Genomic DNA, 1,110,997 nt, shown 5'->3' on the forward strand with positions numbered 1-1,110,997 from the left:
ATGACCGAATTTCTTTTCACGCATTTTATTGTTCGCTTTATTGTTCGGATATTACAGGACAGACATGCATGATCACCTGTTCACACTAATAACCTTGGACTTCAGCGTTTTAGTTAAACAACGATACATTTCAAGAAAGCTCATCTCACCAGATGTTACCTTATCCAATACACTATTGCAACGGATGCACGTTCTATGGAACTAATCGTTTACACAGCTCATAGGTTGTTTCTATTTCACATTTAGCATTTTGATTTTATGGTTGTTATAAATGAAACTGACAATAGCTCATCCTGTACCAATGATTGAAATGTTTTTTTTTAATGCTTTTAGAATTTAAATTCCCTGATGAAGGGCAAGCCCGAAATGCATTGGGCAGAAATGTTTGAATACAAATGAGAAGATGCAAGATGTGCATACTATGAATGCAAAAGTATGGGATTGAAAACAAAATAAACAAAACGCAGTTACATGAAACTACCACAAAAAGTATTTTGTGAATTTTATTGAAAGTCATTGAAAAGGAGTGCCCATTGGTGACGTTACTCTCACGGGGGCCAACGCTTGCCCTTTAAGTTTATTCACCCTCACGCACAGGAGGGTTCACCATTGAGGCACCCATAAACTATTTACTTTTGATTACATTAATTGACCAAGGAGTGCGAACATCCATGTTCCAATTGGATTTCACTATAAAATACAAAACACATTTATAGTGAGAAGTGTCAAATATGCAATGTATGTATAATAAGATGTCATGCCATATCTGCACCACGGAATATTGCTGTACTGTACCAATGAATGTGACTTACAAAAATGCTAATAAAAATGTTTTTAAAAAAAATATATGTGACAAGATATATATCGACATATGCGATCAAGCTGAGGATGAGTACAGAACTATGCAATCAGGTGAGAAATAAGAATGAACACACTATCAGGAGAACGGGGTCTCCTAAGTAATTGGAGTGCATAAAAATAAAATATAGAAGACAAGTATCAATTTAATGTGGTCACCCAGATGAAACAAGGAAGGTGATTTTGTATGTAGCAGAATACACTAAAAGGCAGAAGTATAATTGTGTATCTTGTTGATTTCCCAATGAAGTGGGAAATGTGAAGAAATAGTATGTGAATGTAGAAAGCTGGCTTAGTATGTGGTGCTCACTTATGTAAGTGTAACACCCTGCACTAATCCCGGCAACCCTTATGGTGATTTTAGTGGTGTTAGACAACCTTAGAAAGCTCTCTAAGTGGTAGCTGTGGAGAGCAGCATTCAGGTTTAGTCCAGAATGAGTGTAAAGCAGCTTGTTTTAACAGTACGTAATCTTACGGTATAGGTTAAGTGAAGAAGAACCACATAGTGTAGTTATAAAAAATGTGTATTTATTACTAACACTCACTAACACATTGCAATATCTCCTACCCGGAGATATAACCACAATACACACAATACTTTGAAACACGTAAGTAGCACAAATACACAGTGGTCTTCAGGGGGAGACCAAACCATATTCTAAAATCACGTAATGCAAACCACGCCTTAAGTCAAGACTGAACCCAGAAGAAATAGAAGAGTCGGGGATCCAAGGAACCACGGTGAGTATTTCAGAGCCCCATAGAGGCTGTGTGAAGTGTGGGAGCACGATAGTGTACTCAATGCAAGTCAATGGGTAAGTCGTGGTTGCAATTTTAAAGAAGAACGACCCTTCCCAGCGGACCCTGAAGAAACCCGGTGGAATATGGAAGTTTGGAGAGTCACCCCACCTGTGGATACCCCAGGAACCAGGATACCTACACCAGGGAAGCCGAGTGCATAAGTGCAAAGTGATGTCGGAAACCACCGTAGAACACAATTAAGGACTTTAGAAAAGATGCCGCTGGCGAAGAAGGTGAAAGTGTAAGGTGGGACCCAAAGGTGGATTCAAGATGAAAGTTACCTGCAAGCAGAGGGGACAGAGTCTATGCCGCTCAGTGGTGACCAGGAGGCACGGAAGACCAATGCCCACTGATGTCGGAGATGCAGGAGAGTTGACAGTGCCCTTGAAGTTGCAGCTGTACGGACCAGACGATGCTGAGGAAGACCAGGAGAAATTTGCGAACTGTGTCGGGACCAGCAAGGTTCAAGTGACTCACCACAAGCAGGTAAGTCAAAGCGGGCCCGAGTAAGCAGGGGAGTCTTCTGGAGCCAGAAGACCCTTCAGAGGATCCACAGGCCGGAGGCACAGGACTTGCAAGAGGACCTCGAGCAGATCACCAAAGGATGAAGGCCCACGATGCACAGGATGCGGTGCAGGCGAAGATCTTCACTGCAGGAGATGCTTGAGGCGGGAGCTTCTTGGAACAGGAAGATCTCTGGAGGAGAGGGTCAACAAGCCTTGGCAACGGCAAGTCAAAGCAGTGCACAGGGGTACTGCTCCAGCGTTTCCGACAACAAATAGTGACTTCAAAATTGCGGTTAAGACAGGGCAGGCCTTGAGGGAGTTGCAGAACCACCACATATGTTTCTGAACTTTTTGGAATCTGTAGGAGCTCAGGAACAGCAGACTGGTCAGCTTTGCTGCGGTGCCTGCAGGTGCAGGAGAGTGACTCCTTCCCTCCAAGGAAGATTCCTCTTGGGTGTCTTGGATGTCCACAAGCCCTGTGAAGAACCTGTATGGAGCACAGGTACAGACGTTGCAGAAGACTTGCAGGACGACGAGACCAGGAGCAGCAGTCTTCCCAGTTGCAGTCTTGGTTCCCAAAGCGAAGTCCCGCGTGTCCAGACAGTTGAAGTAGCAGTGGTTTCGGATCTGTTTCTTGTCCCACGACGAATCTAGGGACCCACCCACAGTTAAGCCCTTAAGTACCCTAAGGAAAGGGTTGGGATGATTCAGGGATCCCCCCCCAAAGGAGGGGCTGGACAGTGGGGAGGATACTCCCATGGCCTTTGTCCAGTTTCGTACCTCAGTGGGAGTCAATTGCTCCCTGAACTGGTTTCAACTTAAGTATGCAAGGAAGGCACCAAGTGTGCCGTTCAAAGCAGTCTAGTGGCTATGGCAGGTGCCCCCACCCTGTCCCAATACACTAAATCCTGTCGGGAGGTGGTCACACCTCCCTTTGACAGGAAACCTGCCTTTCCCTGCTCGAGCTTGGCTCAGCAGCAGGAGGGCAGAATCGTATCTCTGGTTGGCAGCAGCCATAGTTTGCTCTCCGGGTCTAGAAGACTTTACAGCTTTACAGTTTAGGGAATCATACCTCCCACACCATTTACGGTTTGGGGGTTCAATTCCAACATGTTTGATGCCAAACATGACAGGGTTCGTTACAGCCAGTTTAGAGATAGCCATTGCGTAATGTAGCATGGCTACTCTATGGATAGTAATGGCTGATGCACTTACAACCCGGGGGAATGGACTCCGAGGGTTGTAGGGGTGTCCTGCTCATGCAAGGGCATCCTCCCACTTAGAACCGAGCACTCAGCCTTCAGGATTGAAAGGCCACCTTAGGGGTGACTTATAGGTTTTAAGTGCAGTGACCTCAGATATACCGAACCTTATATCTGTTGTAAGTGGTGCTAGCGCCGGCTTCACCAGGCTGCAATGGCAGGCCTGTAGTCACACTCTGAGTGGTCCCTCATGGGTGGCAAAATACATTCTTGAGCCCATGGTGGACCCCTGATGTACCTAAACCCTGGGTACCTTACTGCCATAAACTTGGGACTTACAAGGGTACACCAGTAGACAATCTGGAGTGTACCTAAGTACTCACCATGTCCAATTTAGGGATGAAGCACAGAGACCGGGGTCCTGATTAGCAGGATCCCAGTCAGACTAGTCAGTAAAACATAATGACACCAGAAAAAAATGGGGGTGACCATGAAAGCAGATCCTACTTCCCTACGGTGACTGACAGGTGGTATCCAGTAATAATAGTACCAGTGGATAATCCGTCTTCATAGATGGCGCACCATGATGACAGGATGTGATAAAGTGGTGCTGGGCTAGTAGGGTGGGGGAAGGTATAATGTGCCCAGTGTCCCTCACCTTAGAAGCCAGGAAAATCAATTGTTCCTGTCAGATTGATGTTCCAAGGACTCTCAAGAGGTTGGTACGTCTCCAATCGTAATGTGGTCAAATATTCCACAATCTGTGTTAGGAAGAGCATATAGGCTTCTATCAATGCGAGCACACGAACAATTAAAGCAAGAATGTGGGATACAATGAAAACCAAATGCTTATCGATAAACATGTGTACTAAGTGATAACACGATGCAGCAACAATCTTACAGCTTGGTGGCCAAATGTGGCGAAAGATTTTGGATAGCCCACAGCTGTGTGGACTTTGGAAGAAGTCTGAATATCAAGTCAGGTAAAGTCGGTCATCTGAGACGGGAGAATGTAGACACTAAGGGGAAGATTTACAAAAACTGGCGCATCCCTGCATATCGGCAGAGATGCGCCAGTTATTGTGCGCCATGCCTCCGCCACCATGGATGCGCCGCATTTACAATGCGGCGCATGATGGGGCAAAAACGGCACAGATGGGTGACGCATCTGTGCCTTAAAGGCGGTGCATTGCTGGAGTTGCGTTGCAAGCACGACGCAGCTCCAGCAATGCTCTGGGGGACCCTATTCTTACAATGCTGCGTCAATCAGGGTTTGATGCAACATGGGCCCAAAAGTGACTGAGTGAAATCTTGTAGATTTCACTCAGCCACTTTTAGGAGGTGTTTCTGCACCGGAATGCCCCCCCCCACGCAGGAACGCCTCCTTCTGGCGCAGGGCTTTACAATGTGACGCATCTCCCAGATGCGTCACGTTGTAGATACCCCGCAGCATGGCGCATCTTTTGCGCCGCCGCTGCGTCACAAAAGTGACGCAACGGCGGCATAAAAGAGGCGCAAGGGGCTTGTAAATCTGCCCCTAATAGTGTAAACACGTCTCTTACCTCCACCGCCAGAAGGTGCTCCGAGGGATTGCGTCTATCCCTAACAAACGTGTCCGCTGTGCGTGTTGTCTGCCTCGAGTCTGAGCGGCCATGGCCGCTGCAGAACGGGCTATATTCAAAATGCTCCGTCGAGCATGCAGGCCTTGATAAGCCTGGCAAGTAAGATCGACTGTGAGCATCGGCGGACGAGCATATAAAAAGGTGAGCTGCAATACTGATATGCTCTTACCCGGGGCCACAAAGCCATGCAGAAGCATTGCCACCTCAGCAGCACCTCCATATCCAATGATATTAGTCTTTAGGACTGCCTCAAAACATGAAATCACCTAATACTACCATTCACACAACATGGCACCGAGCAATGCACATGATTAAGCACCGCCACCTAAACTGCAGATCCATTCATATTTTTATTTAGGGCTCCACCTACAGTAAACATTAAATAACCTAGCACCCTCGTGCACACAGCATTACTCTAAGCCGCACAAGAAGTAGTTAAGTCACTGTTTTGGCTGAGTTCATTTCCAATTCCATTTTACTGTCCTCTAGAGACCTAGAAATCTCATCCATGTACTGAACATAATAAAGGGATGAAAATAGGAGGCTCAGGGACAAGTTAAAACAAACATTTCATAACCAATTTCCTGAAGGTGAGATCATTGCTTTCCCAGTCACTTCAGGCATCTATCCCAGATTTTCACACCATAATGGAGGAAATGTCATCACCTGCCCTGACATAGTTAGTCCCTGGGGTTTTCAGAAGATACTTGTCTTGTGTTCTCCTGGATCTGGGTAGCAGCAGTAGTAGGTAGTTGGCTTTCTTAATTACTTGCTTAGTGACAGAAGACCCTAGTGGTTCTGACCACTATCGAGGTGACTGGCTCATAGAGAATGGTGTCTTTAGTTTGGGTTTTTGAAGTGATGTATGTGGAAACAGGATACTCCTGGAAATATTGGGAATAAGAATACCAACCGATGGTGTTCCGAAGTCTGCTGGTGTGGGTAAAGGCAATGCTGAGTAAAGCGAGCAGGACAATGTGACGGAGAATGGGCAAGAAGAAAAGCAACCTTGTACTATAAATTATCATACCTTGGCAAAACATAACAGTTCACTTAATTGCTGTAAAGAAATACACATGGAAGTAGAATGCAACCAATATATTATTCTGCCTAGTAGAAATTAAAAGTGAGTATTGCATTAGTCATTGTAGAATAGTCTCAATAATCCCACTCACACAGCACACCAAGAAAATCACCAAAAAGCTGAGGACTATTGGTTGAAGTGATGTTGATAGGTGTTAAGAGACAACTGCTTTAAAAAAATGTATTTATTTATTTTTGTCCTCATTTCATCTCTAAGAGCACTTTCTTGAGATCGTGACTGTCCCAGGTGCTCTGTCCCAGGCTTCGAGACAGTCAGTAATATGGCTTATGGCTCCAAACGATTCCTCCCGCCATTCCTGACACAGGAGGTCTAATCATGGGCCCCATCCTCCGATATTAACAGGTCTCAGCTCGTTCCCAAAAGAAATATGCACCCCTAATTTTTTTGTCCAATTTATAAAAGCATTTAATAGAGTTTCACCACTCAGGCCAGGCGGGCGGGTAAGGTTGACACAATTTCTTACCAATTTATTTCCTTACCAGGAGATATATTGTCATTCTTTCCACCTCTCTATCTTTACATGGTACACCAAATATACATGTAGTGTGACTTACCTCTACTAGTACTCCTGAGAGGTATGATAGTGTCTCAGCCAAAAATCTTCCGTAACCGGGCAGCTGGCAAACGTGTATATCATCTGTACCTTGACCTTCGCACCCATTGCACTTGGTGCTGTTGCTCCTCCTAGCTTTAGCCAGCTTTAGTCAAGACCAAAAGGCTCTGTGTAGAGTGAACAAGTGGTTCCTTTTTAAAGGCACAGATTTCACTAATCAGTAAAGTAAATTAATCAATACTTGCCATAAATTCTCCAAATCTGCACCCAGTAAGCATCCATCCCAGACATGGAGTGCTGATTTCAAGGTACCCTCTGCTGCGTCTAATAGGTGGCCACCTCCTTTCTCCTTGTACAAGGATCATGCAGTTCCTCCTCCATACTGTGGGTCTCCGAGTGGATCCACAACAGGTCTTCCAGTCAGGTGGTCAACTGATAGTATGTGAACTTTGAAAGGGTCCCCTTAGTAATCCTCCTCTCCCAGGTGTCCCACGGTAATGTCTTCTTAACTTCCCCCACTTGGTTATCTCACACTCTCGAAGTGGTCTTGTTGAACAATCTTTCAATCCCTCGGGTGTTCGTGGAGAATCCCATATTGGTTATAGATTGCTATATTCTGGGATTCCTAAGAAAGATTTTATCTTAAACAATAGACTAGCAGCTGAGCTGAAGCATTTCTGCCATACTTTTTTGAAGAGCGTTGGTGCACCATACTTGACAGGAACCCCTTTCTTGGTAGACCTACTAGCATTGCTGTATGTGTAATCCTCAGGGTCGAGGAAAAGCATCCTGCAATTGTTTAATTGGAATCTCCAACAATAGAGCTGTATCTCAGGTAGTGCTAGGCCCCCTTTTCCCAGCCTCCTCCTGAGCTTTTTCCATGACAGCCATATGGCTTTGCCTGCCCAGATGAACGAGACGATCTTCCCTTAGATCTTTCCCAGCTCTTTTCTGTTGAATCTCAGCGAGATGTTATAAACAAGCATCGGCATAGCCAATAGGTCTCACCTTTGGGATCTTATAAGTGTTTAGCCATGCAGCACACAAGTGCGAGGGCCTCAAGGCGCTGGGGTGGGGAATGCTTCTACTGCTCGAAAAGACAGGTCTTGAGGAGTTTTCTGAAGGTCATCAGGTCTTGGATCTGCCGTAGGTGGATGGGAAGGGTGTTCCAGGTCTTGGCGGCGAGGTGGAAGAACGACCTGCCGCCGGAGGTCGCTCTTCGGAAGCGGGGGACTGTGGCAAGGGCGAGGTCGGCGGAGCAGAGCGGAGCTGGCGGGTGGGGGTGTGGAAGCTGAGTCATCTGTTGAGGTACGTTGGTCCGGTGTTGTGGAGTGCCTTGTGTGCGTGGGTGAGGAGCTTGAAGGTTATCCTCTTGTTGACTGGGAGCCAGTGCAGTCTCTCAGATGGGTTGTGATGTGGCTGCGACGAGTGTTGTCGAGGATCAGGCATGCAGAGGCGTTCTGGATGCGTTGGAGCCGTCTCAGGAGTTTGAACGAGGCTCCTGCGTAGAGGGCGTTTCCTTAGTCCAACCTGCTGTTGACGAGGGCCTGGGTGACCGTTCTTCTCTTTTCAGTAGGGATCCATTTGTAGATCCTGCGGAGCATGCGGAGGGTGTTGAAGCAGGAGGAGGAGACGGCGTTGACCTGTTTAGTCATGGAGAGGGTGGAGTCGAGGATGACCCCTAGGTTGCATGCGTGGTCGGTGGGTGATGGAGTGGGACCCAGTGCGGTCGGCCACCAGGAGTCGTCCCAGGCTGAAGGGGTGGATCCAAGGATGAGGACCGCTGTCTTGTCCGAGTTCAGCTTCAGTTGGCTGTTCCTCATCCATTCAGCGACGGCCTTCATTAGTTTGTGAAGGTTGGTTTTGGCGGTGTGGGGGTCCTTTGTGAGGGAGAGGATCAGCTGGGTGTCATTGGCGTAGGAGATGATGTTGAGGTCGTGCCGACGGGCGACGTGGGCGAGCGGTGCCATGTAGATGTTAAATAGAGTCGGGCTGAGGGATGAGCCCTGGGGTACGCCGCAGATGATCTCGGTGGCTTCGGAGCGGAAGGGAGGAGGCGAACGCTCTGTGTTCTGCCGGAGAGGAAGGAGGTGGGCCAGTCCAGGGCCTTCTCTTGGATCCCGGCGTTGTTGTTCTCCTCGAGGTAGAGGGTCAGTTGTTCGTTGACGGTCTTTTCGATGACCTTTGCCGGGAACGAGAGCAGGGAGATGGGCCGGAAGTTCTTGAGGTCTTTGGGATCCACCTTGGGTTTCTTGAGTAAGGCGTTGATGTTGGCGTGCTTCCAGATCTCCGGGAAGGTTGTTGTCTTGAAGGAGGTGTTGATGACTGGGGTGCAATGGATGTGATGGCTTTGTTGAAGATGTGGTGTGGGCACGGGTCTGACGGAGATCCGGAGTGGATGGTGTTCATGATCTTGATGGTGTCGTCGTCGTTGATGTTGGTCCAGGAGAGCAGGCGGTTGGTGCGGATGGTGGTCATGGGGGCGGAGGTCTTAATGGTTGTCGGGGCGGTCGTGGCATTGAAGCTGTCGTGGATGTCTGCGATCTTGTGAGTCACGTTAGAAATACTTTGTGTTTTTAAAAAACGATCGAACCAGAATCTCGAGTGAATGCGTGTGTGTTGAGATCACAAACCTCACCGTTCCACTTTGCCAGCCTCCTGCCCACAGCCTCGCAGCGGATCTTAGCGCTGTCGAGGACACTTAAGCAAATCTAATTTTGCCGCCAATTCCCGCCGCACCCTAAGGCCACACCCCCTCTCACAGGGCCACGCCCCCGGGCTATATAAGACACGAAATCCCAGCGTTCGAGCAGAAGAACAATTCTCCTAAGGCGGAAGCCGGGAGCAACTAGCTACGAGCACCAATCTATTTTTAAAATTGTGAGTCACGTTAGAAATACTTTGTGTTTTTAAAAAACGATCGAACCAGAATATCGAGTGAATGCGTGTGTGTTGAGATCACAAACCTCACCGTTCCACTTTGCCAGCCTCCTGCCCACAGCCTCGCAGCGGATCTGAGCGCTGCCGAGGACACTTAAGCAAATCTAATTTTGTCGCCAATTCCCGCCGCACCCTAAGGCCACGCCCCTCTCACGGGGCCACGCCCTTCCCCCACGACTCCTTCCCACTATAAATTATGTGTATCTTTCGGACTGGCAGCGGGCGAGTGCAGCGGGCGCGACGTTTGCTCGCCGAAGGCGCGCCTAAGGCGAGCCCGTCTGCGCCCGTCCGCGCCAGCTCCGTGCCTAGGGCCAGCCATGCTGTCAGTTCTCCACCTGCCCAGTTACTAACATGGACCAGAACACAGCTCCTAGACCTAGGTAAGACATCCTGCTCGTCTACTCCGTCTTGCAACTTTCCCCTACCCAGCCCTTTCCTTCACAAATGCCCTAACTGCTCTTTCTCTCTATGCCCCGCCTGGACTCGTCCACGCAAATCCGCTGACATTAAACCCCCTCCCACCAAAAATTACTCCATGGGATTAGTGAACTGCCGCTCTCTACCCGGCCACGCCAATGACATCTGGCTTTTACTGTCCTCCACATCCTGGGACACATTATTTTTAACTGAGACCTGGATCAAAGACTCCTCCAACCCTGACATCGCCCTCGCCATTCCTACTGGTTACAGCTTTACCGGTCTTAACCGCGAAGGCTCCAAACCAGGTGGAGGAATCGCTGTGATCCTAAAGAATCACCTGAAAATTACCTCCAGGAAAATTGCAAACATCAAACCTATAGAAGCCCTATACTTCTCAGTCACAGACTCCACTACTGCCATCTCCTCTGGGATCTTGGCCTACATCCCCCCTAAGACCCCCCAACCTGCCATCCTAGAGCTACTGGCAGTCACGGCAGATCTCTCCCTTAAACACCCTCATTTCATGGTACTGGGAGACTTCAACCATCATGTAGATGTTAGCAACTGCAACCGCGCCGCTCAACTCCTGGAATCTATGCAAAACCTAAATCTATCACAAAGGGTAAAAGGCCCCACTCATACCGCCGGGCACACCCTTGACCTTATTTTCTCAAACCACGAGAAACTTAAAATCCTTCCCCCTTTACCTCTGACATGGTCTGACCATTACTTAATACCTTTTGAGGTTCCCCTAGCCCAAATTATCAAACAGGAGTCCGCCATTAGAACACAAGGCAGAAAATGGCACAAGCTCTCTTTAACTGCCCTAGAGCAAAAATACCTCAATAGTCTTAACCCGCTGCCGGACGATCTGGACGCAGCGGTGCGTACACTAAACAATGACCTCACAACTGCAATAGAGAAAATTGCCCCATTACACACCCTTACTTCCCGCAGACAAAAACCTTCTGCACCATGGTTCACACAAGAACTCAGGGCACACAGAAGCAAGTGCAAAAAATTGGAACGTTTGTGGAGACAGAACTATGACCCGGTAGCCAAGGCACTCTATAGACAAGGCCTTAAAGAGTTTCGCAAACTCAAACACCACTCCATGAGCACTTACTTTTCTGACACCATTGCCAAAGCAAAGAACTCGACCAAGACTCTTTTCAATATAGTGAAAGACTTCACTCAGCCCAACGCACTAACTGCTCCAGTACCCATGTCCCAAGCACTGAGTGAAAATCTATCAAACTTCTTTAAAGAGAAAATAGTTAACATCGCAGCTACTATCCTTCAGAACGGCCCCAACAGTACTGAAGACCTTGACACGAACTACAAATATGCTTTCACAGCATTCCAACCACTTACTAAGGAACATGCCATGAAATTATTTTTGGAATGCAAATCAGGCTCTCCTTTGGATCCTGCCCCAGCCCTAATCTTGAATGAAATTGCCCCCTTAATCATTAACCCCCTACTCGAAATCTGGAACTCCTCCTTAACTACTAGTGTTGTCCCCTCTGCCTGGAAACACGCATTGCTAATCCCAATAAACAAAACAAGCATTTGCAATGCAATAGGTCTCGCAGCATTAAAGTTTGAGTTATTGGCATTGTGTATGACAATGCGTTGCATAAATTTTTTAGCATACTTTGAATTGGTGAGCAGTTTGAGTGTGTGCAAGAGTGCTGTTGCTCACAGCTGTTATTATTCACGCAGCTCTAATGATGACACAGAGTGTATTTTCTTCAAACAATATTATCAGTTTTTAATCACTGAATAAGTTTTACTTAAGAGGGTCGGATATCCCTTTCACGACGGGAGGGGAGATTAGGAGACTGCAGCACTTAGTGAGTAGATGTGGTACGGGCAAGGAAGCAGATATGGTCTAGTGGGGTTGGGTGGAGCAGTGATAACTCTTAGAGCTCACACAGCTTGGGGTACAGACATGGTGAGGTGGGGCTGTTTAAAGCAGTGATAGTTGGAGGTCACATCGCATAGGGAGCAGTGTCTACTGGAGGTGCGTTGGCTCAGTCAGACCTGCATTCAAGCTTGACTTCCGAAAGTCAATGACTACAGAGAACCGCTTAAAAGTTAAGGACTCGGTGCTGAGAGCTACGGTCTTCCTGCATATCGCAGGTCTGGAGTCTCTCCAGACTGACTCAGCCTTCACTCCTCTGAAGTGAGGCCTTTCCTCTGGTCCTGGGGCAGCCTGTGCAGTATTCGTGGTGGGAACTCTCGCACTGTTCTAGGAAACTATTGCACGCCTTCCGCATTTTGCTAAAGAATTTTTGCTACACTTGCAACGGGAAAAAATATGCAACAAGAAACCACAAGTTCATAAAGGGACAGAAGAATATATTTACTGTTCATACATCAGTGGCGTGCCTGCTGTAGAGAGGGTTCTCACCGCACCCTTGAATACAGCGCCTAGAGCCCTAGACAGATGTGCGGTCTGCCACGCACAGTCTACAACACACAAAACAGAAGGCGAGGATCTGTGCGAGCGCAGAGATGTAACATGTTGTTCACCTTTTGGTATTACTGCTTGGGGTACAACTTGGCGAATACCGTCTCGAATCCGTGTTCACACCTATTCTCAAAACACACACTTAAGCTTAACTGACAACACCATTTATTATTTTACGTGAAATGCACAAATATTTCTTTCACCGAGCATGCATTTGGTTATCACCCCTGCCTGACGTGCCGCTGCCTCAGAGCGCCCGCCGCGCCTCCTCCAAACCCGACAATGTGTGCTAAACCCCAGGATCCCCGCCAGTCGCCTCACCCCGCCCCGCCACCTCCGAGGAGTCAGAAAGCGCTGGTTACCTTAGAGGCGCCTTCTTGGCCTTGCGTCGAGGAGCCTTGAACCACACCATGGAGAGGAGCATCGCTCGGTGCGGTCGCGGCGGGATCAGCGCTGCTGGCTGCCGGCTCCGGAGGCGGCCCCTGGATACTCATGGGAGGCGGAGGCCTCCGGGCGGCGCTGCCTATGATTGAAAGCAGGAAGTAATAGGCGGAGTCCCCGCTGCACGCTGGTCGATGGGATCGCTGGAGGTCCTCCCTCGGGCCGCGCGCGGTGCAGGCTGGGATCGCGGGGGCGGCTGCGGGCCCCGGGAGATAGTAGGTGGAAAGGACTGCGGAGGACCCGGCGGTAGCCCGCAAGGAGCGGCTCACACCGGGGAGGGGGGCACCCGGCACCCGGCACCAGCGAGCGACCCCGCCCCCCCCCCCGGATGGGAGACAGCCGGGGTGAGCTGCGGCAGCGGGCGGGGCCATAATTTAAGGTATTTATTTTATGACTGTGTAAAGCAGGAACCATGCCAGGCGTCAGAGCACTTTTCATATTTATTCCAGCGTGGGGAGCTATGTGACCCCCTCAGGGGAAGGGGGGAATGCCTGTATGTGTGCGTGTGTGTATGCGACGGCGGAGGGGTGGGGGGGGGACGTCTCCCCGTGCGTGTATGTGCGCTTGTGTATGTGTGTGGTGCTGTGTGCGCATGCGTGCAGGGGGAGGTGTGCCTGTATATGTTGGCGCTTCCCAGGAGACAGCCGCGCGCGTGGCCTGCGCCGATCGCCTTTTGAGAGAAGCGCGCGGCTGGCACTGTCTCCTGGAAAGCAGAGTCAGTAACATTAGATCTCGGCGAGTACAGTGCTTACGCACTGTATCGCTACGAGACCTAAAAAGCAGGCATAGACCCTCATTGTCTAAGCAACTACCGACCGATCTCACTTCTGCCCAAACCCGCCAAAGTACTCGAGAAAGCTGTTCAATTACAACTATCGAGCTACCTTGAATCAAACTCCTTGTTTCACGACACCCAATCAGGCTTCAGACCGGACTATAGTACCGAGTCAGCGCTACTTGAAGTATCCGAGTAAATCCGTGAATGCACGGATAGGGGAGAGGAGACCATGCTGGTCCTCCTCGACCTATCCGCTGCATTCGATACCATCTCGCATGACAAACTACTGACTCGCCTGCTAGAGATAGGTATCGGTGGGCCTCCCCTCTTATGGGTAAAATCATTTCTCACAAACAGAACCCAACAAGTGATGCTGGGATCTTTTCTCTCTGCCAAAAAAACGCTGATTTTGGGAGTTCCACAGGGCTCCTCCCTTAGCCCGCTCCTCTTCAATGTGTACCTCAAGCCATTGGCAAAAGTTGTCGAATCCTGTGGCGTCAAAGTTACCTTCTACGCCGACGACACCCAACTGGTGTTCTCCTTCAAAAACCACACTGAAAAATCTTTCGACAACTTTCGCCATTGCATGCTGAAGATCGCCTCATGGATGTCTGAGAACAACTTAAAGCTCAATACTGATAAGACTGAAGTATTATTTTTTTAATCAGAAATCACCCTTACCTCTCAATATCTGGTGGCCGACCGAACTCAACTCTCCCCCAGTACCAGTCCTAGCCGCCCGAAACCTAGGCTTTCAATTCAACACCTCTCTCTCCTGTAAAACCCAAATCAGCAAAGTTACCTCTGCCTGCTTCGGGAAGCTACGAATGTTAAAAAAAAGCATCCCCTACTTACCACTAGACTCTCGAAAAACAGTAGTCCATGCCCTGATTACTTCCCACCTAGACTACGCTAATAGCCTGTATGTAGGTGCTCCATCCTACCTCATTAACCAACTACAGAGAGTCCAGAACGCAGCAGCCAGGCTGATTTATAACATTCCTTATCGTCACTCCATTTCACCCCACCTAATCAAACTCCACTGGCTCCCAATAAGACTGCGCATCCAATTCAAAGCCTTAACTCTGGCTTTCAGAGCCCTCAATGACCGAGGCCCTACATATCTACGGCGCAGAATGAAGTTTTCACAGGCACCACGTAACCTCAGATCCAACCATCTCCGCCTCATGATATGCCCCCGTTTTCGTCTTGCTCGCACGGGAGGAAGGGCCCTTGCAGTTGTCCCTTCCAAACTCTGGAATCAGCTGCCCACAGAATTAAGATTCCTGACATCAGAACCCCTGTTCCGAAGAAAACTAAAGACCTGGTTCTTTTCCCAGATCTAAACCCACCTCACTCTTCACTCTCCCCCGACCCTCCTGAGATAATGTCTTCAGCGCCGGGAAACCTCCGTCGGAGGTAGCTGCGAGCTCTACTAAATACTAAAATAAATAAATAAATCTTGCTGTGGAAGAAGGTGGCCAGCGAGTCGCACATGTCTTGCGAGGGTGGGACGTTGTTGGAGCTCGGGTTGGAAAGTTCCTTCACGATGTTGAAGAGCTCTTTGCTGTTGTGTGCGTTGTTGTCTAGGCGGTTTTTGAAGGAAGCCCTTTTGGTGGATCTGATGAGGTGATGGTGTCTGGGGGTGGTGTTCTTGTGGGCTGCGTGGCTGTCCGGTGTTCGTTCACGGAGCCAGATCTTCTCCAATTTTCAGCAGGTTTGCTTGGAGGCCCGGAGGTCTTTAGTAAATGTAAAGGGATAACTGGGGGATCAGGAAGAGGCTGCAAACGCCGTTTAGGTAACGCTGGCTTTATTTTCGTGTACAACTTTTTATGACGAAACGTCAGTCTTTCTTTAGCAAATTCTGAGGGGTCTGTGATGACTCCGCTGGTGTTCCTCTTTTAGTGGTTGGGTGGTTTAGTTTTCTGTACGGGCCTTCTGGTGTTTTAGGTGGTGGCCGCCTCCCTCTCTCGTGATAACCTTAAGGAAACAGAAAACAACAGGACCGTTTTAGGTTAACGTCCTCTTACTGTTAATATCCCGTAGGGAACCAGGGTAGTGATGGGACACTGCTGACTCATGCTTGGCTAGCGTTTTTGTGAGGGAATCGTGGGGAGAAATGGGTAAGGAGGGTCGGGAAAGACAAATGGAAACGGGTAACGGGGAAGATGTCAGGAGTGTTCCCTGCTCTATCGCGGCACCGCACTCCTCCTCCCCACCCAGCTTGAAAGCTTCTCCCGTACCTGTCTCAGCCACACTCCTCCCTCGGGAGTGTGGCAGGGCGCAGCACGGGATCGTTGGCCTCCTGGCTCGTCTGCTTCTTCGCCTAGCTCGTCGGCTTCTCCTCCTAGATAACGCCGTCCTCCTCTCGCGTCCTCTCTCGGGCTCCGTGTCTCTTCTCCTTTGGTGATGTCACACCCTGACTGTGGAGGTTCCGTGTTTTTCACCAATCCGGTGAAGCAGACGTCACGGTGGGTTGGGTCTCCCTCGGAGTCCTGTGTCCAGTTAAAGGCGCCGCTTGCGTTCTCTTCCGACAAGCTCTGCCAAGGATCCTGTTCGTCCTGAAGGGAAGGAGGTGAGGAAACGGAATCAGTGAGTCGCCACCATTCCACCTCTTGTTTGTCCCCTTGGACGAGGTGCTCCGTGTGACACTCCTCCCCCCCTGGTGTCTCCCGATCGGGGAGAAAAGGTATCCGTGACAAGAAGTCTGCATTAGTGTTGTCTTTGCCTTTTCGATGCTTCACTATGAATGAAAATGGTTGGAGAAATAAGAACCATCGAAGCACCCTGGTATTTTGTAACCTGTTTCTTTGCATCCATTGTAGAGGAGCGTGATCCGTGAACAAAATAAAGGTTCGCCCCTCCAGATAGTATTTTAACTTTTCAATGGCCCACCGAATGGCCAAGCATTCTCTCTCAATGGTTGGGTAATTCCGTTCACGAGGATGCAGCTTCCGGCTAAGAAACAATATGGGATGTTCATGTCCATCTTCCCCTTCTTGAGACAACACTGCACCCAGTCCTGTATTTGATGCATCCGTAGCTACCGAGAAGGGTTTACTGAAATCAGGGGGTATTAGGACGGGGCTAGAAGTTATAGCCCGTTTGAGGGCTTCAAACGCCTCCTTGGCCTCGCTAGACGGCTGTGTCAGTTGGGACGGTTTTGTGGTTTTCTTCAACAGGTTGGTTAGCGGACTGGCAGCTACTGCAAAGTTCTCGATAAACCGTCTATAGTATCCTATAAGGCCTAGGAACGCTCTCAGGTCTCTTTTTGAAGGCGGAAATGGGGTTTGTACGATAGCCTTCACTTTTTCTGCTTGGGGGGCTATCACACCCTCACCTAGCAGAAACCCAAGATACTTTACCCTGGGATAGGCCGCTCGCGATTTCTTTGCGTTGATGTGTAGGCCTGCCTCCTTGAGTGCCCACAAAACATTCTGCAGGTGGACTAGATGTTGTTCCCACATTTTACTAAATATAACAATGTCGTCCAGGTACACTGAACAATAGGCAGTATGGTTGGTTAGGACATTGTTCATTAGCCTTTGAAACGTGGCTGGGGCCCCGTATAGTCCAAATGGAAGTACGTTAAATTCATATAGACCTTCCTCAGTGGCAAAGGCGTTTTTTTTCTGTCCTCTTCTCTCAGGGGTACCTGCCAGTATCCTTTTGTTAGATCTAACATGGTTATATACTTGGCCTCCCCTATTCTCTCCACTAACTCATCTACCCTTGGTATGGGGTATGCATCAAAGGCTGATATGGCGTTTAGGGCTCTAAAGTCCATGCAAAATCTAGTGGACCCATCAGGTTTCGGAACCATCACTATAGGAGAGGACCATTTGCTGCGTGAAGGTCTTATTACGCCTAGCTTGAGCATGTCTTGTACTTCTTTCTTAACGCCGGTTCTCCTGGCGGCAGGGATTCGGTAAGGCCTTTGTTTGATTATTTTACCGTCCTCTCTTTCTATTCTGTGTTCTGTCAGATGAGTTAACCCTGGGGTGTCAGAGAATATAGCAGAAAAAGGACGTAGAGCGTTACTGAGGTCTTCTTTCTCGTTTATGGATAAGTCTGGGTTGATGGGTAACTGCTCTAAGGTGGTCTGGTTCCCGCTCACTGGCAGTCCAAAGTGGGCTGATTGTGGTGGAGGCCCTATCCATTTCTTTAACAGGTTTATATGGAACGCCTGTTGTCTCGTTGGGGATAGTTTTATTCTGTACGTTGTTTTACCTATTGTCTCTATGATGGGATCCGGGCCTAGCCACTCACTTTAGAATTTTTGGGTTGAGGAAGGAAGTAACACCAACACCCAGTCTCCCTTCTCTAACTTTCGCCATTTTTTTCCTTTATCATAATGGAACTTCTGTTTTCCTTGGCTCTGTTCCAAATGTGAATAAGCCAAATCTCTCAGTTTCCCTAGCTTGGACCTCAGTTGTTGGGTATAGTCTAATAGAGAACGTTGTTCCTCAGTGTACTCCTGCTCCCAGGCTTCCTTGGTTATCTCTAGCAGGGAGCGGGGTTGTCGGACATACAGTAACTCAAAAGGGGAACAACCGATACTACTTTGTACCTGTGCCCGAAGTACGTAGAGGGCCAGGGGTAGTACTTTGTCTCAGTCTTTATTTTCTACCGTCAGCATTTTTTTAAGGGTGGTCTTTAGTGTACGGTTACATCTCTCAACGAGACCGTCCGTTTGTGGATGGTATGCTGACGTCTTTATTTGGTGTAGACCCAACATCTTACACACTTCTTTCATCATTTTCGATACGAAAGGTGTTCCCTGGTCCGTGAGGATCTCCTTGGGGAACCCCACCCTGGAAAATAATTCCAACATTTTATCGGCTACATTTTTAGTGGTAGGGGCCCTCAAGGCAAAGGCCTCGGGGAACCTTGTGTGGTAGTCCACTATAACTAAGGCGTATGTGTGTCCCCTTGAGGTACGGGGTAGGGGGCCTATGAGGTCCATTCCAACCCGTTCAAAAGGTTTGCCTAAGAGAGGCATGGGCTGTAGGGGTACTGCTTGAGGTCTGGTCATATTTTTCTTTTGACACACCTCACATCTTTTACAATACATTTCGGCCTCCTTGTAGATGCCAGGCCAAAAAAAATGCAGCGTTACAGTTTGTGTGGTTTTCTCCGCCCCGGAGTGTCCCGCTGTGAGATGCGAGTGGGCATAATATAAGATCTGTTCCCTAAAATCTTTAGGCACTACTAATTGGGGAGAATCACCGACTTTTCCTTCCCTATATAAAAAGTCGTTCTTTATGAAAAATCGTGGATAGCATACGGTGTTGTTGGACTGCTTGTCCTGTGCTGCTTTTCAGGCATTACATAGAGTAGCGTCGTTTGATTGCGCGAACCTAAAGCTCCTATCCAGGACCCAAGGTTCTGTGGCCAATAGGGTCGGAAGAGGCTTTGTGGACCTTTGAAATTTGGCGCCGAACAGAGACATGAAGTCAGGATTGTCTACCCCTAGTATGAGGTCTTCGGGTAGGGTGTCTATTACACCTACTTTAACCATAACTGGGGTCCTGTTGTTGGGTTCTATAGCGATCTGGGCTACCGGATATGGTTTCACATCACCATGTACACACCTGATGTGAACCTTCTCACTGGGAAGAATCTGGGAGGGCAACACTAGTTTTTCCTGCACTACAGACTGACGGCACCCCGAGTCTAACAACCCCATGATATGTTTCCCATTGATCAATATACGTACATAGAACGAAGGGCCCATCTCTGCTGTATACATGACAGCCCTTGGGATGTATCCGACCTCCATTGGTTCTTCCTGTGGTTTCCGACGTGGACACATCCTGGCTATGTGGCCCCATTCGCCACAGTCGAAACATTGTGGTCCTTTAAGCGGAGTCACGTCCATCCTGGGTGGTCGGGGATTCAAGGGTGGCAAGGGTTCTTGTTTCTTCTTGTCTAGTTTTGGAGCTATATTTGCTTTTGAGTTTTTGTCTGAGTTCCATGCAAATGTTCTGGGTTGGGCTCGAGAATAGTTGGTGGCCATTTCTATGACTTGGGCCACTCTTAATCCAGAATGTTGTGGCAACCATCTTTGCGTTCCGTATGGCAACGCTTCCATGAACTGTTCTAGTATGATGCTATTCATGATGTCCTCTTTGCTTCTCTGCTCTGGTTTTAACCATTTTTCTGCTGCCATTTTCAACCTTAGATATAGGGTTTTAGGGTTTTCACCCGAGACTCCTTTTTCTTTACGGAACCGAACCCGATAGGCTTCGGGGTCTAGTCCCAGGTGGTCAAGGATAACCTCTTTGATCTCGGCATAAGGTGTGTTTGCAGCGTGATTGGCTACTTGATAGGCCGCTTGTGCCTCCCCGGATAGCAGCGGGGCTAGGAAAAACGGCAATTTCTCAGGGGGCCACCCACAAGCTTGGGCTGCTCTTTCGAAATTTGACAGGAAGGCGTCGGGGGTCTTCCCCTTGTACATATTTCTGGAGGGAGACTCCCGAAGGGTGAGGCACAGCTGCTCTACGCTCCACCCTTGGGCCGGGTGTCTGTACGAATTTCTGGAAGTTCTCGAGTTGGGCACTGATGGTGTTCTTGAATAGTTCTCTATCGGCTTCTGCCGCGGTAATCTGCGTTTTTATGGCCCATTCAAGTTTATCCTGTCCCTCAATGAGGTGTTGTATTACTTGATCCATCGGTGGTTGCTGGTGGGGGTCGGGCGATCCCACTTCTGACAACAGTTGTAAAGGGATAACTGGGGGATCAGGAAGAGGCTGCAAACGCCGTTTAGGTAACGCTGGCTTTATTTTCATGTACAACTTTTTATGACGAAACGTCAGTCTTTCTTTAGCAAATTCTGCAGGATCCGTGATGACTCCGCTGGTGTTCCTCTTTTAGTGGCTGGGTGGTTTAGTTTTCTGTACGGGCCTTCTGGTGTTTTAGGTGGTGGCAGCCTCCCTTTCTCGTGGTAACCGTAAGGAAACAGAAAACAACAGGACCGGTTTAGGTTAACGTCCTCTTACTGTTAATATCCCGTGGGGAACCAGGGTAGTGATGGGACACCGCTGACTCGTGCTTGGCTAGCGTTTTTGTGAGGGAATCGTGGGGAGAAATGTGTAAGGAGGGTCGGGAAAGACAAATGGAAACGGGTAACGGGGAAGATGTCAGTAGTGTTCCCTGCTCTATCTTGGCACCGCACTCCTCCTCCCCACCCAAGCTTCACCCGTACCGGTCTCAGCCACACTCCTCCCTCGGGAGTGTGGCAGGGCGCAGCACGGGATCGTTGGCCTCCTGGCTCGTCTGCTTCTTCGCCTAGCTCGTCTGCTTCTACTCCTAGATAACGCCGTCCTCCTCTCGCGTCCTCTCCCGGGCTCCGTGTCTCTTCTCCTTTGGTGACGTCACACCCTGACTGTGGAGATTCCATGTTTTTCACCAATCCGGTGAAACCGACATCACGGTGGGTTGGGTCTCCCTCGGAGTCCTGCGTCCAGTTAAAGTCGCCGCTTGCGTTCTCTTCCGACAAGCTCTGCCAAGGGTCCTGTTGGTCCTGAAGGGAAGGAGGTGAGGAAACGGAATCAGTGAGTCGCCACCATTCCACCTCTTGTTTGTCCCCTTGGATGAGGTGCTCCATGTTACAGTAAACCAGCTGGCTTTCTTGTTGGTGTGACTGTTGGAGGGTTTCTTTATCGGGTGAGGGTGTTGGCGCAGTCGTTGATCCATTGTCTGAAGTTGCGGGCGGCAGTGTCGGGGTCGGTGGGGTCGGCGGGTGGGCTCTGGGCGAGGGTGGTGGTTAGCTGGTCTTCGGTGACTTTGCTGCAGCAGCGGCGAAGCATCTGTTGGGTGCGGTGGTGCGTGGTGGGTTTCTTGAAGGTAAAGTGGATGCAGCATGGTCGGTCCAGTGGAGTTCGGTGGTGTGGTTGAAGGAGACGTGGGGGCTTGCGGAGAAGATGGGGTCAAGCGTGTGACCGGCGGAGTGGGCGGGTGGTGTGACGAGTTGTCTGAGTCCGAGGTTGGCTAGATTGTCGATCAGGGTGGTGGAGTTGGTGTCGTTGTTGTTCTCGAGGTGGAAGTTCAGGTCCCCGAGGAGGATGTAGTCCGTGGAGGCGAGGGCGTGTGTGCTGACGAAGTCGGCGATGGAGTCACTGAACTGTGGTCGGGGTCCGGGGGGTCCGTAGATGAGGGTTCCTCTGAGGGTGGTGTTGGGGTTGGTGTGGATCTGGAAGTGCAGGTGTTCGGCGGTGCTGAGGGTGTCGTCGGTGTTGGTCGAGACTCTGAGAGGGTTCCTGTGGACCATTGCGATTCCTCCTCCAGCTCTGTTGGTGCGGTCCCTGCGGGTGATCTTGTAGCCTTCCGGGACGGCTATGGCTATGTCGGGTACTGAGTCGGGGTTCAGCAAGGTCTCCGTCAGGAAGGCAACGTCTGGGGAGGTTGAGTCAAGTAGGTCCCAAAGATCAACGGCGTGTTTGCGGGCAGAGCGGGTGTTGAGAAGGATGCATCTGAGGTGGTTGGGTTCTTTCCTGGTCGGCAGCATGGTGGGGCGGATGCGTGTGAAGCTGCAGTTCCGGCAGGTGAAAGCTCCGTGGGTGCGCTTCAGGGCAGCCAGGAAGCAGGCGTGTGATCGTCCGGTGTTGAGTGCGTGGAGGGTTCTGGCATCGTAGTGGTGTTGGGCGTCGTGGCGTTCGCAGGGTCCAGGGGTCCTGGCGCTGGGCGCGGCCAAGGCGCGGACGGGCGCAGATGGGCTTGCCTTAGGCGCGCTGCGCTGCCTGCATATGATGGGATGTGGGAGGGAGGAGCAGCTGGGAGGCAGGATCGGGGAGGCGAATAGGATTGCAGGAGGGCGGGGCCGCAGAGACGCAGCGGCGGGAAAAACAGGTGGGGGCCGCGGGAGAACTGGGCACAGGAAGGAAAAACAAGTTTAGGCAAGAAAACTAGTACAGGCACAGAGGAATAAAAACAAGTCTGGGCAAGAAAGCAAGTACAGGCACAGGGGAATAAAAACAAGTCTGGGCAAGAAAGCAAGTATAGGCACAGGGGAATAAAAACAAGTCTGGGCAAGAAAGCAAGTACAGGCACAGGGGAATACAAGCATTTGCAATCCAATAGGTCTAGCATTAGGAAAGTTTGAGCTATTGGTATTGTAAATGACAAATTTTATATGTATGTGTTGGTTTTGAAAATAGCTAAATTAATAGCTGTCATTTACAATGCCAATAGTTTTAACTTTTGCAAATGTGACACCTATAGCATTTGTAATGCAATATGTGTTGTATTTACGTGACTTAGATGTATTGATATTACTAATAACAATGGCTTTTAATTTTTTTAATAATGAATACTTAAATAAAAGTTATTGTAATTTATAATGGCAATAGCCTAAACTTTTGTAAATTACTTTTGTGAAGATTATGTTCAGTGTATTTTATTGTGATGAAAATCCAAGAACAGAAGTGAAATATTAGCATCTTTGTATGACATTTGTAATAAAGCTTGAAACATTGAGAGAACATATTTGAACCAGTTATTGTTGAATGGTTGCACAGATTGATGCAGTGGTGGTGCAGAGTGATGCTGTGGCGTTCAGTGATGCTGTGGTAGCGCATAGTGATGTTGTGATATCCCTGAGTGATGCTGCGGTGGTGCTAAATGATGCTGTGGTGATGCGATAGATAGATAGAGTGAGTGCGATAGATAGAGTGAGGGCGATAGATAGAGGGAGGGCGATAGATAGAGGGAGGGTGATAGATAGAGGGAGGGCGATAGATAGATAGAAGAAGGGCGATAGATAGATAGATAGACAGAGTGAGGGCGATATATAGACAGAGTGAGGGCGATAGATCGACAGATAGAGTGAGGGCGATAGACAGAGTGAGTGCGATAGACAGAGTGAGGGCGATAGATAGATAGACAGATAGATAGAGTGTGGGCGATAGATAGATAGATAGATAGAGTGAGGGCGATAGATAGAGTGAGGGAGATAGATAGGTAGAGTGAGGGCGATAGATAGAGTGAGGGCGATAGATAGAGTGAGGCGATAGATAGAGTGAGGCGACAGATAGAGTGAGGGCGATAGATAGAGTGAGGGCGATAGAGTGAGGGCGGTAGATAGAGTGAGGGCGATAGATAGAGTGAGGGCGATAGATAGAGTGAGGGCGATAGATAGAGTGAGGGCGATAGAGTGAGGGCGGTAGATAGAGTGAGGGCGATAGATAGAGTGAGGGCGATAGATAGAGTGAGGGCGATAGACAGAGTGAGGGCGATAGATAGAGTGAGGGCGATAGATAGAGTGAGGGCGATAGATAGAGTGAGGGCGATAGATAGAGTGAGGGCGATAGATAGAGTGAGGGCGACAGATAGAGTGAGGCGACAGATAGAGTGAGGGCGATAGATAGATAGAGTGAGAGCGATAGATAAGAGTGAGGGCAATAGATAGAGTGAGGGCGATAGAGGGAGTGAGGGCGATAGAGTGAGGCCGATAGATAGATAGATAGAGTGAGGGCGATAGATAGAGTGAGGGCGATAGATAGAGTGAGGGCGATAGATAGAGTGAGGGCGATAGATAGAGTGAGGGCGATAAAAAGAGTGAGGGCGATAGATAGAGGGCGACAGATAGATAGATAGATAGGTAGATAGAGAGAGAGAGTGATGGCGATAGACAGATAGAGTGAGGGTGTAATTATGTGGCGTGTAATTATGTGGCACTGAGTGGTATTTGGAGTGAATGTTGCATTGAGTGCAGTGTAATTATGTGGCGTGTAATTATGTGGCACTGAGTGGTATTTGGAGTGTATGTTGCATTGAGTGCAATGTAATAATGTGGCATGTAATTATGTGGCACTGAGTGGTATTTGGAGTGTATGTTGCGTTGAGCGCAGTGTAAGTATGTAGCATATAATTATGTGGCAGTGATTGGTATTGTCTGGAGTGTATGTTGTATTCAGTAGAGTGTAAATATGTGGCATGTAATTATGTGGTACTGAGTGGTATTGTTTGGAGTGTATGTTGCATTGAGTGCAGTGTAATTATGTAGCATAATTATGTGGCAATGAGTGGTATTGTGTGGATTGTGTTGCATTCAGTAGAGTGTAATTATGTGGTGGCGTGTAATTATGTGGCACTGGGTGGTATTTGGAGTGTATGTTGCATTGAGTGCAGTGTAATTATGTGGCGTGTAATTATGTGGCACTGAGTGGTATTTGGAGTGTATGTTGCATTGAGTGCAGTGTAATTATGTGGCGTGCAATTATGTGGAACTGAGTGGTATTTGGAGTGTGTGTTGCGTAGAGTGCAGTGTAATTATTTAGCATATAATTATGTGACTCTGAGTGGTATTGTCTGGAGTGTATGTTGTATTCAGTAGAGTCTAAATATGTGGCATGTAATTATGTGGCACTGAGTGGTATTGTTTGGAGTGTATGTTGCATTGAGTGCAGTGTAGTTATGAAGCATAATTATGTGGCACTGAGTGGTATTGTGTGGAGGGTGTTGCATTCAGTAGAGTGTAATTATGTGGCATGTAATTATGTGGCACTGAGTGGTATTTGGAGTGTATTTTGCATTGAGTGCAATGTAATTATGTGGCGTGTAATTATGTGGCACTGAGTGGTATTTAGAGTGTATGTTGCATTGAGTGCAGTGTAATTATGTGGCGTGTAATTATGTGGCACTGAGTGGTATTTGGAGTGTATGTTGCATTGAGTGCAGTGTAATTATGTGGCATGTAATTATGTGACACAGTGTCAGTCAGTCAGTCAGTCAGTCAATCACTTTTATTCGATTTTTTAAAAATCACAAAAAGACACAGGATATAGATCATGAAAAAGACAATGAAGTACGACAATAATAACATATGTACAAGATATATCATATATCAGATCAGCATATTTCATAAGTTCAAAAAAGATGATATATGAACACAAGTAATACATCAATATAAATTAACCAAAGAAAATAATTATTCCATCTAATCTTAAAAATTTTAAAAATTTAAAACACCAGAGTTTGCTAAAATATTTCATTTAAAATTTGTCCTTGTCTTCCTTTGTTACGCCTTTTGTTTATACGTACTCCTGCTACTAAAAAGTTTGCTACATGAAAAGTTATTCGTGCATTATGCACAGTGGTATTTGGAGTGTATGTTGCATTGAGTGCAGTGTAATTATGTGGCATGTAATTATGTGGCACTGAGTGGTATTTGGAGTATATGTTGCGTTGAGCGCAGTGTAATTATGTAGCATATAATTATGTGGAGTGTATGTTGTATTCAGTAGAGTGTAATTGTGTGGCGTGCAATTATGTGGCACTGAGTGGTATTGTTTGGAGTGTATGTTGCATTGAGTGCAGTGTAATTATGTAGCATATAATTATGTGGAGTGTATGTTGTATTCAGTAGAGTGTAATTGTGTGGCGTGTCATTATGTGTTGGTCTGACTTGTTACAACCATGGCAAAGCCAACCAGTCTTGTCTTTGGGAACTATTAGTTTTGCTACTGGGTTTTAGCCAAGCTGCACAGTATGCATGGTGCTGTGTAGCATGGCTAAAGAATTTATTAAATAAATATGATACGCATGGCAGTGTCATTTTAAAGGCACGCACACGTGCCTACAAAATTATGCCAGTGGTTTTTTTTTTTTTAGTTACTAAAAAGGAAAAAAGTAAACCAAGGAGAAGAGCGGAAGCAAAATGGGAGGCTGGGTCAGGTGAGGAAGCAATAGGGGGGATGGTGATGAGAGCTGAAGCCACATGGGGGTCGAAAACGACATGGAACAGAGAAGTGCAAGGCAAGACAAATGAACATGGAAGGAACACAGCTGCAAGATAGAGCAACACAGAGGCAGGGGACGCAACACAAGGGACAGAAACAACATGGGACACAGAGAAGCACACAGTGAGACAGAGCAACATAAGACTGGAGGGGTGGTGTGCATAGAAGCACACAGCGAGACAGGGCAGCATGGAGACGGGGTAAGAAGCACACAGCAAAACAGAGAATTACGGAGACAAAGGGGCAGATAAGCACATGAGGGAGACAGCCGGAGAACACGCGCATTCTCGAAGAGCGCAAGGACCTCGTACTCGAAGAAAGCATTGATGACCCAGAAATTGTCCACATCAGAGGAACAAGTGAAGCCCAAGGAGCCACATGGGTCTAAGTCAAGGTACACCGATGGACCAACCTGTGACTCATGTTGCCCCCTCCTCCAACCCCCCCTAAACCCTGTTACCATTAGCTCAAAGAGTCAAAGCATGTGGTAAATGGTAGCAGAGATGTCCCTGAAATCAGGTGTAAGCCCGTGGCAAGGGAACCGACAACAGGTGGACATGGTTATTACCAATCTGGAGACTGAAACCCCTCATTTCACGGTACAGCTGTGCAATTACAATCGGCAATCTTTGCATATTTGCCCTGTCAACTCATACGTAGGCCTTTAGTTGTTCATATGCGTGATATAGATATAGATCACTCATTAGTTACTCTGACACCAAGCCTGTTGATCATTTGAATATACTATAATAAAAAAAAGAGAAGGGTTTGTCCATGTGTAATGTAACTGGTGCCCATGTAAAGCGCTGCTATCACTTCAGGTCGTGGTTGCGCTACACAAAAGTGCAAACGCACCCCAAAAAAGACTTCGGTAGTAAAATGAAACATTGTAGAGGCTGGAGTCGCCCGTGTGAGAGCAGCTCACCGAGGCACTCTGTGAAAGGAGCTGGACGCATATTGCGTTCACGGGCAGTTAACATCTTTGGAGCTACTCACATGATGTAGGCGCAGGTGGAACATCCTCATGTGTCAAATATGATCCCCACATTAACATCAGTTTACCATCTTAGAGTGTCTTGGCACTTCTACGCTCTGTGCCCCATCAGCATCACTCCATATTTCAGAGATTTCCAGGTCAGATAATGCCCTTTTCAATTGTGCGCAGATATTTGCACTATTCTAACGAAACGCAGGACCTTGTTAGACTGTTGGATTAATGGTTTCAGCTTTGTGGTCGCTGGCCAGAAGGAGCGTGGTATGCAAGGCAAATGGGCACTGTTCTGCCTGCTAAGCACGGGAGGTGTGAATGATGATAGCAGCCCCTTTGAAGCTTGTTTACTGAGAGGTAATAAATGAAGATGCGCAGGAGCCAGGAGGGAGGAGTAGAGAGGCGAGCCAGATGGTCGCTGCAGGGAAGAATGCCGGCTTTGATAAGCGGGCGCTGAATGATGTCAGTGTTTGTCCAGAATCTTATTAAATCAAAGGTTTGCTTATATTGGCTCCATGAAATGTTCACGGCCGTGAGGGATGTTAAATAGGGGGGAGGAGAAGTAAGTGAGGCCGAGCCCGCTGGGGGAAGCAACAGATGGCTTTGGTGTGGACGCGCTTCGCGCGCTGGATGGAAAGCACGTGCAGCATGGGGCGGAGCGGATCCCTTTGAAGTGACGGTTAGAGTTGAATCAGGAAAGCTAAACCAGCAGGCGGATGCGCGTTCACGATCACATGCACTTGTGGAAATCCACCGGCTGGTTTAGCTTTCCTGATGCAACCCTATAATTCTCGCTATTCATTCCTTGCGGAATGGAATAGCGAGACCTAAAAAACAAGTCTGGGCAAGAAAGCAAGTTGGGCACAGGGGGAAAAAACAAGTCTGGGCAAGAAAGCAAGTACAGGCACAGGGGAAAAACAAGTCTGGGCAAGAAAGCAAGTTAGGCACAGGGGGAAAAAACAAGTCTGGGCAAGAAAGCAAGTACAGGCACAGGGGAAAAAACAAGTCTGGGCAAGAAAGAAAGTTAGGCCCAGGGGAAAAATACAAGATTAGGTCAAAACAATGCAGGCAGAGCAGTGCAGCAGCGTGGGTAGTGACCTGCCTGCGAGCAGGTTCAGTAAGTACATTCAGCAACCGTTCACATTTCATGTGAGTTGCTTTTTTAGGCATTCAAAACATTCCTTGGTTTACTAACAGTGCCCAATTGTTACTGGTGACAGGGAGGTAGGTACAGGCAGACTGTTGTTAAAGTGCCCTAACAGTGACTTCAAAATAAACCCCATATCTGAACCACATAAAGGTAGTTGAAAAGGGCGACACTCCTCTGCAAACAGCCTTAAGTGTGTTGATGACTTGGGTTTTAGAGGGGGTCAGTATGCATACCTTACAGGCACGTCTGAATTTAAGGACAGCCACTCTGATTTGGATATAAAGTGGCAACACTGCATTACCTGAGCTCAGTGCTTAAGGGGAGTATCCCAAAAATCCTCTGCAGGGGTCAAGCCTGCTATCTGTCAATCAAAGGTCTGGGAACTGATATAATGTGCAATACACACCCCTTTTACAACTCTCTAGTAACACTATGAGCGACACGTGTGGGACAAAACAAAACAATAAATCATTCTGATATTTAGTAGTAATTCACAAAAGTGAGGACCATTGCTCCAAAATACTGATCCAGATACCTAGTGCTAGACGGTGAACAGCCTTTACGACGCGGCTGTTACACCGCCGTGCCGTTACAACGCGGTCTTTTCAACGCAAGTCGTTACCACGACTTGCGCTGGAGGGCGCTGCAGGACAAGGAATTTTTTAATTTACTATCCAACACCTTCCCTACTGTACGTAGGCTGGTGTTGGAATAGTAAATTAAAAAATTCCTAAGTCCGCACCCCCTCCAACGCAAGTCGTGGTAACGACTTGCGTTGAAAAAACCGCGTTGTAACGGCACGCGTTGTAAAAGTACGCGTCGTAATGCCGTACATCCGTGCTAGACAGCACAAGCATTTGCAAGGCCACTAGGTCTCGGCAGTCAGAGAGCTATTGGCCTTGTCAATGTCAATGTCTTTTAGCTATGCTGAATAGCAAGCAACAGGGCTTCTGTTCAGCATGGCTGAAAGTCAATATGTATATACAACTAACATTTCATCTGTGGACACATTGTATGAAAACACCAGCCGCATTAGAACGCTCACGCGATATGATGCCAAATTATAACATGAAAAGCTACGGGAAACAAACCCAACCCAACCACCAATCATATGAGATGGGCATACCGCAACATTAGCTTTGTCTGCTCCATCAATTTTATTCCCCAATCTCAACATGGCATCTATGGGGAGGGGAATTTTTTATTTAGTCCAAACAAAGATAGCGGCTACTGCTCATGTGTAATGCAGCTGTAATAGACCCACCCTGCGCCCCGACTGAACCACCAGAGGGGCAAATTCTGCGCATTGCAAACATGGAGTGTGACGGCGCGTCCTTATAGTGTATGAACCTAACTGTAACTCTCAACGACTCACTTACTCAGCAGGTAGCGAAAAATGGCATACTCTCCATGTGAATTAAAAACAGTTTGAGGAGTCTCTTGTCGTGGCATGCATCGTGCCTCCCATAATGCAGCTTATCGCTGTAAACATGTCAAAGTGAGGAGCAAGGATCGTCTGATGGAAAACACGAGAAATCAAAAAGGTAGCATTTCTGTGGTTGCATCTGCTTTCATTGCCCTCAATGTACCCGTTTTTTATGTCCAACTTCAGAAGTCTGCCCGAACTTCATAGCTCCATCTGCCGATGTTAATGCTAATTAAAACAATAGCGCTTCTAATGTGTGGCAGAATGGGCATTCAGCGAAGACCTGCTTGGCCTACTAATGTGGGAGAGGGGAAAAACACACACGCGCAATGAAACATACTCAACCAGAGGTGTGTGCTTCATGCGCAACATGTGTCCCCTTTCAGGTATAAACAGTGACGACGCACACAACTAGAGGCATGCACTGCTGATACGAGCATCGGCTAGCAAGCTTGAAAATAGCAACACACCACGAAGCGCAAACAGGAACACACACAACCAGAGCAGGGCAATGCAGCTGCAAAGTTTGTCCATTTGCATGTTGAGAACTGTAATTCATACTTACACACATGCACAGATGTGGGCACTACAATACAAATGTGTTTGTAGGATACACTGAAGCACACAAACAGCTGCACAGAAAACAAAAGGTGGTAAAGGCGGTAACTGCAGATCAGCTTGTCTTTCCACAGACTTAAAATCATCAACACACAAATGCCCAATAATAGCAAGTTTCCATAAATACATTGCGCCGCGAGTCCTGTGTCCACAGAAAGTGCTGCCAGCTAAATGCATGGTCACCTTTAAAACAAGGGAGGGCGAAGGTGAGAGTAGAGGAATGTCAACAAGCGCGCGCGGCCACGGTAATTGAAAACAGATGGTGTGAGGTCCTTGAATCCTCAGAGTCGTACGATGCTTAAATGGGTTCCTCCTCCCGACAGCCCCAAGGTCTGAGTGAAACAACAGACACGTTGGAGTGATCAGGCGATGGAAGGGAAGGATGGGAACAGCAGGGAGGGAGACCTGTAACGAGAGCAAGGCCATGAGACAAAAACGTACACACCAAAGTATATGTGTAAAGCTCTTTTGAAATGGATAAAGTTCATTCACTAATAACACAAGGCTTAAATACCTGTAAAGGAAAATAACGCAGAGATACTTTGTAACAAGAATTTCCACAGCAGAGCAGCCACTAGCAACCTATGGGTGGAATAAGATATGTCAGCCTGTCACTCAATTGTATCCTTAGTATATTACTGTAGTCCTGAAGCATAGCCAAACATACCATTTAAGTTAACCTTGGCTTTTAACAGGGGGGGGGGGGGGGTAATTGGAGTTGGTTTCAAGTCAAGCTCCACAAGCCCCTGTAGCGTAAAGATAAATAAACAAACAATGTTATAATCCCACCTTATGAGCTGGAATACGACCCATCTTCCTTAGGGTTAATCACACCACAGAGAGAAACGATTGGAAAAGTGCAACAAGAGATGGTCCAGAGCCGGATACCGCAAATACCAATAGGTACCGGTTAATTTAACAAAGTGCTAAACTTTTGGTAATCATCCCTTCATTACCACACTGATCTGTGCCCCTTGGAAGGGTTGCTAAAAGAGGAACGCTTGTACAGTCCCACAAGAACCTTTAAGAAGGTTCGTCCAACGGGACTAAACAGCGCAAATCAAAAGGGCAGTAGTCCTAAATTAAATGTATATAGAATATTCCATCCGGGACAAGAAGTCGGAATGCAAACTATAATGGCAGCCCCTCAGAGATCGCTCGAGCAGTCCTGCATGAACCAGAAATGGTGGTTCGTCCAAAGGGACTGCGCATCGACGAAATGACCCGAGAAGGCAGCCAACAATACCCAGACAGCAATCCGATAAGAACAAAGGAAAGATTGGTGCATATGCACCCCTACCAGTCCTCCTTGATACTCGGCAGATCTCAGAATCAACAGCACCCGACCGGGGCCCTGGAAACAGTCATATGCCGGCAACACGATGACGTCAGGCGCACACCTGGCCCGGCGCCTCATGGGAAATGAAGTTCCTTTCCCAATTACCGCTGATACGGCAACCCCTATGGCTCATGGCAGTGTTCTCAGGCGGCCCCCACCATGCACTACAACAGATGGCCACTGCGCGCCGCTGCTCGCTCCCGCAAGGTGGATGTCAGCATAAGCACGAGTGCTTGAAAAGAGCTGACCGATTTCTAAAGGTCACTCCTAAAGCAGCGCTGCACGCTGACCTAGGCTCGACCTAATAAGAAAGGTGAAACTAGGCAGAATGGACATTTTATCTAGATTTACCCTTCCATATATAGTGAGTGACAGATTCCTCCAGTTTTTCAGTAGCCTGTCTACCTCATTACTAAATCTTTTCAGGTTGACCCTCTGGATGCCCTCATGATTCTGCACAATCTTGATTCCCAAATACCCTATTTCTTCTTTATGCTCCACTCACTTCCACACAGAGTTCCAGGTCATTATTTATGATTTTGTTTCATTTACTTTATACCTGAGAATTTACCAAACTGCCTAATTTCCCATGTTACTTGGGATACCGCACTCTCTACCTCTGACATGTACACAGTAAGATTGTTGGTGTATGGTGTTATCTTTTTGAAGAATTTACCAACAGTGATGGGCTTAATCTCCATGTTTGCTCTCACACTTTGGGCCAAGGGTTCTATATAGAGATCAAAAACTCCCCTGCCCAGCACCCCTCTATATTTTAACTGGAGTGGACAAGCTATTGTTCACTAACACCTGGGCCCTCAGAGAGCTACAAAATTATCGAGTCACCTTCAGGAACAAGTGCCCACCCCAATAAGTTTCAGAACTGTCATTATGTAATCCCGATTCAAATGCCTTGGCCGCGTCAAGGGTCATAATCACCAGTGAAGATTTTGCTGCCGCTACTAAATCTATGGACCCTATCAGGGAGTGAGTTCATTCCTTAAAATGTCTCCCAGGGCAAAATCCCTTCTGGTTCTGATGTATAACTTCCCCCACCATGCTGCTTAGTCATGCTGCTAAAATGCTAGCAAAGAGTTTTAATCACAGTTCAGCAGTGAGATAGAACGATACGACTGGCATTCTGTTGGAATTTTGTCCGGCTTCAGAATCAGGGAAATTGTTGCTGCATTCCAGGACTCATGTATGGGTAAACTACACAAAAGAATGCTGTTATACAATTAACCCATACTGGAACCACCTTTTTTTTTTTACCAGAGCACTATACAATTCATTGGGAATACCATTGGGCCCTGCAGCTTTACCTCTCTTTTATTTCATAATGGCACTCAATATCTCTTCTCCCGTAATCTCATGATTTAAGAACTGCTACTGTACTAAGGTTAACTTGGGCATTTGTTTATTTTCAAGCCTCCCTTCTAACTTCTAACTTCTTAGGATAATAGGATTGGTCCAACCCATATAGTCTTGAAGAAAACTGCGAAACTGCTGCTCAATCTCTTCACTATCTACTATAGCGGCTCCCATTATAAAATAGTATACCTCCTTAATATGGTTTCCGCTTCTTTCTGTTCTTGCTTTCCTAGCCAGCAATTTCCCACATTTTCCCCAATATTCATAATTTCTAGTCCTGCTAGCCGCCCACTGCTGCCTCACTCTCTCCTCTATCATTAACCTGAATTTCAACTGGAGGTAGGTCAATTATTTCCTTAATGCTTCTGTTGAATTCCCTTATAGGGTGCAATCTTTTTAGGCAGCTTACACTTTGGAAACCTCCCCCTCTAGGTTCACCATCTTCAACCTTTCCCTTTTGTTCCAAGCAGCAGATATAAAGAGTAGGGTCCCTCAACCAGGCTCTGTATGCATCGCAGGTAACATTATTTGGAGCAGAGGCCAAGTTCCAACAAAGAAATTCTTCTGTCCCCTTCTGTAATTTTTCCACTATCTCAGTCTGGAGGAGAAGCTTCCTATCTAGTGTCCATCGCACTTATCCTTTCTGGATTCTTGATTTTTAGTAATAAGGCTGTGTGGTTCAAAAGGTGTAGTGGGATGTGTTCTGTTGTCGAGATCCTATAAACAAATACTCTGACTATATCGTTTACTATGAAATGTTTAATCTCTGCGTTTACCATTAATTCTTTACCAGGCGTTACATAAATTGAGGGTCTCTGTTGCAACCAGCACTGTCTGGTTGGCTGAAGGGATGCCCCCAGTCAGGCAGAACCTACGTTCCCATCAAAGTCGGGTGAGTACACTCTCTCCATAGCTTGTGTTCACCCTTAGGTAGTTTTGCACTCAGTAGTCAGGCTTATCTCAGATGCAATGTGTAAAGCAAAGGCACAGCTTCGCTCGCAGTAAATACACCAAGCATCACAAAAGAGACTTCACACAGGATGTATGTAAATAATGTTTATATTCAACACAAATATGCAATAATTATAATGTGAACATCATATACTTTTTGCCATAAAAACACATTTGGAAATATTACTAGCAGTACTAGGCCCTCTTGTATTGTTATGATAACAATAATATGCACATTGTGGACAATTTCTAATCTAACCCTCCTCCCCCACAGAGAGAGAACAACCTTAAGCGGTGCAACACACGGTCCACCCCAGGCCCACCCTATCAATTCTGATTATACAATTCTACACCATTACATGTTACACCCTGGGTCACAACAATGTCAAAGATATGTGCATACATAAAACTAGAACACTTTTTAGCAGAACTGCGGGCCGGAGGCATGCGGGTAAACCCAATGTCAAATGTATTGTATAAAGCGGCACCACCGGCCAGTGCCGTGAATCACAAGTGGTCCTCAGATGATCACTCCCACACACACTTAGCACTGCTACATGGTACGTCAGGTATCAGCCCAGTCCGTACGGAACACTCACACACGGATGAAAGATAACCGTCCCTCCTCTTGGACACCAGGCTGCATGCGGCCAAAGTACACTTAGTCTGGGTCCACGGGAAGCAGGTGCGGATATGTAGCAAGTTTTAACTAAAAGGTAGACATAAACAAAGGCAGTTTAGCAGTCACTCTGGAATTTACCCACAGGTCTCAAAACACAAGGGAGTCACGCAGTCTCTTGATCCACTTCTGAACTGTCTCGGAAATATTCCTTCAACCTAGTTAATTTCTCTCACTACTACCTGGTGCCAAGATGTCTTCGGGAGGGGCCAGGCATGGAGAGGGCAGCTGGCCCCACATAAGCATCAAAAGGGGAACAATCGATGAATGGGGAGTAACACAGGGGAGCCTCTCGGTAGGAGGAGGCACTCCAACAGGTATACTTTGATCAGGGTCATGCCCAGGCAAACTGGAACCAGCGTCTGGTGCGCGTTGGTATGGGTCACATCAGACTCTTCAGGTCTCAAACATGAAGAGTTGCAAATTCCGTACCCCTTGGAAATGAGGCACAATGGCCGGTGTACTTTGAGAAGTGGTACACCAGCAAATTCCAGTCACACACAATGAAGAATTGCAAATTTAGTACCTTCCTGGAAATGAGGCACAACGTCCGGTGCACGATGTTACAGGTTGCACCAGACCAGTCCGGTCACACACACAGGCGCAAGTTCAGCAGAGCCATATTAGGTAGAATGAGCCACCACTACAGGCACACCCCCACCTCCGAGGGTCGCACCCTGTGAATCAGGCACACCATGCAAATCAGACTCCACATGCAATGAGCATGCAGTCGGCGTGCCACACGAGAGAGATACGGACGATCAACGGAATGGGTTATGCGGGGTCCGGAAACCGGTGAATCTGCTCACAACCAACAAGATGCTTATAGGACCAAAACGCCTTAGATGCGGGCAAGATTTCCCTGGACTCCGCACTAGACAATCCATTCTCCAGGCACAAGTCTTATTTCTAGGCTCCCACCGCTCTACCAGTTGGGAACCAGTAGCTGATTTGGGCACTTGAGAGGACACCGCTGTCCAGATATCACAGGTAGATGTGTAGGTCCCTCGCGGGAGATCTTTGATGCCCCTGAGATCTCCAGAAGAACAGGAGGCCCGCCGACAAGCCCTTGGAGAGCATACTTCAGGGCACCACACTTCAGCAGGCCTTTGGCGTAGGCCAGCCACTATTCAGAGAAGGCATGTGGTACCCTTCTAGTGCTGTAATTCTCAATGTGCACAACAAAGTCCTCTGGCAATGTGCCCCATGCAGTCCGGGTTCTCCAGTCCCACGTCCCCACAAGCGTATCTCACCCTTTGCTGAAGGTTGGCATCAGTAGTTATACTGTTGTGTGTCTTTAAATTTAGGGTGGTTTAAAGCGTTTCCCTTTGAACCACAGATGTACCACTGGAAAGGGTTTGGCAGGGTGAATCCACTGAGAGGAAACATCATGAAGCTGCTCCACTGCAACCCACATACTGCAGCCCGAAGTAATGTCAACTACTTCCCCATGTTAACCTACGGGAAGAGTTAGCCTCATAGGAAGTGAAAACACACAGGTATTCCTCACTACCTTGGCGCACGTGCGATAGTGCACACACAGACCTGAAAATGGCAGGCTGGACACGAAGTCCCCTGCACCAGGAGTTCAAGTGTGTCTGCCCGAGCCTGCAACAGCAGACTGGGCTCGGGTTAAACTAAACGGGTGTCAGTGCTCACGCACCAGCCTGCAATGGCAGGAGCCACAAACAATCACGGGCATCATTGGTGTGCACATACTGCGGCCTGCTATAGCAGACTGCTTATGAGTTTAATCATGATAGATGCCAGTGCGCACACACCAGTTTGCAGTAACAGGTCCGGCACATGGGCTTACTCAGGACCTAGCACCTTAGGTGCGAGTGCGCGCAAACCACCCAGCTTGGACCCGCCGGATATGGTTACGATTGCACACACCTGGCCTGCGGCGACAGACCAGGCACCTTGCCACTAGCACCATAGGTGCCATCGCGCATCCTCAAGACTGCAACGGCAGGCGGGACTCATATTTGAAACAGCATGAGGACCAATGAGCACACCCACAGGTGTAAGTGCGCACTTCCCAGTTCAAAGACCGGCCCATGTATCAGACCACCGGGTCACTTACTCTTCCTGGCCTGTGTAGGAGGGCACACACACTTCCACACTGCCTTGACAATTAGGGCGTGCTCAGTGACATGAGGCCATAGAAGGGATTCAGCAAGTATCCAGTGGGAAGAGCCTAACTCCAAGGCAGGGGAAAACCCACATGGAGGGGTCCCTCGCTACCAGGGCAGGGAATATCCATATGTACCCGCCCAGGCTTCAGCCTACCACCCCTTCTGTGTCCTTCAGGGCTTCCCTTGGGGGTGTCCTCATGGTATGGAACGACCCACTCAGGGTCGGCTGAGACTTAAGTGATGCCAACCTAAGCAGGGGCGCCAAGGCGGAAGGGTCCCTATTTGGACAGTGGCAGCCTGCAGTTACAGGTCCGATACATATCCATATGTACCCGCCCAGGCTTCAGCCTACCACCCCTTCTGTGTCCTTCAGGGCTTCCCTTGGGGGTGTCCTCATGGTATGGAACGACCCACTCAGGGTCGACTGAGACTTAAGTGATGCCAACCTAAGCAGGGGCGCAAAGGCGGAAGGGTCCCTATTTGGACAGTGGCAGCCTGCAGTTACAGGTCCGATACATGTTTGACAGGCTATCTGGTGGGTGGCACACTCAGTGCTACATCCCACTACCAGCCAGTGTAGCACCCGCCCCTGGTTTGTGGTGTACCTGTTTACGGGGCGCACTGAGGTACATCACGTACGCACTCGCTGTCCAAAGTGGGCGAGGCCGGCGCGTGCACCTTTCCTCTGCTGTACAGTGAGAAGGTGCCCAGAGTCCTAAGGTCATGCGTAGAGAGTCGACAAAACCTAGGAGGAAAATGCAAAAGGTTTTGGGGTAGATTCCCCTAAGAAGGGCCATGTCCAAAAGTCTCTAGTTTAAAACAAAGATAAGCCCTCATCTTCGAAGTACTTATTGAAGATGTGGTGTTGACCTGTCTAGGGAATTATCAAGCAGTATATTAATGTCACCTCAAAGTATTAAATATTCCTTAAATACCAGGAGTGTAGCTAGAAGCTGAGTCAATGTCATCGACATTTGGGCCATAGTAGCTGGCTAGCTTAATTTCTACAACCAATCACCTCCCCCCTTCATCTGATTTGTACTTTACAAGTTCAACCCCTGAGTTTGATATAATTAAAATAGCTACTTGTGCAGTGTTGTTGACTGATAGCTATTATCTCCTCCACCGAACTGTTCCTTGACATAAGATCTCTACACTCACGCCTTACGAAGTGAGTTTCCTGTAACATTGTAGTATGTGCTTTTCACTCCCTTAAGTATTGCAATATTGACCTCTGTCCCTTTGCCACTCGTAACTCTTTAACGTTCTAACATAAGATGGAGCGAGGCTGAGTCTCCTGCTGATCACCCCTTCCTTCTTCCATGACCCTGGGTTTCTATCTTTCAATACTGACACGACTGGACAGTAACCTGTAAATCCTAGAGGTCAATAATTTTATAATTTTCCCCCACATGTGCCCCTCCACATGTGGAAATCCTCTCATTTCTTTGTTTTGGCATCTCAAGGAATTTTGGGTCTACTCCTCTGGGAGACCAACTACTTCCCCATGTTTCTTCCCTCGTCCTCTCCCTTCATACGTGCAATGAATTTGTTCACTGTTTCTACCTCAAAAAAGTAATGCATCTTGTACCCCCCTCCCCCCCATTACTTTTAGAAACACTGGAAATCTTAATTGAACACTTGCCCCAACTTTCCTTAACTCCTCCATACATTTGCCTAATTCCCACTATCTATCTTATGCAGCTGGTGAGATATAAGACCTGATGAGGAAAGAGAGGCACTGGGCCTGCGAGGACTTCTCTTTAAGGCCCAAATTCAGAATTTCTTCTTTGACAGAGTACGACAGAAAATTAACTAAGATTTTACGGGGGTTCTTCTGGCCTGGTTTCAGATTAAATGGGTCTCCGAGCGCCCTCTGAATTTCATGCATTAAGTAAATAGAGGGAGAGATCTGGTCTAAGGCCTCTTTCGGTAATTTGGCCACAAAAAAGCTTCATATCACTTCCCTCCGATCCCTCAGCCAGTTGCAGAATTCTGAGGTTATTCCGCCTGGCGTTGTTTTCCATTCCCTCCATTTTCTCAGCTAACACCCTTCCTTACTGTTTTAGCCAAGAAACCTCCGGTGTGTTCGTAGTCACCTCTGAACTCAACTCTTTTACTTTACTTTCCATCACCTCAGTGCGCTGCACCAAGCCCACTATTTTTCCTCCAGATGTAGGTAAGTCTCCTGGATCTCTTTCTGGTTCGATTCTTGAGATAGAGAACCTACCCTTTACTTCTTTCATTAGAGCCCCAATCATCTCCTGAACCTTCTGCCGCCCCTGCAGGTCTTGACTTTCCTGGGATTGGGTCATGTGAAGGATTTCTCTTCAGCCCCATTGCCTGGGCAACCTCAGAATGGACAGTGTAAGCTGTCTCCCTTTTTCCTTTGGAGTTCGCTCAGGTGATATCTTCAGGAGCCACCTCTGCGAGTGAGGTAACCCTATTTCTCACTCGTACGTCCACGAAAATACTATACATTTCTCCTGAATCAGAACTCCATTTATCCTCTAGTGATACTGCACCCTTGCTTTGAGACCCTAGCTGCAGAGGCTACATCTACTGTTCCACTAGTCTCCTCCAGGCTTCCACTGCTTATGGGGACTCCTAAATCAATTTTTGCCTTTAAGGCTCGTAAGGAGGGGTCATTTTAGGTCTTGTGGCACCTGAGCTTATTGAGCCTCCAGCTGTAGATGTACCTGCAGATACAATGCCTTTGGGAAATGAGGATTTCAAATGGGCTCTCCCCAAAAGTGTAGAAGCTTTTTTAGGTCGAGGGACCGTAGCTCTCACTGCGAAGCAGTGAGGGGCGGAGTCCCGAACAATTAATGTTTTGGAGTTAGGGGCTTTGAACCCGCCTCTCTCCTCCATTCTCCTCCATTGGCTGGCTTCCTAAACGGAGGCCAGCCATTGGAGGAGAAGGGAGTCACTCCAATAAAGCCCCGTCTCTTTCGGATTCGGGGCGTGTTTTTTTGCGTTCTTTCGCCTGTGACGTTATCCGTCACTCAAAACGCCAAAAACACGCCCCCGAATCCGAAATTTTCAGATGCTTGCGGCCGCAATTGTTGCCTGACCGCGTCTGGCCCTTGCATCCCCGCCGCCACCTTCAAGAAGACTGCAGTGTGCTCTGTCTGCCGATTTTATTTATTTATTTAATTCACCGGGAGCCTACCCCGGATTGCCGCCGCAAGTCGTTCTAGAGCCCCCCCCCCGGGTCGCCGCTCTGCCTGCGACGACCCGGAAGTGCTTCTGTACAAAACCGGAAGCGGACGGGAGCCTCCTCTTCTGCTGCCCGCAGATGGTACAGTCCTGCTGCGTGCTCTGAAGCCCGGTGGATGTTGCTAGAATGTGAAAGCATCCTCTGGGCACATACCGCAGCAGCACAGGCTGAGCACCCCGGCCCGCACTCGGCACAGGGCGCCCCTTCGACGGCGTCAGTGGACCCCCGGTACAGCAAAGGAGAGCACCTCCGGTGGGGAGAGGTGCCGAGAACCAGGATGACGCAGGGCAAGGTAAGGATGCTGCCCCTGTAAGTGGATGGACCTCATTCATAGAAGGCATGGCTGAGCCCTTCAGAAGCCCGAATCTAAGTATTAGCGCCCCTCAAGATGAGAACAGGACGGGGTTCTGTCTTGCTGTTAATCCGGATCCAGACCCTATAGAACCAATGGCGTAATCTCCGGCCTGCCCCAACCGCAACAAGAGCCCACCTCAACTCCGTCAAGAAAGGTCAGGCAGGAAGTATTGTACCCCCACCCTACCGCTCTCCTCTCCAAGAAAAAGGACAACTCGAGATATTTATGTCCAGCCTAACCATAGCCCCTTCCCATTATTAGAAGACGAGAACAAAGCCTGCCTAAAAGTCCTCCCCTTGCTTCCCCAGATTCAAGGAGCGACCCTGTTTTAGTGTTGAACCACAGGCAGGGGCCAATTTGGACGTTTCCGGAGCAAGAGTGTTGCATCCGAGGCGGCTTTTGTTTGCCCTCCTATCTACCCCCGCGCCCCCCCTTCTCCGCCTATCCCACTCTCCATGTCCGATCTCCCGCCCCCGTGAAACGGATACAATTCTCTCTCAACTTGCAGCCACTGCACACTGCCCCGCTCACTGCCTCCTCTCTGACGTTCCTCTGAGTCCGCATTCTTCATTGCTGCCACTTGTTTCGTATTATAACAGGAGCCGTGTCTCGGGGTTTTAATTCTCTGTCTGCCTTCTGGCTCCCTACCACGAACGCATCGGTCCCTTTTTCAACTTGAGGTGCCAACACCAGTCCCTCTGTCACCAAGGGCGAGCCCCTCTCACCTCTGGCATCTCAGCCTCCCCATCACTACCACCAGGAAATGGACGCATCTGACATGCTACAACCGCATCACCTGGCCCTCTACTCTTTGAGCTGGGGATCTTTGCTTTTTGCTACCCTTAGTTGAAAACGTATGACCCTATGCCACTCTCTAGGGTTTGTAGCTGTCCTTTGGCCAATCTGAAGTAATAACAGACACATTTCTGAGAAATAGGGACCTGCTCCACTCCCTTCCTCGGTGGGTGAGCTAACCCTCTGGCATCTTAAGATAGTGACATTTGGCCCTTTGTCATCCAGAATGGGTGGCACTCACCTACTGTCCTGCTGCTTTGGTGCCACTTGCCACACTGGAATCTGGAGCTTGCCTTGTTCTATTCCAGCTCAGCAAAGCACTGTTTACCCGAATTCCCTGCTAAGGTATATACGTTTTTTTAAAGAGAAGTTATTATCCAGAGCACACTAAAAAGTTGAGAGACTAATCTACATGTTATTGTGTGTCTGCGGCTGCTGCACCCACGGTGCACACCATGCCGACTGCTTGCAAAGTAGTCAGCTTCCGGTGTTTCAGGGTCTTCGTTGACTCGTGTTATCTCTGGTTTGTGTGAAAATAAAAGTGTTTTAGGAGTGTGTGCAGCTGTGCGTGCACGTCTTTGCTTCTATCCCAATGACAAACTAACAAGCGAGTGTGTGTTGACTTGATGTATGTCTGTGTGTGTTTCTGTAATATAATGTGCGTTTGTGCATTTGATGTTGTTTGTGTGCATTGAATGGAGGGTGATTGCGAAATTGTGTCTTTAACGGTGGCTGCATGAATGTGTATGTTCGCATTTGGTGATTCTTTGAGTGCATGTTATGGTGTGTTTGCATCCATTCATTCGTGTATGTTGCATTCGGGGATGTGTATATGTATATGCCCGCAGTGTGTGGGCATTTGGTGGTGTGTGGTGTGTGGTGTTTCCAGGTATGCTTGGGGTAATCGAGGTTCGGCCTTAATCTCTATGTGGAGGTTCGATATTTGTGCCTTTTTACCGATTAGTTGGTGTTAATGTGTGCATTAGGAGAGAGTGTATGTGTGTGTGTGTTATTTTGCCTCTTTTGCTCACATTTATCACCGCTTTCCTGCCTTTATTGTTGCTTTTGCTCCATTTCGTTCTACTTTACTCCCATCTCCTTTACTCCCCCCTATAGTTTTTCCCTCATTATATGTGTGAGTGAGGGCCATTTCATGGCTTACGGGGAAAATTCCTAGCTGAAGGGGCACTTTCTTACTCACAGTGGTTGTGACAATTCCGTGGGTAATGGTGTCATTGTATGAGCTTTGTGGAGGAATTTTGTGTACATATACGTAGACCTTCATGGCTCACACAAACTTCCGTGGCTATTTCATGTTTTATTGACGAAGTCAGGCCTGTGTCTTTGTTGATTTTTTTTTTAACTTTCCACTGAAGTAATTACACATCTCCCAGCCATGTCTGTGTCTTAGGGGCACATGCATCAAGCGATTTTGGAGTCGCAAACGGTGCGAATCGGAAAATTCGGCCGTTTGCGATTGCAAAATCACTTTTTGGGATGCATTAAACAAATTTACAAAAATCGCAATTTTTTGCGATTTCTAAAAATGCGATTGCATTTAAAGAATTGCATTTTTGCGATTCCTTAAATGCAATGCATGAATGTTTAAAAAAATGCGAATTCGCAAATAGGAGGAGCAAATTAACACGAGGTTGACCCTCGTGTTAATTTGCGAAATCTTTCAAAAATGTTCAAAAAAGCATTTTTGAAAGTATCATGTTACGCACACACACATGTCCTTTGGACATGTGTGTGTGTGAAACTTGCACTTAAAAAAACATTTCAAGGGTGCAGGGGGGGTCCTTTGGACCCCCCTAGCACCCTTGAAATGCATTAACAAATTGCGATTCGCAAAATGAAAATCGCAAAAAGTTAATGCCTTCCCATTGATTCCTATGGGCCTCTAGGCCCATAGAAATCAATGTAATGCCATTCCTTTATTGCGATTCGCAATTAAGGATTCGCAAATACAGAAAATTAGGAAGTCGCGAAAACTTTTGAGATTTCTTGATGCATAGGATTTTGCAATTCCTAAATTGCGATTCCTTAATTTTCGCAATTTAGGAATCGCAAAATCCTACAATGATGCATGTGGCTGTAATGCTATACTTGTAACACTCTAAAACGCTGGTGGCCTTCGAGGTGCTTATGACTTCATCAAATGTAAAGGGGGCCTGGGGCATAAATGACTTTGGCCCCGACTACATAGCGCTGTTCCATGGGCTGTATGCTCACATGGCGCTTTGTGGCTTTAATGAGTTATTGCAATAAGGAGTCAGAAAAAGCGGTTTAGCGTTTCTTTTTCTTACTCAAACATGGGTGTTCTGGGCGCCAATGCCCTTGTGCAGCCAGAGTCTCGCAGAGTGTTTGTTCCTACTTTTATGTTTTTCTCGTTTTGTGTTTGTTGTTAAGGATTTGTCCAGCCACCGTCGTCTTCCACACCACGACGCTGCCCCCTGCACATCGGCATCGTGTTCCTAGGACAAGGGACTTTAGGAAAACGTGTACTTTAGGGGGCGGGGGCATTCTTCCTAAGAAAGAAAACTGTTCTATGCTTTCGGAGGCTGCCAGGGGGGAACAGCAGCGGAGCACACCCTGTCAGGCGCCTCTTTTCTGATTTAAGTAACAACACAGACGCAGCTGTACCTGTTCGCAATACACACCCAGGGAAGTGCTGGGGGAAAGAAATGGCACATTCCACACGGTGACCTCCTTGGGTTTGAGGAAGGTAGGGTATAATTTCCATTTTCAGTTTAATTCCTCATTATAACGATGCATGTAGTTGGCAATGTCGGACTTAAAAATGGGAAAGCTTTCTGAAACACACAAGTAGGCATGCCACAAAGCGCTATGTAAATGTTGTAATACAATTGGAAGCGCCAATGGGTGTGAGTTTAGTGTGGTAACATATGTAAACACTGCCCCTCACAAACGCAGTTTACATGTGTTATATGCACAAAATTGGTTTACAGTTTTAAAGCTAGTCCCGTGGGCTCTGCCAATGCTGGCAAGAAAGGAGGGAAGGAAAAAAATGTTTTCTGTATAGAATGTACACAGGGGATAGATAACTGAATGTGATAGTGATGGTGTTTTTCGTGCTTTCTGCCCCCTGATTGTGCCGCTTTTCGTGCCTTCTGCCCCCTAATTGTGCCGCTTTTCGTGCTTTCTGCCCCCTGATTGTGCCGCTTTTTGTCCTTTCTGCCCCATGATTATTCCGTTTTTCTTGCCTTCTGCCCCCTGATAGGGCCACTTATAGTGCCTTCTGCCCCCTGATTGTGCCGCTTTTCGTGCCTTCTGCCCCCTGATTATGCCGTTTTTCTTGCTGTGTGTGTGTGGCTCTGTCTGTGTGTGTGTGGCTCTGTCTGTGTTTGTGTGGCTCTGTCTGTGTGTGTGTGTGGCTCTGTGTCTGTGTGTGTGGCTCTGTGTCTGTGTGTGTGGCTCTGTGTCTGTGTGTGTGGCTCTGTGTCTGTGTGTGTGTGTGGCTCTGTGTCTGTGTGTATTGGCTCTGTGTGTGTTGGGCTCTGTCTGTGTGTTGGGCTCTGTCTGTGTGTTGAGCTCTGTCTGTGTGTTAGGCTCTGTCTGTGTGTTGGGCTCTGTCTGTGTGTGTCTGTGGCTCTGTCTGTGTAGTTTTTTTTATAGGTGGCTCTATGTGTGGAGGCTCTGTGTGTGTGTAGGTTGCTGTGTATGTGTGTGTGTGCGCGTGGCTCTGTCTGTGTGGGCGCGCGGCTCTGTCTGTGTGTGCACGCGGCTCTGTCTGTGTGTGTGTGTGTGTGTGTGCGCGGCTCTGTGTGTGTGTGTGTGTGCGCGGCTCTGTGTGTGTGTGTGTGTGCGCGGCTCTGTATGTGTGTGTGCGCGGCTCTGTGTGTGTGTGTGTGCGCGCGCGCGGCTCTGTGTGTGTGTATGCGCGCGGCTCTGTGTGTGTGTATGCGCGCGGCTCTGTGTGTGTGTGTGCGCGGCTCTGTGTGTGTGTGTGCGCGGCTCTGTGTGTGTGTGTGCGCGGCTCTGTGTGTGTGTGTGCGCGGCTCTGTGTGTGTGTGTGTGTGTGTGTGCGCGGCTCTGTGTCTGTGTGTGTGCACGGCTCTGTCTGTTTCCGCGAATACTCTCTACTACTCTCTAATGCTCACCTATTGCCATTGTAAATGACAATACCATTTATTTATGTTTTAAAAAAAAAAATTTTAAATGTCATAAGCAATGCCAATAGCTCTACCTTTAATAATGCCGAGACCATTGCATTGTAAATGCTTGTTTGTATTTGTTTTAACTTTCTGTTGGCTTCCGTTATTTACAGCCAGTAAAACCGGTGGAGGCTTCTGAAAGAGTACTTACTCCTCATTAAAACCCCCTCCCTCTTATCCTCGTTTTGGACTCGACTTTTTAAGGGTTTGAAGCTTAGTACAGTAGCCTTACCCTCTCTCACAGTTAAGGTCTCTCTTCTGGCGTCCGCCATTAACCAGTCCAGACACGTTCAATGCCCCAGCCTTCCACAAGATGCTCAGGGCTTCCTGCAATTATCTGGTGCTTCTCCTGCATAGCTCCAAGACTCGGCGATGCACCTAGCAGTGCACCCGGTATATCCTCCGCTTCTGAGCTCCTAGGCTGCCAGAAACCACCTCAGTGCGGGTCACTGCAACAAGAGCGGGGGCTTCTGAGGCAGCAAGGAGATCAAGTTAGGGATTTTTGCATCGCCTCATTATCAGCATGCAGAAGGGAGAGGGAGGGATTATTCCGAATAATTCAGTGTTTTAATTATTTAGATTCACCCTCCTGTTGAAATCTTCTCCAGCGTTTGTCAGTGAATGAAACTGCTGGTAGAATTAGCAAACTACCTTGAGTTCCAAATAGGATGATGGAATCTACCAATACCCAAATAACAACATTGTTGTTTCTCTGTGGAGACTATCCACCAAAACAAGCATCCTCCCAGCGAAGAGTCCAACCGGATGGTGGATTCCTCACTATTTGTTGCCATTCACTGTTATCTTGGTCAAAAAATGTAATACTTGGAAACTAACAGCACTACACGTAGCTGTCCTCTTCCTTTTTACTGTCCTGAAGAAGACCCGCCATGAAGTTGGTTCAATTGTGCACACCCCTGGGTCGAAACATCGACGCTCTACATCAAATTTATGTCCTACAGTTTCCTCACCCCAAAGTTGAAATAGGAACTGTATTAGGGTGTTTGAGAATACATGAAACACAAAAATGGATTCTCATTGATTTTCGTATTGACATTGTTGTAATCTTCCCTTGCTGCTTATATATTCCCCGAACGACATTACCTTGTCACTTTTTTCACTTCCGAAAAGTCACCTACTTGTTTTGTTTACTTGTTAATAAGAAATGCTCATGTGACAGCCATATACAAAAAGAATAATATATTACAATTTGAACTACAGAATAATTTTCTCTGTGTGTTTCTTGTTACATATTAAATTATGGTATGCTAGGAAATTGCTTTATAGGACAGAACCATCTGTTGATTATAATCATGTGTGGCTTTCTTATTCCAGCGCTCACCCTCTACACCTGAAAGGGAAACACAATCAAAACAAGCACTGGCGTTGCCAATAGGTCTCGCAGTAGGAAAGTTTGAGCTATTGGTTTTCTAAAAGACATTTTATTTTTTTGTTTTGTGATTTACAATGCCCATACTTTTAACTTTTCGCATTAGGAAAGTTTGAGCGAATGGCTTTGACCTGAGCTCAAGAGGTTACATCCCTGCAGCAAGTTTACATCTTAACAAGCAACAACAAGATGCGCGGCCGCCATTATTTAATGTTAAAAAAAAGACAAGTAGGAAGTAGTGCTTGTGAGAGCACAGCGCTCCAAAAAAAACAAGCGATGCGCGCTCTGTGCTGGGCTGGCATGTGCAGCTGACCTCTCGGAACCAAGGCCCGGAGTCAAAGCTTCAGGTAAAAGGCGAGACCCGCGGCTGGACTATGTGTCTCAGTGTAACATTGAAAGGGGATATGACGCTGGAGTCAGCCTCTGAGGGAACATCCGATCACCAGGAAGCTTGGGTGAAAGTAAGATGGCGTCGCACACACTTACTGCAGCTTGGCTCCTCAGTACTAGCTGCAGCGGCGAGCGGGGTTGTTCCGAATGGCGGAGGTGTAAGATGTCTTTCGGGACTTCAGCGTCACTCAGTCTCTGGAGGTGTCATTACTGAAACATGCGCCTCTTATGAAGCCTATGAAATGGATAGAAGCGTTTAACGTGCGTGACTTTTGGCTGAGCGCTGTTTCATAGTATAAATACTCTGTGCCCGAAGTTTTACAGTGTGCTTTTGTTTTATTAAATGTCACACTCTGCAGACTGCTAACGGCCCAATAACATTGCCCACTGCAATGGGAAAAAAACTCACACACATTTACCTTCAGCAAGTTTACATCTTAACAAGCAACAACAAGATGCGCGGCCGCCATTATTTAATGTTAAAAAAAAGACAAGTAGGAAGTAGTGCTTGTGAGAGCACAGCGCTCTAAAAAAAACAAGCGATGCGCGCTCTGTGCTGGGGGAGGGGGAGGGCCATTAGCCTGTAAGAACTCGCGGCAAGATCAAAGGAAGGGTGGGAGGGACATTGGGGAACAGATGGCCATGAAAGTTTATGGGCCAAAAGCGCGTGCCTGTGGCCACGTGAACTCGAAGAAAACCGCACGAAAAAAGCGGTGGTTTCACGAGGATTTTGAGCACTTGAATTCTCGCCATTTCCCATTCCTTCGGAATGGAAAAGGCGAGACCTAAACAACAACCCAATGCCCTCCCCCTCCACACACCACCTCCATACTTCGAAACCTAAAAGAACTAGCACAGTCACAAGGCAGTTATTGGGGCCTATGTATTGAGGCCTATGCCTGAGTGCATTACGACACTGAAAACGAGGGTGGGATCCTCCCCGTGCACCCTGAAGCCCCGGGCGAGGGGCAGAGAAACCGCTGCGAAAAGCAAAGGCAGCTGAGAGTCATCCGTTGCATTCCCGCGGACCCAGCATGGTGTGCATATGTCACTGCGGCCCCGCAGCAGTGTTTCCCTCCAACTCAGGCACCGAAGCGCTGCCTCCAACTGCGATCGCACCCCCGTGAAGTTGGACTGCTGAGCCGCTGGCGAGGAGAGGAAACAGCAGGCCACCCGAAGGAACACACAAGTGAGGCCCTGCCCGATACCAGAAGAAGGCCGCAGTGAGTAACGGCTCAAACAGCAGGCCCGCCCGCCACTTAGCAATGTGTGCTCCTGAATCCAAACCATGGGCATGAAGGCCTGCCCGACACCTGTTGCCGGAGCCTTGATTACAGTCCTGAGCATGTGGAAACTCCGCAAACAAGCACTGTCCCAAGCAAGAATAGAAAAAAGGGGAAGAAAAATAAAAGAAAAAGCATATAATATTAAAAGTGCAGAAACAAACAAACCACAGAGGCACCAGAAGCACACGCCATATCGACACCCAGCATGGCAGACAGAGCACATGACGCTCAGCCCTCAAGGCAAGCCACCATGCAGCAGGCACTCTCACAGGGGTGCTACGACCCTTAAGTGAGCTTGCATACCCCACAAGTGAATCCCCCAGGTGGAAGACGTGGACAGGGCGACTAGACAACTATTTTGTCGCCACCCGAGAAACCAAAGACGCCCTCAAACGATCCCTATACCTCCACTATGCTAGAGAGGAAATCAATAAATTGTTCAAACACTTACCTGACACAGGTCCAGCCACCGACTACGACACTGTGGTCTGAGCACTCAACTCTCACTTCGACCCACAATTGAACCCGGACTTGAAAGGTTCAAGCTGCACCAAGCCCGCCAGCGGGAGGTATAATCCATTTATGCGTTTTATGCGCGGCTGTGCAAACTGTAGAGTACTTGCACAGCAGGTGACCAACTCAAGGAAATCCCAGCTCAATAAATTCAAGCTGTCGCAACAAGACTCTGCACAGTCGGACAAATGGCAAGGAGAACATCCCCAAGGGAGGCAAACTCCCGCCCGCGAGATCAAGAGGCAGATTCTGCGGCCGGGAAGTACACCCCGTCAGCGAGTGCCCAATCCAAGAAGAACCATTAAAAATTATCACGGACCACCAACCTCTTGTCCTGCTGTTCTGGGGGACAGCTCATCATCCACCCCGAGGATTGAGCAGTGGGCCATTCAATTGCCACACTACCAACTAGAGGTGGTTTACCAACCAGAGTCTAAAAACCCTGCCAATTTCCTCTCTTGTCACCCTGTGCCTCAGGGTCCCCAAGCCGACAGCCGCAACTCCGAAGCAGTGGAGGACTACTTCAACATGATCTCAAATACCGCCTGCCCCTGGGCTCTGAGCCTGTAGGACATCAAAGAAGCAGCTGAAACAGACCCTGTGCTATAACACCCTGTTCTTACTAGAGTTTGTGCTGTCCTCCAGAACGGTATGAGGCAGAACTTTCTGTGAGACGCTGGCGACTGGCCCACAGCGGACCGTGAGAGTTTGACAAAGATGTGGATAGTGCGAGATTAGTTCAGCATGACCCAAGACGGAGTCCTTCTGCAGGGATCATGCTTTGTTATTCCAACTGCCCTATGACACCCTGTGACCCTTGGAGCGGGGTCGCCACGCCGCCACCCCGCTCCAAGACCACCAAAGCTATAAGAAACTGCCCTCTGGATTCGGACATATTTTGTCTCTTGTGGGCGGTTCTTCAGCAGTCCCACTGTGGTGCCTATGAAAAAGACACAGCAAAGGGAGCGTCTAAAGCAGTTTCTGCAGGCATGAAGCAGGGCATGGACTGTTAAGTCCATGACCTGCAGGAGCTGGGGGTGCATGCATACAGGGGGGCACACCATGAGCCCCCCTCCCCGCATCCCCTGGCAAAGAGGCAACAGGGGGATCCCTATTGTAATAGAGTGGTGGGACCACATAATAGGTCCAAGAGTCCTAAACTAGTTCCACTCCTATTCAGAATGCTTTGTGTTACAAAGCCAGTGTTGCCAGCTGAGCCCTAACAGACATCAAACCAAGAAAGCCAAGTTTAAAATGAGATATGAATGAAATCCCAGTTCCTACTCATACAATAAAGCAGGTCATAAAGCAGACATATAGGCATTTATTTGTGAAGAGCACGTCATCCCTTCTCATTCAATTAAAGCTCTACTTTTGATAGATTATAAAAGGTCCTAGTGCTTCACTTAGCTTTAGGCAAACTGAACTGCCATTTTGTTTGTGGGTAGTCCCAGGAATTCTGTAACCAGTACCCTCTGTGAGAATACAGAAAAGGGAAGGCTGGTGGATGTGAATATAATCAGCATTGACATAAATAATATAGAACTTCAGTAGTCTTACTCTCTTTATGGGCAATCATTGGCTTCTTGGCCGTCCAACCAGTTTAGCATCAAGTTACAGGGATGTACCCCAGGAGAATGCTGGGCATCACTAATCTCCTAGAACCTTCTTTGAAAAGGCATTTTAGCAAGCATGGGGTAAAGTAGTATCGGTCATAGCCAAAATATTACTTGCAGAGGACCTGACTTGGCAGTTCAAGCTGGACAGTTTCTATTGGAGCTGGACCAGGGTCTAATCTGAGGTGGCATAGTGGGCAAAAAAAATGATGCATGTGAATGCTACCCCAAGCGATTACCAATGGTTAGACTTTTTGCAAGCATTCCTCCCATCACTTTGCTGCCAATAATTGTTAACAAGCAGTGGCAATGCCAATACTTCTGCCATTATAAGAATGTTGTTTTGTAATGTGAAGCATTGCAGTGAATAGCATAGGAATGGATATGTATTTGTGTGGAAGCAAAGAACTATAGAATAATACTGGTTTAGATTAAAAGGGGAGTGACAGTCGCACAATCAAGTCATACCAAAACATCCATGTGGGTTAATGACTACCCTCCTCCCATCTGTGCTGCTGCCAGAGAAGAACACCGTAAATTATTTAGTTATCTAAGACGGTTTAATAGCATTAGAAGGTCATGTGTGTGCCCCTGAAAGTTGAAGCTCGGGCAGCTGGATAAATAAACAAAATGATCACAGCTGTGTGGAAGGTAACCACTTTTCTTGTGGAAGCACACAACTTCTGCCCAATCTAAACATGTCCTCCTGGCTTCCAACATATGAGAGGAGCCATAGCCCCACTCCTGGTGACTCTCTCATAATTGTCTGCTAACAGATCCGCTTTCAAGCCCGGGCATAAAAAGCAATAGGCAACTTGAGATTCCAGGGGGGGGGGGGGGTTAGGCAAAACTTAATTGGAACAGATGTTAGTCACAGGAACAGTACTCTAGCAGCGAAAATGAACATCTAGTGACCCTCTCGGGTTACCCCATTGAATGCCTTACAATAGCAGAGCTGTAGTGATTGACCGAAATCTGGTGCTCCGTGGCCAACTATAACATCTACAGACAGATGAACTGATTCCGAGTGGAGAGTATATTGTTGCAGGGTTTATGTTATCAACATAAATAGCTTTTGCTCTCATGTGGCTGATGGGATGCTCTGGTAACAGCCTGAAAGCTGATACAACATCCGCTTTCGCCATGAGGGCTCCTTCCCCGCCTGCCTGACTAACTCGATGGCTTCATCAAATGTAGCATAGGAGACTGTACAAATATCCTGGCTTAGCCAGTCATTTACTGAGTTGCCTTTGGGATAAGAGAGGTGGTGGATCATTTGGTATTTGCAAACCTGTTGAACCCCTTTGCACCCACAGAGAACTCCATCACGCAATGTGAACTATCTGTCCTCATAATGTGCAGCATCAATGTGAAGTGGGGAGAGGATGTGGCCTATCGGCTAGGGCTGTCGACCTCCAATCTGGGGAACCGGGCTCGAGTCTCTGCAAGAAAGCTCAACATTCTGTGATTCTGGGCAAATTGCTTAATCTCCCCATGCCTAACAAAAAGGAATGTGTCCGTCTGTACCACAACTGGTGCTCATGTAAAGCGCTCCCATACCTTCGGGTCAAGTTTGCGCAACAAAAAACTCTGAGAAAAGTAAAAAAAAAATTGTTGTGAGGTGCGCATCCAGAGAACATGGACAGGTGTAATTGAGCATACTCAAGCACGCACACACATGATAGTAACTTGGTAATGGTGCGTGAAAAAGTTCTTAAACCTGAGTTTAAACTTTTTTAATACTATGTGCTAGTGTGTGCCTTCAGTAGGTGTCTGGCTGCCACAAATGTGAGCCCTCTGTGAAAGGAAGTGTCTGCTGTGAGAATCTGCCTACTGTGATATGGTTGCCACTTTTTCAGAGAAAAATACCGGCCAACTATTCACATTTTAATATTATGCAAAGTCCCATGATTCTTAAGTATAACTTTACATGAAGTTGTCTTTATTCTGGGAGTGAAAAGTCCCTGGAGGCAGCAAGAGCATGGATGGGTGGCACTGGTGGAGGTACTGAAACAGCCGAGGGACAACACCGACATCCCCCTTGGAGTGGACCCAGCTGTGGGGAATTGAGCACTTGATATCCTGGCTGGCCCCGATAGCTACCCGGGTGATCACGGTATGGGATGAGCTTCCCGGTGGGAGAGGGCCACGCCTGGGGAACGACACCATCTGGAATAATACACCTGATGCCTTGCAGAACTGATTAGCGTCAATAAAGCCGGAAACCAAATGTATAAGCGACATGCCTGGGGGGTGTTCACCTGGTTGGAGGTGGGGGCGCGGGGAGTTGTTTCACTGTTGATTGCTTTGGTCTGATTGTAGAGCTGAATATAGTGTTGATGTATGTCTCGAGATGACAGAACTGGAACCAGCAAACCCGAAGGCCTATAATTGTATTAGATATCCCATCCTTGCCTTGATGCAAGGCCAATTTCTCTTGGCGGGAAGACAGCCTGCAATTAATATGTATGACTGTAAAATCGAACGCTTGATCCGAACTGCAATTATAGCATTCTTGTCATGATGTCACTAATCACCTTATAATCATTTAATAAAAAAATCTTTTTAAGTTGTCTTTATTAATTCTTAACATGATCTTTCAATCTTTGTTTACTTCACTTATCAGTCAGAGGTCATTAGAGCAGCTGTAGAGCACATTTTACAGTGATTTCCTCTAACCGTTGCTGTTTAAAATATGTTACTGATCAGGCAAATAAATTCCGTATTTAGGTAATTTTTTTCAATTTTTGTACCGGCACGACATTAAAATATTGGTCATGCCTGTATAAAACCGGCAAGGTGGCAACCTTAGAGTTTGTGCCTCCTGTGAAACAGTGAACCTTCGGTAAGGGTGGGTGTGTGTGTGTGTGTGTGTGTGTGTGTGTGTCTGTGTGTTAGTGTATGTGTTGTGCCCCATCCCCTGCTCTGTATGTGTTTCTCTTACCCACTTCCTGTACCAGGAACACATTCAAATCTACTTGTCATGCTTACTAAAGGCACGAGCATATCTCCTATTCATTTCTTCCTGCGCCACTTCCTGTTCTAAGACAGCTAGTAGGGAGGAAGGGGCGAGCGTATACACAAAAAGATAGTTTATTCAACCAAATCTGCAGAAACAATGACTCAAGTTATAGGTTACTTGACATATTTTTCTATTTAAAGCTGTTTTGCTCAGCTTCATATTTTAGGCCTAAAAGATTCCATACTAAAGCATTATGAAAAATATTTTCGGTAACATTTGCCTCAGGAATATGAAAGTGAAGGGGGTCTGTATTGTATTATAGCCGGCTTTGTCCATTGGCTTTATTGGGCATGAGCAGTTAGATTATTGCTGCGTTTGTAAGTCATTATCCATTATCAGTTAATTGGAAAACGTAAGTATTTAGGTTAGGGTTTCACTGTCCCATGCGGATAATGTTTTCTCTTAGTTGACAGGAGAGGATTGGTTAGGATTGGGCTGCAATGTGGGCTTGGTTTGTGGGACATGCTACCTCAGATGATGGGAAGGTCTTTAATGGTTAGGGCATGGTGTGATTGCAGTATATCTCATATGTATGCTGCTTTGCTCACCAATTTGATTCCATAATGTTTTTAGGTCTCGGCCTGCAAAAGACTGCGCACATGCGCAGTCGAGCTGGCGAGATTTAATGATGTAGGGAAAGTTTCACTAGCGAGGTTAAGCCCCGCCCCTCTTTTCCATTGGCTGGCGTCACCATTCATGCAAAACGGTGGCTAGCCATTGGAGAAGAGGTCCTAGTGACGTTCTTCTTTCTCTTTTCTCCCCGTCCTTTTCAGATTGGGTTCCTTGACTTCCTGCTGGCATAAAAGCTTTCTTATCTTCTTTATGGGGCCATCTGTTTCGCCCCATAAAGAAGATAAGGCACCTTTTACCGCAGCAGTAAGTCATGCCGAGCCCGTCTGAAAAGGACGGGGCTAAAAGAGAAATTTCTTTTATTTTAGTGTAATCGCGGCACCCGCACCTATTGCTATTATACAAATGTCTATTAATATTGTTGTTATTATTATTTTTCTGTGTACATTCCCATATATTATTTTCTTATTTCAGGGCTGTTGGTGGGTAGGATCTCAGCTACAATATGAAAAGCAGATCTCTAAGCGCTTGTAATCATGTATTACAAGTGAGTTGTGACGTCACAACGCACCCGACTGGTGTAACGGTGCAGGAAGCGGCCTGCCCACTGCTTGTGAACCCGAGAGGGGGTGGGTTGTGTGTTTCGTCTGAATCTGACGTCATGAAGCCTCCCGCCAGCCCCCAGAGTAGAGGGGTCCCGCCGAGAGCCGTGTGAACCTCCCGCAAGGACAGCGGCCTCAGTGATAGGTAACCGCAGCGATGGGGCCTTGGGCAGAGTGGCGGCTTCCTGGCCTGTCGCGGCCATCTGAGCCCTGTCTGCCACTTCCAAGCAGCCCCGGACAATTAGCCAAACGAGGGTCAGCTGGTTCGAATGACACCCCCTCCACCGGTCGGTGCGGCCTGAGAGGGTCCGCCAGGGCCATTGATAAGCGTCTCTTCCCTCGAGGAGGAAATCGCGGCTTCCGCAATCGACATCAATAACCTCCGATGTTTTGCAAATCTCTCGCTGCCATCAAAGCAAGCCACAGCCTCTGAGTTTCCGAAGTTAAGATTAGGTTTGAGTATGCGTTCCTTTTCTATGAATAAATGAGTAAATCACATATGGGGTTAAATCCTTCTGAGTTTCCGAAGTGCTTGTGGCTGGAGGGGCCGAGGTTTGGCAAAGGGTCTGGGCCAGAGCAGCCCCACCTTCTGGGTCAAGAGCCCCTGTCCTGCAGTCTGTGGAGTGTGTGACGTGCCCCCCGGACAGGCAGCCCCGCATGGCACCAGGAGTAGTACTGGCAGGCTGTATCTGTGTGTATCTGAGTCTTTCAGAGGCACAGGCCCAACACACAGGTGGCTGTCTCTCCCGAACACATTCAGCTCTTCAGAAACACAGCCTGGTCTGTAACTGGCTCTACCAACCTTCAACAATTCTGCATTTTACCAAGATGCCAACCTGTAGCTGAAAATGTCATTTTGTTTTTATATAATGTAGAGCTTGACATAGGCTGCGGGGCACTTGTTCCCAACATTTACAGTGTTCATAATTTGGGAACAAGGTACTTAGGACAGCAATGTAAGTCCAAGATCACCCACTGCATATAGTCGGTATGCATGCAGTTACAAAATTAGCAAATTACAACTTCAAATTGTTACAGTAGTGCAAAGCGAGGAAAGATAAAAAAAAAACACATAGATGGCCAGATTCTGCGTTTTTTGCACCCATTGATTCTGCAGTGAGGCACCATGAGAGGAGGCTGGAGAGATGGTGCTGATGGGCTCTCAAAACTTTTCCCCTGCACGTCTCCTGCTCCACCCACATTTCCACACATCCTCACCTACAGTTTTAGGCCCCATTCACCCTAGCGAGGTTCCTTTTCCATGGACGCCCTCCGGCTATGCAATGTTCCCACGACTTCAGACTCCATAAACCACTCAACCATCATTCCAATTGTAGAAGTGTAACTGGCACAGGATGTCCCGCCCTTCGTGGGTGGGACTTTCTGCAGATGGCAAAACTGCTTATTTGTCCAGGTCACCCGATGGGGAAGCGTTCCATTGGTGAGATTGTAAGGAATCCGAAAACTCAGTCCAGCTACTGTCCAGTCACCGTCAAAGAAAGACGGTGGCTTGGTGTTGTGTGTGTGTGTCTGGCTCTGTGTGTGTGTGGCTCTGTGTGTGTGTGTGTGGCTCTCTGTGTGTGTGGCTCTGTGTGTGTGTTTGTATGTGTGGCTCTGTGTGTGGCTAATAGTGTGTGTGGGGCTCTGTGTGTGGGGCTGTGTGTGTGTGGCTGTGTGTGTGTGTGTGTGTGTGGCTGTGTGTGTGTTTTTGAAACATAAATAAAACGCATTATTTACAATGTCAATAGCTCAAACTTGCGTAATACCCAACCTATTGCATTGCAAATGCAATAGGTCTCACATTTGCGAGAGATTAAGCTATTGGCATTGTAAATGACAATGCCATTTATTTATCTGTTTTCAAAACCAACACATAACTAAAGATTTTGTCATTTACAATGCCAATAGCTCTAACTTTCGCAAAGGCAAGACCGTTGCATTGTAAATGCTTGTTATTGTATTGTGTTGCAATTGCATTTATATAGGGCTTACTACCCCTGACGAGGCGTCAAAGCACTTTTCCAGGGAGTAGCATGCTACTCCATAACCCATAAAGGATTCGTGTTGAATTAGTATAGTGAAATATGAAAGTAATTTGAGTGGTGGATATTAGTCAGTTATTTGGATTGAGAAGGTTAGCGGAGGGATAAAAAAGGGTTGAAGGTTTGCATTTATATAGCGCTTGCTACCCAGCGCCAAGACGCCCACGGGCATTCGTTGCGCTCTATAAATTGTAAAAATAAATAAATAAATAAATTGAAGCGCTTTTTTGGCGAGTAGCACGCTACTTCGGAACCCATAAAGGATTAGTGTTGAATTAGTATAGTGAAATATGAAAGTAATTTGAGTGGTGGATATTAGTCAGTTATTTGGATTGAGAAGGATAGCGGAGAGATAGGAGAGGGTTGAAGATTTGCATTTATATAGCGCTTGTTACCCCTAATGGGCTGTTGAATCGCTTTTTTGGCGAGTAGCACGCTACTCCGGAACCCATAAAGGATTAGTGTTGAATTAGTATAGTGAAAAACGAAAGTAATTTGAGTGGTGGATATTAGTCAAGCAGATATAATCCAATCCTCTAACACCCCTCACATGCAATCCCCTGTAGATGTAGAAAGGAGCAGTATTGTTCCCTGCACTCCAGTTACTGTTTCCTCTGACCCTCCAGACCCAGTATTCTCATGCACGACTCAGTTACACCTTCATTCGGGTGAGACACATCAGCAACCCAAGGGGGAGGGGTCTTCAGGTGTGTTCGTAATAATATCGATATATCCCCCTATTGGTAAGTCCTCTCTTTTTTCACCCGTTACTAGGATTGAAGTGTCTAAGTGACAGATGGTAGGATATTTTGTTTGTTTCTAAATCTCATTGTTGGTGACTCATCTTGTTCTCTGTCAGACTGTAGTTTGTTATGATATCATGTCTGGTGGAGTGACTGCTGTGTTGTAAAGCTGTTGATGTCATGTGTTTGCAAGCCTGTATATGGCTCTGATGTGTGTTTTATGAAAGAAAGGACGTGTGTGGTGTCCTTATTGGTCCCTGGGTTGTCTAATGGCTCGCCTGTTCTGGCTTTGCAGTTACATTACGACCTGTATTCTATTTCCTGGAACGTGGCGGGAGTTTGAGCCAAGTATTGGCAGTTGGGAACAAACTGTGTCTGATGTCGAATAATGATACCTACCGTCCTGACTTACCTGCATGTGGCAATCTTTTCCTTGGCGACACTGGTTGGGATTTGAGGTCAACCCCCTCAACATGGAACTGACAGCTGTGGCTTGCCCTGTTGTGGGGTTGTCACCGATGTTCTGCGGCAAGACATTGTCTTCTGGAGTCCTTGTGTGCTTCAGTCAAGTTTCTATGTCTTCTTCGTGAGGTCTGTGGTCTGCTTACGCAGGTCTGTTGTATCGCATAAGCTGGGACTCTGTGTGGACCAACCGCCCTCCTCTTGGGTGCCTCAACTGCTGAATTGTCTTGCTCTAGCACAGTGTTCATGTGATCCTGTAAGAGACAGTTGTGGCGACATCATAGCTCTGTGGTGGAGCACTCCCTTACTAATGTTGCTAGAATGCTGTTGATTTGAATCCAGAGGTCAGAGCGCATAGCGGGGCAGCAAGGCCCACTTGCACAAACATGGCCTATGTCCTGTGAAGACAACTGATGCTGTGCTCGCATATCAGCATCTTCACCAACCTGGTTTTCTGAATACTCTGTGGAGGAGCTGGAAGTGCTGTGCTGTTCAATGAGTGTTTTCAGTCAACAGCATTCTGTTTACCACGCAAGAGCCCTGTTGCACTGGTTACTTTGGAATCTCAGTGGCTGTTAGAGCTGGTGTGGGCCTTCCAGGCTGCAGATTAATAAGGCATCCTGCAAGGTCTTCCTTTCTATTGGTGCTCTGGATACAGCATGGTGTGTAGTCAAAGGGGTGTTGGCACAGGGGTATTGCTCAAAGGATGTAGAGCCGTGGTAGGTCTTGGGGTGGACGGCGTTCTGTGTCCATTACGTTAATTAGCGTTTTCTCTGCCTTCACTTTCCAGGGCATTACCGTTACCCTAATTGGGATGTTTTTTTTACCGAGTTAGAGGTACTAGATTTACCACAATTTGGTTGAGTGATTGGTACTGTCCTCTTGAGACTGCTCACCCAGAGCTTCCGGTCACTGTGTAGATTAAGGTAGTCTTAGGTCCTCAAGAATTTTCACATGATAATTTTCTACAACAGGCGAGAAACATGTTGGCCCATTAAGACCCACTGAGGTATCTAGGACCATTATATCCTTCAATAGTTATCACCATTTTAACTAGACAAGTGAACTCATTCATTAAAAATGTATTTCTTGTCTCTGAGGATCACTGAGTGTATTTTAATACACTTTTTTCCTTTCACAGCTATTTTACCAATCTACACTACCAGCCCACACACCCTCATTTCATCAACCAGCAGTTCTACAAACAGATCTCCAGCAAAGTGCCCCCTTGTGGGTGCCCATTGGGCATTGCAGCGCCGGCACGACGAGGAGTTAGCCCAATGGTGAAGCATGCTACCCATCCGGGTGAGCAAGGGCTCTTGCTCCTGTTGGAGCATGTTCCCCCTCTAATAAACTGTACTTATACACACTCTCCCCACCGTCTTCAAAAGAACATTGCATACTCTTGTTGGATCATTAGGCACAGTGGTAAAACCACGAATGAATGAGATCGTGACTGTGTACATAGTGGTTTACCCTGAGTGTGGACAACTCCAACAGAACCGCCAGGATATTTTGGTGGGAGCATGAGGGCACAGTGAGACCCCCTTTAACCTGGTACTGTGACTAAAATCAAAGAGGTTATCCTAGGGTGATGTCAACTCTGGAATGGTGTTGAAAACGCCATCAGCGTCCCATGTGAAATTTTGCTAGTTTGTTTGGTGTTTGGAATATCAAGTCACCAAAGGGTTGGGTCTTGCTCAGTGTTGAAAGTGGGGTGAAGTTTTATACAGGCAGCTTTTTAGGGGAAAGATGCAGCTACCTTGTAGACTGTCACTCGGTCCCCATTTTTAGGTCGAGGCTATCCCATTCCGCAGGAATGGATAGGGGAGAATTTTAGTGGCCAAAATAGGTTCTCAAACCATCAGCGGATTTAAGACAGTTCACGTGGACACAAGCACGCGTATTTCCCCACATTAAAGCCATTAGCCTCCCTCCCACAGGCTTCCCCAGCGTACACAGTGCGCGCTGGCCTCACTTCTCCGCCCCCCTAATTGCTATTTTTCACGGCCGCCAGGCCGTGAGCTACATCAAAGGGTTCAGCTCCCCGCCCCCTGCTTCACTGACGCTTCTCAGGCCACCAGCCTGCCCAATACTTGTTTTTTTTTGCCGCGCGGCGCCAATGCTTGTTTTTTTTGTGCCGCGCGGCGCCAATGCTTGTTTACAGTGCGACGGTTTTCTTGAGTCATGCATTCAACTCTTGGCTTCTCCACTAATCCATGGTGTGATCTGGATAAAGTAGCTTTGTCCCTGCCATGCTCCAGCTGCTAAACGCGGAGCTTGTAAAACACTCCTTAAGTCCTCTGCAATGCAAGTGGAGTTAGTGAGGGAAGGGGGCGTGCAGGGGTGAGGGGAGCAAGCCTTTCCTAGCGACCACATGGTACAACACAAACACGAACCAGAACTCATTACAGAGGGCGGTGTTATGATCCAGGGGTGGAGAAACGCACAAAGTGATGGGGGCGAAGTGGGAGGAATATGAATGAAAACAAAAACAAGGCGCTGGGAGAACACCGCTCTTTCTGGCATTAAAGGCTGAGCGGAGCGTCCCAGACACCATCTACCTCCCCTCAGGAGCGACAGGAAAGTTAGGATCCAAACAGGAGTCTTTTCTGGCCATAAAAACACCACCTGCTGCAGCAGGAGGGCTGCCAAGAAGAAACGGTACTTTTTTCTAGCGGTTTCCTTCAAAGTTTGTGGGCCACTCAGTAAAAGAAGGTATCGTGTATTTTTGGGGGGTGGGGCAGTGTGATTACAACTTTTTTTTCCTGATAACTGTATTTTATTATTCGTACTATATCCGGGTTTAGCATCCTGTCTGGTTGAATTTGAAAGGTGATGTATTTGCACTCAGCACTGCAAGAGCGGTAATTGATATGACCCCCTGGCATGAACATATTGTTCCGACATAAAGTTTTAATTCAAAAGGTATTGGGCAAAATAAAATTGTGTGTTGTGGTGAAAAACAATGTTAACAGAACGAGCAGAGTTTAGCAGTGTTGTTTTCGTATATAGCGCTGAGCAACTTGAGTGGTTTCAGAACACTGTAGAAGATAGGTCACGCAGAGTCAGGGTCGTGCTTGCCCTCCAATGTGGTATTTTTTGTCTAGACTAGAGGCAGATATGTTTTATGTGGCGATCACCACAGGCGTTCACAGTTATAATGAGGGTACTCTGAGGGCAATGTAGGCTTCGGTCTTGATCTTGCTAGTATTACCTTTCTACTTAACTCCCCTTGCCCCGCCGGGAAGCACGTTTAGCCTAACATTACTTAAATTTGACTGAAGTCTATCAATCTGATGTCAAACAATCATGACAAAGTAAAGAGCAGCAACTGAATAAACGAGCTTTACACGGTTGCACAAATACAAACAAAAACATATTTAGTTACTCCCAATTTTGGCAAGTAATGGGGTGTGGTACTAAGAGTTAAAGTTAGTTGCTCACTAGGGTATGCTGGCTTTTAAAATTCTGGTCTTCTGGCTTCGAAGTGGACATGTTAGAGACTTTAGTGAGGCTGGCTGGCTTTATTCTACAATTAACCCCTGGAGTTATTGGTGGTGTTTGCAGTCGGGTATCACAGAACAGCTTTTTAAACTTTAATTAACCTATGCTCACTATTGGCCTAGTTTCTAAAACGAATAATGGAGGAGGCTGATGGCTGCAGAATTTGCTGGTGGGATGGCAATGGGAAACTTTAATACACGCCATGAAACAACGCCACCAAGAGACAGATGTATTTAGTTGAATTCACAAAGTCTCATAGGTGGCCTTATATGCTCACAGTCATGCCATGTGTACAACAGCTCTACTCACTTCTCTAAGTGATAAAAGCCCCAATACAAAATGTATTTATGCAACGCAGAGGAAACCAAGACAGATTTGGTTATTGTGCCAATCTAATGCTTCAAGGTAAATGACAGCAGAATTGCATTCAGCTTTCAATTGTGTCTCCCCCGTTTGCCCTTTCCTCTCATCTCCTTTGTCTCTGTGCATCTCTCTTCTGTCTCTGTTCCCCTGCAGACGTTTCTTCCGCCCCCTTAGCTCACTCTCTCCCGCTCACCCTCACTTACCCTCTCACCCTCACACACACCCTCACACTCACTTACCCTCTCATCCTCACACACCCTCACACACCCTCACCCACCCTCACTTACCCTCTCACCCTCACACACCCTCTCACCCTCACACACCCTCACCCTCCCCCATCCCCTCACCCTCCCTTACACCCCCTCACCCCCTCACCCTCACACCATTTCACCCTCTCACCCTCACCCACCCTCTCACCCTTACCCACCCTCTCACCCTCACACACCCTCTTACCCTCACACACCCTCTCTCACACCCCCTCATCCTCACACCCCCTCATCTTCACACCCCCTCATCCTCACCCTCACACCCCCTCATCCTCGCCCTCACCCTCACACACCCTCATCCTCACCCTCACATACCCTCATCCTCACCCTCACACACCCTCACCCTCACCCTCACATCCACTCACCCTCCCTCACCCTCACACCCCCTCACCCTCACACCCCCTCACCCCCACTCACCCTCACCCCCACTCACCCTCACACCCACTCACCCTCACACACCCTTTCACCCTCACACACCCTTTCACCCTCTCACTGTCACATCCCCCTCACCCTCACACCCCCCACCCTCACTCACACCCTCACCCTCACACCCCCTCACCCTCACACCCCCTCACCCTTACACCCTCTCACCCTCACCCACCCTTTCACCCTCACTCACCCTTTCACCCTCACTCACCCTTTGACCCTCACACACCCTCACCCACCCTCACACACCCTCTCACCCTCATACACCCCCTCACCCCCACATTCCCTCATATCCCCTCACCCTCCCTCCCCCTCACACACCCCCCTCACCCTCACACACCCCCTCACCATCACCCACACACCCCCTCGCCCTCACACCCCCTCACCCTCACACACCCTCTCACCCTCACACACCCCCTCACCCCCACATCCCCTCACCCTCCCTCACACCCCCTCACCCTCTTACACCCCCTCACCCTCACACACCCCCTCACCCTCACACACTCCCTCACCATCACCCACACACCCTCACTCACCCTCACACCCCCTCTCACCCTCACACACCCTCACACACCCCCTCACCCCCACATTCCCTCACATCCCCTCACCCTCCCTCACACCCCCTCACCCTCTTACACACCCTCACCCTCTCACACACCCTCACCCTCTCACACACCCTCACCCTCTCACACATCCTCACCCTCTCACACACCCTCACCACTCTACCGCCCTCACTCTACCGCCCTCACTCTACCGCCCTCACGCCCTCACTCTACCGCCCTCACTCTACCGCCCTCACTCTACCACTCTACCGCCCTCACTCGACCGCCTTTACTCTACCGCCCTCTCTCACTATACCACCCTCACTCACTCTATCGCCCTCACTCACTCTGTCACCCTCCCTCACTCTATCTATCTATCTATCGGCCTCCCTCTATATATCCCCCTCCCTCTATCTATCGCCCTCCCTCTATCTATCTATCGCCCTCCCTGTATCTATCTATCGCCCTCCCTCTATCTATCTATCGCCCTCCCTCTATCTATCTATCGCCCTCCCTCTATCTATTGTCCTCCCTCTATCTATCGCCCTCCCTCTCTTCCAACCAACTCCTTCTCTAACTCCCTGTTCTCTTCTCCTGTGCTGATCTGCTGTTCTCTTCCACCCGCCTCCTTCTTTAACTCCCTGTTCTCTTCTCCTGTGCTAATCTGCTGCTCTCTTCCACCTCACCTCCTTCTCTAACCCCCTGTTCTCTTCTCTTCTCCTGTACTGATCTGTTGCTCTCTTCCACCCGCCTCCTTCTTTAACTCCCTGTTAACTTCTGCTGATCTGCTGCTCTCTTTCACCTCACCTCCTTCTCTAACTCCCTGTTCTATTCTCTTCTCCTGTGCTGATCTGCTGCTCTCTTCCACCCGCCTCCTTCTTTAACTCCCTGTTCTTTTCTCCCGTACTGATCTGCTGCTCTCTTCCACCCGCTTCCTTCTTTAACTCCCTGTTCTCTTCTCCTGTGCTGATCTGCTGCTCTCTTCCACCCCACCACCTTCTTTAACTCCCTGTTCTCTGCTCTTCTCCTGTGCTGATCTGCTGCTCTCTTCCACCCGCCTCCTTCTTTAACTCCCTGTTCTGTTCTCCCATGCTGATCTGCTGCTCTCTCCCACCCGCCCCCTTCTCCAGCTCCCTGTTCTCTTCTCCTGTGCTGATCTGCTGCTCTCTTCCACCCGCCTCCTTCTTTAACTCCCTGTTCTCTTCTGCTGTGCTGATCTGCTGCTCTCTTCCACGTACATCCTTCTGTAACCGCACAAACACATACATACAACCACGCACACACACACTCAACCACACACATACAACCACAAACACACAACCACACACACAACCACAATCTCACACACAACCACACACAAACAACCACAAACAACCACACACACAACCACAACAATACACCCAACCACACATACCCACAACCACACCCAACACACACAACCACAACCACACACAGACAGCCACACATACAACCTCACACGACCACACCCAACCACACACCCAACCACACACAACCACACACAACCACACACATCTATCTCCCTCAGTCTATCTATCGCCTTCACTCTATCTATCGCCTTCACTCTATCTATCTATCGCCCTCACTCTATCAATCTATCGCCCTCACTCTATCAATCTATCGCCCTCACTCTATCAATCTATCGCCCTCACTCTATCAATCTATCGCTCTCACTCTATCAATCTATCGCCCTCACTCTATCAATCTATCGCCCTCACTCACTCTATCTCTCGCCCTCACTCTATCTCTCGCCCTCACTCTATCTCTCGCCCTCACTCTATCTCTCGCCCTCACTCTATCTCTCGCCCTCACTCTATCTCTCGCCCTCACTCTTTCTCTCGCCCTCACTCTTTCTCTCGCCCTCACTCTATCTCTCGCCCTCATTCTATCTCTAGCCCTCATTCTATCTATCTATCGCCCTCACTCTATCTATCTATCGCCCTTCCTCTAGCTATCCATCGCCCTCACTCTATCTATGGCACCACCACAGCATCACTTAGGGGCACCACAGCATCACTCAGGGGCACCACAGCATCACTCAGGGGCACAACAGCATCACTCAGGGGCACCACAACATCACTATGCGCTACCACAGCATCACTGATCGCCACAGCATCACTCGTCGCCACAACATCACTCAGCGCCACCACGGTATCAATCTGTGCAACCATTCAACAACAACTGGTTCAAATATGTTCTCTCAATGTTTCAAGCTTTATTACAAATGTCACAAAAAGATGTTAATATTTCACTTCTGTTCTTGGATTTTCGTCACAATAAAATACACTGAACATAATCTTCACAAAAGTTATTTACAAAAGTTTAAGCTATTGCCATTATAAATTACAATAACTTTTATTTAAGTATTATTATTTAAAAAAAATTAGCCATTGTTATTTGTAATATCAATACATCTAAGTCACGTAAATACAAAAAATGTTGCATTACAAATGCTATAGGTGTCACATTTGCAAAAGATAAAAGTATTGGCATTGTAAATGACAAAGCTATTAATTTTACTATTTTAAAAACCAACACATAAATAAAAAATGTGTCATTTACAAGACCAATAGCTCTAACTTTCCTAATGCGAGACCTATTGCATTGCAAATGCTTGTTCTTGTTGCACCCCGGTGAGCCTTCCATCAAATGACCCAAATCAAAGAAAGGTTTTATGAACTATGCTAGAGAGTCTAAGTGCTGAGAGAAATCTAGCTTTAATCTTGAGTTCAATGGAGGTTGAAGGGCAGGAAGTACTGAAGATCCTGCCAGATTTGCCCTGGACCGATGAACAAGGCTTAAATTAGTCTGAGGTAGCCTTTAAAAAAACTTTTCCTGCACTATTTGACTAGGGCTAGCACCATCCTGGAGAGATATTGCTTTGTCTGAAGGGCCGGGTTGGATAATGAATCTGTGAAAGAATCTGTCATGTTGTTGAGGAAATTGGCTGATTCATGCAAGTTTGGATCTTTGATGAAAGAATCATAAAGGGCCCAGTTCTTGTTGAATTGTAAAAGCATAAAGCTCCGGGAAGAACTGTGGCTGAAAGATGAGACTCCCTCAGTAGCAATTCTCACAACTGCTAAGAAAGTTGACCATATTATCCTATGTGTACAAGAGCTTAAGAGGAATTGTCAAGTGAAGAGTGACTCAACTGATGCAGTAAGTACTCTGGCTATCAAATCTGGTCTCAAGTCGGGGACACTTTTCAAAGGACATTGACACAGGTGTAGTCAAACTGGACATATAGTCAATTTCCAAGAGTGTCTGGCGACAAAGGCAAGGTGTAAAAACTGTGGGCATAAGGGACACTTCCAGAAATGTTGCAGGAGTACAGAAAGGACTGCTAAATGTGTGGCTGTAAAGGAGGTATGGGAGCAAGTGGTGCTGCAAACATAGAAGGGTATACTGGGCACTGCTGCTGATACCATTCTGGTGAATGACATGTTTGAGCCATGTCTGATTCATGCTCTAGGTTCAGCATAATCTCTGAAGAAGAGCTCAAGGCTCATTTTCACCAAAAAGTCGAATTTCAGTCCATGGACATCTGAGCTGGGGGGGGGGGCTATGGTGGGCAGAATATTAAAATGTATGTTTATTTTGTGGGGGACGACTGAGTACTGAAGCAGGATAATTCCAATAAAGGTTTATGTAGATATTATAGGTGACTGCATTGTGGGCTGGTCATATAAAGAAGAGTTGTGAGTGTCTCTGGATCCAATGCACCACCACAGGTGTATAGGCCAGATATTGGAGGGCTCTGCAGACTTGGATAACAGATTCATGCAAGTGTTGCCAGAGACTGAGTTGTTTGAATAGGTATGTTCATCATATAAAGCTCAGATCAGGAGCACACCTAGTGGTTGCAAGAGCTTGAAGTTGCCTTTGGGTGTGCAGGATGCAGTTCATGAAGACTTGATGAGAGTGGAGGCTACTGCGATGATTATTCCTGTGGAAGCTAGAGAGGGTGGCCCATGTGTTCATAGCCAAGAAGGCGAGTGGAGCTATATGCCACTGCATCAACCTGCAACCGCACATGGAAGTCATTGTGGAAAAATACCATTTACCAAACATCATGGAGATGTTTTCAAGTCTGGTGGGCGCAAGGTACTTCACCACATTGGATCTTGCACCGGCTCACCACCAAATCTAGCTGCATTCTCAAACAGAAAGTTCACCTCCTTGATCACTCACATGCATGCTTTTTAATTTCTTTGGATGCTGTTTGGCCTAGTCTCGGCCGCTTCAGTGTTTCAGAAAGTCATGGGTGCTGTGCTGGATGAAATGGATGAGGCTTGATGTTTCCAGGATGACGTTCTGGTCTTCAGTTCTACGTAGGAAGAGCACAATAAGAGGATGGAAAGAGTACTGGATAAATTCAGGACTGTTGGTAAGACCCTGAATGTCGGGAAATGTTTGTTAAAGAAGAGATGTCATACTCGGGGCACGGTGTAACGAGGCATGGCGTCAAGCACAAGAAACATTTAGTGAATTCCATATGTGATTTGAGTGCCCCAAGTAACTGAGAGGAGGTAGTTACTTGTGTTGGGATGTTGGAATTCTATAGCCAGTCCCTACCCAATTTGTCAGACAAGGCCAAAGAAATTATTTTTTGTGCAAGAATGAAGTACCGTTCAAGTGTAGTCAAGGATATATGGACGACTTTGAAAAAGGGAAGGCTGAATTGAGTGGTGCACCTAATTTGCAGGTTTTTGTGCCAAGCAACAACATGAGATTCATGACTGATGCCAGTTGCAATGATGTGGAATTGATGCTAGTGTAAGTGCATGATGGAGACGAGGGGACTATTGGGTTTGCCTCTAGGGCTGTCAAATGTGCTGAGTTGGAGGCTTCAATAATTGAGAAGGAAGCCATGGTGGTTAGGTGCATGGTAAAACATCACAGTTATTTTCTCTGGGGATATAAGTTTTCAGCATGAAAAAATAATAAGCTTTTGAACAAGATTTTAAACAGGAAAGAGTTGGACAGATTTCTGTCTGGATATGGAAATGGGTGGTAGTTGCAAGACTTCACATCTGCAGTTGAGTACGTCCTGGGTGTTAGCAACAACGCTGCTGATTGCCTTTCTAAATTGGCGAGTGAGCAGAAAGGAGATGATGGGTGCCTCAAAGATGATGTCTGGTTGGAGGAATAAGTGTGTGTGATTACAGATTGCGCCATCACAGAAGAGGTTTTGAGAAGTAAGTTTGTTGGGACAAAGAGATTAATTCTAGCTATGGATATATCTAAGAGAGTTGACCGGATAAGAATGGGTTTGAAGGAGGGTGTAGGATATTCTGGGTGGTCAGAGATGAGCTTTCTGTCCATGGCGGTTTAATCTTTCAGGGAATAAACTGGTTATGTTTATTAGTGCAAGAGGGTTGTAGACTTGGCTCACAAGGGCACCTGGGGATGGATAAGGTCAAGGCTAGGATTTTCCATGATGTCTGGTTGGCAGGGTAGGATCTGCAGATTGAGGGGAACATTAGGGATTGTCATGTGCGTAGGGAGAGTATCAAGATGCACTAGGTTTCGACAGCTCCTATGGTGTGCAGCAAAATGCCTGAGGAGCCTTGGCAACAGACTGTTATGAACATCCTTGGACCGCTAAGGGGTGAGAGCTCATGTCCTCCCTGTTTGTGGTGGTAGGTTTGATTTCCACTTGGCAGGAGGTTGCTTGTGTGGGTGACATCTCATCTCTGACTGTGATCTGTTTTTTGAAGCAGTATTCAGATGGGATGGTGTTCCTAAATGTTTGTTACTGGACAATGGTGCACACTTCTCTTCTCTCTACTTGAAAGGTGGAGTTTGTTTGGTGTTGTGCATAAGGAATAACTCTCTATCGTCTTGAAACCAATAGGATGGAGGAAAGAATAAATAAAACAATCAATGTTTGCGTGAGAACATCCTTTCAGTCCCTTTACCATGAAAGCATTTAACTGAGTGTAATAAAGACTGCTCATGGACCTGTTGTTTTATTGTGGTATGAAAAGAGGTTAGGAAACGTACATGATTTTGTCAGGATTTGGCTGAAATCATTCAGTTAAAACTAAATCTTCCAGATCCCAAGAATCATGAACTCTATACATCAATATAGCATAACACATCAGAGTCTGCCTTATATAGGGCACACTGTCCTTTGAGTCACAACGCACCTTTAAGCAAGTGCACCATGAGCAAACTGTGCCATGCGCCCCAATACAATGAATGTTCTGGCACAAGGGCAGACAAGAATTCACCCGACCCAGGGGGCAGCACATTCAGTGAAATACGAAGTGGCTGCTTCAGATCTGCCCTGAGTTTCTCTGTGCAGGCTTCAGCTGCCTGCACTTTAAAGAGGGGTTAGAGATACCCCTGCAGGTGGGTGCAGTGAGTGACAGGTTTTCATGCTGCAGAGACTAATAGGCTTGGTGCTCTAGCAAGTTTACAACAGAAATAACATGATGATGACATCCTTAGTATTAAATATTTTTTATTGAGCAGCAAGGAAAAACATAGCGTCTCATACAGCCACCCGCACCTGCCTGAGCACATGGCGGTCAAGAACAGTTCAATAGCGTACACACGGCTAATAGAGGCTCCTACTGCAAGCGTTAACACAGCAAGCCGCCTACAACCCATCTGGGCCGGCCGCGTCATAAGGGCTGAAATGCAGGTGCAGTTGGCACTGATAATGAAACATGAATAAACAGAGAAAACAGAAGAAAGGAAAAACAAACCCCCACCCCACCCTCCTCCCACAACCACCCCTCTCCTTGTCCACAGAGTCAAGACAGAGACCATAGGGGATCGCCTCCCTAGTGGGTGCCATCGGGTGCAGAACTCTCGGGTGTTTTGCGCTTGCGTGGCTGCGCCTTGGGTTCTGGAAGCGGGGTGTCTGCAAGGCGTAGCAGTCGCAGGTAGCGGGGGCAGCTCAGCTCTCGGGATTCTCCTGTCAACAGGGTCAGAAACGGTCGCCAAAGTGCTGCAAATTCTGCCCCCTTCCCTGCCTTAGCCAAGGATAACTTCTCCATTCCCAGGATCGCCCACAGCCTATGTAGCCAGCCCATTTGCAGTGGAGGTTGGACGGCTCTCCAATGCGCTACAACATTTTGTACAGCTGCCCCTAGTGCGATCGCAATAAGCCTCCCTCTCCGGGATTTTAAGGGGTACATCAAAGCGTTAGGAAGGCCCAGTAGGACATACGCAGGGAACCTGGGTAGTTGAGTATCTAGGTGAGAGTCTATCAAATCTAGGATCGAGTTCCAATAAGGCTGAAGGTGGTCACAGCTCCAAAGCAGGTGCTCCAATGTTCCACGTTCCCCGCACCCTCTCCAGCAGCGGTCGCTAACCCGGGGGTCCCATTGATGGAGTCGTTCGAGTGTATGGTACCAGTAGGTGGCAACTTTGGTCATAGTTTCTGTAAGTCCTGTATGATATGCAGAATGCCTGGCTCTGTAGTAAACCCCCTCCCATTCTTTGCGTGTGAGTTGTCTCCCCAAGTCCCTCTCCCATCTGACCCTCCCCGCGTTGTAGGTGTATATGTTGGTGAGGAGTAAGTGCTGGTACAGATCTGAGATCAGTTTTTTGTCGGATGTGTGTGTCAACAGCCACTTCTCGTATGGGGTGAGGTGGCGCTGTGCACCGGGTTGGATCGACGGCTGTAGAACCCAATGCCGGACCTGCAGGTAGGGCAAGCGATCTGTTTCCGGTTTGCCATAGTCCTCCCTCACTTTCTGGAAAGGAAGAATGCCCTTAAGATCGAACACATGTCCCACGTTCCTGCAAGGTGCCGTCCTCCATGTCGCATAAGCACGAGGGTCAAGGCCGGGCGAGAAGTCAGGGTTGTCGAAGATCGGCGTAGTTGGTGAGGGGAAGGAAGTGAGCTCTCGCTTAACTGCCACTTTGTCCCATATGTCCAGGACCGTGTTGGTGATCCGTGAGGCGTAGAGGTCGGGAGGTCTATGGCAGCGCGGCAAGAACGGGACGCCCTGGAGAGGACGACCAGCCACCGCCTGGTCCTGAAAGAGCCAATGTTTGCCAGATTCCAGTTGGTGCCACTCCACCAAAGTGCGTAGCTGAGTCGCCTGAAAGTATAGAGTGAGGTCGGGCACGCCTACACCGCCATGTTCGGGGGGGAGTGTGGCGATCGTATGTTTAAACCGCGGGCGGCGGCCGTTCCAGATAAAGCGCGCCAGATCCAATTGTGCCTTCTGAAGCCATCCCGCCGGTGGGCGTAAAGGGAGGGTCTGGAATACGTGAAGAATCTGGGGCAGCAAGGTCATCTTGGTGGCAGCGATACGACCCAGCCAGGACAGGGTGAGGTGTTTCCACCTTCTGAGATTGTCACGAAGTCGGGAACTGAGTCTAGCATAGTTGGCCTCCGCGGTGGCCTGCACCGTTGGGGCCAACAAGACCCCTAAGTAAGGGATGGTGGACGCTGACCACTGTAGGTCAAACTCAGCCTTGGCATCCTCTAGTACCTCTGGTGACAGTGATATATTCAGGGCCTCCGATTTCGCCACGTTAATCTTAAAGCCCGATGCCAGCGCAAAGGTGTGAAGCTCAATAAAGAGCGCTCTGAGGGATTGCATCGGATTGGTCAGGGATAGTAAAATGTCGTCAGCGTACAAACTGATCGTGTGCGTGTCCCCGCCAAACGGGATGCCCGTAATGAGGTTGTGTTGCCTCACCCGTTGCGCCAATGGCTCCATATAGAGTGCGAACAGGAGGGGAGAGAGTGGGCACCCCTGTCTAGTTCCTCTGCCAATTGCAAACCGTGGGGAGGTGTGGCCGTTAACCCGGACTGCAGCGTTTGGTTGGCGGTAACAGTTAAATATACGGTTGCGAAGGGTTTCTCCCACCCCGAACCGTTGTAGCACCAGGTCTAGATAGGGCCAATGCACCCTATCGAATGCCTTCTCTGCATCGATCGTGAGGAGCATGCAGTCCGGTCTCGTCCGCGACCCCGCCTCGATGAGGTGGAGGACTCGCCTGGTGTTGTCGCTTGTCTGCCGCTGTGGGATGAAGCCCGCCTGATCGGGCTCCACCAGTTGCTGCATATAGGGTGCTAGGCGACCTGCAAGGATGCCGGTGTAAAGCTTCAGATCGATATTCAACAGGGAGATCGGCCGGTATGAGCCACATCGGGTGGGGTCCCGCCCAGGCTTGGGAATTACCGAGATGGCCGCCTCCAGCAGGTCCGGGGGGATGGCACCAGGCTGATCGAAGGTGTTGAAGAGGTCTCTCAGCAGCGGGGCCACTTGTGGGCAAAAGGTCTTATAGAAGGCCGCGGTGTAGCCATCCGGGCCTGGGAATTTCCCCTGTTTGAGGCGGGAAATCGCCGATATGACCTCCTCCAGGCCTATGGGCCGATCGAGGAATGCTGTCTGTGCTTCATTTAGGGATAGGAGACCTGCACCCCGCAGGTAATCATGGCCATTTTGCAGGTCGAGGCGGTCCGCTGTATAAAGATCAGCGTAGTAGTCGCCAAAGGCTGCGGCGATAGCCGAGTCGTCTGTGATGGGGGCACCGTGGCTAGGCTGGAGGGTTCGGATATGTTGCCTCTGGCGCTGCTCCCGCAATCTGCTCGCCAGCAATTTCCCGCAGCGGTCCCCTCCGGTATAGTACACGTGTCTGAGGCGCATGGCGGCTTATTCCGCCACGTCCTGGTCTAGGGCCGCCAGCATTTTCCGTTTCATGCATAGCTGACGCCACGCCCGCGCTGCCCCCATGCGCTGATGCATCTGCTTCAGTTCCGCCACTCGCTGAGTGAGTTCGGCTCTTTTCTGCGCGCGTTCCCTATTGTTAGCCGTAGCTATAGAGATAAATTCACCGCGGAGGACCGCCTTAAGAGCCGCCTATTGTGTGGCTTTAGAGGTATCCTCGTTGGCATTGTGAGTGAGGAACTGAGCAAGCGCCGTCTTAATCCGCTCCAACGTGGTCGGAGTCTGCAGGAGGCCATCTCGCAGCCGCCAGTGCCGCTGAGGGCTGGGTGCGGCTGAGACAAGAAAGGACGCCACTACCGGTGAGTGATCGGACAGAGAGGCCGGGAGGATCTCCACGTCCTTCGCTTGAAGTACCAGCTGGGAGGAGCATAAAAAGTGATCAAGTCGTGCATATGTTTTGTGGGCCGCGGAGTAATAAGTGTATGCTGTCGCCCGTGGGTGTGCGTGTCTCCAAAGATCAACGAGATCCAGCTCCGAAATGTGGGTGTGCCCCGCAGCTGACAGTGCCCCCACTTGACCGGACCGCTGGCCGGAGCGGTCCGCCGTGTTGTGAAACACAAGATTAAGATCACCCCCGAGCAGTAAGTGTGGATGCGTGGTGGCTGTGGCCGCCTCCAGGGCAGTATGCAGAAATTTCTCCTGGCCTTCGTTGGGTGCATATATGGTACCCACTAACAATGTCTGACCGGCCACTTGGAAGCGATGGACTAACAACCTACCCCTGATCTCAGCTTCCTTCTGCAGAACCCTCCCCCCAAAGGATTTGGCCACTAATATCGCTACCCCGGCTACCTTTTTGTTAGCAGACAAGAAAAACTGCCAGGGAAAAGAGCGGGACTTGAGTCTGTGTTGGTCCTTGGGCATCAGATGGGTTTCCTGCAGGAGGCAGATGTCCGCCTTCGAGTGTTCCAGGAGAGATAGGACCGCTTTGCGCTTAATAGGGTTATTGAGCCCTCGCACGTTAAGCGAGAGAACTGTCAGGGGGTGCGTCATTCTAAGCAGTTAGCTGGGCTAGCTACGCGCGGCGCCAGGCCTGCAACAGTCTGTGGCGGAGCTGCTCCGCATTCTGCGTGTGATGGCCTAGGAAACCCCAGGATAACCTCCAAAGGTCGTGGACAAGGAGAACCCCCCCATCCCCCCTCAATACCAACAACTCCCCAACTCCCACTGTCCCCCCCCTGACCCCCCCCTTTGCCCCAACTGTGAGTGACCCATTAGTGAACATTGTCCCAGATCCAGCCATCAGTCCGGCAAGATCCGTGGTAAAGTGTAACGTTGACGGGGGAATAGTGGCGACGGCGACCCATCGGCTCCCCGCACCGACCCTCTCACCGCTTGGCGGCAGTGTACATCAGTAGTCCCCGAAGCTATGTCTCATGGCGCGCTAGCTGTGTCTTTTGTCACTTCTTGGATAGCGGCTGCGTGTTCCTGCGCCACTGTCTCTGGGTCCGGTTTGCTGACCTTTTTTCCTAGGTCGCCTGTGTCTCACTTTCTGCCAGCCATCCCTAATTCCCGGCGGGGGCGCCGAATGAGAGGGGGGAGCACCCGTCTCGTCTCCAGAGCCCTCCTCGTCATGGGGAATGCCCAGCAGGTCGCAGGTGTCTCTTAGGGATCTGAGCTGGTGTAGAGTCCCGTTCCACTTGAAGATGATGCGGAATGGATGCCCCCAGGAGTATGGGACCCCCTTCTCTCTTAGGAAAGCAGTGACCATCTTGAACGCCCCGCCGTTTCTGTAAGGTGATTGTGGACAAATTTTGAAAGAGTTCCACCGTTTGACCTTGGTAGACGAGGGGTTGTTTCTGCCGAGCCATTTTCAAGATGCGCTCCTTATGGGGAAAGTCAGGGAGGAAGGCTAGAATGTCCGGTGGGGGGGTAGCTGCACGGCGCGGAAGGCCCACTCTGTGTGCCCTGTCAATTCTGATCTCGAAGTCTTCAGGCTCCCCCAGGATGTCTCGGAACAGGCCCTGTAGATAAGCTGCTACATCCCCCCCTTCTGCCTTAGAGGGCACATTCCGGACGCGGATGTTATTGCGTCGTGAGCGGTTCTCCAGGTCTTCCGAGTGCGCTTGTAGATCCATCTGTTGCTCCTGAAGTCTGAGTATTTCTTGTTGAAGTGTGCGCACTTCCTCGCTTCTGGCCATGTCCGCGTTCTCCACCTCCGCCACCCTTTCCCCAATTTCGTCCATATCTCGACGTAGTTCTTTGTATCCTCCAGCCATCTCCTCTTTGAGGGTCTGAATGTCCTCTTTGAGGGAGGTAAACAGCGCTTCCATAAAGGACTTTGTGGCCGGCGCTTCCCCGTCAGCTCGGTCTCCGCCTCCGGGTTGAGGCATCGGCGCCTGCTTGTCGGGGCTTTTCTCACCTTTGGCTGCCCCCTTTACTAGCATGTCTGTGATAGTGCGCCCCGTTCTGCGGTTGGAGGAGGACATGGCTGAGGCGCATTTCGTGCTGTCGGTTCCCCTGATTCCCAGAACGCCCCTCACTCCTGCGACGGCAGCGGGCCCCGGTGGCGTAGGCCCGCGGCCTGCGTTGCGGGGGGGGATGGCAGCTGTGGAAGGGGAGTGTTGAGATGCGTCGGTAATGGCCGGCGGTCGTGTGCACTAACCTCTGCTCCTGATGGTCGAGGGTCGGGCCCTCAGCGTGGTCTCGGGCGTGTCGCCTGTTTCTGCGGTGTCCCGGGGCCCGGCTGCGTCGAAAGCGGACGCTCTGGAGAGCGGGTAGGGCACTGGGTATGTAGTCTCCTCGTCTGCTAGTAGCGGGTAGGACCAGCTCGCTCCTCGGGGCACCCAGGCAGCCGCAGCCGGCGGAGCCAGGGCCCGGGCCCCCGGGCAGGCGGACCCGGGCTCCAAGGAGGCACCCGTGTGTGTCTCTCGTGTTCCTGTGGTGACCATGGGAGTGGCGGCTGTTCAGGAGCCGGTGCGTCGAACACGGGCCGTCGGTAGAGGCCAGTCTAGGGGCAGCGGGCTCCCGGCAAGCACGTAAGGGCCGGAATCGTAGCTAGGGTCTCTTTGGCTAGGGCCCCTATGCGGGTTGCGAGGCCTTCCTGCCTCCCCTTTCGCGCCAATCCGCGCTCTGGTCTGCTAGGCCTTACGCCGGGGGCCCGAGCGTGCCCCCGAGTCTCCCTCTCGCACCCCTCCTAGTGACTCCTCACCTCCGGCCCTCTGGCCACATCCGCTCCAGGCCCGAAGCGGGTGCCGCCGTCTCCCGCTTGGCCGCACCCCCGGTCGTCTTGCCGCTCAACACCAGGCGCGGCTCCACCGGTCTCGCACCTCCACCTGGCCCGTCTCAGCGACAGTCTGGGCAGTCGCTCGCTTCTGCGGCTCTCCGGTCACACGCTCCTTGGCCCGTGGGGCGCCGGGTCCTACAGCACAGGCGCCCACCCAGATCACGGCGTCCTCCGCGGGGGTCCGTAGGGCAGAAGCCCCGGAAGGCCTGGAAGCCGGGACCTCGAGTTTCGCGACCTCCGGCCCGTTCTCCCTCACTTCACCGGCCGGGTCGCAGCAGAGGCAGCCGGAGCTTCTATTCACTCCCGGCCAGGAGTCACGGGCTGCTGGACCTCGTCGCGGACTCCGCAGGGAGCGGAACGATCTTCGCTCCTCCCAGGCAGCAACCACTGGTCGACGCGGGGCCGGCGATCACTCCGGGGCGGCCGCCATTTCAGGGGTCGCGGTCGCGGGTTTTCACCTCCGTCGGGTCTCCCACTCGGTAAAACAGGTCCGGTAGCAGCGCCGGTAGTGCAGTCCACTGCAGCGGTCAGTTGGGGACCAGCAATGCGGTGGTTGGGGAAGGTTTGGCTGTGTCGGGTGCTTCAAACGAGGATCGGAGCAGGGAGCCACAGAGACCTGCGTCCGATCAGGTCGCCATCTTGGCCACGCCCCCCATGACATCTTTACCTCTCAAAACAATACTCCAATAGTATTACACCCGGACCGGATGTCCGGTGGCGTGTAATCTGCAATGTTGAGGAAGACTTTACCATGAGTTGTAGTAAAGATTATACAATTAACTACTCAAGGCAGGAGGGCCATGCTAATCAAGTCCGTGTGTCAGGAGGAAAAAACACTATTTCTTTTTAATTACCCTCACACACCCTAGTGGTGTCATGCTTCTTCATCGGGTCACCCCGACCCCTAAAAGTCGGGGTGGGCTCAACCACAGTGTTGGGTAGCTCTTTGAATAGATGAAGGAAGGGGGTTTAAAGATTAAAAGACCAGTCAGACCCCTGGTTTCCCTTTATTCTTGGGTCTGGCTGGGTCAACAAAATTCTAAAAAACGGGTCTTTGTTGGATTTTTATGATCCTAAGACCCTGGTGCCGACATGTCTCAGTCCGAAAGGGCCGTAAAGGTCCAGGACTTTCTTCAGGACTGGATATGGACCCCCTTCTATGTTTAGGAAGATAAAGGATAAGAAGTCCCTATCCTATCAATGTATCGAGGGAAGAGTAGCTTCTCCTCGTGTGTGTAAAATGTCTCTGTTTTGCCAGACATCCTTACCTCACCATCCTGTAGATCATGTGTATCAGAGACACCCTGCGAGGTCAAGTGTGGTTATAATGTATTTCTCTATCTGAGGGTCTGTATTATAGCATAGAAAGTCTTCATTCTGGATCACCCAAATCACCTCAAAATAGGTCCTTTTTTGTTAGACACCAGTTAGTCATGTGACAGAACGTTTTCAGAAGCCACAGGGCAGCTGGCCCTCAGTTGCATCAACTTGAGTTATTTTCCCCTGCTGTTTTGGGGACCTAACCCACTAATCGACTTCTAACCGAAAGTGAAGGGTAGCAAAGCAGAGAGACTCATGGATCACTCGGGAGAGGAAGGATGCAGTTAGAGATTCAGAGCTCAGCACATGTAAATATTATGAAATAATTTAATGTCCAACTTGGGCTTTAATTAAAATTAAAAATAAAAATATGTTAATCACAACAAAATTCTACACAAACAATGAACCAGTTCCAAGTTTCCACACAAGTTACTGTAAGCAGTTGGAAATCTATGGTTAATAATAGTTTGTCAGTCCCCATTGGTTACAGAAACACACCTGCTTTTGGCCAAACAGGTCACACCTCACAAAGTCACTTTGTACTTTTTCTCAGGAACTGCTCAGCCACAAAATGTTGGCTCTAGGGCCCGACAGAAAGAAAAGCAGAAAATGTGGAGCCCAGGTTTAGAGATAAAGCACAAAGGCACAAAAGAAGAGGTCCTTCTTTCCATCAGCAGACCTCCCACTGCTGTAATTTCGGAAAAGAACCACCCTCGATATGGTGAGGGAGACCTTGAGGTGTGTATCTGGGACTAAGTGATACTTTTTGAGAAAAAGGGAACCCTGACAGAGGTTGCTGAAGTAGCACTGCGTGGTTGTGCTGGTGAAATCAGGGAAATATCTTTAAGTTCCAGGCCGGCATGGTCAAAGCAAGCTTCACTGCGTGCACTTGACATTAATCTAGGCTCTGGCAAAAAATAAGGTTATACCTCATCTGGAGACTTCTGTGGTGTTTGGTAAATGTGAAGGTAATAGAATCAGGAGATGTGATAAGTTCTTGAAAAATATTTCAGAAGCGAATACGTCCTGTTAAAGAACTGCTAGATTGGTGAGGGGAGGAGATCAATGGAGAACCCCAGGAGGGCTTGGAGGTTAAAAGGTGGTGTAAATCTTCCCTAAAAGACAAACTCTTGGCTAGATCCTTTTAGATCCTTTCTTTAGATCATAGGGAAACAGGTTGTGTGCCAAGCCACAGACTGTCTTGAAGCGTCATAGGCGAAGTCCATTGTTTTTGGACTCTTCAGTGCTGTATGGCTACCGCAGATGAATTTTCTCCTCCATCTATTCCCCTAACAGAAACCCCATTAGTGGATATTGCAATATACTTTTCTTTTGCGGGCACTTGACCTAAAGTTGTGTCTCATCTATTGACCATTCAGGAGCGCGTGGTTCCAGTGGAATGTATGCTTCGCACTTCAAATCATTATCAGATGGTTGGAGATGGGACCATAATAGAAACATGGAGAGTAAACTGGACTCACAGGAGAGGCACATGCCCTTCAAATAGATTCATCTGAAATATCAGGAGCTCAGTAGAGCAGTTGGCAAGTTCTCTGTGAAAAGATCTGATAAATAAGTTTGAACATTATGAAAACGATATGGATGCAACGTGTGTGACCTTGGATTAAAAAATAGATGATCTAGCTCAGAGAACTAGGGGCTAGATGTAGGTAATCCAATTTTACCGATTCTAAAATACCGAATTTTACTGAATCGGTATTTTAGAATCGGTAAATGGTATGTAGAAAAAAAAATCGGTAAAAAATACCGATTCGGTAAAATTTGGAATCTGTCAATCGGAAATTACCGAATCGGTATTTACCGATTCTGTATTTACCGAATCGGTATTCCCCATCCATTCCTATGGGCCAAAAGGCCCATAGGAATGAATAGGAAATACCGAATCGGTAAATACAGAATCGGTAAATACCGATTCGGTAAATGCCGAATCGAAAAAAAACAAAAGTGAAACTCAAGTAGGCAGCCAATCAGGTGCTACCACCCGCCCCCTCCCTACCAGGAAGTGGCTACACAGGCAGCTGCAACTAATTAGAAGCTTCTGGAAAGGCAGTTGGAGCTGAGCTGAGTCCCTGAGCAGCAGAAAGGGTTTTTTGCACTTTTAAAACAGCAAAATGGCAAGCAGCAAAGAAAAAGAGCAGCATGAGAGGAGGAGAAAACTCAAATTCAGCAGCATGGAACTGCAGGTCCTTGTTGAGGAGGTGGTGAAGGTGCACCACAAACTGGCAAGCAGTCCGTCACTGTGGCAGAATCTGCCAAAAGGAAACTCTGGCTGGACATACTGGACAAAGTTAATGCAGTTGGGGTGACAACCAGAGACACAGAGGACCTGAAAAAGCGATTTTACGACCTCAGGAGCCAAACAAAAAAGAAATTGGCTGAACACCACAAGCAGGCATCACAGACTGGCGGAGGCAAGAACCCAGCACCCCCCCTTACTGACCTGGAGGAGATGGTGGCCTCAACCATTGCACCAAACAGCGTCTGCGGACTGGGAGAAGTAGACAGCTCAGCCAGAGCTGCAAGCAAAATGGTAAGACAAATGCACAGCATTCCCCCCCATACCATCATCCTTACCTGTACCCTTTGTGGGCAGGTGAACCCCAGTCCAGTACTGCTAGCACTACACAGGGGCAATGCATCATGGTATATGTAGTGTGGAAATGTCGGAACATGTCATACAGCACACCAACCACCTAGTTAGGGAAATGAATGCATAGAGAATGAAGCTAATGTGAGAAATATTTAATTGCAGTGACTGTTAAACCGTAGCACTTAGCTAATGTACGCTCAGGTGAAACGTCTCGAAGGCGTTCGCAGGAGACTGAAGGCACACCACAGGAGAGGGAGGAGAGTCAGGAGCCAGGTCCAACTACCCACAACGTACAACAGGACACAGGTACCTCAAGTAGACAGCCACCTGCACAAGACTCTGAAATGGCTCCAGAGTTGCAGGCATCGCCTCGCAGATCTCAATCCCCTCTCTTGCTGTCATCCCCAGAAATGCCAGCATCACAGCATGACATAACACCTGCATCACAAACAAGCAGGAGGCATGTTGTGGCCCCACTCCTGGAAATGGAGTCAGCAGCAGCTGACATGGAGGGGGACGACACACACAACTTGCCTGTAGATGTTAGCCCTGGTACAAGGCACTCCAGTGCAGGGGTGGGCCATAGTGGTGCAAGACGCCGCAGAGTCCAAGAAAGGCCAGCAGATGCATCTGTTGGGGGTCCAAGTGTGTTCCGTGGTCTGGAGGGGAGCATGGTGAGAATACAGAGGATGTAGGGAAGAGCCATCCAGGCATGCCAACGCCAAGTGAGGTCCCTGAACAATCACATAGGAGACATTGGAAAGGGCATCAGTGAGCTGGTACAAGTGAACAAAGAGATGGCAGCAGAGATGCGCGGAATTAGCCACTCGGTGCAGTTGCTATGCACCAAACTAGACACTGAATCTGATGCAAGGGGCAAGGAAAGGCAGCGCGCTCATGGTCAAAATAAAGCAATCAACCGCCTGGCCACCGCCACATCCCTGCTATGCAGGAGAAGCAGTAACATGCAGGAGGCTATAACCCAAAACACCAATGAGGTCACTAGGGGCATGGGCAGGATGATCAGTGCTCTTGAGGCACTATTAAATGCCCAAACTGCACATAAAGCTGCTCTGGATGTGCCTGTAAGTGAGGAGAGCACAAGCAGGAGCAGCATTGCAACCTCCCATGTCCCAGAGACGCGGAGGAGCAGACGCCACGCTGAGGCCACAGGCCAGCAGGACAGTGAGCAAGGTGAGCAACATACAAAGAAGCGAGGACGGAAATGACTTTTACATTTCATGGTGAAGTGAACCAGGACTGACATCATTGAAGTTGAATATTTGTTGTTGCACATTTGTGCTTTAAAAACCTACATCATTACACAATTAAACTACATTGTATGCATACTCCACCTGTCTGTGTCTCTTTATTTACTTAAAAGTAGTTGCGTGTGATCTCTTCCCGTCTGTGTCTGCCATCAGTTGGTGTTGCAACTCCAGATGTGTGTGGTTCAGGCACTGCTTCCTCGTCGTCATGGTCCTCATAATCAGAGATTTCCACTTCTGTGCCCTTCTTGACCACAAGGTTGTGCAGCATTGCACAGGCTGCAATCATCTTGCAGCAGGTGATTGGTGTGTACTGGCGGGCCCCTCCACTCTTATGGAGGCAGCAAAACCTGCTCTTCCATATGCCAAAGGTGCGCTCCACAATGTTTCGGGTTGTTTTGTGTGACCTGTTGTATCTTCTCTGACTTGGTGTAGTAGGGTTGAGGTAGAGAGTGAGGATGAAGGACCGGAGGGCATATACACTGTCCCCTAATAGTAAGTAGAAAGAAACATTACTCACATGCACACACACACATCCACCTGCAATACGTATCATGGGAGTTTCACACAGTGTGTTACCTAGCAAGTATCCTTCACCGAATTCCCCCGCTGTCAGGCGTGCGTAGATCCCACTATTTTGGAAGATGTAGGAGTCGTGGGTACTCCCGGGGAATTTGGCTACTATGTCAGTGATCATGTACTTGGAATCACAGATCACCTGTACATTTATGGTGTGGGTGGACTTCCGGTTCCGATAAATGTACTCTTTGGCAGCAGGTGGGCAAATTGATATGTGGGTACCATCAATACAGCCAATTATGTTTGGGAAATGCGCCATCTGATAAAAGTCTGACTTTGTCCTTAGCAGTTCTGCATGCGTTGCAGGGAAGCTGATGTAGTGATGCATTCTCTGCAGCATAGCATCAAGGAATTTTGTAAAGAAACGGGACAGACAGCTCTGGGACACCCCACCTACCGCAGCAACCACACTCTGGTAACTCCCAGATGCAAGCAGGTGTAGGCTGCACAGCACCTGCACATGGGGTGGGATGGCGTGTGCCCTAGTGGTTGGATGGTCCAATAGTGGGTGGAGGTCCCTGATTAGGTCCAGGATAGTTTGGGGTGCCAGCCTGTACCTTTGTAGGATCTCTGGCTCAGTTAGCTGGAATATAGTGATCCTCTGCCTGTACACCTGCTCCTCCCTCCTCCAGACCCTCTCTCCTTCTGCCTGTAGCCGTAGCCACCTCGCAATGACATAGAATGCCGCCATTCTGGTGAAAATGTTGCATTTTGGGGCCTTTTTTATAGCCTGCACCTGGTTACCACCTGGTTTCAATCCATGGTCAATACCGACTCTTAAATACCGAATTTCATGCAGATTCGGTATTTAAGAGGTTACCTACATCTCAGAAATAATTTTAACCATTTCTTATTTTCTGATTCGGTAACTTTACCGATTCGGTATTTTTACAGATTCTGTATATTTACCGATTCGGTAAGGTTTCCGAATCGGTAACTTTACAGATTCGGTAAATTTACCGATTCCGATGTTTTTGGGTCCCCTACATCCCAAATTCCCAATACCGGTCGGTAACGGCCGAAAATCGGTAAAATCAGCCGTTACCGACCGGTATTGGGCAACCTACATCTGGCCCTAGGGCTGTAGGAGACCAATGCTAAGAGCGCAAAGGCTAAATTACAGCTGCAGGTCAATGATAAAGCTGTGCCCTAAAGAGTGGAGATGACTGAGATTCAGACCAGTGAAATAACAGGTGAAATATATGCATCTTAATGTTCCAGGAGCTGCAGAGGGCAGTAACGTGATGAACTTCATGAGCCGTTTGCTGCAGCACAGTGTGTCAAACAGTCATTCTATTAACCTTGATCAATAAATATAAGGAGTTAATAGCAATAGGTTTAGGTTTAAGTCTAATAAGACAAACTCACGGACAAAGCCAATAAGTTATCAACAGTACTCTGTGAAAGAATAAATTATATCCACAACTTTAAATGCTATAATCTTACAAGCTTAGGGTTCCTTTTTTTTCTTATACGTTCTGGCATTTGTAGAGACACTGAGAACAGAGAATTGGATTTGGGGGGAAGAATCAACAAGTTCAAGAATCTGGGGCTGTCAAAGAGATGATAGTCTCCTGCCATATTCAGAATTATGGTGCAACAGAATGCTCAATGTGAAACAAATTGATGAGATTGATGAATGAATAAATGAAATTGCATTTGTAGAGTGCGTGGTAACCCAAGAGCATCCCAGCGCTATCATTGGCACCCGTAAGCTATAAGCAGATCAAGGGAAAAGAAAAGTTTGAAGTTGTTTTTTAAAGTTCAGATAATTTAATTTGAGCCGTATGTGGTCCGGCAGGTGGTTCCAGAGCTTAGACGTGTTATATGAAAACAGACGGCCTCCAGTTCGTGATTACCTGATCTTCAGGACTAAGATTAGGCCTTTTTTGTCAGATCTCAGTGCCCTACGTAGTCGGTAGGGCTGGATCATAGAATGGATCATTGACAAGCCCTTGCCAGAGAGTGCTTTGTGTGCAATGCACAACGACTTAAATTGAATTCTTTCTTGGATTGGTAGCCAGTGTAGAGAGGCAAGAGCAGGTTTCGCTGAGAGGCATCTAGGGATGTTCAACAGAAGGCGAGCTGCACAATTCTGTGCAGTTTGAAGTCTTTTAGTTGAGACCAGAGGGGCTCCTAAATAGCGGGCATTGGCATGGTCAAGCCATGATAGAATTAAAGCTTGAACCAGTAGCCGTCTAGCCACAAAAGGGAGTAGGGGAAGGATCCCTCTGATCATTCTTAGGAGGCCATAGCAACCAGCTGCGACTTTTTGAGCTTGTTCCTTAAAGTTGAGATTACAGTCGAGCCAGACACCCAGGCTCTTGATCTGTTTTTTCCGAGCAGGCAGTGAGCCCAGACAGCTGGGCCACAAGAGGTCTATATTTGATGGGGCAGAGTGACCTAAGAGCATAAGCTCAGTCTTTGCTCCATTAAGTTTTAAGAATGAGTTATCAATCGATCTGGATACCTTCGAGACATGAAGGTAAGCCAGGACAAGAATTGTCCTGCTGATTAAGGGAGACAACTAGCTGGGTGTCATCGGCATACGTGACCATCTGTACCCCATCTGAACATACGATTCCTGCCAGAGAGCTCATATAGATATTGAACATAGTTGGACGAAGGGGGGGGGGGGACTCCACATTTCAGGAGCATTTGCTTCAAGGTGAATTCCTCTTCGAAGACTGTGTAAACTCGATTTTTCAGGAAGGATTGTAGCCATTTCAATGCTATTCCGATTACTCCAACCTCCCTAAGTCTTTGGATCATCAGTTGGTGATTTACTGTATCGAAGGCTGCACTGAGGTCTAATAAAATCAGGGCAGCGCAGCCTCCGTCATCGAGAATTTTCCTCGCTCGGAGAACGGTCTCCGTGCCCTGTTGGGATCTGAATCCTGTCTGCGTGGGATGAAGTCGATTATTTTCTTCCAGCAATCTAGAAAGGGCAGAATTCACATGTTTTTCTGCTAATTTACTGATTCCAGGTAGCAGAGAGATGGGTCGATAATTTGCCCGCTTTTCGGGGTCCAGGTTCGTTTTTTTCAGGAGTGCTTTAACTGTGGCTTGTTTCCATAAGGGGGTACAATTCCCATACGAAGTGAGGTGTTTATCACTTCAAATATAATGTAAATAACAAGGACCCCCTGTGTAGAAAATCAATTCAGAGTACAGGGAACTAGACAGTGTAAAAAACTTTTTGGCATATTATCAACACAATGGGAGGGAGAAGTGGCAGGAAAACAATAATAAGACACAATGATTGTAAAAACCCATATCATTTAATAGGTATCATGATGATCACTTTAAAAACACTTTAAAAAAACCACATAAGTATAAATCAATAATATTCAAAAAGTCAAAAACATTCATATGCAACATACAACAGATAAGTTAAAAATATATCATCACAGTGGCAATGTGTATTATTCTACGCGCGTTTTGGCGTTTATGAGGAACGCCTTCTTCAGGAGCCACAAATATTATCAAAATAATTGATCGTCTAATCGCCTCACAGTGCACCTTTGAAAATAGAACGCTAGTATATGCGTTCAACCAAGTTGCTCGACATTCTTAAGGGTTGTGTTTCAAACTACCAGATCTGTAAACAGGAACAGAAAAAGATAACTGTTGCTGTATTAGAGGGCGAGTTTGGAGATTGCCATCGTAGTCAAGCTCTACAAGATATGTCCCCACGTCAGTTATATTTCGAGAGCGGAGTAGCTGTCGATAGGAAACATTCTTATGGTGACACGGGAGAGATTGAAGTTGGCCGTTACAATGGACGCATGAAAGGATATGTTCACACGCCACGTCAGTACGCCGGGAAGATATTCCGGTCCGTGTATAAAGTCCTGGGGAGCCGCGGAATGTTTCTCTGCTGGCGTCCCGCAGCCGTTATAAAAATCAACTTCAAATATGACTGGCGATACGATCTCGATGATTTGATTTAAAATGGTGGGGGGAACGGGGTCAACAGGGGAACACGATTTAAGCTGTCTCAGAGAGCTTTGGAGGGAAATTAGGTCCAAAGACGGGAATTCCTCCAGCAAGGCTAGTGCTTTTGGGGTTGAAATGTCTGTTAGTGGGACTGTTTGTTAGTCTGTGGCCCGAGGAAATGCCTTATAGATATTTAAAATGTTGGCAGAAAAGAATTCTGCAATCTCATTACACTGTTGTTGAAGGTTGTCGGAGGTAGTGGGGCGGCTGAGAAGAGATTTGGCAATGTTAAAAATTTCACGGGGAGTTTGCCGCCGAAGTAATTTTTTCTTAGTAATAAAAGGCTTGAGCAGCTTTTATTCCAGCTTTGTAAAGTTTGAACGCCTCTTTGTATTTGATTTTATTGGTAGCGGAGAAATCCTTCCTCCAACTTCTTTCCTGTCTTTTGCATGTTTGTTTTAACACCCGTAGTTTGGAAGTATACCAGGCGTTTTTTGGCTCCTACTTTTTTTTGGGTCACTTTCCTAGGAAGGACCGTGTTAAGTGAAGACTCGAGCCAGTTGTTGTAATTATCATTAGCAGTAATGGGGTTTGAATGAGGGATTGGAGTGGTGTTCTTTAAAAATGATGAACTGATCATAGAAACTATCAGGGTGAAGAAATATGGCGCTGCTGAATAGTAAGGGGTATTGGAATGGGGCTAAAAGGCTTATATCAGCACATACATGTGGTGGGTATTCTTGGGGTAGTGAAGGGGAGCTGCATAGGGTGTGGGTGCAAGTGAGGTAAATAAAAAGCCAGAAACATATCCTCAGGTGATCTATCAATATTCTGTTGGAATCAATACAAATTTGATCTTCCTGCCAAGGGACGCGAATATCTTAGGAGAGATGGTCAATTGAGTGCCCCTTGTGCAGTATTGATGGGTTGCTAAAGCGGTCACAAAGAGTGGGAGCTCTTGAATATCTGCAAAAGGTTGATATTGTGAAGCATTTCTTGGAGGCTGAAATGAAGATATATTTCTAAGGCAGTGTGGTGATCTAGTTGTATTACAACATCACCCATGTCATGTGAATCTAGAATGTATTATGTAATGCCTGTCTGAGACATCCTATGTGACACAGTTACTTGGGATCTGCAACAGCTGTGATCAATAAATCTACATCTTGAAGTGATCAGTAATTGAAAAGGAACTTTTGAGATGCTGCTGGGCGGTTGAAAGGTTTAAATGTTTCATTTGGGGGAGAAAGTTTGTACTAAAAACTGACCATAAACCCTTAGTCAGTATTTTGAGTGGTATCATTATAAAAGATCACACACCAAGGATTGCACGATTGAGTTCAAAATTGTTGCAATATAATTTCACTATTGAGTATATACCTGGTGTAAGAAATATAAGGGCAGAATATTTATCACGTTCACCCTTAAGCTTTGCAGATTTCAAAGAAAATGGTGATGAATACGATGAAGATTGTTTGATTGCGAGTGTTGACATTTGTCATGACACTACTTTCAGCGAAAAGGAGTGGTTTTCTGAATCACTGAAAGATATTGAATTGGAAAGTGTAAGAGAGTATGTCATGTCGGGTTGGCCAAAAGAAAGAACACTCCCACAAAATTTACAACCTTATTTCAAGATAGCTGATGATTTGTCTATTGAAGGTAAAGGGATGTTAGTACGTGGAGACAAGTTCATTCCACCAGTTTCATTAAGAGAGAGAATTATTACGTATGGGCATGAGGGACATTTGGGTCAAACCATAACTAAGAGGAAAACCAGGGATAGTTATTGGTGGCCCAAAATGGACTCTGAAATTGTTGCTAGTGTCCGCAGTTGTGTCGTTTGTGCAACAAGTGACAAGAGTTTAAAAACTGAAGCAGTACCGTTACAGCCTGTTGAACTGCCAAGTACAGTTTGGCCAAAATTGGCAATAGATTTCATTGGTCCATTTGGTACACTTCCAAGGAAAATGAAATTCGCCATCGTGGTGGTTGATTATTACAGTAAATGGTGGGAGGTAAAGTTTGTAGAGGATCCCAATACACTCAGTGTCATTACATTTTTAAAGAATTTATTCATAAGAGAAGGTTTTCCCAAAGAAATTGTCTCGGACAATGGTGTCCAATTTATTTCTAAAGAGATGAGAAGTTTTCTTAACGACAATGCGATCAAGAATAGGTGTGTGGCTTCATATCACCCTCAGGCCAATGGCCTAGTGGAAAAAAGGAATCACACATTAGTAGAATGTATTCAATGGGGAATCCAGAACAAGTTTGATATTCCTAAGGCTGTTGAGGAAATGCTGTGGTCCCAAAGATGCTGTCCTAATGTGGTTGCTGGTATTTCTCCATTCAAGGTTTTATGAGGACGACCACCTGCCTCAAGGCTGTGTCCTGCCTGGTTGAGAGAATTTCAAAAAAAAAATGATTATATGACAAACATGGACAAAGTTGTAAGACCCAAAGTGGAGGAATATCAAAACAAAATGAAAAGTCATTATGATGCTGTTCACAGGGTAAAACCTGTTGAGGACAAACTTAAAGTAGGTGACTGGGTCCGTATTAAGGATCCCAATTATGTTCCTAAAGGGTTGTCTAAATTCAAACCTCCTGTAAAGATTGAGGTGGAGACAAGAAATACAGTGAGAACTAGTAGAAACGAATGGTGGAATAGGGGGAGAGTAGTCAAGGTGCATGTACATGATGTTCATGATGTTTCTTCTAACGATTTAAATGTTTTATCCAAGACATCTTTCCACAATGTTCCTCCTACAGTTTCCTCTCCTGAATTCCAAGTTACCGAACCAATGTCTAATTCCTATCCTTTATCTGTACGCAGGATCGGGAGGAGAAATATAGTCAAAACTTCAAGGTTTCGTGATTATTATCTTATTTTAACCACTTGTCTGTAACCATAATTTATTTACATTGGTTTTAGGAGTTTAATCTATCACGTTTTCCATAGTTATTATATTAATTATTTTTATTATTGTTTTGCTTGTAGTCATTTTCTTGTGTAAAGAAGGGAGATGTTGTGGTGATCTGGTTGCATTACATCATCACCTATGTCATGTGAATCTAGAATGTATTATGTAATGCCCGTCTGAGACATTCTATGTGACACAGTTACTTGGGATCTGCAACAGCTGGGATCAATAAATCTACATCTTGAAGTGATCCTGTTTCCTGGTATATTACTTCATTACAGGCAGACGAATCAAGCCCTTTATACGCTCCACATAATCTTAAAACACAAAGGATGAAGTGATTTCAGTAGTGGTGTCATACGAAGCAGAGGTGCTACAGGCTACAACTGATCATTTGGGGAAAATCTATAGGAACATTTTTAGAGTTGCTTCATTTTATAGTATTTCTGTTGATGAACATGCTATGTTTCAGGTTTCTTCACAAATTCGTGAGGTTTTTAGCCCTCATGTGCTCACAGGATAGTTTATTATCATCAAATAAATGTTGGATTACTCTACTTCTACTCTAGCTAACTGAAGTGCTACATGACAGATTTTACAGCATAATATGGTCCAAAAGCAGGCAAATGTAAATGTCTGGAGATCCAAAAATGGACAGAAAAGGGCATGTTTCCTCCATTCCAAACATCGAATCAAATCAAATCAATGGCACTTGTAAAGCGCATGGCTACATAAGGAGTGTCCTGGTGCTGCAGGTGCTACAACCACTGATCACTACAAAGGGACCAAATTAGAAGGCGCTTGAAGGAACCCACATCCTTAGTGGCCCTAGGATATTAGGGAATAGAATTCCAACCTGCAGCAGCCAAAGCAGAGAAGGAAGAGCCTCCTTATCTCTTCCAATTTGTCTTAGGCACCACTGCTAGCAATGCACCAGCAGAGCGTAAAGTTCTAGCTGGACGATAGTGAGAGAGTCTCTTAGTGAGTCAGCTGGGACTATTCATAGTTCATTTACTTCCTAATTCTGGGTTCTCTGGATGGAGTTTCCAGTGAAATAGCCCAGCTTTCCATTAACCTTTCATATCATAGAGAGTGGGTTTAAGTGACCCTGACTGCCTCAATGGGCTTCCCCATCACAGAGTAGCTGGATCAAGATAAGAAGCCATTTTCAGGTATTCAGCAAGGCAGTTGTGTGCAATGCTTCTCCAAGATCCTGACACCCATACAGCAATGAAGAACTAAAGACATACCCTGTGTGTAATAAGACCATCATATCCCATCTCCGAACAAGTGCTCAGCTATTTGTAGTTCTTAATTTCTAATGCGAAAATAAAAACAAATATTAGAATAAAAGGAAATATGAATCAGGTCAGCCCCTCATACCTGGCATGGAGCCAGTTGTGTCGGGCATACTATACATGTAAACAATTAGCAGGATCTGCTATTTATTGAAAGTACATTTGTTTCCCAGTGGAAATAAATGTGTCTAAGCCATAAAGAACCAGTAGGCTGGGGCCTGACAGTTAACAGCTTCAGAGATCTGGCGAGTAGAATATGGAATAATATCCTAAAAAGATTCCAATGTAAACATAATATTCCTCACTCAAAAAGAGGCTGAATGAACACCTGCTCCTAATGCAGGAGAGGAAAAAAGAGAGGGAGAGAGAGAGAATGTGTGCGTGCGTATGTGTATGTATGTATGTATGTATATATATATATATATATATATATATATATATATATATATATATATATATATATATATTTCCACTGTCACAGGGCTCTTCCAAAGAAAAGTGAACCTTTCAAGTCGCCAACTTACTTTTCTTGAAAATAAAACCCTGTGCTTAGGCCTTTCCTTTTGTCCAACTGAAGCATTTGACTATACTGAGACCCGCATTGATGTATTCAAATTTGTGAGGAAACTCAAATTAACTAAATGGCATACACTTAAAAACAGCCATACTGGAGAGGGTCAAGGAGATCTAGGGACAAATAGTCAACCCAACCTAACTATCGGGGTTGCTAACACCCTACAGACTATGCAAGACCTTTTTCTGAATATTGACCATGAAAATGAAAATATAATAGGCGGTGCCCCAAGCCTTTGGGATATAACTGCAGATAAAGCAGCTGGTACTAAGTTTATGTTATGTTATGTTATGTTAATGGTATTTGTAATGCGCTCAGCTGCTCCAGCGAAGGAGCGTCCCGGCGCCCGACAAGGTAGCCACACAACATAACCAAGGTGCAGATTTATTTAAAAATTCAAGTTTTAACAGAGCTAAGGAAACAGGAGAGTCTTAATGGCCTTGCGAAAAGAAAGCAGGTCGGCAAGGGTCCGAATTTCGCGAGGCAATGCGTTCCACAAAGCTACTGCCCGCACCTTGAAGGAACGTCCCCCAGCTCGACTACGATTGAAGCGTGGAGCTGCTGCCAATTCGTGATCCGAGGAGCGAAGGGAACGGCCTGGGATATATGGGCGCAGAAGATTCTGCAATATGGGAGCAGACGGGCCTTTTAGGATTTTAAAAGCCAAACCAAGCACCTTAAAATGAATCCGCTGCCTGATCGGCAGCCAGTGGAGAGCACGCAGGGTGCGAGAGACCGAGCAGAACCTAGGGAGGCCTACAACTGCTCTGGCTGCTGCGTTTTGCACTCGCTGGAGACGAGTCACCTCGGCCTGATTTAGCCCTATAAAGAGGGAGCTGGCATAGTCTAGCCGAGCCAGTATCGTCGCCTGAACCACAAGTTGGCGGGTTGCGGCATCAAAATATTTGAGTGCAGGTCTCAGATTACGCAGAATGCCAAAGCAGGAGGCTGCCGTCCTTTTGGTATGACCAACAAAGCTGAGTGAGGGGTCCAACCACACCCCCAGATTTTTGATCTCCGAAACCGGAGTGGGGGTGGGACCCAACTCAGAAGGCCACCAGGTATCTCCCCAGAGATCCGTCCGCTTGCCGAAGACCATCACCTCTGTTTTATTGGCGTTCAGTTGGAGACAGTTGGACGTCATCCAACTGGCCACTGCCCGAAGTCCGTCCCTGAATCGGGGGGCCTCCACCTCGGGGTCCCCGCTGATCGTGACCGCTAGCTGGGTGTCATCTGCGTATGACACCATAGTCAAACCGCAGAGCTTCATAACCTCAGCCAGCGGCCTCACGTAGAGATTGAACAACGTGGGACTCAGCGAGGAACCCTGCGGGACCCCAAACGACAGGGGATGGAATTTGGACTGGTAGGGCGGGGCAGCCACACAGAAGGACCGATCCGCTAGGAACGAACGGAACCACTGAAGTGCAGTACCAGTCACACCTGCCTCCTCAAGGCGCTGCAGGAGGATGTCATGCGAGACAGTGTCAAAGGCGGCGCTCAGATCTAACAAAACAAGCGCCGCCGTTTGACCTGCATCAAGCACTGCCCTCAAATGCTCGACCATAAACAGGAGAGCTGACTCCGTACTGTGGCCAGCTCGGAAACCGTTCTGCGTATCATCCAGAACGTTGGTGCGCGACAGATGGTCAGTGAGGGCGATGTTAACATGCCTCTCCGCGAGTTTGGCTGGCCACGGGAGAAGTGAGATGGGACGATAGTTCTCCGATTTACTGGGGTCGAGAGATGGCTTCTTTAAAATGGGCATTACTACTGCCTGCTTCCACTTCAAAGGCACCCGGCCAGATGTAAGCGAGATATTAATCAAATCGCGGACCGGGTGAGAGAGTGTCGAGTCTCTAAACATTACTGGCTTGAGTGGGTCTGCCGGCGACCCAGATTTGACTCGAAGAGCCAAAATCTTGAAAGTCTCCGGAGTAAGACAGGGGAAAGAATCTAGCACCACCTGTCCAGGCACAGTATGCGGCCCGACACCGACCTGCCCCGCGACAGGGAAGGCTCTGTAGATGGAATGAACCTTCTCCAGAAAAAAGGCCGCCAGCATTTCACAATGGGCATTAGAGCTGATGGTAACAGCAGCGAGCTTTTTTGCCACAAGGTCCTTAAGAGCCTTAAAGATGGTTTTGACCGGATTCGAGCTGTTGCGAAATTCCAGAGCATAAAAAGCGGCCCGGGCTCTGCAGACAGCTCGATGATACACCTTGACAGTGGCCATATAGAAAGTTTTTTTGCTCTGATCGTACGCTCTTCGCCAGTCTCTCTCGGCACGTCTGCAGGAGCTTTTCAGTGCGCGCAGAGTACCGTTATACCAGGGGCTGGGATCACGAGGACCGCACTTACTCGTTATCATCGGGATGAGGGAGTCAAGGGCCCTGGTTACCCATTCGCAGAAATGGTCATAACCAGATTCCACATCCTCCACTAAGCCCAATGGATCTTCCGTAAGGAGGCGGTAAAAGTCTTCCAACTTTAATTTGCTCCAACGTCGCCTGGGCAAAGCTCGCGACAAGGACTTAAAAGGAGCCTCTGACAGTGGGCAGTGAATCGTCACCAGCGAGTGATCTGTCCAGGGCAAGGGAAGGGAAGGGGCCACCTTTACCCCCACTAAGTTTGAAAAGAAGGGGTCCAGAGTATGTCCCCCGACATGGGTGGAATCCAGGACCAGTTGGGCCAATTGAAAGGCCTCAAGATCAGCCCCCATCCTGCTCACTGAGGGTAGGGCCAAGGCGTCAAAATGGAGGTTCAAATCTCCGATGATGGAAAAGTTGGCGCACCCTACTGCCAGTGAACTGACTGCCTCAGGAAGAGCCTCTCGAAATGCCACATCGCTGCCCGGCGGGCGCTAGATAAGCAACCCTGTGAAAGTAAAATGAGGCGTAACAGACACCTTAAACAAGGCGCTTTCACAGCCCGCGATGTTTTGAACTCTCCAGGTGCAGGGGTAGCAAGATTTTACAGCAAGCTCTACTCCTCCGCCCCTGGAAGAGCGATTTAGACCTAAATCAGTTTTTTATCCAACTCTCCCACATGACAATATTGACACTTTCCTGGAGGTGGTTAGCCAAGCACTCCTGGAATGCAAACATCACCAACCCAAGGGCAGGAGCGAGGAGTTCAATCTCACAGTAAAACAAAAGAAGATAATCACATCTCTCGCCAAAGAGACCAATCTTGTTATCCGCCCTGCCGATAATGAGGGAAATATTGTACTTATGAACAGGGATACCTATATGCATGAGGCATACAGACAACTTAATAATGAGACCTTTTACTGTCAAAGCAACACCAGAATGTACAATGAAAGTATAGTAAAAACCTGGGGGAGACTGGCAGATTGGCAACAGAATGGCATAATATAATGGGAAGAATTTTTATTTCTTAAACAGGACTACCCCAAACTACCAATAATTTATTTCCTGCAAAAATACACAAAGACCCAGTCACACCCCCCGGCAGGTCGATTGTTTCATCAATAGGAAGTGTCTTCGAAAATACGTTGACCACTTCCTTCAGAATATGTGCTCAGTCTCCCGTCCCATGTGAAGGACACTAAAGACTTTCTATGTAAAGTTGAAAAAATTGCATGGAAATAAAATTATATGTTTCTCACATTAGATGTATGTTCACTATATACCATCATAGAACACAAACAGGGTATTGAGGAATGCACTAAATACTTGGAAAGGAGAAATATAGTGTATCTAGAACACACAAACATGCTTATAGAGATGATGGGAATATGTTTCCAGAACAACAGTTTTATGTTTAATGGGGAGCTCTTTAAACAAAACACTGGTACTTCCATGGGTACAAGCTTCGCGCCGAGTTTCGCGAATCTGTTCCTGGGCAAGTGGGAGGAAGAAATACAAGAAGACAGGAGATATAGCAGCTACATGCAAAAGGTCGTTAGCTGGTTGCGCCATATAGACAACCTATTCCTGATTTGGAGTGGGTGTGAAGCTGAAGCATTGGAATTCATTAAGCGCCTCAATCAGAATCAGTACAATATAGTATTAACCCACAACATCAGCAAGGAGGAGATAGAATCTTAGATGTCAAGGTGGTATCTTCTGAAACCACCCTTATGACCAAGCTTTACAGGAAAGATACAGCTGGTAACAGTCTTCTTCACGCTCGCAGCAGCCACCCTGAGACTTTGAAATGGAGTATCCCTTATGGGGAGCTGCTGAGAGTGAGAAGGAACTGGTACCTAGAAGAAGAAAAAATCATGCTACAGAGATTCAGGGAGAGAGGGTACCCGGACTGGGTCCTTAACAGAGCTGTATCCAAAATGAAAGAAATGACACATGAGAATACTCTTGAAACCAAAAACGCAACAGTAGAAGAGAATACCACCAGAGTAATTTTGACTTTCAATAGGGACTCACAAAGAGTACAGAAAATACTAAGTGACAATTGGAAAATACTTAAAAGTGATCCAATTATAAGCAACAAATTGAGTGAGAGACCTAAAGTCACTTATCGTAAAAGCAAGAGTTTGAAGGAAATATTGGTACATGGCGATATATCAACCCGTACAGATCAGAACCGTCACAACTTGAAAGGGTTCTATCCATGTGGCCACTGTAAAGCCTGTAAGTACAGTGTGATGATAAAGGAATTTAGCATTCCTCACAGGAAAAAAAAATACAAAATAACTCAATTCCTTACCTGCAGCACAACGTATGTCATTTACGTGTTGGAGTGTCCCTGCCATCTGAGATATGTGGGTAGAACCACATTACAAGAAAAGAAGAGGGTACTTGAACATCTCAGGGCAATACCAATAAGGACCCTCAATACCCTGTGGTGAGACATTTTGCAGAGTTCCATCTTTCTGACAGCAGCCTCTTGAAATATTTTGCTACAGAACAGGTACATATGGGCAATCGAGGTGGCAACAGGGAACTTAGTCTCAGGAAGAAGGAATCCAAATGGATCCTCCAGCTCGAGACTAAACAGCCTCGGGGGCACAACCAGGATGAAGAAATGGCAACACATCTAGTGGAAGAGTAGTGTGCTACATACCAGTATGTTTTAATTTTATTCTATATAATTCTGATTACATGACTGCACTGTTTTTCTATATTTCATAGTATAGAATAATTTGTGTTTTTAATCTTGAAAAAGGTACATTTGCACTGATCATATGTTTGTTTTATTTTTCTTATAGGAGATATGGGAGAGTCCTGTAGAGTTCTAACTAAATGTCACGTGCCACCCAAATTTCTCCTCACCATCACTAAGGACATCACCTAGATATGGATATAGTTTTCACTTTTATAGAGCACTTTTTTCACTTTAAATGTATTGATAAAGATATTGTGTGCATGGTATGGGAGGGGGGGCATATAGGCATAATTCTGTAGCATTGTACCCAGTCCACGAGCTCCCAGCTGAGCTCAAATCTGCCACTTGGCGCCAGCAATGTAATTTTGAGCCATGGAGTACCCAACTTATCTAGTAAAGCCACTTGGCGCTAGTATTGTATTTCTGTTCCCACTACGAGGGGTAACATGCCATTTTGAGGTTAGGTCTCCATTTACGAAACAAGACTAAAACCTTGCCATGCAGTTAACTCATGTGGCAACTAATGGTGTGGTTATGGACGCCACGATCTCAATGTGAGGGGTCCGAGCTAATTATTAGCAACACGGAAGCTGAAGTGACATTACGCAATACGCAGTCGATAATGTGAATTGTAATTCATGTGGCAATTACTATTGTGGTTGTAGACGCCGCGGTCTCACTGTGATGGGGCCGTGCTAATCTAGTAACATGAAAGCTGTAGTGCCATTACGCAATATGCGTTCGACAATGTGAATTGTAATTTTAATTTTGGCCAAAAGATTATAATGTGTAACATCAATGTGTTGGTTTAATAGTAATATAGCATATATGGATATAGATACAAACATAAAGACATTCTTTATAATGGCCGCCACTGGGATCACCCTTATGCTATGTCATGACAACGTGCACAGTCCTCTGTTTATGAACATGCTCAATATCTATGTATAGCACCTTGTTCCTATGATTCCAATGTGTGATCAAGAGACAAGTTCTTGAAACGCGTAACATTGGTGGAATAAATCTTTGTTTCCTCGCACTGAGAGCGCGCTTTATTTGGATCGTGTGTGGAATATATATATGTTGGGAATAAAGATTTTTCCCCATGGTGTTCCCCAATGAGGCCCCTGCCTTTACCTTGAGGAGGTTGTAAGCGATGTTACGCACTCCAGCCAGAGACGTGCTACAAAGGCCCCCGCATGATAAGCTGGCCTGGTCGTTACTGGCTTTGCTATGGCGAACTTTGTTTGGCTCCAAGGTATTGGAAGGACCAGTGCCCCCGCTGCATCCGGGAGGAGAGGAGGTGGTGTTGGGGTCACACGAGTCCACCCTGGGCGAGAAGCATTGTCTACTTGCTCCCGCTAAGAGGACACCTGGATGTGACGGTCATGCGGTCAGGGGACCCAAGGAGGTTTCAACATTCTCCCCGCAACACAGGATATTGTTTTATTGCACCACGATGCCCTGCAGCCCATACTAACATTTGGTTCCCCTTGCATCACTTACCTGGTCTTAACCACTGCATTCTGGGACTGGCAGTTCTTTCTTAACATTTGAAGACTGCTTCAGGTGAGCGCTTTAAGACTCTGGGGCGGAGCGGGCTACAATCCAATCCGGTGGTGGCAGGTTATTTAAAGTTGTGCTGGCGTCTAAACCTCCTGTTTATTCCTGGCACTGATGAAGGCTACACACACAGCCGAAATGCATTCGCCACAATGTTGCAATTGGGAATAAAGATTTTTCCCCATGGTGTCCCCCAATGTGGCCTCTGCCTTTTCTTTGAGGAGGTTGTAAGCTATATATATATATATATATATATATATATATATATATATATATATATTACCTACTGGCGGTCGCCAGTAGGTATATATAGTTAGGATTTTTTCCCTATGGGATTTTTGAAAATTCTATGTCTAATAACTTTGGCGTTTGTGGACGGAATTGGCTGAAATTTTCAGGAAAATGGAACATTTTGTTTCTGAGCAGCCCCTGAAAATTTTGGGGGGGTTCGTCCAGGGGGGGCCGAGAAAAAAGGGGGGTCCCAAAACGTGTTTTTAACATTGAGTTTTCCATAGGGCGGTTAGCCTCACTTTTAGCCCGAACGGCTGAATGGATTTGCACGAAACTTGGCAAAATTGTAGGGACTGGTAGCCCGATGTGCCTTTTGTAGGTCTCAATATATGTGCTCCAGTGGATTTTGAGAAATTAACGTTTAAAAAAAGATATATATCTGTAAGCGCGCTCTGGGCAGCGCTCCGGTCCGCGGACCTTAAGCGTACCGGAACTTCGCGTAGCTAAGCTGATTGGCTCTCCGGTGTCTGTCAACATTCTAAACAGTCCGGAGCGGCCGCCATCTTGTCTCTCGGTAGGATTGAGAGACAAGAGGAGGCCAAAACAAAGGGGGAAATAACCATAAGGGGGCATACTAGCTCCTCCCTGACCCCCTAGGTTTGATGTGGAGGCTTTAAAGGGGCCCCGCTAAGCAAAAAAAAAAAATTTTTTTTTTATTTTTTTTCGTGGTTAGCGCCCGGTACGCGAACCGGGAAGCGTTCTGGGGAGCGTATCACAATGAAAAATGAATGATAGACTTTTCAAATGCTGTATGTTAATTGATTGTTGGTTTTGTTGATTATTTTTTTTTTTTTTTAAGTTTTTTTTATTGTGTTTCATAATTTATTAAACTTTCTAACATTTCATTGTCAGAAATTTCATAATCATGGAATATAGATTGTAGTCTCTGAGGTTGTAAAATGTCCTCATTTGCAAGGAGGTTATCTACTGCTTGTACACATTGCAGTAGTTCTTGGTCCCAAGATTCATCCATAAATTCAATCTCATTTGGATCAATGATTTCTGTGTTGGACTCTGGAAGGACAATTTCAAATGAAATGTTTTGTTCACTTTCCATTTTTCCTGAAATTTGCATAAAAAAAATATATATTAGTAGAGGTAGGGCACAGTTGGGATTAATTTTAGATAGGCAGTTTTTAACAGAGAATTTATCTTTGGGCAGTGTATAGTATCAGAGTGGAAGTAGGAATATAAAAAAGTGTATCTAAATTTATAAGTACTACAGAGGGATAGTATATAACTAACAGAAAAAGTTTGCCATATTAACTTAAAGTGCTCAATATACTTCAGTTTTAAAAATAACAACTTACCTTTAAAAAGAAGTTGAAGTTATTAATGAAAATTCTAATAGAAATGTACACCAGGAAGTAGTAGTCAAAATGGCTGTGTTTCCTTCTCTTCCTTTATATATATTCGGGTACATAACCAATTAAATGTCAGGTAAAAAAAGTAGAAAATGAAAGTAACATTTTAATTGGTTGTCAATTCCAACACTTCAGATGTGTTTTGTGAAGTAATTTACCTCACGGTATTTAGTGAGTTCTATAGGCTAAATGGCTAAATGGAATTCCAATCAAATTTGTGAAAATGGTAGGGATTGGTATGTAGTATGAGCTAATCTATATTTGGTGAAATTGTCTCAAGTGGCTTTTGTGTGAACTACTTTCCCACCTTTTTTGATGGTGCGCTTCCCAGGAAGCGACCCGGTACGCGAACCGGTGAGCGCCCTGGTACGCGAACCTTAAGCGTAACGGGAGTCCACCATTTTGTGTTTCGGTCGAATTATGATACAAGATGGAGGGCAAATAATGTTCAGAATAGGTAGAAGGGGGCATGGTAGACTTATCTTGACCCCCTAGGTTTTGTGAGGGTGGCTGAGGAGGCCCATATGTGCGAAAAAAAAACATTTTTTTTTTAAATTTCGCGAGGTTAGCTCCCGGTACGCGTACCGGGTAGCGCCCCAGGGAGCGTACTTTGTTGAAAATTAGTAAAAAAAGTTAGAGTAAAATAATAATTGTGAGTGATTAGATGTAGGGTAGCTCTGAGAAGAGCTTTTGGGTTTATGGTACATTTTGGTACTTATAAGTAGGTACCAATGCACATTTTTAAATTCAGAGTGAAAACTCTGTTGCCCTCATCTGAGAAGTGAACTCCATCTCCTCTGTAGATATCTTGCATGTAGTAACGCAAGTTATTGTTGTACAGGGAGCCCATTCCATGGTCTCTCATGTAAGCTGAAACAGATTTGTTTACATGCTTCCTCGACTTCTCAATTTGTGGACAAAATTGGTTTGACCACCTCCATTTCTGTCTTTGGCATATATTTGAATATACCAAGGCAGTCTGAGGAAAAAGTGCCATTAATTGCTCAAAGGTGTCCTTTAAAAGCATTTCCAGACCTACACCAGTCAAAGTGCCCAAGTCATTACCTCCACAGTGCACAATTAACAGGTCAGGTTTGGGCAAATGCATAAAGGTTTTCACCAATGGTATCAATTGGTGACATTTTAATCCTCTGTGGCCAAACCACTTAATTTCCACATCTTGTAAATTGAGGTTAGGTAAATTCCTGCTTTCAACGTACCTTTGAGCCCAGTGAATATAACTATGACCAACAATCCAGACAGAAAACATGGTGAGAGAAGGTTCTCCTGCAGTCAGATGAAGTGTGGCAATGAAATGGCAGTTGAAAAAATGTGAGTTTGAAATGAAAAAAACTGTGGAGTTTCTGTGTTCATGAAGTAGTAACAGTGATTGGTGGATTTTGATTGATGAAAACAGAAAGTTAGGGTGTAGAGATGTGTTCTTTGAAAGATGTATTTTGAGTGGTCAATAAAAAATCATTAAATGAAAGAAAGCACTGGATATGCAGGTGCACTGAGAGTTCAGAGTTCAATTGCAACATTGTTGTGTGAATTTGCAAACACCAAAGTTTCTCCAAGAGGTGGTTGCTATGGAAAATAGGCAGAAAGGGCAGAGGGGGAAGGGTTTTCATTTGAAAAAAAGTGAGGGAAGAGTTTTGATTGGGTGACATGAGAAATATGTGTGAAGAATTACACCATTTCTGTGCTTTTCATAGCTGCAGACTCTGGAGTGCATACCTTTTGCTCTGCTGAAGACAAATTGGTGTGTTTCTGAGACTGTTTTCAAACTCAAAGTATTTGCTAAGGTGAGAAAATATTTCTTTACTTTAGATAGAGAATAGTGTGCTTTAAGGAGAAAATTATGATTTATGTGGCGCAAATTGCTTGTAAATATGCTCTCACATGTGCATGGAAAATTTAGATTTTGAATGTTTGTGTTAAATAGCTATGTTAAAAGTGACCAAACCATGCTGGGAAGGCAATCAAAAAACGCTTTCATGTGTTTTAATGACATTTTAAGTCATTTTCTGATGTGCAGTGTTTAGAAATTATGATTTTAAAATCGTTTTTGGGGAAAAGGAATTGTTTATAAAATCATGACAAGGACATAATGGTGTATGGTTCTTTATAAGGCAATTGACTGTTCCTGATGTTATTTTTCTCATTTTAGTGTAAGACCTTTCTCTGTGGCGCAAATTGCTTGTAAATATGCTCTTACATGTGCATGAAAATTTTAATTATCAATGTTTGTGTTACATAGCCATGATAAAAATGAATCAACAATGCAGGAAAACCAATCAAAAAATGCTTTAATGTGTTTCAATGACATTTTAAGTCATTTTCTCATGTGCAGTTTTTTGAAATTATGATTTGAAAATCGTTTTTGGGAAAAAGGAATTGTTTTTAAATGCATGAGAAGGACATAATGGTGTATGGTTTTTTATAAGGCAATTGACTGTCCCTGATGTTATTTTTGCCATTTTAATGTCAGACCTTTCTTTGTGGCGCAAATTGCTTGTAAATATGCTCCCACCTGTACATGGAAAATTTTGATTTTGAATGTTTATGTTACATAGCCATGTTAAAAGTGACCCTACCATGCAGGAAAGCCAATCAAAAAACGCTTTTATGTGTCTTAAGGACAATTTAAGTAAGGTTATGGATACATTTATGATGACTGGTGCAATGAAGTAGAAATCACTTACTTCATTGGTAGGCATTTACAATAAAATGTTCTCCTCTGTTTTGTTCATCAAGCGTAACTTTAATCTGCAATCCTGAGTAGGCCTCACCTTAAACAAACCTCTGGATAGGCCACATATTATTGTCATCCTGATTTAATCATTTATAATGCTAGGGATAGATTTATGATAGGTGTATACCTCTTTTGTGCCACTTAGAAAACATTCTCCATGGGGAAATGACTTAAAATGTCATTAAGACACATGAATGTTTTTTTTTTTTAAACGTTTGCAAATTTTTTGGGTCACTTTCAACATGGCTATGTGTCTGCAACAGTCAAAATCTAAATTTGCAATGTACAGGTGGGAGCATATTTACAAGGAATGTGCTTCATGGGGAAACGTTTGCAATTTTTTTGGGTCACTTTCAACATGGCTATGTGTCTGAAACAGTGAAAATCTAAATTTGCAATGCACAGGTGGGAGCATATTTACAAGGAATGTGCTTCATGGGGAAAGGTCTTATAATGTAATATGGGAAAAATGACATTAGAGATACTGAAATGCTTTATAGAGAAGCATACACCATTATGTAATTGTCATAATTTTGCAAACCATTACTTTTCCCCAAAAACGATTTTCAAATTATATTTTGAAAACACTGCACATGTGGAAATTACTTAAAATGTCATGTACATATGGTGGTTCATCTGTAACAAGATAAGAAGCTTAGGGATACATTTATGATGACTGGTGCAATAAAGTGGACATTACTTACTTCATTGGTAGGCCTTTACATGTATTATCTCCTCTGTATTCTTCATCAAGCGTAACTTTGATCTGCAACCCTGAGTAGGCCTCACCTTAAACAAAGCTCTGCATAGGCCACACCTTATCGTCATCCTGAATTAATCATTTAAAATGCTAGGGACAGATTTATGATAGGTGTATGCATCTTTTGCGCCACTGTGCGTCACTTTTGTGACGCAGTGGCGGTGCAAAAGATTTGCTATGAGGCGAGAAAATTACAAATTGATGCATTTAGGCAGATGTGTCATGGTGTAAAAAAAACGTGCCACATGAAACCGATGCAGCAGTGGATGTGCCAGTCATTTTGCGCCGCTGTTCCGCCACCCATGGTGTGCTGTATTTACAATGCGGCGCAGCATGGGGCAAAAATGGCACAGATGCGTGACGTATCTGTGCTGTAAAGGTGGCGCATTGCTGGAGTTGTATCGTAAGTGCGATGCAGCTCCAGCAAGGCTCAGGGGTGCCCCATCTATACAATGCTGCGTCAAGACCTATGCAAGCTTCAAGCAGGCGCAGGGTTTTGAAGCAGCTTTCTCCTATCTGATTGTAAATGCGGCACACCATGGGTGGTAAAACAGTGGTGCACATTAACTGGTGCATGCCTGGGGATCTGCCATTTAATATAAATCTGCACTTTAACATTTGAGTATGTGCAGGGGACACAGAGTCGTTGAGGCTTATCCAAGGTTAAGAACAGATGAGTCCTGTTCAGTGAAAAATTAGACATAGGCTTCACCTGCTCAGCATCGCTGGACATGGTTAAATAATAGCTGCAAAATGTTACTCTTGTTAAATAATTTTACTATTATAATCTGTGAGATTTGTCTCTTACTCTGCAACATCTCATTGTTGTTATCTTTCTTTAAAGATAAAGACAACCTCAACATGAGCGACAATCTGCAATCAGTTGATTTTGACCTCATCATTGAACTTGTAATTGAAACATCAGTGGATGTTGATCCATTGGATGATTTAAATCCTGAGGATGAAGAAGAGCGTGATGAGGATGCAGATTTGTCTGAATTATATGATATCGGATGGGAAGCTGACTTGCTTCAGCCTTTGGAATTATAAACATTTATTTTTAAAATTTATAATCAATAAAAAGTAAAAAGGTAAACCGTTTAATTTAAAAATAAAAACACCTTCAAAAACAGGTTATGTGTAGTGTTTTCAATAAAATATTAAAATATGCTCATAAAATTAGATCAGATTCACATATAAAATAGCATAGGTAACATAAATATAAATGTCATTTCTTTTCTGGTATTTCTGTATTGTAAAAATGGCAATGACTAAAAAATCTTCAAAATAAAATGTCAAGTAGTGTGTTATATTTTTGATCACTATTAATGATTTACTGTTTGATAATAATGTTTAATAACATTTTTTATTATCTTTTTCCTCAGATTCAACTGCAGATCATTTCAAGATGCCTACAAAAATAAGAGAGATGAAGGCTGCAAAACGTCAAAGACAGCAGGAGAAAAAAAAATGCAGCAGTCCTCTAACAAAAAGATTTCTCAAGCCATGAAGAAAGCACCGGGTAAGAGCTCTAAATATTTCATAAGAAATATTTGTAATAAAAAAAATATTAGTACAGAAAATGTTTCAATCCATAAAATGACAAGTAAATCAAATGGAAAGAAAAGGACAAATGAAAATGTTACTGCTAGAGCAAGAGATAAATCTGTGCATGATAGTAGAAGGAAACAACAGTTTACGGAGATTCGTAAACGAATGTTCCGTAACAGGATAATTGGCAATTTGTTAAAAAATATTAAGAAAGGTCAACAGAAATTAGTTTTTTATAGGAGAAAAAAAAAGTTGAGAAAGTTATTGATCAGGCTTTTGAAATTAAACGTAAGTTATTTATTTTGATAATCAATAGAATTAGGAAGCTAAACAAGGCAATTTTTGATTTCAAAAGAAATAGTAGATGGAAGAGAATAGTTAATCGTAGTAATTTTTGTGAAGTTTTTTCTGGAGAATGGATACATAGTTCAAGCTGTGAGGCATTTTTTAATGAAGAGAGTTATTTCCAGGATAATGATTTGGTGCATGCAGTTGACATCAGTGGTCGTGCTTATGAAGTGAAAGATGGTTGTCCAGTTGAAAAAGAAAAACTTGTGACAACAGAGGCAGAAGAGTTGTTAGGTAATGAGGTTTTAGGAAGACGTGCTAAGGGTCCTGTGTACACCTGGAAGTGTAGTAGTATTTGCAGTGTGCGACAGGATTCCATCAATTTGCTTTGTGATTTTGTACGGACATTTAACAAGAAAAGTTTGAAGCAGAAAATAAGGTTGTTGCAAGAATTAGATCCTTGCAGAGTGAGAGAAGTGACAGGTTTGCATGGTCATTCACTGGCTTGTCTTTCCAGGAGAGTATGCCAGAGTGTTTTTCATCATTTCAGGATGCTAGCAGTGCATCATAACAAAGTGAGGAAGTTAGTTAGACTGTTGTATTATGCTAAGAGTCCAGCAATTATGCTGAAACAATTATGCGCTGCTCTTTTGCATGGTTCTGAAATAGATGTGAAGAATATATGTGAAGAAATTGAGTTTTGTTACTTTGGAAGTAAAGAGGAGAATGTTGAAATTGAGCAAGAAGTAGAGGGTCATTTGGAAGATAGTGTACAGGTTTCCAGTACAGATAATTTCCAGAGGGAAATTGCGACGTTTGACATGAAATCAAGTGAGAGGCCTAATTTCACTTGTGTGTGTTGTAGACGCACTTATTATAAGAATCAGACTAAGTTAGTGGATTTATATGCAAAAAGTGAAAGGGAAAATAATAGTGAATGGAAGGATTTTGCAACATACTTGATGGTAGAAAATTGTTTTGATTTGGGATTGGATCAACGTGTGTGTACTTATTGTTGTAACAAATTAAAACAAAACCAGATGCCTGCTAGAGCAGTTCATAATAATCTGGAATTGGTTGAGATTCCTTCTGAATTGAAGGATTTAAATACTTATGAATCTATTTTGATTCAAAGTATCCATCCCTTTCAGGCTATTGTAAGAATGGAGCCAAAGACAGGGAAATTGCCTCCATCAGATTTACAGAGAGGATTAAAGGGAAGAGTTGTTTATTTGCCTCTAGATTTGAAGAAAAACATTAACACAATTGGAGTAGAAAAAGTGGAAGAGGAACCTCTGGTTATCTTAGTTAATGGGGTTCCGACAAAGAATAAGAAAATATGGCAAGATTTAGTAGATGTTAGGAAAGTTAAAAAGGCAACATTGTATTTGAAAAAAAATAATAAATACTATAAGAATGTATATGTTGCAGAAGAGGAAGTAAGTGAGGAAGAGGATAGCGATTTGTGTGCTGGTCAAATTGAGAAAGTAGAACCCTCTACTAGTGAGGAAATATATGAACATTATAGTGTTCATCCTTTGCATTCAAAGGAAGTCATGGGGAATGCTATTGAGCTGTTTCAAATGAAACAAGCCAAAGGGAGTCCCATTAGTGTTTGGGAGGAAAGTTTGGAAGCTCGGTGTTTCCCACAGCTTTTTCCAACAGGTCAGGGAGGAAGATATGATGAGCGACCTCATCAAATTCCTGCTTCTGAATACCGGACTTTGCGATTGTATGCAGGAGATGCTAGGTTTCGACAATGCATTCCTTATTTGTTTCATCTCCTGTTTGAAAGTGATCTGTCTGGACTGTCATATGCAGTGAACCACATCTTGAAAAGTGGTATACACATGCAAAACATCTCAGCAAGTGATTTTATGGATAAAGTAAATGTCCAAGATAGTATTTTGGAATCTCACCTGATTAATCTCATGGCGTGTCAGCGTGGTACTAATGAGTACTGGTACCGTCGTCATGGTGATTTAAAATGTATGCTGAGGAACTTAGGTACTCCCACATGGTTCCTCACTCTGAGTTGTGCCGAGTATGGCTGGGAAGACTTACTTCAATTTCTACGAGAGGCAAATGCTAACGTAGAAAACATCGAATTCAAGACACCCGGAGAACTGTGCTCTTTGGATCCAGTCAATGTATGTAGGTACTTCAATCATAGATTTGAAGCTATGATGTCTTTCATCATGAATAAGAAGAATCCACCTCTTGGAGAGGTGTTGGATTTCTTCTGGAGAAAGGAGTACCAAGCAAGAGGAGCTCCTCATATACATATGTTGCTGTGGATCAAGGATGCACCTAAATTTGGAACGGATCCAGAAGACTCAGTGATGAGTTTCATCCAACAGTATTCTACGTGTGCTGTTCCAAACGCAAAGGAGAAGAAAAGCCTAAGAGAAAAAGTTCTGCGTTTCCAAAGCCATCGATGTGGAAAGTACTGCCGTCGTAAATTCCGAAACAAAGACAAGTTCTACACCAAATGTCGTTTCGGCTTCCCACGACCGGTGATTTCTAAAGGAAGAGTAAACAGTTTGATGTCTTCGCTGCGACATAATGTGATGAAGAAATCACCTAAAAACACTTACAATTTGAAGAGGAACGAAGAGTCCAAGTATATCAACGACTACAACCCGGTGATTTTGTCCATGTGGAATGCTAACATGGATATACAGTTTGTGGCTGATAACTGTATGGCTGTGGCTCGGTATGTGACGTCGTATATCACCAAAAAAGAGAAGACAGAATTGAAGGATATGTGGGAGGACATTTCCCATGAAAAGAGCCTCAGCAAGAAGTTGTACAGTTTCAGTCTGAAGATGTTGTCGCATCGAGAAATCGGAGCGTACGAATGTTCTGACCGGTTGTCTTCAGCAAGTCTCTATGCCAAGTCCAGGAGTATCGTTTGGGCGAGTCTTGGTCTTGCTGCAACGCGTAATCGAGTTCTCAAACCTGTGCGGGAAATTGAGTATTTGGCGGAAAAGGAGCCAAACAGTACCGACATTTTGAAGACAAACATGTTGGATACATATTATCCAAATCGAAGCAGTCACCTAGAGAATGTTTGTCTGTATGAGGTTCTGCAAAATTACATGTTCAAGAGGAACATCAAAGAAGATACTGAGAAAGGAGTGTATGCTGTAATAGGAAGTGAGGGATGTCTGGTCAAGCAAAGAAAATGCCACTTGATAAACCATCGAAAATTGAGTGGCGAATCTCCTGAAAAAAAGGAGTTTTTCTATTTAGCACTTTTGCAACTTTTCAAGCCTTGGCGTGCAGAAGAGGAACTGCTTGGAGATTTCCTCTGTTACGAAGACTCTTTCAATGCCGCCAAGGAGACCATAGAATGTCCTGCTTTTCCCAAATATGTAGAAATGTTGAATGCGGAAATTGAGCAGGAAGCAACGATTGCAGCCGAGATTGCCAGAGACAGTTCTCAGGACAGTCAGAGTTCTGCTTCATTGAGTCAGGATCCACTAGGAGGACCTCTTATTGAAAATGAAGCTGCCACTGCTATGAATGAGGTGGAAAGAGCCATGGCACATGCTCAAGAGGATGCGGTTAACTTAGAAGAGTTGGAAAGGCAACTCAACGTTGAGCAGAGGAAAATATATGACGAAGTTACCATGCAAATTGATCATGGATTAAGTCATGATAAGAAAGAGTGCTCATGTACGTTGTTGAAGCCTGTCCGACTGTACGTTAGTGGAGAAGCGGGAACTGGAAAAAGTTTCCTCATTAAAGCAATTTCATGCTATTTGCAGGAAAGGACAGAGTCATCACTGTCTTGTGTTGTCACTGCTCCAACTGGACTGGCAGCACATAATATTAAAGGGATTACTTTACATCGTTTACTGATGCTGCCAGTGGAGCATGACAACAAATTAGAATATCACAAGCTATCTGGAGATGCTTGTTTTGAAGTTTCAAGAATCTTGAGGAAAATGAAACTTCTTATCATTGACGAAGTAAGCATGGTTTCCAATGTCATGCTTGCCTTTGTGCATTTGAGGATGCAAGAAGTTCTCAAAACAGAGTATGATGTGTTATTCGGTGGCAAACACATCATTGTTTTTGGAGATCTTCTGCAGCTGACACCAGTGAAAGGGCAACCTGTGTTCAAAATGCTCACGCATGAAGATACCAGGAAGTGCCTAGGCAGCATTGGCAACGTCAATATATGGTTAAACTTCAATTATGCTGAACTGCATGAAAATATGCGTCAGGCAAAGGATGAAGTTTACAAGACTATTCTACAAGATGTTAGAATTGGAAAAGTGACCGAGCATGGGAAAGAAGCTTTACATGCACGATTACTGACAAATTTATATCCAGAACAAGATGTTGTGCCTGAGAATATTTTTCAGAAAATTACTGATAAGAAATCTGGAATATGTTTGATGCCAACTCTTGCAGAATGTGCAAAATTTAACAACAAAATGTTGCATTTAGAAAAGCAAGAGATTGTGAAAGTGGAAGCTATTGATAGAGTAGAGCATATGGGATCAACAATTATTTTGTCTGAGAATCTGAAAACAAAATTGGATTCATTAGAGAAGAGTATATCTAAAACTGCAGGTTTTGAAAAGACTCTGAATGTGTGCTTGAACTGCCGTATAATTTTAAGAAGGAATTTACATGTTGAAAGAGGTCTGGTAAATGGATCAATGGGTAATGTTGTTGATTTTGTGAAATACAGAAATAGAGATGGAATTGAATTTTTAAAAATTAAATTTGATGGCATTGAGGAAGTACAGCTAATTGCTCGTTGTTCTGCTAGATTTTTGCTTGTAAAAGACTTATATGTTCGCCGTAAGCAGTTCCCTGTTTGCTTGGCATATGCGGTGACAATTCATAAATCGCAAGGTTTAAGTGTAGACACTGCATTGGTGAATATTGGCAGTTCTGTGTTCAAGGAGGGTATGGCATATGTGGCATTGTCACGAGTTAGAACTTTATCGGGATTGTACTTGATTGACTGTGATGTCAGAAACATTTGTGCAGATCTAGATTGTGTTAAGGAATACAATAGGTTAAGAAGAGAGTATGCGCCACATTTGCCTCAGTTTCCTTTGTTTGAGAAACGTCTGGTAGGCCGGAAACGAAGAAATGAGAACAATACTGGAGAGGTTGTAGCAAAAAGACAAAAAGTGAATGAACCTAAAATTACAAGCAGAAACAAAGAGGATTCTGTTGAAGATGTTGTTGGTTTTCAGTTTGAAAACAGTTCTGGTGTCAACTGCTATGCTAATGTAGTAATTAATGTTTTGTTTTCTCTAAAAAATGTAAAAGAAGAGATTGTGGTCAATTCTGATCAAAGATTTTGCAGTTTGTTAAATTCTGTGTTAGAGAAATGTACCACTGATAGAAGAAACATAGAAAGTGTGTCTGAAATTAGAAATCTGTTAGATAGATGTTCAGGCCAAACACAATTCTCTCAAAATATTCAGCAAGATTGTCAGGAGTTTTTAATGTATATGCTTCATGTATTACATGCTGAAGGTGTAGATGTAGATCAGCTGTTTGGGCTTTCTTATCAATGGCAGCATGACTGCGAGAACTGTATGGTATCAAGTACTACTAGTGTAGACTCAGAAAGATTTGTATATTTAACTTTGCCAGACAGTAAATCAGTCTCCTTTAATAAGCTAGTAAAAGGAGCTAATCACAACATGGAGTGTAGCCAATGTAAATCTGAAATGATGTCCACATTATTTATACGAACATATGGCCAGTACATCATTTTAATGTTCCAACGATGTAGGCCTGATGGAACAAAATTGACAACTTTAATAAAAAATTTTGTAGCTTCGCAGTTGTCAATATCAGGAAGGACTTTTGTAACTACAGCAATTATATATCATGACGGCCCTTCAATATCATCAGGACATTACACAGCTTATTTAAAGTCTAGAAATGGCTGGTCATTCTGTAATGATTCTGTTGTAATTTTCAAAAAAAAATTGCCGTATGACCTTAAAAACTCTTACCTGGTGTTTTTAAAACCAAAATTTTAGGAAAATATTCTCGGGATATGATCTGTGGAATTTCAAGAAGTTCTAATGGCTCCTACACAATTTGGCCTTGAGGATAAGTGTAGTTCAGAGACATAACTTCTAATCATAGGATTGGACATCATGGACATGTATGTGCAGTTTAAATGAGTTCAGAAAAACTGTTTCTTTTCATAAGCTAATTAAAGCAGCCAATCAAAACATGGAGTAGAGGGAATGTAAGTCTGCAATGCTGTATACTGTTTTACATTACTTTGTGATTAAAAGTGATGTAGAGAATTAAATAATTGTAGTACTCATAGAGGTAGTGTAAGTCTGCTTCATATTAAGCAGTATCAGTGTCATATGAAATGTAGAACATGACTGAGCAAGAAGGGGAAGATATTACTATTCCAGGATTGTGAAAATGATCTTCAACATTTTAATTCTGAAAGTTGCGGGAATACCAAATGATGGGATTGGCTAACAAGAAATCCAAGAGTTATACATGGCTCTGACAAAATTTGGCCTTGTGGAATCTTGTGGTAGAGAGCAAGAAGTCATTTATTGTATGTAACATGTTTTTAAAAACGATGGAGATTTTCTTTCAGAAACTGGTGGGCTGAAAGTAATAACAGCACAAAAGAGTATAAGCTATTCATAGGACATCCTTGGACGTCATGGAAAGTAAGTTAACTTTAAGGAGTTCTGATTTTTGATTTCTGATCTTGTATGGGTTTTTTAAACACAATCATTTTGATTGTGTTTTTTTTCCCCCGCTGTTACATGATGAATACCTTCAAGTCACTGTTTTTAGTGAATTTTGATACATTCTGAGAACAGCAAAAATAAACCATTTAACATGTATAATTAATTCTGTAATGTTTCCATTTATGATGTATATGTAGAACTGTGTAGAAGGCATGGAGAAGGTGAGGCTTCTGTAAGTGTCAAAGTTGTTGCATGCAGTGCTGCACTTCTGCGTATTCTTTGATATGCTGGACTACATCTGCACAATGAGATACCTAAGCAAAGGAAACAGAAGTGATGTGATTGTGAAATGAGCAAAATAAATTGCATGTATTTCAATTACATCACCTGTGTTTCCTATCATTACGAATCACATTGTGCAGATCAAGTTTAGGTCTGTCCAGGGAAACATAGGAGGTTTGGACTTTGTTGAACATTGCAGTGGACATGACTCACTTCATTGGTAGACCTTCACATGTATTATGTCTTCTATTCTCTTCAACAACTCGAAATTTCATCTGCAACCCTGAGTAGGCCTCACCTGAAACAAAACTCTGGATAGTAGACATCTTATTGGCATCCTGAAGCAATTATTTTAAATTTTAGTGTCTTGCGACACTTTTCTGAGACAACAGCAATGCAAAAGATGCACCATGTTTTAAGATAGGTCTCACTTCATCTCCATCAAGATAGTGTTACTTTAAAATGTATATCTTTAGGACTGTGTAGCTTCTGTAAGTGTCAAAGTTATTGAAAAACTGTTTGTCCTTCAATCTTTGCCCTTGTCTTTTGTAATTTTTCAATACATGTTTTTATATTTTTCAAATGTTTGTTCTCTCTTTCACAGATTGAAAGTATAAAAATAAAAAGTGAGGAATTTAACGACAATTATAAGGTAAGTATTTTGTACTCTTTTCGTTACATTTCTATCACATTGAACTACTATTAGTTCCACTGCTTCATTTCTTTAATCCTCAGTTTCCTGCCTTTGCTACTTCCCTCATTCCTTTCTCTATTACCTACTTACTCAACTCCTTCCACTTTTTTTCTCAGTCCCTCTCTTCTCATAGTTCCTCACTCTTGTTCACTCACTCCGTCTCTATTACTCTTAGTGTCTTAGACTGATCACTGTATCACTATTTGTTCATAATGCTTTCTCTGTGTAGTTGAAGCACACTAAGGGGCATATTATGAATGCAGCCAATAAAATTATTGCTCTTTTTATTGGCAGAAAACTGGTGCAAAAGCGGCTTTAGCGGCAGTTTTCTGCCGCAAAAGCAGCTTTAGCGACACATTTCTGCCTATAAAAGCTGCAAAACTTTTATTGCCTATGTTGATAATATGCCCCTATGTTATTTACATTAGGGCTATATTGTCCAGTATAACAATCAAAATTGCTCTCCAAAGACACCAGGCAAAGCAGACGCTCCCTCAAACAGATCACCAAGCGCAATTTACCCTACTTACAATCTAGCCTGTTCTCTGTCGAGACTTTAGCAATCTTTAGAGCACAAGATAAGATTTTTTTACATGGAAGAGCCATACGTATTGCAATTCTACTTAAGAAACAAGCATTGGCATAGACAATAGGTCTTGCCTTTGGGACCTTATACGTGTTTAGCCATGCAACAGTTGATGTTGCTGCACCAAGGATATTATGCTGCATAACTAAAGACTTAGAAGGTCCAAAAGTCGATACCTATTGGCTATGCCAATGCTTGTTTTTCTTTCAATTCGTTATCTATTTTGTTTTTCACAATTATACCATCTTCTGTCTGTTCTTTGGTAAATAGATCTATTAAATAGTATCTCTTCTTTACTCCCTATAGCTGTCTTTCTTGAAACATCACTCTCTGTTTACTTTCCTTATACTTACTCTTTTTTTTAAAAAAGTTTTTTTTTTGGTTAGCTCCCGGTACGCGTACCGGGAAGCTAAACCGGAAGCGAACCAAAAGAAATAGAGCTTGCCAGAGTGCTAAACATTCTAGCAATTTTTTTGGAAAGGGAAGGTAGTTCTGAAAAGAACTTTTTTTTTTATATTTTTGTTGTTTTATATTTTTTTTGTATTTTTTGAACATTTTTTGTTTTTTTTTGTATTTTTTGAACGATTTTATATTTTTTTTGGGGTTTTTTGGGGGGGGGGAACAACAAAAAACAGGCGTTGAAAAGGGCTCAACAGGAGCAAAAAAAAATTACTGGGGGCGGTTAGGGCAATTATGATTGTCATAAGCCAGGTTGATGGCATTAATACTCATGTTACCACATGATATCAACGCACCACAGTGCATACAAGTATGTTTCATGTGCCCAAAATTCTCTTGGATGTTTGGCACAGTTTCCCGTGCCTCTGCTGGTGTCAATGATATTGACGATGTTGACCTGGCCACAGGAGTTGCTGTTGGGTTTTGTTCCATATCCCGTATTTCCGCCCGGCTGTAATTAAGTGGATGCTTCCTGGTCATGTGCCGATGCATGGTATAGTTCCCATAGCTATACTTTTTATCAGTCCCTCTTGATAATTTCTCTTTGCAGATGAGGCAGGTCACATACCTCGCATTCACTTTCTTTTGCCCTGGAGGGATTGAATAAAACTGCCAGATGAAACTGGCTTTCCTATGGGAAACCCGGGGCACCTCTTCCAAGAACTGTGGTTCTTCTCTCTCCTCTTCCTCTAGGTCTTCCTCTTCCTCCTCTGTGTTGGTGATCACCTGGGGAGGTGGTCCTCTCTTCCCATGAGGAGGTGGAGGTGGTGGTGGGGGTGCACCAGCTGAAGCAAGTACTGAAGTCATTTCTCAAGTATTAATAAAGGTCTTCCTCTCACAATGATGAAAGTCAGAGTGAGGAAAGAAGGAGGGGTTTTCATCATTTGGAAAAAACAATACTTCTCAACCAATGAAAAGTGTTATTTTTAGGTCACCTGACCTAGCCTTCCATAATTATGAAACTAAAAGTGAAATGAACCAATGAAAAGCTTTATTAACAAGTCACATGACTCTAACTTTCATGTTACGCGCTGCGGAACGCTCCCCGGTTAGCTTCCGGTTCGCTGCGCTTCGCGCCTCGGTCCGCGCCCGGGGACACTTCCGGGTGCGCTAACGCAGTACGTCACAAGACGCATTTCGCGGCAACGCGATACGTCGCGCTTTCGCGCCGCGGATCGCTTCCGGGGAGTTGCGTTTCGCGCCTCGGTCCGCGCCCCGGGGCACTTCCGGGTGCGCTAACGCCGTACGTCATAAGACGCATTACGCGGCAACGCGATACCGTAACTATGTTGATTTGTTACCGGTTCGCGGACCGGATCGCGGAATCGAATTGAGCTAACGGGAAGCTTCCCGGTTCGCGGACCGGGAGCGAAACAAAAAAAATATTTAAAAAAAATTATTAATAAACATATAAAATATATTTTTGGATTTAAAGAAGAATACATTTTACAGCTATAGATATTAGCTTTTAAAAAACCAATGAAATTCACTGAAAAAACCATAGGTTATAGACCATATATAGTTAGGAATTAGCATTTACAAAACCTTGAAAATTCACTGAAAAAACCATAGGTTATAGACCATATATAGTTAGGAATTAGCATTTAAAAAACCTTATTTTACTCACACAAAACCATTGAAATTCCATATATAGTTAGTTGCACTAACTATATATCGCGCACCTGCAATCCACTGCTGATGATGTCACATATTACATCATTCATGACATGGTCAGTGACATCACTGATGACATCACTGATGACATCTCAAATGACATCACTGATGACATCACTGATGACATCTCAAATGACATCACTGATAACATCTCAAATGACATCACAGATGACATCACTGATGACATCTCAAATGACATCACTGATGACATCTCATTTGACATCAATGGTCACATCACTGATGATATCATTCATGTGACAATACAATGCATCTCCTCACACTTTAATATAACCTCTGTTACACCCAGTGTTAAATACAGAATATAATTTTTTAAACCATTGACACACCAATACTAGTTACTACATACGCACTCACTGATTCCTATGTCTACACACACATTCACTCATTCACCCATACAATCATTTATACATACAATCACTCATCTTTAGAACACTATCATATGCACTCATACACCTATACAGACACTCACACTCTGCCACTCATCCATGGAGTTACTCACACACCTAGTCAGTCCTGTAAAGAATCAATCACACTTCCATTTTCTAATCTATACAGTTAAACATAGAGTACCTTACATTTTCAAACATATACTAACACATACTTACTCTCTTATACAATCATTGATACAAGTACACATTGATCTGCACAGAGTCACACATCTCCCAGCCAGCCACACACACACTCAGTCTCCCATACAAATACTTGGACAATCAATCAATAACCCATATAGTTACTCATATAGCTACTGATCAACACATGCAGCAGTTTACAGAACCACAGACGTAATGATGCACAAATTAAGACAGTTTAGTCACTAACCCATGCACTCAGTGAGACACATTTAATCACTCACTCATACAGTCAGTCACGCACCTACTAAATCCTTCATCCAGACACTTATACATCTACTCATTCTTCAATATGTAAAACATATTTAAACTTTACAGAAACACACAGTCAATGGATGATGTCATCAGTGATGTCATCAGTGATGTCATTTGAGATGTCATCAGTGATGTCATCAGTGATGTCACTGACCATGTCATGAATGATGTAATATGTGACATCATCAGCAGTGGATTGCAGGTGCGCGATATATAGTTAGTGCAACTAACTATATATGGAATTTCAATGGTTTTGTGTGAGTAAAATAAGGTTTTTTAAATGCTAATTCCTAACTATATATGGTCTATAACCTATGGTTTTTTCAGTGAATATATATATATATATATATATATATATATATATATATATATATATATATCCAAACAAATCCTTGCATACAGTTAATCTCCAAACTGCAACAGAGGAACGGACCACTTGTCGATTCAAGATTCAAAGGGCTTTATTTAGGTTTCATTGAATTCCAAAATTATATCAGGCTGCTGTCTAACATCCAAGATGCGTTTCAACCGTTTGACCACGGTCTTCATCACATGACAGCCCTGCGTCCCAATGTGCTTTTTAAAAAAATATAAATCTTTTTATTAAACATACATCGGTTTAGGAAAACATTACAGAGGAATCAAAACATCCAGGCACTGCAATGACATAGAAGGGATTATGGTACACCATTACATGGAAAGGGAATGCCATGAGGAAAGTAAATCATTGTGATCAATACAACGAGGTGGCGAACATATTTCTCCCCGGTAGGTATTCCAAGGGCCCCAAACATGGTTCCACTTTTTGGGGCAGCCCCTGGCCAAGTACACCGTCTTTTCTCTGTACATACACCAATCGAGATCGGTTTCCCAGGCTTCTATTGGTGGTTGAGCTGCACCCCATAGCTGTGCAATATTCATTTTCGCGAGAATGAACCCTAATGTGGCCCATTGTGTCTGGCAAGTGTTCAGGTCAGTTGGTTCCCAAACGTTTAGTAAGCATCTTCGCGCCTCCGGGTGGAGACCAACAGAGAGCACCGTGTTGATGATATCGTGCACCCTGCTACAGAAGGAGCTTATGGAAGCACACTCCCAGATTATGTGCATGAATGTCCCCATGTGTTCACAACGCCTCCTACATTCCCCATCGTCCGCTCTCCCCATATGTATCAGACGAGGACCTGTAATATACACCTGGTGAAGAATTTTTAGCTGCACTAATCTAGGTTCTGCTGGGATGGCAACCACTCTAGGGGAGGACACTGCTTCTCGCCAGTCCTCGTCATCCAGCTCAATCCTGTCCCCTATCCATTTCTCTCGCAATGATTGGAGGGGGTCCTCCATGTTGTTTATTAGTTTCTTGTATATTAAGGAAATAGTATTTTCAGATAGGTGACTGTCCAATATTCTGTCTTCCAGCGGGGAGGAGTCGGGAGGAGCAGTACCCTGTGGTAGATGAGAATGAAGTGCGTTTAGAACCTATGCATATCGGAAATATTCAGTGTCTGCCAACTCTTATTCCTTCTGCAGCTCACAAAGGGCCTGACCTCACCCTTCCCCCAAATGTCTTTGATACGTGAAATTCCGATTAGGTCCCACCTATCAAACCCCTTTGACCTCCATAAACTGCAGAGCCTCTCAGAATCCCAAAGTGGAGTTGCTAATGTCAACCTGTTACCCCACCCGAGAGAATTAGTGGCGTTGTGCCAAATTTTGACGGAGTGTTTGGTGGGGCCTTTTAGTGTGTATCGGTTAGGCCGTGAATATAATGCGCTGCCATAGTTACCTCCGGGGAAGAGCCATCTATCAATGCCATAGCCCGGGTCATCAGGGCGACTGTAGTTGCCATGATTAACGGCTGCCAGGTGAGCCACCCAGTCATATTTTTTAATATTGGGAAGACTGATGCCCCCATCGTACCAGTTTAGCGTCAGCTTATTGAGGGCTATACGAGGACTCCCTTCTCATAGCAGGTCTCTCTGGAGGCCCTCTACTTACTTAAAGTGTTGCGCAGGGATGGGGTCTAAGGTGTTCTGTAAGGCGTAAAGGGTTATGGGTAATGCCATAATTTTAAACAGGGCTGCCCTTCCCAATAGAGAGAGGGGGAGTGGTTTCCAAGTGGCGATGTCTCTTCTGAGCCTATGCAAGGGTGGGAGGAGATTTTGGGCATTTTAGAGCGAGGGGTCAAGGGAGATAAAGATTCCTAAATACTTGAAACCAGCAGTGGTAAACTTTATTGGACAGTTCCTCGGCGGGATGGGCGGATCCCCTTTGAGGACATATAAAAGAGATTTACTCCAGTTGACAGTAAAGCCAGAGAATCTGCCAAATGTAGCCAGGATGTCTAGAACCACTATCAGGGATTTCCTAGGGGAGGCCAGGTAGAGCAAAATATCATCCGCATAGAGTGAGATGCGGTCTTCCCAATCAGGGGACCATCTCAACCCTTGTATCATTGGGTCTCTGCGGATCCAGGCTGCTAGTGGTTCTAGGGAGAGGGCAAAGAGGAGTGGCGAAAGCAGGAATCCCTGGCGGGTTCCCCCATTGAGTTGAAATGTGGCTGACAGTTTATTGTTGACCACTACCTGAGCCAAGGGCTCACTGTACAAAAGGCAAATCCATTGGATATATTTTGGGCCGAAGCCCATCTTAGTCAACACTGCCCAAAGATAGGGCCATTCAATGGTGTCGTACTCAATGGTTGCGTCTAACGACACAATCACAGCTGGCTCTTGGATGGTATGCGCTCTACTCACCACTCCATGTACTCTGCGCAAGTTCAGGACCGTGTTTCTGTGAGGCATAAAGCCGGAATGATCCGGGTGAACAAAAGTATTGACTACTTTAACCAGGTGGGCAGCTAAAAGTTAGGCCAACATTTTGGGCATGGCATTTAGGAGGGAAATGGGCCTGTACGAGGCACAGTCAATCAATCAATCAATCAATCAATCAGCAGATTTGTAAAGCGCGCTACTCACCCGCTAGGGTCTCAAGGCGCTGGGGGGAGGGGGAGTCGCTACTTCTCGAACAGCCAGGTCTTGAGTTGTTTCCTGAAGGAGAGATGATCCTGGGTCAGCCGTAGGTGGGTGGGGAGGGAGTTCCATGTCTTGGCCGCCAGGTAGGAGAAGGATCTTCCTCCGGCGGTGGATCTGCGAATTCGTGGGACGGTGGCGAGGGCGAGGCTGGCGGATCGGAGCTGGCGGGTGGGTGTGTAGAATGCGAGGCGGCTGTTGAGGTATTTGGGGCCCATGTCGTGGAGAGCCTTGTGTGCGTGGGTGAGGAGTCTGAACTTGATCCTCTTGCTGACGGGGAGCCAGTGCAGGTCTCTCTGGTGGTCAGAGATATGGCCGTGACGGGGGATGTCCAGGATGAGTCGTGCAGATGCGTTCTGTATGCGCTGGAGTCTTTTCTGGAGTGTGGCTGTGGTTCCAGCCTAGAGGGTGTTCCCGTAGTCCAGTCGGCTGGTGACGAGGGCCTGGGTGACCGTCTTCCTGGTTTCGGTGGGGATCCACCGGAAGATCTTTCGGAGCATTCGCAGGGTGTTGAAGCAGGATGACGAGACGGCGTTGACTTGCTTGGAAATCGTGAGGGAGAAGTCCAGGATGAAGCCCAGGTTGCTTGCATGGTCCGTTGGCTTGGGGGCGGTGCCCAGGGCAGGGGGCCACCAGGAGTCGTCCCAGGCAGAGGGGGGTGGTCCCAGGATGAGGACTTCCGTCTTGTCTGAGTTCAGTTTCAGACGGCTGAGCTTCAGCCATTCCGTGACGTCTTTCATTCCTTCCTGGAGGCTGGCTCTGGCGGTGGCTGGGTCGTTGGAGAGGGAGAGGATCAGCTGGGTGTCGTCGGCGTAGGAGATGATGTTTAGGTTGTGTTGGCGTGCGATGGCTGCAAGGGGGCTAATGTAGACATTGAAGAGGGTGGGGCTGAGCGAGGATCCTTGCGGAACGCCGCAGATGACTTCGTGGCCTTGGATCGGAACGAGGGGAGGCGGACTCTCTGGGTTCTTCCGGCGAGGAACGAGATGATCCACTCCAAGGCCGTTCCTTGGATTCCGGTGTTGCTGAGGCGTTGTATCAGGGTGCGGTGACATACGGTGTCGAAGGCTGCTGAGAGGTCCAGGAGGATGAGTGCCGCTGTTTCCCCGTTGTCGAGCAGGGACCTGATGTCGTCGGTAGCTGCGATGAGGCCGGTCTCAGTGCTGTGGTTTAGTCGGAAACCGGACTGCGAGGGGTCGAGGGATCCGTTTGTCTCGAGGAAGGCGGAGAGTTGTTTGTTGACGATCTCCTCGATGACTTTGGCAGGAAAGGGGAGGAGCGAGATGGGGCGGAAGTTCTTGAGGTACATGGGGTCCATGGTGGGTTTCTTCAGGAGGGCGCTGAGCTCGGCATGTTTCCAGCTCTCCGGGAAGGTGGCGGATGCGAAGGAGTTGTTAATGATGTCCCGGAGTTGGGGTGCGATGATGGAGTCGGCTTTGTTGAAGATGTGGTGTGGACAGGGGTCGGTTGGGGAGCCGGAGTGGATGGTGTTCATCGTGCGGGTGGTGTCTTCGGTGCTGACCGGGGTCCAGTTGCAGAGGGTGGTGGTGGGGGGTGCTGGTTTGGTGGTTGGGTGAGTGGTCTGTTCGCCAAAGCTGTTGTGTATGTCGGCGATCTTGCGGTGAAAGAACGAGGCGAGTGAATCGCAGAGGTCTTGCGAGGGTGTGATGTCGTTGTTGCAGGCGCTGGGGTTGGAGAGCTCTTTAACAATGCTGAAGAGTTCCTTGCTGTTGTGGGTGTTGTTGTCCAGACGTTCTTTGAATGTTGTCCTTTTGGTGGTGCGGATCAGCTGGTGGTGTTTGCGGGTGGCGTTCTTGAGGGCTGTCATGTTCTCTGTTGTCTGGTCGTGGCGCCAGGCTTTCTCGAGGGTGCGGAAGGTTTTCTTGGAGTTTTTGAGGTCCTTGGTGATCCACAAAGCTTTCTTGCTGCCGGGTCTGCTGGGAGGGTTCTTCAGTGGCACGAGGTCATCGGCGTAGTTGGTGAGCCACTGTGTGAGGTTTCGGGCTGCTTCACAGGGGTCCCTCGTGTTGGTGGGAGGGTTCTGGCTGAGGGAGGTGGCGAGTTGGTCGGCGGTGATCTTTCTCCAGATTCTGCGGGGAACCTGTTGCGGGTGGTGGTGGTTCGTGGTTCTCCTGAAGTTGAAGTGGACGCAGCTGTGATCTGTCCAGTGTAGTCCGGTGGAGTGGCTGAAGGAGATGTGCTTGCTGGAGGAGAAGATGGGGTCAAGCGTGTGACCGGCGTAGTGGGTGGGGGTGTTCACGAGTTGCTTGAGTCCGAGGTTGGCGAGGTTGTCCAGGAGGGCGGTGGTGTTGCTGTCATTGTTGTTCTCCAGGTGGAAGTTGAGGTCCCCTAGTAGGATGTAGTCTGAGGAGGTAAGGGCGTGCTGGCTGATGAAGTCTGCGATGGTTTAGCTGAATTGTGTGCGTGGTCCCGGGGGTCTGTAGATGAGAGTGCCTCTGAGGGTGGACTTGGGGTCGGTGTGTATCTGAAAGTGGAGGTGCTCAGCGGCGGTGATGGTGTCGTCGGAGTTGGTCGTGATTCGGATGGTGTTTCTGTGGACGATGGCGATGCCTCCTCCGGTTTGGTTGACGCGGTCCTTCCGGGTGATCTTGTAGCCCTCCGGGATGGCTATGGCGATGTCGGGGGCTGAGGAGGCGTTCATCCAGGTTTCTGTGAGGAAGGCGACGTCTGGTGATGTTGTGTCGAAGAGGTTCCAGAGTTCAAAGGCGTATCTGTGGACGGAGCGGGTGTTGAGCAGGATGCACTTGAGGTGAGTGTTGCTGGTGTCTGGCTTGGCGGGAGCGGTGCAGGTTCTGAGGCAGGTGAATTTGCAGGCTTGGCAGGTGAAGGGTCCGTGGGTGCGTTTCGGGGTGGCTCGGTAGCAGGCGGGGTTCCAGCCGGCGCTGAGTGCGTGGAGAGTGGCGGCGTCGTAAGTCCGTCGTGTGGGCTGGCAACATCGGGGGCCAGGGGTCCTGGCGCTGGGCGCTGTCCAGGTGCGGACGGGCGCAGACGGGCTTGCCCAAAGGCGCGCCCACTGCGCGGCCTCCATATGAGGGCGGAGGGAGGGAGGAGCAGCTGGGAGGTGGGAGTGGGGCGGCCAATGGGAGAGAAGGGTGCGGGGCCGCAGGGGCTCAGTGGCGGGGGAGAGCCCGGGGAAGAATTCGGGGAAAAATAAAACGGCGGGAAAAGGACAACGGGAGAGGGACAACAGGGCACAGGGATACAGAAGCAAAACACAGGGGCACAGAATGAAAAGGAAAAATAAAAACAAAGTGGCACAGAGGCCAGGCGCAGGGGTACAGAAAAAAGAAAGGGGGCGAGCAGTCAGGCGGAAAGAGCGTCAACGGAGGTTCAATCCACAGGGGGCTGCGTGGCGGATAGGGAGAGCGACCTGCCTTGTGACAGGGTCAGAGGTCGCTCTCTACCACCGCTTCGCGGCCTCCATATGAGGGCAGATGGAGGGAGGAGTAGCTGGGAGGTGGGAGCGGGCGGCCAATGGGAGAAAAGGGGGCGGGCCACAGGGGCTCAGCGGCGGGGGAGAGCCCGGGGAAGAACTCGGGGGGGGGGGCAGGAACGGCGGGAAAAGGACGGCGGGAGAGGGACAACAGGGCACAGGGATACAGAAGCAAAACACAGGGGCACAGAATGAAAATAAAAAATAAAAACAAAGTGGCACAGAGGCCAGGCGCAGGGGTACAGAAAAAAGAAAGGGGGCGAGCAGTCAGGCGGCAAGAGCGTCAACGGAGGTTCAATCCACAGGGGGTTGCGTGGCGGATGGGGGGAGCGACCTGACTGGTGACAGGGTCAGTCTTGGGTTTACCTTCCTTATGTATTGTGACTATGGTGGCAATCCTCTGTTCCCTGGGCAGTGCCCGTTCTCCCTGAATTCCTCACACATAGAGTTCAAATATGGTGCCAATTTATACGGTCGAAGTTTGTACAGCTCAAAGGAAAGTCCATTGGGGCCAAGGGACTTTCCAGAGTTTAATATTCGGATTGCTAGCGCTATCTCATCCGTTGTCAAGTCACTATCCATATATGTACGGTCTGCTGATGTAAGTAGGGGGGAGCCTAATGTCTCGTAGCAAGTCCTGGGAGTCCACTTTGGTGTGCGAGGAGACAGTTGTATAAACAGTACAAAAATGGTTGGCAAATCTATCTACTATTTCCTGCGGCTCTGTGAGTGAGATGCCCCATCAACTTTATGTTCCAGAACCAGCCTGCTCGCCCATTCCTTTTTATCAAGCCACGCTATATGTTTCCCTGCCTTGTCTCCCAGGTCATAGATCCTACCCATTCGCTCGCTACTCAGAGCCTTGGCCCTATCCGTCACTAAGGCCTTGTAGTCATGTTGTTTCAGGTTCAGCAAATGGAGCTTCTCTGGCGTCACTCACGACTCCAGATCACCCTCTAATCTGTGAATTTCAGCCTCACTGTCTAAGATTTCTTTGTGTTTCTCTTTCTTCGTTCCAGCAATCAAAGACGAGGCCTGGCCACAAATTACAGTCTTAAACGCTTCCCATAACGACTGGGACGATTACACAGACCCCTCATTGTCCAAAAAATAGTTATCTATGGTTTTGATGAGGTCTTTGCTGATTTTCGGACCTCGGAGATACCATAGGTTAATGGGAGCTAGACTCCCCACTGCATTCTGGTTGAGGACTATGTGTATACATACCAACTAATGGTCAGATATGCCCCTGGCTAAGTGCCTAATTTTGTGTATGTAGGAGACTTGTGCTGCAGGGACTAGGCAGTAATCTAAGCTGGAGAGACTTTGGTGAGCCCCAGAGTGAAACGTGAATTGTGCTTGATCTGCTTGATACTTTCTCCACCCATCTCCTAACCCCTTGGCATCGAAAAAGTCAGGTAGCCAGTGTGAAGAAGGCCCCACCTCCTGCGGAGGATATCGGCCCAGTGAGCCTGAAACCACAGCATTAAAGTCACCCCAAGGATTAATAGGCCGTCTGGAATGGTGAGTAGGACAGAGCCCAGGTCTGCAAAGGTGGTATTCTGCAGTCCTGGTGGTACGTATATAGACATAAGTGTGATGAGGCGTCCTTCCCATATGCCCGATGCCCCAATGTACCTGCCTCGATCATCCGTCCAAGTGGCGCTCACAGCAAGGGGAAATGAATTCTTGATCATGATACCTACGCCCCGCGAGCCGGAAGAGAATCCGGCATGTGCCCCATCTTATACCCCCATCTGTGCCTCACACTACATGAATTTCTGATTAAGTGTGTCTCTTGTAATACGACAATATCTGGGGCTTGCCGTTTAATGTATGGGACCACCACACTGTGTTTAATTTTGTTCCCAAGACCATTAACGTTCCAATTCAATATCTTAAGAGTTTTGTCTCCCTGTGTACCCATTGGTTAGCGCAAAGATATCAACATCCTCTGACATATAATCAACTGCAAGAACCGATGTGAAAACCTTGGCAACGTATGAACATGAACCCCCAACCCAACAACCCCCCAACATGCAGCCCTGACCTCTGGGCATAGAACTGCCCATGTAAAACTCTGCCGAGTGCCTGTCGCCCTGTATTTGAACTAAAAGTAGAAAGTGTAAGGACGTGACGTGCCACCTCCCTGTCCCCCCGCATACTAACTATAAAGTTCCCTGGTAGAGTCTTGCAACACAGTTCTGGCTGTCGGCCATTGGAAGGGAATAACCCCGTAGAAGATTACCCACCGTACTCCCCGTTACCTGTCCCGGTCTACCACAGGAAAGCGTCCTCTCAGTAGAACCACTGCGTGTACCCTAGTCTTGTCAGTCATGGGGCCGGGAGGCAGTGTCCTCTGCAGCAGAATGATCACGCGTGGCAATGTCTGTGCGGGATTCAAGCCAGTCTGCTGCTTCCTCCAGGTGTTCGAAGAACCAGGTTCTTCCCTCCACTTCCACACGAAGGCGTGCTAGGAATAACATGGAGTATTTAGGCCTCTTGTCTCTGAGCTTCTGTTTAACAGCGATGAAGGATCTTCTCTGTTTTTGTACTTGTTGTGTAAAGTCCAGAAAGAAAGAGATGTCTGCATTCTCATAGCGGAGGGCGGCCCACATCCAGGCATTTTGAAGAATTACATCCCTATCCCTGAAGTTTAGAACTCTTGCAAGTATCGGGCACGGGGGAGCCCCCGGCTTGGGTCGATCTCCGGGTATCCTGTGCGCCCTCTCAATAACAAAGAATTTGCTGAGGCCCTTGGGCCACAGGTGCTGCAGAATGAGGTCTTACACAAAGAGGTCAGGAGACTGCCCCTCAGCCTTTTCCGGTACCCCTAATATACGTAGATTATTACGACGTAGACGTCCTTCATAATCATCCAGTTTGAGTTCAGTAAATGTACGAAAAGAGCGTATGTCCTGAATTTCCCCTTGGAGCTGGGCAACGTCTCCCACCAGGCTAGAGGTAGTAAGTGCCACCTGTTTGACTTTTTCTTTAAGTGTGGTGAGGTCAGCTCAGATCAGGTTGACGCCAATAGCAATGGTGTCCATTTTATGTTCCAGGGAAGTCTTAAAGCTGGAGATTGTGTCCATAACATCTTTAAGCGACAGCTCTTGATCTTCTCCTCCCAGATCACTAGTAGGGCTACCCCTTGATTGACGGCTCTGCAGCAGGTCTTTAGGGAAGGTATAGCGGTCAAGTTTATTTGATTGCACCGTCTTGGGCCCTTTTGCACCCGCTGGATTGCCCCTCTTCATTGCTGTTGCAAGTGGACTTCGGGCCCCTTGATTCGTTTGCCCCCGACTCAAGTCCCAAACACAATTCACTCCAGGACAGTGTCATATCCCAGGTCACAGCTCTCAGACAACACCAGAACCAATCTATGGAAGTGAGGAGGGGCGGCACTACCACAGTGCGGGAAACCGGCGTCAAATCTGTGTCGTAATAGCAATTCAGGCAATTGGACCCGGCCAAGTATATTCCGGCAGGAACCGGGCTCACCACCCTCCAAGGTGCGATTATTGTTGAGGATGTACAGGCCTTTATTTAGCCGCCCACTGAGCCCCAGGCTACACAGGAGCAGATCACAAGAGTCAGGCACTGCGTGCATCAGCCATGTCTGTGTCCTCGGGAAGATGGGGGAGGGGTGGGCCCAGTGTCTCCGATCGGTCACCCACACGGCGGGCAGGCCAATATGAGCGTAATGGGCACCGAGGGGGGGAGGGCCGCGCAACTCCGCTCACTGCCTTGGGGGCCTCCCGCCATTTCACCTCGCTCCAGGTGCACTGTAGTCATCCAAGAGAGGCCGAGGCCGATCGCACTTCCTTGTCAGGCCCTCGACCTGTGCAGGCTGTACCGGGCCTCCAGCGTCGTCCTCGGTGAGTCACCAGGTACCGCAAATCTGCAGGAGCTCTTCGCAGGCCCGGTCTGTGATTTGGGAAGTCCCGGTGGGCGCTCAGCTCCCAGTGCGCCTGTGGGGCCAAGGCCGGCTCCACAGGGGCCGGAAGGATAAATTGAGTCTCCAGCTTCGCCTTCGCAGTAGGCCGACACTTTGTGGGACTCGCGATTGCTCGTTCAGGCAGGCTTTGGAGACGAGAGGTGGCATAAGTCATCCTGTTTGCCGTTCCACTTGTTTCCCAACCTCAGGGAACTGGATACATGTGGTGAATCGACGTGGGGAGGACAGATACTACGGAGCTAGAGCTAGAGGTTTAAGCAGCCGCACCGGGTCTTGGCCACGCCCCCCAATGTGCTTTTTTTACCAATCAACTGTGTCCAAGTGTGAGCTTAATACATTACAATAGAAACAAGCATTTGCAATGCAATAGGTCACGCATTAGGAAAGTTTGAGCTATTGGTATTGTAAATGACACATTTTTATTTTTGTGTTGGTTTTGAAAATAGCGAAATTAATAGCTTTGTCATTTACAATGCCAAAAGTTATCATTTTTGCAAATGTGACACCTATAGCATTTGTAATGCAATATGTGTTGTATTTACGTGACTTAGATGTATTGATATTAGAAATAACAATGGCTTTTAATTTTTTTAAATAATACTTCAAAGTTATTGTAATTTATAATGGCAATAGCTTAAACATTTGTAAATAACTTTTGAGAAGATTATGTTCAGTGTATTTTATTGTGACGAAAACCCAAGAACAGAAGTGAAATATTAACATCTTTTTGTGACATTTGTAATAAAGCTTGAAACATTGATAGAACATATTTGAACCAGTTGTTGAATGGTTGCACAGATTGATGCTGTGGTGGCGCTGAGTGATGTTGTGGTGGCGACGAGTGATGCTGTGGCGTTCAGTGATGCTGTGGTAGCACATAGTGATGTTGTGGTGCCCCTGAGTGATGCTGTGGTGGTGCTGAGTGATGCTGTGGTGATGCGATAGATAGATAGAGTGAGCGCGATAGATAGATAGAGGGAGAGAGCGCGATAGATAGAGGGAGGGCGATAGATAGAGGGAGGGCGATAGATAGAGGGAGGGCGATAGATAGATAGAGTGAGGGCAATCGATAGACAGATAGAGTGAGGGCGATAGATAGATAGACAGATAGAGTGAGGGCGATAGATAGAGTGAGGGCGATAGATAGACAGATAGAGTGAGGGCGATAGATAGATAGAGTGAGGGCGATAGATAGATAGAGTGAGGGCGATAGATAGAGTAATTATGTGGCGTGTAATTATGTGAGGGTGTGCAGAGTGTGTGAGGGTGCAGAGTGTGTGAGGGTGCAGAGTGTGTGAGGGTGCAGAGTTTGTGAGGGTGCAGAGTGTGTGAGGGGGCAGAGTGTGTGAGGAGGGGAGAAGGGGGGGTCTTATGTGCTTATCGGTGTCCCGTGGGCTCATTCACAAGGACGCGCATAGCAGATAGAAGCGCTGTATGGAGGCCTCACACCGCCCAAGAGTGCGTGGAAGGCGTGGCATCAAGCTTGCAGTCTTGACTAGGCTGTCCCCTCTGACTGACCTATCCGCTTTGCTTGCATGAAGCATGACTGGAATCTCAATCTTCGGCACGCGCCATGAGCCTCTCATCATAAAAGCAATTCTGGCACAGGCCGCAGCGTTTTCTATTGGGTCAAAGTATGTTGTTAAATGTGACATGTGTATGACTTCATGTTCCACGCAGCTTTACCACACTTGCCTTTTGTTCTGTTTGTTGAACAGCCACGGCTTCGTTTTTACCTCACGCACTCTAAAACAAAAGTGAGGGAAAGTCATCCCTTTAAAGTCAAAATGTCTCCAGTTATTGACCAAAATGTCCTTCGTTCTAAAGCAAACTGTTATCAGCGGAAAGAACCATGATGAGACTAAAATCATGTAGGAATCATCACGCATGCACACAGATGTATCTTGGCAATAAGGCACCCCATAATGATGATGTATGTCCATGCATGCATCCCCACGTTAATTTTTCTATTCTTTAATCCAAGATGGCATTCGCCACTCTTGGAGCTGTACATACATTTAAAAAAAATATATAAGTGTAAATCCACATTTGAAAAAATAAGTGTCCTGGAAGCAAAAGACAGCTGCTAGGCCGTAAAAAAAAGTCAAACTATTTTATTTTTAAAGAAAGGGCGCTACAGGAGGGTCTGGAGGGGGAGCAATGGCGGAGCGCTTGGGGAAAAAGTAAATGCCTGGTAGGTCTTGGAAGGACCCACGAGGAGAGGTCCAGGTGGGCCACATCTGTTGGCCATTGGTAAACAAGCTCTGGCATTGCGCGGAGGGGGGCGGGGGAGCGGCTTCCTTTGAAGTCTGATGGCGGGGGAGCGGATTCCTTTGAAGTCTGATGCCGAGGCATGGTGTGGGATGTGGCTGGCGATGTGCACGCGCCTGGCTCACATGAACTGTACCCGATCCACAGTTTGGGTAGACTTTTAAAAAGCCTTACTATAATCTCGCCCACCATCCCAGATGAGACCTAAAAAGACTATCCCACCGTGTTCTGGATTATAAAAAACACATTTCATCAACAGCATAAAAATTCAAATGAACAATTTAAATAGATTCATTTTCTTGTTTGTACAATCCGAATATAAGCATAAATGTACACCCTCTAATTAGTTAGGCAACTGTCATTCCTATATATGAGTAGAATGCTACTCATTGAAATAGATGATCATGGCTCTACTCTTAATACCATCATGAAGTTGAACACAATATTAGGTTTTAATCAACACAGTGCCCACCATACAGGTCAAAAAGGGTATATAATTAACTTACTTGAACTTATAGTTTTTTAAGCTATGCCCTTTCTATGCTTTATCGCTCACTATTACTGTCATCATAATCCATTTGAGCTTTTTTCACATCTCATTAAGTGCTGATGTGCTAATATTGCACGTTCCCTATAAAGTGCAAACGTGATATAAAGTGCTCAGTGCTATTTAAAGTGCAACTAAATGTTTCATTACTAAACACATATTTACATGAAGCCTTATATTGATGACAATTCAAAATGCACACGATGGATCGTGTCACATCCAACACTTATCAAGAAATTTCAATTCGATATCCTTCTGTACAAATCCATATTTAGTTTCTCATCTTGCAATAACTTGCGATCACCAAACTAAAGTGCCTAAGAGCCTGTGCAAAATGCAAAGAGTAATTATCAAGCTATCCAGGGTACCCGGGAGTCATGCTAAATAGTAATAATACATAAAAGCTATTGATCTCATTTTCCTTTTGATAAATGAATTGGATTCATTATTGGTACTTATGGCAAATAGCTACCTTCTTCTATGGAACTAACAGAAGAGAACCCAATAAACTACAGAAAATTGTAAAGGTCTTCACTCATGTTAAACCCGTTAGGCATTTTGGTATCTAATTTGATGATAAATTCAGATTCTAACTGCCTCAGTAGTTTTTTCCCTATTGCCGCCTCTTCTTAGTATGTGAACAGCTCCAATATTTAAGGTCCCGTAAATTGTTGTGATGTACAAGTTAAAAAAATGCCTTGCCACTGGGTAGCTGGGGCCTGAATTTACAATAGCCCGGATATGTTGCAGGATTCTGTTATATAATTGTAGTTTAGTACTTCCCACATGCTTCAGTCCGCAGGAACATTCAAGTACATCTTTACTGGTTTGGCACGGAATGCAGTCATATAACTTTGCATATTGACTCCAATTTTACAGGCTATGCAAGTATTGCATTTGAAAAACCATTTTTGGTTGATAACTAATTTTGAGCGGAGCGAATTTCTGGGCTTTTGCTTACTAATGAATCCCTCATTGAGGGTGCACGTCTAAATGTCAAAGAAGGTTTATCGGGGAGAATTTGACCTAGGGTGATGTTTATTAATACTATAGGCCACTGTAAGTTAACGAGTATTTGCCTTTCTTGTTTTCTGTCGGTTGTGATTAATCTAATCTCTTGTGATTTCTCAGCTATTCTGACTTGTGAAGTGCTATCTGGTTCCCCTTCATTGTTATCTCTAAACAATACTCTGAGTTGAACGTTGGTTCTACATCTGGCTTTGTGTAGATGTTTGATGTTCTATCCTTGTTCAATGAATCTGTTGCCTCTTTTTGACAACGTTCCAGAACAGTATCCGAACCACAAATTTTACTGATTCTTAAATATTCCCCATAGGGGATACTTTGAATTAAGAGTCTTAGATGTGCGCTTTTGGCATGGAGGATTGAATTACCTGCGGTTGTTTTTCTGTGTAGTTTAGTTTCTACTTTGTCTTGATCTATATACACTTACACATCCAAGAATTCAATCGATTGGTTACTGATCTGGGCTGTGTTAAGTTCAAATCATTTTCATTAATTCTTTGCACAAAAGCCTTAGCACTCTCTTTTGTTCCCCTCAGACAATAAAAACGTTGTTGATAAATCAAAACTATTTCTTCACATGTGTTTCCCGCAGTTGGCTCAATTGTGTCTTGAGGACCTGCTCCTCCCACCAGCCCTTGTGAAGACAAGCGTAGCTCAGAGAGAAGCAGGCCCCCATAGCACTCCCCTCATCTGTTGAAAGACCTTGTTGTTAAACAAAAAATAATTATTGGTCAAACATAAATTGATCATGTCAACCAACATTTTGTTGTGCTCATACAGGCATATCGGTCTTTTGCTTAAACAATATTCCACCGCTTGCAAACCACCTTTATGGTTGATGCTGGTGTATCACGACGTAATATCCATAGTTATGAATAATAGTTCATTGTCCCAGCTCATATTGTGTACTGTTCTAAGAAAATCACCTGTGTCCTTAATGTATGGTGGCAACTCGAACACACAGTCTTGAAAAAACAATCCACATTTTAGCAAAATCAAAAGGTTGGTGTGTCCAAAAGGGTGCCCAAGTAGGCGCGACTTCATGGAGCTTCACCACACAAATTTGTCTGCAGGTGGCTTGAGCTGTGCCCTCCACAGAACATGACTTGGAGCGAAGTGTGGACATCCGGACGCATGCACAGGGGCTGGAATCGCTGCCTATCTGGGAACTGATGAGGAACAATGGCTGGGACCCCCCACCACCAAGAAGCCTTGAGGAGGCCAGAAAGGCATTATCCCCAATGACCACCAGCAAGTCCCCCGGGCAGCTGGGGTGAGAGCTGTGACAGCGAGGCTGGGCCTAGTTGGTGGTTTGTTAGCAGAGGACCGCACCATAGACAGGAACCAATTGCGAATAGCAGCCCGACCGGGGGAGTGCCACAGCGGACCAGCTTGCACTCCTGCCTGCCCTTAAGGGTAAGTGCAGCTCACCCTTATACTCCGTAGTTCTCTCACTGAAGCTCAATTGGAACCAGAGAGCTAACCAGCCTGCAGCACCCGGCCCACGAGGGAGTCACACGTGAAACCCTGCACTCCCCGATTGAGGCGCTTTTCTCTCTGGAGCAGGCATAGCGACGCCATGGCTACTCATCGCGCCAAAAAGGATACCACACTTAAAGAAATGGTACCCATCTAATGCTCTAGGCACTCGTCAAGACATACTGACCTGTGTACACCAATACCGTCAAAAGTAAGCCATAATGTCGGCAATGAGGGACCGTGGCTTGATCACCTTTAAGGGGACAAAGGGTTGGCTCTACCAGAACCTATACGCCATCACCCTACAGTGTCGTAGAGCACTGAAACCAGCTATTGCACTCCTCTAAGAGATAAGGATTGAGATTTATTTCAACATCTTTTTTATTAAGTCCCATTCAGAGACACACAGAAAAAGGGGTCACATTGACACAGCGATAAGCCTACAACCCTCATGGGGCCGGCCGCGTCATATAACTTGTTGCGCAGATTCTGCGTGTGCTGTTATGTTCAGTTATTTTCGACGTCGTGCACATCAAGGTCAGTCCAGAACCCAAGCAAGTCGCTCAATGGGGAGATCAGTAGGTGCAGTCCACCACGCCCCAGCGATACCCCGCCTTATACACCACCCCGAGAGGTGAGCAGTTACAAATAATTCAAACAAAAACAAACAACGGACCGTAGTGGCCCAACACTCAACCAGAAGCCTATAAGAAGGCAGCAAAAAGAGTAGAGACAGAAACTAGAGGGAGCAGAGAGGAAGAGAAGAGGGGACTAGGGGGGACAGTCAGGGCAGCGAAGACGAAAGAGCCCGGGGGGGGGGGGGAGCAGCCAGCGAAGCACCCTTCAGAAGGTCCACTCCAGTGTCACAGGTCGCGAGGGGTAAAGGGGATCACCGCATCATCCACTAAATGCAACGCTCGCAGTGCCGGGGGCATATTCCTAGCATATTCGCTCTTGCAAAGATAAGTCACTAGAGGCCACCAAACCTTCTCAAAGCGAGTCGTGCGGGACTGCAGCCTAGCCGAGAGCAGCTCCATAGTGATGACCTGCCACAATCTGCCAAACCATATAGCTAGGGGGGGAGCCTCCACCTTCTTCCAATACAGGGCAATAAGTTGTCTGGCGGCACCCAACATTTGCAGCGCTATAGTCCAGTCACTACGGGTCAGGGCAAGCAAATCGGCAGGTTTAATTCCCAGCAACATTATACTAGCAGCATCAGGCAGAGGAAATCCCAGCATCCCCCGTATGTGGCTCAACACCTCTTTCCAGAAGATAGCGATCACGGGGCAAGTCCACCAGATGTGTAGGAAGTCTCCAGGCACATGATGGCACCTCCAGCAACCGGGCGGCACAGAGGGGAACATCCTGTGCAGACGCTGTGGCGTGTAATACCATTGTGTCATTACCTTATACGCGTTCTCTTGTTGTGGCATGCTGCGGTATATCTTAGGGACATCCCTCCAGAGGCGAGCCCATTGTGTCTGATCGATATCAATGCCCAGCATCTCTTGCCATTTTCGCTGATACGGGTGAGCAGGGGGAGTGTTTGGATGTTGTAAAATTCGATAGATCTTAGAGACGAGGCCCGTCGTGCCCACGCCGGAACGGGCCAGCCGCTCAAACGGGGTGAAGGCCCGGGTGGCCCCCGGATACACCGCATCCGATAAGGCCAATGACGCAGTTGGAGAAATTGCAGCTCGGCCTCCGGGGGAAGACGGAACTCGTCCCGACAATGGGCAAAAGACTTGAAGGAGCCTCCGTCAAAGAGATCTGTAAGGACTTTACAGTCCTCCCGCGTCCACCTGCGAAAGGCAGCAGTGCGGTTGGCCGGTGGAAACCATGGGTTGTCCTCAATGGGGGTGTGTGGCGAGGGGAAAGTCGTCAGGCCTCTCCGTACCGCCATCTTGTCCCATATGTTCAGAACCGTCTTCGTAGGAGCCGCCAAATAAGCACTAGGGGACCGTACCGCCCTGTGGATCCAAGCCAAGTTCCAGATGGTGCGGCCTGTGACCGCCCGATCCAGATGAAGCCACCCCTTCTCACTCCGCCTAATGCCCCACTCAATCACAAACCGCAAGTGGGCGGCCCAGTAATAGTCCACCAGATTAGGGCATCCCAGTCCTCCGCGATCTCTCGGTGCCATAAGGAGTGCCTGAGAGAAGCGGGGTCTCTTGCCCCCCCAGATGAATTTAGTACAGTCCTTTTGCAAGGCTCTAATCTTCGGTAGGGGGATAGGCGTAGGAAGGCATTGAAATAGGTAGAGTATTTTAGGCAATATAGACATTTTGATTGCATTCAATCTACCCAGCCAAGAGGGGATAAGAGGCTTCCACCGTTGCAGATCATTGAGGACGGATTTGCGACATTCCGCCCAGTTGAGTGCCGACCAACCCTCTAAGGAGGGAGTCAGGGAGAGACCGAGGTACCGGATATGTTGATCCGTCCATCGATAGGGGCACAACCGCTCTAGTAAAGGAATATCGGCCTGAGGGATCGTAAGGTTGAGCACCCACGACTTTTCGTGATTAATTTTCAAGCCGGAGGCGCCTTCGAAGGAGCAGAGCACTGTATGGAGCGCCGGTAAGGATTGTCGGGGCTCCGTGAGAGTGAGGATGAGGTCGTCCGCGTATAATGCCACCTTATGGACTTGTCCACCCATCTTAATGCCGTGAATGTCTGGATTTCGCCTGATCAAGTCTGCCAGAGGCTCAACCGCCAGGGCGAACAGCAGGGGCGAGAGAGGGCAGCCCTGCCTCGTCCCTCTTCCAATGGCAAACGGTTCCGTCAATCTCCCGTTCACCCTGACCCGCGCCCGCGGCGCAACATAAGGTGCCATGATCCTGGCAATCATCTTTGGACCGAGCCCCATCTTACAAAGGACCGCTTGGAGGAACACCCAGTCCACGCGATCAAACGCTTTCTCAGCGTCCAACGACAGGAGGCACGCCGGAATGCGCCAGTGGTGCACTTTCCCCACCAAGTGTGCTATTCTCCGCACATTATCGGCCCCTTGGCGGCCCCGGATGAAGCCCACCTGATCAGGGTCAACAAGGTCCGGCATGTGGGGATCAAGTCTTTTAGCCAGCACCTTCGTGTATATTTTAAAATCGGTATTGAGCAGCGCAATCGGGCGATACGACGAGCAGAGCGCTGGATCCTTCCCAGGCTTAGGAATTAGAGCTATTTCGGCCATCCCCATGTCCGGGGAAGGACCCTGGCCATTATCGAAGGAGGCAAAGAGTCGGAGAAGATAAGGACTCAGTTGACCCTGGAATAGGCGATAAAAGGAGAGCGGCAAGCCGTCGGGCCCGGCGTTTTCCCCAAGTTCAGATCTTTGATGGCCTCGGTCACCTCCTCGAGCGAGATTGGCTCCTCCAACCGCTCCGCCGCGTTGGGATGCAAATGCGTCCCGCCATAGTGCTCCAGAACCTCCTCCGACTGGGCAGGGGCCAGTGGTGCCGCCGCGTACAAGGAGGCGTAATAGTCCCGAAACGCCTCCATTTTAGCCTCCGCCGCCGTCGCCCGAGACCCGTCCGGAAGCATCACGTTCGCTATGTGGGATCTGGCCGCCTTGACCCTCAGTCGTCTCGCCAAGAGTTTCCCCACTTTATCCCCTCCATCAAAGTGCAAGCGCTTCAGAGCCAAGAGAGAGCTCTCCGCCCTGTTCGCTCGTAGCATGCGCAACTGACCTCGTAGATTGGCCAGGCGTCTTCGCGTCTTTAGCGTGGACTTCTCTTGATTCTGCGTCTCCGCCGCCCGCAGGTCCGTTACCAAGCTTTCCTCTACCGCCCTCTTCTCCCGTGCCCTCGCAATCTCAAGGGATGTGATACGGCCCCGTATCGTAGCCTTAAAGGCGTCCCACGCCACTGGGAACGGCGTCTCCGGCAGATCGTTGAACTCAAAGTAGGAGGTAATGGCCATGCGGATGTCGTCAACCGACGTTGCATCCCTGAGGAGGTGCGGGGGTAGGCGCCATTTCCGTTCCCTAGGAGGGCCGCTCCGCGGATCCCTAGGAAGCAGCTCCACATGCGCATGGTCCGACATGGATATGTCTGACATCTCAGCATCCACCACATCGCGAAGCAGATCGTGAGATATGAACACACGATCAATGCGAGAATAAGAGCGATGAGCACTAGAATAAAAAGAATATTCCCTCTTTTCCGGGGAGAAGTAGCGCCATGCGTCAAAGAGACCCAAGTCTCCTATCTGTTTGCGAAGTGCCAAAGACATCGCCCCCGCTCCATGAAAGGAGCCCGCACTCCGGTCCATCGTAGGGCACCACACCAGGTTAAAGTCGCCCCCGAGAACAATAGAGGACCCACCCCGGAGGACTTGGTCGCGCAGAAGATCTCGAAGGAAGCGATCCTGTGCCAGGTTGGGCGCATACACATTGCACAGCGTAAGACGGCGAGAACCCACCTCGACCGAAACCCTGAGGAAACGGCCATCACCACCCCGGAAGAGCTTGTCAGTACCTCGCCTGATGCCAGCTTTGCACAAAATTGCCACCCCTGCCGTTTTCGTGTCCGCTGCCGCCCAGTATTGGAGGGGGTATCTAGGATGCGCCATGCGCCCAGTATCAGCCTGGAGAAGGTGGGTCTCCTGCATGAAGATGATGTCCGGGTCATGCCGCAGGAAATAGTGCCAGATCTGCTGGCGCTTATTAGGTGAGTTAAGGCACTTAACATTGAGTGATAAAATCTTAAGGGGTCTGGTCACATCACTCGCCATTGTAGGGATCCCTGGGATAGGTAAGCAAAGCTACGCGCATCAGATCATCCACCGGCCAAATGCCCCACTCAGATGACCCACCTCCCCCAACTCCGCCCACCCCCATCCCCCCATAGTAGACAGAAGAAGGAAGAAAAGAGAGAAAGAAGAGGAGAAAGAAAGCCAAGTGAAGAAACCAAACTTTCAGCAGCCTGTAGGGCTGACGCCATAAATCGTAAAGGTGTGGCCAACAGGGCCAAAGTATACTGTCCCCAGAATAGGGCATCCTACACCCACGGGTTTGAATGTCCATCGGGATGTCACTCCCCAGGAGACAGTTCTGGTGGGACATGACTGGCCGGAAACACTAGGAGGTATGGAGCCCCCACCCTCCCAGGCCCAGCACAAGGGGATCAGGAGTCCAATCAACCCACCCCACCACTCGTCCATCCCCCGCCCGCTGGAGGAGTGCGAGGGAACAGTACCTCAAGTAGAATGCCGCATGTGCGATGTCCTCCTCACGGTGTAGAGGGCCGCTCCGCAGGGGAGCGCTCCGCATGATCGATCTCCGCCTCCTCTAGAGCTCTAATGTGGGCGATGACGTCCTGCCTGGCTTGGCTGGTTGTTGGTGCGTCAGCAGGAGACACGCGCTGTCTCCTCGGCACCGTGGTCCAGTCCGGGGCAAGCGGTGTTCTCTTGCGTGAAGGGTGCCTAGAGGGACTCCCCGGGGGAGAGCCCGCAATGTTGAGGAGCCGCGCCGCCTCGTTGTAGGACCGCAAGGATTTACGCTTACCCTCCCACTGAAAGATAAGCGCAAAGGGATGGCCCCATTGGTATGAGATGTTCATGTTCCGCAACTACTCCGTTACTGGGCGAAAAGCGCGTCGTCGCTTCAGAGTATTGGGCGCTAGATCTTGGAAGAGTTGAATCTTATGGCCCTTGTATTGTAGATCCGGCTTGTCTCGTGCACGCCTCCAGATCTCCTCCTTCTCCACAAAGAAATGCACCCGCGTGAGGATGTCCGGGAGAAGACCCGATCTCCCCGCGGGGGCCGCCACCCGGTGAGCCCGGTCCAGTGTGGGAGGCGACACATCCTCATCGCCTCGCACCTCGTGGAGGAGTTGTGCCACAAAGTCCATCACGTCCTCCCCTTCTTCACCGAGTGGCACGCCGCGAATGCGGAGGTTGTTTCGTCGAGCCCGATTCTCCAAGTCCTCCTGCTTGATTTGGAGTTCAATATTTTGTTCCTCTAGGGCCGTTAAGCGCTGCCACAGGTGTTCCTGGTCCTCGGTGCGCGTGTCCGCGGTCCTCTCCAGACTGTCCACGCGGTCCCCCAGTTCCGTGACCTCCCTCCTGAGCTCTGTAACGCATGAGTGGACCTCTGTCCTCAGGGATCCGATCTCGGCCTTAAGGTCAGTCATGAAGGCGGCCATGAATGCCTGTGTGACCGGAGGTGAATCCACCAGTTCCGCGGGTGGGCCCCCACTGGCCGCCGGCGCTCCCACTTTGCCCCACATGGCCGTCACCGGGTTTCCCTTGGGGGTCGGCGCTGGATCCGCCCTGCTGCTCCTGTTCGTGCGTGTCATCTTCCGTGCGGCATAAAGAATGCCGCCCAGGCCGTGTCGGGGCCCCTGCCCGAGGTAGGTCGTGCGAACAAGGCCAGAAGCGGGGGAAGGGACACTGGTGTGAAATCCTAATGCATCCGAGGGCTCCGGGCTCTGCACCGTCACCCCCCGCAGTAGCAAGCTCCCAGCACTCCCCCCACAGCAGAGCAGGTAGACCAGGGTCCACTAGACAACAGTACCTCACATTCGAAAGCAGCGACGCGGAGCAGTCCTTCCGCTGTGGCCCTCCAGTCCAGGGGTATGCCTCAGGAACAAGAGGCCTAGCAGGCCAGGAAATAGACCTTGCACATCAGTGGGATCCCACGCACTGCTTGCAGTCAGCTCCTGCTGGTAACGTTCAAGGGAGTCTGCAGTTTCTCGGGGGGGGCCCGGCACAGGACAGCGCCACCCGCAGCAGCCCCGGGTCTCCGCTTCCCCACAGAGAGAGGCCGCTGTACTGCCGCACCTTCACGGGGCCTCCATGCTGGCCTGCATCATGGCGGGCGCCGTCCGCTTTCAGAAGTGCCCCGGGGGCACCGCCCGCGTCGGAGCTCCGCGCAGGTCCTCTCAGCCGCTCCCCGCCGCAGCTCCGCTCTCCCACCACAGCACGCGGGGGAGCGAGGTCAGGAGTACCCCCGACCAACGTCAAGCCTGGGCAGCAGGCCCCGTTGCCTCACAGCTCCGCCCTGGAACGCGGGGCACCGAGCGCGCCGGTCGCGGAGAACACCCGGGGGGGTCAGCCAGTTCCTTCCTCCTTACCGGAGCGGCCACAGGTAAGTGATCGGTAGTCTCCCCTCAATGGATGGGCGGGGAGAGCGCCAGCAAGCATCCGCCGGCGCTCGCAGTGTCCGCTGGACCCCACCGCAGGCCGCCTCTCCAGGGTCGCAAGATGGCGGGTGGACAAGCAGGTCCCGCCTGGACCGAGCTGTCTGCTCGTTTCTGCCTCCCACCAAGCGTATCTCGGAGGCGCCACACGTGGAGTTATTGCCCAGCTTGTCGGGGGCTCCGGGGAGGTGTGGAGTGGGTCCGGGCACCCCAAAATCCGCTTTGATTGCCAATTAAAGGCCCAACGGCGGCGGGAGCTCCGCAGCAGCGCGTCAGCTCACATCGCCGGTCAAGCCACGCCCCCATTAAGGATTGAGATTTAAAAGGGGCCAAGTTTCAGACTGATCTTCGTCTGGAATAATGAGAAGCGCATGGTCCACGACCTAGAGGAGGCTCGTTTGATCCTGGAGTTGGAGATAACATGAGAGGAGTCTGCCCAACCTGCGCTGTCACCGGGCCTGCCTCAAGTGCTGGGTGCTGATGGGCGTACGACCCACACATTGAAAAGGAGAAATGGCAAACCCTCGACTCCTGAGAGCCACAGAGAAGATTGGCCCTGATACAACAATTCAACCGACAAAGGCCTCCCTCAGAACACGACTTCACCTAGAGCAACGAAGCAAAGACTGGGGCCAAGTTAATGGGAGACTGCAGTAGAAGCCACCCACTGTTATCATCGCCCAGACCCTTGTAAGATCGGGCAGGGCAAGGCCATGTCCGCCACTCTACTTTGCAATCATCAGCCCCAGATGCTGTGGAGCTCCACCACTCAGTTGTATATCTGACCACATTCACTTGCCTGAGACATTGACCATGAATTCACAAATTTTTCCAAGATGTTGCTTCCAAGACGGGAGAGATTGATGTCCCCAGTTCTGTTTTTCACCCTCCCATCTTGTGCTCAAGGCTCATGCTAATCAGCCGCTACTTCCACACTGTGAAAGACTGTCCGACATGCCGAAGGGAGACCACAGCCGCCTGCCGCCTGCTCCCCTCTGTTGATGGCACTATACATAACATATGCCTCTGGCCAAAATCCTAAGTCTAAATGTCCATGGGCTTAATGCACCAGCGAAGCAGCTAGCATTGCTCACCATACTAAAAGACTAACTGCGACATCGCCTTTTGAATGAGAACCACCTTCTCAAGAGAGACTGGGGGCGCATGAGATCCCGATGGTTCGATAGACAGTATTTTTCCTCAGGACCAGGTAAAGAAGCAGGAGCAGCAATCTTAATTGCAGTGCAATTTCAGAGTCAGGTCCTCCAAACGCAATCAGAACTGATGGGTAGAATCCTTTTCCTAAGACTCTCAATGCACACTCACACTTTCACTGTAGCCAACATCCATGCTCCTATTGAACATCAATAAGATTTTATACTACAAGCAGTTGGGCGGGCACTGACCACTGCAAATGCAGAGGTGCTTATAGGAGGCGACGTCAACTTGGTCCACAGAACAGGACAAACAGGGGCCTACACAGCAGCAGGCCATCAATGGTTGAAGGTGGTGAGATCGGCAGATGTATGGCAAATCTGAAATCCTACCACTAAAGATTTTTTAGCAGTCTATCAAACCTATCCCAGAATAGATTACTTTCTGGCAACTTCCCACTTTGTTATGGTGACCACCCACATAGAAACTGGCACAGCCACACTCTCAGACAATTCCCCAATTTCGATTACTCTGCACACCCGAGGCCCATGACCACCTCAACACATGTGGCGCCTCAACCTCAAACTATTAACATACAAGCCCACCCTTATAGAAATTAGGGACAACATACACACTTATCTCAACACAAATGACACCCCATGGTGCTATTTTGTGACACCCTCAAAACTGTACTAAGAGACACCTTCATAGCCATCTCCACTTAAAGTTAGGAGGGACAAGCGCGCCAAACTGGAGGGCCAAGTGAAAGAGCTAGAAAACCTTCACAAATGGTAGGGTTCTCCTAGGGTGTGAAGACAATTAACGTTAGCCAGGAAGCAACTTAAAGCGATTAACATGGACATGGACAAAGCAGAGCACAGCCTCCTTCAAACTAAACAAAAGTACAATACAGGAGGCAATAAGGCAGGGCAATTGCACACCCATCAGTTGAGGGCACAAACACATCAGCATTAGGGGCTCATGTTCACTTTTTGCAAAGTATATGCTACACAATTGGCACCTACCCTCACTCAATTCTACAACACTTTTAGTGGCCAAGGAACCCTCACAGATTTAATGAAAGCAACTACTATCACCGTGAAGCTCACCTGATTTCTGCCAACGGGCAGTGCCGTGAGGGAAACGGCCGAGGAAACAACACGCCGGGAGGCTGCAGGAGGCGGTCGCACTACCGGACCACACTCCCCAGCAACCTCTTGGGCGGCGGCGCGCCAGTGACGCGTGTGGAGCGCCCGGAGGCGGCAGTAAAAGCCTGACCCCCCGGGAGCCCAGTGGGGGAACACCGTGAAGCTCACCTGATTTCTGCCAACGGGCAGTGACGTGAGGGAAACGGCCGAGGAAACAACACGCCGGGAGGCTGCAGGAGGCGGTCGCACTACCGGACCACACTCCCCAGCAACCTCTTGGGCGGCGGCGCGCCAGTGACGCCTGTGGAGCGCCCGGAGGCGCCAGTAAAAGCCTGACCCCCCGGGAGCCCAGTGGGGGAACACCGTGAAGCTCACCTGATTTCTGCCAACGGGCAGTGCCGTGAGGGAAACGGCCGAGGAAACTACACGCCGGGAGGCTGCAGGAGGCGGTCGCACTACCGGACCACACTCCCCAGCAACCTCTTGGGCGGTGGCGCGCCAGTGACGCGTGTGGAGCGCCCGGAGGCGCCAGTAAAAGCCTGACCCCCCGGGAGCCCAGTGGGGGAACACCGTGAAGCTCACCTGATTTCTGCCAACGGGCAGTGCCGTGAGGGAAACGGCCGAGGAAACAACACGCCGGGAGGCTGCAGGAGGCGGTCGCACTACCGGACCACACTCCCCAGCAACCTCTTGGGCGGCGGCGCGCCAGTGACGCGTGTGGAGCGCCCGGAGGCGCCAGTAAAAGCCTGACCCCCCGGGAGCCCAGTGGGGGAACACCGTGAAGCTCACCTGATTTCTGCCAACGGGCAGTGCCGTGAGGGAAACGGCCGAGGAAACAACACGCCGGGAGGCTGCAGGAGGCGGTCGCACTACCGGACCACACTCCCCAGCAACCTCTTGGGCGGCGGCGCGCCAGTGACGCGTGTGGAGCGCCCGGAGGCGCCAGTAAAAGCCTGACACCCCCTCTCGCCCCGCAAGTCGCGCGCGGGAGCGCCCGGGGCGAAGCCCGGGCAAAGGGCGGGCCCTCTGAGGCCCTCAGAGGTCGAAGTGGTCGGGCGGGCCACCCCACTAACTCTTCCCCCGTAAGGTCAGTTTCCTTTCCGGTTAATACAATGTGTGACCACAATGATATTAGTACAACTGCTGATGTACTTACTCAGGATTTAGAGACCTCGGTATCATTAATATCATCCTTTGAGACATTGATAGATACCGCGTTTAACGAGATTGTCGAAACTGAAAGGAGGTTCTCTATGGGTCCAATGAATATCAACAAACAAAATGCTACGAATAGTTTAAACGCCAATACTCATGTCATTCCGGAAGTTATTGTGATTAAACCATCACATCCCGTTGTTACTGTGCCCATTGTTCTGGATGATGAAAATACTGTTACATACATTGCCTCAGATGTAGCCCCTGACCCTATCCTGTTAGTAACATCCACAGAGGCTACCATTAAGGCGACTGAGAACGTCGTAGCGAAGAGAAAGAGGGGCCCTGTAAAACTGTCACATAACAAAAGGAAGCAGCCATTAAGGAGCGTAAACCAACCAACACCACAAAGTATGTGGAATAGGGGGAAGAAACATAAGTTGACTCAACATAATGTATCTGTGCAGTCACAATCTCTTCTGGGTGATGTCGTAGTTATAAATAACGAGGATGTGAATTCTATGTCAATTTTCACCCAGAATGATCTCCCCAACATCAACAGTCACTATTCTAAATCAGAGGGGAATCTCATTGAGACCATCGCAGATACTATTTTTAAACAGCTTGAAGGTCAAATGAACAAACAATTTAATAATATTTTTAGAAGACTTGACAAACTGGAAAACTTAATTAAAAATGATGATGCCAAGAGAAAAGGTATTGTGAGCTTGGACAAAATAAGAGTAGAACGTCTGCTAAAGGATTTGGAATCTACCACTCGAGTTCTTACTGGCGGAGACCATGGCAATAATATGGTTAAGGAACCACAGGCTGCTACTATTCTAATACCGTCTACTACACCTGCGGTCAATAAAAGCAAAAGCATAAGAGGTAGTAACCCGCCTGACTCGTCAACCAAACCCCTTTTGCTCTCAAGTAACGTTATCAGTGTTTCTGATTCCTCGATTAAATCTTCTGCTCTATCTACCGCTGCTAATGGAACATTATCGAAAAACAATAAGAGTAATTTAGCAACATCCACTGGTACAGTGCAGAAGGCCCCCTTGAATTCTAGCCAGCGCTATAATAAGATCTCACATGAGGACACTAGGCCTGTTAAACATCAAGGCCCTGCCTTACATCTTTTACCTGAGGCTTGTCCTTATGTTCTAGTTCTGGCGGTATTCCACCCCTTAGGGAAGGACAAGGAGAATCGTGGGTCCAACTGCACAACAAGTGTATAGACTGGTTAACAAAGCATAAAGGTGTGGGTTATGATATATCTAACGAAATCTTATCCACAAGGCGAGTAACCTGGGTCGGTCCTCTTTTCAAAAACATTAATGGGGACTGTATTGTAATTAACTTTAGAAACCCAGGCACTGCAAAATTTTTGTTGAATAAAAACTTTGCTCGACATGGTATATCCACAGAGGTGACCCCCTTACCGCTAAATTACTTCTATCGTCCTCCACACAAAATGATGCAGCCCCCACCAGTTTTTCCGTTACATAATAGGTTTGCAATATTCAACGACCTGGAAACATTGGATTGACTGCCCTTTATCACCACTGAACCGGTTTCTGTGTGTTCTGCTATCGGCCAGTCAGTGGAAATACTTCCTGAGACATTTCCGTTAACACCAAAGACTTTTTTACTTGGTACACCATGTGAACAACAGGGGCATAATATAGTAAATTCTGTTTCAGGATCTGATCAGGGCCCATGTCCGAGTCTAGATAACATTTTAAAAATTCTCAGCTGGAATATTGCCGGTTTGAAGGCCAAGATGAATATCACTTCTTGGAAGGACTGGGTTAACTGTCATGATGTACTAATGTTCCAGGAAACCTGGTGTACCGATGATTTGCTATTTGAGGGGTATAGCTGACATAATAGGACTGTTTTAGCCCCCCCATTTGGTCGTCCAAGCGGTGGATTATCTATTTGGATAAAAATTACTGCGGAAGTTAAAGTTGATACACTTCTAACCAATAGTCCCAGCTTCATGGCATTATCTTACACCCAGAGGACAAGGTTATGTCTGATCAATTTCTATAACAATGACTTTTTGTCCCAACCTAATCATAATTTTATTCTTTTATTTGATTTTATCGACGAAATTGCAGATGGACAGAAATACGGGAAATTTGATGGTATCTGTCTAGGAGGGGACTTTAATGCTCATATACATTTAAGAAATCCCCCATGTAAAAGAGGTACAGAACTGTCAAATCTTCTCGCAACTAGAGACCTTGTAAATTGTATGGAATATGTAGGTATGGAAAACACTGCCGCCCCATTTCCCACTTTCATTGGTCATGGGGGCGGGACTACAATCGATTATGTTTTCGTTTCACCTCTAGTCGCTAATGCTTTAACAAAGGCTGAAGTGGTATGTAAAATTTATAGCGACCATTACCCAATTGTCATTCACCTATCACTTGTGAGGGGCAAGTGTCTACGAAATGAAATAGGTGCTAAAAACATGAAGGTATCAACTGACAAATTGAGGGTAATCTGGAAGGGCGCAGACAATAGGGGAATCCTAGCTGAAACTATTAAAAAACATCCAGTTCTGATCGAAAACTGTCTGAGTTCTGATGACTATGGGGCTAAAATAATTACATCATTCTCAGAACTCTGCTCTGTAATAAAAGGTGAAATTTCCAGACCAGCCTCTAGTAAAGCTGAGGAAACACCTAGATGGTTAATGCCCTTTGTTCAAAAGTAAACAGGAAGTTGAGAGCTGCCCTAAAAGCCGAACCTAGGGATATACCACAAATAAGACTGCTCAGAGCAGAGTACAAACATACCCTACGTACTAGATCTAATGAACTGCTTAAAACTCACTGGGGTTCCTTGGCACGCTCAGCCGAATTGAAAGATACTGCTGGGTTTTGGAAGGAAGTAAAGGAGATAAGATCTATAGGCTCTAATTTAACGGTAATTAATTGTAACATCACCGGTCCTATCTGGGTTGAACATTTTGCTAAAATCTATGCAACACCAGATAACCCTCCTTTGACTTTACCCCCCCTAAACCCACTTAATATCTCTGTATCTGAGGTTGAGGATGCCATATTAGAAAGTGCTGGAAATAAAGCGCCCGGTCCTGACGGGCTCTCGATTGACCAGTTGAAGTGTGAGCCCGACTTTTGGGCGCCACTATTATGCAATGTTTTTAATAATTTAACAAACGGGCAAATTCCAGAAACATGGTCTTGCAGCACAATCGTTCCCATTTTTAAGAAGGGTGACAGGCTGGATCCGGGGTGTTACCGCCCCATTTCATTAATTGATAACACCTTGAAAGTTTTGGGGCGGGTTATATTTAAAAGGATCAGAACTTGGGCAGATGAGAATAAGATCTTACATCCCAGCCAGCTTGGTTTCCGTAGTAGCGTTGGAACGGTGGAACAATGCTTAAACCTGAGCCTAATTATGGCAAAATATAACACTGCTAAGAAATCCCCTTTATATTTTGGCTTTATGGATTTGAGTTCCGCTTTTGATTTTGTTAATCGTTCCCGCTTATGGTCCACCCTCCTTGAGTATGGTTTAGACGATCATTTGGTCCACTTTTTAGCTTTTTTACATCGTGATTTAAAAGCATGTGTGCGTATAAATCAATCTGGTGAAGTTTCTGATGACATCAGCATTGGCAGGGGGGTCAGACAAGGGTGTGTGCTGGCCCCCCTCCTGTTTATTCTGTATATTAATAATTTAAGCAGCTCTCTGGGTATTTTAACAAAAGATGTACCCCACGTGAATGGAGTCCCTATACCTACCCTTCTCTACGCTGATGATGCGGTCCTGATGGGCCGCACCCCCAAGGCACTTCGGACTCTAATTTCAGGATTTGTTCTTTTTATGGCCGATTTAGGCCTGACAACTAATTTTAAAAAATCCCTAATCATGAGCTGTGGCCCTAAAAATTATAAAATCGCCGAGATTAAATCAGGGTCAAATGTTTTGAAAAGTACCAGTACTTTCCCCTACTTGGGGTTGTTATTTTCAAACACTGGTTCGTGGCATGCACATGTATCTTATGCTAGGAATAAGTTGGGCAAAGCCATAAATTGTGTTATTTCTTTGAGGCAACCCAACCATGCAGACGTAATTACACCACTAGTTAAGATCTATCAAACCCAATGCATGCCAACTGGCACCTATGGCGCGGAGGTCTGGGGTTATACAAACTGCTCCCATATCCAAACGGAAGAAAATAGGTTCTGCCGGAAGGTGCTGGGGGGGGTCATTTGTTCCCCTAACTATGTGTGTCATAACGAATTAAACATCCCATACATAGAGGACTTTGTAAGATCCAGACCAGCACTCTTTTGGCTAAGGATATGGAATAACCCGGCTGCCATTCTGACCCGTGAAATAATTTTAGATTGCCTAAAATGCGACAGGGCATCCTGTATACCATGGTTAAAAGCGGTAAAAGATTGCCTTGAAAGTGTAGGGCAGGGTTCTCTGTTCACTACACCAAGTTTAATAAATCGTTCCCATAAGACCATTATTTTTAGGGCACTATATGATCTGTATAGAGAGGAGCGGGAAAGGAAGAACTTGACTAAATGCACTGTTACAAAATATATGGGCTATTCTGAACCCCACATTAAACATCCTGGCCCACCATATAGGTATTTACGTCTGCACCTTGGTAGGTGGAATAGGGGTTTACTGTTTCGTTTCCGAGATGGGAGTATAGTGAATTTACTAAATTTCCCTTTGGGTTACAATAAAAACCTAGAAACTCTAAATTGTCCATGTAACCCTAATATGAAACAGAGCCTTATGCATTTCTCGTTCTTTTGTGGTTTTTATAAAAAACTTTCCGCCCATTATTTAATGCCTTATTGCAGAAAACATGAATTGACTAATTTTAAATTAGCCCTGAGGTCTTTTTTATTATTGGGATCAGATGAAGTTATATTCAGGGTGAGCTGCTTTCTTAAAGCTGCTGTCAGATCACGAGTCACTTTAAATATTGAGGCAGAATAATTGCACACTGCATCTCTTTTATGCGTTTTAGAGAATTTTTTGGTTGCATATTTTTAACTTGTGTATAACGCTGTTTTTAATATAATATGAAGGGACAAAATTTGTGTGTAGATATGAAATTGAAATTTGATCTTGCTTGACCGTTCTTAGACTTGTTTTCCAGATGTCATTATTGTATTTAATTGTTTTTGTTGTATTTTGTATGTACTTTTATGGATGTTTTTATTCCGAATAAAGATCATTTGACTTTGACTTGAACTACTATCACTGTAATCCCCAAACCCAGGAAAGATCCCACCTTATGCTCACTCTACAGATTCATTTCCCTCCTTAATGCAGATGCTAAAATCTTTAAAAGTGTACTGGCCACCTGGTTGGGCCCCTACATGCAGGGCCTGGTAGACCCAGACCAAGCGGGGTTTATACCAGAGAGAAGCTGCAACAATACAAAACGGTTTCTATACCTTATAGATAAGATGAACTGCTCTTGAGTCCCAGCCCTACTGATGTCAATAATGCAAAAAACTCATTGATCGTGTGCATTGGCATCGGTGCCCACCTTCGAAAATAGATATGATTCAGAAAAACAGGCCCCACAGCCTCAGTGTGGGTCAATAAATTGATGTCCAGACCTTTTAGTATAGTTAGAGGAATGGGACAAGGATTCCCTTTGTCCCCACTTCTATTTGCTTTATATATGGAGCCCCTGGCGGAAAGGATCCACGTGACTCCCTGATCAAAGAGCTACTATGGGCCGCCAGGAACATAAAATTACGCTATATGTGGATGACTTCATGATGGCAACTACACAAACCTCGCTCCTCTCTGCCTCAGCTTCTCTAGAGTTGGAAGGCATTGGCAAGGTCTCCAGATTCAAAGTTAAGATACAGAAATCCCAGGCCCTCAACCTCACTATAGCCCAGAGCGATAGAACCCAGTTGGAGAGCCTCTTCCCATCCCCATGGGTGACTCAAGAGGTATAATGTTTAGGCCTTCAGATTCAATCTACATTAGAAAAAGCAGTGGAACGTAACTATGCAGGCTTGTTAGCGACCGTCTGTTCTGACATACAATCCTGGAGGGGTGATGCCATATCTTGGCTGGGTTGGATAGCAGCAACCAAAATGACCCTTCTTCTGTAGATCCTCTATATAATGCAAACCCTTTCTCTGCAGCTGCCCCATACACACTTGAGAAACTACAGCAACTGATTGAAAACTATATATGGGATTATATATGGGATGGCAAGAGGGCACGCATAGTCAAAAAATGCGCATACTTAACCGAGGCGAAGGGAGGCCTGGGTATTCCTCATCTAATATGCTACTATGAAGCGGCACAGTTGAGGTATACTGTGGAGGGGAACAGGCCGAGCACGGAAAAGCATTGGTGGTTTATAGACAAAGCAGTTGCCGGGACACACATATGGAAAATGCCATGGCTGTTCAAAAAACACCACCTGCTGGGGGTGTATATCTCCCCAGTCGTGAGGGCTACTATCAGGACTTGGGACAGGGTTAAAGTGGCCAAGAAGCTCTCCACCCATATCTCACCACAAACGCCTTTTATATGGAACCCCAATTCCCCCCAGCTATGCATGATACGACATTCCTTTCATAGTAAGATGCCAACTGTAAAAGGATAGGAGATCTTTTTGAACAACACAGTCTATTAGACTTTTCCCAAATGAAATCTAACTACAGAATACCAGAGACCGAATACTGGCAAACACTGGGTGACACGCCCTCTAGAGCGTCCTTATGCTAGTATTGTATTGTATTGTAATTGCGTTTATATAGCGCTTACTACTCCTGAGGAGGTGTCAAATCGCTTTTTCGGCAGGTAGCACGCTACTCCAGGACCCATAGCGGATTAGTATTGAATTAGTATAGTGAAACTTGCAAGTATATTTTAAGTGGTGCATAGGTTAGTCAGTTATTTGGAATGATAGCAGAAGGATAGAGGAGGAAAAAAGGTTTGTATTTACATAGCACTTGTTACCCCTGATGGGATAGGAATCCCATGAAGGATTAGTGGTGAATTAATATGGTGAACTATGAAAGTAATTTCAGTGGTGGATATGTTAGTTATTTGGATTGAGAAGGGTTGAAGATGGGTAGAAAACAGGGAAGAGTTTAGAAAGGTTTGTTTTGGGGGATCGGTATAGTAAAAGAGGAGTCAGATGATGCAAGGAGGAGTAGAGTTGGGGAGAGTCTAGAAAGGGTTATTTTGGGTAACCCTGGGCGTAGTTCGCGGAGCCGCACTCCGCGGAACTACGCGAAGATGCACTTGCACTCCGCGACCTACGCGTAGCTCTGCGGACATGCGTAGTTGCTTGCTAGACCCGTTCGCGCGCCGTTTTTCGTCTTCGGGAGCGCGGTGCGCGTGTTCGGGGCGCTGCCTGCATGCTCGGGATGGCTAGCGCGCTAAGTTACCCAAGAGGTTTGTCCCGCCCGCGTGCGTTCCCTTATTTCCTGTTCCGGGTCACAAGTAACGTGTTCGGGTTGTGCAAGACATGTTCGGGAACTCATCTTCTCGTTCGCACTACAAAAGTGCGTGATCGCGCTAAATATCGCGCGAACCTACATGGTGGCACACGCGACCGGGAAAAAGCAAACGCAGAACCAAGGTAAGCCATTGCCGCGCACGCGATAATGTTATTCAGCGCGCGAGAACTACACTACGCACCGGATCGCGGAGTAATCGACAGCTACGCGTTCTCCGCGGAACGCGGAGTTGCCGAAACTCCGCAAGCTCCGCGAACGGAGCGTAGTTCTTTGCCCAGGGTTAATTTTGGGGATCATAGTAGTGGTATGGGTGACCACTTCAGCCAATGGGAACCCTAGCCCTAACACTATCCAATCACAACACTAGCCCTAAAAATCTAGAACCAATAGGAGACCAGGACCTTACAGCCAATCTTCGCCCTAGACCCAACACCCAAACAGTTCCAAAACCTTGATCTCCATGTCCAATAGAGGCCCTAGCCCTACCACCCCAAGTCCAAGCAACCAATGGCACAGGAAGCCCTAGTCCCTACTTCCAATAGAACGCCTAACCCTACTCTTAGTCCCACAACCAGTCCAGCAACCAATCACACCAGAAGCCCTAATCGCTACTTCCAATTAAAGGTCTAACCCTAGCCCTAGTCCCACCCTAGTCCCAACAACCAATAACACAGGAAACCCTAGTCCCCACTTCCAATAGAAATCCTTAACCCTAGCCCTAGTCCCAAGCCTACATTGATTGAATCACAAACCCAGAAACCAATCAGAATACTCAAATACCCAACCAATGAGGACACCATGATGATAAGGGCTTCCTCTCTGGTTTTTGCACCTTTCTCAACACACCCACAACCCCTAACAAATCCCCAGTCCAACGGAAGTTGGAACTAGAATGCAAGCACCCTTTCACCCCCAGGAAATGGTCTGACATTTGGTACGGATCCATCACCTCGGCACGTAGTGTGTCTGGGAAACTAACCCTACTTAAAATAGCACAATATTAGTATTACACATCATCCAGGAAGGCTAAATGGAAATGAGACGTCAATTATGAATGCTGGTGCAATTGTGGACAGTCAGGCACACTGACTAATCTACTTTGGCATTGCCCCTAAACTACACCGCTACTGGACTGCTATATTAGCGGACGTTAATAACAATCAATAACATCTTTATTTTGGCCTAAAAGGCCATATAATGCAAGATAAATACATAAAGCAGATTATATAAAAGCAAATAAAATACAAGCATATAAAAGAGATCCAAGTAGATATATTGCAGTAAAAGCAGGATATAATATTTTAAAATGTGTAATAAACAGCAGCATTAGAGGGGTGCTTTTTTCTGTCTTAACCTCCACATAAACATCAGATACCTTGAGACTGCGAAGACAATGGGCTGACTTGTGTTACTTATAAGTATTCTAAGGACGATGCTGTAATTCCTCTTGTCCTTGGATCATGACAGGATGGACTAAATAGAATTATGTGTTCAACCACTTCGATCACCCCAGGCAGGGCAGAAAGAGCATGATTTGTCAGACTCCGTGTTCCCAGACCTCCATGCAGTGGTAAAGGCTCAAATTGTGAGGATCCCTAGACGAAACTGTAAGTACAGGATTATGGCATAGGGGGGTTACACCTCATCCAAATATGGTTCAAAGCAGTAGTCAATGTTTAACTCCAAGAAAGAGGCAGTGAGGGAGCCTAGAAGAACTTGCAGTGTTTTGGTCCACATATTGCCAATAGGCTCTTTTCAATGCCTGTTTGGAGACCATTGCAATATCAATTGGTGTGCACCAAAAATTGCCAAAGTTAATCTGCCTCAACCGATCCCTGACCAGCCTAAGCCAGGAAATCTTACTGGACCCCAACTGCCTCATTACTTTTTCCAAGGCTCCTCGGTTTGGGGATGACCAAAGTCTTTGCCAATGCGTTAAAGGTTTCAGTCCCACTACTTCATTAACCCTCTTTAATCCATGAGCTAGTCATAGAGGGTGTAGAGGGGTGCTTGCTGGGAGTTTGTTCAAGCACCTCAAAAAACCAAATTCTGCTGTTTCAAGGGGCTTAGCATCATAAACACCCCCATAATTCTGTGCCATACAGTGCAGCTCTCAGTGATTGATAACTATGGATCTCTAAGGCTGGGGTGATTGGTCGGTATGCACATATGCACTAAGCACTCAAAACACCCCTACAGTACTGCTAAAGCTTAAAGCTTCATTTTACGCTTCTAAAAATACAATGATGAGTCTAAGTGATTTGATAAGGTCTCCCCAAATAATCAAACACGCTCCAAACTTTCGCATTCAAAAGTGGGATTTGAGCGGGTTGTGGGGCAGGGATTAAAGACAATATTATTAGTCTTGCTAAGGTTGATCTCCATGCCCTGCTGTCCACAGAAGACCCCAAAGCCCTACATGAACTTTGGAATGCCCATAGGAGATTTGGATAGCAAAAAGGTGTCCTTCGCAAACAGCAGTGCCGGGACGTTCACCCAACAAGAGATGGAGCATTACCTTCACACTTCTCCATATGTGAGACTAAGCTATTAATAAAAAGGAGGAAGAGGGTTGAGCCAGAAAGCACACCTGCCTTACCCCTCCACGATCTACAGGTGTAGAATCAGTCAACTCACCCTTAGGTCCACAGCTGACCTGTGCAAAATTATTGGTATGTAGCTTGATGATAACTTTAAAAAAGATAGGCAGGCATCCCCATCTCTGCCAAAGCTCTCCATAGTGACTCTCTTGGGACTAGATCAAAGGCAGATCAGAGATCTACAAAAATTATGTACAGTCGACCTCCCCTCAAAGTCACATACTTCCAATACAATAGCTGTAGTCAAAAGACCTGCTCTATAGTGCTAATACCTTCTCTGAATCCAGCCTGCAGTGGAGTCAAGACTTCTGCTTCTCACTCAGTCTACCCAGGATGATACCAGAAAGTTTTTTTGGGTACTAGTGTTAAGGCTTATAGTTCTATAATTGTCAGGGGATGATCTGAAACCTTTTTAAAAATTGGGACAATCTCTGCCCCAGTCCATGTTGGGGGTATGGGAGCATCGGACAGCAGGGCATTAAAAAAGAGGACAAAATATGGAAACCATATATCTTTAAACATCTTAAACAGGTCACCATGCACTTTGTCCAAGCCTGGCGCCTTGTTGGGTGCAATCAAGTACAAGCCATTGGAAACCTCTACCTCTGTCATGTGGGGATATCAAAGTGTGGTGGATCGATAACAAGGCCAGTGGCGGCAGCACCGAGGTTACCAGTGTTCCTCTTAACCTTCACAATATCAGCTTTAGCCTGAGATTCTACAACTCCTGGGGTTGGGTTCTGGAGGCTACCTGACAGATTGAGTGGAGGCTCCCTGAATTTCTACTCGAGCATACACATTAGAAAAAAACTCGACCAAAACACTTGCCACAACATTGTTGTCAAGAGGGGCCTGTATGCCTGGGTCACTCCTTGCTACTAAAACGCCAAAAGGCACAGAGATCTTTTCTTTTAATGGAATCTAACATCATTGACCATTTGTCACACTCCCACTCTCTTATAGCTTTTAGTAAGGTGGCTTTATAATGTAACCTGGCTGCCCATATGGCATCTCTATGCCCTGCTCTTATGGACCCTAGAAAGGCACACCCGGCTTCCCAGCAAGGCTTAGTATCCCATGAGGCCTCCTTTTTCCTGTTCCTTGCCCCCGGTGTCCTTTGTAATAATGCCCTGACTGAGACGAACATAGAATTATGCAATCGCCTGTAAATTCTGCAAAGGGTCTAGGTTATTACTGTCTGCAATCATACCTGCCACTGACTCCAGCCCTACAGTTATAACCTCTAGCACCGTCTTGAGAGTTTCTTCTGACTCAGCCACCACACTCCACTTGAGACTCCTCTGATTATTGGTGGGCACTAATCTTCTATCTAGGGCCTTGTTTGGTGCTGTCAGGGAGATAGTCAGCCAGGGCTACCAGTGATAGGCTCAGAGAATTATGATCACCATCTTTCCTTTGAAGTATCACCATATCTCCCAAGGCTGGCCACAGTCTTATATCCAAGAGAATGTAATCGATAAGGCCGGAGTGGTGTAGACGATTATACGTATCTGTCCCAGCCCTGTCTGACTTGGATCTTCTTTTGCATGCCCAAAGGCCATTTCTGAGAGTAAATGCATTCAATTGCAATACTGCAGGAGACCACCGCTTTACAGGAGGGAGTGTAATTTACGGAATACCCCAAACTTGGTCCTTTTCGTTACTACGGTCTTCTTGAGATACTGCCAAATGTTCATATCTACAATTAAGGTCCCCCACAGCTATTTTAATATAATTTGTCTGCAGGTCAGTCAGATGGCATGCCATGAGATCAATTACGTGGGACTCAGCTCCACTACTGCTGGTCCTACAATACACATTATATAAATAGTACACACTAGCAGAGAGGAACGATAAAACAAACCATTGGGCAGCTACACTGTTCTAAGGGACAACCTTAGACTTACAACATATAGAAGTCCTAACCCATACTGAGAGCCCCCCCAATGGTCTACCCTTCCCTGAGGTGGTAGCAAGGACAAAAAAATTCACATACCCTGCACTGTATCACAGGGCCAGTGCCCATGTTTCTTGGAAAGCACAAATATCAAATGTGTCCATAAAAGCTCCCCATATGGGACAAGAGAGCTTTGAGAGTAAGTCAGCAACATTCCAGGAGACTAATAGGATACTGCTGCAATTTGGGAGAAAAGAAACATTTGGTTCAACATAGCCCGATGTATTCAATGAGGTTGTATGAAAGACCTCATAACTAGACAGCAATGGGCACAAGCCAGAAGGGGCATGCACAGAGCCGAGAAGAGGGTGAGCAGTCAAAATATCGATGTTTTTTTTTTATATTGACCTACACTAATATCAGGTTTTTAATATCGTAGGGACAGAATATCGATGTCAAGAATATCGTTCCCCCCGGGGAGGAGCCAAGATGGCGATCGGAACAGTCGCATGAACGCTTCGCTCTGAGGTCCCTTCCTCCCCGCCCGCCTATCCTGTTAATAATCCTGAGCGAGGCTTTTGATCTACGTTGTTCGAGACAAACGCTCACTTACCATCAAGTTTTGGGGCTCCACCGTGCAGTGAATCCGGAGAACCGCCCTCGTTTGTTTGCCGGCCTTCGTGGCGCTGACGCCGGGGCCCCGAGTGCAGAGGTTGCCCGACGGTGTTCGTAGTGTCGGCGGCCCTGGTCTGGAGAGAAACCGGTCAGTGGGAGCCTGAGAGCCACGAGCCGGGAGAGGTGGTGCTGACCCGCTCCTAATAGCGGGTCGCGCCGTATGCCCGAGCTGTCGACGAGCCAGAGAGCAGCAGTGTCGCCTGGTTCCCCTTGGGTGTGACGCCCGCCCATGTTAATAGTCCCATCCGGGAACCGGCGGCTGGCCCCCGGAGGGTTGCGGGGAGCGCGCCCGGTCTTTCGGTGACTCTCCTTTCCGCACCAGACGTCAGCTGCCGCTGATCAGCCGTGAGACCTGTTGCCTCTGGTGGTCGGGCTGGACTCGGGGGTGGAGAAGAAGTGGCGGAGAACAAAGTGGTTAAGATGGCGGATTGCGCCCTGGAGTGTACCCCTCCCGGGGATGGAGACACCACTGATTTTGAGACACCTGAACTCTGGCGGCATGGAGAGACGCTTACGTACAGTCACGTGCTGGTGGCACTGGTTGCCCTGCGGATTGCTCTGCTCCGGAACTCCCGGGACTTGGAGGTACGGATCGCTGCCATTGCGGATCCGCCATTTTGTGGTGTGGCGGCTTCCCCCCGAGTCTGTGTTGCTGAATCTCCTTCGGTCGCTGCGCTAGATTCCCCGGATGAATCGACAGTTTTGAGGGTGCGAATGGATCTGGCTCCTGTGCTGCGGTGCTTCCCGCATCCTGTACTTTCCTTTCCGTGCTTGGCAGCCCTGTATTTGGACTTGGACTTGTTGGTGGTCGGTGTATTGTTGCATCCTGGATGCCGCCGTGCATCGTTGGTTGTTACGTGGTGGCTGGGACGATGTGGTGCGGCAGCGCTGCCTGCTCCGCCTGGAAGGATTGAACTTTTAGTATCGACCTGTCTCCTGACTGCAGGACTGTTTAGAAGTTCTACTATTCACAGAAGTGGCCAGGGGTGACCTCGCTTGGATCTTGGAGGGACGTCTTGCTGGTTACTGGTGATTCAAGGACACGTTTTGTGGGGCTGTTATTGATTCCGTTTGGTGCTCTCGCTGCTCTTTGTACTTTATATGGCCTCTGTTTCTATGATATTGGTTGCGGGAGTGGGGGGGACTGAGTGTCTGAACCGCCGGCTCCTCTCCTCGCTCTTTTTCTCTCTTGTCTTCTTCTTTCTTTCCTTATTTCCTCTTTAGGGTTACTCTGGGGCGATAGGCACGCTGTTAGTGGGGTAGGCCATAGCCATTACGGTGATGTAGGGTGGCGGGTGTTGGAGGGGTTTTGTTATTTTAGTTTGTTTTGTTCTATGGTCCCTTTTTTCTCTTTTCCCAAGGGGGTCGGCTATATCTTCTTCTTACTCCTTCTTCTGTTCGGCATCTGCACTTGTCTCTTCTCTCTGTCTGTACGGGTGGGTTTTCTGCACGATGTTCTTGCTAAATTGCTTGCCATTGTTTGCCCTTTACTCCTGGCCTGCTTTCGGCGGGCGTAGGGTGTTTTTTGGCCTTATTGCTTACCATTAATTTTTGATTGCCTGGGGGGGTGCTCCCCTCCTGTCTCTTTTTGTCTATTGTGTAGTGTGATGCCTCTGTTGATATAGCTGCTGCCTCCTTCTTCGTATTATAAAAATGAAACCTCTCTTATCCTGGTGTTTCGCTGTGCTACGACCATGTACTATGACTATAGCGTGCTTCCTCCTTTTATCGTACACATTTGCACTGCTCCTGTCTAGCTCCTGATTTTGCGGCCGGCCCCTGTGGTTGTAGGCCAGCGCCTGTATTGCTCTGTTGACCTAACAAAGGTTTTAATAAAAATAAAAAAAATAAAAGAATATCGTTAACCAGAATATCAACCTTAAGGTAATAATAATAGTAATAGTAAAGTAATATCGTGTTTTTTTATATCGAAGTAAGTAATATCAAAGTAATAATATTGTTAGCAAAAATATCGTTGTTAATAATATCAATATTTATATTAGTATTTAGTATGTATTTTATATGTATGTTTAAAAAATTTTGTAATGTATGTTTATTCTTTTTAAATATATGTATTAAATGTTTAGAAATTAGTAATATTTGTAAGTACATTTTCCGTTTTAGTATCAGAGCGGGTTGTGGGATTACAAGGGAATAGGGTGGGAAGTAATTTAATTAAAATTAAGGCTCCCTGTTTTCCGTTTTTACTGATTTTTACAGATTAATACAGACAGAACAACCATTTATTTTCTTGTCTGTATTTATTTCTAAATGTGGATAAAAACGGATATTGGGTGCTTTTTGAGTAAGTCTAAATCCACTTTGCTATGACTGCCAGGCCAATAGCAGTGTGATTTGATAGGTAAGGGGGTTAAAAAAGAAAGGAATTTTAGTAAAGATACTTAAACAGCAGTATATATGCACAAGGCTGATGCTGAAATGTGCATATTTACATATAAGTGCATTGATTTATCTTCTGCAGGTGTTCATATTACTGAAACCGGGTAAACATTCAAGCATGACTGCATACTTATTAGTTAAATAAATATGGAAATATACCAGTTTCAGCTTAACTTTTTTCATAAAACCCGTAATTAATATGAATAAATACAGATAAAGATGACAACAAATAAATATGGATAAATACAAATAGAAATGACAAAAAAATAAATACCATAAAACCTGGAGCCCTAATTATAATTAATTAATATGTTTGTTTTTATTGTTATTGATAATTATTAATTGGTAATTCATTTGTATTAATTGATTACTTTAGAATTATATTAATTATAATTAATTTATTATTTTTTTATGTATTTGTTATTGTTAATTAATGTATTGTTAATGTATTAATTGGTAATTCATTTTTATTAATTGATTAATTGACAAATAAATTATTTGTGTTTTTTTATGTATAGTGGGCTGTGTGTTTATGGGGGAATAGGGTGGGAAGTAATTGAACGTTATTTAAGTAAATATTCATGTAATGTTATTGGTATTTATTATACATTTTTTAGTTAATCAATCTTTAATATCTTATTTAAAAAAATGAATTGATAAGTATGTTAATTTAACCCCTATGCTATCCTATATTTTCCACACTGTTACATTCACTGGAGTTGGAATATTAATTTTAACCCCTACGCTATCCAAAACTTTCCCTACTTTTGCACTCACTGGAGTGGTAATAATAATTTTTACCCCTAAGCTATCCAACACTTCCCCTACTGTTGCACTCACTGTAGTGGGAATAGTAATTTTTACCTATACTCTATCCAACACTTGCCCTACTGTTGCACTCCCTGGAGTGGGAATAGTAATTTTAACCCCTACACTATCCAACACTTTTCCTACTGTTGCACTCACTGGAGTGGGAATAGTAATTTTTACCCCTACGCTATCCAAACCTTTCCCTACTGTTGCACTCTCTGGATTGGGAATAGTAATTTTAACCCCTACGGTATCCAACACTTTCCCTACTGTTGCACTCACTGGAGTGGGAATATTAATTTTTACCCCTACGCTATCCAACACTTCCTTTACTGTTGCACTCACTGGGGTGCGAATAGTCATTTTTACCACTACCCTATCCAACATTTTCCCTACTGTTGCACTGTTTGGAGTTGGAATAGTAATTTTATAACCTCCGCTATCTAATATGTTTTGTATTATTTTAGTTAATGTAGTATATAATTAATATTAAAAAGATGAAAAATGATTTTAATTTTTTTAATTTGTTATATATATTTATTTAAATTATTGTTTTATGTGTATAGATGTATTTATAATTTATATGATATTTTTTTTAAAATTCCAATTTTTTTTTTTTTTTGATAATCAACTTTATTGGCATTTTTAAAACAACAAGAAGAATTCATTGGCGGCAGCACGGCAATTAGATACAGCAATGGAAAAACAGCAGCATATAAGAAAGAACAATAGGAAATCCAGCTCGACAACGCATACAGTCAGAATGAGCAAATCCCCGAGCAAATATCAGTGTTCACTGTGGGAGCAAGTTGAACTATTTCCCCCAAATTTTCGTGAATTGTTCTGGCGAACCTCGGGATTCACAAAGGGCCTCCTCCTGGGCCCCGCACCAGTCCACCCCTCTCCTCCAACCCTTCACCGTAGGAGCTGAGTCACGCATCCAGTTGCGCGCAATGTCCCTCTTGGCCACAGCCAATGCCGTCCCCAGCAGGCGTTTGTCCGATCTATTACCATCAAGGCCAGCAAAGATCCCCAGGAGCAGTCGGAGCGGGTCATGAGGGACCTCCCAACCCAAGGCCTGCGTTAACTCCCTTTCCACCCCCCTCCAGAACCTCTCCAAGCCCGGGCATACCCACACCATGTGGAAGAAATCGGCCGGGGAGTATCCACATCTAGGGCAGTCTGGGGAAGCCCGCAAGTGGGTTCGGAAGAGCCTCTCTGGGGTGAGGTAAGGCGTGTGCAAGTAGTATATCTGTACCAGACGCAACTTGGAGGACATCGTCAGGGTACGCGGGGCCATCAAGGCATCCCTCCAGTCGGCTTCATCCAGAGATCCCACCCACCCCTCCCAGCGGGCACGCAAGTGGTCAAGGGAGGCAGGACTATTATTGACCAGGGCGCGGTAAATTCGGGACACTCCTCCCCTCCCCAGGTCTCCCATCATCACCTGTGCTTCCAATGGGCTAAATTCTGGGAGGGTAGTTGGTACGGGGAGGTGCGCATGGAGGGCGTGACGCTGCTGGAGGTAGCAGAAGTGTTGTGCGTGGGGGAGGGCGTGATGCTGCTGGAGGTCCGCAAAGGCTTGAACATGATCTCCCACCCATACGTCCCCGAGCACCGATACCCCGATAAGATCCCAACGTCGGAACCCATCCAGGGATGATACCTCTTGGAGCCAGTTCCCGTACCAGAGTGGTGTCTGACAGGTAAGTGTGCGGTCCCATCCCGTATGGCGCAGAGAAGCTCGCCAGGCCAGCAAGACCGTTCTGGTAATGGGGGCCAAGGTTTGCGGAATCGGGCAGCCGTAAAGGAAGGCCTGGATCCGGGGGAAGTCAGTCTCTGCCAATTCCAATCAATACGCCGGATCGGACCAGCCTCCCGCATACCAGTCATGGATAACTATCAGTTTGGTGGCGAGATAATAGAGGTAAAGATGAGTCACTCCTAAGCCTCCGTCATAGGGTGGGATGCGGCTGTGTGCAAGAGAAATTCGCGGCCGCCCGCCGCCCCAGAGGAACCTGGACAGGGATCCATCCAGCTCCCGAAACCAGGCACGGGGAAGAGGAATGGAGATGTCCTGTAGGGTATAAAGGAAACGGGGAAGAATCATCATCTTGAACAATGCACTCCGCCCGAGGGGATTAAGGGGAAGGGGGTGCCATTTCTTCAAATCCGATCGCATTCGGGTTACCAGGGGCGCTATGTTCAGCGCCCATTCCAGTTCCAGCAGGAGAGTAACCCATATCCCCAGATATTTGACCGAGTTGTGACGAAGAGGAATAGACGACTGCCAATCGAAACAGTCTCGGGAGGGGTGTAGGGGGACCAGAGTGGACTTGGCCGCATTAAGCCGAAGGCCGGAGACACGCTCAAAGTCCCGGATGAGGTGCAGACACCTGGGACCCGAATTCGCCGGGTCTGCCAAGTACAGGAGCAAATCGTCTGCGTATAGGGCGATCTTATCGATATGACTCCCGTTCCAGGCCCATCCCTGGATGAGGCGATCCTGCCAGACGAGTGTCGCCAGGGGCTCCATCGCTAATGCGAATAGGAGTGGAGATAGGGGGCACCCCTGGCGCGTCCCTCTACGAATCGGGAAGGCCTGCGACAAGGATCCATTGACCAGTACCCAGGCCCTGGGATTCACATAGAGGACCCCGATGTAGCTGCGGAACCGTGGGCCGAAACCCATTTCACGCAGTACGTCCTGTAGATACTCCCACCCCACCGTATCGAAAGCTTTCTCGAAATCGAGAAAGAGGAGGGCTAAATAGGGAGTGAGACTGGATCGATGGGCTAAGGCCAGGTGAAGACGGCGGATGCAGTGACGGGTTCCTCTGGCCGGCATAAAGCCACATTGGTCCGGGAGGACCAGATCCTGCAAGAAGGGCTTGAGTCTCTGGGCCAGTATTGTGGCAAAGAGTTTGATTTCGGTATTGATGAGTGAGATAGGGAGGAAGTCCGCACATTCCACTGAGGGCGAGTGGGACTTAGGAATGACCACAATCGTGGCCAAATCCGACTCAGGGGGGAAGGCTCCCTTCTCTATTGCATGGTGGAAGAGGCGGAGCAGCTGGGGGGCCAGAGTATCTCTAAAGGCCGCGTAAAACTCCTGAGGGAATCTGTCCGGGCCCCGTGTTTTCCCCCGGTTCAAAAGGGGATAGCCTCCAAGACCTCCTCATGCGTGAAGTGCCGCTCCAAGGAAGCTGCATCTTCCGGAGTAAGGGAGGGTAGGCGTACACCAGCATTGCTCAGAAGGGTGGTTAAAGACTCCTCCGGGGGGCGCGCCGCGTAGAGGTGGGTATAGAAATCAGCGAAGGTTCCCGCAATGGCCCCAGAAGTCCTCCGGACGGAGCCGTCCGGTGCACGGACCTCCGGTATGATACGGTGGATCTTAGGGTAGGAAACCAGGTTGTGTAGAAGCTTACCGTTTTTTATCACCCCAACCATATATCCGTGCTACCGACGAACGCCACAGCTGCTGGGCCGAGTCGAGCGAGACCTGACGAATCTCTTCCCAGAGCAATGCCAACTGTCGGGTGGGATCCTCTCGACCGCTCGCAGTCAGCTCAGCTTCAAGCCGGGCTGCTTGGGACTCAAGGTCTGCCAACCGGGTCAGCCGATCCGCACGCTTGGCATGGACCAGTCCCCTCGCCACTCTACGGATCACGGCCTTGCCGGCCTCCCATAGAGTCCCCGGCGACGGGACGGACCCCTCGTTGGTGGTGAAGTATTGGGCAAGTTCTTGCTCCAATGTCTCTACTAGGGTCCGATCTTGTAAGAACCAAGCATTGAGGCGCCACATCGTCCGCGGTCCCTCCGGGAAAGACCCCACACGAAGGGAGACCGGGGAGTGATCCGACAATCCCCTAGGCAGGATAGTCACGTTGGAGATCAGGTGACAGTCCGTGGCCGGAAGCAGGAGAAGGTCTATGCGGGAGTGGGTATGGTGGGAGGCCGAGGTATGGGTGTATTGTGTCTGACGTGGGTTCCATACCCGCCAGGCATCGCAGAGCCCCAGGGAAGACGCCCAACTCGAGAGGGCCGCTGCAGCTGCGGAGCGGGTCACCGAGGGGGGACCAGACGTGTCCCGTCCCGGGTGCATCACAGCGTTGAATTCGTCGCCTATCAGCGTGAGGCCAGGAGGGAGATCGGAGAGGATATGCGTGAGGGAACGCAGCGTCAGGGGTAGAAGGGCCGGCGGGACATACACATTCAGGACGTTCAGGGGGCAGCCTTCCATCACACCCGAGATTGCTACATATCGCCCCTGTGGATCGGTATAAGCCTTAATCAGGGTGAAGGGATAGCCCTTCCACAACAGAATTGCCGCTCCTCGGGACCAGCGCTGGAAGCCAGAATGCCAGACCATCGCAAATCCGTACCGGGCTAGGAAGTGACATTGGGTGCCCAGGAGGTGGGTTTCCTGGAGAAGGAGTAAGTCAGCCGAGAGGCGATGCGCCGCTCGGAGGACCGCCGTACGCTTGATGCAATCAAGGAGACCGTTAACGTTGCAGGAGAGAACGTGAAGGGGTCTGTTCAGAGAGTATGTCATTTGGGAAGGTAGGTAAGCGGGATGGCGTAGGGGCAGCGGGGGAGCGCGCCGCAGGGGTAGGCCTCATCCCTTCGCTCTAGGGCTAGAGAGCGGGGCGTGCCGCGCGGGTCCATAGAGCCCAAGTGTCTGCAGCCCCGGTATGGCAGGAGGAAGGGGAAGGCAGCAGTCCGATGACTGCTCCAATGACGGCCCAAGGGGGACCCAGGGTGAGCAAAGCATCGGTGAGTCGCATGTGCGTGTCGGACAAAGCGTGTCCATCTGAGAACACTGGAAGGAAGAGCTGCTGCCGGCCGTCCATGAGTGGCCATAACGTTAGCTAAGGAGCGGGTGTGCAATGTCATTCTAAAGAACAGCCCGTAGGTGTCGAAAAACATGAACCATAAGGGAGACAACGGCCCCCCTCCCCAACCCTCTCAACACCCCCCACCCTACACTTCAGAACAGGAAGCATCTGTCACCCGTAAATACAACCCCCAAAAGAAGAAACAAAACAAACCCCTCAGTAGAGGACAGGAACTCAGCTGAAACGAAATTCCAAGTTATTAAAATAATTATTAGTAAGTATATATATATTATATGTATATGTTTAATCTATTTTTACATTACATATATATTACTCAGCAAAGAAATAACACCTACTCATGGCCAGCAACTATCAACCTCAACCTCGTTCCCCACCCTGTTGGGCTCAACAGCTAAAAGGCTGCTGTCACTATTAGCTGGTCCTAAGAGTCAATCTTGTTCATCCAAATTAGTGAGGGGGACAAATCAGTTGGAGGTCGGGACCATGAGTGTTTTTCCTCTGTTGACTATTAGGGACAGGCGCCTGAATTTCTCCACTGCTCCAACGGGGGAGGCCGATTAAAAAAAAAAAACAAGGGGGGGCAATTTAATACATTCTTTCTTCAAGTGGGTCTCCCATGAACAGGGAACCGCTGTTGTGCTAAGTCAGGGCTCCTAAAATTAACGATGACTCAGTCCCCAACAATAATATTTGCCCGTAGGTGGATCCAACCCACCTTCCTGACTAGCAAAATGTCATCGTATTCCATTAGGCTAAAGTTGGTATTACAATTCAGCCAATGACAGACTTCATTTTTAGGGCTCGCCCCTTTCCTATTCCGCAGGAATAGGAAAAGAGCCCTTATGCAGTCAAACCAAACTTCAGGCCAAGGGCTCTCCTCCAGAGGATTTTGGACAGTTCACGTGAATCACAATCACGTGACCTGCTCTCATGCACAAGCCTTCCCCCTGGCAGCAGCATTTCTTCACGGCCGCCAGGCCACTTCAAAGGGTTCCGCTGCCCCGCCCCCTGCTTCACGGCCATCTGTTCCCCAGCACCTCCCCTCTCTCTCCCCTAATTATTCACTGCATGGCCCTCCCACCTTCAGCCTCTTCCTCTGCAGTGCACTCTCTCCCCCCTCCCTCCTCCTCACCCCAACATTTGTCTCTCACACCACAGGCTGCATTCCGGCAATGAAAACATCTAGCTCGGTAGCCATCTGATAATTAAAAGTTAAACTGGGAAAGAACAACGCAGGTCTCGTGTCACGAGATAAGCCCCTTATGCACAACAGTATTATATGCCTTCCAGCGCCAACAGAGGACAATTCTGGACAATATCCCGTTACCTTCCTAGACTCTGGCCGCCGGTGATTAACGCTTCCGTTTCCTGTCGCGGTATCCTTCAAACCTGGACAGATGAGTGTAGCAGGCGCTAAGTAAACTATCTGGACAAGTTTACCGCTTTTTGAAACGCCGGATTGCGTTTCTTGACAAACATTAGTTTAAAAAATATTTTGCCGATGTTAGGTTCCAGTTAATGTGCACCGTCACCCCTCCCCCCATGGACTGTCTCCGCGTGCACTCTGGTGGCATCTTCTGCTGCCAAGTGGTGTCAACTGTTTGTTTGTGCTCCCTTTATTTCCCAAAAAAATGCTGGGAGCTGCTGCTTTGAAATGACCCTGTTTGGTGCTTGTCTCTTCTTACCATGCTCAAGGGGTCACTCACCTAGCCCTGTGGCCCCCCTTTCGAGTTGCATGAGCCTTCTTGAGCTCTTGACTAAGTTCTAATGGTTCACAACGTGCTGGGTTGTAAATGTTCCAAAATCCTTTCACTTTTATTCGCTGCTTGTCGAAGACAAGCCTGGTACCAAGGGGTCCCTGTTCCCCACTGTAGCTGCCTGCCACCCTCTTTACACGTATTTCTTGATACTTGAGGAGCGCCCGTTACCAGCGCAGTGCACATTCACTGATTCTGGCTCTGACGCTTATTGCTCAATATCTGCAGCATTAAACAAACTGGAGGGCTTCTCGCCTCTTTCGAAAGTGTGCCTGCCATTTTAACCCTTGCTTTTTCTTCCCCGGGGCCTGGCCTTTGATCCGTCTCCTTGTGCTCCAAGGCCGGAGCTCAGCGACTCTCGCAATTCAACAAAAACAGAAGGGCTTGTCATCTCCTCTGCAGGCCCTCTCTGCCTGTGACGTTCCATCTTTGCTTTTGTTCCCCAGGACCTGGCCTCAGCTCCGTCTCCACATGCTCCAAGGGTGAGTCTCAGTGACACTGAGCCACCGCTCATGCTTGCTCCACACTGGTCTTCTCTCATTGCAGCTGGAGCTGTTGGGCTGGTTCGTCTCCTGATCCCGGTGTCTAGGTGGTGCGGTGATCTCTGTTCACGCTGCTGTGGTGGTGATCCTGCTTCCAGTGGTGGTGCTTTTTCTGGGGCTCGCGGCACCACCCAGATTATCTCAGGTCCTGGTGCTATGGTGGAGACTTTTCCAAAAGCGTCACCCTTTTCCCTTAATAAATGACAGTAGAATCGAATCGCAGCTGCTATATCAATCGTGTCAACTCCTTAAGCCTACAGTGGCACAGACCTTGTTTGAAGGTACTCGGGAAATACAAGACATTAATAACAATGAAGGAACACACACTCTGTGAGCAAAATCACTACTAGTAATCCATTGCAGCGTTGCTGGGCTATGTGCAAAGTATGTTGTTTTGTTTTTGGTTTTTTTTTAGTCTAAAAATATATTGTGTAAACTGAAATATTAATAACTTGTTGTTGGCATACAGCACTTGCTCCTGTAGATTTTCTTATTACTAGTTCTACAAAAAAGAATGATATATTTATTCCAAGGTCCTTATCTAATACATTCAGGAATCACTTTAGATGGATGAAAGGGTGAGTCAGTCCTACGGTGTTCCAGTTTGTGAGTCGCAAATATACGTACAAAGCAGGCGCTAAATAAACTATCTGGACAAGTTTACCGCTTTCTGAAACGCCGGTTTGCGTTTCTTGGCAAACATTAGTTTAAAAAATATTGTGCCGATGTTCGGTTCCAGTTAATGTGCACTGTCTCGCTACCTGCGAAGTCAAGGCGCTCGCATCCACCGGCTTCTCTGTTTAATTATATAAGAAGTGGGAGCCGTCGGATTTTCCTGGCCATTTAACATTTTTTATAGCATCTCTTATTTCCTACCCCAGCTAAGGCGCTACCTGACACTTCACCCCGTGCCTCTGTAAAACCCTGCACGAGGAATTTCGTGCAAAACGTTCTCGCGCGCAGTAGTGTTTCCGCCACATGCCTCTGAAAGTGGCTGTAAAAAACAGATACTGAATCAGACGGAAAGTCTGAGGGAAAAAAAAAATCCCCAAACATTGCATGATAGTCTCTAAGCAGTTCCATCTGTCAAGCAGAAATTTTAGGCTAATAGCCTGTGGCCATCTCTATCTGCAGTCCACTACCTGCCTTTGTCCTATTAAATCTCTTCGTTCCTCTACCAAAAAAAGCCATCAGTGCACACTTTCGCCAGGCACACAACACCAACCGTCAGTGCACGCTTTCACCAGGCATACACCCCACCAGCCATCAGTGCACGATTCCAACAGGCACACACACATCACCAGCCATCAGTGCACGTTTCCACCAGGCACACACACATCACCAGCCATCAGTGCACGTTTCCACCAGGCACACACACCACTAGCCATTAGTGCATGCTTCCTCTAGACACACACACCACCAGCCATCATCACCAGTCAGTGCATGCTTCCATCATGCACACACACACTCTTAGCTGTCTGTGCACGATTCCATCAGATACACACCACCAACCGTCAGTGCACACTGTCTTCAGGCAGACACACACCGCCAGCTGACAGTGCACGTTTTAACAGGCATACATAACACCAGCTATATTTACATGCTTCCACCAGGCACACACACCACTGTTTGTCAGTGCATCCACAAACATCAGACATCCACAAACGTCAAGCATCCAGAAGCATCAGACATCCACAAGCATCAGACATCCACAAGCGTCAGACATCCACAAGCGTCAGACATCCACAAGCGTCAGACATCCACAAGCGTCAGACATCCACAAGCGTCAGGTATGCACAAGCGTCAGGTATGCACAAGCGTCAGGCATGCACAAGCGTCAGGCATTCACAAGCGTCAGGCATTCACAAGCTTCAAGCATTCACAAGCATCAGACATCCACAAGCGTCAGACATCCACAAGCGTCAGACATCCACAAGCGTCAGACATCCACAAGCGTCAGACATCCACAAGCGTCAGACATCCACAAGCGTCAGACATCCACAAGCGTCAGGCATCCACAAGCATCAGACATCCACAAGCATCAGACATCCACAAGCATCAGACATCCACAAGCATCAGACATCCACAAGCATCAGACATCCACAAGCATCAGACATCCACAAGCGTCAGGCATCCACAAGCGTCAGGCATCCAAAAGCGTCAGGCATCCAAAAGCATCAAGCATCCACAAGCATCAGACACCCAGAAGCATCAGACATCCAGAAGCATCAGACATCCAGAAGCATCAGACATTCAGAAGCATCAGGCATCCACAAGCATCAGGCATCCACAAGCATCAGGCATCCACAAGCATCAGGCATCCACAAGCATCAGGCATCCACAAGCATAATGCATCAGACATCTCAAGCATCAGGCATCCACAAGCATCACCCATCAGACATCCACAAGCGCCGGGCATCCAAAAAGGGTCTGGCATGCACAAGCATCAGGCATGCACAAGCATCAGGCATTCACAAGCTTCTGGCATTCACAAGCTTCAGGCATTCACAAGCTTCAGGCATTCACAAGCTTCAGGCATCCAAAAGCATCAAGCATCCACAAGCATCAAACATCCACAAGCAACAGACATCCACAAGCAACAGACATCCACAAGCAACAGACATCCACAAGCATCAGACATCCACAAGCATCAGGCATCCACAAGCGTCAGGCACCCACAAGCGTCAGGCATCCACAAGCGTCAGCCATCCACAAGCGTCAGCCATCCACAAGCGTCAGCCATCCACAAGCGTCAGCCATCCACAGGCGTCAGGCATCGACAAACATCAGGCATAACAGCTCTTCTGCCGGGCCTTCCTTCCCTGTCCATTCTCGTCTCTGAGCACACAGCAGAAGGCGTGCAGTGTGTTTTATTTATTTTACTGTCCATTTCAAACTGACTTTGTTGGTCAAAAAAGAATTAATGTCTAACTCGCCCTGACTGGAATCAGACCCCAGATACTTCTTGTTGCACGCAGAAATATGTGGTGTAGTTAACTTGCTGAGGTGCCTTCACTTCATGGCTGGATAGAAAAAAAACTGTAAGGAGGCAGTCAAAACAATGCGCACACTGGTAGTCCGGCTTCTCAGCACTCACTGTGCCCGCCCGCTCAGAAAGCACAAAACTGTCAGATAAGACGCTTTGCCTATGTGCAGGAACTAAGATCTGAACTCAGGTTTTGTGCCTTTGGAGCCAGAGGCCACATGTCCGCCTCCTTTTGTTTGGTTACAGTGATTAACATCTGCGAATTCATTTATATTAGTAGCATAACACAGGTGCTCGAGGGGACGCATTGAAACGTTGAATCAAAATTAAAATTGCACACGGTAAATTCCTCGAATACGGGATGTTTACTGTCGCTATCTATCTATCTATCTATCTATCTATCTATCTATCTATCTATCTATCTATCTCACTCTATCTATCTATCTATCTCCCTCACTCTATCTATCCATCTATCGCCCTCACTCTATCTATCGCCCTCACTCTCTCTATCGCCCTCACTCTATCTTTCGCCCTCACTCTATCGCCCTCACTCTATCTATCTATCGACCTCACTCTATCTATCTATCGCCCTCACTCTATCTATCTGTCTATCTATCGCCCTCACTCTATCGGTCTCTCGCACTCACTCTAGCTATCTATCTATCACCCTCACTCTATCCATCTGTCTATCTATCGATCGCCCTCACTCTGTCTATCTATCGCCCTCACTCTATCTATCTATCTATCTGTCTATCTATCTATCTATCGCCCTCACTCTATCTATCGCCCTCACTCTATCGTCCTCACTCTATCTATCGCACTCATTCTATCTATCTATCGCCCTCCCTCTATCTATCTATCTATCGCACTCACTCTGTCAATCTATCGCATCACCACAGCATCACTCAGCCCCACCACAGCATCACTATGCGCTACCACAGCATCACTGAACGCCACAGTATCACTCGTCGCCACCACATCACTCAGCGCCACCACAACATCAATCTGTGCAACCATTCAACAACAACTGGTTCAAATATGTCCTCTCAATGTTTCAAGCTTTATTACAAATGTCACAAAAAGATGTTAATATTTCACTTCTGTTCTTTGATTTTCGTCACAATAAAATACACTGAACATAATCTTTACAAAAGTTATTTACAAAAGTTTAAGCTATTGCCATTATAAATTACTAAACTTATTTAGTATTAATTATTTTAAAAAAATGTAAAGCCATTGTTATTTGTAATATCAATACATCTAAGTCACGTAAATATAACACATATTGTCACATTTGCAAAAGTTAAAACTATTGGCATTGTAAATGACAAAGCTATTAATTTCGCTATTTTCAAAACCAACACATAAATAAAAAATGTGAAATTTACAATACTAATAGCTCAAACTTTCCTAATGCGAGACCTATTGCATTGCAAATGCTTGTTAAGGTCAACCTACTGTTCTTTGCTAGAGTCCCCGGTGGGGGTACTCCAGTAAGGATGGCTACATATGGGCAACATTCATGGGGAAGGTCTAGCCTGGCGGGTGACATTTTTAGATAGGGAGGTGGCTCCTTGTCGAAGATCGCTAACAGCTCTGATAGTAGAACTATTTTTGGAACCATTACTCATAGCCTGACCCCCTTGCCAATAATTACTTGGTTGACACTGACAAACATAATAATAATAATAATCAACATTTGTAAAGCGCGAACAATCATCCGTAAGGGTCTCTAGGCGCTGGGGGCCGTCGGGAAGATTAAGCAAGCTATTGCCCAGAGTCACACGGTGCTGGGCTAATCTGCCGCCGGCGCTGGGGATCGAACCGTGATCCCCAGATTCCAGCGCCAGTCGCCCTGGCCGCGGCGCCACACCCCAGCGTCACTTCCCCAGCTATATCTTGCTAGGACTCCCGAATGCCTCGACCTCCCCACTACGCTCCGCCAGGGGGAAAGCAATTACCCTAACCCTAGGTGCATCCAAACAAGTCTTCCTGTCCAAATGGGCCACAGCGATGGTGCCAATCCATGCAAACTGGTTATATTAACTCTGGAAACTTCTTGGTATGGAAAAGCTGATCCCTCTCACTGGAGGTGCCCGATTTGCATTGGAGGGGGCCACCTCCATCGACAACAAGGCCAAATGCCTCTGGAAACTTGACCTGTTTCCCAAAACAATACTGTCCTGAAAGCAGGGCTATCTTTGAATGGAACTGAGGCCCATTGCTTCCTGAAACTTGGCCTGCTGTCCTCCAGTGATACAAGGAAATGGAAACAGGATGTGGCCGCGTGGGCCACTGTAAGTTTATGTGGCTCAAGAAAAGACAGTGGATATGTGATTTGTTAAGAGTTCTCAGATTTTATTGGTATTATCAGGCTATTTATAGCAATTGAGTTGCTCTGAGTGATTAGGTTTCTCTCTCTTTGTTATCAGAAAGACATTTAAAAAAAACCACAGGCAGGCGTCTTCTCTGGGGCTCTCTTTTTTGAGTCTTCTCTGGCTTTCCAAATGTCTGCTTTTCCCTCAGGCCGTTGGGTAAGGAAGGGAGAAAAACAAAGAAGGTCGGGTAAATGTAATGATAGGGCTTGGGTTTTGTGCTACCGTCACCAATTGCTGCTCTATGTGTAGGAAAAAGGAGTTTAGGGACTTTTATAGAACACCCAAGTGCCCTACCTCCCCAAACCTCTCCACCACCCCCACCAAAATGCCCCCCCAAACGGTACTCGCCCCAGGCCACGACCCGTCTTCAGGGCTGCGGCGTTGGGACCCGGGGCGTCTTCTCCCTTCTCTTGCCCGCCGGGTATGGTCTCAGTATACAGTGCTTCTCCGCCGTGTATGCTGCCTTCCTCCGTCTCTCTCTGCTCCTCCTTCGTCCCGCACGCCTCCTGGACTCCTCGGCTCCTCCTCCGTCTCCCGCACGCCTCCTGGACTCCTCCGCTCTTCCTCCGTCTCCCACACACCTCCTAGACTCCTCTGCTCCTTCTCCGTCTTCTGTACGCCTCCTGAGCCACTCCGATGATTGCTGCTGCTCTCTGCTCCGTCGTCCTTCTTCTCTTATTGATGTTCACCCTTGGAGGACGTCGGGGTCGTCGTCACGTGACGCTCCTCTTCCGGCTCCGCCACTAGACTGCTACCAGATTCTGTCGGCTCCACCTTCCGGTCCGCCCCGCACTTCCAGTCCGCCCCGCACGAGTCCTCCTCACATACCTCCCCCCTTAGGAAGGGACGATGGGGCCATTCAGAAAAGGGGTTTCTTGACAAGTAGTCAGCACAGATTTGTCTGGATCCTGGTACATGCAGGGTCTGGAATGAGAAGGGTTGCAATGCCAAGAACCATCTTAAGATACGTGGGTTAGAATCTTTGTTTCGTACTAGCCAGGTGAGTGGTGCGTGATCCATGAGCACTGTGAACTGTCTTTCCAGTAAATAATACTGAAGAGCCGCTATTGACCATTTAATGGCTAAGCACTCCTTCTTGATGGTTGAATACGACCTTTCCCGAGGAAAGAGTTTCCTGCTTACGTAAAGAAGTGGTTTGAGATCACCTTTTGAATCAGGCTGGCACAGCACGGCCCCTAGACCCAGACCTGAGGCATCGGTTTGTAGAAGAAATGGCTTCTGGAAGTTAGGGCAATGTAAAACCGGGGCGGTGCAGATGGCGTGTTTTAGGTTCTGAAAGCTTTTTCATGGGTGGCGTCTCAGGTGGTTACACGGGTGGAACAGGCTTTGGTCAGGAGGTTAGTCAGAGGACTGGCCAATGTGGAAAACTTGGGGATAAAACGTCGGTAATACCCTATGAAGCCTAGGAAGGAGCGTATGTCACGTTTGGTCTTTGGGGCGAGTATCGTTTTGATAGCTTCAATTTTGCTTATTTGGGGTTTGATAAGGCCTTTTTGGATCGTGTACCCAAGTTACTGAATAGAATCAGTGACCAAGAGAGATTCTTTTTGGGTTTATCTTGAGTCCAGCTTCTTTAATAGCTGAAAATACAGCGGCTAGGTATTGTAGGTGCTCTGTCCAGCTTGAACTAAAAATGACTATGTCGTCTAAGTAGGCGGCAGCATAGGCAGTGTGTGGTTTCAACAAGCGGTCCATTAATCGTTGGAATGTCGCCGGTGCCCAATGAAGGCCGAAAGGGAGTACCTTAAACTGGTACAGGCCAGAAGGACTGGCGAAAGCGGTTTTTCTCTGGCCTGTGGGGTTAGAGGTACCTGCCAGTATCCCTTGGTGAGATCTAGCGTAGACATATACTTAGCATTCCCCAGGCGTTCTATTAATTCATCAATGCGTGGCATTGGGTAGGAATCAAATTTTGTAAGGCGGTTTACCTGGCGGAAGCCTATACAAAAACGGAGACTCCCGTCGGGTTTTGGGACTATCACAATTGGGGAGCACCAGTTGCTTGTGGATGGCTCTATGATATGGGAGTTCAACATATTAGTTACTTCCTTTTCTACAGCTTCCCTACAGGCGGCAGGGATGCGATAGGGTTTCTGTTTTACGATGGCGGGATTCAAGGGAATGATATCATGTTGTACCAACGTAGTTAACCCTGGGCTGGAAGAAAAAAGACCTGGAAACTGCTCTAACATAGCCTGTAATTGGTATTGTTGTTCGGGGTTTAAAATATCCCCTGTGGGGGGTTTTTCTGTTGGGTTGTCCTGAGTGTCCACAGTGGGGATGTCTAAGGGTCTGTCTGTGCTAACTGTTAGGACGGGGCCTCCAGCTTCATTGAGCTCTGGGGTGTCTTCCTATTTTTTTAACAGATTTATATGATAAATCTGCTTCCCTCCGGGTCGATGGGGCAGTAAGACACTGTAAGTGACGGGGGACATTTGTTTTTCAATGACATAGGGGCCTTGCCATTTTGTTAACAGTTTGGTATCCGAGGACGGGAGTAAAAGGAGTACCTTTTCTCCCGGTTTAAATCCCGTCAGCTGGCTGTTCCTATCGTAGTAGTGTTTCTGAGAAGCCTGCGCTTTTTCCATGTTTTCATGGACTAATCCCCAAATGCTCGTGACTGCGGACTTCAAGTTGGCAGCGTACTTAGTTAGGGGTTGACCCTCCTCATCCTCTCCTTCCCACTGTTCAGGTGCCATGTCTAGCAGCGTTCGCGGTTTTCTCCCGAATAATATTTCGAAGGGGGAATAGCCTGTTGATCTCTGCTCATGTGTTCTCATGGCAAAGAGAATCAGTGGTAATTTATGATCCCAATCCCTGCCTGTATCTGAAATGACTTTGCGCAACATGGTCTTTATGGTTTTATTGTAACGCTCAACAAGACCATCAGTTTGTGGTTGGTATACAGAGGTGCGGCGTTGTTGAACACCCAGGATAGTACAGACCTGTGCCATGACGCGGGACATAAAGGGGGTTCCCTGGTCAGTCAGGATCTCTGACGGGAAACCCACTCGGGAGAAGAACGATACCATTGCCCTGGCAATAGCCGGTGTGGTCATGGTAGACAAGGGGAATGCTTCCGGGTATCTACTCTCGTATACAAAGGAGGGGTTTGGCTTGTTCACAGTAAGGCCAAGCCTATAATAACAAAAACAACTATATTTGCCAGTACTGAAACGTATTTGTTGTATGTGGTACTCAGAAGAACTGAAATAAAACACGTTCTTCGCTTTGATTGATTCTTGATTTAATCTATTTATTTTTGCTGCAAGCTTATTTTCAATTATTTGAGCTGCAATTTTTATTATTTGAACATTCAAAATTGAATATACAGGAGAAAGAAGGGAAAAAATCCTTTTAGTGTTATTTACATACATTTAGGGTGCAACATAGGAAGTGGATTCATAACATTCAGTCATACTCAGGCATACTTTGTGAAGACAATGTGGTAGGAACAAGTGGGGGGGGAAAAAGGAAAAAATAAATTGAATTGGTGATATAATGAAAGATTCCGGTTAAAGTAAATCAATGGTTGTTAGCATTTAAATATATTTACAAATAGAACATTGACTACTTTAAACAGGCCATCTGAACTGTATACTAGTTGTACACTCTATTCTCATTTTTTATACAGATTGGCCTAATGAAATATGGTCGACGCGTTTCGAGTTCCTTGGGGGGGAACTCTCCTCAGGACCTCTATTTCGGTTCTGTAAGACATAATGAGGGAATTTGGCTTAGTGTTGTCTTAATGGACTGGTGTCCATAGGATCAACAGAACAGGGGCGGTGCGCTCTTACCTAGAATGGTCACTTCCTTTGATGTGAATTGTCACCAAACATGCTGTGAAAGAAATAGCACAGGATGGAATGAATAACTCTGGACAGGTGTAATTTAGATGTGTGTGCAGGTTTAGATTTCGACTTAATTCTTACTTGGATTTTCCAGTTTCCAACCTCGAAGAGATATGCTGTTTTATGATGCTTGGCTTATTCGCTAGGGGGATCTGCGCGTCTGAAATGCAAAGGTGTGCAATTCATTGTTTGCTGATGTCTGTTTGCGGAGTTTAAACAGTTCTACTTGGTCGATGTGCCAAACAGTCTTACCTTCCTTTACTAGAAGAAGCTGTCTTCCTGGTTAATCAGGGCGTGAGGCGGCTGCGAGTGATCTGTAATACACAAACATAGCGTGCATTGGTTTTCGGGCGGTAGCTTTGGAACCGTTTGTTCTTTTGTGTTGAACACGGTGTCCTGGCCGATGTTGACGGGAAGGGGTAACTCTGTGTGGATGGCTGTTGTTCTAACGGGTTACACTAATCTCGTTTGCCTTTTAAAATGCTCGTTAGCACCTTTGTTAAGTTTGGATTACCTTGTGTTCTGACTCTGCCGGTCCTTCGATCCGCTTTCTCCCAGGACTTCCGCATTGAATGGCGTTCCGACCTTTGCTGTTGGTCGCGTGATATTTGGGTGTGTGGGGATTCTGGGAATTGTAGTTTGGCGTTTTTTTGGGTCGGATTGTTGATCAGCTGCTGGGCTGTGGACAGGATCGTCCCTGCAGGCTGGATCTGTTTGGTTCTCTGATGGGTCTGTTAGGCAAAAAGACTGCCGGTTTTTTAAAGATGGAAAATTTCTGAGAGTTCATTCAATCCGTCTAAAGCCGAGTTGAATTTGATGATTAACATCGCTTCTCGTTTGGATAATTTCGCTTCTAGATCTCCTCCCCTCGCATCCTGATCGACCTTTGAGATAATGGTCCATTTTAATTCTTGTTCTGAATGTGTGTGAGCGTGTCAGTGGTTCACGAGAGGAGCTGATTGCACATTTTTTCTAATCCTAGATTTGTGCTGGGATATTCGATGTCTTGCTTCCTGACTTGTTTTTCCAATGTAGATTTGTCGGCAGGGGCACCAAATTGCGTAAATTACATTCTTGGATTTACAATTGGTAAAGCTTTCGTGCTTCCAAAAGATACCTTTGTGGGAGAATACATCCCCTTCTACAGTAGAATTGCACCATAGTGCCGCACTTGTGATGGCCTTTCAGTGGAGGCAAGTTCACATAGTCTCGTAATGTTATATTTCGCTCTTTTGGTAGAGCTGCCCGTACCACTTGATTTGCGATACTTTTGTCTCTTTTGAAAGTAAAGAGAGGAATTTCCTTCAATTTTGTGTCCAGATCTTGCACTAGATGCCAGCTGTTCTTTATTTGTTTTTTTAGCCAATTTGACGAAGGACAGTATGTGGAAACACAGACTATTCGGTCTACAGATTCCTTTTGTTTGGGTTGCAAAAGTACCTCTCGAGGGGTCCACCATGCTCTTTTGATTGCTCTTTTTAGCATCTTTTTGGGGTACCCTCTTTCTATCAAATTGTCCTGTAATTTACTGGCGTGGAAGAAAAATTCATCTTTGAACGAGCAGTTGCGTCTAATTCTTAGAAATTGCCCTATTGGTAGGTTGTCCTTTAAGCTGCGAGGATGATTGCTAGTGTAGTGGAGTGATTTATTTTTGTCTGTTTTTTTCTTGTACAATGTTGTACTTAAACTTCCTTCTGAGGGGTATATTTCCACATCCAGAAATGGTAATTTTGTATTAGAGACACAGATGCTGAACTTTATGTCTTCTGTTCTGTTGTTCAACCATTCGTGGAATCTATCTAGTTGATCTTTCGTGCCTTTCCAAATCAGGAAGACGTCGTCAATATATCGGAACCAGCATCCGATAAATTGGAAAAAGGGGTTGTTGTGGTATACGAATTTCTCTTCGTATTGAGACATATATAGCACAGCTAATTCTGGGGCAAAGGGGCAACCCATGGCTACGCCCTTTATCTGATAGTAGAAATCTTCTTTAAATTTGAAGTAGTTTCTTTTTAAAGCCATGCCGGCTAATTCTAGAATGAAACTCGTAGGTATTTTCATCGGTCTGGGTCGTTTGTCAAGGTATAATTCTAGTACTGCTAGTCCTTCATTTTGGGGGATTTGGGTGTACAGTGACGTAACATCCATGCTGACCATCAGGTCAGTCTCTTCATTAAATTCCAGTACTGATATTTTGTTAATGAAGTTGGTTGTATCTTTTATATAGGATTTGACGTCAGACATCCATGGTTTTAGAAAAAAATCTACAAATTTCGATACAGGCTCGAATAGAGATTCGCATCCCATGTGAGTGTATGTGGCTCAAGAAAAGACAGTGGATATGTGATTTGTTAAGAGTTCTCAGATTTTATTGGTATTATCAGGCTATTTATAGCAATTGAGTTGCTCTGAGTGATTAGTTTCGCTCTCTTTGTTATCAGAAAGACATAAAAAAAAAACCCACAGGCAGGCGTCTTCTTTGGGGTTCTCCTTTTCGGGTCTTCTCTGGCTTCCCAAATGTCTGCTTTTCCCTCAGGCCGTTGGGTAAGGACGGGAGAAAAACAAAGAAGGTCGGTTAAAATGTAATGATAGGGCTTGGGTTTTGTGCTACCGTCACCAATTGCTGCTCTATGTGTAGGAAAAAGGAGTGTAGGGACTTTTTATAGAACACCCAAGTGCCCTACCTCCCCAAACCTCCCCACCACCCCCACCAAAATGCCCCCCCAAATGGTACTCGCCTCAGGCCATGACCCGTCTCCAGGGCCGCGGAGTTGGGACCCGGGGAGTCTTCTCCCTTCTCTTGCCCGCCGGGTATGGTCGCAGTATACAGTGCTTCTACGCCGTGTATGCTGTCTTCCTCCGTCTCTCTCTGCTCCTTCTTTGTCTCCCGCACGCCTCCTGGACTCCTCTGCTCCTCCTCCGTCTCCGGCACGCCTCCTGGACTCCTCCGCTCCTCCTCCGTCTCCCGCACGCCTCCTGGACTCCTCCGCTCCTCCTCCGTCTCCCGCACACCTCCTGGACTCCTCCGCTCTTCCTCCGTCTCCCACACGCCTCCTAGACTCCTCTGCTCCTTCTCCGTCTTCTGTACGCCTCCTGAGCCGCTCCAATGATCGCTGCTGCTCTCTGCTCCGTCGTCCTTGTTTTCTTTTTTATGTTCACCCTCGGAGGACGTCGGCGTCGGCGTCACGTGACGCTCCTCTTCCGGCTCCGCCACTAGACTGCTACCAGCTTCTGATGGCTCCACCTTCCGGTCCGCCCCGCACTTCCGGTCCGCCCCGCACGAGTCCTCCTCACACAGGAATAACACTAATCCAAATGGTGCTTAGTAACAGATACTGTTCCCCTCTGATACAGGGACAAGGAAAAAGGACAAACAGTAGCTCGAAAATGGAATAGAAGCTGAAACTGATCTGCCATTTTTGCTTCTGTTTTCCACCACCTCCGGAAACTCATCCTCTACTGAATGGGTACTTACAAACATTTTCCCCGGGGCAATAAAGTTTGGTCTTTGGTGTGACCGAGGGCCGCACTAATGCCAGGGGGAGGTGAAATATAAAATAGGTGTAGGGGAAGCAAAGCATGTATATCTAGTGGCTGAACTCAACTGGCAATGTGAAACCAGAAAGCATGGGATGAATCCCAGCTTCTCCACTTGACTAAATAGACTGACCCTTTTCAATTGTTTAATTTCAATTTCTCTCTTTTTCCTTCAGTATAACTTATATGACGGCATCGAAATACATGACTTCAGGATGCATGCTGTACAAAACCACCTCCTGTGTTATGGATATAATCACTAATGGCATTGTTGTCAGGGTGCGGAGGGGTGGGGGGGCAAGGAAGGTTTCTAAATTAATGTTTAAAAACCATCAATTTGAAATATTACTCTGAATGCACTGCTATAATTTGATGTACTAAGGTGAAATTGTTCTACAGTCACTGAAATGCACTTTTGAATTTTGAAAAGACCACCTATTTTTACATGTTCGCTGTCTTTAAAAATGAAGGTGTTCCTAAAGTTAAAGGCCTAGTTACTTCCCTTTGTTTAACTGCAATTAACCCTGAATTAAGTGATTGCTGTATATTTAATTTATTTTTAGGTCGAGGACTCAGTCGCTCTGCTGTAAGCAGTGTGGGCGGAGCCTGAAGATTTAATGTTTCTTAGAGGGGGCTTGGAACCCGCCCCATTTCTCCATTGGCTGGCCTAGTAAATGCTGGGCAGCCATTGGAGGAGAGGGGCGTCATTCGGTCCAAGCCCCGTCTTTTTCGGATTCGGGGGCGTTTTTTTAAGCTTCTTTCTTGTTTTCTTTCTCTCCTCTTCCCATTGGCTGGAATTTTACCTTCCAGCCAATGGGAAGAGGAGAGAACGAAAACCACGCCCCCGAATCTGAAAAAGACGCTGGTTTCTCCGAGGCATTCCTGCCTCGCCTCGGAGAAACATGATTGTGTCTCTGCTCACCCTGCTGGAGACAAGCTTATTTTACTTCTGGTATGTATTCCCCTGTGCTGGCCCAATCCCTTCTCCATGTGTACGTCACATTTCCCACGTTGCTCTGCTGCGCCTTCTCCCTTTAACCTGCGAGGCAGGATTTCTTGCAATTGTGCTGCGGGGATAAAATGTTCCACAGAAGCCGGTCTGCACACGCCAGGTGTAGGGGCGTGCTGCCACCTACCTCCTCCTGAGCTACAGGGGATCTAGCTGACAGCAGGCAGCGTGCGGCCGATTACTCGGGGCAGGACGTGGCCGGAAGCTCCAGAGGGAGCGAAGCTCTGGGAATTACTGCCCATACGGTACATGGCCCCTGCTCCGCCCCCACCCTTGCATCTAGGAGTGAAATTCATCGTGAAACAAGACCTGCAGTAAGTCAGCCCTGTCCTCCTGCTGTGCTGAGGCAAGCGCCCTGGTCGCCCCTCCTCACATTCTTCTGCCCCCGGATTCTTGAGAAGGGAAGCTGCATGTCGCCCCTCAGCCCGCGAGGGTGTCCAGCCAGCCCTCTGCGGGGGTCTCACTCACCCATACGCTGCCCCGTCGCTGCTTTATGAGGCGGCAGGGTGATGGACCAGCGTTTCCAAAGAATGTTCCCTCTCGGGTAGTTTGCTCAACAGCCCAGAATGCTGCGAGCGCACTCACACATACCAGAATCAGCGGGGACCCCGGCCACCCCAGCGAGTGAAGTCACTGATTAAAAATCCCTCCGGAGCGGCCACGGGCACAGGCGGTTTTCATTCCACTGGTGCCAGTTGGGTCTGAAAAGGTCACCCTCCCCCCCCCTGGAATAACAGGGCTTTGAATTTGCACTTAATTAATTTTGTTTTTAGTTAGCAGCCAGGTTTCAGAACACGCACAGCCCGCAATATCACGTGAGGAGATTTATCTGCACCAGCCGGGTCGACTTCATTTTAATCAAACACGGGAGTGATAAAGGGAGCGAGTGCATATGCGAGTAGGGGAGTGAGTGGATAGATGTGGGAATGAGTGCATAAAAGATCAAGTCAGTGAGTGAAGGAGAAAGCAAGTCCGTGAGTGAGCGATTGTATGGGGGTGAATGAGGTACCAAGAGGTCTGCGTGACGAGTGAGTCAGTGTATAGGTGAGTGAGTGAAAAGTGAATGGACGAGTGATTACCAATACAGGAGAGTTATTGCTCGAATAAATGTGTTTCAGTGAATGTTTGAGTAAATGTCAGGTGAATGGGTGGGTGCGCGGATGACAACAGGATTTGAACCGGCTGGTGGTAGCCACGGTGCTTCAAGGCAGGTCATAGCCTGCTCCGCTATCTTTATTTACAGGAGGACACGCAAGTGATTGTCAAGCGCTACCGGAAGTGAGGCACCCCTGGAACAGGTTAGACACTGGCGCAATACACGGAGATTTCCAAGTTTCTACCAGAGTAGAAGTGTCCAACAGCCGTTAAAGTAAATTAAATAATGCACCACCTCCTCTGGCTGCAAAAGTAGATGTGGTCACTTGTGTGCAGTGGAGTACCGCACGTGGGGGCGCAGCCGGTGTGTCACTTTTAATATGGGAATAGTGACGTACAGGCAGCTAAGGGGCTTGTAAATAAGCCCCGGTGTATTCTCTATTTCTTCTTCACATATAAACTGCTAAGTGTGGAAGTTTACCGCCTCTTTCAGGATGTGCTGCGCCTAGAGAACCACCCAGGTGAGTCCTCTCTCCCCAAGCAAAGTGCTCAGGCCCACTGTGACTGCCTTCAGCGCCTCACAAGACAGCTCCTGCCCCAGTCAAAGTAACACGGAGAGGACCCCTATCACGCTCGCGCCCCTCAGCAAAAGTGTTTAGGTTCATTATCAGTTTGTTTAGGTTCTAATTTCTGCAGCTGCGTTGGAGGCTTGGAAGGGCGGCGCCTTCACAAAACATGTATGAAATCATATATATCCAAATGGCTTAGTTGTACAGCCAGGGCAATATATCTTAGATTGGTTAATGAATCGGGAGAGAGAGTACCATCAACCTAGCGCAAGGAAAAAGGTGGCTCAGCGAGCTGAATGCTTGCCACTTACAAAGTGCGGTGTTGTGAAGGTCACAAATTGAAATATTGGCAGGATAGACCACATACCAGCCTTTAAATCAGTAATTTCGAAGATGAAGTTGATATAAGTAAAGTGTCATTTGCAATAGTTAGAGACGACAGAAATGTGGATGTAGCACTATTAAACAGATGTGTTGTTACTATTACAGGGTGGCGCCGTTCAAAAGCAGATGGCTCCAAGCATCCCTGTTCTCTCCAACAATTACACCGTGAAAATGCTCAAATGCGCGGGCTTTCAATCGCCAAAGAACTGTGAGTGGCTGGCATGGTTTTCCTGTAGAAAAAACAGTCATAGCCTGAGAAGAGTGGAAACCTGCAATAACGCAAGCGCTTTAATGCCTCGCCAGGGGTTGTAAGTGCTATATAAACGCAACTGCAATGCAATGCAACCTACTTCAGCATGGGCAGCAGTGCTACTTCGAATTACCCAGACACGTGAGGTGGGGTGTGTGCGCTTTGCCTTCGCTAGTTAAAAACTACCCACGTTCAATATTGCCGCGATTTGCAAATGTGGGCCACTTTTGTAAGCAATCCGATTTGCTAATCTGTGTGTGTGTGGCTCTGTGTGTGTGGCTCTGTGTGTGGCTCTGTGTGTGTGTGTGTGTGTGTGTGTCTCTGTGTGTGTGTGTGTCTGTGTGTGTGTGTCTGTGTGTGGCTCTGTGTGTGTGTGTGGCTCTGTGTGTGTGTGGAAAGCTTTTTTTGTAGGTGTCTCTATGTGTGGGTGGCTCTGTCTGTGTGAGGGTGGCTCTGTGTGTGTGGGTGGCTCTATGTGAATGACTCTGTGTGGGTGGCTCTGTGTGGGTGTAAATGCAATAGGTCATGCATTTGCGAGCGATTAAGCTATTGGCATTGTAAATGACAATGCCATTTAACGATTAAGCTATTGGCAATGTAAATGACAATGCCATTTATTTATGATTTAAAAAAAAAAAAAATGTCATGAGCAATGCCAATAGCTCTACCTTTAATAATGCCGAGACCGGAGGAGGAGCTACGCTAGCAAACAAGATGGCCGCTTAGGCTCCTGGCTCCCCGACCTCCGTCTCCAGCCGGATGATCCTGTCATATATCCTGAGTTTACGCCCGACCTCCGTGTGGATGAACCGGTGCAGAGTCTGATGGTGCAATCCCGTGAATTTTACCGGCTTGATTGACGGAGATACGTCGTGTTTTAATTCGCGGCCTAGCCCAGCTTGTGAGCCGGGGCCTCGAGTACTGGCCCAGCCGGGTTACAGTTGAACAACATCGGCCGTGGGACTCAGGCAGGGCCGGTCTATCGCTGTGGAGATTGTCTTTGCCCGATTCTGATGGCGGTCATTTGGTCTGATTAACATCGAAGGAGTGGTGACAAGGCACGACTGCGGCTGTGGGCGGAGGTCCCTGTCCCGGAGACCCGGTTCGCCACCGCCGATGTTCGATGGGTCGGGGTCCTCGCTCGCGGTAGCGGAGAACAGATCGCTGCCGTGGTAATTGATACGTCGGCCTCCGTGGCCGTCCGTTCCGCTCCTGCCTGTCCCCCCAGAGAGACCCGGCTCTCTAGGGAAAGTGACCATGTTCGACATCGAGTGAGAGGAGATGGGTCGGACGGATTGTGAACCGTCGCTGAAGACCGTATTGGCCGCCATCGGGGCACTTCACTCGCATGTGGAAGCCATTGTCCACAAAATTATTGCAGCTACATTTGACACAGGGCGTGTGAGACCGGACTCTGCTCCATTGCAAGATCTAAAGCGAGCTAAGATTCCCACGAGGAACATCTTAACGGAGGATGAGGGCCCCGTGCAGCAAGTAGTATTGAAGCCCTTGGTCAGTGTGATGATAAATAATTGCGAGCCTGGGGCTTCGAAAGGATCGATACGCCTAATATTGCTGCCGACTGAGGGAGGACCAATCAGTTCTCCATTCCCAGAGGCTTCTGTTGGTGACTGTTCTCGGATCGAATCAACATCTTTTCCCTCCCTGGCAGTTTTATTACAGTCGCAGAGGAAACAACATTGGGATTTATCGTCGGTGAGGGAGATCTTCTGTGTGGATGGGGTTATCAAAGACTTAACATTTTTGACTCGTCCCAGACTGAACTTTTTTGAACTCTTTTCGCACTTTGGTTCTCCTGTGGATGCGGTGGTTCGACCGGAAGGGGTCCGCATGAAAGATGGTAAGGGCCAAGGATGAGATTAACTAACTGGGCTTGATACCATGGCCTCAATGGATGTGGGATTTGCTACCGTTATGCTTACGAGAGGTTGAGCGGTGTTTACAACTTCCCCTGTTTCGTTCTGCTTGTTTTTCCTGATAACTTTTTGGTCATATTGCAGGGGTTGCTTGTTCCTGGCGGTGGGGAGGGGAGACCGAGAGCCTGTACGAAGATGCCCTCCTCCACTTTTCTACTTTTAGTATTTAGTTAGATGGGGCGACAGGCACACTGCTAGTTGGAGTTAGGCGAACGCCACATGCAGGGGTGCAGGGAGGGGGGATGGGGTTCTTTGTATTGTCTATGTTTTTTGTTTCTATGTTTAATATCCTATTAATATCCTGCTATTAGGTGCCTTCTAGATGGGTAATCCTGTTTGGTGGGTAGACGGGTCCTGGGGGTGATATTGTTCACACTGACCGCTTCAATGTGTTGCGTTTTATTATTGCGTGCTAGTTGCGATCGTTGTTCAGTTCACTGTTTTACTGTATTACGCTCTCCTGCCTCTCGAATTTGCCCTGCTCACTACAATCCTGTTCGTATGGGTGGGGGGGGGGGTTGGTGATTGGTGCTGGTTGAACTGACCTTCATATCTCCTGCATATCATACGACCGCACGGCAGTTACGATCCATGGTTCAGCTTTTGCCTCCGGAGTATTCGTCTATTCTGTTTTATGGTTGTATAATTGTTGTTTGTTCCGTGATGTAAGGCACCTGCCGTTGGTTTTTCTTGTTTTCTATTAATAAAAAGATTTTTTTTTTAAATAATGCCGAGACAATTGCATTGTAAATGCTTGTTTAATGTTAGGCCTGAGTCGAGTATACAGCAGCCCAGTGTTGCTGCTGCTTAGGGGTCCGCATGTAAAAGTCAGGAGGGCCGCAAGCGCCCCCGGTGAGGTACTTTGAGTATCTTGGCTCTACAGGGTGTATAAACTGTCAATTAACTTCCTTCATATAGCAATTAAGGCCACAACCACGAGAAACTAGACCTACTCACCAGCAAAAAGAACAGTTCCTCTGCACATCTCCAAATATTCAAAGGGACACCTAATAAGTGATGAACTCCTCCCCTGACTTCCAACCTCCAAGAGGAACTCCTTGCTCTACATCTGCATATAATGACATCATTCTACTCCACCACTGGCAATCAACAGCAGATACCCGACAATCGATATCAATAGCATACCTCATTCCTCTGCAACCGTGTACATCAATTAGACAATTTTCATGAAGGTGCAACTCCATTACACCATTCGTGCTACCCGACATTCGCTCATCAGTTACCTGACCTTTGTACCAAAAAACTAAAACCTACATTCAAATATTCCTTCCTTCAGATAGTCTGTCCTTCCTACCTTCCTCTAACATCCCATCGTTAATATTCTTTCAGCTGAACCAGCTGAGTGGAATGCCCCTCCCCAAGGAGTCCTAAGTTCTTTGAGTTTATCTACCAATTCCTTCCTTCCATCAAGTCTCCTCCCCCAGAACTGTGAAGATGACCTACTCTGGTCTCATGTCTGCCTCCTTCAAATCCAGGGTCGACACTCTTGAGGTCACATATCCTTTGACTCATAAAATATTCAATGAACTACTTTAAACACAAGATCCTGAGAGAATTCCCAGAAACTCTATTTGCAAACCAATTCAAATGCATTCAGAAGAGGACCCTAAAAATGGATCTCCTCTTTACACACAATACTGACCTTTGGTCGAGCTCTATAGAAAAGAACTCTGAGTATCTTCTAAGTGACAAACATTCCCCATAGGCATAAGCATAATGAGTACCCCCTCCCCACCTCAATAGGAACCTTCTGATCTCCATCTTTAATAATGGCAAATCATGTTCGAAGCCAATGACATTCTCCTGGCCCTGATAGACCAACTTTTTCTGACTCTAAGCCTTTTCTTTTTCGACTCACTACCCCCACCCACTGGACATCATCGCATTATCCCTGCTCATAAACTCTACATTCCCACTGTCCAGCAAACTATGCATCAAATATCCTCCCCTCCGACTTCCCCAGTGCCCAACCACCGCCTCATTATCATCAGAACTCTTCCATCCTCGATCATTCATCTCAATTCTTCCATCTCACTCCCTTTCAACTAACCCTGATCCAAACCCCAACAACCTGTTACCCATGCCTATTCCCTGCCACTAGCTATCCCCTCTCTTCAGCTTATCTACTACCTCCCACCCCCAACCCCAATCCAACCTTCCTCCTGGGATCTCATCATCCCCTTCACATGGACACTTTTCACTAAAACTCCCCCCACCCCAGCACCTTATCCCCATGTTACGGCACCTTATCCCTCCCACACATTTCTCCCCCACGACCAGGCTTCATTCATCCAGCCTCCATTTTCCAGCACCTGCTCAACCTTCTCTCCCGCCTTTTACTCTCATCCAACTACTCTCCCTGCCTTTTAAACAATGCATTTCTATAATATCTTCTGTTCTCCCCGTACACCACTATTTTACCTTTTCCACTTCCCCAAATGCCCAGCCTTTTAAACCACAGATCTAACTCAAGACATTCACCAGACATACAACTCAAGGTTCGGCAAACACATGAGTCTTACATGGCCTCCGACTTCTGTCCTTCTCACTGTACTATCCAAGCTAACTGAGAAAACTGATAACATAAACCAAGCATTTTCTCAGTTCACCCATTTGATTTTAAACCACAGATGTTGCCTACAACAGGTCAACATTCTGCTTTGAAAAGCTACCTCGTTGAAGCCACTAGCCCCAGAGACTACCATACCCATAGATATAATTTTTTTTTTTTTAATTTCCATAAGCACAAAAAAACAAATGAAAAATGACATTCCATCTTAACACCATATACAAAATGCGATTGCATAAAACAATAATCAAAATGAGGAAAAGAGTGAAGGATGAGCGAGGTCAAGCATATTTCTGCCACGTCCCAACCATTTGTCTTGGACACCAAATTTAAACTCGGGCCTGCAACCTTTCAGCCAATAATAACAACTTTAAGAACTATTGCCCCACACAATGAAATTGTAGGTTGATGACAGTCTCAAAGATATAAAATAACCAAAAAAAACAGGAAAACAATCAAACTACAAAGGAAAGTACATAAGCAACAATAGGCAGTTCTCAAAAATCACCACAACGTTGTTTCCACTACCGGCTACCCCTCCAACAACCCAATTTTGTGCAATACATCTCTCCTCGATCTCTATGTAGCTGTGTAGGCCCCCCTACCCCAGCAGTGATATATGGAGGCCATTACACCGTTCTACTTAGCAAATACACTCTCAGCGGTTCCCAGATGTCTTGCGGCTGTGATGTGACTGGCAGCTCCTCCGCATAAGTATTAAGAGTGTCCCTACAATAAACCAAGTTTAACAGCCAAGCCTTCAGTGTAGGTCTGGATCTACCACCCCACGTGATGGCCACTCTACGAGCCACCAGCAGTAGTGCCAATCTCACAAAGGTGCCAACCACTCCTCGAACATGTGGCACACAGCAGAGCAGACACACCACCGGAGTACACTGCACATCCACCGCCACCATCTCCTGTATGCTATCTATTACAGCGCTCCAGAATTCACTCACCTTCTGACAGCCCCAGGCCAAATGGAGAAAATCTGCCCCATCCTGCCCGCATTTATCGCAACACGTAGTCCCACGCAACCCAAACCTGTGTAACCTCGCTGGAGTGTGAAATACTTGATGTATATATTTAAAATGAATGATCCGAAGGTTACCATTCATAGTGAGTTTCCCTGTCAGACCACAAATATGCATCCAATTATCCTCAGTGATGGGGGCAGGCAAACAGTCATTCCACCGTTCCCAACTTTTATCAGGCACCTCAACAGTTTCATCCTTAATCATCCTGTACAGTCGAGACACCAGTTTTTTATTTATAGGAGTAGATATCACAAACTGAAGTGACAGTAGCTCGGGGGGTTCCTGCGGGTATGTGAGATAATGCGAGCGGGCCGCGTGACGCAATCTATGTACCGCAAAGCGAAATAGAAAAGATTGGTTACTGACATATTGCAGTGCCTCAGGCTCTATGATCGACCCCTGCGGATAGATGTCACCCATATTCATAATTCCGGCTTCGCGCAGCAATCTCAAAGAGGGGCTCTCGTGCGTGACCGACAGGGCAGCGTGGTATTCTAGCTTCATAAGCGAGGCATAAAGCGGCAACTTTCGCGCTAAGCGTCCTATATTACTCCAGGCCGCAGTCGTGGTGTCTACCGCATTTATCTCCGACTTGGGAGTACCACGTGTGGCATGTGTAATTATGCTATGGAGCAGGATTGGAGCAGCATCTCCCTCCTCGACCGCAACATGCGGGGTAAAGGAATGGGGTTTGTACCAATAATAAGCATACTGAGCCTGCGCACTCAAATAGTACGCATAGAAATCTGGGGCCGCAAAGCCGCCTTTCTCGTATCCCCTAGTGAGAGTCGACCACTGCACTCTCGCTGCCCTTCCCCCCACACCAGTCGGATCAACTGACTGCGAAGGTTCTTGAAAAAAGCTTTTGTGAGCACCACCGGGATATTCACAAACAAATAAAGGAATTGCGGCAATACTACCATCTTGACCAGCGCTATTCGGTCCGCTAACGAGAGTGGCAGTGTGATCCAAATATCGACACAATACTCCAATTTTGAGCATGCCCTGCCATAATTCTCACGGACTACAACTACCGGATCACGATGGACCCAGATTCCCAAGTACTTTACTGGGTCTGTCGCCCAGAGTGGCGGAAACTCCATACTGGGCTCAGTAGTGCACTCCGTAAGCGGAATGATGTACGACTTACCCCAATTGATATGAAGTCCCGATATATAACCAAACCGGACATATTCCCGAAGTAGCTGTGTTAAATATTTAGCCGGTTCCCGCACAAAGAGAACCATGTCATCAGCATATAGAGAGATCGTCACCGGACTATGAATAAAATTAAGTGCTGTTTCCCTATGTCTCTGGCGTATCACACAAGGAAGCGGTTCCAGGACTATCGCGAACAGCAATGGCGACAGTGGGCAGCCTTGCCGAGTGCCTCTCTCAATGCAAAACGGCTCAGACGTCAGCCCACCCACCCGCACCCTCGCAGTCGGTGTCGCATACAGCACTTTGATCCACTGAACAAAGAGCGGGGGGAAGCCCATACGCCGTAGTACTTGATACATATAGGACCACTCCACTGAACCAAACGCCTTGGCCGCATCCAGCAGCACCGCCGCTGCCTCAAGACTGGGGTCCAAGACGTGAAACATAGAGAAAATCGTGCGGAGATTGTGTGAAGTAGACCTTTCAGGAATGAAGCCTGCCTGATCAGGTAACACCAGTCCTTTCAGCAACGGCTGTAGCTTTGTTGCCAACATTTTTGCCAGGATCTTGGCATCGATGTTAATAAGTGACAACAGGCGATAGGACTCGCAATTCTCCGGCGGCTTATCCTTTTTGAGAACCGTGATGACCAAGGCCTCTCTCAGGGAAGGAGGCAATACCCCGCTATCATACACCTCAGCATACATCTCTAACAGATACGGGGCAAGCAAGTCGGCATACTTCTTATAAAATTAAACTGTGAGCCCATCTGGGCCGGGCGCTTTTCTGTTGGACAAGGCCGCTATTGCCATCTTTATATCTTGCTCATCTACAGGTAGGCATAAATATTTCCTCTGCACATCAGAGAGCCAAGCACATGCTATATCATCTAGGTACGCCTCAAATTCCTGTTCTGTGGCAGCGCTGCGAGACCTGTAAAGCTCCTCATAGAAGCTACGAAATTGCTCCAAAATATCCTCCGGCCTGTAATGCTCACCCCCCCGATCATCAACTGTCCTGTCCACTCGAGGCCGGTCCCGTCGTTCCTTTATTTAAAACGCTAGCGTGCGGCCTGGTCTTCCCGCCTCCCCATAACATCTTGCTGTGTGTCTCCTAGACATATACTTTATCTCAGTGTCAGCCAGGTCTTCATAATCCCTAATTAATTCCTGTATGCGGGCCAATGTTTCCGCCTCAGGGGCGACCGAATATTCTCTCTCCAACTTGCGCAGTCTACTTTCAGTATTCTGAATCTGGGTGCATATGTCTTTTAAAATGCCTGCTGCCGTTCACATGCAAACACCCCTAATGGTAACCTTAAAGGCCTCCCACAGTGTAGAAGCCGACTCCACTGTCCCTTTATTTAATGCAAAATACTGTACTATATCCTCCCTCACAGTTGACTCATAAATCGGATCAAGTAATGCCATCCGATCGCAGCCTCCAAGCAAAGGGTCGCCTCACAGCCCCCGGGACCACCACCTCCAGCATCACCGGACTATGGTCCGCTAACGTCCGAACCATAGGAGTCACCTCCAGAACCCAATCCATCACCTCCGCTCCAATCAGCCAGTAGTCCAACCGCGACCAACTTCCATACACAGGTGTCGCATGTGTGCCCTCTCTCACCTGAGGGTGTCTTTCTCTCCAAATATCATACAGCCCAAATTCCGCCATAGCTCTCACTACACTCGTAGCCACTTTAGGAGTCTGATTCGATATTGGGCTAGATTTGTCCAGGGCTACATTCACGTACGTATTCAGACCCCCCCCCCAAACCACAGGAGAGGCCGGCCATCCGCGCAATTGTCCACATATGCGGTCTACACATGTCGGATCATCCAATATCGGGCCATATATATTAACAATAGATATCAGTACACCATGCAGCCTACCACATACCATCGCACACCTCCCCTCATCATCCGTGTAAGTGTGCAGTGGCGTGAAGTCCACCCCTTTTTTGACCAAGATCAGCACCCCTCTTGCATACCATGAGTATGATGCGGCCAGTCGGAAACCCGCCCAGCGTCTCGCTACCTCCCGCTCCGTGTGTCGGGTCAGGTGCGTTTCTTGCAACAAAGCGATGTGTATTAGGTGTCTGTTTAAGTATGCCATCACCTGCCTTACTTTTTTGGGAGAGTTGAGGCCACGCACATTCCAAGTTAACAGCCTACATCTACCTGCCATTAAAAAGTGCAGTGCACATAATCCACCTGGATGGATCCATAATTAGAGGGGGGCCAGTCGTAGTGAGACTTGTCGACAGCGCCTCAGCGCAAAAGCAAATAACCACCAAAGATTGCCTACAGAAAAAAAAAAACACTCAATCCCATTCTTCCCCCCACCATCCCCCGTCAACCCCCACCCACTCCAACCTCCCAAACAGCTCGAGAACATACACCTCCCCCATCACCAAACCCTCGCCCCTAGTTACCCCAGGCATCATAAGGGGAAACACCCACTGCAGGGCGAGGCTCGGTACGTGAATCCGCACCGAAATGCGGTTGCCAGAATCAGTATTCGCCCCCCTACCTGCCTCCTGTCAAATGTTAACAACATTCATATAGCATTCCACCCAGCAAGCAGTACAGCCGTGTTAAAGATAATGGACCCCCGGCCCCCCTGCCACCACCCCACCCATATGAAAGTCCACCAATATCTATGTTCATCTTTAAGCCGATGTACCCAATCAGCTCCACCGGTCATCGGTGCGGTCCCCACAGTCTCACTCCGTATCATCCAGTCCTGATTCCAACATGGACATCTCAACTGTCTGTTGCTTGGCGCCCCACTCACCTCCGACTTCCAGGCCCACCTCCGTCGGCTCGCTGCTCTGCCACCAGCCGGAGCTCGTCTCAGCTCGCTTTCTCCGCCCCGCCGAGGACAATCTCCTTCATCCGCGAGGGCCGCACCGCACTTCCCAGCGCAGGCCCCCTCCTGGCTCACGATATTGGGATCTCGCCTGCCCAGGTACACCTTTACCGCCCTGCTCACTGGCTCGCAGGTACTCCCTCCGCACTTCCGCAGCTTTTCTCAGCCTCCGGGCACCTTTACTTGCCTGCTGCTGCACCCTCTTCCATACAGCTCGCGGGGCAGCTAGCGAGCCGCCGCCATTTTACGTTCACAGCCGCCGTTCAGATCGCGGAGATTTCCAGGGCAGCCGCAGGGCCAAAAACCGCCAAACTTCGCAACTTTATTCCCCTAAGCAGCCTGCATGCCCTGGGGGAATCACACCGCAGGCTGGGGGGAGTGAAGGATGGTATTTGCCCGGTATATATTCTGGCGCACCCCACCCATAGATATAATTGCGTGAACCCCCCCCCCCGTGATGTTGATGACCTCTGTAACCTCATCAAAAGCTACGGAAATAATAAATCCACCCATGAGAAGTTACACAACCAGAATCACGACAACCTAACCTCCTACTTCAAAGGCACAACCGGGTATAAGTACTGGACCTCTGGCACCACCAACTCAGTAACCTTCTTGACCTGTAGATACTCTGCCATGAAGAAGGAGTGGTACTGCTGTGCTGCTGAAAGGATTGCCACTCTGCTGGACTGCTAGTATGCTGGACTCCAGCTCTGCTGTGCTGACCTGATGCCTGCTGCCCTTCTTGCCTGGGAGTGAGAAGGACAGGACCTACATCTCTCCAACCCAGAACCAAAGTGACTCCAAGGGCTTGCCTCAGGAACATCAGAGACTTCCAACTCACCCTGCTACAGCACCTGGACTCTGCCATTTGTGAGTCTTTCCCTGCCAAGTTGTGTCAACCAAGGCCTGGACCTTGGAAGTCGGTATAAAGTGCTGCTCCCGCAGAAATCCAACACTGTTGCACCACCAGTAACTGGTGCATCTCCATCAACGACGCATCGCTGCTGCTGTGATGATCAAGGACATTGCATCACTGAGTGTGCGACACATAGCCTCCATTTCTGACGCATCTTCAACTTCGTGCAGCTTGGAGTTGATGCATTCTGTGGTTAGATGACGATGTATTACCTCTTTGCTTCCAGCATCTCTGCTCCATCTACGATGCACCTAAGGTACTTTGCAATGGGCCAAGTCTGGTCCTTGTATCCGATCTGCACTCCATTGTGGTCGGCCTTAACTTTTGGATTTAAACTGGTCTACCTCGACCAGATAGCCCCAGTTGGTGATTTTTTGCTTTAAACATTACATTTCAGTTTATAATTTTAAAATTCATGACTCCGGTTCTATTTATTAGATTTTTGTAATTGTGGTCTTGTTTTGTTCAGTAAATTAAGCTCTGTTTTCCTAACCAGGGGTGGTATCTTTTAGTGTAGTGTTTTCACAGTTTTACTCTTTGAAGTGTTGCACAAATAATTTACACATTGCCTCTTACCCTTTCCGTGCCATGGACATAATGGTTACATCTATGGCTGAAGCGCTGGTGTGCCATGGAAGTAACGGTTATGCAGAGGGTTTTCCTTTATTATTTTGTTGCCTCTGGAGGTGGGGAACAGCATGGTGCGCTGACGTCATTACATATGAAATTGAAACTGAAATGAGTCGATCGGCTCATTTCAGTGCTTCGGTGTTCGTGGGTCTATTTCAGCCCCTCAAGCACCAAATCACACAGGAGAGGTACCTTTGGAAAGGGGACAATCACCCCTTTCCAATGGTACCCCTCCCTAGTGGATCACTGCTTAGGGATCTACCCACTAGACTCCAGGGAGGTGGGAGCAGCCCCTTGGGCTAGGTATTTTGCTCCCCCATACTAATTTGGGCAAAGTCAGTCTTTCTGCCGCCACAGGAGGCAGATGGGGACAGTAACCCTCAATCGGGGGGCAGTAAGCACACTAGACACTAGGGATTTCTTTCTTTAATGCTTAGGCAATAGCCCCCAGTCTGCCCCCCAGTGGAGCAGAAAGCCCACTAAGCACCAGGGACATGTTTATGGGCATTTCAAGGGAGCAACCCTTAGCCAAGGGTTGCTCCCCTATTTTGTGAACACATTTTGGCTGCTTCTGCCCCCCTGGGGCAGATCAGTGATATGTTTAGACACACCATCTCCCAAGAGGGGCAGAAAACCACTAGACAATAGCAAAAGTATCTGTGTGTGCCGGCGGAGATCACTGCGCCGGCATAAATTTCCCACAACCCAGATTTTCCCTCTGTCTCTTAAAAAAATTATACCTCTCTTGTGTGGGTGCCCAAAGCAGAAAACCTAAAAACCTATAAAATGAAAAACTGAGGGGGAACCAAAGTGGGTCCAGAAGGGCAGTTTTTCCCCTATATGTTTTTAGGCTGACATTGCTTTGGGCATGCACACGACTGAGGTATCATTTTTATCGAAAGACTGAGGAGAACACTGGTGGTGGGAAATTTGTGCCAGCACAATGATCTCACCACCTTCCCACAAAGAAATGTGAAGAAAATTAGAGGTTTTAGCTAAATGTGAGGTTTGCAGGGGATTCTGGGTAAGAAAAGAAAACGTTGGGGGATCCACAAAGGTCACATATTCCTGGACTCCCCTGTATGTCTAGTTTTCAGAACTATCTGGGTTTGTAGATTTCCTTAGGGATAGCCCAGGGCCAAAACCATAGGTGCCCCTCTTGCACAACCAGGTCGGTTTTGATACATCATTTTGATGTCTCCACAATATGTTTGGGCCCTTCCCGGTCACTGGTACTTGGCCCACCCACACAAGTGAGGTACCATTTTTATCGGGAGACCTGGAGGAATGCTGGTTGGTAGGAAATTTGCGTTGGCCTGGTGATCCCACAACTGTACCACACAGAAATGTGAGGAAAATGTGATTTTTTAAAGCTAATTTTGAGGGTTTGCAGGGGAATCAGGGTAAGAAAACATTGGAGGCTCCATGCAAGCTACATCTCCCTGGACTCCACAGGTTGTCTAGTTTTCAGAAATGTCTGGGTTTGGTAGGTTTCCCTAGATGGCCATCGAGCCCAGGACCAAAAACGCGGATGACTCCCTTGCAAAACCAGGTTGTCTTGTGATGAATAATTTTGATGTCTCTACAATAGGTTTTGGGCTCTTTCCTGTTGCAGGCACTAGGCCTACCAACACAAGTGAGGTACTATTTTTATCAGCAGACTTGGAGAAATGCTGGGTTGGTGGAAGTTTGTGGCTCCACGCAGATCCCTAACTTTCCATTACAGAAATGTGTGTTTTTTTTTTTACAAAGTTTGAGGTCTGCAAGGGATTCTGGGTAACAGAAACTGGGGAGAGCCACACAACTGCCCTCATTGTGGATTCCCCTGGGTGTCTAGTTTTATTTTAATGTACATGTTTGCTAGTTTTCCCTGGGTGCTGGCTGAGCTAGGACTGTAAATCCACAGTTAAATTGCGAAAAAAGGGTAATTTTTCATTAGAAAAATGTGATGTGTCGACGTTGCGTTATGGGCAGTTTCCTGTCGCAGACACTAGGCCTTCCCACATAAGGGAGGTATCATTTTTATAAGGAGACTTAGGGAACACACAGAATAGTAGAACAAGTGTTATTACTATTTGTCGTTCTATGCATTTCTGAAATCTAAATGTAAGACAGAGTATAAAAAAGAAGTCATTTTGAACAATACCATCTAATTCACATGCTAATACGGGTACCCACAAATTCAGAGATGCGCAAATAACCACTGCTTCTAAACTCATATCTTGTTTCAATTTCAGAAATACATAGGTTTCCTTGATACCGATTATCACTCTTTATATTCTACCAAATGAATTACTGTATACCCAGTACACAATGAAAAACATTTCAAGGTGCAACTCAGTTATTGGCTCCGAGTACCTTGGGTTTTAGGTGAACCTACAAGCCTCAAATAACCCCGCAACCATAAGGGTCCCGCAGACATAAAGGTAATATGGCTTTTAAAAACCTACCCTAGTTAGAAGAAGTAACATGTGAAAATGTAGGCACACATGGCTATTTTTTTCAACCAAATTTCAATATTCTTTTATTTCAACTGTTCCTTCCTATAGGAAAACCTTGAAGGATTTACACAAATGACACCTTGCTGAATTCAAAATGTTGTCTTCTTTTCAGAAATGTATAGCTTTCTGGGACCCATTATTGGTTTCACACCCATTTCTGCCACTAACTGAAGGAGGTTGAAAGCACAAAAAATTGGAAAAACAGGTTATGTCCCAGTAAAATGCCAAGACTGTGTAGAAAATGTTGGTTTTCTGGCAAACGTTTGCCTGTTCCTGAAAGGTGGGAAGGTGGAAATTTTAGCACTACAACCCCTTCATTGATGTCATTTGCAGGGAAGAAACCAGACACGTCTTCTGCAGCATTTTATCCCATTTCCCCCCCAAAAATACAAACCTAGTTGTATTTTGCCTAATTTCTCAGTCCCCTCCAGGGGAATCCACAAACCCCTGGTACCTTTAGACTCTACAGGATGTTGGAAGAAAAAGACACAAATTTGGCCTGGATACCTTATGTTGGCAAAATATTATGGGGTGTAAGCGTGAACTACCCCAAATAGTCACAAAAGGGCGTAGCACAAGGGAAGGCCTGGCAGAGAAGGGGTTAAGTTAAGCCTGACTGCTCTGTGTCCAGGCTACCAGAGGGTGAGCACAGGTTAATGTAGGGTGTTTATCTGACTTACCATGACTAGGATTGTGATTCTTTCTTGGACAAGGTGCATACCTCTGTCAAACAGAAATGCAGTTTCTAGCAGTGTCCCTATGGCGCGACAGAGTAAAGGCCATCGGAGATTTGGTGATTCAACCCGCCTCCTACACAAATTAAAGCAGACTTTCGAATGGCCAGTTGTCACTGTCCATCACCGATGTGTGAAACTTAGTGGTAAGGGACGGTGAAAATGTATAAATGATCCCCTACCACCATTGTACACAACTTCGATAGTGTGGGTGGTCATTAGTTTTGGATTTTTCAAAAACAAACTCCCGCTTTGGGAGTTTGTTTTTGAAAAATTAAAAATATGTTAACAAGAACCACCAAAAGTGCAGTTCCTGCCAAGGACTGGAGATGCCAATGGGGCCAGTTGACTTCTCTAAATGCGGAGGATGGGTCCTCTGTCAAGGAGATGGAGTATTTTACTCAGTAGCGCTGACAAAGTACAGACCATATGCCATGTTCTAAAACAGGCCCCATATCTTCAGAGCCGAGTCAACTCACATCAAATCCTCCTTGATGGTTCCAAGAACAGACCAAAACTTATTTTCAAAGTGGTTAAGTAGTCAAGCAACCCTTCATCCAAGATCAGACTTAGATCTCCTGAAATCCCTGAAACCTTGTGCAATGTCTTTGCATAGTTCTTTGGCATGAACGTGAAGGGAATTGAACAACTTCTGCCGTCAAACGCCGATAATACAGTCAAGGATGATCTGACTTGCAAAGTGCAGTGGGCTTGGTCACACTTTAACTCAGCTTCTGAATCAGAACTACTGATGACCATAACAAACGTTAAACTGTCAAGCGGCCTTTCTGATGCTATCGCTAGTCCTATCTGCAAAGATCTTGCTAAACAGCTAGGTCCATCTCAGTTAATTTTTCTCTCATGCAAGAGATTTTTCCAGACTGTCTAGAAATTGGTGAATTATAAGCTCTACTAAAAAAAGAAACCTTTGCATCCAAATAGTCTGATCAATTTGCATAAGTTTCTTCCCTTCTCTTCTTATGGAGGGTGATAGGAAGCTGTGTAGCTTCCCAACTTTCCTCTCAGATCCATGCAAATAAACTCCTAGATACCTTTCAATCACGCTTCAGAGAGGGTTACACTCGACTTGTTCTCCTCAATATGTTAACTGCCTTTAATACAGTGAACTATCAAGCCTTGATCAGCATCCTGAGAGCTTGTATGAGCATTGAGGAGGTAGTACTTGACTGGTTCACATCCTACCAATCAAACCGTTCAGAAGTTCTGAAAATTTGGAGCTAAATCTCCAACCAACTCATCCTTCAACAAGGAGTTCCTTGCTCGACCGTCTCTCAAACACTGTTTAACCTTATCTCGATCCACTATGTGAGATCCTTCTTTTCTTTGGATTGCAATCCCACCATTGTAAAGAATGCCAAGTCTCTTGTCTTTATCATTGATAATTGGTTTAATCTCCAGAGGCAAACCTCTGCTACAGCCAAGAGTGCTCCACTCCAACTAAAGCGTTTCTTGGGGGCATCGGTGAGTTCATCCCAGAATAAGACTTTCTTTTCTTTTTTTTAAATTGTTTTAATGCATTTCGAGTATCATAACATAGGTATACACTTAGATTTTCGCATTGTCCTGGTACAGTAAATAGCCACATTGATGACAGCCATCACACAGAGTGCCAGTGATCAAGCTATTATCCTCAATAAGAGCCATCAGGGAAAAAATGAGTATGTTTATGCTCAGTGTTTCCCAAAATATAGCTGGTTAACTAGTGTCTGTTGCCCTCCCGTTGGTTTGCCTGTGTACCTCCCCCTACAGGCCGTCTATACACCTGAGAGCCTACTTCATTCCTATGCCCTCTGGTTCCCCTGTCTCCTTCCCCACTAGGTACTGCTGAAATAATCCCCAAAAGCCTTTGGGTCAGCTCCGTGGTCGAAGTAACTCGCTATATGTGTCTGTTTGTGTGTTGTAGTAAAGCATATCTTTAGTCCACTCATCAACAGTATTTACTGGTCCTTTCGACAAAAGCATCACTACCAGACGCGGGAAACATCCATTAAAACACAGTCATTACAACAACATACCTTTACAATGCAACTGTTACAACGCAACTGCCTTTACATCGCATGCCATTACAACACATGTCACTACAACGCATGCCACTACAACGCATGCCACTACAACGCATGCCACTACAACGCATGCCACTACAACGCATGCCATACAACACATTATAAGGTAAGTAATGGAGATTTTTTTGTATTAGGGTGGGTATGGGTTTTGGGGTACATGGGAATAGTAATTTGTACCCCTACACTATCCAACACTTAGTAACTTCTACCGCTACACTATCCAACACTTACCCTACTGTTGCACTCACTGGAGTGGGAATAGCAATTTTTACCCCTACACTATGCAACACTTACCCTACTGTTCCCCTAAAAGTATTATGCACTGTAATGGTATACGTTGTAATGGTAGTTTAAAAAAATGCATTGTAATGGCATGTGTTGTAAAATCATGCAATGTAATAGTAGTTGCGATGTAAAGACTGTGTTGTAAGAGCATACATTGTAATTGCATGCGTTGTAACGTCATATATTCCCAGATACTTACCTAGCAGCATGCCCATGGCTATTAATCATCTCATATTTTTATCAATGCTTTAATCATTCCCCAATAGGACAAGATAGGGATCTGGAGAGAGAGAGACCTGTAATCTCATTTAAAGTGGAAAATATCTTCTTCTAAAAATCAAAGATTTTGGGGCAACACCAGGCAACATGCAAGACCCCAGCCTTGTGCTCGGCACAGCGGTGACAAGCTGCCGAGTCACGCAGCCTACATCTGCACAGCCGCCCAGGAGTGTAATACATTCTGTTGATATATTTAAAGTGGATTAGCTGGTGTCCGCCATTAAGAGAAATACGTCTTGCCCTTTCGCAGCAATACCGCAAGCTACTGTCGTTAATTTCTATATCTAAGTCTCTCTGCCAGTCCTGGTGAGCTTTCGATAAGTGCGGGCTCCTAGCTGCTTGTGAGAGGCTATATTCTAGTTATCAGCTTAATGGGTGAGGTAGTGCGTATCACTTAAGTAAGAATTGGTAACTACACAGGTTCCTCAAGGTCTTCACCCAGTAGGTCACGAAGCACATGGCGGACTCAGGAATTTAAAATGGCTTAAGCTCGAGGGTTTGTGTCCGTCTACTAGTATGTCTTGTCATTTGTGTACCACCCCGTCTTGGAAAAAATCACCCTTTTTTGGCGATGCCAATTTTTTGTAACAATTGTGAGACCTCCCTTTTTCTACCTGTTGGAAACCAGACGCATTCTAGGTGAACCAGTAGAAAGTACATAAATGTGCCAGCCTGTCTATCCACTAGGTGCCGCCAAGCATGCACTGTTGAATTTAGACAGTCAAATGTGCTGTGTCTCCTAAACTGGGTACTAAAAAGAACCTGAGCGAAAGTATTGGGGTCAGCTGCATCTCTCTCTATGTGTAAATGAGGTAGATTCTGTGGCCCGTGATTCCAGGAGTGTGCGTGAGAGCTTTGAGCTGTTCTGTGGTATAATTCAAGATCTGGGGCATTGAGAACTCCCATTGAGTATGCAAGGGTGAGAGTTGCCCATTTCACCCTTGGCTGCTTACCGGCTGTTAAAACGAAGAATGATGCGCAGTCATGTCTTGTAGTTACAAGTAGTAGTTTTATTCTTCTGGTTACTTCACAGGTTCTTAGTTAAAGGAAGATGTTCTGTTCCATAGAAGTGCCCCTCCAGGAGCAGGCTCCTCGCTGCTCAGCCCATCCACACCAACTGATTCTCCCTTCCAATACAAACACACTCAACATTCTATCTGACCTCATCACAGGCTGAGCAGCAAGAGAGAGAACCTCTGTAGGGAGAGTGCATTGAGTATAAGGTACATTACAACACATCTCCCCCTTTATAGTGATGGAAAACATTCAACATGTGTGAGGTTGATAAAACACACGTTTCAGCAAAGGAGAATGCAATAACAACAAAATTATACATCACCCCCTTGCTATAGTGATCATAACAATCAAATGCATGAACGTTGCAAAACAAACAAATGCATGAAAGTTGCAAAACATACAAATGAGGGTAAAGGAGGATGCATGAAATAACTAAGATTACCACACACATCTTCCCTTCATATGATCACAAACAACAAGAATGCAAGATAAATAAATCCATTCTTAAAAACCAGTGGGTGCTATCCACATAACACACGCCCCAAACTGCGGGTACAATAATGTCACACTTCACATAGTAGCCACTGTGCCACAAACTAAGGCACAAAACGGTGGCAGAACAGGGATCTACAACCCTCAACTGCACAAATCCAAGTCACCAGACTTAGCACCCGTTGCGCCACAACTAAGGCACAAGACTGCAGCAAAACAGGGATCTACAACCCTCAATTGCGCAAACCAATGATAAGGCAGGTTTACCTCAAAGAAGAGGAATCAGACTACACCCATACCAAGACAGAGCACTAAATGCTAACACTCCAGAAACTGACATGAGTATTTATAAACCCAAAGTAAGTCTAGGGTATCCTTTCACCCAAAACACACCCAAAAATAATCTATGGGTAACTATAAACTCAAAACAATCAGATTATGAGTATCCAAAACCTAAAGCAGACATATTTTGGGTATCTTTAAACCCAAAGTAAACTTTTTATGGGTTTATTTAACCCAAAGTAAACATATTTTGGGTATCTCTAAACCTAAGGCAAAACATAAGATGGGTTTTATTAAACCCAAGGCAAACATATCATGGGTTTTAACCCATGACAATCTAGGGTAACCTTAAACCCCAAAACACTCTCGCACATACTATGGATATTTTTAAACCCACGACAATCTAGGGTATCTTTGAACCCACAACAAACTGGTAAAATAATGGAAAACAGAAAATTTAGCGTACAATCATGACACTCAGACAGCAAAGAACACAACTCCTAATGTGCACTCACCAGCCCATACCCTACGCCCAGAAAAGACACAAATGAAAGATACTGCAAACACTCAAATACAAAAACACAAACCAGAAAGAAACATCGCAATAATAAAATGAAGAAAAGAAAGTCTCTTACTCCGGTGAGCGATCACTCACCCGAGGCCCTCTCCACGATGAGTTTTTGTTATCGGTTGTAAATTGCTGTAGCTGCCCCAAGCGCTGGTGCACGAAGTTCAATGTTGAGGATTACGCCAAAGAGACACAATGCAGGCCGATATGTCCATCCGAATGACGGGAACTAAGAATACTTGAGGTGATCAGAATTCCTTCAGAATGCCCAGACGACGAATGCACAAATAGTCCCACCACGTTGACCTGAAACTCGATGGAGCTCTCGTTGAAGGGAAACATCATTTACCACGAAGGCATTACCACTAATAACGTTTACCACGTGACACTTACCACGCAAACGTCTTTACAACGAGGGTGCCTTCCACGACGTCTTTACCACGGGCTGGGGGGAGACGTGGTATTCCTTCAAGTCGTTCTGCGTGGGCTTGGGGGGGCAGGGGGTGGGGGGCAGGGGGGGGCATGGGCTTGGGGGGCAGGGGGGGTGCTCGGAGGGGGGCTGGGGGGGTCTCCCCCCCAAAAAACAAACAAAGGAGCGGATTACTTAAATTAAAAAAACGAACTTCAGTACCACCGAAGAAAAAGGAAAGTGCCTCCCCCAAAGACGTGCCGTGTACGTGAAAATAGCAGTCCTTTTTTAGTTTTGGTAGATGTGTTTTGACGCTTGTTTCGATGGTGAATTGAAGTACGGGCTGCTGGTGAAAGACAGGAAGGTGTCAGGTAAGAAATTAATCTTTATCGTTTGTGCTTAAAGGACGTTAAAATGCGTGGTATAATCCTTCGTTGCAAATTCCAGCGTGGTAAAGCCACTTGCCAACTAAAATTCGCGTGGTAATGCCATGCGTGGAACTTGCAATCGTGGTAATATCATATATTCCTCGTTGAAACTGTATAAGGAAACCCTCGTAGACCACTGACCATGTTGAAACTTTATTGTTCCTCACTCGAAGTGACGTGATTGGCAAATTTCAAATGGAAATGGACAGTGCAGTGCATAACTTCATACATAGAGTGGCTGGAGGCTCCAGCCACAAGATGACATCACGCACAGGAGACACACGCCGGGTGGCTCACGTCACGCCCCTGCTTCAAAACGTCTTCATGAAGAACTAATCACCCTGACGTCATGAAAGCTTCTGAAACGGCTCCGCGCTACACGATGAAAAAGGTAAGATGCGCGAGCCATTTTTTGTATTTTTAAAAGTGCAACTGTTTTCCCTTACCGTAGAGAGATGGAAATACATGTCAAAACCACATTTTAGACTGTAAATTTCCCATCACGACGGCACTCTTTACATTACCACCGCAGCAAAAAGGAACAGTCATATGAAAATGGTGCTCTCTATGTAAAAGACACAAAATTATAGGCACCTTCACAAAGCAAAAATAAAGGTCCTGAGATGCTCAGTAAAAGTGCTTCCACAGCAATTTCGATCTAGTAAAGTCAGTTCCACACAGACACTAAACACTTCTTTAGATTTGGTCCCATTCCATTTGCCACTGTTATAGAAAACACAGCTTGAAGATTGTAGTGGCAATCCTATGACCATGAAAATCTGTTTGTGTGCTTCACTTGTCTTCACTTTTCCAGGAACTATCACTGATGGGATTAGGAAGTCAATGTGGTATTGCCAGTGCAACTTAAAACAAACCTTCACTACAAAAAACGCTGCACCGATTGTGTGATTGATTAATGCCTGTATTGAAACTGACCAAAGGAAACTGGTACTTACGTGGTAGGGCGACCGTTGATATGGTCACTGGTGGGGCCTTGGGAGTACCAGTTTTCAACAAATCCATAAGTTGTAGTTGCCAGGTTACTTCAAATCCAGATTCACTTGAGATGCCTTAAGTTTTGAAAGTCCATATCCATAGAAATAGCACACAGGTTCTTTTGGACTGCCAGCCTGCTTCTTTTAAATGCGCTTCTTCAGTTTCTTAAGTACAAGTCCATCCAAGGTAGCTCACGCAGGTTCTTTCTATCGTCGCCAGTGTTAAAACGAAGAATGATGCGCAGTCATGTCTTGTAGTTACAAGTAGTAGTTTTATTCTTCTGGTTACTTCACAGGTTCTTAGTTAAAGGAAGATGTTCTGTTCCATAGAAGTGTCCCACCAGGAGCAGGCTCCTCGCTGCTCAGCCCATCCACACCAACTGATTCTCCCTTCCAATACAAACACACTCAACATTCTATCTGACCTCATCACAGGCTGAGCAGCAAGAGAGAGAACCTCTGTAGGGAGAGTGCATTGAGTAAAAGGTATATTACAACACCGGCCCATGCCAATTTAGTCAATAGTGCGCAAAGCACGTCAAATAAATTTGCCTGGAGTAGCATCTGGATAATCTGAGAGAGGAACAAAAATCTGGAGAGGACTGCCATTTTCATAAGTGAGGCCCGCCCCATCAGCGAGAGAGGCAGCCTGATCCACTGAGTGATGTCCCCCCTCTAATTTATGAATTGCGCTCCTGTAGTTTTCAGTCAGTATTATCCCTGGGTTGGTATGGATTTGTATGCCTATTTAGCGTACCGGATCTGAGGTCCATTGCAGTGGGAAGTCCAAATTCACTGGCATCGTGATTGGTGTAAGGGGAAAATGATTTGGCCCAATTTCCCTTTAGCCCGGATAGTTGCCAGAAAAGGACAACCTCTGATAAGACTGGAGTAAGTTGCCTCTCAGGGTCCCGTACACAGAGAAGCATATCCTCAGCATAAGCCAAGACTCAGCGGTAACCAGGGAAGCGTATTCTCCTATGACCATGGTACTCCCAAAGTGCACAGATCAGAGTTCAGCAACCAAGGCGTACAGTAAGGGAGACAGCGGGCAACCCTGCTGAATACCTCTTGAAATGGCTATGTGTGAAGTGACTATGTTGCCCATTTTAATCCTGACAACAGGGGCCCTATATAAAACTGCTACCAGCTAGAGAAATATCTACCCATCTCCCATGCAATGAAACACAGCTTCCATAAAGGACCACTCTACCGAATCAAACACCTTTTTGGCATCTAAACAGACTGTTACGGCTTTGACTTCTGGGTTGATATTTTTGAATGGTACCAAATACAGTGTTGAGATTGTATGCTAAGCTATGTCCCGGATTCAAGCCGGCCTGCTCCAGAACGACCAGCAATGGGACCAGAGGTGCTAACCGGTTGGCTAATATCTTGACAAAAATCTAGGTATCTACGTTTAGCAAGGACAGGGGCCCATAGGAGGAGCACTCACTTGGGGGTATCCCTGGCTTTAGGAGAATGACAATGAGTGTTTCCCTTATAGAAAGAGGCAGCACTTTAGCCTTGGCCATTTCTTAATACAGAGGGACTAAATGAGGTTTGAGCATATCCTGGTAGGCTTTGTAAAAGGCTACCGTCAGTACATCTGTACCAGGAGCACTCCCAGACCGCATTGCCTGAAGTGCGGCACGACTTTCGCTCGGGTCGAGAGGTGCCATAAGATGCTCTCTGTTCTTGTTGGAAAGCCATGCTGTTTGTAGATGTTCCAAATACTATTTTGTTGCTACATTATCTGGTGTTATCCGCAAGCTATATAGCTCAGCGTAGTAACTGCTGAATCTCTCAACGATGAGATGTCTGGTGGAGCGGGCAACCATCCTTGTGTTTTATTTCAGCAATAGTGCTTGATTCCTTTTTAGAGCACTGCAGTGCCGCCAGCGTGGACCCGGGATGCTCCTCCTTGCCGTATGTCCTAGCGATGGCATATTTTCTGAGGTGTTTCACCTCGCTGTCGTGTGCCGTGAAACTCCTCTATAGCCTTAGCGATATCTTTTAGGAGGTTTATATCGCCTGTACGCAGGTGCGTATATTTCCAGTGTGCTAACTCATTTTTTAGTCTAGTCAACCTGTCTCATATAGAGCGGAGCACGCCCGCATGTTTTGAGATTGCTGCGCCTCTGATATACACCTTAAACGCTTCCCAAACCATTGAAAATGTAGGTACTGAGCCAATATTGACTTCAAAGAACCCCCAAATAGAAAGGGCTATATCAGCCTTGAAGACTGGGTCCATCAGGGAATATGGGAGAACCTCCAGGTGATTGGTGCTAATTTCTTGGTGGGCAATTCAATATCTAAAAGGATCGGGGAATGATCCGAATAAGTGGGTGGAAGAGGTTCACAGGTGAGAACCCTTGAGAAAAGACTCTGGGATATTAGCCAATAGTCAATCCTAGTGTGTATATCAAGAGGAGCGGAGTAATGTGTAAAACCCGGGCAGTCATGTGGAAGATTCCACCATACATCCAGCAGACTTATCTGATCTATGGTGTCTGCAATTGCGGTCGCAGCAGCAGAAGGAAGCCGGGGGGGGGGGGGCCTTCAAGAGGTCACAGCCTGAATCTAATACGAAATTGAAGTCTCCCCCCAAACTTGCGGAAGATCTGAAGATTGGGGCAGGCAGTACCCCGGTGGGTAATAAAACTGTGGATCGTCATGGTTGGGACCATATAAATTCACTAACTGCACTCTAAACTCCTCTTTGCAACATCTAGTGATTACAAATTTGCCATTTGGGTCAACTTAGGCATCTTGTAATGTGAAGCCTGAGTTTGAGTTAACCCAAGTAAGGACACCCCTGGCATGCAAAGTGAACCCAGAAGCATAGTAATGTCCCAGCAGTCTCCTTGAAGTGAGCATACCACTGGTAGGGGTCAAATGTGTCTCCTGTATAAGGACTCTGCAATTCCCACCAGTCGTACATTACTTTGCCTGGAGCGCGCCTCAAAATCTTCTGCTTTCACTTGGATGCTGTGTAACAATTTGTCAAATTTCGTGATTGAAAGCGAGCTGGAGTTTAGGGTATCCTCTGTATCCGAAACTCTTGTCCCCACTGTGTCCAGTCATTCCGTATGCTTATCCAGCCTCTCTAACATCCAATCCATATGGAAAGACAGCGCATCGATTTTGGCTAAACTGCGCTGTTTGGCTGCTAGGATTTGCTTCAGATTGGTGTCTGTGGGAGGGTTGCACATCTCTGAACTGGACTCAGGGGCATTTGTGTCCATGTCCTGCTGAATAGAAGTCTTGTGCGGCTCAAAATTAAGCTAGGACTGTGTTTTCTCTGTTCTTTCCATTCTGGAACTATGCGTAAATATCAGTCTTTGTGAGGTCCGCCAGAGGGGAGAAGAGGGGAGGCCCTGTCTTTGAAATGTCTCTGATATCGCTTAGCTGTCTTACAGGGAGGCAAAGGAGCGAGCAGCTCAAGGAAGTGTACTCCCTCCAGCCTGTGGTTAGCGACTCCGGGTAAGATCAGTCCCCTCAGCCTGCGCGCAGAGGTCTAGGAGCGGACAATGACCACCTGACTGTCCCTGGAGGGGGTTCCACCGCCCCCGACCTGCCCCGCACACTAAGGTTGATTGCGCTATCTCCAGTAAGGGGGGCCTCCACCTGGTTACACATACATTGAGATTAATGAAGGTCTGTGCTCCTCATTGCCCCTCTCGCAGCTCGCTGCCCCAGGAGACCGAGTGTGAGAAGTTGGCCTGATATATGATGTTTCCAATTCTGGAACCACCTTGTATCAGTCCAAACAACCCTTATGGTGTCTGGTTGTAAGTCAACCTTATTAGACAAGCTATCCTAGGGGTAGCATGGACTAAGCAGCCTTAAAGGCTTAACTTAAGAGGTCGTGTTAAGCGAGCTGTTTTACCACATACAATCCTGTAATATCAAATGAAAGGACACCACACAAGTATATATTATAAAAATATATGTATTTATTACTAAAAACAATCCCCAGTATTCTTTATGAATACAGGGGCACAAGCGTTAAATCAAAAGCACAGTATAACATACAAAGTTGCACAATTTTGGATGAGGCCAAGGGGCCACTCAAACCACATACTAAAAAAATGGTATACGAGAGACCATTCGATCAGTGGTTAGGCCTAGGGCCTAGGGAATCGCTGGGAGCAGTCGGGACAAGCAATGCTGAAGTCGGGAAAAGCCCGCGGGATTCGGGTGCAGTGCAGAAAGTGCACGCATGCATCAATGTTAACCAATGGTGCGTAAAAGTTACAAAGTTAGAGTTTAAGGACACTTCCGCTGAACCTAGAGGAACAAAACTTAAGACACAGACCCTAGAGGTGTGTACCAGTGTGGGAACACCGGCGTTGCAATGTTACCTCACCCACAGGAAGCGGGTGCACAGGGTCGAAGTTGAGTCGGGTTTCGTCACGCAGGTTCTTGGTGCTTGGAGCTGAAAGGGCTGCAGGCGAGGTGAAGGAGAAGTGTCCGGTGGAGTCCAAGGGTGGACTCGAGTCGAAAAGTACCTGAAAGCAGAGGGGACAGAGTCTGGGTCACTCAGCAGTGACCAGGGTGGAACCAGGACGGAACCAGGCAATGTCGGGCGCAATCAGGTGGTTGTCGAGGAGCTTACTCTCCGCTGTCACGTAGGCTCTGGGGCATCTACGAAGTCCAGGAGCAGGTCACGATCTGTCCCACGCAGGCTCTTGCCGTCGGCGCTGTCGGCTTCAAGATTGGAGCAAACAACACTTGGCAAAAGCAATCCACGCGGAACTGGAAGATTGCTTCTCACTCGGACCAGGAGGGTCAGAGTGGGGGCTCCTTTTCAGGGGAGCTGGTGCAAATCTGGAGCAACCAGAATCACAAGTCGTATTTCAAGTTTCGTCGGCACAGGGGCCCCAAGCCAGCTGGCAAGGGACTGGCCAACGCGGTGAGCCAAAAGAAGCAGAAGGGCCCCACGCAGCACTCGTCGAGTGTAGGGGGCTGAACTTCGGTGCAAGAGTGGCTCAGGGTTGGGGCTTCTCAAACCCCGTTGTACAACTTCGAGGGTCACTCGTGGGCTGCACGGTCAGCGTCTCGTGGTCTTTCCAAGATGGCGTGCCCCACGCTTCCGGTCGCCTCCACGGGTCTCAGCTCTGCAGGGACTGTGGATCGGGCTGTTAGAAGGCAGGCAAGCTTGATCTCGTCGATCTCTGTCGCTCGAGTTCTGGCAAGAACTGCAACAAAGTAGACGTCGAGGGCTGGATGGTGCCTGTTTGCACAGGGTGGTCACTCCTTGACCACAAGGGAGATTCTTCAGTCTTCTACGTTGAGTAGGATGTCGAAGGGTCCAGAGTTTCGTTTCTTATGTTTCATCAGGATAATCTGAAGTGCATTGGCACTGCTCCCACTCTTATTCGAATCTGGGGGGCTGGATTACCTGCTAGGTCCCCTCCTATGGGTGGGACCCAGGAAGTGGGTGGATACACCCCCTTCCTTTGATCCTGGCCGCGCTGGGACGGGGGCTGGAGTGCCCCAGAACCGGTTTGGCCGGATTATGCAAGGGGCAGCCTTGTGCTCCCCAGGCAGTGTCTGGTTTCTTTCAAACCTCCCTGCTACAATCCACTATCTCCTGTCTGGGGGGTTGTAACACCGCCCTGCGACAGGAAACCCTTTGTCCAGGCCCCTTGGGCTGAGTTTCGGTCAGCTTCAGGGGGTCAGACTCGTGTCTGTGGCAGAAGCATCCATTTTGTGGATCTGAGGCCCTTTTAGAAATTAACCGCATTTAAGTAAAGTAACATGTCTTACCCCTCTAGAGGGGTGGAATGCTATCCCCGTCGCCAGAACTGGCGAGGGGATAGTATTCCAAATCGTATGACACCTTACACGACATGTTTTGATAAAGCCAAACCAGAGTTGCTATATAACCGCGAGGATTATAATGCACTTAAGAGTATATGGTATGGCATTATCCTGAAACAGCTTAGGGATTTGTTCCCGACGGCTGCAGACAGGCTCAGCTCATGCTAGAGCTCCATCTCACATTAAACCACGCACTCTGCCTCCAGGATTGCTAAGGCCTGCCATAGGAGTGGCTCATAGGTTTATATGTGTCCAGATATAGGTTTAGATATAGGTATACTATATCTAAGCAAGGGGTGATTACACCACCTTGCCCCAGCTGAGTGGTCAGCCAGTTGTGTCAATTTAAGAACCAGCCAAGGGTGGCAAAAGATATGCTGCAGCCCTTGGTAGGCCTTGGTGGCACCTATGCCCTGGGCACCTATAGTGCATGGTACAGGGGCTGACAAGGAGTCCATTTCCAATTGTGGTATGTACCTATAGCACATGTATCAATAATTTAGAGAGAGAACAGGCTGGGGGTCTGATTAGCAGGCCCACAGCCTCAGTAGTCTAAAACCAGTGAAGCAAAAAGCAAACATTTGGGGTGACCATAGGATAGCAGACCCTACTCTCCTACACCGAGGATAGTTTTCTCATTCACCTCAACTGCCTCAGGCGATCACTCCGCCTCGGGCCACTTTGCTTTCTTTACGCTTCACTTACCGGTGGGGCCTCTGTGTCAAGCATTGGGACTTGAGCTATGAAGGATCCTAGTGCTGCTCAGGGTCTCTTTGTGGGGTAGGCACTCAACCCGTCAGCTGCCTCGGTGTCCCGGGGGGTATAGCATGCAGGGCCAGGGGCAGATCCAGATGATGCGGCACTAACACCCCTCCGGGTACTGCCTCCAGCTGGGGTGCTGCTCTGACCGCCGTAATCACAACCAGTCCCGGGCTAGGCCTCTCCTTCCACTCCCACCATGAGGTGCCCCGGTGCCCATAGGGGTGGACGAGCAACAGCCGCCGCAGCTACTGTGGGCCGCCTCCTACTCCGCCCAGCCCACCATAGACAGGATCACTGTGCCAAAGCGGGTGGAGGTCCCCACAAGATCAGGACCGGAGCCTTCCCCGTTGCCGTCCAAATACTCGTCGAGGGCTCTCCGGGTCAGTAGAATGCCATCCTCTGTGGTCTGGCTCCACGGGGTCCCAGTCTCGAAATAGACACAACCAGGGAAACCCGCTACATGTTATTAGGCTGCATTCACAAATTCCACCACAGGGGAGGGCCCAAGTCCTGGTCACGTTAACGCATGGGCTGAGGTCCGGAACCAGCGCTAGGCGCTCTTCCTGTGGCACGGCGTCACAAGCCGCCCCAGGAATCGATCGCAACGCCTCCTGACGATCTCCAAAGCTGTGGGGACTGGAGTCTAGGGGGTATCTAATGGCAGAGAAACAGGATATTGCAGGATATTGAGCTGGGCTTGCGGAGCACCATTAAAGCGTGGCCATCTTAGTGGCAGGCAAGCGCCGCTCACCCTTCCCAGAATAGGACTTAAAATCAGTTGCCGTTTGTCTCCAGACTTGACTACAGCAAACTGCCTCCTCTATGGCATCATCAAAGGCCATTTAGCTCTGCTCAATGCAATTCTACCAAAGGTAGCTCGTATTTTTCAGGACACAAGAAATGATAATGCATCAGGCCCCTCCTGCCTACACTCAGACTACCCACAGAGAACAAAACTCAATTTAATATCGCTTTTGCCACAAAAAAAGCCCTATGCTCCTCTCCTCCAGTTTCCTAACAAGCAACCTAAAAATCTCAGACACACAAAGGAGCTCAATAGACTTAGAATCTGGAACCCCCTTCCTCTAACCCAGTCATGAGATGTATCAGAAGGAACTCAAGATCCTTCTTTTCTAAAGACACTTAAGCTCATTTCTAAAGACTCCTGGTTTGATTGTTTCTAGTTTTTTCTCTTTCTGTGTTCTAACTCAATATTTGATTATAATGATTGCAGATTGCCTGAATCTTGTCTTTTAGTACAGCGCACTCATTCCTTTCAACTATGTTCGGTGGCAAAAAAAAAAAAGAAGGGTTGAAAATATTGAAACACTAACTGGTACTATAGAAAGATTTAGATAACCTCCTCAAACAGCAGCAGGAAGAAATTAAGCCTAATGGCTTAAGGGCTGACAACTTTAAAACTAAAGAAGCAGTTTGAGTCCCTGTGTCGTCGGCTCAACATCCTATAATCAGGGCAACTGGAATTATACGGCAGGGTAGAACAAATTATGTGTCAGGGTTGACTAAATTGTGCTGCAACAAAAGGCAAATTATGAGGCATTTTGCAGCACATTTTGTGATAGTACTAATTCATTATTTAGTGATTTTTACACCTGGGAAAAGAGTTCTCCTTATTAGTAACAATCTAATACTCAAATACAGCAATACGGAAATGAAAGATGACAAGTTGGATTTTGATAAAAGTGTTCCGGTGAGGAAGGACCCGTCATATTTTTTGTAACCTTTGATCCATTAGATCCAGAAAAAAAATTCCCCTTAAAAAATCTGCTGTTTATGCAGCAGATGATAGATAATGTAGCAACTGCGGCCAAGCCATAATTATGTTAAAATCACTGAGACCACAGAATTGCAAAATTCCAGTGGCCCTGCATATAATAGTAATTGTAATTGAATTTATATAGACCTTACTACCCTTGATGAGGTGTCAGTGCGCTTTTTCGGCGAGTAGCACGCTACTCCGGAACTCAAAAATGATTAGTGATGAATTAGTATAGGGAAATATGAAATTAATTTGAGCGGTGGACATGTTAGAAAATTCAGCTTAAGAACTGTTTAGCATAATAACAAAATTATCAAAAATGATCACAAAAACTGATGGCACAGCAAGTAACATTTTCTGTGATATCTTCGCAAGTTTCTTTCAAAGTAAAGTCACTGAGGTCTTCGATTCCTTCACAATTAATCAAAGCGAAGAATCTATGACCCCAATGGACAATGCCCCAACAATCTTGGATTGCTTCTTAACAAAGAGCAGGTTCTGAAACTTAAAATGTCATGCAAATCAGGGTCCCCATTAGACCCTTGCCTCCCAAGAATTGTACACCTAGCCCCCTAGGTTTTTGAAGAACTCACAAAAATCCTGAATAAAGTGATCAGTGCAGGACATAATCCCTCCAAATGGAAGGCGGCATCTATCGTGCCCCTACTGAAAAAAGCAATCTTGAATCCCAGAAACTGAGTAGTTATAGGCCCATCTCTAGACTTCCTTTTCCAGACAAACTACTGGAAAAAGCACTAAATAATGAACTGATGGCTTGTATTGACAGTAACAATTTGCTGGACCCCTCCCAATATGGTTTTAGAAAGGCTCACAGCACAGAAAAAGGCTTGCTTACCGCCTCAGAAGAACTGCCTAACTTTAGGAAGCTAATAAAAACTTGGATGTTCACACACTAGTAACCAGCAGCAACCAATCTCCCTTTAGCATCACACAAAACAGCAGCAGCGCCAAGACGCCTTCTGGCATTCGAGTGCTATACAAAACCAAAAATTAAATCAAACCAAATGTACTCTGTTGTTTGGATTGAAAGGGATATTGGAGGGATAGAAGAGGGATGAGTTTGCATTTATATAGCACTTGCTACCTCTGATGAGGTGTTGAAACGCTTTTCAGCGTGTATCGCGTTACTGCGGAACCTAAGCAGGTTTCGTGGGGAAATTAGAAGCCGCGGCCGGTAGTGGGAGTACCGGCCGGGTGGTGACGTGGGGAGGGGGAGGGGCAGGGTGGGGGTAGTAATGTATGGAATCCGGACCTTAACAGGTAAGTAAACATAAAAATAAATAAAACGAATTTCGTTGCGCACACTGCATCGCATTTGGTGATGCAGTACATGTAATTCAGAGGCCTGTAGAGACTGGACTGGGCAACGGACTTTGGCCGTAAAGTAAAGTAGTAATTTCTCCTACATTTTGTGGTATATGTGTTAACGCTCCTAGGATATAAGATCTTTGCAAGTTCTGTTTTGCAGTCCATTAGCAAGTATTACCTGGTTGAGTTTTGGGAATATTTTATTTAGGCAGTCAGTTGCAAGTGTGCTTTGTTATCGCTAGGTTTTAAGTTGTTATTTCTTTAGCAACCATGTCAAATATTAAGATCATTCCTGCAGTACAAGGTGCCAACACTTTGGACAACTACCTTGTAAAAAAGGTCTCCAAAATTAATAGTGACCGGAGAGCCTCATTTGGGAAATCTAGCTCTTCAGGGGTTCCTTCCATTAACACTCCCCCCGACTCAATTTCGCCCACTCCTAATGTTAACACCAGTTTGGGAAGCAGGGAGTTGGTTATGGTTGAGGCTCAGGTTCACCTATCCCCACCAGTTTTGAATACTAATATAGTGGTTAGTGCTGATGATTCCATTGGTAACTGAAAGCCCCAAAGCAAGGAGAGCAGTTAGGGCCTGCAGGAAACAACCCTCCAAACGTGGTGGTGGTAGGCCTAGAATGGTAATAGAGAATAAGCAAACACCACGCAAACAAAGAGGCAAGTCTGGGGGACCGGATCAGATAGAACCTGTAGTAAGTTGTAGTTCAAGCATGGCTCACTTTGAGCTACTTTTGGTTGCTTTTGAGGCAAAGCTAGAGGCAAAAATTGTAGACATTGTTACACCACTGCTATTAAAATTAGACGCACTTGCTACTGAGGTCGACAGGCTGAGTGACATAGTTAAAAAACAGCCTAGCCCAGGTGTTACTGGTAGGATTACTAGCAAACCTGTTGATAGGGGGCAGCACCATGAGGCAATCAGTCCTGTTTTAACCCAGCACCAAACACAAATCCCTCCTGTAGCCGGGCCTATGCCAAACCTGATCAGCTCAAATGTCCAACGATCTCCTGGGCATAAAAAAATCTGACCCTATTGTTAAGGTGCCAAAAGGTAGCCAAAATCCTAGAATTGATCTCCCCCCCTGAGGCTGCACCATTTGTGTGTGTTCTCTCTGGGGTTCCAGAGCGCAAGCAGGGGAAATCAGAAAGCTTTCATGAGCTAAAAAATAAGGTGGCTTATTGGCTCTCTAAAAACAGGCCTCTTCCTCCCTCAATTGACGGTCGAATTTTAAACGTTCGTAGGGTGGGGTGGCTTGGCCATATGACTAAGGACATTGAAGGCGATCTGGTAATTGTCAATTTTAGGAGCACCTATGTGGTCCCTTTTCTTAGAGGTTGGCAACCCCAAGGGGGTGATGGTTCTGTTGTGACGTGGGAGCTTTCAGACTTCTACCCCAAAACACGCCCTACTACTAACGTGGCACCAAAGCTGATGGCACGGTCTAATACCATCCGTTCTCAGGCAGGGCCGGACTGGGAACCGAAACCGGCCCTGGCAAAGTGCTTGGCCGCCCCCCTCCTCCCCCCGGGGGGTTGAGGGGGTGCGACCGCGCTCTTTGCTAGGGCCGGTTTTCGGCCGATTTTGTTACAGTGCCGTTGTGTAACAAAACCGCCCCCCTGGGGCCCAAAACCGGCCCCCACCCTCGCGGCCGACCGGGGGATTGCCCAGTGCCTGCAAAGGCCAGTCCAGGCCTGTTCTCAGGGTTCCACTAATGGGTCTGGCATTGAGTCTTTGATCACCGCGGGTAGGTTTGCTCCTTTGTCACACCTTGACGAGAATGATTGACACACTCTAGGGCAGGTTACAAACTCCATTGGGGTAGAGAAGGGATATGTTATAACAGCTAAAAGTTTGGAGGTTACCTCCCCTGAACTGTACTTAGAAACCGGGCATGGTGCTATCTCAATAGCGCCTCATGATGTCACTATGACCACTGCTCCAGTCAGTGAGCCTGCTAGGTCTGGGGTTATAATACCAACCGCGATGGACTCTGACTACACCAAGATTGCAGGTTGGAATATAGCGGGGCTTGAATCCCATGTGTGTAACCCGCATTGGGTTGATTACATAGATCAGGGGGATGTTTGGGCTTTCCAAGAAACTTGGGCACTTTCCCCAGTGTTTCGTGTTGGGTTTTTAAATTTTAGCAAGCAAGCCACAAAGGGACCTAGAGGACGTCCTGTAGGTGGGGTGACTACCTGGGTAAGACAGGGAGATGGTGTCTGGGCTGAGGAAGTAGCTATAGACAGTCCAGACATATTGATTATTAGGCTTAAATCAAAAAAAGGCCTAAACATCCTTTTAGTTAATGTTTATATCAGGGGCCTGCAGGGGGGTAGGGTTTCCCCCACACTTCTGCTTTTGGACGACTTCCTCTCTAGTGTATCGGAGGATGGGTATAGGATATTGCTGGGGGATTTCAACACGTGATTTGAGCCCCTGGGATTAGTAGATGGTTCTCTTACAGAGGAGGAAGACCTGTCATGGGGTATCCCACAGCTGGAGTTGCCACCGATTAGGAAATGGACCTGCTCTGCTACATTTATTAAAGGGCTTTGTCTCGATCTGGGGCTGCGAGCCGCAAATGGTAGGGTAAGATCTGACATGCAGGGTAGGCACACCTTCAACAATGGTAGAAACAGTAGTCGTATCGACTATATCTTAGTCGATGTGAAACTGTGGGCTGCAGTTGTTGACATGGAGGTCAAGGAACGCCCAGAAAGTGACCATGACCCGCTAATGCTGGTCTTAAGGGACTATAGCTTTCGAGGATCAGCAAGTGGTATTGCTGAGGTTAGCCATGTTGAGGCCATACTTAGCAATGATATGAGAAGGGTGCGGTGGCCTAAAATTGCCGTGGATGAAGAGGCACAAACAGTGATTAGAACCTTAGTGTCCAATTCCTTAGAAGCACTGAACAATTGTGGGTCCCAGGTAGAGATTATAGAAAACATTACAGGCATACATACTGAGCTGTTTCTGGGATTAAAAAAATTGTTTGTCAAGCCCAACATGATACAGGCTAAGAGGAAGCAGCCTAGGATAATTACCTGGTTCGAAGACGAGTGTCGGCGAACGCAAGGGGCTCTGTTCTTGGCAATAAAGTCTAAAAATCATGTATGTATTAGGTCATGTAGGGAAGCATATAAGGTTGCAAAGGACAAGGCAAAAATTAATTGGGATGAGGATCGGTGGGTACCCCTTACTGAAGCTTGCAGTCATCGGAATATGCAGCAGTTCTGGCACCTCCTCAAATGGGGGAAATGTCAGGACAACCACCCAAGTCCCGCATCCGTTGGCCAACAGCAGTGGGTTTCCTTTTTTCAAGATCAATTTAGGAATAATAGTGTTGCCCCGGTTGTTCTTCCTTGTCCCGATTATGAGAATCCGTTAATTTTCACCATCCCTGAGGTTACTCATGTCTTACAAAGTATCCCAAGGGGTAAAGCACCGGGTCCCGACTGCATCCCTGCAGACTTATTTTTACACAACCAGGAACTTTGGGTTCCTTATATCACTAAGCTGGCTAATGCACTAGCATCTGGAGCAAAGGTCCCTGATTCTTGGTATGGGGCTGAAATTTTACCAGTATATAAAAAGGGCGATCGTTCAGTTCCCTCCAATTATCAACCGATCAGCCTCATAGATGCGGTACAAAAAATAGTAGCTCGACTTGTGTTAGGACGTATTCAGGAATGGATCAGTGATTTCGATATCCTTACTCCATTACAGGCAGGTTTTCGGCCACATGTGAGTACGCTAGATCAAGTACTCAGGTTTATGCTTTTATATTGGAAGACAGTTGTCCTTGGTAAAGGTAAGCTGTATGCAGCCTTTGTGGATTTAAGGTCCGCATTTTTTTTTTCCAAGACCTTTAATGTATATTTCAAAGTGACACAGTATAGAGCCTACAACCCCGAGGGCCGGCTGCGGTACATATGGGCACATAGCGAGAGTCTCAGAACAACACAGCCATTCAGCCGACATCCCGGGGGCTCGGCGGCACGTTAGCAAGGTGTGCACAAAACAGCCAGAGTTGCGTATCGGATAATCTATAGGTCTATGGTATTTTCATTGTAAACAAACATAACTAAGTAAAGCAGAGGAAACATCTATGTGAACAATTGCAGTAAGCATTCTTTGCCACAGAGCACGCATGGCATGACAGTAATCGTATCCACACTCACCGAGTGATGACCTGCCTGGTCATAGCCATATCCGCCGTCGGGGAAGTACATAATTCGCCCCTATATGCATTCCATCGACCCCACTTCTTATCCCAGACCCCTGGGCAGCCCCTGGTTTTGTAAACTGATTTTTCCGACAGCATGCACACATCCATTGCAGCTACCCACCTAATCAGGAGCGGTTTATGTGGCGAACCCCAATGCATAGCTATCTCACGCTTTATGAGGAGGAAGCTCAGGTCCGCCCAGCGCTGTTCTATCACTGTGAGGTCTGTGGGGTCCCATATATTAAGAAGCGCGCATTTGGGAGTCAGAGGGACCGGTTTTCCTAGGGCATTAGTCATTTTCAGGACAGCTCGGTGCCAGAGGTCGTGGACTACAGGGCATTCCCATAGGATATGAAAGAAAGTGCCCGTTGAGCCACAGTGACGGAGGCAAAGGTCAGATGGGCGACGGCCGATTTTAGCTAAGAGGGGGCCTGACATGTAAGTCCTGTGTAGTATTTTTAACTGTATCAACCGATATCTATGATTGATGGCTGATTCGCGCGGGGACATCAGTGCCGACTGCCACTCTGCATCTTCCAGATTGCCAACGTCAGTCTGCCATTTATCCCGCAGGAGATGGAAAGAATTTGGCATGTTGTTGCACAATTTGCGGTATGTGTAAGAGATCGCTTTAGCTTCAAGGGGCTCGGACAGGAGTCTGTCCTCAAGGGACGAGGACTGTGGGAGGGAGGCGAGATCTGGGATATTGGTGAGGATGGCGTGTTTAATTTGAAGGTATCGGAAGGCCTCAGAGTTCGCCAGATTGTACGTGTTTTGAAGTTCTTGGAATGTTAGTAGCCTGCCTTTGTGAAGTAAGTCGCCAATAGTGGATATGCCTATTGTGTCCCATTTATCGAAGCCACTACAATGACAGAGGGTGCCCAGCCTGTACGAGGTCCAAAGTGGGGTGGACAATGTGAGGGTGTTGGCCCATCCGAGTCTCTTGTTTGCGCGGCGCCATATTGACAGTGTGTAGAACATTGGGCCAATATAACGAGTACGGGAGTGTTTGCCGTAGAGAGCTTCGAGGTATCCGCCACAGCCCGTCTGGTATTTCTCCAAATGGAAGGCAGGGTTTGTGGGCGTGCCGTAGATCCACGAATTGGCGGCGACCAGTTGGGTTGCCCAATAATAGAGACGGACATTCGGGAGCGCGATGCCCCCGTCATACCATCCCTGCGTGAGAGAGATGAGGGCAATGCGGGGGGAGCCGCCGTCCCATAGAAGGAGGCGGAGGTCTCCTTCGATTATGTTAAAGTAGGAGTCTGATATGGGGAACGGACAGTTTTGTAGGGCATAGAGGAACCGGGGGAGTGCAAGCATTTTAAATAGGGCAGCACTGCCAGGTAGAGAAAGGGGGAGCGATCTCCAGTGTGAGACGTCTGTATGGAGTTTCTGCAGTGGGCCTTTGAGGTTACGAACATGGAACAGGTGGGGGTCCGGGGTAACAAAAATCCCCAAATACTTAAAGCCGTCAAGGGCAATTTCGATTGAGTAGCCTCGCGGGAGAGGTGGAGGTGGGCCATGAAGAACATATAGCACTGATTTCGACCAATTAATGGAGAAGCCCGAGTATTTGCCAAAGTTGGTTATCACGTGTAGCAGGCTGTTAAGGGAGGATTTGGGGGAGGAAAGATACACTAGGATGTCGTCTGCGTATAGTGAAATCTTATCGACTGTGTCAGCATTCCATCGGAGGCCGCAAATGGATTTATCGGTTCTAATCCAGTGGGCCAGGGGTCCAGAGTGAGGGTGAATAACAGGGGGGACAGCGGACACCCCTGTCTTGTACCTCTATGAAGGGGAAAACGCCTGGACGTATGTCCGTTAACATAGACCTGTCCCCAGAGATCGGTGTAGAGTAACCGAACCCACCGTATGAATCTGGGGCCAAAGCCGAAACGAAGGAGAACTTCGAAGAGGTAGGACCACTCGATAGAATCGAAGGCAAGTGTTGCGTCGAGGGAAAGGATAGCTGCGTCTTCACGGAGGTACGGCATCCTGCTCATGACATTATGGACACGGCGGAGATTGAGCGCAGTGTTGCGACCCGGCAGGAAGCCCGACTGGTCTTCGTGTATCAAGGCGGGGAGAACCGTCATGAGTCTAGTGGCAAGGAGCTTGGCAAGGACTTTTACTTCAGCGTTAATGAGCGAGATAGGTCGATAAGAGCTGCATTCTGCAGCCGGTTTATTGGGCTTGCGGATAACCACGATCAAAGCCAATCGTTGGTCTTGTGGCAAGCGGCCTACTTCGCAGCTGTCCTCGAACATAGCTTTGAGATATGGAAGGATCTCACCTGCCATACCTTTCAGGAACTCGATAGGGACACCATTGGGGCCCATTGCCTTGCCGGATTGAATAGAGAATAAGGCGTTACGAACTTCCTCCGTTGTAAGGTCGGCCTCGAGCTCCTGCATCTCGGTCTCAGAAATAGCGGGGAGCCCCATTTCGGCTAAGAGTAATTTGGATTCATCCGCGTTATAGTGGGCTCTGGCGGTATAGACCCCTTCGAAGTGGGTGGCAAAGGCCTCCGCTATATCGCCCGGGTCCGTGAAAGTAGATTGGTCAGGGAGGGTCAATTCTGGGATCCAACGGGAACCCTGCTCTCGTTTCTCGAGCCATGCGAGCATCTTACCTGCTCTGTCTCCCAGCTCGTAAACACGGTGGCGGGTTTTCAGGAGTTTGGCTTGCGCCTTTTCGAGAGCTAGCGCCCTGTATTCCATTTGTTTCGCTTGCAGGCGGGCCGATAGCTCATCTGTGGGGCGTGTGTTATGTAGGGATTCGAGGTTAGACAGGTCTGTTTCGATTTGTAACAGTTGTTCACTCTGTTTGCGGCGATAACCGTTTTTGAGGGCTAGCGCTGTACCCTTAATCACTGCTTTGTACGCTTCCCATATCGTTGTGGCCGAAGGCACTGACCCCACATTGTCGGCGAAGTAGTATTCAGTGTGTTCAAGCAAGCTATCGTGTATGTCAGGAATTTTTAAAAGCCAGGGCGCGATTACTATGGGACCGCGTGCCTGCTGACGGTGGTGTGTGAATTGCACCGTGAGGGGGGAGTGGTCGGAGATCCCTCTGGGGAGCCCCTCCGGATGGCGGAAGAACTGAAGATCGGCTGTGGGTGAGAATAAATAGTCTATACGAGAGCTGCTATTGTGAGCGTTAGAATAGTGTGTATAGTAGGACGTGCGAGGATAGGACAAGCGCCAGAGGTCCTCGAGCCCCATTCTGTGAGCAAATGTAGACAAGTCTGAACTGGATTTGTGTGAGGGACGGTGGGGGTGTCTGTCGTCTGTATCGTTCATTGTCATATTGAAGTCACCCCCGATAAGCAGAGGACCCTGTGGTAGATCGAGCATTAGGTGTTGTAGGGTCTGGAGCGCGGCCGTACCTAAGGCTGGAGGGATGTAGACTGAAATAACATTTAGTGGCTTGCCTTCCCAGGTGGCCTCCACTACAGCATATCGACCTAGGGGATCAGCTCGTGTTTTCGTGCATGTCAGGGCCACACTCCTACGTACCAGAATACCGGTGCCCCTAGATCCGGAAGTGAAACCGGCATGCACAAGCAATCTATAACCTCCCCGGTTCAATGCCTGGCACGCATTACCCATGAGGTGCGTCTCTTGAAGGAGAACTAGGTCCGGAGAGCGGCGTTTAAGGTATTGCATAACCACCCCCCTTTTAACCTTATTGCCAAGACCATTAACGTTCCACGTCATTATGGTCAGGGACGTTGTTGATGGGGGCGCCATGGTGGTCTAAATAAGTGAGATTGTGCACGGATTAATGACGTGTGGTGCATAGGACATTGACCATAAACAGAGGTTCTGGGGGAGTAGGGCACTGTAGAGTCTGTATGGGGCCCGATAGGGTCAAAGCCTGAGCTATAGGCATATCGCAATGATTGAAGACGGCATATAGGTGGGTCTAACGGCGAGAATTCACTAGAGGTAGCATGTGAGGTCGCGGCGCGCTGCGTGTCGCGCTCCACGATCCAGAATCTGCTGCAATGAATAAACAAGAACAAGAACAGAGACCATAGAAGTCTCGACTGCAATTCCCCAACATTACCCGCCCCTCCCAAACCCTCCCATCTTACTGTTCCCTTCCCAACAACCCCCCACCCTGCGTCCCTGCCCGCGGACTTAGAACTATCCACTCCCCAACTAGGCAGAGTGCCTGCCGCCCCCCCGAACATTAAAGAGGAGTGTGGAGAGCCGAGGGTGCCCTCATTGGTCAGTAGTAGGATGAAGGTATCTAGTGTAGTAAAACAACTAATAGCATCAAAAGCATTCACATGGTAGGAGTTATTGATGTCATTAAGTCGGAAGCAGAACCCGTGCCCGGGGTCACACAGTGAGTAGTGCGAGCGGGGGGACCCTATCAAAGGGCATCGCCCAGCCTAACTTATAACCTTCGATAGTCCACCTGATTAGGGGGAGCAGTGTCTATAGCTAGTTCCGGTAACTACAGGCTAATCAACTATTACTCCACATTGACGGTGGAGCGATACCGGGGGTTGAGTACCTTCCCCCATTGTGAGCAGCGAGAGAGTGCCGCCCCTCCCCAGCAGGATGAGTTCAGCAGTGATATGGAAAGGTCGAGTAACAACGGGTATGGTGGCCCACACTGGAAGAAAAATTGTAAAGGATAGATAGGACTCAGCACGTGGACGTGGTAGGAGGTGGACTGTGCTTCAAGCCAGTGAGTTCCTGAGGAGGATGGGCCGATATACATCCACTGTCCGATAGCAAAGTCGGACTGTCACTGCGGAGAGCGTACCAACGTGGTGAGGAGCGGCCGAACCGTTCAATCCAACTTGGGTCGCCCGGCGTTATTCTTCCTGCACAGTGTCTGTGAATAGGTCTTGACTTTCCGGCGGCACCACCTCGTTGGAGCGATCTGAAGACGTCCTGCGCCGGTTATGGGTGGAGTTCACTTGTCGCCACCCCTCGAGCCAGTCCCAAACATCAGCAGGAGATTCAAAAAACCAAGTCTTACCCTCCGCCTCAATGCGTAGTTTCGCGGGGAATAACATAGAGTACTTGATGGATTGCGCCCGGAGTGCCTTCTTCACTTCTAGGAAGCTGCGTCGACGGGCCTGCACTTTCACAGTGAAGTCCGGGAAGATCATAATTTGTGCATTGTCTATTCGCAATGGTGGACCCGCACGCGCCGTTTGGAGGATGACATCACGGTCGCGGAAGTTGAAGACTCGGGCCACGATGGGGCGAGGGGGAGCGCCCGTTTTTGGGCGGCCCCCTGGAACTCTGTGGGCCCGTTCTATGGAGAAGTAGTTGGAAAGGTTCTTTGGTTGAAGATGTTGGAGGACCAATTTCTCCACAAAGAGGTCAGCTGCCGGCTCTTCGAGTCGCTCGGGAACACCAAGGATGCGGAGGTTATTGCGCCGGGCGCGTCCTTCGTAGTCATCCAGGAGCACCTCCATCTGGTGTTGCTGCTTCTGTAGTTGGGTCACTTGCTGCTGCAGTGTGGAGGTGTCATCAACGAGAGCCAGAGTCTTAACCTCGATGTCCTTCACCCTGGAGTCCATTTTCCGGAGGTCGGCTCGGAGCAGCGTTACCTCCACGTTCACTGAGTCAATACGGGTTTCGAGTGAAGAGCGAACCCCCGCAATTGCCTCCATGACGTCGTCCAGGGTAGGGGGAGGCTTCCCCTGCGGAGGGGGGGTCATCGCCTTGATGGTGGCGTCCGGGGCAACATCCTTGGGGTCCCCCCGGGAGCCCCATGACAGTTTATTAATTTGCCTCTGGTTGGGGGGTCTGTTTCCTTTGTTGGAGGCCATCTCCGAGACGGTCTACGCCTGAGGTTGTGGTGACGGAGGCACTGAGACAGTCCCGGTGGAGTAGAGCAGAGGGGGGGGGGGAGAGGAGCTCCCCACTGACAACCCTGGGATAGGTGAGGGGAGCACTCAAGGTCCGAGTGGCAGTGGCCCCGTGGAGCAAGATGTCGATGAGAAATGGGGAGCCAGGAGGACTCCCCACCGCGGAGTGTGAGCCAGCAGCAGGCGTCCGGGTGGGTTGATCTGTGGGACTCCAAGGGGACCAAGGCTCACACAGTTTCGGAGTCTCTAGTGGCCCGCCGAAGCCGTGATGTGTAGCAGCCAAAAAAGGAGGGGGGGGGGGGGAAGCAGCAAAGCGTCGTACTGGGCCTCGGGAACCCAACTCTCAGCTGGTCCCTCCGATGCAGCAGTCTGCCTTCGTCGTGGACTTGTAGATCCGGGCCAGAGATAGGCCGTCAGGCACAAGACAAGGTCAGATGTCCCGGCGTGGGCGAGTCCAGAAAGATCCCAGCCAGCAAGTTGTAGTTTACCGGCGCTAGGCCCAAGCCGGGGGCTCGCCTAGATGTTGGTGCCGGGCGGGTGGGGTAGGTCGGCAAGGGTCTTCCTGCGCCTCACCTGTGGGAGCCAGCGGCTCGATATTGGGCTGGATCCGTGGGGAAATGCCCCCCCAACACTCGACCGGCAAAATTTAGGGCATCGGAGGTTAGGTGCAGGCCGTAGCTGCCTCGTAGAGGACACTCGGGAGTTGTTTATGTGGCGGCCGCCATCTTGGGCCGAGGGGTCCCGTCCGCCGGGAGTTGCTCGTGGCGGTATCTGAAGGCCAGGAGGCGCTAGCGGTCAGCCGGGGGGCTCATAGGGGGCACAGATAGGTGATCAGTAAACCCCGGGCCCGGCAACAGCACTAGCGGAGGTGTGGAGGTCGTTTGGCCGTACGGGCTGAGGAGCCGCCTTAGAGCACGACCATTCTCCTCGGCAGTCAGCCACGCCCCCTTAAGGTCCGCATTTGACCTTGTTCCCAGGGTCAAGTTGTGGGATTGCTTGTTGAAACTAGGCTTGCCAGCTGTTATAGTTCATCTTCTAGTGAACCTACATGCCCACACCTTTGCACAAGTTTTCTGTAGACAAAGGCGTAAGGCAAGGGTGTGTTTTGGCTCCCACATTGTTTTCCCTATTTATTAATGGGGTAACTAACTACTTTACATCTCATCCTACTGATGCTCCCACCCTGGCGGGGATGAAAATCCCTTTGCTCATGTTCGCGGATGACACTCAGTTAATTTCTAAGACGAGGCAGGGACTCCAGCAGGCCCTGTCTCGTTTTGAGTTGTTCTGCCGCGAGCATGAGCTAGAGGTGAATGTGTCCAAAACCAAATTTATGGTATTAAGAGGATTGACACCTGTTGCTGCCAAGGTCACTCTAGGTGGTACCACCCTTGAGCAGGCTAAGTTATTTACCTACCTGGGAGTCACATTGAGTGAAAATCTCAGTTGGACACCGCAGGTTGAGTTACTGGCTCTTAAACATGCCCAACTAGGAGGAGCCCTCCTCAAGGAGCATAAAAGTTCCCACACTCGCCCCATATCGCCTCTTATTAAAATCTATGGCACAAAAGTTCTGCCCTCAGTATTATATGGGGCTGAGCTTTGGGGCTATTCTAATCTTGATCCGCTTAAAGTGGCTCAAAATAAATTTCTTAGGGTAGCCACAGGTCTGCCACAATCATCTCCGCGCATTCCACTTCTATATGACCTAGGGTGCCAACCAGTGGAGGACCTAGCAAGATATCGCCTCCTAGCGTTTTGGAGGCGTCTCTGGACAACGCCTGAGCTTCTGCTTTATGCTAAAGCTTGCTCTGAAGTTAGGGACTTTTTGGGCTCTGGTAAAATAGGGTGGTTTAAAGAAATAAGATTTACCCTTAGTGCAATGGGGCTCGACGAACTATGGCTTAACCCAGTTTCAGCTGTCTTTCCTTCTAAAAAGGAGTTGAAGGATCGATATTGGGATTGGGTCATAGGTAGAAGGCATTCTCAAATAGCGTCCTGCTCTCTCACATCGGCATTCGTTCTGCTGAAGGATGATTCGTCCCTAGAAATGTATTGGGACATTATTTCTAAACCACTGGATCAAAAATTATTCCACCAACTGAGAACTGGGACACTACCATTGAGGGCCTTCACTAAAACTTGGGGCAAGGGTGGATTAGATCAATGCCCATTGTGCACGGGGTCGGGCGAAAGTGTTAGTCACTTCCTCTTTGTATGCCCCCTATATGATGCTCCTAGATCTAAGTGGTTACGCCCGGTCTGTAGAAATCTGGGCACCCTCTCAGCATCAGAAGCTAGTAGAATTTTAAGATCAGATACGTCTACTGTGATTGTTGTTGGGGTTGCTAAATTTCTTGGTTGGGCGTGGACCTTACGGTCTCGGCTAAATAATCTGTCACAAGCGCTTTGATGTGGTGTACTCTCAGGATGTTTTTGATCTATGACTCCCAAAAGAAAACACACTCGCACAGATGGGGTGTGTATATGGATTGCTGTTTTAAACTTTTTAACCCTTTTTTATTCCTAGAAATGAAGTCAAATATAAGTGATTTAATTCTGTGTTAATTGTGTTTTTAACTTTTAACTTTTCACTAAATTATTTTCTTAACATATTGCTAACTTTGTATAAATTGTGTTATATTATTGCATGTTAGCATGTCTTTTATGATGAATAATCGAATAAAGACTTCCTGAAATTGAAAAAAATGTGAAACATAATATATTAATGTATTAAATAATAATGTAATCTCCCAGTGCCTATCACAACAAAAATCTGATTTTACGCAATATAATCTGATGTTCATGTAAAATGCGCAGTCTTCGGACCAAATTCACGCCATATAAAACTTCAAATAGCAAACATATAATTGTATTTGTTCCCAATGCACTATCCTTCCCCTCTATGCCTTCTTTCTCACTCTATCTCACACTAAGTGCAGGCACCTACTTTTGTTTTTAACACCATTTGCAGAGACACAAGTAGCCACGCCCCGTCGTGAAAACAAAGTGAGCTGCGTAGTGTCAGGCACTTTTATTTGCCACTGACAGTAAAAAAGTACAAGGACTGCGTTTACTTCACGTTTTTGTTTTGTCCGCTTTTGATGTCCATGCCCAGTTTCGTTTCGTAATGGAGTTAGTTACCTGGAGCCTCGCGCAGTTTGATGATGTCATTCGAGGAGGTGTGGCCTTCTGAGTCAGTGGGAGGTGGAGGAGGAGGAAGACTAGAGAAGGAACGAGCAAGGCAGGGGCCAAGTCAACGCTTTGGCCGGAAGCGGAGAGACGAAAGGGGAGCGGCCCTGACACGCAGGGCAGATACGGGTTGATGTTCTGCCGCGGCCAAAACCTCGAGACACCTCCAAATGAGACGTCGCCCCCAGAATTGAGACAACTGGAAGGAATCTCTAGATAGAAATTCCCCCAAGAGGAGCCAGCTGAGTGTTTTATCTTCTTCATCCTCCCCAGAGGAAGAACCCCCCGACACAGGAACTCAGCACATTTAACTGCCCTAGCTAGCACTATAAGGGACGTTTATACGCATTGCTCGCCTCCCTAGTGGGGTATATCTTTTATAGGTAATCTCCTACTCAATAGCACACAGGAAGGAATAAACTACACTTTATACTAAGCAGTTACCTCTCCCGAAATAGGTACATTATCTAATTAAAGAGGCACCCCTCCCTAGAAACAAAAACCCAATATTAGACTATGTAACTGCCAACTTCCAAACATTTTAAAGGACTTATGTAGAAACCCCTACCCATTGCATGTGAACCTACATTACAAACACATCCAGTGCGTTCTGTATTTGAGCTTTAAGCAGAGGGCTACCACTAAGGCAAATGGTAGGGGATATAAGCATCATTATAACCCAGAAAAAAAGGGAATATTATACCTTAAACCCCCCCCCCCCCCTGTAAAAGGCTCTTTCCTCTAGAAAGAAAACCCTAACACAGTCTTCTACATAAAAGCGCACCAAGAAAATCTTTTCCATACACGGCTGTCTCTACAGAAAAGCCTACAATAATGAAAATACTCCCACACATCACTTAGACACCTGAAGATAAACGAGGCGCCCCTTAATTGTGCTTTAGCTGGTGTCTTTCACAGTTTTAGGTCACGTGGACCTGAAGATTCCTCTACCAAGGGGCAAGGACTTGCGGTTTCAGTTACATTATTTTAGGGGTGGTGGGCCATAGACAGTGTTGTGCTTTGAAGTAAGATGGAGGTGAGTGCAGGTGGCCCAGTGCCCAGGATAACACGAACCCTTTCAAGCCTGGCATGACATTAGCTGTGAGAGAGAGGCTGTGACCCCGGGAGCAGAACACGCACAGACGTACTAAAGACATGGTGAGTTTCCTTTTCTCTTATTAAAAAAAAAAAAGACGGCATCTCTTTTGGTGCCAGTGGCATTGACATACCATAGAGCATTGCAAGAGTTGCCAGTTGCTAGGAGTGCTAACTTTTGCAGCAGTATCACTAGGTCACCGGTTGAATAGGACATAGGCCTACCTTGGCCAGAAAAGACCTGCTGACCGTTCTGTGGAAAGTTTGCTTTTCTACATTCCTATTGGATATGTTGTCGACAGCCTTTGCACCACGTGCAATGTTCATTTATTCTGTGCTCCTTACCCGAGAACTTGTAAGGGACCACAAGTTCCATCCAGGGTGCCCTTTTCCCCGCCTAAGATACTTGCAAATTCTTTAAGTGATGTCTCCTTTTATGCTTGCTTGTTCACTGCTGAGGCTTTTATGCTTGCTTGTTCACTGCTGATGCGCCCATGTACCATCTTCACTTTTCTGCACCAACCTGAATTTGAGGGAAATACTCAGGATTCAACTGTTCAGCTCAACCTAGAGACCCTAAGTCTCCAGAATACTCTTCGGGCACCCACAGCATCCCCGTTCCCTTCTCACACCGATCCCCATATATCCTAGAGCTCAGAAGTGACCCTTTTGCAACATGATCACTTTACAAATGCTCATAATCATAATAAAAACTACTCAGTATGCTGAGGCTTGGCTGAGTTGTCGATTCATTACTTTCGTTAGCTCTAAAATCGTTCTCGAGGGCCAGTCTAAAAAATAAGGATTATCTAAACGAGCAAATACTCCCAAATTACAGGGGTGTGGACTTTAATAACATATCTGCTTGTCCATGGGGCAGGTTGCTTCTTAAATGTACTTGTCCTATAAAAAAATCCACTTGTCCCTTTTGTGCCAATGTAATGCAGCGACAAATTATGGCATCAATCGCATTGTATAAGAAGTCGGATATAGCCTTTCTGATTATGCGTGATCCAATACCATAGTAGAGTTTAAATACTAGCCATTACTTTATTTTGCCACATTTCCGCACATCCACGTACTGGGGCTGAAGGTAGTGGCAAGCTATTGCTCCAGGGTTGGAATGCCCTTTTGAGTCTGTGCAACCCTACTAATTTGCATGTTTTAAGGATTTTCACCAACATTTCTCCCATACTGAGAAAGGTTGGAACTTAAGTCCTTGACAATGGCAGATGTGAAACTTCTTCCAGGGTTGGGGAAAAAAGTGGTTGGAGGGAAAGTGAACTTGCAAACACTCCGATTTTTGCATGAGCAAATCTACCCATGCATTTTTGCTCATGCTGAAATGAAGTTAGCAAATATTTTCTAGGAGTACTATTTCTTGGCCTACTTCTGTAAATTCTTGTGAGTTTATGAAACTTGTATAGCTGCACTTAATGAAAGGACATATACCATGGGTGCACTTTTGAGATTTACTTTAATAATTGGCCCCCTAATTAGGTCTGCGTTAACCATGACCTTTCGTGTTTATTAATATTATGTCTCTCTCTCTGTCTATTGGCTGTCTTCACTGTGAGTGACAACATTCTGCTCCTTCCTTGTTCAGTGCCAGGAACTACTGTGGCAATGTAGGCTTCTTGAGACCAAAACATTTTTTGCTTATGCCAGTGTTTGTTATAGGGCTCAGCAGCTCCCACACCAATAAGGTTTTTAAAAAAACCATGCCAAACCAAGTCACTCATTGGCAAACTCAAAAAAGAACTGCTGGCTTCGACAATGCTTGCTTATCTTTGTTTCCCATAATCTTATTGAAACTGGTTACACTGATTTTCCATTATGAATATCTTTGGGAAATACTACACATTTTACTAAATGATGCTGGAAATGGCACCTACCATTTTACAGTATTTTAGCGATTTTTTTTTTTTCCCTAAAATTTTTATGTGACCATTTTCTTTTGAAAGCAAAGACTCCTCAATCTTGCTTTCAAGCTTTTGCAAATATTTGCATCTAATCAGAGAGCATTCTGGGAGCATTACACATAGCCTCCTATTGCTAAACTTTGAAAACGTGTGTGCACATTTTTATACTGAAACCACTGCCAATAGTGCAGTCCGAGCTTACATTTACTTGGAGTGCTCACCCTAATAATAAAGGCTTTGCATTAATGGAACATAAATACAAGCTTGAACAGCATTAACACTTAGACACAAATATTACCGTAACTGCATACAATGCCCTTCCCTGATCCATAATGTTACTGTAACTGGCAGCCAAAGGGTTTGTGCTGTAGGGGGTTGGGCCTACATCTCCCAAGGACAAAATACAATTTTTTTTAAATGTATTTTATTTTGAAGGATTTATATAGCACTAGCTCCACCCTGGGGTATCAGAGCGCTTTACATAAGCAATGGGAGTATATAATACAATCAATCATGGCAGTTGAACAAACCGGGTTATGCAGGTGCTCAAACCAATAAAACAGTACAGAGAGTAATATAAGGAACATAGTGATTTAGAGGTCAAGGGCAACACATAAAAACGTGTTGCCCTTGACCTCAAACAATATGTCCCGGGCGTCCAGTTATAGGACTTCTACATCCCTGAAATGAGGAACCCTGATGTATAAGTACTTGGGGTTGTTATCCTCGTTGCATAGTATTACTGTGACTAAATGGGCTTTGGCATTTGGGATCATTTACAATACCTTTTGCAAAATTGTGTTGTTTCTATTACACAGGCCAACTTCTGTGTTAATGTTTGTAATAATGTACCCAGCTTTTCTCCTTGTTTCCTAGGTAACACACATTATGAAATGCTGGTGCAACAGGAACTTCCTATTAGAAACCATTTACGTACATTCCTGTTTATGAGAATTACAACATTTGATTAGTAATTGTTGTACCTAAAATGAGGGTTAAATCCGATGCCATGGCTTCCAAATGTGGGACATCAATGTCCTCATCCTTTCTGAACAGAAGCAAAACTAGATTAATAACAGTGCAGAGGTCACATCTGAGCAGTTTGTCAGTTGATTCCATAGTGTCGAGAGAAAAACGAAAATGAGCATGTCCAATTGTAGTCTGGCTTTTGGGCACAATTGACATTCATCATTGGGTGGGACTGTGCTGATTTCAAAATTGTAATGATTTGTATTTTCTAAGTGATTTTACCATGCCAAAATGATCACTGTATTTAATGTAGGTCTTTCTGTCTCGTGATGTTTTCTATCAAATTATGGAAAGTTGTCAATAAGGTTTGAGTATGAGCTCTTGAACCTCCCCACTCCCTCTCACTTACCGACCCTCATCAAAGGTGAGGACACACAATGGAGGATGCAGGAAAAAGACTATTGTCACCCACCCCCTAATCTCATCCATTGTAGGCAAATCATTACGCCTATTGACTGTATAGTTCAAGTCCTTGAATCTAGAATGCATGCAAATAGCAGTCAGTGCTGGCCTATAGCAAGCATTCTGATTGTCTAAGCATATATTAGCAGGGAATATAGAGTGGTAAATAAGAGCAGGCTACACTTTGTCAGTGATGTTGAGACTAGGCATGTTGATATTTGTGGACTGTAATGTGAAAACAATCTTACTCTCTAAGGTGTTCCCTTAATTATCAGGTACTCTCGAGACTTTAATGCATATGTTTATGGGTCACAAAACAAGTTTTTACTGTTTTTTCCTGCCTTATCCTCAGAAAACGACGATCTTTATAGTACATATATTTCAAACTCTAATATTAATTCAGTGTAGCCCTTTTCGATCCCTTTGTGTCTTTCATGGAATGTTAAAACATAAAAGGGTAATCTTCATATCCAATTACATTTGTCCATGTGGTTTGTTTACGTAAGAATCGAAAAACGGGCAGTGATCAACAGAAAAAAGTGGAGTCTGAGTTAAATCAGATTTTTGTAACCTTTGTGAACGCCACCCATGTTTCAGGGACTCCGCTTCTTCTGTCTAGAAAACTGATCCAGTGTCTGTGGTTCGATATTTTCTCTTAAAAAGGCTTAATAAAAAAATATAAAACTTTTTATCAAGTTTTTTTTTTAATGGATTTCTGGGCATGAACTGACCTAAAAGCACATTTGTAGTATTTTGCAAGTATATTCAATAATGTCATCCTTATCATGTGATAGAAAGTACAATTCTAATGCCTCGTCCTTTACCAACTGCTTTAAGCAGTCAATTAACATGTTGACTAGCAAGGCTGCTTCCGGTTCCTATGCCTTTTCACACCCACTCTCACTATCTTACTTCCTGCCTCGTTCTGTGAAATAGTATGACACAGGGATGTTGCAGTCTGCGTTCTTCATAAAACTAGTTGACTGGCAGGAAAGGCTAATTTGCGGAATTCACCTAATACATGGGTTCAGAATATAATGTTTTACAACGTACCTGTTTTTGCATTGTGATCCACAGTTAGTGGATGCCCCATGTGAGATGAAAGCTGGGGAGTTGATTGGGGTGAAAGCAAGGTCCTTGATTGAGTCTGACATAGTTTATTTCATCCATTTGGTAATTGGTTAAGTCTACTTTATAAAATTTGTTTATTTTTCGTACCATTTCAATACAGCACAATTGGCAAACAGTTACAACCTGTGCGGTTCTCTTTGCTCAGAGGCACCGGAGCTTGGAGTCTGACCTACTTTCTTACATCCCTGAGAATGATGCATCCTGCTGTTGATGTATCAAGCATACTCAAACACTCGTCACTAGCTCTAAAATTACATGGGTACCTTAAAATATTTCAAATATTGTTGGATCTCATTGGAAACCTCTCTACAATACTACACCAATGGATGTCCTAGATAAGAATGTCTTAGGAGTTAAGTGAGATGAAGGGCATGGTGATGATTGTTTGTGGTTAGAGGGTGAAATGAAGAGCTTCGCTGCTGTTGTGTTGATTGTGAAAACTGAGAGCCTAAGTAGTGATTATACGGAACAGTGTTTGATAAAGAGCTCTGTGATGATGGTTTTGATGTTTGATTGAGGTGGAGAAGTTAGTCAGCGGTTGAGGTGAAGGCATGCCTGATGATTCTGTTTGAAATTATCAAAGCTCAGTTCAAAGCCTGTATAACAACATTGGTTACAATGTGGATTTAGATATGATTTACCTTGTCATACACATGAAGGTCTAGATGCTAATTTCAGCTCAGATGTTGTGAATAACAACCAAATCAAAATGCTGTTTGAGTGCTAGACCACACTGATGGCCCGGATGATCGTGTTACACTGATACAAATACCTATCATCACATTGAGTTCCATGTGTGAATAGTATTTTTCTCAGAATTAATGAGTGGAAGGCTTGCAAAACAGTCAGGTCAGAATAGTTATGAATATTTAGTGAACACAATACAAAGAGGAGAGAGAACATTACAAAGAATATCCCAAGGGAAACTCATCAGCTTTATTTTTTTTCCTTTATGCGAAGATATCTGTGTAGTCTAAGTTTTGAATTAGTGAAATACTATCAACGCCTATGCTGAAATAGTTTGGGCTGTTACTATTTCAGGCAAAATATTACATCCTTTGGGTTGGTACAATACTATTCAAATCTACCTGTCCCATGTTACAAACAACTCCAGATACATACCATACTTTCATTAGCTTAAAGTAAGGTGCTGGAATGGTCAAAACTCGATGTAAGTAGTATGCTGTTAATGCTAGATAGAGGCTTTTGTACTGACAAAAATATCATTGTGTGTTGAAATTGTTCCCACTTAGTAGGAATATCTGACATCTTTTTCCTTGTGTAGCAACATTTATTCAGCACTCTGTTCTCAAGTGGTTGGTTACAAATGCTTAAGATTGTGTGAAAGTGTGTGATACTTGTGAGAAGTTGGCCTGATATGTGATGTCCACTATTCTAGTGGGCACCCTGTATCAGTCCAAACAACCCTTATGGTGATGGTTGTAAGGTCAACCTTATAGACCAGCTATCCTAGTGGTAGCATGGACAAAGCAGTCTTAGGCTAAAACTTCAGACAGCATGTGAAGCCAGCTGTTTTACCATATGTAACCCCCTGAATACTAAATAAAAGGACACCACACAGGTTATATATAAAATATATATGTATTTATTATAAACACAACCCCTCTGAACTCTTTGAGGTCAGAGGCTAAAGCACATAACATGAAACTTAATTATCATACAGTAAGTTGCACAATCTACAGTAGGGCCCTAGGAGCACGTAAAACCATATACTAAAATAGTGATATAAGAACCACGTCACGAACAAAGGATAGGCCTAGAGAATCGCTGGGGCTACGCTGTACTAACGAGAGTTAGGAAGCAGGAGGCCCACGGAATGCGTGTGCAGTGTCTTTACACACACGCGAGTTACCATAAGAGTTAGAATGGGAACGAAAGAATTACAAACTAGTTCCTTTAGGTCACTTCCGGATGGACTAGGAGAAAGCTACTGAAAACTAGGACACTAGGATAGTTAATACCCACAGGAGCACCGGAGTACTCTCGTTACCTCACCCACAGGAAGCGGGTGCTTGGTGTCAAAGTGTGTCGGGTTTTGTCGCTGAATCCTATGGAGCCTTGAAGAAAGATGCTGCAGGCGACCAGGAGAGAAGTGTCGGGTTGGATCCAAGGGCGGGTCGAGGATGAAGAGTACCTGAAAGCAAAGGGGACAGTCTGGGCCACTAGCCAGTGACCAGGAAGGAACCAGGCGATGTCGCGAAGCAATCGGGTGATATCGTGAAGCTTGACTCTGCAGCCACGCGGACCAGGAGGCTTCGACGACGACCAGGAGCTGGATACGGACTGTCCCACGAAGGATCTTGCTGTTGGCGGTGTCGGCTTCTGGATTGGAGTCAACAGGCCTTGGCAAATGCAACCCACGCAGGAATCGAATATTCGCTTAGGTTTAGACCAGCAAAGTCTATGGGGCTTCTCCTTTGCAGGGAAGCAGGGGCCCAGCTGGAGCAACCAGGCAGGCGGTGTAGATACAAAGGATCGTCGTCACAGAGGCCACTAGCAAGCGACCGGACAGACGCATCGAGCAGGAAAATGCAGAAGGGCCCCACGCAGAACTCGTGGAGTGTGGAGGGCTGATCTTCGGTGCAGTTAATGCTCTGGGCTGGGGCTTCTCAATCCCCAATCACAACTTCAAGGGTGCCTCAGAAGCTGCACAAGTAGCAAGGAGCAGGCTTTTCAAGATGGCCGGTCCCACGTCTCTCGTCGCCTCCACGGGTCTCAGCTTTGCAGGGACTGTGGATCGGGGTCAGTGAAGTCTGGAAGTCTGGCTCTCGTCGGACTCTGTGCTCGGGCTCTGGCAGGAGCGTCAACAAAGTAAACAGATGATCGCTGGATTTTTGCCTGTTTGCACAGGGTGGTCACTCCTTGACCACAAGGGAGATTCTTCAGTCGTCTTCTGTGAAGGAGATTGTAGAAGGTCCAGAGTTTCGTTTCAAGTTTCAGTTCAGGATAAATCTAAAGTCTCTAGACTCGGCTCCTACCTATATACTAATCTGGTGGGCTGGATTACCTGCTAGGTCCCTCCTATGGGTGGGTCCAGGGAAGGGGGTGGTTACACCCCTTTCCTTTTGTCCAGTTTCGCGCCGGGGCTGGAGTGCCCCAGCAACTGGTTTGAACTGGGCTATGCATGGGACACCTTGTGTGCCCCAGGCAGTGTCTCATTTCATTCAGCCCTCCCTGCCCCAATACACTATGGCCTGTCTGGGGTGGTGCTAGCACCTCACAAGACAGGAAACCTATTGTCCAAGCCTCCCTCGCTGGAAGGACTCCCAGCAGCAGGAGGTCAGACTTGTGTCTGTGGCAGCAGCATCCATTTTGTGATGTTGAGGCTCTGGTTAACTTTAACCGGGATTAGTGGGAACAACATGTCTTCCTCCTCTAGAATGGGTGGAATGCTACCCCCGTCGCCAGAACTGGCGAGGGGGTAGTATTCCAAAGCGTATGAAACCTTACACGACATGTTTTGATAAAGCCAAACCAAGGTTAGAAATAACCGCGAGGATTATAATGCACGTAAGATGTATACGGTATGGCTATATCATAGAACAGCTATAAGGACATGGTTCCGAAAGCTGCAGACAGGCTCAGCTCATGCTAGAGCACCATCTCACATAAAACCAAGCACTCTGCCTTCAGGATTGTTAAGGCCTGCCATAGGACTGACTTATAGGTGCATATGTGTCTATATATAATGGTAGGTATAGGAATACTATACCTAAGCAAGGGGTGATTGCACAACCTTGCCCCAGCTGAGTGATCAGCCAGTTGTGTCAGTTTGGATGGCCAGCCAGGGGTGGCAAAATATATGCTGCAGCCCCTGGTAGGCCTTGGGTGCACCTATGCCCTGGGTACCTATGGTACATTATACAGGGGCTCACAAGCTGACCCAACATCCAATTGGAGATGTACATAAAGTACATGGAGTCCATTTTACAGTGAGAGCAGATAGCCTGGCGCCCTGATTAGCAGGATCCCAGGCCAACTAAGTCGAAAACCAGCTAAACACTAGGCAAAAAATCTGGGGTAACCATAGTCGGGTATCCACCTTCCTACAATACTATCTGAGAAAGATGATGGCTAGGGCCATAATTGTGCTTGTCGATATGAAATAGAAAGACCTTGCTGGCAGTTTTGCAAGGATGAAAGCTATAAACCGAAGATAAAGTCCAAAGTGGTGGTCGGGGATGATTTAATGATCTGTACATACTATCGAAGTGAAAACATGTTAACGATATCTCTAAAATCAGATGATGGTCCAGGCAATGTCCTTTTGGATGGGCAGTGGGCAAGATGAAAAGCTTGCTCGTCTTTAGGGTGGTGATGGTGCATGCAGTGAAGTCAAGGCTGACCATGAGGCTGTGCGATAGGTTGGGGACTGAAAAATGATGCTGGTGCGTTGCTGCTGTGGGCGAGGCTAGGGGTCTGAACAATGATACTTACGTTTTTGCAGAGCATAATGGCAAGGCCTAAAAGAACATGCTGGCATTGTGACAGAGGGTGAGGCCAGGGCCATGAAAATGAAGGAATTTCTACAGCAGAAGGGGAGATGAATTGTTACTGAATGATTCTGTTGTCCCTCAGGTGGGCAAATGCCTGCTCTTTTTGCTTATTTTTGGTTTAAAGGGTTACTAAAATGCCTTAGACAATGGTTGAATTTTGATAACTATGCTTATGACTGTGGTTCTTAACCTGCTGTCTGGGGACAACGGGGGTCAGCAAAGCCTACTCGGGAGGGGGGGGGGGGGGTGTCTGCGACTGCTTAGAAAATTAAATAACAGGTTAATAAAGTGTATATAAATAAAGAACAATAGCAATTAAAATGTTCCGTAAAGGAATTTGAAATTGGAGGCTAAAAATTAAGGTAGCATTCTCAGACTGATTCGTCGGAGCAACGCAAGTGCATCATACAAACTATATCATGGGTAGCCTCAATTACATTTTGAAAAGCTCCAACCTTCCTATTAAAATTTTAATAAAAAAAATATTTTTGTTGAATACAATATTTCATCATTTGTGTGTTTTGTTTGACGAATGTTTGTTTCTGTATGTTTTGGGTATTGTTTTGCAGTTCAAATCATCGAAAATACTTAGGCCTGGGTCCTCTGCTTCCTGTAATGATTAAAGGGGAGGTCTATAGAAGTCAAAAGGATAAGACCACCTGGTTTATGGCACGAATGTGACAGAATCGGTCAGTGTCTGAGTTGAAGATCACAGAATTTGTAGTGGCCAGATTAGTCATATGCATGTTGAGGACATAAATACATTGGTATCCGTCAAATAGCTGTTGGTGTTGGTTACGTGATTCAATAAAGGCATGGTGTGGTTGTGTTAAGTTAGAAGGTCGAAGAATTGTAAATAAAAAAAGAAAGAAAATAGATGGTACAGCATGACATGAAGACAGTTGGGTGGGTTGGATCTCAGCAGGACAATTGTGAAGGCTGTTGAGCGTCAGAAAGAAAGATCAAAATAATACTGGTAAAATAATTAAAATCACACCTCAAAATTAATCGTTTAGAAAACTGACAATTTTCTGAAGTGCTAGCCCAACCTGGCAAACCTTGTTTTGCATACGTTCTCTTTGCAGAACAGCAAACTATATGCTTTTCCTTAATATTTCTGCAATCTAAGTGACCTTTTCTTACCCTCCTCTATGTGCGTTTATCCTCCAAGTCCCTATGCCATCAGATAGTTTAATTGTACCCCCTTGCAACATTAGTATTTTCAGGAGTTAGACATTTTGAGTACACTCTGCCTGCAGTCTAGAGCATGATATATTTCTTACGAAAGTCCACTCCAGGCTTCCCTTCATAGACAGATATGTAGAAGACCTAAGCGGCACATTCTTATTCTGTAAGCTTTGCACTACTTGTAAGGCAGTTAAAGGTTGAACAGGTGATTATCGAGGCACGTTTTATAATGTGACTGTGATGTACGTAAGCTCATATGGCTAATTCATTTCCACATACAAAGTCCCCAATTGTGTTTTTTCTCAACATTTGTTACCTAGTAGTGGTGTTTGTATGAAGGAAGTTATCCTAACCAGCCCAGAAGTGATGAGTAAAAGCTGACTTGGTACCAGCGGACAAAAATGATATAATTGTAGCAGTTTAAAAGCGTAGTTAAATAAATTACATTCACATCGCTAGTTCAGAGAGCTCGCCTTCTTTTGATGTGGGAGCTTTGACCAGCTTTGGCCTGCTGGAAGCATGGACCAGGATGATGAGGGTGCTCCAAGACTGCACATAGTGGCCACCCTGGGGCAACTTCTAAAGGAAGATGCATACTACTTTCAGCTGACTCTGCCACTTGTTGAGGATGTGAGATAGTGATAATGGATCAGGTGTCTTCTAGCAGTAGTGGGCAGTTTATGGTGATGAATGAGACGAGAACTCATTTGCTGCAGCCACTAAATCTGTATTAACAAGTGGCGTTCATTTTTAGGTTGAAGCCTACCAGACAGCATAGCTGTCTTGTTTGCTAATGGCATCTTGGGGACATTCCGTCCATTGCTTACAATTGGCTTTTTGGTTTGTAACTCACATTTTCTTGCTTTCTTTTTCCTGGCTTTATTTGTTTTAGGCTGTCCAGCTGGAGTTTGTCTCCTCCCTTGTCCAAACCATATTTACAGTATACTTCAGAGTGCTCCTTTTCTTTAAACTGACCGTTCAATCTTCTTATCTTGTAATATTTGCTGTACATTCGAAGACATAGGTCATATGTCAGGCACCATCTTCTGAGAGAGCTTGGTGTTTACTTTTCTTTCTCTGACTTCAAAGTGAGAGGAAGTATGTGACGATCATGCTGGCTACTGGAGGACATTCTTAAGTATGGTGAAAACAAATCCGAACTTTAGCGGATGACTTTTCCACTCACTATCGTTTGTGTGCTTTATACTTTTACCAGTAAACCTGTATGTCTGTGCAAATGTAATCATTTCAATTGAAGATGTGCTGTCTGTAATAGCAGTGTGCTACCACACCATGTGTACTCCAATTCACCCACCTCTACTCTTCACCAATCAATGCCACTACACTCTGCGCCACTCCACTCTGTCACTTCACTCTATTCTGCCCCATTCAACTCTACACCACTACAGTCTACGCCACTCTTTGCGAAACCACTCCACACCAACCACTGCGCTCTGCTCTAACGCAAATTCTCTCTACAATACTTAACTCAAAACCAATACACTCTTCGCCACTGCATTGTACTCCCCTATACACTACTTTGTGCCACTACACCGATTTACTCAAGTCCAGTATCCTCTATGCCACTGCTCTGTACTCCAATATACACTACTCTGCGCCACTCTATTCTAGTCTGCACCACTGTACTCAAAGCTACTGCTATCTACTCAACTTTACTCTGTGCCATTCCACTCTACCCCACTGCCCTCCACACCTCTGTACTCTACTTTGCACCACTTTACTTTTAGCCAATGCACTCTACTTTACAATGCACCATTGCACTCTTCACCACTCCAGTCTAGGCCACTCCACTCTACCCTGCACCTCTCCACTCCACAGCACTCCACTCGGAAACAGTCTACTCAGCACCACTGCACTCTATGCCACTGTACTCTATGCTGCACCACTCAACTTTAAATCACTGCACTCTACCCAATATACTCTACACCACTTTACTTAAAACCAGTGCATGTTATGCCTCTGTACTCTATTCTTTACGCCACTCTACACCATTGCGTTCTACATCACTGCACTCTATGCCACTCTGTTCTGCACCACTATACTGAATAACACAGCTCTCTACAGCACCCTACTTTGGAACACTACTCTACGCCATTGCACTCTATGCCAAAACACTGTGCACCGCTTCACTCTAAGGCACTACTCTGCAAGACCACACTCAGTCACTGAACTCTACGCTACTCTGTGCACCACTGCTCTTTCTGCCACTGCACTCTACTCTGCACCACTCGTTTCTACGCCAATGCACTCTGCCATTACACACCACTCTAATCTACGCAGCACCACAGCACTCCACGCAATTCTATTCAAATCTTCACTCTATTCTTCACCACTCCACTTTACCCTGCACCACGTCACTCTACTCTGAACATTCTACTCTATTCTGCTATGACACTCTTCGCCACCCCACGCCTCTCGGCGCCATTACACTCTACTATGCTGCATTCTACTCCACTCCGCGCCACTCTCCTCTAAATCAAGGCACTCTAGCCCACTGCACTCTATCCCAATCTACTCTGCACCACTGTACTTTACGCCACTTCACTCTAGGCCACTTTACTGACACTCTACTCTATGCCACTCCACTCTATGATTCTCTACGCAACTCCCTCTACGCCACTCCATGCCACTTGATTCCAATCTAGTCTACAACACACTACTCCACCCTAAGCCACTTCTTCCTGCCCAGTTTAAGGATTAATTTATGTGAACAGAAGTCCTCGATTATTCCTTCACGGTCTCCTGTATTATCACCTCACATAGGATTCTGTACCTTACTCCTGCATCCTTATTCATCCCTATTCCTCAGTGTTTGGCCCACATTACAGTCCCATAGTCCGCTTTTAGGTGCACTTTTTCAGAGCTGCAACCTCCTCTGCATTATCCTCAAAGTCAAAAGTATATTTTCCATTGCCTCTTGGAGTCTTCCTGTCTCTGTGACCTTTAACTGAGTCATGTTTTAAAAAAAGTTATTCAGCATTTTCCTATTGATTTTCTACTGCATTTTTTGCCCACTAAATGCCCGGAGGGCTCTTGTTTGGCCTTTTTCAGTTCAAGAAACTGGGTTCTTGTCTCAGTAGTCTCTAGTGACTGCTGAAAACGTGTCTTAAACCTTGCAGTTTTGAAATCACAGCTTTAAGTGCAGCTGCGGTGCTCCCAATATTTGTAAATTACCTGTGTTCCTTAGATTTGCCTGTTCTATGTGCAGGCTGAATAATTCCTCACTGTCAACTTCCTTCCTCCTCTCAATCATCATCATTCTGTAACACACTAGTCTAGGTAAGTCCCCACAATATTGGTGCCTTCTCCGAACCTTTCCGTGTTCTTCCAGGCCTAATTACGTGCTGGTAGGTTGGATGCTTCTTTTCACGGTATTTTGCTTCTCAGAAGTTTCCAGGAGCTAATCATCACAGAGCCTTCAATAATAACTGACTGTTAATAGGGGCGATATCATTTTGTTTATTCTGCTTTTATAGCGTGAAACTCCGTGTGCCTAGCGTATGCTTTCTTCCAGCTTTACCTAATGGACTCTATTCTTCCTAATCAACAGGGGGCCACCTTGAACAACCACTCCTTTTACCTACAGCAAAAGCTGCTCCCAGAAGTCACAAGTAACTTTACTGGGTGCTGCACCTGTCCCCTATGCTTCTGCAGACCTCCGTGACGTGACTCCATACTGAAGGAGTTTATCTAGTATTGAGAGACTTGGTGAAAAGCAGCCACGTTTGGAAAGTAGTCTTGCCCGATTGTTTTAGTATTTTCTTGAGAATAATATGTTTCCTTTAATTCGTGATTCACTGATCTGAAAATGATGCACGTTGTTGCTATTTCTGTAGAAGACACGTTAATTTAAGAATGTGTGTATCACTTGATGTGTAGCATTTTGTTCTCTTGAAATACCTATTCTACCATTGCCCCAAGCTGACAATATTGCCAGGGCCTTTCCCACCTAAACTTCATAGAGGAGCTCGCTCCTGGGTTGGCACCAGAGGTCTGGACTCCCTCCTTTGTTCAGTGGACTTGGGCGGTCCCATTTCTGGAACAGTGTAACAGTTAATTGACGAATGTAGGTTTTTCTCCCAACCCATTCCTCCTCTGGTGCATAGTGAAGCAGCACTGTTAATTGCTCTATTTGTGTGGGGAGACCTTTGTTCCTGCTGCTGCACAAAAGAGTGACAAAAGGCCTGCGCTCTATTCTTGAGCTGAGCAAGAGAAATAAGACAATTCTGGATGACCACTAGGATGTACAGATACCTTCTTGGAACTTGCAGCTTTGATCCTGGTGCACATTTCACCCCATGTTAAGTCACTCGACTTTGCAGAACAACTGGAAACAAATCTGCACGCTAAGGCAAATTTCCCCCAATGTCTATAATAAAGTGTCACAGCCGACAAGACCGTATTCCACATTGGCTTACCCTACAAGTTTCCACTAATATTATAAGGCATACCAGAGGTCAATATCTAACAGTGCAGCGTCTCCTCTGCTGCAGGCTACCTGTGTGAAGCTACCCGGAGGTCAGACAATGAGCAATTTTGTACTTGGGGCCCTGTGAGGGTGCGTTTGAGGACATCCTGCCCAGAGCTAGGGTTACCTGACCCATCTCATAGCTCTGAAACCAGTATGGACCTGCAGAAAACTGAAATGATGGGGCTGAGAAACGATTTACAAAATCTCTCAACCATTTCGACAGAAGCAAAAACAAGAACAAGCAAAGTAGACGCCAAAACATGTGGCCTGAAAAAATGTAAAGACCTGGTTGTTTAAATAAGCCTTTGAGGTTTAACTGGAATATAAAATAAACCCCATAATCAGTGTTTTTACCATAACGCCAAGAGATCTTTGGTGAATGTGCGCTTTAGAAATTGTTTTTAATGTAACCGTGGAAAGGATAGACTTTATTTCCAAGAAAATCTATTGACCTCCTTGAAAGAGAAATAACAGTGATGAAAGATAGAAACAGAAGTGAGAACCTAAGGCTATTTTGTCTCCTGGAGAATATGGAGAAAGAGGCAAATACCACATAACTCATTTTCGAAACTTGGATTCCACCAACTCTGGGTATCTCTTTTGACAAGACTTTGGAATATAAAGAACGCATTTAATACCCATCACACCTATCCAACACTCAAAGTCCAGAACAAATTATCTTTAAGGCAATGTGATACCCAAATACTGAAAGGATAGTAAAACACATGAGGAAAGTCAAAGTAATCAAATGGAATAGCATGAAAAAAGGCATCTCACGATCTATGCGAAAGATAATGTTAGCCAAAGGAAATGATTCTTGCCCCTAAAAGAAAAACTGATATAGCTAAATATTCATTTCTCCTTTGTAGGTACATCCAAAATGAGAATCATTCATATGCCTAAGACAGCTATCTTTAACAGCGTGCAAATCTAGAAACTTTTATAGACCTGCTTGGACAATCGGAGGTAGACCACTGAAGTACTTGAGCACTGCACTTCAAATCCTGGCAGTCTCCCACATGTTTGATCTTGCAGGGAGTAGCATATACTACCAAAACATAGCGAAGTCTTCACTTATTTGCTTACACTATGTTCTTGACTCTTTGAAGAATGTGCAGATGGCCAATATGATCTACCAGCACTACTTGTTAGCATTCACAACCCTATACTACATGACACATTTGGTCAGTAGCGTCTCTTAGCAGTGTTCCTAAACATGCACACCTTTCTACTACTTGGAACCTCTTCCTGCATACAAGACATGCTTGTACAATGTTAGCATCCAAACCGCTTATAAAAGCGTAATACCCATATTACGTATTCAAAACCATATAATTTCACCAGCCAAACTGACAACTGAATAAACAGTTCCCCAAAAAAACACCCCATCCCATACATTTATACAGATATATGCTAACATGTTGCTGCCGGGCTTGAGAGGGTTGCTAACCACCCTACACAGTCAAGATTTTTGAAGGAAAGTCGTGCACCTGATAATATAATAATAATTGGACACTTTTTAGAAGAAAGCAAAATGACTGATCTTTCCCACAATGGCCATGCCACTGGAAGCAGAGAAGGCCTTAGGCAAGGTATTGTGTACTGTCATGTGTTAAGTGCTGTGCATAGTTGATCTGGATCCTTACTTTGAACTATTGGCTTTTCCCTTTAGGGCCCCCCAACAGCCTGCATCAAGCCAACTGAGCCTTAAATGGAAAGTTCAGTCTCTCCAATGCACCAGAGTAGGAATGCCCACAATCGACATCGTTATTATCAGTTAACGAACCCAGACTAGCTGCTATCTATATCAACCCAAATATCAAGGGGATCTGGTTTTCCTCTGGTAATGAAAAGGTAGCTCACTAAGCGGATGTCATCCTAATCTTCTCTGAAGAAGTAGATTAAACTATTCCAGAAATTCTTTTTTAGCACATTACCTTAAATCTAGGCGTGTGGTTTAGAAACTACATAATGAACTCGGAAGAGCATACTGAGAAGAAATTACACACCAAAATTAAGAACCTAGTAAGACCCGGTCCCCTAAATATATCTGTGGTAGTAGATTTGAATGCACTAAATGCCGATAGCACTCCAAGTCAACTTCATCACAAGTATGATCCACATACAAAATTGTACTAACCTCCATATAGTCTGGAAAAGGTTGTCTATGACTCTATGTAGAAAAATAATAAAGCTAGAATTTAACTTAACAGAATTAGAATGAATAGAGCACAAGCTTTTAATTGGCCAAACATTGGCTGACGTATGGAAATTATCTGCACAAGCCTAAATATAACTCCAGCTAGTCCAGTGTATAGAGCCCTCTGGGCGAAGAATAAACTGTTTAAAAGATTTTTCCTAAAATCAGCCACAGGCTGGAATTGCCTTAAAAAAATGAACTCCTGTTTCATAACTGCACATACAACCTTTCTTGGAGGAAGTTGGAACAAGTAATTAATATAGTCTTTCAAACAAACACATCTTTCAACTTTGTCACTATAGCCTTAGGCCCTTGTCTCTTAACCCTACACCAAACATCAGAGAACGGGCTCTTGTACTTGACTTGCTTCCAAATCTTGGTGTCAAAACTATTTTAAGAGCGCTGAAAAATATCTCACGTTATACCTGGCTGTATAATTTTTAAGACACATGAATAATACCATTTATAACATTACTTTGGAACTCCACTCCCCACTAAGCCTCTAGTCTAAATTGGATATATGCTTACAAAAATTCAAACTGCCTTGAATCTACTGATATCAACCACCTAAACTTATCTTTATGTACAAAACTGAAGCAATTAAATACTTCTAGTCCCGACAACGCTCTCACATACACCTCTGTACTTTAAAACTGATTGGCCTGACTAGGTTTCCTCTCAAGCTATCCCTTCCTGACCTAGCCTGTCCTCTTAGCTTCACCTGTTTTTTCCTCCCCTTTCTACTTTGTTTATTCTCCCTACTCTTCCTTAAGCAGTACAGAGTTATGTAACATGCAGCCACTAACTGAGAACGAGCCACTCCACCTTTGTATAACAAAAGAAATGCTAATGTCCTCATGTAGATGAGGCCATATGCTAAGCCAAAAGGGTCGCTTTTGGAATATCTGACAACTTAATTTTTTTTAATTTGTTTTATTTTCAGATTATTACAAATCTAAATTTAGAATATTTTGCTTGAATATTCTTCAAGTTCTAAAACATTGAATCTAGCACCTCTGATCAATGAGTTCTGGTTTGATTCACTTTGCAAGCCATGTAAAACCTGCTAACTTCAATACAATACTTTGCTAGTTCAAGTTGGATAAACAGACAAATACTACGCAAGTCTCTGAAAAAAATCAAAGTTCCTAATTCATGATTGCCACAAAGCATCATGAAAATATAAGAATGATGTAGAGATGGACATTAATTATGGCTGGCGTAGAACATTTTCATATTGTATGTACATACGAGTTTACTCTATATGTATTTTTTGTAAAAGCCTATAAATGTGAAAGTAAAAACAAATCTGCAATGTCAGATTTCCTTGGTTACAATTTACTTGCAGATTCTGCTCAAGTTTAGAAGAAACTACTGTGAGTACATGTTTTTTCTTCTATATCCTCAGCACAATCAAACCAAAATAGACCATGTTAACGTGGGTTTGGTCCAAGTTCGCAATGACCCATGCCTTAAACCAAAATGGTTTGTTTGTCCTCATTCGAAGAGGACTTTATCTCTAGTCAACAGGAAGATATTCTCACATTCAGAATATTTGTCAGCTTTAACTTTTTTTAAAAATATATAAAGCTATTGTATTTTCCAATCATTGCAGGTAGAAAGATAGCATTTTGGTTTGAACGTCTATTCTTGAGAAACAGTCCATTTATCTAGGGCATCTCATTTATGAGCTATGATTTGATTCACGTGCATAAAGGTACCTGCTAACTTAGTATGCAAAGCTTTGTCAGCACAGCCAGTCCCAGTTCGAAAAGCAATTACTACTCAAGTCTCTGAAAAGTTCAATGTTCCTATCAAGTAAACATAACAATGATGTACCGCTGGTAGAGGTTTCTTTAAATCAACATTGTCCTTCTAGAGTGAGCAGATAATTGTTTCATTTCCGTTTGAAATCGAAACTTTAGTTCTCTTGACTGCGTTATTGGTGCCTCATTTATGTTGGATAGGTATTCCATTGGCTGCCTATATCCTGTCCAGAGATGGAAGTGGTAATTGTTTAAGATTTGGATTTTTTTTATACCTTTACCTACCTGTTATTTGTTTATTTTTGATACACTAGGGTCTGTAGATATATTTCAATGTGTTCCTTTTACTCTTCTTGGATTACAATGCACTGATTAGGGTAAATGCCATCACCCAATTGTTCTTCGAGACACTGCCTTGTCTCGGTGATAACATCAGGCAGGCTTGTACTGTTACTTCCTTTGCTTTAAGCTAGAAGACTCGAACATAACCTGTGTATTGCACATGTCGTTCTTGTAACGTGTTGGTATGATGAGACTGTAACATATTTAAAACAAACACGCACAAAAAGGGTCTAATGTGCTCTCCAGTGAAGGTCCTCAGTGAGAAAATCAAAGCATCACCTGCAGGGATGCCCACATCTGTCGGTTTGGTTTCCTCCATGGAGTATTTCTCAGAGATGTGGGCATCCCTTGACAAGGCACTGGACCCTTTCAAACCGCCCTAGATAAAAAGAGTAAGGTAGAGAAAATGCAAAGCAGTTTGTCGCACGCCGATCACCAACAAACGGCCAACACCTATATGTTACATGTTTTATGTTTTATGTTATATGTGTAGGAACAAACCCAGCGCCACCAGAGCCACACCAGGAGTATGGCTACAATGTTAACCAGGACAATGGACTTGAACCATACACCAAACAGACCTTGGGGTAACCCTGTATAATAGCAATATAACCCACTGTCGCAGTGCCCTGTAAATGCTTTATATGCTCATACTCCTGTGTTTACCGTGTCTATGTAAAATCAATAAAAATATTTTTCAAAAAAAAAATGCATCACCTGCAGAACATTGCCAAGAACATAGGAATTCATTGGGATGCCACACACGATAGTGCTACTGGTTTCACAAGCAGACCCTTGTAACCTCTGGCTAGAATATTCAGTGCCCTGTCCTTTTTCCGTAGTGTTAAAAAATCACGGTAATTTTGTATTCAAGACCTCCCACTCTGCACCATTTGTAATGTATATTTTGATAAAATTTTTACTGTTGATAAAACTGAGTATAAGACAGCTCGGATGTATGTGTTTGTTTCCAGCACAAGAAACAGTGGAGATTTACTTCTGTAGCTGACAAGCAGGAAGACACGTAGCTTTTAATAACATTGCAAAAAAACATTTTAAAAAAGTGGTTTGAGACTTCACCTATTTTCTGGAGGGTACGTGCATGTGCCCCTCTTCTCTCCTAGGGCAGGATGGGATAGGGAGCCAGGGGTGGAGGTCTGGCGAAGCCTTGGACCCTTTGCCTCATGAAGGATGGTACGTGCATGTGCCCCTCTTCTCTCCTAGGGCAGGATGGGATAGGGAGCAGGGGTGGAGGTCTGGCGAAGCCTTGGACCCTTTGCCTCATGAAGGATGGGCGCTTCCAGCCTTACCAGTCCCAGTGCCCATTACCGAGTGATACATGGCCATCATTATAGCAGCTGAACAATGCCTAAGGATTTAAAAAGCAATCAATAACAGTATATGTTAAACTGCATCGAGATGGGGGCGTTTCAGATACCGCTTCTTGTTCTTAAAGCTTTATGGTCATGAGCTCCCCGTTACTTGAAGTTTTACAGCTGATACATAATGGAGAGGCCGTAGAACTGTAAGCGGATTGTATGACCCCTCTGCAGGTCGGTTTAATCTATTGTGAGGGTTTGTGTAACGACGGCTACTTGCCACTTTCCTCAGACTTCAGTTCAGGGGCTTTCAGTCTGAGCTGAGGACAGACCCTTCAATCATGTATACCTAACATCAATGCTATTAAAAGATCGTACATTCTCTGCCTCTTTCATAATGTGCACTGCTGCGCCTTTGAGTGCCAGTACTCTTGCTTGTCTTCAAAAGTGGCCTCTCCCAAGTTGGCACTACAAAAAATATAATAAAAAAATGTCTCTTTAAAGTCCTTTTCCGGGCACGTTAAAAAAAAAATGCAGCATTTTGACATTTTATGAAAGCATATGTTGTTTGATTGTGAACCACCTCATTCAGCTCAGAGGGTGCCTCAAAGCGCTGGGACTCGCGCTAGGTGGAAAGGCAGGCCTAGGTGATAGTGAAGAAATAGACAGGGGAGATGGAATGATAAAGGAAGTAATCTTCAACAAAACAATATGAAGTCACTAGATGCAGCCATGCTAGAGAACTGTAGATTGGATAAGAACTTAGAAGAGACCGCAAGTTGGAATTTTGAGTTTAGTAGCTCCAGGGTTTTATATGCTGGCTCTGCTTGCATACAATGTGTGATGTGCATGCACTACATTCCTGTCCATCAAACCCAAAAGCTAGGTGACAGAACATGCCCTGACTAGCAGCCTATGTTGTTTGAAGATTATTGCAACTGACAATCTGGTCGTTGCATGGCTCTAGTACCATTGATGCTGTTACTGTCTAAAATTAAGATATCTACAGCTTGAAGCGATGGCAGAAGGGTCTGGTCTCCTGACTGCAGTGCAGGACAGTGTGCATTAAGATTTTTCAGAAGTTTTGTCATGGAGACCGCTCAGTGCCTTGACCCTGAATGTGGAGTATTTTTTCTGTGTGCCACTAGCCTGGGGAGAAGGGTGGTGGGCAAGGCTCTTGTTGTTGTCTGCCATGTGGCAGTTCCCACAGGAACTGGGTGATGGATTCTTTTTTTTTTTATATTTCTTTCTATTAGCATTAAACAATAAAACAAACCTAACAATTGCATTGGGAATACATCAACATTATCACTGGATTGCTCAGAGCAGAGGACGTCTCGCCACAGGATACAAAACAGAATAGTAAAAGTTTAGAATCAAGGGGAATCCAGAGCGTCTAAAGCAGTTCGCCCGGCTGGGGGAACACAAATATCTCCTCGGTACACATTCCACGGCCCCCAAATCTTTATCCACTTTTCATGGCAGCCCCTCGCAACATATACAGCATGCTCTCGGAACATACACCAGTCCAAGTCTTGGGCCCACTTGGCGCTACGGCGACTGAGTAGCTCCCCATAATTGTGCGATATTGCGCTTGGCAATCATACAGGCCAACGTAACCCATTGCTTTAGATATTGATTAAGATCTGTGGGTTCCCAAACATTCAAGAGACATCTGCGCGCCTCCAATCTCACCTTACAGCCCAGGACATCTCGCAGTCTCTCGTATGGCGCGCCAATAAGTCTGAACTCTATCGTAATGCCAAAGTATGTGTAGAAACGTCGCAATCTCTCCACAGCCTCTCTTGCATTCTCCATTTGTACTCCATCCCATCCTCACCAGACCCGGACCAGTAACATAAGACCTATGGAGAATTTTTAATTGCACCAGACGCAACCTCATCTGGATCGCCACAACCCTGGGGGAGGACACAGCCTCAACCCAGTCCTCATCATCCAACTCTAAGCCATCCGCTACCCAAGCCTCCCTAATAGATCTCAGCGGGTCTCCCATGTGATTGATCAACTTTCTGTAAATCAATGAGATGGCCTTCTCCGGTAGATGCCCATCCAATACACGATCTTCAAGGGGGGAGGCCTCAGGGAGGGTGTCACCCGGTGACACATGAGAGAGGAGGGCATGCCTGACCTGCTGATAGCGAATACGCTCATTATCATGAAGGTGGTGAGTCTGCTGAAGCGCCTCGAAGGTCAGTACTTCCCCTCTCCCCCAGACATCTTTAATCTGGCTGATTCAAATCAGCTCCCACTTGTCAAAGCCCTTGGTGGTCCACAGATTACCCAATTTGGCGGAACCAAAGAGAGGGGTCGCAAGAGTCTATCTCCCTTCCCATCCTAAACTCCTATTAGCCGCATGCCAAACCCTTACGACATGTGAGGTGGGACCCACCAGAGGAAACCGCCCCGGCCGATTATACAGGGCCCGAAGGAAATCTCCCCCGGGGGACTGACTACGATCCATAGCATATCCAGGGTCTCCCGGTAGACCGTAAACTATCTGATTAACAGCTGCCAGCTGGGAGGCCCAATAATATTTCCTCAGATCGGGAAGCCCAATACCCCCATCATACCAGGCCAAGATGAGTTTAGTGTAGGCAATACGGGGTCTACCATCCCATAGAAGCAGCCTCTGAGGCGCCTCAATCTCCTTGAAATATTTGGCAGGTACAGGGTCCATAGCATTTTGGAGAAAGTATAAGAATCGCGGAAGAGCCAACATTTTAAAGAGTACCGCTCTACCCAGAAGTGACAAAGGCAACCCCTTCCAACGCTCCACATCAGCACGCAATCTAACCAATGATGGCAACAAGTTCTCAACATATCTTGTCTTGGCGTCTAAAGCAATGTAGATTCGCAAATACACAAAAGCTTGAGTAGCAATTTGGAGAGGGCAGTTCTACGGGACCACTGGCGGATCCCCCGACAGTACCAATAATACAGATTTAGCCCAATTAATAGCAAAGCCGGAGAACTCACCAAACACTCTGAGTATGTCGAGAAAAACATCCAGCGAGGACCTAGGCGAGGTGAGATAGAGAAGCACATCATCAGCATAGAGAAAGAGATCTTATCCTCCCAATCAGGGGACCACCGCAGCCCACGCACTGTCCTATCACATCTAATCCAAGCCGCTAAAGGCTCCAGCGCTAAGCAAACAGAAGAGGCGACAGTGGACATCCCTGTCGCGTCCCTCTCTCCAATTCAAAATCACCTGATTGACAATTATTCACGACTACGTGAGCCAAAGGGGCAGTATAAAGCAAACGCACCCATCCAATAAACTCGGGCCCAAAGCCCAGCTTCTCCAACACAGCGAATAGATACAGCCATTCAATCCGGTCAAAGGCCATGGTGGCATCGAGAGACACCAACACGGCGGGTTGTAGCAAATCACGGGCCCTACCTAAAACGCTATGCAGATGCCGAAGATTAAGTGCAGTGTTACGGCGCGGCATAAAGCCTGATTGATCCGGGTGCACCAACGCGGAAATCACCTTGACCAACCTGATCGCCAGTAATTTGGCCAAAATCTTGGGTTCCGCATTGAGCAAAGAGATAGGTCTATAGGAAGAGGGGGAGGTTCGGGGCTTTCCTGGCTTGTGAATCACAACAATATTAGCAATACGCTGATCATAGGCGAGGATGCCAAGCTCTTTACTTTTAACAAACATGGCTCTAAGGTGCGGCGCGATTTTATGAGCATTCAATTTATAGAGCTCAATAGGAATACCATTGGGGCCCGTAGCCTTCCCTGAGTTGATGCTCCTAATAGCTCCCCCGATTTCGTCATCCGTAATAACAGAATCCATATACTTCCGATCATCATCGGACAACTTAGGCATAATCATATCTCTAATCATCTCAGCATGTTCAGAGCTGTTATGTGTATCCAATGAAGCATAGACATCCTTATAATAACCACCGAAGGAGTCCGCAATCAACTGAGGGTCTGTCAAAGTCTCAGGACCACCACTGTCGAGCTCAGGGACTAACCGAGAAGCGCGGTCTCCTCGCTCCAGCCACGCTATAAGCTTAGCAGCCCTATCACCATGTTCATAAATCCTACTCTGGACCTCATTATGTTGCGTCACAGCCGACTCCCTAGACAGCCCATGATATTCATCTTGTTTGAGGCGTAGCTGATGCTGATTCTCAGCAGTCACATGACCGGCGACCCGTTCCTCCAGGCGGACAATTTCAGCCTCAGCCGCATTGATTTCCGCCAAGCGTCTCTTTTTCTTACCCGCGATGAGAGACGGTGCCTTCCCCCGCAAGACCACTTTATAGGCCTCCCATAACATCTGGGCCGAATCCACAGTACCCTGATTATGCTGAAAATAGCGTTCGGAAGCCCCACACAACTCTTTCCTAATAACGGGGTCTCTAAGATGCCAGGCGTTGATGGGTGCAATTCTACCCACCATAGGCTGTCCCATCTCCACTCGAGCCCAAACTGGGGAGTGATCGGAAACACCCCTACCCAAATGACGCGCCTCCCTGATAGTGTCAGCCATAGCCGCGGGCAACAGGATGTAATCGAGCAGGGACATGGAGCCATGTGCCGCTGAAAGGTGTGTAAAACTCCTCAGTCCAGGATTCAAAAGGCGCCAAACATCGACCAGACCCAAAGGGGTGATGGATTCTTGTATTGGGTTACTGCCTAACTTGTAGTATTTCGGGGCCCTTTTAAATGTGTGCATGCATATTCAATATCCACCTAAGCATTTGAGTTAATTTATGTAAGAAAGTGTCCTAGAAAAGACACAATTTACCCTTTTGTATTTTTTTAATAACCCCATTGAATGTCACTTGGTGCCAGATTCAGCATTTCTGCCATACCACTTTCAAACTTTACCAGCCGCCACAAAGCACTACTACCTTGACAGCCAGATTTGGTGGGAAGGATATTTCTCCTGTTCTAACCTACTCCACAGAACCTCCACAGTGGAGAAGTACTGCTTTGGTTCCTATGGTGAGGAATCTAAGGTTAGAAGTATCCAGTTGGAAACGCTCTTTCTGAAGGAATCTCTTGTCTTCATTATTGCAGAATCCTCATTGCCTCCTACCCCCCCTTCTATGTAGTGGTCTCTTTTTAACATCTAAAAAGGTTCCAAGTTAGTATTTCAGCACACTGTTCACAACAGTCGTTTGCGGTCCGCGTCTAAGTGCGTGGAAACAGAAAAGCCAAGAGACTGATGTTAGCGCAGGGTTGTGCTTATACGTGGCTTTGCTCAATCAATTTCCGGGGCGGTATGGAGCCAATGCACAACTATACAATGCTATCTAGCAGCATGTTGGAGCACTGCTAAGAAAATCTCTGTATCCAGCCTAGTGCCATAGTGATAGTCTAAGGTGAGGAATACGTGGTTAGAGTGTCCGTGAGAAAGAGCATTACCCAAGGTAATTGCCTTGGGCTCCAGCCAGTCCTTTCTGCTTGAGAAACCGATACACTGTCTGTATTTCACTGGTCAATGACAAAAGGAAAATGGGGCAATAAATCTTGACTGTTCAATGCTCACTGCATAGCTTTGTGGGTTGTTGAGTCCTGATTGGACATTCTGACAATACATCTTTCTGAAGGTTTTAAAATAGGCCCCTCTAGTTAGTTAATTGTAGCACCTTTTGTCTACATGTTTGTTACCACAAGACTGCATCAATAAGCATTATACACAAACATTTAACTCTCGTCAGTCATGCTATACAATATAAATTCTCGTTAGCCCTTGGTAGATCACATATTTATTTAATTTTTACGTAAGGCGCAGCTTGATATGAAGGTTACTTTTATCGCTGCTCTCGTTGAGTCATTCGAAACTAGTATCCTGCCTCCTTAAGTAAAACTGTGACGAATGGGTTAAGTAGGCTTGACATTTCCTGGATTGTCTGTTATTTTTTTGTAAGGCACCTGCTTGTTACTGAGAGCACTTTCATTGCTGCCGGCATAGAGAGACATTTAAGACTAAAATCACTCTGCCTTTCTTAGTAAAAATCAGCATACATGGGTGAGGTAGTCTGAAGTCCCCCTGCATGATTGAATTGAACCTGTCTTCGTCATTACTCATTCCGGATTTCATGATGACTTTGCTTTATTATTGAGGTGGGTGGTAGTCCTGATTGTTTCACCTATGGACGGGAAGACCTTTTGGTATTTATTGCTCTTCATTGTAGGCAACCTTCACTCACTCTATGCTCTTTTCAGTGCTAACTCAGATTTGGCTTTGCTTGACTTTTTCTGTTGCTGCATTATAAGATCATTTGTATGTGTAGCCCTATGCAGGATTAACTGATGAAGCACTTGCGTTTACTGTGCTGCTACTGTCCTGTCACTGATGAAGCACAGAGTGCTGATTCAAGCTCCCAGGGAGACCTGCAGTGAATAGTTTGATGGGTAACTAGTGATGAGCTACAGAAGGTTGTTATAGCTTGTTTGAACCTGGCGCTTGTCAAATGTGCTGGACTCATTGTGCACAAGGAGCTGAGGAATTCTGTTCATATTACGAGAGAACGCAGCATAAGCATGAGCTCTTTCAAACTCTGAGAGAGCCTCACATTTTGTTTGAGGGTGTGCTATTTGTGGCCAAGTACTATTGCTTCTTTGGACTCAATCGGGGCAACCAATTGTTGTCCAAGTACTCCTGTAGTTGGCCTTTATAGTTACCTTCTACTGTCTCTGGGCACCCCATTGTTCTGCTGCATATAGTAGGGTTTTTGACCATGGCACCTCTTCTTTACGATGTTTTCTATACCTCCTCACCAGAAGTGTCTCCTTGAAGTTGGCGAGCCTTTGGCTATTATTGAATTTTAAAAGGTCATGTTTGCTCTCGCCACAGCTGAAAACATTTTAAAAGATGGACAATCCCATTTTTTTGCTGTGTTTGAGAAAGAAATGTCTGTTATTTTTATGGCGAGTATCTCATAGATAATGGTGCTGAAAAGACTAATCGTATTTCCGTAAATGTAAGTGTATCTCATTTCTGATAAGGTCTGGTTCAGCGCGCAAATACCCGTGGGTGTCTCGGCACTACGGACAGCGAGCATGAACCAAGATCTATAGACTATGGCTGAAGAGCCATGTTTTTATCATTTTCCTCAAGGCAAGTAGGGTCAGGCTGGTCTTGATGTGGATGGGGAGAGAATTCCACAATTTGGCTGTGGTGACGATAAACTGTCTGTCACCCCATTAAGCTTTCTTGGTGTGTGGGACCCTCAGCTGATTCGCAGTGGATGATAGTAAGGATCTGTTGGGAGTGTAAGCACCAAGGGCTTCCTTCAGGAACATAGGTCCAGTGTTGCGCGTGGCTTTATAAGTGATACAGAGGACCTTAAATTTGATTTGGCTTCTTGTAGGAAGCCAATGATACTGTCGCACCACTTTTGAGATGGATTTGTATTTAGGGGTACCTGATAGAATTCTGGCAGTAGAGTTCTGGATCAGCTGTAACTTGTTGATAATTTTGCTCTGTGCATTCATCATGAGACTCTTGCAATAGTAAATTTTAGACATTACTAAGGTACTTACCAGGGTCTTTCCAGCACTGAGTGGGAGGAATGGTAAGAGTTTTTTTTACCATTCTCATCATGTAGAATGATGATGAAACAACAGTGATGATATTAGGTGCGAAAGAAAGCTTGTCGTCCAATATGACACCCAAGTTTCTGACCTTGGGTACAGGGAGTGGAGGAGGTCCCAGTTTGGTAGGCCATTGTTGAGCAGATCTTAACTGCAGGTGGGGACTGTGCAAAAGCCACTGTCCTAGTTCAATTCAAGTTCAACAGAGTAAAGCCTTATTTGCACCCTACCTAGTAGAATGGCTCTGTGGTCTGAGCGCCTGCATGTATTCCTCGAGGTTGCAGATTTGTAGCTTGTCAAGGTTTACTTGATCTTCAGTCCGTCTGAGGTCGATAAATTGAGTTCATTTGAGTTGGGTAGTTAAACATGTATATTTTAGTGCCGTGTCCCAATTCATTTTATTGTGTGCACACTATATAAACGGTGATCATGTTATTATCATTGTATGTATGATAATCATATATTGTTCCAAGGTATTTACAACTATTCAAACCGAAAATCCGGGTGGCCTCTGAAGTAACTACAGCACAACTTTCGGACTTTGAGGTCAAGCCTTCACCTTTAAAAGGTGATCGGAAATGTAAGAAAAATATACACAATGCACAGCACTTTGAGAGAACAAATGCTTTTAGAAGGATTTTAAAAAGAGAATTTCCCAACCAAGGTTGGTTGGAAATCATCGCTATTAACAGCAAACTACCTGTTGGGTGATATGGTCAAAGGCCCTGCAGTAAATATTTGTTCTATAGTCTCATTAAGTATATGACAGTAAAAATAGTAAAGAATCAGTCAGGGTTGCTATGTAGGATTTCATTAGGACTGAACTCCGAGCCTAGTCTTGATTGACAACAACCTGACTGATATATATATATATATATATATAAGATCGAGATGCTGACCAATTTTCTTCACAAGTGTATATTTTTATCAAGGTTGTGTATTATTGAAATAAATGACAACATCTTGGGGCAGAGTGCGAGAACTGTGGTTCTCGAAACGTGTTTGCACAATAAATCATGGCTAGTTTATTACAATTAGTTATTAGCACGGTGCGATCCAACCCGTTACCCATGCAGTGTTTCCAAGGTACATTTCGTTTGGTCAGACCTGCCAAAATAAAACTTGTGAGTGGGGACTGCCTTGAAAACATTGGGGCATACAGACTAGCCTCACAGATTCTGGTGCTAAAGCACCAACATCTGTGTATTATGCTGCATTTTAGAGAAAAACTCAGATTAGGTGCTAATTATCGCATCCTATAAATTGTGAAACTTGGTGTATCAGATTTTACCGGATACAATAAATATTGCATTCCCCTTACAGCCACTTGTAATCAGTGCCTCTGTTAGTCTTTTATAGAAGCTTGCAATCAAGCCTCCTAATGACAAAAAATGTCTTCTCTCGCACCCTTCTCGGCTAGAGAATCTGGGGACCCAAAGAAATGAGTCGCTTTTCTCTTAATGCTACTTCTTGGCGACTCCAGTGGCTCAACCTCCAGTTGCACAGCAGAAATGTGGCCATGTCTTCTAGTCGTCACTGATTGTTGTCAGGCTATACAATCACTCTTAGCAAGCTGTATTCCAAAGAGCATGATCCTGCAGAAATGTTAGTACTCATTCAGATGATGCATTTTATTTGAAGCTCTGGGTTTCTGATTGGTGTGAATTTCAGGCCACTCTAACATCGGACCAGAAATTCAATTACATGGACCAAACTAAATTTGGAACAGCGGAACTATTATTTGCAGAGAAGCTAAGGTTCTGTGGTCATGCTGATTCCTGTTTTCTCCACTGTGTAAGCAAAAAGGTCCTCCTCTTTATTAATGGAACAAGTGTTCTCCTAAGGAGATTAAGGGATCAGTTGATCTGAACCCCGAAAGGAGCGTAGAGGGCCGAACACTACCTAAATTCAGTGTTTTTAGGAACAACAGTCATTGAATAAATTACCTGATTAAAATAGATAAATACCCCCCAGTGTAAATGTGAAGATACTCTTCTTGCTAAAATGAACTTGCCTACATGCTGAAATTAATGCAGTTCAGCTGGCTGGTTGAAAAGATGCATAACCGTGTTACATTTAGCGTTTCATTAAGATGAACCTAAACCTATCAAATCAAGTTTGAGTCCAAGTTTAACTTGCAGTGTTAATCTATAGGTGACCTCACATTTTAACTTCTACTTTTACGCTCAAATCTGCATATTTCACCAGGCTTTGGGCCAGATGAGCACGATCTAATGAGTAGATGCAGTTAGTTTGCGCTGGGAGGACAATAAGAGAGATACAGAGATAGATATCGAAAGACAGATATAGAGAGATGTGCGTTGGCATAACTGAAGTGAACAGGGCTCCCACGGGTCAAACTTAATGAAGTAGATTTTGCTATCTTCAGCCTTACGTACCGAATCAACTGACCTATCTAACACAAGTTGCATCATTTTTCATCCTCTTTTGTGGAAATTACACAACTGTTACTTTAAGGATTGAACTATTCAGGGGGAGGGGGTGGCGTTTTAGTAGCAGCTCTTTTCAAATCCCAACTTCTCTGATGGTAACATAGCTAGACGCTGAAGAAGAACAAAGCCACTCTTTGTGGGTCAGACTGACCTGATGGACTTGAGCACTGCATGTTCCCGAAGAGAGCATTATTTACAAGGCAGATGCATGCTTAAGGTTTAGTCCTCTTTTTTTTCTTAGTTGCTTATTGTTTGTAGTATGCAGTGTAGATCTGGACTAAAACATCTTGGTGCAGTGAAATCTACCACGTCCCCAGAAATAAACTTCTTCTTACAATAGATGATGTATAAATTGTATTGTACGTTTCTTTCACTCCTCACGTTTGCCTCACAGTTTACGTTCTGACAGAGCAGTTTGATAAAGCGGAACTATCCTATTGTTGCAAGTAAAATTGGTTTATTGATTAATAATGATTGATTTCGTTTTACCCTGGTAGCTGTAAGAAGTACCATGCAGTGTGTTTGAAAACCTTCATAGCATGGGAAACTGTATGTTCCGCATTGGCGCCATCTTGAACACCTACCTGGTGTGAGCTGGGCCTTCTCTATTCACCAGGGACTTGCAGATAACCTTCACTGACTTCTTTGAGGTCCATCGCATTTTAGTATTTTATTGTGCTGTAATAATTAAATAGTGCTTTCTACTCCTATCTGCGGCGCTGAAGTGCTTGCCTATATGGGTAGCAGGCTGCACCGTTTTCAGTGTTTGGTTGAAAGTGTGTTCTCTTATGGGAGTCCCGGGATTCCCCAGGAAAGCCCTGAGCAGGAGGGGTGCTGGGTGAGACAGCCTAAATAAAAGTGGTGTACAGAGCATACCTCAGGAGGTGAGACCTGGCAAGCATAGGACTGAGGCAGGCAGAAGACTAATCCCCGCGCTGGCATCCTGGCGGCCCACTGGGGGAGTAACTAAATTAGACCTAAGTGGCCGTTCGAACCAAGGCAGAAGAGACCAGTTGGACCGCACGAACAGTACACTGGTGAACTAATCCCCAAGATATAAGTAGACCAAGGGACACCCAATATGGAGGGGACTGGATCTACGTACTGATTTATCAGCCTACAGGTAAGAGGACATAGGGGAGGAGCACTGAAGAGAAGGTTTCTACGGGTTACGGGTGAGCAGACATGGCAAAAATATCAGAAGATGTGGCTAATGGTGGCATCCATGGTAGCCAAGAGGAACATTGCTAGGGCCTGGGCAGCACGGCTCCCACCAAAGTTACGGCAATGGAAATCTGACCTCGACTGGTGCAGTGCAGCGGAAAAGGTAGTGTACAAGAGCAGAGGTTGCTTCCAGAAATGTGAGAAAATATGGAGCCAAAGGGTGGAATATAGGGAATGTAAAGGGTTGGGGTTTGGCGAGGAACAAGGGATACAATTTGTTGGTTATCAGAAGAGAATATGTGGTTAATTGTTCATAAATGAATGATTAAGATACCACCCAGATGTTAGGTGGCAATGACGAAATGTAACCTGGACATGTAACTATTTTGAGTATTTATAATGCACCCTGTTCAGGTGATGTTTTCTACTGCAACTGACAATTGTTTGATTAAAAGAATAAAAAAGAAATGAAAAAAAGGAAGTATGTCTTTGTTTTTATCCTTTGAGGGAAGTGTTTTGTTGTGTGTGAGTACCACCGTTGTTTGGTTATTGTGTTATGGGACACAGAGTGCTTAGCAGTATGATAGATGAAGAAGTATGAGAGATAGGCACGCAATTTATGGTTTTAAGTAAGCTGGCAGCTGTGAGCAGCTCTGCAAGTCGCTTTCATAGTTCACGTAACTGGTTACTGCACTGGGTTGTCCATTCTGAGCAATTTAGTTTGAAATTAATAGTCCTGAACAAGCATTGGTTAAAGGGAGAAACTTAGAGAGATCTTCTGGGATAGAATCTGTCAATATCATCCCATATCTCATGGTCATTGTGTTAAAGAATCAGTCCTAGTATGTAGCTAGTTGAGTCCTGCAGGTGTGGACTAAATTAATAACCTCCGTTGGCCAGCAGCATGTTGCGATCTCTTTAGTTATTTCATGCCTGTTTAGTTGGTGATGGGTGGTTTATTTGCAGTGGGCTGGTCCAGTACTGGGTGATGAACATGCTTCTCAGCAGTTTTGCCTTCTGCAAATATAGGAGTGTCCAGCAGTAAAAGGGAATTATTACGCAGCCTGTGTTAACAACAATATCTGCCCAACTGCTGAGTGTTATGTCATTACTGTTAATATGCAGAGAAAGCAGCATCTTTCCCTAATTCTGTTATATCATTTGTTAGGGGGCTCCATGTTTGCTACATGCATTGCTTCAGTGTATGTAGCTATATATTTATGAAAAGGTCCAAGGTGCGCACATTGGGTAAGTTGTTTTAATACACCTAGCTGGGATAGCCTGGGCATTATTACTGCAACCTTCCTTGCTGCCAACAGCAGAGTATTTCTACGACCAGGAGAAAAATCTATGGCAAGGATAGAAAGGTCAACCTTTATTACCAAGTGGTGATTTTACTATAGTTACGTGCCCACTATAAACGTCTCAATAGTAAAACCTAATCAAGCATTGGCAAAGCTTATCGGCGTAATCTTGGCAAGCATGCTTTTTTGTGCAGGCACGCAATTGAAAACTTAAAAACAAAGTAAAATGATGCACTCTATAGGTAGTGGGCATATGCATTCAGAGACAAAAACATTTTTTTTTAAAGTAAACCATTGTAGCTCTTTACCTTCAAGCTTAGCCTTCAGCAGTGGCAATGGAACACATTTTTTAGTAGATTGAAGTATGCGTATGAAAAATAACGCCCCCACTTAAATAGCAATCCTATTAATGGCTGAAGTGGGTTGGCCCATTCGTTCTTCCTGTATATTTTCATGTTAGGAAACAAAAGGTATATGACACTTGAACAACCTCTCTGTATTCATGTGTGTACGTTTTATTTAGAATTTTATTTTATTACCTTATGCTAGAAAAAAAAGCAAAATCTGTTTAGGCCAGACACAATCCGTTGTAGAAATTAAAAGAACGAACCAGAATGTACCAACAAATTAATATACAGGGAAAGAACATTTGCAATGGGTGTGTGGTAAATGTAAAATTTAGGCCACTACTGTATTTTCACGTATCTTGAATGTGCATGCTAGGTCTGGGGCTGAGGATAGAAGAGATAAAGCAATTTGAGGTTTCTGCTATTGCCAATGAGGTGAGTAAAGATGTTGATGCATCAGATTAACAGAAAGGTGCGCACACCGGGGTAATGATTGCTATTATTGCAGTAATATTAGTGGTTGTGCCCTTCATGTTTTTTAATTCATGGCAATTATAGCTTTTCTTTACCCTTACTCCAAACAGAGGCCAGAACAGTGGAAATCCATGATGAGGCCTGTCCCTAATCCGAATATCTCAATGTACAGTATCATTCTGGAGAAGGTGTTGGTTGAGGCAAGGGGGTTTGGTAAAGTTTGAGTCAAAGAATATCCTTCTGGCTGCCAGTTAAGAACCAGTGATGTATTAGGTTACATGTGTGTGGATATTTATTTCAAGGACAGACTATTTAAGAAAAGGTTTATGTGGCTTGGTCTGGTCCACCAATCCTGTGTTGGATCTTTCATTACGAACTAAACATGCCAATTAATACTAGCACCATACACCAGGTTATGGTTGTTAAACACCACTAATATGGATGAGCTAGCCAGGGCGGTCAGTCAAGTTTTCTTGAAGAAAGTAGGTTGTTAAAGGTTTATGCAAAAATAACAATTGATGGACAGAATGCAGAACAATGTCATACATTCACTCCAGTACTGAGATCTGGCCCTACATCCATTGTTGTTTTGCTCCCCATGGCATTCCAGTTTGAGCCCAGCCATATGCTAATCAGTCTTGAACCTGTGCCCAATGGGAACAGTGAAGGCTGAACTGCCAGGTCCTCCCTGGACTGGAAACTAGCATCCTAGGAACGGTTTCGGGTTTTCAACCCTCATCAGCCAGGATAACTTGACTTCCAGTGGCATGGAGAGCACGAGACCCACGATGGGCATACCTGTCCCACTCGAGGTGACAAATGCAAAAAGAACAATTGATGAACAGAATGCAGAACAATGTCATACATTCACCCCAGTACAGAGATCTCGGCCAAATCCATTGTTTTGTGCTCCCCATGCCATTCCAGTTTGAACCCAGCCATGTACAAATCAGTCTTGACCCTGTGCCCAATCAGTAGAGTCCAGCCCGACCTGCCAGGCCAGGTCCTCCCTGGACTGTTCACATGAGGCACAGGGTCAAGACTGATATGCATATGGCTGGGCCTAAAATGGGGTGGCATGGTGAGCAAAAGAACAATGGATTTAACCCAGATCTCTTGACTGGGGGTGAATGTATGATTTATTTAGCATTCCATCCATCATTTGTTTGCGTAGCACTTTTCACCCTAAGTGGGATGGGTATGCCCAGACGTGGGTCCCTTGCTCACTGTGCCACTGGATTCAAGCTAGCCTGGCTGATGAAGGGTAATACCCAGAAACAGGTCCCATGATGCTTGTTTCAGGTCCAGGGAGGACCTGGCTTGGCAGTTCGGTCTGGACTGTTCCTATGAGGCACAGGGTCAAGACTGATTTGTATATGGCTGGGTCTAAACTTGGGTAGCATGGTGAGCAAAAGAACAATGGATTTAATCCAGCTCTCTTGGTTGGGGGGTGAATGTATGATTTATTCTGCCTTCCGTTCATCATTTGTTTTGGTAGCATGTTGAAGGGTTATGTGCATATAATTATTTTAAAGGAAGTCGTAGTACCAAGAAGGCATGGAGCGAGAATAATACCAATAGTTGCGAGGGAGCAAGTGAAGGTAATTTTGGATTACGTGGTTGAAGGAGTTGTGGATCCTGTTGAAGCTGTGGAATGGGTTTTGGTTGTTGTCCTTACCAAGAAAGCTGATAGAATTATGAGATTTTGGGTAGATCTACAGAGTCTCAATCACTGCATATTCATTGACAGTTTTCCTTTACTCAATATCACATAAACTGTATTGATACTCAGTGGAGGGAGGTACTTCTCAAAACTTGGTGTGAGTGGTTTCCATCAGATAGGGCTTGCATAATGACTTTAAAACTCTGACTGCCTTTGCCACCCTATGTGTAAAATGACAAATACCTTTTGGACTCGCTCACTTCCACGGCAACCGCTTTTCTATTTTTATGTAAAACTTTTTTTATTGGCATTTGTAAGAATGACATAAACAACACAACTATGCATCACAAAAGATCACAAACAGTTGATTACATTCCATCACACAACGTCTTCATGTATCTCCCTCCTCCCCCTCCCTTGTCTAAGGGCCATCATCTGTGTTGACATTGCCAATCCTTGTTCTTGTACGGACGGGGAGGTGCAGATATTGCCTCAATGTAAGTTCCATTTCCCCCATATCTTGTCCCATTTCTTAGGGCATCCCCTATTTGTATAGACTGCTCGTTCAGCCAGCATGCACCAGTCTACGTCTCGTTCCCACTCAGTTGTCGTTGGCAGCTCAGAGACCCCCTATTTGCGGGCGATGTTACGCTTGGCCAGCATAAAGCTGGTGGCTGCTCAGAGTTGTTCCATGCGGCTGAGATCCGTGGCATCCCATATATTCAGTAGGCATGTTTTGGGAGATAGTGCTATGGCAGTCACCCCAACTTCTGCATCTGCCCCATTAACTGCTGCCCAATACGTCTGGATCAAAGGACACTCCCAAACTGTGTGATAAAACTTGCCTGTCCCCCACATTACCGTCGACAGTCCACAGAGCAACCATGGCACATCTTAGCCAACATGGTGCATGTAATAGAGGATTGATGCAGAACTTTCAGTTGGACCAAACGTAATCATGAAGGAATGGCCACCTCCTGCGGCGTGGCCAAGGCATCATGCCAATCCTCGTCCTCTTAGTTGCTGACATCCGCCTGCCAGCGCGTGAGTCGTTGCTTTATTGGGTCTGGTGAATTGTTAATTAGTTTTCGGTACGTGAGTGAAATTGATTTACTGTCCATGGGATCTGCTAGTAATCTATCCTCGAGTGGGTTAGCCTCTGGGATCTCATCTATACCTTTGGTTGCCTCCAATAAGGCATGTTGTATCTGTAGGTATCGAAAGGTCTCGCCGATTGCAAGCTTATATTCTTTTTGTAATTCAGTAAATGTCAGTATTTTGCTTTTCTTTTCTAAATCTCTGACCTGGGATATACCAATGGTGTCCCATTTGTCGAAACTTCTACAATTGCTTAAGTTGCCTAGCTTTTTTGCATGCCATAGGGGTGTCATACGCATCTGTTTATTACCCCTTCCGAGTTTTATAGTGGCGGCGTGCCATATAGCAATCGTTAGCGCAGTGGGGCCAGTGAGCTGCTTGGTGTAAAGGGCTTCTCTATAGCCTCCCCGGCCCATCAGCAACTTATCAATCCGATATGCTGGGTCCTGCTGTTCACCATATACCCATTTGTTTATGATTGAGAGGTGGGCTGCCCAGTAGTAGCTACGGATGTCTGGTAGGGCAATTCCACCATCGTACCACCCACACACCAACTTGGACCCCGGGATGCGTGGCTGCTTCCCGTCTCACCGCAGCAACCGTTTTTCAAAGAATTATGAATTTATTCAAAGAGCAAAGCCATTTTCTGTTTTTCAGTACAGCATACTTGTGTCTGGGAAAACAAAAAGAGGAACACAATTTGGTGTTAAGAAAACATTTTGAACAAATTGGGACGGATTTGATTAACACTTAGAAAAGATAAGTGCAGATTCTTGAAGAGATCTAGTATTTGGGTTACACCATTTCAGCTCAAGGGGTGGATTTGAATGCAGTATTATTGAGGGCAGTAAGAGGCACGAGCCTCAATAAATAAGGATTAGGATTGATCCATTATGGATTTATTAGACTACTGTGCTAAGTTCATACAGTATTTCGCAGAAAAAACGGAACCACTGAGAATGCTTTCACATTAGGGAAAACATCTTGGGAACAAGATATCTAAAGAGTATGTTCTTACCCCGTTTCATCTGAAGAGAAAAACACACCTCAAGGTTGATGCTATTGTAGATGGTATTCGAGTTGTTGTGTCACTGCTTTATAAGGGGCGTGAGAAAATGGTGGCTCTTCCTTTAAGATCACTGACTGTCCCTGAGAGAAATTATTCAGTCAAAGAGGGGGTACACTGGCTGTAGCTTAAGCATTGGAATTTTGTACATACAATCTGATAGAGACTGTTAGTTGTAGATGCCTTACCATCGAATTTCCCCAAGGCATCAGCCTGGATCCAGTACCTCTGCGCATCAGTATGTGGTGTCGGTAAACTCTGGGTCCGTCGTTTGCATCGTGGATGCTGGAATGATGTCGCAGAGCCTACTTTGATGTCGCGCCTGTGCACGGACGTCAGTTCTTTAATTTCCTCGCCAGCCTATCCTAGCGCCAGCCTAGCGCAGATCTGGAGAGAGCCATTTCTTGGCTAGCCTTTTGCAACTTTTGTCAACATCTTTTTTGAGTCTTGGACTCCTGGTGTGCGAGGGATGTTCCAACTTTGGACCGGCTTCAAGCCCTGTGGTTCCTGTAGCAAGATATCTGTGACTGATCTGCACCTCGTCTGCTTGTGGTGTCTGGAGCGTGACCACTACCTGAAATTGTGCTCCGACTGCCGTGCCATACACCCGAAGACTTTGCAGGAGCGGTCCTGAAAGTTGTTGGAGGCCTGGCGGTCGGCTCTCCAGGTCTCATTCGGGAGGAAGGTCACGAGACAGTTTGCGGAGCCCCCACTCCTTGTCGCACTCCAAGCCATCAAAGTGTTCGGGTAAGCCGAAGCACAAGAACAAGGTGAAGAAGCACAAGGGCTCTTCATCGTCTCCCTATCTGTCGGCTAATGCGATACGGGACTCGGAGCGTCGTCGCTCGAAGGCTCTGTCACCGGTGTCTGCTTCATGGATGACTCTGGCTCCTCCCACCCTTTCCGGGAGCCGGAGCGTCCCCTGCCAAATATAGGCAATTTTACGAGTACTTACACTTTGTCTTTAGGTTGCTCGACTCCACCAGCGTGCCTTTGGGCCCCACGGAGAGGGGTGGGGGTCCTGGGCCTTCGATGCTGGCCACTTCCGCCCCGACGCTGGAGGGCCCCTGGTGATCCAGACCTGCATCCGGATTGACACTGGTCGATCTCACTCGACCTTCCCCGGCGCGAATCTCGATGACGACGGCCCCGGCCGTCGCCTTCCCCATCCTCATCCCCGAGTTGGACACTTAGCCGGACCGATGTCGGCTAACGTCTGAACAGACGCCGGGGAGGAACTTAGTTCCCCTGTTCATCCCTGGTGTTATCGACCAGAGGGTGGTGATGAGGATTGGAAGGGGTCGCTGGACACTTTAACTGACCAGCTGGATGACCTGGACTGGCAAGAGGACCTGGGTGATGCCAGTGGTCAGGACACCTCTCCAGACATTGGTTTGCTTTCTCCCACTACCGTCGCTACAGAGAAGGGAGCTTCCTTTGCTGTGGTGGTTAGAAGGGTGACTGAAGTCCTGGGCCTTGATCTCTCTTCAGTGGAAGTCAGGACTAACCTCCTGACAGAGGTACTTCAGCCTGCAGCTTCCTCCTCTGAACTCCTACTACCAATCAAACAAGCCCTTACTGATGTTCTCCTGGGCACTTGGTCCCAGCCGCTCCTGTGGAGAGGACATTTGCCCGCCGCCACCTCTTGGCCCTGGGCGACCAAACACCCTTCCTCTGAAAGCTTGGTGGTTCAAGCCTCTTCTTCTACTGGCGCGTTCCCTCTGCTCCTCCAGGTAGAGAATCCAAGAAGCTGGACCATCTTGAGAAGCGGATGTTCTCTTCCTCCATCTTGGCACTGCGGTCAAGCAGGTGCAGCCGCAGTGCCTGGAGGAGGCCCGGGCCGTTCTCTTCCAAACAGTTGCAGATGGGAGAGACGCGGCCAAATTCACCATCCGGTGTGGACTGGATACTACCGGCTCATTGGGCCTTTCGTGGTTACCTTAGGGCGCCCAACCACGTCTGGTCTGGTCCACTCTAGCCACTGGTTCATGCAAGCTGCTTATCCTCTGCATGGCTGTGGACTTGGGACTCAGCGCCCTCGTGGGTCTGGGAGCCAGCGGACGGGCCAGTCCACTGCCCACCAAAACCTCTTCCAAAACCTCCCAGTCCGATGTTCCAGGCCAATCTTCAGCCAGTTGGAGGCAGGATTCACCATCTCCTCCTCCACTGGCAATCCATCACGTCGGACAGGTGGGTCCGGCAAATCAAAATCGTCCAAAGAGGCTACTCCCTCCCCTTCGAGACTACCCCTCCTTTTATGCAACCATTTAACAATCATATGTTAGAGGATCATTTGGCACTTCTCTGCCAGGAAGACTCCGCTCTTTTGGCCAAGGGAGCTTTAGAGAGGATCCCTGTTCCAGAAGTTGGTTGTGGTTGTTATTCTCGCTACTTTCTTGTGCTTAAGACAAAGGCCTGCATCCTATTCTAGACCTACGGGCCCTCAAATGATTCCTCCGGAAGGAGAAGTACAAGATGCTCACATTGGCTTGAGTTCTGTCTGCTCCTTACCCCGGAGACTGGATGGTGGCTTGGGACTTGCAGGACCCTTATTTCCAAATTCCTCTCCTGCCAGCTCACAAACGCTATCTATGGTTTACAATGGGCCACTTGCACTTTCAGTTCACCATGCTCCCCCCTGGCCTTCCCAGTGGCCTTCGGGTGTTCCCAAAGGTGATGGCATTGGTCGCAGCTCATCTGCGCAGATCTAGACGACTGGCTGTTGAAGGGGGGCTCGCCCAAGGTTGTCATCTCCCACCTCCAGACTACGGCGGACCTCCTGCATTCACTGGGGTTCATCATAAACGTGCCGAAGTAACACCTGACTCCCTCTCAGACGCTCCCATTCATCTGAGCTGTTCTGGACATATTGCAGTTTCAGGCCAATTCTCAGCGAGCCCGGACTATTTGGGCTATGATACCAATGTTTAAGCCTCTATCCCGGATTTCAGTGAGAATGACTCTGAGGCTGCTTGGCCTGATGGCCTTCTACATCCTGCTGGTGGATCATGCCCGGTCGGGAAACAGCGGTTTCAACACGGGTAATACTACGCGGGTAGGTTACAATGCGGACATTACATCATCCGCGTTACCACGCATGGCATAACATTGCAAGTTGTTTCAACGACTTGTGGTAGATGGCGTGCAACACCAGGGAATGTGTTGGATTTTAAATCCAACACATTTCCTGCTGTTGCACTAACTGGAGTAGGAATAGTAATTTATACTATTCCTAAGTCCAGCGCGCCATCTAGTGCAAGTCGTAGAAACAACTTGCGATGCAAAGCAATGTATGGTAACAACGCGGACGATGTAACGTCCACATTGTAACCTACCGAGTGGTATTTGCTTGCGGTGTAAAGAGACCTATTTGCCAGGTGGCATATGCAGGCTCTGTAGTGGGACCTGAAGTTCCAGTGGGCGCAGCATCGGGGGTATCTTTCCTACTATGTCTAGATCTCAAAGGGGACTGTGACACATCTGCAGTGGTGGTTAAAGAACCAAGATTGGGTCAGAGGCAGATCCTTCTCCCTTGTCCAACCATATCGGACGGTAATGACAGATGCGTAACTCCTGGGATGGAGCGGTCATCTGGGGGAGATGAAGAGCAGAGGCATCTGGTCTCCGGCAGAGTCTGGGCTCCATATCAACCTGCTGGAGCTCCGGGCAATCAGACTGGCCCTGAAGGCATTCCTTCCCTCTCTTAAAAGGAAAGTGGTGTAGGTGTTCACAAACACCTCCGCCATGTGGTACTGCAACAAACAGGGTGGGTGGGGTCATGGACCCTTTGTCCAGAGGCTCTCCACCTCTAGACATGGCTGGAACATTGAAGCATAACCCTAGTGATTCAACACCTGGCGGGTTCTCTGCATGCCAGGGAGGACTAACTCCGCCGTCCGTGCTTGGTCGATCACAAATGGCGTCTTCTTTCGGAGGTGGTGCAAGGTCTCTTTCAGCGGTAGGGAGAGCCTTGGTTCGATCTATTTGGCACCGAAGAGAACACAATGTCAATTGTATTGCACGTTGGAGTTTCCAAGGCTGCACTCCAACGGCGCTTTTCGTTGCAAGTGGAACTGCAACCTTCTGTACGCCTTTCTGCCTGTACCACTTCTGCCCGATTGCTCAAGAAGATCAAGCGCGACTGGCCCCAAGTTATCCTTGTGGATCCGGACTGGGCACGAAGAGTCTGGCACCCTGAGATTCTGAACATGCCCATCAATCCTCCGATCCGACTGCCCCTTTGGGAAGATCTTCTGTCTCAGCAGCAGGGGATGGTTCTTTACCTGAACCTGTCCAGTCTCCCCCTCCTTGCGTGGAGATTGAGCGGTGACAGTTGCTAGCTTTCGACCTTCTGCCCGAAGTCTGTGATGCCATCTTGGCAGCCAGGCATCCGTCCACTAAATCGGTATACGCCTGTAGTTGGAACAAGTTTGTGGCACGGTGCACAGCAAAGGCTGTGAATCTCCTGTCTGCACCCCGTTCAGAGGTGCTTTTATATATTCTTTCTTTGGCCCCGCAGGGCTCTGCTATGGGCACTCTCAAAGGTTATCCTGCAGCTATCTCTGCTTTCCTCTGCCAGATCAGCCATCCTTGTTCAAGTCTTCTATTGTTAACAGATTCTTTAAGGGCATTACATATTTGTTTCGTTCATCTCCCCTCATAATGCGCCAGTGGGACTTGAACCTGGTTCTCACATTTCTTATGTGTGCTCCCTTCGAGACTCTTCATAACTGTCCTCCCAGGCTCCTCACTCTCAAGACTGCCTTTCTTGTTGCCATCACCTCTGATTGCATGGTGAGTGAGCTTCAGGCTTTGTCTTCCAAGCCTCCTTTCTTCTCTGTACATTGCTACAAAGTGGTGCTTAGAATGAGGCCTTCGTTCCTTCCTAAAGTGGTAACCCCATTTAATTTAGGACAATCTATCACCTTGCTCACCTTTTTCCCACCTGCGTACCCTTCTAGGGAGGAGGAGAGACTCCACCGTCTGGGCCCTAAACGTTATCTGTCATTCTTTCTTGACCACACCAAAGAGTTCCGAGTGGATGATCAACTCTTTATTGGCTATGTGGGTGCCAAGAAAGGGAGTGCTGTTCAAAAACCTACTATCTCTCGATAGGTTGTCCTTTGCATTAAGATGTGCTATGCTTTATCGAAGAAGGTTCCACCAGTGGGGTTGCGTGCTCACTCCTCTAGGGCTACGGCAGCAACCACTGCATTGGCACGTGGAGTCCCACTCCTTGATATCTGCCAGGCACCAACATGGGCATCTATGCACACCTTTACCAGACACTATTGCCTGGCCAGTTAAGTCTGGAGGGATGGCTATTTTGCACGTTCGGTCCTCTAGGACTTTCTTGTGTGAACTTGGTTCACAGACCCTCCTACCGGGATGGTATTGCTGGGGGTTCTTTTCTAAGGTAGGGAATCTACAACTAACAGTCTCTATCAGATGAGCAAGTTACTTACCTTCGGTAACTATGTATCTTGTAGAGACCTATGTTAGTTGTAGATTTCTTAACGCCCCACCCATCCTTCCCGCTCTGCGAACTGGTTTCTAGGGATAGGGACTCCTTACAGGCCCCTAGTTGTGGCGTACCAATGGTCTGTGTCTGTCGTGGCTCTGCGCTTCTGGCGTGAAAGTAGTGTCGGAACTGATGTCAGCGCGCCTGGTCGGGGTCGGAGTAGGCACCGTGACGTCATCCCATCGACCACGACGCCAATGACGGACGCAGAGTCAACCGATGCCACCTACCAACCCACAGGGGCACTACTGAAGAAAAACATGTCCAGAACCAGACTGACGCCTGGGGGAAATTCTAAGGTAAGGAATCTACCAGATACATTGTTACCAAAAGTAAGTAACTTGTTCTTTGGGCACAGAATATTTTGTTGAGACATGATCCTAGTCTCTTGTTAACAGCGTTACAGCTACGGGAGGAACAATGAAAGTGTCACCTAGGCTTGCCAGATTGACGACATTAGTACAATATTATAATTGTACTGTTGAATGCGTACCGGGTTTAAAGGACAAGCAGATAGATTGTGTCTCGAGACTGTCTATAGAAGGTTTGAGAAGAGGTTTATCTCACGAATTGTGAAGAAGGGGTGGCTCCCATCCAGAACAAAATGATTAAGTGTCAAGGTGCTATCACCAAAGAGTAGTGAATGTCTGTTGAGGGTGATAAAATCTTGGAGTCAGTCAGAAAATTGATGAACTCTTCAGATAGTTGTTGGAGGCGAGTCCATGTAGGATCAGCAAATAACTTATGATTGGGGATTAACGTGTAGTGATGATAGGTGAGAGTTTGGTTCCTCCTTTGTGCCTAAGGCAGAGAGGATAATTGAGTTGGCACACAAGGGACACTGAAATCAGTCGGAGAAGAGTGAAAGATTTTTTGGTGGCCAAATAATGTATGAGGAAATTGTACAAAGGGTTAACAGTCAATGTGTGTTTAGAGGAAGTAAAAAGAGGTTGAAAGTAGGAGGAGCACAGTACAACATTTGGAAGAGCTGGGACATCCCGGTTCACTGTAGCGTTTGAGTTAATGCGACCCATGTGTAGGTCTGCCTTAGTGTAACCATTTTATATGGAGGTTGAAGTGGAATTCTTGAGAGAGATGACTTTAAACACTATCAGATCTTGAGAATCTTTGCTAGAGAGGGTAAATCCCGAAACTTGATTACAGATAATGGCACACAATTGTGTTCTTTGGAGTTGACAGACTATTTGGAGGCACATGTAAAAGAAAATACCTCGGCACCTCGTGTGCAATCCATAATTGAATGGTATGGTAAAGAGAGGGAATAAAAAGGTCAAGGGTAATTTGGAAATGGCAGTCATTCATTTGAGTTCTTTATTCGATGATTAAAAATCACCATAAAAGCACACATATATATATATATATACAATTATTAAAATCTCATTAAATCATTATCAGAACCCAACTTGTTATACAATCTGATTTCAAAAGGAGGGAAAAAAACAACACAATTCATTATACATCTTATCAGTCAGTCCCCCCCTCTGGTTACCCTCAATCTAACCGCCACAAAAATTCACAATACAGCATCATGTTAATGGGTCAGTCGCTTGTTGTAAATAAGTTATAGCAGCTCTAGCCGATTTCAAATTAGCTTGTTTTAAGATGTCTACCAGGAATCTACGCCTAGGCATTGAATAAAAAGAACACAATAATACAAAATGAAGGGAATCCTGCAGAGACCTATTATCGCAGCCGCAGGATCCCTTCTGCTCAATTGTGGTTAAAATTGCAAAAAACACAGTTGATGGACAGAATGTAGAACAATGTCATACATTCACCCCAGTACAAGGATCTGGGCCTAAATCCATCGTTTTTTTGCACTCCACACCACCCTGGGTTAGACACTGGCTATATGCAAATCAGCTCTTACCCTGTGCCTCATGGGAACAGTCCAGTCCGAACTACCAACCCATGTCTTTCCCAGACCTGAATCAAGCATCCAAGGACCGGTTTCTGGCTATCAGCCTTCATCAGCCTGGATAGCTTGACTCCAGTGGTGTGGAGAGCCTGGGACTCACGTCTGAGCATACCCAGCCCACTCGGGGTGAAAATTGCAAAAAACACAGTTGATGGACAGAATGTAGAACAATGTCATACATTCACCCCAGTACAAGGATCTGGGCCCAAATCCATCGTTTTTCCACTCCACACCACCCTGGGTTAGACACTGGCTATATGCAAATCAGCTCTGACCCTGTGCCTCATGGGAACAGTCCAGTCCGAACTACCAAGCCATGTCTTTCCCAGACCGTAATCAAGCATCCAAGGACCGGTTTCTGGCTATCAGCCTTCATCAGCCTGGATAGCTTGACTCCAGTGGTGTGGAGAGCCTGGGATTCACGTCTGAGCATACCCAGCCCACTCGGGGTGAAAATTGCAAAAAACACAGTTGATGGACAGAATGTAGAACAATGTCATACATTCACCCCAGTACAAGGATCTGGGCCTAAATCCATCGTTTTTTTGCACTCCACACCACCCTGGGTTAGACACTGGCTATATGCAAATCAGCTCTGACCCTGTGCCTCATGGGAACAGTCCAGTCCGAACTACCAAGCCATGTCTTTCCCAGACCGGAATCAAGCATCCAAGGACCGGTTTCTGGCTATCAGCCTTCATCAGCCTGGATAGCTTGACTCCAGTGGTGTGGAGAGCCTGGGATTCACGTCTGAGCATACCCAGCCCACTCGGGGTGAAAATTGCAAAAAACACAGTTGATGGACAGAATGTAGAACAATGTCATACATTCACCCCAGTACAAGGATCTGGGCCTAAATCCATCGTTTTTTTGCACTCCACACCACCTTGGGTTAGACACTGGCTATATGCAAATCAGCTCTGACCCTGTGCCTCATGGGAACAGTCCAGTCCGAACTACCAAGCCATGTCTTTCCCAGACCGGAATCAAGCATCCAAGGACCGGTTTCTGGCTATCAGCCTTCATCAGCCTGGATAGCTTGACTCCAGTGGTGTGGAGAGCCTGGGACTCACGTCTGAGCATACCCAGCCCACTCGGGGTGAAAATTGCAAAAAACACAGTTGATGGACAGAATGTAGAACAATGTCATACATTCACCCCAGTACAAGGATCTGGGCCTAAATCCATCGTTTTTTTGCACTCCACACCACCCTGGGTTAGACACTGGCTATATGCAAATCAGCTCTGACCCTGTGCCTGATGAAGGCTGATAGCCAGAAACCGGTCCTTGGATGCTTGATTCCGGTCTGGGAAAGACATGGCTTGGTAGTTCGGACTGGACTGTTCCCATGAGGCACAGGGTCAGAGCTGATTTGCATATAGCCAGTGTCTAACCCAGGGTGGTGTGGAGTGCAAAAAAACGATGGATTTAGGCCCAGATCCTTGTACTGGGGTGAATGTATGACATTGTTCTACATTCTGTCCATCAACTGTGTTTTTTGCAATTGTGGTTAAAATCCCAGACGGGGATGCTAATAAATAAGGTAATAAATTGAGCCTAAAACGACACATTAAAAACCTATCCTGGGCATTGTGCATAAGGTATAAGTATGGCTCCATTCCCTCAGTGCTATTGACCAGACTATGGGCACTCACAGTTTTTAGACCCTTCAGCATCTGCTCTTTGTTTTATTTTCTGGGCTAAAAAGGCTCTCTTTACGATCACTGTATCCTGATGTAAAATTGTAGCTGGATCGACAGAGATTCTTATGGCCTAGATTTTCTAGGGCGGCCTTTACATAATTAAACCATGGAATGCTCATACATTTATCTCTTCCTAGGCAGTCCCTTAAAATTTCCCTGCTTAGGGACGCCTCCGGATTTGTCCAAATCTTTAGCCAAGCCAAGATGGGTCTGAGCTTCACCAGATCTTCATGGTATGGCCTCCCTAATTCCCTGTGTGCGATAAGAGCGGAAGTACTTTGCGGGATTTTTAAAATAGATCGTAAATATTTATTTTCTTTTCGCTGAAGTTGCGTGATCTTAGCAAAGCCCCATACCTCTTCCCCATAGATAACTCTGGAGCAGCACATAGAGCCATAAAGGTTCATCACATGTTCTGGGCACCATCTGCCTACCCTCCGCCCATAGCTTGCAATGGTGCCATTAGTGGCAATCATTTTGCAGCAACGCTCCTCCACCAGGGAATTAAATTGTAAAGACCCATCAAATAGTAAGCCTAGGTAAGAGAATGTTTTAACCTTTTCAATTTTGTGGCTTCCTATCATGAAGGAGGATTTGGTGCAAGGTTTATTGCCTGCCAGGAGCACGTAAGACTTACCTAGGTTGACGGACAGTTCTAAAGATTCCATAAATTTAACAAATCCGTCAATTAAAATTTGTAAACTCTTTGGCGTGCGCGCGAGCAGGACCGCGTTATCCGCGTAAAGTAACACAGGGATGTAACGGGACCCTACTCTTGGACAATCTGTCTTCAGATTTAACAGGAACTGCTCTAGGCCATTTATGTAAAGGGAAAATAAACAAGCATTTACAATGCAATGGTTTTGCCTTTGTTAAAGTTAGAGCTATTGGCATTGCTCTTGACATTATTTTTATTTATGTTTTGTTTTTAAATAAATAAATGGCATTGTCATTTACAATGCCACTAGCTTTATCTCTCGCAAATGACACACACAAACACACACAGAGCCCCCCCCCACACACACACAGCCACACAGAGCCCCCCACACACACAGCCACACAGAGCCCCACACACAGCCACACAGAGCCCCCCACACACACAGCCACACAGAGCCCCCCACACACACAGCCACACAAAGCCCCCCACACACACAGCCACACAAAGCTCTGCACACACACACCCACACAGAGCCTTCCACAGACACCCACACAGCACAAGCAGGCAACAGGGGCACACGGAGGCACAAGCAGGCAACAGGGGCACACGGAGGCACAAGCAGGCAACAGGGGCACACGGAAGCACAAGCAGGCAACAGGGGCACACGGACGCACAAGCAGGCAACAGGGGCACACGGAAGCACAAGCAGGCAACAGGGGCACGAAAACAGAGGCACAAGCAGGCAACAGGGGCACACGGAGGCACAAGCAGGCAACAGGGGCACACGGAGGCACAAGCAGGCAACAGGGGCACACGGAGGCACAAGTCTGTCAGACCGGAAATGCAGGAGGCTCCCGTGGACATCCGAGGGCCGATGCAGCTACCCAATGTTGCATCCACAGAAGTTTTTTAAAAGAAAGTGTGCGGACTGCTTTGTATGTGCATGTATGCTCGGGCTTGTGTGTGTGCGCGCACATGAGAATATGAGTATTGACGAGCCCAAGGCATAAGGTTTTTGGCGCATGCGCACTACGTGCGCATCGCCAGTCAAAACCTAAAAACTAGATATTGTATTAACATAATTTTCGTGTGGGGTTCTGCATACATTGCACATTACATCGCGTGGAATATGAATCGTTTGAACCAGGGAACGCAAAAGGGCTGTACGTTAGAATCATATATTCATTTAGTTAAAGCCCACCGGCCCATTTTCTTTACATTAGTACATTTAGTTGTGTTTATATGTAACCTCTTTTGGAATGTGGGTTCGTTCCACCTGGGCTGTTTGACAAGTTTTCTAGAAAAAGAACGTGCCCAATGCACTTCACGGTCATCAGTGTACACATTTTATTTGAACATTATCCAAATACCCTTATTCCGGGGCAGTCCGGAAGCAGCCGTTCATTGAGACTTGTTGATGCAGCTGGTGATAGGCGGGGAACGGAGGCGACGCCATTTTGTTCCAGGGTGTCACATCCCGCAGAACCTTAACCTCTCACATGAGAAGTGAAACATCTTATTTGGAAAGTGCCTGCGATCTTTTATTTATTTTATTTCTGAAGACACTACATTGAAGACGTGGAATCCATCCAGCTCATCCATGTTTATATATCCAGCCAAAAACATCAGCACCTGTTGGAGCTGCCAGAGGGGCTGCCTAAAACACATTCAAATTATTGATTATTTGTAACTGCGAGTAATTTAAGTTTTAACTAACCAATGCATGTGATTCGATATGATTATGTCCATTATTTCACATGGAACATGTGGTCGCACGAAAAAAATGAATGTTTTTAGATCCTGAGTGAAGTGTGACACAATGACTTCAAGGGCGCGTCTTAAACGAGGTCGGCGTGCAGGAGGCGCCAAAAGGACGTCAGCCTCTGATTTCATCCAGAAAATCTTTTTTCCGGTTATTTGTCAGTGTACTAAGCATGTTTTGGCCACCATAACCCACGGTTGAAAACTGATCCTATGATTGTATTTGGAACTTGCTCCTAGAGGCGGTTGAATTGGACCTTGTGTTCTAACTAGGGGCCTTATGAGGATCTTAACTGCGCACTTGACTTGGTGGGACACACGCGTGTCCAAAATGCCCGCCTCTGCCCTCAGCTCCCACAGACAGGTAGCTCTGCTGTCCGGTGCCCATGCGCCATAGGAGGGATTGGAATTATTTGTTTTGTGCCAATAGGGGCTGCTGGTCTGACCGGCTGCCGTTATATTCACATTCCTGCTCCGGCCCCTCTTCCTCTGCTGTCATCGGCGGGCACACCCGCAGGTCCCAGTCATGCCCTTTTATTATCTATTACAACTAATTCTAACTCCTCGTGCCCTTTTCAGCAGCAGATGCGGCTCCTTACCCAAAGCCCCCACCCTTCACCCCACACTCATCCGGCAGAGCCCTTTTTTCCCAAACGGAGGGGGGGGGGGCGTACTGTCAGCAGGAAATGTTCGCTTCACATTATCTTGGCTGGTGTACATTTTCGCCTCTCCCCCTCCCCCCAGGCCGGGGGCTCGCCTGTCTCAGCCCTTCTGACAGCCAGAGAGGTTCGGCCATCTCGATAATATCATCCCGGGGAGCGAAAGTCAATACAGTGACAGCAGATATGACTGCCGACATTCCAATTACAGCACCTCTCTCGCCTACATACAGAGAGGGGCGCTCCGACCTGCCCCCCAATTCACCCCTGGAATTGATTGCTATGAACGGATTTATAACGGGGAGTCGGTGAGTATTCCCGAACCTCTGATCTGGGCTAGCAGCTCGAAGCTGCATGCAGCCACATGCAGCACTGTAGCATCAAGAAAACTTGTGCATGTTATACTTGGTTTCCTTCAGAAATCTTCGAGTATTAGTGCACATTTGTAGGGTTGCCTGCCAATATAAGTGGGGTTGCCGAAGATCGTTTTGCTGCCATGGGACGGAACAAATAAAAGGCTCTATAGCTCAGTGGGTTGAGCGTTTCCTGATCAGATGGTTATGTAATCTTTAAAGTAGCGCGTGAAAGATGATGTCAAGCCTTGGCTGCAAGGCGTCAAAAATGATGTCTTTTTACTTTATATAACAATTACTTATTCGCAAATAGTCAAATTGCAGTGTTTTTGGCGCTATATCATCAGTCAGTGCAATACCGCCCCCCTCCCCTCTCCACCCAAGGGGGTATGCTTTTCTTTCTTTTTATCTATTTAACTGCTCATTGGTGAGCATGTTCTCTTTTTGAAGATTCTATTGTAGCGCCTAAGAGCCTATCCGCTCCACGGCAAAAACGAGGCCGAAGGAGTGGTTAAAAAAAAAATCAAAGTTTGTAATGGAGTGTGAGCGTGGCTGATGCCTGACGACTAAATGACGCGTTTTGCTGCTGGTCCTCGGATCGCGGGTGATAAGACGCACTCTCTCCCTTGACTGCACTCTCGTTTTAATGTCAAAAGCGGTAAAGCGTCTATCCTGAAATGTTGAAATATTAATCCCGCCGAACCGAGGCCGCTGCACTGGGGAGGCGGAGAGAGGCTCGGACTCGAGGGGTGGGTAACACGGCTATGGTGGAGGGGGCGATAGGCTGCTGGCGAACGAGGCCCTGCCCCTCCATGGGTGTTCAGACACCATCACTGACACTAATGACACCGAGGGACACCCCCAGCGCAGAGGCCTACAAGGCGCCCGCCTGGCTCCTTTATACCCAATTACACTGCGGTCTCCAAGGTTCCGTACGTAGAGTAGCGGCTTGAATACCGTCCAACACTGTAAGAACCTTGTATTGCCTGAATAACGTCCTGCATCGTAAGAACCTTTGGGGCGGCATCTCGAATGCGGAGTAAAAAGGTTCGAAAAGCGCACGTGCGTGTTTGTATAAAATGTGCAAAGGACAATGAGGCGTGGGCACGGAGGGCTGCGAGCAGAGCGAGGAATGAGGGAGCAGCGTCTGGCAGGCAGGGTGACCATGCCGGACCAGATTCGGGGGCGTTCCCGGCTTTTGGCTGACGTCGCGTGACGTAGCCAAAAGCCAAAAATTCTCGGGAACGCCCCCGAATCTGGTCCGAGATTGACGGACGCCCCCTCCTCCCAATGGCTAGTCTCCATTTATGGAGCTAGCCAATGAGAGGAGGGGGCGTAGACCCGACTCCAAACACAGCTCATAAGATTTTTTCCTAGCGCATGCGTACTTCGTACGCATGCATCACTAGTCAAAACCTAAAAAGGGGCAAGAATGCAGCCTTGCCGTACCCCGCTCCTACATGGAAAGGATTCTGTCAAACCACCCTCCTTGTTGTACCATACTCTTGCGGAGGTGTCACTGTGAAGATCCCTTAAGATGTTAATCAGGCCAACATCAATCCCCATAAGAGTCATCATGGCCCAGAGCTTGTCCCTCTTCACATGGTCGAATGCAGCTGCCAAATCCATGAACCCCATATAGATTACTTCATTGCTGGCCTTGGTATATTTGGCAATCAGCATATAGAGGTTCAGGCATTGGTCACTCGTAAACCTCCCTATCCTAAAGCCGGACTGGGTGTCCGAGATGTTATTTTCCTCGGTACACTCAGCTAGGCGGTTAAGGATTTCTCGACCCAGCAATTTCGCAGACACATCAATCAGTGAAATCTGGCGATAACACTGAGGATTGTCCCTATTGCCCTTTTTAAAAATAGGGACAATTATGGCCGTTGACCATGAAGACGGCAAACCACATTTAATGACCGCTCAGAAACAAATCGGGCGGGATCCCATCTGGGCTTTGTTTTTAGACAGACCCTCAATTCCGGCAATAATTTCCTTAATAGAAAAAACTATAGGCTGACCCTGCTGTCCCAGCTGCACCATCCCTTCCTTCTCTTCAATCCTTCCTTTTTCATGATTGTACAACCCCTTAAAATGTGTGACCCACTGTTCCGGTAAAATATTTGTCCCTATTTCGGGGGCATTGTCATCCTGGAAGCTTGGTCTATTAATAATTCTCCAGAATTCCGACAAATCCCTTTTTTCTCCTGCCTCTCTTAAATCAGCCCATACTTCCCCCTGTAGGGCTAGTTTCCTCCTCTTGATCTCGCGATTGTATTTTAATCTGCACAATGCTACTTGTTGGGTGTTCCTGGGCCTAATTTTAAGGCTACTTTTAAGTTCCCTTAGCGCGTGGGAACAATCACTGTCAAACCATCTTGGTTGACGGTTGTTCTTCATCGGCGCCCTTGTTTTTAACAACCCGTCTACCAAGCTAACGATCTTACCAAATGCTGAGAGTAACGCCAACCCTTCTACTGACATATCCAAACAATCCTCAACGGCTGATTTCCCAGAATCCATCCGGGATCTGTAGAAGGTTTCCCCATCCACCTTAGACCATCTCAGCCGTCTGCCCTGGTCCGTTACCTTCTCAATGATCGTACCCGACTGTCTACACCTGGGCCGAGCCAAGTGGGATAGCTCCAATACCAAAGGATTATGATCACTAAAAGGGCTCCATTTTATCGCTACATTTAAAATTCTGTTAATTAAGGCTCTAGAAGCTAGGATGTAGTCAATATAAGAGGAACACCCTCTACCCTTAAATGTCGGGGCTAGGCTACCATCACTCTCAACAGCCATCATATTAATGGTGTGCTCTATATCATGGTTATGTAGGAGTCTACTAAAGGCGAGACCTTCTGGTGTATGGTCAAAATGCGTCCCGTCCTCCACTGGGCAATGTGACCATTCCGCGTCTATAGGGACTAAAGCAGTCAAAAGCAGAATGGATGTGGTGGATGCTGTAGAAGATTTGCTGTGGTCGTAAAACACTTGCATTAATAGTTTTAGTAGTTAAATCACCATTGTCTGTTATGTAGTGCAGGGTTTCAGAAATTAACTTTACTTCTTGCTGGTTGATAAGTTTGATTAACGAAAGAGTATTGCGATCAGTTCTACATACGACCCCCTTTACGCCAGATATGCCCGTTTGGACACTTTGCCCATTCTCGCTCATAACGCATACAATGTAGGTATGTAGACGGCAGGAGGGAGGCTGTACTACCTTGCTTGACCTATACCCCGACGACCGCTTTATTGCCATGGTTGACGACATAGAAACATCTTGCCTTGGACCAGGTCAGTTACTCCAATAAGCGAAAATAGCGCCGATAACCAATGGAATTTTGCCCACGTTCCCGAGGCCTGTGCACAGTCACAGACTCTTGCAGCTCTGCTTAATTTAGCGCGGGCAGACAACTAGTTTCCCATATCTATAGGGCAGTGACAGAAGACTTGCCACTGGCAGATCACCACATAGATAATAAATGGCATGATGCACTGGGGAACCCCTGACTGTACAGAAAGGGGAGGAAATTCATGAGGGTGAAGACCACCTCGTGGAACGAGAGATTTAAATTAGTTCATTTCAGTATAATTCACCAAGTCTACCTCACTCCTGCCACACTGAATGCAATGTGCCTTGCACGCCCATCTTATTGTCCCCGGTGTGCTGGGCTACATGCAGAATTTCTGTATATGCTGTGGGGCGTCCCAACCCTGGACCGATTTTGGGAGACTGTGCTTGAGCCCCTGAGCAGGACCACAGGTTGGTCCACACCCACAGAAGATTGAACAGTGCTATTTAGGGCAGATCCCTACGAAAAAGAAATTGAGCAGGAACTGTATTGTATTGGGACTCACACTGACCAAGCATATAATCGCCATTAGATGCTTATCCCTGGTAGCCCCTACGTTGGAGGAATGAATGCGAGAAATGGCTGAATGGGCGAATGCAGAGGAATGCCACATGCTCCAGACACGTAGGGACAATAAACTAGCAGATGATTTTCAGGCATGGACGGCGATGCTGTCCTGAACTACTCGACCCCCCCCCTAATGCAAGATCCCCCTGAAGTGTTCTGCACAAATGGACTGATTAAATACCGGAGGGGCATACACTCGCATTGAATCCTATGATCACAATGTGCATGGGATCCTTAAGCCACCCCAGCATTGAATGTAAAGCATTATCTGCAGTTGAGTGCTATCATACGAGAGAGCATGTGTAATTGGGGGATGGGGTGGGGGGACGAAAGAAGTTTTTGTGATCCGGCAAATCATGTGCAGTGAAAAGTATACCATTATTGTTTGATGTATTGTGCAAATGCTAATAAAATCCTATACTAAACAAGCATTTGCAATGCAATAGGTCTCGCATTAGGAACGTTTGAGCTATTGGTATTGTAAATGGCAAAGTTTTTATTTATGTTTCTTTTTTTTTAAATAGCTAAATTAATAGCTTCGTCATTTACAATGCCAATAGTTATAACTTTCGCAAATGTGATACCTATAGCATTTGTAATGCAATATGTTTTGTATTTACAAACCGCGAGAGGACAAAAAAAAGCTCCGGACCACCACCGCCTCCTCCCAGGCCTTCAAAAGGGACCTCAAAGTTCTCCTCCTCCAGAGACACCTCCAAAAGTAATTCACGTCCTGTTGCTATTTGTGAGGAAGACTTCCCACTACTGATAATTTCTACTTTCCATGACCATGGAAGTGCCTTCCCAGTGTATGCCTGTGATTGGAGGGTCTGCCTTTTTGCAGTATTTTCCATGTACTGGTGTTCGGTGCCCTTTTGTAACATGCACACCCCACTCTGCCCTTGCAACACACGGCTGCTACCTCTCACATGTCTTTGCCTTTGATACTTGCACAAGTGCCACCTTGCCCATGTAACGCTTGTTCCTGAGCCTGAGTGTCTAGCACTTATTGCAGGACTATACCTCTAATTATACTCTGTTTTCTCTTATAACTGCACACTTGTCACTTTCATTTTCTCTTGTGCACTTTTGACTACCTCATGTATTTTGGTTGCTCACAATTTTTAAGTATTTTGTTTGCTCACGATTGTCACTATTACCTTTACTACCTCATGTATTTTTGGTTGCTCATAGTTTTTACTACCTCATGTATTTTGTTTGCTCACAATTGTCACTATTACCTTATGTAAGTAACGTATGTTTTTGCAACCTGTTCTTTTGTAATGTTTCTCATTATGTTTCATTTCTGTTCCTAATGTGAAGCGCTCTGACGCCTTCGGGTAAAGTCCGCGCTATATAAAAATGCATAAATACATAAATAAATAAATACCGCCTTCGGGTAAAGTCCGCGCTATATAAAAATGCATAAATACATAAATAAATAAATACCGCCTTCGGGTAAAGTCCGCGCTATATAAAAATGCATAAATAAATAAATAAATAAATACCGCAAATCAAACATCCTCGTCACTCTGCCGGCCTGCGACCAGGAAGTCAGGCAGGCCGGCGCGACAACCGGAAACAGGAAGTAGGAGGGCGGGAGCCTACCCCGCCTCCCACGGAAGAGCCGCGATTGTTTGGAGCACCGGAGCAGGCAGGAGCCTACCCTGCGCCCCGGTGCCGAAGGAGGGAAGAAGATTCCTGCTGCCGGGCCCTGCAGCTGAGGAGAGCCGCCGCACGAAGGAAGCCGGTGAGTGGGTTGCTGAGCTGCGGGGGGGGGGGGGGGAAGCATGTGTGTGTGTGTGTGTGCGCACGCGTGCGGGGGGGGGGCGGGCTGGCTGTGTATGTGTGTGTGCGTGTGTGTATATGTGTCTTGGAGTGCGCGTGTGTCTGTTTAAGGGAGGGTGCGTGTGTGTATGCAGTGTGTGTATGTGCGCATGCGTGAGTGTAGAGTGTTTGCGCAAGGGAATGAGGCAGGAGAGGGGCACGGCGCCGTGCGCGCTCACGAGGTCAAAACCGAGCAGATCTGCGCTCGTGCACCCCCTCCTGTCCACATTCCCAAAAACGGGTAGCAATAGTTGTCGAAGCACACTGCAATCAATGCTTACGCATTGAATGCAGGTCGTGCTTCGACCTAAAAACAAAACTGACATAGTAAATGTTCAATTAAAAAAAAAGTTTGATTACTGGAAAAATGGACAGACACATTGAAAGTAACCAAAGGGAAAACAAGCATTGGAAATGCAATAGGTCTCGCAATAACGCAAGTCTGAACTATTAGCATTGTAAATGATAATGCCCTTTATTTTTGCGTTCTGGTTTTTGGAACATAAATAAAAGGCTTTGTCATTTACAAGGCCTATAGCTTAAATTTGCGTTAAAACGAGACCTATTGCATTGCAATGGTGGTGGTGCTGCTGAGTTTTCTCTGAATCTGCACTCTGAATCTGCACTCTGAATCTGCACTCTGAATCTGCACTCTGAATCTGCACTCTGAATCTGCACCCACAATCTGCACCCACAATCTGCACCCACAATCTGCACCCACAATCTGCACCCTGAATCTGCACCCTGAATCTGCACCCTGAATCTGCACCCTGAATCTGCACCCTGAATCTGCACTCTGAATCTGCACCCACAATCTGCACCCGCAATCTGCACCCTGAATCTGCACCCACAATGTGTGAGTGGCGTTGCGTGGGTGAGTGGCGTTGCGTGGGTGAGTGGCGTTGCGTGGGTGAGTGGCGTTGCGTGGGTGAGTGGCGTTGCGTGGGTGAGTGGCGTTGCGTGGGTGAGTGGCGTTGCGTGGGTGAGTGGCGTTGCGTGGGTGAGTGGGGTTGCGTGGGTGAGTGGGGTTGCGTGGATGAGTGGGGTTGCGTGGATGAGTGGGGTTGCGTGGATGAGTGGGGTTGCGTGGATGAGTTGGGTTGCGTGGATGAGTTGGGTTGCGTGGATGAGTGGCGTTGCTTGGGTGAGTGGCGTTGCTTGGGTGAGTGGCGTTGCTTGGGTGAGTGGCGTTGCTTGGGTGAGTGGCGTTGCGTGGGTGAGTGTGGTGTTGCGTGGGTGAGTGTGGTGTTGCGTGGATGATAGTGGGCTTGCGTGGGTTTGAGTGCCGTTGCGTGTCTGTAAGTGTTGCTGTGTGGGTGAAAGTGGCACAGAGCCTTTGATGTGGCCTGGCGCAGGAGAAATGCTGCTGCTGCTAATTAAATACAAGAGCGGCCGGGAAGCGGCCGGGAAACACAAGTACGGCCGGCCACATAATTAGGGGAGGAGAAGCCGCAGAGCACACGCTGGGAGAAGCCCTTTGATGTGCTGTGCGGCCGCGATGCGCACTCTGTGCTGGGGGAGGGCCATTAGCCTGAACTCGCGGCAAGATCAAACGAAGGGTGGGAGGGACATTGAGGAACAGATGGCCATGAAAGTGTATGGGCCAAAAGCGCGTGCCTGTGGCCACGTGCACTCGAAGAAAACGCCACGAAAAAAAGCGGTGGTTTGACAATCAGTTCGAGCACTTGAATTCTCGCCATTTCCCATTCCTTCGGAATGGTAAAGGACGAGACCTAAAAAGGTGTAGAAATGTCGGTAGACATGGGAGATTCAAAGTCACGCCTGGAAGATTAGGACCGGATCTTTCCAAGTTAAAGTGTTCCTATGAAGTGGTAAAAGGTGAAAATATAAGAAGGGTTGCCCTTTGTCAGAGAAAAATTAATGAAAATGGGAGGAGAGTATAAAGATTTGCTGTAGTGGGGTGGTGATGATGATGGACAGTGAGCTTAGACGAGGGGTAAAAGCGGACTTGACTTTGACTGGGGAGAGTGGACAAGCAGATGGAGTGAAGGTGAAAAGGGAAGTGAGATCTTGCTCACAGTGTAGCAGAGCACCAGTCTATTTTATTTGTAAGAAGATGGTTTATTCTGCAATTTTACTGTAAGGGTATTGCCTGCTTCATGTTCTTTTTCGCATTTTTATTATTTAATTTTTGTGTTTCACTGTTTAAGATATAAAGGAAAGAGATTTATTGTCATTTGCTAGCTGTGGAATGTTCTTGTGGTACATTCTATGTCATCTGGAATGTTGTATTGACTCAAAGTTGAGTCCTGTCCTATGAAGTCCGTGTTGAAGTGTTAAGTGGCCCTGTGCAGTGCATAATTTGGTCTTATTTGCAAATCATTGTATCGAGAGGATTGTTCCAGTTCACCTGTGTGGCTCCCTGTTGAATGTGTCAGGAAGTTCTCAATCGGTACAGAGTAAAGCTTCACAGCGTATGGGCTAAACATTTGTTTAAGTTTGCTATTTGCAGGCTAGGATGATGGTTGAGGTACGCGGTTAATTGAGGGCAGAACGTTTTGTGTGCCTTATTGGACCATGCTTGCAAATATTTTGTTGAAGAAATAGCTGTTAAAAAGAGCCAGAGCAAAGCATTCTTAAGAATATTATACTAGTAATGTTGGATCACAGGCTTCATAAGGAAGTCTGATTCACAAGGGCAGCCTGTTGAGACCACAGGATTTTAAAACGTGAGAACTAATTATAAACCACAGCAATCAAGCCATATAAACATGCTTAGCCTGGAGGACGTTCTGCTAGATTGCTGCTCTTGACACACCTCGGTGGTTAAGTCATTTCAGTTTAAGGAAGTGATTTTTTTTGTTTTACTTGTGGTTACCTTACAGCCATACCTGTTTATAATTTATATAGCGAGATGATAGAAATAAGCAGCATGGATAGTGAGCACAGTGATAAGATCATAGTTATCACTTTCGGGTATTGTGATTTCCTTTACTACCTGACTAAAGGGCGCTTCATAAACTTTGCATTTGTCATTCAGAACATATCAATGAAAGCAATCACAAAGCAAGTGTAAGGTTGGAGAATGTGTAAAGTTGGACCCTGCACTATAGAAAAATGCAACTCGAAAGACTTGGAGGTTGATTTTGATCATCATTTCCTTGGGAGATCCAGTGTCCTGGGAGCCAGTTGAGAAAAGCAGTCATTTGAGATTTGCATGTTTTAGAGCTCAAGTTTGGTCTTCTAAACTGGGTGACCACATACTTTAATTGAGCTTTCTTTCCAAGAAGGTAACTTATCCATAGTGAACAAATGTACAAAATGCCCTGTCATTGTAAGTTAAATGTTAAAATGTGTATCCTTCAAACTTACGCACTTTGACTAGATCACAAAATGTAGGACTTTATTTGCTTTCACCACTTTGTCTTACCAGAGCTAGTCCATGTCCATGGTTCGCGTCTTTAAAGTCTATGTGTTAGGTTTGATGCTTCTAGGTGAACTGTTGCATCTGTAATGTGAGCCTATGACACTTATGCCGTTTGTCACCCTTCCATCTCCCTCAAAACCTTTGTAGTCGACCATCTAAAATAATCGATCATCTTTTAGCGACTTCAAATTAAATAGACTTTTACATTCAAGTAAGTCGGCTAAACTTAGGAGCAGCACAAAACGGAGGTCCCTGCACCTCCAACGGCAGAGAGACAACCTTATAATTCTAGTGATTATACAGTAAGAACTCCTGGTCAGCGCTCCTAGGATCATTTGCTACCAAATGTAATCATGCATGTTTTTGAAGTCTTTACTTCAAAAAAATGGAGAGGTGTTGGGAGGGAAGTAGGTATTGTGGTAACCATGAAATCTCTTTATGAAATAGTAGTCAGTACAATTTTTCGGCTCACTGCGCAGAGTGAGCATCAATTTTCACTGTTCTCCTGGCCGTTGGATATAAATCCATTTGTGAAATATGGCACACCCTTACATACAATATTTTGGTGATAGGTTTTGGATTTCTAGGTCTGGCCTAGAGCCACACTTAGATAATTTGAAAGCCACATGTAGAAAATATATCATACTAAATACATATGTACATACATAGATGGTCTTTGGGGTCAGATCCCTTCAGCCGATCAGCTTTACTGAAGTTCACATTCGATTTCTGTCCATTACTGCATATAGCACGTGGCTATGGGCAGGCCACTTCATCCATTTGCTCTCTTGCACTGTGAGTGATGCATTTTGCATGACACATGCACATTGGCCTAAAAAGAAAGTGCACTTCAGTGCCAGGGATGGTGAGCCAATACCTGTCTGTGCCAGTGCTTTTTTTCTTTCCCTTATTTATTCTTTTTACTTTAGCTGTCTTTGTGCATTTAAACTATGTCTTTAATTTACAATTATTGAAAGGCAATAGTATTTTCTTCTGATAGAAATCACTCTTACTATTGTACTGAAGTTTGTTTTAAAACCAACAATTAGTCCTTGCCCAGGATTGCACTGCAATTGCACTGCAAGCTGGACTGAAATGGAAATTTGTATTGTGCATAATTTTCCTTGGGGATTACCTAGGATCGTGGCACTATATGACCAATGGGTTTGTCTCCTTAACAGTAAAGCAAACCATGAAGGAGATCAGTCCCATCCAATATGGGTTTTCAGAGGATCGCTTGCTAGTAATCTTACCTTAACTATGCAGGCATGTGCTACCACAGAAGCAGGGCAGCACAATACCTGATCACCGTCTAAAAGCTTTTTTTAAGTTGTAGTTGGCTTGAGGTGGGTCCTTAGCTGAGTCGTTTTTTTACCTACGTTCTCTTTCTACCAGTTCTGTTCTATTTTTTTTAGCACATTTCTTCATTGAGTTTTTACAAAACGTCATAAAACATAACATCGCGAAACTAAACAGGCACATCATTTAACTGTTTTCCCAGATGTACTACAGTTTCTATTCCCTTATTACGATTAGATTTGATTGTGAAAAGGATATATCCACTATATATACCTGCGTAGCGATCCATGTGAGTGTGTGAATATGAAGGGGTGTATCTGTGTAAATGTAGTCCTCTTCCTATTGACTCCAACTTTCTTGTGCTTTAGCGCCTAGTCTCGTATTGCAGAATTACAAGGATACAATCTGTTGCATTTCCACACCGTGACAGTTTGGGGTATGTTTCCTCCAGTTTTGGGCAAGGTCCCCTTTTCCCAGCTTCAGACTTAGTCACAGGAATGTCTTCTCAACACCTGTGAAGCCCTCCTCCTCGAAGACATTCAGCACGGCCAATTTTGGGCTTTGCTCTATTGGTCTTTTTATTATAGTTTGAAGCAGGTGGAAAATCCCTGACCTGAAGAGCTCTAAAGCTGGGCTAGCTCAAACAGAATGTATATAATCTACTGCAGCCTAACATGTTAGGCATTCTGGTCCCGGTCCCTTATAAAAATGCCAAAGCCATTCAGGAGTCTGGTATATTCTATGGAGGTATTTAACCTGAATGAGGTGAAGTCTATTTGAGATTGACGCCTTGCACAGAGCCATAAACGCAAGCATTAATTTGTTGTCTTCTAGAGAACCTACATATGCTTCCCTGAGTTTGTTAAACTTGGCATGGGAATTAATCACAGTGGTCTTATATATGTGGGACACTTTGTCCATCAAAGAGAGAGGAGACATCACCAATTTCACCTTCCTGTAACTAATCTCTGTGTTGTTGGATATGTAGGGCATTAGTCCTTGTCTTGAATGGAGGTACTTATAGTAGGAGGTTTGGAATAACCCATGTTCACTCTGATTTCTGCAAATGACTTCAACTTGCTACATCACCCAGATTAGATATTCAAGGCGATCCAAGCTCTGAAAGCCTTACAGGTCACCCACCACTAGAAAGGTGGTACCTACCCATTATTGGCTCTGGTCTGTGAGCCTGTCTGCTCCATCAGTATATTTGTTTGTGGCTTTCCAAATCATGCAGACCACCCTTGCTCCTTGTGGAACTCCCACAGGGATTTTAACCTCCATATTGGAAGTGAATTGGATGCTTCTGCCCCAAGACTCCTAGCTCCTCAGCATACTTGGGATTTACAGTTGATTCTACAAATGCAGAGTGAATCTAGTTGTTTGCCACCAGCAGGTGAGCAGTCTAGTATCTAGACATGGGATTGATCATCGCTAAGCCTCCATCCAATGTCATATTGCATATTTATAATTTATAACTTATATTAATAACTCTTCGGTATTGGTCTTAGGGGACCTCAACTTTTGGCCCAACGACCCTGCCGAAAGCCCACAATCCAAGGAATTTACCAATCTCATGAATAGTCTAAACTTTAGGTCACTGATCACCAGCCCTACTCACACTCACGGTCACACACTCGACCAAATCTGGTCACTTAACGTTCCGTCCACATCCCCCATTATATCTCCCTGCTCGTGGTCGGACCACTCCATTATCACGCTCTCCCTTGCCCTGGCGCCCATGGTCAAGCCCCCGCTCCCCAAAAACATCTGGGTCCGGAAATGGGGCAAAACAGACATGCCTTCTCTCTGTTCAGCCCTTGTTAAAACCCACCCTGATTTATCGGGTCTCCCAGCTACTTCTCAGTTGGCTGCTATTAAAAACTGGCTTACCACGGCGTGCGACGAATTCGCTCCCTTAAGGCGGCTCACAGTTAAACGGGCCCACGCAGCAAACCGCTGGTTCTCACCGGACCTTAAGGAATTGAAACTAGCTGCAAGAAGGGCCGAGCGGGCTTGGAGAAACACCTACAATCCTGCGCAAAAGGCAATTTATCTCTCCACCCTACAAACCTACAAAAAAGGCATTCTGGAAGCAAAAACTGCATACTACACCAATAGGATAATTACAGCAGAATCTCAAACTAAGGAAATTTTCTCCACCGTCCACGAACTCGCATCATCCAACAGAACCACGGCCACCACCCCCCCCTCCCAGTTCCTCTGTGACTCACTCAATGAGTTCTTCATAGATAAAGTGATTAAAATCAAACTCAATATTCCCCTGCCCTCCCCCACTTTTGTTACCCCGTCCCCACCTATCACCCCTGTTAAGTTAACTACTTTTCCACTGTTGACCAATGACACTCTCCTTCCCCTTCTTCACCGGGTCAAATCCGGTTCCCCCCTGGACTTTGCTCCTGCCCACATTCTTAAAGAAATGTATTCAGTCTGTCCTACACCTCCTCTCACTCTCCTTAACGACTCACTCACATACGGCTCCGTTCCCAGTTCACATAAATCGGCGATTGTCATACCACTCTTAAAAAAACCAGACGCCGATTCATCGGCTCCTGCCAGTTATCGTCCCATCTCACTCCTGCCCTACCTTGCAAAAGTCCTAGAAACCCACATCACCACTACCTTAACTACACATATTGAGACAAATCATTGTCTCTCCCCCTGTCAAGCTGGTTTCCGCCCCATGCACTCTACTGAGAAGGTGGTCGTCTCAGTAATGGACAAACTGCGTGGAGGTATTGACACCAACCTTCCGCAAGCCCTGATACTCCTAGACCTGTCCGCCGCTTTTGACACGGTGGACCATTCCATCCTTCTCCATCGTGTCAGGGCGGCGGGCATAGAAGGCCTGGCCTTTTCATGGCTTGAGTCCTTTCTTGCGGGGAGAAGCCAAGCGGTACGCTTGGCCGGCTATGCTGCGGCCTCACGCAAAGTAGAGTGCGGGGTTCCCCAGGGCTCATCACTTTCCCCCCTCTTGTTCAACCTTTATATCTTTCCCCTCATTTTTATGTTACAGCAGCTGGAGGTCACTGTGTTCAACTACGCGGATGACCTCCAGCTAATCTTCAACCTATCTCACTCACCTTCATCTGCTTTGAACGTCCAGACAGTAATGACTTTCATTCACGATTGGATGAACTGCAACCACCTCAAGCTTAACCCAGACAAGACCGAGCTGGTCTTGACTGGAGGTGGTTGCAGTCCATGGTCCCCCTCCTTCTGGCCCCCTTCCCTTGGTGCTCCCCCACTCCCTGTGCCCAAGGTGAAAACCCTGGGCATCTACCTTAACTCCCAACTCACTGTCCATTCACAGGTTAGTTCCGTAGTTTCCTCTTGTTTTTTTCCCCTTAGAACTATTAGGAAAGTTTCCCGTTTCTTTTCTACCCCTGCTCTAAAAATCATCGTGCTGGCCATGGTTCTGTCCCGTATAGACTATGGTAACATAGTCTATAATGGGGCCCCGGCTTATGCAATCCACCGCCTGCAACTGGTACAGAACCAGACGGCCCGCCTGATCTATGGCCAGCCTAAATACCATCGGGCTACCCCACTGCTCAAAACCCTGCACTGGCTTCCAATAAAAGAACGCGCCCTTTTCAAGCTCGGCTGCCTCACCTATCAAGCCAGATCAGGCACTGCCCCTGAGTTCATCTGCTCGGCCATTAAGCCCTACCTTCCCGGCAGAGAACTCCGCTCCACTTATTCAGCTCTTCTTGCTATTCCCCGCTTTAAAAAACAGAAAGCGGGTGGATCCAGTTTTGCTGTCTTGGCTCCTACCTTCTGGAACTCCCTCCCTGTCACCCTGCGCACTTCTCCTTCCTACCTCCTGTTCCGGAAGAACCTTAAAACCTTCCTCTTGACGCAAGCCCATCTGACATAGACCCCTCTTGTCACCGCCGCCCACCGTCCGCCATTAGCGCCATGAAACCGCCTGGTAAACGAGCGCTGTACAAATGTTTTTAAATTCAAATTTAGTAAGTGAAATTCAAGGATGGCCTAGGTTCCATAGGAAGGTACTCATGGTTGATATTCGGGCCTGGAGATAGCCTAGAGGTCAAGGAATGGGTTACTTTTATAGGGTGTTCAAGAGTTTGAGAAGAACAGTCATTTTTAGTAGTGATTATCCCCATCATCAATAGGGGGGGTGGTGTAACCGCATCAAGGTCTGTCTCTGCAGTTAGCATCAAAGACGGTGATTATGTTTTCGGCCCGTTCTCCTCCACCCCCATGAGATGAATCCCGAGATATCTAATACTTTGGGTATTAGCCATATCCCTATTTCTTTCCTCCATGACCCATAGCCCTCCTCTTGAGATATTGGCTATATGTTTGTTTTAGTCTACCTAGCCCTAATCCCAGAGTATTGGCCAAAGTCTTCCAACAGCTGTATCGCAACTGGACCAGAGGTCTTTGGATTGCTTAGATATTTGAGAAGATCATCAGCATAGAGCGACAGTTTGTCATCCAACAAACTGCTGCAGAGGTTTAATTGTGATGGTTAACAGTAGAGGGGAAAAGGGCATCCCTGCCTCACTCCACCCAACCATATTTGACTCCCTGACCCGGTACCCTGAACCCGTATATAGTGATCTGATATAGGCAATGAAGCGTGCACCCAGTCCCACATGTTTCAGTAACCCAAATAGGTAGTTTCACGTTACTTAATTGAAATCCTTCTCTAGATCTATGATTGAGGCTTTGGCCCTGCCTAATCGGCTACTTATAGCCATTGCATTTACTGCTTTTCAGAGATTATGCCCAGTTGCTCTGATCCACTTTGATCCAGGTGGATGAAGTTGGTTATTGTTGTAGCTAATCTTGGTGCCAGTATTTTGGCTTTCATATCAAAAAAAGATATTGGATATTGGCCCAATTCATCTGGAGGTTGGTTTGGCTTGAGGATACTCACAATGTGCGCATCTTGAAGTTCCAGTGGAAGGCTCCCCTGCTCTCTAGTCCTCTCGAACATGTCTAAGAGTGGCTGCAACATCGGAGTTGTGAGGCATTTAAAGAATCCTGCTTTGAAATTGAGTCCTGGGGATTTCCTATTCAATAACTGTATGATTGCTTCCGAGGTTTCATTTGCTTGTATAGTTTTGTCTAGTTGTCAAATGTATGTGCCGTAGAGTCTGTTCCTGGCTACAGACGGTAAGTACTCACTGAGATAGTACGTTGAGTTCCAAAGTGGTGTGCTGTATAGCGACTATAATACTGTGCACAAATGGTGACTATTTCATCGGGACGGGCATGAAGGGTCCCCTTTCCATCTCCAAACTAGTGTTTATATCTAGACCCATCTTCCCTGCATGCAAGCTAGTGCATTAGTTTGCCTGTTTTGCCTCCTTGATCATATAATCTGCCAAACGTGTTATAGGCCACTTTCTGTGTGACCTGTTTCGTGATGTAGTTTTGCTTGCGTATATTTTTTAAAAAATTGTCTGCTGTTCGATCTGTTTTCCCTTTCTACCTGGATAATGTTCTCCTCCAACTTAGGTGAACATTATTTTTCTTTCTTTACATGTAAAATAGAGATAATGGACTTCCATCTGATTACCAACTTATAGGCTTCCCATAACATTACAGGTGAATCCTCTGTACCCTGATTAATTTCAAAGTATTGTTGTCCCTTACAGCAGTGAATCCATGACCTCTTGGTTTTCTGTGCCACCAGGGTCTTACCCTCCACCTGTATGGGGCATTCAGAGATATACCATAGATCTGATGCTCTATGGGTGCACAGTCAGGGAGATCTCTGGTATATTCAGAAATGGACTTAACACAGTCCATGCTGGAAATCTACATTGGGGTATGATCTATCCTGGAGAAGGCCCTGTGCACCCCAGGAAAGATTGTGAATCTCCCCACCCAAGGATAGTGCTGACCCCACACATTACATAGTGCCATAGGTCTAGTGAAGTCCACCAGGGAGTTGGTTCGACTGATTTCATGTACAGTCCATCAACACATTGAAGTTGCCACCTACTATTGTTAGGCCAAGCAGTGCCTCAAATAGAACACATCCAATTTTTGTCAAAAGCTCCTTGGACACAGGTGGCAGTGCATAAACTGAGCATATCGTGCTAGGCTAGTCATATAGCGTGCCTGTCACCACGACGTAAGCCCCCTCCCACATCTTTCAGTTTGCGTGTTATAACTACTGGCAGATGCTTATGTATGAATCTATTGCTAAACCATGTGATCTCCCAAATCCAGAGTATGCTGTTGGATTGAAGCCATATCTGTTAAGGCAAGGTTAAAGATCACCCATCAAATAAGTCTCTTGTAACAATTCATTCTAAATTTTGGAAGCAATATTTGCGTCCTTGGCTGTAGGGCCACCAATATAGTAATCACAACATTAATGCTACCAAAGAACGTCACCTGGGGCCATACGTAAATAGGTGTCTAGCTCATTGTCGCCAGAAGCAGAGGGATATCAAATGACAACCTTAATAAGATCATAAGAAGATAATGGTTCCCCTTCCTGTAGCTTGACCCCTTTGCTTTTGGGCCTTTAGGAACTTTGCCCACAGTGTGCGGTCTTTCGCTTCATACACTTCGCAAATTGCAATACGTTTCACAACATTTATCCATATTTAATTTTTGGCCATTTTATTGGTATTTATGCATATCTATTTTATGTTTTGATAATAAATTTAGTTGGAAACTGGTGTTCGAGGCATATGAGCTGCAGAATTCATACTTGTGCATAGATCGCCATCTGGGGTTGGGCTCGGATGCTTGCACCTTGTTGTCTTGGAAAAAGTCTTTGTAGTCACGAGATAGGTGACTCCTCCCTTAGACGATAGTGCACATGGGCATCGACTCCACCCTTATATTGTTTTTTTCCACCATCGGGTTCGGATGTGACTTGCTTTGCTCCCGGTCGGTGTCGTTATCAAACAAACTTTTGATGCGCAATCACAGCTAACCAACGGTATTGTCTCGATCGTGTATTCTTCCAACGCACACCCTTGACGACCGCTTCGAAAAACTTCGACGCCTGTGTACTTCGGTGCGGGCCGTTGGTCCTACCTTTGCTGGTAAAGACGGCAGTCGATGGAATGGAATCCCTTTAAGAATTGTCCTCCGTGAGGTGCTAAATTTCCACACTCAGACCTCCATCCTGTTTGTAACCTGTGCCTCTCTCCAGAACACCGAAGGACGACTGTGAAGCTTGTTTATCCTTCAAGTCCAAGAAAACCATCCGGGATCGTCGAGCTCGACGCCACGAGATGTCGCGAGGCACAGGCTCCATTCCAGACATCTTCCATGCAGGTCCCGAAAGCCTTCCAGAACCGGATGAACAGGTCCCAGACTCCGAAGTAGACGTCTCCGACACCGAAGATGACATCACCCCGGCTCAAAGGGACATGAGTACTGAGACCCCTGCCCTACCCAAGCCCATAACAAAGGCTCCGGTGACACCTTCGCCTTCTGGCTCAGGTCCACACCATCCAAAACCTTTGAGTGCCCTGCCTTCCGGCCCGGCGCCAAAGACAAACAAAAGCCTTCTGCCTCGAGCCAACCATCCATTCCCAAAAAGCCATCTTCTGCACCGAAGCAGCCAGAGAAGACATCGGCACCAAAGCAGCCACAAAAGCTCTCGGCACCGAAGCAGCCGGACAGGATCTCGGCACCGAAACAGCCAGATAAGCCCTCCGCCCCAAAACAGCCTGATAAAACTTCGGAGCCGAAATCACTAAAGGACAAGCTTTCCATAACTAAGCCTCCTTAATAAACACCTTCGAAGCCTAAACTACCCCCACCAAAAGTTTTGAAGCGAGGGAAAGCTTCCATACCGGACAAGCCCAAAACTATTTCTAAGGAGGCATCTTCCACGCCAAAGAAAAGGTCGAAACCGAAAAACTTTTTCTCCCTTATACAAGGCAAACCACCATCTTAATCCATCCAAGGACTGGTCACATATTTACCAAACCACCTACAAGGAGGAAACCAGAAACTTTACCACAGGCACCAGTTCCTTCAAAGAAATTACATATGGCTACTAATACTTCACCACCACCTTCACCGCCTCTACCAATTAACCCTAATTTGCTCATTTCACCACCACATTCTCCACAACCACTGGATAGTGATGATGCACATGGGAATGGGCAAGAAGATGAGGATATAGTGCCATTGGACACTGATCCTGATTATCCACCACAAGAATCAGACCCATGACATGACTATAATACGGAGCCTGATCTCAATAATGATCCGGACTTCTATCCCTCAAAACCATCTCCACCAGATAACAATGTGGGTTTTGCCCAATTAATCAATAGGGCTACAACATACCATAAAGTCAAACTACACTCAGACCCTACTACTTTCTTCTGGAAACTTTTGACCAGCCACAAAAACCTACTCCCATCTTGCCAATGCTTAAAGGGCTTCTAAAACACGCCCCTGAGGTGTTTAAAGACCCAGTTAAACCACCCAGTTAGAGCTAGGGTTCTTAACCCCAGGATAGATCAAAAATACAAGGCAGCTCCCACTGACCCTATATACATCAAAGGTCAGATTCCGTTAGATTCCTTAGTTGTAGCTAATGCACGTAAATGAGCAAACTCTCAGGGATCAGGTGACACACCACCTCCTGATAAAGAATCTAAATTACTAGACGCGTCAGGCAAACGTATGGCATCTCAAGCTGCAAACACATTGAAAATAGCTAACACACAAGCCCTTCTGGCAAGGTACGACAGGGCTCACTATGATGAGCTAGAAACCCTCACCCAACCCTCATCCAACACATACCACAAGAATATTAGGACAAAGCCAATGACATTATACAAGAAGGCAAACTTATTACCAATACATCAATTAAATGCGCTCTCGACGTAGCAGACACCGCGTCCTGCTCATTAAATACCAGTGTCTTGCTACGCAGACATGCCTGGCTCAGGGTATCTGGTTTTAAACAAGAGGTAGAAAATACCACCCTTAATCAACCTTTTGACCCGGAGCACCTCTTTGGCCCTGCAGTGGATACATCTTCAGAAAAGATTTAAAAAAAGGACACTTTAGAAAAGATAAAAAAGGACACAGAGACTGCCAAGTCTATGGGAGCTTTACAGTTACCTTCTAACAGAGGCTCCTTTCAACGTTCCTTCTATAGGGCAGGCTCCAAAACAAATACAACAACACACCCTTCTACATCCTACAAAAGTCCAAACCATGGCTCCTTTTCCAGAGGATACAATAGAAGAGCTTATAGGGGGAACAACAACAGAGGCAGGGGTAATAATACCTGCAGCTCCCCTAATACCAAACAGTGACTTCCCCACGTTTCCCCCGATCATTCCACTCCTGTCGGGGGACTCCTCTCACAGTTCCTACCTGTCTGGGATTCCATCACAACAGACAAGTGGGTAAGACAAATTATACAGGTTGGTTACTGCATGGAACTTACTGCAACTCCATCCAACATACCGCCCAAACAACGTCCAATGTCCACAGAACATCTAACGCTTCTCAAGCAGGAGGTTCTCTCACTGCTTCAACAGCATGCAATAGAACAAGATCCCCGCAGAGTTTTATATAGCGCGAACTAGACCCGAACCGAATCAGGTATCAGAGCGCTTTACATAGCACCAGTTACGTTACATGAGGACACACTTTCATTTTAGGCACGGGGAGATTAAGTGATTTGCCCAGAATCACAGGAGTTTTCTTTCCAAGCACATCTCCTTCACAAAAAACGTCCTGGTCCGCACTGACAATATGACAGCAATGTATTACATACAAAAACAAGGTGGAACACATTCTCTGCAGCTGTCTCAACTAGCACAAAGCATATGGAGATGGGCCATTCCCCAAAATATATATCTTCTGGCAGAACATCTTCCAGGAGTGAACAATCGGATCGCAGATCTGTTGGGTCGTCTGACTCAGCAGATACATGAATGGGAACTTAATACCCAGTTCTTCAACCCATTTTCCACATGTGGTTCCCCCCAGACATAGATCTGTTCGCCACACACGCAAACACAAAAAGCCCAACCTTCGCCACCAGGTTCTCACACCGGTTGTCCAAGGGCAATGCGATATGGATGAACTGGACAGGCAGATTTGCGTACACTTTTCCGCCACTCCCACTCATCCCGCAAGTAGTACGCAAGTTCAAACAGCAGTCTCTCAAAATGATCCTAGTTGCTCCCACATGGGCATGGCAACCAATCGTTCACAACACTCCTAGAACTCTCAGTAGTCCATACCAAAAACTACAACTCTGCCCAAACCCGCTGACGCAGAACCATGGAGACATAAGGCACCCAGATCCTGCACAACTTAATCTAGTGATCTGGCTCCTGAAATCCTAGAGTTAGGTTACCTCAACCTCCCACCCGATGAACATTATTAAAGAAGCCAGACGCCCCACTACTAGAGCTTGCTATGCAGCTAAATTTAAAAGATTCGTCATTTACTGCAATAACAACAAAATTGATGCGCTAGATGCTTCAATTCAAAACATCATTTGCTATTTGATGCAACCTGGCATACTTCTCTATAAGACTACATCTGGCTACACTTGCCGCCTACCTTCAAAATAGACAACATTTGTCATTATTTAGAGTACCCGCTATCAAAGCCTTCATGGAAGGCCTTAAAAGGATAATTCAATCCACACTGCCACCCTCTCCTGTGTGGAATCTAAACATTGTTCTTACTAGACTCATGGGTCCCCCATTTGGGCCTTTACACAAATGCGAATTACAATTCCTTACATGGAAAGTAGCTTTCCTTGTCGCAATCACCTCTCTCAGAAGAGTAAGTGAGATCCAGGCTTGAACTATACAAGAACCATTCTTACAAATACATCCTAACAAAGTGGTTCTCAGAACAAATCCAAAATTCCGTCCCAAAGTAATTTCTACTTTTCATCTTAATCAATCGGTAGAATTACCAGTATTTATCCAAAACTCTGATTCCGTAGCGGCAAAAGCTCTTCACATGCTTGACGTCAAAAGAGCTCTGCTTTATTATATCGACAGGACTAAAGCCTTTAGAAAAACAAAACAATTGTTCTTAGCTTTCTCTCCACCTCATAAAGGCAATCCCATCTCCAAAGCTGCAATTGCCAGGTGGATAGTCAAATGCATTCAAATATGCTATCACAAAGCAAAACACACATTAACAATTCCCCCTAGAGCACATTCAACACGCAAACTAGGGGCTTACATGGCATTCTTAGGGAACATTCCCCTAGAAGATATATGTAAGGCAACCACATGGTCTACTGCACACACACCTTCACTAAACACTATTGTGTAGCTGAGCATGCAAAGCAACAAGCTTCTGTAGGCCAGGCTGTTCTTAAAACACTTTTTCAAACCACTGCAATCGATACAGGTGACCATCGCTAGGGGAGAAACTGCTGAACAGTCTATGCACAAGTATGAATTCTGCAGCTCATATGGCTTGGAACGGAAAATGCTTCTTACCAGTATGCATCTGTTCTTGGCATGTAGAGAGCTGCAGAAATTCATACGCCCACCCACCTCCCCGGAACCTGTATCTGTTCCAGTGTTATCTTACTTAGATACATTCACATGTATCCAAACTCCATCAATTCTCATCATGGCGAAAAACAATCTAAGGATGGAGTCGATGCCCATGCGCACTATCGTCCAAGGGAGGAGTCTCCTATTTCGTGACTACAAAGACTTCTTCCAAGACAACAACAAGGTGCAAGCATCCGAGCCCAACACCAGATGGTGATCTATGCACAAGTATGAATCTCTGCAGCTCTACATGCCAAGAACAGATGCACACTGGTAAGAAGCATTTTCCTTCCACCCTTATTTGACTGATCAACATGAACTCCTACTTTAATGCCTGTCACATTTAGCAAATTAAGTAGAGAAATATAACAAAACACTACACAGACTGGTAAATATTAGCATTATACACAAATATGTTAACATAAGTCTGTTTTTAAGGGAATTATATCCTGTCTTTAAATCCCTATGGTGTCTGTCTGCTTAGCATTTGGCCTGGAATTCATGAAGGACAACAATTAGTGTCACGCACAACTAGCACAATTTTCTGTACTTTTCCACTTTTAAAAATAGACAGAAATAGATTGCTTTCGCTCTGTATTTATCTGTAAAAATCAGCAAAAACAGAGAACTGGAAGCCTTAATTATAAACAATATGTAACTGCTTCTTCTGGGTGTGCCTTTGATCATTTGGCCCTTCTTATGTAGACCCTAGGGCAGCACGCATGCGCTGCTCTAGGAAAACTACCTCTTGGAATCACTCTGGACTTTGCACACACTTGTGTTGGTTTTTTTTGGAACATTTTTTCTAATGGGCCTTGCGTGCGTCGTCTTAAAAAGACAGCACGCAATTGGGCAAAGGCGGGTGCATGTCCCACCTTTCCCAGGAAATTATCTGCCCACGGCCTACGGTTACAAGCAACTGCGCGCAGTGTGCCATCTGTTATGTGTCAGATTTCACACAAGCACGCTCACACCACTCGCGGGACACTGCCGCTGCATTCCTCGCACCCCATTGTGTTTTACCTTCTGAAGCGAGCAGCTGCAGTGTCTTTTGAAGGTGCTTTAGAGATTTTGACGTAGTTTTGCAACGTTAAAGTCCTCCCTATTTGTAGACTAGTTAGAAGTCAGCTGCATCCCTGACCTAATTAGGGTTGGGACTGCAGAGACACCCCCCCCCTTTAATCAAAGTTCAGTAGATACCGCATAACTTTTATTAATAGTGACAACCGTGCTCAAATATATTCCTTTCATCCACATCGAAGTGGCGAGAGACTGCGCCAGGCCTGGCTGTTTCCACGTCACCTTATGTTACAAACACACACCTCTTGCACTGAAGCCGAGCCGACTGAGCTACCTTACAGATACACACCTGAGACGCCATTTCCGGGAGCTGGGCGGGCCCTATCTTTGTCTTCATCTCTGTACATCCTGCTGTGGGTGTGAGAATACAGAACAGATAGTGCTCCGTGAGCTGCTGGAACTTGCGCTCGTTCTTCCCGAGCAGGCTGTGCCCGCAGCTCTTCCTGGCGCTGCCGCATGCGGGACAGCAACCGTTGGACTTCGCCCAACCCTTTCACAAGGCCGGAGTCCACTGCCAGCAGGCTCCTTGCATCAGGAACTCTATGGAGGAAACACCTGCAAAGGCAAGAGGGCGCGGACCGCCGTGTGACTAACGAGAAGCGAAGGGACGCTCAGTGGCTCCTCGTGGAGGGAAGCAGGGCTGGGGCACAGTGAACCTGACTAACTCCCTCCCTCCAGGGGCCTTTTCAAGGCAACAGTATCTCACTTCTTCCATGATTTCCGTTAGGGCACTCTGCTCTTGGTCAGACCTTCTCTGCAAATTCAAAGTACAAAATGTCAATTTAGAGGCCTCCATTCCGAAAAAATGTTTAAAGCATGCAAAGATGTTTTTGCCTAAACATTCTTTTACTGTTTTTAGTTCACAAATGATCACAGACGTACAGTTAGAAAGGTGCGCTAGAAGCAAGGTTCCAGGCGTCACTGGGAATATATCACGCAACATCTCCTCGGGTCCCTGTTCTTTCTGTGTGGAAATCTACATAGCGTAAATATAAGCATGGGCAGAATAGAACCCGTTCTGCAAATGCAGTTTTCTTTTTTTTTTCCATACAAGCAGAAAAATGTTTTTCTACACTTTCACCATTGTGGCCGGAGCAAAATTTCAGAACTTTTCAAGGTAGGACATGGTCGTGGTCGATCAGCGTTTGATGCCTACCAATGTTCAGGTCTAGGGTATCATAAAACGTACAAAGCTAACCAAGCCTTGCAACATCAACTTCCCAGGCCTTGGGTGGTATTTATTTCCACATAAGTCTGCAGTAGTAAATCCATGTAGACCTGGCAGGAATGGGAGGCGTACGTTAGATGTACTTTCAGCATTAAATGTATTCTCTTTAAGTGAATTTCGGCTAAATTAGTTCCGCAAACACAAATCCTGTCCGCAATAAAGTAAGCAATAACCAAATAAGCACTCAGCATAACTTAACTGTATGCTGTCTACATCCCGTCACTCTCCTTCCCGCACATGCCGTTTTTAGGTCGAGTCTAGCAGAGGGAAAAAGCATACTTCTCTGCGCTCTTCGGAGGTATGTGGCACTATATTATTTAAGGCTCGCAGTGTGAGGGCATGCCAGTGGGGAGTAATGTACTGCATTGCTAAACACTTATAAGGTCCCAAAGGTGAGACCTATTGGCTATGCCAATGCTTGTTTAGAATTAAATAGATATACATTTTTAAGTACATAGAGTCTGATGCCTTGCTTTGAACTGAAAGATTTCTTATTTACTTTCTCTGAGGTGTCTGCTGCTTGGTATGGATTTCTGAGGGGTCTCTTACACTACCAGTTCAAAAATTGAGAATAAGTAGTAGGACCTGTCACAAGCTTGTCTATCTTGAGTGAGTTTAGTGTCATTTGAGATAATGTTTGGTATTGCATCCTAATATACTGTATCATTAGTACTATACATGTTGCTTAAATAGAAGCCGAAATATAGCCTTGTGGGAAACTTTGAAAGCTACCGGAACGGGTAAAAAACAGAAGCGGTATAGCATAAACTCCCACGTTCTATCTTGTGTGATCTTGTTAAAAATGATAAGTCTACTACTTCTCTATACACAGAACTGGCTTATAATTCACTTTGTAACCAAACACACATTTACGATTACATCTGAAACACAGCTAATTTCTCCTCAACCCTCTTTTTTTTTTTTTTTTTTTTAATCTTTTTATTGACATTTATATTTTTTACAGTACAACATTAGTCAAATGACCACAAATGCCAGATATGGATACATCAGTAAAACATATGGCGCGGGTATTAACAGCGAAGGTGGGAGTGTACTGTGTCGGATATGGTGTAGTAAGGTTATCAACAACATCAGAACACTTGAGAGGAAGTGCAAGCAAATGTATTGCCAACGCGCTGCATGTTGTGATGTAATACTATGCGTTATGTAGAGTAGTATTGAACGGTGGGTGGAGGGTACAGCATAATGAGGACAAAATAACTTGACTAAGGGAAAAAGGTAACCGCCTGTGACCCAAAGCCCGAAAGTGTGGCAGCTTGTGGAGCGCATGAAGGTACTGTGACTCACCGGGGCGTGTGAGGACTGTATAAGGCAGCCCCCATTAAGGCATCTCAGCTGGAGTGGAGTGCCATCTTGGAGCTGATGCCACCTCCGCCTCTTCCTGTGTGTCTGCTGTGGGTGTAGGTGACTCCTGCAATTCAATCACCATAACCCCCCAATCTGTAGCAAGAGCGAACTTGCGAAGTCCCAGTAATTCCTCCCTCTTCAGAGCCATGCCCTCTGCCTTGACCCAATTGAGCATAGAGCGCCCGCCAGGCCAGTGCATGAGGCGCTGCCAGAACTTTCCATCTTTTGGTGATCAGGCGCTGCGCCGTGATTAACAACCACTTCCATGCTAATGAAAAGGGTAACTCGTCATGGAGTGCCCATTCATTTCAATGGAAATATACAGTAAATTGCTCCACATACCCTAGCATCCAAGTGGTTGCCCGGGTCTAAGAATAGTGTGGTAGCTTTGTGTTACTTGCTCCCCTTGAAGAGATGCAATATATATATGCCTCTCAGTGGAAGGGAACTACATGCCTGGTGCAGCGGGACAAGGTGGCTGTCGCATCTAACCAGTATTCCCCTATTACATCACATACCCTTTAGACCAATTAATTAATTACAGGAAATTACATTGCATGGCATGGGACGCAAATCAGAGAGAGCCTCTCAGATGGCCTCATGACAACTCAATAGCATTGCATAAATGAGAGGCCTTTGTTTATTTGGTTAGTTTAAACCTTACGACCTTGATCCGCAGAGATGCCAGATCAGGGAGTACCCATGGTAGCAACTTCGAGGCATGCAATTCAAACATTAATTAAGAGGCTTCTTGTTAATTAGCTGCCTACTCTTGTGAGCTGAGTTTCACATTTCACATGTTCAATTCGCAGAGTGCCCAAAAGCATCAAGACCCTGGCATCTCTAGAGTGGGGCTAGATTGGGTCATTGCCCCACCCTGATTTGTCTAGGCCTCTCCGTGGGCCCCCGCCACAACTGGTGAATGCTCCTGGAGGTGGCACAGAAAAACAAGCATTTGCAATGCAGTAGGTCTCACATTCACGCGAGTGTAAGCTATTAGCTTGGTAAATGACAATGCCTTTTATTTAGTGAGCTAAAGAACGATGATGGATTCAACCGAGATCTGTGACTGGGGGTGAGTGTCTGAAAAGTTTCAGTGCTCTGTCCAGTATCTCCTTGTGTTTGCTTTGTTTGCCCTAAGGTGGCAGTGTATGCCCAGACGTGGGTCCCTTGCTCACATTGCCTCTGGATTCAAGCTAGCCTGGCTGATGAGGGCTGTTCGCATGAAACCAGTCCCAGGGTGCTTGTTTCCGGTCCAGGAAAGACCTGGCTTGGCAGTTCGGGCTGGACTGATTCCATGAGGCACAGGGTCAAGACTGATTTGCATTTAACTGTGTCTGAACTGGGGTGTGAAGTGAGCTAAAGAACGATCATGGATTCAACTCAGATCTGTGACTGGTGGTGAGTGTCTGAAAAGTTTCAGTGCTCTGTCCAGCATCTCCTTGTGTTTACTTTGTTCGCCCTAAGTTGGCAGGGTGTGCCCAGACGTGGGTCCCTTGCTCACTTTGCCACTGGATTCAAGCTAGCCTGGCTGATGAGGGCTGTTAGCCCGAAACCGGTCCCAGGATGCTTTTTTCCGTTCCAGGGAAGACATGGCTTGGCAGTTCGGGCTGGACTGTTCCCATGAGGCACAGGGCCAAGACTGATTTGCATTTAGCTGTGTCTCTGAGAAAACTTCAATTATTAATTTATTTTGATATGGAACTCCAACGGAGGTCCACAAAAGTAAATAAATAGATAAAAAAAGAGATACTTTATATACAATACAAAGTTCTTCCATATTCAAATATCAAATATTACAATATACAAAAATAGCATTAAAAGTTATCTAATAAATATCCAGAAAAGTTTTTAAAAATTGATAAATACTAGAACACACTATTTCATTTGGGGGGGACAAGACAAATGAGCGGGCCTCCTGGGCGGAGTGAATTTTATATTTGATGAATACAGGTCTTAAAAACATATACCTGGCCCTTTGTAACTCCGTACAAACAAATAACACATGGTTAAAATCTTGAATTTGCGAATGACGCATTTCACAGATTCTCTCCTCCCATGGAATTTTGTCCCTTATACCAGTTATCTCTCTTCCGAGCAACAAATGTATTCTTAATAAAAAAGTTAGCCTTCTAATACTGTGAGGAAGGTTCCAGGTTAAATAAAGCTGGGGTCTATTCTCCACAGCGCTTCCACAGACTACCACATTGAGAGACCTGGTCTGACTAAAACCGGTGTCTCTAGCCAAGCCTATAGGGGAAGCAAACTTCTTTATTAACAGCTTTAATTCCGTTTTTGGCATGGGGGCATCAGTATTCAACGTAAGCCCAAATGAGTCTCTTCATGTGTAAAGGACTTAAAACATGTTGAATGTTCTTTCAATTTCCCAAAAATTTCTATTCTCAAAGCAGCCCTAAGGGTGCCCTTATCCCCCCAACCCAGAGAATTACCCCACCTTAAAACTGCAGCCAAGGATAAAACACATGAAGAAACTAAACCAAATTCCAGACTTAAAATATGTACAGTCGCCTGAGAATTTAGATTGCAAATTTGACGAAGAATTCGGCGTTCGGCTTTATCAGAAGAAATCCAGTATTTCATATCCAGTATATTAATGAGGGTGGAATTTTTACCTTAAAACTGACAAAACATGACTGAAGTGGCATTTCTCACAAATATGTAAAATATGTTTAAAGCTTCAGCCTGAGAGACTGCCTTGCTAATACAGAGATTAATGTGCTGTAGATCTCGCCCTGTTTTTGAAAAAACCTTCCCCAGATATTGATAGGAATCAACCAGTTCTTCAGACCCCAGAGGCCACTTAAAACATCTCTTTATTCTGTGACCTCTTTTGCGGAAGACTAGAATTTTGCTTTTAGCAATATTGATTTTCAAAAAGTGGGCTTCTGCGTATTTAATTAGAACATAGAGGCAACATTGCAGACCAATGGACGTTAAATCAAAAACTGCGACGTCATCCGCATATAACAAAGATGCAATGGACATTATGCCAATCTTAGGGGCATCCCCCGTACTAAATTCAAAGCAGTTGGGAGATCAGATATATACAAAGAGAACAATAGAGGGGCCTACAAGCAGGCCTGCTTTAGTCCATTGTGCGTTATAATCTTACGTGATAGCCCCAGCGCACCTCCAATCAGGACTTGACACTAGGTATCTGTGTGCAATTCTATAATGAGACTCAAGGTGCTTTAGTATACCGAGTTGGACGAGCTTTCTCCACAGCGTTTGGCGATCGACTTTGTCAAACTCTGTGGAGAAATCAATAAATGCCGTATAAACTGCCATTCTTCGCAAGAACACATATTTCTCACCAATGGTCTGGACAACCGCAAAGTTGTCCAAGGTACCATTATTCCTTCTAAAGCCAGCTTGCTCTGGAGGTAAAATGTTCTGATCATAGACCCATTGCTGTAGATGACAAAGAATACTTTTTGCGAATACCTTGCCCGAGGCATCCAGCAGAGCAATCTGTCTAAAACTAGCTGGTTTCGTTTTCTGACCCTTTTTATACAAAGGGACAACAGTACTCCCCTTCCAAGAGGGTGGGATGTTACACGTTTGAAAACAATGTTTGAACAGTGGGGCTAAAAGAGTTCCCCATGCAGCTGACTCCTTTTTGATTAGCCCAATCGGGATTCCATCCGGTCCTTGCGCGCCGGAGGTTCTGGCGTTCTTTATAAAAACCTACTACCTCATCCCCTGACGGAGGACCATATTCAAGGAGGGAAGACTCATCCATACATATCATTGTTAAAACTAGTAACTGTTGTTTTTATATAATGAAGAAATATAATCCACCCACTCCTTTTCTGGAATCGGTAGAGTATAAGCCCTCTGCCTTGAGTCTCAATATTCCGCAATCAAATGCCAGTACTTTCTTGAGTCTTTGGCCCTTGCAGCTTTCCTCAACCCAATCCACTTAGCGATGAACTCCCTTCTCTTTTTGCTTAGCTTACGGCGGCTTATTATTTGCTTAAGACGATTGATTTCCTGCTGTTGGCCTATTGAAAGTGTGATGTATTGATTACAAACTAGTCTATTAATTTCCTGGTTTAACAATTTCAACGAGGACATACCCTGTTTAGACAAACGCGCCCAGCAAATCTAGAACTTATGTTCTGTATCTCTTCCATTTGGGCCTCGAAGTGCTGTATGTGTGCATAACCCCCCAGTTCTACATGAGCCTTCTTCACTATTAAACTCACTTCAATGATGATCATCTCCTTGTGCTTGCTTTGACAGCAATCAGAGCTGTCTGCTTGTGTGATCTCATGCAAGTTAAAGTGATTGAGTAATATGCACAATTTCCATGGCAGTGTAATTACAGCAGGCTTGTTCTGTAACCCAGTACAAGGTTAAATAATCAAGATCTGTAGCCTAATACAGGCTAAATTAATCATATTCATCCTTTTTAGGAGACCAGTGAAAACCTAGATTGGAAAAAATGAATACCATTGGAGCATATCATAGGAACATAAAGCCAACTGAGACCTTATGGTAGTTGTATTTGCCATACTTGTTTTCTGCGTGCAAGGCATATTTTTGCTTCTTTGTGTTCATTTGTTTTGCACGGCTACTGCCCATTCGTTGTACCTGTCCTGTATGAGGAAGTATTCCAGTGCTAATGCCTGCTTTGCCAGTTTAGTGCTTTCAGTGCCTGTTAACTGTTGCTTCTTTGCCACCCATGCAGAATTGAGAAATGGGCCAATTTCCTATGGAATCATCGGGATGTACTGACCAGCAGCCAAGCAGGGCATTGCTCACACCTGCTTACTTAACCAAACACACAACCCTAGTCAACCCAAGGTTAAATCCCTAAAGAAGAATAAAAGCAATCATCATACACCACAACTCCATCCTCCCACAATCCCCTCCCCTCCACCTTCCCATGGGTACTTGTGATAGCTCCTGGCTGATTATTTGTGTAGTCCTGCCTGCTTTTTGTGGCTGGAATATAATTTGTAGAGGTTTAGAAATGTTGTGGCATTTTCACACACCTTTTGTAGTTTCATGTGCACCCAGTCACTTGTTTTGTATACAACACACAAACATGTCTATAATTTCTGCTTTGTTTCGATCCTGTTCCTTCTTATTTATTCATCAGCCAGAAATCTTGTAAACTTCAAATCAGGGCATACTCATGTACAGTGTTTGCATTAACTGTTTCAAATTACATTGTCATTCCTGTAGATTCCTTTAATGTTTGAATAAAATGTATTGAGTGTTATAACAACACTATCCACACGATGGCCTCCACTTTGTCTAACTTCTTTGGCACTTAATGCCTTTAGTTGCACCGTCACAGCCCCTCTTTAAACCTTTGGGCCTTCCTTCGCCTGCCCCCTATCGATACAGTATTACTCTTTTTTTTAAAACTCCTTTTGGCAGAACCCCTTTAAACACCATAGATTGCCTCTGAAAACTACTGGGATCAGTACGATGTTTCTTGCTTGCTCCCTGGTAACTTGTTTTATCTGTTTTTAGGTCGAGCCCGGGCAGCACTTGTGCTGCTCTGCGAGCCATGGTGTATTGGAGTATATACTTGAAGCTCCGTCCACTCTCCGTCCATATTTGTCTTTGGTTTGTGTCATTGTCCTTTCTAAATGCTGGCTTCTTATTCGTTATTAGGCTGGTTAGTCCCTCCGTCGTAACGCCTTGTCTTTATTTGTAACCTCCCATGAGGACTGGCCCTTTTACTTCGGTTGTTACACAGTATGTCTTCCTTAGTCTGTAAGTACTATTTTCTTTTATGAGTTTCTCGTACTGCAGGAGGGTCTGTCATGCGCAGTTGTGACCACCGGCTTGTTTAACTCTTAGCAAACGGGGAGCTCTTCGGTGGCCATGGGAGACAGAACGGGCAACTCTGCAATGCCTTTAGGGAGGTCAAAGGTGTGTGATGTCATTTCTGCTAGATCCGGAGTGTATATTTTCTGAACGAACATCTGTTAAGCAGGAATATGCTTTGGATTTGCTCTACTACTCACTTGCTAAAGACCATGGCTTCAACAAAGGGCTCTTACCCTCTTTTCTCGTTAATTTTCCCTCTGTTAAATGGTTCCAAAAATGAAAAACTCTTTGGCTGCAAATGCCTATTTGGAAACACTCTCCCGCAAGCGCAAACCCGACCTGAAGATATTGGAGCGCTTTACTAAGCAGTTCTCCAGTTCCAAAGTGGCAGCTCGCTGCGCTTTGCTGCTCAGCCTGATTAACTGTAAAGGGTGTGCTTTCACCCCCAGCTTAACGTTGCTCTTGCTCATTTGTTCCCCCCCCGCCCTCCACATTGCTCTATCGTTTGCTTACCTATGCCCTCTCTGCCCTCTCTCCCACTGCGCCATCATTTTTGCTTCCCCACACCTGTACCCTCATTTTTTCTTCCCCTCACCCTCTGTGTTCCTTCTGCTATCTTCTGTTTGCAACCCCCCACACACTTTTATTGTCATTATAAATGACAATGCATTTATTTATCTTTCACTAACCAAACCAAAACATAAATAAAAAGTATTGTCATTTACAATGCCAATAACTTAAACTCTTGTAAATGCGAGACCTATTGCCTTGCAGATGCTTGTTTTTTCTGCTTTGGGATCTAGCTTCAGATTTAGTTTGGTTTGCAGCAGTTAACTAGCAGATGTGTTATGGATACATGCGCCTTATCTCTCTTGCAACTACTCTTAAACTTCACCCCTTTCTTGCAGTAACCCTAAACTTTAATTATTTTGTGCCATACCCTCCTGGCCTTTTCGGCTGCCCAGTTGGCAGTTTGCCTCCCAAACAGCTCTTCTGTGGAGCTACTCGTTTAGCAGTGTTGAATGCCCTCTCCCGAATCAAATGTAGCTCTCACTTGACATCGTCAACATATATTACCCCATACCGGAGCTGTTTGAGATCGACTCCAACTAAGGGTGACCAACCGTCCGTAAATTTGACGGGCCGTCCGTAATTTGGACCTCACGTCCGTTGTCCGTGGGGATCCTTTTTTACGGGAGCCTTTTGTCCGTAATTTTGGGCCTTGCAGGGAACAGAGCTGTTTCCCTGCGAGAGGCTTCAGCTCCCTGATGAGGCCGCATCACACTCATCATGGGAGCACAATGGCAGCCCCACCCCGCCCATTGTCATTCTATTTGCGGCTGATTGCCACATACCGGTTGACAATGGGCCCGTTTCGCTCTTACAGCAATCAATCAATCAATCAAAGACATTTATAAAGCGCACTACTCACCCGGAGGGGTCTCAAGGCGCTTGGGGAGAGGGGGTCCGCTACTGCTCGAACAGCCAGGTCATGAGCTTCTTCCTGAAGGAGAGGTGGTCTTGGGTCAGGCGCAGGGCGGTCGGGAGGGAGTTCCAGGTCTTGGCGGCCAGGTAGGAGAAGGACCTTCCTCCTGTTGTCGCTCTTCGGATGCGGGGGACGGCGGCGAGGGCGTGACTGGTAGATCGGAGATGGCGTTTGGGAGCGTAGAAGTTGAGGCGGTTGTTGAGGTAACTCGGGCCTTGGGCGTGTAGGGCTTTGTGCGCGTGGGTGAGGAGACGGAAGGTGATTCTCTTGTTGACGGGGAGCCAGTGCAGGTCTCTAAGGTGTCCGGAGATGTGGCTGCGTCGGGGGATGTCGAGGACGAGTCTGGCTGAGGCGTTCTGGATCCGCTGGAGTCTCTTCTGGAGCTTGGCGATGGTTCCGGCGTAGAGGGCGTTGCCGTAGTCCAGTCGGCTGGTGACGAGGGCCTGGGTGACCGTCTTCCTGGTCTCGATGGGGATCCACCGGAAGATCTTCCGTAGCATGCGCAGGATGTTGAAGCACGACGAGGAGACGGCGTTGACTTGTCTGGTATTGGAGAGGGAGGAGTCCAGGATGAAGCCCAGGTTGCGTGCGTGGTCTGTGGGTTTGGGTGCGGTGCCCAGGGCGGGGGGCCACCAGGAGTCGTCCCAGGCGGAGGGCGAGGAGCCCAGGATGAGGACTTCCGTCTTGTCTGAGTTCCGTTTCAGGCGGCTGGTCGTCATCCACTCGGCTACGTCTTTCATCCCTTCGTGTAGGTTGGTTCTGGCGGCGTCGGGGTCGTTGGTCCGGGAGAGGATCAGCTGGGTGTCGTCGGCGTAGGAGATGATGTTGAGGTTGTGTTGGCGTGCGATGGCCGCAAGGGGGCTCATGTAGACGTTGAAGAGGGTGGGGCTGAGCGAGGACCCTTGAGGGACGCCGCAGATGACTTTGGTGGCCTCTGACTTGTACGGTGGTAGGCGGACTCTGTGTCCTTCCGTCGAGGAAGGAGATGATCCATTCCAGTGCCTTCTCCTGGATTCCGACGTTGCTGAGGCGCTGCACTAGGGTGCGGTGACAGACTGTGTCGAATGCTGCGGAGAGGTCTAGGAGGATGAGGGCCGCTGTTTCTCCGTTGTCCAGCAGGGTTCGGATGTCATCGGTGGCGGCGATGAGGGCGGTCTCGGTGCTTTGGTTGGCTCGGAAGCCAGACTGAGAGGGGTCGAGGGATCCATTCGTCTCGAGGAAGGCGGCCAGCTGCTTGTTGACGGTCTTCTCGATGACTTTGGCTGGAAACGGGAGGAGCGAGATGGGGCGGTAGTTCTTGAGTTCGGTGGGGTCCGCTGTTGGTTTCTTTAGTAGAGCGCTGAGCATGTGGTGGTCTTCCTCCAGCCTCCGTCTAGGGCAGGACATTCTGTTAGGGTTAAAACGTACAAAACAAACGTACAAAGTTAAAAAGAAGAGGTTATAGTTCTTACACAGTCTCATCATTTCAGAGCTGAAGCATTTTTATTATTATATAAAACGAAGACATAGTTGCTGCTTTTTTTAAATTTATTTTATGCAACTAACATCCATTGATAAAGCCAATAGTCCAGGCTTATTGTAAGCCTAATGTTACTGGATGCAATGATAGAAACAGCAAACTACCAGTCGGGCTGCACATTATGCTCCGCATATGTTTTAAGGTGAAGTGTTTTAAGCAATCCCCTTAATTATATCAGACATGCACCTTGAAGAGAGACCCAGTTTTTTCATCCCACTTAAAGCCCTGGAAACAACATCATGTCACAGTCACCTTGCGTCCTGGCACTGTGCATCATACATGAATCATGACTTCCAAGTTTTCAGTTTGCCTATGTGCAGGGGCATAGTGAACCCTCCCCCACCCCGACCCTTGCTTTAGGAACTACACTGTGGGTGAAGTTCTTAATGGGCCTCTTCTGTCTGCAGCTGGATGGGTGGGTGGATGGGTGGCTGGCTAAGTGAAAGGGGAATGGAGAGTAAAAGGGAGGATGAATGGATGAATAATAGCATGAATGACAGAATGGATGGGTGAATGGGTGCATGGATGAGTGAAAGAATGGATACATGAGTGAAAAGGAGGGTGGAGAGCTGGGAGAAAGGATGGATAAGTGAAAGGGTGGACGGATGAGTGACTGGGTGATGGATTGAAAGGATGGCTGGATGGATTGAAAGGGTAGATGGATGGATGAGTGAATCGATGGATGGATGGGTGGAAGAGTGGATGGATTGGGTGAAAGGATGGATTGGGTGAAATAATGGATGGAAGGATAAATGATGGATAGGTGTGCAAATGGTTGAAAAGGTTTGGTTATGGATGGGCAAACAGATGGGAGGACAGAATGAATGGTGAAAGACTAAATGATGGATGAAAGAATTAATAGATTACATTTTCAGTGACACCCAACTGCTACTTGAATGTTACACTAGTAATTGTAAATGTTTGCATGTATTGTTTTAAGTGTAAGATTTTAGGGAGAGCCTCATAGTGCCATGAGTTGTGCTTGAGATGTATACTGTGTTTGTAGCAATAGGCTGGGCATCAGAAATAAACGATGTAATAGTGTACTGACAGTGCATTCTTTAAGAAAGCTGCAGGGAAAATAACTTTTTTGCAACTCTCTGCAAAGCCCCCATAAGTAAAATCAGAGTCCATATTTTAAGTTCCACTTGCTGAAACACCCATCATGTGTTCTCTATAGTGGGTTCATCACAGCAATCCTCCCTTTAGTTCATCTATGCTTGCCGCTTTACATCTCACAGTGGCATTCAGATATGAGATGCTAGTAACAAAGTCTAACCGAGCAGATCTTCCTGACCACTTCTCTCACCAAACCTACCTGATCAGGGCCATGAGTTGTAAACAAAATATCAGACAGGGCAACCCAATGTAGTAACCATAAAAATAATCATATGAAATACCACAAAAAGACCTGCACAGTTGCATCAAAGCTGCACGCATAACGAAAAACCGCGAAGTGCACGATTGTCTCGACCTAATATAAAACTTATTTTGACTTGTACTTAATTGGTTGTCTATTTACGTACTTTTATACTATCGGGCAACTTCCTCTGATGTGTCTGTAAAACTTACCTTTTGTCCCGAAATTTTGTCCTGAATTTTGACCTTCTGTCCTGAAAATTTTTCCCTGAATTACGACCCTCTGTCATGAATTTTTACACTTGTCGTCCTGAAATGGCACCCATGCCAGTTTGTCACCCTACTCCCAACTGCACATAGCCGGTCTTCCACGTCGGCAGTCCGTGTCATTTCACGTCACTAACTTACCTCCTTCCATCAGGCTCTCATTAACTTTGTGGAAACCACATCTTTCCGAATGTCCCCTCCGACCACAGTTTCTAGTTTGCTACAGAGGCGTTGCAGGGATCTGCATCTATCTATAGCATGCCTACGAACTCTGACCTTCCCCCTCCTGTTTAACGTTTGTCTTGCCACAGTGTGCGTGTATTTTGCTTCATTTCTCCATTCTTGGTTGTGTTAATCCTTATCGCTCGCGCATTGATATCTTAAATGACCTGACAATTTTCAAAATCTCCTTTAGCAACACTACCGCTCCCTCCGACCATATCTCCTCCCTGACTCTCCTTAATATGCACCTCAAAACTTGACCAAGAGTGTTAGAGAGCTGTTATTATGTGAACCTGCGTGAGATCGAATGAGTGGGTGCCATCCCTTTCATACCACTGTATATCACTTCGGGTGGTCTTCTAGGCGCCCTGGTCCTGCGTCAGACGTCTGTGGAGTTAGCTCGAGCGGTTTGCATTTTAACAAACGATCATGTGCCGTCCACTTCGTAATCTTTATCTGCAGAAGAGCCTTGAATCATCGAAGAATGATCTAGATTGAGGTAGCCTGGCAGACTTTCCATGCCTGCTTTAAGTGCGTCACAGCATTCTGCTCTCGCCTGGTCATGCTGATTTCTCTGAAATGACTGTTTTGCTAAGCAGATCCCTCTGTCATTGTTCCAGCATGCTGCTTTACGAACTACATTACGGAATGCAGCACTGTCTTAATTATTTGCATTTTGGCACGCGACCTTATAAATCTGCATCCCGTCAGGCAGTTCCATTTTCGGTGCGGTCTATAAGGCGCACCTTTTCCTGGAGTCTCCTGCGTGCATTGAAATGTACTTTATCCGTATTCTCTGAAGTTAGCCAAGTTCTGGCATGCGTCGTGCGTCCTGTCAGTGGTTCGTGTGGCGCCCGTTGCTCCTGAAAGCGAGGCTGGGCAGCGAAGGAGCTCTATCGACAGGGTCAAGAGGAGACCAGAAGCTTCTTTGTCTCCTGCGTTCTTTGCATTCCGGACCGGGCTTGTCTCAATTTTTTACTTCGTAGCAGGCAGTGTGCAATCCGTTTTTCTGTTGCTTTGAATAGTGAAGTTCTCTTGGCATGTGATCCAGCTCTTGCCTTCGTTTTTCACGGCCCAGATTTATAGTGCTTTTCCATGCCAGCCCTCACTGACGTCATGGTTCATACCGTCCTTCATTTGTGTATTAGTAGTCGCTTTCTGTTATTTTATGCTGGCTTATATAGCGCATGGCTACCCCAGCAACGGGGCGTCCCAGCGCTTGCAGAGTGCAAGGCGACCTAGCCCATAGAAGTGACGTGAGGCGCAGTTTTAGGTACCCTAGATGGCGGGAAACAACCAGGTTTTGATTTGTTTCCTAAAAGACAGGTAGTTCTTTGTGGCACGCAATTCAAAGGGGATCGAATTCCACAGTTTCGGGGCTAAATACCTGAAGGAGCGACCGCCAGCTCTACTCTTCCGGATTTTAATCGTACAGGCAAGGTGAAGGTCTGCCAGATCTCGTAAGATTTGGGGACCAGAGCAATGAAGGATTTTATGCATTAGCGAGAGGGTTTTGAAATGGATGCGTTGTTTCACCGGAAGCCAGTGTAAACGCGGCAGAATTTGGGACGTATGACAGTGCTTTGGTAGAGCAAACAAAGTATGAGCGGCAGCATTTTGGGCTCTTTGGAGTCTGTTAATGGCTGTCAGATTGGAACCAAGCATTAAGCCATTACAGTAGTCTGTGTGCGATAAGACCAGGGCTTGGATAATTGTCTGGCGTACAGATGGGTCAAAAAAGCCCAATATCGGTTTGAGAGACCGAAGGCGACCATAGCACGTGCCAGCCACTCTTTTTGCGTGGGACTCTAGAGCAAGTGAGTTGTCCACAATCACGCCCAAGTTTTTTACTTCCTTCTTAGGGACGGGAGGTGGGCCTAACGTGGGGGGCCACCAATGGTCATCCCATTTGTGAGTGTCTTTGCGAATCAGAAGTACCTCAGTTTTTGATGAGTTTAACTGCAGGCAATTCATGGACATCCAGCTTGAGATGGCCAGAATATCTTCTTGGAATTTGGCTCAGTCAACCACTGTGTTATTATTATTATTAACATTTTTTATAAAGCGCGTAGTCACCCGTAGGTATCCCAGCGCTCAGATCCATGCACCTGCGGGTCAGAGGGGGCAAGGGGGGGGGGGGAGGTCAGAATTAAGGGAAGAGATGGGTTTTCAACCGCTTCCTGAATCGTAAATAATTTGATTCTGTTCTCAGGTCGCGGGGAAGTGCGTTCCAGAGGCGTGCGGTGTGGACCGAGAAGCGCCTTCCACCCGAACGTGCCTTCTTGACTCTGGGGATAATAATAAGACACTCCTGATCAGATCGGAGAGATCTTGGGGCTTTATATGGTCTGATGAATTTTCTTAAAATAGGGGGGGCCCTGTTTTGAAGCAGTTTATGGGCCAGGCACAGGGCTTTGAACTTCACTCGCTCTCTCACAGGGAGCCAATGGAGAAGCTTCAAGGCTGGTATGGCCGAAGCTCTGGCAGGAGTATTGGTGAGGATTCGGGCAGCGGCGTTTTGGATCCTTTGCAGTTTGTTCAAAGTTGCCTCAGGAGCGCCTAAGTAGATGGAGTTACTGTAATCTAGCCTAGATAGTATTAGGCCTTGGATTACCAGTTTTTGAGAAGTGGGAGGAAGTAGGGGCAAAATCTTTCTCATTGATTTGAGAAGCCCAAAGCATGTCCCGGCTACTTTTTTTGCTTGTGTGGTGAATGACAGATCGGTTTCGAGCCACACACCCAGGCTTTTTACCTCGGGTTTCGGGTCTGGGGGGGGCCCAGGCAGGGTGGCCAGATGCTCTGTGGGAGGGAGAGCCCTCTCTGACCCAGGAGGAGAATGTCAGTCTTTGCGCCGTTCAGTTTTAAAGCTGAGCTATTCATCCAACCTTGTATCTGCGTCAGACAGTTGTGTAAGTCCGCAGGTTGTTGACTTGGGTGAGATAGGGACACCACTAATTGGGTGTCATCGGCATAGCTGACGATACTCACTCCGAACGGGTTGACAACCTCCTCCAATGGGGACATGTAGATATTGAATAATGTAGGGCTCAGAGAGGAGCCCTGAGGCACGCCACATTGGAGGGGTGTTTCGGAGGAGCGGGTGTTATTCTCCCAGATCTGAAAGGAGCGTTGGCCCAGAAAAGACGAGAGCCAAGACATTGCGGTACCTTCCACACCGACCCTCCTAAGCCGATGGATAAGGAGCTGGTGGTTGACGGTGTCGAAGGCCGCACTAAGGTCGAGGAGGATCACTGCCACTGATCCTCCCGCGTCTAAAAGTGCTCTGGCCCCCTCCACCGCTGCAAGGAGGGCGATGTCCGTGCCCTGCCCTGGGCGGAAACCTGTCTGCGAGCTTTTTATTGGTTTCCAGAAATTGTGATAGTTTCCTATTCACAAGTTTTTCGGCAATCTTGCTAGTCCCAGGGAGAAGAGAAATTGGCCTGTAGTTGGCCAGGTCCACGGGGTCCAAAGATGGTTTCTTTAATAGCGCCTTAACGACTGCCGCCTTCCAACTAGAGGGAACGACTCCCTGTTGCAATGAAGCGTTGATAAGATGGGTAAGGGGGGGAACGATAATGGGTGCTACTTTCTTGAGGATACGTAGCGGGGCGGGGTCTCTGGGAGATCCGCTTTTGATGATATTTAGCGTGCTTTCAACCTCTTCGTTGGTCACTTGTCCCCAAGAAGATAAACAGGGAGAGGTGGGAGTATTGAGGATCTCTTTTTCCTCGGTCGAATTTGTGATTGGAATCGAGTCGAGGATTTTCTGGATCTTCTCTTTGAAAAAGCTAGCTAACTGATGGCATTTTTCCTCATCTGCCTCGGGGTCTGGTGGGTTTCTCGGTCCGGGGTCTGGAACCTTAAGGAGTTCTTTTAAGATAATAAAAGATTCTTTGCTGGAGGAAGCAGAATTTTCTATTCTTTCTTGAAAGAATATACTTTTTGTCTTGCGTAGGGCAGTCTTATAAGTTTGTAAAGAGGTGAGGTAGGCGTCCTTCTTTACATTAGACTTAGACTTATCCCTCCTCCAGGAACGTTCTGTTCTCTTACATTCTTGTCGCAGAGACTTAAGCTCTGGGGTATACCAAGGAGCGGGGGTCACTCGTTTGGTATGTTTGAGAGTGGCGGTTTTAGGGAAGAGTTTGTCTAAAGAAGATGTGACCCAAGAGTTGAACTGTTCATCGGCAGTGACAGGGTCGGTGGAGAGGGCAGGGATAGAGTCCGAAAGAATGGTGGCCCATTCAGCTGGTACAAGCTTGTGCCAACGTCTGTCGGTAACCTTAATTTTGGCGGTTTGAGGGGGTACAATTGGTAGATCCCAGGAGATAGGGATTAGAAAGTGATCTGTCCATGGAAGAGGAAGGGGGGGACAGGTGGTAATACCCGCGATGTTAGTAAGGACGGGGTCCAGGAGGTGTCCCTTGTCGTGGGTGGGTTCGTTATTGACCAGCCGGATGTTAAATGACATAAGGTCCAGAAGAAGGTCGGATACGGTCATATCTGTGGGGTCTGTGAAGTGAAGATTGAGATCGCCCACGATGAGGAAATTAGGGGCGGAGGAAGCTGATTGTGACACCATGTCAGGGAAAGCATTAAGGAATTTCCCTGGTGTACCCGGAGGACGGTAAATCAACAATCCCGAAAGGGAATGTACCGGGGAGGTTTGAATGGCAAAATGGCAGCTTTCGCAATCTTCAATGTTGGCGTTGCTGATTCTACAGACAAGGTGTTCTCTGTAGATTATTGCCAACCCCCCTCCTCTCCCTCTGGGTCTGTGCAGAGCTTGAATAAGGTAGCCTGGGGGTAGGGCGATGACAATGTCAGAATCTGAGCTAGCAGAGAGCCAGGTTTCTAAGAGGAACAGTACGTCCAGACCGTGATCCTGTATCAGCAGGTTGATTTCATGCGCATGTCTGGGGAGAGAGCGGCAGTTAAGAAGGCCTATCTGTAGTCCAGGCTTACCCTGGGTCTGACTAACTGGGTTACAGCGTGTACAGTTGAGAAAGGGTTTACCTTCACCGTGGATATAGCGACACTCCTGATTTTTTTTCCAGGTGAAGAGCCCGGAGCATGTCACTCGTGTACACCAAACGGTTGTGAGATGAATCCAGCAGCGTCCCTGGGCCTGGGTCCGGACGGGCCCAGACGGGCTTGCCTTAGGCGCGCAAACGGCGCGCCCGCTGCGCCCGTCCGCTGCGCGTACGGTGTAGGCACATACTTTTATGAGAGGTGGGGGGGGCGTGGCCTCCAGGGGGGCGTGGTCTATCGCACGCCGGCAATGGCGCTGTGGTTTCTGGGCGTTAGCTGACAGCACGAGGGCAGCTGTGCTAGGAGTTTTGGACTGGGTCCAGTGAAAATAATGTGAGTAGTGCTCTTAAAATCAGCGAACTATACACAAATAATACAAACAGTTTTTAAAAAATACAATGTTGTCCCGCTCCCGGCTTTCCGCCTCAGGAGTGCAAAGGTTCTGGTAGGCAGCGCTTCAGAACAGCGGTTAAGTACCTGTTCTGAGGGGGGGGGCGTGGCCTCCAGGGGGGCGTGGCCTATCGGCACGCCGGCAATGGCGCTGTGGTTTCTGGGCGTTAGCTGACAGCGCGAGGGCAGCTGTGCTAGGAGTTTTGGACCGGGTCCAGTGAAAATAATGTGAGTAGTGCTCTTAAAATCAGCGAACTATACACAAATAATACAAACAGTTTTTAAAAAATACAATGTTGTCCCGCTCCCGGCTTTCCGCCTCAGGAGTGCAAAGGTTCTGGTAGGCAGCGCTTCAGAACAGCGGTTAAGTACCTGTTCTGAGGGGGGGGGCGTGGCCTCCAGGGGGGCATGGCCTATCGGCACGCCGGCAATGGCGCTGTGGTTTCTGGGCGTTAGCTGACAGCGCGAGGGCAGCTGTGCTAGGAGTTTTGGACCGGGTCCAGTGAAAATAATGTGAGTAGTGCTCTTAAAATCAGCGAACTATACACAAATAAAACAAACAGTTTTTAAAAAATACAATGTTGTCCCGCTCCCGGCTTTCCGCCTCAGGAGTGCAAAGGTTCTGCGTTCTGTGTTATTGGAGAAGGAGAAAATAAGTTGCGTGTCATCCGCGTATGAAATTAATTTGATCTCACGTTCTTTAGCCATTACGGCCAGAGGGCGGACATACACGTTAAACAACGTGGGGCTGAGTGCCGACCCCTGCGGGACACCACAGCACAGCGGGAGTCTGCTGGATGAGTACGGTGGAGCATGGACCTGGAAGGAACGGTCCGATAAAAAGGACACGAACCAATCCAGGGCTACATCCCTGACTCTGATCTCCCAGAGTCTTCTCAATAGGATCTCATGGGAGACCGTGTCGAACGCCGTACTCAAATCCAGTAAGACTAAAACCGATCCGCACTCATGCATTTTCTACGTTTTTTGGTACTGTTCTGTTCTGTAGTATTTGTCCGTTCTCTGCTCCAATTTAATTATTTTCTACCTCTCACTCCCCTGATATCTTTTGTTCTGGCTAAGAGGCAAGAAAGCCTTCCTCGTTTTCCTTGATTCTGTGTCAGGATTGGAGTCTCCGATTATGCTTTGGCGAGCCAATCTAAACACAGTAAACACAAAACGACTTTTCCCATAGGTACCTTAGCCAATCAGGGGCTACCAACCCCTATTTCATGGACAACCCACGAGGACTCCCTCTTTCTATGCTGCTGCAGCCAACAGGAAGGAGTTTCTTTCCAGGCGCAAGAAAAAAATGTCAATGTATTTTGTACCCTGGTTTTCCTAATGTTCTATAGTTATGTGTTGTTAAATGCCTTAAGGCTTATGAGCTGGTAAGCAATTCAATGAGACGTGACCCTGCCTGTGGGGCAATTATTGATTGCTTTATAAGAGGCACTTTGGGCCGGTGACCTTTGCCACGTTGGCATGTTTGACCTAATGGTTGCTGGCGGAGGCTGGGGTGGAGCACAGTGGTCTGTGTTAGGTGCGCACAGGTTCTGGCATCTAAATCCTTTGTGTTGGGGTCTTGTTGGGAGGACATTATGAGAGCGGCTGATTTGTCCTCCGACTCTACTTTTAAACGTTATTTTAAACCTATTGTAAAAGTGGCATCTGTGGTGGTAGATTAGCTTTAAACCGGCATAATTGGAGCCACAAGCATTCTTGTCAATTTTCAATTCTGTTGAGGACACGAAGGCAAGGATTATCCCACCCGTCGAAGTTATTATATTATTATATAAGCATATAACGTTGTTGGTCCACCTGCCCTGTGTAATTTGATGGTGGTGTACGTGGAGATTACTCCTTTCTTTTCATTGACTGCTTCAGATCAGAAGCAGAGTTGAGCGTTTTCGGAGCTGAAGATCCGAGGTCTTGTTCCTGTTGGCTCCGCTCTTGTCTATGCTCAAGGTTTTCTGCAATGGCTGATTTGTACCAGGCATTTGTACTTTCAAAGGACTGATGGAGTCTTTGGTAGTTGGACTCTGGATGTTTTGGATTTCTGTTAATCCTTTTGGACTAGTTCTGCAAAGAAAGAGGAGGAGCCCTCATGGGTTGGCCATGAGATGGGGGTTAGTGGCCCCTGATTGGCTGATGGATTTATGGGAAATGTAGTTTGTTTACTGTGTTTTTACTGCCTGCTGAAAGTTTTGCAGTAAAGATAGATATAATGCTCTCCTCCCTGAGCTCAATAGAATTGAAAAATGTATTTATATTGTGCAGCAGGAATACAAATTATGGCGCATATTCAGTGGCAGTTTTAATTTATCCATTATAGCTAGAAGCAACTTTTTGTTAAATCACCAAATTTTGCCAAATTGTTAGTAATTTATATGCCAAAGTCAATAAATCCATAACGATAGTTGAACGCTGAAGCCTTAAAATCGTATAATTCCACAGACCATCACTATTGTTTTATCAACAGTTCATTTATGAAAGTAAACAATCCATAAGCATTCCAATTCATCCTGGTGCCTATAGTTGGCATAGAGAACTGCTTCTTGAAAGTAGCGGCCCAGATAAAAGTACTGTTACGAAAAACCATGTATTGGTACTGTTGTCCAATATTGGCATCTCAGGCTTCTGGTGACATTTACTTTCGGCCTCAGATTTTATGATCTCACCAGAACCCCGAGATGGCAGTATTGTACCATATTACATAGTTACCTACTATGTATCTTTTGTACATGCATAAAGAGGCCGTTTCAGTCACCCCACTTAATCTATTAGTCTTAGTCGTGTTTTTTACATTTTGCTTCTACCCAAGACCGCATATAGTAAGGGGCAATGTGTCAGCTCACTTTAGCCATTGTCTGTCTCGTGCATGCGTGCTTGTGTGCGCGTGCGCGCGCAAACAGCCTAAAAAGCATGACGTTCTTGTTTGTATTTTATTTTTATTTTCAACTTGTAATGTGAATTACATGTGTTTTCTGAAAGAAAATAAATAGCGGGTTTGGTGCTGCCAGATCTACTGGCTTTGTAAGAGTGTGTACCTACACAAAGTAACTAACAGGATCGAGAACTATATAAAATGACTGAATCAGATAACAAGCATTTGCAATGCAATAGGTCTCGCATTTACAAGAGTTTGAGCTATCGGCAGTGTAAATAACAAAGCCTTTTATTTATGTGTTATTTTTAAAACAGATAAAAGGCATTCTCATTTACAATGCCAATAGCTCAAACTCTCGCAAATTCAAGACCTTTAGCATTGCAAATGCGTTCGGCGCCCGTGCTATAAAGATTTTTTTAAGCGGTAGGAGAGATATGACAGAGTGTGGACAAAGCAATTTAAGAAAATAGTGCTTGGAGGCTATAATTAAAGCCTACCATGTAACAACAAATGTAACAGGGGTGTCCTTATGGGAGGTTACAAAATAAGACAAAGCGGTACTAAGGAGGGACTACTAAGCCTATTGACCAATGAAAAGCCACAGTTCACAGTGGACAATGACACAAGCCAATGACAAATATGGACGGAGAGTGGGCGGAGCTTCAGGTCCATACTTGAAAACAGCATGCCTCCCAGATCAGCGCATGTACTGCCCAGGCTCGACCTAAAAAGAGGGGCTGCCTCGGCGAATTTCACTAGGGCCTTGATATTATTGAACATTCATATCAGTTATCACAGGATGAATTGTCTCAGAAAACGTTTGATGAAAAACACTATTACCGAATGAATGGTACACAATGTCTCGACAGCTGAAAGATGAAAGGCTGTCCAGCTTGAACTGCAACTTGTGACACACAGATACAACAGCTCACTAATCATCACATTAAAACTGGGGGGAAGCTCCCTTGGATGTTACGAACCAGGATGGGGGTGGGGAGACCAGCCCTTCAAAAAACCAAGCTGGACTCGCGTCACCACCTCTCATCTTACCAAGCCAGTAAAAAGGGTACCTGTGTCGATAGGTAATAACGAATGGTACTATTCAAAGTTCTTTGAAGTCCACGCCACGGTATTAAGTGCTATAAAATGATACGCAATAAATGACTAATCAGATACTTGGATTGGAGTGAGTGACTTGCAGATAATATACAAATTACAGCAGGAAGTGCATGACCTCTCAACCCCCCCTTCCCCCTTCCAAACTAAAGTTAGAACCGGATGTCGGTCAGCAAAATAAGGATGCACAGGGTGGCAGGCTGCCCAGGTTAAGCCAGGACGAATAAATGATGTTGTGACTTTACTTTGAGTCATAAATCATTTCACCCCTTCTGTTCTCCCTCCCTGGTGCTGCGAACGGCCAACGGCTGTCGCAGCCCCGCCCACTCATTAGAACGCCCGCACCACGGGGGAATTACCGCTGCGGTTAAGGCGTTAATTAAAAATGTGAGAGCTGTAACAATTGGAAAAGTACTTTGGATGTGGGATTGATGCACAGCTTGAAATTCTCAGACGTGTTCTGTTAACGGTTAATTCAATTCAAGGTGCTGCTGATGGGTGACGCTTTCCGTCCGTAGCGTCCTATGTCAGTATGAAAATGTGTTTCCAATGAGTCATTGGTTACATCCCCTTCAGGCACTCTTGTAGTGGTTCCTATTCAATAAGGACTCCAATGCCATTCATTCGCTAGTTTTATCCGTTTTAATTTGTTTGTTTTTTACTTCTTTGCAATTACTTCATTGCTGTTGTCCTTCCTGTATTCATTTTTATATCAATTAAACATAATCTTTTTACACATGTTTTCTTTGTGAGCTCCAATGCATTTCGGGCAATCAATGCCCTTCCTCAGGGAGCAAAGACTGTTGAAAATACAAATATAACCATAATCACAGACCACAATATTCATATACATTATATAATATGCAATTTCATCAATTTTGGGTGTTCAGACCATGCGAGGATTTTTGGTGATGTGCCCGTGCTCATGAGTGGGGGTAATAAACACAATCGCTTATGTGAAGTTTCATGCCCGTGATCGCTATCAGTGTGTGGCGCGGTATAAGTAATAAACGTGAAACCAAACTCCCGTATAAGCCGTAATATTCACGAACTTCGAATGCTGCACGAAAAATACATGTGTAAATAAATCGTTCTGGCATGAGGTTTACCATGAATTGAAATGTCTGGCTTTAATACTAACCGTATCTGCCACAAAGTATCTGCCAAAAAGTGTAATTTCGACTCTCCTTGGGACGGTCCTTCCCGTCTCCTTGCATTTAAAACGCGAGTGTTGCCGGCAACCATAACATTACTTCCGTGCCACTTGGAAACCGGAATAGAAACTGAAGGCATACTACCTGCGCGGCTGAGGCCGAGAAGACAGACTTGTGCATCAAAGCTCGAAGAGCGGTTGATGACAATAGATATGAATGAAAACGTGAATATAAACCATCGACATGTATTTAAGGGATGGTTCTGAAAATTACAACGTCAAAAAATAAAGAATAAGTGAGAATTAAAAATAAGGGAGAATGGGTAATGATGAAGCTGATGCGCTAAGATGAATCAAGCATACATGCGGAATGTATAACAAAGTATGAGTGTGCCCATGTATTGAATGCGTGGCCTATGTGTTGTCCCCAATGGTAATGTAAACAGTTCAGTTGCTTAACACAACCATGCACCATTATGAACCAAGGTTATGGGTGCTTCCACCCTATTTGAAGCGTAAAGATGCTAAATTAGCTGTTGTATATGTGATTTACAAGTAAAATAGCAAATCAGCGGTTGCATGTCACTTTATCGAAGCCCACCATAATATTTCACAGTTGAAGTTTATTGTACTTGAAACTATAGAAAAGAAAGAAGGAAGAGATAACAACCAGTTTTTACTACAGAGAGAAAACCACTGGATACAAAGATTGGGGTCCATCAAACCAAATGGACTCAATGAGCGTATTGAACTCTCTTGTTACTTGTAAATCACATATACAACATCTAATTTAGCATCTTTACGCTTCAAATAAGGTGGAAGCAACCATAACCTTGGTGCATGGTTGTGTTAAGCAACTGAACTGTTTACATTTTATATTACCATTGGGGACAACACATAGGCCACGCATTCAATACATGGGCACACTCATACTTTGTTATACATTCCGCATGTATGCTTGATTCATCTTAGCGCATCAGCTTCATCATTACCCATTCTCCCTTATTTTTAATTCTCACTTATTCTTTATTTTTTGATGTTGTAATTTTCAGAACCATCCCTTAAATACATGTCGATGGTTTATATTCACGTTTTCATTCATATCTATTGTCATCAACCGCTCTTCGAGCTTTGATGCACAAGTCTGTCTTCTCGGCCTCAGCCGCGCAGGTATTATGCCTTCAGTTTCTATTCCGGTGTCCACGTGACACGGAAGTAATGTTATGGTTGCCGGCAACACTTGCGTTTTAAATGCAAGGAGACGGGAAGGACCGTCCCAAGGAGAGTCGAAATTACACTTTTTGGCAGATACTTTGTGGCAGATACGGTTAGTATTAAAGCCAGACATTTCAATTCATGGTAAACCTCATGCCAGAACGATATGTTTACACATGTATTTTTCGTGCAGCATTCGAAGTTCGTGAATATTACGGCTTATACGTGAGTTTGGTTTCACGTTTATTACTTATACAGCGCCACACACTGATAGCGATCACTGGCATGACACTTCACATTAGCGATTGTGTTTATTACCCCCACTCATGAGCACGGGCACATCACCAAAAATCCTCGCATGGTCTGAACCCCCAAAATTGATGAAATTGCATATTATATAATGTCTATGAATATTGTGGTTTGTGATTTTGGTTAAATTTGTATTTTCAACAGTCTTTTCTCCCTGAGGAAGGGCATTGGTTGCCCGAAATGCATTGGAGCTCACAAAGAAAACATGCGTAAAAAGATTGTTTAATTGATATAGAAATGAATACAGGAAGGAAAACAGCAATGAAGTAATTGCAAAGAAGTAAAAAACAAACAAATTAAAACGGATAAAACTAGAGAATGAATGGCATTGGAGTCCTTATTGAATAGGAACCACTACAAGAGTGCCTGAAGGGGATGTAACCAATGACTCATTGGAAACACATTTTCAAGCTGTAACAATTGAGCACCAAAGCTTTAATAACGCGCTGGTAGTCTAAGAATCTTCGCTTTCACAGAGCATGAAAGCAAAAGAAGAGATCTGTGCTCAGATACATGGACAAGAGGTAGCCTGAAACGGCCGGGCCCACACAGACTGCACACATTCCTGGGAGCTGTGACCCAGCGCCAACCTGCTCTGATTCCAGCCCCGTCTTTGCACTCTGGCAAAGATCCTAAGCGGTGCAAATGCTTAATGTTTACTTTCTGGGGTACGGTGGTCTAAAACAACTTGGGGACCAATTTACAAAGGCATTTTCGTTGGTAAGCATACTTGTACAGCCCACAATTACTGTGTTTTTGGCATTCAGTTTTCAACAATAGACTACGTAGCAGGCATAAATGCTTTTACTACTGCGTAATTGTGTGCCACAATAGCTAACGAATTACGCAGTCGCAAACACCTTCAAATGGGCATAATAAAGCGTGCCGCTTACCAAGTGCAGGCGGTACATTTATTGCATGGTGGAGTGGGGAGACACCCGGGAGCGAGGGAGGAGGTTGGGCAGAGCAGCAAATGCTACAGAAGATGGCACTGTTGTGTGTTAAGAGAACAAAAGCAAAGTAAATACCGCCTTGTATAGGGACCTTGTTTCCATTCGAAGAGCGCGGTTCGCACTTTGTTACCACCCATGGTGGGCACCGTTACACCACGGGATGAAGCCGTCCAAAGAATGGGGTTCATGTTCCACCCTGGTCCTGCGGAAGGACCTGGGAAGTTCTAGTGCTGATGCAGGTCACTACATGTATGCAGTGGTCGAAGTGGGGGGAAAAAGAAGGGGCACTGTCTGCGGAGACTCCGAGGGTGGGGATAACCCAAGGATTGGATCAGTGGGCGGAGTCAGGGGTGTGGTTTGGCATTTCACCGACCAGTTACAGCTTATTGTGTTATTTAATTCAACCAATGGATACACTTGATTATTTAAGGTTTAATAGGAGTTATTGGCATTTAAATACATTCACAAAGTGGGATATATTTCCAATCACACAATGTCCCAAATACGCTTAAAAGTGGAATCACAAGCCATTTGTCTCCAAGCCATGCTGTTTCACTCATTAGCACTTCTCCTCCCTTCTTCCACAAGAGCAGTTCAAACATTAATGGCAAAATATCCTAGTTTGCAAATGTTTTCTATATAATTATGGCTCTGCCATATTTGCCACATAATAAATCATCCACTGCATAATCTTACAGTTTTAACTAATCATTTTTATAGCTCAAATGGATAAAAAGTTACTAAAAAAACGTGACTTGAGTTGCTGCAAAGTGGACGGCCCTTTGCAAATGGTGACTGATCACCTTTCTCACTGCTGCATTTGTATGTTATACTGATGAGGCAGACTCTTTGCAGAGACTTAACATGTGTAAAAATGTCTAGATAATAAAGTATAGGAAAATATATTGCATTACGCCGCATCCTTTTTTTTGTTGCATAATTTAGTCAACATAGCGGCATCATTTTGTCCCCCATTGCTGCATAATTCCAGTGGCTCCAGAGCAGGTAGCAAATGTTGAAAGTGATTGTGCATGAAGCAGAGAGACTGTGAAGTTTGCAAGTTTAGTTTGGTGTGTGTGGTGAGTTGTAGCTACTACTGCTGAAACAAGGCCAATGGAGGTACCAATGGGTGAGGCGGACTGGCTTAGATAGCCGGGCCGGCTTTAGTGCTGATTGTGCCATGTGCAACAATGTTTGTTGGTGCCCCCAATGATCACCTACACCTCGGACTCCCTCACTACCACCCTTTAACAGTCCCCCCTCAAGTCTCCATAACCACACTCTCTCAGATGCATTTAATTTGATTTACAGCGCCACTCATACAAGTGTTCGGTGACGGCGCACTTTACATCACACACATTACACAGAGACAATCCTTTATATGTGTGTAGATCACTGTATAGAAAATGTTACATAAGACAAAGGACTACAAAGTGTAGAAGCCACATGACAACCATACTAGTAGGCAGTATAGTTTAATAGCTCACTGTTCTATGCTAGGATTGTAACTTCTAGACTGCAAGTAACACAATGATCTCTCTGACAAAAGCAGTAACCTACTAACCTAGTTACCATGATGTGCACTTTGTGATTTGCATGGTACATGTTCTTTGCAGCAGGCACATTAACCCTCTGTGCTACCTTTCCAGGAGTCAACCCTTCCACTAGACAAAACTCTGATCTCTCCCTAGGAAGAACATTATTCACCGAAGTTATCATGAAATTTTTATTGTTGCTGAAAATTGCTGGAGGCCAGGAAGGAAGCAGCAAGTTTTTTTTAAGCCATAATGTACTTGCAAACACTACGCACCCACCCGAAATAGGTACCCAGTGCAGTCACACCGTTCGCACCGCCCTAACCTCCTCAAGGTTCATGTGACCTCAGTCACAGAATCTCAGTGACTGGATCACTGTTGCTCTAGGGATTGCTTCTACGTAGGCCTGCCCGTAAGACTGGAAATTAACTTCAGTATGGATTGTGGTGGACAGTCCTTCAAGGTTAACCCACAATTGACACCACTAGGGTACACCCTCTTGTGCTAAGACATCAGACCTTCTAAGGTCTTTTGGGGCCTTCAAAGGTCAAGCATGGGAAAATGCTCCCTCAGTAGAGTGGTCTGGTGGACTGGTCATGAAGGATGAACCCGGTTCCCCAGTTCCAAATTCAACAGCTCTGGCCATAGTGCCATATCCTCTCCCCCACTGAACACCATACTGCCCCACTGAGAGAAACTTGCACTGCCTTCAGCAACAACCAAATTGTGCCCGCTATAAACACTTGGATGTGGCTCAATTCAAATTATGCACTTAATAAGAGTAATATCCTGCCTAAAAAAAAAAAAGTAAAAGCAAACGCTCATAGGGAGTGCAAGATTAAGTAAAGCATGTGAAATGTAAGCAGAAACAACATAGTTACCTTAACGATCTCTCACTGACTATTCAGAAATCAGCGAGTGGTTTTACCTGAAAAGTTAAGGACATAACTGCAGGGCCCGGAAGGGAACCGTTTCAATGTCCATTGCTTATATCCTTACAAAACGTAAGCAGTATGGTTTAAAAAGACCACATCCATAAACACAGAGCCATGGTACACATTTTGTTTTCCAATCCACCCATCAACCAGTTATTGCAATACATCCAGGAATGGTACACTTCTCCCCCCGGGGACAAAAATGCTGTTCAAAGAAAGACAAGAAAACAAAAGTAGCGCTTCACTGCAAAGTCTGTAGAGTGAGGCTGGCCACTTTGCAAACACCCTGTCTTGCTTTATTTAGTTATGTATTTATTTTTCATATTTAAAACCTTTTATTTCTCCATTCTGAGGCTGCACTTTGGAATAGAAACATTTCTGAAAAAGGGCATTTCTCGCAAGTGTTTTTCTTTTTTGCATCCATTTCACAGGGAAGCAACTAAATGAAAGAGAGGTTGTGAACCGTTTCTTCAAGTCACGATTTTCAGTAAGCAACAAGCGCGGGTCTGCCTTGTAGTGTGTGCTCGTGGTGGGAGCGTGTGAGGCAGAGGAGACGCCATGCACGTGCACCTCGCCTATCCGTGCTCGTACATGGTTTGTCTCCCTTCGTGCACCAAAGTCACAACAATAGAGGCTTGGCAAGCGATGTAGCGCATGCGCTGCGTTTGGTAGGTGAGTCCTAAAAATACAGTGGACACGTCTAAAACTAGCAGTTTAAAAGATTTGCTTTCATTGTCTTCTGCAAAAATTCTTTACACATGTCTGTGATCTACGGCACCAACAATTGCATGTTGGGGACAGTGCAATGCTGGGCCAATATTTTGTTTTAGTGACTAGTAAAAAAAAAAAAGTCTGTTGGTCGGGTGAATCGAAAGAGTTTTCTAAGAAAATCACAATCGGTGAAACAAGCCCATAGGTATCACTGGGAGGTCAGGTTATGGACTGACAAAATATTAACTGCCTTTTCATCATCTTAAGTATGAATAATACATTTTCTTCATTTAGCGCTTTTTACCACATTTGTGGCATCTCTAAGCTCTATATATGACAGCAATTTAATGTTCCTCCTTTAACCAACCTCGTAATAATGGAATGTTGAGTTCACCTTGACAAAATGTAAACTATCTCTAGGTGCATTAAAGATCCCGGTAAGGGTCTCAAAGCAGACTTTGGCAGACCGTTTATTTAGGTCGAGCCTACAAAACAGTGAAAGCTCTCTAGTTGCAAAAGATCGATTGTGGGCTTTCCAAGAATTTACAGGGGCTTAGAGACTTCCCATTGCCATCTGTTTACCATTCATTGGCTTTGTCTCTCTCATTTGCTTGCCTCTTATTCTATGGCTTTCTTGGTCCAACCATGTCCGTCTTGTTTGTGTCCATCGCCTGGAGCATTCCTTCTTTACCCTCTCTTTGTTCAGGTGGCTTCTATCTTTCCACTGCTCACTTTTGGGGAAACTACTATTTTCCATGAGGGTGCATGTGTTTTCCAGCTGTCTCCCTCCTGTGCTTCTCTTGCCAAATGTCCATTCCTTGGTGCTGTCTCCCTTGTGTTGCAAGCTCTCCTGTGTGCGTCTCCCCGCCAAACACACTGCCTTCCCCACAGTCTGTGTTTCTTTCTCACTCGTGTGCTTTTCCATGCACCCATGTAGCTCTCCCCTGGCCCACTCCTTAGTTTCCCCCACCGTTCCCCTGTTGATCACATGCCAGTAGTCTTTGTTTTTTAGGGTGTTCTTGAAGAAGGTAAATTGCTGCTGGCCCCTCCACTTAAAAAAACAAATAAAAATAGAACGTAAAAAACTGGCTTTTGCACAACTATTTTTTATTTTTATAGTTACTGATCCATCTCCATGCTTTCATCATTTTGTAAGTGTGCATGCCTCCATCATCACAACTATGCACACACCTACAAAATGAGGCGGCGAGTGCGGCCACATCATTGTGCCCCCTTTTAAAAAAAAAAAAATGTTTTTCAATACTGCACAGCATCGACAAGACAGTTGCAAGATTATGTTCTAAAGGCGAGGTTTCGCCAGCGCTGATTTCCAGTCGACATGCTCCAGTCTAGAAAGAACTGAAGAGACATTCACTCATCAGAAAGCCCAGCTCAAGTTTTTCACAGTAAATACAGTTGACACACTCTTGTTGGAGTCCAGTTAGAAGTAAGTGCAAGAGTGTACCCCAACAGGCTAAATAGATTGTGTTCCATCTCATACTACTATTTTGGGTTTTGTCCTGCTCACATCACTGTTACTGGTGTTCCATCATGGACTTTAACCCCTTACTTGAACCTCTTTTACGGTTCCCTGTTTCATTGCATTTGCAGCATGAAGCTCTTGATCTTTTTTCGTCTGGCATGCACACCCATCTCAAGTTCAGGTGTCATAATTTTGCATTACTTCATTCAGTTTCTTCTCAAGCACCTTTGTTTCACTATGTGCTTTATTCTTCAGTATCTTCATTCTTTTGACATTTCTTTCTGGCTTGATTTTCGGTTGTGCCGTGCATCAATTTTAAAGTTCACATTCATTATTGAAGTGGCTCCTTGCAGTTCCTCTTTATCGGAGTTCCTCCTTTAAACACATCCATAGTTTGGTGTCAATAAGTCACAAGTTAGCCATCTCGGCCTGTTTCCTTTTTTCAGATTTGCATTTTGGTAGGCTTGGAGGTCGGTTATAGCTCTATGAAGAGTGGCGCTCTGTTCATTGTACTCTGTCTTTAAAACACTTAAGGCACGATTCGGGTGTGGATCGGGAGGTGAAGGGTTGGGCGGCCAGCAGGAGCCACCCTAGAAATACAGAAGGCGAGGTCTAGGAGGGAAAGGCCCATCTATTCCACGCATTACCATTGTGTTTCTGCAGACCTTAGTGTCAGAAACTCAGCTACATTAGTTATTGTAGAGACTTACGTCGACAGTACGAATACCAGTGATCATGAAGCAAAGGAAGGGCACACCATGGATCCAGTTATATCCCTTTCGATTCCTTGTGGGAGCTGATGTGAATGCAAGGTGGCTAGGTGAGGGTTTGACTGTGAGAAGGGAGTCAGCAGTGTCTAAAAGGATTATGACCGCTTAAGTGAGGTCAGAAGAAAGGAGAAGATGAGATATTTGAGGTCGAGAGGGAGCCATGAGAGAGCTAGGAAGTGTAGGAGAGCACAATTCGGTGGATGACAAGAAGGGGTTGTGACAATGACCTAGGTATGTGGGTAAGTATGGGATGAAGGTGCAGGAGGAATAGACGAGAGCAAAGCTGGGCAGTTATCTTGTGTGAAAACTTTTTTAGGTCAGTCTACCAAACAGCTCAAGCTGTCAAGTTGCAGAAGATACATGGTCATTTTACCGAGAACGTCGTACAGTGGCATTAAAGCCCACCCCTTGTTTACCATTGGTTTGCTTTGTCAATCTCACTTGCTTATTATTCAATGGTTTGCCTTGACCGTTTCGTGTTTATCGCTCCCCTGGAGCATAGCCTCTTTACTTGTGTCCTTCTACTGCTCACCTTAAGGGAACTACTTTTTTATTTTGGTTAAGCATTCCATGAGTGTACGTGTTTTCCATCTGTCTCCCTTGTGTGCTTCCCCCATCCTTCCTGTGGCTCTCTATCTGTGCTTCTCTCCCCACGTTCCATGTTGCTATCTCTTACCTTTATGCGTCTCTCCTCCTTGTGCTCAATGTTGCTGTTGCCCGTGTGCTTTTCCCTTTTCCCCATGATTCCCTTGCGTGAGCTTCTCCCGCACACCTTGTATCTCTCACCCTCATGTGCTTCTTTTCCCTTAATCCTCCTGTAAGAAGCTGGACCTTCATGAGATCTATCATTACGCTGATATACCATGTAAAGAGTCCAAGGGTTCCCTTATGAGTGGACCGGGCTTGCTATGCATTTCCAAAGTGCTCTGTTATGGGGGTAGTGTGGTCGGGCAGCCTTAGGCTTAAAGAGTACGAGACATTTGCAAATCCACACAATGATCAATAAATGATAATACGACTCAAGAAGGAGATCAACAACAATTTTTAAAAACTGCAAGTATCTTTACATGTTTAGGCATCTTAGAAACATCGTTCATGTAAGTGCATTTTTAAATATACATTTTTGCAGTTCAAAAAGTGGACACTGCAATTTTTGAGTTCTGCAATGTTATCCTATGGAAGGAAGAACAAGTTCTGCAAACAGGTACAGTGACTTACATAACCACTCTCCAGGAGTTAAGGTGAGTGGTGGGCAAGGTCCAAGGCAGCACCAGCAGTACACCACCAGTGGCATGAGGGCGACCGGGTGCACTGTGCAAAACCGCATCGGGAGCCCTAATAGGTTTTTAATGGGGATTAGTCTCTGTAAAAAAGGCTGCAGGTTCTGGCTATGAAGCCAGTCTGGCTGAACCAACAGGCGGGTTCAAGGCTTGCTGTGCTCGTGGACATAGGGGCACCTAGGGCCCTCTTCTCCACAGCCCAGGGATCACGGATGTAAAGCTGTCTTTAAGCGTCTCGTTTCTCTTACTGGGAGCAGTTGCGATCGAGAGGGCCTGCGTGCAGATTCTGCATGTGACATCTGGAAGTCCTCCAGGGGTGAGACCACATTGGACTCGAGCACTGAAGTGATGGGGAACCTTGTTGGCACCGGTGGCCCATTTCAACCCATGCCGGAGGCGACTGGTGCAGTGGTGGCTTCGGGTGTCTGGTTTTGGCAGTTCCGGAGGCCTCAGATTTCTATTTTGGTGTTCTGCAAGATGTATCGAACAGTTCATCTGTCTCTTCAGGAGGTCTTGGTCTTTACTGAAGGCAGACAGTCCTCCCAGGTTTTGGAGGCACTCTGTTGCAGGACAATAGTCTTTGGCACAGGGCCGACAGAGAATGGCATACAAGACAGCAGGGCTGGGTTCAAGTCAGGTGCTCTCTTCAGTCTTCTTCTTTTGCAGCTCTTTATGTTCTTCTTCATAGGCCATCATGATGTGCTTCTCGGGTGTCAAGGGCTTCCCTAAATGCTACATTTAGGGCATTGGTGTGAGTGTAGGGTAGTAGCCATTGGGCTACTGACCCTTGGGGTCTCTATGTCCCCTATATGACTACTTCCTGTGGGAAGTGGTCATAACCCTGTCCCAGAATTCTTAAGTATGCCATCACAAAGATGGCTACTTGGAAACATTTGTGTCCACCTCACAGTATCCAACCTTGAGGGTAGTACTAGTCTGGAGGTGGCACGCCTACCTGACTAGCTAATTTTCCCGCTTGTCCAGGTGCCAGGGGGGCCCTGGACAAAGGGGTCGGCATCCTCTCCTGTGAGGAGTAGCCAGATTCGCATTTCAAATTAGGCAGCCCTATGAGGCTTGCTGCCCAAGGGAGGCTAATCAGCAGATCATCCTTTGGGAGGGGGTGTTAGACTCCCTTCCCAGACAGTCTTTTGTTCTGGGTCTCCTGAAAGCAGAGGCTCTCACCCTAAGAGGTCAGAACAGTGTCTCGGGTGGCAGACTGGCGGAAACCAGTCAGCAAGGAAACCAGAGGCTGGTAGGTTTTCAGGGGGAACCTCTAAGGTGCCCTCTGGGTGTATGTATTGGTAAATCAACCAGCATGCAAGTATGCTCATGCAGGTATGCCCTCACTTGTTGTACTAAGCACTCTTCCTTAGGGCTGTCTGGCCTGCTGTAGGGGGTGACTTACAAGTATCACATGCAGTGATAGAAGACATGTCACACAGTGATGTGTGATATGTTGTGTTTTCACTTTTGTCTGCATCAAGACACTCAGCCTGCAGTGGCAGTTTACTTGTGCTTGGTGAGGTGTCCTTTAGGGTGGCACAATTTGTGCTGCAGCCCTTAAGGGTCTACTTTAGTACCTCACGGCCTAGGTACAGGTGTGCCATTTACTAGAGACTTAACAGAGGGTGCCAAAGGTTTTGCCAATTGGGGGAACAATTGTACAGTTTTGGGAAAGAGCTCTGGCACTGGGGACCTGGTTAGCAGGAACCCAGTGCACTCTCAGTCGAAATCATATAATTTACCAGGCAAAAAGTGGAGGTGACCATTTCAAAAAGAGGCACTTCCTACACCTCCCCACCCACTACCCAGACTAGCTCCTTTGTTGCCAACCTATCCGCACAGTCCTTGATCCATACATTATATTTTATTTTCCTTTTTCTTCTTTCTTGTGTTTTTTTGGACTGGCAGGTACCAAGTTTCTGCCAGCACTTCTGCCATAGAAATAAGTGTCTTTTCATTTTCATATTTTTATTTAACAATCCATCATGGATTGGTAAATAAATAGGAATAGCACCTATGTCACCCACATGCTTCTTTAGGACTGTACGTGTCTGCAAAATGACGTAGTGGCCACGGTTGGGCCATGGAGCTTTTTTATTTTGTAGTCTTCATAAGGTACAGTATCTGCAATGCTGATGTACTGCATGGACAAAAAAGCATTGGTAGAACCACTAGGTCTCAAAGGTGAGACCTATTGGCTTTGTCAATGCTGTTTTCTTTATAAACAAGATGCATTGCACCAGAGGCCGCTTTAGCAAGCTAGCGCTGGGTGTAGTCTTCTGGCAGCAACAGACTAAAGCCAAAAAATCAGTTTTGTTTTACTGTGAATCTTTCTGAATCAGATTTTTTAAAATCTTTTTAGAAACTCCTGTATTCATATATAATGGTAAAAGGAAGGGCCTTTCCCCGGGTTTACTGATTGATGGTTGATATTTTTGTCATCGACTAGCTGTTTTAGTTTGGCACGCAGCCAGTAAGTACAATGTGCGTTAGATCTAAGTGATTTCCCTGACTGATGACCTTATTTACTTGTGGTCTAAATTCTGTGGCTCCTAGCCTCAATAACCACATTGGATGATGCACTGGACCTTGAATCAAGCATGCTGTCCTCTTTAAAAGTATTGTAAAGTCTTAAGATCTGCAAATGACACCAGCCCCTGTTACCAACAGGTTAGCCTGGATTTGCAATCATGTTAGTAACTCATGAAACCGTGCAGCCACGAATAATCTGTAATTGATGTCTTTTTTTTTAGGTCATGCCTATCAGGCAGCTAAGCTGTCTGTTTGCAAAAAGACCTATTCTCAGCTTACAGTGGGCTCATTGCCTTATGATTTCTTACCATTGGTCTGCTTTACTGTCACTCATTTGGTTGCTTTTTTATTTCCTTGCTTGTGTGGACTTTCCTTCCTCATCTTGTTTGTCCTCCCCCCCCTCTCCCTCCCCCCAGCATAGCTTCATTACTTGTGTCCTGCCACTGCCTATTTTTCAGGTAATACCTTTTTAGGGCTCGCACTGCGACGCAATCGCAAAGCGATTGTCGCAGTGGAGCCCTATTGTAATCAGTTTTGCTTTCAAGGACTAACAAGACTTGGGACAAGAGACTGGCACACGCAGGCAGCCTGCCGGAATCGGATCAGGTGGCGCGCTCCGATTCCGGCAGGCTCTTCAGTCACCATGGATCACGCACGCACACAGAGACACACACGAGCGCACACATACAGACACACACCACACCACACCCCACCTCCCCAGCCCCCCCCTGTCCCGCCGGCGCCCACACGCACACAGACAATTCCCCGCCGCCCCCGCCCACACACACGCGCACATACAGAGACGCCTCCCCTTCCCCCCCCTCCCCCCCCCTCCCCCTTTTAGACGAGCCCTGTCTAAAGAAATTTAGAAATTAAAATGAAAGCGCAGTTTGGGACACTTATTTGTATTATTTTTTGTAGAAACGCCCCATGCCCGTCTTTCACTTAAGTGGCGACCACCTCCCGTTCCTTAGCATTGGCTCGTTTAAGGAAAGGGGCCCTGCGCAGACATTAAAGCGCGAGTGCCCCACGGGGCATTTAAAAAAAAGAAATTGTTTAAAAAAAACATGTGGCTCCGTTTGATGTTTCAAGTAAAGCAGAGGCACAGCTGCCACTATCAGCATGGCGTGCTATGTAAAAAAACATCATAAAGCTGTTGCAAGAGTGCCTGTCCTGCTTGCAACAGCAGGCATGCGAAAACCGTTAAACTAAATAATGCTCGGAGCCTGTAATAAAAGCCTACCAAGATACAACGCTTATAAATGGAGGAGTCCTCATGGAAGGTTACAAATGAAGACAATGCAGTACTAAGGAGGGACTAACAAGCCTATTCACAAGTCAGAAGCCAGCATTTACAAAGGACAATGACACAAGTCAATGACAAATATGGGCGAAGAGCTGGCGGGGTTTCAAGTGCATACTCCATTGAAGCATGACTCTCAGAGCAGGGCATGAGCTGCCTAGGCTTGACCCAAAAACGAAACTACCTGGGACACGTCAGTGAGATCCATACATTGTCATCGTTTTAAAGTAACACTTCTAGCTTGAAATATTTTTGCGAATTTTAAGTATTATTTACAAAAGTAAAGGTGACCCTACAAGTACCGCAGTGTCATGGTGTCAGTATTTGTATTTGTGATGTGCATTGCTGCTGCAGCCCTATAGCTCTGTGTGCCTGTCTGATTCTTGCAGTCTGGGTTGCATGTGGACTAGGTAGAATTGTTACTAAATGCAGGGTTTGATTGGGGCCACAATTAGGCCCGGGCAACCCAAGAAAATGAGAGCATATTTGCATATCATCAACTCTCGCAATACACTGCTTAGGTAGGATCATGGAACTAAATGATGGCAAACATTTGCGGTAATAAAAGTATTTTAGATATTAAGGGCCAGTAGTTGAATAGGAAATTAACATTCCAATGGAAAAAGTATACTTTAGAAGAACAGAATTATCAAAAATATTAGGAACTCTCTTCTTGCTTTTTAGGTCGCTGCTCTGCGAGACTTGTTGAAATTTCAGAAATTAGGGACCCTACAAATACAATATACTTGCTAGTCTTTTGGGGAAAAAACCAGTACATAAGCAAGTGAATAACTCTCAATAAAGTTTTCTAAGCAACAAAATAATGCAATTATTAATCAGTCATGTACATAGATTCAAAATAGCAGCAGAGAACATAAATACCATTATTGATGTATTTATTATTTTTTAGTTTGGTTTTTAATTATTATAATAATTTTCCGTAGCTATTCTGTTACATTTTCTATACTACTGCTGAATTTGACTTGTATAAACAACACTGCTTGCTTTGCGCCACTGTTTTCTGGGATTCACCACAGTAATTTATTCTGGTACAAAAGTGAAGATTAAGTCATTTGCTGACTATTAACCCGTACAACTAAAGAGCATTTTTGCCTCTGCTATTCTGTTACTTTCTCAATAGTGCAGCTTATTTTGAGCTGGTATTTTGCTGAACCCACCAGGGCGAAACTGTAGTTAAACATGTTCTTAGCCTCACATAACCGCATTGCCTAATTTGCGCTGTTTAATTTGAGCCATAGTTTAACATGTTCCTAGCCTTGCAAATCCACATATCTTTAATTTGCGTCTCTTCTGGTACAAAAGTGAAGATTAAGTAGTTTGCCCAGGATCACAGGAATGTTTGTGCCATGCCAAATGTATGTAAATTTAAATGTATGTGTCTTGTAAAGCGCACTGCTGCCCTGAGGCGTCGTGGCGCTGTAGACCGCTGGGGAACTCGTCCTGGCTATCCCTGTGAGATGGTCCCTACTGGGTATCTCCAAGGTGAAACCAGGCATCCCCGGTGAATGTGGGGGGCCGTTGTAGAGATGAGGCAAGCTAATGCCCAGAGTTGCCGAGTGTGATCCCTGGTTAGAGTAGGCACCGAGGCGAGAATTATCGAGTCCGCTGACCCTGGTCCACGACCCTGCCGCGTTGGGAATTGAACCCTGGTCCCGGGCCGTTCTCTGCTTCCGTGTCTGCCGCCTTTAACCAGTGAGCCACACCACTCCACCAAGACTTGAACTTTATTGTTAACTTCAAAATAAACATTTTTGAAATTATAGATTTTCACCAATATTATTTGACGCTGCTACTCTGTTACATTCTCTATGGTACTGCTTAATTTGACCCGGTATTTTGCTACACTCACCACAGCAAAAGTTTGGTTTCACATGCTCGTTGAGTTGTACAAAAAGCACTGCTTACTTCGCTCCACTGTGTTCAAGGATTCCCCACGGCAATTTATTCTGGTACAAAAGTGAAGATTAAGTAATTTGCCCAGTATTAACCTGTACAACTAAAACACATTTGTGCCTCTGCTATTCTGTTACATTCTCTATAGTACTACTTAATTTGAACCAGTATTTTTGTTGAACTCACCACGGCAAAAGCTTACCTTAACATGCTCTTTGCTACAGCTTTTCTCCAATGGCTTTACCATCGCTATTCTGTTACATTCTCTATAGTACTGCTTAATTTGAACGGGAATTTTGCAGAACTCACCATGGCAAAAAGCTTTCTTGAACATGCTCCTTGCCTTGTTTAAACCACATTGGGTAAATTGCGCTCCTTCTGGTACAAAAGTGAAGATTAAGTAATTATCCAGGATCACAGGATGTTGGTGCCACGCCAAAACTTGAACTTGGTTCCCCAAATTTAAAGCCGCCATCTTGCCTTCTTACACTAGACCTTTTCCCCAATGGCATTTGCCTCTAATATTCTGTTACCATCTCTATAGTACTGCTTAATTTGAGACAGTATTTTGCTGAACCCACCATAGAAAAAAACATACTTGAACATGCTCTTTGCCTTGTTTAAACCACATTTCGTAATTTGAGCTGCATTTGGTACGAAAGTGAAGATTAAGTAATTAGTCCAGAATCACTGGATGTTGGTGCCATCCGCATGTTCTCCCCTTCACACACCTTCGTTTTCACTTATGATCTACAGAGTCTGTATCATTGAAGGTCAAGTTGAGCAGTCACAAAGTTAGAATGTTGGAAATTTGACTTTACTCGCTAGCTCCCTCCCTGTCACCCAGTGTTTAATTTTTATGATTAATTATGCTTCACTCGCTCGGATCTTGTCTTTATCTGGTCACAAATGTGACAGTTGTGTCTCTGTTTCCAGTTGTAATTCCTTTATCTTAGTCCTCTACGCAGTGCTGCAGCTATTTCTCTGTTTCCAGTAATAATACCTCATTCCTAGTCCTCCAACCAGTGCTGCTAGCTGCTTCTCGGATCCCAGTGGTGATTCCTCATTCTAAGTCCTCTAGACAGTGCTTCTAGCTGCTTCTCGGGTCCCAGTGGCAATTCCTCATTCTTAGTCCTCTAGACAATGCTGCAGCTGCTTCTCTTGTCGCATCGGTAATTCCTCATTCTAAATCCTCTACACAGTGCTACCACCGCATCTTTGGTCCAGTTGGTAATTCCTCATTTTAATTCCTCTACACAGTGTTACCACCGCATCTATGGTCCTGGTGGTAATTTCTCATTCCAAGTCCTCTACACAGTGCTGCAGCTGCTTCTCTGGTCTCATCGGTAATTCCTAATTTTAATTCATCTAGACTGTGCTGCAGCTGCTTCTCTGGTCTCAATAGTAATTCCTCATTCAAATCCTATAAACAGCGCTGCAGCAGTGTCTCTGTTCATACATCCACTACACTCCAAACCATAACACATAGATAAAAGACATTGTCATTTACAGTGCCGATAGCTCTAACTCTGACAAATGCGAGTCCTACTGCATTGCAAATGCTTGTATCTTTTGTTATAAGCACTCCAAGTGAGTGCATGTGTTTTGCCACCTCTCCCTCGTGTAATATTCTTCTCCTTCACAGCTGTTGCTCTCTGTCCCCATGTGCTTCTCCCCCCCCCAGTCTCTTTCACTTGCCCTCATGTGCTTCTCTCCCAAAAGCTGCTTTCTCGCCTATGTGCATCGCGGCCACTGGCTCTTGATTGCTTGCTTGGCCATGTGGTTATCGCTACCTTCTCTTGTTGCTTCCCGTGCCGTTTTTTTACTAATACATTTTGGTCGCAAAATAAAGAAAAAAAAGCATTTATCATTTGGTAGGCGTGCGAATAAGTGTTCAATTTAATAACAGTGACGTGGCTACTGCACGTTTTTGTTTTACTTCACAATAATGCGTAGCGTCGGTTATGTTGTACAGCATTGCTAAATGTAATTGGCAAAGCAAATGTGTCCCAACGGAGTAGGGCTATTGGCTTTGTAAAAGCTTGATGGATCCAGTTTTGACTGTCTAACGAAAGATCGCATCTAACCAGTGATTTCTTTACACAGCTTCTGACCTGGCACTGCATTTTTTAATCAAGTCCTCTGCCCCTTCCGAGTAAGGAGGGTTCCAGTCAGCGTTGCACCGTATGATGGATCCATTGTTATGTGGTGTACTCCTGCCAACCCCTACCCACCACCACACCCTCAAGCGCCACTCACTCCTCCCCCCTCCCCGCCCTTGAATAGTCATGCTACCCAAGCAGGCAGGACCCCTGCACTTATCTCAATACAGGTTGTTTTTCGACCCCAACTGGGATGAACGTTAATTGGTGTTTGTCCATCAAGTGTTTTCCTATTGCTTAACAGTGGCTTGCACAGTGAGACGGATACAGTACAGGGCATGGACTTGCGGGTAGTGGGGGATTTGGGTGATAGTGTTGCTAGGAGCTGGAAGTTAGAGCTGATTGAATAGTGAGAGTAGTGGGCAATATCAGGACAGTGAGCTGGGGGTAGGGGGAGATTGGGATGCGAGGGTAAGGATGCATGTGATGTAGGGAGGAAGGATGAACATATGATTATAAATATTAGCAGGATATACACTGTAGCCTGTTTCATAAGGTTATGATACAAGAAAGCTCCTGCCTGCAGAATACTGGTGCTCTGAAGCAAAATCTTTTTTGGTCTGGGTAAGGGCAAGGTTAGTGGTCAGTATAGGTTAATTTCTCATCGAATGTCAAAGTTAGGACCGAAGATAAGGGGCAAGAGGGACTCTGAACAATGAATGGAAAGGGCACTTGGGATGGACTTTCTGCAGTTCCGTTACTTTGCTTCACTGTTTAATGTATGCTTCCTGTGTAAAGGTTTGCGCTGTGCCTCAAGAGGATCTCATTGTGCAACAAGGGCGCTGTCAATGTGGCACTCTCTGTTCTTTTTCTGGGAACATAGGTTTGGCCTGAGGCATCCGAGGATGGGGCTCGGAACCCTCCCGGCTGGTCTTATGCGAGGCAGATAGTACCGCTTTGGCTACAGTGAATTGACTGTGGCCAGAAATTCATTTATTGCACAAAACACTTCTTACTATATGCAAACCCGGTGCTTTCTGTTCTGGTGTTTTTGTGTTAATAGGTTTGCCTTTGCTTACTTGGTCTCCTGGCACGTGGAGCAGTTGTGTGCAGGCAGAGACAAGCCAACATTCTTGGTCCTCATTACATTGATCTGGAACAGGCAGTGAGAGACTCTCCAACCTCCTGGAGGGAGAAAAGGCGGAGGGGAAGAGGGATCTTTTAAGTGCCGAATTTAATAAGAGAAAATGGAATGTACCATGCATGACATGATGAGAAAATGTTAATACTGAAGTACTTCGTGTTAGATTGCTAAATGTTTGTATACAAATGAAATCATGTGTTGCCCTCTTGTTTTCCAGGCTTCAGAGGAGGCATCCCTTCGGGCCTTGGAGAGCCTCATGACAGAGTTTTTCCACAACGGCACTTCCAATGAACGGAAACGGGAGATTGGTAAGTTTTTGCAGCAAGGTCTTTATAATGCCTGTAGAAGATTAGTGCATGCGTTGGGCATAGCAGTTCTAAGGCCATGTCAGTCCGTTACTTAATCCACGCCATCAGCCCTCCTCAGTCTGGCAATTGCCCTTACACCCAACCTGTACTTAATCCCCAAACATTCATTTCAAACTGAGCTCCATAACAACAGTTCCTCCTCGCCAGGAGTTGCTGGGCAGAGGTAGGTTGAGTCCGTACTGTTGTAATCTTTATATGTATTAAACCGCTCTTCTAAAGTGTTTGATAGCATGTTCATCATCTGTATCAGGCGATGTACATGGACTCCCAAAATAAAGTACAGTTGCCCCGAGTATGGTTTCTCGTAGCCCGTGGTAGCCCCTGTTAGATTTTCTGCTTAAATGGACAGTGTGAGGTATTTCAGGTTGAGCATCTCTTCCCACCTAGCATGTGTAATAATCAAATCTTGTTCTTCTATTTGTTTTGTTTTTTCATTGGTGTGTTTTATTTTTCTGCAGAGGAGCTGCTGAATAACTTCGCCCAACAAATTGGTGCCTGGAGGTTCTGTTTTTATTTCCTGTCCAGCACCCGGAATGACTATGTCATGATGTACAGTTTGACGGTATTTGAGGTGAGTGCAAGTATCCAAGAGAATCAGTTACAGCATGGGCTCAGAAGGGTTACTTTTCTGTTCTGTCTGTTTTGCCAAAGTGATCTGCATGCACGATGGGTTGCTTTACTATTGCCTGCATCAGAGAGCATTATATTTTAAGAATTGATAGTCAAAGAGGGAACCACATTGAGAACTGGTTTTTAGGACCTTGTCCTTTGAAGTGTTCATGTACCTTGTGTTTCGTTTCCAGCTTCGTTATGATTACTATGGTCCAAGAGAAGGCTATCCTTGATCATTAATATTTTTCACTTGCTCATGTACTCGTATGTCTTGAATCTATCCTGATGATTGTAAGGAATATGTGTTACCTGGCTGTAGATGGGTGAAGTCTGGGTTGATGAGAGATTGCAGTAACTAATTTACAACACAAATTAAAACCTTTCAGTATCTGTATCATTTGTTTGTATATAGCCTTATTAAACCTCTTGTATCTAGTTTCTAAATCAGGAAAGATTAAATGATTCAGAAAGGTAAACCTATTCATGAGTTTACAGAAATTAAAGTGCCTTAATAAAAATGCGTTCTGTCTGAGAGAATAAACTGAGATTCCCTAAACTGAAGTATGTTTACAGTGCATATGAGGTTGTGCTGAGCACAATTAGGCAATACTGTTGCTAATTAGTGGCCTGTTAAAAATGGGAGATAGTGCTGATTATATTACTGATAAGCTTAAGGGACGTATTGTAGAGTGGTAAAAATAAGTCTTATCCGAGTGGCTGATGCTTTGCATTTCATGCTATAACTGGTGAGCAATTAGGTGGGATGTGATGAAACGGGAGAGGAATTATAAGCGCGTACGAAGAAATACTTCCCCTTTTTCTTGTGAATGGCATGAAGTAGTTCAGACCTGTAGTATGTTCTTTGTGAAATTTATAGTTCATTAGATTGCATGAAACATACAGTGCATGTGTTTTTCAGTAGCACAGGTATTGGGCTTCTGCATTAACTGCACATTGACATTTACATGTACAAAATAGTTGATGTAGGGTTTGATACAGATTTTCTGCCTTCTAAGATCCAAATGTGTTTTGTTGTCCTCTTCCTTCAGTTATGCCAACCCAGGCCTGCATTTTCAAAGAGCCCGCTCAATTGGCATATAAACTTTAGATTGTTAATATCACATTATTTAAAAGTGGGAACTGTAGTGTATCCCTTAGACAGTGTCTTCAAGAACCCTACTCTGCTCTTGTACCTGACTCAGATGGTCGTTGGCACTGACACACAGTCTCTTGTGCTTTTATCCTTCTCTCACCGGACATATGGCTCAGGGTTGACTGTGCTGATTTGTGAGCCCTTTAGTCGTATGGAGCCGAGTTTTGATAAGTTCTACCAGCTAAGCCTGTATTCAGTTTACCTAGGGCCAATTCCTCACACGTACAGATCCTAGTGGGCACCTCTTCTAAATAAATCTAAACTGCCTTTGGAGGTATTCTAAGCATAGGGTCCCTGCATCTGCAGACCCTTCTTTCCTTTCCTGACTTATTTGCTCCCCTGTTCTTTTTATTGTTTCCCCTCACCAGCTATCTAGCAGGATTCGGAAATTGCAACTAAGGATTGCACTCTGGCCTTTTCTTTATGCATACTCTGTAATTTATTTTTGAATAGGTAGCCTGTTAGTCATATCTACACACTCCTTCATGGTTTGTGATAGCGCACCACTTGCCTTACATTCCTGCCAATGCACTGCTTAAACCAACCCTACCCTACTCAACTTTGCCATGTTAGTCCCATAGCCAACCCACTCACTGCCACAGTACCCTGGACTGATGTCCCCTACCCTTGTGCTCATCACCACACCCTACACTCAAATTCACCCCCACTCCCTGTACTCCCATTCTCCCCCCACACCGCAAAAATCCTACCAGTCACCCCACTTTCCCACGCACCCCCCCCCCCGGCATCTTCCTAACAATAAACTTCTCCCCCTCCACCAATCTCACAAAGTATCCTACATATCTAACCTATGAAACCCCTCATTCGGTTCGACCCACTCATTCACCACTCCTTCCAAATCACCCACCCTCGTATCCGTGCATTTTAATGTTTACAGATTCAGACTGAGGATTCGACAATCAATTGTATTTACTGACCTTTTTATGTTTCTGTTCTCATCAAATGCATTCCCTAGCTTGATCGCTCCCTTTATGATTATTGCAATTTTATTGTTAGACTTCAGGCCCACAGCCTAACATTTCAATTCAGTAAATTTAGGGATAGGTGTTTCTAGATTATCAATTGTTGCAAGCCCTTTTCTCATGAGTAGTAGAAATAAGGTATTTGAAAATGATTTGCTTGTGAGCACAGACCGTTGGAAAACAAGCAATTTTGTTTCTTTCAGCAGAATACTGTTTTTCATTTCCACTGCTCCTATTTTGTATGTTTGTCCTAAACTCGCTGCTATAGTCAGTGTCGCCAGGATGGAGTACTACAATCAAGATGAACTCTGTACAATTTAGCACAGTACCACGGATTGAGATGCAGACGAAGGCTGGGCAGAGTATCTAAGCCCTGCATTCAAAATGAAACCTTATACAAAAATCTAGTACTCATTCAACACTGCATAGATTACGCGGGCATCGCTGTGTTCACAAAATCATTCCATAACAAAAATAAACTCTCAGCACAATACATTTGACAGCAGTGCGCTCACGTATCCACCACATATCACATTTCATGCAATTGAGTGACAGCAAATCTACATCAGCACTTGTGATAAAAATAACATACACAACTGTGCACACTTCTTGAAGCTTTGCTTGCGAGTGCAGAGTTATGCGAATGTGGCTGGTACATAGAAGTGGTTGTGTTTTAACAATATATTCTGTTAGGTGACAGCATCCAGCTGAACTCATTAGACAGAACATGCAGGACACACAACAGGGCTCAAATACTGAATATAGACTAGTATCACCAATGTCACATCAGTACCAACATCTGTTTAAAAACAAAAGCTAACTTCCAAGCACATTTGACTGAACAATGCACACACATTCTGCACAATTCATAGGACCATATAGTTGGATCACACCGAAGTCAAAGTTGCAGTCTACATTTAATAAAATGATACCTCTCCATAGGAAATAATACAGTAAACCAACACCTCATGTTAATCTGATTTGAAGGTATACCATAGACACTACCAAGACATTGTTATTTGACGAACATACCTGAGCCAGGAGATGCACAACCCATTCCTTCAGGTGGCATGTACTGAATTGGTAAAGTTCTTGAACTAGTCTGACCAAACAACATCATCTATTATGACATGCCTCCAGTCAATTTTTAATCAAAATAGTAACCGCACCAACACAACTCGTGATCCTATTCAAAGAGAAAAGATTCTCTGGTCTGTATTAGAATCCTCAAGTCCCGCTGTGAAGGTATCCGAACCATATAGTCCTGTGAGTTCGCAATAGTGGCGGTGTAAGGCTCTACAAATTTTCTGTTAAAAGTTGTATCTACTAGATTCTTAAAAACCCATCTAGATTTGGTATCCAGAACTGGACACAGTAAGCCAGGTGTCTTCAACATTCTCTCTAAACTCGCCAGAGGTGGCCCCAGAACTAAATACAACATTTCAGAGGTGACATCAGTAGCTGAACACATTACCCCATACTTGGCCTGTAGAACTGAACACAGTTAATATATGTTCTCCAAATCTTAAAACAACATATTAAAATTGTCCTCTCAGTTTCGACACAAAGATGGTTTGGAATAGTATCACTATTTGAGGTGAGTCCCTGAGAACTGAACACAATACCTCACATGCACCTTCATGCAGTTGGTACAATACCCTCGGTGAACCCTTCAAACTGTTCATAACACTTAGGAAGAGGGTTTCAGAAAAGGACACAAGATGTGACCTCAAGATGTAGGAGCACTAACCTAGGCAAGGACTGGTTATTGCTTCTCTGTCTGCAGCCCAACATTAATTTTGTTTTCCCAGGAGCCTTTGTGCATTGTTTACTAATTTTGAAGTAATCCAGTTTTGGAACTGATATGTTTATGGGCAAGAGAAGCTTGCACTTCGTCTGCAATGTACCTTTGTACACTTGTAACGCTTGGTGAAAAAAGAATTCTCTATGAAAGGCAGACCAAATAGCTCTGTTAATGATTATTTCTTATTTCAACATGCCTTCAATCTACCTACCCTACTTGGGGAGCAAATCTCGACCACAGCCTTACCACATTCATCAATCTTACTTGGGTATCTCCTTATGTGCTGTGAGCTGCCTGCTACCATCCATTGTCTCTTCTGGCACCCTTTCAATCCTATGTTTGTACAGTGATTTGGAAGTGGCTGCATGGGCCAAGCATGTAATCCATTTGCAAATAATTGGCTACCAAATACTTAAAGGTTGCTACTTCAGTCATATTGTGTTCGAAGTGTTTGGAGTAAAGCGAACACACACATTAGTAACCATATACTAAGTAAACTTATGTGCATTCATTGTTTTCCCGGTTTAAGTATTGTATGCGCCACTATGATTTCATCTGTATATGTCAAATACTGCGTAATCTAGTTTTTCAGCGTGAATGTTTTCTGGTTTCACATACTGTACATTATTCTGCCATTAAATGGTTGGGTCTGGAATTCTCCAGTGTACTAGTGGTTCTTCTTTTTTGTTGTTGGGCATCCACTATCCCACCATTTGGTGTTTATTCCAGCCTCTCCTGATGTCAAACGCCCTCCCCGGAAGCTTCCATGCGTTGGCTCCATATTCAGATTCTTTTTTTTTTTCTTGAAGCTTATTTTAAGGCTCTCCAATCTACGAAAAGAAGAGTGGACAATGTTCTGTAGAGGAAACACCAAGGAAAACCACAGAAAAGAGATACTGAATAACAATTTTTCAAACTTAAACGTCGAGGGCGAATCAGAGATTATCCGGACAGGGGGGCTCCTATCCCGCATGATATGGAGAAGACACCATTCCATATCTGTCCGAAGTGCCACCATCAATTCGCCCAGAAAGACAGCCATTAGGTGTGTAACCTTTGTATTCTGCTCGAGCTCAAGAGTGACGACTGCGAAGGCCTACACGGACTTCAAGTCGAAGACTCTAAATGCAAGGGACAAACGGGGGCAGAAGGAGACTAGTGCCAAGAGACCTGGGTTTGTTGAGCGATGACTAGGATAACATCTCAAAAGGAGAAGTCTTAGACTGCGAAATAAGAATCCTCCACGTCGAGAAGGACCAGTGCAAGCACAAATAGAAATGACCCTAAATAACATCAAAGCAGCATAGAGAGGGAGAGTCTTGAACATCAGACTCTAATTCTCAGAAGGCTGCCTCGGCATTGAAAATCTTACCAACCGAAGGCAAGCAGAGACTGAAAGAAGCCCTCCAGTCCCACAGCAAGGACACCGCAGGAGGCCGAACACCCGAAAAGATGATGCAGTCGAAAAATGATCGAAGTGTAGAAGTATCTGCATCAAAAGACGATTGAGGCTGTGAGGTGCTGAAAAAAAGGCATGAGTGATAGAAGACTTAAGACAAGCGAAAGAAGACTTAATGTCAAAGAGAAAATTTAAGCTGCAAACCAATCTCCAAAAATCGAAAGGAATAAAAGGCATCTTGAGGTTGAAATGACTGCGATTTTGCAGAAGAAATGGAATTTCGAATCCCTTCAAAGACTTTTCAAGACAATAGACTCCATTGAGAAAGACGCCGAAGAATAAAACCCCCTATGACACCAGAGCCACAAGAGGAGGAGGAAAACAGGAATCTTCTTCGAAGATGATACAATAGGCATGGATAGGTTTCAGGGGATGGAAGGGTCAGAGTATATGGAGACTCAGTGGCAAGAAATCCAAACTGATTCCCCTGGGCAGGGGATTGACACACATCACCGAGGCCTTCAACTCCGGGTGATATTGCAGTGTGTGGACTATGGGGTGCAACTAGAGGAAGAGAGAATACAATCATGCCTTCTCCTACAGACGTTGCTGTTTTCTCAAACTAGGGAATAGTTCCCACCAGTGCTACTGAGCATTCTGGATCAAGTAAGAGAAGCCTTTAAGGAACCTGTAACTTGCAGGACAGTAACACAGAGGGCGGAGAAAAAGTACAAATACTCACCAAAAACCCTCTTCATATAAGAGGAACAGTCCTAGGTGACTCTACCATTGCTGCTACAGCCAGGAAAAGGGCAAACATGCCAACAACATCCCGACCAGCACCGGATAAACAAAGTAAAAAGATGGATATGGTGGGGAGAAAATTTCAGAGCTACTCATGGGTGAATAGCCGGCTCAAACGCTCTGCTAAACAAATATGCATACCAACACTGGGATTAGATGGCGGAGCTGATGAAGCACCTACCAGAACAATATCGCAAGAGGGCAACTTCCCTGGCAGAAGAGGGTGCGAACATTTCAAATACTTTCTTGAAATTGGCACTAGATGCAGCTGACACTGCAAGTAGACAAATGATGACCGGAACAGCGCTAAGATGTCATGCCTGGCAACAGGTGTCTGGTTTCAAGCCAGAGGTACAGGTAAATATAATCAACACGCCTTTCAATGGTGAATAATTGCTTGGAAATCTTGTGTGTTTTGCTGTTTTCCCTATGTGGGAAGAGTATGCCCAGACGTGGGTCCCGTGCTCACTACGCCACTGGAGTCTAGCTATCCTGGCTGATGACGGGTGATAGCCAGAAACCGGTCGTATGATGCTTGATTCCGGTCCAGGGAAAACATGGCTTGGCAGTTCGGGCTGGACTGTTCCCATGAGGCACAGGGTCAAGACTGATTTGCATATGGCCATGTCTGAACTGGGGTGGCGTGGTGAGCGAAATAACGATGGATTTAACAAGTGGTTCCCAAACTTGTTTGACCCGTGGCTCCCTTGACCTAATTGGCAGTTGGCCGTGGCTCCCCACCATTTTTTACCCGCACACCGGGGTGTCGCGGTGCACCCTTTGGAAACCACTGGTCTACCTGAAGAATCAAGCCTAGATGTGATGAAGGATTCAGAGAGTAGCCATCACTATCCTAAAACTTTATTTGCAATCACAAAGATCTTATAAAGTACATCTCAATGCATATACCAACATAGAGTAGTATAAAGCACTCCCACTAAAAGTAACCAGGCTAGAGAAAGGCTCAAGGAGCTCTGTGGCGTTACAAGAAGTTTACGTGGGGTGGGCTCTGATCATGGGCGTCCGCAGAAATGTTTCCGGGAGGGGGGGGACATTTTTAACTTCATCACCATCCCCCTTGCACTCTTCTCCCCTCTGCCTTACACCTTACTCCCCCTCTGCACCCTTCTCCCCCTCCCCCTTTGCACCCTTCTCCCCCTCCCCCTTTGCACCCTTCTCCCCCTCCCCCTTGCACTCTTCTCCCCCTCCCCCTTGCACCCTTCTCCCCCTCCCCCTTGCACCCTTCTCCCCCTCCCCCTTGCACCCTTCTCCCCCTCGCACCCTTCTCCCCTCCCACTGGCACCCTTCTCCCCCTCCCCCTTGCACCCTTCTCCCCCTCCCCCTTGCACCCTTCTCCCCCTCCCCCTTGCACCCTTCTCCCCCTCCCCCTTGCACCCTTCTCCCCTCCCCCTTGTATCCTACTCCACCTCCGCCTTGCACCCTTTTCTACCTTGCACCATTCGCCCCTCTGCCTTGCACCATTCTCCCTTCTTCCTTGCACCATTCTCCCCTCTGCTTGGCACCCTTCTCCCCTCTGCCTTGCACCCTTCTCCCCTCTGCCTTGCACCCTTCTCGCCTTGCACCCTTCTCCCCTCTGCCTTGCACCCTTCTCCCCTCTGCCTTGCACCCTTCTCCCCTCTGCCTTGCACCCTTCTCCCCTCTGCCTTGCACCCTTCTCCCCTCTGCCTTGCACCCTTCTCCCCTCTGCCTTGCACCCTTCTCCCCTCTGCCTTGCACCCTTCTCCCCTCTGCCTTGCACCTTTCTCCCCTCTGCCTTGCACCCTTCTCCCCTCTGACTTGCACCATTCTCCCTTCTGACTTGCACCATTCTCCCCTCTGCCTTGCACCCTTCTCCCCTCTGCCTTGCACCCTTCTCCCCTCTGCCTTGCACCCTTCTCCCCTCTGCCTTGCGCCCTTCTCCCCTCTGCCTTGCGCCCTTCTCCCCTCTGCCTTGCGCCCTTCTCCCCTCTGCCTTGCGCCCTTCTCCCCTCTGCCTTGCGCCCTTCTCCCCTCTGCCTTGCGCCCTTCTCCCCACCGCCTTGCACCCTTCTCCCCACCGCCTTGCACCCTTCTCCCCACCGCCTTGCACCCTTCTCCCCACCGCCTTGCACCCTTCTCCCCACCGCCTTGCACCCTTCTCCCCACCGCCTTGCACCCTTCTCCCCACCGCCTTGCACCCTTCTCCCCACCGCCTTGCACCCTTCTCCCCACCGCCTTGCACCCTTCTCCCCACCGCCTTGCACCCTTCTCCCCACCGCCTTGCACCCTTCTCCCCACCGCCTTGCACCCTTCTCCCCACCGCCTTGCACCCTTCTCCCCACCGCCTTGCACCCTTCTCCCCACCGCCTTGCACCCTTCTCCCCACCGCCTTGCACCCTTCTCCCCACCGCCTTGCACCCTTCTCCCCACCGCCTTGCACCCTTCTCCCCACCGCCTTGCACCCTTCTCCCCACCGCCTTGCACCCTTCTCCCCACCGCCTTGCACCCTTCTCCCCACCGCCTTGCACCCTTCTCCCCACCGCCTTGCACCCTTCTCCCCACCCCCTTGCACCCTTCTCCCCACCCCCTTGCACCCTTCTCCCCACCCCCTTGCACCCTTCTCCCCACCCCCTTGCACCCTTCTCCCCACCCCCTTGCACCCTTCTCCCCTCCGCCTTGCACCCTTCTCCCCTCCGCCTTGCACCCTTCTCCCCTCCGCCTTGCACCCTTCTCCCCTCCGCCTTGCACCCTTCTCCCCTCCGCCTTGCACCCTTCTCCCCTCCGCCTTGCACCCTTCTCCCCTCCGCCTTGCACCCTTCTCCCCTCCGCCTTGCACCCTTCTCCCCTCCGCCTTGCACCCTTCTCCCCTCTGCCTTGCACCCTACTCCCCTCTGCCTTGCACTCTTCTCCCCTCTGCCTTGCACTCTTCTCCCCTCTGCCTTGCACCCTTCGCCCCCCTCTGCCTTGCACCCTTCGCCCCCCTCTGCCTTGCACCCTTCGCCCCCCTCTGCCTTGCACCCTTCGCCCCCCTCTGCCTTGCACCCTTCGCCCCCCTCTGCCTTGCACCCTTCGCCCCCCTCTGCCTTGCACCCTTCGCCCCCCTCTGCCTTGCACCCTTCGCCCCCCTCTGCCTTGCACCCTTCGCCCCCCTCTGCCTTGCACCCTTCGCCCCCCTCTGCCTTGCACCCTTCGCCCCCCTCTGCCTTGCACCCTTCGCCCCCCTCTGCCTTGCACCCTTCGCCCCCCTCTGCCTTGCACCCTTCGCCCCCCTCTGCCTTGCACCCTTCGCCCCCCTCTGCCTTGCACCCTTCGCCCCCCTCTGCCTTGCACCCTTCGCCCCCCTCTGCCTTGCACCCTTCGCCCCCCTCTGCCTTGCACCCTTCTCGGCCACCCCCTTGCACCCTTCCCACCCAATGGAGGGGGCTGCCACCTGGAACAATGGCACCATTTCAAAAGCATGATGGACTCCCCGTGCCTAAAAATTAATGTGTCCGTCTGTAACGCAACTGGTGCTAATGTAAAGCGCTCTGATGCCTTTGGGTGGAGTTCGCGCTATATAAAACTGCAAAAAAAATACTTGGTAGGGGGCCTTGTGCTGCTTTTAGGGAGCATTGAATCAGATGACATAGTAAAATTACATAGAGCACGGCGCAAGAGGCTTTTCACAGCACCATAAATTCATAAACAGCCTCTGAAGACGTATAACCAGTAGGCGCTTTATACAGCGTTATATATGAAGCTGTGTGTGGTCCGCAGTGTGCCTACATGAAACAGTGGAGACTGGGAGGGATTTATGAGGCCAGGATTGAGGCCCTCGCCCAGGACCATATATGTAGGACGACGAGGCCGCACAAGGGCATCACAGGAGGATGTCCTCAAGGGAATAGAGCAGGAACACGAAACAGAAAGACAACACACCACACTCTCCAACATGCAGCAGTCACGAGTGACGACCCCTCAATGAGGAGTGAGGCAAAGACAGAAGCTGGCAGAGTGCGGCTGCATCAGGGCATAAGGCGCCCACCCAACGCTCTCCACCAGGCCCCTGACCCCACACCCACCCACCCACCCACCCAACGCTCTCCACTAGGCCTCTGACCCTGTACCCACCCAACGCTCTCCACCAGGCCTCTGACCCTGCACCCACCTACCCAACGCTCTCCACCACGTCCCTGACCCTGCACCCACCCACCCACCCAATGCTCTCCACCAGGACCTGACCCTGCACCCACCCACCCAATGCTCTCCACCAGGACCTGACCCTGCACCCACCCACCCAACGCTCTCCACCAGGCCTCTCACCCTGCACCCACCCACCCAACGCTCTCCATCAGGCCTCTGACCCTGCACCCACCCACCCAATGCTCTCCACCAGGACCTGACCCTGTACCTACCCAACGCTCTCCACCAGGCACTTCACCCTTCACCCACCCACCCAATGCTCTCCACCAGGCCCCTGAACCTGCACCCACCCACCCAATGCTCTCCACCAGGACCTGACCCTGCCTACCCAACGCTCTCCACTAGGCCCCTGACCATGCACCCATCCAACGCTCTCCACCAGGCCCCTCACCTTGCACCACCCACCCACCGCTCTCCACCAGGCCCCTGACCATGCACCCACCCAACGCTCTCCACCAGGCCTCTCACCCTGCACCCACCCACCCAATGCTCTTCACCAGGACCTGACCCTGTACCCACCCAAAGCTCTCCACCAGGCCTCTCACCCTGCACCCACCCACCCAATGCTCTCCACCAGGCCCCTGAACCTGCACCCACCCACCCAATGCTCTCCACCAGGACCTGACCCTGCCTACCCAACGCTCTCCACTAGGCCCCTGACCATGCACCCATCCAACGCTCTCCACCAGGCCCCTCACCTTGCACCCACCCACCCACCGCTCTCCACCAGGCCCCTGACCATGCACCCACCCAACGCTCTCCACCAGGCCTCTCACCCTGCACCCACCCACCCAATGCTCTTCACCAGGACCTGACCCTGTACCCACCCAACGCTCTCCACCAGGCCTCTCACCCTGCACCCACCCAATGCTCTCCACCAGGCCCCTGAACCTGCACCCACCCACCCAATGCTCTCCACCAGGCCTCTGACCCTGTACCCACCCAACGCTCTCCACCAGGCCTCTCGCCCTGCACCCACCCACCCAATGCTCTCCACCAGGCCCCTGAACCTGCACCCACCCACCCAATGCTCTCCATCAGGACCTGACCCTGCATACCCAACGCTCTCCACTAGGCCCCTGACCATGCACCCATCCAACGCTCTCCACCAGGCCCCTCACCTTGCACCCACCCACCCAACGCTCTCCACCAGGCCCCTGACCATGCACCCACCCAACGCTCTCCACCAGGCCCCTCACCCTGCACCCACCCACCCAACGCTCTCCACCAGGCCCCTGAACCTGCACCCACCCACCCAACGCTCTCCACCAGGCCCCTGAACCTGCACCCACCCACCCAACGCTCTCCACCAGGCCTCTCACCCTGCACCCACCCACCCAACGCTCTCCACCAGGACCTGACCCTGTACCCACCCAACACTCTTCACCAGGCCCCTCACCCTGCACCCACCCACCCAATGCTCTCCACCAGGCCCCTGAACCTGCACCCACCCACCCAATGCTCTCCATCAGGACCTGACCCTGCATACCCAACGCTCTCCACTAGGCCCCTGACCATGCACCCATCCAACGCTCTCCACCAGGCCCCTCACCTTGCACCCACCCACCCAACGCTCTCCACCAGGCCCCTGACCATGCACCCACCCAACGCTCTCCACCAGGCCCCTCACCCTGCACCCACCCACCCAACGCTCTCCACCAGGCCCCTGACCCCGCACCCTGTCCCTGGGGAAAGAATCTTCCACAATCCACATTCAAAACGCTCACAGCAATTACAGTGACAAGGCTTTCAAGGCTGACTGCTACAGCTAAGAAAAGACTTGCTTGACAGAGACCTTGTTCGAACATGCCGTCAGGCTGCCATCGCGAGCCTGAACCCAGAGAATACCATTTAAATGTTAAGAGTCATATTTCTTTAGGCAGCTGCTACAAAACTGGGGTTCATAACACCATAGGCGGCTCAAAGCCCAGACCCAAAAAAACACATTGCTCTGCACAGCTGCTATTAAATAACTGAAGTGTTCTTGCAATATTCCACGGTTGTCTCTGTATTTTGCACAAGCTGTAACCACCAGTCTGAATTCTGTGCATTAAAGGGGCTTTTAATTATTATTAAAGGGGCTTTTAAAGCGCCTGGTGACGCCTCCCGGCGTGTCCCCGCGCTGTGGAGAGAGAATCTTAACCAACCCGGGAAGGTGGCGGTTTAGAGGGTGAACAGATGTGTCTTCAGCAGTTTCCTGAAAGAGGCCTCATTATTTTCTAGCCTAATGGGAGTAGGGAGGGTGTTCCATTTCCTGGCCGCAAGGGTACGGAAGGACTTTCCACCCATCCTAGCTTTTTTCACGAGCGATGTTTTGAGCAGCCCCATTCCCTTGGAGCGAAGGGACCTATTCGGCTCGTATGGTAGGGCTAAGTCGGACATATAGGAGGGGGCTTTATGATGGATAATCCTATGGCACAATAAGAGAGCTTTAAATAGTATCCTCTGCCCAATAGGCAGCCAGTGAAGGGAGGCCAGGGAGGGTTTAGAAGGAGCCCTACGAGGAAGTCTTAGCACAAGGCGTGCAGCTGAATTTTGCAGGACTTGTAACTTCCTGATGTTTTTGTCCGATGTTCCCAACAACAGCACATTGCCATAGTCAATTCGGGAGGTGATAAGTGCCTGAGTCATGGTACGCCTGGAATTCAGCGGGAGCAGGTCCAGGGTGCGGTTGAGAGTTTTCATGACTCCAAAGCACTTACCTACCGTTTTTTTGACATGGCTGTCATAAGAGAGCTTGTTGTCTATCCAGACACCCAAGTTCTTAGCTTCCTGACTAGGAGTAGGTAGAGGTCCTAAGCAGGTGGGCCACCAGTCTTTTGTCCACATTGTCTCTTTTCCTCCTATTACCAGTACCTCCGTTTTTGTACCCTTTAATTTGAGGCAATTTCCGTTCATCCATGTTGCAAGTTAACTCATGCAGGATTTGAAGTTATCGGCCTCAGCGGAGGGAGCTTGAGATAGGGAGATCAACAGTTGAGTATCGTCGGCGTAAGAGACTAGCTCTACGCCGAACGATTGAACAACCTCTGCCAGAGGAGCCATGTACAGGTTGAACAGGGTAGGACTCAGGGCAGAGCCCTGAGGTACCCCCTGTCCCAGTGTCATACTATCTGAGAGGCAGATCCCCCTTTGGACCTGGAAGCTTCTGTTGGTGAGAAAAACTTTCAGCCATCCCAGAGCCTCTTTGGTGACACCCGCCCGGTTTAGACACTGTAGCATGGTGGAATGAGCTACAGTGTCAAACGCGGCGCTGAGGTCTAGCATGATAAGGGCCATAGTCTTGCCCTCATCGGCTCCCTCTCGCAGGGTTTCGGTAGCTCTCAGGAGAGCTGTTTCAGTGGAGAATCTAGATCTGAAGCCGGACTGCGATGTGTGAAAAGCGTTTTGAGCTTCAAGATGGGCCATAAGTTGGGCATTGGCGATTTTCTCTGCTAGTTTAGCCACATAAGGTAGCAGGGAGATGGGACGTAGATTCTCCAATAGATCCTGACTTATGTTGGGCTTCTTTTTGATGGGGAGCACTATAGCTTTCTTCCATTCTGCAGGTAGGCAGGCATTGGAAAAGGATAGTTGCAGTATGTGTCTGAGGTGGGGCTCTAGAACCGACAGACTGGCTGCTAGGATTTTAGGAGGCGCAGGATCACTTGGGGAGCCGGATTTAATACTCTTACAAGTAGACACTAGTATATTGGCAGAGGGAACAGAAAAAGCGTCTAGATGGAATTGGGTGCTTATGTGATCATTACTCTCTACAAAATCAATACCAGGCATTTTGTTACCAGGAAAACTTGCATATATATTCGCGATTTTGCCAGAAAAATAATTCGCGATTTTATTGCAGGTTTCCACAGAATCGTTATGGGAGGTAGGGCTCGAGTCAATGATTGATATTTCCTTAAATATCTGAAAAAGCTCTTTCGAGGAGTTTTCAGCTTCCTGAATCCGGTCATTGTAGTGAGAGGCTTTGGATACTCGTATCTTTTTATTATATTCTTTTTGTGCTGCTTTGTACCGGGCTTTAATTTCAGGACAGAAATTTTGACGCCATTCTCTTTCAAGCTTTTTACAAGCAGTTTTGGCGCCTTGAAGCTCCTGACTAAACCAAGGGGCCGATTTATTTTTCCTCGTGGCATAAGTCACAGTGCGTTTGGGGGCAGTGATGTCCAAGGCTTTTATGATACATGCTTGCAGGTGATCATATGCTGTCTCACAATCCAGTCCTTTCGGGGGCCCAGTCTCTTGGAGGATTTTTATGAAGGAGTCTATGGAAAAGTTTTTCCATTTCCTGCGTGTGTATTGCTGTGAGCTTTGTTTGTGATGCACATTGCCATCCATTTGGAGTAGTATAGGGATGACAAAGTGATCAGACCAGGGTATTGGCTGGTGAGGCCGGATTTGGACTCCCTTCCAGTTCCCAAATACTGGGTCTAAAAGATGTCCTTGTTGGTGAGAGGGTTCGGAGTTTTTTAGCTCTAGTTGTATGGAGAGTAGCTCAGCTATGATATCTGCCGCCTCTTTATCTGATGAGTCCTCAAAATGAACATTGAGATCACCTAGTACTAATAAGCGATTTTTCCTAAGAGCAAGGTGGGTTAGGGACTCCATAAGAGTGGGAATGAAATCATAGAGCCTGCCAGGAGGACGGTATATAAGAATACTAGAAAAAGAGTGGTTAGGTCCTGTGGTTATGGTGAAGGAGCCAGCTTCACTATGGTCGACAGAAATAGGAGAGAGGGTGCATTCCATAGGCGCTTTAGTAGCGATAGCAATGCCACCTCCTCTGCCAGCCTTTCTGTCCAGTCGCGAGAGGGAATAGCCAGGTGGTAGGGCCTGAATAATGTCAGGATCTGAATATTCATCCAGCCACGTTTCCGTGAGAAACAGAATCTTAATATCATCATCTTCAAGTAAATGAGATATTTCTATACGGTGTTTCCGCATAGATCTACAGTTAAGTAAGGCTGCTTTTACTGTATTTGTCGTATTGTTAAATATCACATTATTAAGTGGCGTAAATGTACATGCGCTACAGTTCTTCATTGCTAGTGCGCTCATGGCGTGGTTGCAGCATAAGGGAGTGTGGGGCTGCAGGTCTAACAGTTCCTGTCTGCCATACCTTATGGTGGCGGGTGTAGAAGAGCCAGGGGTTACGGCCCCGCGCCCCGTCCGGCCGCGGACGGGCGCAGACGGGCTGGACTTTGGCTCGACTTCGGCGCGCTTCCGGCGCGCCCGCTGCACGCGTCCGCTGCACGCGTCCGCTGCGCGGACGCTGTCCCACACACATATATAGGGGGAGCGGGGGTCGCTAGAGCGCTGAGCTGTGAGCCCTGAACCCGGAAGTGCTGGGCTCCTCCTCACCCTCCGCTCAAACGCCCATGATTGGACGCGGCGGAACGGGGCGTGAGTGGGCGGACTACGTGGATTCCCCAAGCTCTAACTCAGCCTGGAGATGATGTGAAGTACAGGTAAAGTGAAGTGCATACCACACTAAGCACTACGGGGTAGATTTACAAGCCCATTTCGCCACAATGCGTCACTTTTCCCATGTTAAAAGTGACACAAAAGTGGCGCAAGGGGCTTGTAAATCTGCCCCTACATGTTAACATCATCGTTGGCCTGAATAGGCCCTCAAAATCGCTCATGTCACCGTTCAGCTGCCGCCAAACAATTGAAGTACCTTTGGGATATTTCGTGGCTGCCCCAGCACCTTGCACTTCCCATTTGCTAGGGCTCAAAAAACGAATGATATGCGGAGCGGCTAGCAATCATTTGAAGTACTTTTGGCACCGGGGTGCCGCGGCGCACACTTTGGGAACCACTGGATTAAACCCAGATCTGTGACTGGGGGGATGGATGTTTTGCCAATGTGCAACATTCCGTCCATCATCTTGTGTGTTTTGCTGTTTGCCCTATGTGGGAAGAGTATGCCCAGACGTGGGTCCCGTGCTCACTACGCCACTGGAGTCTAGCTATCCTGGCTGATGACGGCTGATAGCCAGAAACCGGTACTAGGATCCTTGATTCCGGTCCAGGGAAGACATGGCTTGGCAGTTCGGGCTGGACTGTTCCCATGAGGCACAGGGTCAAGACTGATTTGCATATGGCCATGTCTGAGCTGGGGTGGCGTGGTGAGCAAAATAATGATGGATTAAACCCTGATCTGTGACTGGGGGTGAATGTTTTGCCAATGTGCAACATTCCGTCCATCATCTTGTGTATTTTACAGTGGATGACACCCTTCCACAACTGAAGAAGGATAATCAAACTGTAAAGTCAATGGGAGCCCTGCAATTCAGGGGGACCCATTTAGAGGGGACAACACTGATCCAAAGATCGGTAGACAGAGGATGTTTCTCAAGTACAACTTCACATAAGGTGTTTCGCGTTGGTACTTTTAGTTTGTGACTGAACCATTATGTTCTCAAATTTGTCACATTGATATGCCTGAGCTTGGAAGCTTTATGTGACCTTCCTTTTGTTTGATTTCCTGCTGCATTGTTTTTATCTCGCTTCAATAAATATAAATGTGTATTCCATTTGAGTATCATACGTAGATTTAATTGTATATTTATGTATAACTGATGTGTGAAATTTCTTGCTTAAGGAACTGCTGTTCCTTTAGAAACACGTATATCCGTGGTCCCTTTATACCCTTAGGTCTCCCTTGTCCCTTAAAAATATAAGATTGTGGTTCTTCACAAATTCCCTATATTAGTAAAAACGAAATTTCATGCCCTTATACTGAATTTCCTTGTTAGGCAAGAAACTTGAACCAGTCTTCTCATACTTTTCATTAAATAGAAAGCACTAAAAATGTATATTTATGTGCTCTGTCTAATCCCTAGTGTTTGAAACAAGATATAATACCGTCACAGAAACCGTGATGATCTGGTGGTCTTCTTTGAAAAGAAGATTAGCATGATCTTAGAGGATATTGGAGTTGCTCTAAAGGCAGATCAGCCAACTCACAACTGAAGCATTCCTATGACTTGGAAACGATTATTCCCAGGAATGGGACTAAACAGGACTTTCCTGTCCCCAGGTCTAATATACAAGACTTGGAGACTTTTACCTCTAAATATGGCGACAGACTGGACTCTTCTACGAATAGTTACCATCAATTTGACTGTTTTGATCCAATTTCTGAGGAAAGCTTCTGCAATATTGCTATGATGTCTGCATCTCTTTTAGACCCTCTCACACCCAGAGAACAGAAAAAGTGGGCGTACAAGCTAATGCCACTGTTACAACTTTGTAACCAGTCCCTGTAATCCAGGCTGGTACTTCGAAGGTGGAAAAAGGCCATAGTTAGGCCCCTGCTGAAAAAATCATCTGCAGACCCAGCGGTTCTAGGCAATTATAGGCCTCTTTCTCTCCTACCTTTTCCCGCAAAAATACTGGAACGTCAAGTCAGCAGGATTTTATCTGCATAGTTAGTCACACTCCTTGTTAGAGGAGGATAAATGTGGATTTAGACTTGGCCACGGCACAGACACAGCCCTATTGAGCGCCATGGACGAGATCCATATGAGGGTAGATAGTGGCCAATATACAATATTAATTTTGCTTGACCTGTCTGCAGCCTTAGATACGGTTAATCACCACACCCTGCTAGCAAGACTAGCTTTCCTGTGTGTTGCTGATACTATATTAGAGTGGATGAAATCCCAGTTGCAGGATCACTACCAGGCAGTGGCCTACTACCCCCCTACTGTTCAGGCTTCAGATGCGTCCAACAAGGTTCCTCCCTTTCCCCTCTTCTCTTTAATCTCTATATCTACCCTCTTATCTTCTCTCTCCGTGAGCTGGGGGTCTCCGTGTATAACTACGCTGACGACCTCCAGCTCATCTTTGATCTTTCTACTCCTGACTCCTCTTCCTTTTTTAGTTCTACTTTAGTCTTTATTTCGGACTGGATGATCACGAACCACCTTAAGTTAAATCCCGACAAGACGGAGCTTGTCCTCACTGGTGGTCCCTCTAATCCCTGGTCCCCAACTTACTGGCCCCTTTCTCTTGGTACCCCCCCTCTCCCAGTCCCTTCTGTTCGCACTCTAGGCATCAAGGTCAGCAATGACCTCTCATGCATTCCCAAGTTAGCTCCGTAATTTCATCTTGTTTTTTATCCCTCCGTCTCATCCGTAAAATCTCCCGTTTCTTTTCCACTGACGCCCTCAAATCCATCATCACGGCCCTCATCACCTCCCGCCTTGATTACGGGAACGGCCTCTATTCCGGTATCCCTGCCTTTGAAATGCGCCGGCTTCAGGCCATCCAAAATCAGGCCGCCCGGCTCATTTTTCATCTTCCCAAATTCTCTCACATCACGCCTGTCCTCAAGTCCCTTCACTGGCTTCCTGTACGCTTTCGCTCTTCTTTCAAATTAGCATGCTTAGCCTTCTTAGCCTACACTCATTCAGCCCCTCTTTTTATTGTTTCTCTGATCACCCCCTACATTCCTGCTCGCACTCTTCGCTCATCTTCTCAACTCCTTCAAGTCCCCCGCTATTGTAAAGCCCGAATCGGCGGCACTCGTTTCTCGGTTTTGGCCCCCCAGTTTTGGAATAGTCTTCCATTATCCATCCGATCGATCCCTACTTACTCTTCCTTCCGTAAAGCATTAAAAACTTTTCTTTTTCTCCAGGCTTTCCCCGGTTAGTTCCTCTGGTTGCAGTGTAGAATCCGATTTCCCCCCCCCCCCCCCCCCCCAGCGCCAGGAAGCCGCTTGGCCACAGAGCGCTTAATCAAGTTTCTTTTCATTTCATTTAATTTCATTTCATTTCAACATAAAGTGCCACAAGAGTCGGCACTTAGCTCCGTGCTGTTCAATATCTATATGAAGTCACTAATCTCCCTAATACAATTGCACAACATTACTTTGATTAACTACGAAAATTATGCACAGCTGATCATGTCACTCAACAACAATCAACAGGATACTGTAAAGATCTTTCAGAATTGTTTAGTAGACATTGTAAAATGGATGAACGCAAACTCCCTTAAAATAAATGAGGATAAAACAAAATTTCGCTGCTGCTCAGCGAATAATATTCCCATGACTTTATCCCCAAACTTTGGCCACTACTTACAGAGATGGAGCTGCACTCATCAGAAGCTCTACGTAACCTCGGAGTTACCTTTGATTAACATCTTTCCCTTAAGAAGCATGTCACTAAAGTGGCTGGAGTTTGCTTTGAATTACTCCTTGGTCTCCGAAAGCTATTTCCAGTGCTACGTGCACATGCCAAGTCCTTAATTATACAGAGCGTTGTACTTCGTAACCTAGAGTACTGCAATGCTAGTCTCCTTGGTGCCCTTGACTATCTGATTAAGAGATTGCAAAGAGTCCAGATAGCTGCGGGTAAACTGGTACTAAATAGACCTTGAAGATCCTCTGCATCCAATGCCCTTGGGGAACTTCATTGACTCCCTGTGGAGCAGAGGATTATTTTCAAATCCATGTGTATTGTGTTTAAAACCCTTCAGAAAAAGGGTCCTGTATCGCTGCAACGCAGATTGAATGACGTGCTCAGAGGAGACCGCTACAATCTGCCTCGGCTAATCTTATTCAGCTGCACAGGTTCCGAAAGGTTGGGCAAGGTGGACAAGCCTTCTCAGTGAAAGCTGCTCAGTCATGGAATAGGCTTCCACCTACTCTGAGAACGCATACAGACTTGATGAAATTTAGGAAAGCCCTAAACACCTGGTTATTTCCAAAACACTATATGCCTGTGATGGACATACTATCTCTCTGCTAGCTCTCCTTGAGTAATCTGTGCTCAGGGCCAGGATACCAGCCTGGTCACCATGTTTTTAGGTCGAGGGACCATTAAGCTGCGAAGCAGCTTCCGGTCCGGAGAATTAATGTCTCTCAGTAGCTCAGTAGATCCCGCCTCCTTGCCCCGTCTCTTCTCCATTGGCTGGCTTCCTAAACGGAGGCCAGCCATTGGAGGAGAGATCCGTCACTCCGATGTAGCCCCGTCCTTTTCGGATTTGGGGGCGTAATTTTTGCTGTTCTTTAGACAGTGACGTCGTCCGTCACTCAGCACAGCAAAACACGCCCCCAAATCCAAAAAATGCCGTAAGCTTTGTGGCCGCCATTGTTGCCCAGCCGGCGCCGAGTAAGGAGGCCTCCGTTGGAGGCCCTTAAGTATACTTTGTTTTTTCTTCTTTGCAGGTTTTTCCATTTGCGAGAGAAAATCGAATCGGCAGTCGTTCCAGCAGCGTATTGGACGCCCACGCATCCTTTTGTCCCATATTTCTACCGGTGACTGCAGATTCCATTCTAGGCGTAGGGGATGGTTTCCACCAGCGATGCGCTTCTACGCGGGGATCGGCTCTGGAACATGGTTACGACCGGCGAGTCACGAGCATTCGAGCACCGTCGAAGGCTCACACCGATTTCAGCTAAGTGTGGGGGCAGAGTGAATTTTGGCTGGGGAAGTGCGCATTTTACAACTGAGTGCGGTTGTGTCGCCCGTTTTTATTGATCGTTCGGAGCTCGCAGGGTTCGAGTTCCTGGGAATTGCCATTGACAGCATTTGGCCCGCATTTTATATATGCGCAAGGTTTGGCGTGTTGTGGCCATTGAGTGCGAATGTTATCTTAAGCAGCCACTTCAGCAAGCTACAGTTTGGCTTTGAAACGTGTAGCACATTTTTAGCCGTGGGCATCGCCGGCAGTGTGTCTCTGTGTGGACACTGTCCCATCTCTTCGGAGGGCATTAATGGGAGCATATGTGTGTGTGTGTAACTCTCCAGTCGGTACTTCTATAGGGGTGGAGTAGTGTAAGAACACCTCGTCAGGGGGCGCGAGCGAGGGCTGTGAAAGCACCCCTTTAGTCGGTACTAGTGCAGGTGGCGGAAGAAGAGGGCGAGAGTAGCCGAGGGTTGTGGGGGTTATTCATTGGGCTCTTACGGCTGGCACAAGGTTTTGTAATGTTTTCGCGGCAAAGAGTACATTAGCTGCACAAGACTTAACGAGCGAGTCTCAAGACATGTAGTGATCACGCCGAACTAGAGTGAGTGAGTTGCAGCAGCTCTGGGCACACCCAGGAAGGGACGAGTGTACCACTTCACTTCGAACCCTTGAAGGTGCGGGCAGTAACTTGCTGGAGGACACTTGTGGGGTTTATGAGAGCACATCTCCAAAATGCATTAGTGGTTTTGCCCAGGACTCTTTTAGAATCCCTTCTGTAGTGTGTATTAAAACAATGCATAGTATGAAGGTGAAAGTGTGCCGAAGCGCCTTCAGAAGCTTCATAGAGTGTGGGGTGGTCTCATCTTTTCTCAGGTATATTATGTACCTGGTCGGAGGGCACTCACGAGAGCATTCCCCCTTTTCTCTGAGAATGTCACAGTTATCATTAGGGACTTAGGGGATCAGCCGCGCTAACCCCCAATCATTAGGGGGAACAGGTCAGAACAGTGCCAAGGAAAAGGGTGGCAGTAAAAAGATCAATTATCGATCAGTGAAGAACGGCGGTGTAATAAAGGCCTCTGTAGTCCCAGCGGTGCAGCCCCCCCCCCCTTTCAGGGGACTCCCATTCAATTAAAAGCATACGAAGAGTGGTGACGTGGGAGTCTCTGGAGCCACTCGTCACGTTCTGCCGGGAGCCCCATCATTTTGTGGTATGCCACTAGAGAGGAAAGTCAGTTTGGTTCAGGACAGCTCTTAGAACTCCCATGTTGTTAAGAGTAAGTAAAAGCATAGGGTGATGTGAACTGTGTCAACTACAGAATAAAGATCAAATAGCTGTAACGACACAACTTACTTTGAGTCAACAGTAGTTAATATTATTCTGTGTGACTCAATGCTTTTTCACTGCTGGGCCAGGACACAATCCACTTTGGTAATCTATAAAAAGGTTATTTTTTCTTTGAAAGCTGGTATTTCTCTGCAGGTAGATCTTTTAATAAGTATGCCTAATACATGATATTGGAAATTAGCTTCAGTTTTGTGGGTCTGCATGGTCAGGATCTCTCAGTTCTTTCTGACCCTCAAATCTTAGGAGGGAATTATTAACGAGCAGTTAAATAACTTTGAAAGGCTCCTTAAGAAGATCCAAATGGACCACAGGCAACAATTCCTAATTCAATTGAGACACTGCTGAAAGGATTACGCTGACTGCTCAGGTTGCAGGGCTGGGCAGCGCTGACTAGGCCTGGTGAAACTTTTAAAACTCTTCCTCTGGGTACCAGCGGGGGAAGCGTTATGAAAGGCTGAAGGCACAAATTAAACTCTGGCAGCCGTGTTCAGCCCGGACTCACGTGGTGTGACCTATCCTGCAGCAGGCACCACCAAGCTGAGACTGTCCCGCAGCTGCATTGTGTTATATTCAAATTGATGGCATCGTCCCTTCATTGCTGCACTCTCTGCTCAGCCCCGCCCCCATCCAGGCTGCAGCCCTCACTCCTCCACTGCACCATCACTCACTGCTGCACTCTCTCCTCAGCCTCTTACGGTACCGTCCTTCACTGATGCACTCTCCTCAGCCTCTCGCTGCACCATCCCTTCACTCTCTCCTCAGCTCCACTATACCGTCCCTTCGAACTCTCTCTCACTACCTCACTCTCTCTGACTACCTCACTCTCTTTCACTAACTCACTATCTCTCTCACTACCTCACACACTACTACACTATCTCTCATTCACTCTCTCTCTACCTCAACCTCTACCTCACTACTCAACTCTCTCTTTCTCACAGCATCACAATATCACTACCACAGTAACTATCTCTCTAACACACTACTTCACAACTTCACTCTCTCTATCTCACTACCTCACTCTCTCTACATCACTACCTCACTCTATCTATTACTATCTCACTCTCACTGCCTCACTATATCACGACACTCTCTCTCAAAAATTCACTACAACACTCTCTCACTACCGCACAACTTCACTCTCTCTCTCTCTCTCTCTAACTCACTGCTTCACTCTCTATCTCACTACCTCACACTCTCTATATACTACCTCACTCCATTTCTATCTCACTATCTCTCTCACTATATCACGACACACACTCTCTAAAGTTCACTACATCACTCTCTCACTACCCCACAACTTCACTCTCTCTCTAACTCACTACTTCACTCTCTCTCTATCTCACTACCACACTCTCTCTCTCTCTCTCTCTCTCTCTCTCTCTCTCTCTCTCTCTCTCAAATACACTTACTCACTTTCACTCTCTCATACACTACCTCACTCTCTCTAGCTCACTACTTCACAACATCGCTCTGTTTCTATCTCAATACAGCACAACAACTCTCACCCTCACTACCTCATTCTTTCACTACCTCACTCTCTCTATCTCTCACTACCTCACTCTATATCTACTTCACTCTCCCACAAAACAAAAATAACTACATCACTACTCAAATTATATCTATAAAACTATCTCACTCTCTCTCTCACTAACTCTCTCCATAACATCACTCTATTTCGATATCACTCTCACTACCTAACTATAACACAAGTCACTCAAAAAATAACTACAACACTCTCTCGCTGACTCACTCTCTATCTCACTAGCTCACAAGTTCACTCTCTCTCCAACTCACTACGTCACTCTCTATCTCACTAACTCTCTCTTTCTATCTCACTAAGTCACTTTCACTCTCTTACACTACCTCAATCCTTCTCTATCTCACTACGTCACAACATCTCTTTCTATCTCACTAAGTCACTTTCACTCTCTCTTACACTACCTCAATCCTTCTCTATCTCACTAAGTCACAACATCACTCATTGTTTCTATCTCACAACCACCAAAAATCACTCTCCATCACTAACTCACTCTTTCACTACCTCACTCTCTCTGTCTCACTACCTCACTCTATCTACCTCACTCTCTCTCACTACCTCACTCTCTCTCTATCTCACTACCTCACAAACTCACTCACTGTTTCTATCTCACTACCTCAGAACATCCCTCTACCTCACTTTCACTACCTCACTCTCTCTGTCTCTCACTACCTCACTCTCTATCTACCTATCTCTCACTACATAACTCTCTACTCCACTCTATCTCACTACCTCACTATCTCACAACTTCTCTCTCAAAACACCACTACCTCACTCTCTCACTACCTCACTCTCTCACTACCTCACTCTAGCTCACAACCTCACAACGTCACTCTTTCTCTAACTCACTACCTCAATGACTCTCTATCTCGCTACCTCACTCTTTCTATCTCACTAACTCACTTTCACTCTTTCACTATCTTTCTCTATCTCACTACATCACAACATCACTCTATGCTTATATCTCACTACCTCACAACATCCCTCTCCCTCACTACCTCACTCTTTACTACCTCACTCTCTATCTCACTACCTCACTCTCTATCTACCTCACTCTCTATTTCAATACATCACTCTCTCTCTATTTCAATACCTCACTCGCTCTCTATTTCAATACCTCACTCGCTCTCTCTCTCTCTCACTACCTCACTCTCTCTGCTAATGCAATAGGTATCACATATGCAAAAAACAAAGCTAATGCCAATACAAATGGCAATGCCATTTATTTAGGGATACAAAAAAGATAAAAAAATGAGCAATTCCAATAGCTCTACCTATAATATTGCCGAGACCATTGCATTGTAAATGCTTGTTTATATATACTACAAATAAATATAAATAATCTGTATTTCTTATTTTCTAATGTGTTAGTTTGTTTGCTAGTGGATATAAAGGCTCATGTTTGCTGGTGGATATAAAGGCATGTGAATTAGGCAGATACCTTTGAGTTGATTGTTGTCTTCAGTTTTCATTCATAAAAATGCCATAGTCCACTGATGGTTTGTTGATTGGATTGTACTTTAGCTACAGGTTTACAAGACCTTAAATGAAATACATTTTTGGAGGAAATAATTTACTATAATTTATAATTGGTTTTCTGAATGCTGTAGTCTGCATTTGTATTTATAGATGAAATGGTGTTGGTGCTGTTTTGGTTTTGAGCTGTAATACTTCTGTTCTCTAGATAATAGCTTGCATTTCTGCCCACCTTTTCATCAACCCTCTCCAGCTAATCGAACTACTCTGTCCATGGCAATGTTTGTAAACCTGGGTTCTCTGGCATCTAAACCAGTTAGCAGCTGAGGGTTTTTCCGCCATACTGGTGATCACGGTTTTCTGAGGTTAAGTGACTTCACGATTAAGCCTTTATAGTTCTTTTTTAACTCCACAAAATGCATACAAAGCCTGCATCCCTTTTTCCACTACACCTCTTGGACATTCTAAGGTACCCAGGGTTTCTGAATTCCCCTGGAGGAACCCAAGAATATAGGCAAAGTATAGCAAAATCTGGGGTTTATTTCCTTAGAAAATGGTCAAAAGTGCTGTACATTCAGCAGTGTTTTTCTTCTAAAGAAATGGCTTCAACAAAAGGGTTATTGTTCTAAGAGCATCATCTCTCAGCAGTATGGAATAAGCAGAACTATCAATGAAAAATGACCACAGTGTTTGGGTTTTTTGAAGTGCTAGTCCATTTTACCTACTTTTTGTGGCTTAAATCTATTGCAGTTTGTGGTAGAAACTGTGACATGAAACTGGAAAGCTATACATCTCTGAAAACTAGACACAATTCCGAATTCAGCAAGGGGTCATTTGTGTATTTGGCTCATGGGTTTCCCTCTGAAACTAATGGTAGAAATCAAAAGTAGCTGAATCAGTCATTCTGGATTTACACCAAGAGTTGAGCTAGGGTTTGGAACCTGGGAACTATGCGTCATTAGAAATTATTCCCAAACTCCATCAGAAATCTGGTCATGGAGGGCACTAATGTGTGAGGCGCAGAGGCTGACTGGTAGGGAAGCTGATGTATGTTCCTGAGCACACTAGTCATTACAGGATGTCAGGGACAGAGCCCCAGGATAGTAGAATAAAGGTTGGCACGTTAATAGAAAGCAATACTGACAACTACTTGAAAGGAAGATACTCCTTTGTGCTGAAACGTGTGTCCTCATTTGAATACCTTTCATCCTGCACAGTTTTCTACTTACACAACTAACATGTAGAATGCTACTCAAATAGCACTCTGTACCAACATTTGGGACATATCTGGGGGTGTAGACAGCCTCCCATTCAGGGTTACAAGAAACATCTGCTTCCCTCCATGTAGCTTCACCTGCTGGCGTGGTGTACATTGTGTGCACCTGGAGCCCAGCAAAACCTAGAGCTCTTCTGTCAGAAAAGTTAAGGAGCAACTCCACCACTGTTAGTTTCATTGATGGAAAAACACAAAATATGACAATGTCTAATTAATAGGACACAGGTAGCACAATAACCATGTTACATAAGCATTTACATTTCTGTAGTTTGTGGACTGCTGGACCATGCATGTCTTTAATGTACCAACCTGTTGGCCATCTTTGGACCATGAAGTTCTGCCTCTGATTCAGCCGGCCTGGGTTCTCCATCTGGGTCTACTTCCCTAGGGCTGCCTCCCTGAGTTCCCGCTCTGGGTATGCCTCTCTGGGTTCAGCCTCTTGGTCTGTTTCTCATGGATGAGCCCAGTCTTATGCCTGAGAGTCTGCTTCTCGGGCATCAGAATTATTTGCTTCTTGAGCGACAGCGTCTTATAGACAGGCCTCAGTCTTGCTTGCCGAAGTCATCTAGTCTCAGTAACAATTTTGGAAATCAATTTTATTCATCACTGTTTTTAAAGCCGAACCTTGAGAATGTTCTGACAAAAGAATCCAAATCTGACAAAGAAAATACGTATGGTTTGTCATGTGATAATACAAAATTACCAAAAATGCGACAACCTACACACCCTTTATATCTGCTTTGTCCCTTAATCAAAATTATTCACTAAATTGTATGTAGGTGCTTTCAAATCCTGGTCGACCCCTCCCAGGTTCAGAATATGTCAACAAAAAAAGACAGGACACCCGTCGTTGAGACGCACTATTCACTGGTCCAAAATGGAGCCTAACTAATTATCTACAAATACTTTTCAATACAATTTGATATCTCTTTACAACAATCGTGCTTGCATGTGTACAAACTATACATTTACAAATTATACGAAAATATTGACATGCATAAACATTAGACCACACTGAGACTTCGTTGTTTCCCTTTAATTCTTATGCTTCATCGTGAGTTCACTGAAGTTCAATAAGTCTTGCAATTCAGTTCATCATGTCCCATGCATGAATTCACGGTTTGAACAATACCCAATGCATTTCGGTTTCAAAAACCTTCATCAGGGGAATTAACTGCAAATAACAGAAAACAAGAAACACTCCTCTGTAATTCCAACTCAGAGTGCTTGATGCATGTAAAAGAAATAGGGATAGATAACGCCAATCTCGGCATGCATATAATCAAAATAGTTTATCATACTCATGTTAAATGTAAATTGTAAGTGCAGACATGCTTGCTGCTGTGGACCCCTGTGTATACAATGTGCACTCGTAGTCTAAAGACAGTGTAGAAAAAGTGTAGAGAAAAGTGTAAAGGGTATCACCTCCGTGGCTGCCAAATATACCACATACCTGTTGCCAGATAACGTAACCTCACTCTACGAGTATGTAAAAAGACCTGATATGCTCAAAATGGGCGGAACTGTAAGGAAACACAAATAAAACCACTCATGACTAAATACGCCACTATGGTCATTTGCTAACTCATGGTTACCTCTGTACCTCAAACCAAACGTACCTGTTTGTGTCCAAATCGTATCCTGAGGTTCGCTAAGTACTGCCAAGGTCGACAGAAACGCCCTGGTTATCGTTTTGATCTTTCCATATTATAGAGGAGAGATTTTTGACACACAGCGTTACCAGAGCGTTTCTGTCGACATTGGCGGTACTTAGCGAACCTCAGGATACGATTTGGACACAAACAGGTACGTTTGGTTTGAGGTACAGAGGTAACCATGAGTTAGCAAATGATCATAGTGGCGTATTTAGTCATGAATGGTTTTATTTGTGTTTCCATAAAGTTCCGCCCATTTTGGGCATATCAGGTGTTTTTACATACTCGTAGAGTGAGGTTACGTTATCTGGCAACAGGTATGTGGTATATTTGGCAGCCACGGAGGTGATACCCTTTACACTTTTCTCTACACTTTTTCTACACTGTCTTTAGACTACGAGTGCACATTGTATACACAGGGATCCACAGCAGCAAGCATGTCTGCACTTACAATTTACATTTAACATGAGCATGATAAACTATTTTGATTATATGCATGCCGGGATTGGCGTTATCTATCCCTATTTCTTTTACATGCATCAAGCACTTTGAGTTGGAATTACAGAGGAGTGTTTCTTGTTTTCTGTTATTTGCAGTAAATTCCCCTGATGAAGGTTTTTGAAACCGAAATGCATTGGGTATTGTTCAAACCATGAATTCATGCATGGGACATGATGAACTGAATTGCAAGACTTATTGAACTTCAGTGAACTCACGATGAAGCATAAGAATTAAAGGGAAACAACGAAGTCTCAGTGTGGTCTAATGTTTATGCATGTCAATATTTTCGTACAATTTGTAAATGTATAGTTTGTACACATGCAAGCACGATTGTTGTAAAGAGATATCAAATTGATTTGAAAAGTATTTGTAGATAATTAGTTAGGCTCCATTTTGGACCAGTGAATAGTGCGTCTCAACAACGGGTTTCCTGTCTTTTTTGTTGTCATGTGATAAGCCAGCAGATTTAGTGTGTGTTACCTGATTAGCATATTTCTTTTGCAATTAAGCAAAAACATTCCATAGGCCCATTAAGGAGCACAACACGTTCCCTTAAGTTGTAAAATTGTAAATCATTAATATTTTATACACTTTATTTCAGTGTAGTTTATCTGTGATCTTTTTAATAAAACATAAACAAACTGCAAATAATGTGTCATGCATTTGCTGCTGGGCATACCTTGTCAACTCTTCCTTTGTTTTGTCTTTTGAAGAACCTGATCAATAAGATGTGGTTGGGGGTACCCTCTCCAGATAAGATGGAAATTAGGAACTGCCTGCCCAAACTCCTCTTGGCCCACCACAAGTCTTTGCCCTACTTCATCCGCAACAAACTCTGCAAGGTCATCGTGGATATTGGTAGACAGGATTGGCCCATGTTTTACCATGACTTCTTCACCAACATCCTGCAGGTAAGGAGGAGCTGGGAACAGTGTATGGGGAAACTGTCCTTGAGGCCTACATGCCATCTCTTCACCAAGTTCCAATCTCCTGTCTGTCCATTATTCAAGTAGAAATTAAAAGAATGCTTGTTCATGGTTACTCCTGCTGTCCTCTTTGTATACATCTTGAGATTGGTTGTCTTGTATTTGAAAATAGTCTTCTGTACATTGGGCTTATGTACTCTACTACCCTACCTGCCTCTTCCCCTGCCATCCTGCCTGCTGCGTCCCCTGCTTAATGATCACTAGCACTTGGCTGTCTAGAGGAAGTCCGACAAATTACTGTAGAAGAGACATTGTTTATATCAAGGTTTAACTGTTGGCCTTTCCTAGAGTAAGTCTATTTTTAGTCTATCATTCAAAGTGCCATTTAAGTCTGTTTCGCCTTCGAAGAAAATTATATATTCATTTGGGCTACTTTTTGGTTTATTTATGATGAGCGCCCATTCTAGTGCTTCCAGGGGGTGTAGAAACATTGATGTGGCACAAAATATCTCAACACGTTTACTTTGAGAAAGGTGCTTAGTCTTTACATAAAAAACACATTTAACAAAAATAAAGTATGCAGATTTAACTTTTTAAATGTATTGTGTGCAACTACTTTTGAGATAGTATGATAGCTTGCCAGATTGGTTATTTACAACAGTAGTTCTATTTTGTTATTGATCAGTAGGTTATAGGGTATAGTGTTATCGGTCTATCAGAAGAGCAACTCTGAACTCCCTGGCCCACTCCAATTTTGCCCTAGGTCCTGAATAGTGATACTATAGACATGCACTGCAGCATTAGTGGACAAGTAGTCAAAAATTCGAAGCCTGGATCCTTCTTCATTGATTAATGCTCCGGTTACCTACTGAGTTGACAGTTGTTTGGGGTAGGTAGAAGACATCTGATCGACCAATTCTATTGCTCACAAATGCCCAATGCAAGTGTGTACAACTGATGCTATACACCCAAACAGTTAAGGTTCGTGCAAATCTTAGCCTTTGTTGTGCATATGAGGCTAGATATGGTAAGTATTAAGTAGTATGGAGTTAAGTATAATGAGTTCTAACAATGTGCAGCTTCGTGAATGGATGCAATTGACTCCCCTGCACCAAAGTAAAAGAAGTGGTTTACCCATGTCCAATTCTGTTATAATTGTTTGTTTGAAACTTAGTTGGAGATGCGGTGCAGCAGAATAGTTAACTCTGTGTGGCAAGATTAGTCAATAAAATTGCTTGATTTGTAACATTTACTGGCAAAACAGTAATTGTGTACGCTCATGACCAGTCTCCTACTGACTCTCCCATCCAGTTAATTCAATCTCCTTCTACAATGCCGCTGGGCCTAATCATGTTAAAGACAACATCAGAGGAGCTTGCATGCCCACGTGAAGACTTGAGCGTGGCACGAAAGGAGGAGCTGCGCAAACTGCTGCTGGGTCAAGTGCCAACCGTACTGGGACTTCTCACAGGTAAACATCAAAATAAAAATTCTAATGAAAACAAGCTGAATCTTCTGCACTGATCCTGCTGTAATGTGTAGTCTCCAGAAAAGTAAATGTGTCCTACAAATCACTAAAGTGCTCTACTGAAATGTTGATAAAGTTACATGAATTGCACAAAGCTGTGGCTGCTCTTTAGAGTTTTGTGTACCTACCTTGGTAGTAAAATAGCAAAGGCTTAGATGTACTGCAAACCCATCGGACCCATTATTGCTGAAACCTGAACTTCCAATTTATAAAAAGATTTCTAGTTTACTTTGAGCTCAACTAAACACTTATTTAAATATCTTGCAATGGTGCAGTTGTTCAAGTATTTTTGTTGCCAACATTAGTAACTGAATGCATCTCAAAGAAAGGAAAGCTTTTAGCGAGGAATTTATGGCCAATTTATTTGCTTCACACATGGTTGTGCTCTGTCTGCCTCCACCGGACCAAGCGTTGACCACTATAGAATGTGACTTTTAATGAGTCGGAGGAGAGCAGGATGACATGGAGCATGGAATACCTAGCATTATCATAATTTCACTACCCTTCATCCGCTCTCTCATCCTTACTGCACTCACAAAGCATTTATCTTGGTAATGTATAGCATGCCTCCACCTTACATAACTAAAAACAAATGTGAGCACTGGGTGATGGACAGATAGAGAGGAACACTCATGGATAGGCAACCACACCTTATATGCCATAAAGTGATGGCATTCTTTTTGAGAACCTTCATGGTCCAGTCTACAGCATTAACAATCTGCAATTATGCCAGTGTATTTTATTCTATCAAAGCGGACCTTCTTCAGTGCTGTAAATCGTGTGTATAGCATGTACCAATATACATTTAAAATAAAAAGATAAAAAACATAGATCACAGTACTTCACCAATAGTACTTAAAAAAAATATATCTTCTGTATACATTTAGACATACGTTTTAATTCCATATATGTATCAACGGTGTAGCTTTCTCCTTTCTTTTCTACAAAAAATTTGATTCACAAGGTTTAACAGATATGTACATGAACACCTAGGGTCAATAAATGTCCAACTATTTTTAAGATAATTCAGGAACCAAATACAATGCCAGCGTGGATTTCTTTAAATGTAATACAACGGCATTGTATTAGGAGTGGAGAATTGTTACCCTGAAAAGTTTATAAAAATCAAGTCAAGGTTCACAAACTTTTTTCTAATGATGTGAAACCCCATCTGTATATATAAAATCCTTCAAATATAGAATAATAATAAATAATAATCCACATTTGTAAAGCGCACAATCACCCGTAAGGGTCTCTAGGCGCTGGGGACCGTCGGGAAGATTAAGCAAGCTATTGCCCAGAGTCACATGGTGCTGGGCTAACCTGCCGCCGGAGCTGGGGATCGAACCCTGATCCCCAGATTCCAGCGTCAGTCGCCCTGGCCGCGGTAGAAATGTATATCACTTAAATTAAAATGCTCTTTTTTTAGGTAACAATATGTTTGAGGCATGTGTTGCTGTAGATACACATGCTTTGCATACTCCAGCCATCTAGTGGTCTGGATGTGTGCAAGTTGTTTTTCTTCGAAGGTCTTTTGAGTCACGAGGTAAGGTGACTCCTCCTCTTGGTAATAGTGCAAATGGGCATCAACTCCATTGTTAGATTGTTTTCTTTCCACCATCTGGTTCGGACGTGTATTGCCGTGCTGTGGTTCAAGACTGTTTTCGGGATCCTTTCGGTGGGTAATCCACTCTTCCTTCATTGGTATTGTTTCAATTGCATTTTCCTTCCTCCCGTATCAAAGTTTGGAAGACTGTCATTCATCCGGGTGGCACGTTTTGATAGCGGCCTTTGGGCCTTGCCCATTTGGGCTATCTTTTACTCTCATTCGACTCCATCCATAGTACTCTGCTGATGGAACTAACTTTGTTTCGATTCTGTCCCCAGTACCAGTCTAAGTACCCGCAGACCAACCTTCACGAGGTCTGTAATCTGTGCTTATCCCACGAGCACAGAAGAAAATTGTGAGGGCTGTTGATCATTTTCAATCAAAATAGACCCTGTGGGACCGTCTGGCACAGAGAAATGCAGAGACCTGAAATCGAACACACGCCGATATCTGCGGACAGGAAGATGTCGAACAAGAAGAGGAAGGTCTCGAGGCCTCTGGGACCTTAAAAGAGGGAACCTTTTCAGGAAATTCTGACTCCGACTTGGAGATCAATTTGGAGTCGCACGATCTGTGGCCGGGTTAAGGTGCTGTGAGTACTCAAACCCCTCACCTGCCCACACTAAAACTCTTGGTTTCCAAACAAAAAAGGCCTCTGGGTCTCCGCTGCCATCTGGCCATGGTCGGTACCGAGATTCAGCTTCAGCTGCCCCACCTTTTGGCTTTGCACCGAAAGCACAGTTAAAGCCCCACCGAGCTGAGATTCCACCTCTTCGGCTCCAACCACTCTGGTTCAGAAAATGAAAACTGGTTCGGTACCAAAACCAAACTCTGCTCAATCTACTCTCCCAGAGCCTATTTGGGAACAATGAGGAGAGACTTAATCTGAAAGGAAAACGGATCCACATCCATCCGGGTATTCGCTGCCTTATTGCAAAGACTGCATCAGTGCCTTCTTCCAAGTGGCAAGCCAATTTTCAAGAAGACATGAACGGATTATATTATTTACCCTGTAAGCATCTGTTCTTGGCATGTAGTGCTGTAGATTCCCATGCGCCCACCCTCCTCCTCGGACACCTTTGGCCGTTGCCACTCTTATCTATACTTTCTTATGCATGGACATCTCTTTACTAATACTTATACTCCATTCTCACCATCCTGTGGGAAAACAACCTTAACGGTGGATTGCTGCCCATGCTATTATTATCAAGAGAAGGAGTAACCTTACCTCGTGACTCGAAAGACCTTCTTCAAAGAAAAACTACTTGCACTCATCTGGACCCAACCCTGGATGTCAGGAGTATATAAAGCATGAGAATCTAAAGCACTACATGCTAAGAGCAGATGCTTACAGGATAAAATGATCCTTATACTTGATAGACTGGGTTAAGTCGCATTGTAAGCGTTCTCTATATGCAGTAGTTCAGTTACACGACTTCAAAAGTCACAAAAATCTTTGATTCACCCTAGATAGTTAAATGTTTAGAGAATGTTCTTACCAGAATCCATAATATATTGCATATACAGTAGAAGCATTCCATTATATCGTGGACTGGAAATTGCTAGGGGTAAGCTTGTACATAAATATATATACAGCTATAATCAGTCAACAAAATTCTATCCAATACATAGACGATTAATAATTATCAGTGTTCACATATCACTGAAATTCATAGCATTTGTTATTTATTATAATTGTGTAGGTAAAGTTTTATAGAAACGATCTCCAACTCAAAACAAGTCCAATAATTATATAAGCTTATTTTTTGATCTGCTACATATTGAAATATACTTCTATTTTAACGGTGCACAATTTTGGTATTTCTAGTATATCTTCTCCACATATTGAGTTTAAGCCATATGTATAACCTAATGTGTTTTATATTATCCATCTATATAGGACACGCACTCAATGCATACGCGTAATACTTTCTTGAATTTCTGATATGTTACATTCACTGTACAGATACATGTGGATGTAAAAGTCAAGACATAAGAATCATGAATAAAAGATATTTAGTTGATTAGAAACCATTAAAATCTAACTAAATTACATAAAATAGGATGTTCATGATGTATCGTTTTATTTGTACAAATAGTGGGGTAACATTTGAAGCTACATTCTAGTAAACGTATATGAAATGTGGCGTTCTGAACAGACACCATCAATGTATCACTATTTATCTCTGAAATGATGATCTGCATTAATGTAAAATGCATTCAAAAAGCAAGAACCATAAGTGTTGCCGTGAAACTTATTTCAGTGATCGTCGGGCAGCAATGTGTTTCGCATTTTTACATACCCAAAAATTACTGGCAGTGGTGTTCTGATCGGATGCACATAGTAAGTGATGTTCTGACCTGAAGCAATTTGAATACCCCTGTGCATTTAAGTCTGTACCGTTTGATAAGAAAATGTAGAGCACGAGTCAATCGATTGCTGCCATTTTGGAGCATATTATTGCAATTCCTTAGTTTCTCATGTGTAGCATTTTGTGTAATCCTTTAAGAGCTACACAGCAAAGAAGAGAAGTATTTACAATGTTTTCATATTTAAAGGAGCCTTTTAGATAAACACTTTTGGAAAAGGGCCTCTTTTTGCATGGCTGCCCCCACTTTTTGTCAAACTGTTGATGTACTTTGACTGAGTGTGCCCTGGGTTCCTGCCGACCAGGTACCCAAGCCCTATGTTCTTTCTCTAAACTGTAGTGATGCAGCACCCATTTGGCACATCTCTGGCCACATGTAAGCCCCTTGTAAAAGGTACCATAGTTACTAAGTGCACTGTGACCAAGGCAGGCCTCTAAGGGTGCTGCACTTATTGTGTCACCCTTAGAGGCCCTGTACCTTTACACACACAAACCGCCATTGCAGGCTGTGTGTTTTGGTGCACAACAAAGTGAAGAGTCGACATGGCACACATCCCTGTTTGCCATGCATACAATCCACTGCCCTGGCATAGGTTAGCCACCCCTCTAGTTTATTTATTTATTTATAGTGTTTTATATAGCGCGGACAAGACCCGTGGGTATCAGAGCGCTTTACATATGAGATTACAGATTGTCATTATATAAGCAATTATAACAGCAAACATATATGGAGGTAGAAGGCGATATACTATCTAGGATGGTTACAAACTGACATAGAAGGTTAATAAATTGACATTATAGTAGCAATTAAAACAGCAAAACAAATATGGAAGGTAGGAGGCAATATGCTATCTAGGGTGATTAAATAAATATATTCCTAACGCCTGATCACTTAGCGATAAGTGGTGCATATGGTTTAGGTTGTGTCATAGTCGTACAGACAAGTTCGATGAGGTAGGATTGTAAATTATTATCAGAGCAATGTCAGAGTAATTACCAAAGGGTAGAATGGGTATGACTAGTTGTAACGATCATAAATATTCACATGACAAGGTAGGGGTAGTATCTTTGGTGTGAGACATAGTGCAGATAACACCTAAATATGAGGTAGCGATAGGGTGTACAGCCGAGGCTTGAGTGGATAGTCATAGCTAGAGTGGTTAGACATTTGTCTTATTGGTCTTCCAATTGTTTATGATGGCTCCCGTCCTCTTTGGCGTAAAAAGTTTGTGCCACTGGTCTGTGGTCATCTCTATGTAGGGTATTTACTCATCATATGGCTTTTCAGTTCCCTTTTAAATGCTGCAATATTTTGAATCTTCCTGATATAGGGTGGGAGTGAATTCCAGACTCTGGGGGCGGCTCCTGAAAAAGCTCGGTCATAGGTCTTTTTTTTCCGGAAGAAGGCCGGCCGTAGTAGCAACTCTTTAGCGCTTCTCGTTGATCTGTTACCTCCCGATAGCTTGATTTTCTTGGCTAGATATCTCGGCGTGTTGTAGTGGACCGCTTTGTGTGTGATACAGGCCATCTTCATTTTAATTCTAGCATCGTAGGGTAACCAGTTTAGTGCCTTCAGGTGGGGAGATATGTGATCGAATTTCCTCGTTCCCGTGATAAGTCTTGCCGCTGCGTTGAGACAGGCTTTTAGCGGAGCAGTGGATGTTTTTGGTAGGCCAGCTAACGTAGTGCAGCCATATTCGATCCTTGAGATAACTAGCGATTGGATAGCAAGTTTTAGATCTGCTTCTGAGATAAAGGGTTTCAGTTTCCTTAGATAGTTCAAATGGAAACGGGCGCTCTTAGCCATTGCATTGATGTGTTCTTTCATGTCTAGGTTCTCGTCTAGTGTAATTCCTAGAGATTTGGCTGAATTAACAAGTGTCGGAGTGCAGTTAAGCGCAGTCACCATTTTAGCCCATTCCTTTACCTCTGGTTGACTCCTTGTCGGTGAGATTAACAGGAATTCTGTTTTGTTGGCATTAAGTTTCAAATGGTTGGCTGTTAGCCAATGCAACGCTTTCTTTAGAGTTTCATTCATAAGGTCAATGTCATCACTGCAGGCAATCTTCATATATATTTGTGTGTCGTCTGCGTACATGTGGTAGGAGATCTGTGAATTCCGAAGAATCTCTGTGAGAGGTTCTACATATAGGTTGAAGAGATCTGGGAATAGCGTTGAACCTTGAGGGACCCCTATTGTGTTAGGCATGGGGAGGAGATTGCTTGGTTGACCAGGAATAGCTGAGTCCTGTTCTGCAGGAAGGAGTTAAACCACTTCAGAACATTTCCAGATAAACCCATCCTGTCATGTAGTCTGGTCATCAGTATCTCATGATTTAGTTGGGTGCACTGTACCAGTGGTGAGGGTACAGGTGCATGAGGCCTGTACCCCTACAGTGTCTAAGTCACTTCTTAGACATTAAGTGCACTAATGCTGGGAGTTTGTCATTACGAACTCCAGAGCACCATAATGGCGTTACTGAAAACTGGAAGTTTGGTAGCCAACGTTGCAGCAGGAGCATTTTCAGTTTGCTTTGTCCGTTTCTGCCTTACTAGTACCCCATGGTTGTTCATGACATTGTTGGCGGTGGTCACCGCCAAGCTTCATAGGTTGGGGATACCAGTATTCCCCTACCCTGATGACTGGCTGTGAAGGTTGCCTCGCCACAATCTGTTGTGGAGCACCTCCTGATGATTGCAAATCTCCTTGGCATTGTTGAGGTTCAGGATCAGGCCAAAGTAGCACTTTTGTTGGGGCTATCCTTGATACTGTTAAGTTCAGTGCTTTTCCTTCTTTGCAACGAGTCCAGGACATTCAGGCTATGATCCTGATGTTTCCTGCTTGCTCCTGGACCTCTGTAAGAGCTGTTCTGAGGCTTCTCTGCCTTTTAGCTTCCTACATCCTCTTTGACTGCTACGCCAAGTGGCATATGTGGGCTCTGAAATGGTATCTGAAATTTCAATGAGCCCAGCACTAAGGCTATCTGTCAAACGCCATTTAGATTTTGGAGGAAACTGCACAGATTCAGCAGTAGTGGCTTCTTGATTGCATTTTGACTGGTGGCAGAGCCCTTGCCCTTCCCCAGAGCGAGTTGATGGTGCTGACTGAGTCACTGCTGGGTTGGGGAGGTCTTATCAAAGTGGTGGAGATGAGTACTTTGGTCTTTGGTGGAAACATGGCTCCATGTCAGTTTGCTGGAGTGTGGACCTTTCTGCCATTGATCAGTATGATGCTGGTGCTAGTTTTCATGGACACTACCACCACCACCAAATGTGATACTGCAACAAGCATGGCGAAGTGGGTCTTGGGTCCTGTGCCATGAGGCTCTACGACTCTAACCTTGGCTGAAGCTTTGTCACGAATAGTGCCTACACCCCTAGGTGGCACACTACATCTTCTTGCAGAGGTGAGAACCAGCGTTTGTTCTTTTTGCAACTGTTGAACGGACAGTGTGAAAGGTTTTGTGCATTGGAGGTGCCATAATAACACTTGCTAAGAGGCATTCTGGCTGGAATAGGACACAGGACTGCTATACCCCTTCCTGCCACTGCCTTAAGTTTAAAAAAAGATCAAGAATGACCAGGTCTAATTCATCCTAGTGGCTCCTTTGAGCAACTGGGTCCTTGTTGAAGTACCCCACCCCGCATCTTTTGTCTGGTTTGTGATGCAACTTTGAAGTGTACTGGGTTCTTGCTAACCAAGTACCCAGTACCAGTGTTCTTTCCCTAAAACTGTACCACAGTTGGCACAACTACAACAATCCCTATCCGTCCCTAGTAAATGATACCCCTGATACATAGGGCATTGAGACTGAAGAGGGTTAACTGGGGCTGCAGCACAAATTGTGCCACCCCAGAGACCCCTCACCAAGACAATGCAAACTGTCATTGCAGGCTGCGTGTCTTGATGCAGAGAAAACTGAAGATTAGTCATGCACACATCCCTGTGTGCCATGCCCCCATACACTGCATGAGGTATAGGTAAGACACTCCTACTGCAGGCTGTGTGGCCCTAAGGCAGGGTGCACTATATCCCATGTGTGGAGATCTCTGCATGAGCAGATATGACCCTTCTATATCTGAGCCATTCTTGGATATTGTAAGTGCACAGGGAAGCCATAGAGAGTATGTGGACTGGATTATTGTCATTATGGGTTTCCTAGCTCCATAATGGCTTCACTGTACACTAAAGTGTTTGGTACCAAACATCTCGTTTTAAATCCTCACTGAGGCCAGTGTTGGATTTATTAATACATGTACACTGGAGACCCTTTATAGGTTCCCCATAAAACCTACCAAGCACTGGTGTGGACTCTGACTAGTGTTAGCCAGCCTGCCACCACCAGACATGTTTTTGACCTCATGGGGTGATGGCCAGCGCAACAAAGCCTGCTCTGGGCGGAGGTGCTTCACACCTCCCTCAGGACAGGATGGCCTTCCGAGGCGGGAAGCTTCAAAGGTGAAGCCACCTTTGAAATGCAACCCAGGCATCTCCAGATAATGGATTATGCCAATCCTCCTTTCCTGCTCCACTTTTTGGCGGGAGGAAAGGCAGTAAAATTAGTTAGATGAGGAGGTGTGCCCACTTTCAGCCAGCACCTCCCCAAAGGTGTGGCACGCGATGTGGACCCCAGGTTTGCAATTCTACATCTTGAGATGGTAGGAAAACAAACTGTCAGGGATAGGGTAGTGTCCCTTCCCACAGTAAGTGGTCACTTAGAGGGTGTAGACACCCTAAAAGTAGGTAGCCCTTTGGCTACTACTTTTCTCTCCCTTTAACACCCCTAAATTTAGTATTTAGGTGTGTTAGAAATGGGATTTCTGGTTGGATAGGGTATGCACCTAAGCCAGGCAGAACCTACCACTCTAGTCAAGGCAAGGGAGCTAAACACTAAAGGTAACCCCTGCTCACCTCCTTGGTAGCTATGCAGAGCAGTCAGGCTTATCCCAGAGTCAATGTGTGAAGCGTTTGCGCAACACACTCACTCAACAGTAACACCCTATTCACACCACAAGAAAGACTCCACACACGGTTATATAAAAATTTCCTTTGTATTCATAAGAACACATTAGACCACAATCGCATATATCACGGTGCAACTAGGCACTTGTCATGACATCACAGGGATTACACAAACCACTTTGCCAATCGGGCAATTGTCATAAGCATTCTATTCGATGACGCTCTGTCCATGCAGGATCAAAGACGTACGCTATGCTATGCGGAAAAAGCTTCACCACACTGAAACTTTTCCGAAGACTCTTTCCTTGGATTTCTCTGAATTGCCGGAAGACTGTCACCCAGGCTGTCTCTCTAAGTCGACTGGACTACCGAAACATACTTTGTCTGACTACCTTTTTTGGTGTAGACCAATCTTACCAAGTTTACAAGAGAGAGCACATGCACTTTAGCATTGATCAGCAGTGATAAAGAGTCATAAAACCACTAGCAACAACAGGTCAGAAAAAATACAGGAGGAAGGCAAACAGTTCTGCAAAAAGGGCCAAGTCCAACAAGGTTGCATCCCTGGACCTTGCAACTTAGATTCGAAGGATACAGAGAAGAAAAGGACAGAGATGAGCTGCTGACCCGGGGACTGAAGCACTGCTGCTGAAAATTGGTGCCAAACCCTGCCTGCTGGCTTAAGGACTCTACATTTGTGGTGTGCGGTCTCATCCTGCAACTGTGAGGCCTCCAAGAACCCCAGAGCCCCCACAGCCTATAGCAAAAAGCCAAAAAACCTCCCTAGGAGTAAAGTCTCCGCTCCCCTGCGACAGCAGGCAACGAACCGAAGAGACTGTTTTACCGACTTGCTACTCCCCGGCGACTCAAAACTCAGCACCTGGACCAAAAGTGGGATACCTGCTCTGAACGGTCGGATCTGTCCCCCCCCTTCAAGTTTGGGGACACCTGGACGGGACACTCTGCAGCATTCACCAAGATAAAGAGTTCACTCTGGACTCCAATTGCCCAGAAATCAAGCAGTCGCAGAGACCCCCGAGACCCACTTTGTGAGTGGCCCAGCTGTCCCGAAATCACCTCTCCAAGCTTCCTGCTCTGTCCGTGAGGACATCTTAATGCGCGCCGCCCGGCTGACCTATCCACTCTGCATTTAGGCCATCTGGCCTGGGTACCTGGAGAACCAGCTGTGCTCCCTTGGTCCTGAGGCCCTTGCCACCTGCTCCCTCGAGTTGAACCTCTCAGAATTACTTTTCAGTTCCTTGGTGCAGTTTTTCAGGTGGTCCCCTTCTTCGTACCGCACCAGCTACCAACAACCTCAGCACCTTGCTCCTGGCTGAATCCGGGAAGATGCACAGAATTCACTGGTGAAACATTGGACCTCGCCTTGCTAACTACCGAAATCCAAGAGGTGAACCTTGAAAGTAGTCTGTACAATTTGACATCCTTTGTCTTTTTCCCTATTGACGTTAATGATGCGTAATTACGCACAAAAGTGATTTATTTTGCAAACTATAAAATTTCATAAACCTAAAAGTACTTGCTGTAGAACAAAGTTCTTGGTGTGTAAAAATATATATAAATAGATATTTTTGCAAATTGGTCTTGGATTTATGCACTGCCCCCTGATGAGCCTAACTGCTCACCCACACTTAGACAAATAGAGTGTTACTATTATCTACTTTTGCCTCTGTTTACCAATCTGGGTCCCCCTGGACTTTCTGCATTGTGTACTTCATTTTAGTGCACTAGATAGTCCGCTTCCCATATCTCCCGTTTGGGTCTGTAAGTGGTTCCTAGAACTTCTGGACATGAGCAAGTTAGCCTCTGATCAGGCTCCTACGTCAAGAGGATCATCTGTCACAACAACATTGTAGCGTCCGTCACTTGAGCCTTCCTGTCTACACCTCCATCCGTGAAGATTGAGAGGCTGCAGCTCACTGCATTTGATCTGCCACCTGAAGTGGTGGATGTTATCCTTATAGTGAGGCGTTCTTCGACAAAGTCCTTTTACGCTAGGTGTTGGGAGAGATTTGTGGAGTTGTTTGGACTCTGTAAAACTGACCGCTTACAAGCTAAGTTGTTGAATGTCTGTTTTGTTTTGGCGTTGACTCAATAAGGCATTACTGTTGTCATGAAGTAAGATTACTTGTCAGCCTTTTCGGTCTTTTGTTTTTACCAGACGAAACGTCCTTGTTTAAATCACCTGTTGTCAAGCAGTTTCTTAAAGGTGTGCCCACTTGTTGCCTCCCAAATTACTTGTGATGCAGCAGTGAGACCTTAACTCGGACTTCTTGTTTCTCATGTGTATGCTCTTCGAAACGATGCCCAGCTGCTCATATCTTTTTCCAACCTTGAAGACGGACTTCCTCATTGCAATCACTTCAACTCATTGCGTGAGTGAACTTTAGGCACTGCCAGTATAAAAGCCCTACATTTTATTTTCAACACATACTAGTGCTGAAGACGCGGGCGACCTTCTTGCCTAAATCCGCCTCTCTTAAGCTTTGGGTGTTCCATCACTCTCCCTTTATTTGCCCTTCCTCACCCTTCGAAAGTGGAGGAGATGATCCATCGATTTGACTCAAAAAGAGCTGGAAGCTTTTGCATTGATGGAATCAAGGACCAACTGGTTGGACGATCTGCTTTTTGCAGGGTCCTCTGAGACAAAGAAAAGTATAACTGTGAAGAAAAGGACTCTGTCAAGATGTTTAGTCCATTCCATTAAGGTCTGTACTTGCCAAAAAAGCCAATTTTGATCAGGCGCCGTCTTTGATACCTCTATGTATAAATCTCTTACACCAATATGTTAAGATAGAAGGTGCAGACTGCTGAGCTGGAGCCTGTTTTGAGCCACAAGGGCGAAGCTGATAACACTGCGTTGGCACAGAGTGCCTTCCCTTGACGTTTGCCAGGCTATGACGTGAGTGTCAGTGCATATGTTCACTAAGCAGCACTGCCTTGACAGCCAGGTACTATGGGATGGGAATTTTGCCCTTTCAATCCTGCAGAACTTTTTAGTTTGAGTCCACTACACAGATTCTGCACTTCTGTGAGCTAATGCTTAGGCATATATCCTAATGTGAGGACTCTGCAGTTAGAAGTATCCACTGATAGAGCCTCACCAAAGGTATGTAAATTGTTCTTTCTGGTATATGCTCTATCTAACCGCAGATTCCCCACCACTCTCCCATCTCCCTCTTTTGTGGAGTGGCTGCTTTTTAACATCTAAAAAGTCAAAAGTTATGAATTTGAACACTGGTTCCGAGGATTGTGTCACGGTCAGACGCGACTAACATCTGTGTGCAAGGATTGCGCTTATATGAGGCTTAAGTTCGTCATATTCAGGGTGGTATGGCGCCTCATAATGGCATAGAGCATTGCAGAAAAGTTTCCTGATGCAGTTTAATGCCTGGAGAATGTTCTAAAGGCAAGGAATTTGTGGTTAAATAGATTATCCACCAGAAAGAGCTTTACCGTGTGTCTTTGTTTCATAAAAAATTTAATTCTGACCAGGCACACAGAGAGAATAGCATTACAACTGTGCGTCATAACATAAAAGAAAAATAAGTTTTAACTAATGTTAATACGACACCTCAAAATCTTATTGTCAAATTCCTTCACTTGTGCTGATAATCTGACAACTATACCTCCACCAATTTAGGAAAATCAAACATCTTCCCTCCTCCAACAAGCTGAGATTAACAGCCCACGCCATGGTCATCTCAAGAATTGACACAGTTAATGCTATCCCGGCAGGATTTTCCATATCAACAGTGGCTCTACCAAAAGCCATCTTCCATTCCACTTCCGGAATCTTCTTGGAGAAAAAAAGATGTAACATATATTTCCAGCTCATAGAGACCTCAATTGGCTACCACTCACAGCACAGACGAAGTTCAAGTTAGGCTGCATCACCTTCAAAGCCTCTCATAATAACCTATCTACCTACTTAACCAACCTTCCCACACTATCTGGACGAATAAGACTATCATCAAGACCTCCCTAATTTTAGGGACATCTATCTAAGATTGCTTTAGCACTCATCTTCTTGAGCAGATTTCTCTGCTTCTTTCCCTAAGATGCAATCCCAACATCCTATCTTTTAGGAAAGGCCTCAAGACCTACCTCTTCAAATCTTACCTCTGTGGTAAATGTTCATACTTTTCGTGGCCCTCACCATGCTCCACCTTTAACAACTCCCTCACTTATTATTGTCATATCTGAATAGACTACAGGACATATAGTCAGCTGTTTTATTGTGATCTCCCATTGTTCCATCCTTCTGTTCCCTTCCCATCCGTCTCTCTCCCCATATTCCATTTTTGATGTTCCTCAACATACTAATGTAATCTGTTTAGTACTCTGTAAGTGCCTTAATATCTGTATGGTGAGAAAGCGCTTTACAAAACCTTTAATTAATTAAGTATACATTAAAAGGGCATTTAAAAACATAAATAATTTGACATCCCAGAATTGTTGCAAGCATTGATTATTACAACAAGATGATGGAATGCTTGAATTGATCAACCACTCTGACCGCATCTCAGTCCATTGTTATTTTGCACACCATGTCACCTCAACTTGGATCCAGTCATGTGCAAAACAGCTTTGACTGCTCCAATAGGAGCAGTTCAACCCAAACTCCAGGCTAGGTCCTCCCTGACCAGGAACACAACAACCCAGTACTGGTTTAGTTATGATTATTGCTCACAGGCCAATTTTAGCATGCTTCCAGTGGCACAAGAAGCTTGTGATACATGTATGGACATACCTGCACTTAGGATGTCAAATGCACCCAACAACAAGGTGACTGATGGAATGCTTGAATTAATCTCTGCCATTGGCATGGCTTGGGGGGGGGGGGGGGGGGGGGTGGTCACATCCCAATCTATCATTTTCCGCCACCCGAGCTACCTCAGTTTGGACCCAGCCATATGGAAATCAGCCTTGACCTTGCTCCAGTGCGAGCACTCCAGCCCGAAATGCCAGGCCAGACCACATTTCAGAACAGCTTATTTTAACGTCTTGAGTTATTTTGTATTATGCGGAGATCATTTTTGCATGATGACCAGGTGCATATAGCTCCGTGTTATAAACAGAGTATCAAAACACAAACATTCATATACAAAAAGCCCTATATTGAAATGTAGTTCCAAGTACTATCAGTTTCTCTTAATACATAAAAGTACCATATATATGGGCCCTGGTAAGCAAAATCCCCAATTACTTTCTTTAAAAAATCAAGTTTTTCAATGCGAATATTGAAATTCAATACTCCAAATGTAATATTGAATGGATCTTGCCACCATATTGTGAGTTAAATGGATATCAGCTGTTGGTTGATTGTAAGTTTATATTACTCCTGGTGTTGTTACACAGGCCTGTCTCACTTCATCACTGTTTCTTGTTAGGTATTCTGGAGACCATTTGGGATAAAAACAGTGTGACTGCTGCTACTCCACCTCCTTCTCCTACCTCTGGAGACAATGGTATGTAAGCATTAATGTCCTCTTTTGTATGAGCTAGATGTTTTCATGTGTTTTACATGTTGTTGCATAATGTGAGGCCAAAGCTTCACAAATGTGTCAGTAGAGCTCTTTGTAAAAGAACTCTTGAGGTTTTGTAATTATACTGTATACCATGGCAAATCAAACAGGCACATCTTTCCGAAGTATAGACTGCAGTTTGTGCCTTGCTGTGTATTTAGGTATATGGTAGGTGAATCATACAGTACTTGAGGTAATTGTAAGAAAGTGCCCCTTTTTGACATGGTCACCCACCCCGCATTTTGCCTGGTATCTGATGCAATTTTGACAAGCGCACTGGGATCCTGCTATCCAGGTCCCTGGTGCCAGATCTCTTTACCTAAAACTATACAATTGTTCTCCCTAATTGGCAATACCTTTAGCACCTGTAAATCCCTAGTAAAGGTTTCCCTGGTACTTGGGGCAAGGAGGCTAAAGAGGGTCCCTAAGGGCTGCAGCATATTTTGTGCTACCCTAAGGGACCCCTCAGCACCAACATGCAAACTGCCATTGCAGGCTGTGTGTCATGGTGCAGGGAACAGTCAAGACCCAACATGGCTCACTTCCTGTCTGCCATGCCTACAGACATTGCATGCAGTATAGGTAAGTCACCCCATGTCAGACCTTACAGTCCTAAGGCAGGATGTACAGTTCCCAATTCTGATTATTGTGTTGATCTTGATTACAGTATTCCCCTGATGAAGGTATTGTTATACCGAAATGCATTGGGAGTAACTGAGAAAGTTGATGGGATGTACATGAAGTAATGTACCACAAGACAGAAGAACAAAGCAAAAGAAAAAAGAAAACTATCATTAAAATACGATGTTTTTCATTTAATTAGTCTGTATTTTTTGATGCACAGAAATATGCATATTGTTTTGGTTGAATGAATTTGCACAACCGTTTTTTTCAAACATTGTGACATTATGTACTACTGTGGTATATAGGGCACCCCGAGGGGGCTTGTGAATAGTGCGTCGCTTTCAAACAGTATCTGTTTGTGTTTTCACTTCCTGTCTGCCATGCCTACAGACATTGCATGCAGTATAGGTAAGTCACCCCATGTCAGACCTTACAGTCCTAAGGCAGGATGTACAGGATGTATGTATATGTGGGGGCATATCTGCATGATCATATATTCCCCTCTGATGTCTAAGTCGATTCTTGGATATTACAAGAGAACAAGGAAACCATTTTGAGAACAAGTGCTGGACACTGTTGTTTACAAGTTCCCCAGCTACATGATGGCTTCACTGAAACTAGAGATGTTTGATATCAAACATCTCATAGTAATAAACCCACACTGATTCCAGTGTTGGATTTATTAACACATGCACCCAGAAGACACCTTAGAGGTACCCCTGAAAAGCTAACGCTAGTGTGCTGGCTGATTGGTGTAGACCAGTCTGCCACCACACACAGGTTTCTGACCACCCGCAGATGAGAGCCCACGCTCTCGGAGGGCAGAAATAGTGCCTGTTTCTACCGAAGGTGGTGTCACATTCTCCAAGCAGGATGGCTAAGTGATAAGCATATCAAGGCAGGAGGCTTCAAAGGCATCTGCCCCCTTTGATATGCGACCCAAGGCTTCCCCAGACACGGGAAATGCCACCCACTGTCCTGGGCCCATTTGGCACAGCGACTGGTGGAAAAAATAACTAGTCAAGAGGCGTGTTCTCCTCTCAGACTAGTACCACCCCTTAGGTGGGCTACCTGATGTGAACACGAATTTTAGCATCCCGCCATCTCAGTGCAGTCGGAATTTAGGTTCTCTGGTTCAGGGTTATGCCCACTTCCCACCCGCAGGAAGTGGTCATATAGAGGGGGAAGACACCGTAAAGGCAAGTAGCCCATTGGCTACTACCTGTCACTCCCCTTAACACCCATAAATTAAGTGATTAGGTGGCATACCGGACATCAGGAAATCTTATTCGATGAATCCAGAAGAAGAGGACAAGTAAAAGCCGCAAGAAATGTGAGAACTGAAGGCTTGCGGTGGACTTTTGGCAACAAACCCTGCCTGTCGTCATCAGTCTCCACAGTCCTAACCTGCTACTCGTCCTGCAGCTGAACAGCTTCCAAGAACCCCTGGAGATATCCAGCCCTTCGCAAATTGCCAGCAGTGTCCCTTGGAGTAGAGGAACTACTCTCCTGCAAGTTAGGTTTACTGAGTTGCCACTCCCTGGCCAGCCCAAAGCAGCATCCTCCCAGGAAGAGGACCCTGTGCTCCTGAAGGTCCGATCTGTCAACCCACCACGTAAGAGGACACCAGGGCCAACCGGGGCCACACAGGACATATAACCTGTATACTGGCCCTCTTACAGCAAACTGAGCCAGTGAGAGTCCAATCCAGACACCCTCTGTACCAAGACTGAGCAGCTGTTGAGGGACGTCAGCCCTGCACAGGCCTACTTTGAGTGGCCCAGCAGTCCTGATTTGCACCCTCAACTGGTGAGACACACAACCGCACAGAGCTCAGCCAACTTTTATACTCTTCTTCCTAGCACCCCAGCCTTTATACTAATGAACTGGCTGTGCCTCCTTGTTCCCCGGACCCTTGTGGCCCAAGTCGCCTTCTTGGGAGCACCCGTACTTGTCCCCAAGTCCCTCTTTGCAGCCTGTTTTGAGGTGCCCTTCTTCCTTCCACCAGCATAGTACACACCGCTACCAAACCGACCAGCACCTCTGCACCCGGACGCCCCCAGCAGGTAACTAATAACTGTTAGTGGTTCTTTGGACCTTGGCTCCTCCTTATGATCCCAAGTCCTGAATGAGACCTGCAGAAACCAATCATAAATATCAGTATGCAACATATGCCTTTTCTTCATTAGGGAAGCATTGCTACGTAAAGGTGCATTTAAGTGAACTGTTAACTTACCTGTGAAAATTCATATTTAAAGAAAGTACTTGCCTGATAAAGTTCTTGATATCAAAATTTATATAAAAACACAAGTTATTTTTTTCAATTGGTCTTGGATTTGTTCTTTTTTTTTCCTGCAGAGTTTTATATAGCGCGAACTTGACCGGCAACCAAATCAGGTATCAGAGCGCTTTACATAGCACCAGTTACGTTACATGAGGACACACATTCATTTTTGTTAGGCACGGGGAGATTAAGTGATTTGCCCAGAATCACAGGATGTTCAGTGTCGTTACCGAGACTCGAACCCAGTTCCCCAGGTCCGAGTGTTAGTCTCATTTATTGCCTCAGTACAACAAATGCTTAGCATTGCCCTTTGGTAAGCCTAACCTGCACGCCCACACTACCACAAAAGAGACCATTTAGTGTTATACATTTTAACTTTGTAAACCAATAAGGGTTTCCTGGACTCTACACAGTATACCTCGTTTTGGTTTACTATATAAAGAGCCAGATACTACACTAATGAAGTGTAACTGATTAACCTTTCTGTGTGTTTGTAGTTAAAAAGTACTATTTAACATTTGCTATCATCATGAACATGTTTCCTGTCTGGTTCAGGGAGTTTGATGTGTTACCAATCTTTGTTGTCATTCATTTCTGATAATGTAACAGGTAGATGATACAATCATAGTTTGCCAGTTTGCTGTGTTTGAGAGCCATGTATTATATGAAGATGAGTTGGTTGACTTCCAATGTCTTAGGATTTCACTCTTGGTCATCATTATGGTGGCAACTAGGCATCAGTGGCAGCGTTCTTTTGACTTCACCTGTTCCTGCGAAGTTATCCATAAATGCCATTTTCTAAAGAGTGGCTAGTATTTTTTTTAAGAAAGTACAGGCTAATCTTGTTTCAAATCTGGACCTTGCCGTATCTGAATGGGGGAGGGGGGAGCAGAAGCTCATCTTGTGAACCAATCTCATTCTGAGGCACGTCAGCAGATCGACGTAGCAATAAAACCTGCTCTCATAAGCCTGTATGGAGTTTATTACAGTGGTTTAGGGTCCGAGCATTGGCCTTCTTTTTCTGTTCGCCATACCTCAAAATGCTGAATCGCGTCATTTCACAAAAGCATTTAATATACAGTAACCTTGGTTTGAATGCTTGACATTTTTTTTCTCATCTCGGTGTACACTTTGTCGACCAATTTTAGAACTTTTAACTTATCACTGTTATTCACAACACTTGATGTAAACATTCTTTGTTACCAAGTAAACCAATGAACAAGTTGGGTGTAGATTGGTCATGGTTCAAGGAGCCAATGCTGTAAGCCAAAATGGTGCTCTTATTACTGCTATGAGTCCTGACTCCAAATGTGGAAGTTGCTTCTGGTGATTCCCTAACCGAAGAGGCAACAGAGAAGAATAAAGGCGCAACAAAGAAGGGCACTGCAGAAGAGGCCTCAGAAAACCAGTTCTGGACCATTTGAACCTGTCCGTATGGAAATCCAAAGTTAATTTCCTGAACTCATTACGAGTTCTATTTTTTTTACAAAAAAAAGTGGTCTACTCTGAAGTACAAATTCTAAAATATATTTAAATGCAAGCTGCTAAATAAGTAATCACAATCTGACCCTATCATTTTTTTCATTGAATGTCCAAATGGCAGTCATTTTAGCTACTTAAATTTATTTGAGCCATATTGGAAGTAATGGAGGAAAATTACACGTGAAAATGTCTTCGGAATAAAAAATGTCCTAGGCTTCACCAAGCATTCCTGTATAAGCCTAAATAGGTAACAAATTGCGTTCAGAGCTGTATAACTCCGAACCCATTTTAAGCTGTGAGTATCCCCATGCTCTACTAGAACCTGGTGTTTCCACGTCAAAGTGCACACATCCGGCGACGTGTGCAAACTACCCTCAAGTACACAGTCTATGTAGCCTTGTCCCCTAAAATATATTATTTCATGATTCTCCATCGACATTTCAGTCCAAGTGTTTCGTGTTTGCTGTGTTGAAATGCAGACCTGACAATGTGTGCATCTGATGAGTTCACTTTCTCCTAAACGTTTACTGGGAAGTTGTACAAATCCATCCTGATATGCCCTTCTGGTTTAGAACTTCCCCATTTTGTATTGTTTACTTGGTGAGTTTGTTTCGTCATACATTTACCCAATACTGGTGACATTTTTATAGTTTGGTGACATGTTTATAGTTTGCTGTGATAATGCATGTACTGACAAACAAATGCTTTCCTTCTAATTTCCTTGTGTGGCACTTCCACAAGATGCTTTCTCTTGGGCTTGCTGGACTTGTCAAATAGTCAATCCTAGCCTATATGTTAGGTCATTAGCCTTGTCTCAGAATTTGGAAGTGTACTGTAATCTTTGTATTTTGCACGCAACACATTTGTCACACTTTTCACAGTAGATTGTTTGTCTCTCTCTTTAGCCTAGTTAACTGCAGCTTTCTTACTGTGCTTCCAAAGGCCAGTTTTGCTTTGTGTGGTGACTTCCTTTATGATTTCCACAAGCTGTTTTAATCAAACTAGATTGAATTCTGTGCTCATCACGTGATTGTACACTGAAGCACTGTGTACCATTGTTTTCTAGATGCTTCCGTGATACGATATAAAATGCAATGTTCTCTCACAGCAGTATACCAAACATTTGTGTTTTGAGTGAGTCCCAACCAATTGCAGATATTGTCACTCGAGCAGCATATTCATATATTCTATCATAAATAATGTACATACAGGGGTTACTAGTACAGGGGCTTGAATAGAACCTGCCCGGAAAGTGTTTGACCACAGCTTTATTTAGTGATTTCATTTTTCAAAGAGCAAAGTTATTTTTATTCTGAATCTTGGAGTTTTTTCATAGTCTTGAACTTTTAGTTTTTCTAAGAGCTTTTTAAGTTGTCATATTGGTCCTAGTAGATGTCTGTTCTCCCAGTTAAATAATAAAGGTTTTGCCATGAAGAGAATAGTATCTCTTAAGAGAGCTCTGGGGTGTAGAATTCTTATAGCCTGATGCCCAATACGTTTTCATGTTTATTTTGTACATTTGACACGTAGGCCCAATCCCCTGCAGCACAAACCTTTTTGCTGCTAGTTAACATTACCGCATTATGGATTAGGGAAGGGTAGTTTCTGCAGTTAAGGTAATATGTGGGTCCATATGTTAATGCTGTTTAGTCATGTATTTATGGTTCATTAATGCAAAACCTTTATTATTAAGGTGTGCTGTAAAGAAATGTAAGCTCTTACTGCACGACTGCCGCGGATTAGAGTATAAAAATGTGTACACACGTTTGAAAAGTTCAATATTAGACTATGTATAATGCTCCCAAAATGCTTTCTGATTAGATGCATATTTTTACAGCAGCTTGAAAACAAGATAAATTTTTTGCTTTCAAAATAAAATGTTCACCAAAAAATACAGCTATGCTATACTTCTGTGAAATTGTTGGGAGCATTTCTTTGAAACATAATTTAGTAGAAATGTGTTGATGCATGCTAGTATTTCCCAAAAAATATTCATAATGGAAAATCAGTGTAACCAGTTTAAAAGAGATTATGGGAAACATCTAGATGAACAAGCATTGGCAAAACCAACAGGTCTGACATTGTTACTCGCCATTTGGCTTTGTCAATGCGTGTCTTTTTTATGTCTGTATTATATGGTTTTTGTATAACCTAATTTTTGTGGGAGCTGCGATTATAACAAACATTGTCAAAATATTTTTGATCTAAAAAAGCACACAATGACACAGTAGTTCCTGAAACTAAACACAACTACTTTGTCTGCCAATATGCTCCTTGTGAAAGAGAAGAATGCTGGCACTCACAGTGAAGCCAGCCGATAGATAGAGCAATAGAATTTTTATAAAAGCAAAAGGTCTTGGTTAACACCAGTCACAGTCAGAACGTTTATTACCAACTTTGGTTCGCTGAGATGTTTCCGGACTTCGGTTATTGAAGGTTCTGCTCTGTCCGAGGTAAGGGCAACCTTTTCCGGTAGCCACAGTGCTGCTGCGACAATGTAAGGCCAGAGCAGACTGTGCCGTCCAGAAGGAGTCCTAAAGGGGCAGAAATCCAGAAGGGAAATAAACTCTTACTGCAGGCAGATACTCCAGAAATTAAAAGGAGGTGAACAAGGATAAGGCAAAGGGAAAGGCCAGAAAACCCCAGCAAGAAAAAGAACACCAGAAACTCTAGGCAAAAGTTGAAGCTCCAAGGAGTCCAACAGGCACAGGAATCGCCAACTGGAAGCAAAAATACACCAGACCGCAATAAAGAACACCAACAGGAGCGAGGACACACCAGCAGGAGATGGGAGTGTTGCAACGCAAGGAGATGAAGGATTTGGCCTCTTATATACCCATACACAGGATGTTATGTCATAGGAAGTAAGCGCTCACCAACTTGGAAAGGGTGAGGAGAAAGATAGGGAAAATCGCAGTCTTAAAATACTGTAATAAAAATCCTCCCACAGCCTTCTGGGAGCAAGACTGTGGAACCATGGGAAGAAGGAAAATAAAGAAGATAACCCCAATGCAAGAGAATGGCTACTTATGGCGTTGCTGGGCGTGCCTGCAAAGTTTTAATAATAATGGGCCGGCTGCGATGTGCCTGAGCAGGTGAGATGCTGCGGGCTGTCATGTGGCCAGCAGTGGTTAGGCAGAAGACACTGCGAGCTGTTGTGCAGCACGTGGCAGTGCTGCTCTGCGTTGTGTGGCAGTGTTGCAGAGGACACTGCGGCCTGTTCTGCCCGCCGTGGTGTGGCATTGACCCGCGGGGTAACAAACACCAGACCTAATCATGGGCCAAAGTCAGAAAAGTGCACCCATGATATAAGTCTATGCATTATTGCAGATTTACAGCTTTTATGACTTCACGAAAATTTGCAGAAGCAGGCTAGGAAATTGTACTCCTAGAAAATATTTGTGAACCGCATTTTAGCATGAGCAAATATACATATGTAGATTGCGGATCAGAAAATCTGTTGAGCATTAACAAGTTCACTTTCACTTCAACCACTTTTGTACCACCCTTGGAAAAAGTTTTACTCCTGCTCTTGTCAAGAGTACATTTTCAATATTTGCCAGTATTGAAAAAGATTGGAGAAGAGTTGGTGAAAACCCCTAAAATATGCAAGTAGGTTTGCATAGACTCGAAAGGGCACGCGAACTGTGGAAATATTGCTTACCACTACCGCCAGCCCTAGTATGTAGATCTACGGAAAGGTGGCAAAAATAAGGGAATTGCTAGTACACAAACCCTACTATAGTGCGAGCACTTGCATAATAGGAGAGGCTTCTGTCAGAGTTTGTCATTAATGAGATTGCTGCCGTAATTTGTTGCCATATCACGTGGCACCTAAGGGACACAGTGCTGAATTACATGACACTTCATTGTGAATTTAAGCCCCCTTACTTTGCTGCTGCGTTTGTTTGGAGCTTTAGTGCGAGCATCAATGTAATCATTTACCCCAGAACTAAGATGGCAGGACATAGTGCATAGTCACATTGTACAATTTGAAGATGTGATAAACATAAATGGCTAACAATGGTTTGAATGATTACTATGGTTTATAGGAATTATACCCACCAAATCTTACTATAACAACCTTCTAGCCCTCATCCAACATGGTTAAATAGTGGTTATTGGATTTAATCATATGCCTCCTTCATTTCCAACTCTTGTTTGAGCTCTGCTTCTGTAAAGCAAGAAAGCAAGAGATCGGGGGGGCGTGGCCGAGCGCGAGCAGGAATGGCCGCGTAAAATGTGAGCTCCGCCGCCCGTAAGCCCCAACGACTATCCTGATTGCTCATCCGTCAGTCCAACGCACATTTCCTTGCATCAAAACGAACGCAGAACCCAGCTTGCCTGCTCCGGTGTTGATGGCGACTTACATCGGGGAGTTACAGCCATCGGCAGGTGCAGGCCTAGACGGGGCATCAGGGCCGGTGCTCACAGTGATCGCGCAGGCCCGGCGCCCACAGTGATCGCGCAGGCCCGGCTGGGACAACTTCCGGCCCGCCGAGGTAACGGAACTACGGCCGACAGGTAGCCCGGATCGGGGCTGTGTGCTGAGGCGGGGGGGACGGATGGTGGAAAGGCGCTGGGGTGGCGGCGAAAAAATCACAGAGGCGGCAGCCGCCATCACAGCTGCGATTTCCTGAGCATGGGCCGGGACCCCGGGAAGGGCAGGCAAGTGCAACCTGGGGACTCCCCCCGCCAAATCTCCCCCCCCCCCCCCCCCCCCCAATACCCCCGGTATCGGCACAGATCCATTGGAACAACAAGAAACTTCAACTCAAATTTACGACCTGAGGCTGATGAAACCGTGCAGCATGACAGAGAAGTGAGAGGGTGAGACTTCCCTTCTCCGTTGGTGTCTTTTCGGGCACTTTAAAGGGGGCGGAGTGGTGGACCTCAAAATGGTGGCAACGTTGGCTTGATTAAGCTGTCGGACGGGATCCCGCCCCCCTCCTCCCCTCCCTTGTCTTTGATTGTCTGCGCTGCCTGGGATGGTTGTTTTAGCCTTGGACTCGCGGGTAACTACCTGGCTGGGAGCTGTGGCATGTAACGATCTGGGGACGGTGAACTGGATGTGAGCCCCGAGACGACCAGCTTACTACTAGTGGGGACTGAACCCACTGGCACTGCGTTGAGGGAGGTCCTTGCTGGATGGGGGAACAATAAGGAGCACTGTAGAGGTGATGTCTCACGCCGGTGTGGCACATTGAATACGGACTCATTGACACTAGCCCTCTGAAAACCTCCGAGGTGCCTGACCGGGTTGTTTGCCCACTACTTGGCGTGATGCACACGTGGAGACTACTAGGCCGACCCTGACTATTTGCCCTTAGCTTAAGCCTGCTGTGGATGGTAGAATGGATCGCGCAAAAGGCCCTTGTGCCAAGAACTCAAAGGCGGTCCAAGCCAATAAGCTTGGTCGGTATACGGTTGCTAAAGAAACGCAGCGGGGAAGATTATCTGAGGAGACGGTGAAGGGGAACCCGAGTGAGGAGGAGCCAGACCTTTCCCTGAAAGATATCATGGAAGTTATCACAGGGGTAAAAACCTCGCTGGAACATAACATGGATTCCATGGTCATAGACATTAATCTTATTAGGGCCGATATGGGGAAACTTAATGAGAAAGTGAAGCAAGTGGAACTAACTGCTACCAGCTTGGTTGAGGACGTCTCGCAGCTGCAAAAATAAGTCTGTGAGTTGCAGACCTCCCGTAACTCAGTTGACCTTAAACTGGATGATTACGAGGGCCGCCTCCGCCGTAACAACCTCCGCATCCTGGGTGTGCAGGAAAAGCCAGAGGGGCAGGCCCCTGACCTATTTGTAGAACACCTCATCCTCAAGCACCTCAAACCGAAGGGCCTCGGTAAGTTTTTCGTGATAGAATAGGCTCACAGGGTCCCGGGCGGCCGTCCCAGATCGGGCGCTCCCCGTGGCCTATGCTGGCCCCGAGTCCTCAACTACCGCGACAGAGATGTGATCCTCCAGAGCTCGAGAGCCAACACCCAGCTCAGGTATGAGAATGCTACTATCTCCCTGTTCCCAGACTTCACACAAAGAGTACAAAAGCAGAGGAGATCCTTTATGGCGGTGAAGCGAGACTTAAGGGAAAGGGGCCTGAAATACTCGATGTTGTTCCTGGCTCGTCTCAGAGTCGAAGTAGAAGGCCGAGCATGGTTCTTTGATCAACCGGAGGCGGTGATGGAGTGGCTCGAATATCAAGGAGCTTGGGCCCCAACGAACCGAGGTGATGATGACAGTGCGGACAGTCAGCCTCCCTGAAGCTGAGGCCTGATGAACACTAAACCAGCCTACAATGGGGACTTTGGTTGGTGGGGGGACTGGGATGATGAGACTCTGGGGCTAGGGTGATAGGGGTGCAAGGTGTTTGATAGTTTGCTAATTCCATATTCATAAGGACCAACAATTGCATGGGTTGTGGGCACGGGCAGGGGCTCATGACCTGTTACCCCCTAAGTTTTATTCTTTCTTTGATTTTTTGGGGTGACAGGCACTCAGCAACTTTCAGTGGGCAGTTTGGAGCCCAGTGGGCAGGTCAGCGGGGTGGGGGGATTTTGAGGGGGAATGTTTGTTTCACTTGTTGGGAGGTTTGTTGGTTGCATCAGCACAGTACTTTGGTTACAATAGACGAAAAGGAGGGGTTTGCCGGCTGTACCAGGTAGACGGTGGGGGGTAGGGAAGTAAAGGTATTGAGTTGGAACGTTAATGGGCTGGGGGACAAAATTAAACGGCGTGTGGTCCTTCAGTCTCTCAAAAGGCAGGCGTCAGACGTGGTCCTGCTTCAGGAGAAGCATCTCGTTGGAAACCCATGCAAAGCACTACACAGAATGGGGTACAAATTGGTCGCACACTCAGGGTTCACGTCGGGTTCCAGAGGTGTGGGTATTTTGATTCGCAAGGCATTTCCGCTGGCAGTGACTTCCACATGGGAGGATGGGAGTGGCAGATATATTGGAGTTACGGGCACGTGGGAGGGTCAGCACATAACCTTCCTATGCATCTATGTTCCTCTGGGGCTACAGGGCACAACATTTGCAGATTTTAGGACGGTCCTACTTTCACTCCCTGAAGGACTTTTACTTTTAGGGGGCGACTTTAACGCAGTCTTTTCTGGTATGGTGGACAGGCATTCCCCACGGGAAATGGGGCGGGCGCTACGGTGGCTGCCAGACTTTATAGACTCAATGGGCCTGGTTGACGGTTGGAGATTACTCCACCCAGATCAAAAGCAATATACTTTCCACTCTGGGGCACACGATAGTCTCTCGCGACTGGACTGCTGTCTGGTCCCTGCCGCACAAGTATCCTACATAACAGAGGTTAAACACTTAGCTAGAGGCATCTCAGACCATTCTCCACTGAGGATCCACATAGTCTTAACTCGGGGCACAGCGGAAAGGGTGGCCCCAATCAATCCGTGGTACCTGCGCAATCCCAAAATTCGCAAAGACCTCATTGCAACGCTAGATGAATACTTTACTAATAATGTGGGATCTGTGTCCTCTTCCGGGTCCTTATCGGAGGCCTTTAAAACTGTCATCAGGGGTCAAGCCCTGTCTTTGATAGCGGGCTCTAAAAAGGAGAAGCAGAGGGAGGTGGTGGAGTTGGAGACTGAAATTAGTAGGCTTGAGGGAGAATTGGAGCTGGGAGTAACGTGGGCTAAACTTCATCAGTTGAGCCTGAATCAGCACGACTGTAAGGCATTGGTCACTGATAGGGCTAAGGCTCTTGGTAGGGAACAGCAGGGCAGGCTCTAGGACCTGGGGGACAAGGCAGGGAAGCCTATCGCATGGCTGGATAAGAGAGATTGGGCCTGCCGTCTAGTCCCAGAGCTCCTAACGGAGGAGGGGGTACCACTCACCGAACCACAGGATATAGTGGATAAATTCGCTGACTACTTCCAGGCGGTTTATACCTCGGTCTCCCCTCGCTCGGAAGCTAACTCCCAACTGCTACTCAGTGACATACAGCTCCCGTGTCTTTTCCCTGCGGATCGAAAGTTTATGGATAGCGTGCTGACAGAGGACGAGATCGCCCAGGCCATCCGTTCATTAAACTCTAGTAAGGCACTAGGCCCCAACGGGCTGCCTATCGAACTCTATAAACTCAAACCGGATAAACTGGCACCTTACTTGAAAGAAATGTTTGTGGACTCCAGAGACGAAGGTGTTCTCCCTAGGGATCAGAGAGTTGCTACGATAGTAGTGATTCATAAGGAGGGCAAGATCAAAACGAATTGTGCCTCGTACATGCCTGTCTCTCTTTTAAATGCCGAGCCAAAGATTCTGGCCAAGCTCCTGGCAAATAGTCTGGTAAAAATCATCGGCGATCTGGTCCACCCCGACCAATCGGGCTTTATGCCCCATAGGAACATGGCCCTAAACCTGTGTAGATTGCATGGGGTTATAGCCAGAGTTCATACTCTGCGGGAGCCAGCTATATTCGCGTCACTTGATGCAACAATGGCTTTTGACACGATTGAATGGCCTTATGTTCGAGGCATGTGGGCTGCTGAATTCATATCTATAGCATAGATCGCCGCGGCTCCTCCCCTGGACTACAGTGCGCATGGGCATCGACTCCATCCCCAGATTGTTTTTTTCCGCCATTGGGTTCGGATGTACTTTCGTTCTCTCAGTTCGGAATCGACAATATTCTCGAGGCCAAAAGGCCTTTTTGTCTCTTATCGTCGGTATTGTTTGCGTTCGGTGCCCGGTTCTGTTCGGACTCGCCTTTCGAGTTCAACATCCAGGGAGTCGCGTGACTCTTTGGAGCTCGAGGCCCAGTCGACGCAGCAAGACCCTCGACGACGCGACATGTTCAAGAAGTGTCCCGTGTGCGGATCGAAGTACCCACACATCGACGTCCACCCGGTGTGCAACAAGTGCCTATCGCCGGACCACGATGAAGCCAACTGTATGGCTTGTTCCAGGTTTCGTTCGAAGAAAACGATTCGGCTTCGGCGCGTGGAGCGCATGGAAGCCCGGCAGTCGGCCCCGGCACCGGTGGACATCTTCGACAGCGAGGAAGCAGACGAACACGACGTTCAGCTGCAGATTTCACCTCCAGCGGAAGAAGTAGACTACGACTATCAAGTAGATGTCGAAGGCCTACCCGTACAAAAAGTCGTCGACGAGGTAGGAGACGACTATGAGGCCTATGGGGCCATGGAAGATAGCTCAGAGGACGAGCTATGCCCCGTTCGAACACTTACAAAGGCTCAGGTCGAGGGATCGCTGTGAGAAGTTGGCCTGATGTGCAGTGCTCACTATTCTAGTGATCACTATATATCAGTCCAAACAACCCTTATTGATGATTGGTTGTAAGTCAACCTTATAGACCAGCTATCCTAGTAGCATGGATACGAGCAGTCTAAGGCTAAGACTCTAGAGGGCGTGTTAAGCCAGCTGTTTTACCATCACATTACCCCTTGAACACCCAGTGAAAGGACACCACACAAGTGTTATGAAAATAAACAGTGTATTTATTAGAATCACAACAGCCCTGTACTCTTTATGAGGACAGGGTGCTAGGCACACAACAAAACTCTTACGAAAATACTTAAGTTAGCACAGTATATACAAATGCCCGAGGGGCACGAAAAACCATATACTCTAAAAGTGGAATGCGAAATTACTAGCAGGTAAGTACAGTACTAATAGGCTTTGGAATCGCTAGGACTTGACTATGGAATCGTTAGATTACTTCTAGGAGGCCCAGGGGACTCGGGTGCAGAGTGTGCACTCTCACGCGGGATGCGGGACAAAGTCTATGGAAGCTAGTAAAGTTAAAGTTAGTGTTTACGGGTGAACCCGACCTGGTAGGAGAAAAACGACAGTGGATCCTGACCCTTGGATAGTGAGGCTATGCTGGGGCACCGAAATGCCGAAGTTACCTAGCCCAGGGGCTGCAGCTGCATAGGTCTCAAAAGACGTCGGGAATCCTCGTTGCCGGACCAGGAGCCTGGAAGAAAGATGCTGGCAGGCGACCAGTGAAGAGTGTTCGAGTTGATCCAAGCCTGGATCTTGAAGATGGATGACACCTGAAAGCAGAGGGGACCAAGTTCGTGACTACTAGCCAGTAGTCAGTGGGCACCAGGAGGGCACCGGATGGTAGTCACCTCGACTAGGTGAGTGGGCGACGCTGTACTCTGCAGATCTCACGGACCAGGATGCGTTGTCGGCGACCAGGATGGAGAGGCGAGCTGTCCCACGATGGATGAAGCTGTCGGCGTCGAAGAACCCAGGATTGGGCAACAAAGCCTTGGCTAATTCAAGCCCACGTGGTGGACTCAAAATGGCGTCTTGAGTGGACCAGGAGGGTCCGGGGTGCTCCTCTTCTGGAAGGGAGCAAGAGCCAGTCTGGAGCAACCAGACCAGCAGCAGTGATGTCGTCGGGCGTCGTTCAGAAGGCCACAAGCCAGCGGGCTAGTAGCCAAACAACGCGGTGAGCAGCAAAAAGCAGAAGGGCCCCACGCCGATCGTGGAGATGCTGGGGGGCTGCTCTTCGGTGCTGGAGCTGCTCAGGGTTGGGGCTTCTCGGACCCCAAAGCACTCGCCAGGAGATTACTCGGCGGGCTTGCTGTGCAGAAGTCGTGCAGTCTTGGCAATAGTCGGTCCCTTGAGGTCTCGTCGCACTCACGGTTCTCAGCTTGGCTGTAGAGGTGAGTAGAGGTCGGAGGTGCCAGGGAAGCCGGGTCTTGTCGAGCTGGGCAGTCTGATTCCGGAGGAAAGACTTACAGCAGACCGCAGTGTTCTTGCGTTGGTGCCTGCGGATGCAGGGTGACTACTCCTTAGTCACAAGGGAGAATCTTGAAGAAGGAAATCTTGAAGTCCTTTCGCAGAAAGTCGTGTCTTGATTCCAAAGATGATCTAATTTGGAAGGGGGCCTGCTCCTACCTTTATCTGGGAAAAGGGGGCTGGCACGCGACTAAGTCCTGCCCTATGGGTGGGACCAGGAGGGGGGTGGTTACACCCACTTCCTTGGCGGGCTTTTCCCCAGCTCAGGGTCTGGAGTGTCCCTGGAACTGGTTCAAGCCGGCCTATGCATAGTGAGCACCGGGGTGCCACTTGCAGTCACCTTCCTCTGAAGCCCTGCCTACCTAGGATACACAAAACCCTGTCTGGGACGGTGCTGGCACCGCCCCTGGCAGGAAACCCTTTGTCCTTGCCTCCTTCTCTGGGAGGACTCCCAGCAGCAGGAGGGCAGACTTGTGTCTCGGTGGCAGCATCCATTTTGTGGATGCTAAGGCTCTGTCTGACTTTAACCGGGGTTACAGGTTACATACATGTCGTGTCCCTCTAGAAGGGTGGAATGCTAACCCCGTCGCCACAATTGGCGAGGGGTTAGTATTTCAATTCGTATGACACCTTACTCGACATGTTTTGATAAAGCGATACCAGAGTTGGCATATAACCGCGAGGATTATAATGCACTTAAGAGTATATGGTATGCGATATCATGGAAACGGCTAAGGGATGGATCCCGAAAGCCGCAGACAGGCTCAGCTCATGCCAGAGCACCATCTCACACGATTCCAAGCACTCTGCCTTCAGGATTGTTAAGGCCTGCCATAGGAGTGACTGATAGGAGATCTGTGTGTCCATTTTAGGGTTAGATATAGGTATACTATATCTAAAGCAAAGGGTGATTACACCACCTTGCCCCAGCTGTCAAGCAGCCAGTTGTGTCAGATTTGGATGGCCAGCCAGGGGTGGCATAATACATGCTGCAGCCCCTGGTAGGCCCTGGGTACACCTATGCCCTGGGTACCTAAGGTACACTGTACAGGGACTGATAAGGTGACTCAGTATCCAATTTAGATATGTACCTAAGGTACATGGAATCCATTTTACAGAGAGAGCAGTAGGCCTGGGGTCCTGAATAGCAGGGCCCCAGGTCAACTAAGTCAGAAAACCAGCAAAACACCAGGCAAAAAGTTGGGGGCAACCATAGTCAGGGATCTACCTTCCTACAATCGCCTATCGGCCTTACCCAAGACCTTCTACCAAAATCCACGGCCCCGCCTCCCGGCCCGGCTACGGACACTTCGACGGAGCCGCCATTACAGAAAACGAAACCGAAAGTGAAACCTTTGGTGTCCGCGCTACCTAAAGTGGTTCAGGCGCATTCGAAACCGAAACCTTCTGCTCCACCGTCGACACCCTCGTCTTCCGAGGTGTCTGGACAGCCCAAGCCGAAGAAGCCTGTCGACCCGGCAAAGTCGGTGAAATCCGTCCAGCCGAAGCAGACTAAAGGCGTCGAGCAGAAGACCAAGAAGGCCGTCCAGACTCTGTCAAGCAAGGGCGTCGAGCCGAAGTCCGGGTCGGGCGTCGAACCGGAGACAAGCAAGGGCGCGGAGCCGAGGGCCGCAAAGGGCGTCGAGCCGAAGACCGGCAAGGGCATCGAGCCAAAGGTTGGTGCCCCTAAAGCGGTTGCCCAGGACACCAACACGGTCAAGCCTCGGACCGACCAGCCCAAGTCATCGACGCTCGAGTCTTCCCACGTTGCTGGACCGAGGTAGTCTGTCGTATCGGTGAAGCCGTCCGCTTCCTTCACAAAGCAGGTCTCGGACTCCCTCAAGCGTATCAGGGACAAGGCCTCAGCAGAAGACCCCAAAACGCCTTCCGCACCGAAGCAGTCGGTCACCACCTCCAAGTCATCGACGCCACTCCTCTTCACATTGCCGCCGAAGGTGGCACCGAAGGCCTTCGCACCACGGACGGCGCCCGACGCGAAAACGCACAGTGCTGTGGGGTCGCCGCCTACTCTCCCGGCTGGGGGCTTAACGCATCGACCACCATTACTGGAGGAACAGTCGGAACGTTTCATCGATGCCGACACTGGGAAGCTTACGCTTTACAAGCGGAAAATCACGGCGACTACGCCTTTGTAGTCGTATACCATTCCTTTGAAGCGCAAAAGGCCTGCTTCTGATTCACCGGTCTTGGTCGAACCACTGACTCCTCGGACTCAAAGAGTTGCCAAGCCCTCGCCAACTTATTCCGATGCCGAGGATGCTGGGGATCAAGATGAGGAATACAGCTTCCCGGCCCACACAGATCCTGATGCACAACAGGACGCATGGGTGGACACAGGTGACCAGGGGGATCAGCAACCCGCCCTCGACCCTCAGATATACAATATCAAAACGTCTCCCACTGAGGATTCTGCGGCATTCAATGCCTTGATTGAAAGGGCGGCTAAGAACCACGACGTTGAACTCCATGCTGACCCTGTGGAGGTGGACTTCCTCTTTGACACTTTTTCAACAGCTGAAAAGACTGTGAAAACCCTCCCAATGCTGAAAGGGGTCCTCAAACATGCTGCGGACATTTTCAAAGAGCCCACACGGGCAAGGGTGGTCAACCCTAGAATTGAAAAGAAATACCGCCCGGCACCTGGCGATCCCACCTACATCAAGGGCCAGTTGCCATTGGACTCCCTGGTCGTTTCTAGTGCCCGCAAGAGGGCGAATTCGCAAACCACTGGTGAAGCTCCTCCCCCGGACAAGGAGTCCAAAGTGCTAAAAGCATCGGGAAAGAGAGTAGCAGCTCAGGCGGCCAATATCTGGCGTATCTCTAACACGCAGGAGCTCTTGGCACGCTACGACAGGGCACACTATGACACACTAGAGACCCTGTTGCAACATCTCCCAGACCAATATAAGGAGGCTGCGGAGATGCTTATCCAGGAAGGGAAGCTCATCTCCAACGCTTCAATTAAGTGTGCACTGGACGTTGCCGATACTGCAGCCAGGGCAATTAACACCAGTGTGATGTTAAGACGACAAGCATGGCTCAGAATCTCTGGATTTAAGCCTGAGATCCAAACTACCATCCTCAACCAGCCAGTTAACCCTGACAGATTATTTGGTCCTGAGGTGGATACCACCTTGGAAAAAATAAAAAAGGATACCGAGACTGCCAAGTCCATGGGAGCTGTCCAATCCCAACAGTTTCGGGGGAGCACTTTTCGTCGCTCAGGCTATAGGGGTATTTCCAGAGGCCAAATGTCCCAGCAAACACAATTCAATAAAGGTGGGGCGCAATCCTCTTACCCCAAACAAAATAGAGGAGGTTATCGGGGCAACAACGCCAAGGGCAGAGGCAAGGGCAACAACAACTCCCGTTCCTCCGCCTCCAACAAACAGTGACGCCCTGTCACTGCCCCCCGACCATTCCACACCTGTCGGGGGGGAGACTCCAGCAGTTCCTGCCAGTCTGGAAATCCATCACCACAGACAGGTGGGTCAGGAAACTTATCCAGTACGGTTATTGTTTGGCGCTCACATCCACTCCACCCAACATACCACCAAAACACCGTCCTATGTCCACAGAGCATTTGCACTTATTGCAGCAGGAGGTTCTCGTCATGCTGCAAAAGGGCGCTAAAGGGCTCGTGCCAGTGGAAGAGGAAGGCACAGGGGTGTACTCCCTGTACTTCTTGATCCCAAAGAAGGACGGGTCCCTCAGGCCTATTCTGGACCTCAGGCCCCTAAACCAGTACATTCTCTCAGAACACTTCACATGCTAACGCGGCAGCAGGTTCTTCCGCTCCTCAATCAGGGAGACTTCCTCGCAACCTTGGACCTCAAGGATGCTTACTTCCACATTCCACTCCATCCATCACACAAAAAATACCTCAGATTCACCATTCAAAATCGGCATTATCAATTCAAGCTCCTTCCTTTCGGAGTGACCACAGCCCCCAGAGTGTTCACCAAATGTCTAGCGACAGTGGCTGCGCACCTCAGGAGACAACACATCCATGTCTACCCTTATCTGGACGACTGGCTGGTTCAGGCAAAGTCGGCCCAGCAGTGCGCCGCCGACATGTCCCACACCATTCACCTTCACAGTCTGGGGTTCTCCCTGAACTATCCAAAGTCGCACCTTCAGCCAGCCCATGTGCGGCAATATCTAGGTGCAACAATCAATACTCTGGCAGCCACGGCTCAGCCAACTTCAGCGCGGATCAACAACATCCAGTCGCTAATCCAACAGTTCCAACCGCAACACTCGCTTCCTGCGAGACTGTTCATGCAGTTGATAGGCATGATGGCCTCCTGCATTTTCATAGTCCCGCACGCGAGGTTACATATGCGTCCGCTCCAGGAATGCTTAGCGCATCAGTGGAATCAGGCTCGGGGACAGTTGAAAGACCTAGTGTTGGTCACCAGTCGGGCATACAACTCTCTGCATTGGTGGAATCCACACAACCTTTGCAAGGGCCGACCGTTCCAAGAGCCTGTCCCACAGATCACCCTGACGGCGGACGCGTCTCACCAGGGATGGGGAGCTCATGTACTCCACTACACAGTGCAGGGACTATGGACAATACAGCAAAAGAAGATGCACATCAACTACCTAGAACTGATGGCAATCTTCATGGCACTAAAAGCATTCGAAGTACATCTGTGCAACAAGGTCGTGTTGATCCGGACGGACAACATGACGGCCATGTACTACATCCAGAAGCAGGGAGGTACGCACTCTCCACAGTTGTCTCATCTGGCTCTGAGCATGTGGAAGTGGGCCATTCAGAGGAACATCTTCCTCATAGCGGAACACCTCAGCAGGTACAGCCACCAGATGCACGAGTGGGAGATACATCCATCAGTACTCCGCCCGTACTTCCAGAAGTGGGGTCATCCACAGATAGACCTGTTCGCCACAAGGGAAAACGCAAAATGCCAAAGCTTTGCCGCCAGGTTCCCTCACCCACAGTCGCACGGCAATGCGATATGGATGAACTGGTCAGGCAGATTTGCGTACGCTTTTCCCCCAGCACCTCTCATACCGCTGGTGGCAAGAAAGCTAAATCAACACTCGATGACTCTCATCCTGGTTGCTCCAACGTGGGCACGCCAGCCATGGTACACCACGTTTCTAGAACTCTCCGTGGTACCGCATCAAAGGCTACACCTCACGCCCAAGCTTTTGACGCAGAGCCATGGCGACATTCAGCATCCAGATCCGCAACAGCTCAACCTGGCGATCTGGCTCCTGAAGTCTTAGAGTTTGGCTACCTTGACTTGCCTCCTGAATGCATGGATATCATACGGGAGGCAAGAAGGCCCGCCACCAGAGCCTGCTATGCAGCAAAATGGAAGCGGTTTGTCATTTACTGTGCTACACACAACCTCAACCCGCTAGTTGCATCCACTCCCAACATCATCTGCTATTTGTTACATCTTTACAAATGCAATCTAGCATACGCTTCCATCAGGATACACTTATCCGCCATAGCGGCTTATCTCCAGAACAGGCAGCATCTCTCCGTCTTCATAGCGGCTTATCTCCAGAACAGGCAGCATCTCTCCGTCTTCAGAGTGCCTGCCATTAAAGCCTTCCTAGAAGGCCTGAAGCGGGTCATCCCTCCCAGGACCCCGCCAGCTCCTGTATGGAACCTCAATGTGGTCCTCACCAGGTTGATGGGCCCACCTTTTGAGCCTCTACATTCATGTGAGATTCAGTTCTTGACATGAAAAGTGGCTTTTCTCATTGCCATTACATCTCTGCGACGTGTTAGTGAGCTACAGGCGCTCACTGTACAAGAGCCATTCATTCTAATTCACTCCAACAGGGTGGTGCTGCGCACTAACCCTACATTTCTTCCTAAAGTGGTTTCGCAGTTCCATGTCAATCAGACCATTGAACTGCCCGCATTCTTTCAAAACCCACAAACAGTTGCCGAAAGAATGCTCCACACTCTTGATGTCAAACGAGCCATGATGTACTACATCGATAGGACCAAAGACTTTAGGAAAACACAACAACTCTTTGTTGCCTTCTCAGCCCAGCACAAAGGCAACCCCATTTCCAAAGCAGGTATATCCAGGTGGATCGTTAAGTGCATTCAGATTTGCTATCACAAGGCTAAGCGCACTTTAACGGTCCCTCCAAGAGCCCACTCCACCCGAAAGTTGGGGGCCTCTATGGCTTTCCTTGGTAATATCCCTTTGGAAGATATTTGTAGAGCAGCCACATGGTCTACACCACACACATTTACTAAACATTACTGTGTAGATGTGCACTCCAAGCAGCAGGCAGCTGTAGGGCAGGCTGTTCTTAAAACACTTTTTCAGACTTCTGCAGCTGGCACAGGCGGCCGCCGTTAATGGAGGCACTTCTATGTACTCTATGCTATAGATATGAATTCAGCAACCCACATGCCTCGAACTGAATATGCTACTTACCAGTATGCATCTGTTCTTGGCATGTAGGGCTGCTGACATTCATATCGCCCGCCCTCCTCCCCGGCGCCTGTAGCGGCTGCAGACTTTTTTAACACTTACTCTTAGCATGGCCATCGCTTACACTATTACACTCCATCTTTGCCACAATGGCTAAAAACAATCTGGGGATGGAGTCTATGCCCAAGCGCACTGTAGTCCAGGGGAGGAGCCACGGCGATCGATGCTATAGATATGAATGTCAGCAGCCCTACATGCCAAGAACAGATGCATACTGGTAAGTAGCATATTCATTGTGGGCAGTCTTGCCAAGTTTGGGTTGGGTCCACGGTTCATCAGATGGGTACGTCTGCTATACACGGAACCACTCGCCCAAGTAGTGGTAAACAGCAGAGCTTCGGCTCCATTCTTGCTGGGTCTGGGCACCCGTCAGGGCTGCCCGTTGTCCCCCCCTTCTTTTCTCACTGCCTTGGAGCCTCTTGCCGCCTGGATACGTTGGGAACCTTCGATTAGAGGCATGCGGTGGTCCCCCGAATGGGAGGACCGCATATCTTTGTATGCAGATGATATCCTGCTTTACTTGACCTCTCCTCGTAAGTCCCTTATTGTGATCTTTGATGTCCTGGCCTCCTTCGGGAGAAATTCAGGACTTTCAATCAACTGGGAGAAATCCTTGTTTTTTGTATTGAAGGGAGACCCCCTGTCCCTCCGTGAAACTGTCCTATACAGATCAACTCAGAAGGGTTGAAGTATTTGGGAGTCTTTGTCTCTTTGGATCCCTCGGTTAGGTATGCCCGAATTCTCCTTCCCCCTCTGCAGAGGCTTAAGAGTGATATTTCCAACTGGAGGAAGCTTCCTCTTTCATTGTTGGGTAGGGCAGCCCTCTTTAAAATGATGGCTCTCCCTCGTTTTCTCTACGCCCTGCAAAATACCTTGGATATGATGCCACCAGGTTACTTCTGTGAGATCGAGAGCCTGCAGCGGAGTCTATTGTGGTAGGGCAAGCCCGGTATCGCTTTACACAAACTAACACTTTCTTGGTATGACGGAGGCGTCTCCCTCCCAGATATCAAAAGATACTACTGGGCCTCCCAACTGGCAGCGATTAACCACGGCACATATGGCCGGGTTGATGACCCTGGATATGCTATGGATAAATGGTTTCTTCCCGGGGGTAGGTATAACAGAGCCTCGGCTGAAGAGACTGGCATTAACTGGACCAACTAAACACTCGGTTCAGATCTGGCATGATGCCAAAGGTTCACTGGGTTGGAAAAACAAACTGACCATGGCCACCCGCTGTGGGACTCCGAAAGACTTGGCAAACTCTGGAAAACAAAAGGTTTCGATAAGTGGGATCTTATAGGAATCTCCACGATCAAAGATATCTGGGGGAAGGGGAGAATTAAATCGTTTGAGGAAATGAAGGTTGTGTATGAACTAACAAATGCCGAATACTTCCGCCATGAGCAGGTTCATCGCTCCCTTCTCTCAGCACTACCCGGGGAGACGGAGCCCCCAGAGGCCTCCCCTCTGGAAGATCGGATACTGGACTGACACCTTCCTGATAAAACGATCTCCTTGATATATAAAAAACTGATCAACCACAGATCTGACCCCCTTGAGGCGCTAAGGGACAAATGGATGCCGGATGGGATAGAGCTAGATGAAGAGGATTGGCAGACAGCAGTGTCCTCCCCAAGAGAAGTTGCAATCCCAGCTCGCCTGAGACTGGTTCAACTTAAAATTCTGCATAGGGTCTACCTCACGGGACCCCGATTAGTACATATGCGACTCTCAGATATGGAGAAATTCAAACGACAATGTGGTCTCATTGGTACCTTTATGCATATCATCTGGGAGTGTGAACTCATCACCACATATTGGCGCAACATACATGACACTATACATAAAGTCCTGGGGGTCTCCCTGTCACCGGAGGCGAGGAAGTGCCTACTTAACATCTTGGAGCCTACTGACTTAAATACCTCACAGACGCAATGGGCTACTCTGGTTTTCATGATAGCCAAACGAAATATAGCCCAATTGTGGGAAGCAGAGCAACCTCCCACTCTGGAAGTGTGGGAAAACAATTTAGATTGGTGTATGTTTGTGGAGAAAACTACATATCTAGCGAGGGGACACCCTCGAAAGTGGTCGCTGGTTTGGGGGCCCTGGAATAGTTACAGAGGAGAAATTTGTACACCACCCCTGAATGCTGCTCTTGACGACCCCCTCTCCCCTTGAAGTTCCTTTACAGTTGTATGTATTGGTTCGAGGCATGTGGGCTGCTAAATTCATATCTATATTATTTACAACAAGGGGTGGTGATGGACAGAGTCTCTGAATTAAGCAGAGTACTCTCACCCAGTCAAGAGATCAGGGCTAGATCCAACACCGTTTTTTAGCTCATTGCACCATCCCAGTTTCAGAACCTGGCTGTATGCAAATTAGTCTGTCCCTGGCCCAGTGCATCATGGGAACAGGGCAGACCAGACTACAAAAGCCAATTCTTACACTGGGAAGGAAACAAGCTTCCGGGGACCGGTTTCTGCCATTTCAGGCGTCTTCGGCCCGGCTTGCTTGAATCCTGATGGTGCAATGAGCAAGGGACTCACATCTGAGTATACCCTTCCACGCTTAGGGTGGACAAAATTATTTACAACAAGGGGTGGTGATGGACAGAGTCTCTGAATTAAGCAGAGTACTCTCACCCAGTCAAGAGATCAGGGCTAGATCCAACACCGTTTTTTAGCTCATTGCACCATCCCAGTTTCAGAACCTGGCTGTATGCAAATTAGTCTGTCCCTGGCCCAGTGCATCATGGGAACAGGGCAGACCAGACTACAAAAGCCAATTCTTACACTGGGAAGGAAACAAGCTTCCGGGGACCGGTTTCTGCCATTTCAGGCGTCTTCGGCCCGGCTTGCTTGAATCCTGATGGTGCAATGAGCAAGGGACTCACATCTGAGTATACCCTTCCACGCTTAGGGTGGACAAAATTATTTACAAAAAGGGGTGGTGATGGACAGAGTCTCTGAATTAAGCAGAGTACTCTCACCCAGTCAAGAGATCAGGGCTAGATCCAACACCGTTTTTTAGCTCATTGCACCATCCCAGTTTCAGAACCTGGCTGTATGCAAATTAGTCTGTCCCTGGCCCAGTGCATCATGGGAACAGGGCAGACCAGACTACAAAAGCCAATTCTTACACTGGGAAGGAAACAAGCTTCCGGGGACCGGTTTCTGCCATTTCAGGCGTCTTCGGCCCGGCTTGCTTGAATCCTGATGGTGCAATGAGCAAGGGACTCACATCTGAGTATACCCTTCCACGCTTAGGGTGGACAAAATTATTTACAACAAGGGGTGGTGATGGACAGAGTCTCTGAATTAAGCAGAGTACTCTCACCCAGTCAAGAGATCAGGGCTAGATCCAACACCGTTTTTTAGCTCATTGCACCATCCCAGTTTCAGAACCTGGCTGTATGCAAATTAGTCTGTCCCTGGCTCAGTGCATCATGGGAACAGGGCAGACCAGACTACAAAAGCCAATTCTTACACTGGGAAGGAAACAAGCTTCCGGGGACCGGTTTCTGCCATTTCAGGCGTCTTCGGCCCGGCTTGCTTGAATCCTGATGGTGCATCTTTGGACTGGGTAAGAGTGGTCTGCTTAATTCAGACACTCTGTTCATCACCACCCCCTTTTCTGTATCGTTTTTGGCCACTATAGGTGTGGCAGGGTATACTCAGACATGAGTCCCTTTCTCACTGCTCCATCAGGATTCAAGCAAGCCGGGCCGAAGAGGCTGAAATGCCAGAAACCGGTCCCCGGTAGCTTGTCTCCTTTCTGGTGAAGAATTGGCTTGGTAGTTTGGTCTGCCCTGTTCCCATGATGCACTGGGCCAGGGACAGACTAATTTGCATATAGCCAGGTTCTGAGCTGGGATGGGGCAGTGAGATAAATAACGGTGATGGATCAAGCCCTGATCTTTGGACTGGGTAAGAGTGGTCTGCTTAATTCAGACACTCTGTTCATCACCACCCCCTTTTCTGTATCGTTTTTGGCCACTATAGGTGTGGCAGGGTATACTCCGACATGAGTCCCTTTCTCACTGCTCCATCAGGATTCAAGCAAGCCGGGCCGAAGAGGCTGAAATGCCAGAAACCGGTCCCCGGTAGCTTGTCTCCTTTCTGGTGAAGAATTGGCTTGGTAGTTTGGTCTGCCCTGTTCCCATGATGCACTGGGCCAGGGACAGACTAATTTGCATATAGCCAGGTTCTGAGCTGGGATGGGGCAGTGAGATAAATAACGGTGATGGATCAAGCCCTGATCTTTGGACTGGGTAAGAGTGGTCTGCTTAATTCAGACACTCTGTTCATCACCACCCCCTTTTCTGTATCGTTTTTGGCCACTATAGGTGTGGCAGGGTATACTCAGACATGAGTCCCTTTCTCACTGCTCCATCAGGATTCAAGCAAGCCGGGCCGAAGAGGCTGAAATGCCAGAAACCGGTCCCCGGTAGCTTGTCTCCTTTCTGGTGAAGAATTGGCTTGGTAGTTTGGTCTGCCCTGTTCCCATGATGCACTGGGCCAGGGACAGACTAATTTGCATATAGCCAGGTTCTGAGCTGGGATGGGGCAGTGAGATAAATAACGGTGATGGATCAAGCCCTGATCTTTGAACTGGGTAAGAGTGGTCTGCTTAATTCAGACACTCTGTTCATCACCACCCCCTTTTCTGTATCGTTTTTGGCCACTATAGGTGTGGCAGGGTATACTCAGACATGAGTCCCTTTCTCACTGCTCCATCAGGATTCAAGCAAGCCGGGCCGAAGAGGCTGAAATGCCAGAAACCGGTCCCCGGTAGCTTGTCTCCTTTCTGGTGAAGAATTGGCTTGGTAGTTTGGTCTGCCCTGTTCCCATGATGCACTGGGCCAGGGACAGACTAATTTGCATATAGCCAGGTTCTGAGCTGGGATGGGGCAGTGAGATAAATAACGGTGATGGATCAAGCCCTGATCTTTGGACTGGGTAAGAGTGGTCTGCTTAATTCAGACACTCTGTTCATCACCACCCCCTTTTCTGTATCGTTTTTGGCCACTATAGGTGTGGCAGGGTATACTCAGACATGAGTCCCTTTCTCACTGCTCCATCAGGATTCAAGCAAGCCGGGCCGAAGAGGCTGAAATGCCAGAAACCGGTCCCCGGTAGCTTGTCTCCTTTCTGGTGAAGAATTGGCTTGGTAGTTTGGTCTGCCCTGTTCCCATGATGCACTGGGCCAGGGACAGACTAATTTGCATATAGCCAGGTTCTGAGCTGGGATGGGGCAGTGAGATAAATAACGGTGATGGATCAAGCCCTGATCTTTGGACTGGGTAAGAGTGGTCTGCTTAATTCAGACACTCTGTTCATCACCACCCCCTTTTCTGTATCAAATTCATATCTATAGCATAGATCGCCGCCTAGTGTTGGGTCCGGATGATTGCACATTGTTGTCCTGGAAGAGTCTTCAAAGTATCACGAGATAGGTGGCTCCTCCCCTGGACTACAGTGCGCATGGGCATCGACTCCATCCCCAGATTGTTTTTTTCCGCCATTGGGTTCGGATGTGATTTCGACGTCTCCTGTTCGGAATCGTGATAGAACTTTTTCAAGGCCAAAAGGCCTTCTTTGCACCGTCGGTATTGTTCGCGTTCGGTCCCGTATATCTTCCAGCTCGTGGAGTCGGATATCCGGGGGGTCGTGTGACTCTTCGGTGATCGGGGCCTGGTCGACGCAGCAAGACTTCGACGGCATGGAACGGAGTCCATTCAAGAAATGTCCTGTGTGTGGATCCAAGTACCCACACATTGACGTCCATCCTGTGTGCAACAAGTGCCTGTCGCCGGACCACGACGAGGCCAACTGTATGGCCTGTTCCAGATTTCGATCAAAGAAGACAATCAAGCTTCGGCGCGTGGCGCGCCTTGAGGCCCAGCGATCGGCTCCGGCACCGGTGGACATCTTTGACGACCAAGAAGCAGACGAGCAAGTGCGTTACCTGCAGATTTCCCCTACCCCGGTGGAGGTCGAGTCCGACGACGGAGCGGACATCCACAGTCAAGACATTGAGGAACTCGTCGAGAAGGTAGGGGACGACGACGACGAAGCATATGGGGCCATGGAAGATAGCTCGGAGGAAGAGCTATGCCCCGTTCGTACTCTTACAAAGGCTCAGGTCACGGGATCGCCCCGCGGCCTTACCCAAGACCTTACACCTCGATCCACGGCCCCGCCTTCCGGCCCGGCTACGGACACCTCCGCGGAGCCGCCATTACTAAAATCGAAACCGAAACTGAAACCCTCGGTATCGATGAAAACAAAGATGGCCGACACGCCATCGAAACCGAAGACGTCTGCTCCACCACCGACGCCGTCGTCTTCGGGGGCCGCAAAACCGATGCAAGCTGTCGACCAGGCAAAGGTGCCGAAGGTGGTCAAGGAGCCAAGCTCGAAGAAGGCCGTCGAGCCGGTGTCAAACAAGGTGGACAAGCCGACATCCAAGAAGGCTGTCGAGCCTACATCGGGACAGTCTGTCGCGCCGAAGACCAAGGGGCCCGTTGACGCGAAGTCAGTGAAGGGCGCAGAGCCATGGTCTGGGGTCGTTACTCCTAAAGGGAAACCCGTCGATCCGAAGCCGTCGGCATCGACGTCTGCAGCCGTGGACGGTGATCGAAGCGCACCAGTCAAGGGTGCTCCTGCGCCTCCACCAGACAAACACAAGTCATCCACGCTCGGGTCTTCCCCTGGGGGCGGACCAAGGACATCGGTCGGATCGACGAAACCGTCCGCTTCCTTTACGAAGCAGGTCTCGAACTCCCTGAAGCGCCTTAAGGACAAGGCTTTGGCGTCGGAACCGAAGACTCCTTCCGCACCGAAGCCGGCAGACCCACCGAAGACCATGTCGGCGCCGCTCCTCTACACGTTGCTGCCTAAGGTGGCGCCAAAGGCCTTTGCACCGCGGTCGGTGCCCAAGGACACTGTATCGAAGTCAACTCACCCGGCTGGGACTTTGGGTCATTGACACCCTTTGGTTGAAGAACGGTCGGAGCATTTCATCGATGCCGACACCGGGAAACTCACACTATACAAGAGGAAGATTACTTCACAGCCTTTGCAGTTGTTTACCATTCCTCTAAAACGGAAGAAGCCTGCACCAGAAACACCCGTTCTGGTTGAGCAGATTCTTCCTCAGCCTGGGAGAAGTGCAACACCTTCACCCACATACTCTGAGGGGGATGAAGGGGAGCAAGATGAGGAGTACAATTTTCCTGCTCATACGGAGCCTGATGAGCAACAAGACTCATGGATGGACACAGGTGATCCAGGGGACCAGCAGACGGTCCAGGATCCTCAGGTTTATACCGTCAAGCCGTCTCCCACTGAGGACTCTGCGGCATTTAATGCCTTAATTGAAAGGGCAGCTACAAACCATAAAGTGAAAATGCATGCTGACCCCGTGGAGGTGGACTTCCTTTTTGACACTTTCTCTACTGCTGAGAAAACTGTCAAGACTCTCCCAATGTTGAAAGGGGTCCTTAAGCATGCGGCAGACATTTTCAAGGAACCCACAAGATCACGGGTTGTCAACCCACGCATTGAGAAGAAATACAGACCGGCACCTGGCGACCCGACCTACATAAGGGGCCAGTTGCCTTTGGACTCTTTAGTGGTCTCTAATGCCCGCAAGAGGGCAAACTCCCAAACCACGGGTGAAGCTCCTCCCCCAGACAAAGAGTCAAAAGTGCTGGAGGCATCTGGGAAGAGGGTAGCAGCTCAGGCGGCCAACATATGGCGCATCTCAAACACGCAGGCTCTGTTGGCCAGATACGATAGGGCACACTACGACACCCTAGAGCAGCTGTTACAACACCTCCCAGACCAGTTTAAGGAGGGAGCTGAAATGCTTATCCAGGAGGGGAAGCTCATCTCCAACGCTGCTATAAAGTGTGCGCTAGATGTTGCGGACACAGCAGCGAGAGCGATCAACACTAGTGTGATGTTGAGGCGTCAGGCATGGCTCCGCATCTCTGGATTCAAGCCAGAGATACAGACTACTATCCTCAACCCGCCCGTTAATCCAGACAGGTTATTTGGCCCAGAGGTGGACACCACCCTGGAGAAGATCAAAAAAGATACCGAGACTGCCAAGTCCATGGGAGCTCTCCAGTCACAACAATTTAGAGGAAACACTTTTCGTCGCTCAGGCAATCGAGGTGTTAACAGAGGGCACATGTCGCAGCAGACGCCATTCAATAAAAGTGGTGCGCAATCCTCCTACAGCAAGCAGGGCAGAGGTGGATACAGAGGAAACAGTGCCAAGGGTAGAGGCAGAGGCAACAACAGTTCCCGTTCCTCTGCCGCCAACAAACAGTGACTCCCTGTCACTGCCCCCCGACCATCCAACACCTGTCGGGGGGAGACTCCAACAGTTCCTGCCAGCCTGGAAGTCCATCACCACAGACAGGTGGGTCAGGAAACTTATCCAGTTCGGCTATTGTTTGGAGCTGACATCCACCCCACCACCCATGCCCCCAAAACACCGTCCTATGTCAGCAGAGCACTTGCACTTATTGCAGCAGGAGGTTCTGGTGATGCTGCAAAAAGGCGCAATAGAGCTCGTACCTGTGGAGGAAGAAGGCACAGGGGTTTATTCCCTGTACTTCTTAATCCCAAAAAAGGACGGCTCACTCAGACCGATTCTAGACCTACGCCCCTTAAACCAGTACATTCTTTCAGAACACTTCCACATGTTGACACTGCAGCAGGTTCTTCCCTTGTTACAACAGGGGGACTTCCTCGCAACCTTGGACCTCAAGGATGCTTACTTTCACATACCACTCCACCCATCCCACAGAAAGTACCTCCGGTTCACCATCCAAAACAGGCATTACCAGTTCAAGGTACTCCCCTTCGGAGTGACCACTGCTCCCAGAGTGTTCACAAAATGTCTGGCGACAGTAGCGGCCCACCTCCAGAGACGGAGTATACATGTCTACCCTTATCTGGACGACTGGCTCGTTCAGGCAAAGTCAGCGCAGCAGTGCGCCGCAGATATGTCCCACACCATTCACGTCCTTCACAGTCTAGGATTTACACTGAACTACCCGAAGTCGCACCTTCAGCCAGCCCATGTGCGGCAGTATTTGGGCGCGACGATCAATTTTCTGGCTGCCACAGCTCAGCCAAACCCAGCGAGGATCGACAACATCCAGGCGCTGATCCAAAAGTTCAGACCGCAACACTCACTCCCAGCGAGAGTGTTCATGCAGTTGATAGGCATGATGGCCTCCTGCATCTTCATAGTCCCGCACGCGAGGCTCCATATGCGTCCGCTCCAAGAATGCTTAGCGCATCAATGGACTCAGGCTCAAGGACAGTTAAACGACCTAGTGTTGGTGACGGGTCGGGCATACAGCTCTCTGCATTGGTGGAATCCACACAACCTTTGCAAGGGCCGACCGTTCCAAGAGCCTGTGCCACAGATTACACTAACGACGGACGCATCTCTCCAGGGATGGGGGGCTCATGTGCTCCACTACACGGTGCAGGGACTATGGACAACGCAACAAAGGAAGATGCACATCAACTACTTAGAGCTGATGGCAATCTTCATAGCTCTCAAGTCCTTCAAAGTACATCTGTGCAACAAAGTCGTGTTGATCCGGACGGACAACATGACAGCCATGTACTACATTCTAAAGCAGGGAGGTACGCACTCTCCACAGTTGTCTCATCTGGCTCAGAGCATCTGGAAGTGGGCCATTCAGAGGAATATCTTCCTCATGGCGGAACACCTCCCGGGCACGGACAATCAGATGGCGGATCTGCTCAGCAGGTACAGCCACCAGATGCACGAGTGGGAGTTACATCCATCAGTACTCCGCCCGTACTTCCAGCAGTGGGGTCATCCAGAGATAGACCTGTTTGCCACGGAGGAAAACGCAAAATGCCAAAGCTTTGCCGCCAGGTTCCCTCACCCACTATCGCAGGGCAATGCGATATGGATGAACTAGTCAGGCAGATTTGCGTACGCTTTTCCCCCAGCGCCTCTCATTCCGCTGGTGGCAAGAAAGCTAAAGCAACACTCGCTGACGCTCCTCCTAGTTGCTCCAACGTGGGCGCGACAGCCGTGGTACACCACGTTCCTCGAACTCTCCGTGGTACCGCATCAAAGACTGCACCTCACACCCCGGCTCTTAACGCAGAACCGTGGCGACATTCAGCATCCAGATCCGCAGCAGCTCAATCTGGCGATCTGGCTCCTGAGGTCTTAGAGTTTGGCTACCTTGATTTGCCCCCTGAATGCATGGACATCATCCGGGAGGCAAGGAAGCCCACTACCAGAGCTTGCTATGCAGCGAAATGGAAGCGGTTTGTCATCTACTGTACAGAGCACGCTATCAACCCGCTCGATGCATCCATTCCTAATATCATCTGCTATCTGTTGCATCTTTACAAATGCAATCTAGCATACGCTTCCATTCGGATACACTTATCCGCCATAGCGGCCTATCTCCAAAACAGGCAGCATCTCTCTGTCTTCAGGGTGCCTGCCATTAAAGCATTCCTGGAGGGGCTGAAGCGGGTCATCCCTCCCAGGACCCCGCCAGCTCCTGTGTGGAACCTCAATGTGGTGCTCACCAGATTGATGGGTCCCCCATTTGAACCTCTGCATTCATGTGAGCTTCAGTTCCTCACATGGAAAGTGGCTTTTCTCATTGCCATAACGTCTCTAAGACGTGTCAGTGAGCTACAGGCGCTCACAATCCAAGAGCCATTTATACAAATTCATTCAAACAGGGTGGTGCTGCGCACTAACCCCAAATTTCTCCCGAAGGTGGTGTCTCAGTTTCATGTCAATCAACCCATCGAACTGCCCGCATTCTTTCCAAATCCAGAAACAGTAGCAGAAAGGATGCTCCATACGCTTGATGTCAAAAGAGCGCTTATGTACTATATTGACAGAACACAACCTTTTAGAAAGACACAGCAACTCTTTGTTGCCTTCGCAGCCCAGCATAAAGGCAACCCCATTTCCAAAGCAGGAATAGCCAGGTGGATCGTTAAGTGTATTCAGATTTGCTATCAGAAGGCTAAGCGCACTTTAACGGTCCCCCCCCAAGGCGCACTCCACACGCAAATTGGGGGCCTCCATGGCATTCCTAGGTAACATTCCTTTGGAAGACATTTGTAGGGCAGCCACATGGTCTACACCACATACGTTTACTAAACATTACTGTGTAGATGTGCATTCAAAACAGCAGGCAGCTGTAGGACAGGCAGTTCTTAAAACGCTTTTTCAGACTTCTGCAGCTGGCACGGGCGGCCGCCGTTAATGGAGGGACTGCTATGTATTCTATGCTATAGATATGAATTTAGCGGCCCACATGCCTCGAACTGAATATGCTACTTACCAGTATGCATCTGTTCTTGGCATGTAGGGCTGCTAACATTCATATCGCCCGCCCTCCTCCCCGGCGCCCGTAGCGGCTGCAGACTTTTCTTGCATTTAATCTCTAGCATGGCCATCGCTTACACGGTTAAACTCCATCTTTGCCACAATGGCTAAAAACAATCTGGGGATGGAGTCGATGCCCATGCGCACTGTAGTCCAGGGGAGGAGCCACCTATCTCGTGATACTTCGAAGACTCTTCCAGGACAACAATGTGCAATCATCCGGACCCAACACTAGGCGGCGATCTATGCTATAGATATGAATGTTAGCAGCCCTACATGCCAAGAACAGATGCATACTGGTAAGTAGCATATTAATTTATCCTGTGACCCCCTGATGTATGCTCAGCAGCTCTGACTGACCCTCTGCAATGTGATTTTTGCTGATGTTTTCTTTAATAAAAAGAACTGTTAAAAAAAAAAAAAGAAAGTAAGAGATCTATCGGTTTCCATCTTTAAGTGCCAATGTGTCAAGTCGTTTCCATGCAGGGGGTGTGGTGGCCCCACCCCTTGTGACATTAGTGATGTGTTCCTGGTGGTCACGGCAGGAAGGAAGTTGTACTTTCTTGATGTAACTCAGCGAGCAAGTACCGTGGTTTGTGACTCATTAAAAACTCATGAGAACCTGAACAAAAGCCAAGAACATGAAGTTTGTGATTTTTTTGTCTTTTTTTTTTTGGTCAGCACTTGCAGTCTGGTTGATAGTTACGTTCATTGTCTGCTGTGTGGCAGTCGTGCCTTCACTTGCATTTGTTTATTATTAGTCATAAAATCATTCTTTTTCAAAAAGACTGACGAGAATACTGGACAAAGGCAATGGTTTAGGCTTTTAAAGCTGTTTTTTGAAGCTTGTGTTAGTAACACTAGTCTTTTATGGATAGCATTTTGAGGTCTGCTAGCAGATGTATCTCTTTAAAAAAAATCACTACATGCAAGATGTGTGTGAAGGCTGATTTGAACTGGGATTCTAAATTGTATTTAGAGACGACCTGACTTTTCTGCACTAATCTGCTTGTGCAACATTTTTTAAAGCTATTGCTTTCAGACGAGATGCTAGACCGTTCAGTTTCCCCCTACGAAAAATTGTAGCTAAAACAACATTTTACGAGTTGTAAATGCCCTTACAATCTGAGTCCCAGACTTGCAGTTTTATTCTGCTTACATACCTAGCCTGACATATAGTCTGCAGAGAGAGCCACCTGATTCCCAACCTAATTTCCGTCTCTGACTTTTCAGATGCTTGAAACGGGCTCACCAACTGCAATTGGGTACGTTTTTGGCCCAACTAAGAGTATGAATGCTTTTCCAGTATTCTTTTTAACACCTGTACGTGGACTTCCTTGGGTATCACATTCATATATCTTGCCACAACCAGCAGGCACATTTTATTGGCTTTATCCCATTCTACATAGGACTCAGTTTAATTTCTTCTCTCTCCTAACTCCAGAGTTCTTTGAAGTGGCTGTGAAGTACCAGAGTTTGTCCAAAACATTTAAATGCATTTTCTGTGTTTCTCTTCAAATGCCCATAGTAGCCCTTTATTGATTCTGTCGTACTTTCAAAGAATGGAAGCCCGAGTGCATATGACTGCTCTCTCTGTGATTCCCCTGATTGCATTTTAAAGATAAACTAAATTCTTGTAGCTGGCAAATGAACTGCTCTGTCCTAGAAACTGCACGATCAGTCGCCCGTTTGTTTCATAACCTTTACCTTTGTGTGTGACAAGCACCTTTTAAAAAAATCTTATTAGGGCATTTTTAGTGAAGAAAGTAGCACATACAAAGACCAAGCAATCGCCGTTTTCAAACTTTCTACTTTTAATACAAAGAATATAATCCACCAGCATTAACTGTGAACTCTCTCCCCTTCTCCATGGCAACATGGGAACAGGGAGAAATAGAAGTACGAGCGAGGGTTCTGCCTACAACCATTGTGAATACTCTGAGATTACTAAATTTAGCACTCTTTTATTTATTCACAATGAAAGGGTATGCCTTTCGTAACATCCTCTGCAAGAATGCTTACTCATTTTAATCTTTACTTGCTCCATGTAATTCTGCTCTGCTTCTGGCTGGGTGGCTATTCTAGCAGCCCCATTTGAAACTACCCATAACTTCACTTGGTGCCAAGGTGAGGTTCTGTCCCCATCACTATGAATTCCTTTGCAGTCGATCACCGTTCGTGTTTCTGAGCTATCCAGCATGGGTCTAAAAAGCAACCTGGATTCTGTTGCCCCTTAATGTCAAAACTTGTTTCCTAGCTGCAACCTTGTTCAGCTCCTACCTCTGTTTTGCGCGTCCGCTCTATGACTGTGCCCATGTCACTTTTCACCCTAGCATGCAAGGATGGATTCTGATTACTCTGCTGGTATTCACTGGTATGGGGTCAAACTAAAAACCTGAATTAAGGAATCCCTAAGAGAGCTAATGTTCTCGCTCTCATGGATCCAGGGAACTGGCGGGACTTTCCCCAATGAGTTTTTTCGCAGCATTTTCAAGGTCTGATTTTGTGCTCAAGGTTTACCACAGACTCAATGATGCTGTGCTGGAAAGATTAATCTGCTGAAGTTCAACCTCGTGCTTTGGGATCCCTGTGTCCCAGATTTCACCGTCATCCAGATCTTGAACTTTGCCCTACAAACCCTACGTTTTTTTTGCAGTTTGCAGAACTGCTATCTCCACTGCTGTAACTTCCTCAAAGTCTCTTGAACCATTTATTGCTCCTGCAAGATCTCCTGTGGAACCGACTCACCTGGAGTCAAGTTAGCATGGCAATGGAAATCTGCACCATTCCTTTGCCAATGTCTGCACCTGATGAAGAGTGACTCGGTGTAAAAGAAAATACGCGTATTTGTTTCTATCCTGTTTGTTTTGATTCTCCTTAGGGAGTTTTATGACTTTTGGTCCATGACCCAAATGCTAGCCGTCTCCTGGGCCACTGGTTTCGTGGATAAAACGAGTCTCTAATTATACACTGATATATCACTGATGTCTGGTCATAGTCAGAAGGCTAGATAACTTTCCCCTGCACTTGCCAACCCCATACGTGTCTGTAGTTCTCCCCCACTCTTTTACTGTCAGCCACACCTGACAAGTAAGTCACCTCTGCTTCGGGGTCTGGCAGCTCTGTGGTATTCTGGATCAAGGCACTCAATATATTCCCAACAATAACCCAGTAACATTGCACACACGCTTTCCCAGTCCCACTCTGATTCTGCTGCAGCATCAGCATCCCCATCTTTGAGGATCAGTATGGCATGTTGACTTGGGGCCCACCTCTTTGACTCTGGGCTTGCTGCAACTCTCGAGACCTTCACTCTTGGGAGTCACTGGTGTTCCACCCCCTTCTGCTCCTTATTTGACTTTGTAGCAGGTTGATTTCTAAACCTGACTTTGAACAGGTAGCCATGTTGGAGCTCTGTAAGAAAGCGGCAATCACTGAGCACAGCAAGGTCCGCTCCCATCCACATTTTTAAAAATGTTTCGCTGTTTATATATATTTTGATACATTTCCTGCTTCAAAGGAACAATAACATAAGTCCTAAATGAACAATGAAAAATATTGTAGGTCACAATGTATTATAATAATTTTAGAAGGATATTTATAGTCGAGTAGAAGCTGCTAATGATGGAGAACATGGTTGTAGTATTAGTATACCCAGCCTACCAGACACCATTGAAAAGATTTAACAAAGTTAATAGGCTCTTGAATGGGATGGATTTTAGGAAAGAAATTGAAATGTTTACGATGCCATTATGATTAACGTTGATGATGCCATAAGGAACAACGTGTTCAGCTCTTGTGAGTATAAAAGACAAAAACTAGCAAGTAAGGATATTTTATGCCAGATAACCAGAGTCTAGCTATTATCTAAATTCACTGTAGACATGCTGGATTGTAGTACAAATATAGAATGTAATAAAAATTGCTGTATTATCCAACTGGATTTAAAATCCGCAGATACTGTGCAACTAAGAGATCATTCATCACTTAAGAATGGGGAACCCTCTCTATTTTAAGATTGAATAATGTCACTTGTATGCTGTTTTCTTTTAAATTGCTCATTTTCTTTAGAGTGCTCACTTTCTCTATCCAAAGTAGATGATTTAAGATAGTGAAATGAGTACTGTAAATATACACCAAGAACATAGTAGATGGGCTGCAGAGTTTTGATAGTGTATCTAAAAAATATATACAATCCTGCTTCCTTGCGCACTTGTTTTTTACTCTTTAAAAAAAGTAAAAACTGCACCCATTTACTGATTCTAAATCCCACTGTTAGTGCTTTCAGATTGGAAACTAAAATAACCCTATTGGGGCCACAGTCCTGTGCAAAGTAAATGTTGTGATGTACATGTAGAGTTATGGCATACATGTATTAAGCCTCATGTGGGGTGGTATGCACACCAACTTTTCTCTGCGTGTAATCCTTATTTCAGACCTTTAACATTTAATGCGTGCGAAACTGGGCTGTGCCATGCCCTCATGCACCATATAAATATGATACTCTGGGGAGCGCGTTTAAACGCTCCACACCCAGACGCACAGCGTATATGGATACTAGATCCTACAATTAGTTAAACGTTTCACCTTGTTCCTCATTTCTCCCATGTAATCCATAGTCTTTGCCAAAAGATTTCATTATCATCATTTTTCTTTCCTCATGTATGCCTTTAATGCATGTTGAATGCTTCCCATATCAACGCGTGCCCATCCGGACCTCTTCGAAAATACGATCAAGATGCAAAAAGTTGTTTCAAGCAGCATTTCTTTATTAAAAAAAACCAATGTATTTCGGGCTTATTCCCAGCCCTTTGTTGATGGTAGCTGTAAATTTAACAATTAAAAAAAAGTACACATTTACTCAATTGTCCTCTCAAAAACGTTATCAATAATTATCACATGAATATATATTTCATTTTGCGTATAAATATCCCCGTATTCAATTTTACTAAAAAAATGTTTTTAATCAGCTACATTTAGGAATTGATTTAACCTAATTTGCTCCCTTTATCCACCCAATTTAATCATATTGTGAAAAACAACCCGACAATCATCCCTCATTACCCACTAGTGCTACATTACTCACTTTATACGTTTCCTATAACCCCCTCTTTCCTCATCTATCCGGTCGCATTGTCCCCAATGTGCCCACCTTTCCCAACCCCACCCCTCAGGTGGGGGAGGCGAGGTGAAGCACAACTCTGTCCCCACCATCTTGCAGATGGGGGAACCCAGCCAACCATAGAGAGGCAAATGCACCTCCCACTGGAGTGTGGCATTTTAGGGGTTTTACCCACCCAAGGAAGGGACTGATTGGTCCCAACCTTTACTTACCTGTAACACCCCTAACTCTAGTAAAGCGAATAAAGGTGCGCCAGGTAATGAAGTCCAGTCAGTCTTGTTTCAAAACCTTTATTTGTACTTATTTTTTTTCTCCAATGAACAAATATCCTTAATAACACATACTGCTCAGCCTTCACCACAAAGTCAATATTTTCAACCCAGCTTAATGTGCTGGATGGTTCGGGAATTCACAGGGCATCATCATGCCTGTTTCAAAATACCTTGCTAAGTACCCTCCTCGATCGGCGCCCTAAATCTAGTGTTTAGGGGCAACCCCGAACCTTGCCTCCTCAGACAAGAACCTACCAGAAAAAGAAGAACCGAAGAAGCTGTGCTGAACTAAGAAGAGATGGTGCCCACTGACTTGGCCCCAAACCTACCGGCCTGTCCCCACCTCTAACCTGCTCCAGCGAAATCCCTGTGTGTCCGGCAGCCAGCAGCCCTCAAGAACCCGAAAGACCTGCCCTGACTTCCAAAACCAACACTTTGTCTCCCTTGAGCACCGGATTTGCTCACCCGCAGATTCTAGCTCTGGCCAAATCCGCAAATCTGCACCCGACTGCCTTGGCCGAGTTGGAGTGGCCCAACACCACGAGGATCTTGTGATCTCTGACCCTCCTCGAATCTTAATCGATGCCTGCAGCCCCTTTCTGGAGGATCCCCACGACTGGAGTTGGTAAGAAAACACGACGTCTAAAGTCCCCTGCACCTGACATCTCACGGCCTTGGGTGGCCCAATTGACTTGGTCACAGCATTCCCAGGCATCCCAACTTAGCTCTCCTACCAGTGGTCACCTCCCGTAGATATTCTTCCTTGAGCCTGCAGTGTTTGTTGTAACCGGAGAATCCCATTGAAAAGAGTGCACCCAACACCAGACCAGCACACTGCACCCGGCCTCCCCTGTGCTGCTGCTTGTGCACTTTGACTGCTAAACCTGAACCCCCACCCCCTTTGCCCTGAGCCTAACACCAGGAGTTTTGCTCCCACAACCTAGAGGCCTGCTCATGAGAAGCCCCCAACCGGAGGCCCCCTACCCCCTTTGGATAACATTGGGCATCGGCATTTAAAACCCGACTGCCCTAGTGCCGCTGAGGGTGCTTGAAGAGTGCATTCTTGACCCTGGGGGAACCCTGGTGCTAACCCCAGAATACCAACTCCCACAACAAAGTACTTACCTGTAAACCAGTAACTTCATTTCCTTCCCTAGGATTGCATTGACTTCTTTTCTTTGAAACCTCTTCTAAGTGTGGAGTTTGTTTGTATGAAAACTTGAAAAACTGCAAATATCCAAAAACTGTATTACTTACCTTTTGTCTAGGAGATGTCCCAGTGTGATATATAAGCATATCACACTGGTTAGCAAAAGTAATTTAAAGTAATCCAATAAGTAACAATTGTTCCAGAATCTGTAAAGTAACTAAAAGTAATTTTGAACTGTTGACTTTCCTGTGACTCAACCAACTGCATTTGAACCTGCATTCAACTGTGATTTACTGCATAAAAAATTGCAAAGTATAATTTCACTTACCTATACCAGGCCTGGCTTGGTTCTAGAAATAAAATAACTAAAAAATATTTGTATACAAACAAATTGGTCTGAGTACAGTCTTTTTTTTATTTTTTATTTAAACATTTTATTTAGCTTTTCTTCAATTTACACATCACCAATTACATTGAATTATAGTTGATCAGGTATACATTTGCGCGGTCACTAACTTCTCATTGCTGAGTACAGTCTTTGAGTGTGACAACAAAAGCCTAACACTACCCTCTGATAAAGCCTTACTGCTCGCCCACACTACCACAAATAGAGAGTAAGGTGCTATCTACTTTTACAGCTGCCTGCCTTTGGGGTTCCACTGGGCTCTGTCCACACTATACCTCGTTTTGATATAGTATATACATAGCCAGCTTCCTACAGATGCCAGTAAGGATTCCAACTATTGGTGTGTGAGATCATGTTTATGTAGGAGAGGATATGGGTGACTATCTACTTATGCTCATAAGATAGGTTGTGTAATAGCCAACATAAATATTTATGGCTACTAGTGAGTAAGTGTTGAGGCACTAAGATTTTGTGTGGAAAGGATATACTTCCTTTACTTACTGTTGATTAGAGTGGGTATGTAGTTAGAGATTGCACCCCAGAGGCACAGGAAGTGTTTGATAAACACATGTTGTGATGAAGGGATGAATAGGGTAAGGGCAAAAAAGGACACCAAGAGACATAGATGAGCTATAGTCAGCCTAGCCCTTCTATAGAACTAGTTAGTGTGTCGGTAAAAACAAGCCGGAGATAACGAAACTGTGAGGAACGGTTACAATGGTCAGAATGGAGAACAGGAGTCTGTGTTAAATGGATTGATATGCAAGGAAAAGTACTGCTTATGTTAAACCTACGTTCAGGCTGTTGGAGAGGAGAGATCTGGAACCTGTAATTAATTGACAAGGTAATGCGACCACTGGTGTAGGCTGAAAACAGATGCTGATTTGAGAGGACAGACTCCTAATAGTTTTTAAGTTTCTAGTTGCAATCTTTTACTACCTTGATTAGAGACCGCATTGTAGTTTGGGCACTAGAGTGCCCAATAATAAAATCTAAAATTGACTCAAGTGGACGAATTTATTCAAGTGATCATTATTCACAAATCTGAAGTGTACTTTCTAAAGTTATGGTTGGTGCATTTTTTTTAGGTTCTAACACATTGGCGAATTTAAATCTCACTTTAATGAATGTCCACAAAGTATATGCCTTTTTAAGTAACACTAGGGAGTACTACTCCTTTGGTAAGCATCTGGCTAATTATGAAAAAAACAGTCCTAGAATGAATTCTTTGAGCAGTAATAAATTTAATAAAGTACTAACATTTTCTGGTATTTCCAAAGCCAGAGGAGTGATCTTCTTTGTATAATTTAGAAAATGGCAGTTAATAGCACTCAAGAGTCCCTTATTTACTTTTTGTTTGTATGCCATCCTAAATAATCATGTGCAACTAATTACAACAGTAAAATGATTCCTTGATTGGAGTAATCTCGAAACATATTGACTTTCATACAATACAAGTTCTGCAATTGTTTGAGAAGCCTCACTTTTGAAGGATTTATACAGGTCACTTGGGTTGAACTGTGGGTGCCAGAACCATCTGCTGTGGGGATGAGTTACGCCAAGATCCACTAGAGACAGGGTCAACCTAGTTCTAATCGAGATGGGGGGGCTCAAGGTTTCGTTTGGTGCAGACCAATCCAGCCTGTGTTTCTGATGATGCAAAATAAGTGGGCAGCTGGTGGCGCATATGCATTCAGGTATGTATTACTTACTTTCCACAAAGCTGCATTGTTTTCCATTAAAAGCAGAGTATCAATTGTGAAGACAAACATCTAGTGGTACAGAAAGCAAAATAGACCATTGATGGCTGTAGATAATAAAATTCACAGGTATCAGGCTGTTGGGAAAATACTCTGTTGGTGGTTTCAGAATAACCTAGCCTTTTTACATAGATTCTTTGCTGAGTTTGGTCTTTGTCTTTGTAGGAGATCTTTTGAATAGTCTGCTGCAGACGCCCAGCGTAGCCAAATTATTGAATCAGCCAATCCCCATCTTGGATGCTGAGAGTGAGTTTGTCTGCTCACTTGTTCTCGAGTGCCTGGCTCACCTCTTCAGCTGGATCCCACTTTCAGCCAGCATCACCCCTTCCCTGCTCACCACCATTTTCCATTTCGCTCGTTTTGGCTGTGACACCCGTGCCCGCAAGATGGCTTCAGCTGTCAACGGAAGTAGCCAGCCATGCCCATGGCAACAGGAGCGTGGCAAACTTGGTGTACTGGCAATGTCCTGCATAAATGAACTTATGTCCAAGAACTGTGTGCCCCTTGAATTTGAGGAGTACCTTCTGCGCATGTTTCAGCAGACGTTTTATTTGCTACAGAAGATTACACGGGAAACAAATGCCAACACTGCCAAAAGCAGGATGGAGGACCTGGATGAGAGGTAAGGTCACAACGGGGTCAACATCCAAGTGATGACACATCTCCAATTTCTACTTTTTTCTGTGCCGTTAATACCTTTGGTTTCAGAGGTGTAAATAAAATAAACGCCAGCAAGCAGGTAGGTGGTACTGGTAAGTGTGAGTCGGTGAGTCCATTCAATTGTGAGTTACAGGTAGTAATGGTATGCAATGTAAAGCAGTATTGTAGGTTTCTATCTCCACCACCCTTCTCTGCCTTCCCTTGTCCCACCAGCCCTCGCTGTTTGACTACAGGTCTAAGGTGGTGGAGCTGTTGAATAAGGTACTTCCCTCAGCCATGGCAGAGACCTTCCAGAAGAGGCAACACGAGGTAAAGGAATTGAAACATTCCCTATTCCTATTTGTCTTTATAATTTCTATAGTATTTGATTCAGTGGGGAAATTGTCACAGTGCTGATAGGGATATGTTCAGAGGAGGATATTCAGCCTGCAGTTTGACACAGAGTGTCTTTTGTCTGCCAAGTATGTCCTGTGAGGCTGATAATTTGTGCTGCAAAGCAGACTTAAGATATTAATTTAATGTACTGGCACTCCAGCCTTGAAGATCTGGGTGCCACTTCAGAGGAACCGGACGTGTGAGGACTACAACGGGCTGAGGCCAGTTCCTGGCGAGACTATCCATGTTGCAAAACTATCATGTGATTGCCAGCTCTGCTCAGGCTGGTCCTGGGACTGGAATGGCTGGGTGTATTACAGGTAAGGATTGAGGTGCATTGAAAGAGCCGCATGGATGATCCAAAGCATGGAAAAGCAGAGCGTTGTGCAAGCTGTGTGGACACTGTGCAGGGATTAAAGAGGATGGTGCAGGTTGGATTTGATATATGTTGGGATCAAGCAATACAAACAGGTGTTGCATTTGTGGATGTGGGAACTTTAAAACAGGTAAGAAAAAACCTCCAGTCAGGGACATCCTTTTAGGTGTTGCTTTAGTCCAAGTGTGAGGTCCTATTCTTAAGTTAGCATTGGGTACCATTGACTAGAATTGAGTTGCTTCTACTGAGCAGGTAAAAACATCCTGTACATAGGGGAGGAATGTAGATTAACAGAGTTTCTGCTACTCGTGCAGTAATTGGTTTTAAAGATCAGTATTCCTGCATTTTATCAAAACTTTGCACAACCTCAGAACTGCAAAGTGACGGTCTGCTGTAGGTTAGGATTGTGGAGACTTGGCCACAGTATTTGAGGTGCACGATGAGACACCAAAAGAATGAAGCAATAAGGTGAAATATCAGACAAACAAGGATATAGAAGATGGGGACAGGGTCTTGGATTATTCCCACAAAGCTGATATGGGCTGTTTGTGTGTGGCCTTGATGCCCTGTCTGAATTGCGGCACACGTGCATCTTTATCCTTGGTATGATTGACTGCATTTCTCCTTGTTTTCTTTTTTTTCTTTAGGTCTTTGTTAAACATGGCCTTTAGTATTCTAATACTTGGGAATTGAATGTGTTACTATAAGCCGTTGGACCATTCCCTGAGTAAAGCTGTTATAAAATAAACTTTTCGAAGAATCTGTTATTTTTCCATCGCTGATGCATGTAAAGAAATCTCAGCGAAGAAATAATCCATTAGACTTTGGTATAGGAGTCTGTTTAATCTGGTTCCAGCACAAGTCTGGCATACTTCACTTGTGCCCCAACTGACGCGCAGTTTAATTTATTGAATATTTTTTTGAAATCTCGCACCTTCATACTACTGTATCCATGATTTACTCCATTGTCATTAGTCTTAGTTATGGCTATAGCCTCTGAAACGGCCACCCACAGCATTCCTCCTCTCTACTTCTTAATATCGTCACTTTCACTACAGAGCGCACTTTATTCTCCCTGATCCCAATTCGCTATTGCCAGCAAGCCACCTGGGTCGTTTCAAACACATAGCACTGTTTAAAATGTTTCCCTGGTCTTCGAAGTTGTGCACAGCACCCCAACTATCTGCTACTCTAAACATTTATACATATGTGTCTTAAAATCTCTTTGGCCCCAGACTTCTGATAGACACTTTCAGATTCATCTGCTTCATAACCCTACCTCATTCATATCAATAACCTTAACAGCTAACTCCCTTCTCCTTTCCTCAGCCAGTTTTATTTATTATATTGTACACAAGTTATCTTTAAAAATTGTCTGCTATTTCTGTCGCTCTCCTTGCTATCAGTTACCCCTCCACTCATGCCATCACAAAGACTACCATTCTGTTTCAACTTTGTGTGCTTATCTTCAAGTATCACCACGTGCTTGTCTGTGGCATTTTGAAAAAGTTTTAATCCAACTAAATGCAAATATTGTCCCAGGTTTCCTTGCCCGTTTTCATTGTCATCCACTTCTTCAGAACTAATGATTTGGTTGTAGAGAATGTATCCTATATTCAGGAACTCTAGCTCTGTTACTTCAGAGTTAATGTTGGCTGTTAACAGTAACATAAACAGTGGGTCCTTTCCATCACTGTCTGTCCTGTTGTGAGCTTTTTGAGGACCACAGCATCTTCAAGCTGGTGAGAATGTAGGATCTTAGCCAAGCAGGGCTTCACAGCTACCCTTCACACACTGCCATCCTAGCTGGTTAAGCAGGTGACATATTGACCCTCCAAGTAACAATGTAGTGCTGGGCGCTGCCATTATAGAAGCTTTTGTTAACTCTGTTTTGTTCCATATTTGCAAAGATGGAAGGTTTTAGAGGGCTCCCACCCTGGTAGCATTTTCCCATTCTGATGTTGGGACGTTCTACTTTTTGTTTTTTCCTCAGGGTGTAATTTAATTCCATTTGCCTTTTGAACAGTGCAAGTTGCTTTTGACTAGTCTGTCTTTTCTGCTATGTTTCAGGTGTTAATGGAAGGAAGGTTTTCCCGTCCTGTAGGTAATTGTTGCAGGGGTTTATATTTTTTTACTGAAATTGCCTGTGTCCATTTTTCCTTTAATTGCAAAAGCATCTCTTGAGTGAGTGAAATTTACTATTTTCTCTGCCGTTGTCATTTTCTTACACCGTTCTTTTATTTGCTCTCTAGCTACGTCGAGAAGTTTACGGACTTCCTACGCCTCTTCATCAGTGTACATTTACGGAGGATAGAGTCCAACTCACAATTTCCTGTGGTTGAATTTTTGGCACTTCTGTTTAAATACACATTTCATCAGGTACGTTCTCCAAATGCAGCAGTATATTGAGAATCGTGTAAATCTTATCAAAATAAATGTTTTACAGGAAACTGAAAGCATTTCTTATCCTCTTAGATAATGAAAACAAGTGGCCCGATAATTGACAATGAAAACACAATGTATAGCTTGTGTCCTATAACAAGAGTTTTGTTTTTTGTTCTAGAGTTTTCTGTAGGTGCTATCTTCACATACATATTTGGTTGCAAGACCAGCAAATGAAGGACGACTTTATTTTGTAATGCTCAGTGTTTTGTTTGCTCTCCTGGGATTTTATTTTTCCCTGGTGGCAGGACAGCAACAGTAGTATAAAAGTGAAGAAAATCAATTGCCATACAAATCTGTGACCAAGACCCCTAAAATTCACATGGATTCACTGCCTGTCTCTTTCTGTCTGCATACATGGATGGACAAATATTGTCTGTTCTCCTTGAGAACAGATTTTTTTTTAAGGAAACCTTACACTGTGACATGGTTCTAATAGTTTTTATGTGCAACTGCAGAGAACACTAAGTGACAGTTTAAGTCAGATAAACAGAAACATGTCTACTGTGCCCCTTACTTAGCCAGTGAAGGAAAAGGCTATATACTTCTCCCACTTGTTCCAATCAGAATGTACAGTGTGGCTGTGATCACAAGGACACCTGCTGGATGCTATTCAGAGCATATTGATTTGCACGTGGTCTTTATTTCAAACTCCCCGTCATGCTAGATATTTTTTTGCATGCGACGTGTAAAGTACTTTTTTCAACGCCTTTTTATCATAGCTGGATGGTTCTGCAGTTCACTAATGCATGGTGATTAATCTTCGTAGAATCATTAAAGAAGAAAGTGGAAAGATCATCATGAATGTGTACCTTAGGTGCATTCAGATGTGTAAAACTATGTTTGAGGCAGGTGAGCTGTAGATCACATGCTGTGCATAGCCCGCCATCTGGTGTGGGGTCCGGATGTTTGCACTTTATTTTTGTTCGAAGAAGTCTTTTCCAGTCACAAGGTAGGTGACTCCTCCTTTTGTTGATAGTGTGCATGGGCATTGACTCCATTGTTAGATTGTTTTTTTCTACCATCTGGTTCGGATGTGTATTGCTGTGCTCCTGTGACTGTATTATTGATCGCAGCTTCCCAATTGAAGCTTATCATCTCAACTTTAAAACAACTTTGATCGGAAAGCTCTTAGCGGGCCGCCTGGCTTACCCGCGCCGACAAGTTGATGGAGCGTACTCCTTTCAAGTTGTGCTCAGGGTGTCATGCAAAGTTTCCATGCACCGACTTGCACGAATTGTGCAACCTCTGCCTGTCCCTAGAAAATGAGAAAGACTGGGACTCGTGGCGAACGTTTCGATCGAAGAAGACGCTTCATGACCGTTGGGCCTGACGTCACAAGATGCAATACCAGAGCGGCCCCGCACCGGACATCTTCGGCGAAGATTCTGACACAGAACATCACGCTCAAGGAGCTGAGGAAGAAGAACAAGATGTCTCTGTGTCCGAAGCCGACTCTGACATGGAAGAGGAGGAGCAGGTTACTCCGGGTCAGCGTACCATGAGTAAAGATACCCTCTTGTATGCCCCCTCTTGAGTTTCTATTGCAGTACCCCCCCACTTTTTGCCTGATATCTGATGCACTTTTTCCTTGGTGTGCCCTGGGTCCCTGCCAATCAGGTACCCAGGGCCTGTGTTCCATCCTCAAAAACTGTACTAAAGCCTAAACCCAATTGACATCTCTGGCCACATGTCAGCCCCTAGTAAATGGTACTCTAGGTACCCAGGGCATTGTGACCGGAGAAGACCCCTAAGGGCTGCAGCACTTATTGTGCCACCCTTAGGGGCCCTGTACCCAGACACACACACACTGCCTTTGCAGGCGGAGTGTCCTGGTGCAGAACTAAACAAAGAGTCCACATGGCACACATCCCTGTGCGCCATGCCCACAGACCCACTGCCCTGGCATACATCAGCTACCCCTCTAGCTGGGTGCCCTATTCCAGTGGTGTGGGCACAGGTGCATGAGCCCTGTGCCACTATAGTACCCAGGGCCATTCCTTGGCACTGTAAGTGCAGTGATACCATTAAGAGTATATGGTGCTGGGAGGTTGTCATTACGAACTCCACAGCACCATAATCAATCAATCAATCGGTTAATTTGTAAAGGGCGCTACTTACCCGCAAGGGTTTCATGGTGCTTGGGGGGAGGGGGGGGAGGGGGGGAAGAGGGAGAGGGTGATGCTGCTACTAGTCGAAAGCCAGGTCTTGAGTTGTCTCCTGAAGGTCAGTAGGTCTTCGGTTTGTCGTAGGTAGAGGGGGAGGGTGTTCCATGTCTTGGCGGTGCGGTGGGAGAAGGATCTGCCTCCGGAGGTGGTTCTACGGATGCTCGGGACCGTTGCCAGGGCGTGGTCAGCGGAGTATCCTGTTGGGTACGTAGAAGGAGAGTCGGCTGTCGAGGTAGGCTGGGCCGGTTTTGTGGAGTGCCTTGTGTGCGTGGATAAGGAGATCCTTCTGTCGACGGGGAGCCAGTGTAGGTTCCTCAGGTGGGGGGTGATGTGGTCGCGGCGCAGGACGTCGAGGATCAGGCGCGCAGAGGCGTTCTGGTTTCTTTGTAGTCTGTTGATGAGCTTGGACGAGGCTCCGGGGTAGAGGGCGTTTCCGTAGTCGAGTCTGCTACTGACTAGGGCCTGGGTGACTGTTTTCCTCGTGTTTGTCGGGATCCATCTGTAGATCTTGCGGAGCATGCGGAGGCTGTTGAAGCAGGTGGAGGAGACTGCGTTGACTTGTTTGGTCATGGTGAGTTTCGAGTCGAGGATGACTCCCAGGTTTTGTGCGTGGTTGGTAGGGGCCGGGGGGTCCCCAGTGATGCTGGCCACCAGGAGTCGTCCCATGCTGAGGGGTTGGGCCCGAGTATGAGGATCTCCGTCTTGTCTGAGTTCAGCTTAAGTCGGCTTTCCTTCATCCAGTCGGCGACGGCCTTCATTCCCTGGTGGAGGTGGGATTTGGCGGTGAGAGGGTCCTTGGTGAGGGAGAGGATCAACTGCGTGTCGTTGGCGTAGGAGAACATGTTGAGGTTGTGCTGTCGGGCGATGCGTGCTAGTGGTGCCATGTAAACGTTGAACAGCGTGGGGCTGAGGTAGGATCCCTGTGGGACGCCGCAGATGATCTCGGAGGCCTACACTGAAGGCTGACAAGTTTGAGATCAAACTTCTCAGCACATTAAACCCACACTGATGCCAGTGCGGGATTTAATGTAAAAAGCACTACAGAGGCCTCTTAGAGATGCCCCCTGAAGCCTAACCTACAATCCACGTCCTGTCTGAGCAGCTGCCTAGGCTGCCACACAGCAGACATGTTTCTGGACCCCTGGGTGGAGAGCTTCCGCTCTCCTGGGCCTGCAACAATGCACATCGTGGGACGAGGTGCCAAGCCTCCCCCCCCCCCCCCCCCCAACCCCTCAGGATGGGCAGGGGAAGCTTCAAAGGCATTCCGCCTTTGTGAGCTTCCCCAGACCACTTGCTGTACTCAGCAACTGGCCCCCACCAGTTCTGACCCCCACTCTGGCGGGAAGACTGGCGGGAAACCCTACGTCAGACAGGGGGGTGTGCCAGCCTGTGTCTACTCTACCCCTCAGGTGGAAGAGGCGAGGTGAAGCACGACCCCCGGCTCCGGCCATCTTGAAGATGGGGAGCCCTGCCGAATCACAGATAGGCTCCTGCCCCCTCCCACAGGAGAGGAGCAGGCTAGGGGGTGTACCCACCCCAGGAAAGGGACCCATTGGTCCCTGCCCTTGCCCTACCTCTACCTGAAACGCCCCTAAATCTAGTATTTAGGGGCACCCTGAAACTAATTCCACAGATCCAGATTCCGAAACAAGAAAGAAAAAGAAGGAACAAGAAGACCTGCTGTGCAGCTGCTAAAAAGAGGACAACACCAACTAACTTGGCCCCAGCCCTACAGGCCTGTCGACCCTCGAACCTGCTCCTGCTAAACCCCAGAGTCTCCAGTGATCAGCAACCTCGAAAACCCCGGAGGACCTGATTGCCTTGTGACTCTGACTACCTGGGTCTCCCACGAGCAGTGGTACTGCACAAAGCAAGTAAAAAGCCCTGGCATCAGCACGGAACTGCGAACCCGGCAAACTCTGTAGCTGCCATGCCTGGCCTATGCTGGAGTGAATCAAGACCCCGAGGACGTCCCCCCGGCGATTCTCACCTGGAATCCAGTGCCCAAGGACCCTCCTCGACGACCCCGACGACAACTGCAGCCTCAGTACAAAGGACCCCTCCGACCACAACCAAGTCTATGCCCGGAACCTTAACTTCACCAGTCGAGTACTCACCTGAAAACCGATGACTCACTTTCCTGCCATAGGATAACATTGACTGGTTTGACTCAAAAAATCTTTTAAGTGTCAAGTTTTGAAATGTTAAAATATTCATCTAAAATCAGCCGAATTACGAATTTTGAATTTCTCACCTGTGATCAGGAGATAAGCCAGTACTGTACCTTGTAGCCCAGTACTGAACCGCAAAAGTATTCACAACCCGGTTTGCTAGTAATCTAAATTTCTTCCATAGGAAACCATTGACTGTTTTTCTGTGAAATTTCTTGTCTACTTTTGAAAATTACAAATATTCCTTAAAAATCGTACCAACTACTAAAACGTAATTACTTACCTGTCTTAGGTAGAGACCCCAGTGCTGAACCTAGGAGTCCAGTACTGGATTACAAAAGTAACGAGAACCTACTTTACCTGTCCTTTGAATTTCCTTCCATTGGATAACATTGCTTTTCACTGAAAAATGTCCAAGTGTCAACTTTTAAAATACCTTTATATTCTTTAAAAATCTATGCAATAACTAAAACGTTTTTGCTAAACTGTTTTCAGCTTAGACCCCAGGACTGATTCTAGGATCCAGTCCTGAAGTTACAAAAGTAATCTATAAAGTAATCAGCCGCATTTATGTAGAAAAACCCATTGAGCTCAATGTTAAATTGTGTTTAGAATTTTGTTGCCTACTGCAACCATTGTACCTATTGTATTTACAAAGTTTATTGCCTCTATGCAAAGTAATGTCCTGAGAGTACTCATATTGAGAAAAGTATATTTTGATACCTGTTGGTTCTAACTCTTTTGATATAAAAACAATTGGGTTGGAGTTCAGTCCTTGAGTGGGTGAAACCTTTTGCTGACTTAGTGTTTACAACACTGTCCTCTGGTACTGCCTTACTGCTCGACCAAGCTACCACTTTTGAGAGTAAGGTCAGCCCTGACCTTAACCTCTGTTATACCTCTGGGGATTGTGGACTCTATACACACTGTACCTTACTTTGGTCCAGCCTCCAACCCCCCCAGACCAAGAAAAAGGCTCCGGTCCCTTCTCTGCCTCCGGGCCAAGGTTGGCACCGACAAAGAGTTTCCGACGCCCCGCCCTCGGCCTGGCTCCGAAACACAAAGACAAGTCTTCGGCCTCTGGCTCGAGCCGCCCTCGTATCAGTGCTAAACCGACACCTTCGGCACCAAAATCGAAACATCTCCTGGTAACAATTCCACCTTTGCCAAAGAATGCACCTTCCGCACCGAAAGCCTCGGAGCCGAAACCTTCGACACCGAAACCGGTGAGTAAGGAAAAAGACACTCCTTCTAAAGAGCCTTGTCCCGAAGTTCAGCCTTTGGATCAGAAGCAGATAAAATTGGTTATACACCTGGAAACAGTACATATCCATGCCACTCTTCCAAAGAGTTGCAAAAACTCATGCAATTTTTGCCTGATTGCCTGGTGCCCTAGGTGCAGCAGACACCGCAGCCTGTGCTGTAAATACTAGCGTACTACTACGCAGGCATGCTTGGTTGAAAATCTCAGGATTCAAGCCTGAGGTGCAAACATCTATTCCCAACCAACCATTTGATAAGGAACATCTCTTTGGCCCAGCGGTTGATATCTCACTGGAGAAAATGAAGAAAGACACGGTGGTCGCAAAATCAATGGAGGCTTTGCAGTTACCTACTGATAGGGGTTCCTTTCCCTGCTCCTTTTACAGGGGTGGTTCCAAAAATGTATCCACCGAAAATCCCTCCTCCTCTTACAAGAGCAATAACCAATCCCCCATCATCAAGAGGTTATTTCAGAGAAGGTTTTAGAGGAAACAACGGTAAGGTAAGAGGCAGAGACCACTGCACCCGCACTTCCCCCGCAAACAAACAATGACTTCCTTCCGTTACCCCCGATCACCCTACTCCTGTCGGGGGATGTCTCTCCCAATTCTTACCTGTCTTGAATTCAATCACCTCAGACAAGTGGGTACTGCAAATTATCCAGTATAGTTACTCCCTGGAGTTTAGAGACACTCCTCCAAATATTCCTCCAAGATCACATGCAATGTCACAAGAGCATCTGACCCTTCTAAGGCAAGAGGTTCTCTCTCTGTTGGAAAAACATGCTACACAACCAAGGGACCGGAGTATACTCCCTGTACTTCTTAATTTCCAAAAAGGACGACTCTCTAAGGCCTATATTAGACTTCAGAGAACTAAATCTATACATTCAGTCAGACCATTTTCACATGGCCACACTCCAACAAGTACTTCCACTCCTTCAGCAAGGCGACTTTCTCTCCACTCTGGACTTAAAGGACACCTATTTCTACATTCCCATTCACCCCTCTCACCACAAATACCTCAGGTTTGTGGTAGATGGCCAACATTATCAATTCAAAGTCCTCCCATTCGTAGTAACGACTGCTCCAGGGGTTTCACAAAATGCTTAGCAGTAGTCGCAGCTCATCTAAGAAGACAGCACATCCATGTCTTCCCTTATCTAGATGACTTGCTCATAAAAGCCAGCTCGCAGCAAAGCTGCCTATGCCACGCTCGAAAAACAGTGCAACTACTTCACGATCTTGGGTTCACTGTAAACCTTACCAAGTCTCATCTCCAGCCCTCCAACATACAAATGTATTTAGGAGCCACAATAGACACTCACAAAGCTCTAGTGTGTCCCAACCCAGTCAGAATCCGCAACCTGCAGACTCTAATCTCTGTTTCAGCCCCAACACTCATCAGCTCGAGTGTTTACGCAATTGCTAGCAATGATGACATCTTTTATATTAATCGTTCCTTATGCAAGACTGCAAATGCGCCCCTTTCAAGAGTGCTTAGCACGTCAGTGGAACCAGGATCCGGGTCGGTTATCGGATCTAGTGTTGGTGGATGGCCGCACCCATCGCCCTCTGCAGTGGTGGAATACACAAAACCTTTCAAAAGGGCGGCCCTTCATCGAATCGGTTCCACAGATAGTGCTAACCGCGGACGCATCGCTCACTGGTTAGGGAGCTCATCTCCAAACACATACAATTCAGGGCATGTAGAGGCTGCAGCAAAAATAGCTTCACATAAACCTTCTAGAGCTGCTAGCCGTTTTTCTAGCACTCAAAGCGTTTCAAGTTCATCTAGCAGACAAAGCTGTACTGATCCGTACAGACAACATGACAGCAATGTACTACATACAAAAACAAGGGGGAACACATTCTCTCCAGCTGTCACAACTAGCACAGACAATCTGGAAATTGGTCATCCATCACAGATGGTTTCTCCTGGCAGAACACCTCCCAGGAGTAAACAATCAGATTGTGGATCGGCTCAGTCGTCAAAGACAAGAGATCCACGAATGGAAACTCCACTCTCAAGTTCTCCTCCCATTCTTTCAAATGTGTGGCTCTCCAGACATAGATCTGTTTGCCATAAACCTAAACTTTGCCTCCAGACATCCACACCCATTGTCCAAGGGCAATGCACTATGGATGAATTGGTCAGGCATATTTACCTACACTTTTCCGCCTCTCCTACTCATTCCATTAGAGGTTCGGAAACTCAGACAGACGTCCCTGACATTAACCCTAGTTGCTCCAACATGGGCTTGACAACCCTGGTTCACAATCCTGTTGGAGCTCTCAGTAGTTCCTCACCAAAAACTACACCTCACTCCCAATATGCTCACTCAGAGCCATGGAGAAATAAAACATCCAGATCCCAGTCATCTCAACCTTGCGATCTGGCACCTGAAATCTTAGAGCTTGGCTACCTTAATCTTCCGCCAGACTGTATAAATATTATCAAAAAGGCTAGACCTCCTACCACAAGAGCATACTATGCAGCAAAGTGGAAGCAATTTATTATACACTGCAATGACAATCAAATTGATCCTCTGGACGCAGTTCAAAACATCATTTGCTATTTACTACATCTGCAGTGTTCCAATTTAGTGTACTCTTCTATACGCTTACATCTTGCTGTAATAGCTGCATACCTACAGAACAGACACCATCTGTATCTTTTTAGAGTGCCTGTCATCAAAGCATTTATGGAGGGACTTAAAAGAATCATTCCTCCAAGACTTCCACCGGCTCCAGTCTGGAATCTTAACATTGTCCTCACCAGGCTAATGGGTCCAAACTTTGAACCATGGCATAAATGTGAAATGCAATTTCTTACTTGGAAGGTAGCTTTCCTGGATGTATGTTCCTACATCGCGAACGATTTCAACGCGTGCATTTACCACGCGTGTAAAACATCGCAATGACCATTACATCAGCATTTCTAACAACGCACGGCGTTTCAACGCCAATGCGCTGTTTCCTATTGCAAGTATAGTACCTCGCACACTGCCAAAGCGCACGCAATTACAACGCAGTCCTTCTGCCGAAAATCATCAAACGTCCTTAATTGTGAACCCACCAAACGCGTCCCGCTGCCGTTTTTTCATGTAATTGGTAAGTAATGTAGCACTATTAATCATTAGCTATTATCTGCAAAATGTATTCTGACCCCCTTCACTCCGAATTTCTGTTTTCCTTTGACACTCTGATGATACCGTCGAATGGTGTAAAAGAAATTAAAAATGATATTCCCTTTCGATGTTACTTTTTTCTTCCTTTAACTGTTTAAGTTAGTTGGTATGATACACGTTATGAAAATTATTTTACCAGTACCACATAGTCCTCATTTAGAAATCTTATTCCCTGTTAGCTTACATTTGGAAGGTCGCAGAGTAGCAATTAGTTGTTAAAGACAGTGGCTTTAGCAGCTGCGTGGGATGAGAAACTGATGAATTGAATACTCCTTTGTGAGATACACTCGGCAACTCTGTTGGGCGGGTGTGGTGCCAGTGGACTGGCACTGAGTGGATGTAACCACCCCCCATTTAAACCACATCTTTGCTGGTGTCAATGTAGGAGATGTATGCCAAGGAGCCTCTGACAGCTTGGCGTGGTGTCTGGGGACCCCATTTACCCACCTTTCATGGGGTAGGACACCACAAGGCCACCTTCCCCCAGCAGAAGCATTTATGCCGGATGCCCCTATTATGCACAAGGCGGAAACGGCTGGAAATTGGGCAATTCGCTATATTTACTGCCCACTGAGAACGAAACAAATTACTTTGTGTACCCGCTTTCTGCTCAGTATTTTCATTGGCAGGAAACAAATCCCACCCAAGGGGTTATCTTTTTGTCCGTAATGCATTTTACCTCAATCACGCTTGGCAGTGTTAGGTGCCTGGGTTGGTAACGTTTTGCCCAGGCTACAGCCCTTTCTCCTTCCTCTCGGATATATGAGGTTGCTTAACTGCCAGAATTTGAAGCGAGGTGTGAGGGAGTTTCAAAATCTGATGTATGTGCCACCTGTAAAAGGTTATTCAATACGGTAAAAAGTGACTCTTATTGGTCAATTCTCCATTCCACGGCGTTTTACTCATACTTTGAAGGTTCTGGGGTGATCTTACTGCACGGAAAAGGTAAAAAAGCGTTGTGATTTTACCATGATGTAAAATTGCACCAGTACCGCGCAACTCGTAATTAGGACCAAAATGTGCAAACAAACATTTTTAGCATTACAAGTCCACATGAAAACTCGTCCTCGCTAAGGATTTAAACTTCTCTCATTACGTTTTTTTTTTTTTGGGGGGGGACTACATTTCGAATGAAGCTTTTTCTCTAAATAAGCCCACCACCCCCATACTTTCTATCCCACCCTTCTTTGGTTGATAAGTCTATTGCTAATTGCATAAGCTTTGTTTTGTCACTCAATGCTTCTAGTTCACTGCATTTTAAGAATTACATCTTTCAGACAACAACATGGCCATACAATATCCTGTTTTTTATTTTGAGCAAGTTGCATATCGTGCTGTGCGCTTTTAATAATCCGTCAACCGTGGCGCTTTCATTTTGAGCAAGTTGCATATCATGCTGTCATCTTCCGTGGCGCTTTTATTTTGAGCAAGTTGCTGTCATCTTCCGTGTTCGTGCTGTCATATTCATTGCATAATCCGTCACCAGTGGCGTTGTCATGGCTAGCGATGTTATTGTCAAGTCAAATAGCAAGTTGCATATCGTGCTGTGCGCTTTTATTTTGAGCAAGCTGCATATCGTGCTGTGAGCAAGTTGCATATGCATATGATGTCTTGTTTCAGCCTTGATACCAAAAACGTTTTTCTTTTAAGCAAGTGCATGTCCTCTGTAGTGTCATTTTCTTTCCCTAATGTAACCATATGTCATTGCATATGATGGCTTATCTTTCCGTTTGCGTATGATGTCTGCCCCTTGGTATGACGTCATAATCCGTGGTATGACGTCACCATGCCGTAATCCTTCACGTGCCCCGTGCTGTCATGCACAGTTATTCACCATTTCAATGGGATTCACTTGTAATTGCACGAATTGCATGCAGAGATTTTGGCCTTTACTGGTAATATCATGCTGGGACAGCCCTCGTGGCGCTTTCATTTTGAGCTCGTTGCATATCGTGCTTTCATGTTCATCGCATAATCCGTCACCTGTGGCAAGTATTGCATATCGTGCTGTGAGCAAGTTGCATATCGTGGTCTCCATCGCATAATCCGTCACCCGTGGCGTTGTCATAGCTAGCGTTGTCATAGCTAGCGATGTTATTGTCAATGCGCATAAGTAGCATGCGTTTTAAAAGCATGCGATGTAAAGCCTCCTGCGATGTGAAAGTCGCGTTGCGATTGCAGCGCGTGAAAACACCCTCGTTGTAATGGGTGTTTCCCAGCTTTCCTCATAGCTATGACATCTCTGAGGAGAGTGGGTGGGCTTCAGGCACTAACCATACAAGAACCATTCTTGCAAATACATCAAAACAAAGTGGTTCAACGGACCAACCCTAAATTTCTACCAAAAATTAATATCTGAAAGAGACACGTTAGTGATAGATTCCTTACCTTAGAATATCCCCAGGTGTAGGAAGGTGGATATCTGACTATGGTTACCCCCAACTTTTTGCCTAGTGTTTTGCTGGTTTTTGACTTAGTTGACCTGGGATCCTGCTATTCAGGACCCCAGGCTTCCTGCTCTCTCTGTTAAAATGGACTCCATGTACCTTAGGTACATATCTAATTGGATACTGGGTCACCTTATCAGTCCCTGTACAGTGTACCTTAGGTTCCCAGGGCATAGGTGTACCCAGGGCCTACCAGGGGCTGCAGCATGTATTATGCCACCCCTGGCTGGCCATCCAAACTGACACAACTGGCTCCTATGGCAGGCCTTATCAATCCTGAAGGCAGAGTGCTTGGAATTATGTGAGCTGGTGCTCTGGCATGAGCTGAGCCCGTCTGCAGCTTGCGGAACCAAGTCCTAATAGCTGTTCCATGATAACGCTATACCATATACTCTTAAGTGCATTATCAACCTCGCGGTTAAATGCTAACTCTGGTATAACATTATCAAAACATGTCGAGTAAGGTGTCATACGAATTGGAATACTACCCCCTCGCCAATTCTGGCGACGGGGGTAGCATTCCACCCTTCTAGAGGGACACGACATGTATGTAATTGAGAACCCCGGTTAAAGTTAACTCGAGCCTTGGCATCACAAAATGGATGCTGCCACCACAGACACAAGTCTGACCTCCTGCTGCTGGGAGTCCTTCCAGCGAGGGAGGCTTGGACAAAGGGTTTCCTGCCTTGGGAGGTGCTAGCACCACCCCAGACAGGATTTTGTGTATTGGGTAGGACAGGCCTGAAAGGAATGAGACATGCCCGGGGCACACAAGGTGTCCTGTGCATACACCGGTTCAAACCAGTTGCTGGGGCATCCCTGCCCCAGCTCTGGCGCGAAACCGGACAAAGGATAGGGGGTGTAGCCACCCCCCTTCCTGGTCCCACCCAGGGGAGGGACCTAGTCAGTAGTGCAGCCCCCTTTAGGAGAATAAAGGTAGGAGCTGGTCCCATTCGAAATTTAATTATCCTGAACAATTCAACAAGAAGAAACTCTGGACTTCGACGTTCTGCTCCACAGAAGACTGAAGAATCTCCCTTGTGGGCAAGGAGTGTCCACCCTGCACAAGCAGGCACCATCAAGCGTCCAGCGGCTTCACTTTGTCGTCTTCCCTCGAGCATCCAGACTTCAGAGCCCGACGAGACCCGGATTCCCAGACCTCTCCGACCTCAACCTACATCTGCAGCACAGCTGAGATCCGTGGGTGCGACGAGACACGTGGGACCGGCCATCTTGGAAGAACCTGCACTTCGCTTTCAGCACGACTCCCGAGGTAAACTCGACCAAGTGCTTTGGGGACTGAGAAGCCCCAGCCCGAGCAGCTCCTGCACCGAAGACCAGCCCTCCAGCATCCACGAGATCTGCGTGGGGCCCTTCTGCTTGTTTGCTGCTTGACGCGTTGTCTGGTCACTTGCCGGCTGGCTAGTGGCCTCCTAGACGACGAACTTTGAAACTTTCACTGCTGGTCTGGTTGCTCCAGACTGGCCCTTGCTCCCTTCCAAAAGAGGAGCATCCCGGACCCTCCTGGTCCACTCCAGACGCCGTTTCCACTCACCGCGTGACGCAGAATCCGGATCCAACACCGCCGACAGCGAGAGCCTACGTGGGACAGCTCGTGCCTCCATCCTGGTCGTCGAAGACACCTCCTGGTCCACGTGGCTGCAGAGACAAGAGTCCACTCTTCACCTGATTGCGACAACGACATCTGGTTCCACTCCAGTCACTGGCTAGTGACTTTGAACATTGTCCCCTCTGCTTTCAGGTCTTCTTCTTCATCGATCCACCCTTGGATCGCACCGGACATCTTCCTCCTGGTCGCCTGCAGCATCTTTTCTTTCAGGCTCCATAGACTTCAACGCGAGAACCCGACACACTTTGGCACCTATGCACCCGCAGCCCGTGGGTGAGGTAACAAGAGCATTTCGGTGCTCAAGGGTAGTTTAACTGTCCTAGTGTCCAGTTCCACAGTCGTTTTAGTCCTAACTAAGTCAGGATTGTCCGTACTCACCTTTAACTTGAACTGTACTGTCCATAGACGTTGTTACGCATCTCGCGTGTGAGTTCTCACTCTGCACACGCGTTCCGTGGGCCTCCTATTACTTACCTAGAGTTAGTGTAGCGTGGTCCCAACGATCCTACAGCCTCTGGACAGCTCCATTCTTCCTATCGACTTTCACATTCCACTTACTTAGTATATGGTTTGTCGTGCCCCTAGGGCACCTTTGTAATTTTGTGCAACTTGTCGTATTTTTCCTAAGAGATTGTCATGTGCTTAGCCCTCTGACCTCATAAAGAGCTCAGAGGTGTTTGTTATTAATAAATATACTGTTTATTTTCATAACAACCTGTGTGGTGTCCTTTCATCTGGTATTCAAGCGGTTATATTGTGGTAAAACAGCTGGCTTCACATGCCATAGCGAGTTTAGCCTAAGACTGCTTTGTCCATGCTACCACTAGGATAGCTGGTCTATAAGGTTGACTTCCAACCAATCACCATAAGGGTTGTTTGGACTGATACAAGGTGATCACTAGAACTAGTGAGCATCATATATCAGGCCAACTTCTCACACCAGGCGTCAGACTGGATCCAGAAATTTTTTGCGTAGCAATACCCCTGCGCGCCGGCAGGCGTCGTCCGCGGCTCCGCGTCCATCGTCGGCGTCGTTAGCGCCGGAATGACGTCGTCGGAGTACTTAGACGCCGCCCATGCGCGCTGACGTCAGTTCTTCTTTTTTCCGCGCCAGCTAGCGCAAATCCGGAGAAGCTCTACCCCTTAGTCATTTTTTGACTAAACTTTTTTGATCTTTTCTATACTGGAGTCTTAACGACTCCGACGGTGCTGGTAGGGATGCCCGGGTTTAAGCCCTGCTCCAAGTGCGACCGACTGATGTCGGTTACCGACCCCCATCGCCGGTGCCTCAAGTGTTTAGGCCTCGATCACGACGACCGCACCTGCTCCGACTGCCGGGCCCTGACGTCTAAAGCTAGGCGGGAGCGGTCCCGCAAGCGACTCGAGCTCCGGTAGTCGGCCCCGCGCCGCTTCAGGTCCCGGTCCCACAGGAGGTCGAGGGACCGGTCGCGGGGTCTGAGTCCTCGCAGCTCCTGGAGTGGACATTAGTCGTCAGGATCCAAGTCCTCAGGTAAGAGGCAAGAGAGGTCGGAGAGACGTCATTGTTCCTCCGACCCACCCCGACGCTTGGACGATGCGGGTGACACCACCCACGCGGCTCCGACGGAGTCGCAGGCGTCGCCGCCTGCCCCACACCTTCGGGTCCCTAGGCATGACGCGACGCCAGAGGAGGTCGAGCGGTACCTCATGGCCATGAGGTCCCTCCCTTCTCAGCCGGGTCCCGTGGCGCCTCCGGGCCTAACGGCCCCGGCTGGAGGGCCTAGCGGGTCGGGTGCTTAGGCTCCGCCGTCGGGTGCTTCGGCCCTGGCGCCGCCGGCGACTTCATTCCCGGCGCCGCAGGCCCTCACTGGATCCGCTTCCGGATCCGGGTCGTCGACCTCACAGGCGCCGGCCCTGCGGGTGTTGGCCCCGGCACCCACTATGGACGCCGTCCCCAATCCTCCCTTCGGTCCGGATCTGGCGCCGGAGCTTTGGAAATTTCTATTTCCCCGAAACGGCCCCGTCTGATGAGTGACGAGGGTGATTGGGAGGGGTCTGTGGACCCTCTGGCACAAGACTGCCAGTCTCAACAGGACTGGACATATGAGCTTAGGGAGGCCAGTGGAATTGACACTTCGCCAGACACTGGATTTGTCTCCCCTCCCACAGTGGCTACGGAGGAGGGGGCTGCTTACAGTGTAGTGTTGACGAGGGTGGCCAAGGCCTTAAACCTTGAGCTCCCCGTCGCGGCCGTGAGGACTAACCTCCTCACTGAGGTCCTTAAACCGCAGGCAAGCTCCAATGAGCCTCTGCTGCCGTTTAATGAGGCCTTGTGTGACGTTCTTGTGGGCACTTGGTCCAAGCCCGCCACATGTCCGCCTGTGGATAGGAACGTGGCCGGACGCTACCGCCCGGCCCCGGGCGACCCTTGCTTTTTGTCCACCCACCCCACCCCCGAGAGCCAGGTCATCCAGGCCTCCACTTCCCAGACCGCATTCCCGACGGCTCCGCCCGGGAATCCAAGAGGTATGAACAATTCGGGAAGAAAGCGTTCTCGTCCCTGAGTTTGGGAATGCGATCTGTCAATACCGCATGCCTCTTGGGCCGCTACACCCACACCCTGTGGGACACGGTCGCGGACGTGCTGCCACAATGTCCGGAGGAGGTCCGGGCTAAACTCGCCCAAACCCTTGTGGAGGGCCGAGATTCGGCACGATATTCCATCCGGTGTGGGCTGGATACCACGGACTCACTGGGCAGGGCTATGGCAACGACGGTGGCGGTTTGACGCCACACCTGGTTGAGGTCCGTCAACTTTTCGGCCGATGTCCAGGCCACTCTTCTGGACATGCCGTTCGATGGCCGTCGCCTCTTTGGCGACAAGGCAGACCATGCGCTTGAGCGTTTTAAGGACTCCAGGGCTACGGCCAAGTCCTTGGGCCTCTCGGCCACACGCCAGCAATCGGGTGCCTTTCGCTCCTTTCGTGGCCACGGAAGGGGCGCCCCCACACGTGCTGCCAGCCACGTACCGCAGAATGTTCAACAGCGCGGTGGCGGCCATGGAAACCGCCGTGGCGGCGGTCGGGGACAACGGCGAGGCCAGCCCACACCTCCCTCCGCAGCTCCTGCCTCAAAACCTTCCTAGTCCGTGTTTTCAGGCCCATGTGACGCCAGTGGGGGCAGGGTTCGCCATCACCTCTTCCACTGGCGCACTGTCACGTCGGAAAGGTGGGTGCTGCAAATTGTCCGAAGGGGCTACTCCCTCCCCTTCGAGGTGACCCCTCCAGCCATGCCACCGTGTTAGAGGGGCGATCCCAGGGAAGGGCAGATTCGACACCTGACCACCCTGTGACCCACCTCTCCTAGGAACACAGCCGAGCACTGGCGGGAGACCCCTCCGGGAGAGGACCTCCGATCTAGGATCGTACACGCTGCGCTAGCACCACTCGACAAAGGGACACCACACATGAGGATTTAAGAGAACGTATTCTTTATCTTCAAGAAAGCAATGGATCTTTATGATCCGCAGATTTTTATGTACAAGCGAGCAAGGGCTCATAAATGTCTTGGTAGAGGTAGGGTAGCGGGACAGTCTCAAAGTTCAAGGTTACTTGCGGATGCGTATCCTGCGCACAGCTCTCAATCCTCGAGCCGGGGGATACGGGGTGATCTGGGGTCCAGCCGGACCAGGGTAGTCTCTGAGCCGCGATCGAATCAGCAGAGCTCGAGAAAGGAAGTTTCAGTTCTTACGGTCTGGGGGAGCCGCGATCGAATCAGCAGGGCTCAGGAGTCTTAAGGGAGCCGCGACAGCGTCAGCAGGGCTCAGGTGGTTCTTCTGGTTGCAAGAGAGCCGCGACAGCGTCAGCAGGGCTCAGGTGGTTCTTCAGGTTGCAAGAGAGCTGCGACAGCGTCAGCAGGGCTCAGGTGGTTCTTCAGGTTGCAAGAGAGCCGCGACAGCGTCAGCAGGGCTCAGGTGATCTCGGGCAGAAGTCCTTCTCCGCTCAGTAGGAGCCGCGACAGCGTCAGCAGGGCTCAAGCAGTCTTCAGGTTGCAGGGGAGCCGCGACGAGGTCAGCAGGGCTCACGTAGTCCAGGATACAACTGGGGAACATCCCTAGAGTCACTCTTGATATAGGACTGCTCCCCTTTGATGTCCGGAGTCCTCGCCCGCGGAGGTCTTTTCACCTGGAGGCCGGTTGTTGGGGGGGTTCCGCCTCGGCGGCTCCTTTCATCCTTTCAAGTTGGGTCTGGAGGGATCCCAGACACTCAGCGGGCCTGGAGCCAGCCCTCAGGGAAGCCGGATGGGTGATCGAAACTCCTCTCTCGAGGGGAGGTGGGAAGGTGTGATCGAGCTACTCCTCCCTCTCTCACTCACAGGGAGCACTCTACCCCCTGGCCGGGTATGGCGCCGAAGGCCGAGGTCGGGCTGGGGCCGGGGCGGCCATCTTAGGTGCAGGGACATGGGCCTCGGCCTCGGGGACCAGGGAAATGGAGGGCGAGGACGGGGAAGCCCAGTGTCGGGGATGTGGGTCGTGGAGGGAATGGTCGGGTGAATCAGGGTCATGGGGAGCTGCACGGGTCAGGAAGGACCACGCCACGAGGCCGGGTCCAACACGCGTCCCCCCCAGCTGAAGATCGGGGAGAACTACCCATCCTCTTGGGGGTTCTCTTCGCTGAGGTGGAAGAACCTGGAGAGGCTGTCAGCGTTGGCGTGGTCGGTACTGGGGCGGTGCTCTACTGTGAAGTCCATCCCCTGGAGGGAGATTGACCATCGCAGCAGTTTGGGGTTCTCTCCTCTCATCTGCATGAGCCACCGTAAGGGTCGATGATCTGTCTGCACTCGGAAGTGGGTTCCGAACAGGTAGGGTCGGAGTTTCTTGAGGGCCCAGACTACTGCGAACGCTTCTCGTTCGATGGTGCTCCATCTCTGTTCTCGGGGCAGTAACCTTCTGCTGATGAAGGCCATGGGCTGATCTCTGCCCTCCTCGTTGAGCTGGGACAGTACGGCCCCGATGCCATGCTCGGAGGCGTCTGTCTGGACCACAAACTCTTTGGAGTGGTCCGGGGCTTGAAGCACGGGGGCAGTACACATGGCGCTCTTTAAGGCGTCGAACGCCTCTTGGCAGGCGGGGGTCCAGTGCACGCGCTTGGGCTGCTTTTTGGACGTCAACTCTGTGAGGGGACCCACTATGCTGCCATAATTCTTTATGAACCTCCGGGCTCACCGGTGAGGCCCAGGAAGGCTCGGACCTCGGTTTGGGTGGTGGGCGGTTCCCAGGCCAGGATGGCATCGATCTTTGGCTGGAGCGGGGCGACCTGCCCGCTTCCAACCTGATGGCCTAGGTAGGTCACTGACCCCTGCCCAATCTGGCACTTGCTGGCTTTCACCGTCAAACCTGCCTGGCGCAGGGCTAGCAACACCCTCCGGAGGTGCTCGTCCCATTGTGCACTGAACACCGCAATATCACCAGATATGCGGCGCTGAACTCTTCCAGCCCGGCCAGGACTCGATTTACTAATCTTTGAAAGGTGGCCGGGCGTTTTTCATCCCTAACGGCATCACTCGAAAGCGATAGTGCCCGTCCGGGGTGGAGAAGGCGGACCGCTCCTTGGCTCCCTCTGTGAGCGCAATTTGCCAGTAGCCGCAGGTCAGGTCGAAGGTACTCCGGTAGCGAGCAGACCCCAGTCGGTCGATGAGCTCATCGGCGCGGGGAATGGGGTGGGCGTCTGCTCGGGTGACGGCGTTGAGCCCCCGGTAGTCCACGCAAAACCGAAGTTCGGGGACAGCACCAGGGGCCGCGGCTTTCGGGACCAGCACCACGGGGCTGGCCCAGGGACTGTCGGAAGGCTCTACCACTCCTAGGGTGAGCATTTTTGAGACTTCGGCCTGGATGCAGGTCCGGACTCGGTCAGGCACTCCGTAGGCTCGGTGCCGCACCGACGGGCTGTCTCCGGTGTCCACGTCGTGGACACACCAGTCTGTGACTTTGGGAACCAAGGAGAACAAATCTGGGAACTGCCCCAAGAGCTGGCGGCAGTCTTCACGCTGCTGAGGAGAGAGCGAGGGAGAGAGGCTCACTCCATCTACGGAGCCATCTTTCTCTTTGGCACACAGGAGGTCAGGGAGAGGCTCCGTTATCTCTTCCGCTCCGTCGTTGGTGGCCAAGAGCAAGCTCAACTTCGTCCGCACAAAGTGAGGCTTGAGGCGGTTCACGTGGAGGACCCGAAGGGGGTTCCGAGGGGACTGGACGTCCACCAAGTAGGTCACTTGGCTTTTCCTCTCCACGACCTTAAAGGGGCCGGTCCATTTGTCTTGGAGGGCGCAGGGTTTCACCAGGGACATCACCCAGACCAGCTGGCCCGGTTGAAACTCGACCAGAGTGGCATTCTGATCATACCAGCGCTTCATCTTCTCCTGACTTGCTTCGAGGTTGGCTTCTGCCAGCGCTCGGAATTTCCGGGTCTGATTTCGGAGGGTGAGAATGTAGCGGAACACATCTGGGGGAGGTTCTCGGGGGGCCGTCTCCCATCCCTCCTTGACCAAGCTGAGGCGCCCTCGGGCTGGATGCCCGTACAGCAGCTCAAATGGGCTGAACCCCAGGGACTTCTGGGGGACCTCCTGGTAGGCGAACAAGAGGCAGGGGAGGAGGACGTCCCACTTGCGCCGGAGGGGCTCTTCTAGGCCCATGATCATCCCCTTCAATGTTCGGTTAAACCGTTCCACTAGGCCATTTCCTTGGGGATGATACGGGGTGGTGAATTTGTAGGACACTCCACATTGTTGCCACAGGGACATCATGTATTTCGAGATGAAGTTTGTGCCGCGGTCACTCACGACCTCGCGGGGAAAACCCACTCGGGAGAAGATCCCCATTAGCGCCCGGCCCACCACGGGGGCCGTTATCGTGCAAAGGGGGATGGCCTCTGGGTATCGGGTGGCGTGATCCACCAGGACTAGGATGAATCGGTGACCATGGGAGGTTCTAGGGTCCAGGGGCCCTACTATGTCGATCCCGACCCGCTCATAGGGGGTACTGACGACGGGGAAGGGTTGGAGGGGAGCCTTGCGCGTTCCTCCACTTTTTCCACTAGCCTGGCACGTGAGGCAGGACTTGCAGTGGGCTTCTACATTCGCCCACATCTTGGCCCAATAAAAGTGCGTAACTAGGCGGTCTTAGGTCTTGTCCTGGCCCAAGTGTCCCGCCAGGGGTACATCGTGGGCCAGGCCCAGGAGGAAGCCCCGGAAGCGTAGGGGTACCACCAGCACTCAGGCTGACCCTAGCTCGGCAGACTTCTGCTCACTGTATAGGAGATCATTCTCCCAGTATACGGAATGGGTTCCAGTCTGGTCTCCTGCAGCTTGGGCCGCGGCCTGTCGCCGGGGTCCGACCAGGGAAGGGCAAATGGCTTGCTCCTGGCAGAACTCCTCTCGGGAGGGGCCCCCTTCGTGACGCCACTGCGCCAATTCGGGTAGGTCATCTAGCTCAGGGACCTGGGCGGGCTCGGGATGTAAGGTTTTGTTGTCTTAGACGGGCTCTCCTCCTGGGGAGAGGCCGGGGGGCTCAGTTTGGTCGTCTTTATCTTCTCCTACAGGGCGTGGGCTGGGAGGCTCGACGTCGACAGCCCCGAGGGGGGGGGGGGCAGTCAGGCGGACATGGATCGGGTCGTGGCGCACACCCACTCGGGTAGGCCCATCATGCCCAGGTGGGTCTTGCGTTCCACCTGTGTCCACTGGGAACTTTCTAGGTCGTTGCCCAGGAGACAGTCTACAGGTTGGGCGGCTCGGACAGCGACTCGTAATTTTCCTATCACTACCCCCCCCCCCCCCTCCATTCGAACGGTACTAGGGCCATTTTACAGAGACTCTCTGTGTTGTCAGCGGACAGTACGGGGCACAGGACATTTGGAATGATCTGGTCCTCTCTGACTAGGTGACTGAGGACACCGGTGATACTCGCCCCGGTGTCGCGAAGGGCCTCCACCCGGTGGCCGTTCACCGTCACCAGTTGCCGGTATTTCTTGGTATTATCGGGTAAGGGGGCCCCGGGAATCATCTCTCGGTCTCCTAGGGATACTAGGGCCATGGCAGCGGGTTCCCACTCTTCGGTGTCCTCCATCTCCTCCCCTAGGGCTACGTTGTCTACCTGTCTGGCTGGGGGAGCTGTCGTGGAGGGTCGCGGGGCCATGGGACACTGGGGGTCACTGGCGTAATGCCCTGGCTGTTGGCAGCGGTAACAGGAAATAGTGACCCGTGCCCACGGTTGCCCGGGGGGGCAGGATTGGCTGGTGGGGGTGCTGGTACGGTCTGGGAATTGCCTCTGGGGGGACTACGCTGGGGACCTGACTGGGAATCCCTCTGTCTTCCTTGCTTTCCCCCTCCCCTCTGGCGGGGTGATCCCTGATTGCTTTGGGGATAGTCTCCTACGGGCCCCCGGGGGACTTGGGTGTTCACCCAGCGATCGGCCTCTACGGCCAGCTTCCTGGGGTCTGCAAGTTTGCTGTCCAGCAAATGCTGGCGTAGTTCCACAAAACAGTTCTCGGACAAATGTTCCCATGCGATAAGGTCGGTAAGTTCTTCGAAGGTGGTAACTTTGTTATGTTATGTTATAAAGTCTCTTCTATAGCGCACGGCTACTCCACGCAGTGTCCCGGCGCTTTGGCAAAGAGAACTGAAAGAAGAGTACACGACATACCGCCCAACCGCAGGCCAAAGAGGTATTACTGGGAGAAAAACCAGGTCTTCAGTTCCTTTCTGAAAGAGAACAGACTGTTGGCTTTCCTTAATGAAACAGGAAGCTCATTCCAGCAGCGCGGTGCCAAGTGTCGGAAGGAGCGACCGCCGATGCGAGCACGTCTGACAGTAGGAACGTCGGCCTTGGCCAGCAAAGCCGATCTAAGAGTCCTCCTAGGGGTATAGAAAGCCAGACGCTTCCCAATATACTTTGGGCCAATCGAGTGGAGGGCCTTAAAAGCAAGGGTCAAAACCTTGAAAGTAATTCTCTTAGAGACTGGGAGCCAATGCAGTCTCCTGAGCAACTCAGTGGCCTTGGCCATAAGCTGTAGGCCAAAAATGGCTCTGGCAGCAGAATTCTGCACGATCTGCAGACGTGCCAGCAGATATTTGGGAAGGCCAAGGTAAAGGGCATTCGCGTAATCAAGACGCGAGCCTATCAAAGCCGGAACAATAATTTTTTTATGTTGCAGAGACAGTAATGGAAGAAATTTCCGCAACATTTTCAGGATGCCGAAACATTTCCCTATCAGCCCTATAATCTGGGGTCTGAAGGAAAGCTCAGCATCGCACAGGACACCGAGATTTTTGGCTTTTGACGAGGCAGTGTCAGGCGGAAACATATCCCGTGGCCACCATGTCTTCCAACTGGAATCAGGCGGACATCCGAAAAAAGCAGCTCCGATTTATCTGAGTTGCATTTCAGACTGTACCTCTGAAACCAGTCAAAGACAGCGCCCAGGCATTCCCTGATCCGGCCGCCATCGACACCCTCACCCTTGTTGCACGTAAAAAGGAGCTGGGTGTCATCAGCATAGGATATGATCCGGGCACCAAAAGATTCCGCCACCGCCGCCAGAGGGGCCATATAGATGTTAAAAAGGGTGGGGCTCAGGATTGACCCTTGAGGAACCCCAACCTCCAGCGGCGGCATTGCGGCGGAAAACGGAGGTGCCTAGACCATTTGACGGCGGTCGGTCAAGAATGACTTAAACCAATTCCACACCGTCCCACGAAAACCGATCTCCCAGAGTCTTAAAAGGAGACCGTCGTGGGGAACGGTGTCGAAAGCCGCCGACAAATCCAACATGACCAAGATGGCTTTTCCCCCTGAGTCCAGAATCTCTCTTATGGCATCGGTGACCACCAGAAGAGCAGTCTCCGTGCTGAAATTCGCACGAAAACCCGATTGAGAGTCATGCAAGATATTATTACTCTCGATGAAACTAGAAATAGAGAGATGCACATGCTTCTCAATCACCTTAGCCAGAGAAGGGAGGAGGGAGATTGGTCTGTAATTAGCGTGAACAAGGGGATCTAACGAAGGTTTCTTAAGCAGCGGCAGAATCAAGGCATGCTTCCATGCCAGAGGTACCTCTCCCGAAGTCAGGGAAGAGTTCAGCAGCGGATTGAGCAAGGTATTGACTGCAGGCGCTACTCTCCCCAGGCATTTCGCTGGGCAAGGGTCAAGTGGTGAGCCCGACTGGAGTCGCGACAGGAGGTCAAGGGAGCTAGCAAGAGAGATAGGAGGGAAAACAGAAAGGAGAGGACCATTCTTTTCCAATGAAGATGGTAAGGTGGTCAAATGGCTGGCAGCTGGAATAAGGCCAGCGTCAGGGAAAGAGTCTTGAATGGATTTAATTTTATTAATAAATAAATCACTAAGCTGGCTAATCCAAGCTTCGGTATGGGAATGGATAGGCATGCTCGAGCATCCTTCCAAGGCTCGACTGTGAAAGTTCACGTACTCCACCCACGTGGTGCCAGGGATCTTCTTACAGTCCCGGAACCGCTGGCGATACATCTCGGGGGTGAGCCCGTATCTCGTGAGGAGGGCTTCTTTCATGTGGCTGTAGGAGGTCTGTACGGAGGACGACAGATCGAGCAGGGTGTCTCTCCCCTCGCTCAGGAATCGGCCCCACAACCCAGCTCCCCAATCCTTCTGCGGAACTCGGTGGGAGGTCATGGCGACTTCGTGGGCCTTGAACTATTGCTGGATATTGTCGTTCTCATAGTATTCCCTCACCACATCCTTGGGGATGTGGACTTTTGGCTCTACCGGGGGGACAGTTTCTCTGTTCCCCGGGGTTCGGTTTTCTTCGCTCCGGGCCTTTAGCTCGATCTCCTTCAGGCCGCGCTCGTGCTCCAGCTGGAGTCTCTTGCCTTCGTGTTCCCTTTGGAGTTTCTTCTCTTCCAACTCTCCTTGTACTCGCAACTGCTCTACTGCTAGCTTCTTTTCTGCTAGCTTTAATTCGCACTCAATTTTGAGTTTTGCCAATTTGAGTTCATGATTGCGGTTTCTTTACCTGTCTGCTAGTTCTTCCGGGGAGAGGCCCCCTTCTGGTGCGCTGCTCCGTACCGGAGTGTTGCTGCCCACTCTTGGGTTGCGTTCGGGTTCGGTCGGCTGCTCTTCTCCTCCTCCTGTCGGTGGCGGATTTTCCTCGGACTCTTCCCAAGCTTGTAGGGCTTTCTGCATATCCTCCTTTGTATTTAGGCCTGTGGTAGCGATTCCTCGTGTTTAGCAAAATTCTTTCAGTTCTCTGTGTGTGTACTCTTCCAGCCGTTCCGCACGGAACGTGGTACTCTCGTCGGCTTCAGTGGAACTCTTGGTGTTTGTTTCTGTCATCTTTGTTTGGTAGTGCGTCAGCCGCTTACTGTACGATCTCTAGATTATGGGCTTGGATCCCGTCGCTTGCTACCAATTTTAGAGGGGCGATCCCAGGGAAGGGCAGATTCGGCACCTGACCACCCTGTGACCCACCTCTCCTAGGAACACAGCCGAGCACTGGCGGGAGACCCCTCCGGGAGAGGACCTCCGATCTAGGATCGTACACGCTGCACTAGCACCACTCGACAAAGGGACACCACACCGGAGGATTTAAGAGAATGTATTCTTTATCTTCAAGAAAGCAATGGATCTGTATGATCCGCAGATTTTTATGTACAGGCGAGCAAGGGCTCATAAATGTCTCGGTAGGGGTAGGGTAGCGGGACAGTCTCAAAGTTCAAGGTTACTTGCGGGTGCGTATCCTGCGCACAGCTCTCAATCCTCGAGCCGGGGGATACGGGGTGATCTGGGGTCCAGCCGGACCAGGGTAGTCTCTGAGCCACGATCGAATCAGCAGGGCTCGAGCAAGGAAGTTTCAGTTCTTACGGTCTGGGGGAGCCGCGATCGAATCAGCAGGGCTCCGGAGTCTTAAGGTTGCAAGGGAGCCGCGACAGCGTCAGCAGGGCTCAGGTGGTTCTTCAGGTTGCAAGAGAGCCGCGACAGCGTCAGCAGGGCTCAGGTGGTTCTTCAGGTTGCAAGAGAGCCGCGACCGCGTCAGCAGGGCTCAGGTGGTTCTTCAGGTTGCAAGAGAGCCGCGACAGCGTCAGCAGGGCTCACCTGGTCTCGGGCAGAAGTCCTTCTCCGCTCGGTAGGAGCCGCGACAGCGTCAGCAGGGCTCAAGCAGTCTTCAGGTTGCAGGGGAGCCGCGACGAGGTCAGCAGGGCTCACGTAGCCCAGGATACAACTGGGGAACATGCCTAGAGTCACTCTTGATATAGGACTGCTCCCCTTTGATGTCCGGAGTCCTCACTGGCGGAGGTCTTAGCACCTGGGGGCCGGTTGTTGGGGGTTCCGCCTCGGCGGCTCCTTTCATCCTTTCAAGTTGGGTCTGGAGGGATCCCAGACACTCAGTGGGCCTGGAGCCAGCCCTCAGGGAAGCCGGATGGGTGATCGAAACTCATCTCTCGAGGGGAGGTGGGAAGGTGTGATCGACCTACTCCTCCCTCTCTCACTCACAGGGAGCACTCTACCCCCTGGCCGGGTATGGCGCCGAAGGCCGAGGTTGGGCTGGGGCCGGGGCAGCCATCTTAGGTGCAGGGACATGGGCTTCGGCCTCGGGGACCAGGGAAATGGAGGGCGAGGACGGGGAAGCCCAGTGTCGGGGATGTGGGTCGGGGAGGGAATGGTCGGGTGAATCAGGGTCATGGGGAGCTGCATGGGTCAGGAAGGACCACGCCACGAGGCCGGATCCAACACACCGCAATTCCACCGCGTGTCGGGGGATCACTTGCAACTTCTGCAAGAGGAAGTCATGGCCCTCTTGGCCAAGGGGGCCATCAAGCGCGTTCCGGGGCCAGAAGTAGGGTGTGGTTGTTACTCCCACTACTTTCTGGTACCCAAGAAGGGCAAAGGGGGCCTACGCCCTATCTTGGACCTACGGAACGTCAATGGCTTCCTCCGGAAGGAGAAGTTCAAGATGCTGACTTTGGCTCAGGTCTTAGCTGCCCTGGACCCTGGAGACTGGATGGTAGTGTTGGACTTGCAGGACGCTTATTTTGCACATCCCGCCCTGCCGGCCCACCGGCGTTACCACGGTTCACGGTAGGCCACGAGCACTTTCAGTTTACCGTGCTGCCCTTCGGCCTTACCAGCGCCCCACAGGTGTTCACGAAGGTGATGGCGGTGGTCGCAGCTCATCTGTGCAGGTTAGGGGTGTCAGTCTTCCCATACCTCGACGACTGGTTGTTGAAGGCGGGCTTGCCCCAGACAGTCGTCACCCACCTCCAGACTACGGCCGACCTCCTGCACTTGCTGGGGTTCTCCATCAACGTGCCGAAGTCGCACCTGTGTCCCTCTCAGAAGCTCCTCTTCATCGGAGCGGTTCTAGACTCGGCGCAGTTTCGGGTTTATCCTCCTGAACAGTGGGTTTGGGATATTCAGGCTCTGATTCCGATCTTTCAGCCCTTATCCCGAGTCTAGGTCAGGTTGACGCTGCGGCTTCTGGGGCTGATGGCCTTGTGCATCCTTCTGGTGCATCACGCCCGATGGTGGATGCGGGCTCTGCAGTGGGACCTGAAGTTTCAGTGGGCCCAGCATCAGGGAAACTTGTCCGATCATGTCTTGATCTCGGAGGGCACTGCAAGACAGTTGCAGTGGTGGCTCACGGACCGCGATTGGGTCAGTGGCAGATCCCTCTCCCTACCCCACCCGAAGCAGGTGGTTGTGACGGACGTGTCCCTCCAGGGCTGTGGAGGCCACATGGGAGAGGAGGAGATCAGAGGCCTCTGGTCTCCGGCGGAGTCCCGGCTCCATATCAACCTTCTGGAGCTGCGGGCGATCCGACTTGCACTGAAGGCATTCCTCCCCTCTGTCCGGGGTAGTGTAGTGCAGGTGTTCACGGACAACACCACCGCCATGTGGTACTGCAACAAACCGGGCGGGGTGGGGTCGTGGGCCCTATGCCAGGAGGCTCTGCGCCTCTGGCAGTGGCTGGAACATCAGGGCGTGACCCTGGTGGTTCAACACCTGGCAGGTTCTCTGAATGCCAGGGCGGACGAACTCAGCCGCCGGTGCATGATGGATCACGAATGGCGTCTGCACTCGGACGTGGCGCAAGGTCTCTTTCAGCAGTGGGGAGAGCCTTGGTTAGATCTATTCGCCACAGAAGAGAACGCGCAATGTCATCAGTTCTGCGCGTTGGAGTTTCCAAGGCGGCACTCGCTCGGAGATGCTTTTCGTCGCGAGTGGAGTTGCGGTCTATTGTACGCCTTTCCGCCTATACCACTTCTGCCCAGAGTGTTGAAGAAGATCAGGCGCGACCGGGCCCAGGTTATCCTTGTGGCTCCGGACTGAGCACGAAGATACTGGTATCCCGAGGTACTCAGCATGTCAGTCGATCACCCGATTCGTCTGCCTCTTCGGGAGGACCCTCTGTCCCAGCAGCAGGGGACAGTCCTCCACCCGAACCTGTCCAGTCTCCACCTACAAGCTTGGAGATTGAGCGGCGACAGTTGAAGCCATTTGACTTGCCTCCCGAAGTCTGTAATGTCATTCTGGCAGCCAGGTGTCCCTCCACAAAGTCGGTATACGCCTGCAGGTGGAACAGATTTGTGGCATGGTGCACAGCAAAGGCTGTGGACCCACTCTCTGCACCTCTTTCTGAGGTTCTCCTCTTTCTTCTTTCTCTTGCCCAGCAGGGCTCTGCTCTGGGCACTATCAAGGGGTACCTTTCTGCCCTTTCCGCCTTCTTAAGGCTACCTGATCAGCCTTCCTTGTTCAAGTCCCCAATTGTAAATAGGTTTTTGAAGGGCATCACACACATATTCCCTCCTGTTCCTTTCGTGATGCCCCAGTGGGACTTGAATCTTGTACTTACTTACCTAATGTGTGCTCCCTTTGAGCCGCTCCATAACTGTCCTTTCCGTCTTCTTACTTTGAAGACTGCTTTCCTGGTTGCCATCACCTCTGCCAGGAGAGTGAGTGAGCTCCAGGCTCTTTCTTCTACACCTCCTTTCCTCTCTGTCCATCCGGACAAGGTTGTGTTGCGGACGAGACCCTCTTTCCTGCCCAAGGTTGTCACGGCCTTCCACATCGGGCAGTCCATTACCTTTCCCACCTTCTTTCCGCCTCCGCATCCCTCGAAAGAGGAAGAGATGCTCCACTGTCTGGACCCAAAACGCGGCTCTCTTACTATCTAGATCGCACACGCCAGTTCGGCGTGAATGATCAACTCTTTGTTGGTTACGTGGGCGCTAAGAAGGGAAAGGCGGTGCACAAGCGGACCATCTCGCGGTGGATCATCTTGTGTATCCAGGCGTGTTACTCCTTGGCTAAGAAGGAGCCCCCTGTTGGACTAAGGGCTCATTCCACACGAGCCACGGTGACTACCACTGCCCTGGGCCGAGGAGTGCCCTTGCAGGACATTTGCCAGGCAGCTACGTGGGCCTCGCTGCACACGTTTGCAAGGCACTATTGCCTGGACAGCCAAGTCCGGAGGGATGGCTTCTTTGGCCGTTCCGTCCTCCAGGACTTTCTGGTGTGATTATTGGTTCGCAGACCCACCACCGGGGTTGGTATTGCTGGGGTATCTATTCTAAGGTAAGGAATCTATCACTAACGTGTCTCTTTCAGATGCACAAGTTACTACTTGTGTAACGATATATCTGTAAGAGACATTAGTTAGTGATAGATTCCTTACCGACTCACCCATCCTCCCCGTTCTGCGAACCGATATCTAGGGTTAAGGTCATCCCCTTTCAGGGCCCTAGTTTCATGGCACCAGTGTTGGTTCTATCATGGCTCTGCGTATCTGGCGCAGAAAAGCTGTGTATCAGAACTGACGTCTGCGCGCATGGGCGGCGTCTAAGTACTCCAACGACGTCATTCCGGTGCTAACGACACCGACGACGGACGCGGAGTCACGGACAACGCCTGCCGGCGCGCAGGGATATTGCTACGCAAACATTTTCCGGATCCAGTCTGACGCCTGGGGATATTCTAAGGTAAGGAATCTATCACTAACTAATGTCTCTTACAGATATATCGTTACACAAGTAGTAACTTGTGCTTCTGCCTTTCATATCAACCAATCTGTTGAGTTGCCTGGGTTCTTCCCTCAACCAGATACAGTGGCAGAACATGCTTTACACTCTTTGGATGTAAAAAGAGCTATTCTTTACTATATTGAAAGGACAATACCTTCTGCAAAACAAAAAAACTATTTGTCGCCTTTGCTCTACCACATAAAGGCAATCCAATATCATTGTCAGGCATAGCACGGTGGATAGTCTAATGCATTCAGATATGCTATGCAAAAACAAAAAGAACTTTAACAATTCCCCCTAGAACACTCCATCGCAAACTAGGGGATTCTATGGCCTTTCTAGGAAATATACCCATAGGTGATATCTGCAAAGCTGCAACATGGTGTACACCTCACACGTTCACAAAACACTATTCTGTAGATGTGTTAGCAAGACAGCAAGATAGTGTGTGCAAAGCAGTTTTACTTACACTATTTCAAACCACTGCAACAGCTATAGGTTAGCCACCGCTTTGGGAAGTAACTGCTTAGTGGTCTATGCACAGCATGTGATCTACAGCTCATATGCCTCGAATGGAAAATCCTACTCACCCAGTATGCATCTGTTTTTGGCATGTAAAGTTGTAGAGTCGCTTGCGCCCACCCTCCTCCCCGGGTACCTATACCTGTTGCAGTCACATCTTACTTCGATACATACATACATGGACATCTCTTACTACTCTTACTAACTCCATCATCACCCTCTGCGGCAAACAATCTAACAACGAAGTCGATGCCCATGCACACTATCACCGAAAGGAGGAGTCGCCTACCTCGTGGCTGGAAAAGACTTCTTTGAACAAAAACAAAGTGCAAACATCCGGACCAAACACTAAATGGCGGGCTATGCGCAGCATGTGACTCTACAGCTCTACATGCCAAGAACAGATGCATACTGGGTCAGTAGCATTTTCCTTTCTGTGCATTGGTACATGTTTGCTTGTAACCCAGATGTTGTCTTGCTAGAGTTTACACTGACCTTCTACAGGTAATTACGTTGGCAGAAGTGATCTATCAGCTGCTGCTTTACTGCTGCTGTAGTCTCACAATAACTGAAATGTGTAGTTTATGGAGGTTCTGATGGGGAAATATCCCATCTAGACATGTGGTCAACTCTTACAGAGAAGTCTTATTTGACAAAACCTTTGAGTTCTGTTTGAGTTCGTGCATACATATAATCTGGAGCTTCTGAAATGGACGTTGACATTTTTTTTGCTGTTAATTCTGTATTTATTGTTTAGTATTTTTAGAGACACATGTATATTGAAACAGTAGTTAGCATTTCACATTGAACAGTCTATTGCTCATGAGATTTTCATGGAGAATCTGTTTGCATCCATGAGTAGTTATTACATTCCCTTGTTACTAAGAAATTGGCAGAGAGTGAAGAAAATAGTACCTGATCTACATAAAAAATATATTTGCTTTTGATTGGTATGACAATTGGCAGCATTCATCCAAAGAATAAATTGTATGCTATGTAATAGTTTAACCCCTTCACAGCGGCGGCTATTCCGCCGCAGTGCTAAGGGGGCGGGGTGGCCGCGCGGCGGCCGCATGCTGGTGACGAAACCGCTCCGTCACCAGCCGCGGTTGCGCTGTGCTCATGACGGAGCGGTTCCGTCACGGCCCCGCCTGCTCAATGGAACGCTTAGCGCAGGCGCGGAATCCGCGCCGCGCAGGCGTGAAGAGCGGGCCGTGACGGAACCGCTCCGTCATCAGCACAGCGCGACCGCAGCTGATGACTGAGTGGTTCCGTCACCAGCAGGGGAGGGGTTAAAGAGAAGGCTAAGAGTGTAATGTCAGAAAGCTACAGTAGTATCCCATGGTTTCATCCACTCCTCAGATTTTTCAGGAGGGTCTGAGCTCAGAGCTCAGCAATAGTTAACAGACCAATAACATCAATGCCCAATTGAGAGCTTACCTTTGCAAGGAAGGAAGTGCTTTGAAAAAGCAATGGTACTCCGTATTAGGCAGTATAATAAACAAAAAAGTCAGTGGTCTCTGTTGTCTATATTGACATGTCCTACACTCACTTTGCTCCCTCTGTCCCTGCAGTCCTGCAGAGTCTCTCTTCTCCCCCCCCCCCCCCCCCCCATTCTGGGTTCCTGCTTCACTTTCTTAGAGGTGCCGTTCAATCACCATGCACTCCACTGTGCAGCAGAGCACTGTCAAGGTGTTAGAGTGCCTTCGACCATAGGGCAAGGGCATGTTTGACAACACACCTGCTCAGCTTCTCCCTCACGGGTGCTTGGAATTGGGAGTTCTGAGATGTCACAGTCCTTGGATTTGGCAGTTATAGCTTACACCAGGACCGAATGGGCCACAGGAGTAGCCCCCAAGAAGAGCCTTTAACATTGGAACAGTTGCAGCTCTGCACCAACTGGTCCTTGATTCAGCAGGTGAAGTTCCAAGTGGGCCACTCTGGCATTCAACATGTGCAGCCCTGCACAGGCCAAGCTGCTCAAGTGTTTTTCAAACGGGCCGATCAGCAATTACGTCACTGCAGTCCTTCACGGTCTGATCACAAGATTCAGCTGATGCAGCCCCATACTGGTCGATCTGAATGTTGGCAGATGCAGGCAGGCATCAGGCTGGTTAGGAATACTCAAACACAGCCCCTACTGGGCCTTGGCAATCATGTTGTTGCAGAGTCGCTGTTGCTGCCTGGAACCATTTTGAATGTGTAAGGAGGGCCATCTGACATGCACATCCTCCTGGATTGCTCTCCAGTAGTCTTCGTGTTGGTTCTCCACAGCTGTTGGGATCATGGTGAACCTTGCTTCTTCTGAGACAATGTCTTTTTCTGTAGTGGCAGACTCGTTTTCTCTCTCGGTATGCAAGCAGGCTTCAAGGTACTTCAGAACAGGTACACTGCTTTTCTGTCAAAGAGAGAAAGAGATCCAGACATCAGGTGAGTTCCCTCTCACCTCTGGGAGGCTGGTTTTCAGGCAGAACCAGCCTTGGTTGTAAAGCAGCTGTTCTAGTACTATGGAGCACTTCCTTCATTGGCAATAGATGACTTGGAACTGGAGGCATACGTGTATAAGTGGGCCCAACTTGTATACCCCACTGGCAAACTGGAGAAGTGGATCCACTGTCTCAGACTTTAGTGACAGTTTAGAATGGTTCTTCTTCCAAGTGTCCTGTAGGACTTAGCCCTTTTTGGCTAAAGTCCCTAAACTTTTTGCTTTCCCCCTAGACTATGGGTACTCACAAACTTTTTCTCGGGGGCCAAAAGTACAGTCTGGTTTGTGGCTGAGGGCCGCACCGATGACCCTGCGGATGGGGACAGGAGGGGTGGGGGCGATGGGAGCGTGGCTACTAAAGTAAACCAAATCTTCAGTGTACAGGGCAGGAATGCAAGGCCCCTGACTACGGTGCATGAAGCGGGTATGGTCACAGAGCTATGGTGTATGGGGCAGGGATGTCAATGCCCTGTGCTTTAAGGTCGCTGAGATGTAAGAGGCGGGGGTGCAGGCGCAGTGTGTTGTATGAGGCACTGATGTATCCCAGAGCTGTAGTGTACAAGCAGGGGTGCGAGGGCACTATACCGTGCATGGGATACAGTACAGATGAGTCCAGGGGCTGCACATTTAACTAGGTATAGATCGGAAGCAACACTGCATGTGGCAGGGATATTAAAGCCCTGGATCTGCACCTTTGAGAAAAACAATGAAAACTTATTTCTTCAAGCAAGATTAATCTAGGTCGGTTATTCTGACATGTAAGAGTCCACTCTTGCTAGTTTGGGGATGGCCTTTGAGTTACTGGTAGAGTTGTATAAATATAGGTCCACTCATTTCATTAATTAATTCATGGTTGCCCCCAATCTACAGCTGGGACGGGAATCAATTATTAGTTAACTCTGCCCACACTTGTGCACAAGTCACTGGGTCACACTTGAACGCATTCCTACTCATTGTGTAAAGAGGGAACTCAGTGACGCTACAGGCACATTGCATATATTCACACTGAATGTCACTGAGCACCTGGGATCCCTCTGTGAGCACCATGCTCCGCACCTCATCTCTGAGAGACCAGTTTGATGAACAAGGCAGAATCACAGCGTGCTTCATACAGTAACTAGGAATGTTTACAGAGGCCCGTCCGCTCTAACGAGGGGAACCAGTTTGGTACCAGGGAGGCTCGTAGCTTAAACTTCTATTGTCTTGTTCAGAAGGCATTTTCCTTACATGTGCCAATTGGGAGGTGAAGGAGGGAGAACTCTTGGACAGGCATAGCGTGGTAACGTGGATAAAAAGCAAGCCTTTACCTTGGGAGTCTTAAAAACTTACACAGATTGGTGCTGCTGAAAAGGCACGGATATGACTGACTGATGTTGCTGACGGACCACCCTCTTGGCTGTGACTACAGCTGTTTGGTTACTGAGGTTGAAGATATGCACCACAGCAGTAGTTTCACCCCTGCAGTGGCTGGTGCCATGTCTATGCTGGACTGGAAAGAAAAGCCAGCTACCTGCATGCTAGGCGCGCAACGCCCATATGTCTCAAAGGGCTTCAGCCCACCCCCCTCCCCCCACCCCCTTGTGTGTGTGTCAGCACGGGCTGAGGCAGCTTCCCGGGCAAACACACAGGCAGTTTTTGAGCTGCCAGCCGCAGCCAAGTACTTCACAGGTCGTTGAAAGACCATTCACTTGTTAACAAGGCTTTATTGTATTTCCACCCCTTCTTAGAACCCCTGCATCTCACGTCACCGAGCAAGAAGGGGAGGGGGCACATGTGAGGAGGCGAATCTCTAATTTCTTAAGCATGCTCCTTTGATGGCCTTTTGTCTTTTTACTATGAATGCGGTCCCGCGGAATGAATAATAGGCAGAACAATAGCTGCTTACTGCATATGCTGTTGTTTTTCACACATGGGCCGCAACTAAAGGTCTGCCGGGCCGCAAGTGGCCCGGGGGCCGTACTTTGAGTACCTAGGCCCTAGACCTTTTTTCAGACATGGTGTTGCCAACTTAGATGGTTTGGACACTTTGCCACTGCTAAACAGTGTCACAGTGCAAGTGCTCCCTGTATAAAGTGTAATGGTAATTGGTTGTCAATGATTGGTATATTTGCCTTACTAAGTAAAATCCCTAGCAAATGTGTGCCAGGGCTGGTAATGCAACTCCTACTAGGAGCTAAAATAATGTGTTTTTTAATTATGTATCCCTTTTATTCTTTTATCTGTTTGTATTGGTAATTCTAGATGACCCTCAGCTGTAATTTAATCCTATTTTAACCTTGTAAATATATTGTACTTTTATGATGTTTTTTCTAATAATCGAATAAAGAATTACTGAACTGAACTACTAGTGGGGCCTGCAGCACTATTTGTGCCACCCACACAAGTAGCCGTAAAAAGGGAACTCGGGCCTGCCATTGCAAGGCATGCGCGCAGTTTGTTAAACTGCCATGTTGTTCTGTCAAGTGCACTCACTTGCCAGACCTTACCCTTCTCTTTCTATGCACATCAGACACCCCTATGGTAGGTCTAGGGTACCCCATGGACAGGGTGCAGTGCATGTGAAATTTGAGACATGTACTTTGGTGTGTGTCATGTCCTGACAGTGAAATAATCTCCATGTTCGAGGCATGTGGGCTGCTGAATTCATATCTGTGCATAGATCGCCGCCTAGTGTTGGGACCGGATGATTGCACAATGTTGTCCTGGAAGAGTCTTCGAAGTATCACGAGATAGGTGGCTCCTCCCCTGGACTACAGTGCGCATGGGCATCCTCTCCATCCTTAGATTGTTTTTTTCCGCCATTGGGTTCGGATGGGATTTCCAACTCTGAGTTCGGAATCGATAAAAAAACTTTTTCTAAAAGGCCAAAAGGCCTTCGGGGTCGTCGGTATTGTTATTCGATCGGTGACGACAACTTTATTTCTGTTGGTTTATACTCAGATCGTCGAATCGGGCCGCGTGGCCTTTTCGACACCAAGGGCCAATCGTCGATGGAACGAAGTCCATTCAAAAGATGCCCCAATTGTAACTCAAAATTCCCACACATAGATAAACACCCTGTGTGTAACAAGTGTTTATCTCCTGAACACAATGAAGCCGACTGCTTAGCTTGTGCGCAGTTTCGTTCAAAGAAAACACTTCGGATTCGAAGAGCAGCGAGGCAGACGATGCAGAAGCCAGCGCCTGACCCGGAGAACATCTTTGAAGACGACGACGAGGTCGTCGAAGCTGAGGACTCAGACCAGCAGTCGGAGCAGGGGTCGGACCATGACTCCAACTACTACATCGACGAAGACGAAGACATCGTCGAGGTAGGGGACGACGATCCAGGCATCGTAGCCGTCGAGGACGACTCCGGCGAGGACACGGGGCCAACCGTGAGTACGGAGCCCAGTACATTTACTGATACGCTTCCAAAGGCTCAGGTCGAGGCATCGCCGGAAGGCCTTAGCCAAGATCAAAACATCGATTCTATAGCCCCGCAATTCAGCCCGGCTAAGAACATAAGGCAAGAGCCATCGGTGCGACATTACCATTCCCTGGTAATATCGAAACCGAAAGTTAAAGAAGCAAGACAGAAACCGAAACTGATAGAGTTCCCACTCTTCGGACCGAAAGGTGCGGATCCATCGGCGCCGACCAAACACAAAATGGCCGTCGACATGGCTGGGTCGCATATGAGGGCTGTCGAGCCGAGAGCCAGTATGCCCAGGGACATGCCTAAGCTAAAAGCCGTCGAACCGACGAGATCGACTTCGATGCCAGGCAACACAAACAAAGGACTCCAGCAGAAGATGGTTGTCGAACCGAAACAAAAAGTCGACAAGCCAAAGACGGTGCAAACAAAAACACTCGAGCCTAAGGCAAGGATCGAGGCCAAGGGGTCGGTCGAGCCGAGGCAAAACATCGCTCCGAAGCAGCAAGCTCTGAAGACGACACAAGACCAAAAAGTGGTTATCGAACAAACAAGAACAATCGGGTCGATAACAATCACGGTACCGATGAAGGTCATACAGCCTAAAAAGACTGTTGAAGCACAAAAGTCCCTCGGACCGATAAAATTCGGACTTCCGACGCACATACGGCAAAAATCGGTCGAACCGACAACGGAAATCGAACCGACACAAACAAGAAAGGCGATAACGCGGAAAAGAGCTCCAGCACATGAAGAGCAAGAGCCCTCGACAGAAGAGCAGTCCAAACTGTATGTGGACCCAGATACTGGCAGACTTACCATATTAAAAAGGAAAATCAGACCAGACACTTATGCTGAAACCTACCAAATACCACTAAAAAAGAAGAGACTCTTCTACACCTCCAACTCTCTTTGAGCCTATCAGGACACATGTGCAAGAATCTTATACATATTCTCCCACACGCACAGATAAGGATGTGGAATATGAGGATAATGAACAGTATAATTATCCTGTGGACAATGACCAGGACAACCAAAATCAACCATGGTCTGATCCTGTAGATCCTGTAGACTCCCAGCCCATGCAAGATAATACTGCATACCCTGTAAAAACGTCGCCTACAGAGGACACAGCTGCTTTCAATGCATTAATCGAAAGAGCAGCATACAACCACCACGTGGAAATGCATGCAGACCCCATTGAGGAAGACTTCCTCTTTGACACTTTCAACACTTCTGAAAGATCAGTGAAGATATTGCCAATGCTAAAGGGGGTGCTTAAACACGCAGGGGACATATTTAAGGAAACAACCAGGGCAAGAGTCATTAACCCCAGGATTGAAAAGAAATATAGGCCAGCACCAGTGGACCCTACATACATTAAGGGACAGCTGCCCTTAGACTCTTTGGTAGTATCCAATGCACGCAAACGTGCTAATTCTCAAACTACGGGCGAGGCTCCACCTCCAGACAAAGAGTCTAAAATTTTGGAGGCTTCAGGCAAAAGGGTAGCGGCTCAAGCAGCTAACATATGGAGAATTTCAAAAACACAAGCCCTGTTAGCCAGGTATGACAGGGCGCACTACGACACACTTGAGCACCTTCTCCAGCATCTACCTGACCTTTATAAGGAACAGGCAGAGTTCCTAATACAGGAGGGAAAGTTAATATCTAACGCCTCCATCAAGTGTGCGCTAGACTCAGCAGACACAGCGGCCAGGGCTATCAATACCAGTGTCATGCTCAGAAGACATGCGTGGCTCCGCATCTCTGGGTTTAAAAATGAGGTTCAGAGCACTTTACTTAATTAGCCAGTGAACCCTGATTATTTGTTTGGCCCTAATGTGGACACAATATTAGACAAAATGAATAAGGATACCGAGACAGCCAAGTCTATGGGAGCCTTGCAGTCACAACAATACAGAGGCGGCTCCTTTCGTCGCTCCGGCAATAGAGGAGCTGCAAGAGGAGGCTCAGCGCAACAAACCTCATACAACAAGGGAAACACGCAAAACACCTACAACAAAAACAGTAGAGGTGGATACCGTGGCAATAACAGCAAAGGTAGAGGACGAGGGAATAACACCACCAGATCCTCTACCAATACCAAACAGTGACTTCTTGTCACTGCCCCCAGACCATGTAACACCGGTCGGGCGAAGATTACAGCAGTTCCTACAAATCTGGGAAAACATAACTACAGACAGGTGGGTGAGGCAAATTATCCAGCATGGCTATTGCCTAGAATTAATCTCCACACCACCCAACATACTCCCAAAACACCGTCCTATGTCCGCAGAACACCTACACTTATTGCAGCAAGAAGTCATCAGCATGCTACAAAAGGGGGCCATAGAACTAGTACCCTTAGAACACCAGGGTACAGGGGTGTACTCACTATACTTCGTAATCCCCAAAAAGGACGGGTCTCTCAGGCCAATCTTGGACCTCAGGCCCCTAAACCAATACATTTTATCAGAGCATTTCCACATGCTCACTCTACAGCAGGTATTACCATTGTTGCGGCAAGGAAACTTCCTCGCAACACTAGACCTCAAGGACGCATATTTCCATATACCGGTACACCCAGCACACAGGAAGTATCTCAGGTTTACAATACAAAATCAGCACTATCAATTCAAAGTCCTTCCTTTCGGGGTGACAACAGCCCAGAGAGTATTTACCAAGTGCCTAGCCACAGTAGCTGCACGTCTCAGAAGACAGCATATTCATGTCTATCCATATCTGGACGACTGGCTAATACAAGCACAGTAAGCCCAGCAATGTGCCAGCAACATGTCACGCACAATTCACCTCCTGCTCGGTTTAGGTTTCTCGTTAAACTACCCAAAGTCCCATCTCCAGCCTGTCCACGTACAACAATACCTGGGAGCGACAATACACTCTGGCAGGGAAAGCACAGCCGAATTCTGTCAGAATAAACAGCATTCAGACGCTAATCCAAAGGTTCACGCCCCAACACTCTCTCCCAGCCCGAGTGTTTATGCAACGAATAGGTATGATGGCCTCCTGCATTTTCATAGTCCCTCACGCAAGACTACACATGCATCCGCTGCAGGAGTGCCTAGCATGCCAGTGGAACCAGGCTCAAGGACAATTAAACGACCTAGTGTTGGTGACCAGTCGTGCATACAACTCTCTGCATTGGTGGAATCCACAAAACCTTTGCAAAGGACGACTGTTCCAAGAGCCTGTACCACAAATAGTCTTGACAACGGACGCATCCCTGATAGGGTGGGGAGCCCATGTCCTCCACCACACAGTACAGGGCTTATGGACCATGCAGCAGAAAAAAATGCACATCAACCTACTGGAGCTGATGGCAATTTTTATGGCAATGAAAGCTTTCAAAGTACATCTGTGCAACAAGACCGTGTTGATCCGGACGGACAACATGACTGCAATGTACTACATACAGAAGCAGGGAGGAACACACTCTCCACAGCTGTCGCATTTGGCTCAAAGCATGTGGAAGTGGGCCATTCAAAGAAACATTTTTCTCATGGCCGAACACCTCCCAGGAAAGGACAATCAGATAGCGGATCTGCTCAGCAGACACAGCCAACAGATGCACGAGTGGGAGATTCATCCCACAGTGCTTCAACCATACTTCCAACAGTGGGGACAACCAGAGATAGACCTGTTCGCCACAAAACAAAACGCAAAATGCCGGTACTTCGCCGTGAGGTTCCCACACCCGCAGTCTCAAGGCAATGCGATATGGATGAACTGGTCAGGCAAATTTGCCTACGCTTTTCCACCAGCACCGTTGATACCGCTAGTGACACGCAAACTGCGCCAGCACTCCATGACGCTAATCCTAGTTGCTCCAACATGGGCGAGGCAGCCGTGGTACACCACGTTCCTAGAACTTTCCGTGGTGCCTCATCAAACACTAAAACTAACACCCAGTCTCTTAACGCAGAGCCATGGAGACATTCAGCACCCAGATTCACAGCAACTGAACCTTGCAATCTGGCTCCTGAAGTCATAGAGTTTGGCTACCTAAACTTACCTCCTGACTGCATGAACATTATCAAAGAGGCAAGAAGACCTACCACAAGAGCATGCTATGCGGCAAAGTCGAAACGTTTTGTCCTTTACTGTAACAACAATGACATAAACCCACTAGACGCATCAACTCAAAATATCATATGCTATCTTTTGCACCTACACCGCTGCAATCTAGCCTATACATCTATAAGGATACACTTAGCTGCCATAGCAGCTTACCTTCAAAACAGGCAACACCTTTCCCTATTCAGAGTGCCTGCAATTAAAGCATTCATGGAGGGACTCAAACGAGTGATCCCCCCAACACATCCACATCCACCTTCACCTGTCTGAACCTAAACATCGTTTTAACCAGACTAATGGGACCACCTTTTGAACCTCTACACTCGTGTGAAATACAATTTTTAACATGGAAGGTGGCATTTCTCGTGGCCATTACTTCACTTAAAAGAGTTAGCGAGCTGCAAGCCCTAACTATTCAAGAGCCATTCTTCCAAATGCACGCTAATAGTGTTGTGCCGAGGACAGACCCTAAATTCATGCCAAAATTGGTGTCTCACTTCCACATCAATCAAACAATAGAACTGCCAGTGTTCTTCCCAAATCCACAGTCAGTACCTGAAAGGGCCCTACACACACTAGATGTTAAAAGGGCTCTCCTATATTACATAGACAGGACAAAAGATTTCAGGAAGACAAAACAGTTGTTTGTTGCTTTTTCACCACAACACAAAGGCAACCCCATTTCTAAATCTGGGTTAGCCATATGGATTGTTAAGTGCATTCAAATATGTTATCTTAAGGCAAAACTCACTTTAACAGTTCCTCCAAGAGCGCATTCAACACGCAAAATGGGGGCATCCATGGCTTTCCTAGGAAACATTCCTCTGGAGGAAATATGTAAAGCAGCCAAATGGACTACCATACATACTTTCACAAAACACTATTGTGTAGATGTACATTCCAAACAGCAAGCTGCTGTAGGACAGGCTGTTCTAAAAACTCTGTTGCAGACTGCTGCAGCTGGCACAGGTAGCCACCGCTAAGGGAGAGACTGCTATACATTCTATGCACAGATATGAATTCAGCAGCCCACATGCCTCGAACGGAATATGCTACTTACCAGTATGCATCTGTTCTTGGCATGTAGGGCTGCTGACATTCATATCGCTCACCCTCCTCCCCGGTGCCTGTCGCAGCTGTAGCATTCATTCTAACTCTCACTTTCTTGCATGGACATCTATTACTGTACAACACTCCACCTCTGCCACAATGGCGAAAAACAATCTAAGGATGGAGAGGATGCCCATGCGCACTGTAGTCCAGGGGAGGAGCCAACTATCTCGTGATACTTCGAAGACTCTTCCAGGACAACAATGTGCAATCATCCGGACCCAACACTAGGCGGCGATCTATGCACAGATATGAATGTCAGCAGCCCTACATGCCAAGAACAGATGCATACTGGTAAGTAGCATATTCCTTCGATTTTCACTGTGGAAAGGCCATCTTGAACCTTGGGACTGAATGGGAAGGCAGTGTAATATGTTTTCCAGCCTATCTTCCTAAAAGCTTAAGATGGAAAGGTGAAGTTTAGTATGCCTGAACTCACAATGTAATAACACATCTTTTTATGTAGGTGGTTTTTGCATTGTGTGTTCAGAAGCCACTCTTTTAGAAGTGGCTGAGTTGTTGTGCTTTAACATTTCTGTGCTTCTCTGCCTGGGTGTGGATTGACTGTCTGGATTTGAAAGCTCTAGGATCTGGGGAATGTCTTGACCCAGGGGAGGAGATGAGACCGCAACAGGCTGACCTGCATCTGGAGTGTAGGGGGGGAGAAGCCCCTAGAGGTGAAGAGGCCTCCGTTGCTGCTATAAAACAATTGGCTCATCTCCTGCTGAGTGATTGAGAATCCAGACCCCCATTAATCAAAGGAAGAAAGGCGTCACTGGCAGGGAGGCACCCAGAACTGGTTTGAACAGGGGTCAGTGCCCCCTGAAACACAAAGACTTCAAAGCCATAGAGGGGTATAACTATTAGAGCTGAAGCCCCTGAACTTTGTAGAATGGCATGATCAAGTGTGAACAAGACTGGAGCTACTTTGTGGTCAAGAGGACCTTTGCCAAGGAAGAAACAACTGAAGAGACTGAAGTATAGGACTGACCCTTGCTGTGTGTTTTGGGGCTGGCCTTCAGTTTGCGCCTTTAACCAAGGAAAGGCTTAAGGGACTTTGCTGTGTCCTGAAGTAACTTATCCCCAAGGGCCTGAGGTGAGCTGACTCCCTGTTCGGAAACACAGGAACACAAAAGTTTCCAGGAGAGTATCAGCGGCACTGTGTAAGTGTGCCTGTTGCAGTCTGAGACCCTCGTAAGAACTGCCCTGTGATCGTGGACGCCTGGAGTCAAAGCGAGTCTCATCGACGTTGTGTGTGTGTGCTTTGTGCAGCTGAGACCTTCATGAAGATCGGCCCATGATCGTGGGCACCTGGAATCCAAGCAAGGATCCGCGACGCTATGAGCGTGTGCTTTGTGCATCCTGAATCCTGTTGTGAGGATTGTCCAGTGATTGTGTGCACCGGAATCCAAGTGAGTCTCATCGCCGCTGTGTGCGGGTGTGTTGTGCACTGTGAGACCTTCATGATGATTTGCCTTGTTATCGTGTGACCCGGAATCCAAGTGAGTCTCATTGCCGCTGTGTGCGGGTGCGTAGTGCACCGCTAGACTTTCGTGAGGATTTGCTGTGTTATCATGTGCACCGTAGTAAAGTAAGTCTCTGCAACGCTGTGCGCGTGATCTTTGTGCAGCCTGAGACCTGTGTGTGGAGTGCCCAGTGAACGTGCACCCCGAGTGAAGGACGACTCAGCGACGCTGTGTGCCTGTGCTTTGTGGCGGCCTGAGATCTTTGTAAGTGAAGCGACCCGGACCGGCAGTCCCGGAGGAGCTGAGTTGCTGGCCCGAGCTGCCGTTGCTATTTCACAAAGCTGCATTGGAAGCCTAGCCGCTGGATGAGGAGAGGAGAGTGGGTTCACTCCCCCCAGGTAACCTTTCGACTTCTGGGGCTCGGAGGGAGACACTCCCTGCCTCTCTCTCGTGTTGGCAACACGAGCCTCTGCTTCGGCTCATATTGCGGACCGTATTGTGAAGGGAGTGGCAGTACAGGGGCCGGAGTGCAAAGCTGCACTTTAGGATTACATCGTGCTGTGTTGGGGCAACTGTGAGAGGTTGACTGAAGGTCAAAAGGAGAGGCGGAGAGACCGCCTAAGGCCTGGTGATCGGGCCTGAGTGTTCTATTTAGTATTCCATTTATGCAGAATGGAGTACCTGACTGACTTATTACACATTGCATAATTTCTGTATAACAAACTATCTGATTGTCTTATGACGCATTGCCTTGTTTCTGCATAACGAACTACCTGATTAGCATATTGCGCATTGCATTATTCCTGCATAACGAATTACCCGATTAGTGTATACGCATTGCCTTATTTTCGCAGAACAACATTTCTAGTGGTTGTATTACGCATTGCATTATTTTACCTTGCAAAGTGCCTGATTGTTGCGTTACGCATTGCATTCTTTTCATTGCAGAGTGTCTGATTGCTAAGATACGCATTGCAGTATTTTTACATTGCAAAAGTGCCTGATTCTAGCATTACAAACTGTATGATATGATATTAGGAGTACAGGAGAATGTTTAGAAGTGCTCATTGACATTGCCAGAACTTACAAGGGCTGGCTGGCCTAACAACCGGCCAGGAGAAATATTACCCTACCTCATATGTTGGTTTTATATTGTGTGATCTTATCGTATATCTTTTTACATAAAGTTTATACTTGTTTTATAAAACTCGTGTGGAGTCTATTTGTGGTGCCATCATTGGGTTATGGTGGCCATGGTTGTGAATACTTTACGCATTTCCCTTGAAGATAAGCCTGGCTGCTCGTGCCAAGCTACCGAGGGGGGTGAGCGGGGTTATCTAAGGTGACCTTCCTTTCCCTGGTGTTGGAACGAGGGTCCCTACTTGTCCTAAGGTACCTACCTCAGCCAACCAGGGATCCCAGGTCTAACATGTCCTTTCCAGGATATTGTCAATATACAGCCTGTGAGAAAGTGCCTCTTTTGCATAGTTAGCCCCCACTTTTTGCCTAGTTTTGATATGGTTTCAATTGTAGTGCACAGGGTCCCTGCCAACCAGGTCCCCAGTGCCAGTGCTCCTTCCATAAAACAAACTCCAGATTTGTAATTCTGCCCAATGTAAGTCCGTAGTAAATGGTACCCTGAGTACCCAGGGCCTGGTAGTTAAAGAGGGTCCCTAGGGAACCCCCCTCCCTGGGACAATGCCACTGCCCTTGCTGCCTGCATGCCCCTGTTAGGGATAAAACAAAGTCGACATGTCACCCTGCCTGGGTGCCATGCCAGCTAACACTGCCTGACAGCATAGGTAAGTCACCCCTCTAGCAGGCCTCACAGCCCTTAGGCAGGGTGCGCCATACTACAGGTGAGGACATATCTTAAGGAGCAGATTGGCCCCTACAATATTGGGATCCATTTCCCAATATTGTAAGTGCCAGGAAGCCATAGAGAGTACATGGGCTGGGAACTCAGCAACTCAAGTTCCACAGCGCAATGATGACTTCACTGAATACAGGAGTGTTTGATACCAAACTAATCCTTTTAATAAATCCACACTGATGCCATTGTGTAATTTATTGTACCGTTTGCACAAAGGGCACCTCGGAGGTGCACCTTGAATCTCTACTAACCCTTGTGTGGTCGCTGACGGGATGTAGGCAGCCAGCCACCACCAGACATGGTTCTGGAGTCCTGGGTAGAGACCCCTTGCTCTCCGTGACCGGAAACAATGTACATCCTCGGCAGAGGTGTCATGCCTCCTCCACCAGGATGGGCCTGTGCTTGAAAAGGTAAGCTTCAAAGGCTTGCCACCTTTGTAATGGGACCCCCAAGCCTCTGTTGCTAGCAGCAGATTGCGGCCCCCGGTTTGCAACCCTACTCTGGGCGGGAAAACCAGCGGGAACATTTCTAAAGAATAAGAGGTGTGCCCACCTCTTCCAACTCCACCCCCAAGGTGGGAGAAGCGAGGTGAAGTACAACGTTCAATTCCCGCCATCTTGAAGGTGGTGGAGGGACCCCTCCAATCAGGGTTAGGTCTATGCCCCCCTCGCACAGGAGGGTGGCATAATAGAGGGTATAGTGACCCCAGGTAAGGTGTCTATTGGCCCTACCTGCTACTCCCCTAAACCGCCTCCTAAATTTGGTATTTATGGGGATTCCCCAGACCTGGCACTCAGATCTGCGACAACCTAAGAAAGAAAACACCCTACAGCAGAAGACAACTGCCTTGGTCCCAGCCGGTCTTCAGCTTTGACGACCCTGCGACCTGTCTTGCATCAGCGACCTCTGAAACCCCTGGTAGAACTGTTGCCTTTAACACCTGTGCAGTGAAGTCTTCCCGACGATCCTGACCTCATGTCCAGCGTTGGCTGACCACTCCTGCCCTCCACGATGGTGCCTGCAGTGCGAATCCAGAGGATCCCCCTGACCGCAACCGGCTCTGGTAAGAAGATTCCGACATCGAAAGGCACCCCTGTACTCGAAGCCCCTGGGTATGGGTGAGCTGAACCGACGGTGCCTTTATGACCCCCTACATTCCAAATGACCTCAGCTGTCATTGGTCTTCCTCGTGCAACCACTGGTGCCATTCCTGCAGCCTCTTTTCCGTCAGAAGAATCCTCATTGAAAAGCATTGGGCACCCAACGCCGAATTTGCACCCTTCACCTGCTCGCCCCTGTGCCGCTGTTGGTGTATGTTTGGTACTGCTTTGTGGCCCTGTAGGAAAGTGCCTCTTTTTGCATGGTTGCCCCTCACTTTTTCCCTAATATTGATGTACTTTAACTGAGTGTGCCCAGGTTCCTGCCAACTAGGTACCCATGGCCTATGTTCTTTCCCTAAACTGTACTGCCAATTGGCAACTCTCTGACCACATGTAAGTCCCTTGTAAAGAGTACCATAGGTACCAATGGCACTGTGACCAGAGAAGGCCCGTAAGGGCTGCAGCACTTATTGTGCCGCCTTTAGAGGCCCTGTACCTTTACACCCACGCACTGCCTTTGCAAGCTGCGTGTTTTGGTGCAGAACAAAGTGAGGAGTCGACATGGCACACATCCCTTTGTGCCATGCCTGGAAACCCACTGCCCAGGCATAGGTAAGCCACCCCTATCTGGGTGCACTATACCAGTGGTGAGGGTACAGGCGCATGTGCCCTGTACCCCTACAGTGTCTATGTCAATTCTTAGACATTGTAAGTGCTGTAATGCCATAAAAAGTATATGGCGCTGGGAGTTTGTCATTACGAACTTCACAGCACCATAATGGCTTTACTGAAATCTGGAAGTTTGCTATCCAACTTATCAGCACATTAAACCCACACTGATGCCAGTGTGGGATTTAATAAAACATTTACTCAGAGAGCATCTTAGAGATGCCCCTTAAAAACGACCTAACTCTAGTGTCCTGGCTGAGTGGCTGCATGCCAGCTGCCACCACCAGACATGTTTCTGGACCCCTGGGTCGAGAGCCTGCCGCTCTCGGGTTCCTGAAACAAAGCACATCCTGGGACGAGGTGCCAAGCCTCCTCCCCCAGGATGGGCAAGGTCCACGAAGGGGCCGCTTCCCCAGCCATTTGCTTCTCCCAGCAATTGGCCCCCACTGGTTCTAACCCCCCCCCTTTGGGTGAGAGAATCAGCTGTAAAACCAAGTTAGGATGAGAGGTGTGCCCACCTTTGCCAACCCCACCCCTCAGGTGGGGGAGGCGAGGTGAAGCATAACTCTGTCCCCGCCATCTTGAAGATGACATATGCCCCCCTCCTCACCTGTATCCACCTGTAACGCCCATAAATTTAGTATTTAGGGGCAACCCTGAACGTTGCCTCCTGAGACGAGGAGAAACCAGAAGAAGGACTGAAGAGCCGTGCTGAAGAAAAGGAGGAGGACACCAACTGACTTGTCCCCAGCCCTACATGCCTGTCCTGACCTCAACCGACTACAGTGAAATCCCGGTATGTCCTGTAGCCAGCAGCCCCCAAGAACCTGGAGGACCTGCCCTGCCTTCCCTAACCAGGCTCTGTCTCCTGTGAGCACTGGATTTGCTCACCCACAGACTCTGGCTCCTGCCAAATCCATGAGACTGCCAACTCTGCACCCCATGGCCTGAGTTTGAGTGGCCCAACACCATGAGGAGGTCTCCCCGGCGATCCTGACCTGGGATCTGGAGATCCCTGACCTGCCTCGGAAGTCTCCAACCGATGCCTGCAGCCCCTTTCTGGAGGATCCCCCAACCGCGACCGGAGTCGTTAAGAGAAACCTGATGCCAAAAGACACCCCTGCACCTGATGTCCCATGGCCTTGGGTGGCCCAACCGACTGTGTCTCAGCATCCCAAGGCATCCCAACTTACCTATCTACCAGTGGTCGCCTTCGGAAGATCTTCGTCCCTGAGCTGCAGTGTTTGTTGCAACTGGAGAAGCCCCGTTGAAATCAACAGGGCACTGGTGCCAAAACAACATCCTGCACCCGGCTGCCGCTGAGAGTGCTCCTTGTGTGCTAAATCGGACCCCCTGTTGCCCGGAGCCTAACACCAGGAGCTTTGCTCCCGCAACCTTGTGGCCTGCTCGTGAGCAGCCACCAACCTGAGTTTGCCTATGCCCCATTGGATAACATTGGGCCTCAGTACTCTGCACCTTGCCGCCCTAGTGCCGCTGAGGGTGCTTTGAGAGTGCATCCTTTACCCTGGGGGAACCTTGGTTCTAACCCCAGGATTCCAAACCCAAAACCTAAGTACGTACCGTGAAAATGATAACACTGTTTTCTCTCATAGGACTGCATTGACTGCTTTTCTGTGGCGGTATTTTTTTGTGTCCAAAATGAACGACCATTAGCTTTTATTAAAAACCACCGAGACCAGGCACCAGTTCCCTTGATTCAGTGCAGGTAAATTGAAGGGCAAAGTCAAGCTTATTACACTGTGATCACTCCATACTGACTGGGAAACCTCTAAATTTTCGCAGGCCCCAAACATTTGATAGGAAGGAACTACATAGTCCAGTAGTCTTCGTGTGCGATGAGATTGAAAAGCAAAGTTTGCTGTTTTATCGACTGGCATCCTCCCGTTTAGAATGAATAAGTCTGCACTTCTAATGCTATCGAGCAGGAGGAATCCCCGTTTATCCGTTTTATTTTATCCGGTAAAGAGGGTTCAGGAATATGCCAGATTTCCTCTTTATCTGCATAAATTTCCTACGCGGAATTGGAAATTTTTGCATTTAGGTCTCCCACTAATACCACTAAGTGGCATTCTTCTGTGGTAGCTATCTCATTAATATATAGAAAGAGTGGGCTCAACAGACGGTAGACATTTTCCCAGGGGGGATATAGAGATTAGCTACCAGGAAGAAGGTGGGCCTGCCCGACTCTCCCAAACTTGCCAGCTTCAGGCAAATACAGAGATTTGATGGATGGTAAAAAAACTTTCTGATTCCAATTAATAGAATTCTTAAGCAGAATGGAGACCCCCCTACTAGCATGTCCCCTTTCGGAAGGCTTAGCATAACAAGAGAAAGTAAAAAAAAATCACAATCGTAATCCTTGCACGCCCAAGTCTCTTGTAGGCATATAATCAGAGGATTTAAAGATTTTAAGAAGTTCAATTTTTCCTCCTCGTCATGACCCAAGCCAGCCATATTCCAGGACAGAAGTAACCCCGCCTGGCTACCTCAAAGGTCGCTTCATCCTACCTCTGGACAGTTGGTATTCAGGGTTTTTGCTACCCAACTCCACTGGGCTAAATTATCTTCTATGTTAGGGGTCTGACGCATGACTACAAAATCAGAGACCAAATTTATTGAGCGGCCCTTTTCGTTTAGAGAGACCATGATATTTTTGGTGTTATCCAAAGGGAACTCCGAGTCGGGCCCATAGCGTCCAACACCACAGAATTGCCGGGTCTCAGAGCTTGTGAGCGCAAAGTTGTACCACACAAGGTAGAATGTTGCTCAGAATTTGATACAGATATTATAGCTAGCCCTCGTTTTAAAAAGTGCTCACAGTTCTGTATAGCCAAATTGGCCACTAACAAGGAGCAGAAGGTAACTCTGGAGGATGAAACATTCTCATGCTGAATAATATTCACATTTACAATATCTCTGCTTTCTAACAACTTCAGTGCCTCTATTTCAGGAAAAAGTTTGAGAATGAGTCCTCTATTTATCGGATCGGATTCTGTCTTAAATAACCAAATGAGATCCACTATGGGCGAAAAAGCGGTCTGCACCACATTATCTTTCTTTACGGCATCTCTTTGGGAATCCATAGAGGTACCCTATGGATTCCTCTGCATTGGACTTAATCTGCGTTTGAGACCCCACCTCTAGGTTGCCATCTTGTCTACCCCCCCGCGCACTGCACCATGTTTGAAATGTAGGGACTCCACCACCCAGTATTGTTCCCCTTTCCAAAGGATCACCCCCCTCACTAAGCTGAAGAGTAAGAGGTACTAGCGCAGACTGCAGCGGAAGACTTGATGGAGCTGCTGCTATTCCAGTAGCCCCCACCCTCACAATAGGAGACAGATGTACTGTAACTGGGTTCCTGGATGCACCTTCCCCAATTAGCAATTTAGGACCACCCTCCTCTATTGTAGTCTGTACAACACTCTGGCTACCTGGGATCTGTGGAAAATGTAACTTTGACACTTTTCGTTTAGGGAATCGTCTTGCCCTTTTTTGTTTCTTTTTCCTATTTTCTCCCTTGTGGTTTGTTGCAGAACCTCCCCTCTTCCCTGATTTTGATCCTATTTTCACTGAAGAATTGTGAGGTTGGGCCTGCAAGGCGGATGGGGTTGGGGCCTCCCCCTCTGTCTCTCCCCCCCCCGCCTTTTTACCCAACGTAACCCTCGATTTTCTCTGCTTCCTCAATGGCTCCACCTGCCCCTTTATTTCCCTTGATGAACAAAGGATAAGGTTTTAGTGTGACATTTCCTGAAGGGGGACGCACTGCAGCCTCCTCAAAGAGTGAGTTTAGACAGAGCTCTTCATTTTCAAGATTACAGAAAGTTTCAATCGGGGACAATGAGAAGAGGGGTGTTCCTGCTTGTACAGATGCATCTCTCAGCTCTCCCCGAGGAGCGAGTAAAGGGGGCCAAACATCTGTCTGTTCTCCGATCGCACCGGCATATTTGAGGGGGAATAATGGTGTTCAATTTTTTTACTTTTTGCACTTCAAACAACATTACGGAGATCATTTCCAGCATATGATCTGAGCTTAAGACAGATTTCTCCAGTAAAGACAGAATGGAACTTAATAGTCTTTCAATACAAACAAAAAATTCCGAAGGCACGCCATCCCTCTAATTAACCAGCTTTGGTTGTGAACAAGGCAAAAATACATTGTGAATATCATGAGCATCATAGACAGACTCCAGAGAATTACCGTTCAAGAGGCTTGTACTACAATACGAAAGAGGCAAAGAGACGCCTAGGGGAGGCGCTTACAATAGGAGGGTTCTTCTCCTTCGGACTGCTCATTAGATACTAATCCTTCACAGGATGAGCGCTAGGGGCTCCCCAGCCCCTTGTTTGAATTTCAATGTCAATGTCTGGGAGTGTAAAATCTTCCCTTGGATTAAATTTTCCACAGACTGAAGCCTTATCCACCATTGCAGGGACATCCCTCCAGGCATCCTCCCGAGATCCTCTAGCGCACCCAAGCATACCCTCTTCACTAGAACCCTTGCCGGTGTTCCCCTCCATAAGGACAACAAATGCAGCCGCAGTCTTACTGTTTGGTTTTTTCCTATTCAGGGAGATGGTTTGCTGAATCTGTTGGTTAAGAAGATGATCTAAGTTCATGTTTGCGTGCAAAGCAACGCCCGATGCAACGGATGTACCGACAGCAGAGTGCTCCATTTTTGATCGGTTCAAAGGGATGTGTTGGCTCAGTTAAGAATGTTGGAGCCGTTGGAATGAATGGTTACCACATAAACCAGGACCCAGATTTGCACGTGAAGAGGTGTCGGGTGAGAAACTACTTGAGCCCAATTCTGTGCCTGATCTTGTCTGGCCCCTTCCCCTTCACAGGACATTATCAGACTCCCCGCAGAACCATAAGGGCTTTCCCGAGCTTCCCCTGAAGACGGGAGGGGTGGCGTTACTGCGGCAAACTTGGAAAACAAACTTTCTTGCCCCAATGTTGCCTCCACAGGAGTAGTCCGGGGAACTTTCCAAAAGAAGCCCGTGATGGTTGGGTGGGATTTATAGCAAAGGTGCTGTAGATTTCTGGTTCCGCTATATGATCGCCTCAATTTCCTTGTACAGCTAGGAGACGAGGTAAGTACGCGACCAGAGCTTAATTTTCTAGAAGTCATCTCATGCACAAGATAGAAACTTTCGCCTCTCACCCACCACCACCACCACCACCTCCGCTCGAGTGCTCGTAAAATGACCCCTTGCAGCACCAAACACCTGATGCTGCTGTAACTGTGGCTGTCACCCAGCAGACAATCAAAGATAATCAGCTGATCCTGCTGTTCCTTGGGGCTCCTGCCGCTGCGGGGAGTCTCTACGCGGCTCCTGCCGCTGTCGGGCTAATCCCGCTATTCAGGCAGCTCTTGCTACTGCTGGATTGGCTATCGCTGGCTGTCGTTGCCCTCTCGCTGCCCCAGCAGAGAGGCCCTCACAACTGCAGCAAGTTCTAGTGGCCCGCGTTCCACACAGCACCCGGTAATATGGCAATTCAGCAACCGGGGGGCTCCGCAACCCACAGCTCGGAACAGAGTCGGCGAACTTGTGAAGGACGCTTGCACTCAATCGAGAAATGCGCAGCGCGGACAAAGCCAGGGACAGGCACTTCCCTAAATCCCACCAGACGGAATGGAACAAGGCTAGAAGACAGTGCACAGCGTGGCTGACTGCGTTGTAAACGGCTACAGATGCCTGGGCCACACTTCGACCACTCCACGCTTTAAGGTTTTCTGCTTCAACTCTAATCATCTCTAGTCAGGCTTATCAGACTGCCACTGCTCCAGGCCCCAAGGCTCACCTCTCAGTGTTTGCTCCGGTGAACGGCATGCTGTATCTGCTACTGCCTGGCTACATTGTGCAGCCCTTCAGCCTTTTCCCATCTGCTGCATAGCGTTTCGTGACCGCTCCACTTTTGAGTGCTGTTTTCAGCACCCACCGGGGACACTCACTCCTTTCACACAACTCGCCGGTGAAATCCGCAGTCAGCGATAGTCGTTCAGAAGCTGCAACGCATCTGAATCATGAGGATGGCTGGCTGACTGGCAATGGCTCGCTGCTTGCGGTACGTAGCAAGGGCAGCGAGATTTGACATTTCTTTTGAATGTGCACATTGGAGAATTAATATGTGAACAATAACAGGAGATATAATGTACACTGAGAAACGCAAGCAGTTAGACAATATATAGCTGCAGTGATTATTGATGATTCTCAAACTAATTGTGCGATTTTTAACTGAAAACAGTTTTTAAGCCCTGAAATCATTCATTGTGTTATGTAAAAAGTTTTATTTCGTAAGGACCCACTCTCCAGTGAATACTTAATATAGGAGGACTATTAATATAAACTGAAGCTTGTTCTGAAGTAGTTAGTAAAAAAGAAAATACCCTAATGAGGTGATCCATGCTTACCAAAAGATGTGTTACCTGCTTGTTGAAGGAGTATTTGCTGGAGATTTACCAGGGCATACCAAAGGAATGGTTTGGTTTGATGTTGGACAAAGGGCTTGATAACCTATCAACTGGGTCACTTGATCATTGCAGTTCAGATCGAGAGAGGCGGTGTGAGATAAGTGACCACTATGTTCCTTAGTAATGGTGGACACCCTACATTTGCACTGGAATTATTCTTTGTGAAACTACTTTTCCTGCATCCTGACATTTTCTTATCTATTGTCTTCTCTTTCCAGCCCACGCATGAAGGTTACTTCTCCTGTCTGGACATATGGTCCCAGTTTCTGGATTATCTTACCAATAAAATAAAGAGTCGTCTTGCCGAAAAAGATTCTGTGCTCACCAGGTAAACCACAAAGTGCTTCTGACATGTGTAAGATTCCTCGGTCCATTTTAATGTCTGCTTGGAAGTTGTACTTTTTCACATACTGTTGTGCTGAAAAAGATGCTTATCATGTTTGAAGCATTTAGCATGAATACCAGTTTGAAAATCTGTTATTTGCTGCGATTACTACACCGCAGTAAAAAAAAGTCTTGAGAGACTCTGCTAAAGGAGTGTAATGACGGATGATGATTAATTTAATTAATGTATAAAGGTTCTTTCATGTGCACAGCACTTGTTACACCACAGTGCAATGCAGAAGCAAGTGCCCAGCACAAAATAATATTCCAATAATTTAAATACATATTGCAAATACAAGATGTTGGATTGAAGATAAATATTAACATTTAGACCGGTACTATACATTCAAGATTGATAATAAGTCTAGAATTACAAAGTGTAATTTCAAACTGCCTCTCTCATTTTCTACCTGAAATTCTCATAGGTGTGCTTCATAGCTATCCCTCCACCAACATAGGACCGATAGGGGTGCATTGCCATTCCAGACCCAAGCAATCCATTTTCTTCCCACAATGACGCAATGCAAAATTAAAACCTACAGGTTTGGTCCCAAAATATGTAGGCCGATTATGGTTTGTTTACTGTATTCATCATTTTATTTATACCCTGATAATATCTTGCCAAAATTGTACCAAGCCTGACCATGTAGCAAACATATAAATGCTGTTGGCCTGCGGAGGTGCACATTGAAGCAGTCCGTTATTGCGTTGTGGTATTAGAGTAATGTTTGGACTGCATGGAGAGGAAATTACCAAGTGTTTTTATGGTGGCAGGATAAATATTTTGAATAGGAGGGAGAGGGTGATAGAACACCAAGTATTATTGCTTTATTTGCTGAGAGTGGCATGATATGTTATTTATAACATTGAAGTTTACAGAATTGCTAGAAGTGCTAGGAAGAGGACCGTTGAACCCACTACAGCCGACATCGTGTCCGTGACCCTGGCCCAGAAGGGAACTATCTCAGGGCACTCCCATAATATGTGGTAGAAGGTGCCTTCCCCGTGACAACCCCGTGCACAAAGGGCAGACTGACTCCTTCCCCAGGCATATAGGTGTGTATGAGGGTAGTAAATGCGATGTAGAATTTTGAGATGCACCAACCTGAACCTACAACTAATTGCTATTTCACGTGGGCTCTGCAAGGCATCCTGCCAGTCGTCGTCTTCCAGGGCACCGATGTCCCTGACCCACTCCTCACGAAGCGCCACCAAGGGGTCCGCCATATTTTTCATTAATTTGCGGTATATGGTGAATGTGGGCTTTTCTAGTATAGGATCCAGGAGCAATCTATTCTCCATGGGAGAATACTCCGGTATTGACGTGTCACTTCTTATGTGTGAGCGCAAGGCGTGAATGAGGCGTATGTAGTGATAGTGTTGTGAGTCGTGAAGGTCATATTCCTTTTTGAGGGGCGTTCCCTTTCCAGACGTCCCCCAAATACACCATGTCAATGATTTTCCATCCCCTGAAACCGGTCAGTCGAGTCACCTCTGTCAACTGATCCCCAAGCCATAAAGGGGTTCTACCCGTCAGGGAACCCATCCACCCCAGGAACTTGTTTGCCTCCCTCCAGCATTGAACAACCACTCCTGTGTGTGTAGGCCATTCCTTCCGCAGCTTTTGGGCATAGAGCAGTGGCTCACAGTTTCCCCCCGGCATGACCATCCGGTCGACTCTATAGGCCGGTTCTGACCCATCTGCATATACTCAGTCATTAACTACCTGTAGCTGCGAGGCCCAATAATACAATTTGACATCAGGAAGCGCCAGCCCCCCATTGTATACCCCTCTTGTCAGCTTGTGGAGTGCTATCCTTGGGTTACCACCTTCCCAAAGCAGTGTCCGTAGCGCCTGCGATATTAGTGTAAATACCCCCGGTGGAAAATGATACGGTGTGTTTTGTAGAATGTAGAGGAGCCTCAGTAGTGCTAGCATCTTAAACATTGCAGCCCGGCCCATGAGGGAGAGAGGCAGCGATCTCCAATGGCTCACGTCTGACACGAGGCGTGTTAGTTGGGGCTCCAGGTTCCTAGCAATGAACTCCCCCCTGTCCCTGTAACATATATCCCCAAATATTTGAACCCGTCTGTGGCTACTAAGGCGGGACACCTAGTCGGAATCGCGGGGGGACCCGAAAGCGGAAAGATCACTGAGGTCACCCAATTAATTGTATAGCCAGAGTAACTGCCGAATAATTCAAAAAGGTGTAACGCCTGCACTATCAAGTGGTATGGTCTACCCATATATAACACAATATCGTTGGCGTATAAAGAGATACGCTCTTCCCCCTCATCAGTCAGCGCCAAGCCCCAAAATGACCATTCTGTCCTGATCCAATGAGCCAACGGCTCCAGGGCCAAGGCAAGCAGGAGGCGGGACAGGGCCACCCCTGTCTGGTACCCCTCCGCAAAGGGAAGACTCTGGACACGGTTCCATTAACTCTCACCCTCGCCATAGGCTGCTTGTAAAGGAGATGCACCCAACTTCAGAAAGTCGGGCCGAAGCACGGTTTCTGGAGCACCATAAACAGGTATGGCCATTCAATACTATCGAATGCTATTGAGACGTCCAGCACCATCAATGCCGTCTGAGTGTTCCTCACATTCTCTGTCATATAAAGTACACCATAAGGACGACGTAAGTTGTGACGGGTGCTCCTGCGTGGCATAAACCCTGATTGGCCAACATGCGCTAGGTCTGGTAAAACCGATACCAGTCTTATCGGCCAAGGCCTTGGCCAGGACCTTGGCCTCTACATTGATATTCGAAATTGGGCGGTAAGAACAACATGGGTCTGCCGGCTTCCCTGCTTTATGAATAACGACAATCAGTGCCTTCCGCTGATCGGATGGGAGCCTACCCAGCTCCCGCTCCTTCCAGTACATCTGAAGGAGGGGGTTAATAATGACGTTTGCCTACCATTTATATAGCTCTACTGGCAGCCCGTTTGGTCCTGGCACCTTCCCGGACTGAAGGGAGTTTAGGGCGTTCCCCATTTCTTCCCTGGTTAATGCTGTCTTGAGGCGGTCTCTTTGGTCATGTGAAGTCCTGTAAGAACTCCACGCAATCTTGTTCAGTCCTGGTGCAGACCGGAGAGTACACCCCTTCGAAGTATGACGCCAACGCTTCTGCTATGTCTGTTCTAGTGGAGACTAGGGAGCCCGCCGCGCACCTCAGCGACCCATGAGCGCTCCCTATCTCGCCGCTCGAGCCACGCTAGTAGCTTCAGGGCCTGGTCTCCCACGTCATAACTTCGATGTTGCATGACGGGAGAGTAGGCACGCGCCTCTCCGTCCGCCAGGACCCGGAGTTCCCTCTGTTTGTCAGTCAAAGTGTGACAGAGGTCAACAGAAGAAGTGATGTTAACATCCTGTTCGAGCCTCTCCATTTCGCTTCCTAGTTGGCTGATCTGCAGGGATTCTTCTTTCTTTTGGGCACCAATCGGAGCCTGGGCCTGCCCTCTCAGAACAGTCTTATAAGCTTCCCATAGCGTGATATGGGACTCACCGAGCCCTGGTTTTCTTAAAGTAAAGCTGAGAACCCTCTCGGAGTTTACCTCCTATGGTCTCATCACGGATGCGCCACTGATCTATCCTCTGGAAGGACACACTATTGATCACCGGACCCCTAAGAATGACGCTGACCGGGGAGTGATCAGAAATTCCCCAGGCGAGAATGTGAGGTTCAGCAAAGTCTCCCAGCTGATCAGTGCATGTGAAAAAGTGGTCAAGTCGGGAAAAGGACCCATGTCGGGCAGAATAGAACGTGTATTGTCGGTGTGAGGGATCAGGAGTGCACCACAGGTCTCTAAGCCCCATGGTGATAGTAAAACCATTCAGCTCCCACTCCCCCCTAGAGCCCCGCCCATCGCCAGAACGGTCCAAGTCAGCGTCTATAACTGCACTGGTGTCACCACCCATCAGGAGGACTCCGTGGTGGAGGTTCGCCAGAAAGGAGCCCAGTCGTGTGAAAATCGAAGAATGTACACCTGCTGGAATGTAGCAGGAGCAAAGAACTATGGTACGCCCCTCCCATCTCCTCAACGGTATTGTTATTGTATGCATTTTCCTCTCCGCGTATCCATAAGATCGTAAAAGTCTCATCTTTGGTCGAAAACATTGTGGGCGGCCTTCGGGTCTAGCCGCGTTGGTCCAGTCTTCTGCCGATGGAGCAGACTCTGTTTCAGTTCTGTCCTCGGTGCCACTCCCAAGTATCCTTGCACCGATCTACACCAATTCGTCAACTTTTTTATCTCTCCGGAGCACAAGGAAGAAAATTGTGAAGCCTGTCGGTCGTTCCGATACAAAAAGACTCTTCGAGATCATCTGGCTCGTCGACGAGAAATGCAGCATCAAAGCACTCCACCTACTCCGGATATCTTCGGAACAGAATCCAAAAAGAAGCGACAGCTGTGGAAGAAGAGGATGCCTTTTCGGTCGCAGAATCATATTCCGACCTAGAGATCAAATTCGAGTCCAAAGACATTCCAGCGGAACCGGTGGTCGTGAGTACTAAAACCCCTGTACCCCATAAACTATTTTCCACTTAACATAAGACTCACTCGGCCAAGGGCACCGAAAAAAGTGATCAGGACTTCCTGCTCGGAAACGACCCGAGACCGATCGTCTTCGGACCTGAAACATATCGCTCCGAAAGACTAATCAGGTTCGGAGCCAAAATCCTCCGTTTAGAAACAAAAGTCCGCTTCGGCGCTGAAACCTTCCGTTTCCAAGGACTAGGACAAGTCTGGTTCGGCACCGAAACTTTTTTCTCCTACATCGAAAGAAGCTATTTCAGATCCCCTGGAACCTGTCTTGGGCTGATTTTATGGGCCTGTTCTAGGGTGCGCAATTCTCCTTCCAGCATCAGTCTTTCCTTGGTCCTCTGTTTGACTGCCAAGATTAACGCCACGCATTGGTTTCTTTGCACCACCTTAATGTGTCCCAGTAATTGGTAGGGGATTTGTCTTGGTTATTCAGCTAAAAAATTCTCTAATGGTCTTTGGTAGATCGTCCTGTAACTGTCTATCTCGAATAAAGACCTGAGGGAAGAACCAGCAATTCTATTTAGGTGGGGGGTAGTTCCACTCCAGGGAGGTGACTTCTGACGCATGGTCAGAGATTGTTATTGAGTGAATCATCGTTTCTCGAACTTCTTGGGCGAGGGCCCGGCTACGGAACACGTAGTCTAGTCTGAAGTAAGTGTGGTGGATGTGAGAGAAAAAGGTATAATCTCTGTCCTCACGGTGTTGCTCCCTCCATGCATCAAGTAAGAGAGGAGTTGGCAAGAGGAGTAAGCCTAACGGCTAGTGCGGTCGACCGCGAATCTGGGGAACTGGGTTTGAGTCTCTGCAACGACGCTGAACATCCTGTGATTCTGGGCAAATCACTTAATCTCCCCGTGCCTAACAAAAAATGAATGTGTCTTCATGTATTGCAACTGGTGCTATGTAAAGCCCTCTGATACCTTCGGGTCAAGTTCGTGCTATATAAAACTCGGTAAGAAATAGAAAAAAAAGTAATACCAGATCGCCCATCTCCTGTTTCAAGCTTTTTGTGAAGCTACCAGTGTGGGCCCTGTGGGGCGGGGTACTATCCGTGCCAGAGTGCCATGTAAGGTTAAAGTCCCCCATGAGAATTAAACCCCCCTCCGTGAAGCCCCCTAGTAGTGTTAATAGAGTTGTTACATATGCCACCAGATTGGTGTTTGGTGCGTAGACTGCTGCAGTAGTACACATTTTTCCTCCAATACGCCCTTTCACCAGGACCACCCTGCCCTCTTTATTTGTTGTATAGACCTCTGTTTGGAGTTTTAGTGAGGAGTGAAATAGTAGCACCACACCATTATTTTGTGGAAGCGGAGGATTTGTATATCAAGAGGTACATCTTATGTTTTAGCATATGGTCATCCAACCTTTTGAGATGGGTCTTCTGAAGTGCCACAATATCATAATGCTGGTCTAGTAAATATTTCCATACCTTATGACATTTGGCCGGAGCATTTACACCCCAGATGTTCCATGTAAGAAGAGTGACTCCCATAGTGATGATTGTGACTCTCCTCTCTTGCCTCTGAGTCTTCCCCTCCCGGAGCATATCCTCTACTTCACTTCCCCAACCCCCTTCCCTCCTCTCATCCCAGGGATCCCTCCGCATCGCATATTACCATTCTGAGCATTTTGTTGCTGTTGTCCCAAGTCACTGAGTAACCCCTACAAAAAGAAAAAAGACAAACAACAAAGCTATTAGGAACAACGGGTTCCAAATCTATTCCACTGATGTGGTAAGTGAGGATCATAGGAGGCGATTTGAACCGAGATCGCAACCATGGCTATAGTGCAGCAAACTGCATGCAAGAGTGCACATCGGCTACAATAATGTTCTATGCAACGTTTATTCGTCGATTAATGATTGCAACAGTTTTGAGTAAAGCGTAGACAGTAAAGGGGAAGCATTCGGCCATGGCAAATATAGGTAATATTCAGTGTAGAGTGGAACATGTCTAATCTTTTCTTCTCATAGTGTTCATTTCAACTTGATACCGGCAATGTGTCTCAAAGTAGGCGAGTTTGGTGACGTAAAGATCTTACTCGTTAGGCGGTTTTTCTGTTCTTTAGGGGGCCGTTGGGTGAGCCTGAGGCCCACTCTCTGGGCCCCTGTGGTATCCGCTCCAGACTAATTGGGTTTAACAGTTGTGTGTCTGCCTTCAGGCACAGCAATTCCCAAGATCATCAAGCCCTCCTCCATTTCTGTGATGTGATAAGCTCTGTTACGGATTTCAAAGGCCAGACCAAAGGGGTAGGTCCATCTATATTTAATATTTTCTTGCCTATATTTGTCCGTGACAGGTCAGGACTGTTGGCGATGGGCCAGGGTCACTTGTGTTATATCCTGATACAATGCACAGGTGGCTCCTTGGAGCGACACAATGCCAATCTTCCTGGATGCTGGCAGAACAGCTTAATTTGCTTTAAAAGAATGTAGTTTGGCCAGGACATCTCTCGGGCATTGCTTGTCGCCCATCTGCGACTCTCTATTTTAATCTGCACTGTGGCTGTACACAGAACCTCGGCAAAGAGCCCCACCATGAAGGCTCCAAGTCTGGTCCCTGTGCCACCTCCTCCAGATTCTAATGTCTTGCCAGGATCTCTTTTCCAGGTCCTAACTTTTTAGTAGGACCACTTGTAGTTGCGCTTGGATGGTGTGTAATGTCATTTATCCGGTCTGTGCGTTGTTCAAGCTCTAGTGTTTTAGTTTCCATATCCACCACTCTACACACCACCAAGTCCATATCTAGGTGTAGTGTGGTCAGTCTATCATTAAGATCAGTCTTGTGTATCTTTAGGGAGGTAGCCATGTCCGCTTTGAGTTCCTCCTGCAGCTCCTTTTTTAAAACGCTCACTGAGGCAAGAAGTTCTTCCTTTGTGAAAGCTATCTTGTCCTCCCCCCTCAAGCGTGTCTGCTGCTACCGAAGTCGCAGGAGCAGTGTAGCTGGACACTCTTTTACTTAGTTGTTTTTTCAGCGGCGTAAAGAGTCTTTGTGCTGTCCGGCATGGGTGGGGAAGGCAGACAAGGAGTACAGGCACTCTTGAAGAGGCAGGTCCTGACCCAGAGCAAGTATCGGGGGATGCGAGACTGGGATGGGTTATGCAGAGGACAGTGCCTCCCCTGGCGTAGTTGTAGGTTCAATATCTTCAGTTATAGTATCTGTGGGGCCCCAGACTGCCTGGTCCTATGTGTCGCCGTTCACTCTCCAGCTTATGGTGAAGCGTCACAGCCCTCTCCGGCGGTTCCCGGGTAGTCGCTACAGGTGGAGGGGTTAGTTCCTTCCTGGAAGGAGAGCCACAGAGGTCCGCCCCCTGTTTTCTTACATCTGCTCTACATTCGGTTCCATCTCTTTGCACTGAGAAACGATTCCCTCAATGCACAAACTGTCTGCAGTGTAGTGTTTTCACCGGCCTGCCATGTCAAGGTCAGGCAAAGTGATTGGAGTTACCACTAGCACTGCTTGTAGGTATAGAGGGGCAATCCTCAGCCCAAGGTCCATCATTCTCATCAGGCATATATCTCCCAGGCCCACAAATAGCCCCTAATCATGTTGTTCCGCTGCTCCTCTTTCAACACCAAGTCGGGCCACCGAGCCGTCATCTTGGAGTCAAGACAGGCTGTGGCTCCCAACTCAGCTGTCCTCCAGCCACAGTGCTGGTGCTGCCTCCGGTAGAACGTCAGGCCAGGACTCGGTTCAGGTGCTCTCACAGGGCAGCGGGTGTTCCCCCATGGTCCGATACAACACGGTGGATGATGGGAGGGGGAGGGGGCGGGGGGGGGGGGTGGTTGCCCGCATGCCAGTTCCCTCCATGCGTCACTCTCATGCTCACCAGTGCGGTCCGAGACCTGTAGGCCCTCTACGCTTCCTTCGAAGAATGCCGCAATGTCAAACTAGCTTCGCTGTAGTGCCAGCATCCTTCCGCAACGCAACCAGGTGACGGACATCTTGGCGATGTTCGTGGTGCATCCGCCCATCAACACCGTGCTCGTCCGGGCCCATGGACATCCTCCATCATCCAGTGTCAATCGTCCGATGCCTGAAGTTTTGTTACCAAACAAAAAAATAGCTCACCTGATTAATGTAGCATGATTAGTTAGGAAAACAATGCCACTCATTTCTGATCAAGTCGTGTGCATCCTTTCTAACGAAGACTAGCTGGTATTTTAAAGGTTTTTGCCCTTAGCCTATAGAGAAGTATAGATAGCTAACGGTGAATAATGGGGATGTTTTTAACTGATTGGGAAACAAATAGACAACAAGCACTTTACTCACAGGATCCGATCTGTGTGACATCAAATAGACAAGAGTGAAGCTCGAGATGTCTGTGATTTCACTCCCAACTCTAAGGTAAAAAAACTCCCCTTTATTTACTTTGTAAAACCTACCAGGTAGTGCAGTTGTCTGGTTGCTAAAGACTTGGTGATATTTTGAAAGCGGAGCTAAGAATGTACTCCACCTATTGGTTACCCTAGGCTTTGTGGTTTGTAATTCACATTACTTGCTTTCGATTTGCTGGCTTTTTGTTTTAGGCTGCCCAGTAGGCCTTTGTCCCTCACCATCGCTACTTGTGTTCTTTCACTAGTGCTTGCTTTCTGTAAACATGCCTTTACATTTTATTCCTATCTTGTCACATTTGCTGTGCTTTCAAAAGCTGAGGTCAAATGTTCGGTTCTGTCTTCCGAGGTTTGAAAGAAAAGGCTTTTTGTCTAGCACACAACATGTAAATGTCTGTAAATTAACTTGCAAATTTTTCAGAATAAATCAGAATTAGGAAAGAACAAACGAGGCACATTTTTTTTGCAACTGTGAAGTGTGCTAGAAACAAATATTTTAATATGATCAAAGAAGTCAATAAAGTGGGTGATGCCATTTCTACACTATATCATTTGTGTGCTTTGTTTTACCAGTAAAACTGTATGTCTGTGCAAATGTAATGGTCATTTCAATTGAAAATGTGTGTCTGTAATGTCAGTGCAGGAGATGGGGGGGAATCTTATTTTATTTATTTGAAAGGTTTTATATAGCGCTGGCTAGACCCGGAGGTATCAGAGTGCTTTACATGAGTAAAAGATACATCGATTACAAAGGTTACACAGTCATTGGAGCATAGCTACATAGCTACATAGTTACATGTTAGGTTGAGACAAACAATAAGGAAATATGCATAAGGGAAAAAGCAGGAAAGGGGAGAGATTCAAGGGAGAGAGGGTAGGAGCAGGAAAGTAGACCGCGAAAGAAAGAGGGAAAGAGGAGGTGGAGGGTGAGAAACACAGCATGAAAGTAGAGGGGAAGGGTGACGGGGTCACAAACAGGTAGACGAGTAATAGTTACGGCCAAAGTCCAGTAAGCTGTGATCCAGGGGAAGTGGTATCATTCCCCCAATTCCGTTGCGAGAGGCTCCCTTAATGCAGTGAACACTCTCAGAGGGGTCTCTGAGACTCCAAGGCCTACCTGCAGGATCCTACCCCAAAAAGGGGAGAGGGAGTGCTTTGGCAAGGGACGCCATACCATACCTCAACTGTGAGTGCCTCCCTTTACACAGTGAACTCTCTCAGAGGAATCACTGAGACTCCAGAGTATAAGTAATTGGATCTTTCCCCAACAATGGGAGAAGGAGTGCTTAGTTAAAGGGCACAAGGGACAAGGGCTAGGAGAGATTATGGGGAGAGGGGATAGGAGCAGAGGAAGTAGACAAAGAATGAAAGAGGGAAAGCGGTAGGGAAAGGTGTTAGAGAGCATGAAAGGGGGGGTGAAGGGGGCACAAGCCGGTAAACAGGTAGATCTCAGCAACAATGTTGCGAGAATTCGTAAGAGGGAGGGGAGGTAGGAGCCATAGCAGGGAGACGAGGAAGAACTGTGCACAATGTCCGGCTGGGTAGGTGACGGTCAAGGGGAAACCAAGGCCAATCTCCTCTATAGCCGCCAAGCAGCTCCACCGGGAATCAGCCATGTTGCTCCGGTCTCAGAGTTCAAGAAAAACAGTTTTGAACAGATACATAGGCTACAATTGCATGGTGCAGAACGGAAGAACTTGTCCCCACTAGAGGACAGAGGAAAAAGAGGGGAGGGGAGATATAAAACAATCTAGATAAGGAGGAGGAGGCTGCCATTTAGGCTGCAGAGGAAACAAAAGCTGAGGCAGACGCCATTTTAAGGTCAGACACGTCAAGTCCAGGCCTCTGTAGGTCCCTGTGTAGGCGTTGAGGCGGTAGTTGGTCTCAGCCATGATGAAGCCCAGTTCAGAGGAGGAAGCAACCAGCTCTAACCACCTGGACGCCATTTAGAAGCCACCTCCCTCATTCATATCTGCAGCGACCGACCGCACAAGTTTGCCTCAGGGTGCCTCCAGTGTCCGCCTATAGCCCCTCTCCGCACCCGGCCAATTTAACCAACCTCTGGGATAGTCGCCGGGCTCTGGTCTCCAGTGTGACCACAATTGCCCCTCGAGGATCAATTAGGCTCTACTGGTAAAAATTCCTCCAAACCTCCATCATAGGGGTCTTATCTGATGTCCGCCATCTTCTTAAGGTCAGGCAAAGTTAAAAAATTGCTCCTGCGGTCACTTAGAAAGATCTTGCCCCCAAACCGGCCCCTTCTTACTCCCAATATCTCCTGCCGTATCGGGAGACTAAACTGACTTTTATTGTGGCCTTTTCACCGTCTCAGGTGATCGATGCCCAGTGGGCACCATGCTGAGGTCAGGCACAGACCACGCTAGCTTTTCAACTCTAACTCTGTGCCTTCAGTTTGCCAAGGGGTCATCCCTGGTCCCCCGGCCCTCTGTGCAGTCTGCCGGGTGTTCGGACGGCCCTTGAACTCACCGCCTCTGATCAGGACAACCCCAGAGCACCAGGCAGGCAGCTGATGTTTCCCTCGCCGCCTCAGGTAACTCCTCCAAAGTCCCGTGGTGGGCGCTAACCATTGCTCGCTTTGGCTCTTCCCAGCTCTGGCCAATGACACAGTTCGCCCCCAATCACTGCAGGTTCCCATGTGGGCTCTACTAGAGGCGAGCCGCGGAAACAAGCCAAGTCGTGCCTCCGCAGTCTCGCGTTCGGGCATCCACCACGCACTGTAGTGTAGCACTTACCCGCCCACAAGAGGCACAAAATCCGCGATCCACACGTTTTCTCCACAGTTGAGAGCTTTACTGCAGTAGGTGCACACAAAAGATGTAGGGCTCTCCTTTTGCACCACAACAGTCAATTCACTTTAGACCTCCTTTCCTTGTAATTTATGTTCGAGGCATGTGGGCTGCTGAATTCCTATCTGTGCATAGATCGCCGCCTAGTGTTGGGTCCGGATGATTGCACTTTGTTGTCTTGGAAGAGTCTTCGAAGTATCACGAGATAGGTGACTCCTCCCCTGGACTACAGTGCGCATGGGCATCTTCCCCATCCTCAGATTGTTTTTTTCCGCCATTGGGTTCGAATGCTAACTCCTATACTCCAACTTCGGAATCGAAAACAAAACTTTTCTAAAGAACAAAAGGCCTTCGACTTCGACGGTATTGTTCCCGTTCGGTACCTCTCTACTTGATCCACCTTTCCATCTCGACTCGGTCGTCGACGCGGGCCGTTGGGCCTTTTCGACACCACGTGAGCCTACCGTCGATGGAAAGAAGCCTGTTTAAAAGGTGCCCACAATGCCACTCCAAGTTCCCACATACTGACAAACACTCAGTATGCAACAAGTGCCTTTTCCCAGACCATAGGGAAGAAACCTGCCCAGCCTGCGCCCAGTTTCGGTCGAAGAAAACTATACGGATCCGACGGGCCAGGCAAGAAATGCAGCGACAGGCACCGGAACGGGAACCGGACCCGGACAACATCTTCGATGATGACCAGGAATTACCGGAAGCTCCAGACTCGGTCCTAGAGATCGTCACCGGCGAAGACTACTCGGACTCCGATGATGAGATCCCACCGGGGCAAATCGTGAGTACACTGCCCCCGACACCAATTACGCTGTTACTAAAGGCTCCGGTCGAGGCATCCCCAAAAGGCCTTAGCCAAGATCCGAAAAAAGTTTGGCCAGCCCCGTGATCCAGCTCGGCTCGGAAACCGAAACCTTCAGAGTCCCCCGGGCCCAGTATCATCACCCCGAAAAAGGTTCCAGAGCCAAAAAAGGTCGTCGACCCGAAGGGCGTCGAACCAAAAAAGGCCGTACAGCCCAAAAGCGTCGAGCCAAAGAAGACTGCCGACCACAAGAAGGCCGCTCAGCCAAAAACTGTCGACCCCAACAAGGTAGTCTAACCTAACAAGGGCACGCAGCCAAAGGGCGCCGAACCGAAGGTCGCAGACCCGAACAAGCCTACTGCTCCAAAAACAGTCTACCCGCCAAAGGTCGCCGACAAAAAGGGTGTCGTACCAAAGTCCGTAGCACGGCCGGAAAAACCTGCCGACCCAAAGGCAAGTGCTCTGAAGACACCAGTCGATCCGAAAAAGAACATCGACTCGGAAAAGGACACTCACCCCAAAAAATCTGCGGAGCACAAAAAACGTGTCGATCTGAAAGTTCCGGTCGACCCCAAATCACTCGTCAACCCGAAAAAAGGGACCGAGCCGAAGAAAACACCAAAAGTCGTCGACAAACAAGGTGTTACCGACCCCAAAAAGTCTAACACTCACCCTAGGACTGTAGAGGAAGAACTCTTCCACCCAGATCCATAAGACGACCAGGCAAAAATATTTATAAAACCAGACACTGGTAAAGTTACCATCCTGCACAGGAAAAAGAGACCATTGGACACCTGATCTCATTCCCCTATTCCATTAAAGACAAGCATTAGAAATGCAATTGGGCTCGGATTTATTTGAGTTTGAGATAATGGCATTGTAAATGCCAATGTCTTTTTGCCATGTGTTATGGAGTGTGTGCATGTGGTGTGTAGTGGAAGTATGTTGGTTGAATTGTAATTTTACCAATGGTGGCATGCTGTGCTTTATATGAATATGTTTAAAAGTAAAGTGTACCATACTGCGATTGCTTGGTGGAAAAGTGCACTGCCGGCTGGAGGTGTGTGTGCCTGGTGGAAGGGTGCACTGACGGCTGGTGGGTGTGTGCTTGGTAAAAGCGTGCACAGATGGATGATGGCTGTTGGTGTTTGTGCATGGTGAAAGCATTCATTGACGGCTGGGGGTGTGTTGTTGTGTGTGTTGTTTTCTGTGTGCTGGTGAGTGTGTGCTGGTGAGTCTGTGGGGGTGAGCCTGGGGAGTGAGTGTGGTGGTGAGTGTGTTGTGTTGAGTGGTGACAAGTGTGTGGTGTTGAGAGACTGAGGTGTGTGGTTTGTGTGTGCGTTATGTGTGTGTGGTGTATGTGTGTGTGGTGTTTTCTGCACACTCACACACTGCCCCGTAACATTCACACACTGCTCACCCGCACACTCCCAATGTCACCCTGCATAGTCACACACTGTCACATAGTCACACACTCAGCAGCACACAGCACTCAACAACACTCTGCCCTCAACAGTACACAGCACTCTGCCCTCAACAGCACACAGCACTCTGCCCTCAACAGCACACAGCACTCTGCCCTCAACAGCACACAGCACTCGGCCCTCAACAGCACACAGCACTCTGCCCTCAACAGCACACAGCACTCGGCCCTCAACAGCACACAGCACTCAACAGCACACAGCACTTTGCCCTCAACAGCACACAGCACTCTGCCCTCAACAGCACACCGCACTCTGCCCTCAACAGCACACATCACTCTGCCCTCAACAGCACACAACAACACACAGCACTGCACTCAACAGCACTCTGTCCGCAACAGCACTCTGTCCGCAACAGCACTCTGTCCGCAACAGCACTCTGTCCGCAACAGCACTCTGTCCGCAACAGCACTCTGTCCGCAACAGCACTCTGCCCTCAACAGCCCTCTGCCCTCAACAGCACTCTGCCCTCAACAGCCCTTAACAGCACTCTGCCCTCAACAGCACTTAACAGCACTCTGCACTCAACAGCATTCTGCACTCTGCACTCAACAGGATTCTGCACTCTGCACTCAGCAGGATTCTGCACTCTGCACTCAGCAGCATTCTGCACTCTGCACTCAGCAGCATTCTGCACTCAGCACTCAACAGCACTCAACTGCCCTATGCCCTCAACTGCCCTATGCCCTCAACTGCCCTATGCCCTCAACTGCCCTATGCCCTCAACAGCACTCTGCCCTCAACAGCACTCTGCCCTCAACAGCACACAGCACTCAACAGCACACAGCACTCAACAGCACACAGCACTCAACAGCACACAGCACTCAACAGCACACAGCACTCAACAGCACACAGCACTCAACAGCACACAGCACTCTGCACTCAACAGCACTCAACAGCACTCTGGCCTCAACAGCACTCTGGCCTCAACAGCACTCTGGCCTCAACAGCACTCTGGCCTCAACAGCACTCTGGCCTCAACAGCACTCTGGCCTCAACAGCACTCTGGCCTCAACAGCACTCTGGCCTCAACAGCACTCTGGCCTCAACAGCACTCTGGCCTCAACAGCACTCTGGCCTCAACAGCACTCTGCCCTCAACAGCACTCTGCCCTCAACAGCACTCTGCCCTCAACAGCACTCTGCCCTCAACAGCACTCTGCCCTCAACAGCACTCTGCCCTCAACAGCACTCTGCCCTCAACAGCACACAGCACTCTGCCCTCAACAGCACACAGCACTCTGCCCTCAACAGCACACAGCACTCATCAGCACCCAGCACTCAACAGCACACAGCACTCAACAGCACACAGCACTCAACAGCACACAGCACTCAACAGCACACAGCACTCAACAGCACTCAACAGCACACAGCACTCAACAGCACACAGCACTCAACAGCACTCTGCCCTCAACAGCACACAGCACTCTGCCCTCAACAGCACACAGCACTCTGCCCTCAACAGCACACAGCACTCATCAGCACCCAGCACTCATCAGCACCCAGCACTCATCAGCACCCAGCACTCATCAGCACACAGCACTCAACAGCACACAGCACTCAACAGCACTCTGCCCTCAACAGCACTCTGCCCTCAATAGCACACAGCACTCTGCCCTCAACAGCACACAGCACTCATCAGCACCCAGCACTCAACAGCACACAGCACTCAACAGCACACAGCACTCAACAGCACACAGCACTCAACAGCACACAGCACTCAACAGCACACAGCACTCAACAGCACACAGCACTCTGCCCTCAACAGCACACAGCACTCATCAGCACCCAGCACTCATCAGCACCCAGCACTCATCAGCACCCAGCACTCATCAGCACCCAGCACTCATCAGCACCCAGCACTCAACAGCACTCTGCACTCAACAGCACTCTGCACTCAACAGCACTCTGCACTCAACAGCACTCTGCCCTCAACAGCACTCTGCCCTCAACAGCACTCTGCCCTCAACAGCACTCTGCCCTCAACAGCACTCTGCCCTCAACAGCACTCTGCCCTCAACAGCACTCTGCCCTCAACAGCACTCTGCCCTCAACAGCACTCTGCCCTCAACAGCACTCTGCCCTCAACAGCACTCTGGCCTCAACAGCACTCTGGCCTCAACAGCACTCTGGCCTCAACAGCACTCTGGCCTCAACAGCACTCTGGCCTCAACAGCACTCTGGCCTCAACAGCACTCTGGCCTCAACAGCACTCTGGCCTCAACAGCACTCTGGCCTCAACAGCACTCTGGCCTCAACAGCACTCTGCCCACAACAGCACACAGCACTCAACTGCACACAGCACTCAACTGCACACAGCACTCAACAGCACACAGCACTCAACAGCACTCTGCCCTCAACAGCACTCTGCCCTCAACAGCACTCTGCCCTCAACAGCACTCTGCCCTCAACAGCACTCTGCCCTCAACAGCACTCTGCCCTCAACAGCACTCTGCCCACAACAGCACTCTGCCCACAACAGCACTCTGCCCACAACAGCACTCTGCCCACAACAGCACTCTGCCCACAACAGCACACAGCACTCAACAGCACACAGCACTCAACAGCACACAGCACTCAACAGCACACAGCACTCAACAGCACACAGCACTCAACAGCACACAGCACTCAACAGCACACAGCACTCAACAGCACACAGCACTCAACAGCACACAGCACTCAACAGCACACAGCACTCAACAGCACACAGCACTCAACAGCACACAGCACTCAACAGCACACAGCACTCAACAGCACACAGCACTCAACAGCACACAGCACTCTGCCCTCAACAGCACTCTGCCCTCAACAGCACTCTGCCCTCAACAGCACTCTGCCCTCAACAGCACTCTGCCCTCAACAGCACTCTGCCCTCAACAGCACTCTGCCCTCAACAGCACTCTGCCCTCAACAGCACTCTGCCCTCAACAGCACTCTGCCCTCAACAGCACTCTGCCCTCAACAGCACTCTGCCCTCAACAGCACTCTGCCCTCAATAGCACTCTGCCCTCAATAGCACTCTGCCCTCAATAGCACTCTGCCCTCAATAGCACTCTGCCCTCAATAGCACTCTGCCCTCAACAGCACTCTGCCCTCAACAGCACTCTGCCCTCAACAGCACTCTGCCCTCAACAGCACTCTGCCCTCAACAGCACTCTGCACTCAACAGCACACAGCACTCAACAGCACACAGCACTCAACAGCACACAGCACTCAACAGCACACAGCACTCAACAGCACACAGCACTCAACAGCACACAGCACTCAACAGCACACAGCACTCAACAGCACACAGCACTCAACAGCACACAGCACTCAACAGCACACAGCACTCAGCAGCACACAGCACTCAACAGCACACAGCACTCAGCAGCACACAGCACTCAACAGCACACAGCACTCAACAGCACACAGCACTCAACAGCACACAGCACTCACAGCACACAGCACTGCACTCTGCACCCAACAGCACACACCACTCTGCACTCAACAGCACACAGCACTCTGCACTCAACAGCACACAGCACTCTGCACTCAACAGCACTCTGCCCCCAACAGCACCGTAGCGCTGCTCTTTAACGTAAACGACAGACGGGTGCCGTGCACAGTATGTTCGCTTGGGAGCCTTGAGATTACCGGCTCAGGATTATCCCTCCTGGTAGGTTTTGCATATGCACCCTTTAAACACAGTGTTTAAAATATTGGGGGTTAAGAAGGGTCCTTCATTTCTCTCCGTTGGTTTGCGGTAGCCTCATTTACGTTCTGTTTACAGAGGTGGGGCTCCTCCTCCACATTGGATGTGGCTGCCTCATCCAGCACGTAATGTTTACAGAGGTGCCCCCTCCCGCGTTGCCTGTTGTCTGAGCCTTGATTTACACAGCACAGATGGCAGACACCATCGGAAGCAGTAGATCAGTGGAGGCTTGCGCGCGCACTCCCCTCTCGGAAACGCAAGTTACATGCATAATTAAATATCGTGTTAGCCTCGTTTTGCACAAGGTGCTTGTGAGGATGGGTCTTAACAGTTCGCATCTGTGTTGAGCTCTTCTATTTTGACTTCCCGAGTCACCTATACCAGGATTATACTTTGTGTTTCATATATTGTTTGTTTACGAATGCGCTGATTATCGTGGGCTAGACTTGTTTCCTGCAGATCATAATGTGTTCTGCTGTCATTTGTTTGGCCGCAATGTCAGTATAAACCTGGCTTGGAAACAGCACGCATATAGGCAATTCTGGCTGGTGAAAGGTAGCTGTCTAGTCATACCAGGCTTTTAGAAGAGATGGTTGGTTTATCATGCTCAAATTGTTTTCAGTGAGTGTTATCTTGCAACACATTATTTGGTACAATATGTATGCATTTGCAGAATGCATGAGGGTAGCTAAAGGGTTGCTGTGTGTTGCGAAGTGAAACCGATCCATACGTAATATTAATTTTACATTTCACCGGGGAAAGCACTATCATGGCACGCATTATTTGGAGAAGAAACAAATAAAATAATACTGTGAATACAATTAACAAAGGCACACTGTTGCCTGAAGTCGTACTTAAACGAAAGTGCACTGTGAAATTTTTTCAAGCTGCTTAACTAAAACGACTACGAAATCAAACAAAGGGAGCTGCGCGCTGAGCGCTGCTGAATGGTGAACGCGCCCGGACATCTGGATTCACTTACGGAGGCACCCTGACAGCTCCTAATTATAATTAATGTACTTCTTTGCGCGAGCACGAACGAAATATGCCCAAAATGGCGGAACAAAACTACATTTACCCTATCACTTCAAGCCTATTAAAACGAAAACACAAGGAAGACGAATCACTGGCCAGATGACAGAAAACGCTAAGGAATGTGTGGAATTCCTCTCGCCAAGGCCCTAAGGATACTTCTTCTTTTTTTTCTTATAAGATTAGGATCTCGAAACTCCTCCCCCACTTACAGTGGGGAGGAGTCCGAGCCCTAAAAAAGGACTATGGGACTTCTCCCTCTAGACCCTTCATCCCTTTTCAGCCTATCATGCCTACCACACCTTTTGCTCCTTACTCTCCTTCTCACCACGGGGACAATGAGGGTAACATGGAGGATGAGCCACAGCCTCAATATGATTTCCCACAAGATCCTCAACCACAAGAGGAACCATGGGAGGAGCCAACAGACCCTTATAACACCCATCCCATACCCTCTTATCCAACTAAGCCGTCCCCTACTGATGACACCATAGTCTTCAATCAACTTATAGACAGGGATGCACAATACCACAACGTAGACATGCATAATGACCCTGTGGAAGAAGACTTCTTATTTGACACCTTCCCTACTTCAGAAAAAAGTGTCAGAACACTTCCCATGATAAAGGGAGTTCTAAAACATGCACCTGACATATTTAAGGATACAGCCAGGGCACGGGTAATCAATCCCAGAATAGAAAAAAAGTATAGGGCAGCTCCTACAGACCCTACTTACATCAGAGGGCAGTTATCACTAGACTCACTAGTGGTGGCTAATGCACGTAAAAGGGCCAACTCCCAAACAACAGGGGAGGCACCTCCCCCTGATACAGAATCAAAAATACTAGAGGCATCAGGCAAAAGAGTAGCAGCACAAGCCTCCAACTCATGGAGGATTGCTAATACACAGGCCCTACTGGCTCGTTACAACAGGGCGCATTATGATCAGCTCGAAAGCCTAATGCAGCACCTACCTGAGCCTTTTAAAGCACAAGCTGAGGACCTCATACAAGAGGGAAAATTCATAACAAACGCCTCCATTAAATGCGCTCTTGACGCAGCAGACACCGCAGCTAGGTCAATCAACACTAGCATCTGAAAGAGACACGTTAGTGATAGATTCCTTACCTTAGAATATCCCCAGGCGTCAGACTGGATCCGGAAAATTTTGCGTAGCAATACCCCTGCGCGCTGGCAGGCGTCGTCCGCGGCCGTCGTCGGCGTCGTTAGCGCCGAATGACGTCGTCGGAGTACTTAGACGCCGCCCATGCGCGCTGACGTCAGTTCTTCTTTTTTCCGCGCCAGCTAGCGCAGATCTGGAGAAGCTCTACCCCTTAGTCTTTTTTGACTAAACTTTTTGATCTTTTTGATCATTTCTCTACTCGAGTCTTTGACTCCAACGGTGCCGGTAGGGATGCCCGGGTTTAAACCCTGTTCCAAGTGTGACCGACTGATGTCGGTTACTGACCCCCATCGCCGGTGTCTCAAGTGTTTAGGCCACGACCACGACGACCGTACCTGCTCCGACTGCCGGGCCCTGACGTCTAAAGCTAGGCGGGAGCGGTCCCGCAAGCGACTTGAGCTCTGGCAGTCGGCCCCGCGCCGCTCCAGGTCCCGGTCCCACAAGAGGTCGAGGGACCGGTCGCGGGGTCGGAGCCCTCGCAGCTCCCGGAGTGGACATCGGTCGTCAGGATCCAAATCCTCAGGTAAGAGGCATGAGAGGTCGGAGAGACATCATCGTTCTTCCGACCCACCCCGACGCTCGCGCGATGTGGCCGGGGGTTCAGGTGACACCACCCACGCGGCTCCGGAGTCGCGGACGTTGCCGCCTGCCCCACACCTTCGGGTCCCTGGGCATGACGCGACGCCTGAGGAGATCGAGCGGTACCTCATGGCCATGAGTTCCCTCCCTCCTCAGCCGGGTTCCGTGGCACCTTCGGGCCCAACGGCCCCGGCTGGAGGGCCTAGCGGGTCGGGTGCTTCGGCTCCGACGCCGCCTGGTGCTTCGGTCCCGGCGCCGCAGGCCCTCCCTGGATCCGCTTCCGGATCCGGGTCGTCGCCGGTCGACCTCACCGGCGCCGGCCCTGCGGATGGCGCCCCTGGGCGCCTGCTATGGACGCCGTCCCCGATCCTACCCTCGGTCCGGTTCCGGCGCCAGAGCGGCGCCGCTGGGCGCCGCTCTCAACGTCGTTTGGAGATTTCTATTTCCATGAACCGGCCCCATCTGTTGACCCTGAACTACAGGAGATGGGTGACAAGGGTGATTGGGAGGGGTCTGTGGACCCTCTGGCACAGGAGTGCCAGTCTCAACAGGACTGGACATATGAGCTTGGGGAGGCCAGTGGACTTGACACTTCGCCAGACACTGGATTTGTCTCCCCTCCCACCTTGGCTACGGAGGAGGGGGCTGCTTACAGTGTAGTGTTGACGCTGGCGGCCAAGGCCTTAAACCTTGAGCTCCCCGTCGCGGCCGCGAGGACTAACCTCCTCAATGAGGTCCTTAAACCGCAGGCAAGCTCCAATGAGCCTCTGCTGCCGTTTAATGAGGCCTTGTGTGACGTTCTTGTGGGCACTTGCTCCAAGCCCCCCACAGGTCCGCCTGTGGATAGGAACGTGGCCAGACGCTACCGCCCGGCCCCGGGCGACCCTTGCTTTTTGTCCACCCATCCCACCCCCGAGAGCCTGGTCATCCAGGCCTCCACTTCCCAGGCCGCATTCCTGGCGGCTCCGCCCGATCGGGAATCCAAGAGGTATGAACAATTCGTGAAGGTGTTCTCGTCCCCGAGTTTGGGACTGCGGTCAGTCAATACTGCATGCCTCTTGGGCCGCTACACCCACACCCTGTGGGACACGGTCGCGGACGTGCTGCCACAATGTCCCGAGGAGGCCCGGGCAAAACTCATCCAAGCCCTTGCGGAGGGTCGAGATGCAGCGCGGTATTCCATCCGTTGTGGGCTGGATACCACGGACTCACTGGGCAGGGCAATGGCAACGACGGTGGCTGTTCGACGCCACGCCTGGTTGAGGTCCGCCAACTTTTCGGCCGATGTCCAGGCCACTCTTCTGGACATGCCGTTCGATGGCCGTCGCCTCTTTGGCGACAAGGCAGACCATGCGCTTGAGCGTTTTAAGGACTCCAGGGCTACGGCCAAGTCCTTGGGCCTCTCGGCCCCACGCCAGCAAACGGGTGCCTTTCGCGGCCACGGAAGGGGCGCCCCCACACGTGCTGCCAGCAATGCGCCGCAGAATGTTCAACAGCGCGGTGGCGGCCGTGGAATCCGCCGTAGCGGCGGTCGGGGACAACGGCGAGGCCAGTACACACCTTCCCCCGCAGCACCTGCCTCTAAACCCTCCTAGTCCGTGCTTTCAGGGCCATGTGACGCCAGTGGGGGCAGGGTTCGCCATCACCTCTTCCACTGGCGCATTGTCACGTCGGACAGGTGGGTGCTGCAAATCGTCCGAAGGGGCTACTCCCTCCCCTTCGAGGCGATCCCTCCAACCATTGCACCGCAATTCCACTGCGTGTCGGGGGATCACTTGCAACTTCTGCAAGAGGAAGTCACGGCCCTCTTGGCCAAGGGGGCCATCAAGCGCGTTCCTGGGCCGGAAGTAGGGTGTGGTTGTTACTCCCACTTCTTTCTGGTACCCAAGAAGGGCAAAGGGGGCCTACGCCCTATCTCGGACCTACGGAACGTCAACGGCTTCCCCCGAAAGGAGAAGTTCAAGATGCTGACTCTGGCTCAGGTCTTAGCTGCCCTGGACCCCGGAGACTGGATGGTAGCGTTGGACTTGCAGGGCGCTTATTTTCACATCCCCGTCCTGCCGGCTCACCGGCGTTACCTGCGGTTCACGGTAGGCCACAAGCACTTTCAGTTTACCGTGCTCCCCTTCAGCCTTACCAGCGCCCCACGGGTGTTCACGAAAGTGATGGCGGTGGTCGCAGCCCATCTGCGCAGGTTAGGGGTGTCAGTCTTCCCCCTACCTCTACGACTGGTTGTTGAAGGCGGGCTCGCCCCAGACAGTCGTCAGCCACCTCCAGACTACGGCCGATCTCCTGCACCTTCTGGGGTTCTCCATCAACGTGCCGAAGTCACACCTGTGTCCCTCTCAGAAGCTCCTCTTCATCGGAGCGGTCCTGGACTCGGCACAGTTTCGGGTTTATCCTCCCGAACAGCGGGTTCGGGATTTTCAGGCTCCGATTCCGATCTTTCAGCCTTTATCCCGAGTCTCGATCAGGTTGACGCTGCGGCTTCTGGGGCTGATGGCCTCCTGCATCCTTCTGGTGCATCACGCCCGGTGGCGGATGCGGGCTCTGCAGTGGGATCTGAAGTTTCAGTGGGCCCAGCATCAGGGCAACTTGTCCGACCATGTCTTGATCTCGTAGGGCACTGCAAGACAGTTGCAGTGGTGGCTCACGGACCGCGATTGGGTCAGTGGCAGATCCCTCTCCCTACCCCAACCGGAGCACGTAGTTGTGACGGACGCGTCCCTCCTGGGCTGGGGAGGCCACATGGGAGAGGCGGAGATCAGAGGCCTCTGGTCTCCGGCGGAGTCCCAGCTCCACATCAACCTTCTGGAGCTGTGGGCGATCCGACTTGCACTGAAGGCATTCCTCCCATCTGTCCCGGGGAGTGTAGTGCAGGTGTTCACGGACAACACCACCGCCATGTGGTACTGCAACAAACAGGGCGGGGTGGGGTCGTGGACCCTAAGCCAGGAGGCTCTGCGCCTCTGGCAGTGGCTGGAACATCAGGGCGTGACCCTGGTGGTTCAACACCTGGCAGGTTCTCTGAACGCCAGGGCGGACAAACTCAGCCGTCGGTGCATGATGGGTCACGAATGGCGTCTGAACTCGGACGTGGCGCAAGGTCTCTTTCAGCAGTGGGGAGAGCCTTGGTTAGATCTATTCACCACAGAAGAGAACGCGCAATGTCATCAGTTCTGCGCGTTGGAATTTCCAAGGCGGCACTCGCTCGGAGACGCTTTTCGTCGCGAGTGGAGTTGCGGTCTATTGTACGCCTTTCTGCCTATACCACTTCTGCCCAGTGTGCTGAAGAAGATCAGGCGCGACCGGGCCCAGGTTATCCTTGTGGCTCCGGACTGGGCACGAAGATACTGGTATCCCAAGGTACTCAGCATGTCAGTCGATCCCCCGATTCGTCTGCCTCTTCGGGAGGACCTTCTGTCGCAGCAGCAGGGGACGGTCCTCCACCCGAACCTGTCCAGTCTCCACCTACAAGCTTGGAGATTGAGCGGCGACAGTTGAGGCAATTCGACTTGCCTCCCGAAGTCTGTAATGTCATTCTGGCAGCCAGGCGTCCCTCCACAAAGTCGGTATACGCCTGTAGGTGGAACAGATTTGTGGCATGGTGCACAGCAAAGGCTGTGGATCCATCTGTGCATGCTTTTCTGAGGTTCTCCTCTTCCTTCTTTCTCTTGCCCAGCAAGGCTCTGCTCTGGGCACTATCAAGGGGTACCTTTCTGCCCTTTCCGCCTTCTTAAGGCTACCTGATCAGCCTTCCTTGTTCAAGTCCCCAATTGTAAATAGGTTTTTGAAGGGCATCACACACATGTTTCCTCCTGTTCCTTTCGTCATGCCCCAGTGGGACTTGAATCTTGTTCTTACTTATCTAATGTGTGCTCCCTTTGAGCCGCTCCATAACTGTCCTCTCCGTCTTCTTACTTTGAAGACTGCTTTCCTGGTTGCCATCAGCTCTGCCAGGAGAGTGAGTGAACTCCAGGCTCTTTCTTCTACACCTCCTTTCCTCTCTGTCCATCCGGACAAGGGTGTGTTGAGGACGAGACCCTCTTTCCTGCCCAAGGTTGTCACGGCCTTCCACATCGGGCAGCCAATTACCTTGCCAACCTTCTTTCCGCCTCCGCATCCCTCGAAAGAGGAAGAGAGGCTCCACCGTCTGGACCCAAAACGTGCGCTCTCTTACTATCTGGATCGCACACGCCAGTTTCAGGTGGATGACCAACTCTTTGTTGGTTACGTGGGCGCTAAGAAGGGAAAGGCTGTGCACAAGCAGACCATCTCGCGGTGGATCATCTTGTGTATCCAGGCGTGTTACTCCTTGGCTAAGAAGGAGCCCCCTCTTGGACTAAGGTCTCATTCCACTCGGGCCACGGCGACTACCACTGCCCTGGGCCGAGGAGTGCCCTTGCAGGACATTTGCCAGGCAGCTACGTGGGCCTCGGTGCACACGTTTGCAAGACACTATTGCCTGGACAGCCACGTCCGGAGGGATGGCTTTTTTGCTCGTTCCGTCCTCCAGGTCTTTCTGGTGTGATTATTGGTTCGCAGACCCACCACCGGTATTGCTGGGGTATCTATTCTAAGGTAAGGAATCTATCACGAACGTGTCTCTTTCAGATGCACAAGTTACTACTTGTGTAACGATATATCTGTAAGAGACATTAGTTAGTGATAGATTCCTTACCGACCCACCCACCCATCCTCCCCGTTCTGCGACCGATATCTAGGGTTAAGGTCATCCCTTTTCAGGGCCCTAGTTTCATGGCACCAGTGTTGGTTCTATCATGGCTCTGCGTATCTGGCGCGGAAAAGCTGTGTATCAGAACAGACGTCAGCGCTCATGGGCGGCTTCTAGGTACTCCGATGACGTCATTCCGTCGCTAACGACGACGGACGCGGAGCCGCGGACGACGCCTGCCGACGCGCAGGGGTATTGCTACGCAAAATTTTCCGGATCCAGTCTGACGCCTGGGGATATTCTAAGGTAAGGAATGTATCACTAACTAATGTCTCTTACAGATATATCGTTACACAAGTAGTAACTTGTGCGTCTTACTACGCAGACATGCATGGCTGCGTATTTCCGGTTTTAAGAATGAGGTGCAGTCCACCATTCTTAACCAACCAGTCAATCAGGACTTTCTATTTGGGCCTGCTGTCGACACCATTTTGGATAAAATGAAAAAAGACACAGAAACCGCAAAATCAATGGGGGCATTGCAATTTCAGCAACATAGAGGCTCCTTTCGACGCTCCTCATACAGAGCAACTACACGAGGAAATACCTCGCAAACATCTGCCTCTTACAAAAGTAACACACAAGGTTCCTTCAACAAGAACACAAACAGAGGAGGTTATAGGGGCAACAATAATAAGGGAAGGGGACGTGGAGGCAATAACACCAGAGCCTCCAATGCCACAAAACAGTGACTTCATCAAGCTACCTCCAGACCACCGAACACCGGTCGGAGGCAGACTCCAACAGTTCCTACCTATCTGGCACGCAATTACCACAGACAGGTGGGTGAGACAAATTATCCAGTTTGGTTATTGCCTAGAGCTGACTTCTACACCACCAAACATACCACCCAGACATCGCCTATGTCCACGGAACACATCACCCTGCTCCAACAAGAGGTGAAATGCATGCTGGAAAAGGGGGCCATAGAGCTAGTCCCTTTCCACCAGCAAGAGACAGGAGTATACTCCCTATACTTCCTTATTCCCAAAAAGGACGGTTCCCTCAGACCAATATTGGACCTCAGACACCTAAATCAATATATACTATCGGAGCACTTCCATATGATCACACTACAGCAAGTGCTCCCGTTGCTGCAACAAGGAGATTTCCTAGCAACACTAGACCTTAAAGATGCGTACTTTCATATACCCATCCATCCAGCCCACAGAAAATATCTCAGGTTCACAATAGAAGGTCAACACTACCAATTCAAGGTTTGGCCCTTCGGGGTTACCACGGCTCCAAGAGTGTTTACAAAATGCTTAGCGACAGTACCAGCACATCTCAGAAGGCAACACATCCATGTGTACCCTTATCTGGACGATTGGCTAATACAAGCAAAATCGTACCAACAATATGCAACACACACGTCTCAAACACTTCAGTTGCTACACAGCCTAGGGTTTTCAATCAACTACCCAAAATCGCATCTGCAACCATCCCACACACAGCAATACCTGGGAGCCACTATAAATACCTCAGTGGCAAAGGCATATCCAAACTCAGCAAGGATAGCTAGCATGCAGATACTCATTCGGAAATTCCTGCCACAACACTCTCTGCCAGCTCGAATCTTTATGCAGCTAATAGGCATGATGGCCTCCTGCATATTCATTGTCCCCCATGCCAGACTTCAAATGTGCCCATTACAAGAATGCCTAGCACGGCAATGGAATCAGGCTCGAGGACAACTAAAAGACCTAGTGCTGGTAGACAGTCGCGCTCACAACTCTCTGCAGTGGTGGAACCCATAAAACCTTTCCAAGGGGCGACTGTTCCAAGAGCCGGTTCCACAACTAGTACTAACAGCGGACGCATCACTGACAGGCTGGGGAGCCCATCTCCTTCAATACACAGTACAAGGGCTCTGGACAAAGAAACAGAAAAAGCTGCATATCAACCAACTAGAGTTGCTAGCAATATTCCTAGCCCTAAAAGCATTTCAGAAATACTTGTACAGCAAGACGGTGTTGATCCGGACAGACAACATGACCGCAATGTACTATATCCAGAAACAGGGAGGAACGCACTCTCCACAGCTGTCCCATCTGGCACAAAGCATATGGAAGTGGGCGATTCCCAAAAACATTTTTCTCCTAGCAGAACATCTTCCAGGGAAGGACAATCAGATTGCCGACCTGCTAAACAGGCACAGCCAACAACTACACGAATGGGAGATTCACCCTAAGTTCTCCAGCCATTCTTCGAAAAGTGGGGTCACCCAGAGGTAGACCTGTTTGCCACAAAAGAAAACTCCAAATGCCAGTACTTTGCCGCCAGGTTCCCACATCCGTTGTCACAGGGCAATGCGATATGGATGAACTGGTCAGGCAGATTTGCGTACGCTTTTCCCCCAGCACCGCTGATCCCGCTGGTGGCACGCAAACTGCGGCAACACTCACTCACGCTAATCCTGGTTGCTCCCACATGGGCGAGACAGCTGTGGTACACAACGTTCCTAGAACTTTCAGTAGTTCCTCATCAAATAATGTGCCTTGCTCCCCATCTCCTAACTCAGAACCATGGAGAAATCAGACACCCAGATCCCAATCAGATGAACCTAGCTATCTGGCTCCTGAGGTCTTAGAGTTCGGATACCTTAACTTGCCCCCAGACTGCATGAACATCATTAAGGAGGCAAGGCGACCAACCACACGAGCGTGCTATGCAGCTAAATGGAAGAGATTTGTTATTTACTGCAACAATAACCAAATCAACCCATTAGACGCTTCCATACAAAACATTATATGTTACCTGCTGCATTTACAAAGATGTAACTTAGCATACTCTTCTATACGACTACACCTCGCCGCTATAGCAGCATACCTTCAAAACAGGCAACACCTTTCACTGTTTAGAGTACCAGCAATCAAAGCCTTCATGGAGGGTTTGAAAAGGGTGATCCCTCCAAGACAGTCTGGAATCTAAATATAGTGCTTACCAGACTTATGGGACCTCCTTTCGAACCTCTACACTCATGCGAACTACAATTATTAACGTGGAAAGTTGCATTCTTAGTTGCCATTACCTCACTCAGAAGAGTGAGCGAATTACAAGCACTAACAATTCAAGAACATTTCATGCAAGTACATGCCAACAGGGTGGTTCTTAAAACCAACCCTAAATTCATGCCTAAGGTTGTATCCAATTTCCATATCAATCAATCAATAGAACTGCTAGTATTCTTTCAAAATCCACAGTCAGTAGCTGAGAGAGCCCTACACACACTAGATGTAAAAAGAGCTCTACTTTATTATGTGGACAGAACTAAATCATTTAGAAAGACAAAGCAACTATTTGTTGCTTTTGCACCACAACACAAAGGAAATCCTATTTCAAAGTCAGGAATAGCCAGATGGATAGTTAAATGCATTCAAATATGTTATCAAAAGGCAAAACGCACTTTAACAGTCCCCCCAAGAGCACACTCTACAAGGAAAATGGGGGCATCCATGGCTTTCCTAGTAAATATTCCTCTTGATGACATCTGTAAGGCTGCCACATGGACCACCATACACACTTTCACAAAACACTACTGTGTAGACGTGCAAGCAAAACAGCAAGCTGCTGTAGGCCAGGCTATCCTCAAAACTCTTTTTCAAACTGCTGCAGCTGGCACAGGTAACCACCGCTAGAGGAGATACTGCTATACAGTCTATGCACAGATATGAATTCAGCAGCCCACATGCCTCGAACGGAATATGCTACTTAGCCGTATGCATCTGATCTTGGCATGTAGAGCTGCTGACATTCATATCGCCCGCCCTCCTCCCCGGTGCCTGTCGCAGCTGCAGCATTATCTCTGGCATGGCCATCTCTTACTTTACTATCTCCATCTCTGCCACAATGGCGAAAAACAATCTGAGGATGGAGAAGATGCCCATGCGCACTGTAGTCCAGGGGAGGAGTCACCTATCTCGTGATACTTTGAAGACTCTTCCAAGACAACAAAGTGCAATCATCCGGACCCAACACTAGGTGGCGATCTATGCACAGATATGAATGTCAGCAGTCCTACATGCCAAGAACAGATGCATACTGGTAAGTAGCATATTCCATTCTCGTCGTCAACCCGATTAGCACGTACGAGCTGGCAACACCATCGTAGGATCAGGCAATCGTCAAGTATGGGCCAGCACAGGGACACCATGGGGTCGACAACAGTGCATCAATAGTTGAGTACCAATTGAGGTCTAGAGAAGCCAGTACCAGATGTACTGATGAATCACTATGCCCGGATTGGCATTTCTTCATCTTAATAATCAAAACGCGTACGAACCGCCATTTTAAGTCAGGCAGCATTTGATTACAAAAGCTCCGCTGTAGTAGAGGAATCCCTTTTAAAGCATAGATACCTGGTTATGTGCAGAAACAAGGTCAGAGCAGACATAGGCGGCGCTATCCGAGTTCCTCCCTATTTTGCTGGCGCGCTCCAAGGTCCGATGTAGTAACGGTGATGATCCGCCATTTTATAAATTCATGGACACTCTGGAGTAGACGTTGCTTCAAGGAATGCGATCCAACTCGCATACAAAATATACCATTATGTGCACTCGCAGGAACAGTAGTGCATCAGCAGCCGAATTCTTGCACTCCGGCTCGATCACAAGCTCCATGACACTGGAATTACCCCATTCAGGCTCCGTTCAAGGCAGAGAGTGCTTGGTGATCTGCAGCGCGGGGGCTCCCAGCCTTTGAGAGCGCTCCCGCTGACTGCCGTGATGTTCCGGTGTCCGCTCCTGTCAGTCAGGGCTCTCAGCTCCAGCCAGCTCCCATCTGGTCTGGGACGGAAGAGCAGAATTCGTTGAGGGTAGGACTACAGGAATTGAAATTCAGGTGTGCCAATTTAAAAAAAAGATTTGATGAACAAGTATAATATTATGTTTGCTAGTTACTCAGAATGATTACCTTTCATCAAAAGCAGCTCTCATGGAAGAGGCTGGAGACCTTTGGTTATTTCTTGTCACTCAAAATCCTTCATGGAAAAACATTGCTGTTGTTATCAGTTACCTATCTTGAATACTATATATTCTAATGGGAATTGTTCAACATGATTATTCTCCAATGTAGGGGCTCAAATTAAAAGGCAAAGACAGTAATTCAAGAAAAATTGTTGAATACTTTCATTTCTTACAATTTTGAATGTGTCCTCCAAGAAAAGGTCCATCTAGTATATTGACTTGTAGAACAGTCTATTAGACCGCACTGACCTGCAGTTTTCCAGTTACGGTGGATGGGTATTACAGCACCACCTTAATATAGTCATAATTTATTGGTCCACAATTTTCAGGTTCTCGGATTCTTATTCCTCCTCTGGGTAAACATGGGTGATGCTTTTACTGCCAGCATGGTTGGACTTTGGGTTCAACGAACCCCCTGTGTTTTCCAGTGTGCGTCCTGCAAGAAAACTGTTGTCCATTTTTGCATGTTCAGTACTCCTAGATTCTCAACATCTCTGGAGTCACAAATGTTTATTTTATAGAAGAAAATAAATATGTTTTACTTTCAAAAATACCCGTTGCATTTTTTCTATTCATATTGAATGATATCATGCATACATAAAACAGCTTCAAAGAAAATGCAAAGGGACTATTTTCATAGGCCCAGTAATGATTCATAGTATCTCGGAGCATGTCTGTATTTTGCATCATGACCCACTTTACTTGTGCCACCTTTCAATCTTTTAGGGAACAAGTATGCAACACCCCCCTGATATTTTCTGCACACTACCAATCTAAATTTCCTTAGGTTAACAGAGAGTACAATATGTTCCAGATACTGCAAAGAGGTGCAACGAAGGTTTAGGTGGGCCCGATTTGTGTTCCATTATCAGAAAAAGCTCTATCTGGGTGAAATATTTCTATTTAAATCCATTGCATGTAACTGGCTTTTGTGGATATCCTGAAAATTTGACGTAGACAAAGGTCTTCTTTGCACTCCTCATTGTGTTGAAATAACTTTCCAATTAGTCTATATGAGCTTCTTAATCTTAAATATTTTAAAGGTAAAATTTGAATACTCCGAACAAATCTTCCTTTGTGTCCCTTGGTATGGCTGTTAATAATAATTCAGGGCAAATTGTCATTCTAGGTTTATACTGTGAAGCGAATGTCTAACAAATGATCTTGTTCTGTGAGCCTAGTTTTTTCAAAAGTACTTTTTTGTAGTTTGGATATCTCTTATGACGAGCCCAAATATGTGAAAAGTATTTGCTAACAGAATGTTATGATCATTCCACATTAAACTAATATTAGTCTTGAATGTGCATTCTGGAGAAAGTTGAGAGTTCTAGTTAGAATGTAAATATTGAGGTTGACTAAAATGAAGGCAGTTAAAAATATTTCTTGTAGAGTATAGCCCAAGATTATATTTGTTGTATGAGCACTATCATAAACTGATTATCAGACAACAATTACTTACATTCTCAGCAAAAATCGTCCCTCTATAGGTTTCCTTAGTTAGTAGTCCTGGTGGAACTTATGGCTATTGTAAAACACTTGTTTGTAGAACTGTTACTGTAACCCAAAGGTGCTATAATTCAAGACTAAACTCTGGTGTCATGGTAAACTAAAACTGTACTTCTGTTAATTTTTGTCCTAATACTCATTCCCTAACAATGCATGTATGTTAATACTGTAAAATATTGGTGTACAACTTTGGCATCAAGTGCCACAAAAGTTATATCATCAGGAATTGATGAACCTTTCATCTTCATAATGAAGTGAGGTGTAGCTTTGAAACAATTGTTGCAAAATTCTATATAATCATAAATGTGTCACTATTGTGGGACTGCCTGTGAACGTACATTTGTATCATGTATTTATTAGTAACGTAGAACACTTGTTCTCCTGGGTGTGGCAATGTAAGGGATTTCGAAAAAAACAATGGGAGGGAGGTAGAGTACAGGGGTAGGATTCTTACTCCACGGGCACTGTTACATAAACAAAAGGAATCCTACTCACAGTGGCAAGAGAAAGGTGTCTACCACAGGTGAGGGGACACACAGTGTTTTGTAAAATACCCCTCACACACCAACAGGCCCCTTGGTGTCATGTTTCATCATCGGGGTCTTCGCACCCCTCTAACGGGATGCGGTGTGCTGCAACCTACGACTACGCGGGAGCACTGAAGGTTGGACTATGTGTGGTGCGTGTGATGCAAGTGGTAGGGGTATTGAAAATGTGAGTGGTGGGATATAGTGAAGGTTAAAAAGTACCTGGCTCGTGGGTGTATAGGAAAAAACTTTATTTACAACCCCAGACTGGTACTGTTAAAAGAAGTGCAGTGAGGTAGTTAACTGTCGTGACTATGGACAGTACCTCTGGTGTGGGTCGACATGTTTCGGAGCATGTGCTCCTTCTTCAGGACGGGGGCACAACTTCCCCACCTTACTCACGTATTTCTATAATTGGTGTCAATAACTAAAAGTGCAGGACTATATACAGTGAATTAATACTAAATAAAGGCTATAATGTGCCTACAGCGGTTTTGTGACCATGCATTTGCATGACTCATTGAAAAAAGATGTCTTGCTTCATGAGCATTCAAGTACGTCTGGGGTTGATTGCTAATTTTGCAATATACTCGGGACGAGTTTGTCTCCGTGCTACCCCTCACGCTGCTCCGCTGGTATCAGCGTGAGGGGTAGCACGGAGACAAACTAGTGGGTGGGGAAGTTGTGCCCCCGTCCTGAAGAAGGAGCACATGCTCCGAAACATGTCGACCCACACCAGAGGTACTGTCCATAGTCACGACAGTTAACTACCTCACTCTGCACTTCTTTTAACAGTACCAGTCCGGGGTTGTGAATAAAGTTTTTTCCTATACACCCACGAGCCAGGTACTTTTTAACCTTCACTATATCCCACCACTCACATTTTCAATACCCCTACCACTTGCATCACACGCACCACACATAGTCCAACCTTCAGTGCTCCCGTGTAGTCGTAGGTTGCAGCACGCCGCATCCCGTTAGAGGGGTGCGAAGACCCCGATGATGAAGCATGACACCAAGGGGCCTGTTGGTGTGTGAGGGGTATTTTACAAAACACTGTGTGTCCCCACACCTGTGGTAGACACCTTTCCCTTGCCACTGTGAGTAGGATTCCTTTTGTTTATGTAATGTAAGGGATTTGGCAGCAATGCTAATCTAACCTACGTGTAAGGATATGCCTGGAAGACCAAGAAGGAGTTTGTGTAATGGGGTTCATTCAGAGATACTCTTACCCAGGCTCTACTTTGATCTAACCACCTATGGTATGTAAGGGCACTTCTGAATGAACTGGGGCTCTAGAGGCCAAACCTATAGCTTATAAAAATGGATATCCGATAGCTCTTACTATGACGACTGGTTTGGTTGATGGACAAGATGACTGACATTTTAACTGTCAATATGTCTCTTAACAATAAGAGCGAAAATTATTCTTCAGATGTTTTCAGATTAACAACAACCTCCTGAAAATAGGAGTGTGACCACCACTAGGGGATGAAGACAATTGTCTCTAGGTTACTCTAGAGCGACAGAGGAGGTAGGCAAAGGTCCCACAGCTTGAGCTTGTCTGAGTTGGTTCATGCTTACATATTTCGATTTGTGAAGATCATAACGCATCTCCTTGACCTGGATGTCTGTCTTTTTTTTCCCTGTTCTACAGTGACCTTTTGTTTGTTGGGCAGTGTTGGTTCCTTGCCCTATCTTCATAATTTTCCTTCCTGAAAAGTAGACCTTGTGCTCTCTTCCCATAGATCAGGTCACTGCACATCGCAGGCCCAGTTAAGCTCCTAGTGTGACAGTTGGGTCTTCATTCTTCCCAAAGGGCAAGCTTAAAGGCATCTCCATGGGCTTCCCAGGCTAATGACCCATCTGAAGGGATAATGGCAACGATGCTGTTCCACTCCCGCCCCTTGTTTGCACCTGTACTGATGCACAGGCCTCTGTTATGTTAAGCCCCTCTGTTGAATATAGTACTGGCTGAGAGAAACAGTAGTTATTCTTCTCATGTGGCCACAATTGCACTGCCAAAGTCCGAAAGAGTCGCTGACTGTTCAAAAGTCGCAAATCTCCTCCAGTGCTGGGGGAACCTCTTTTCTGGTCCTCTCAGACAATTAGGTGGGCGACTTGCCTTGCTGTCCTCATTAAGACCAGCTTGAGCTCTCAAAGTGTGATGTTTATTAGCCATGTCTGGAGGACTGTTGCCAGGAATAATTGTCTCAATGCATGAAAAGTGGTGGATGAGTGTTTCACTCTGCAGGATCCACCCATCACCTGAACTCCTATGATGCAGGCTTCTTCGAGTTCGAAGTAAAACCTGGCATCCTTCCCATGATAAGGAATCCAAGATGCTAGCAGCAATGGGAAAGAAAGTATTTTCTGTAGGGAGTCTGGAGCGTTGGTCTATGAACGGTACCTGCTTACTGGTAAATACACCACTGCACCATTGGAGAATGCAGGCATGGTAGTACTGAACCTTCTGGATCTCTTGAAGTATAATTTTGCACAGTTGGTCTTGAATAACAACACTCTTCTGGGAAGACACTGAGCAGGTTTGAACATTGTGGATTTGGGGGCCAAGGCCATGGACTCTTCTGTGCCATAGAGGAGGCATGCCTGGCTCCATTGTGCAGGCTTCTCTCGGAATGTCCAGGCAATTTTGATAGACATTCCCTTCGATGGGTTTTGCCTCTTCGGCAATGATGCTGACTATGCCATCTAAAGAATTAAGGCTGGATCAGACGCGGTTTGTCTATAGGTCTCCAGCCTTAGACTACCACAGATACTACAGTAACTTTCATGGCTACTCCAAGAGCTACCATTTTGCCAACCTATTAAGATGCCAAATCAGTTTCTAGGGCTGCTCACAAACCATGGCAAGTCGGCCCAGCACCCTCATCCTCTCTGACACCACCTGAAAAGAGCATCTGTTTTCCCTTAGCGAAGCTCATACGACATGTGAGTGGAAGTGTGTTGTCCCATCTAAAAGTCTGAAAGGTCATTACGATAGACTGGTGGTCTTTGATAATTGTAGAAAGGGACTATGCAATTTCCCTACTTCAGTTCCTGCTCAGACTAGACTACCCCCACTGAGTTGGAGGGGTTGGTTCCCAAACTTTGAAGAGCCTACTTCTTCACACCTGGAGACTGATGAGGGGCAGCAGTTATCTGCCACCAGAGGTGCTTGATGTCATCCTTTCAGTCCCTCTCTCCTCCATAATGTTTGCACCGGACGATGGCCTTGTTGTGCCTGGTGTGCAAAGGAGAATACTGACCCTTTCAAGGCACATGTTTCAGATGTGTTGTGATTTGTGCTTTTGTTGCAGCTAGGTTGTGCAATGGCCACAGCTAAAAGCTATGGTGCAACCTTATTATCTTATTTTTTTTGCCAGCCCTTCCTGTTCAAATCCCAAATAGTTTTGAGTTTTTCAGAGGGCATTGTACATATTTCCTCTTTCCCCTTTAGTTATTCTCCAATGCGACCCTAATTTGGTTGTAACATTCTTGAAGGGGTTCACATTTGAACCATTTCACAGCAATTACAGCTTCTGACAACAGTGTTTTTGGTGGTCATTATTTCAACTTGGTGCATAAGTGAATTGCAAGCACTGTGGTCCAAGCTACCTTTTGTTTGTTTCTACCCAGACAAGTTGGTTTTCGGTTTTTAAAAAAAGCTTTCCTCTCTAAGGTGGTTAGTTCATTTAATATGGGGCAGTCCATTACGCTTCCCTCATATTTTGCTCTGTCTCATCACACCAAGCCGGATGAGAGGCTATATAGACTGTACCCTTGTGCGGGGGTTAGCTACTACAATGACAGAAGTAAGCATTTCAGATCTGACAACCAATTATATCAGATATCAACAAGAAAATACAAGAAGGCATCTGAGGTCGCTCTACTAGAGTAAGGTATATGCCTGTGTTGTAGAAAAGGGAGTGACCATAGTGGAATTATGCCATGAGGCAACATGAGCTTCTTTTCCTATGTTGGACAAGTGCTATCGCTTGAATTCAGAGTGAGAAGGTATACTCTATTAGTTATTCCATAATCCAAGACTTTGTGGTTTGACCATTCCTCAGACCCATCACTTGTGAAGGGGTTTGTGAGAAGTTAGCCTGGCATATGTTGTCCACTATTCTAGTGGGCACCTTGCACCAGTCTAAACGACCCTTATGTAAAGTCAACCTTATAGACCTGCTATCCTAGTGGTAGCATGGACAAGCAGTCTTAGGCTAAACCTTCAGAGAGCATGTGAAGCCAGCTGTTTTACCATATATAATCCCTTGAATACCAAATGAAAGGACACCACATAAAGTATATATCAAATATATATGTATTTATTACTAACACAACCCCTCTGCACTCTTTATGAGGTCAGAGTTCGAGATACGTTACAAGTTACTCATTAAGCATACTATAATTTGCACAAATACAATTCTGCCCTAGGGGCCTCACGAACCATGTACTAAGTAAGTGGTATAAAAGCCACTTCAGGAAAGGTGAATAGGCCTAGGGCCCAGGGAATCTCTGGGGCTACACTACAGGACCAAAGGTTTGGAAGTAGGAGACCCACGGGAGACGCGTACAGTGTGGTAACACAGACGCAAGCTAACATTAACTTACAATGGAGAACGAAGAAGTCACAAAGTTACTGATTAGGGCAGTGTTCTTCAATCTGTGGGGCGCGCCCCCCTGGGGGGGCGCGACACCTTCCCGGGGGGGGGGCGCCACTCCACTTCAATCTGACCTTTGTGCCCTGTAATCGTCCGTCTGCCCGTGCAAGTCTTCTTGAAGCACTCCGGTATGTGGAAGGGGGAGGGAGGGAAGATCCATGGGGCAGGAGGTGCCCGTTCTTTTGTTATGTTAACTCTCCCAGGAGGGGGTTAATCACAGAGCTGACCGCTTCAGCTGCAGTGGGACACGCTTTTGGTTTTAGCAGAGGAGACCCCCTCGCCTCCCACTGCACCTGAAGCATGTCAGCTCTGTGAATTAACCCCCTCCTGGGAGAGTTAGCTCTTCCCAGAACGGAGACAAAGTTTCCAGGGACATAATGCTCCGTTTGCTACCTCTTGTATTTGTTTGCTCATGATTGGCACTTTTGCCTCATGTAATTTAGCGTTTGCTTTTGTAATTTGTTCACTTGTAATGTTCTCATGTATCAGTTCTGTTCCTATTGTGAAGCGCTCTGACCCCTTCGGCTAAAGTCTGCGCTATATAAAAACGCATAAATAAATAAATAAAGGGGTTGGGTGGGGGGGGGGGTCTGAAAGAGGCAGCTCTATTCTACAGAGTCTTGCCCTCATGACCTTGAATCCTTTTTAAACACAATGTTGTAAATATCGTTTTTCAATCATTAATTTTTAATGTGTTAAAGTCTATTACAAACATTTTGCAGACAAAATGTGTTTATGCGTCATGCGACTTCCATATAAAACGTTTATTTTAGATCAATACATGACTTCACATATGAGAAATAGAGGTGGTGACACATTATTTACAGTAATATTAGTGAACTGCTGATGTGTTACATACTGAAAACATGATTAAATCAAAAAGAGACTAGCTCAAGTTACTTTTAGGGGAGGGGGAAGACTCTGATATGTTTTGTCACGGAGTGTGAACACCCAGCAGGTGTGTTCAAAAAGCCCTCACCCACCAACCTGGTTGGTGGCATGCTTCATCATCGGGCCCACCTAGTGGCACCTAGCGTGCCCCGGGTGTGCTTCAACGCCTGACTACAGCGGAGCTGGTATTTTACTGAGTGTGCGGTGAAGATAGTTAAGGAAGTGATGTTAAAACGGCTGAACGGTGGTCCCAGTACCCGAAGGTAAAATTAGACTTTAATACCTGGGCCTCCGTCAGCGGTTAAAAATAAGGCAAGGGGATGTAAGAGGCGAGTTACGACCTCTCACATCCAATGGGTCAACATGTTTCAGCCAGTGCCTTATGACTAGACTGGCTTTCTTCAGGACCTAAAATAAGTGAGTGCAAATTACCTAGTGGGGGTGTAGGGGAGACTATGTGTCTACACGCCCTAAAGTGTATCTACGTGTGAGAGGGGGATTCCCTTCTCAAGACCACGCAAGTTATTTGCTCAGTCTGACCTCAAGGTTGGGAGGTGGCAAAAGGCTTGACCAGTACTTCTGGGTTGAGCCTGCTCTGGACCTGTAGTGCCTCCTTCGCATACCGGTGAGGGCTTTTTGAACACACCTGCTGGGTGTTCACACTCCGTGACAAAACATATCAGAGTCTTCCCCCTCCCCTAAAAGTAACTTGAGCTAGTCTCTTTTTGATTTAATCATATATTAACCGGGGACATGGACTAGCTTTCTGGTCCTACCTCTCTCTCTTGATTACGCAACATACTGAAAACACACAACACTGTCCCTGAATATCCGATGTACACACATTTAGTATTTGACCAAAGAAGGCATGAAAGAGCTGAGACTAGATCATAAAATCAAAGCTGGTCCGAACAGGGGCCCCAAAAATACATTTGGCCCACAGGCTTCAAAATCCTTAAAACGTTCCTGAAAGTTTATTTTAAAATTACACAGGCAGGCGCGCAAAATGCCAGCCAGCCATGTGTTTAAACAGCTTTCAAATTGCTAAATATGATTATAAATAAGAAGTATGTATTCATTTGTAATGTTAACGAGCTCCCGGTCCCCCTTCTTTTTGTATATTCATTTGTAATGTGCCTTTTCTATCTTTGTTCCCTTTTATTATCAGTCATGGATCATTCATGCAGCTCTAGAAATCAATTAAAAGTTCTTTCTATTTATATTTGCTGTTCAAAGTATGCACAGACAAGTGCTGAAAATACAGCTTTAGGTGACTGCTTATTTGTATACCATCTGTGACATCAAAATAATGAGCTGGCAACCGTAATCATAAGACTGGAAGTTTGTTGAGGGATCAGCACATTATTTATTTCCTCCACCCTGATTCCTGGTTACTGCCATAATATCAATAGTTAAACACATTTGAAACCCTACGCTGCCGTCAATAATATGCTGAGTTACTTCAAGTGTCTGGGAATGCACCCAGCATTCAGACCACTCACTCCTCATTCTCGCCCTTCACTTTCACTCTCACCCAGCACTCACACTGACCCCGATGCACTCACGCCATTCACCCACTTACCCTCCACTCACAGCGATCACAATGCACTCACACTGATCACTATGCACTCACACCATTCACCCGCTCACCCTGCACTCACACTGATCACCATGTTCTCACACCATTCACCCACTAACCCTCCACTCACAGTGATCACTCTGCACTCACAATGCACTTGCGCTTTTCACCCTGTACCTCAGCCTGCAGTCACGCAAACACACTACTCAACCTGCACTCATGACACTTCACTCACCTGTCCCCCTCACTGTTCAATCTGCAATCTCGCTCCAGTAAGCCCACCACTAACCATACATTCATTCGTCCCACTCTGCACTAACATGCGCCCCCAATTTTATCTTGGAATGTGGTGTATTGAGCTGTGTAATAAGCCTGTCATTTCACCACACCCACCTACTCACAAACCTGCAGTTTACTAAGCACTCTTATTGTATTGAATGTTATTCGCTGAATATGCCCGGAATGTGCGCGTGGCGGTCGAGTCCAGAAATTTCTGTCAGGTGGTGGGGGGGGGCCCAACATCTAAAAAAAATCAGCTGGGGGGGCTCAACCTACAAAAGTTTGAAGACCTCTGGATTAGGGACACTTCCGGGTGGACTACGGTGAAACCCCTTTAAACTAGGACACTTGGATAGTCAATACCCACGGGAGCACCGGAGTACTCGAGTTACCTCACCCAGGGAAGCCGGGTGCATAGGTGTCTTCATGTCGGTTTTCGTCGATGCTTTCAATGGAAACCTGCAAAAGAAGTGCTGCAGGAGGCCGAAGAAAGAGTGTCCGGATGGATCAAGGTGCTGAAGAACCTGAAAGCAGAGGGGACAGAGTCTGGGTCACTAGCCAGTGACCAGGATGGAACCAGGTGATGTCGCGATGCAAACAGGTGAAGAGGTGAAGCTTGTCTCTGCAGCCAGGAGGTGTCGACGATGACCAGGAGCTGGAGTTGAGCTGTCCCACGAAGGCTCTAGTTGACTGCGGTGTCGGTATCCGGATTGGACCCAACAAGCCTTGGTAACCGCAACCCACGCAGGCAGTGAAGATTCGCTTCAGTTCAGACCAGCGAGGTCTGAGGAGCTTCTCTTTTGGAAGGAAGCTGGAGCAAGCACAGAACAACCAGGCAAGCGTTGAAAATTAAAAGGATCATCTTCAGGGGGCTCAATAGCCAACGGGCTAGCAACCGGAAAGACACGTTGAGCTGAAATGCAGGAGCGGGCCCCACGCGGCACTCGTGGAGTGTGGAGGGCTGAGCTCTGGTGCAGATATTGCTCGGGTCTGGGGCTTCTCGTGCCTCAATGCACAACTGCGAGTTACCTCAGGAGTCGATGCAGTTAGCAATTTGCAGGATGTCCAGGGAGTCTGGTCCCACGTCTCTCGTGTCCGCCACGGGTCTCAGCTTTGCTGTGGATGTGGGTCGGAGTCCAAGAAGTCTGGAAGTCCAGTCCTGAGTAGCTGAGTCGTCGGGTTCCGTCGGGAGCGTCGACAAAGCAAACCGGCAAGTTACTGGTGGTGAATGTTTGAACAGGGTGGTCACTCTTTGACCACAAGGGAAATCTTCTTCAGTCTTCTAGTCAGCAAATAATGTCGAAGTCCAAGAGTTTCGTTTCATAGTTTCTTTCCAGGGTAATCTGATGTCTCTAGACACAGCTTCTAACTTTATACCAAACTAAGGGGCTGGATTACCTGCTAGGTCCCCCCTATGGGTGGACCCTGAGAAGGGGGTGGTTACACCCCTTTCTCTTTGTCCAGTTCGCGCCAGAGCTGGGGCTGGAGTGCCCCAGCAACTGGTTTGAACCGGGCTATGCATGGAGCACCTTGTGTGCCCCAGGCAGTGTCTCATTTTGCAGCCCTCCCTGCCCCAATACACTAAAAGCCTGTCTGGGGAGGTGCTAGCACCTCCCAAGGCAGGAAACCTATTGTCCAGGCCTCCCCTGCCGGAGTTTCGTCCAGCAGCAGGAGGTCAGACTCGTGTCTGTGGCAGAAGCATCCATGTTGTGATGCTGAGGCTCTGTTTAACTTTAACCGGGTAAAGCAGTAACCAACATGTCTTCTCACTCTAGAAGGGTGGAATGCTACCCCCGCCACCAGAATTGGCAGGGGGGGGGGTAGTATTCCAAAGCGTATGACACCTTGCACGACAGGTTTTGATAAAGCCAAACCAAAGTTAGCATTTAACCGCGAGGATTATAGTGCACTTAAGAGTATATGGTATGGCTATATCATAGAACAGCTATAAGGACATGGTTCCAAAAGCTGCAGAGGGGCTCAGCTCATGCTAGGGCACCCTCTCACATAAAACCAAGCACTCTGCCTCCAGGATTGTCGAGGCCTACCATAGGAGTGACTTATAGGTGCGTATGTGTCTATATATAAGGTAGATATAAACATACTATATCTAAGTAAGGGGTGATTACACCACCTTACCCAAGCTGAGTGATCAGCCTGTGGTGTCAGTTTGGCTGGCCAGCCAGGGGTGGCATAATACATGCTTCAGCCCTTGGTAGGCCTTGGATGCACCTAGGCCCTGGGTACCTATGGTACACTATACAGGGGCTCACAGAGGTGACCCAATATCCAATTTGGTATGTACCTAAAGTACATGGAGTCCATTTTATAGAGAGAGCAGATAGCCTGGGGCCCTGAATAGCAGGATCCTAGGACAACTAAGTCGAAAACCAGCAAAACACAAGGCAAAAAGTTGGGGTAACCATATAGTCAGATATCCACCTTCCTGCAGGGTTTTGCTGTGGTACCTTTTAGGAAGGTGAGGAATATGCAGATCACAAGAAAATGTTTCTTACCTTCTGTAACAATATTTCTGGTGCATACTCTTACCTAGCTACAGATTTCTCTTCAATCCTCCCTACTTCCATGTTCTGAAGGACTGTGGCAGTCATCTTAGTAATAAGGTTACAAGTCTGTTTTGTTGCAATCTTTATTCACTGTGGATTTAAGCTGACCTTGTCTCTACCTACAAGGGCACTGAAAAAATTGAAACGTAACTGATATTAGGAATCCAGGTGGTCCTTTATAGCTCCAATGCCGCCATGTCTGGATAGTAACCAGTGCCACATTTGAGCTGAAGCCACCTACCAGCACAGACAAGCTACTGCAGAATTTCCTGATCCCGTGGAGTACGTGGAGTTATTCAAAAGGTGAGGAATCTGAAGGTAGATGGAGCACACACTGAAATGAGTTACTGAAGGAAAATAACTTTTTCATGTCTTCTCAACTAATTCCATCTGTAAGCAATCAAATTCAACTTTAAGCAATACCTGCAGTAAGTGAGCTGTTAGAATGTTATAGATTCTTCTTGTTGAATTGAGGCGGGTCATTTCAATTCTGTTAGAAGCATCTTTCTGTACTATGAAAAGCTGACTGTACTCTGTTACTCTCAGTGTGGCAGGGTATGCTCCGACGTGAGTCCCTTGTTCACTTGGCCACTGGATTCAAGATAGCCTGGCTGATGAGGATTATGAATCCGAAACCGGTCCCAGGATGCTTGTTTCCGGTCCAGGGAAGACATGGCTTGGCAGTTCGGGCTGGACTGTTCCCACAAGGCACAGGGTCAGACTGATTTGCATATAGCCATGTCTGAACTGGGGTGGCTGAGTGAACTAAAGAATGGTGATGGATTAAACCCAGATCAGTTGACTGGGGGTGAGTGTTTGATTTGTTCAAACGCTCCGTCCATCATCCCCTTTTGTATCGCTTTGTTCGCCCTAAGTGTGGCAGGGTATGCTCAGACGTGAGTCCCTTGTTCACTTGGCCACTGGATTCAAGATAGCCTGGCTGATGAGGATTATGAATCCGAAACCGGTCCCAGGATGCTTGTTTCCGGTCCAGGGAAGACATGGCTTGGCAGTTCGGGCTGGACTGTTCCCACAAGGCACAGGGTCAGACTGATTTGCATATAGCCATGTCTGAACTGGGGTGGCTGAGTGAACTAAAGAATGGTGATGGATTAAACCCAGATCAGTTGACTGGGGGTGAGTGTTTGATTTGTTCAAACGCTCCGTCCATCATCCCCTTTTGTATCGCTTTGTTCGCCCTAAGTGTGGCAGGGTATGCTCAGACGTGAGTCCCTTGTTCACTTGGCCACTGGATTCAAGATAGCCTGGCTGATGAGGATTATGAATCCGAAACCGGTCCCAGGATGCTTGTTTCCGGTCCAGGGAAGACATGGCTTGGCAGTTCGGGCTGGACTGTTCCCACAAGGCACAGGGTCAGACTGATTTGCATATAGCCATGTCTGAACTGGGGTGGCTGAGTGAACTAAAGAATGGTGATGGATTAAACCCAGATCAGTTGACTGGGGGTGAGTGTTTGATTTGTTCAAACGCTCCGTCCATCATCCCCTTTTGTATCGCTCTGTTACTCTCAGGACAGATGTATGGCCTAGGTCTTGTCTTCAAAGGAGTTACTTGCCGAGAACCCTAGGGCCAACCAACCATTTTTCTTTTTCAGAGTTTTAATCCTCCCTCTTAATCTGAGAAAGTTAATCTTTTCTTTTACTTACAAGAAAAAAGACAAAGTCCTGGTTTAGGCCAGTCCGAACTGTTTAAGATGATAATGTTGATTGAACTCAGACTGGGGCAACCAGGGAACTCAGGGAACTAAAGTTACTCTTTTATGGGAACGCTGTGCTCACAATGGAATAAAGGAAAAATGCTTCCTTCTCCCTCATTTCGGGTGTGTTTTCTGCCAACAGAACAGAGTTCCTTTTTACCTAGTACAATGTTGAAACATGGAGTGACTGTCAATGCAGTAGTGTTTCGTGAACCTATGCGCTGAAGTCAACATAGCAGTCTGGCAGATATCAAGGACAGGCGCCTATTTGCACCAGCATATTGACAATACCCTCGGCCATGGAAGAATGATCCCTCCTATCTTTCAGGGGATTGTTTTTGACCAGTGCATAGCAGATCTTGATGCAGATGACTATCCACCTTGACAAGGTCTGCATCTTTACATCGATCCCAATCTTTGCTCTGGAGAACACCTCAAAAAGTTGATCATCAACTTGATGATCACTGGTACAATCTGTGTAAAAGCTTGAATGCCTTTTGGGGTCCAATAAGTGGAGCTCCTCCCCCTCTTTCAGGAGGGGTGAGTGGGGGCAAAGAATGGTGGTAGCGTGATGGATTGCCGAATGTAGAAGGGAGTTGCAGCTTCTGGTAAGAAGGCCACTGCATATCTCACCACCAACTTGTCCCAAAAAAACATGTTGCGGGGCAGTTAGAAGGACAGTGCCTGCAATCCACTCGTGCAACGAGCTGATGTAATTAAAATGAAGAAGACAGTCTTCAAGGTCTGGAGATGCAGCGAGCAGAATTACATATGGTTGAAAGGCGTACACATGAAGAATGTCAAGACCGAGTTAAGTTCCCACTGTTGCCTGGCAGGTACATGTGTATATAGCCTTTCATAAATATCACAACAGTGCAGAGAAGATATCTATTGTTGCTAGGTAGTGTATCCAGCTCCAGCATCAAGTACTTCTCTCCTATTCATTTTTATTGGTAGAATGAACATTATTTAAAGTATGATTCTCCGTTAATTTGGGTTTCCTGTGGCTCTGTTTATGCAGTTAATATTTTTTTAACTTCAAATAAACAATTTTTTGTGGGCCTTAAGGTGCCCCCCATTGTGCTGTTAGATACTCTGAAACATTCTGAATTAGGGCTGATGGCTTTGTCCCCCACTAACAGAGTGTTTTTATATGTATGGGTCATGGGATCAAAAGTCATTTTAGGTAATTGTCTCAAAATCCCCTTATCTTAGATATGTAAAAGGGCCAAAAGGTGTCAAACCCCAAACAGGCATCCTCTATCACAATAACAATCTGGAATGTCTACTGCTGAAACAAATTAGACTTTTTTCCTCCACACAGGATGGCCACTTTAAAATCCAGTGAATTCGATGTTTTTCAATGAGGACTTCCATTGTAAGGTATTTTCAAATACAGTCCACTAGTTGGACCAGCTTCTCAGCACAGTCAATACATTCGAGGATAGTCAAGATCCTGCTAGCTAATACAACCGGGGAGGCAGTGCTAAACTTATAGAACATCCTAAAAGAGAGGGCTGTGTGTATGTGCTTATTCAGGCTAGTTGGCTTAATTCACACTGAGTTCATCAGTCCTCTTCTTAAATGGAATTGACCTCTTTTAGAGTCCAGGGATCATGTGTTTTCAGTATAAAAATAAACTGTAACACCATCAATGCTTATTTTTTGGCCTTCCATAGATCCGAGTGAACTGGTGTTACCTCATCAGCGATGCAGTATTACCACATCACATGACAGAAAAAGTAACATTATTCATAAAGTGTATTCTCCCTTGTGTAGTTCTCTATTTGTACTGGCGGTGGGCACTGCCATTAATCTTGGGGGACCAGGGCTTACCTTTCATCATCAGACTTTGACCCAGAGCAAGTGAGAGTAAGGGAAAAAGAAGAAGGCAGACAAAGATGATAAAACAGGAACAAAGGGAGAAAGCATGTAGAAAAGCAGTCTGTAAGAGTGAAATAGGAAACTGGGTAGGGTGAGGAAAGAAAGATTTTAGGTGGAATCATGACGAGGCTCCCTTAGTATTCCCAACCATAACTTTCGCCAGCACTGGGGCGGACCCTAAGAAAAACAAGGCCACTCATAAAAAAATTAAATAGATAAGAACTGCCTTTGCACAAGAGCCAAAATCTTGCAGTGATATTATTACTACTATATGGTTTTACCTTTAGATATTGTCCTGGGCTCTTGATGAACAACAGGACAATGACCTGAGAGATTGAGCGTAGACCTGCAAGTGTCCAGGTCGTTGCCCTGCTCATGAAGCTTCCAGTAAATGCTGCATCAATGTTAGAATTACTTGCACCTTGTAAACTCATTAACCTATACGTTTTTAATACTGCATGGACAACTGCCTCTTATTGTGGTCTGCTATGTCGATTAACCTGCGGCTATTTTGTATGTTCATGTTGTACCTATCTAACTGATCAGGCCTTCTAGCTTTCAATGAGAACCAGCCTTGTTTTCATAATTGGCACTCAGTGCTATAACTTAGACTGCAGATAGCTCAGCGAGAATTCAACTAAAAATCGCATGTATGATGCACAAGGCCATACATCACAATACTCCAAGTTATCTAGCTCGGAAATTGGTGCTTTCTTGTGGTAACAGATCCTCCAGGAGCACCAGTAATCTTCTACTGAAACCACAACGATTTGCCAAGAAGAAAACATAGAACTGAACCTTCTCAGGGATGGCTCTCAGGATTTGGAATTCTCTGCCCCCAAAAACTAGACAGAATCCTTCTACTGCATCTTTCAAAAAAGAAGTGAAATCTATTCTCTTGGCTAAATTTACATGATCTATGTATATAACTTGTAATAGGATTGCCAGTTTGTATTGGATGCTAATTTGTTTTAGACACACCTATATTTTTCTATGCTTGTTTCTGTATCTTACAGCTGCCCTGTAAAGCGCTCTGATACCTGCAAGGGTCTTGTTCGCGCTATACAAAACCTTCAAAATAAAATAAAATAAATAAATGGGACATCTGTACAAAACACGAATATGTCCTACAAATGTTAGCACTCTTTGTTAGTTTGTAATGCATCCATAAAGCTGACTGTAACTAAGTTGGTTTTCAAAAGAAAAGTAGGCTTATTAACAAACCCGAACTATGACAGTGAAACATTTCCTCTTTCCCAGCTGTTGCCAAGTACATAATGAGCACACATTTACCTAGAATATAAGTAATACTCCTCCATCTGCATAATGTGTGGTGATGTCTTGACAAGAGGGAGCAACCTTAATGAAAAAAGGCATTTCTGGGACATTGATATAAAACTAGCTAAACCAGCTCTCTGTTCCTTGCACATGTACTGATGTTTGCTCTTTCACTTCTTGTCTTATTAGGTATGAAGATGCGCTGGTTTTGTTGCTGACAGAAGTGTTGAACCGAATCCAGTTCAGGTATAACCAGTCCCAGCTGGAGGAGCTTGATGACGAGACTCTAGATGATGATGTAAGGAATCTTTTTACGGGTGAAGACGTTTTGAAAAGTTATTCAACTATATTACTGTTGTTTGTGGTGTAATTAAGGTTGCCCTTCACATAGGTCCTACAAGCAAATAATCAAGGTGTAATGTCCTATGTGGATACAGAGGAAGAATGAGTTTTCTGCCCTGTAAGAGTAGCACATGTCAGACAGGCACAGCTTGCAAAGTATATACGCACAGTTGAATTGGAGCTTACTACCCACCAAAGATTAGAGTAAAGCCAATCAAAGACAAAGTATTTGAGAAATGTTTACAGCATAACACAAGTTATACTTAGACAATTGTACTGTATAACACAAGTAAGACAACACTTTCTGCTCCAAAGGGCTCCCATGAAATAGGCTTGCTTTCACACACAGTTCACAGTTAATTTAGCACAATGTGCAAGAGGCCTTCTGATCAGCTTGAGGCATGTTGGTGAGTGCAGCTTCCAGTCCCACTAGGTGTATATTGGTACAGTTCAACAAGTTAGCTAATACAGATTTCTTATTAAACAAGATCATGTCGACACAAGTTCAGATCTTCCATAGACACCATGAACGCACAAGGTGAGAGGCAGTGCCATGCCTGTGAGCTCTGGGTAACAGATTGTTAAAGTACATATTTGTGTCACAAAAATAGAATGTGTATTGCAGCACTTGAAGGGATGTTTCTTGCAGGTGTTTGTCACAGAAACAGATTGTGGAGATTTATCTTCTGTTTATTTTTCACAGCAGCAAACAGAATGGCAGCGATATCTACGCCAAAGTTTGGAAGTTGTGGCCAAAGTAATGGAGCTGTTGCCAACACATACCTTCTCCACGCTGGTAAGATACTTTTGCATCATAGCCTCCTAGATCTGAAGGATGTTCTGACCATTAGTCATTCGATGTTCGAAGCCATCTTGAAAAAGTTAGGAATCGTTTCCAATGGTTTTGTCTTGTGTCTGACTTTGCACGGTCTTAACCATCTCATTGAAGTTGTTTGCTATTGGTTTTTGCTGCTGATTGTACACATGAGATTGTAGTTCATTCCCACTGGAGATGTTAATAAGACCATTTGCAGGCTGGCAATGCCAACTTTGAACAGCATAGTATGTGCTGCGTTTTCCCCACCTACTAATTGCTGTGGCGAGAGTAAATGTTACTGCTGTTGACAACTTTGCTATGACAGAGTTTAGATTTAGTCTTTTTGGATATTGCCTATTTTGACAATATCAAATTGTGAATGGATAACAGACGGGGTCCAAAAGCCTATGCATGGTTCAATGACTAAAGAGGCAATTGGATGACCCAGTCAAGCCATATGGCCCTAGTTAGACGAAGAGTATCCAATTTATATGGATTTATTCATTATAGGTTTGTTTTGTATGAGGTATATTGATCCTGTTTTGTACTTTGGCGTGGTTTTCTTGACCTAAAGAATGTTCAGAAACAAAAGGATGCTACCCAGTAAAGGTGACTCAAAGCGATGTGCTCTAATAAACTCCTCCCACACATTACGCCCTTACATAATGAGATGGCACATTTTGGCAAACCTGTGCTTAAAAAATACTTGAGTTTTTTTAGAGCCTGAGTTGGGTGTGTGTAGAGCCTCTGTTGTATAAAATACATAACTAATAGCAACAAATCCTTGTGAGTGTCTTCATGTGACTGACTATCAATGATATTGCCTTAATTTCAGTTGATGGGTCCAAGATTTTGTGTTTTTGCTTGTGCTGACAAATTAGACCATATAGACCTTTCATTTTACGGTTACCATCTTTGAACTATATTTTGTCAAAAAGGATTCGGTCTGTGGGTCGAGTTCCAACAATCAAACCAGTGATAACCATAGAATGGTGAGATAATTATCTTAGACACAAAACCTAAAAAGACATGAAATTCACAAGTAAAGGTGTTACATTTTGCTTAACTTCTACCCACTTGTCAATCTTAATTTCGCCTTAATATTTAGGTCGAGCCTAGAGACAGCGTGCATTTGCTGCTCTGCTAGATATGCTGTAATCCTTCTGTGGAGTTTGAACACAACCACCACACGCCCACAGCTTTTCATTGGTTGCTTGGTCCGCCTTTATAACTTTCTTCATTTTTGTTTGTGGATAGAGTACATTTGTTCCACCTTGTGGCTGTTTTTTTCCCGCCTGGTGGACTGCCCCTGCTACATGGATCCTTTCGATATGGGCCATGTGTTTTGGTTGGCGCACTACCTTTTTCTTTTGCCTCGGCTTGTTATGTAACTTTCCTCTTCGTGTTCTGAGCTCTGCTGCTATCTCTGAGCGCCATCCGTCCACGTTGTCTTTCTTCCCGCCCCCTCCCGTTGTCCATGTACCCTTTGTTCCCTCCTCCTCCCGCCATAGTTTGTTTTGTCTTTCTTCCCGTATCTCCTGTTGACAGTGTTCCCTTTGTTTCCGCCCCCTTCCGCAGTAGTTTGTGTTGCCTTTTTTCCCGCCTCCCTCCTGTTGTCCGTGTTCTCTCCCCCCCCTCCCGCCGTAGTTTGCGCTTGTTTTAGGATTAGTTTTGATGTGTTAAGGAGTGATGGTTTTATTGCTTGCTGTCTTGTAACTATGGGGGATAAATGTTTTTAAGGACTGTTAAAATAAACTGTTTTCAGGACGATAAAGTCAAATTATTCAATGTGGCAATGTTCATGACATGCCAGAGGTTGCTGTTATTACTGTGAAGTAGGGAGAGTTTACAGAGGGTACATGCTCCAGTACTGTAGTTCAGTTTCTAATGAACGTACAGAGGGTACATGCTCCAGTACTGTAGTTCAGTTTGTAATGAACGTGCAGTATGTAACACCACTGTGCCGTAGTTTGAGAAGACAGTGGCTGAAGCTGCTTTCGCTTTCACAGTGGGTGCACCTTTCACAGGAAATGGAAAGGTGGAACTAAAAATACTTGGTCAGGGCGAGGACTTGTATGTAAGCAGAACACGTCCCCTTTCAGCACATTTTCACAATCCTCACAACTGCTCTGGCCCTGCCGCCAGCAGTCTGAATGAAAGCTGCTCCGGAGCAGTACTTTTAATTGCCTTTTAGTAGTTATGGCAATCTGAGTTGGAAGTGCTGACAGGAATCCTTGAAGATCCAGTGCCACCTGAGGCTTAACACAACAACCTATATATTGTGTTTTCAAGAGCACATTTAGCTTGTTGTTAGTTTTTAAAGAATAAATGAGTTTCGCATGCTGATGTGTGCTGAAACTTAGCAGTTCAGAGCCAATGGAAACACTACTTTTTTTAAAGGTGTTGCTTAGTTAGTTTCTTGAACAAGACAAATCGAAATGCAGTGCCGTTAAAACATACGCATCCTTTATTTCACAAACCAAGTGCCGTTGTAACAATCAATGGCTAGGCCAATATATCTGATTTATAATTGAACAGTGAAGCCAGACCTGTTGGCTTTGATGACTTTTGTTTTCCCGTTCCTATGCATAACATAGACAATATAAAATCACATCTCAAAAGGAGTTCAGCGATCTTTAATGGAAGCAACTGTGAATTTCAACCACTCAAAAAACTTCACAGGAAGTGCCTCACATCCTACCAACATACTTGATAGCCCTGCTTTCAAGCCTTTGTGGTACTGAGCTTGTTAAGTTTTTAATTACTTTGCCTTCTAACGTCACCGCGAAGCTTAGACAGTGAACCAGTCAACACAACAAACATTTGCTCTGGATTCAAGGACATAACAAGCATTTGCAAAGCAATATGTCTCGCGTAACTAGGAGTTTGACCTATTGCCGTTGCAAATAATAATGCAATAATGCAACACCAATAGCTCAAACTTTCAGTAATGCGATACCTATTTCATATTCAGGAAATGTCATTGTTAGCGTTACTGTACAACCCTTCTGTTTGAGGCGTCCTTCATTTAGAATATATCCCATTCACTATTAGGACCGATTTTGAGTTGCCCAGACCCACCTCCTCACTCACTTTTTAAGTATGAAGAAGATCTGAGACAGGATATCAGTGGCCTTGGTACGTTAAGAGCCCTCCTCCTTGCGATGAGTGGTGACATCGGTCATTGCCCTCAGCCACCCTCAATGGCGGGTGGAGGGTGTAACAATGGCCTCATGACCCATGCCTGCCACTGGGGATGGCTGATGTATTATTCCCTGCCGCACCTTGGCCAAAGGCAGCAACGTGCATTATGAGCTTTAAGCCCCACCCCACGACTTGCCTACATGCAGAAGGGGTTTTTATTTGCCCCCCCCCACTCTTCCCAAAGGTGAGGGTATTTAGTGTCCTTTCCTAGGTGGGTGTTCTTTGTTCGTTGTCCCCTTCTCCCACCCGCTTTGAATCGCGAAAAAAAGTAGGGTGGCAAAAGAACAGTTCCCAGGTGACTGTTCCCACTTTGCAAATGTTCACTGTTTGTGTAATCTCTGAAAACCTTGAGAAAACAAATTACACCTGCCTAATAACCAAAGCAGTGCACTAGTTACTCTTCCACCTTGTTCCTGTAACATTTGCTCTTCATAGTGCCATGTTATCCATTTAAATGTGGTGAATAACATCCCATGTTTTTAAATATCTGATTTGCATAAACAAAGTTAAAGAAAATAGTACTTGGTGCCCAGTACTTAAAGTACACACTTCTGCTCTTCCTCTGGCTCATTTCCTACATTCCCAGGTTTATAATTACTACCCCGCCCGTTGCTTAATATTACTTAACTAGAATCTTTTGCGAACCCCAAAGCGTGTGATCTGGAAGAACCTCCAACCCAAGCCATATGTGACCATATAGCTGATTATTGTGAGCAGAAAATTGAGCTGCTTTATATCAAATCAATGCAGCCAATAATACGAAATCAATTAGAACTTATGACTACAATCCACACAAAGAAAGGAAGCCCTTGATGAGCTTCCCCTGACTGACTGGGGAAGAAGTGGAGATTTTTACGCAATGTAAAGTCAGGTTCTCCATGCGATGTAATACCGGCCAAAATCTCCGCAGGCCTCGCTAAACAACTGGCCACACCAATTTGCTCCCTCCTGAATGCGTCATTAAAGGGTGGCCATGTACCATCAGAATGAAAAGTAGCACAGATCATCCCATACCACAAAAACACCAAGGCCTCTATGAAAGACCTTTCGAATTAGCGTCCAGTAACCCTCTTACCGTTACTGAGCAAAATCTTGGAAAAACACATTAATAAACATCTGTCAGCTCACGTCGAAGCGTCAGGCAGCCTGGATAGGTCGCAGTCAAGGCTAAACATAGCACGAAGACAGCCCTGGTGGCTGTCACAGACAATTTCCGGCTAGCACTAGATAGAGGGCAATCCACCTTGCTGGTGCTGCTAGATCTCTTAGCAGCTTTCGACATAGTCAATCCCAAGATTTTGCTAAAGAAACTAGAGGAATCTGGAGTAAAAGGAGAGGCCTTGCGGTGGATGACCAGCTTAATTTCAGACCGTTCCCAGACAGTTAACCTTGGGTCCTACAGATCTAGGACCAAGAGGCTGACCGAGGGAGTACCACAGGGCTCCTGTCTAAGCCCTACCCTATTTAATATCTGTTGCTCCCCTGGCCGATCTCCTGAGGGCGTACAGGAACAAGCCAATATTGTATGCAGATGACACCCAGCTTACCTTTTCTTTTGATAAATCCTCTAAGACGGCCCAGACCACCTTCTCCACCGGCATGCTAGCAATATCTCAGTGGATGCATAACAACTATCTACAATTGAATGCCAGGAAGACTGAGATTCTGCTCTTCGGAGAAGCAGCATTGATGTGGACGCCAGAGTGGTGGCCAAGGGAGCTGGGTGTTTTGTCCGCCCCAAAGTCCTCAGTGAAAAATCTAAGGGTGCAAATTGAGCAAAGCCTGAACATGAAGGAGCAGGTGGCCCACATGGTGAGGCGAGTATTTCCTTTTCTTCCAGACCATACACAGAAGACTCATTCAGGCGCTAGTTTTGAGTCGACTCTACTACTGTAATGCTCTACTGATCTCGGCTAACGAGGCATTGCTAGATAGCTTACAGGTAGTCCAAAGCACAGCAGCACAGCTGGTACTGAATGCCCCTCACAGATCTCCGTCGCTCACGCTGCTGCAGAAACTTCTCTGGTTGCCGGTACGCAAACGTATAAAATGTAAGGTTTGCTGCATCACTCATAAGGCGGTGTTTGGCAATGGTCCAGCATACCTTGCGGAGAAAGTACAGCAATACAATCCCTGCGATCTAGCTCTAATTCCCTCCTCAGAGTCCCCCAGATTAATAAGGCTAGGACAGGGGGAAAATCTTTTTCGTATCTTGCCCCTCGACACTGGAATTCGCTCCCTATCCCACTGAGGCTGTACCCGGACCATCTTAAGTTCAGAAAATCTCTGAAAACATATCTGTTCTAGACGTTCCATAGTGCCAGTATATTCACGTCAGTCCACGAGCGCAGGGATACCCATTCAGGGGTGATTTGGGTACTATACAAACCTGGAAATAAAAATAAATAAATAGAATACTAGAATGGCCATGTCACTGTTAAAAACTGTTGCGAGGTGAAGAGCCAAGAGGGTGGAGTGAATTGCCACGTCCCCATCACACTCTCCATTGTAGGGGGCAATTTGAGACAAAGCTAAATGCCTGCCTGAAGCTGATGCATTTGGTCCAGTCATCCCAATGAAGACAAATTACTGCTGACCTATTTCATAGTGTCATTGGAGCCTACGATTTCTTCTGTGGTCTTGCGGCATAGATGAGACTGCATCAGCCTCCCAAGAGACAGGATGAGGATTGGAGTGCGTCATTGTTGGCGTAGCAGAGTCCCCTGTGGGTCATACACTCCTGGGGCCTGGTGGGGGTAGCCAGGAATGCCTGAGAGAGATGTGCTCTGCAGCAGAAACAGCATTTCCTGGATGTCAGTGGGCATTGCTACAGGGCCCTGATTGTTTATTGGGACTGGAGCCTGCTTACGACAGACATGGATCGTGCCTCAATATGGCCTTGACCCATGGACGGACCTCGGGGGAAACTCAGCATAAAGTGCCTTCCCCTGAGTAAGAATGTATTAACTTTCAACAGGCATGAAGCAGAAGTAATCTTGTTGTATGACCTTTATTGTCCCATAAGAAAGTCAAAGGAATACACGCGAAGATCTGTCTGCCAGAAGTGGAGAAGTGGAGAAGGGGAGATGTGGAGTTATGTTGGAAAGATTGGAAGGAGTCTGTTTCACCCAGGGCCCTGTCATTGGCCTCTAACTTGGGGATGGTAGCATGCTATGTGAATGCTGTCAAAAGGGACCCAAAGGGGCCTTTCCCAGTACTTCCGCACCATGAAGCTGTCAGTATCCACACAGCATTACACCCAGACTCCCAGACTTCTCCCATCTTCCCCACCAGGCCAAAATGTCAATGAATCAAAATACTGGACAGATATATCATCATCCTCACCAACAGGCCAAAGATGTCCATTACAAATGCAGACATCCAAATCCTCAGGCAAGATCTCTGAGAAGACTTCAAAAAGGAGATCGATCGCTCACTGAAGGAAGACGTAGCGGGCGAAGTAAGAGACATTCGTAGGGATGTGGAAGGAAGGGTGAACGGGTCGTCGCAGTCGAGGAGAGCGCACACTCCAACTCTGAGGACATCGAGGCCTTTCACCAGGAAATCCTCCGCCTAAAAGACCAGCAAATGGACCATCAAGCGCACGCCGAGGACCTAGAAAACAGGTCTCGGCGCAACAACATCCGCGTCAGAGGTGTCCCATCCAGGGAAGAAGGGCCAGACATGGTGGGCTACCTACAAGGCCTCTTTCGGGACATTTTGGGCAAAGCTGCAGACTTCGAGATACGCATCGATAGGGCACATCGGGTTGGCCTGATCAGACGGGCGCCGGCCCCCCCTCCAGATAGTTTGGCTTTCCTACCAGACTTCGTCCTGAAGGAGCGTATTTATCGGGAGGCTAGGAAGAAGCAGCCTCTCCAATACCAGGGCCATGCTGTAGATCTCTATCAAGATCTTGCCTCCATCATGTTACAACAGAGGAAAGCCTTTAATTAATTTATTTATTTATTTAAAGGTTTTGTAAAGCGCGTAGTAACTCGAGGAGCATCCCAGCGCTGACCTGTTCTCCAAGGGGTTCAGCCGTCTGATGAAGTTATGTCTGCGGGAAGAGGAGGGTCTTTAGGGTTTTTCTAAACTGGAGGTAGTTCGGTTCTGACCTGAGTTTACGTGGCAGATGGTTCCACTGTTTTGCCGTGTGAACCGAGAAGCGACGGCCACCGGTCTTGGCTTTTCTGACTCTTGGGACTGTGATAAGATTTTCTGCATCGGACCGGAGGTCTCTTTTCGCTTTGTATGGGACTAGGAGTTCTTTGAGAAGGGGGGGGCCGTTATTGTTGAGGGTTTTATGGGCCAGGCACAGGGCCTTGAAAGCGACCCTTTCTCTGACTGGAAGCCAGTGGAGAGATCTAAGAGCCGGCCTGGCGGAGGATCTTCCTGGTGTGCCCGTGAGTAGGCGGGCGGCGGCGTTTTGAACTTTTTGCAATGATTCAGGGTGGCTTCAGGGGCTCCTAGGTAGATGGCGTTACAGTAATCTAATCTTGCCAAGATTAGACCCTGAATGAGGAGCCTCCTTGCGGTCTCAGGGAGTAAGGGGGAAGATCTTCCTGCAGGCTCTGAGTAGCCCAAAACATGTCCCTGCCGTTCTTTTAGCCTGGGTTTTAAAGCTCATGTCCCTCTCAATCCACACACCCAGGCTCTTGACCTCTTCCTTGGGTGTGGGAGGGTCACCTAGGCAGCTAGGCCAAAGGTGAGATGGTAAAGAGAGCCCCTTGTGGCCCATCAGGAGGATCTCAGTCTTGGACCCATTCAGTTTGAGTGAGGAGAGGTTCATCCATCGGTGGACTTCGGAGAGGCAGCCGTGGAGATCCGATGGGGCGTGGTGGGGATGTGAGAGGGTTACGACCAGCTGAGGAAGTGATCTCATTCCTAAGGGACAAAGGGGTGCCTTATTCGTGGGGACACCCCTTCTACATCATTTTCAAGTGGAATGGCAAGATACAGCAGCTGAGATCCCTTCAGGAAACTTGCGACTTGTTGGGCATCGAGAGGGGAGGAGCAGGAGTGCCCGGACTCTACGCAGACCCTCTTTTTGTTCCTTATTCCACCTACCGGGAACTGTGGATACCCGGGGCTAGACAATGGTGTTGGGCTGGGGCTGCCTTGTTGGAGTTAGGGAGGGGTAGGAGGCTGTTTTGTTGGTGTTGGGGTGGGAGGGGGTTGGCTTGTTGGGGTCAGGGTGGGGGGGGCTGGGAAGGGGGTGGGGGGAGGGTGGAACCGGTGTGCAGTCTGGGAGGGGAGGCGGGTGTTGGGGAGTGAGTGCTATGGAGCTTCTGCCTCGTAGGGATCCAAGCGGGCACAGCTTGCGCTTTTTCCCCCACCAATGAGCCGCTGTACATCAGACCCCGGTCCTAATCCCTTCTTATGACTCAGGTTTTATCGCTTAATGTAAAGGGTTTGAACAACCCAATTAAGAGGCGGGCGATCCTGAGTTATCTAGAGAATCCCGGGGCCTCTATCTGCCTATTACAGGAGACACATGTATTACCCAAGGACTGACATAGAATGAAGTCCCGAGCCTTCCCCCAGCAGCTCTACTCCTCCTTGCCGGATAAGAGAGGGGGGGGGGGTAGCCATACTCCTAGCATGACACATCCAGAGGAAAGGTGGGGATAAGATGGCAGAAGTGGAAGGGAGGCTTTTGGTGCATAGGTTTTGGGTTGGGGATTCCTCTATTGTCATAGGTACTATCTACGCCCCCAATTCTGGACAGGGGCCATTTCTCGTCGATTCTATCTCGAATACGCTTCGCTATCATGACAGGCGGGTCCTATTGGGAGGGGACCTTAACATAGTGATGGACCTGGATAAGGACAGATCGGGACGTAGGCAGGGGGCCACCGGGGCTATTTCCAAGGTGGGGGCTGACTGGCTCCGAAATAGAGGGTTGGTGGATATTTGGAGGGTAGCCCACCCCCCTAGTACGCAATACTCCTTTTGTTCCCATGTCCACCATACCTACGCCCGCCTTGACCATTTTATTGGGTCTTCCGAACTTAATGCCCTGGTCCGGTCGGTCGATATCACACCCGCGGCCTTGTCTGATCACAATGCGATACAGCTGACTGTTGACTGGCGCCCGACGAGTCACAGCAGAGGGAAGTGGCGTTTACGGGAGTCCCTGTTGCAGCGGCCGGACGCCTGTAGGCAAGTTCGGAAATGTCTGACAGATTACTTAGCGTCTAACGACACCGGGGGCACTTCACAAAGGGCTCTATGGGGGCCCCTTAAGGCAATGGTGAGAGGCGAGCTCATCGCGCTCTCCGCAGCCGATAACCGTGCGCATAGGGAAAAGAGGGAGGAGCTGACTGCAAAGGTGCTGGAACTCGAGCAGGTGCACAGCAGGACTGGGGCCCCTTGTATGTGGCGACAACTCAAAGCAGCCAGTGCTCAGTTGGCAAGTTTGGATCTTGACCGGGTGGAATATGCCGCCCTCCGCGTCACACTCCTATTACATCGGCGGTGACAGGACGGGGAAGCTTCTTACCACCAAGCTTAGGGCACGAACGGAGCGTTCCAGGGTTGCGGCCGTTCATACCTCAGATGAGGTTACGGTTGAAGGGGACGAGCAGATTGCAGAAGCTCTTCGGGCGTAGAACGCCCCACTGTACAGCAGGGACCCCACCATTGATGACGCCGGGGAGGAATATCTTGGCTGAGCCGCTACTACAGCTCTCAATGCTTCGGGGGCTGCGGCGCTGGACGCTCCCATTAGGGTGGAAGAGGTGATCAGCGCGACTCAAGCCGTTGAAGTCTCCGGGCCCAGATGGGGTCTCCGCGGGTTTTTAAAAGACCTTTTGCCAAACCTTGACACCCGCGCTTGTTCAACTCTTTTAGGGGGCCTGGGTCGATTCCGGCAGAAATGCTGGAAGCGGACGTTGTCGTTCTTCCTAAGCCCAGGAAGGATCCCACCCAATGCGCGGCTTATAGGCCGATCTCCCTCCTGAATCTCGATCTGAAATTATTCACGGGTGTTCTAGCAGCTAGATTGGGCCCGCGCCTTCCAGGAATAATTGAACCTGATCAGTCTGGCTTTATTCCTAACAGGCAAAGCAGCGATAACACCAAGAGAATCCTGCATCTCATTGATAAAGCCCGTTATATGGGCTTGGACGCCCTATTGCTCTCGATCGATGCTGAGAAAGCATTTGATCGAGTGGATTGGGGGTTCTTGGATAAAACATTGGCCCATTTTGGTGTGGGAGAGCGCTTCTGAGCTTGGGTGGTGAGTTGTTACGACAGGCCCAGGGCAACGATCCGGGTTAATGGATTGTGCTCCAATCCTTTTGAGATACGGCAGGGCACAAGACAGGGTTGTCACCTTTCCCCCCTGCTCTTTGCGTTGTATGTCGAACCCCTAGCGCAGCTCATTAGAGACCACCCTCAAATATCTGGCATCCCTTTAGGGGGGGAACAGCACACAGTCAGCTTATACGCCGACGATATCGTGGCGACGCTCACCTCTCCCCGGCAGTCTGTCCCTGCTTTTCTAGGAGAGCTTGAAGAATTTGGCAGGGTATCGGGGTTCAAGGTCAACATGAGGAAATCTATGCTCCTACCCCTGGGCCTCCATGAGGGCGCCCCGGCGGATGCCTTTCAGGAGATGGGGGATTGAGGATCCAGGGAGAAATCCCCTACCTGGGAATCACATTAACCCCGTCTACTAGCTCCAAGCTCACCCGTAACTACACTAAGCTCACCCTTCAGGTGACCACCGCTCTGCAGCGCTGGAGAACGTACCCCCTGTCGCTGTTGGGGAAGGTGGCTGCGGTGAAAATGTCCATCTTGCCTAAGATACCGTATGTCTTTCAAACATTGCCGGCCACACCTCCCCTACATTACATCCGGGTGCTACAGTCTGAGATTCAGCATTTTATATGGTGTGGGAAAAGACCGAGGGATCCCTCATCTCGACATATTATCGAGCTGCCCAGCTCCGCTACCTAGTAGAGTGGAGCAGACCAGACAGTGGCTTTTTCAGGACAGGGCTATGGCTCGCCTACCCCCGTGGAAGGTTCCTTTCCTGAAACCAGCGATCGCCCCTCGTATATACAGAGATCTCCGATTACCCGATCAGCGCTGAAGGTGTGGGACTCAATCGCCTTGCAAAGAAACCTCACGTCCTTCCCCTCGCCTCTTACTCCTCTTTTTGATAACCCCGCCTTTCCTCCGGGTGCCGACGCGCGAGCCGTCCCTCAGTGGCGGGTATCGCCCTGCCGATCGGCAGGTCATCTATTTGATCTTCAGGGCTTTATTTCCTATTCGGATCTACCTGATTGGTATGAAATTAAGGACCCCAAACGATTTCAATATTTGCAGATCCGTCATTGGTTGTTCCATCCCGATGTTCGCCCCTGGGTCAGCCGTAAACTTACGACCTTCGAGAAATGGCTCCTGTCCAAGCACTCTGATCGTAAAATGATCTCTGAACTGTACTCTATGCTGCTTCCACCGGCGTCGCAGGAGAAGTAAGCGGGTCAACGCCGTTGGGAAGCAGAACTAGGCCGTAGTCTATCGCTAAAGGAATCGCACCAGATCTATTATAGGGCTCATCACACGGCACGTAATGTGGGGAGTAGGGAAGAGGCGGTAAAAGTAGCCACTTGATGGCATCTGACACCAGCCCGCCTGCATCAAATCAATCCGGCCCGTAGTTCTGAGTGTTGGAGGGGATGTGGGGAAATGGGTACTTTGACTCACCTACTGATGGAATGTAGGGAGGTGCAGGAGTTCTGGGACGCAGTTCTCACGGATGTGGATGCCTCCTTTGAAACAGAGATTCCCCGCTTCCCTGCTTACACCCTTCTTGGACTGCCTAACGCCCTCACCTTCCCACTCAAGTCTATACGGGGATAGCCCTAGGTGCAGCTGTTCATCATATCTTATCTCTCTGGGCCTCCAAGACTCGGCCCTCTCATACGGGATGATGGCATAAGCTATGGTACGTTATCGGCATAGAGCGTATGCAGGCTACCATTAAGGCCTCGATAGCCTCCTTTCAGGAGGTGTGGCGCCCGATAATCTCCCTGTTGGCGCAAGAATTTAATGAAGTGTCTTGCCCTAAGTATCTGCGATTGCTGCAACTCACAGAGGCTCGGACTCCTGCGGAAAGGTCCCCGGATGGGTAATCCATTGTACATCCATGGGGCAAGGCACACCGGTTCCGGGGTGGGAGAGGGGGGGTGTTGGGTTGGGACTAGGGAGGGCGGGGTGTGAGGGGTGGTGGGTTGGGGACGGTACAGGGGAAGACATGCCTCTTGGTGGCTACGGCACCACTGGCATACATAGACAGGGGGCAGGTACTTCACTTCTGTCCTGGGCAATTGCTGGTGTGATATCGAATACAAATGCCGGGGCTCTATAGGTGGTTCTTTAATCTGCCTGTTGGACTCTGTTTGGGGCAGGGGGTGTCTATCCCTGATGTACTGTACCGTTATCTACTTGCATTCCTACAATCAATAAATAAGTTATTACACAAAAAAGAGATCGATAGGAGTATCCAAGATCTGAAAATAACCCTAGGCTGCAAGAGTGACGTGCTCTAAAAGGATATTGATGCTGTAGAATCCAAAATTCGAGAAGTGTAAATTTGAACAGACTTGAAATGTCCAAAACGAGTCACATGTCTAGGTTGGAAGCAGTCGAAAAGAGTCTAGACTTGGCTAATGGAGCAATAAGAGAAAATCTACACCAAGCGGTCTGACCGAAGTAGCCAAAGGAATTGATCTAATGACCTTTATGTGCAATGTATTCTCTGCGCTACTGGGAGAGGACCAAACCAGAAATTGCTTGGGGGAGAACACACAGAGTGGGCCCAAAGAAATGCAAACAAAATGTTTGCCCTCTAGAACATTGTAGCAAAATTACATTATTTCAGGGGAAAAGTGGTCCAGTAAGCCATGTGGAGAGTTTGTTCTAGACCTGGCACAAGCCACTAAGCAAAAGCGGGCCTTATGTCAACCTATTAAAGATATTGAGCAACTTAAATCTTCCCTACTAAAGGTCTCCTCCATTTGGAATCATCTTAACCTAAATACTTGGACTACACACCATTTAACTGACAAGCTAGAGGCAGCAGAAATCCTGAAACTGGTACCCTACAGAGAAGGAAGAGAAGACCGAAAATAGATTCAACTTAAGATCTTCTCATAGAACTTCAATAGCACTGTGGCAGAGATGGAAACAGAGACAGCACAAACATCCTAGCAGGGTCAAGGAAGAGGAACATTCGGATAAAGCCTCCTCCCAGAGTAAAGTTTTACCCCATGGAAATAACTCTCAAATTAATATCTTGGCTCGAACATTTACACATTTGTAATCATTGAAATATGTCACGGTCTGATGATAGAATCCATAGAGATTTGGTGGGTACAGTTTAGATTGTGGCCTCCACTTTCGTAGTCACAGTGAGTACAGTAGTCCAGAAAGTTTGAGACTTTGGGAGACTATAGATATTTCTCTCACAGCCACAGCACCTGCTCACTAATTGCTCGTTATCAACACCATGGCACCTATTGTTGATAGGTTGGAAATCAAACAGATCATGGTCTCAGACCAGTCACCAGTCAGGCTGAAATAAAATTGGGAGCAGGATACTTCCCTCACTGTTGAATAGACCCATTTTTTTACTTACAGTACCTGTTGGACTTGGCCGCAGGGCTGGTTCACCCCTGAACTTTTTGCCTTATGTGTGACCCTGTGTCAGTGATTTTTGGGTCTATGCGCACTTTTCCCTGGGTCCCAGAGTAAAAGTGCGTGCGTGTAGCATGGCTGGCCTGCCCTCCCATAGGAATGCATGGGGAATGTGTGTGTCCCTGGTAGTTCCTGATGCGTGGGGAGTGCAGGCTCGAGTTTAGTATGTGTAAACTCGTGAGAGTGAATGCTGCGAGATGGTGTCTGCGGCATGTATGTGTCTAGAAGGGAAGTGCTACTTCTGGACATTGAGATATGTGTGCGTGTGCTGTGAGGGTGCTGGAGCGTGATTGGCTGGAGCTGGCTGGCATGCCAGGCTCCAGGAAGTCTGGATGGGTCTGCCCGGTGGTGAGTGGGAGATTAGCATGAGTGATGTGTGGGAGGAGTGTACCTGTGTCCTGGATGGGCTGGGTTTTCCCCACACAATGCTGGCTCCGCCCCCCTGTGGTGTGTCTAACGACCCTAGCCTCCCCAGTGAATGAAATGGGTGGTTGGGCCATTAAGAGTGCTCCAGAGCCAGCTGAAACTGGTTTTCCCCCCACCCTGCACCTTGAAACAAAGGATTTGGTACTATAAGAAGGGGCTGTGTCCCCTTGGAAAATGTTCTGCTTTTGGATCCTGCCAGAGGGGGCTGTTGCTGCTGCTGGGGCCAGGAGGACCGCCACTTGGGGTGTCTCCCTGCCTGGAGACCCAGTGTGCTGGCTCTGGCCCAGCCTTGCCCCCCCTGCCTGCCTCCAGCCCCTGCTGGAGCCTTGTCCTGTCCTCCAGTGCTGGGGAGCACTGAGGACTCCTTGCCTGCAGCCTGAGAGCGCTGCTCTCTGCCCTTCAGCGCTGAGAGCGCTGAAATCGCCTGCTGGAAGTGCTGGATTTTGGCCCTAGCGCTGTGAGCGCTGTGTTTTCATCCTGTGGCGCTGGAGAGCGCCTACCCTTCGTTCTAGCGCCTTGAGAACACAGCCGGTGCCCACCCGGCATCTGATCGCCCTGTGTGGCGGTTTGAAGGGCGCGGGTGCCACCCCGCTCATTGCCGCTTTGTTTGCCCGTTTTTATTGGATTCACGAGGGAGCCCACTCCTCGGATCCTGGGGAGCCGCCTGCCTGCCTAAGAAGCGAGCCGCCGCGCTGCCCGCGGCGACCCGGAAGTGGTAAGCGGCCCGGCCAATCCCAGCGCGGCCCAGGAAAGGCCGACCGGAAGTCCCGCCTCCTCAGCCGAGCCGGGGAGGGAGAAGCTGCCGGCCGGGTCCCCGAGGCTCCCCGAGTGGAGAGGGGAGCCCCGGGACGAGGGGAAAGGAGCCCCGCGGCGAGAGGAGCCGTCCTGCAGCCCAGAGCCGGTGAGTGTTGCGAGAAGCGAGGGGAGGGGCGCCGGGACACGTTGTCGGTGTCCGCCCCCCCCCCCTGCCCCCCTCAGCAGCGCGACCTCGCGCCCTTGTGTATAGAGCCAGAGAGGCTCTTAGGGGGCATTTCTCGTCCTGAGTACCCAGAGGGGGGACTCCAAGCGCCCCCACGTGTTCGAGGGTCCCCCGTGAGGGGCCCTGACGCCCGCATCATTGTTGAGGAGCCCGGAGAGGCTCCTGGGGGCCATTTTGTTCGTTGAGCCCAGAGAGGCTCTGAGGGTGCCATCCCCTCGTGTAGGAGCCCAGAGAGGCTCCAGCCTGCATTTGATTTACGAGCCTGAGAGGCTCCAGGCGCTATTTGTTGAGGAGCCCAGAGAGGCTCTGGGGCAGTGGTTCTGGAAAGAAGTGCCTGAGCGAGGCTCAGGGCGCCATTTCTTGTCCAGAAGCCCAGTGAGGCCCCACAGTGCCACAGTGGTGGTTCTTGAGCCCAGAGAGGCTCCAACGTTGCCCTAGCTTTCCCTGCACCAGTTGCCCAGCACTTTGTGGGCAACTGCGACGTTTAGGCCCTGACATTGGGACACAGGGACTGTCACAGGTGGTGACTGATCTAAGTTTTGCGCAATGTTATTGCTGCACCTCTGAATGTATGGTTTATGCGTCATGTGCCTTTACACCTCTGAATGTTAATGCATCATGTGTGTTGTTTTTACATCCCTACAGGTAGTGTGACATGTAGGTGGTTGTTTTTCTCCCTAGTACAGGTGGTGCTAGTGAGGTCCTGTTACCAGTGATTACTGGTTGAATGCTCTACTTTTATATTGTGTGCTACACTGATTTTACTGTCTAAAGTGCTATTTCTGAAAGTATTATTTCTAAAAGTGCTGATACCCCTGACAGTGGTCCAAGTGGCCCTGTCCTGTGCAATATCCCTTGTAAATTCCGCCCGTGCCTGTTGGCACAGTGTAACAAGATGTGTGTTTTATCTGATGTATATTTATTATAATACAAAGGCTATTTTTCTATAACCTTGTGTGGAGTTTCCTTTGTGGTGGGCCTTTGGTTGTTGTTGCTGGGGTGCGTGCGCAAATACTTAGCCTACATCGCCTCCAGGTTTAGCCTTGCTGCTCGCGCCACGTTACCTAGAGGGTGAGTAGGGGTTATCTTGGCGTGTAACTCCCTTGCCCTGACTTGGGTGTGGTGGTCTCTGACTGACTTTGGCGAAAGCCCTGGCCAGCCGGGGATCCCATTTCCAACATTGGCGGCAAGCGGTGGGATAAGGATTTGTGTTTGCCTTGTACCTTAGTAGCGGCTGGCTGCACCACAAGACTCTGCATTTTAGATAACCACATTTTGGGGATTATTGTTATGGTGAAATTCCATTGTTTCTTCTCCTGAAGAGTGTCATTTTATAATTGTGTTCAGTACATTTGTCCCCCGCCCTGCTTCCAGAGTTTGGTGCCTGTGTCGCTTTTGGTCAGGTTGAGAAGTCAGGGGTGGTAGAAACTGCCTTACCGATCCGAGGGGAGGGTGTGTGTGGATGAATGGTGTGTTTTCCTGGACGCATGAGTGAGTTCTTTTTTAAGGAGAGTGTGGAAGTTTTGGAATTGTGTACTCTTACTTCAGATTGCTAGGTCCCGTGTGTTGCACGTGTCTGTGAGCATCCTGTCAAGATGGAATCTCCTTTTAACCTCTGTGGCCTGTTTAAGTACAGTGTGCATGAGTTGGTACGGTTATGTAAGGAGAGAGACATCCCAGTGAGTGAGTCAGACACCCAGTCCAAGCTTAGGGATAACATGATCCTGTGGCAGAAGAGTGACTGGGAGCGTGAGCACAGTGAGAGGGAGAGGGCCCGGGCCGCACACCATGAGGGTGGTGGGTCTGAGGGGAGCCCTGAAGAGTCTGATGTGGAGAGTGAGTTTGACAGTGGATGGGCGCCAGCAGAGAGCGAGTACCCCCTAGATAGGGAGTCCCTTGCTGGGTCCAGTGTCAGATGTAGCACCCCATCCCTTTCCCTGTCCCCAGAGGAGTGGGTGGATAGGAGAGAAGAGAGGGAGCACCAGCTGGCCATGGAGAAGCTCCGGTTAGAGTATGCCAGAGAGATGGCGCAGCTGGGTGTGAATGAGCGGACTGCAGAGGCTGAGAGGGCCTTGGCCAGGGAGAAGATAGCCCTAGAGTGTAGGTTATCCCCTGACCGCAGTCCTAGTTTTCTGGATTCCCCAGGGAGGGTTGAGTCCAGTGGTGGCAGCTCTTTAGATTCCAGTCTAGAAATTCCCAGTTCCCAGAGTCTGGTACCTGTTTCCCCAGAGGAGGAGAATAGGTTGAGGTTTAGGAACCTTAGGAAACCGTCTCACCAGTCTTGGGTAGACTTTGAGGATGACTGTTGTGGAGCCCTGTGTGATTGGGTACGGGAGCCCACGAAATGTGATTGGGACATATTGTTCGATTATGTTTCTCAGAGAGCAGTTGCTCAGTGTTGTTTATCCAGGATTGCGCCAACACCTGTTAGGGTGTGGATTGTCTGAACCATCTGACCTGGCAGAGGAAGCAGACCGCTGGGAAAGGGCCAGAGGTTCTGTAGAGTCATTGGTGAGTGACTCCGAAAGTAGTGGGTCAGGGATCTTCCAGCCCAGCGTGGTGGAAGAGGCTCAGTGTAGCCCAGCTAGGTCCCAGTATAGTGAGAAGGGTGTAGGGGCTGACTGCCTGGCTCAGTGGAGCAGGAGTCAGTGGGTGGCTGAGAGCCCCCAGAGGCCCGAAGCCCTGTCTCAGAACCTGGGTGGGTTCTTGAGGGAACACCAGGTTGGGGATCTAGGCTGTCCTGTTAGCCCATTTGAGGAGGATCTCCTAGTGAGTAGAGGACCTGGAGCGTCTGTAACCAGAGCTCCTGTGTTTCTAGAGGCTGGCAGTACCGCTCCGGTAGGGAGGGTACAGGAGTCCAGCGTGAAGAGTGATTGGGGGATGAGTTTCCCAGTGGATGCACCAGTGGACCAGAGACTAGCCAGTTGGGCTAGATCTTCTTGGAGGGACCCGGGTGGCACCACTTCTGGTCTGGGGGATCGTCACGCACTGTCAGGTGGACAGAGGGCGGGAGATCTGCGCCAGACAGACAGTCACACAACAGATGTGTCAGTTGTTAGCCTCAGGGGGATTGTGTGTGAGTCCCCAGAAGTCCTGGAGTGCCAGGCAGTTGTTCCACCAAAGGTTTTAGACCGGAGGTTGGATGGCCAGGTTCAGGATCAGCCTGACCTGAAGGGTAGGACGACTGTAACCAGTGTCCTGACCGGTTCTTCTTCCAGGGGAACTTCTCCAGGTGGGAGAGGGCAGACCTCTGGAAGGGGGTGCAGAGGGTGGGAGAGCCCACCTCTGACCCCGGTGCAACCTGAGGGGTTAAACCCTAGGTTGGAATGGCGTTCTAGGTGTCCCCCTCGCACGGGGAGGAGGAACCCTAAAAGAAGAGGAAAGGGGAGGAGCGCCTTCCCTGAGACTCCTGGTCCACCTGAGGTTGTAGACCCTAGGCTGGAGAACCAGTGGCAGTCTAGCCCTGTCTTGCAGACAGGAGGAGTGGAGAATGGCTACTATGGGCCTGGGGTTACTACCCCCCACTTCGTGAGTAGGCAGGAACCAGTGGCACCTGGGTGGCCTAGGGCCTGGTCCTGGCCGCGGACAACTGAGGAGTACCAGTGGGGTAGCCCAGTTGGTCCTTACAGTAGCTTTAGAAGGAACCCTAGGGGTTCACCATGGCATAGAACAGGAGGATGTCCCGGCAGTGGCGGGCCTGCGTCCGTGTTCTATCGCCCCAAGCAGGGAAGTCCATCACGGTGGTGATTGTTCTCCCCTGCGTTTTGGCTGGAAGGGGGTTGTGTTGGACTTGGCCCGCAGGGCTGGTTCACCCCTGAACTTTTTGCCTTATGTGTGACCCTGTGTCAGTGATTTTTGGGTCTATGCGCACTTTTCCCTGGGTCCCAGAGTGAAAGTGCGTGCGTGTAGCATGGCTGGCCTGCCCTCCCATAGGAATGCATGGGGAATGTGTGTGTCCCTGGTAGTTCCTGATGCGTGGGGAGTGCAGGCTCGAGTTTAGTATGTGTAAACTCGTGAGAGTGAATGCTGCGAGATGGTGTCTGCGGCATGTATGTGTCTAGAAGGGAAGTGCTACTTCTGGACATTGAGATATGTGTGCGTGTGCTGTGAGGGTGCTGGAGCGTGATTGGCTGGAGCTGGCTGGCATGCCAGGCTCCAGGAAGTCTGGATGGGTCTGCCCGGTGGTGAGTGGGAGATTAGCATGAGTGATGTGTGGGAGGAGTGTACCTGTGTCCTGGATGGGCTGGGTTTTCCCCACACAATGCTGGCTCTGCCCCCCTGTGGTGTGTCTAACGACCCTAGCCTCCCCAGTGAATGAAATGGGTGGTTGGGCCATTAAGAGTGCTCCAGAGCCAGCTGAAACTGGTTTTCCCCCCACCCTGCACCTTGAAACAAAGGATTTGGTACTATAAGAAGGGGCTGTGTCCCCTTGGAAAATGTTCTGCTTTTGGATCCTGCCAGAGGGGGCTGTTGCTGCTGCTGGGGCCAGGAGGACCGCCACTTGGGGTGTCTCCCTGCCTGGAGACCCAGTGTGCTGGCTCTGGCCCAGCCTTGCCCCCCCTGCCTGCCTCCAGCCCCTGCTGGAGCCTTGTCCTGTCCTCCAGTGCTGGGGAGCACTGAGGACTCCTTGCCTGCAGCCTGAGAGCGCTGCTCTCTGCCCTTCAGCGCTGAGAGCGCTGAAATCGCCTGCTGGAAGTGCTGGATTTTGGCCCTAGCGCTGTGAGCGCTGTGTTTTCATCCTGTGGCGCTGGAGAGCGCCTACCCTTCGTTCTAGCGCCTTGAGAACACAGCCGGTGCCCACCCGGCATCTGATCGCCCTGTGTGGCGGTTTGACGGCGCGGGTGCCACCCCGCTCATTGCCGCTTTGTTTGCCCGTTTTTATTGGATTCACGAGGGAGCCCACTCCTCGGATCCTGGGAAGCCGCCTGCCTGCCTAAGAAGCGAGCCGCCGCGCTGCCCGCGGCGACCCGGAAGTGGTAAGCGGCCCGGCCAATCCCAGCGCGGCCCAGGAAAGGCCGACCGGAAGTCCCGCCTCCTCAGCCGAGCCGGGGAGGGAGAAGCTGCCGGCCGGGTCCCCGAGGCTCCCCGAGTGGAGAGGGGAGCCCCGGGACGAGGGGAAAGGAGCCCCGCGGCGAGAGGAGCCGTCCTGCAGCCCAGAGCCGGTGAGTGTTGCGAGAAGCGAGGGGAGGGGCGCCGGGACACGTTGTCGGTGTCTGCCCCCCTGCCCCCCTCAGCAGCGCGACCTCGCGCCCTTGTGTATAGAGCCAGAGAGGCTCTTAGGGGGCATTTCTCGTCCTGAGTACCCAGAGGGGGGACTCCAAGAGCCCCCACGTGTTCGAGGGTCCCCCGTGAGGGGCCCTGACGCCCGCATCATTGTTGAGGAGCCCGGAGAGGCTCCTGGGGGCCATTTTGTTCGTTGAGCCCAGAGAGGCTCTGAGGGTGCCATCCCCTCGTGTAGGAGCCCAGAGAGGCTCCAGCCTGCATTTGATTTACGAGCCTGAGAGGCTCCAGGCGCTATTTGTTGAGGAGCCCAGAGAGGCTCTGGGGCAGTGGTTCTGGAAAGAAGTGCCTGAGCGAGGCTCAGGGCGCCATTTCTTGTCCAGAAGCCCAGTGAGGCCCCACAGTGCCACAGTGGTGGTTCTTGAGCCCAGAGAGGCTCCAACGTTGCCCTAGCTTTCCCTGCACCAGTTGCCCAGCACTTTGTGGGCAACTGCGACGTTTAGGCCCTGACATTGGGACACAGGGACTGTCACAGGTGGTGACTGATCTAAGTTTTGCGCAATGTTATTGCTGCACCTCTGAATGTATGGTTTATGCGTCATGTGCCTTTACACCTCTGAATGTTAATGCATCATGTGTGTTGTTTTTACATCCCTACAGGTAGTGTGACATGTAGGTGGTTGTTTTTCTCCCTAGTACAGGTGGTGCTAGTGAGGTCCTGTTACCAGTGATTACTGGTTGAATGCTCTACTTTTATATTGTGTGCTACACTGATTTTACTGTCTAAAGTGCTATTTCTGAAAGTATTATTTCTAAAAGTGCTGATACCCCTGACAGTGGTCCAAGTGGCCCTGTCCTGTGCAATATCCCTTGTAAATTCCGCCCGTGCCTGTTGGCACAGTGTAACAAGATGTGTGTTTTATCTGATGTATATTTATTATAATACAAAGGCTATTTTTCTATAACCTTGTGTGGAGTTTCCTTTGTGGTGGGCCTTTGGTTGTTGTTGCTGGGGTGCGTGCGCAAATACTTAGCCTACATCGCCTCCAGGTTTAGCCTTGCTGCTCGCGCCACGTTACCTAGAGGGTGAGTAGGGGTTATCTTGGCGTGTAACTCCCTTGCCCTGACTTGGGTGTGGTGGTCTCTGACTGACTTTGGCGAAAGCCCTGGCCAGCCGGGGATCCCATTTCCAACAGTACCTATCTTTATTAAGTGACCATTTAAACAGAAGAATATTTTATGTTCAATGATAATGCAGAGGCTACACTCCTCCTAGTTTGGGATGCTTTCAAAGTGGTGTATGGGTTTAAAAATAACATGCTCATGGTGCGTATCCATAGGTCAGAATCCTCAAAATTCTGAATTTAAAACAGGAGCTTAGGATGATGAGAGAATACAGATTTGGACACGGCCCAGGTGGACGGGGGTAAGGGACATAACCATGTAAGGTTGGTGTGTCCCAGTTCTTTTATCGTAAAAGATGCGGTTTTAATGTCTCGAACACTGAATGGTCTTCAGGTATTGTTGGGCTCTTCGGTTAATGGTATGGAGGGTTGGGTCTTCACACAAATCTTGCCAAAACTGTTATGCCCTGTGGGCCGAGGAGCCTGAAATTGTGCAGTTTTGTTCTTCAGTGAACGTCCATTGGCTGAATCCATGATTTTCCCCTATTTGGGGTCACTTTTGATTCCCAAAGGTCCTAGGGTGCTTGTCTTCAGCAGAGATGCTTTAAGTTCTATAATTCGGAAGGTTTCCTATTTAGCCTGGCGTCAAAAATGGGTACTAAGCCTGTAGCGGCCCTAGTTGAGATTTACAAAAGGAAGTGTGTACAATTCTTACCTATATTTGTGATAAGGGCCTTCATATCCCCTGGCTCAAGTAAATTAAGGTTATGTGCGTTGATTTGGGGGTGACCCATTTTTTTTCATTGCCTGGTGACATCATCCTTAGGGATAAGAGTCTGCTCAAATTTGCATTTCTTGACCTATAGAGAAGGTAAAGAGAGCCGTCTGAGTTGAGGAAGATCACGTTCTGAGATTACCTGCAGGTACAAACATCACCTGGGCTGGAGCCCTACATGGCCATGGCCCTAAAAGTCCGAGACAGTGTTATCCTAACTAGATTTTGGCTGGGTTAGTTAAGATGTCAGTCTAGGAAAGTGCCCCCCTTTTTTTTTTTTTTTTACATGGTCACCCCCACTTTTTGCCTGATATTTGATGCAATGTTGACTGAAGTGCACTGGGTGCCTGCTAACCAGGTCCCCAGAGCCAGTGTTATTTCTCTAAAACAAGGTAACTTCAGTTTTGCCCCAATTGGCAAGACCTCTGGCCCCTCTAAGTCCCTAGTAAACTGTACCCCTGGTACCTAGGGCATGACTACTAAAGTGGATCCCTAAGGGCTGCAGCATGTATTGTGCCATCCTAATGGACCCACCACCAAACTCATGCAGACTGCCGTTGCAGGCTGCATGAAATAGCGCAAACAAGTATGAAAACATGACATGGCACACACTCTGTGTGCCATGCCCAAAGACACTTCATGTTATATATGTAAGTCACCCCTATAGCCCTAAGGCAGGGTGCATTATATTACATGTGAGGACATATCTGCATTATGAGCAGATAAGCCCCTGTGGTATCTAGTTCAATTACTAGATGGTACAAGAGAATAAGGAAGCCATCTTGAGCATATGTACTGGGCACAGGTCATTACGAGTTCCCCAGCTACATGATTGCTTCACTGAAACCTATGTTGTTTGGTATCAAACACCTTGTCTTAATAAATCCATGCTGATTCAAGTAGTGGACTAATTAAGATATGCAGCCAGAGGGTACCTTAGAGGTGCCCACAAAAAAACCTATCAGCCTCTTAGTGTGCTGGCTGACTGGTATTTTCCAGCCTGTCACCACAGACATGTTTCTGAGCCCCTGGAGTTGAGAGCACACACTCTCAGAAAGTCAGAAACAATGCCTGCTGTGAAAGAATGTGTTCACACCTCTTCCAGCAGAATGGCAAGTGAATCTGTATACCAAGGCCAGAGGCATCAAAACCTCTGCCACATTTGATATGCAACCCCAGTGTCCCCCAGACCTGGGAGATGCCACCCCTTGCCCTGAGGCCCACCTGAAATGGGGCAGGCCAGAAATTATAGTAGGCATGTTGCACCACCAGGCTAGTCGCACCCCAAGGTGGGCTGCCTGATGTGCTGAACGAAGGAAGGATTCCACCATCTTGTTTTTGGTGGAATTAGGAACTCTGGGACAGGGTTATGCCCACTCCCCACAGGATGAGGTTCTATAGGGGATGTAGTAACCCATTGGCTACTACTCTCACTCCCCTTAACGACCCTAAATTCAGTATTACGTGGCCCCCTGACACCAAGAACTCAGATCCACCTGACAAAAGAAGGACTAAGAAGAGACAAAAAAGCAGGAACTGTAGACCAGCAGTGGATTTATAGCGCCAAACGCTTCCTGCCTGCTTGCTCCTGTCCCAACAATCGCAATAACCCTACTCGTCCTGCAGCTTTGCACTCTCCAAAGCCTTGTAGGGCTACTAGCACATCGCCAAGCCGTTAGCATCTCCCTTGAAGTGGAGGAGCCTCTTCCCTGCAACCTACAGGCCCTGACCGCAATGTCCGGTTCACCGTTCTGCCGATCACTTGGTCCTCCGATGCAACAGCCATACAAGGGGAGGCGGTGTCACCGTGCTCCAGAGGGTCATATTCATCTCTCCACCACGTTTGGGGACACCAGGACCCCCAGGAGCCGCCCTGCACCAATACCCGGGGTACCAGAGCCCTTGCAGCAACCAATGCTGTTTTTTTTTTTTCCGAAAACCTTTATTTGACATTTCAACCAAGTACAAACACGGGCCTACAACCCCTAGGGCCGGCCGCTAAGCAGTTGCAACACAATAAAACAATCAAAACCCAGACTCAGCATCCCGGGGAGCAGATTCGCCACGTCCAATATACGTACTGGTTGTAAACATATCAAGTTGGTAACAGGATAAAAAGGTTCCATTTTATAATAGAAGATAGAAGGATCAGGTGCCATACAATATCTCAAGTTGAGAAAAAATGGGGGGGGGGGGTGAAATAGCATATGTCCACAGTTAAATCATCTTCGTGTAAGTCAGCGGCGTTAAAACATATTATTAATGGTAAGCGAGCGTACAAATACAGTTCACGCCAGCTGAGTGCCCGCCCAGTAGCACTGAAACATCGCGAGAATTGAGGCACATATGAAACAGCAGAGATGGCCATAAAATTGAACCCATTACACTGACCCGGAAAGGAAGAAAAGAAAAGGGCAAAGAAAGATAAGAAGAAAAAAGGCCATAGAAATAAAACGAAAACAAAACACCCATCCCCCAACCCCCCACCCTGAACCCCTGCAGATGACTATGGCCTACCCCCCAGCAGCGTGCCTGTCGCCCAAGAACTGAGACCCGAAATATAGAAAGACCCAGAGAAAGACAGAAAGAAATTAAACCCCACCCAAAGAGGGGAAATGGAGGAGGGCTATCTTCTACGTGCTCCCGGTCCCTCTCCCCCGCCCTAACAAAGGGGTCCCCCCGAAACTGTCACATCTGAATAGTCCAAACTGAGAAAACATCCCGGGGGGAACCACCAGCCCTGCCCCGGACTCAGTTAAGCTAATGAAGCAGTCCTGTTACCGATAAGACCACAATGAACAACCCAAACAACAGTCTCAGCCTTGGCCCCGTCGATCGAATTCGCCGAGTCCCTCAGACGAATAAAGCCCCATCCTCAAAATGTCAAAAGATACATAGAAGTGGTCGGAGCATAGTTCAGTAGATGGAAGAAGAACAGTAGATCCCAAAGTAAGCAGCTGGTACCGACGATGTCCCTCCCCGTCTCCGAAGCCAGGCCTTATCACAGCCGCCATCTTGATATACCGACTGGGGAGGCGGTTCGACACAATCCAAAACAGTGCACAGTACCAATTAAAAGGTTCCAGGATAGGGACAGCAGTTGGATGTTCCGACAGCTGCAAAACCGGGGATTCCCAAAAATTAGTTAAGTCACCGATCACAGCCCATTCAAGGAGATCCACTTCTGTAGGGGCAGGCACAGATTCCAGCACTGGGTCTAATTGCGCCACTGGGGCGTCGATCAAGAGGCAAGCTGGCTGCCGGGTCTCGGGCATCGAGACAGGATCCGGTCTCAGTCCTTTAAGTCCATCTGCCGCCGACAACAGGCCGCAGGTCTGAGCTGCCACAGTCGCCTGAAGTGCCTCTAGGGCCGCCAGCACCTCCCGCAATGACGGGCCCCTTTGGGCCTGCTCCGCCTGGTTCCACATTTCCTCAGGCATAATAGTCCCCACGGAGAGGCGCCTTCTCCGGGGTGAGATCAGCAGGAGCAGGACTGTGCGGTGAGGGACCAACCGTCAGTATGCATTAGTACGCGACGAGACTCCAACCCAGGTGCGCCGGCGATGCAAGTTCCGGGCCTCCAGGTCAGGGACCCCCGCAACACCGCACCGAGCGTCACTCGTCTCCTCACCTCCAACACAACACCAGGCTGCAGATGATAGCAAAGCAATCCAAAAATTTCCGAAAGTTCCACAGACCAGACCCTGCCGCCCTCAACATTCCGCTGTTGTTTAACTCAGACCCGGCTAAGCCAGCACTCGAGACCCAGGCTTTCAGACTGGGTTAGGCCACAAATCGGTCCTCTAAGTTACTCAGCTCCACAATGTCAGAAAAACCCCGGGATCACACCATCGGAGTGCAGATTAGTTCACACACACAGATCCGGAGCAGGAAATCAGGATAAGTGACAGGATCTTGGAGCGCAAGACGGAGGTCAGCGGAGCCGGGAGACTATGCGGCCATCTTGCTTGCTGTCGTAGCTCCTCCCCCACCAATGCTGTTTTTGAAGTTCAGTCTGGACTCCAACACCGCAAAGTTTGACCAGTTGACCAGGGAGGTCAGCATCGCAGAGGCCAGCCCAGAAAGTGTCCTAGCTGTCCTCTTTTGTTCCCCTCTGCAGGTATGACAGAGAACCGTGACTTTATGCACGGGCCCTGCCAACCAAAAACCCTCTGCAACTTAGCTCCCTGGCTTGGTTGCACGAATACAGACTGTGCCCCCTTCTTCCACGACCCTCACAAACGGAACCCCCGGTTGGGAGCTCCCAGACTTGGATCCCTCCTCAGCCTGTTTCTAGGTGTCCCTGCCTTGTTTTACTGCAGTGTAGTGCATAAGGCTACCAACCTGTTCAGCACCTCTGCGCCCGGACACTGCTTTTGTTCCCGTTTGACCAATTTGACCCAAAATGAATTTTTGGTTTGTCGCTGTGATGAGCGCTCATTGCAAACCTTGGCACACTTTGCATTGTTTACTAAGTTCTTTGGTTGTTATACCAGGATTGTTTTTTATTTTGCTATTAAGGGAAGCCCCCTAATTTCTGCCCTATTCCTGCACTTTTATACTTGCAGTCGCTTCCCACACATGAGGTGTGTGCAGGCGTGGCCACTTTCATTAAGCATGCATTACGACGAGGCACTCTTTACTGGTTTAATTGTACAACCATGTTTATGGCCATTGATTGTGATTTGGAATGCATATGGATTTTTTCAGCTTTTGAGGACCTCGTTGGATTTGCACAATTTGTGTGGTTATGATTTTGTTTGTAATTTGAACCTGTTGGATGACCTATAATGATACTGCAATGTTTTAATCGTATGAACTATTTTATTTTTACTGTTTTTTATGTATTCTACGTTTGTGTGTTTATGGTTTGTTTCTATACTCCAAATAAAGCTAATTGAATTGCATACAGGGAAAGACCTTCCATTGATGGTATGAGCAACCTGGTGCACATCAGGGGACAGTTGAGGACTATCCATACTAACAAAGCTGAAGTCTCCTTATTTTGTCTAAAACAACATTCTCTTGTTGCTGAAAAAAGGTGGGGGCTACTGTTGAGAGAGAAGAAAATATATTAAGGCAATCCAAACCTCCACAGGGGAAATCTTCCAGCATCATAACAATAAATTGGAAGAGTTTAGAACATCTTGCAAATTGCTTTTATCATGGCAGAGTGCAAACTAGCTCAACAGATTCAATCTCAGTGCGGTCAGCTTACTCAGAGTTCCCAAAGGCTACAGAAAGATCTTGGCCCTTTAGGGAAACATTTTACAAACAAAATTCTTTGAGAAGAAAACAGCCCTGGGAATGACCTACTTCTCGTATAGTTCCTGCAAAACCTATTAGACTTTACCACTACCCAGACTTGGAAAAACTCGAAGTACATTGCTGGACATGGAGAGGGTTACCCCTAAGAAGAGAGAAGCCATAATTGTGCTTATACCCAGCATGGCTGCAACCCATAATTGTGTGATGTGCACCTCTTAAGGCCCTTTAGCTCTGCTTAGTATTGATGCCACAATTTACTCTTATCTTCTTGTTGAAAGATTGGGCAAGATTTTGCCTAGCTTAATCCATGCTGACAAATCAAGCTATGACTGCCATTACACTACAGTAAAAATACACTGCAAGAAGTTGAGTGTACAGTGGCATAATATGTGACAAAGGAGAGGAGACTGGTCCGTGCAGTCGCTGATGCAGTTAATTGTCTTGTAAGAGGTTGCTGCAGATCTGGTGGGGGATACAGTAAGCTGCTGGTGTTTGTTCTACATTAGTAGCTCATGGGAAACGAAATGTTTTATTTGCATTTTGTTTTAATGTATTCACAAGGAGTGGTCATTTAAAAAAAATATATAATTCTCTTTATTGAAACAAGGCATCAACAAAGGACACAATACAGAAGAATCACATTATAATCTGCAGTACATTTTTAGAGGGGGGTTGAAGAACCTGATTACATAATTGCCAAAAACTTCACTGGGATGAGGGGACATCAAAAACAGAGTCTCTAGGCGGCACACAAATCTCTCCTCTATACTTGTTCCACTGATCCCAGATTGATGCCCATTTTCGGGGACGTCCTCTCGCCATGTACACAGTTTTTTCTCGAAACATACTCCAGTCCAGGTCTTTTTTTCAGTTCTCCAGGGTGGGCGGCAACTCGGAGCCCCACTGTTGGGCAATATTCCTTTTCGCTATCATAAAGGAGTGGTCATTTAATGGTATTTTTGGCTCTCGAGTGTGCCTAATAAACCTTTTGTAAACCTCTCTTAACAGGCTTCTTGTATATTCGTATGCTACTTGTCATACGTTCCAAGCTAATCGTTTTTTCCCCTCCATGTTGGGCTCAGTTCCAAAATAAGTATGCTTTGGCAGAAGAGTAACGGGGATTCCTATGATGTCATTAGTGTAGTTGAAAACCTCATGATGCATTCAAGAAAGTGCTGCTCTTTAAAAACATTTCAGCAATGTTCCATTCTCAACACTGACCGCTAATCCCCATTATATGATGCACACATTTCACACATTATGCTTCTCTACTGCTCAATCCTAGCAGCTCTCTCGTCTGGAATGACTTCACTATAGGTGATTTTCTTTCTCCTCCCATTTTGACTTAAAGTGGCAGAGTACAATTATTTTCTCATTTTTGAAAGAAGTGCAACTTTTAAAAGGAGACATAAATACCCTTGTTACTTTTCTAAGCCAGTTTTCAATTTAATTCCATACACAAATATTAAAAAATTGCCACAGGCTAGGCAGGCATAAAAACTGTTTTAAGATGCAATACATGGTGGAGATATTCTGGAGGTTATGGAATTAACAAAATACACAAGGTGAAAAGCTGGAACTGAAAGTTTCTTGCGTCCTAGTTAATTATACTGGCTAGACTTATCTTGAGTCCGCCATCTTTAAATTATGTCTGTGAATCGTTATCCAGCCTGGGAATGTGTTTCCTGTTAAAGAACCGAGACAGCCTCTCCTCCTGCACCATTGAGGAATTCTAGCAGACCTCTTGCTCTTTAAAATCTTTTTTACAATGTTCCTTTACTGTGTCCAAGCTGTCTAGGCTTTTATAGTTGTAGACTTTGCCAGACTCCATGCAAGTTTCCAAAATCACATTACTATGCAAGCAAAACAGTGGTTGAAATGACTACAAAATATTGAGACTTCATTTAAAGGGCATGAGGCAAAAATGTTAGATAACTGGGAGAAGTTGATAATATTGTAGATTGAGTGATCAACGTCTTGCCACAAATGAAGTAAACCAAAAATGAACTCTATGGTGCATCTTGGTGGTGGATGGATGATAAAGACTTAGTAACACGTGGGAGTTAGTGGAAGGAAAGATCTACTCTCTGTACGAAGGCATGTTCTTCTGTACATTTCTACAATGATAAGAAGTTTCAGGAAGCTTTCAAAGAGTGCAGTAACTGGCTTTGGTTTTCTCATAACAGACGGCTCAGCTTGTGAAAAGCGATACCTGCTGAAATGTGACTCATTAATTCTCATATCTATGTGATCATGTTCTAAAGCTCTGAAGTGCTAGTAAAGTTACAGTTGTGACACTAGAAAAAACATAAATACATCAGTTCTATCGGTTACCCTGAAACATATTCTTTCCTTCAGTTTTCAGTGCTCCAAGAGAATGTGGATGTGTATCTGGGATTGCAGCGCTTTGTTGTGACTTCGGGTACAGGTGAGTATCTTGGACTTGCCTTCATCTCATATCCATTTCAATGCAATGATTAACAGTGTGTAAACAGTTCAGGGCCAGCAATGCACCGTTTAGGGCAGGTTGTCATTAGGGCTAGTGGTATGAACACTGGGCAAAGGGGGTTGTGTGTGCCTGTATTATGTGGTCCACTTCCCTTTGATTACCGTGTTAGCTGGGGATATGTAATTTATGATTTGCTGTGTTAACTGTTATTCTGCTGACATTGTTAGCTGTGGCTGTAGTACTGACTGGTGGCAGGTGGTGTAGAATTCATAACTACCACTAGATAGATATGCTATTTATGGCTGGCAGTGATAGCTATGTTTATAGCGTTCAGGGTCTGCATTATAGTGTAGTACATTGTAGGTGTATAACCCAGCATTCAGTGTTTTCACTATTAGCAGTGGGTATTTTGCTTAAGTTTGGTGGCATGAGCTGTCCATGTTTTTGCTTCCAAATGCAGTTGTTTTTCCCAGCTGGTGAGAAGTGCCTGCAGCTGTAGACATGCTGGCAAAGCAGTTTTTTTTGACAGGCTCAACGTAGTTCTTGTGTTAGCTGTTTTCTATTGGGCTCTTCCTGGTCAACCCTCCCCACCTATTCTAGCACCACCCAAAATTGTCAAGAGACAGGGATTGAGTTCTCCCAGTACTACCGTTCCTCCCTATTTTTAGCTCCTTCTTTGTTTAGCTGTCTCTGCCTCTTGATGGAAGTCTCATCTTAATTTCAAAACCAGAAAAAGTTGCCACCCTCTTCTGAAACAAAGGTATTCAATGTTAGGCAAATTGCCCTCCATTAGTCTTTCTTTTATCTTCAGGACTTTGGCAGAGGTTACTGTGGAACTCTCTTCTCTCAGTCGCAAAGGTGAATATTTCTTTTGTAATGGATTTAGTAAGCGGACGCTTGGGAAAGGCAAATTCAGGTGTGGGCATGCTGCTCTAGTTTACAAAGACTATCTGTACCATTTTCACAATGTGACCATGTTCGGGGCTTTTAACTACCAGTAAAATAGGAGACTTCATACGGGCTTACACCGTTGCAAATACCTTTTCAAGGAACCATACTGGGTTGCAAAGCTTGGGATCACGCCGCATCAAATAAACATTTCACACCTGACAAGAATATGAACGTTCCACAAAAACATATCCTGCCTTTGTACCAGTTTCATAACAGGTTAAAGCAACTCGTGTTTAACCATGCTTCCAGAACCAGCTCCCTTAGAAGTTTGATAATCCCATCACGGTCCTGGAAAGAACTGCATTGGTGCTACCTGGGTTATACATCTGTTTCTTTTTAAAACTGATTTTTGCCCCATGAACCACAAGGAAAGAGATGACCTATTTTCCTAAAACAAATAAAACTCAGACCATTGCTCTGTTTTCCCAATTTCAAACATACCTAGCTCATCCAGTTCAGGTTTTTCTTCCCATTTGTACAAGTCGACCATTATCAAAATAATTCCATGTGAACAACAGCCATATACAATGATATGTGCTGGGAAAATGGTTTGCTTCTTCTGTTTGTCGACGGTGTTTCGACCCTCAAAACAATGCAGGGTCTCTTCAGGACTATTGATGAAGGGACATCTGAATTTATGATTAGGCAGCCTTGTGAAAATAATGTGCCACAAGTGAAGAATAGAGTAAAGGGGTTTACTCACATGAGGACCCGTCCAGGTACTCAATGTGAGGACCGGCTGTCAATCTAACGGGGTATGTAGGTAGGCCAGAGGGGCTCAATTAATTTTACGCCACAGCCGTAGCGTTGTAGAATCCCTTTGTGGATTAGCAGTGAGAATGCACTGGGAGTTTGTCGGTAGAAGATTAGAAAAGCGGGACAGCGCTCCTCGTGTAGATTCAGAAAAAGCTGCATGGGTCAGCTTGATCGGGTACAATGCCATTATCTAACTCTTTATATTACGATTGTGCTTATGTATCATAACCTCCTAGTATATTTATTTATTTTATTTATTTATTTATTTAATTTGTATAGCGCGTTATAACCACAGGGGTCTCTAAGCGCTGATTGTCCAGATTGCGTAGTACGGTTTGGCAGGTACATGATCTTAACAATGCATCTAAGAGCTGCTCCATGCTTGTTTGAACAGAACCGTTTTTAATTTTTTCCTGAAGGCTAACAGATTGCATTCCTTCCTTGGTTCCGGGGCCAATTTATTCCACAAAGCAGGGAGTGTATTAGAAAAGGCACGCCCCCCCATCGTGGCCAACTTAAAACGAGATTGAGAAAGGAAGGTAGCATCCGACGAGCGCAAAGTCCTGCTCGGCGTGTAGGGAGATAGGCGAGATTTCACATATTTAGGTGCATTGCCATATAGCGCCTTATGTACAATGCACAATCCTTTGAATGCAACCCTCTGCCGAATCGGGAGCCAGTGTAGCTCCTGCATCAGTGGGGACGAATGTGCCGTCCTGGGTTTTTTGTAGATCAGCCTGGCAGCGTCATTCATTACCCCCTGTAACTTATCCAGCAGCCGCTGGGGTAGCCCTATATACAAGGAGTTTCCGTAGTCCAGCCTAGCCAAAATTATGGCTGAGACCACGCGTCTCAAGGTGGAAAATGAGAGTAAAGATGAAATTTTTCTCAATTGTCGCATCAGGCCAATGCAGGTACCCACAACCGTCGAGACTTGTTTTCCCATGGAGAGCTTCTCATCCACGTACAAGCCCAAACTTTTCACTGCGGCCGCCGGTTTCGGTGGTACGCCCAGCTCCACAGGCCAGAATTTCTCGTTCCAGGGGTTGCCCGTGATGGAAATGGGCAACACTTCCGTCTTAATTTTTAAGGAGTTTTTAGACATCCAATTAACCGTGGCTTTAAGTATGTCCTGCAGCCTGGTAGACGCTCCTGGACCATCATCCAGCCGAATGATTATCTGGGTGTCATCGGCGTAGTTATATACTAAGCAATCCATCCTGTTCAGGAGTGCAATTAGTGGCTGTAAGTAGGCATTAAAGAGTAAGGGCGACAGGGCAGAGCCCTGTGGGACCCCGCAGGTGATGGGTGCGGAGGTGGAAAGCAGGTCCCCCAACTGTACTCTGTGTCCTGCCCTGCAGGAACGATGTAAGCCATGCAAGAGCGGAGCCCCCGATACCAAAAGATCTCAGCCGCGACAGAAGTTGTTCATGACACACGGTATCAAAGGCCGCGGAGAGATCTAATAGTACCAGGGCACTCGGTGTTTTTTTATCAGCCCGACTCCTCAGTTCGTCCAGGATTGATAGCATAACTAGTTCCGTGCTATGATTAGCACGGAACCCTGCCTGATTAGCCTCCAGCAGGTTGTTGCACTCTAGATGTTTAGAGAGCACAGCCAACACATGCTGCTCAGCCACCTTAGCCAAGAAAGGCAGCTGTGAGATGGGACGGAAGTTCTTTAAACATTTTGTGTCCGACCCAGGTTTTTTTAATAACGGAATCAGGCGAGCCTCTTTAAAAGCTAGGGGGACCTGTCCTGTATAGAGGGAAGTGTTTAGCAATTGCAGAACTTCATCCTCGATACCTGGTAATGCCAGCTTAAACACTTCAGGGGGGCATGGATCCATCAGGGAGCCGGATTTAACTCGGCCAGTGATTGTGGATAATTCCTGTTTCGAAATTGGGGGGAATCCAACTAGCGGGATGATGTCCAGTGGGGCAGTATGGTCGGGTGGGCAGGAACATTCGAGGGGTGTAGTTGCAGCAATTTCACCCAGAATATCGGAGATCTTATTCACGAAAAAGTCCTGGAACCTCTGGCAATCCTCCTGCACGAACTCAGTGCTTTGCTCTTTGTTAATCCTGAGCTCCGCCAGAACCCGAAAGATTTCCTTCTGTGGATTCCTGGCTGCAACTATTCTTTCCTCGAAGAAAGCAGCCTTCCTAGTTTGGATGGCTAATTTATAAGACGCTAATGATGACCTATACTCTTCCTTAGCAGTGGCGTCATATTCTTTCCGCCATGCCCGTTCTTTCCTCCTCACCTCACGTTTCATGTCACGTAGGGAGTCATTGTACCAAGGAGCCCCAGCTCCTCTCTCCACCTTCTTCACCCTACGAAGGGGTGCCACCAAATCAATGGCTCTCCCCAATTTGAGGTATAAATGACCACAAAGGGCATCAATACTGTCGTTCTTCTCCTTTACTGGGGGAGACTGTTCTAGAAGAGACACCATTGTATCCCCATCAAGGTTTCTCCACTTCCGCGCCATTTTCCAACCTTCCCCCGACTTAGGCAGGTGGCTATTCGAAAGTATTTTGCCCTTTATTAGAAAATGGTCTGACCAAGCGCATGGCAAGATCTCTACCGCGCCCTGGACTGGCATCGTAGTCCAGACTAGATCGAGCACATGTCCCTTCTCGTGTGTCGGACCCTTCACCTGTTGAGTGAAGTCCAAGGAAAGAATTGCTTCCTCAATTTGAAGTGCTTGCCCCTCTTTAGGGGATTTTTCCCAATGATAATTGAAGTCTCCGACAACAATCATTTTATCGTATCGTGAGCGCAGGTCCTGAACTAGTCTTGTAAAAAGAACCGGGAAATCAGGCGAAGCCCAAGGCGGACGATATACCACCAGGAACACCAGACAGGCCACCCCCTGCCTGAGTTTTACCCCCATAATCTCTGCACCCCCCATGGTTTCGGATAGAAACCTTTCGGCGCTGAGACGGGCCTGGTAGAGGAGGGCTACTCCCCCTCCTTTCTTGGCTCCCTCCCTATTGACATGGAGTGCCAAAAAGTTATCTGGCAGTGCCGCCACTAAATCAGGCGCCGAACAGTCCTCCAGCCATGTTTCGGTAAGTGCGAGAGCATCTAGCTCTCCGTCTTCCAATAATGAAAAGACCTCCAGCTTATGGCACTGCAGAGAGCGTGTATTTAGCAGACCAAAGTTTAAAGTGCGGACATTGGGGCCGCCCTGCCTCGCTCTAATGCTCTTAGGTAAAGTCAGCAGGTGCTCCCGGGCCAACAAATGTAAGCACTCCTGATCAAGTTGAGACTTACCCAAGTTAAGCTCCAATAATTCGCCTCTAGAATAGCGCAGAAACGGACCAGGGGTTCTGGCCCCGGGTCCCGGATGGTCACTGATGGGCAAAGATGGGCTCGCCTCTGGCGAGCCTCCGGCGCGTCTCAGGCGCGCCCGCTGCGCGTCACCGCTGCGCGTTGTCATGGGGGCGTTGAAGTAGCACCCAATCGTGCTATGTCTGCCGCGACAACTAGAGCGGCAACAAAGATGGCGTCCCTTTTTGGCACTTCCCCTCCCAAGATGGCGCCTACCCCCAGACCAGCTAACGAGCCGCCAAACAGCAGTGGGAATATCAGCTTTTTAAATGCAGGTATGTCCTAAGAAGCCCGCTGCACACCGCAATTCCAAATAGTGAAAAGTTACTATAAAAATTACACAAGTTAAAATGCACAGACTCACGTTTTTAAGCGCCGAGCATAAGCAGCTAAAACAATTAAGTTTCAATCACCATTTGATTTAGGTGTTTCCAACAAACCAAGCGCAGCAGCAGCGCGATAAATAATGCCTCGCCTGCACTAGCGCTTGCCTGAACAGAACGGGCACCTGCTCTAGCCGGCTTAAGTAGCACCCAATCGTGCTATGTCTGCCGCGACAACTAGAGCGGCAACAAAGATGGCGTCCCTTTTTGGCACTTCCCCTCCCAAGATGGCGCCTACCCCCAGACCAGCTAACGAGCCGCCAAACAGCGGTGGGAATATCAGCTTTTTAAATGCATATCAAATGTATATCATTCCACAGGAACCACTGTTTTTCCTATATAATGATGAGTTTAACTCTGGCAGGGGAAGCTGAACAGAGGATTTCCTGCGAAGGAGGTGTGACCCTTTTTAGGGTTACTTAAGGGCTCCCGGGAGGGTGGGTCCTTAAATTCGTCTCAACTTCAACCTCTAGATCTGACTGCCTGTCATCTGAAGACTGTCCCAGGACTCTTCTGTTGGTGGACACTGGAACTCTACTGTTCTTCAAGCAGGAACTACGACAAGATTGCTCGGTTGGGAAGATTTCTGCTGCATCTTCGTCCCTGTGGTTTTCCAAGTTCTGCAACTCCATGAAAGTGCATCCTCCAAGTCACCAATGACTCAGCCTGCATCCCATCCAGAATGAGTCTCCCTTGGAGTGAAGAAGTCACTTCCCTGCATCCGCAGGCACTTCTACGCCGATGACCGGTTTCCTGATTCTGTTATCCTATGGACATCGCCCAGCTCTGCAAAATAGGTGGTGGTTTGTTGGTTCTTCAGAGGCCTGACATTTCTTCCCTGCAACTTGGGCGACTGTAATCCCTCTCCAACCAATGTGAACCGCCTTCCTGTCTCATGTTACCAAAGCTTGTTCGCTCTCTTCAGGAAAGATCTTCAAGCTCCAAGAAGCCTCAGCACTGCACACCTCCAAGGATGATGTGCTCTCTGCATCGTGGGCCTTCATCCCCTGTGTGCTGTCGAGGCTTCTTTGCACTCCCTGTACCGGATTCCAGAGGGTCCTTGAGGGGGCTCCATCGATTTCTTCTGGCTCTCCTGCATGCTGAGGTTCGGCCCTGACTTACCCTTGCTGGATTAGTCCCGCAGACCTTGCTGGTCTGCAGCACAGCATCTTCTCCTGCAAACCAATGTTTGCGTTTGCCAAGGCTTGTTGGTGGTCCTGCAGGTCGCTGGCCACCCTGCACTCGTCGACCGGTGTAGGACCGCTCGTGGCTGGCTCCTGTGCTCCTGCATCGTCGCTTGGGCTCCACAGCTGCTGCTTCATCCTCACCAAACACAGCAAGAACCTCCAACCAGCGCTGGTATAGTCCTTCTGTGCCTCGTGGTCCCCTCCGGGTAGTTTGGACTCTGTTCCCTCTACTTTCAGGTTCTTCTCATCTGGATTCCTCATCTTGGTTGCACCGGCCTGGTCCAAGAGACGTTGTAGCTGCAGGTCTTCCACGAACCTCCATTGGCATCTATGGGCGTTTCCGACTCCACTTCACCCCTATTCACCTGGGCTCCGTGATGTAGGTATTCTGGTTCCTGGGGTATCCACATGTGGGGTGGCTCTTCTACCTTCCTTTATTCAAAGCAGTTCATTTGAGGTCTTTTGGCAGCTTAACCTGTTATTCTATGGACGTTTGATCTGGTGTAACCACTCTGCACCCGTGCGCCTGGGGGGTCGGTGGCTACTCTCCTTGGGTGGTTCTGTGTGCCCCTGGGATCCTCCATTCTTGGGTCTAATCCTGGTTGGCTACTTACCTTAAATTCCACTATCTTAGTATATGATTTGGTCCCCGGTTTGGGCCCTATGTGTTTACCTATGCTACCTACTTTTATCTGAAGTATTTATTTGAAATTGATATCTCCGTGGATGAGATATACAAAGTCAGTGCCTAGTGTGTAGTAATAAATATAAAGTGTTTTTATACTCACCTGATGTGATTCTTTCTTGCGTGAAATGTTTACTGACTGACTATAGTGATGAATGCACTTGCTTTTCTCCCCTCCTGACTAAGCCTTAGCTGCTCTCCAGCGCTACCCCTCAAGAGCTCTGGGTTTCATGGACCTAAACACTGAGTGTTGCCTGGACTCCGTGCACAGTGCCTCACCAGAGGTGGACACTGTATAGTGAGCCAGCCTCATGAAAACATCAGCCTTCGTTCAGATTCATGTGTATCTAACGCTTCAGATATCAAGTACAAAAGTCCAATGCATAAACTATCCGTGTACAGCCCAACCAGCCATAGATACTGGAGCTTTTGGTAAGTAAAGCTTCTCTGTCCGTCAACTTTATACAGTGGTAGAATAAAGAGGTTACAGCTTGGGAAAAGCAAGGGAAATAATCCTACCACGGGCCACTTTTTCTAAAATGGGTTTCACATTACCTGTACTTTCTTGCTGTGAACTACCAAACTGGGATACCTAGACATGTTTACAGAATGTGTTACTCCCTTCCAAGTGAAAAAGGATCAAGCTGTCCATCTTGGGTTTTAGTGGCATTTAATTGCATTCATGAGGATCCATCTTTCGGCACTTGTTTCCGTGGCGGAATCCTGTTTCGTCTTGTTCATGTTTATTTTCAGCAATTGAGAGGGACTATTTTAATGGACCCAAAGGTACATCTTTCATGAAAATGATATTTCAGTGGGTTATACAATCTGCATCCTCCTAGTAGAGTATATGATCTGGGAGTTTGTCAATACCAACTCCACAGCACTATAATGGCTTTACTGAAATCTGGGAAGTTTGATATCAAACTTCCCAGCACATTAAACCAACACTGATGCCAGTGTGGGATTAAATGAAAAATACACTCAGAGGACATCTTAGAGATGCCCCCTGAAGAATGACCTAACTCTAGGGCCCGGGCTGACTGGCTGCTCACCAGATGCCACCCCTAGACATGTTTCTGAACCCCCTGGGTCGAGAGCCTCAAGCTCTTGAGGTCCTGAAACAAGGCACATCCTGGGCAGAGGTGCCAAGCCTCCTCCCACAGGATGGGCAGGGTCTACGAAGGGTAAGCTTCAAAAGCTTGCGACCCTTGTGAGCTGACCCAGCAATTTGCTGCTGGTAGCAACTGCCCCCCACCGGTTCTGAGCTCCACTTTGGGTGGGAGAATCCGCGGTAAAACCAAAATGGGAGGAGAGGTGTGCCCACCTTTGCCAACCGCACCCCTCAGGTGGGGAGGAGAGGCGAAGCACAACTCTGTCCCCGCCATCTTGAAGATGGGGGGACTCGGGCAACCAGAGTGAGGCTTATGCCCCCCTCCCACTGAAGGGTGGCCTAATAGGTTGTGTACCCACCCCAAGAAAGGAAGCCATTGGTTCCAACCTGTACCTACCTGAAACGCCTTTAAATTTAGTATTTAGGGGCAACCCCAAACCTTACCTCCCCAAATAAGAAGACCGAAGAAGAATGACCAAAGAGCCGCGCTGGAGGGAGAAGAGGAGGACACCAACTGACTTGGCCCCTCGCCTACCGTCCAGCCCCAAACTCGACCTACTGCAATGGAATCCCAGTGTGTCCTGCAGCCAATGGAATCCCAGTGTGTCCTGCAGCCAAAAGCCCCCTACAACCTGGAGGACCTGCAGTGCCTTCCCTTAAAAGACTTTGTCTCTCGTCAGCACTGATTTGCTCACCAACAGACTCTGGCTCCGGCCAAATCCATGAGTTTGCCCCACTCTGCACCCGAAGGCCCGAGTTTGAGTGATCCCTGACCTACTGCAAGTCTCCTGACGCCTGCAGCCCCTTTCTGGAGGATCCTCCTTGACCAACCCCCCCCCCCCCCGATCAGAGCCGGTAAGGAAAACTCGATGCCAAAAGACACCCCTATATCCGATGCCCCACAGCCTTGAGTGGCCAAACCAACTGTGTGCCAGCATCCCTCGACATCCCAACTTAGCTCTCCCACCAGTGGTTGCCTCCAGAAGATCTTTGTGCCCGCGCCTGCAGTGTTTGTTCTGAGCGGAGCCTCCCCATTGAAACCAACAGGGCTCCGGATGTCGACCCTGCACCCCGGCAACCCCTGTGCCACTGTGGGTGTACCTTGTGTGCTGTGTTGAATCCCTCTTTGCCCTGAGCTAAACCCTTAGAGCTTTGCTCCCACATTCAAGTGGCATGCCCGTGAGCAGCCACTAACCAGTGGCCCCCTATCCTCCATTGGATACCATTGGGCCTCAGCACTCTGCACCCAGCCGCCCTAATGCCACTGAGGAGTTTCTTTGAGTGCATACTTGACCCTGGGGAAACCCTGGTCCTAACCCCAGAAATCCAACCCCCAAGACAGAATACTTAACTTAAAACCGACAACCTGATTTTCTCCCATAGGACTGCATTAACTGATTTTTTGTGAAAAATAGTTCTAAATGTGGAGTTGGAAATTGGATGAGAACTTATGAAACTGTGTTTTAAGAAAAACTGACTTACCTTTTGTGCAGGAAATGTCCCAGTCTGATATCTAGGCATATCACACTGAGTAGAAAAAGTAATCCTGAAAATTAATCTGGGAAGTAATCCAAAAAGTAACTGTAAAGTAATTTCAACTGATTCTGAACATTTGACCTACCTGCTACAAAGTCAACTGCATTCCATTCAACTGTATCATCTTTTTAAAAATACTATTTTACTTACTTACATTAAGTCCTGCTTGGTTCTAAATGCAACTTTTTCAGGCAGTTTTAGTCTTCGCTGTCACCCCTTTCACAACACCAACAATGATGACCCTAGAACTTAGATATTCCAGAACCCCACAGAAACTTGGCGGAAACACTTGGTCAGGCATGGGTATAGACCGGGCATAGGAGCATGAAGGGACACTAGAATAAGGGGTTAATGAAAACATTTCAAGAGTTTTCTTTATGGAAAATCTTTTATTCATCCTTTACGCAAAGTTAGGAAATTGCGAACCATTCATTAGTGGGAAATAGCATGAACAAAGAGGACTGTAACCGTACTGGCCATAGCACACATTTTTCCTTCGCTACCGCTACTTCCTCTGTGCTGGTATACCTGTCATGCCACATGCTGAACTGAATGATCCGTTTCCTTTTCAGGCCATAGGTTGAATGTCACAGCCGAGAATGACTGCCGAAGGTTACATTGCTCTCTGCGAGATCTGAGTTCCTTGCTGCAGGCTGTAGGACGGCTTGCTGAGTACTTCATTGGAGATGTCTTTGCTGCAAGATTTAATGATGCGCACACAGTGGTGGAACGGTAAGGATAACATTCAGCAAAAAATCCACCCTAGCTGAGGTGGTGTCCACACACAACCTTTAATTTTTGATGGCTCAATAATAACTCATTTGATTTGTTGAAGTAGTAATCCTGACTTGGCAAAGGCTTTCATTCATAACATTAGTTCTTTGTCAGTGGAATCTTGGTCACTACTCTACAAAAGTAAGTAAATTGCTTCCTAGTGAGGCATTGAGAGACCAGTCCGACTTAAACTAGAAGGATGTGCACTGGAAGTTACTGAGCGTCCAATTGGCATCATGAAGTCTGTGGAAGGCGCAGCAGATGTAGATAGAAGAGGGTGGTATTTTTAGGGGTGGGTGTGAGATTAGCAAGAAGTAGAAAAGGTTTGTGAAAGCGAAAATGAACTGGTTCATCAGAATCTAAGGCTGTCAAAATAGGTTCTAAACAAATAGGAATGAGAACATCTTAAACTAGGGTAATTAAGTGGAGCAGCACAACTAAAGATAAAGACCATGAAGTGGATGTGGATTCTAAAATGTGCCTCATAGGAGATGAGTGGAAAACAGCTATGTAAAAAGTGGATGTGAAGTAAAGAAATCTTGTAAGTTTGAGCAGTCAAAAGGATAGATTTCCATTGAAGGAATGGTTTGAAGTGAGCAGATTGGCTTCATAGGTGAGGGTGGGCATCTGGTCTAAAGAAATAAAAATAAGACCCTCAGCAGCATGTTAGGAGCACTGTGAGGAGAAATGAGAAAGTGATTGTAGCTCCTGCATGGCAGAAGCTGCATTAACGAAAGGACAGAATCAGTTAAACAGTAAGAACTGTCAAGAGAAGATGAGATTGAGACACAATCTTAAAAACTGTGTTCACAGTAGGCCTTGTTGACACAATTCCTAAAAGCTCATCTTTTTTCCTTCAGGTTGGTAAAAGGAACCCTCTATGGATCCCAGTGCAAACTCTACAGTATTGAAACGGCGGTACCCACGGTGCTAAAACCAGACCTGTTGGATGTGTAAGTACAGTTTTTGGAAAATTTGGCAATGATGCACAAATGTAAACGTTTATCATATGTTCTGCTGTCACTGAGCCAAGGCTAGCTTTCATTGTAGTGCAGTTACCTTTACAAAACTAAATCAGTTTTTAAGACAGATGGAGTTGTCACTATGGTAATATTTGTATCATTTAAGGTTCTTTTGCGGTCCTTTCACATCTTCAAGCTTCCAGGACTATAGTGCCAAGAGAAGTTTCTACATTTTCTGTCCGTTTTCATACTATGATTGGAGGCTCATTAACATTGTAGTTGTAGAAATGCTGTACTGGGGAACGTAAAACAGTTGTTTCCAATGGAATTGCTCTATAGCATAAATATGCTGTCAGTTTAATGATTCTTGATAGGAAAATGCCCAACGTCATACCTGTTTCAGCAATAAATGTAACTTAATAAGTAGTAATATGTGAAAAAGTAAATGAAGCTGTACATTTTATACAGAACAAATGCCTTTGTGTGATCAGACTCAAGTGAGGTGGCCCCTGTCTCCTTGTTCTGGTCATGTATTCCTAATTATTGCTGCTTGGAGCTTTGAAATGTATGCTACTTGTTGATTGTTGTCACTTTTCGCTCAAGATTATTTCAACCGACTACTGCAATTAAGTTAATAAGCAGTTGATTTTGGAGCAGCTATTTATATTGGTTGTGTACCCATGCTCTCGGGGTTATTAGGTTGCGCTTTATTACAACGAACAGGGGAAACTGGCTGACTAACTCAGCCCAAATTTAAATGGCCCCCGTTGCCACTGATTGCTATGGTCAACGACAACACTACAAACATTGATTTGTTATTGCTAGCTCAGAAACCCTCTTTATTGGTATATAGATTTGCAACTTTTTTTGCTTTCATTGCTACATTCAAAATGTGATGACGTTCTTCATTATTTCATGATGGGGCCTTGTTAAACTGTTTACATTTTTGTTGCTGCGGCCCGCTCTAGATGTTTCTGCATTCTCTGTTCTCTCGCATAGTCTTTTCCCGTAGTGTAAGTCCTCTCTTCAGAACTCCGTTAAACTTTGTGTGTAATAAAGCTAACCTATCTTATAGTTATGTCATACCAAACTAATCCAGAAACTGCAAACAAAAACTGCAAGTGTGCGTTCATAACATTCCCTTAAATAGCCTGTCAAATAATGCAGAGGGAGTGAAGCATCAGCCTAGTCCCAAGTTTTAACGCTTCTGAACCAGTTGCTCCCCTACTCCAATTTCTTTCAGACTCAAAATAGAATGTTTTGGGGGGCGTGGCCAAGACGACGAACATGGCGGACGCAGCCTAAGTGAGCTCCGTCCCGCCACCTACTTATCCTGCCTGCATCCTACGTCGCCCCGACCGAACTGCGCCCCAAATCAGGTGGCTGACAGCGGATCCGACGGCGACGCATCGGCAGTGACTCTGGTGTCCCGGCGGTCTGCGGCTGAGGAGATACAGCCGCCGGGAGCCCTGACGGCGACTGGGCCTTCCTCCACGCCACGGCCGGGACCTCGATTAATGGTTGGCCGCCCGGAAGTGTGGGGCAGCCGGGGCGAGCCGGCGGAAGGTGCCGCCCCAGCGGAGTGAAGCTGCGGAGAGGCGGCCGGGATTAATCTAGCCCCGCTAGCGCCTGGACGCTTGGCGTGGTAGCGACAATGCCGGCTGGGGGAAGACTGAGTTGGCGCCCCTACATCGGCGGAGGTGGGGTAAGGAGAGGTGGCTGGGCGTGAGGCCTAGTGGGGGAGGGGACGCTCTGGGACTGTGCCTGGCCTCACTCGGCGGCGGAATCGAGCCGCGGGGCTCAAGGACACTGGCACGCTCGGGGGGCGGCCGTCATACCGACCCCCTACTCGTCCCCCCCTCCACATTTGGACTGTGACCCTACTAGACTCTTCCCCGGGGCCGGACTGCTGGCACATTCCTACTCGGCGGCCGCCTCGGGCCGTGGTGAAGGGGGGTGAATTGGACAGACCCCCACAGTCTGCTGGCACGGTTCTGGGCCTGTAGGCGGCCCCCTAACTGCATTGGCGTTGACATTGGGAGACGTGGCGCAGGCGCTGGATTGATTTCGGCGGCCCCCGCGGCGGAGTGAGTGGCCCCGTTGCCGCGTGGTTCGGCTGTGTAGGCCGGGCACCATCCCCTGCCACTGAACACATAGCGCCTTGCGGGAGCTCCGCAGGGGTGCGCTTCCTATTCGGAGGTCCACGGTGGTCCGGGAGACGCTCATCATCAGAAAACGTGTACACAGTGAGGGGTGCGTTGGACTGCTGGTCCCCCGTGGTCGAGATCATCACTCTGCCCGAGACATGACGAGAGGGGGCAACAGCGGCAATGCTTCTAAGCAGGGCCCGATGGACAAGTTTGCAGGACCCAGTGGGAGTGCGGGGGCATCTGGTGGTCCCCAGGGCACTGGACCTGACAACGCGGCGTTGATGGCGGCGATCACGCAGTCGAGGGACATGCTGGATGCGAAGATCGGAGCGGTCGGAGCCGAGGTGACCTTGCTCCGACAGGACCTACGCAATGCGGGGGCACGCATCACCGAAACGGAATCCAGGATCACGGAAGTCGAGGACGACGTGGTAATTCTCAAGAAGAAAGTTGCCGCCATGGAGGGGATTCAGAAGGGTCTTGCGCTGCGGGTGGAAGATGCGGAAGGGAGGGCCAGAAGGAACAACCTGCGCTTCGTGGGCTTCCCGGAGAACTGTGAAAAAGGGAACATGGAGGCCTTCCTGACCCAATGGCTTACGGGATGGCTCCCCCCGGACACCCTGTCGCGCTGCTTTGTGGTGGAGCGGGCGCACCGAGCACTCCTTCCAAAACCACCTACTGGACCTCGCCCCCGCTCGGTAATGACCAAATTGCTCAATTATCCCCATAGGGACATTATCCTGCAACAAGCCCGCGCCCAGGACCCTCTAATGTTTGAAAATCACAAAATCCTTGTGTTCCCGGATTACACAAAATTGGTCCAGCAGCAGAGACAGTCGTTCACTGCGGCAAAGGCACGTCTGCGAGAGCTCAAAATTCCATATGCTCTACTCTTCCCGGCTCGCCTGTTTGTGGTCTTCCAGTCCCGCACACAGTTCTTCAATTCCCCGGAGGAAGTCTTTGAATGGACAGACGAGACAGTGCGAGTCAAGGTGAATACCCCCCCTAGGCGGAACTCTGATTCGTCGACCACCGGGAGACCCCCAAAACCGCCCAGAAGGTCACGCAGCAGGAGTAACTGGAGGTCGCGCTCCCAGAAGCGCCTGCCTCCCCACGACGAGACGGCCGAGGCACCGGAGGAGACGGATTCTTCCCCCTCGAAATCCTGACACCCTTACTTTCACGCTGACTCTGGCAACGGATCTACTGGGCTGAAGAGGTGCTTGGCTGGATGGAGTAGGCCTGGCGCTGCTCTTGGACATGCCACTTATAGATGGACTACATAATTCCTTACTCATGGGTATGCAGTAGGTCGGGAGACGCTTACACGAGAGCGGGCCTACTCCCGGAGTTCGTTCCCACGTGTTGGGTGGGAGGTTGTTAGACACTTTGCGGGTAGTTGGGTGGGATCCATTGGTGTAGTGGGTCTTGGACCTCCCGTTGGAGGTTTGTGATTGCCTGCACCGCGACAGGTACGTCAATGTTTCTGAGGTATGGGGTGGGGGGTTGGAGGGGGGGTAGTTGGTACAGTTTGGGGCAGGGGAGGGGGTGCAGGGGGGGGAACCAGGGGTATGGGGGTTCGGGAATAATGGGGGGGGAAGTTGGATCTAGCTCTAGCACGGTGTTTACGAGAACTTGGGGGCAACTGTATGTGCGCGTGTGGTCTTGGTGGCCCGATAATCTCAAGGTTTGGGTGATTGATGGCGGCTGAACAACAGGGGGGCAAGCCTTTCGCATGCTACGATGCGCATATTGAGCTGGAATGTGAGAGGGATGCTTGATAAAATTAAACGGAGTGCGGTTCTACGATTGGGGAAGACTGAAAAGGCGGATGTCTTGTTACTCCAAGAGACGCACCTCATGGGCACAAAAGTTCTTAGTCTGCGGAGGCATGGATATGACCAAGTGTTTCATGCTGGGTTCACGAGAGGGTCCAGGGGAGTTGCAATCTTGATTCATCGCAGGGTCCCATACACACATGACACACAATGGCTGGATGTGCATGGACGGTACGCGTTTGTCAAGGGGAAGCTGGGGAGTGAGCCTGTGGTCTTTGGCAGCGTGTATGCTCCACCCCCACTACAAGACGCTCTGATTGAACGACTGTTTGATGTCTGGACTGACGTCCCGCTTGTGCTGACGATTGTGGGTGGCGATTGGAATGACGTGATGGACGGGAGGCTTGATCGCTGTAGACCCGGGGGAGGCCAGCTATTCGATACTACTACACGATTGAGTAGAATGGTGCGAGGGATGGGATGGATTGACACTTGGCGGCATCATCATGCATGCACCCGCGAATATACCTTTGTGTCTGCGGTCCACAAATCCTTCTCTCGTCTGGACTGCCTATTTGTCCCACGGCCCTGGATAGGGAGAGTCGTTTCTACATCCATACTTCCTAGGGGCCTCTCGGACCACTCCCCGATTGCACTGACATTGAGTCTAGGTGTGCGGCGACAGCCGTTTTGCTGGCGACTTTCCACGTGGTACTTGCAGCGCAACGACTACCAATCGCGCATGAGGGAGGCAATAGCGCATTATTGGATAGAGAATGAAGACCCGAGTGTGGATGCCATGACCTTGTGGGAGGCCCTGAAACCTGTGCTTCGGGGCGTGGACATAGCGTGGTGCGCCGTGAATCGTAAGGCCCGCACGTTGGCCCTGGCGAAAGCGGCTGACCAGGTGCGTACCCAAGAGGCGACCTGCCTGACAGGGGAGAGTGGAGACGCGGTGACTGTGTTGCTGCACCTCCAGCGCTCATACACCTCCTTACTGCTAGATGAAGCCAGACAGAATTGGCTTGCTACGCAGAGCAGAATTTATCAATGGGGGGACAAATCTAGCACGATGCTTTATAGGCTGTGTCAGGATACTTATCAAGCCCAGCCCTTGCCGGGACTCCGAGATGCCGCCGGGAACCCTATCTCAGCTCCCGAGATCCTGGCCCAAACATTTGCCCAATACTACGAGACGCAGTATGCCCCCCAAGAATCCCTCCCGGCGGAGGAGATCGATAGATTCCTTGCGGACCTTCCGCCCCGGGCGCTCTCAGATGAAGCTAGGGATCGACTGGATCTCCCGCTGTCTGCTGAGGAGCTGGGAACAGCTCTAGGCGGACTAAACACGGGCAAGGCCCCTGGGCCCAATGGGTTCCCCTGTGAATTCATGAAGTTGTTCCATCTCCAATTGGGGCTGCGCTATAAGAAAGCCCTGGAAGTGGCTAGAGACCGTGGCAGACTGCCGGCAGACTGGCGACATGCCGAGATCGTGTTTTTTTGCAAACCGGGGAGGCCCCAAGATAGCCCGGAATCGTATCGTCCAATATCATTGCTGAACTTTGAGGCGAAAATACTGGCAAAGGCTTTGGTGAATCGCCTCCTCCCATATATCACGGACTTGATCCACGCGGACCAGGCGGGCTTCATGCCCCACAGAGCGACAAGACATAATATACGCCGCGCGCATTTGGTGGTGGAGGCGGTGCGGGCGGCGGGCATCCCTGCGGCCCTCTTGCTGGCGGACATTGACCGCGCCTTTGACTCCCTCAGCTGGCCATATCTTCGAGCGCTCCTCCTCCGGCTTAATCTGGGCCCGCGTTTTTTGTCGTACATACACTTGCTGTATACGGACCTGACGGCAGCGGTCAGGGTTGCGGGGGCGGTCTCCAGTTCGTTCCCCATTGGTCGGGGCACCCGACAGGGATGCCCTCTCTCACCTTACCTGTTCGCCTTGGCTATGGAGCCGCTTGCGGCTTGGGTGAGGATGGATGCCCAATTGCACGGAGTGGAATGGGTGGGAGGCCCATCTGATAGGATTGCACTCTATGATGACGATGTGCTCTTTTTCCTCACAGACCTCAATAAATCGGGACCGAGGGTCCTGGACATAATGCGCATTTTCGGAGAGGTGTCCGGTCTTAGAATCAATGTACAAAAGTCGAAATTGTGGGTCCTGGGTGACCGGGGGACCTTGGGTCCTTGGGCATCGGTCCTGCAGGAAGCGGCAGGAGGCCTTAAATACTTAGGTGTCTTTTTGACGGATGTGCCGGGAGTGTTGTGGTCCCGTAACATAGTGCCAGTCTGGGACAGGATCCGTTCGGATATGCAGACGTGGTCCAGGATGCCCCTGAACGTCTATGGCCGTTCGGCCATCTTCAAGATGGTAGCCCTACCCCGTATTCTATACCAACTGCAAAATCACCCGTACCCAGTTCCACCGCATTGGTTTCGGCAGGTGAACTCTGCCTTGGGTCGGTTCCTGTGGACCGGGGGAGCAGTAAGAGTGGCGCTCCGTACCTGCTTCCTGTCGACCTACTGTGGGGGGCTGGCCACATCGGACGTCCAATCCTACTATCCGGCGTCGCACCTGCTTGTCCTTACTGAATGGTGGTATGGGGATCGGGGTGACCCGACCTATGCCCTGGAAAGGTATATGATGGACCCGGACACGCTCCATACTATCCTGTACTCGGCTGCTATCCGGAAACGACTCCCGGTGGTCACTCAGGTGGTCTTCAGAGTGTGGCGCGACGCTCTCTGCCGCATGGGGTGGTGGAATAGGCTAATAAGTGAGACTCCTCTGTGGCGCAATGGGAGACTGCCCGGCTTGGCTTCCCTGCGGGGATTTGAAGGTTGGGATGCTATTGGCATCTCGGCACTGGACCACGTATTAAAGGGCACGGTCCTCAAGTCGTTCCAGGCATTGCGGGATGAATATGACATGCCCCAGTCTCAATTCTTTAGATACCTGCAGCTCCGACACGCTCTGACCCCCGCAATAGCGAACTTAACGTCCTTGCAGGAATTCAGCCCCTTGGAAGCTAAGATATTTATGGGGGAATTGGAAAAAAAGAAAATTTCAACCATATACCAAACGCTGGTTACCCATTGTTCCCCTTCCCTTGATAAACTGCGGGCGGTCTGGGAGGGTGAGCTGGGGGAGTTGGAGGAGGAGGACTGGAGGGAAGCCCTGGAGGCCCCTAGGGGAGCAGCAATAGCGGTGCGCCTGGGATTCATCCAATTTAAATACCTGCATAGGGCATATTATACGAGGGAACGGCTGTGGACGGCTGGGCTGATAGCCTCCCCGGAGTGCCTGAGGTGTGGAAGTGCGATGGGCTCCTTCTTACATACGGTATGGGGATGTGCACGGCTGCAGAGATTTTGGACTGGTGTGTGGGACTGTCTGGAGGAAGTACTGGCATGGGAACTCCCTCGCACGCCGAAGTTGGGCCTCCTCCATGTTATGGAGCAAGTAGGGGGTAATAGATACAAACGCCACTTGCTTCTATTGGGTCTCACGGTGGCCAAGAGGGACATATCCCGGGCCTGGAAAGCGCCCAGAGCTCCGCTGGTGGGGGTGTGGAAGCGAGGCATGGACTTCAACATGGGCCTGGAACGTCCTATCTTTGAGGCCAGGGGCTGCCCCAGAAAACACTGCCGAATCTGGAAGAAATGGGCGGATTATCGGGGCCTACTACTGGACCCCCCGGCGACAAGAGCCACAAGTCTGGACCTTATTGGTTCTGCCTCTGAGTGAACTGTAACACATGCTGCTATTACGATGCCTCAGCTCATGTTCTGGACAATGTAGACACCGTGCAGGGTGGGGGGTGGGTGCTGGGTTGGAATACGGGGAGGGGGGCTTGGGTAAACGTTGATTGAATATTTTGACCCTTATTGCTCTTCTACTTTCACTGCCTTCCTGATATTACGGAAGCGGTGTCTCGTTTATATTCTGTCAACTGCTGAAACCCAATAAAATTTGTTCTGAAAAAAAAATAGAATGATTTTATGTCCCTTCCAAAGTATTTAATCTCCATATTGGTAAGCACTACAATCTTGAAGATGCTTGATGACTATTGAAGTTAATCTGGCCTGACCATATCTACCTAGTGTTGGCCGCTCTTTACTGACTTCCATTTGATGAATTCATGCTATTAAAATCCTGCTACATTATTTTTTTAAACCATATTTTAGAAAATCCTGCTATATTATCTAGCAGATTTAGTACAAATATGCACCACTTGACTTTGTTTGCAAAACTTACATGCTATTTTCCTGAGGTCCTCATCAGAATGGCTTCTTCCTGTTCTGTCGTTTGACTATTCAGACAAGGTAGCTGTTCCTTCCCTGTCATTACATCTAACATTTAACAACTCTGCACCATCATCTGTAAAATAGACCATCATGGAAACTTCTGAGAAACGTTGGTGTTCAGTTCTTGTGCTAATGGACTTCATCTTGTTGTTTCAAATTCTCTCTCTGCCAAGAGCCCATCTGGTTGGTGCATACTGTGCTGTACAAATTTCCAAAATAAATGAGTCGACGCACTTGTTATGCTCAGTCACTTAGTCACTGTGTGAGTGAGAAATTGGAATTTCTGTTTAGTGCGAGATGTTGACATACAGTCCCTTTTAAAGTTTCTTTAAAATGGCCGTAGGCAAATCAAATTTCTGACCCTCTTTCCACTTGCATTTGGAAGCTGTATACATCATCTGGTAGAGAGTCTTCTGGATTTGTTCTGAACTTAGCTGCACTGCTGGAACTTAATATTTACATCAGGATCTTAAATATCCTCTTGGGAGGCGTGAGACTTGATCAGTCTACCTGTCGCATTCATCTTGACCTGATGCCTGAGATGTATCATGAACAGTGCCCCTACTAGGAACTAGAGGCTGTGTCATAGACTCTTCCTGACATAATATTTTTGTGTGGGACAAATCTTCAGATTGAGAAAGTCCGTGGCCGTGAAGCGAGGTCTGTATGGGTGCCAGAAGTGGAACTTCCAGCTGTGCTGTATGTAATCTTCAGTACAAGTCCTCCATCATCATCTTCATTAAATGCAAGAAATCCATCAGCACTTGGACCATTGGCAAAGCTAAAATTTGAGAAATATCAGTCTTTCAAATTTGACCATAATGGTTTTGCTCCTGGTAGTCAAGACTGATCCTCTTCATCCACATTTTGGGACACACATTGTGGGTCAAGACCATGGAGGCATTCTGCACCTGAAGCCACGCTTGACAACATGCTGTCATTATCAAAATAAATGTTCCTCATCACTAGAAGTAGATTCCTAAGACGAGTCATATAGAAGATGTAGTGTAGGCTCTAGAGTATTTCTTATTAGAGAAAACAACTGTAGTAAGATTGGCATAGTCCTTATTGGTGTCTGTGGTAATGGTGTAGTGACAAAGGTATATGGGCTGTTGATGCAGTAGTTGTCAATGTAACCCCTGTTGCGGCTGTGGAAGATGTAGCTGTTATTGCCCTCTGAGATGTAATCTTTACAGTTAATGGTGCAGGAGCTGCAGACGTATCCAATGCTGGTAGCGTAGTTGTCAGTGGGTGCATATGTGTTGTTGACTGTGCTTTCGCTGGCAATGGTACCTTGGTCAGTAAAATTAGCTACTCCGTTCAATAGTCCTCATCAACTGAAGGGTTTTTGTCCGTGATGATTGTGTAGTCATTGGTGGAGTCGTCTGTGGTGGTTAAGTCATCAACCATGGATGTTTTGTTGACAATAGCATCTCCGCTCTGGGAGTAGACTTTCTTGTCAACGGTGTTACTGTTGCTGATGACAAGTCTTTAAGTGCTGATTTCCCTGGTGATTAAGTACGTTTCACAAATTTTCTGTCCTTTTACTGCTTTCCTTCTACAGGGAGCCTTCTGAGGTTGAGGATGTTACCTCATCATGACCAGAAGTCTGTCTTATCAGGGCAGGGACAGGGTCTCTTAGGTTGGTTTTGGCCCCAGAAACTCCATATGCAGGTGTTTCCACTTTGTCCCTTTTAGGATTCAAAACATTTCCGTTAGCTTTCCCCATGGTGACTATATTTAGAAGACCCAGCAGTCTATAGTTGAGTGCATCTGGGGAACATGTAGCCCTTCCGGTTTGGACCCACTCATTATTTGGTGGCTAACAGGAGTACTAGCTGCAGGTCCTCTCTGTGCAAAGCGCAAGATGATTGGATCAGGAACACAATAGGCCATTGAGAAGTGAGTAAATTGTATCAACATCTCTCCATCTTTGCCAGGTTGGCGGAGAGTCCCCCACCGGCAGATACCTTTTTAAAAATTTGTATTTCACTCAGAGCGTTGTGACCTTATTTGTAGGAATAAAACAGTGTCCTAAAACATTTTCAGTGGAGAGTAGTACACAAGTCTGTAGTTTGGTGCTCAGATTAATCTTACTGTCCTTAATCTAGCTAATCCTTCGCCCACAAATCACAGCAATGGGAGCTCCCAGTTGAATCAGCCTTGCTGACTGGATCTTTGGGACTGGGTTCAACATCGTGAGGGAACTCTCCAACCCCAGCTCCAACACCTAAGACGTCCCACCTTCGCAAAACCTGTGCAACTTGCTAGCCACCTTCTTCCACCGCAATATCGTAGACATCCACGACCGCCTCAATGCCACGTCCGCCCCGACAACCACAGAAACCTCCGCCCCCACGACCACCATCCTCACCAACCGCCTGCTCGCCTGGACCAACATCACCGATGACGACACCATCAAGACCATGAACACCATCCACTCAGGATCTCCGTCAGACCCATGCCCAAACCACATCTTCCAAATGCCAGCACAGCCATCGCACCCCATCTCCGGAAAGTCATCAACATCTCCTTCAAGACGGCAACCTTCCCGGAGAGCTGGAAGCACGCCGAGATCAACGCCTTACTCAAGAAGCCCAAGGCGCACCCCAAGGACCTCAAGAATTTCCGGCCCATCTCCCTGCTCCCGTTCCTAGCGAAGGTCATCGAGAAGACCGTCAACAAACAACTGACCTGCTACCTCGAGGAGAACAGCATCCTGGACCCTTCCCAATCCGGGTTCCGCAGCAAGCACAGCACCGAAGCTGCTCTCATTGCCGCCAGCGATGACATCAGGACCCTGCTAGACAACGGAGAAACAGTGGCTCTCATCCTTCTGGACCTGTCAGACGCCTTTGACATGGTCTGCCACTGCACTCTACGAACACACCTCCACGACGCCGGGATCCAAGAGAAGGCCCTGGACTGGACCACCTCCTTCCTTGCCAGCAGAACACAGAGTCCGCCTCCCCCCCTTTCCGCTCCGAAGCCACCGAGATCTGCAGCATACCCCAAGGCTCACCCCAAAGTTGTTCAACATCTACATGGCATCACTCGCCCACATCGCCCGACTGCACGACCTCAACATCATCTCCTATGCCGACGACACCCAGCTGATCCTCACCAAAGACCCCACACTGCCAGAACCAACCTCCACGAAGGGATAAAGGCCGTCGCCGAATGGATGAGGAACAGTCGACTGAAGCTGAACTCGGACAAGATGGAGGTCCTCATCCTCGGATCCACCCCCTCGGCCTGGGATGACTCCTGATGGCCGACCACACTGGGAACAGCTCCAACACACACCGACCACGCACGCAACCTAGAGGTCATCCTCGACTCCACCCTCTCCATGACTAAGCAGGTCAACGCCGTCTCGTCCTCATGCTTCAACACCCTCTGCATGCTTCGCAGGATCTACAAGTGGATCCCCACCGAAAAGAGAAGAACGGTCACCCAGGCCCTCGTCAGCAGCCGACTGGACTACGGAAACGCCCTGTACGCACGAGCCTCGGCCAAACCCCTGAGATGGCTGCAACGCATCCAGAACGCCTCTTCATGCCTGATCCTTGACATCCCTCGCCACAGCCACATCAACCCCACCTGAGAGACCTGCACTGGCTCCCCGTCAACAAGAGGATAACCTTCAAGCTCCTCACCCACGCACACAAGGCACTCCACAACACCGGACCAGCTTACCTCAACAGACGACTCAGCTTCTACACTCCCACCCGCCAGCTCCGCTCCGCTAACCTCTCCCTCGCCACGATCCCCCGCATCCGAAGAACGACCTCCGGCGGCAGATTGTTCTCCCACCTTGCCATCAAGACCTGGAACACACTCCCCACCCACCTACGGCAGACCCAAGACCTGCTGACCTTCAGAAGACTCTTCAAGACCTGGCTTTTTGAGCAGTAGCAGCACCCCTCACCCCCCAGCGCCTTAAGACCTTCACGGGTAAGTAGTGCACTTTACAAATGTTATGATTGATTGATTGATTGCCTGGGTTCTGAGGCGGATTGTGTTTCTGGTCAATCTCCACCTAGTGTCAAGTGGACCTTGTAGGAAAAGGCCCCTTTTTGTTGTGGTCACCCCCCACTTGTTGCCCACAATACTGATGGTTTTTACCTGAATGCACTGGAAGTCTGCTAACCAGGCCCCATTACCAATGCTCTTTCCATTAATAAGGTAAACTGATACAAGGGTGCTACAGTGTGTGCCAATTATAAATCCCTAGTAAATGCTAAGCTCTGGTACCCAGGGCAGGGGTACCACAGAGGGTCCATAAGGGTTGCAGCATATCTTATGCCATCCTAAGGAACCTCCCATAGAAATTGGATGCAGACTGCCATTTCAGGCTGTGTGACATGTTGCAAACAATGGTGTAAACACTACATGGCACACAACCCTGTGTACCATGCCCAAGTCACTGCGTATGATATATGTAAGTCAACCCTACAGCAGGCCTAACAGCCCTAAGGCAGGGTGCATTGTATCCTGCGCGAGGACATGGTTGCACGGGCATATATGCCCCTGTGATGTTTATTCAAGATTACTAGATGTAGCAGGTAAGCTATTCTAAGGTATGTACTGGCCAATGGTCATTATAAGTTACCCAGAACACAATAGCTTCACTGAAACGTATGGTGTATACTGATTCCAGTATTGAATTTATTAAGACATGCACCCAGAGGGCACCTGAGAAGTGCCCCCTGAAAACCTACCAACCTCTAGTGTGCTGGCGGAGTGGTGTAGTCCAGCCTGCCACCACAGACCAATTTCCGACCCTCTGCAGGTGAGAGCCCACGCTTTGAGGCTAGAAACTATGCCTGTTCCAGAGGAAGATGTTCACACGTCCTCCAGCAGGATGGGTAGTGATTTAGTATCAGGGACTTCAAAGTTCCTGCAGCCTTTGATATGTAAATGTCATGGTACTTATAGAGCGCACTGTCACCAGACGGTCACCTTGCGGTGTCGTCTATGCGGTTTCCTGGCGCTGATACTCATACCGCTGTGGAACCCCTCCTGGCTTTCCCTGTGAAGTATCCACTCCTGGGCACCCCCAGGGTGAAGCCAGGCATCCTTAGCACTGTTGGGGCCGGTGTGGAGGCTAAGCAAGCTATTGCCCAGAGTTGCAGCGTGGGGCCCGTGATTAGAATAGGCACCGAGGCGAGAATTAACAGGTCTGAGGAAATTGAGCCAGAGACCCCGCCGAGGCGGGAATCGAACCCTGGTCCCTGGCCAGAACTCTGCATCAGGGTCTGCCGCTCTAACCATTCAGCCACACTCCTCCACATGCAACCACCGGCTTCCCCCAGACCTGGGAGATTCCACCCTGAAGCCCATTTGGCACAGGGGCGAAATTTGATTTGCGGGGCGGCTTGGTGCACTACCAGGCCAGTCACACCCTAAGGTGAGCTGCCTGATGTGACCCACGAAAGAAGAATTCCACCATCTTGGTTTTAGTGGTATTAGGAACTCTGACAGGGTTATACCCACTCCCCACAGTCATATGGGGGTATATTGACCCCAAGGATAAGTAGCCCATTGTCTACTACCCTTCACTCACCTTAACACTGCAAAATCTAGTATTTAGGGGAGCCTCTAACACAAGAGAATCAGAATCGACTGACTCTAGAAGGAAGGCAAAAAAGAGCCAAAGAAGCAAAAACTGAGGACCTGCGACTGACTTGGTGCCAACCCTGCCAGTCTATCTGCTTCTCCCAACAGTTGCAACGACTCGTCCTGCCACTGTGCAACCTCCAAAAGCCTGGGAGGACTTCCAGCCCTTAGCCAATCTGCCAGCATCTCCCGTGGAGCAGGTGAACTACTACTTTTGCAGCGTGAATCTTTTTGGATTCACTATGCTGTGCATATTCCGCAATCTGGTGGTTGGGTCCGGAATCGTAGTTTTTTTTTCTCTTTTTTTTTTGTAGCCCAGGTGGGCATCGACGTCCCACCATTTGGTGTACCTTCGGTGACGTCGGCATGCTTCCAGCGGAAGCTCCCACCCTTGGGCACCATCTTCAGATAATTTTTTCCGTCGTTGGGTCTGGATCGTCGCGTGAAGCTCCAGAAGTTTTGGAGGAGAAAAGGACAAAAATAAGCAAATTTCTTAAGGAAAAAACTCGAAGACCAGGAGAAGATCATCATCAGAGCCGGGACGACTAAGGAGAGGAACCTCGAGATCTTCGATGTCCGACAGAGAATGCGCACACAGGGGGCCCCCTGAGCGCAGTAATGGACAACACACCATTTAAATTCTGCCGTAATTGCCACCACAAGTACGCGCAGAGAGACCAGCACCCGGTCTGCAACCTCTGTCTGCCTATCGACCACGGGAGCAAGGACTGCAACGCCTGCCCAGTCTTCACGCCGAAGACGCCGAGGATTCGGGAAAAACAGAGGATAGCTCACCACACGATGCAGGGCAAGGGCAAGGCCCCGTCGCTGTACGACCTGGGCCTCTCCACCGACGACTAGGACAACATCGCCGAAGGTCCAGATGTCTCCACGGTCGCAGAGACCGATAAGAAAACGTCAGACAAGGTGGAAGAGTCTATGACCCCGAAACCCTCGACAGGGCCTCGAAAACCGGAGGCTGACTCTCGAAAATCAGTCTAGAACCTCGAAGGGAACACCGGCGTCGAAATCTTCGACAACCGAAGCTGCGATTCCTGAAAAACAGCCCAGCGGATCCTTCGAGAAGGACTCCCAGGCGGCAAAGACCAGTGAAAAACAAAGGTCATCGAAGGAAGCTCCCGAAAAGGGATCCTCGACTTCGAAGGAGAAGGAGTCGAGAGCCGCTTCGACGTCGACGGGACCGCCGAAGAGGGCGGCCAAAACCCTCTACGCCGAGCAGGCCGCACAGATGGAGAGAAAGAAAAGAAGGCTCGAGGCCGAGATGGAAAACATCATCCAGAGGAAGAAGGACTTCGAAGACAAAATGAAAAGCTTCAGGATCCCCTCGAAGCCCACGACGGTCCTCGAAGAGATAGAAGAACACTAGGAGTTCGACGCCGAAGAGCCGCCGAAAACTCCGGAGCCCTCGGAGCAGGGAGAAGAGGAGGACCTCTATTACACATAGGGTGATTATGGGGACCCGCGTTCAAGCTACGACTCGGGATCCTCGACGGGTCAGGACCAGGATTGGCAGGACATCGAGGCCGAAAACCCGGAGGTGGCTGTGGAGACATACTCCTCGAGGCCCTCGCTGCCAGATGACATTGGGGCCTACTATGAGGTCGTCAAGAAGGCTGCAGCAGCTTATGGAGTCAAATTGGAGGAGGAGAAGGCTAAGGCAGATTTCCTACTGGAAACCTTGCTCCCCGCACAGACAAAAAGCCACTTCCTGCCCATGCTGAAGAGTGTTATGGCACAGGGCAAAGAGGCATTCAAAGAAACAGCTACCTGCAGGTCAGTCACGCCAAGGACGGAGAAAAAGTACAAGTTCTCCTCCCAGGACCCCCCTTACATCCAGGGGACAGTTTCAGCAGACTCAATTATAGCCGCAACGGCCAGAAGGGCCAACGTCCCAACAACATCTGGGCAACCACCTGACAAGGAAAGCAGGAGGATGGACCTAACAGGCAGAAGAATTGAGAGAAACGCAGCAATGAACTGGTGGATGGCAAACTCCCTTCTCAACAGGCACCAGTACCAGCATTGGGACGAAATGGGCCAATTGCTCAAGCACCTCCCAGAGGAACACCAGCAGTGAGCCGCTCACCTCGTGGAAGAGGGGAAAAGCATCGCAAACTCGTGCCTGAAGACAGCCTTGGACGGGGCAGAAACATCCAGCAGGCTTATGGCTATAGGAATCACAGAGAGAAGGCAAGCCTGGCTCAGGATCTCAGGCTTCAATATGGAGGTTCAAAACAACATTCTGAACACCCCTTTCAATGGAGAAACACTGTTTGGAGCCCCAGTTGATGAGAAACTCACCCAACTGAAGAAAGACAACGAGACGGCAAGGTCCATGGGGGCCCTGCAATTCAGTGGGATGAGAAGAGGCACTCCTACGCGGAAAACCGAACGGAAGGGGTGGAAACCAGCAAGGTCAACCACACCAGGCGTTCCACCAGGGTCAACAGAGTGACGACCAAGATCACCAGGGCCAGCAGAAGCAAAACTGGAACTACCAGAACAGGGGCCAGTCCTTTCGCGGGAGAGGAAATGGACGGGGCCAGAGAATGAGAGGCGGTGAACAAGCCCACTCTAAGTGACTTCACACAGGAAAAGGTGCTCACCCACCCGTACCCTCCGAGGGAAGAGCACGGAAAAGCAAAGAGGAGAGGGCTACACGGACAAGACACAAAGGAACATGTAACACCAGTAGGAGGCAGGCTGAGATTTTTCCTCCGAGAGTGGAGAAAAATAACCACAGACAAGTGGATACTCAACATCATACAGTTTGGATACTGCATAGAGTTGGAAAGGAGACCACCAAACAGAAAGCCAAAGAAAAGAGAGCACTCAGGAAGGGAGCTGCAATTGCTCTTAGAGGAAGCCCAAGAACTGCTCCTCAAAGAGGCCATCGAACCGGTCCTATTCAAAGAACCGAACTGGGGAGTGTACTCAAACTACTTCCTGCTGCCAAAAGTGGACGTAAGCCTAAGACCCATCCTGGATCTACGGTTCCTAAACAAATATGTAAAGACTCAAAAATTCACGATGACATCCTTACAAGAGGTCATCCCACAGATAAAGGCCGGGGACTTCTTGTCCACCATAGACCTCAAAGATGCGTACCTGCACATCACCATGAACAGGCAGCCCAAGCACATGCTAAGATTCACAGTAAACAAGGATCACTCGTAATTCACAACCCTGGCATTCGGTCTAAAGTCCGCACCAAGGGTATTCACCAAATGCCTCGCAGCAGTGGCCGCACATCTGCGAAGAGAGGGGATACACGTGTACCCCTAACTCGACGACTGGCTCGTAAAGGCAAGCTCTTACAGGACATGCAAAGATCATGCAGAACAGGTCACAAGAACGCTAGCAAGCCTGGGATTCTCCATACACTGGGGAAAATGCTCGATGGAAGCGGAGCAAGTGAAGGTCTTCCTGGGAGCTCAAATCAACACCGTCCAGTGCAGGGTTTTACCCAGCGAAAAGAGGACACTCAGCCTACTGAGGGAGAAACGTCACTACCAGAAGGTGCGAGCTCTGACAGTGAGGACAGTGAGCAATATCTTTGGAATGACGGCGTCATGCATACACCTGGTCCCCAATGTATGCCTGCAGATGAGACCACTTCAAGAGTGGCTGCAACAAAAATGGTTACAAGCTACAGGAAGTTGGGAGGATCTAGTGGTTGTAACACACAAAGTGCAGGAAGAAATAAAATGGTGGACCAAAGAAAGGATAACAATAGGGAAGCCTCTAATGCCACCGGACCCAACAGTGACCATCACCACAGGCGCATCCCAGAAGGGATGGGGCGCACACATGAACAAGTTCAGAGTGAGGGGTCTATGGAGCCCAGGGGATGCGGTCAAACACATAAATTACCTGGAGCTGAAAACAGTGTTGCTTGCCCTCAAAGCCTTTCAGAAACAACTGTACAACCAGAAGGTGCTGATACAGACAGACAACACGACAACTATGTTTTACATCAACAAGCAGGGGGGAACACAATCATTCCCTCTGTCAAGCTTGGCACAGGTGATCTGGAGATGGGCAATACCACTCAAAATAGACCTGCTAGCCATACACCTGCCAGGGAAGGACAATGTAGAAGCAGATTGGCTCAGCAGGCAAACTTCAGCATCCCACGAGTGGGAACTCAACATACAGGAAACAGAGAGACTCTTCAGAAGGTGGGGCACTCCGACAATAGACCTGTTTGCAACACGCCAGAATGCAAAATGCCAATACTTTGCATCCAGACAACCAGAGGCACTATCCCAGGGGAATGCCCTATGGATAAGCTGGTCAAAAACATTTGCCTACGCTTTTCCCCCCAATACCACTGATTCCCAGGGTTCTCAACAAATGCATGACGAGCAACATGACGCTCATCCTGGTGGCACCACAATGGGCCAGGCAGACCTGGTACTCACATATAATGGAGATGGCACAGGGTCCACCCCACAAGTTCTCAAAAAGAAAAGACCTACTCTCCATGGAAAACGGAGAAGTTCTACACCCAGAGCCGGAGGGCCTCAGCCTATCAGCTTGGCTCCTGAGGACTTAGAGTTCGCACATCTAAAACTACCAGAGAGCACCCTACGGTGCTGCGAGAGGCAAGGAGGCCCAGCACATGCAAGTGCTATGGGGAAAAATGGAAAAGATTCACTCAATGGTGCTGCAAGAAGAAACTCCAGAGAAAGCTGACCAAGGTATCAACGGTGCTAAGATACCTCACGCACCTAATAAGAGCCAAGCTAAGCTCATCCTCGCTGAGGGTACACCTGGCAGCGATTCTGAAATACACAAGAGGAGAAACAGGGAGAAGCTTCTTTACATCTCAAGTAGTAAAAAGATTCCTGGAGAGAATAGCGCCACCAAAAAGGATGCCGCCGCCGGCTTGGAACCTGAATGTGGTACTGACAGAGCTCATGAAAGCACCTTTCGAACCCATCCACAAGGCATCACTGCAAATGCTGACGATGAAAGCGGCCTTTCTGGTAGCTATCACCTCGCTACGTAGGGTGAGCGAACTACAGGCACTAACACTGCAGGAACCCTACATCCAGCTACACAGTGACAGGGTCGTGATGAGAACAGACCCGCACTTCATGCCAAAGGTGGTGTCAAGGTTCCACATGAATCGGAGTATTCAGATTCCTAGTTTCTTCCAGAACCCCACGAGAAGCGCTGAGAGGGCGCTCCACACTCTAGACGCAAGAAGGGCAGTAATGCACTACATTGAAAGGACGAAGGAAGACAAAACAGTTCTCCGTATCCTTCGCAAACAGTTACATCGGTAGACCAGTGACTAAGAACATCATAGCTCGATGGATCGCATAAACAATACAATTCTGCCACAAGCAAGCGGGGCAGGAGCTAACAGGAGGGACACAGGCCCACTCAACCAGGAAGAAAGGAGCAACAATTGCCTTTCTGGCCAACACACCAATTCAGGACATATGCCTGGCGGCAACATGGGCTTCAGTGCAAAAGTTCACTAAGCACTATTGTGTGGATGTACAGATGAACAAGGAAGCACAAGTAGGACAAAGAGTGCTTCAACATATATTCAACAACCAACGCTCATCTTCCACCCAGCCGCCACAAAAGTAAAAAAAACGCTACAAAATCTATGCACAGCATAGTGAATCAAGAAAGATTCACGCTGCAAAACAAATAGTTTCTTACCTGTCGGTGTAGTTTTGCAGCTTGAAGATCTTTCTGGATTCACTAGCGAACCCACCCGCCTTCGCCAGAAAGATGAAGCTGGAGAAGAAGGTGGAAACACATAGAAAAGAAAGCAAGATGAAGCTTACAAGATACGTGAAAAGAATTACGTTGAAAGAAGGACTAACAAACATAGCCATGGATACACTACAAACACAGAAAAGAAAAGAGACAGAAAAAAGAATCCGAAGATGGCGCCCAGGGGTGGGAGCTTCCGCCGGAAGCATGCCGACGTCACCAAAGGTACACCAAATGGTGGGACGTCGACGCCTACCTGGGCTACAAACAAAATAAAAAAAGACTACGATTCCGGACCCAACCACCAGATTGCGGAATCTGCACAGCATAGTGAATCCAGAAAGATCTTCAAGCTGCAAAACTACACCGACAGGTAAGAAACTATTCGTTGCCTGCAGGTACCGAAACGCAAGCTCCAGTTTACTGAACTGCTGACCACCGGGCTCCCCAAAGCAACAGCCACCCAGGCGGCGGTGTTCCATGTTCCTAGAACCTCACAGCCCGAGTCCAAGTGAACCAACCATGCCTACAGGGTCCTGAGACCCTTAAAATCTGAGACCCCCTTTAGGTTTGGCAGGACTGGTCCCCAAGTCACTGCCTGCAGCCTTTTTTGCTGGAGACAGAAAACCACAAGAGCCTCCTGCAACGCAATCCCGCTGGACAAAGCTGCACAGAGTACAAGCCCCCTTTCCTCGTTCAAGTGAACAGACAGTGTCCCTGGGACACAGAGACCCTCGAGACCTGAGCCCCCATTTGGTCCAACCTGACTGGTCCCCCTGTCCCCATTTGCCGCATCTTTATTACAGATCATTTTCCTATTGACTTAAACAGGGCACCCAGCACAGAAAGCACCTGTACTCCTCAATGCCCCAGAGCTGACTGAGGTGACCGGTTAGTGCTGCCTTGGAACTTGGCCCCTACTTACCATAATTCCAGAAGAACAGTCCTGTAAGTCGTTGACAAGTGGGCGTGTGCAGTAAAGGTTTTCTCCCATAGATTAACGAATACAGTATTGACTATTTAAATGCTAAAAACCATTCTTAAAAAGTACTTCCCTGATCACGAAGATCTTGGTGTCTAAAATAAGATAAAAATCTGTGCTATTTTTATAAATTGGTGTTGGATTGCTTTATTGAGTGCACATTTATTGACTGTGTACAACAAATGCTCGACACTCCTCTGATGAGCCTAAAGCTGCTCACCCACACTACTACTAATAGGACATGTTGGGATTGTTAAAGCAATCCCCTGTGAACAAGTAAGGGTTGCCTGGACTCTCCACACAGTGTACTTAATGCTAGTGCACTATATAGAGAACTAGATTCCTGTAGACCTAGGTCCCAATCCATTTAACCCAGTGAAGGGTTTCTACACACTATTATGTTAAATTTAAATTTTTAGCACTTGGGGACTCCCATCTGGGATCAGCATGATGTAATCACATCCCCACAAACCAAATCCGCCTCAGTCTTGCTGTGGAGACCTTGGATCCAATTGGAAAGTCATCTCTGATCTACAGAAACCACTGTGATGTGATACTAGTGACAGATTGTGCAATGCACAAAGAATAATACTGAATGAGGTCTGTCCTCTGGTTGGCATGTGTAGGAAGCTGGCTCTGTATATGGTATGCTAGTCAGTGGTTATGCCGTGCACACACAGAGTTCAGGGGCCCCCCAAAAGTGTACAGGGCCAATGTGAAAGTCAAAGTGCTCTATGATTGGTAGTGTGGGTGAGCAACCTTAGGCCTAACACAGAGGAGTGTAAGACATTTACTGCACACAATTGACCAATAATGGACAAACGACTCGAAAAGGAGATTCACAACCATTTTAGAAAAATATGCTTTGTATTTTATTTTAACACAAAGATTGTCACAGTAAGGTAAGTGCCTTTTTAAATGTCAATACATTGCACTTTCAAAAGTTGATACTTAGAACAATTTCTTCACAGTTGAATGTTATCCTATGAAGGAAAACAATAATATGGTTAAACTAGTAAGTATCATACTTACAGTTCAAGTCTTCGGGACCAAAGGTCATCATAGGGCAAGGGTCAGGTGAGTACCAAAACTGCACCACCAGTGGTACGGCGTGAGGGCCGATTGCAGAGGTCAAAATCTGAGTACGACCCAATGCGTTTCAATGGAGATTGGGTCTCGAAGCCACAGTGCCTGTAGGTAAGTAGATCGGTTGCAGGGGTTTGGAGGTTCGGTTAAGCACGGAGGGCACAAAGCAGCACCAAACATACACCACCAGCGGCACAGGGGCGGCCAGGTGCAGGGTGCTGTTTCAGATTCAGCTTCAGGCACCCAATGCTTTTCAGTGAGGATTCTGCTTTCGACAAACTGGCGGCAGGCGGCGCACCAGAGGTTTCAGGGGGAAGGCCAACATCAGAGGTAAGTTGAAATGTGGAGGGTCGTAGGGGCACTGTTGATTCAGCTGAGAAAGGCTTAGCAGCACTGGGTGCAGGGGTGTCTTTAGAAGTCAGTCTTCTTTCCGGAGCTGGTCGCGGTCAGGGGAAGCCACTGGATTCATGCTGTAGGTGTCTTCAAGCGGTCCAGGAGGGGTCAGCCAATGCTTGACTCAAGGTCTGGATCGCTGTGGAGACTTCACTGGACAAGGGAGCCACTCCAACTCTGGCTGTTGGCATTTGGTGCGAGTGGGCAGAAGGGGCTTTTCCTGCTGGATCCAGAGTTCTTGTAGTTGGATTCTTCTGGACAGGGCTGCTGTCCTCGGGATATCTGGTCTTCACTGAAGATCAGGCTGTCTTCTTCAGGATTCTGGAAGTCGCTGACCACAAGACAGGCGGCATCGTCGCCTTTGCAGGGTCTTTAGAGCTGGAGACAGGCCGGTAGGCCTGTGGCCAAGTCTAGTCTTCTTCAGGCTTTGTTGCACGACGTCGTCTTAGTCCTTCTCTGTATGTTGCAGGAATCTAGGTTCAAGGTCTGAGGGAGCCTCCTAAATACTAGATTTAGGAGAGTAGCAGGTAGGACCAATGGGCACCTTACCTGAAGTGACTACTACCTCAACTATGTCACCCTCCTGTGGGAGGAGCATAATCCTGGCCCTGATTGGAAGAGTCCCTCATCTTGCTAGCAGCAGAGGCTGGGGTCGCATTACAAAGGTGGCAGGCCTTTGAAGCTGATTCTTTGAGCCCTGGGCCCATCCTGGGTGACGAGATATGACATCCCTGACCAGGCTCTCCACCCAGGGTGGCAGGCTGCCTAAAGCCGGTAAGTGGCCACACCAGAGTAGGTAGGTTTTTAAGGGGGCACCTCTGAAGTGCCCTCTGAGTACAGGGTTTAATAAATCGCACACTATCATCATTGTCAATTTTATTACAAGGTGCCAAACTCTCCTGGTTTCAGTGAAGCCATCCTGGTGCTGGGGAACCACCAATTCTAAAGCAGCAAACTATATTAAAGCCAGTTCCCACCCACTGTCGTCTTCTGCTTCAGAAAGATTACCACCTGTGATTGCTTTCATTTACTTATTTAGAAGTAGTAAATACTAGGGGGAGAACACTCGGGGTTCACATCCTTGACATGCTTTAAAGTGCGTTTCATTCTGGCTTTCCTATTTTCAGGGATGGGGTTTGATGGGTACATACTGGATGTTCAATGGAAAATCATTTTTTCAGTCCAGGAAGACTAACTGCAACTTATTTCTCAACATGGGGTTCCTAAGCCTCCCATTTTTCCTCTTCTCCTATGGTATTAACAACAGCTCATTTTTGGCAACTGCATAAAGCAAACCTCTATGTTCTTAAAGTGCTAGCAGATAGTCATTGTTCCTCGCCATATTAATATTTTAAAGTTTGTAATTCAGAAGTGTTCTCCAGCTGGGGGAACCTTTATTACAAGCAAGTAATGTTTTCATTCTTTGCCGGGCATCACGGATCAAGCAAGGCAACTACCCAGTACTAATGTCTACTCTTTGTATGTAGCATCTCTGCATGCTAGTTAGTCCAAACTCTTTGGGTTTCTGCCATTTTAATTTGTAAGCTATGTACCATGAGTCATTTTGGTGTAGTCTATGAAACACTTAATGATTTGTGTGGTAAGATTGGTTCTGCGAAGGCTTGTAACATCTTTGAATGTAACATTCAATACATTTACTCTCCCCCTTTTCTTATTTTGTCCAGGCATGCTCAGTCCCTCGCTGCGTTGCAAGCATACTCTCATTGGCTGGCACAGTATTACAGCGAAGTCCATCGGCAGAATCCCCAGCAGTTTGTCTCGCTCATCTCCACGACTATGGAAGCCATTGCACCACTCATCAGTTCTAAGGTACCTTGATAGAACGGATGGCTAGGTCTCGGAGAATTGTTAGCCTTTTTAAGAAATGTTCACACACTGTCCAAGGAAAACACAAATTCAGCAACTATTACTGCATATAGTGTATCCACAACTAGAATACACTAATAGTTTTGTAGGTTTTAAGTGGTTTCATATGCATTCTGTGTGTCTAGTTTCTACTATCAGTGGAGGTCATTGTAATTCCATTGACTGGCTTAAGGTGAAGCCAGCACACAGCCCCAGTACAGGATTGTCAAGACCTTGTTGATTGCACATCCTACCATCGCTTGAAATAACTTCCACAAAGATCCTATCATTCAGAAAGCCACAAATGAGAAACTTGTGCTCGTTGGCATGTGTGGCTAAAGATGCACGTGATTTGCATACTCCTGCCATCCAGTGTTGGGTTCGGAGTTGTACAAGTTGTTTTTCTTTGAAGAATTGTTTCAAGTCACGAGGTAGAGTGACGACTCCTCTCGGTGATACTGCACTGGGGGCAAAGACTCCTTTGTTTGATTTTTTTTCTCTCCACCGTCTGGTTTGGATGTGTGTGCCTCTCCTCTGTGTTTAGCTTCCACTCGTTAGGCTTTTCGGTCCGATCGTGTCTTCGACAGTTTAGTTCTTTCGATCGCGCTTTTCCATTTCTGTGCCACTTTAAATTCGCTGGTTTGGATACCGACTGATAGCCCCTCGGGGTGCCGCCGTCTCGGGCCTACTTTCCACATGTACTGTCAGCACTGAAAATGTATCCTGATGGAACCTTTCTGATTTTTCCCCCAGTGTCACGCTAAGTACCTGCACACGGACCAACATCTTGTTTGTAACCTCTGTCTTCCTCACCCGATCATCATGAAGCTGATTGTGACACCTGCAAGTTTTTCCGTTAGAAGAAGACTCTCCAGGATCCAAGGGCGTATCGGCTGAAAATGTCTAGTTGCTCTGAAGAAGACGCTCCCGACATTTTCAGAGAGGAGTATGTCCAGGAAGGCATACTGCAGAGTAAGAAGAACCCTCGTCTATCGAAGAGACTTCTGGCGCCGACGGGGAGGAGGAATTGGAGTACAACCTATCACTCGGGCAGTGTGTGAGTACCATCGACCCTGACCCTCTACCTAAAACGACTTCCAAATCTTCACCCTTTACATTACAGCAGGTCGCTTGAATGACACGGTCATCTGGCCATGGTTGGATCCAAAAAGACACTTTAGCTTTCCCACCCTTGAGTCCAGCACCAAAACGATCTACCTTGGTTAAATCCATGGTATCGACCTCCGATCGGGCACATGCCTCTGTGTCCTCCCAATCTTCAGAATCGATCCGACCTCTGACTGCTTCTGCCTCGGTGCCAGTCAAGCAAAAAATGTCTGCTTTGAAATCTTCGGTTCCGAATCCAACTGAGCCTAAATTCTGGAAGCAGTCTACGGTTTCTAAATCATTGAAGACTAAAATCTCTAAACATTCTGCAGTTTCTATGTCTCCTGTTGAACCTATCCTCGAAACGATGGATATTCGACAAAGAAAAATCCAGATTCAAAAAGGAACTGAAAGAATAGTGGCCTCTTCTCCACCAAAGAGACAATTAACTTTTGAGGAGGATTTGGACACCCCTGTGCCACAAAAAAAGAGGTCAAAGGAAACTTCACCACTACCACAATCTTCACCTCCACCATTTCCTCTTTCCTCTTATTTATCTCCACATCATGATCCAATAGATGCTACACCCCCAGGTTCACCTAGATCACACACAAATAACCCATTTGTGCTAGGGTCAGTACCCCACTTGTGGCTAACAAATATAAATCATCCCAATTACACACTCTTTTCATACGGGACAGGTTCCACCAGACTCCATAGTTGCCACCACTGCTCGTAAAAGAGCTAATAGTCAAGCATCTGGAGATAACCCACCCCTGAAAAAGAGAACAATCTTATTGATGCAGCAGGCAAACGGTTAGCGGCTAAAGCAGCTAACCACTGACTTATTGCCATCTCCCAGGCTCCTAGTCCACTATGATAGGGCCCACTGGATTGAAGTGCAACAGTTGTTACAAAACCTCCTTGAGGAGTATCGTAAAAAGGGGCAGCAGATTGTGACAGAGGATCGGGCCATCATTTATAACTCTATCAGATGTGCCTTAGATGCTGCAGACCCAGCCGCATGAGGAATAAACACCAGTGTCCTTCACAGGTGTCCCACTTGGCTCAGGTGTTCTGGCTTTAAGCCAGAAATAAGTGGTCCTTAATATGCCCTTTGACAAGGAACATCTCTTTAGTCCTCAGGTGGACGCCACCCTAGATAAAATCAAAATCTGTAGACAGCTAAGACCAAGGGTGCCTTGCTGAGAGGTTCCTTTTGTTGCTCACGGTACAGGGGCGGATATAAATCCTCAAACACAGAAGCCTCCACTTCCCAACAGAAGCAGAGCCATTCCACCTTCTCCAATGGTATTTTCAGGGGCTTTAAAGGTGGTAACAATAGGGACAGAGGAAGAGGTGCTTCCACTCGTGGAGCATCCTCCACTACCAAACAATGACTGCCTCACCCTCTCCCCATCCACACAACACCTGTTGAGAGAAGACTTCAGTTTTTCTATCCAGTCTGGGAATCCATCTCCGCAGACCAATGGCTACTAGCCATTATCAAACATGATTATTGTCTGGAGCTCGTTACTACACCACCCAACATTCGTACTCACAGGTCATCACAGGATGATCTAGCACTTCTCAAACAAGACGTCCAAGCCCTACTCCTCAAAGGGGCGATAGAAATGTCCCTATTCACCAACAGGGCACAGGAGTATACTTCTTATAGTACATTAGGTTAATCATAGCAGGAAAGCATTACCAAGTCAAACTTCTTCCATTGGAGTCACTACTGCTCGTCGTGTCTTCACAGAGTGCTTGCCAGTAGTGGCAGCGCACTTGAGATGAGAAAACATTCATGTATTTACATACCTAGACAATTGGCTCATCAAAGCCAGCTCTCATCACCAATGTCAACAACACATTCAGTGGATAGTTGATCTACTTCTCAACTTGGGTTTCACTATCAATATCCCCAAGTCTTACCTTCAAACTCTTCAGATTCAACCTTTCTTGGGGACAACACTCAACGCACAGTTGGGGTTAGCATATCCTACTCCAGGTCGCAAACAACATTTTCAGGCAACTTTTTCTCCCTTCCAGCTGAACAAAACTCTCACAGTTCGGACTGTCATGCATCTATTGGAAATTATTGCGTCTTGCATTGGTATAGTCTCACAATCAAGACTACACATGCGCTCACTTCAACAGGGTCTCTCTCGCCAGTAGTCTCAAGCACAGGGTAACTTACAGGATATAGTGTTAATAGTCCGCCACACTCGTCCTCTCTGCAGTGGTGGAATACCAACAGTCTGTTGAAGGGGTGGCGTTTCTTGGACAAAGTGCCTCAAATCATTCTAACCACAGATGCATCAGAAACAGGCTGGGGTGCTCATCTCCAACACCTAACAATACAAGGTCGGTCAGATGTCAGACAGCAATCCCTTGACATCAACCTCTTGGAAGATTTTCCTAGCACTGAAAGCTTTCCTTCCTCAGCTCTTACACAAGGTTGTCCTAATCTGTCCGGACCATATGACAGCCATGTACTGTCTACAAAAACAGGTTGGTGACACGTCATCTCAACTGTCACACCTCGCTCTGAGCATAAGGAATTAAGCTCTTCACCATCACATTCATCTCTTGGCAAAACTTCTGCCAGGAACGTACAACATTCTTGAGGATCTGCTCAGCAGGGCCCACCAGCAAATCAACAACCGGGGAACTCAATCCACAAGTTCTCCTTCCATTCTTTCAAAAGAAGGGGTTTCCACAAATAGACTTATTCGCCACAGCCAAAAAGCGCAAAATGCCAGAATTTCGCCTCCAGGTTCCCACACCCCCTATTCCAGGGCAACGCCCTATGGATGAGTTGCTCAGGGATTGTTTCCTGCACATTTCCATCTTTCCCTCTCATTCCATATCTAGTGGGGGAACTCAAGCAAGTATCTTTACAAATGATCCTTGTAGTTCCTTCCTGGGCACGTCAACCCTGGTTCACAATATTACTAGATCTCTCACTTGTCCCTTACGAGAAGCTCTCTGAAAGGCCGAACCTGCTCACTAAAAAGAACAGACAATTTGGATATCCAGACCCCAAGATGTTAAACCTAGCGACCTGGCACCTGAGGTCTTAGAATTTGGTTACCTAAGCTTGCCAACAGAATGTATGAACATTCTAAAAAAGCACGCAGACCCAGAACTAAAGCTTGTTATGCTTCAAAATGAAAAACGTTTTGTTTATTATTGTCATCCTAAACAATTATTTGATATTTGCTTCATTTGTACAAATCCAATTTAGAATATGCTTCCATTAAATTGCATCTTGCTGCCATTGCTGCCTATTTACAAAAAAGATAGCATCCATCTTTCTTCAGGATTCCAGTAATTAATGCATTCATGGGGGCACTTAAATGAGTAATACCACCTCGTGTACCTCCAGCATCCTCTTGGAACTTACATATTGTACTTACAAGGCTCATGGGTCCTCATTTTGAGCCTTTACATTCATGCACTCTTCCATTTCAGTATCATTACCTTCCTCAGGCGTGTTGGTGAGCTCCAGGCTTTAACCTCAGAAGAACCTCGTTCTCCTTACTAATCCTAAAGTTCGAGGCATGTGGGCTGCTGAATTCATATCTGTGCATAGATCGCCGCCTAGTGTTGGGTCCGGATGATTGCACTTTGTTGTCCTGGAAGAGTCTTCGAAGTATCACGAGATAGGTGGCTCCTCCCTTGGACTACAGTGCGCATGAGCATCCTCTCCATCCCCAGATTGTTTTTCTCCGCCATTGGGTTCGGATGTACTTTCCTACTCTCCAAGTTCGGAATCAAGAAAACTTCTCAAAAGGCCAGAAGGCCTTATGATACCGTCGGTATTGTTAAGCGCTCGGTGCCGATACACTTTTTACAACTCTGTTGCACTCCAGTCGTCAAATCGGGCCGTGAGGCCTTCTCGACACCACGTGGACCGACCGTCGATGGAACGAAGTCCGTTCAAGTACTGCCCTCAGTGCAACTCAAAATTTCCGCACACAGACAAAACATCCAGTGTGCAACAAATGCCTATCTCCGGATCACAACGAAGATAGTTGCCAGGCCTGTGCCCAATTCCAATCAAAGAAAACTATTCGGAATAGGCGGGCGGCGAAGCAAGAAATTCAACGATCGGCACCTGAACCCGATAACATCTTCAGGGACGAAGACGATCTAGCAAGCGCCGAAGACTCAGACTGAGACGACGGACAATACTCGGAGCCCGACTCCGAATATTACCCTGAAGAGGGAGAACTAACCGTCTATCTCGAAGACTATGATCAGGACATCGTAGCAGTTGAAGACCACTCCGATGACGGCGAGGGGCGAACCGTGAGTACACCCCCCCATATAGACACTACACCTCTATCAGAGACTCAGGTCAAGGCATCGCCAGCAGGCCTTAGCCGAGACCAACAACCACGTTCTACAGCCCCGGCATACCGCCCGGCTAAGAACATATCGAAAGAGCCCTCTGAGACACGTCACACAACATCGGTTCCATCAAAACCGAAACTTGTCGACAAAACAGTCTTCGGACCGAATGATGTCGACCCGAAGGTATCAAGGCCTAAAGGCGTCGACCCAAAGGCCACAGTACCCTCGAAACCAAAAATCGTCGAGTCGACATCGAAGACAAAAGCAGTCGACTCGAGCTCCAAACCAAAGGCCGTCGCGTCAACCTCAAAGCCAAAACACGTCGATTCGACGCAAAAACAGAAGCACGTCGAATCGACCCCCAAAAAGCACGTCGAATCGAGCAAATCAGCCTCAGGAATCGACAAGGGGAACAAACCAGTCGACGACAAAACCAGGCCTACGCCCAAAACTAACGTCCAACCTAAATCGAAACCGAAGGTGGACGAAAAGAAGTCGGTAGAGCCGAAGTCCATCGACCCGAAAAAGAGCGTCGAACCGAAAAAACAGGCTCCAAAACAACATAAAGAGACTCTCGAACCGACAACACCGCTCGGTGCGAAAGAAGTTGTGAAGCCAGCAAAGGTCGTTCAACCAACGAAACCCGTTGAAAAACAACCAAAAACCATACAACCACCTAAAACGGTCGAGGTACCAAAAACCATCGACCCGAAGAAACAAAAAACAAAGGTTGTAACACCAAAACCAAGGGCTGTTGAAGAGGAGCTTCTTCACCCAGATCCCTCCACAGAGAACCAGTCAAAAATCTACATTGATCCAATAACTGGTAAAGTGACTGTGTATACTAAAAAGAAAAGGTCTCTACCAACAGAAGACGTTTCCAGAATCCCCTTAAAGATAAAGAGAGACTGTGCTACCTCTCCTATTCTCTTTGAACCTGTCACTCCTGCTATGCCTACTACCCCTTATACCCCAACCTCACCAACACGCTCTGACTACAACCCTGATGAAGATCAGGACGCAGATGTAGGCTTTGGGTATCCACAAAACCCAAATACAGACCCAGACACACAGCCACGGGGTACAGGAGGGGAGCCAGACAATGAAGGGACTCTGCCCATTACAGACCCTGCAGTATACCCTACTAAGCCATCACCCACAGAGGATACAGTTGCATTTAATTCTCTGTTCGATAGAGCAGCAACCTACCACAATGTAGATATGCACTCTGATGCTATTGAGGAAGATTTCCTCTTTGATACACTCACAACATCTGAAAGACAAGTTAAAACACTCCCAATGCTAAAAGGGGTGTTAAAACACGCAGGTGACATTTTTAAGGACACTGCTAGGGCACGGGTCATAAACCCTAGAATTGAGAAAAAATACAGAGCTGCACCTATAGATCCTACATACATCAAAGGACCGCTACCCCTAGATTCCTTAGTGGTATCAAACGCACGTAAGCGTGCAAACTCCGACTACTGGTGAGGCTGCACCTCCAGACAAGGAATCTAAAATATTTGAGGCATCAGGCTAAAGAGTGGCGGCTCAGGCAGCAAACTCCTGGAGGATAGCCAATACACAGGCCTTGCTAGCCAGATATGATAGGGCGCACTTACCTGATCCCTACAAACAGCAGGCAGATTAACTTATACAAGAGGGAAAGCTCATCACCAATGCATCCATTAAGTGTGCACTAGACGCTGCAGACACAGCTGCCAGATCCATCAATACCAGCGTGCTAATAAGGCGACACGCATGGCTTCGCATATCAGGCTTTAAGAATGAAGTCCAATCTACAATTCTTAATCCGCCAATTAACCCAGACTTTTTATTTGGTCCAGCAGTTGATTCAATTCTGGACAAAATGAAAAAGGATGCAGAAACAGCAAAATCCATGGCAGCTCTCCAGTCCCAACAACACCGGGGCTCCTTTCGTCGCTCCAATTATATGTCTAAATTAAATGTCTAGCTACAGTAGCGGCACATCTCAGAAGGCAACACATACACGTGTACCCTTATCTGGACGACTGGCTAATACACGCGCCGACAGCCCAGCAATGTGCCAACATGTCAAAACCCATACACCTACTGCACAGTTTAGGATTCTAACTAAACTACCCAAAGTCACACCTACAGCCCTCCCACATTCAACAGTACCTGGGAGTGAAAATAAATACACTTTCAGCAAAAGCATATCCCAACACAGCACGGGTCCAGGGAATGCAGACACTAATACAAAAGTTCAGACCCCAACACTCACTACCAGCTCGAGTGTTTATGCAGCTAATAGGCATGATGGCCTCGTGCATATTCATAGTCCCCCACGCCAGACTACATATGCGTCCGCTACAGGAATGCCTAGCAAGGCAGTGGAACCAGGCTCACGGGCAACTAAAAGACCTAGTGTTGGTGACCAGTCGTGCATACAACTCTCTGCATTGGTGGAATCACCAAAACCTTTGCAAAGGTCGACTGTTCCAAGAGCCTGTCCCACAAATAGTGTTAACAACGGACGCATCCCTACTAGGATGGGGAGCCCATGTCCTACACTACACAGTGCAGGGACTCCACCACACAGCTGTCACACCTAGCTCAAGCAATGTGGAAATGGGCCATTCAGAGGAACATCTTTCTCATGGCAGAACACCTCCCAGGCAAGGACAACCAAGTGGCAGACCTCTTAAGCAGGCACAGCCAACAAATGCACGAATGGGAGATTCACCTGAAAGTGCTCCAACCAGTCTTCCGGAAGTGGGGACACCCGGAAATAGATCTGTTTGCCACAAGCAAAAACGCAAAATGCCAGTACTTTGCCGCCAGGTTCCCACATCCGCAGTCGCAAGGCAATGCGATATGGATGAACTGGTCAGGCAAATTTGCGTACGCTTTTCCCCCAGCTCCACTAATACCGCTGGTGGCACGCAAACTGCGCCAACATTCGCTGACGCTAATCCTAGTTGCTCCCACGTGGGTGAGACAACCATGGTACACGACGTTCCTAGAACTGTCAGTGGTTCCTCATCAAAGACTACAACTAACACCCAGTCTTCTAACGCAGAACCATGGCGAAATCCAACACCCAGATCCCCAACAGCTGAACCTAGCGATCTGGCTCCTGAAATCCTAGAATTTGGATACCTTTACGTGTCCCCAGACTGCATGAATATTATCAAAGAGGCAAGGAAACCCACCACCAGAGCATGCTATGCAGCAAAGTGGAAACGTTTCGTTATTTATTGTAATAACAATAACATTAACCCGCTTGATGCTTCCACTCAAAATATCATTTGCTACCTATTGCACCTCCAACGGTGCAACTTAGCTTTTTCGTCCATCAGAATACACCTAGCTGTGTTAGCAGCATATTTGCAAAACAGGCAACACCTTTCACTATTCAGGGTGCCAGCAATCAAAGCGTTTATAGAAGGACTTAAACGCCTAATTCCTCCAAGACACCCACCATCTCCAGTCTGGAATCTAAACGTCGTTTTAACCAGACTAATGGGACCACCCTTTGAGCCACTACACTCATGCGAACTACAATTTCTTACTTGGAAAGTGGCTTTCCTTATTGCCATTACTTCGCTTCGAAGAGTTAGTGAGCTGCAAGCCCTAACTATTCAAGAGCCATTCATTCAAGTACATGCAAATAGAGTTGTTCTCAGAACAAACCCTAAGTTCATGCCAAAAGTGGTATCCCATTTCCAGTTAAATCAAACTATTGAACTGCCAGTGTTCTTTCAGAACCCACAAACAGTAGCTGAAAGGGCCTTGCATACCCTTGATGTCAAAAGAGCTCTGCTATATTACATAGACAGAACTGAAACATTTCGCAAAATAAAAGAATTGTTTGTTGCCTTCTCACCTCAACACAAGGGTAACCCTATTTCAAAATCAGGCATAGCCAAATGGATAGTTAAGTGCATACAAATATGTTATATAGAAGCAAAACGCACCTTAACAGTCCCCCCTAGAGCGCATTCCACACCTAAGCTAGGGGCATCCATGGCTTTCCTAGGAAATATTCCTTTTCATGAAATTTGCAGAGCAGCCACATGGTCAACCACACATACATTTACAAAACACTATTGTGTAGATGTACATTCAAAACAGCAAGCTGCTGTAGGACAGGCTGTTCTCAAACTCTTTTCCAGACTGCTGCAGCTAACACAGGTAGCCACCGCTAAGGGAGATACTGCTATACATTCTATGCACAGATATGAATTCAGCAGCCCACATGCCTCGAACGGAATATGCTACTTACCAGTATGCATCTGTTCTTGGCATGTAGGGCTGCTGATATTCATATCGCCCACCCACCTCCCCGGTGCCTGTCGCAGCTGCAGCATTCACTCTTTGCATGGACATCTCTTACTGTACTATACTCCATCTCTGCCACAATGGCGAAAAACAATCTGGAGATGGAGAGGATGCTCATGCGCACTGTAGTCCAAGGGAGGAGCCACCTATCTCGTGATACTTCGAAGTCTCTTCCAAGACAACAAAGTGCAATCATCCGGACCCAACACTAGGCGGCGATCTATGCACAGATATGAATATCAGCAGCCCTACGTGCCAAGAACAGATGCATACTGGTAAGTAGCATATTCCTTCCTACCGTAAGTAATTTCTCAGTTTCACCTCAATCAATCTATTGAGCTTCCTGTTTCTTTCCCTAGCCTTAATTATATAGCAGAAAGAGCTCTTCAGACTTTGGGTGTTAAAAGTGCGCTCATAATACATGGATAGAACTAAAACTTCAGAAAAACAAAGCAACTCTTTGTAGCTTTTTCTCCACCTCATCAAGGCAACTCTATATCCAAATCAGGTATAGGTAGGTGGATAGGTAAATGCGTTCGAACTGGTAACATTAAACCCAAGAGACCTTTACTTGTAACTCCTAGAGCACATGCCACTCGGAAAAGGGAGCAACTACGGCCTTTTTAGGAAATATTCCAATAGATAACATTTGTAAAGCAGCTACATGATCTACATCACACACATTTATTGAATGGATGTTTTAGCATGCCAATGTAGGTCAGGCAGTGCTACACGCTTTTTTTCAAACAACTGCAACCCACACATGCCAGCCACCACTTACTTCTAAAGATCAACTGCTTTACAGTCCATGCAGAGCATGTGTATCTACAGCCACATATGCTATCAAACGGATTATGTTATTTACCCTGTATGCATCTGTTCATGGCATTTAGTGTTGTAAATGCACATGCTCCCTCCGTCCTCCACGGACGCTTGTGGCCATTGCAGTTATGGTTTCACACATTTCTATCCTATATTCACATATTAGCATGGGCATGTCTATTTTTATGCATTCATTACACTCCTTTCTCGCCCTCCTGCGGGTAAAACAATCTAACAAAGGAGTCGATGATTATGCGCTGTATCAGCGAGAGGAGGAAGCACTTTACCTTTGGATTCAAAACAATTCTTCTAAGAAAACCAACTTGTACAACTCTGTACCCAACACTAGATGGCCGGAGTATGCAAAGCATGTGAATCTACAGCACTACATGCCACAAACAGGTGATAAAAGAGTAGGTAACATAATTCTTCATTCTCCTCACCATATACTATTCCCTTCCAGGACCAGCATCGAGGGCAATAAGTTCAGTTGCCCATTCCTAGGTTTCATGGAGCAGTCCTTCATTCACTTGGTTTATTCAGCTCTAAACGGTTAACCAATAATATAAAATGTCATTACAGAATGTGATTCTCCATATATTATTTAACAATGTATTAGAAAATAGACACAATCAAAAATTATCAATAGCAATACACCAATCTAAAAAAACAACTAAAAGCACCTCTTGCATTGTCCATTCAATTCCAGCTGTACTAATTTACCAAATTAGCTAAATGCTTTTGTGAATTATTTTAAGAGCAGTGTTAATTTACATCTTACCTTCAAAGCACTCCAGATATAATCTGCAGGATAAAATAAATTGGGCCTCTGCATTTTTGTAGCCTTTCCAAAGGTTAATCCCCGCATATCTGGTGTTCACCCATACCATTAAACGGAGCATAACATTATACGTAGTTCATCTTGGTATTCTCCAGCATTGTGTGGTAAAGTAGCTAGAGACCACGAAGGAAGTACAGCTGGTTTATTGCAGGAAAGTAACAGGAAGCAACCACGACACAAGCTGGCCAGGCACAAACTGTCGCCACCTAGAACACTAGGAGGGAACAGAGCCAACTACATTCTGGAATGGAGAACACAGGTAAGGATCGTGGTACAGCATAGAAACAGAAGAAAGGTTAATATACAACACATCTCCTTCCGTAGAATAGAAAAGAAAACATGTCACAAAAAGGAAACTTAACGCTTAAAGTAAACATGTCATGGAAAGGAAACTTAGCCAAAAACTTAGCCAAAACTAAAGAGAGTTAGCCGAACTAAAGAAAGCTAGAGATGTCAGCAATGTAAATTGAGCAATCAAACAAGAAAGGATCACCAGTGAAACTAAGCATTGAAATGGACACACGCCACCCCTCTAAAAAAAAACTAATCGCAACAGAAATCATTCAGGTGTGCAGGGGGTCTACGGCACCTCTGAGGCCTGGAGGCAGACAAAGGAGTGTTGGAATCAGGAACGGGGCTGGAAGAAGAGAGAACGGGATCAGGAGCATCCCCACCCCCATCGCCCCGCACCAAAACATCTACAGGAGCAGACGCAACAGGAGCTGGATCCTGAGAGGGAATGAGCATGAACCCAGAGGATGGGGAATCCTGGGCAGGAACAGAGGAGGAAGGTGAAACAGAAACAGGACCAGTGCCAGCTTTCTGATAGAGAGCGACCCTCCTTAAATTCCATTTTTCTCCATTAGAGAGAACTACATAATGAGGATAGACCATCTTTACAAGAAAGGGACCACGGAATTTGGACAAACCATCCGAAAGGCGACCGGACTTTATTTTGACGAGATCACCTTTGGCAAGTTTGCTTGAAAAAGGTCGAGGAGGGAGGCACCCAGAATCCTTACCAGAAGGCAGACACACAGAACCCTTACCAGAAGGCTTAGGAACACCTTGGGCCCGTATAGGACGACTACCAGAAACACCCTTAGTAGCAGGTAGGCTCACAGAACTCTCACCAGGAGAACGCTTAGTAGGCAGACCCACGGAACTCTTACCAGGAGGCCTTGGAACACCAGGCACCTTACCCAAAACTGACTGACAAACCATGTCCTTGAGCCAAGAGGGAATAAGCTTGGTGCTGGGAATTCTACCCCTCATTATTTCAAAAGGGGATTTGGACTGAGGGGCATGAAGAGTGGTACAATACGCATACACCATCTCACGAACAAGGGAAGAGACAGAAGAACTGCTGGAGAGAGCCATCTGAACAGTGCCCTTCACCAATCTGTTAAGGCGCTCACAAAGGCCATTGCCTTGGGGATTGTAGAGAGAAGTCCTATGGTGAGAAATACCGCAATCAGCCAAAAAGGCCTGCATGGCATGCGAGACTAACTGAGTACCATTGTCAGTTATAAGAACACTTGGAAAACCCTCCATAAAGAATAAGGACTTCAGGTGTTTGATGGTAGTTTCCGTAGTAATATCCTTCATGAACTCCACGGATAACCATTTTGAATGGCAGTCCACAATGACAGCGGCAAACCTCTGTGAAAGAGGTAACGCGGCCATAGGACCTATGAAATCCAAACAGATGGTATGCCACGGGATCTCTGGAAACTGCAACGCACCCATTTGGGACCCCACAGCAACCTTCAGTCTCTTTTCACCCACTTTGCAAGTATGACAGTCCTCAACCCAAGAAGACACCATAGAGTCCATACCGGGCCACCAGAAGTTTAACTTGAGACGTTGTTGTGTCAGGGTTTGGCCAAGATGACCCTCATGGGCTAAAGAAATGAGTTTGGATCTCAAATCAACAGGAGGCACAAACTTATCACCACGCATCACAACATTGTCACTGCATACAGACATTTCATCAATGACTTTTAGGAAGGGCCGAACCGAAACGTGGACACAACTCTCCCTGCGGGAACCAAGTTTAATCAGCTGGATGACTTCCTGTAAGACACTATCCCGAGACATGGCATCCACCCACTCAGAACGAGAGAAGGAGCTCTCAGTCAGTAGAAGAACATCATCAATCCAGGCAACATTCTCATCAAAACCCTCCAGACTAAAGCCAACATCGGCACCAGACTGAACAGCCAACCTAGACAGACAGTCAGCCTGGAAATTCTTCCAACCAGAGATGTGGGAAATGTCAAAGTGGTACTCCTGGAGTTTGGAAGCCAATCTCGCCAACCTTGGAGAACCAAAAGCCCCCCCGCCAGGAGAAAGGATGCGGATAAGGGGTTTGTGATCCGTCTTAAGATTGAAACGAATGCCCCATAAGTAGGGTCGAAAATGGTGAACACCCCACGCAGCAGCCAGAGCCTCCTTCTCAATAACAGAATAATTCTGTTCACACTTGGACAGAGTGCGTGAAGCGAAAGCAACCGGCCTGTCACCATCCCTATGAGACTGCAGCAAAACAGCGCCAAGACCATGAGCACTGGCATCCACCAAGATAGTGGAAGTCTTGGAAGTATCAAAGGGTGCCAGCACCTTCGCACTGCAAATAGCTTCCTTGATTTCTTTGAAACACATTTCTAGTTCTGGGCCCCAAGTAAATTTGCAACCCTTCTTTAACAAAGCCCTCAGAGGCAAGGTCTTCTCCGAGAACCTCTTCACAAATTTGGAGTAGTATTCGATTAAGCCCATGAACGACCGCAACTGGTCCTTGTCAGACGGGCAAGGGGCTAGGCGTATTGCGTCAAGAAGATTCTTCTTTGGTTTGACTCCGTTGATTGAGATCTCATGTCCCAAGTACTCAATGTTCTGGACGAGAAAAGAGCACTTCTCCTTACGCAAAGTAAGGCCAGTGTCCCAAATTCTGTGCAAAACATTTCTTAGCACAAGGTTGTGGTCCGCCACAGAGTCTCCAAAAACCAAGATGTCTTCTTGAAAGAACACCACGTTCTTCAGCCCCTTGAATATTTCACTGACAAGTCTTTGGAAGACACTCGCTGCCGATATCAACCCGAAGGGAAGGCGAGTAAATTGGAAAATCCCATCAGGGGTGATGAAGGCAGTAAGGTGTTTCGAAGATTCATGGAGTTTGACCTGATGGTAGGCACTCTTCAGGTCGAGCTTGGAAAAATATCTGGCCCCTTGAAGAGTGGACACCATCTCTGCAATGTTGGGTAAAGGGAAGGTGTCCGCAACGACACACTTGTTCAGGGACCTGAGGTCCACACAGAATCTCAATTTTCCGTCTGATTTTTTAGAAATCACGACGGGCGAAACCCATGCTGATGCTTCTGTAGGCTCTATCACACCGGATTGAAGCATCTCCTCAATCAGGAGTCTCACCTCATTACGGATAGAGATGGGAATCCTCCTTACACGATGCTGCACAGGCAAACTACCCTTCTTTAGTTTAATAAGATGGGCATACCCCCGAAGCTCACCCAACTCCTCCCTGAACACAGACCCAAATTCAGAGAGGATAAATTCGATAGTCATCATCTACAACCATAATTTGATTCTTTGCCCTTGGGTTGATAACTATATATAGGTCATATTGATGTACCCAACCCAGAATGGGGGGCCCATCAATCGAAACATAAACCTTCCCAAATATAGACCTTTTCTCAAAGACAATCTCAGACTCGAAGAACCCAAGGATTTCAATCTTCTGACCATTGAAACTCTTAGGGGAAATGTCACTGTCATGTAAATTCACCTCCTTCCAAAAAGCGTCAAAGGTAGACTTTGGTATGATGGTATGGCGAGAACCAGTGTCAACCATCAACAGCACCTCATGGGAATCCATTTTAAAAATGGCTTTGGGTCTGTTTTGTCTTGGATCATCACAGATAACATCGACATCGTCAATGACCAGGAGTCTATCAGGTTCAGTTACAGAGTCATCGACGTAGTCATCAACGATAGCAACTCTCTGCCTAGCTTTTGCCTTGCACATTTTGGAGAAATGTCCAACCTTTCCGCACTTCAAACATTCCTTGTTTGTGGCAAAGCAAAACCTAGCTTCAGAAGAGTGGCTACTACTGCCACACCTATTGCAGAATCTACTTGTTGGTTGTTTCTTCGCAGGAGGTTTGGGTCTGTTTTTCACTACAGCAACATTGTCTCCACAGCAATGTTCACACTCCGCCACAGTACCTTTGTCAGAAACAACAGAGACCTCTTGATGAGGAGAAGACTTATGTGAGTCTAGGACCTTCATGCATTTGCTGGACTCGGATCGTGGTACAGCATAGAAACAGAAGAAAGGTTAATATACAACACATTGCAACCACAAAACAATGAGCAAGACCTGAGCAATATGTTGGTAAATCTATTATGGTAATCTAAATCGACCTGAACTGCCCATTCAAGGTAGCATTCAGTTTCTGAATAAGATCATGTTGAAAATAAGAAGGTCCCATGATTGGAGACAGTGTTTTTTGTAATATCCTAACAATTGTTGTTTTGGGAATATTCTCTGTGACTGACAGAAATTAGGGAGACTAAGATTAGCCAAAGTGATGGCGAATATGGGAAAACCACGGATGCGTGAAGCTGCTTTGTGGCGCATGATATATCTTAACCACTTTTGAAAAATGAAATGACTGTCTGTATTAGACCAAATGGAGGTACAAAATAAAATGTTATTCACAAAACAGCATGTTCATTTACAGAATTAACTTGAAATTCTTTTGGCCGAAGCTCCATTGGAGTCGAGTGTGGCAGATTACCCAAAAAAAAGGACTGGTATTGTGATCTTAAATGAGCAAGAAACCCCACACAGCGCAGTGTTTCAACTTTGGCTAGAGAAAGCCAGCAACCAATTTTAAAGTTATAGATAAACATATAATCTGTTAGCAAGAATGTAAGCCAAGTCTGGTGGCTTAGTGGATTAATCCGCTCACTATAGGGGTCTGTGTCCGCCATCATGGCCACAGATTCAAATCTCGGCAGGGCCACTCAGCCTGTCATCCTTCTGAGGTCGATAAAATGAGTACCGTTGAGTAACAATAAACATCTGTTCAGCGCCAAGACACCGTTGGGTGAATGTGCGCTTTACAAATACACATTACGCTATGTTATGTTATTTACTATTTTGGACATTCACTGACTAGTCTCCTGACCTTTGGATAAGTCATATGTTTAAATATTGCTTTTAGGGTGTAAAGAGATAGTGTGTATGTTTGAAGGCCAAAGAGTTTATCATGCCTTTCTCTTTTTGTTTGGATATTTATTATGCCGAAATGCTGTGTACTATTTCAATTAGAAGAATTCCCCTTCATGAATGCTCAAAGACCCCAGTGGATCATGGTTTGTCCTTTATTGGCATGACATTAGTGCATCTTTAGCAGCAGCCACTCACATTTGAAGACAACATAGTCTTAATGACGAGTCGTATAGATCGTTCTTAATTGTTTGAGATTGTGTGTACATGCATTGCTTAATTAGTATGTGCCCCACCCTGGGGCAAAGATTAATACTATGTGGAGTTGTACTTTTCTGATGTTGGTTTTTGTGTCCATAGATATAGAATATAGCTCTTGTATGAAAGATTTAAACTAACCTCATTCCTTCACTCCCATGCGGTTGCTTTCTGTTTAAAGGGAGGGCTAATTTACTTCTCTAATTAGCGGTATGTTGCCCACTGACTGAAATATCAGCTGCTTTGTGAATCATGCTGTGGCACTTGAAGGGTTGATTTTATAGCATTTTAGAGAGTCCTCAACACACCCTAATCATAATTCAAGCCTTGAATTTAAGGTAATGTATTAAGGATTCCCTATTTATCTTCTGTCCCTCAATTATGTTAACTTAAATATTTCTAAACAGTTTTTTTATTTCAAATAAGTTTGACCACTGAGCATGGGCATCTTTCTCCATGTAATTAAATAAACATAAGCAAAAAATAACAAACAAGATGAGCCCACGTGGAGAATCGATGTGGCTTACAACTCATACAGAAGACATAACCACAAGTCCCACACCCTCCACTATAGTCTTTGAAAAACAATTAGCAATTTTGAGGTCTCTAATTGAACACAACACTGTTTTGGCCTGCCCCCTGCTTCATTCCCAGCACACTTAGTAATTGTTGCTTTACTTAATGGGCTAAACCACAACCACTCATCTCTTACTGCATCTTTGTCAGCGCGGTGTATAAATACAGTCAAACCTTTTTACAAGACCACAAGACAACAGCACTTAGTGCTAGTTTTCAACAGAGAAGATTACTGTATTTCCCTTGTGCTTCTTTCTTTTCCATTCTTTGTATGCCATTCAGTTGTTCCTTCTTGTTTATCACGTTTTTCTGCTCTGTACAGTGTGGTTTATTTTGTTCTCCATATGCGTCTTCCTTATTCTATGCTAGCGAAAAACTTAGAAACCTTCAGTCTTCCTTTACTATTCTTATTCACCTTTTCATCATTGACTCGCAAAAGTATTGGCAGATCTGAAGTCATTGGCAAGTTGTCTTCTCTCTCCCAGGTGCAGGAAAAGTTGCTGTTATCTGCATGCCACTTGTTAGTGTCTTTAGCCACCACAGTGCGACCAGTATTCCTGATCAGCATCTCAGCAGTGCAGAAGATATTCAACAGGATTATGGACAGCTCTGCCCAGAGACTGCCAGACGAGGTGAGGAGGACATGATTTCCTGTTCTTAAAAGAAACTCACATGAGGTTGTCACTTTATAAGGCCACAGTTACTGCTCTGGTAACTGTTTTTGAAGGATGAAATGCTAGCATGACTTGTGCATGATTTCGGAAAAGTGGTGTCTGGTCTTCTGCTTTTGAAGGGTCAACCTGCTGCACATGGAGCTGGCTTTTTTGTATTTTTTTACTTCTGATGTACGGGGGCAATATGTTATGGTCCTGGGTAGAGGGTTGGGAGGAGACCTCTGCTTAAGAAGGTTGATCTAGGAAGTTCAGCGAAAAACCATGGGACCGAGGGAGCAATAGCTTGATATAAGGTATGATGCAGTCCCACACAGACTCCTTGAAAGGGCCTACAAAGGTAAACTGATTTCATTTAAGGTTAGATTAGCTCACCTTTGGCAGCAGCTGTGCCTCAGTAGCAAAGAACTCCTCGGGGAAAACAAGTTGTGTGTACCACCATACTTTGGTGTCTTGGTCATTTGATTTTATTAAGCAATCTATGTTTAGTGTTGTTGTTTAGCACAGGTTCCCCGTGCTAGATGTACCGGTGCACTCTAATTAAATAAGTCCCTCCCTTTGGGCACTAGTCTTTCCAGGGTTGGTGAAGCTGAGAGTAAAAAGCTTGCTCTGCGAATTGGTAGTGGGTAAAAACTATCGGATACAGATTGACCGAGTAAAGTAACTCACAATAAACCCTAAGTCCAATAAGACCAGTCACGTGTAAGACAAATAGGCCTTTACTTACATGTAAGTGGAAGTGGTCAAATGGATGAGCCTTTCCCATTTGAAGTTAAACAGTGACAAAACCGAGCTGATGCTCTTGGGAAATCAGAGCAGCCTTAACATCAACTCACTGTGGCCAGTTTGCATGGGTCCCCTTCCAGTCCCTAAACCAGAAATAAAAAGTCTCGGCAATAGGCTAGATCAAGATCTTTCTTTTAAAACTCAAGCTCGAAAAACTGTGGCTTCTTGCTTTGGCTTGCTGAAAATGATTCGGAAAGTACTTCCTTTGCTTCCGTTTCCAGCGAAAAAGATACTGGTTCAGGCCCTGATCCTTTCTAGGATTGATTTTGGCTATGCTCTTTATTTGGGGACACCAAATCCGGTGATTAAGAGGTTGCAGATTCTCCAGAATGCGGCGGCAAGATTGTTGACTGGTGTCAGCCACCGCTGTTCTGCAAAACCAGCTAGTCGTGCTTTGCATTGGCTCCCGGTCCAAGAAAGAGTCCACTTTAAGAATTTTTTTTTTCTATCGTCCACAAGTCCCTACTAAGGAATAGCCCTCCCATCATGAAATCCCTGATTCGCTCTCTTAAAGACTCAAGAAACCTTCGCTCAGACTCACTTCACCTAGCCGTAATTCCCAGAATCAGGAAGGCCAGGAGGTAGGCTTTTTTCGTATAATGCTCCCTAACTGTGGAATGCTCTCCCACTGCACCTTCGTAAAGAACCGAACCATCTTGTTTTCCTGAAGCATTTAAAGACCTGGCTCTTCCCTTAAATACTTTAATCATGTTTTGTTTTTTTCTTGCGATTGATCAGCGCTGGGACATTCCCGGGTATGAATGAATGAATGAATACACACTTATATGGCGCATGGCTACCCAAAGGGCGTCCCAGCGTATAATGTAACACCAATCATTCATCGATGATCAAGCAAAAAGAAAAGTCTTCAACTGTTTCCTGAACCTAAGATGGTCAACTTCAAGGCGGATAGAGTCTGGAAGCAGATTCCAATGGCTGGCCGCGTTATAGGAGAACAGCCATCCTCCAGTCCGGGACCGTTTGATCTTCGGGACTAACAACAAATGTTTATTGCTAGATCGCAAAGTCCTCTTGGTGTCATATAAATGCATCAGGGGCTGCAGCAAGGCTGGACCTTTACCCGAGAAGGGTAGCCATGCCCTTTATAGGAACCCTTTTCATTTCATATTCACATTTTATGGCTGACAATGCAGGTCTACTTTACCCTTTCTCAAGGGCCTCACTCTCCGTAATCTGAAATAAACACTTATCAAAACTGAAGTAAGCTAGTTTATGTTTTGAAAATATGTAGGCAACTACGGCATCACGTAACATACTGGCCCAGATTGTTGATACTGGAAAGGAGCCACAGACAAGTTTTATTGGGGTTGCGAGTTTACCCCCAAGTATATCTTGGACAAATTGTGTCCTTTAATGTATGCTTGGACAGTCACGAAAACTGAAACTGGATAGGACATGAAGCCAGCCCTACAGGGAGTCACTTAGAGAGTGTCCTAAAGCAACAAATGTGTTAATTCGTTGATTTTTTTTTTTTTTTTTAAGCATTCATTTATCTCTGGATGGTTACTTTGGGCAAACTGCTTTTCTCAGTCTTTTGGCATCGAACCTCACATTTACTTTCATTGCTACTATCTCAAAACCCTCTTACACGGTTGTCAGTTTGTGAAAATGTTAGAGCTGCACATCACAGCTAAGAAAAACTGGGAACGTTCAATCCTCTGATTACATGCAATAAAAAGAATCAAAGTAGAGCCACCTTCCCAGCTCATCTTGGAGTGTTTGTTTCCATTTATCTGCCACGATTTTAACTAAAGCCATTAACTAGACACCTTCCAGTTTTCTCCACTGAGAATATGATTGCTATCAATTGGTAGTCTGAGGAAGCACATGAACATAATCAGCACTATGGTGAATAAACTTAATTTTCTTAGTCAGTGAATGAGTGGAAAGAGGCTTAACCTATAATCCGTGCTACCATTGTATCAGTATGGTGTGCTGCCTTTACACCTCAGGCAGTACATCAAGAGCCTTTACATTGCATGCAGTATTTTAGGAGTCATTACATTGTTGTGTACAGTTACATCAGGAGTCACTATTTCACAGGTAATAACTAGTCGGTAATCTGAAAATATTTTTGTACTTAACCTTTTAAAAATGTGTGTGTGTATATACTTATTGTAGGAAGCTGGCTCTTTATGTAGTGGACCAAAAAGGGTCATCTTCGTGGAGTCCTCTATTTACCAAGTGGAATCAGCAAATGCAAAGTCTTGCATCCCACCGCTGAACCACCAATGAAGGAAGATGGCTCTTTATGTTGTGGACCAAAACGAGTTACACTGTGTAGAGTCCAGGCAAACCCCAAGGGAATTACAGAGGCACAAATGACACCCGAAAATGCTTTTTAGTGATACTGTGGGTGAGCAGTTAGGCATATCCGAGGTTAGTGCTAAGCATTTATTGCCAAGGGCAGTAAGTGAGACCACACTCAATAAATAAATCTGACACCAAGTTATAAAAATAACCCACACTTTTATATGAATTTAGATAAGATTGGAATCGGGTAAGTACTTTTTGAGTTATGAATTTTTACAGTTTTTAAAAATGGACACATAGTGCAGATTTGAAGCTGTTATGTTATGTTATCATATGCTGGAAAGACATACACTGCGTACAGGTACTTCACTGTGACTTACAGGACCAATCTTCTGGCCTTAAGCTAAGTATGAGGTAAGGTCCAAGGCCACACCAACAGGTCACCTTGGGAGGCTCTGGGGCGTCCAGGTGCAGAGGTGTGTTACAGCGTCTGGTTTCCTATTCATTTTCATGGGTAACAATCTGGTTGCAAAGAGGCTGGAAGCTTGGACTGGGAGACCAGTCAGGCTGAACAAACAATGCTCCGGAATGTGGGCATAACTTTAATCTTTTTCTCCTTTGGCCGTGCGGCCGGGAGCAGAGGTGTTCCTAGGCGTTGGATTTTCATCACTGGAGACACTTGCAGTAGAGGGGACCTGCACAAATAGGACTGCAGGCGGTGGCAGTGAGTCCACTGTAGGCAAATCAAAGTTGGGCTTTGTCTCTGGAAGGTCAGGGGACCATGCTTGCACCGTTGGCCTACTTCGACTCAGGCTAGGGGGCCCAGGTGCAGTGGTGCTTTCCAGTGTGGGGTTTGCAGTGGGCTGGGGTCCTCACAGTTCTTTTGGAGTGCCTGCAGGATGCAGGAAAGCATCTCCGCTACTTCACTGGAGTTCCTGGTTCTTTGTTGAAGCAGACAGTCCTCCCAGGTTTTTGGAGGCACAGCAGCTACAGGACAAGACGATTTTAGCACAGTCTGGCAGGAACAGCAGTCAGGCCGGCAGAGTTGATGCCAAGCCAGTTGCTTCTCCACAGTCCTTGCTTCTCGCGGCCCTTCGGTGTTCTCCTGAAGTTTGCAGTCATCTAATTTCCTGGTGCCAGGGGCTCCTCTAAATGCTAGGTTTAGGGGTGTTAAGGGAGTGTAGAGCAGTAGGTTACTTACCCCTGGGGTCACTGCACCCGCTATATGACCACTTCCTGTGGGAAGTGGGCATAACTGTGTCCCAGAATCCATAAGTATGCCATCACAGAGATGGCTACTTGTGGAAAATTGTGTCCACCTCACAGTAGCCCACCTTAGGGGTGGTACTAGTCTGGAGGTGGCACATCTACCTGACTAGCTAATTTTCCTGCCTTTCCAGGGGCCAAGGTGATTTTGAACACCTCTGCTTTGAGAGGAGTCCGATTCGCATTCCAAAGACAGCAGCTTCTTTGAAATTCTCCGACCCATGGAGGCTAATTAGCAGGTCATCCTTTGGGAGGGTGTGTTAGTCCCCCTTCCCGGACATGCTTTTGTTCTGGGTCTCCTGAGAGCAAACGTTCACACCCTAGGAGGTCAGAACAGCTTCTCGGGTGGCAGGCTGGCAGAAACCAGCCAGCAAGTACACCAAAGGCTGCTAGGTTTTCAGGGGGCACCTCTAAGGTGACCTATAAGTGCATGTATTGGTACATCCAACACTGGCATCAGTGTGGGTTTACCAATATGAGAGGTTTGATACCAAACCATGTACCCGAGGAACTCATTTTCACCAGTGTCAAGCAAATGTTCTAAATGGCTTCCCTGGTCACTTGTACTGGCAGTAATGGAACGGACCAGCACAGGGGCATATCTGCTCATGCAGGTATGCCCTCACATGTAGTACTAAGCACCCTCCCTGCCTTACAGCTGTAAGCCTGCTGTAGGGGTGACTTACAAATATTACATACAGTGTTAGGGGACATGGCACACGGGGATGTGCGTCATGTTGCGTTTTCACTTTCGTCTGCACCAAAACACGCAATGACAGTCTTGCAGTGTGCTTGATGAGGGGTCCCTTAGGGTGGCACAATTTGTGCTACAACTCTTTAATACCTTAGGCCCTAGGTAGCAGGGTTCCCATTTACTAGGGACTTACAGAGAGTGCTGAAAGTATTGCCAGGTGGGTAATAATTGCACAGTTTGAGGAGATCTGGCACTGGGTACCTGGTTTGCGGGAGCCCAGTATACTTCAAGTCGAAATCCCATCAATGACCTTGTCAAAAAGGGACACTTTCCTACTTTCCTACTATAAAGTAAAACCTAGTCACCATATGTAAATGCAACCATTAATCCCGCCCCCCGCTCCTCCCCGGAAGGCTGTTTGCGCCGAGGGTTGGCCACAGCGCCTGTCCCTTGGAATCCCACCCTCCAGGGTCTTTTATTATTATTATAGAGGGGAGGTCCATACATATAAGTTAAAAGGGGAGGAAGGCCTCAGGACCATCCTCCCCAAGCGTTTATCAGCACCAGGGACCCCATCCCCCAGGGCCACATTCTTGAATAACGGGTAGTGTGGCGGTGAGCTGCCCCCCAATCTCCCCCCCTCCCCCCCCCCCCCCCCCCCGGGCCAATTTCAGCCAGGGAACCCCTGGAGGCTCAGGGGAGGGGGAGTGTCAAGCACCCCCACCTCTCCTTTATGAACACAGCCACCGAGGAAGGCTTCCTGGGGCTTATAATACATAAATGCAGCCCGGCCTCCTTATTTTTTTTTTCCTTCTAATCCTGCGAGAGTCTTGTGATCATTCTAGTTTTTACTGTTTTTACTTCCTTTTTTGGCACAGGGGTGGGGTCCCCCTGGCTCACCCTCATGGGAGTCTGGGGAGTCAGGGTATCCCTTCCCCCTAGTCCCAGGAAAGCAAGCTGGCCCAAGGGAAATAAAGTTCCCCGAGCCAAGCAGAACGCTTTATTTTTAAATTGGCACTCTCGCAAGAGTCTCTCGTAACTCTCGCTGATCCAACTGCCAAAGTATACAGTTGTTTTTTGCTCTACATTTCTCAAAAACTGATGAACGGATTTACACCAGATCAAAAAAAGCACAATCTATGGACCAAGATCTAGCTTCCTGACAAATGTGGTGTAATTTCGTTCAGTTTTAAATGTACAACTACCACCACATCCACTGCCACCGCCATGTACCACCACGATGCGCCATTCGATGAACCCTCATGAATTTTTCAAATCTAGTATGCAAGTTTGTTCAGCTGCTGTCTGGAAAGTTTTGTGTTAATTAGTTAAGCGGGTACAGAGGAACAAGTGGGGTGCCCCAAAACTTTGTCCCCATGCACTGTATTTGGGAATTTTGCAAGTTTCAGTCATGGGACCCCTCATGGGCAAGAAATTGCCCCAAAAGTAATTTGGGGCATGAATTGAGGATCCGCAGGTACCACAGATCTGAATCCCATTGGGAAAACCAAAACCTCACACACCATACCCCCAAAGCACACGGCCAAAGGCTGTGCTCAGCGTTTGTGGTATTCATGTACAGTAATTATATAGTTCGAGGCATGTGGGCTGCTAAATTCATATCTTAGCATTAGATCGCCGCCTAGTGTTGGGCTCGGATGATTGCACATTGTTGTCCTGGAAGAGTCTTCGAAGTATCCTGAGATAGGTGGCTCCTCCCCTGGACTACAGTGCGCATGGGCATCGGCTCCATCCCCAGATTGTTTTTTTCCGCCATTGGGTTCGGATGTGGTCTCGACGTCTTACTGTCGGAACCAAGTAAAACTATCTTTACCGGCCAAAAGGCCTCGATTTTCTTGCGTCGGTATTGTCTGCGCTCGGTCTCGAGTCTTCCGTCTCTTGAAGCCGGAATAAGCGGAGTTTTCTTCGCTTTCTAAACTTTGAGGCCTTCTCATCGCGACACGACAGCAAGCCTTTACGGACATGGAGCGGAGCCCGTTTAAGTACTGCCCGCTCTGTGGGTCCAAGTACCCACACATCGATCTACACCCCGTGTGTAACAAGTGCCTTTCACCGGACCACGACGACGGCACGTGCAAGGCCTGTGCACAGTTCCGCTCCAAGAAAACTCTCAAGCTTCGGCGCGCGGTGCGCTTGGAAGCTAGGCAAGCGGCCCCAGATCCGGAGAACATCTTCGGCGACCCGGAAGAAGAGGTCCAGGGTCACCTTCTACAAATCTCCCCATCACAGACGGAGGTCGAGGCGGATCCGGGAGACGACGACGGAGTCGCGGGTCAGGTCCTCGAATAAGTCGAAGAGGTAGGAGACGACGATGAGATTTATGGGGCCGCGGCGGATAGCTCTGCGGACGAGCTCTGCCCCGAAGGTTACGAGGATACCGACCGGGACACGGGATCGCCTGTCGGCCTTACCCAGGACCCGTTGCCGCAAGCCACAGCCCCGCCTTCGGGCCCGGCTACGGACTCACTTGCTGGGCACGCTGTTTCGAAACCGAAACTGAAACCGTCGGGGTCGTCAACACCTAAAATGGCCGACCCGAAATCGAAACTGAAACCAAAGGACTCGAGTGTCCCTAAGATGGCTGCCGTGCCTGTGAAGAAGTCGGTGCCCGTCACCCCGTCGGCTCCGTCGACCTCCGGTCCGCAGAAGCCGAGGAAGTCTGTCGATTCCGATGCTCCGAAATCGAAACCGACGCCCGAGGAAGGGGCCCCCAAGAAAGATGGTCGGCACGGATCAGCGGCTCCGGCGCCGTCCAAGCCCGCCAAGGTCGGCTCCAAAGAGGCTACGCACAAGAAGTCTGCGCCCCGGCCTCAAGATTCGGAGGTACCGAAGACGGTTTCCGCGCCCAAAACGCACAAGGCCCGCGAGGACGTCGGATCCGAGGGACCGCTCAAAGCATCCTTGTCGGCGACGAAACCCACTGGCAGTGTACCGTCCCCCATTGCGGAGTCACTGCAGAGAATCAGGGAGAAAGCCTTTGCTCCATCGGCTCCGATGCCATCACCGCAGCCGCAAAAGGACGCTCCGGCTAAGCCTTCTGGGAAACTCCTCTTTCTCTTGCCACCTAAGGAGGCGCCGAAAGCGTTTTCGACGAAATCGGCTCCGAAACAGGGTTCCTCGCTGCCTGACCCTCTTCCACGTCGTGTACTCGAATCGGAAGACGATTCAGAGCATTTCATCGATGCTGCCACCGGCAAGCTGACACTCTATAAACGGAAGATCACTTCGGAGCCGGTGGACCCCTACGTCATCCCGTTGAAAAAGAAGAGGGTGCCCCTTGACGCCTCAGGCCTCACGGAACCGATTCAGCCTCCTCCAAGACGGAGCCCTACTCCCTCCCCAGAACACTCTGTGGGTGAGGAATATGATGAGGATGAACAGTACAATTTCCCTATCGATGAACCTGATGTACAACCAGATTCTTACGACGACACTGGTGACCAGAACACCCAAGGTGTGGGCCAAGACCCGCAGACCTTTAATGCACGTGCATCCCCGACTGAGGACTCAGCAGGATTTCATGCACTAATTGAACGGGCGGCAGCCAATCATGATGTGGACATGCATGCCGACCCGGTTGAGGAAGACTTCCTTTTTGACACCTTTGCCATATCTGAAAGGACAGTAAAGACACTTCCTATGCTGAAAGGTGTTCTCAAACATGCTGGGGACATTTTTAAGGAGCCTACGAGGGCGAGAGTGGTCAACCCTCGCATTGAAAAGAAGTACAGGCCTGCACCTGCGGACCCCGTCTACATCCGGGGACAATTGCCACTGGACTCTCTTGTGGTTGCCAATGCCAGGAAACGTGCCAACTCCCAGACAACGGGTGAAGCTCCTCCCCCGGATAAAGAGTCCAAAGTGCTTGAGGCAGGAGGCAAAAGAGTGGCTGCACAGGCGGCAAACTTTTGGCGCATCGCAAATACACAGGCGCTCCTGGCGCGTTATGATAGGGCGCACTACGACACCCTAGAACAGGTTATACAACACCTGCCCCCACAGTTCCAAGAAGGCACCAAAATGCTTATTGAGGAAGGAAAGCTAATATCAAACGCAGCCATCAAGTGTGCACTTGACGCTGCGGACACAGCTGCTAGGGCTATCAACACTAGCGTTATGCTGAGAAGACAAGCCTGGCTCCGCATCTCAGGGTTTAAGCAGGATATTCAGACAACAATTCTGAATCAGCCAGTCAATCCTGATAGTCTGTTTGGTCCGGATGTTGACACCACCCTAGAGAAAATAAAGAAGGACACGGAAACTGCTAAGTCTATGGGGGCCCTGCAGTCCCAACAGTTTCGTGGCAGCAATTTTCGTCGCTCAGGTGCACGTGGAGTCACCAGAGGACAGATGGGTCAACAATCCCAGTTCTCCAAAGGTGGGACGCAATCCTCGTTCACTAAACAGAACAAGGGAGGTTATAGGAATAACAGCAACAGAGGTCGCGGCAGAGGAAACAACAGCTCCCGCACCTCTACTCCAAGCAAACAGTGACTTTCTGTCACTGCCCCCCGACCACCTAACACCTGTCGGGGGGAGACTGCAGCAGTTCCTGCCCGTCTGGAGAAACATCACCACAGACAGGTGGGTGCGACAACTAATCCAGTATGGTTATTGCCTAGAGCTGAAATCCACTCCACCCAACATCCCGCCGAGGCAAAGGCCTATGTCCGCAGAGCACTTGCACTTATTGCAGCAGGAAGTGGTGGCGATGCTGCAAAAAGGCGCAATCGAGCTCGTGCCGGTGGGGGAGGAAGGCACAGGGGTATATTCCCTGTACTTCCTTATTCCAAAGAAGGACGGTTCTCTCAGGCCCATTCTCGATCTACGTCCCCTCAACCTGTACATACTGTCAGAGCATTTCCATATGCTTACACTGCAGCAGATTCTTCCCTTGCTAAACCAGGGAGATTTCTTAGCGACCTTAGATCTCAAGGATGCTTATTTCCACATTCCACTACACCCGTCACACAGGAAATACCTGAGGTTCACTATTCAAGGCAGGCACTACCAGTTCAAAGTCCTACCCTTCGGAGTCACTACGGCCCCGAGGGTGTTCACCAAGTGTCTAGCGACAGTGGCGGCGCACCTCAGGAGGCAGAATATCCATGTCTACCCCTACCTAGACGACTGGCTCGTACAAGCCAAGTCAGAGCAACAGTGCGCCGCAGACATGTCGACTACAATTCACCTTCTTCACGATCTGGGTTTCTCCCTAAATTACCCAAAATCGCATCTTCAGCCGGCACATGTCCGGCAGTTCCTGGGTGCTACGATCAACACCCTGACAGCCATGGCTCAGCCAAACCAAGTCAGAATCGACAGCATTCAGTCGCTGATCCAACGATTCCGACCACGACACTCCCTGCCAGCGAGAGTGTTCATGCAGTTGATTGGCATGATGGCCTCCTGCATCTTCATAGTCCCTCACGCACGGTTACATATGCGCCCGCTCCAGGAGTGCTTAGCGAATCAGTGGACACAGGCTCGTGGGCAATTGACAGACCTAGTGTTGGTTACCAGTCGGGCATACGACTCTCTGCATTGGTGGACTCCACACAACCTTTGCAAGGGCCGACTGTTCCACGAGCCCGTGCCGCAGATTGTCCTGACGACGGACGCATCTCTCCAGGGCTGGGGAGCACATGTGCTCACTTACACAGTGCAGGGACTATGGACGACGCAGCAACAGAAGATGCACATCAACTATCTGGAACTGATGGCAATCTTCATGGCGCTCAAGTCCTTCATTGTACATCTGAGCAACAAGGTCGTGCTAGTCCGGACGGACAACATGACCGCGATGTACTACATTCAGAAACAGGGGGGCACCCACTCGCCACAGCTGTCTCATCTGGCTCAGAGCATGTGGAAGTGGGCCATTCAGAGGAACATTTTCCTCATGGCAGAACACCTCCCGGGCAAGGACAATCAGATGGCGGATCTGCTCAGCAGATACAGCCATCAGATGCACGAGTGGGAGATACACCCTTCTGTTCTCCACCCGTTCTTCCAGCAGTGGGGTCATCCGGAGATAGACCTGTTCGCAACAAAGGAGAACGCAAAATGCCGACTCTTTGCCGCCAGGTTCCCTCACCCACAGTCGCAGGGGAATGCGATATGGATGAACTGGTCAGGCAAATTTGCATACGCTTTTCCGCCAGCCCCTCTAATACCGCTGGTCGCAAGAAAGCTAAGGCAGCACTCCATGACTCTCGTCCTGGTTGCTCCAACGTGGGCACGACAAGCTTGGTACACCACGTTCCTCGAACTCTCAGTGGTGCCGCATCAAAGACTGCGCCTCACGCCCAGTCTTTTGACGCAGAACCATGGAGACATTCAGCATCCAGATCCACGACAGCTCAACCTGGCGATCTGGCTCCTGAAGTCCTAGAGTTTGGATACCTTAACCTACCTCCAGAATGCATGAGTATCATCAAGGAGGCGAGGAAACCAACTACTAGAGCATGCTATGCTGCTAAGTGGAAGCGTTTTGTCATCTACTGTACGTCCAATGACATCAACCCACTAGATGCATCTATTCCCAATATCATCTGCTATCTGTTACATCTCTACAAGTGCAATCTGGCGTACACTTCCATTAGGATACATCTCTCAGCCATAGCGGCTTATCTTCAGAACAGGCAGCACCTCTCTGTCTTCAGAGTGCCCGCCATTAAAGCCTTCCTTGAAGGTCTGAAGAGAGTCATTCCCCCAAGAACACCACCAGCTCCGGTGTGGAACCTCAACGTCGTTCTCACCAGACTGATGGGGCCACCATTTGAGCCACTGCACTCGTGTGAGCTCCAATTCCTTACGTGGAAAGTGGCCTTTCTGATAGCTATTACGTCTCTGAGGCGTGTCAGTGAGCTGCAAGCGCTCACCATACAAGAGCCGTTCATTCAAATTCACCCAAATAGGGTAGTGCTACGCACTAACCCTAAATTCCTTCCTAAGGTGGTGTCACAGTTTCATCTTAACCAAACTATTGACTTACCAGCCTTCTTTCAAAACCCGCAAACGGTGGCGGAAAGAATGCTCCATACCTTAGATGTACGGAGGGCGTTGATGTACTACATAGACAGAACACAACCCTTTAGAAAGACAAAACAACTCTTTGTTGCCTTCGCACCACAACACAAAGGCAACCCAATTTCCAAAGCAGGGATAGCCAGGTGGATTGTTAAGTGCATCCAGATATGTTATCAAAAAGCCAAGCGCACTTTAACAATACCCCCCAGAGCGCACTCCACACGCAAACTGGGGGCATCCATGGCTTTCCTAGGGAACATTCCTTTAGAGGATATTTGCAGAGCAGCCACGTGGGTCACACCACATACCTTCACAAAACACTACTGTGTTGATGTGCATTCCAAGCAGCAAGCAGCTGTAGGACAGGCTGTTCTCAAGACACTTTTTCAGGTTTCTGCAGCTGGCACGGGCAACCGCCGCTGATGGAGGGACTGCTATGTATTCTATGCTAAGATATGAATTTAGCAGCCCACATGCCTCGAACTGAATATGCTACTTACCAGTATGCATCTGTTCTTGGCATGTAGGGCTGCTAACATTCATATCGCCCGCCCTCCTCCCCGGTGCCTGTCGCAGCTGCAGATATACTATTGTATTTATTCGTTAGCATGGACATCCTTTACACTTTCACTCCATCTCCTGCCACAATGGCGAAAAACAATCTGGGGATGGAGCCGATGCCCATGCGCACTGTAGTCCAGGGGAGGAGCCACCTATCTCAGGATACTTCGAAGACTCTTCCAGGACAACAATGTGCAATCATCCGAGCCCAACACTAGGCGGCGATCTAATGCTAAGATATGAATGTTAGCAGCCCTACATGCCAAGAACAGATGCATACTGGTAAGTAGCATATTCATTATATTGCGTTAAAAAAACATAGAAATTCAATAATTAAAAAAAACAAGGGTACAGAGATGTGATAGGGTGACGTTTTACCCACACAATAAAAAATCAGCAGTTATAGCCACACTTATCTGAAGAAACTAAAGCCTGTGCCATTAAGTACAATTAGGCCATGAGTTATAGTTTCTTAACATAAGTATAAGTATAACCGTTGAATTTCTATGGTTTTGTGTGGGTAAAACATGAACCTAACTATATCATCTCGGTAACCATTGTTTTTTTCACAGACTTCTATTTTTTACAGTAGGCAGTTATATTTAGGTCTGTTTTTCCATAGACGGAGCGTTTTTTGATTTGCTAATAACTTTGGCCCCCTTTGGTGAAACTTCACAAACTTTTCAAAATAATTCATCCACCTTAGCTTTTCTTGGAAAGTTTGGGGGTGATAATGTAAAGCGGGAGGCGTGAAAAAAGGGGATTTCCAAAACATAAAATCCCCATGCATTTTCCATAGACTTCTTTAAGACCACTTTTAGCCAAAACTGTTGAACAGAATAAGACCCTGTTTGGCAGGAATCTAGATCTTGGTCCACAGATAATGATTTTTAGGTCTTGCCTGCGCCAGCGCGCATACGCTGCTCTGCGAGGCTTTTAGTAAGGGCTTTAAACTTCGAATACACGCTTGTGTGTGTACTTTTTTAGGTCTCGTGACCTATCAATGCGCATGCGCATTGAGAGAAGCGAGACTATAGGGCTTTAAACAAAGTTTACCTAACTGTGGCGATTTGGTGCTGTGCCCGTGGCTTTTAGGTCAATGCGCTTGCGCATTGACCTAAAATGCGCGTGCACATCACCAAATCCCGTCTGTTCCCTCAGCCGCACTCCTCCCACACCTTTGAAGTGAAGCTTAGCTTCACTTCAAAGGCCCCGGCTGCTTCACACCCTCTTGCCGCTCTCCCCGCTCCGCCCCCTCCCCTGCCCGCCGTGTGCATTTCTCCTCCCCCCCCCTCCCCACAGCAATGCCCTCCGTCTTGTTTCCTTTCTTGTTTTTCTTTCAGGTGAGATATCTTTTCCATCATTTGCGATAATACAGTTCTCATATGCATTTTTTAATTATTAGCAGCATATACACAGGCGCCCCTTCAGCGCTTTTGCTCTCAACCCTACTATCCTGTCAGCCGCATCTCTATAAGTTACTCGAAGCATGGCCTGACATGTGCACAGCTTATTCCGGCACCACCATCCTGCCAGACGCTTCTGCTTTGTTCGCCCACCGCATGGCCCTATTTGTGCACATTTTACTTTCGTGCATACCCTTACCCGCAGCCTCTCCTTCCCCACTTCTGCCTTTTCGGGTCTCGCGCTCACCGCAGACCCCTTCACATGGCTCACACCCACCTTTTTTTCAGGTTACCATGCCATTCCCCACCTATCCCCCAGTCATTTCCGGGTAGGACGCGTGCACCCAGTGGACTCTCGGCCTTGGCCCGCTTATTCTGCCAGCCGCTTCTGCTTTGTTCGCCCACCGCATGGCCCCATTTGTGCACATTCACTTTCGTGCACACCCTTACCCGCAGCCTCTCCTTCCCGACTTCTGCCTTTTCGGGTCTCACACTCACCGCAGACCCCTTCACATGGCTCACACCCACCTTTTTTTCAGGTTACCATGCCAGGTTACCTCACTCACCCTCAACCCCTCACCCTCACTCACCCTCAACCCCTCACCCTCACTCTCACTCACCCTCAACCCCTCACCCTCAACCCCTCACCCTCACTCACCCTCACCCTCACTCACCCTCACCCTCACTCACCCTCAACCCCTCACCCTCAACCCCTCACCCTCACTCACCCTCAACCCCTCACCCTCACTCACCCTCAACCCCTCACCCTCACTCACCCTCAACCCCTCACCCTCACTCACCCTCACCCTCACTCACCCTCACTCACCCTCACTCACCCTCACTCACCCTCACTCACCCTCACCCTCACTCACCCTCATTCACCCTCACCCTCTCATCCTCACCCTCACTCACCCTCACCCCCTCACCCTCACACCCTCACCCTCACTCACCCTCACTCACCCTCACCCCCTCACCCTCACTCACCCTCACCCCCTCACCCTCAACCCCTCACCCTCACTCGCCCTCAACCCCTCACCCTCACTCGCCCTCAACCCCTCACCCTCACTCACCCTCAACCCCTCACCCTCACTCACCCTCAACCCCTCACCCTCACTCACCCTCAACCCCTCACCCTCAACCCCTCACTCACCCTCACTCTCACTCACCCTCACTCAACCTCAACCCCTCACCCTCACTCACCCTCAACCCCTCACCCTCACTCACCCTCAACCCCTCACCCTCACTCGCCCTCAACCCCTCACCCTCACTCACCCTCAACCCCTCACCCTCACTCACCCTCAACCCCTCACCCTCAACCCCTCACTCACCCTCACTCTCACTCACCCTCACTCTCACTCACCCTCACTCAACCTCAACCCCTCACCCTCACTCACCCTCACCCTCACTCACCCTCAACCCCTCACCCTCACTCACCCTCACTCACCCTCAACCCCTCACCCTCACCCTCACTCACCCTCAACCCCTCACCCTCACTCACCCTCACCCACCCTCAACCCCTCACCCTCAACCCCTCACCCTCACTCACCCTCACTCACCCTCACCCTCACTCACCCTCACTCACCCTCAACCCCTCACCCTCACTCACCCTCAACCCCTCACCCTCACTCACCCTCAACCCCTCACTCACCCTCACTCACCCTCACTCACCCTCACTCACCCTCACTCACCCTCACTCACCCTCACTCACCCTCACTCACCCTCAACCCCTCACCCTCACCCACCCTCACAACACATATTGTGTTACAATAGGTGTCACATTTGCGAAAGATAAAACTATTGGCATTGTAAATAACAAAGCTATTAATTTCGCTATTTTCAAAACAAGCACATAAATAAAAAATCTGTCCTTTACAATACCAATAGCTCAAACTTTCCTAATGCGAGACCTATTGCATTGCTGTGCTTCTCTCCCCTGCTGCACTCTCCTGCTCTCTAGAGATGTGGCCTAACGACCAGAGCTGCCATCTAAGTGACGTAAATACAAAACATGTTGCATTCCAAATGCTATAGGTGTCACATTCGCGAAAGTTATAACTATTGGCATTGTAAATGACAAAGCCATCAATTTAGCAATTTTAAAAACCAACAAATAAATAAAATATGTCATTTACAAGACCAATAACTCCAACTTTTCTAATGCGAGACCTATTGCATTTCCAATGCTTGTTTAATCACCCGCTATTGGCCTTTGCTTGCGTCTTTTGAGAATGACAGCATGCAATTGGCCAAAGGCGGGTGCATGTCCCACCTTATCTCTCCCCTAGTCTTGGGAGCTCGGGAGCGAGCAGCAGCGCCATCTGTTTCCAATTATCGCGCCCGCGTCTCGCGGACGCATTAATTGGAAACAGATGGTGGTCTCGCTGGCCCTGGTGCACTTTTGCTCCAAACGCGGCGCTTTCACTTTCGTCGCCGACCTGGCACGCGCACCCGCGCTTGTTACTACTGAAAGTAAGATGCATGTTCTTTGCCACCACCTTCCTCGGAGCACCCAACCTGCAGTCCCCTCTCTCTAATTTTCGAAATTGCCTGGTGTAATATTCAGGTTTTTGAAGGACGTCACTCCCTTATTTTACCTCTCTTTTTGAAGTCTTATCACAAAACCGTGTCTCTGCTTGTGTACGTCTGTCTTCCTGCGCTGTTAGGGTTTCCGAGTTGTTGCTTTTTCGGCATACCTGCAGTGAAGCAAATGAACTCTCTCCCTGTGCCATGGCATATCGTCATAGTTGAGGATTGGACTCAGTGACTGACCTTCTGTTCAGGAGCGCAGTTTTCAATGGTGCAGCAGCACCAGGTCTGTAGGGCCGCAACTTTCCAGGTGAAGGTGACTAACTGACCTTGGGAACAGTGAAAGGTTACTGTGGCCAGAAGGCGAGTGTTTCCGTGATTCTAGGTCACTGCACCATGCATTTTGGGTATTCCCATCATGGCGGGAGTACACAGGCCCCTTGACCCTGCATTTCAAGCTTGAGCCAAGAATTACGTGACTCCCCCCTGCAGCCAGACCATGCATTGCTGTGTAGGTGTTGCTCCAAGGGTATAAGCGCTTTCCATTCTCCCTCAGGAGTTAAGCTCTCTTGTTTATTTTAAAGGAAATGAGAAAGTCATTACCGGGCAGCCGCCTTCCCAAACTTTAAAATACATAGCGCTTCATTAAAATAATGCACTCATCTACTCATGTGTAAGCCTGCTTATGTCAAACAGTGAACAGCTATGAATGCTAAATGAATCGAAGAAGGTTAAAACATTCTGCGCAGGTCGCAACAGAATCCATTTTGCCTGCACACCATACCTGTGGCACCAAAACTCATTAACACCCTAGCAAGAACCGCCATCTCCCTCCCTGGCCCTTAAACCACCCCAGGGCTTTTAAAGTCAACAAATATTTTTCACTATTGAACAACAAATAGCAGCTTATTAGAAGTTAAGCTAAACATATTCATGCATTTATAAACAGTACCACCTTAAGTTACCACATCAACCTAACGGAAAATTCCTCATTAATCAGATTTGATTTTCCATTTCCGGATGTGATGTAGGGGGTTGTCTGGGATCTCTGTAGCAACCGCTATGGTGTTCCTAGCAACCTGCATGCTTTTGAGATGCTCTGCTTCTAAACCAAAGTTCTCTCTGGCACTCATAGGACCAGTGATAGAGCATTGTAGTCATTCACACCCAGTGCAAGGTCATCTGTGACGCAGTACCGCAGTCAGAGGGGTAAACCTGTACCAGTCACTCTTATGCCCCCATTTCTTTCATTTGCATGCCTTCTATCTACTTGTGTGAGATTGTGAAGTTGTTTATTATTTTCATGCTAGACTTTATTTGATTTCATCAGCCTAAAAAAATGTGCGTTGTCTCTTCCTGTGATGTCATTAAAGATGACAAAGAGAATATATTTTACAAAAAAAAAGATGACAAAGAGTGCATGAGCTGCTTTCATTTTTACCTTGCCGCCTGCAATGGGTCATCTGCTGTCTGAAGCCGGGGTAAAGTGCCTGCCTGCAGGGCCTCTAAAGTACCCAGTTGGGCCGGTGACTCTTGCCTGCTGTCTGCCCTACTTCTGCAGGAATAGCGCTGTATGCACACATGAACAGAACTGCTTCTATGCGCTGCAGTAGATCAGTATGTCAATTTTAATATTGCCAAGGATATTGTATGTATTTTTACTAAATGTCTAACTCAATAATGTGGGTTGTACTTTTTCCAATTAATGTTGAAGTATATAAGGAAGCCGCAGCAATTTCCATCAGGCAGCTTCCCATGGCTTCCAGCCATCCACGTGGGAGATAGTTTTGATTGCTGGCCTCAGACTTTTCAGAGTTATGCTCTGTGTTTTTTTAAAACTATTTATTGTCTAGCACGCCACTATTTTATTATATAGAGCAAATGAGGCCTCGTGGTTTTTATACTTCACTACCCACCTGCTGGGGAAGTGGCAGCGTAGTTCAGATAGAATGGGGAAGAGGTGTACGAATGACAGAGGTATGTGGTGTTTTATTATTATGTATATATCAGCAGTTATCTCTGATAAGTCTTCCCACATTCACGATCGCAGATCTCATATCCTGCTACTGCAGGTCTTCTTTCTTACCATACTCTATGAATTAAGGTTTATTGTCTCTATAATGTGCTGCACAGCTAAGCAATTATGCGGTCCCAAAGGCAAGAACTATTGGCTATGCCAATGATTGTTGTGGTTTGGTGTAAATCCATTCAGTAGGGTTTAAGAAAAAATAATGGTTACAAACAGTTGTATATTTGGGTAGTTGAGCTCGAAAAAGTCCCACAAAATCGCAAAATCAAAAAGGGAGCCCTGTGATTGGTCATGACGCCCGTTTCTCCCGTAAGCCTTTACCCCTTTGTGGGAGCGAGAGGTTCCTGTGAGTCTTGCGGGCACTCTGATTACATGGCTTTTGAAATGTTAGAAGAGACATGCCCGCCATTACGGTTTACAGTGAAAACTTGGAAGGTGTTGTGTAAATTAACTAAAAATGTTATATAAGGGGGCAGCAAAAAGGCATGCTCTTGTAGGAAGCTCGGTTTCTATTGCAGTAACCCCCCCACTTTCTACCAGATCTCTGAGGCACTTTGACTAGATGTGCCCTGGCTCCCTACTAATCGGGTTCCCACGGCCTGTGTTCTCAAAACTGCACCTTTTTACCCCCCAATTGCAGCCTAAATCCAGAAGGACCCCCCTAACCGCCACCAGGAGCTGGTAAGTACATCTTACCCCAAAAGGTACCCCTGCACCCGACGCCCCACGGCCTTGTGTGACCAAACCGACAGTGCCTAACCAACCCATAACTTCCCAACTTCCTCTCGAGGTGGAGGCCGCGCCCAGAAGTCCTTCGTCTCCCGGCCTGCAGTGCTTTTACAAACCGGAGGTTCTCCATTGGAAACAGGGTATCTGGCCTCGAAACAGCACCCTGCACCCAGCCGCCCTACTGCCTCTGAGGGTGCACCTTTGGTGCTAATTTGTTTCCCCATTTGCCCTGAGCTAAATACCAGGAGCTTTGCTCCCACAACCCAGTCGCCCGCTTGCCAGAAGCCACCAACCAGAGGCCCCATATCCCCCAGTGGATAACATTGGGGCCCGCACTCTGCACCCGGCCGCCCAATTGGCACCACTTTGGTCAACTGTAGGCCCATTGTAAAAGGTACCATGTGCACCAAGGACCCTGTGACCAGGGAAGGCTTCTAAGGTCTTCAGCACATATTGTGCCACCCTTAGAGGACCTACACACACATTCTGGGCAGAGGTGCCAAGCCTCCTCCCCCAGGATGGGCAGGGTCCACAAAGGGAAAGCTTTAAAGGATTGTCGCCTTTGTGAGCTTCCCCAGCCACTTGCTGCTTTCAGCAACTGGTCCCCACTGGTTCTGACCCCCACTTTGGGTGAGAGAACCAGTGGGAAAAACTGAGGAAGAGAGGTGTGCCCACCTCTGCCAACTCCACACCTTAGATGGGGGAGGCGAGGTGAAGCACAACCCTCGGTCCACACCATCTTGAAGATGGGGGGACTCAGCCAACCAGGGACCGGCACATGCCCCCTCCCACTGGAGGGTGGCATAATAGGGGGTGTACCCACTCCTGGGAAGGGACACATTGGTCCCTGCCTTTTACCTACCTGTAACACCCCTAAATCTAGTACTTTGTGGCACCCCGAAACTTGCTTCCTCAGATCCAGACAAGAAACCAGATTAAAGAAGAAGACCTAACAGCAGGTAACAAGAGGAAGATGCCCACTGACTTGGCCCCAGCCCTACCGGCCTGTCTCCCCCTCGAACCTGCTACAGCGAAATCCCGGTGTGTCATGCAGCCAGCAACCTCAAAAACCCCAGAGGACTTGCCTGCCTTCACTTCCAAAGACTGCTTCTCCTGTGAATATCAGATTTGTTCAACTACATCCTCTGGCAGCAGGTGGAGACCGCGAATCCTCCCCTCTCTGCACCCGCTGTCCGCGGCCTGAGCTAGAGTGGGCAAACACCATGAGGAGGTCACCCCGGTGATCCAGAACAGAGATCCGACGACCCCTGACCTGCCTCAAGCCAACGCCTGCAGCCTAAATCCAGAAGGACCCCCCTAACCGCCACCAGGAGCTGGTAAGTACATCTTACCCCAAAAGGTACCCCTGCACCCGACGCCCCACGGCCTTGTGTGACCAAACCGACAGTGCCTAACCAACCCATAACTTCCCAACTTCCTCTCGAGGTGGAGGCCGCGCCCAGAAGTCCTTCGTCTCCCGGCCTGCAGTGCTTTTACAAACCGGAGGTTCTCCATTGGAAACAGGGTATCTGGCCTCGAAACAGCACCCTGCACCCAGCCGCCCTACTGCCTCTGAGGGTGCACCTTTGGTGCTAATTTGTTTCCCCATTTGCCCTGAGCTAAATACCAGGAGCTTTGCTCCCACAACCCAGTCGCCCGCTTGCCAGAAGCCACCAACCAGAGGCCCCATATCCCCCAGTGGATAACATTGGGGCCCGCACTCTGCACCCGGCCGCCCAAGGGCCGCTAACGGTGTAACAAGAGTGCATTCTTGACCCTGGGGGAACCCTTGTTCTAACCCCAGAACCTCAACTCCAACGACTGACTACTTACTAAAAACCGATAACCCTATGTTCGAGGCATATGAGCTGCAGATACTACTTCGCATTAGATCACCACCTGGTGTTGGGCTCGGATGATTGCATGTTGTTGTCGTCTTGGAAGAAGTCTTTGTAGTCATGAGATAGGGGACTCCTCCCTTGGACGATAGTGCGCATGGGTATCTGCTCCATCCTTAGATTGTTTTTTTCCGCCACTGGGTTCGGATGAAAGTTTTCCGCTCCGGCTACAAATAGACTTTTCAAGCACTTCGAAGCTCATAAAATGTATCAAACTACTTTCGATATCGACTAACATCGTTTCGACTCCATCAGCTCGATTCCGGTCGTCGAGGCGGGCCGTTGGGTCTATCCACGCCGTGAGGCCTACACCTCATGCAAAGGATGCCATTCAAGAGATGCCCCGGGTGTGGAGCAAAGTTTCCACACAGTGACCACCACGAGGTCTGCAACCTGTGCTTATCGCCAGAACACGACGAATCCAGCTGTACAGCCTGCACGTCCTTTCGATCCAAAAAAAAATCCGAGATCGGAGGGCCCGTCGACACGACATGCAGATATCGGCTCCGGAACCGGTGGATATCTTCGACGAGGAGGTTCCGCTCGTTCCTGAAGAAGATTCCGATCTCCAAATCGGATCAGAGGCAGACGACTCTGATGACTCCATACCATCGGGTCAGCGCGTGAGTACTACTGCCCCTGCACCACACAAAGCACCCAGACCGAAGGCAAAGGTCCACACTCCGCCTCCGGGGCCCAGTCGCGACCGAAAGACCCCTTCGACAGCCCCGCCATCGAGCCTGGCTCCGAAGAAAGTCATTAAGCCTTTCGGTAGCTCGGTACCGAGCAAGCTGCACGTGCCGATCCCACAAATTCCCTCTGCACCGAAACCGAAAGAAGTCTCGGCTCCGTAACCATCGACTTCTAAAGACAAAGGTATGATGCCATCGTCCAACGCCTCGAAGCCGGCGAGACCAGCTTCCACTCCGAAACCATCGTCTTCGGTGCTAAAACCGACAAGGCCTGATTCTGACGCGTCCAAGCACTCGAAACAGCCTACGACACCGAAAACAACACCTTCAGTGCCGAAAAGTACGCCAAAGGACATTGTAACACCTCCTAATGCTAAAGACAGACAGCAACCCCGTCCGGAACCAAAAAAATCGGCGCCGACAAAGGTTCCACAAGGAGAAGACCTTTTGCAACCAGATCCTCTGCAAAAGAAGATCTACATTGACCCAAAGACAGGTCATGTATCCACTACACCACACAAGAAGAGGAAGGCAGATGCAACATCCACACCTGTAGTTCCTGCCAAGAAGAAGGACTCTGCCACATCTCCTATGCACCCTTCTGTTAGACACATTCGAACAATCGCAAAGGTCTGTTCAAATTCTTCCCATGATTAAAGGGGTCATCAAACATGCTCCAGAGATATTTAAAGACCCTGTACGTACTAGGATCCTAAACCCTAGAATTGAGAAAAATATAGGCCTGCACCTGCAGATCCAGCCTACATTAAAGTACAACTACCATTAGATTCACTAGTTGTGTCAAATGCTAAAAAAAGTGCCAACTCACAAACTTCAGGTGAGGCACCCCCACCTGAAAAAGAATAGCTACGCAAGCTACCAACATATGGCGCATAGCTAACACACAAGCCCTCCTTTAACGATATGATAGGGCTCATTATGATCAGTTAGAGAAACTACTAGAACATCTACCTGACAAATATAAAACACAGGCACATGACCTTATACAAGAAGGCAAGCTAATTTCTAATGCCTCAATCAAGTGCGCACTAGATGTAGCAGACACTGCATCTAGAGCTGTAAATACTAGTGTCGTACTTAGGAGGCATGCGTGGCTACGCATTTGAGGATTTAAACAGGAAGTGCAAACTACCATTTTAAATGAACCATTTAATCAAAACCAATTGTTTGAACCAGAAGTAGCCACAGCACTTGAAAAGATGAAGAAGGATACAGACCCTGCCAAATCCATGGGGGCTTTACAGTCCACACAGACTAAAAGTTCTTTTCGTCGCTCCTTCTACAGAGGAAGCTCCAAACAAACTGGTGCAGACAATACAACATCCTTCAAATCTAACAAACAAACATCCTCTAACAAGGGATATTTTAGAGGAGGATATAGAGGGAATAACAACAAAGGAAGAGGTCGGGGTAACAACAATAATCGAACCTCTTCCACCACAAAACAGTGACTTCCCTCTTCTCCCCCAAAAGCATTCCACTCCTGTGGGAGGGCAGATTAACGCAATTCCTGCATGTCTGGAACTCCATCACAACAGACAAGTGGGTAAGACAGATTATCCAGTATGGCTACTGCCTAGAAGTTACAGCAACCCCTCCACACATACCACCCAGGCAGCGTCCAATGTCTACAGAACACCTTACTCTGCTCAAACAAGAAGTTCTGCCACTTCTACAAAAGGATGCAATATAAATAGTTCCTTTACAAGAACAAGGAACAGGGGTTTACTCGCTGAATTTTCTAATTCCCAAAAAAGGACGGGACACTAAGACCAATTCTCGACCTCAGGCCCCTCAATCATTACATACAATCAGATCATTTTCATATGATCACCTTACAAGTGCTCCCACTGCTACAAGGCGATTTCCTTACAACACTAGACCTAAAGGACGCCTACTTCCACAATCCTATACATCCTGCTCACAGAAAGTATCTAAGGTTTGTACTGGAAGGACAACATTACCAGTTCAAAGTCCTTCCATTCGGAGTGACAACGGCACCACGGGTATTCACAAAGTGCCTAGCAGTAGTAGCAGCACATCTCAGGAGACAACAAATGCATGTCTTCCCTTATCTAGACGATTGGCTCATAAAAACCAAGTCATTCAATCAGTGTGTCCAACACACACATCAGACAATTCAAACATTGCACGACTTAGGGTTCACAATCAACTACACCATGTCGCACCTGCAACCCTCTCATATACATCAGTATCTAGGGGCTACAATAAACACGTCTACAGCTCTAGCGTATCCCAGTGCAGCAAGGATACAGAGCATTCAAACCTTAGTCACAGCCTTTCAGCACCAACAATCTCTGCAAGCCAGAGTGTTCATCAGACTAATAGGCATGATGGCATCTTGCATCTTTATTGTACCATATGCAAGACTGCAGATGCGTCCGTTACAGGAATTTCTACCACAAGAGTGGAACCAGGCTCAAGGTCAACTAACAGACCTGGTGTTGGTAGACAGCCGCACACATCGCTCTTTGCTGTGGTGGAACACCAAAAACTTGACAAAAGGGCGGCCCATCTCCTACATCATACAACTCAAGGACAATGGAACAGTCAACAAAAATTGTTCAAAAATCAACAGCGTCTGCATGATAGATTTGATCTACTAGAGGCAAAAATTGATGGTATCAGTATTAGAACTAGTACGCTGGAAGGGAAGGTTTCAACACTCTCAGAGACCTCAAACATCAATTCGAAAGATATAACAGCTTTGAAGGCCCAGAATCGATCTCTGTCTATGGATCTAGAGAGATTGGAAACCCAATCTCGCCGGAACAATTTGAGGATTCTAAAAATTCCGGAAGGGGCCGAGGTGGAGGACATAAAAAGTTTTGTTTGCAGATTATTACGTGAAGATATTCTCAAGGACCGTCCGGATATCGACCTAGAAGCAGAAATTCAGAGGGTACATAGAGACCCATATAGGCTGCACCCAGACAGGAAGGCCCCCAGGAAGATTTTGGTATACTTCCAAACATACAGTGTGAAAGAACTGATCCTGAACAGATGTTTATCACGCACTTCCCTACACTTTCGAGCTAATCCATATCACATTAGATCTGATATAGGCGGCAAAACTGCTCAAAGGCAGTGGGAGTTAGGGTCTAGAATGCCAGAATTACGTTCCATGGGGGCAAATGTACAGATGAAATTTCCAGCACTTCTCAAAATTATGTGGAACAATAAAATGTACACGTGCCAATTTCCAGAGGAAGTAGATGCTGTTCTTGATAGAATGAAGGCTCAAGAGGAATAGCATAGCATAATTAGAGACGGTCAAGATGTTCCATTCCCCAAAATCTACCATTTAGCGGAGGGTAGAGTATGTTTGCAATGGAGTGCAGGGAAAAAAAAGGAAGAAAAAAAAAGATACAAAAAAAAAAATATATATATATAATGTTTCCACTACACACATTTAGTTAAGAGTTTGCATGAAATAAACAGGTAAGATAGGGGAATGAGACCCGTACATATGCTTTTCTTTACTTTTAGAGTAGGGCAATCAGGGAACAAGGCCTCCTAGGGCGTATTTTCGATAATCAGGAGGGAAGGGTTCCCCACAGGGTGGGTGGGTGGGTGTTCCAGGGGAAGGGGTAAAAAAAAACAAAAAATTTCCTCATGCACCATGAAAAAGCTTTTTACTTTTGTTAATAATTATTATTCTTATAAGGTACTACGTTTTGCTATTAGCCACATTCAAAATTTAAAATTAGAGTATGACTCAAGCTAGCCAAACTATAATCCTCTCCTGGAATGTGAATGGATTAGGGAGTTATAAGAAACAATTCAACGTTTCTCACTTCTTAGAAAATTCTGGAGCATCATTAATTCTTCTACAGGAGACTCACTTGGAAGCAAATAAATGTAGAGATATCTTTACAAAACACAAGTGGGTTCAGGAAATTTTTTGCTCAAAACAATCGGGTACTACGAGAGGGGTGGCAATCATTATTTGTGCCAATAAAGGAATAGTTGTCCATGATTGGGCTACAGATCAGTCAGGGCGGTGGTTGGCGGTAGTGGTATCAGTGGGCACTGTTAAACTTTTATGTGGGGTTTATTATGGCCCAAATGAAGATAATCCATGTTTCCTTCATAAACTAGCAAGCTATTTATTACAATTTTCTATCCCTATAGTGCTAGGGGGAGACTTTAACTTGTTACTGGATGCAGATCTAGACCGCACTTCAAAGGCTAGATACAACTGCCCAAAAAAATCGATTTGTATGCTACATAATATTATTAAGGAGTATGCGCTGTGCGATGTCTGGAGAATCAAACATGGCTCCCAGAGAGAGTATTCGTTTTACAGCAAAAAAAACCACCAGTTCTCCAGGATAGATTATTTCTTGCTTGATAGAGCGATGTTATCAGATATACATTCTATTGCATATATTCCGAATGGATTATCAGACCACTCCGTGGTTAAGTTGTGCATTAGCATGCAAAAAAGGAACCCATCAGAATACAGGTGGACTTTGGACAGGACTATTTTACTAAAAGCAGATTTCAACACTAGCACTAAGAAAAGTATAGGAGAGTTTTTCCTATTTAATAATGATTCAGCCCCGAACCGGATCATATGGGACGCTCTTAAATCTTTTTTAAGAGGTATATACGGTTCTCAAATGGCCTTGAATAGAAAGCTAATTAAAGAAAAAGAAGTAGACAATCTCAACTTAATTAAAATAAAAGAGCAGCAACTTCTCCATGCCATCTCTAATGATCGAACTGAAATATCGAGGTTGGAAAAAGAATTAGATGACCTACAAATTCAACATAGACTATGCTCTGAAAAAATACTAAGAGATAAGTGGGAGGTAAGCAAGTTGCGTAATTTTGAATATGGGGAGAAATGTGGATCATTACTTGCCTGGAAAGCCAGATCTGACAGGTCCAGAAACAGCATTAAAACTCTAATACAACGAGGAACTGGCGCCGTCCTATCTGAGGATGAAGATATTAAAGAAGAGGCCAGATCTTTCTATGAAGATCTTTATCGTGAAAAAGTGAATATTTCATCGGAGGAAATAGAAAACCTAGATATTCTGAGAAATTTAACTTGTTTGAGCAACGAAGAAATATCTTTTTTAGGAAAAGAAATTACCGAGGGGGAAATCAGATCTCAAGTCGAGAAAATGGCAAGAAAGAAAGCTGCAGGTCCGGATGGGCTCCCAACAGAAATCTATAAGGATAATTTGGATGAATTTATTGCTCCAATGCTTAAACTTTTCAATGAAATCTTCATTCATGGTCAGCAAATCCCGTCTTCTTGGCTGGACGCAACCATTTCATTAATTGCGAAGCCGAACAAAGACCCACAAAGGATAGAATCATATCGACCCATATCCTTACTGAACTCGGACTTAAAAGTTTATTCAGGTATCCTGGCAAACAGGCTCGCTAAGGTGATCAAATCCATTATACATCCGGACCAACGCGGATTTATCCCGGGCAGACAATTAAATGAACTCACATTTCAGGCAATTGGAGCTATTGACTATGCAGTTCAAAATAAAAAACCATTGGCCATAGTCGCAATAGATGCCGCGAAAGCCTTTGACCAAGTAAACTGGAAATATTTATGGTCAACGATGAAGAAATTTGGCTTTCCTGAAATTTATATCAAAAGTGTGGTGTCTTTATATAGAGGTCCCAGTGCCAAGATTCTGGTTAACGGAGGATTGTCAGAATGGTTCAGTGTTGGCAGAGGAACAAGGCAAGGATGCCCCTTGTCTCCACTGCTGTTTGATGTCTACATTGAACCTTTTGTCTGTTCTTTAAGGCATGATTCTATTATTTCTTCGTTTAAAATTGGGGAATTATCAATTAGGACAGCACTATATGCAGACGATCTTCTGATGTATACCTCAAACCCCCTTGTAGCAATTCCTAGGCTATTTATGCTCGCGGCGAGTTTTGGCTCGGTCTCAGGTTATACTATTAACAAGGAGAAAACCGAGGTAATGTGTTGGAATAACTTACTCCCCATTCCAGAAGCCAAATGTAAGATGAGATATTTAGGTATTTATTTAACCCAGAATATAGATGACACTCCGAAGGTTAGCTGGGAAACAGTGATAAAGGAGATTAAAAAACTTCTGTCTAGGTAGAACACTCTGCCTTTAAACATCTATGGCAGAGTGAATCTTGTTAAAATGATCATTCTTCCCAAGGTTACGTTTTTGTTTAATTCTATTCCCTTAGTTTTCAGTAGAAAAGATATTCTTAATTTGCAAGGTAGAATAGGGTCGTTTATTTGGGCAACAAAATCTCCAAGGATAGCTTGGAAGAAGCTAAGGAGAGGATTAAAATTAGGTGGTTTAGCTCTCCCCGACTTATTATTTTACTGTTATGCTTTCCAGCTTAAAAACTTTAGGATACTAGCTAATAAATTGGATTTTACTTCAAATAGTTAACTATTCCAGGCTATGCTGCAGGATCTCCCGTTTGGTACTGATTATTTTCTGTTTAAATTTGGTGACAAAAATGTTTTCAAAAAAGTTAGGCTGAAAGTTCTAAAGGCTGCTTTATACTATTGGTCGCAGATGTGTAGGTTGCTGTGTATTCAATATTACCACCAATACTCCCCAATTTGGGACTCACCAGGCACCCCGGAATGTTTAATGGACCAATTGGCTCTCCCCTTAAAAAGAGCAGGTCTCCTGAAATGGGGGGACTTATGTGATGAATCGAAAGCTTTAAAGTGGGAATTTCTAGAGGGCATAACTGGAGGGACGTTAACGAGGTTTAAGTTTTATCAACTATCGGCCTGGTGGGGAAGTCAAAATTGGGACATAAATGATGAGGAACCGTTCCTAGAACTGTTTAGTAAGCCTAGAGAAATTAAAAGGGAAACGGCACAATGGTATAATATATTATTGAATAATAAAGACAATTTGGAAATAGAGATTGCAAAAATATGGGACCCCTCTACAGTTCAGATAGCCGAGGATGTAGAGAAATTATGGATTGATTCTTTTTCATTATCCCAAAAGATAATCAAACCTTCTAATCTAAGAAGAAATCACTTATACACATTGCACAGAGTATATTGGACCCCAGCTAAACTCTCTAGGATCTCTGGGGCGCAATATTTTTGCCCTAGGTGTAATCTAATGAGCGCAAATGACATTCATATGTTTTTTGAATGTCCTAACATAGCTAATTTTTGGGAACAATTGTGTAAATTCTTAGAAGAGGTACTGTCGGTCCCAATTCAATGTACACCCAGATTGGTTTTCTTCGGCCTATTGCCTGATTGTGTTTAACAGTAATTTGTCACAGTTTATTTTCTATGTAATGACCATTGCTAGAAGAGAGATCTGCAAAGCATGGAAGTCTGTATCCCCCCCGAAATTTGCAGAGTGTCTTAAATACATCGTCGCGGTGAGTAAATTTGATATTTTATGAGGGGGTGATAAAGCTGTCAGGTTGTGGTCAGCAATGAATGCCTGGATCGAAAAGTAACAATAGTCCAATGATTATGCCAGAGGTAAGTGGTCCTGTCCTTCCTTAGCAGCAAGTACCAATCCGAAAGGAAGTTGGACGGGTAACGACCATTCCTCTGGGCAATCTTCTACAGCTATCCACAAACACGAGGGCTGGAAAGGACAGTTTGTGACAGTGGCTTGAAGAGCGCCTACTATAGAGCAGTCATTAACTGGTGGCATATATGAGGACAACTAAAAAAAAATAAAAAATAAAAATTGTTCCATATCAACCATCTAGAGATGCTAGTAATTTTCTTATCACTCAAAACTTTACAAGTACAAAACAAAGCTGTCTTAATCCCGACGGACAACATGATAGCCATGTATTATAAACAAAAACAGGGGGGGCGGGGGACACACTCTCTACAACTGTCCCAGCTCGCACAGATCATTTGGAGATGGGCCATTCCACAAAACATATATCTGTTGGCAGAGCACCTTCCAGGAGTTCACAATCCGATAGCAGATCTGTTGAGTCGGCAGACACTACAAATTCACGAATGGAACTACATCCGCAGGTTCTTCAACCATTTTTTCACAAGTGGGGTCATCCAGACATAGATCTGTTCGCCATACACAAACGCAAAATGCCCAACCTTCGCCGCCAGGTTTCCACACCCGCTGTCCAAGGGCAATGCAATATGGATGAACTGGTCAGGCAGATTTGCGTACACTTTTCCGCCAATACCACCAATACCATTAGTAGTACGCAAGCTCAGACAACAGTCTCTCAAATTAATCCTGGTAGCTCCCACATGGGCACACCAACCGTGGTTTACCACGTTGCTAGAACTCTCTCTAGTTCCACACCAAAAGTTACGACTTACTCCATCCCTGCTAACGCAGAACCATGGAGACATCCAGACCCAAATCAACTGAATTTGGCGATCTGGCTCCTGAAGTCTTAGAGTTTGGTTATCTTAACCTACCACCAGACTGTATGAACATCATTAAAGAGGCCAGGAGACCTACTACCAGAGCTTGTTATGCTACTAAATGGAAGAGATTTGCCATTTATTGCAACAATAACCAAATTGATCCCCTGGATGCTTCCATCCAGAATATCATTTGCTACTTTTTACATTTACAAAGATGTAAATTGGCATATTGATCCATACGCCTGCACCTTGCAGCAATTGCAGCATATTTACAAAATAGACAACATCTGTCTCTTTTCCGAGTACCTGCAATTAAAGCATTTATGGAAGGATTGAAAAGAATCATCCCACCCAGGTTGCCACCTTCTCCAGTGTGGAACTTAAACGTTGTTCTTACAAGACTCATGAGACCCCCTTTTGAGCCTTTACATAAAAGTGAACTGCAATTCCTCACGTGGAAAACAACTTTCCTTATTGCTATTACCTCTATCAGAAGAGTAAGTGAGATACAAGCTTGCACAATACAAGAACCATTTTTACAACTACATCGTAACAAAGTGGTTTTAAGAGCTAATCCAAAACTCCTTCCAAAAGTCATTACTCCTTTTCATTTAAACCAATCTGTAGTTACCTGTGTTTTTCCAAAACCCTGACTCTGTAGCAGAAATAACTCTACACACAAGACGTTAAAAGAGCTCTTCTCTATTATATAGATAGGACCAAATCTTTTCGTAAAACAAAGCAATTGTTTGTATCTTTCTGTCCACCACATAAAGGCAACCCCATCTCTAAAGCTGTAATTGCAAGGTGGATTGTAAAATGTATACAAATCTGCTATCAAAAAGAAAAACGTACATTAACAGTTCCTCCTAGAGCGCACTCCACACGCAAACTAGGAGCCTCTATGGCTTTCTTAGGGAACATCCCCCTAGAAGACATCTGTAAAGCAGCAACATGTTCTACAACACACACCTTCACTAAACACTACTGTGTTGATGTGCAAGCCAAGCAGCAAGCTGCAGTAGGCCAAGCTGTTCTAAAAACTCTCTTTCAAACTACCACAACGGATACAGGTGACCACCGCTAGGGGAGACACTGCTGCACAATCGATGCTAAGTGTAGTATCTGCAGCTCATATACCTCGAACGGAAAATGCTACTTACCAGTATAAATCTGTTCTTGGCATGTAGAGCTGCAGATTGCTACGCGCCCTCCCGCCTCCCCGGGACCTGTATCTGTTCCAGTTTTAGCTTACTTAGATGCACACGCATGGACATCCTTTTTCTTTACTTCTACTGACTCAATCATTTCCCATCATGGCGAAAAACAATCTAAGGATGGAGCCGATGCCCATGCGCACTATCGTCCAAGGGAGGAGTCGCCTATCTCGTGACTACAAAGACTTCTTCCAAGACGACAACAACATGCAATCATCCGAGCCCAACACCAGGTGGCGATCTAAAGCTAAGTGTACCAATCTAAAGCTCTACATGCCAAGAACAGCTGCATACTGGTAAGTAGCATTTTCCGTTCTTCCATAGGATAACATTGACTATTTTTCTGTGAAAAAGTTTCAAAGTGTGGAGTTTTGAAATCTAAAGAAATTCTTTAAAATATTACTATTTAACAAAAACGCTTTTACTCACCTGTTTAAAGGAAATGTCCCAGTGCTGCATACAGCACTGATTAAGAAAAGTAATCCAAAAGTAACTTACCTGCTACTTTACTGAAAATCCCATTCAAGTCTATGTACTGTATTTACAAGTGATTGCATTTCCCTGAAACAATACTGTAAGTCAAACCATAGTACATTTACAATTGCAATTGAACTGTTTTACAATCCGCATTTACTATTGTAAAGTATTTATTGCTTACCTGTGCCAGGCTTGCTTGGTTCTAGAAATAAAATAACTAAAAGAATATTTTTATACAAAAACAATTGGTCTGAAGTTCAGTCTCATTTGTTGACTGTGTACAACAAATGCTTAACACGGTCCTCTGATACAGCCTTACTGCTCTACCACACGGCCACAAATAGAGAGTAAGGTTCAAACTAACTTTACCTCTGCCCACCTTTGGGGTTCCACTGGACTCTGTGCACACTATACTTCACTTTGGTATAGTATATACAGATCCAGATTCCTACAAGAACCTAATATGGAATTAATTATTTTGTCATGTTTCAAAGCTAATTTTATAAATGGACTAGCTAGTTGAATGTATTCGTGTCTTTCATGCAATGCATTATGAGTAGGGTGGATTTACCATAGCTTCTGCAGGGTGCAGTACCATATGTGGCCAACAGGGGATCCCTGGGACCTCTTTTGGCCACATATGGTACTGCAATCTGCAGCATGTCTAGATAAACAAGCATTGGCATTGCCAATAGGTCTCGCTTTTGGGACCGTATAAGTATTTAGTTATGCAGCACAATATCTTTGGTGCAACAACATCAGCTGTTGCATGGCTAAATACTTATAAGGTACAAGGTTTAGCCATGCAACAGCTGATGTTGTTGCACCAAGGATATTGTGCTGCAAAACTAAATACTTATAAGGTCCCAAAAGCGAGACCTATTGGCTATGCCAATGCTTGTTACTGTTAAACCAACGGATAGGGGCCTATTTACTTTGCTTGCGAGGGGGCCCATGGCACTCTTACTGAGGCACTGGATTTAAAACGTGCCTTGTTGTTGCCTAGAGGCTGCCTGCCTGTTGAACGCATGCCAGTGTAGTAAGAACAAGTTCACGTGAGGTGCCTGGCCCATGAACATAACTGTGCGTCATTCATCGCTTCTGCAATACTCCGAACACAACTCGCTTCCTTGCTGCCAACCAAGCTGTGAAAAGACACAAATATCACAAAATTTGTAACACAAGGCTTCCCGCTGCATTGAACGGGTATGGCAGCTTCTGTTTTAACATCAATGAGCCTGGAAACGCTGGTGCTGTTGTCTTTGTGAGGCGGGTCCGGAACATTAATGAGCCTGGAAACGCTGGTGCTGTTGTCTTTGTGAGGCGGGTCCGGAACCTTAATGAGCCTGGAAACGCGGTGCTGTTGACTTTGTGGGGCGGATCCGGCAGAGGTTACAGACACTGACCTAATCAGCTGCTGCGGTTGTAGGACACAGAAGTAGCCCAGGCGCTAATGGTGTTTTCAGTTCGGTCTTAAACCGCAGAGCCTGCAGCGGCGGCGCGAGAAAGGTGTCCACAGCAGTGCCTTTGATTTTACTTTACATAAGATGCCCGGAGATCGCCCTGTGCTTTGAAAGAGGAGCTTTGCATGTTGGATACAGTGCGCGCAGACAGGTAACTTGTTTCTGTTTGTCGGCTGAAAGAAAAGTTAGAGTACGCTCTGTGAAATAAAATTAAAACACGCGAGTGGTGCGCGCGCAAATTTTTAAAAAAACACTCGAGTGGTGACGCGATCTGTGATGGGACAGGGGGAGGAAATGGGGGAGGGGGAGGGAATTGTAGCGCAAGCAAGGCAGAGAGTGGCACGCAAGGCTCAAAGCCATGACACAAACCCACATGGCGGCTGCGCGCGTGACCGAAAGCTTGAGGCCAGTAAAAACCTCTGGTAGCACTTTGAAAAACCCCTTACTGAATGTCTCGCAGAGCAAAGCATGCACTGGCTGAGGCGAGACCTAAAAAAAAATTGCCATTTATAATGACAGTAACTCCAACAAATGCAAGACCACTTGTATTTCCAATGCAATAGGTCTCAAATTTGTTATAGTTGGAGCTGTTGGTACGGAAAATGACAATGTTTTTACTTTTGCTTTTTTATACCATTGGCAATAGTGATAACAGTGTTGCCAGATTTTGAGACCCATCCTAAGCCCAAGGCCTCTCAAGTATAAGCCCAAATTCCGCCCAACATAGACCAGTCTCAGCCCAAAAATGAGCCAAAAGTAGCAAGTCTCAAATTATGTAGAAATAGTCATCAGAAACGATTTTAAGGACAAATATACATTCTATTCAATAAACAGATAGTGGGAGGGAGTTAAATGGGCAAATGCCTTAATACTGCTTATTTTTAGGTTTCGCGCCTAGCGTTGCAGTGTGCAGGACTGCTCGCGCAGCGAGACTTCATGTAGGGGCTTCTGAAAGCTGACAACGGGATTTTGCGCGTACTTTTGTTTTCGGTGGCTGCAATTGGCTTTTGCGTGCGTCTTTTTAAAAAAGACAGCATAGCCTATTGGTGTCTGTTACGCGCAGCAGCGACATCTGGTTTTAATTATAAACATGTGTTTATAATTAGCGCGCGTTTGCTTTGCTGCCGCGCTCCCCCGCTCCTCTGTGGTTTGCGCGCACCACTGGTTTCGATTCGTGCTTGTTTTTTCTTATCGTAACTGTGGTTGGGAATGTGACAGTAGGTGGAATTGTGCTGTATTCTGATGGTAGTGCGACTGCCTCTTCGCCTGCACAGCGCTTTTCATTTACAATTGGGGTTGAGCAAGCTGTGTACTGTCAGTGAAAGCCCATTCAGTATGTTCAGCAGTCTGAAAGCATCTGCATCGTTCCAGCGTTTCACGAGGCAGCCCTTCTTCTTGGGACCGAGGCAATTCTGGTGGGGGCGGGGAGCAATGGCGCACGTGTCTGACCACTCGCATGCTTTCTACTTTCACTTTCCCCCTGCTGCTCTAACTGTGACCTCTTCTACCCTGCTCGCTCTACTTTCCCCTGAGCCTTGCTGTCTGTTATTGTGGGGCGGTGCACGGCTGATCTGAAACGTAAAATAAAGCCTCGAGGAGGAGCCTTCTTTCTCTGCAGCTTAAACTATAAAAGCGGAATCTTGTTTCCCTCTCTCTTTCGCTGCCCCGAGTGCATTAAAAAACAAGCCTGCGAGAACTGCCAAAGGTTTACCAAACATTCCAGGAACATATTCACAAGCCAACCGGGCAAACTTGTTGCGACTGAAGCTAAGAAATACATCAAAAACGTTTCCCCACTGTTTGTGCTTTGCAGTTTATTTTTTTATGCAAGGGCAGTATTCCCCTCACCTCACCCCCAAGTCCCTCGCTCTACACACCAGTTCCCGGATACACCGGGCTTTCCGTTCTCGCTCATTTCAATCCAACACTTTTCGCCAGCACTAAAATCCCCAAACTTTATCCCCACAAAGTAACTACACAGTACATTTCCTGGTGTTCCGGGATATCGGACGACGCCAGGCTACAGCCACTGGATTTGTCGGTATTTTATAGTAATGGGAAAGAAGATTCGTTTTGGCAGCAAGCAACATCTGGAAGAACAGAAAGCAGCGGGAAAGGTGCCAGCCAGAACCTCGTTCACTTCCTGGCTCTCTGACGGCTGTGGACCAGCCCTGCAAAAGCAGTTTCTGAGCCATCTCTGCTGCAAGGTGTTTTGTTTCTGTTTGTTTTACGAGCTTGATTTATGGGTCTACTCGACCGGAAGTCACCAAAGGGTTAAGCTGCCACCCGCTCGTTTCTTCCCACCACCAGCAGCACAAATGCATGTCTAAGGGGCACCTTAAATGGGTCGATTCAGTGCCTGCTTCCGTATAAGCCAGATCACGCCCAGAAAGTGGGCCTGTCGGCGGCTTCTAACATTTTCGGCCACTTTCCCCTACTTGACTGTGTTGCTGCTGTTCTGTTGTGGAGACCTATGCGACTGGACCTAGCTCCGAGAACCCTAGAGCCCCTGCAGAGATAGCGGACAGCTGTATCAGGTTTGTTTGCCTCCTTGAGGCATAAATACCGTATTCGGATATTAATTAGCCTGTTCACAAAAGATAGGAGTTTTTATGCCGGTTTAGCCAGTAGCATGGCTCTTGGTAAAAACTTTCTGATTCCACAGTAACAACTTCGATTCTTAGAGCCAATGGAAAACTTAGTTTATGCTGACTGACAAGCTGAAGGGTTGCACTAGCAGGCATAAGGTTGGCTTTACCACCTGATAACGCCTCCTATTGACTAGAAGGTAAAATCCCGTCCCGGAAAATATGAAGCCAGCCGCCCCAGAAGAAACAACAATATCTCTTCCGGTAGTGGCCGACCCAGCCACGTGAGCATTCATATTCTAAGGTTTACACACTGGAAGCCGTTACTTTACACTTCTGTTTAAGAATCAAAGTGGTTAGTGTAGAATCGGAAGGAATTGGGCTTGTTGTTGGGTAATATCCACAGTATATTTCTCGTAGATGGAGGAGGGGGCTTAACATGGGGCAGAGGGTGTACAAGAGGCCACGTCATGCTCTCAGGTGGGGTGGTGGGGGGCTTCACATGGGGTTTAAGAGTGTATAATAGACCACACCATGCAAAAACATTGCTATTTACAATACCAAACAGCTTTAAACTTTCAAATACGAGACCTATTGCATTGCAAATGCTTGTTAAGGCCAGTCCTCATTGTGACTTTGTAACGTGAAACAGACACTTGTAAAAAAAAAAATTTTTAAACTCATTTATTTTTCTTGCACATATGCCCCTGGTAAGAAAACTATGGAGGATAATGTATTTGCTGGAGGGATGGATCCATGTTTTGTCTAGTTCCAGTTTTTCATTTATAGATAAAGGCCAAGTTAATGGGCCATCTGGCCTCTGTTCGATCGAGTGGCCTGATGGAAGCTCACACTTAAATGTAAATGCAACGGAGGGAAATAAAAGTACACTGCTTATCTCTTCATAGGTACTTAAGAGCGGCACAGGTGCTTAAGAGAGGCATGCTTGACTTTTTTCAGTCCCTTTATGTAAGTACATGAAATGTTAAAATGTCAGATGTGATGGTCTGACCAACTATTTACACAGAATTTAAATAGCACAATTTTATTTTTTATAGCGCTACTCAACGTAATGCAGGGTGTTAGAGTGCTTTACATACCATACACATTTACAATACATCTTGCAAGTGTGTACATCATTGTACAAGATGTGTTGCATGACTCGGTGATGGTTAAAAGATGTAGCAGACACATATCCTACATAGCTCACTGTGCAATATTAAAAGGCTTACTAATTATGAACTGCAAGTAACAAAAGGATCTGTGTTGAAAGCAGTAGCTCACTAACCTAGCTACACTAAAAAAAATCTGTCATCTGCATACTACATGAGGTGCTTTGCAGGAGACACATTAAACTTCTAAACTACTTTGATTCAGATCTGGGACGACACAAAATCGAGATTTCCCCAACAAATGTTTTAACCTCCAGAGTTCTCACCCACTATTATTTCTTGATATTTACTGGGCACCTATGCAGATGCCTTAACCCCATAAATGTTAGAAAATGCAGACTTTGCAACCAATTCAGCATAACAGATCTACCATGTGCATGATGACATTTAACAAATTTTGCTTTAGACTTGTTCTGAAAGTGGCCTCACCGGGTCGCCTGTCCTTGACCGATCACACTAAGGGACTCATTTAAGCAGAGGGAAACATGCATATTAAAACTGCATACATAAGTAATGGAAACTTATACATTTGGTCTATGGAGTGAAGTGGCGTGGAGTATTGTACCTTAGCAACAGACTAAGAATATTTGGGGATTGAGACTCCCTGAAAATTACGTTTTAGCTACAGACATGCAACATGGGAAAGCGCGGAAAAGAAATTATACACACGAGAACATTTAACTTTTTCCTAGCCAACAATTGCCTCTTTTTCAGATAAGTTGAACGGGGTCATATTGGTCTTTAAAAATCTGCTGCTCCTATCGTTACGACCATTGCAGTGAATTTGTGCTTGGTCGCCCCTTCCTGAATGCTATCTCCCGGGCCCCCTCCCCCTGAGAATGAGATTTCATTGGCATTTGGAATTGTCACCTGGGGGGGGGGGGCTGCAGCGTTCAACAAGGGGCTGCGGAGGCGTCCCAACCTAGTGGACCCCACGGCCACGACTGCAACATACCCCTTTGACAGATTGCTTAGTGTGCAGTCTTCCTTACTGGCCAGACAAACTGTTGCATGCCTACCCGATGGGCATGGCCTGTGGCGGCATCAAGGACCATGGTGCTCACCTCTTTTGCTGCCCAAGCTACTTTCACATTAATAGCTGGCCTTCTGTGCATTCCCTGATTGGGATGGGACTTTCACCACCTGCTGCTTGGTCTCCCTGATGCCCTGGTGAACTTCCTCCCTATCTGTCTCATTCTGCCATTGCATCTCAGCCTCCACCCAGGCCCACCCTGTGCTACGCTAGTGACTGGCGACGCCGGCGACCCTGCTCTGCTGCGCTAACACTTACAAATTCAATTGGTGTTCTACCTTGCTCCGCACCAGACACTTCTCATCCAGGGGATACTCCTCAATAGTCCTAATCTATGAATAATCCCCGCCCATGTGCGGGATCCCGGAGCATATAGAAAATACATATATAAACCTAAAAATATGCATATGGAAAACATATACATGCAGCCTAAAATATTTCCAAAATGGCAAAGATGCTGAAATTACATAGGTTTGCATAGTAGCACTTATACTCTCCTAACCCCTAAGGAAGAAAGAGCGCAGTAAACATTTGTCATACAACAATGCTTTATTGCCATAGAAAAACCTGTAATTGCAGGCATTTGCCTGTAGGCTGCAGCAGAGTATAAAGAAACAAAGAAATCTGACTCCTTGCCTTTAAGGCATTAGAGTAGGGGTACCCTGCCTTTAAGACCTGTAGGCGACCCACTGCTCCCATGATGCACCACAGGTGGCAGTTAGGTCAGTTCTTTTTGGAGGTGCATAAACACCTGAGTAAATCCGTAAGTAACACCATAACTTTGCAGTAATGCTCGTCCGGGAAGGTGGGTGGGTCTCTTATGACTTTGAGGAGTATACTCCTGGATGAGAACTAGGATTACAGGTAAGTAACTAATCCTTCTCATCCAGGGGATACTCATCAATAGTCATAATCTATCAATATATTAGCAAGCCCATACCCAAAGTCTCGCGGACGAGCAATCAAGTATACAGCAAAAAAACATGAATCAACATCACATTTATAATGCAGTTATGCAAACAAATTCCGCAGAGGCCTGTCCCACTTGGGCATCGGCCTGTGCATCTGAATCTAGGCAGTAATGGCGGGTAAAGGTATGTATTGAACGCCATGTAGCCGCCTTACAAATCTCAGATATTGGAATGTTGCAAAGGAGAGCTGTTGTAGAAGCTTTCCCTCTAGTAGAATGTGTACGAGGTTTGCCCTGTAAAGCTTTGTTAGCTAATTGGTAAAACAGAGCTATACAGGAGCCAATCCATCTCGAGATAGACCGTTTTGAAGCTGACAGACCGGTATTAGTTGTACCTTAATTAACAAAGAGCCGGTCAGACTTCCTAAGTGGAAGAGTTTTAGCCAGATAAAATTTTCAAACCCCTCCGGAGATCTAGAGAGTGTAAAGACCTCTCCGGGGGAGTAGTTGGTTGAGGGAAGAAAGTAGGCAGAGTGATGGTTTGATTGATATGGAAATCCGAGACCACCTTGGGCAGGAAGCCTTGATGTGTTCTCAGCACCACAAGCTATGTCCTCTGTAAGGCTGGCAGTGGTTACTTTACTCACTAGCACATTTCACATTTATATGAGACCTTCTATTAATTTCCCTTCATCAGCTCCACACAGAGTAGACCTAATCACGAATTAATATAATAATTCTTCTGTCACATTTCAAAGCTACTCATTTTATATATTGCCATAGCTAGTTGAATGTACTCGTGGTACTGTCTTGCATACAATGCATTATGGGATTTGCCATATCTTCTGCACGGTGCAGTTCCATATGTGGCCAAAAGAGGTCCCCTGGGACCCCTTTTGGCCACATATGGTACTGCACCCTGTAACATATCAAGATGAACAAGCATTTGCAATGCAATAGGTCTCGCATTTACGCGTGTTTAAGCTATTGGCATTGTAATTGACAATGCCTTTTTTTTTTTTTTTTTAAACCAAAATATAAATAAAAGGCATTGTCATTTACAATGTCAATAACTCAAACTTGCGTAAATGCAAGACCTATTGCATTGCAAATGCTTATTGAACAATCCCTTTGGAGATCTTAGGGTTGAAAGCTTCATCCTTGTCCCTATTTATGATTTTGCTGCCACCAGAGATGGGTCCTAGGCCTGTGTCACCTCTTTCCTATGGCCAGAAATTTAACCTCTAATGCTATCCTTTTGGCTAGGTTTTGAAGACCTGCATCTACACTATCTATTTCTTCTAGGGTGCCGTCAGTAGTACTCCCAGTGGTATTGCTTTCAGTAGGGTTAGTAGTGGAGTCGCGTCCAAATCATCCACCTTTGGGTTCTCATCTTCTTCCCCAGTGGGCGGACATTTACTTGCTAAGACCTTGTCATTTTCTGCCCGCATCTGCTGCAGATGAGCTTTTGTGTGTCTAGGTTCCATGGCAAGTTTCTGTGCTTTGTAGAGCTCCTCAAGTTGGAGCAATCTAAGGTACTGATAGGGTACCAGGTTGAGCTCCTGGGAGGTCCCTGCCTCAGACATGGTTTTAAAGTAGTTGGGAGCTTTTTAAAAACTGGGAATCAGTCCGGTAACAAAGAGGCTTCATGAGGGGACTGAGAGGCCAGTCCGGTTAAGCCAACAAGTGACTTTGGTTCTTGCGATGTTAGGAGGATGTGCGTACACCTTTCATTCTCTTCTCGGGACGGGCATCTAGGTGCAGAGGGTCATTGGGGTGTCTGGTTTCGCTATCCAGCAACACTCACGGATGAGCGGGCATATTAACAGAGGCTTCCGGCTTAGGGGAGTTTACGAGACATCACTCCATAGTAGACTCAGTACCTTGAGGGCGTGGGGGCTACACTGACACCGCTGACCGATTTCAAAATGGGCTGGGGGGTTCAGGTGCAGTGGTGCTTGATGGTGTCTGGTTTTGGCAGTGCTGAAGTTCTCTTGGTCCTTCTTTTGCTGTCTGCATATATATCCTATAAAGAGCCCTCTTTCTACATCCCTACAGCAGGCCTTACAGCCTAAAGCAGTGTGCATTATATTACATGTGCGAAAATATCTGCATGAGCAGGCATGCCACCTGTGAGGTCTAGTTCGAGGACTAGACATTGGAAGTCAACAGGGAAGCCTTGTTGGAAGTGAACAGGGAAGCCATCTTATGTACATGTGCTGGGCACTGGTCATTACAAGTTACCCAACTACATGATGGTTTCACTGAAACCTATGGTGTTTATCAAACACCTTGTCTTAATAAATCCACACTGATCCTAGTGTTGGACTTATTATGAAATGCACCCAGAGAGCACCTTAGCGGTGCCCGTGAAACCTACTTCTAGTGTGCTATCTGACTGATATCATCCAGCCTTCCACCACAGACACGTTTCTGAATCCCTGAAGGTGAGAGCCCACTCTCAGTGGCAAGTGTTCACCCCTTTTCCAGCAGATGGCTAGTGATTCAGCATATCAAGGCCAGGAGCTCCAAAGCTCCTGCCACTTTTGATATGCTACCCCGGCTTTCCCCTGACCTGAGGCCCATTTGACACCAGGACAGGGAGGAAATTAGCTATACAGTAGGTTTGTTGCACCACCAGGCTAGTCACCCCCCTAATGTGGGCTACCAGCTGTGCTCCACAAAAGAAGTATTTCACCATCTTGTTTTTGGCGGAGTTAGGAACTCTGGGTCAGGGTTATGCCCTCTCCTCACAGGAAGTGGCCATATAGGGAGTCTAGTGACCCCAAGGGCAAGTAGCCCATTGGCTGCTACCCCCCACTCAATGCCCAAAATTCAGTATTTGGATGACCCCCTGACACCAGGCACTACGATTCGCTTGATTAAAGGAGGAGGACAAAGGAGCAGAAGAACGCAAGATCTGTGGGCTAGCTGTGTACTTGTAGCCGAACCCTGCCTACCTGCTCCTTGCCCGACAATTCCAAAGACCCAACTCTTGTTCCAACTGTTCATCCTCTGATGAGAGCTTCGGAGGGCTGCCATCGCTTCGCCAACCAGCCAGCATATCCCTTGAATTGGAGGAGCCACTTCCCTACAAGCACCGACCGCACAGTCCGGTACACCAGTCTGCCGACCACCAGGTCCACCGACGCAGCAGCCCAGGAAGAGGTCACTATGTTTCCAGGAGGTCAGCCCCATCAACGCTTCCACTCTTTGAGACACTGATGCACCCCTGAGGCTCCCTGGACCAACAACGGGGGTACCGTAGCCTGTTGCAAGCACCAGGGCTTGTTTGTGTTCAGTCCGAACACCACAACAGCAAAAAACAACCTTCTCCTCGAGGGACTCTAACAGAGGCCAGCTCCATGCCTGAAGTAGTCTTTGTGTGTTTCTTCTCCTTCTTCTGTAAGTGCACCGATAACTGTGAGAGCCTCAAACTTGCCGACCCACCGGACAAAAAACCTGTGCACCAGAGCCCCCCAGCCTTAGTCAATTGAAACCAATGGTGTCTCTGTGGTCCTGTGCCCCTCCAGAGCCGAGACGCCTTTGGGTTCTGCCCGACTGGTGCCCCAGGCCCCCTTGCAGTCTTTCTTTGCAGGTGCTGTTCCCCATTGGCTTCAACATGTAGTGTTGGCTACCACCACTGAAAGCACCTCTTCCGCAGGACATCCCAGGGCAGGTAAACATGATGCTTCCCTGGACCTTGGCCCCTACTTACCTGAAGTTCAGAAGAACAGTCCTGTAAGTCATTTGTAATTAAAGTCACTGAAAAGTACTTACCTGATCCTGAAGATCTTGGGGGCTAAAATATATATAAATCTGTTATTTTTACAAATTGGTGTCGGATTTCCTTATTTGAATATATGTTTCATTTATTGACTCTGTGTATACAACAAATGCCTAACACTCCCCTCTGATAAGCCTATGGCTGCTCGACCACACTACCACAAATAGAGCACTGTGGGATTGTTAAAGAAGGCCCCTATAAACTGGTAAAGGATACCTGGCACACTACACAGTGCACCTCATTTTGGTGCACTATGTAGAGAGCCAGATTCCTACAGTATGTTTATGCTAAATGCATTATTCACCATATGAGCACCCACAGTGCTCTGTGTATTTGTTAATCAATTTTTGATAAATCTCAAATCTAATCATCTGCATAAAACAAAATGAAAACCAGATAATGCTTTTCATAGTCTATATCTATACAACACTGTAGCCTATGTGTTATGGCCTTCCAAATGGGCCATTCTTTCCATGTCTTGCACCATGCTGTGAGAGGAGATACGATGGACAGGCTCCGATTCTGTTCTGCTACATCTAGGAACATGTTTATATGGGAAGAATTGTTTGGAACCGAGTAAACGAAAAAAATAACAGTGTACTGTGGATAAGTCATATTACTGGACATTATTGAATTGTGGGTGCACAGGAAATCTGTAATTATTATTCTCTTGATTCTGTTGACCACTATTTCCTGCGCTTTGATTCCCCAACACCACTTTATATTATAAGTACTCGGACAACTGGCTTGGCGTAGGAGTCATATTTGTGATTAATGCAGCATTCTGTGTGAGACCAACTGTTTTCAGTCAGGTCAGTTTGTATTGCATTTGCAGGGACACTCTAAAAAGGGGTTTGATTCATCTGTACAGTTTTACCATAATGTTTCATGCTTCCTTACTCTTTAGTATGTTTTAACTATTGTAATTTTTCTCTCCTGATCATTACAGGCACATGTCTTGGTTTGCCGAGCTCTCTCCAATGTGCTGTTGCTGCCATGGGCAAACCTTCCTGAAAATGAGCAACAATGGTCTTCACGCTCGACCAACCATGCTAGCCTTATCTCTGCCCTCACCTTGGACTACCGTAATCTGAAATCCAACATTAACACACAACATCGTAAAGAGCACCTGGAGGACAGTAAGTGGCTTGTCTCATTGCAAATTGCACTCAAACAATTTCTTAACCATTGGTTTAGGTGGGGGGCATTAAGTATCCACAATCCACAGATGTTTGGTCTGCAATACATTCCTTCATTTGCCAGTGCATGTAGTGATATGTAATGCTCAGTCTCTGCCGTGAGCATTATATAGAGGATAGCTAGATTATCTGTCTTGGAGAAGCGTCAGTGGGGGATGGAAGGTGCCGTAACGGTTGAGGGTTAATTTGACCGCTTACCTTAAGAGGAGGTTATATGATTCTTTTGATTTTTGAATTGATGTTTGTCGACCAGATTGCTTAGGGTGTATGAAAATTCCTTAAAACTTCAGTTTGAAGGCACTCTTTAGAGCGCGTTCTCCTTAAATGAAAGAGAAACAAATCTTATCCTTGACAGCTTGCTCGTTGTGCCATGAGTGAAAAGATACAACAAGAAATATGTTTGGAATCCAAGGTGGTAGCTCTGCTGATTTGAATGCGGACTATCGGATGCCAAAGTGTGTGGTATGATAGTTAAATCAATGAGCTAGACTGAACCTTGCACCATGGGGATGGATTGGCTGCAAAGCAGTGCTGATAACTGTGGCATTGTTAGATCTACAGTCATTGGCTGAAAACTTTGAGGTTTGTCAGTTGTATGCAGCCCTCATTTGGGCAGAAGGTCACGGAGACTTATGTTTTGCTGGGAGATGCCTGAGCCGTGGCAGTGTCACAAGCACACTGACACCGTGGACCTGAATCTTCGAGAAACAGGGGACAGTGGCATGGCTTCAGCTTACCAAAGTCATGCCGTGTGTTCCTCTAGTAGATGATCAGTAGGAGGGTGCTAGTACTGCTTGGTCTGGGAAGAGATGTGGCACAGAATAAGAGGTGCAATGGTCAGCTCAAGGTCAACTTCAGTTCTTAGTAGAAACTCAAGCCAAGGCAGATATCCCTTGCTCCATGCCAACAGATTGTGGCATGACATCAGCTAATCGGGGTAACCAATCTTTAACTTCTCCATGCAAAATGCTACATCAAACCCACCTGAAACCACCTAGGCACTATGCAACCTGAGCGGTTGTCTAAGATGATATCCTATTCAGATGTACACACATGGAAAAATATTGGCAATGTTAAAAAGTGATATGCGGGCCATCCAGTAGGACACTAAAGTAAAACATCTTGAGGATGAATGAACCAGAGTACAAAGGGGGCAGCAACTGGGTTGGAATGAGTGCTTTGCTTGAGAGGACAACTTACATGGTTATCAAATGTAAGCATACAGAAAGAGACTATACTAAAAAAAACAAAAATAAACTGAAAAGGTAAAGGTTGTGTGAAATGGAATAATCTCCTTATAGCAAGCTGGCTCTTTATATAGTTTACCAAAAAGAGGTATGCTGTGTAAAAAGTCCAGGTATCCCTTATGAATGAACAGGGGCTTGCTCTTGCAATCCCAATTTTGCTCTCTCTAGGGTAGTGCGGTCAAGCAGCCTTAGGCTTATTAGAGAGGAGTGTTAGAAATTCTTTGCCAACATATAGTCAATAGATGATAGATGATGCACACACAAACAAGGGTTCCACACCAAATTGGAAAAATGACCTGTATCTGTATATTTTGAACCCAAGAATGTTGTTATCAGGTAAGTACTTTTTCGTGATAGACTTTTTACAGTTTTAGCACAGTTAACCAACAGTGCGTTTTTACGCATATAGCTTTCCTACGGAAGAAAGAACACACACTCTCTCTCTCGCCCTCTCCCTCTCCCTCTCCCTCTCCCTCCCTCTCCCTCCCTCTCCCTCCCTCTCCCTCCCTCTCCCCCTCTCCCCCTCTCCCCCTCTCCCCCTCTCTCCCTCTCCCCCTCTCCCCCTCTCTCCCTCTCTCCCTCTCTCCCTCTCTCCCTCTCTCCCTCTCTCCCTCTCTCCCTCTCTCCCTCTCTCCCTCCCTCTCAGTACCAAAGTTCCACCAGAAGATCGGTTGTGTCTGCCATGGTGAGTCTTGGTGCAGAGTTGCTGGACGGGTTGGTAGCCTTGCACGCTATACGGTAGAAGGCAGGGGGGCGGGGCACCTAGAAATAGGCTGCAAGGATGGACTTGGGCGAAAAATCCAAGAGCTCACAACGGGGTGCGAGGGACCTGAAAGCAAGGGAGAGCAGTCTGTTTCTTCGGGCCAGAGCTGCTCAGTGCACAATGTTTGTGTTCAGCTGGCTCTCATGCGTCAAGGAACTTGCTGGTATCGGTCAGGGCCAGTAAAGGGGACAAAAACAGGATAGCTGGACCACTCTTGGTGCAGGCCTCTGCAGTGCGGTGTCCCTCGGCGACTGATAGTCGGTGATTTCGTTGAAGTCTGGACAGGACTTTCAACAAGCGTTTGTCATAGCAAGGGTCCGGTACCCGGGGAATTGGTGCAGGATGGCTCGTGGAAGTGCTGGCGTCTTCAGGCTTGGCAGGAAGTCAGATCTGACCTCCTTGAGTTAGCTGACCTTCACCTGGGCTTTAGGAACAGTCGCTTTTTTGAAAGCTGCAGACATTTCCGTGGGGTATACCATAAGAATTTTTTATTTAGATAATCCAGGCCTGTACCGTGGAGAGCTTTGTGCACAGTGCTTTAAAGCCCACACTCTTTTTAGGTCGAGCCTACTGCTTGCTCTGCGAGGCATGCAGTAGTTGAGTATGTTGTGGAAGCCTTGCCCACTCTCTATCCATACTTTTCATTGGCTGATGTCATTGTCCTTGTTAAACGCTGGCTCCGATTCAATATGAGGCTTGTTAGTCCTTCCTTGTTACCGCCCTGTCTCCTTTAGTTACTGCTCATAACGTCTGGACCTTTTACTTGCGGTGTTACACGGTCTGCATCATGTAGTCGGTGAGCACTATTTTCTTTCATGGTTAATGTATGCAGGACATTGGTGGCCGCTTCTTCCATTTTCCGCACGCCCACACAGGACTCGTGAGACAATGGCAGCCGCTTCTTGTATATGGAGCTCTGCTCCACCCCACCCCCGTCAAGCTCCTCTGTACGCGGCGGTACTGGGTGTCACACTATAGGCAGGACATACTGTACAGTTTCTGCAACTGTTTTTTGTATTTATTTATACTTGCTTACAGAGGTTTGATACATTTAAATGTATACTGGTGTTTCAAATCTGAACTGGTCAGCTAATACAAGAAAGCAAAAACAGGTTAAAATGAACTTGTTATGGATGCTTCTCAGGCGCTCGTCTGCCAGGCCCTTCGGGTGGCTAGATGAGAAGTTGTTTGCCTGTATTTTGAGAAAGTTTTTGTTGGGTCGGGCAGTAGATGGTTCGCAGAAGGCCGGTTGATGCCTGTGTGAGGAGGAGGAAAGGAGAGGAGGCAGGTCTGGTGATGGGAGGGCCCGGGCACACACTGCTCAGCCGCTGCGCTGCTTCCCCATCGGTTGCCGGCTGTGGTGCGTGTCGCTCGCTGGCCAGAGGTGCGTTCGCTGTTCCGATTGCACATGCTGCGAAGAGGAGAGGTGCGCTTACTCCTGGAGGGAGCCCTGGGCAGAGTGCTGGGAGCCGCAGGGGGGCCACCGGGGAGCGGTACAGCGCGGCGCGGAGGTGACATGGCCACTTCACCATGCAGCAGCTGCGAGGTCTACTCGTCTACCTCCTCCGGCTTCACCATGAACTTTGAACTGGAAATCAAGACCCGCTCCATGAAGCAGACCCTGATATCGCTTGTATCACAGGTAGAGAGTGGAGAGCGGCCGATAAAACCCAGGGTAATGGCGTGCAGTGAACCGGAGTTGGTTGGAGCAGGGATCGCCAAATTCCAGGCGGGGGAGAGTCGAGAGGGAGTCCAACCTTCACAACTACTGTTCCCAGGAGATCTACGGCTGCCCCGTCTTTGTTTTTGCTTTCTGTCATCCCTCCAATTACATCTTAACGGGGACTTGAATTTTGCCCAAGACTGACCCTTATTTCCCAATTTCATCTTTCTGGTCGCTATGCCCTGGGCTACTGCACCCTGCCCACCTAACCCACAGCAGGCGAGGGTGCACAGTGTGTGGTGGTGGGTGGTGTTTCTCGGGCACATAAAGTGCCGTGGTGGAAAGTGGGCTACTCTACGTAGAGAGCGGGGTGAAAGTACAGGAAACTGCGTAATTAAAATGAAATCACTGGTCATCCTGCAACACCAGTTCCCCTGCCTCTTTTCATAAATGTGTACTAGGTGTATCTGAAAGAAACAGGTTAGTATTAGATTCCTTACCTTAGAATATCCCCAGGCGTCAGACTGGATCCGGAAATTTTTGCGTAGCAATACCCATGCGCATCGGTAGGCGTCGTCTGCGGGTCGGTGTCGTGGGCGCCGTGATGACGTCGTCGGAGTACTTAGACGCCGCCTCCGCGTGCTGACGTCAGTTCTTCTTTTTTCCGCGCCAGCAGCGCAGATCCAGAAAAAGTGGTACCTTAGTCATTTTTTGACTAAAACTTTTACGATCCTTTTTTGATCATTTTTCGAGTCTTCGACTCCGAACGGTGCCGGTAGGGATGCCAGGTTTTAAGCCTTGTGAGGATTGCGATCGACTGATGTCGGTCACCGACCCTCACTGTCGGTGTCTCCACTGTCTCGGCGTCGACCATGACGACAAGACCTACTCCGACTGCCGGGCCCTGACTTCGAAAGTTAGGCGTGAGCGGTCCCGCCAGCGACTTGAGCTCCGGCAGTCGGCCCCGTGCCGCGAAAGGTCCTGGTCCGGGCGGAGGTCGAGGGACCGGTCGCGGGATCGGAGCCACCATAGCTCCGGGAGTCGACATCACTCCTCAGGGTCGAAGTCGTCAGGTAAGCACAAGAAGTCGAAGAGACGTCATCGCTCTTCTGACTCCCCCCCGACGCTCGCGTGACGCTGCCGGGGGTTCGGGTGACACCGCCCACGCGACTCCGTCGGAGTCGCGGGCGTCGCGTCCGGCCCCACACCCTCCGGTCCCTGGGCCGCACGAGACGCCGGAGGAGATCGAACGTTTCCTCATGGCCATGAGGTCTCTCACTCCTCCGACGGGCTCCGCGGCGCCTTCGGGCCCAGCGGACCCGTCTGGGGGCCCTAGCGGGTCGGGGGCTTCGGCCACGACGCCGCCTGCGCCTTCGGGCTCGGCGCCGCAGGGCCCCGCTGGACCTGCTTCTGGATCCGGGTCGTCGCTGGTTGACCTAACGACCTCACCGGCGCCGGTCCCTCAGGTGTCACCTCCGGCGCCGTCTTCGGGCAGCGCCGTCCCCGATGCCTCCTTCGATCCGGTTCCGGCGCCGCTCTCGACGCCGTTTGGTGAGTTTTACTTCAATGAGCCGGCCCCATCATTTGACAACCCTGAGTATTAGGAGATGGGTGATGAGGAGAATTGGGAGGGGTCTGAGGTCCCTCTGACACGGGAGTGTCAGTCCCAGGAGGACTGGACAGGTGGACTTGGGGATGCCAGTGGTCTGGACACCTCGCCAGATACTGGTTTTGTCTCACCTCCTACCGTGGCTACGGAGGAGGGGGCAACCTACAGCGTGGTGCTGACGCGGCCAATGCCTTGGCCCTTGAGCTCCGCATCGCGGCCGTGCGGACTAACCTCCTCACTGAGGTACTTAAACCGCAGTCAAGCTCGGCTGAGCCTCTGCTGCCGTTTAATGAGGCCTTGACTGACGTTCTTTTGGGCACTTGGTCCAGGCCCGCTACAGGTTCGCCTGTAGATAGGAACGTGGAGAGATGCCACCGCCCGGCCCCGGGCGACCCTTGTTTCCTGCCCACCCACCCCACCCCTGAGAGCCTGGTTATCCAGGCCTCAAATTCCCAGACCGCATTCCCGTCGGCTCCGCCTGATAGGAAATCCAGAGGTATGAGCAATACGGCAAAAAGGTATTCTCCTCCCTGAGTCTGGGACTGCGGTCTTCCAACACCGCATGCCTCTTGGGCCGCTACACCCACTATCTGTGGGATACGGTCGCGGACGTGCAGCCAAAATGCCCGTTGGAGGTACGGGCTAAACTCGGCCAGGCCCTTGTGGAAGGCAGAGATGCAGCACGGTGTTCTATCCGGTGTGGGCTGGATACCACCGACTCACTGGGCAGAGCGATGGCGAGGACAGTGGCGATTCGTCGCCACGCCTGGTTGAGGTCCGCCAACTTCTCGGCCGACGTCCAGAATACACTCATGGACTTGCCATTTGATGGCCGTCGCCTTTTTGGCGACAAGGCAGACCATGCGCTTGAGCGCTTTAAGGACTCCAGGGCTACGGCCAGGTCCTTGGGCCTCTCGGCCCCTCGCCAGCAAATGGGTGCCTTTCGCTCCTTTCGTGGCCAAGGAAGGGGCGCCCCCACACGTGCTGCCAGCCACGCACCGCAGGGTAATATCCAACGCGGTGGCGGCCTTGGAAACCACCGTGGCGGCGGTTGGGGACAGCGGCGAGGTTAGTCCACACCTTCCCCCGCAGCATCCGCCTCAAAACCCTCCAAGTCCGTGCTTTCAGGCCCATGTGATGCCAGTGGAGGGCAGGGTTCGCCATCACCTCCTCCACTGGCGCACTGTCACATCGGACAGGTGGGTGCTGCAAATCGTCCGAAGGGGCTACTCCCTCCCCTTCGAGACGACCCCTCCAGCCATGCCACCGCAATACCACCGCGTATCGGGGGATCATTTGCGACTTCTGCAGGAGGAAGGTACGGCCCGCTTGGCCAAGGGGGCCATCGAGCGCGTTCCTGGGCCAGAAGTAGGGTGTGGTTGCTACTCCCACTACTTACTGGTACCCAAGAAGGGCAAAGGGGGCCTACGCCCTATCTTGGATCTACGGAACGTCAACTGCTTCCTCCGGAAGGAGAAGTTCAAAATGCTGACACTGGCTCAGGTCTAGACTGCCCTGGACCCAGGTGACTGGATGGTAGCGTTGGACTTGCAGGACGCTTATTTCCACATCCCCGTCCTGCCGGCGCTACCTGCGGTTCACGGTTGGCCACGAGCACTTTCAGTTTACCGTGCTCCCCTTCGGCCTTACCAGCGCCCCACGGGTGTTCACAAAGGTGATGGTGGTGGTCGCAGCTCATCTGCGCAGGTTAGGGGTTTCAGTCTTCCCCTACCTCGACGACTGGTTGTTGAAGGCGGGCTCGCCCCAGACAGTCGTCAGCCACCTCCAGAAGACGGCAGACCTCCTGCACCAGCTGTGGTTTTCCATCAATGTGCCGAAGTCACACCTGTGTCCCTCTCAGAAGCTCCTCTTCATCGGAGCAATTCTCGACTCGGCGCAGTTTCGGGTTTATCCTCCGAGCAGCGGGTCCGGGATATTCAGGCTCTGATTCCACTCTTTCAGCCTTTATCCCGGGTCTCAGTCAGGTTGACGCTGCGACTTCTGGGGCTGAAGGCCTCCTGCATCCTTCTGGTGCATCACGCCCGGTGGCGGATGCGGGCTCTGCAGTGGGCCCTGAAGTTTCAGTGGGCCCAACATCAGGGCAACCTGTCCGACCATGTCCTGATCTCGGAGGGCACTGCGAGACAGCTGCAGTGGTGGCTCACGGACCGCGATTGGGTCAGCGTCAGATCCCTCTCCCTTCCCCAACCGGAGCACGTAGTTGTGACGGACGCGTCCCTCCAGGGCTGGGGAGGCCACATGGGAGAGGCGGAGATCAGAGGCCTCTGGTCTCCGGCGGAGTCCCGGCTCCATATCAACCTTTTGGAGCTGCGGGCGATTCATCTAGCACTGAAGGGATTCCTCCCCTCTATCCGGGGGAGTGTAGTGCAGGTGTTCACGGACAACACCACCGCCATGTGGTACTGCAACAATCAGGGCGGGGTGGGATCGTGGACCCTTTGCCAGGAGGCTCTGCGCCTCTGGCAGTGGCTGGAACATCAGGGCGTGACCCTGGTGGTTCAACACCTGGCAGGTTCTCTGAACGCCAGGGCGGACAAGCTCAGCCGTTGGTGCATGATGGATCACGGATGGCGTCCGCACTCGGACGTGGCGCAAGGCCTCTTTCAGCAGTGGGGAGAGCCTTGGTTAGATCTATTCGCCACCGAAGAGAACGCGCAATGTCATCAGTTCTGCGCGTTGGAATTTCCAAGGCGGCACTCGCTCGGCGACGCTTTTCGTCGCGAGTGGAGTTGCGGTCTGTTGTACGCCCTTCCGCCTATACCACTTCTGCCCAGAGTGCTGAAGAAGATCAAACGCGACCCGGCCCAAGTCATCCTTGTGGCTCCGGACTGGGCACGAAGGTACTGGTATCCCGTCGATCCATCGGAGACGAGACCAAAGAAGCTAGTAGACAACACTGTCTTCGGGCCGAACTACGTTGAACCATCGGCGTCGACCAAAAAAGTCGTCGAGCCGAAAAGCAGCGCCCCGGTACCTACGCCAAAACAAAAGGGCGTCAAACCGAGAACATCAGCGCCGAGTGCTGAAAAAACAAACAAAGGACTCGATCCGAAGCAGGTTGTCGAACCCAAACAGGCCGACAAACCACCTGCTATCCAAAAGAAAAGCATCGACCCAAAGAAAATCGACCCGAAAAAACGAATCGATCCTACATCAAAGAGCGTCGATCCAAAACCATCGGTTCAGAAACCAGCAATAGTACACAAAGACGTACTCGAGCCAAAAAAAGACTGTCGACAAAACTTCGGCTCCGAAGAAACAGGCACTACCAAAACAAACCGTAGTACCACAAAAGACAATCGGACCGATTAAATTTGGCCTCCCACCTACCTCAAAATCAAAGGCGGTCGACTCAAAAGCCGGCGTCGAACCAAAGCTAATAAAACAAAAGACTTTGGCAAAACCACACAAAACTGCTGAACAGGAAGTCCTACATCCAGACCTTGAATAAGTTGAACAATCAAAACTCTATATTGATCCTAAATCTGGCAAACTCACTCTTCACAAGAGGAAGATCAGACCAGAAACTGAGTCGGACACTTACACTATTCCACTAAAAAAGAAAAGGGACTGTTCTACATCACCTATTCTTTTTGAGCCTATTCGGCCACATAGGCGACACACATATTCATATACACCCACACACTCCGATGAGGAAGTGGATGAGGAATATGATCAAGAATACAACTACCCAGTAGATGCTGACCCGGACAGTCAGACACAACCATGGGCTGACCCAATACATCTAGGTGACTCGCAACCCATCCCTGATACACCTGCATACCCTGCTAGGCCTTCTCCTACAGAGCACACAGCTGCTTTTAATTCATTAATAGAAATAGCAGCACGCCATCACAATGTGGACATGCATGCAGATCCTGTGGAGGAAGATTTCCTCTTTGACACTTTTGCAACATCTGAAAGGACAGTTAAAACACTGCCCATGTTAAAAGGGGTACTTAAACATGCAGGGGACATATTTAAGGATACCACTAGGGCCAGGGTAATTAACCCAAGAATAGAACGGAAATACAGGCCAGCGCCAGTGGACCCTACATACATTAAGGGACAACTGCCTTTAGATTCTTTGGTTGTGGCAAATGCACGTAAACGTGCAAACTCTCAAACAACTGGGGAAGATGTGCCCCCGACAAAGAATCAAAGATTTTTGAGGCATCAGGGAAAAGGGTAGCCGCACAGGTGGCTAATATATGGAGAATATCAAACACGCAAGCCCTGTTAGCCAGGTATGACAGGGCACACTATGATACCTTAGAAACGCTTTTACGGCATCTACCTGACGCTTAGAAAGAACAAGCTGAACAACTGATACAAGAGGGAAAGCTAATCACTAACGCATCCATTAAATGTGCCTTAGATGTGGCAGATACAGCTGCCAGGTCTATTAACACTAGTGTTATGATCAGGAGACATGCGTGGCTACGCATTTCTGGTTTTAAAAACGAAGTTCAGTCCACTTTGTTAAACCAGCCGGTTAATCCTGACTACTTGTTTGATCCAGATGTGGATACAATACTGGACAAAATGAAAAAAGACACAGACGGCTAAGTCGATGGGAGCCCTACAGTCACAACAACATAGAGGCTCCTTTCGTCGCTCAGGCTACCGAGGGGCTGCAAGAGGCAACGCATCACAGCAGACCACAAGCTATAAAGGGAACACACATACCACCTACAATAAAAACAATAGAGGTGGATACCGCGGCAATAACAACAAAGGCAGAGACGAGGGAACAACACCACCAGATCCTCTGCAAATACAAAACAGTGACTCCTTAGCGCTACCCCCAGACCATATAACACCAGTCGGGGGACGTTTACAACAATTCCTACCAGTCTGGCAAAACATCACTACAGACAAGTGGGTAAGGCAAATTATCCAACATGGCTATTGCCTAGAGCTCACCTCCACACCACCCAACATACCTCCAAAACACCCGCCTATGTCCGCAGAACACCTCAACTTATTGCAACAAGAAGTTATCAGCATGCTGCAAAAAGGGGCCATAGAACTAGTACCTTTAGAACATCAAGGTATAGGAGTATATTCGCTATACTTCCTCATCCCCAAAAAGGACGGGTCTCTCAGACCAATATTGGACTTCAGGCCCCTAAATCAATACATCTTATCCGAGCATTTTCATATGCTCACTCTACAACAAGTGTTACCACTGTTGCAGCAAGGAGACTTCCTCGCAACCTTGGACCTCAAAGACGCATATTTCCATATCCCGATACATCCTGCTCACAGGAAGTATCTCAGGTTTACGCTACTAAATCAGCATTACCAATTCAAAGTGCTTCCATTTGGTGTAACAACAGCTCCAAGAGTGTTCACAAAATGCCTAGCGACAGTGGCTGCACATTTAAGAAGACAACATATTCACGTCTATCCGTACCTGGATGACTGGCTAATACAAGCAAAGTCAGCCCAGCAGTGTGCCAGCCACATGTCAAAAACGATTCACCTACTGCACAGCCTAGGCTTAACCCTAAACTACCAAAAATCTCACCTTCAACCATCCCATGTACAGCAGTACCTGGGAGCAACAGTGGATACTTTGACAGCAAAAGCATACCCAAACGCTGCAAGAATAAACAGTATGCAGCTACTAATCCAAAAGTTCAAGTCCCAACACTAGCTCTCTGCCCGAGTGTTTATGCAACTCATAGGCATGATGGTCTCGTGCATCTTCATAGTCCCTCATGCCAGACTACACATGCGCCCGCTACAAGAGTGCTTAGCACGGCAGTGGAATCAGGCTCAAGGACAATTGATGGACCTAGTGTTGGTGACCAGTCGTGCATACAACTCTCTGCATTGGTGGAATCCACAAAACCTTTGCAAAGGCCGACTGTTCCATGAGACTGTACCACAGATAGTGCTAAGGACGGACGCATCTCTCATAGGATGGGGTGCCCATGTCCTTCAGTACACAGTGCAGGGCCTATGGACAGCACAACAAAAGCAAATGCACATCAACTTGCTGGAAATTATGGCAATTTTTCTGGCAATGAAAGCGTTCAACGTACATTTATGCAACAAAGCTGTGTTGATCCGGACGGACAACATGACCGCAATGTACTACATACAGAAACAGGGAGGAAAACACTCCCCACAGCTATCACATCTAGCACAACGCATGTGGAAGTGGGCCATCCAAAGAAACATTTTTCTCATGGCTGAACACCTCCCAGGCAAAGACAACCAAGTGGCGGATCTGCTCAGTAGACACAGCGAACAGCTGCACGAGTGGGAGATTCATCCCTCGGTGCTCCAACCATACTTCCAACAATGGGGACAACCAGAGATAGACCTGTTCGCCACAAAAGAAAACGCAAAATGCTGGTACTTTGCCGCCAGGTTTCCACATCTGCAGTCGCAGGGCAATGCGATATGGATGAACTGGTCAGGCAGATTTGCGTACGCTTTTCCCCCAGCACCATTAATACCGCTAGTGGCACGGAAACTAAGCCAGCATTCACTGACACTAATCCTGGTTGCTCCAACATGGGCGAGGCAACCATGGTACACAATGTTCCTAGAACTTTCCGTGGTACCTCATCAAAGACTGCGGCTAACACCCACTCTACTCACTCAGAGCCATGGAGACATACAGCACCCAGATCCGCAACAGCTGAACCTTGCAATCTGGCTCCTGAAGTCTTAGAGTTTGGGTACCTAAACTTACCTCCGGACTGTATGAGCATTATCAAGGAGGCAAGAAAACCTACAACCAGAGCTTGTTATGGCGCAAAGTGGAAGCGTTTCGTCATTTACTGCAATAACAATGACGTAAACCCACTAGATGCTTCAACGCAAAATATCATTTGCTATCTTTTGCACCTACATCGTTGCAATCTAGCCTATTCATCTATAAGAATACACTTAGCTGCCATTGCAGCTTATCTTCAAAACAGGCAACATCTTTCGCTATTCAGAGTGCCTGCGATTAAGGCGTTCATGGAGGGACTCAAAAGAATAATCCCCCCAAAACACCCACCTTCACCTGTCTGGAACCTTAACATCGTTTTACCAGACTAATGGGACCACCATTTGAACTATTGCATTCCTGCGAATTACAATTTTTAACATGGAAAGTGGCATTTCTAGTGGCAATCACTTCACTTAGAAGAGTTAGTGAGCTACAAGCCCTAACTATTCAGGAACCATTCATCCAAATACATGCAACTAGGGTAGTTCTTAGAACCAACCCTAAGTTCATGCCCAAAGTGGTATCCCATTTTCACATCAATCAAACAATAGAACTGCCAGTGTTCTTTCCAAATCCACAGTCAGTACCTGAAAGGGCTCTACACACACTTGATGTCAAGAGAGCACTTCTATACTACATTGATAGGACTAAGGATTTTAGAAAAACTAAACAGTTGTTTGTTGCCTTCTCACCACAACACAAAGGCAACCCCATTTCAAAATCTGGATTAGCCAGATGGATAGTTAAGTGCATCCAAATATGTTATCTAAAAGCAAAACGCACTTTAACAGTTCCCCCAAGAGCGCATTCTACACGTAAACTTGGGGCATCCATGGCTTTCCTAGGAAATATTCCTCTAGAGGAAATATGTAGAGCAGCCACATGGTCTACCATACATACATTCACAAAACACTATTGTGTAGATGTAGATTCCAAACAGCAAGCAGCTGTAGGACAGGCTGTTCTAAAAACTCTTTTTCAGACTGCTGTAGCTGGCACAGGTAGCCACCGCTAAGGGAGAACCTGCTATACATTCTATGCACAGATATGAATTCAGCAGCCCACATGCCTCGAACGGAATATGCTACTTACCAGTATGCATCTGTTCTTGGCATGTAGGGCTGCTGACATTCATATCGCCCACCCTCCTCCCCGGTGCCCGTCGCAGCTGTAGCATTCATTATTACTTCTTACTTTCTTGCATGGACATCCTTTTCTGTACCATACTCCATCTCTGCCACAATGGCGAAAAACAATCTGAGGATGGAGAGGATGCCCATGCGCACTGTAGTCCGAGGGAGGAGCCACCTATCTCGTGATACTTCGAAGACTCTTCCAGGACAACAACGTGCAATCATCCGGACCCAACACTAGGCGGCGATCTATGCACAGATATGAATGTCAGCAGCCCTACATGCCAAGAACAGATGCATACTGGTAAGTAGCATATTTCTTCTCTTGCCCAGCAGGGCTCTGCTCTGGGCACTATCAAGGGCTACCTTTCTGCCCTTTCAGCCTTTCTAAGGCTCCCTCATCAACCTTCTTTGTTCAAGTCCCCTATTGTAACTAGTTTTCTGAAGGGCATCACACACATGTTCCCTCCTGTTCCGTTTGTGATGCCTCAGTGGGACTTGAACCTTGTTCTTACCTTTCTTATGTGCGCTCCCTTTGAGCCACTTCACAACTGTCCTCTCCGCCTTCTTACTCTGAAGACTGCTTTCCTGGTTGCCATCACCTCTGCCAGGAGAGTGGGTGAGCTCCAGGCTCTTTCGTCCAAACCCCCTTTCCTTTCTGTCCATCCGGACAAGGTTGTGTTGTGGACTAGGCCATCTTTCCTGCCCAAGGTTGTCACGGCCTTCCATATCGGGCAGTCTATCACCTTGCCCACCTTCTTTCCGCCACCGCATCCCTCTAAAGAGGAAGAGCGGCTCCACCGTCTGGACCCAAAACGTGCGCTTTAGTTATATCTGGATCGGACACGCCAGTTCTGGGTGGATGACCAACTCTTTGTTGGTTACGTGGGCGCTAAGAAGGGATGGGCGGTGCACAAGAGGACCATCTCTCGGTGGGTCGTCTTGTGTATCAAGGCATGTTACTCCTTGGCGAGGAAGGAGCCTCCTGTTGGGCTGAGAGCCCATTCCACTCGGGCCACGGCGGCTAGCACTGCCCTGGGCCGGGGAGTCCCCCTGCAGGACATCTGTCAGGCAGCTACGTGGGCATCCCTGCACATGTTTGCAAGACACTACTGCCTGGACAGCCAAGTCCGGAGGGATGGCTTATTTGGCCGTTCCGTCCTCCAGGAGTTTCTGGTGTGATTATTGGTTCGCAGACCCACCACAGGGGTTAGTATTGCTGGGGTATCTATTCTAAGGTAAGGAATCTAATACTAACCTGTTTCTTTCAGATGAACGAGTTACTTACCTTCGGTAACGATATATCTGTAAGAAACAGTAGTTAGTATTAGATTCCTTACCGTCCCACCCATCCTCCCTGTTCTGCGAACTGATATCTAGGGTTAAGGTCATCCCCTTTCAGGGCCCTAGTTTCAATGGCACCAGTGTTGGTTTTTAACATGGCTCTGCGTCGAAAAGCTGTGTCCAAGAACTGACGTCAGCCCGCGGAGGCGGCGTCCAAGTACTCCGATGACGTCATCACAACGCCGACGACGGACGTGGAGCCGCAGACGACGCCTACCGACGCGCAAGAGTACTGTACGCAAAGATTTCCCGATCCAGTCTGACGCCTGGGGATATTCTAAGGTAAGGAATCTAATACTAACTACTGTTTCTTACAGATATATCGTTACCGAAGGTAAGTAACTTGTTCATTTATGTTCCACTACTTATGTTCTTCCATCCAGTTCTACTTGAGGACTTCATGAGCTGCTGAGAATCCTAGGTACCACAAACGGAAAAGTTTAGGAAATAAAGAACAGTCTCAAACTTTCATTTTCTATCAACTAGGACTTCTTATTGTCCGTGTTTGCATTGTTTAAAACACATTCTTTTGCCTAAGCAAATTTGCGAGTGAGACGTAACAGCTGGAGATAAATTAATAAGAAACTGTTAACTGCTGAGCGAGAATGAGTATGTTATTGTTCTATATGTTTAGATGTTGTACTCTGGGTAGAAGATCATGATCGATTTTATTATTATTTTTTTTATAGGCAAGGTGACCATCCATGAAACGCTCAGTGTATTAAAAGATATTGTGGACAACATCTCAGGGGAGTCAACAAAGTCACGGCAGATCTGCTATCAGTCCCTGCAGGAGTCTGTGCAGGTCTCACTGACCTTGTTTCCAGCCTATATCCACCAATCGGGTAAATTGCACTTTAGGCTTTTTTGGTTTGTTTCATTTCTGTACCCTGCTGCACAACCACATGTTAAATCCACATAAGATTGACAGCACTGTAGTGTGCTCACCTAGGTTACAATCGTCATTCTTTCCTGGCACTTTTTCCTTTTTTTTTTTAAAGCTTTTTATTTACATTTCTTACATGGTACATACTTTCTATAAAGCATTACAAAAGCATTTAAATCAGATGTTGTTGGAATGCTAGGGTATCAAAGTCTAACAGTAAGTGAGGTCAACTTGGCAAAAGGTGGGTGCTGGGGGGGGGGTGGGATCACGGAGAGGATAGGTGGGGCCCAAGGGTAATGGGCAATAATCGAATGTCTGCCTGAAAAAGGTAAAGTTGCTGCATGTATTTTTGTGGGTTAGTGTGATGGGGAGACTCCACGTCTCAAAGAGGATGGTAAGGGAGGGGGCTATGATCTTAGCCATATAATTGTGAGTGTCCATAAAGGCAAGGTGAAAAAACGTGCCACAATCTTAAGCCTTTGGGGCTAATGGTATATCCCAAGCTCCAGCGACTCCCACGATCCCGCTCCCCAAAGGTCTGTGACCATTTCAAGTTTTGCCAAGACCTCAGTCATCCCAATAAGGGCATATGTGGGAGCAGTCCCACAGAACATGTTCAAGTCTATTCAGTAGTGCTGCATCTGTGGCCTGAGGTTCCTGGAAGTATCCGGGTGATCTTCTGTGGGGAAGGGTATGACTTGTGCAGCATATAGAATTCGATAAATTGAAAAATGGCATTTCACGATGCTTTCCAGTGATATGTTAGCACTTTATCCCTCTCTTTATTGTTGAGAGGGCAGTCAAACTCCATCTCAGGTGTCTCTTAGGGCCTCTGTGTGATTTATGTCTGAGCTCCTAAGTCCCTCTGTAGCCAGCTGATTGATCAAATAGTGACTGCTACCCAGCATATCTAGAGATTGCAGCAAATGCTGATTGGTCAGTTCCAGGTTACTTACAGCTCCGTTATCTCTTAGTACGTCCTTTAGGAAGACATGGATGAGAAATTGTCTTAGTGTAATACGTAATGTTATGTCAGGGAGGGGAATGTGCACAGTTGACCATGCTGAAATAAGTCTCCCAAAGTTAGTATCCAGACCTGGTCCCAGATGTGTAGGTCCTGTCCAGTGGTAGGGCTAGACTTGTCCAGAAGTCCCATGGGAGAACCGCTGGAGCATAGGGTGGGATGTGATCCATGGCCCTTAAGGCTTTGGTAAGGCAGGTCAGGCTGCCTGGAAGAGAAGAGGATGGCTGCGAGCTTGCCAAGTCCCCTGAGACACTAGTGACAACATAGTGGATTGAGTAAGCGGGGGCCCAATGTGCCAGGAAACTGTTCTCCAACCACAAGGAGAGCCATTGGCTGTTGAGCCACCTAACAATAATCGAAGTTTGGGGTCCAATGCCTCCTTGCGCCAATGGGGACTGCCGTTTAGAGAGGGCCCTCCTCCTACAACAGTTGTGCCCTATTAGGTCTCCTATGAGATTGCTGAGGTCCCCAAAGAAAAGCTGAGTAGGCCGATTGAGAGGATAGCAAAATAATAAAGAAAAGCATTACCATCTGGATACCGTGAAGCAGCCCATCACAGACAGACAGAGTGGGAGTGCACCGCCAGAAGGACACCTGGGACAAGAGCGATGACACTGCCACTGTCAACGAGACCTTCCGTTCAAGTTCTCATCTAATAAGTTCTGCACTGTGTGGTAGATGCGGATCCCTAAATAATGAAATGAGGTACGTTACCAGCGAATAGGTCCCTCGCCAAAGTCTAGGGTGACTGACTCCATGGTGGGCCCTAGGAGGAAAAGGCACGATTTATTCCAGCTCACCCGGAGACCATGCCGTACTCCGCATATAGGTACTCAATAAGGGAGCGGTGGGACGATAGGTCTCTGAAGTAATAGAGGGTATCATCCACATATAAAGAGTGCGTGGGATCCATGTGGTAATGGAATTCTGCACTCTTTGCTTCCTTGTCTCGCCGGGACCACCAGGTGCTCCATTGCAAGTGCAAAGAAAAGTGGCGAGAGTGGGCAGCGTTACCTGGTGCCCTTGCCCACAGGAATGGATTCAAAAAGAAGGAACCCCAAATTAACACAGACTGTGTGGTGGTTATATATGATGCTGATCAGGCGGTCTATGCACTCACCAAAGCCAAGGTGTGACAGGACCCAATAGAGTAGTCTCAGTGGAGGGTATCAACGCTTGCGGTAGATCCAGCATTAGGATGGCAGCTCAAGGCCATGAGCTGGTAAAATCTCCAGATGTCAAAGAGGTGTCCCTCCTGGGGGTGAATCTATTTTCCTCTGCATGAAGCTGAGGCAGCAGCCAATGGGCTCCTGGCACTTTCTCTTAGGCTACTTCAAGTCTGTGTATTCAGTAACAAAGATAAAACATGTGGATCCTGAATAAAGACTTAATACAAAATATCAAATATATGAAGTATGGAATGTTTTTCCATTGACAGTACTTTTAAAATATGTTTACAATTAGTTTTGTTCTAGCAATGTAGTTCGTTTTCCTCATAGAAGTAAAGTTTATTTGTATTCAACCTTTTGTTCATTGTTCTGCATGGCTAGTTCAGTCGCTGATCCAGTTTAACCTATGACCTGGGAAGTTTTAAAGTTTTCTAAAGTGTTTTAAGGTTGGGCACTTGGTCAGTGAAAAGGGCTAAATGAAGATTAAAATTGACTTTTTGGGGTTTAAGGATTTTTAACCCTGCACCCAATACCTGCAGTGCATTATTAGGTTGCTGTATTTTACTTGTGTATCTATATAGCTGCATAACAAAGAGTATAGTAAGTGATGAAATGGTAGCATTAGCCCTAGTTGCTAAGGGACACAGAGGGTGTTGAAAATCTTGCAGGAACTAGTAGTTCGAGGCATGTGTGGATGTAGATACACATGTTGTGAATGCTCCTGCCATCTAGTGTTGTGCTTGGATCTTTGCAAGTTGTTTTTCTTCTAAGAAGTCTTCTCGAGTAACGATGTAGTGTGGCTCCACCTCTGACTGGTAATGTGCTCGGGCATCGGCTCCATTGTTTTTTTTTTATTAAATGATTTTATTATATAACAAACAGAATCTGCAAGTACATTCCTTACAGAGGATATTATAGTTGTACACAGTCCATCAAGAACTATCATATGCAGTTATAGTACGATCGCACCATCAACAATAGTATTACACTTTAACATCCGAGTCTTGATCCAATGCAGGAGGTGTACATATATTTCCTCTAGGCATTCCATTTGCCCCACATTCTTCCCCATTTCTTTAGGCACCCTCTAGGAATGTATGTAGCTTTCTCAGCCGCCATGACCATATTCCTGCTCTACTTGGTCAAGCTTTGGGCTTGTACCGCCCCGCATTTCTGTGCTAGATTCCACTTAGCAATCATCATTCTTGTCCTTGCCCACTGACGGTCCGCATGGTTAAAATCTGTCGGCTCCCAGATGTTCAATAAGCAACACCTAGGATCAAGCGGGACTTGGTTCTCGCTGACCTCTGTAATAGTTTCCATTACTGCCTTCCAGTATGTTGTAATCAGCGGGCATTCCCACAGAGTATGATACAATGTACCCAGTTCGCCACACTGGCGCAGTCAGTGCAGGTCAGTAGTCCTTTCTATCTTGTGCAATGTCGTTCGTGTGTAATAGGTCCTATGTAGTATTTTTAGCTGTACCAACCCCAGTCTAGAGGATACTGCTACCTCCCTTGGCGATGCAATCGCGTCCTGCCAGTCAGTGTCGTCCATGTCTCCAATCTCTGTCTGCCAGACTGCCCGGAGTCGTACAAGGAGGTCCGGTTGATTATTAATAATTTTCCTATAGGTAAGAGACGTTGCTTTCTTATCTAAGTAGTCAGTTAATAGTCGGTCCTCTAAAGGGGATGCTTCAGGGAGTGTCACCGCTGCCTGAAGGGCTGCGTTTATCACAAGTTTAATCTGCATATATCGAAAATGTTCACCAGGAGACATTTCGTAGTGTTCCTGAAGATCGGTGTAGTCAATGACTTTACCATCTTTCCAGAGGTCCCCCAGCCGGGAGATCCCTATCAAGTCCCATTTTTGGAACCCCTTGCTCTTTTCCCAGGGTGCCCAGTCTACCTGTGTACCACAGTGTAGTGTGTTGCGTTAGCTTGTCCGCCCATCCCGGGTGCCGTGTGACCTATGCCAAACATGAATCGTGTGCCCTGTTGGTCCCCCCCCCCCGTCCCGTCCCGTCCCCAAGACCACCCTATCTAGGCGGTATGCAGGGTCAGTGTCAGGTGTGTGAAGCCACTGGGTGATAACTGTCAGTTGTGAGGCCCAGTAGTATGCCCGGACGTCGGGTAAAGCTATGCCCCCATCGTACCAGCTTCTAACACACAGCCACTCTTGTCGGTTTGCTATCCCAGAGAAGAGCATTTACCTCCGCGTTTATTGCCCTAAAGTATGAATCGGTGACCCGGCTTGGCGTGTTGTGCAGGACATATAAAAATCTGGGTAAGGCCATCATTTTAAAAAGGACCGCCCTGCCCAGTAGGGTGAGCGGAAACGTTCGCCAGTCCTTGATATCACGTTTTAGCCTTTGCAACGGTGCTTGCAGATTAAGTGCCTGGAATTCGTCTGGGTCGGACGTTACAAAGATCCTGAGGTATTTAAAATGATCTGTTACTATCTGGACCGTACAACCCCTAGGAAGTGTTAGAGGCAATCCGTACAAAATATATAGCGCAGACTTGTCCCAATTGATAGTGTACCCCGACACCGACCCAAACACCTCACCGATGTTGAACAATGCGTGAAAGGACCTTGTGGGCGAGGCGACATATATAAGGACGTCATCAGCATAAAGGGAGATACGATCTTACATCCCTCCCTCCATTTTAGACCCCGGATTAATGGGTCCCATCTAATCCAGGCCACCAATGGCTCCAGTGCCAGTGCGAACAGAAGGGGCGACAGCGGGCATCCGTGCCGCGTCCCTCGCCCCAGAGCAATCTCCCGCGATTGATGTCCATCTGCAACTACATGCGCGATAGGGTTGGTATATAGTAGGCGTATCCAGGAACAGAATTTCGGTCCAAACCCTAAGGGTTGGAGGACCGCAAACAGAAATGCCAATTCCACCGAGTCAAAGGCCATTTTTGGGTCCAGTGATAGCACCGCTGCGTCCTCCCGTATTGTATGCTTTCGTCCCAGGACATTGTGTAGACGTCTGACATTCAAAGCAGTGTTCCTGTCATGCATACATCCTGATTGGTCCAGGTGGACCAATTTAGAGAGATAAGGTGTCAGTCTGAGCGCTAACGTTTTGGCCAGAATCTTGGCCGCCGAGTTAATCAATGAGATCGGCCGGTAAGATTCGCACTCCACAGCGGGTTTGCCAGGTTTATGGGTGGCCACTATGGTAGCCAACCGTTGATCTCTTGGGAGCTCGCCTTGGACCCTGCTTGCATCATACATTTTTAACATATAGGGGGCCACTTTATCTGCCTTATGTTTATAGAATTCTATTGGGATGCCATTTGGGCCGCTGGCTTTACCCGATTGTATCTTGTAGATGGCCACCTTGAGCTCATCTACTGTAATATCCGTCTCTAGTCCCTCTGCTTCCTCTGGTGTAAGCATGGGCATATGTATGTCTCTAAGAAATGCAAGCGCTTCCTGGACTGTGGTTGTGTTTGTGGATGTGTACACTTGTTCATAGTGTACTGCCAGCATAGTCACTATCTCCTGTGGGTCAGATGTTAACTCGCTGTTCTCTGACCTGAGCTGTGCTATCCACCTATTCGCTCGTTCCCTCCGATCCAACCAGGCGAGAATCTTGCCGGCTTTGTCCCTGGACTCGTAGACCATATGCTGAACTGACATTATTCAGGTTTTGGCTTCTGCCCAAAGATGTTCCTTATATTCCTGTTGTTTCACGCGCAGCGCATGGGCTTTGGTGTCTGAGGGGTCCCTAGCATGTTGAGACGCCAAATGATTCACCTTCCGCTCCAACTTCGGCTCCATTTTTAATTGGTTTTTTTCCCACTGTCTGATTTGAACATGTTACTGAGCTCCAGATCTACGCCTATCCAGTTCTCCTCAGTTCCTCTTCTTTCCGTTGGTATTGTTTTCTATCATGGATGCCTTTTCTCTCATTGTCTCAACGTGAGGCTTTGTTCAGGGCTGGGATATGGCTGACTTCGACCCTCCAAAGACTTCTCGCCCTTCTGGACCTCACCAGTCTGCTTGCATCGTGATTGCCAATTCTTGCCTGTTATGGAACGGATGTATTTTCGCTAAAGGCTGTTTCATTGTGAAAACTGATGTTTATGACCACATTTTCAAAGAAATCAGAAAATTGGAATAAAATAAAAACTTTGAATAATACCTGTACTGTATACAGTTTATATAGTTGCTCCCTTAAGTTTTTGTAATTGATGTGTGGTGCACCAGTGCTTATGTTTTAAAGTATTTTCGCTAATGTCCTCTGTATTGCGCTAATTAACCTGGCCTGATATCCGTCAGGTCTGTAACCTCTGGTTTAAGCCTGAGCACAAGCTCAGCCACCTACCACAAATTCAACCCTCACCCCCCCCGCCTCCACTCCGCCCACCTGCTTCCATATATGCCACAGGGGTCACCATACTCTGACTTTAGGGAGTACTACACAGTGTACCCATATGACCTGCCCCTGCAGGTTGACAAAGATTCTTATGATGAGGACCTTCCAGGGGACACAGACCATGATCTCTACCCCACCAGATGACACTACCTACTACCATGAGGTCCTTGGTAGGGTGGCCTCATTCCATAAGGTCGCCATACATAGGTATGCCATAGAGGATGTTTCCTGCTGGAAACTCTCCTCCTCACAACATTCCATGCAGTACCTCCCATTGCTGAAAGGTATGCTTAAACCGGCCTCTGACATTTTTTGGGGAGCATCTTAAAGCTTGTTTGGTCACACCTAGGGTAGACAAAGAATACAATGCCATCCCTTCTGATCCAATCTACATCCAGGGTCAACTTCCTCCTGACTTCTTGGTGGTTCATATGGCTCGTAAATTAACCAACACATAGGATACCGATGGCGAGACACTGCCGGACAAAGAAATTAGGCATATCAATGCAGCTGTCAAGCATGCCATGGTATAAGTGGCCAACCACTTGGGCATCACCAACTTTACTGGCCTCTGTTCCCGATACAACCGGGCCTACTGGGACGGGATGGAGGAGCTCTTCCAAAATCTGCCAGAGAAGTACCGCAACCGAGGGCATGATTTATTCGCTGAGTGGAAGCTCAATTTAAACACTACAATCAGATGTACCCTTGATGCTGTTTTGACACCGCTGCTCTCTGCATGCTCCTACGCAGATATGCCAGGCTCTGTCTCTCAAGCTGGATGTCCAACAGCATCTCCTCAATCTGACCTTTGATGGGGAACATCTATTTGGACCCCAGGTTAACAAGATGCTGGAAATGATAAACAAGGATATGGAGACCCTGTAGGCCATGGGACGCCCTCCAGACGCCTGCCCTTTGACGGTTCTTTTGCAGTTCAGCCTACTGTGGTGGCTCCAAGTCCACCTCTCCAGATGCCGCCACTTCTTTCCAGGATCAGCAGGCTCAGCAACCCTCCACCTAGGGCTACTTCCGAGAGGCTTGCTGGGGCAACAGTTCCAAGGGTTGAGGCAAAGGCAGCTCCCCCAAAGGAAATGCCCGCCAAGCCATGACTTGCCCACCCTTCCTCCCGACCAAACAACCCCTGTCGACTTAAGATGTTCTTCCCCATTGAGCAATGCTTTACCCCGACCAGTGAGTATTGGACATCATTCAACACGGGTACTGTTTGGAGCTCCCTTCCGCTCCTCCTGCACTACCACCTCACAGGCACATTCTCTCCACAGAACACCGCCTAATTTGGGAAGAGGTTCAAGCATCCTCATCCCAATGGACAACAGCACGTCCATGTACTGCCTACAGAAACAGGGTGACACTCTCATTTGGCAGTGGGCTATCCACCACAGGATCCATCTGCTTTGCGGAGTACCTTCTGAGATTGGAGAACGACTTAGCAGACCTCAGAATGCATCCAACCCTGAGTCCTACTCCTGCATTTCCAGCAATAGGGATTTCCTGACATGACGTTGACCTCCTCGCCATGGCAGGAAACTCAAACTGCCCAAACTTCGCCTCCAGATTCCCACAGCCCTTGGGCAATGCACAATTAAACAGTTGGTCACTGGTATTAGCCTATGCTTTTCCACCTCTCCCTCCTTCCCGTTTGTGATTCAGAGGCTTCGGCAAATCTCGCTCACCATTCTGGTGGCTCTCACCTGGGCTAGACATCCTTGGTTCACCACTTTCATTTAGCTCTCTGTGGTTCCACACCTGGAGGTCCCCAGCAGGTCTGACCTTCTCATGCAGAACCATGTTTGCGCACTACTGCATATTGAAACACATTGATCCCTTAGCAGCTAGTGCGGGGACGTCTAAACCTAAAAACCTATGGACTAGCGTGTACCTCCATCTGGTTCCTGTTAGCTGCAGTAGCTGTCTATCTCCAAGATAGACAACACATATCCCTCTTAAGGATTCCTGTGATCAGAGCTTGTATGTATAGTCTCAAAAGGGTTATTCCTCCATGAATCTCCCCAGCCCCTTTGTGGAATCTCAGTATCATACGCACAAGACTTATGGGTCCATCCTTTGAGCCCCTCCAGTACTGCCCTCTTCTGCCCTCTTCAATTGCTTTCCTGGATGGTGGCGTTTCTTGTTGCGATCACCTCACTCAGATGTGTCAACATAACTCTGTTGCAGAACGGTCTGTACATTCTTTAGATGTTAAGCGATTTCAAATGTACTATGTAGATAGAACCAAACTCTTTAAAAAAACGTAACCGTTCTTTGTTGCCTTTGCTAAACTCCATCAAGGGCAGGCTCTTTCAAAAATAGCATAGCGAGATGGATATTCAAATGTATCAAAATATGTTATGCAAAAGCTAAGAGTGCTCGTCCCGTTCCTCCAAGACCCCATTCTACACCTAAAAAAGGCCCTCTATGACCTATTTAGAGAACATTCCCATAGCAGACATATGCAAAGCAGCTTCCTGGTCTACACTCCATACTTTAATAAAACACTATTGTGAGGATGTCCTCGCACGCCAACAAGCAGTGTTGGCTGCGCTGTACGCTTTTTCAGTCTCCTGAAAAACCCACAGGCTAGCCACTGCCAAATGTTATGGTCAACAGGATAGTGGATGGAAGCGTACGAAGCAAATGAATCAGTCAGGGAAGAGCCATGTTTTAGTTTTTTCCTTAACACTAGGTAATCACAGGTGAGACAGAGCTCCAAAGGGAGTACATTCCACTGAGAAGCTGTCAGATGGGTAAAGGAGTGATCACCTGCTCTGGCCTTTCTGATTCTTTTTGCTTTTGCCAGGGCAAAGTTTGCTGATCTTGCATTTCTTGAGGGTTGATAAAATTCAACCTTCTGCCTGAGAAGCAATGGGCCAGGGTTGTGCCGAGCTCTGTGGGTATGACAGAGTAGTTTAAATGTTGCCCTTTTTCGTGTAGGCAACCAGTGACCAGATTTTAGGCAGGAAGTAGCAGAGCTATATCTGTCCTTATTGCAGGTATGTTTTGCAGAAGTGTTCTGAATAATCAGCAGACGTGTGAACAGATCCGCAATTCACACATATAGGGCATTGTGGTAGTCTAGATGGCTAATACTCAAGGCCTGAATTACTGTACGATGTCAGTCAGTCGGAATCTATCTGAATAGTTAAGCAATTTTTACTGACCAAAACCTTTACTACATGCGGATAGCACATGGTCTTGCATGAATAGGGTCCGGTCAATGATAACTCCTAAGTTTTTTGCTGTAATTTTGGGTTCTAGGGTAGTACTGAACAAGAGGGCCCACCAAGAATCATTCCAAATGTGTTCCACTCTGCCAAATAATAGACTCTGCATTGAGTTTTAGGCAATGCGATGTCATCTAGGTGGCTGTTTTAGAGAGAGAGCCCGCTCAGTTTTTAGGTTTCGCCTATTATCATTCGCTTGCGAATGTAATAGGCGAAAATTCAAGGGCTCGATCGACTAGCGAAACCACTGCGGTTTCTTCACAGTGCATGTGAGGTCACGTAGCCACAAAAGCGGGTCACGTGACCACACAAGCACGCGCATCTACCTAATCCGCCTCCCACCTCCCACGGCCGTCCTTTCTGCCCACCAGCACTTCAGTTCCGTCCCTCCTCCCCCCTAATTACATCCCTGTTCACGGCCCTGTCTCTCTCTGGCTCGCGCTTTACTTTTCTCTCTCTCTCTGTCTCCTTTTGCTCCCTCCTGCTCACGCTTTACTTTTTCTTCCAACGCGCATCTCCCTAATCCGCCTCCCACGGCCGTCCTTTCTGCCCACCAGCACTTCCGTTCCGTCCCTCCTCCCCCCTAATTACATCCCTGTTCACGGCCCTGTCTCTCTCTGGCTCGCGCTTTACTTTTCTCTCTCTCTCTCTCTCTTCTCTCCTTTTGCCCCCTCCTGCTCACACTTTACTTTTTCTCTCTTCTTGTTACGTTTCGCTGCAAAGCATGGCTTTACATCGCTCTCCATCAGAGCCTCCTCTCCGCCCCCTTCCCTGCTGCTGCTCGCAACGCACTCCCTCCTCCCTTTTCATCAGCTTTAATCAGGCTCATCTGCTGCTGCCATTCTCCCCTCCCTTCTCGCCCAGTCCTTCTTGTTATAGTTAGCCAGTGAGGATTTGTATTTCTCTCGTGGTTCAGACTCCTATATATAATAAGACTGTAAACATGCTCATTTAAAACACAAACCCAGCTAGCTGCCTTGTACACTTGGGGGTATTACTTTAAATTGATTTGTGCTTTCGGGATAAAGGTATTTCTTTCCACCCAATTGCCAAACGCGTTCCCGAGGATGGGGGGGGGGGGGAGGGGGCGGGGGCAGTTGGCACTACACCGCAACACACTCCAGCCGCAGGGGCCGGTGCCGATGAAATTAGCTCTGTTCTCGTGTGACTGCAGCGGGAGAGGGAAAGAGGGAAGAAATAAATAACGATGGGGATACAGTACTGATGGTGTCAACAGAAACTGCAAAATCAAAACATGGTGTCACTGCCGACGGCGCATAGTCAAATAAATCCAGAGCCTGTTGTCTTAGGTGATTTACCTATTTCGTCAGTTTCATGTGATACAGTTGAAACTTGTGATCATACCTTGTTAACTAGTTTGTTTACTAAATACACTTGTGTGTTTTCTGACGAGGTAGGTTTAGTTAAAACTTTCCAACAGGACATTAAACTTAAAACAAGCACTGGCGTTGCCAATAGGTTTCGCATTTGGAAAGTTGGAGCTATTGGTTTTGTAAATGACATTTTATATTTATATATTGTTATTGACAATGCCAATAACGATATATAAATATAAAATGTCATTTACAAAACCAATAGCTCCAACTTTCCAAATGCGAAACCTATTGGCAACGCCAGTGCTTGTTCTGTCTGCTATTCGCCAATAGAAATGATCGGCTGGGTGTCATCAGCGTAAGAGCAAATGTTGAAGCCCCAGTTTTTGACCAAAATGACAAGGGCAGTGACAAATGCATTAAAAAATTGTAGGGCTCAGAGAGGAGCTCTGGGGGATGCCCCATTTTGACCTGAAGGGGAGGGATCTAAAAGTACAAGGCTGAATGGATTGGGGTATGTTATATAAAAAGGATCCAAACCATCGGAGAGTAGCGGAGTGGAGTCCTATCTCATGCAGTCTTTTAATCAGCAGATAATAAGCGATTGTGTTGAATCCTGCAGAGAGATCTAGAAGAATCAGCCCCACTGCCTTGCCCTGATCTACCTCCAGTCTGACATTATCCGAGACTGCAATCAAGTTACTCTCCGTGCTATTGCTTGCTCTGAAACCTGTCTGAGAGGGGTCAAGTAGATTATTATCTTGCAGTAAAGAGGTCAATTTGAGATTGACCAGTTTCTCAAACACTTCAGCCATAAATGGCAACAATGAGATGGGGCGGTAATTTGATAACGTGGATATATAGTCCAAGGGCCTGATTCACAGAACTAACTTAAGACAAAATCCTAAACTTACTACCATTTTGGTATTCACAGAAGGCACTTACTCATTTCGGTATTCACAGAAGTTAGGAGTCCTAACTTTAGGACTCCTAAATGCCTTCTTTGAATACCGAAAGTCTTAAAGTTAAGATTTTTCTCAGTTTAGGAGTAGCAAAGTTAGGACTCCTAAACGGGGAAAAATCCTACCTTTAAGACTTTCGGTATTCACACAAGGCAATTAGGAGTCCTAAAGGTAGGAGTCCTAACTTTTGTGAATACCGAAATGAGTAAGTGCCTTCTGTGACTACCAAAATGAGTAAGTTCCTTCTGTGAATACTAAAATGGTAGTAAATTCAGGATTTTGTCTTAAGTTAGTTCTGTGAATCAGGCCCTATCTTTTTAGGTCTCGCCTACGCAGAGCACATGCGCTGCATAGGAGGAACTTTAGCTGTCGTTCTGCTCTTTTTCCTCGTGCTTGTGGCAGCATCCACCTTGCGGGAGCGTGCAGGGGTGCGCCACAAGCGCGAGTATATGCTTCATAAAATAGCAGACTGCACGTGCACACACACACACTCACACGCACAACGCCGGGGCCAGCAAACACATGATTGCAGCATACCACTGCGCTAGCGGGGCGCTTCCAAGCCATATGTTTATTTTACTTGTTTCTTTTTCTTTTTGAAGCCCCTCTCTACTTCTACGTATCAGGTCTCTGTGTCCTTTCAAACAACTCCCATTATCTCTCGGCCCCTCGCTACCACCGATCCTGTCCAAACTGTCATCTTCTGTTACTAAATGCCACGTTGTCCCCTCCCCTGAGTGCAGGCAAAAACACTTAAAGGAGCAGGCAGACTCCAGACCTGGTATCAGAATGCTCGTCACTCCTCCTTTCCCATATTCACACAGCCGTTCCTGGGAACATCCCAGCTGTAGCCAGGCTTTTTAAAAGTTTTGTTCTCTCTCTCCCAAAAACAAACTCAAGAGTACCTCCACGCAACAGTGGATAGATATTTTAACTATGCAGCCAATCATCACCACTCTGGTCCACCCGGACCAATCTGGCTTTATGCCACACCGAAATACCGCGCTCAACTTACGACGCCTCCACGGAGTGCTAGGACGCTGCCACACGATCCAGGACGACGCGGTGGTGGTTTCTTTAGATGCCACGATGGCATTCGATACGCTCGAGTGGCCCTATATGATAGCGGTTGTCAAAAAACTGGGCTTTGGTCCTAACTTTATTGGATGGGTATGCCTCCTCTATACTGAGCCCTTGGCACAGGTGGTGGTGAACAATAACTTTCGGAGGTTTTTACGCTGGGACGGGAGACACGGCAAGGCTGCCGCCTTTCACCCCTTCTTTTTGCCCTCTCTCTAGAGCCGCTGGTGGCCTGGATATGACCAGATCTTTCCTTGCGGGGCTCAAATGGGCAGACGGGTGGAAGGACAGGATTTCTCTATATGCGAATGATATCATCTTATACCTCGTGTCCTCTTCCAGGTCCCTTAGAGTTGCGTTAGACATCTTTACCAGTTTTGGGAGGAACTCAGGCTTAAGCATTAACTGGGGGAAGTTTCTCCTCTACGTCCTCCACGGGGAATCCCCGGCAATTCCATACTCTTGTCCGATTACAGTGGCCACAGAGGGATTCATGTATCTGGGAATGTTCATCTCCACGGAGGTGACGACGCGATATGAAAGAAACCTCTTGCTGCGCCTGCAGAGGTTCAAGAGAGATGCCACTGTTTGGAAGAAGCTCCCGCTGTCCCTACTAGGTAGGGCAGCGCTTTTTGAGATGATGGCGCTGCCGCGTTTCTTATATGCCTTCCAGACTATCCAGACCTTGTCCCACATAAGTATTTATCTGAAAGAGACACGTTTGTGATAGATTCCTTACCTTAGACTATCCCCAGACGTCCGACTGGATCCGGAAAAATTTTGCATAGCAATACCCCTGCGCGCCGGCAGGCGTCGTCCGCGGCTCCGCGTCCGTCGTCCGCGTCGTTAGCGCCGGAATGACTTCGTCGGAGTACTTAGACGCCGCCCATGCGCGCTGACGTCAGTTTTGACTAAACTTTTTGATCTTTTCGATCATTTCTCTACTCGAGTCTTTGACTTCGGTGCCGGTAGGGATGCCCGGGTTTAAACCCTGTTCCAAGTGCGACCGACTGATGTCGGTTACCGACCCCCATAGCCGGTGTCTCAAGTGTTTAGGCCTCGACCACGACGACCGTACCTGCTCCGACTGCCGGGCCCTGACGTCTAAAGCTAGGCGGGAGCGGTCCCGCAAGCGACTCGAGCTCCGGCAGAAGGCCCCGCGCCGCTCCAGGTCCCGGTCCCGGTCCCACAGGAGGTCGAGGGACCGGTCGCGGGGTCGGAGTCCTCGCAGCTCCGGGAGTGGAGATCGGTCGTCAAGATCCAAGTCCTCAGGTAAGAGGCATGAGAGGTCGGAGAGACGTCATCGTTCCTCCGACCCACCCCGACGCTCGCACGTTGCGGCCGGGGGTTCGGGTGACACCACCCACACGGCTCCGATGGAGTCGCAGGCGTCGCCGCCTGCCCCACACCTTCGGGTCACTGGGCATGACGCGACACCAGAGGAGGTCGAGCGGTACCTCATAGCCATGAGGTCCCTCCCTTCTCAGCCGGGTCCCGTGGCGCCTCCGGGCCCCGGATGGAGGGCCTAGCGGGTCGGGTGCTTCGGCCCCGGCGCCGCAGGCCATCACTGGATCCGCTTCCGGGTCGTCGCCGGTCGACCTCACCGGCGCCCGCCCTGCGGGTGTCGCCCCCGGCGCCCACTATGGACGCCGACCCCAATCCTCCCTTCGGTCCCGATATGGCGCCGGAGCGGCGCCGCTTCAGACGGCCTTTTGAGATTTCTATTTCCACGAAACGGCCCCGTCTGATGACCCTGCTCTGCAGGAGATGGGTGACGAAAGTGATTGGGAGGGGTCTGTGGACCCTCTGGCACAAGACTGCCAGTCTCAAGAGGACTGGACATATGAGCTAGGGGAGGCCAGTGGTATTGACACTTCGCCAGACACTGTATTTGTCTCCCCTCCCACCGTGGCTACGGAGGAGGGGGCTGCTTACAGTGTAGTGTTGACGAGGGGGGCAAGGCCTTAAACCTTGAGCTGATATCAAACAGGGGGAAGAGGGGTGGACGATTTGTGGGGGGGGTCCAATGTACTCGTCCTGAACAGCAGCAACCAACAGTTTTGTACAGAGTTCCCCAGGGGAGAATCAAGAAAAAACTTTTTTTCTTTTTTTCTCAGCCTCTCTTTTCTCTCACTCAAATAAAAAATGGGGGTTTAGTGCATGAGTGTAGACCCTCTTCAGAATGTAAGGATACCTCACACAGGCTCACGGCAGGACCACAACTGTTGTCCCAGCCGATGACCGTCCAGCGTCATCATTGGTATCCTGCTCCTACGGCAGGCTGGCGGTGCAATGCCCGTCGGGCAGCGAGTGAAGCTGCACTTTAGCGGAGATCTTCAATTCCGAGGCCAACGGGTGTGTGGGTGTGAGGGGCCTATAAGGGGTGCAATAGTGAGCGTAGTGGGGTGTTCTTAAAAAAAGTCAGTGGAGTCCTAAGTGGAGAAGGTTTTAATGGTCAGGCTCACTGCTTTATTAAAAAAGGTTAAGGGGAATTAAGGAGTGGAGAACAATGAGACCAAACCTTTATTCAACCCTTATTGTGACAACGGTCAACATGTTTCACGCCCTAAGGGCGATTCATCAGGACCTAGTGCTCATATGATTGCTAGCGTCCCCCGGTTTGGGAGGACACTGGTATACGACCTGTGTTTTGTCGTTCTCAAATGATTCCTTCAGAGGGACCTCCTGGAAAAATGAGAAAAAATATAAGCAAACAACCGATGATGTCAAGATAACGATTGACAGGGGTACATCATAATTGTGCCTATATCCTGGGTGTCAGAGCAAACGTGCCCAGTGGCTAACGTTGTTTTAAGGTGGTGACAGGGTCGGGTGGTGGTGAGAGTGAGAGATATTTAAAAATGTACCCAGATATATATACACATATCCACAGTGCGCTTGGGTGAGTCGCTCTGCATGATGATGCCATTCCGGAAATCTATAGCATGCATCTACGTGAAGGCGTCATATTCTCGCCTGTGTGAATAGTACACGGAAGTAGTGGCACATCCTCACTGAGTCAAGCGGTGAATGGCGCCAACAGTGAAGTGTTTCACGTGCATCTGTAAACCAAATATTGACCCACAGACGCTATTAAAAGCCACACAAACCATTAGAGGTAATTTGACACTCTGTGAAACGGGGAATTCAACGCTGGCAGTGGGATCGAATATCCAGCGAGGAGATAGTAAAAAGAGTAAACATGCCATGCTAAATGTGCGCGTTTGAAAAAACGCCAGTATGGAATGCACTATTCCACTTACCCGTTAGGAGACCTCTTTCAAGCCTCACGAGCTGTCCAGGTGGGGCCAGCACCGATAAGGGATTACCTATAGGGGAGGTAGCTTATTTAACGGGATCGATGGGAAAGGCTAACTAGTAGATCGCCTGGAGACGTGACTGAAATGGCTGCAAATGGGCGCTAATGTGCAGGCAGCCACTCGGAGCTCGGATCAACACCTTACCTTAAGAGTCGGCGGTGGCAGGCTTCTCTACACCTACCCCTCCCACTGGAACTCTGGTACTGGACAGCCGGCGCTGGAGTGCAGCTTGTCCGGTGTAGATAGGGAAAAGTAAAGCGCGCGTAAGGGGTGTGTCAGACCAGTTGCTGGGTTACGGCGCTTGGGTGTAGAAACAGATGAGGGGTTTAACTACGGATAGCGCGGACCAAGCCAAAAAGGCCGCGGCCATCTTGGAATGGTTCTGGAACACTCGCAGGGCATGTGTAGGGGCATGTGGGAATGGTCAATTAATTCAAATTAGTAATAACTCTCCAGCGAGTCTTGCCCTGGCCTGCGCGAGTTTAAGACAACGAGAGGGTTGCTGCGGATAGTGGTGAGGCCAATTAAAGGAATTGTTATAGAGTCTCCCAAGGCATGTGTTTAAGGCGTATTGTAAAAAGACCACTAGTTCAGGCTCGGGAGGATCGCCCATGGGGCACGTGATTCGAAATCACGGAGGTGAGCGAAGGCTAGGCTGGAGAATACATGTCCCAAGCCATAAAACAACGGAGTCCATCAATGGATGGATGTGGAAATCTAGCAAGGCATGAAGGAACACTGGCAAGTGGACAACTGGTCCGGATTGGTCACTATCTGGCGAGTGTCGCCCAGGGCACCCCGTCATTAAGTCCCAAATCGTCGCTCTGAAGACGATGTATCCATCTCTGTTCATATCTGAACAAGGCTGGTTGATTCAAGTTCGGTAAGGACTCAATCACAGTCCAACGAATGTTCTCTGGAGAGTGGTTACTGTCTTTACAGTGTTCGTACAGCCTTGTGTGTGATGGCCGCGGCCTTTTTGGCTTGGTCCGCGCTATCCGTAGTTAAACCCCTCATCTGTTTCTACACCCAAGCGCCGTAACCCAGCAACTGGTCTGACACACCCCTTACGCGCGCTTTACTTTTCCCTATCTACACCGGACAAGCTGCACTCCAGCGCCGGCTGTCCAGTACCAGAGTTCCAGTGGGAGGGGTAGGTGTAGAGAAGCCTGCCACCGCCGACTCTTAAGGTAAGGTGTTGATCCGAGCTCTGAGTGGCTGCCTGCACATTAGCGCCCATTTGCAGCCATTTCAGTCACGTCTCCAGGCGATCTACTAGTTAGCCTTTCCCATCGATCCCGTTAAATAAGCTACCTCCCCTATAGGTAATCCCTTATCGGTGCTGGCCCCACCTGGACAGCTCGTGAGGCTTGAAAGAGGTCTCCTAACGGGTAAGTGGAATAGTGCATTCCATACTGGCGTTTTTTCAAACGCGCACATTTAGCATGGCATGTTTACTCTTTTTACTATCTCCTCGCTGGATATTCGATCCCACTGCCAGCGTTGAATTCCCCGTTTCACAGAGTGTCAAATTACCTCTAATGGTTTGTGTGGCTTTTAATAGCGTCTGTGGGTCAATATTTGGTTTACAGATGCACGTGAAACACTTCACTGTTGGCGCCATTCACCGCTTGACTCAGTGAGGATGTGCCACTACTTCCGTGTACTATTCACACAGGCGAGAATATGACGCCTTCACGTAGATGCATGCTATAGATTTCCGGAATGGCATCATCATGCAGAGCGACTCACCCAAGCGCACTGTGGATATGTGTATATATATCTGGGTACATTTTTAAATATCTCTCACTCTCACCACCACCCGACCCTGTCACCACCTTAAAACAACGTTAGCCACTGGGCACGTTTGCTCTGACACCCAGGATATAGGCACAATTATGATGTACCCCTGTCAATCGTTATCTTGACATCATCGGTTGTTTGCTTATATTTTTTCTCATTTTTCCAGGAGGTCCCTCTGAAGGAATCATTTGAGAACGACAAAACACAGGTCGTATACCAGTGTCCTCCCAAACCGGGGGACGCTAGCAATCATATGAGCACTAGGTCCTGATGAATCGCCCTTAGGGCGTGAAACATGTTGACCGTTGTCACAATAAGGGTTGAATAAAGGTTTGGTCTCATTGTTCTCCACTCCTTAATTCCCCTTAACCTTTTTTAATAAAGCAGTGAGCCTGACCATTAAAACCTTCTCCACTTAGGACTCCACTGACTTTTTTTAAGAACACCCCACTACGCTCACTATTGCACCCCTTATAGGCCCCTCACACCCACACACCCGTTGGCCTCGGAATTGAAGATCTCCGCTAAAGTGCAGCTTCACTCGCTGCCCGACGGGCATTGCACCGCCAGCCTGCCGTAGGAGCAGGATACCAATGATGACGCTGGACGGTCATCGGCTGGGACAACAGTTGTGGTCCTGCCGTGAGCCTGTGTGAGGTATCCTTACATTCTGAAGAGGGTCTACACTCATGCACTAAACCCCCATTTTTTATTTGAGTGAGAGAAAAGAGAGGCTGAGAAAAAAAGAAAAAAAGTTTTTTCTTGATTCTCCCCTGGGGAACTCTGTACAAAACTGTTGGTTGCTCCTTAAACCTTGAGCTCCCCGTCGCGGCCTTGTGGACTAACCTCCTCACTGAGGTCCTTAAACCGCAGGCAAGCTCCAATGAGCCTCTGCTGCCGTTTAATAAAGCCTTGTGTGACGTTCTTGTGGGCACTTGGTCCAAGCCCGCCACAGGTCCGCCTGTGGATAGGAACGTGGCCAGACGCTACCGCCCGGCCCCTGGCGACCCTTGCTTTTTGTCCACCCATCCCACCCCCGAGAGCCTGGTCATCCAGGCCTCCACTTCCCAGACCGCATTCCCGACGGCTCTGCCCGATCGGGAATCCAAGAGGTATGAACAATTCGGGAAGAAAGTGTCCTCGTCCCTGAGTTTGGGACTGCGGTCTGTCAATACCGCATGCCTCTTGGGCCGCTACACCCACACCCTGTGGGACACGGTCGCGGAAGTGCTGCCACAATGTCCGGAGGAGGTCCGGGCTAAACTCGCCCAAGCCCTTGTGGAGGGCCGGGATGCAGCACGATATTCCATCCGGTGTGGGCTGGATACCACGGACTCACTGGGCAGGGCTATGGCAACAACGGTGGCGGTTCGACGCCATGCCTGCTTGAGGTCCGCCAACTTTTCGGCCGATGTCCAGGCCACTCTTCTGGACATGCCGTTCGATGGCCGTCGCCTCTTTGGCGACAAGGCAGACCATGCGCCTGAGCGTTTTAAGGACTCCAGGGCTACGGCCAAGTCCTTGGGCCTCTCGGCCACACGCCAGCAATCGGGTGCCTTTTGCGGCCACGGAATGGGCGCCCCCACACGTGCTGCCAGCCACGCACCGCAGAATGTTCAACAGCGCGGTGGCGGCCGTGGAAACCGCCGTTGCGGCGATCGGGGACAACGGCGAGGCCAGTCCACACCTCCCTCCGCAGGCCCTGCCTCAAAACCTTCCTAGTCTGTGTTTTCAGGCCCATGTGACGCCAGTGGGGGGCAGGGTTCGCCATCACCTCTTCCACTGGCGCACTGTCACGTCGGACAGGTGGGTGCTGCAAATCGTCCGAAGGGGCTACTCCCTCCCCTTCGAGGCGACCCCTCCAGCCATGCCACCGCAATTCCACCGCGTGTCGGGGGATCACTTGCAACTTCTGCAAGAGGAAGTCACAGCCCTCTTGGCCAAGGGGGCCATCGAGCGCGTTCCGGGGCCAGAAGTAGGGTGTGGTTGTTACTCCCACTACTTTCTGGTACCCAAGAAGGGCAAAGGGGGCCTACGCCCTATCTTGGACCTACGGAACGTCAACGGCTTCCTCCGGAAGGAGAAGTTCAAGATGCTGACTTTGGCTCAGGTCTTAGCTGCCCTGGACCCTGGAGACTGGATGGTAGTGTTGGACTTGCAGGACGCTTATTTTCACATCCCCGTCCTGCCGGCACACCGGCGTTACCTGCGGCTCACGGTAGGCCACGAGCACTTTCAGTTTACCGTGCTCCCCTTCGGCCTTACCAGCACCCCACGGGTGTTCACGAAAGTGATGGCGGTGGTCGCAGCTCATCTGCACAGGTTAGGGGTGTCAGTCTTCCCCTACCTCGACGACTGGTTGTTGAAGGCGGGCTCGCCCCAGACAGTCGTCAGCCACCTCCAGACTACGGCCGACCTCCTGCACTTGCTGGGGTTCTCCATCAATGTGCCGAAGTCACACCTGTGTCCCTCTCAGAAGCTCCTCTTCATCTGAGCGGTTCTAGACTCGCCGCAGTTTTGGGTTTATCCTCCCGAACAGCGGGTTCAGGATATTCAGGCTCTGATTCCGATCTTTCAGCCCTTATCCCGAATCTCGGTCAGGTTGACGCTGCGGCTTCTGGGGCTGATGGCCTCCTGCATCCTTCTGGTGCATCACGCCCGGTGGCGGATGCGGGCTCAGCAGTGGGACCTGAAGTTTCAGTGGGCCCAGCATCAGGGAAACTTGTCCGATCATGTCTTGATCTCGGAGGGCACTGCAAGACAGTTGCAGTGGTGGCTCATGGACCGCGATTGGGTCAGTGGCAGATCCCTCTCCCTACCCCACCCGGAGCATGTGGTTGTGACGGACGAGTCCCTCCAGGGCTGGGAAGGCCACATGGGAGAGGCGGAGATCAGAGGCCTCTGGTCTCCGGCCGAGTCCCGGCTCCATATCAACCTTCTGGAGCTGCGGGCGATCTGACTTGCACTGAAGGCATTCCTCCCCTCTGTCCGGGGGAGTGTAGTGCAGGTGTTCACGGACAACACCACCGCCATGTGGTAGTGCAACAAACAGGGCGGGGTGGGGTTGTGGACCCTATGTCAGGAGGCTCTGCGCCTCTAGCAGTGGCTGGAACACCAGGGCGTGACCCTGGTGGTTCAACACCTGGCAGGTTCTCTGAATGCCAGGGCGGACAAACTCAGCCGTCGGTGCATGATGGATCACGAATGGCGTCTGCACTCTGACGTGGCGCAAGGTCTCTTTCAGCAGTGGGGAGAACCTTGGTTAGATCTATTCACCGCAGAAGAGAACGCGCAATGTCATCAGTTCTGCGAGTTGGAATTTCCAAGGCGGCACTCGCTCGGAGACGCTTTTCGTCGCGAGTGGAGTTGCGGTCTATTGTACGCCTTTCCGCCTATACCACTTCTACCCAGAGTGCTGAAGAAGATCAGGCGCGACCCGGGCCCAGGTTATCCTTGTGGCTCCGGACTGGGCACGAAGATACTGGTATCCCAAGCTACTCAGCATGTCAGTCGATCCCCTGATTCGTCAGCCTCTTCGGGAGGACCTTCTGTCGCAGCAGCAGGGGACGGTCCTCCAACCGAACCTGTCCAGTCTCCACCTACAAGCTTGGAGATTGAGCGGCGACAGTTGAGGCCATTTAACTTGCCTCCCGAAGTCTGTAATGTCACTCTGGCAGCCAGGCGTCCCTCCACAAAGTCGGTATACGCCTGCAGGTGGAACAGATTTGTGGCATGGTGTACAGCAAAGGCTGTGGATCCACTCTCTGCCCCCCCTTTCTGAGGTTCTCCTCTTCATTCTTTCTCTTGCCCAGCAGGGCTCTGCTCTGGGCACTATCAAGGGCTACCTTTCTTCCCTTTCCGCCTTCTTAAGGGTACCTGATCAGCCATCCTTGTTCAAGTCCCCAATTGTAAATAGGTTTTTGAAGGGCATCACACACATGTTCCCTCCTGTTCCTTTCGTGATGCCCCAGTGGGACTTGAATCTTGTACTTACTTATCTCATGTGTGCTCCCTTTGAGCCGCTCCATAACTGTCCTCTCCGTCTTCTTACTTTCAAGACTGCTTTCCTGGTTGCCATCACCTCTGCCAGGAGAGTGAGTGAGCTCCAGGCTCTTTCTTCTACACCTCCTTTACTCTCTGTCCATCTGGACAAGGTTGTGTTGCAGACGAGACCCTTTTTCCTGCCCAAGGTTGTTACGGCCTTCCAGATTGGGCAGTCCATTACCTTGCCCACCTTCTTTCCGCCTCCGCATCCCTCGAAAGAGGAAGAGAGGCTCCACCGTCTGGACCCAAAACGTGCGCTCTTTTACTATCTAGATCGCACACGCCAGTTCCGGGTGAATGACCAACTCTTTGTTGGTTATGTGGGCGCTAAGAAGGGAAAGGCGGTGCACAAGCGGACCATCTCGCGGTGGATCAATTTGTGTATCCAGGCGTGTTACTCCTTGGCTAAGAAGGAGCCCCCTCTTGGACTAAGGGCTCATTCCACACGAGCCACGGCGACTACCACTGCCCTTGGCCGAGGAGTGCCCTTGCAGGACATTTGCCAGGCAGCTACGTGGGCCTCGCTGCACACGTTTGCAAGGCACTATTGCCTGGACAGCCAAGTCCGGAGGGATGACTTCTTTGGCCGTTCCGTCCTCCAGGACTGTCTGGTGTGATTATTGGTTCGCAGACCCACCACCGGGGTTGGTATTGCTGGGGTATTTATTCTAAGGTAAGGAATCTATCACTAACGTGTCTCTTTCAGATGCACAAGTTACTACTTGTGTAACGATATATCTGTAAGAGACATTAGTTAGTGATAGATTCCTTACCGACTCACCCATCCTCCCCGTTCTGCGAACCGATATCTAGGGTTAAGGTCATCCCCTTTCAGGGCCCTACTTTCATGGCACCAGTGTTGGTTCTATCATGGCTCTGCGTATCTGGCGCGGAAAAGCTGTGTATCAGAACTGACGTCCGCGCGCATGGGCGGCGTCTAAGTACTCCGACGTCATTCCGGCGCTAACGACGCCGACGACTGACGCGGAGCCGTGGACGACGCCTGCCGGCGCGCAGGGGTATTGCTGCGCAAAAATTTCCGGATCCAGTCTGACGCCTGGGGATATTCTAAGGTAAGGAATCTATCACTAACTAATGTCTCTTACAGATATATCGTTACACAAGTAGTAACTTGTGCTGCGGAACTTGAGGCCACCCAAAGAGACCTTTTGTGGGTTGGTGCGCCTCGGATATCACTCCAAAAATTCACATTGGGATGGTACAACGGGGGAATAGCACTCAAGGATATTCGGAAATACTATTGGGCAGCACACCTTTCGGCTATAAATCAGGGCACATATTGTGGTGGAGATAATCCCGGGTTTGGGATGCATAGGTGGCTCCTCCCGGGTGGGAACTTTGAAGCTGCACTCTATTCTAGACCCAGTAGGTACCCACTGACAGGTCCCACTAGACACTCTGTCCAAATATGGCATATTGTTCACCGCAAACTGGGATGGGCTGACAAACTGACATCGGCTACCCCGCTTTGGGTCTCTGAAAAGCTGGGTACCTTGGGTTGCACAAAAGGGTTTCGCAACTGGGACCTGATGGGGATCTCGCATATAAAAGACTAATGGGGGCGGCTGCCCACTGGTCCCTAGCAGATGCATGGAGACACACCCATCCTACTACCAAAATATACTCATTTCACTCAACGCCTCACAACTTACGAGTCCGCCTGGACCGCTTCATGTGCTCCCAATCTCTCCTCCCACGCATCAGACATTCGGAGTATTGGGCAGGGTCGTCTCCGATCATGACGCACATATTGTGGCACTTGCATGGCAACCCCCTCTACCCCGATCTCTACATGGCGCCTCCCCAGGGACTGCCTGGCAGACCCTGTGTTCCACCGCGAACAGTCAGTAACCATCCAACACTACTTTACCGACAGTACGGGCACCGCATCGACCAGGTCCCTAGAATGGGACGCTTTTAAAATGTTCCTACGGGGATCTTGCATCAAGCAAATCACAGGAGTGGAGCACACACTAGAGAGAGCGGTCCAAAACACAGAAGAACAAGTGGCGCGGTTATCTAAAGCGGCGGATCGGAGGGCGGTCCCCCCCACGCAACTAGTGGAGGCCAAAACCAAGTACGTGGACGCATGTGCTGATTTACGGCGCTATAATTTTCGCGCATACACCACTAGAGTCCACCAGGAAGGAAACCGCGCCGGTACCCTACTAGCATGTCTCATTCGTCAGGACACACAAACACAACCGATCACCGGCATCCGCAATGCCACGGGGGAAGTGGTCTATGCGCAGGCGGACATTTTATCGGCCTTCCATGACTACTATAGTGTGCTCTACAGGGAGCCGACTCGGGATAGGGGGGGGGGAACACATTCGGAAGACACTCACCACCAACACCATCGTCCAAATCACGGAGGAGGATCGCACGACATTAGATGACCCACTTACACCAGCATAGATTAAATCCGCCATTCACCGCTTGGCCAAAAACAAAGCTCCGGGACACGATGGCTTCCCGATAGAACTGTATTCCACGTACTCCCAGCAGCTGATCCCGCAGCTAGACAGTCTTTCAGGAGGCACTAGACGCGGGTCTACTCCCTCAATCGATGCGGGAATCGGTGTTGGTAACATTCCCCAAGCCCGATCGGGACCTCCTGCTCAGGGCTTCCTATCGTCCTATCACCCTCCTGACTACGGATTGCAAAATCTTAGGAAGGATTCTGGCAGATAGGCTCACGGAAATTCTCCCCAGACTAGTGCACACGGACCAGAGCGGTTTCGTCCCCGGGAGGAACACCTCCCAGAATATACGTCGGCTGTTTCAGATCCCGGATGGGGTGCGGGACAGGTTTCCACATGCGGCGTGCCTAGTACTGGCTCTCGAAAAGGCGTTCGACACCCTGGCATGGCAATACCTCTTTGAGGTGCTGCGTAGGGTGGGCGTAGGGCCCCAGTTTATAGCGTATACCCGGCTATTGTATATTAATCTTACCACGAGGGTTCGGATCGGCCGCTATGTCTCCTCTCCCATCCCGATCATGCGCGGCACCCGCCTGGGGTGCCCCTTGTCCCCCGTCATCTTTTCCATCGCCATGGAGCCTCTGGCAAGGCGACTCCGGGAGGTGGGTGAATAATGGGGCATCCCATTAGGAGGGCGCACGCATTGCGTCTCCCTTTATGCGGATGATCTCCTAATTTACGTTAAAGACATCACAGCAGACCTCACCACCTTATGGACCACACTCGCGGAATTCGAAAAGGCATCAGGGTTACGGGTGAATTGGGAGAAATCCTCTATCAACCCCCTACACCCTAATACCCCACACAAGGAAATCCATGTGGGATAGGTATCATTAGCATGGAGAGGCGATGCCCTGCGATACTTGGGTGTCAGACTCTACCATGAGCCCCATGATCTCCTGCAGGGCAATCACTACCGGGTCCTCCGAGGACTTAAGAGTCAAGTCCAGTTTTGGCGGACCCTACCCCTGGCGCCCATAGGAAGGGTAACCTTGTCCAAAATGATCATGGTACCGCGACTTCTATATTACTTTACTAATATCCCAGTCATCCCTGCGCGGACCTTCTTCCAAGAGCTCAATTCATTACTAATCTCTCTGATCTGGGGCAGGGGCTGCTGCAGAGTCGCCCTGTCGGCCCTGCAGCTACCACGAGACAAAGGCGGGATGGGCGCCCCATCATTCGAAGCCTATTTTTTAGCGGCGCAACTGCAGTGGCTATCACGCTGGACGGCGCACCGCAATCTAGGGGAAACAGCGGCACGGGACGGACAGATATCGGTCCCGGAGCTGACCCGAATGCTCCTTCCGGGCACCAAACCCAACCCGGCGCATCCATTATTAGTCAAGACGGCCAGATCCTGCGCCATGCGGATTCACCGCATGTCCAAAGGGACCCAGTAATATTCCCCGATAATTCAGTTGGTTGGACTCCCTAAAGGGCACTAATTCTATACTACGAGGGAGCTTCGGATATGGACCGAACACCAGCTCATAGAAACCGAAGCCCTATTCTCCGACGGTCAGCTGCTCCCGTTCACAGACTTGGTTGAAGGAAGCGGGCTCCCAGCCGGCCAATTCCTGCTGCACCGACAGATAGTGGCGGACTGTCGGCGGATCTGGGACCTGGGGGATTTGGAACCAGAGCCACACCCGGTGTTGCACACATTACTTCATATGGGGGCGGGCAGACACCACATCACATGGATCTATAAATCCATCATGGAACTAACACGCGTGCCACTGACACGACTACGGCTCCACTGGGAGGAGGACTTCGGCCGCTTCCTCCATGATAGGGAATGGCTGACAGCCCTAGAACACCACAAAAAACTCTCCCGCAACCAAAGATTACAAAATGTCCAGTTTAATGTGGTGCACCGCGCTTATCTCACGCCGGCGAAGCTCAAGCGCTTTTACCCATCATCCCTCTTTGAATGCCCCCGATGCCACACCCCGGATGCCCCATTCACTCACATGTTTTGGACATGCCCCTTGATACAAGCTTTTTGGACAACAGTACACACCACCCTATGGACAGTCACAGGCTTAACAGATTTTCATACATGGGAGGCATGCGCTCTAGGCATTTTTAAACGCAAGAAGGTTGAGACCAAATTTGCCGTGCTGGCTGTACTGCTAGCGAAACGCAGTGTGGCAATGCACTGGCGCGCGACAGAGGGTCCCCCAATAGCGGCATGGTGGGGGGGCGGTAAAGAAATGGGCCGCTGCGGAAGAAGACCTCATCCGCCAGGAGGAAGCTTGCGGCATACGACGGCGTCCCATCTCACAAGAGTGGGCGACACTCCTACATGACTTTAAGCAAACACATGCTGGTGCTCAGAGGGGCCACTGGACACCCAGGTGGCACTTGAACCAAGCGCATAGTAATCTTCCGACATGCTTCTCCCCCCCCCCCCCTGCTTCCCCAGCCCCCTAAACGAGCCACCGTCCAAACCACACAATAGGGAACAGGATAGGGAAAAGAACCCACAGGTGATGGAATGGCACAGAGCTCCACCATACTTGCCCCGGCCTCATGCGACCCCTAGCCCACCCCTCCACCCCCCGACCCCTCATTCCCTGAGTTACGGACCCCCCAGTTCTGTTTGGAACCTGGATTGCCATTTTCTGACACCTCTTGCAGGGGACTATGAACTAGAGACTATCATTCGGGTCGAAGAAACATAATCATCCGACCAATGACCGGCAGCTCCGGTTGCAGGGCTTGGGAGGTCTCCCTCCATAGGTGGTCTGCTTAATTACTCGATTAACTGTCCCACTGCTCATCGACCGGTCATGTTAACGCTGTTTATGATTACAATACAACAGCAATCAAGTATGACGTGTGATACCTGTATGATGTGTATAATGATGAAATCCAATAAAAAGGTTTAACAAAAAAAAAAAGACTTTTGGGGGCCTAATGGGGTGATTTCATTTGCATCTCTTCAGCGCACCTATGATTTGGCACGCACGGAACACTTTCGATACATGCAAGTCAGGCACTCCCTTCAGGTAAACATCCCGCCCGGGACGACACTCCCGGAATCTTCCCCCCTTGAGGACAGGCTACTAGACTGCCACCTTCCAGAAAAGGCAATCTCACTCGCATATAAAAAACGTATAAACCACACCCCGGACCCCTTGCTTGCACTCAGGAGAAAGTGGGAAGCGAACGATCTTGAGATTGATTACGAAGAGTGGAGGGAAGCACTTTCCTCTCCCAAAGAAGTAGCAATATCAGCAAAATCAAGACTGATACAATTGAAGGTGCTTCACCGGGTTTGTATCTCCGGCACCCGATTGGTGTTGATGGACAGGAGTGAGGACGGGCTTTGTAGACGACGGTGCGGGGAGGTGGGGACTTTCCTTCATATATTGTGGGAGTGCCCTCTAATACAATGGTACTGGCAGAAGGTGCACTACTGTATGCGTGTGGTCTGGGAGGTGCTATTGCGGCCCGAAGTGAAAAGGTGCCTTATAAACATATGGGAACCCACAGATCTATCAGCGAAAGGCAGGCTATGGGTGTCACTGAGACTAGCAATTGCAAAGCGGAATATTGCACGCCTATGGGGAGCAGTGACACCCCCAACGCTCACTGCATGGAAGAAAGATATGGACTGGTGCATGCTGCAGGAAAAGACAGTCTAAGTGGCCCGGGGTTGCTCCCGGAAGTGGATGGCAGTGTGGTCAAACTGGAATGAATATTGTGGCAACTTATGTGAACCTCCCCTTGTCCCCTCCCTTGCTGATTCATTAACGCCTTGACTGATTTCTGTATTGACAACATCTCGTATGCTATGACATCAACAGCAATGTATTCCGCTGCAATTATGTGTAAGCAATGCTGTAAATAATGCATCCACTGTGTGTACCGACCATTAACTTTATTTCTGTAATAAAAAGATTAAAAAATAAAATTAAAAAAAACTATGCAGCCAAAATAAAATTAACCTTAGTTTGCCCCCTCACACCCAATGTGCTTGTGAACTGATTGTTCCTGTGTCACGTAGTATCATGCATAGCGTAACAACCTGTCCGTTTCTTTGCTATGTAACCAGCGGTCTAAGTGCGTTAAAGTATGGGGACTGCTTTTAGGGAACTTCTCAGCTTTCTCCTTCTCTCCCCGTGTGCTCCCCCCAACCCTTGTGATCTGTTTCCATGTACTTTTCCCCTGCTCCCTCGCTGTCTGTTGTCACCCTCGTGTGCTTTTCCTCCCGTTCCTTATGTCACTGTGCTGTTTCTCGCACTCATGTGTTCTTACCCACCACCAACACCTTTGTAAAACACCTGAAACCGGCATGAGGAAGCAAAATGAAGTGTTCAATATTGCACACTGCATCAAATCACAAATCTAGGTTGCAATTTCGAAATTAAAACGAACAATGAATTGAAACAATATTACAAATTTGGGTTTTGTTACTTTTTATTTCTAAATTAAGACCTAAAGCCAAAATTAACAAGCATTTGCAATGCAATACGTCTCACATTTAGGCGAGTTTGAGCTATTAACACCGCAAATAAGGTTGCCTTTTATTTTTGTTTTCGTTTTTAGAACATAAATAAAAGGCATTGTCATTAACCATGCCAATAGCTTAAACTCTCATAAATGCAAGACCTATTGCATTGCAAATGTTTGTTTAGACAATGGAAGGATTAAGGCTTGCTTCCACTTGACCAGGTATACAGCTGTTTTTAGAGATAAGTTAAAGATTTGGTCAGATGAGAACTCAGGGTAGCCGATAGGCGAGAAAAATATAATTGGGTACAGGGATCTAGTGGGGAACCGGATTTGATTTCAATCATGGTTTTCTCCACTTGCTTTATGGTGAGGCAGGTAAAGTTGCCTAGGTGGGCTTTGGCTCTCCAGTGTGGGTATAATATATGTAGGAAAGTGGATTATGTTTCGTGGTTGTGAGACTTCACCATGTACCAATGTAGGAAAGTGCCCCTTTTTGCATGGTTGCCCCCACTTTTTGCCCAATGTTGATGCTCTTTGACTAAGTGTGCCCTGGTTCCTGCCAACCAGGTACCCAGGGCCTATATTCTTTCCCTTAACTGTACTGTTGCAATACCCATTTGGCAGCTCCTGCCACATGTAAGTCCCTTATAAAATGTACCAAGGGCATTGTGACCAGAGAAGGCCTCTAAGGGCTGCAGCATTTATTGTGCTACCCTTAGAGGCCTGTACCTACAGACAGACAGACAGACACACACACACACAAACACACCAATCACCCACCCCCCCACACACACACACACACCCACCATGGTTTGGTGCAGAACAAATGAGTCGACATGGCACATCTCCCTGTGTGCCATGCCTACAACCCACTGCCTATGGCATAGGTCAGCCACCCCTCTAACTGGATGCACTATATGACTGGTGAGGGTACATGTGCATGAGCCCTGTACCCCTACTGTGTCTATGTCCATTCTTAGATATTGTAAGTGCAATAAAGCCATAAAGATTATATGGTATAGGAGTTTGTCATTACGAACCCCACAGCACCATAATGGCTTTACTGAAAACTGGGAAGTTTAATATCAAACTTCTCAGGTCCTGAAACAAAGCACATCCTAGGTCGAAGTACCAAACCTCCTCCCCCGGATGGGCAGGGTCCACGAAGGGAACGCTTCAAAGGCTTGCCGCTTTTGTAAGCTGACCCATCCTTTTGCGGCTCCCTGGAACTGGCCCCAACCGGTTCTGACCTCCCCTTTGGGCGAGAGAATCGGCAGGAAAACCAAGATAGGAAGTGAGGTGTGCCAACTTTTGCCATCCCCACCCCTCAGGTGGGCAAGGGGCGGTGAAGCATAACTCTCAGACCCCGCCATCTTGAAGATGGGCAGGGTCAGCCAACCAGATTGAGGCTTATGCCCCAATCCCACTGGAGGGTGGCATAATAGGGGGTGTACACACCCCAAGGAAGGGACCCATTGGCCCCAACCTGAACCTACACAATAACAAGGGGAGCTTAGAGGGAAAGACGGGTACCTAAGGGAAAGCCCTCCACTATTAGAGACAATAGATACCCAATCATAGAGGGGGTAGATCTAGAATTTTACGATAGAGGATTCTAGGACAGGATGTTCTCATGCCCGCTAGATGACCCAACCTGAACCTACCTGTAACGCCCCCAAATTTAGTATTTAGGGACAACGCCAAACCTTGCCTCCTCAGACAAGAAGAAGGAGGACCGAAGAGCTGTGCTGAAGGAAGAGTAGGACAACACCAACTGACTTGGCCCCAGTCCTACCGGCATGTCCCGACCTTGACCTGCTCCACCGAAATCCTGGTGTGTCCAGCAGCCCCCAAAACCAGGACCAGCCCTGCCTTCCCCAACCAGATTTTGGCTCCAGTGAGCATCGGATTTGCTCACCAAGCGACTCTGGCCAAATTCGCGAGTCTGCAGCACTATGCACCAGACGCCCACAGCCTGAGTTCAAGTGGCATAGCACCATGCGGAGGTCTCCACGGTGATCCTGACCTGGGATCTAGTGATCCCTGACCTACCTCAAGTCTCCTGCAGTCCCTTTATGGAGGATCCGCGACCGGAGCTGGTAAGAAAAACCAGGTGCCAAAAGACACCCCTGCACATAACGCCCCACAGCCGTGGGTGGACCAACGAACGGTGTCCCGACATTCCAACGTACCTCTCCAACCGGTGGTCGCCTACAGAAGATCTTCGTCCCCGAGCCTCCAGTGTTTGTTGCAACCGGAGAATCTTCATTGAAAACAACAGGGCACTCAACGCCAAAACATCACCCTGCACCTGGCTGCCCCTGTGCTGCTGTGAGTGCACTTTGTGTGCTACTTTGAAACCCCCTTTGCCCTAAGTTTAAGTCCAGGAGCTTTGCTCCCACAACCTTGTGGCCTGCTCATGAGCAGCCACGACCGGAGGCCTCCATCGGATAACATTGAGCCTCAGCACCCGGCCGCCATAGTGCCGCTGAGGGTGCTTTGAGAGTGCATCCTTGACCCTGAGGGAACCCTTGTTCTAACCCCAGGAACTCAACTCCCGAAACCAAGTCCTCACCTGTAAACCGATAACCTTGAGTTCGAGGCATGTGGGCTGCTAAATTCATATCTATTGCATAGATCGCCGCCTAGTGTTGGGTCCGGATGATTGCACATTGTTGTCCTGGAAGAGTCTTCGAAGTATCACGAGATAGGTGGCTCCTCCCCTGGACTACAGTGCGCATGGGCATCGACTCCATCCCCAGATTGTTTTTTTCCGCCATTGGGTTCGGATGTGGTTTCGACGTCTCCGTGTCGGAACCGAAAAACTTTGTTCTTAAGGCCAAAAGGCCTTCGTTACCTGCGTCGGTATTGTTTGCGTACGGTCTCGAGCATCCTCCGACTTTCTGAGCCGGAATTCTGCGGAGTCGAGTTACTCTTCGGACATCGAGGCCCTCTCGTCGCAGCAAGACCCCGACGAACTTAACATGGAGCGGAGCCCGTTCAAGTTCTGCCCCGTCTGTGGATCCAAATATCCACATATCGATGTGCATCCGGTCTGTAATAAATGCCTCTCGCCGGACCACAACAAGGAAAACTGCATGGCCTGTTCAAAATTCAGGTCAAAGAAGACGCTCAAGCATCTGCGCGCGGCGCGCCTCGAGGCCCAGCGAGCGGCCCCGGCACCCGACGACATATTCGACGACCCCGCAGAAGAAGGCGGTAGCCATCATCTTCAGATTTCTCCACAGTCGACGGAGGTCGAGGCGGAGCCCGAAGACCAAGTCGTAGGACAGGCCTTGGACCTTGAATACGTCGAGGAGGTAGGGGACGACTAAGAAGTTTATGGGGCCGCGGATGATAGCTCAGAGGAAGAGCTATGCCCCGAAATCTATATGACTCAGGCTCAGGTCACGGGATCGCCACTCGGCCTTACCCACGACCCAGCACCGCTATCCCCGGCCCCGCCTTCTGGCCTGGCCACGGACACTCACGCGGAGCCGCCATTACACGTATCGAAACCGAAACCTTCGGATTCGACAGCACCAAAGATGGCCGACGTCCCATCGAAACCATCGGATTCGACAAAACCTAAAATGGCCGAAGTCCAACACAAATTAGAGAAACCTGCTCCTTCATCGACTCCGTCGACCTCCGGCTCACAGAAGTCGAAGAAGGCTGTCGAGTCGACAGCGACGCAAAAGGTGCCCAAGGAATCATCCTCTAAGAAGGACGTCCATCAAGTGGCAAGCACAGTTGCTCCGGTGCGGACCTCGAAGACTGCTGACACGCCTTCGGCCGCCACTGCGGCGCCTACCAGTAAGCGCACAGTCGAGTCAAAAACTACTAAAAGCCATGACCCGAAGACAGGGGGCACTACGCATCGGCACAAAGATGCCGGATCGGCAGCAACGGCGTCGGCGCGAAAGGCTGCAACTGGGCCGCGAGCCGTTGGTAACGAAGATTCGTCGACGGAAATCTCGTCGGCACCGAGAGACTCCGACGCTACCGAACATCGGCCGTCAGTTTCTAAACCCTCTGCTTCCTTCACTAAGCAGGTCACCGACTCCCTCAAACGTATTCGGGACAAGACTTTGCCGTCAACGGCTCCCACGCCGTCGGCTCCGAAATCGGTGGACACACCTCCGAAGACCTCGAACAAGCTTCTCTACTCTCTGCCACCTAAGGTGGCACCGAAGGCGTTTGCACCCAGATCGGTGCCGAAAATCGCTGACACGTCGGACACTTCCACGCACGAAGGCTTGGATCGACATCACGCCTCTGACGACCAATCAGAGCATTACATCGATGCCCAAACGGGGAAATTGACCCTCTATAAAAGGAAAATCACTTCCCAACCACTGGAATCCTATGTCATTCCACTGAAAAAGAAAAGGCCGGCACAGGACATTCCTGCCCTTGTTGAACCTGTTTTGCCACCACCAAGGAGGAGTCCATCACCTTCCCCCGACCAATCAGGTGGAGAGGATGATGACCAAGATGACCAGTACAATTTCCCAGTTGACAATGACCCTGATGTTCAACTGGACTCATATGGCGATACTGGGGATCAAGGTGGACATCAGGTGGTACAAGATCCACAGGGGTTTGGGGCACGTACATCACCAACAGAGGATTCAGCAGCGTTTAATGCTTTGATAGAGCGGGCAGCGGCAATTCATGATGTGGACATGCATGCTGACCCGGTAGAGGAGGATTTTTTGTTTGACACTTTCTCTGTCTCAGACAGAACAGTTAAAATCCTTCCTATGCTCAAAGGCGTCCTTAAACATGCACCAGAAATCTTTAAGGAACCTACCAGGGCGAGAGTGGTGAACCCACGTATCGAAAAAAAATACAGGCCAGCACCTGGAGACCCTGCATATATTCGGGGACAGTTGCCTCTGGATTCGTTGGTGGTCGCCAATGCCCGCAAGAGGGCGAACTCCCAAACAACGGGTGAAGCTCCTCCCCAGACAAGGAGTCGAAAGTGCTTGAGGCATCCGGCAAAAGGGTGGCTGCGCAAGCTGCCAATATCTGGCTTATAGCAAACACACAGGCACTATTAGCACGATACGATAGGGCGCATTACGACACCCTAGAACAGCTCCTTCAACACCTACCTGATCAGTTTAAGGAAGGGGCCGAGATGCTCATACAAGAAGGAAAGCTCATCTCAAACGCAGCAATAAAGTGTGCACTTGATGTGGCTGATACAGCGGCTAGGGGGATTAACACTAGCGTCAGGTTAAGACGACAGGCTTGGCTTCGCATATCTGGATTTAAACCTGATATCCAAACTACAATACTCAACCAGCCCGTCAATCCAGACAGTCTGTTTGGTCCAGATGTTGACACCACCCTGGAAAAGATTAAAAAGGACAATGAGACTGCTAAGTCCATGGGGGCGCTTCAGTCTCAACAATTCAGGGGAAGCACTTTTCGTCGCTCAGGAGCACGTGGTGTTACCAGAGGACAGTTGGGTCAACAAACACAATTCGCTAAAAGTGGTGCACAATCCTCGTACCCCAAGCAGGGTAGAGGGGGTTACAGAGGTAACAGTGCCAAAGGCAGGGGCAGAGGGAACAACAACTCCCGTTCCTCTGCCGCCAACAAACAGTGACTCTCTGTCACTGCCCCCCGACCATCCAACACCTGTCGGGGGGAGACTCCAGCAGTTCCTGCCAGTCTGGACGTCCATCACCACGGACAGGTGGGTGAGAAAACTTATCCAGTACGGTTATTGTTTGGAGTTAACATCCACTCCTCCCAACATTCCCCCAAGACACCGTCCTATGTCGGCAGAGCACTTGCACTTATTGCAGCAGGAAGTTGTGGTGATGCTGCAAAAAGGCGCAATCGAGCTCGTACCGGTGGAGGAGGAAGGAACAGGAGTCTATTCCCTGTACTTCCTCATCCCAAAAAAGGACGGATCCCTCAGACCCATTCTGGATCTACGCCCTCTCAACATGTATATACTCTCAGAACACTTTCACATGCTGACACTGCAGCAAATTCTTCCACTGCTAAACCAAGGGGACTTCCTAGCAACCTTGGACCTCAAGGATGCTTATTTCCACATCCCACTCCACCCATCCCACAGAAAATACCTCAGGTTCACCATTCAAAACAGGCACTATCAGTTCAAAGTCCTACCCTTCGGGGTGACTACTGCCCCCAGAGTGTTTACCAAGTGTCTGGCGACAGTGGCGGCGCACCTCAGACGGCAGAACATACATGTCTACCCGTACCTAGACGACTGGCTTGTTCAAGCATAGTCGGAACAACAGTGCGCCACGGACATGTCCCACACTATTCACCTCCTCCACAGTCTGGGGTTCTCGCTAAACTACCCAAAGTCGCACCTTCAACCAGCCCATGTGCGGCAGTATCTGGGCGCGACAATAAACACCCTGACTGCTATGGCTCAGCCAAACCCAGTCAGGATCGACACAATTCAATCGCTGATCCAGAGGTTCAGACCGCAACACTCCCTACCAGCGAGAGTGTTCATGCAGTTGATAGGCATGATGGCCTCCTGCATCTTCATAGTCCCGCACGCGAGGTTGCACATGCGTCCGCTCCAAGAATGCTTGGCAAATCAGTGGACACAGGCTCAGGGGCAACTAACAGGCCTAGTGTTGGTGACCGGTCGGGCATACAACTCTCTGCATTGGTGGAATCCACACAACCTTTGCAAGGGACGACCGTTCCAAGAGCCAGTGCCACAGATTATCCTAACGACGGACGCATCTCTCCAAGGGTGGGGAGCCCATGTGCTCCACTACACTGTGCAGGGACTGTGGTCCACCCAGCAACAGAAGTTGCACATCAACTACCTAGAATGGATGGCAATCTTCATGGCGCTAAAGTCCTTCAAAGTACATCTGTGCAACAAAGTCGTGTTGATCCGGACGGACAACATGACAGCCATGTACTACATCCAAAAACAGGGAGGCACTCACTCGCCACAGCTGCCTCATCTGGCTCAGAGCATGTGGAAGTGGGCCATTCAGAGGAACATTTTCCTCATGGCAGAACACCTCCCGGGCAAGGACAATCAGATGGCGGATCTGCTCAGCAGATACAGCCATCAAATGCACGAGTGGGAGATACATCCATCAGTACTCCACCCGTACTTCCAGCAGTGGGGTCATCCAGAGATAGACCTGTTTGCCACAAGGGAAAACGCAAAATGCCAAAGCTTTGCCGCCAGGTTCCCTCACCCGGAATCGCAAGGGAATGCGATATGGATGAACTGGTCAGGCAAATTTGCGTACGCTTTTCCCCCAGCGCCTCTCATTCCGCTGGTGGCAAGAAAGCTAAAGCAACACTCGATGACTCTCATCCTGGTTGCTCCAACATGGGCACGCCAACCGTGGTACACCACGTTTCTAGAACTTTCCGTGGTACCGCATCAAAGGTTGCATCTCACATCCAGGCTCCTAACGCAGAACCATGGAGACATTCAGCATCCAGATCCGCAACAGCTCAATCTGGCGATCTGGCTCCTGAGGTCTTAGAATTTGGCTACCTCAATCTGCCTCCAGAATGCATGGACATCATCCAGGAGGCAAGAAAGCCCACTACCAGAGCTTGCTATGCAGCAAAGTGGAAGCGTTTTGTCATTTACTGTACAGACCACAATATCAACCCGCTAGATGCATCCATTCCTAACATCTGCTATTTGTTACATCTTTACAAATGCAATCTAGCGTACGCTTCCATTCGGATACACTTATCCGCCATAGCGGCTTATCTCCAGAATAGGCAGCATCTCTCTGTTTTCAGGGTGCCTGCCATTAAAGCCTTCCTGGAGGGACTGAAGCGAGTCATTCCTCCAAGAACACCACCAGCTCCAGTGTGGAACCTCAATGTGGTCCTCACTAGGCTGATGGGTCCACCTTTCGAGCCACTGCACTCCTGCGAAATTCAATTTCTAACATGGAAAGTGGCTTTTCTCATTGCTATTACATCGCTCAGACGTGTTAGTGAGCTGCAAGCGCTCACAATCCAAGAGCCATTCATCCAAATACATTCAAACAGGGTAGTGCTCCGCACTAACCCTAAATTCCTTCCTAAAGTAGTGTCACAGTTTCATATCAACCAAACTATTGACCTACCCGCATTCTTCCAAAACCCACAAACAGTAGCGGAAAGAATGCTTCATACATTGGACGTTAGGAGGGCGTTGATGTACTACATTGACAGAACGCAACACTTTAGGAAAACACAACAACTTTTTGTTGCCTTCTCAGCCCAGCACAAAGGCAACCCCATTTCCAAAGCAGGAATAGCCAGATGGATTGTTAAGTGCATTCAAATCTGTTATCAAAAGGCTAAGCGTACTTTAACAATACCCCCAAGGGCGCACTCCACACGCAAGTTGGGGGCCTCCATGGCTTTCCTGGGGAACATTCCTTTGGAAGACATTTGTAGAGCAGCCACATGGGCTACACCACACACATTTACCAAACATTACTGTGTTGATGTGCATTCCAAACAGCAAGCAGCTGTAGGACAGGCTGTTCTCAAGACACTTTTTCAAGCTTCTGCACCTGGCACGGGCAACCGCCCTTAATGGAGGGACTGCTGTGTATTCTATGCAATAGATATGAATTTAGCAGCCCACATGCCTCGAACTGAATATGCTACTTACCAGTATGCATCTGTTCTTGGCATGTAGGGCTGCTAACATTCATATCGCCCGCCCTCCTCCCCGGTGCCCGTAGCGGCTGCAGATACTCTCTTGCATTCATCATTAGCATGGACATCCTTTACACTATTTCACTCCATCTCTGCCACAATGGCTAAAAACAATCTGGGGATGGAGTCGATGCCCATGCGCACTGTAGTCCAGGGGAGGAGCCACCTATCTCGTGATACTTCGAAGACTCTTCCAGGACAACAATGTGCAATCATCCGGACCCAACACTAGGCGGCGATCTATGCAATAGATATGAATGTTAGCAGCCCTACATGCCAAGAACAGGTGCATACTGGTAAGTAGCATATTCATTTCCTCCCAAAAGATTGCATTGACTGCTTTTCTGTGAAAAATATTTTAAGTTTGGAGTTGAGAAAATTGTGTGAAAACATAAGAAACTGTCTATTCAAAAAAACGTTTACATACTTTTTATCTAGGAATTGTGCCAGTGTGATATCTAGGCATATCACACCGAGTAGAAAAAGTAACTTACGAAGAAGTAATCTATAATGTAATCTTACATTAACTGCAAAATAACTGAAATGTAATTTTAACTGTAACTGAATAATTGACCTACCTGTACCAGAAACAATTGCATTGAGCTGTATTATTCTTGCAAAGTATTTTTTCACTTACCTATACCAGGCCTGGATTGGTTCTAGAAATAAAATACAACTAAATAATATGTTTATACAAGACAAATTGGTTAGAGTTTAGTCTTTGAGTGTGTAATATCATTTCTTGCCTAAATGTGTACAATAAATGCCTAACACTACCCTCTGATAAAGCCTTAGTGGTCGCCCACACTACCAAAAATAGAGAGTAAGGTATTATCTACTTTTACCTCTGCCTACTCTATCTTTGACTTGGACTCTGTGCACACTATACCTTACTTTGATATAGTATATACAGAGTCAGCTTCCCTCACACAATATCTGTAAAGTTAAGTTAGGTTCTTTAATGGTAAGTTGTTTAATCTGTTGACTATGGAGAATTGCATACTCTACTGTTCCAGTTTGGTCTGAAGCAGACAACTGTGTAGCTTTGTCTGTTTTAGATGCACATACATCCCACTTGATACCACAGCATGTGAGGAGAGGTGAGCTAATTTTAAATATCGACTAAACAATTATAAAATGCTGTAGAGTTGAGTGACAACGTGTTTCCAGTTGACATAAAAAGGGGTTGATTAAAACTTGATGATTGTTGGTTTTTCCTGTAAACTAATTTTAAGTAGAACTAGCTTTGATTCTTAGTCTTGGCTATCCAGTGTATCTTGAGTATCTACTGTTGCCTTTATCATCTACTTCTGATTGTGGTAGTACTGGGATGAAATCCTCTGACACCAGCGATCAGTCATTGAAAAGATGGCTGCCCATCACTTTACTAATTACTCTACAGTGTCGCTGCTCCCAAAGGTTAATATGGTTAATAGTAGTTTGCCAGAAATTCCTCAGGCTTTCCCCACCAATACAGTTCAGTCAGGTTGCAGACAAATACCAATAATATATTTTTTCATTATCTTCACAAAATGTTTTGCCAACAAAAAGTCCTCCTTGACCTCTTTTTCAGAATAGGAATCGTCTATTTTTAAAGCACTGGTCAACTAAGCAGAGAACAAGAGCAACCAGTCTGTGCAATAAGGTGTTCGGACCTTTTGGAGTTGCTAAACGTTCCAGGGGATTCCTTGTAAAACAGAGTGTGGAGCAGGAAGCTAATTCCTCTTGCGCTGCTTTTCACTTTTAATGCCTTGTCACTATCACAAGTTGAAAATCCCTTACGCAAGTTCTCAAAGCCTGGGCCTTCAAAGCTCAGATCTCCAGTTTAATCTCCAAGTGAGATTACTCCAAGTGCTCCTGAGCCTCTACAAGTTTTTGGTGCTTTTTTAATGTGTTGTGTTTCCAAGTGATTTCCGTCACTGACATCTGTTTCCTACAGTCTTGGCATGGTTGGAAGCCTGTAGCTTTGGGAGGTAATATCGTCGCCTAACCCCATGGATTTTATTTTATAAGATGTTCGAAGTATGAGGAAATTGGGAATAAAACTTCAGATGCACATCAGAAGCTGCAGAAAGAAAAACGTCGGGTTGCAGTGGTAGTGTTTATTTATTTATTTTTTTAAACATATTTTATTGGTTGCATCATGATAAAGTGCAAAATACCATACAGGTCATAGCCATAATACTCCGAGTCATGTTCCAGAACTTTTTCGTTTCATCAGCTCAAAAGTAATCAATTATTGCAGCAGGTACCCAATTCAATAATGGCATAGTGATCTATCCAAGACGCTTACACATAACTTGACATGTACCTCAACTTACTTGCTAAACTATTTCTAATCCCTACTAAATCCCACCCCCCTCCCTCTCCACTGGTGTGTATCGCATCAAGCACAAAAAATATAAAACACATTTTGTGATCTAACTGCATTCCAAGCGTTCCCATGATGGACATACAAGAGGTCTCCGTTAATAATATCGCACTCCAGTTATCCCTCCTCTACTTGCTGATCAGATAAAGACTGCACCAGCGTCTCCCATGCTGTCGCCAATTCCAATGCTTTCTCATTATTTGAGCATCGCGCCTTTTGGAATCTGGTAGTACTCACGCTACTAGCCCATTTACTTAGTTCAGCCCTCCATCTCTTACTATTGGGACCTTCCTTCGACTTCCAGTGCATCGCTATTTCCCTTTTTGCTCATAATAATCCCATATCCACAAATTTACTTGTCACCTTCGTTTTGAAAGTGTGGGGGAACCAATGTAGTATGCATGTAGCCATATCAAATTCTAAGTGTTGCTCGGTGACTCCATTCAATAGGTCTTCCACTTCATCCCAGTAATCCCCTAGCTTTGGGCACTCCCATAGCATGTGTTCCAGCTCCACCCCTCACTTGCACAGCGAGGACATGCTGCGTCCTGCGTTAGGTGTGCCATGTGCAGTATAAAGAAGTGCACCAGCTGGAACCGTGCGTTCCTAGTACTTATCCAAGCCCTGCGTAGGATATGTCCCCATGTGGCCTCCGGTATGGGCTTCCCAATCCCTGCCTCCCATTTTAGTCGTAAGGTATCTAGTGGTGCTAGCCCCTCATTTAGCATCCTTGAATAAAGGCACTTAACCGCCTTAAAGGTCCCTGCCGCCATCACTACATACTGACACGCCATCGTCATCTTGGGCTCCACTGATCCCTCCCTCCAATGGTTCCGCATTGCAGATACCAGGGCGGCGTGTATCAAAAATCCTCCTCCAGGGAGATCATATCTCTTGCAGCGCCTGATAGGACAGTAACTCACCCTCCTTATATAAGTCTCCCAGTACCTGAATCCCTGCCTGTTCCCACTCCATCAAAGGCGTCCAGTCTCCGCCATGGGGCAACGCCGTTACCATCCCCAGCGGAATTTCAGGTGCATAGGGATGTAGTACTCCGGCTCTATGCTGGCTACGATTCCAGCATAATCTCAACAAGAGATCCCTAAGGTTAAGCTTTTGCTGCAGGACTATAAATGGCAGTATGTGTCTTGGGATCCCTTTATCTCTCAGGTGCTCAGGGCCTCTAAACTCCATTGTGATCGCCTGTATCAAGACTTGAAGCTGAGCTGCTAGATAATAAAGCTCGAAATCAGGAACCGCCAGCCCACCCTCTGCCTCACTAGTGTGTTTGGGCTACCCTCCGCCTGCCAGTTCCCCAGAGAAACCCCACAATCATAGATTTCAATAATTTGAACACCGAGCCTGGGATCCAAATAGGCAATGTTCTAAAGAAATACAGCAGCCTAGGTAGCTCCGCCATTTTTAATAAAGCTATCTGTCCCATTACAGACAGTGGAAGTGTCGACCAGAATGCCATGCTTCCTTTCAGAGCCCTCACACATCTCCCCTATGTTCCCCTCCAACATTTCACTGACCTCATGGTAAATACGGACCCCTAAGTATGTCAAGCATGTCGGCTCCCATCGTACATCCCAAGATGTCTCCGGTAATAATCCGCCAGGCTTCACCGGGAACAGGCACGTCTTATTCCAATCCACCCACAGCCCTGAGATGTCACCAAACTCCGATAACAAGTCTGCTGCTCCCTCCAGTGCTCCACCCGTATCCGCCAGAAACATCAATAGATCATCCGCGTATAGTGAAATATACTGCAGGTCGCCTCTAAACCACAGACCCTCATAGCTCCGCCCCAACCTAGCTTTCGCAGCCAAAGGCTCTATTGCCAGAGCAAACAATAGCGGAGAAAGTGGGCGCCCTGTCTCGTCCCGCGAGACACTCGGTATTGGGGTGAGACCAACGTCCCGATTCGCACTCTAGCCACTGCGGAGGTATACAACACCTTAGTCCAGCCTATGAACGCAGCACCCAGTCCAAAACGCCCCAGTGTCTTGTATAAATATTGCCATTCCAAACTATCAAAGACCTTCTCTATATCCACTGACAGTATCGTGGGCATTGACGAGCCCTGGTGAGCTTCCCCCAGGATCCTCAGCAACCTCCGCACGTTTGTAGCTGTGTTCCTAGTTGAAATAAACCCAGCCTGATCCCCATGTATTAAACCAGTCATATGCTGCAAGAGACGAAACGCCAATATTCGACTCATGATCTTATCCGTGGATAACATCGATAATGGCCTGTAGGCAGTCGTGTCTGTACCCTCTTGCCCAGGTTTTAATAAAGGGATAATGAGCGCCTCCCTCATTGTCATAGAAAGGTGGCCCAGTTCCCGTGCCTCTTTATAAACCTCCAGCAACCTCGGGGCCATTATGTCCACATACCACAAGAAGAATTCTACGGGTAGACTGTCTACACCTGGAGTTTTATTACGAGCCATATGCTTAATCGCGCTCCGGATCTCCTCAAGTGTAATATCCCGGCCTAAAGAGTCCGCTTGTTCCTCCTCTAGCTGCGGAAGGGGCACGCTCCCCAAGAAGGCTTCAATGTCGGACTCCCCCGCTACTAGAGAACTTTCATATAACACCTCATAATATTCCAGAAACCGAGCCATAATCTCACGCTGAGTGTATATGGCGCTACCATCTTGCGCTTTCAACACCATAATTGGAGAGCCTCTTGAATTAGGGTTGCCAACCATGCCAACAAGGTACCTGCTTTGTCCCCCTCAGCATGAGCCTTCGTAACATTCAAAGCTTCGTAATCTTTCTATCTCCCCGGCCACTGCTTCCTTCGCCTCCACTACTTCTGCTTGTACCTCTGGGTGCTCAGGCCTAGCTTGTTCGGCTGCCCTTAGTCTGCGTTCCGCCTTGTCCACATCCTGTAGCAGCACCTTCCGCACTCCTACATGCTTGCTAATACAGAGCCCCCTTATCACCACTTTAAAGGCGTCCCAGTCCACTGCCCTAGTAGAAGCAGTCCCTTCATTTTCCGTAAAATAGTGCATTATCCCTTCCCCAACCTCCCTTTGGAAAACCGGATCATCTAATGTCTCGGGTCGCAATCTCCAAGTGGGAATGTCTGATTTCACCGCCATCCAGTGCATGCTAATCGGCAACGGGTTATGGTCGGACAGGGTCCTAGTCAAATATTCAGAGTGTGTTATGGTAGGAACTATCGACGTGGAACATAAAACTGCATCTAACCTAACGTGTAGTTTGTGCATCGCTGAGAAAAAGGAATAGTCCCGGTCTCGTGGGTGGTGGTTGCGCCATATGTCTACTAGGTTCCATCTATTTTGCCATTCCAGCCTATATTTGGCCAGCCTACGGATGGGGGGAATCTGCTAAGGGGGGTGTGATCTGTCCAGAGATATATCAGCTATGGAATTAAAATCCCCTCCCAGCACCACTGGGCCTGCAAAGTAATGCGCTAAAGTGCCTGACATGCAGTCTAGGAAGCGCGCTTGGTCTATGTTTGGTGCATATACACTAGACAGCGCTATATCCCTACCATGTAATCGCCCCTCCACCACTACAAATCTACCTTCTGGGTCTATTGTCTGTTTCGTGACCTGAAAAGGGACCCCTGCTCTCACCCAAACCAACGCCCCCGTGCAAATGCAGAATATGACGTGCTAAAAACCTGGCCCCTCCACCTGCGCTGTAACGCCTGTCCTTCTGCTTTAGTATGGTGGGTTTCCTGTAGCAGTGCTCTATGTACTCCTTTTCTGACTAAATATGCATGGACTTTATGGCGCCTCGTCTTAGTGGGCAGTCCCCTCACATTCCAAGTGACACAACGCAAATCAGGTACGGCCCCCATCGCAGCAGACCAAGTTCCACATTTCGCCCTGCGTAAGCATATACACACCAGTGGCCCCTACCTCCCAACCATATCCCCATCATCCCTGCCCCCCCCCCGCCTCCCCCCAAGAACAGGTCCTAGAACAAAACTGCCAGTCCCCATCCAAACCATACCAACAATCCACACACATCTAAGCCCATCAGTAGCCACTGCATGCATGCCTTATGGGCAGTTGGGGGGTTCTCAGTGCCAACAGGCGACCACGTAAACTCCAAGACTAACCCCTCCCAGATCCCCCAGTGAAACACCGAATCCCCTTCCCTCCCGCGCACCACTCCAGGATCAGTTAAGCCTCCACAAATTGTCCTGGTCCTGCGCCACAGAGCGACCTCTGAAAGCCCTCCCTCCATGGGCTATCAAACTCCAACGCCCCGCAGCCACATCAGCGACCACAAGCTCCCCATTGCCTCCCACCAGTCCAACAGCAATTTCCCAAAATGCAAACCATTACTCATCTAACAGTCCATCAGCTGTGGCCGGAGTGACCTGCGGCATTCGTAGACTGTCTGCTTCCGACGTCTCAGCGTCTGACTGTGCTCTCTCCTTTTCTGAGTCCGTGCCCTACGGTGATTGGGTCAGCAGGTCTCCCGATAGCGCCAACACCGCTTCCAGCACCCTCCGCCGCTCTACCTCAGTTTGTGATGTCGATGGTTTTCGCAGACCCCTCCGTCTGTGTCGAAGTCGTTGTGACTTGCGAAGTTGATGATCCCCCAAAGAGTCTGGATCCCTTAGTCCCATTCGATCCGTTCCAGACCTGTAGGATTCCAACCACATCCACGCCTTGTCCGGGGTTTCGCAGAACTGAGTTTTACCATCCACTACTATTCTCAATTTGGCGGGGAACAACAGGGAGTACTGGAGTCCCTCCGATCTGAGCTCCTTTTTGACCGACATGAAGGACACTCGACGGCGCTGTACACCCAAAGTATAATCCGGGAATAGAGTTACCGTGCCGTTTCCAACTTGATATGGGCCTTCGGTACGCGCCTTCTGGAGCAAGAAGTCTCTGTCCTTGTAATGTAGCAGACGAGCTACTACCGGGCGGGGTGTGCGCCCCGGTTGTGGCGGCCTCGCAGTTACTCTATGCGCACGTTCCAATGTATAAAAGGAGGACAGTCCCTTAGGAGCCACCACAGTCTTCAGCCAATTCTCTAGGTACTGCACCATGTCCAACCCCTCTTCTTTTTCTGGCAGACCCACTACGCGGATGTTATTTCGTCGATTTCTACTTTCAGCGTCCTCTGCCCGCCTCTCCAGCGCCAGGATACGGTCCAAGGCATCCGTCACTTTGCTCGCCAGCGCAGTTTGGGCTGGTTCTACATCCTGGAGTATACCCTCCACCTGTTTTACTCGGTCTGCGAGCTTAGAGTGATCCGCTCTTAAGAGGCCAAGGCCTGTCGCCACCAGCGCAATATCCTGCTGCAGAGCGGTGCGAGAATCCGCGATGGCCGCCAATATGCGATCAAACTGTTGCTGCATTCCAGGGTCTCAGGGTACTTCAAGGCCATCCGGTTCGGTCTGGGCTGGAGCCTCAGAGTCCGATAGCTGGTGCGCCCATCCTTCTTCCCCTTTGGCTTCCCCATGACCAGGTCTTCCAGCTCGTGTCCCGTTAGTTATAGGAGCTCCCCCGCGTCCTCGTCACCGGAAGAGAACCCCAGTGCCCAAGTGTGGTCCAACAAGATCAGTGGGCCCTCTCACCAGGAATACCCCTGTTCAGCAGTCCGTGGCACACCTTTGCTATCCAGTAATGTAAATTCTTGAACACTGAAAGCAAGACCCCAGCTGCGACACTCATCGCCGATTCCAAGGCCGCTTGCCTGCTTACGTGCCTGCTGCCAGCCGCAACAAACCACAACCATAGTTTCCAAGGAGGTCCAAGCCCGCAACCCACACCGCCTGTAGCTCCACTCAGGGTGTGCTTCCCTTTCCGTGCCTGCCCCAGTGCCAAGATCCCATAACTCCAGTTACTATTCCGGGCCCATGTCGCTTCTGTGCCTCCTCGCCTCCGCAGCCGCTCCTAATACACCCAGCCTCCAGGGCCACACCAAGTTGCTGTATCCTGGGGGCAGATCTCTCCCCCACCGTCCTCCTCTGTGTCTTGACACGCCCCTTCACTCGCTGTCCTGCGGTCGCAAGAGCACCAGGTCCAGCCCCACAGCGCCACCAAGCTCACGCAGTACAAGGGCCTCGAGAAACGCCACAGCAAGCCCCGCGTTCGCCGTCTTCACCGTCCCCCTGTCTGCGTCCTCGCTCTCGCCCCAGCTTGCAGGCCGCAGCCTTCCCCCCCTCTTCCGCCTCCGCAGCTCGGGGCCCAGGGTCGCGTCACACCCCACTCACCAGTGCAGGAGCAGGCGTTGCCGTCCATCACCCTTCTAGGCAGTCTCACGCTGCCATGCTGTGTCCCTATCCCTCAGCGCCGCTCCAGGGAAGGGAAAGCCTCCGGGCCTGCGCTTCCAGTCACAGTGCCGCCCCCATCGCTAATAGTCCTCAGGCCGGGCCTCCACCGGAGCGTATGCCACAGTACTCAAAACCCTCGTGCACAGCCCCGACTTGGGTCCCGCCGCTTCGGTCCCGCTGTGCCACCAGCGCATATGCCCCTTGGTCCGCTGCGCCGATCTTCCTCTTCTCCCAGGCTCAGGATTTAGGGCCACGGTTCCGCTGCCATTTTGGAGCCCTCGCTTACAGCGGTCCCGGTCCGTAAAGTCGCCCAAAGCTCCCGATTGGCGCTGTGAAAAGCTTCGGGACTGCACCAGCCCTGGCCCGCACCGCTCCCAACACACTCTGTGCCGCCAGATGGGTCAGGGAATCTGGATATGCCAGGATAAATTCGGGGATTAGCACGGAGCTCAGCGCTCACGCAGCCTGTCCCATCGGCCTCCAAGCCACGCCCCCTGCAGTGGTAGTGTTTATATTAGACTGCTCCATCACTTCTGGGGTGGAACAAAGCCTACGTGGAATGGCACAACGCCACCCAGTGGCACTCAGGGGCACTCAGATGAAGTTTCCAGATCCAGGCTGGTACCTGGGGAATTTTGTAAAGGTGAGGAATCTGCAGGTAAATAGAGTATCCACTAGAAAGAGCTTTACCAAAGGTAAGTAATTTGTTTATTTGGATGGTTTGTGCGGACAGCCATTCACCATAGCCTGTTTGAGAATTACCTGCACCATAATTACTTCTCGGAAGATGCATACTTTATACATGTAGTGCTTGGAAAACGGCTTCCTAACTATTCTAGCTGTATTGTTTTTCCTGTGTACTTTCTGTTGTCAGTCCTCATCGCACATTGGGGAATGGAGAAATGAAAGTAAATGAGTGATGTATGAGGTTCTGTACACATCTGTTAGTCACTCAGCGTTTCTTTTCAAAAGCAACCCTGTGTGCAAGCCAAAGGTAAGCAACTTGTTGACAGAAGCTAACAAGGGAGTAGAACTCTTGAAGTGAAGGAATGAACTGCTCAAGCATTCACAAGTCTGAGTTTAAAAAGTTGCAATGACTGAAGAACATTTATGCAACAAATAGTTTTAAAAATAGTGCACATGGAGTAACTAAAGAGAATGGATGAGGGATAAAAGTACTGCATAATAGAGAACAGCTTAAAAGAAGCAACAAAGAAGGGTATAAGGAAAACTACTAAGTGGATGAATTCTAGACAATACAAAAATTAAATTGAAGGTTTAAGAGCATGCATAGCAAAGGATGAGGTATTGAGATGAATGAAGAAAGTAGGAAAGGGCAATTAAAGGATTTGTTGAGCACCACAAAGATGATATAGAAGCATTGCACATCAGTGGGCAAGAAAGAATGTATAGGACGTATATGGGTAACTTTCAGTAACAGGGAGTGTCAACCAAGGAGCTTCAAGTGAAGTCTGGTAGCTTCGACTGGGCTGGAGGAAACAATGGCAATGACATCCGCGAACGCGGTTAGTTTGAGTTCCATACCACTAAGCGACACTGGAGGTATCCTCTCATTTTGCAACAGATGCCTTATAAAAGGCTCAATATAGAGAGCAAACAATAATGGGGATAGCGGACATCCCTGCCGGGTACCCCTTCGAACAGGAAAATGAGCTGATGCAAGACCATTCAGCTTTACTGCTGCTGTCAGGTTGTTATACAATTTTTGAATTGTCGAGATAAACCTTTGACCGAGGCGGAATGATGACATAATTGGCCATAGTGCTCCCCAAGCAACTCGGTCAAAGGCCTTCTCGGCGTCCAACATCAACATCCCTATATGCCGATTTATTTGACTAGAGACGTCAAATGCAGCGATAGCTGAATTGATATGTGCTGCCATGTCTCTGCCGGGTACAAAACCATGCTGTTGTTCCAACACTAACTGATGTATAATGGGGGCCAGCCGAGAAGCTAGGATTTTGGAGAAAATGTTAACATTGGTGTTGATCAATGATATGGGGTGATACGAGACCATATCCTCTACCGACTTCCCTTTTTTAGGGAATACTATAATATTAGTGATTTTCCAAGAGGGAGGAAAATCCTCCCCCTGAATATTGTTATTAATTAATGCAGTAAAGACAGGTGCCAGAATATCCTGGAAGTTTTTGTAGAATTCCAACGGGATAGTGTCTTCATCAACCGCCTTGCCTGATGGTAAAGTACTAATCGCTTCCTCAACCCCCCCCAAGTTCAATATCTCTTTGCAGAAACTCAGTCCATTGGGTTCAGTACCGGTAGTGCACACTCCTGTATATAGTCCAGGGCTGTTTGTTTACTAGAGGGCGTTGACTTGTCATATAGATCTGCATAAAGAAATCTAACTTGTTCAAATGTCTTCTGATCTAGTGTAGAATAGACCATCTCCCCTTTTATTGTTTTAATACATGACCTGGCCCTTTGGTCAGCTATCTGAGTTGCTAACAAATGGCCTACCCATTCTCCATATTCATATTGCTTAGATTTCTAATTGTGGTATTTGGCGGCTACTTTGTCCAATAACCCCTCGATTAAGTTTAGCTCTTACTTCTACCAAACGCCAGTATGTTTGCTGTTCCGCCGCATCTTTTAGAACAATAGCTCTTACATGCTGTTGATCTAGCTCTAATAACAATTTATGCTCCAGCTCCATCTCCCTAACAGACTGATGATTCTGCCTCAAGATAAACTGCAGTGTGGCCCCTCTAAAATACACCTTCAAACAGTCCCATACCACTGCAATGGCCGCAGTGCCCATGTTATTCTCAAGATATTCCCCTAGTGTACCCCTCATACATTTCCCAAGATCTAAGTTACTTAGGAGATGCCTGGGAAATGAGAATTCCCTAAACATCTCTATCACCCCCCTGGGTCTGTACGGTTAACATCACCAGATTATGGTCCGATGTAATCTTAAGGCAAACCTCTTTAGACTATTTTTCCAGCATAGTTCTATTAATAAAGATCATATCGATTGAAGAGTATTGTTTATGCGGGGATGAATAAAAAGTAAACCCGGGAACAGTTGGATTTAGTCTCCTCCAAGCATCCTCCAGCTGATGTCAATGGAGGAGTTCCAGAATAGCAGCCTTAGTCCTGCCCATTCTGGGCCAAACAGCTGTATTAGTGGTATCGATTTTCTTATCGATAATACAATTAAAATCCCCATAACTATCAGCTCTTATTTCTTCCTTCTCTTGGATTATGTATGTCCAACTATTTGCTTTGATGTTTATTTTTTTTCATCTTTTGTTTTTATGATTAATTATACTTATGGCTAAGAAAAAAAAAGTGAAGTCTGGTAAAGAACAGAACAATGGTAGGGGTGTCTGTTATACCATTTGACAAATTAAGGAGGGTAATGTAAGGTTTGTGGAAGCCGCCCATTTGCAAATCTTTTGAAAATCCCTTTTCCCTTTTCAGTTGATCATCTGTATATGGGTATTAGTCATATAGCCATGGAAAACATGGCGTAGCCTCACTCAATTTCCCTTTCCCCTGCTTTACTTTTAAATACAATATCTGGTCACCTGCCCCCTTGCCACCCAACCTCTTGACTTCTCACACGCCAACCAATTTTTGTTGGAAATAAATGGTATCCTGCCACCATCTTCAAACTCCTCAGTTAGTCCTTTCCTGTTCTGTTTGAGGAAATGCAATACAGACCATTGTCTCCACCCACACCACCCTATGAGAATTTCATCCCACTCCCTGCAAGAATATGTCCTGTCCGCTCTCAACTCTGTGAGCACGGATCTGGCTCTGTTCTATCAGTGGCTATACGAGAGGGTCAGGGAGGTCCTTCATTTCCCTGCAGCACTGGGCTTCGCCAGCTTCTTCCTCCATCTGCCTTAAGTCTGCAGAAACCCAGTGGTTATGACCGAGAGCTGGCTTTTGGAGTGTGATTCTAAGCTGCTCTGATATCCAGAACAGTCATTAACTGGGTTTTAAAAACTGATCCTGTTAACAAAGTACTGTTTAATAAAAAACAGAAGAAAATACATCAGGTGTGTGAAGTATTAAAAAAACTGAAGAACCCAGAAAGCAAGAATTTACTATTTAGAGTGTGATCATAAATTTCTCTTCTTCTTTCAGATGTGACGGATGAAATGCTGAGCTTCTTCCTCACCCTTTTCCAAGGGCTCCGGGCACAAATGGGAGTACCCTTTACGGAACAGATCATACAAACCTTTCTTAACATGTTTACCAGGTAGCTAAACTCCTTATATTCATAGCCCAAGACTTGGTATTTGTGAACATTTTTTAGATGACTGTGTGAATAGTACGAGATCATTTGGAAGTTATCATTGGGTATGTCGCTGTTTTTTTCATACGTTTGCTCCAATATACTACTTCTAAACTCCAGTGTCTTCCAAATGCACGTTTTTATGTCTTACTGAGACAGCTCATGCAATGTTGCTTGCAATACATTTTGTTAGCTTAAAGGGAGCATAGAGCCTAACAACACTTACCATTAGTTGGGTTAATCATCACTCTAATTGTGTTGCTTTCTTGGGTTAGACCATGCCATCTTCACTTCCTCTTCGTGTTTTTGTTCCTCACTTGGAGCATGGCCGAAGTACTGCTTTCTTGCCCAGTAAGTGCCCTTCTGCTCCTTTGGGCTTTCGTCCTGGGCTACATTTTTAAGTTGCAGCCTACCAGACAGCACAGCTGTGTGGTATGCAAAAGATATCTTGGGGAGTTTCAGAAGTTGACCTGGGAATGCATTCTGCCCATTGCTTGCCATTGACTTTGTGGTTTGTAGCTCACATTTTCTTGCTTTTTCATTTGCTGGATTAGGCTGTCCAGGATCACTTGATCCCGCCCATGCCTTTTGACTGTAGTTAGCTGGGATTCTGCTATCAGGACCCCAGCATCTGTGCTCTCTCTCTCTCTCTCTCTCTCCCCCCCAAAATGGCTCTGGCAAGTACTTTGGTACCTCCACAATTGACTACTTGTGTCATCCTATGAGTGCGTAGGATATGGTACTAAGGTACCCAGAGGATAGGTACACCAGGGGTCCCCCAGGGCTGCAGTGTGTATTTTGTCACCCGTGGGAGTCCACTTAAACTCTGACTACAGGCCTGCAATTGCAGCCTGTGTGAGATGGTGCTTGCACCTCTCGCAACAGATATATGTTTCCTTATAACTGAGGACACTGAACTTAAAACCTATGTCACCCCTATGGTAGGTCCATTCAGTTTTGATGGCAGGGTTCTGGGTTAGAAGTTCTGAGAGTGCTCCTGCATGAGCAGGACATCCCTACAAACCCCGGAGTTAAGGCTCTGTTAATGCGGTCATCCATTTTAAGACCTATAGGGGACATCAGTCAATACGAGATGTCTAACTTTATAATGGATGCACCGAATCTGGTCATATTTGGTATCAAATATGTTGAAATCATACCGCAACACTGAATCAGGTGTTGGAGGTATGATCCAATGTACCGGGGGCTTCTTAGAGGCACCCCATATACTCCACGTTACAGCTTTTCATGGTCTGACAGCAAGCTAGTGCTGCTGCCAACCACAGACACTGTCCTGCCCTCCTGCTATGGAGCTGAGATCAAGCAAGGGAAGGAAGAGCAATAGGCTTCTTGTCACAGGGAGGTATGTCCACTTCTCAGACAGAACTTAGTGTATTGGGATGGGATGGGGGCACTTGTCAGTGCCACCAGCCTGCTTGAAGGGCACATTAGTGCCCTCCTTGCATACAGTGGTTTGTGCCAGTTCAGGTAGCCCTTGGTTCCCGCTATGGCGCAAAACTGGACAATGGACAGGGAAGTATCATGCCCTCTGTCCAGCCACTCTTCTGTGAGGGATCCCAGAGTTGTGCCAACCCTTTCCATGGATATTTAAGGCCTACCCCGTGGGTGGGTCCTCAGATTCGTCATGGAACAACACTCATCTCTGAAACCAAGACACTCTTCAATCGTGTGGTCACTTGGACTCTGCTGGACTTCACCTGAGTCCGGGACCACATCAAGGAAGATTCCTGCTGCTCTTGGTGTAGCTGTTCTGCAAGTATCTTGGCTTCTTTGTGCTTCACTCAGGATCTCCAGGGACCTGTATGCATCAAGGACATCCAAAGTAATCCAACTTGGAGTTAGTCACTCCCTTGCATCTGCAGGCACCACATCCAAGCTGACCGGTCGTCTGTTCCTGTCGTCCAGTGGACATCCAGAGGCTCAGCAACATAAGTGGTGGGTCTGTGGCTCCCCAGAGGCCGGACCTTTCTTCCCTGCGATTTGGAGGACAGTATCCCTCGTCAGAGCCACTGGGACCGAACCCCTATGCACTGTGTCGACTTGTCATTGTGAAGGCTTGTTGGCTCTGCCCTCCAGAGGTCTTCGGACTATGGGAAGCTCCAGCCCAGCATTTAATCCCTCGAAGAACAGCGTCATTCCTGTGTCGTGGGCCTCCATCTTAGGTGAGCTCCCTGATGTCCTCTTACGACTCTTGTGCCTTCGACCTGTGGGTCCTCTCAAGGGTCTTCTACTGCTTTGTTGGGCTCCCCTGCTTGCTCGGGCCTGCTCTGACTCTCCTTCACTTGGTGAGTCCCTTGGACCTTGCTAGTCCCAACTATTGCATCTTTTCGTCTTCCACGCCAGTTGCTGGTCATCTGGGTTCTCCCACAAAGGCCAGCAGGATCTGGGAGTAGTCTGACAGTTAGAGGACCAGGTAGGAGATCATCGAGACCCTATGCACGATTTTGTGAGAGAACCAACAGTATTTTATACAACTGTGAGTCCCCGTCGTGGGAGTATGCCTTGAAAATACATAGTCTATCCCTCCAAACATAACCGAGGTGCAGCTCCTTTATGATGTCTTGTAAGGCCTGGGTCATGTGGGGCTTCTTATGATCCCTAGGTGGCTCCAAGCCTAGTGCCCTGCTCAACACCAGAAGGGAGGTACAGTGATGCTGCTGTCCAGACACTGGTATAATCAGGGCTGTCCGCATTCGGTGCATAAACGTTTATAAAGCCATTTCCTGCGCATCTAGGCCTCTGTACAGGAAAACATATCTGCCCTCCAGGTCAACAACATGCACCCTATGACTTAACAGAATGCCCAAATCCACCAAACACCCCACGGGTATATCTTGAATAATACATTGCATAGATTTGGCCTCTCCATTGCTTTCACAAACCTAAAAAACAACCCCCTCCCCCACACACACACACGTTTCCTGTAAGAATACAATTGACACCTTGTAACATTTAGGATGGGCATATACCAGTGTATGTTTCTCAAACTGGGCAATGCCTCTCCCCTTCAGAGTTAAAAGTTTAGTCACAGGATTGCCATTTGTGAATAATGTCAAACCTTCCACCGTTTCCTCATGCTCACTCATCCGAGCAGATGATCCACTCTCAAACACTACGCCACCACCAAACTGGACCTGGATACACAAGAGCAGAGCATAATTCCCAGAATCTACAAATCGATAAACAGATGTGCCTTCCAACTCCCCTCTCCCCATGGGCAGTAGGACCAACCCCTATGTTGAAACACTAGCCATTTGGGAGCAAGTACACTCGGCTCTAATGTCCACTTAACCATCAAACTTAGAACAAACGGTTCAAAATTCTTTACACCGTTGTCCCTCCCCTCAAATGTGGTGATGCTCTGCTGGAGGCTGGATCTCTGGGGAAGGTGCAAGGCAGAGGCACCCAAGCTCCTTTACCTGACCCACTGCCTCCCGTCTGGTGGACACTCCCGCTGGCTGGGATACAAATATAGGATAGAAAGAAAATAATACCAGTCTGACCCTGTGCCTCATGGGAACAGTCCAACCCGAACTGCCTCGGACTGGACTGGTGGTGTGGTAGGAAGAGAGGATCCCTGCCGCCCGTTGTCCTGGCTAGAGGCAGACGATGCAGAGTCAAACCAATCACTGGCTTCACCAGGAGCAAAGGAAGAGGACCCCCACCCCTTGATGTTGAACTCTGAGTTTTGCCGTAAACAGCAAGCTGTTTTTTAGGTTTAGGTCCTGCATGCATCTTTTCACTGAAAGGAAGGGCCTTCGTTGCTCCTGCACACTCTGCTTACAGTCAGGGAATATGGCTACAGGGTGGCCTTCAAACATCAGTGGACCCTCGTCTGGATGCATTGCAGGATTGTGTCACAGGAGTAGAAATTAGAGTTGAGCAATTCTGCTTGCAGAGCGGCCCGAACTTTGGTGGCAAGGCTAAGGCCCTGTGTGGCTTTTCCCCTGTGTAGATTTTGGAGAGCTTCTTAGGAAGGATAAATCCAGTCATATAGGAACAGTTTGATGGACTGTCCCTCCTCCCTTTCCGGGAACACCACAAATCTCAAATTATTCCAGTGGCAGCACCCCTCCAAGTCCTCCACCCGGTCATCAAGGCACGCTGTCAGTCTCTGCAGGTTCATGACTGTGTCCAGAAACAAATGATCGTCTTGTTGCAGGCACTCCACCTGTTGTCCGGCTTTTGTTACCCAGTCCGCCACTGTGCAGAAGTCAGTTTGCATCAGGTTGACATCTATTAAAACTGTTTCAATCTAATGGACCACCATCTCATCTAGGGAACTCTGTATTACCTCTAAAAAGTCTGCAAAGGACAGGGATGAGTCGCCGCCTCAGCTAGCTGCCTAGTGGCCTATCACCACCTCATTTCAGTCCGTTCCCTCTGAGGATATCGGATGTGTGTAGCTGACAATTTTGTTCATTTGGGCCACCTTAGGTGCTTTATCTTTAACCATTGTTGTAACAGTCCGTCCATCAGCCCAAAGCTGGCCCCCACACATCCACCTGAGGGAGGGCCTACACTAGTAAGGTCCGGGTGTGCCTAGGGACTGAGAGCAGTACTGGGCATCCCCTTACAGGATCATTATGACAGACATTTGGTGCGTCACGAGGCTCTCTGCACCAAAGATGGCACAGAGAAGGTTCCAGTCTGCCCCCGACAGGAGTTATAAATATATATTTCCCAGGTTCTGGGTAGCACATCCACTGCCAACTTAGCGCATAGGAGGATGTGTGAAGAAGAACAGAAAGTTGCAACCGGTAACTCTCCTGTATGGGCAGCACATTGCTCCCAAGCAGCTGAAGGGGCCAAAGGTCGTTACAGCCCCACACAGTGTCCAGCAACTCAAGGGCGCATTCTTTCTTGGTTACGAAGGGCCCAGTCAAGGATTTCAGGGGTAGGTCTCCTTCAGAGTGCCAGATGCCTGGCACCATCGGCCCCCTCTCCACTTAAGGACCATGTGCACGGTTTGCTGTAGGTACTCTGGTGGGAAACTTAGCAGAGTTTCGGGCTGCGGCCCAGACACCTGCAAGTCACCAGTGGTGTGGGTCACAGGCGCCCTTCCAGTAGAGTCTCTCAGGGGGGTAAGCCCTCAGGCAGTGTGGGGCTCAGACCACCCCCTCTGTCACACCCCACCTCCCCCTCTGAGACCATGGCCAACTGCAGGCGAATCTCACCACAATGCGTCGGCGCCCAAGGAGCTGGCCACGTATTTCCTGGGCGCCATGCAGGTCCTCACCCAGTGCTTCAGCAGGACTGCATCGACTAGTCTCCCAGCCGCCCTCCTAGGGGGATCAACATTGGTGCAGCAGCTCCCCCCACAGGTCTGAACGTAAGGCTGTCCCCTCCGAGCCTCATGCTCTCTGCATGTGCCAAATCTGGTGGGCTTGCACACCACACACCCCAAACCGCTAAGAACTCCTCAGGGTTTGGGGTATCAGCCCCATGGCCACTAATCTCCAGCTGGGGTGAGCTTCAGGCCAACATTTGTTGGGAGGCGGGGCTCACGAGCCGTGATACCGCTCCTCACCTTTGGTGACCAGAGCCCCCCTCTCAGGTTGGCATGTCTATAGACCCACAACGAAGTCCTCCCCGGCAGCCAGGTCGCTTACTCTCCGCCAGTCGGCATGACAACTGCTGGCACTTTTCGAGCCCAGGTCTGCAATCCACCTCTTGCACGGAGGCAAGGGGCACACCAATGGTGGGTCACGGTATCCGAATGGCTGGCGAATTATTCTGGATTTCTCTGGCTCCAGCAGGAGCTCCAGCAGGTGTCTACACGTCCTTATTTGTTGACCACACCCCCAGATCTAAAGGATGCTTATCTACACATACCTATGTAGCAAAAACTCCACCTCAGATTTGTTCTGGACAACCTGCATTACCAATTCATGGTTCTACCATTTGGCATGAAATCGGCCCCAAGAGTCTTCACAAAGTACCTTGCGGTGTTAGCAGCCCACCTAAGAAGACAAGGAATCCAGGTCTACCCATACTCAGACGATTGGTTAGTAAAAGCACAATCAAAAGAAAGCTGCCACATTGCAATGCCTTGGTTTCACAATATATCACAAAAGGTTTTTACCCCAACCGGAACAAGTAAAGGTGTTCCTGGGTGCAACCTTAAACTCAAAGACCGCACAAGCATATCCAGTCCAGAGGAGAGCAGAGGCAATCACAGAGCCGACTCGCCTTTAACGAAGCGGTCAGTCTCTGACACTGAGGACTGTCATGAAGCTCATGGACATGATGGCATAATGCATCCCACTTATAACACATGCAAGATTATATATGCTCCTCATCCAGTAATGGAGCTGCAGCAAAGGTTCACAAGCCGCTGGGAGGATTTTGTGGTTGTCACAGAAAAGGTAGGAAAGGAGATACAATGGTGGAAATCGACAAGCTTGAACATGGGGATACCATTCAAAACACCTGCTCCCACGGTGACCATAATGACGGACGCATCCCCCAAGAGTTGGGGAGTGCACACAGGCAAACTGAAGGTATGGGGATTATGGAACAGCACAGATGCAGTACAACACATACATTATCTGGAGATGAAAATAGCATTCCTAACCCTGAAGGCTTTCTGTTCACACACAACAGGTCAAACTGTACTGATCTAAATGTACAACACAACAACCATGTTCTATCTCAACAAATGGGGAGGAACAAAATCATTCACCCTGTCCAAACTAGTCCTGGAAATATGGAGATGTGCAATCCAAAAACAGATCCCACTACACATGGAGGCAGACAGACTGAGCATGCAGTGCAGCACTTCCAACAAATGGGAAATGAAGCAGGAAATACTGGAGAAGATCTTCAAAGTCTGGGGAAGACCAAGAATAGACCTGTTCGCGACTGCAAAAAATGCAAAATGCCAACACGTCGCCTCCATGTTTCCACACCATCAGTGAGCAGGGAATGCCCCAACAATAAACGGTCAGGGAAATTTGCACTCGCCTTTCTGCCGATTCTACTGATCTGAAAAGTGCCAAACAAAGCCAGGCAACCAGGGACAAAGCTCATCCCCATAGCCCCACAATGGGCCAGACCTGCCTCGTACTCTGAACTACTAAAACTGTCCATGGGACAGATGATCACACTCAAAGCAGAACAAGCATTTACAATGCAATGGTTTTGCCTTTGTTAAAGTTAGAGCTATTGGCATTGCTCTTGACATTATTTTTATTTGTTTTTTTAAACATAAATAAATGGCATTGTCATTTACAATAGCAGGGCAAGGCCCAGGGAAGGGGGGGCGAGGAGAGACGAAGGAGAGCTGCGGGCTCAGGAAAGGAGGGGGGGCGAGGAGAGACAAAGGAGAGCTGCGGCTCAGGGAAGGGGGGGGGCGAGGAGAGACGAAGGAGAGCTGCGGGCTCTTGTAATGCTTGCATGGATGAGTTGGTGGATGCATGGATGGGTGCATGCATGGATGGGTGTATGGATGGGTGTATGGATAGATGCATGAATGGGTGGATGGATAGATGCATATATACAGCCAATCCCTCAACAATTTATGCAATCCACCAACCCATTCAACCAACAACCCATCCATGCATCCACCCATACATCCATGCATCATGCATACATCCATCCATCATGCATCCATCCACCCACTGCGTCCCACTCCGACCCCTCTAAATATAACTCATTTTTTCTGTATATAGAGATGACTGTATTCACTAGTATATGCAGTAGACCTTTCTACTCTAACATTCCTATGTGACTCTTGCAGTACATCTACTCATATCCACAGGTTCCAAATACTTTAATACAGCCCTAGTTCATGTTTCACACAGAGGGCTGGAGCTGAGTATTCACAGGTCCCAAATACCTAAGTACAGTCCTGGTTAATGCTTCACACAGAAGACTAGAACTGGGTATTCACAGGTTCCACATACTTTAATACAGCCCTAGTTCATGCTTCACACAGAGGGCTGGAGCTGGGTATTCATAGGTTCCAAATACTTTAGTACAGCCGTGGTTCATGGTTCACACAGAGGACTAGAGCTGGGTAATCATAGATTCCAAAACCTTTTCAACTGTAGTGTAGTTCCTATTATCCCAATAGGCTCTGCGCATTGGAATAATACCTTCAATAGTATAGGCCTAGACCAGACGTTAACTAGGTCTTCTATTGTCGATATTAGACTTAAAGTTTTGGGTTTGCCAGCTAGCTCAGAGTTCACTAGAAACTTTCTCGAATAGGCAAGGAGGAGTTGAACCTCCCTGGATAGACAAGAAGGGATTTAGTTTCTGACAACCATAGAACATGACAGCTTTGCTCTCCCCTAATCAAGAGTGTATCTCTAGAGTCGTGTGAAAACAAAAGACAACTTATTTTACTCAGTCAGTACGTGCATTCTTAGTCTCACCAGATTGTAGAGAAAAGGAAGAGACGGGCGTGTTCAATAAAAGATGTTATTTATTGATCAGTCTCTTTTCTCATACAAGAGAAATGGATCGATATTATCGCAATACTTATGGTTAAGTAAAGTGCATACAATAAAAGCAGAAGTATAAAATAATACTGTAAAAACATTTATATGGTTTCTAAGCCATAAGGTGGTTTAAAATGGATAAAATAGATACATACACATATACATTTGACTAATCGTACTCAACTGGTGTTTCTAACTACGCCTACCCCAGTGTACCTGACCTAAGCCTAATACGTGGGCGGGAATAGAAAGTAGCAGTTTAAGTTAAGTTTGTTTTGCCAAGTGACTGACTCAAGAATTCTCTGCGAGGGGTTATTCAGTTCTGTACCTGGAATCTAGGATGAATGAGGGATGGTATCTCTCGTCTCTGGTCTCGATATTCCAGGCTGCCTGCGAGGGCTACCCGAAAGCGCCGGAGCTGGATTTCTCGGCAGGAGAAAGCAGCGTCTCGTTCTCAGCGCGTCAGGAAGGCGGGGCTGCGCCAGCGGGGTCTGCTCTGGGCTTCGGCAAGTCTGGCTGCTCCGATCTCGTCACCACCGCGTGTGTTTGCTTAAGGCAATACCGGTAATATTTATACCTGTAAGGTGCCGAGATTGACGTAAGGATGGACATAGATACGTCAATAAGGATGTCATACGAGCTGGTCGTTAGCACATTCTTTTGCTGAAGTTCTCGGTGAAATCAAAACAATGGCCGCAGGGTTTTTCCCAGGTTGTCATAGGTTTGATTTGTTTTGAGAACTCCGTATGCCTTATCAGGGGCTGGAGGAATATTGCTTGTCTAATTAGATGGCAAGCGTTATGACCTAATCAGATAACACGTTCCTGTGCCGTGGTGTGGCTTCATCAGATAACGGTTTCTGCATCATGGGATGGCTGCTAGTTAACTTGTTAACCAGAACAGGGTCAGGAATAGGGGGATCGATACAGGACCTATAGGAATACATCACACAACAGCCCTGGTTCATGCTTCCCACACAGGGTTGGAGATAGGCAGCCACAGGTGTCAAATACTTGTGTACAGCCCAGGTACATGATTCCTACAAAGGGTTGGTGAAGGTTGCCCACATGATTCCAAATACTTCCGTGGAGCTCTGGTTCATGCTTCCCACACAGGGTTAGATATGTGCTCCAAACACCTTGGTATACCCTGGTAGCAGAGAGAGCGCATCGGATGACTCAAATGGTCCTATTACATTAATATGGTTATGACTCTTGCTCCACACAGAGACCTAGACCAGAGGACCAAGGGTCACTGGTACATTTTGAGAGCATCAAGTAGTGACTGTTACACAGCAGGAGTTTAGACACAATCCCTGAGGCGGTGTCACCTTTGCGCAGCTTTAGTCACTGCTCTATCTGGGTCACTGAACTCGATGATTCGCAGAGCACTTCACCCAAGTGTACCCCTGTGCTATCAGAGGGGTCGCATGCCACCCTGCAGATTTATGATTCTAAATTAGGTTCTCTGCCTGCAGCAAGTCTCCCTACTGCCTTAAACTTCTTATTAACAGGAGGCAATATAACACATTTCACAGAGAAAAATAATTCTACTAAAACTTTTTTCACAAACAAAATTCATGCATGCCACACTTACACTCCCACGAGATTTCAAGACAAAGCCCACTGCATGAAGAATTTGCTAATAAAGGATCATCGACTCCAAGACTGCTGCAATGGTTGGGCATCAATGTGAAACACTTTAATTTGTTAGTGTAATTATGTGCAGAAATTCTGCAGCTTTTAGAACAAGCCAATGTAAAAGGCGAACCCTCGGTGCTTCAGGGATCACGGACGGCTTCACATGGCCTCTGCGAGCGATGGGCCAATCCCAGCGCGGCCCTGAGGCGAGCCCCCGATGACGTCAGAGCTCCTTGACCAATCGGAGCGCGGCTCCCTCGTGCCAGCAGCCTATCAGAGCACGGCTCCTGCGTGCCAGCCACCAATCAGCTAGCTGCCCCTTCGGTTTGGTCTCCGTTGCTCTGGAGATGCGGGCGGCGATTTCTAGGGCAGTCTCAGGCCCCGGGCCACGGCGGTGGAACACAGCAGGGTTACCTCACGGCAGGGGCGCTCACAGCCAGGAGTTTTTAGGCCACAAAAGCGGGGGCTAAGGAGAACGATCTCGGCCTCGGTAACTCCTAAGCACTCACCTGGACTTCTTCCGGGTGCCGTCAATGCCGGCCCAGATTCGGGGGCGTTCCCGAGAACAGGCTTTCGGCTGACTTAGCCAAAAGCCAAAAAATCTCGGGAACGCCCCCGAATCTGGTCCGGGATTGACGGACAGAGCCGTCTTCCAATGGCTAGCCTCCATTTATGGAGCTAGCCAATGAAAGACGGGGGCCGTTCCTGTCTCCCCTACTATACTCATTAGGTTTTCGCCTGCGCGAAAAAGCTGCGCAGAGCGCAGCTTTCGCCAGGCAAAACCTAAAAAGTCCTGCTAACAATGCAAGAGGGGAAAGTTAACCTGCCGGAACCAGCACGCTCAGCCTAGCTGCATGGCTCCTGAATTGCCTGAATTTGGACAGCTTCAGCTTCTACCCAAAACAATCGAATTCTAAAATAAGCAAGGAAACCAGGCACAAGAAGATGTTACACGACAAAATGGAATAGGTACATTCACTTGTGCGCAGGTAACGGGAGAATAGAGACAAGGACAAAACAGGAAATGGTACTAACATACCTCACACAACTGCTAGACAGCGGGCTAACCTGCGCATCGCTAAAGGTACATCTAGCAGCAATAATAGCCTACACCAGGGGTACTTCTGTTAAAGAGATTCTTGGAAGTTTATTAAAGAGTGGCACCACCAAGGTTGGTTCCAGCACCATTGTGGAACTTGAACTTCGTACTACCTCAGTTAATGAGCAAGCCTTTTGAGCCCATGCACAAGTAGGATCTAAGATTACTCACTCTAAAGAAAGCCTTTCTAATTGCAATCGCATTATCATGCAGATTCAGTGAACTTCAAGTGTTAATGATACAGGAGCCATACCTAAAGCTCCACAGGGACAAGGTGGTCCTCGGAACTAACCCACGCTTCTACCGAAGGTGGTGACCCAGTTTCATTTAATTTAAAGCATACAGCTACCAACTTCTTCAAGGAGCCAAAGACACAGACCAAAAGAGCCCTGCACACATTATATGTGAGGAGGGCTTTAATGTACTATCTGCAAGAAACAAAACCGCTTTGTAAAGGAAAACAATTGTTTGTTTTCTTTACAAGAGCAAGCAAAGGTTCACCTATAACTAAAGGAACTATCACAAAATAGATTGTGAAGACTATACCAACCCTACCCGCGCGACCCAGAGTGCACTCAACAAGGGGAAAAAAGTTAAACACTGGCGTTCTTAGCATATGTCCCCATTGACTACATTTTCGCAGCAGCTACATGAGCATCACTACACACCTGTGCAAAACATTACTGTGTGGACATTCATATAAACAAGGAAGCACACGTGGGACAGAAGGTATTACACCTGTTTGCTAACACTTCCTGATTTCAACACTTCCTGATTTCAACCGAGCCAACCCAAGGAAAAGGATACCCCTAAATAATGTAAAGCACTGTATGTGAAGCCAGAGAAGGATTCATGTTGCAAAAAGGAATGGTTACTTAGCAGTAGTAGATTTGCATCTTGCAGATGCGACCCACTCACCTCCCTAGGAATGGGAGTTCAAGCAACCATTTGAAAAAATGTAAAAAGGGGACGACAGAATATAAAGACAAAAACATGGAAAAAGAATCCCAAGATGGCAACTACACACATCAACTTCCAGGATGCCATCTGACATCTCAGAGGATGGACATACCACCAAATGGTGCCCAGCGATGCCCACAAAAAAAACTATGCCAGACCTAACAACAAATGGCAGAATAAATGCACAGCATGTGAATTTAGAAAACTCCAAACTGCAAAACTACTCCTACTGGTAAGTATCCATTTCGTTTTTTCTCTACCAATGGGAGGGAGTTACCTCCAACAAATGGGTGCTCTTTTTAGTACAGTAGGGGTAATACCTAGAGTTCCACACAACCAAACCTTCCACCTCAGCCTCACCCTTTACTATTTCTAGTTGCTCAAGGATGACCAGGTTCCTTCCAAGAGGTGCCATTGACCTGGCACTCCCACACCAACATGGCAAAGAAGTGTCTCTCTCTACTTCTTGATCGCTAGAAGGACCAGCCACTATGGCCGATCCTGGACCTCCGTATATCCCATTGGAGGGCTTCCAATGGATGGTCTGCAGGACATTATCTCGCTGCTCCGACAAGAGGACTTCAAGAGGGTGCTAACCTTAAAGGATGCCTTCTTCTACATCCCTATTCATCCAGCTCATCACTAGGTCCTGCACTTCATGTGTTAAGGGGGCATCACTACCAGTTTGAAGTAATACCCTTCAGAGGCACAACAGCTCTATATTGCTTAGAAGTGGTTGTTGCGTATCTTCACGGAAACCACATTCAAGTCTTTCCTTACCTGGACGACTGTTTTTTCAAGAGCAGCAGCAAAGAGCGATGCCTAACTCGGACTCACTTCAGTGTCCTTGACCCACAGGCCAAAATCCACTATTTGTGCCAGCAGATCCAAACCTACTTAGAATCCTTAGCTCTTTGAAATGCTGTCACAGGAAAGGTGTACCCCAGTAAGGAGAGGGTGATGGCATTCTAATAGCTCTGCCTCTCTTTCAGTCGGGACGACCTTTTACTGTAAGAACAGTAGAGATTATTGGGGATGGTAGCTTTATGCATTGCAGTAGTGCCATATTCAACACTGCACATGCACCCACTGCAGGGGTGCCTCTTGATGGCATGGTCACAGCGCAGGGCCACTTGGATGATCTTGTAAAGGCTAGAACTCAGTCCATTCTCCTATTTGGAACAACAACAAGCTGTTGCTCAGTATGCCTTTCGGAAGCTCACTTCTGCAAGTGACAATCCTCACAGATGATTTACTCAGGGTGGGAAGCTCACCTCAGCCACATGACTGTTCATGTTATCTGGACCCCACAATGTCTGGGATACCATATCAACTTCCTACAACTCTTGACCATTTGTCTAGTCCATAGAGCCTTTTTCCCGCTTATTTGAGGGAAAGCCAGTCCCCATCTAGACAGACAACATAACAGCTATGCATTACATCCAGAGGTTAGGGGTACCTATTCTCCTCAGCTGTCTGCACTCAATTGGAAATATGACCCAGGGCTTTTCACAATATCCTACTGTAGGGAAGTCAACTATTATGCAGTATGGATGCGAGCCCTCACCATGTAATAAGGTCACAATCTTTATCGGGGCCAGTTATGGTTTATTTAATAAAACCTTTAGCTCAGTCCTGGATAGTTGTGGCTCAGAGCAGTCAGGCTCAATCAAAGGAACAACTGTAAAGTATTTAGAAGTACTAAAGCAATCAATAAGTAAGAAACATGACACAACAAAACTCCGACTCCAATTAAAAAAATATAGTGTCTTTTTATCGCAAAACAGAAACCAAAATGACAAAAATTATATCAAGGGAAACTGGAGTCTTGTGCAAGTCCAGTCGCCACTGGTCAGCTGGTCTTCTTGCAACAGATCCAGAGGTTGCATACAGGTAAGCAATTATGTTCTTTCTGGGGACCAGGGTCCACTTTGTCTTCGAGTTGAAGTCCAACTGACTTAAGGACACCTCTGGAAGATTGGGACTGAATCGCCCAGTAGACACTTCGGCGTCCAGCGGAGGCCAAATGTACCTGGGCAAGGCTTTTGAAGTACAGGATCCTTGAGCTGTTGATGCTCCTGGAGCTTAACAGGAAGCTAGCCGCCTAGCCCTTGGAGTCACTCCTTCTATCCTGGTAAGAGTGGAGCTCTTTTCTACAAGTGGGCACAGCAGGCACAGTCCTCTTTGCTGGTTCCTCGCGTCAAGCAGGTGCAGTCCAGTCTTTGATTCAGCCTCTGTTCGCTGGGCCAGGAAGAGGAAGGGCAGTCTTCCGGTTTTTTTTTTACCAGTCTAGTAGTGATCTTAGGACTGTGGGTCTGAGATACCACTTTTATGGCACCTTCTCGTTTGTGGGAGTGAAGGACTCGCTAGCTAGTGAGTCAATAGTTCCCACGAGGCAATCTTTCAGACTTGACATCACTTGCAGGGGGTCTGCCCCCAAACAATCCCAGGATACCCATCTGATAGAGACATCTAGCCACAGATTCCTTAACTTCTTTTTCCCAGCAATACCTATGCATGCCGGGAGGTGGCAGCGCCCGGCTTCGTCCCGAGGTCGGCCCCCGAAGTGACGTCAGTGGAGCCATATAAGCCCCTCCTGGCGTGCTGACTTCAGTTTTCTTCTTTTCAGCGTCCTAACACGGATACGGGAAAGTAATACCTCAGGCCTGTTATTGTTGTTTACCGTTCTTTTCAATCCCCTTTCGCATCCAGGAACAGTGTGTTCGATGCCCCTTGTGGGCTTCAAACCGTGCCGGTCCTGCTCGCGAAGGATGTCTGAGATGGACCCTCATGAACTCTGTATATGGTGCTTGGTAGAGCACCATAACTCCATGGAGTGCGACATTTGCCGCATGAAGCTGCTGTCCCGAACGGACCCCCCGTGGCACAGGTCTCCTCCAGCAGAGTCGTCCACGCGGCGGGCCGGGTCCGGCACCATCGCAGTCATTCGCCTACCTCAGGTAAGCATTGCCTCCCCTCCCTGGCGCGCCTCCGGGCCCCACAGGGGGGTAGTGACTCAGGTTGGGACACAACTGGCGGATTTACCCTCAGCTCCAACCGAGTACCCTCACTCTGATACTAAAGTCGCCTGTCTGTTTGACCCTCCATCCTGAGCTGGAGGATGTATGCTTCAGGCAGCTCTCTGTCGCTCCTGTTCCATTGCATCCTCCCACTCGGGAGTCTCGGTGGTTGGAGTCATACGGCCGCGATCTGTTTGCATCCGCCAGCTCGGTACTCCAGTCCCTCAACACGTTGTGTGTATTTGCTCGGGCTACATTTCCCCTTTGGGACGCTGTTGACCGGCGGCTCCTCTCCTTGCCGGGGATCACTTGTGCCGATCTGACCCGCCTAATCAGTGATGGCCATGGTATGGTGCACTTTTCAATTCGGTTTGCCATGGACACCACGGACACTGTAGGTCGTACTATGGCCAGGTCGGTTGCCATACGCCGCCACGCGTGGTTGCGTTTTCCCAGAGCATGTTCAGGAGCGGCTTGAAGATATACCATTCTGGTTCAGCTGGTTAAGCTGTGTTTACCTTTCTTTTGATCCTCTGCCTACCAGCTTATCTCAAGAGGGGCCTTTCTTTTGTAGGGTTGTGCATTACCCTATGTGGAGTATTTGTTGGCAAAAATATTGCTACTCTTCTTTGCCCAGGAACTTTTGGCGCAAGCTGACTCTTCCTGCTGTTGTAGGATGCCTCTTCTGGTGAGATCCATAGGATTGGTTTCTCTCCAAGGGTTGCCATTGGTTGTCTATGGTTGGTCCGTAATACATCCCCGCCTCCGTAGGGGGTTTTGTCACCCTGGCGTGTTCCGACAACCTCGCTGTGCACGTTTTGCCTGTCTATCAGTGGACATGCGCCACAGGGGGGGGGGGCAGGTCTTCGCTGGCACGGTCTCCGGTTCCTTGCTTCTTGTAGGACACAGGGTCTGGTTTGTCCCTTCCTGTCCTTTGCATATTCCTAGTTTTCAAGCAGTGGCTCTAGTCTATGCCTTTCTGCCTCTGGATTTGTGCTCCACCCCTGATGTTTTTCTGGGTGTGAGATCTTCTTCCTATTATGGCACAGGTGCTTCTTTATGTAGCATTACTGTGTGTGTATTCTTCTCGACGTTCTCCTTTTTGGTAGATGGTGTCGGTCTTTGGCAGTGTAGGGTTTGGTGCCAGGTTTCTGTCTGTGCCTTCTTTCTATCCTTTATGGGCAGTCTTGTGGTCTATGTTTCCGCTGTCTCACGGGAGACCAGGATTCTTCCCCCTCGGGCACCTGTTATTTTTTCTTCGTTCTTAACTGTTATGCAGCACACCGGTGCCGTGGTGCCGCTTGCATTACTCCCCTATTTAGGAATTAGTCACATTCCACGTACGTATGTCGACATTCCTATCTTTTGTGTGTATATCTTGGATTCTACACGCCACTGGGGTGCTCGCATACTGTCCTTCTTGCCTTAGTGCCAGACATTCTTGCTTACTCTTTCCTTCGGGATAGTGTCCTCTGTGTGTTAATAGCCTTGCAGGTTATCCACTCACAGTGGAGCCTTTTAACTCGTTTGGCTGCATGCCTACCTCCTGAGCTTTTGCTCAAATGGTGTCTCCTCTCTCTGTTGGCACTAGGCTCTGGGCTCGGCCCTGCCACTGTTGTCCCATGTCCTAGGCAGTACATATTAAGGTGCTTTTTCTTCCACCCTCGGGCCTCATGCTGCGCCTCCGGTTCTTGAGCGGACAGTCTTCCGACTGTCCCCTGTTTCTTGTGGCTTCCACCATGGTGTGTTCAGGCGGTATGCTCTACCGTTGTCATGTTGTTTTGATACTTGGTACTTCGTTCCTCTTGGGTTATAGAGACCGGTGCCTGGATCCTTTAAAGGTCTCGCTGCATTGTTTCTTATGTTGGCACTGAACTTTATAGTTCTGTCTTCCTTTCGTCTATGTCTGGGCGAGCAAGTACTCACACCGACCCTCGTCGGATTTGGCGTCTTTACCATCCCTTGTTCATGCTCCTTAAGGTGGGTCATGGGTCTGATGCCTGTTGTCCTGGCATTGCGGTTTCCACCGTTTTTTCGTCAGCCTCTTGACAAATATGTTCTCCTGGAACTTGGTCGTTGTTTTGCAGACCCTCCTCCTATAGGGTATGGCTTTGGTATCTATTCTAAGTTAAGGAATCTGCGGCTAGATGTCTCTATCAGAAGGAAGAGTTACTTACCTTCGGTAACAATATATGTGATAGAGGCACAGTCTAGCCGCAGATTCCTTAACGCCCACCTTTCCCCCCCCCACTCTGCGAAGGCATTTTCATATGGTGTCTTTCCACCTGGCCTCCCTCTTTCTAGTGGCCTTGGTCTTCCGGTGGTGTGTGTTAAAACAATGGTGACACTACCAACCAGAATATAAGATCCTTAAGTATTGCCCGGCGGTGTCGCCTCTTGAACCCACAAAGAAATTAAAGTATTGAAGAGGCAGGCGCTGGAGACTGGAAGGCAGGAAACAAGGTTTTTATTCTCTCCGGAGGAGAACACGACAAAACGGGCAGAAGGTATCGTTCTGAGGTGCTCTAACTGCATCCCTGAGGCCTGGCCTCTTATACACAAGTTTATCTCTTTATTGCACGTAACACATTCTCGTCGATACTTTGATGTACGGAAAGACATCCTCAGAATCCCCCCTTCCCAGCCCGTTCCCACGCAAGGTTACAGTGGAAGTCCCTGCCCCGTTCACAACAGGTGATGATCATCGCGCAGCTGGATATTCCGCCGATTCATGGAGTGTGTGGGGTTCGATCGGATCTCGTAGGGCGGGGGGCTTTGATCAACCCGGGGATCCCTTGCTGGGGGGAAACTTTCTATTGCACGGGGAGGGGCAAGGAACAGTATCGGCAGAGCTGGGTGTCGGCCTGGGAACGAGGAAGACGAACGGGCACACGGGGAAAAGGGGGGTTTGCATCAAAGGGCCGGGGATCATAAATGGGAAGAAGGGAGGTGTTGCGCTGGGAACAGGACGAGGGCCCGGGGCAGAGCAGCGCTGAAGAGGGGTTTTATGATTCGCGGCAGGTGTAGGCAGGGGGGTTGTCAGTATGCGGGGGATGCCGGCGAAGCTAGGAGGGGGAGAGAGGCGCGCTGGCTCTCGGCGAGAGCAGGGAAGCCATGGTGTTCAAAATGGCGGCTGTTTTACGCGCACAAAAAGGTTAAGGAGAGCAAGGGGGCGCCGATAATGTTGACGGTCTCAGCCCAACTTTCAACAGTCCCCCCTTTTCAACATATCTAGCCAACTTGCTTTACTCAATGTCAATTTTCATCAAATTCCTAACTTCGGTATCATACAATGCTCTCATGTGTTCGCTTCCAAAGTCCACAGTTTTGGGAAAAATACAACTCGCACATAAAGAACACATAGGTGGCAGACATTGAATTCCTAAGCACAGGCCACATATTACAACTACGGGAATCAGGATAATGGTGAGCAGTCTCCAGCCCCAGCTTTTGACGGTGTCCCAGAACCAACCACCAAGCGACCATTCTTCTTGCTCTTGGTGAACTTCCGAAGAGAGTCTGTGGAGATGTTCGATGGCTTTGTACACTGAGGGTGAGTTGTCCGGTATGTATGTGCAACAGCTGGACCCAATAATGCGGCATGCTCCTCCACGGTCCGCCAGAACCACATCTAGAACGAGGCGGTTCTGAAGAGCCACCAAACGGACCGCTTGGAGCTCGGCAGTGTTGTTGGCAAAGATGCCCGCTGTGATGTTCATGGTCGTCTCGACTGCCTGAGTCAAATGTCGGATGGCACGGCTGTTTGCCATCGGGCCCCAGAGGGGGACGAGTCCTTTCATAGCATCGAGGAACTGCGCCCCTGTTGAGTCGGCTTGTTCAATGTCTTTGGCTCGTTTTTGCCTGTGGTGATTCGCTGGGGCTACATAAGTCGGAGGAAGGACGAAGGAGATGTAGCAAGTGCCCCCCCAGCCTTTGGGGAGCCAGGTGTAGGCCTTCGTGCCGCAGATGAAATACATGTTTGGGGATGACACAAAGGAAGGTGGATCCGTGGAATCCAAAGTTCTGGTAAAGCGGCAAGCGCTGCGACCCACCAGCTGTGTCCCAAGTCCTTCTACACACATGTGGCCTGTGACGTTGATGACCGACAGGGCCACAGTCAGAGTGGCAGCCGTTCGTTTCCGCAGATAGGAGAAGGTGGGTCTGGTTGGATTGTTGAACACCTGCATTTCGATTCGTTCTTTAGCCGGGATGTCCATTTGGATCGAGTCGCTGGGGGTCAGCGGGCAGAAGTGTGTCTTTGTCTTGTTTCGCCCGGCCCCGTGAGAAGAATGTGCTGCAGTTCTGCTGGAGGTGGCATTGCCCGTATAGCTCTCTTGCAGGAGGATCAGCCAAGCAAGGCAGGAGCCGTGGACAGAGAAGGGTGAAGGGATGAATGGTATTGAATGTCCAGTGGCATGGGGTAGCAACCCACAGATCCAGCAGTTGGTGGTATTAGTGGCAAGATTGTGCTGGTGAAGTAGCTGCACGAAAGAGTTGTTGCAAAACTCCTTTCGCCTCTCTCTTAGTTGAGGAGAGAGCGAAATTAGATAATGTTCCTTCATGGTGGTAGGCTGAGCAGTGGTTAGGAATGTTTCGTGAGCAGGTGCATGTTCTTCCAAAATCCAGAGCGTGGTCATGAGGAGAAAACAGAAGAGGATTGTGATGAAGAGTGCAATTGTCTTTGAGCTATGGAGTCTGTCTGTTCTCGGATTTCTGTAGTGGGTATTTCCTGCTGTCCCCGTCGGCTTCTTGTTTGGCGCTTCCATAATCTTCTTATCTGGCGCTTCCATCATCTTCGTTTTCAAGGTGCTCGGTAGTGGGCAGGACCACAGACTTAGTTTTAGCTTCTCTCCAGGTAACCCTTGGTAGTTTGGGTCACCGTTCTGAGATCCTTTAACCTAGTCCGTGGCCTACTTAGCCGAAGCTCCCTCCTTTCGACGCAGGAAATACCCTTCTCGAGATGGCACAGTGGGGTCAGGATGTTTTGAAAGTTCAAGTGTCTCTGTGTCAGGATAGCAGTTCAACGATGGTCGGTCCTGGTTCAGGAGCTCTTCTTGGGTGTTGACGGTGTCTGTCGTGGCCAGGGCTGGAGAGACCTTTTTGCAGTGATGAGCGTGCAGCCAGTGTTTCTTCCCCTCCACTCGAAGTGCGGTCCGAGTGGTGATCAGCACTTGCCAGGGGCCCGTCCACCGGGGTTCCAAACTCTTTGATCGCTGAAAATTTCGGATCAGCACGAAGTCCCCCGGCTGGATGGCGTGACCCGGACCCCTGGAAGCATCGGGGATGGCCTGCTGCACCTGCTGATGAAGGACAGACAAAGTTTCAGTCAATTTGTACAGATAATCAGACATTAGGACGTCCGGAACGTCATGAATGGAAGTTGGTTTCGGGGCAGACCAGACGCTCATGGGTCGACCGAAGACAACTTCATAAGGGGTTAAGTGATGTCGGGTGGGGGTAGAGCGCATCGATAGCAATGCCAATGGGAGGGCGTCTGGCCATTTCAGGCCCGTGGTAGCCACTATTTTGGCCAGTTTAAGCTTTAGTGTGGCATTGTGTCGTTCGACAAGCCCAGCAGATTGAGGGTGGAAGACTGCGTGGAATTTCTGTTTAATACCCAGCCCATTTAGGATGAGCTGGATAACTTTGGCTACGAAGTGGGGGCCATTATCACTCCATAAAACACGACAGAGGCCATAACGGGGGAAAAACTCCTTTAACAGAACCTTTGCAGTGGCCATAGCGGTGTTGTCACGGGTTGGATATGCTTCCACCCACTTGCTAAATGCGCACACCACGACGAGTACATGTTTCAGGCCTTGGCATCTGTCTAGCTGGATGTAGTCCATCTGCAGGACTTCAAATGGGTGGTTTGGGACCCCAAATCCCCCCCGGGGTACTACAGTTCCTTTCCCGGGGTTGTGTTGCAGGCATATTAAGCATTGTTGGACCAGGCGTTTGGCGGAATCTGGGATCTTGTCATTGTGCCAAACCCTGGAGACAAGTTCGATCATGGGGGCTGATCCTATGTGGGCAGGGGGGGGGCCATGGTTAATATGGGAATCAAGTATGAATCAGGTAGCAACCATCTGTTCGTGTCTTTTGTCCGCCAGCAGCCTTCATCGTCTTTCAATCCCACCCGTGTCCATTCAGTCAATTCGTGTTGTGTGCTAGCCGTTTGTATGTCTCTAATTGTGTCCTTGGCGTCAGTCCAGTTTTCTGCTTGTGACCTGGTCACGTACATACGTGTTGTCGTTCTATTTTCAGCTGTCGTTCGGGCGGTGATGTCGGCTAGTGCATTTCCCTGTCCGATAATGTCTGTCACTTTCTTGTGTGCCTGGCATTTGATAACGGCAAGTTTGTTGGGGAGGAGGACAGCTTCGATTAAGGCGGAGACTAGATCCCCGTGCAAAATGGGTGTGCCGTGTGAGGTCAAGAATCCTCTCTCCCTCCAGAGGAGCCCAAAATGGTGAACCACCCCGAAGGCATACTGGCTGTCGGTGTAAATGTTCGCTGTGGTTCCTGTTGCCAGGATGCAGGCTCGCGTCAAAGCAATCAGTTCCGCTGCCTGGGCAGATCGCTGGGTGATGCGGGCTGTTTCTACTACAGTTCGAGCCGTGGTGACTGCATAGGCAGCGGAAGTGGTACCATCGGAGAGTTTGATGCAAGAACCGTCCACCCACAGCTCCCCGTCGGGGTCAGGGAAAGCCGTGTCTCTGAGATCGACCCTACTCCTGGTCTGTTCGTCCGTAAGAGTCACGCAGTCATGTACGGGGTGCACATTGGGATCGTTCTCTGGCAAGGGTAACAGAGTTGCTGGGTTCAGTGTGGTGCATCTTTTCAGGGTGATATGGGGGGCAAGCAAGGTCAGTTCGTATCCAGTCAGTCGTGCACTCGTCAGATGTTGCGTCTTGGTTTGGTTCAGGAGGGTGTCGACTGCATGGGGTACCAGTACCGTGAGGGAATTCGAGAGTACAATCCCCTCACTCTGTCGGATAGAGATTGCAGCAGCAGCTACAGCTCGAAGGCAGGCAGGCAAGGCTCTGGCGACAGGGTCAAGAGTGGCAGAGAAGTAAGCGCACGGTCGTTGCTTAGGGCCGATGGCCTGGGTCAGGACAGATAAAGCGCACCCCTCCCTTTCGTGAGTGTAAAGGGAGAAGGGCTTTTTGTAATCAGGGGTACCTAGGACAGGGGCTGAGCAAAGGGCATCTCGCAGTTCTGTGAAGGAAGTTTGACACTCAGGGGTCCAAGGGAGTGGGAAAGGGACGTCTTTGTTTAGCAGAGAAAGCAGTGGTTTTACAACGAGGCTGAAGTTTGGTAACCATTGTCGGCAGAAGGAGGTGAGGCCTAATAGGGAGCGAACCTGCTTCTGGGTCTTAGGGACAGGGGTATCTAGAATGGTTTGGATTCGATCAGGGGTGAGTTTTCTTCCATCTTTGGACAAAAGGTGGCCTAGGTAAGTGACCTGGGGTAGGCAGAATTGCAGCTTCTTCTTGGAGACCTTGTGGCCATTTTCCGCAAGGAAGTGCAAGAGTTGAATGGTGGCGGTAACCGCTAGAGGGGTGGTGTCGGCCGCCAAAAGGATGTCATCGACATATTGTACCAACACCACTCCGTCGGGTAACTGGACTTGGTCTAGTTGTCTTTTGAGGGCCTGGCTGTAAATGCTAGGGCTTTCCGTGTAGCCTTGAGGCGCTCGGCAAAACCTATATGAGCGGGCTTTTAGGGTAAAGCCGAAGAGATATCGGCTGTCTGGGTGGATGGGGATGGAGAAGAATGCGTTCTTGAGGTCGATGACGGAAAAGGTGGTGGCAGTGGATGGAATCAAAGTCAGGATGGTGGTGATGTCTGAGACCACAGGGTACTGGGGTACCACCACTTTGTTGATCTCTCGGAGGTCGATGATAAAACGGTATGCTTTCTCATCTCCCTCTCCCTGCTTCTTGATAATGGGCAAGATAGGGCTGTTGCAAATGTTGCTAACTACTTCCTCTACCACTCCTGCGTCTATCAGTGACTGGATAATCATTACCAATGCCTTCTCGCCCTCTGGCGATATCCGATATTGTGGGAGTTTTGGGAGTGTTGCGTCTGGTCGGACAGTAATGTGCACTGGGTCAATTAACATACGCCCTACGTCCGAATCCGCTTAGGCCCAAAGATAGGGAGGTAGAGTGTCAAGCAGGGATGCGTCAACGTCGGTGATGGAAGACGTGTCGGGGAGAGCAATGTCTAAGCAGAACGGGGTTGTCGTAAAGAAACACTCGAACTCCATCTTGAGAACACCTGATCGTCGCTCGGAAGTGTTTCAGTAAGTCAAGTCCCATAATGGCGTCAGGGCTATTGGAGGAAAGCAAGAACGTGGTGTCGGTGGTGTTGTTTTCTACGTCAAAGAGAATCGGGGCAGACAAAGGGTTGGTGGAGGGCGTTCCATCGAAACCTGTCGATGTTATGAGTGAGCCAGACAAGGGTGCCCTTGGAATCAGTCGTTTAGATAACGCACTACGTGTTGCGCCAGTGTCTACCAGAAATGGAGACTTGGTACCCAGGACCTTAGCAGTGACATAAGGGCCCTGCTGGTCAACATAGAGCTCGACTGGATCCCTCCCTCGCCCTTGGCTGTCCTATGCGAAGGTGTGAGTGTCGTCATAGTCAGATTGTTGATATTGGTTCTGCCTGGGTCGATCGAACGTATTTGGTCTGCTTGATCTGTCGTTAATCGCGTCATTTGGGGGCCCTCGTTGTTGTCCCTTAGGTCTCGGTCCGTTTGCTACATCCCTGGGGTCTTTGTTTCTGATCATTTCCAGAAGAACTGGGCACTGGGATTTCCAATGGCCAGTCCCTTTGCAGAAAGCGCACTGGTTTTCTCTAAGGTCTGTGCGTCCACTGTAGGAAGTCAGAGTGCGGTCCTGGGGAAATGTAGTCTTAGGGACGTTCGTCTGGTAGTTTCCCCGATATTGGTCTCGTCCTATAGTCACCCCTTGCAGTTTGGCAATCATCACCCTCTCTTTTAAGTCCTTCTTCTTTTTCTCTGTTGCCCTATCGTTTTCATTTTTCTGATGCTCATAATATTGGGCCATTTGGAGAATCGCTGTAGGTTTGGAGGCTGCCCAACTACTCTCACTGGCCTGTAGTTTCTGGGAGATTTCCGATGATAGGCCCTTAACATAATTCTGGACAAACAAATGGTGTCCGGTTGCAGTGGTCATGTCCTGGCCGCTGTAATCGGAGAACACCGTTTCAAACCGGGAGAAGTATTCTGATACATCCTCCTGGGGTTTCTGGCGACAGGCTGTTACTATCGACCAGTCCACTTTCTTTTCTGGGATCAGGGTTTTTAGTTTCTCTACGATTTTATCTGGAAGGTCTAGAATGGATTTCAAAGGCTTTTGTCCTGGTCCCCGTTGTTTATCCAGGTCATTGAGTTGTGACCAGGTATGTCCAAACAGCTCAAGGTGGTCGACTTTCCGGATTTGCTTCCACACATCAGCTGGTAGACATAACCCGAAGAACAAGTCGATGTCAGCCAGGGTCATAATCGTTGAGCCCAGGGCTGTACCCAATTCAGTATAGAAGGCAGTGGGGTTTTTACGTAGGTCGGGTAGAGATTTCCGGAATGTCAGTATCTCTTGCCGGTCCCATGGCTGGTAGACCCAGTTGTACACTACCCTTCCCTTCGCATCTTGGTTGTTTGCATCATCGTGAGTCCCTGTACCCCGGGGAGGAACCCAGTAAGGGGCAGCCTCTCGTATCGGCATTATGGTGTTAGATTGCTCGGTTGGTGGTTCGGTCACTACGGAGGTTGCGGATTTAGCTCCCGGCTTTCGTTCAGTGAGGTGGCGGAAAACCTCAAGCGTACGCGTAAGGAGGTCCGACACATCACACTCGCCCTCATCCCCGATATCGACCTTCCGGTACAGAGTCCTTAGGCTCTCGGGACCTTTGTCTCGATATCGGTCCTCGTATGCATTCAAGACATGATAACACAGTCGTACGGTAAAATGTCGTCTGTGACTCCCTGTATACGAGCTGAACATATCTGTGATGTACTCTTCATCATCCTTCCTTTCTACCAGTGTCCTTGCTATTTTGTCGATCCCCGCTCGCTCATTTTTGTCTAGTCTGTTTGTTCTTGCAGGGCCAGCCCCTCGAGTCTCATGGTCGTCTAACGTTGTTGTTGATGCGGGTTTTAATACAAGGGGTTCGGCTGGCACAGAGGCCGTTGAGGCCGACGCTGTGGCGGTACCTTCGTTTGTACCTGGGGGTGGCGCGTGCTGCGCCAAGGGTTGAGAAGGGGCATATGGAGGGGGCATGTAGATGATAGGAGGACCTAACAGCAGGTCCTCATTGGCTCGTTGTTTCGAGGGTAAATCAGGGTAGAGCATGGAGGGAGTTCTAACCGGACACTGGCTTGGCGTTTCCATTTCTAGTTTCTGTTTAGCTTTCTCTCTTTCCTTTATCTCTTTTTCTAGGTTCTGGGCAGCTAGGTGGGCTGCTTTTCGCAGCTCTTTTTCCAACCTACTCTCAGTTTTCTTTTTGCGTTGTTCAGTTTCTTTTCGCCACATGCCGAAACTGTCAAGCATAGTGGGTGTTGTCTTGTTTTTACCCAGGGCAGTTTCTAGCGTTTTTATTTTATCATCATCGAAGGATCCTATCAGGGGCCACTGACTTTCTTGACCCTTTTTCGTATATTTATGCCATAGTTTACTATAGGCTATAGCGGTCAATCCATGCTTCATGAACATGTCCTTATTAGGGGTGCCTTCCAGTGGGGCTGGATGGTCCATCTCTAATAAGCGGTCCGGGCTAAACAGGCTACTAATCAGTGGGGAGAAGACAGACATGACGGCTCGTAACGAGGGACTAAAAAGTCAGCACTGCCTATCTTATCACTAGGTGCAAAGACTGGACAGAATATTTCTATTCTACGTTGTTTGCAGGCAGTGAATACCTCATGGATCAAAATAACAAAAGACCAATAAATAACAATGGGGAGAATGAGTAGGTCCGCAAAGATCTGCGTTACCTACCCTTTTCACTGTCTGCAAAAAGGGTGGTCTCTTCCCTGTTTGCAGACAGGGAATCTCCAGGAAACAATAGTTTTGCGAACAACAGTTCAGTTTCAAGTAATTATTGAGTGGGGGAGAAAAAATAAGCACGGCTGCTGCCCTACCTATCCTCCACTGCTTGCAAAGAGAGAGCCCGTTGTTTCTCCGTTTGCAGACAGTGAATCTCCAAATAAATAAAAAGAGCAATACTAGTATTTTTAAACAATCAAGCAATCAAGCCGCAACTTGTCGTGATTACACGACCTTACCCGGACCGCATGGACAGTTTCTTGTCTTCCGAATCCAGCGCCCGATCGTCCTCTCTTCTCCGTTATCCTCGCGGCACTCCTGATGGTTCCCAGTCAGGACCGTAGATCACTCGAGAGAGGTCTGTTCGGAACCAGTGAAGTTCGGATGATCGGCTGTCAGACGAGGGTCTATCGGACAGACGCGTTCCCGATCGTTGCAGTCGTTCACTTTGTCGTCAGGACCTCTCCCACTGGATCCATGGGTCGCTGATGGGCCCCACGCTTGGGACGCCAATTGTTAAAACAATGGTGACACTACCAACCAGAATATAAGATCCTTAAGTATTGCCCGGCGGTGTCGCCTCTTGAACCCACAAAGAAATTAAAGTATTGAAGAGGCAGGCGCTGGAGACTGGAAGGCAGGAAACAAGGTTTTTATTCTCTCCGGAGGAGAACACGACAAAACGGGCAGAAGGTATCGTTCTGAGGTGCTCTAACTGCATCCCTGAGGCCTGGCCTCTTATACACAAGTTTATCTCTTTATTGCACGTAACACATTCTCGTCGATACTTTGATGTACGGAAAGACATCCTCAGAATCCCCCCTTCCCAGCCCGTTCCCACGCAAGGTTACAGTGGAAGTCCCTGCCCCGTTCACAACAGGTGATGATCATCGCGCAGCTGGATATTCCGCCGATTCATGGAGTGTGTGGGGTTCGATCGGATCTCGTAGGGCGGGGGGCTTTGATCAACCCGGTGATCCCTTGCTGGGGGGAAACTTTCTATTGCACGGGGAGGGGCAAGGAACAGTATCGGCAGAGCTGGGTGTCGGCCTGGGAACGAGGAAGACGAACGGGCACACGGGGAAAAGGGGGGTTTGCATCAAAGGGCCGGGGATCATAAATGGGAAGAAGGGAGGTGTTGCGCTGGGAACAGGACGAGGGCCCGGGGCAGAGCAGCGCTGAAGAGGGGTTTTATGATTCGCGGCAGGTGTAGGCAGGGGGGTTGTCAGTATGCGGGGGATGCCGGCGAAGCTAGGAGGGGGAGAGAGGCGCGCTGGCTCTCGGCGAGAGCAGGGAAGCCATGGTGTTCAAAATGGCGGCTGTTTTACGCGCACAAAAAGGTTAAGGAGAGCAAGGGGGCGCCGATAATGTTGACGGTCTCAGCCCAACTTTCAACATGTGCTCTCGCACCTCACTCTGGGGTAGGGTGTGTTGTTTTACGTGGGGGCCTTCGGCCTCTTCTCTATCCTAGTGTTGGTTGGTGGCGCATTCTCGCACCTTCCGTTGGTGCAGGGGGTTTTCTTTGATGTTCGAGCCATTTGGCTCTCTACTCCATCCACGGTTTTTAGGTGGCTTAGGTCCATACTTTTCGCTACCTTCTCATGTTGATCCACCTGTGTTCTTCATGCGTGGAGTTATTTTCTTTTTACTTCCCTGCCCCCGCCTGTGCCTCCTTTCTATGGCAGTCGGTTGGGTTGATTTCTCTTTGGTACTGCAGTCCCTCCTTCACCGGAGGGTGTGTGCAGTGAACATCTGTTGGTCGTTCACTTCTAATCACTTGTCTGGCAAAATGTTCCTTCATTATTGTAGTTCTTTTACCTTCCCTCCTGCGGTGATAATCTGTGTCTGTCTTGTCGTATCCTTTGTGCCGCAGCTGTTAGCCCCACCACATGAGGCGCAGCTTGGTGCTTTGTTAGGCCCTTGCTTGCAGCACGGGCTCTGCGAGTTCCCTCCAGTCCTTCCTGGTGCTGATTGCTTTTTCATCTTCCTTTCGGGTTATCATTATAAAAAATGTACTCTTTTTTTTATTTATTTATTTATTTTTACCACACACTGTTCCTATGCTATCGCAGTTTTTGTCATGGCTCCGCGTTGTGGCGCGGAAAAGTTTCCTGTAGAAAACTGACGTCAGCACGCCGGGAGGGGCTTATGTGGCTCCACTGACGTCACTTCCGTGGACGACGTCTGGACGGAGCCGGGCGACACCACCTCCCGGCGTGCAAAGGTATTGCTGGGAAAAAGATTTTTTCGGTATCCAGTCTGACACCTGGGGGGATATTCTAAGTTCAGGAATCTGCGGCTAGACTGTCTCTACCAGATATATCTTTACCGAAAATAAGTAACTCTTCCTTCTCTACCATAGTCCAAGATGGTGCAAGCCTTCTTCCCCTTTGAGGATCCCTGGTCACCAAGCATAATGAGCCACTCCTCCTGGAAAATCAGTTCTGCAGCGGGTATTCCCCTTCTGAAGGGGATACCATTCTGCATGCCTTCTCTAATGAGTTGGCAGGCTAATGTGTGAATGCTATTTGCTTCACGGAGGCAGTGTCCTCTTGGACGTTAGGCCCATCCTGTACAAACGTAGTACTCTGCTGAGCCTTCGCCCAAACCATACCTCTCATTGTACCAAATTTGACCTGACACATACTCCTATGGGCACCAATTTAAAGTGCCCTCATTGTGATATCGTCGTCCCCTTTAATAACGACATTCCCCACACTCAGGTCCCCAAGCAGGCCAAGGAGAAGTATATCACCATGGCCCTTATCAATGCGCGCTCCCTGGGTAAACACTGCCAAGAGATAGCCGATCTTATCATCGACTACAAATTAGATGCCCTGTATATTACGGAAACATGGATGGACGAGGCATCTGCACCTGACTTGGTCACGGCAGTCCCACCAGGTTATAATGTTTATAGGCAGGATAGAGAGAAAAACAGAGGGGGTGGCCTGGCTATCATAGTGAAAGACCAATTTAAGGTCCGCACATCCCCTATCACTGCCATGTCTTGCGAAGCTCTACATTTTAATATAAAATTCACACCGTCTTTTAGTTTCAAGGGAGTGCTCCTCTATCGACCTCCTGGGGCTAGAGCAGCTTTCCTAACAAACTTAACCATCTTAATGGAATCATTAGCCACAGATGAGTCCATTACGGTAATGGGCGATTTGAATTTTTATCTTGAACAAAATAATGATAGTATCTCTATCACCCTCACATCTGACTTAGAAATTATAGGTCTTAAGCAATTGGTCACGGCCCCAACCCATCAGGCAAGACATACGCTAGATGGCATGTTCACGAACGTGGAAGACCTTCAGGTGACCAAAATCCTTCCCATGACATGGACCGACCACTCGGCCATTTTCAGTAGGCTGACCATTAAAGATCCGTGTAGGAATAATACTCCCCATCCCAAGCCAGGCACTTTCAAGGCGTGGAAGGACATAAATAACAACAACCTAAATATACTTTTAAATAATACTAAGCCTGAACTATCTAATGATCCCTGTACAGCTACTTCCCAATTTCATGAATGGCTGAGTGACGCCACGTCTCAATTGGCACCCACTAAGTCCCACTCAAGGAACAGAAGTATGCCGACTGCTCAATGGTACACAGAAGAACTAAAAATACAGAAACAATTAACGAGAAACAGGGAAAGGTACTGGCGACGAACTTACGACAGTGAAAGTAAGAATAAATATAAAGAAGCGCTAGCCACTTATAAAACCATGATCACGACAGCAAAGAAGCACTTCTTCACTCTACATATAGAGCAAGCTAAAAATTCTAGCAAACAGCTGTATAACTTAGCTAAAACCCTATCGGGTAACACACCAGACCTAAACCCTCCCCCATCACAATTACTATGTGATGCCTTGTCTGAGTTCTTCTTCACAAAGGTGAACAATATATATCAAGCGTTTACCTCGGAACCCAATACTACTGTTGCCCCATTCTCGCAGATAGTTCTGAGTAATACCATGACGAGTTTTAAACCTCTAACGACCGATCAAACTAAAACCATACTGAGGTCCATTAAATCAGGCTCTGCACTGGACCCCTGCCCCACTTCGGTGTTAGCCATGGTTTCAGACACAATTAATCCCATTATCACTCACGTTTGCAATATAATATTGAGTTCTGGGACCTATCCAGACTCTTTAAAAAACACATTGATTAAGCCTTTGCTTAAAAAACCAAATCTTGACAGGAATGATTTGAAAAATTACCGGCCCATAGCAAATCTTCCATTTTTGGCCAAACTGACAGAGAAAGCCATGAACCAGCAGCTGTCGGAATATATAGAGAGAAACAATCTGCTTGATGATACCCAGTTTGGGTTCCGTAAATATCATGGAACCGAAACTGCCCTCATCAAGGCAGCGGATGATATTAGACTCATCCGGGACCAAGGAGGGACAGCTTTGCTGGTACTCTTGGACCTCTCGGCAGCATTCGACACGGTTGACCATAAGACCTTGGTCGACCGTGTCGAAAAAATGGGAATCCACTCCGCAGCGAGAGACCTGCTTGCCTCCTTCCTGGCTAATAGAACTCAGGCGGTCACTCTTGGACCATTTCGATCTGCCAAATTGTCGCTGCCGTGTGGGGTTCCTCAAGGCTCATCCCTTAGTCCGACACTTTTTAACATCTATGTGTCGGACCTTGCCAGTGTCATCAAGGCACATGGGATGAGCCTAACCTCGTACGCAGACGACACACAGTTGGTGTTGGCCATTAAGGGTGACGGACAGGAGGTGGCAGAAAGGTTCCAAAGAGGTATGATAGCTATCGGTGAGTGGATGGCAGGAAACTGCCTGAAGCTCAACTCCGAGAAAACGGAGGTCGTAATCTTTGGCAATCTCTTGCCACCGTGGCCCAATATTTGGTGGCCATCAACATCTGGCACCCCACCTTGTCCAACCCCCAAGGTGAGAAATCTGGGAGTTACCTTTGACAATCAGCTGAACTTCATGGCTCATGCCAATAAGGTAGCGTCCACGGCCCATTTTAAACTTAGAATAATCAGGAAAATCTTGCCTTTTCTGCCTGACACAGCCGCCAAGACCCTGGTCACGTCATTGGTTTTAAGTTCACTAGATTACTGCAACGGACTCTTTCTGAATGCACAATCCAGAGTCACAAAGAAGTTGCAGATGGTACAAAATGCGGAAGCACGCCTGCTGTCCAAAAAACCAAAATTCGCACCCATCTCAGATACTCTAAGGTCCTACCATTGGTTGTCCATTCAAAACAGGATAAAGTTTAAAGCGATGTGCATAGTTTACAAAGTAATGCAGGATCAGGGGCCTCGCTTCCTTAAAGATCACCTAATACCTTACAGTCCTGCTAGAAAGTTACGATCTTCAGCACTTAACCAATTAGTGGTCCCACGTAGCAGAACTGTGACATGGGGTGACCGCCGTTTCCTAGTTGCGGCCCCCAAGATCTGGAATACCTTACCATACCACATTAAAGCCAGTCCATCGCTCTTACAGTTTAGGAAAAATCTGAAGACGTGGTTATTCAACCAATAAATGTAGTACACCTACCGCATCTTCACCTCTAGGGAATGACATAACTGCAGTCTAGCGCCGAGACACCCAAGGGTAATTGTTCGCGCTCTATAAATGTCAGAAAATAAATAAATAAATAAATAAATCTGTAGCCACCATAGAGTAGTCATCCTGCAGAGGGAGGTAACGCTGTCTCCCACCAGCAATTCTGTTTCCTGTTGCTGGGAGTGCTTCACACTTACTAGCATTGGTGCAGCAGCTGACATCTTCTGCAGATAGAAAGGAAAGGCTGCCGGAGGTGGGGTAAAGTAGTGGTAACTTCCTAAAGTCACCTTTCTATTAAAAGTGACCTCAAGTCCGATCTCGGCAATGAGTTGCGTTTAATGTTAGAATTTGATACCTTTGAGTAACATTTTTGGTGTGGTCCCAAATTGAAGATGGCGCTTAGAGCCGTGTCTGGTGCAACTCCAAGTTAGCCAATAGGACCACCAGCCTTGCTACTGTTTAAAGGGCAATTTTGTGTTTTCACTGTTGTGGCATGTTAAGCACAAATGGAACATGCCTCTCTTTTTTAATATTAAGCACTTTACCTGGTGAGCTACCAAGGCCTTCCCTAGGGGTGACTTATTCATATTAAAACGAAAGGATTAGATCTGGTAAAAGGGTTTATTTTGCCATGTTGGGTTAGAATCGTTAAAGCTGCCCAATTAGGCTGCAGGTGCAGGTCTAGAGTCACGTTTTCACTTTTCACTGGAATGGTGGCCCAATAAAATGTTGCAGTTGACTAGTGACATTTAACTTACTAGATCTGTGTACGATATACTAGGGACTTGAAACTAAGTTAAAGAAGGGATTTGCAATTTCTTGCTTTTCCTAATAAAGCGCTCAGTTAAGCTCTGCAATTTATCTATGACTCGTTTTGGGGTTGCAGTAAAACGTCTGCATTTAATACCATATCCTCGGACGGATGGTCATTTTCCCCAGGAAGTAAATGCCACTCACTTGCCAAGATTGTAGTTCTCTTAGAGCCATGGCCAGCATGTCCGTATAGTTAAGTGCTGCTCTACAGTCTAGTGAGGTGGCAGTTTTGACACCCAGATATTGTATGTGGCCCTCGATCCATGTCAATGGGAAAGCTTCCTGTAGCACTTTTTGTTGCTCAAATGAGGTAGATAGGATTTGTGACTTCCATATGTTTATTTTAGAACCTGAAGCTGATCCAAACAATCTTAGTTTTACCAATGGGGAGGTGGGAATAGTGAGCATCATTAGCAAGTAGACTGCCGCGCCAGGAGGGACGTAAAGTCGGAGACAAGCTCACCTTGACGAATGTGTGACTACAGGGAGCCGTCCTCGCTCCCCTGCCTGGTCGAACACAAGTACAAAGTAAACTCGGATATATTCTACTGAGTGAGTTACGATACCGTCACGACCTGAAGATTTATACAGGCTGTGACAACGTTCTTCTCATCAAGGTAGGAGAGAGGGAGTTTTTCCAAGGGATCTTGGTTTTTAGTCCAGATGAAAGCTTGGGAAGAAGCAGTAGCTGGCAGAAATATGTCGACATTTAGCAGAGTGGAGGGGTAGTGGGCTCATTATAGACCAGCATACCACCTTCCACGGGTTGATTAGAACCCTCTTAACCTAATCAGGGAGTCCACTAATAAAGGGAAGATAGGATATCCCTATGTTACTTTTAACATTATTTCTGCACCTTTTCACTGATCCTGCATTTTACTTAGTTTGTCTGGTCTTCACCACCCTATTGCTCCACCTCTGTTATTGACTTGCGCAGAGGTGTTGTGGCAGCACTATGATGAAGCACGCCACACATTTTTGTGGGTGAGGGCAGTTTTTATAACGTGTATCTTGTTGACTCACCCTCTTGGATTAGCGAAAAACGTTTTCTCGCCCCACTACTCTGTGTGTGATAAGTCTTGTTATAGGAGGTCGGACTGGGGTGTTCCTCCTACCCCTTATTACTGTTTGTGTAGTTACCCAAGGTCCCCCGACCACCACACAACAAAGGTTTACCCTTATTGCCCTCCCACCATCGCCTTGGTGTTCAAGTTCAAGTTCAGGAATTTGTATAGCGCACTACTCACCCAGAGGGTCTCAAGGCGCTTGGGGGAAGGGGGTGCATTATTAATCGAATAGCCAGGTTTTAAGTTCCTTCCTGAAGGAAACGTGGTTCTGGGTAAGGCTGAGGTGAGTGGGGAGAGAATTCCAGGTTTTGGCCGCCAAGTAGGAGAAGGATCTTCCTCCCATGGTTGATCTTTGGATGCGTGGAACTGCAGCGAGGGCTTGATTGGAGGATCTAAGTTGGCGGGTCGGTGTGTAGAAGGACAGTCGTGTGTTGAGGCATTCGGGTCCTAGTTTGTAGAGGGCCTTGTGTGCGTGGGTGAGGAGACGGAACGTTATTCTCTTGTTGACTGGAAGCCAGTGGAGGTCTTTCAGGTGGCCGGTAATGTGAGCTTGGCGCGGGATGTCCAATATGAGTCTGGCTGATGCGTTTTGGATGCGTTGGAGTTTTTTTCTGTAATTTGCAAGTGGTTCCGGCGTAGAGGGTGTTTCCATAGTCCAGACGGCTAGTGACCAGAGCGTGGGTGACAGTCTTTCTTGTTTCGGTGGGGATCCAACGAAAGATTTTTTTGAGCATACGAAGTATGTTAAAGCAAGAGGATGAGACGGCGTTGACTTGTCTGGTCATCGAGAGGGAGGAGTCTAGGATGAAGCCTAGGTTACGTGCGTGGTCTGTGGGTATGGGTGCCGTGCCCAGGGCCGATGGCCACCATGAGTCGTCCCAGGCAGAGGGGGATGATCCTAGGATGAGGACTTCCGTTTTGTCTGAGTTAAGTTTTAGGCGGCTGTTTTTCATCCATTCGGCTACTTCTTTCATGCCTTCATGAAGATTGGTTTTGGCGATGTTAGGGTCTTTGGTAAGGGAAAGGATCAGCTGGGTGTCGTCAGCGTAAGAGATGATGTTGAGGTTGTGTTGTCGCGCGATGGATGCGAGGGGACTCGTGTAGACGTTGAAGAGGGTGGGACTGAGTGATGATCCTTGTGGTACTCCGCAGATGACTTCGGTGGCCTCTGATTTGAATGGGGGAAGTTGGACTCTCTGGGTTCTCCCAGTGAGGAACGAGATGATCCAGTCTAAGGCTTTTCCTTGTATGCCGATGTTGCTGAGGCGTTGTATGAGGTTGCTATGACAGATCGTGTCGAAGGCGGCGGAGAGGTCGAGTAGGATGAGGGCAACTGTTTCTCCGTTGTCCAGTAGTGTTCGGATGTCGTCTGTCGCTGCAATAAGGGCGGTTTCAGCGCTGTGTTTGGCTCGAAAGCCGGACTGTGAGGAGTCGAGGGAGTTGTTGGATTCGAGGAAGGCGGCGAGCTGTCTATTGACGGCTTTCTCAATGACTTTGGCAGGGAATGGGAGGAGGGAGATGGGGCGGTAGTTCTTGAGTTCAGAGGGGTCCGCTGTGGGTTTCTTCAGGAGGGCGTTGAGTTTGGCGTGTTTCCAGCTTTCTGGGAAGGTAGCGGAGTTGAAGGAGCAGTTGATGACATTACGGAGATAGGGTGCGATGATGGAATTTGCTTTGTTGAAGATGTGGTGGGGACAGGGGTCGGTTGGTGAGCCTGAATGGATGGAGTTCATTAGGCGGATGGTGTCTTCAGTGGTGATTGGGTTCCAGGTGTTAAGGATGTTGGAGGGCGGTTTAGGTTCGGAGGTGGTTGGAGTGGATTGTTTTTTGGAGATGTTCTTAAAGCTGTTATGTATGTCGGCGATTTTGTTATAGAAGAAAGAGGATAGGGAGTCGCATAGTTCTTGGGAGGGAGTAATGTCGTTTGAGGCTGTGGTGGGGTTGGTAAATTCTTTGACGATGTTGAATAGTTCCTTGCTGTTTTGGGCGTTGTTGTCGAGTCGATCCTTGAATGCTGACTTCTTGGTGGATCGGATCAGTTGGTGGTGTTTGCGGGTGGCTGTCTTGAAGGTGGTCAGGTTGTCAGTTGTTGGGTTTTTTCTCCATGTTTTCTCGAGAGTACGGCATAGTTTCTTGGATTTCTTGAGCCTCGTTGAACCAGGGGGCTTTTTTGCTATCCTGTTTGGTTCGGTGGTTTTTCAAGGGTGCTAGTTCGTCAGCGCTGTGAGTGATCCATTGTTTAAGTTTGGTGGACGCTTGGTTTGGGTCCGATGAGAGGGCGGGAGGGTTTTGATTGAGCGATGTGAGGAGTTGGTCGGTGGTGATTTTGTTCCAGTTTCTTCGTGGAATAGTTTGTTGGGGGGTTGTGGGTCGAGGTGGTTTTGTAGTTGAAGTGAACACAACTGTGGTCCGTCCAGTGGAGAGCTGTGGTGTGATTGAAGGAGATGTGCTTACTGGAGGTGAAGATTGGGTCGAGCGTATGTCCGGCTATATGGGTGGGGGTGTCAACAAGTTGTTTGAGACCAAGATTGGCCGGGTTGTCCAGAAGGGTGGTGGTGTTGCTGTTTTTCTTTTCCAGGTGGAAGTTGAGGTCTCCCAGTAGAATGTAGTTCTCGGAGGCGAGGGCATGTGGGCTGATGAAGTCAGTGATGTCTTCGCTGAATTGTTTACGGTTTCCTGGTGGCCTGTAGATGAGGGTGCCTCTAAGTGTGGTTCTGGGGTCGGTGTGGATCTGGAAGTGGAGGTGTTCGGCGGTATTATGGTTATCGTCGACGCTGGTTGTGATTCTGAAGGTGTTCTTATGGACGATGGCGATGCCTCCTCCTGTTTGGTTGGTGCGGTCTTTTCGGATGATCTTGTAAGCGTCTGGGATGGCTATGGCGATGTCTGGCGCTGATGAGGCGTTCATCCAGGTTTCTGTAAGGAAGGCGATGTCCGGTGAAGCAGTGTCGAGTAGGCTCCAGAGTTCAGTGGCGTGTCTATGGACCGAGCGGGTGTTGAGCAGGATGCACTTTAGGTGGTTGTTGTCGGAAGTCTGTTTGGAGTTAGTGGATTTGGCGATGGTCCTGATGCAGGCGAACTTGCAGGAGTGGCAGGCGAAGGGTCCGTGGGTGTGTCCTGGGGAGGCTGCGCAGCATTGTGGTGTGCGTCCGGGGTTGAGGGCTAGGAGGGTGGCGGCGGCATACGTTATGCGGGAGGTGACCGGTTTGCGGGGGTCTGGCGCTGGGCGCAGTCCGGGCGCGGACGGGCGTAGACGGACTTACCTTTGGCGCACCTTCGGGGCGTGACCGCTGCGCGCGGGAACATCTGTCATATGCGTATAGTGGAAGGGGAGGGGCGAGGGAGGGTCAGCTGGGAGGCGGGGCGGGCTGTGGAGGACGGGCTTTGAGGCACAACAACAAGTAAGATGGCATCGAAAAACGAAACTAGAGATAGGCTGGGGGACTGAGATGAAATAATGGCTGAGACAATGTGTCTGACAAGCGCGACAATTATCGATTTAAAATACAGGCAATGCACAATCAAATAACGCAGCACAAATAGCGCTACAGCTGGAAGAGCGAGATTCAGAGCACGGTGCTATGAAATCCTAAAAGCGCTACAAATACTTCTAATGTTCAACAATGGAAATCGCGCTATAGTGTTATGCAATAAAGGATCCAGCAGATTAGAGCAGCAGATCAATAAATAGCGTAGCTAACGATACCAGGTGATGGCTGGGAGTGAAGGGAGCGACCGCTTCTGAAAGCGTCAGGACGTTCACAGCGCTTACGGGTGTTGGAGCGGGCTATGCAGTCCGTGGGAGGGAGGGTCAGCTGGGAGGCGGGGCGGGCTGTGGAGGACGGGCTTTGAGGCACAACAACAAGTAAGATGGCAGCGAAAAACGAAACTAGAGATAGGTTGGGGGACTGAGATGAAATAATGGCTGAGACAATGTGTCTGACAAGCGCGACAATTATCGATTTAAAATACAGGCAATGCACAATCAAATAACGCAGCACAAATAGCGCTACAGCTGGAAGAGCGCGATTCAGAGCACGGTGCTATGAAATCCTAAAAGCGCTACAAATACTTCTAATGTTCAACAAAGGAAATCGCGCTATAGTGTTATGCAATAAAGGATCCAGCAGATTAGAGCAGCAGATTAATAAATAGCGTAGCTAACGATACCAGGTGATGGCTGGGAGTGAAGGGAGCGACCGCTTCTGAAAGCGTCAGGACGGTGCACCACAGCCTTCGAATTCTGGCCAACACCAAGCACATGCCTCCAAGCTGAGACAGGATGAGACTGTGCTCTATCCTGATCGTGCTCAAGGCCACCGGGACAGACATGGATGTAACCCACATCCCTCACAGCTGCTGCAGCAACAACAAAGCCATTGATGCATGCGCAGCCAATGGTGCTGACAAAACCTTCAATGCCATGGCTTCCATCAGGGTCGACAAAGCTGTCGGAACAGACCAAATGTGCGGTGTCAGCGCAGCATACCTCATCAGAATCAAGAAATACATAGACTCGGAAGAAACCCTTGGAGCAGAGATATATGTCAACACTGAAGAAACGGTCGACAGCACCAACATCCCACACTGCGGTCGAGCGTAAGGACTTGGCGTCCAGAAAAGGTAAAACAACCACCACTGCCCAGAAAAAGTAAAACAACCACCACTGCGGATATGAAGGAAAATGGTTTTGAAAACCTGCAGGAACGAACGATTAAAAAATGTTCTTTGGAGGAGGAACATTTATATGAGCGGGCCCACCAACTGAAAAGGATGGACATTGACCTACCACAGCCTCTTCCAAGGAAGAAGTGCATGGAGCATAAGGCCACTAGTCCTATGCCACTTGACATTACTCTACCTCCACAACCAATGTCCCCATCATCCACACATTCAGACGAAGTAGACGCAGGAAGCACTACTCATTTCACTCATGACACAGACTCACCCGGAGCCTCTCTCCAAAGCCCAGACCCTTGTGACTCATATGATATAGTACTTCCAGACCCATATATTGATGTGCCAGTCCCTGCTAAGGCATCGCCGCCTGATGATACTTCCTCCTAGCATAGTGTTATGCAGCGTGCCGCTGAATACCTTAAAGTCTAGATGTATACTACGGAGAAAGAAACCGACTTCTTAGTCGAGACACTCTCCAAGACAAAATGTTCCATTCAGTACTTACCAATGAAAGGGTCAGTGCTGAATGTTTCAACAGAGATTTTCAAAGACCCAGCAAAATCTAGGGTATTAACACCACAGTGTATTGAACAGAAATACAAGCCATCAACTGTTTATCAGGAGTCACCCAACAGCTGACTCCCTGCTTGTAGCAACTGCAAGGAAGAGGGCAGCCTCCCAGAGTACTGCAGACTCACCTTCTTTCGATACGGAAAGGAAACACAGAGATGCAGCAGATAAATGGGTTGCAGTGGGTCGCGCAAATCAATGGCCCATAGCCAATTCAGTTGCTTTGCTATCGCAATATAACAGGGCCACTCCCAGAGCAGTGCAAAAAGAGATGAGGAGTTAGTCACCGAAGAAAGGTAAATCTGAATCTTGAATTCTTGGTGTCTGAGGGCCAACTAAATACTGGATGATGGGGCATTAAGGGGAGAGAAGGGTAGTAGCCAAGGGGCTACTTACCCGTGGGTTCGCTACACCCCCTTTATGAGCACTTCTTGTGGGGAGTGGACATAATCCTGTCCCAGAGCTCCAAAGTCCACCAAAATCAAGATGGTAGAACACTTCTTCCGGGTCTTCTGTGGGGCACATAAGGCAGCCCACCGTAGCACTGTGACTAGCCTGGTGGTGCAACCTGTCTACTAGCATAGCTAATTTACCGCCTGTCTTGGTGCCAAATGGGCCTCAGGGCAGGAGACCGGCATCTTCCAGGTCTGGGGGAAGCTGGGGTTGCCTATCAAAGGCGGCAAGGGCTTTAAAGCCCCTGGCCTTGATATGCTAAATCACTAGACATCCTGCTGGAGGTGTGAACACCTTTCTCCTGAGCAGACATTGTTCCTTGCCTACAAGAGCTTGTGCTCCTGCCTGCAGGGGGTAAGAAACATATCTGTGGTGGCAGGCTGGATAATACCATCCCTTGCAGGGATGGATTAAACCCAGATCTTTTGACTGGGTGTGAGTGTTTGATTGATTCAGATGCTCCGTCCATCACCACCCCCTTTTGTACCGCTTTTGGCTGCCATAAGTGTGGCAGGGTATGCTCAGACGTGATTCCCTTGCTCACTTTGCCACTGGATTCAAGCAACCCGGGCTGAAGACGGCTGTAATGCCAGAAACCGGTCCTCGGAAGCTTGTTTCCGGTCCAGGGAAGGCATGGCTTGGCAGTTCGGGCTGGACTGTTCCCATGAGGCACAGGGTCAGACTGATTTGCATATAGCCATGTCTGAACTGGGGTGGCAGAGTGGGCTAAAGAACGGTGATGGATTAAACCCAGATCTTTTGACTGGGTGTGAGTGTTTGATTGGTTCAGATGCTCCGTCCATCACCACCCCCTTTTGTACCGCTTTTGGCCGCCATAAGTGTGGCAGGGTATGCTCAGACGTGAGTCCCTTGCTCACTTTGCCACTGGATTCAAGCAACCCGGGCTGAAGACGGCTGTAATGGCAGAAACCGGTCTGGAAGAAAGGCACAACCCAAGCGTTCCTAGCACATGTAACCATTGGCGACATCTGCATGGCTGCAGCTTGGTCATCCCCACACAGCTACACAAACTATACTGTGTGGACATCCAGATAAACAAGGAAGCGCAGGTGGGACAGATCACTACAACACTGCTGTTCGAGGCATGTGGGCTGCTGAATTCATATCTGTGCATAGATCTCCGCCTAGTGTTGGGTCCGGATGATTGCACTTTGTTGTCTTGGAAGAGTCTTCGAAGTATCACGAGATAGGTGACTCCTCCCCTGGACTACAGTGCGCATGGGCATCTTCTCCATCCTCAGATTGTTTTTTTCCACCATTGGTTTCGGATGCTAACTCCAAAACTCCAACTTCGGAATCGAATACAAAACTTTTCTAAAGGCCAAAAGGCCTTCGACGGTATTGTTCTCGTTCGGTACCTCTCTACTCGATCCAGCTTTCCATCTCCTCTCAGTCGTCGACGCGGGCCGTTGGGCCTTTTCAACGCCACGTGAGCCGACCGTCGATGGAAAGAAGCCTGTTTAAAAGGTGCCCACAATGCCACTCCAAGTTCCCACATACTGACAAACACTCAGTATGCAACAAGTGCCTTTCCCCAGACCATAGGGAAGAAACCTGCACGGCCTGCGCCCAGTTTCGGTCGAAGAAAACCATATGGATCCGACGGGCCGCTAGGCAAGAGATGCAGCGACAGGCACCAGAACCGGACAACATCTTCGATGATGACCATGAACTACCGGAAGCTCCAGACTCGGACCTAGAGATCGTCACCGTCGAGGACTACTCGGACTCCAATGACGAGATCCCACCGGGGCAAACCGTGAGTACACTGCCCCCGACACCAATTAGCCCGTTACCGAAGGCTCTGGTCTAGGCATCGCCAAAAGGCATTAGCCAAGATCATAAAAAAGTTTAGCCAGCCCCGCCATCCGGCTCGGCTCCGAAATCGAAACCGAAACCTTCAGAGACCCCAGGGCCCAGTACCATCGTCCAGAAGAAGGTTCCAGAGCCAAAAAAGGTCGTCGACCCGAAGGGCGTCGAACCAAAGCAGGCCGTACAGCCAAAAAGCGTCGAGTTAAAAAAGACTGTCGACCACAAGAAGACCGCTCCGCCAAAAACTGTCGACCCCGAAAAGGTAGTCGAACCAAACAAGGGCACGCAGCCAAAGGACGCCGAACCAAAGAAGGTCGCCAACCCGAACAAGCCTGCTGGTCCAAAACCCGTCGACCCGGCAAAAGGCGCCGACAAACAGGGTGCCGTACCGAAGCCCGTAGCACGGCCGGAAAAACCTGTCGAGCCAAAGACAAGTGCTCCGAAAACACCATTCGATCCGAAAAAGAACGTCGACTCGGAAAAGGACACTCATCCCAAAAAGCCCTCGGAGCACAATAAACGGGTCGAACCGAAAGTTCCGGTCGACCCCAAATCACTCGTCGACCCCGAAAAAGGGCCCGAGCCGAAGAAAACCAATAAAACACCAAAAGTCATCGAAAAACCAGGTGTTACCGACCCAAAGAAGTCTTAACACTCAACCCAGGACTGTAGAGGAAGAACTCTTCCACCCAGATCCATCAGACGACCAAGCAAAAATATACATTAATCCAGAGTCTGGTAAAGTTACCATCCTGCACAGAAAGAAGAGGCCTTTGGACTCTGGCTCTGATTCCCCGATTCCATTAAAGAAAAAGGACTTTGGGACTTCTCCCTCTAGACCCTTCATCCCTTTTCAGCCTATCATGCCTACTACACCCTTTAATCCTTACATTCCTTACTCTCCTTCTCACCACGGGGACAATGAGGGTAACATGGGGATGAGCCACAGCCTCAATATGATTTCCCACAAGATCCTCAACCACAAGAGGAACCATGGGAGGAGCCAACATACCCTTACAACACCCACCCCATCCCTGATGTACCCTTTATCCTACTAAGCCGTCACCTACAGATGACACCATAGTGTTCAATCAACTCATAGACAGGGCAGCGCAATTCCACAATGTAGACATGCATAATGACCCTGTTGAGGAAGACTTCTTATTTGACACCTTCCCCCACTTCAGAGAAAAGTATCTGAAAGAAACAGGTTAGTATTAGATTCCTTACCTTAGAATATCCCCAGGCGTCAGTCTGGATCCGGAAACTTTTGCGTAGCAGTACCCCTGCGCGTCGGTAGGCGTCGTCTGCAGGCGTCCCCTGCGGCTCCGCGTCGTCGGCGTCGTGCGCCGTGATGACGTCGCTGGAGTATATAGACGCCGCCTCCGCGCGCTGACGTCAGTTCTTCTTTTTTCCGCGCCAGTTAGCGCAGATCCGAAGAGCAGTACTCCGGTCTTTTGACCAAGTTTTTTGTTAACTGATTGATCTTTACGGTGCCGGTAGGATGCCCGGTTTCAAGAGTTGTGACGAGTGCGACCGCCTGATGTCGGTCACCGACCACCATCGACTCTGCCTCCGGTGTCTGGGCGCGGACCACGACGTGGAGTCCTGCGTCGACTGTCGGGCCTTGACTGGAAAAGCTAGGCGGGAGCGGTCCCGCAAGCTTCTCGAGCTCCGGTTGTCGGCCCCGCGTCGAGAGCGGTCCCGGTCCGGTCGGAGGTCGAGGGAGCGGTCGAGGGAGCGGTCGCGGAGCCGCCATGGGCGCTCCGGGAGTCGCCACCATTCCTCTGGCTCGTCAGGTAAGCACAAGAAGTCGGGGCGTCGCCATCGCACCCCCGACTCCCCCCGACGCCCGCGTGCTGCGGCCGGGGGCTCGGGTGACCCCACCCCCGCGGTCCCGCATGGGTCGCCGACGCCGTCTACCCCACACCTGTCGGTCCCTGGGGAAGGCGCGTCGCGTGAGGAGATCGAGGCCTTCCTCATTGCTATGAGGGCGAGGTCTTCTCCGGCGGGGCCTTCGGCGCCTGCGGGCCCGTCGGTCCCGTCTGGGGGCCCGAGCGGTTCGGGTGCTCCTGCCCCGGCGCCGCCGGTGGCTCCGGCCCCGGCGCCGCTGGTTCCCTCTGGTTCGTCGCCGGCTGGTCTCCCGGCCTCTCCGGCGTCGGTTCCTGTGGGCCAACCCGTGGTACCGCCCCCGCGTGGTGCAGCGACTCCGCCGTCGGCTCCGGCCGGCGTCGGGTCCCCGGCACCGACGCCGCGCGGCGCCACCCCCCTTTCCTCCCCGACTCCGGACTCGGAGCCGGACCGGCGTCGGCCGACGCCGGACCCGACGTCGATGGGGCCCGTTGACCCCGATGTCTATATCGTCGACCCAGAATATGGGTATGACGAGGAGGAGTATGGAGAGGGTTGGGAGGGGTCTGAGGACCCTCTATCCCGTGCCTGCCAGTACGATGTGGACTGGGTAGGTGATCTGGGTGATGCCAGTGGCCTGGACGAGTCGCCCAACCCTGGGTTTGTCTCTCCGTCCCCTGTGGCGTCCGAGGCGGGTGCTGCCTATTCGGTGGTCCTGATGAGGGCTGCCAAGGCCTTACACCTTGAGCTCCCCGTCGCGAAGGTCAAACCGAATATCCTGACGGAAGTTTTTAAACCGCAGTCATGCCCCCAGGAGCCTCTGCTGCCGTTTAATGAGGCCCTGACGGATGTCCTTCTGGGCACCTGGTCCAGGCCCGCTTCTGGTGCGCCGGTTGACCGGAACGTTGCCAGGCGTCACCGTCCCTGCTCGGACGACCCTGCCTTCCTGTCCACCCATCCCTCCCCGGAGAGTCTGGTGATCCAGGCCTCCACTTCACAGTCCGCATTTCCGTCGGCTCCGCCCGACCGGGAATCAAAGAGGTACGACCAATTTGGAAAAAAAGTGTTTTCCTCTTTGAGCGCTGGACTGCGGTCTTGTAACACCGCGTGCCTCTTGGGCCGCTACACCCACTCCCTGTGGGATACGGTCGAGGAGTGTTTGCCGCAATGCCCCCAGGAAGTGCGGGACAAGCTCACCCGGGCCTTGGTTGAGGGCCGGGATGCGGCGCGGTACTCGATCCGTTGTGGTCTGGACACCACGGACTCACTGGGACGGGCCATGTCCACTACGGTGGCGATTCGTCGCCATGCCTGGCTGAGATCTGCCAACTTCTCACCAGACGTCCAAAATACACTTATGGACATGCCATTTGATGGCAGTCGCCTATTTGGTGACAAAGCGGACCACGCGCTGGAGCGCTTCAAGGACTCCAGGGTCACGGCCAAGTCCTTGGGTCTCTCGACCCAGCGCCAGCAGACGGGTTCGTTTCGGCCCTTTCGTGGCCAAGGGAGGGGAGGTCCCACACGTGCTGCCAGCCACGCGGCGCAGAGCGCTCCCCAGCGCGGTGGCGCCCGTGGTTTCCGCCGTGGTGGCGGTAGAGGCCAGCGTCGTGGTCAGTCCACGCCTCCCTCCGCTGCGGCATCCAAGCCTTCCTAGTCCGAGCTTTCGGGCTCACGTGACGCCAGTGGGTGGCAGGGTTCGCCATCACCACTCCCGCTGGCGCGCGATAACATCGGACAGGTGGGTGCTGCAGCTTGTCCGAAGGGGCTATGCCCTCCCCTTCGAGTCCACTCCTCCAGCCATGCCACCGCAGAACCACCGTGTGTCGGGGGACCACTTGACACTTCTGCAGGAGGAAGTTACGGCCCTCTTGGCCAAGGGGGCCATCGAGCGCGTTCCTGGGCCAGAAGTAGGGTGTGGTTGCTACTCCCACTACTTTCTGGTACCCAAGAAGGACAAGGGAGGCCTGCGTCCTATCTTGGATCTACGGAACGTCAACGGCTTCCTCCGGAAGGAGAAGTTCAAGATGTTGACTTTGGCTCAGGTCTTGGCTGCTCTAGACCCACAAGACTGGATGGTAGCGTTGGACTTGCAGGATGCGTACTTTCACATCCCCGTCCTGCCGGCCCACCGGCGTTACCTGCGGTTCACGGTAGGCCACGAGCACTTTCAGTTTATCGTGCTCCCATTCGGCCTTACCAGCGCCCCACGGGTGTTCACGAAAGTGATGGCGGTGGTCGCAGCTCATCTGCGCCGGTTAGGGGTTTCAGTCTTCCCCTACCTCGACGACTGGCTGTTGAAGGCGGGCTCGCCCCAGACAGTCGTCCACCACCTTCAGATGACGGCAGACCTCCTGCACGAGCTGGGGTTTTCCATCAATGTGCCGAAATCACACCTGTGTCCCTCTCAAAAGCTCCTTTTCATCGGAGCGGTTCTCGACTCGGCGCAGTTTCGGGTTTATCCTCCGGAACGGCGGGTCCGGGATATTCAGGCTCTGATTCCCATCTTTCAGCCGTTATCCCGGGTTTCGGTCAGGTTGACGCTGCGGCTTCTGGGGCTGATGGCCTCCTGCATCCTTCTGGTGCATCACGCCAGATGGCGGATGCGGGCTCTGCAGTGGGACCTGAAGTTTCAGTGGGCCCAGCATCAGGGCAACCTATCCGACCATGTCCTGATCTCGGAGGGCACTGCGAGACAGTTGCAGTGGTGGCTTACGGACCGCGATTGGGTCAGGGGCAGATCCCTCTCCCTTCCCCAACCGGAGCACGTGGTTGTGACGGACGCGTCCCTCCAAGGCTGGGGTGGCCACTTGGGAGAGGCGGAGATCAGAGGCCTCTGGTCTCCGGCGGAGTCCCGGCTCCATATCAACATGTTGGAGCTGCGGGCGATTCGCCTAGCACTGAAGGCATTCCTCCCCTTTGTCAACGGGAGTGTAGTGCAGGTGTTCACGGACAACACCACCGCCATGTGGTACTGCAACAAACAGGGCGGTGTGGGGTCGTGGACCCTTTGCCAAGAGGCTCTGCGCCTCTGGCAATGGCTGGAACGTCAGGGCGTGACTCTGACGGTTCAACACCTGGCAGGTTCTCTGAACGCCAGGGCGGACGAACTCAGCCGTCGGTGCTCGGTGGATCACGAATGGCGTCTGAACTCGGATGTGGCGAGAGGCCTCTTTCAGCAATGGGGAGAGCCTTGGTTAGATCTATTCGCCACAGAAGAGAACGCGCAATGTCATCAGTTCTGCGCGTTGGAGTTTCCAAGACGGCACTCGCTCGGCGACGCCTTTCGGCGCGAGTGGAGTTGCGGTCTGTTGTACGCCTTTCCGCCTATACCACTTCTGCCCAGAGTGCTGAAGAAGATCAGGCGCGACCGGGCCCAAGTTATCCTTGTGGCTCCGGACTGGGCTCGAAGGTACTGGTATCCCGAGCTACTCAGCATGACAGTCGGTCCCTCGATCCGCCTGCCCCTTCAGGAGGACCTTCTGTCGCAGCAGCAGGGGACGGTCCTCCACCCGAACCTGTCCAGTCTCCACCTCCATGCGTGGAGATTGAGCGGCGACAGTTGAGGCCATTTGACTTGCCTCCTGCAGTCTGTGATGTCATTCTGGCAGCCAGGCGTCCCTCCACAAAGTCGGTATACGCCTGCCGGTGGAACAGATTTGTGGCATGGTGCACAGCGAAGGCTGTGGATCCCCTTTCTGCCCCTCTGTCTGAGGTTCTCCTCTTCCTCCTTTCCCTTGCCCAGCAGGGCTCTGCTCTGGGCACTATCAAGGGCTATCTTTCTGCCCTTTCCGCCTTCTTGAGGCTACCTGATCAGCCATCTTTGTTCAAGTCCCCTATTGTGTTGAGATTCTTGAAGGGCATCACGCACATGTATCCTCCAACTCCGTTCGTGATGCCTCAGTGGGACTTGAACCTGGTTTTGACTTTCCTGATGTGCGCTCCCTTTGAGCCCCTTCATTCCTGTCCTCTCCGTCTTCTCACCTTAAAGACGGCCTTCCTGGTAGCCATCACCTCTGCCAGGAGAGTGAGTGAGCTCCAGGCTCTTTCTATTCAACCTCCTTTCTTGTCTGTTCATCCTGATAAGGTGGTTCTTCGGACTAGACCTTCTTTCCTGCCCAAGGTAGTCTCTGCTTTTCACATTGGGCAGTCCATCACCTTGCCCTCTTTCTTCCCGCCTCCGCATCCTTCAAAGGATGAAGAGCGGCTCCATCGTCTGGACCCAAAACGTGCGCTTTCATTCTATATGGATCGCACACGCCAGTTCCGGGTGGATGACCAACTGTTTGTTGGCTACGTGGGTGAGAAGAAGGGAAGGGCGGTACAGAAACGGACCATCTCTCGGTGGGTCGTCCTGTGCATCAAAGCATGCTACTCTTTGGCTCGGAAGGAGCCTCCTGTTGGGCTGAGGGCCCATTCCACTCGGGCCACGGCGGCTACTACTGCCCTGGGCCGGGGAGTCCCTTTGCAGGACATTTGCCAGGCGGCCACGTGGGCCTCGCTGCACACCTTTGCGAGGCACTACTGCCTGGACAGTCAAGTCCGGAGGGATGGTTTCTTTGGCCGTTCGGTCCTCCAGGACTTTCTGGTGTAGGTTGTATTGGTTCGCAGACCCACCACCGGGGTTGGTATTGCTGGGGTATCTATTCTAAGGTAAGGAATCTAATACTAACCTGTTTCTTTCAGATGAACAAGTTACTTACCTTCGGTAACGATATATCTGTAAGAAACAGTAGTTAGTATTAGATTCCTTACCGCCCCGCCCATCCTCCCCGTTCTGCGAACTGATACCTAGGGTTAAGGACATCCCTTTCAGGGCCCTAGTTTCAAATGGCACCAGTGTTGGTTCTCACATGGCTCTGCGTGTTCTGGCGCGGAAAAGCTGTGTGCAAAGAACTGACGTCAGCGCGCGGAGGCGGCGTCTATATACTCCAGCGACGTCATCACGGCGCACGACGCCGACGACGCGGACGCGCAGGGGTACTGCTACGCAAAAGTTTCCGGATCCAGACTGACGCCTGGGGATATTCTAAGGTAAGGAATCTAATACTAACTACTGTTTCTTACAGATATATCGTTACCGAAGGTAAGTAACTTGTTCGTTCGAACACTTCCCATGTTAAAGGGAGTCCTAAAACATGCACCTGACATATTTAAGGATACAGCCAGGGCACGAGTAATCAATCCCAGAATAGAAAAGAAGTATAGGGCAGCTCCTACAGACCCTACTTACATCAGAGGGCAGTTACCACTAGACGCACTGGTAGTGGCCAATGAACGTAAAAGGGCCAACTCCCAAACAGGGGAAGCACCTCCCCCTGATAAAGAGTCAAAAATACTGGAGGCATCAGGCAAAAGGGTAGCAGCACAAGCCTCCAACTCATAGAGGATTGCTAATACACAAGCCCTACTGGCTCGTTACGACAGGGCGCATTATCATCAGCTCGAAAGCCTAATGCAACACCTACCTGAGCCTTTTAAAGCACAAGCTGATGACCTCATACAGGAGGGAAAATTTATAACAAACGCCTCCATCAAATGCGCACTTGACGCAGCAGACCCCGCAGCTAGTTCAAGTAACACTAGCGTCTTACTACGCAGACATGCATGGCTGCGTATTTCCGGTTTTAAGAATGAGTGCAGTCCACCATTCTTAACCAACCTGTCAATCAGGATTTTCTATTTGGCCCTGCTGTCAACACCATTTTGGATAATATGAAAAAAGACACACACTGCAAAATCAATGGGGGCATTGCAATTTCAGCAACACAGGGTCTTCTTTCGACGCTCCTCATACAGGGCAACTACACCTGGAAATACCTCTCAAACATCTGCCTCATACAAAAGTAACACACGAGGTTCCTTCAACAAAAACACAAGCAGAGGAGGTTATAGGGGCAACAATAATAAGGGAAGAGGACGTGGAGGCAATAACACCAGAGCCTCCACTGCCACAAAAGAGTGACTTCATTATGCTGCCTCCAGACCACCTAACACCGGTCGGAGGCAGGCTCCAACAGTTCCTACCTGTCTGGCACGCAATTACCACGGACAGGTGGGTGAGAGAAATTATCCAGTTTGGTTATTGCCTAGAACTGACTTCTACACCACCAAACATATCACCCAGACATCGTCCTATGTCCACGGAACACATCACCCTGCTCCAACAAGAGGTGAAATGCATGCTGGAAAAGGGGGCCATAGAGCAAGTCCCTTTCCACCAGCAAGGGACAGGAGTATACTCTCTATACTTCCTTATTTCCAAGAAGGACGGTTCCCTCAGACCAATATTGGACCTCAGACCCCTAAATCAATATATACTATCGGAGCACTTCCAAATGATCACACTACAGCATGTGCTCCCATTGCTCCAACAAGGAGATTTCCTAGCAACACTAGACCTCAAAAATGCGTATTTTCACATACCCATCCATCCAGCCCACAGAAAATATCTCCGGTTCACAATAGAAGGTCAACACTACCAATTCAAGGTTTTGCCCTTCGGGGTTACCACGGCTCCAAGAGTGTTTACAAAATGCTTAGCAACAGTGGCAGCACATCTCAGAAGGCAACACATCCATGTGTACCCTTATCTGGACGATTGGCTAATACAAGCAAAATCGTACCAACAGTGTGCAGCAGCACACATCTCAAACAATTCAGTTGCTACACAGCAGGAGATTTCTGCAGTGTCGAGTAAGTTAATGTGGACCCCTCCTGAGGCGGAAGCCGGGAGGTAGTTTAGCGGTCAACAGTGATCCTATAACTGTGTACTGTGTACCTAACTGATTAATAGCCTAGGTTGCACATTTGCATTTCATTATTTTGCGGCGACTTTTAAACTTTTAAAAACCCGATTTTCACTTCTCTGCACCTCCCTGAGCACTCACCATCAGTTTTGGCTGCTCCATTCCCCTCGCTGGCAGCTCGGACGGTCACAGCCGATCTTAGGGCTGAAGACCGAGACCCGAACGGAGATTGCCGAGAGCAGACATCTTGGGTGGGAGGACGGCTGCAATTGGCAGCGCTCCAGTCTACCCTACATAAGGAGCCACGGCATGCCTCCGCGAAGCGGACGAGCGCGGATCAGCGCCGGAGTCACGCCAGAGTCCAGCCCGTCTGCGCCCGTCCGCGCTGAGGACGGGCTGGAGAACGGTCTAGGGGCCATACAGGACACCCAGGTGACCAACTTATCCAAACTGGATATTTTAGCGTTAAATAATTATGCATATAATGGATGCTCACACTCCTTGAACGTAGATAAATGGGTGGGTCCTATCTGCTGTCATGCATGTAAAAATATACTAGAACCATATCACATTGCCACTAAGGAAGAAAGATCAAATAATTTAAGATGTGGCTTAATTAACGCACGATCAATGGTCAAGAACTCTTTACACATATTTGACCTAATCACGGAAAATGATTTGGATTGCCTTTTCATTACTGAAACCTGGCTCCGTGAGTGGTCAAACCCCGATATAGTTCACGCCCTTCCCTTGGGTTTCTCTATATGCAGGCAAGATCGCACGGAACAACGTGGGGGCGGTCTAGCTATTATTTACAGAGACTCTATAAAGTGCACTATGAAAGAACCACCTGATATAAGAGGTGCTGAGAGCCTAAGCTTTTGCATACAAGCTCTAGACAATTTTACTTTTGCAGGGATACTGGTATATCGCCCTCCTGGACATCCCACCCAGTTTCTTGAAAACGTGGGGGAGGTGTTAGGCGACCTGACTCTCAGATACGCTAATTTTACCCTGTTGGGAGATCTTAATCTCCACTTGGACATTTCCACTGATTGTTACGCTTCAAGCTTTAAAGAAACGCTACAGGTTTTAGGGCTAAAACTTCAAATGTTTGCTGCTACACATAATGCAGGGCACACCCTCGACTGCATATGTTCGAATTTAACTGCGATACTAGTTAAACCCCCGAAGCCCTAAATCTGGACGGATCATCACTTTATTGAATTTTCTATCCCCTTGAAGGGAAACAGATCAAACGCAAAGGGGGCGGTAAAAAAAAAGGGACAAACCTCCCCTGCTGGGGGAAAATTTTGTAACACCCTGACCTCGACAAATGGACCAAAGAGAGCAAACCTATCTTATCAGGGAATACTCTAGAAGACAATCAAAAGTTCGAGGGATGGATGGCCAATATTGGCAATAAGATCAGGAACCCAGGTACCAAAGGCACTATGAACAAAAAAAGACAGTCTGCCCCTTGGTTTTCCGACAAACTCAAAGAACACCTAGTTGGTGTTAGATACCTGGAACGTAAATGGCGCCGGACTTATGAGAATGGAGCAAAAGAGGACTATAAAAACGCCAGAAGACTCTATCACGCAATGATCAAAAACGCAAAGAAAACTTATTTTACCTCCTGCATCGAAGCATCAAAAAATAAACATAAGGACATGTTTAAAATAGTCAATAGTTTCACCAAACCTAAAGCTCTATCACAAGAAATTCCACCATCCCAGGCCCTGTGCAATGACATCGCCAACTACTTTGCCCAAAAAATTGACACCCTGACCAAAGATTTCCCTCAACCAGACTCAAAAGACTATGAGGCCAATTCCGGCACAAATTCAATACATCTAAGGTGGACAAAGTTTAGCCATATTAGTCTGGAAGAATCTCACCAAAGGATATTGGCCATAAAATCTGGTTCCCCGTTTGACCCTTGTCCCCCCACGCTTCTGAGAACTATAATACAGGAGGTCAACCCCTGTATTAATTCCATCATTAATGCGTCCCTGCAATCAGGGGATATTCCTCCGCAGTGGCAACTGGCCGCTGTCAGGCCACTACAGAAGAAATCAATATCTGATCCCTCCACATTATCCAACTTGCGCCCCATCTCCCTCCTCCCTGTAGTATGTAAAATCACCGAATCCCTTGTTAATAGACAACTGATGGCTCACATAGAAAGCAACAATATATTACACCCGTGCCAAGCGGGCTTCAGGGCTCACCACTCCACCGAGTCAGCTCTACTATCTTCAGCTGAAACCATTCGTGCGGCCTTAGATCAGGGCAAAATGGCTGTCCTGATCCTATTAGACCTATCTGCGGCCTTCGACACGGTGTCCCATGCTATCCTTTTACATCGCCTGATTAAAGCTGGCATAGCAGGAACCGTGTTCGAATGGCTTAAGAATTATTTGGAGCAGAGGCGGCAGGTTGTCATGCTAGGCAATTTCCTTTCTGAGGAGAAGTTCCTGACATTTGGGGTACCGCAGGGCTCAAGTTTGAGCCCAACCCTTTTCAACCTTTATATGGTACCCCTGTTGGAACTTATTTCCACCTATAACATCAGTACAATTGCCTATGCCGATGACACCCAACTTGTGCTGACCCTTGACAAGAACCAAACTAATGCCGAACAAACTCTGAAAGAGTGTTTATCAGCAACATTTGAGTGGATGACCCAAAATCATCTACAATGTAATTCAGCAAAAACGGAGATCGTCCCTTTTGGTCTTAATAACTGCTTCTCACCACAGCACTGGTGGCCGGAAATGGTGGAAGATCCTCCTGAGACAATTAATGCTGTTCGTAACTTGGGTATCAAGTTTGACAACACCCTGTCTTTCAATTTGCAAGCCAAAGAAGTAGCAGGGTCCTGTTTTAGAACCATTAAAAGCCTCAGGCAATTTTTTGATTTTCTCCCTTTGAGTGCCAGGCGGACAGTGGCTGTAGCGCTCATAATTTCCAGACTGGATTATTGTAACAGTCTGTATGCAGGGCTGAATAAATCGGCCCTGCATAGACTGCAAGTGGTCCAGCATGCAGCAGCCAGGCTTGTCCTGAAACTGCCCAGAAAGTCCTCGGCATCGGCAGCACTGGATGCACTGCATTGGCTTACGGTGCATAAGCGCATCTTTTTTAAGGTACTTATCATCACCTACAGAGCCTACCAACAACAAGGCCCGCTGTACTTGAGGAAGTACTTTAAATCCTACCAGCCGAAACGAACCCTTAGGTCATCCACCACTAATCTACTTCACGTCCCTAGATTTAGGCTAACGACCAAGGGAGGGAAATCCCTTGCAGTCATCGGGGCGAAGGCTTGGAACAACCTTCCTTTGTCTCTGCGTCAAAGTACAACTGAACTCAGTTTTAGGAAAGCCCTAAAAACCTGGATCTACCCTTTGTCGGAATCAGGTTACAAAGCACTGCTATGACCCTCTCTATGTCTGATGACTCACCATCATTATCTCTCAGCACACATCTGACAACTAGGAGTCGAAGCGCCAAGATACTCCTTGGAGTGGTAGCGCGCTATATAAGAACCCAATCACAATCACAGCCTAGGGTTTTCAATCAACTACCCAAAATCGCATCTGCAACCATCCCACGCACAGCAATACCTGGGAGCCACTATAAACACCTCAGTGGCAAAGGCATATCCAAACTCAGCAAGGATAGCCAGCATGCAGATACTCATTTGCAAATTCCTGCCACAACACTCTCTGCCCGCTCGAGTCTTTATGCAGCTCATAGGCATGATGGCCTCCTGCATATTCATTGTCTCCCATGCCAGACTTCAAATGCGCCCATTACAAGAATGCCTAGCACGGCAATGGAACCAGGCTCGAGGACAACTAAAAGACCTAGTGTTGGCAGACAGTCGCGCTCACAACTCTCTGCAGTGGTGGAGCCCACAAAACCTCTCCAAGGGGCGACTGTTCCAAGAGCCGGTTCCACAACTAGTACTAACAGCGGACGCATCACTGACAGGCTGGGGAGCCCATCTCCTTCAATACACAGTACAAGGGCTCTGGACAACCAAACAGAAAAAGCTGCATATCAACCAACTAGAATTGCTAGTGATATTCCTAGCCCTGAAAGCATTTCAGAAATACCTGTACAGCAAAACGGTGTTGATCCGGACGGACAACATAACCGCAATGTACTATATCCAGAAACAGGGAGGAACGCACTCTCCACAGCTGTCCCATCTGGTACAAAGCATATGGAAGTGGGCGATTCCCAAAAACATTTTTCTCCTAGCAGAACACCTTCCAGGGAAGGACAATCAAATTGCCGACCTGCTCAGCAGGCACAGCCAACAACTTCACGAATGGGAGCTTCACCCCCTAGTTCTCCAGCCATTCTTCGAAGAGTGGGGTCACCCAGAAATAGACCTGTTTGCCACAAAAGAAAACTCCAAATGCCAGTACTTTGCCGCCAGATTCCCACATCCGTTGTCACAGGGCAATGCGATATGGATGAACTGGTCAGGCAGATTTGCGTACGCTTTTCCCCCAGCACCGCTGATCCCGCTGGTGGCACGCAAACTGCTACAACACTCACTCCCGCTAATCCTAGTTGCTCCCACATGGGCGAGACAACCGTGGTACACAACGTTCCTAGAACTCTCAGTAGTTCCTCATCAAAGACTGTGCCTTGCACCCCATTTTCTAACTCAGAACCATGGAGAAATCAGACACCCAGATCCCAATCAGATGAACCTAGCGATCTGGCTCCTGAGGTCTTAGAATTTGGATACCTTAACTTGCCCCCAGATTGCATGAACATCATTAAGGAGGCAAGGCGACCAACCACACGAGCGTGCTATGCAGCTAAATGGAAAAGATTTGTTATTTACTGCAACAATAACCAAATCAACCCATTAGACGCTTCCATACAAAACATTATATGTTACCTGCTGCATCTACAAAGATGTAACTTAGCATACTCTTCTATACGACTACACCATAGCAGCATACCTTCAAAACAGGCAACACCTTTCACTGTTTAGAGTACCAGCAATCAAAGCCTTCATGGAGGGTTTGAAAAGGGTGATCCCTCCAAGACACCTCCCTTCCCCAGTCTGGAATCTAAATATAGTACTTACCAGACTTATGGGCCCTCCTTTCGAACCTCTACACACATGCGAACTACAATTCTTAACGTGGAAGGGTGCATTCTTAGTTGCCATTACCTAACTCAGAAGAGTGAGCGATTTACAAGCACTAATAATTCAATAACCTTTCATGCAGGTACATGCCAACAGGGTGGTTCTTAGAACCAACCCTAAGTTCATGCCTAAGGTTGTATCCGATTTCCATATCAATCAATCAATAGAACTGCCAGTATTCTTTCAAAATCCAGTCAGTAGCTGAGAGAGCCCTACACACATTAGATGTAAAAAGAGCTCTACTTTATTACGTAGACAGAACTAAATCATTTAGAAAGAGAAAACAACTATTTTTTGCTTTTGCACCACAACACAAAGGAAATCCTATTTCAAAGGCAGGAATAGCCAGATGGATAGTTAAATGCATTCAAATATGTTATCAAAAGGCAAAACACACTTTAACCGTCCCCCCAAGAGCACACTCTACAAGGAAAATGGGGGCATCCATGGCTTTCCTAGGAAATATTCCTCTTGAAGACATCTGTAAGGCAGCCACATGGACCACCATACACACTTTCACAAAACACTACTGTGTAGACGTGCAAGCAAAACAGCAAGCTGCTGTAGGCCAGGCTGTCCTCAAAACTCGTTTTCAAACTGCTGCAGCTGGCACAGGTAGCCACCGCTAGAGGAGATACTGCTGTACAGTCTATGCACAGATACGAATTCAGCAGCCCACATGCCTCGAGCGGAATATGCTACTTACCAGTATGCATCTGTTCTTGGCATGTAGGGCTCCTGACATTCATATCGCCCGCCCTCCTCCCTGAGGCCTGTAGCAGCTGCAGCATTATCTTTAGCATGGCCATCTCTTACTTTCCTAACTCCATCTCTGCCACAATGGCAAAAAATAATCTGAGGATGGAGAAGATGCCCATGCGCACTGTAGTCCAGGGGAGGAGTCACCCATCTCGTGATACTTCGAAGTCTCTTCCAAGACAACAAAGTGCAATCATCCGGGCCCAACACTAGGCGGCGATCTATGCACAGATATGAATGTCAGCAGCCCTACATGCCAAGAACAGATACATACTGGTAAGTAGCATATTCCTTTCCAACTCATCCACATTCTACTCCCAATGCTCCCAAGGAAACAAACACTGCTACTTACTCAGATGCACAGCATGTGAATCCAAAAAGGATTCATACTTCAAAACAAAATGGTTTCTTACCATTAGGAGTAGTTTTGCAGCCTGAAGAGTTTTCTGGGTCCACATGTGAACCAACAGCCTCCCCAGAAATGGGAGAAAAGCAAACAGGTGAGTTGAGCACCACTTCACTTCAAAACAAAGAAAGTTCCAAAGAGAATAGATGCCAGGAGAGGGGAAAAAAGAATCTGAAGATGGTGAATGCCCACTGGGACTTCCGGGGTCCTGTCTAATGTCACATAGGGGATGGACTTGCCACCAAATGGTGGTCAATGACACCCACACTGACAACAAAAAAAGAAAGAAAACGTGAAGTACAAGAGATGATTCCAGACCAAACCATTAGATGGCCGAATAGATGCACAGCATGTGAATCCAGAAAACTCTTCATGCTGCAAAACTGCTCCTAATGATAAATAACCATTTGTTTTTTCTGTTTGGAAACCATTTCTTCATATCTGCCCATTCCCAGCCACATAGACAAGCTGGGTATTCGTCTGCACCTCTGGCCTGAAGTAGAGGTTGCTGGAGCGGTTTTGATTTGAAAATTAAATATTTTTCTTAATTCATATGTGTCCATAGTTATTTGATACAACAGTTTGATCCTATCCATGTATTCATTGTCTCCAGTCTCAACTAGTAAGTCTATGGATTCAGTTGATGCCCCCACCAACTAAAATTCTTGACTGCCACCTGTAAGGTTTGAGGTGCATTCACCTCGTGTTTGTTAATCTGAGTGTAACTTGAGCCTTATCGAAATAGATCACGTGTCCGATAGATTTATTGGGAAACAGCAACTAAAGACGATGGCCGAACCACGCGTTGCCTTTGCAATGCATTCAGAACAACAAATCAGTCTTAAACGTGCATTCCTTTACCACGCATGTCGTTACAACTACATGCCTTAGGTAAAGTGGCGTTGGACTTTAAAGTCCAACACTTTCCCTACTGTTGTATGGATTGGAGTTGGGATAGTAAATTATACTGTTCCAAAGTCCAACACTTTCCCTACTGTTGTATGGATTGGAGTTGGGATAGTAAATTATACTGTTCCAAAGTCCAACACTTTCCCTACTGTTGCATGGACTGGAGTTGGGATAGTAAATTATACTGTTCCAAAGTCCAGTACTTTCCCTAAGGCATGTCGTTGTAAAGACTTGCGTGTTAAAGGAATGCGTGGTTAAGACACATTTGTTTTTCCAACCGCGTTGTTAAGGAACACGTTGTTTAGGCATGCGTAGTTGTGTCATACTACCAGATTTGATTCCTAAAGGATGCTACATGCCCATTTTCTTTGCTCAGGAGAATTGATAGCGAAGCAGAATGAAATCTCTGTTTTAAAGGAAACACAATTGAGGAACTGTATGAAGCACCTACATTCACAATTTCCTGCTTTCTGCAGTGTAATTAGAATGGGTCTAAAGAAGGTTTTTAATCCAATGTGTTTTGTATTGCAATCTTCCAATTCCATCTGGCTTCATTAAAAAGAAACTCCTGCTTTTCTGACCTTTTCAGAAATTGAATTATCTATGAAAATGCAATCATTCACATAAGTGAAGCTAAGTGTAAAATGAGCCTATACTTGTGAACCTAGAGTTAACTATGTTAGTATCTTAGTATCTTAGATTAGACTAAAGCCTTTGGTGTCATGACTCATTGCTTTCCACTTCCTATCCTTTCAGTTTTACTTGCTTCACTAAAGCTCTTTTGTTAACCTTTGCTATCTTACTTTTTGCCCACTCTTCTTTATGTAGGGAACAGTTGGCAGAAAGTATCCTCCATGAGGGTAGTGCTGGGTGTCGAGTGGTCGAGAAGTTCCTGAAGATCCTGAAGGTGGTGGTGCAGGAACCAGGGCAGTCCTTCAAACCCTTTCTTCCAAGCATCATCTCTCTGTGCATGGAGCAGGTCTATCCCATCATTGCTGAGGTACAGAGAATCTGTGAGAGCTACAGAGCAAGTGAGAGGTGTAGGAAGTGGGTGCAAATGTGTGCAATGAGCAGGATATGCATTGGAGGTGGAAGATGAAATGTGATGCAATGACCATCCCTTAATAAAGTACACAGCAGAGAGTTAAGGTGAGAGAGTGATACCCCTGATTAAGCAAAGGATTTAAATTCGGATGGGAAATCATCGTGATGCAGTATAACTTATATGTTTATTTATAATCCCAAAACTGTAACTTGGGTACAAAAAACAAGACTTGCTGAAGATCGGGGTAATAAGAATACAGAAGGCATTCCCGGTCATAAAATTAAGAATTATTAGATTGTACATTAAATATGTGTGCATGGAAGTCTACTTACTGAATCTGCCTCACGAGAAGCATGAAGGACAGAAAAATAGAAGAACCATCGTAATGAGCATACAGAGTTGAGAGGCTACATTCATCAAGTTGTGTATTAAGAAGAACTCTTTCCCCATGATTGACAAGTAACTAGGAACTGGAGTCAAACTTTGGTTGGGGCATCAAGTCTCCCCCATTATTAGTGAGTTATGTTGAGTACATAGCTATAATGAAATGAAGCATACTGTATGCCTGTTTCCTATGTCTGGTGGTGGCAGGCTGCCTAAACCCAGTCTGTAACCACATCAGGGTTAGTAGGTTTTCAGGGGGCCCCTCTGACATGCCTCCTGAGTACAAGTTGCATTAAATCCCACACTGGCATCCGTGTGGATTTATTAAGAGGAGCTGTTTGGTTCAGGGAAGCCATCATGGTGCTGGGGAACTCAAGTTATTGAGTTTCCTGCCCATGTACTCTCTATGACTGCCCTGGCACTTACAATACCTAAGAATATAATTAAATATTGCAGATATGCCCACACCTATGGTATTGTACACACTACCTTAGGGCTGTAACACATGCTAGAGGGGTGGCTTACCTATACCTTAGGCAGTGCTAGTTGGCATAGCACACAGGCAGGGTGCCATGTCGACTGTCATTTTCTCCCTCACAGGGACATCCAAGCTGCGAGGGCAGCGGCATGGTTCCCAGTGAGGACCCTTTTTCGCAGCTCCTAGGCCCTAGGTACCCAGCGCATACCATTTGCTAGGGACTTAAATGGGGATAGAAGTACCAATTGGGGATTTGTATTTATTGAAGAAGCACTAGCACAGGGGACCTAGTTGGCAGGGACCCTGTGCACCACAATTGAAACCACATTAAAAACCAGGCAAAAATTGGGGGCTAACTATACATTTATTTCATAGTATTTTCTCCTTTTTCTGGAAGATAATTCTTTTTTTTATGTTGTTGGTTGTGAATTCCATTTTTTCCCCAATATTTTCAAAACGTATAAAAAGTAGTGGTCATCAGTTTCTACCGATTGCACTGTAAACAAAAAACATTTTTTCAGTGTTTTTCTGGTTTGTACATAGACATTTGCTTTTATTATTGATATCAGATTACAAAATCCAGAATGTGATGAGTAGGTTAGGAAAGCACCATGCAATTGAAGCATTAATTGGCAGTCACTGTATTGATTATTTTTACAGTAAACATATTTTTATATTGCACCTTTAGAATTGGGAGTGCAAGAAAATAGACACATTTCTACACAATCATACAATTTGTGATCTCATGCTGATACCTCTGAGGCAAGAGCTGGAGATTCCCCTTTCAAACGTCCTTTACTTGAATATGTTAATCATGAGAGCTGTTTCTCAAATTAGGAAGTGGGTACAGAATTAGCTTGATTAACACACAACCTAGCCCACAGGTCCACTCTTCATTAATAGGAAAATGTGCCTTCCAATATTTGCAAGAAATGACTTGTAAGAAAATAAAACTATGAGAGATATATTGACTGTATTTTCTTCCTCTTTTGTTGGGTGGGAGGGTGTAAGAGCCTCTCTGGAATCTGACAGCTAGCACGTGTAGAAGTGATTATGGTGGGGGTCGGGGAGGGAGGTGGGCACCAGACCCTCACCATGATTAGGTTATGCCTGTTTCCTTTTTCAGCCTTTTTTGTATGGGGCAAACATGCGCTGTGTCGAGCCATACTAAGTGGAGAACAGAAATTGCATTTTTGACAATTGGTTTTAAAATCATGATTTTAGCACACACGCTGAAAATGGTTCCAGCTCCATTGTCTAGAAGTTAAGAATCTCCTGCAGCTCAATTTCATTAACTCGTCCAAGGGAATATCCAAGACCCGAAGCAAGGGTTTCTATTATCTCAGTTTTACTATTTTGAAAAAAGACAGAACCAGGTTTATGGGTTTTTAATATAAAATGGCTCCTGGAGTGAAATCTGAGTGTTAAGTGCAGTTCAGGTGCAGTAATTGGTCTATACTTTGATGCTGCTTAGTCCTGAGCTACTTTAAAAATCAATCCACGGTTGAGAGTGCAGTAGGAAGTTGTGACAGAACTTTAACAGGGGTACAGTATTATTAGGACAATGGTTGACTGTCAAAGGTGTAATCAACCTGTAAGAATTTGCATCCTGCTCTCAGGACTTCAGTTTAAATCCTTCTCTGATTCATTTCATGATCAGTGCTTGTATTACTAACTACTCATACAGCAAATGCTGGATACCATACAAATCCTTGGTCTTCCCAACACCCTTACGGAGAAGAGCTGTTCACAGTGATTCTCTTTCTAATCACTTACTGTGAGAAGCTGGGTTTCTGTTACAGTAACCCCCCCCCCACACACACACACACACTTTTTGTCCAACTACTGATGCACTTTTGACTTGATGTGCCCTGGGTCCCTGCCAATCAGGTTCCCAGGGCTTGTGTTATTTCCTCAAAAACTGTACCCAAACCCAATAGGCATCTCTGGCCACAGGTCAGTCCCTGGTATCCTGGGCACTGTGACCAGGGAAGACCTCTAAGGGCTGCTACACTTATTGTGCCACCCTTAAAGGCCCTGTACCTTTACACACACACACTGCTTTTGCAGGCTGCGTGTTGCTTTTGCAAAACAAAGTGAAGAGTCAACATGGCAACCAACCCTGTGTGCCATGCGTACAACCCACTGCCCTGGCATAGTTCAGTCACCAATCTAACTGGGTGCCCTACACCAGTGGTGAGGGTACAGGTGCATGAGCCCTGTACCCCTACAGTGTCTAAGACCATTCTTAGACATTGTAAGTGCAGTGTTGCCATTAAGAGTATATGGTGCTGGGAGTCTGTCATTACGAACTCCACAGCACCATAATGGCTACAATGAAAACTGAGAAGTTTGGTATGAAACTTCTCAGCACCTTAAACCCACACTGATGCCCGAGTGGGATTTAATGAAAAATGCACAGAGGACATCTTAGAGATGCCCCCTGAAAAACGACCAGCCTCTGGTGGGTTCCTTGACTGGTACACACCAGCCTGTCACCACGAGACATGTTTCTGGACCCCTAGGGTGGGAGCCTTCACTCCCTGACCCCCAGAAACAAAGCCTTTTCTGGGCGGAGGTGTTCACACCTCGCCCAGGTCAGAAAGAACCATCTGTGGCAGGGGAGCTTCAAAGGCCTGGCAGCCTTTATAATGCGTCCCCCAGCCTCTCCTGCTGTGAGGAGCAGGCCCCCTTCCTGTCTCCCCTCCTTTTCGGCAGGAAGACAGGCGGGAAAAATTTGCCAGCCCAGAAGGTGTGCCCACTACTGCCAACTCCACCCCTCCGGTGTGGGAGGCGAGGTGAAGTCCACTCTTCAGTGCCCGCCATCTTGCAGATGGCAGGCACTCCCCAATCAGGATTAGGGATTGTGCTCACTCCCCATGTGGTTTGAGCACACCAAGGGTGTAGTCACCCTAAGGTCATTAGGCCATTGGCTACTGACCTCGGGACCACTAAAGTACCCCCTAAATACAGTATTTAGGGGGCAGCCCTGAACTAAGAACTCAAATTCCCGCAACCTTAGAAGAAAAAGGACGAAAGAAGATGCCCAGCAGAGGAAACTGCAGAGAACTGACTTGGCCCCAGCCCTACCGGCCCGTCTGCAGTTTCCAGAGTTACTGTGCCAAAAATAGTCTTGTCCTGCAATCAGCGACCTCCAGAACCCGTGGAAGTAGTGAATGTCTTCAACAAAGACCGGATCTCTTGTGTACAGCAGCTCTGTTCAGAAGTAACACCAAAGAAAGACTCAGAGCCTGTTGGGGAAAAAGAAACCCGATGACTGGAAGCACCACTGCACCCTTTCCTACGGCCCGAATTAGAGAGGCCCACTGGTCCCAGCGAGGTCCCCCAGCACTCCAGAGTCCGAGTCCACCGGGAGTTGACCCCTCCAGGACTCTCTGACGTCACCTGCAGCCTCTGCATGGAGACCCTTCCAACCTCAAGTGGCCCGTCAAGGTGAAATCCGACCTCAAGACACCCCTGCATCCTGCATCCTGCATCCTGCCGCCCTACGCCCTGAAGAAAACAACCCGAGGTGCACCTATGTCCCCGAGCCCTCCAACTCACCTGCTCAGCTGTTGGCTCCTCCCGGAAGTCTACCTGGACCGAGCCAGCAGCTAAAAAACAAAACCGAAAATCCCCATTGAAAACAGGGCACTCGTCGCCAAAACAGCACCCTGCACCCAGCCGCCTCTGCGCCGCTGCAAGTGCACTTTGTGTGCTAAACCAGATCCCCCTTTGCCCTGAGCCTAACACCAAGAGTTTGGCTCCCACTACCTTGTGGCCTGCTCGCCAGCAGCCACCAACCGGAGGCCCCCTATCCCCCATTGGATAACATTGGGCCTCAACACTCTGCACCCTGCCACCCTAGTGTCACTGAGGGAGTAACACGAGTGCATCCTTGACCCTAGGGGACCCCTGTGTCTAACCCCAGAACACCAACTCCCACAACAAAGTACTTACCTTTAAACCGATAATACTATTGTCCTTCATAGGATAACATTGACTGTTTTTCTGTGAAAAGTTTCTAAATTTGTAGTTGGAAAACCTAAAGAAATTCTTTAAAATTGTACTAACTAACAAAAAAGGTTTTACTTACCTGTTTACAGGAAATGTCCCAGTGCAGTATCCAGGCATACTGCACTGTGTAAAAAAAGTAATCTCAAGAGTAACTTACCTGTGATTTTACTAAAAGTCCTATTTTATTATTGTATTTACAAAGCATTGCATTTCTCAGTAACAATACTGTAAGTCTAAACAAAGTGCGTATGCAATTAAAATCCAAACTGTATTACAACTGTATATTTACTGCAAAGTATTTATTACTTACCTGTGACAGGATTGCTTGGTTCTAGGAAATAAAATAACTAAAAGAATATTTTTTATACAAAAACAATTGGTCTGAAGCTCAGTCTTTGAGTGTGTGAATGTATTTGCTGACTGAGTGTGTACAACAAAAGCTTAACACTGTCCTCTGATAAAGCCTTACTGCTCGACCACACTACCCCAAAAGAGAGTAAGGTTCTATCTACTTTTACCTCTGCCTAACTTTTGGGTTCCATTGGACTCTGTGCATACTATACCTAACTTTGGTATAGTATATACATAGCCAGCTTCCTACACTTACCTAACTTCATCCTAATGCAATAATATTTGTTTTAATTTTTCGAGCCCTTCCCCCATGCAGGATGATCTCATCATCTCGAAGCTCATCAGATACTCCCCAAATGACCCTTCCAGATCTTTTTTTATTTTTTATTAAAACATTAACGTGCAAGGTCTTGATTGCGCTCTGCCCATCAGTTCACTCAGCAACTTCTTTTTACTCCCTGTTGTGGATGTAGGCTTTTCTTAACTGTATGCCTTGTATTTTATTTTCTTCAGCGTCCTGCCCCGGATGTGAAAGCAGAGCTGTTTGACCTCCTTTTCCAGATTTCCCACCACAACTGGCGCTATTTCTTCAAGTCCAGTGTTCTGGCCAGTGTGCAGCGTGGAGCAGCGGAGGAGCAGATGGAGAACGAAACACAGTTCAATGCCATCATGCAGGTGAGATTTGTGTGGCAAATGTGGTGCCTGGAGAGGCTAATAAGCCTGTGAAGTGAACAAATTGATTTTTATTATAAATATTTTAATGAACTTTACTGGATGATGTTGTACAGAGTAGCCTGCAGGCACAAAATTTAAAATGTAAATGTAAATCTTGAACATAGCCTTGTCTACTGAGCTGGGTGCAAGGTGTTCAGGCGCTCACGTAGAAATTACAACAACAGATATTAGTCAGTTCAAAATGATTCGCTTTTTGCGGACGTTCAGAATGGGGAGACGGACCCGGCTTCCCCAACCATCAAGCCAAGATTGAAAATAAACAATTTACTCTATTCGAAGCAAATGCAATTCAAGTCAAATAACAGTATGAAACACTCCAGTAATGTCGAAACACGATAGAGACTCTGTATCTTCTTGTTTTCTTTTTATTCCCTCCACTTCTTTAGGCTAAAGAAAATAGGTCTCTAAACAAAGGGAAAAGCAATGAGAAACCACCAAACTGCTCATCGGTGATCCACACTCCTTCAAGCTTGTTTGCTCCTGCATTATGAAAGACTGAGTTTCACGTCCCAAAGATATCTTGCCAAACCAACTGAGTTAAGCTGTCCCATGCTTAGTAGTGGTCTGCTACTAAATGTTATATAAATTCTTCATTTAGGCATTAGAAATGTTAGTGATTTGAACTAGAGAACATAGGTGTTCATAGGAAGGCAAAACACACAAGATGATGGACGGAATGTTGCACAATGGCAAAACATTCACCCCCAGTCACAGATCTGGGTTGAATCCATTGTTATTTTGCTCACCAAGCCACCCCAGTTCAGTCATGGCCATATGCAAATCAGTCTTGACCCTTTGCCTTATGGGAACAGTCTAGCCCGACCTGCCAAGCCATGTCTTCCCTGGACCGGAATCAGGCATCCTAGGACCGGTTTCTGGCTATCAGCTGTCTTCAGCCAGGATACCTTGACTCCAGTGGCTTAGGGAGCACGGGACCCACGTCTGGGCATACCCTTCCCTCATAGGGTGAACAGCAAAACACACAAGATGATGGACGGAATGTTGCACAATGGCAAAACATTCACCCCAGTCACAAATCTGGGTTTAATCCATCGTTATTTTGCTCACCCAGACACCCCAGTTCAGACATGGCCATATGCAAATCAGTCTTGACCCTGTGCCTCATGGGAAAGTCCAGCCCGAACTGCCAAGCCATGTCTTCCCTGGACCGGAATCAAGCATCCTAGGACCGGTTTCTGGCTATCAGCTGTCTTCAGCCAGGATAGCTTGACTCCAGTGGCTTAGGGAGCATGGGACCCACGTCTGGGCATACCCTTCCCACATAGGGTGAACAGCAAAACACACACTGATTTGCATATGGCCATGTCTGAACTGGGGTGGCTTGGTGAGCAAAATAACGATGGATTAAACCCAGATCTGTGACTGGGGGTGAATGTTTTGCCATTGTGCAACATTCCGTCCATCATCTTGTGTGTTTTGCTGTTCATAGGAAGGCGCCAACTGTGTCTTCGAAGGCAGAGATTGTGATTAGTGTAAGGTGATGAGAATTAATTATAAAGAATCATGAGCGGGACCCTAACGACTTCCTGTCTTAAATTACTAGCTTCTAACTAGAAATATAATGTTCGAGGCATATGAGCTGCTGAGTGTACACTTAGCATTAGATCGCCACCTGGTGTTGGGCTTGGATGATTGCAGGTTGTTGTCTTCTTGGAAGAAGTCTTTGTAGTCACAAGATAGGTGACTCCTCCCTTGGACGATAGTGCGCATGGGCATCAACTCCATCCTCAGATTGTTTTTTTCCGCCACTGGGTTCGGATGAAAGTTTTCCGCTCCGGCTAGAAAAACTTTTCCAGCAACTTCGAAGCGTAAAAACTTTATACAAACAATATCGACATAGATTAGACTTTTCGACACCATCAGCTACATTCCGGTGCGTCGACGCGGGCCGTTGGGCCTATCGGTGCCGTACGGCCTATGCCTCATGGACAGAACTCCATTCAAGAGCTGCCCGGTATGTCGAGCAAAATTCCCTCATAGCGACCATCACGAGGTCTGCAACCTCTGTCTATCACCGGAACACAACGAGTCGACCTGCACAGCTTGTGCATCCTTTGGATCGAAGAATACCATTCGGGATCGGAGGGCACGTCGACACGAGATGAGGAGCCCCAGCACCGGAGGCCATCTTCGAGGAGGAGATCTTCGAAGAAGACCTCTCCGAAGGCAAGGATCCACTCGAAGACATCTCCGAGGGCAAGGCTCCACTCGCCGCCGAGGAAGACTCGCCTGATCTCCAGATCATATCAGAGGCAGAGGACTCAGATGACTCGATTCCATCTCGTCAACCCGTGAGTACTCTTGCCCCTGCACAACGGACACTGCCCAAGCCAAAGGCAACGGTCAGCACTCCGCCCATGGGGCCCAGTCGAGACCGAAATATCCCCTCAGATGCCCCGCCTTCGGGCTCGGCTCCGAGGAAAACGACTACGCCTTCTGGTACCTCGGCACCGACCAAGCCAAACGTGCCAATTCCACATCTTCCATCGGCACCGAAGTGCACACATCCTTCGACACCGAAGGATTCTTCGACACCGAAGCCAAAACGCCCTTCGGTGCCCAAAGACAAAGATCCTTCGGCACCCAAACCTAAAGATGCACCGGTGCCGAAGCCAAAAACTGTACTAGATCCGCAAAAAGCTCCGGCTCCGAAACCTTCCGGTTCCAAGAATAAAGATGGAAAGCCAGCGTCCCGACGCCTCAAAGCCAACGAGACCTGCTTCCACTCCACAAACTCCAACCTCGGTACCAAAGACTCCAAGGCCTGATTCAGAGGCACCTAAACCCTCTAACAAGCCTGCCAAGCCAAAACCACCTTCGGCACGGAAAAATTTGCCACGGGACTCTGTAACGTCTCCTACAGCAAAAAAGACAAAACAACCCCTATCGGCACCGAAAAAATTGACGCCGAAGAAGGTTGTAGAGGAAGAAGAACTGTTTAGACCAGATCCTAAACAAAAGAAGGTCCATATCAACCCAAAAACTGGACATGTGGAAGCTATTCCTCACAAGAAGAGACCAGCAGACACACCACTCCTACCTGTGGTTCCTGCCAAAAAGGATTGTGCAACTTCGCCAATACACCCTTCCTCTCCTTTACCTTCTTCCTCCCCTATCCCTCCTTACTTTTCACCATTAGTTTCTCCTGTTCAATCTCCTGCATCATCACACCACACTGATGATGAGTATGATATAGGTGGGGGGGAATGACACAGCAGACCCACACACATTCCCTGTAGATGAAGGTATCAACCCAGATACATATCCTACATATGAAGATATATGAGTACCCAGCAAATTATGTGCCTGGCATTCCTGATCCTCAGTCCTACCCAACGAACCCTTCCCCTCAAGAAGATAGCATTGGGTTTAATCACCTCTTAAATAGAGCTGCCCTTTACCACGGGGTTACAATGCACTCTGATGCCATTGAGGAGGATTTTTTTTAGACACATTTGAGCAGTCACTAAGGTCTACACAAATACTACCCATGATCAAAGGAGTCATTAAACATGCTCCGGAAATATTTAAAGACCCTGTGCGTTGTAGAGTGTTAAATCCAAGAATAGAAAAGAAATATAGACCAGCACCATCTGATCCAGTCTATATTAAGGGACATCAGCCACTAGACTCCCTAGTAGTGTCCAATGCACGGAAAAGAGCTAATTCCCAGACCTCTGGTGACACGCCCCCTCCTGACAAAGAATCCAAGTTTATTGATGCGTCAGGGAAACTGATTGCTGCGCAGGCTACAAATATATGGCGCATAGCAAATACACAAGTCCTGCTCTCACGCTATGACAGGGCTCACTAAGATCAATTAGAAAAAGTGCACTAGATGTAGCTGACACAGCATCCAAAGCAGTCAATACTAGTGTTATACTCAGACGACATGCGTGGTTACGCATTTCAGGGTTTAAGTTGGAGGTCCAGCCTACCATCTTGAACCAGCCCTTCAATCAAAACCAATTGTTTGGGCGGGAAGTAGACACTACACTAGAGAAAATGAAAAAAGACAAAGACACAGTTGAGTCTATGGGAGCATTACAATCCACACAGGCTAGAAGTTCTTTTCGCCGCTCCTTTTATAGAGGAGGCTCTAAGCAAACCGGTGCAGATACATCATCATCTTTCAAAACGCACACACAGACCTCCTCTAACAAAGGTTATTTTAGAGGAGGATACAGAGGCAATAATAATAAGGGAAGAGGTAGAGGTAACAACAACAACCACTCCTCTTCCACTCCCAAACAGTGACTTCCCTCTGCTTCCCCTACAGCATTCCACTCCTGTGGGGGGCAGATTATCACAGTTCCTACCTGTCTGGAATTCCATCATAACAGACAGGTGGGTGAGACAGATTATCCAACATGGCTACCTCCTAGAACTCACAGCAACCCCCCCAAACATACCACCCAGGCAGCGTCCAATGTCTACAGACCATTTGACTCTGCTTCAACAGGAAGTTCTAGCACTTCTAAAAAAGGATGCTATTCAATTAGTTCCTTTAGAAGAACAGGGAACAGGAGTTTACTCCCTGTATTTTCTAATCCCCCAAGAAGGACGGGACACTACGGCCAATTCTCGACCTCCGGCCCCTCAACCATTACATACAATCAGATCATTTTCACATGATCACTCTGCAACAAGTACTCCCACTACTACAACAAGGCGATTTTCTTTCAACACTAGACCTAAAGGACGCCTACTTTCACATTCCTATACATCCTGCTCACAGGAAGTATTTAAGGTTTGTCATACAAGGACAGCACTATCAGTTCAAAGTCCTTCCATTCGGGGTCACAACAGCACCACGAGTGTTCACAAAGTGCTTAGCAGTAGTAGCGGCACATATCAGAAGACCACAGATACATGTCTTCCCTTACCTCGAAGATTGGCTCATAAAAGCAAAATCATTCAGTCAATGTGTCCAACACACAAATCAAACAATTCAAACATTGCACAACTTGGGGTTCACAATAAACTACACCAAGTCGCACCTGCAGCCTTCGCATGTGCATCAGTATCTAGGAGCTACCATAGACACATCTACAGCTCTAGCGTATCCCAGTCCAGCCAGGATACAGATCATTCAGACCTTAGTCTCCATTTTTCAACACCAGCAGTCTCTCCAAGCCAGAGTGTTCATGAGACTAATAGGCATGATGGCGTCTTGCATCTTCATAGTTCCACATGCAAGACTGCAAATGCGCCCATTACAAGAATGTCTAGCACAACAGTGGAATCAGGCTCAAGGTCAGCTCACAGACCTGGTGTTGGTAGACAGCCGTACATATCGCTCTCTGCAATGGTGGAACACCAAAAACTTGACGAGAGGACGGCCGTTCCTAGAGCCTGTTCCACAGATAGTGCTCACAACAGACGCATCCCTCACAGGATGGGGAGCCCATCTCTTACACTATACCACACAAGGCCAATGGAACAACCAACAAAAACTGTTCCATATCAACCATCTAGAGCTGCTAGCAATTTTCCTAGCACTCAAAACGTTTCAATTGCAAGTACAAAACAAAGCTGTCTTAATCCGGACAGACAATATGACAGCCATGTACTACATACAAAAACAGGGGGGGCACTCTCTACAACTGTCCCAGCTCGCGCAGAACATTTGGAGATGGGCCATTCCTCAAAGCATACACCTGACAGTAGAACACCTTCCAGGAATTCACAATCAGATAGCAGATCTGTTGAGTCTGCAGTCACAACAGATTCACGAATGGGAAATACATCCACAAGTTCTTCAGCCATTCTTCCAAATGTGGGGGCATCCACAGATAGATCTGTTTGCCACCCACGAAAATGCAAAATGCCCAACCTTCGCCGCCAGGTTTCCACACCCACGGTGGGAAGGGAATGCGACATGGATGAACTGGTCTGGCAGATTTGCGTAGGCTTTTCCGCCTCTCCCACCCATTCCACTAGTAGTGCGCAAACTCAGACAACAGTCTCTCAAACTAATACTAGTAGCTCCCACATGGGCACGTCAGCCGTGGTTCACCACACTACTAGATCTCTCACTGGTTCCACATCAAAAGTTACAGCTCACACCCTCCCTGTTAACTCAGAACCATGGAGAAATAAGACGCTCAGAACCAAGCCAACTGAATTTGGCGATCTGGCTCTTGAAGTCTTAGAGTTTGATTACTTAAACCTGCCACCAGACTGTATAAACATCATTAAAGAAGCTAGAAAACCCACTACCAGAGCGTGTTATGCCGCTAAGTGGAAAAGATTTGCAATATATTGTAACAATAATCACATTGATCCACTGGATGCTTCCATCCAAAATATCATTTGTTACCCTTTACATCTACAAAGGTCCTATTTAGCTTATTCTTCCATACGCCTGCATCTAGCAGCAATCGCAGCCTGTTTACAGAATAGGCAACATCTATCTCTCTTCAGAGTACCTGCAATCAAAGCATTCATGGAAGGATTAAAACGAATAATCCCACCTAGGTTACCACCTGCTCCGGTATGGAACCTGGACATTGTCCTTACAAGACTCATGGGACCCCCTTTCGAGCCTTTACACAAGTGTGAATTGCAATTCCTAACATGGAAAACTGCTTTCCTTGTTGCCATCACCTCTCTCAGAAGAGTTGGTGAAATACAAGCATTCACAATACAAGAACCATTTTTTCAAATACATCCTAATAAAGTGGTTCTTAGGCCTAATCCAAAATTTCTGCCAAAGGTTATCACTCCTTTTCATCTTAACCAATCTGTAGAGCTACCTGTGTTTTTCCAAAACCCAGACTCTGTTGCAGAAAGGGCTTTACACACCTTAGATGTTAGAAGAGCCCTGTTATACTATACAGATAGGACTAAATCCTTTAGAAAGACAAAATAATTATTTGTATCTTTCTCTCCCCCATAGAAAGGCAACCCCATCTCTAAGGGGGGGATCGCCAAGTGGATTTTAAAGTGTATACAAATATGCTATCAAAAAGCTAAACGTACCCAAACAGTTCCTCCTAGAGCGCACTCCACTTGCAAACTAGGAGCCTCTATGGCTTTCTTAGGAAATATACAACTAGAGGACATATGCAAGGCAGCAACATGGTCTACACTACACACCTTCACTAAACACTACTGTGTTGATGTGCAGGCCAAGCAGCAAGCTGCAGTGGGCCAAGCTGTCCTTAGAACACGGTTTCAAAATACTGCAACGGATACAAGCGACCACCGCTAGGGGAGACACTGCTGCACAATCGATGCTAAGTGTACACTCTGCAGCTCATATGCCTCGAACGGTAAATGCTACTTACCAGTATGCATCTGTTCTTGGCATGTAGACCTTCAGAGTCGTACACGCCCTCCCGCCTCCCCGGGACTTGTATCCGTTCCTGTTCTCATCTTACTTAGATGCACACGCATGGACATCCTTTCTCTTTACTTATACTAACTCCATCATTTCCCATCATGGCGAAAAACAATCTGAGGATGGAGTCGATGACCATGCGCAGTCAGGGAGGGAGGAGTCACCTATCTCGTGACTACAAAGACTTCTTCCAAGAAGACAACAACCTGCAACCATCCGAGCCCAACACCAGGTGGCGATCTAATGCTAAGTGTACGACTCTGCAGCTCTACGTGCCAAGAACAGATGCATACTGGTAAGTAGCATTTTCCTTTTCTAACCATTATTAACTGTTCTTTTTTGCTTTTTATGCTTTTTTAAGCCTTTTTTTATTACATTTTGTATTTTCAGCCGCTAATCTTTCAAGTGCTGATCTTTCAAAACGTATTTGTGAACTGTGCAGAAGAAAACGTACACAGCTATGTACGTCTATTCTTCAGGAATATGTATTTCTGTAGCAACATGTCTGGCAGACCTTTGTAAAAAGATTTGCAATAGCAATTTGCCAGACATCATTTTTTTGTTACTCTCAACAAATTGGATATTCTGAGAAGATCCTTTACCTCAAACATTTCATACAAAGATGACTGTTGCAAACATTTCTTTTTAAATATTTTATTTCAGTGAAAACACACCATCGCGCTTATGATGGACTGTAGTGTAGTTCCTATATTCCCCATAGGCTCTGCGCATTGGAATAATATATCCTGCAGCTTAGACGTAGGACTGAGGTCTACTAGGTCTCTGCTGAATATATTAGACTTAATTTTGAGTGCCAGGTAGCTCAGAGGTCACTAGAAACTTTCTCGAATAAACAAAAAGGGATTAGTCTCTGACAACCATATAACGAGACAACTTTGTTTCCCCAGAATGAAACGTATCTCTAGAGTCGCGGAAACAATAGACGGCCATTTCACTGTCAGATGTGCATGCTTCGTTTCACCAGAGTTGCTTAGAAATAGAGAGACGGGCGTTTTCAATAAAAGTATTTATTAAACAGTCTTATTTCTTAAGCATAAGAAATGCACTGCTACAATTGAAATGTTAGTTACGAAGTATAATGCATATAATACGAATAGTATTATAAAGTAGTACTGTAAGAGCATGATATGGTTTCTAAGCCATAAACATACAATACATAAAATGCATAAAATACATACAGTGATAAAACAGTGGCTAAAAGTACTCAACTGGTGCTTCTAAAATACGCCTACCCTGGTGTACCTAACCTAAGTCTAGTACGAGGGAGGAGTAAGTATGGTGTAGCTTAAGTCTAGTAATTTTCTGCCAAGAATCTGTTCCAAGAATTCTTTAGGGGCCTAATCAGCTCCGTACCTTGGTTTTAGAATGATAGAGGTCTTGTATCTCTCTCTCAGGACTCGATCTCCCAGCAACCCGCAAGGGTAGCCTGGAAACAGCAGGTCGTAAGTAAGACCGTCGACCCCGACCCATCCTCGACACAGCCAAAGAAGGCTCCGGTCACACCCTCGCCCTCGGGTGCACATCGAGATACTGCTTCTACTGCCCCTCCTTCGGGCCCGGCTAAGAAGCTAGCTAAGCCTTTCGGCGACTCGTGCTCGAGTCGGCCTCCCCACAGTGCCGGCGCAAACCTACCGGCACCGAAAAAGACAACATCACCTACCACGCCGGCATCAAAACAATCGGCGCCGAAGCATACCACTAGTCCCTCGGCACCGAAACCCAGGTCGGAACCAAGCAAACACGCTTCGGATTCAAAAAGACCACAGGAACTGAAAAAACCATCGGATCCGAAAAATGCACCGGAACCGAGAAAATCATCGGAGCTGAAAAAACCATCGGAGCCGAAAAAGACTCCTGCTTCTCCTGTTAAAGACATTGCCAAAAAACCAGAAGAAGCTACTTCCGTGCCGAATCCTCCCTCCGCACCAAAAGATCGGCCTCCTGCAGAGGACTTATTTCACCCTGACCCTGCACAAAAGACTCTGGTTAAAGATCCAATCACTGGTCGCTTAAGTCTGTTAAAAAAAATGACCACTGGATACACCTGCACCGGCTCCTCATCCAAACAAGCATTTACAATGCAATGGTTTCGCCTTTTGAAAAGTTTGAGCTATTGGCATTGTTACACTCCGTGTCCTCATGTATAACTTATGCAACAACGTTTTTTTCATGTAATTTATTTCTAAAAATATTTAACAAAAAGCAGAATGCATGGGCTTACATTTTCACTGTAAATTGGAGCTACATTGAATGAGCCTTGTGACTATTAGCAGAGTTGTTCCCTAAATAAAGTCATTGTAGCTCACAGTTAATGAGACACTAAACATGTTTTTCTCACCAGTTTCTCTGTACTGTATTGAATAAATGCGAATGTGCATTTATTAGTGCAGTGCTCTTAAACAATAAAATTTCCTGAATATTGGGCTGGTGTTCTGTGCTGACTGAAAGTTCTGTTCTGACGTAAAAGTGGACTTGACTGCTATTCTGCACAGGATCAGAGAGTCATCCGAGGTAACGCTGTGATGTATTTTAAGGGTAAGCTGAGGACCAATGTACAGTTTACCTTGATAGACCTGCTGGTCCTTACCTGACCAAACATTCTGCGTCTCGTGCCCATTGCCGAAGCTTTGTCAGAGGCAGCTCCGGGCATGATGCCAGCACAGCCCACCCACAGGCTGCACGCTGAGCCGTGTATCCTTCAGTCATGGGGTGCCCAGAGAATTTCCGAAACAGAGCAGCTTGCATTCCCAGTGTAAAGGCCAGTACGTTGTATGAGCGTATCTGGAGTCAATAGGATAGCCCAGGGGGTTAAGGGCTCGCTGTGATCTTGACATTCAAATTACAACATGTTTTTTTTTGGGGGGGGGGGGGTTTGCAGAGTTTTATATAGCGCGAACTAGACCCGACTTATCAATGGTTAAATGGTCGGTTCTGCTTTCTAAAGCACGCCTGTCTCGGCTGGATAACAGCTCAATTCCAAGTGTTGTGCGTAAAGGTTGAGTGCAGATCAATAATTGAAAATCTTACAGATGTCAAAAGCCCCTCTTCCACCCGCGGTTATCAGAGATTTGAAGTCCTGTTCCTCTCATTATAAAATCCGGCTTAATACAAGTTTACGGAATGGAAATAAAACCTGGACTGGATAAATTACCTTCTCACGATTACACCTGGAATACTCGATGTCTGTGGAGTCTAACTCCTTCAGAGCACCGTTCACTCCTGGCGTGTCACTGCCTGACACTTTTATACCATAGACTTCTCAATGGGAAAAAGAGCTGCGAGGGAGTGTAATTGATGCTGTTGGCTAGCGCTTAGAGGTCTCACTCTTGGGTTTAGCCCTTCATCTAGTACTGCCAGCTACACAACTCTGGGGGAATCGCACACAGAAGACATTGTGTAACGAGAAGGGCCACCATAACACAAAATAGGTTTTTTTTCTGCTGGGTTTTTTTCTGCTGATGTCGGACTGCTCTGGTCTGTGAAGCGACGGTACACACGGCAGCATAGCGCTGCAAAGGCTGAAGCGGTTTGTAGCTTTCGTTAGTTCGAACAGGCACGAGAGGCCATTCGTTTTCGAAACAAAGAGGAACAAAGCAGCAGAGAAAAGGAAAAACAGGAAGCTGGCCCCCAGTCATCATTTCTAAGAAATTTAGGACAAATGTCGAAACTCTACTCTTGGCTAGATGCCCGGAGGTGGTGTGGTGGGGGAGGGGAGTGGGCGCTGCGTCATCATAAACAGTCATAGCGGCACTTTCTGCAACTGCAACCGAGGCAAGACTGCCTCAAGCAGGGGTCCCTGCTCAGATATAAGCTGGAAGCTCCAATTCCTTTGCTTTCTCACTGGACCCCCCACAACGCCCCCTACAGCCAAAAGGTATTATGGCCAGTTCCGTAACTTCCTTCCCTACATATACTGCTTTTGCCAACCCGGTTCCCCCTGCTTCTCACAACGGCGTCAGACAACTGATAGATGACATGCAGTGCTTAATTTGTAAAACTATAAGTGCCAGGGCCCTTGTCCTAAGGCCACTACTACAGCTTCCACCATCAATTGCCCCTGCCAGCGCGGACAATGACAGTACCAACACAACTACTAAGCTCACACTAGTGCAAGTGACAATTCCGACTATTCCATGCCACACAAAACTGTAATAATGGCTAGGGTGGGAGATATTAGTCATTTGTAATGCATATTAAATTATTAAACAACTGTGGCGAACTGTTAGAAATGCCGGTGTTGACAATTAGGTGCAGGTCACCCGAAACCACCGGCTCAAATTAAGCACTGACCGATTGGACCCATGCCTTGTGGATAACTCTGACCCAGTCCTGCTATTCCAATTTACCGCACTAAGCATGCTGGTGCTTGTAGTTCAATTTTTCTCGTGTCAAATATGCGCCTACAATTTCCAGCATGCTCGTTACCGCTGACTGAGAAAAGTGGGCTGTTTCAAAGTCAAGCTCATGGCGCGGCACCAGTTAACGAGCGGTGAGTCCCCACAGAGTACCCAAGCCGACCCTTTCAGGTGCATCCTCCCTCCGTGGCAGTCTCCTTGTGCTGTGATTATACACAAGTCCAAACTCTGGAAAACACAGTTTACACAAAAGAACCTTTGAAGTCAATGCTATGTCGACTGCAATGTCCGTGTTGCCTAAACCCCACCCCCTTTGCGATCGCCTTATAATTAGGCGCACGGTATTATGCGGCAAAGCGTGCCTGATTTTGCTTCACGGTTTACTAAATTATGCAGCAAAAAAAGGCAAATTATGTACCAGAATACCATTCTGTGGCAGTATGAGGTTCCTTTTTTGTCATGGTGACGCACGTTGATCCAATCTAAGTAAAAGTTTCGACTCAAGAATACGTGTTTAACACTTAAATACAGCAACGGAGCAGTGATCCTTGTAAAGGGTGCCTCGGCGCAGCCCCATATGTTTTTACATTAACGTTTGATCCATTTGACTTAAAAACACATTTTTGTTCAAATACGTAACTTAAGCGTCAGATGATAGATACATTATGTGGCAACTGTGGCACGTTATGGTGAGTTACTTCGAGTCCGATTATTCCAGTGGACCATTTTATAATGCATCAAAGCCTCCGGAGTGGCTTGAATTCCAGCTGTGCATTTCCAAACACAAAGACACTGGCTGGCTCAACAGCAAGCCCTTTAATTAGTAAAATCGTATTTACTTCGGTGAACTGCGGTCATGTGGCTGAAAACTGACTTTTTAATAAGAACCAAAAAATGAAAAAAACACTATGCCTAGAGCCTCATGTGTAACGCTCGGTGGGGGTCCTTCCCTGCCCCCTCCCCCTTGAGGTGGTTTCCTGTCTGGGTCCGCCGCAGGGCTCCCAGCTGGAAATGTTATGAGCAGGAATTTCCAGGAAACGTTATCCCCTGTATCCAGGACCAGGGAGGAGAGAGTCCCAGGAAAAGACACTACATACAGCAGGATAGCCGAAGAGACTTTGTGGCCTGCTTCCTAACCACGCAGAGAGATTTCACAAAAACTTTCCTCACGTCTTCCCAAGTAATGATTTTGCCAGAACACCACAGTCGCCCCAGAAGCTGAAGGAAACGCACAGCTCACCACAGCAACGGGCACACGGACAGCGGGAGGGGGGACGGGCATACGGACAGCGGGAGGGGGGACGGGCACACAGACAGCGGGAGGGGGGGCGGGAACGGGCTCACGGACAGCGGGAGGGGGCGGGAACGGACAGCAGGACATTGCGCAACCCACCCCTGCAAAGGACACTTCCGAAATGGCAAAAACAAAGTTAAAAAAAAAACACAGCCGCCTGACGTGGGCAAAAGCCTAAAATTCTCTGGAACGCCCACGAATCTGCTCCGGCATTGACGGGCAGATCTCTGTTCCAATGGCTAGCCTCCATTTATGGAGCTAGCCAATGGAACAGAGGGGCGGGACTACACACACATACTCTAGACTTAAGATTTCGCAGATTTCGACAGGCGAAACCTAAAAAGAAGAACATGGCTACCTCTCCTCTAAGAGTTCCTTTCCCTTCTCCACCTATGCCATCACCACCGGTGCCCCTACCACAACATTCCCCTACATCCTCTATCATACCAGATGATGACAACAGGGATGATAGCTCTGATGATATAGGCGGTAATGCAGATGATCCATCTATTCCTCCAGGCTCACCTGTCCCGTGGGATGATTATAACACCCCAGACATCCCAAATGTCCCTCAGGACGACATATACCCCTCTAGGCTTTCCCCACCAGAAGACACTATATGCTTCAATCAATTAGTACACAGAGCTGGGCAGTATCATGGGGTGGACATGCATACAGACCCTGTAGATGAAGACTTCCTAATGTATACCTTTGATAATGCACAAAGATCCTCATCCATTTTACCCATGCTTAAAGGAGTGAATAAGCATGCTCCTGAAGTCTTCAAAGACCCATTTAGAACTCGGGTCATAAACCCGCGAATAGAGAAGAAATATAAAGCTGCCCCTTCAGACCCAGCATATATTAAAGGCCCAGTACCACTAGACTCGCTTGTGGTTTCCAATGCACGCAAAAGAGCAAATTCACAAACATCAGGTGAAGCTCCTCCACCAGATAAAGAGTCTAAGCTCCTTGACCCATCGGGGAAAAGAACTGCGTCTCAAGCAGCAAACATGTGGCGTATTGCCAATACACAGGCATTATTGGCAAGATATGACAGGGCACATTATGACGAATTAGAATCGTTAATGCAGCACCCCCCTGATAAGTACAGAGATAGAGCAAATGAGCTGATCCAAGAATGGAAAAATGTTACAAACCCCTCCATTCGTTGTGCACTTGATGCAGCAGACACTGCCTCCAGAGCAGTTACCACCAGTGTTTTGTTGCGTAGACATGCCTGGCTACGCATATCAGGGATCAAACCTGAAGTCCAAAGTGCTATACTTAACCAACCCTTCGATGAGCAACACTTATTCGGACCCAATGTTGATGTATCCCTTGAAAAGATGAAAAAGGATACAGATACGGCCAAACCTATGGGAGCCCTGCAGTCGCAGGCTTCCAGCCGTTCATTTCGCCGCTAATCTTACAGAGGTGCCACCAGGGGATACTCTTCAGACATACCTTCTTCCTCGTACAAAGCCCCCACACAATCCACCTATAGTAGGGTCTACCAAAGGGATGGCTACAGAGGTAACAACAATAAGGGCAGAGGTAAAAACAACTCCCGCTCTGCCTCTACCCCTGCCCAATGACTCCCCTCCCCTTCTCCCGCCCCATTCCACTCCTGTCGGGGGAAGACTACAACAACACTTACCAGCCTGGGAAAACATCACATCAGACAGGTGGGTGCTTCAAATAATTCAGTCAGGTTACTGTCTAGAACTAACATCCACACCCCCCCCAAACATACCACCCAGGCAGCGTCCAATGTCGCAGGAACATTTGTCACTGCTCAGGCAGGAAGTCATATCCCTCCTGCACAAAAATGCTATAGAAATAGTCCCAATGCTGGGGGGCGTGGCTTGGACGCCGAGGAAGATGGCGGTTTAGAGCGTCTCTCCTCCCGTCACAAGCTTCATCCGGATTTGGAACGCTTTTCTGAGCCTGCAGCTTGGATGTGACCGAAGAATCAAGCACCGGATCACTCCCTGACTGCGATGAGCTATCCTGCGTGGCCGTAGCTGCAGCGGAACGAGAGCTGCACCGAGCGAGGCTCCGGACGTTCATGGCGGCAGCACGAACAGAGTAGAGGAAACGGGGCACTGAGTAATCTCCAGCGTAGCTGTGAAATCTGCCATCACGAGGGGGTCTGAAGTAGGTGGACGCGTGTATAAATAAATGCACACCTGAGCGGAAAGGCGAGGATGATGATCGCATGAGTAAAGTGCGATCGGCCATGTCGGGGCTTCCTCTGCCTTAACCAAGATGGCGGCCGCCACTCGGTAATACCTAAGAGTACGAGGCAAAGTGACTTTCCACACTGACTCTGTCCAAGTTAGCTTGATTTTAACGCTAGACGAGCGATGCTGACAAATGCTCTAACGTTTGGGGAGGAACATAGGCACATATTTCTAATCTGGCCACGGGAGATTAATGTTGCTATGCTGTGTGCCTGGAGTGCCTGCCATTAGACCAGAATGAGTTCCTCAATGACACAATGAATGATCTATCCACACTGCTGCCAATCTGGTCATGAGAGCTTAAAGTTTCTGCGCTGAGCGCCTGGATTGCCTGACATCAAACCACAGCGGGCTCCCTAATATACCAGTGATATCCCCAATGATAGTAAGTGCCTAGACCACAGTTTTCTTCCTATTACACAGCAATCTATACACGGTGATCTCTCCAACGACAGTGATCTCTTCCAATGTCACTACATGCACCACGTGCACATCCTGGATGAATGCATGAGACGCCCTGTACTTCAGATCCCAGCTGATGAAGTGTTATTGCTACCAGTGAACTGTGATCTGGCTGACCACTCTCTTATATAGATTTGTACTATCTAATCTACCCCACGTGATTGCCGAAGGGGGGCTTCCAGGGCACCGATCAAGGATCTAAGCAATTCAGAAAAGGATCTAGCAGTCATGATGGATACCAAAGACCAGGGTACCCTTAAAAGGCTTAAATCGGAGCACTCGAACCCGGGATCGCCAAATAAACCAAAGAAAGTTACTCCGGACGCACTTGATATGATACTGAATAGGCTGGATGAAGTGAAGTACCTAGCCAAGGTCACTAAAGAGGAAGTGGTGGCAATCCGTCAAGATATCCGAGACACTAATGCGCGCTTAACAGAAACAGAATCTAGGATCAGTCGCCTGGAAGACATAGAGGTTAAAACCTTGGCGGCTCTGAAACACCTACACATCTCTTCTGACCAGACAACTAGACGATTGGCCGAGTTGGAAGACAGGAATAGGAGAGGGAACCTACGCATTTTTGGGATTCCGGAAGGGTCCGAAGATTCGGAAGGATCATGTACTCGGTTCTTGGAATCTTGGTTTACTAAAGCCACGAACCTGACTTTTACCAACCCTCTTGAATTTGATAGAGCACATAGAGTGCCAGGAAGAATCACTAAGACGCAGAAAGGACCTAGGCCCATCGTATGTAAGCCATTACGCTACCAACACGTGGAGCAAATCCTTGCCTTCGTGCGGAAACACGATCATATCCTGTGGAGGGACGCCAAGGTCTACATTTCTCAAGACTACAGTAAGGAAACCGTAGAAATAAGGAAGGCCTTCCTAGCCCTACGACCACAACTGTCGTTGAAGGGATATCAATTTGGTTTTGTGGGCCCGGCGAGGTACAGGGTGACAATACGTGGATCGTCTCACTACTTCAGCTCAAACGCATGCTTGAGGAATTGGAAGGACGAGATATGGAACGCGACATGGAAACCAATAACCCAGACAATCTGGCGGCCTCAGCTTCAGGATACAAATGATCACCTCTGGGCGTTGGTGCTTTCATCAGGCTCTCTCTAACCTGATAGATCTACAGGCCTTGTGGGCTTGTCAATTACAGGATAAGGTCTCAAGCTCGCAGACTCCTCCTGACGCTGGAAGTTTTACCGTGAGTTGTAATGTGGTGTAAGGGTTCGGACTACTGTCCTGGAAGTTTCTTTACTTTCCTTATCTCGTTTTGATCTGACATCGATCTGCTGTTATTGATCCAAACTCTTTGACTTGAGCTGATTCGCCTTGTTTGATTACTACTGATGCGGGTACCGGAGAGATGTTACTCGTAGTGATCTGACTGTGTCCATGCTTCGGCACACCGGCAGGGTACTTCGGAGTTGGTCGGATCTCACAGCTGCCATGCTGAGATTCTCTGACTAAGTGATTGCTCACTGGCAATTTATGCTTAGGCTACTTATCATTACTGAATAGGCCCAGAGTCTACTAGCCCTTAAGGGCCATTGATGAAGGATAGGAAGCTGTAATACCTTCCAATGGTCCGTGTTGTACTTTATATTGCTTTTACTTACCGTTCTTTTGTTATAAATCTAGTGGAGTATTCTGGATTATCTCTGGCTAACAAGAATGCACCTTAGAAGTGCTTTATTGGCTCCATGTTAGTTCCGCCACACCATTTCAATGTTTCACTGCTTACGTAAATGTTAATATGTATTATGCATTGTGCATAGCTGTTCCAATGTTTATACAAGACTAGTTTAGACGGGAGGGTTACTGCGGTTTTCCTCACGTCGCCATGCTTCTGCACTACAGTTGGGGAGGGCGGGGTGGGGGGATGTGGGGGAGAGGGGGGGATGTGTATTGTATGTTATGGTTTGCATTTTTTCTTTTTCTTTCTCTTCTCATTCCTCTTCTCTTTTCTTTGCTATTCCTTTCTCCTCTAGCCTATTCCTTTTCTCTTGACTGGACAAGTTGTATCATGCACGTGTTGTATCTGTATACCCACACTCAGACCATTCGTGTTCTATCTCTGGGCGCCCGAGCATCTGCTCATGGTTTTTGTCCGTCTTGCAACATAAGGGTCAAAGCAGGGTACTCCTCACATAAAGCGCCGCGTGGTACGTCACTTCTTAGGTCTCATAAAGCATTCATGATACATACACTAGTATAAATGTCATATCCAACACTCCACTCCGCTTGGGACGACCTCACTTGACCAACTGAAGATTCTGTCTATGAATGTTAAAGGTTTGAATCAACCCGTAAAAAAACAGAAGATATTAGACTATGTGCGCAGGCAGAAGGGGGACATTGTTCTGTTGCAAGAGACCAAACTGGACGTTAAACAGTTCTATACTCTGCGCAACAAGTTTTATTCGGAGGTTGTAGGGTCAAGTGCACTTGGTAAAAAGAATGGGGTTCTGATACTATTATCAAAAAGATCCAAGGTAGAATTATTGTCTTCCTCATCAGACGAAAAGGGGCGCTGGGTCACAGTAAAGCTTGCCAAGGACAACACGGAATTTTTTTGTCACAAATATATACGCACCTAACACTAATGACTTAGAAATTTGGCAGGACTTAGTCAAGCAGATTGCAACGATACCTGATACGGCAGTACATATACTAGGGGGTGATTTTAATCTTCCATTTGACCCTGCCCTAGACAGAGATTCGAAGTGTGTGTTTAAACCGAACAAATCACATAATGCTTTCATCAAATTGTGTCAACGTTTCAATTTGATTGATACGTGGAGAATACAAAACCCTACTGACAGGGACTGCACATTTTACTCTTCTCCTCATGATTCGTACTCCCGCATTGACTACATTTTCATTACACAAAGTGGCGTTGCAAGAATAGAGGATACATCAATTGAACCGAGAGTACTGTCAGACCACTCATGCATGTCTCTATCCCTCAGCAACATTACACCGTCCCCTAAACAAACGTCATGGAGACTCAATGAGGAAATCTTACACAAAGAACAAAATAAAACTGACATCCAAACAGCTATTCGGTCATATTTGGAGATTAACAGGAGAGGGGACACCTCAGATCTAGTGCGATGGGAGGCTTTGAAAAGTACCCTAAGGGGGGTGTGCATCAAAATCCGTTCAGCAATGAACAGAGATTGCAATGCAAAATTGGAAGCGTTAGAAGCAGAGATAGCTAATCTGGAAAACAGACACCAAATGACAAGGGATCGGGAGACACTTAATACCATGACTAACAGAAAATACGAATATAACAAGCTGGTGAGCGAAAGGGCAGGAGTGTGGCTAGACAGAAGGCGAAGATTTAAGCTCTGTGAATCTAATAAGGCTGGTAAAAGCCTGGCTGCATACCTAAAGTTCAAGGTGCAGAAAAATACTATTAATGTCATAAAGGACTCTGCGGGAGTAGGCCATTCGGACCGCCAAAAAATAACTGAGGTCTTTAAAGACTTTTATGAGGACCTGTATGCTAAAAATGAATCGGTTGCTGAGGGCAAAATTCAGGAGTATTTGCAGGAATGTGACCTGCCAATGCTAGGGCCGGAGGACCAACACAGCCTTAATGAACCGATCTCGGCTACTGAGGTGGAAAAAGCAATCAGGGGGTTGAAATGTGGGAAAGCACCAGGCCCTGATGGCTTTACGGCTAAATTTTACAAAAGCTTTGCCACAGATTTAGTCAAACCTCTTCTGAACCTCTTCCACGAGTTCACGGAGTCAGGTGAAGTGAGGGGCACATTGGCAGAGGCGACTATCGCAGTTCTACCAGAAGATGGCAAGGATCCGTCGCTACCAAAAAATTATAGGCCGATTTCCCTGATTAATTTAGATTGTAAGTTACTAGCCATGATCTTATCAGCCCGTTTACAAAAAGTTCTTCCTGCCCTCGTACACCCATCTCAATCGGGTTTCTTAAAACATAGACTGTCTAGCGATAACACCAGAGTATTAGCCCATGCCCTAGAAAAAGCAAAACTGCTGAATACCCCCACTGTAGCAGTCACACTAGATGCTGAAAAAGCCTTCGACAAGGTAGATTGGACCTTCCTTGAGGCAGTTTTACACAAATTTAATCTAGGGAGGACATTCACTAAACTTGTAATGGCTCTGTATGCCGGCCCTACTGCTAAGGTTAGAGCGGGTGGCTCCTTCTCTTCTTCTTTCTGCTTGAAACAGGGAACAAGGCAAGGGTGCCCACTATCACCATCTCTGTTCTTATTAGCTATATAACCTTTTCTGTGTCATATTCGAAATAATGAGGCCATTGCTGGTGTTCCGTTTGATGACTGTACTGTAAAATTAACTGCATACGCCGACGATGTGCTGATTCTGACGGAGAAGGCTGACGAGGCTATCCCGGCCTTAATGGACACAATTGATGGGTTCTCTAAAGTTTCAGGGTACAAGCTGAATAAGGACAAAACAGAAGTCAAGCTACTAAACAACATCGGGGGTAAAGAAATACTGGGCTCATCTGGCCTCACCTGGCAGCCAAAAGCTTTTAAATATTTGGGCTTAGATTTTGAGAAAGACTTAATAACGACTCTGAAAGTGAATGAAGACTTAACGTTAAAAAATATATCTACGCTGTTAGATAGCTGGTCACCCAAATTTTTGTCCTGGTGGGGTAGGGTTGAGACTCTTAAAATGATGTGCACACCTCTAGTTAACTACCTGGCTTGCATGCTCCCAATGACTTTCTCGGACGAATTCATCAAAAAAGTGGACAGGTTGTTTGGAGAATTCCTGTGGCGAGGGAAAAAAGCCAGGATATCACTAAAAAAGTTGCAATTGGCAAAAGAAAAGGGCGGCCTGGGCCTGCCCTCGTTCAGGAACTACCAGACGGCCTTCCTCTGTAAGCAGGGGGCCCTTTGGCTGGTTGACTCTACATCCTATACCCCAGTGTGGCTATCTATCGAGCGGTCGTTAATGGCACATGCACCTCTCTCAGCTCTCCTCAGCATGGATTTGACCCATGTACCCCACTCCAAATACATTCTACTAAATACTAGAAGAGCACTCCTCAGGCTTGACCAGTCCCATAAAACTGCTTCGGTGATTAAGAAATCTACCCTACTCTCATTATGGTATAACCCTATGTTTCGGATAGAGGGAAAGACCCTTTATTGGGAGTTGTGGGCTACACGTGGTATCCATATGGTGAATGACCTCTATGAGCATGGTAGGCCCTACCCTTTTCGACATTACAAAAGAAATTTAATTTGCCACCCATAGAATTCTACCAGTTCTTGAAACTGAAAGCCGCTATCTCTAAGCGTGCCCTCACTACAGACTTACCATGGTTGCTGACCCGTCTCCGACTATTGTACCATGCTGACCATTTTGTATCTAGAATATATAAACTGCTCCTCCCCCTGCCCAAGAAACCACATAAGTTAACGGAAAGCAAGTGGGAGTCGGAACCTAACTCGACAGGTATACCGATAGATTGGGAGGTAATACACGACACTGCATTAACAAATAAGATATCCCCGATTCTATGTCAAACGAAATACATGTTGCTGAACAGAGTGTTCTGGACCCCTCAGAAATTGTTTACATGTAAACTGAGGGATACGCCTAACTGTTGGAACTGCCAGGAAGCACCTGGAGACTTGGCACACATGCTTTTTGATTGTCCCCTATTAAGGTCATTTTGGAAAAAAATATTTGCATATATTCATCAGGTATTCGGAATCACACCTGTGCAGGAATTTGTATATGTAATCTTGGGCCCTTTAGAAACACAATTACCGGACATCCATGACAGACAATTGCTTGATATCATGTTGACACTGGCGTGCAAGGTCATTCTATATAAGTGGAAAATTTTTACTGAAGTCAACTTTAAAATGTGGCTGGAATGGCTTTCCTTCTTGAGAGGGGCGGACAATCCGGCGCTACAGTCAGCCACATGGAAGCCTTCGAACAACAAACTGTGGTCCTCCCTAGATACGTCATCCTCCCACTTTGAGCCCCCATGATGCACACTTCAACGGACTGCCTGTCTATATAGAATTTAGTATGTTTTACTGTGTATGCTTTGCTGTGTACTTACTGTTGCCTACACCGCGACCCAGGTTCCTGTAAACCGATTGCTATTGATATATGGATACATCTGTCCTCTCTCTCTCTCTTCTTTCTCTTTTTTCCTCCTTTTCTCTCTCCTCCTTTTCTTCTTTCTTTGATTTTGATTATTGTAGGTGTCATTGTGCCAACGCTATATCCATCTATACTTTGGAAGATTTATTGTATTGTCTTTATTTTCAATTTTATCCAATCTTCAATAAAAAAGATATGAATAAAAAAAAAAAGAAATAGTCCCAATGCATCAGCAAAACAAAGGAGTATACTCCATATATTTCTTAATCCCAAAGAAGGACGGATCTCTAAGACCTATCCTAGACCTCAGACCTCTAAACATTTACATACAGTCGGATCATTTTCATATGGTCACACCAACAAGTCCTTCCGCTCCTGTTACAAAACGACTTCCTTGTCACTCTAGATCTCAAGGACGCCTACTTTCACATTCCTATCCACACAGTGCACAGAAAATATCTCAGATTTGTGCTGGACGGGCAGCACTACCAGTTCAAAGTGCTCCCATTCGGAGTCATAACAGCACCAAGGGTGTTTACCAAATGCCTAGCAGTGGTAGCAGCACACTTAAGAAGACAGCATATTCACGTCTTCCCATACCTAGACGACTGGCTCATAAAAGCCAGCTCCTACAGCCAGTGTGTGCAACACACTCACGCTACAATTCAACTGCTCCACGACTTGGGATTCACAGTAAATCACACCAAGTCACATCTGCAACCTTCACACATACAACAATATCTCGGCGCTACAATAAACACCCAACTAACACTAGCCTATCCCTCTCCAGCCAGGATAATAAGTGTACAAACTCTTCTAACAAGATTCAAACTACAACATTCGCTTCCAGCGTTCATGCAGCTCATAACAATGATGGCATCCTGCATATTTATAGTACCTCGCGCAAGACTGCAAATGCGTACACTTCAAGAGTGCCTAGCTACAATAAACACCCAACTAACACTAGCCTATCCCTCTCCAGCCAGGATAACAAGTGTACAAACTCTCCTAACAAAATTCAAACTACAACACTCGCTTCCAGCTCGAGTGTTCATGCAGCTCATAGGAATGATGGCATCTTGCATATTTATAGTACCTCACGCAAGACTGCAAATGCGTCCACTTCAAGAGTGCCTAGCACACCAATGGAACCAGGCTCGTGGTCAATTAACAGACCTAGTGTTGGTAGACAGTCGGACTCATCGCTATCTGCAATGGTGGAGCACCAAAAACCTTTCAAAGGGCCGACCGTTTCTAGAGCCAGTTCCTCATATAAACATGACAGCGGACGCGTCGCTCTCCGGCTGGGGAGCTCACCTACTGCATCACACCATGCAAGGGAGGTGGACACCGCAACAAAAGTTACTCCACGTCAACCACTTGGAGTTACTAGCTGTTTTTCTAGCCCTAAAAGCATTTCAAAAACAAGTATCAGGCAAAGCTGTCTTAGTCCGCACAGACAATATGACAGCCATGTACTACATAAATAAACAAGGGGGAACACACTCTCTGCAGCTCTCTGTTAGCACAGCAGATATGGAGATGGGCTATACCACTGAAGATCTTCCTCTTAGCCCAACACGTTCCAGGAGTACAAAACACCATGGCAGATCTGCTAAGTCGACAAACACAGCAGATTCACGAGTAGGAACTTCATCCGCAAGTTCTTCAACTGTTCTTTCAAATGTGGGGACAACCTAAGATAGACCTCTTCGCCACCCACGAAAATGCAAAATGCCCAAACTTTGCCGCCAGATATCCACACCCTCTGTCCAAAGGCAATGCGATATGGATGAACTGGTCAGGACAATTTGCGTACGCTTTTCCTCCTCTCCCACTACTTCCGTTAGTGGTACGAAAACTACAGCAACATTCCCTAACACTCATTCTAGTTGCTCCAACTTGGGCCAGACAAACGTGGTACACCACGCTGCTGCAACTATCTGTGGTACCACACCAGAGACTAAACCTATCTCCATGCCTATTAACACAGAACCATGGAGAAATCAGACACCCGGACCCACCTCAGCTCAACCTAGCGATCTGGCTCCTGAAGTCATATTTTGGTTACCTCAACCTTCCACCAGAATGTATGAACGTTATCAAAGAAGCTAGACGTCCCACTACTAGAGCATGTTATGCTGCCAAGTGGAAACGGTTTGTGATATACTGTCAAAACAACCACATAAATCCTTTAGATGTGTCTATTCAACACATCATAGGATACCGATTACACCTTCAAAAGTGTAATTTAGCCTACACGTCTATCAGACTACACCTGGCTGCCATTGCAGCATACTTACAGAATGGACAACATCTATCTCTTTTTAGAATACCAGCTATAAAGGCTTTCATGGAAGGACTCAAAAGAATAATCCCTCCCAGAATGCCACCTGCACCAGTGTGGAACTTAAACATTGTTCTCAGACGGTTAATGGAACCACCCTTTGAACCATTACATAAATGTGAATTGCAATTCCTAACTTGGAAAGTAGCTTTCCTAGTAGCTATTACTTCTCTCAGAAGCGTTAGTGAACTACAAGCATTTACCATTCAAGAACCCTTTCTGCAAATGCATCAAAATAAAGTGGTTATACGTACTAATCCTAAATTCCTTCCAAAAGTCATTTCACCATTCCATCTAAATCAATCTGTTGAGCTGCCCGTATTTTTCTCGCGGCCACAAACAGTCGCAGAAAGAGCTCTACACACCTTAGATGTCAAAAGAGCATTACTGTACTACATCGAAAGAACACAAACTTTTCGTAAAACCAAACAACTTTTTGTGTATTTTTCACCACCACATAGAGGCAACCCATATCAAAATCTGGGATAGCTAGGTGGATTGTTAAATGCATACAAATATGTTACCAGAAAGCTAAACGTACGTTAATAATTCCTCCAAAAGCCCATTCTACAAGGAAAATAGGGGCTTCAATGGCATTCTTAGGGAACATCCCCCTAGATGATGTATGCAAAGCAGCTACGTGGTCTACACCGCACACATTCACAAAACACTATTGTGTAGGTGTGCAAACTAAACAACAAGCCACTGTGGGCCAGGCTGTACTAAAAACTGTTTCAAACAACTGCAACAGATACGGGTACTCGCCGCTAAAGGTGGTTACTGCTATACAATCTATACACAGTGTGTAATCTGCAGCTCATATTTCTCGAACGGAAAATGCTACTTACCAGTATGCATCTGTTCTTGGCATGTAGAGCTTCAGAGTTACACATGCCCACCAGCCTCCCCGACTGCCTTTATCTGTTCCAGTATTATCTTAATTAGATGCAAATCGCGTGGACATCACTACTTCTTGTACAACTCCAGCACTTCCTTAATGGCGAAAAACAATCTGGGGATGGAGCAGATGCCCATGCGCAGTATGATCCAAAGGAGGAGTCACCTGTCCTGTGACTTCCAAAGACTTTTCTACAACAAAAACAAACTGCAAACATCCAGGCCCAACACTAGGTGGCCATCTATGCACAGTGTGTAACTCTGCAGTTCTACATGCCAAGAACAGATGCATACTGGTAAGTAGCATTTTACATATATGTGGCATTCAGGATGGGCAACCATGTCTGAATAAATTGTGCAATGAGATCCTGTGCTGTGTCAACCCTGTTTATTATTTGGAGCAGGTTATTGGTGATGTATATATACTTCATATGGTGCAGCTCATGCCTTCAGCTTCAGTCGTCAGCGTTACAGGAGCTGCCATTCCTTAGCCTCCCCTGGAGTTTCGTTGGATGTCTGACCTTGGTGAGGCTTGTGACCTTGATTCTTCCCCACCTCAGCCCTAATTTTCTCCCTTCGGAGGCTAGCTCGGCTTTTGCCTGGGGTTGCTGTGGTCCTGGGGCTGCAGCTTCCTTCTGTGGAGGTGGCCATTTATTTATTTATTTATTTATTGGCTTGTATAGCGCAAGAATCGACTCCCAAAGGAGTATCTCTGCGCTCAATTCGCCCTACAGGTAAGAAAGACAGAGCTCTACAGATCTAGAAAGGCGCTATGTTTGAAACAGAAAAGTATTCAACAGTTTCCTAAAGGCTAAATGATTAGTACAGAGCCTAAGGGTAGAAGGCCGTTTGTTTCAGAGGCAAGGGCCTAAAACTGAAAGAGATCTTCCGCCCAGTCTAGCCCTTCTGACAGAGTGAATTTGCAGACGAGATTGGTTGCTGGAGCAGAGGGCACGTATGGGGTTATAGGAGACAAACTTCTCCGCCAAATACGGGGGGGCCAAGCTGTGTATACCCTTGTGGATGATACAGCAAGTTTTGAACTCAACCCGTTGTCGAATTGGTAGCCAATGAAGTTTTTCAAGTAGGGGGCGTGAGGGAGTTCTAGGCGGGACATTTAGAACTAGCCTTGCGGCAGTGTTTTGAACCACCTGGAGTCTACTTAACAGGCTGTCGTTTGCTGATATTAATAGCCCATTCCAGGTGGCTAAGCACTAGGGCCTGAACAAGGGTCTTTCTAGAAGACTGGAAGTAACGGAAACACTCTTCTGAGTAATCCAATTATGTGAAAGCAAGACCCAGCTGTTTGATTAACATGCTCCTTAAGAGACAGCCCTTGGTCTAGCCGGACACCCAGATTTTTCACTACCTGCTTAGGGCTGGGAACAGGTCCAAGATCTATTGGCCACCAGTCCGGATACCACAGCAATGGGGCCTCCCCAAAAAGCATAACCTCTGTTTTCCCTACATTGCATTGCAGGAAATTCGAGGCCATCCACTGAGATACGGCCTTCATACCCTCTGAAAAAGAGTGTCAAACTGCCGCAGTCAATGTCTGGAAATGTAAGAGCAGCGGCGTGTCATCAGCGTACGACACAGGAATAAATCCATAAGATCTCATGAGGTCAGCCAGAGGGGCCACATAGACGTTAAAAAGAGTGGGGCTTAAACACGAACCCTGTGGAACCCCTTTGGTGAGCTCCACGGGTGCCGAACAAAAAGAGCCCATGCTGACACTCTGCGAGTGGCCACATAGAAAGCTCCTCATCCAGGACAGGACAGTGTCTCTAACCCCCACCTCCTCTAAACGACTGAGCAAGATGCCATTGACCCCCTACTTGGGCTGCTTCATCAGGGCCAGATGAGAACTGAACTGGTGCTCCCTTTCAGGGAAGCCCTCTTTGATATTCTGTTGGGCGCATGGGCTAAACCCATTTTAAGGGACTCTGTGGACCGGTCTATAGCTCATAGGCACCATCCTGCCCCTGGAGACCCGCTCTGTCTTATCCATCAGCCTACGCCGCTCAGCTTTGTGGTTCAGGCTGCTGCTGCTTCTCCTGACATGCCTTTCAATGGTCAATATCTGTTTGGCTCTCAAGCTGCTTCCACTTTATGCAGTTTTTGGAATAGTCGGAGTGTAGCGATATCTTAATCCCCGATTGCTTTATCGTCCTCTTCTCCCCCCCCATCCCCGTACTCAGTCTGGCTAGCAATGGTTTTTTTCATTAATCTCCTCCGAATAGCATCCAGTGTGGTGCTTCTGCCCTGATAGATATTTTTTTATCTTGCTTTCTTACCCTGTCGATGACCGATGTGGTCCCTGGCTGTTTTTTTGGACGTTTCTTTTTTGGCCCCGTTTGGTTTCTATGCCGGTGGCTGCATTGTGTTCTTTTGCTTTCTACCGAAGATCAGAGTGGGTGTTTCATGGTATTGTTCGGATGCAATATTGTCTTGTTCCCTTGTATCCCTTATAGGGGACTCCTCATGCTGTGCTTTGGTGCAATGGTGTAAGTCGGAAGATGGTGCCCGGGGGTTCTTCTTGTCAATCCCCGGTTTGTTGTGTGTTTCTCCTCTCTAGCCAAGGGGTTCTTTCCTTCCACTCTATCTGGTGACCTTCTTTCCTAGCAGATGCAGGAGAAGGGACATGGTTCTTGGTCTAGCGTGCACTGTCTGGTCCTGACCTTCTTTGTCTCTTCAGGCATTAGTACCTCTTCTGCTAGTTCTCCCTGTACACTGGCAAGACGGGCTCCTGCCTATTCTCTTTTTTCTTAGGGTCTTGCGGACATACCTTTTCCATACCTTGTCATGTGTGGTCTACTCTGCAGACCCTTTCTCTTCTATACCTCAGCATGGCCTGTTTTTATCTGCTTCTACCTTGCGCGAAGCAGCTGTTGCTTTTCACTTGTGGACGTTGTTCTTTGTGTGTCTTTGGAAACATTTCCATAACACCCCCAATACCAACACCAATGTTTCGTTACTGGCCTGGCTGTTCATCAGATGTACCTTCTACCCCTCTTTGGGAGTTTATGGCTATTTTTCATCTTCCATTTCTTCTCATGCATGGGTTCCTTGATCACCCATTCTGGGTTGGTTCAAACGCAGGTTGATGATCCCTTGGGATACTTTTCCCGGGAGTTTTCTTCACTTCTTGTAAATGTGACTACAGTTACCAGATACAATCTTGGGTGACATCAGGATCCTCCCTCACGATGTTAACTGGCGGTTTGCCAGGCACAGGTTGCCCCGTGCAAAAAAGAACTTTCTTTTTGCTTTCGGGCTCCATGCTTGTTGGGCTGTAGGCATGGCCTCTCCATCTGTTACTTCAGTTCTTTACTCTGGCTCTTGTTTGAACCTTCACTTGTGGCGTTGGTCTTCTCCAAACTTTTTTTGTCCGCTGCGTAAGCCGGTTCCCATCTCTGTCTGCTATTCCCGCTTTTAAGATGAGTGACTAGTTATCTGAATAGGCTTCACCTGTGTTCAACTCTACCCTTTTCACAGTCCTCCATAGTAGTCTTTATTTCTATATTCTGGTGGGGGGTTTTCTCCCCTGCTGTTTTCTTTCAACACGGTCTCAACTGCCTGATTCTAACTGTTCAGTCGGTAATGTGGTTTTCTATCTGCTTCCTTTGTTTTCTGGGGTGTGTGATTCCACATCATACCCCCGACCCAGGTCATCCCTGTTATCCCTTTTATACTGGGCTATGCGGCTGACTTCTATTTTGGATAGTCCCAGAGAGCTTCCTTCTTGCTCAAAGTGTTACTTCTGACCATGTGTGGTCTATGGCCATGGATGGTATTGCTTGGGTAGCTCATTCAACGATAAGGAATTTGCAGCTAGACGTCTCTATCAGATGAATGAGTTACTTACCTTTGGTAACGCCTTATCTGGTAGCGTCCAGATCTAGCCGCAGATTCCTCACCGACCAGTCCCACCCATCCTCCCTGCTCTGCCAACAGTTTTCCCTTCCTTCCAAATCCCTCCTCTGCACTCTTGTACCTTTCATTGGTTTAAAAAAAAAACGTGACTTTTTCAAAAAAGATTATTTTTAGGCATTCTGTTTCCATAGCATTTTCTATAGGTGGCTCAGTGTTTTACCGCAGTAAGTAGTCTCGGAATGAACTGATGTCACCGCGTCAGGGGAGGGCTTATATGGACTCCGACGTCACATCTGGTGGGTGGAGTCGTTACTGACTCACTCCACACCCTCTACCGATGCACAGTGGTGCTGCTGTAGAAAGATTCACTGATCCAGTCTGGCACCTGGGGGTAATTCAAAGGTAAAGAATCTGCAGCTAGATTTTGTCTACCAGATAAGGTACAACCAAAGGTAAGTAACTTATTCATTTATAATAGAGTTCCTACTGAGTGCCAAAGCATATTTACCAGGAATGGGCAGTTTATAGTTCTTGCAAAAACAAGACCATAAGGAACTCCTGCTCTCGCCACCCTGATCCTTTTCCCCAACGTGATTTTTTAGTTTGAACAAAGCCCAAACAGTGTATGCATGTGTGATTTCAGAATTTAAAGTAGCAATACTTTGTTGAATGATAGTACCATGAAACTGCCAATCCTGTGTTTCTCTTGTGATCTTAAAATAATCCAACACCTTTTAAATATTCTAGATGTGGTTTATCATCACAGTTTAATTCATTTTTAATAGTATAAACGGTGTGAACCTTTAATTATTAAGAATTGAAGGCTTGAGGTTTAAAAAATATATTCTTATTTCAGATAATGTTGAATGTGATATAGAAGTTTTATGATATGCTACTGAGTGCCAGGTCTCCATAGACGTTCACTCAAACCCTAGAAAGACTCTCGAAATGTTTGGGTTGTGTATTATTTGTTCCTGAGCATGTACGTTAATTACTCTGTATTTGCAGAGCAGTAAGTTGCATGCTTCTGAAATCTCCAGTGATAATGGATCATTTTTCTTTCTGTCTGTAGGCATTTGGCCAGTCGTTCCTGCAACCCGACATACACATCTTCAAACAGAACCTGTCTCATCTGGAGACCCTGAATACAAAGCAGAAGCTGTATCATAAGGTGAGCATCACTGAGAAAATAACTTTTGTTTGCATCCTGTGGTGCCTCATCTGATCAGAGGGTGCCTTTTTTTTTAGCTACTTGTACTTTTTTTGTGGTGTATTCTTTTGTCACTTTTTCATTGGAAAATGACTTTTGCTTAGAGGATTAGGTTTCCTTTCTTACTCCCTCTGTTGGTTGCATATCAGAATGTTAAGCACAGAAATGTTGTCGGGCATAAATGTCTTAGCTTTAAGTATTGCTTTAAAAATTGATTGAGTGTACATTTCCGAAAATTAACTCCAATAGGACGTTATTTTTGTAAATGATATTTAGGCAACAATATTTTTGCCATATGGTATTCTGGCCATGATATTCTGGCACCGTACCTTGCCTTTAATAAAACTGTACTGGGACATCTCTGCTTGGGCTTTTTGTCAAGTGTTTGGTTAGGTGCTTTAGTTGTGCCAGCTGACATGCTACTGGGCTGTGTAAGAATGACCACAGAAATTACACCCTTGCCAGAGCTGATTTTAGCCTCTGAAAAACTCAGAGCGTACATCAATGTTTTCTAATTGTTGTGATAATTTAATATGTTGAATTAATGTACTTTTAACGGAACAGAAGTTGGGTATTTTCACACTGCTAGAGTTCCATCCGAGCTGATGCTGCTGCCATATTTCAATTTGCACCATAGGTACTTAAAAATATGTTGATACCCGTAAACTAAAACTCCAGTGTTTGGCACCCTTTATTAGATTCAATCAAAATAAAATGTAGTTAATGTTTATTGTGTTGGGTTTCACAGTTCCTTTCTCCAGATAGCAAGGAGACCATCATAATTCTAGTCTGCCATATATATATATATATATATATATATATATATCTGAAAGATACACGTTCGTGATAGATTCCTTACCTTAGAATATCCCCAGGCGTCAGACTGGATCCGGAAATTTTTGCGTAGCAATACCCCTGCGCGTCGGTAGGCGTCGTCTGCGGCTCTGCGTTAGCGCCGGAATGACGTCGTCGGAGTACTTAGACGCCGCCCATGCGCGCTGACGTCCGTTCTTCTTTTTTCCGCGCCAGCTAGCGCAGATCCGGAGAAGCTCTACCCCTAGTCATTTTTTCGATCCTTTCTTTCTTGAGTCCTCGACTCTATCGGTGCCGGTAGGGATGCCCGGGTTCAAGCCCTGTTCGAAGTGCGACCGACTTATGTCGGTTACGGACCCCCATCGCCGGTGCCTGAAGTGCTTAGGCCTCGACCACGACGACCGCACCTGCTCCGACTGCCGGGCCCTGACGTCGAAGGCTAGGCGGGAGCGGTCCCGCAAGCGACTCGAGCTCCGGCAGTCGGCCCCGCGCCATTCCAGGTCCCGGTCCCACGGGAGGTCGAGGGACCGGTCGCGGGGTCGGAGTCCTCGCAGCTCCGGGAGTGGACATCGGTCGTCGGGATCCAAGTCCTCAGGTAAGAGGCATGAGAGGTCGGAGCGGCATCATCGCTCCTCCGACCCACCCCGACGCTCGCTCGATGCGGCCGGGGGTTCAGGCGGCTCCACGAGAGTCGCAAGCGTCACCGCCTGCCCCACACCTTCGGGTCCCTGGGCACGGCGTGACGCCGGAGGAGGTCGAGCGGTACCTCATGGCCATGAAGTCCCTCCCTCCTCGGCCGGGCCCCACGGCGCCTCCGGGCCCAGCGGTCCCGGCTGGAGGCCCTAGCGGGTCGGGCGCTTCGGTCCCGGCGCCGCGGGACCTCACCGGACCCGCTTCCGGATCCGGGTCGTCGCCGGTCGACCTCACCGGCGCCGGCCCCGAGGGTGTCGCCCCCGGCGCCCATTGTGGACGCCGTCCCCAATCTTCCCTTCGGTCCGACTCTGGCGCCGGAACGGCGCCGTTGGGCGCCGCTTCCGACGGCCTTTGGAGATTTCTATTTCCATGAGGAGGTCCAGTCTGTTGACCCTGGGTTACAGGAGACTGATGACGGAGGTGATTGGGAGGGGTCTGAGGACCCTCTGGCACAGGATTGCCAGTCACAAGAGGACTGGACATATGAGCTTGGGGAGGCCAGTGGTATTGACACCTCGCTAGACACTGGATTTGTCTCCCCTCCCATCGGGGCTACGGAGGAGGGGGCTGCTTACAGCGTAGTGTTGATGAGGGCAGCCAAGGCCTTGGGCCTGGAGCTCCCCGTCGCGGCCGTGAGGACTAACCTCCTCACTGAGGTTCTTAAACCGCAGGCAAGCTCCAGCGAGCCTCTGCTGCCGTTTAATGAAGCCCTATGTGACGTTCTTGTGGGCACTTGGTCCAAGCCCGCCACAGGTCCGCCTGTGGATAGGAACGTGGCCAGACGCTACCGCCCGGCCCCGGGCGACCCTTGCTTTTTGTCCACCCACCCCACCCCGAGAGCCTGGTTATCCAGGCCTCCACTTCCCAGACCGCATTCCCGACGGCCCCGCCCGATCGGGAATCCAAGAGATACGAACAGTTCGGAAAGAAAGTGTTCTCGTCCCTGAGTTTGGGACTGCGGTCTGTCAACACCGCGTGTCTCTTGGGCCGCTACACCCACACCCTGTGGGACACGGTCGCGGACGTGCTGCCACAATGCCCGGAGGAGGTCCCGGCTAAACTCGCCAAAGCCCTTGTGGAGGGTCGAGATGCGGCACGATATTCTATCCGGTGTGGACTGGATACCACGGACTCACTGGGCAGGGCGATGGCAACGACGGTGCTGTTCGATGCCACGCCTGGTTGAGGTCCGCCAATTTCTCGGCTGATGTCCAGGCCACCCTCCTGGATATGCCGTTCGATGGCCGTCGCCTTTTTGGCGACAAGGCAGACCATGCGCTGGAGCGCTTTAAGGACTCCAGGGCTACGGCCAAGTCCTTAGGTCTCTCGACCACGCGCCAGCAATCTGGTGCCTTTCGCTCCTTTCGTGGCCACGGAAGGGGCGTCCCCACACGTGCTGCCAGCCACGCACCGCAGAATACACAGCAGCGCGGTGGCGGCCGTGGAAACCGCCGTGGCGGCGGCGGTCGGGGTCAGCGGCGAGGCCAGTCCACACCTCCCTCCGCAGCACCTGCCTCCAAACCTTCCTAGTCCGAGCTTTCAGGCCCATGTGACGCCTGTGGGAGGCAGGGTTCGCCATCACCACTTCCACTGGCGCACTGTCACATCGGACAAGTGGGTGCTGCAAATCGTCCGAAGGGGCTACTCCCTCCCCTTCGAGGCGACCCCTCCAGCCATGCCACCGCAATTCCACCGCGTGTCGGGGGATCACTTGCAACTTCTGCAAGAGGAAGTCACAGCCCTCTTGGCCAAGGGGGCCATCGAGCGCGTTCCTGGGCCAGAAGTAGGGTGTGGCTGTTACTCCCACTACTTTCTGGTGCCCAAGAAGGGCAAGGGGGGCCTGTGCCCGATCTTGGACCTACGGAACGTCAACGGCTTCCTCCGTCAAGAGAAGTTCAAGATGCTGACTTTGGCTCAGGTCTTAGCTGCCCTGGACCCCGAGACTGGATGATAGTGTTGGACTTGCAGGACGCTTATTTTCACATCCCACCGGCGTTACCTGCGGTTCACGGTAGGCCACGAGCACTTTCAGTTTACCGTGCTCCCCTTTGGCCTTACCAGCGCCCCACGGGTGTTCACGAAGGTGATGGCGGTGGTCGCAGCTCATCTGCGCAGGTTAGGGGTGTCAGTCTTCCCCTACCTCGACGACTGGTTGTTGAAGGCGGGCTCGCCTCAAACAGTCGTCAGCCACCTCCAGACTACGGCCGACCTCCTGCATTTGCTGGGGTTCTCCATCAATGTGCCGAAGTCGCACCTGTGTCCCTCTCAGAAGCTCCTCTTCATCGGAGCGGTTCTAGACTCGGCGCAGTTTCGGGTTTACCCTCCCGAACAGCGGGTTCGGGATATTCAGGCTCTGATTCCCATCTTTCAGCCTCTATCCCGAGTCTCGGTCAGGTTGACGCTGCGGCTTCTGGGGCTGATGGCCTCCTGCATCCTTCTGGTGCGTCACGCCCGGTGGCGGATGCGGGCTCTGCAGTGGGACCTGAAGTTTCAGTGGGCCCAGCATCAGGGCAACTTGTCCGATCACGTCTTGATCTCGGAGGGCACGGCAAGACAGTTGCAGTGGTGGCTCCCGGACCGCGATTGGGTCAGTGGCAGGTCCCTCTCCCTACCCCACCCGGAGCACGTGGTTGTGACGGACGCGTCCCTCCAGGGCTGGGGTGGCCACATGGGAGAGGCGGAGATCAGAGGACTCTGGTCTCCGGCAGAGTTACGGGCGATTCGTCTAGCGCGGAAGGCATTCCTCCCCTCTGTCCGGGGAGTGTAGTGCAGGTGTTCACGGACAACACCACCGCCATGTGGTACTGCAACAAACAGGGCGGGGTGGGGTCGTGGACCCTATGCCAGGAGGCTCTGCGCCTCTGGCAGTGGCTGGAAAGTCAGGGTGTGACCCTGGTGGTTCAACACCTGGCAGGTTCTCTGAATGCCAGGGCGGACGAACTCAGCCGTCGGTGCATGATGGATCACGAATGGCGTCTGAACTCGGACGTGGCGCAAGGCCTCTTTCAGCAATGGGGAGAGCCTTGGTTAGATCTATTCGCCACCGAAGAGAACGCGCAATGTCATCAATTCTGCTCGTTGGAATTTCCAAGGCGGCACTCGCTCGGAGACGCTTTTCGTCGCGAGTGGAGTTGCGGTCTGTTGTACGCCTTTCCGCCTATACCACTTCTGCCCAGAGTGCTGAAGAAGATCAGGCGCGACCGGGCCCAGGTTATCCTTGTGGCTCCGGACTGGGCACGAAGATACTGGTATCCCGAGCTACTCAGCATGTCAGTAGATCCCCCGATTCGTCTGCCCCTTAGGGAGGACCTTCTGTCACAGCAGCAGGGGACGGTCCTCCACCCGAACCTGTCCAGTCTCCACCTACAAGCTTGGAGATTGAGCGGCGACAGTTGAAGCCATTTGACTTGCCTCCCGAAGTCTGTAATGTCATTCTGGCAGCCAGGCGTCCCTCCACAAAGTCGGTATACGCCTGCAGGTGGAACAGATTTGTGGCATGGTGCACAGCAAAGGCTGTGGATCCACTCTCTGCCCCCCTTTCTGAGGTTCTCCTCTTTCTTCTTTCTCTTGCCCAGCAGGGCCCTGCTCTGGGCACTGTCAAGGGCTACCTTTCTGCCCTTTCTGCCTTCTTAAGGCTACCTGATCAGCCTTCTTTGTTCAAGTCCCCTATTGTAAATCGTTTTCTTAAGTGCATCACGCACATGTTCCCTCCTGTTCCCTTTGTGATGCCCCAGTGGGACTTGAACCTTGTTCTTACCTTCCTGATGTGCGCTCCCTTTAAGCCACTTCACAACTGTCCTCTTCGTCTTCTGACTCTAAAGGCTGCTTTCCTGGTTGCCATCACCTCTGCCAGGAGAGTGAGTGAGCTCCAGGCCCTTTCTTGTACTCCACCTTTCTTTTCTGTCCATCCGGACAAGGTTGTGTTTCGTACCAAGCCATCTTTCCTGCCCAAGGTTGTCTCAGCCTTCCACATTGGGCAGTCAATCACCTTGCCAACCTTCTTTCCGCCTCCGCATCCCTCTAAAGAGGAAGAGCGGCTCCACCGTCTGGACCCAAAACGTGCGCTCTCATTCTATTTGGATCGCACACGCCAGTTCCGGGTGGATGACCAACTCTTTGTTGGCTACGTGGGTGCTAAGAAGGGGAAGGCGGTACACAAGCGGACCATCTCACGGTGGATCATCTTGTGTATCCAGGCATGTTACTCCATGGCTAAGAAGGAGCCCCCTGTTGGATTGAGCACTCATTCCACTCGGGCCATGGCGACTACAACTGCCCTGGGCCGGGGAGTGCCCTTACAGGACATTTGCCAGGCAGCTACGTGGGCCTCACTGCACACGTTCGCACGACACTACTGCCTGGACAGTCAAGTCCGGAGGGATGGCTTCTTTGGCCGTTCCGTCCTCCAGGACTTTCTGGTGTGATTATTGGTTCGCAGACCCACCACCGGGGTTGGTATTGCTGGGGTATCTATTCTAAGGTAAGGAATCTATCACTAACGTGTCTCTTTCAGATGCACAAGTTACTACTTGTGTAACGATATATCTGTAAGAGACATTAGTTAGTGATAGATTCCTTACCGACCCACCCATCCTCCCCGTGCTGCGAACCGATATCTAGGGTTAAGGTCATCCCCTTTCAGGTCCCTAGTTTCTTGGCACCAGTGTTGGTTCTATCATGGCTCTGCGTATCTGGCGCGGAAAAGCTGTGTATCAGAACTGACGTCAGCGCGCATGGGCGGCGTCTAAGTACGCCGACGACGGACGCGGAGCCGCAGACGACGCCTACCGACGCGCAGGGGTATTGCTACGCAAAAATTTCCGGATCCAGTCTGACGCCTGGGGATATTCTAAGGTAAGGAATCTATCACTAACTAATGTCTCTTACAGATATATCGTTACACAAGTAGTAACTTGTGCATATATATATATATATATATATATATATATATATATATATATATATATATATATATATATATATATATATATATATATATATAATATGGATTCTTAGATTTGATTTGGTATATGGGCCAGTATGTGGGGCAATTTTGTTTCCTGACCATTGTCGGAGCACTCAAATTTGCCAGGTCTATTTATCTATGTATGCCAGACACAGTTTACTGTATTTGCCACCTATCTCAACATCGGACGGCTTAGACCCCGGGGCTAAAAGAGGCACTGATCTGACATGTAACTCATCCAGATCCCACCCCAACTTGCAATTAACTGTACCTGAGCCACATCTACCCAAAGCCACTGACTTAACTAACAATGTGCAACCTTTCTAACTTCACTGAAATTAAATGATTGAGGTCTGACTTCTAATCCAGAAAGTTGGTAACCCTCGCCGGTATCTTTGATTGCTAATTTCATTTTTGTGTTTTATAAATAGCTTTGTTGCAGATATAATTTTACTAAAACAAAAGTGGGCCCCTATATCAAGCCTCCCTAATCAGTTGGGGTTTAGATCTCACATGGTTATAGAAACTACCTTGATATCGTAGCTAATCTTACATCACCTATTGGAAGGAAATCATGCAGACTTGATCATATTGAATTTGTTGGTGGTCTATGGTACAGTTGATGCAAAAGTCTTCTCAAAGGAAGTGTTTGAAATTACATTAGTATCCTTTGATTGAAACTGCTCATTCTTCTTAAATATTATATAAACTAGAAAATCAAGACTGTTTCTTGGACTCGAGACACACCATGTAGTGTTCCCAAAGCTTCTCTCTTCCTCAGACTCTTTTCTATGCATACATGTTGTGTCAGTGATGTTGTGGTGCCCGGTCAAATTTCTAATTGTATGCAGACTACATGTAGATAAATCTTAAATAGGAGGAAGCACTTATAACCACAGAAACATCAGTGAATGTTTGAGTTGCAACTGATCCAAGATGGACGAGAGCTTCATTGGCGTAAGTTGATCCAACTCAGGCCTTTTTATTCCGGGAAAGGCTTTACAGAAACCAGTCTTCGTGGCGTGCCCTAAATCTGTGTGTTTCCAACCTCTTTTAAGGAAGTTGACAACTTGGGGGTCATTTTTAATTGATTATGATTAAGGCTCCCTGTTTTCCATTTTTACTGATTTTTACTGATAAATACAGAGAGAGAAAAAGTGTTTTCTGTTTGCATTTATTTTTAAAAGTGGATAAATAAAAAAATGTGTACTGCTTTAAAGTGACTTTCCATGCTGTCTTTGATGAATTATAGGCCAGCAGCTGAGCCTATGGACAGGATGAAATGTATTTAAATAACGGCATAGGTCAACATACATTTATGGTATAATGCTAGTATTTACCAGTGGATGTATTGTTATGTAGTATTTGACAGATTAAATAGCTCAAACACAACAGACATAAAAGAATGAGTGTGCGTCTATCAGTTAAATAAATATGGAAATGTAGTTTTTCAACTTCATTTATATGCAAAACCCAAAATAAATATGGAAAATACTATAAAATGGCCCACAAATAAATATGGATAAATACAGACAGGAAATGTAAAAACATAAATACCATAAAACCGGGAGCCCTAATTATGATGTCTTACATCTCTGAAATCGACATTGTCAGTTGTTGCCAAAAGGGTCTTGCCTCACCTTGGATCTGACTACCAGGTTCTAGTAACCATTGCCTTGGTACTGTCTGACTGGTCTTTTGCAGCAGTCTCTATGTAGGGGCCCACAAAAAAACGGGAAAACTTTATAGAGGATCCAAACTCAGCCTGCCATGCAGTTTCTGAAGTGATCTGACTAAGATTCAGTGGTTCATGTCAAGAATCGTTGAGAGGGCTGGTCCCTACCTGCACAATACATTCTCACTCCTCCCCTATAGTTTCTGCAGAGTCATGTTGACTGGAAGTTGTCTTTTACGCTCTACGAACATCCTGCTAGCAGTAACGACAACCAAGAATGAATGTCAGTCAAAAATTCTTTTGTTTCTTTCATTGAAATAACTTAATGTTTTTTTACATTTTGTTACATAGTCTTGTTTTCATTGATACAGTGGCTTTGATCTGTCTGTATTATTTTGAAGGAAGAATAACCTTGATTTGGGTTACGGATTATTGAGTCAACGGTAATTGCTACAATCTTTGGCTATCCCAGGAGAATGTAGATTTTTCTTTCCTCCTCAGACTCTTGCCAATATTTACTTTTACTATTACTCTTTATTGATACAAGAATCCAGCAGGAGGTCTCTTCACACTTGAGGTCAAAGCAGCTGTGATGGTTTCTGTTAAAGTCTAAAAAGTGACCAAATCGATTTCATTTTTAGGTCTCGCACCTGGCGATTACAGCGCGAAAGCGCTGTCTCGCCTGCGAGACCTATAGTCACTGGCTCTGCTTCTCAGGAGACAGGAGATGGGCATGCGCAGCCTCAGTAATCTGATCAGGTTGCGCGCCCATTGCTCCTGTGAGCAGCATGCCGGAATCGTATCAGGACGCGTGCACACGCGCGCGCACACATACACACAGACACACGCGCACACATAAACACACACACACACGCGCACACATACACACACACGCACACACACCCACACACACCCACACACACTTCCCCCACCCCCCCCACACTCACCGGGCTCTTTCCGCTGCTACAGGCTCCGCCGCATCACCTCACACGAGAAAAAGGTACAGCCTACCTCGCTGGTTCTTACGTCAGCCCGCTCGCGCACCCATGCAGGCTGTGTTTCTGTCTAAAAGAGTGCGTGGCCCGGGACTTCGGAAATGCCAGAAGAGACGGCAACAGGAAACCAGGAAGAGCCGTCGGGGTTAAATTGCATCTGCGCTTGTTAAATCAAATGTTAATGACATGCCAAAATATTCTCAGGGGTAGGTTCATACCCAGGCACCAACCCAATCCAGATCCTAAACTCTTACCCAAATCCCTTCAAGATGGGCGAGACTCGTGACTGTGAGAGGAAAGATCGGATCGTACAAAGACACGTGCGGACTCTACTGCCAATGAGCACTTGGGAATTCTGTATGGCGATGTAGGATTGGCTGGGAAGCCTTCAGTGCTCCAATCCTAGATCACCTTACATTGTAGCAGAAGAGCCTTGTGCACTAATGTTGGCGTTGCGATTTGCCTCCAGGCGGCTCAGACTGGGTCACGCATTCTCTGGTCACAGGCTCTGGGCCGATGCCAGCCTGGCGCAGGTCGCAGCCCGCTCACCTTTTACCCCGTGGGCCGTGCCATCTGTTGTGTCCATTTCCTCCCGCAGGCCCTCTCAGCTTCGTCAGGGCAGCTCCGGGCAGGTGGCAACTCCACGTCGGGTGCGTTCACTAACCTCGCCTACAGTTGCAGCATGTCCTCATTGGGGGGGGGGGCACTGTGTCCCCGAATAAATTATAAGGGCGGCCGCAACGGGCCACCAGTGCTGCACGGCCGTCCTCAAAATTGTGCCGCCTGGGGCGGAAGGCCCCCCCCCCCCCTAGCTACGCCACTGGCTCGAGGCCGCAAATGCGAGTGTGCTCATCGTGCGCGGAGGCTGGAATCAGTCCAGGATTACCTCAGGAGCCGTGTCCGTGTTCAGATGTCACACGGAGAGGAGGGAGCACCAATAGTGAGGGCATAGATGCTGCAATCAAGGGTGGTGGGGTAGGGGGAGGGGGGAGTTGAGATAAGGGAAAGTGACCCAGAACCACATAAAGCAGAGGGTCTTAGATATGCAACTCACGGGAAAGCAAAGAGAAACTCATGAAGTAAACCCACTGAATGTATTTCTTGTCTTGAATGCCTTTACAGTTCAGTCATCATGCAAGGTGGCTTCCTGTGATGAGTGCACACTGTGTTTTTTGCAGCCGCCACACCGCAAGTTCTTAGTATCTTATCCGTGCTAAACTAGTCCACTTATAAGCATTAAACTCTATACCTCAAGGGTCTGGTAAGTTGAAATCAACAACTTTAGTTCTATTTCATAAAAGGAAGAATATTGTTAACCTTTTGCAGTGCTACATGTAGTTGTTCTACAGTCTATCTGTTTGACAAACGCCCTAAATCTAAATCATCGGTTCTACAACTTGTAGATATGCACGAGTTCTCAGATGCGTAATTCTTTCGGTGTACAGAAATGTAACAGCTGTGCTTTTCCATATATCCATATGAAACTCAAAACCGAATTTGCTGTTATGTTTCTTTTGGTCAAAGAGGAATAATACTTGCCTTTTGTACAGAAAAACGCTTCCATGTGCTCTCACGAATTTATGGTGCTGAGTACTCCCTTATTTTCACCCTGACTACACAGTTACTCCTTAACTTGGCCTGAGGAAAGTTTTTTGTTTTTTTCTTAGTGCAAGAGTTCTTGCACTAACTAGGTGTAAAAACGTGGAAAGAAAAAATATATAGCCTCCACTTCTCCAAATTTGAATTACTTTCCGTTTGAAAGTTCACAATCGGCTGGTCTACATCCGGCAGCTCTGACTTTGCCTACCTCTTCATCTTCATTCTCTCTTGGGAGTCGAGCACTGTAGAGTTACTAAAGGACCACACTTCTATCCCCATCTTCCCCCTTGCCTGTGAGGATCTGAGTGAACATACCTGCAGCCCAGGGCTCCATGAAAGGTAGACTCTCGCAATAACCGTGCCCCATAAATTCAGTTCTCTGAATGCTCTGTGTCCGTTAGCATCCTTAAATCTCTGTCTTCATCCTAATTCCTCTTAAACGGACATTGTTTCAAGAGGCTCGAATGTGGGAACAGTAAAGCCAATTTGTTTAAAAAAAAAAAATCGATCCTTAGATTGAAGCCCACTACAGTTCTCTTGCCAACAATATTTAAACCTGGGGTGAAGTTCCTGGTTAAAAAATTTAAATTATTGAATATATATCGATAGATGCCAATTTCCATGCCAATTGCATTGGGTTTGAGTAGCCAGAAGGATTGGAAACAAGGCTCTTTTTATCACACCAAACCCATATTTCTTTCATCTCTACTCTCAAATATTTCAGAAAGTTGATGCTTTCAGGTCACACTGTGTGCAAGGACTCACCTTGCATCCAGAGCACAGAGGGTACTTCGAAAGCACTTCGCACCCCATACCATCATAATTAGTGCCCCTGTAGGCTTTCGGGTGACATGTACCGGTGGTGACAGGAAGGAGGGGGTGGGGACTTCACTGGCTGGTGCCGTGTGCCGCAGGTCACACTGTGCACAAGGACCCACCCTGCAGTCAGAGCACGTAAGTTAATTAGGAAGTACTTTGCCCCTCCCTCCCTCCAATACCATCATAATTAGGGCTCCCGGGCCTTCCAGTGACATGTACCGGTGGTGACAAGGAGGGGGGGCGGAGGGGGACTTGACTGGCTGGTGCGGTGCGCTGCTGGTCACACTGTGCGCAAGAACTCAACCTGAAGCCAGAGCACGGATGACAATTGGAAAGTTCTGAAATCTGCTACCTGTTGTCCTCCCACCACCCACCCCAGTACCATCATGATTCGAGCTCCCGGTTTTATGGCAATAATTGTTTGAATATTTCCGTTTGTATTTATCTCTATTTGTTTTCGCTCATTGTATTGGTATTTCTCCATATTTGTTTTGTGTTTTGAGAATAAATGGAGGCATACAAGTGCATGTGTATTCAACTGATAAACGCACATAAACCTTTTAGAAAATGAAGCAGCCAAACATAACACACTACACCGAGAAGTAAATATAAGCATTGTGATTAATAACTTGTTCTCATAGCTCAACATATAGCATTGAATAGAGATATTAATTAACACCATAAAGAAGCCAGAAACAACACGCATTTGCAATGCAATAGGTCTCGCGATTGCGAGATTTAGAGCTATTGGCATTGTAAATGACAAGGCCTTTTATTTACATTTTAAAAACAAAAACATAAATAAAAGTAATTGTACAATGCCAATAGCTCAAACTTGCGTAATGCGAGACCTATTGCATTGCAAATGCTTGTTTTTTTTAATTGTGCATTAACGCATGAACATTCCTTGGTGGGGGATAGGCTTTTTCTCTTCATTTTTCATAATTTCACTTTCTGAAAGAGCACCGAGTACAAACAATTCCAGAGCTCATCTTTTCAGAAGTATAAAAGCTTCTGTTCTTTCTTCTGGAGAGTTCTTATAATTGAATTTTTTACTGCGCCATTTCATTAAGATTAGCTCCTTTTTAGATGGGTTCTCTTGATCCCAACCAGAACAGACCCTTTTTTTGATTTCAAAAAAATTTTTATTAATGAGAATAATGGTAAGAACAATGAATATAAATCACAATACAAGTGATACAAGTGATACAATCGATGCAAGAGACCTATGCAAAAAGGGCTAGAATTAATAGGTAGACCAAGATATGATGTAGATATAAGGGACCGTAGCCCGTGAGAGATATAAATATCTTCAAGTAAAAGCCTCTATCAAGGCAATAAACCAACGTATCACTATCAAAATGTGGAGAGGGGGATAGGGGAGGAGACAGAAAAGAAAAAGGAGAGGAGAAAAGAGCAAGAGGAGAGAGAGGATGAGTAGAAAGAGAAGACAGGAAAGATAGAGGAGGAAAAAGAGAAAAGAGTGAATCCCACAAGACTAACCCAGCCTAGAGACCAAGTAGCAGACAACAAACACACAGACAACAATCATACAGACACATCAAAGGGAAACTGAGGAACCAACCCTTTGGAAGACAACTCCATATAGTCATCCAAAGCTGTCCAAACCCCACTAGAAATAGATGGAGAGAGGTGAGCTTGATCAACCGAAGTGTGTGCACTGCGTAAAAAGGAGACCCAAGCCCACCACGTATGATAAGAAACCGATGAAAAGGATTTCCACTCCATAAGAATAATTTTCACCGCGACAGTCAGGAGGAGATCCAATAACTGCAACTCCAATGGATCTAAAGGGAGAGGAGTAGGGGCCGCCAGTGGGCCTAATAAAATTAAGGGGAAGGAAAGTTGGAGCTGAACTCCAAAGATAAGAGAGAGATGCTTCTGGATGAGGTTCCAAAAAGGTTGAAGCAAGGAACAATAGAAAAACATATGAGGAAAGTCGCCTGCCACTAAACCGCAGCTCCAGCATAAGTTGTCATCTTTAAGGTGAAGCGAATGAAGGCGTACAGGTGTCCAGTGGAGAAGATTAATAGAGAAAAACTTAGATTGCATTAAGGAAGGTGCGATCTTATTACGGAGAGAAAATTTACCAATTAATTGCCAAGTATCAGGGGAAATATGGTCAGTAATAGCATGGTCAAAATGATGTAGCCATTTTTGTTGAGCCACCGTCTGCGTAGGAAGTGAAGCAGAAGACAGAAATTTATAAATTTTGGAGGCGACATGACCAGTTTTAATCCAAAGCTGAAAAAGAGAGATTGTAGAGGAGGTAGGATGAAGACGAACTTTGGCAATGGCCACTTTAATTTTAAGAAAAGTATAAAAATCTAGATTTGTTAAAGAATGCTTTTGAGCCAAGGTAGAGAAAGGTAATGGTTCATCAGAATCACCATAGAGATGCTTGACAAGAGAAATCCCTTTAACAGCCCAATAGGACATGAGTGTTGGAGTAATGAGAAGCTTAATTTTGGAATTTCGCCAGATAGATGACCACCTAGTTTTATGCAAAGGAATCGCCACTTTCTTGTCCACTTTCCTGACCGCAGTAATTGTATCGAGAATGATAGAACGGGAAAACAGGACATGGAGAGTAGAAGAAGTGCAAAAAGAGGCGGTAGGCAAAGGGGATGCTAGTGCCTGTTCTATCAGCAGCCAAGAAGGAACGTGAAGAAATGGCGGAGAAAACCATAAAGCACCTTGAGAGGCCAAAAAGGCAATTTGGTATTTTTCCCAATCCGGAAAATTACAACCTCCCATATCACAAGGGCGACGCAAAAATTTGTATGCAAGGCGAGCACGTTTGTCATTCCATAAAAATTTAGACGTCAGAGTATCGAGTTCGCGAAAGAAGGAATCCGACAATTTGAGCGGAATCATGGATGAAACAAAATTAATGATCGGCGTAATCATCATTTTGAGAGTCTGAAGGCGACCCCACCATGAAATATGTTTCGGAGACCATGTATCCACAAGACGACGCACTTTAAGGATAGTCTGGGATTCATTATAGGCAGCGGTGGCAGATAGAGTAGAACAAAAATAAATCCCTAAGTACTTCAGGTGTGTAGACTGCCATTTAAAGCCCGCTGAGCCCATATGAGAAGGGAAACAATAGGCATTCAAAGGGAACATCTCCGTCTTATATTTATTCAGGGTATACCCTGAAACTGAAGAGAATAAGGAAATGATGTTAGAAATAGCAGGGATTGCCAAAGCGATATCATCTGAAAAGATAAGAACATCATCTGCGTACGCAGCAGTTTTAAAACAATGAGGCCCAAAAGAAAAACCTTTGATGTCAGGATGTAACTCAATCAAACGAAGAAGAGGATCAATAGAAAGTAAAAATAAAAGTGGGGATAAAGGACATCCCTGCCTAGTACCCTGATTAAGATTGAAAAACGACGACGTGGCTCCATTAACTCGAATGTTAGCTTTAGGTTGAGAATATAAGGACATTATCATGTTAATAAAAGAGTCGCCAAGATTGTGCGCGCACAAAACGGCACGAAGAAAAGGCCAAGAGACCTTATCAAAGGCCTTTTCCGCATCAAGGGCCAAGGCCGCGGCAGGAAGTTGAGATCGTTTAGCCGCACCGAGAATATGACAGAATGTGCGTATATTGTCTTGCGCAAGACGTCCTTTCACAAAACCAGTTTGGGAAGGATGCACAAGTTGAGGGATAAAGGATTCTAATCTTTTGGCCAGAATTTTAGCAAAAATCTTAGCTTCCATGTTAAGGAGAGAAATAGGTCGGAAGTTTTTAGGATCCGAATGGTCCTTTCCTTCCTTCGGGAGAACCACTATAGTAGCCTCAGCAGCCGTACCAGAAACAGATCCCTCCTTAACAAAGGAATCAAAAACATATTTCAATTTGGGGACAAGCGTAGGGAGAAAAGTCTTATAAAATAGAATTGGATACCCATCAGGGCCTGGAGCCTTACCAGAACGAGTAGCTTTAATCGCAGACACGATTTCGTCGGGGGAAATAGGCTCATTTAAGAGAGAGCGATCAGCATCAGAAACCGATTGAATCGGAACTGATTTTAAAAAATCTTGACATTGTTCAAAAGAGGAATGGTTAGAAGGAGTATATAGCTTATTATAAAAATAACGAAAAACGTCAATTATTTCCCCTGTGTGAAATTTTTTAGAGCCTGTGTGGTCAGTAATAGAAGAGATCTGCGAGGATTTGAAAGAAAAATCCTGAAATTTTAACGTAGCCGCCAAAAGTTTCCCAGCCCGATTCTTTAATAACAGCTTCTTGGATTTTTGAGCTTGCACCCCAATATAGGCTCTTTTAGTAACAATGGTATTATATTTGTATTTTAGAAGTTTTATTTGTTGTAAACTAGCTGGATCCCTAGAATGCCTAAAGGAAGCTTCCAGAGATTTTATATCAGAAGACAACTCCATAAGTTCCTTTTTAATAGCCGAATTGCGTTTGGACATACATTTAATAACTTGAACACGGAAAGTGCATTTAAAGGAGTCCCAAAGAACAATTGGGGAAGAAACAGAACCTTCGTTTTCGTGGAAAAAGGTGTCTATAGCTTCAGAAAACTCATGAACCTGAGAAGGATCCTGCAAAACTTCGGTATTTAATCTCCACGAACGGGCACGTGACTTAGGGGCAAAGGATGATAACGTAAAAGTTACCGCAGCGTGATCAGAGATCAAAATAGGATGTATAATCGGAGAAGAGGAAGATGAAACGAGAAGAATGAACCAGGAGATAATCAATACGAGAGAAGGAAAAGTGAGGAGAAGAGAAGAAAGAAAAATCACTACCAGTTGGATTATGAAGACGCCAAATATCTTGCAGATGAATAATGGAGCACATGTTGAGCATTTGTTTGTGGGATTTCGGAGGACGAAATTGAAAAGCAGAATTTCTGTCTAAAAGAGGATCCATTGGTAAGTTGAAATCTCCCCCAACGATAAGATTACCATAGTGCGGGGTGTCATTTAATTTCTTAGTAACCGATTTCCAGAATGATGGATCATCAACGTTAGGAGCATAAATATTCATCACATACAGATTATGTTGTCCATCCGATAATTTAGACAGTAGCCAACGACCCTCCGAATCATGATCGGAAGACAGTATCGATAGACCAGAATTCTTTGAAACCAGTGTAACGACTTCATTGCGTTTACCAAATGCATCAGAACAGCCAACATCCGAAACCCATTCCTTCTTCAAAAACAACGCCTCTTTGGTAGTGACCTTGGTCTCTTGAAAAAGAACCAAATCAGAAGACAGAGACTTACAATAGTCTAAAATTTTCGACCTCTTCACCGGGTGATTCAAACCCTTAACATTAAGGGATAATACATTTAAACCTGGCATAGGGAAACATAAAAATATAAAAGACTACATAAATGACAGAAAAAGGACAAACGCCATGAATACAAGGAGCCAGGCAGCAAACAAAAGAAAATTTGCGGGAGCGTCTATGTGGGGAATCCAAGAAAGAGAGAAAGAAAGAAAAGAAGAAAGAAGAAAAGAGAGGAATGAAAAAAAAGAAGACAGGTAAGAAGAAAAGAGAAGGGAGAGAAGAGATATCAGGGGAGGTCTAAAAAAGACCAAAGTCATACTAAGGAGAACGTGGAAAAGCGAGCAAAGAATCCATACAAGGAGGGAAAAGCAGGAATATCAAAAAACCCCAATAGATTACCTAATTGATGACAACAAAGGAGGATAAGGCAACAGTGAAAATATAGACAAAGATCAGCATAAACTATCAATAAGAACAATGTAATAAGCACATCAAGAAAGTGCACCGACGTACTCAAATAAGAACAAGTTACATAACTATAAAACGGAATAACATTAGGCAGTTTGATATGGTAACACACATTGTGGACAAAAAAAAAAAAAAAAAACTAGAATATTCTGATCAAGCAGATAAGTATGAGTAACCTTAAAACAGACATACATTTGTAAACAATTCTGAATTAATACAAATCTCTATATGTAATTAAAATCGAAAGCACACGAGCCTGTAAAGGAATAAAAGAAGAAAAAGGACTAGAAATAGAAGAATAGGCAGTGAGAAAAAGAGAGAAAAGATGATACATACCAGAGAAATATATCAATTATTAACAAAGTGGCAACAAATAATGAAAAATGACCTGCAAGGAATAGAACATAAAATATAAAACCACTAGAGCTGAGGAGAAGTAAATGAAACTAAAATATCGAGCAACTGGAAAGAAAGCAATAAGGACATAATATAAAAAGAGCAAGAGGGAGAGATCACATACACCAAAAGCGTAACCAACAAGACTCAGAAAGAAGGAGAGAATACAGAGATAAGAATACGCAGGAGAAGGGTAGAATATAAAAAGACAACTATAGTAAAAAACAAGCAACCAAAGAAACCTGTCTTGAAAAGAAAGTAGCGTGAAATATACACCCCAAGGGGGAATCCGAGAAAAAGAGATGAAAAATAATGATCGACTGAGAAGCAAACAGTGAATATATAGTAATAAAAGAAAGCAAGAAAGAGAAGTGAGAGAAACATAACGGAGTATACAACATGTCTATGAGGAAAGAAAAAAGTACGAAACAAAACAGATAAACTCCAATACTGAAGAGAAAAGTCAATGTAGCATTAGACTACCAGCAAGAACAGAAAGAGAAAAACATAAGAATGCAGAAAGCCACCCTAAAGGAAACCGAAGAAAACAGTTCAAGTGCCCGAGGCACCAGGATCCTGTGAAGTCGCCCTTTGAATCTCCATCTGTATCTCCATCTGATTATCCAGGAAGGTAGCTAAGTCCGTCGGCTCATCGAAGATTCTGGAACGTCCCTTGTAGGAGATGCGGAATTTGGAAGGACCAGCAAAGGAAAAGGGAATGTTCATCTCAGAGAGACGTTTTCTCAGATTAAGGAAGCCCTTCCTCCTTATGACTGTGTCCCTGGCAAAATCTTGAGAGATTGAAATCCGATGACCTTCCCAAACGACATTTTTAATCTTGCGCATGTGAGAAAGAATTTGTTCCGTATGCTGGTGACGCAGTGGCTTAAAAATTATTGCTCTCGGCTGGGTGGCAGACTTAGAACGAAAAGTTGGAACACGATGTGCTCTTTCTATCTCAAAGTCTCTCTGAAATGATATTTGCAAAGTATCAGGAAGCCAATGGTACAAAAACTCAATCACAGAGGAAGATGATTTCTCTGCATCTTCCGGCAGGCCAAAAATGCGTAGGTTATATCTACGATTACGGTCCTCCTGCTCAGTGAGATCTTTACACAAAGCCGCCATTGAACGCTCCAAGTGGCTGAGAGACTTGGTTTGCTGCTGTATAGTATCCTCAGAGGAACTTATACGTGACTCAGTGGCCGATACTCGAAGTGAAAGGGCTTTGAAGTCATTCCTAATGGCGGACACCTCTACTTGCAGTAAGTCCGTATTAGTCTTTGTAGATTGGGCAATATCATGCACCTCATTAAGGCGCGCTAATATCGCGTCAAGAGTTGTGGTGTCTGACTGAACAGTCTCAGGTGTAGGAGACAATGATTTAAGGCGTTTAAGCGAAGCGCCAGCATCCTTTGGGTCTTTGAGTTGTGGACCGACCCATACTTGCAGCCATGAGAGACAGACCCTATGAACAAAAAATACACAGCCACTTGAGAAAAAAACAACTGCGTAGTTGCACCCCCAAAAAAGAAATACAACACGCCAGACGTAAGGAGCGCTAAATCAATGACAATGGCGGACTTATAGGGCGAGCAGGCATCAAAATGAATGGCAGAGTCTCTTATAAATCAAGAGAGCACAGCAAGAACATTGTGAGGAAAAAGTAGTTCCAGCCACAGAGAGCAGTGCTGAAGCAAGAGAGAGCCTGCAACACAGTATCTAGCCACTGAGCACAAAAAGCATAAAATGGAAAAAAAAAAGACGTTACCAGATCAGCTCCGTGAGGAATAGTTGCCAAAATTTCCCCACACCGGCAATATTGTAGCAAACCAGGACATTTGATGTCAGGGCGCCGGCTCCGTCACAAGCGGTAAGATGGCGGCCACCCATGAGGAGATCCAGCGTCAGGGCAGCTGACCGGGGAAAAACATGCAGCCGACCGGCAGAGATCGCCGAAAATGGTATCCGTCAGCTGTCGTCACCTTCCGGCACCAGGAAATGTCATTTTGATGAAGAGGGGCATTGAAGAAGCGGCTGGTACACTCCGACAGCCCCCGCTCGCTGAAGAGCTCAAGCGCGACACGCCATGTTCCAGCGGCGCGCAAGCCACGCCCCTCAACCAGAACAGACCCTTAAGTGAAACGTGTCTCTCACAAGTTTTTTTCTGGAAATGTATTGTCTTGCTAGCAGATGATTTCCACTCTTCTGTTCGATGGTTAAATATTTTTTATGAAGAACCTATGACAGTGGGAAACGTTACTTAGTATTGTTACTTTAATATTATCACTAAGTAAAGTTCTGCATATTTTCTATCTTTGTGTTTTCCATAAACAACTGTTCTTTCTCTCCATTAGTTCCAAGAGAGGACAAGGATGATAAACTACAGAACTAGATCCTTTTTCCAACTCGCTGATCAAACAAAACCAAGACAAACTACATTATGGGATAAAAGACAGCTTTCACCCTCTAAGTGAAATTAGTCTTTGAGGGTTTTCCATTTCAGAACATATTTCTGGCCTTATACTCTTATATGGAAGACTAAAGGATCCCTTATCAGCCCAGTTGATTATTAGGCAATGTTCTTAATTAAAGTTGGATTTTCAAAAAGTAAAATATTTTGACAGTGAATTGGTGTTTGTTTTTAAATATTTTTTTAACAATATTTTGCTTTTAAAAAAGATATCTGTGGGGCCACAGGTAGAAGATATGTTTATTATCTGAACGAGGTACTAAATATTGAAATTTATGTTTGAGGCATATGTGTATGTAGATACACATGGTGTGCATACTCCTTCCATCTAGTGTTGGGCTAGGATGTGTGCAAATTGTTTTTCTTAGAAAGTCTGAGTCACGAGGTTCGGTGACGACTCCTCTTACTGGTAATGCGCATGGATTGACTCCATTGTTGGATTGTTTTCTTTCTGCTACCTGGTTTGGAAGTGTGTTCCAGTTCGAGATTGTCGTCGGTACTCTTTTTGTTTCCCACGAGTGACTCCTAACTGTTTGTATTGTTTTTGACTAAGTTTCCCATTTTCCTTCCGGGATCGATTATGGCCCATCGTGGGGCCTTCGTTTCTTGGGACGTCCGATTGGTTTCATACTATGTTACAAGGGTGATGAAATGAACACCTATTAGATTCTGTCCTCTCTGCCACTCGAAATATCCATGGACCGATCTCTATCAGGTCTGTAATCTTTGCCTTTCGCCCGAGTATTATGAGTTTGCTTGCAAAGCTTGCCACATCTGCAGATCGAAGAAGAGCCTCCGTGACTGGCGGGCCCGAAGCTTGGCGAATGTTGCTTAGGAGCGGCGAAGAATTAGTGGATCTCTTCGGCAATGAAGAGTTTCAAGAACATCACGCTAAGGCATCTGCAGCTGTCGAGGAGGCATACTCACCAGAGGACAGCGCAAACTCCGACCTGGAGATCGGAGACTTTCCAGCAGCCTAACAGGTCATGAGTACAGACCCTTTCCCTCCCTGATACAGCTCTAAGTCTTCCACAAAAGGCCGCATAGCCACCCAGTAACACCAGCAGCGGACCATCGGGCTGGCACTGACCTTGGGACATGGTCCACACCGGCCATCAACTTTCGCCACAACGTCCACCTCCTGCTTGGCGCCGAAGAAACACTCAAAGCTGGCTGGCTCGGCAGCGACGAGTTCGCCATTGAGAAAACCATCCGAGCCCAAACCAGCGGCACCAAAACCATTGGCTCCAAGTACCGAAGCCTTCGGCCCCGAAGTAGAGTAATCACACAGCCTGCAACTAAACAATCAAGCTACTCCTCCATCGGCTCCAAGAGGAGATTGATGATTGACAGACATTTGGCAATTTATCCTCAGATGGTCTGGATCATTGCCCCCCCATCTGGAACTTGGATACAGCCACCAAAAAGGCAGCTTTCTTTCCAAAATTCCCTGAATATAGACCCATCTCCAAAAAAAAAAAAAAAAAAGATAAGGACCGACATTGCCACCTGTCCACTACATGTTCCTCCATCACCAACACAGGCCACATAGGACTCACCTTCCCCTCACTCCTTTCATGGAGACCCTCTTTCCTACGCTCAGCAGAGGTCACCACTTCTACACATTGGGGACATAGTGGGGTGAGACCCTACTCCAATTTCCCCACAACTACACCCCTGGGACACTTATGAAACTGAGCCCCCAGCAGACACTAACCCTGATCTTTACCAAGCTTGGCCACCCCCTGCCCCCCCCCCTCCAATGATTCTTCCACACACCCGGAACTACTCACCAGAGCTGCAGCGTACCATGAAGTTCCCATCCATGCAATTCAATTTCCTCTGTGAGACCCTGTCCTCCACACAAAGCACTACCTCCCTGCCCTGTGCTAAATGTTATGTTGCATCACACAGCAAGGTGTGTAAGGTGTGCCCCTCCGATCCTTCTTATATTCAACGTCCACTTCCTCCAGACTCTTGTGGGTCACATGGCGCTGAAGAGGACTAACTCCCAAACAACCATAGATAAACAACCCAATCCTCCCCACCGCTGCATAAAGAAAGTAAAAGTTTAATATATCTTTATTCGGCAATTTTATCACCATAAAAGAGCACATATACATATACAATTCACATTTACCAAATAAAAATTTGTAAAATACATAAGAACAAGGAGATCTCATTTTGATAAATTTACAACACAACCAGATTAGTATCGGCCAGTAGGGCCCCCCGAGATTTTAATAAACGGGAGCGTATCCGCCATGCATTTCCCAAAAATTTAGCCACCCCGCAGATCATGAGGGCAGACGAAGAGTCTGTAGAGAGGACACGGAGTGCCTGTTTATGGCACCTCAACCCTAATTCCCTGCAGACCGGTTTCAGCCAAAGCTTCCTCGCCCCTTTGTAGGCTGGGCATGCAAAAAACAGGTGGGCCACCGATTCCTTGGGGGCCGCACAGCCGGGGCATGTACGTGAGAGGGCATCAGAGGTCGACCAACTTGCCGTGAAATCAAGTACTGGAAGCGTCCCATAGCGCAGTTTCAGGTACAGCGATCGATCCAACGGTTTAGTTATTAGGTCTAAAAAGGGTTCCAATTTCCTTACACTCTTAATTGATAAAAATTTGTCCGTAAGTGAACCCACATTCGTAGCCCTCGTGGCCTCACTCTGAACCCAATCCCAATAAAGTTTTTTAATAACGGCTTTGGGTGGCGGGGATTGAGACTCCCATGCCTCTCTTAGACCCAGATTGATGGCCAAATCTTTCAGTTTTTTTAGCCATCCTATTTTATTACCTGTGTCCAGCAAGAGTAGATCATCCATCCCTTCTGCATACTTAGCCAGCTCCTCAGTTCTTCTTAGTCGAGACCAGAAGAGCAACGGGCGAAGCCTCACCAGGTCTTTTAAAGATCTTCTGCCCAAATCTAGTCTTAGGGGGATCATTGGTGTTGAAGCAGGGAGAGCAGCCACTTTCCTAAAGAAATTATTTTCTGCCACCATCAAATCTGTAACCCCTTCAAACCCCCAAAGTTCGGAGCCATATAGTGCTGAAGGAAGAATCTGTCCCTCATAGATGGCCATAACTGGAGAAACCGGTTTACTGCTAGATTCCCGGAGTTCCTTCAATGTCACCCCGGAAACTCTATGATGACTAAGGAGCATTTTGGAAAGATGATCTTTCCAGGTCATACGGCTATTTATCCGGACTCCAAGATAGTCAAAAGATGTGACCAGCTCAAGGGGGGCACTATTGAGCACGAGGTGATTTTTAAATCTTTTAGAGGGGGCAAAAGCCATCAATTTGGTTTTTGAGGTGTTAATGGTTAAGCCTCGGGTAGTACAAAAGGAGCTAAACAGGTTCAAGAGTTTTTGTAAGCCCACCGGGGATTTAGAGATTAATAGGGTATCGTCCGCGAAGAGAAGTGTGGGGATTTTCTCCCCCGCCAGGGATGGGGCGTCCGTCTCTTCCCCCTTCAGATGGTCCACAACTCCGTTTACAAATAGGGAGAAGAGGGTCGGAGCCATGACACAACCCTGGCGTACTCCTCTCCGCACAGGGATCTTATCTGTTAATTGTCCCTGCGATCCCCATCTAACCCGCGCATAATTCCCCTCATGCAGCTTCGTTATTAAATGCAGAAGGCTACTGGGAAACCCCATTTCGCCAAGTATTTGCCAGAGTTTTGCACGAGGGACCAGGTCGAAAGCAGTCTTGAGGTCTATGAAGGCCATATACAAACTGCCTTTCTTGATGGTAACCGCCTTCCAATAGATTGCAAAAAAGCGAAAGACCTGGTCCATCGTGCCAACCTTCTTTCTAAACCCCGCCTGCAAGTGGGAGAGAACACTAGCCTCCTCTATCCAGTCGTCAACTCTCGAGATGATGACCCTGCCGACCACTTTCTGAATGATGTCAATCAGACTAATGGGTCTGTAGTTCGCAGGGTCATCTCTTGCCCCCTTCTTGTGCACTGTAACTACCTCGGCTCCTTTCCAGGAGTCTGGTACTTGATGACCCCTCGTGATCAGATTCATAATACTGGCAATTAGTTTGGCCCAAACTTCTGGCTCAGCCTTCAACAAATCTCCGGGGATCCCATCCTGCCCGGCGGCTTTCTTAGGGATAAGGCGTCTGATTGCCAATAATACTTCTGAGGGTGAAAATAACAGATCTGTATCATCCAGTTTTGCCCCATCACCCAACCCATTCACCCCCAAACTCGATGTTTCCTCTATGCCGCCATATAGGGATGAAAAGTGAGTAAACCATTGCTGGCTGGTTATATGAACAGCCAGTGGTTGCGATTTACCCTGCCTTGTTTTGTTAATCAAATCCCAAAAGAGGTTCGGGTTCTTACTGCTCACAGCCAAGGAGAGTTCCTGCCAATGCCGTTCCTCCCACTCCCGTTTGGCCAGAACTAATGCTTTCAGATAATCCTTTCTGGCCGCTCTAACCAGCAAAGGGTCACCCGAAAGCAGAGCTCTTGTCAGATTTTTCCTAGAGCTCTTACAATGTTCAGTATACCAAGGTTTGCAAAGAGTAGACGGCATAGCCGGAACCCTATTGCCTTTCCCCTTGGAAGTAAAGAATTGGCCCACTTGGTCTATTGTTAATTTATAGACAGAATCAAGTAAGGGGTGATGGGGATCAGTAGGCCGGTTGTCTCCCTCCCAGATCTCTAGTTTAGAGGACAAACCCTCAATCAGGGTCCTAATACTATCCATCTCGTCCTCCCCTAGGTTGGCCTTATCCCATTTTAATCTGCGGTTGTTATTACATGGGACCACCTCTTTAGATATTTTTAAGGAGTCACTCACCCCCCTGACATTAAGACCCCCCCAATTGAACTTACAGCACAAGGGGTTGTGGTCACTATCCTGACTAGGAGAGACCTTCATATCAATGAGGTCCGCCCAGAATCCAACATTCATTAAGATGTAATCTATTCGGGACGGGCCTGATAGTCTATTAAAGGTCACTGCCCCTGACTGGTCGGATAAAGTCCTGCCATTAAGGGCTCTTAGTTTAAAATCCCTAGTCAGTGCGTTCAATTGAATAACCTTAGGTGACCATTTCTTAATAGTGGGGAGGGAGAGCGTTGGGATGGACCATTTCGAATCCTCCTCTTCAATTCCCAAAGGGTCATCCCCAAGGAGGGGTTCGAAAGTACAGTTGAAATCACCCCCCACAAGGATTTTAGCCGAACAAGAGCAGTTGGCTAAGGCCATTTCAAGGGCTGATAGAGTCGAAGAGGTAGAGTCACCCGGTGTCCCTCTAACGTAAACATTGAGTAGGTCAAGCCTGGCTGCATCCTCCCGTCCTCTCGCCGAAAGGTGGAGTATATCATTACAGTCCACATTGTGGCGTGTGACCCCCCAATTCAGGTCTATTTTTAACCAAACAATGAGCCCACCCGCTGGTCTGCCCTTACCTCTGCTTACAGCAGGCACAAAGTGGGTGGAAAACCCCGATTTGTGCAGCGGGACTAAGCTCCATGTTTCCTGAAAGAGGCAAACTTCAAACTGCTCAATGAATGTATGCCACTCCGGGATGTCGAGCTTCCTCTTTAACCCGGCAATGTTCCAAGATAGGAGGTTTATTACCCGTTGTCCTCTAGGAAAAGAAATGCTACCCACCACAGTCGGACTCTCATCAACCGCCCTGCTCGTATGATTCCCCTCCTCACTAACCAGTGAGGTAGTGGATATAGGGCAACCAACCATATTAGGTGGAGGCCCGGCTAGCCCAGAATCTTCATTAATTACGTTCGGAATTGCCGTATGGGCGGAAGGTAAACTATCTACTCCTGCTTCTGAGGGCCCTCCTTTTAATCCAGTATCCTCTGCTCCAGAAAGTTCATACTCACCCCCCCCAAGCCCCAGACTTCAATCGCAGTCTTCCAGCCCTGACAGCTGGGAAAACCGATTGTAAGTATCCAACGGGGTAAAAGGTATTAAGTGGTTCATCCTAGAGCCCATGTTCAGCGAATATCTATTAGGAACCGTAGACCAAGCGGTATGAAGGTCGGGCATCCTGATGGGCTGGTGCCCATACTGGGGATGATTATTAATATAGGGATTTATAAGGGGCGGCCTAAAAGACCGAGATCTCTTGTCGTATTTAGTGCTAGTTGCTTCAAGCCTGGGATAAAAGAATGTTAAAGCCCGTGGGGTGATGCCAGTTTCTCCATTCCCAGGTGGCCAGTTTAAGATATAATCAACTGCCCGCGGGTCTCTAAAGTTAAACCACTACTAAATCCCCCTCTATATTTTTCGTGGTACTCCCCAGCCAATTAATCCTTCTGACATGGACTATGTCCCCATCTATATTCGGAGCTATCGGCCTATGCATCCTCAACCAGTGGATGATTTTATTCTTAAGGTCAACATAACCCTCCTTCTTATTACCTATTAGCGGTGGCACCCCCGATAAAACCACAACGTAGGGCACAGCTTCTGGGGGGATCTCTACTTGTGGAACCCTTTTATGAGCAGATCTACTATTTTCACCGTCCTTGACTGTATTTTGGATGTTGCTAATCGAAGCCTTTAAGAGTGGTTTAGAGGGGGCGGCACCCGATGCAGTCACTGTTGCCTTTGAATGTTTGGACGGCGGTGAGTTTTGTGGAGGGGGGTCAATTCTGCCCTGGGGCTGGCTAGTTTGCTTAATCGGGGCGGGGACAGAAGAGATTCCAGGTTTCATTGAGGGTTTAATAGGAGGGGGCCCTGTCGAGGATATAGATTGCACCACCCCACTCCCTTTGTTAACAGTGGCAGTGGACAAACTAGTTATAGCAGCTTCCAGGATGGTTAATCTAATTTCAACCCTCTTAATAGACTCATTAATAGGGCGGAGAAGAGATCTCAACAAAAATTCCAAATTCCCTGTCGCTGGAGAGGGAAGTTGGGGTGAAATAGCAGATGGCGTCGCACCATTGTTGTCAATTGGAGCCGCGTCATGTGTATCCACTACAGCAGGGCAAAGAGTCGGTATAGCCACACCCTGTGGTGTTTGATCCTGCTCTGCAACTGCTGGGGCCTCACGTGTAAAAAGAGTATTAGACCCTTTACCAAAATCGGAGTGCGATGTTTTGGCTGTGCCTGGAACCACCCTATGTTTCTTCCTTCTTTTACTGGGGGGAGGGCGGTGAATCTGGACTACATGTAAAGACTTTATTTTATGCTGTTTGTGTTTAGAAATCTCTATAACACGGCTACTGCTAGGGGTGGGTGAGACGCTTACAATGTCCTCTGAGGGCAAAGAGGGGGTAGCTACAAAGTCTCGAAATAACAAGGGTACTCCGTCTTGGCTAGTGTTTACCTCGCTCAAATCAATCAAATCAGTCGAATCACCCTCCCGGTTCAGTACATGAAGACTATCGGAGAGGGGTCTGGATTTCATATTCTCAACTGAGCGGCGCCGCTCTGCCCTGCGCTCAGCTAAGGTAGCGACCTTTTCCCCCTCACTCTTCTTAGAAAAGTAATTCTCCAGTGAGCCATTACGTAATTTAGGGTTTTTACCCGGAGTAGCCTCTTCTGTTGCCATATCCCTCTTGTATCGAGACACTATCCTTCAAATGGCAAAATGTAAGGGGTCAGGCCCAGCCCGGCCTCCTGCGGCCCCGGACGGCCACAGACGGTCCCGCCCTTGTCCCGGGCTTCTCCCGGCCAGCTCCCGCGCGCTCCCGCGCCGCGGGATGCAGATACCTTTATGTAGCTGTAATGATATTGATGGGAGGTTTGATGGGGGCGGGGCGGGGAGGGAGAGCAGCCCAGGTGGAACGGGCGCGGGTTTCCTGGGGCTCCTGGGATATGGAGTCCCAGCCCTTAGCTCGCAGCCCTCTGCCCCTGTTTGGCCCCAGCAGCAGCTTGCAGCAACAATGGAGAGAGCCCCTCTGCGATGCGGGACCCGCGCAGCGGGTTCCGCGATGCTTGAAGATAAGAAAGCGCTGGTATAGCTCACAGGGACCACAAGGCGCTGGAAGTTTGGAAACGCGGTATTTTCTGCTCAGAGTCCACAAGGCAGTAACCGCTTACAAGTACAGTCCCACGACGTGAAGGGCAAGTCAATCCTTATTCTTTCGGTCTGTTGGGGGCGGGGCGGGGAGGGAGAGCAGCCCAGGTGGAACGGGCGCGGGTTTCCTGGGGCTCCTGGGATATGGAGTCCCAGCCCTTAGCTCGCAGCCCTCTGCCCCTGTTTGGCCCCAGCAGCAGCTTGCAGCAACAATGGAGAGAGCCCCTCTGCGATGCGGGACCCGCGCAGCGGGTTCCGCGATGCTTGAAGATAAGAAAGCGCTGGTATAGCTCACAGGGACCACAAGGCGCTGGAAGTTTGGAAACGCGGTATTTTCTGCTCAGAGTCCACAAGGCAGTAACCGCTTACAAGTACAGTCCCACGACGTGAAGGGCAAGTCAATCCTTATTCTTTCGGTCTGTTGGGGGCGGGGCGGGGAGGGAGAGCAGCCCAGGTGGAACGGGCGCGGGTTTCCTGGGGCTCCTGGGATATGGAGTCCCAGCCCTTAGCTCGCAGCCCTCTGCCCCTGTTTGGCCCCAGCAGCAGCTTGCAGCAACAATGGAGAGAGCCCCTCTGCGATGCGGGACCCGCGCAGCGGGTTCCGCGATGCTTGAAGATAAGAAAGCGCTGGTATAGCTCACAGGGACCACAAGGCGCTGGAAGTTTGGAAACGCGGTATTTTCTGCTCAGAGTCCACAAGGCAGTAACCGCTTACAAGTACAGTCCCACGACGTGAAGGGCAAGTCAATCCTTATTCTTTCGGTCTGTTGGGGGCGGGGCGGGGAGGGAGAGCAGCCCAGGTGGAACGGGCGCGGGTTTCCTGGGGCTCCTGGGATATGGAGTCCCAGCCCTTAGCTCGCAGCCCTCTGCCCCTGTTTGGCCCCAGCAGCAGCTTGCAGCAACAATGGAGAGAGCCCCTCTGCGATGCGGGACCCGCGCAGCGGGTTCCGCGATGCTTGAAGATAAGAAAGCGCTGGTATAGCTCACAGGGACCACAAGGCGCTGGAAGTTTGGAAACGCGGTATTTTCTGCTCAGAGTCCACAAGGCAGTAACCGCTTACAAGTACAGTCCCCTACATGTTCCTCCATCACCAACACAGGCCACATAGGACTCACCTTCCCCTCACTCCTTTCATGGAGACCCTCTTTCCTACGCTCAGCAGAGGTCACCACTTCTACACATTGGGGACATAGTGGGGTGAGACCCTACTCCAATTTCCCCACAACTACACCCCTGGGACACTTATGAAACTGAGCCCCCAGCAGACACTAACCCTGATCTTTACCAAGCTTGGCCACCCCCTGCCCCCCCCCCTCCAATGATTCTTCCACACACCCGGAACTACTCACCAGAGCTGCAGCGTACCATGAAGTTCCCATCCATGCAATTCAATTTCCTCTGTGAGACCCTGTCCTCCACACAAAGCACTACCTCCCTGCCCTGTGCTAAATGTTATGTTGCATCACACAGCAAGGTGTGTAAGGTGTGCCCCTCCGATCCTTCTTATATTCAACGTCCACTTCCTCCAGACTCTTGTGGGTCACATGGCGCTGAAGAGGACTAACTCCCAAACAACCATAGATAAACAACCCAATCCTCCCCACCGCTGCATAAAGAAAGTAAAAGACTAGATGCTGCAGTGAAAAGAGTAGCAGCTCTGCTAGTTGACCACTGGCGTATTGCAAATTTTGTAGGTCTCTTGGCAGATACGACAGCCACTTGGGATGATATGGATGAACGTTTTCAATAGCTCACTGAGGAACACAAGAAAAGAGGGCAGGAGTTGGTTTCTGAAGAGCACGGATATACGATGTGCCCTTGACGCTGCTGACAATCCTGCTTAGTGCATCAACTCAAGCCTCCTCCTCAGACGCATTGCATGGGTACATATATCAGCGTTTTAACCAGAGGTACAGCAGAACTTGTAGCCCTTCTTTAGTCCGCATCTTTTCGGGGGGCCCAGGTGGACCAAATCCTTGAAAAGATGAAAAGGACACTGAAACAGTTAAGACAATTGGTGCACTTCAGACGCCCACGTTTAGAGGCTCCTTTTGCAGCACTCCCTCCCGTGGAGTTTCAAAGCAAACCTCTCCTGAAGCCTACACGGTGTACAATGGACCACAGGCTCCGTCACCCCAGGTCAAGCTTTCTCCAGAGGAACATATAGGGTAATATCTCTAGAGGTAGAGGTGAGAGTCCCTCCCCAAAAGTAACCCCTGCCCCAGCCACCAAATCCAGACCCCCACCCCTCTCCCCCTTGACCCCGATCACATACACCTGTCGGGAGCTGTTTGCAGTTGTTCTTCCACACTTGGCGGAACATCACCACCGCTGGAGCATGACATCATTCAGCATGGTTACTGTCAGCAGCTGAATTCCTTCTTCAAAATCTTTATTTCGATCACATGATCATAAAAGATGTACAAAATTGTCACATTAATTAAAAAAATGCAGAAAATATCATTGTATCATTAGTGTAAAAATGCATTTAAAAATTAAAACATATAATGATCAGAATGGGTACCAGCATATCAGAGGATTCAGGTCTGTCAATAGTCCCCAGCTCTTTTTATCAGACGGGTTCGGGCATACCACATCGCAGTTAAAAAGTTTGATAGGGCAAATACAATGGGTGGGGATAAATCAGTCTTTAAAACTCTGTATGCGGGTAAAAAATTTCTAAATCCCATATTTTTAAGCAGAGGCACCAACCAGTAATTCCTGCTTTTCTGATAGGCTCTGCAGAAAAAAACCACATGTACATCATTCTCCTTTGTATGGGCACATACAGGGCAGATCTCTGTAGAAGGCCCGCACGACCATGCTGCGGTAAAAGATGCCAGGGGAAGGGTCCCATACCTCCATTGCAGGAATAATTTCCTGGTTAGCGCCGGAGTCATGTCATCCAGGACACTTTCAAGTTTGTATGAGTCTTTGATTTTTATGAATTGATGAGTCAAAGATCCTTCATGAGTGCTGTCCACAGCTCGGAGGAGCGTTTTATCATAGTACGCTCTGGACAGCGACTTTCTCGGCGTCCTATTACTTGTATTTACCGGATCTGACCATAATTCTGGTAGACCAATTGTCTCGGAGGTTCTCTTAATGTAGTTTAACCATGGTATTTTAGTGGCATTGGGCAACAATAAGAATTCCTGCAACTCAGTACTGTAGGTAGAGAGGTCTGGACTGCTCCAGAGGCGACGCCAGAAGGTTAGAGGTTTGAGCCCTAATTCCTCCGTTATAGGCCGAAGGCCCATATCCAGCCTTAGGGGCAGGAGTGGGGTACTCAAGGGAAGAGCTGTGAGCTGCCTTAGGAATTTGTTCTCTGTGGTCAGCAATTTTGGCGATGGAATATGGCCCCACAACTCTCCCCCGTATGTAACTCCCCCCCCCTGCGCCTGGGCCTTATAAATTTGGATTACAGGGGTGAGTGGGCGATATGGTGACTTGCTCGCTATTCTCATGATACCACCCGCCATCTGTGCCAATTTGATGTTTGCTTTTGACTGGTGTGCCGACCACGTTAAATTCTCGTTTAGGGTTATCCCCAGATACTCAATCGTGTGGACCCGTTCCAAGCGTACTGTACCAAGCAGGGGGTTTGGGCGGTTTAGGGGCATGGGGTTAAGAATCATAAATTTGGTTTTCTGGGGATTGATTTCAAGTCCCTTTTCTGTGCAGAACTCCAGAAAACCGTCCAACACCCGCTGTATGCCCATCGGGGATTTGGACAGCAGCAGGGTGTCGTCCGCAAACATAATTGCGGGCACCCTGCTGCCAGTCAGTTTTGGGGCATCAGTGTTGGCAATCCTGGTCAGGTGCGCAATAACCCCATTCACAAAGAGGCAGAACAGGGTCGGTGCAAGCACACAACCCTGTCTCACCCCTCTGCGAACGGGGAACCTTTCGGTTAGGTTGCCGCTTCTCCCACACCTGACACATGCGAAGTTGTTATGATGTAATCTCATCAGGATTGCCAAAATGTCTTTCGGGACACTCATCTGCTCCATGACCTGCCACAATTTTGCTCTTACGATTCAAAAAGGGGGGTGGTGATGGACAGAGTATCTGAATTAAGCAGAACACTCCTACCCAGTCAAAATATCTGGGCTTGATCCATCACCGTTTTTTAGCTCACTGCACCATCCCAGTTCAGAACCTGGCTACATGCAAATTAGTCTGGCCCTGGCCCAGTGCATCATGGGAACAGGGCAGACCAAACTACCAAGCCAATTCTTTACTGGAAAGGAAACAAGCTTCCGGGGACCGGTTTCTGGCATTACAGCTGACCTCGGCCCGGCTTGCTTGAATCCTGATGGTGCAGTGAGCAAGGGACTCACATCTGAGCATACCCTTCCACACTTGTGGTGGCTAAAACGATTCAAAAAGGGGGGTGGTGATGGACAGAGTATCTGAATTAAGCAGAACACTCCTACCCAGTCAAAAGATCAGGGCTTGATCCATCACCGTTTTTTAGCTCACTGCACCATCCCAGTTCAGAACCTGGCTACATGCAAATTAGTCTGGCCCTGGCCCAGTGCATCATGGGAACAGGGCAGACCAAACTACCAAGCCAATTCTTTACTGGAAAGGAAACAAGCTTCCGGGGACCGGTTTCTGGCATTACAGCTGACCTCGGCCCGGCTTGCTTGAATCCTGATTGTGCAGTGAGCAAGGGACTCGCATCTGAGCATACCCTTCCACACTTGTGGTGGCTAAAACGATTCAAAAAGGGGGGTGGTGATGGACAGAGTATCTGAATTAAGCAGAACACTCCTACCCAGTCAAAAGATCAGGGCTTGATCCATCACCGTTTTTTAGCTCACTGCACCATCCCAGTTCAGAACCTGGCTACATGCAAATTAGTCTGGCCCTGGCCCAGTGCATCATGGGAACAGGGCAGACCAAACTACCAAGCCAATTCTGTACTGGAAAGAAAACAAGCTTCCGGGGACCGGTTTCTGGCATTACAGCCGTCTTCGGCCCGGCTTGCTTGAATCCTGATGGTGCAGTGAGCAAGGGACTCACATCTGAGCATACCCTTCCACACTTGTGGTGGCTAAAACGATTCAAAAAGGGGGGTGGTGATGGACAGAGTATCTGAATTAAGCAGAACACTCCTACCCAGTCAAAAGATCAGGGCTTGATCCATCACCGTTTTTTAGCTCACTGCACCATCCCAGTTCAGAACCTGGCTACATGCAAATTAGTCTGGCCTTGGCCCAGTGCATCATGGGAACAGGGCAGACCAAACTACCAAGCCAATTCTTGCTCTTGGCACCAAATCGAAGGTGGCACGTAAGTCCGCAAAAATCGTGTACAGAGTGCCGCCCTCGATTAATGCTGTCCTCCAATATATGAGGTTCAGCCTAAAAATTTGGTCAATTGTGGACACCCCCCTCCTAAATCCTGCCTGGTAAGGGGTCAAGGTGTCTGTCTCCTCCAACCAGTTATGCAACCGGTCCAGGATTAGCCTACCGAAGAGCTTTTGGGATACGTCGATGAGGCTAATTGGACGATAGTTGGCTGGGAGCAGAGGGGATCCCTTTTTAAATATGGGAACCACCTCTGCGCCCAGCCAAGTATCCGGGACCTCCATCCCCCTGAGGACCGCATTGAATATCAGCAGGAGATAGGGGGCCCATACCCCTGATCCTGCTTGAATAGGTCACCCGGTACCCCATCAAGCCCCGGGGCTTTCCCTGTTGACAACCCCGCTATGGCAGCCCGAACTTCTTTTTCCGTAAAGAGTTCACCCTCAGGGTCAATCACTATCGTGTTTTGGAATGCACTCGGGACCTCATCCTATGTTGCGTACAATAACTGGTAATGATTTTGCCATGTACTCGGAGCTATGTTGGGCTCAATTGCCGAGGTGAGATCCTCCGTTCTGTTGTGTACTATCCGCCAGAATTTACTAGAATCTCTGGTAACAAGTGCGCTAGAAAGGTCCTCCCAGTATTGTTGGTCCCATTCAGCCTTGGCATTTACCAACAATTTCTTGTGTGCCCTTCTCCTAGATTGGATCTCCTCCCTGCTTCTGCCCGCCTTTATTGCAGATAGCAGTTCGCGTTTGGAGTCCCTACATATGGCATTATACCAGGTCTTCTTGCTTGTTTCGCTAGTTTTACCCCTCCCCTTTACGAATAGATCTAGCTCCATGGTGTTTATTAATTCTACATGGGTCTGCCCTAACAAGTCTCTATTGGTTCCATCACTGAGTTCCTCACCAATAGCAAAAGCCCTCTCCAGCAGCGGGGTGATTCTGGCATAGAGTTTAGCTAACTTGTCGCCAGTAGTGGCCAGTTTCGCCCACCTTACTCTCCTTCGATTATTTTCCAGGAGTAGCCCTGACTTTAAACTTTGTTTACCCCGACCCATATCCTCGATGCCTGGTAGGGCATATTCAAGCTCCAGGACATTGTGGTCACTATCCCGTCTATCAATAACCTTGAAGTCGATGATTTGTGACCATGATGACAGTTGAACGAGTATGTAGTCTAATCTTGATTCGCTACCAGCTTTATTAAAAGTGCATTTGCTTGGCATATCTGATTTAATGCGCCCATTACAGGCCCTTAGGCCTTGATTTAGGGTAAGGGCGGTAATCTGGAGAGCTAGGGGAGTCCAAGCTCTTGGTGGAGGTGCCACCGGAGCAGGTATCAACCACCTTGAATCCTCCTCAAGGGAGGGTCCATCGCGAAGGCCCGATAATGGCTCATAATGCGAGTTTGGGTCCCCTCCAACCACATAGTGGAGTTCCCCTGGAATGTCACTTAAAAAAGCGGAGAGTTCCTCGATGGTATTTGATTCACGTGACATGGCTACGGGTCTTGAATACACATTTATTACCGCCAGTTTGGAGGAGTTTGGCCATTCCAAGAGAACAGCTAGTATATCATCTGAGTCTACAGTTAGACAGCTGGCCTGGCAGCCCAGATGTGATGCTACCCAAATTGCCAGCCCGCCAGATGGTCTTCCCCGGCCCCCCCATTTGGCTGGTTTAGAGAATACTGCGAACCCCTGGAATGTGAGCTCCTCTCTCGCCCAGGTTTCCTGGAAGAGGCAGATGCTTTTTGAGTTGATGAAAGAAACCCATTCCTGACAGTCTAGTTTGTTGCCCAACCCGGCCACGTTCCATGAGATCAGAGTCAGAGATTGGGGTCTGATAGGTGACCCTATATCGGAGTGGTTGTTCTCATTTGTACCACTGTTGGCCATGGGATAAGATGGCAATTCCCCCTGACCCAACCGTATGTTGCCGTCAAAGTCGGATATATCCACTATGGAATACCCGGGATCTTGGCGGTTTACAGGTTCTGTGTGTTCCCATGCAACCGGGGCTTGTTCAAGGGGGGTGGGTCTTTCATCGCTCTCGTCTGTCCAGTAAGATTGGAGCTGGTCCCTCCCTTGAAGCTCAAACTGTCAGTCAACCATTTCAAGGCTGCTATACCTATTGTGGATAGGGAGGAAGGCTGGGTAATGGATTCTATGGGGCCCGGGGACTCCTCTAACGGCACCCCCCCTCCACCCCTCCTCCTGGTGGTAGTCTCCCATCCTTCCTCATCTCCATATGGTGGAAAGTATTCAGGGACTCTACTCCTATAATAATGTGGTTCCCTCCTCTCACTACGGTTACTCTCCCATTCTCCCAACGTTTCCTGGTAGTTCCCCCATCTCTGATCCTCCGATGTATATGCATTCGAGGGATAGAAGAATGAGAGAGGGAGGGGCTGGATGTCGCTTCCTTGATCCTCGGGGGGCCAGGTGCAGATGTAGGAGGCTGTACTCGGTTCTCTAAAAGTAACCAGGACGCAGTCTCCTCTGATTGTTTTTCTCGTGTATCCCACCCAGGTAACCCGTCTGACCATGAGAACATCACTAATTATACCTTGGGGGAGAGGTCTGTGTATAGACAGCCAGCTGATGACTTTATTTTTAAGAGAAGCGGTCGATTCTGTGGCCGTGGGTTTTAGCTCAGGCACCCCTGCTAAGATGACCGTGTAGGGGGACGCCTCTGGTAGTAGATTCACAGATTTAGTTTTCCGGGCAGTATTTTGTATATTGTCTAGAGGTTTTAGTTCACTCTGTAGTTTGTCCGGGAGAATAGCAATATCTTTGGGAAGTATAGTTTTGTTTGGTGGTGGAATCCATACAGACTGAGTTTTTGCGGGAGGGATATTTGTATTAGAGTTAGCCGGGGGTTTGAGGATCTTATGTTGGTTTAATTTGGGTTTTGTTTCTTGAGTGGCTGGGCCCTTTTTCTTCATTGTTGTTGTAGGCTCAGTTCCCCTTTTGGGCTTTGCGTCCGTGTCCCCTTTGGCACCCTTAATTTCTAGTTTCAGGGAGTCTGCTAGCTGGACTGTAGATTTTTCAATGTTAACCAGCCTCGCCTCGATCTTTATCAGACGAGCCTCAAGGGGACTTAGCAGAGACCTAAAAAGTGTGCCTATATCTGCCAGTGTGATGTCGTCACTAGAATATTCCGTAGAAATAGTGGCTAATGGTAAAACCATTTCACTATCCTTGTCTAGCAGGGCAGGATTGGTATCGCCAACACTGACATCATCCCTAGCAGGATTGGGTTTAGGGGTTTTTGGCTTTCTCCCTCCCTTGTTCTGACCCCCTTTCTTCCTTTTTTTTTTAATAGCTCCTTCCCTAACACCCCTTGTTAGGTCAGAATCATTCTCACTAGTAGTAACTACAACTGTGTTAAGTTCAGCAATTGAAAGCGGGGTTTCAAGTTGTGTTTGGGGTATTTGGCCTGTAGGTAGAGTCATTAGGATCATGTCCTCAAGGTCACTTGAGGCCTCCATTGTAAAGTCTGGATTACTGGGTAATTGATTTGGTGATTGGTTGGCCCTCAAAGCCCCCTGTCCTAAGTTGGTCGCTTCTAGCCTTCGCTCGGGAGTCTTGGCTTGGGCCATTGGGCCCATAGATGATCTCCTTACCCAGTCTATTTCCTGCGAAGTCCGTCTCTCGAGTACTTCAATGTCCTCTATCAGGAGCGATCCTGCTTTAACAAAATAATTGTCAATAGTACCTTTGACGGCTCCTGCTGCAGCCATGGAAGATTTACTCCTAGTTTCTCTGGTGCACATTCCAATATCTGGGTAATCCGTTCCTATGTAGGTTAGCCGACCAGGAGGAGTGGCCCGGTCCCGGTCTCTCCGATCCTCGAACGGCCTCAAACGGCCCGGGCTTCGCTCCACGCTTTGCCCCGCGCGCGTCCCGCTAGCGCGTCTGGGGCTGTCTATAAGTAACGGGAGGGAGGCGAGAAGAGGACCAGCTGCGGCGAGTCTTAGAGCGCAGCGCCCGCTGGTCCTCGCAGTCCCGCAGGGGTGATAGCGTCCCTCGACGGCTCCTCTAGAAGTCAGGGAGTCCTAGGAGGTTGTTGCCTCGAGCGGCTCCCGCGAAGCGGGGGCCGCGAGGAGTAGGCAGCAGGAAATCCACGTGGGCAAAAAGCAACCTTTAGCGTCAGCACAAGATGCACCCTGCCCTCAGTTCTTTTAATCCAGGCGGGAGGGGGCGGGAAGAGGACCAGCTGCGGCGAGTCTAAGAGCGCAGCGCCCGCTGGTCCTCGCAGTCCCGCAGGGTTGATAGCGTCCCTCGACGGCTCCTCTCGAAGTCAGGGAGTCCTATGAGGTTGTTGCCTCGAGCGGCTCCCGCGAAGCGGGGGCCGCGAGGAGTGGGCAGCAGGCAGCAGGAAATCCACGTGGGCAAAAAGCAACCTTTAGCGTCAGCTGAATTCCACACAAACCACCAAACCAGCCTGGAAACACATATTTACACCAGAGCACATAAACTGCTCAAAGAAGTTGCGTGCCCAATAGAAGTCAATGGAGAAGTCGCGGTTGCAGTTTTAAAGAAGGACCCTTCTCAGAGAACCCCGAAGAAACCCTTTGGAAGATGGAATGTTGGAGAGCCACCCCACCCGCGGATGCTCCAGAAACTAGGTTATATGCACCAAGAAAGCCAGGTTCCTAGGAGTGAAGTGACATCGGAACCTGCTATAGACGACAATGGAAGATTACTAAGAAGGTGCCTCTGGAGAAGCCTGTGAAGGAGTCCGGTGGAATGCAAGGGTGGATTCTTGAAGATGAGAACCTGCAGGCAAAGGAGACCAATTCTATGCCACTCGGAGGTGACCAGGAGGCACGGAAGCACAATGCCCACCAATGTCAGGAGGTTCAGGAGTGAAGACTGTGACCTTGTTACTGCATCTGTGAGGACCAGGCGACGCTGAGGAACGAGCTGTCCCACGTCAAACATCGGTGTCTAGGTGGTTGGTGTCAACAAGCCGTGGTATCTACAAATGGCATGGAAAGTGAAAAGATGCAAACATTGAACCCAGCAAGGTCCAAGTGACTCACTGCAAAGGAAGACCTTTGGCATAGGAGTAGCAAGAGGACCTAAGGTAGATCACCAAAGATGGAGGTCCACGATGCAAGGGATGCAGTGAGGACGCTGATCTTCGAGGGATGAGGTGCTGGAGCTTCTTGTAGTCTAAAGCTCTGGAGTGCAGAGCCAACAAGCTTTGTCAACTGCAAGTCGATGCGGTTCACAGGGGTATGGTCACTGCAGCTCCAACGAGGGATATGGTCCTCAAAATTGCAGAAAAGATACATCCGGGGAGCTGCAGAACTTGTGTTGCTGCGTCTTCTCCGCCATCAGGAAAATCACCTACAGCCACACCACCAAACTCCTCTGGACCGACCACCACTGTGTGCATCTCGCCTTCGCCACACCCACCATACATCACCACCCTCATTGCATCATTTTATTGTGACAGTGATCATGAATCCTAACTTGTGTAGATTATGTTTAGTGGTCTGCATGTGGTCGCAGCATAGTTGGCGTGTGGCATTTTTGATGAGCCAGCCGTCCAGATAAGGGATGACATGAATGCCCTGCCGACTTAGTTGTCTGGCTACTACTGTGAGGCACTTTGGGAACACTTGGGAAGCTGTAGTGACAACGAATGGGAGTACCTTGAACTGCTAATGTTTGACGCCGACTACAACATTGAGATAGCACTGATGCGCTAGGTGTATTGGTAGGTGGAAGTACCCATCTTTCAGGTCTAGAGCAGTCATAAAGATGCCCTCCTGTAGAAAAGGTATGACCATATGAAAATTGCAGGAAAGTAGGATCTGCTTTTCATGTTTAACCCCACTCTTTGGCTGTTGTCTGTGTTTTTGACTGTAGTCAGCTGGGATCCTGCTAATCAGGACCCCAGCAGCTCAAGTTACTTTTTGACTCTCTTTTTGCAACTTTTTGTCAACATCTTTTAAGTCGTTTGACTTCTGGTGCACGTAGGAAAGTCCTCGAACCAGCTTCAAGGCTTGCGACTCCTGTGGCAAATTGATGTCTGTTACGGACCCGCACCTCGTGTGCCTTTGGTGTTTGCACCACTACCCACAGTTGTGCTCCGACTGCCGGGCCATGAACCCGAAGTCTTTGCAGGAGCGGTCCCTAAAGCTTCTCGAGGCCCGGCAGTACGCTCCGCGCCATCCGACGTCCCGGTCAAGAGGGAGGTTGCGGGACCGGTTGTGGAGCCATCACCACCACGCCTCGTCGAAGTCTTTGTCTTCGGGTAAGTCGAAGCACAACAATAAGGCAAAGAAGCACGTCGCTCTTTGCGTTCTCCCCGTCCGTCGGCCGATGCGGGATGTGGAAGGTAGTCGCCTGGCTCCGCCCGCGGAGCCTGTTTGGTCGACTCCGGCCTTCCCGGGAGCCGGAGCGACCGCTGCCCAACTTCGTAGCTTTTTCGAATCCCTCCACTCCATCTTTAAGCATCCTGACTCCGCCGCCGCGCCTACATACCCCGCGGAATCGGCTGGGGGCTCTAGGACTTCCGTGCCGATGGCTTCAACTCCGGCGCCTCAGGGCTCCCAGGGGTCCAGGCCTGGATCCGATTAACGCCGGTCAACCTTGTGACACCGACGGCGCCGAATCCAGTGCCCACGCCTCCACCCCCTCTGATGCCGGTTGTGTCTCCAGCCAACGTCGACCCCAGCCTCCTCTTCGATGTGGACACGGAGCCGGACTGGCGTCGACAGACGTCTGGACCGGCACCGACCAGTACTTTGGTACCACTGTTCTTCCCTGGTGTTCCCTATCGCCCTGAGTGGCTACCAGAGGAGGGTGAGGAGGACTGGGAGGGGTCTGTGGAACCTGTGGCAGACCAGTTAGAAGAACCAGACTGGAGAGGGGAGTTTGATGTGGCCAGTGAGGAGGTAAGTCCGGACATCTCCCCAGACCTTAGCATAGTGGCTAAGGAGGAGAGTACATCATACGCAGTGGTGTTGCGTAGGGCGGCTGAGGCCTTAAACCTTGAGCTTCCTACGGTGGCAGTCCGGACTTACCTCCTGACTGAGGTGCTTCAGCCGGCAGCGGCCTCTTCGAAGCCCCTGCTGCCTTTCATTGAGGCTCTTACTGACATCCTTTTGGGCACTTGGTCCAAGCCCAAAACAGGGGCTCCTGTGGATAGGATGATTGCCTGACGGCACTGCCTGGCCCCGGGCGACCCCATTTTCCTTTCCCTATACCCCACCCCTGAGAGCTTGGTGGTCCAAGCCTCGACTTCCAAGGGCACAGTCCATACTGCACCACCTGATAGGGAATCCAAGAAGCTGGACCATCTTGGGGAGAAAATGTTTTTTTCTTCCAGCTTAGGACTGCGGTAGATGAACACCGCATGTCTCTTGGGCCATTACTCCCATTCTGTGTTGCTACAGCGAACTGAGGTTTCCTGGTCCGTGCACTCCTATGCGGTGGCCGAAGGGAGTGACGCAGCGAAGTACGCCATCCGATGTGGCTGGACACTGCCGACTCGCTGGGCAGGACGATTTCAGCGTCCGTAGCCCTAAGACGCTACGCCTGGCTGAGGTGCACTGGCTTTTCGGGCAATGTCCAAGCTACTCTTTTGGACATGCCCTTTGATGGCCGTTGTCTGTTCGGCGACAAAGCAGACAACGCACCTGAGCGCTTTAAGGACTCCAGGGCTACGCCCACATCCTTGGGCCTCGCTTCCACCTCTCACCCTGCGCAGTCTGCTTTTCGCCTCTTTCGTTGCTAAGAAGGGGTGCTTCACCACGTTCCACCCAGAGCCACAGGCCTGCGCAAGCTGTCCAGCCTCTGCGCGGCCAGTGACGTGGGACCCACCATCGGCCGACTGCGGTCCGGCTCCGTGTCCACATCGAAGGGGAGGCTGGGTTCGACGTCGGCTGGGGACACAACCGGTATCGGCGTGGTCACTGGATTCGGCACCAGGGGAGGTGTCACGAGGTTGACCAGCGCTGATCCGATCCAGGCCAGGATCCCTGGGGGCCCTGCAGCGCCGAAGCTGAAGCTGCCGGCACTGAAGGCCTAGAGCCTCCGAACGAGTTAGCGCGGCCCCAAGGTGCGCCAGTGGAGTCAGGATGCCCAAAGATGGAGTTTAGGGCTTCGTAAAAGCTACAAAGTTAGGCAGTGGTTGCTCCGGCTCCTGGGAAGGGAGGGAAGGCCGGAGTCGACCAAACCGGCTCAGCGGGCGGAGCTGGACGACTACCTTCCATATATTGCATCGGCCGACGGACAGGGAGAACGCGGAGAGCGGCGTGCTTCTTTGCCTTCTTCTTGTGCTTCGACTTACCCGAAGACGAACACTTCGACGAGGTGTGATGGTGATGGCTCCGCAACCGGTCCCGCAACCTCCCTCTCAAACAGCGCGAAGCAGACTGCCGGGCCAGTCCACCAGCGCCCCCTCTGCAGTAGCCTCCAAGCCCTCCTAGTCCAACTTTCAGGGCCATAATTTGCCAGTGGGCGGCAGGATTCGCCTTCACCTCCCCAACTGGCTCAACATCATGTCGGACAGGTGGGTTTTGCAGCTAGTCCGAAGGGGCTACTCCCGTCCCTTCAAGACTACCCCTCCACCCATGCCACCTCGACTCCATTGCTTGTCGCAGGATCACCTGGCCCTTCTCCAACAGGAAGTTACGGCTCTCTTTGCCAAGGGAGCCATCGAGCGATTTCCTGGCCCAGAAGTAGGTTGTGGTTGTTATTCCCACTACTTTCTGGTGCCCAAGAAGGACAAGGGCCTGCTTCCTATTTTGGATCTCAGGAACGTCAACCCCTTCCTCCGGAAGGAGAAGTTCAAAATGTGTCAATTATCTCAGGTCCTGTCTGCCGTCGACCAGGGAGACTGGATGGTAGCGTTGGATTTGCAGAACGCTTATTTTCACATCCCCGTTCTGCCAGCTCACAGGTGTTAACCTATGGTTCACGGTAGGCCACGAGCACCTAGTTTACAGTGCTCCCATTTGGCCTTACCAGCGCCCCTCGGGTGTTCACGAAAGTGATGGCGGTGGTCGCAGCTCATCTGCGGAGATCAGGGGCTCTAGTCTTCCCCTATCTTGAGGACTAGCTGTTGAAGGCGGGGACGTCCCAAGCTGTCGTCTCCCACCTCTAGACTACGGCCGACTTCCTGCACTCACTGGGGTTCACCATCAACGTGCTGAAGTCACACCTGATTACCTCTCAGAAGCTCCTTTTCATTGGAGTGGTTATGTACACAGCGCTGTTTCGGGCTTACCTCCCGAGCAGCGAGTTCGGGATATTAGGGCTATGATTCCAATCTTTCAGCCTCTATCCCGGGTTTTGGTCAGAATGACCCTGAGGCTACTGGGCCTCATGCATCCTGCTGGTGGACTATGACAGGTGGCATATGTGGGCTCTGCAGTGGGACCTGAAGTTACAGTATGCACAGCATCAGGGGAATCTTTCTGATTGTGTCCAGATCTCGGAGAGCACTGCACATCAATTGCAGTGGTGGCTGACGAACCAGGATTGAGTCAACGGCAGGTCCCTCTCACTTCCCCAGCCAGAGTTCACAGTGGTGACAGATGCATCACTTCTGGGATGGGGCGGCCCATGGGAGATGTGGAGATCAGAGGCCTCTGGGCTCCGGCGGAGTCTGGACTCCACAGCAACCTTCTGGAGCTTCGAGCGATTCGTCTTGTACTGAAGGCATTCCTTCCTTCTGTCAAAGGGAGAGTATTGCAGGTGTTCATATACAACACCACCGCCTTGTGGTACTGCAACAAACAGGGTGGGGTGGGGTCATGGACTTTATGTCAGGAGGCACTTCGCCTCTGGAAGTGGCTGGAACATTAGGGCATGTACCTGGTGGTTCAACACCTGGCAGGTTCTCTGAACGGCAGGGCGAAAAAACTCAGGCACCGGTGCATGATGAATCACGAATTCCAGCTTTGAGGAGAGTCTTGGATAGATCTATTTGCCACTGAAGAGAACGCGCAATGTCAGCAGTTCTGCACGCTGGAATTTCCAAGGCGGCACAGGATCGGTGACGCTTTTCATCGCGAGTGGAGTTGCGGTCTTCTAAATGCCTTTCCTCCTATACCATTTCTACCCAGAGTGCTGAAGAAGATCAAGGGCAACCGGGCCCAAGTCATTCTTGTGGCCCCGGACTGGGCACGAAGAGTCTGGTATCCAAAGCTCCTGTACATGGTCCTTGATCCTCTGATCAAACTGCCCCTTCGGGGGGATCTTTTGTTGCAGCAGCAGGGAGCGGTCCTCCACCCGAACCTGTCCAGCCTCCACCTCCTTGCGTGGAGATTGAGCGGTGACAGTTGACAGCATTTAACCTTCCTCCAGAAGTCTAACTTCATCTGCGGCGTCCCCCAGGGCTCATCCCTCAGCCCGACGCTGTTCAACGTCTACATGGCCCCCTCGCACTAGTGGCCTGCCACCACGACCTCAACATCATCTCCTACGCCGACGACACCCAGCTCATCCTCTCCCTCACCAAGGACCCACACACGGCCAAAACCAGCCTCCACGAAGGAATGAAGGCCGTCGCCGACTGGATGAGGAGCAGCCATCTTAAGCTAAACTCGGACAAGACAGAGGTCCTCATCCTCGGATCCACCCCCTCAGCCTGGGACGACTTCTGGTGGCAGACCACACTGGGTATAGCACCAACACCCACCGACCACGCACGCAATCTAGTATGCATCCTCTACTCTTCCCTCTCCATGTCCAAGCAGGTCAACGCCGTCTCCTCCTCCTGTTACAACACCCTCCGCATGCTCCTGCACTTGGCAGCACTCTTTGATATGTGTGAAACGGGTTGCATGCCTCAGTCGATGAGGGAGGCAATTTTGGTGGCCCTCCCCAAACCGGGTAAACCACCGGCGGAGTGCAGTTCGTACCGCTCCCTTTCCCTCTTAATCGTAGACACTAAGATATATGCAAAAATTTTGGCTGGTCGACTGGCACTCCTAGCTCCGCAACTGGTGGCACCGGAACAGGCGGGATTTATCCCGAGCAGGAATTTGATGCATAACATCCGCACTGTTTTTGGAACAATGCAGCATGTAAAGCAGGATACTAAGGCAGTTGCAGTATTTTTAGATATGGAGAAGGCCTTCGACTCCGTGGAGTGGCCCTTCATGAGACGGGTATTGTCGAGAATGGGAGTGGGGCAGGGGTTCCTGCAAATGATCGGTACCTTGTATAACAGCCCCATGGCGAGGATTCGGGTGGGCAACTTGGTTACAGACTCCTTTGCCATATCTAGAGGGACCAGACAGGGCTGCCCACTATCTCCCTTGCTGTATGCCCTAGTTGCGGAGCTGCTGGCATGCGCACTCCGAGAATACCATGGGAACGATGGCATTGGTTTCCCGATATACAAGATCGTAGTGTCCACTTCTGTCGATGACACGCTGTTATACGTTTGTGACCCCGAGAATAATTTGTTTTCAGTACTTAGAGAAGTGGTACACTTTGGCGAGCTCTGTGGCTTAAAAGTAAACTTGGCAAAGTCCATAGCTTTCCCTCTTACTCCGACCACGATGGAATTTGAGATGGAATTCTCACTACAGTGGTATACAGACCCCGTCAGGTACTTGGGAATTCAGCTACATACGGACTCGGAAACAGTGTTCCGAGAGAACTACGGTGTGGCCATTAGCAAATTGGAGGACGATGTAGAAGCCTGGTGCCGGCTCCCACTCTCCCTCGTGGGACGCATCTCAATTATGAAGATGGTGGTGTTACCTAGGTTGTTCCTGTTCATAAATATACCAATGGTGCTCCCGCGTGTCTTTTTTCAGAGACTGACACAAACTATGACAAAGCTTGCATGGCGGGCAAACGGGCCCGGATCAAATGGCAAGTCCTCACGTTACCACACAGTATGGGAGGTCTGGGTGCTCCAGACTTCGAGCTGTATTTAGAGAGCAGCACAGGGAGCCCACATGCATATCTGCATTCATGGTGACCCGAATATCCCATTTGTCAGAATGGAAAATCTCTTTGCTGATCCCCTTCCCTTAGCGGCGACTGTATTCAAACCGGTCACCGTAGAACCGGAATACTAGACTCAATAACTGCCACCAATCACGCTTGGCACTGCCTACTGCAGCAGCGGGGAGGGGTATTGTTGTATTCACCTAATATGCCAATGGAGAGGGCACTATGTTTGCCTCCCTGCACAAAATGAATGTTCTGGTGGCAGGGGATTTGTTTCAGGACGGGAAAGTAAAGACCTGGAAGGCTGTGGGGGAGGGCACAGCCCTACAGCGATTTCAATTGTACAGAGTACGCAGATCCCTGTTGGAACAGCCAAGGGAGGATCTAGATGAGCCACCGGAAGTGCCGGAACTTACCTATGTGATTAAGGCTGAATCTCCACGCAAGATTGTAACAAATAACTATAAATTAGCAATGACCCACAGTGAGAATCGGTACACGGCAGCAAGGCTGGCATGACAAAGGGACCTACAAATATCGATAGATGATGAAATGTGGCGATACTGCTGTACGAACACTAGGAGAGTCACGCTGCATGGCAGGCACCGCCTCATACACTTCAAATACATCAATAGGGTATATTACACCCCAGAACGGCTTTGCAGGTATGGGCTACGGGAGGAAGCGACATGTAAGAGATTCCATGCTCCAACAGCAGACTTCCTTCATTTGGCATGGCTATGCCCGGGAATATACGCGTACTGGGAAGAGATATTCAGGGAATTGAGTAGAATAGTAGAGGTGACGCTGGACCCAGATCCCGCGGTGGCACTTCTGGGATACTCCAAAAAGCTACCTAAAGCGACGTGGAGGTTGGTGGATATGGGCATGTTTATAGCAAAATGGGTGGTGGCACAGTGCTGGATGAGAGGGCTGACACCCACGGTGAAGCGATGGTCGCATGATGTGCTGTACTGCTGCACGCAGTCAGAAAACTACAATGAACTGCTTCCGCCAGGTAGCCGACCAAAAAATGCTGGAAATGAGGACTAGGTCACTAGAGAGGGCAGGGTCGTGGGGATCACACAGGCGAGGGAGAGAGGGAAGAAAGGGAAAAAGTAAAAAAAAAAAAGCAGAAGAAAGGCAGAAAAAGCAGAAAGAGAAAGAGGAGTACCCCAGCAGCAGGGCAGTGACACTCTACCACTAGACCACCAGGTATGAGTTGCAGGCAGGAGCCTGTGGGTGGAGGCTGTGATAAGTTAGCCTGGCATATGATGTCCAGAGTTCTAGTGGGCAACTTGCACCAGTCTAATCGACCCTTATTGATGGTGGTTGTAAAGTCAACCTTATAGAAAGCTATCCTAGTGGTAGCACGGACCAGCAGTCATCAGGCTAAGACTTCAGAGAGCGTATTAAGCAAGTTGTTTTACCAATTATAATCCCTTGAGTACCAAATGAAAGGACACCACACAAGGTATATATCAAATATATATGTATTTATTCTAAACACAATCCCTCTGCACTCTTTATGACGTCAGAGGTAAAAGTACAATGCAAGTTACTCAATTACTATACGATAAGTTGCACAGTATACATTATGCCCCAAGGGCCTCACAAACCATATACTAAAATAGTGGTATAAGAACCACGAGAGAATTGGAAAACAGGCCTGGGGCCTGTGGAATCGCTGGGGCTACTCTAAACAACCAAACGTTAGGAAATAGGAGGCCCACTGGAGACGCATGCAGTGTCTAAACACAGCCGCGGGTTACCATTGACTTTCTATGGGAAACGAAGAAGTTACAAATATACAATTTAAGGACACTTTCGGATGGACTACGATGGAACCCTTTTAAACTAGGACACTTCGAGAGTCAAGACCCACGGGAGCACCGGAGTACTCGTGTTACCTCACCCATGGAAGCCGGGTGCATAGGTGTCTTTTCGTGTCAGGTTTCGTTGTCGTTTTCAATGGAGAGCTGCAAAGAAGTGCTGCAGGCGACCAGAGGAAAAGTGTCAGGGTGGATCCAAGGGTGGATCGAAGATCTGTAGAACCTGAAAGCAGAAGGGACAGAGTCTGGGTCACTTGCCAGTGACCAGGGAGGTGATAGAAAGATGCCACCTGATGTCGGGGGATTTCAGGTGAAGATGTGAAGTTTGTCTCTTCAGCCACGAGGACCAGGAGGCGTCGACGACAACCAAGAGCTGGATTTGAGCTGTCCCATGAAGGATCTAGTTGACTGTGGTGTCGGTATCCGGACTGGACCCAACAAGCCTTGGCAAACGCAACCCACGCAGGATGTCGAGATTGGCTTCAGTGCAGACCAGCAAGGTCTGAGGAACTTCTCCTTTGTAGGGAAGTTGGAGCAAGCCTGGAGCAACCAGGCAAGCAACTTAGATTCAAAAGGAAGTCTTCTGGGGGCTCACTAGCCAACGGACTTGGAACCGTGAAGATGTGTCGAGCTTAAATGCAAAAGTGGGCCCATGGGTCACTCACGGAGTGGGGGCCTCTGAGCTTCAATGCAAATGGTGATCGGGTCTGGGGCTTCAAGCACCCCAATGCATGACTTTGAGTTACCTCGTGAAGTGAGTGCAGCTTGCAAAATGCTGGATTTCCAGGAGTTCCGGTCCCACGTCTCTCGTGTCCGCCACAGGTCTCAGCTTTGCTGTGAGCGAAGGTCGGGGTCAGAGATGTCTGGAAGTCAGTGTCCTGTGTCTCAGATTCTTCGGGGTCCGACGAGAGCCTCGAAAATGCAGACCGGCAAAGTTGCTGTTGGTGTCTGTTTGAACAGGGTGGTCACTCCTTGACCACAAGGGAGATGTCTTCCGTCTTCCAGTCGAAATGGAATGTCGAAGGTCCAGGATTTATGTTTCAAAGTTTCGCCCAGAGTAATCTAAAGTCCTAGTGACTGGGCTCCTATACTTATACTAAGTTTAGGGGCTGGACTATCCTTAAGGTACCTCCTATGGGTGGACCTGGGAAGGGGGTGGTTACACCCCTTTCCCTTTGTCCAGTTTTGCACCAGAGCTGGGGCAGAGTGCCCCAGCAACCGGTTTAAACTGGGAAATGCATGGAGCACCTTGTGTGCCCCAGGCAGTGTCTGGAAAGCATTCACTGAATGCAGACTTCCCTGCCCCAATACACAAAAGCCTGTCTGGGGAGGTGCCAGCACCTCCTTGGTCAGGCAACCTATTGTCCAGGCCTCCCCTGCCGGAGTTTCGTCCAGCAACATGAGGTCAGACTCAGATGTCTGTGGCAGTAGCATCCATTTTGTGATGCTGAGGCTCTGTTTAACTTTAGCTGGGTAAACCAGTAACTACATGTCTTCGCCCTCTAGAAGGGTGGAATGCTACCCCCACCGCCAGAACTGGCGGGGGGTGGTAGTATTCCAAAGTGTTTGTTTGACACCTTACACGACATGTTTTGATAAAGCCAAACCAAAGTTAGCATTAACCGCGAGCATTATAATGCACTTAAGAGTATATGGTATGGCTATATCATAGAACAGCTATAAGGAGATGGTTCCGAAAGCTACAGAGGGGCTCAGCTCGTGCTAGGGCACCCTCTCACATAAAACCAAGCACTCTGCCTCCAGGATTTGTAAGGCCTGCCATAGAAGTGACTTATAGGTGTTTGTGTCTATATGTACATATAGATATAGGTATACTACATCTAAGTAAGGGGTGAATACACCAACTTACCCAGGCTGTGTGAACAGACCTGTGGTATCAGTTTGGAAGGCAAACCAGGGGTGGCACAATACATGCTGCAGCCCCTGGAAGGCCTAGAGTGCACCTATGCCCTGGGTACTTATGGTACACTATACAGGGGCTCAAAAGGGTGACCCAGTAACCAATCTGGTATGTTCCATAAAGTACATGGTATCAATTTAGAGAGAGAACAGCTGGGCTGTGGTCCTGATCAGCAGGTCCACAGCCACACTAAAATCGAAACACCAGAGAATCACAGCAAAAAGTGGGAGTAACCATAAGAAGCAGACCCTACTCTCCTACAGAGGCGTGCCTCAAACTCTTGACCAGGGGTCAGCAGCGGGGGCAACAGCAGCTACCAGGCAGAGCTGTGCTTTGAAGAGAGCCATTCGACTAGAAGGTGAGTGGACCAGGTCACAGCCAGGGCAGTTATGCACCTCTTAGGTATGATAGTTTCCTGCATTGCAAGATTTCTCAATGCAAGACTACATATGAATCAGTTGCAGGAATGCCTCGCACAGCAATGATCTCCAGTCGAAGGTCATTGAAACAATTGAGTATTGTTCAGCCACCGCACTCATCACTCTGCAGTGGTGGAATACCCAAAAAATGTTGCAGGGGCAGTGTTTTTGCAACCCAGTTCTGCAGGAGACCATAACATATGCCTGCCTCTCTGGGTGGGGAGCACATTTGCAACATATACCTGTCCAAGGCCACTGGGAACCCAAACACCAGGGCCTTCAGGTAAATTACTTTGAATTATATCTCTTCACCTTGCATCGAAATCTTTCCTTCACTGTCTGGGGGGCAAAGTCGCCCTTGTACTTACAGACAACACCAGAACCAGGTTTTATCTTAAAAATAGGGGGGTGACTCGGTCGCCAAGACACACTCACCTCGTTCAGCACATTTTCCAATGGGTTGTCCATCACAAAATCCATCTACGAGGGAAGTACCTCCTGGGGGTGGACAACGACTTTGCCAACTTTTCCTCAGCAGGATGCGGCAACAAATCAACGAGTGGTAACTCCACCCTCAAGTACTCCACAAGAACTTCTAGCAGTGGGGTTTTCCTCGGATAGACCTATTTGCAACTGTAGAACAAGCAAAATTCCAAACTTTGCATCCACAGTCCAAGCGCAATGTACTATAGATGAACGGTACTACGCAGACAAATAATGTTGAATCATACATTCACCCCAGTCGAGATCTGGGTTAAATCCATTGTTCTTTTGCTTACCTGCCACCCCAGTTTAGACCCAGCCATTTGCAAATCAGTCTAGACCCTGCTCCTCATGGGACAGTCCAGCCCGAACTGCCAAGCCAGGTCCTCCCTGGACCAGAAACCAGCATTCTGGGACTTGTTGCGGGGTATTACCCCACATCAGCTAGGCTATCTTGAATCCAGTCGCACAGTGAGCAAGGGACCCATGTCTGGGCATACCCATCTCACTTAGGACGAAAAGTGCTACACAAACAAATGATGGACGGAGATCTGGGTTAAATCCGTTGTTTTGCTCACACCTGCCACCCCAGTTCAGACCCAGCTGTATGCAAATCAGTCTTGACCCTGCACCTCCTGGGAAACAGGTTCTTTTTGCATAAGGATGAACTGGTCAGGTATATTTGCCTACATTGCTCCTTTCCTAGTGGCTCTGTTTGTGGTTCAGAGGCTACAGCAGACGTCCCTCACTCTCATTTTGGTGGCTCCCACTTGGGGCCGCCAAAAATGATTCACAACACTTCTGGACCTCTCGGTGGTTCCACACGAGAGGCTTCCAATCAGGCTGGACCTTCTCATGCTGAACAATGTAGAAATATGACACCCAGGTCCCAAGTCCCTCAATCTTGCGATCTGGCTCCTGAATTCTTAGAATTCAAATATCTCAAATTACCACCCAAATGCATGGCCATCCTGAAAGAAGGGCATAGACACACTACCCAAGCATGCTAAGCCGCCTGATGGAAATGATTTGCCAATCATTGTCACTCAAAACATCTTAATCCGCTCACAGCTAGTGTACACTACATTTGTTGGTACCTGTTGTATCTACAAACTTGCGTACTGGCTTTCACTTCTGTTCAGCTCCATCCGGCCGATGTGGCTGCTTACCTACAGAATAGGTAACTTATCTCCCTTTTCAGAATTACAGTTATCAAAGCATTCATGGAAGGCCTCAAGAGGATAATCCCTCATCGGACTCTTCCAGCTGCATCATGAAACCTCAATATCGTCTTCACTAGACTCATAGATGCCCTTTTTGAGCCTCTCCACTATTGCCATCTTCTGCTCCTCTCCTGGAAGGTGGCTTTTCTGGCTGCCATTACTTTCCTTCAATGTGTCAGTGAGCTCCAGGCACTAACCCTTGAAAAACCTTTCTTTCAAGTACAAAAGGACAGAGTTGACCTCTGCACCAACCCTGAATTTCTTCTTTGGGTGGTTTCTCAGTTCCACCTGAACCAAACCATAGAACTCCCTATTTTTTCCTCAATCAGATTCTGTAGCAAAAAGGGCTCTTCAAACTCTGGATGTCAAACGAACCCTCATGTATTATATAGATAGGACAAAACTTTTCAGAAAAATTCAACAAATATTTGTTGCTTTCGCAAAACTCCACAATGGGAACACCCTCTCCAACTCGAGCATTTCCAGGTGGGTAGTCAAGTGAATCCAAATGCTATGCTGTGCTAAACCTAAGAGACCTTTATCCCTCCTAAAGCCCACTCCTTCCACAAAGAGGGAGCTTTCATGGCCTTCCTGGTGAATATTCCATAAGCTGATCTATGCAAAGCAGGTACCTTGTCCACATCACATACCTTTACAAAACACTACTTTGTGGATGTGCTAGCCTGCCAACAGGACAAGGTTGGCCAGGCAGTACTCCATACTCTTTTTCAGACTACTGAAACCGCACAGGTTAGCCACCGCTCTTGGGAGCACAGCATGTGTATCTATAACTACACATGCCTCAAACTGGAAATGTTACTTACCCAGTAGACGTGTTCGTGGCATGTAGTGCTGTAGAGTCTCATGCACCCACCCTCCTTCCCAGAGACCTGTGGTCATTGCAGTCACCTTTTTATCTTACTTTCCTTTTGCTCATGGACATCTTTCTATACATTGATTCGCCTCTCATTCCATCCTCTGGCACTTTATGAGGTAATACAATCTAACAATGGAGTTGATGCACTTGCTCATTACCAGCAAGAAGGAGGAGGCACCAAAACTCATGACTCGAAAGACTTCTTCGAATAAAAACAACTTGCCCATCACTAGATGGCATGAGTACCACAGCATGTGAATCTACAGCACTACATGCCACAAACAGATGTTTACTGGGTAAGTAACATATTCCATATTGGAGGTATGTATTTTGTATGCACCTCCTGCTGAGTGTTTTCCAAACATACATAATTCGCCCAAGTATCAAGATGAGATACCACATAATTTACATATTTAATTCAATTTCTGGGCATTTAAAATGAAACATTAAATGTTAGAGAACCGTAGATACTTTTGGGAAACAGTTGCTAAAAAAAATATTCTTTTTAGGATGAGTTTTCTTCCCCCTCACTATGTGCCAATAGTATATCTGCAAGTTATGAATATTCATTTGGCACAACATAACTTTTTTTGTTTGTTTTTGCAGAAGATCTTCCGCACAACCATGCTGTTCCAGTTCGTCAATGTCTTACTTCAAGTTCTCATCCATAAGTCGCATGACCTGCTGCAAGAGGAGATTGGCATTGCCATTTATAACATGGCATCTGTCGACTTTGATAGCTTCTACTCTGCCTTCCTACCCGAGTTTCTGGGAACCTGTGATGGTATAGACTCCAATCAGAAAACTGTCCTAGGAAGAAACTTCAAAATGGATCGGGTAAGAGGCAGAGGATGACCTGGAGGGTAATGTGCTGCAGTGGTCTGCCTTTATTCGATGCTACCACAGTTGTACTCCTCTTCCTTTTTATAAACCATTTTTCTGGTCATTGGAGTGCTGTCATTCTGTCACATAGAAACTTACAATTAAGGACGCTTTGAAGTCAAAGCATCAGCTTGCATTTTTAGGTCTGAGCTTTGGTGCTTTGCTGTCAAGCAGAATTACTGCTAACAATATACATAGTGAGCTTAAGCCTGCCTCTTTCAGTCATTGCCATTTTTCGACCAGCCTCTTTCAGCCATTGGCTGGAGACTTTATCAATCATGTGTTGGCTCAGCCCAGTAGGTATTGATCTCTCACTTAATGGTATTAGCTCTTTAAGTGAATAGTTTTGCCTCCACTCCAGTGCTACTAGCATACTGCATTTGGGACTATTTTGCAGCTAAAGCCCTCTCCATCCTCTCCTGCCTGGCTCCCTCTGTTATCTCACTCTAATGTGCTAATGCTGCATGTGTTAACCGATTAAATCCAAACCTATTGACTCTGCATGTTGTGTGGTGTGTGAACCCCACACTGTGGGGACCAGCTCGGTCCTCATAGCGTGAGTTAACCTTGACAGAACCAGACAAACACTATCTTTGTGGGGACCGGTCCCCGTAGTGTTTTTAGGTACTTCCAAGCAAGTGTATCAAAAAACTAAAAGTGCAGTTTGACTTGCTTCGGTGCTCTTTACAACCTACCCTACTATCAAGGCGCACCTGGAGTTAGAATAGTAATTACACATTTCATTACGGTCAATGGCCGGTCCTCATAGTGATATATAAACAATACTGCTTGTGTGTGTGTCAGTAAGCTCTTTGACAGCTTGGTAAGTAATAAAATTAGTCCGATGATGGCCTTTATAACAGACTAGAGAGTCTAACCTGGTTGTCTGTTGTGGTAATGGATACACTGTAATAGTCATTTTTTTTTAATTCCCTTTCCGTACTGCATACTATTGGGGCACCCTGTATTGCAGCCACCTGTTCCCTACCCCCACAAGCCCACGTGCTTCGACTTCACCCTTCTCACACTTGCCTTCTTATAAGCCACCAGATCCCTCTTCCTTGTTTACATTCCCCAACTTTCGATTAATTTAATTGTTGTGTGTAAAGAAATTGTTGCTTTTAAAAAGCAGTCTCTAGAGATGAGGAATCATAAGGGAGATTTCTTCTGAATATTGGAGGCAAGCTATACCAGACTGTGGACAGCAGGACACATTGGAGGTGGGTGACCAGAAGTGAAAGCCTGTAATATGCAGCAGGGGTGGGTGGGCGCACATGCTCTTTCACACACATATTGACACCCAGCATATACATACCAACACACTTATTCAGAGCGTGTATGCACAAACATTCATACATACACATACGCTCTCAACCAACATTACCAAAAATAAACTTACTGGGCTGCATCTCGGGTGGCCAGAGGGAAGCTTCTATAGTTCCTGGAGCATTGGGACTTCTGCCTCCTCTCATTGGTTAGCCATTGAGAGGAGGCCGCATTCCCTTACTTATCACAGTAGGATGGAAATCAGTGAGACTTGCTGATCCCACACTACTCTGACAAGTGCCACTGATTAACATTTGGCCCTTAGCCCTTCAAGGCTTAAAACTGAAGTGCTCAGGTCTGAGTCTTATCAGTGACTGCCCCTATCATCATAAGGGGTAGGCTCACAGAAGACTTTGCTGGGCTGAGGAGGTCATGCCCACTGGACTGTGAAATCTTCAGCCTGGCAAATTTAAGCACAGGCAGCCAGGTGTTAACTCATTTAGCGTATCTACAGCGCCTGAATGCCTGGCCTGAACATTGAGTGTCTTTCCGGCTGACCATGATATTGCAGTAATAAAGAGCACATCCTTGGTGAAAGTGTTGGGAGCAATGCTTAAATTGAGCCGGTGGTTTCCGGTGCTCAGCACCAGCAGTTAATTGTCAACACCGGCACTTGTGCTAAATGGTAGCACTGTTTGTCTAATTTAGAGATCAGTACAACAGTTGCTTATTGTTTCAATATTACTTTAAAATTACTAATACCTGCCGCCCAAGCCAATCTTATAGCTTTGGAAGCCTGGAATAGTATAAAATGTCACACTTGTAGGGGTATGATGGTTAGTAGTTGTGTTAATACTATCATTGGCAGTGCTCGTAAGTACAGTGGGTGGTGCAAGATGCAGTGGCCTCCTGATTAGGGCCCTGCCCCTTACTTATTTACAAATTAAGCTGGAGCACAAGGCAGGTTTGAACTGCATTTATCCCATTTAAGTTATGTCATACATATCCAAGTCTCTCTCTCAGCGGTGCTTCTGTCTTTGTTTTTATCTCCTCTAGGACCTGCCCTCCTTCACCCAGAATGTGCACCGGCTGGTAAATGACCTGCGGTACTATAGACTCTGCAATCATAGTCTGCCACCCGGAACTGTGAAACTATAGTTGCCACTGTACAGAGAAATCCAATGTTGCTGCTGCTGCTGCTCTTGAATGTTGTCAGGACAGACGGACACACGCCTCGCGTCTCTCAGTCAGATGTTCACGCCATGCTCTTTGTTCCTCTCCTCTCCACAGCTGGCAAAGCCCTAACCTCGTTGCCGGAAGAAGTCTTACCCCCTCCCTTGCCCACTTCAAGAGCCTTTGAACTGAGGGAAGCCCCTCTGGATTTGAACGAAACGTTTTTAAGCACATTCACTTTGTCCACCAATTTCAGTTTGGAAGAACTTTGGGCAACTATGAACCATTTTAGCTGTTGAATTAAAAAGGAACCCCGCCACCAAACTAGGTTTCAGACATTCGAACCTTCATATCATTCCAACTCCCAAACCCGCAGTCTGTGGGCTTTTTGCCAGCCTTGTCAGAGTCTGAACAGTGTCTCGCTCTGGCCCCTCTTCCCCACCTCGTTTTAATTTTAAATTGCCTTTAAGCATCTCTGCACGGAGCCTGGGGCAGAGAGACTTTTATTTGTTGTTAATGTTTGTTTTTATCATTCCATTGTGAAAGGAGGACACCGTATTTGAAAATAAAGTGCTTACTTTGTTTGAAAGTTTTCGTTAAGTTCCTTTTAGTCAGAGGCAACGTTTTTTATTCTAGGTAACAAAATGGCAGACCTGTTTTTGTTTTAGCCTGAACTAGCGTCCGTCTCCAACATTGAAGCAACACGCCGTCCCAAAACATTTCTCTTTAGATTAGGCAGAGAAACTTCTTTCCTGGGCTGGGCTCTTTAAGAAATGGTTCACTTTGCTTGCATGAGGGATTTCATATTGAGTGCTGAATGAAAATGAAATCATCCAATCAATAGGAGGGTAAAGAGTTATATCCTCGAGAGGAGGGACAAACACAAGAAAAGGAAGGGAAGCCATCAAATAATAAGTTAGCAAATGAGTGACAAGCAAACCAACCAATGGCAGGCTTTGGGAGGGCTCTAAGCCCACTGTAAGTTGTTGGAATAGTGCACAAGAGGCTTTTTGATAACAGAGCGCTAAACTCTGTAGACAAGACCTGAACGGGGAACCCACAGCTTTCATAGACCATCTTCCCTAGAAGAGCTGGTCTAAACCATCTGTTAACTCTAGTTTTTTTTCTTCTTCTATCAAACAGAAGATTATAGTTAGATGTCTCCTCTTTAAACATTGTGTAGGAAAGGCTATGTCCCATTTTCTACCACCATGGATATGGCCTTCTCACCCTCTAAACATGTGTCGTCAGACGCCCTTCTCAAACTCCCCTTCACCATCTCTCTTACATTTTGTATCTAGGGTGATAAAGGAAGGTATAATGACATATTTGGTGTGTGCTGCCTCTTCTCGGAGAGTATTGTTGGCTTCAGAAGGAAGAGAGGAAAATAATGCCAAACCCAAGTTCTTTAGTGCTAACACTTTTAGGGCAATCACATCTGAGCAGTGAAAGGTTTTAAAATGTATCCATAATGGAAACAAGTTCACAGCCACTACGAAGGACCATAGGTAAGGCAGGAATGTTTATAACCCCTAAAATAATGATTGGTTTCTTTGTGGTATGCCATACTTTCTTTTTCTTTCAGCTGCTGACCCTTGTGATGGCTCACAGGATGTTGAAGGCACACAGAAAAATATGTTCGAGGCATATGAGCTGCAGATTCTATAGTTTGCATTAGATCGCCACCTGGTCTTGGGCTCGGATGATTGCATGTTGTTGTCGTCTTGGAAGAAGTCTTTGTAGTCACGAGATAGGTGACTCCTCCCTTGGACAATAGTGTGCATGGGCATCGGCTCCATCCTTAGATTGTTTTTTTCCGCCACTGGGTTCGGATGCAACTTTTCCGCTCCGGTTCGAAATCTACTTTCCAAAGACTTCGACGCGCAAAACTTTCTAAAAACAACTTCAACATCAATATCCATCGATTTCATCAGTTCGATTCCGGTCGTCGACGCGGGCCGTTGGGCCTACCCACCTGGTGAGGCCTACAACTCATGGAAAGGATGCCATTCGAAAAATGCCCCGTGTGTGGAGCAAAATTTCCACGCAGCGACCATCACGAGGTGTGTAACCTGTGTTTATCACTTGAACACGACGAGTCGAGCAGCACAGCTTGTGCGTCCTTTCGATCCAAGAAGACCATTCGAGAGCGGAGGGCCCTTCGACGCGACTTGCAGAGATCAGCTCCGGAAACAGTGGATATCTTCGACGTAGATCCATGTGTCCCCGAGGAAGATTCAGATGATCTCCAAATCGTATCTGAGGCAGGCGACTCCGACAACTCCATACCATCAGATCAACGAGTGAGTACAACTGCCCCTACCCCAGCCCCAACACCTAAACCAAAGGCTAAGGTCAAAACTCCGCCTTCGGGGCCCAGTCGAGACCGAGACATTGCTTCAAAAGCCCCGCCATCGAGCCCGGCTCCGAAGAAAATACTAAAGTCTTCCGGTAGCTCCATACAGAGCAAACCGCACGTGCCGATACTACCAGCTCCCTCGGCACCGAAACTGAAAGAAGTCCCGGTTCCGAAAAACACTCCAAAACCGTCGACTCCTAAAGACAAGACGGCACCGAAACCAATGAAGCTTGTTTCCGACACTTCCAAGCCCACCAAAACAGCTTCCAGCCCAAAATCGTCGGTGCCGAAACCTACAAAGCCTGCTTCCGATGCCTCCAAGCCCTGGAACCAGGCCTCGACTCCGAAAACAATACCTTCGGTGCCGAAAACTACGCCAAAGGACTATACAACAACTCCTAAGGCTAAAGACAAGCAGAAACAAGGCCCGGAGCCGAAGAAATTGGCGCCGAAAGCGATTTCTCAAGAAGAAGAAGAGCTTTTTCGACCTGATCCTTTGCAAAAAATGATATACATAGATTCAAAAACAGGACATGTTTCCACTATGCCACATAGAAAGCGGAACTCCAGTGCCCGTCAAGAAGGACTCTGCCACATCACCTATGTACCTCCTCTTTCACCTTCTATTCCTTTTAACATTTCACCTCAAAGTTCACCTGCTCATTCACCACAAAATTCTCCACATCAATCGTCACCTCCACGGACACCTCCTCAGAATGAAGATGAGTATATCATAGGGGATGGGGGAGACCCAGATGAGCCCTTTCCATACCCTAGTGATGTACCGGACTGGGAATATCCAAACCCACAAGATGTACCAGATATCCCTGACCCACATACATATCCATCCAAACCATCTCCTCCTGAAGATAATATTTATTTATTTATTTGCGGGTTTATAAAGCGCTTAAATCGACTCCCAGTGGCGTATCTCTGCGCTTAGGAGCCAAGAACAAAGAGAACAGAATGACAACCGCAGAATCTAGCTCTGATTGCTGAACAGCAGGGTTTTGAGCTGCTTTCTAAATTTTAGATGCTCTGAGCACTGTCTGAGGGACAAAGGGAGTTTGTTCCATAGTGAGGGTCCCGTTATAGATCAAGCTTTACCGCCATGCCTGGCCTTTCTAGCATGGGGTACCACCAAAAGGAGGTGGTCGCTAGATCTGAGAGAACGGGTCGGAATATATGGGGTAAATTATTTTTCCAGGTAGGCAGGCCCTTGTCCCTTAAGACTTTTATGTATTAAACAGCATACTTTAAACTTCGTTCTCTGCCGGATTGAGAGCCAATGCAGTTGTTCCAGAAGAGGTTGAGATGCTGTTCTTGGGGGGACATTCAGGACTAAACGGGCCGCTGTGTTCTGGATAACTTGGAGCTTAGCCAGCACACCCTTATTTGCAGAAAGTAGTAGGCCGTTGCAATAGTCGATCCGACTTAACACAAGAGCCTGTACCAGAGTTCTCCTGAAAGAATTTTGGGAGCAGGGGGAAAACTTTGCGCAACAGGCTAATAGTGTGGAAGCAAGAGCCTTTGACAAAGTTGCTGTGTTGTTTCAGAGATAATTCTTGGTCTAGACTTATCCCTAGATTTTTAACGACCTGTTTGGGTTCTGGAACTGCTCCCAGGTCTTGTGGCCACCAGTCAGGAGTCCACAGCATTTTGGCCTCCCCGAACAACATGACTTCTGTTTTGTTAACATTGCACTGGAGGCAGTTGGAGGACATCCATTGTGCTACAGCCTTCATGCCTGATGAAAAGGAGCTTATTACTTCAGTGGAGAGAGTTTTGAAAGGGAAGAGGAGCTGTGTGTCATCCGCGTATGACACTGGGATGAAGCCATACGTGCGCATCACTCTTGCCAGGGGTGCCACGTAGATGTTAAAGAGGGTTGGGCTCAAACAGGAGCCCTGTGCCACCCCTTTCGAAATCTCCACCTCCTCTGAGCGGTAAGCACCCATGATGACGCTCTGGGTGCGATTAGATAGGAAGCTCCTTAGCCAGGCGAGGGCTTTGTTCTTTATTCCAATGTTAGCCAACCTGTCAATTAAGATGGTGTGTGACACGGTGTCGAACGCTGCCGACAGATCTAATAGTACCAGGATTACGGCGTAGCCTTTGTCCTGATACATGTGCAGGTCGTCCGTGACTGATAGAAGGGTGGACTGTGCTTTGGCCTGAACCCTGATTGAGAATAGTCCAGGCCACCAGCAAGTTCAGTGTAGTTAGACAGATGATGGTTAACATGTTTTTCGGTCAGTTTCCCTAAGAATGGTAGTAGGGAAATGGGCCAAAGATTGAGTAGTTCGGTCCAAGGTATGGCAGTGTTTTTCCTGATTGGTCTTACCATGGCCCGTTTCCATTCCCTGGGGACGTCACCTGAAGTTAGTGAAAGATTCACGAGCCTCTTAATCACAGGGCATAATTCTTCAGTAAGAATGGGCATTATTCTGGCTGGGATTGTGTCGTCCGGGCTTCCACTCTTAATCTGAGTGGATAAGGAGAATACCTCCTCTGCAGTGATGGGGGGGGAAAGAGTCCAGGGTATGTGTAATCTGATTCGGTTCATCCTTAGTCAGAGGGAGTGATGGGATCGTACTAGTTGAACTGTTGGAGTTAGTTATTTTCTCGTAAATTGTGTCTATTTTCTTGGTAAACAACTGAGAAATATCATCGCATAACTGTTGCGATGACGACTCAGAGCTTTCACACGCCACTGGTTTTACGAATGATTGTAAGATTTGGTACAAAACCCTAGGGGAATTTCCTGCAGCTGTAATTTGGGACGTGATGTGCGAATATTGGGTGTGGGCATCTACTTAATAGGGCTGCCATCTATCATTATGTAACAATGCACTCCGATGAGGCAGAGGAAGATTTTTTGTTAGACACTTTTGAACACTCACAAAAATCTGTTCAAATATTACCCATGATTAAAGGGGTCATTAAGCATGCCCCAGAAGTGTTTAAAGATCCTGTACGAGCCAGGATCATAAACCCAAGAATAGAAAAGAAGTACAGGTCTGCTCCTGGGGATCCTGCTTACATTAAAGGACAGTTACCCTTAGATTCCCTAGTCGTTTCAAACGCTAGAAAAAGAGCAAATTCACAGACATCAGGTGAGGCACCACCTCCTGATAATCAAAAATAATAGCTGCTTCAGGCAAAAGTATAGCTGCACAAGGTAGCAATACATGGCGTATAGCTAACACACAAGCCCTCCTCGCAAGATATGACAGGGCTCATTATGACCAGTTAGAAACCCTTTTACAACATCTACCTGACCAATATAAGGCACAGGCAAATGACCTTATACAAGAGGGTAAGCTTATTTCAAATGCCTCAATCAAGTGCGCTCTTGATGTAGCAGACACTGCATCTTGGACAATAAACACTAGTATCCTCCTTAGAAGACATGTGTGGCTACGCATTTCAGGGTTTAAGCAAGAGGTGCAAACAACCATCTTAAATCAACCATTCAACCAACAACAATTGTTTGGACCAGAGGTAGACGTAGCACTTGAGAAAATGAAAAAAGACACTGATACTGCAGTCCACTCAACCAAGAGGCTCCTTTTGTCGCTCCTTTTACAGAGGAGACTCCAAATAAACTGGAGCAGACAATTCAACTTCCTTTAAAAACAATACGCAAACATCCTCCAATAGAGGATATTTTAGAGGAGGCTACAGAGGTAATAACAATAAGGGAAGAGGTCGAGGTAATAACAATTGATCCTCTTCCACCACTAAACAGCGACTTCCTTCAGCTCCCCCAACAGCATACCACTCCTGTAGGGGGGAGATTAACACAGTTCCTACCTGTCTGGAATTCCATCACAACAGAAAAGTGAATAAGACAGATTATCCAGTATGATTACTGCTTAGAGCTTACAGCTACCCCTCCAAATATACCACCCAGACAGCGTCCAATGTCCACAGAACATCTAGCGCTGCTCCAACAAGAAGTTCTCTCATTGCTGAAAAAATATGCAATAGAGTTAGTTCCATTGTAAAATCAAGGAACAGGGGTATACTCACTCTACTTCCTAATACCCAAAAAGGATGGGACACTAAGGCCAATTCTAGACTTAAGGCCTCTCAATCTGTATATACTCGGATCATTTCCACATGATCACTTTACAACAAGTTCTCCCATTGTTGCAACAAGGCGATTTCCTTACTACACTAGACCTCAAAGATGCCTACTTTCACATTCCCATACATCCTTCTCACAGGAAGTATCTCGGGTTTGTGCTAGAAGGACACCACTATCAATTCAAAGTCCTTCCATTCGGGGTCACAACCGCACCACGAGTGTTCACAAAGTGCCTAGCAGTAGTAACAGCACATCTCAGAAGACAACCTATCCATGTCTTCCCATACTTAGACGATTGGCTCATAAAAGCCAAGTCATTCAATCAGTGTGTTCAACACACATCTCAAACAATTCAGACACTGCACAACTTGGGGTTTACAATAAACCACGCCAAGTCACATCTACAGCCCTCTCATGTACATCAATACCTAGGGGCTACCATAAACACCAATACAGCTCTAGCTTATCCCAGTCCAGCCAGGATACAGAGCATTCAAGCCTTAGTTACAAGTTTTCAGAACCAACACTCTCTCCCAGCCAGAGTGTTCATGCAATTAATAGGTATGATGGCATCTTGCATTTTTATTGTACCATATGCAAGACTGCAAATGCGCCCATTGCAGTTATGTCTAGCACATCAGTGCAATCAGGCACAAGGACAACTGGGAGACCTGGTGTTGGTGGACAGCCCCACACATCGCTCTCTTCAGTGGTGGAACACCAAAAACTTGTCCAGAGGGTGGCCGCTCCTCGAGCCTGCTCCACAGATAGTACTGACAACGGACGCATCCCTGACAGGATGGGGAGCACATCTGCTCCACCACACAACTCAGGGAAAATGGACCGCTCAAAAAAAAGGCGCTTCACATCAATCACCTAGAGTTGCTGGCAATTTTCCTAGCACTAAAGTCCTTCCAAGTGCACATACGGAACAAAGCTGTCTTAATACGGACGGACAACATGACAGCCATGTACTACATACAAAAACAAGGAGGCACACATTCCCTGCAGCTGTCCCAGCTCGCACAAAACATTTGGAGATGGGCCATTCTACAAAACCTATATCTGCTTGCAGAACACCTGCCAGGAGTTCACAATCTGTCGGCAGACAAAACAGATTCACGAATGGGAACTACATCTGCAAGTTCTTCAACCATTCTTTCACAAGTGGGGTCATCCAGACATAGACCTGTTTGCCTCACACGAAAACGCAAAATGCCCAACCTTCGCCGCCAGGTTTCCACACCCGCTGTCCAAGGGCAATGCGATATGGATGAACTGGTCAGGCAGATTTGCGTACGCTTTTCCGCCAATCCCACTAATACCACTAGTAGTACGCAAGCTCAAACAACAGTCTCTCAAACTAATCCTGGTAGCTCCCACATGGGCACGCCAACCGTGGTTCACCACACTGCTAGAACTCTCTCTAGTTCTACACCAAAAACTGTCTCTGACACCATCCATGCTAACACAGAACCATGGAGACATCGGGCATCCAGATCCAGATCAACTGAATCTGGCGATCTTGCTCCTGAAGTCTGAGTTTGGTTACCTTAACCTGCCACCAAACTGTATGAATATCATTAAAGAAGCCAGAAGACCTAATACTAGAGCTTGCTATGCTGCTAAATGGAAAAGATTTGCCATTTACTGCACTAATAATCAAATTGTTCCTTTAGATGCCTCCATCCAAAATATTATCTGTTACCTTCTCCATTTACAGAGATGTAATTTGGTATATTCATCTGTACGTTGACATCTTGCAGCCATTGCAGCATACCTACAAAACAGACAACATATGTTGTTGTTTAGAGTACCAGCAATAAAAGCTTTTATGGAAGGATTAAAAAGAATTATTCCTCCTAGGTTACCGCCCTCTCCAGTGTGGAACCTAAACATTGTTCTTTCCAGGCTCATGGGGGCCCCCTTTTGAATCTTTACATAAATGTGAACTCTAATTTCTCACATGGAAAACAGCCTTCCTCATTGCTATTACATCTCTTAGAAGAGTTAGTGAGATTCAAGCTTTCACTTTATACAAGAACCATTTTTACAATGACACCGTAACAAAGTGGTTTAAGGACTAATCCTGAATTCCTTCCTAAAGTAATTACTCCTTTTCATCTAAACCAATTTGTAGGATTACCAGAGTTTTTTTCAAAACCCAGACTCTGTAGCAGAGAGAGCTCTACACACACTAGATGTCAAAAGAGCTCTTCTCTATTACGTCGATAGGACCAAATCCTTTCGTAAAACAAAGCAACTATTTGTAGCTTTCTCTCCACCACATAAAGGCAACCCCATTTCTTAATCAACAATTGCAAGGTGGATTGTTAAATGTATACAAATATGCTATCACAAGACAAAACGCACATTAACAGTTTCTCCTTGAGCGCACTCCACACAAACTAGGAGCCTCCATGGCTTTCTTAGGGAGCATTCCCCTAGAAGACATCTGCAGGGCAGCGACATGGTCTACAACACACACCTTCACTAAACACTATTGTGTTGATGTGCAACCTAAGCAGCAAGCTGTAGTAGGCCAAGCTGTCCTCAAAACCCTTTCAAACTACTGCAACGGATACAGGTGGCCATCGCTAGGGGAGATACTGCTGCACAATCGATGCAAAGTGTAGAATCTGCAGCTCATATGCCTCGAACGGAAAATGCTACTTACCAGCAATGTTCCCTCTAATATTTTTCCTCTGTGTGCGGCAGTGGTAGGTATATGTGCGCTGCAACCAAGGCTATGTGCGGCAGTTACCAGACCACGCGTGTGGCTGCAGCGCCAAATATCACTCCAAACTTGCTTAAAAAAGTGAAAAGATGGTGCATTTTCTCACGAAGAAATCCAAGTGAATGTTGTTAAGGCAGGTTTGAAACCGTCCCACATGTAAATTTGAAACCTTGGAAGCTATGTTGCTGTATTTCTTTTCTTTATAGAGCTGGGCTGTAAAACGTTCCTGGAATTGCAAACTGAATATAAGTTGAGAGGCACTGAGTATTTTCGATATGCACAGGTCAGTCATGAGTTGAAGGGGCCGCTGCCGGAGGCGGCGGATCTACCGGAGGCCTCACCTCTTGAGGACAGAATTTTAGATGGAAATCTGCCCGAAAAAACTATTTCCCTGATTTATAAGAAGTTGATCAATCATATAGAGCAGATCTCCTCGTCGACTTGAGAGCCAAATGGTGACAAGATGGGGTTGAATTGGATGACAAGGACTGGCAAACAGCTGTGTCTTCGCCGAAGGTAGGTGCGATCCCGGCACGCCTTCGGCTTGTTCAGTTGAAAATATTGCATAGAATTTGTCACTGGACCCCGCTTGGTTCGGATGGGGCTGTCGGAGACGGATTTGTGTAGACGGGGGTGTGGCCTTGTGGGCACGTTCATCCATATTATTTGGGAGTGCTGTTCTGTAACCGAGTATTGGAAGGAGATACACGATGTCATGCAAGAGGTTTTGTGGGTGGCAGTGTTGCCGGAGGCGAGGAGATGCCTCCTAAATATTTGGGGGCCCACGGATCTTAACACAGCACAGACCAACTGGGTGACTTTGGGCGATATGATAGCGAAGAGGAATATAGCACAAAGATGGGGGTCCGAGAGGCCACCGACAGTCGAGGAATGGAAAGAGAACATGGGTTGGTGTATGTTCCGCGAAAAAACTGTCTGTGTGGGGGTTGTGGAACTGGTACAGGGTAGACATCTGTGTACCGCCTGTTGACTCTCCCATTGATATCCCTACTTCTCCTTGATGGCTCTATAAGTCTATATTGGGTCACCCGCTTCTCCCCCCCCCCCCCCCCCCCCACCCTTTTCTGCTACCCCTTTTTTTCTCCTGTCAAAATAATGTGCGTTATGGGAGGAGGTCTCCCTCATATTATGTCATTGTTTTTTGGATGCCTTGTTTCAATAAAAAGAAATATAAAAAAAAAAATAGAGCTGGGCTGTCGGTTGATTGTGTGCATTTGTTCAAGTTTTCATGTTAATTTCAGCTCATGATGGGTGCTGCGATTAACATGAAAACTTTAACAAATGCATTTTCAGGGCTGGGTTAGGGTAGGGCAGCATCAGGCTTTCGACTAACGCATTTTAACGCTAGTGTCCACATCACAGCATTAAAATGCATTAGTCCCGTATTCTAGCGCCCCTCTGACAATACTGCAATTGAGGTACACTGCCAATGAGGCAGCACCAGTACGCTAAAATTGTCTAACATATATGAGCATGCAACTGCTCCTTCAAATCTAAAATGCTATGCGTCAGAGATAGAATATTCATGAACAGCGCTGAGCAGCCCTGGCCGCTAGCAGTTTTAGGCAACAATAAAAATGTAATGATAACTCCGGTGATTAATGTTCTTCCTAGAGATAGATGGAGTTTTGTCAAGTAGAAGTTTTGACTCAAGGAAAGGTAGCGCAGAGGGCTAATTTGCCTGCTGCAAATAACATGTACCATCCAGATCACAAAGTTCACATAATGTAAATGGGTTAGGGGGGTTACTGCTTTTGTCAGTGAGATCCTTTTGATACTTGCAGTTTATAAGTCAAAATCCTAAAATAGAACAGTGAGCTATTAACTTTCATGTTTTCCCCAGTCTGATTACCCTATGGTTGCAAAAAGGGTTCATTTGAATAGAAATCAATTCTGGTTATTAAAGAGAACCCCCATCATGATATTACATTCTAATTTCAGTGTGTTTCTCCAAACCAATCACTATTAAACTATACTGCGTACTAGTATGGATGCCATGTCACTTCTACACTTTGTAGTCCTTTGTCTTATGTAACATTTCCTATACAAAGATTTACACACATATGAGTAATTGTCTCCCTGTAAGGAGTGTGATGTAAAGTGCTCTGCCACCCGACACTGGTATGAGCGGCGCTATAAATCAAGTTAAATTAAACTAAGCAAGAGTATGGTTATGGAGACTTGAGGGGCACTGTTAAAGGGTGGTAGTGAGGGAATCAGTGGCGTAGGGAGTCATTGCACAGGGCTTCACCAGCGCTCATGCTACCATTGCCCTTGAGGTCAGTCCGCCTCACCCATTGGTCCCTCCGTTGGCCTTGTTTCAGCAGAAGTAGCTGTAACTCACCAGGGGTCGACAATGCATGATTTGCATGCACACCAAACTAAGTTCACAATCTTCACAGTCTTTCTGCTTCATGCACAAGCACTTTTAACATGTGCTACCTGCTTTTGGGCCACTGGAATTATGCACCTATGGAGGACAACATTATGCTGCAGTGTTTACTAAATTATGCAGCAAAAAAGAAGCTGGAATGTAATGCAGTATATTTTCTGATACTTTATTATTTTTACCGACGCTAACAGTCTCTGGAAAAATATTGCCTTATTAGTAGTAGTACAAGTGTAACATACAAATCCAGCAGTGACAAAGGTGACCCGTCATCCTTTGCAAAGGGCCGTCCACTTTGCAGAAACACAAGTCACATTTTTTAGTAACATTTGATCCGTTTGAGCTACAAACGATTTATTAGTTAAAATCGTCAAATTCTGCAGCAGATGATGCATTATGCTGTAAATATTGCAGAATCAGAATTATATAGAAAACATTTGCAGACTAGGATATTTTGCCATTCATGCTTAACTGCTCTTGTGGAAAAAGGGAGAAGTGCTGATGACAGAAGCTGCATGGCTTGGAGACAAATGGTTTTAGTCCTGCCAAGTACCACGCATCAGGCGTTAGACTAACGCATTTCAGTGTGGTAATCTGCATTACCGCACTGAAATGAATTGTCGGGCATATGCATAGTCAGCGTCTCAGCATCTGTCACTTTACTGAAGGCTGCCTAAAAGTGTGGCAGCTCTCAGCGCGCCTACTGTGGTGGGCGCAGGCAGGCTTGGAGCTCACCTGAAGGCTAACGCTCACTCACTAACGAGCCGCACCGGCCACGAACCCCGTACTGTGCCCTCCAACGAACGAAGTCTGATGAAGAAGCACCATACAAAGGAACAAAAGAAAAAAAATCACAAGAATCCGAAGACTCAACCCACTCCCCTGGGAGACCACCTCCCGCCCGACAATCACTAACCTGGACACTGCACTGCGTCACCCCGCCACCACACATTGCCACCCCGGTATGTGCTGAGCCACTCTGCACCCCGTGCCCCTGGCTATCCAAAATTGTGGGAACTACGAAGGGCAAGTTCTCACCTCTTTGTACTACCATTCCTGCCCAAACTTTCAAATTTTTATACTTACTGGTGCAGGCCATGAGTTCCCTGACCTTCTATCTTGTGCTTCATAAAATAATGGTTTGGTTGTAGCTTTTTACTAGGCTTAAAAAGAAAGGATAGCAACTATTGCTCTAAAACCCTCAAGTTCAAAATAAATGGCATGCAATGTGTATGGTTTCTTACAGTAAATACAGTTGCAGGCCTTGCCCTACAAATTGTGTGATGAACAACAAAGTGTTTGCATAAATCATTGAGTATTAAAAGAATAAATATCATTTACCGGTCCCCAGTACATCAACAGGAGCAGTCTGAAGAGAGAATTCAACAACATTTCATGAACTTTCTACGAGTTTCAGTAACTTTCTTACCATTGAGATCAGGGCTGTTTGCAAATGCCAGTTAAAACCGCCATAAGCGCCTGCATCATAGGGTATGAAGTGGTATGGTAAATGGGGGTCTACTGCGAGTTTCCCTTACCCTAGAATTTCTGATTGCTAAGTGGGACTGTGGGAATTTTTTTACTGGAAAGCTGTTGGGACTGTCTGGGCTTGCAGGGATAATTCTGTGGGTGTAACTTTGGTGGGGACTTACTGGAATGTGGGGGATTGGAATGTATGTTTTCAATAGTGTCAAAAGAACAGGACACTTGTAACTACGTTACACAAGGTTTGTAACGGACTCCCCTCATAAACGCTATGTTATTATTCATTGCGGTTTATGTTGTTTTTCCGCCCCACATAGTCGTTGTGGCATTTATCATCGGGTTGTCTGAATGTGCTGTATGCCAGCCTCAAACCTGAGGCAACCTCTGGTGTTGCGTAGTAGTGTCCAGAGATATGCACAAGTACCCCCGTTGGTGAAGGTAAGGGTAAAACACCCATCTACATCCTAAAAAATATTTTAATTGATACAGGATGTGATTAGTGATTAAAAGAAAAGATGGGTATGCACTGTGAACAAGTTACTGGTTCTATGCATATCACTTTATCGTCAACATGTTTCTGCTCCTTTATGCCCAGCCGGGTCTATGGAGCATTCGTCAGGACAAAACAATAACAAAAAAGATACAGTTTTTTTAAAAATACTCACACAACTTGTGCAGTATTCACTGAGTAATCTTAATTTTCCCTCAGTTTTGATAAGGTGTATTGACCTGGAACATAGAGAACAAAATTCATGCTACTACGCCACAATATTCAACAATGGGGGCAAAAAACTAGCCTGTTACTGCTAGTGATAAACTGGAACTAACTATTGTGTTTAGTTACTGTTATTTATCTTGTGCACTAATGGAAGCAAAAGAGATGGCGAATCCTACTCGGAGAATAAAGCAGGGAGATCACGGTGTCTTAATTTGTGTTATGATGTTAATAACACATGGTTTCATCGTTCTATAAGAGGTACCTTTAAAGGAAAGGTATTCTAAACACGGCTTCAATTATTAATTTAAAACCGGCATGGATGACTCAAATTGCCCTTTAGGGCTTCATTTGTAATTGTGTTATTTAAATGTATTATGGAGCATACACATAGATAATCATCTTATGTCTCTCGAGTTGGTAACATGATACTATCTTTCAAAGATACTATCTCCTCGAATACTGTATAACACATGCAGTGGAAATTGAAACGTTCTTAAACAAACAAACACTACGTGCACAATGCATCGTTATTACCTGTCAATTGTAGGCTTCTCTCCTCGTCAGGGGAAATTGGACCCTCGGTCCCAGGCTGTATGCGGAGGGAAGTGAGAGGCTGAATGCTACCGTTGTCGGCGCCAAACGTCATGCTTACCAGTCGTAGTCTTCAAACTTACCCGCATCGGAAGCGACTTCCGCGTACAGTGCTGGCTCTGCCCCTGGACGCGGAGTCGTCATTTCCGAGCGACTTTGACTGATCGTCGAGCGGCCAAAGAGAAAGAAAGAGGACTGTTGTAACAGACAGTCGAGTTTCTCGGGTCGGTTGTGTTATAAATGGAAAACGGACCATTTGTAGTGCATTTTTGGAAATGTCTCGTTCTCACAACAGATTAAAGGTTTCATAATTTGAATGTGGAACAAATCCAATTTTGAAAAAGTGTTTTGAAAATGTCTCTGTACTGTAAGTGGTATTATAATTCAAAGTAATGGTTTGAAGTAAGGGGTACCTAAACATCGTCTTGAAAATAAAATCAGACTGTCTGACAATCGATATTAACATTAGCATGTCGGTCATTTTTATGGCTGCCATGGTCTGGTAGTCTCAGCAAAATGCAAGAGCTGTGTCCATATTTATGAAAAGCGGTGCCACTGGATGGCATCATTAAGCCCCACTTGATTTGTTTTGAGCCTGTCGACCCACCTTTGTTCCTTCTCGTATAAGATTTTTTCAACATATGCGTATATTCACCAGCAAGGATTGACATCTTTAAGGGACACGGACTCTAACTTGCGCTACACCAAAGACAATCTGTCAGTCCTTGACCCATCAGCTGCCTAGCAGAAAGGCTAAAACAATGCATGACCATGACTGGACTAGCATGAACACAAAAGTTTTTCTCGAACCACAACCAAAACATATGGGTCTGTCTGAATCGAAGTTATCCTCATGATTTACTGTGGCATACTGGAAACATGCCTATTGTTCAACAACTACATGCACCTCCTGGCTCAGCTTTTTGAGCAATGTTCGGTGAACTTCAAAATGTGCTACAACATTCAAATTTACTTCAGGCTGAAAAACACACCTGAGAATCAGGAAAACATTACTTCATGCCTAACCATGTATTTGTCATGATGGAGGACATTCTCTTCCTGTATCTAAACATGGGAACCAAGTCAAACAACATACGTTTCGGAAAAAAACTTGAAAAGCAAACTTCTCAAACTCTCTAAGTCATGGCGGAATATGGAGATCAAATTAAGAACAGCAGGATAAATTCTTACCCTACCAGATCAGAATCTAACCTTCTAAATTCCTGCTAGAGCACACTGTTCTATCACATCGACGTCCAATGCTAGGAAGCATCCAAAAAGCAACCTGTAACGCTTCATAAAACTACAAACTAAATAACTCGTCCTCAGGTAGAGCCCAATATACATTACTCTACCATAGTCCTGTTATGTGACTGATAAACCTTGTCCAATCCGTCAAGAGGATGCTAAAGTTGTGCTCCTGCTTTATGGACCAATAAGTGATTAAATAGCGTCCCGACCCTGACATGTGGCCTGCCCGATATAGGTAACCCTTGCCATGTGACACTTTTTTAGCCTGACATGTTACTAACGTTGCGCCGCGCCTGCCTGTGTCATCGCACATGTTCATTCTCTTAGTCTTCACTAAAACTATGGAAACACAAATCGTGCTTTTATGATTGAGAAGCGTGGAGAAGCGTGACTCAATGGTTAGAGCGGCAGACCCTCATGCAGAGGTCTGGCCCGGGACCAGGGTTCAATTCCCGCCTCGGCGGCTCTTGGACTCAATTTCCCCGGACCTGATAATTCTCGCCTCGGTGCCTAGTCTAATCATGGGTCCCACTCTGTGACTCTGGGCAATAGCTTGCTTAATCTCCACAACGGCCCCCGCAGCGCTGTGGATGCCTGGCTTCACCTTGGGGGTTTCCCAGGAGTGGACATTTCACATGAAAACCAGGATGGGTTCCACAGCGGTATGAATACAGCGCTACGAGGCCTCCGGGTGGAAGTGCGCTATATAAATACAATACATTTACATTTACATGATTGAAGTGGTCTATTTGCGAGCAGCAGTTATGTAACCAGTTAACATCGATAACCATGTTGCTGGTGTATTGATGGTAGAGAAGTGTGGCTCAGGGGTTAGAGGCAGCAGACCCGGAAGCTGAGATCGATCCTGGACCAGGGTTCAATTCCCCGCCTCGGCGGGGTCTTGGGCTAAAAATTCCCGGACTCGATAATTCTCGCCCCGGTGCCTCCTCGACTCACGGGTTCACACTCTGCGACTCTGGGCAATAGCTTGCTTAATCTCCACAACGGCCCCTCGCGGCAGGATGCCTGACTTTCACCTTGTGGATACCCTGCTATCTCACAGGGGAATACCAGGAAGGGTTCCCTAAGCAAGCGCCGGGACACCCACTGCGGGTAGCTGTGCGCTATATAAGCTCAACTACATTTACATTTACATTTACAAGCTGCGTAGCACAACGCCTCACCAGAAGTAAAAAAAAATCACTTCAAACCACTCTAAATCCCTAACCGGCACAGTCTCGAAACAATCTATTACATATTACACTTGGTTGAACAAAGCACAGAAAGTATTACATAACTGGCACATTATAACAGCCAGCGTGCGACCAGGCTTAGTGTGCAACACAAACCACTTTAAGGCATGCCTTTGACATTTAAACAAGAAAGAAGGAGCCAAGAGTTTCACACATCCATGTATGCCAACTAACTCTTTCAGGCTCATGGCTCTCATAATTAAAGTGTGCACTTGTTACTGCCATAAATGAAACACCCAGGAAAAGTGGCCAGAGCCCCAGTGAATCATGGGAAGTACATGTTATGCAAAAAAGGCCTTTCCTTCATAACTTGCTATGCTTATACTAAGCTTGAAGAGCACAGAGTATGAGTCGCTTACTCAAACGATCTACGGAAGTCACGCATTCCGGATCGTCTCTTCTTACCGACGACTGGTCGTTTCACGTTGTCCCCTTGCGGACACAAATAAGCGTTCTCATAACAGATTGGATTGTACTGTGCCAGTTAGATGCCGCGTTTGTAGTCTTCCTGCATTTCTTATCTTAATAGAGTGCAGCTGTGGGGTGATTGTGTGCCTTTGTTAACGTTTTCTTGTTAATGGCAGCGTCCATGAGCTGCAATTAACATGAAAACTTTAAAAACAAGCATTGAAAATGCAATAGGTCTCGCCTTTTATTACATTAAAGCCATTTACTTTGCTATACAATACCATTAGCAAAGCAAATGGCTTTAACTTAATCAAAGGCAAGACCTATTGTATTTTCAATGCTTGTTCCAAAATGTTACTTTTTTTGTCTTCAGGCAGGACATTACTCTTGTCTAGTACATAATTTGAATTGAGTCACAGTACAATTGGGTTGTAGCTGAAGGCAGTGCAAGTTTCTCTCAGTATGATGTTTGATGGTGAGCGGATGTGGCACTCTGGCCAGAGCTGCCAAATTTGGAACTGGAGAACCAGGTTCAGCCTTCATGACCAGTCCACCAGAGCACTCTCCTGGCGGAACACATTCCCATGCTACACCTTAGAAGGCCCCGACAGACCTTAGAAGCCCTGGTGTCTTAGCACCAGTAGGTGGACCCTTGTGGTGGCAAATGTGGGTTAACCTTGAAGGCCTGTCCACCACAATCCATACTGAAGTTCACCTCCAGTTTTGCGGGCAGGCATTTGAAGCAGCACACCCTAGAGTGATAGTGACTCTGTCACTGCGGTCACATGATGCTTGAGGCCAGTCCACCTCACCCACTGGTATCCCCATTGGCCTTTTTTAGCAGTAGTAGAGCAATTTACTGAGGATCGACAATCCAGGATTTGCTAATTATTCACGAAACTAAGTTTGCAAACTTCACTGTTTCTCTGCTTCATGCATAAGCACTTTAAACATCTGCTGCCTGCTCTGGGGCCACTGTAATTATGCATCAATGTAAGACAAAATTATGTCACAGTGTTGGCTAAAATATGCAGCAAAAAAAAGACCAGCATAATACGGTACATTTTAGGATACTTTATTATTTTGACATTCTTATATATACTAACTGCCTCCGCAAAGATTTTATGTCATTAGTACCTGTGTAATATACAAATGCATTAGTGACAAAGGTGACCAGTCAACCTTTGCCAAGGATCCCTCCACTTCTCAGCAACATAAGTCATTTTTTTTTTGCATTTTTGATCCGTTTGAGCTACAAACAATTATTTTGTTGAAATCGTTATATTATGCAGCAGATGATGTATCATGTGGTAAATATGGTACAGCCATAATTAAGTGGAAAACATTTGTAAACTAGGAAATTTTGCCATTGATGTTTGAGCTGCTCTTGTGGAAAAAGGGAGGTAAAGTGCAGATCACAGAAACTGCATGGCCCGGAGACAGATGGCTTGTGATTCCACTATTAAGCATATTTGTCATATTCTGTGAGCGGAAGCATATCCCACTTTGTTAATGTATTTAAATGTCAATAACTCATATTAAACCTTAAATAAACATGTGTATTGGTTGAATTAAATAACGTAATACGTAGTAACCAGTTAGTGAAGTGCCACACAAATACTAAAAATAGGAAAGTTTTGCTCTTTCTGGCTCTTTCTGGCCACACCTCTGACTGCGCCCACAGACCAAAATCTCAGGGTATTCTCGCTCTCTGATTCTCCGCCCACAGTTTTCCTACTTTTTTCCCCCACTTCGACCATTGTTTCCTGTTTATTGTGTTTTGAATGTCAAGGCCTCATGAACTGAACTATTATCGTAGCCTGACTCTGGGGTTAATCACAGCAGTTGCAGATCACAGTTGTCTCAGGTGGGAGCTGGGGCTTAAAATTAGGAATCACAGACTGCATAGGGCACTTTCCCTGTGCCTTCTTACTTCACTAATGAAGCCTAGTAAAGTTACCAGATGACATTGTTCTATGTTAGGATTTTAACTGTTAGAATTAATGGCGGAGAAGCAGTGTGGTATTCAAACAGTGTCGGAGACGACATTGAAACCCGTTGTCTAATATAGGAGTATTTGATTCCAACCTGTATATATAGCCAGGCAGCAAGTCTTGTTCACGTCTTTAGACAGGTTTTAGTTGAGTGTTCTAACTGAGCAGCACTCCACAGCTGACCAGATTGCAGAACTTTATTGGTTTGTTGCCATGTACAGACGGGTTATGGTTGAACGTGTGTACTAAGTAGCACCTACATGTAGATGGTACTATAGAAATAGGTTGGTCCCGCACTCATTCCCACAACTATCTCTTACATAAGACATAGGTATAATTTCAACTATGATAGTAAGCTGGATCCCTTATGTTTTGTAGGATAATATCAGCACAAGCATTTCCACAAAGTCTTGGATTATAAACCCTGCACATTCAATTAACCCAGAGTGGCTGACGCCCAATAACTTACGGACCTATATCAGCATATTGATGGTAAGAACTATGATAAACAGTTTCTGATTAGCCACCTTACTCTGAGGAACGTGTCCAAGATACAACGAGCATATTTTGAATTTGATGTTTTTTGTAGAATCGTTTGGCCCGCTCAGCAAGCTTTTGTAACTTTCGAACAAATGAGAAGAGGACTATGCAACTCTCTAAGTGTATAAGCAATCGCAATGGAGCGCACACCGCTAGCCCCTCCGCCGGGTCGCCCCTAGGGACTCTGGTACATGGAGTTCTTGAGTGGATCACCCCAGTGGGTGCAAGTAGTTACTTGTAGAACTGATGATCTCTAGACCCGATACATGTCCCGGGTTTTTGGGTATCGCCCGAGACATGGCTCGGGTTTCGGGATAACTTCCCTCATCAGTAGAGAAAATAGGGGTGGAAGAGAAGGCCGTCAAACAACCGTCAATGGCTTCGATGCCCGAACCGGCACGCAGGTGCGTCATCCAGGAGCCCGTCGGCTCAAGGCTCAAGGGAGCCAATTTGTATAAGCAATCGCAATGGAGCGCACACCGCTAGCCCCTCCTCCGGGTCGCCCCTAGGGACTCTAGTACATGGAGTTCTTGAGTGGATCACCCCAGTGGGTGCAAGTAGTTACTTGTATAACTGATGATCTCTAGACCCGATACATGTCCCGGGTTTTTGGGTATCGCCCGAGACATGGCTCGGGTTTCGGAATAACTTCCCTCATCAGTAGAGAAAATAGTTAGGGGTGGAAGAGAAGGCCGCCAAACAACCGTCAATGGCTTCGATGCCCGAACCGGCACGCAGGTGCGTCGTCCAGGAGCCCGTCGGCTCAAGGCTCAAGGGAGCCAATTTGTATAAGCAATCGCAATGGAGCGCACACCGCTAGCCCCTCCTCCGGGTCGCCCCTAGGGACTCTGGTACATGGAGTTCTTGAGTGGATCACCCCAGTGGGTGCAAGTAGTTACTTGTAGAACTGATGATCTCTAGACCTGATACATGTCCCAGGTTTTTGGGTATCGCCCGAGACATGGCTCGGGTTTCGGGATAACTTCCCTCATCAGTAGAGAAAATAGTTAGGGGTGGAAGAGAAGGCCGCCAAACTACCGTCAATGGCTTCGATGCCCGAACCGGCACGCAGGTGCGTCGTCCAGGAGCCCGTCGGCTCAAGGCTCAAGGGAGCCAATTTGTATAAGCAATCGCAATGGAGCGCACACCGCTAGCCCCTCCTCCGGGTCGCCCCTAGGGACTCTGGTACATGGAGTTCTTGAGTGGATCACCCCAGTGGGTGCAAGTAGTTACTTGTAGAACTGATGATCTCTATACCCAATACATGTCCCGGGTTTTTGGGTATCGCCCGAGACATGGCTCGGGTTTTGGGATAACTTCCCTCATCAGTAGAGAAAATAGTTAGGGGTGGAAGAGAAGGCCGCCAAACAACCGTCAATGGCTTCGATGCTCGAACCGGTACGCAGGTGCGTCGTCCAGGAGCCCGTCAGCTCAAGGCTCAAGGGAGCCAATTAAGTGGCCTGGGTTGATAAGAGCCACAGCTAGATTTGAACATTCTTTTCAGGTGCCCGAATACTTGGTTTTTCGTATCCAACTATCTTATACTGTCCTCACATATTGGTAATAGATTACACTCGATTTGGTTTCTGTTTTCTGATTTTCATGCCTTTTTGCCTTGGGACATTTAGAAGCTATTCTAGGAGAAGCTGTTTCAGCTTCAATCTTCTTACTTTTTGGTTGAAATGGTATCCTCTCATTACGCTAATATTATATTTTTGGTCACATTGATGGTTGGTGATATTGACCTAATTAGAGCTATGAGAGATTCATTTTATCTCACTAGCTAATAGCAATTAATCATGAGGAGACACACCTGTTGCACAGAACCATATCTATGTTTTGGGAGAAATTAATTTGTTAATTGTCCTTTGCAAATTTACTTGGTGCCATGACTAAAGCATGCAACAGCCCCCTATTATTAAAAAAACATATATATCTATATATATATATATATATATATACATATACATATATATATACATATATACATATATATATATATATATATATATATATATACACATATATATATATATATATATATATATATCATGACAAAATTGTTTCCCTTGTGTTACAGATACCCCTGCACCTATATTTTGCATTTCAATTCAATTGTATATATTGGTCCTGATGAAGGTGGCAAAAAGAATGCATGTCCCACCGAAACGTACGTCGACCATTTCCTTCTGGGTATCCGCTCAGCGAAGACCTAAGTAGACAACTGTGATGAACACATGAGACAACGAAACTATACAGAGGTTTTGACACATTGTTGTAATTTAAGAAATGCATTCATGAAATGATCTTCAGGTTAAAAAATCTGTTTACTTTCTTTCACTGTTGGACCCCCATGGTTTTTGATAAATTGTACTTTTACTTCACATTGTGTATGCTAGGTGGAATGAGTGATATTGTATGGAGTGAGTATTTTTGTTACTTCTGTTAAGTGAATGAATTTCATTATCTAACTTTGCTATTTGTGAATTTTACATGTTTATAAATGAATTCTTATTCCTTTTGAAAATGAAAAATAATGAACAAAAAATAATAAATTAGTTATTCAAAAGCTATTGCTATTTCTACATGTATTTCATTATAGAAAAGTAAATCTTTCCTTCTTGTGGGGTGCATTTAAGCCATTGGCTATTCTTAAAAGAAATATAGGTCAGGTAGAGGTCTTCCTACAGTTATTGCTTGTTTCTTTCTCCCTCCTCTTGGACCTGAAATCAAATTAGGGGGAACCTTTTGTTGTCTTTAAGGATTTTAACTTATAAACTGCAAGTAACAAAAGAATCTCTCAGACAAAAGCAGTAATCCACTGACCTATTTACATGATATGTACTTTGTGACCTGCATGGTACACGTTCTTTGCAGCAGGCACACTACTCTCTGTGCTACCTTTCCATGATTCAAAACTTCCACTACACAAACCTCTGATCTCTTTCAATGAAGAACATTAACCACTGGAGTTATCTTGACATTTTTATTGTTTTGCCTGAAAATTGCTGGACAGCAGGAATAAAGAAGCAGGTACTTTTCAAACCATAAAGCAGTTGCAAACACCCCGCCCCCAACTGAAGTCAGCGACCTTTGTTTGCTTGGTACATGAAGAAGCAAAACTCATGTGCATTTTTTTCACATTTGGTCTAATTACTATGAATGTAAATAACAATAAAACATACTTGCAAACTTGTGCTTTTCTTCATATTTCACTTCAAAACTGCGCAATTGCATTTGTTTAACAGGTTTACGGTCTCACACAACTGGCGATTTGTATGGGGCCACTGGAAAGTCCACAAGGTTGTCCCTGTCCCCCCCCCAGAATTTTAGCGTCTCCTATGCCCCTGGGGGCGGATGTGACACACAAATCGCTTGAGTCTCATTGTGTTCCTGTTGCTGACCCTACAACTCGACCTAGAGGGAATTGCCCCCCTCACCTTGCCCACAGTCTTGGAGGTGGCAGGAGGGGGAGTGGTCCTCTGGGTCCCGGGTTCAAATGGCGCACCCCTCTAAGCTGCGGCGCTATGCTAATATGAGACACAGGGTACAAGTCGTAAAAAAAGAAGTGGGGGGACGCCATCACCGGAAGTGACGTCATTAAAGGTAGCGAGCTCCTCTTCACAGAGAGGCCAAAGAGTGAAGTCGAGCTGTTTGGCAGGGGGGACGGCGTACGCCCGGTAAAATAAGTCGGGGGACGCCATCCACCCGCGTGGTACCCCGACTCGAGCCCTGACGAGACTGTATACATCCAAGAGTGGTATGATAAGATGGCAATCCAATACAGCTTTTCGGTATACACTTGAAAACATGGCCTATGTACTATTTGTTTGGATAAAAATCAATAAGAGCTTATTTTCACAATTTTAAGAAAACACTGGAAAATACCCACTGTAATTTCTAAAAAAGCCTCTTAAAACAGAGACAGCCTAAGCGGACATGAGCGCTTTATTGTGCTATGTGGAAATCTCAGTCTCCACCCTCACCCCGCCCTTTTTTTATCTTCCGTCTGGTTTACGATATATGTACATTTATTTTAGACCATTCAGCAAATGCAAATGAACTCATTGCACTGCTCACTGTTCAGTGTCAGTGTGCTTTCAAGAAGCGGTCTTAAGAATTGCAATATGTGATGATACAGTGGCGTAGCAAAGATGCTGTGCGCACAGCTCTCGAGTGTCCCAGTTCCAAATGTGCTTAGCTCAGTCAGTCATCAATTTTTCTATGAATTCTGAGATTTGTAGTGCTGATTTTATCATGAGTTGAGCTGGATTACAAATAGCAGCATGCAACATTTAAGCATGGAACCTGTTCGTTTGAGGGCAATGGTGGTATGCTCCATATGGGATTTGTTTTGGGGTCAGATATGATGTCCAGACTAGGAGTGCTTCTCCTGCATCATGAGAAGATGCCTCTAAATGTGGAATGGCGTTAGAAGGTACGAGAAGTGTCTGAAATGTATACAAAACTTAATTGGGTTTGGTTGGACAGGTGTGGGTGATGTGTACCGGTATGCAGGGCTCTCAAATTCCCCTGGTTCACGTGAAACTACTGCACCCAGTCCGAGTTTCTGCTTTGCATTCTGGGACTTGCAGGATTTTTTTTAGCCCTTTCTGGAATCAGGACTACAAACTCCAGAATGCAAAGCAACAGCCTGGTTGGGATAAGCTAATCACGCACGGATATGGGAAAATTGAGATGTCTGTTACTGAGCTAATGAAAGCAAGTAGGATGGCAAGGTGATACACTCTCTCTAGGTTATTGTGGATACTATCTCTAGTACTGAACGTTTTACCTACAAATATTTTCTTTCAGGCTTGCCATTTCATTCGTTATATGCAGGAAACACAACGTTATCACCCTGAATGCATTAGGGTATCATACAAACTTCAGGAGTGGAAAATGTCCGTAATGACCTGGAGTAAGGAAGGTGGTCACCCTAGAAAACGGGCCCCTTTGGCCGCAGTTTGGCACTAATATCCATAATATTGATGACAACGGCACCTCACAACCTTGTGTCCCGGTGCCACTGCACCTGCTGCGCTATTGATAGATTACAGCCCTGGGGAATCATCATGCAAGCAGGCGTACATGCTCTCACATTTTTGGGAGTGGGCTGAGCACCTGTTTCTTTTATCCCAGGTGTCGAAAGCTGTACCATAGTAGCTCGGAATTTCCCCGAGTTAATGCAAGAATTTTAAACAGAACAAGTTGGAAACCGGGAACAAGATTTGCCTCGCTCCTATCCCGACGGGTTATGTCTAAAGTTCATGTTTCGACTGTTAGACACCTCACACGCAAAAACAAAACAGGCGCTCGGCTCAGCCTTATAGGGCCCTTGGTGTACGCCCACTGTACCGTTTCGACACCAGCGTTTACCTGCTAAAAGGAGTGACTTTTGATTTAAACATACATGTATAAAAGAGCTTGACATTTGCTCACGGGACGAGCCGGTTTTAAACGGAAGTGCCTAAACATGTACCCTCTGCCTATATGATGCCCATTCATCTTTAGAAAAACCTGCCTTTACCACCTCCTTGCTTCTGTTTTGCCTTTTCTTTCAACACACCTGCAGCTTTTGCGGCCAGCGTTGAAGTGTCTCCCTTGATATTTCACAGCCTCTCACCTCAGGAACTGCTGCTAAGGCGCGAATGACAGGTCAACGGTTGGAGATCAGAGGCCGAGCTCGTCCCACGAGCATCGGGGAATGAGCGATATTTGCATATGTACGGGGCGACGAGTGGTAGAGAGCAACAATCACAAGGCAATTCTTCTCGTTAGCGTGTTTTAAAAAATGAAGTACCCACTTTGCAATCGTTTTTAGGAGCGTCGTCCAGTGATTACCTCTTCCAAGTAAGTATGCCTGCCTGCGATGAAGGCAGCGAGCGTGTCTGCAGCATTAGCCAGTGCTTAATTTGTATGGGTGGGTGCAGATGTCAGCCACTGGCACTTGGTGGTTACACATTTGTTTTTCATTATCTGAGTTTAAACCCAGTGCAATTGAGGGAAAAGTTAAAGGGGGGTGGGAGGTGAACAAGAGATCACTAGGAAAACAGTGATAAAAAGAGAAGGCAAGGATGATAAACAAACTCACAATAAAGAATACGACAATGAAATGGCAAATAAATAGGGTGAAAGAAATGTGTATAATTAGGACTAGGCAGCTTTGGCATTCGTGATTCCGGCGTCCGTAAGTCCGGGAGGCGGGCTTCTAGAACAATTTTGGGCCCGTAACCTTATTTTTTTTTCTTTTTACGAAATAAAATAAATCAAATTTGCTTAAACCTATGAGCTAACACAGCCCATCCCCAGATGTTCTTGCGTTTTCACGCACGAGACAGGCACAAGCTAGCAAGCGTGATGTATTGTTTGGGAAAACGAGAAAGGGCTGCCTGGGGCTGTTTGCTCTAAGCCTGCACGCGCCTCGTTGTGACGACCCATATCCCGGGCAGTTATCTCCGAGACCTCATGTGGCTTCAGGAACAATTATGCAAGCACCCACAGACCCCTTTGTGAACCGCGATCTCCTTTCAGTATCATTTTCATGGTCATCAAGGGGTTGGCACGAACGGAATTGAAGGATTGTGACCCGGGACCCCACCCCGCTCCCGGCTGAAGGTTGAATTCGGCCATGCCACAAAAGAGAAAAGCACGTAACACTAGAGCTAAACACCCCAGAGCCGAATTTACCTGTCGGCCCCCTACAATCTTTATCCTCATAGTTGTTACGCCAAAATGCATAATATTTTTTTTTAAAAAGTATATAAAAGTCACAAGAGGTGCCAGATAAAACAAGTCAGGTCCCGGGCCGGCAGCCAATCACAGCGCGGCCCGGGAATGACGTCACGGGGGTGTCCCGGGCCGGCAGCCAATCACAGCCCGGCCCAGGACAAAGGGGCGGGACTTAAAAAACACAGAGAAACGCCCCCGAATCGCGTTTTCACGAGAAAGCGTGATTGACAGCCTCTGTCTCCCAATGGCTAGCCTCCATTTATGGAGCTAGCCAATGGGAGACAGAGGCGGAACCAAAGCCAAATGTAGGAACATGAGATTTCGCCGTGCGCGGAGCAACTGCTACGCAGTTGCAACGCCAGGCGAAACCTAAAAAGAAGGGCACAGAATCACACCCCACAGCCCAACTCTATTAAGACAAGAAATGTAGCAAGTCTACAAACACAGCGTTTGCTTTTAGGTGATTCTAAAAGCACACGCTATGTTTGGTGCTGCATTTCTTTTGTTCTCCAGAGTGTGGCTGCAGGGCATATCGTGTGCTTTTGTTTAAAGCCTTCACGTTAATTGCAGCTCGCATGCTTTAAACAAAAGCACACAATGAGCCCCACAGCCACACTCTAGAAAATAAAACTATTTTAGCAAGTGGTCCCTCCTTATTAGGGAGCACTTGCTAAATGCCTCTTCCTCAGCAAGTTAGAAATGCCTGTTTGTCGCGCTGCTTCGGTGGCGCGAATGCTCTCGGAGATGTGTGTGCGCGCCACACACACAGCAGTGCACGCTCGGGGGCACTGACGTGCACAGGCGCACAGGCGCACAGCCGCGCAGCTTCTAGGGAACACTGCTTACCAGTATACATCTGTTCTTGGCATGTAGAGCTGAAGATTTCTACACGCCCTCCGACTACCCGGGACCTGTACCTCTTCCAGTTTTTTATCTTAATTAGATATACACGCAAGGACATCCCTTCTTTATTTCTACTAACCATCATTTCCCATCATGGCGAAAAACAATTTAAGGATGGAGCCGATGCCCATGCGCACTATCGTCCAAGGGAGGAGTCACCTATCTCGTGACTACAAAGACTTCTTCCGAGACGACAATTACATGCAAGGCTGGAAGATGGTCCCAGATTCCAATACACCTATCTCATTAACATAAGTGATTTCATTTTTAATATCTTAGTGGTAGCTTCAGCATCCATATGCACTGCATGCTGAACTGTTTGACTTAGCTGCTGTTGCTTTATTTACCAATACAAAATTGATACCTTTAAGTGTTTAAGCAACATTTTAATGTTAAATAAAAGGAAGCATGCATTTGAGACTTTTGCTTCTTATTTCGTCCCCTCTTGTTTAAAAACAATAAATCCAATCAACTAAATTAACGTAAAATAAATTAACTTTCCAAATTGCAATATTAGCTCTTTGGCAGGTGTCCTTCCTTTTGAGGCCGAAGTCATTTGCTGGATGTGTATAAACTATTTCACCTGCCCTACAGACTTTCACTCCATTAAAAAAAATATAATCCACATTTGATGCATACTTTATTCCTGCAGACTCCTCACTTTTGTGATTCTCCCCAAGTGCTAGACTGTAGGATGCTGGCTTTTTATGTAGTGTACCAAAATGGTACACAATGTAAAAATTCCAGATGACCCTTATTTGCTTACAGGGCTTACATTAATAATCCCAAATGCTCTCCTTTTGTGGTAGTGTGGGAAAGATCCGTTTAGGCTTATCAGACGGTAGTATTAAGCATTTATTGTACACACAGAGTCAAAAAATGAGACACACACTCAACAAGAAACTCAAAACCAATATAGAAAAATAACCAGGTTTTTTAAATATTATTTTAGACCCCAAGATCTTCAGAATTAGTTAAGTAGTTTTCAAGTTATTTTTCGCTGTCAAGGAAAAATGGCACACAAATGTGGTTTTACACAGTTATGTTTTCCTATGATGAAAGAAACAAATACTGCATGCAATTATTTGCAATTTTATTTTGGTGGGCCTCTTTAGGACTTGAGGTGCTGGGGGAGACTGAGGCAAGGTCACTAATTCCACCAGTAGTTCGGGTTTATCTACCCTGAAGTGTCTGGATGCAGAGGTGCAGAATGAGTTGGTAGCCTTGCATGCTACACCGTTGGCAAAGTAGGTTTTGGTCACCTATTCCCGTGCATCCACGACGCCCATAGGTCTTGGTCAGACCTGCAGGGAGAGGAGGACACAAAAGGACAGTAGGGCCACTCTCGGAGATGGCCTCTCTGATGCGGGAGTCCCATGTTGGCAGGTTGGTCTTGGTGGTGTTGGTGTCTGGGGCTGGACACTAAACAAGCATTGGTTGCTGCTAAGGGTCCGGTACCCCGTGTATTGATGCACAGGGACTTCTGGGAGTCCTGGAGTCTCCAACGTTGGTGGGAAGACTGATCTGGCCCTCTGGAGCATGGTGGCCTCCTCCTGGGTGGCTTCTGCATTGGTGGAACCAGTGGTCAGCAAAGCAGTGAACTGGACATTGCGGTTGGTTTCTGTAAGTTGCAGGGACGTGGCTCCTCCACTTCAAGGGATATGCTGGCTGGTTGGTGAAGTGCTGGCAGCCTTCTGAGGCTTTTGGATGATGCACAGCTGCAGGACGAGTCAGGTTGTTGCAATTGTCGGGACAGGAGCAGGCAGGCAGGGTCTGGTGCCAAAGTCCACAGTTCTCTCAGTTATACTTTGCTTGGTACATCCCACAGAGGGACCCAAGACTTTCCAATGACGGGTTTGTTCTAGTTCCTAGGATCAGAAGGGCCAGGTGGGACGGCAGTACCCTATTCTACCGGGCAGCGAAAATCTGAAATTCACTGCCTGCCTCAATCAGATTGCAATCCAATTATTCCTATTTTAGGGAGTTGCTCAAAACCTGCCCCCCTCCCCCAGTAAACACAAGCATTTTCCCCTCTATTCTAGATGGAGTACGCGTTTCCTTCAGCGCCAAGATGCCTCTGCATTTGCTGCACTTTAGTATTAAATCTTTTTATTGAAAGGTGACAGCACATACACAAAAACTATTTGCCGATATGGCCACCACATCTAGTAGCGTAGCAGAGTCCATTCGCCGATGCGAGATAAAGCTTGCTGAAAAGCACTTTGCATGTGCCAACGGTTAACAAATAACAAAAACACACCCATTTACAACCCACCTACCCCTTCCCCCACCCACACCCCGTGTTCCAAGTCCACCACCCATCTCGTCCAAGCGCACACAACTACTAGCCCAGTGGTTCCCAAACTTTTTTGACCCGTGGCTCCCTTGACCTATTGGCAGTTGGCCGTGGCTCCCCACCATTTTATTACCGGTGGGCGGGAGGGGGACTGATGTAATCACGACCTCGGGAGTACTTACTTTTGGCTTCCTAAAGTAATTGGGATGCAATGAAGGTATTATAATCATATTTGTAACAAAATAAAAAGATAACAGTTGTTTAATAAGAACTCGTTAAGTGAGAAACGATACTACAAGATTAATAGCCATATGTTTCCATTCACCTTTTTTTTACCACGCAATTGTTAAATTAAACTTCTTTATCAATGCTTGTTAGTTGCATAAGATAAAATACATAATCAACTCTATGGCTTTGTTGTTTTATAATATTGAAAATGCTTCAGTTGTGACATGATGAGACTGTCAAAGAAACATAACTAGTATTTTTGATTTTACATCAATGTCCTTGAAGGGTGGTACTGTTGCAGAATTAAGGTTTTTTTTCACCCAGATGGTGAGGGCAAAAATGGAGAGCCCGAAAGAGACCCATCTCAGCACCTGCGTTTCAGAACTGCCAGTGTGCACTGGCAGGACACGACCCACTTAAAGCCCTGCATTTGGCTTTTTTTTCTCCAGAATTTTATTCAGCGCGAACTGGACCCGAAGGTATCAGAACGCTTTACATTGATTAGCACTAGTTGCGATGGACACATTCATTTTTGTTCAGCACTGGGAAGATTAAGTGATTTGCCCCTAGATTAGAATCACAGGATGTTGAGCATTCCAGCTGAGACTCAAACCTGGTTCGAGGTGTCCCGGTTTAGCTGTAAGAGGCCACATTCTCTCCCCAGTTGAGAAATGCCTGAATGAAGAACTGGATTATTTGGAGTTCACATCCACAGGTTGCTGGGAAAGTAGACAGGTTTGATAAATCTATGCTCACATTTGCAGAAAGTGTTTACTTTACTAATTGTCCCTCTTCTGCAAAAGTAGGTATTTGATTAATAATTTTACTGTGAAAAAGGCGGGCTCCACGGAGCGAGTAAAGAGCAAATCGTACTTTTGAAGAAGAGGGACAATTAGTAAACACTTTCCGTAATGCCAGCATAGATTTATTAAATCAGGTTACTTCCCCAGCAACTTGTGGATGTACACTAAGAATAATCCAGGTGAGTTCTTCATTCCGGCACACGTGGGTTTGGACTGGGTTGGGGAGTTGAACTTGTGGCCACAGTGAACTACATTTAAAAGGCACATCATCACACAGGATCTGCAACAACTGAAGTAGTCAACAACTGCGCAGTGCAGCCCTCAGTGGCATCCTCCCCCCAACAACTGCCAGCAATGGAAATCCCAACACTAAATATCCCCATATTTCCAGCGAGCGCAAGTTAAACTTTAACTCACTCTGTGTAGCCCGCCTCTTTAGAGTAAGATTATTAATCAATCCCATGCCGATCTTTGGCCCACCCTCCATTTTACACCCATATCACCAGCATTATTTCTCCTGTAAAATTTACAGTAAAAATAATGCTGGTGATGGGAGTGTAAAACGGAGGTTGGGCCGAAGATCGGCAGGTGTATGATTCATAATTTTACTCTAAAAAGGCGGGCTCCACGGAGCGAGTGAAAGCAGGCAAAGAAGTAAAAAACAAAGCGGACCACACAGGAATCCCTCCCACGGCAATTTCCACACCAACGGCCCTAGTACTACTGTAACTGTAACAACTACTAACCTTAAATCATGTGAAGGAGAGGCTCCCACGAGGCACTGCGGACAGCAACAATGCACCTGAAACGGCGCGTATAAAATGGAGACTACACTGTGCCTGTGAAGCACGTACGTCAGACGTGTATGCGTACGTACGTATCACGGCAGTACTCTCGGGCCACCGTATGTTCCCAGATTATGCAGGGGAGCACGTAATTCACACTACAGCTGATATAAAGTGCACTTTCCCACATTGTGCGCGCGGCGCCCCTGGCACCTCACAGCGGCGCACAGTTTGGGAACCACGGCACTAGCCTGTTGTCGGCCACTCCGTATCGGAGAGGCGCAGTAAGTGTAGGTAGCTGGGACAAGTGACCTATCGGAATTCCGACACTAACAAGAGCAAAAAGGGCTGCCACAAATCTGCATATTTAGCTCCCTCCCCTGCCATTGTCAGTGAAAGCTTCTCCATACCCAACACGAACCACAAACGGTGAAGCCAACCATGGAATGTAGGGATGGGTGCGGTGCACCAGTGGGTGAGTATATTCTGCATAGCGGAGCCTTGTGTAATTGCAATTGAGCGACTTCTGCGGGAGTGCAACGGATCTGTTAAAGGGTTCGGTAAACCCAGCAAGACGAAGGCGGGAAATCGTGGAATCTCCGTATCGAAATGTGTGTCCACTTCGTCCAGTATTTGCTTTCAGTACGCCTGGAGATGAGCGCAATCCCAGAGTAAGTGTACCAGTGTGCCCACTTGACCGCAGCCGCACCAACACGTCACCTCTCTAGTGTGGTCCATCTCATGCAGCCGCTCAGGAGTATAGTACCAATAGGTTGCAATCTTAGTGAGGGTGTCAGTAAGCCCCATGTGATATGCAGAGTGCCTGGCTCTGTAATATATATACCCTCCCTTTCCTTATGGCCGAGTGTCCTCCCCAGTTCCCTCTCCCAGCATGCCTTACCCGAGCTATAAGTGTGGGTGTATTTGACCTGCAGCATCCTATACAAATCTGAAATAAGTTTTTTGTCCGATATGCGTGTGATTAGCCAATGCTCATATGGCAGCAACCGCCTGTCAGCCGTAGGACGTACCTGCTCGCTAAGTGCCCAGTGTCGCGCTTGCAGATATCGAAGCCTCTCTGTTACTGGAATCCCATACTCTTGTCTATAATGAGGGAAGGGGATAACTCCCTCAGCTGCGTACAAGTGGAAGAGGTACCTACACCCAGCTGGCATCCACCTCGCATAGTCCACTGAATCCATGCCCTGAGTAAAATCAGGGTTGTCTATTAAAGGGGTAAGTGGGGACGGGAAGGTAGTGAGCTCGTGTTTAACATTGGTGTGGTCCCACACTTCCATGGGGACCCTAGTGATGTATCAGGCGTACAGATTGGGGGGGTCTGTGCTGGCTACGGAGGAATCTAATTTCTTGGAGAGGGCGATTAGCCACCGCCTGATCCTGAAAAAGGCAATGCTTCTCAGACTCCCATCTACTCCACTCCACTAGGCGATGCAGCTGAGCAGCTTGAAAGTAGAGCATCAAGTCCGGGAGCCCAAGTCCCCCCACCCCCCCTCTGGGGGAAGTGTCGTCATTCGCAATTTTAGACGCAGCTTCCTCCCATTCCATATAAACTGAGCTAATTCTGATTGTGTTTGTTGTATCCAACCCGGCGGCGGTCGAAGGGGAATAGTGCGAAACAGATATAGGATCTGGGGGAGAATTGTCATCTTAACCGCCGCAACTTTATCCAGCCGTGACATAGGGTAGTGTTTCCACCTCCCCAGTTCCCGCCTAATTTTCTGTCGCAACAGGGTGTAGTTGACACTTATCGTGACCGTGAGCGAGGGAGCCAGCTGAATCCCCAGATATGGTATTGCGCCTGTTGCCCAATGGAAGGGAAACAAGCCCTATAGAAATTCTCAAGTGGATCTCTCCAGGGACAGGTCGAGTGCCATCGACTTGCCCATGTTGACCTTGAATCCGTCCACTTGTGCAAATAGCTCTAGGTCCTCAAGACATGCGGGCAACGACTCTTGCGTGTAAGACCATGAGAGCAGGACATCGTCAGCATAAAGACTAATCGTATGCACGTAGCCCCCAAACTTGATTCCCGTCACTCTCTGGTTCAGCCTCAACCTCTGTGCCAACGCTTCCATGTAGAGGGCAAAGAGGATGGGCAACAAAGGACACCCCTGCCTCATGCCTCGTTCAATGTTGAACCGGGAGGAAGTGCAGCCGTTGACACGGACTGCTGCTGTCGGGAATTTGTAGCAGTTCAGGAAGTATGTACGAAACTTCACACCCACCCCCACCTTCTCCAGAACTTTCTCCAAATAGGGCCAATTGACCCTATCAAACGCTTTCTCGGCATCGATAGCCAGCATCATGAATTCCCCTTCGTACGCGTAGCTTTTTCAATAAGATGTAAGGCCCGCTTAGCATTATCAGAGGTTTGGCGCTCCGGGATCAAACCCGCCTGATCCGGGTCGACCAGGCCTCCCATGTGAGGCACAATGCGGGCAGCCAAAATTCCTGTATATAATTTAAGATCAACATTAAGGAGTGAGATAGGGCGGTAAGCCCGCACTGCGACCGATCCTTCCCCGGCTTAGGAATGACCGCAATAGAAGCCGCCAAAAGGTCCCCCGGGATCGCCCTGGGTTCTGTGAAGGAATTAAAAAGGCACGTAAGGAGGGGGGCGACATGTGCACAAAATGTCATATAGAAGCTCGCAGGGAAGCCATCTGGCCCAGGCGTTTTCACCAATTTAAGGCGTGAGATGGCAGCGATAACCTCTTCCGGCCGGATGTCACGCTCGAGATTATCCGCCTGATCCTTCGTAAGGGCTGGTAGGGAAACTGAGTCAAGAAAGGCCCCCACCGGGTCGCTGGCGTAGAGGTCAGCTTAGAATTCGCTAAAGGCACAAGCAATATCGGTATCCTCCGTGACACGCCTACCGTCCCTTCGAAGAATTTCCTGCACGCTCTGGTGTTGTCTGGCTTCGCACATCTTATGTGCTAGTAAGCGCCCACCCCTATCCCCACCAGTGTAATAAGCATGCCTTGTGTCGCAAGTGTGGTATCTGTATTGCTATTGTGAGAGAGATAGTCACTAATAACACGCTGTATTCGTGTGACCACCCCCTTGCGATGTAATGTCTCCCGAAGCGGCCAGGTCCGCATCGTGCGCTGGCTTGGTAGAAGGGAGAGGACAACTGTCATTGGTGCGTTATCTGATAGGGAGGTAGTCCCTATTTCTACCGCAGTCGCCAGCGCATGCACAGATGACGAAGCCAGCAGGTAGTCTAAGCGGGCATATGTTTTGTGTGCACTAGAATAATAGGAGTATTCCCGACTCTGGGGTGGAAGCTACGCCACAAATCCATGAAACCTAACTCACGCAAGCGGGACAATCCCTCTGTTGAGAGAGTACCTGTTTGAGAAGTGCGTTGGCATGATCTGTCTAAAGTGTTGTCAAAGACCAAATTTAGATCTCCCCCCCACAAGAATGTGGCAGTCCGGCGTGTTGGAAGCCTCCTTGATGGCTGAGTGAAAAAACCTTTCCTGACCTTCATTGGGGGCGTAAACTGACCCAATAGTAAACGTGGAAGCGCCCAAGGAGAACCTATAGGTCAGCATCCTTCCCTTAACTTCCGCCTCTTTGTGCAGTACCTTACCCCTGAATCGCTGCGCAACCAGAACGGCGACCCCTGCACACTTTGTGGGGCTGGAAGAAAAAACTGTAATGGGAACTTCCAGGACCGAAGGCGGTGGCAATCCTTCTGCAGCAGGTGTATCTCCTGTAGGAGGCAGATATCAGCCTGGAGTGCTCTAGGCATGAATGGACCGCCTTGCCCTTTACTGGATTATTCAACCCTCTCACATTTAATGTAAGGACTTTAAGCTCCGCAGCAGGCATCTACTCGGTTAGGGTCAGGAGAAGCTGAAGGAGCACACTGGCAGGAGAATGCCCTGAGCCTTGGATGTCGCTCTTCTCTGGGATGCCCCGACATGGGGCACCTACCGCAACCTCTAGCGCTCGGTGGACTTGGAACATCGGATCCCCACCCCAAAGCAAATCACCAAAACGAAACAAGGTAAGCACAATTATAGTGTCCATCACCCTTAGGTGATTGGCAGAATAGTGAATCGGGGTATTTCGTCTAACTCTCAACAGTCCACCTCCCGCCAACGGCCTGAGAAACATAAGAAGCAAACATTTGGCCTTAGGAAATCATAAAAGTCAGCCTGTTGGAGACGAGCTCCGATCCAGTGAGACCGCCTCCACTGCGGCTCGCTGGCCCTCCGCAATCTCAGCTGCTGGGAGTTTCTTCACTCTGCTCCGTCTGCCCTGCTGGCGCCATCGGGGCCTAGAGTCATCTGTATCCACGGCCTGGCTCGTAGAGTCACCCTCCTCAGTAGGTGGGTCAATGCCCAGCAAGCGGCAGGCTTCTGACAACGATCTCAGCTGATAAAGTTTGTTGTCCAGTTTAAACACTAAACGGAACGGGTGGTCCCAGCTGTAAGAGATGTCACGTTGTTGCAGATGGGTCGTAACAGGCTTGAAGGTTCTGCGTTTTTGCAATGTGAGGGCTGATAAGTCCTGAAAAAGAACCGGTGATTGGCCCTGGAAGGACAGCGGATGCATCTGCTTGGCCTTCTGGAGGATCTCTTCCTTGGTGCGATAGTCCTGTACACAGACCAGGATGTCTGGCGGCGGGACCGTAGAATCCCGCGGGGGACCCACCCTGTGCGCCCTGTCAAGGCGAAGCTCTGACTCCAAAGTGAGTCCCAAAATGTGATTGTAGAGCTGCCTCTTGAAACTAAACAGATCTTTCATCTCGTCTGTCAGCGTCACTCCTCGAATCCTAACATTTTGTCGCCGTGAGTGATTCTCCAAGTCCTCAAGATGGGTCTAAAGGTCGACCTGTTGGGCGTGTATCTGGAGGATTTCCTGTTGTAGTGCCGCTATTTCTGTGTCCTTCCTGTCACTCTTATTATCAAGCTCGGCGACGCGCTCGCCTATTCTGTCCACAACCCTCAAAACCACCTTAATTTCCTCCGTGAACTCCTTCTTTAACGTATGGATGTCCTCTCTCAGTGACATAAACAGGGACTCCAAAAAGGCTTTGGTGATTGGCTCTGATCCGGTCCCCTGCTCCGAGGCGGGTTGGGTTGAGCTGGAGGCCATGGCGTTGAATTGCTGGCTCGCCTAGACCTTAGCAAACAGATGCTTGACAGTCTTATCCTTCCGCCCTCTGGAGGTGGACATTGCGTGTTCCAAGCGCTACCGCCCCACCGTGTCCAGCGTGCTCCCCAGCCCGCTGCGCCCCAACATCAACAGTGGTCCTGGTCGACTGCTGGTGGCTCGCGATGAGAAAGTCAAGCCACGGTGGACCAACCAATATGTTGTTGCCAGTCTGCGCTGTGTAGCACCAGCTGCACCTCAAGGTGGATTCCACAGTGAGCGTAGTATGTCCCTCAGCTGGGGCTTGACCAGTGAAACTCAAGAGCAGGCCTCTGGACGCCCCCAGCAGTGATCACAGCGTGTTTCTCTGGGCCCCGCACCCTACTAACAAACTTTGGAAGGCGCCCGTCCCACCTCCACTGCTCTGGCCGGCCTGCCCTGTCTGGATCCTCGCAGTCTCTCCTCAAGGCGGCTCCCTGCCCTTCCGCCGAAAGCCGGGGCCCCTGTATCACAGCTGCCTTTCACTTCCCTGCGTCCCCGTCTCGGCGGATCACTAGCCGCCGCCAACTGTCTCCTCTAGTCCCAGAGACTCTCCCCATTACACAAGGGCACCAGCTGGTTGTCCCTACCACTCCGGGGGGGAACTTCACCTCAGTCACAGGATGCAGCCACAATCCCCAGAGCCAGGGCCCCAACCGTAAGCATCTCCACACAAGATGGCGATCCCTGTCGCCTTGCCCGACTGTCCCCTGCTCCCTACCGGTGCTTTACCAAGGCTGCTGCCTGCGACCAGTTCCTTCTCGCTCCATAAGTCCTCCGGCCCCCGTCCTCGCCGCCAAGAAGGTCTCCCGGGCCTGCACCACAATGCTCACCGCCCGTCCCGCCAGCCGCCATCACTCACCTGGAGCCGCCAGGGAAACCACAGCTCCACTCGCCGGCAGACTGCAGATCACCAGCACCGCCACCAACCTTCGCCGATTCCAGGCAGGCCAAGCAGGAAGCCTCAACTGCGCAGCTCGTCCCCTGCGGTCTCGCGCTCCGCCAATGTCCCGGGGCTTCTCTCACACTGTGCCACTCTCGTCGGGGGGGTCCGACCGGACCAGCTACCACCTCGCCACTACAGGGCTGCACTCCTGTCCGCTGGAGCTCCGCCGGTCCGCTCTCCCAGCTCCGTTGGCCCAGGGCCTGCGCTTTCTACAAGATGGCGGCCCGGGCCTGGCTTCCCCGCGTCACTGAAGACATCGATTGCTGGGGTCCTCTCAGACCGCAGCCCTTCAGTCCGCTCACGCCGCCTTCTTGGCCACGCCCCCCATTCGCTGCACTTTAGAAATGTTTTACTTCTCGCTTCTTCAGCTCTTCTTTGTTATTATTGTTATTTTTTATTTTTATTGTTAGGTTCTTATATAGCGCAGAATGCCACCCTACGGGTATCCTGGCGCTTAGACTTAAATATGACAACCCTAAAAGCAGGCCAGAGTAGCCACAGGGAAAACTAAGGTTCAGACTTTGGGGGAAAACTAAGTTTTCATACTCTTTCTAAACTCTATCAGGGAATTGGCTTGTCTAATGCTCTGGGGAAGCTCGTTCCATAGGTGTGCAGTAGCCACACTAAAATCTCTGCCCCCCATCCAAGAGCGCTTAAATCTGGGAGTCGTCATCAGATTTGCACTAGAGGAGCGAAGATGCCCCTTTGGATTGTACCAGGTGAACTTCTCCTGCAGTGGAATTGGGCCCAAGTCATGTGCTTCTCTGTATACGATGCAGAGTGATTTGAAGCAAACCCTCTCCTTAATAGGCAGCCAATGAAGATTTTTCAAGGCCAAAGTTGTTGAAGACCTACGCTGCCTATTTAGCACCAACTTTGCTGCTATGGACTGGACTCTCTGCAACCCCTGTAAAATATATTGAGGTGCACACAAATACAGGGAGTTGCAGTAGTCCAGCCTACTCAGCACTGTGTTCCCTACTACAGGAGAGCGTGAGTCCTTTGGGAGTAGCGGAAGAATCTTCCGTAGCTTGCGCATCTAAGAGAAGCACACGCTAACGGTTTTGTTGGCCTTTGACTCCATTTGGAGATTATTATCTACCAAGACCCCCAAATTATGCACCGTATTGACTGGGACGAAGGATTCCTTCTTGGGAGTGAGCTTTAACTCCAGTGGTAGATGCTGGGACAATCTGGCAGTAGACCAGTACACCACCTCAGTTTTACCCCCCATTAAATTGTAGTTATTTTTTCCTGAGTCATCTGGCAGTCTGATGCATACACTCCTCGAACGTATCCATGGATACCGCTTGTTTCCCTTCCAGGGAAAACACCAGTTAAGTGTTGTTGGCATAATTAACCAAATCAATTCCGAAGAATTTGATAATGGGTAACAGGGGCCGTAAATAGATATTAAAAAGAATCTGGCAGATCGCAGATTCCTGCGGGACCCCCTGGTGTACTGGAGATTTATTGGAGGTGAACGGTGTCATGGTCACCACCTGTTAAATAGGACTGTAACCACTGTAGGGCCTGTCCTTTCACCCCTATCTTCTCCAGTCTTTCCATCAATACTGTATGGCTCACTGTATCAAATTCGGCCGGCATATCTAGTAACACTAAAACCGTAGCATTCCCATTGTCGGCTCGCATTCGTAAGTTGTCCATTACGGTTGCCAAAGCAGTCTCGGTACCGTGACCTGCGCGAAACTCCAAATTGTTCCCTGTCCAGCAGATGGTTGTCCTCAAGATAACATGATAGGGTTTTACTGACTGCCTTCTCCAAGATTTTAATCGGATATGGCAGGAGGGAAATAGGTCTAAAATTAGCTTACGCAGAGGTCTCACTACTGCCTGCTTCCACACCTCTGGTACCACTCCTCCTTCCAAAGATTGGCTGCAGATCCGTCCCAGCCAAGGGAAAGTTTCTTGATCGAATGCTTTCAGATTCTATGTGGAAGGGGGTCAAGAGGGGAGCCCGAAGACACACTGTGAGCCAGGTTATTGAAAGAGTCCTCCGTAAGGACTTGGAAATTTTCCAGACAGGTGTTCACCCTAGGTTCTTCATCCAGCTTCTGAAGGAGATTGTCCTGATCGCTAATGTTGTTAGGATAGAAATCTACTACAATCTTAGCAATTTTTTCTTCAAAATGAGAGGCAATCCCATCAGAGTTTCTGCGATGCAGCCACCCTGTTACTCGTACAGGATGGGCTAGAGAGACCCTTAAATATATTAAAAAGGGCTTTAGTGCTATTAGGTGCTTGTAAAATATAAGTAGCATAAAAGTCTGCTTTAGACTTTAAAATTGCCTCCTTATATTTAACCTGTGCTAGTTTCAGTTCTTTCTTAACCAGCTCTCAATATTTTTCTTCATTTTCTCTCAGCTTTCTTGCATGATGCTTGTATAATTTCAATTCCTCATTATACCAAGGGGCTGAGGCTTTGTTCCTATTTTTGAGTCTCTTTACTGGGAGTATCTGAAAGAGACATGTTAGTGATAGATTCCTTACCTTAGAATATCCCCAGGCGTCAGACTGGATCCGGAAAATTTTGCGTAGCAATACCCCTGCGCGCCGGCAGGCGTCGTCCGCGGCTCCGCGTCCGTCGTCGGCGTCGTTAGCGCCGGAATGACGTCGTCGGAGTACTTAGACGCCGCCCATGTGCGCTGACGTCGGTTCTTCTTTTTTCCGCGCCAGCTGGCGCAGATCCGGAGAAGCTCTACCCCTTAGTCTTTTTTGACTAAACTTTTCGATCTTTTTGATCATTTTTTCTACTCGAGTCTTCGACTCCGACGGTGCCGGTAGGGATGCCCGGGTTCAAACCCTGTTCCAAGTGTGACCGACTGATGTCGGTTACCGACCCCCATCGCCGGTGCCTGAAGTGTTTAGGCCTCGACCACGACTACCGTACCTGCTCTGACTGCCGGGCCCTGACGTCGAAAGCTAGGCGGGAGCGGTCCCGCAAGCGGCTCGAGCTCCGGCAGTCTGCCCCGCGCTGCTCCAGGTCCCAGTCCCACGGGAGGTCGAGGGACCGGTCGCGGGGTCGGAGTCCTCGCAGCTCCGGGAGTGGACATCGGTCATCGGGGTCCAAGTCCTCAGGTAAGAGGCATGAGAGGTCGGATAGGCGTCATCGTTCCTCCGACCCACCCCGACGCTCGCGCAATGCGGCCGGGGGTTCGGGTGACACCACCCACGCGGCTTCGACTGAGTCGCAGGCGTCGCCACCTGCCCCACACCTTCGGGTCCCTGGGCATGGCGCGACGCCGGAGGAGATCGAGCGGTACCTCATGGCCATGAGGTCCCTCCCTCCTCAGCCGGGTCCCGTGGCGCCTTCGGGCCCAGCAGCCCCGGCTGGAGGCCCTAGTGGGTCGGGTGCTTCGGCTTCGACGCCGTCGGGTGCTTCGGCCTCGACGCCGTCGGGTGCTTCGGCTCCGCCGGCGACTTCGGTCCCGGCGCCGCAGGACCTCACCGGATCCAATTCCGGATCCGGGTCTTCGCCGGTCGACCTAACGACCTCACCGGCGCCGGCCCCGCGGGTGTCACCCCCGGCGCCCTTTGTGGACGCCGTCCCCAATGTTCCCTTCGGTCCGACTCTGGCGCCGGAACGGCGCCGCTGGGCGTCGCTTCAGACGGCCTTTGGAGATTTTTATTTCCATGAGGAGGCCCCGTCTGTTGAACCTGTTCTACAGGAGATGGGTGACGAGGGGATTGGGAGGGGTCTGCTGACCCTCTGGCAGAGGAATGCCAGTCTCAAGAGGACTGGACATATGAGCTTGGGGAGGCCAGTGGTATTGACACTTCACCAGACACTGGATTTGTCTCCCCTCCCACCGTGGCTACGGAGGAGGGGGCTGCTTACAGTGTAGTCTTGACGAGGGCGGCCAAGGCCTTAAACCTTAAGCTCCCCGTCGCGGCCGTGAGGACTAACCTCCTCACTGAGGTCCTTAAACCGCAGGCAAGCTCCAGTGAGCCACTGCTGCCGTTTAATGAGGCCTTGTGTGACGTTCTTGTGGGCACTTGGTCCAAGCCCGCCTCAGGTCCGCCTGTGGATAGGAACGTGGCCAGACGCTACCACCCGGCTCCGGGCGACCCTTGCTTTTTGTCCACCCATCCCACCCCCGAGAGCTTGGTCATCCAGGCCTCTACTTCCAAGACCGCATTCCCGACGGCCCTGCCCGATCGGGAATCCAAGAGGTAAGAAAGTGTTCTTGTCCCTGAGTTTGGGACTGCGGTCTGTCAATACCGCATGCCTCTTGGGCCGCTACACCCACACCCTGTGGGATACGGTCACGGACCTGCTGCCACAATGCCCGGTCGAGGTCCGGGCTAAACTCGCCCAAGCCCTTGCGGAGGGTCGAGATGCAGCGCGATATTCCATCCGGTCTGGGCTGGATACCACGGACTCACTGGGCAGGGCGATGGCAACGACTGTGGCGGTTCGACGCCACGCCTGGTTGAGGACCACCAACTTTTCGGCCACTAGCACTTTCAGTATACCGTGCTCCCCTTCGGCCTTACCAGCGCCCCACGGGTGTTCACAAAGGTGATGGCGGTGGTCGCAGCTCATCTGCGCAGGTTAGGGGTTTCAGTCTTCCCCTACCTCGACGACTGGTTGTTGAAGGCGGGCTCGCCCCAGACAGTCGTCAGCCACCTTCAGACGACGGCAGACCTCCTGCATCAGCTGGGGTTCTCCATCAATGTGCCAAAGTCACACCTGTGCCCCTCTCAGAAGCTCCTCTTCATCGGAGCGGTTCTCGACTCGGCCCAGTTTCGGGTTTATCCTCCCGAACAGCGGGTCCGGGATATTCAGGCTATGATTCCACTCTTTCAGCCTTTATCCCGGGTATCGGTCAGGTTGACGCTGCGGCTTCTGGGGCTGATGGCCTCCTGCATCCTTCTGGTGCATCACGCTCGGTGTCGGATGTGGGCTCTGCAGTGGGACCTGAAGTTTCAGTGGGCCCAGCATCAAGGCAACCTTTCCGACCATGTCCTGATCTCGGAGGGCACTGCGAGACAGCTGCAGTGGTGGCTCACGGACCGCGATTGGGTCAGTGGCAGATCCCTCTCCATTCCCCAGCCGGAGCACGTAGTTGTGACGGACCCGTCCCTCCAGGGCTGGAGAGGCCATATGGGAGAGGCGGAGATCAGAGGCCTCTGGTCTCCGGCGGAGTCCCGGCTCCATATCAACCTTTTGGAGCTGCGGGCGATTCGTCTAGCACTGAAGGCATTCCACCCCTCTGTCCGGGGGAGTGTAGTGCAGGTGTTCACGGACAACACCACCGCCATGTGGTACTGCAACAAACAGGGTGGGGTGGGGTCGTGGACCCTTTGCCAGGAGGCTCTGCGCCTCTGGCAGTGGCTGGAACAGCAGGGCGTGACCGTGGTGGTTCAACACCTGGCAGGTTCTCTGAACGCCAGGGCGGACAAACTCAGCCGTCGGTGCATGATGGATCACGAATGGCGTCTGAACTCGGACGTGGCGCAAGGCCTCTTTCAGCAATGGGGAGAGCCTTGGTTAGATCTATTCGCCACCGAAGAGAACGCGAAATGTCATCAGTTCTGCGCGTTGGAATTTCCAAGGCGGCACTCGCTCGGCGACGCTTTTCGTCGCGTGTGGAGTTGCGGTCTGTTATACGCCTTTCCGTCTATACCACTTCTGCCCAGAGTGCTGAAGAAGATCAAGCGCGACCGGGCACAAGTCATCCTTGTGGCTCCGGACTGGGCACGAAGGTACTGGTATCCAGAGCTACTCAGTATGTCAGTCGATCCCCCGGTTCGTCTGCCTCTTCAGGAGGACCTTCTGTCGCAGCAGCAGGGGACGGTCCTCCACCCGAACCTGTCCAGTCTCCACCTCCATGCTTGGAGATTGAGCGGCGACAGTTGAGGCCATTTGACTTGCCTCCTGAAGTCTGTAATGTCATTCTGGCAGCCAGGCGTCCCTCCACTAAGTCGGTATACGAGTGCAAGTGGAACAGATTTGTGGCATGGTGCACAGCAAAGGCTGTGGATCCTCTTGCTGATCCTCTTTCGGAGGTTCTTCTCTTCCTTCTTTCTCTTGCCCAGCAGGGCTCTGCTCTGGGCACTATCAAGGGCTACCTTTCTGCCCTTTCAGCCTTTCTAAGGCTGCCTGATCAACCTTCTTTGTTCAAGTCCCCTATTGTAAATCGATTTCTGAAGGGCATCACACACACGTTCCCTCCTGTTCCGTTTGTGATGCCTCAGTGGGACTTGAACCTTGTTCTTACGTTTCTGAAGTGCGCTCCCTTTGAGCCACTTCACAACTGTCCTCTTCGTCTTCTTACCTTAAAGACTGCCTTCCTGGTTGCCATCACCTCTGCCAGGAGAGTGAGTGAGCTCCAGGCTCTTTCTTGTACCCCTCCTTTCCTTTCTGTCCATCCGGACAAGGTTGTGTTACGTGCTAAGCCGTCTTTCCTGCCCAAGGTTGTCACGGCCTTCCATATCAGGCAGTCTATCACCTTGCCCACCTTCTTTCCGCCACCACATCCCTCTAAAGAGGAAGAGCGGCTCCACCGTCTGGACCCAAAACGTGCGCTTTCATTCTACTTGGATCGCACACGCCAGTTCCGGGTGGATGACCAACTCTTTGTTGGTTACGTGGGCGCTAAGAAGGGGAAAGCGGTACACAAGCGGACCATCTCGCGGTGGATAATCTTGTGTATCCAGGCATGTTACTCCTTGGCTAAAAAGAAGCCCCCCGTTGGATTGAGGGCTCATTCCACCCGGGCCACGGCTACTACAACTGCCCTGGGCCGTGGTGTGCCCTTGCAGGACATTTGCCAGGCAGCTACGTGGGCCTCGCTGCACACGTTTGCGAGACACTACTGTCTGGACAGTCAAGTCCGGAGGGATGGCTTTTTTGGCCGTTCCGTCCTCCAGGACTTTCTGGTGTTAATATTGGTTCGCAGGCCCACCACCGGGGTTGGTATTGCTGGGGTATCTATTCTAAGGTAAGAATCTATCACTAACGTGTCTCTTTCAGATGCACAAGTTACTACTTGTGTAATGATAGATCTGTAAGAGACATTAGTTAGTGATAGATTCCTTACCGACCCACCAATCCTCCCCGTTCTGCGAACCGATATCTAGGGTTAAGGTCATCCCCTTTCAGGGCCCTAGTTTCATGGCACCAGTGTTGGTTCTATCATGGCTCTGCGTATCTGGTGCGGAAAAGCTGAGTATCAGAACTGACGTCAGCGCGCATGGGCGGCGTCTAAGTACTCCGACGACGTCATTCCGGCGCTAACGACGCCGACGACTGACGCGGAGCCGCGGACGACGCCTGCCGGCGCGCAGGGGTATTGCTACGCAAAATTTTCCGGATCCAGTCTGACGCCTGGGGATATTCTAAGGTAAGGAATCTATCACTAACTAATGTCTCTTACAGATATATCGTTACACAAGTAGTAACTTGTGCAACACGTCCAGAGTGCCAACTATATGACTACAGTACATTTGATAAGTTTCCTCTACGGAAATAGTTGGGGCAAAGAAATTTACATTTGGAAAGGTCGAATGGGTCCTATTTTTTTTCTAATTTAGCCCATTCTCTTCCCTTTGGATATGTCCCCGTACAGTTATTATTGCCCTCTAATTTTGGTATCTTGATATTAAAATGAACAAGATAATGATCAGTCCAACTTTGTGGCAGTATATCTATCACTATGGTCTCAGTTTGTTTGGCGAACAAGAGATCTAAAACATGGCTCCCTAGGTGGGTTGGTTGTTGTACCAATTGCTGTAGGTTAAGATTTGCATGTGTGCCCTAAGTCTCTCCGATGGTTACCTAAATTTCCATTGTCCCATAAATTGAAATCCCCCAATAGAATAATTTTGGAGTGGGTTAGGGTCAAATTAGTGATAGTGTCCAAGAGTACTTGGAATTGCGTATCTTGTCCTGGGGGTCTATAGCAGACCATTCCTGTAAGCAGCCTTCCCATGGCCTCCTGCAGCAAAAAACCCAGGAGTTCGATCCCAATTACATCAACATTTACCGGGGCAAATGTCCATGTTTCCTTGAAAATCACTCCAACCCCTCCTCCTCTTCCAGCAGCTCTCGGTTTATGAAAGATTTTATACCCTTCAGGGCAAGCGAAACCCAATTCTACAGAGGAGTTGGTACTGGTCCACATCTGTTAGAAACAGGACATCCAAATCCATTTCCACTATCATAAGGGACACCTCCAGATGATGTTTAATCAGGGATATACTATTGATCAGCCCACAGTTTAAGGACTTTTAATCATAACCCGTGTTCGATAAATGTTGATGGTGTCCCCTGTTCTTCCTCTTACCTATGTCAAGCAGCTGTTCCCTGGCATAAGTTATCCGACCTTGATCTCTGTCGGAAAGGGCAGCGTGGCTGGCACAGTGCGCATTCTGGGCGCAGGCGGGCTTGCCTCTGGGGCGTGCTTGCATTGCTTGTCTTAAATAGACAGGCAAGTGCAGTCAGCCAGAAACTAAAGCGCAATCCAAAATGGCGCAAGTAAGGTAGCGAGTAGCCTCAAATCCCTACACCCAAGATGGCGCTCAAAACAAACCCAAGGGTCTCAATTCCCGCTAAGCAGCGAGTGAACTGAAGTAATTTTATGTGCAGGTAAGCGGACTTTCAAACAATTTTATTTTCCAGAGTGAAATATTTTAAGCGGTTAATTTTTAAAGAGACGTTTCCCCATTTTAAAATGCAGCAGTACGCTTGCAATATTTTGACCAAAGCTTCCTCTCAAGCAAATGCTCGGCGTCATATCAGGTCAGTCAATTAAAGTATGGTTCGCTGCGCGCTTGCACTGCCTGTCTTAAATAGGCAGGCAAGTGCAGTCAGCCAGACACTAAAGCGCAATCCAAAATGGCGTTTGTAAGGGGGCGAGTAGCCTCTAATCCCCACACCCAAGATGGCGCTCAAAACAAACCCAAGGGTCTCAATTCCCTCTAAGCAACGAGTGAACTGAAGTAGTTTTATGTGCGGGTACGCGCACTTGCAAACAATTTTGTCCTTCTTTAGTCAGGCAAATCTGATTTCCTCGTGTCGGGAGGGGGGGTACCACCGACATACTGAATTTTAGGGGATGTTAAGTGGAGTGAAGATTAGTAGCCAATGGGTTACTTACCCTGGGGGTCACGACATCCCCTGTATGACTACTTCCTGTGGTGAGTGGGAACAAAAGATCCCCGATAAAGAGCCCCAGTTTCGGGAGCCCGTCAGACATTGCAGCGCCAGTCTGATGAGGAGCAGAACCCATATGATGAAGCATGACACCTAGCTTGCTGGGTGTGTGAGGGTTTTAGTTCCAACAAGGGGATTCCCCCTTCTTTTTAGCACACACACCCCTCTTCTCCTCACTCTTCTCGGGGAAATTTGTACACTCTTTGTGTTACTGGGTATAAACATGTCTCAGAGTTCCTATTTCCACTAAAATCAAGATGGTGAAATCCTTCCTTCATGTAGCATATCAAGCAGCCCACCTTAGGGGGTGACTGGCATGGTGGTGCAACATGCCTATTTGCATATCTATCTTCGCACCTGTTCGGTACCAGGTGGGCCTCAGAGCACTGGGTACGATGCGGACGACAAGTTCATCCGTTCCTGTCATGTCCTCGTCGACGAAGCTGACTCACTATATGCCTGGTCGTGTCTTATCTACTTTACAGCTTACTCCTGTGTATCCTTCAACACAATTTTTGCAAAATTCAGCAATAGTATCACCTTTACCTCCTTCAACCTTTTTAGAGGAATCTGATGAAGACAGGATGTTTGGACCTGCTGATAGGCCTTCTCATGGCAAACAAAGAGGTACAAAAGGGGGTGGTGATGGACGGAGCATCTGAACCAATCAACCACTCACACCCAGTCAACAGATCTGGGTTTAATCCATCACCGTTCTGCTTTGTTCGCCATAAGTTGGCAGGGTATGCTCAGATGTGAGTCCCTTGCTCACTTGGTCACTGGATTCAAGCAAGCCTGGCTGAAGACGGCTGAAATGCCAGAAACCGGTCCTAGGAAGCTTGTTTCCGGTCCAGGGAATGCATGGCTTGGCAGTTCGTGCTGGACTGTTCCCATGAGGCACAGGGTCAAACTGATTTGCATATGGCCATGTCTGAACTGGGGTGGCAGAGTGGGCTAAAGAACGGTGATGGATTAAACCCAGATCTGTTGACTGGGTGTGAGTGTTTGATTGGTTCAGATGCTCCGTCCATCACCACCCCCTTTTGTACCGCTTAATAGAAAGAGCAGCGTCACGTTTCCAGCTGTCGTTAACAGTAAAGCAATCAGACTTCTTTCTCTACGATTTCAAAGACCTATCTCGAAAATCTGTTAGGTCTGTACTCATCCGTATGGGGAAAAAGGATTAAAGGTAATGAGGACAGCGGCCAAAGTTATCCCAGGTTCCACAACAAGTAGAAAGCACCGGAGGATGCTCCAACTTGTCTAGTAGGACATCCTAAGCCTAACTCTTTAATCTTGCAGGCCGCTCAACGGAGATCGAGAAATTCTCTAGCGCCCATTACTGCTTGCGCCACCTGACAGAGAAGGGAGGTGGTTAGATAACATCAGGAAAAGATTTACTACCACATCAGGTGCAACTGTTCATGCTGCCAACGCTCCCGTAATTTTAGCCAGGTAAAATCGGCAGATGTGGTCGGACATTGCTCATTTCTTAGATCTCATTCCAGAGAAGAGAATAGAAGCAAGGAAAATCCTGCTTGAGGAGGAAAAATCTGCATCCGAAATTATTACTGCTTCTATGGATATTGCTAATTTAGCTTTTCGTCAGCTTGCTGGAGCTGCTGTCCTAAGACGCCAGGGTTGGCTGAAAGCAACTATGTTCAGCCCTGAGGTGCAAAGCAAAATTTTGGATATGCTATTTGATGGTGTAACACTCTTTGGCAAGCATATTGATGATTCATTGAAAACCATCAAAACTGACACGTACACAGCTAAGGCTCTGGGAACACTCCAATATAGAAAGACCCCCTTTCGTGGAGCACGTGGCAGAGAAATGTATTATTTTCGAGGAAGTTACCAAAGATAGCAGCCTCAAACTTACACCTCTTACCGGCCTTCCTACTAACAGCGATACAAAAGGGGATGATGGACGGAGCGCTTGAGCAAATCAAATACTCACCCCCAGTCAACTGATCTGGGTTTATTTAATCCATCACCATTCTTTAGCCCACTCAGCCACCCCATTTCAGACATGGCTATATGCAAATCAGTCTGACCCTGTGCCTCATGGGAACAGTCCAGCCCGAACTGCCAAGCCATGTCTTCCATGGACCGGAAACAAGCATCATGGGACCGCTTTCAGATTCATAATCCTCATCAGCCAGGCTATCTTGAATCCAGTGGCCAAGTGAGCAAGGGACTCGCGTCTGAGCATACCCTGCCACACTTAGGGCGAACAAAGCGATACAAAAGGGGATGATGGACGGAGCGCTTGAGCAAATCAAACACTCACCCCAGTCAACTGATCTGGGCTTAATCCATCACCATTCTTTAGCCCACTCAGCCACCCCATTTCAGACATGGCTATATGCAAATCAGTCTAACCCTGTGCCTCATGGGAACAGTCCAGCCCGAACTGCCAAACCCATATCTGTTGACTGGGTGAGAGTGTTTGATTGGTTCAGATGCTCCGTCCATCACCACCCCCTTTTGTACCACTTTGTTCGCCATAAGTTGGCAGGGTATGCTCAGACGTGAGTCCCTTGCTCACTTTGCCACTGGATTCAAGCAAGCCGGGCTGAAGACGGCTGAAATGCCAGAAACCGGTCCTCGGAAGCTTGTTTCCGGTCCAGGTAAGGCATGGCTTGGCAGTTCGGGCTGGACTGTTCCCATGAGGCACAGGGTCAGACTGATTTGCATATGGCCATGTCTGAACTGGGGTGGCAGAGTGGGCTAAAGAACGGTTATGGATTAAACCCATATCTGTTGACTGGGTGAGAGTGTTTGATTGGTTCAGATGCTCCATCCATCACCACCCCCTTTTGTTCCTACCAACAGCAGCAACAATACCATGTGCCACCTCAGGTAGCCTACTCCAGACGACCTATGCAAGAGCAACAAGTTCAGCCCAGAGATTAGTGCCGAAAACAATGACGCTTTGCCGCCTGCCTCTCTTCGCTTGTCTTTTTCACTGAGAAAAACCCCGCTCTCTCATTACCTACATCAATGGCAAAAATAACGTCAGACAAATAGGTCCTGGATATAATAAAGTATGGCCTTACCCTAGAGTTTACCACAATGCCACCTCATCATCCGCCTCAGAAATCAACACCACCCCATCTTCATTTGTTAAAGAAGGAGGCTTTACTAATGCTTCAAAAAGGAGCAGTAGAATGTGTTCCGCGCTCTGAGAGGGAAAAGTTTTTACTCTTGCTTTTTCCTGATAAAAAAAAAGAAATTGGGGGATTGGCGTCCCATTCTAGACCTCTGGAAGCTCAACAAATACCTGCTGAAGTAATCCTTTTGCATGGTTACTTTCCGGTAGATATTGCAGCTTCTGAACCATTCTGATTTGTTATCAAGCCTAGATTTGGAAGATGCTTACTTCCATATCCCTATCCACCTCAAACATCGAAAATGTCTAAGTTTCTCTGTGGCAGGCACGCATTTTCAGTTCAAGGTCCGTCCCTTCGGCCGTCGTTCAGCTCCACGGGTTTTCACCAAGTGCCTTGCTCCCTTGGCAGCATTCCTGTGGTTGAAAGGCCTACATATCTTCCCAACATATCTTCCCATACCTTGATGATTGGTTGGTGAAAGCCCCTTTTCTTTATCGGGCTTCAAAAGACTTCTCTTTCTGCCTACAGCTCTTCCGCTCTCTAGGGCTGGCAGTCAATCTTCGAAAATCGATTTGAGCTCCTTCTCATCGGTTAACGTTTCTAGGAGCAACACTGGACACTCTCCAAAACTAGGCATTCTTATCAACAGAGATACTAAATGCCATCCTATCCCTGGCTCACGACCTCTACAAAAGAAAGTGCGCTTCTCTCCGTCTCCTCAAATCCTTTCTCTGGATGCTGTTTTCTGCCATTCTCATGGTAATTACTCTTGTCTAAGGATGAGACCATTTCAAGAGCAGTTGGACGCCCAATGACTTCAAATAACAGGATCATTCGACGACATAATTCGGATAACTCTGATCATGAAGGATGCACTTCTTTGGTGGCAATCTCCCAGGAATCTCTCCCTGGGACTGTCATTCCGTTCTCCTCTTCTGGTGTTTGTTATGACAAAAGATGCATCCTTTGAAGGCTGGAGTGTGCATCTGCCAGACCTTCAAATAAGCGGCAAATGGAGTCTCTCTCCAAAATGCCAATCAATTTTTTGGAACTACGGGCAATTTTTTATCCCTCCAGTCATTCCTCTCAAGGATAAGAGCATCCTCGGTCCTCCTATGCACGGATAACACCACCTACATGCATTATCTAAACAAGCAGGGAGGAACAAGCTCTTCAATCCTATCCTGGGAAGCTTAAAGAATGTGGGAATGGACACTACAGCATCCAATAACTATCAAAGCTGAACATCTCCCAGGAGTAAGGAACAACCTAGCAGCCACCTTGAGCAGGTTAAGTCAATCAAATCACGAGTGGGAACTCAACCAACTGATTCTCAACCACATTTTTCAGAAATGGAGAACACCCAACTTGGACCTATTTGCATCTCCAGGGAACCAGAAATGCTGGTTCTTTGCCAGCAGGGCACCTCAAATAAGGGCATGGGGGAATGTGTTTTCAATAAGATGGTCAGGAATCTTTGTGTACACTTTCCCCCATATCCCCTTATCTCCAGAGTGCTGATGAAAATGAAACGGGAACCGTGCCAACTCATCCTCATTGCTCCACGTTGGCCATGTCAGCACTGGTTCACGGAGCTACTCCTGCTGTTGCAATCCAAACATTATCGCCTTCATTTGTCAGTCACCCTGCTAACAATGAAAAAAAGGACAGATCCTGCATCCGCACCCAGCTTTTCTTCAGTTGCATGCCTGGAACCTGAGTTCAATGAGTACAAGGATTTAGTTATCACTCAGGATTGTAGAGATATATTGTCCAGGGCAAGAGCCGAGTCTACTACTTAAGCATACAGACTAAAATGGAAACGTTTTTATTCTTGGTGCCTTTGCAGTGACTCACACCCTCTTCTCTCTACCCCAAAACAAATCTTGCCTTATCTCTTGTCTCTGGCAAGATTAGGTCTGGAGTATGCTTCAGTAAGGGTCCACCTCGCGGCCCTCTCCCAATATAGGCGGATGTCCAACGCCTCTTCTATCTGCTTTTCTCACAACATCTTACGGTTCATGAAGGGCCTTTTCAGGACTTTTCCCCCTATTAGGCCTTCTCCACCAGAATGGCGCCTTAATGTGGTCCTGTCTCAGTTAATGAAACCGCCTTTTGAGCCAATCCACAAAATAGAGCTCACGTTCCTCACATAGAAAGTGGCGTTGCTTCTCGCGCTTACATCTGCCAGAAGAGTAAGTGAAAATCAAGCCTTCACCATTCAAGAGCCTTACTTACGCTTGACATAGGACTAAGTGATGTTACAAACAAATTCTAAATTTATACCAAAGTTACCATCTCAGTTTCACCTTAATGAACCTGTAATTCTGTGCACTTTTTTCCTACATCCTTCTTCACCGGTGGAAAAATCTCTTCACTCTTTAGATGTAAAAAGATGCCTTAAGTTTTACTTACAAAGGACAAAGCACCTATGCAGAATGGATGAACTCCTGGTATCATATGGTCCTGTAAAGCTGGGGACTGCTGTTACAAAAAGCACTGTTGCACAATGGATCGCTACTATTCAATTGTGTCATACTAAGGACGTAAATGGCATACAACCAAGACCAGGGCGCATTCTACAAGAGCAATGTCTCTTCTGCTGCTCTTTTTGCTGGTGTTCCACTAGACAAGATCTGCTGTGCCACTACCCGGAAGAATGCTCTTACCTTCATGCGGCACTATTGCCTGGACATGGCAACTCATAGTGAAGCAGCAGTGAGACAGGCAGTCCTGCGTCATCTATTTAACTAAGGTAAGCCTCTATTATTAGAGGTCTTTTTTCTAATAAATATATATATATATAATATCGAAACCAAATTTGTTCCTTAATTCCCTGGAACCAGAAGCAAGAACGGACACCACTTTCTTTGTACAAATTTGTCTTTATTTGTTAGTGCACTGTACCGCCATGACGCGTTTCGGCCTTTGCGGGCCTTGATCACATGACGCGCCTCCGAGCCCTCCACAAATTTTAAAGTGCCAAGTGCATAAATGATATAGACAACATACTATCGTTCTGAGTCCCATTGACACAATACAGCACAGCAGCCTAATTACATATTTTTAAATCTGGATAGAAAATTGTTAAACGTGCTTAATAACTATGCTAATTGTCTGTATAAATACAATTAATATACCACACATCGTTAAGAACATTTTTTGAACCTTTTTTTTAACAAACATTTTAAATAGCCCAATGCTGTCCTCCTGTGTTCTAATTCATATGCTCTATTGCTGTTAAAAAAATGCTCAATTAAAAAATCCAGACCTAAAGCACTGTGCAAACTCACTGCTGCACAAGTGGGCCTTTGTTCCGTTACTTTGATTGTAAAGTGCATTCTTTTGTAAAACGTGCTAAGGTAATAAAGTGCTAATTTGCATGTAGTAATACTCATAAGAGCGTACCGTTGCAAATAAAGTGTCTGAGTGCCAAAAAGTGCAGCTTACTTAAAATAACTATTCTCCTAAAAAATTGAGAGGAAGGTTATGTACAGGGATTAAGGAGTGCAGTATTGTTTGCCAATATGTTCATAAATGCATATGTCATTTTGAGTCTTTAACTGACAGTACAGATTTATTTCATTTATTTATTTGAAAAGTTTTATATAGCGCTGGCTAGACCCGGAGGTATCAGAGCACTTTACATGAGGATCAGTGAGTTACAGGATACATAGTTACGTCAATTTGAATCAAAGAATCACAGGGGGAGGAGGGAGGGAGGCACGAACGGGGAGACGAGGAAAAACAATGTCAGGTGACTGGCTGGGTAGGTGACGGCCAAGGGGCCAGACTCCTCTATAGCTGTATAGGACCGCTCCACCGGGCATCGGCCAAGGTTGCTCTGGCTCCGCGGTAGGTAAAAACAGTTTTGGGGTCTGCCCAGGGGGCGTCGTCATAGTTCCATTGAAGGGGGAGGGAAAGAGACACAAACGGGGAGACAAGGTAAAACAATGTCAGATGACCGGCTGGGTATGTGACGGCCAAGGGGCAAGACTCCTCTACAGCTGCATAGGACAGCTCCCCCAGGCATCGGCCAAGCTAAACCAGGTAGCTCCATCGGGCATCAGACAAAATAGTTCAGTCTCAATACATTGAGAGAGGAGAGAAGGAGAGACATAAATAGAGGGAGGATGTGGGAAGAGACGACAGGAGAGATGAAAGGAAGTCTGGCTAAAGACCGACTGGGTAGGTGACGTCTAAGGAGGGAATCCCCGACCTGTCTCCCCTATAGCTAAACCAGGTAGCTCCATCGGGCATCAGACAAAATAGCTAGATCTCAAATGACGTGGCAAAATTCACAGATAAACAGGGTGGGGACTGAGGGCCAGGACAGGTGAGGGCAGAGGTCAGTAGCAGGAAAGTGGAGAAGAGTAGAGCGGGGAGGGGGTAGGGGGTAGGTAGTTCAGTAAAAGTTCCCCAGGATCCGCTTCGAATCGTTACAAAAGCAGGTCCATTCCTTATCAGGCGCCATCTTGAGGTTAAAACGGTGGGTAAGATTTTTTTTGCCAGTATCCTGGTGTTGCTGCGACTGGTTGGAATGGCGACCACAGCGTCAGGTGTTGTGAGTTTTTGCTGTGTAGTTCCAGGATGTACCTAGTTTCCAGTTTCCTCAGAATTGCCTCCCTATTGTCACCTCATCTTAGTTGCGGAACCGAGTCCAAGACATAGAATTTTAATTGCTCCGAGTCATTGTTGTGGACTTCTCTGAAATGTCGGGCCACTGGATAGGTTACATCCAAATTTGTTATGACCCGTAAATGCTGGGAATCCTTTTGTGGACCTTCAGTTTCGTGCTACCCACGTTCCACAGGAACACTCCAGCACGTAGATGGCAAACTCGGTTTTACATGTAAGAAACTTCTGGATTTTGGTGGGCTTGGCATTAAATGGCTGTTTTGCTAATGCGAAACTTGCACGCCCTGCATTAGGAGCATCTTACAAACCCTTTCTGACCCGCCAACCAACTTGAGCCTGATCTTATTTCTGAATTATTTACAACAAGGGGTGGTGATGGACAGAGTCTCTGAATTAAGCAGAGTACTCTCACCCAGTCAAGAGATCAGGGCTAGATCCAACACCGTTTTTTAGCTCATTGCACCATCCCAGTTTCAGAACCTGGCTGTATGCAAATTAGTCTGTCCCTGGCCCAGTGCATCATGGGAACAGGGCAGACCAGACTACAAAAGCCAATTCTTACACTGGGAAGGAAACAAGCTTCCGGGGACCGGTTTCTGGCATTCCAGCCGTCTTCGGCCCGGCTTGCTTGAATCCTGATGGTGCAATGAGCAAGGGACTCACATCTGAGTATACCCTTCCACGCTTAGGGTGGACAAAATTATTTACAACAAGGGGTGGTGATGGACAGAGTCTCTGAATTAAGCAGAGTACTCTCACCCAGTCAAGAGATCAGGGCTAGATCCAACACCGTTTTTTAGCTCATTGCACCATCCCAGTTTCAGAACCTGGCTGTATGCAAATTAGTCTGTCCCTGGCCCAGTGCATCATGGGAACAGGGCAGACCAGACTACAAAAGCCAATTCTTACACTGGGAAGGAAACAAGCTTCCGGGGACCGGTTTCTGGCATTCCAGCCGTCTTCGGCCCGGCTTGCTTGAATCCTGATGGTGCAATGAGCAAGGGACTCACATCTGAGTATACCCTTCCACGCTTAGGGTGGACAAAATTATTTACAACAAGGGGTGGTGATGGACAGAGTCTCTGAATTAAGCAGAGTACTCTCACCCAGTCAAGAGATCAGGGCTAGATCCAACACCGTTTTTTAGCTCATTGCACCATCCCAGTTTCAGAACCTGGCTGTATGCAAATTAGTCTGTCCCTGGCCCAGTGCATCATGGGAACAGGGCAGACCAGACTACAAAAGCCAATTCTTACACTGGGAAGGAAACAAGCTTCCGGGGACCGGTTTCTGGCATTCCAGCCGTCTTCGGCCCGGCTTGCTTGAATCCTGATGGTGCAATGAGCAAGGGACTCACATCTGAGTATACCCTTCCACGCTTAGGGTGGACAAAATTATTTACAACAAGGGGTGGTGATGGACAGAGTCTCTGAATTAAGCAGAGTACTCTCACCCAGTCAAGAGATCAGGGCTAGATCCAACACCGTTTTTTAGCTCATTGCACCATCCCAGTTTCAGAACCTGGCTGTATGCAAATTAGTCTGTCCCTGGCCCAGTGCATCATGGGAACAGGGCAGACCAGACTACAAAAGCCAATTCTTACACTGGGAAGGAAACAAGCTTCCGGGGACCGGTTTCTGGCATTCCAGCCGTCTTCGGCCCGGCTTGCTTGAATCCTGATGGTGCAATGAGCAAGGGACTCACATCTGAGTATACCCTTCCACGCTTAGGGTGGACAAAATTATTTACAACAAGGGGTGGTGATGGACAGAGTCTCTGAATTAAGCAGAGTACTCTCACCCAGTCAAGAGATCAGGGCTAGATCCAACACCGTTTTTTAGCTCATTGCACCATCCCAGTTTCAGAACCTGGCTGTATGCAAATTAGTCTGTCCCTGGCCCAGTGCATCATGGGAACAGGGCAGACCAGACTACAAAAGCCAATTCTTACACTGGGAAGGAAACAAGCTTCCGGGGACCGGTTTCTGGCATTCCAGCCGTCTTCGGCCCGGCTTGCTTGAATCCTGATGGTGCAATGAGCAAGGGACTCACATCTGAGTATACCCTTCCACGCTTAGGGTGGACAAAATTATTTACAACAAGGGGTGGTGATGGACAGAGTCTCTGAATTAAGCAGAGTACTCTCACCCAGTCAAGAGATCAGGGCTAGATCCAACACCGTTTGTTAGCTCATTGCACCATCCCAGTTTCAGAACCTGGCTGTATGCAAATTAGTCTGTCCCTGGCCCAGTGCATCATGGGAACAGGGCAGACCAGACTACAAAAGCCAATTCTTACACTGGGAAGGAAACAAGCTTCCGGGGACCGGTTTCTGGCATTCCAGCCGTCTTCGGCCCGGCTTGCTTGAATCCTGATGGTGCAATGAGCAAGGGACTCACATCTGAGTATACCCTTCCACGCTTAGGGTGGACAAAATTATTTACAACAAGGGGTGGTGATGGACAGAGTCTCTGAATTAAGCAGAGTACTCTCACCCAGTCAAGAGATCAGGGCTAGATCCAACACCGTTTTTTAGCTCATTGCACCATCCCAGTTTCAGAACCTGGCTGTATGCAAATTAGTCTGTCCCTGGCCCAGTGCATCATGGGAACAGAGCAGACCAGACTACAAAAGCCAATTCTTACACTGGGAAGGAAACAAGCTTCCGGGGACCGGTTTCTGGCATTCCAGCCGTCTTCGGCCCGGCTTGCTTGAATCCTGATGGTGCAATGAGCAAGGGACTCACATCTGAGTATACCCTTCCACGCTTAGGGTGGACAAAATTATTTACAACAAGGGGTGGTGATGGACAGAGTCTCTGAATTAAGCAGAGTACTCTCACCCAGTCAAGAGATCAGGGCTAGATCCAACACCGTTTTTTAGCTCATTGCACCATCCCAGTTTCAGAACCTGGCTGTATGCAAATTAGTCTGTCCCTGGCCCAGTGCATCATGGGAACAGGGCAGACCAGACTACAAAAGCCAATTCTTACACTGGGAAGGAAACAAGCTTCCGGGGACCGGTTTCTGGCATTCCAGCCGTCTTCGGCCCGGCTTGCTTGAATCCTGATGGTGCAATGAGCAAGGGACTCACATCTGAGTATACCCTTCCACGCTTAGGGTGGACAAAATTATTTACAACAAGGGGTGGTGATGGACAGAGTCTCTGAATTAAGCAGAGTACTCTCACCCAGTCAAGAGATCAGGGCTAGATCCAACACCGTTTTTTAGCTCATTGCACCATCCCAGTTTCAGAACCTGGCTGTATGCAAATTAGTCTGTCCCTGGCCCAGTGCATCATGGGAACAGGGCAGACCAGACTACAAAAGCCAATTCTTACACTGGGAAGGAAACAAGCTTCCGGGGACCGGTTTCTGGCATTCCAGCCGTCTTCGGCCCGGCTTGCTTGAATCCTGATGGTGCAATGAGCAAGGGACTCACATCTGAGTATACCCTTCCACGCTTAGGGTGGACAAAATTATTTACAACAAGGGGTGGTGATGGACAGAGTCTCTGAATTAAGCAGAGTACTCTCACCCAGTCAAGAGATCAGGGCTAGATCCAACACCGTTTTTTAGCTCATTGCACCATCCCAGTTTCAGAACCTGGCTGTATGCAAATTAGTCTGTCCCTGGCCCAGTGCATCATGGGAACAGGGCAGACCAGACTACAAAAGCCAATTCTTACACTGGGAAGGAAACAAGCTTCCGGGGACCGGTTTCTGGCATTCCAGCCGTCTTCGGCCCGGCTTGCTTGAATCCTGATGGTGCAATGAGCAAGGGACTCACATCTGAGTATACCCTTCCACGCTTAGGGTGGACAAAATTATTTACAACAAGGGGTGGTGATGGACAGAGTCTCTGAATTAAGCAGAGTACTCTCACCCAGTCAAGAGATCAGGGCTAGATCCAACACCGTTTTTTAGCTCATTGCACCATCCCAGTTTCAGAACCTGGCTGTATGCAAATTAGTCTGTCCCTGGCCCAGTGCATCATGGGAACAGGGCAGACCAGACTACAAAAGCCAATTCTTACACTGGGAAGGAAACAAGCTTCCGGGGACCGGTTTCTGGCATTCCAGCCGTCTTCGGCCCGGCTTGCTTGAATCCTGATGGTGCAATGAGCAAGGGACTCACATCTGAGTATACCCTTCCACGCTTAGGGTGGACAAAATTATTTACAACAAGGGGTGGTGATGGACAGAGTCTCTGAATTAAGCAGAGTACTCTCACCCAGTCAAGAGATCAGGGCTAGATCCAACACCGTTTGTTAGCTCATTGCACCATCCCAGTTTCAGAACCTGGCTGTATGCAAATTAGTCTGTCCCTGGCCCAGTGCATCATGGGAACAGGGCAGACCAGACTACAAAAGCCAATTCTTACACTGGGAAGGAAACAAGCTTCCGGGGACCGGTTTCTGGCATTCCAGCCGTCTTCGGCCCGGCTTGCTTGAATCCTGATGGTGCAATGAGCAAGGGACTCACATCTGAGTATACCCTTCCACGCTTAGGGTGGACAAAATTATTTACAACAAGGGGTGGTGATGGACAGAGTCTCTGAATTAAGCAGAGTACTCTCACCCAGTCAAGAGATCAGGGCTAGATCCAACACCGTTTTTTAGCTCATTGCACCATCCCAGTTTCAGAACCTGGCTGTATGCAAATTAGTCTGTCCCTGGCCCAGTGCATCATGGGAACAGAGCAGACCAGACTACAAAAGCCAATTCTTACACTGGGAAGGAAACAAGCTTCCGGGGACCGGTTTCTGGCATTCCAGCCGTCTTCGGCCCGGCTTGCTTGAATCCTGATGGTGCAATGAGCAAGGGACTCACATCTGAGTATACCCTTCCACGCTTAGGGTGGACAAAATTATTTACAACAAGGGGTGGTGATGGACAGAGTCTCTGAATTAAGCAGAGTACTCTCACCCAGTCAAGAGATCAGGGCTAGATCCAACACCGTTTTTTAGCTCATTGCACCATCCCAGTTTCAGAACCTGGCTGTATGCAAATTAGTCTGTCCCTGGCCCAGTGCATCATGGGAACAGGGCAGACCAGACTACAAAAGCCAATTCTTACACTGGGAAGGAAACAAGCTTCCGGGGACCGGTTTCTGGCATTCCAGCCGTCTTCGGCCCGGCTTGCTTGAATCCTGATGGTGCAATGAGCAAGGGACTCACATCTGAGTATACCCTTCCACGCTTAGGGTGGACAAAATTATTTACAACAAGGGGTGGTGATGGACAGAGTCTCTGAATTAAGCAGAGTACTCTCACCCAGTCAAGAGATCAGGGCTAGATCCAACACCGTTTTTTAGCTCATTGCACCATCCCAGTTTCAGAACCTGGCTGTATGCAAATTAGTCTGTCCCTGGCCCAGTGCATCATGGGAACAGGGCAGACCAGACTACAAAAGCCAATTCTTACACTGGGAAGGAAACAAGCTTCCGGGGACCGGTTTCTGGCATTCCAGCCGTCTTCGGCCCGGCTTGCTTGAATCCTGATGGTGCAATGAGCAAGGGACTCACATCTGAGTATACCCTTCCACGCTTAGGGTGGACAAAATTATTTACAACAAGGGGTGGTGATGGACAGAGTCTCTGAATTAAGCAGAGTACTCTCACCCAGTCAAGAGATCAGGGCTAGATCCAACACCGTTTTTTAGCTCATTGCACCATCCCAGTTTCAGAACCTGGCTGTATGCAAATTAGTCTGTCCCTGGCCCAGTGCATCATGGGAACAGGGCAGACCAGACTACAAAAGCCAATTCTTACACTGGGAAGGAAACAAGCTTCCGGGGACCGGTTTCTGGCATTCCAGCCGTCTTCGGCCCGGCTTGCTTGAATCCTGATGGTGCAATGAGCAAGGGACTCACATCTGAGTATACCCTTCCACGCTTAGGGTGGACAAAATTATTTACAACAAGGGGTGGTGATGGACAGAGTCTCTGAATTAAGCAGAGTACTCTCACCCAGTCAAGAGATCAGGGCTAGATCCAACACCGTTTTTTAGCTCATTGCACCATCCCAGTTTCAGAACCTGGCTGTATGCAAATTAGTCTGTCCCTGGCCCAGTGCATCATGGGAACAGGGCAGACCAGACTACAAAAGCCAATTCTTACACTGGGAAGGAAACAAGCTTCCGGGGACCGGTTTCTGGCATTCCAGCCGTCTTCGGCCCGGCTTGCTTGAATCCTGATGGTGCAATGAGCAAGGGACTCACATCTGAGTATACCCTTCCACGCTTAGGGTGGACAAAATTATTTACAACAAGGGGTGGTGATGGACAGAGTCTCTGAATTAAGCAGAGTACTCTCACCCAGTCAAGAGATCAGGGCTAGATCCAACACCGTTTTTTAGCTCATTGCACCATCCCAGTTTCAGAACCTGGCTGTATGCAAATTAGTCTGTCCCTGGCCCAGTGCATCATGGGAACAGGGCAGACCAGACTACAAAAGCCAATTCTTACACTGGGAAGGAAACAAGCTTCCGGGGACCGGTTTCTGGCATTCCAGCCGTCTTCGGCCCGGCTTGCTTGAATCCTGATGGTGCAATGAGCAAGGGACTCACATCTGAGTATACCCTTCCACGCTTAGGGTGGACAAAATTATTTACAACAAGGGGTGGTGATGGACAGAGTCTCTGAATTAAGCAGAGTACTCTCACCCAGTCAAGAGATCAGGGCTAGATCCAACACCGTTTTTTAGCTCATTGCACCATCCCAGTTTCAGAACCTGGCTGTATGCAAATTAGTCTGTCCCTGGCCCAGTGCATCATGGGAACAGGGCAGACCAGACTACAAAAGCCAATTCTTACACTGGGAAGGAAACAAGCTTCCGGGGACCGGTTTCTGGCATTCCAGCCGTCTTCGGCCCGGCTTGCTTGAATCCTGATGGTGCAATGAGCAAGGGACTCACATCTGAGTATACCCTTCCACGCTTAGGGTGGACAAAATTATTTACAACAAGGGGTGGTGATGGACAGAGTCTCTGAATTAAGCAGAGTACTCTCACCCAGTCAAGAGATCAGGGCTAGATCCAACACCGTTTTTTAGCTCATTGCACCATCCCAGTTTCAGAACCTGGCTGTATGCAAATTAGTCTGTCCCTGGCCCAGTGCATCATGGGAACAGGGCAGACCAGACTACAAAAGCCAATTCTTACACTGGGAAGGAAACAAGCTTCCGGGGACCGGTTTCTGGCATTCCAGCCGTCTTCGGCCCGGCTTGCTTGAATCCTGATGGTGCAATGAGCAAGGGACTCACATCTGAGTATACCCTTCCACGCTTAGGGTGGACAAAATTATTTACAACAAGGGGTGGTGATGGACAGAGTCTCTGAATTAAGCAGAGTACTCTCACCCAGTCAAGAGATCAGGGCTAGATCCAACACCGTTTTTTAGCTCATTGCACCATCCCAGTTTCAGAACCTGGCTGTATGCAAATTAGTCTGTCCCTGGCCCAGTGCATCATGGGAACAGGGCAGACCAGACTACAAAAGCCAATTCTTACACTGGGAAGGAAACAAGCTTCCGGGGACCGGTTTCTGGCATTCCAGCCGTCTTCGGCCCGGCTTGCTTGAATCCTGATGGTGCAATGAGCAAGGGACTCACATCTGAGTATACCCTTCCACGCTTAGGGTGGACAAAATTATTTACAACAAGGGGTGGTGATGGACAGAGTCTCTGAATTAAGCAGAGTACTCTCACCCAGTCAAGAGATCAGGGCTAGATCCAACACCGTTTTTTAGCTCATTGCACCATCCCAGTTTCAGAACCTGGCTGTATGCAAATTAGTCTGTCCCTGGCCCAGTGCATCATGGGAACAGGGCAGACCAGACTACAAAAGCCAATTCTTACACTGGGAAGGAAACAAGCTTCCGGGGACCGGTTTCTGGCATTCCAGCCGTCTTCGGCCCGGCTTGCTTGAATCCTGATGGTGCAATGAGCAAGGGACTCACATCTGAGTATACCCTTCCACGCTTAGGGTGGACAAAATTATTTACAACAAGGGGTGGTGATGGACAGAGTCTCTGAATTAAGCAGAGTACTCTCACCCAGTCAAGAGATCAGGGCTAGATCCAACACCGTTTTTTAGCTCATTGCACCATCCCAGTTTCAGAACCTGGCTGTATGCAAATTAGTCTGTCCCTGGCCCAGTGCATCATGGGAACAGGGCAGACCAGACTACAAAAGCCAATTCTTACACTGGGAAGGAAACAAGCTTCCGGGGACCGGTTTCTGGCATTCCAGCCGTCTTCGGCCCGGCTTGCTTGAATCCTGATGGTGCAATGAGCAAGGGACTCACATCTGAGTATACCCTTCCACGCTTAGGGTGGACAAAATTATTTACAACAAGGGGTGGTGATGGACAGAGTCTCTGAATTAAGCAGAGTACTCTCACCCAGTCAAGAGATCAGGGCTAGATCCAACACCGTTTTTTAGCTCATTGCACCATCCCAGTTTCAGAACCTGGCTGTATGCAAATTAGTCTGTCCCTGGCCCAGTGCATCATGGGAACAGGGCAGACCAGACTACAAAAGCCAATTCTTACACTGGGAAGGAAACAAGCTTCCGGGGACCGGTTTCTGGCATTCCAGCCGTCTTCGGCCCGGCTTGCTTGAATCCTGATGGTGCAATGAGCAAGGGACTCACATCTGAGTATACCCTTCCACGCTTAGGGTGGACAAAATTATTTACAACAAGGGGTGGTGATGGACAGAGTCTCTGAATTAAGCAGAGTACTCTCACCCAGTCAAGAGATCAGGGCTAGATCCAACACCGTTTTTTAGCTCATTGCACCATCCCAGTTTCAGAACCTGGCTGTATGCAAATTAGTCTGTCCCTGGCCCAGTGCATCATGGGAACAGGGCAGACCAGACTACAAAAGCCAATTCTTACACTGGGAAGGAAACAAGCTTCCGGGGACCGGTTTCTGGCATTCCAGCCGTCTTCGGCCCGGCTTGCTTGAATCCTGATGGTGCAATGAGCAAGGGACTCACATCTGAGTATACCCTTCCACGCTTAGGGTGGACAAAATTATTTACAACAAGGGGTGGTGATGGACAGAGTCTCTGAATTAAGCAGAGTACTCTCACCCAGTCAAGAGATCAGGGCTAGATCCAACACCGTTTTTTAGCTCATTGCACCATCCCAGTTTCAGAACCTGGCTGTATGCAAATTAGTCTGTCCCTGGCCCAGTGCATCATGGGAACAGGGCAGACCAGACTACAAAAGCCAATTCTTACACTGGGAAGGAAACAAGCTTCCGGGGACCGGTTTCTGGCATTCCAGCCGTCTTCGGCCCGGCTTGCTTGAATCCTGATGGTGCAATGAGCAAGGGACTCACATCTGAGTATACCCTTCCACGCTTAGGGTGGACAAAATTATTTACAACAAGGGGTGGTGGTGGACAGAGTCTCTGAATTAAGCAGAGTACTCTCACCCAGTCAAGAGATCAGGGCTAGATCCAACACCGTTTTTTAGCTCATTGCACCATCCCAGTTTCAGAACCTGGCTGTATGCAAATTAGTCTGTCCCTGGCCCAGTGCATCATGGGAACAGGGCAGACCAGACTACAAAAGCCAATTCTTACACTGGGAAGGAAACAAGCTTCCGGGGACCGGTTTCTGGCATTCCAGCCGTCTTCGGCCCGGCTTGCTTGAATCCTGATGGTGCAATGAGCAAGGGACTCACATCTGAGTATACCCTTCCACGCTTAGGGTGGACAAAATTATTTACAACAAGGGGTGGTGATGGACAGAGTCTCTGAATTAAGCAGAGTACTCTCACCCAGTCAAGAGATCAGGGCTAGATCCAACACCGTTTTTTAGCTCATTGCACCATCCCAGTTTCAGAACCTGGCTGTATGCAAATTAGTCTGTCCCTGGCCCAGTGCATCATGGGAACAGGGCAGACCAGACTACAAAAGCCAATTCTTACACTGGGAAGGAAACAAGCTTCCGGGGACCGGTTTCTGGCATTCCAGCCGTCTTCGGCCCGGCTTGCTTGAATCCTGATGGTGCAATGAGCAAGGGACTCACATCTGAGTATACCCTTCCACGCTTAGGGTGGACAAAATTATTTACAACAAGGGGTGGTGATGGACAGAGTCTCTGAATTAAGCAGAGTACTCTCACCCAGTCAAGAGATCAGGGCTAGATCCAACACCGTTTTTTAGCTCATTGCACCATCCCAGTTTCAGAACCTGGCTGTATGCAAATTAGTCTGTCCCTGGCCCAGTGCATCATGGGAACAGGGCAGACCAGACTACAAAAGCCAATTCTTACACTGGGAAGGAAACAAGCTTCCGGGGACCGGTTTCTGGCATTCCAGCCGTCTTCGGCCCGGCTTGCTTGAATCCTGATGGTGCAATGAGCAAGGGACTCACATCTGAGTATACCCTTCCACGCTTAGGGTGGACAAAATTATTTACAACAAGGGGTGGTGATGGACAGAGTCTCTGAATTAAGCAGAGTACTCTCACCCAGTCAAGAGATCAGGGCTAGATCCAACACCGTTTTTTAGCTCATTGCACCATCCCAGTTTCAGAACCTGGCTGTATGCAAATTAGTCTGTCCCTGGCCCAGTGCATCATGGGAACAGGGCAGACCAGACTACAAAAGCCAATTCTTACACTGGGAAGGAAACAAGCTTCCGGGGACCGGTTTCTGGCATTCCAGCCGTCTTCGGCCCGGCTTGCTTGAATCCTGATGGTGCAATGAGCAAGGGACTCACATCTGAGTATACCCTTCCACGCTTAGGGTGGACAAAATTATTTACAACAAGGGGTGGTGATGGACAGAGTCTCTGAATTAAGCAGAGTACTCTCACCCAGTCAAGAGATCAGGGCTAGATCCAACACCGTTTTTTAGCTCATTGCACCATCCCAGTTTCAGAACCTGGCTGTATGCAAATTAGTCTGTCCCTGGCCCAGTGCATCATGGGAACAGGGCAGACCAGACTACAAAAGCCAATTCTTACACTGGGAAGGAAACAAGCTTCCGGGGACCGGTTTCTGGCATTCCAGCCGTCTTCGGCCCGGCTTGCTTGAATCCTGATGGTGCAATGAGCAAGGGACTCACATCTGAGTATACCCTTCCACGCTTAGGGTGGACAAAATTATTTACAACAAGGGGTGGTGATGGACAGAGTCTCTGAATTAAGCAGAGTACTCTCACCCAGTCAAGAGATCAGGGCTAGATCCAACACCGTTTTTTAGCTCATTGCACCATCCCAGTTTCAGAACCTGGCTGTATGCAAATTAGTCTGTCCCTGGCCCAGTGCATCATGGGAACAGGGCAGACCAGACTACAAAAGCCAATTCTTACACTGGGAAGGAAACAAGCTTCCGGGGACCGGTTTCTGGCATTCCAGCCGTCTTCGGCCCGGCTTGCTTGAATCCTGATGGTGCAATGAGCAAGGGACTCACATCTGAGTATACCCTTCCACGCTTAGGGTGGACAAAATTATTTACAACAAGGGGTGGTGATGGACAGAGTCTCTGAATTAAGCAGAGTACTCTCACCCAGTCAAGAGATCAGGGCTAGATCCAACACCGTTTTTTAGCTCATTGCACCATCCCAGTTTCAGAACCTGGCTGTATGCAAATTAGTCTGTCCCTGGCCCAGTGCATCATGGGAACAGGGCAGACCAGACTACAAAAGCCAATTCTTACACTGGGAAGGAAACAAGCTTCCGGGGACCGGTTTCTGGCATTCCAGCCGTCTTCGGCCCGGCTTGCTTGAATCCTGATGGTGCAATGAGCAAGGGACTCACATCTGAGTATACCCTTCCACGCTTAGGGTGGACAAAATTATTTACAACAAGGGGTGGTGATGGACAGAGTCTCTGAATTAAGCAGAGTACTCTCACCCAGTCAAGAGATCAGGGCTAGATCCAACACCGTTTTTTAGCTCATTGCACCATCCCAGTTTCAGAACCTGGCTGTATGCAAATTAGTCTGTCCCTGGCCCAGTGCATCATGGGAACAGGGCAGACCAGACTACAAAAGCCAATTCTTACACTGGGAAGGAAACAAGCTTCCGGGGACCGGTTTCTGGCATTCCAGCCGTCTTCGGCCCGGCTTGCTTGAATCCTGATGGTGCAATGAGCAAGGGACTCACATCTGAGTATACCCTTCCACGCTTAGGGTGGACAAAATTATTTACAACAAGGGGTGGTGATGGACAGAGTCTCTGAATTAAGCAGAGTACTCTCACCCAGTCAAGAGATCAGGGCTAGATCCAACACCGTTTTTTAGCTCATTGCACCATCCCAGTTTCAGAACCTGGCTGTATGCAAATTAGTCTGTCCCTGGCCCAGTGCATCATGGGAACAGGGCAGACCAGACTACAAAAGCCAATTCTTACACTGGGAAGGAAACAAGCTTCCGGGGACCGGTTTCTGGCATTCCAGCCGTCTTCGGCCCGGCTTACTCTGTTCATCACCACCCCCTTTTCTGTATCGTTTTTGGCCACTATAGGTGTGGCAGGGTATACTCAGACATGAGTCCCTTTCTCACTGCTCCATCAGGATTCAAGCAAGCCGGGCCGAAGAGGCTGAAATGCCAGAAACCGGTCCCCGGTAGCTTGCCTCCTTTCTGGTGAAGAATTGGCTTGGTAGTTTGGTCTGCCCTGTTCCCATGATGCACTGGGCCAGGGACAGACTAATTTGCATATAGCCAGGTTCTGAGCTGGGATGGGGCAGTGAGATAAATAACGGTGATGGATCAAGCCCTGATCTTTGGACTGGGTAAGAGTGGTCTGCTTAATTCAGACACTCTGTTCATCACCACCCCCTTTTCTGTATCGTTTTTGGCCACTATAGGTGTGGCAGGGTATACTCAGACATGAGTCCCTTTCTCACTGCTCCATCAGGATTCAAGCAAGCCGGGCCGAAGAGGCTGAAATGCCAGAAACCGGTCCCCGGTAGCTTGCCTCCTTTCTGGTGAAGAATTGGCTTGGTAGTTTGGTCTGCCCTGTTCCCATGATGCACTGGGCCAGGGACAGACTAATTTGCATATAGCCAGGTTCTGAGCTGGGATGGGGCAGTGAGATAAATAACGGTGATGGATCAAGCCCTGATCTTTGGACTGGGTAAGAGTGGTCTGCTTAATTCAGACACTCTGTTCATCACCACCCCCTTTTCTGTATCATGATCTTATTTCTGGGCTACTACTAACCAGGAAATCACTTGTGGATGGGGCCCTCCTGAATGTTATGGTTGGTTTCTGTGGACGTTTTTCCCCTACCACAGGATCACTCAACACTAAGTGCCAGTTTTTCTTAATGATCCTGCATAAACTATCTCACTGCTTAGTGTATGTCTCAATAAGCCGAGGATTACTGTCTTCTGGCATGGCTTTGTTAGCATGTTTGGCCTGGATATGTGATGGTCTAAACAGAAGGTCATTTCTAGCTAGATCCCTGGTTTGTTTTATTGCCATGTTGACACTATGCTCCGGATAGCCTCTGGCTAGGAAGCGTATTTTGCATTCCTCCTGGGCCTTCATTAAATCACTGTCACTACTGCAAATTCTATGTATCCTAAGCATTTCCCCATAGAGGATACTATGTATGGTATGTCTAGGGTGGAAGCTTGTTGCATGTAGGATAGTGTTTCCTGCAGTCGGTTTGCGGTGCAATTTGATTTGAAGATAACCATTGGCAACAAAGACCTCTAAGTCCAGGAAACAGACTGAGCTATCACTGACATTGTGTGTGAAATGCAAGTTGATATCATTACTGTTGATGTTAGTCACAAATTCAACTGCACCCGGTCTGCATCCCCGCCAAATCACAAAAAGATCATCACTGTATCTTTTCAACTTGATCCTATGATCTGCCAGAGTGCCTGCATATGTAGTGTTTAGGATCATTTCCTCCCACCATCCAATGTGGAGGCAGGCTTAGCTCAGCGAGAAGCTTGCCCCCATTGGTACCCCTCTTGTCTGTTGGTTGACTTGCTGTTGGAACAGAAAGAAATGACTCTCTAGGCAAAATTTTGTCAGGCTAATAAGCATTTTGTTGTGCTGATAAAATTATAAATCTCTGGTGCCCAGAAAAAGATTCAACGCCCTGATACCATCTTTGTGATGTATTGATGTATACAGGTTGGGTACATCCAATGTCATTAGCAGGTAATCATCCTGCCACTGGAAATTGTGAACTTGTTTTAAAAAGTCTGTGGTGTCCTGTATAAAAGACGGTAGGGCTCTAACATGTTGATGAAATAAATAACCGGCATGATTGGGTAATTGTTCTTTCGGAATTTATATTCTTCCAAGCTAATTAATCCCGCACTTTTCCAAGCCAGCAGTCTGGCAAACAGATCATTTTGTGCCGCCATGATGACTTGTTTATTACTTAATGTATAGCAATTGCGGCCATTGAGCTGCAGCATGGCTTCCTCCATGTATTGTTTTTTGGGCCATATCACCACATTTCCACCCTTATCGGAGTTTCTGATGACGACTGAATCATTATCGCGAAGTTTTTTTAATCAATTGATATTTTTTTGTTGGCGTGCATTTTGTTTTTTGTTGAAGGCTTGAATTTTATAGTTTTGTTTCTTTATTTCCGCTGTTATTAATTAATTAAAGGTATCAATGGAGTCCCTAGGCAAGATTGGTATGAATGTTGACTTTGGTTTGAATCCCGTATTTAAGGTTGTAGTGACATTTATTAATTGTTGCTCCATTATCAATTGTGTAGACCCTGGCTGGGCCAATGTAGATTCATGATTTTGTAAGGTATGCAGGTTACAGAGCAAGTTGACATCCGAGGCTGCCAAATTGATGACATTACTCTGAGAGGCTACTCTTGTTGTTGCTGTCTTATTTTGTCTTAGATTAGAAGATGAAACTTTTTTTATTTCAATTTTCTGATGAATTTATATATGTCGTCCCTTGTCTGAGGATAGTCAAAATTGCTCTCTGGGCAATATGATAATCCTAGTGAGATATATATATCTTGCTATGTAGTATCTCATTGATGTTTCTGTATTGGCATGTACGTTATAACCCACCATCCTCTAAGGGTCAACAAGTATATATTACAGTATTTTTATACATGCATGTTTATGAAACTGCTAGCTACTCTGATTCAAGCATGTGAATCTATGAAAGATCCAATACTGGAGAAGAAAATGAGTTACTTACCCGTAACTACGGTTCTCCAGTATTGGGATCTTTCATAGATTCACATGCAACCCACCCTTCTCCCCGGAGAGGCTTCCCTTATTCCTCAAGGTTTATGGTTTCACACTTGTGCTGGAACATCTGAGGAACCTAGCCTCTCTTGGGATTGTTCTAGAGGGTGCAGTCGCCTGATTGGCTGTTGATTACGTTTTTTGTTTTTTTACAAAACAAAGTGAATAGGCTGTTGCAGTGACTCTTCATTACATGGTAGCCTATAGTAGTTTGATCTACTGCTTTTATATGTATACCGTGGGACTCCCACTACAACGACGGGGATGATTCAAGCATGTGAATCTATTAAAGATAACAATACTGGAGAACTGTAGTTACAGGTAAGTAACTCATTTTTATATCTACTCATGCAGACATGTCCTCACATGTAATATAATGCACTCTGCCTAATTGCTGTAAGGCCTGCTGTTAGGGGTAACTTACATATATTGCATGTGGGCATGGCACACAGGGTTTGTGCCATGTCAAGTTTTCAAATTTTTTTGCACCATTTCAAGCAGCCTGCAATGGCAGTCTGCATGAGTTTGGTGGTGGGTCCCTGTTGTTTGGCGTTTTAGATTCCGAATGGATTTTCCCAATTCATGCCCTTATATAGGTACAATTCACGTTGCCCTTATATAGGCATAAGAAATCAAGCCCTTATTTAGGCATAGCCCATGCCACCCAAATACAGGCATGGCTACTTCCATCCGTTCACCAAACGTCACAACGATTTCTTGGAAAACCAGCTTAAGCCGTTAGGGACTTTCCCTTGCTTGCTTGAATATTGATTTCTCCAAGAACTCAGTTACTTTACAATGAACAACTATGACGTTCATATGCCCGACTTTACATCAACTATGGCATTCCTAAACACCTTCAAGGTATAAATATACCTTCACTTGCTATAGCAAGATACGGTGGTTCAGAGCAGTTCGAAGACCTACTTGCCCGACGCAGCTTGCTACAGCAAGTGCCAAAGGAAGCCGACTCTCCAGCTGACGCACTGACTAGAAGCTGTCCTTCTCTGCCGAGAATCCAGATCCAGTGTTTCCGGCTCCCCTTGCGGGTTGTTGGGAAATTGAGTCCCGAGACAGAGATACCAGACCTCCTTTATTCTATAAAGGTATGGAGCTGATTAGAACCTAGAGAAACCTTTGGTAGATTCTTGGCAAAACTAAACCTATGCAAAAGACCATACTTCTTCCCTTGTACTAGACCTAGGTTAGGTACATTGCGGTAGGTGTATTTTAGAAGCACCAGTTGAGTATTTTAGTCTGTTATTTATGTATGTATTTTTATATGGCTTAAATGGCTGTACGCATTATACTTTGCATTCTGCTTAAAGAGTGTAGCAGTTCACCTCTCTTGCATGAGAAAGAAGACTGTTCAATAAACCTTTTTATTGAAAACACCCATCTGTATTTCTCTGCAACTCTGTAGAAACGAAGCATGCACGATTGACTGAGTGAAATACGTATCTATTGTTTCCACGACTCAGAGATATATTCTTATTCTTGGGAAACAAAGTTGTCATGTTTATGCGGTTGTCAGAAACGAATCCCTTCTTGTGAATTCAAGAAAGTTTCTAGTGACCTCTCAGCTAGCTGGCACTCACAATTAAGTTTAGTATATTCGATAGAGACCTATTGACATAAGTCCTACGTCAAATCTATAGGATATATTATTCCAAAGCTCAGAGCCTTTTGGGAATATAGGAACTTCACTACATCCTTTAGGGTGGCACAATACATGCTGCAGACCAGAAAGACTTTCTTTAGTAGCCATGCCATAGGTGCCAGTGGTACCATTTACTAGTGACTTACTAAGGTGCTAAAGGTCTTGGCAATTGGGGTAAAATTAAACAGTTACCTTGTTTTAGGGAAGGAGCACTGACACTGGGGACTGGGTTAGCAGGAACCCAGTGCACATCAGTCAAAATTGCATCCAATACCAGGCAAAAAGTGGGAGGGACCATGTCAAAAAGGGACGCCTGCCTACACAAACCCTCACCCCCCCAAACAAAAAAGAATGAGACGAAACTTTCCCAAGAGAGTATTCATTTACTGAATGGAAAAACCTGGAAAGGCCATCTGAATTGGGATGAACAGTCCTAGGTCTGTGCTCCACTGTAAAATCCATTCCCTGTAGGGAGATTGACCACTTCAACAGTTTAGGGTTTTCACCTTTCATTTGCATCAGCCGTCTGAGAGGCCTTTGGTCAGTTTGTACAAGGAAGTGTGTACCAAACAGGTATGGTCTCAGCTTCTTCAGGGATCAAACCACAACAAAGGCTTTCTCTCAGTGGCACTCCAGTGCTGTTCTCTGGGGAGCAACCTCCTGCTAATGAAAGCAACAGGAGCTTTTTGAAGGATTTTGAGCACATTGCTTGCTTCAGAGTGTCAAAAGCCTTTTGGTTGCTTCTTGGAGGTCAACTCTGCAAGGGGTGCACCGATGTTACCATACCCCTTCACAATCCTCCTGACAGTCATGCCAAGGAATGCCCTGCCTTGAGTCTGGGTTGTTGGAGTTACCCAATCCACACGTTTTTGGATCTTGGGCTGTAAGGGTTGAACTTGGCCTCCACCTACAAGGTGGCCAAAGTACACACCAGATCCTGCCCTATCTGGCACTTGCTTGCCTTGATAGTGAGGCCAGTACTCTGCAGAGTCTCAAGGACCCTGCCAAGGTGTATCAGGAGCCCCTACCAAGTGGAGCTATATACAGCAATATCAAGATATGCTGAACTAAAAGACTCCAATCCAGCAAGGACTTTGTTCACCAACCTTTGGAAGGTGGCAGGGGAATTATTTTATCCAAATGGCATTATAGTAAACTGGTCCAAACCCAACACTGGGGCTCCAGTGGATAGGATGATTGCCCGATGCAACCTCCCGGCCCCGGGCGACCCCATTTTCCTCTCCCAACACCCCACCCCTGAGAGCTTGGTGGTCCAAGCCTCCACCTCCAAAGGCAGCGCCTTCCCTAATGCACCACCTGATAGGGAATCCAAATAGCTAGACCATCTTGGGAATAAGATGTTTTCTTCCTCCAGCTTGGGACTGCAATCTGTAAATGCTGCATGTCTGTTGGGCCATTACACCCACTCTGTGTGGGATATGGTGGCGCAGGTGCGCCTCAGTGTCCAGAGGAGGCCCACGCAGTGCTCTCCTGTGCTGACACCATGGTGAGAGATGCAGAAAAGTTTACTATTCGTTGTGGACTGGACACTGCCGACTCGCTAGGCAGAACGATTTCACCGTCAATAGTCCTTTGACGCTACACCTGGCTGAGGTCGACTGGTTTCCCCGGGGGTGTCCAAAGTACCCTGATGGACATGCCCATCGATGGCTGTCGCTTTTTCGGTGACAAGGCAGACAGTGCACTAGAGCGCTTCACGGACTCTTGGGCTACGGCCAAGTCCTTGGGCCTCTCTACCACCTGTTCTGCACAGTCTGCCTTTCGTGGCTACGGAAGGGGTGCCTGCCACGTTCCGCCCAGAGCCACAGGCTGGAGCATGCTGCTCAGTCCCAGCTCGGCCAGCTACGTGGGACACACCATCTTGGATCTGGGGGCCAGTGGGCGGGCCAGTCCACCTGATAGAGCAAGATTTCGCATCGCGACTTGCTCGAGTCATGAACCTCGAATCTGTTGTAACCTCGTAAACAAATTGTACGTGTTACTAATCTCTTTTATTTTTATATACATGTATATTAGAGAAGCTTGCCTATGTGTTTTACTAATACGAATAACCCTTGTCTTTAAAACATGGACGCTGCTCGAAATTTTATTCTGCGCATGCGTTAGGCATAATCACGTGACATGACACAGTCACAGTTTGGAGGGAAAGGGTGCGCATGCGTAATAGCCATAAAATGGCCGCGCTTGGTAATAACGAGGTGAAGCTTGCACCGCTGCTCTTGTGATTTTGTCTGTTGCACTTACCCCTAATTGCATAGTATATTTTTATGATAAGAAACTTGAAGTACAAAAACATGAGATGTAATACCTTCATTTATTTCTATGTATTAATTTGTTTTCGCTTACTTTTCATGTACCGCGGGAAATGTGGGTCTGAATGTACTAAGAGCCATCTTGAAGGTCCCTTCCACGCATGCTCAGACAGTCCGGGAAGAAACAACCTTGGACAGTGGAACTCAGCCAGCTGGCAGCCACAGTCAAGATGCTCATGTGAAAGCCACCTCTGCCCCAGCGAGATGGAGTTAAAATGTTCTGCAAATAATACAATGTGTTCTTTCCTATTGTATTCTGCATATTCTCTCATGGGAACCCCAATTTTGCTAGGCGGTACCTTAGAATGCAAAATAGGACTTGAATAAGTCTGTTCTGATTGGTGTGTTAACCCATCCTACCTTAGGACCAATCGAAATTGGGGATTCTGACACTTTGCAACATTGGGGGGTGGTACACTGACCCAAAAGAGTATATCTAGCCTAGGTTTAGCTAGAGAAATTGTCCGACTTGTCCGAATAGCTGACCTGTCACTGACCCAACGCACTCAATAGGTGACTGAATATACAGAGCGCTGCGGAGCACTCTGTCCGAATTTGACCATAGACTAAGGTTTTACTAAACCTTAAGTGCTGGCGGAGCACTTTGCTGGGGAGTTCGCTAACCCAATCGGGGTTCTGACTGATAGCTGCAGAGAGGGTGGAGCGCAGGCGTTGCTTCTGAACTGCGGGTGCTGGTCGTGCCTTGGTGGTCCTGTCCTGATCCTAATCTGGGGTTCCTGTCCTGTCCTGAGGTGTCCATTCTGCACCTGCTGTCCCATTGATGACTGCTATTCCTTGGGGTATTTCCTGTCCTTAACTGACCCGTGGCCAGGGTTGGTTTTCACACCAGTCTAGGTAAATATCTTGCCGAGAACTCTAAACTGCACCTTTCTATTCTTCTGTCTTTGCTTCAATAAAGACATACCTTTGCATATGATAATTTTCCATGCTTTTCTGCAACCATTGCATATCATAAAGTTATTTTGCATCTAATTTCATAGCATGTTCCTATGTTACCTTACCTTTTTGAAATCATTTTCTCCATTGCAGTTTTGCAATTTCCTGATGTGGTCTATAATTTTCTCTTATAACTTTGACTGAAGTATTTTTAGCGTGTTTCACTTTTCACCCTTACTATAGCTGTTTAGGATCCTTATTTCCCATTCATATTCATGAAAATGTTTCCATAGTATAAATTCTGATTATTGACTGTTTTTACTGTAAACGTTATGATTTTCCAAAACTGAATTCTAGATAAAATTCTTAAAACTTCCCAGTTGTCCGTGGTCATTTGATGAAAAATCGAAATTATTCTAGGTTGGGTTTTGTACTTTGCTGCCTTTCCTTTTACAGCTAGCTCCCTGACCCATCGTGGTCATAGGTACCCGTAACAGTGGATGGTAAGTCGGGTACATTGGAAATAAAAGAAAGGGACTCATGATTATTGATAGTGGTTTGTAAGGTCATCTGATCAATGTATATGGTGAATTGAAATTTATGGGCCCGAAAACTATATGGTGAAATTATTTGGTCAGGTGACCCCCGATCTCTATCACACCACCCCCTCTGCAGCAGCCTGCAACCCTTCTAGTCCAACCTTTCAGGGCCACCACTCTCCAGTGGGCGGCAGGATTCGCTATCACCTCCCCCACTGGCGCACCATCACATCGGATAGGTGGATTTTGCAGATAATCCGAGGGGGCTACTCCCTCCCCTTCGAGACTACCCCTCCAGCCATGCAGTCTCAGTACCATTGCATGTCGGAGGATCATCTGGCCCTTCTCCTGCAGGAAGTTACGGCTCTCTTGGCCAGGAGGACCCTGAGGCTGCTGGGCCTCATGGCTTCCTGCGTCTTGCTGGTCGATCATGCCAGGTGGCATATGCGGGATCTGCAGTGGGGCCTGAAGTTCCAATGGGCGCAGCATCAGCGGAATCTGTCCAATTGCATCCAGATCACGGAGGGCACTGCACAACAATTACAGTGGTGGCTCACGAACCAGGATTGGATCAACAGCAGATCCCTCTTTTTTTCCCAACCAGATGACACAGTTGTGACAGATGCATCTCTTCTGGGATGGGGAAGCCACATGGGAGAGGCGGAGATCAGAGGCCTCTGGTCTCCGGCGGAGTCCGAGCTCTACATCAACCTTCTGGAGCTTCGGGCAATCCGTCTTGCGCTAAAGGCATTCCTTCCCTCTGTCCGGGTAAGAGTAGTGCAGGTGTTAACGGACAACACCACCGGCATGTGGTACTGCAACAAACAGGGTGGGGTGGGGTTGTGGACCCTATGTCGGGAGCCCCTGCACCTGTGGACATGGCTCGAACATCAGGGCATATCTCTGTGGTTCAACACCTGGCAGGTTCAATGAACGCCAGGATAGACAAACTCAGCCGCAGGTGCATGATGGATCATGAATGGCGTCTTCACTCGGAGGTGGTGCAAGGTCGCTTTCTTCAGTGAGCAGAGCCATGGTTAGATCTATTCGCCACCGAAGAGAACATACAATGTCAGCAGTTGTGCTGGAATTTCCAAGGCGGCTCTCTCTAGGTGACGCTTTTCGTCGCGAGTGGAGTTGTGGTCTTCTATACACCTTACCGCCTTTACCACTTCTGCCCAGAGTGCTGAAGATCAAGCGTGACCGGGCCCAAGTCATTCTTGTGGCTCCGGTATGGACACAAAGAGTCTGGTATCCCAAGCTTCTCAACATGGCCATCGATCCGACTGCCTCTTCGGGAGGACCTTCTGTCGCAGCAGCAGTGGACGGTCCTCCACCAGAACCTGTCTAGCCTCCACCTCCTTGCATGGAGATTGAGCTGCAGCAGTTGACATCATTTAACTTGCCTCCTGAAGTCTGTGATGTAATCTTGGCAGCCAGGCGTCCCTCCTCTAAGACGATATACGTCTGCAGATGGAATACGTTTGTAGCATGGTGCACAGCAAAGGCTGTGGATCCGCTTTCTGCCCCTCTTTCTGAGGTTCTCTAGTTCCTCCTTTCTTTTGCCCAGCAGGGCTCTGCTCTGGGCACTCTAAAGGGCTACTTCTCAGCCATTTCAGCCTTCCTTAGGCTTCCTGATCAGCCTTCTCTTTTCAAGTCCCCTGTTGTAAATAGACTTCTTGAGGACATTACTCATATGTTTCCTCATTGTTCCCTTCGTAATGCCTCAGTGGGACTTGAACTTGGTGTTAACCTATCTTATGTGCACTCCCTTTGAGCCGCTAAATAACTGTCCTTTCAGACTCTTAACTCTCAAAACTGCTTTTCTGGTGGCCATCATCTCTGCGCGCAGGGTGAGTGAGCTACAAGCTTTGTCTTCCAAGCCTCCCTTTCTGGCTGTTTAACCGGACAAGGTCATTCTCAGAACTCGACCCTCCTTTCTTGCAAAGGTGGTCACTTCTTTTCATATTAACCAAACCATCACTTTGCCCACCTCCTTACTGACTCTACATCCTTCTAAAGAGGAAAAGAAGCTCCACCGTCTGGATCCAAAACGTGCGCTCTCCTATTTGGATCATACCAAACAATTCCGGGTAGATGACCAGCTCTTTGTTGGTTACGTGGGCGCTAGGAAAGTTTGGGCCATGCACAAACGGATCTTCTCCAGGTGGGTCGTTCTGTGCATCAAAGCCTGTTACTCTTTGGCTAAGAAGGAGCCTCCAGTTGGGCTGCGTGCCCATTCTACCAGGGCGACGGCAGCTACTACTGCTTTGGGACGGTGAGTCCCCCTAAATGACATCTGTCAGGCAGCTACGTGGGCATCGCTGCACACATTTACGAGACACTACTGTCTGGACAGCCAAGTCCGGAGAGACGGCTTCTTCGGCCGTTCTGTTCTCCGGGACTTTCTGGTGTGATCTTGGTTCGCAGACCCACCTCCGGGTTGGTATTGCTGGGGTATCTATTCTAAGGTAAGGAATCTATAACTAACAGTTTCTTTCAGATGAAGAAGTTAATTACCTTCGGTAACAATATATCTGTAAGAAACATAGTTATAGATTCCTTACCGCCCCACCCATCCTCCCCGTTCTGCAAACTGATTTCTAGGGTTAAGGACATCCTTTCAGGGCCCTAGTTTTGTGCACCAGTGGTAAGTGTCTTGCATGGCTCTGTGTTCCTGGCGCGGAACGTTTTGTACAGAACTGACTTCAGCGCGCGAGGTCAGCGTCTAAGTAACTTCTGCAATGTCATCCCGGCGACCAGGACGACGGACGCGGAGTCATCCGACGCCACCTACTGACGTGCAAGGGTACTGCTGACAAAAAACTTTCCGGCTCCAGTCTGGCACCTGGGGGATTTTCGAAGGTAAGGAATCTATAACTAACCTATGTTTGTTACAGATATGTCGTTACCGAAGGTAAGTATTTTGTTCTTATGAGGGTGAGGACGTAATTTAGGGAAGAGTATATTGGAAAGTCCAAGGATTAAGACAACATTTCACCAGATGCTGAGGATAGTGATGGATACCATATGTCACTCTCAAACTAATTGGTTTGCACCAAAAACAAGTTGATTAAAAGAGTCCATTACTAGGTGGTTGTGTCAATCCGTTTTCACCGTAAACCATCCCTAGATTATGACTCTTATCTTTTTGTCGCATACGAGGACTAATTAAATACAGTAAGTTCAAGTACTTGAGGGGTTTTGCCAATCACCATGAAAAGCCCTTTCAGCCTATACAGCAACCGTTGCAGGCTAATCATGGTGAAAGAAGTAGAAGCAATTGCAGCAAAACTCTTGGTCTTGCTTGCCTGGAACCTGTTGCCAAACCTCATTAGTATACCCTCAAATGTAAAATTGAGACAAACTGTGACAGAATCCAACTGTCCTTGCCTTACTGCCATTCCACCGCAGTGGGTTCTTTAAATTATTCAAGTTGGTTGCACCCATCCATTTCTGAATGCATACTCCCTCCAGTATATTCTCAGATGTTGGGGAATTATGCCTCGATTCTGTCAAAAGTGATGGGATTTCCGACCAAAGTGACGGTCAAACTGGTACCAGAAGCATAGAGAGAACTTGAGTGCTACTCCCAGTGCTTTCTGGTTCCCAAGAAAGATGAAGGACTAAGACGGATTCTTGACATCAGAGTCTTGATTAACCCTTTCTAATTGACCAGCCCCAATCCACCTAAGCTACTACAGACATGGAGACCCCACCTCTCAACTAATAACGAAACCTTCTCCACATCAAGGAAGGAACACTGGCTCATCATAAAAAGCAACCTCATCCTTTGATGTGTACTGATGGTTCTAGTGATGGAGTTTGCAAAGAAAATAAAGCCAACAGGTATTGACTGGAAAGGACTTCCCAAGATGGCCGACTGGTGAGGAGCTCCGGCCGGGAGCTCCTGACCAGGCATCGCCTTTACTGCTTGTTAAGAGGTGCCTTCCCAAGCGACTGCTCCCCTAAAAAGAGGGCATCTCAATGACTCTCAATTTTCTATTCAAGGTACCCTTTTGTTTCCTACCTGCAATAGCCCAATATGATTGGCGGGGTGATCGACCACTTAACACTGCCTGACCCTAAAATGGTGACTGCGCTAGTACGGGAGTTAACGCTTTACCTCACTCGTACCAGATCATTAACTCTTCACTTGCCAGCTGCCCATTTGCTATCTGGGTACAATAACGAGCATCTTCATTGACTCTGATCTCCCTGCATATATTATGGCACCTGCCTAGTGGAAACCTGACATTCCACATCATTTGTGACTGTACACTCAGCATCCACACACTTCTGGCCCGATAGTGCAGAAGCCTGCTAAACACCTCCCAATCGCATGGATGGTTCGCTCTGGACTACAGATACCACAAACAGAGGCTGCACGGTACCCCCTGTTGCCAAGATGACCTAACTCTTAAACTTGACACTGGACTTAATGACTATGTGACCCCATCTGAGCTATGGGCCCATTTACTCTTACTTCCTGGGCCCCCACAAGGTATTTCTCTACCACTGCTAATCTGCCAGAACTGTACTGCTTCTTACCCCTCTGTTACTACTGCCCCCCCTACAATCCCTCTATTCTTCTATTGGGGACTTGTTTCTTCTGTGTTTGACTATGCAACTGTAACGATTGTAACCTTGTTTTTCCCTGACCGCCGAAACCTGAGCAACATGGCTGATGCCCGGTGGAGCTGCTAGACAGCTATAGAGGAGATCCGCCCTGGCTCACCACCTCGGCTGTCACCTACCCAGCCGGACATTGGGCACTGTTCTCCCAGTCTTGTCGATGCAGCCGTAACTAATGTATCCTATTTTTCCCTGACCGCTGAGACCTGAGCTACATGGCCGATGCCCGGTGGAGCTGCTAGACAGCTATAGAGGAGATCTGCCCTGGCTCACCACCTCGGCCGTCACCTACCGAGCCGGACATTGGGCACTGTTCTCCCCGCCCTGTTCTCCTTCCTCCCCCTCCCTTTGACGAATTACTGTAACATTGTTTTTTTGCCTATGTTTTACTATGCTCTGGTAACGGATGCAATTTGTAACTTGTAATGCTACGATTCCTCATGTAAAGCGCTCTGATACCTCTGGGTCTAGCTAGCGCTATATAAAACTCTTCAAATGAAGTAAATAAATATGTCAGCAAGGAGAGGTTCAGAATGATGATGCTTGCTCACGTCCTGTAGTCCTTGGAATCTGAAATTGGATGGTTGGCTTGCACGATACATACTTTAATGTACCAGTTCTATAGACCCACACGAAGTAAGGCCGATCTGTGGTGGGGACAGACAAATTCTATTTTATTGTATTGCCTCCCACAAATTTGTGGCAACGTTTTAAAAAGAAAAACACTTTGGCACCAGGCGTGGTCCTTCTCGGACTCCACCACCAGGCCCAGGGATTCAGAGTATCCCTACCCTGGCCCCTTATGTCTTTTTTTTTCCCGTACATTTTTTTTTAGGACTGAGGACGGAGTCCTGGCTCCAAAGTAGGCTGCCACCCTTCATTGTTGATGTGGTGGCAGCTAATCAGATCTCAGCAGGAGTTCTCAAAATGTGCGGAGGCTCTGTGTCCCTAGGTTACATAGGGAGCTGTACGTCGAGGTTCATGATAGGATGGTGATGGTGTTTGAATGGCGTCTAGGCCACAGGTGGATGCACGGCAAATGGCCGCTCCCCCCACTGGTGCTCCTCTGAGTTTCTCTGCTGCTGAAGCAGAACTGTGCCCAAGTTAATAGTTTGGGGAGTTTTGGGCACCTAACCGTTGTCAGCGTGCCCTTTGAGGTGGGAGATGCAGATTGTTTGACTAAGTTTAATGGGCATTCATTAGAGCAGTGTAACCTCGATCGCCAACTCGCAGGCCTGTGCAAATCGCAGTGTTTTGGGCATGGGTCAGATGGGCCATGTCACAGGATTTGTCCTGGTTGGCTGCCACCCTTCATTGTTGATGTGGTGGCAGCTAATCAGGAAAATGAAATTTTGCCTGACCAAGATGCCCCCTACGTGTACCCTATGTTACATGTATGTGCATGTCACCCATGCATATTTCTCTTAGTGGCTTGAATCACAAGGCCTCTGCAATCACGTCCTGCATTAAGGTGCCTGTCATCAAGTTTCCCAAACGTTAAGCTAACATGAAGGCCCATGTATTTGCATTGTGCACTTTTAAATAAATATCGTAATAAACCCTTTTTGTGGTTCAGTCTGAGCCACTTTCTGAATTAGGGTTTTCATGACTCCTGACACACTGCAAGCTGCAGTTACGTATCTCTGACCTCGCATACTTCTAGCTCAGCCGAAAGAGACCCAGCAAGGGTTGCCAAGATAGTATTATGAATAACTGTTATCTGCCTGCTGTACAGAGTCACATTCCTGCCCAGTGAGGAAGGTAAACAGAACCCGTCCGCGGAAGATAGGGCCTAGCCTCTCTGTCTCCATTGAAGTAAATCACAGTGCTTGCATCCATAGAAAGCTCACAGCCCCACGCAATGAACGGAGAAATATATGCCTTTTCTGATTCTTAGCGATGAGCAACCTTTGCTTCAGATAATACATCCCCTGACTTAAGATATCAGTTAGTACCAGACGTGCTGGTCGCCTTGACACTAAAGATCTCTCTACTAGACTGAAAGTCAGCTCTCCTCCCAGTTACACGTCAATTGCACGTCATGCTCAAATTGCGTGCACAAGTAGGGCAAAGTTCCAGCCTGCCATGTAACTCCTCCTCTATGTAGCCACCCACCTATCACCCACCTGTGACTCATCAAGTGTACACCCTCATGCACGCCCACATGCTCTTATCTCTTTCTTTCATGCTCTGCCTGGAGCGCTCCTCCCTATGTACAAGGAAAAATGTATATATGTGTTGTTCTCTGTAAATAATGTTAGAAGACCCTTCCTGAACCTCAGTGGTGATGGAACAGATTCTCCCTTAACTCGAGTTATTGGAATAAAGCCCTTTTAACTTGGACACCACGGACTCTCTGCCTCTCATTTGATACATGCTAATTGTTAATGCCTAGAAATTATGCCAGGGTAATATTTTATTTACCACAGACCCACACGAAGTAAGGCCGATCTGTGGTGGGGACAGACAAATTCTATTTTATTGTACTGCCTCCCACAAATTTGTGGCAACGTTTTAAAAAGAAAAACACTTTGGCACCAGGCGTGGTCCTTCTCGGACTCCACCACCAGGCCCAGGGATTCAGAGTATCCCTACCCTGGCCCCTTATGTCTTTTTTTTCCCGTACATTTTTTTTTAGGACTGAGGACGGAGTCCTGGCTCCAAAGTTGGCTGCCACCCTTCATTGTTGATGTGGTGGCAGCTAATCAGATCTCAGCAGGAGTTCTCCAAATGTGCGGAGGCTCTGTGTCCCTAGGTTACATAGGGAGCTGTACGTCGAGGTTCATGATAGGATGGTGATGGTGTTTGAATGGTGTCTAGGCCACAGGTGGATGCACGGCAAATGGCCGCTCCCCCCACTGGGGCTCCTCTGAGTTTCTCTGCTGCTGAAGCAGAACTGTGCCCAAGTTAATAGTTTGGGGAGTTTTGGGCACCTAACCGTTGTCAGCGTGCCCTTTGAGGTGGGAGATGCAGATTGTTTGACTAAGTTTAATGGGCATTCATTAGAGCAGTGTAACCTCGATCGCCAACTCGCAGGCCTGTGCAAATCGCAGTGTTTTGGGCATGGGTCAGATGGGCCATGTCACAGGATTTGTCCTGGTCAGTATATGGTTATCAGCTACCCAGTTATACCATTCTCACATGGAATGTCCGAGGCATGCATTCTGCTTGTAAACTATGCCAACTAGTACCAGAAGAGGAAAGAAGTTGATTATGTCCTTTTCCAGGAATCCCACCTAGCAGGAGTTGAGATCTCCAGTCTGTAATGGAGATAGAGGAGACAGGTTCATGCTACGAATTACTCCTCCAATAGATTTTTGAAGCATCGATGTCCCCAATGTCAACCAGATTTGTTTCTTAGAGTCTGTATCGCCGATATTGAGTGATTCCGCGCATGCAGTTAGGATACAGGGTGGGGATTTTAACTGTGGCAGACACCTCTCTAGATCCTTCTACCTCTCTACTACTTGATTTTCCAACGCAAAGGGTAGCCAGCTATTTCCGTGAGTAGGTTGTGAGTTGGGACCTATTAGATCTCTTGAGACATAGACACAAACGAGCAAGAGTACTTGTTTTACTCTCCAGTATTTGACTTGCATATTAGACCGGGCAAATTATTTTTCCCTCCAGTAGTGGGGGGGATGTCTTCCCAGATAGATTACTCAACTCATACTTTCTTGGACAACAACCCGCTCCTGATGTGCCTTGGCTGGGGAAAAAGGTTAGCCCTGATTCCCATATGGAATCTTTGGCAGGAACTACTGCATGACCCAATATTCAAGGATTCATTGGTGGGGGAATACCATCAGAGAGAACTTCCAACACAATTCCCCTGCGCACTCACAGTTTGGGAGGCATTTAAAGTGGTGTTCAGGGGGCACTGTCAGGGTAAACGGATTAGTGTCCGCAAGTCCCAAGAGGCAGTGCTCACTTGGTTTGAGGCAACCTCGGTACCTGGAGGCCTGTGCGCTGTTAGATCCAGCCGGCGCTCGGATCTCTTGGAAGTCCAGAGACAACATGCTGAAGCGGTGCAGTGAAGAGGCTGGACCTCTTTTCATACGAAGAGTACATGGCTAAAACACATTCAGAGGGGGACAAAGCGGGGCATCTCCTGGCCTGGCTTGTTACCCCAGAGCACCATGCATGCACAGTGCTGACACTCCGAGATTAGGATGGTGCATTCAGACACACATACATGACCATCCTGTCTCCTGCTGAGGCGGTCGCTCCCCACGCTCCCTGACATCATAGCGCTGGACTGCTACATTGCCTGCTTTAACTGTGCCAGATTGGTATCGTAGCGCTGCGCTGCACTGTTACATTGCCTGCATTGTCTATTGGGCCACATTGGTATCGTAGCGCTAGATCGCATTGCCTGAGTGTTCGCGTCGCCTGGTTTTGCTTTTATTTCTGCTGCCATTTTGTTGTTTGTTTGCCTCCCAGCCCGTCCCTCCACCCCGCTCCCGCCTCCCAGCTGCTCCTCCTCCCGCAGATAGCAAAGGAATCGTCCTGCCTGCCCTAGCGCTGTGACCATCCTGTCTCCTGCTGAGGCGGTCGCTCCCCACGCTCCCTGACATCGTAGCGCTGGACTGCTACATTGCCTGCTTTAACTGTGCCAGATTGGTATCGTAGCGCTGCGCTGCACTGTTACATTGCCTGCATTGTCTATTGGGCCACATTGGTATCGTAGCGCTAGATCGCATTGCCTGAGTGTTCGCATCGCCTGGTTTCGCTTTTATTTCTGCAGCCATTTTGTTGTTTGTTTGCCTCCCAGCCCGTCCCTCCACCCCGCTCCCGCCTCCCAGCTGCTCCTCCCTCGCCCTACCCCCTCCACTATCCACTTATGACAGATGCCTTTGCGCGCAGCGTTCACGCGCAGCGGAAGCGCCCCATGCGCGCCAAAGGTAAGCCCGTCTACGCCCGTCCGCGCCAGGACCGCGCCCAGCGCCAGACCCCCTGGCTCCCGCAAACTCCTCTCCACCCGCATAACGTATGACTCCGCCACCCTCTCAGCACTCAACTCCGGGCGTCCCCTAGACTGCTACCAAGCCGCCCCAGGACACACCCATGGACCCTTCACCTGCCACTCCTGCAAGTTCGACTGCATCAGGACCCACATCAAATCCACATACTCCAATCAGACCACCGACACCAACCACTTGAAGTGCATCCTACTCAACACTCGCTCGATCCACAGACACGCCATTGAACTTTGGAACCTACTCGACACCACATCGCCGGACGTCGCCTTCCTTACAGAAACCTGGATGAACGCCTCATCAGCGCCCGACATCGCCATTGCCATCCCGAACGGCTACAAGATCATCCGAAAGGACCGCATCAACCAAATAGGAGGAGGAATCGCCATCGCTCACAAGAACACCATCCGCATCACGACCAGTTCCGATGACAACCTCAGAACCGCCGAACACCTTCACTTCCAGATTCACACCGACCCTAAGACCACACTCAGGGGCACCCTCATCTATAGACCACCCGGACCCCGCTCACAATTCAGCGAAGACTTCACTGACTTCATCAGCCCCCACGCCCTCCCCTCCGAGGACTACCTCCTACTGGGAGACCTCAACTTCCACCTGGAAAAGAACAACGACAGCAACACCACCACCCTTTTGGACAACCTCGCCAATCTCGGACTCAAACAACTTGTTGACACCCCTACCCACTCTGCCGGGCACACGCTTGACCCAATCTTCACCTCCAGCAAGCACATCTCCTTTAATCACACCACAGCTCTCCATTGGACGGACCACAGCTGCGTTCACTTCAACTACAAAAAAACTACGACCCACAACCACCCACAACCAATCCACCGGAGAAACTGGAATAAAATTACCATCGACCAGCTCTTCACATCGCTCCACCAAAACCCTCCTGCAAAATCATCGGACCCAAACCAAGCAGCCACCAACCTCACACAATGGATCACCCACAGCGGCGGACGAATTAGCACCCTTGAAAAACCATCAAATCAAGCAAGGCAGCAAAAAAGCCCCCTCGTTTAATGATGACCTTAAGAAATCCAAGAAGATCTGTCGCACCCTCGAGAAAACCTGGTGAAAAAACCCAACCACTGACAACATGACCACCTTCAAAAACGCCACCCGCAAACACCACCAACTGATCCGATCCACCAAGAAATCAGCATTCAAGGATCGACTCGACAACTACGCCCACAACAGCAAAGAACTATTCAACATCGTCAAAGAATTTACCAACCCCACAGCCGGCACCAACGACATCATTCCATCCCAAGACCTCTGCGACTCTCTAGCCTCGTTCTTCCACAACAAAATCGCTGACATACATAACAGCTTTGGAGACCAGCCCATCCCACCTACATCCGAACTTATAACCCCCTCCAACAATCTTTACGCCTGGGACCCAATCACCACTGAAGACACCATCCGCCTGATGAACACCATTCACTCAGGATCGCCAACCGACCCATGTCCCCACCACATTTTCAACAAAGCAGACTCCATTATCGCACCCCATCTCCGAGACGTCATCAACTGCTCCTTCAACTCTGCTACCTTCCCGGAAAGCTGGAAACACGCCGAACTCAGTGCCCTCCTGAAGAAACCTACAGCAGACCCCACTGAACTTAAGAGCTACCGCCCCATTTCGCTCCTCCCATTCCCTGCCAAAGTCATTGAGAAAGCTGTCAACAGTCAACTCGCCGCCTTCCTCGAATCCAACAAATCCCTCGACCCTTCACAATCCGGCTTCCGAGCCAAACACAGCACCGAGACTGCCCTCATCGCAGCAACAGACGACATTCGAACTCTACTGGACAACGGTGAAACCGCTGCCCTCATCCTTCTCGACCTCTCCGCAGCCTTCGACACTGTCTGTCATAACACCCTTATACAACGCCTCAGCAACGTCGGAATACAAGGAAAAGCATTGGACTGGATAATCTCGTTCCTCGCCGGTAGAACCCAGAGAGTCCACCTCCCCCCTTTTAGATCAGATGCCACCGAAGTCATCTGCGGCGTACCCCAAGGATCTTCACTCAGTCCCACCCTCTTCAACGTATACATGAGTCCCCTCGCATCCATTGCGCGCCAGCACAACCTCAACATAATCTCCTACGCAGACGACACTCAGCTGATCCTATCCCTCACCAAAGACCCAAATACCGCCAAAACCAACCTACACGAAGGGATGAAAGAAGTAGCCGAGTGGATGAAGAACAGCCGTTTAAAACTAAACTGACAAAACGGAAGTCCTCATCTTAGGATCTTCCCCCTCCGCCTGGGATGACTCGTGGTGGCCACCGGCCCTAGGAACCGCACCCATACCAACGGACCACGCACGTAACCTGGGCTTCATCCTGGACTCCTCCCTCTCGATGACCACACAAGTAAACGCCGTCTCATCCTCATGCTTCAACATCCTACGTATGGTCAACAAAATCTTCCATTGGATCCCCACCGAAACAAGAAAGACGGTCACCCATGCACTGATCACAAGCCGACTAGACTACGGAAACACCCTTTACGCCGGAACCACAGCCAAACTTCAGCAAAAACTCCAGCGCATCCAAAACGCCTCAGCCAGACTCAACCTAGACATCCCCCGCCAAGCTCACATTTCCGGTCACCTGAAAGACCTCCACTGGCTCCTCGTCAACAAGAGAATAACATTCCGCCTCCTCACCCACGCACACAAAGCCCTCTATGACCTAGGACCCGAATACCTCAACACGCGCCTGTCCTTCTACACCCCCACCCGCCAACTTCAATCGTCCAATCAAGCCCTCGCCGCAATTCCACGCATCCAAAGATCCACCATGGGAGGAAGATCCTTCTCCTACTTAGCGGCCAAGACCTGGAATTCCCTTCCCACCCACCTCCGCCTTACACAGAACCACCTCTCCTTCAGAAAACAACTAACAACTTGGATATTTGATAAGTAAAGCTCCCCCCTCCCTCAAGCGCCTTGAGACCCTCTGGGTGAGTAGTGCACTATACAAATTTAGACTTGACTTGATACAGGGGCGGCTCTAGGCTCATGGTGGCCCTGGGCAGGGAGAGTAGGTTGGGGCCCCGGAAGAGGGGGTCTGGGCGGGGTGGAGCGTGGAGGCCAGTGAAGAGGGGGGGGGGGTCAGGGTGTTTGGAAGTGGAACAGAGCCGGAGGCTGCCAAATCCCTGCCAGGGGCCGCCACGCAAATCTGTATCCATCCTCAGAGGATTATTATATTAATGGTATATATTGGCGTGGTGGCCCTGTGCAGGTGCACAGCTTGCACATGCCTAAGGCTGCCCCTGACACATAAATTGATATTCATAATGTATTTGTACAACATTACAAGGAGGTGTATGGTGGATCCTGTCTGTCCAAGGATGTTGTTGAGAGATTCCTGAACTGGGCGACCCTACCCACGTTCCCAGTTGACGTACCACACACACTCGAACAACAGATTACGGAACAAGAAATCAGAGGGGCTATCAAAGATTTAACTACTGGGAAAAACTCCAGCATAGATGGTCTCCCAGTGGAGTTCTATCAAATATGTGTCCCTTCTTGCTCCCCATCTGATAAAGCTGTACGAGGTGGCTCGGGAGGCAGGCACCCTACCTCCAACCTGTAGGGAGGATTTATTGATATCCTTCCCTAAACCATGAAAGAACCTGGAGAATATTTCCTCCTATCAGCTTCTGTTGATGTTGAATTCTGACTATATAATACTTAACCAGCTGCCTGCAACCGCACTTAAACCTATTGATACACGTAGACTGAAACATTTTTATTCCACAGCTAAACTCTTCCTTAAACATAACACACCTCTATTGAATGCTTGATGAGACTTCACCAGAGAACTTTCCCAATGCTGTGGTGCTTTCAGTCGACTTACATAAGGCATTTGATGCACTTCAGTGACAGTATATACACACTGTGATGCGATGCATAACCATGGGCTTGAATGCGTTAAATAGATAGCGCTTTAATACGCCGGAGTGCAGGCTAGAGTGAAGACAGGGCGAAATATCTCAGAACCCTTTGAGATGCGAGTGGGCACCATACATGGATGCCCTCTGTTCACCTTATTATTTGCGTTGGCCATTGAACCTTTCACTAGTATCTTTCGGCAAGTGGGCCTAAGTAGGGGCATACCACTGCATGTCAGGGAACATACCATCTCCCTCTATGCAGACAATATGCTTTTATTTTTATGAGATACAGAGGTGGGAATACCCTGGTGTGCATCTTCTGGGAGTGGCCTCTGGCCTAAACACACATTGTGAGAAGATGTGCCTTTCTGGTACGTGAGGACAATAGGGAAATTCTACAAACGGTTTGAGCCCATAATATCCAATGGGATCCCCAGATACTTCAATAACTGAGGGTCAAAATTTAACAACGGGACGGGGAAAGTAGGTAAGGTAATCTGAACAGGGTGTTACGCTCGTTGAAAAGTAGCATTACATTTTGGGGCACACTGAAACTTCGTATAATGGTAAGAATAGGGCTCACAAAAATTGTATCTGATAGAGAGACTTGTTGTAGATTCCTGACCTTTAGAATTTCCCACATACGTCAATCTGGATCTAGGGATTTTTCATCAGCAGTACCCCTGCACGGCAGTAGGCAGTGTCGGTTGGCTTCGCGCCAGTCATTGGTGTCGTGCATGCCCGAAATGACAGCTCGTGACCTATAGAAGCGCCACCTGGGCATGCTGACTTCGGTCCTTTTTTTTCTGCACCAGCCTAAGCGCAGATCCGGAGACAGCTACCCATTAGTCATTTTTTGGGTAACCTTTTTTCCACTTTTGTCAAGTTTTTTTCTGAGTCTTGGACTCCTGGTGTCATCTAGATGTCCCAGAGTAGGACCGGGTTCAAGCCTGCAGGATCCTGTCATCAGGTGATGCCTGTGTCTGATCTGCACCTCGTGTGCCCTCTGATGCTTGGAGCACGACCATGAAGTCGTGCTTAGAGTGCCAGGCCGTAAATCTGAAAGCTTTGAGGGAATGGTCCCAAAAGCCTTTGGATGCCCTGCACTTGGCTCCGTGTCACACACGTTATTGATCGAGGGGAAGGTCTAGAGAACAGTCATGGAGCCCACACTCCACATCCCATTCAAAATCCTCAGGCGCTTAGGTAAGCACAAGAAGTTGAAGAAGCATAGGCGTTTTAAGGCTACACCTCAGACAGTCGGCTAACATGACGTGGGGCATAATGTCCTCGCTCTAGGCCTCCGTCCACGGAGCCTCTTTCCCAGGCGACTCCGTGCCTCCCTGCTTTTACCAGAGCTGGCGTGTATACCCTGCCCAATTGCAGATGTTCTATGAGGCTCTGCGCCTCATCTTTGGGCAGCCCAGCTCTGCTGATGTGCCTTTGGCCCGTGGAGTCAGATGGGATTCCTTGGCCTTTGATGCTGGTGGCTTCGGCTTTGGCTCCGGAAGCCCTCTGTGTATCCATTATCAGATCCAGACCAACATTGGATGATCCAACGACACCGACGTCGATCCCAGTGGCGATGCTCACGATGTTAACTGTAGGAGGATGGCTTAGTATATGGTGCTCACTTAGGTAAGTGTAGCACCCTGCACTAATCCAGATAACCCTTATGGTGATTTTAGTGAACTTAGACAACCTTAAAAAGCTCACTAAGTAGTAGCGGTGGAGGACAGCCTTCAGACTTAGTCCAGAAGGATTGTAAAACAGCTTGTTTTACCAGATCTTAATCTCATTGGTATAGGTTAAGTGAAAAAGAACCACACAGTGCATTTATATAAATAGTATTTATTATAAGACACTCACTAACACACAACAATATCTCCTACCCAGATATATGACACAAGGCACACAATACTTTGCAATAAAACAGGTAAGTAGTACGAATATACAGTGGTCACCAGGGGGGGGAGAGCAAACCATATACTAAAATAGTGGGATGCAAATCACGACCAGGGTCAAGACTATACCCAGAGGATGTAGAAGTGCTGGGGACCCAAGGAACCACCTGATGTAGGTAGCCAGGAACCCCACGGAGGCCCTGTGCAGTGCGGGAACACAACTGTGTGCTCGATTCAAGTCAATGGTTAAGTCGTGGTTGCAATTTTAAAGAAGGACCCTTCCCAGTGGACCCTGAAGAAACCCTAGGAACCAGAATACCTACTCCAGGGAAGCCCATTGCATAGGTGCGAAGTGGCGTCAGAAACCGCTATCGAACTCAATGGAGGACTTCAGGAAGATGCCGCTAGCTTAGAAGGTGAAAGTGTCCGGTGGAACCAAAGTTGGATTCAAGTTGAGAAGTACCTGCAAGCAGAGTGGACAGAGTCCTTGCCACTGAGGAGTGACCAGGAGGCACGGAAGACAAATGCCCATCGATGTCTGGAGATGCAGGAGATTTGACGATGACCTTGGAGCTGCAGCTGTGTGGACCAGGCGACTCTGTGGAAGACCAGGAGCTGTTTATGAGCTGTCTGATGTCAAGAGCTATGGGGTTGGTGTCCGCCAGGTGCACCAACAAGCCTTGGCAAGTGCAACTAACTTGGCAAGCGAAAATGGTGCAGTGTCGGGACCAGCAAGGTCCAAGGAATTCACCACAAGCAGGGGAGTCTGAGTAGGCCCCGAGCAATCAGGTGAGCCCACTGGAGTCAAAGACAACAAAAACCTGTGGGGGCATAATCTTGCTGTTGCTTTTCCCGGCGGGGGACATCCTCTCTCCATACCCCCCCTCAGCCGCCGCAAGTCGCGGCCGCCGATCGAAGGGGGGCAAACCGGCCCTAATCAGACGCCAAGAACTACCCTACCCAGGCGACATAGCGGCGCGACACGCCGCACACGGACATCTCGCGCCAGGAGGCGCATTAAAGGCACTCCAGCCCCGGCGGAGCGGGGGACAACACAAACCTGTGGGGGCATAATCTTGCTGTTGCTTTTCCCGGCGGGGGACATCCTCTCTCCATACCCCCCCTCAGCCGCCGCAAGTCTCCTCCGCGGCCGCCGAGCGAGGGGGGGCAAACCGGCCCTAATCAGACGCCAAGAACTACCCTACCCAGGCGCCATAGCGGCGCGACACGCCGCACACGGACATCTCGCGCCAGGAGGCGCATTAAAGGCACTCCAGCCCCCGCGTCGCGGGATCGCGCGCGGGACCGCGCCGGGCTAAGCCCGGGCAAAGGGCGGGCCCTCTGCGGCCCTCAGAGGCCTAAGGAGGACGGGGCGGGGCCGCCCACCCTGAATTCGTGAGTCCAGGAAAAGACGAGGTAAACCACATCTGTTTTATGTCACCGTATTATCTATTGACTTTGCCTCTGTCCTAGGACTGACACCACAAAATGTCTTTCAAGGGGGATAACACCACTATGCCCATTGAGACCTTACAACTAGTAATCGTGGACCAAGCGCCCTCGTGGCTAGAAGAGTTAAACTTCCTATGCAAAACTACACATGTCTTTGTGGATTCGCCGTTCCTTACTGAAAGCCTTTGTGCATCACCTGAGGCTGCCAGCTCTTTGCAACCCCTCCCATTATCTAATGAAGATAACATCCAAAACATCCAAAGGCCCGCTATTCATGACTCTTTATCCGCTATAAGGAATTGTAACGGGGCAAATAACATGGGGAATCAACCTAAATTGTGCTTAAGCCCCACACTTCCTGCAAGCAACCTATCCATGATGTGGTAAATAAATAAATAATACCTCTCTTTTTGACTAGACATATATCATAACAGATAGCTCAATAAATAAGAGTCAAGATTCGAGGTAGTAGGAGTTTCGCAGGTTTAATACAGCATAAGGACAGGAACAGGACAACCTGCATAGGAATAGGATGACAGGGCCCAGCAGCTGCTGGGGCTGGGTCTGGGATGAGCGCGCTGACTTTTAATAACAATACATGAGCATATATACATAACGCAAACACATAGCATTACATTGCAGTAGGCGTAGCAGTGGGTGGAGCAGAAGGCGTGACGCGTAGCAGTCGCGAAAGATAAGGGCGAAAAGAGGTGTAACAGGGCGTATACATAGACATGTGATGCAAACGTAACAGAATATGTCATGAATGGGGCGGAAACCATGGAGGGGGCTACCTAAGGAGCCGGGACCTCTAACCTGATGGTGCGCGCAAACTGGCAATGACGTATCACTAGGAGAAGCTGGGGGCTATGAACTCTGTGCTAGGAGCAGAGACTGAAGTCTGGAGAGTCAGGGCGACATGTACCTAAACAGTATCTAGTATCTGATGTTTAGAGAACATGTTGATATAAACTAGAAGTCAGGAGAGGAAAGGCTAACTTGATTCTAAGACTGGACCATGCATTATTCTACATGTAGTGCGTGATGAAGAATATTAAATGACCATTAAATGCAGTATTTCTCTAACGTGGAGACGTGAAGGCTAGACAATGACGGAAACTATTGATGCAGTTCAGTAGCTTAGGAATGCAGAGAAGGAGGACTGAACTGATAACTGGAATCATAACATATTCTTGGCAGACTCAGAGGCTGAGCCAGGCTGGGCCGGGCACTGCGAGGCAGGAAGTAAGTGAAGGGTCGAGGATACAGGTGGGGGCTGTATCGCTCCTCAGCGAAGTGTCAGGAGACAGGGGCTGAATCTGGTGTCCAGGCCCTTTTGAGGCCTAGAAACGGGGACTTTATAATAGAATAACGTGCACACTGAGAAACGTGGCAACGTAGCTTTACATAGGCCTGATATTCGTAGTATTCACGAGGACTGGAAACTGGCATACTAGAGGTGGACACAACTGTAATTGCGTCATTAATCGAACATGGGGAACGCATATGCATATTTAATCATGCACACATAACATATGATGGATGACACGTAGGGACACAGAACATGGCAAAATTTACTTTTCCACATTCCCTCCTTGTCACTACGTTTCCATCAGGAAACATCAATATTCATGATACCATCTATCATTTCATACAGTATCATTTGCTCGTCTCGAATTATCCTGGAACGGGATGTAGAACGGGGCTTGGGACTAGGAATACAAGAGGTAGCACAAATGCCGCAAATCGCAGGGCCACATTGTATACAGAGGCAGCAGCTGAATATGATCGCTACTGCAATACCTAGAAAGGACAAGACTTTCCATCCCCATGCGGAAATTATATTCCAGAACCAACCGGACCATGTCCAGGTGCCTGGATCTTGGTGTATCAGATGGGCAATTTTATGGAGTCTGGTTATAGCTGAATAAACAGACGGCGCGTTATTTGGAATGAAAATGCAGCAACTAGATCCGATGACTCTACAGGCCCCGCCCCTATCGGCCAGTATGACGTCAAGGACGAGACGATTCTGTAAAACGACAAATCTCATAGCAGATTGCTCTTCAGTTAAGTTACCTAGAGCAGAGGCAGTCTCATTTACTACAGCTTCGAGGGTTCTGGTTAACCTACGGATCAGTTTACTATTCTGGATAGGTCCTATAAAGAAAAAGAAACCTCTGTTGAAATCTGTATACTGTTCTAGAGCAGTTTCAGTATAATCGACAATTGGGGACTCCCTTCTATGTCTAATGTGTACTAGATGTGTATTTCTATGATAATCAGGTGGGGCTAGAAAAACTGGTGGCAGTAGGAAGGCAATGTAACAGGTTCCCTCCCAATCGAGGGGCAGACGAACATATGCGGTTTGACCACAAATAAAATAAGAATGACGTGAAGCTTTGAAGATAGATTTCCCACTGTCACTATACTTGACAATAGTAGTACAATCACTATGTCCTACGTGTATGGAACCATAATTTCGGACACATAATTCGCCTTTGACTGGTAGTACTGAAATAGCAGGTAAGTCTGGAGTAGTATCAGACTGAACATTCAGGACCATGAAATTCGAAGAATAGTTTCCTAGATTATATACTTCATTTTCTAGATCTAACCCTGTTCTGTGGGGGAGACCTTGCTTGTCTGGAAAACATGTATTGTTAAGAAAAGATATATCTGTTGAGGATGACGTTAACGTGGACCATGCTCCACACGAACCATTATGTGAAAATGGATAAGGAAAAAGTGGCAGGACTCCCTTCGGTATCTGGAAAGGGGGGAGTCGACCACACACCCAACAATTAGTGGCATTGCTGGACTGGTGTGAGTAATGTAACATGCGGATAAATGAGTTATTTCGCATAGCGAGGCGGTAAGAGAGTTCATGAGGGGGCAGGTCACTAAACGTGTGCTCTACTGTAGCATTAGCAGACTTATTTACATGTGAAACTGGGAAACATAGGTAAAATGCATAACTGGTGCAGGAAATCATAAGGCTGGAAAACAATATGAAACATAGAAAAACGATACATCGGATTGAGTTTTGACTAACTCTCTCACTATGGGGGTCTATTTTATACATGTCAGAAACAGTCTAACCGTTTCACCTAGGGGAGGACTTAGACAATCAAACTGACTGACTTATTTTACTAGACCGGAGTTTTAGCTTGTACTCCTGTTGCGGAGTTTTCTCTAACAGGGGAGGGGTTGTAGCAATGTCTTTTGCGGGACAGTCCTTGAGAACAATGCTTTGGCAATCCTTCAAATCCTGGGAAATGTTCTTTAAGACGGGTTTCAGTCCATTAAAAAGTTTGACATGAGAAAGGTGTACCCAGCCTTTGCGTCCTTCCAACTTCACGGCTGTACGGGTGGTGAGGAGGACCTGTCGGGGCTCTTTCCAACGAGGCTCCAGCGGACTTGATCTGCCAAAGTTGCGGACCATCACCATGGATCCTGGAACGATTTCATGCGGTGCCACCTCGGTATTGTCTGGAAATGCGGCAGCAACCTGTGAACGACATGAGTTGAGGGCAGACATCAAGGAAGCTAGGTAATCTGTCAGCATATTACTTGAAACATCGGTAATACTTCGGGGTCTAGGAGTACCCCACATATTAGGGGGGCGGCCGAAAACGACCTCATACGGGGACAGACCTGATCTGGAATGTGCGACCATGCGCATATAAAACAAAGCGACTGGCAGAGCTACTAGCCAGTCCACACCTTTTTCTTTACACACTTTTGCAATACGGATTTTCAGGGTCTGGTTATGTCTCTCTACGAGACCGGCTGCTTCAGGATGGCGTACACAATGGAACTTCCACTGGTACCCTAATAACAGGGAAACATGCTTCATGAGTTCAGATGAGAATGGCTGGCCGTTGTCAGAATATACGACTCTAGGGAGTCCATAACGGGGGAAGAACTCACGAACCAACTGCTTGGCAGTGGTCGCGGCTGTGTAATCTGGGACTGGATATGCTTCTGTCCACCTGGACAAAGCGCATACAACTACAAGGACATACTTGAAACCTCGACATCGCTCCATCTGAATATAATCCATCTGGAGGACTTCAAAAGGGTGGTCAGGGGGCTGGAATCCACCTTGTTCCACCGGGACACTTTTACCTGGATTAAACTGACAACATATCATACAGGTACGGACTTTCTGCTTGGCTGCAGCTCGTAAATGCTTGTTGAACCAAATGTTCTGGATACTGTCTAACATAGCTTTTTCTCCTAAATGTGCTGGACTATGTGCGGTATTAATAATGACTTGAACCATAGAGTCGGGGAGAAACCATGTGGCTCTACCCTTTGTTAACCATCCTTGATCTGTCTGGACCCCTCCTTGTTCGGACCATTTCTTGATTTCTTCGGGAGTAGCATGTAACTGGATATCTATGACATCTTGTGTAGGGTCCTTAACTGTCATACATGTGGTCGGATCTGGAGTATGTGTCATGTTAACTGGAATGTCTAGAGTCTGTGCTGTAAGCTTGGCTGTGCGATCTGCTAGATCATTACCTTGGGAAATAATGTCAGTAACTTTCGTATGTGCTTTGCACTTCATGATAGCGATAGATGTCGGCAAATGTATGGCATCTAACAGAGCTTGAATAAGGAGACCATGCTGAATCTTGGTTCCATGAGAAGTCATGAAACCTCTCTCCTGCCAGAGCACTCCGAAGTCGTGTACAACTCCGAATGCGTAGCGTGAATCTGTGTAAACATTAACTCTCTGGTTCTTGGCATGTATACAGGCTTGTGTCAGAGCAACTAGCTCTGCTGCTTGAGCGGACAGGGTATCAATACGGTGTGTCTCAATAACTTTAGTGTCAGTAGTCACTGCATACGCAGCGACTAGTTCTCCTGTACTTGTTCTCATACATGAACCATCCACATAAAGTGTCAGGTCGGGATCTGGTAACGGAATATCTGTCAGATCTTGTCTTGGCTTTGTCGTAATGTTAACTACTTCCACACAATCATGTGTGGCTGGATTCGGAGTAACTGATGGTAACAATGTAGCGGGATTTAAAACGTTGCAGCGTCTGATTTCTATGTGAGGCTGGAACAGTGTCAATTCATAACCTGTTAAACGTGCAATTGTCAAGTGCTGAGTTTGTGTTCGGTTTAAAAGAACTTCCACAGAGTGTGGAACTTGTACTGTCAAGGTGTGTCCTAAGACTATGGAATCACTTTGTCTGATAGCTAGTGCTGTGGCTGCAACTGACTTGAGGCACGCAGGCAGAGCCTGGGCTACAGGATCTAATGTGCTCGAAAAATAAGCACAGGGCTTGTATTGTCCTGCTTGATCTTGTGTGAGAACAGATAATGCTGTACCTTCGCGTTCAGTGACGAAAAGTGTAAAAGGCTTACTGTAGTTCGGTGTTGCTAGAACTGGAGCTTGGCATAGGGCTTTCTTTAACTCATTGAAACTAAGTGTATGTTCAGATGTCCAAGGGAGGACAGTCGATACGGCTGCCTCCTGTGTCGTTAACTGTATCAGTGGTTTGGCTAGAAATGCATACTGGGGAATCCATTGTCTGCAGTAAGAAGTGAGGCCGATAAAAGCACGTACCTCCTTCTGGGTCTTGGGCTGAGGAAGACTCGCTATTAACTGGATACGGTCTGGTGTCAACTGCCTACCCCTCTTGGACAGTAAGTGTCCTAAGTAGACCACTTGCTGGACACAGAATTGAAGCTTAGAAGGGGACACCTTGTGCCCCATCTCGGCTAGGAAATACAAAACTGTAAGGGATGCTCGCTCGCAAGCACGTTCAGAACGGGCTGTGATCAGTAGATCATCGACATACTGGAGCAGGGCAGTGTCAGTTGGCATGTGAATGTTGTCTAGTTGTCTCTTGAGTGCTTGACTGTAAATACTAGGACTTTCTGTGAAACCTTGAGGAGCTCGTGTGAACATATAGCTCCTTCCATTTAAACAAAATCCGAAAAGGAACTGGCTGTCTGAATGAATAGGAACACTGAAAAATGCGTTCTTGAGGTCTATGACAGTGAAGAACGTGGCTTCGGAATCAATGGCCGTTAATAGGGAAGAGATGTCTGGGACAACTGGGTACTGCGGAATAATACATTTATTAAGCTCTCGTAGGTCAATCACTAATCGATATACTGGGGGTGCATTTGGATCAGTACGTTTCATGACTGGAATGATCGGAGAATTACATACATTGGAGTCAGTTTCTACAACCACTCCTTGAGCCATGAGCTCGTCAATAATTTTGGATAAGGCTGCTACAGCCTCAGGTGGCAATCTGTACTGTCTGATTCGTGGTAACACTACACCTGGCTTGAGAGTCACACGATAGGGTGTGATTTGCATATAACCAACATCAGTTGGACCTTGCGCCCATAAGTGCTGCGGAACATTAGACAGTCTTGAATCAAAATCTCGTAATACATAGTGACCCTTGAAGTCACGTAGGAACAATCGTATTCCCTCTGGGGAACAGCATATAACTGCACCTAACTCTTTCAGTGTCTTAATACCTAATAGATTTTCTGGACATGACTTAGTAAGTAACAGATCAGTAGTGCGGGACAATGGACCTACTTCTAGAGAAACTGGTTTTGAAATCTCATTTACGATAGGTTTTCCTGAAAATCCAAGGGAAACATTTCTTGAGCCTGAGAGCGGAGCCCCTGGAACTTCGGCGTGACTAATTGTGGTCCTACTTGCCCCTGTATCGATCAAAAACTTTCTGTCTTTCCCTAATACTTGACTGTGAACATAGGGACCTTCTTGATCTACAGGTATCTCGATGAGAGGCAAGCCTACCTCCCTCTCTAGGCTGTTTCATGAATACTGCTGGTACTCTGGATACTCAGACTGTGCATACTGGTACATCTGCGATGTAACATGCTGTGTTGCAGCAATAGGCTGCGGTGCGGTAACTGTCTGTGGTGCATTCTGTGGCTGAGGAATCTGTGAAACTTGTTCTTGTCTAGGCGGACGTGGTCTTTCTTTAGTCTTACCAGTAGCTATGTTGTGTTTCAGAACTGCACACTCATTTATGAAATGACCTGGCTGTTTACAATAATTGCAGTTCCCTTTAACGGGAGCTGCAGGATGACTGGCTTGATTCGGACCCCTCTTCTGACTGTCTTGAGGAACAGATTGTGCAACTAGTACTTTCATTTTCGTGTCTTTCATACGTTTTCTTTCGTGTTCTTGCTCTTCTCTGATTCTATTCTGGTGGTATTGAAGCATTTGCAACATCTGGGACGGGGTATTAGCTTGCCAGGTACTTTCGACTTTCAAAACTCGATTTTTAATTTGTGGACTTGAATTCTCGACTAATTTGGTAACAAAAAGGTGAGGGTATGACTCACTACTTGTCTTGAGGCCACTGTTGATGCTGAAACATTTTTCAAATCTAGAATAAAAATCACTAATATCCTCATCTTGCTTCTGTTTACAGGCTGAGATTGCATCCCAGTCTTCTTTTCTAGTTGTCAATAATCTGGGTAAAACTTGTATCAATAATTCTGGTAATTCTTTACATTTATCTCCAAGGCCGGTACCTGGTACTCGTGCCTTGTCTTCGGCTTCTAGAACTGCCCAATCGATCTTTTTCTCTCCCACCTCCCATTCTTTTTCCTTGAGCTTTTCATACACCCCTGCGGGCAGCAGAACCTTTAACATTTTAATTATATCTGGGTATGTGTATTCTCCCATACGGAGCATGTCTTTTAATTCTCTATGGAACCCTGCTGGATCTTTGTCATGACAGGGAATTAATTTCTTCATCTCGAGGAGTTCCATCTTTGTTATTGGAGTGTATACAAACACTTGCTGCATTTCGCCACCCGTTCCTTTAACTGGGTGGACTTCTCGTAACGGATTCTGTCTCTCCATGTAAAATGGTTTACCTTCTGGAGGTGAGGCATGAACAAAATGCGTGTTCAGAAACGTTCTATATTTGTGGCGCTGTTCTAGAATGACACTAATTAAATCGGTACCTAGACCTTTCCATCTATACTGGAGTAACTCGTTCAGGATATCATGTAACGGACCTGGATCAGAGCGTTGACCCTCATACAATGTAATGAGGTGCTGGATCATATACATACCCGCCAGTCGTTGTTCGGCTGGGGGCATTTTCAGAAACATTTGTGCCACTATTTCGTCTGGAAAAGTGGTAGAATCAGTAATCCATCGGACTGCTGATCGGGCTAGTTCTTGTTCATGCATGGTACTTAACTCACTGTAACCGATTCGTGATTTCAGAATGTGATCGGTAGCTTGGAATACTTGTTCTAGTGAACCTTGTTCTGGTGCTGGAGAATGAAAAATAGACTTGTGTTCTAGGCGTAAATGGCGATCTGGAAATCTAGATTTTCCTACATACGCTATTCTGGCGGGATTCTCGTCCTCTACCTCTTCAGTATCAGAGTTACTTTCTTTCTCGCTTACTTGTGCTGCTTTACGCTGTTCGTGTAATTTTATTATTTCTCTACGGATTTTCTTGTACATACTCTCCATAGCACCGACGGTCTTGTGTTTACCCTCGGCTATATTATCACTCCACCTTGTCAGGATTTTCATTTCGCCTGAATCTTTAGACGGGTAATCTTGTTCTCTTATTAGACAATTGATCAGAAACTTTAATATCATGAGCTGGATCTCGGCTTTCCTTTGAGACATGGCCTCGCTAATACTTTCTGGATCATCTCCTGTACGGATGAAACGATATATTCTGTCTAGATCTTCTTTCATATTCGGTAAGGTGACTAGATACTCGGCCACCTTTCTTACGCGGAATGAATATAAAACCATATTATCCTCGCCTGGGACTGGATCATAGCCGCATTCGGCAAGGGATTTTCTTATTTCTGCTACAGTCTGATGTCTAGGCGTACGCTGTGACGCTTGTGCATGTAATTCGGCTAACGTTAAACGCTTGTGTGGCGGCGGGGTTTGAGGAGTACCTCCCCCTGCGGCCCCTAAACTGGAGTCGTCTACTGAGGCTCTTCGTCCCGGCAGAGTGGGAAATGGAAATGCAGGCTGGACTTGTATGGCAGGCTGGACCGGGGGTACCGTGACAGGTACTCCGGTGTCTGGAGGAGCGGGAAGTGCCTGATTTACAGGGACTGGCGGGGCGCGAACAGGATTTGCATATTCTGGGACTGTGTCGTCCAAATAGGACGAAATAAAAATATCAGCTGCGGTCTGTTTGTGACGTAGCTTGATCGGAACTAATGGTGGCGGGAAATTACTGGATGCCTCTGGGGTCGCTTTTGGCAAGCCCTCGGCAAAGAGAGGATACATACCCCTATTAAGGGCATGCCTCTGTCTGTCTGACTGTTCGGCTTTGACTTGTTCACCAATCTCGATTAGTTCTTTTTCTTGTGCTCGTTCTAAGGATTCTCTACTTAATTCTGACTTTCTGATTTCCTTTTCAGTTCTTTTATGAGATTCTTTACGCCATAACTCGATGGCATCTTTCTGTGACTGTCTAGCTTTCTTTTTCCATAATGCCTCTTCTACTCGCATGATGCACTCGGCATCCCATGTACCCGATACGGGCCATCTATACTTTTCTTCTAACTGTTTGGTATACTCTACCCATAAATCTAGATACAATATGGCGCTTATGCCATGCTTCTGATACATAAAGTGACCTGGACTGTCCCTCGGCGGAACAGGAACTGCTTCTTCTAACAAACCCTTTCTAGTTCTTAGCTGACGTAATCTCGAAAAGAGAGACATTGTAAACTTGAATCGGAACACAATACAATACACGAGAAACAATAACAATTTGGAGAACAATTCAGGCATACCACGACATTGGAAATACATTGAACAACACCATAACATAACAGTTCGGACAGAATATTACCTGGAATACTGAGAACAGAAACACAAGAATTTCTCGAGAACGGAACAGACTAGAGTTACTGGATGCACTGCTGAAACAGTACGGAACATACCGGTCCCGTAAAGGGACGCATCAAGACCCGTATCCACCTAGATGAACACTTCGTTTGTGAGTCTGTGTACCACCAACCCACGGACCAGAGTCAATTTAGATTGACCCTGTCTAGATACTACCCCAGTAATGGTACTCACCGGGCAGCAAGAACGGAAAGCCTCGGACTGGACTGGACTGCTACGACGACGGACGACGAACTTCGGACTTCAGTTACGGGTGGGCCTCCGGATACCTCGGACCTTGGACTCTTGGCTTGGGCTCTGGTCGGGACTCGCCGCGTTCCTCCACCGTCTCGTTTGGATGCTGGACCGCCTCCTCCGTCTCCTCCGTGGGCCTGAGGGATACTTGAAGCAGAAATATCTGCCGGTGCACAGAAGAGTTCCGTCACGACTGCAGAGGGTCAGGGGGTCGGCGTGGCTTCACCGACGCGTGGGGAAAAGGGCAAGTCCCTGTTCGGGCGCCATTATGTGGTAAATAAATAAATAATACCTCTCTTTTTGACTAGACATATATCATAACAGATAGCTCAATAAATAAGAGTCAAGATTCGAGGTAGTAGGAGTTTCGCAGGTTTAATACAGCATAAGGACAGGAACAGGACAACCTGCATAGGAATAGGATGACAGGGCCCAGCAGCTGCTGGGGCTGGGTCTGGGATGAGCGCGCTGACTTTTAATAACAATACATGAGCATATATACATAACGCAAACACATAGCATTACATTGCAGTAGGCGTAGCAGTGGGTGGAGCAGAAGGCGTGACGCGTAGCAGTCGCGAAAGATAAGGGCGAAAAGAGGTGTAACAGGGCGTATACATAGACATGTGATGCAAACGTAACAGAATATGTCATGAATGGGGCGGAAACCATGGAGGGGGCTACCTAAGGAGCCGGGACCTCTAACCTGATGGTGCGCGCAAACTGGCAATGACGTATCACTAGGAGAAGCTGGGGGCTATGAACTCTGTGCTAGGAGCAGAGACTGAAGTATGGAGAGTCAGGGCGACATGTACCTAAACAGTATCTAGTATCTGATGTTTAGAGAACATGTTGATATAAACTAGAAGTCAGGAGAGGAAAGGCTAACTTGATTCTAAGACTGGACCATGCATTATTCTACATGTAGTGCGTGATGAAGAATATTAAATGACCATTAAATGCAGTATTTCTCTAACGTGGAGACGTGAAGGCTAGACAATGACGGAAACTATTGATGCAGTTCAGTAGCTTAGGAATGCAGAGAAGGAGGACTGAACTGATAACTGGAATCATAACATATTCTTGGCAGACTCAGAGGCTGAGCCAGGCTGGGCCGGGCACTGCGAGGCAGGAAGTAAGTGAAGGGTCGAGGATACAGGTGGGGGCTGTATCGCTCCTCAGCGAAGTGTCAGGAGACAGGGGCTGAATCTGGTGTCCAGGCCCTTTTGAGGCCTAGAAACGGGGACTTTATAATAGAATAACGTGCACACTGAGAAACGTGGCAACGTAGCTTTACATAGGCCTGATATTCGTAGTATTCACGAGGACTGGAAACTGGCATACTAGAGGTGGACACAACTGTAATTGCGTCATTAATCGAACATGGGGAACGCATATGCATATTTAATCATGCACACATAACATATGATGGATGACACGTAGGGACACAGAACATGGCAAAATTTACTTTTCCACAATGATTCCAGAGACTGCTGAGAAACTAGTTGTTTTACCATCTTCTTTTCAGAAGGATCTATTATCCCTTATTGATCACCTGGTCAGCTCCCTCATAACACCACTGTTAGACAAAATAACCTCATTAGGGGATAGGCTGATGGGACTGGAAGAAACCATCAAGTCGACAAAGTCCACCTTGCCAGCTAACAAAAGTACTGTAACACCCAAATGTCCTGATCCACCTTCCACCTCGAAAGACCCAAAGCCAACCACGCAAGCCATAAGAGACTCAACTCAACCACTAGCCTCCAATGTACCAGCCCTAATACTTCGCAGACCCTCCTCTACACTTACTCTCTCGCAACCTGTTGCTCCTAGTGCACACTATAACAAGGTTACTTCCATCCACCTCCCCCGGAGGCAGCTCCTTTTGTCTGCGTCCTCGCAGGAGTACCAGAACTTCCCCCAGGCAATATCGAGAGACAACACGACCTGCCGAACAAGGTCAAATTCTGGCTGACCATCAATAGACCCTTGCCACCCAACCTTGTGGGCACAATAATGAGTGTTAGAAGGGTGGGCTGGCTGGGTTCTCTCCAAAAAGATATTGTGGGTGACCTAGTTCTTGTTAGATTCAGGCAGAGAAATATTGTCCCGTATCTGTGTACCTGCGCACCTCAAGTGGGAAACAGCCCAATCTCCGTCTGGGACTTGCACGATTTCTACCCCAGAATGTCGTGGTACCCCAAATCCAGTCTAAAGGCAGGGTCCAACATGCTAATGGGCAGAAGTTTTCCTACTCATAACCATCAGAAATCCTTCCTCTATAGTCCTAAATACTGGAACTTCTATTAATTGTTGATTGATTAAATCTTGACCTGTGTATAGTACATTACAATTAAGTAACTTATTCCCACGGGTTGGGTAAAAGTTTTTAACATGTAGATATTATGTATTATTGTATGTATGTTTTATTTATCACTGTTTTGTACTGTACGCTTTTATGATTTTTTTATTTAAAATCGAATAAAGCTATATATTGATTGATTGAGTCAAAGATGCAGACCGACGGTGCAAGGTGAGGACGAAGATCTTTGTTGTAGGAGATGCTTGAGGTTGGAGCTTCTAGGAGCCCGGAGATCTCTGGTGAAGAGAACCAACAAGCCTTGGCAACGGCAAGTCGACGCAATGCACATGGGTCTGGTTCCTGCGGTTCCGACAAGGATAATGGCCTTAAACTCTGTGAGAAAACAGTGCAGGCCTAGAGGGTTGTAGAACCACCACCTGTGTTGCTGAACCTTTCGGAGTCTGTGGGACCCCGGGAGCAGCAAACCGGTCAGCTTGGTGCCTGCAGATGCAGGGAAGTGACTCCTTCACTTCAAGGGAGAGTCCTTCAGGTGTCTTGGATGTCCACAGGAGTTGGAAGGATCCTGTATGGAGCACAGGCACAGACTTTGCAGTGAACGAGCAGGACAAGACCAGGAGCAACAGGAGTCTTCCCAGTTGCAGTCTCTGTGCCCAGAGCAGAGTCCAGAGAAGTCCAGGTGCCCAGACGGTCGAAAATGAAGTGGTGTCTTGATTTGAATCTTGTCCCACACCGAATCTAGGGACCCTCCCACTGGTAAGCCCTTAAGTACCCTACTGAAAGGATTGGGATGAATCAGGTGTCCCTCCCAGAGGAGGCGCTGGACAATGGGGAGCGTACTCTTATGTCCTTTGTTCAGTTTTGCGCCAGAGCGGGAGCCAATGGCTGCCTGAACTGGTTTGAACTGGAGTTTGCAAGGAGAGCACCAAATGTTCCCTTCAAGCAGTCTCGGTGGTGCTAACAAGCACCCCCACCCTGCCCAATACACTAAACCCTGTCTGGGAGAGGTTACACCTCCCTGTTACAGGATATCTATTGTTCTGCCTTCACCTGCTTGAGCTTGGCTCAGCAGCAGGAGGGCAGAAACATTTCTCTGGTCGGCAGCAGCCCTAGCTTGCTGTCCGGTTCTGAAAGACTGGTACCGGGAGCACTGCGGGCCTCCCGGACGAGCTTTACAGTAGATGGAATCATACCTCTCACGCTCTTTACGGTGTGGGGGGTATGATTCTAACATGCTTGATACCAAACATGGCAGGGTTCTTTACCGCCAATTTAAAGATGGTCATCGCATAATGACGCATGGCCATTCTATATATCGTAATGGCTGATGTACTTACAACCCAGGAGAATGGACTCTGATGGTTGTAGGGGTACCCGCTTGTGCAGGGGCACCCTCACACTTGGAGCCGAGCACCCTGCCTTCAGGACTGAAAGGCCTGCCTATGGGGTGACTTATAGGTTTTAAGTGCAGTGACATCAGATATAAGAAAACATATATCTGTGGTAAGTGGTGCTAGCACCAGCTTACACAGGCTGCCTTGGCAGGCCTGTCGTCTCAGTTTGAGTGGTCTCTCATGGGTGGCATAATACAGGTTTCAGTCCATGGGAGACCCCTAGTGTACCCAGGCCCTGGGTACCTTGGTACCATATACTAAGGACTTATAAAGATGCACCAGTAGCTAATCTGGGGTGTACCAAAGTACTTACCATAGTCAATTTAGGGGAGAAAGCATAGAGACTGGGGTCCTGGTTAGCAGGATCCCAGTCAGACTAGTCAGAAACAGCATAACACCAGGCAAAAAGTGGGGGTAACCATTAAAGCATATTCTACTTTCCTACACCGACCGTGCCTCCGGCCAGCGTTGACCCCATCCTCAACCCCGATTTGGACACGGACCCGGTCAACGTGGATATTTTGTCCCTGTGTTCATCCCTGGTGTTGATTTTGTGCCAGGAGTTGGTGAAGAGCACTGGGAGGGGCAGCTGGACCCTTTAACAGACCGGCTTGAAGACCCCATGGAATGGTGGATGGACCTGGGTGAGGCCAGTGGTTTGGACACTTCCCCTGACATTGACTTGCTTTCTACCCCCTACCGTGGCTACGGAGGAGGGGAGCTTTCTTCGCAGTGGTGGTAAGGGCAGCCGAGGTCCTTGGCCTCAAGCTCCCTTCGGTGGCAGTCAGGACAAACCTCCTGACAGAGGTGCTTCAGACTGTGGCTTCTACCTCCAAACCGCCAAGCCACAACATCCTTCTCCCAAGAGCCTGGTTGTCCAAGTCTTATCTTCCAAAGGCTGGAATATTCAATCAGAATCGTCAAGACATCCTTTTGTAGTGTAGCTCCTATTTTCCCAATAGGCTCTGCGCATTGGAATAGTACCTACAGCAGTAAAGGCCTAGACCAGACGTTAACTAGGTCTACTACTGTCGATACTAGACTTAATTTTTGGGTTTGCCAGCTAAGCTCAGAGTTCGCTAGAAACTTTCTCGAATGTTCAAGGAAGGAATTAACTCCCCTGATTAGACAAGAAGGGATTTAGTTTCTGACAACCATAGAACATGACAACTTTGCTCTCCCCTAATCAAGAGTCAATCTCGAGAGTCGTGTGAGCACAAGGCAATTATTTTACTCAGTCAGTACGTGCATTCTTAGTCTCATCAGAATGTAGAGAAAAGGAAGAGACGGGCGTGTTCAATAAAAAGGTGTTATTTATTGATCAGTCTCTTTTCTCATACATGAGAAATGGATCGATATTATTGCAATACTTATAGTTAAGTAAAGTGCATACATTAAAAGCAATAGTATAAAATAATACTGTAAAAACATTGATATGGTTTCTGAGCCATATGATGTTTAAAATGATTAAAATATATTTACATACACATATACATTTGACTAAACGTACTCAACTGGTGTTTCTAAATACGCCTACCCCGTGTACCTGACCTAAGTCTAATGCGTGGGCGGGAATAGAAAGTTACAGTTTAAGTTAAGTTTGTTTTTGCCAAGTGAATAACTAAAGAATTCTCTGTGAGGGGTTATTCAGTTCTGTACCTGGAATTTAGGATGGATGAGGAATAGTATCTCTTTCTCTGCTCTCGATATTCCAGGCTGCCTGCGAGGGCTGCCCAGAAACGCCGGTGCTGGGTCTCTCGGCTTGAGATAGCAGCGCGTCTCTCAGCGCGTCAGGAAGGCGGGGCTGCTGCCAGCGGGGTCTGCTTCTGCTCTCGGCTTCGGCAAGTATGGCTGCTCCGTCTTGTCACCACGCGTGTGTTTGCATAGGGCAAGGTCGGCAATATTTATACCTTAAAGGTGCCGAGATTGACGTATGGATGGACATAGATACGTCAATAAAGATGTCATACGACTTGCTCGTTAGCACATTCTTTACTAAAGTTCTCTGTGAAATCAAAACAATGGCCGCACGGATTATCCAGGTTGTCATAGGTTTGATTTGTTATGAGAACGTCGTATGCCTTATCAGGGGCTGGAGGAATGTCGCTTGTCTAATTAGATCTCAAGCGTTATGACCTAATCAGATAACACGTTCCTGTGCCGTAGTGTGACTGCGTCAGATAACGGTATCTGCATCATGGGGGTTTTCTTGCCTCATGGGCTGACTGTTAGTTAACTTGATAGTTTAACCAGAATAGGGTCAGGAATAGGGGAACTGATTCAGAACCTATAGAAATACACGACACCCACTCCACGCTAACTATGGTCATATCTACTAATCTATGCATAGTATAACATAGTACAACATACTATAGAGTATAGTGTATACCTTACCACCCCAAAATACATAAATGCATTTCGAAATTTTCAAATATACTGAAAAATTGCAGTCATATATATTGTATACACTTAAGCTATGAATTAAATGCAAAAGTAAACACGCATTTTTATGCATTATTGCTTATTGGTATATGAGAAATACACATGAAATGGCTCTTAATATGGCTATACAGAAAGGAAGTTCGAGACCATTTCATCACATAATAAAATATTTGTGAACATACCAGCGAGCAGCTAAAGTCTATAAAGTATCTAAAAATAGAAATTTTAGTTCTCTAGGAATAGTTTCTTACTTTAAGCAGAAGATCAGTGTCCCTGGAAAAAAATATGTAGAAAAATATTTTAAGGGGCTTGCTGAAAAATATTGCTGTCCGTGAGCTGGAGTGAAATTGTTCATGTAACTTTATTTTTAAAGTTGAAGGCCGAATTCAGGGAACGCCGTGTGCGGGTTTACTCAAAAGTCTCTATTTCTGTTCTGGAGAGAACATCATATCATTCAGGCTTTCGAAAAAACTGTCAACAGCTTCATGGGAAAGTTCCACTAAGTCGGAAATAGGGGTAACCATGCATTCGTGCGCATGATTGTCTCCATTGACATTCTGATTCGCATTGCTGACAGAAGGTCGTACCTGTTCGATGTTGCTTTCATCTTGAACTTCACTACTCTTCAATCGTAGTGGTGAAGATTCCAGGAATGCCGTCATCAGGATTGGCAGCCTTTGAGGGCAGCACAAAGCGTGAACCTTGGTAGGAACCAACAGTGTATCTGCATCCACTGGCGCATCCGATCGTAGCGTCAGACAGGTGTCTAACACGCATTCTTCTCCGCATAGCAGACACCTTAGTACAGGTAAAACACACCTTTGCCACATTGGTCGAAATGATAGAAACCAAGTCATGTTCAGGTCTCTAAGCTGGGAGAGTCCCAGGATTTTTGATATCCGGTCCCGGTATCCAATGGCTAGGATCGTATCTTCCATTGTCGCGAGAGTTTGATCTGTGACATGGGTTGCCATAACGAAAAATAAGGACTAGGAATAGGATTCCTGCAATTAGTCCCAGGATCAGGGGAAGTCCGCCAAAAATCGAATGGACGAAATCTGGAAAAATACCCAGTATGGCTTTGAATGGTGTTAATGCCATCGAAAATACTGTCTTAAATACCTTTGAGACCCCAGTGGTATCAGAAATATTTAAGATTTCGCTCAGGATTTCCGCGAAATGTACGGGGGAATTAGTCGATAATAATGTATGTATCTCTGCAGTCGTCCTTGCGACTTGTAGATCATACGTTTCTTTTGATGACGTGAGCCTTGTAGGCGTCTGAAGAAGCACTGTTTTCATTCTGCTTAAAGTATCTATTCGAATAGAAGTAATTTTCAAACTGGGCCATGCCCTTGCCTCCCTGTCTGGAAAGGAGCTGGGGAATAAAGAACGTCCACAGCACTTGACCTTCGCCGTTGTAGTTACTAGATAAGGAGTCCCGGGCATAAGACTGCAACATCTGCGGTCTACAATAAGAATGTAACTCCCATTATAGAGTCTTTGAAAGAATGGTTCTATTTCAGTTGCAGGTGCGCCTTGCTGGTGACATGAAAGGTTGTATGAATTCCCTTCACAGGCTCCATGCAAACTAATTCCGTTACACAGAAGCGTGCCGCTTAGTGACATAGCACAATTGTTGCCACTAAGAAACACTTTCTGTCCTTTATTACTGACACATGCATGTGAATAGGGCAGGTTCCAAGTTGTTTTAAGGTACCCTTTTCCCAATTTCTCGTACATGCCAGCCTGTATATATTTTTGGCAGTATTGAAACCTGAAGGTTGAGATTGGAATATTTATGATTCCGTGGATTATCCATTCACTGACAGGTCGTTCTGACATTGTCAACGGTAATCTTTCTAGTTTTTCAATGCTCAAGATTGTATAATCAGCACCCTTTTGCGCCATACCGATTTGTCTATCAGTAAGGTTAAAGATTTGGAATAGTGACGTTGTGTTGATTAAACGCCAAGGCACATAGCCTGAACGCAGATTTTGTAACGTCCAGCCAAGCTGTACAATGGAACGCAATTGTGACTGACCATGTTGTAATAACAGTAAGTCTTGCGATAATATATCGATTGCTGAAGACACAATGCTGTCCAATGAAAAAATTCTGGAGGACAGAGTCATTAACCCATTGTCCACTACAGAAAGTGATTTTTCCAAATTAATACGGTCAATTTCCCGTATTCTTTCTGCTGTCTCAATTTGAGTAACCTTCCAGGCCTCATTGTATGCTGCATATACAGAGGCTGCTATGAAACGCTTTTGACGCTGTTTGCGTGGTCCCAGTATGAAATCACGCAAGTCAGCACCATCAGTAAGTAAAGTTAGGTGTTGCTTAATTTCAGGCAGTGTGGAAGTCTGTAGCCATTGAAGGCATAATTTGCCCACACTGTAGGTTGTTATTATCCCTGGGTGATGTCTTTGGGGATATCTAGGGTCTGGCCTGGTCATTTTGAAACCCTGTGTTTTATTCAGGAATCTATCTTGACAGTTATTTGTATCTGTGGGCCAGATCAACCATTGTTTCCAATCAGGATGTGTTCTGTTTTGGTTTAATATATGGTTTACGTCTATCTCTTCATCTGTATCAGAGTTATTGCTAAACATTGTTGGCTTCGGAATAGACGGGTTATATAAATCTTTGATTATGGCTAAACCAAGACAGGTGGTTTGTTGAACAGTGTCATTTAAAAATATCATTTGTTCTGGGATCATGCAGGCTCTTAACAAAGCTTCTAAACCCTGTACTTGCCAATCTTTTGTACCCCAAACACTTTTCAAATCAACATTTTTGTCCCAATAATCAAATCCAAAGGTATTCATTTTTTCGAAGAATGAATCTGAATATATCAATTTTGTGTTGGTTATCATGGTTTTCATCCCTGTCTTGTTTGATAATTTAAAATAAAAAGTTTCAGCATTACTTGTGTTAAAACCTGAAAAATATGAATATTTGTCATAAATGGTTCTTGAGCTTCCTTTTGGAGGTGTAGCACAATGTTCCCATTGATTATAATTTAAAACATTTCTAGGTTGTGCAGATTTATGCAAAAAATGGTTACCATAATGGTTATAGCAATACATACTATCATAATTTGTAGAACCTTGCAAATAATCATGTTTTGTAAATTTAGCAGACATTACTAAGTCAGACATCATGTTGTTAATGCTTTCGAAGTCCCAATCATCAGCAAATGAGTTTGGTTTTGCAAAATCACTCAATGAGATCTTGATTTGGTGTGGATATTTCAGGATCTCGACCGGACCATAAATTTCATAGTCAGTGTTGTCCCAGGCTACCCCACCAGGTATCGGATTGGCTGTGAAGTTGGCTGAAGAAAGTTCTGAAGAAAGTTCTCTTTTCTCGACGTGTGAAGATGTGTGTGGTTTGAGGATCAAGTTGATGTTCTGACTTGCTGTGTCCATTTTAGCATATTTTCCCTCAATGAAGCGTCCCAAAGTAAATACCATGATGAGCCAAAGTATGAGGATAAATGCACCAAAACCCACCCAAAATTCAATCCATGGAGAAACCAGATATGTTTCTTTCAGATGTTTCAAAAGTTCCTTAGCTTTGTCTTTAAAGGATTTTGATGATGGCTGTGTCTTTGATTCACTGAAGCCGTCAGAGTGTGGTATATAAATAAATAATACCGGATCTATTTTTGGATGAATGAATGAATAACAGATAGCTCAATAAAATAAGAGTCAAGATTCGAGGTAGTAGGAGTTTCTGCAGGTTTATTACAGCATAAGGACAGGATCAGGACAACCTGCATAGGATGACCCAGCAGCTGCTGGGGCCGGGTCTGGGATGAGCGCGCTAACATTCAATAACAAAACACAGGCATATATACATAGCGCGAACACATAGCATTACATTGCAGTAGGCGTAGCAGTGGGTGGAGCAGAAGGCGTGACGCGTAGCAGTCGCGAAAGATAACAGTAAAAAGAGGTGTAACTGGGCGTATACGTAGACATGTGGTGCAAACGTAACAGAATATGTCATGAATGGGCGGAAACATAGGAGGGGGCTACCTAAGGAGCCGGGACCTCTAACCTAATGGTGCGCGAAAACTAGCAATGACGTGTTACTAGGAGAAGCTGGGGGCTATGAACTCTGTGTTAGGAGCAGAGACTAGAGTCTGGAGGGTCGGAGCGACATGTACCTAAACCCTATCTGGTATCTAATGTTTAGGGAACATGTTGATATGAACTAGAAGTCATGAGGGGAGAGGCTAACTTGACTCTAAGACTGGACCATGCATTATTCTACATGTAGTGCGTGATGAAGAATACTAAATGACCATTAAATACAGTATTTCTCTAACATGGAGACGAGAAGGCTAGACAATGACGGAAACTATTGATACAGTTCAGTAGCTTAGGAATGCAGAAGAGGAGGGCTGAACTGATAACTGGAACTATAACATACTTTTGGCAGACTCAGAGGCAGAGCCAAGCTGCACCGGGCACTGCAAGGCAGGAAGTAAGTGAAGGGTCGAGGATACAGGTGGGGGCTGTATCGCTCCTCAGCGAGGCTTTCAGGAGACAGGAGCTGAATCTGTGGTCCGGGCCCTTTTGAGGCCTGGAAACGGGGACTTTACAATGGAATAACGTGCACACTGGGAAACGTGGCAACATTACTTTACATAGGCCTGATGTTCGTAGTATTCACGAGGACTGGAAAATGACATACCAGAGGTGGACACAACTGTAATTGCGTCTTTAATCGGACATGGGGAATAACATATGCATATTGGTCATGCACACATAACATATGATGGATGAGGCGTAGGGACACAGAACATGGCAAAATTTACTTTTCCACATTCCCTCCTTGTCACTACGTTTCCATCAGGAAACATCAATTTTCATGATACCATCTATCATTTCATACAGTACCATTTGCTCGTCTCGAATTATCTGGGAACGGGATTTAGAACGGGGCTTGGGACTAGGAATACAAGAGGTAGCACACATGCTGCAAATCGCAGGGCCACATTGTATACAGAGGCAGCAGCTGAATATGATCGCTACTGCAATACCTAGAAAGGACAGGACTTTCCATCCCCATGCGGAAATTATATTCCAGAACCAACCGGACCATGTCCAGGTGCCTGGATCTTGGTGTAACAGATGGGCAATTTTATGGAGTCTGGTTATAGCTGAATAAACGGACGGCGCGTTATTTGGAATGAAAATGCAGCAACTAGATCCGATGACTCTACAGGCCCCGCCCCTATCGGCCAGTATGACGTCAAGGACGAGACGATTTTGCAAAACGACAAATCTCATAGCAGATTGTTCTTCGGTTAGGTTACCTAGAGCAGAGGCAGTCTCATTTACTACAGCTTCAAGGGTTCTTGTTAACCTACGGATCAGTTTACTATTCTGGACAGGTCCTACAAAGAAGAAGAAACCTTTATTGAAATCTGTATACTGTTCTAGAGTAGTTTCAGTATAATCGACAATTGGGGACTCCCTTCTATGTCTAATGTGTACTAGATGTGTGTTTCTGTGATAATCAGATGGGGCTAGAAAAACAGGTGGCAGTAGGAAGGCAATGTAACAGGTTCCCTCCCAATCGAGGGGCAGACGGACATATGCAGTTTGACCACAAATAAAATAAGAATGACGTGAAGCTTTGAAAATAGATTTCCCACTGTCACTATACTTGATAACAGTAGTACATTCACTATGACCTATGTGTACAGAACCATAACTACGGACACATAATTCGCCTTTGACAGGTAGTACTGAAATAGCAGGTAAGTCTGGAGTAGTATCAGACTGAACATTCAGGACCATGAAATTCGACGAATAATTACCTAAATTATATACTTCGTTTTCTAGATCTAAACCTGTTCTGTGGGGAAGACCTTGCTTGTCTGGAAAACATGTACCGTTAAGAAAAGACATATCTGTTGAGGATGACGTCAACGTGGACCATGCTCCACACGAACCATTGTGTGAGAATGGATAAGGAAAAAGTGGCAGAACTCCCTTCGGTGTCTGGAAAGGGGGGAGTCGACCACACACCCAACAATTTGTGGCATTGCTGGTCTGGTGTGAGTAATGTAACATACGGATAAATGTGTTGTTGCGCATAGCGAGGCGGTAAGAATATTCGTGAGGAGGCAGATCACTAAACGTGTGCTCTACTGTAGCATTAGCAGACATATTTACATGAGGAACTGGAAAACACAGGAAAAGTGCGTAGCTGGTGCAGGAAATCATTATGCTGAGAAACAATATGAAACTTAGAAAAACGATACATTGAAGTGAACTTCGACTGACTCTCTCACTATGGGGGTCTATTTTATACATGTCAGAAACAGTCTAACCGTTTCACCTAGGGGAGGACTTATACAATCAAACTGACTGACTTATTTTACTAGACCTTAATTTGAGCTTATACTCCTGTTGCGGAGTTTTCTCTAACAAGGGAGGGGTTGTAATAATGTCTTGTGCGGGACAGTCCTTTAAAACAATGTCTTGGCAATCTTTCGAATCCTGGAAATCCTTGGAAATGTTTTTGGAGACTGATTTCAATCCATTGAAAAGTTTTACATGAGAAAGGTGGACCCACCCCTTTCTGCCTTCCAACTTGACGGCAGTTCGGGTGGTCAAGAGGACCTGACGTGGCTCCTTCCAACGTGGTTCCAGCGGACTTGATCTGTCGAAATTTCGGACCATCACAAGGGAGCCTGGAACGACCTCATGCGGTGCCACCTCGGTATTGTCTGGAAATGCGGCGGCAACCTGTGAACGACATGAGTTGAGGGCAGACATCAAGGAAGCTAGGTAATCTGTCAGCATATTACATGAAACATCGGTAATACTTCGGGGTCTAGGAGTACCCCACATGTTAGGGGGGCGGCCGAATACGACCTCGTACGGGGACAGACCTGATCTGGAATGTGCGACCATGCGCATATAAAATAAAGCGACTGGCAGAGCTATTAACCAGTCCACACCTTTGTCCTTACAGACTTTTGCAATACGGATTTTCAGAGTCTGATTATGTCTCTCTACGAGACCGGCTGCTTCAGGATGGCGTACACAATGAAACTTCCACTGGTACCCTAACAAAAGGGAAACGTGTTTCATGAGTTCGGATGAGAATGGCTGACCGTTATCAGAATATACGACTCTAGGGAGTCCATATCTAGGGAAAAATTCACGAACCAACTGCTTGGCAGTGGTCGCGGCTGTGTAATCTGGGACTGGATATGCTTCTGTCCACCTGGACAAAGCGCATACAACTACAAGGACATACTTGAAACCTCGACATCGCTCCATCTGAATATAATCCATCTGGAGGACCTCAAAAGGGTGGTCAGGGGGCTGGAAACCACCTTGTTCCACCGGGACACTTTTACCTGGATTAAACTGACAACATATCATACAGGTACGGACTTTCTGCTTGGCTGCAGCTCGTAAATGCTTGTTGAACCAAATGTTCTGGATACTGTCTAACATAGCTTTTTCTCCTAAATGTGCTGGACTATGTGCGGTATTGATAATGACTTGAACCATAGAGTCGGGGAGAAACCATGTGGCTCTACCCTTCGTTAACCATCCTTGATCTGTCTGGACCCCTCCTTGTTCAGACCATTTCTTGATTTCATCGGGAGTAGCATGTAACTGTATATCTATGACATCTTGTGTAGGGTCCTTAACTGTCATGCATGTAATCGGATCTGGAGTATGTATCATGTTAACTGGAATGTCTGGAGTCTGTGCTGTAAGCTTGGCTGTGCGGTCTGCTAAATCATTACCTTGGGAAATAATGTCAGTAACTTTCGTATGTGCTTTACACTTCATGATAGCAATAGATGTCGGTAAATGTATGGCATCTAACAGGGCTTGAATAAGGAGACCATGCTGAATCTTGGTTCCATGAGAAGTCATGAAACCTCTCTCCTGCCAGAGCACTCCGAAGTCGTGTACAACTCCGAATGCGTAACGTGAATCTGTGTAAACATTAACCTTCAGGTTCTTGGCATGTATACAGGCTTGTGTCAGAGCGACTAGCTCTGCTGCTTGAGCGGACAGGGTGTCAATACGGTGTGTTTCAATAACTTCAGTGTCAGTAGTCACTGCATACGCGGCGACTAGTTCTCCTGTACTAGTTCTCATACATGAACCATCCACATAAAGTGTCAGGTCAGGATCTGGTAACGGAATATCTGTCAGGTCTTGTCTTGGCTTTGTCGTAATGTTAACTACTTCCACACAATCATGTGGGTCTGGATTTGAATTAACTGATGGTAACTGTGTAGCAGGATTCAGAACGTTGCAGCGTCTAATTTCTATGTGTGGCTGAAACAGTGTCAATTCATAACCTGTTAAACGTGCAATTGTCAAGTGCTGAGTTTGTGTTCGGTTTAAAAGAACTTCTACTGAATGTGGAACTTGTACGGTCAGGGAATGTCCTAAAACTATGGAATCACTTTGTCTGATAGCTAGTGCTGTGGCTGCAACTGACTTGAGGCACGCAGGCAACGCCTGGGCGACTGGATCTAATGTGCTCGAAAAATAAGCACAGGGCTTGTATTGTCCTGCTTGATCTTGTGTGAGAACAGACAATGCTGTACCTTCGCGTTCAGTAACAAAAAGTGTAAAAGGCTTACTATAGTTCGGTGTGGCTAGAACTGGAGCTTGACATAGGGCTTTCTTTAACTCATTGAAACTAAGTGTATGTTCAGATGTCCAAGGGAGGACAGTCGATACGGCTGCCTCCTGTGTCGTTAACTGTATCAGTGGCTTGGCTAGAAATGCATACTGGGGAATCCATTGTCTACAATAAGAAGTAAGGCCGATAAAGGCACGTACCTCCTTCTGGGTTCTGGGCTGGGGAAGACTCGCTATTAACTGGATACGGTCTGGTGTCAACTGCCTACCCCTCTTGGACAGCAAGTGTCCTAAGTATACCACTTGCTGGACACAGAATTGAAGCTTCGAAGGTGACACCTTGTGCCCCATCTCGGCTAGAAAATACAGAACTGTAAGTGATGCTCGCTCGCAAGCACGTTCAGAACGGGCTGTGATCAGTAGATCATCAACATACTGGAGCAGGGCAGTGTCAGTTGGCATGTGAATGTTGTCTAGTTGTCTCTTGAGTGCTTGACTGTAAATACTAGGGCTTTCTGTGAAACCTTGAGGAGCGCGTGTAAACATATAGCTCCTTCCATTTAAACAGAATCCGAAAAGAAACTGACTGTCTGGATGAATTGGAACACTAAAAAATGCATTCTTGAGGTCTATGACAGTGAAAAACATGGCTTCGGAATCAATGGCTGTTAACAGGGAAGAAATATCTGGGACAACTGGGTACTGAGGAATAATACATTTGTTAAGCTCTCGTAAATCAATCACTAATCGATATACTGGGGGTGCATTTGGATCAGTACGTTTCATGACTGGAATGATCGGAGAATTACATACATTGGAGTCAGTTTCTACAACTACTCCTTGGGCCATGAGCTCGTCAATAATTTTGGATAAGGCTGCTACAGCCTCAGGTGGCAATCTGTACTGCCTGATTCGTGGTAACACTACACCTGGCTTGAGAGTCACACGATGGGGTGTGATTTGCATGTAACCTACATCAGTTGGACCTTGCGCCCATAAATGCTGCGGAACATTAGACAATCTTGAATCAAAATCTCGTAATACATAGTGACCCTTAAAGTCACGTAGGAACAGACGTATTCCCTCTGGGGAACAGCAAATAACTGCACCTAATTCTTTCAGTGTCTTAATGCCTAACAGATTTTCTGGACATGACTTAGTAAGTAACAGATCAGTAGTACGGGACAATGGACCTACTTCTAGAGTGACTGGCTTAGATATCTCATTAACTATTGGTTTTCCTGAAAATCCAAGGGAAACATTTCTTGAGCCTGAGAGTGGAGCCCCTGGAACTTCGGCATGACTAATTGTGGTCCTACTTGCCCCTGTATCGATCAAAAACTTTCTGTCTTTCCCTAATACTTGACTGTGAACATAGGGACCTTCTTGATCTACAGGTATCTCGATGAGAGGCAAGCCTACCTCCCTCTCTAGGCTGTTTCATGAATATGACTGATACTCTGGATACTCAGACTGTGCATACTGGTACATCTGTGATGTAACGTGCTGTGTTGTAGCAATAGGCTGCGGTACTGTAACTGTCTGTTGTGCATTCTGTGGCTGAGGAATCTGTGAAACTTGTTCTTGTCTAGGCGGACGTGGTCTTTCTTTAGTCTTACCAGTAGCTATATTATGTTTCAGAACTGCACACTCGTTTATAAAATGACCTGGCTGTTTACAATAATTGCAGTTCCCTCTAACGGGAGCTGCAGGATGACTGGCTTGATTCGGACCCCTCTTCTGACTGTCTTGAGGAACAGATTGTGCAACTAGCACTTTCATTTTCGTGTCTTTCATACGTTTTCTCTCGTGTTCTTGCTCTTCCCTGATTCTATTCTGGTGGTACTGGAGCATCTGGAGCATCTGGGACGGAGTATTTGCTTGCCAGGTGCTTTCGACTTTCAAAACTCGATTTTTAATTTGTGGGCTTGAATTCTCGACTAATTTAGTAACAAAAAGGTGAGGGTATGACTCACTACTTGTCTTGAGACCACTGTTGATACTAAAACATTTTTCGAATCTAGAATAAAAATCACTAATATCTTCATCTTGTTTCTGTTTACAGGCTGAGATTGCATCCCAGTCTTCTTTCCTAGTTGTCAATAATCTGGGTAAAACTTGAATCAGTAATTCTGGTAATTCTTTACATTTATCTCCAAGACCGGTACCTGGTACTCGTGCCTTGTCTTCAGCTTCTAGAGCTGCCCAATCGATCTTTTTCTCTCCCACCTCCCATTCTTTTTCCTTTAACTTTTCATACACCCCTGCGGGTAACAGGACCTTTAACATTTTAATGATATCTGGGTAAGTGTATTCTCCCATACGGAGCATGTCTTTTAATTCTCTATGGAACCCTGCTGGATCTTTGTCATGACAGGGAATTAATTTCTTCATTTCAAGAAGTTCCATCTTTGAAATTGGAGTGTATACAAACACTCGTTGCATTACGCCACCCGCCCCTTGGACTGGGTGGACTTCTCGTAACGGATTCTGTCTGTCTATGTAGAATGGCTTACTTTCTGGGGGTGAGACATGAACAAAATGCGGGTTCAGAAACGTTCTATATTTGTGGCGCTGTTCTAGAATGACACTAATTAAATCGGTACCTAGACCTCTCCATCTATACTGGAGTAACTCGTTCAGGATATCATGTAACGGGCCTGGATCAGAGTGTTGACCCTCATACAGAGTGATGAGGTACTGGATCATATACATACCCACCAGTCGTTGCTCGGCTGGGGGCAGTTTCAGAAACATTTGTGCCACTATTTCGTCTGGAAAAGTGGTAGAATCAGTAATCCATCGGACTGCTGATCGGGCTAGTTCTTGTTCATGCATGGTACTTAATTCACTGTAACCGACTCGTGATTTCAGAATGTGATCGGTAGCTTGAAATACTTGTTCTAGAGAACCTTGTTCTGGTGCTAGATGAAAAATAGACTTGGGTTCTAGACGTAAATGGCGATCTGGAAATCTGGATTTTCCTACATACGCTATTCTGGCGGGATTCTCGTTCTCTTCCTCTTCAGGATCAGAGATACTTTCTTTCTCGCTTACTTGTGCTGCTTTACGCTGGTCGTGTAACCTTATTATTTCTTTACGAATTTTCTTGTACATACTCTCCATGGCACTGACGGTCTTGTGCTTACCCTCGGCTATATTATCACTCCACCTTGTCAGGATTCTCATTTCGGCGGGATCTTTAGACGGGTAATCTTGTTCTCTTATTAGACAATTGATCAGGAACTTTAATATCATGAGCTGAATCTCGGCTTTCCTTTGAGACATAATCTCGCCAATACTTTCTGGATCATCCCCTGTACGGATGAAACGATATATTCTGTCTAGATCTTCTTTCATATTCGGCAAGGTGACTAGATACTCGGTCACTCTCCTTACACGTAAGGAATATAAAACCATAGTATATTCGCCTGGAACTGGATCATAGACACATTCGTTAAGGGCTTGCCTGATTTCTGTGACAGACTTATTACTTTTAGGAGTACGCTGTGATGCTTGAGCATGTAATTCGAGTGCCGATAAACGCTTGTGTGGCGGCGGGGTTTGAGGAGTAGCTCCTCCTGCGGCCCCTAAACTGGAGTCGTCTACTGAGGCTCTACGTCCTGGCAGAGTGGGAAATGGAACTGTAGGCTGGACCGGGGGTACCGTAACAGGTACTCCGGTGTCCGGAGGAGCATGAATTACCTGGTTTACAGGGACTGGCGGAGCGCGAACAGGATTGGCATATTCGGGGACTGTGTCGTCCAAATAGGACGAAATAAAAATATCAGCTGCGGTCGGTTTGTGACGTAGCTTGGTCGGAACTAATGGTGGCGGGAAATTACTGGATGCCTCTGGGGTCGCTTTTGGTACACCTTCGGCAAGAAGAGGATACATACCCTTAATAAGGGCATGCCTCTGTCTGTCTGACTGTTCGGCTTTGACTTGTTCACCTATCTCGATTAATTCTCTTTCTTGGGCTCGTTCCTGGGATTCTCTACTTAATTCTGACTTTCTGACTTCCTTTTCCGTTCTTCTATGCGCTTCCTTACGCCATAACTCGATGGCATCTTTCTGTGACTGTCTGGCTTTCTTTTTCCATAATGCTTCTTCTACTCGCATGATACATTCAGCATCCCATGTACCCGATACGGGCCATCTATACTTTTCTTCTAACTGTTTGGTATACTCTACCCATAAATCTAGATACATTATGGCGCTTATGCCATGTTTCTGATACATAAAATGACCTGGACTGTCCCTAGGCGGGACAGGAACTGCTTCCTCTAACAGACCCTTTCTAGTTTTTAACTGACGTAACTTGGAAAATATAGGCATGACTGAACTGTAATCTGGACACAATACAATACACAATAAAAACACGAAATCACATCGCACTCATACCACAACAGTAAAATACATGAAGAACATTATAAATAACAGTTCGAACAGAATTTTACCTGGAATACTGAGAACAGAAATAGAACAGATTTTCTCGAGAACGGAACAGACTAGAGTTACTGGATGCACTGCTGTAACAGTACGGAACATACCGGTCCCATAAAGGGACACATCAGGACCCGTATCCACCTAGGTGAACACTTCGTTTGTGAGTCTGGGCACCACCAACCCACGGACCAGGAGTCAATTTAGATTGGTCCTGTCTAGATACTACCCCAGCAATGGTACTCACCGGGCAGCACGGAACGGAAGGCCTCGGACTGGACTGGACGACGGACGACGAACTTCGGACTTCAGTTACAGGTGGGCCTCCGGATACCTCGGACCTTGGACTCTCGGCTTGGGCTCTGGTCGGGACTCGCCGCGTTCCTCCACCGTCTCGTTCGGATGCTGGACCGCCTCCTCCGTCTCCTCCGTGGGCCTGAGGGATACTTGAGCAGAAATATCTGCCACTGCGCAGAAGAGTTCCGTCACGACTGCAGAGGGTCAGGGGGTCGGCGTGGCTTCACCGACGCGTGGGGAAAGGGCAAGTCCCTATTCGGGCGCCATTATGTGGTATATAAATAAATAATACCGGATCTATTTTTGGATGAATGAATGAATAACAGATAGCTCAATAAAATAAGAGTCAAGATTCGAGGTAGTAGGAGTTTCTGCAGGTTTATTACAGCATAAGGACAGGATCAGGACAACCTGCATAGGATGACCCAGCAGCTGCTGGGGCCGGGTCTGGGATGAGCGCGCTAACATTCAATAACAAAACACAGGCATATATACATAGCGCGAACACATAGCATTACATTGCAGTAGGCGTAGCAGTGGGTGGAGCAGAAGGCGTGACGCGTAGCAGTCGCGAAAGATAACAGTAAAAAGAGGTGTAACTGGGCGTATACGTAGACATGTGGTGCAAACGTAACAGAATATGTCATGAATGGGCGGAAACATAGGAGGGGGCTACCTAAGGAGCCGGGACCTCTAACCTAATGGTGCGCGAAAACTAGCAATGACGTGTTACTAGGAGAAGCTGGGGGCTATGAACTCTGTGTTAGGAGCAGAGACTAGAGTCTGGAGGGTCGGAGCGACATGTACCTAAACCCTATCTGGTATCTAATGTTTAGGGAACATGTTGATATGAACTAGAAGTCATGAGGGGAGAGGCTAACTTGACTCTAAGACTGGACCATGCATTATTCTACATGTAGTGCGTGATGAAGAATACTAAATGACCATTAAATACAGTATTTCTCTAACATGGAGACGAGAAGGCTAGACAATGACGGAAACTATTGATACAGTTCAGTAGCTTAGGAATGCAGAAGAGGAGGGCTGAACTGATAACTGGAACTATAACATACTTTTGGCAGACTCAGAGGCAGAGCCAAGCTGCACCGGGCACTGCAAGGCAGGAAGTAAGTGAAGGGTCGAGGATACAGGTGGGGGCTGTATCGCTCCTCAGCGAGGCTTTCAGGAGACAGGAGCTGAATCTGTGGTCCGGGCCCTTTTGAGGCCTGGAAACGGGGACTTTACAATGGAATAACGTGCACACTGGGAAACGTGGCAACATTACTTTACATAGGCCTGATGTTCGTAGTATTCACGAGGACTGGAAAATGACATACCAGAGGTGGACACAACTGTAATTGCGTCTTTAATCGGACATGGGGAATAACATATGCATATTGGTCATGCACACATAACATATGATGGATGAGGCGTAGGGACACAGAACATGGCAAAATTTACTTTTCCACAAGAGGAATCATCGAAGTTGATGAAGTAACCGGATGCAGTTCTGTCAATTGTTCCAATTGGTTCAGGATTTCTGTTTTTTGCATTTTCACTTGGTACTTCAGTATAGATTGGTGTGTCTCTGCTAAATGTCTTTATTTGGGTTTTCAGAGGTCTGAGTTCTATTGCATTGTTGCATAGTCCTTCTTGTTCTTCTTTAGGCGTTTCAAATGTGATGAGCCTTTTTGTTAGGACCTCTGTGCTGGTAGCAAACCTTGGTGTTCTGCTACTTATTGGGAGTCCACTTGGCCTACTGTTTGTTATCGGCCACATGTTGTGGTTTTACCAGGTCGATGGATACAACTCGGTTCTCCTTTTTTCCAGCAAGTGGCGGTAGTACAACTGATCTTGTCCCGTTGACAGACAAGACAGGAACTGCTTTTCTGTAAGAAGGCCCAAATTCCTTCTTTACCGCGATCTTCTCCCTGACTAGATCCCCGACTTTTGGAATCCAGACAGGTCTTGCTGGGACAGGTGGTGATTCTTCAGTGGTCGTTGGCTGTTGTTTCAACTGTATGTTGCTCAGGTCTTTTCTTGTTTTGTTTAAGTCCTGCAAAATAGCCAAACGGTCTTTGACATCAAAGGTTTTTTCTATTACCACTGAAGTCTGACTATCAAGGTCAGAGATCAACATCCTAGTTCCGAATAATAATTCGTACGGACTGAATCCCTTCAGAGAATTTCTTGGCAAGTTATTTAGACTACGTTGGACACTTATTAGATGTTTGACCCACCCAGCTCCCGAACCTAATATCCTTTCCATTATAGATTGCTTTCTGCCTTGGTTTTTTCTTTACACCATCCCGTACCCTCAGGAAGGAAGTGAGAAGATTCCCGCTGGACTGTGCTCATTTGGCCATGTTTCCCCCCCAGGCTGGATTGCCTGAGTGAAAACAATGGTCGAACGTAGCATGCTCTTAGCGTATATGCCATTTAGACTCGCAAATCTTTGTATAACAGTCCGGACGTCAGCCGAGTGCTGAGGATCTACATTATAAGTGGAAACTAGCCTGTATATGTTAATCGCAAGCCATTCTTTTTGCTGGTAATATTATCTGCCTTGATACGACGAGGTATTAAACTGCTTCTCTCCCCACTGCGATCTCTGTTGCAGTTTGGGCAGTTTTTTACAAACATGGTGTAGTGCAGGCTCATGCCTGGCCACCAGTACCGTGATTGTAATTCTTCCAGAGAATCTTTTAATTTAAGGTGTCTGAGACCCTCGCCCATGTGTGCGTCTGCGATTAACAAGTTTCTCCTGTCCATGTTTGGAATCACTCTATCCCCCACTCCAGGGATTCGAGCAAAAGGGACGGAGTTTGCATCGATTATGTATGTATAATTGAGTGGATAGTTGATCGGTAACGCTGAGCAGTCGCCTTTTAATGACGTTTTCACCGCCAGCAATGTTTCACCGTCAATGTATTTTAATGTACGCTTTTTTCGAACTACGGGAGCCGGTTTAGTGGCTGCCGCTGCGGCTGTTTCAGCCAATGAATTCCCTACAACGTGAACGCCATCACGTTGATGACTCAGTGAGTGAGTCACGTGAGTCTTTGGTAGTTCTTTTTGTAAAAGAGCTATTTGTTCCCAGAGCAGTTTCTGTTTTATTTGTGCATCTGTGTCATCTTTGTAACCGTTTTGAATCCATGTCTGCAAATCGCTGTTATATGATTTGACGCAGTAATATGAATCTGACACTATAAGTGTCGGGAATTCGCGATCCGCATTATCTAGCGCCATTTTCAATGCTATTATTTCAGTTTGTTGTTCTGAATTAGTTTCTACTGAGTGTGATTTTGTTAATAGAGGTTTTAATATACCTCCGCGCCACACTTCTTTTGTCAGTCATAAGCTTTTATTCGATATACAGAGATATCTTATAAGCACATTTATAATACAATCATACAATGTACAAAAAAATCATTACCACAAGAAGTCAGTGTGAATGTTTAAAAGAGATAAAAGGATATAAAAGGCCATTTATAAATTAGCTAAAAGAGAATTAAACAGCTACTGACAGTCTCTTACATCGAATGAGCCAAAACTGCTTTAAAAATTTAGCTATTCCGCATACAATGGGGGGGGAAGTGTCCGTGCTTAGGATACGCAAGGCTACTGAATGACTGCGTGTGCCCATATTTCGGCAGAGTGGTTTCAGCCAAAAGCTCCTAGGCCTTGCGTAATCCGGGCATTCAAATAAAACGTGCGCAATGGACTCAACCTTACTTGGGCAACATGCACAGTTGGGGGAAGTACGGGCCGCTAATGACCATTTCGATACCAAAGCACCTAGCGGGAGGGAACCAACTCTAAATTTAAAATAAAGAGATCGGTCAAAGGGGAGAGTGATCAAGTCCAAGTAGGGTTCAACGGCCACAGTGTCTTTAATTTGTAAAAAGGCGGCAGTGGACCTGCAATGATTGGAGCTTGTGATTAGACGCTCAGCAGTCCATTTCCAGAAAAGCGCCTTGACAACTTCTTTTGGGGGGGCTGAACGGGATGACCAGCAGTCTCCTAGTCCGATATTCTCCAAAAGTTTTTTGGTGTCATTTAACCATCTTATCTTAGCCCAACCCCCCTGGCTCATTATGTCTCCCAGGGCATCAGCATAGGATTTTAAATCTTCGCTCCTCCAAATCCTTGTCCACAACAGGAGCGGGCGAAGCTGAGCTTGATCTTTGATGTTTCTACATCCCATGTCCATCCTCACTGGTACTGATGGTGTGCTCAGAGGAACAGAGATGAAGGATTTTAAAAGCTTGCTCTCTGCTGTGACTAGGGCATCCAGTCGGCAGTGGCCCCACAGTTCAGCCCCGTACAAGGCTGAAGTCGCTACTTTGGCCTTGTAGATGTCAAGTACTGGGGTGAGTGATCTCCTAGTTGAGGCTCTGTATTCCCTCATGAGAGCTCCTCCTACTCTCCTGTGGTTAAGAACCATTTTTTCAATGTGGTTTGCCCAAGTCATCCTGTCCGTAATCCGGATACCAAGGTAGTCGAATTCGGCTACTTTCTCTAGGGGGATAGAGTTGAGTGTAGGTGGGCGGCCCAATTTTCTGGGTGGATTAACAACTAAGTATTTCGTTTTGTCCACATTTATTATTAATCCTTTAGCACCACAGAACTCCTGGAATCGTGTTAATAGTATCTGCAGTCCTTGTGGGGTCTTCGAAATCAGGAGCGTGTCATCCGCAAAAAGCAGGGTTGGGATGCGGACACCTCCAAGACAGGGGGCGTCGGCTGGTTCTTGTTGAAGATGTTTTACCACCCCATTCAGATATAGCGAGAAAAGGGTGGGTGCCAAGACGCAGCCCTGTCTTACGTCCCTAGACACTGGTATCTTCTCAGTAAGCTCTCCGTTTTTACCCCAGCGGACCTGTGCAAAGGTGTGGGCATGAAGGCTTATGAGAAGGGACAAGATGTAAGGTGGTAATCCCAACTCAAGAAGGACCCTCCAAAGCTCTTCCCGGGGAACTAGGTCAAAGGCAGTCTTCAGATCTATAAAGGCTAAGTAAAGACTACCCTTGCCTAGTTCCACCACCTTCCACCCCAAAAGGGACAGCCTAAACACCTGCTCTATAGTCCCCATACCGGCCCGGAAACCTGCCTGAAAGTCTGATAGGATTTTATTCTCCTCCACCCAATGGAGAATCCTACCAAGGATAGCTTTACCAGCTATCTTTTGGGTGGAGTCTATCAGACTTATGGGGCGATAGTTGCCCGGGGTTTCCCTACACCCCTTTTTATAAATAGGGACAACCACCGCACCTTTCCAGGATTCTGGCACTACTCCTCCCCTCATAATATCATTTAGGAGAGCAGCTATGATCCTTCCCCATTCCGCTGGGTAAGCCCTCATGAGATCACCCGGAAGGCCGTCCGGGCCCGGTGCCTTACGTGGTGCTACCCAGCCTATAACCCCCTCAATCTCTAAGGGAGTGAAGAGGTCATAGGGGTGAGGTTCAATTGCCAGTGTGAGGTCCCCCCCTACAGACAGATCCCCATCTGCTGGGAGGTATAAGGACCCAAAGTGTTTAACCCAGTTTTGAGGCGGAATGTTGCAGGGTCTAATGGCTGCGTCAGATTTACTCCGTTTACTTATAAGATTCCAAAAGACCCCTGAATCCCTGTTTTTACTAGCCTGGAGTAGGTCATCCCAGTATTTATCTTCCCACTCCCTTTTAGCCAAATTGAGGGACTTTTTATAGGCCTTCCTTGCTTCCTGGATCACACTTTGGGGTTTAGATTTGACTGCCTCAACTAACTTTGCCTTATGGCCCCTACATGCTTGGGTGTACCACCCCTCAACTGGTTTTTTAGTTCCTGTATTGCCCGGCTTTTTAGAGTACAGGGTAAACACGTTGGTTAAGGCTTCAATCAGGGACACAAATAACCCACACGCTTTACCCACCCCTTCCATAGAGATTCCGAGAGATGTTACCACACGGTTTAGATGGGATTTGATTTCCCCAACCTTTGCCTCGGATAGAACCAGTTTCGCCCATTTAATTCTTCTACCACATGGGGTGACTTCCGATTCATCTAGTGGTACGGGTGCCAGGTTGATGTTGGCCCTCCTTAAGGGTTGCCACCATTGCTCCATTTTTAGGGAGAGTGAGTTGTGGTCACTTTCTGTCGAAGGGACCACCTGCATGTCCCTTACATAAGACCATAAGCACACGTCTATTAGAATATAATCCAGCCTAGAGGTGTGCCCTGGTCTATTGTAGGTGTGGGCACCCCCCCTATCCGAAGAAGTCCTCCCATTCGCTGCCCTTAGGTTAAATTCAAGACTCAGGGAGTATATCTGGAGCGCCACTTCTGTCCACCTTTTGATCGGTGGGATGTCTAGTGCCGAGATCCCCCTCCTAGCATCCTCCTCATCTTGGTCGAGGGAAACGTCCGAGCCCAAGGGCTCGAACGTACAGTTCAAATCACCTGCAACCAAGATGCGTGTCTTATGGGGGGTGTTGTTTAACAGGGTCTCGAGAAGAGCTATTACTGAAGACTTTCTCCCACCCTTTGTCCCCCGTGCATACACATTATAGATATTTAGAACAATTCTTCCTCTTTGATCTATAAGGGTGATATTTTGTATGTCCGGGGAACCTGTAGGAGAGTCCACTACTCTACAGTTTAGCGAAGCTGCGACCCAGATAAGAAGGCCGCCCGAAGGTCGGCCTCTCCCAGATTCCGAGACTCGCGCAGGAGAGGAATAAGAGGAAAATCCCACCCTATGGACCGGCACCAGGCTCCATGTTTCCTGGAAGAGGCACAAAGAGTGCTCATCAACCCATGCAGTAACATCTGGAAGGGCCAGTTTTCCTGCAATCCCTGCGACGTTCCAGCTGAAAACCTTAAAGACTAGGTCCGTCACAGCTGGAAGGTCGCTGGGCACCTGGAAGCCCCTATTTGTAGGATTCCTCCTAGATATCCGAGGAGAGCAGGGATCTTGTGGAATTGCTATAGAATCTCCCATTCCACTTTCAAAATTTGTTTGGGTGGGTGGTGGTGCTACTGGGTCTACTCTGCTCGCTATTTCCAGTCAGCAGGGGCCAATTGCCCACATTTGATTTTCCCTATTGCCCCCTACAACCCCAACCCAGTTTTGGCCAGAATTAGGGGAACTTACACTTCCTCCATTAGGACTAACAAGATGCCGAGGATAAAAATATGTAAGATCTACTAGTTTAACCCCCGGGGCCCCCATATTTTTGATAGGAGTACAGATGGAAGGTACTACTCTGGGGTCTTGGAAGTTTATGATTACACAATCCCCCTCCTGCATTTTTTTCCCTTGCCCCACCCATCCCACTCTACGGACACTTAGGATAATGCCATCCACACCCAGGGGGATTGGCTTATTTGCCTTCAGCCAATGGATACACTTGTTCTTAAGTGATTGATGGTTTTCCATCTGGCCATCCTTTAGGGGAGGCACATTAACCATGACAGCAACAAAGGGTTGACAGTCTGGTGGGAGATTAATCGGGGGAATCCGTCGTGGTGGGTTACTGGGGGCCATTAAAAAAGTAGTTGGGGCAGAATATTGGGTTACAGACCTAGTGGCTTTCCCTGTCGATACCCCGCTAAGTTTACTGCTCCCCTCTGTTTTTTGTTGGACTTCCTTTTTACCACTAGTTATCTGTTGCTGTTTTTGTAGAAGAGGCTTTGACTTATGTTTCTCAGGCTCTGTATGTGTTAAAAGTCCCTTGTGACTAGGGCCTGCTTTAGTATGGGGAGGAGATTTGGGAGTTGGGATTAGTGGACTAATAGGAATAGCTTTATTTTGAGATGTTATGGGCTTGGGGCCACTATGAGCTGATAGTTCGTTCCCCTTTGCACCCACGTCCTTATTTCCAATCACTCTAGTTGTTTGTTTGATTGTTGTTTTGAGAGAGTGAAACCCGTCCAGGGTTGACTGCTCTAGTTTATCAATCCTCTCTCCTAGGCCCTTGACTTGTGTTAGTAACGGTTTTAAGAGGGTATATACCTTCTCCAGAGTATTTTCAACTGCTACTAAATCAGTTGTCTTTGAGACTTTGGCTGAATGTGACACCTTGGGAGGGATCAGTACACCCCCTTCTGTATCTGTTTCGTTCAGCATAAGAGCACCCCTTGTAATGTTCGTACTAGATACAGGAGACTTCCTTACTCTTTGGTAGAGGGCGGCCTGTCTCACTAGCCTACCCTTCTTGCGTTTGCGCAACTTTTTACCTACGGGGAGAAACACCTGCCTAATATCTGGAGTCACGGTGATAGGTGAAGGCCCAACTAACTTCCCGTCTGATGTAACTATGGGGGGTGCAAGCGATTTTGGGGACTCAGGATCTCTGACGACATCACTTGTCGGGATAGGTGGTGATGATGTGGACAGGTTACTAGGGTCACCGTCTTCCATTGTAACTATAGGTAGAAGAGCGGCCAGATTTTCCAGCCTATCTATGTTTTGCTCTATACCAGACGAATGGGGGGGTTCTGAAGAAACACCAACCACACTAGGGGGGGTACCCGCTTGAACCCGGACAATGGCAGGTGTGAGCGACTGTGCAACTGCCCCCAAGGATGAACGTCTTGAGGGGAGGTATACTTCAGATAGACGCCGCTCAGACATGGCGATCTCCTTTTCAATCACCGCCGCTACCCTGGTGATAAAACGGTCCATTGATCCTATGACAGGGCTCGCGACATTTGATCCCCTGTCAACTTCGCCCCTGAGTGGTTTTCCTGAACGGGTAGACATGGTTAGGGCAACAGAACGGGGACAGGCACCGGGCGTATGTCCTCACAACTGGTGGAAAAGAAAAAAAAGAAAGGGACGTGGCCCAGCCCAGCCTCAGCCAGCCCCTGACGGCCACAGACGGCCCGCCCTCTGCCCGGGCTCCGCCCGGCGTCGCCCGCGCGCGTCCCGCGACGCGAAGGTCAAGGCTCCGCTTTGTAGCGCCTCCGGGCGCGAAAACAGCGGGGACAGGAAGTCCGCGCAAAGCCCACTGGGAGCTGTAGTCTCCAGCCGCTCCTGGATGTCGATGGCGGCGAGACTTACAGCGTTGGCAACCCAGGGGCAGAGGCAGAGTGCTGGCGTGTGGTCAGGTAGGCTGTGTGCGCTGCAAATGACCCCCGCTCCACCAAGGTCAAGGCTCCGCTTTGTAGCGCCTCCGGGCGCGAAAACAGCGGGGACAGGAAGTCCGCGCAAAGCCCACTGGGAGCTGTAGTCTCCAGCCGCTCCTGGATGTCGATGGCGGCGAGACTTACAGCGTTGGCAACCCAGGGGCAGAGGCAGAGTGCTGGCGTGTGGTCAGGTAGGCTGTGTGCGCTGCAAATGACCCCACTTCTTTTGTAATCTCACATGTGGGGTTGTATGCTTGTTCTCCCCAAACGGAGGGTTGAGCATGTCCGTCTGTATAGATTACACAGGCGTAATGTCGTAGAGGCAGAATGTCGATTGGCAGAGGATACGTCTTTTCATATTTTAGATTTTTTAATTCTTCTAGTTCTGGATCAAAGTAGTAGTATACTTTGTCCGTTGTGATTGAATTCACCCATTGTATCCATTCCGGATTCAATGTTGTTGTTGGTAAATTACACGGTGTTGTTAGTGCCTCAAAGGCTGATTCTGCTGTTCTGACTGTGATATGTCTACCGTCAGCTATGTCTTTTTCTCTAGCTATTGCGGTTTGAACTGCACGAATTATTTTTTCTGTATTACTGAATTTCTGTTCAGCTTCTGTGTACATGTGTGATTTAAATGCAATTGGTACCGTTTCTCCCTCATTAGAGGTCAGGTATGTGAATCCGCATCTCCCTGGGATGACTCGGATCACAAGGTTGCGTGTGTTATCACGTGTTTCTAATTTTGTTTTAATTAGCATGTCTGTTTGTAAGGATCTCAAAATTTCTGTGTGTGTTTGAGTCCAATTGGATCTTTTAAAGTCTGGTTTAATTAGATCATAAAGGGGTTTGACCCTTTCTGCGTAATTTGCAATGTATGTTCTTCCAAAATTTAGGAAGCCTAGAATTGACTGTAGGTTTTTTAGTGTTTTAGGAGCTTGGATTACGGCACATTTCTCTAGGAAATTGTCTGCCAGGCTTTTGCCTTCACTTGATAACTCATATCCTAAGAATAGGACCGTCAGATGGGCAATTCTGGATTTTTTAAAGTTGAATTTGTAACCCTCTGCAGCGAACCCAAGTATTATGGTGTTCACCCTTTTCAAGTGAGTCTCCAAGTCATCATCTGTTAAGTAAATGTCATCGACATAAGATAATGCTTCATCATCATATAGTTGTAGTAATTCTGTTACTCTCGCTGAGAATACCCCCGGGCTGTTCTTGTACCCCTGGGCTAACCGACAGAATTGTTTTTGAGTGCCATTTACTGAGAATGCAGTTAAATATCTGCTCTCTGGTGCTATGTTTTGACAAAAGAATCCATTGGAGATGTCCAGGGTTGTTTTGTATTTTTTGCGCACTATGTTATTCATTAGTGCAGCACTGTGTGAGTTTTGCACTGCAAAGGTTTTGCAACATGTGTTAAGGTGTCGGTAATCCAAAACTAGACGATATGAATTGTCTGGTTTGGAGACCGGAAACAAAGGATTGTTCATTTGTGAGGTGCAAGTTTCAATCACCCCCTGGTATTCTAGCTGATCTAGTATTTCATTTACCTGTTTTTTAGCTTCTTGCTTAATTGGGTACTGCCTTTGTGCAGTAGGTTGTGATTTTAACTGGATTTTGTGAGGAGGAGAATCCTCATCCCATCCTACATGATTTTTATATAAAGCAGGTGCTAAGGCCACTGCCCACTTTCTAGCAAGTGTGTATTTTTTATGAATCGGTATTTGATTCGAGAAGGCAGGCTTAATTACTTCTTCGCCATGAGGGCACTCCCTGACAAACTCTGGTGGCCAGTCTTTTTCAGCTAGAAGGATGTCATAGCCTTTGGAGAGGTTATCCCAAAATAGTCCCCTTATTTTCCTAGTCTTATCTCCCTCTATACGTAATGTTATCTCGTATATCTTGTGGGGCTTGCTAACTCTGGTGTCTGCAGTTTCCACTTGAAGGTATTCATTCGTGTCCACTGTCTCCAGATGATTCATAAGGACTTTGCGAGCTATGCTCACCTCTGCTGCGCTGTCTAGCATTGTCTGAGCCCACTCTCCGTTTTTCAGTTGTGTCCTCAGTATTCTCGGCATTTTTAACTACCTTGATACTGGCTACCTTCTTTTTTGGAAATTGTAATTTCTTTTTTTGTTGAGCAGGTTCCTTGTCTTTGGACTTGGCGTGCTCTTCTGATCGTCCTCTTCTTTCCGATTTCTGCGAGGAATTCTGAAAAGATTTAGAGGGACGTGTATCAATGTCTTGATATCTATCAGGTTTTTTAATATTATCCCTATTTCTAAGGTTATATCTATTCCCCGAGGGGTCACTCTGCGGTGACCTCTGTCTTTGGTTTGGAGATTTCTCTCTTCGCCTAGGAGACCTTCCTCGGGACTGGAATTTCTTTTCTTTAGGATTGGATTGTTTGTTTCCATCCCAGTTCTTTTTTGGTGAATTATTATTATTAAATATTTTTTCTGGACTTGTAGTCAGTTGCGGTTTTACTGGTATTCCACCTAGACTATCTCTGCCTAGTTCTTCATAGGATTTTTCTATGATTCTGGCAATTTCAGCTGGTTGGTCTGCTATATCTGTCTCTTTTAACCTCTGGCGGATCGCCACGTTTGCTGCTTCACCTTTTATGTTGGCTAATAATATCGCCGAGACCTGCTTGAAGTCTTTTAGTAATTTCATACCAAGAGTTAAAGCAGGTTCTGGACCGTATTCATCTTGAATTTGTTTTAGCACATCTGGTATTACCGAAATGGATGGAACACCGTGCGTTTTTGTGTAGATGGAAGCAAAGACTGTACCCCAAGTGTCACAGTCCTCAATGTGTGGTGCGATTCCCATTGGGAGACATATAGTCAGAATCCTGTGTTTTTCTAATGGGGTGGTGTCAGGAAACACCGCCTCTATTTGGGTGATTTTCTTTGCCAACCAGAATGGTATTTGTTCCCGTTTAGCTGGAACTTTACCTAGGCAGGATTGGATGTTCTGTGGTGTAATTTTATTTGTGTTCCCCTGGTGAGGGGTCAGCTGTGGAAGTTTAATCGCTGGCTGAATTGTTGAAGTCCGCATTACATACTGAACTAATTGTCTATGAATTTTTAGTAGTTGTTTTAGCTGTATTAACAGCTCTGCTGCAGGCATTCTTTCGATGTCTGGATGTGGTGTGTATCCGGCTAAGACCGGCCACGTTGCTCCTGGTCTTCCTAAAGGACCGAGCCTTGTAATGTGATTGTTATGTATTAGGGCGCCATCAAATAAGAGCAAATGCTCTTGGAATTTGAGTGGTACTTCCACCTCCTCGAAAGGAGTGTATGTTTCAGGAGGTTCCTCTACTTTGTAATAGTGGAAGTACTTTGTTACAGCATTTGCTGCCGGAAAATGTATCCATGAATAGTATACCTCTGTCTGCCGATATTCGTGTGCCTCAATTACGGATATGACTGTGCCACCTCTAGGTGTCAGTCCATTTTCTATAAGTTTTAAGGTTATAGATCTCCTTTTAATGATTAATGACCGGAATGAGTGTTATATTCGGGTCTGCTGCTTGCATGGTAGCATCAGCATCTGCGAGTTCAGTAGCTAATCTAACTGCCTCTCTTTCTTCATCACTGTCTCCCATTTTACAGACAGGATGGTATTATGTCTATTTGCAGATCAGGTTTCTTTATGGAACAAAGATTAGATGCACAATATTTTGGAACTGTTTATCCTTCAACGTTGACTTGACCAAGAACCATACATAGGAGTTCCCTCCTGCGAGGTTTTGGAGGATATAACCTTTCACCCACTCCAGACGTCTTTGGAGTATTTGGGAAAAGGGGTCTGAGTGAGAAAGCACGACTGAGTTACTCTAAATGTCTTACGTTAGTTTTATCGCCCTTTCCAAACGCGTTGGGCGCCATGTAGTGTAGCTCCTATTTTCCCAATAGGCTCTGCGCATTGGAATAGTACCTACAGCAGTAAAGGCCTAGACCAGACGTTAACTAGGTCTACTACTGTCGATACTAGACTTAATTTTTGGGTTTGCCAGCTAAGCTCAGAGTTCGCTAGAAACTTTCTCGAATGTTCAAGGAAGGAATTAACTCCCCTGATTAGACAAGAAGGGATTTAGTTTCTGACAACCATAGAACATGACAACTTTGCTCTCCCCTAATCAAGAGTCAATCTCGAGAGTCGTGTGAGCACAAGGCAATTATTTTACTCAGTCAGTACGTGCATTCTTAGTCTCATCAGAATGTAGAGAAAAGGAAGAGACGGGCGTGTTCAATAAAAAGGTGTTATTTATTGATCAGTCTCTTTTCTCATACATGAGAAATGGATCGATATTATTGCAATACTTATAGTTAAGTAAAGTGCATACATTAAAAGCAATAGTATAAAATAATACTGTAAAAACATTGATATGGTTTCTGAGCCATATGATGTTTAAAATGATTAAAATATATTTACATACACATATACATTTGACTAAACGTACTCAACTGGTGTTTCTAAATACGCCTACCCCGTGTACCTGACCTAAGTCTAATGCGTGGGCGGGAATAGAAAGTTACAGTTTAAGTTAAGTTTGTTTTTGCCAAGTGAATAACTAAAGAATTCTCTGTGAGGGGTTATTCAGTTCTGTACCTGGAATTTAGGATGGATGAGGAATAGTATCTCTTTCTCTGCTCTCGATATTCCAGGCTGCCTGCGAGGGCTGCCCAGAAACGCCGGTGCTGGGTCTCTCGGCTTGAGATAGCAGCGCGTCTCTCAGCGCGTCAGGAAGGCGGGGCTGCTGCCAGCGGGGTCTGCTACTGCTCTCGGCTTCGGCAAGTATGGCTGCTCCGTCTTGTCACCACGCGTGTGTTTGCATAGGGCAAGGTCGGCAATATTTATACCTTAAAGGTGCCGAGATTGATGTAAGGATGGACATAGATACGTCAATAAAGATGTCATACGACTTGCTCGTTAGCACATTCTTTACTAAAGTTCTCTGTGAAATCAAAACAATGGCCGCACGGATTATCCAGGTTGTCATAGGTTTGATTTGTTATGAGAACGTCGTATGCCTTATCAGGGGCTGGAGGAATGTCGCTTGTCTAATTAGATCTCAAGCGTTATGACCTAATCAGATAACACGTTCCTGTGCCGTAGTGTGACTGCGTCAGATAACGGTATCTGCATCATGGGGGTTTTCTTGCCTCATGGGCTGACTGTTAGTTAACTTGATAGTTAGTTTAACCAGAATAGGGTCAGGAATAGGGGGACTGATTCAGAACCTATAGAAATACACGACACTTTCTTTCCAATAACCTGTTGTTTTTAAAAGAAATACAGTCACTTTGTTTTAATACAAGTTGGTTATGGTCACTTCACTGGGGTCACAATTGTCACTGTTTTTTCAAATACTGCTAATGCATTGTAAACACATTTCGATATGTGTGTGTTTTTGAAAAAAATCTTTTTGTAATGATGAATTAATATTTACTCATTTCGGCTGAAGTGAGTAGAAATCAATATACTCTTCAGGCTAACTTTTTCATAATATCAAGTTATATTGCAATTGATTAACTAATTTACGCATATGGATTGTAACATATTCTAGATGCATTCTTAATTTCTTGTTTATGATTAGATCTTTGCAAATGATCAAAACTTGCAGAAATGAAAAAACATTGTTTCTCAAAATGAGTTCCTTGTGAACAATTGTTGCTAGCTACTCATCTTCCAAATGCCATTCCCTTCTGCACCTCCTGATAGGGAATCCAAGAAGCTGGATCATCTGGGGAAGAGGATGTTTTCTTCCTCCAGCTTGGAATTGCAGTCGGTGAATACCGCTTGCCTCTTGGGCTGATACTCCCATACCATCTGGGATACGGTTGCGCAGGTGCTGCCTCAGTGCCAGGAGAAGGCCCGGGCTGTTCTCGCCCAAGCTGTTACAGATTGGAGAGACGCAGCGAAATTCACCATCCGGTGTGGACTGGACACCACTGACTTATTGGGCAGAACTGTGGCCTTGTTGTTAGTATTGCAAAACTAAGCCTGGTTGAGAACTTCTGGCTTTGTGGGGGATGTCCAATTCACCCTGATGTACCTGCCCTTTGATGGCACTCAGCGCTCGAACGCTTCAAGGAATCTTGTGCTACGGCCATACCCTTGCTTAAAAAGACTTGTCGCACTGGGTGCCAGCATCACTAATGCTGGCCCTGGGTCAGGGAGTCAGTGGATGGGCCAGTCCGCCCTTCCCCCTCTAGCACCTAGTTCATCGTTCCATTACCATCATTGGCCACTCTGAGGCAGGATTCACCATCACCTCCTCCACCAGCAGTCCATCATGTCGGACAGATGGGTTCTGCTGATAGTCCGAAGGAGCTACTCCCTCCCCTTCAAGACTACCCCTCTCTCCATGCTACCATCCTACAACCGTATATCGGAGGATCATTTGGCGCTTCCCCGTGAGGAAGTTACGGCTCTCTTAGCCAAGGGGAGCATAGTGAGGGTCCCTGTGCCAGAAGTAGGACGTGGTTGTTATTCCTGCTACTTTCTGGTGCCCAAAACAGGACAAAAGCCTGCGTCCTATCCTAGACCTCCGGACCGTCAACTCCTTCCTTCAGAAGGAGAAGTTCAAAATGCTCACTTTGGCCTAGGTCCTTTCTGCCTTCGACCAAGGAGACTGGATGGTAGCGTTGGACTTGCAGGACGCTTATTTCCATAGCCCCGCCCTGCCTGCCCACAGACGTTACTTGGGGTTCACAGTGGGCCACGAGCAGTTTCAGTTCACCGTGCTCCCCTTTGGCCTTACCAGTGCCCCTCGGGTGTTCATAAAAGTGAGGGTGGTGGTCGCAGCTCATCTGAGCAGATCAAGGGTACCAGTCTTCCCCTATCTTTATGACTGGCTGTTGAGGGCGGGCTAGCCCCAGGCTGTTGTCTCTCACCTCCAGACTACTGAGGACCTCGCTGGGGCTCACTATCAAAGTGCCGAAGTCGCACCTGACTCCCTCTCAGAAGCTGTCTTTCATCCGAGCGATTCTGGACACAGTGCAGTTTCGGGCCTGTTCTCCTGAGCAGCGAGTCGAGGATATTCGGGGTATAGTACCGATGTTTCAGTCTCTCTTCTGAATTTCAGTGAGAGTGACTCTGAGGCTGTTGGGCCTCCTAGCCTCCTGCATTCTGCTAATGGATCATTCCAGATAGCGTATGTGAGCTCTGCAGTGGGACCTGAAGTTCCAATGGGCGCAGCATCAGGGAATCTTTCCAATTACATCTAGATCTCCTAGGGAACTGCGCACCAACTGAAGTGGTGGCTAACAAACCAATATTGGTTCAGAGGCAGATTCCTTTCCCTTCCCCAACCCGATCTAACAGTGGTGACGGATGTATCACTCCTGGGATGAGACGGACACTTAGAAGAGGCAGAGATCAGAGGTGTCTGGTCTCCGGCGGAGTCCTGTCTCCGTCTCAAACTTTTGGAGCTCCGGGTGATCAGACTCGCACTGAAGGCATTACTTACCTCTCTCAAAGGGAAAGTGGTGCAGGTGTTCACGGACAACACCACTGCCATGTGATACTGCAACAAACAGGGCGGAATAGGGTTGTGGACCTTTTGTAAGGAGGCTCTCCACCTCTGGACATGGTTGAAATGTCAGGGCAACTCCCTGGTGGTTCACCAGCTGGTGGGTTGTCTAAACGCCCGAGCAGACAAACTCATCTGTCTATGCCTGGTCGATCACGAATGGCATCTTCATCCGGAGGCGGCGCAAGGTCTCTTCCAGCGGTGGGGACAGTCTTGGTTAGATCTGTTTGCCTCCAAAGAGAATGCGAAATGTCGGCAGTTTTGCACTTCGGAGTTTCCAAGGTGGCGCTTTTCTTTGCGAGTGGAGCTTTGGCCTCCTCTATTCCTTTCCGCCTATACCACTTCTGCCCAGAGTGCTCAGGAAGATCAAGCGTGACCGGGCTCAAGTAATTCTTGTGGCTCTTGATTAGGAACAAATAGTCTGGTATTCTGATCTTCTGAACGTGGCCATTGAACCTCCGATCAGATTTCCCCTTCAGGAGGATCTTCTGTCACAGCAGCAGGGGACGGTTCTTCACCTGAACCTGTCTAGCCTCTACCTCCTGCAGCAGTTGACAGCTTTCAACCTTCCACCCGAAGTCTGTGTCAGCTTGGCAACCAGGCGTCCCTCCACTAAAACTGTATACGCCTGAAGATAGAACACATTTTTGACATGGTGCACAGTAAAGGCTGCTGATCCCTTTCCTGCCCCTCTTTCAGAGGTTCTTTTGTACATACTTTCTCTGGCCCAACAGGACTCTGCTTTGGGCACCCTTATGTGTTATCTTTCAGCTATCTCTGCTTTTTTGAGACTTCCAGATCAGCCCTCTTTGTACAAATCTCCCATTGTTAATAGGTTTCTTAAGGGCCTTACTCACTATTTTTCCTCTTTCTCCTTTCATAATCCCCCTATGGGATTTAAAATCTAGTTTTGACTTTTCTTATGTGTTCTCCCTTCAAACCTCCTCACAATTGCCCTCTCAGTCTTCTAACTCTTAAGACTGCTATCCTCGTTGCCATCACCTCTGCTCACTGAGTAAGCTAGCTCCAGGCTCTGTGTTCCAAGCCTCCCTATCAGTCTGTTCATCCAGATAAAGTGGTGCTTCGCACAAACGCTTTGTTCCACTGTAAAGTAGTCACGATCTTTCATGTGGGAAAATCCGTTACTCTACTCACCTTTTACCCAGCCCACATCCCTCCAAGGAAGAGGAGAGACACTACCGCCAGGACTCAAAACTTGTGTTGTCTTTTTATCTTGATCTTACCGAAGACTTCCGGGTGGATGATTAACTCTTCATTGGCTATATGGGTGCCAGGAAAGGTCAGGCTGTACAGAAAAGGACCTACTCTCAATGGGTTGCATTAAATTGTGCTATGCATTGGCAAAGAAGTAACGTGCTCACTCTACTAGAGAAGCAGCAGCAACCACTGCGTTAGCACGCGGAGTCCCACTACTGGATATCTTTCAGGCTGTGGCGTGGGCATCCCTGCACACATTTACCAGACACTACTGCCTGGACAGCCAAGTCGGGAGGAACAGGTCCTTTGCCCGTTAGGTCCTCCAAGACTTCCTCGTGTGATATTGGTGCAGACCCTCCTCCGGGGGTTGTATTGCTGGGGTATCTATAAGGTAAGGAATCTAGAACTAATGTCTCTATCAGATAAATAAGTTACTTACCTTCTGTACCCTTGTATCTGGTAGAGACATGTTCTAGTTGTAGATTCCTTACCGACATATCGATTCTCCCCGCTCAGCCAGCTGATGTCTAGGGATAGGGATTCCCATAAAGGGCCCAAGTTTTGACACACCAGTGGTCAGTATCTTTCATGGCTCTGTGCTTCTGGTGTGGAAAGTGGTTTTAAGAACTGATGTCAGTGCGCCCTGGCTGTGTCTATATAGATCGAACGTGCATGACTCCGACGACGGATGCTGAGCCAGCCGACACCGCCTACTGATGTACAGGGGTGCTGCTGATGAAAAATCTCCAGGTCCAGACTGATGCCTGAAGAAAATTCAAATGGTAAGTAATCTACAACTAGAATATGTCTCTGCCAAATACATCGTTACTGAAGGTAAGTAACTTATTCATTACCTAGAGTACTCTGCGTTTTTGTGAGCCTCTGGCTTAGATACCCAGCTCCTGGTTCTAGACTCTGGATCTCATGATACGTGAATAAATATGGAATGACGGGAGGTGTAGGACCTCCTTACATATGGTTCAACACACTACCAGAGAGGGTGGTCTGGAAGTCCCAAATTTCGAAATTAGATCACTTTATAGCTGAGGTACAGTGGTTGGCCAGATGGCTGGGTAGCCTCTACCAGGAGAAAATAGTATGTAACAGTACACTGGAAAAGAAAGGAGCATTGTTGGCCCTTCTAATGGGAGTGCTGCAACAGTGCTGAGGAGCAGGATCAAGAATGGTTTGCATATTGCTGGGTCCAAACTGGGGTGGTGTAGTGAGCAAAAGAACAATGGATTCAACCCAGATCTCTTGACTGGGGTGAATGTTTAATTCATTACGCATTCTGTCCATCATTTGTTGCTGCAGCCCCTTCTAATGGGAGCAGATCCGATTGGGTCCATTCCCTAAATTACTACAGATAGCCCTGCGCTGCTGGAGGAAATTTACTAAGCTTTTGGGTGCGCTCCCAGCCCGCACACTCTGGTGATACCACTGGTTGGCCTCCCCACTTCATGTGGTGGGTTCCTTATGACACATAGACAAACCACATGGAACACTTCAGACCTACCTGCGGTCAGAGACTGTGTCGATGAGGGCAGTCTGAGATCACTGGAGGCACTTAGCACAGATGTGGGTTTACCCTCCTCACAATTCCTGATTTAGGAGTCAGTGACCCGGGCAATAAATATGCTGTGGCAGGCGGGACAGACTGAACCACTGATGCAGAGGTGTTGCAAATCGTCCTTACGTTCGGGGGTGGCTGTAAGTTAGTTTTCTGGCTTTACAAGTTTGCCTTACTTTAATGTGTCGCCACTTGAGATGTGAGAAGCTGTGAAAAGTGGGGACCTACATGACAAAGAATGGCCGGAGTTCTGGAACATGGCCAGACAGTGTCGTGTAATGCCAGATTCCATTATACTCAGGGCTCGAGTCGGCGAACCACGCGGGTGGACGGCGTCCCCCCAGTTATTTTATCGGGTGGGCGCTGTCCCCCCTGCCAAACAGCTGCACTTCACTCTTTGGCCTCTCTGGGACGAGGAGCTCGGCACCTTTCGTGACGTCACTTCCTGTTGTGACGTCACTTCAGGTGACAGCGTCCCCCCACTTCTTTTTTTATGACTTGTGCCCTGACTATACTCAGTTAAATGATCTTCACATGACATATCTCACTCCGCATAAACTGAATACCATTCAGGGCGCAGTCGAAGAGAAGTGCCCCAGGTGCCAACAAACTAAACAATGACTTGCTGCATGTGTCTTGGTCTTGTTTTGGAATAACTAAATTTTGGCAGGGGGTAACGACAGAACTGGAGTGCACATTGGCCTAAGCGGCGCTTCTGAGGGTGGAAGTGTGCCTTCTGGGCTGTTTCTCATCTGAAGGGCGAAACCATGGCTACGTTTCTTGGTTTGGCCCTAGTTCTCGCTAGGCAAACTTTTTCTTGTTCAGACAGAAATGATGGGGAGGCAGGAGCTTTCTGTTGGGAGCTGCCAGGCTATGGAACCTCCTCCCTACAACTATCAAAGAAAGCTTAGACCTTCCAGTATTCAGAAAAAAAGTAAAAACCTGGCTCTTCCAAATCGACATTTAGTTCTCACTGGTCATTAGTGTTGCACTCCCTGAGTCCACAGCGCCAAGACGCCTTCGGGCATTTGTTGCGCTCTACAAATGTATAAATCAAATCAAATCAAATGCACTGGGGGTCACCCACATCCACTGTAGGTGGAAGGATGAGATAAAATGTTGAGCACCAACAGAGGAATCTGACCTGAGGGCTGAAGAGAGGCGGGGCCTGCGGAACCGACTGATCCTAGATGACTGGGCATCCCTATTGGCAGCCTTTACAAGGGTGGAAGAGGGTTAAAAGAAATTCCTGGTGATAATTAGACAGAGATGTGACAAGTCTATGGGCAGACATTGTTAGCAATTTCCCGGATGCTGACTGGATGCATGAACGATCAGAGATTACACAGTGAATAACCCCTGAATGTATGCCCGATGTTGACTTAGTTAATAGTTGAATTGTTTGTTGACTGGTACTGTAATAATATTTGTTCTTTATGTGTTACCCTATCGCATCCAGTTACACCAGACCTGGCATATGGACTTTCAGGCACTTGGCTCCCTGTATGTGAATTGAGTAAGATGCAAAACCTGATGGTGAACTGCCACACATGCAATATTGTATGCAATTATGATATCTGTAACCTGGCAGGTGCATTGTAACGGTTGGAAAACTAACCAAGTGTTGATATGTTTATAGCATTGTAAGCAAATTGCTGTAGATCATCTGTAAAAGCCAATACACAAAGTTTGAAAAAAATGATACTATAAGCAAGGCTGATGGCAACAAATCACAGAAGGTAACAGTCAGTGAAGATATAGTTGAGTAGATTACACATGAACCTTTTTTTATCAAAGGATATAGTAGTAGATGAGATATATTTCGCTCCCAGAAACATCTTCAGCAGAAGTCTCTGCAAGGCACTTTTGGTCTGAATTGGACCTTTTGACTTCATGAACCCTAGAGTTCCAATAATCCAAGAGGCTATGCTGAAATCAGAGGTCACAGGACTTCCTGGAACAAGGCCAGAGGACCATGGTATTTTACTTTTCTGTATATGGGTTGCTACCAACCATGGAGACTACAGGTGAAAGAAGACTTTCTGTCTGAACTGGAAAGAAAGGTGTTCCACTCTGAGGAGCATGCAGATACCTTTCAGCTAGGAGATTCAGATAAATGCCCCAGCAGCTTTCAATGTCCTTGGAGAAGTAGTAAAGGTAATGCTAGAAGCCACACGGGGCTCCTCAAAGCGTTCTGTATGTTCTACCCAGAGTAATGAAAATAATTTGAAAAAAATTATTATATTTTGGTTCACTGTTTCTGTGGACCTGCAGTGGCTTAATGTCTGTTAAACACAAGGTTTTTGGCTTTTCTTCATTCAACAGAACAACGTTTTTTTACTGTTAGTGTATGTCGTTTTCTGATTTTCTAAATATCTATACCTTCCTCATGGACTGACTGGAGTATGGTGATTATGTAGGAAAGAATCAACTTCTGAGTAGTCTTCTGAAGATAAGATACTTATCTGTGGATCTTATGTTTGGGGGTAATGAGTTCCATAGTTTGGCTGCTTGAGCAGAGAAGGATGTGCCATTGATATTTTTTTTTTGTATGGTGGAATTTTAAGGCGAGCTGCCATTCTGGAGCGGAGGTTCCTTTGTTAAATGTATTTGGTGATTTTATTCCGGATGAAAAGTGGTCCTGTTCCATGTATTGCTTTGTGGGTGATACAAAGCAGCTTGAGTGTAGCTCTTCTGGCAATTGGTAATCTGTGTAGAGCCCTGAAGGGGCGATGTGGGCTTGTTGCTTTACATGTAGGAGTAGTTTGGCAGCAGAGTTCTGAATTCGTTGCAGTCTTTTCATGGTTGATAAAGTTGATCCATAGTAGAGGCCATTGTCGTAATTAAGTTTAGACAGTACAAGAGAGATAGTAGTCCGGACCTTTTGTGTACATACCAGGTGGGGAAAGATGCGTTGCAGAGTTTTTGTAGTAATGAAGCTTTATCTTGTTAATTTGTCCACGTGGGCATTAAACTAATAGCTTGGAATCCATGGTAATTCCAAGGTTTCTTACTTTCTAAGATACTTTAGGAGGTGGTCCTAGATCGTCAGGCCTGGTGCCGAGTGGGTCATAATTATTCCTAGCATTTTTTTTTTTAACTCTTTATTCATGACTGTGTCAACTATTACATTTCACATTGGTATACATTATCTTCCATCAGTCTTTTCTCGTTTTCTATCATTAACTGTCGGCAAATTAACATGTAATCTTTTCCGTTCAGTCCTGTAATTGCAGGTGTTCCATTCACCCAACTCCCTCCCACCCTTCACGTCTTCCAGCTTCTCCATCGTGTATACTCTGTATTCCTTAGGACCATGACCTTATCTTGTCCAGAAAATGTAGTGGCATTTGGCTGGCTTAACCTGTATAGTCGGCGTTCATATCCCCGCTCTATATTACCATTACTCTCCACCCTGTATGTTTGATCATGCGTTATCCCCCTGTAAGAACTCGAGGTCCACACCCTCTATCTCTATCAGCATCTGCTCCCAATCTTGCGCGATTGGATGTTTACGGAGCCCTTTCTCCTCCTCTCCACGCAGGACCGCACTTTCTGCTCTACCCCATTTTAGCAAATCAGAGCGCCATACCTCTACACCTGGGGGTCTGGCCGACTTCAACCTCATAGTTATAACTCTGAGTGCCAACAAAAGTGCCAGGTCTAAGAATTTCAACTGTGCTTTATGGGTCTTGAGTCTCTTCCTGTGTCCTATTAAGCAAGGTAGTGCCCCCTCTGGAATCTGTAGGGCTGTGATAGTGTGTAGTGTTTGGCGGACCGCCCCCCAGTAGTTGCGTATTCTCTGGCATGCCCACATCATATGGAGGATACCGGCTTCTTCCCCCTGACACCGGGGACAGCTGTGGGGGGAATCGGGGAACATCCTATGGAGCCTTTGGGGGGTGAGATACACCCTGTGTAGTATCATAGCCTGTATGAATTTGAATTTGACGTTTCTGGACACTCTCCTATGATGTTCTAGGACAATCTTCCAGTCTCCGTCCGTCATAACCTCTCCTGTGTCCAGAGCCCAGGTGTCTCTGAGTGTGGTGAGGGGCAGAGCAGCGTGTTCCCTAATGCCCACATAGAGCCATCGTACCAGGTGCCCTCCCGACCCCATATGGTGTAGGAGATGTACCAGTTCGTGTTGTTCTGGTTTGTTGCGCTGTGGAGCCCATGTACATCGTACGTAGTGTAGCACTGAGGCGTGCAAGAGGTATAGTCGCAGTGGGGCTCCTGTGGACTGTGCGAAAGAGTCGTGATCCAGCAATGTGTCCTCCCCAAACAGGTCACCCACTCTATCTACTCCCACCTCCGCCCAAGGCTGTAACCTGCATTGCGTCAGACTTCCCTGCGGTGTCGGGAGCCCTAATAGGGGAATGTTATCTGCATAGGGAGTGGTCCCTGCTGTGTACGCCAGCACCGCAAAGCAGTGTGCAGCAGGGGGTGACAGTCCCGGGGGAGCTTGGCTGCGGGCAACAGAAGGGAGTGCAGTTCCCCCGTGCTAGTCGCTCCTGTGTAAAAGCAATCTCGTGTAAATTCTTACCCGCCACCCATCTTGTCAACCATTGTAGTTGGCTTGCGTAATATTAACCTCGTAGGTCTGGTACACCTAGGCCTCCCTGTCTGGTGCTCAACTGCAGTTTTTTTAGGCTTATTCGTTTTCTCCCAGGACCCCATATGAGGGTAACCAGGAGCGTGTTCAGTGTGGCAAATATGTGTTGTGGAAGGAGAACCGGCAGGTTTACGAAGTAGTACAGTATTCGGGGGAGTAGAACCATCTTCGAAATCGCTACTCTACCCATGACAGATAGGGGCAGGGACGTCCAAAAGTTCACACTACCTCGGAGACCATTGATTGCCCTTCGTACATTACCCTCAATCTGGTCTTCCTGACTTCTATAAACATTAATGCCCAGGTATTTAAATGTGGTCGGCGCTATTTGGATCCAGTAATCACCAAATTGTATATGAGAAGGTTGTTGCCCTTCTCGGAAATAGAAGCCAAGGGATTTTGTCGGGTTAATGGCCAGGCCAGAGACAGTCTCAAAACGGTCAAAGATGGTTGCCAAATGTGAGTGGTTCCCATTCAAATCTCAGAGGTACACTACAATATCGTCAGCATATATTGATATCAGGTTATGTGTACCCCCAATGGAAATGCCCACTTCAGCCGCTCGGGTCCGGAGCGCAATTGCCAGGGGTTCAAGTGTCAGCACGAACGAACAGTAATGGTGAGAGCGGCCAGCCTTGTCGGGTGCCTCTGTAGATGTTCTAGCTATCCGATGTATACCTGCCCGTACGTGCTCTAGCCGTCGGGTTCGTATACAGTAATCAAATCCATTTTATCAGGGTGTCCGGGAAGCCAATGCGTCTCATGACCTCAAACATAAAGCTCCATGTTAGGGAGTCGAATGCATGTCGGAGGTCCAGGGCGATGCAGCCGGCCTGAGGTAGGTCCGTTGGTGCGGCTGACATGAGGGCGTGGAGTCGCCTCGTGTTCTGGGAGGTACTCCTCCCGGGAGGAAGCCGCATTGGTCTGGGTGGATCAGGGCAGGAAGATGGGCCTGTATGCGCATAGCGATACCTTTGCTAAGTATTTTGTACTCGTGGGGAGCATTGATAGGGGTCTGTAGTTACTCAAGTCAAGGGTATCCCTGCCGGGTTTTAGAATGGAAATCACAGAAGCCTGCATTGTCGTGGCGGGTAGGTGACCGACCTCGTAGGCAGTCTTGTATATTTTCTCTAGGACGGGTACTAGCGTTTCAGAGTAAGTCTGATAAAATTCCGCAGGCAGCCCGTCCATGCCAGGGGTTTTGCCTCGATTAAGGGAGTGGATGGCAATTTTAATTTCCTTATGGGTCCAGCCAGCTCGGTCCGTACCTCTCGGGTCAGGGTTGGGAACGGCAGGTCTCGCAGGAATTCTATCATGCCGTCTCCATCGCCCTCGGGGAGAGGGGCATATAGCCTCTCCAAGTGAACCCTAAATGCAGTTTTAATCTCCGACTGTGTGGCCACCTCCTTACCCATTTCGTCTCTGATTCTGGTAATCACAGGGACTTCGGGAGTGTCGCGGACCAGGCGAGCTAGCAGGGCCCCAGATCTATCCGCCTCCGCCTGTTGCCGCCTTAAATAGTCCTTATAATCAATGACCCTCAATGTTTCCAGGAGTTACGCATGTTCTATGTTGCATAACTGTAAATCTCCCTTACGCCCGGGGTCTACTCCCGCTGCCGTCTCTAGATCTTTCAGGCGGTCCTCGACCTCACAGAGTTTCCTGTGAATTTCTTGTCTGGCCCCCACCAGCTGGCCGATCGCATCCCCTCTTATCACAACCTTCATGGCATCCCATACCACTAGGTTCGAGGACGTTGAGTCCTAGTTCTCTTTGAAGTAATTATTAAGAGTGTCTGATAGGTGTGTGCGGAATGGGGCATCCTCCAGTAGCAAGGGGTTGAGCCTCCAGGTGGGTACTGGTGAAGGCACCCTCCCCCAGTGTAGATCGAGTGTCAGTGGCCTATGGTCCGAAAAGGTTTTAGCAAGGTAGTCTGAGGACGTACATTTGGACATCATGGAGTTGGTACACAAGAATCTGTCCAGGCGAGTATGTAGGTTATGCATTGGGGAATAGTATGAGTATTCTTTGTGTGTTGGATGCAGGGTGCGCCATACGTCCGTCAGTCCCCATCCCCGAAGCCAAATTCCAAAGGAGTCGGCCATCTTATGTACTCCTGTCGTCTGGAGGGGGGGTGCGATCTGTCCAGGTCAACATCCAGTACCATGTTCCAATCCCCCCCTAATATCCAGGGAATGTCTATCCAATCAGTTAAATCCCGGCCGACATTTGTGAGGAATCTGTCCTGATCAAAGTTCGGGGCATAGATGCTGCCCAGGACTAGCATTGTACCGTCTAATGTGCCCCTCAACAGTATATATCGTCCCTGGTCGTCTACCTTCTCTCAAGTTCCACAAAAGGGGTGCTGTGTCGCACCCATATGGTGCCCCCCTGGAGAAAGCAGAGTACGTTGTGGAGAATATAGTCCCCCTCCATTTCTTCTGCATTGTGTGTGCCTCAGACAGGGTTAGGTGGGATTCCTGTAGGAATACTATTTGCGCCTGTTGGCGAAGTAAGAAGGCATGTATTCTATGTCGCTTTTGTACTGCTCCGAGCCCCCGTACATTCCAGGTAGCCAGCCTTTCCTGTCAGCCATGCCCAAGTACAGGTATCACAACGGGTATCCCCTCGTGTTTTGATGTGTGTATTAACAGTGTTAGCCAGAAGACGTCTCCCACCCTTCCCCAAACTCGAACTCTATAGGCGCAGCATTGGAACGTTGATGTGCCGAACCAAAAAATGGAAAACATAACCAAACAATCTACGTTGCATACGCCTTTGGGGGGTCGACTAAGCATGTGCCATTTCTAGAAAGTTGTACCTGTCTGCGCTGCCGGCTCAACGGCGCCGCCAGGAAAGTTATTCCACAAACATCAATTACTGACAGCCCCTGGGGGGAAGGGGAAAGATTTGGCCCGCTTTCGTAACCGTGCGTCTCACTTCCCCGCAGGAATGTAAGGTGTGAGGCCCTTCAAGTACAGCTATCATGTGGTAACCAGATCATGGTCAAACCGAACCTCAACATACAGATATTTCAACAAATTCAGTTTCTCCTGCATCATGTCCCTTCCTCCCCCCTCCAACCTAGCTTTTCAATCAGTATACAATAGAAAGGATATCAGTAGGTCTTAGGGTCTCTGGCCCATCCGTTCCAACTGTTATTCCTGGGCATTGTCTAGAAGTTCATCCGCTGCTCTTGGTGTTACAGTTGGGAACAGTACCATACTGTGTTCCGAGTCAGAGTGCAGTGTGCTGTCCTCAGTGTCTGTATTGAGTGTCTCACGTTCATCTCGGAAGGAACCCACCATCGCAACAGCGTCTTTCTGGCCTTCCTTCTGCTGGTATTTAGTAGGTTTATGCCGTTTCGGTTCCGTAGTCTGCGTGTTGGACAGATCTCCCGCGTGGTCTAAGTCGTCCTTGGAGCCGCTGGCCGGCGATCTTTGAGTCGGTCCTGAATCTTCCTCTATGTCCATCACCTCTAGCCACTCCTCCACATCTGTGGGGCTCTCAAAAAAGTGAGTTTTATTGTCATGTATCACCATAAGGCGGGCCGGAAACAGCAGGGCATAGCGGAGTTTGGCTTTTTGGAGTCTCTTTTTTATCTCGTAGTAGGAGGACCGTTGCTTCTGTACCAGGTTGGTATAGACAGGATATAGTGAGATACGCCTGTTTTCATATTCTATGAGGGACTTTAATCTGGCCTTTTGAAGCAATATGTCTCTGTCCCGGTAATTGAGGATTTTAACAATCAGGAGTCGTGGTGGTTGTCCTGGTCTCGGTTGTCCGGTAGGAATCCGGTGTGCCCTCTCCACGGAGAAGAACGGCGACAGGCCTTCCGCAGCCACGTTCTCCCGGAACCACTGTTCCATGAATTCCGTTGCATGGGCTCCCTCGCTCCGTTCCGGAAGCCCAATGACGCGGATGTTGTTGCGTCGATTGCGGCCTTCGGCATCCTCCACCCGTTCCATGAGGGACTTCACCTGGTGTTGTATTTGTTGGATGGAGCCAGTGTGTTCCGCCACCGTCGGGGCAAGGTCCGTCAGTGTTGTACCTTGATCTTTAACTCTGTCCGCCAATTTGTCGTGATCGGCCTTTAACAGTGAAAGATTAGTGGTAAGGGTACCCATCTGTGTTTCCATCGCGGTTCTGCAGTCTCTGAGTTCCTTGAGTATCAGGTCCAGTTTGTCCATTTGCTGGTCACCAGGAAAGGCAGGGTTCGGCGCCAGCTGTGCAGAACCTCCCGGACCAGCTTCTAGAATGTGTCCCGTTGGTGCCCCATCCTTGCCATCCATTGCTTTCGCCCCTTTCTGGACCATGATTTTCGCCTCCGTACACGATCAGTCTCTCGTCCCTCCGCGTCGCCGGCGGGTAGATGTCCCCCAGAGTAGGGTCCGCTCAGGTCTCCTCCCAAGGGGTAGCAGCCAGTACCCACTGTTCGTCGCCCCGAGGAGGCACGGGGGGCTCACCCGCTATGCGTGTAACCGTCCCTCTCTGCCCCTCCCCCCTCGGAGCGCGGCAGAGCCGCGATGTGGCGGTCGTCTCCTGGCACAGGGTGGCAATGCTGCTCCTTCACGCTCCCGGGCTCTTCCCGCAGGCCGCCGCCACTCACCCCTCCAGTTCGCCGTGGACCCAGTCTCAAATCACATCAGGGGGGGGAGGAAGGCATAAGGGAAAATCAGGCACGTCCCCTCGCAGCACCCCCGTGTCCCCTCACCTCCCGGCACTCCACCAGGCCTCCAGTCAAAATCGTAAAGCTGGCGCAGTCCCGCCTCCTCCGGTCAGAGCCCACCTCAGCAGTCCGGTTCCCATCCCGGAGTCTCAGCCCACAGACCGTCCAAAGTCCTTCACGGTGTTGCGGGCAGGCACCGTCGTATCTGTCCCCGCCTCCGGCGTCGTTAATGGTCGTGTCGAGGGCGATCTCCTCGAGCCAACCCCAGGCAGCAGCGCTGGGCGGCACCCAACGGTCCGGGCACGTCCGCCACTCGAGGTCCCGGCTTGTAGCGTGGAGCTAGGCCTCAGGCGTCCCCTTCCGGATCACACAGGGTTCCCCGGCTCTCAGGACCTCCAGATTTTCGTCGAGTCTTCGGGGGGCCCTACAGAGCCAGTGCCCGTCCTGAGTTGGTAGATGTTGCCCCCCCAGGCACGTCTTTCAGGATCTTCCTCTCCCGGCGGCACCAGAGCTCTAGCAGACTCCGTCCGCCATCATGGCCTGCTAGCCACGCCCCCCATAATTATTCCTAGCATCACATTAGTATTTCCGTTTTGGAAGCATTCAGTTTGATATTGCTCCAAGTCATCCACTGATCCACAGCTTTGAGGCAACTGAAGACTTTGGAGTTTACAATGTCTTTGGGGCTTTCCAGTTTAAGGATTATTTGTATCATCTGCATAGTTACAGCATGTGTGCTAAAATCCATTGATCATTGTCAGTAATGACTATGTAGTTGTTGAAAATGAGATGATAGAGCCTTGAGGGACCCCTCCTTTTGTGAAGTATGGTTTTTATTAATAAGGTGGAGTATAGCAGACCTTAGTCCTGTTGTGAAGGTGGGATGTTATCCAGTCGAAAACAGTCCAGTCTATGCCCGCTTCATAGAGTCCTTGTATAAAAGTGTTATGGTCAAATGTGTCGAAGGCAGCTGAGAGGTCCAAACGAAGTAGTGCAGCAACCCAGTTGAGGTCTACTGTGTTTTTAAGGTAATCCAGATGGCGATGAGGGTAGAATCTGAAAGAAACAGTTAGTTATATGTTCCTTACCTTAGAATATCCCCCAGGCGTCAGACTGGATCCGGAAAGTTTTTCTTCAACAGTACCCCTGTGCGTTGGTAGGTGGTGTCAGTCCACTCCGCGTCTGTCGTCGGCGTTGTGGTCGCCGGGATGACATCGTGGAAGTTGCTTAGATGCCGCCCTCCGAGCTGATGTCAGTTCTTTCTTTTTCCGCGCCTGCAAGTGCAGATCCGGAGAGAGCGGTACTCCAGTAATTTTTTGGCTGAATATTGCAACTTTTTTGTCTGCTTCTTTTCGAGTCTTATATCGACTCCTGGTGTACAAGGGATGCCTGGTTTCAAGGTCTGCGGTTCCTGTTCTCGACTGATGTCGGTAACGGATCAGCACAGCGTGTGCCTCTACTGCCTGGAACGCGACCACGTCCCCAAGTCGTGCTCCGACTGCCGGACCATGGCCCGAAGTCCGAAAGCTCCTCGAGGCCCGGCAGTCTGCTCCGCGTCGTTCGAGGTCCCGGTCATGTGGGAGGTCACGGGACCAATTGGAGAGCTATCGTCACTCCTCGTCGAAGTCTTCGCACTCGGGGCCAGGTAAGTCAAAGCATAAGAAGAAGTTGAAGAAGCATCGTCGCTCTTCGACTTCCCCTCGTCCGTCGGCCGACGTGACGAAGGGTGCGGGTGGTGCCACTCCCGCAGCTCCGCATGCAGAGCCTTCAGGTTTGACTCCGGCCTTCCCTTCCCTCCCTTCATTGGACTGGGAGTGACCCCTGCCCAGCTTCTTCAATTTTACGAAGCGATGCATGGCATCTTTGGGCAGCCCAACTCTGCCGGTGTGCCTTCGGGCCCCATGTACTTGGCTGGGGGTCCTAGGCCTTTGACACCGACGACCCTAGGCCTTCAAAGCTAGCGGCTTCGACCTTGGCTCCACAGGGCCTCCTTGGATCCAGTCCTGGATCCGGATCGGTGCCGGTCGACCTCATACCACCTCCACCGATTCCACCGGCACCACGTCTGCAGCTGGCGCCGGCTGGGCCTCCAGCCGGAGTCGACCCCGGCTTCCACCCCGATGTGGATGCGGTGCCGGATCCGGCGCTAATGGGTACTTTTGTACCTGCATTCCACCCTGGCCATTTTCAGCCTGTTTGGTAGCCAGAGGAGGGTAAGGAAGACTGGGAGCAGTCTGAGGCCCCTTTCACATCCAGGCTAGAATACGATCCAGACTGGAGAGAGGAACTGGGGGATGCCAGTGGTCTGGACACCTCACCAGAATTTGGCATGTTGTCTCTTCCTACCGTGGCTACGGAGGAGGGGAGCGTCTTAAGCAATGGTGTTGCGTAGGGCAGCCGAGGCCCTAAACCTCGAGCTACATACTGTGGCAGTCGGGACTAACCTCCTGACAGAGGTGTTCCAGCCGGCAGCGAGCTCTTCTGAGCACCTGCTGCCGTTTAATGAAGCCCTCACGGACATCCTTTTGGGCACCTGGTCCAGGTTAACCACAGGGCCTCTGTGGATAGAATGGTTTCCTGATGCCACCGCCCAGCCCCGGGCGACCCCACTTTCCTCTCCCAACACCCCTCCCCCGAGAGCTTGGTAGTCCAAGCCTCAGCGTCCAAAAAGCGCATTCCCTACCACACCACTGGACAGGGATTCCAAGAAGCTGGATCAGTTTGGGAAGAAGTTGTTTTCTTCTTCCAGCTTAGGGCCGCGGTCAGTGAACACTTCATGCCTCTTGGGCCGTTATTACCACTCTGTGTGGGATACGGTGGCACAAGTGCTGCCTCAGTGTCCAGAGGAGGCCCGGGCCGTGCTCTCCCGTGCTGTTGCCGAGGGGAGACACAGCAAAGTTTGATATCTGATGTGGACTGGACACTGCCGACTCACTGAGTAGGATCATTTCAATTTCAGTAGTCACACCTGGTTGAAGATGACTGGCTTTTATGGGAATGTCTAGAACACCTTGATGGACATGCCCTTTGATGGCCGTCGCCTGTTCGGCGACAAAGCAGACAATACGCTAGAGCACTTCAAGGACTCTCGGGCCATAGCCAAGTCCTTGGGCCTCTCCACCACGTTTCCTGCACGGTCTGCTTTTCGCCCCTTTTGTGGCCACGGAAGGGGTGCCCCAACACGTTTGTTTCGGAGCAACAGGCCAAAGCAAGCTGTTCAACCTCAGCGCGGCCGGGGCCACCGACGTAGTTCTGGGGGCCAGCGGGCATGCCAGTCCACCACCGCCCTCCCTGCAGCAGCCTGCAGCTGCCTCCAAACCCTCCTAGTCCGACCTTTCAGGCCCATCAAACGCCAGTGGGCAGCAGGATTCGCCATCACCAGCCCCACTGGTGCACCATCACGTCAGACAGGTGGGTTTTGCAGATAGTCTGAAGGGCCTACTCCCTCCCCTTCGAGACTATTCCTCCAGCCATGCCACCCCAGTACTATTTCATGTCAGGGGATAATCTGGTCCTTCTCCAACAGGAAGTTACGGCTCTCTTGGCCAAGGGAGCCATTGAGCGCGTTCCTGCCCCAGAAGTAGGTCATGGTTGCTATTCCCACTACTTCCTGGTGCCCACGAAGGACAAGGGCCTACGTCCTATCTTGGATCTCAGGGACGTCAACCGCTTCCTCCGGAAGGAGAAATTCAAAATGTTGACCCTGGCTCAGGTCTTGTCTACCCTCAACTGTGATGACTCTGAGGCTGCTGGGCCTCGTGGCCTCCTACATCCTGCTGGTCGATCATGCCAGGTGGTATATGCGGGCTCTGAAGTGGGACCTGAAGTTCCAGTGGGCGCAGCATCAGCGGAATCTGTCCGATTGCATCCACATCTCGGAGGGCACTGCACGACAATTGCAGTGGTGGCTCACGAACCAGGATTGGGTCAATGGCAGATCCCTCTCCCTTCCCCAACCAGATCACACAGTGGTGACAGATGCATCCCTTGTGGGATGGGGCGGCCACATGGGAGAGGCAGAGATCAGAGGCCTCTGGTCTACGGCGGAGTCCGAGCTTCACATCAACCTTCTGGAGCTCCGGGGAGGGGGGCGGCGGAGCTTGCCTAAGCTCAAAATGGCCGCATAGCTCAGGAGCTCCGGCCAGCCGCCGTAGTATTTGCAAATTATCCCGCATCAGTTCAGCTTAATTGCCTTAACCCGGGCCGATTGTCGAATCGGAACGCTTGACCTCGGTGTAGGTCTGACCAGGGGCTCCGGAGACGGAGTGGATCGCCTGATACAGATCATCGGCGTGAAGGCCTGACCTCGAACTCAGTGCGCCGAGGCCACATTGCCGAAACTGTGACTGTAAGCAGCCAAAGACGTGGACATCCAGCGTGTAGCCCATCCCTGGCGGATCGACGGTGGGGGTTGCACTATCCTCCTGCCCGTGGGAGCTCGCTGACTCCCTGGATCCTGATAACGCAGTGGGGAGGAGTAGCGGAGCCCGTCCGGAGCACCAGCCAATGATGTGCGGCTGAATCGGGGCAGTTGGGCCTCCGGTGGTTAAGCAAACACTCGCCGTCGGAAGACAGACAGAGTTTGTCCCTGCAGGGCAGCTGCCAGCTTGATGCACACCAGTAAGTGGCTGGAAAAAGTGGGATACTGAGCGCGAGCAGTTCGCCCGGCTGGAGCTTCCGACCCACATAACAGATCGGGAGCTGAGGTGAACAGGCGTGAGGAGGCCTGACATCGCGCTGGTCCCAGGCATATATACCAGTAGACACTGAGGGAAATCCTGGCTCGTCCCAGTGTGGGGAAGTGGCGAGTTGCTAGCCTGCCTCCCTTTTGGACGGGGCATAGATGCTCTTCTCACTGCACACGAAGGAAAGTACAGGCTGCTGGTGGAAGGCAGAGCTCACCACGTTGCAGCGGAGTGTCGTAATGTGGCTGCCTGACCCTGTATGTGTGACAGGACAGGCAGCACAGGAAGGGCGTGGGGAGGAAAGGAAGTGGGCGGCAACAAGGCAGTAAGGAGGTGTACACGGCAGAATAAAGACGTGTCTACCGTACCTCCTCTGGCTCGCGTCATTTCTTGGGGTAAGAGGTGACAATGGCGACGAGGGTGGGATGTCTGCAATAGATCCCACGTCGCCTCAACACCCCGCTGCTTGTGCGCAGCCGAACGCTCGAGCCTGCAGCCCCTGCCAGAGTGGCGCCTGGGCGCCTGGAGAACACACCGCGCTCAAGCGCCAACGGGCCGCCCCCTGCCTCCTGCCCTCTGTCCCCACAACAGCGCGGTAAGAAAGGAACCGCTGCGGGGGAAGGAAGACGCCGGTGTCCCATCACGCTGCAGCCACCTATCAAACGAAAGCGTGCAAGACGCTGCAGACACCTGGCTGGAGAAAAGAGCGCGAAAAGCGCTGCAAGACGCTGCGGCCGCACCGAAGTGAGCGAGAGACGCGTGGGGCACACAGCCAAGCTGGGTGAGTCCAGAAAACGAAGCGACTGCCCTAAATTGCCCAAATAAAACGTATTTCCACATAGACTGTAACTATTCCAAGCCATACCACGTGTCACCGACGGCGGCCATTTTGAGGTCAGGCGTGACCCATTGACTTCCATACACATTTACTGGAGCGGCCATTTTAGAGTCAGGCATTTCAAAATACTTCTACAAAGTGGCCCCAAATTGCGCTAAGCTCTTTCTCTGAGCATGTCATTGGTATCCAGCTCCTCCAGTGATACAGGAGGAACGCCAGCAACAGCTGCACCTGCGACACCAGGAACACAAGCTCCACCTACCAACGCCGCCATCATGAACCACACAGGGCCCCACCCCATCATGGGACTATCATACCTCCGGCCACCAGAGCCATTGGAGCTCACCTCGGGCAGCAGTATGGGCCCCAAATGGAAGACGTGGTCTGAAGACTTTGAGGACTATATGACAGGTGCACAAGTCCAGGACCCCAAACAGAAACTAGTTGCCCTACGCAATCTAGTAGGAAAAGACATTGCTCAACTCATCAAAGAATTGCCCAATGCAGCCACTGCTTCATATGATGACGTCAAAGGAATTCTCGACAGGCAATTCTTACACAAATACAATCTTGACTACGAACGATACACGTTTAACCTAGCTACACAGGAAAAAGAAGAAAGAATGGGTGACTTCATATTACGCATTCGACGACTAGCACGACATTGCAATTTTGATGACTTCAACACTGAGGATGCACTGCGACTACGCATTATTGAAGGATGTCAATCCGAGTCACTAAGGCGACGCCTGTTAAAGAAACACTACTCACTAGAGGAAATCGAAGAAATGACACGTATAAACGACCAGGCAGAAGACCATGCCAAGAAAATGGAAGGGAACAAATCAGACAAAAAAGAACAGGCATTTCGCCTTCAAGCAAGAAGTCACAAGAGTCGTCCACACCAGATTGATCGAGGGAAATCAAGAAAATCGACGCATCATCACTCTTCTCACAGGTCCAGAGCAAATCACGGATCAAGAGAGCCACGCTCCACTAAATCCACCAAATCACACTCCAGCTGTTATCGATGTGGACAGGACTATCCACATTCAGGTCAATGCCCCGCCATGGGGCAACGATGTCACCACTGTGGCAGAGACAATCACTTTGAAAGTGTATGCCAAGCTAAGTCGTCAAGGCAAAGATCATCACGCTCAAGACAGCGATCTTCCAGGAACCAATCCTCAAAACACCATCATGCACGTGCTGTCAAAGAACAGGAAAGACACTCCACCAGCTCTTCACGGTCCAGTGATCACTCCCTCGGATCACGCCAGTCTCGCCGGTCGAGGTCAACATCCAGTGACTCCACGTCACACACGCCTGTGTCTCAAGATAGTGACGAATATATATGCATGGTCTCAGATCCGGATCGGCTGCGAAAATATAAGAAACTAGATATTCGAATTGGAAGTCACCCAGCCAAATTTGTCCTAGACTCAGGAGCCTCCCTGAATTATATCTGCGCGCTAGAACACCAGAGTATGAAACCACGTCCGGTGCTAGAACCAGCAGCTGTGCGGATCTTTACATGGATGTCCAGGAAGCCACTAACATGCCTAGGCCGGTTCCACACTACCCTAACCTTTCGGGATCGGACAATTCCAGCATTCATCCATGTGGTAGAAGGCCCAGACATAGCTGACTGTCTACTCAGCTTGCCAACAGCGGAACGACTCAAATTGGTAGAACTTCTCTACATGACTGAAGATGCACCAGACATTGTGGCAAAATTCCCCAACTTATTTAAAGGACTGGGAAAACTGAACCACTTTAAGGTTAAACTACACATAGACGACCGTGTCACACCAGTAGCACAACACCATCGGAAAGTGCCATTCCATCTGCAACAGGCAGTAGATGATGAACTACAGGAATTACTCAAAGCCGACATCATTGAACGTACTTCCGGCCCTACGCCATGGATATCACCCGTGGTTGTCGTCCCCAAAAAGGGACAAAACAACAAAGTGCGTCTCTGTGTAGACATGCGTGCAGCTAACGTGGCCATTGAACGTGAACGCCACCCTGGGCCACACATCAGTGACATGATCGCCCGTCTCAATGGAGCCACCGTCTTCTCAAAGCTAGACCTCAACAAAGGTTATCACCAGCTTGAACTCCATGAACGCTCCCGCTACATCACCACATTCACAACACACCAAGGCCTCTTCCGCTATAAACGCCTGAACTTTGGCATATCATCGGCCGCTGAAATTTTCCAAGAAACCATCAGACGGGTAATACAAGGCATACCGAATTCCTTCAACTACAGCGATGATCTTCTAGTGTATGGCAAGGATCAGACGGAACATGACACGGCCCTTGACCGAGTGTGTCATGCGCTCCTCCAGGCAAACCTCACCCTGAACTCGGCCAAATGTGAGTTTCACAAATCACACCTGAAGTTCTATGGACACATTTTTTCCAGAGATGGCATGACACCAGATCCCGAAAAGGTGTCCGCCTTAGCAGACACGCCAACACCTCAGGATGTGAGTGACCTTCGCTCATTCCTCGGTATGGCGAGCTACTGCTCCCGATACATACAGGACTTTGCGACTCTTAGTCATCCACTGCGGGAACTCACCCGTCAAGGTCAGCCATTCGAGTGGACGGACGCCTGCCATCACTCCTTCAGGAAGATCAAGAAGGCTGTCAGCTCGGCAATCAATCTGGCTTACTTTGACGCAAAGAAGCGGACGGAACTCACGGTGGATGCCAGTCCGGTTGGCCTCGGTGCCATCCTTGCCCAATACACAGAGGACTCTGACCAACGGCACATCATTGCTTACGCCAGCCGTAGTCTCACTGACACCGAGACTCGGTACTCCCAGCCGGAGAAAGAGAGCCTAGCGGTGGTCTGGGCGTGTGAACACTTCCACCTCTTTGTCTACGGCAAGCATTTTACCATTGTCACTGACCATCAAGCCCTCATCACCATCTTCGGCAATCCCAGGGCCAAGATGCCTCCACGCATAGAGCGCTGGGGCCTCCGTCTGCAAGACTACATCTATACTATTGTCCATAAGCCTGGGAAATCGGACGACCCTGCTGACTATATGTCACGCCACCCGACAGTCTCTGCCACTCCTCCGCCTTCCATTGCCGAGGAATATTTACACTTTGTCATTGATGCAGCGTGTCCTCCCACAGTCCCGCTGTCCGCCATTCAGGAAGCATCGGCTCATGACCCAGTTGTCCAGGCTGTTTCGGATCGTATCCGTCAATGCTCATGGCGTCACGTGCCGGATGACCACAGCCCCCTTGCTAAGGAGCTTCTTGCATTCCGTCATGTCCAAGATGAACTCTCAATCAGCAGTGACGGTCTCATCTTGAGAGGGGGGAGGATTGTTATTCCTCAGAAACTGAGACAAGGAGTCATCAACCTTGCCCATGAAGGTCATCGTGGAACAAGTGCCACCAAGAAAGCGCTAAGAGAACGGGTTTGGTTCCCGACACTGGATCAAATGGTGGAAGACACTCTCAAAGACTGCACATCTTGTCAACTAGTAAGTCGAGACGACCCGCCAGCTCCACTACAGATGTCTGAATTGCCCGAAGGAGTGTGGCAGCAAGTGGCAGTAGACTTCTTTGGACCCCTAAAGTCAGGACAGTACATCCTCGTCATTATGGACGAGTATTCCAGATTCCCGTTCGCCCAACTCATACCATCCACCAGAGCAGCTGCAGTAATTCCAATGCTTGATGAAACGTTTGCAGCATGGGGCATTCCTCTACGTGTCAAATCCGATAATGGGCCTCCATTCAACAGTCACGAGTTTGCCAACTTCGCGACACACCTGGACTTCAAACATCAGCGAATCACACCACTGTGGCCACAAGCCAATGGCATGGTGGAAAGATTTATGGGAACACTAAAGAAAGCTGTGCAACAAGCGGAGCTGGCCCACAAAGACATTCAACAAGCACTGAATGAAGTGCTAAGAGCGTATCGCACCACGCCTCACAGCACCACAGATCAATGTCCAGCCACCCTCATGTTAGGGAGAGTTCCACGCACCCGGCTGCCAACCATAGTCAATGCGAGTCAGTCAAGACCAACAAACACTGACCATGAGACACTAGTCAATATTGATTACGACAAGAAACTGAAAATGAAAACGTATGCTGATCAGAGAAGACATGCAAAGTACTCGGACATCAGAGAAGGAGATTGGGTGACAGTCCGGAGAGATCGAGGAACCAAAGCAGACAGTCGCTACCTGGCACACCCACTAAAGGTCAGCCGTAGGAGAGGGACAATGATTACGGCCCAAGGAGATCACAAGAAAATAACACGTAATGTATCACACTTCAAGAAATGCAACCCGCCTGGGACAAATGACCAACACCAGTGGGAATCATCTACCGAATCTGAAAGTAAGAGTAGAAGCAGCGACTGCGGCTCATCCAGCCCAGCCAGACAGGACCACCCTGTACGTCATCGACACACCTCAGACAGATCAGCGAGACCCCGACGACAAGTTCGACGGCCGGAACGCCTCATTGAAGTAATCTAAGGATGCAGTAAGACTTTATACAAAAGGGGGAGATGTCGTAATGTGGCTGCCTGACCCTGTATGTGTGACAGGACAGGCAGCACAGGAAGGGCGTGGGGAGGAAAGGAAGTGGGCGGCAACAAGGCAGTAAGGAGGTGTACACGGCAGAATAAAGACGTGTCTACCGTACCTCCTCTGGCTCGCGTCATTTCTTGGGGTAAGAGGTGACACGGAGTTTGCGCTGTGGCCTGTGCCGGACTCCCACGTCAGGTGTGACAACTGGATGGAGGGACGCCAAAACTAAACCTGCGATGTCGTCCACACCAAAAGTTCCTGGTGGTCAAGGAATAGTTCTGTCACTGTCAAGGCACATTGGCAGACTGCGTCTGCAATATTGTACTGAAATGAGTCATTGGAATGTACGCTGTGCATTGCTTCATTACTAATACCAAAAACGGGTGTGGCTCTAATCGGTAAGGCTGAGCCCTATACACTATACAACGAGAAGAAGTGCCAATACTGATACATTATTCAAAGCCATTTTATCATAAATGCATAGACCACAAGACAATGCATCTGAAAGCTCATTAGTAGCTTTTTATTCAAATGTGCAATTTTTTCTCTTCAAAAAATTCAATGCTTTAAAAATCACAAGGCAAACAGGTTGTACATTCGAACTGATTTATGAAGGGTGTATATAAGAAAAATATAAGAAAAATTTACGGTGTAAATAGCTTGTATTGGCAGTCCAGGTGCTCCTCAAGTGGTTTATTGAATTTCCCTTGTTGTATTTGCAGCCAGTATGTTGAATGTGTTAGATTGTTGTGGAAAGAGTGAGCTTGTGAGAGTGAATGAATGTTTGTTAGATTTTTCACCAGCCCCTGTGTTCATAATTAATCCCATTGTTTGTCTTGTGATTTTTAAAGCATTGAATTTTTTTAAGAAAAAAATCTCACATTTGAATAAAAAGCTACTAATGAGCTTTCAGATGCATTGACTTGTGGTCTATGCACTTATGATAAAATGGCTTTGAGTAATGTATTGGTTTTGGTACTTCTTCTCGTTGTATAGTGCATTGCTTAATAGCGCCAGAGAGAGACTTGCAACTTTACACGAAACCAGTGGGATGGGTTGGGCTCCCTCTGTATCTCGCAACCTATAGACGTCCTGTCATTGCTGCTCCTTGAGGTCAGCTCTGTATAGTAGAGTGCACTGACATCGCGCGAGGGGGCCACAAGGCCTATCTGGGCACACCAGAATACCGTATAGCGATTTGAAGGCAGTCGGAACAGTCTGAAAAGTGTCACCGAGGATGTGACCTCAGCAAAATGCTTTCTGGGGGTTGCCTGAGGAGGACTTGCATTACAACTGGGAGGCAACGCTGCGACAGGCCCTGTACGATCTCTTGTTGGCGATCGGGATAAGCCAAGCTGTGGCGCAATCATGGGAAAAACTGATAAAACCCAGACAAAGCTACAATTTGAACAAAAGAAATCCAGGTAGAGGGAACACACACCAGAAGAGAGTACCAACTCGCAAACAGAACCGCTGCATCCGGTGAAGGGGGATAATTCGCACCGCGCTGGTTGTTATACAAAAGAGCTTGTCCACTATTAATAGCAAAATAGACTCCTTATCATATCATATGGCTAGAATGACGGAGTGCTTGGACAAACGGGCGGAGCGCATTGACATGACGGAACGTAGGGTTACGAAGTGAAGAGGCCCAGACCGAAACGGATACTATACAAAAACAAATGGGGAAGACGCTCCAGTCCCTACAAGACAAAGCAGAAGACCTTGAATCCAGGTCCCGAAGGAGCATTCTCCGAATGATGGGCCTTCCGGAGTTCACAAGCGTTGGGAACATGGAGATTTTTGTGGAGAGGCTACTGAAGATGCTGTTGGGTAACAAATCATTCTCCTCAATATTTGTGGTAGAGCGCGCACACCGCTTTCTAGGCCCAAAACCTCCTCCTGGTGCTCTGCCGAGACCTATCATTGCAAACTGCTGAACTACTGAGATAGAGATGCTGCTTTGATAGTTGCTTGGGAGAAACAAACGCTACAATACAAGGGATCCATAATTTCGCTCTATCCGGACTTCACGCTCAGCGTTCAGGAAGCACACAGACAATTTGCGCCACTGAAAAGACAAATAAGGGAACAGAACTTGGACTACGCTTTGCTCTACCCGGCGCAACTCCGAGTAAACAGACCAGGGCAATCTCGGATTTTCATGGACCCCAAATTGTTACAAAAAGCCCTGAAGGAGTGGTCGAGAGACAAGCCTACCAACAGCGAGCAGCCTAGCGAAGAAGGAGCGACAGGGTGCAGCCTGGACAACCAGGACTAGCTACTGGGACAATCGATTTGTGAGATAAGTCCTTCTGCTAGCAGTGTAAATTGAGACACTTAATGAGCAATAGATGCTTCTCTAGAGTAGCTGAGTACTGAGAAAGGTGTGATTTAATGTCGCCTCTGGTCAGATAGTTTAACAATGATGGCGGTAATGGGCCGTGGAAGGGGACTCTAAAAATAGTTTAACAATTTATGACAGGGAGATATGATGAAGACAGCACTGTTATGTAAGGGAACTGATGCAATAGATGATATAGACGGTGTGGAGTGTGCAGTTTACAAATTCCCACGGGCCTAGTAGGGCTTAGGCAGCATCCACCCACGAGTGAGAACCACTACTTAAAGTTCAACTAACGTTGTTTTTGTTGTTTGAATCATTAAATGTGATTTTGTTTCACGGATCATAGGGTTTGTATGGGGGATTTCGCCTAAGTGCAATTGGGGGGTGCTTAACGTTGGGGAAGGGGGGGCACAGGGTCAACAATTGTTTGTAAATGTAAAGGTATACTTACTGCACAATTTGAGCATCGATTGGTTAGTGATGACCGACCGACAGCTTACATAACAGCACATTCAATATTGATAGTGGAGAAGCCAAGAAGCATACATGACCCAGGCCCAGCACAGTAAAATACACATCTTATCCTGGAATGTCCGAGGTCTTAATGACTGCAGGAAACTTAGGAAGGTCCAGGCATATACGGCCAGGCACAATATAGATATCGCACTGTTGCAATAATCTCATCTGCCCCTTAACAGCGCAATGCTTCATAGTAAAGGGATACAAGGAAACACTCAAGTAGCGAGGTTCACATCTCATGCCAGGGGGTGATCACCTGGGTTAACTCTAAATCTGAATTAAAACTGGAACCACTAGACACAGACCGAGGGGTGATTCGCCATCTCGAAATGTAGGGGAAAGGGAATTGATCTCACTTTACTTAATATTTACGGCCCTAACTATGATCATCCTGGATACTACGCAGGACTACTCGAGAAAATGAGAGATCGGAGGGGGGACATGCAGCTCTTGGGGGAGATCTTAACTGCACACTAGACCCAAGACTGGATAGATCGGGTGGCCATAACAACGAACCTCAATCTCAACTCAGACAATTGGGGACGCAATGACGCAATTGGAACTGTGTGATGTATGAAGAGAAAGAAACGCGGATAAAGGGGGGTACGCACACTACTCGGCGTATTATAACTTACATACTAGGATAGATTATTGGTTGGCCTCCAGAGCACTGTACAGCCAGAATTGTGATTGCGTAGTGCTCCCTAGAACATACTCAGATCACTCGCCAGTACTGTTAGTGGTGGAACGTGCTTATACACACATTCCCCTTTTCACCTGGCGGTTCCCCCCCCATACTCGCTACTGGACCCCGTATTTAGGTCAGAACTAGAGGAAGCCATAGACCCATTTTTTTAACGTAACATCGATTTGATTGAAACATTTGCTGTAGTATGGGAAACTTTCAAGGTCTACATCCATGGGATCGCCATGGCCAAATACTCGGGGGTGTTGCGAGTGCTTCGCACGCGACTCTCGCAGTGGAAAATTCCCTCAAAGCACTGGAACAAAAGTCCCTAACCACCCATGATGTTAGTGCAAGGGAGGACTTTAAGACATTATTAGAAGAATACCATGAAGCGGCGGACGCGGAGCTCAAACACCTGGGGAAATACACGACAGCTCGATCGTATGATGAAGGGGAACATCCTGGCTCGGTTCTGGCCTCACTGCTAAGAAAGCGGTGGGAGGCGACAGGAATTACGGAAATCACTGGCCAAGACGGGGTGCTTATAACTTACCCTACTCTGATAACTGATAGATTCAAACAGTATTATTCGACGTTATATAGCTCGAAATGCAGAGATAACGAGACAGATATCCTTGACTACTTGACGCATATCAAGTATTCTGGTTGCTTAACGCCCACCAGGAATAGTTGATGCGCCCTCTTGAAACTGAAGAGATGACGGATTTCTCTAGCTGGGGTGAAATCCTGCAGCGCGCCAGGCGGGGATGGCTTAACAGTTGCATTCTATAAGGAGTATAGGGAAGTCCTAATCCCGCATCTAGCCACGCTATTTAAAGAGATGAGCGAGAGTGGAATCATGCCACCCTCGATGAGAGAAGCGCTAATTGTGGCAATCCTTAAACTGGATAAGCAACCTACTGATTGTGCCTCGTACCGTCCACTGTTGCTTCTAAACGTGGATGCAAAGATTTACGCCAAGATATTGGCGACCCGTTTGACGAGACTGGTGCCAATATTAGTGGCGCCGGAGCAGGCAGGGTTTATCCTTAGCAGGAACCTAACTTATAACCTAAGTACAGTATTTGGAGTGATTCAGCATACACGTGCAGCATGCACGTGCAGGCAGTTGCAGTGTTTCTGGACAAGGAAAAAGCGTTCGACTCTGTTGAATGGACGTTCATGAAACATGTCCTGATGAGATTGGGACTGGGTGAGATCTTTCTTCAGATGGTGGGTGTTTAGTACAACTCACCAAAAATCAGGATCAAAATTGGTAACATGGTTACTGGCCAATTAGCATAACTAGGGGCATGCGTCAGGGTTGCCCGCTGTCCCTGATTTTATATGCCCTTCTGGCGGAGCCATTGGCCTGTGCAATACGAGAATACCATTCCAGAAGGAGTATTCGATTTCTGGGATACAAATTGAGCATATCCACTTATGTGGATGACACCTTGCTATGTGTCAGAGACCCTGACCTTAACCGCTCACCAATTCTACGTGAGGTGGTCAAGTTTGGTTTGTTGTAAGGGCTTAAAGTGAACTGGAATAAGTCAATTATATTTCCCCTCAGTGCTGCCACCACCCCCTTTACCCCTGATTATCCACTTAGATTGACGACGGAGCCGGCGCGCTATTTGGGAATCATGATTCATACCGACTCAGTGACAGTCATGAGGGAAAATTATGGAGTGGCCATTAGCAAGTTGGAAGATGATGTAGATAGATGGATCTGGCCACCACTGTCCCTAGCGCGGAGGGTCTCAATCATGAAAATGGTGGTACTGCTGCAGTTCTTGTTTCTGTTTACTAATATACCCATGGTCTTACCTAAATCATTTTTCCGATCGCTGTGCACATATTAACCAAACTAGCCTGGGCTGGAAAACATGCGCGAGTAAAGTGAGATATTCTCACGCTCTCATGCCATTTGGGAGGCTTAGGAGCCCCGGACCTGGATCTATACTACAGGGCGGCGCAAAGTGTGCATGCGCATTTTTGGATACATGGCCCCCTAGCACTCCTCATGTACAGATTTAGAAAGCTGTAGCTGCACCTACCCAACTGTCGGCCCTATTATTTAACCCGCCTGATCGGAGGACGGGTATACTCAATTCTCTTAATGCTACAGTACATGCCTGGCATCATCTTCTGAAAACACAAGATGGAGCTATTCTGTATTCTCCGCTGACTACCCTTACCTGGTGCAGTTGGCTTCCGTCGCGCAAAGACCGAGGCGTGACTAAGGCATTAGGCTCCATTGATCTTCGAGTGATAGGAGATAAGATCTCAGAGGGCACAGTGAAAACATGGGAAGACATGGTGGCTTTGAAAACGCAATACCACGCTACTCACAAAATTTCAGTTCAATGGAAAAATACAGGCGTTAATGGATATACTGGGCAGTGACCTGGCAGAGCTGCTAGAAGTCGCCGCACTTAAATACCCGATTAAAACTGACTCACCTACCAAAATTATTTCTATCATATATAAACGTTCTCAGGAGTATAGAGCAAACTTCTACACTAAGGCCCGGCTAACCTGGCAAGCGGACCTGGCAACAGACCTTGACGATGCTACGTGGAAATACTGCTGTGAAAAGCAAGAAGCGGATAGGACTTAATGGTAGCACAGACTGATCCACTTTAAGTTTTTAAACAGTGTACATTATACCCCAGAGAGATTATTCAGGTACGGTCTGCGAGACGCGGCGGACTGCGACCGCTGCGACTCACGGGAAGCGGACTTTTTCCACCTGGCTTGGTTATGCCCGGGGATTGCGAACTATTGGGATCAGATTTTAAAAAATCTAAGAGAGATTATTGATATGGCACTGTCACCGGACCCCATGCTGGCCCTACTGGGATATTTTTAACAAGTACCAAAAGCAGTCCGGCAACTGGTAGACATGGCACTCCTGATAGCTAAGCGCAGAGTGGCGATTTGCTGGTCCCGGGGCCCAACCCCCAGTGTTATGAGCTGGGCGAAAGACATGGTGTATTGTTGCACGCAAACAGAAAATTACAGTGAACTCCTCCCACCGCGTAGCCGTCCTAAAAACTTCTGGGGGTTGAATGGAACATACATACTCACTAAAGACGATGAGAAGATAGGCATGGATGAGCCCACACATGAAAAAAAGGGAGTGAGGCAAAGCAATGCAACAGCAACGTGCTAGCATATCACAGTAATATTGGGGTATGAACGAACAATAGCCAGTCGTACCATGTCGACTCAGAGTTAGATGCAAAGAATTACAGATGGATGTTGCAATTTTTTTGGCCCTGTACAGTTATTGCATGTCGCCAGACTGGATTTTAAACCAAATTCAAGTAACGTTCTGTATACTGCTATCAATTATAATGCCAAGTATAAGTGTTATACTGAATGTTAATCTTACTAGACAATGAATATGTATAAAGTGACTCTGTGACACTTTGTAATACGCAAAATGCTAAAAAAAGGTTTAAAAAAAAAAGAAAATACCTGCTGGAGCTCCAGGCGATCCATCTTGCACTAAAGACATTCCTTCCCTCTGTCCGTAGAAGAGCTAAATAACTGTCCTCTCAGACTGTTAACACTCAAAACTGCTTTTCTGGTGGCCATCACTTCTGCTTGCAGGGTGAGTGAGCTACAAGCTCTGTCTTTCAAGCCTTCCATTCTGGCTGTTCATACGGACAAGGTCGCCCTCAGAACTCGACCCTTCTTTCTTCCAAAGGTGGTCACTTCTTTTCATATTGGCCAAACCATCACTTTGCCCTTCTTTCCGCCCCACATCCTTAAAAAGAGGAAGAGAGGCTCCACCGTCTTGATCCAAAACGTGTGCTTCTATTTGGATCGCACCAAACAATTCCGGGTGGACGACCAGCTCTTTGTTGGTTACGTGAGCGCTAAGAAAGGTCAGGCTGTGTACAAATGGACCATCTCCAGGTGGGTCGTTCTGTGCATCAAAGCCTGTTACTCTTTGGCTCAGAAAAAGCCTCCTGTGGGGCTGCACACCCATTCTACCAGGGCGACGGCAGCTACTACTGCTTTGGGACAGGGAGTACCCCTAAATGACATCTGTCAGGCAGCTACATGGGCATCACTGCACACATTTACGAGACACTGCTGCCTGGACAGCCAAGTCCTGAGAGACGGGTTCTTTGGCCGTTCTGTTCTCCAAGACTTTCTAGCGCGATCTTGGTTCGCAGACCCACCTCCGGGGTTGGTATTGCTGAGGTATCTATTCTAAGGTAAGGAATCTATAACTAACTGTAGCTGATAGAGACTACTAGCCGCAGATTCCTTCACGTAGAATTATCCCCAGGTGTGAGACTGAATCCGGAAAACATTTTGCCACAGCATCCCTGTGCACCGGGGGCAGGACGACGACATGCAGATCCGCCCAAGAATCGTCCGCGCACGTGACGTCCGCGAGGTCACATAAGACCCGCCCCAGCACGCCTACGTCAGTTCTTTCCTTTTCTGCGTACAACGCAAAATCGGTCCTTGCTGCGGGCCTGTTTCGGGCCCTTTTTTCTCCATTTCTTTTGGTGGAACAGTGTGCGAATGCCTTTGGGCTTCAAAACTTGTACATTTTGTGGGCGAAGGACCCGCACCTCACTTGTATGTGGTGTTTGAGGGAGGATCACGGCACCACTGACTGCGAGGCCTGTCAACAGTTGAAGCCGAAGTCGCGGCGGAAGCGCCGCATGAAACTTCTCTTGGCGCGTCTCTCCAGGTCGACGTCCTCCCCTCGGTCTGCTTTGGCAGACGGCTTCAAGTTGGGCGTGGTCATTGCCCTCGCCCTTCTCCAATGTCACGTGAGCGTCGCTCCCCGGTGGGTAAGTGTTGCAGTTTGCCCCCGGGGGCTGGTTTCCGGCCTGCTGGGGACGTGGACTGTCTGCGGGTGATGTGGCCCCGCGTATGGGCCTGTCCACCGTTTCCCGGTGTTGGGGCGTCGAGAGTCCAAATGGAGACATACACAGCGGCTTTGCAGGCCTCGCTGGGGTCTTCTCCTCCTTCCCCTCCTGAGGCGTCGGCGGACCCCTCGCCTTGCGCAGAGCCCTCCACTGTGCCGCCGGTGACTCCGGTCCCTGCGCCAACTGGTTTGTATCCAGGCCTGGACGGTGTCTCTGCCTCACCGCAAACTCCTGCGGGTGTCCCTGTGGTGTCGCAGGAGGTCGCCGGGGCTCGGGTTGCTTCCCCGAGCCCCTCTTGGTCCTTTGACAAGGTGGTCCTGTGTAAGGCCGGGGTGACGGCGCCGGCAGCAGCTGGACCGTGCGCAGCCACAGGAGTCAGTGTTCTCTCCTCGTCCTGCTCCGGGTCGAGGTCGGGTGAGGACCCCTCGCCCCTCTCCGGGCCCCTCTCGTTCCTCCCCACAGGCGGCTGCCTCGAAGGGGGGCGAGTCCGAGGTGTTCTCATCCCTGGCATCGTCTCATGGGTTGCCGAGCGATCTAAGCCTCATTCTGGGCTGCGGCTGGTGGAGGTCTTCGTGTCACTCCCCAGGCCCGTCTTGTCCCCCAATGCGGGCGGCTACCTCGGTAGAGGTCAGGTCGGCACTGCCCTAGGCCGGTTTGACTCCAGCCCCACTCCGGTCCCCGCTCCAGTCTCCAGTGTGGGATGACTTGGAGGAACCTTGTCCGGCTACGCCGGATGGTGCCGACAACTTGCCTCAGGCAGCAGACTCTACGGCTCCAAGCAGGGGTCATACTGCGGATTCGTCTTTGGACGCTAATTCTTCTCCGGAGGCAGGCTCTATATTGGTGTCCTCCTCCCCGGAGACTGGTCGCCGTGTGGTGTCTTTTTCACTGGCGTTGAAGGGTGGCTCCCCGCCCTTCATGAAGCAGAGGTGTTCGTCGGAAGAGCGGCAGGTCCCTCATTCCTCGGCTCCTTCTGACTTCCAGGTCTGGCCCTTGCCCGTCCCCCTTGGCCTCGGGGACGACCGCCTTAGTTTGCAGCCGTCGCCCACGGAGGAGCTGCTTTTCTCGCCGCGGGGCGGCCTTCACTTACGCGGTGTCCACGGCTGTGGACATCCTGCGTATGGGTGACCCGGTGGCTCACTTTCCGGCGGACCATCTATTGGAGGTCCTCCACCAGGGCTCTGGTGGGAGAGAAATCTTACTCCCCTTTGAAGGTTCCCTCCTTACTTCCTTGACGGGGGCTTGGAGGCGTCCTGCCTCAGGGGACTCAGTGCCTCAACATCTTCTGCACCAGCATCTCCCGGCGCTGCGTGACCCGGCGTGCCTTTCCCTCCACCCCTCCACCCCTCTGCCTTCAGTCCTCTTTTGCGGACTGCTTTTCTCTCCCTGCCGCCGCTGTTGACTTCGCCATTCTGAGAGGCCTCTGGCTGGACTCTTGGGGGCGCAACATGTTCGCCGCGACCAGCGCTGCCCTGCGGGTCCTGAACACCCTGTGTGTGCTGGCTCGGGTCTCCTCCTGTTTGTGGGACTCGGCTGCGTCTCTGGGATCCGCAGCATCCCAGGAGGGTGGTCAAGTGGACTTGAGGCATCATGCGTTGGATGGCCGGGAGCTTGCGGCGTTTATTCTCCGCTCCACTCTGGACATCACAGAGGTGCTGGGCCATGGCTTACTCGGTCGCCCTGCTTGGCTTCGGGATGGAGTATTTCCTGAGAATATTTGGGAGCGACTCATTGACCTTCTGTTTGATGGCAGCCTGTTGTTCCATGCCCCGGCCGACTCCGCCATCCAGAGGCTCTTGGCATGTCCTACTCCTCCTCCTCCTCCTCCTCCTCCTGTGACTCCTCCTCCTCCTCCTAGTGACTCCTCCTCCTCCTCCTAGTGACTCCTCCTCCTCCTCCTAGTGACTCCTCCTCCTAGTGACTCCTCCTCCTCCTCCTCCTCCTCGTGACGACTCCTCCTCCTCCTCCTAGTGACGACTCTTCCTCCTCCTCCTCCTCCTCCTAGTGACTCTTCCTCCTCCTCCTCCTCCTCCTAGTGACTCCTCCTCCTCCTCCTCCTCCTCCTAGTGACTCCTACTCCTCCTCCTCCTCCTCCTCCTCCTAGTGACTCCTACTCCTCCTCCTCCTCCTCCTCCTCCTAGTGACTCCTCCTCCTAGTGACTCCTGAGTCTAGCTGTGGTGGGTGTTTTCTGGATATTTTCGTCCTTCCTTGGGACTTTGGCATTGTTGGCTGCTGGGCGGCCCTTTTGTTGATTGTGTGTTGGAATTGTTGGCAGACTTGGCCCTGAGATTAGGCCTAATGCTTGCTTGGGCTGCTTGTCAAGCCTTTCGCAGGGTGTTTGTTTTCCCTGTGGCTCTTTTGTTTGTTCCTCTGCTGCGGAAGTTCTTCCAAAGAGGGTTCCCATATTTTGGGACTTATCGTACCCTAGGTGAGGTAGTGGTAGCTGTCATATGGCTTTCGCTCTGCTAGGGGGTTCTGGTTGCCTTCGGGTGCCTGTTCTCCATGGCGTTGATGTAGGTTGCTTTTGCTTCCTGAGGTCGTGTGCGCGGCCACTCGTGGTGGTGTGCCCGGGCATCTCCTCCTCTCTCTGCTCCTGCCCTGAGGTCTGGGATAATCCTGTGTTCTCCCTTGCCGGGCGCTGCCCACTCGGTCTCTGGCTGTTCTTCTGGCTTCTGGCGGTCTCGACTGCCGGCGCTGTTCTGGCTGGCAGGTTGCTCTCCATCTGGAGTGGGTTCGCCTTCTTTTCCGTCATTTCCTTGGGTCCTCTAGGCTTCGTCTTCCGCTCTTCCTGTCTTGGCATGGGGCGGCAGCTGGTTTGCCTTGTGGGGAAGTGTGTGCTTCGGCCTCTCTGACCTTTCCCTTGGTTCCTCTGCTGTGAGGGCATGGGGCTCTTCAGCCTTCTTCTTCTTCTTCTTCTTCTCCCTCCAACATCCTCTTGGCGTCTGTGGGGGTCTGCTTGTGGGGGTCCCCCTTGCCTGGCAAGGTCGAGGTTCTACCTGGTCCACAGATCTGGTCCCCTCTGGGGCTCTCTGTTCTGTAATGGTTGGTGGGGTCCTTTTGCAGACCCTCCTTCCCAGGGGATATTGCTAGGGTATCTATTCTACGTGAAGGAATCTGCAGCTAGTAGTCTCTATCAGATGTATGAGTTACTTACCTTCTGTAACAAAGTATCTGGTAGAGACGATTCTAGCCGCAGATTCCTTCACTGCCCGCCCTTCCTTCCCTATTCTGCGAGGACCCTTGGGTTGGTCTTCGGTACTCGCCCCCTGGTGAGGGGCTGTGTCTCCTGTGAGTGCCTTCTTGTTCTTGACGGGTGACTCCGTCTGAGGGCGGCTCATTCCCCTTTGGTTCTTTGGAGGATGGGGTTCCGGTGCTCCGGTGCGCTGCTGCTCTGGCTACTCCAGAGTTTGGGGGGATTGCTTTCTATCCATGTCCTCCCCTCCCTTCCCTCCCTTCCTTCCATTGCTATCCTCTGATTAAGGGTCATCTGGTCATGTTCTGCCCTTGTCCCTTGTGGGTGGTTGCCCTTATGTTTGGCTGGCTTGGATGTTTGTTGTCCGTGTCTGTGTTGGGACTGGTCCCCTTCCTTGCTCAGGTTTGGGGTGGTGCGTTTCCTACGTGTACCATGTCCTTACGCATGTTCCTTACCTCCAGGGCACAGAGGTGGGAGGTTGTCTATGTGCTAGCAGAGTGGTGCCGCTGGGCTCTGCTTCTTCTTCTTCCCTGCCTTGGGTTCTGCGGTATGACACTACTGCGATGGTGTTGTTAGTCACTGTTTCTTTCTAAATGTTCTGCTTTTCGCACACAGTTCCCATGCTTCCAGAGTTTTTTGTCTGGTGGTTCCGCATTGTGGTGCGGAAAAGTTCTCAGAAGAAAACTGACGTAGGCGCGCTGGGGCGGGTCTTATGTGACCTTGCTGACGTCATGTGTGCGGACGCGCCTGGGCGGAGTCGCGTGATATCATCCCGCCCCCGGCGCGCAGGGATGCTGTGGCAAAAAGTTTTCCGGATCCAGTCTCACGCCTGGGGATAATTGTACGTGAAGGAATCTGTGGCTATCTCTAACAGATACATCGTTACCGAAGGTAAGTAACTCGTACTTCTTTCAGATGAACAAGTTGCTTACCTTCGGTAGCAATATATCTGTAAGAAACATAAGTTAGTTATAAATTCCTTACCGCCTCACCCATCCTCCCCATTCTGTAAACTGATTTCTAGTGTTGAGGACATCCTTTCAGGGCCCTAGTTTTGTGCACCAGTGGTCAGTGTCTTTCATGGCTCTGCATTCCTTGTGCGGAAAGTCGTATACAGAACTGACGTCAGCGTGCCAGGGCGGCGTCTAAGTAACTTCTGCGACGTCATCCCGGCAACCACGACACCGACGACGGACGCAGAGTCGATGACGCCACCTACTGACGCGCAGGAGTACTGCTGATGCAAAACATTCCGGATCCATTCTGATCCCTGGGGGAGATTATAAGGTAAGGAATCTATAGCTAACCTATGTTTCTTACAGATTATCGTTACCGTTCTACTGTGCCTCTTCCTGGGCGGAATCCTGTTTCGTAGTCTGAAAGTATGGAGTTTTCTTCAATGAATTGTGACATCTGCTTTTTCTATTAGTTTATTCAGGATAGGCCCAAATGTTAGAGGTCTGAAGTTGTCTGGGTTATGCAGATCCAGATTTGTTTTTATTAATGGGTGTATGCTTTTATAGGTTTTCAGGAAAGATTCCCATAGTTAAAGAATTATTGATGATGATTCTTATTGGTGTGGCAGCTGAGTTAGTTAAAATAATGTTTTTGAATATTTGGTGGACAAGGTCGGAAGGGCACCAGCTGGCCAGCTTGCTTTGACCAGATCTATAAATTCCCTTTGCAATATTTGTTTGAAGGAATACAGAGATTGAGATAGCTTACTTATGGAGGGGACTTTTGGAAATGGGTTGGTGCTGGTGGTTTTCCTTTGGTTTTTTTTATTTCTTTTTATTAAATCAAAAGCAATAAAAAAAGAGACATCAGGGGACACATTGCAGAATAATATTGGACATTAACAGACATTCCATCAAAATATTGTACGAATATAACAGTGAATGGATCAAGGGGACGTGTGCTCTTCAATATCCGCTGGACCTGTCCGGGGGTGGGGTGGGGGGGTACAGATATCCCCTCTATAGTGATTCCAGGACCCCCAGATCTTACACCACTTTCCCGGGCAGCCCTTGGTGGAATACACTGCCCTTTCCCTGAACATACACCAGTCCAAATCCTCCCTCCACTTTTCCACCCCAGGCGGCTAGCGAGCTCCCCACAGTTGCGCAATATTGCGCTTCGCAATCATGAATGCCAGTGTTGCCCATTGCTTCTTGTACGTATTAAGATCGGTTGGTTCCCATATATTCAGAATACACCTGCGGGCTTCCAACTGCATTTCCGTGCCTAGGACTGTGCGCAACATGCTGTGGACCTTACCCCAATACTCCTGCACTCTTGTACAATGCCACAGGATATGCATAAAGGTCCCCAGTTCCCCACACCCCCTCCTGCATTCCCCAGTGTCCGAGCGGCCCATATGAATCAGTCGGGGACCTGTGACGCACGATCTCTGTAAGATCTTTAGTTGCACTAGTCGGAGTCGCATCGGAATTGCCACAACCTTCGGGGACGACACTGCCTCCTGCCAGTCCTCATCATCTAGCTCCAGCCCATCATCCTGCCAGTGCCATATAAGATCTACCAGCGAGTTTTCCATATTGGTGACAAGCTTCTTGTATAGCAAAGAGATAGCCCTCTCGGGGAGATGGCTGTATAACACTCTGTCTTCGAGGGGCGAGGCCTCGGGATGTGCCGTACCCCTAGGAATGTGAGTAAGCAATACATGCCGTACCTGCAAATAACGGAAATATTCACCGTCACTCAGGTGATATTGTAGCTTGAGGGAAGCAAACAGGAGTATTGTGCCTTCCCCCCAGAACGTCCTGCACATACGTGATTCCAAAGAGGTCTCACTTGTCAAAGCCTTTCGACTTCCACAAGCTACCCAACTTCTCTGAGTTCCATAATGGAGTGGCGAGCGTGAGCTTCCCTTCCCATTTAAGGTGGCCATTAGCCGCGTGCCATACCTGGACGGCATGCGCCGTAGGCCCCGTGAGGGGGAATCTGTGGGGTTTAGCATATAGCGCCCTAGTGTAGTCACCTCCTGGCATTAACCAGCGGTCCTTGGCGTATCCGGGGTCATTCGGGGCGCCATATATCCCGTGGTTTACTGCCGCGAGCTGCGAGGCCCAGTAGTATTTCTTGAGATCTGGCAAACCTATGCCCCCGTCATACCAGGGAAGAGTAATTTTACGAAACGCAATGCGGGGTATATCATCTCAGAGTAACTGCCTCTGAAGGGATTCTATCTCCTTGAAATAAGCCGCTGGAACGGGGTCCATTGCATTCTGCAGTGCATACAGGAACCGGGGCAAGGCCAACATTTTAAAGAGTACCGCCATCCCTAGAAGGGAGAGTGGGAGCGCCTTCCATCGTGCCACATCATTCCTGAGCCGCATGAGCGGGGGAGACAGGTTCTGGGCATAACAGAGTTTAGGATCTAAGGTGATTTAGATCCCAAGATACTTGAAACCCTCCGGAGCGACCTGTATCGGGCAAGTGCCCGGGACATCTGGCGGGTCCCCGATGAGGACAAAGTGGACTGACTTAGACCAATTAATGGCAAAGCCCGAATACCTTCCGAATATAGCCAACACATCAAAGAAACAGCTCAGGGACCACTTCGGGTTGGTGAGGTAAAGGAGGATATCATCAGCGTAGAGTGAAATGTTATCCTCCCACTCCAAAGACCATCTCATCCCACATATTGTAAGGTCCTGTCGGACCCATGCCGCCAATGGCTCCAAGGCCAACGTGAATAGAAGTGGAGATAGGGGGCATCCCTGTCTGGTCCCCCTGCTTAACGAAAAATCGGGAGACTTGCGATTGTTCACTACAGCGGACAATGGGGCCGAGTACAAAAGGCGCACCCAGTCAATAAAATATGGTCCAAAGCCAAGTTCCTCAAGGACTGCAAAAAGATAGGGCCATTCTACTCTATTGAATGCCATTGTGGCATATAGGGACACCAGCGCCGCCGGCTCCTGAATTGTCATGGCACCGCCCAATACTCCATGACGTCGGTGCAAATTAAGGGCAGTATTACGGTGTGGCATAAAGCCCAACTTTGCACCAAGGTGGTGATAACCTTTGTCGGTCTCGTAGCCAACAACTTGGCCAGAACCTTGGATTCTACGTTCAGCAGCGAGATAGGCCTGTATGACGGACAGCACACTCTGGGTTTACCTTCCTTATGGATGACCACAATGTTGGCAATGCGTTGGTTATATGGAAGCTGCCCCTTTTCTCCACTTTCGTTAAAAATCGAGAGGAGGAATGGAGCAAGTCTGTTGGAGTTCAACTTGTGGAGCTCAACAGGGATCCCATTCGGTCCTGTGGACTTGCCAGAGCGTACTCCTTTATTAGCCTGCTCTACCTCATCATTCGTGAGTGGGGAGTCAAGATATTTACGGTCGTCGTCTGAGAGCGTGGGCAGTTGAATATCCCTAATCATTACCTTATTGTCTTCCTCTGTGTACACCCCCTCCGAACGGTATACCTCCCCATAGTAGTTCGCAAACCTGTCTGCAATGGCCAGTGGGTCAGTGATCAGGCTAGAGTAATCTCCCTGCAGTTCAGATACCAGCCGCGAAACCCACTCCTTCCTCTTCAGCTACGTAATTAATTATCCCGCCTTATCTCCAAGCTCATATATCCTACTCTGGGTCTCTCCATGTTGCCCCCTGGCGCTCTCCCTTGTGAGGCTCCCGAACTCGTCCTGACGTAACCAAAGAAGGTGGAGACCCTCAGGAGTAACTGGCTGGGATCTATCCAACTCCTGAGTCAGTACCGCCTCCTCCGCCCTCACCAAGTCCGCCTGCCATTCCCTCTTTTACTGCACTATCAGGGACAGGACCTCACCCCTAACCACGGTTTGAAATGCCTCCGACAGGGTCTGGGCCAAGTCCACTGTGCCCTGATTGTCATGAAAATACCTATCCATGGCCTTGACTATCTCTTTCTTGACAGCGGGGTCTCTCAAATGCCAAGGGCTGATGGGGGCAATCCTGCCGACTGGGACCCGATCAAATTCCAGCTTCAACCATACCGGTGAATGGTCCGAGATGCCTCTCCCAAGGTGCTGGACCTCCCGGACCGCACATACCTGGACGGCCGGGACTTAAATATATAATCTATCCTGGACATACTGTGGTGTGCAGCAGACACGTGTGTATACTGCACGCCTCTTAAATTGTACTGCAGCCAACTGTCAACTAAGACTGTAGTATCCAAAAAATCAGGAAGCCACCTCTCCGCCGGTCGCAGCGTTCGGGCTGGGTGCCTGACCTTTTCACCATCTACTCTAAAGATAAGAGAGGGACCCCTTAAGAATATTAAGGGAAGTGAGGTACAGACCTTAGCAACAAACCAGTTCCCTTGGTTCTAGTGTGGTATTGAGTACAATAGTCAAACTTAAAAAAGCAAATTTTCCACAATAACTAAAAATTCCTATGACATTGTTACATTTATTCACAAAATATAAAAAGAAAGGAAAATTAACACCTTTCCATCATACAAATCATTAAAAACATTTCATATTGTACATTTCATAAAAACACATTTTTCTTTCCACCAATATTCCTATTTTAACACAGAAAGACACAAAGAAATATGACTTTCTAATTATGACTATTGTATTCAATACCACACTAGAACCAAAGGAACTGTCTTTTCACCATCTACCACAGCATTAAAATCACCTACCAGAGCCAGGATACCCAAAGGCAACGTTAAGAAAATTGCGCCCGAGAGGAGCCAAGATGGCGATCGGAACAGTCGCATAATCGCCTCGCTCCGTGATTTCTTCCTCCCCGCCACCTATCCTGTATTTCATCCTGTTCGGGGTGTTCCGAATTTGGTCACCAAGGAAAAGCCTTCACTTACCATCCTTGTCCGGGGCTCTGGCGTGCAGTCATTTCGGCGTTCTGCCCTTGTTGCCTTGCTGGCCTTCCCGGCCCTGACGCCGGGGCCTCGAGTGCTGGGCTTGCCCGGAGATGTTCGGAGTACCGGCGGTCCGGAACCGGTGGAGAGAACCGATGCTGGGAGCCTGAGAGCCGCGGGCCGGAAGCCCTGGAGCGGACCCACCCCCGCGGGTGGGCCACCCCGTATGTCCGATTGCCTGCCGGCCCGAAGAAGAGAAGCCGCGCTGTCCGGCACCCCTCAAGTGGGTAGCCCACTCCTGTTGCTTGTCCCGCCCGGGGTCCGGTGCTGGGCTCCCCCCGAGTGTTGTGGGGAGCACGCCCGTTCTTCTGGTGACTCTCCTTTCTCCGCCGAGCGCCATCCGCCGCGGATCGGTTGTGTGCCCTGGGGCCGCCGGTGCTCCTGGTGGACTTGGAGGCGCCCACGATGATGGCGGCGGGCGCTGTGCTTAAGATGGCGGATGGCCCCTCGGAGAGTCTTTCTCCTGGAGACAGGGAAGTTGCTGCATTTGTCCTCTCCAGCCCTCGTTTGATTCGGGCGGCCCCTACTCGGAGTGCTGTCTTGTCTGCCCTGGCTGCTCTGGAGATCGACCTGTCCTTGAAATGCCGAGACTTGGAGTCGCGGATCTCCGCCATGGCTGCTCCGCCATTTTGTGATGCGGTGTCGTCTTCCCGAATTGTAATGGTTGAAACTTCTCCGGCTGCTGTGCTGGGATCTCCAGCTGGGCGTTTGCGTCTATGGGATCAGGTGGACCCGGTGCCGATGCTGCAGTGTTTCCTACATCCTGATTTCTCTGCTTCGTGCTGGACAGCCCAGATATTGTGCTTGGCCACGTGGATCGTTGAGGTACTTTTGCATTCTGACTGCTGCCGAGTTCTCCTGGTTGCTTCTTGTTGGCCGGGACGGTGTTTTGCGGAGATCCCACTGGCCTTCCTGGACTGGTATGGACCCACTGTATCATTCTGCTTTTCGGCCGTGGCGGGGTCTGGAAGCTCGACTCTTCATAAAAGTGGACAGGGGTGATTGTGCCGGAGTACCTGTGGGACCCTTTTAAATGGCATCTCCAGGCCTCATTATTTTGGTTAGTTCTTGTTTTTCATCCTTGTGTGGGCTTTTTTCAATGTCCTTTTCGACCTCGATTGGTGATCCGTTGTTGCGGGCGGGGTAGTATTCCATGTTTCGATCGCTGGCTCCTCTCCTCTCCTGTCCTTCTTTTTCCTCTCCTTCTCTCTCTTTCTTCTTTTTCTTTCTTTGTTATTATTCCCTTTCTCTTTCTTCTATATTTCGGGTGACTCTGGGCGACAGGCACGCTGTTTAGTGGGGTAGGCCGTAGCCATTACAGTGATGTAGGGTGGGGGGGGTGTTTGTTATTTTAGTTTGTTTTATTCTATGGTCCCTTTTTCCTTTTTCAGGGGGTGGGCTATGTCCCTTTGTTTTCACTCCTTTGTTTCGTACGTGTCCGCACTTTCTCCTTTTCCGGGGCGGGAGGGCTGTATATGTGGCGTCCACGTTATTTGTTTGCTGACATTTGTCCTTTATTTTTGAACCTTTGCTGGGCGTGGGATGTCTTTGGGCTTCGCCCTACTAGGGTTATTTGATTGCGTGGGGGGCTGTCTCCCTCCCGCCCCCCCCTCTTTTTCTGTATATGTTGCGTGACGCCCGGTAGATATGGTTGCTGCCTCCTCTATAAAATGTAAAATGAAACCTTTCTTATCCTGGCGCTGACTGTTTAACGTCTTTATTTCACGTCTATCCTGTATTCATTCTATTGTACGCATTGATGTTGCCCCTTTTTTGACTCTCCTGCTTTTGCGGCCGGCCCCTGTGGTTGTAGGCCTGCGCTTGTACTTCTACGTGTCTTTCAATAAAGGTTTAAAAAAAAAAAAAAAAAAAAAAAAAACTGACAAAAAAAAGAAAATTGCGCCCAAATCTCGAAATGTATCTGCCTGCAAACCTGGTGCGACATAGATGAAAATAAAAATGGCGACCTTCCCTTCCCATTGAACCGAGATGCCGACATACCTACCCCGCTGATCAGACCAAGTAGCTTGAATAGTCAGGGGAAAGGAAAGTTTTTATAAAATGCAAGCCTCCCTCAACCCAGAATTGAACCCCTCATGTGCCGCCAGTTTGTAGCCTCCCTTGTGGAGGGCCATACACCTATTTCCGATGAGATGTGTTTCCTGCAACAGCACCACGTCCGGGGAGTGACGTCGAGTGAACTGGCTAATCATCCCCCTTTTGATTTTGTCGCCCAGCCCGTTTACATTCCAGCTGAGCACTTTGATCCCCTCTTACCATTTGACATTAAGCTGGCATGAAAGTACTGTCACATTATCTCCTGATGTCACAAACATGAAACAATCTTCGTAACCTGATGTTAAATAAACTGAAGCAAACGCAAACAAATCCATAACCCCAAAACCCTCGATCCTCCCAACTGATGCCATTTCCGGGTTGTTGAAAAACCAAGCTCTCCCCTTGACCTCCACTCTCAACCAGGCCGGAAACATCATTGCAAATTTTAGACATCTGTCTCTGAGCTTCTTCTTCACTCCAAGGAAGCTTTGGCGCTGCCTCTGAACGGCCTGCGTGAAGTCAGGAAAAAAGGAAAGAGTCGCGGTTTCATATTTCAAGGTTCCCCCGGATCGGGAAGCCTGCAGGATAGTGTCTCGGTCCCTAAAGTTCAGCACCCTCGCAATCATCGGACGGGGGGGCGCTCTAGGCCTTGGTCTCCCCCCGGCACCCTGTGTGCCTGTTCGATCGTGAAGAAGTTGCCCAGTCCCTTAGGCTTGAGATGATTAAGGATGATGTCTTCAACAAATAAATCTGGGGCCGGGCCTTCGGCCTTCTCGGGAACACCAATGATACGAACATTGTTCCGTCCAGCCCTCCCTTCATACTCATCCAGTTTCCAAACGGTGAGGTCGCTGGCAGCCCTGAGGTCCCGTACCTCCTGCTGAAGCAAAGCCCCATTGTCTGTTAAGCTTGCGGTCTTGATGTCTAGAGACTTGACTTTCTCACTTGCCTTCATAAGGTCTGCACGGATGAGATTGATCTCGATGGTGACCGTGTCCAGTTTGTTGTCCAGCGATTCCATCTTTTGTCCAAGGGAAGACTTGACGTCATCGATAGCCGCCATCACATCTAGCAGCGTCGGCTCAGCCAGTGGACCGGTGGAGTCTCCCCCCAACGACTGAATCTTCCTCAACTCCGGCGGAGACCCACGGGCCATCGTGTAGCGGTCCAGCTTGTTGGTTTGGATATGTTTAGACCCCTTGGCAGTGCTCGAATACTGCTTGTCAGCGTCGGGTTTAGTCGCCATCAGAAATGCTCTTCAGGGGCCTAGTGGACTCTCCTGTTCACCAAAGCGTAGCGGCGTCGCACAGGCAATCAAGAAATGGCCACAGTGGGTGACCGGTCAACGCACCCAATCAGCTGGAGCGCCAGAACGAGTAACCGGACGAGACCGGCTTTAAAGGCTGCTGACGTCTGGGAGCAGCCGGACCACTGAGGTGGAGAACAGGCGGAGCCCACCGCAGGAGAGCCGCTGATCCAGCCAGCCCCCGCCAGACCCCTGCCACACCGCCTCCCAGGGGAAAAAAACCAAAGGTGCTTGTCCAAAGTCACTAATTGCACAAGGTTAAGCCCCAAATGCAAGCCACTGACCGACAACCAGTATCGGGAGGGCAGCTGATCCAGCCTCGCAAACCGGGACCCCCCTCGGCGTCCAGATACTAAAGTTTCCATGCATCCCGTGACGTGCCTCCTGATGGAGGAGTCGGCCTCGCAGATGGGGTCAAGCAGGACGGCGTGGCTGGGGCTCCCCTACACACGGCAAGTCATCTGCCAATATCGGCGTTCCCCTGCCACCACACAAAAGAAATCCGGCCACCACTCCAGGCTGTGGCCACTCGGGCACCATGCCAGGCCCGTGACCAGGTGGCAATAAGGGTCCCAGACGTGGGGGTCTCAACCGCTGACACCAAGCGGTAAATCAATGTGGGCCCCCAGGCAGGCTGCCCCCTCAGGGACAAGACACACCACGGCGCAGCCGCGCCACTCCTCACCACTGCAGGGGGTCCTCCAGCCGGGAGGCGAGAGGGAAGGCTCGTCCCAAGTACAATGGCCCCTCCACCAGGGCAATGCGGGCGGGCGCCTCCAACATCGCGGCCGTACCGGGAGCGGTCAATGCACAGTTCTACGACCGCCCCCGAGCTCCGTTCACACTACCACAACGAGCGCCGCCCCTCTGCCTGAAATCCGTTCCCCACCTTAGCGGCGGGGGTCACACCGCAGCACTCCCAGCCCCTCCCACAGGCAGTATTTCGATGGAACCGGGGCTCGGCTGTCCACTTCCGGTGTCGGCCTCGGTGTTGTCGCACTTGCGGTCGGCTCCTGCAGCTATCGAGCCCCTGGCTCCAGAAGGTCAGCAGGCCTCTAACAACGGGTGGTGTATCTCTGGCACCCGATGTCACAGCGGGGCCGGAGTTGCGTTACCGATCACCGCTTCACCTCAGCAGACCAGCAGCAGGCTCAGGCGACAGGATAAGTGGAAGGATATTGGGGCAGTGGGCCAGGTCCGGCGGAGCCGAGCACTCACACGGCCATCTTGGACTGGTGCGTGACTTCACCTCCGGTTTTCCTTTGTTTTAAATAGACGTCCAACGTGCTCATCTTTCCCAGTTTTTCAGAGAAATCTTTAGTAATGGGATACATTTAGGTTTACGAAATTCAGTGAGAATTTTATCATTCTTTTTTGCACATTTAGCATTTTGAATTCTGTCTGAGTAGTACCTTTTTATTTTATTTGTTATAGCTTTTTTGATTGTTGACTTGTATAATCTGTAAAGTTTCTGATATTACAATTAGGTATTTATAGAGCGCCTGGCTACCCTTAGGCATCCCTGCGCTATCAATGACAAGATGATTATGGCGGATTTTTAAACAGCCAAGTCTTCAACTGTTTATAAAAGGTAAGAAGGTGTGGGGTGGAGCGCAATTGAAACGGGAGGGCGTTCCAGAGCTTGGCTGCATTATACAAGAACATGCAGCCCCCGGATCGCGCACTCTTAATTTTTGGGACCACTGCCAAAAATTGATCTGCAGACCGGAGGTGTATCAATGGGTGGTAAAAAGCCACCAGAGATTGATTTATCTTGGGCCCTGTTCCCCGTAGCGTTTTATGAGCTATGCACAAAGCTTTAAACTTGATCCGCTCTGTGATTGGAAGCCAGTGAAGTTTTTTTAACACAGGCTGCACTGACTCACCTTGGGGCACAGGCAAGAGCAGTCTAGCTTCACAATTTTGTACCACCTGTATCTTCTTTATAGTGGCCTTTGTGGTGCCCAAGTAAAGGGAGTTCCCATTTTCCAGCCGTGAGAGTACCAATCTCTGTACTGTCACTTTTCGAGCTGGGAGTGGGAGCAATGGGAGGATTTTCCTTAACATTCTGATGATTCCAAAGCATGTTGCGGCCATCTTAATTGCTTGGCTGTTGAAGTTAAAAGATTGATCTAACCATACTCCTAAACTTTTTATCTGCTCTTTGGGAGTTGGTGGAGGGCCAAGGCGTTTGGGCCAGCTTAATCCTGCTGCCTCTATAGCCACCCCGGGGTGGCTGCTTAAAATCTTTAGCTCCGTCTTGACTCCATTGAGTTTGAGACACGACTTGTCCATCCACAAGGCCACCGCTTCCATGCATGCTTCAATATTGATCCGTGACTTCTTAGGGTGCTTTAGGGCTACCACCAATTGCGTATCATCCGTGTAGGTGATCATTTGAATCCCATATGGTAGGACTAATTCGGCCAGTGGTTTAATATATATATTAAAAAGAATGGGTCTAAATGACGACCCCTGGGGGACTCCGCACGAGAGCTGTAAACATTTAGAAGTGCACTCTCCCTCGAACACCTGGAATGTTCTATCCTTCAGGAAAGATTTGATCCATGACAGGGCCTTGCCCGAGACTCCGACCAATCTGAGCCTGTCAATCAGAATTTTATAATTGTAGGTGAGGTTTGTCCAGATTGCTGTTTGTTTCGAGCCAGGTGCGTTGCAGCTTTCCAATTTGCTGTTTTATCTCCTTTAGTACTGTGTTTCTCCAAGGTGCCTGTTTTCTTTTGTCCTGTTTTGTTCTGTATGGTATTAGGATATCAAAAGCTTCCTGTTGCCACTCATAGTTTAACGGAATTTGTGTCTAGATCTGTGTTGAATGTTTTTTTTTAAATAAATCTTTTTATTGAATAACCAGCTCCGTAACATTGCACATCAGTCAGCAACGGGAGTACACCGACAATCAGTCATGGAATCGACCACAGCTGCACATACAATAATTAGGCCCACCTCCCGCATCAGTCCCTCCCACCAAACATAGATGTAGCCCCAGCAACTCCCAAGTCTGTGTTGAATGTTTGTTGTATTTCTAAGTATTCAAAATTTTGTTTGTTCCATGTTTGATAGGTGGATGCATGTAAGGTAGTTTTAAGGTGTGTTGCTTTGTGGTGTTTTATGTTGGAAAGCTAGCAGAAGATCGTCTGATCATGTGGCTGGAGTAATCTTTTGAAAGTTAACTAGTTCTGAATTTGCAAAAATGACATCTAGGATGTGTCTAGCAATATGTGGGGGTTTGTGGGCGATCAGTGTAGATTCGGTATGTCTAAGCCATCGATTGTTTTTGGATGGGGCATATTCGGTTTGTTAACCCAAATGTTTGTCACCAAGAATGCACAGATTGGAGTGTAGTGTTATCAGGTTTGAAACTGTGTCTAGAAATGTTGCCTTGCTAGATGGAGGTCTGTAAAGGAGTAAGTCACAGGAGGTAGTTGGTGTAGGGGTGCATCTGGTGAAGAGGGACTCGCAACCTTGTATGGAAACGTCACAACCTTTAGTGAGATTTATTGTTAGCTTGGATATAACAGCTATTGCACCTCCTATTTTGCCTATACGATTTTGTTTGATAGCCTTGAGGGACGGCTACACGTAACACTGGAGCCATGTCCTCTCCTAACCATGATTCAGTTATGAAGAGTAAGTCGGGTTGTGTCAGTTAATAGATCGTAGATGTGGTGCTTGTTGTTAGAGAGTGATCAAGCATTTATTAGTAGGCAGTTTAGAGCTTATGTTTTGTGGAAGAGTGAGCAGTATTTATTCAAGGTGTAGCAGGTGTGTCATTAGTGCTGGTATTAGCTGGAGGAGGATAGCAATAGTGTTGTTTTTCTATATCGTATTTCTTGTAGGGCTGGGCGTAGTTTGCGAAGAGGCGCTTCGAGAAGCGCACTTCGCACTATGCAAGCTACGCATAGCACTACGCGAACCTGTTCGCACTGTGCAAGATGCTGTTTTCAATGATTGCACAGTGCAGACAAGCATCCGGCACTGTGCAATAAGTGAAAACGGCATCTTGCACAGTGCGAACTGTAGTTTTCTACCGCTCAAGTAGATTTTTACTCGAGCAGCAGCTTTCTCAATGTGGACTGGTAGTTTCTCATCGCGAGCGGTCGCGAGCATACGTGACCACTTGCAATGAGAAACCTGACCTCCCCGCGTTGAGAATCTCGCCGGGAGATTTATTTTCCACGCTCGCGCTCAGCAACTTGATGTTGCTGATCGCGAACGAGGAAAAAGTCTTGCCAGGATGTCATTTTGTTTGCTCGAGGTCGCCAACTTGACATTGAGGACCGTGAGCAAGCAAAAAATGACGACTGCACTACGCTATGCGTGTTTGCACTGTACTACGTGCAGTTTGTGTAGTGCGAAGTAGCGCAAACTTTGCAAACTACGGGAGCGTAGCGTAGTGCTTCGTCCAGGCCTAATTTCTTGTCCAGCAGGCTTAGAAGGCATTTTGATGGTTGTGTGTGTAGGTGGTGGAGATGGGTGTTGATGTGAGTTGGTGAGCTGTGTTGTTTTTGGGGAGTAGCCTTGTGTAATATACATGGAAATGCAAAGTTGTAAATGTGTTATTTTGTTTGTGTCTCTTTAGGGTGGAAGGTGTATGAATTAGGGGTGGTGGTGGAGCATGTAGGTCATGTAAGGCTCCGAATTGTGCAATGGACAAGAGGCAGTCGAATGAGAGTAAAGATGGTTTACGGTGTGTTTTATTTGTGTAGTCAGGAGGGTGGAGTGGGTGTATGTTTCTATCTTGTGATGGAATGTATTATTAAATAGTATGTGTGAGTTTTTGATGTGTTGATGTTTGTTATATGTTTTGTTTTTGTGAGTTAGCAAGGGGATAGGTTGATGTACTGGTTTCCTGAGAAGGATTTGTATGTAAAGTACTGTTGGGAAGTGGAAGTTGAATGGTAAAGGAGGTGGTGACTTGTTTAGGAAAATGTTGGATGTGGTGTGTGAGAGGAGATGGACTTGGGAGTTGGGAGTGTTTTTGTTACGGTTGTTAGCTGGAGGAGATAATATGTGTGTTGTATTGGAGTGTAAGGATTGTTTGGTTGTATGTTTTTTGGTAAAAAGAGGGAGGAGGGTGTTGGTGAATGATATGAAGGAGAGTGGAGTATATGTTTGGTGGTGACAGAAAGGGGTCTGTTGGGGCAAGCAGAGGGTACAGCTGGTGTTTTGTATGAATAGGGAGTGTCTGTCTGTATGGACTAAAGTTATGTATAATTTGGCTTTGGGTTGTGTTGATTTGTTAGTGGTGTAGGACGGAGTGTTGTTTTGTGAGAGAGTGAAAGTGACATTGTGTGGTAGTTGAGGTAGAAGGGTGTATAGGTGTGGTTAGTGAGTTTTTGTAGTGGTTGTTGAGACATTGAAATGTGGGTAGTGTTTATTTGTAGTAAATAAATAGAGTGCATTTGATGAGAGTGTGATTTAAGTTTGTGGATGAGTTATGGTGGTGGCTGATGAATGGCAAAAAGTGCAGCATTTCTGGCCCTAGGCACAACCTGTCTCGAACAGGCCCAAACAGGTAACTGCCCTTGTCATCTCCGCCCAATCTGAGACTCTGTGAGCCCTAGGTTTAATAGCCGTAGGTGACCTTTGGCCAACCCTAGCCCTAACCAATCATAGCCCTAGCCCTATGTCTTACAGAGCCAATGGGAGACCTGACCATATTAATCAATCACACTCCTAACCCTATGAGCCAATCAAAACCCAAACCCAAAAATCTAAGTTCAATAGAAATACCAGCCCTAGGAACCAATGAGAACCACAGATCTACCAGCCAATCAGACCTCTAGGAATCAATCAGAACCCCAGATCTCTCAACCAATCAGAACTCCAATCCTAAGACCTAAATCTAATAGAAACCTTAGCCATAGGATCCAATCAGAGCACAGATGCAACAACCAGTAAGAAATGTATATAAGGGGCATGTGAACTTAAGCACAGGCTGATGGACAGGGAGCTGCTCCTGATGTCATAATCTCCTTGGATACAGACAGGCTCAATCCACACTTTGCAGGTCCTGTGTTAAGCTTGCAGGTAAGGCTCAAATCTTAATTGCTATAGCACTCTCAGGCAAACATTGGGAAAATGCTATGGGGCTAGCCACCTCAACGTCCATTTGTACACTGTTGTGCCGTACCAGGGCTTGATACATTTCTCTTAGAGGCAAAGACGCTTGAGGCAAGTGCCATGGGCTGCAGCAGTAGTCGGTACAGGCATACTTGGTGAGTGCCACAGCTTGGTAATATGGTTTCTTCAGTAACACCAAACGCTCAATCAGACTTGAGCTAGTGCCACTGCTGTGACAGCAGACTTGATGGAGCAAGCTGCTCAGACTCACTTCAGCAGTACTGCTGCATATTCTCTGCTTAAGTAATGGTGACCTGCTCAGCAGTAGGAGCATGCCAGTTACACTTTCAGGAGTCTGTCAGAAGGGCCCAGAACAGCGTGGTCAACTGCTGTTGCCCTAGTCTTTTGTCATAGTTGGCTTGCTCCTTCTCTCTTCTCCCAGGCAGAATCCTGTAGGCATTCCAGGACAGGCAAATTGCTCTTCCTCCAGATTTGACTATGGGCCACTGGCTTACAGGCAGTCACCAGATCGGGTTATGTAGTAGCCCATTGGTGTAGGAAATTGGGGTTTTGATTGAGGCAGTGAAGAGCCTTCTTGAGCAACAGCCACAGTCCATAGTGGGGTGAACTACCAAAGTCACTAAATCAACCTGGGCTTAACCCTCTGGTAGCTGGGCACAAAAGCAGTCAAGCATTACCTTAGAGACAATATGTTAACTATTTATGCAACAACCAAACAGTAATAAAGTGAAAACACAACACAAGAAAACTCCCACACTGTTGGACCCGGCCTCGTGGCGTGGTCCTACCCCTCCCGCATGGCGGGCCCCGGACGACATCGGCCCTCCATCCAGCCCGGGTCGGCCTCGGGCACACCTCTGCATGCCCTCCAAACCACCAGATCCGCCACCCGGCGGCCCACAACCACTGACACGGCACCCTCGGGCCGCCCCAGCATTACCGGTCCGGTGCCCACCCCGGACCCTCATTCCAGGCCCGACGCCATCTTGGGCCCATCACGTCACAGACACGTGGTCCTGGACCAGCCGCGGCCACGGCCCCAGCGAGCCCGCCATCGAGGCACCAAGAACCCTCCGGGTGGTAGAGTGGCCACTCCACCAGAGACAAGGAGAGGGGAGTTTCGATGGCTCTCCAACCGTCCCCGGATGCCTGGTTTCGATCGCCTCCGGCCTCCCTGGGCTCTGGCTCCACCCCCCTGCTGGGTGTCTGGACACCATCATCCCGGCCCCTCTGACCCCCAGGCGAGAGGGTCCGGACATCAAAGGACTCCAGACCTATATCTGGGCCAGCCCCGGAGTAGGACGGCAGTTGTATCCCCGAGTCGAGAAGCCCTGCTGATGCTGTCGCGGCTGACCCTGAGACGAACTCCCCTTGCTGTTCTACCTGGAACCTGCTGGCGCTGCCGCGGTCCACCTTTGCTGTAACCATCTTGGAGCCTGCTGGCGCTGCCGCGGTCCACACTCGCTGAACCATCTTGGAACCTGCTGGCGCTGCCGCGGTCCACACTCGCTGAACCATCTTGGAGCCTGCTGGCGCTGCCCCGGTCCACACTCGCTGAACCATCTTGGAACCTGCTGGCGCTGCCGCGGTCCACACTCGCTGAACCATCTTGGAGCCTGCTGGCGCTGCCGCGGTCCACACTCGCTGAACCATCTTGGAGCCTGCTGGCGCTGCCGCGGTCCACACTCGCTGAACCATCTTGGAACCTGCTGGCGCTGCCGCGGTCCACACTCGCTGAACCATCTTGGAACCGGCTGGCGCTGCCGCGGTCCACACTCGCTGAACCATCTTGGAGCCTGCTGGCGCTGCCGCGGCCCAACCTCCCGGAACTCCCCAGCTCGAGGATTGAGAGCTGTGCGTAGAGTCTCCTTGCAACCGACCATCTATAAGACTGTCCCGCTACCTTGCCCCTTTGTCACAAGACTTTCCAGATCTCGGGATCTGCTGTAAATATTGAAACGATACTTATTGCCAGATAAAGATTGAAAACTCTATCTACGTGTGGTGTATATTTGTAGTGGTGTGGTTACTCTGCTGTACGATTCTAGGAGAGGGCCCTCCCGTCGGAGGCCTCTCGACCTCGCTCGGTCCCTTCTCTGAAGGAGGGGTAGACCTAGGGGTGGTCAGTCAGACACCTTCTGCCTCCCCCGGGTTCGCCTTTCTAACATTGGTGGCAGCGGTGGGATCTGAGCCAACGCAAAATCGTACAGAGAGTGATCTACCCGCTACGACGGAAAAACACACAGAGACCATGACGACCCAAGGAACCAAACTACCTGCCGAATTCCAGAAAGAGAAGATAGAAGAATACAGCCACAAAGAACTAAAACAATTCTGTAAAGACATGGGTATCGCTACCACTGGCCTGAGCACAAAAGAGGACTTCAAATCGGCCCTACAAGCCTCGGTGGAAACCCGAGACAGACCATCCCAAGAGGAGAATAGCCCGAACGGGCAACAGGAAACCAGCGCACCCCCGAAGGGGGAAAGAACCGCAACACTAAACGCGGACCTCATCTATGAAGACGCTCGAGAACGAGAGCGCAACCGGCTACACGAATTGGAGCTTGCCCGACTCCGGCTAGACGGAGAACTCCAGCTAGCGGAGAGAAAGATAGCCCTCGAGCAACTACGGCTGGAAGGGGATCTAGAAGAGAAACGGAGACAACGTGACCTCGAAGAAAAACGACTAGCATATGAACACGAACGAGGCCTGAGAGAACTAGAAATCAAGGCCAAGAGCAACGAAGATAGCACGGCCGGGGCCAAGACCTCGGCCCCTCCCGTGGACACCAAGGTTCACCTACCGAAAGATGTAGTCAAAGAATACTACAAGAACGATGATATCCAGCAATGGTTCAAAGCCTACGAGGTGGCCATGACCGCCCATCGGGTGCCCCTGAAGGATTGTGGCGCCGGCCTGTGGGGAAAGTTCGTCAACGAAGGGAGGGACACCCTGCTGGAACTCCCTGACACCGAAATGACCTCCTATGAACACATGAAAACGGCCCTACTCACGCGCTACGGACTCACCCCCGAAATGTACCGGCAGAGGTTCCGAGGCTGTAAAAAAATCCCCGGTACCACTTGGGTAGAATATGTGAACTTCTTTAGCAGAGCCTTCGAGGGGTGGGTCAAAGGCAGTCAAGTCACTACCTACCAGCAGTTGGTCGACCTTATGTTATGGGAGCACCTCTCCAACAACTGCTTCATTGAACTACAACAGCACCTCCTCGACAGCAAGTTGACCGAGCCGCGAAAACTAGCGGTCGAAGCAGATCGGTGGGCAAGCAACCGCGTCCACCGGAACACCACAGGAGAATACGGACGAGGGTCCCCGGGGAACCACCGGCCGCGAGGCGGCGGGTCTGGCATCAGCCGAGGCCGAGACCTTCCGCCGGGGTCTTCGTCCGCCTCCTCTACACCAGCCTCCAGCCCGAGGGGGGCCCATCCAGCCCGACCGGGGCCACGCCCCAATGTTACGTGCCACAGATGCCAGCGGCTGGGTCACTATGCCAATGATCCTCTCTGCCCCATGAACCAGCGGCCCGGCACCACCGGGCCCCCCGGTCGACAAATCACTGCAGCTGCTCTGAGCGAAGAGAAGGAGGAAGAAGAAGAGGTCCCTATGGAACCAGAAGAATGGGAGTCCGCGGCCATGTGCCTCGCCTCCCTGGGCGACAAAGACATGATCCCCCGAGACCAGATTCCGATCAACACCCAGAAGTACCGCCAGTGGGTCACCATCAACGGACGCCGGGCCGAGGCTCTCCGTGACACGGGGGCCAGCATAACCGCCGTCCACTGCCATCTGGTGACCCCAGAACAAATTTTGCCCCACGTTCTGTGCCCTGTCCGGTCAGCGGACAATTCCGAGAGCCTGTGCCAGATGGCTTGCATCCCCTTCGAGTGGGGAGGAGTGTCCGGCATGCTGAAAGTCACCGTCCGAGACGATGCCCCGGTGGACTGCCTCCTAGGGAATGACCTGGAAAGTTCCCCCTGGGCACAGATCGAGCGAAGAGAGCATCTGGGGATGCTAGGCCTTCCTGAATGGGTTTGCGTAACGACCCGATCCATGTCCACCCGGGACGCCGTCCCAACCGAAGACAATCTGCCCGAAGAACCTGAATGGCCGGCACCTCCGCCACCCGCCACTTCCACGGCCGAACCCGAACTGGGGCCGCAGGGCCCCAGCCATGAAGAACTTCCCGAGCTCGGGCCCCTTCCGGAACTAGCCCAGTGGCGCCAAGAAGGGGGCCCCACCCGCGAGCAGTTCCGTCGGGAACAAAAGACATGTTCTTCCCTTGAGGGACTCCGACAACAAGCCGCCACGCAAGCCACAGGAGACTCCTCGGGGTCCCACTGGATCTATTGGGACCAGGACCTCCTGTACAGTGAACAAAAGATCGCCGAGCTGGGGGCCGGCCGAGTGCTAGTCGTCCCCCTCCACTTCAGAGACTTTCTCTTAAACCTGGCACATGACGTACCCCTCGCCGGGCACCTGGGGCAGGACAAAACCTACAGCCGCCTGGTGACCCACTTTTATTGGCCGAAGATGCGCCGCGATGTGTACAACCACTGCCGAACCTGTCCGACCTGCCAAGCCAGCGGAAAGAGTGGGGGGAAAATCAAGGCCCCACTCCAACCGTTTCCCGTGGTGACCACTCCCTTCGAGCGAGTAGGGATCGACATCGTGGGGCCCCTGGATCCTCCCACCTCTCAGGGGCACCGCTTCATCCTCGTCCTGGTGGACCATGCCACCCGCAACCCAGAAGCTATCCCCCTCCGGACTATCACAGCCCCCGTAGTGGGTCGGGCGCTAATGGGGATCTTCTCCAGAGTCGGCTTCCCCCGAGAGGTCGTCAGTGATCGGGGCACAAACTTTATATCGAAATATATGCGGTCCCTGTGGCAACAGTGCGGGGTCGCGTATAAGTTCACCACCCCGTATCACCCTCAAGGGAATGGACTAGTGGAGCGATTTAATAGGACCCTGAAAGGAATGATCAAGGGCCTAGAAGAGCCCCTCCGGCGCAAATGGGACGTTCTGCTGCCATGCCTCCTGTTCGCCTACCGGGAGGTACCCCAGAAGTCCCTGGGGTTCAGCCCCTTTGAACTATTATATGGACACCCGGTGCGAGGCCCCCTCAGCCTGGTCAAGGAAGGCTGGGAGCTGGCCGCCTCCGATACTCCGCCCGATGTTTTCCGATACCTCTTGACTCTCCACAACCAGACTCGGAAGTTCCGGGAACTGGCCGAAACCAACCTGAAGGCCAGTCAAGAGGAGATGAAGCGCTGGTATGATGAAAATGCCTCGTCCATTGAATTCGAGCCAGGCCAGCAGGTCTGGGTCATGTCCGCGGTCGACCCCGGCGCCCTCCAGGACAAATGGACGGGGCCCTTCAAAGTGGTGGAGCGCAAGAGCCCCGTCACCTACCTAGTGGAAATGGAGTCCCCTGGAACCCCCTCCGGGTCCTACACCGACACCGCACCAAACTGAGCCTGTTGTTGGCTACCGATGACGGAGCAGAGGACGACTCCGAGCCTCTACCAGACCTCCTGGGCACCTCCGAGAAAGATGGCTCCGTCGAGGGAGTCTCCCTCTCTCCCGCGCTGACACCCAAACAGCGCCAGGACTGCCAGAAACTGCTGGGTCAATTTGCGAACTTATTTTCCCTCACCCCCGGAGTCACCCAGTGGTGTGTTCACGACGTCGACACCGGGGACAGTCCGCCCGTGCGGCACCGAGCCTACCGAGTCCCCGACCGAGTCCGGGCCTGCATCCAAGCCGAAGTTTCCAAGATGCTAGCCCTCGGGGTAGTCGAGCCCTCAGACAGTCCATGGGCCAGTCCCGTCGTCCTGGTCCCTAAGGCCGCCGCCCCCGGGGTGCCCCCGGAGCTGCGGTTCTGTGTCGACTACCGGGGACTGAATGCCGTCACCAGGACCGACGCCCATCCCATTCCCCGAGCGGATGAACTGATCGATCGCCTGGGAGCCGCCAGGTACCTCAGCACCTTCGACCTCACGGCCGGATACTGGCAAATCGGCCTCACGCCAGGGGCACAAGAACGATCCGCTTTCTCGACCCCTGATGGCCACTTCCACTTCAACGTGATGCCCTTCGGCATGAAGAATGCTCCGGCCACCTTCCAGAGACTAGTGAATCGGGTGCTGGCAGGGCTGGAAGAGTTCAGTGCCGCCTATCTGGACGATATTGCGGTGTACAGCCTCTGTTGGGACGAGCACCTGACCCACCTCTGGAAGGTCCTGACGGCCCTCCAACGGGACGGACTAACAATAAAAGCCAGCAAGTGCCAGATCGGTCAAGGGTCCGTGACCTATCTGGGACACCAAGTGGGGAGCGGCCAAGTGGCTCCCCTTCAACCCAAGATCGACGCCATCCAGGCCTGGGAGCCCCCCGTCACCCAGACCGCCGTCCGAGCCTTCCTGGGACTCACTGGATACTATCGGCGGTTCATAAAGGACTATGGGAGCATTGTGGGGCCCCTCACAGAACTAACCTCCAAGAGACTACCCCCGAAGGTGCACTGGACCCCCGAGTGCCAAGTACCCTTTGAGACACTAAAGACTGCCATGTGCACAGCCCCGGTGCTCCAGGCCCCCGACTACAGCCGAGAGTTCATCGTCCAAACTGACGCCTCAGAACACGGCATTGGGGCCGTACTGTCCCAAATGAACTCTGACGGAGTTGACCTCCCTGTGGCCTTCATCAGCCGGCGCCTGCTGGCCCGAGAACAACGATGGAGCACCATCGAGAGGGAAGCATTCGCCGTCGTATGGGCCCTAAAGAAGCTCCGGCCCTACCTCTTCGGCACCCACTTCCGAGTACAGACCGACCACCGGCCCCTGTGGTGGTTGATGCAGATGCGGGGCGAGAACCCGAAGTTGCTACGTTGGTCCATCTCCCTCCCAGGGATGGACTTCACCGTGGAGCATCGCCCTGGCAACGACCACGCCAACGCTGACGGCCTCTCCAGATTCTTCCGCCTTGGCGAGGAGAATCCCCAAGAAGATGGGTGACTCTCCCCTGCCTTCAGCTGGGGGGGACGCATGTTGGACCCGGCCTCGTGGCGTGGTCCTACCCCTCCCGCATGGCAGACCCCGGACGACATCGGCCCTCCATCCAGCCCGGGTCGGCCTCGGGCACACCTCTGCACGCCCTCAAAACCACCAGATCCGCCACCCGGCGGCCCACAACCACTGACACGGCACCCTCGGGCCGCCCCAGCATTACCGGTCCGGTGCCCACCCCGGACCCTCATTCCAGGCCCGACGCCATCTTGGGCCCATCACGTCACAGACACGTGGTCCCGGACCAGCCGCGGCCACGGCCCCAGCGAGCCCGCCATCGAGGCACCAAGAACCCTCCGGGTGGTAGAGTGGCCACTCCACCAGAGACAAGGAGAGGGGAGTTTTGATGGCTCTCCAACCGTCCCCGGATGCCTGGTTTCGATCGCCTCCGGCCTCCCTGGGCTCTGGCTCCACCCCCCTGCTGGGTGTCTGGACACCATCATCCCGGCCCCTCTGACCCCCAGGCGAGAGGGTCCGGACATCAAAGGACTCCAGACCTATATCTGGGCCAGCCCCGGAGTAGGACGGCAGTTGTATCCCGGAGTCGAGAAGCCCTGCTGATGCTGTCGCGGCTGACCCTGAGACGAACTCCCCTTGCTGTTGTACCTGGAACCTGCTGGCGCTGCCGCGGTCCACCTTTAATGTAACCATCTTGGAGCCTGCTGGCGCTGCCGCGGTCCACCTTTAATGTAACCATCTTGGAGCCTGCTGGCGCTGCCGCGGTCCACACTCGCTGAACCATCTTGGAACCTGCTGGCGCTGCCGCGGTCCACACTCGCTGAACCATCTTGGAGCCTGCTGGCGCTGCCGCGGTCCACACTCGCTGAACCATCTTGGAACCTGCTGGCGCTGCTGCGGTCCACACTCGCTGAACCATCTTGGAACCTGCTGGCGCTGCCGCGGTCCACACTCGCTGAACCATCTTGGAACCGGCTGGCGCTGCCGCGGTCCACACTCGCTGAACCATCTTGGAGCCTGCTGGCGCTGCCGCGGCCCAACCTCCCGGAACTCCCCAGCTCGAGGATTGAGAGCTGTGCGTAGAGTCTCCTTGCAACCGACCATCTATAAGACTGTCCCGCTACCTTGCCCCTTTGTCACGAGACTTTCCAGATCTCGGGATCTGCTGTATATATTGAAACGATACTTATTGCCAGATAAAGATTGAAAACTCTATCTACGTGTGGTGTATATTTGTAGTGGTGTGGTTACTCTGCTGTACGATTCTAGGAGAGGGCCCTCCCGTCGGAGGCCTCTCGACCTCGCTCGGTCCCTTCTCTGAAGGAGGGGTAGACCTAGGGGTGGTCAGTCAGACACCTTCTGCCTCCCCTGGGTTCGCCTTACTAACACACACCAATTTAGAAAAGGAGAGAAAAATATAATAAATAAATAAAGACCAAAACAAAAATAGAATCAATAGAACCACAGCTGTGAAATTTCTAAGATGTGGGTAAGTATAGCACCCACAAGCACAAAACACCACTTGCGGTTATCTGGTGGTGCTAGACCAGGGGAAAGTCAAAAGTTCAAACTGACTTCGATGGAGTGCACCAGTATTTAATTTGTGAAAAAAAGTAGGTGCCGGGGCCCATCTTGGGAGGCCGCTGCACCCTGCACCACCCATTTCCCTTGCCACCTCTACGGATGACAGAACCAACACAAGTACTAACCATCACACTCCTACAGGTGTCACAATTCACACTATTCTTGGACACCGAAAGCTATGATAATGGTGTAAGCGACAAGTGTTTTTAATTTTTTATGTATATTGACTTATTAAACACTGCTGTTTTCCGTATCTCAAAATTTGACAGACCGCGCCACCATGTGGTGGACTCTCACTAGACCAAGAGCTGACAATTAAGTGCTGGTGCCGAGCACCGGAAACCACTGGCTCAAATTATGCACTGGAGTGCACTCCAGATACAGGAACCAGGTTAGTTTAGCTGTAAACGTTACCTTTTCAAAGTCCCGCGTGAAGTGTACCGTTCGCGGTGGATTAGGCCGCGAGGAGCAGAGAGAGCATCACAGATGGTCATTGCTGTAGCGCAGAGAGCTGGTCGGTGTCGCAGACAGTTATTGCTGTACCGCAAAGGTCCTGTCTGGCATCACAGACAGGGATTTGGGTTGGCGGTCAACGCAGGCTGTCATTGCTGTAGCACGAAATGCAGATCTTGCACTGTTGGTAATCACTGGCATCGCTGTAGCACTAAAAGTCAGGTCAGATGGAGCTTTGCATTGATAATAGTTGCGGGTGGCAAGATCTCAGTGCAAGCAGGCACGTTTGCTGTCGCAAGGAGCCCAAACTTCAGTATTTCTCATTTTTTTCACAGTAAGAGCTCAGCTGATGCCAGTCTAGTGTCCGCGACCTGGAGAGGCACCTCTTGGGGATCAGTAACTCCCTCCAGCAGAGGCCAGCAGGGCTCAGGCAGGTATAGTTGCAGGTCCAGGCAGGTGCAGTGCAGAAGTCCAGTGTCGCAACCCCCTCATGTACCTCTCTGTATAGTGGGCCTGGCACACAGGGCTCATGGTACACTACCCCTGTGGCACCTTATGGTGCGCTATGATTCCATGCATGTGTTTCCTCTCTCCTCCTGATTCCATTACACCGGAGCTTGTAAGCGTTTCCTGAACACGTGACCCAATGGTTTGCCTTGCTCCCGCTGTTGCTGTGGCCTTGGAGTGTTTTCCCTCGTGCGCATTTAGACGAAATTAAACATTCATTTCCTGTTAAGTTGTTCCATCTGTTCATTTGCACCTGCTCTTACTGTGGGGTTAAGCCAGTTTACTATCTCGTGTTTCTGTTATGTCCTGTCATGGTATCGTGTCCGTGGTCCCATGTCCATGCTCATGTCCTTCTCGACCCTAGATGAAAACAGAATTAAGTGGTTTTGATTCTATAATGGTTGAGGAGAACGTGCCGCAGACAGTCTATAGATGTCTCTTTCGTGGATTGCCTACTATTACTCTTCTTTGTCAACACCTGCTCGCTGGAGTTTTCAAAGTGTTTCTCACTTGGAGGCTCATGCCTACCTCAGTGGAACTCTGGATTATTATGCCTTTCCGCCAATACCACTCCAGGCCAGAATTCTCAAGAAGATCAGAACCGACCGGGCCCAAGTCAACCTAGTAGCTCCAGATAGAGCACAGAGAGTGGGGTATCTAGAACTCCAGGCTTGGGCATCTGTCCTCTGATCAGGCTGCCTCTCCGGGAGGATCTGCTTTCATATAGCAGAAGGGCCGGGTTCTCCACCTGAGCCTTCACCATCTCCACTTTCGTGCCTGGAGATTGAGTGACGATAGCTGAAAACCTTCATCGGGAGGTGGTTGTCATCTTGGCAGCCAGGTGTCCCTCATCAAAAACTGTATACGCCTTTCATACGGACAAATCTGTGGCTTGGTGTGCCACTCATAAGATAGACCCCCTCCAGGCGAAGCTTATGTTTTGCTGTTTGTTCTGTTCCTTGCCTGGAAAGGCTTTGCTTTGGGCACTTTTTTGCGGTTGCTGGATCAGATGTTGTTGATTAAGGCTCCATCTGTTATTTATTTTTAAAAGGGTTACAACATCTGTTTCTTCCTCCTCCTTTTGTCATGCCACAGTGGGAGCTTAGCTTGGTCCTCCTGTTTCTGATGTGCACTTCTTTCGAGTCGCTTCACAGCTGCTCCTTGCAACTTCTCATACTCAAGACAGTATTCCTCAATGCCATTACAGTGGCACAGAGGTGAATGAGCTTCAAGCTCTCTTAGTTAACCAGACATACCCCACCTTCTTCCTAGATAACTGTTTCTAGGTAGGCAAGCTTCCTTCGTACCAAACGTTGTGACACCGTTCCATGTCGTCCAAATCTTTACCCTGTGGGTGATCTATGATCCGCCTCACCCCTCTAAGGAGGAGAGACTCCATTGCTTGGATCCCAAGAGAGCACAGAGCTTTGACATAGATCATACCAAAGAACACTGAGTGGATGATCAGCTCTTTGTGGAGTCTCTGGAGCAAAGAAAGGCCAAGCTACGCGGAAGAGCACCATCTCCAGCTGACTCGTGCTCTACATTAACCCCTTCCACGCTCATGACGAGCTGGGCTCGTCATGAGGTAGCCTCCTCGCACGCTCATGACAAGCCCAGCTCGTCATGTAAAGTGCGGTTTTGAAAATCTCAGCGTGCGAGCGGAATTCCGCCCGCACGCATGCGGTTAAGATCAGCTACTCATTGGCCAATAAGTAGCCTCCGAAAGGACTGTGTGCTCATTCTAGCAGGGCCAAAGCTGCTACCATTGCATTAGCAAGTGGGGTTTGCCAGGCAGCTACGTGGACATCCCTCCATATGTTCATGAAGCACTATTGTCTCATCCATGGAGAGGGGCATTTTGCCTGATCGGTCTACAGGGCCTTCTGGTGTTGTGTAAACTGAGTCTTTGGCTCCGCTCTACAACGTTTGTTTGCACACCCACAGGTGACACAAGTGAACTTAGTTCAGTGCACTAGCGCTGAATGTGAAAAAACAGGTTATTGTAGCTTCGCAGGACCCCACCCAATACATAAAGGAGGTGGTGTCACTGCTTTTGGGTTACAAACAGTAGGCAACGATAATCCAAATGATCATTCATTAATTATTTACACACGCAGGATCACTAAAAATGGAATATGTATTTCAAAATATTTATTTTGAAATAGCGATTTTAAAAGGCTGACATCTAGTATACATAATATTGGTAATATCACAGAAGATAAAAAGCAGCTAAGCTTTTCAATAACAGTGAAAACAGGGAAAAATCACAATTTATAGCTCTTACACCCTAACTGTGCTATCTCTAAGCACTATGCTAGTTCTAGTAGTTCTAGCAGATGAATACATAATAAGCCTGAGTTTTGGAGGTGGTGCACAGACCTGAACAACAGGGTTTATTGTCTGTTTGGAATAGCTTGTCAGTTATTTCGAGTACAAGGCTAAGAGTTAGGAGATGGCGTCCACAATCCTGCCACCAATTCGTGAAGGCAGAATGGAATGCTATGGAGAGCCTCGGGGAGTCTTGCTGGAGGCTTCTTTTGTCGAGATGGAATAAGTTGCTGTGCTCATCCGAATCTGTGACCTGGGTGAAGTTTCTCTCGCAACTAAGTGGTCAAGTGGTATTCCTTATATGTTTTATTTTATCTGAGATGAAATTTGCAATTTCACCTTTGAAATGTTTTGACATAATCATATACATCAGTGGATGTGCTAATAGGGTAAAATATGCTAATATAGGCTTCATTGTTTGGGTTATGGCTATTTGACCTTGTACAAGGCACCTGTCCCAGACTGATGTTGCACTGCTGGTTTTGTTGAAGTCTATACCTGAATGACTTGACATGTTCACAGTTCTTGGAAAGATAGGCACAGATGACATCTGCCTCAAAGGCGGACATGTTGATGATTCTGCATAATTTGAGGAAAAATGTCGACTCCCATTACTTAGGATGGTGACCACCATTACCTAAGATGGCGACTTCCTTTACCTAAGATGGGTTTGGGCCCAATTTAAAACTGAGTCAGACCGTAAGACTTTACGTCATAATAACATGCAGTATCTGGGCCAAAGGTAAACAAGCTGAACAGGCTAGCTAAAATAGAGACTATAGCTAAAAATGCAACCTATCCTGTATGTGTTAATAACCTAAAGCTAAAAGGAAGAATCCTAAAAGCTAGTGATTAAAATAGCTAAAATAATTAAATTATGGTGGGAAGCAGTCCTATGATCCTGGGATAATTTCTAAACTGAAAAGTCACTAAATTATCAATCAATGTGTTATGTATTGCTCTTGCTTATCAGATAAAGTCATTATATATTTAAGAATAAAAGCACATCCCAGAAATGTGCAATTCATCACTTGTTTCATGTTCATTAACACATTTCTTCAAACTGAAAAGGGGTCTCTGCGCTGGAAGACATGATCCTTACAACATCCCCCTACTAGATAAGGAATATATATTAACAAAACCTTCATTACAATGTGCAACATCATATGCAAGGAATATCAACTAGGGTATTATGTGCAATGAAAAATAAAAGGGAACTAGACGATTTGTTACAAGTTCTGATTATTTCAGCTAGGTGCAAAAATGGAAAGTAAAGTATAAAGAAGGTAAAAAAGAGTAACCAGCCCCATTAACCCCTTGCACGCTGCCGCGATTCTGCGCCTGTGCGGCAGAATCGCGAGTGGGCGGGTTCATGACGGCCCCCAGCCGTCATCAGCACACGAGCGGCGTAGTGCATGACGGATGGGGGCTGATTCTGCGCCTGTGCGGCAGAATCGCAAGAGGGCGGGTTCATGACGGCCCCCAGCCGTCATCAGCACACGAGCGGCATAGTGCATGACGGATGGGGGCTGATTCTGCGCCTGTGCGGCAGAATCGCAGGAGTGCGGGTTCATGACGGCCCCCAGCCGTCATCAGCACACGAGCGCCGTAGTGCTTGACGGATGGGGGCCATCATCAGCATGCAAGGGGTTAAAGACTCTTTCTGTTTACAAAAACAACAAACAGAAGCAGGTACAGTTATTTTGGTGCATAGGGATGCAATCCGGCCACCTTCGTTTCTTTCAGCTGATGATGTGGACGTCAGCTCCCCACTGAATTCAAAGGTTGAACTTTGTTTAGTCTTTGGTTAATGAACGTGGCCTGAGATGGCCTGTGAAAACAACAACACATCAACTGCTGGATTAGATAACAAAGGTCTCGATTTGAACCGAGCAGAGAAAGCAAATCATTTTCCAATGTTGCTGGAGCAGACGAAGTACTTCCTTGCTGTCAATGGAATCCAATGAAAACAAGATGTCAAACGGCCTCACTCTGGTGTGAGAGGGTTTTGGCACTGCTGGTGGATTAGTGTTTGGTGATTGTGATGACCCATCATCTTCTGCATTCTTCAGGATGGGTAACTGCAGTGCAGTGCAACAGGTTAGCGTAAAGTATTTGTTTGAAACAGTTCCTTTAGCTTGTATATTGACAAAAGTCAAGTGCTCACAGATAGTTGTTTGAAAACTGGAATGCCACTTATGACACTGTTTCTCATTAGATAACTGTATTCCACATTGCTGCTTGTTTAAAAAATACAAATTGCTGTGCAACTGGGCAGCCAAGACAATAGGAAATCCATCTTCAAAAGTCTTCAAGTCTCAGATGAAAAATAAGCTTTTTGCAGGGAAAAAAATATTCTCTTTCTGCTAGAGGTTAAAATACTATTTTGAACTTTAGGTCCTAACAAGCACTTTTTAATTTGCCAATGTGCCTAAACCATTAAATCAATTTTTGTGCTAAGTCACAACTAGTCAAAACAATCTTTTTCACAGGGAAAAATAAATATGGCAATGTTTTCATTAGTTTTTTGCATAGTTGACATGTAGACATAAGACATAAAGTATGGCCCTAAAAGCATATGTATGTATTTTCAAACCAAAGGTCTTTGCATTAAAGTCCAGTTCAGTCAAACTGAAAACACCATTCTGAATGCAGTCAAATTGAAATTACCATTCTGAATCGTTTCAGTTTAGTTACTGTCAGTAATGTTTTCTTTTCAATACTTGTACCCTTGTATAGTAAGAGTTTGTTAGAACTGGGGGTCTCTAGTTGGCAGAGGTAGGTACCACTGTCCAAATAGGGACCCTTGCTTCTAGTCAGGGTAAGGAGGAAACACTCTTTAGATAACCTCTGCTCACCCCCTTGGTAGCTTGGCACAAGCAGTCAGGCTTATCCTAAAGCAATGTGTAAAGTATTTGTACCAACACTCACAGTAGCACAGTGAAAACACCACAAACTGACTCCACAACAGTTTAGAAAAATAAAGGTATTTAATCGAAACTACACAAGACCAAAACGACAAAAATCCAACATACACAGTTCAAGAATATGGTTGCAAAAGAGTTCTTAAGGTTGCGATAAAATAATCCACAGTTGCGTAAAAAGTTCACAGTTGCATCACGTTTTGCCAACAGTACCTTTTAAAAGCGACAAAGTTCCAAAGCAGAAGCTGGTGCGGTGGAAAACAAGCAATGCGTTGCTCCTGAGAACCCTGGGGAGGCGATGCAACAACCCCACTGCAGCAGCGGGCCTGTTGCGACGAATCTGGTCTGTATGGGGAGGAAGGCGGACTTGTATGGATTCTGGTGCATAGGTTCTGTAGGAAGTTTTCTTTCGCAAAGGCACGATGCGATGATCTTTGGAGTTACGATGATCTCCGGGGCGACGATGCGCGGACCAGCGGTGATCTCTCTCTCGCAGCTCCTCAATGCGATTGCTTCTGCGACGACACTCGCAGCGACGTGATGCGGTCCGCAAGCAAGCGGTGCGGCGATCTCACCCAGCGATGACAGGCTCTGCGACGACACTCGCAGCGATGGTAATCTTCTCGCACCGGTCTGGTGCGTCCCGCAAACAAAGGATGCGATGGCTCTGGCTCTGTTGCCGCTGCCACGATCTCGACCTTTGTAGCGGCGAAAATTTCCTGGCACTGTTGGGGATGCGCTCCGCAAGAGAGCGATGTGACAAAACTTGCAGAACGTCTTAGCCACGCACTCCAGGAAGGACAGAACTCTCTCAATAGAGTTCAGGGAAGCTGGGGGTGAAGTCCTTTTGTTCCTGGGACTTCATAACAAGGAGCCAGCTCTTCTCAGGCCCTTGGAGATTTCTTCAAGCAAGGGGACACAGCACCAAAAGCAAAGTCCTTCCCCTCTCCTTGGCAGCAAAGCAACAGCAGGTCAGTCCAGGAGAGCAACAGCAGGACAGTCTTCCTTCTTCAGTTTCAGCTTTCTCCTTGGCAGAGGTTCCTTCTTGATTCCAGGATGATCTAATTTTCTGTAGTCAGGGGTCCTGTACTTATACCTCTAAAAGTCTTTGTTCTCTTTGTGCAAGTGGGCCCTGAGCCCGGTCTGAACCAGTTCTGGGTGTTCCTTGAGCACTTTGTTTTTCTGGCTTCTCCTTTCCTTTCAGAGTGAGGTGCAGGGTCGTCAGCCACCCATCAGGAGGTGGAGCCAGCATTGTGTAAGGCAGGCACAGCCCTATTCAGGCCCAGGTGCTATCTCCTCCCACCACTCAAGTTGCAAATGCAGTCATTCAGCCCAGGGCTGACCCAGCCAGTCTCCTGGGGGCTTCCCAGCCCCTGTCACTCTCAAACCAGACAGTCAATTCAGAAACAGGCCAAGGCACAAAGAAAGGTCAGACAAGAGAACAGCTACTTTCTAAAAGTGCTGTTCTCAAGCACAGGATTTAAAAACAACCTTTCCTAATAAAGGGGTGTTAATAAATTCTGAGTTCAGGGATACCAGACTTGTATGTCCTATCTTGTTCCTATGATAAGATATGCTGGTAGCCACTGTAGCCAGCATCCCCCATGATAGCCTATGGAGCAAGATAGCCTTGCAGCAGTGAAACACACAAATGGCTGTAATTCACTACCAGAGCATGTCACCTGCACAAGTACATGCTCTACCTTTCACATACACTGCACCCTGCCAAGGGGGTACCTTGGGCCTTCCATAGGGGTGACCAATGTGCACAGAAAGGGAAGGGTTAGGCCTGGTCAGTGGGGACACTGACCAGGAGGACTTGGCAGTTCACAGACTGCACACAGGCACTGCGGTGGCAGGCCTGAGACACCATTTTAGGGCTACTCATGTGGGTGGCACAATCAGTGCTGCAGGCCCACTAGTAGCATTTGTCATCACCAGCCCTGGCACACCCAGTGCACTTTACTAGGGACTTCTTGGTGATACAAATATGCCAATCATGTATATCCAATCAAAATAACAATTTACACAGGGAACACTTACACTCTGATACTGATCAGCAGTGGCAGAGTGTCCAAAGCAGCTAAACCAGCAAAAATACAGGAGGTAGAGGCAAAAAGATATGGGGCAACCACGCCAAGCATACTAGGTCTAACAGAGTTTCAACAAAATGTGCAGTGTAACTGAGTCTGTGAGTGTTAATCATGTTTAATCAGATTTCTCTGAGGTTTCTCTGTTTTCTGTGTGCAGCAATAAGCTGATGTGCTTGATGCATCAAAAACATTGAATAAGAAAACATTCTCCGAAAGATATACATTTATTTATTTGCAAGGTAGTATTTGTATTGTGCATAACATGTGTATTTGTCCATTTCTTAGGATCTAATGCTTTTGTAAATTCCATATTAACTGCAATTATGAAAACAGTACATTTCTTTGTAATTTAAAGTACAAAAACCAGGAACCTAAACTTTCAAATGTAGCATAAACATACAATAATCAATCAGTAATGTGTTGTACAGTATTAAACTGAAAAGGAATCTGGAATAAATACATTAATTCCTTGACACTTTCAAAACATCTGCCAGATGCACTGTCTCAGTGAGTCCCATAACTTAATAAGGAACTCTTTCCCAAACTCTGCCCGTGGGCAGAGGATAAGCTGTAATGTTGGCAGCGTAGAGAACTCGTCAAGCTCTGTAGGATGAGAGAAGCAATAGAAGTTCTCGAGCCACGGTATGTGGAACAGTTCTTTCAGGGACGTAAAGTCCATTTAGTAACAGTAGAGAATATTTTGTCAGCTACATAATGAAAAAGAAACACTCTTGTAGTGATCCAAACATATGACCACCGCGGTATCAGGCACCGGTCACAAAACCAATGATATGCAAGAAGAAATGGATGGTGTAGAGCAGTGGTCTTCAAACTTTTTGAAGTCGAGACCCCCTTGTCAAACCTTTTTAGGCGTAAGGACCCCCTTCTGACAAAATTTTCTATAAACTGGTTCTTCTCGTCATCAACATATATCGATAACTATAAATGCCCCTGTTATACCTGCCATCTTTTGGCATGTTTCTCCTGTTTTTTTCCTTTCTGACCTAGTTTTGACTCTGTTTTTGCTAGTTCAGTGTCTCTGCGCACTTCCTCATTGCTGTTCAGTATTAATGTGCAAGTGCTCCTATTATAAATTGTATTATGGATAGGTGTTTCCATGATAGGCATGTTTGACTTACTGGTTAGTCCCTAGTAAAGGGCACTGAGGGTGCCAGAACCTGTAAATCTGGTGCCTCTGGTGTTCGACGGAGGGCTGCTGGTGACACGGACTTTGCTCCCTTGTTCTGCTTTTCTGGCTGAAACGCCACTTCTCGCGGCCCCCGCTTCGCGGGCGCCGCTCGCCGGCCCAGGAACTCTGCTGTCTCCGCCTGCCTGGGACCCTCAGGACTTTGCTGCTACTGCCTGCACCACGCACGGACAGAGGCAGGACTGCGAGGACCAGCCTGCTCAGCGGCGCTGATTGGCCGCAGCTGGTCCTCTTCCCGCCCCCTTCTGCATAAAAGATCTTGTTGCAGGTGAATCCGGTGGGTGCCTCTGGTATTCGACGGAGGGCTGCTGGTGACACGGACTTTTCTCCCTTGTTCTGCTTTTCTGGCCATTACGCCACTTCTCGCGGCCCCCGCTTCGCGGGAGCAGCTCGCCGGCCCAGGAACTCTGCTGTCTCCGCCTGCCTGGGACCCTGAGGACTTTGCTGCTACTGCCTGCACCACGCACGGACAGAGACGGGACTGCGAGGACCAGCCTGCTCAGCGGCGCTGATCGGCCGCAGCTGGTCCTCTTCCCGCCCCTTCCTGTGTTTCCTCCTTTAATAGGAGCATCCACAACGCGCACTCGGGACTGAGCACGGGGCTAAGCCCGGGCAAAGGGCGGGCCGTCTGAGGCCGTCCGTGGTCGGGCGAGGTTGGGTTGGGACACCTCCCTTGTGTTTGCTTTGTATAGTGTAAACTTCTTGTGTTTATTTAGGAGGAAATTGTCATTTTTGTTTCTGTCCGGTCCCCTATTTACTTTCCCTATTAGTTTTATCTTTGTTGTGAATCATGCCTTTACGTTCAGGGAAAGAAAGAGTTGTGCATGTACAGACGGGCAGTGGGGTGGTAACTGGTCCCCTTGACGCCTTCATAACCTGGGCGACTGGTTTTCTAGAAAAGGAGATAGCTTTCGCCGAGAAACGATTATCGTTAGATCTCATTACGGGGAAGCGCTCCTCTATTGGTCGCCTTGCAACAGCGATCAGCCCACAGCCACTCTCTACAATTCCCACTGAGTCTTTGGTCACAGTACAGGTGGATGTCCATCCAGAGGTGGAGAGGTCGTCCTTGAACTCTACTGGGAGCGGATCTCAACTTAGTGCTTCTATAGGAAGCAGTAGCGGAGAAAGTTTATTAAATGTGAGCCCAGCCCAACCCGATCCTACTATTAGAGAGTCTCAATGGAGTATTTCCAGCAAGAGGAAGAGAGGTAAGGGCTCTCAGATGGGGGGTACTTCTAAAATACCCGAAACCAATAGCAATCCCCAGTCGATTCCTACCACATTTGTTAGTTCCCAACCTTCCATGGCTGTAACTAGCCCTGTATCCCCTTCCCAATCATCATGGACAAATCAGGCTATTAACTCTGAGAGTTCTAATAATGATGACGATGGTCTCTTAAGAAAAATGGAATTGTTGGTAAAATCACTCATGCTTCCATTACTTGAACGTACTAGACTTATGAACTCGAAGCTTGATCTCTTAGAAAATCTGGTTAAAGAGAATACTGGGGTACTAAAAAAGATAGTAAACGTTCATCCTATACCACCTATCTCAGCTAGTATACCCAATCCCTTGGGGGCCGATGTTTCAACTAAGCGGCTTCCACAGGCCGCCATTAAGCAATCTATCAGCCATTCCAGAACACACAATCCGGCCAATGAAACATCTAGGGGTGGGAGTAAGAAGACAGTTGACACAAGGCATAATGTTAATAACCCCAATATTGCACAATCCTCGAATTCTGTTAGGGGTATCACTAAATCAACCTTTTTTTAACTAAACCAATCCCTAGTGCTTTGGGGAGACAAGGTAAAAACACTCATGCCCTGGCTCAGAAAGATCACAAACGGGACTTGCCTTGTATCAACCTACCCTCTGAGGCTTCTCCTTTTACGATTGTCTTAACTGGTGTTGCATCCCTTAAAGACGATAAAAATGAATCGTATGGGGACCTCAGAAACAAAGTTGTTTTTTGGTTAAATAAAAACAGACCCCTTCCCCCATCTTTTGTTCCGGAGATCTTGAGTGTTAGACGAGTAGGTTGGGTAGGACCCTGCCCAAAGGATCTGGAAGGTGATTGCATTATCATTAATTTTAGGGACCCTCGTGTGGTAAACTTTATACGTAGGGAAGCCAGATTTGGGAGGATGGGGGATGGGCAGTCATTGGGTCTCAGTTATTTCTATCCTAAAAGAAATAATGTCCCCTTCGTTAATCCCCTAATGTGTAGTAGACCATTTGGAAGAGTTCCAATTGACAGGAATACCTATACCCCGTCTACCCCCCTCCTGTTTAATCGCTTTGAAGCACTGTCTGGCCTGGAGGGCATTGACTGACTCTCACCCACATCCAGTGGAGAGCGTCAACTTGATAATCCTGAAAAAGGGGTAGATGATGATTCACGTAGTATATTATGTTTAGCTAGGCAGGAGGAGGGGTTCTTAAACAGGATTGTGGTAAATGGAAGTGTTACAAAGGGGAATTCTCATGTTGATTTTGCACCTAGTGTTGTGGGGGCTCTAAATCGAGAGTTGACGATCTTAGACCACGCAGTTCCTTTTCGTGAGGATTCGGTATTAAAAATAGCCTCATGGAATATTGCAGGGCTCAAAGGGCGATTAAATTCAGATGATTGGGCAGCTTTTGTTGATACATTTGATATTCTATTATTCCAAGAGAGCTGGGCTCCTGAACCCATCTTTCGTGCAGGCTTTCTGAATTTTTATAAACCGGCAACCAAGGTTAATAAGGGTAGAGCTTTAGGAGGCTTGGTAATTTGGGTAAGCCAGACTATCAACTGTAGACTGGTAGAAATTCCTGTGAACAACCCGGATATTTTGGGGATCAAGTTGTGTAGGGAGAATCACCAGGATATCATTCTTATTAATATTTATGCAAGAGGACTCCCTGGTGGGAGATGCCCGGCCATGTTAGACGATCTGGATTCCTATTTAGAACTGATTGGGAGAGATAACCTAATACTTATAGCAGGGGACCTAAATTGTACCTTTGAACCTCAGAGGAATGAGGACAAGGGCTTGTGTTATGAGGAAGATGCCATGTGGAATATTCCGAACTTGTCACTAAATTATACCAATAGGAGCACAGAGGCTGCTTTGCATTGGCTAGGGCTATGCTTAGAGTGGGGTTTGAGAGCGACCAATGGTCGTACGGTGTCTGATAAAACTGGCAATCCTACTTTTAACATCGGTGTTAGTAAAAGTAGAATAGATTACATTCTGGTAAAAATGGAGTATTGGTCCTTCGTGGAAGACATGGTAGTTGTGGACCGTCCAGTTGTTTTTAAGTTTGAAACTCTCTGGTGGTGTAGGTAGATCTCCTGCAACTACGTGTGTTACCGCAGAAGCTGTTTCAACAAACGATAGAAGGCGGGTTAGATGGTGTAGGGTCCTGGCAGATTCAGCCATGTTAGATGGTATCTCCCAGGTAGCTTCCTCTGCATTGAACGCCGTATATAATCTATCCTCCAATATGGAAGCGGTCCACCAGATTAGTGATCTACATGAGCAGTGTTTTATTAAACTAAAGGCTCTTCTTACCCTTCCTCAGAAGCTTGGTAAAGAGAAAATACCTAGTGCCAGACAGAAATGGTATAGCAGAGAATGTAGGGAGGCATTCAGTGGTCTTAAAAAAGCCATTAAATCAAGAATAACCACAGACATTAAACTGGCAAGGCATAGGTACAAAAGGGCCCAGTGGGAGGCGAGGAGAGAGTGGGACGAGCACTATTGGTCTGAATTATATGAGGCTAGTCTCTCTTCCAATCATATAAAGTTTTGGGAAGTTGTTTAATGGGGCAGAAACCCAGACTCACAGATTCCAGTCAGCCATGTTTCGGTGGAAGCATGGGTGGACTTTTTTTCGTCCCAGTTTATGGGGCCAGAACATGAAAGTAGTGATAACTCGGTGACGTGGGCCCTACTATATCCACCACACTGCCATCACTTGGTGTTTACTAATGATGATACTGAGTCCGCTCTCCGATCAGTCCAAGCGGGGAAAGCCCCCGGGATGAATTGCATCCCAGCAGACCTATTCAAATCAAATCTCCAACTCTGGGTTCCTTACATCACCCAGATTGCCAACGCTATTGCAAAGGGGGCAAGGATTCCGGATTCTTGGAAAGGGGCGGAAATTCTGCCCGTTTTCTAAAAAGGGGACCGTTTGATCCCTAGTAATTATCGCCCCATAAGTTTGATACATTCCCTGCAGAAAATCTTTGCAAGGATGGTTCTTGCCAGGGTCCAAGGGTGGATGGAGATAGAGAGTATTCTCTCACCATTACAGGCAGGATTTAGAGTAGGTACTAGCACCATAGACCAGTTCTTCTGTTTTGTTATGATTTTTTGGAAGGTGGTGCTATTGGGCGGAGGTACTATCTTTGCCGCCTTTGTGGACCATAAGTCCGCCTTCGATCTTGTGCCCAGGAAAAAATTATGGGCTGTCCTAGATAAGATCGGACTGCCACCTGATTTACTTGGGATCCTGGTTAGACTGCATGAGGACAACTTTGCCAAAGTGAGGTGGGGGGACAGGGGCAGGTATCGGACAGTTTCCCAGTTACGAGGGGTGTTCGGCAAGGGTGCGTTTTGGCACCTACCCTCTTTTTATTATTTATCAACCAGGTGGTGAAATTCTTTGAAAATACTCCAACGGATGCACCTATATTGGGTGGGACTAAGTTCCCGTTGCTCATCTTTGCAGATGATACATTAATCCTCTCTAAGACTCGTAGTGGTCTCCAGAAGGCGATTAATAGATATGAGGATTTTTGCAAACTTAATGAACTGCAAATTAATGTGAGCAAGACTAAATTTATGGTTTTAACAAAAAATCGCCCCGTTAAAAGTCATGTATACATGAATGGAGTCGCTCTTGAACAAGTGGATGTTATGACCTATCTCGGAGTGACCTTGGACTACCGCCTATGCTGGAAGCCACAGGTCGAGGCACTCCACTTAAGATCTGTCCGCTTAATGGGTTGCCTGATCCAGGAACATAGATTGTCTCTGACCAAAAGGGTCTCATCAGTATTAAAGATCTATGAAGCAAAAATTAATTCTGCAATTCTGTATGGGGCCGATCTATGGGGTTATAAGGACCTAACACCCTTAGTAAGAGCCCAAAATAAATGTTTGCGTAAACTGGTTGGCTTACCCCAATCCTCACCGATCAAACCTATTTTGCTAGATATGGGTTGCAAACCAATAAATGAAATGGCACGATATCGGCTTGTAGCATTGTGGAGACGGATCTGGACGTCTCCGGATCTAAGTCTCTTTGCTAACGAACTAGCGGATGTGAGATCAACTTTGGGCTCAGGTAATATCCCATGGCTCCGGGAAGTGAAAACAATTTTAGAAAGTATGGGACTTAGCCAATTGTGGGCTAACCCGGGGTCCACTGTGTTTCCATCCAAACAAGAATTTAAAATGCTTTTCTGGGCTTCGGTTAGAACCCATTCTGTTGTATTGTCAGACACTCCCACCCTTACTGGTTGTTTCTTGGTTCACAAACTGGATCCCTTATTTGAGAACTATTGGGATATTATTACCAAGAATCTGGACAAAAAATTATATCATCAATTTAGAGTGGGGTCTTTACCAGTGAGGTCCTTTACCAAGAAATTGGATGGTCGTTCAATTGAATTCTGTCCCTGGTGTAATGACCATAAGGAGAGTGTGGGACATCTTTTCTTTGCCTGCCCGGCTTACTCAGCCGCAAGGAACAAATGGATTGGGCCCATATGTCGTAAGCTAAACATTGCAGGGAGTGCTGAGGCAATATGGGCTCTAGGAACAAACACCTCAGATATTGTGGTTATAGGGGTAGCTAAGTTCCTAGGGTGGGCTTGGATTATCAGAGCTAGACACCTTCATGTACAGTGATTTTAACTTTTAAATATGGTCCTTCTTTTCATACTGAGTCTTTAATATTCGCTGTTTAATCTTTGTCTTAATGAATTCTGGATGTATTATGATGCTGTTATATTTTATGTGTATATATTATCTGGTCTTTTTTTTAAACCTGTTTGTAAATTGTCTTTTATGATGTAAAAAAAATCGAAATAAAGACGTATGAACTGAACTGAACTGTAAATCAAATGGTACTGGTGGTCCTGCAGTACTGATTGTGCCACTCACCCAAGCAGCCCTTAAAAGGGTTATCAGACCTGCCACCGCAGTGGCTGTGTGAAGTTTGTAACTGCCAGCCTATCATAAATAGGCCCAAAATATTTTATACGTTTTTTGGCTCTTTCACCTTCAGGTATTCACATATAAAATAATGGGCAGCATAAATGAAAAATAAATGTTAAAAAGTTATTGCTCAGTGGGAAATGCACAGTAGTACATTATGAAACCTCTATTAGTTAATGCACTGCAGAGGTCTGTGTGTAACCAGAGACCCACAGAATTACATCTTGATTGATGCAGTGGAGAATAGTGATGTGTAGTTTTAGTGCTACAAAGTCACAGCCTGCGACAGAAAGCACTGTGAATATGCAAGTACATTTTTTATACTTGCTTTACACACAGGGTAAGATACAATGCTGCAAAACAAGTGAATGGTTTTACAATAAAACGGTGCTTTCAAAATGTAGGTTTTAATAATACCAGACCATATGTAATGCAGTTTTCTTTTTTTTTAACATAACTGTCCCTTCAAGACCTCTTTAGGGGCACAAAGGGCTGTGTAAATGCAGTAAAATTAAAAGAAAGAACTTCCCAGCCCAGTAGTTAACTCTTTGCACTTCAACTCAAATAAACACACATCTTTGTCTTCACAAAGAGCCAGAAGGCTCCCAAGCATCCTTTACACTTGCAGGTTACCAGCACATTTGCCTTTTATTCAGGAAAACAGCTGATAACGATCTCAATTAGCCACCCCAGGATGTCAGATGGCTGTCTTTTTACAGAGACAAGTGAAGCTGGGGAATCTGCGACCCACTTTCTAGGACTCCAGGACCCCCGTGGGGGTTGCGTCCCACAGTTTGAAGACCTCTGGTGTAGAGTGACTGTGGTTTGTGCTGAAAAGCCCTCTGTGTAGAATTCAGATTCATTAGGTCTTGCCTAGTGTTGCAGCGCATGTGCTGCTCGCTCCGCGAGATCTATTGTCGTCAATTTGAAGTTGGAAGTGGGGTGGAAGCTCCGCCTATGCTTTTCATTGGCACGCGTCACACATTATGATAAACGCTCGCTTTTGATTTAAAGTGAGGCTGGTTTGTACTCTCCCTATCTCCTTTAGGCCCCGCCCATCCGGACTCGTACATGAACACGCTCTCCACTCTGCTGACGAGTTGCGGCGCGGCACCGCAGGCCCGGGCCTGCCATCAAGCAGGAGCCCGAGTGGAGTGACGGCGACCTCCCCTTCTTCTAGTCTGTGTAGGCTCTTTGTTTTTTCATTAAGGGGAAAGCGTGATGTAAACAAATGTCTGCTGCTCCGCAATGGCGAGAGCTTGTTTCAATTAAATGGTCAGGCGCTGTTTCTTGCATGTTGGCTCAGGAACTCAGCCAGGAAGAAGTGCTGGACTTCCTGTGCCGGCGCCGGGGGGCAGACTACCAACGGAGCGCTGCTCGACCATTTCAAGCGCTTCCTGTCACGTGGGACTTAGCGTTGCTTCCGGAGCTACAGCCCTGCACATCGCGGGATGTGCGACTCACTGAGTCCGGGGCACAACCAGAGAACAGCCTTAAGCCCCGATCCCGCTACCCTCGCCGCCAAGGAGCTGGCGCGGCTCAAACAGTGGGTCTAGAGCTACTGTGTCCTTCATCAGGAGGACAGTGAGCTTCGGGCACACGGGTTATGGAGAAGGCTACCCAAAAGGCGGATAGAGCATCGGCGTCCGCCGGTGAGTGACTGCATAAGTATACAGATACATTCATGCAGCTTGAGCTCTTCTTTGTGTGTGGGACTCCCGTCCCAGGTGTCATTACCCAGCCTCAGCAGCCCCAAGGATCGATGCTGCGGTTCCCGCTGTCTTTGTTTTTCGTTGCTCGCAGTTGGGACAGGGCAGGGCTGCTCCCCGCAGACATCTGTCTGGTCTCCCCAGATTCTGTCACTTGTAATAAAGTAACTTTTGATTTTAAGCCGGGCAGGGCTGGTGTGGTCTTCACAGCAGGGAAAGGGCACTCTGTTTATACAAACTACAGATTACGCCCTGGACCTGCAGCTTGTGTGTGTTTGGTGGGAAAGGCGGCTGTTGCCCGGGGTGTTACTTGTAATAAAGTAAGTTTTGATTTTGAGCCGCGTCCTTCACGTTTCCTGTCTCAAGAGTGATGGATTCATTCCAGACGCGGTCCTTCGCCTCCCCAGGCAGCCCTACCTCAATGGAGAGGGAGGGGTGTCTATGTGGTGGGCGAGGGGGGTAACATGCCCAGTCATGTGGTCATATCCATTAGCCACACTATCATCTTGCAGGCGGCAGTCTTCGAACTTTGCCAAAGTATACCAGACTCGACTAACAACATTTTTGGAGGGACTTAGGAAAGTTCCGATTTGCGGTTTGATTGGCCCTTGCATATACCGCACTTTCCCCAAATGCCAAGAAAATGCACACATGCCTATGCACTGAAAATGTAGGCGTCTTTTAAAAAACAACTTTCAAAGCAGCATAATTCGTGGCAGGTGCAGGGTGCCGTGGGAGTGTGCGATGTTCTTTCTGCTTGACCCGCTCATGTGTGTCATACATTATGAATAAAAGACATTGTCATTTACAATGCCAATAGCTCTAACGTAAGCAATTGCGAGACCTATTGCATTTCCAATGGTTGTTTTTATAAAGCGTTGCTTCTCAAAAAGGCATCATTGATGTCAATGTTGACTCATGCTAAGGTTCATGGTAAACCAGAGCAGTAATTGAGAGGATAGAATGGATGAAATTGCAGCTTAAGGTTCCTCTGTGGAATCTGGAACTTGGTGTAAAACTGGAGACACACAAGGCTTTGCATTTCCTGGATTAGTACTCAAGATCTCAGCATCACTGTACTCTTCCTTGGGTAGTTCCTTTAGAGTAGAGACAGACTGAGAGGTAATGCTCTGAGGCACTTTAGTGTCAAAGGGGAGTCTGTTGAGAATGTAACAAATGATGCTTTTAATGTGAGCGAGGGACACCTTGGTGTTCCTTGAATCAGGCAGTGGAAGCAGGATTACAGTCCATGTACCTTCTACCCCAAGAACTGGGATGAGTGGGCTGTAAAGCAACTCAATACTTGTTTATCAGGAATCTTTTCTTCTCGAACTTTGATGACACATCCGTCAGCAGCTTGGGGAACCTTACCTTGGCAGGTGGCAGAGTTGCAATGCGTCACACTGGATAGTTTAGTTCTGACTTCTTTGTTCGGTTACTGAGTCAGAATATTTTTCTTGTGCCACCATCCTAGGGAGATCCAGAACAGGTATATACTCTGGAGTGCATGTAATATAAAGAGAAACCACCTATTACTCCTCTAGGCAAATTATTTAATGCTCTCTGGACTACCTACAGATTATGCAACCAAATCAGTCCTGTAGTCAATACCCCAGCGGTCAGGCCTTGTTGAACATACCAAAGCTTGCTCACTTCACCAATTGCCTACTCGTCAAAATAGGTTAGTGAATTGCAGATAAACACCCAGAGCAGACGTATATCCCTGTAAACCTATGAGGCAAATGCAGGATCATTGTCAGAATAAAAAGAATAAAAACTGCACCAGTGGCTTTGATGCTACAAGTCTTTTCGACCGCCTAAGCTTATCTGCATTTCTTTGTGGCCCATACCCATAAGAATCTGAAGTCTGAATCAATAGACACTAATATAAAATAATATTTGTTTTATCTATGATTAGCTCGGCATTGACAAGGGAAATATCACTCTGCAAAAGGCAATCAAAATAGTGTGGGGATTCTGCATGGGCCTTACAAAAATAAAATGTGTCATTTGTTGACAAAAATATAGCATCACTGCACTTATTTATTTTCACTTTAGTTTGTTTTATTGAAGATGGCTACCTTAGATACCAGTGTTTTAGGTTTGACACTGCTGATTTTATGCCAGTATGTGAAGACTTATTAACCCCCTGAGCTGTAATGATTAAATATAATGTAGATTTCTCATCTTAGAGCACATTCATGAATTTTTGAATAAAGGAAACAACAAACCTTCAATCAAGACTCTGAAACTGGTTTATTCTTGGGAAGTTTTCAAGTGACCGTTGCATAACACTGTGATTGACTTAATTATTGAAATATTATTGTTTTACATGTATCTTGGTGCGGGTCAATTTTTGTTTTGTCATCAAGTGATTTTTATCACGCTCAGGGGGTGTATATGGGTCACATCCCAGACCTTTACGCACAAGGACTCAAAAATAATACAGGCATTACTAATAGTGAAAATTGGTGCCGGTCTAGTATAGCTCTGACCCTTGGCAGTGTGTTTGCACATTTCTCTTTAACTCCTGGTTTGAAAACCATTAGAATGTCATCTGAATTGAGGGTGCAGAACTGATCTAAAGACTCATCTTTTGAAGTTACTTAAATCACTGCTAAAATACCTATGCCGATCTTGACTTGAGATTGGGTTACGTGCAGATTCCTTAGAAAGGTATGATCTGCATGTGAAGAGGAGGGGTGATGGGAGAGAGCGATGTCCAGACCAATGTGGTACTTAAACAGTCTTTTTATTAGTTTAAACCAACATAAAGAGGCAAAACCAAGCATTCGCTGGATGAGTCAAGGGATAAAGTCAAAGGGTCCGGTTTCGGGGTCCTGGGGTGACGTGCAGCCAGCTTTGCCATTCCAGGTCAAGGAGTCTCCCCGAGTATTCCTCCGGCCAAACCAAAGAGAGAGACAAAAACAAAAGAACAGATGCCACGGAGTTACTTCTGGGGTCCTGTAAATAGGTATGGAGAGGGGGTCGGGGAGTGAGGGATCACCGGGGACTTTCACCGTGTTTGTGCCTATACGTCCTCTGCCTCAATATCGTCTCGTGAAGGATACAGCGGTATTAAAACACAGTCCCGTGACCTCCCACAACGGCTTCTACCCGGTCCCTCCCCGTGAAAAGGCAAGTCTAAGGATACGATCGCCTACCTTGTCCAGCCACACTTCTCCTGAGGTGTGGCGGGGCGGATCGCAGTGTCGGTGGCCTCCAGGCTTCTCGGTCCTCCGGACTCCAGGATCTTCTGACTCCTCCTCCTCCGTCGTCTTCGCCGGTTCTTCTCCTGCTTCCCCCGCCAAAACGCCAGTTTCTCCGCCGGTCGACGACGCGTTGTCCTTTTCCTTTTTCCTCTTGTCCACCTCACTTGTTCCTGATTGGTCCCAGGCTGCTGACGTCAGATGGCATACGTCCGCCTCCTTTGCTTCCGATTTGCCACTGACAGGTGAGGTCACAGGGTATACCTCCGCCCCCAGGGAAGCCCAGGCTGAGTTAAAGGGGCCGTAACGATCCTGCGGATGGGGCGGAAAGGAACATTCATTAAAGTCCTCCCCGCTGTCTTGTCCGGCCATGTCCCCGTGACACTGCAGCAAAGCAAAGGTTGCTGCACAGTTCCCTTAAATGTGAATTCCTTCACTTTTATGGTCTATGATGCTTGACACAGACCAATGGAAGCTTGTCTCTGAAAGACAGCCATCTTCTCCAGAATTTCTGTTTCTTTATTGACTTCTCTTGTGAATCCCTGAATCATTTAAGGCACTAATATGTGCAATGTACATTGTAAGCTGTTAAGTGCATTAAAACTGAATCATACACTGCTCTAGTATAGGAACTGAAGGATCAGCTTTACTTAATGAACGTAACATGGATTGGGTATTGATTTATTAATATTAGTGTTGTAATGGCATTGCACGACAAGCATTGGCATAGCCAATAGGTCTCGCCTTTGGGGCATTATGTGTTTAGACAGAGCTATTGCCTTTAACGTTTTTAATGTGTGTTGTAGAATGTAGCACGCACCACATCTGCGTAGAGATGTGAAAGGATGCACGCACACGGTGATGAAAAAACGCGTATGTTAAAAGGTGCAGTCAATTTTTAAGCTGTGTACTGTGCAGTGGGGGAAAGGAAGCACGCACCACAGCTGTGCACTGTGCAGAGATGTCAAATGTAGCATGCTCCACAGCTGTGCAGAGGTGTGAAAGGAAGCACGCACCATAGCTGTGCACTGTAGAGACATGTCAAAGGTAGCACACACCACAGCTGTGCAGAGGCATTATTTAGCAGCCGGTGCCAGCATGCATGCACAAAAAGCAATTGCTAATAATTAAGTGCCCATGTGCCCACTGGCAGACCCTGGCTCAAATTAAGCCCCCAGCAAGAGCTTGTGTTACGCCCCTGGATCGAGCGAGCACTAAAAGCAAAGTGGGGAAAGGTAGCACGCACCACAGCTGCGCAGAGGTGTGAAAGGAAGCGCGCACTACTGTGATGAAAAAACGCTAATGTTAAAAGGTGCAGTCAATTTTTAAGATGGTAACGAAAAAGAGACGACTATACAGGCAACTACAGAGTAAAGCAAATGTCTTCACAATGACATACTAATACAAAGATAACGGTGCAGGAAGAGAGTGCTGACATAGATGAAATGTGAGTGCTGGAAAAAGAAGCACGCTTGTGGCGGTGGGGTCTGTCCCTTGGCTGGGGTGGAGGGGATGCGCCTTGTTAGTATCTTATTGTCATGAATGCGAGTGCTGGAAAAGAAGCGCGCACTCGTGTGGCGGTGGGGTCTGTCCCTCTGCTGGTGTGGAGGGGACGTGCCTTGTAAGGAAAGCTGCAAGGTCTTGAAATGAAACATGATCCACAACAGATGGCACGCTGCACTCTGCTGCTCGCTCCCGACAGCTAAACGATGTGGAAGTAAACATTTTCAGAAAAGGTAGGACGTGCACCTGCCTTTGGCCAATTGCATGCTTTCATTTTTGAAAGCCACACGCAAAGGCCAATAGCATGTGTGGAAAATCGAATACCACACGCACGAGTTTGCAGAAAGTCTGAAATTATTACAAGAGGCCTTCTCATAGAGCAGTGCATGCGTGCTGCGCTAGGCTGGACCTAAAACTGATGCTTGTGCTACATGAGATGAGATACAAACTTTGTATCGGACAGCATTTAAAAGAAGCAATTTGCTGCACAACAGAATTCTCTGTAGGAGAGTGAAGCCTACTTTTAGCTGTGAAGATGTAATTAGTACAGGAATGGAATTTCTGCATGACTTTGGTATGAATTATGTGCATGTAGCCTCAAAGTGCTGAGAGGAAAGCCATTGCTCAGTTTGTTTTGTCTCAAACATGTCCATTTCTAGCCCATGTGAGACAACTGTGAGCGTTTGTCAATTGCATTTTAGAAAACATGAGAAAAAATAAATCATTACAATGTCTTAACTTGCTCAACCTAATGTAGCAAGTAAACTCTCAAATGTATGAAACCTCCAGCATGGATTTTATATTATATATATATATAATACACATCCTACTTCCTCCAAACAAGAAGAGGGCACGCACACGAGGTGAGTAAAATCTGCAGCATATATTTATTGTCATGGGCCTTCCATGACTCGGCACAGAAGAGAGACGCGTTTCGGGAAGGAACTTGCCTTTGTTAATCTAAAAAACGCAATGTTTAAGCTGCCTTTAAATACCAGGAAAATGCTAAACACAGAAAAAATACTTCATTTGGATGAGCAGTGAGTCAGTCCCATATATAATTCATTTTGTTATCACCTCATTATTTAGAGATCCGACCGCTTCGAAGTGCATTCATGCTTGCCAGGGTCTGCAATAACGTTGAACAAAACGATATGAAAAAGAAAAGTCCAATGCCAAGTTTAAATGCAGAGTGACAAATATGAATGTCCAAGTGATGTGTTTATCATTGGCATTGAAAATGTTGTTGTCCTGTTACAATCCAATTGGTATGGCAAGTTTGGACTCCTGTATCTGAACCTGCCTCTGCACAATCCATCATCTGTGTGCACATTCATTCCACTTAAAAACCATGGTGGGTATCAACAGCGAGTACCAGCTATAACTTTCCTCTATGTGGTTTCTTTACAATTCCCAATTCCCAAATAAAGAGAGCCTCCGAATAGGCAAATCAGTTGATGGAAATCAGTGGCATGTCACCTATTTGTTCTTTGATGGTCAACAAACTGCCAATACCAGCATGCATCTGGCTAGTTGCTCTGGGTCACTGGAAAACGACATGATAGCAGTACAGTTCAATGCTGTAAGGGAAGCCAACCCACACAAAAAACATGAATTGCTGTTGACAAACCTCACCGGTTGGAGTGAATGCTCCTATAGTGCCCAGTCACATATATACACACACACACATGCAGTCAAACGCGTCCTATACACTATGAGCACCAGACGACACCTGATTGTAGGAAGCTGGGTTTCTGTTGCAGTACCTCCCCCCACACACTTTTTGCCAGATTTCTGATACACTTTGACTTGATGTGCTCTGGGTCCCTGACAATCCGGTTCGCAGGGCCTGTGTTCTTTCCCAAAACTGTAACCTTGTACCCCCAATTGGCACCTCCTGGCCACATGCAAGTCCCTTGTAAGAGCTACCGTGGGTACCAAGGGCACTGTGGCCAGGGAAGGCCTCTAAGGGCTGCAGTACTTATTGTGCCACCCTTAGACGCCCTGTACCTACACACCTACACCTACACACCTACACCTACACACCTACACCTACACACCTACACCTACACACCTACACACACATACCTACACACACCTACACACCTACACCTACACACACACACCCACACACACACACCCCCACACACCCCCACACACCCACACACACACACACTCTCTCTCTCTCTCTCTCTCTCTCTCTCTCTCTCTCTCTCTCTCTCTCTCTCTCTCTCTCTCTCTCTCTCTCTCTCTCTCTCTCTCTCTCTCTCTCTCTCTCTCTCTCTCTCTCTCTCTCTCTCTCTCTCTCTCTCTCTCTCTCTCACACACACTGTCTATGTTTGTGCAGAGAAAAGTGGAGAGTCGAAATTGTACACATGCCTGTGTGCCATGCCTGCAACCCACTGCCTATGGTATAGGTAAGACACCCCTCTAGCTGGGAGCACCATACCACTGGCGAGGGTACAGTTGCACGAGTACTGTACCCCTACAGTGTCTAAGTCCATACTTAGACATTAAAAGTGAAGTACAGCCATAAAGAGTATGTAGTCTCTGAGTTTGTCATGACGAACTCCACAGCCCCATAATGACTTCACTGAATTCTAGGAACTTTATTATCAAACTTTTCAGCATAATAAACCACCACTGATGTCATTGTGGGATTTATTATACCATGCACTCAGAGGGCATCTTAGAAATGCCCCCTGAAAACGGCCAGCCTCTGGTGGGTTTCCTGACTGGTAAACAACAGAGACGTGTTTCTGGACCCCTGGGATAGGACCCTTTGCTCCCTGAGCCCAGAAACAAAGCCTTCCCTGGTCGGAGGTGGTCACACCACTACCAAGTCATGAAGAGCCATCTGTGGCAGGGGAGCTTCAAAGGCCTTGCAGCCTTTGTAATTTGACCCCCAACCTCTCCTGCTATCATGAGCAGGCCTCCTTCCTGGCTTCCCTCCTTTTCGGCTGGAAGACAGACGGGAAGGTATATCCTTCCTTACAGGTGACAGGGCTCCGGCTCCTTGTTTTCTCTACATTTTATTACATTAAACAGTATTATTCAATATTAGTGTAATGAAAAATGGAGCACCCATAGCTGTAATGGAACACTCTCTGGTAGCTGAGATAAGAAAACTAAAATGCTTACAAATGTATATTGTGACTGACTGTGCAGGTGATTGTGTATTTATGTGAGAAAGCCGGTGCATATGTGTGAGTGCAAGTCAATGAGAGTGAGAGATGATAAGTGAGATTTAGTATTGGTGAGTAGGAATAAGTCAGCTTGGGTATGAACAAGAAGGAGGCTGATGAGAATGAATGTGAGTGCAAGTAAGAATGCAGTATTGTGCTTGCAAGTGTGCTGTTAGCCCTGGCATATGTGTCATTTTGTTGGTGCGTGCCTACACGCTGCACCGCATCGGGGATGCTGTGCAGCATGGCTAAAAACCATTGGCAAAGTCAGTAGTTCGCAAAGGACCAGACTTATGGTCTTTATCGATGCTTGCTGACATATGTGGGCAACAACAGCACATTTTTGAAAAAAATAAAAATACTCTCAACTTAGGTGTCATTGGCTTGGCACACTACGAAAATACCTGAATATTTAATGAGATCCCTTTCAGAGCCTATGCTATGGCTTTTTCACAAATTTCTTTGATAATGTACTTTTAAGTAAACTATTTGACCGTGTTTTCAAAATGTTCTCAAGGGCAGCCAACCCCAACCCCCCAACTTTTCCTACTCTTTACTTGCTCACTACAAGACGCCACAACATTTTCAAGGATCATCGGCCCCTGCTGCAAGAAAATAAGTGGTTTCTTGATGGGCATTGTTTAATTCCTGCAGCTTCTACTGATGCCGGGACCATATGGTCTCTAGACTTTGTAAAATAAATACATTCCGCAGTGCAATGTGAACTCTTCAGTTTACATTAAAAAAATAAACTAAAAAAAACAACACATTTTTAAACAACCAATGTTCATTACTATGAATACATGAAATGTTCTATTTTTGAAATACGTCCTTCACCTCTGTGCTTTGAACGAGGGATAGTGTTTAGCGAGTGATCGTAAATCAAAATAGATTAACAATGTGATCATTTGAGCCAGTAACATAGTTCCTATTCAGTATATGGTCTTTGTTAATCCAGGTAGACCTATCTACTACTGTATTGTTTTTTAAACCCCACCACCTTGTTGTTGTGGTACATGCCAATGGGAAACTATTCAATCATGACAGTTTGTGGTATAGATAATGTAGGTTCCTAGTGCCGTTTTGTGGCACTATATCATCTTACGTCGAACACACAATATTTCTTGTATGAGAAAGGGGGTAATGCTCCAATGGCTTATGTCTAATGAAATTCCTGGACGCTGTCCAGGACACTGATGCACTGCTCTAATCACTCATACAGAGTGTAAATCCAAAGTTCAACTAGTTTACAGTCTGTTCAACTCAAATTCATAACTTTAAACATTGTAATCATGTATCAATAGACATTTCGAAACATTCTTGTTTTATTCAATTTATAATTCCTTTGAAGATTTTCTAGAAAAAACATTGTCCTGCAGATTCCCCTGACGAAGGGCACCAGACTTTGCCCGAAATGCATTGGGATGCGCTATATAACAATGCTGCTCAACATTGATGCTTGTGAATTGTCAACAACATATAATGTTTTTTCTAGAAAATCTTCAAAGGAATTATAAATTGAATAAAACAAGAATGTTTCGAAATGTCTATTGATACATGATTACAATGTTTAAAGTTATGAATTTGAGTTGAACAGACTGTAAACTAGTTGAACTTTGGATTTACACTCTGTATGAGTGATTAGAGCAGTGCATCAGTGTCCTGGACAGCGTCCAGGAATTTCATTATACTTTCAGAATAAGGGTCTCAGCAGAACCCCTTTAACCGATGCACGCCATGGTCAAACCATTGAATGTAGAACAGAATATTTGAGTACATGATTAACTAGACTATTGAGTGCAAACGCTGCTGCGTTAATCCCTCTGTTTTACGTTTACTGCTCAGCAGACAGCTACTGCACCACTTTGTTCACAGTTTAAATATGGCCACTTTCGACGACATCTTACACTTGACAGAAAATAAAGCACAAACTAAAGTTTATTCAGCGGAAGAAGCGACAGACATATATGGTCTCATTAAAGAGGTCAGGAAATTTGATGTCACAGCAGGTCCAGTACAACAACAAATAAAACAATTAGAATACCTCATGAGACGCGAAGTCAACCAACGCCTGCACGCCACCACATTAATCCAATATCATCGAGCCAGCCGCATCCCCAGAGGATTACGCCTGGCTATTAAACCCATGTTGTTCAAGATGAATAAGAAATTCATGGATAAATGGTACGCCATTTTGAACAAGTGTTCACTCGACTTAATTCTTTTAATTGTAGAAGAGTTATCTCAAGTACTAGTAGGGTTAGAGACAGAAATCAAAGATTTACAAAATGTACTTACACAACGCATGGAAAGCGATGTGTTGACAACCACGTTAGAAGAGATTAACAACAGATTAGATGGCTATGCAAAAGACATCCATGAACGTAAGGTACGAAAGTTCCGCCGGGACACTATCGACTATAAGCTGGACGAGGTCTACTCGTGGGCCGAAGTGTATGCACAAAAGCGAACTTGGAGTCAACCAGGGAAAACTTCCTCTGAGGAAAGTGTAGTATCTGACACTGACACTCGCACTACGCGTCCACCACCTAAAGTAGGAGTTAGCATAGAAAAAGACCCCCCTACCACCTCGACCACTGCTCAACCGGCTTTTTTGGCGAAAAGCCCAGCCTCCAACGAACCACCTCAAGGGTCAAACACCAAACAAGGAGAGGCGGCAGGTTCAGGAAAACCAAGCAGGAAAAAGAATCGCTAGTAGTGAATATATCGTCTAAACCGCTTACACCACTTCAAACACAGGTGTTAAACAAAGGTTGCTCTTTTGTACCCACTAACCAAGCGAAGAGTCTTGATGCACAAATTGATGTGTTTAAATTTACTAGAAAATTAAGATTAAGACACTTCTTCTCTACCATCGACAACACTAAACCTACCGAAAAAGAGATAGAATACCAAGAATTTAGACCGAAAAGCACATTCATCTCGCCCATCTCGCACAAGACCATTGACCTATTTGAGACTCTTGTTAAACAAGACATTTCCAAACTACCTAAACAGACAAATTCAACGCCTAACATGAGTGCTGGCGAAAAGTCAGCTCTACGTTCTCTGCAGGCCAATCAAACTTTACATTTCACTAAGGCAGATAAAGGTGGAGCCCTGGTCATCATGGATAAAGACAAATACGAAACCAAGGTTACAACTATGATATCTGACACTAACACTTACTTACCACTACCGAAAGATCCGACCCATGAATTTCAGGCAGTCTTGAACACCATCCTTGATAATGCTCTCGAAATGAAATGGATAAGCCCGAAAACTAAAGAGTACTTACACACTACATTTCCACGTAGACCAAGGCTGTATATGGTGCCAAAAATCCATAAATCTTTGCAAAACCCCCCCCTAAGACCAATAGTCTCAGGGTGCGGTTCCATACATGACCCGTTGGGACGTTACTTGGACACGTTTTTACAACCTATTGTTCAAGCAGGAGACACGTACATACAAGATACAACCCACTTTTTGAATATTCTAGGTAACATCAACCTACCCAACAATAAAGAAATTCTATTGTGCACAATTGACGTTGTCGCACTGTACACCTCCATCCCTCATAATGAGGGATTGGAGGCTGTAGAATGGGCACTCCTGAGAGCAGACACTGTGAAAGCAAACCAAATTTTCTTGATGGAAATTTTACAGTTTTGCTTGTTCCATAGCTACTTTACTTGGAAGGACTGTTATTTCCTCCAGTCCAATGGGACCTCCATGGGTTTTTCTGGAGCTCCCAGCTACGCAAACATCTTTATGATGAAATATGAACAAGATCACATCCTCTCTCAGCCCCAATGGAACACCCAATTGCTTACATATAAGCGCTATATCGATGATATTTTCATCATGTGGCAGGGCACGAAGCATGAGTTGGAACAAAACATTTTGCAGCTCAACAACATCAATCCCCGGATACAGTTCACTCACCACATTTCCAATGAGCAAATAGCGTTTCTGGACGTGTTGGTTAAACTATCAAATTCAAGCATAACCACCTCCATTTATACTAAGCCCACTGACAGGAATAACGCTTTACTGTACCATAGTTTTCACCCTTGGCCTTTGAAAAAACACCTCCCGTATTCTCAGTTTCTTCGCATCAAAAGAATCCATTCAGAGTATAGTGAAGGCCTGCAGATGGTTGAAGTCGCCAGAAACAAATATAGACAGAGAGGTTACCCTGACCCTGTCTTAGACCAAGCTACAAACAGAATTACGCAAGTGACCCGTGAGTCACTACTTGAGAAGAAACAAATGACTACGACTTCCAATAGAGAAGTTTTTGTGTCAACATACACGACCCAATCACGACACGTAAAATCCATCATTCTCAATCGATGGTCTCTCATGCAATCAGAACCTGATTTTGCTGGCATGCTCAATGCTCCCCCACTATTTGCATACAAAAGGGCGAGTAATTTAAAGGAGATTCTCAATAAGAAACAACCTAAACCTAAGGCCACACACAAAGGTTTCAATAAATGTTTCAACTGCTCTAATTGTAATAATGCAGTCACTGGGAAAACGATGAACCACCCGAGATCGGGCAAAACCATCACCTTCTCACACACAACAAATTGCAACAGTGACTTCGTTGTTTATTACATTAAATGTCCTTGTGACCTTTATTATGTTGGGAAGACAGAACGCAGTGTGCGCACAAGGATTACAGAGCACAAGAGTCGAATACGCACACAGAACACGACTTCCCCTTTGGCAACACATTGGGTTTCACTGAAACACAACATATCTCAATTGAGATTCGGGGTTCTCCAAGCCATTGAACCAAATACTGAACATGACCGCGCTAAGATTCTGTCCCAACGTGAGTCACATTGGATCTGGTTTTTACAAACATTGATACCGACAGGGCTTAATGATAAGTCCGAATTGGCATGTTTTATGTGAATGAGTATTGCATTTAACTCAGTCAAACAGATTGTGCACACTTACAGTGGCAGATTTAACTTAAAAGTCCCTGTAACAGCTTGGGTACGAATGGTGTTTTATAACGATCCACTTCTCACAAACTGCAACATTCTGTATAATAATGTCTCTGAATTTAGATTGCCATGCTATTTTTAGCGAGAATTGGTATTCTGCTGTGACATAGTCACTTTCTTTAATTTTCTAACATTTATGTTTTTCCCACCCTGTGTCAACATGGCGTGTTAAACTCACAGTCCTCCACTCTTGTACAAGTGTCCCAATGCGTTAAGAATCAGACTTGGGTGATAAAAAAGAGTGTGCACACTTACAGTGGCAGATTTTAATGAACAGTCCTTATAATTTTTGTTTCTGACCTATTTACGGCATTTCGCACAGTACAGCCTTCAATTTCAGTTCCGATTCACATTCTGTACCATTCCAACATGGTGCGCCCAAGACATAGTCCTTCATTTGTGTTTGCTATCTTTTCGCGGTCATAACTTCCCCCTAGCGAGTCATTTCCTGCTAGTTGTTTACCACACCGGCACTGCTGAGCACTTGCATGAACACACGCGTCTACGAATAACGGTAAGAACACTTCCCCGACTTTACACCTAGTCGCCTCTGTTTTTATCGACAAGAGACAAGTAATAGCCTCGTACTCTTTGTTTTTCACAGAGAGACACTCAAGGAAGTCAACGCGGTAATATCGCTTTTCAATCTTTGAGCACGGGTGCACATTAATAGTAATTTCGACCATAACTGTTTGGGTTAATTTATCCCCCGCAGGTTCTCGATTTGGGAAGGTTTATCGTCCGACACTTAGAACGTCTTTTGCGCATTAAAAGTCTCTTGCGCATGTAAGTTTTTTATGCATGTCCCTCACAAAGTTTCTCTCTCGCTAGACATCACTCCCGCTTTTTTTAATGGTTACGCATGGCATGATGAAAACACTTAGTGTCACTCGTGTACATTGAAAGCATGGCAAGATAATGTACGTCATAAGCAGAGTTTAACACAGACGAGGTAATCCCTCACAAGGGCTCAAGCACGGGACATTTTCCCCTGTCACTTTTTCCCTACGTTTAAGCATGTGATATTGCGCACTTAGAATGTGATGTTTAAATGATCATGCTTTCCGGGTGTTTAGTTTATGCATGTAACAAGGTTATGCTCTACCAATCCTGACCCCTCTCTAGTGTAACCCTGTATCCTCTGCCGCTATGAGAGATTTAAAACCATGTTGTATTGTCCTGCAGATTCCCCTGACGAAGGGCACCAGACTTTGCCCGAAATGCATTGGGATGCGCTATATAACAATGCTGCTCAACATTGATGCTTGTGAATTGTCAACAACATATAATGTTTTTTCTAGAAAATCTTCAAAGGAATTATAAATTGAATAAAACAAGAATGTTTCGAAATGTCTATTGATACATGATTACAATGTTTAAAGTTATGAATTTGAGTTGAACAGACTGTAAACTAGTTGAACTTTGGATTTACACTCTGTATGAGTGATTAGAGCAGTGCATCAGTGTCCTGGACAGCGTCCAGGAATTTCATTATACTTTCAGAATAAGGGTCTCAGCAGAACCCCTTTAACCGATGCACGCCATGGTCAAACCATTGAATGTAGAACAGAATATTTGAGTACATGATTAACTAGACTATTGAGTGCAAACGCTGCTGCGTTAATCCCTCTGTTTTACGTTTACTGCTCAGCAGACAGCTACTGCACCACTTTGTTCACAGTTTAAATATGGCCACTTTCGACGACATCTTACACTTGACAGAAAATAAAGCACAAACTAAAGTTTATTCAGCGGAAGAAGCGACAGACATATATGGTCTCATTAAAGAGGTCAGGAAATTTGATGTCACAGCAGGTCCAGTACAACAACAAATAAAACAATTAGAATACCTCATGAGACGCGAAGTCAACCAACGCCTGCACGCCACCACATTAATCCAATATCATCGAGCCAGCCGCATCCCCAGAGGATTACGCCTGGCTATTAAACCCATGTTGTTCAAGATGAATAAGAAATTCATGGATAAATGGTACGCCATTTTGAACAAGTGTTCACTCGACTTAATTCTTTTAATTGTAGAAGAGTTATCTCAAGTACTAGTAGGGTTAGAGACAGAAATCAAAGATTTACAAAATGTACTTACACAACGCATGGAAAGCGATGTGTTGACAACCACGTTAGAAGAGATTAACAACAGATTAGATGGCTATGCAAAAGACATCCATGAACGTAAGGTACGAAAGTTCCGCCGGGACACTATCGACTATAAGCTGGACGAGGTCTACTCGTGGGCCGAAGTGTATGCACAAAAGCGAACTTGGAGTCAACCAGGGAAAACTTCCTCTGAGGAAAGTGTAGTATCTGACACTGACACTCGCACTACGCGTCCACCACCTAAAGTAGGAGTTAGCATAGAAAAAGACCCCCCTACCACCTCGACCACTGCTCAACCGGCTTTTTTGGCGAAAAGCCCAGCCTCCAACGAACCACCTCAAGGGTCAAACACCAAACAAGGAGAGGCGGCAGGTTCAGGAAAACCAAGCAGGAAAAAGAATCGCTAGTAGTGAATATATCGTCTAAACCGCTTACACCACTTCAAACACAGGTGTTAAACAAAGGTTGCTCTTTTGTACCCACTAACCAAGCGAAGAGTCTTGATGCACAAATTGATGTGTTTAAATTTACTAGAAAATTAAGATTAAGACACTTCTTCTCTACCATCGACAGCACTAAACCTACCGAAAAAGAGATAGAATACCAAGAATTTAGACCGAAAAGCACATTCATCTCGCCCATCTCGCACAAGACCATTGACCTATTTGAGACTCTTGTTAAACAAGACATTTCCAAACTACCTAAACAGACAAATTCAACGCCTAACATGAGTGCTGGCGAAAAGTCAGCTCTACGTTCTCTGCAGGCCAATCAAACTTTACATTTCACTAAGGCAGATAAAGGTGGAGCCCTGGTCATCATGGATAAAGACAAATACGAAACCAAGGTTACAACTATGATATCTGACACTAACACTTACTTACCACTACCGAAAGATCCGACCCATGAATTTCAGGCAGTCTTGAACACCATCCTTGATAATGCTCTCGAAATGAAATGGATAAGCCCGAAAACTAAAGAGTACTTACACACTACATTTCCACGTAGACCAAGGCTGTATATGGTGCCAAAAATCCATAAATCTTTGCAAAACCCCCCCCTAAGACCAATAGTCTCAGGGTGCGGTTCCATACATGACCCGTTGGGACGTTACTTGGACACGTTTTTACAACCTATTGTTCAAGCAGGAGACACGTACATACAAGATACAACCCACTTTTTGAATATTCTAGGTAACATCAACCTACCCAACAATAAAGAAATTCTATTGTGCACAATTGACGTTGTCGCACTGTACACCTCCATCCCTCATAATGAGGGATTGGAGGCTGTAGAATGGGCACTCCTGAGAGCAGACACTGTGAAAGCAAACCAAATTTTCTTGATGGAAATTTTACAGTTTTGCTTGTTCCATAGCTACTTTACTTGGAAGGACTGTTATTTCCTCCAGTCCAATGGGACCTCCATGGGTTTTTCTGGAGCTCCCAGCTACGCAAACATCTTTATGATGAAATATGAACAAGATCACATCCTCTCTCAGCCCCAATGGAACACCCAATTGCTTACATATAAGCGCTATATCGATGATATTTTCATCATGTGGCAGGGCACGAAGCATGAGTTGGAACAAAACATTTTGCAGCTCAACAACATCAATCCCCGGATACAGTTCACTCACCACATTTCCAATGAGCAAATAGCGTTTCTGGACGTGTTGGTTAAACTATCAAATTCAAGCATAACCACCTCCATTTATACTAAGCCCACTGACAGGAATAACGCTTTACTGTACCATAGTTTTCACCCTTGGCCTTTGAAAAAACACCTCCCGTATTCTCAGTTTCTTCGCATCAAAAGAATCCATTCAGAGTATAGTGAAGGCCTGCAGATGGTTGAAGTCGCCAGAAACAAATATAGACAGAGAGGTTACCCTGACCCTGTCTTAGACCAAGCTACAAACAGAATTACGCAAGTGACCCGTGAGTCACTACTTGAGAAGAAACAAATGACTACGACTTCCAATAGAGAAGTTTTTGTGTCAACATACACGACCCAATCACGACACGTAAAATCCATCATTCTCAATCGATGGTCTCTCATGCAATCAGAACCTGATTTTGCTGGCATGTTCAATGCTCCCCCACTATTTGCATACAAAAGGGCGAGTAATTTAAAGGAGATTCTCAATAAGAAACAACCTAAACCTAAGGCCACACACAAAGGTTTCAATAAATGTTTCAACTGCTCTAATTGTAATAATGCAGTCACTGGGAAAACGATGAACCACCCGAGATCGGGCAAAACCATCACCTTCTCACACACAACAAATTGCAACAGTGACTTCGTTGTTTATTACATTAAATGTCCTTGTGACCTTTATTATGTTGGGAAGACAGAACGCAGTGTGCGCACAAGGATTACAGAGCACAAGAGTCGAATACGCACACAGAACACGACTTCCCCTTTGGCAACACATTGGGTTTCACTGAAACACAACATATCTCAATTGAGATTCGGGGTTCTCCAAGCCATTGAACCAAATACTGAACATGACCGCGCTAAGATTCTGTCCCAACGTGAGTCACATTGGATCTGGTTTTTACAAACATTGATACCGACAGGGCTTAATGATAAGTTCGAATTGGCATGTTTTATGTGAATGAGTATTGCATTTAACTCAGTCAAACAGATTGTGCACACTTACAGTGGCAGATTTAACTTAAAAGTCCCTGTAACAGCTTGGGTACGAATGGTGTTTTATAACGATCCACTTCTCACAAACTGCAACATTCTGTATAATAATGTCTCTGAATTTAGATTGCCATGCTATTTTTAGCGAGAATTGGTATTCTGCTGTGACATAGTCACTTTCTTTAATTTTCTAACATTTATGTTTTTCCCACCCTGTGTCAACATGGCGTGTTAAACTCACAGTCCTCCACTCTTGTACAAGTGTCCCAATGCGTTAAGAATCAGACTTGGGTGATAAAAAAGAGTGTGCACACTTACAGTGGCAG

At 47.6% G+C, this 1,110,997-nt stretch overlaps 1 protein-coding gene across 1 annotated transcript; it reads left to right on the top strand.

Annotated features, from left to right (window-relative positions):
* Positions 1-225,543: 225,543 nt before the first annotated feature.
* Positions 225,544-879,737, top strand: XPO6 (exportin 6). The gene is made up of 24 exons (XM_078663046.1): positions 225,544-226,724; positions 342,031-342,121; positions 342,640-342,752; positions 372,026-372,223; positions 373,550-373,709; positions 388,119-388,196; positions 430,232-430,688; positions 433,730-433,856; positions 486,265-486,374; positions 533,689-533,797; positions 534,545-534,637; positions 564,723-564,792; positions 575,338-575,497; positions 576,400-576,492; positions 600,281-600,425; positions 618,490-618,636; positions 662,596-662,785; positions 678,051-678,206; positions 729,086-729,200; positions 787,172-787,343; positions 793,132-793,293; positions 823,455-823,553; positions 876,434-876,664; positions 879,032-879,737. Exons 1-24 carry the CDS (start codon positions 226,722-226,724, stop codon positions 879,131-879,133), a joined length of 3,381 nt encoding a protein of 1,126 aa, XP_078519172.1. The 5' UTR covers positions 225,544-226,721; the 3' UTR covers positions 879,134-879,737.
* The last annotated feature ends 231,260 nt before the right edge of the window (positions 879,738-1,110,997 follow it).

The sequence above is a fragment of the Lissotriton helveticus genome, chromosome 10 (genome assembly GCF_964261635.1).
Source record: "Lissotriton helveticus chromosome 10, aLisHel1.1, whole genome shotgun sequence".
Taxonomy (NCBI): domain Eukaryota; kingdom Metazoa; phylum Chordata; class Amphibia; order Caudata; family Salamandridae; genus Lissotriton; species Lissotriton helveticus.

Coding starts and splice junctions, on each gene's coding strand:
- XPO6 (XM_078663046.1), top strand. Junction 388,197..430,231: donor TCCTACCTCTGGAGACAATG/GTATGTAAGCAT, acceptor TTGTCTTTGTAG/GAGATCTTTTGAATAGTCTG. Junction 876,665..879,031: donor GAAACTTCAAAATGGATCGG/GTAAGAGGCAGA, acceptor TATCTCCTCTAG/GACCTGCCCTCCTTCACCCA.